Source organism: Ips typographus, linkage group LG3 (assembly GCF_016097725.1).
Source record: "Ips typographus isolate SLU linkage group LG3, UJ_Ityp_2.0, whole genome shotgun sequence".
Taxonomy (NCBI): Eukaryota; Metazoa; Arthropoda; class Insecta; order Coleoptera; family Curculionidae; genus Ips; species Ips typographus.
This window is the reverse complement of record NC_138424.1, coordinates 19584855-20441809: the sequence shown is the minus strand read 5'-3', so window position 1 is coordinate 20441809 and position 856955 is coordinate 19584855. Positions and strand designations below refer to the sequence as shown.

General features: G+C 34.1%; 34 protein-coding genes and 4 long non-coding RNA genes across 62 annotated transcripts; 19 read left to right on the top strand and 19 right to left on the bottom strand.

Moving 5' to 3' along the window:
• Positions 1-9522: 9522 nt before the first annotated feature.
• Positions 9523-57652, top strand: pip (heparan sulfate 2-O-sulfotransferase pipe). Its single transcript, XM_081975043.1, has 7 exons — positions 9523-9766; positions 47538-47683; positions 48341-48408; positions 51608-51885; positions 51943-52099; positions 56889-57168; positions 57299-57652. Exons 1-7 carry the CDS (start codon positions 9705-9707, stop codon positions 57472-57474), a joined length of 1167 nt encoding a protein of 388 aa, XP_081831169.1. The 5' UTR covers positions 9523-9704; the 3' UTR covers positions 57475-57652.
• Positions 57653-62105: 4453 nt separating this feature from the next.
• Positions 62106-70696, bottom strand: aln (divergent protein kinase domain 1C). The gene is made up of 3 exons (XM_081975042.1): positions 70506-70696; positions 70242-70451; positions 62106-63202 (listed from the first exon to the last, which is right to left on the bottom strand). Exons 2-3 carry the CDS (start codon positions 70392-70394, stop codon positions 62144-62146), a joined length of 1212 nt encoding a protein of 403 aa, XP_081831168.1. The 5' UTR covers positions 70395-70451; positions 70506-70696; the 3' UTR covers positions 62106-62143.
• A 4837-nt stretch (positions 70697-75533) lies between these two features.
• Gbs-76A (Glycogen binding subunit 76A) lies at positions 75534-104403 on the top strand. 2 transcript variants are annotated; one of them, XM_081975006.1, is made up of 4 exons: positions 75534-75568; positions 78515-78715; positions 97599-98870; positions 103358-104403. In XM_081975006.1, coding segments are annotated over exons 1-4 (1494 nt in total). In that variant the 5' UTR covers positions 75534-75548; the 3' UTR covers positions 103359-104403. The 2 variants fall into 2 exon arrangements, with proteins under 2 accessions (XP_081831132.1, XP_081831133.1); XM_081975007.1 differs by lacking the exons at positions 75534-75568; positions 78515-78715 and adding an exon at positions 79445-79577.
• Positions 104404-108976: 4573 nt separating this feature from the next.
• Positions 108977-128164, bottom strand: dup (chromatin licensing and DNA replication factor double parked). Its single transcript, XM_081975292.1, is given in 6 exon segments — positions 108977-109509; positions 117299-117509; positions 123854-124463; positions 127376-127398; positions 127400-127891; positions 127982-128164. Coding segments are annotated over 6 exon segments (1803 nt in total). The 5' UTR covers positions 128057-128164; the 3' UTR covers positions 108977-109117.
• A 1441-nt stretch (positions 128165-129605) lies between these two features.
• Positions 129606-135717, top strand: LOC145726907 (SRSF protein kinase 1-like). Its single transcript, XM_081976192.1, has 2 exons — positions 129606-130935; positions 134594-135717. Exons 1-2 carry the CDS (start codon positions 129732-129734, stop codon positions 135088-135090), a joined length of 1701 nt encoding a protein of 566 aa, XP_081832318.1. The 5' UTR covers positions 129606-129731; the 3' UTR covers positions 135091-135717.
• A 1520-nt stretch (positions 135718-137237) lies between these two features.
• Positions 137238-189195, bottom strand: LOC145726903 (RAB11-binding protein RELCH homolog). Of its 3 annotated transcripts, none has more exons than XR_014177738.1 (17): positions 188812-189195; positions 188598-188756; positions 188381-188544; positions 188157-188327; positions 173235-173395; positions 172877-173038; positions 172521-172828; positions 165934-166079; positions 165633-165876; positions 161722-161934; positions 161506-161665; positions 156571-156931; positions 150852-151015; positions 150145-150347; positions 144402-144564; positions 140106-140650; positions 137238-139155 (listed from the first exon to the last, which is right to left on the bottom strand). XR_014177738.1 is itself a non-coding variant. In XM_081976185.1 (16 exons), the coding sequence occupies exons 1-16, from the start codon at positions 189059-189061 to the stop codon at positions 140392-140394; spliced, it is 3288 nt and encodes a 1095-aa protein (XP_081832311.1). In that variant the 5' UTR covers positions 189062-189195; the 3' UTR covers positions 137238-140391. The 3 variants fall into 3 exon arrangements, 1 of the variants encoding a protein (XP_081832311.1); XR_014177739.1 differs by having other exon boundaries at positions 137238-138595; positions 140148-140650; XM_081976185.1 differs by having other exon boundaries at positions 137238-140650.
• Positions 178252-188100, bottom strand: LOC145726905 (mitochondrial intermediate peptidase). The gene is made up of 4 exons (XM_081976188.1): positions 187316-188100; positions 183558-184202; positions 178991-179242; positions 178252-178934 (listed from the first exon to the last, which is right to left on the bottom strand). The coding sequence occupies exons 1-4, from the start codon at positions 187905-187907 to the stop codon at positions 178333-178335; spliced, it is 2091 nt and encodes a 696-aa protein (XP_081832314.1). The 5' UTR covers positions 187908-188100; the 3' UTR covers positions 178252-178332.
• Positions 189196-189334: 139 nt separating the features above from the next.
• On the top strand, positions 189335-211282 carry LOC145726906 (uncharacterized). 3 transcript variants are annotated; one of them, XM_081976189.1, is made up of 13 exons: positions 189335-189489; positions 193906-194027; positions 194096-194252; positions 198667-198756; positions 198819-199038; positions 199098-199273; positions 203420-203641; positions 203702-203845; positions 206565-206699; positions 206753-206866; positions 210513-210832; positions 210887-210989; positions 211047-211282. In XM_081976189.1, the coding sequence occupies exons 2-13, from the start codon at positions 193921-193923 to the stop codon at positions 211185-211187; spliced, it is 1929 nt and encodes a 642-aa protein (XP_081832315.1). In that variant the 5' UTR covers positions 189335-189489; positions 193906-193920; the 3' UTR covers positions 211188-211282. The 3 variants fall into 3 exon arrangements, with proteins under 3 accessions (XP_081832315.1, XP_081832317.1, XP_081832316.1); XM_081976190.1 differs by having other exon boundaries at positions 189372-189489; positions 193890-194027; XM_081976191.1 differs by lacking the exon at positions 210887-210989.
• Positions 211283-215881: 4599 nt separating this feature from the next.
• Positions 215882-217314, bottom strand: LOC145726908 (transmembrane protein 170A). The gene is made up of 2 exons (XM_081976193.1): positions 217135-217314; positions 215882-217087 (listed from the first exon to the last, which is right to left on the bottom strand). The coding sequence occupies exon 2, from the start codon at positions 217048-217050 to the stop codon at positions 216637-216639; it is 414 nt and encodes a 137-aa protein (XP_081832319.1). The 5' UTR covers positions 217051-217087; positions 217135-217314; the 3' UTR covers positions 215882-216636.
• A 3523-nt stretch (positions 217315-220837) lies between these two features.
• On the top strand, positions 220838-243325 carry rno (PHD finger protein rhinoceros). The gene is made up of 7 exons (XM_081976184.1): positions 220838-220955; positions 221381-221430; positions 221647-221751; positions 221807-221958; positions 230821-231000; positions 231062-235653; positions 240965-243325. Exons 3-7 carry the CDS (start codon positions 221686-221688, stop codon positions 242896-242898), a joined length of 6924 nt encoding a protein of 2307 aa, XP_081832310.1. The 5' UTR covers positions 220838-220955; positions 221381-221430; positions 221647-221685; the 3' UTR covers positions 242899-243325.
• Positions 243326-246707: 3382 nt separating this feature from the next.
• On the bottom strand, positions 246708-287389 carry LOC145726904 (cohesin subunit SA-1-like). The gene is made up of 19 exons (XM_081976187.1): positions 287225-287389; positions 285862-286089; positions 280608-280744; positions 280363-280554; positions 277001-277211; positions 276831-276942; positions 276639-276777; positions 272925-273112; positions 270336-270510; positions 268011-268221; positions 267792-267955; positions 262061-262378; positions 261249-261422; positions 261017-261191; positions 255554-255657; positions 255311-255481; positions 247231-247391; positions 247038-247126; positions 246708-246974 (listed from the first exon to the last, which is right to left on the bottom strand). The coding sequence occupies exons 2-19, from the start codon at positions 286085-286087 to the stop codon at positions 246940-246942; spliced, it is 2982 nt and encodes a 993-aa protein (XP_081832313.1). The 5' UTR covers positions 286088-286089; positions 287225-287389; the 3' UTR covers positions 246708-246939.
• LOC145726909 (uncharacterized) lies at positions 263654-264273 on the top strand. Its single transcript, XR_014177740.1, has 2 exons — positions 263654-263964; positions 264022-264273. It is a non-coding gene; the product is annotated as an uncharacterized LOC145726909 (long non-coding RNA).
• Positions 287390-289048: 1659 nt separating the features above from the next.
• On the bottom strand, positions 289049-310947 carry LOC145726756 (uncharacterized). The gene is made up of 4 exons (XM_081975986.1): positions 310803-310947; positions 298245-298721; positions 295004-295555; positions 289049-291226 (listed from the first exon to the last, which is right to left on the bottom strand). The coding sequence occupies exons 1-4, from the start codon at positions 310821-310823 to the stop codon at positions 290942-290944; spliced, it is 1335 nt and encodes a 444-aa protein (XP_081832112.1). The 5' UTR covers positions 310824-310947; the 3' UTR covers positions 289049-290941.
• A 926-nt stretch (positions 310948-311873) lies between these two features.
• Positions 311874-342069, bottom strand: LOC145726137 (uncharacterized). Of its 3 annotated transcripts, none has more exons than XR_014177491.1 (6): positions 341879-342069; positions 322824-323186; positions 315222-315348; positions 314950-315146; positions 313801-314716; positions 311874-313433 (listed from the first exon to the last, which is right to left on the bottom strand). XR_014177491.1 is itself a non-coding variant. In XM_081975109.1 (5 exons), exons 1-5 carry the CDS (start codon positions 341940-341942, stop codon positions 314637-314639), a joined length of 831 nt encoding a protein of 276 aa, XP_081831235.1. In that variant the 5' UTR covers positions 341943-342069; the 3' UTR covers positions 311874-314636. The 3 variants fall into 3 exon arrangements, 1 of the variants encoding a protein (XP_081831235.1); XR_014177492.1 differs by having other exon boundaries at positions 311874-313708; positions 313954-314716; XM_081975109.1 differs by having other exon boundaries at positions 311874-314716.
• A 6060-nt stretch (positions 342070-348129) lies between these two features.
• LOC145726138 (glutathione S-transferase 1-like) lies at positions 348130-355705 on the top strand. 2 transcript variants are annotated; one of them, XM_081975112.1, is made up of 3 exons: positions 348130-348363; positions 351770-351938; positions 355046-355705. In XM_081975112.1, exons 1-3 carry the CDS (start codon positions 348223-348225, stop codon positions 355288-355290), a joined length of 555 nt encoding a protein of 184 aa, XP_081831238.1. In that variant the 5' UTR covers positions 348130-348222; the 3' UTR covers positions 355291-355705. The 2 variants fall into 2 exon arrangements, with proteins under 2 accessions (XP_081831238.1, XP_081831237.1); XM_081975111.1 differs by having other exon boundaries at positions 348135-348363; positions 351770-351970.
• Positions 355706-358985: 3280 nt separating this feature from the next.
• On the bottom strand, positions 358986-370212 carry LOC145726730 (uncharacterized). The gene is made up of 6 exons (XM_081975953.1): positions 369921-370212; positions 366938-367141; positions 365828-366139; positions 362140-362367; positions 359366-359566; positions 358986-359310 (listed from the first exon to the last, which is right to left on the bottom strand). Exons 1-6 carry the CDS (start codon positions 370059-370061, stop codon positions 359005-359007), a joined length of 1392 nt encoding a protein of 463 aa, XP_081832079.1. The 5' UTR covers positions 370062-370212; the 3' UTR covers positions 358986-359004.
• Positions 370213-376103: 5891 nt separating this feature from the next.
• Positions 376104-388635, top strand: LOC145726729 (uncharacterized). Its single transcript, XM_081975951.1, has 7 exons — positions 376104-376312; positions 376920-377120; positions 379269-379579; positions 379739-379745; positions 384258-384401; positions 384458-384664; positions 388318-388635. The coding sequence occupies exons 1-7, from the start codon at positions 376172-376174 to the stop codon at positions 388633-388635; spliced, it is 1329 nt and encodes a 442-aa protein (XP_081832077.1). The 5' UTR covers positions 376104-376171.
• Positions 388636-388730: 95 nt separating this feature from the next.
• Positions 388731-402724, bottom strand: Uch-L5 (ubiquitin carboxy-terminal hydrolase L5). The gene is made up of 3 exons (XM_081975104.1): positions 402453-402724; positions 402335-402398; positions 388731-389592 (listed from the first exon to the last, which is right to left on the bottom strand). Exons 1-3 carry the CDS (start codon positions 402526-402528, stop codon positions 388761-388763), a joined length of 972 nt encoding a protein of 323 aa, XP_081831230.1. The 5' UTR covers positions 402529-402724; the 3' UTR covers positions 388731-388760.
• Positions 402725-402961: 237 nt separating this feature from the next.
• Positions 402962-435948, top strand: Glys (glycogen [starch] synthase). The gene is given in 15 exon segments (XM_081975086.1): positions 402962-403186; positions 409270-409591; positions 409652-409843; positions 409895-410095; positions 418945-419053; positions 419103-419256; positions 419311-419431; positions 419492-419658; positions 424250-424287; positions 424290-424367; positions 424419-424492; positions 424547-424769; positions 424831-424994; positions 435119-435319; positions 435429-435948. Coding segments are annotated over 14 exon segments (2070 nt in total). The 5' UTR covers positions 402962-403186; position 409270; the 3' UTR covers positions 435456-435948.
• A 4527-nt stretch (positions 435949-440475) lies between these two features.
• LOC145726117 (protein nervous wreck-like) lies at positions 440476-492859 on the bottom strand. 8 transcript variants are annotated; one of them, XR_014177487.1, is made up of 21 exons: positions 492701-492859; positions 488104-488247; positions 487694-487779; positions 487488-487632; positions 484146-484282; positions 483567-483725; positions 483427-483512; positions 483228-483376; positions 481195-481368; positions 480933-481139; positions 480742-480880; positions 480418-480599; positions 476782-477045; positions 475636-475828; positions 466555-466902; positions 462514-462548; positions 461008-461248; positions 460785-460955; positions 451810-451989; positions 441798-444026; positions 440476-441603 (listed from the first exon to the last, which is right to left on the bottom strand). XR_014177487.1 is itself a non-coding variant. In XM_081975078.1 (20 exons), the coding sequence occupies exons 1-19, from the start codon at positions 492764-492766 to the stop codon at positions 451823-451825; spliced, it is 3093 nt and encodes a 1030-aa protein (XP_081831204.1). In that variant the 5' UTR covers positions 492767-492859; the 3' UTR covers positions 440476-444026; positions 451810-451822. The 8 variants fall into 8 exon arrangements, 5 of the variants coding, with proteins under 5 accessions (XP_081831204.1, XP_081831206.1, XP_081831207.1 ...); XR_014177488.1 differs by having other exon boundaries at positions 440476-441577; positions 441951-444026; XR_014177489.1 differs by having other exon boundaries at positions 440476-441577; positions 442921-444026.
• On the top strand, positions 445879-447589 carry LOC145726148 (uncharacterized). The gene is made up of 2 exons (XR_014177505.1): positions 445879-447218; positions 447275-447589. It is a non-coding gene; the product is annotated as an uncharacterized LOC145726148 (long non-coding RNA).
• LOC145726140 (uncharacterized) lies at positions 470640-472691 on the top strand. Of its 3 annotated transcripts, XM_081975114.1 has the most exons (4): positions 470640-471149; positions 471495-471631; positions 471895-471966; positions 472305-472691. In XM_081975114.1, exons 1-4 carry the CDS (start codon positions 470986-470988, stop codon positions 472406-472408), a joined length of 477 nt encoding a protein of 158 aa, XP_081831240.1. In that variant the 5' UTR covers positions 470640-470985; the 3' UTR covers positions 472409-472691. The 3 variants fall into 3 exon arrangements, 1 of the variants encoding a protein (XP_081831240.1); XR_014177494.1 differs by having other exon boundaries at positions 470640-471678; XR_014177493.1 differs by having other exon boundaries at positions 470640-471678; positions 471895-472691.
• Positions 492860-497001: 4142 nt separating the features above from the next.
• Positions 497002-514185, bottom strand: Cfp1 (CXXC finger protein 1). Its single transcript, XM_081975093.1, has 9 exons — positions 514026-514185; positions 513823-513968; positions 513532-513761; positions 513321-513477; positions 505979-506223; positions 505785-505918; positions 502755-502902; positions 502476-502699; positions 497002-497334 (listed from the first exon to the last, which is right to left on the bottom strand). Exons 1-9 carry the CDS (start codon positions 514047-514049, stop codon positions 497110-497112), a joined length of 1533 nt encoding a protein of 510 aa, XP_081831219.1. The 5' UTR covers positions 514050-514185; the 3' UTR covers positions 497002-497109.
• A 126-nt stretch (positions 514186-514311) lies between these two features.
• On the top strand, positions 514312-515122 carry LOC145726144 (uncharacterized). Its single transcript, XR_014177500.1, has 2 exons — positions 514312-514792; positions 514850-515122. It is a non-coding gene; the product is annotated as an uncharacterized LOC145726144 (long non-coding RNA).
• A 327-nt stretch (positions 515123-515449) lies between these two features.
• CCT6 (chaperonin containing TCP1 subunit 6) lies at positions 515450-528107 on the bottom strand. Its single transcript, XM_081975092.1, has 8 exons — positions 527868-528107; positions 524317-524444; positions 523744-523955; positions 523385-523687; positions 521361-521508; positions 521000-521302; positions 515837-515988; positions 515450-515771 (listed from the first exon to the last, which is right to left on the bottom strand). The coding sequence occupies exons 1-8, from the start codon at positions 527999-528001 to the stop codon at positions 515556-515558; spliced, it is 1596 nt and encodes a 531-aa protein (XP_081831218.1). The 5' UTR covers positions 528002-528107; the 3' UTR covers positions 515450-515555.
• A 135-nt stretch (positions 528108-528242) lies between these two features.
• LOC145726134 (E3 ubiquitin-protein ligase RNF25) lies at positions 528243-532773 on the top strand. Its single transcript, XM_081975107.1, has 6 exons — positions 528243-528399; positions 528461-528529; positions 528584-528824; positions 531858-532073; positions 532130-532381; positions 532438-532773. Exons 1-6 carry the CDS (start codon positions 528383-528385, stop codon positions 532525-532527), a joined length of 885 nt encoding a protein of 294 aa, XP_081831233.1. The 5' UTR covers positions 528243-528382; the 3' UTR covers positions 532528-532773.
• Positions 532774-535460: 2687 nt separating this feature from the next.
• Positions 535461-598848, bottom strand: LOC145726089 (protein FAM135A). The gene is made up of 18 exons (XM_081975033.1): positions 598401-598848; positions 575971-576075; positions 575722-575907; positions 568367-568624; positions 568223-568252; positions 562574-562853; positions 562263-562522; positions 558883-559040; positions 555072-555420; positions 547601-548209; positions 544178-544437; positions 544009-544128; positions 543802-543954; positions 543584-543748; positions 539374-539542; positions 539102-539313; positions 538554-538713; positions 535461-535792 (listed from the first exon to the last, which is right to left on the bottom strand). The coding sequence occupies exons 2-18, from the start codon at positions 576045-576047 to the stop codon at positions 535519-535521; spliced, it is 3720 nt and encodes a 1239-aa protein (XP_081831159.1). The 5' UTR covers positions 576048-576075; positions 598401-598848; the 3' UTR covers positions 535461-535518.
• Positions 598849-602788: 3940 nt separating this feature from the next.
• On the top strand, positions 602789-641300 carry tfc (Brevican core protein triforce). 2 transcript variants are annotated; one of them, XM_081975106.1, is made up of 5 exons: positions 602789-603099; positions 620236-620508; positions 628624-628727; positions 635299-635407; positions 640705-641300. In XM_081975106.1, exons 1-5 carry the CDS (start codon positions 602973-602975, stop codon positions 640950-640952), a joined length of 861 nt encoding a protein of 286 aa, XP_081831232.1. In that variant the 5' UTR covers positions 602789-602972; the 3' UTR covers positions 640953-641300. The 2 variants fall into 2 exon arrangements, with proteins under 2 accessions (XP_081831232.1, XP_081831231.1); XM_081975105.1 differs by lacking the exons at positions 602789-603099; positions 620236-620508 and adding an exon at positions 624806-625235.
• A 1915-nt stretch (positions 641301-643215) lies between these two features.
• LOC145726124 (cystathionine beta-synthase-like) lies at positions 643216-658400 on the bottom strand. The gene is made up of 10 exons (XM_081975091.1): positions 658087-658400; positions 652940-653046; positions 649907-650074; positions 649634-649815; positions 647186-647272; positions 646834-647119; positions 646607-646784; positions 643841-643975; positions 643591-643781; positions 643216-643539 (listed from the first exon to the last, which is right to left on the bottom strand). The coding sequence occupies exons 1-10, from the start codon at positions 658302-658304 to the stop codon at positions 643445-643447; spliced, it is 1647 nt and encodes a 548-aa protein (XP_081831217.1). The 5' UTR covers positions 658305-658400; the 3' UTR covers positions 643216-643444.
• Positions 658401-670306: 11906 nt separating this feature from the next.
• Positions 670307-671150, top strand: LOC145726563 (cuticle protein 19-like). The gene is made up of 4 exons (XM_081975703.1): positions 670307-670468; positions 670524-670646; positions 670703-670946; positions 671003-671150. Exons 1-4 carry the CDS (start codon positions 670460-670462, stop codon positions 671062-671064), a joined length of 438 nt encoding a protein of 145 aa, XP_081831829.1. The 5' UTR covers positions 670307-670459; the 3' UTR covers positions 671065-671150.
• A 3289-nt stretch (positions 671151-674439) lies between these two features.
• Positions 674440-709360, bottom strand: LOC145726562 (uncharacterized). The gene is made up of 6 exons (XM_081975702.1): positions 709205-709360; positions 678853-679171; positions 676620-676817; positions 676508-676566; positions 676078-676281; positions 674440-674916 (listed from the first exon to the last, which is right to left on the bottom strand). Exons 1-6 carry the CDS (start codon positions 709214-709216, stop codon positions 674764-674766), a joined length of 945 nt encoding a protein of 314 aa, XP_081831828.1. The 5' UTR covers positions 709217-709360; the 3' UTR covers positions 674440-674763.
• An 18404-nt stretch (positions 709361-727764) lies between these two features.
• LOC145725845 (ankyrin repeat domain-containing protein 49-like) lies at positions 727765-733644 on the bottom strand. The gene is made up of 4 exons (XM_081974738.1): positions 733430-733644; positions 733067-733372; positions 732815-733010; positions 727765-727885 (listed from the first exon to the last, which is right to left on the bottom strand). The coding sequence occupies exons 1-4, from the start codon at positions 733524-733526 to the stop codon at positions 727864-727866; spliced, it is 621 nt and encodes a 206-aa protein (XP_081830864.1). The 5' UTR covers positions 733527-733644; the 3' UTR covers positions 727765-727863.
• Positions 733645-733785: 141 nt separating this feature from the next.
• On the top strand, positions 733786-741191 carry wrm1 (wurmchen 1 transmembrane protein). Its single transcript, XM_081974739.1, has 3 exons — positions 733786-733924; positions 733983-734311; positions 740802-741191. The coding sequence occupies exons 2-3, from the start codon at positions 734011-734013 to the stop codon at positions 740984-740986; spliced, it is 486 nt and encodes a 161-aa protein (XP_081830865.1). The 5' UTR covers positions 733786-733924; positions 733983-734010; the 3' UTR covers positions 740987-741191.
• Positions 741192-742138: 947 nt separating this feature from the next.
• On the bottom strand, positions 742139-747947 carry LOC145725847 (cold shock domain-containing protein CG9705). Its single transcript, XM_081974740.1, has 3 exons — positions 747741-747947; positions 747526-747648; positions 742139-744127 (listed from the first exon to the last, which is right to left on the bottom strand). Exons 1-3 carry the CDS (start codon positions 747809-747811, stop codon positions 743977-743979), a joined length of 345 nt encoding a protein of 114 aa, XP_081830866.1. The 5' UTR covers positions 747812-747947; the 3' UTR covers positions 742139-743976.
• An 18324-nt stretch (positions 747948-766271) lies between these two features.
• On the top strand, positions 766272-779082 carry LOC145726768 (uncharacterized). 3 transcript variants are annotated; one of them, XM_081975993.1, is made up of 5 exons: positions 766272-766452; positions 776657-776743; positions 776924-777018; positions 777072-777234; positions 777290-779082. In XM_081975993.1, the coding sequence occupies exons 1-5, from the start codon at positions 766429-766431 to the stop codon at positions 778859-778861; spliced, it is 1941 nt and encodes a 646-aa protein (XP_081832119.1). In that variant the 5' UTR covers positions 766272-766428; the 3' UTR covers positions 778862-779082. The 3 variants fall into 3 exon arrangements, with proteins under 3 accessions (XP_081832119.1, XP_081832121.1, XP_081832120.1); XM_081975995.1 differs by having other exon boundaries at positions 776953-777018; positions 777290-779081; XM_081975994.1 differs by lacking the exon at positions 766272-766452 and adding an exon at positions 770326-770590 and having other exon boundaries at positions 776953-777018; positions 777290-779081.
• A 3734-nt stretch (positions 779083-782816) lies between these two features.
• Positions 782817-816317, bottom strand: Tudor-SN (Staphylococcal nuclease domain-containing protein 1). Its single transcript, XM_081975084.1, has 14 exons — positions 816156-816317; positions 815722-815849; positions 811298-811437; positions 811080-811243; positions 810335-811025; positions 804345-804504; positions 804100-804277; positions 803641-804045; positions 803363-803461; positions 798479-798715; positions 798215-798386; positions 793461-793651; positions 783454-783562; positions 782817-783400 (listed from the first exon to the last, which is right to left on the bottom strand). Coding segments are annotated over exons 1-14 (2733 nt in total). The 5' UTR covers positions 816213-816317; the 3' UTR covers positions 782817-783398.
• Positions 787393-789344, top strand: LOC145726141 (uncharacterized). Of its 5 annotated transcripts, none has more exons than XR_014177499.1 (4): positions 787393-787528; positions 787935-788076; positions 788340-788411; positions 788750-789344. It is a non-coding gene; the product is annotated as an uncharacterized LOC145726141 (long non-coding RNA). The 5 variants fall into 5 exon arrangements; XR_014177498.1 differs by having other exon boundaries at positions 787935-788123; XR_014177497.1 differs by having other exon boundaries at positions 787394-787528; positions 788027-788123.
• Positions 816318-832194: 15877 nt separating the features above from the next.
• LOC145726431 (alpha-tocopherol transfer protein-like) lies at positions 832195-850932 on the top strand. Its single transcript, XM_081975479.1, has 6 exons — positions 832195-832404; positions 836810-837000; positions 837338-837559; positions 840640-840833; positions 846506-846722; positions 850495-850932. The coding sequence occupies exons 2-6, from the start codon at positions 836826-836828 to the stop codon at positions 850692-850694; spliced, it is 1008 nt and encodes a 335-aa protein (XP_081831605.1). The 5' UTR covers positions 832195-832404; positions 836810-836825; the 3' UTR covers positions 850695-850932.
• The last annotated feature ends 6023 nt before the right edge of the window (positions 850933-856955 follow it).

Here is an 856955-nt window from a genome sequence, read left to right as displayed (position 1 = left end):
TTTTGTTCAACTTTCATGCACTGTTTTGTTTGAACCTGAATAACTGACTTATTTGACTGATATGATATAGACTTTTATATGTCGATGGATAGCTAATAAAATAGCCTTTTTAAAAGTATCAACGCATTTCCCTGAAAATTTATTGGGTTTCCCGCTAGGGAGCCTCAAATTTGATCAACGTTTTTTGTTCAACTTTCATGCACTGTTTCGTTTGAGTCTGAATAATTGACTTATTTGACTGATATGATATAGACTTTTATATGTCGATGGATAGCTAATAAAATAGGCTTTTTAAAAGTATCAACGCATTTCCCTGAAAATTTATTGGTGTTCCCGCTAGGGAGCCTCAAATTTGATCAACGTTTTTTGTTCCACTTTCATGCACTGTTTTGTTTGAACTTGAATAACTGACTTATTTGACTGATATGATATAGACTTTTATATGTCGATGGATAGCTAATAAAATAGCCTTTTTAAAAGTATCAACGCATTTCCCTGAAAATTTATTGGTTTTCCCGCTAGGGAGCCTCAAATTTGATCAACGTTTTTTGTTCAACTTTCATGCACTGTTTTGTTTGAACCTGAATAACTGACTTATTTGACTGATATTATATAGACTTTTATATGTCGATGGATAGCTAATAAAATAGCCTTTTTAAAAGTATCAACGCATTTTCCTTAAAATTTATTGGTTTTCCCGCTAGGGAGCCTCAAATTTGATCAATATTTTTTGTTCAACTTTCATGCACTGTTTTGTTTGAACCTGAATAACTGACTTGTTTGACTGATATGATATAGACTTTTATATGTCGATGGATAGCTAATAAAATAGGCTTTTTAAAAGTATCAACGCATTTCCCTGAAAATTTATTGGTTTTCCCGCTAGGGAGCCTCAAATTTGATCAACGTTTTTTGTTCAACTTTCATGCACTGTTTTGTTTGAGTCTGAATAACTGACTTATTTGACTGATATGATATAGACTTTTATATGTCGATGGATAGCTAATAAAATAGCCTTTTTAAAAGTATCAACGCATTTCCCTGAAAATTTATTGGTTTTCCCGCTAGGGAGCCTCAAATTTGATCAATATTTTTTGTTCAACTTTCATGCACTGTTTTGTTTGAACCTGAATAACTGACTTGTTTGACTGATATGATATAGACTTTTATATGTCGATGGATAGCTAATAAAATAGGCTTTTTAAAAGTATCAACGCATTTCCCTGAAAATTTATTGGTTTTCCCGCTAGGGAGCCTCAAATTTGATCAACGTTTTTTGTTCAACTTTCATGCACTGTTTTGTTTGAGTCTGAATAACTGACTTATTTGACTGATATGATATAGACTTTTATATGTCGATGGATAGCTAATAAAATAGCCTTTTTAAAAGTATCAACGCATTTCCCTGAAAATTTATTGGGTTTTCCGCTAGGGAGCCTCAAATTTGATCAATATTTTTTATTCAACTTTCATGCACTGTTTCGTTTGAGTCTGAATAATTGACTTATTTGACTGATATGATATAGACTTTTATATGTCGATGGATAGCTAATAAAATAGGCTTTTTAAAAGTATCAACGCATTTCCCTGAAAATTTATTGGTGTTCCCGCTAGGGAGCCTCAAATTTGATCAACGTTTTTTGTTCCACTTTCATGCACTGTTTTGTTTGAACTTGAATAACTGACTTATTTGACTGATATGATATAGACTTTTATATGTCGATGGATAGCTAATAAAATAGCCTTTTTAAAAGTATCAACGCATTTCCCTGAAAATTTATTGGTTTTCCCGCTAGGGAGCCTCAAATTTGATCAACGTTTTTTGTTCAACTTTCATGCACTGTTTTGTTTGAACCTGAATAACTGACTTATTTGACTGATATTATATAGACTTTTATATGTCGATGGATAGCTAATAAAATAGCCTTTTTAAAAGTATCAACGCATTTTCCTTAAAATTTATTGGTTTTCCCGCTAGGGAGCCTCAAATTTGATCAATATTTTTTGTTCAACTTTCATGCACTGTTTTGTTTGAACCTGAATAACTGACTTGTTTGACTGATATGATATAGACTTTTATATGTCGATGGATAGCTAATAAAATAGGCTTTTTAAAAGTATCAACGCATTTCCCTGAAAATTTATTGGTTTTCCCGCTAGGGAGCCTCAAATTTGATCAACGTTTTTTGTTCAACTTTCATGCACTGTTTTGTTTGAGTCTGAATAACTGACTTATTTGACTGATATGATATAGACTTTTATATGTCGATGGATAGCTAATAAAATAGCCTTTTTAAAAGTATCAACGCATTTCCCTGAAAATTTATTGGTTTTCCCGCTAGGGAGCCTCAAATTTGATCAATATTTTTTGTTCAACTTTCATGCACTGTTTTGTTTGAACCTGAATAACTGACTTGTTTGACTGATATGATATAGACTTTTATATGTCGATGGATAGCTAATAAAATAGGCTTTTTAAAAGTATCAACGCATTTCCCTGAAAATTTATTGGTTTTCCCGCTAGGGAGCCTCAAATTTGATCAACGTTTTTTGTTCAACTTTCATGCACTGTTTTGTTTGAGTCTGAATAACTGACTTATTTGACTGATATGATATAGACTTTTATATGTCGATGGATAGCTAATAAAATAGCCTTTTTAAAAGTATCAACGCATTTCCCTGAAAATTTATTGGGTTTTCCGCTAGGGAGCCTCAAATTTGATCAATATTTTTTATTCAACTTTCATGCACTGTTTCGTTTGAGTCTGAATAATTGACTTATTTGACTGATATGATATAGACTTTTATATGTCGATGGATAGCTAATAAAATAGGCTTTTTAAAAGTATCAACGCATTTCCCTGAAAATTTATTGGTTTTCCCGCTAGGGAGCCTCGAATTTGATCAATATTTTTTGTTCAACTTTCATGCACTGTTTTGTTTGAACCTGAATAATTGACTTATTTGACTGATATGATATAGACTTTTATATGTCGATGGATAGCTAATAAAATAGCCTTTTTAAAAGTATCAACGCATTTCCCTGAAAATTTATTGGGTTTTCCGCTAGGGAGCCTCAAATTTGATCAATATTTTTTATTCAACTTTCATGCACTGTTTCGTTTGAGTCTGAATAATTGACTTATTTGACTGATATGATATAGACTTTTATATGTCGATGGATAGCTAATAAAATAGGCTTTTTAAAAGTATCAACGCATTTCCCTGAAAATTTATTGGTTTTCCCGCTAGGGAGCCTCGAATTTGATCAATATTTTTTATTCAACTTTCATGCACTGTTTTGTTTGAGTCTGAATAATTGACTTATTTGACTGATATGATATAGACTTTTATATGTCGATGGATAGCTAATAAAATAGCCTTTTTAAAAGTATCAACGCATTTCCCTGAAAATTTATTGGGTTTTCCGCTAGGGAGCCTCAAATTTGATCAATATTTTTTATTCAACTTTCATGCACTGTTTCGTTTGAGTCTGAATAATTGACTTATTTGACTGATATGATATAGACTTTTATATGTCGATGGATAGCTAATAAAATAGCCTTTTTAAAAGTATCAACGCATTTCCCTGAAAATTTATTGGTTTTCCCGCTAGGGAGCCTCAAATTTGATCAACGTTTTTTGTTCAACTTTCATGCACTGTTTTGTTTGAGTCTGAATAACTGACTTATTTGACTGATATGATATAGACTTTTATATGTCGATGGATAGCTAATAAAATAGCCTTTTTAAAAGTATCAACGCATTTTCCTTAAAATTTATTGGGTTTCCCGCTAGGGAGCCTCAAATTTGATCAACGTTTTTTGTTCAACTTACATGCATTGTTTTGTTTGAACCTGAATAACTGACTTATTTGACTGATATGATATAGACTTTTATATGTCGATGGATAGCTAATAAAATAGGCTTCTTAAAAGTATCAACGCATTTTCTTAAAAATTTATTGGTTTTCCCGCTAGGGAGCCTCAAATTTGATCAATATTTTTTGTTCAACTTTCATGCACTGTTTTGTTTGAACCTGAATAACTGACTTGTTTGACTGATATGATATAGACTTTTATATGTCGATGGATAGCTAATAAAATAGGCTTTTTAAAAGTATCAACGCATTTCCCTGAAAATTTATTGGGTTTCCCGCTAGGGAGCCTCAAATTTGATCAATATTTTTTGTTCAACTTTCATGCACTGTTTTGTTTGAGTCTGAATAACTGACTTATTTGACTGATATGATATAGACTTTTATATGTCGATGGATAGCTAATAAAATAGGCTTTTTAAAAGTATCAACGCATTTTCCTGAAAATTTAATGGTTTTCTCGCTAGGGAGCCACAAATTTGATCAACGTTTTTTGTTCAACTTTCATGCACTGTTTTGTTTGAGTCTGAATAACTGACTTATTTGACCGATATGATGTAGACTTTTATATGTCGATGGATAGCTAATAAAATAGCCTTTTTAAAAGTATCAACGCATTTCCCTGAAAATTTATTGGGTTTCCCGCTAGGGAGCCTCAAATTTGATCACTATTTTTTATTCAACTTTCATGCACTGTTTCGTTTGAGTCTGAATAACTGACTTATTTGACTGATATGATATAGACTTTTATATGTCGATGGATAGCTAATAAAATAGCCTTTTTAAAAGTATCAACGCATTTCCCTGAAAATTTATTGGGTTTCCCACTAGGGAGCCTCATATTTGATCAATATTTTTTATTCAACTTTCATGCACTGTTTTGTTTGAGTCTGAATAACTGACTTATTTGACTGATATGATATAGACTTTTATATGTCGATGGATAGCTAATAAAATAGCCTTTTTAAAAGTATCAACGCATTTCCCTGAAAATTTATTGGGTTTCCCGCTAGGGAGCCTCAAATTTGATCAATATTTTTTATTCAACTTTCATGCACTGTTTTGTTTGAACCTGAATAACTGACTTATTTGACTGTCATTGTATAGACTTTTATATGTCGATGGATAGCTAATAAAATAGGCTTTTTAAAAGTATCAACGCATTTCCCTGAAAATTTATTGGTTTTCCCGCTAGGGAGCCTCAAATTTGATCAACGTTTTTTGTTCCACTTTCATGCACTGTTTTGTTTGAACCTGAATAACTGACTTATTTGACTGATATGATATAGACTTTTATATGTCGATGGATAGCTAATAAAATAGCCTTTTTAAAAGTATCAACGCATTTCCCTGAAAATTTATTGGGTTTCCCGCTAGGGAGCCTCAAATTTGATCAACGTTTTTTGTTCCACTTTCATGCACTGTTTTGTTTGAACTTGAATAACTGACTTATTTGACTGATATGATATAGACTTTTATATGTCGATGGATAGCTAATAAAATAGCCTTTTTAAAAGTATCAACGCATTTCCCTGAAAATTTATTGGGTTTCCCGCTAGGGAGCCTCAAATTTGATCAACGTTTTTTGTTCCACTTTCATGCACTGTTTTGTTTGAACCTGAATAACTGACTTATTTGACTGATATGATATAGACTTTTATATGTCGATGGATAGCTAATAAAATAGCCTTTTTAAAAGTATCAACGCATTTCCCTGAAAATTTATTGGGTTTCCCGCTAGGGAGCCTCAAATTTGATCAACGTTTTTTGTTCCACTTTCATGCACTGTTTTGTTTGAACTTGAATAACTGACTTATTTGACTGATATGATATAGACTTTTATATGTCGATGGATAGCTAATAAAATAGGCTTTTTAAAAGTATCAACGCATTTCCCTGAAAATTTATTGGGTTTCCCGCTAGGGAGCCTCAAATTTGATCAATATTTGTTATTCAACTTTCATGCACTGTTTTGTTTGAGTCTGAATAACTGACTTATTTGACTGATATGATATAGACTTTTATATGTCGATGGATAGCTAATAAAATAGCCTTTTTAAAAGTATCAACGCATTTCCCTGAAAATTTATTGGGTTTCCCGATAGGGAGCCCCAAATTTGATCAATATTTTTTGTTCAACTTTCATGCACTGTTTTGTTTGAACCTGAATAACTGACTTATTTGACTGATATGATATAGACTTTTATATGTCGATGGATAGCTAATAAAATAGGCTTTTTAAAAGTATCAACGCATTTTCCTGAAAATTTAATGGTTTTCTCGCTAGGGAGCCTCAAATTTGATCAATATTTTTTATTCAACTTTCATGCACTGTTTTGTTTGAACCTGAATAACTGACTTATTTGACTGTCATTGTATAGACTTTTATATGTCGATGGATAGCTAATAAAATAGGCTTTTTAAAAGTATCAACGCATTTCCCTGAAAATTTATTGGTTTTCCCGCTAGGGAGCCTCAAATTTGATCAACGTTTTTTGTTCCACTTTCATGCACTGTTTTGTTTGAACCTGAATAACTGACTTATTTGACTGATATGATATAGACTTTTATATGTCGATGGATAGCTAATAAAATAGCCTTTTTAAAAGTATCAACGCATTTCCCTGAAAATTTATTGGGTTTCCCGCTAGGGAGCCTCAAATTTGATCAACGTTTTTTGTTCCACTTTCATGCACTGTTTTGTTTGAACTTGAATAACTGACTTATTTGACTGATATGATATAGACTTTTATATGTCGATGGATAGCTAATAAAATAGGCTTTTTAAAAGTATCAACGCATTTCCCTGAAAATTTATTGGGTTTCCCGCTAGGGAGCCTCAAATTTGATCAATATTTGTTATTCAACTTTCATGCACTGTTTTGTTTGAGTCTGAATAACTGACTTATTTGACTGATATGATATAGACTTTTATATGTCGATGGATAGCTAATAAAATAGCCTTTTTAAAAGTATCAACGCATTTCCCTGAAAATTTATTGGGTTTCCCGCTAGGGAGCCTCAAATTTGATCAACGTTTTTTGTTCCACTTTCATGCACTGTTTTGTTTGAACCTGAATAACTGACTTATTTGACTGATATGATATAGACTTTTATATGTCGATGGATAGCTAATAAAATAGCCTTTTTAAAAGTATCAACGCATTTCCCTGAAAATTTATTGGGTTTCCCGCTAGGGAGCCTCAAATTTGATCAACGTTTTTTGTTCAACTTTCATGCACTGTTTTGTTTGAGTCTGAATAACTGACTTATTTGACTGATATGATATAGACTTTTATATGTCGATGGATAGCTAATAAAATAGCCTTTTTAAAAGTATCAACGCATTTCCCTGAAAATTTATTGGGTTTCCCGATAGGGAGCCCCAAATTTGATCAATATTTTTTGTTCAACTTTCATGCACTGTTTTGTTTGAACCTGAATAACTGACTTATTTGACTGATATGATATAGACTTTTATATGTCGATGGATAGCTAATAAAATAGGCTTTTTAAAAGTATCAACGCATTTTCCTGAAAATTTAATGGTTTTCTCGCTAGGGAGCCTCAAATTTGATCAATATTTTTTGTTCAACTTTCATGCACTGTTTTGTTTGGACTTGAATAACTGACTTATTTGACTGATATGATATAGACTTTTATATGTCGATGGATAGCTAATAAAATAGGCTTTTTATAAGTATCAACGCATTTCCCTGAAAATTTATTGGGTTTCCCGCTAGGGAGCCTCAAATTTGATCAATATTTTTTATTCAACTTTCATGCACTGTTTTGTTTGAACCTGAATAACTGACTTATTTGACTGTCATTGTATAGACTTTTATATGTCGATGGATAGCTAATAAAATAGGCTTTTTAAAAGTATCAACGCATTTCCCTGAAAATTTATTGGTTTTCCCGCTAGGGAGCCTCAAATTTGATCAACGTTTTTTGTTCCACTTTCATGCACTGTTTTGTTTGAACCTGAATAACTGACTTATTTGACTGATATGATATAGACTTTTATATGTCGATGGATAGCTAATAAAATAGCCTTTTTAAAAGTATCAACGCATTTCCCTGAAAATTTATTGGGTTTCCCGCTAGGAAGCCTCAAATTTGATCAATATTTTTTGTTCAACTTTCATGCACTGTTTTGTTTGAACCTGAATAACTGACTTATTTGACTGATATGATATAGACTTTTATATGTCGATGGATAGCTAATAAAATAGCCTTTTTAAAAGTATCAACGCATTTCCCTGAAAATTTATTGGGTTTACCGCTAGGGAGCCTCAAATTTGATCAACGTTTTTTGTTCCACTTTCATGCACTGTTTTGTTTGAACCTGAATAACTGACTTATTTGACTGATATGATATAGACTTTTATATGTCGATGGATAGCTAATAAAATAGCCTTTTTAAAAGTATCAACGCATTTCCCTGAAAATTTATTGGGTTTCCCGCTAGGGAGCCTCAAATTTGATCAACGTTTTTTGTTCCACTTTCATGCACTGTTTTGTTTGAACCTGAATAACTGACTTATTTGACTGTCATTGTATAGACTTTTATATGTCGATGGATAGCTAATGAAATGGGCTTTTTAAAAGTATCAACGCATTTCCCTGAAAATTTATTGGGTTTCCCGCTAGGGAGCCTCAAATTTGATCAACGTTTTTTGTTCCACTTTCATGCATTGTTTTGTTTGAACCTGAATAACTGACTTATTTGACTGATATGATATAGACTTTTATATGTCGATGGATAGCTAATAAAATAGCCTTTTTAAAAGTATCAACGCATTTCCCTGAAAATTTATTGGGTTTCCCGCTAGGGAGCCTCAAATTTGATCAACGTTTTTTGTTCCACTTTCATGCACTGTTTTGTTTGAACTTGAATAACTGACTTATTTGACTGTCATTGTATAGACTTTTATATGTCGATGGATAGCTAATGAAATGGGCTTTTTAAAAGTATCAACGCATTTCCCTGAAAATTTATTGGGTTTCCCGCTAGGGAGCCTCAAATTTGATCAACGTTTTTTGTTCCACTTTCATGCATTGTTTTGTTTGAACCTGAATAACTGACTTATTTGACTGATATGATATAGACTTTATGTCGATGGATAGCTAATAAAATAGGCTTTTTAAAAGTATCAACGCATTTCCCTGAAAATTTATTGGGTTTCCCGCTAGGGAGCCACAAATTTGATCAACGTTTTTTGTTCAACTTTCATGCACTGTTTTGTTTGAACCTGAATAACTGCCTTATTTGACTGACATTGTATAACTGGTGGAAAAACGAACTGCCGATTTTGTTGCCGAGAATCGTTGCTAACATGTCTCCGGTCATTGTATACCCTTTTAGGTATATGTCGATGGATAGCCAATAAAATGGGTTTTTTAAAAATACCAAACATTTCCCTGACAATTTAGTGGTTTTTCCGGTAGGAAGCCTCAAATAAATTTGTACTTTCTCCACCCATGGTAACCAAAACCAATGTTCAAACTGAACACATACAATGCAGATAACGCCAAAAAGAGACAAAAGAGACGGTGTAAATCAGAGAAAAAAAAAATAGTAGGCCAAATGGCAGGGGAGTCACGAGACCACCAGACCATCATCAGGAAGTTGGCGAGATTTTACTGTTTGCTGGGTCTGTCAGTGTTGGGTGAAAGATATACCTGGGTGACGGTCTCGAAGCGCTACTTTCACGCAATTCGGATTCGATTTAAATATCGAAAAACTGTAGTGAAAAAAAAATCAAACTTTGTGACTTAGGGAAAATGTGGTCTTAATAATTTTCCAAAAAAAAAAAGTTATATTATGAGTCTGCTGAAGAAAATGGATCAGTTTTACCGACATCGGAGGTTTTCACTGCCAAAACGGTAAGTTTGTTTTTAAATTTTATTAAAAAATTACTTTTTATACAAAAATTGTTGCAAACCGTTAATTTAAGGAAACCAAATAATTACTAGGTGTCTCTAGAAAAATAAATTACCAAAATAAACATTTTTTTAAATATCACTGAGATTAATGAAAGTAATAGTTTTACAAGTAATACACAAATTCAAACAAAATTGCATTGATGTCACAAATTCCAAAAAAATGTTTTATCAACGTAAAAACCATCTTAAGTTTGGTTGGTAACATCACTGTTGTCATATTTTAAATATGGTTTGTAAATTACATAAATTATATCTAAATTATTTTATAAAAAAAATAATAATAAATAAATAAATTATATATAAAATTTTTAATGTAAATTATATAATTTACAAACAATACACATTGGCAACATGGCTGTAACGTCATCTTAATTAAGTTTGACTTTTCCCGTATATTTTCTGGTAATTGAAAGTGAGGTTCAGCAGGTAAAAGCAGTACGTATACAGAGTGAATCAGTTATAATAGAAGCACAGCAGTTTTTTTTTTTGAGATACAGGGTGGTAGAAGAAATTTTTTTCTAGTATTTTTAACGCAGTTTTAAAGGTATTTCAGTCAATAACTTCCTTTTGAATGACAAACAATTTAAAGGGTGGCAATGTTTTTGTGGTCGTCCATTCACAGTTTTTTGGTACGCCACTGAATTATACGAATGTTTTTTTATTTAAGTTTGTAGGGCAATTTCTAATATTTTTAGTTTCTGCGATAAAGCTGTAAATTCTATAACACCTACATAAAGGTATAAAACGATGAAAAAAAATTAAAAATCGGTGCAATATTATCAAATGAATTTTATAGATTCATGAGTGCAATTTTGACAGCTGTGACGTTTGGCTACCTGTTTCTGATACCTTCTGATTTGTTCTAAATCCATATCCACACATGAGTTGAGTATTACACCGTTTGGCCGCTAGAGGGCGTCAAAATTCAAAAAATTTTAAAATGACCTTTTTTCTACTTGTTTTGCCTAATTTAAGGTCCTTTGGTATAAATATGCCCTTTGCTGTGCATTGGAATCCTCCTGGAGCAAAATAAAAAATTGCCAAAATTGCACTTTTTGCAAAAATTGCATTTTTTCAATTTTTGAATGATTGTAACTTTTTTATTTAAACTCTTATGAATTTCATTAAAACGGCATCAGGAAGAGGATAAAAAATACTACAAAATGAGCCAAAACTGGCCTTTCTAGCTATTCATGTTACCGAGATATTAAATTTCAAAAAGTAGTAAAAAAAAAACCTCTAATACATTCTTTTGATTTTTTTGAAAAATGAAAAATTTTAAAGGGCTTTTTTTGTACTTATTTCACTTAATTTAAGGTCCTTTGGTATAAATATGCTCTTTGCTGCGCATTGGAACCCTCCTGGAGCAAAATAAAAAATTGCCAAAATTGCACTTTTTGCAAAAATTGCATTTTTTCAATTTTTGAATGATTGTAACTTTTTTATTTAAACTCTTATGAATTTCACTAAAACGGCATAAGAAAGAGGATAAAAAATACTACAAAATGAGCCAAAACTGGCCTTTCTAGCTATTCATGTTACCGAGATATTAAATTTCAAAAAGTAGTAAAAAAAACCTCTAATACTCCCTCCCCCATTCTTTTGATTTTTTTGAAAAATGAAAAATTTTAAAGTGCTTTTTTTGTACTTATTTCACCTAATTTAAGGTCGTTTGGTATAAATATGCCCTTTGCTGTGCATTGGAATCCTCCTGGAGCAAAATAAAAAATTGCCAAAATTGCCAAAATTTCATTTTTTCAATTTTTGAATGATTGTAACTTTTTTGTTTAAACTCTTGTGAATTTCACTAAAACGTCATAAGAAAGAGGATAAAAAATACTACAAAATGGCCTTTCTAGCTATTCATGTTACCGAGATATTAAATTTCAAAAAGTAGTAAAAAAAAAACCTCTAATACATTCTTTTGATTTTTTTGAAAAATGAAAAATTTTAAAGGGCTTTTTTTGTACTTATTTCACTTAATTTAAGGTCCTTTGGTATAAATATGCCCTTTGCTGTGCATTGGAATCCTCCTGGAGCAAAATAAAAAATTGCCAAAATTGCACTTTTTGCAAAAATTGCATTTTTTCAATTTTTGAATGATTGTAACTTTTTTATTTAAACTCTTATGAATTTCACTAAAACGGCATAAGAAAGAGGATAAAAAATACTACCAAATGAGCCAAAACTGGCCTTTCTAGCTATTCATGTTACCGAGATATTAAATTTCAAAAAGTAGTAAAAAAAACCTCTAATACACCCCCATTCTTTTCATTTTTTTAAAAAATTAAAAATTTTAATGTGCTTTTTTTGTACTTATTTAACTTAATTTAATGTCCTTTGGTATAAATATGCTCTTTGCTGCGCATTGGAACCCTCCTGGAGCAAAATAAAAAATTGCCAAAATTGCACTTTTTGCAAAAATGAAAATTTTTCTATTTTTGAATGATTGTAACTTTTTTATTTAAACTCTTATGAATTTCACTAAAACGGCATAAGAAAGAGGATAAAAAATACTACAAAATGAGCCAAAACTGGCCTTTCTAGCTATTCATGTTACCGAGATATTAAATTTCAAAAAGTAGTAAAAAAAACCTCTAATACACCCCCATTCTTTTCATTTTTTTAAAAAATTAAAAATTTTAATGTGCTTTTTTTGTACTTATTTAACTTAATTTAATGTCCTTTGGTATAAATATGCTCTTTGCTGCGCATTGGAACCCTCCTGGAGCAAAATAAAAAATTGCCAAAATTGCACTTTTTGCAAAAATAAAAATTTTTCTATTTTTGAATGATTGTAACTTTTTTATTTAAACTCTTATGAATTTCACTAAAACGGCATAAGAAAGAGGATAAAAAATACTACAAAATGAGCCAAAACTGGCCTTTCTAGCTATTCATGTTACCGAGATATTAAATTTTAAAAAGTAGTAAAAAAACCTCTAATTCCTTGGTTTTTTTGAAAAATGAAAAATTTTAAAGTGCTTTTTTTGTACTTATTTTACCTAATTTAAGGTCCTTTGGTATAAATATGCTCTTTGCTGTGCAGTGGAACCCTCCTGGAGCAAAATAAAAAAACTGCCAAAATTGCACTTTTTGCAAAAATGGCATTTTTTCAATTTTTGAATGACTTTTTTATTTGAACGCCATTAGCAAAAGGGTAAAAAATAACCCAAAACTGATCAAAAAAAACTTTGAAATCTAATCAAATCAGTATAAACGGTATCAAATTTATTTTATAGCTTCATGAGTAAAGTTTTGACAGTACGCACATTTTCTGTCAGTTTTAGATGCTTTTCAAATGATGTCAAATTCAATTCCATAAAAGTATAAAATAACAAAACATTCATGAAAAGTAATAAGTTTGAATTGGATTTTAATGCATTTTATAGCTCCATGAGTGCAATTTTGTCAACTGTCACGTGTGACTGCTTGTTTTTGACTTACTACTATGAGAATGTGACAACTGTCAAAACTTTCTCCATAAACCTATAAAAGTAAAAAAATATTAAAATCAGTGTGATTAGGTTTCATGACTGCAATTTTGACAGCTGTCACGTTTGGTTGACTGTTTCTGACTTAATTTGGTCTAGTATAATTGTTGTATAATTGACTGAACTATTAAAACACTTTTTGACAGAAACATACCGGTGACATCTGGTGGCAACAGGTAACCAAACATCAAATAACTCAGCTGGGAAAATCTGACAAATTTATTGAGATTATTGACAATTGAAATTATTGGGATATGTGACGTCGTACCAATTTTGTTTGAATTTTGGTGTAGGCAACAAAAATGTACAGTTTGTCTCAAAATAGAAGTTATAGAAGAAAGAAGAAATATGTGGCACAAAAACATAACTAAACACAAATTCACTCTAAAATATGATGATGACAGTACTGGCAATCCATTGTTGCCGTACCTTTTTAAAAAATCCACTAAAAACTTTGTGACGTCATCCTACTTTAGTTTGATTTTACGCATATCTAAAATCAATTTTTTCAACAAAATTCGTTGTAAAGTAATAAAATATTAAAGCAAACATATTAAAAGAAAATTATGCCCATCAAAATCGACATTTTTGCGGTAATTTAACTTAATTCATCTACAACTTTTACCAATTATATTCAGCGTGGTTTCTAAATGAGTTTGCTTATAATAGAGTTTGTTTCACTAAAAATTAGTTTCATTGATCGTTTGACCACGAATACTGCATAGAAATTTAATGTTTTCATTCCTAGCAATTTAGGAAAAGTTGTTATTTAATTATAACTAATTAACCCGGGGCAAAAATCCGTTATTAACATCATCGAGACATTGTTCATACACTGCAATAAACAATGTAAACGTGCCATTGACCTAGAAGGAATTGGCGCTAGTTGCGTTAAAAATACGAAATACAGGGTGGTCCAAAAATTTACTATTAGCATAATAGTTTTATAAATTTGGCAACGTCGCAATGCTTTTCAAAATTGCTTTTAACCAAGATTCTGTTTGTGCACATTTTATGCTTGCGTGAAAAAACTTAGAGTTTGGCAACGTGGCGCTAATTGTCAATTTGACTATGCCTTCCAAAACAAACCGTTCTACTACGTTACGTTTCTTAAAAAAAAAAACTGAATTTTTTGGCCACCCTGTATGCAATTTTGAAGATAGAATTTTTTGCTTTACACCACTGGAAAGAGGAGCTCAAGACGGTTAATTTGAGTGGTTTAACATCCTAGAACTCCCAAAAATAACCAAGTTACAGGGTGCTCAAATTTCAAACCACAATTTGAACTGATTTGAAAATTTGTTGTATCAAACTAGTTTTTGCTCAATAACTCGAAAACGGTGAAAGTTACGAAAAATTTGATAGAGAGCAAAAATGTACGTAAAGAACTGCTAAACTTATCACTGGAAGTTTCACAATCCGTCAGTGCCGTTACTATACAGGGGGTGCATGAAAAATGTAGTGATTCAGATTTTTTGGCCACCCTGTATGCAATTTTTAAGATAGAATTTTTTGCTTTACACCACTGGAAAAAGGAGCTGAAGACGGTTAATTTGAGTGGTTCAACCTCGTTGAACTCCTAAAAATAACCAAGTTACAGGGTGCTCAAATTTAAAACCACAATTTGAACTGATTTGAAAATTTGTTGCATCAAACCAGTTTTTGGTAAATAACTCGAAAACTTTGAAAATTACGAAAAATTTGAAAGAGAGCAAAAATGTCCGTAAAGAACTGCTAAACTCACCCCTGGAAGTTTCGCAGTCCGTCAGTGCCGCTACTATACAGGGGATGCATGAAAAATGTAGTGACTCAGATTTTGTGACCACCCTGTATGTAATTTTTACGATATATTTTTTTGCTTCACACCACTGGAAAGAGGAGCTCAAGGCGGTTCATTTGAGTGGTTCAACCTCGTTGAACTCCTAAAAATAACCAAGTTACAGGGTGCTCAAATTTAAAACCACAATATGAACTGATTTGAAAATTTGTTGCATCAAACTAGTTTTTGCTAAATAACTCGAAAACTTTGAAAATTACGAAAAATTTGAAAGAGAGCAAAAATGTTCGTAAACAATTGCTAAACTCATCCCTGCAAGTTTCGCAGTCCGTCAGTGCCGCTACTATACAGGGGGTGCAAGAAAAATGTAGTGATTCAGATTTTTTGGCCACCCTGTATGCAATTTTTAAGATAGAATTTTTTGCTTTACACTACTGGAAAGAGGAGCTCAAGACGGTTAATTTGAGTGATTCAACATCCTAGAACTCCCAAAAATAACCAACTTACAGGGTGCTCAAATTTAAAACCATAATTTGAACTGATTTGAAAATTTGTTGCATCAAACTAGTTTTTGCTAAATAACTCGAAAACGGTGAGAGTTACGAAAAATGTGACAGAGAGCAAAAATGTTCGTAAAGAACTGCTAAACTCATCGCTGAAAGTTTCAAAGTCCGTCAGTGCCGCTACTATACAGGGGGTGCAAGAAAAATGTAGTGATTCAGATTTTTTGGCCACCCTGTATGCAATTTTTAAGATAGAATTTTTTGCTTTACACCACTGGAAAGAGGAGCTCAAGACGGTTAATTTGAGTGCTTCAACCTCACTGAAATCCCAAAAATAACCGACTTACAGGGTGCTCAAATTTAAAACCACAATTTGAACTGATTTGAAAATTTGTTGCATCAAACTAGTTTTTGCTAAATAACTCGAAAACGGTGAAAGTTACGAAAAATTTGAAAGAGAGCAAAAATGTTTGTAAACAACTATTAAACTCATCCCTGCAAGTTTCGCAGTCCGTCAGTGCCGTTACTATACAGGGGGTGCATAAAAAATGTAGTGATTCAGATTTTTTGATCACCCTGTATGTAATTTTTAAGATATAATTTTTTGCTTTACACCACTGGAAAGAGGAGCTCAAGACGGTTAATTTGAGTGGTTCAACCTCATTGAACTCCCAAAAATAACCGACTTACAGGGTGCTCAAATTTGAAACCACAATTTGAACTGATTTGAAAATTTGTTGCATCAAAACAGTTTTTTCTAAATAACTCGAAAACGGTGAGAGTTACGAAAAATGTGAAAGAGAGCAAAAATGTTCGTAAAGAACTGCTAAACTCATCGCTGAAAGTTTCGCAGTCCGTCAGTGCCGCTACTATACAGGGGGTGCAAGAAAAATGTAGTGATTCAGATTTTTTGGCCACCCTGTATGCAATTTTTAAGATAGAATTTTTTGCTTTACACCACTGGAAAGAGGAGCTCAAGACGGTTAATTTGAGTGCTTCAACCTCACTGAAATCTCAAAAATAACCGACTTACAGGGTGCTCAAATATCAAACCACAATATGAACTAATTTGAAAATTTGTTGCATCAAACTAGTTTTTGCTAAATAACTCGAAAACGGTGAAAGTTACGAAAAATTTGAAAGAGAGCAAAAATGTTTGTAAACAACTATTAAACTCATCCCTGCAAGTTTCGCAGTCCGTCAGTGCCGCTACTATACAGGGGGTGCATGAAAAGTGTAGTGATTAGAATTTTCTGGTAAAATTGGTAAATTTTTCTGTCACACTGAATTTTACTTTACCTTACCGGTAATTAGGGACTGTAACATGTCTGATGAAGCCAACAAACAGAAACCCATGTCGCCGGGATATCATTCTTGATCTTTTCTGCTTTTTTGCGTAATTACCCAGTAAACACATTTCTTCCATGATACTATTTTAATTGAACCTTTTATTTGCTTTGACAGTAATAAAACAAACTACTGTTTTCAATTGAATTGCATTGTTGTACCATCTCAGTCATTTAGTACCAGACGAACCAGATGGTAAACGGTAATTTTATTGTTCGAGAAATGGGTTTCTTTGAAAAAAAAATTGCATTTGTATTGTTCGAAAGGACAATACTCGAGGTTTAAGTGCCATTATTAGTCTAAACACCCACGCGCAGTTAAAAAAAAGTTTGTTTAACTAACCATTCAACGATTTGCTGTGGCAAATCTAGTAGAAAAGAATATTTTATTCATTTGCAAATAAATTACATTTATGACACTTGTGATTAATAGTACGGTAGTTCCGGCACAGTCTAAATCCCCAAACTGTAACTTTTCTTCTAATTCTTTTAAGATGACAGGTGTCCTTATTTGACACGTGCTAACTTGGTTGCTATGACAGCTAGAAGCTTCGTTCAAACTTCAAAATATAGCCTGTAATATTGGCTTTCTTTTATCTTAGTACAATTTTTTTTCAAAAATTACAAATAACCGAGATATTGACCAGGAAATAGAGCAATGCAAGTAAATAAGTTTGTTTGAGAATGTCATAATTTGACAGCTCATAACTTGGTCCTTGTGACAGTTGGGATGTTTGTTCAAACGCCGAAATGTAACTTGTAATGTTGATATTCTTTTACCAGAATACATTTTTTTTCAAAAATTACAAATAGGCTAGATATTTCACATGAAATGCAACAGTGCAACTGTACTAGAAATATTGAGAGTGTCACAATTTGACAGCTCCTAACTTGGTTACTATGGCAGCTACAAGGTTCGTTTAAACGTCAAAATGTAGCACGTGATTTTGGCTACTCTTTACTTAAATATATTTTTTTCAAAAATTACAAACAACCGAGATATTTAGGGACCTCTAAATACTATTGAGAATTTTCAAAAAATTGCCAGAAGCCTCTACAAATGTCCTACACTTGCAAATATTTTTTTATTTCTTGAAAATTGCAAAATTGGTTTGAGAATGTCAGAAACCTCAAAATACTGTTGAAAACCTCCCAAAGGTACAAGAGACCTTTAAATACTGTTGAAAATTTTCCAAAAGCTGCCAGAAGCCTCTACAAATCTGTTATACCTTCCAATATTTTTTTAAATTTCTTAAAGACTCTAAAATTATTTTGAGGATGCCTGAAACCTCAAAAGTTACTAGAGACCTCTACAAATGTCCTACATATGCAAATATTTATTTTAATTTTTCGAAAATTGTAAAATTATTTTGAGAATTCTGGAAACCTCAAAATCCTGTTGAAAACCTCCTAAAGGTACAAGAGACCTCCAAATACTGTTGAAAACTTTCCAAAAATTGCCAGAGGCCTCTACAAATCTGTTATACCTTCCAATATTTTTTTAAATTTCTTGAAGGCTCTAAAATTATTTTGAGAATGCCGTAAACCTCAAAATACTGTTGAGAACCTACTAAAAGTTACTAGAGACCTCTAAATACTGTTGAAAACTTTCCAAAAATTGCCAGAGGCCTCTAGAAATCTGTTATACCTTCCAATATTTTTTTAAATTCCTTGAAGTCTCTAAAATTATTTTGAGAATGCCAGAAACCTCAAAATACTGTTGAGAACCTCCCAAAAGTTACTAGAACCCTCTAAATACTGTTGAAACCTTTCCAAAAATTGCCAGAAGCATCTACAAACGTCCTACACCTTCCAATATTTTTTTAAATTTCTTGAAGGCTCTAAAATAATTTTGAGAATGCCAGAAACCTCAGGAGAATATCAGAAACCTCAAAATCCTGTTGAAAACCTTTCAAAAGTTACAAGAAACCTCTAAATACTGTTGAAAATTTTCAAATAATTGCCAGAAGCCTCTACAAACATCCTACACTTTACAATATTTTTTAAAATTTCTTAAAGGCTCTAAAATTATTTTGAAAATGCCTGAAACCTCAAAAGTTACTAGAGACCTCTAAATACTATTGAAAATTTTCAAAAAATTTCCAGAGGCCTCTACAAACTTTCTACACCTTCCAATATTTTTTTAAATTTCTTGAAGGCTCTAAAATAATTTTGAAAATGCCAGAAATCTCAAAATACTGTTGAGAACCTACCAAAAGTTACTAGAACCCTCTAAATACTGTTGAAAACTTTCCAAAAATTCGCCAAAGGCCTCTACAAATGTCCTACACCATCCAATATTTTTTTAAATTTCTTGAAGACTCTAAAATTATTTTGAGAATGCCAGAAACCTCAAAATCCTGTTGAAAACCTTCTAAAGGTACAAGAGACCTCTAAATACTGTTGAAAACTTTCCAAAAATTCGCCAAAGGCCTCTACAAATGTCCTACACCATCCAATATTTTTTTAAATTTCTTGAAGACTCTAAAATTATTTTGAGAATGCCAGGAACCTCAAAATCCTGTTGAAAACCTTCTAAAGGTACAAGAGACCTCTAAATACTGTTGAAAACTTTCCAAAAATTGCCAGAGGCCTCTAGAAATCTGTTATACCTTCCAAAATTTTTTTAAATTCCTTGAAGTCTCTAAAATTATTTTGAGAATGCCAGAAACCTCAAAATACTGTTGAGAACCTCCCAAAGGTACAAGAGACCTCTAAATACTGTTGAAACCTTTCCAAAAATTGCCAGAAGCATCTACAAACGTCCTACACCTTCCAATATTTTTTTAAATTTCTTGAAGGCTCTAAAATAATTTTGAAAATGCCAGAAATCTCAAAATACTGTTGAGAACCTACCAAAAGTTACTAAAGACCTCTAAATACTATTGAAAATTTTCAAAAAATTGCCAGAGGCTTCCACAAACTTTCTACACCTTCCAATATTTTTTTAAATTTCTTGAAGGCTCTAAAATAATTTTGAAAATGTCAGAAATCTCAAAATCCTGTTGAAAACCTTCTAAAGGTACAAGAGACCTCTAAATACTGTTGAAAATGTTCAAATAATTGCCAGAAGCCTCTACAAACATCCTACACTTTTCAATATTTTTTAAAATTTCTTAAAGGCTCTAAAATAATTTTGAGAATGCCAGAAACCTCAAAATACTGTTGAGAACCTACCAAAAATTACTAAAGACCTCTAAATACTATTGAAAATTTTCAAAAAATTGCCAGAGGCTTCCACAAACTTTCTACACCTTCCAATATTTTTTTAAATTTCTTGAAGACTCTAAAATTATTTTGAGAATGCCGAAAACCTCAAAATACTGTTGAGAACCTACCAAAAGTACAAGAGACTTCTAAATACTGTTGAAAACTTGCTAGAGGCCTCTACAAATGTCCTCAGTTATATTCAAAACATTTCAATTACGTCATCTCGTTTTAGTTTGAGTTTTACTATAGCTGTAGTAGCTGGTTAAAGATAAAACTAATTTTTTTGACATATTGACTTGTAAACTGTTATTTTCTTTTAATTTAGGTATAAAATCTAGCTTTAAGAGCAAGTTAAATTGCGAAAGAATGTTAGGTTAAGTACATTAAACCTTTACAGCAAAATTGCGTAGAAAGTTTTACATTGAAGATTACGGTGCAAATAAGTGCATAAAATTTAGACCGATCTGCCATATAATACTTATGGTACTGAACCAAACTGCTGGTACTTTCTACATAAAAAATCATTCCGAACTGTTTCTCGACAGATATAAAGCATAATTATTACGGTACAATAATAATAAACAGCAAATATCCGGCGTTTTCTAGAAAATAAAAAACGAATGGAACCCGGTTGAAGAGAAAGCGCCCAACATGTCAGATACTGTACGATTTTTACGGTTCTTTTACTTTTTAAGGCATTTTCGTGTTATCACCCAGACAAACATTTCCCGCCATTAAATGTGAGGTTAAAAACAATTTGAAATTCGTGTTGGTTGTAAACGTTTCCGGTCCGATACCGCTGAACTGTGATTTCTTCTATAAATTCTCTACTGATTTCAAAATTTCAATTTTTTTTAATTATTTGATTGGTTTAGGTGACTCACCCTGTATTTCATAAGGGTCAGTACACTATTTAATTTTACAGTCACGTGACAACTGTCAAAACATTTTCCAAGAAGCTAAAAACCACAATTTTGCTCGAATACTTTCCATACTGTGACTTTTAGAGTTTCATGGCCAAACTGGGCAAAGTTTGTCAGTTTTGACGTTTTTGGCAGTTGTCACGTGATACTAGAACACTTATTATTTAGACAGTGACCTAGGAACTGTCAAATTATGAATCATGAAGCTATAAAGCACGTCTTGTTTTGAACAGTGTAACAAAAATGTACTAAATTTTCATTTTTGGAGTTTCATTTTTGGTTGAGCAAACTTTGACGTTTGTGACAGCAATCACGTAATACTTGTACACTGTTTAGTTTTACAGTCACGTGACAACTGTCAAAACTTTTTCCAAGAAACTAAAAACCACAATTTTGCTCGAATACTTTCCATGCTGTGACTTTTAGAGTTTCATGCCCAAACTGGGCAGAGTTTGTCAGTTTTGACGTTTTTGGCAGTTGTCACGTGATACTAGAACACTTATTATTTAGACAGTGACCTATGAACTGTCAAATTATGGATCATGAAGCTATAAAGCACGTCCTGTTTTGAACAGTATAACAAAAATGTACAAAACTTTAATTTTTGGAGTTTCATGTTTTGGTTGAGCAAACTTTGACGTCTGTGACAGCAATCACGTCATACTTGTACACTGTTTAGTTTTACAGTCACGTGACAACTGTCAAAACATTTTCCAAGAAGCTACAAACCACGATTTTGCTCGAATACTTTCCATACTGTGACTTTTAGAGTTTTATGGCCAAACTAGGTAAATTTTGTTAGTTTTGACGTTTCTGGCAGTTGTCACGTGATACTAGAACACTTATTATTTAGACAGTGACCTAGGAACTGTCAAATTATGAATCATGAAGCTATAAAGCACGTCTTGTTTTGAACAGTGTAACAAAAATGTACTAAATTTTCATTTTTGGAGTTTCATGTTTTGGTTGAGCAAACTTTGACGTTTGTGACAGCAATCACGTCATACTTGTACACTGTTTAGTTTTACAGTCACGTGACAACTGTCAAAACTTTTTCCAAGAAGCTAAAAACCACAATTTTGCTCGAATACTTTCCATACTGTGACTTTTAGAGTTTTATGGCCAAACTAGGTAAATTTTGTTAGTTTTGACGTTTCTGGCAGTTGTCACGTGATACTAGAACACTTATTATTTAGACAGTGACCTAGGAACTGTCAAATTATGAATCATGAAGCTATAAAGCACGTCTTGTTTTGAACAGTGTAACAAAAATGTACTAAATTTTCATTTTTGGAGTTTCATGTTTTGGTTGAGCAAACTTTGACGTTTGTGACAGCAATCACGTCATACTTGTACACTGTTTAATTTTACAGTCACGTGACAACTGTCAAAACATTTTCCAAGAAGCTACAAACCACGATTTTGCTCGAATACTTTCCATACTGTGACTTTTAGAGTTTCATGCCCAAACTGGGCAGAGTTTGTCAGTTTTGACGTTTCTGGCAGTTGTCACGTGATACTAGAACACTTATTATTTAGACAGTGACCTAGGAACTGTCAAATTATGAATCATGAAGCTATAAAGCACGTCTTGTTTTGAACAGTGTAACAAAAATGTACTACATTTTCATTTTTGGAGTTTCATTTTTGGTTGAGCAAACTTTGACGTTTGTAACAGTAATCACGTGAAACTTGTACACTGTTTAGTTTTACAGTCACGTGACAACTGTCAAAACTTTTTCCAAGAAGCTAAAAACCACAATTTTGCTCGAATACTTTCCATACTGTGACTGTTAGAGGTTCATGGCCAAACTGGGCAAAGTTTGTCAGTTTTGACGTTTCTGGCAGTTGTCACGTGATGCTAGAACACTTAATATTTAGACAGTGACGTATAAACTGTCAAATTTTGTATCAAAAAGCTACAAAACACGTCTTGTGTACACGCAGTATAACAAAATTGTACTAAACTTTCATTTTTGCAGCTTCATGTTTTGGTTGAGCAAACTTTGACGTTTGTGACAGCAATCACGTCATACTTGTACACTGATTAATTTTACAGTCACGTGACAACTGTCAAAACATTTTCCAAGAAGCTAAAAACCACGATTCTGCTCGAATACTTTCCATGCTGTGACTTTTAGAGTTTCATGGCCAAACTGGATAAAGTTCGTCAGTTTTGACGTTTTTGGCAGTTGTCACGTGATGCTAGAACACTTATTATTTAGACAGTGACTTATAAACTGTCAAATTATGAATCATGAAGCTATAAAGCACGTCTTGTTTTGAACAGTGTAACAAAAATGTACTAAATTTTCATTTTTGGAGTTTCATTTTTGGTTGAGCAAACTTTGACGTTTGTAACAGTAATCACGTGAAACTTGTACACTGTTTAATTTTACAGTCACGTGACAATTGTCAAAACATTTTCCAAGAAGCTAAAAACCACGATTATGCTCGAAGACTTTCGATACTGTGACTTTTAGAGTTTCATGGCCAAACTGGGTAAAGTTTGTCAGTTTTGACGTTTCTGGCAGTTGTCACGTGATACTAGAACACTAATTATTTAGACAGTGACTTAGGAACTGTCAAATTATGAATCATGAAGCTATAAAGCACGTCTTGTTTTGAACAGTGTAACAAAAATGTACTAAATTTTCATTTTTGGAGTTTGATTTTTGGTTGAGCAAACTTTGACGTTTGTGACAGCAATCACGTAATACTTGTACACTGTTTAGTTTTACAGTCACGTGACAACTGTCAAAACTTTTTCCAAGAAGCTAAAAACCACAATTTTGCTCGAATACTTTCCATACTGTGACTTTTAGAGTTTCATGGCCAAACTGGGCAAAGTTTGTCAGTTTTGACGTTTTTGGCAGTTGTCACGTGATACTAGAACACTTATTATTTAGACAGTGACCTATGAACTGTCAAATTATGGATCATAAAGCTATAAAGCACGTCTTATTTTGAACAGTATAACAAAAATGTACTAAAGTTTAATTTTTGGAGCTTCATGTTTTGGTTGAGCAAACTTTGACGTCTGTGACAGCAATCACGTCACTCTTGTACACTATTTAATTTTACAGTCACGTGACAACTGTCAAAACATTTTCCAAGAAGCTAAAAACCACAATTTTGCTCGAATACTTTCCATACTGTGACTTTTAGAGTTTTATGGCCAAACTAGGTAAATTTTGTTAGTTTTGACGTTTCTGGCAGTTGTCACGTGATACTAGAACACTAATTATTTAGACAGTGACTTAGGAACTGTCAAATTATGGATCATGAAGCTATAAAGCACGTCCTGTTTTGAACAGTATAACAAAAATGTACTCAACTTTAATTTTTTGAGTTTTATGTTTTGATTGAGCAAACTTTGACGTTTGTGACAGCAATCACGTCATAGTTGTACACTGTTTAATTTTACAGTCACGTGACAACTGTCAAAATATTTTCCAAGAAGCTAAAAACCTCTCAGGGAAATAAATAGAGTGAGAACAGTCAAGGCAACCAGTCAGTCAACTTTGAAGCCCTCTGGCGGCCAAACGGAGCAACCTGTCAACACACGTGACCATATTTTTGAAAAGTCCATTTCATTGGCTATCCATTGACATATAAAAGTTTATACAAAGTGTTGCAAATAAGCGTGTTATTTACGGTTTAGTGACAGAACGCACTAGCAGTGCCAGATTTAGCGGGGTGTAGGTAGTACCAAAAGCACGGTAAATTTTTGAAGGCGGTATTTTGACTTATAACTCCTTAAAGAGGCCCTTAAGGACAAAAACACCTTCATACAATCTTGTAAACAATAAAATTTCCTACCACTTTCCTTATTTACACTATTTTGTATCTCATCAAGTAACGGAGTTACGCTTAGTCGAAATAGAGTTAGTTTAAAAATATGTAATTCGTGTGTGTGTTATATCACGTGACCGTTTTAAATGTCAAATTATTATTTGAAGGGTCACGTGACTGTTTGAAATGGAGAAATCGTATTTAAAATGTCACGTGACCGTTTTCAAGTTAGAACTGGTATTTTCCAAACCTCGTGACTCTTTTTAAGGTAAAAATAGTCACGTAATAGGTTTTCAGTTTAAACAGATATTTTAAAATCACGTGACTTTTTTACAGTGAAAATGGTCACGTGACAGTTTTAAATGTTTGAAAGATCAAGTAATCGTTTTTCAGTTTAAAGAAAAAACATTTCTAAAGACACGTGATTCTTTTTTAAAACGTTTAAAGTTTCATAGTTTTAAACTGACAAACTGAATCACGTGACTATTTTTAAAGTTAAATTGTCATCCTTAACGTCACGTGACAGTTTTTACGTTTAGACTGATATTTTTAAAGTCACGTGACTCTTTATAAGTGACGATTTTTCAATCATCAAATTTAAGTTTACGTGACTTTTTCAACGTTAAACCAGAATCTTAAAAATCACGTGATTATTAAATGTCAAACTATTATTTTAAGGGTCACGTGACTCTTTTTTAATGCCTAAACGGAATGAATAAGGTCACGTGACTGTAAATGGCGAACTATTATTTGTAGGGTCACGTGATCGTTTTTTCAGTTTAAGCTGGTTTTGAAAATGATTCCTTTTAAGGTGCAAAGCAGTCACGTGAGTATTTTGAATTATCAAATTTATTTTTAAAGGTCATTTTGACCGTTTTAAATGGCAAACTCGTATTTAAGAGATGTCACGTGACCGTTTTTTAGTTTTAAACACTGAATCACGTAACTTTTTTAAAATTAAAAAATGGAATTCATAACCAACAGTATTTAGGGGCGTCTGACACCTTCAAAATTGTTTCTAAAGGAATCTGATAACTTGAAGAAATATAGAATATTTAGAACACTCGTAGAAACTTCCAGCAAATTTTTTAAAAATTTTCAAACTACTAAAATCTTCTGTCAGAATTTTTTTTTCCAAATTTTGACATAATCTAGTAATTTCATTAAAAAAATTGAATTAAATTAAAAAAAGTAACTCCAGAATATTTTTGGACAAACTTGTGAAAAGCGTCTTTTCCACACTCGAACGCAACTGTGCGGAAAAGTATCGTTTGCAGCACTTGGTAGGTTACATTATCTAGAAAAATAAATGAAAAATGATGCAAAATTAATAACGAGCAACAAAATTGGAATATAAAGCAAATTAGGTTAGGTTAGGTTAGATTATGTTAAGTTAGGTTAGGTTAGGTTTTTTTTGACACTTAGGATTTATTAGGAAAATAGTAGAAACTTCCAGGAAATTTTTTAAAAAAATTCAAAATTTTGACAGAATCTAGTAACTTTATTAAAAAAATGTGATTAAATTTAAAAAAGTAACTCCAGAATATTTTTGGACAAACTTGTGAAAAGCGTTTTTTCCACACTCGACTGCAACTGTGCGGAAAAGGATCGTTTGCAGCACTTGATAGGTTACATTATCTAGCAAAATAAATGAAAAATGATGCAAAATTAATAACGAGCAACAAAATTGGAATATAAAGCAAATTAGGTTAGGTTAGGTTAGATTATGTTAAGTTAGGTTAGGTTAGGGTTTTTTTTCACACTTGGCATTACTCACTAATATTTAGGAAAATAGTAGAAACTTCCAGGAAATTTTTTAAAAAAATTCAAAATTACTTAAATCTTCTGTCAGAAAAAAAAAATTCCAAATTTTGACATAATCTAGTAATTTCATTAAAAAAATTGAATTAAATTAAAAAAAGTAACTCCAGAATATTTTTGGACAAACTTGTGAAAAGCGTCTTTTCCACACTCGAACGCAACTGTGCGGAAAAGGATCGTTTGCAGCACTTGATAGGTTAAATTATCTAGCAAAATAAATGAAAAATGATGCAAAATTAATAACGAGCAACAAAATTGAAATATAAAGCAAATTAGGTTAGGTTAGATTATGTTAAGTTAGGTTAGGTTAGGTTTTTTTTCACACTTGGCATTACTCACTAATATTTAGGAAAATAATAGAAACTTCCAGGAAATTTTTAAAAAAAATTAAAAACTACTTTAACCTTCTGTCAGAAAAAAAAAAATTCCAAATTTTGACATAATCTAGTAATTTCATTAAAAAAATTGATTAAATTTAAAAAAGTAACTCCAGAATATTTTTGGACAAACTTGAACAAACTTCAAACTTGTGAAAAGCGTTTTTTCCACACTCGACCGCAACTGTGCGGAAAAGTATCGCTTGCAGAACTTGCTAGGTTACATTATCTAGCAAAATAAATGAAAAATGATGCAAAATTAATAACGAACAACAATATTGGAATATAAAGCAAATTAGGTTAGGTTAGGTTAGATTATGTTAAGTTAGGTTAGATTAGGTTAGGTTAGGTTAGGTTAGGTTAGGTTAGATTTTTTGTTAAACTTGGCATTACTCACTAATATTTAGGAAAATAGTAGAAACTTCCAGGAAATTTTTAAAAAAAATTCAAAACTACTTGAATCTTCTGTCAGAAAAAAAAATTTCAAAATTTTGACAGAATCTAGTAACTTTAATAAACAAGTGTGATTAAATTTAAAAAAGTAACTCCAGAATATTTTTGGACAAACTTGTGAAAAGCGTCTTTTCCACACTCGACCGCAACTGTGCGGTGTTACATTATCTAGCAAAATAAATGAAAAATGATGCAAAATTAATAACGAACAACAAAATTGAAATTTGCTTTCTTCACCAACGTAATGGCCGGAGATTATCTCAGATGTGTACGGATGTGAAAGGTGAACGCAAAAACGACCAGTGGCAGTACCGTTGATTTACAATTCTAGTTTCAAGTACCTGACGGGTACTTCTTAAAATGTGAAAGTGTCATTTTCCATAAACACTCGCTCATATCCGGACTAGACACTTTAATGTGCGTTATTTTGTTGTGGCGGTCTTAAGTAATTTCGCCGGTTCGTGGTACCGCCAATGGTACTCGAACATTCACCATGGCGAGAAACTTTTGAAGGTCTCGGTGAAGGCTCCGTTAGCGTTAACTGGACCATTAGGTTAAATTTCATCCTGTTTTGACTCGGTTACTGACATTTTCTGAAAAACATGGTAAATCTCGTCTGAGTTCAGAACGAAAGTGAATTTTCAGGTCATTTTTGTATAAGTTGTTCTAGTACTGTTTGGTGTGGGAGGTTTATTAGGCATTATACCGGCTAGATGGTACTGTAAAGGTTCCGTTAGTACTGCCCTGGAAATATGTAGTTTATTAGGTCACTCGGTATCAATTTCTGGTTTTAATTGCCATTCCGGGCAAATTTATATGAACATCTGTTGCAACGAGACCATTTCAATAATTTCCAATTTTGACGAGACATTCAGTTACGCAAATTGACTTTGAAATTTTGTTCTCAATATGCAAACCTTTAGTTTGGTGTAAATTTAGAAAATATCTCAATTTTGGTCTCTGCAACGTCAAAATTGCACTTTGGCCTAGAAATGGAAATTATTTTTTGTAGCAAATGTCAAGAGAACTTAAGAAATTTTAGGAAAATTCAAGAGAATGTTGAATAAGTGCACAATTCTGCCAATGAATTTTGGAATACAGATTTGAAAATAATATACATAATGCCAAGTAGATGTCATTCTTGGAGAAACCACACTGTGTAAGTACTTCATGGAATTTGACAGTTCTGACGTTAATAAACGCTTTAATACGTCTCTTACGTGACGTGACAGCTGTCATAACTGTCAAAACCTGTTCACCAGTGACCTGACACTAAAAAACTACAAATAGATGCTAATTTGAAAAATTACACTGGAAGTTGTGTTTCAAGCTCCATGGAACCAAATTTGACAGTTGAAAATGTTGAAAAAATTGACACTCTTGACGTTAAGTAACACTTTTATACTATTCTCACGTCACGTAACAGCTGTCACAGCTGTCATAACTGTCGAAACGCGCTTACCAGTGACCTGAAACTATAAAACTATGTACAAATAGTTGCTAATTTGAAGAATTACACTGGAAGTTGTGTTTCAAGCTCCATGGAACCAAGTTTGACAGTTGTGGCGTTCAGAAACACTTTAATACTTTGCTTGCATCACGTGACAGCTGTCATTACTGTCAAAACTCACTCACCAGCGACCTGAAAGTATAAAATGCTAAATGGAAGTGTTTCTTTGACGAATTGCACTGTGAGTTGTCTTTACAGCTCCATGGAGCCAAAATTGACAGTTCTAACGTTAAGGAACTCTTTCATACTATTCTCACGTCACGTGACAGCTGTCACAGCTGTCATAACTGTCGAAACGCGCTTACCAGTGACCTGAAACTATAAAACTATGTACAAATAGTTGCTAATTTGAAGAATTACACTGGAAGTTGTGTTTCAAGCTCCATGGAACCAAATTTGACAGTTGTGGCGTTCAGAAACACTTAAATACTTTGCTTGCATCACGTGACAGCTGTCATTACTGTCAAAACTCACTCTCCAGCGACCTAAAAGTATAAAATGCCAAATAGATGGGTTTCTTTGACGAATTGCACTGTGAGTTGTGTTTACAGATCCATGGAGCCAAAATTGACAGTACTGACGTTAAGAAACACTTTTAAACTTTTCTTACGTCACGTGACAGATGTCATAACTGTCAAAACCCGTTCACCAGTGACCTGAAACTATAAAACTACAAATAATTGCGTATTTGAGGAATTTCAGTGGAAGTTGTGTTTCAAGCTCCATGGAACCAAGTTTGACAGTTGTGGCGTTCAGAAACACTTTAATACTTTGCTTGCATCACGAGACAGCTGTCATTACTGTCAAAACTCACTCACCAGCGACCTGAAAGTATAAAATGCTAAATAGAAGTGTTTCTTTGACGATTTGCCTTGTGAGTTGTGTTTACAGCTCCATGGAACCAAAATTGACAGTTCTGACGTTAAGAAACATTTTTAAACTTCTCTTACGTCACGTGACAGGTATCATAACTGTCAAAACCCGTTCACCAGTAACCTGAAACTAAAAAACTACAAATAGATGCTAATTTGAAGAATTACACTGGAAGGTGTATTTCAAGCTCCATGGAACCAAGTTTGACAGTTGTGGCGTTCAGAAACACTTTAATACTTTGCTTGCATCACGTGACAGCTGTCATTACTGTCAAAACTCACTCACCAGCGACCTGAAAGTATAAAATGCTAAATAGAAGTGTTTCTTTGACGATTTGCCTTGTGAGTTGTGTTTACAGCTCCATGGAACCAAAATTGACAGTTCTGACGTTAAGAAACATTTTTAAACTTCTCTTACGTCACGTGACAGCTATCATAACTGTCAAAACCCGTTCACCAGTGACCTGAAACTATAAAACTACAAATATTTGCGTATTTGAGGAATTTCAGTGGAAGTTGTGTTTCAAGCTCCATGGAACCAAATTTGACAGTTTTGGCGTTCAGAAACACTTTAATACTTTGCTTGCATCACGTGACAGATGTCATAACTGTCAAAACTCACTCACCAGCGACCTGAAAGTATAAAATGCTGAATGGATGTGCTTCTTTGACGAAGCCAAAATTGACAGTTGTGACGTTAAGCAACACTTTTATACTTCCCGTACGTCACGTGACTTTGAAAAATCAAGATCAAATTTAAATGTAATCATGTGACTTTAAAAAATTATATTTCAATTTAAACAGTCACGTGACTGAAAATTTGTAGCTTAAATTTGAAAACAGTCACGCCGACAAATTTAAATGTCAATTTAGGAACGGTCACGTGACCTGAAGAACTAGAAACAGCACTAGCTGGCGGTGTTTTCTTCCGATAATCAGTTAAAAAAGGTTCAAATTTGCCATGGACTCGTACGATGTTTTGCCAAATGCAGCTAAAGTATTGCAATACAACGATATTTTAGTTTTGAACCTAACCTTACAAATACAAAAGTCAAATCAACCGCAATTTAGACGTGTCAAAAGTCAAAGTAAAAGGTAGAGAAATGTCCAATAGCAACACTCATAAAGCTCTGATTGACAGAAAACGTCAAAAGTTTTATTTTTGATTGATTAGTTATATTTTTCCACTCATACTTTACATTTCAATTGTTCAAAAGTAATTATTTAATTTGTGGGATAGACCCATTGTAGCAAATCAAGTTAAAAGCTTATTCGATATTATTCGGATGGAAGAATAATTCAATTGATCGAATTTAATAAACACTCAAAAAAAACGTGAGAAATCACACGCTTGAATACAATTTTCTATCGAACACACAATGTAACGTGAAATTGATTTTATTCTCCCATAATGACGTCAGAAATAATACAGGGCGTTTCCCGTTAATAAGATAATTTTAATTAATCGTAAAAAGGAAAATTTTGTATTGTATGCGTGTTGTTCCACCCTATAAATGGCAAACAGCAACAAAGTAATGAAAAACAGCGAAAGTGTTATTACAGATAGTATTACAGTATGTGGTATTCAGTATATTTATTGGACCTTTACGAATACAGTTTTGGGATAAATGAATGGGGAAAATTGTCCTTAAATGATGATTTTATACAGTTTATTTTGTATAATTTGTACTTAAATTATTTTTCAGTATATTTGTTTAACAAACTATTATCCGGTATCCTGATCTGACTTGACTCTAGTTATTCACTTTAAGTGTGCAGTTTTATCACACTGAATAATTTATGAACCAAATTTTGCAGTGTTTTTCAGGTTATTGGATAGGAAATTTAATGAGGATATCAAAAATGTGTTTAAAACTGTCATTTTCTTAGTCTAAGTAGGTTTGGGAAACAATTTTGTGACTGACTGGTTTTTCAAATTGTGTTTCTGGCACATCAAATTTTGACACCGCTTTTTTCTCTGACTGTATCAAATTTTGTAATGTTTTTCAGGTTATTGGATAGGAAATTTAATGAGGATTTCAAAAATGTGCTTAAAACAGTCAATTTCTTACCATAAGTGGGGTTTACAGGCGATTTTGTCTGACTGTTCTTGCAAACTGTGTTTCTGGCAGTTCAAACTTTGACACCGCTTTTTTCCCCGACTGTACCAAATTTTGTAGTGGTTTTTCAGGTTATTGGATAGGAAATTTAATGAGGATTTCAAAAACGTACTTACAATAGTAATTTTCTTACTCCAAGTGAATTTTACAGGCGATTTTGTCTCTGACTGTTCTTTCAAACTGTGTTTCTGGCAGTTCAAACTTTGACACCGCTTTTTTTCTTGACTGTACCAAATTTTGAAGTGTTTTTTCAGGGTATTGAGTAGGAAATTTAATGAGGATTTCAAAAATGCGCTTAAAATAGTCATTCTCATACTCCAAGTGAGTCTTACAGGCAATTTTGTTCCTGACTGTTCTTTCAAACTGTGTTTCTGTAAATTCAAATTTTGACACCGCTTTTTTCCTTGACTGTACCAAATTTTGTAGTGTTTTTTCAGGTTATCTGATAGGAACTTTAATGAGGATTTCAAAAATGTGCTTAGAACAGTCATTTTCCTTCTCCAAGTGAGTTTTACAGAAAATTTTGTCTCTGACTGTCCTTACAAACTGTGTTCCTGGCAGTTCAAATTTTGACACCGCTTTTTTCCCCGACTGTACCAAATTTTGTAGTGTTTTTTCAGGTTATCTGATAGAAAATTTAATGAGGATTTCAAAAATGTGCTTAGAATAGTCATTTTCTTACTCCAAATGGGTTTTACAGGCAATTTTGTCCCTGACTGTTCTTACAAACTGTGTTTCTGGCAGTTCAAACTTTGACACCGCTTTTTTCACTGACTGTACCAAATTTTGTAGTGTTTTTCAGGTTATTGGATAGAAAATTTAATGAAGATTTCAAAAACGTGCTTAAAATACTAATTTTCTTACTCCAAGTCAATTTTACAGACGATTTTGTTCCTGACTGTTCTTCAAACTGTGATTCTGACAATTCAAATTTTCACACCGTTTTTTTCCTTGACTGTACCAAATTTTGTAGTGTTCAGGCTACTGAGTAGTAAATTTAATGAGGATTCCAAAAATGTGCTTGAAACAGTCATTTTCTTACTCCAAGTGGGTTTTACAAGCGATTTTGTCCTTGACTGATCTTACAAACTGTGTTTCTGTCAATTCAAATTTTGACACTGATTTCTTCTCTGCCTGTATCAAATTTTGTAGTGTTTTTCAGGTTATCTGATAGGAATTTTAATGTGGATTCCAAAAATGTGCTTAAAACAGTCATTTTCTTACTCCAAGTGGGTTTTACAAGTGATTTTGTCCTTGACTGTTCTTACAAACTGTATTTCTGTCAATTCAAATTTTGACACCGCTTTTTTCCTTGACTGTACCAAATTTTGTAGTGTTTTTTCAAATTATCTGATAGGAACTTTAATGAGGATTTCAAAAATGTGCTTAGAACGGTCATTTTCCTTCTCCAAGTGAGTTTTACAGGCAATTTTGTCCCTGACTATTCTTACAAACTGTGTTTCTGGCAGTTCAAACTTTGACACCGCTTTTTTCACTGACTGTACCAGATTTTGTAGTGTTTTTCAGGTTATTGGATAGAAAATTTAATGAGGATTTCAAAAACGTACTTAAAATAGTAATTTTCTTAGTCCAAGTGAATTTTACAGACGATTTTGCCCCTGACTGTTCTTTCAAACTGTGTTTCTGTCAATTCAAATTTTGACACCGGTTTTTTCCTTGACTTTACCAAATTTTGTAATGTTTTCTCAGGTTATTGGATAGGAAATTTAATGAGGATTCCAAAAATTGTGCTTAAAGCAATCATTTTCTTACTCCAAGTGAGTTTTTGGAGGCAATTTTGTCTCTGACTGTTCTTACAAACTGTGTTTCTGGCAGTTCAAACTTTGACACCGCTTTTTTTTCCTGACTGTACCAAATTTTGTAATGTTTTTTTAGGTTATTGGATAGGAAATTTAATGAGGATTTCAAAAACGTACTTAAAACAGTCTTTTTCTTACTCCAAGTGGGTTTTACAGGCAATTTTGTCCTTACAAACTGTGTTTCTTGAAGTTCAAACTTTGACACCCCTTTTTTCCCTGACTGTACCAAATTTTGTAGTGTTTGACAAAAGAACGTATGGGGCTATCACGTGACTTAAGGCGGACATGGCTAAGTTGCCTCGTTTGGCCGTTTTTCGTCAAATTTGACTCTTAATTAATATAGTTTTTACTAAATGTCTCAGGAACGTTACAGGTTAGAAGCCTGAAATTTTTGCGAAGCATTTTGGTAAAACGCCTCTTTTACTTACCTTTTAGGTACAATACACCTAAAAAATTGAAAACTGAATTTTTGAATTAATTTCAGAGTGGTTGGTCTTCTGATTTTCTTTTCGAAAAAATGTTTAATTTTCAAAATCGACTTTGACTTTCTCAATAACTTTAAATCAATATTAGAAATGTGACGTAAATTGTCATTTGACAATTTTTTTGGAAGCCACGCCCTAAATACTGTTAAAAACGTCACAAATTTAAGGTTACTGCCAAACAGGGGGGGGGGATTGAACAAAAATGACAAAATTTAAGAAAAAAATTAAAATTTATCACAATTTCAGTTTTTAACTAAGAAACTTGACGTTTTACCAAAATGTTGCTTAATCATTAACCTGGAAGAAGTCAGACAGTAAAAGAAAATTGAAAATAACCTAATTCTAACCTAACCTAATTGATCTGTCAAGTCAAGTAAATTGTCATATGTCTTAATAGACATTGACATTGTTATTTACCTAGGTCAATAATATTTCCTTTTTTGTTGTGTTTGCGCCAGACTAGAACTAAAGATTAGACTCTATTTTTGACCTAGGTCAATAATGACCATTAAGGCAGAGAAAACTAAAATTATAATCGTATATTTATCATGTTAGTAGGGAAAAAATCCAAAATTTCAAATCAAATTCCTCACAAAAATACGCATTCATCAAAGCACTTCTAAGTCAATTCTATCGTGCGTGAAAGCACGTTTTCCAGTTAGGAGACCTGAATAATCGAAACACGTTTTCCGATAGTAAATAAACACTTCAGATGCGTAATGAGTACAACTGTAACACTGAAACATTTGAATTGAGCAATCTTTGGTTTAAAACTAAAAAAAATTAGCAGAACCTCCTATCAGTACAGGTAATGGCGTTCTTCTGTTAACCTAAATTACATTAATCTTAGATGTGTGTAATTGGGTTTGTAAAACGCGGAAAACGACATTATTTGATCGGTTCGCGGAAAATGTGAAATCCGACTACATCAGAGAACCAAAAAAGGGAAATCATGCTGTAGATAATTTTAATTTGATCCCATAATTTAGCGGGGAAAATCCATTTTAGCCGTGGTCGTTTGTAATTAAAACGAAGATTGGTTCATCATCGACGTTATTTAATCTTGACACTTGTTACAAGCATGTAACAAAAAGCAATCGGAGTAGCCGAATATGGTTTGACATTATTTGAAATTATGGTAGCTTGTTATTTTCAAGTCACGTGTTACTTTAATGGATGTGTAAGTTTAAACAGTTTTACTTTCTGTGCAAATATGTTTTTGAGAGGGTCAATTAGCAGCGTTTTACCAACTTAATCGTGAGTAAACATGTGCTTTTCTTCTACCGTACTTACCAGCATTTTATAACCGAAAAGTGGGTAGTCTGAATGGCTATTTACAAAACTTCAATTCCTCGGCACGTTACCAAAGTTGCCAAAGGTTCTAGAATGATCTGATCTGACTAGTTATAGAAGCTTCATAAAAGATCTGGAAGGTTTTGAAATGATGCAAAAGGCCCTAGAGAGTTCTGAAAGGTTTTTAAATGTTGCCTAAAGCTCTAGAACGATGTGGCAACTTTTAGAAGGTTTTTCAAAGGTCTGGAAGGTTTGGTAATGTTGCAAAAGGCTTTAGAACGTTATGGCAAATTATGGAAGTTTCTTCAAAGATCTGAAAAGTTTTGGAATCTTGCCAAAGGCTCTAGAATCATCTGGCAAGTTCTAGAAGCTTTGCAGCGTTGCCAAAGGCTCTATAGCACTCTGACAAGTTTTAGAAGGTCCTGCAAAGGTCTGGAAAGTTTTTAAATGTTGCAAAATCTCCAAAGCGTTCCGGCAAGTTTTTCTACAAGGATTTGGAATGCTCTGGAATGTTACCAAGGGCTCTAGAACAATCAGGAAAATAATAGAAACTTTTTCAAAGGTCTGCAAGGTTTTGAAATGTTGCAGAAACCTCTACAGCGTTCCGGCTAGTTTTAGATGCTTCATCAAAGATCTGGAATGTTTGGGAACGTTACCAAAGGCTATATAACATTTTAGAAGCACCTGCAAAGGTCTGGAAAGTTTTCAAATGTTGCAGAAGACTCGAAAGCGTTCTGGAAAGTTTTAGCAGCTTCTACAAAGGTTTAAAAGGTTTTGGAACGTTGTCCAAGGCTCTGAAACCATCTGGCAAGTTCTAGAAGCTTTTTAAAAGATTTGGAAGATTTTGAAATGTTGCAGAAGGGTCTAGAACGATCAAGCAAATTTTAGAAGCTTCTTCAAAGGTCTGGAATGTTTTGATATCTTGCAGAAGACTGCAGAGTGTCTGGTAAGTTTTAGAAGCTTCATCAAAGATCTAGAAAGTTTTGGAACGTTGCCAAAGGCTCTAAAACGATCAGGCAAGTTCTAGAAGCTTCTTAAAAAGTCTGGAAGGTTTTGAAATATTGAAGAAAGCTCTAGAACGTTCAGGCAAGTTTCAAAAGCTAATACAATGATTTGGAATGCTTTGAAACGTTGCCAAAGGCTCTATAACATTCTAACATTCTGACAATATTTAGAAGCTCCTTTGCAAAGGCCAGGAAAGTTTTTAAATGTTGCAGAAGGCTCTCAAGCGATCTAGGCAAGTTTTAGCAACCTCTACAAAGGTCTGAAAGGTTTTGGAACGTTGTCAAAAGCTCTGGAAGCATCTGGCAAGTTCTAGAAGCTTTTTAAAGGATCTGGAAGGTTTTGAAATGTTGCAGAGAGACTCTAGAACGATCAAGCAAGTTTTAGAAGCCTCTTTAAAGGTCTGGAATGTCTTGATATGTTGCAGAAGACTGCAGAGTGTTCTGGCAAGTTTTAAAAGCTTTATCAAAGATCTAGAAAGTTTTGGAACTTTCTTGGAAGGTTCTTAAAAGGTCTGGAAGGTTTTGAACTATTGAAGAAGGCTCTAGAACGTTTTGGAACGTTTTAAATGTTGCAGAAGGCTCTAAAGCGATCTAGGCAAATTTTAGCAACCCCTACAAAGGTCTGAAAGGTTTTGGAACGTTGTCAAAAGCTCTGGAAGCATCTGGCAAGTTCTAGAAGCTTTTTAAAAGATCTGGAAGGTTTTGAAATGTTGCAGAGAGACTCTAGAACGATCAAGCAAGTTTTAAAAGCTTCTACAATGATTTGGAATGCTTTGAAACGTTGCCGAAGGCTATACAGCATTCTGACAAGTTCTAGAAGCTCCTACAAAGGTCAGGAAACTTTTTAAATGTTGCAGAAGGCTTGTCTGGAAGGTTTGGAAACGTGGCCAAAGGCTCTAGAACGTTCTGACTAGTTCTAGAGACTTCATAAAAATCTGGAAGGTTTTGAAATGTTGCAGAAAGTTCTAGAACATTCTGGCAAACTATAGAAGCTTCTTCAAAAATCTGGAAAGGTTTGAAACGTTGCAGAAAGCTCTAAAGCGTTCTGGAAAGTTTTAGAAGCTTTATTGAAGATCTGAAAGATTTTGAAACGTTGCCAAAAGCTCTATAACATTCAGACCAGTTCTAGAAGCTTCTGCAGAGAACTGGAAAGTTTGGAAACGTTGTCAAATGCTCTAAAACGATCAGGCAAGTTCTAGAAGCTTCTTAAAAGGTCTGGAAGGTTTTGAAATATTGAAGAAAGCTCTAGAACGTTCTGGCAAGTTTTAAAAGCTTCTACAATCATTTGGAATGCTTTGAAACGTTGCCAAAGGCTCTATAACATTCTGACAAGATTTAGAAGCTCCTCTGCAAAGGCCATGAAAGTTTTTAAATGTTGCAGAAGGCTCTAAAGCGTTTTGGCAAGTTTTAGCAACTTCTACAAAGGTCTGAAAGATTATGGAACGTTTTCAAAAGCTCTAGAACCATCTGGCAAGCACTAGAAGCTTTTGAAAAGGTCTGGAAGGTTTTGAAATGTTGCAGAGAGACTCTAGAACAATCAAGCAAGTTTTAGGAGCTTCTTCAAAGGTCTGGAATGTTTTGATACGTTGCAGAAGACTGCAGAGTGTTCTGGCAAGTTTTAGAAGCTTCATCAAAGATCTAGAAAGTTTTGGAACGTTGCCAAAGGCTCTAAAACGATCAGGCAAGTTCTAGAAGCTTCTTAGAAGGTCTGGAAGATTTTGAAATATTGAAGAAGGCTCTAGAACGTTCTGACTAGTTCTAGAAACTTCTTAAAAGGTCTGGAAGGTTTTGAAATATTGAAGAAGGCTCTAGAACGTTCTGGCAAGTTTTAAAAGCTTCTACAATGATATGGAATGCTTTGAAACGTTGCCAAAAACTCTATAACATTTTGACAAGATTTATAAGCTCCTCTGCAAAGGCCAGGAAAGTTTTTAAATGTTGCAGAAGGTTCTAAAGCGTTCTGGCAAGTTTTTGCAACTTCTACAAAGGTCTGAAAGGTTTTGGAACTTTGTCAAAAGCTTTGGAAGCATCTGGCAAGTTCTAGAAGCTTTTTAAAAGATCTGGAAGGTTTTGAAATGTTGCAGAGAGACTCTAAAATGATCAAGCAAGTTATAGAAGTTTCTTCAAAGGTCTGGAATGTTTTGATATGTTGCAGAAGATTGCAGAGTGTTCTGGCAAGTTTTAGAAGCTTTATCAAAAATCTAGAAAGTTTTGGAACGTTGCCAAAGGCTCTAAAACGATCTGGCAAGTTCTAAAAGCTTCTTAAAAGGTCTAGAATGTTTTGAAATGTTGAAAAAGGCTTTAGAACGTTCTGGCAAGTTTTAAAAGCTTCTACAATGATATGGAATGCTTTGAAACGTTGCCAAAGGCTCTAAAACATTCTGACAAGATTTAGAAGCTCCTCTGCAAAGGTCAGGAAAGTTTTTAAATGTTGCAGAAGGCTCTAAAGCGTTCTGGCAAGTTTTAGCAACCTCTACAAAGGTCTGAAAGGTTTTGGAATGTTGCCAAAGGCTCTGGAACTATCTGGCAAGTTTTAGAAGCTTCTACAACGATTTGGAAAACTTTGAAATGCTGCAAAAAGCTCTAGAATGTTCCGGCAGGTTTCTTTAAAGACTTTAGATCGTTCTGGGTAGTTTTAGAAGCTTCATTATGGCAAAAAAAATTTTTTTACAAATTTTCTAATTTAATTCTCTACCAAAACTTTAAAATGACATTGTGTCCTTAAGGGCTCCAGAAGGGAGATATTTGCTCAGGAATGTTTAGTGAGGGCAAAGTGTCCAAATGTCGACTTACCAAACTTCAATCCCTCGTAACTCGGTCACATGGCAAAATTCAGGAAAAAGTTAAAGAACAAAAATTGAAGAAAATTTAATTTTCTACGAAAATCTAAGAGCAACATTTTGCCCTTAAGGGCGTCAGAAAGGAGTTTTGACCAATCACAAACTACGCACAGGAAGTTATAATACAACATTATTATTAACATGAAACAATAGAGTTGTTCAAGCAAATTATACCATTTGCCCGTAATTAAACATACTTAACCCAACAATAAATTTGATAAGACATTAACCACAGTCATAATGTTCTACCATAACTACCGTTAGGTCGTTAAAACTAACTGAATTCATCAAAACATGTAGAATATCATTAGCCTTCATACTTAATCGGCCATTAAGGAAGTAAAGGATGATAAATCGAACTGTTCAATTGAACTAGTTAAAGTGTGGTTTCCTATAATTAAAACAGCATAATTTTGATTACGTAAAGTATTAAACGGTGCCTTAGTGCATAATTATGATGTGTATATCGCGGTCTTAATTAATTCTTTAATTTCAAATGGTACTAAATACCCTTTTTCTTTAATTTCTTCCATTACAACATAAGGAAGAGCTTACAGAGGAAGGTATAGTGAATGCAAAAAGATAAGGTAATAAATTGTAACCATTACTTTCTTTCGACATTCTATTATTGTTGTGTTGGACCTTTCTCTTGGCCAGCAACGACCATTTTTTCTGATTATGACCATGCATGTTAATGAATTTCACTCAAAACGCTGAATAGTCGCGGATGTATGGTGAAATGTGCAATTTTTACCGGTTGGAGCCCTTCATTTGCACTTCCTCGATATGCGCTACTAAATACGTTGTAAAGACTAATTATTGGATGGGAAATTTAATAAGGATTCCAAAAATGTGCTTAAAACAGTATTTTTCTTAGTCCTAGTGGGTTTTATAGGTGATTTTGTCTCTGACTGCCTGTTCAAATTTTGACACCGCTTTTCTCCCTGACTGTTCCAAATTTTGTAATATTTTTTATTCCTGTTGAATAGTAAATTTAATGAGGATTCCAAAAATGTGCTTAAAAGAGTCATTTTCTCACTCCAAATGCGCTTTGCAAGTGATTTTGTTTTTGACTGTCTTTTCAAACTGTGTTTCTGTCAGTTCAAATTATGTCACCGCTGTTCTCCCTGACTGTACCAAATTATGTACTGCTTCTCATGTTATTGGATAGTAATTTTAATGAGGATTCCAAAAATGTGCTTAAAATAATCATTTTCTCACTCCAAATGCGCTTTACAAGCGGTTTTGTCTTTGTCTTTTCAAACTGTGTTTCTAGCAGTTCAAACTTTGACACCGCTGTTCTCTCTATCCTTACCAAATTTTGTAATATTTTTTCTTCCTGTTGAATAGTAAATTTAATGAGGATTCCAAAAATGTGCTTAAAAGAGTCATTTTCTTACTACAAATGGGTTTTACAGATAATTTTGTCCCTGAGTGTCCTTTCAAATTGTATTTCTGGCAGTTCAAACTTTGACAGAGATTTTCTCGATAACTCTACCAAACTTTGTAGTGTTTCTCAGGTTATTGAATAGGAAACTGATCGAGAATTCCAAAAATGTGCTTAAAACAGTCATTTTCTCACTCCAAACGCGCTTTACAAGTGATTTTGTCTTTGACTGTATTTTTAAACTGTGTTTCTGTCAGTTTAAACTATGTCACCGCTGTTTTCCCTGACTGACCTAACCTAACACCATTATTTTCCCTGACTGTACCAAATTATGTACTATTTCTCAGGTTATTGGATAGGAAATTTAATGAGGATTCCAAAAATGGACTTAATACAGTCATTTTCTCACTACAAGTGGGTTTTGCGGGCAATTTTGTCTTTGACTGTCCTTTCAAATTGTGTTTCTGTCAGTTTAAACTTTGACAACGCTTTTCCCTCTGACTGTACCAAATTTTGTCATATTTTTTCATCCCGTTGAATAGGAAATTTAATAAGGATTCCAAAAATGTACTTAAAACAATCATTTTCTCACTCCAAATGCGCTTTACAAGCGATTTTGTCTTTGACTGTCTTTTCAAACTGTGTTTCTAGCGGTTCAAATTTTGACACCGCTGTTCTCTCTAACCTTTCCAAATTTTGTAATATTTTTTCTTCCTGTTGAATAGTAAATTTAATGAGGATTCCAAAAATGTGCTTAAAAGAGTCATTTTCTTACTACAAATGGGTTTTACAGATAATTTTGTCCCTGAGTGTCTTTTCAAATTGTCTTTCTGGCAGTTCAAACTTTGACAGAGATTTTCTCGATAACTCTACCAAACTTTGTAGTGTTTCTCAGGTTATTGAATAGGAAACTGATCGAGAATTCCAAAAATGTACTTAAAACAGTCATTTTCTCACTCCAAATGCGCTTTACAAGCCATTTTGTCTTTGACTGTATTTTTAAACTGTGTTTCTGTCAGTTTAAACTATGTCACCGCTGTTTTCCCTGACTGACCTAACCTAACACCATTATTTTCCCTGACTGTACCAAATTATGTACTATTTCTCAGGTTATTGGATAGGAAATTTAATGAGGATTCCAAAAATGGACTTAAAACAGTCATTTTCTCACTACAAGTGGGTTTTGCGGGCAATTTTGTCTTTGACTGTCCTTTCAAATTGTGTTTCTGGCAGTTTAAACTTTGACAACGCTTTTCCCTCTGACTGTACCAAATTTTGTCATATTTTTTCATTCCGTTGAATAGGAAATTTAATGAGGATTCCAAAAATGTGCTTAAAACAATCATTTTCTCACTCCAAGTGGGTTTTACAGTCGATTTTGTCTCTGACTATCAGTTCAAATTTTGACACCGCTTTTCTCCCTGACTGTACCAAATTTTGTACTGTTTCTCAGGTTATTGGATAGGAAATTTAATGAGGATTCCAAAAATGTGCTTAAAATAATCATTTTCTCACTCCAAATGCGCTTTACAAGCGATTTTGTCTTTGACTGTCTTTTCAAACTGTGTTTCTAGCAGTTCAAACTTTGACACCGCTGTTCTCTCTAACCTTACCAAATTTTGTAATATTTTTTCTTCCTGTTGAATAGTAAATTTAATGAGGATTCCAAAAATGTGCTTAAAAGAGTCATTTTCTTACTACAAATGGGTTTTACAGATAATTTTGTCCCTGAGTGTCTTTTCAAATTGTCTTTCTGGCAGTTCAAACTTTGACAGAGATTTTCTCGATAACTCTACCAAACTTTGTAGTGTTTCTCAGGTTATTGAATAGGAAACTGATCGAGAATTCCAAAAATGTACTTAAAACAGTCATTTTCTCACTCCAAATGCGCTTTACAAGCCATTTTGTCTTTGACTGTATTTTTAAACTGTGTTTCTGTCAGTTTAAACTATGTCACCGCTGTTTTCCCTGACTGACCTAACCTAACACCATTATTTTCCCTGACTGTACCAAATTATGTACTATTTCTCAGGTTATTGGATAGGAAATTTAATGAGGATTCCAAAAATGGACTTAAAACAGTCATTTTCTCACTACAAGTGGGTTTTGCGGGCAATTTTGTCTTTGACTGTCCTTTCAAATTGTGTTTCTGGCAGTTTAAACTTTGACAACGCTTTTCCCTCTGACTGTACCAAATTTTGTCATATTTTTTCATTCCGTTGAATAGGAAATTTAATGAGGATTCCAAAAATGTGCTTAAAACAATCATTTTCTCACTCCAAGTGGGTTTTACAGTCGATTTTGTCTCTGACTATCAGTTCAAATTTTGACACCGCTTTTCTCCCTGACTGTACCAAATTTTGTACTGTTTCTCAGGTTATTGGATAGGAAATTTAATGAGGATTCCAAAAATGTGCTTAAAATAATCATTTTCTCACTCCAAATGCGCTTTACAAGCGATTTTGTCTTTGACTGTCTTTTCAAACTGTGTTTCTAGCAGTTCAAACTTTGACACCGCTGTTCTCTCTAACCTTACCAAATTTTGTAATATTTTTTCTTCCTGTTGAATAGTAAATTTAATGAGGATTCCAAAAATGTGCTTAAAAGAGTCATTTTCTTACTACAAATGGGTTTTACAGATAATTTTGTCCCTGAGTGTCTTTTCAAATTGTCTTTCTGGCAGTTCAAACTTTGACAGAGATTTTCTCGATAACTCTACCAAACTTTGTAGTGTTTCTCAGGTTATTGAATAGGAAACTGATCGAGAATTCCAAAAATGTACTTAAAACAGTCATTTTCTCACTACAAATGCGCTTTACAAGCGATTTTGTCTTTGACTGTATTTTTAAACTGTGTTTCTGTCAGTTTAAACTATGTCACCGCTGTTTTCCCTGACTGACCTAACCTAACACCATTATTTTCCCTGACTGTACCAAATTATGTACTATTTCTCAGGTTATTGGATAGGAAATTTAATGAGGATTCCAAAAATGGACTTAAAACAGTCATTTTCTCACTACAAGTGGGTTTTGCGGGCAATTTTGTCTTTGACTGTCCTTTCAAATTGTGTTTCTGGCAGTTTAAACTTTGACAACGCTTTTCCCTCTGACTGTACCAAATTTTGTCATATTTTTTCATTCCGTTGAATAGGAAATTTAATGAGGATTCCAAAAATGTGCTTAAAACAATCATTTTCTCACTCCAAGTGGGTTTTACAGTCGATTTTGTCTCTGACTATCAGTTCAAATTTTGACACCGCTTTTCTCCCTGACTGTACCAAATTTTGTACTGTTTCTCAGGTTATTGGATAGGAAATTTAATGAGGATTCCAAAAATGTGCTTAAAATAATCATTTTCTCACTCCAAATGCGCTTTACAAGCGATTTTGTCTTTGACTGTCTTTTCAAACTGTGTTTCTAGCAGTTCAAACTTTGACACCGCTGTTCTCTCTAACCTTACCAAATTTTGTAATATTTTTTCTTCCTGTTGAATAGTAAATTTAATGAGGATTCCAAAAATGTGCTTAAAAGAGTCATTTTCTTACTACAAATGGGTTTTACAGATAATTTTGTCCCTGAGTGTCTTTTCAAATTGTCTTTCTGGCAGTTCAAACTTTGACAGAGATTTTCTCGATAACTCTACCAAACTTTGTAGTGTTTCTCAGGTTATTGAATAGGAAACTGATCGAGAATTCCAAAAATGTACTTAAAACAGTCATTTTCTCACTACAAATGCGCTTTACAAGCGATTTTGTCTTTGACTGTATTTTTAAACTGTGTTTCTGTCAGTTTAAACTATGTCACCGCTGTTTTCCCTGACTGACCTAACCTAACACCATTATTTTCCCTGACTGTACCAAATTATGTACTATTTCTCAGGTTATTGGATAGGAAATTTAATGAGGATTCCAAAAATGGACTTAAAACAGTCATTTTCTCACTACAAGTGGGTTTTGCGGGCAATTTTGTCTTTGACTGTCCTTTCAAATTGTGTTTCTGGCAGTTTAAACTTTGACAACGCTTTTCCCTCTGACTGTACCAAATTTTGTCATATCTTTTCATCCCGTTGGATAGGAAATTTAATAAGGATTCCAAAAATGTACTTAAAACAATCATTTTCTCACTCCAAGTGGGTTTTACAGTCGATTTTGTCTCTGACTATCAGTTCAAATTTTGACACCGCTTTTCTCCCTTACTGTTCCAAATTTTGTAATATTTTTTATTCCTGTTGAATAGTAAATTTAATGAGGATTCCAAAAATGTGCTTAAAACAATCATTTTCTCACTCCAAGTGGGTTTTACAGTCGATTTTGTCTCTGACTATCAGTTCAAATTTTGACACCGCTTTTCTCCCTGACTGTACCAAATTTTGTACTGTTTCTCAGGTTATTGGATAGGAAATTTAATGAGGATTCCAAAAATGTGCTTAAAACAGTCATTTTCTCACTCCGAATGCGCTTTGCAAGTGATTTTGTTTTTGACTGTCTTTTCAAACTGTGTTTCTGTCAGTTCAAATTATGTCACCGCTGTTCTCCCTGACTGTACCAAATTATGTACTGTTTCTCATGTTATTGGATAGTAATTTTAATGAGGATTCCAAAAATGTGCTTAAAATAATCATTTTCTCACTCCAAATGCGCTTTACAAGCGATTTTGTCTTTGACTGTCTTTTCAAACTGTGTTTCTAGCAGTTCAAACTTTGACACCGCTGTTCTCTCTAACCTTTCCAAATTTTGTAATATTTTTTCTTCCTGTTGAATAGTAAATTTAATGAGGATTCCAAAAATGTGCTTAAAAGAGTCATTTTCTTACTACAAATGGGTTTTACAGATAATTTTGTCCCTGAGTGTCTTTTCAAATTGTCTTTCTGGCAGTTCAAACTTTGACAGAGATTTTCTCGATAACTCTACCAAACTTTGTAGTGTTTCTCAGGTTATTGAATAGGAAACTGATCGAGAATTCCAAAAATGTACTTAAAACAGTCATTTTCTCACTCCAAATGCGCTTTACAAGCGATTTTGTCTTTGACTGTATTTTTAAACTGTGTTTCTGTCAGTTTAAACTATGTCACCGCTGTTTTCCCTGACTGACCTAACCTAACACCATTATTTTCCCTGACTGTACCAAATTATGTACTATTTCTCAGGTTATTTGATAGGAAATTTAATGAGGATTCCAAAAATGTGCTTAAAACAATCATTTTCTCACTCCAAGTGGGTTTTGCGGGCAATTTTGTCTTTGACTGTCCTTTCAAATTGTGTTTCTGGCAGTTTAAACTTTGACAACGCTTTTCCCTCTGACTGTACCAAATTTTGTCATATTTTTTCATTCCGTTGAATAGGAAATTTAATGAGGATTCCAAAAATGTGCTTAAAACAATCATTTTCTCACTCCAAGTGGGTTTTACAGTCGATTTTGTCTCTGACTGTCAGTTCAAATTTTGACACCGCTTTTCTCCCTGACTGTACCAAATTTTGTACTGTTTCTCAGGTTATTGGATAGGAAATTTAATGAGGATTCCAAAAATGTGCTTAAAACAGTCATTTTCTCACTCCAAATGCGCTTTGCAAGTGATTTTGTCTTTGACTGTCTTTTCAAACTGTGTTTCTGTCAGTTCAAATTATGTCACCGCTGTTCTCCCTGACTGTACCAAATTATGTACTGTTTCTCATGTTATTGGATAGTAATTTTAATGAGGATTCCAAAAATGTGCTTAAAATAATCATTTTCTCACTCCAAATGCGCTTTGCAAGTGATTTTGTCTTTGACTGTCTTTTCAAACTGTGTTTCTAGCAGTTCAAACTTTGACACCGCTGTTCTCTCTAACTGTACCAAATTTTGTACTGTTTCTCAGGTTATTGGATAGGAAATTTAATGAGGATTCCAAAAATGTTCTTAAAACAGTCATTTTCTTGCTACAAATGGGTTTTACAGATAATTTTGTCCTTGACTGTCCTTTCAAATTGTCTTTCTGGCAGTTCAAATTTTGACACCGATTTCCTCGATAACTCTACCAAACTTTGTAGTGTTTCTCAGGTTATTGAATAGGAAACTGATCGAGAATTCCAAAAATGTGCTTAAAATAGTCAATTTCTTACTACAAGTTTGACAAGCAATTTTAAAACTGTCAAACCGTGCCCAAAGTTGCAAAAATCATTGTTTCTGAGATTTATGATAGTTATTTTGACAGTCGTGTGACTACCTATAGCTAAATTATCCTCCAAAAACCAAAGTCAAAACTGACAAAATTTGCCTAGAATGGGCAAGAATTACAGTTTTGGAAACAAGACGTGTTTCCGTGTTGTTTTCCCAATTGTCAGTTTGTAAATTATAAATTGTTTAAAAAATTATGAAAATTTCAGATTTGCGTCATTTTTCTCATCTCAAAAACATATTATTTGTCATAATTTAAGGCAATAAAGTGGCAAAAAGATGAAAATGCTTCTTTGTTCATAAAAAAGTTATAAGATTAGTTTTCATTTGGTACAATACAATCACTTTGTCAGAAAAGTTTATTTATCTTAATATTGCTAAAAAAATGTTATTATTGATAAATTTATTCTTAAGATAATTTCTATAAAAGTGAGTCTAGTTTTACGGTTTTTATAGAAATTATCTATATTTTTTGGTGCATTATTGTAAACTGTATTTCTGTATGAAATTTGTTTCTATTTTTTGGCAGAACCAGCGAACTGGTCGCCCTAGTGGCAGTTTCCACCACATTGTTCCTATTCCTTCACACCAGAGACTTAAACATGAAACTGAGGCAGATGGAGATAAGACTGCAACCTGAGGATATGATCTCAGCAAATCAAATCATTGTAGACGGTAAGATTTTTTCGTTGATTAACTGCATTTAGACCATGAAATTCCAACGTAAAAATTGAAAAAAAAAAGATTATTGATCAACGTTAATTTAGTTGATCAACTTAACTTTCAACCCTTTGGCCCTCTAAGAGATTAGTATCAAACGGATTACTGGAGTTGTGACACAATTAGCAATTTGAATGGTTCAGAAAAATCATCTCATCAGGAGTGTAGGAAACTATTTTCCGGAAAAATTCTCATTCCAAATTTGTACCAAACCTTGTTTTTGAAAATTTTGAAAAAAAATTGAAGCGTTCTTTGCAGAAGCAAATTTTAAAGATCTTAGGGGATCAAAATTTAGACGTCCTCCACGATCACCAGATTTAAGGCCTTTTGACTGTGAATGACTTTCAGGAGTGATAAAAAATTTAAAATTCACTAGAACTACTTAACCTGTATGTAATCTAATATAATTCTGTCATTCGCATGCAAATTACACGTTTTTAATTGCAATCATTTTAATTACTTCCAGGTAGGACCTGAATGAAAACTAACATAACACTGCTTTCTCATTTCACTACATAATATCGTCTAGAAATCGTTAAATTTTTGTAAAATCCTGCCATTATCGTGTGATAGATTAACATTAATTGATTTTGAAATATTTTGTTAAAACAGATGACAGTGCTCCGGTAGAAACTTCAGGAGTCAAAGCCATGATGAAGCTTCTGCAAAGCACAGGCGAGGTAAGTTAATTCCTACTTAAGTTATCTAGTAAAACCATTATTATATCATGTTTAAGAAAAAAAAGGAACGAAATCCAGGTGGTATTAGACCAAGTGGTTCAAATCATGTTTACGACTACAGGGTGTCTCAAATTTGATGATGATCTCTAAAACTAAGTTAAGAACGACAAGGTTTCAGGAAACTACAGGGGGATTTTGAAGATATGTTAATTTGAAATCCCCTTCAGAAATACCACAAATGGTTTCCCATAGAAAATTTAAAGTAAAATCCAAATATCTAATCCGTTTTTTTTTTGTTGAAAATCAACGTAAATTCAGTTTTTAAGTTACAAACTTAATTTTTTTGCACAATCCAGCCAGAAGATTATGTCAAATTTTTGAAAAATGCAAAAATTTAAGTATTTGAAAAGGTCTGAAAATGTTTGCTGGCAAAACTCTTTTAAAAATGTTCATAAAAATCTTACAGAGACTGAAAAGGATCTAAAAACATTTCGAAAAGACTAAAAATGTAAAAAATATTGCCGAAAATTCAAAAATGTTGCTACGATGAGAAAATGTTGTAGGATACTTGGAAAAACGTTCCAAAAGGTTGCAGGTTATCAAATAATGTCTAAAAACACAAAAAATATTGCAGGAGGTAAAAAAAATAATTGCAGAAGGCTTCGAAAGTCCAAAAATGTTCCAAAACATCTAAAAATGTTGTAAAAGGCTTTGAAATATTGCAGATTGTCTAAAAATAATAAAAAAACTTGAGAAAACCTTGTTGCAAATGATCATAAAAAAAAATGTTCCGTAAAGTCTAATATTGTGGCAAACGATCCAAATCTTGCAAAAAGCCTATAAATGTTGCAAAAGCTCTATAAATGACACAAAAAGTCTAAAAATGTTGCTTAAAGTTTAGAAATGTTGCAGAAGGTCTAAAAACTCTCTAAACGACATAGGAATGTAATAGATTCTCTAAAAATATTGAGAAAATTCTAAAAATGTTCCAGAAAGTTTGAAAATATTGCGGAAAGATTAGAAAATGTATAAAATATATAAATTGTACAAAAACGCATAGAATTGGCATTTACTTCCGGAGTAACCCTAAAGTGTAAGGTTAAAAAAGAAAATTTAAGATGGATTCCAAATTGTCATATTTTCAAAATCCTACAGGATGAAGAAACGGAGACAGCTGTGGAAAAGGGCTACAAATTGGTATATTAAACCACCCTGTAACTGTCAAAATAACCGAATTATGGGCTGGCACAGTAAAAACTGTCAAAATCAAACAACTCAGTTTTAACAGTAAATAACTCACTTATTTGACGTTTTAGGTCAAAACGCTATACAGGGTGGTCAAATAAGAATTTCAAGGACTACAAATTGGTATATTGAACCACCCTGTAACTGTCAAAATAACAGAGTTATGGGTTGTCACAGTAAAAACTGTCAAAATCAAACCACTCTGGTTTAACAGTAAATAACTCACTTATTCGACGTTTTAGGTCAAAACGCTATACAGGGTGGTCAAATAAGAATTTAAAGGACTACAAATTGGTATATTGAACCACCCTGTAACTGTCAAAATAACAGAGTTATGGATTGTCACAGTAAAAACTGTCAAAATCAAACAACTCAGGTTTAACAGTAAATAACTCACTTATTCGACGTTTTAGGTCAAAACGCTATACAGGGTGGTCAAATAAGAATTTAAAGGACTACAAATCGGTATATTGAACCACCCTGTAACCGTCAAAATAACAGAGTTATTGACAATACAATGGAGTAGTTTACAGGGTGATTCAATAAATTTTTAACATCCTTGTAACTTGTTTAATTTTCATTTTATACAAAAAATACCAAATATGAATCTTGTAGATATTCCATCAGTATACAGGGTGTCCCAAATTTGAGCAACAAACCAAACTTATAATTTTTTATTCGATTTTTGGAATCTACATCAAATTCTAGGTCTACTTGATGTAAAACGTTTGTATCGATATTCAATTGTTTTTGCTCTAGCAGCCTTACTTTGACCACCCTCCTCGAAAGCAGAAATTTCCAATTTGAGAGAAATTTTGGTGCACTTTTCCAGAAAATCGTCCATAGCTCGCTTATTTGAAACACCCTGTATAAACACACCGTATAACAAAAGAAAGCTAACGAACGGGGCTAACACGTGACGTTGAGCGGGTACGGCTAAGTTGCCCCGTTTAGCCGCTAGAGGGCGTCAAAGTTGACTCTCGTTTTTTGCAGTTTTTGCTCAATATCTCAGGAACGTTTCAAGTTAGAGGTCTGAATTTTTACCACAAATGATGGGATACAACTTTTACCTTCTATACACTTTTTTGGTACCATGCACCGTTTGACCTTGAAAAATTAAAAACTAGAATTGTCAAGAATTTTTTAGGGTGACCTGATTTTTTTCAGAAATTTTTTTATTTTCAAAATTAACCTCAACTACTTAAATACCTTCAGGTTAATAGTACAGCAATGACGTAAAGTGTCATTTGTCAAAATGTCATTTTGCAAGGGTGCCACACCCTAAAGTGTCAAAATTGACAAAATTTCAAGGCTATCTCCGAAACGGTGCCAGTTAGAGCAAAATGGACGTCAAATTTGTGTTCCCCAGGTTCAAATTAGTTAGAAAAATCACTTTGATTAAGGAAAATCCAAAATGGTCGCCGTTAGTATAGTAGGCCCAAAAAATCCCTAATTTAGATTAAATTTTCATGCACTTTTCCAGAAAATCGTTCATAACTCGCTTATTTGAAACACCCTGTATAAACACACCGTATAACAAAAGAAAGCTAACAAACGGGGCTATCACGTGACGTTGAGCGGGCACGACTATGTTGTCCCGTTTAGCCGCTAGAGGGCGTCAAAGTTGACTCTCGTTTTTTGTAGTTTTTGCTCAATATCCCAGGAACGTTTCAGGTTAGAGGACTGGAATTTTCAAACTTAACCTCAACTGAAATACCTTCAAGTACAGAGTACAAAAATGTAAAAAAACTAATTATTTTTGAATTTTCAGGTTTTCTAATTTTTCCAGAATTTTTCTGGAAAAATATCCATAAATTTAATTTTATACATACATTTATTTAAGGTTCGTAAAATGGCTTTATCTGTGCTAGTTTTGAAGGTACAGACATTTGAGACACCCTGTATATGACCAAATCTAAACTTGTAACTAATCTAAAATTGTTCCAAATTCAAGATGTCAACGTTGGAACCGAACCAACTGAACAACACGAGAAAAGCCCAACAAGACGTCGTCTTCTTCAATCGAGTACCCAAAGTGGGTTCTCAAACCTTAATGGAGCTGCTACGACGTTTGAGCATCAGGAACGAGTTTGGGTTCCACCAGGACCGCGTCCAGAGGGTGGAAACCATCCGATTGGCACCAGAGGACCAAGCTTCTCTGTCCGCTTTGGTGTCCAGTTACGAACCGCCTTCAGTTTATATTAAACACGTGTGCTTTACTAATGTTTCTTCGTATGTATTTTTCTTTTTTTTTTGTTTTTGTGTGGTTTCTAACTGTCATTATGTCAGATTTGGATTGCCCGAACCGATCTACATCAATTTGGTGCGGGATCCTGTTGAACGAGTTATCTCCTGGTACTATTACGTGCGAGCACCGTGGTACTATGTGGAAAGGAAATTGGCTTTTCCAGATTTGCCCTTGCCAGATCCGAAATGGTTGAAAAAGGTACCTATATTTATTTTTTTGATTTGTTTGAACGTGTACAGGAGGTCCCAATAAACTGTGCATCTGAGCTATCTAAGTTGTACCGTTTAGCCGCTAGAGGGAGTCAAATACGTTACCCTAAATTTTTCATAAATATCTCAGAAATGGTTTAATTGAAAAATCTGAATTATACTCGAAATGTGTATAGACAGGCCGTTGTTTTCGAGAAAAATTTTGAATTTTGGATTTTTATGCAAAACAAGACATGTTGGCTTTAATAAAGGGGTTACGTTTTGAAGAAAGCTTATAAGTGTGTTACAAGACAAAATTTCCTATAAAACCCACTTAAAGTGAGAATATGACATTCTTAAGAACATTTTTGGAATCCTCATTAAATTTCCTATCCAATAACCTATAAACACACTACAATATTTGGTACAGTCAATGAGAAAAACGGTGTCAAAGTTTGAACTGCCAGAAACACATTTTGAAAGGACAGTCAAGGACAAAATCACCTGTAAAACCCACTTGGAGTAATAAAATAACTGTTTTAAGCACATTTTTGGAATCCTCATTAAATTTCCTATTCACCAATCTGTAAAAACACTACAAAATTTAGTATAGTCAGCGAGAAAAGCGGTATCAAAGTTTGAACTGCCAGAAACACAGTTTGAAAAGACAGTCAAGAATACAATCGTTTGTCAAACACACTTAAAGTGAGAAAATGACTGTTTTAACAACATTTTTGGAATTACATCAAATTTCCTATCCAATAACCTATAAAAACACTACAATATTTGGTACAGTCAATAAGAAAAGCGGTGTCAAAGTTTGAATTGCCAGAAACACACTTTGAAAGGACAGTCAGGGACAAAATCGCCTGTAAAACCCACTTGGAGTAATAAAATAACTGTTTTAAGCACATTTTTGGAATCCTCATTAAATTTTCTATACAACAATCTGTAAAGACACTACAAAATTTGGTACAGTCAGTGAGAAAAGCGGTGTAAAAATTTGAATTGTCAGAAACACACTTTAAAAGGACAGTCAGGGACAAAATCGCCTGTAAAACCCACTTGGAGTAAGAAAATAATTGTTTTAAGCACATTTTTGGAATCCTCATTAAATTTTCTATACAACAATCTGTAAAGACACTACAAAATTTGGTACAGTCAGTGAGAAAAGCGGTGTAAAAATTTGAATTGTCAGAAACACACTTTAAAAGGACAGTCAGGGACAAAATCGCCTGTAAAACCCACTTGGAGTAAGAAAATAATTGTTTTAAGCACATTTTTGGAATCCTCATTAAATTTCCTATTCAACAATCTGTAAAAACACTACAAAATTTGGTATAGTCAGCGAGAAAAGCGGTGTCAAAGTTTGAACTGCCAGAAACACACTTTGAAAGGACAGTCAAGGACAAAATCGCCTGTAAAACCCACTTGGAGTAGTAAAATAACTGTTTTAAGCACATTTTTTGAATCCTCATTAAATTTCCTATTCAACAATCTGTAAAAACACTATCAAATTTGGTATAGTCAGCGAGAAAAGCGGTGTCAAAGTTTGAACTGCCAGAAACACAGTTTGAAAAGACAGTCAAGAATACAATCGCTTGTCAAACACACTTAAAGTGAGAAAATGACTGTTTTAAAAACATTTTTAGAATTCTTATCAAATTTCCTATCCAATAACCTATAAAAACACTACAATATTTGGTACAGGCAATAAGAAAAACGGTGTCAAAGTTTGAACTGCCAGAAACACATTTTGAAAGGACAGTCAGGGACAAAATCGCCTGTAAAACCCACTTGGAGTAAGAAAATAACTGTTTTAAGCACATATTTGGAATCCTCATTAAATTTCCTATTCAACAATCTGTAAAAACACTACAATATTTGGTACAGTCAGTGAGAAAAGCGGTGTCAAAGTTTGAACTACCAGAAACACAGTTTGAAAAGACAGTCAGGAATACAATCGCTTGTCAAACACACTTAAAGACAGAAAATTACTGTTTTAAACAACATTTTTGGAATTCTCATCAAATTTCCTATCCAATAACCTATAAAAACACTACAATATTTGGTTCAATCAAGAAGAAAAGCAGGGTCAAATCTTGAACTGTCAGAAACACAATTTGAGAGGACAGTCAGTAACAAAATTGCCTGTTAAACACGTTTGGAGTGATAAAATGACAGTTGTAAGCATATTTTTCAAATCCTCATTAAATTTTCTACCCACTAACCTGTGAAAACACTACAAAATTTTATACAGTCAGGGAGAAAAGCGATGTTAAAGTTTGAACTGTCAGAAATACATCAGTTTGGACATATTCTTTACTTTAAAGCACTTTTGTGGTTTGGGAACAATTTTTGTCAAATATCTGCCGATGGTGACACTTTAGAGAAAAAGTGCATTGAAGCAAAGTTGTAGAAGATGAAATTTTCTACAACTTTCCCTCTTTATACTTTTGTCTTCTTTTTTCAAATAACGGAGATATGTTTGGTTGAACGGAGAACAAATTGCTTTAAAGCACTCTTGTGCCTTAGGGACTGTTTATGGCAAATACTTCCCTAGGGTGACACTTGAAAAAAGTGCATAATTTGTAAAAAATCCTGAAAATTCAGAAACTACTGATAACTTAACTATTGCAAAACAGTTAATTGATACCTTGTCTGTGCGATCATCATTCTCATACTTACATAATTCTAAATAAATCATTTTGAAGACTCCTCCTTTCCCTTTTACCCAAACACACTGTACCGATTGCGTGTTCCAACCAAATTACTAGCATCGATTCATATTTTTGAGATACTCTACACTAATCATAAGTAAAAGTAAATTGATCAAAATTGGTGTGGCAGTACACTCTCTTCCGCATTTTACTCTCGAAAATCATCTCTTTTAACTAGTGATGGGTAAAAACCGGTAAAGTAAATATTTAATTTACCAGGAAAATTTGACCAGTAAATTACTGGAAAATTACAAATACTAGGTTTCTGTCAGTTCAAACTTTGACGCCGCTTTTCTCCCTGACTGTACCAAATTTTTTAGTGTTTTTTCATGTTATTGGATAGGAAATTTAATGAGGATTCCAAAAATGTGCTTAAAAACATGATTCGGTCACTCCAAGTGGGTTTTTTTTTGTCGCTGACTGTCATTTAAACTGTTTTTAAATTTTAGATCACAATTTCACTGATTTGAAATTTTGTTGCATCAACCAAGTCTTTCATAAATAACTAGAAAACGGTGAAAGTTACGAAAAATTTGCAAGAGACCAAAAATGTTTCTAATCAACTTCTTAAGCCAGCACCGTAAGTTTGCAGGACCGTTTTTGCTTCCAGTATACAGGGTGTACATGAAAAGTATGGTGATTGAGTGTTTTTGGTCACCCTGTACTCAATTTTTCAGATATAATTTTTTGCTCAACACTACTGGAAAGAGGAGCTCAAAACGGTTTTTTTAAGTGGTTGAACCATCCTGAACTCCCAAAAATAACCGAGTTACAGGGTGTTCAAATTTCAAACCACAACTTTAACTGATTCGAAAATTTTTGCACCAACCCAGCTTTTCCTAAATAACTAAAAAACGGTGAAAGTTACGAAACTTTTGCAAGAGACCAAAAATGTTCCCAATCAACTTTTTAAGCCAGCATCGTAAGTTTACAGAACCGTTTTTGCTTCCAGTATACAGGGTGTGCATGAAAAATATGGTGATTGACTGTTTTTGGTCACCCTGTAGACAATTTGTCAAATAGAATTTTTTGCTCAACACTACTGGAAAGAGGAGCTCAAAACGGTTCTTTTGAGTGGTTGAACCACCCTGAACTCCCAAAAATAACCGAGTTACAGGGTGTTCAAATTTCAAACTACAACTTTACCTGATTTGAAAATTTGTTGCATTAACTCAATGTTTCTTAAATAACTAGAAAACGGTGAAAGTTACGAACAACTTGCAAGAGACCAAAATGTTCCTAATCAACTTCTTAAGCCAGCACCGTAAGTTTAAAGGACCGTTTTTGCTTCCAGTATACAGGGTGTGCATGAAAAGTATGGTGATTGACTGTTTTTGGTCACCCTGTACGCAATTTTTCAGATATAATTTTTTGCTCAACACCACTGGAAAGAGAAGCTCAAAACGTTTCTTTTAAGTGGTTGAACCACCCTGAACTCCCAAAAATAACCGAGTTACAGGGTGTTCAAATTTCAAACCACAACTTTAACTGATTCGAAAATTTTTGCACCAACCCAGCTTTTACTAAATATCTAAAAAACGGTGAAAGTTACGAAACATTTGCAAGAAACCAAAAATGTTCCCAATCAACTTCTTAAGCCGGTACCGTAAGTTTGCAGGATCGTTTTTGCTTCCAGTATACAGGGTGTGCATGAAAAGTATGGCGATTGACTGTTTTTGGTCATCCTGTACGCAATTTTTCAGATAGAATTTTTTGCTCAACACCACTGGAAAGAGGAGCTCAAAACGGTTTTTTTAAGTGGTTGAACCACCCTGACCTCTAAAAAATAACCGAGTTACAGGGTGTTCAAATTTCAAACTACAACTTTAACTCATTGAAAATTTGTTGCATCAACTCAGTGTTTCTTAAATAACTAGAAAACGGTGAAAGTTACGAAAAAATTGAAAGAGAGCAAAAATATTCGTAACGATCTGCTAAACTAATCCCTGGAAGTTTCACATTCCGTCAGTGTCCCTACTATACAGGGGGTGCATGAAAAGTGTAGTGATTTAGATTTACGACTTTTCAAATTGGAATTTACTGGTAAAATTGGTAAATTTTCTTCCTTTCTTTGTGCAGGACTTTGAACAGTGCGTACTATCGGGCGATAGAGAATGCAAATACCTGAAAGGGGAAATACGAGAAGGGATCGGCGATCATAGAAGACAATCGATGTTCTTTTGCGGTCATGACCTAGACTGTTTGCCTTTCAACACTGATGGAGCGCTGGAAAGAGCGAAACGTGCTGTCGAGGAAAACTATGCGGTCGTAGGGGTGTTGGAGGAAATGAACACCACTTTGGCCGTCTTGGAACACTATATTCCTAGATTTTTTCAAGGGGCATCCGATGTTTACTGGAGTAGGTTTTTTTCTTGGTTTTTAACTTGTATACTGGGTGGTTCGCCACGAAAACGATTAAAGTTTCCTCCCGTACATTTATCCGTAAGTAAAACAATCACCCTGTAAATTCATATGTATATTTTTTGCAGATGAAATCAGTAGATATAACCCGATCAACAAAAACAGCTTTAAACCGCCAGTCAGTGAGAAAATTAAGGAAATGGTGAGGAGGAATTTCACGAAAGAAATCGAATTTTACGAGTTTTGCAAGCAAAGGCTACACAAACAGTACGTGGCATTGAAACTGAACAAAAAACCACACTAAAGTGCCTCAAATTGTAGTGTTCCGCTTTCCTGGTGTTCACTATACTTTTCTTTTTTGCTTTTTGTAATTTTAGATGCTATTTAAATGTTTGTGATGTGCTCCGATGGAGGTCTCTGTAAATATTATTCAAGTTATTTTTTATAATAATTGTGCATTTTTAATAAAGTGATGTTTTGTATGTTTGTGTGTTTTATGGAACTTGATGTTTCCAGACATTTGAACAAAACGGTCAAAATCACATCAAGTATGAAACCTAGCTTTGTCAAGCGGTTTGACAGTTGACAATTTAATGACAGATTAGCAAAACATGTAAATTACGTGTTGAATTATTTTAAACTGGTTTTACTCTGATTTAAGTGAAATTTATAGTTTCATACTTTCATAGATTTTGACAGTTAACAGTTTAATAAAGATAGACAATTTTTTACAAACAGTCAAAATTCCACATTCCACAAGTAGTTCAGACTGTCTTTGTTTTGTTTCAAATTTGTTTGTCATAGCTCTGCGGGGCAGACATTGACAGCTGACACTTTAATGACAAATTAGACCAACTGTTAAAAAACTTATCACGAGGCAAAAACTGTCAAAACCAGACCGAGAAAAATACGAAATAGTTAAATTTCATTCACGGCTGTGAAAATTGTCAGTGAAGACTTTTGACAGTTGACGCTTAAATGATGGGAAATTAAGTGTCAAAAAGACAGTTTTATTTACAATCAGTCAAAACTACATTCAATAAGGTATAAATACTTTGTTAGACTGTTTTAATGTGTTTTTATTACGCAATTTTTCTCCTATTTTTATCTCTAACCGTTTTCAAGATCCCCATTTTGGTCACACTGTATAAACCACAATTCAAAAATACAGATTTGCATTGTTTCAACACGTCTCGTTTCGAAAACTGTGTTAAACCGTAATTTTTGCAGATTCTAAGCCAATTTTGACATTAGTGACAGATATCACGCGGTTACAGAAGATAACTTAGCCAAGCAGTCACGTGACCCGCTTGAAGTAAGAAAAGGTTTTAAGCACATTTTTAGGATTTCTAAAACAGTACAAAATTTGGTACAGTCAGGGAGTTTAAAAGGACAGGCAGAGACAAATTTGCGTGTAAAACTCACTTGGAGTGAGAAAATGACTGTTTTAAGAACATTTTTAGAATATTCATTAAATTTCCTATTCAATAACCTCAAAAAACACCACAAAATTTGGTACATTCCTTGAGAAAAGCGGTGTCAAAGTTTGAACTGACAGAAACACAATTTGAAAGGACAGTCAGAGACAAACCTGCGTGTAAAACCCACTTGTAGTAAGAAAATTACTGTTTTAAGAACATTTTTAGAATCTTCATTAAATTTTCTATTCCATAACCTCAAAAAACACTACAAAATTTGGTACAGTCACTGAGAAAAGCGGTATCAAAATTTGAACTGGCAGAAACACAGTTTGAAAGAACAAACAAGGACAAAATCGCTGATAAAACCCACTTGTAATGAGAAAATAACTGTTTTAACTACATTTTTGGAATTCTCATTAAATTTCCTAACCAAAAACGTGAAAAAGCATTACAAAATTTGGTACAGTCAGTGAGAAAAGCGGTGTCAAAGTTTTAACTGAGAGAAACACAGTTTGAAAGGACAGTCAGAGACAAACTTGCGGGTAAAACCCACTTGGAGTAAGAAAATGACTGTTTTAAGAACATTTTTAGAATCCTCATTAAATTTCCTATTCAACAATCCCAAAAAACACTACAAAATTTGGTACAGTCCTTGAAAAAAGCGGTGTCAAAGTATGAACTGACAGAAACACAGTTTGAAGGGACAATCAAGGACAAAATCGCTGATAAAACCCACTTTTAGTAAGAAAATTACTGTTTTAAACTACATTTTTGGAATTCTCATTAAATTTCCTATCCAAAAACGTGAAAAAGCATTACAAAATTTAGTACAGTCAGTGAGAATAGCGGTGTCAAAGTTTGAACTTAGAGAAACACAGTTTGAAAGGACAGTCAGAGACAAACTTGCGGGTAAAACCCACTTGGAGTAAGAAAATGACTGTTTTAAGAACATTTTTAGAATCCTCATTAAATTTCCTATTCAATAACCTCAAAAAACACTACAAAATTTGGTACAGTGAGTGAGAAAAACGGTATCAAAATTTGAACTGGCAGAAATACAGTTTGAAAGAACAATCAAGGACAAAATCGCTGATAAAACCCACTTGTACTAAGAAAATGACTGTTTTAACTACATTTTTGGAATTCTCATTAAATTTCCTAACCAAAAACGTGAAAAAGCATTACAAAATTTGGTACAGTCAGTGAGAAAAGCGGTGTCAAAGTTTAACTGAGAGAAACACAGTTTGAAAGGACAGTCAGAGACAAACTTGCGGGTAAAACCCACTTGGAGTAAGAAAATGACTGTTTTAAGAACATTTTTAGAATCCTCATTAAATTTCCTATTCAACAATCCCAAAAAACACTACAAAATTTGGTACAGTCCTTGAAAAAAAGCGGTGTCAAAGTATGAACTGACAGAAACACAGTTTGAAGGGACAATCAAGGACAAAATCGCTGATAAAACCCACTTTTAGTAAGAAAATTACTGTTTTAACTACATTTTTGGAATTCTCATTAAATTTCCTATCCAAAAACGTGAAAAAGCATTACAAAATTTAGTACAGTCAGTGAGAATAGCGGTGTCAAAGTTTGAACTTAGAGAAACACAGTTTGAAAGGACAGTCAGAGACAAACTTGCGGGTAAAACCCACTTGGAGTAAGAAAATGACTGTTTTAAGAACATTTTTAGAATCCTCATTAAATTTCCTATTCAATAACCTCAAAAAACACTACAAAATTTGGTACAGTGAGTGAGAAAAACGGTATCAAAATTTGAACTGACAGAAATACAGTTTGAAAGAACAATCAAGGACAAAATCGCTGATAAAACCCACTTGTACTAAGAAAATGACTGTTTTAACTACATTTTTGGAATTCTCATTAAATTTCCTAACCAAAAACGTGAAAAAGCATTACAAAATTTGGTACAGTCAGTGAGAAAAGCGGTGTCAAAGTTTTAACTGAGAGAAACACAGTTTGAAAGGACAGTCAGAGACAAACTTGCGGGTAAAACCCACTTGGAGTAAGAAAATGACTGTTTTAAGAACATTTTTAGAATCCTCATTAAATTTCCTATTCAACAATCCCAAAAAACACTACAAAATTTGGTACAGTCCTTGAAAAAAGCGGTGTCAAAGTATGAACTGACAGAAACACAGTTTGAAGGGACAATCAAGGACAAAATCGCTGATAAAACCCACTTTTAGTAAGAAAATTACTGTTTTAAACTACATTTTTGGAATTCTCATTAAATTTCCTATCCAAAAACGTGAAAAAGCATTACAAAATTTAGTACAGTCAGTGAGAATAGCGGTGTCAAAGTTTGAACTTAGAGAAACACAGTTTGAAAGGACAGTCAGAGACAAACTTGCGGGTAAAACCCACTTGGAGTAAGAAAATGACTGTTTTAAGAACATTTTTAGAATCCTCATTAAATTTCCTATTCAATAACCTCAAAAAACACTACAAAATTTGGTACAGTGAGTGAGAAAAACGGTATCAAAATTTGAACTGGCAGAAATACAGTTTGAAAGAACAATCAAGGACAAAATCGCTGATAAAACCCACTTGTACTAAGAAAATGACTGTTTTAACTACATTTTTGGAATTCTCATTAAATTTCCTATCCCAAAACGTGAAAAAAGCATTATAAAATTTAGTACAGTCAGTGAGAAAAGCGGTGTCAAAGTTTTAACTGAGAGAAACACAGTTTGAAAGAACAGTCAGAGACAAACTTGCGTGTAAAACCCACTAGGAGTAAGAAAATGACTGTTTTAAGAACATTTTTAGAATCTTCATTAAATTTTATATTCCATATCCTCAAAAAACACTACAAAATTTGGTACAGTCAGTGAGAAAAGCGGTGCCAAAGTTTGAACTGACAGAAACACAGTTTGAAAGGACAGTCAGAGACAAACTTGCGGGTAAAACCCACTTGGAGTAAGAAAATGACTGTTTTAAGAACATTTTAGAATCCTCATTAAATTTGCTATTCAATAACCTTAAAAAACACTACAAATTTTGGTACAGTCTTTGAGAAAAGCGATGTCAAAGTTTGAACTGACAGAAACACAGTTTGAAAGGACAGTCAGAGAAAATTTGCGTGTAAAACCCACTTGTAGTGAGAAAATGACTGTTTTAACTACATTTTTGAAATTCTCATTAAATTTCCTATCCAAAAACATAAAAAAAGCATTACAAAATTTAGTAAAGTGAGTGAGAAAAGCGGTGTCAAAGTTTGAACTGAGAGAAAGAGACAGTCAGAGACAAAATTGCGTGTAAAACCCACTTGGAGTAAGAAAATGACTGTTTTAAGAACATTTTTAGAATCCTCATTAAATTTCCTATTCAATAACCTAAAAAAAACACTACAAAATTTGGTACAGTCAAGGAAAAAACTGGTGTCAAAGTTTGAATGTGGATTTTGCACATAAACGGTAGATTATATAAAAGAAGACAGGAGAACGGTGGAAACACCCTGAAAACGGTAGATTTTGAACAGTAGACCTGGCAACATTGCACATAACAATTTTATTACATATTTACATTTCGTTAAAGAAAGAAATCATTGTTAACCGACTGGTCCACTTCGGACAGAATATTGTACAAACGTTTCCTGACCTCATCGTCTGGAGTTCTTCTGGCCGAACCGTCGGGATTAGCGCACTGCCTCAAAATTGAGGCCAACTCCGACGGAGTATGCTGAGACATCAACAATCCAGGCACTATCACCGTATTCGACATTCTCCACCCCAAAAAAATTTTCTCGCAAACAATCTGCAAGTTGTTATTGGTCACTGCCGGATGACATTTGCGGACACTTTTGTTGCAGAACGATCTGCAATCCTGAAATTCACAATCCTCGTCCCGATCACAATTCGGGATTTGCTGGATCAAGGAGTTTATTATGGTGCGCGGAAAGGTTTCATCCAAATCTACAAATTTCAATTTTTTCCTATCTAAAGTGTAGCCAAAGTGGTCTAGTTTGATGTTGCATAGGTGGAACGGTTCCCTAAAACTGTTATCCAGCTCATCCAGTAAATCTAGGATTTGTAAAGCGAATTTTAGGCGTTCTCCCCATTCCTCCAACGTATCTTTCATAGTGAAAATAGTTGATGTTTGACTGAATGGTTCCATGTATTCCACAGCAAAATATGGTCCGCAAGTACCAATCAACTGAGGAAAAACATCTTTATCAGTGAAAATGGTCGAGAGCAAATACTCGTTGTCTTGCAACAGTTGCCATAGAATTTCCACTTCTAGGCGACGTTTCAAAACATCTTTTTCCTCGTAAGACGGTTTCAATCTGGCCAATCTCACTGCAGTGTCGTACGCTAGAGTCAAATTCAGTTTTCGTTTAACTATTGTACGTATGGTGTATAGGAACTCTTTTTCGTTAGGATATTTAAGGATGCCATTATCGAACCAGTGGATTGGTTGGATGTCGGACGAGACTGATTTGAATACTAGTTTGATATTGTGCCATTCGGCGCTGAATACTGCCTCTTTGGCCGCTTGGAACGAGTGACAGGTTAAGGAGTGAATATCTTTGGAAATGCACAGAGGGGCGCAGAGTGATCCTATTGCTTCGCCTTGCTCGTACAGGTAACACTGCAAATGAAAGAAAGAAATTTAAATTAAGTTGGCTGAACAAAGTTCGAAATTCATTAAATTAAAGCAGATACTCAAAAATGGCAAAATAAGAAAATGCACGAGGCAAGGTTGCAATCAGAATGCACGTAGTGCATCGTACCTATGATAAATAAGGCTCCACATCCGTTAGTAAAGGAGACGGTCAGAAAACTCCGTCTCGTGCCACAAAATGTAGTCGTTCCGAATTCTGTCGTAAATTAATGAAATTTTAAGCCATTTCTAAATTATAATCTCATCCTCTAACAAATGTAAGTAGAATCTATTGTTGCGAAGCGAACTTTTGATTATTAGTTAGGATTACTTTAGTTATTTGTTGTTACCCCTGTATGTTACGTTGCTTTGTTTACGTTCTACATTCTTTTGTCTGTGTTCTAGAAAATCCTGGCTCCCTTGCTTATATAGAGAAAGATTTATGTTATAGCTTAATGAGTGTGAGAGAGAAAGTCAATTTCATGAATATTTGGGAACTTTCTAGAAACCATGGAAGTCTATATAAGCAGCTGAACCAGGCCTGGTTAGTTAGTTGTTGAGTTGATGGTTGTAGTGAAGTCGAAGTTGTCAGATAACGAGGTTAAGTGTCAGTGTCAGTTTATTGTTTTGTAAACAATATACAGTGTTGTGCAAGAAGTGTGTTATTAAGGAGTACGACGATACACTATTTTATTATTATAGTATTTTGTGCATGTAAAAAATATTGTTAAACTGTGTGTTACTTTTAAGAATTATATTTGATGATTTTATTCCGATTTACTGAACTGATAAACCGATTATTTTGTCAATTAGTTTTAACTGTTATTGGGTCAATAAATGATATTTTTCTACCTAAAATGGTTTGATTCCACCTCTGAAACAACATCTCTCTCTTATTAAAGTAATAAACGCACGTCTCGTTTAACTTACTGAACCAAAAGGGCTTTACAATTTAAACGTGACAATATGATATGAGTGTTAAAAGTGCATTTTTAAGGTACACATTTGCAATTCGCACAAGTATCTTAAAAGCACTTTTAACACGAATAGCATACAATATTTTTTCTACAAATGCATTAGAAATTTGAATGATTCTTTATATCTGAGATATTCTTTTTCTGCAAACAGTCAAACCAGTTCCATGTCTCAATAATTCCATAACGACCATTGTTGCCCTCAAAAATAAATCTGTTTAAACGCTCGCATCCAATTTGAAAGAAAACTGTAATTCTTGCACATTCTCAGGTCAATTTTGACAGTTTTAACATTAGTGACAGATATCACGTGGTTTTTAGAGGATAATTTAGCTAGGCAGTCATGTGACCACTTGTTAAAATAACTGTCATAAATCTCAGAAACACGTTTTGTATCGAATACTGCAAGAAAACTTTTCTAAACTCTGATTTTTGCAACTTTTGAGCACAGTTTGACAGTCAGGAACAAAATCGCTGGGAACCCCACTTGAAGTGAGAAATTGACTGGTTTAAGTACATTTTTGGAATCCTCACTAAATTTGCTATCGAACAACGTAAAAAAAACACAAAAAATTTGGTACAGTCAGAGAGAAAAGCGGTTCCAAAATTTTTAAACTGACAGAATCACAGTTTGAAAGGTCAGTCAGGGACGTAATAGCATGTAAAACGCACTTGGAGTGAGAAAATTACTGTTTTAAGCACATTTTTGGAATCCTCATTAAATTTCCTATCTCATAACCTAAAAAAAAACACTACAAAATTTGGTACAGTCAGGGAGAAAAACGGTGTCAAAGCTTGAACTAACAGAAACACAGTTTGAAAGGACAGTCAGGGACAAAATCGCTTGTAAACCCAACTTGGAGTAAGAACTTGATATTTTAAGCACATTTTTGGATTCCTCACTAAATTTTCTATCCAATAACCTAAAAAAATCACTACAAAATTTAATAAAGTCAGGGAGAAAAGCGGTGTCAAAATTTGAACTGTCAGAAACACAGTTTCAAAGTACAGTCAAGGACAAAATCGCCTGTAAAACGCACTTGGAGTGAGAATATTACTATTTTAAGCACATTTTTGGAATCCTCCTTAAATTTCCTATCCAATAACCTGAAAAAACACTACAAAATTAGGTACAGCCAGGGAGAAAAGCGGTGTCAAAATTTGAACTGTCAGAAACACAGTTTCAAAGTACAGTCATGGACAAAATCGCCTGTAAAACGCACTTGGAGTGAGAAAATTACTGTTTTAAGCACATTTTTGGAATCCTCCTTAAATTTCCTATCCAATAACCTGAAAAAACACTACAAAATTAGGTACAGCCAGGGAGAAAAGCGGTGTCAAAATTTGAACTGTCAGAAACACAGTTTCAAAGTACAGTCATGGACAAAATCGCCTGTAAAACGCACTTGGAGTGAGAAAATTACTGTTTTAAAGCACATTTTTGGAATCCTCCTTAAATTTCCTATCCAATAACCTGAAAAAACACTACAAAATTAGGTACAGCCAGGGAGAAAAGCGGTGTCAAAATTTGAACTATCAGAAACACAGGTTCAAAGTACAGTCAAGGACAAAATGGCCTGTAAAACGCACTTGGAGTGAGAAAATTACTATTTTAAGCACATTTTTGGAATCCTCCTTAAATTTCCTATCCAATAACCTGAAAAAAACACTACAAAATTAGGTACAGCCAGGGAGAAAAGCGGTGTCAAAATTTGAACTGTCAGAAACACAGTTTCAAAGTACAGTCATGGACAAAATCGCCTGTAAAACGCACTTGGAGTGAGAAAATTACTGTTTTAAAGCACATTTTTGGAATCCTCCTTAAATTTCCTATCCAATAACCTGAAAAAACACTACAAAATTAGGTACAGCCAGGGAGAAAAGCGGTGTCAAAATTTGAACTATCAGAAACACAGGTTCAAAGTACAGTCAAGGACAAAATGGCCTGTAAAACGCACTTGGAGTGAGAAAATTACTATTTTAAGCACATTTTTGGAATCCTCCTTAAATTTCCTATCCAATAACCTGAAAAAACACTACAAAATTAGGTACAGCCAGGGAGAAAAGTGGTGTCAAAATTTGAACTATCAGAAACACAGGTTCAAAGTACAGTCAAGGACAAAATCGCCTGTAAAACGCACTTGGAGTGAGAAAATTACTATTTTAAAGCACATTTTTGGAATCCTCCTTAAATTTCCTATCCAATAACCTGAAAAAACACTACAAAATTAGGTACAGCCAGGGAGAAAAGCGGTGTCAAAATTTGAACTGTCAGAAACACAGTTTCAAAGTACAGTCAAGACAAAATCGCCTGTAAAACGCACTTGAAGTGAGAAAATTACTCTTTTAAGCACATTTTTGGAATCCTCCTTAAATTTCCTATCCAATAACCTGAAAAAACACTACAAAATTAGGTACAGCCAGGGAGAAAAGTGGTGTCAAAATTTGAACTATCAGAAACACAGGTTCAAAGTACAGTCAAGGACAAAATGGCCTGTAAAACGCACTTGGAGTGAGAAAATTACTATTTTAAGCACATTTTTGGAATCCTCCTTAAATTTCCTATCCAATAACCTGAAAAAACACTACAAAATTAGGTACAGCCAGGGAGAAAAGCGGTGTCAAAATTTGAACTATCAGAAACACAGGTTCAAAGTACAGTCAAGGACAAAATGGCCTGTAAAACGCACTTGGAGTGAGAAAATTACTATTTTAAGCACATTTTTGGAATCCTCCTTAAATTTCCTATCCAATAACCTGAAAAAACACTACAAAATTAGGTACAGCCAGGGAGAAAAGCGGTGTCAAAATTTGAACTGTCAGAAACACAGTTTCAAAGTACAGTCAAGACAAAATCGCCTGTAAAACGCACTTGAAGTGAGAAAATTACTCTTTTAAGCACATTTTTGGAATCCTCCTTAAATTTCCTATCCAATAACCTGAAAAAACACTACAAAATTAGGTACAGCCAGGGAGAAAAGTGGTGTCAAAATTTGAACTATCAGAAACACAGGTTCAAAGTACAGTCAAGGACAAAATCGCCTGTAAAACGCACTTGGAGTGAGAAAATTACTATTTTAAGCACATTTTTGGAATCCTCCTTAAATTTCCTATCCAATAACCTGAAAAAACACTACAAAATTGGGTACAGCCAGGGAGAAAAGCGGTGTCAAAATTTGAACTATCAGAAACACAGGTTCAAAGTACAGTCAAGGACAAAATGGCCTGTAAAACGCACTTGGAGTGAGAAAATTACTATTTTAAGCACATTTTTGGAATCCTCCTTAAATTTCCTATCCAATAACCTGAAAAAACACTACAAAATTAGGTACAGCCAGGGAGAAAAGCGGTGTCAAAATTTGAACTGTCAGAAACACAGTTTCAAAGTACAGTCAAGACAAAATCGCCTGTAAAACGCACTTGAAGTGAGAAAATTACTCTTTTAAGCACATTTTTGGAATCCTCCTTAAATTTCCTATCCAATAACCTGAAAAAACACTACAAAATTAGGTACAGCCAGGGAGAAAAGCGGTGTCAAAATTTGAACTGTCAGAAACACAGTTTCAAAGTACAGTCAAGACAAAATCGCCTGTAAAACGCACTTGAAGTGAGAAAATTACTCTTTTAAGCACATTTTTGGAATCCTCCTTAAATTTCCTATCCAATAACCTGAAAAAAACACTACAAAATTAGGTACAGCCAGGGAGAAAAGTGGTGTCAAAATTTGAACTGTCAGAAACACAGTTTCAAAGTACAGTCAAGACAAAATCGCCTGTAAAACGCACTTGGAGTGAGAAAATTACTATTTTAAGCACATTTTTGGAATCCTCCTTAAATTTCCTATCCAATAACCTGAAAAAACACTACAAAATTAGGTACAGCCAGGGAGAAAAGCGGTGTCAAAATTTGAACTGTCAGAAACACAGTTTCAAAGTACAGTCAAGACAAAATCGCCTGTAAAACGCACTTGAAGTGAGAAAATTACTCTTTTAAGCACATTTTTGGAATCCTCCTTAAATTTCCTATCCAATAACCTGAAAAAACACTACAAAATTAGGTACAGCCAGGGAGAAAAGTGGTGTCAAAATTTGAACTATCAGAAACACAGGTTCAAAGTACAGTCAAGGACAAAATGGCCTGTAAAACGCACTTGGAGTGAGAAAATTACTATTTTAAGCACATTTTTGGAATCCTCCTTAAATTTCCTATCCAATAACCTGAAAAAACACTACAAAATTAGGTACAGCCAGGGAGAAAAGCGGTGTCAAAATTTGAACTATCAGAAACACAGGTTCAAAGTACAGTCAAGGACAAAATGGCCTGTAAAACGCACTTGGAGTGAGAAAATTACTATTTTAAGCACATTTTTGGAATCCTCCTTAAATTTCCTATCCAATAACCTGAAAAAACACTACAAAATTAGGTACAGCCAGGGAGAAAAGCGGTGTCAAAATTTGAACTGTCAGAAACACAGTTTCAAAGTACAGTCAAGACAAAATCGCCTGTAAAACGCACTTGAAGTGAGAAAATTACTCTTTTAAGCACATTTTTGGAATCCTCCTTAAATTTCCTATCCAATAACCTGAAAAAACACTACAAAATTAGGTACAGCCAGGGAGAAAAGTGGTGTCAAAATTTGAACTATCAGAAACACAGGTTCAAAGTACAGTCAAGGACAAAATGGCCTGTAAAACGCACTTGGAGTGAGAAAATTACTATTTTAAGCACATTTTTGGAATCCTCCTTAAATTTCCTATCCAATAACCTGAAAAAACACTACAAAATTAGGTACAGCCAGGGAGAAAAGTGGTGTCAAATTTTGAACTATCAGAAACACAGGTTCAAAGTACAGTCAAGGACAAAATCGCCTGTAAAACGCACTTGGAGTGAGAAAATTACTATTTTAAGCACATTTTTGGAATCCTCCTTAAATTTCCTATCCAATAACCTGAAAAAACACTACAAAATTAGGTACAGCCAGGGAGAAAAGTGGTGTCAAAATTTGAACTATCAGAAACACAGGTTCAAAGTACAGTCAAGGACAAAATCGCCTGTAAAACGCACTTGGAGTGAGAAAATTACTATTTTAAGCACATTCTTGGAATCCTCCTTAAATTTCCTATCCAATAACCTGAAAAAACACTAATTAGGTACAGTCAGGGAGAAAAGCGGTGTCAAAATTTGAACTGTCAGAAACACAGTTTCAAAGTACAGTCAAGGACAAAATCGCCTGTAAAACGCACTTGGAGTGAGAAAATTACTGTTTTAAGCACATTTTTGGAATCCTCCTTAAATTTCCTATCCAATAACCTAAAAAACTCTACAAAATTAGGTACAGCCAAAGAGAAAAGCGGTGTCAAAATTTGAACTGACAAAAGAAGAGAATTTACTCATAATTTGAGTGACAGCTGAGAAAAGAATCGCAAAGAATCGAATATGGCCAGTTTCCAAAAATCCGTAAATCTGTATATCCGAACTAAATGAAGACAGACCAATTCTGATTGGTCAGCAAACAGAGCTCAAAAATCCTATCCCTTACTTTTTTCTATCTATCTCCGTTTGCTCTGTACGAAGTCGTAGAAGGGCCATAGACGTTATTTTTCTTAAATTCTCGACTTCAAACTCGGATATTTGGCTCGAACAGTTTTTGCAATGATGCCAATCTGACAAATTCTACTATGAAGAGTATTTGCAAGGTTCCAAAGTAACCAACTCGACTGACGTGAATCCTCAAACCAATGACTTAACTTCTCTTCAAATTCAAGATTTCCGAAATCTGACAGGACAGTCAGCCATAATGTGACAACACTGTAAAAATAATAACTGCCTATAGAGACTACAAATATAGATTTTAATGAGTTATTCGACAAATCGAAGATAATAATCCCGTATAATATAAGTTTAGTGTTAAAACAGCGCTTAAAAATAAATAGAAAATCTAGAAATCCTAAAGAGACTATAATTTGTGGAGGTTTCCTTTAGAGAACAGGCTCCTTAAAGGATTACTCAGATTACTCATTACAGTAAAATGTTTAGTAGAAAAAAAGGCTTACCAAACGTTTTACGTGCTGCCAAGCTTGTAGATTCACACACAAAACATTCCATTTGAACAGGAAATAAACGAGGGTGGAAACAATTATTCCTGTCGCATAGGCCGTGTACCGATAATTGTACAAAATCCCTGGTAATCGACGAACTACAAGCATTTCCGGTCTTTGAAGTAGGTCACTTTCGACATAACCTGGTCATAATGGAATTAAAACCTGCAAAAATGCAATTTTAATAAGCTTTTTAACGAGAAGTTTTATGTACCTTACCCGAGTAAAAAATACGACAAACTGTGGCAAAGTAATTAAAAATGGGAAAAGATTACGTAAACAGTGATTTTACTGCAGGATTGTTTGGTTGGGGGGTGGTTTCTGTCGTTACAGTAAGGGATGAAGTGCGCAGGAAAAGCAGTGTTGCCGTTATGCATTATTTAGCTCAATGGTTGATGTAAAAGTACTTTTTATAGTAAGTCTGCATTAGAGATGGAGAATTTTCAGAAATTAATTTTTCGAGATTATGCCAAGAAAATTAAAAAAAATAAGTAGAATTCAAGAGAATGATCAGGAGAAAGCTAATTAATGCACACCAAAAGCAACAATTCAGGCAATGGAAATTATAAAATGCCAATTAGATGTGTTTCTTGAATGAACCACCAGTGAACAACTCCATGAAGCCAAATCTGACATTTCTGACGTTAAGGAACACTTTTATACTTTTCTTACGTCACGTGACAGCTGTCATAACTGTCGAAACTCGTTCACCGGTGTCCTAAAACTATAAAATTGCAAATAGTTGATTATTTGAAAAATTTCTGTTTTAAGCTCCACGGAGACAAATTTGACCAATTTGACCTCTAACTAGAGGCGTTTCTGAGTTATTCACAGAAAACAACGCCAAATTAAAGTCAACTTTGACGACCTCTAGCGACCAAACGATACAACTTAACCCTGCCCAAAAATGTGCTTAAAACAGTCATTTTCTTACTCCAAGTGGGTTTTCCAAAGGATTTCGTCCCTGATTGTCCTTTCAAACTGTGTTTCTGGCATTTGAAAACTTTGACACCGCGTTTCTACTTGACTGTACCAAATTTTTTAGTGTTTTTCAAGTTATTGAATGGAAAATTTAATTAGTATTTCAAAAATGTGCTTAAAACAGTCATTTTCTTACTCCAAGTGGGTTTTCCAAAGGATTTCGTCCCTGATTGTCCTTTCAAACTGTGTTTCTGGCATTTGAAAACTTTGACACCGCGTTTCTACTTGACTGTACCAAATTTTTTAGTGTTTTTCAAGTTATTGAATGGAAAATTTAATTAGTATTTCAAAAATGTGCTTAAAACAGTCATTTTCTTACTCCAAGTGGGTTTTCCAAAGGATTTTGTCCCTGACTGTCCTTTCAAACTGTGTTTCTGGCAGTTGAAAACTTTGACACTGCTTTCGTACCTGACTGTACCCATTTTTGTAGTGTTTTTCAAGTTATTGAATGAAAAATTTAATTAGAATTTCAAAAATGTGCTTAAAACAGTCATTTTCTTACTCCAAGTGGGTTTTCCAAAGGATTTTGCCCCTGACTGTCCTTTCAAACTGTGTTTCTGGCAGTTGAAAACTTTGACACCGCTTTTCTACTTGACTGTACCAAATTTTGTAGTGTTTTTCAAGTTATTGAATGGAAAATTTAATTAGAATTCCAAAAATGTGCTTAAAACAGTCATTTTCTTACTCCAAGTGGGTTTTCCAAAGGATTTTGTCCCTGACTGTCCTTTCAAACTGTGTTTCTGGCAGTTGAAAACTTTGACACCGCGTTTCTACTTGACTGTACCAAATTTTGTAGTGTTTTTCAAGTTATTGAATGGAAAATTTAATTAGAATTCCAAAAATGTGCTTAAAACAGTCATTTTCTTACTCCAAGTGGGTTTTCCAAAGGATTTTGTCCCTGACTGTCCTTTCAAACTGTGTTTCTGGCAGTTGAAAACTTTGACACCGCGTTTCTACTTGACTGTACCAAATTTTTTAGTGTTTTTCAAGTTATTGAATGGAAAATTTAATTAGTATTTCAAAAATGTGCTTAAAACAGTCTTTTTCTTACTCCAAGTGGGTTTTACAGAGGATTTTGTCCCTGACTGTCCTTTCAAACTGTGTTTCTGGCAGTTGAAAACTTTGACACCGCGTTTCTACTTGACTGTACCAAATTTTTTAGTGTTTTTCAAGTTATTGAATGGAAAATTTAATTAGAATTCCAAAAATGTGCTTAAAACAGTCATTTTCTTACTCCAAGTGGGTTTTCCAAAGGATTTTGTCCCTGACTGTCCTTTCAAACTGTGTTTCTGGCAGTTGAAAACTTTGACACCGCTTTTCTACTTGACTGTACCAAATTTTTTAGTGTTTTTCAAGTTATTGAATGGAAAATTTAATTAGAATTCCAAAAATGTGCTTAAAACAGTCATTTTCTTACTCCAAGTGAGTTTTCCAAAAGATTTTGTCCCTGACTGTCTTTTCAAACTGTGTTTCTGGCAGTTGAAAACTTTGACACCGCGTTTCTACTTGACTGTACCAAATTTTTTAGTGTTTTTCAAGTTATTGAATGGAAAATTTAATTAGAATTCCAAAAATGTGCTTAAAACAGTCATTTTCTTACTCCAAGTGGGTTTTCCAAAAGATTTTGTCCCTGACTGTCTTTTCAAACTGTGTTTCTGGCAGTTGAAAACTTTGACACTGCTTTTGTACCTGACTGTACCCATTTTTGTAGTGTTTTTCAAGTTATTGAATGAAAAATTTAATTAGAATTCCAAAAATGTGCTTAAAACAGTCATTTTCTTACTCCAAGTGGGTTTTCCAAAGGATTTTGTCCCTGACTGTCTTTTCAAACTGTGTTTCTGGCAGTTGAAAACTTTGACACCGCGTTTCTACTTGACTGTACCAAATTTTGTAGTGTTTTTCAAGTTATTGAATGGAAAATTTAATTAGAATTCCAAAAATGTGCTTAAAACAGTCATTTTCTTACTCCAAGTGGGTTTTCCAAAGGATTTTGTCCCTGACTGTCTTTTCAAACTGTGTTTCTGGCAGTTGAAAACTTTGACACTGCTTTTGTACCTGACTGTACCCATTTTTGTAGTGTTTTTCAAGTTATTGAATGAAAAATTTAATTAGAATTCCAAAAATGTGCTTAAAACAGTCATTTTCTTACTCCAAGTGGGTTTTCCAAAGGATTTTGTCCCTGACTGTCCTTTCAAACTGTGTTTCTGGCAGTTGAAAACTTTGACACCGCTTTTCTACTTGACTGTACCAAATTTTTTAGTGTTTTTCAAGTTATTGAATGGAAAATTTAATTAGAATTCCAAAAATGTGCTTGAAACAGTCATTTTCTTACTCCAAGTGGGTTTTCCAAAGGATTTTGTCCCTGACTGTCCTTTCAAACTGTGTTTCTGGCAGTTGAAAACTTTGACACCGCTTTTCTACTTGACTGTACCAAATTTTTTAGTGTTTTTCAAGTTATTGAATGGAAAATTTAATTAGAATTCCAAAAATGTGCTTAAAACAGTCATTTTCTTACTCCAAGTGGGTTTTCCAAAGGATTTCGTCCCTGATTGTCCTTTCAAACTGTGTTTCTGGCAGTTGAAAACTTTGACACCGCGTTTCTACTTGACTGTACCAAATTTTCTGTTTTATGCTCCACGGAGACAAATTTGACAGTTGTGACGTTAAGAAACACTTTTCTTAACCCACGTGACAGCTGTCATAACTGCCAAATTCCACTCGCCAGTGACCTTTAGGTTTAAAAAGCCGAATAAATATGTTTTTTGAGGAATTTCCCTGTAATTGGATTTACAACTCCATGGACATAAATTTGACAGTTGTGAGGTTAATAAACACTTTTATACGTTGCTTACGTCACGTGTCAACTGTCATAACTGTCAAAATCCACTCACCAGTGACCTGAAAGTATAAAATGTCGAATAGATATTTATTTGAGAAATTGCACTTTAAGTTGTATTTACAGCTCCATGGAGCCAAATTAGACAGTTCTGACCTTTGAGGAACACTTAAAACTTTTCTTAAATCACGTGACAGCTGTCATAACTGTCAAAATCCACTCACCGGTGCCCTGAAAGTCTGAAAAGCAGAATAAATGTGTTTCTTTGAGGAATTGCGCTCTAAGTTGGGTTTACATCTCCAGGAGCCAACTTTGACAGTTGTGACGTTAAGAAACATTTTTATATATATATATACGTTGTTCACGTCACGTGTCAACTGTCATAATTGTCAAAATCCACTCACCAGTGACCTGAAAGTATAAAATGTCGAATAGATACTTATCTGAGAAATTGCGCTGTATGTTGTGTTTACAGCTCCATGGAGCCAAATTCGACAGTTGTGACGTTAATAAACACTTTTATAATTTTCTTAAGTCACGTGACAGTTGTCATAACTGTCAAAATCCACTTTCCGGTGACCTAAAAGTATAAAAAGCAGAATAAATGTATTTCTTTAAAGAATTTTGTTGTTTGTTGGATTTACATCTCCAGGAGCCAAACTTGACAATTGTGACGTTAAGAAACACTTTTATACGATGCTTATGTCACGTGACAGTTGTCGTAACTGATAAAATAATGTCGATAGATGTGATTGGTCCAAAAAAAAGCAGCTTTCAGTTTGCTAAATTTTTTTGACCAATCACAAACTACATATTGCCCATGTCGACTTAGAAGTGATATTCGTACCCATTTCACTCTACAGAGTGTCCCGCATGCAAACTATAAGCAACTTTGTACGAAAACGCCAAACAACTACACAATAAAATAGCATTTCTTTTGAGCCACCCTTTACAAGAAAAGGGGTGGAGTGAAAGGTATTTCAATTTTAAAACAGGGTGAACCTTTATACCCTTTCAATGTGCTCAAGGGTAGTCCGGGTGTTCCTAGTACATTTTACAAGTTTATTCCAATAGTGTAATAAAAACACTGTAGTGATAATTTATTAGTGTTTATGTGGTTTAAAACTGATAATTTAGATATTATAGTACACATGCAGTTATAATTTTCTATTTTTATCTATCCTGGATTTAAACAACGTAAGTTTTTGAACGAACACAAACGTTTAGAAGTTCAGTGTTTTTATTTGATAATGGACAGTTAACATGATTAAGTAGTTTTAAATGAAAATAAAATAATTCAAATTTTAATTTAAGTGCTTGTTTGAAACTAAAACTTATTATTGAAAAATGTGTGCTAATTTATTTAACTAAAAAACCTTTGGAATTGTCGAAATTTCAGTCAAAGTATTACCATCTTCAGAATTTAAAACAATTTATGTATTTGCATGTGTAAATCGAAAATTAGGTAAGTTATTGTAAGTAATTTACTATTTACTGATTTTTTAATCACAATTTAAATTGTGAAGTGAAACTACTTTCTGTCCCAAGAGAAAGTGGCAGTGATAACTGGGACGCCATATTGAAATATTCACTTCTGTCTTAGATTAGTTCTTAAGATTTTCTTTGATATTTTGTGGTTTCGGGTTTTTTCCGGTGATTTAAAAAGCTTTATTTTTGTTGAACCAGACATCCAACGAGGTAAAAAATTCAGACCTCTAACTGGAGACGTTTCTGAGATATTCACAGAAAAAAAAAACAGTAATTTTCTTACTCCAAGTGGGTTTTAAAAAGGATTTTGTCCGTGACTGTCCTTTCAAACTGTTTTTCTAACAGTTGAAAATTTTGACATCGCTTTTCTACCTGACTGTACCAAATTTTTTGGTGTTTTTCAAGTTATTAAATGGAAAATTTAATTAGGATTCCCAAAATATGCTTAAAACAGTCATTTTCTTACTCCAAGTGGGTTTTACAGAGGATTTTGTCCCTGACTGTCCTTTCACACTGTGTTTCTGGCAGTTGAAAACTTTGACACCGCTTTTCTACTTGACTGTACCAAATTTTGTAGTGATTTTCAAGTTATTGAATGGAAAATTTAATTAGGATTCCAAAAATGTACTTAAAACAGTCATTTTCTTACTCCAAGTGGGTTTTAAAGATGATTTTGTCCCTGACTGTCTTTTCAAACTGGGTTTCTAACAGTTGAAAATTTGACATCGCTTTTCTACCTTACTGTACCAAATTTTTTGGTGTTTTTCAAGTTATTAAATTGAAAAATTAATTTGGATTCCAAAAATGTGCTTAAAACAATCATTTTCTCACTCCAAGTACATTTTACAGGCGATTTTGTCCCTGACTGTTCTTTCAAACTGTGTTTCTGGCAATTGAAAACTTTAACACTGCTTTTGTACCTGACAGTACCCATTCTTGTAGTGTTTTCAAGTTATTGAATGGAAAACTTAATTAGAACACCAAAAATGTGCTTAAAACAGTCACTTTCTTACTCCAAATGGGTTTTACAGAGGATTTTGTCGCTGATTGTTTTTTCAAATTGTGTTTCTGGCAGTTGAAAATTTCGACACTGCTTTTGTACCTGACTGTACCCATTTTTGTAATGTTTTTCAAGTTATTGAATGGAAAACTTAATGAGGATTCCAAAAATGTGCTTAAAACAGTCACTTTCTTACTCCAAATGGGTTTTACAGAGGATTTTGTCGCTGATTGTCTTTTCAAATTGTGTTTCTGGCAGTTGAAAACTTTGACACTGCTTTTGTACCTGACAGTACCCATTTTTGGAGTGTTTTTCAAGTTTTTGAATAGAAAATTTAATTAAGATTCCAAAAATGTGCTTAAAACAGTCACTTTCTTACTTCAAATGGGTTTAACACAGGATTTTGTCCCTGATTGTCCTTTTAAACTGTGTTTCTGGCAGTTGAAAACTTTGACACCGCTTTTCTACTTGACTGTTCCAAACTTTGTAGTGTTTTTCAAGTTATTGAATGGAAAATTTAATTAGGATTCCAAAAATATGCTTAAAACAGTAATTTTCTTACTCCGTGGGTTTTACTGATGATCTGTCCTTTCAAACTGGGTTTCTAACAGTTGAAAACTTTGACACCGCTTTTCTACTTGACTGTACCAAATTTTTTAATGTTTTTCAAGTTATTAAATGGAAAATTGAATTAGAACACCAAAAATGTGCTTAAAACAGTCACTTTCTTACTCCAAATGGGTTTTACAGAGAATTTGTCCCTGACTGTTCTTTCAAACTGTGTTTCTGGCAGTTGAAAACTTTGACACTGCTTTTGTATCTGACTGTACCCATTTTTGTAATGTTTTTCAAGTTATTGAATGGAAAATTTAATTAGAATTCCAAAAATGTGTTTAAAATTTGTCATTTTCGCACTTTAAGGGAGTTTGATTCCATTTTGTTCCTGACTGTCAAACGGTGCTCAAAAGTTGCAAAAATCAAGGTTTTTTTAAGGAAAAGTTTTCTTGCAGTATTCGATACAAAACGTGTTTCTGAGATTCATGACAGTTATTTTGACAGTGGTCACGTGACTGCCTAGCTAAATTATCCTCCTAAAACCACGTGATATCTGCGAATAATACTGTCAAACGTTGCCTTTTTTACAGAAATTTAATGGTAAACCTCTTAGGCTCTAATACTATCTTCTGATCCTTAAAACAAGTTACTAAAAGCATTCAAAGTTTTTTGCACCTCAGAAACACCAAAGTTTTGCAAACTGTCTTCTGAGTCTTAGTAGTAGTATTACAAAATAAGGTTCTCAAACAGTTTTTGCAGGTCAGAAACGTCAAAATGACATTAGTGGATTCTGTTTTTTTTAAATGTTACCAGAAATTTGAAAACTGATTTCTCAAGTTTGACGCCCTCTAGCGGCCAAACGATTTAACCTACCAACCACTGTTGTCATACTTTTAAAAAACCCATTTTATTGGCTATCTATTGACGTACAAAAGTTTTTATAGTGTGAACCAAATAAGAGAGTTTTTTATGATTAACTGAAACACTGCACTAAACAAAATGGAAAATAAATGCATACACTTTGACGCCCTCTAGCGGCCCAATTAATGAATCAGTCAACCAGGGTTGCCATATCGTTGGAAACCCCATTTGGTTAGCTATCCAGTGATGTATAAAAGTCTACACCCTGAACTCTAAAATTAGTATAGTCTGTTCCACAGGGGTTGTCACGTTCAATACAGCCTGACAAGGGTTATCTCCCTCTCTCTTTGACTACCCCAATTAGAAAGGGAGGGTGTTTTTTTTTGGTTAGTGATTTTTTGTGTACCAGTTTTTACTCTCTTTCTTTTTATGACCACCCAGTAAAAAAACATTTTGATTTAGTCAACTAAAAAGTGTGTAATTGTATAACAGCGGTTTTGATTATAGGGTTTTGGCGTCGCGACGCGCCGCTTGCAGTGGCGTGCGCACGTATGCGCGTTCACCAGTGGCGTGCGCGTCTCCCCCACGACCTTGTAACGCCCTTGCGAGGTTGAGTGTGGTGATAGCAGCCGCAGGAATCGGTCGTTTTGTGCGTGTTTTGTTTTTCGCGCTCCAAGACGATTTCAGCGAGTTCCCGGCTATCACCAGGTTGGTGCCCATCTTTATTTTTTGGTCCCACCTGTATTTTTTTCCACAAAAAATAGTGTGTATGTTTGTTTTTTTTTTTTTGAAAAATTGCTTTCTTTTCAACTCAAAGTAATAATAATAATAATAAGGAAAACTAGTTATTTTAAGTAAACATCTGAATTTCTCTTCTATATATAGAATGAACCAATAGAGAGGCCGGAATTTCAGTCATTTAACTTAAACAAGTAGGCTACTATTGCGGTGTAAACATTGCCATTTTTTTCTAGACAATTTTAAGACTGTAAACCGTTAAACCAACTACTATAACCAAAACCTTGACCCAAAACAGTGCTAATCACTATAGTACTATTTATGTGACCTGTTATAATAACGGGTGTTCAATAATTGGTATGGTCAGGTCGCCTGGATGGATGGCAATTGTCACAAAAAGCGTGTGTCTTAGATATCGTTGCAAACAATTATTATATGACAGCTGTCATTTCAAACTTTTCATGCCAGCACCACAGCCAACTACGACCATAACAATTATTGAACACCCGTTACATTACTACTTGCAATAATAACAACAAAAAAAAACTGGTTTTAAACAAAGCGCATTCACCAAAATGTGCGGATAAAAATGCGAAACGTTTCTTAAACGTTCCAGTCGTTTAAATTTTTTACCGATAAGAATTGTTTTGAATTGTCCCAATAAATCAATAATTATGATAAATTGGTATAAAAGAGTAACCTCGCCTCGTAAAACGTCACATTTTTATTTAATTCTTTTCGTGGTAATTTGTTTAGTCGGGAGAGTGAGTTATGTGAGTTTTTAATCTGGTGATTTACGTGCAGTTAGTCGGGTTATCTTGCTGTAATGTTGGTATGTAAGTTATTATTACTCACTACTAGTGATAATGTGTAATGAATGATTTACACGGGCCGGTCCCATCAAGGTGACAAAATGGATGTCAAAATGTTATAAACTACGCGGTCATCTGATGCTTCATGCAGATTTGACGTCACGATGACGTAATTTAACAAAACCGTAATTGAATCAACTGTCAAATTACACACGTCATCGTGACGTCAAATTCGCTCATCCAGGGAGCGTCAAAACGTTTGTACTCTTAAATGTGACAGCTACTGTCAGAAACGCGTCAGTTTACCTTTTGCATTATTGTGTATAATCTATTATATCATCGTATAATAATAGGTCTGTTCGCAGAGAAAATCTCCAACTATAGTAATCAGAGAAATAGTTACATCCATTGGCCACAAGCCAGAAAACGTCATAGTCACGTGAGAATTCAACCAATGAAACTTGACATTTACTGTTTTTGAGTTGGAAACCAGTCAGGGATGACATCATATGACAAAAAAAATCTAAACCTCTCACTCTGGTTAATGCTCTGTAACTTCCAAGATTAATGAGGATGATTTATGCACATTTTACACAATATTCTAGACACTTTAGGCTATATTGTTTAAAAAAATTTCAAATTTTTTCATTTCATAGCTTCATGGAGCGGTATTTGACAGCTTCCAAGTATATGAAAATTTGACCGGTAAATTTCAAATACTGTGTTTCTGGCAGTTTAAATTTTGACACCGTTTTTCTCCCTGACTGTACCAAATATAGTAGTGTTTTTAAGGTTTGTGGATTGAAAACTTAATGAGGATTCCAAAAATGTGCTTAAAACAGTCATTTTCTCACTCCAAGTGGGTTTTACAAACGATTTTGTCCCTGACTGTTTCAAACTGTGTTTATGTCAATTCAAACTTTGACATCGCTTTTCTCCCTAACTGTACCATATGTTCTAATGTTTTTCAGTTTATTGGATGGGAAATTTAACGAGGATTTCAAAAATGTGCTTAAAACAGTCATTTTCCCACTCCAAGTGGGTTTTACAAACGATTTTGTCCCTGACTGTTTTTTCAAACTGTGTTTATGTCAATTCAAACTTTGACATGGCTTTTCTCCCTAACTGTACAAATATGTTCTGGTGTTTTTCAGGTTATTGGATGGGAAATTTAACGAGCATTTCAAAACTGATTAAAACAGTCATTTTCTCACTCCAAGTAGATTTTGTCCCTGACTGTCCTTTCAAACTGTGTTTCTGTCAATTCAAACTATGTTACCGCTTTTCTACCTGACTGTACCATATGTTCTAGTGTTTTTCAGGTTATTGGATGGGAAATTTGATTAGAATTTATAAAATGTGCCTAAAACAGTCATTTTCTCACTTCATGTCTGTTTTATAGGCGATTTTGTTTCTTACTGTTCTTTCAAACAGTGTTTCTGGCAGTTCAAACTTTGTTACCGCTTTTCTCGCTGACTGTATCAAATATTGTAGTGTTTTTCAGGTTATTGAATGGAAAATTTGTTTAGAATTCCAAAAATGTTCTTAAAACAATCATTTTCTGACTCCAAGTGGGTTTTACAGACGATTTTGTCCCTGACTGTTCTTTCAAACTGTGTTTCTGTCAATTCAAACTTTGTTACCGCTTTTCTATGTGACTGTACCATATGTTCTAGTGTTTTTCAGGTTATTGGATGGAAAGTTTGATTAGGATTCCAAAAACGTGCTTAAAACAGTCATTTTCTCACTCCAAGTAGATTTTACAGACGATTTTGTCCCTGACTGTCCTTTCAAACAGTGTTTTTGTCAATTCAAACTTTGACCCTGCTTTTCTCCCTGACTGTACCAAACTTAGTAGTGTTTTTTAAGTTATTGAATGGTAAATTTTATTAGGATTCCAAAAATGTGCTTAAAACAGTAATTTTCTCACTTCAAGTCTGTTTTATACGCAATTTTGTTTCTTACTGTTCTTTCAAACAGTGTTTCCGGCAGTTCAAACTTTGTTACCGCTTTTCTCCCTGACTGTATCAAATATTGTAGTGTTTTTCAGTTTATTAGATGGGAAATTTAACGAGGATTTCAAAAATGTGCTTAAAACAGTCATTTTCCCACTCCAAGTGGGTTTTACAAACGATTTTGTCCCTGACTGTTTTTTCAAACTGTGTTTATGTCAATTCAAACTTTGACATGGCTTTTCTCCCTAACTGTACAAATATGTTCTGGTGTTTTTCAGGTTATTGGATGGGAAATTTAACGAGTATTTCAAAACTTTGATTAAAACAGTCATTTTCTCACTGCAAGTGGATTTTACAGGCGATTTTGTCCCTGACTGTCTTTTCAAACTGTGTTTCTGTCCAATCAAACTATGTTACCGCTTTTCTACCTGACTGTACCATATGTTCTAGTGTTTTTCAGGTTATTGAATAGTAAATTTTATTAGGATTCCAAAAATGTTCTTAAAACAATCATTTTCTGACTCCAAGTGGGTTTTACAGACGATTTTGTCCCTGACTGTTCTTTCAAACTGTGTTTCTGTCAATTCAAACTTTGTTACCGCTTTTCTATGTGACTGTACCATATGTTCTAGTGTTTTTCAGGTTATTGGATGGAAAATTTGATTAGGATTCCAAAAATGTGCTTAAAACAGTCATTTTCTCACTCCAAGTAGATTTTACAGACGATTTTGTCCCTGACTGTCCTTTCAAACAGTGTTTTTGTCAATTCAAACTTTGACCCTGCTTTTCTCCCTGACTGTACCAAACTTAGTAGTGTTTTTTAAGTTATTGAATGGTAAATTTTATTAGGATTCCAAAAATGTGCTTAAAACAGTAATTTTCTCACTTCAAGTCTGTTTTATACGCGATTTTGTTTCTTACTGTTCTTTCAAACAGTGTTTCCGGCAGTTCAAACTTTGTTACCGCTTTTCTCCCTGACTGTACTATATGTTCTAGTGTTTTTCAAGTTATTGGATGGAAAATTTAACGAGGATTCCAAAACTTTGATTAAAACAGTAATTTTCTCACTCCAAGTGGGTTTGACAAGCAACTTTGGTCCTGACTGTCAAGCTGTTAAACTGTGCTTAAAAGTTGAAAAATCAGGGTTTAGAAAAGTTTTCTTGCAGTATTCAGTACAAGACGTGTTTCTGAGATTTATGACAGTTATTTTGACAATTGTCAGTAAATTACTGGGAAAATTAGAAATTGTTTAAATAATAACATCATCATTTTTCTCAACTAAAAAACATAATATTTGTCACAATTTAAACGTGAGATAGTAAAGAAAAGTGACAAAAGATTAGAAATAATGGTATTTTTTGTAGAAACGGCTACTTGTTCATAAAAAAGTTTTCAAGTATATGACAGACACAGACACACAGAATACATGTCACGAATCACGACTGGCAATTTTTTTTGCAACCCTGTATATAGACACGTTGCTATAATATAAAATAAGCTAAGTGGAACGTTGTATTAGTATTTATCCAGGTTTCGAAAAAAGTTAAAAAAGATTCCTCAAAAAATCCAAATATGATTCGAATTTCCCAGACCTGGCAACACTGAACTGAATCGAATAATGTAATATGATACAGTGTGTGTTATTTGAAATAGCGCCCTGGAACGCACCGACAACCGGTTTGGTGTAATTTCCTGTTGAAATACTCACTCTGTATATCCGTACACTTTCTCTACAAAACACAGTGGGCCATTACAAGCAGTAATAGTATAGTATAGTAGTAATATATACAGGGCGTTCCATTTGAAATCTTGACCTTAGATAGGTAATGAATGGGGCAATCACGTGACGTTCACCTGGACGATGGATTTGGCCTCTAGAGATTAGGCTCTCTAGAAGGCGTCAAATTTAAGTTTTTTTTGCGTATATTTTTGTGTATATCTCGAAAACTATTCAATGGATAGCTATGAAATTTTTGACCATCTATGCACCTCGATAAAGTGGAAACTTTTACTATCTATACAGTTTTCCGTATGGCGTACCGTTTGATCTTAAAAATTAAAAAACTGGAATTTCAATTTTTTTTTTAAAGGGTTCCCTGATTTTTTTGGCAAAAATTTTAAATTTTAAAATTCACTATAACCGAGCAAATACTTATTAAAAACACGTTGCATGTATTGTATTCGAACAACACAATGAAGAGAAAAAGACATTTTTGATGGGGTGACGTCATCCCACTGCTGTGTGGTTTTCAGTATACCTATAAATGAGCTACTGAAACCGTTTCAAATAATTGCAATTATTACTCAACGACTCTTTTAAGATCATTTTTTCAATTATTGCCCTGTACAATTCATCATTGGCGTACTACAGTGCAATGTACGATAAGCCAAATTTGTATGTAATAATAAATATCAAAAAAGTAATTAATCTTGTTTTAATGAAACCGTATTGAAGGAAACATAACTAAGTTTAAGTATAGTTTGAGGTTTGAGGTGTACGATACTTTTGGCAGATATTCTGGTACAATAAAGCTATAAATACTAAACAGACAAGTTTGCGCGATGATAACATTTAAAAATACATTTTATCGTTTTGTCAAAATTCCTCAATAATGTGTACGGCTTTTATTAGCGGCTAATTTTAACTCGTTTTAAAACGCGAGAGTGAGAAAATAATAAAATGTCATTTCTTGGCCGGATGACGTTGTTTTGACACGTTCATCACCCTGTATAGTACCAGATTATTCCAGTTCATAAATATACTGGATGTCCCAAGTAGCAAAGCGTGCAAATGAATCATTTTATGACTATCTATTCCACGAAACATGTCTCAAAAATAAAAATAAATAGTATATTATTCAACGAGCACGTAATGATACTATGTATACTATACTTTTTCTACGACCGTGGTAAGTATTCACAACGAAAGGAAATAACACACAAATTGACAACAACGACAATTGACAATTTGACAGCTATTGCAAAAATTGTGATGTGACGTCACAATGACGCAGTTTGGCAAAATCATAATTTAACAAACTGTCAAATTACGTCAATGTGACGTCACATTCGCTTTGCCCGCTCCTTGCGGCGTGAAAGCGAATGCAGCCTGTGTCACACTAATTTTGTTACTTTTCAATTGTTTCGTGGTTTTGTACCTCCATGGGATCGAATTTGACAGTTCTCAGGTTTAGGACAGAACTGTAATTGACGCCCAAATGTCATAACTGTCGAAATTCCCCTCATAGAGCTATAAAATACGTTTGGTTCTGCTTATACTGGTTTTACTGGATTTTAAGACTGCTTTGTACTTTCACAGTTTTATGGAGAGGATTTTGACCGTTGTCATATTTCAAATAGATTAAAATTAAGTCAAAAATAAACAACCAAATGTTATAAATGTCAAAATTCCAATCATAAAGCTATAAAATACATTTGGTTCTGTTTATATTGATTTTGTTGGATTTTTAGAGTGTTTTGTAGTTTTACAGATTTATGGAGAGGATTTTGACGGTTGTCATATTTAAAGTAGACTAAAATTAGGTCAAAAACCTATAACCTAATATTAAAACGCCAAAAATGCATTGATGAAGGTATAAAATGGATTTAACCAAAGTCACACTGGTTTTGTTACGTTTCAACTATGTTTTGTTATTTAGTAGTAGTACCTCCATGAAATTGATTTTGACAGTGTCCGGGTTTAGAACAAAATTGTAATTAACGACCAAATGTCATAACTGTCAAAAATCCACTCACAGAGCTATAAAATACGTTTTGTATTGTCTCTATCCTGATTTTGCTGGATTTTTAGACTGTTTTGTGGTTTTACAGCTTTATGGAGAGGATTTTGACGGTTGTCATATTTCAAATAGATTAAAATTAAGTCAGAAATAAACAACCAAATGTCATAACTGTCAAAAATCCACTCATAGAGCTATAAAATACGTTTGGTTCTGCTGGAACTGGTTACACTGGATTTTAAGACTCCTTTGTACTTTTACAGTTTTATGGAGAGGATTTTGACGGTTGTCATATTTCAAATAGATTAAAATTAAGTCAGAAATAAACAACCAAATGTCATAACTGTCAAAAATCCACTCATAGAACTATAAAATACGTTTGGTTCTGTTTATATTGATTTTGCTGGATTTTTAGACTGTTTTGTAGTTTTCCAGCTTTATGGAGAGGATTTTGACGGTTGTCATATTTCAAATAAATTAAAATTAAGTTAGAAATAAACAACCAAATGTTATAAATGTCAAAATTCCAATCATAAAGCTATAAAACACATTTGGTTCTGTTTATATTGATTTTGCTGGATTTTTAGAGTCTTTTGTGCTTTTACAGCTTTATGGATAGGATTTTGACGGTTGTCATATTTCAAATAGATTAAAATTAAGTCAAAAATAAACAACCAAATGTTATAAATGTCAAAATTCCAATCATAAAGCTATAAAATACATTTGGTTCTGTTTATATTGATTTTGTTGGATTTTTAGAGTGTTTTGTAGTTTTACAGCTTTATGGAGAGGATTTTTACGGTTGTCATATTTCAAATAGATTAAAATTAAGTCAGAAATAAACAACAAAGTGTTAAAAATGTCAAAATTCCACTCATAAAGCTATAAAATACATTTGGTTCTGTTTATATTGATTTTGCTGGATTTTTAGAGTCTTTTGTACTTTTACAGCTTTATGGATAGGATTTTGACGGTTGTCATATTTCAAATAGATTAAAATTAAGTCAAAAATAAACAACCAAATGTTATAAATGTCAAAATTCCAATCATAAAGCTATAAAATACATTTGGTTCTGTTTATATTGATTTTGTTGGATTTTTAGAGTGTTTTGTAGTTTTACAGATTTATGGAGAGGATTTTGACGGTTGTCATATTTAAAGTAGACTAAAATTAGGTCAAAAACCTATAACCTAATATTAAAACGCCAAAAATGCATTGATGAAGGTATAAAATGGATTTAACCAAAGTCACACTGGTTTTGTTACGTTTCAACTATGTTTTGTTATTTAGTAGTAGTACCTCCATGAAATTGATTTTGACAGTGTCCGGGTTTAGAACAAAATTGTAATTAACGACCAAATGTCATAACTGTCAAAAATCCACTCACAGAGCTATAAAATACGTTTTGTATTGTCTCTATCCTGATTTTGCTGGATTTTTGACTGTTTTGTGGTTTTACAGCTTTATGGAGAGGATTTTGACGGTTGTCATATTTCAAATAGATTAAAATTAAGTCAGAAATAAACAACCAAATGTCATAACTGTCAAAAATCCACTCATAGAGCTATAAAATACGTTTGGTTCTGCTGGAACTGGTTACACTGGATTTTAAGACTCCTTTGTACTTTTACAGTTTTATGGAGAGGATTTTGACGGTTGTCATATTTCAAATAGATTAAAATTAAGTCAGAAATAAACAACCAAATGTCATAACTGTCAAAAATCCACTCATAGAACTATAAAATACGTTTGGTTCTGTTTATATTGATTTTGCTGGATTTTTAGACTGTTTTGTAGTTTTCCAGCTTTATGGAGAGGATTTTGACGGTTGTCATATTTCAAATAAATTAAAATTAAGTTAGAAATAAACAACCAAATGTTATAAATGTCAAAATTCCAATCATAAAGCTATAAAACACATTTGGTTCTGTTTATATTGATTTTGCTGGATTTTTAGAGTCTTTTGTGCTTTTACAGCTTTATGGATAGGATTTTTACGGTTGTCATATTTCAAATAGATTAAAATTAAGTCACAAATAAACAACCAAATGTCATAACTGTCAAAAATCCACTCATAGAACTATAAAATACGTTTGGTTCTGTTTATATTGATTTTGCTGGATTTTTAGACTGTTTTGTAGTTTTACAGCTTTATGGAGAGGATTTTGACGGTTGTCATATTTCAAATAAATTAAAATTAAGTTAGAAATAAACAACCAAATGTTATAAATGTCAAAATTCCAATCATAAAGCTATAAAACACATTTGGTTCTGTTTATATTGATTTTGCTGGATTTTTAGAGTCTTTTGTGCTTTTACAGCTTTATGGATAGGATTTTTACGGTTGTCATATTTCAAATAGATTAAAATTAAGTCACAAATAAACAACAAAGTGTTAAAAATGTCAAAATTCCACTCATAAAGCTATAAAATACATTTGGTTCTGTTTATATTGATTTTGCTGGATTTTTAGAGTCTTTTGTACTTTTACAGCTTTATGGATAGGATTTTGACGGTTGTCATATTTCAAATAGATTAAAATTAAGTCAAAAATAAACAACCAAATGTTATAAATGTCAAAATTCCAATCATAAAGCTATAAAATACATTTGGTTCTGTTTATATTGATTTTGTTGGATTTTTAGAGTGTTTTGTAGTTTTACAGCTTTATGGAGAGGATTTTTACGGTTGTCATATTTCAAATAGATTAAAATTAAGTCAGAAATAAACAACAAAGTGTTAAAAATGTCAAAATTCCACTCATAAAGCTATAAAATACATTTGGTTCTGTTTATATTGATTTTGTTGGATTTTTAGAGTGTTTTGTAGTTTTACAGCTTTATGGAGAGGATTTTTACGGTTGTCATATTTCAAATAGATTAAAATTAAGTCAGAAATAAACAACAAAGTGTTAAAAATGTCAAAATTCCACTCATAAAGCTATAAAATACATTTGGTTCTGTTTATATTGATTTTGTTGGATTTTTAGAGTGTTTTGTAGTTTTACAGCTTTATGGAGAGATTTTTGACGGTTGTCATATTTCAAATAGATTACAATTAAGTCAGAAATAAACAACCAAATGTCATAACTGTCAAAAATCCACTCATAGAGCTATAAAATACGTTTGGTTCTGCTTATACTAATTTTACTGGATTTTAAGACTGCTTTGTACTTTTACAGTTTTATGGAAAGGATTTTGACGGTTGTCATATTTCAAATAGATTAAAATTAAGTCAGAAATAAACAACCAAATGTTATAAATGTCAAAATTCCAATCATAAAGCTATAAAATACATTTGGTTCCGTTTATATTGATTTTGTTGGATTTTTAGAGTGTTTTGTAGTTTTACAGCTTTATGGAGAGAATTTTGACGGTTGTCATATTTGAAGTAGACTAAAATTAGGTCAAAAACCGATAACAAATATTAAAATGCCAAAAATTCACTGATGAAGGTATAAAATACATTCAACCAAAGTCAAACTAATTTTGGTATTTTTCAACCATGTTTTGCTGTTTAGTACCTCCATGGAATTGAATTTGACAGTGTCCGGGTTTAGAACAGAATTGTAACTGACGACAAAATGTCATAACTGTCAAAATTCTCACTCATAAAGCTATAAAATACATTTGGTTCTGTTTATATTGATTTTGCTGGATTTTTTAGAGTGTTTTGTAGTTTTACAGCTTTATGGAGAGGATTTTGACGGTTGTCATATTTGAAGTAGACTAAAATTAGGTCAAAAACCGATAACCAAATATTAAAATGCCAAAAATTCACTCATGAAGGTATAAAATGGATTTAACCAAAGTCACACTGGTTTTGTTATGTTTCAAGTATGTTTTGTTGTTTAGTACCTCCATGGAATTGAATTTGACAGTGTCCGGGTTTAGGACAGAATTGTAATTAACGACCAAATGTCATAGCTGTCAAAAATCCACTAATAGAGCTATAAAATACGTTTGGTTCTGCTTATGCTGATTTTACTGGATTTTAAGACGGCTTTGTACTTTTACAGTTTTATGGAGAGGATTTTGACGGTTGTCATATTTCAAATAGATTAAAATTAAGTCACAAATAAACAACAAAGTGTTAAAAATGTCAAAATTCCACTCATAAAGCTATAAAATACATTTGGTTCTGTTTATATTGATTTTGTTGGATTTTTAGAGTGTTTTGTAGTTTTACAGCTTTATGGAGAGGATTTTGACGGTTGTCATATTTCAAATAGATTAAAATTAAGTCAGAAATAAACAACCAAATGTTATAAATGTCAAAATTCCAATCATAAAGCTATAAAACACATTTGGTTCTGTTTATATTGATTTTGTTGGATTTTTAGAGTGTTTTGTAGTTTTACAGCTTTATAGAGAAGATTTTGACGGTTGTCATATTTCAAATAGATTAAAATCAAGTTAGAAATAAATAACCAAATGTCATAACTGTCAAAAATCCACTCATAGAACTATAAAATACGTTTGGTTCTGTTTATATTGATTTTGCTGGATTTTTAGAGTGTTTTGTAGTTTTACAGCTTTATGGAGAGGATTTTGACGGTTGTCGTATTTAAAGTAGACTAAAATTAGGTCAAAAACCGATAACCTAATATTAAAATGCCAAAAATGTACTGATGAAGGTATAAAATACATTCAACTAAAGTCAAACAAATTTTGTTATTTTTCAAGTATGTTTCGTTGTTTTGCACCTCCATGGAATTGAATTTGACAGTGTCCGGGTTTAGGACAGAATTGTAATTAACGGCCAAATGTCATAACTGTCAAAATTTCACTCATCAGTTGTAAAATACTTCTGGTTCGGTTTATACGGATTTTACTGGATTTTAAGACTTTCTAAGTAAGTGTGTAATGACTCATTACTCAGTGGTAGGTAATAGGTGTTATTATTTATTCAAAACTAGATTAGTCATTTTGTTCTTCTTACATGTATAATGAGTATGCCACTGGTTGACTAACAAGAAAAGTGTAAAAAATCCATGGGCGTAGGTGATCATAAGTCACATAATATGAAACGAACCAAAATGTGAATTTTAACTGATTACTCTAGTTTTAAGAAAGTTTTGTCATTTTATAGCTTCATGAAGAAGATTTTGATAGTTTTCAATGACATTTAAATTTTTAGTTATAGACCTATAAACAAGACGATTTACGAATTGTATTAACAATTATATCAGTGTTTTTAAGCAGGTTTAGTTTTATAGGCTTATGGACAAATTTGGATGTGTCCAAAATGAACGCTTTACCTGTCAAAATTTTTATGTCAGGATCGGATTTTGCCAGTTGACATGTTTGTAACAAATTGTATTCATAGACCTATAAAGAAGCATTAATAGTTATTTATGCAACAAGTGCAAAAAGTACATCTTATTTAACCCATGCAAAAAGAACATTTTGCACTAAAAACCATTAAAAAAAGTGTACTTTTTTATACATGATTTTATAAGAATATTATTTGCAGTGTTTGTACTGCCATTGTAACAGATCGAGATATATCCACAATATCTAGTAACACGCCACAACTGCCAAAAAACAAATCAGAATACTATGAAATGCATAATAATATGATTTACACTGATTGTATTGTTTTAAATAAGTTTTGCAGTTTTATAGCTTCATGAGTGGTATTTAACAGTTTTCAAGTTTCTGAAAAATGCTCATACCACACTAGTAGTGTAAATAACTATTATTATTATATGTAATTCATGAGCACAAGTGACAAAAAGCTGAATTAACCTAATTTCAATGAAACTGTAGTTTTGAAGTACCGTGGAAAAAACAAATTGCTGTAACTAAACTCAACAGTATTTTTTTTTGTATTTTGTGTTTCAAAATGATCAGAACCTTGCACAATCTCGTAAACTTTGCGTTCAAAACAAAAGTTTAAAAATATCAACAAAAGATAAAACCAGCAGACAATGCGTTAAAACAAAATAACACATCGATGGCATTGGCATTGACCTTAAGATTTTCAAAATCGAAACTTTTTCCATACTTTAACATGATAAACAATGTTTTGTGTTTACCTCAATAATTTGCTTGTTCCCCATGTTTCAACTGTTTATTATACAGTGCGAACATGATGAATTAACATATTATGTTTGGTGTTGTAAAATGTTATTTGAATGTATTTTTAGTGCAACTTTTGTAAAACACAATGGTTAAGGTCAGTAGGTTAATAAATTGTAGTAAATTATTAGTAGAAAATATTTTACATACTACCAAAAATATTTTACCGTTAAATTGCCAGTAAATTGCAAATACTACTTTTCTGGCAGTTCAAACTTTGACACCGTTTTTCTTTCTGACTGTACCAAATTTTGTATTATTTTTTTTATGTTATTGAATAGAAAATTTAATGAGGATTCCAAAAATGTGCTTAAAACAGTCATTTTCTCACTCCAAGTGGGTTTTACAGGCAATTTTGTCCCTGACTGTCCTTTAAACCGTGCTGAAATTTTAGATCACAATTCCAATGATTTGTAAATTTGTTGCACCAAACTAGTTTTTGCTAAATAGCTCAGAAACGGTGAAAGCTACAAAAAAATTGCAAAAAACCAAAAATGTAAATTTGCAAGACCGTTTTTGCTTCTAGTATACAGGATGTGCATGATTAGTATGGTAATTGACTGTTTTTTTTTGTCACCCTGTACACAATTTGTCAGATAGATTTTTTTGCTCGACACCACTGGAAAGAGAAGCTCAAGACGGTTAATTTAAGTTTCTTCTTAGGTTAGGTTTGATTAGGTTCCATGTTTTGACGTCACTTTCCTTCTTCTTTTGAAATTAAATTAAATTTGCCATTTTTTTCGATAAGTTCCACTTCTATTTGGCATTTTATACCTTTAGGTCACGAGTGAGTCAGTTTTGACAGTTATGACAGCTGTCACATGACGCAAGAAATGTACAAAACGGTTCCTTAACGTCAGAGTTGTCAAATGTGGCTCCGTGGAGCTGTAAACACTACTTACTGTGCAGTTCCTCATAAAAACACATCCATTTGGCATTTTACGCTGTCAGATCACTGGTGAGTGAGTTTTGACATTTATGACAGTTGTCACGTGAGTTAAGAAAAGTATAAAAGTGTTTCTTATACATCACAACTGTCAAACTTGGCTCCATAGAGCTCTAAACACAATTTGCAGGGCAGTTTCTTAAATAAACACTTCTATTTGACATTATACTGTCAAATTTGTCTTTATGGAGCTCTAAACACAATTTAAAGTGCAGTTCTTTAAAGTAACACTTCTATTTGGCATTCTATACTTTCAGGTTACTAGTGAGCGAGTTTTGATAGTTATGACAACTGTCACGTGACATAAGCAAAGTATTAAAGTGTTTCTTAACGTCAGAACTGTCAAATTTTGCTCCACAGAGCTATAAGCACAACTTGGAATGCAATTCCTCAAAGAGATACAGTTAATTGGCAATTTATTCTTTCAGGTCACTAGTGCGGGAATTTTGACAGTTATGACAGCTGTCACGTGACGTAAGCAAAGTATTAAAATGTTCCTTAATATCAAAACTGTCAAATTTGACTCCATGGAGCTGTAAAAAACACTTTAAAATGCAATTCCTCAAAGAAACACATCTAATTGGCAATTTATACTTTCAATTCACTAGTGCGGGAATTTCGACAATTATGACAACTGTCACGTTACGTAAGCAAAGTATTAAAGTATCCCTTAACGTCAGAACTGTCAAATTTGGCTCCATGGAGGAGTAAACACAACTTTCAGAGTGGTTCCTCAAATAAGCAACTATTTTTAATTTAATAGCCTCAGGTCATTGGTAAATCGAATTTGACAGTTATGACAGCTGTCACGTGACGCAAGCAAAGTATTAAAGTGTACCTTAACATCAAAACTGTCAAATTTGACTCCATAGAGCTGTAAACACCACTGCAATCCTTCAAACAAACACATTTGGAAATTTACTCTTTCAGGTTAGTAGTGAGTAATTTTTGACAGTTATGACAGCTGTCACGTGACGCAGGTAAAGTATTAAAGTGCTCCTTAAGGTTGGAACTTTCAAATTTGGCTCCATGGAGCTGTAAAGACTACTTATTGCAGTGTGGTAACTTCATAGTTGTGGCTTTTGTTTAGCCTTTTCTTAATCATTTTCTTAAATTGTCCTAAAATTCCATAAATTCGCTTCGGAATTTTCTCCAAAAATACATTTTTGAGAATTTTTCATCTCTAAATATCTACATGAGCCTTCCAAATAAGGAAAATTTCAATGTTGCATGATGAATATCTCAAAAACGACAAAAATTAGAGGGTTAATTCCAGGGTTGGGGAAATTCCACTGATTTCGTGCAGATGAGGCAACTCAAAAATATTTCAGGTCAGTTTTCGATGAAAGGTTTACAAAATTTTCCTGAATTCAGATTGGTTTAATAACTGGAACACTTTAAAAGACTGTATTGGGTAATGGAGATTTTGTGGAAAATTGTAACTAAGCTAATAATGACCACAAATTAAAAAACATCAAAAGCGTCATAACCTCTCTCAAGCTATTACGTCGTACAGTCCAGACTCGACTACTATCTATATTAATTGAATGCACCTAGAAAATCTATAAATATCCCGCTGTTGACCCTGAATCGTAAATGATTTAAAGGAATTCACGTATAACCGCCAACCAGAAATCTCCTCAAAACTAGTTGCTTTGACACAAAAAAAATTGCTGAGAATAAAATAACTTTGTTCAGATTTTTAATTTTGAACTGTTTGGATAGTTTGCACGATAATTAGTATATAGTCCTGTAGAACAGTACATAACCGAGTATTTATCCCATCCGTGCAGATGGTCCAAATCAGTTCCTGAACGGTTCAGAATCATGAACCCGAATAAAGCTAATATAATCGGCTTAAAATAAGTCGCTAACGTCAAACGAATAACGCAAACGGTTAATATGCATCAGAACATGCTAAATCAAACATAATCGACTGAATTAAACTTTATTGCTCCGCTTTAATGGAAGTCCAGACAGTTTAAATCTGGTCTGTCTGATGGCTTTCCTTCACTTTACGAGACGACCAGTAGATGTGTATAGTCCTTTTCAAAATAATATTATTTCTGAATCTAATAAACTAGATTTTTACCAAAAAATTCTTTTCGAGACCACCCTGTATCAGGTCGGACTTTTGCCATTCAAATATCTGAGTCATCTTCTCTAGATATTTTTATTCAAGTTTTGCCTTTTAAACTTTTCCATAATTGTACTAGTGTAGGAGATATTCCACAAAATCCATTTTAGGGATCAGAATCATCATATTTCTGAAAAAATTCCTCAAAATTTTGCCTGATTATAACTCGACTGTTTTTTGAGATACAGCAATGGTAAATCACTCAAAAAATTACTCTTTTTTATCCTCTTTCAAGTAGTGTGCTTCAAAATCTGGTGGCCTTTGGGTGTACAGGATGAGCAAAAAATGAAGGTTGTTAAAGTTTGGTCCCCCTGTATGCAGTTTTTGTGAGAATTTGTCGGTTTAAAGTTCAGATTCACTTTCCTTGACCTTTTTGACGCAACTTTTATCCTTTGCATTTTTTCCTTATCTCCACTAGGTTTGGAGATATTCCACAAAATCCATTTTGGGGATCAGAATCATCGTATTTCTGAAAAAATTCCTCAAAACTTTGCCTGATTATAGGTCGACTGTTTTCTGAGATACAGCAACAGTAAACCATTCAAAAAATGACTTTTTTTGTCTTCTTTTAAGTGATGTGCTTCAAAATCACCTTGGTGGCTTTTAGTGTACCGGATGACCAAAAAAGTGAAAGTTGTTTGGTCACCTTGTATGAAATTTTAGTGAGAATTTATTGGATTAAAGCTCAGTTTCAGTTTCTTTGATCTTCCTTACGCAATTTTCATCCTCAGCACTTTTTTCCTATCTCTACTAGGTTTGGAGATATTCCTCAAAATCCATTTTGAGGATCAGAATCATCATATTTCTGAAAAAATGCCTCAAAATTTTGCCTGATTATAACTCGACTGTTTTTTGAGATACAGCAATGGTAAATCACTCAAAAAATGACTTTTTTTTGTCCTCTTTCAAGTGGTGTGCTTCAAAATCTGGTGGCCTTTGGGTGTACAGGATGAGCAAAAAATGAAGGTTGTTAAAGTTTGGTCCCCCTGTATGCAGTTTTTGTGAGAATTTGTCGGTTTAAAGCTCAGATTCACTTTATTGACCTTTTTGACGCAACTTTCATCCTTTGCATTTTTTCCTTATCTCTACTAGGTTTGAAGATATTCCACAACATCCATTTTCGCGATCAGAATCATAATTTTTCTGAAAAAGTGACTCAAAATTTTGCCTGATTATAGCTCGACTGTTTTTTGAGGTACAGCAACAGTAAACCATTCAAAAAATGACTTTTTTTGTTCTCTTTTAAGTGATGTGCTTCAAAATCACCTTGGTGGCTTTTAGTGTACATTATGAGTAAAAAAGTGAAAGTTCTTTGGTCACCCTGTATGCAGTTTTAGTGAGAATTTGTCAGTTTGAAGCTCAGATTCACTTTCCTTGACCGTTTTTACGCAATTTTTATCCTTTGCATTTTTTTCGTCTCTCTGTACTAGTTTTGGAGATATTCCACAAAATCCATTTTGGAGACGAGAAACTCTATTTCTTTGAAACCTGTTGCTTTGAGCTTGAGTAACTGGCTTATTTGTTATTTCTTTTCGTCTATGGATAGTCAATAAAACCGTCTTTCCATCGACGTATAAAAATTGGTTGGTTGGTTTTAGAATTGGGCCTCTAGAGTGTGTAAAAATCTAGCGACTTATCCAGCTTAACCATTTTGACACTCTTTGCTTTAGCCTTGAATAACTTGCTTATTTCCTACACTTATCTAGGACTTTTATACGTCAATGGACAGCCAATAAAACAGGCTTTCCATTGATGTATAAAAGTTGATTGGTTGGTGGTAAGGTTTTGCCAATAAGGGGGCGTCAAAGTTAAGCAAGTTTTCCAATTCTACACAATTGACATTTTTTGTTTTTACTTTGAATAATTCACTTATTTGACACGTTCTGTATATACACGTCATATGACAAATGAAAGCTAATAAATGAGCCTATCACGTGACTCTGAGCGGATACGGCTAAGTTGGACCGTTCGGCAGCTAGAGGGCGTTAAATTTGGGTATAGTTTTTCGTTGATTTTCTTGAATATCTGAGGAACGAATCAAGTTAAAGATTTGAAAAATTTTACTGCAAACGCACCTCGATGTTACGCAAATACAGAATTTTCAGATTTTCTTCTTTGAAGCTGGATAGTAGACTTGAAAACTTGAATGATAAGACATCATTCATCATGCTTTGACATTTGAAACTTGAAAAAGTTGATACTTTGATCAAATTTACTTTTCAAATTTGTTTTGTTTTTAAATTCAAGTTTTAAGTTTGAAGCTGGATACTTGAGTTGAAAGAGACAACTTGAAAACTTTAGAATTTGATGGAATTTATTTTTTAGATCAGAAAATTGACTTTGAAATAGCACGATAATTGACTTGACAACTTGATTAGCAAGGCATTCTTTATGTTTTGACATTTAAAACTTAAAGAATGACTTGAAAAGAAGATAATTTGATAGAATTCTTACTTCAGATATTAAGATTGACTTGATAATTTGAGTAAATAGAGAAATTTTATATTTTACTGTTTCGAGCTGGATAATTAATTTGAAAACTTGATCAACAAAGCGTTTTTCATATTTTGATATTTGAAACTTGAAATAATTACAATTTGATGAAATTTACTTTTCAGGTTTGAAAATTGACTTGATAATTTGATCAAATAGATAATTTGTATATTTTATTGATTCAACCTGGATAACTGACTTGAAAACTTGATCAGCAAAGAATTTATCATGTTTTGACATTTGAAACTTGAAGAATAACCTGAAAAGTAGATAATTTGATATAATTTACATTTCAGATATAAAAATTGCCTTGAAAGCTTGATCAACAAGGTATTACACATCACAAGGGTACACAAAATGTGTCTGAAACAAAAAACAAATTCCAAAAATAGAAAAATATACAGGGTGACCCATTTAAAATAAGCAAGTTTCGGTTAAGCGGGAATTGACAGAAACTGAGAAAATGTTAACAAAAAGTATACTGGATGAATATAATTTTGCAACTGAGCAAAATATTAAAGCAACTTGTAGCAAAACATAAACAAACCAACATATGTAAAATGCGATTGGCGCTGGACCAAGATATTTTTACCGTGAATTATTTTGACTGCGATACTATAAAGCCAAAAAACGCTTTCTATTTTGAGAGTCCACGGGACTGACAACGCAAAACTATTCTGTTTCAGATACATCATGACTTCCGAACGAGACAAATGTGGCCTTACGTCGTTGCTTCCGATATCGTGCCGTGATCGTGCCGAGGCATTTGCCAAAAGTCTCCAATCTCGTCTCAGTTCTTTGGGTGGTCAAGATGGTTCGTCTGAGGAAAGAAGCTGGTTGGGCAGTCGCGAAAATACCGTTTCACTCACCTCACAACCTCTACACAACCCCGACACCGAACGGTATCTGGCTTTGGAGGTTTTGGAGTCACCTGGCAGTCCCCAAGTGGACGAAAGTGAGTTGAAGGAGTTCTTTGATGAAGTGACCAAGAAGAATGGTGAAGTGAGATGTAACGGTTTGACGCGACATTTGTCTGGAGATAGTGATAGTGAGGTGTTTTACGACTTGGACGAGGATGTTGACCCCCAACCTTACACAAATGGTCTGGACCATTCAAGTGAAACCGAACTAGATAGTGATGAGACTTTTGTCACTTCAGTGCAACCTTCCACAAGTGAGGATGACACGCCAGTTGATCAGAGTAGCAAAGAAACTGTTACTGACATTGATGATGATAGTGATGAAGTAATCCCCAGAGTGCGCAGGTGTTCTTCCCTTAAAACTGGTAAGACCCCACCAGGAACACCGAGTAGGAAGAAAATAGTGAGATTTGCTGATGTTTTGGGACTTGATCTTGCGGATGTGAGGACGTTCCTAGATGAAATCCCCAAAGTACCGAAATCAGCTTACAACGATCTAAGCGACGTGGATCTGTCCGATTCGTCCGATTTAAGCGCGTGTAGTTTTGGTAGCAAATATCACGGCATCCGTTCTGACCGGATTTTAGTACCGTTGTTCGAACAACCGGCCGGTCTACTCAACTTCCTGGACAGAGTCAGGGACAATCAAGTGTGTCTCGAGAACGCCTTAGTGGACGACCCTATCCTATTTTCGATTAAAGGCACCGTGAGAGTGAGGAATTTGGACTTTCACAAATCCGTACATATCCGATATTCGTTAGACAGTTGGAAGACGTTTGCGGACGTTCAGGCGGTTTACCTCAACAATTCTTGCGACGGATTCTCTGATCGGTTTGCGTTCACTTTGTACGCGCACACGTTGAGTGTAGGACAGAAATTGGAGTTTGCCTGCCGGTTTCAGTGTAAAGGAACTCAGTATTGGGATAACAACAGGGGGAAAAATTACTGTTTTCAATGTCTGCCATCCACTGCCAGCACACCGTCGACGCCTTTGGTTATTACGCACGGACATTCGGATTGGGGAGCTAGTTTTTATTAGTAAGTATGCTAGGTTAGTTTTTTTTAAAATGCCGTTTTGAAGGCCTATACGTATTCGTGATACAGCTGATCGGAATAGTTGTCAAGTTTGCCAAGAATGGCGCCTTCTGCCCACGCTTCTCCAAGTGGTATTTTTCTCCCCTCATTACGTGTCCCAAGTACTTTTTACAGTAATAATGATCTCTTTCTGATTCTTCTCGTGACCTCCATTTCCAGCCTTTTCATATCCAGTTTCTTAAGGGTCCATGCCTCCACATCATAGACCTACAAAACATATAGCATCTCATCCTCCTGATCTTTAGATTTAAACTGAGAACGCCGCTACCAAAAACCCCCCTTTGCATGTCCTATTTCTAGTTCTAATTACTTTAGAGCACTCGTTGATCTTGTTTATCATAGTTTCCAGGTATTTATACTTCTCAACTTCTCTTTATATAGCCTGATTGTTTACTAAGATTTGAGCGATGTTTTGGACTATATCCCTGATCCATTGAAACTACAATACAATTTTCACTTTCTGGTTTTTGAACGAATCTTTCACATAAGAATTCGATAAATTGTCTTATTTGTCCAATTTGTGTTTCTGAAAAAACCTTTCGCTTTCATAAGTTATAAGGAAGATATCTCAGTCAAAACGACCAGAGATCTGATCCACAAATACCTAAACAGATATGACAGACGGTCACACGGACTAGCTATGAGAACCCCGTATCATCCGCATATCTCCATTACTCCATTAACTATAACACCGTTCGATTCGTCTCCCATTGTTCGGTTCATTATCTTCTCTACGGATTTTTATTTCATCCCTTCTATTTTCACAACGGCTTTCTGATGGATGTAAAGATAATTGTGATGTAGCAGGTGTCTAGATTCCTTCTTTCAAGAAGCTGATTAAGTAGTTTATTGTAATCAATAAAACATATATGGATTTCTTGGTACATTATATACTTCTCTTGTACCCAAGCCATCTCGAAAACCGAATTCTCGTTGATATCTTGTTCTAAGATTTTGTACATTCTATTATATGTACCAGCCTCAAGAATGTTTTTAGCGTATGGCTCATGAGACTTACTGTTCGGTAGTCTGTGCATTATGCTTTTTTGTAAACATTCCTTGGGTATGATCCTGTTGGGTAAATAGTGTTGAAGAAATTTTATTTAGGATAGTGAATATTCTCTTCTTCCACCAACGTTAGAATTTCAGAAGGTAATTTGTCTGCAGCTTTTCCCTCTTTTATTGTCTTTACAGCATGGATTACCTCTTGGTCAGTAATCTCCATTCCACTATCTTCGTGATCTGTTTGTATTCTGTTGATATCTCTATCATCTTCATATAATTCTTTCATGTTTTTCTCTTCGATATCCTTGATTATTTTGCCATTCTGGTCTTTTCTCCGTAATCCTGCTAATTCTTTTACTTTTTTATAAATATTAAAGTTGTCCTGTTTTGCCTGCAAGATCTCTATTTCATCCACTCTTGGTTTGTCTCTGTTGTTGATTTGGTTAGGATTTTCTTGCTCGGTTCAATTAATGCGTTTTTTAATTGTTCCCATTCTGCGTTTGTATGTTCTTGCACGTTTTCTCGATTATTTGTGTGTTGTTTGTTTTTGTCTATAAGCGAGCTATTAAAGGGTTATGGTCCGATGAGATATCAGCTCCTGGATAGGTCTTTACTGATTTTATTGTATTTTTATATCTGCTGTTTATCAAGATATAATTGATTTGATTTCTAGTCATATTTTGTGTCCTGAGGAGATTTCTACGTATATAGTGGACGGTTTGGCAGCTGGAAGAGGTGTTGCATGGATATTGGCGTTTCAAAATAAGAGATACTCCCTCTGGTGATCAGTTATGAAAACAGTTTCGGGTATTCCAGCTGTCATTTCTCCGTTTGTTTACGTTCATTTTGGCATATTTTGGTTAGGAATTTAGCACAGGTTTCATAAATATGAAGTGACAGTGTCATATTATTTATAATGTTAGGTTAGAAACGTGTTGCCCGATTTTAGTTCAAATGGCGCTGCGATCTTAACTTGAAACGCCAATAGTAAAATCGTTTTCTTGACAGAATTGTAACAGTCGATCGATCAAAATAACTGTCATAAATTTCGAAAACTGTGTTAAACTGAATTCTTGCAAATTCTAGTCAAATTTTTACAGTTTTAGCATTAGTGACAGATATCACGTGGTTATAGAGGATAATTTAGGTAGACCGTCACGTGACAACTGTCAAAAATCTCACAAACACGTTTTATATTAAATATTGCAAGAAAACTTTTCTAAACAATGATTTTTGCAACTTTTGAGCAATTTTACAGTTTTGACATTAGTGACAGTTGTCACGCGACTTTAGAACACTATTTAGCTAGACGGTCACGTGACAATTGTCAAAATAGCTGTCATTAACCTCAGAAACACGTCTCGTTCCGAAAGCTGTGTTAAACTGTCATTCTTGCAAATTCTAGTCAAATTTTTACAGTTTTAGCATTAGTGACAGATATCACGTGGTTATAGAGAATAATTTAGGTAGACCGTCATGTGACAACTGTCAAAAATCTCACAAACACGTTTTATATTAAATATTGCAAGAAAACTTTTCTAAACAATAATTTTTGCAACTTTTGAGCAATTTTACAGTTTTGACATTAGTGACAGTTGTCACGCGATTTTAGAACACTATTTAGCTAGACGGTCACGTGAAAATTGTCAAAATAACTGTCATAAACCTCAGAAACACGTCTCGTTCCGAAAGCTGTGTTAAACTGTAATTCTTGCAAATTCTAGTCAAGTATTGACAGTTTTAGCATTAGTGACGGATATGACGTGGTTTTAGAAAATTTAGATTAGACAGTCCAGTGACTACTGTCAAAATGACTGTCATAAATCTCAGAAACGCGTTTTATATCGCATACTGCAAGAAAACTTTTCTAAACTCTAATTTTTGCAACTTTTGAGTACAGTTAGGCACTTTTAACGTTAGTAAGAGTTGTCACATGGTTCTAAAACACTATTTAGCTAGACGGTCACATGACAATTGTGTCAAAATAACTGTCATTAACCTCAGAAACACGTCTCGTTCCGAAAGCTGTGTTAAACTGTAATTCTTGCAAATTCTAGTCAAGTATTGACAGTTTTAGCATTAGTGACGGATATGACGTGGTTTTAGAAAATTTAGATTAGACAGTCCAGTGACTACTGTCAAAATGACTGTCATAAATCTCAGAAACGCGTTTTATATCGCATACTGCAAGAAAACTTTTCTAAACTCTTAATTTTTGCAACTTTTGAGTACAGTTAGGCAGTTTTAACGTTAGTAAGAGTTGTCACATGGTTCTAAAACACTATTTAGCTAGACGGTCACATGACAATTGTGTCAAAATAACTGTCATTAACCTCAGAAACACGTCTCGTTTCGAAAACTGTGTTAGACTTTAATTCTTGGATATTCTATGCAAATTTTGAGAGATATCACGCAATTTTAAAGTTTTAAAGAATGATTTAGCTAGGCAGTCACGTGACCCACTTAGAAGTAAGAAAATGAGTGTTTTAAGTACATTTTTGGAATCTCCATTAAGTTTCCTATTAGATAACCTAAAAAACAGTATAAAGTTTAGTACAGTTAGAGAAAAAAGCGGAGTCAAAGTTTGAACTGTCAGAAACACAGTTTGAAATGACAGTCAGTGACAAAATCGCCGATAAAACCTAATTGGAGTAAGAAAATTACTGTTTTAAGCACATTTTTGGAATCCTCATTAAATTTCCTACCCAATAACTTGAAAAACACTACCAAATTTTTTTATGTTTGTCAAAATTGAGTCTATAAATCAAAGCAAAAACTAAAAAAAAAACAGCTAATTATTAACTATCTAACTGTTGAAATACTTTTAAAACTAATTTTGTTTTTCTTTATGTGAGTTTTATAGCTTTATTGGCGGACCTTGACAGTTGACACTTTAATGGAAACTAGATACAATACAGTAGTGCTTTAAAAACAGTGAAAACTTATTTGTATTCATGAAGGTGTAAAATATGTTACAAGCTTATATGTGCAATATCAGGCACTTCAAGAAAACGATGAATTTGATGTTTACGTACATTCTGTCATTATACCGAATTCTGCAACTAAGAAAAAGCTTTGTCAATAAAGGTCTCAATTAAATTAAACGTAATTTTTTATCAAAAAACCCCAAGAAAACTGTTAAAATGAAAAAACAAATGGTAGTTCTAACCTAACTTTGTCCTACCAAAACAGCTGACGATGACAGTACCCAATAAGTACAGTGAATGTGATTGGTCAAAAAAAAGCAGCTTTCAGCTTGCTGCTTTTTTTAACCAATCACAAATTACCAACACTGCTGTGATTCAGGCAAATACTGCCCAGGTGGCATTTTTAAATACCATGTTCGTTATATTTAATCTTCCTTTAGTATTAACTTAATAATACAATATTTTAGAAAAATAATTAATTTGTGATTTTTTTTATAGGCAGCGAGAGCCCAAACGTAACCTCCTAACAACTTCCATATAGGAACAATAAGAAAAACAACAATTTGAGGCCAAAGAGACGACAGAAAACGATTCGACTTCACTTCAAACCAAAGAATTTACAGTGAGGGCTGCGGAGTGCTAAAACCAGGTCTTTAGAGAATGACCCATCTCCATTTCTCACTAATTTTAATTTTATCGAACTTGATAGTATTTTTTATGAGATTTGATTAGTTTTGTAACATTCTGGTGGACAAGCACATAATATGTAATTTAAAATTTTATTGACAAACAAAATTGTATTTAAATTACAAATTAACTTGTTAATTCACTGATTAATACTCGAAATCGCTTTTAACATTTCAGGCGTAGCGATCAAAAATTATTATAGTCTTAATTGTATTATAACGGAAATAAGATCTTTGCTGTTCATTTCCCAGTTTATAGTACATATAATTTGTACATATATATAGTATATTATTTTTATTTACTTGTTTTACCTAACTTATTATTATATAGTATTTTTTGTAGTATACATAACTCACTATAAACTGGACGCAATTTTTACACATATAGAACAGTATTTTTCTGTACATACTAGGGTGTCCTAGCTAGGAAAAAACAAATTGTTTTAATTATATCTAAGGCACACCCTATAAACCGAAACTTTTGGTTTTACAAAAGATTCAGTGCTGCTAATATTTAATTTCACTGAAATAAACAGGTGCCTTTCTTGCCGCAATAAAATTGGGTGCGATTGCTGAAAATTGAGGGAAAAGACCTGAGAATTGGACTAGAATAGTTTTTAAATTACGGCTGTGACAAATATTGTGGTAAAGATGTGAAATTATTATAATATACTCATAGATATTTATTTAACAAAAGCTCAAACTTGTCCTTTATATCAAATCGAAACTTACGTACTGTTTGTACCTCTCTAACGTGTAGCCAAATATATCTTTGTAAAAATAATAGTAAGTAATAATAATGAACAGCAAATAAAAGAGAACTACTGTATTGTCTGCGTTAATACATTTTTTACATGATTTTGTTGTTATTTATTTCTTTTAAATGTGCGCTATCCGTAGGCGCTTTTTTTCGATCCTTGATTTCGGACCCAAAAACGCGTTATAATCTAAAAATCATATGATACCATGATTATAAAATTCCATGAAGGTCACGTGACTTTTACAGTAACTAAGTAAGAGAATTTTTCCCAGTTTAGTCATTCAGAAGTCAACTGTCTGTTCATACAGACTGTTAGTGTTTTCTAAATAACCGACTACTTATATTTAAATTTAAATTTGGAAAATGTCCGCAAATGGGTTTAAGCGCCACCTCTGATGATTCACGCAGTCTTTCCCTTCAAAAAAGATAATCGGCAAAGTGACAACGGTCAAAATAACAGTCAAATAGCTAGAAACCACGTCTTGTCTCGTATATTGTAAGAAAGTTAATCTAATCGGTACTTCTTGCAGATTCTAGCTCTAATTGAGGAGAGTTTGACATATGTGCCAGCTGTTACATTACTTAGACACCATTTACACTTTACACACCATTTACTTAGACAGTCACGTGACAACTGCCAAAATTATTGTCAAACAGCTACAAACCACGTCTGGTTTCGAAATATCCTAAGAAAGCTTTCAAACTTTGCTTCTTCCAGATTCTAGCTCAAACTGAGCAAAATTTGATCCTTTTGACGTTTGTGGCAGCTGTCACCTTATACTAGAACACCACTTATTTAGACAGTCACGTGACAACTGTCAAAATAATTGTCAAACACTTAAAAATCAAAGTCTTGTCCCAAAACACCGTAAAAAAACTGTTTTAAGCTGTGGTTCTTACAGATTTTAGCTCAGATTGAGTAAAGCTTGACAGTTTTGACGTTTGTGCCAGTTGTCACATTATACAAGAACTCCATTTACTTAGACAGTCACGTGACAACTGCCAAAATAACTGTAAAACAGTTAGAAACCACGTCTTGTGTCAAATACTGTAAGTAAAGTGTTTTAAACTGTGACACTTACAGATTCTAGGTGAGACTGAGCAAAGTTTGACGTTTGTGGCAGCTGTCACGTTATACTAGAACACCACTTATTTAGACAGTCACGTGACAACTGTCAAAATTATTGTCAAACACTTAAAAATCAAGTCTTGTCCCAAAACACCGTAAAAAAACCGCATTAAGCTGTGGTTTTTGCAGATTTTAGCTCAGACTGAGTAAAGCTTGACAGTTTTGACGTTTGTGCCAGTTGTCACATTATACTAAAACACCATTTACTTAGACAGTCACGTGACAACTGCCAAAATAAGTGTAAAACAGTTAGAAACCACGTCTTGCCTCAAATACTGTAAGTAAAGTGTTTTAAACTGTGACACTTACAGATTCTAGGTGAGACTGAGCAAAGTTTGACGTTTGTGGCAGCTGTCACGTTATACTAGAACACCACTTATTTAGACAGTCCCGTGACAACTGTCAAAATTATTGTCAAACAGTTAAAAACCAAGTCTTGTCCCAAAACACCGTAAAAAAACCGCATTAAGCTGTGATTTTTGCAGATTTTAGCTCAGACTGAGTAAAGCTTGACAGTTTTGACGTTTGTGCCAGTTGTCACATTATACTAAAACACCATTTACTTAGACAGTCACGTGTCAACTGTCAAAATATCTGTAAAACAGTTAGAAACCACGTCTTGCCTCAAATACTGTAAGTAAAGTGTTTTAAACTGTGACACTTACAGATTCTAGGTGAGACTGAGCAAAGTTTGACGTTTGTGGCAGCTGTCACGTTATACTAGAACACCACTTATTTAGACAGTCACGTGACAACTGTCAAAATTATTGTCAAACAGTTAAAAACCAAGTCTTGTCCCAAAACACCGTAAAAAAACCGCATTAAGCTGTGATTTTTGCAGATTTTAGCTCAGACTGAGTAAAGCTTGACAGTTTTGACGTTTGTGCCAGTTGTCACATTATACTAAAACACCATTTACTTAGACAGTCACGTGACAACTGCCAAAATAAGTGTAAAACAGTTAGAAACCACGTCTTGCCTCAAATACTGTAAGTAAAGTGATTTAAACTGTGACACTTGCAGATTCTAGCCCAGGCTTAGCAAAGTTTGATCTTTTTGACGTTTGTGACAACTGTCACGTTATACTAGAACACCACTTATTTTGACAGTCACGTGACAACTGTCAAACAGTTAAAAACAAAGTCTTGTTCCAAAACACCTTAAAAAACTGCATTAAGCTGTGGTTCTTGCAGATTTTAGCTCAGACTGAGTAAAGCTTGACAGTTTTGACGTTTGTGCCAGTTGTCACATTATACTAAAACACCATTTACTTAGACAGTCACGTGTCAACTGTCAAAATAACTGTAAAACAGTTAGAAACCACGTCTTACCTCAAATACTGTAAGTAAAGTGTTTTAAACTGTGACACTTACAGATTCTAGGTGAGACTGAGCAAAGTTTGACGTTTGTGGCAGCTGTCACGTTATACTAGAACCCCACTTATTTTCACGTGACAACTGTCAAAATAATTGTCAAACAGTTAAAAACCAAGTCTTGTCCCAAAACACCGTAAAAAAAACCTTATTAAGCTGTGACTTTTGCAAATTTTAGCTCAGACTGAGTAAAGCTTGACAGTTTTGACGTTTGTGCCAGTTGTCACATTATACTAAAACACCATTTACTTAGACAGTCACGTGACAACTGCCAAAATAAGTGTAAAACAGTTAGAAACCACGTCTTGCCTCAAATATTGTAAGTAAAGTGATTTAAACTGTGACACTTGCAGACTCTAGCTCAGACTTAACAAAGTTGGATTTTTTTGACGTTCGTGGCAACTATCACGTTATACTAGAACACCACTTATTTAGACAGTCAGGTGACAACTGTCAAACAGTTAAAAACCAAGTCTTGTCCCAAAACACCGTAAAAAAAACTGCATTAAGCTGTGGTTCTTGCAGATTTTAGCTCAGATTGAGTAAAGCCTGACAGTTTTGACGTTTGTCCCAGCTGTCACATTATACTAGAACACCATTTACTTAGACAGTCACGTGACAACTGCCAAAATTATTACCAAACAGCTACAAACCACGTCTAGTTTTGAATATCGTAAGAAAACTGTTTTAAATTTTGCTTCTTGCAGATTTTAGCTCAGACTTAGTAAAGCTTGACAGTTTTGACGTTTGTGCCAGTTGTCACATTATACTAGAACACCATTTACTTAGACAGTCACGTGACAACTGCCAAAATAACTGTAAAACAGTTAGAAACCACGTCTTGTCTCAAATACTGTAAGTAAAGTGTTTTAAACTGTGACACTTACAGATTCTAGGTGAGACTGAGCAAAGTTTGACGTTTGTGGCAGCTGTCACGTTATACTAGAACACCGCTTATTTAGACAGTCACGTGATAACTACCAAAATTATTTTCAAACTGCTACAAACCAAATCTTGTCCCAAAACCCTGTAAAAAACTGTTTTAAGCTGTGGTTCTGGCAGATTTTAGCTCAGACTGAGCAAAGCTTGACAGTTTTGACGTTTGTGCCAGCTGTCACATTATACTAGAACACCACTTACTTAGACAGTCACGTGATAACTGCCAAAATTATTTTCAAACTGCTACAAACCACGTCTGGTTTTGAATATCGTAAGAAAACTGTTTTAAACTTTGCTTTTTGTAGATTCTAGTTCAGGCAGAGCAAAATTTGATCTTTTTGACGTTTGTGCCAGCTGTCACGTTATACTTAGAACACCACTTATTTAGACAGTCACGTGACAACTGTCAAAATAATTGTCAATCAGTTAAAAACCAAATGTTGCCCCAAAACACCGTAAAGAACTGTTTTAAGCTGTGGCTCTTGCAGATTTTAACTCAGACTGAGCAAAGCTTGACAGTTTTGACGTTTGTGCCAGCTGTCACATTATACAAGAACACCTTTTATTTAGACAGTCACGTGACAACTGTCAAAATAATTGTCAAACAGTTAAAAACCAAGTATTGTCCAAAAAAAACCGTAAAAAACTGTTTTAAGCTGTGGTTCTGGCAGATTTTAACTCAGACTGAGTAAAGCTTGACAGTTTTGACGTTTGTGCCAGTTGTCACACTATACTAAAACACCATTTATTTAGACAGTCACGTGACAACTGCCAAAATTATTACCAAACAGCTACAAACCACGTCGGGTTTTGAATATCGTAAGAAAACTGTTTTAAATTTTGCTTCTTGCAGATTTTAGCTCAGACTGAGTAAAGCTTGACAGTTTTGACGTTTGTGCCAGTTGTCACATTATACAAGAACACCATTTACTTAGACAGTCACGTGACAACTGCCAAAATAACTGTAAAACAGTTAGAAACAACGTCTTGCCTCAAATACTGTAAGTAAAGTGTTTTAAACTGTGACACTTACAGATTCTAGGTGAGACTGAGCAAAGTTTGACGTTTGTGACAACTGTCAAGTTATACTAGAACACCGCTTATTTAGACAGTCACGTGACAATTGTCAAAATAATTGCGAAATCTCAAATACCGTAAGAAAACTGTTCTAATCAGTGCTTACCTGATAATTTTTGTAGTAAAAAAGGATTTCCAATAAGAAAACACAAATTTCAAATTCGCCACACTTAACACTTTAATACTCTTTTCAAAAGGTTACCAAAAAATAATTTATACGTTCTCGTAAGGCCTAATCAGTACAAAATATTAAACACTAGTAGAAGAACACTTTGGTACTTACTTTCGGACAAACTACGTCTCATTTTTCTGCTTACACAAGTTTTCAAGTTTGTTCAACACCAAACTCAAGTCCGCGTTTTTTCTCAATTTGAGATAAACGCAATGTCGGATCTCGTGGAACGCCAACCAGTTCGGCAATTCTTTGGCGATCACTTTCAAGTGATCCTCCATTTCCGCTTTCGTCAAATTACCTCGGTAACTGTTGCCCAGTTTGTCCACCACCGTGTCCAACGTTAACACGCCCTTCTTTTCCGCAACGAACACGTTACGAGTGAGCCGAGCTATTTCTGGTAATCGCGAGTATAACAGTACTTCCTTCTCTTTGTCGGACGATCTTGTCATCGATATCAGGGCTTTGGCTGCTTGCTTTTGCCGTACTTTTTCTAGCAGACACTTTGGTATTCCTAGTAGAAGAAAAATATGTTAACATCATTGTTTTTTAGAGAAATAAAACAAACAAAAACATTGTAAGTTATTGAAACAAATTCTGTTGTTAAAACCATCTCGACACGACTAAAATGCCCTAAATTCGCCTAAATTACCCTGAGTGGGACTGAAAATTATCCTAAAGTTGTTAAAAACATCTCAAAAAGCTTAAAATGCCTTATATTAGCTTAAAATTTCTTAAATAAGCCTAAAATGCTGAATATGTAACTAAAATAGTTAAGATTATCTGGACAAGCCTAAAATGCCTTAACTTAGCTTAAAATTCCTTAAATTAGCCTAAAATCCTGAAAAAGTAGCCGAAAATCGCCAAAATGATATCAAAAAGCCTAAAATGCTGAAAATCAGCCTAAACAGAACTATTTTGTATTCGAAAGTGTAGTATTTCTTAAGTTAGCCAAAAATGCATTAAAAAAAATTGAAAATTAGCCTAAAACTGTCGAAACGATCACAAATAGCCTAAAATGTAATGATTTAGGCTAAAATTTAGGTAATTAGCCTATTCCTTACGTCACCTGACAGCTGTCGAATAAATCACACTGCACATTGAATTTATGTGTTCCTTAACGTCCCAACTGTCAAATTTGGTTTTATGGAGGCGTAAACAGAACTTGCAGTGCAATTCCTCAAAAAAACACATATATTTCGAATTTTATACCTTCAAGTCACGGGTCAGTTAGTTTTGACAGTTATGACAGCTGTCACGTGACGCAAGCAACGTATTAAAGTATTCCTTAACGTTACAACTGTCAAATTTAGCTCCATGAAGCTTTAAACACAATTTCCAGTGTAATTGTTCAAATTAACAACTATTTATACTTTTATAGTTTCAGGTCACTGGTGCACAAGTTTCGACAGTTATGGCAGCTGTCACGTGACGTAAGAAAAGTATAAAAGTGTTCCTTAACGTCAAAACTGTCAAATTTGGCCTCATAAGGCTGTAAAGACTACTTACAATGTGGTTCCTCCAAGAATCACATCTATTTGGCATTTTATACTTTTAGGTCACTGGTGATTGGGTTTTGACAATTATGACAGCTGTCACGTCACACAAGCAACGTATTAACGTGTTCCCTAACGCACCAACTGTCAATTTTGCCTTCATGAAGTTTTAAACACAACTTACAGGGTGGATCCTCCGAGAAACACATCTATTTGGTATTTTATACTTTTAGATCACTGAGGAGTGGGTTTTATCAGTTATGACAGCTGTCACGTGACGTAAGGAACGTGTTAAAGTGTTCTTTAACGTTAGAACTGTCAAATTTGGCTCCATGGAGCTGTAAATTTAACTTACAGTGCAATTTCTCAATCAAACACATTTATTTGGAAATTTATACTTTTAGACCACTGTTGAGTGGGTTTTTGACAGTTATGACAGCTGTCACGTGGTGCAAACCACGTATTAACGTGTTCCTTAACGTCCCAACTGTCAAATTTGCCTCCATAGAGCTTTAAACACAACTTCCAGTTTAATTCCTCTAAATTCGCCTAAATTACCCTGAGTGGGGCTGAAAATTAACCTAAAGTTGTTAAAAACATCTCAAAAAGCTTAAAATGCCTTATATTAGCCTAAAATTTCTTAAATTAGCCTAAAATCCTGATAAAGTAGCTGAAAATCGCCAAAATGATATCAAAAAGCCAAAAATGCGGTAATTTAGCCTAAAATTCTGAATATAAGCCTAAACTTGTCAATGCTACCGCAAAAACCCTAAAATGCTGAAAATCAGCCTAAACAGAACTATTTTGTATTTGAAAGCCTAGTATTTCAGAAGTTAGCCAAAATGCATTAAAAAAAATTGAAAACTAACCTAAAATTGTCGAAACGATCACAAATAGCCTAAAATGTAATGATTTAGGCTAAAATTTAGGTAATTAGCCTATTCCTTACGTCACCTGACAGCTGTCAAATAAATCACACTGCACATTAAATTTATGTTTTCCTTAACGTCCCAACTGTCAAATTTGGTTTCATGGAGGCGTAAACACAACTTACAGTGCAATTCCTCAAAAAAACACATATATTTCGAATTTGATACCTTCAAGTCACTGGTCAGTTAGTTTTGACAGTTATGACAGCTGTCACGTGACGCAAGCAACGTATTGAAGTATTCCTTAACGTTACAACTGTCAAATTTAGCTCCATGAAGCTTTAAACACAATTTCCAGTGTAATTCCCCAAATTAGCAACTATTTATAGTTTCAGATCACTGGTGCACAAGTTTCGACAGTTATGGCAGCTGTCACGTGACGTAAGAAAAGTATAAAAATGTTCCTTAACGTCAGAACTGTCAAATTTGGCTTCGTAGAACTGTAAAGACTACTTACAATGTGGTTCCTCCAAGAATCACATCTATTTGGCATTTTATACTTTTAGGTCACTGGTGATTGGGTTTTGACAATTATGACAGCTGTCACGTGACTCAAGCAACGTATTAAAGTGTTCCCTAACGCACCAACTGTCAATTTTGCCTCCATGAAGCTTTAAACACAACTTACAGTGCGGTTCCTCCGAGAAACACATCTATTTGGTATTTTATACTTTTAGATCACTGAGGAGTGGGTTTTAACAGTTATGACAGCTGTCACGTGACGCAAGGAACGTGTTAAAGTGTTCTTTAACGTTAGAACTGTCAAATTTGGCTCCATGGAGCTGTAAATTTAACTTACAGTGCAATTCCTCAATCAAACACATTTATTTGGAAATTTATACTTTTAGACCACTGTTGAGTGGGTTTTTGACAGTTATGACAGCTGTCACATGATGCCAACAACGTATTAACGTGTTCCTTAACGTCCCAACTGTCAAATTTGCCTCCATAGAGCTTTAAACACAACTTCCAGTTTAATTCCTCTAAATTCGCCTAAATTACCCTGAGTGGGGCTGAAAATGTTGAAAATTAACCTAAAGTTGTTAAAAACATCTCAAAAAGCTTAAAATGCCTTATATTAGCCTAAAATTTCTTAAATTAGCCTAAAATCCTGATAAAGTAGCTGAAAATCGCCAAAATGATATCAAAAAGCCAAAAATGCGGTAATTTAGCCTAAAATTCTAAATATAAGCCTAAACTTGTCAATGCTACCGCAAAAACCCTAAAATGCTGAAAATCAGCCTAAACAGAACTATTTTGTTTTCGAAAGCCTAGTATTTCTTAAGTTAGCCAAAAATGCATTAAAAAAAATTGAAAATTAGTCTAAAATTGTCGAAACGATCACAAACAGCCTAAAATGTAATGATTCAGGCTAAAATTTAGGTAATTAGCCTATTCCTTACGTCACCTGACAGCTGTCAAATAAATCACACTACACATTGAATTTATGTGTTCCTTAACGTCCCAACTGTCAAATTTGGTTTTATGGAGGCGTAAACAGAACTTGCAGTGCAATTCCTCAAAAAAACACATATATTTCGAATTTTATACCTTCAAATCACGGGTCAGTTAGTTTTGACAGTTATGACAGCTGTCACGTGACGCAAGCAACGTATTAAAGTATTCCTTAACGTTACAACTGTCAAATTTAGCTCCATGAAGCTTTAAACACAATTTCCAGTGTAATTCCCCAAATTAGCAACTATTTATACTTTTATAGTTTCGGGTCACTGGTGCACAAGTTTCGATAGTTATGGCAGCTGTCACGTGACGTAAGAAAAGTATAAAAGTGTTCCTTAACGTCAGAACTGTCAAATTTGGTTTCATGGAGGCGTAAACACAACTTACAGTGCAATTCCTCAAAAAAACACATATATTTCGAATTTGATACCTTCAAGTCACTGGTCAGTTAGTTTTGACAGTTATGACAGCTGTCACGTGACGCAAGCAACGTATTGAAGTATTCCTTAACGTTACAACTGTCAAATTTAGCTCCATGAAGCTTTAAACACAATTTCCAGTGTAATTCCCCAAATTAGCAACTATTTTTAGTTTCAGATCACTGGTGCACAAGTTTCGACAGTTATGGCAGCTGTCACGTGACGTAAGAAAAGTATAAAAGTGTTCCTTAACGTCAGAACTGTCAAATTTGGCTTCGTAGAACTGTAAAGACTACTTACAATGTGGTTCCTCCAAGAATCACATCTATTTGGCATTTTATACTTTTAGGTCACTGGTGATTGGGTTTTGACAATTATGACAGCTGTCACGTGACACAAGCAACATATTAAAGTGTTCCCTAACGCACCAACTGTCAATTTTGCCTCCATGAAGCTTTAAACACAACTTACAGTATGGTTCCTCCGAGAAACACATCTATTTGGTATTTTATACTTTTAGATCACTGAGGAGTGGGTTTTAACAGTTATGACAGCTGTCACGTGACGTAAGGAACGTGTTAAAGTGTTCTTTAACGTTAGAACTGTCAAATTTGGCTCCATGGAGCTGTAAATTTAACTTACAGTGCAATTTCTCAATCAAACACATTTATTTGGAAATTTATACTTTTAGACCACTGTTGAGTGGGTTTTTGACAGTTATGACAGCTGTCACATGATGCCAACAACGTATTAACGTGTTCCTTAACGTCCCAACTGTCAAATTTGCCTCCATAGAGCTTTAAACACAATTTCCAGTTTAATTCTTCTAAATTCGCCTAAATTACCCTGAGTGGGGCTGAAAATGCTGAAAATTAACCTAAAGTTGTTAAAAACATCTCAAAAAGCTTAAAATGCCTTATATTAGCCTAAAATTTCTTAAATTAGCCTAAAATCCTGATAAAGTAGCTAAAAATCGCCAAAATGATATCAAAAAGCCTAAAATGCGATAATTTAGCCTAAAATTCTAAATATAAGCCTAAACTTGTCAATGCTACCGCAAAAACCCTAAAATGCTGAAAATCAGCCTAAACAGAACTATTTTGTTTTCGAAAGCCTAGTATTTCTTAAGTTAGCCAAAAATGCATTAAAAAAAATTGAAAATTAGCCTAAAATTGTCGAAACGATCACAAATAGCCTAAAATGTAATGATTTAGGCTAAAATTTAGGTAATTAGCCTATTCCTTACATCACCTGACAGCTGTCAAATAAATCACACTGCACATTGAATTTATGTGTTCCTTAACGTCCCAACTGTCAAATTTGGTTTTATGGAGGCGTAAACAGAACTTGCAGTGCAATTCCTCAAAAAAACACATATATTTCGAATTTTATACCTTCAAATCACGGGTCAGTTAGTTTTGACAGTTATGACAGCTGTCACGTGACGCAAGCAACATATTAAAGTATTCCTTAACGTTACAACTGTCAAATTTAGCTCCATGAAGCTTTAAACACAATTTCCAGTGTAATTCCCCAAATTAGCAACTATTTATAATTGTATAGTTTCAGCTCACTGGTGCACAAGTTTCGACAGTTATGGCAGCTGTCACGTGACGTAAGAAAAGTATAAAAGTGTTCCTTAACGTCAAAACTGTCAAATTTGGCCTCGTAAGGCTGTAAAGACTACTTACAATGTGGTTCTTCCAAGAATCACATCTATTTGGCATTTTATACTTTTAGGTCAGTGATGATTGGGTTTTGACAATTATGACAGCTGTCACGTCACACAAGCAACGTATTAACGTGTTCCCTAACGCACCAACTGTCAATTTTGCCTTCATGAAGTTTTAAACACAACTTACAGGGTGGATCCTCCGAGAAACACATCTATTTGGTATTTTATACTTTTAGATCACTGAGGAGTGGGTTTTAACAGTTATGACAGCTGTCACGTGACGTAAGGAACGTGTTAAAGTGTTCTTTAACGTTAGAACTGTCAAATTTGGCTCCATGGAGCTGTAAATTTAACTTACAGTGCAATTTCTCAATCAAACACATTTATTTGGAAATTTATACTTTTAGACCACTGTTGAGTGGGTTTTTGACAGTTATGACAGCTGTCACGTGGTGCAAACCACGTATTAACGTGTTCCTTAACGTCCCAACTGTCAAATTTGCCTCCATAGAGCTTTAAACACAACTTCCAGTTTAACTCCTCTAAATTCGCCTAAATTACCCTGAGTGGGGCTGAAAATGCTGAAAATTAACCTAAAGTTGTTAAAAACATCTCAAAAAGCTTAAAATGCCTTATATTAGCCTAAAATTTCTTAAATTAGCCTAAAATCCTGATAAAGTAGCTAAAAATCGCCAAAATGATATCAAAAAGCCTAAAATGCGGTAATTTAGCCTAAAATTCTAAATATAAGCCTAAACTTGTCAATGCTACCTCAAAAACCCTAAAATGCTGAAAATCAGCCTAAACAGAACTATTTTGTATTCGAAAGTGTAGTATTTCTTAAGTTATGACAGCTGTCACGTGACACAAACAACGTACTAAAGTGTTCCCTAACGCCCCAACTGTCAATTTTCCCTCCATGAAGATTGCCCCAATGAAATTCCTCAAAGAAACGCATTTATTTGTAAATTTATACTTTCAGACCACTGGTGAGTGGGTTTTTGACAGTTCTGACAGCTGTCACGTGATGCAAGCAACGTATTAACGTGTTCCTTAACGTCCCAACTGTCAAATTTGCCTCCATAGAGCTTTAAACACAACTTTCAGTTTAATTCCTCAAATTAGCAACTATTTCTAATTTTATAGTTTCAAATCAGGGATTAACGGGTTTCAACCGTTATGACAGCTGTCACGTGACGTAAGGAACGTGTTAAAGTGTTCTTTAACGTTAGAACTGTCAAATTTGGCTCCATGGAGCTGTAAATTTAACTTACAGTGCAATTCCTCAATCAAACACATTTATTTGGAAATTTATACTTTCAGACCACTGGTGAGTGGGTTTTTGACAGTTATGACAGCTGTCACGTGATGCAAGCAACGTATTAACGAGTTCCTTAACGTTCCAACTGTCAAATTTGCCTCCATAAATCTTTAAACACAACTTCCAGTTTAATTCCTCAAATTAGCAACTATTTCTAATTTTATAGTTTCAAATCAGGGATTAACGGGTTTCAACCGTTATGACAGCTGTCACGTGACGTAAGGAACGTGTTAAAGTGTTCTTTAACGTTAGAACTGTCAAATTTCGCTTCACGGAGCTGTAAATTTAACTTACAGTGCAATTCCTCAATCAAACACATTTATTTGGAAATTTATTCTTTTAGACCACTGGTGAGTGGGTTTTTGACAGTTCTGACAGCTGTCACGTGATTCAAGCAACGTATTAACGAGTTCCTTAACGTTCCAACTGTCAAATTTGCCTCCATAAATCTTTAAACACAACTTCCAGTTTAATTCCTCAAATTAGCAACTATTTCTAATTTTATAGTTTCAAGTCAGGGATTAACGGGTTTCAACAGTTATGACAGCTGTTACGTGACGTAAGGAATGTATTTAAGGTCAGAACTGTCAAATTTGGCTCCATGGAGCTGTAGCGACTACTTACAGTGCAATTCCACTAAATAGTACGGAAAACCTCCTAAAATGTATCAGAAGCTTCTAAGAAGATTTTAAAACCTTCTGAGAATTCTGTAAAATTGGTAAAGGCCTCTAGAATCATTTTAAATATGCCGGAAGTCTTTAAAAACACCTTAAAGCCTCAAATTTTCTTTTTGAATTGCCAATATAGTACAGAAAAGCTTTTAAAATGTATCAGAAGCTTCTAAGAAGATTTTAAAACTGTCTTTTTGATGTGCATTTAATAGCCTAATTGTCTTCATCATTCTCTTTTATTGATTTTTGAAAATTTTCAGTTTCTAGTGTTACACTAAACGAGAAATTGCCAGTAGGGTGAAAATTATCAAGGTAATGCGAAAAAAAATACCTTTCAATATGGATTGATTGTCTTGTGCACTCTCCTGTGTGGCCGTAGCATTTTTCTGATTGTTTTGCGAGTCTTTCAGTTTCTGCAAGGCCATTTCCATTTTCGTGTTGCAGCTAAACAGCACGCGCGCCCTCTCCAGGACGTCTTTGCCAGAAGTGAGTTTGTCCTCGACAGGAGGCTGAGGCAACGGTGAACACTCGATGTCAGGAACCTGATTTTAAACAATCACACAAAATCAGTATTATAATAATAAATTGTAAAATATCTGGTTTTGTTTCTTTAATAACCAAATTGTCCAAAAAATTAGTATGCATAATTTCGACAAAATATTATTAATAAAAAAAATATATTTAGTAGTAGTAATAGTATGCTTTATTTCATAATTACATTGAGTTACACAAAGATGTATAAAACAAAAATAAAATGAAATGACGTCACAAAAACATTACCCACACAAAAAAGAACTACCCCAATCTTATGTGCCTAACTAAAATAATCCTGAAGACTATATGGTTCGAGATCTATAAGAAACGTTTTTAATTTTCTTTTAAACATTTTTTATACAGTAATCTTCTTAATATCAACATTTAATTTATTATAACATTTGATGCCCATATAATATACGCCTTTTTCAAACAATGCTAGCCTATGTTTCGGATAAGGAATGTCACTTGTGCGAGTAGGATAATTGTGATTGACATTTGATACAAATTCAGCTTGGTTTTTAAAAACGAACATAACTATTTCATATATGTATAAAGCGTAAACAGTAAGCAGTCTTTTAGACTTAAATACTCCTCGGCAAGATTGTAATGGTGACATTTTACAAATTATTCTTAATATTCGCTTTTGAGTAACGAAAATGTTTTGAGCTTTAAAGTTTATTCCCCAAAAAATAATACCATATTTCATTGGTCCTTCGAAATTTGCAAAGTAGAGTGTTCTCAACAAACTGCAAACTTTATTAAGTTTATTATTAAGATATTCAATATGATGAGACCAGTCTAAAAATTCATCAATATAAATTCCCAGAAACTTGGTTTTGTCAGATATCTCAAACTGACTGTCACAAACAAGAATAGACTCAGGCTTAGTGATTCTATTTAATTTAGTTCTAAATAGCATACTGCTGGTTTTAGATTTGTTTAAAAGTTATTTATTTATTTCAAACCAAGAACTTGCTAACGAGAATAGCTCATTTGCATTTGCATATTTAATATACAAATTTTAAAATTTGATAATTTACTCTTGTAAAATTTCTGCTTTGACAATTTGAGAGTGTCGTTTGGTCAACTTAACTTTGAAATTTGACAATTTACCTTTGATTTTTGACATGTCAATGGTAAATTGAATGTTTTTTTCTTGTATTTGTAGTTTTTAATTGAAATGATTTTTGTAGCTTAAAAGAACAGTTTTGATAACTCAAATCCCCTCCTTGACATGTTTTCTAGATTATAAGGCAATTAACCTAAAAGTTGAATCACCCTGTACAGTACACAACATGCTTAAGATCACAAGTTCAAACCGATTAAAAAACAAAAACAATTCATGATAGTTAGCAAATTTGCAACCTAATCAAAATACACGACTATTATTAAAAATAGCAACATTAATATGGTTTATTAACCTACTTTTGGAATTTATATAGTGTAAACTGCCAAGGTTAAAACCAGAAACCAATTAATAGTATACAGGGTGTTTTTTAATGATTGCGAAACATATTACTCATCAAATTAATGCCAGTTATATAAACCATATTTAAAAATGACAAAAATTAAGGTCATCTCAAAAATGGTACCAGTTAGCGTCATTCTGACAGCAGATTTGAGTTACTGAGGTCCAAATTAGTCTACAACCGGAATTTCATTGAAATAGTACCAACATGGTGCTTTACAAGGTAGCCTAATATAAAGCTGCGTCAAACTGTAAATTTAACACAATTTTGGTGCACTTTACCATAAAATCGCTAATAACTCGTTTATTTGAAACATTCAGTATAGACACATCAGAAGACCGTAGATGGCCAATGGATGGGACTATCACGTGACGTTAAGCGGACGCGGCTAAGTTGCCCCGTTCGGCCGCTAGAGCGCGTCAAAGTTGGTCGTTTTATTTCGTACTTTTTTGTAAATATCTCGAGAACCGTTCAATTTACAAACTTGAAATTGCTACCATAAATGTGTCTCGTCAGGGCACAACTTTTATCATATATACAATTTTCTTGTAAATTGCACGGTTTGGTTGTAAGAAAATAAAAATTGATTTTTATCCATTTTTCCAAGGGGAGGACCCTAGCAAATTTTCGAAAAAATATCAAAATTTTAAAATCAACTTTGACCAAGCAAATACTTTTGGGTTGATGATCGAAAACTAGCATAAGGCGCTAAAAGGCGATTACGGCCCTTATAAGGGAACCACGCCCTGAAAAGTACCTAAAATTGACAAAAATCAAGGTTTTCTCAAAAATGGTACCAGTTAACGTAATTCTGACACTGGATTTGAATTTTTAAGGTCCAAATTAGTCTACAGCCGGAATTTCAATGGGATAGTACCAACATGGTGCTTTACAAGGTACCCTAAAGCTGCAAAAAACTGTAAATTTAACACGATTTTGGTGCACTTTACCATAAAATCGCTAATAACTCGTTTATTTGAAACATTCAGTATAGACACATCAGAAGACCGTAGATGGCCAATGGATGGGACTATCACGTGACGTTAAGCGGACGCGGCTAAGTTGCCCCGTTCGGCCGCTAGAGCGCGTCTAAGTTGGTCGTTTCATTTCGTACTTTGTGACAAAAATCAAGGATGGTACAAGTTAGCGTCACTTTGACAACGAATTTGAATTCCTAAGGTCCAAATTAGTCTACAACCGGAATTTCATTGAAATAGTACCAACATGGTGCTTTACAAGGTAGCCTAATATAAAGCTGCGTCAAACTGTAAATTTAACACGATTTTGGTGCACTTTACCATAAAATCGCTAATAACTCGTTTATTTGAAACATTCAGTATAGAGAGATCAGAACACCGTAGATGGCCAATGAATGGGGCTATCACGTGACGTTAAGCGGACGCGGCTAAGTTGCCCCGTTCGGCCGCTAGAGCGCGTCAAAGTTGGTCGTTTTATTTCGTACTTTTTTGTAAATATCTCGAGAACCGTTTAATTTACAAACTTGAAATTGCTACCATAAACGTGTCTCGTCAGGGCCCAACTTTTATCATATATACAATTTTCTTGTAAATTGCACGGTTTGGTTGCAAGAAAATAAAAATTTATTTTTATCCAATTTTCCAAGGGGAGGACCCTAGCAAATTTTCGAAAAAATATCAAAATTTTAAAATCAACTTTGACCAAGCAAATACTTTTGGGTTGATGATCGAAAACTAGCATAAGGCGCTAAAAGGCGATTACGGCCCTTATAAGGGAACCACGCCCTGAAAAGTACCTAAAATTGACAAAAATCAAGGTTTTCTCAAAAATGGTACCAGTTAACGTAATTCTGACACTGGATTTGAATTTTTAAGGTCCAAATTAGTCTACAACCGGAATTTCAATGGGATAGTACCAACATGGTGCTTTACAAGGTACCCTAAAGCTGCAAAAAACTGTAAATTTAACACGATTTTGGTGCACTTTACCATAAAATCGCTAATAACTCGTTTATTTGAAACATTCAGTATAGATTTATCAGAGGCCCGTAGATAGCCTATGAATGGGGCTATCACGTGACGTGAAGCGGACGCGGCTAAGTTGCCCCGTTCGGCCGCTAGAGCGCGTCAAAGTTGGTCGTTTCATTTCGTACTTTGTGACAAAAATCAACGATATCTCAAAAATGGTACCAGTTGGCGTCATTCTGACAATAAATCTGAATTTCTGAGGTCCAAATTAGGTACCAATTTGATGCTTTACAATCTGGTTGAAAATTTTCAGATACCTCTAGCATTAAGTCTTTAAATACTATGGAAAATTGTCCAAAACCTGCTAGAAGCCCATAAGATGGTCTTGAATATTCTGAAATTTTTTTTAAAAATGCTAGGAGCCTCTAAATATTACGAAAAATCTTCCAAAACTTGCCAGAAACCTCTACAAAGATTGTAAATCCTCTAAGGAATTTTTAAAATTACCAGAGACCTTCAGAATTATTTTGGGAATACTACAAGCTTTTAAATATTATGGAAAATTTGTCAAAACTTGCCGGAAACCTCTCAAAAGTTTTTAAATCTTCTAAAAACGCCAGAGAGCTCTAGTATTATTTTGGAAATACTACAAGCCTCTAAATACTATGGAAAATCTTCCAGAAATTAACAGGAACCTCTAAGATTGTTTTTTTTAAATTGCCAGAGGCCTCTTAGTTTGGAAATACCGCAAGCCTATAAATACTATGGAAAATTGGGCCAGAAGCCTCTAAGAAGATTATAAAACCTTCTAAAAATTATTTAAAATTGCCAAAAGCCTCTAGAATCACTTTGAAGATGCCAGAAGTCTTTAAGCAAGCCTTAAAGCCTCAAAGCACTACAAAATTTGGTACAGTCAGGAAGAAAAACGGTGTCAATATTTGCTAAGAAGAACACAGTTTGAAAGGTCAAGGACAATATCACTTGTCAAATCCACTTGGAGTGAGAAAATGACAGTCTTTTTTGACAGACAAATTTTCTAACCAATAACCTCAAAAAACACTACAAAATTTGGTAGTCAGGAAGAAAATTGGTGTCAACATTTGAACTGCCAGAAACACAGTTTGAAAAGACAGTCAAAGACAAAATTACTTGTAAAACCCATTTGTAGTAAGAAAATTACTGTTTTAAGCACATTTTTGAAATCCTCATTAAATTTCCTATCCCGTAACATAAAAAAACATTACAAAAATTGGTAGGGTCAAGAAGATAAGCGGTGTCAAAATTTGAACTGACAGAAACACAGTTTGAAAGGACAGTCAGTTACAAAATCGCTTGTAAAACCCACTCTGAGTAAGAAAATTACTGTTTTAAACACATTTTTGAAATCCTCATTAAATTTCCTATCCCGTAACATAAAAAACATTACAAAAACTGGTAGGGTTGAGGAGAAAAGCAGTGTCAAAATTTCAACTGACAGAAACACAGTTTGAAAGGACAGTCAGAGACAAAATTACCTGTAAAACCCACTTGTAGTAAGAAAATTACTGTTTTAAGCACATTTTTGAAATCCTTATTAAATTTCCTATCCCGTAACAGAAAAAAACATTACAAAATTTGGTAGTCAGGAAGAAAATTTGTGTCAAAATTTTAACTGCCAGAAACACAGCTTCAAAAGACAGTCAAGGACAAAATCACTTGTCAAATCCACTTGGAGTGAGAAAATGACTGTTTCAAGCACATTTTTGAAATCCTCATTAAATTTCCTATCCCGTAACATAAAAAGCATTACAAAAATTGGTAGGGTCAAGGAGAAAAGCGGTGAACTGACAGAAACACAGTTTGAAAGGACAGTCAGTTACAAAATAGCTTGTAAAACCCACTCTGAGTAAGAAAATTACTGTTTTAAGCACATTTTTGAAATCCTCATTAAATTTCCTATCCCGTAACATAAAAAAACATAACAAAAATTGGTAGGGTCGAGGAGAAAAGCGGTGTCAAAATTTGAACTGACAGAAACACAGTTTGAAAGGACAGTCAGAGACAAAATTACCTGTAAAACCCACTTGTAGTAAGAAAATTACTGTTTTAAGCACATTTTTGAAATCCTCATTAAATTTCCTATCCCGTAACAGAAAAAAACATTACAAAAATTGGTAGGATCGAGGAGAAAAGCAGTGTCAAAATTAGAACTGACAGAATCACAGTTTCAAAGGACAGTCAGACAAAATTACTTGTAAAACCCACTTTGAGTAAGAAAATTACTGTTTTAAGCACATTTTTGAAATCCTCATTAAATTTCCTATCCCGTAACATAAAAAAACATAACAAAAATTGGTAGGGTCGAGGAGAAAAGCGGTGTCAAAATTTGAACTGACAGAAACACAGTTTCAAAGGACAGTCAGTTACAAAATCGCCTGTAAAACCCACTCTGAGTAAGAAAATTACTGTTTTAAGCACATTTTTGGAATCCTCACTAAATTTCCTAACCAATAACATCAAAAAACACTACAAAATTTGGTAGAGTCAGGAAGAAAATTTGTGTCAAAATTTTAACTGCCAGAAACACAGCTTGAAAAGACAGTCAAGGACAAAATCACTTGTCAAATCCACTTGGAGTGAGAAAATGACTGTTTCAAGCACATTTTTGAAATCCTCATTAAATTTCCTATCCCGTAATATAAAAAGCATTACAAAAATTGGTAGGGTCGATGAGAAAAGCGGTGTCAAAATTTGAACTGACAGAAACACAGTTTCAAAGGACAGTCAGAGACAAAATTGCTTGTAAAACCCACTCTGAGTAAGAAAATTACTGTTTTAAGCACATTTTTGAAATCCTCACTAAATTTCCTAACCAATAACCTCAAAAAATACTAAAAAATTTGGTATAAAATTGGCAGAAAAAGGTTTTCAGAGTAGTAATGAAAAAACAATTACCTTTTCGATATCAAACTCCGGATGCCAACGGGTGACCTTGTCTTTGGGGATATTAATGGGGGTATCCAGTGACATCAAAAACTCATGGTGGTACTCCTTCACTTTATCCAGCAGCACGTTAAAAAGCTTCCTCCTCCTTTGCAACAACAAATCCGAAGTCATATTCCCGTCACTGTTCACTACGGGATGAAGGACCAATTCCCATCGTTCCGCCCTCATTCCGTTCCCGAAAACCTTCAATTTTTCCTGAGCAAAAGAAAACGCCTCAGGAAACACGGTTTTAATCTGAGCCAAATGTTTTTCCAGCAAGTTTCTCTTCAGTATTTCCTCCACCGCCGGTTTGAGTTTCCTAAACGTGATCGTTTCTTTGCGATTGTACAGTATTTGAATCACTGTGTCCACTGCCCGAAACATTTCCGCTAAAAATCGGTACTTAAAGGGCAGCGTTAGGGCTGGTTTGGTCGTTTCGGATAACAGTTCCTTGGAAGGGCTGGTTATAGGGACGGCGTTCTTGGTGGGGCTCATCAAATTCAGTAAATTGCGACGAACACCCGATCCTTCTTTGCGCGGGCTCAAATACGCTTTTTCCGGTGAAAACACTTTCTGAGGACTGCAACAACAATATATTGTTATGTTATAGTTTGATTGAATGGTTATTGTAGTAGGTTTACAGTTGTTGATTTTTAAACACAGTAGCCAAGTAGGAAAGTTATAGACAGGGTGTCCCAATAAACAGTATTACCAGCTAAAATTAATTTAAACATGAAATGTCACAGCTCATAAGGCATTTGTCTTGAAACTATGAAAACTGGTTACAAAGACAATTTTTAAATCTCTGAAGGCAATTTTCATTGTTTCAAAGTGAATTTACTGATTTCTAAGTTAACTTTTAAGACTAAAGTCATTCCATTTGTCTTGAAACAATGAAAACTGGTTACAAATACTATTTTTAAACCTCTGAAAGCAATTTTCAATGTTTCAAAGTGGATTTACTGGTTTCTGTCGATTTTCAAAACTAAAGTCATTCAATTTGTCTGGAAAGTATGAAAACTGGTTACAAAGACAATTTTTAAGCCTCTGAAGGCAATTTTCACTGTTTCAAAGTGAATTTACTGGTTTCTAAGTTAACTTTTAAGACCAAAGTCATTCAATTTGTCTGGAAACAATGAAAACTGGTTACAAAGACTATTTTTAAACCTCTGAAGGCAATTTTCACTGTTTCAAAGTGAATTTACTGGTTTCTAAGTTAACTTTTAAGACCAAAGTCATTCAATTTGTCTGGAAACAATGAAAACTGGTTACAAAGACAATTTTTAAACCTCTGAAGGCAATTTTCACTCTTTCAAAGTGAATTTACTGGTTTCTAAGTTAACTTTTAAGACCAAAGTCATTCAATTTGTCTGGAAACTATGAAAACTGGTTACAAAGACAATTTTTAAGCCTCTGAAGGCAATTTTCACTGTTTCAAAGTGAATTTACTGGTTTCTAAGTTAACTTTTAAGACCAAAGTCATTCAATTGGTCTGGAAACTATGAAAACTGGTTACAAAGACAATTTTTAAACCTCTGAAGGCAATTTTCACCGTTTTAAAGTGAATTTACTGGTTTCTAAGTTAACTTTTAAGACTAAAGTCATTCAATTTGTCTGGAAACTATGAAAACTGGTTACAAAGACCATTTTTAAGCCTCTGAAGGCAATTTTCACTGTTTCAAAGTGAATTTACTGGTTTCTAAGTTAACTTTTAAGACTAAAGTCATTCAATTGGTCTGGAAACTATGAAAACTGGTTACAAAGACAATTTTTAAACCTCTGAAGGCAATTTTCACCGTTTTAAAGTGAATTTACTGGTTTCTAAGTTAACTTTTAAGACTAAAGTCATTCAATTGGTCTGGAAACTATGAAAACTGGTTACAAAGACAATTTTTAAGCCTCTGAAGGCAATTTTCACTCTTTCAAAGTGAATTTACTGGTTTCTAAGTTAACTTTTAAGACCAAAGTCATTCAATTTGTCTGGAAACAATGAAAACTGGTTACAAAGACTATTTTTAAACCTCTGAAGGCAATTTTCACTCTTTCAAAGTGAATTTACTGGTTTCTAAGTTAACTTTTAAGACCAAAGTCATTCAATTTGTCTGGAAACAATGAAAACTGGTTACAAAGACTATTTTTAAACCTCTGAAGGCAATTTTCACTCTTTCAAAGTGAATTTACTGGTTTCTAAGTTAACTTTTAAGACCAAAGTCATTCAATTTGTCTGGAAACAATGAAAACTGGTTACAAAGACTATTTTTAAACCTCTGAAGGCAATTTTCACTCTTTCAAAGTGAATTTACTGGTTTCTAAGTTAATTTTTAGGACTAAAGTCATTCAATTTGCTTGGAAACTATAAAAACTGGTTACAAAGACCATTTTTAAGCCTCTGATGGCAATTTTCACTGTTTCAAAGTGAATTTACTGGTTTCTAAGTTAACTTTTAAGACTAAAGTCATTCAATTTGTCTGGAAACTATGAAAACTGGTTACAAAGACCATTTTTAAGCCTCTGAAGGCAATTTTCACCGTTTCAAAGTGAATTTACTGGTTTCTAAGTTAACTTTTAAGACCAAAGTCATTCAATTTGTCTGGAAACAATGAAAACTGGTTACAAAGACTATTTTTAAACCTCTGAAGGCAATTTTCACTCTTTCAAAGTGAATTTACTGGTTTCTAAGTTAATTTTCAAAACTAAAGTCTTTCAATTTGTCTGGAAACTATAAAAAACTGGCTGCAAGGCATTTTTTAAGCCTCTGAAGACAATTTTCACAGTTTCAAAATGATTCTAGGACTAGAAGCCTCTAATGTCCTGGATCGTTCATAACAAATGTATTGTAGAAGGCCTCTGGCAGTATTTGGAAGATTTTCAGTAGTATTTACAGCCTTCAGGCAGGTCCAAACTAAAATCATAAAGCTTCTGGCAATTTTAAAAAATTCCTTGAAGCTTTAGGACACTTGTAGAGGCCTCTGGCAGCTTTTAAGAGTTTTTTAGTAGTATTTAGATATTTCTGGCAATCCCAAACTGTCTTTCAAATTTTTTGGAAAATGTAAGACTTGTTTAGGCCTCTCACAACAGTTTTTCTGTCAATTGATGCCAAAAGAATAGGTTTTTTATTTTTCACTATTTGTTTAACTTTTACTTGGCAATGCACATAAGTTTTAGAAAAAAATTTAAATAGAAAATGTCTACTATATTTCTAGCTAAATATTAATTATACAGGGTGTCTCAAAATTACGTTTTTCTAAATGTCTGTGCTAATATGTTCTGTATTGATATTCAGTTATTTTTTTTTGTCTAATAAATTAAAATTTTTTTTCGGGCACTCCCATTAAAAACTTAATTTTTAGTTTTAGAAAGAAACTTAAAATTCAAGCTCATATTTCTGAGACAAATTTAAATTATACAGGGTGGAACTACTCTACCTTTGACTGACTGTACAATTGGTAAAATAGCAAAATTTAATCACAATAAACATAAACAATCACTTACCTTGTCATAACATGCAGCTCAATGGTTTTTAAATCCCTTTAATTTGGGAGAATCAGGAATCCCCACAGTTTCCTTCCCAATTTCAGACAATTTCCTGTCACCCTCCTGAAATCTGGCTATAGAAGCCTTTAAATCTGCAAGTCTTTTGCTTCTACACATTTTATTTCTGATCTCCTTAATGGACGGGCCATCCATCCTAACTTTGTCCATTGCATTTACTGTGGGTTTTTTTGGTGAAGCTGGTGGGGTTCGATGGGTTTCTTCCCCACTTTCCAACTTACTTTCAATCACAGTTTCGTGGTTTTTCATGTTGTTGATCAGTTCTTGTATGTTTCTATTGTTTGCGGTGGGTTTCAGTCTTTTCCTGGTGGCCTTAATGATCTTTTTCTGGGCTGGGACAATCGTGTTTGGCACTGTTATAATTTTACTCAAACCAATTATTTCTTCCTTGTCCTGTAGTTTTTTAAGTTTTCCATTGGGACACCCATCTTCGGTACTATCCAAATCCTTGGAAACCTGTGCAAAAATAAGTTCGTTTTGTTTGTCTAACCCATTTTTGGTGGTGGAACAGGTGTTGGCTTGGTCTAGTATTAAAACTTTTCTTGCCTGATTGATTTTTGTGTCGTCCACGGCGGTTCGTTTACGGCTATTGAAAAAACAGGCGACGGACGGTTGCGCCATTTCCTAAAAACGTATAATAAAACCGAATTGTAAACAAATTTAAAGGGACTTTTAAAATGCCAACCACTCAATAAATGAAAAGGAGTGGAATAGTTGACACTTAAAAATTTCCCTCCAAAAAATGACAGTTTTGACAGTTCATCTGTGAGAATTATGTCAGTTTAAATTATATGACAGTATGCGGTTTGTTCGGAATTTGACACTTACTACATACAAATGTAACTTGTTTTTCTCAGAGATATCTTAAAAACGTTTAGAGTATTTTGGCAGTTTTATTTTCCGGAAAATTTTTTTCTATTAACTTATTTTGTACTATTAACCTGAAAGTATTTAGGGAGTTGAGGTTAATTTTGAAAATACAAAAAATCAGTTTTTGACAGTTCTAGTTTTTAATTTTTCAGGATCAAACGGTGCATGGTACCAAAAAAGTGTATAGAATTTGTGGTAAAACTTCAGACTGAACGTTCCTGAGATATTGAGCAAAAACTGCAAAAAACGTGAGTCAACTTTGACGCCCTCTAGCGGCTAAACGGAGCAACTAAGCCGTGTCCACTCAACGTCACGTGATAGCTCCATTCATTGGCTCTCTTTTGTTATACGGTGTGTTTATACAGGGTGTTTCAAATAAGCGAGTTATGGACGATTTTCTGGAAAAGTGCACCAAAATTTCGCTCAAATTGGGAATTTCTGCTTTCGAGGAGGGTGGTCAAAGTAGGCTGCTAGAGCAAAACCAATTGAATATCGATACAAACATTTTACATCAAGTAGGCCTAGAATTTGACGTAGATTCCAAAAATTGGTCATCCCATCTGAAAAATTAAAAGTATGGTTTGTTGCTCAAATTTGGGACACCCTGTATACTAATGGAATATCTACAAGATTCATATTTGGCATTTTTTTTATAAAATGAAAATTAAACAAGTTACAAGGATGTTAAAAATGTATTGACTTACTCTGTAAACTACTCCATTGTATTGTCAATAACTCGGTTATTTTGGCAATTATAGGGTGGTTCAATACACCAAATTGTAGCCCTTGAAATTCTCTTTTGACCACCCCGTATAACGTTTTTACCTAAAACGTCGAATAACTGAGTTATTTACTGTTAAACTGCGTTGTTTGATTTTTGGTGACCGTTTTTTACTGTTACAGCCTATAATTTTGTTATTTTGAGAGTTACAGGGTGGTTCAATATACCAATTTGTAGCCCTTGAAATTGTCTTTAGATCACCCTGTATACCATATATAATAGAAATAAGAGGCTACCGAAAGATTGAAGTTTTTATACCGAGAATGTGTTGTCCCTGAAGGGGTAAATTTATAAATAATATTTTTTTAAAAATTCGTATTATTTTGAAAAGTGTTGAGGTTAGGTATACAACATACAACATTTTTCAGAAAGTAACGGATAATTTTCTGGAAAAAATCTAAATTCAAAAATAATTCGGAACGCATTTCTAAATTCCGAACGATGCTATAAAGAACTATCAATTGTCAAATGCTGTCAAAAAAGCCGCGATACCGATCGGTGGCGTCCTCTAGAAATATTTTCAACGCGACGAGTACTTGATCGGCAGCCATAATCAAACAAAAGTGTATTTTTTCCAAAGGAATGACGAGCATTTGACGTTTTTTTTTTCCGTATTTCGGCCGTGATCGTTAGAAAAGTGTACAAATGAGCGCTAAATTAGATGTAAACAGACGAGTCCTGGCCATCCAGGCGAAAAAGAAACGCCACAAGCCAGCGAAAAAGAAGGGCAAAACCGAAATGAACGGTCATGGCGAGAGCCGCCGTATCCACTCGAAAAACGAGCCGTCTCACAGTTCCAGTAACGAGACCATCGAGGACCCGGACACTCCGTATACAAGCGAGGAAGAGGAACAGGAAGACAGCACCGATTACCGTAAGGGCGGTTATCACCCTGTAAAAATAGGTGACCTCTTTCTGGGTCGGTACCATGTAACGCGTAAATTAGGTTGGGGTCACTTCTCGACGGTGTGGTTGTGTTGGGACTTGGAGGATAAACGTTTCGTTGCTCTGAAAATCGTCAAATCCGCGGAGCATTTCACCGAAACGGCTCTGGACGAGATCAAAATCTTGCGATCAGTCCGCGATTCCGATCCATCTGACCCAAAGAGGAACAAAACAGTTCAGTTACTGAACGACTTTAAAATCAGCGGTGTAAACGGGGTACACATTTGTATGGTGTTTGAAGTGCTGGGCCATCACCTACTCAAACTTATAATCAAATCAAATTACCATGGAATACCATTAGCAAATGTGCGCACCATTATGAGACAAGTCTTAGAAGGTTTAGATTATTTGCATACAAAGTGTAAAATCATCCACACAGACATTAAGCCCGAAAATGTTCTTGTATGTGTGTCTGAAGAGTATATTCGGCGATTGGCTTGTGAGGCAGCTGAAATGCACCAATTAGGTGTAAAACTTCCTACTTCTCTTATAAGCACTGCACCGCCGCAAGAACTGCAACCCCAAAAAATGAGCAAAAATAAGAAGAAAAAACTGAAGAAAAAAGCTAAAAGACAGAACGAGTTACTCAAAAGGCAAATGGAGCAGATTATCGAAATTGAAGAGAAGAAGAAAGTGAAGGAGAATGGTGATGTAAATGGAGATGTAGACTGCAATGGAATGGGCAATTCCAGTCCAGAAAATGACTCAGAGAAGCTTAGTAATGGAATTGATGAGCTTGCTGGGGGCGAAAACATCCTACCTTGTGATGAACCACCTATTATCGATCCAATTGTAATAATGTCTGAAGATGATTCACCTTCTTTAACCTCAAAAAGTGAGAGCAAAATGGATTTGGATCCTGCATTTGTGGAGTGTGATTTTGAGGTCAAAATTGCAGATTTAGGTAATTATTGCACCACAAATATTCATTATTTCTTTATTGCATTATTATTTAAGGTGTAAAAATTAAAAATGGGCTTAAAACAGTTATTTTCCCACTCAAAGTGGGATTTACAGGTAATTTTGTCCCTGACTGCCCTTACAAAGTGTGTTTCTGTTAGTTCAAACTTTGATGTCACTTTTCTCCCTGACTGTACCAAATTTTGTAGTGTTTTTATGTTATTGGATAGGAAATTTAATGAGGATTCCAAAAATATTCTTAAAACAGTAATTTTCTTACTCCAAGTGCATTTTACAGGCAATTTTGTCTCTGACTGCCTTTTCAAACTGTGTTTCTGTCAGTTCAAACTTTAATACTGCTTTTCTCTCTGACTGTACCAAATTTGTTAGTATTTTAATAGGTTATTGGATAGGAAATTTAATGAGGATTCCAAAAATGTGCTTTAAAACAGTTATTTTCCCACTCCAAGTGGGTTTTACAAGTAATTTTGTCCCTGACTGCCCTTACAAAGTGTGTTTCTGTCAGTTCAAACTTTGATATTGCTTTTCTCTCTGACTGTACCAAATTTGTTAGTATTTTTTTAGGTTATTGGATAGGAAATTTAATGAGGATTCCAAAAATATCCCTAAAACAGTAATTTTCTTACTCCAAGTGCTTTTTACAAGCAATTTTGTCTCTGACTGCCCTTTCAAACTGTGTTTCTGTCAGTTCAAACTTTAATACCGCTTTTCTCTCTGACTGTACCAAATTTGTTAGTTTTTTTTTTTAGGTTGTTGGATAGGAAATTTAATGAGGATTCCAAAAATGTGCTTTAAAACAGTTATTTTCCCACTCCAAGTGGGATTTACAGGTAATTTTGTCCCTGACTGCCCTTACAAACTGTGTTACTGTTAGTTCAAACTTTGATGTCACTTTTCTCCCTGACTGTACCAAATTTTGTAGTGTTTCTTATGTTATTGGATAGGAAATTTAATGAGGATTTCAAAAATATCTCTAAAACAGTAATTTTCTTACTCCAAGTGGGATTTACAGGTAATTTTGTCCCTGACTGCCCTTACAAACTGTGTTTCTGTCAGTTCAAACTTTGATGTCACTTTTCTCTCTGACTGTACCAAATTTTTTTGTATTTTTTTAGGTTATTGGATAGGAAATTTAATGAGGATTCCAAAAATGTGCTTAAAACAGGTATTTTCTCACTCCAAGTGGGATTTATAGGTAATTTTGTCCCTGACTGCTCTTACAAAGTGTGTTCAAACTTTGATGTCACTTTTCTCCCTCACTGTACCAAATTTTGTAGTGTTTTTATGTTATTGGATATGAAATTTAATGAGGATTCCAAAAATATCTCTAAAACAGTAATTTTCTTACTCCAAGTGCATTTTACATGCAATTTTGTTTCTGACTTCCTTTTCAAACTGTGTTTCTGTCAGTTCAAACTTTAATACCACTTTTCTCTCTGACTGTACCAAATTTTTTAGTATTTTTTTAGGTTATTGGATAGGAAATTTAATGAGGATTGCAAAAATGTGCTTAAAACAGTTATTTTCCCACTCCAAGTGGGATTTACAGGTAATTTTGTCCCTGACTGCCCTTACAAACTGTGTTTCTGTCAGTTCAAACTTTGATGTCACTTTTCTCTCTGACTGTACCAAATTTTTTTGTATTTTTTTAGGTTATTGGATAGGAAATTTAATGAGGATTCCAAAAATGTGCTTAAAACAGGTATTTTCTCACTCCAAGTGGGATTTATAGGTAATTTTGTCCCTGACTGCTCTTACAAAGTGTGTTCAAACTTTGATGTCACTTTTCTCCCTCACTGTACCAAATTTTGTAGTGTTTTTTATGTTATTGGATATGAAATTTAATGAGGATTCCAAAAATATCTCTAAAACAGTAATTTTCTTACTCCAAGTGCATTTTACATGCAATTTTGTTTCTGACTTCCTTTTCAAACTGTGTTTCTGTCAGTTCAAACTTTAATACCACTTTTCTCTCTGACTGTACCAAATTTTTTAGTATTTTTTTAGGTTATTGGATAGGAAATTTAATGAGGATTGCAAAAATGTGCTTAAAACAGTTATTTTCCCACTCCAAGTGGGATTTACAGGTAATTTTGTGGCTGACTGCCCTTTCAAAGTGTGTTTCTGTCAGTTTAAATTTTGATGCCGCTTTTTCTCCCTGATTGCACCAAATTTTGTAGTGTTTTTTCATGTTATTGGATAGGAAATTAATGAGGATTCCAAAAATGTGCTTAAAACAGTTATTTTCTCACTTCAAGTGGGTTTTACAGGTAATTTAGAAAAATTCGTAATTTAAACTTAGACAGCAGTAAAATTGTAACAACTATGTCACATGACATGATAATTTAATTTTTGAGCTTGCAACATTGTAAAGGCCAGTTGACATCTGTCAAAATTAGTCACGTGACAATTAAATATGGTTTAAAATTTAAAATTTTGGTAAATTAAATTAAGACTATTTTAGACAGTTGTAAAAGCTGAAATTGCAAGAGGCACATCACGTGACTTATTACGTCATTTTAGAGCTTGCAGCACTGTGACAGCCAACTGACACCTGTCAAAAACAGTCACGTGACTCTTGAAATATAATGTAAATGTTGATCATTTGGTAGATTAAATTTAGACAGTTGTAAAAGCTGAAATTGTAAAATACACGTTACGTGACGTTAATAATACAATTTTGAGCTCGCAACACTGTAAAAGCCAGTTGACACCTGTCAAAAACAGTCACGTGACCCTAAAAATGTAGTTTAAATGTTGGAAAATTGGTGATTTTTTTTATAATAATTTGTAATGAATATTGTTTCAACGCAATATCATGTAACAAAGATTTTGCCATATGTGCCTATGCTGTTCTGTTCAATTTTCAGTCAATTCTGTTATATTAATACACTACATTTTGAAATATACAGACAATGCCTCAAAATACTCTCAAGTGCCTTATAAATATCTCAAAATGCATTGTAATACCTCACAATGCTTCGTAATAATGGAAAAGTGCCTCGAATTACCTCCAGTGTGTACACCAAATTGCCTCGGCGATCTACCCTTCCACGAATGGATTTTCAAAACGACAAACTGTCTGATGACCTCTCAGACCTCTCACAAGTGGTGCAAAACAGTAACCAGCAAGGTTAGCATAATGACCTTGCTGGTTATGATCGCTGACGAGTATAAAAGATGCACCGTAGCTTGACTAAATCTTCCCCAGAGGGACTGGTCTCTGAGTTAGTCTGGGTACGCCTCTTGTGTAACGCAACGTGGAGCATTAGGTGACCAAGTGCCACATCCGAGTATCAGCCCTAGCAAAGGAAATAGTGTGGGCGTGCAGCAAGAGTTGCCGTAGCTACTTACCTCCCTTTGCTAGTCTTTGTAAATGCCCCCGGACAAGACCAACATCCCCCATCATGACCTATGCCGTCTTGGCAATCTGGGGGTAACTGTTGTCTTAATTTCTTAAATAAAAGTGGATTCCTGAGTTTTCTTCCCTCAAAGCGGAAGTGGTTTATCACTTAGAATTGCCCAATGGTCCACTGTGTTTGTTCTTCTCTGTCTGTTGTACTACAGTAGTTTTTTCTCACCCTGCAGAGTAAAATGCCAGTTTATTTGGGATTGAAAGTAATTGTATATTTTATTTCCAGGTAACGCTTGTTGGGTGGACAAACACTTCACCGAAGATATCCAAACGCGACAATACAGATCGCTGGAAGTGTTACTGGGCGCCGGTTACAACACCTCCGCCGATATTTGGAGTACGGCGTGTATGGCATTCGAACTGGCCACCGGCGATTATTTGTTCGAGCCGCACTCTGGCGAAGACTATTGCCGCGACGAAGATCATTTGGCGCACATTATCGAATTACTCGGCAACATTCCGAAACGGATCGCTCAAGGCGGCACCAATTCGAAGCTGTTTTTCAACAAGAAAAACGAACTGAGACACATAACCGGATTGAAACCGTGGGGTTTGGAGGACGTGCTCACTGAAAAATACGATTGGTCCCGACAAGACGCTGAAGAATTTGCCGCCTTTCTGAAACCGATGCTCGATTTCGATCCGGATCGACGAGCCACGGCCGCTGATTGTTTGAAACATCCGTGGCTGATTAAGAACGAATTGATTTCCGCCGATGACTGAATATTTGTAGTCCAGAAATTGTTGAACAAGTAATAACGCCTTATTTACCTATTTCTACTTTTAAATATTGTTCACACACACACACACATTAATAGGGCCTTGATTTGATGAGATATGTAAATAGATTTAGTCAAATGTGATGTTTTGTGTTTTATAATAGACAATATAAAATGTCCCTATTAGGCTGCCCTTAATTTATTGATTAGAAACAGTTTTAGTGGATAATTTATTAGTTTTCCTTGGAGGAACTGCTGACACCGTAAAAAACCAACCAAAATTATCCTAAATAGGCCAAGGGATTTGTAGACAGTATAGTCCCTAAATTATGACGCATTGTAATGATGTAGAGACCAACGTTGCTTGTCTATTCCATTATTGTAGCAGCAGCAGCAGCAGAAGCAGCACGGCTAGTTTTGTTATATTTAATTATTATAATGAAAATGTACATTGAATCTCCTGAAAGTATACAATTAAATAAGGGATCGTCGTTTTATTGTAGATGCGTCCACACGACAAATGTTTTATAATTTGGTATTAATGCTTAAATTAGAATTTTCATTAAATTACTCACCATCCCCCGTTTAATTGGGATACTATACTTTTGTAATAAAGCTTTCCTTAATTTGCCGTAAGTTTTTCAATTATTGGAAAAAGGAAAAAAGTCCACTCATGTATTTTTTATATAAAAAAAAAATGTTTTATTGAAACAAAATACACTTTTGCGCGCGCTCTGGTAATAAAAATATACATTATAAGTACAAACATGTGTTGCCTATATTATACAATAAAATAGAAGAAAATCACAACCCAAATAAATCGTAAAAGTGAAAAATCAGATCTTAATTGTGCTCCCGATAATAATATAGTCCATAAGTGCGGTAATTACGTAAATTGAAATTCGTAGTTTGTCATTTGACACGTTCTACAAAATCAGCTTTTTTTTGAAAGTCTTGGTTCTACAAAGATTTGGAAGGTTTTCAACTGACGAAGCAGGCTCAGGAAACTGTTAGAAGGTCTTAATCTTTTCCACAAGGTTCTGGAAGCTTTTAGAATGCCCCTGAAAGCTCTAGAACTGTGTAGAACATTTTGGAAGGCTTGAAAACGTTCTGGAAAGTTATGGGAATGTTTGCAAGGTTTTAGTATCTTCGACAACGATCTAGAAGCTTTGAAAGGTTTCCAAAGCGTTCTGAAAAAGACTCTAGAACATTCGGGAAGGTCCTAGAATGTTGTAGGAAGGTCTGGAAATTTTTCTAGAAGTTTTCACAACGTTCTACAAAGATCTAGGAGGTTTTCGAATGGGCCAAAAGGCCACGGAAGCTTTTAGATAATCCTAGAACATGTCACAAGGTTCTAGAAGCTTTTAGAATGCCCCGGAAAGCTCTACAACTTTGTAGAATGTTTTGAAAGACTTGAGGACATTTTAGGAGTTTTTGGAAAGCTTCAGTATTTTCGACAATCATGTAGAATCTTTAAAATGTTTCAAAATCATTTTGAAAGACTCTATATAAGCTTGTACGACGTTACAAACGTGTTTGAAGGTTTCTAGAAGCCTTCAGAACGTTCTAGAAGGTTTTGCAAGGATCCGGGAGGTTTTCGACTGGCCCAAATAGCTCCAGGAGCTTTTAGAATGCCCCCGCAAGGCTCTAAAACACTGTAGAACGTTTTGAAAGGCTTGAAAACGTTCTAGAAAGTTATGGGAGTGTTTGCAAGGTTTTAGTATCGTCGACAACGATCTAGAAGCTTTGAAAGGTTTCCAAAACGTTTTGAAAATGACTCTAGAACATTCGGGAAGGTCCTAGAATGTTGTAGTAAGGTCTGAAAATTTTTAGAAGCTTGTCAAAATTTTCTGGACATTTCTAGAAGTTTTCACAACGTTTTACAAAGATCTAGGAGGTTTTCGAATGGGCCAAAAGGCCACGGAAGCTTTTAGATAATCCTAGAACATGTCACAAGGTTCTAGAAGCTTTTAGAATGCCCCGGAAAGCTCTAGAACTTTGTAGAATGTTTTGAAAGGCTTGAGGACATTTTAGGAGTTTTTGGAAAGCTTCAGTATTTTCGACAATCATCTCTAGAATCTTTGAAATGTTTTAAAAACATTTTGAAAGACTCTATATAAGCTTGTGCGACGTTACAAACGTGTCTGAAGGTTTCTAGAAGCCTTCACAATGCTTCAGAACGTTCTAGGAGGTTTTGCAAGCCTCCAGGAGCTTTTAGAAAGTCTTAGTCTTTCCTACAAGAGTCTGGAAGCTTTTAGAATGCCCCTGAAAGCTCTAGAACTGTGTAGAACATTTTGGAAGGCTTGAAACCGTTCTGGAAAGTTATGGGAATGTTTGCAAGGTTTTAGTATTGTTCGACAACGATCTAGAAGCTTTGAAAGGTTTCCAAAGCATTCTGAAAAAGACTCTAGAACATTCGGGAAGGTCCTAGAATGTTGTAGGAATCTCTGGAAATTTGTCTAGAAGAACATTTCTAGAAGTTTTCACAACGTTCTACAAAGATCTAGGAGGTTTTCTAATGAGCCAAAAGGCTCCGGAAGCTTTTAGAAAAACCTAGAACATGTCACAAGGTTCTAGAAGCTTTTAGAATACCCCGGAAAGCTCTAGAACTTTGTAGAATGTTTTGAAAGGCTTGAGGACATTTTAGGAGTTTTTGGAAAGCTTCAGTATTTTCGACAACCATCTAGAATCTTTGAAATGTTTCAAAAACATTTTGAAAGACTCTGTATAAGATTGTGCGGCGTTACAAACGTGTCTGAAAGTTTCTAGAAGCCTTCACAATGCTTCAGAACGTTCTAGGAGGTTTTGCAAGGATCCGGGAGGTTTTCGATTGGCCCAAAAGGCTCCGTGAGCTTTTAGAAGGTCTTAGTCTTTTCCACAAGGTTCTAGAAGCTTTTAGAATGCCCCTGAAAGTTCTAGAACTGTGTAGAACATTTTGGAAGGCTTGAAAACGTTCTGGAAAGTTATGGGAATGTTTGCAAGGTTTTAGTATCTTCGACAACGATCTAGAAGCTTTGAAAGGTTTCCAAAGCGTTCTGAAAAAGACTCTAGAACATTCGGAAAAGTCCTAGAATGTTGTAGGAAGGTCTGAAAATTTTTAGAAGCTTGTCAAAAGTTTCTGGACATTTCTAGAAGTTTTCATAACGATCTAGGAGATTTTCGACTGGCCCAAAAGGCTTCGGGAGCTTTTAGAATATCCTAGAACATGTCACAAGGTTCTAGAAGCTTTTAGAATGCCCCGGAAAGCTCTACAACTTTGTAGAATGTTTTTAAAGGAATGAGGACATTTTAGGAGTTTTTGGAAAGCTTCAGTATTTTCGACAACCATCTAGAATCTTTGAAATGTTTCAAAAACATTTTGAAAGACTCGGTATAAGATTGTGCGGCGTTACAAACGTGTCTGAAAGTTTCTAGAAGCCTTCACAATGCTTCAGAACGTTCTAGGAGGTTTTGCAAGGATCCGGGAGGTTTTCGATTGGCCCAAAAGGCTCCGGGAGCTTTTAGAAGGTCTGAGAGTCTTTTCCACAAGATTCTGGAAGCTTTTAGAATGCCCCTGGAAGCTCTAGAACTGTGTAGAACTATTTGGAAGGCTTGAAAACGTTCTAGAGAGTTATGGGAGTGTTTGCAAGGTTTTAGTATGGTCAACAACGATCTAGAAGCTTTGAAAGGTTTCCAAAGCGTTCTGAAAAAGAAACTAGAACATTCGGGAAGGTCCTAGAATGTTGTAGGAAGGTCTGGGAATTTTTCTAGAAGAACATATCTAGAAGTTTTCACAACGTTCTACAAAGATCTAGGAGGTTTTCGAATGGGCCAAAAGGCTCAGGGAGCTTTTAGAATGCCCCAGAAAGCTCTAGAACTTTGTAGAATGTTTTGAAAGGCTTGAGGACATTTTAGGAGTTTTTGGAAAGCTTCAGTATTTTCGACAACCATCTAGAATCTTTAAAATGTTTCAAAATCATTTTGAAAGACTCTATATAAGCTTGCGCGACGTTACAAACGTGTCTGAAGGTTTCTAGAAGCGTTCACAACGCTTCAGAACGTTCTAGAAGGTTTTGCAAGGATCCAGGAGCTTTTAGAAGATCTTAGTCTTTTCCACAAGAGTCTGGAAGCTTTTAGAATGGTCCTGAAAACTCTAGACCTTTGTAGAACGTTTTGGAAGGCTTGAAAACGTTCTGGAAAGTTATGGGAATGTTTGCAAGGTTTTAGTATCGTCGACAACGATCTAGAAGCTTTGAAAAGTTTCCAAAGCGTTCTGAAAAGACTCTAGAACATTCGGGAAGGTCCTAGAATGTTGTAGGAAGGTCTGAAAATTTTTAGAAGCTTGTCAAAAGTTTCTGGACATTTCTAGAAGTTTTCATAACGATCTAGGAGATTTTCGACTGGCCCAAAATGCTTCGGGAGCCTTTAGAAATTCCTAGAACATGTCACAAGGTTCTGAAAGCTTTTAGAATGCCCCGGAAAGCTCTAGAACTTTGTAGAATGTTTTGAAAGGCTTGAGGACATTTTAGGAGTTTTTGGAAAGCTTCAGTATTTTCGACAACCATCTAGAATCTTTGAAATGTTTCAAAAACATTTTGAAAGACTCTGTATAAGATTGTGCGGCGTTACAAACGTGTCTGAAAGTTTCTAGAAGCCTTCACAATGCTTCAGAACGTTCTAGAAGGTTTTGCAAGGATCCGGGAAGTTTTCGACTGGCTCAAAAGGCTCCAGGAGCTTTTAGAAAGTCGTTTCCACAAGAGTCTGGAAGCTTTTAGAATGCCCCCGCAAGACTCTAGAACTTTGTAGAACGTTTTGAAAAGCTTGAAAACATTCTAGAAAGTTATGCGAGTGTTTGCAAGGTTTTAGTATCTTCGACAACGATCTAGAAGCTTTGAAAGTTTTCCAAAGCGTTCTGAAAAAGACTCTAGAACATTCGGAAAGGTCCTAAAATGTTGTAAAGAAATCTGGAAGTTTTAGAAGCTTGTGAAACGTTACAAACGTGTCTGAAGGTTTCTAGAAGCCTTCACAACGCTTTAGAACGTTCTAGAAGGTTTTGCAAGGATCCAGGAGGTTTTAGAAAACTTTATTTCCCCCGGCTCTTCACTTGTTATGGGCCTAAATTCTTGAAAGCAGGAATCAGAAATGTCAAGAGAAGTGTTGCTAGAATGTGACAAAACTGGTCGAAAATGACAATTTTCTGTCACATTCTCTATATTATATGGGCGTAAACTTGATCTTTCTACCTCAAAAGTCCTATCAAAAGTAACACGTGATAATACATAATAAGAGTGAGTAATTAAAAGTATGTTTCTATATGCCAATCACGCTACTTCTTTTTAAATATTCCCGGTAAATTGGACAGAGTATTCGATTTGGTCATACCGGGTTTGTTGAATATTTTCGTCACCCGTTGTTTCATCTCCTCGACACCCTGATTGACGTTTTGTCCCAGTTTCGACGTTTTCGCCACCGGCGAATCGGGGGCGCACTGATTCGTTCTGTTGTCGCACTCTTTGATCATTGACATGACGGTTTCGTGGTGTACTGCCAAAGAGGCGTTTTCTGAGATTACCACCTCCAAATTCCTGAAAATCATACGCAAATTGAGCGACTAATATAGTCTAGATAACGCTAAAACTCATTATGATATACTTTTTCAGTCAGTTCCAAACAGTTTGGGAAAAAAATCTCCACATCTGGAATTGTTTTTAAAACCTGGATTAATGATTTATTGATTTTTTTTTATTATTCATTATAGATAGTTACATCCGGCCTATAGAGAAAAAGTAGATTTTTTCTAGATCTGCCGTATCTTCTATACGTCAAAAGAGAATTCAAGAGGCTTGTTAACCCGTCCTGTAAGTGGTAAAATAAGCAAAGTAGCAACTATCAAATTCAAACTAAACACTGTTTTTAACCGTCACTAACTCCAACTATTAGACAGGTTTACTCTAGACACCATATAGAGTGGTCTAAAAAGGATGTAAGGGCCTTTAAACTATTATATTGAACCACTCTGTAACTGTCAAAATAACCGAGTTACAGGGTGTTAAAGTGGCAACTATAAAATTCATACTAAACTGTCTTTATCTGTCAATAATTCAATTATTTGACAGGCACTATATAGACAGGCCAAAAAAAGAATATAAAAGGCTTTAATTGGTATGCTCTATATCACTCTGTAACTATAAAAATAATCGACTTACAGGATGATACAAGTGGAAAGTGTCAAATTTAGGTACAGTCAGGAAGAAATGAGGTGTCAAAGTTTGAACTTACAGATGCACAGTTTCAAAGGATAGTCAGGGACAGAATCGCCTGTAAAACCCACTTGGAGTAAGAAAATAACTGTTTTAAGCACATTTTTGGAATCCTCATTAAATTTCCTCTCCAATAACATGAAAAACATTACAAAATTTAGTACAGTTAGGGAGAAAAGCGGTGTCAAAAGTTGGACTGCCAGAAACACAGTTTGAAAGGACAGTCAGGGATAAAATCGCCTGTAAAACCCACTTGGAGTCAGAAAATAACTGTTTTAAGCACATTTTTGGAATCCTCATTAAATTTCCTCTCCAATAACATGAAAAACATTACAAAATTTAGTACAGTTAGGGAGAAAAGCGGTGTCAAAAGTTGGACTGCCAGAAACACAGTTTGAAAGGACAGTCAGGGATAAAATCGCCTGTAAAACCCACTTGGAGTCAGAAAATAACTGTTTTAAGCACATTTTTGGAATCCTCATTAAATTTCCTCTCCAATAACATGAAAAACATTACAAAGTTTGGTACAGTTAGGGAGAAAAGCGGTTTTCAGATTTAAACTGACAGGAACACAATTTGAAAGGACAGTCACGGATAAAATCGCCTGTAAAACTCACTTGGAGTGAGAAAATGACTGTTTTAAGCACATTTTTGAAATCCTCATTAAATTTCCTCTCCAATAACATGAAAAACATTACAAAATTTAGTACAGTTAGGGAGGAAAAGCGGTTTTCAGATTTAAACTGACAGGAACACAATTTGAAAGGACAGTCAGGGATAAAATCGCCTGTAAAACCCACTTGGAGTGAGGAAATTACTGTTTTAAGTACATTTTTTGGAATCCTCATTAAATTTCCTCTCAAATAACATGAAAAACATTACAAAATTTAGTACAGTTGGGGAGAAAAGCGGTGTCAAAATTTGGACTGCCAGAAAGACAGTTTGAAAGGACAGTTAGGGATAAAATTGCCAATAAAACCCATTTGGAGTTAGGAAATGACTGTTTTAAGCACATTTTTGGAATCCTCATTAAATTTCCTCTCCAATAACATGAAAAACATTACAAAGTTTAGTACAGTTAGGGAGAAAAGCGGTGTAAAAATTTGGACTGCCAGAAACACAGTTTGAAAGGACAGTTAGGGATAAAATTGCCAATAAAACCCATTTGGAGTTAGGAAATGACTGTTTTAAGCACATTTTTGGAATCCTCATTAAATTTCCTCTCCAATAACATGAAAAACATTACAAAGTTTAGTACAGTTAGGGAGAAAAGCGGTGTAAAAATTTGGACTGCCAGAAACACAGTTTGAAAGGACAGTCAAGTACAAAATCACCTGTAAAACCCACTTGGAGTGAGGAAATGACTGTTTTAAGCACATTTTTGGAATCCTCATTAAATTTCCTCTCCAATAACATGAAAAACATTACAAAATTTAGTACAGTTAGGGAGAAAAGCGGTGTCAAAATTTGGACTGCCAGAAACACAATTTGAAAAGACAGTCAGGGACAAAATCGCCTGTAAAACCCACTTGGAGTCAGAAAATAACTGTTTTAAGCACATTTTTGGAATCCTCATTAAATTTCCTCTCCAATAACATGAAAAACATTACAAAGTTTGGTACAGTTAGGGAGAAAAGCGGTTTTCAGATTTAAACTGACAGGAACACAATTTGAAAGGACAGTTAGGGATAAAATTGCCAATAAAACCCATTTGGAGTTAGGAAATGACTGTTTTAAGCACATTTTTGAAATCCTCATTAAATTTCCTCTCCAATAACATGAAAAACATTACAAAATTTACTACAGTTAGGGAGAAAAGCGGTTTTCAGATTTAAACTGACAGGAACACAATTTGAAAGGACAGTCAGGGATAAAATCGCCTGTAAAACCCACTTGGAGTGAGGAAATTACTGTTTTAAGTACATTTTTGGAATCCTCATTAAATTTCCTCTCAAATAACATGAAAAACATTACAAAATTTAGTACAGTTGGGGAGAAAAGCGGTGTCAAAATTTGGACTGCCAGAAAGACAGTTTGAAAGGACAGTTAGGGATAAAATTGCCAATAAAACCCATTTGGAGTTAGGAAATGACTGTTTTAAGCACATTTTTGGAATCCTCATTAAATTTCCTCTCCAATAACATGAAAAACATTACAAAGTTTAGTACAGTTAGGGAGAAAAGCGGTGTAAAAATTTGGACTGCCAGAAACACAGTTTGAAAGGACAGTCAAGTACAAAATCACCTGTAAAACCCACTTGGAGTGAGGAAATGACTGTTTTAAGCACATTTTTGAAATCCTCATTAAATTTCCTCTCCAATAATATGAAAAACATTACAAAATTTAGTACAGTTAGGGAGAAAAGCGGTGTCAAAATTTGGACTGCCAGAAACACAATTTGAAAAGACAGTCAGGGACAAAATCGCCTGTAAAACTCACTTGGAGTGAGGAAATGACTGTTTTAAGCACATTTTTGAAATCCTCATTAAATTTCCTCTCCAATAATATGAAAAACATTACAAAATTTAGTACAGTTGGGGAGAAAAGCGGTGTCACAATTTGGACTGCCTTAAACACAGTTTGAAAGGACAGTCAGGGATAAAATTGCCTGTAAAACCCACTTGGAGTGAGAAAATAACTGTTTTAAGCACATTTTTGAAATCCTCATTAAATTTCCTCTCCAATAACATGAAAAACATTACAAAATTTAGTACAGTTAGGGAGAAAAGCGGTTTTCAGATTTAAACTGACAGGAACACAATTTGAAAGGACAGTCAGGGATAAAATCGCCTGTAAAACCCACTTGGAGTGAGGAAATTACTGTTTTAAGTACATTTTTGGAATCCTCATTAAATTTCCTCTCCAACAACATGAAAAAACACTACAGAAATTGGTTTGACCGGAAATTGAAAGTAGTGTCATACGTCGGTATGATACCACGATACTGGTCTACTTTTGCAAGAACTGATTTTTTTTTTCAAATTATGGTAGTAATAAAACCAAATAAATCAGTTTTTAATCAAATCTAAAGTCGAAACCCAACAAGTTTTCGCTAGTGTATCAAAAATTAACTCACCTAAGGGCGTTTTTAGTTAACGCAGAAATAGATTGGTTGTTCAGCGGGCTGTAGACTACGTGCGTGAAAGCTTCCAACAACGCCAGCCACATGTCCACCTTCCTAGTTTGATTGGTCATTTGCAGAACGAAATTGGAAAAGTCGATCAATTCAGGTAAGATTACTAAAAAAAAAAACGACTTTATGAACCGTATAAAGAGTAACGAGATCTTTAGGATTCCGATTTTGACGTGAAAATGATTGAAAATCCCTGAAACCCCCATTACATAACCCTTTTAACTAACTTCTCTATGAACGCACGCAAATGACACGAATTAGCGAAAGACTACTACAAATTCAAGCAAAATGGAAAAACAGCACAGCCTTTATTATCGATATCACAAATCAGAAATGCTTGTTTTGTTTTCAACTCAAATTTATTTGAAAAAGCTGAGCTTTCTTACGCAGTCTAGCTGGGTGATAGCAAAAGAAAGCGGATTATGGAAAATACTGCAAAAGTTGGCAACTATGTCTGCAATGACGAGCTTTAATAGCGCCATCTCTTAGAGTTTACCTACAACTGAAACGACCGAAATGCGTCAGGAAGCCGTTGAAGCGTAAACAGCTTCCGTTGCGGGTGTCACTTGCGATTTAAATTGCGCTGGTTGTCTGTACTTATCATTTAGTCTATGCTTAAACTAATTATTGGTGCATTGGTGTAGGAAAAGAAATAAAGTAAACGAAGCCGGCGCAACGAAAATCAACCGCGTAAACCAACGCACACAGAATAATCCGTCCGACTGCGCCACTTTTAGTTTTTGCCAACTTTTTGGGGCTCTAAGTCATTTCAACTTATTCAAACTGTAAGGTTAGATTCAAAACAGTCTATTCTACTAGAGTACAAGGGAAAATTGCAAGATTTGCTCCAACCTAACTTTTAACGACTGCGTCTAGCAGAAATAAAGTAAACAAACCAGGCGCAACGAAAATCAACCGTGTAAACCAACGCAAACACAGAAAAATCCGTCCGACTGCGCCACTTTTGGTTTTTGCCAAATTTTTGGGGCTTTAAGTAATTTCATCTCATTCAAATTTGAAGGTTAGATTCAAAATAGTCTATTCTATTCGAATACAAGAGAAAATTGCAAGATTTGCTCTAACCTAACCTTTAACGACTGCGTCTGGCAGGAATAAAGTAAACAAAACCGGCGCAACGAAAATCAACCGTGTAAACTCACGCAAACACAGAAAAATCCGCCCGACTGCGCCACTTTTGGTTTTTGCCACCTTTTTGGGGCTCTAAGTCATTTCAACTCATTCGAAGTTTAAGATTAGATTCAAAACAGTCTATTCTATTAGAATACAAGGAAAAATTGCAAGATTTGCTCTAACCTAACCTTTAACGACTGCGTCTAGCAGAAATAAAGTAAACGAAGCCGGCGCAACTAAAATCAACCGCGTAAACCAACGCAAACACAGAAAAATCCGTCCGACTGCGCCACTTTTGGTTTTTGGTCAACTTTTTGGGGCTCTAAGTCATTTCAACTCATTCAAACTTGAAGGTTAGATTCAAAACAGTATATTCCATTAGAATACAAAAGAAAATTGCAAGATTTGCTCTAACCTAACCTTTAACGACTGCGTCTAGCAGAAATAAAGTAAATGAGACCGGCGCAACTAAAATCAACCGCGTAAACCAACGCAAACACAGAAAAATCCGTCCGACTGCGCCACTTTTGGTTTTTGCCAACTTTTTGCGGCTCTAAGTCATTTTAACTCATTCAAACTGTAAGGTTAGATTCAAAATAGTCTATTCTATTAGAGTACAAGGGAAAATTGCAAGATTTGCTCTAACCTAACCTTTAACGACTGCGTCTAGCAGAAATAAAGTAAACAAAGCAGGCGCAACGAAAATCAACCGTGTAAACCAACGCAAACACAGAAAAATCCGTCCGACTGCGCCACTTTTGGTTTTTGCCAAATTTTTGGGGCTTTAAGTCATTTCAACACCTACAAATTTTAAGGTTAGATTCAAAACAGTCTATTCTATTAGAATACAAGGAAAAATTGCAAGATTTGCTCTAACCTAACCTTTAACGACTGCGTCTAGCAGAAATAAAGTAAATGAGACCGGCGCAACTAAAATCAACCGCGTAAACCAACACAAACACAGAAAAATCCGTCCGACTGCGCCACTTTTGGTTTTTGCCAACTTTTTGCGGCTCTAAGTCATTTTAACTCATTCAAACTGTAAGGTTAGATTCAAAATAGTCTATTCTATTAGAGTACAAGGGAAAATTGCAAGATTTGCTCTAACCTAACCTTTAACGACTGCGTCTGGCAGGAATAAAGTAAACAAAACCGGCGCAACGAAAATCAACCGTGTAAACTCACGCAAACACAGAAAAATCCGCCCGACTGCGCCACTTTTGGTTTTTGACACCTTTTTGGGGCTCTAAGTCATTTCAACACCATCAAATTTTAAGGTTAGATTCAAAACAGACTATTCTATTAGAATACAAGAGAAAATTGCAAGATTTGCTCTAACCTAACCTTTAACGACTGCGTCTAGCAGAAATAAAGTAAACGAAGCCGGCGCAACTAAAATCAACAGCGTAAACCAACGCAAACACAGAAAAATCCGTCCGACTGCGCCACTTTTGGTTTTTGGTCAACTTTTTGGGGCTCTAAGTCATTTCAACTCATTCAAACTTGAAGGTTAGATTCAAAACAATATATTCCATTAGAATACAAAAGAAAATTGCAAGATTTGCTCTAACCTAACCTTTAACGACTGCGTCTAGCAGAAATAAAGTAAACGAAGCCGGCGCAACTAAAATCAACCGCGTAAACCAACGCAAACACAGAAAAATCCGTCCGACTGCGCAACTTTTGGTTTTTGCCACCTTTTTGGGGCTCTAAGTCATTTCAACACCTACAAATTTTAAGGTTAGATTCAAAACAGTCTATTCTATTAGAATACAAGGAAAAATTGCAAGATTTGCTCTAACCTAACCTTTAACGACTGCGTCTAGCAGAAATAAAGTAAACGAAGCCCGCGCAACAAAAATCAACCGTGTAAACTCACGCAAACACAGAAAAATCCGTCCGACTGCGCAACTTTTGGTTTTTGCCACCTTTTTGGGACTCTAAGTCATTTCAACACCTACAAATTTTAAGGTTAGATTCAAAACAGTCTATTCTATTAGAATACAAGGAAAAATTGCAAGATTTGCTCTAACCTAACCTTTAACGACTGCGTCTAGCAGAAATAAAGTAAACGAAGCCGGCGCAACTAAAATCAACCGCGTAAACCAACGCAAACACAGAAAAATCCGTCCGACTGCGCAACTTTTGGTTTTTGCCACCTTTTTGGGGCTCTAAGTCATTTCAACACCCTCAAATTTTAAGGTTAGATTCAAAACAGTATATTCTATTAGAATACAAGAGAAAATTGCAAGATTTGCTCTAACCTAACCTTTAACGACTGCGTCTAGCAGAAATAAAGTAAACAAAGCAGGCGCAACGAAAATCAACCGTGTAAACCAACGCAAACACAGAAAAATCCGTCCGACTGCGCCACTTTTGGTTTTTGGTCAACTTTTTGGGGCTCTAAGTCATTTTAACTCATTCAAACTGTAAGGTTAGATTCAAAATAGTCTATTCTATTAGAGTACAAGGAAAAATTGCAAGATTTGCTCTAACCTAACCTTTAACGACTGCGTCTAGCAGAAATAAAGTAAACGAAGCCGGCGCAACTAAAATCAACCGCGTAAACCAACGCAAACACAGAAAAATCCGTCCGACTGCGCAACTTTTGGTTTTTGCCACCTTTTTGGGGCTCTAAGTCATTTCAACACCATCAAATTTTAAGGTTAGATTCAAAACAGTCTATTCTATTAGAATATAAGGAAAAATTGCAAGATTTGCTCTAACCTAACCTTTAACGACTGCGTCTAGCAGAAATAAAGTAAATGAGACCGGCGCAACTAAAATCAACCGCGTAAACCAACACAAACACAGAAAAATCCGTCCGACTGCGCCACTTTTGGTTTTTGCCAACTTTTTGCGGCTCTAAGTCATTTTAACTCATTCAAACTGTAAGGTTAGATTCAAAATAGTCTATTCTATTAGAGTACAAGGGAAAATTGCAAGATTTGCTCTAACCTAACCTTTAACGACTGCGTCTAGCAGAAATAAAGTAAACGAAGTCGGCGCAACTAAAATCAACCGCGTAAACCAACGCAAACACAGAAAAATCCGTCCGACTGCGCCACTTTTGGTTTTTGCCAAATTTTTGGGGCTTTAAGTCATTTCATCTCATTCAAATTTGAAGGTTAGATTCAAAATAGTCTATTCTATCAGAATACAAGAGAAAATTGCAAGATTTGCTCTAACCTAACCTTTAACGACTGCGTCTGGCAGGAATAAAGTAAACAAAACCGGCGCAACGAAAATCAACCGTGTAAACTCACGCAAACACAGAAAAATCCGCCCGACTGCGCCACTTTTGGTTTTTGCCACCTTTTTGGGGCTCTAAGTCATTTCAACACCATCAAATTTTAAGGTTAGATTCAAAACAGTCTATTCTATTAGAATACAAGAAAAAATTGTAAGATTTGCTCTAACCTAACCCGAATGAGATAGAACAAAACAGATGCAGAGGTTTAGATTGAAACGCGTTATATGATTTAAAAATCACATGACACCATGGTTGCAAAATTACACAGAGGTCACGTGACATTTGAATCATTAGAAAGAAAAACGACTATTAACTTCATAAAATCTATTGCCTGGACATATTGTGCCAATTTTGTTACTGTTTTTGATGAAGTCAGTAAAAAGTGAACATTTTTAACGCAACAGGCCCTTAATTCTTGAAAGCAGAGAATGGAATTTTCAAGAGATTTGTTAATAGAATGTGACAGAAGACGCTGACAATCGCGGCTTCTTGTCACATTCTACAGGTCTTTCTCTTGATAACTCCCTTCCTTCATTTCAAGAATACGTACCCAGAAGAGACTCTTTCTTTCTCTCTTTATATGATTTTTATAAAAATTCAATTTTTTGAGTTTTTAGCTTACTTTGATTTGCTGAAGGAGAGTCTTAGCAACTCCTTACGTTTTAGGATGGTAAAGTTAAAATTAAGTTGAAATCTTCAGTGTTTTAGGCATTTTCAAATTCCAGTCTGTCTTAAGTGTGGTCTTAAGGGTTTTTTTAAGTTTTTTTTTATAAAAAAAAGGTGGAAAAATGTTGATTTTGTGTAAACGTGACTTCAAATACAATTTGCTGTGACTGTGACTTTGCAAAACCTGAAGATGTCAAGAATGTCGTATTTTTCGGATAAATCAATATTTCTTGAGATATGGGACGTTAATTGGGAAACGCCCAAAAACGTTCCGAGATATTGACCTAACAAACACTTTCTTATCCAAAAAAAAAAATATTGGTCAATTGGGGACTACCTGAAAATTTCACTCTTTCGCAAGCACTTCTTTTACACCCTGTATAAGGCAGTTAGAGCGCATTAAAGCAAAAGTTTTTTTACATCAATAAACCAAGCCCAATGACAGTCCGAACCGCATTGAAATCGTTTCGAAATGGCGAGGTTTTAAAAATCACTGTCCCGGTGGACAGTTTATTGTGAAATTTTTTCACTTTAGTGCAACAATTGTTTGAAAAATCAATATAGGAAAATCAATAATCCTAATAGGCTCGTTGAGAAGAGACATCAAATTTGACCATAAAAAGACTGTTTACCTACCGTCATTTCTAAAAGTGCTGCCGCTGCTGACAAAAATATTTCCAAAAGTAACGACCAGTTGCCGGGAAAACGTGTGGTTCTCCTTCAAGCTAACGTCATTCGCAAACGTTTGCAATTGCATGTAAGCTTTGTCGTGGATTTCCTTTGGACCGCAATTGGTAATCAAACGTCCCAAAACTGGAATGGTGGCGGTTCTCACGAGACTAAAAAAAGTCAACCGACAGAATGAGACTTGAAGAAGGCAATTACTGTAAAAGCGGAACTCAGAAATCTGATCTCAAACTCGGTATTTTCTTATAGTTCACTCTCACTTTCTGTGTTTATTATTTAGTTTCAGTCACTTCCTAATCTGAGCGTGATTGAATATAAAAAACTAAGAAAATACCTTAATGTTTGTTAGAAAGTAAAAATTGTTTCAATTTAACCCAATTTGACTTGTTGTTTTTGGAATTCGTTTATTTCATCCACTGGAACCCAGAAAACGAAACAAACCGTTTATTTTATGATAAATACACCGTAAAAGATCGATTGACTGTTGAGGAAAAATTATCAAATGCGTCCAGCAAATTGACAGTCGAGCCAACGGAACGGTAATTGACATTTCATAATTGTACCAAATAGCGTTAAAAGGATTAATATTTAATTCGTAACGAAAACTGTCTATTAACAATTTTGCTAGAATAACTTACTGTTACTATTCAACTTACCAATCACTGTCGCTAGCTAAAGTCACAATAGCGCCAATCACTTTCGACTTCAAAAGTTCCTCGTTGCAGAATCCAATAATGGAGTAAAACAAATTGGCCGCGGCCACTTTTACTAAAGGTCGTTGATGCACCACACCAGACCATAAACTATCCACCACCAAGTCCTGCAAATCAATCAAATTGTACTTTTTCGTCTGAAAATTCAAGTTTTGCTTATTGACAAAAGCAAATGGTAAAAGTTAGACTTAAAACTGTAGCAAAATATTGTAAACAAGAAAAAAAATGACACAATTGTTTTACCCCGAACCATATTCGAATCAAAGTTCTAGCCTTTTCGGTGTAAAGAGTGGTGTATTAAGCTAGTTCACTTTTGGTTTGGTACTCTTGGAAATGTGTACCTGTAACTATTTTAAGTTCAAAACGCAAGGCATTTTGATACAAATCATTGCTCTGTGAAGTGGTGTAAACGCATACTTTAGTAGACGAATAGAAAATCGATAACTAATAATAATAATAAATAATAATCGATAGAAAACCTATACTATAGGCTGTGTTTGATGATGTTTTAATGCTTATTTGTTTAATGTTTATTACAACTTTGACAACTGTCATTGACTTTTTCCTTGTTTAGTCTAGTCGTTCGATCAGAAAAATTATTAATTTAAAAAAATTATTAATTATTAATTTAATTAAATCATCTACATTGAAAAATACTGCCAATTTGCTGTAGAAACCATATACTTCAAAAATACAAAGTTTTAATATTCGTGACAGATATCACGTGGTTTTAGAAGATAATTTAGCTAGGCAGTCACGTGACAATAACAGTCAAAATATCTGTTATAAATCTCAGAAACACGTTTCATATCAAATGCTACAAGGAAACTTTTCTAAACCTCCATTTTTTCACCTTTTAGCACAGTTTGACGTTAGTGACAATTATCACGTGGTTTTAGTACACTATTTAGCTAAACGGTCACGTGATAATTGTTAAAATAACTGTCATAAATCTAAGAAACACGTCTCGTTTTAATTACCGTGTTAAACTTTAATTCTTGCAGAATCTAGACAAATTTGATTTTCGAGGTTAATTTAGGCAGTCACGTGACCCACAGAAAATTACAATCTGTTTTAAGCAGATTTTTGGAATCCTCATTAGATTTCCTATTTAATGACCCGAAAAACACTACAAAATTTGGTACAGTCAGGTAGAAAAGCGGTGTCAAAATCTGAACTGCTAAATTTTGGCTTCAAACGCGGTTTGAAAAGGCAGTCAGGGATAAAATTGCCTGTAAAACCTACTTGGAGTGAGAAAATTACAGTTCTAAGCCCTTTTTTGGAATCCTCATTAAATTTCCTATTCAATAACCTACAAAATTTAGTACAGTCAAAAATAAAAGCGTGTCAAAGTTTGAATTGCCAGAAAGCCGCATTCGTTTTCAAGCTCCATGGAGCGAGCAGAGGGTTCTTGACGTCACGATGACGTAATTTGGCAAAACCCTAACTTGGCCAATTGCCAAATTACGTCATTGTGACGTCAAAACAGCTCTGCTCGCTCCATGGAGCGTGGAAACGAATAACGCCCTAAAAACTGTCAAAATTGCCATAACTTCAAGGTTATCTAAGAAACCGTTCCAGTTAGAGCAAAATGGACGTCAGATTCTTGTTCCCCAGTTTGAAATTAGTAAAAAAAGGTCACTTTAATTGAGCAAAATCCAATATGGCCGCTGTTAGTATAGTAGGTTCAAAAATCCCAAATTTTAGTCAAATTTTTGTGCACTTTTCCAAAAAATCGTCCATAACTCGCTTATTTGAAACATTCTGTATCGACACATCATATAACAAAATAAAGCTAATAAATGGGGCTATCACGTGACGTTGACCGGACTAGGCTAAGTGGTACCGTTTGGTCGCTAGAGGGCGTCAAAGTTGATTATTTTTTTTTTGATATTTTCATGAATATCTCGAAAACGGTTCAAGTTAGGGATGTGAAATTTTTACCTCGTATATACCCCGAAGGGAGGCAACTTGTACTAAATAAAACGATTTTATGTACAGCGCACCGTTTGACCTTAAAAAATAAAAAACTGAATTTTTGACTTTTTTTACAGGGGGTACCCCGTGGATTTTTCCGAAATTTTTTTCAATTTTTGAAAATTATCTTTGGCAGCCTAGACAGCTTTAGGCTAACGGTAAAAATGTGACGTAAAATGTCATTTGTCAAAATGTAATTTTTTAAGGGTGCCACGCCCTAAAAGCTGTCAAAATTGCCATAACTTCAAGGTTATCTAAGAAAACGTTCCAGTTAGAGCAAAATGGACGTCAGATTCTTGTTCCCCAGTTTGAAATTAGTAAAAAAAGGTCACTTTGATTGAGCAAAATCCAATATGGCCGCTGTTAGTATAGTAGGTTCAAAAATCACAAATTTTAGTGCACTTTTCCAAAAAATCGACCGTAACTCGCTTATTTGAAACATACTGTATCGACACATCATATAACAAAATAAAATCACGTGACGTTGACCGGACTAGGCTAAGTGGTACCGTTTGGCCGCTAGAGGGCGTCAAAGTTGACTATTTTTTTTTGGGTATTTTCATGAATATCTCGAAAACGGTTCAAGTTAGAGATGTGAAATTTTTACCTCGTATATACCCCGAAGGGAGGCAACTTGTACTAAATATAACGATTTTATGTACAGCGCACCGTTTGACCTTGAGAAATAAAAAACTGAATTTTTTACTTTTTTTACAAGAGGTACCCCGTGGATTTTTTCGAAATTTTTTTCAATTTTTGAAAATTATCTTTGGCAGCCTAGACAGCTTTAGGCTAACGGTAAAAATGTGACGTAAAATGTCATTTGTCAAAATGTCATTTTTTAAGGGTGCCACGCCCTAAAAACTGTCAAAATTGCCATAACTTCAAGGTTATCTAAGAAAACGTTCCAGTTAGAGCAAAATGGACGTCAGATTCTTGTTCCCCAGTTTGAAATTAGTAAAAAAAGGTCACTTTGATTGAGCAAAATCCAATATGGCCGCTGTTAGTATAGTAGGTTCAAAAATCACAAATTTTAGTGCACTTTTCCAAAAAATCGTTCATAACTCGCTTATTTGAAACATTCTGTATCGACACATCATATAACAAAATAAAGCTAATAAATGGGGCTATCACGTGACGTTGACCGGACTAGGCTAAGTGGTACCGTTTGGTCGCTAGAGGGCGTCAAAGTTGATTTTTTTTTTTTGATATTTTCATGAATATCTCGAAAACGGTTCAAGTTAGGGATGTGAAATTTTTACCTCGTATATACCCCGAAGGGAGGCAACTTGTACTAAATATAACGATTTTATGTACAGCGCACCGTTTGACCTTGAAAAATAAAAAACTGAATTTTTGACTTTTTTTACAGGGGGTACCCCGTGGATTTTTTCGAAAATTTTTTCAATTTTTGAAAATTATCTTTGGCAGCCTAGACAGCTTTAGGCTAACGGTAAAAATGTGACGTAAAATGTCATTTGTCAAAATGTAATTTTTTAAGGGTGCCACGCCCTAAAAGCTGTCAAAATTGCCATAACTTCAAGGTTATCTAAGAAAATGTTCCAGTTAGAGCAAAATTGACGACAGATTCGTGTTCCCCAGTTTGAAATTAGTAAAAAAAGGTCACTTTGATTGAGCAAAATCCAATATGGCCGCTGTTAGTATAGTAGGTTCAAAAATCACAAATTTTAGTGCACTTTTCCAAAAAAATCGTCCATAACTCGCTTATTTGAAACATTCTGTATCGACACATCATATAACAAAATAAAGCTAATAAATGGGGCTATCACGTGACGTTGACCGGACTAGGCTAGGTAGTACCGTTTGGACGCTAGAGGGCGTCAAAGTTGACTATTTTTTTTTGGATATTTTCATGAATATCTCGAAAACGGTTCAAGTTAGGGATGTAAAATTTGTACCTCGTATATACCCCGAAGGGAGGCAACTTGTACTAAATATAACGATTTTATGTACAGCGCACCGTTTGACCTTGAAAAATAAAAAACTGAATTTTTGACTTTTTTTACAGGGGGTACCCCGTGGATTTTTTCGAAAATTTTTTCAATTTTTGAAAATTATCTTTGGCAGCCTAGACAGCTTTAGGCTAACGGTAAAAATGTGACGTAAAATGTCATTTGTCAAAATGTAATTTTTTAAGGGTGCCACGCCCTAAAAACTGTCAAAATTGCCATAACTTCAAGGTTATCTAAGAAAACGCTCCAGTTAGAGCAAAATGGACGTCAGATTCTTGTTCCCCAGTTTGAAATTAGTAAAAAAAGGTCACTTTGATTGAGCAAAATCCAATATGGCCGCTGTTAGTATAGTAGGTTCAAAAATCACAAATTTTAGTGCACTTTTCCAAAAAATCGTCCATAACTCGCTTATTTGAAACATACTGTATCGACACATCATATAACAAAATAAAGCTAATAAATGGAGCTATCACGTGACGTTGACCGGACTAGGCTAAGTGGTACCGTTTGGTCGCTAGAGGGCGTCAAAGTTGATTTTTTTTTTTTTTGATATTTTCATGAATATCTCGAGAACGCAGTTAGAGCAAAATGGACGTCAGATTCGTGTTCTCCAATTTGAAATTAGTAAATAAGGTCAGGTGAGGTAATCTACACCATTTACACATGTAGTTTAGAAAGCGTCAGCTGAATTTTAGAAACCATAATATGGATTTAAAAAATATCACTTGTATTTCAGAAAAGGTACTTTCAATTTTAGAATAATAACTTTGATTTTCGAAATTGCAATTTGTATTTCAGATTAGTCACTTGTATTATAGAAAAGAGCAGTTGGATTTTAGACGTGGTCATTTGTAATTTGGAAAATTAAAGTTGAGCAAAAAAAGTAAATAGTTTAACGAATATTTTTAATAACATTGTGGTTTAAGCAGTTCAATGAAAAATCGATTTATCTCGAAAACCGTTTATTTTATCGAAATAAAGGAAGAGTACAATTTTTCGATAAAAATGTCAAGAGTATCCATTAATGGCGTTTGAAGCTGAAAATAATGACCGCTGTCAAAGTTTAAGCAAATTGTGTCTTAGGTCCAGTTAGTTCCTGCCTTTCGAAGACGAGATACCTGGTTTTCATGTCAAATAGAAGGTCTCTTTCGATAAAACATTAAACCCAATAATCATTACAATATACAAAGTGTTTCAAAAGTTACGGTCAAAAACGTTAATTGGAAGGCAGTTCTTTGGGGCTCAATATTTCCCTTAAGAGTGACTTTAAAAAAAAATTATATGAACAAATCGTATTATTTTGACCTCCCCTGAATGCCCCCGAGAGATTGTCATATAGTTATGGGACACCCTGTATATTTTATATAAATTAATACTCTCGATGGGCGGGTTTTTTTGCTTGAAGTGATATTAAAAAAAAAACAATAAACTAATAACCACATAGAAACACAAAAAAATCTGAAATTGAAATAACGCGTTCTAAAATACAAGTGACCTTTTCTGAAATACAAGTGACGAATCTGAAATACAACTTACGTTTTCTAAAACCAAATTTACGATAATGAAATACAAGTTATAGATTCTGAAATCCAACTTATATTTTTAAAATCCAAGTGATATTTTCTAAACTACATGTTTAAATGGTGTAGTACAATTCAAGACATCACTCGATAAAATCGTAATTTTAAAATAAAATAACGAGAACTACTTACTTGCAATCCAGATTCACACAGTTTCCTGATAGTAACTTCCAAACAATCCAGAGGGCTACCGCACAAAGGCAAAGCGCACAGAAACTTCTTCAACACGCTCGATATTTCATCGAAATCCTTACCAAGTCTCAATACGGTAACGTAGATCGGTATCACGTTCAAACTGGGACAAAACTGATTGAAACTGCTGATAACTTGCTCCAAGTTTTGAATTTTCTTCTGTATGATGGGCCGCATTTTGTATTTGGTGAAACTGGGGCCGAAGGCGATGGAAATGTGCGCGAATAGGTTGAGAAACCCGTCCAACACTGAATGTTGACTCAGTTCGATGTGGTTTAAATTGTTTAGTAGATCGGGTATCCTGCAAATAATATTCCAGTACGATTAACTGAGAATGGCTCGAAATTACCGTGTTTTTTACAATAATAAAACAGTCCCTATATACGTCAGAAGTTTACAGGAAATAAGTAGTAAAATTATATGTAGAATGATATAAAAAAGGTGAATTTAGGAAATATTATTTTAAAAATAACTGAAGTTCTCCAATTTTAGATATTTGGCCAACCAGTTTATAAACTCTTGTTAGGCATTTTTAAACGTTTTCAACAGGTTTAACCGAGTTTACCGAGTCAAAATTAGACAGTTTACATACTGTTTCCAACATGATTTAGAGTTCAGGCAAGAAACTGAACTAATTTCAGACAATAATTGATAATATATTTAGGAATACTTGTTTGATTTTCGTTATAAAGAAAGACAAAATATGTTTCGAGAATACTCCCGGGTCTTCTATTTATATATTTCCTGGCAATTAGCCATCATTTCAACATATTCTTCCGCTGTTTGTGTTTGAAATCAATTGATTGCTTTTAGGCTTCAAATTTCTGAGAAATTAGCCAATCTTGAATTTTCTGACAAATTAAATAAATCTTTTCTATCGCATGTTTGACTTGGAAATTGATCATTTTAGTCTTCGTTCTAAATTCCTGGGAAATTAGCCAACTCAATCATTTCAACAAGTTTTCCGTCATTTTCAGACGCTAAAACATTCTTCTTTGGGTTTTAAAATCAATTATTCAGACTTCTTTTTAAATTTCTGAGCAAGTAGCCAGCTCAACCATGTCAACATGTTCTTCCGCTCTTTTTTTCTGTAAAATATGTTTGACTTTAAGATCATTCATTTAGTCCTCTTTCTAAAACAGTAATTTTCTTACTCCAAGGGGGTTTTAAAGGTGATTTTGTCTCTGACTGTCCCTTTAAATTGTATTTCTGTTAGTTCAAACTTTGACAACACTCTTCTCCCTGACTGTACCAAATTTTTTAGTGTTTTTTCATGTCGTTGGATGGGAAATTTAATGAGGATTTCAAAAATGTGCTTAAAACAGTCATTTTCTTACTCATAGTGGGTTTTACAGGCGATTTTGTCTCCGACGGTCCTTTCAAACTGTGTTTCTAACAGTTCAAACTTTGACAACGTTTTTCTCCCTGACTATATCAAATTTTTTTGTTTTTTCATGTCGTTGGATGGAAAATTTAATGAGGAATTCAAAACTGTGCTTAAAACAGTAATTTTCTTACTCCAAGGGGGTTTTAAAGGTGATTTTGTCTCTGACTGTCCCTTTAAATTGTGTTTCTGTTAGTTCAAACTTTGACACCGCTTTTCTCCCTGACTGTACCAAATTTTGTAATGTTTTTTCATGTTGTTGGATAGGAAATTTAATGAGTATTTCAAAACTGTGCTTAAAACAGTAATTTTCTTACTCCAAGGGGGTTTTAAAGGTGATTTTGTCTCTGACTGTCCCTTTAAATTGTGTTTCTGTTAGTTCAAACTTTGACAACACTCTTCTCCCTGACTGTACCAAATTTTTTAGTGTTTTTGCATGTTGTTGGATGGGAAATTTAATGAGAATCTCAAAAATGTGCTTAAAACAGTCATTTTCTTACTCATAGTGGGTTTTACAGGCGATTTTGTCTCTGACTGTCCTTTCAAACTGTGTTTCTAACAGTTCAAACTTTGACAACGTTTTTCTCCCTGACTATACCAGATTTTTTTGTTTTTTCATGTCGTTGGATGGAAAATTTAATGAGGAATTCAAAACTGTGCTTAAAACAGTAATTTTCTTACTCCAAGGGGGTTTTAAAGGTGATTTTGTCTCTGACTGTCCCTTTAAATTGTGTTTCTGTTAGTTCAAACTTTGACACCGCTTTTCTCCCTGACTGTACCAAATTTTGTAATGTTTTTTCATGTTGTTGGATAGGAAATTTAATGAGTATTTCAAAACTGTGCTTAAAACAGTAATTTTCTTACTCCAAGGGGGTTTTAAAGGTGATTTTGTCTCTGACTGTCCCTTTAAATTGTGTTTCTGTTAGTTCAAACTTTGACAACACTCTTCTCCCTGACTGTACCAAATTTTTTAGTGTTTTTGCATGTTGTTGGATGGGAAATTTAATGAGAATCTCAAAAATGTGCTTAAAACAGTCATTTTCTTACTCATAGTGGGTTTTACAGGCGATTTTGTCTCTGACTGTCCTTTCAAACTGTTTCTAACAGTTCAAACTTTGACAACGTTTTTCTCCCTGACTATACCAGATTTTTTTGTGTTTTTTCATGTCGTTGGATGGAAAATTTAATGAGGAATTCAAAACTGTGCTTAAAACAGTAATTTTCTTACTCCAAGGGGGTTTTAAAGGTGATTTTGTCTCTGACTGTCCCTTTAAATTGTGTTTCTGTTAGTTCAAACTTTGACAACACTCTTCTCCCTGACTGTACCAAATTTTTTAGTGTTTTTTCATGTCGTTGGATGGGAAATTTAATGAGGATTTCAAAAATGTGCTTAAAACAGTCATTTTCTTACTCATAGTGGGTTTTACAGGCGATTTTGTCTCCGACGGTCCTTTCAAACTGTGTTTCTAACAGTTCAAACTTTGACAACGTTTTTCTCCCTGACTATATCAAATTTTTTTGTTTTTTCATGTCGTTGGATGGAAAATTTAATGAGGAATTCAAAACTGTGCTTAAAACAGTAATTTTCTTACTCCAAGGGGGTTTTAAAGGTGATTTTGTCTCTGACTGTCCCTTTAAATTGTGTTTCTGTTAGTTCAAACTTTGACAACACTCTTCTCCCTGACTGTACCAAATTTTTTAGTGTTTTTTCATGTCGTTGGATGGGAAATTTAATGAGGATTTCAAAAATGTGCTTAAAACAGTCATTTTCTTACTCATAGTGGGTTTTACAGGCGATTTTGTCTCCGACGGTCCTTTCAAACTGTGTTTCTAACAGTTCAAACTTTGACACCGCTTTTCTCCCTGACTGTACCAAATTTTGTAATGTTTTTTCATGTTGTTGGATAGGAAATTTAATGAGTATTTCAAAACTGTGCTTAAAACAGTAATTTTCTTACTCCAAGGGGGTTTTAAAGGTGATTTTGTCTCTGACTGTCCCTTTAAATTGTGTTTCTGTTAGTTCAAACTTTGACAACACTCTTCTCCCTGACTGTACCAAATTTTTTAGTGTTTTTGCATGTTGTTGGATGGGAAATTTAATGAGGATTCAAAAAATGTGCTTAAAACAGTCATTTTCTTACTCCAAGTGGGTTTGTCAAGCAATTTTGTCTCTGATTGTTACAAAAATCAAGGTTTAGAAAAGTTTTCTTGTAGTATTCGATACGAAACGTGTTTCTGATATTTATGACAGTGGTCACGTGACTGCCTAGCTAAATTATCCTCCAAAAACCAGGTGATATCACTAATGTCAAAATAGGCCTAGAATTTGCAAGAATTAACACAACTTAACACAGTTTTCAAAACAAGACCTGTTTCTGAGATTTATGATAGTTAGTTTGATAATTTTACTTCATTTATTTTATTACTGATGAACCAAAATCTCTGAAACAATAAATAACAAGTCAAAACAGCTTTTTATTTTTCTTTTTCAGGATTTTATTTTGACAATATTCACCAAAAATTACTTTAATGACAGCCCCATGACAGGGAAATAATATATTTCAATTAGACCCATAAATTTACTGGTCAAATTAAAATTTACTTGTAAAATTGGTAAACTTTCCTGTCACACTGAATTTTTCTTTACCTTACCGGTAAATTATCGACCATCATTACTTTTTTCTAAATTCCTGGGCAATTAGCCAGATCACACATTCTTCCGCTCTTCTTTTTTGACACTGAAGGAATTTAATTCTTCTTTAAAAAATGTTTTGCTTCATTCAGTCTTCTTTCTAACATTCTGGGCAATTAGCCAGCTCAATCATTTTAACACATTTTTTCGCGCTAAAATAACTTCTTAATTCTTATCTAAAACAAGTTTGACTTGGAAATCGATTAATTAATCCTCTTTTTACATTTCTGGGCAACTAGCCAGGTCAATCATTTTAACACGTTCTTCGGCTCTTCTTTTTTCACGCAAAACAACTTAATTCTTCTTTTTAACTTTCCTTAGGTTAGTAAAAATCAGTTAAAAGTAAACGTTTCACAGAATGGGATATTTTTCATAGTTGACTATAAGTTCTATAAATCCAAATCAAAACCGAACACCACAAACGATAGAAACACAACGTTATTTGTACTCTATAATCAACCAACATTCGAGCAAAAGCGACACTTTACGAATTCTCGTAAACTCTGTTCATTTGAACTAAATAGCTAACCCTATTTTAAGAAAACATTATTACGGGACAGCTTGACATAAATCACAAATTTATACCACCACGTATTTCTTCCAATCTTTTTTTAGATATGGCAACTAAAAACACAACTTTTAAGTCTTAAAAGGTGAAAAAAAAAATATTTCGGTCGGGAAAAACATTTTTGTGTCATTTTGTAATTTTCAAACAAATTTGCTCTAACTTATGCATAGTTAACGTATGGCAGACTAATTTCAGGACACCGTGTGTATTAAGAAAAATAAAACTACTTACATTTCATCGATCATCCAGTCCATAATAGCCCAAGACACATTAGGATTGTCGGAAATATACTTATCAAACTCGTGCAGCACAGTTCCTATGTACAAATCTGACTTGATAAAATTCTCAGGATTAACCAAACTGTCGCAGTATAAAGCGCTAAAATCCGATCCTAAAATTAATTTTCCTTTGCTTAGAAGCCACGAAAATGTAGGTAAACATACGTACTTAGTGAAATAACAACCTCCTTTTCAATGTTACTGGTAACGTCCTCGTAATAAGCCATCGCAGTTAAAAGAAACGGTAGTAAATAGTCGATTACGGTCAAAATACGACATATTCCATCCACTTCCTGACTAACCTTAACGTGAGACTCCAGTTTTTTGATGTAATCATTCAGTTTGTGCAGTAATTTTTGCAATAAGCTTGAACTTAGATACCCTACACCAATAAAGAAACATTATAATAAGACACAGAGACACTGATAGCTATTAAGCGGGTTAACACCAAAAGTTGTAAATCAAAGTAATTGAACACTTTAATTCAAGTTTACGAGTCAAATTCATGAACTTCTTGGAGGACTTTATATTTTGATATTAAAATTCATTTTTCTGTTTTTGATAATGAATTAACCACAGACAGTCAGAAACATGAAAGTTTTCTTTGAAAAAATTCATGTGGCTGCATTTATTTAGACAAAGAGTATCCAAAATTTTTTTTAAATTGTCAAAAGTCTCTAAAACTACTGCAAAAGAGCCAGAGCTCTCTGAATACTACTGTAAACCTTGTAATAATATCCAGAGGCCTCTAAAAAAGCGCTAAACCTTTCAGGAATTGTTATAAACTGCCAGAAGCTGCTAGAACTACTGCAAAAGTGTCAGAGCTCTCTAAATACTACTGTAAACCTTGTAATAATTGCCAGAGGCCTCTGAAACCTTCTTAAGCTTACTATGAATTGTTTTTAACGTGCCAGAGACCTCTGACAGCCATTTTGTATTGCCAGAGGCCTCTGAAACCTTCTTAAGCTTACTATGAATTGTTTTTAACGTGCCAGAAGCCTCTAGCAGCCATTTTGTATTGCCAGATGCCTCTGAAACCTTCTTAAGCTTACTATGAATTGTTTTTAACGTGCCAGAAGCCTCTAGCAGCCATTTTGTATTGCCAGAGGCCTCTGAAACCTTCTTAAGCTTACTATGAATCGTTTTTAACGTGCCAGAGACCTCTGACAGCCATTTTGTATTGCCAGAGGCCTCTGAAACCTTCTTAAGCTTACTATGAATTGTTTTTAACGTGCCAGAAGCCTCTAGCAGCCATTTTGTATTGCCAGAGGCCTCTGAAACTTTCTTAAGCTTACTATGAATTGTTTTTAACGTGCCAGAGGCCTTTGACAGTCATTTTGTATTGCCAGAGGCCTCTGAAACCTTCTTAAGCTTACTATGAATTGTTTTTAACGTGCCAGAAGCCTCTAGCAGCCATTTTGTATTGCCAGAGGCCTCTGAAACCTTCTTAAGCTTACTATGAATTGTTTTTAACGTGCCAGAGACCTCTGGCAGCCATTTTGTATTGCCAGAGGCCTCTGAAACCTTCTTAAGCTTACTATGAATTGTTTTTAACGTGCCAGAGGCCTTTGACAGTCATTTTGTATTGCCAGAGGCCTCTGAAACCTTCTTAAGCTTACTATGAATTGTTTTTAACGTGCCAGAGACCTCTGGCAGCCATTTTGTATTGCCAGAGGCCTCTGGAACCTTCTTAAGCTTACTATGAATTGTTTTTAACGTGCCAGAAGCCTCTAGCAGCCATTTTGTATTGCCAGAGGCCTCTGAAACCTTCTTAAGCTTACTATGAATTGTTTTTAACGTGCCAGAGGCCTCTGACAGCCATTTTGTATTGCCAGAGGCCTCTGAAACCTTCTTAAGCTTACTATGAATTGTTTTTAACGTGCCAGAAGCCTCTAGCAGCCATTTTGTATTGCCAGATGCCTCTGAAACCTTCTTAAGCTTACTATGAATTGTTTTTAACGTGCCAGAAGCCTTTAGCAGCCATTTTGTATTGCCAGAGGCCTCTGAAACCTTCTTAAGCTTACTATGAATTGTTTTTAACGTGCCAGAGGCCTTTGACAGTCATTTTGTATTGCCAGAGGCCTCTGAAACCTTCTTAAGCTTACTATGAATTGTTTTTAACGTGCCAGAGGCCTCTGACAGCCATTTTGTATTGCCAGAGGCCTCTGAAACCTTCTTAAGCTTACTATGAATTGTTTTTAACGTGCCAGAGGCCTCTGACAGCCATTTTGTATTGCCAGAGGCCTCTGAAACCTTCTTAAGCTTACTATGAATTGTTTTTAACGTGCCAGAAGCCTTTAGCAGCCATTTTGTATTGCCAGAGGCCTCTGAAACCTTCTTAAGCTTACTATGAATTGTTTTTAACGTGCCAGAAGCCTTTAGCAGCCATTTTGTATAGCTAGAGGCCTCTGAAACCTTCTTAAGCTTACTATGAATTGTTTTTAACGTGCCAGAGGCCTCTGACAGCCATTTTGTATTGCCAGAGGCCTCTGAAACCTTCTTAAGCTTACTATGAATTGTTTTTAACGTGCCAGAGGCCTTTGACAGTCATTTTGTATTGCCAGAGGCCTCTGAAACCTTCTTAAGCTTACTATGAATTGTTTTTAACGTGCCAGAGGCCTCTGACAGCCATTTTGTATTGCCAGAGGCCTCTGAAACCTTCTTAAGCTTACTATGAATTGTTTTTAACGTGCCAGAGGCCTCTGACAGCCATTTTGTATTGCCAGAGGCCTCTGAAACCTTCTTAAGCTTACTATGAATTGTTTTTAACGTGCCAGAAGCCTTTAGCAGCCATTTTGTATTGCCAGAGGCCTCTGAAACCTTCTTAAGCTTACTATGAATTGTTTTTAACGTGCCAGAAGCCTTTAGCAGCCATTTTGTATAGCTAGAGGCCTCTGAAACCTTCTTAAGCTTACTATGAATTGTTTTTAACGTGCCAGAGGCCTCTGACAGCCATTTTGTATTGCCAGAGGCCTCTGAAACCTTCTTAAGCTTACTATGAATTGTTTTTAACGTGCCAGAAGCCTCTAGCAGCCATTTTGTATTGCCAGATGCCTCTGAAACCTTCTTAAGCTTACTATGAATTGTTTTTAACGTGCCAGAAGCCTTTAGCAGCCATTTTGTATTGCCAGAGGCCTCTGAAACCTTCTTAAGCTTACTATGAATTGTTTTTAACGTGCCAGAAGCCTCTAGCAGCCATTTTGTATTGCCAGAGGCCTCTGAAACCTTCTTAAGCTTACTATGAATTGTTTTTAACGTGCCAGAAGCCTCTAGCAGCCATTTTGTATTGCCAGAGGCCTCTGAAACCTTCTTAAGCTTACTATGAATTGTTTTTAACGTGCCAGAGACCTCTGGCAGCCATTTTGTATTGCCAGAGGCCTCTGAAACCTTCTTAAGCTTACTATGAATTGTTTTTAAAGTGTCCTAAACCTTCCAAGAATTCTTTTAAGTTGCTAAAAGCCTCTAGAAGTATTGTAAAAGTATCAGAGCTCTCTGAATACTACTGTAAACGACTGTAAACCTTGTAATAATTGCCAGAGGCCTTTACAAGTACCCTAAACTTTCCATAAATTGTCTTAAATTGCCTGAAGCCTCTAGAACTAGTGAAAGTGTCGGAGCGCTCTAAATATTACTGTGTTTTTATTTTTTAACAGGCAAACTTTGTTTTAACAATGTTAATTTAATTTACCAAAGTTCTGTGTTACGAAACTCAGTTCCAGTGAGTGTTACTGTCAATAGTGTTGTTACAAGATTTAAAGAGAACTTTCTGGGCTAACAATTGACGTTTTTTGTAACTGTAACAAGAAACAAAGTTACGGCCAATCAAGCCCGAAACTGCGGTTGTTATTACTGTAATTAAAGCATTTTGGGATCTGAAGAAAAAGAAATTTTAAACCTCCTGTAAAAGAAACAAAATAGTGAACTTTTCTTTTTTAAGTGTTGGAAGTTGCTTTATGAAAAGTTTAATCAATTTCTTTGACATCAAACTATGATGTAAAACCCGCTTTAGCCAATTTACCAGTTTAGTAATAACTCATTACTCGCGGATATTATTAAACAGTCGTAGAAAAAGTAACTTACCAACTTGGAAAGCCCATTTAGCTAGCACAGGAAACAAAATCTGAGCAGTGGCATTAAACACTACATTACTGGGATCATTCAAAGTATTCAAAGCCAACAATTCGCATTGCGTGTACTTGTCAATGTCTTGGCAATAACAAAACAACAACGCCAAAGCTTTGACTATTTGCACCCGGACTATTTCCTCCTTGTCCTCCAGCATTTGTTGTAACATGGAGAGAATCAACGAGTTCCTGATTGGGCTCTAATGTTTTTAAGCTGATTTAGTGCGTGTTTAGGAGGAATTAAGTGGGTAACTTACCGATACGTATGGAATGAGAAGAGTGCAAGCCTCGGCCACCAAAAGGCGTCTTTCCACGTGTTTGTGCGTGAGCTGCAGCCAGCATTGGGGTAATATTTCGTTTTCCACCATTTGCTCGCCGGTGTTTTTGGCTATTCCAATCACCCCTAAGTTCGAAGTAAATTTTAGACTAATCTTCAAAAATTTAAAGTTCTCTTTGTCTGATTTAATATAGAAGAACTTTTTTCCAAAACGCAGAGTAATACAACTGATTGAGTAGTAAAAACCAAAAAAGTGTGTTAATTTACAGGATCTCGAAAACTTAACGAGACAGAAAGTTGATTCAATTATGGCAAAAGTTTCGCTGCTTTGCACTTAAAAAAATATGCCAAAATTCGAAATTTTGGAAAAAAGAAAAGATAGAAAAAAGTTGCAAGTCGAACCATCTCATCGAATAAGCTCAGATTGTTGAGAAATTGCACTAAAAATGTTGAAAATTATTTGGATCAACTTTGAAGCCCTCTAGCGGTGTAACCTACCGATCCAAAGGTTAGTATATTTTTTGAAAGCTTATTTTACTAGCTATCCAAAGATACCAACCTAACTGGTGTGGTAGATTTGGAAAGCTCATTTCAATAGCAATCCATAGACGTATAATTATCTTAAAGAAACATATAAAATAAGCAAGTTATTTAAGACTGTACGAAAGAGTGCACTAAAAATAAATATTATTTAAAAACGGGATATAAAATTTAATTTAAGTTATAGCAATCTAAAATGGCAAAATTTAAAGCAGTTTAAACAAACCAATACAGTAAGTTAGGAGAAAAACTGGTGAAACATATACAGAGTTATCCTATATTGGTGTAGACGTGGAAAACTCATTTGAATTTAACGCCCTCTATTGGCTAAACCTTACCACCAACCAACCAACTTTTGTACATCAATGGAAAGCCTGTGTCATTGGCTATCCATTGACGTGTAGGAAAAGAAGATTATTCAAAGCTAAAGCTTTAGAGTGTCAAAATGGTTGAGCTAGATATCTCGCTTCATTTTGACGCCCTCTAGCGGCCGCTAAAAGCGAGTTTTTCAATGTCAACAAGTGTCCAAATGGTTGGTAGAAACAATATTTTCAAACAAATAGGAGTTTCTGGTCTCATCTGAAACTGCGTACAAGGTAACAACCTTCAGTTTTTTGACTCATCCTGTACACACAAAGACTACCAAGGTGATTTTGGAGCACACCACTTGAAAGAGGAGAAAAAACGGCATTGTTTGAGCGGTTTACTGTCCCTGTACCTCAAAAAGCAGCCTAACTATAGAGAGGTAAAGTTTTGAGGCACTTTTTCAGAAAAATTGTGTTTCTGGTCCCCAAAATGGATTTTGTAGAATATTTCCTAATCTAGTAGGTTTAGGGAAAAAGTGCACAAGATAAAAATTGTGTAAAAAAGGTAAAGGAAACTGTATCTGGACTTTAAACCGACAAATTCCCACTGAAACTGCATACAGGGTGACCACACTGTACCCGTCACTTTGTTGACTCCTCCTGTACGCCAAAAGTGATTTTAGAGTACACCGCTTTAAAAAGGAGAGTAAAAACGGCATTTTTGAGTCGTTTACCGTCCCTCTACCTCAAAAAGCAGTCGAACTATAGAGAGGTAAGGTTTTGAGGCACTTTTTCAGAAAAATGGGGTTTCTGGTCACCAAAATGGATTTAGTGTAATATTTCCTAATCTAGTAGGTTTAGGGAAAAGGTGCACAAGATAAAAATTGTGTAAAAAAGGTAAAGGAAACTGTATCTGGATTTTAAACCGACAAATTCCCATGGAAATTGCATACAGGGTGACCAAACTTAAACCGTTACTTTGTTGACTCATCCTGTACACCAAAAGTGATTTTAGAGTACACCACTTTAAAAAGGAGAGTAAAAATGGCATTTTTTGAGTGGTTCACCGTCTTATATCTCAAAAAACAGCCGAGTTGTAAACAGTCAAAGTTTTGAGGCACATTTTCAGAAAAATGGGGTTTCTGGCCCCCAAAATGGATTTTGTAGAATATTTCCCAAACTAGTAGAGATATGGAAAAAGTGCACAAGATAAAAATTGTGTAAAAAAGGTAAAGGAAACCGTATCTGGACTTTAAACCGACCAATTCCCACTGAAACTGCATACAGGCTGACCAAACTTAAACCGTCATTTTGTTGACTCATCCTGTACACCAAATGTGATTTTGGAGAACAGCGCTTTAAAGAGGAGAGTAAAAACGGCATTTTTGAGTCGTTTACCGTCCCTCTACCTCAAAAACCAGTCGAACTATAGAGAGGTAAGGTTTTGAGGCACTTTTTCAGAAAAATGGGGTTTCTGGTCACCAAAATGGATTTAGTGTAATATTTCCTAATCTAGTAGGTTTAGGGAAAAGGTGCACAAGATAAAAATTGTGTAAAAAAGGTAAAGGAAACTGTATCTGGATTTTAAACCGACAAATTCCCATGGAAATTGCATACAGGGTGACCAAACTTAAACCGTTACTTTGTTGACTCATCCTGTACACCAAAAGTGATTTTAGAGTACACCACTTTAAAAAGGAGAGTAAAAATGGCATTTTTTGAGTGGTTCACCGTCTTATATCTCAAAAAACAGCCGAGTTGTAAACAGTCAAAGTTTTGAGGCACATTTTCAGAAAAATGGGGTTTCTGGCCCCCAAAATGGATTTTGTAGAATATTTCCCAAACTAGTAGAGATATGGAAAAAGTGCACAAGATAAAAATTGTGTAAAAAAGGTAAAGGAAACCGTATCTGGACTTTAAACCGACCAATTCCCACTGAAACTGCATACAGGCTGACCAAACTTAAACCGTCATTTTGTTGACTCATCCTGTACACCAAATGTGATTTTGGAGAACAGCGCTTTAAAGAGGAGAGTAAAAACGGCATTTTTGAGTCGTTTACCGTCCCTCTACCTCAAAAACCAGTCGAACTATAGAGAGGTAAGGTTTTGAGGCACTTTTTCAGAAAAATGGGGTTTCTGGTCACCAAAATGGATTTAGTGTAATATTTCCTAATCTAGTAGGTTTAGGGAAAAGGTGCACAAGATAAAAATTGTGTAAAAAAGGTAAAGGAAACTGTATCTGGATTTTAAACCGACAAATTCCCATGGAAATTGCATACAGGGTGACCAAACTTAAACCGTTACTTTGTTGACTCATCCTGTACACCAAAAGTGATTTTAGAGTACACCACTTTAAAAAGGAGAGTAAAAATGGCATTTTTTGAGTGGTTCACCATCTTATATCTCAAAAAACAGCCGAGTTGTAAACAGTCAAAGTTTTGAGGCACATTTTCAGAAAAATGGGGTTTCTGGCCCCCAAAATGGATTTTGTAGAATATTTCCCAAACTAGTAGAGATATGGAAAAAGTGCACAAGATAAAAATTGTGTAAAAAAGGTAAAGGAAACCGTATCTGGACTTTAAACCGACCAATTCCCACTGAAACTGCATACAGGCTGACCAAACTTAAACCGTCATTTTGTTGACTCATCCTGTACACCAAATGTGATTTTGGAGAACAGCGCTTTAAAGAGGAGAGTAAAAACGGCATTTTTGAGTCGTTTACCGTCCCTCTACCTCAAAAACCAGTCGAACTATAGAGAGGTAAGGTTTTGAGGCACTTTTTCAGAAAAATGGGGTTTCTGGTCACCAAAATGGATTTAGTGTAATATTTCCTAATCTAGTAGGTTTAGGGAAAAGGTGCACAAGATAAAAATTGTGTAAAAAAGGTAAAGGAAACTGTATCTGGATTTTAAACCGACAAATTCCCATGGAAATTGCATACAGGGTGACCAAACTTAAACCGTTACTTTGTTGACTCATCCTGTACACCAAAAGTGATTTTAGAGTACACCACTTTAAAAAGGAGAGTAAAAATGGCATTTTTTGAGTGGTTCACCGTCTTATATCTCAAAAAACAGCCGAGTTGTAAACAGTCAAAGTTTTGAGGCACATTTTCAGAAAAATGGGGTTTCTGGCCCCCAAAATGGATTTTGTAGAATATTTCCCAAACTAGTAGAGATATGGAAAAAGTGCACAAGATAAAAATTGTGTAAAAAAGGTAAAGGAAACCGTATCTGGACTTTAAACCGACCAATTCCCACTGAAACTGCATACAGGCTGACCAAACTTAAACCGTCATTTTGTTGACTCATCCTGTACACCAAATGTGATTTTGGAGAACAGCGCTTTAAAGAGGAGAGTAAAAACGGCATTTTTGAGTCGTTTACCGTCCCTCTACCTCAAAAACCAGTCGAACTATAGAGAGGTAAGGTTTTGAGGCACTTTTTCAGAAAAATGGGGTTTCTGGTCCCCAAAATGGATTTTGTAGAATATTTCCCAAACTAATAGAGATATGAGAAAAGTGCACAAGATAAAAATTGGGTAAAAAAGGTAAAGAAAACTGTATCTGGACTTTAAACCGACCAATTCCCACTGAAACTGCATACAGGGTGACCAAACTTAAACTGTCACTTTGTTGACTCATCCTGTACACCAAAAGTGATTTTGGAGCACACCGCTTTAAAAAGGAGAGTAAAAACGGCATTTTTTGAGTGGTTTACCGTCCCTCTGCCTCAAAAAGCAGCCGAACTATAGAGAGGTAAAGTTTTGAAGGCACTCTTTCAGAAAAATGGGGTTTTTGGTCCCCAAAATTTACTTTGTAGAATATTTCCTAACCTAGTAGATTTATGGAAAAAGTGCAAAAGAGAAAAATTGTGTAAAAAAGGTAAAGGAAACTGTTATCTGGACCTTAAACCGACAAATTCCCACTGAAACTGCATACAGGGTGACCAAACTGTACCCGTCACTTTGTTGACTCATCCTGTACACCAAAAGTGATTTTGGAGAACAGCGCTTGAAAGAGGAGAGTAAAAATGGAATTTTTTGAGTGGTTTACCGTCCCTGTACCTCAAAAAGCAGCCGAACTATAGAGAGGTAAACTTTTGAGACACTTTTTCAGAAAAATGGTGTTTCTGGTGCCCAAAATGGATTTGGTGTAATATTTCCTAATCTAGTAGGTTTAGGGAAAAGGTGCACAAGATAAAAATTGTGTAAAAAAGGTAAAGGAAACTGCATCTGGACTTTAAACCGACAAATTCCCATGGAAATTGCATACAGGGTGATCAAACTTAAACCGTCACTTTGTCGACTCGTCCTGTACATCAAAAGTGATTTTGGAGCACACCGTTTTAAAAAGGAGAGTAAAAATGGCATTTTTTGAGTGGTTCACTGTCCTCTACCTCAAAAAAACAGCCGAGCTATAAACAATCAAAGTTTTGAGACACATTTTCAGAAAAATGGGGTTTCTGGTCCCCAAAATGGATTTGGTGTAATATTTCCTAATCTAGTAGGTTTAGGGAAAAAGTGCATAAGATAAAAATTATGTAAAAAAGGTAAAGGAAACTTAATCTGGACTTTAAACTGACAAATTCCCATTGAAACTGGATACAGGGTGGCCAAATTTAAACCGTCACTTTGTTGACTCATCCTGTACACCAAAAGTGATTTTGGAGCACACCGCTTTATAAAGGAGAGTAAAAATGGCATTTTTTGAGTGGTTCACTGTCCTCTACCTCAAAAAAACAGCCGAGCTATAAACAATCAAAGTTTTGAGGCACATTTTCAGAAAAATGGGGTTTCTGGTCCCCAAAATGGATTTTGTAGAATATTTCCCAAACTAGTAGAGATATGAGAAAAGTGCACAAGATAAAAATTGGGTAAAAAAGGTAAAGAAAACTGTATCTGGACTTTAAACCGACCAATTCCCACTGAAACTGCATACAGGGTGACCAAACTTAAACTGTCACTTTGTTGACTCATCCTGTACACCAAAAGTGATTTTGGAGCACACCGCTTTAAAAAGGAGAGTAAAAACGGCATTTTTGAGTCGTTTACCGTCCCTCTACCTCAAAAAGCAGTCGAACTATAGAGAGGTAAGGTTTTGAGGCACTTTTTCAGAAAAATGGGGTTTCTGGTCACCAAAATGGATTTAGTGTAATATTTCCTAATCTAGTAGGTTTAGGGAAAAGGTGCACAAGATAAAAATTGTGTAAAAAAGGTAAAGGAAACTGTATCTGGATTTTAAACCGACAAATTCCCATGGAAATTGCATACAGGGTGACCAAACTTAAACCGTCACTTTGTTGACTCATCCTGTACACCAAAAGTGATTTTGGAGCACAACGCTTTAAAAAGGAGAGTAAAAATGGCATTTTTTGAGTGGTTCACCGTCCTATATCTCAAAAAACAGCCGAGTTGTAAACAATCAAAGTTTTGAGGCACATTTTCAGAAAAATGGGGTTTCTGGTCCCCAAAATGGATTTTGTAGAATATTTCCCAAACTAGTAGAGATATGGAAAAAGTTTAAAAGACGAAACTTGCGCTAAAATTCTAGGAGAAGATAATTCCTTCGAATTGATCAACTTCGAAGCTATTTCCAGTATTTTTTCTTGCTCACTTTTATATTACATTTTTTTTAAGTGTTTTATTCCATCCTCTGTTAACGGGACACGATGTACATTTTCTCGATAATTGTAATAGCAAAAGTTTACACACACTTACCGGATAATATCGTCATTCTTTCACTAGCGGAAGGCCGCTTTTTCAAATGAAAAAGCTGCTGCAACAATTTATCCCTTTCAGTTGCCTTAGGATTGAGGTACACAGCAGCCATTAATAGCGGTATAACCTCCTCTCGTTTGTTCAAAATAACATTGGGTATAATTTTCAGCAACGATTGAGTAATAATATGCACCACATTATCCAACTCCACATTCTTACTGCGTATTATGCTGAAAACCTCATTTTCTACACTACTATCCATCTCCACGTCGCAAAGGTTATGGACTTCTTTGGCATATGCTTCCACACTAAAAAAACAATTTAAAGTAACGTCAAATAAATCTATAAAAAAGTACCTTAAATCCTTAAATTCGCGTTCTTTATCACAGAATGTTTCTTGAGTTTTGGGGATGTCCACTTTAGCCCAATCTCCGGTGTTAAAACTATTATTCGAAATGTTATCACCGTCGATACTGTTTCGTTTAAACACAACCATGTTTTTGTCGATTATTTCAAACCTATACAGTATTTACAAAATGTTATGTATTACACTAAGGGCCGATATTTCAGATTAATTTTATTCCCAGGATAATTTCTATAGGAACCGTGAATTGGTCAATTATATATCATTTCTACAGAAATTATCCTAAGAATAAATTTATCCGGAGATAAAAGTACCGGTCCTAAGGGAATTAGAGATGGAAGTTACATAACCTTTCAGGAGATTCCACGTTTTTAGGGGTTGAATTTTTAAATTCGTCCTTTATAAGTGAGTCGTCTTCGTTGCGTTCACTTTGCTCCTTAAATAAACGCAAATCCGACAAGTCCGCCTCCAGGAAATACAATTTGGACTTTAATTTCTCTAACTCCAAACTCTGAAAGAAATTTAATGTTTAGTTACATAGTTTAATATTAGTTTCTTTTTTAAACCAAGCAAAACAAGCTAAAAACTGTGTAAATACGACAACCAAAAAATCCACCACATACTGTCACTTTTTTGACAATTAGTAACTTTTTTCTTTAGTCCGTGGAATTAGCTTTTAAACCATACCCCACAACCCTATAAAAGTTCTAGGAAAACCAGTCAAAACCTGTCAAAATACGACAACAAAAAACCTATCAAAACCCCAGTTCCCTCAGTCATTTTTTGATAGCCTGTAATTCGGTTAGTTTGACAGTTAGCGTAACCGGGTTTTAACCAGTCGATAGCCCTGGAAATTGACTTTATAACCATACCAAACAACCATAAATAATTTTAGGAAAACAGGTTAAAAACAAACAAAAAACTGTCAAACGACAACAACAAAAAATGAACCAAAAACTGTCATCTTTTGACAGTTTGTAATTTGGTTATTTTGACAGCTACCGCGACCGAGTTTTCACCAATCAATAGCCCGTGGAATTAGCTTTAAAACTATACTAAACAACCCTAAAAAATATTCAGGAAAACCGGTCAAAACAAGCAAAAACTGTCAAACGACAACAACCAAAAACGCACCATAACATGCCGGTTTTTAACAACCGGAAACTCGGTTAGTTTGACAGCTACCGCGACCGGGTTTTCACCAATCGATAGCCCGTGGAATTAGCTTTAAAACCATACTAAACAACCCTAAAAAATATTCAGGAAAACCGGTCAAAACAAGCAAAAAAATGTCAAACGACAACAACCAAAAACGCACCATAACATGCCGGTTTTTGACAAACGGTAACTTGGTTAGTTTGACAACTACCGCGACCGGGTTTTCACCAATCAATAGCCCGTGGAATTAGCATTAAAACTATACTAAACAACCCTAAAAAATATTCAGGAAAATCGATCACAACAAGCAAAAAATTGCCAAACGACAACAACCAAAAACGCCCCATAACATGCCGGTGTCTGACAAACTGTAACTCGGTTAGTTTGACAGCTACCGCGACCGGGTATTTATCAATCAATAGCCCGTGGAATTAGCTTTAAAACTATACTAAACAACCCTAAAAAATATTCAGGAAAACCGGTCAAAACAAGCAAAAAACTGTCAAACGACAACAATCAAAAACGCGCCATAACATGCCGGTTTTTGACAACCGGTAACTTGGTTAGTTTGACAGCTACCGCGACCAGGTTTTCACCAATCAATAGTCCGTGGAATTAGCTTTAAAACCGTATTAAACAACCCTAAAAAATATTCAGGAAAACCAGTCAAAACAAGCAAAAAACTGTCAAACGACAACAACCAAAAACGCACCATAACATGCCAGTTTTTGACAAACGATAACTTGGTTAGTTTGACAGCTACCGCAACCAGGTTTTTACCAATCAATAGCCCGTGGAATTAGCTTTAAAACTATACTAAACAACCCTAAAAAATATTCAGAAAAACCGGTCAAAACAAGCAAAAAATTGCCAAACGACAACAACCAAAAACGCCCCATAACATGCCGGTTTTTGACAACCGGTAACTCGGTTAGTTTGACAGCTACCGCGACCAGGTTTTCACCAATCAATAGTCCGTGGAATTAGCTTTAAAACCGTATTAAACAACCCTAAAAAATATTCAGGAAAACCAGTCAAAACAAGCAAAAAACTGTCAAACGACAACAACCAAAAACGCACCATAACATGCCAGTTTTTGACAAACGATAACTTGGTTAGTTTGACAGCTACCGCAACCAGGTTTTTACCAATCAATAGCCCGTGGAATTAGCTTTAAAACTATACTAAACAACCCTAAAAAATATTCAGGAAAACCGGTCAAAACAGGCAAAAAACTGTCAAACGACAACAACCAAAAACGCACCACAACATGCCGGTTTTTGACAACCAGTAACTCGGTTAGTTTGACAGTTACTCCGACCGGATTTTAACCAATCAATAGTCCGTGGAATTAGCTTTAAAACTATACTAAACAACCGTAAAAAATATTCAGGAAAACCGGTCAAAACAAGCAAAAAACTGTCAAACGACAACAACCAAAAACGCACCATAACATGCCGGTTTTTAACAACCGGTAACTCGGTTAGTTTGACAGCTACCGCGACCCGGTTTTCACCAATCGATAGCCCGTGGAATTAGCTTTAAAACTATACTAAACCACCCTAAAAAATATTCAGGAAAACCGGTCAAAACAAGCAAAAAACTGTTAAACGATAACAACCAAACACGCACCATAACATACCGGTTTTTGATAACCGGTAACTCGGTTAGTTTGATAGCTACCGCAACCGGGTTTTCACCAATCAATGTGTAATTACCTTTAAAACTATACTAAACAACCGTAAAAAATATTCAGGAAAACCGGTCAAAACAACCAAAAACGCGCCATAACATGCCGGTTTTTGACAACCGGTAACTCGGTTAGTTTGACAGTTACTGCGACCGGGTTTTCACCAATCAATAGTCCGTGGAATTAGCTTTAAAACTATACTAAACAACCCTAAAAAATATTCAGGAAAACCGGTCAAAACAAGCAAAAAAACTGTCAAACGACAACAACCAAAAACGCCCCATAACATGCCGGTTTTTGACAACCGGTAACTCGGTTAGTTTGACAGCTACTGCGATTGGGTTTTCACCAATCAATAGCCCGTGGAATTAGCTTTAAAACCATACTAAACAACCGTAAAAAATATTCAGGAAAACCGGTCAAAACAAGCAAAAAACTGTCAAACGACAATAACCAAAAACGCCCCATAACATGTCGGTTTTTGACAACCGGTAACTCGGTTAGTTTGACAGCTATCGCGACCGGGTTTTCACCAATCAATAGCCCGTGGAATTAGCTTTAAAACCATTACAAACAACCCTAAAAAAGTTTCAAGAGAACGGGGCAAAACAAGCAAAAAACTGTCAAACGATAACAACCAAAAACGCACCATAACATGCCGGTTTTTGACAAACGGTAACTTGGTTAGTTTGACAACTACCGCGACCGGGTTTTCACCAATCAATAGCCCGTGGAATTAGCTTTAAAACTATACTAAACAACCCTAAAAAATATTCAGGAAAACCGGTCAAAACAAGCAAAAAACTGTCAAACGACAACAACCAAAAATGCACCATAACATGCCGGTTTTTGACAACCGATAACTTGTTTAGTTTGACAACTACCGCGACCGGGTTTTCACCAATCAATAGCTCGTGGAATTAGCTTTAAAACCATTACAAACAACCGTAAAAAATATATATGAAAACCGGTCAAAACAAGCAAAAAACTGTCAAACGACAACAACCAAAAACGCACCATAACATGCCGGTTTTTGACAAACGGCAACTTGGTTACTTTGACAGCTATCGCGACCGGGTTTTCACCAATCGATAGCCCGTGGAATTAGCTTTAAAATCATACTAAACAACCCTAAAAAATGATCAGGAAAACCGGTCAAAACAAAAACTGTCAAACGACAACAACCAACGCACCATAACATGCCGGTTTTTGACAACCGGTAACTCGGTTAGTTTGACAGCTACTGCGATTGGGTTTTCACCAATCAATAGCCCGTGGAATTAGCTTTAAAACCATACTAAACAACCGTAAAAAATATTCAGGAAAACCGGTCAAAACAAGCAAAAAACTGTCAAACGACAATAACCAAAAACGCCCCATAACATGCCGGTTTTTGACAAACGGTAACTTGGTAAGTTTGACAGCTATCGCGACCGGGTTTTCACCAATCAATAGCCCCTGATGGAATTAGTGTTAAAACCATACTAAACAACCGTAAAAAATATATATGAAAACCGGTCAAAACAAGCAAAAAACTGTCAAACGACAACAACCAAAAACGCACCATAACATGCCGGTTTTTGACAAACGGCAACTTGGTTACTTTGACAGCTATCGCGACCGGGTTTTCACCAATCGATAGCCCGTGGAATTAGCTTTAAAATCATACTAAACAACCCTAAAAAATGATCAGGAAAACCGGTCAAAACAAAAACTGTCAAACGACAACAACCAACGCACCATAACATGCCGGTTTTTGACAACCGGTAACTCGGTTAGTTTGACAGCTACTGCGATTGGGTTTTCACCAATCAATAGCCCGTGGAATTAGCTTTAAAACCATACTAAACAACCGTAAAAAATATTCAGGAAAACCGGTCAAAACAAGCAAAAAACTGTCAAACGACAATAACCAAAAACGCCCCATAACATGCCGGTTTTTGACAAACGGTAACTTGGTAAGTTTGACAGCTATCGCGACCGGGTTTTCACCAATCAATAGCCCCTGATGGAATTAGTGTTAAAACCATACTAAACAACCGTAAAAAATATATATGAAAACCGGTCAAAACAAGCAAAAAACTGTCAAACGACAACAACCAAAAACGCACCATAACATGCCGGTTTTTGACAAACGGCAACTTGGTTACTTTGACAGCTATCGCGACCGGGTTTTCACCAATCGATAGCCCGTGGAATTAGCTTTAAAACCATTACAAACAACCCTAAAAAAGTTTTAAGAGAACGGGGCAAGACAAGCTAAAAGCTGTCGAAATACGACAACCAAAAAACGAACCATTAACTGTCACTTTTTCACAGTTGGCAACTTGATTAATTTGACAGTTAGTGCGACCGGGTTTTCACCAATCGATAGCCCTGGGGGTTAACTTTAAAACCATACCAAACAAGCCCAAAATATTTCTAGGTTAACCGGAGATTTGGGCCAGATAGTGTTTGGTTGCACTTGAAGTTTTTTATGTAATCCAGTAAGGAAAAGTTCGATTTTATGCAAGAAACTGTTTCTTTTTATATAAAACGTTTATTTTTTAACATAAGAAAGCAACAATTAATAAAACAACACTTAATAAACAAGTCAAAACTTATGATTTAACAACTAAATCGACTTGACTTTGATGAAGTTCGATTTCATCCAATAAGGCTCGAGCGAAAACATTAGGACTGGGTTCGATGTTCAAAAAATCCCCGACCAGTTGTTTAGGATTCTTCCCACCACCAAATGCCAAGCATTCTTTTCTATATTTCTCCCCGCTGCTGCGGCTTAGAGGATCTTTCTCAAAGTAAGTCTTCCAGATCAAATAAGCCACGGACCTGGACACCAAATAGGAATAATATTTGGCGCCATAGCCCACCAGGTGACTGAAGCGCAATTGCCACGCCGTATTCGGGACATACGGTAAAGCGTAATACTGTTTTTGAATGTCGGCCAATACTTCAGTTGTAGAACCTGTCAAAGGATGTTGTCCGTGATAGGCTTGATCCAAAGCGGCGTAGAATATTTGCAATTGCGTTTCGCTGGCCGTGAAAAGATGCTTTGAACCGCACAATCTGTGAAGCATATCGTCGGTCATGGGAAGATTCGTTTGAAAGTGACGGGCAAAGTGTTTTAACACTCTTATATCCGATGCAAAGTATTCCATTAGTATTGAAGGTACTTCCGCAAAATCGGTACTGCAACGAGTACCTGAAATTAACAACTCTCTTCCACTTACTTGAAAAAACAATTATTAAGTTTCAGACCAGTGACGTGCTGATACTGGGTCCTGCCCAGCATGGAATGCATCGCATGTCCCATTTCGTGAAATAAGTTATCCACCATGCTGGGTGTCAGTAAACTAGGACTAGACCATCGCGGTGCTGGTAAATTTAGCATTAGCACCACTATTGGTAGTTGGTATTGGCCGTCATCCAGTTCTCTACCACCCTTAATGGTAAAGTGACAGTCCTGATTGGGTTTTCCTGATCTTTCGTACAAATCACAGTAAATGTAACCTAAAAAGCAACAACCTCAGGTGACACTGGTTTAAAATGTTTTCATATTTATTATGATCTAAGAGATTTAAGAGGATTTAAAAAGTTTTTTAATGTACAGGGTGTCGCAATTACGATGGGTTTAACGGGTCTCCAAAACTAGTAAAGATATGTGCTCGATTTTTGTGAATCGAACGATCGTGTAGTCGTTTCTTTCACAGCTGCCCTACTTTCTGAGCTACAGGGTGATTTTGAAAATATGACAATTTGGAACCTCCAAAGAAGGAAAGTTTTCCTCCTGGAAAGTTCCAAAGTTGTCCAAATTTTTGTAGTGCCTTCTAAAACTTGCCAAATCGTTCTAGAGCCTTTGGCAACGTTTTCAAACCTTCCAGACCTATGCAGAAGCTTCTAGAACCACCCAGAACGCCTTTTGCAACGTTCCAAATCTTTGAAGAAGCGTTTCTAGCTTGCCAGAACGTTCTAGAGCTTTTTGCAACGTTCCAAAGTATTTCAAATCTTTGTAGAAGCTTCTAAAACTTGGCAGAACGTTCTAAAACCTTCAGTTCGTTTTCAAATCTTCCAGATCTTTGATAAAGCTTCCAGAACTTGTTAGCTGATTATAGAGCTTTAGACAACGTTCCAAAACCTTTCAGATCTTTGACGGAGATTCTAAAACGTTCTAGAGCCTTTGGCAACGTTCCCAAACCTTCCAGTCTTATGCAGAAGCTATGTTATAGAGCCTTCTGCAGCGTTCCAAAACCTTACAGATCTTTGAAGAAGCTTCAAGTTATTGCCTAATCGTTTTAGCGCCTTTGGCAACTTTCCCAAACCTTCCAGACCTTTGAAGAACCTTATAGAACTTGCCAAATCGTTTTGGAGCCTATGGCAACTTTCCCAAACCTTCCACACCTTTGCAAATACTTCTAGAACTTGTCAGAATGTTATAGAGCCTTCTGCAGTGTTCCAAAACCTTACAGATCTTTGAAGAAGCTTCAAGTTATTGCCTAATCGTTTTAGCGCCTTTGGCAACTTTCCCAAACCTTCCAGACCTTTGAAGAAGCTTCTAGAACTTGCCAAATCGTTTTAGAGCCTTTGGCAACTTTCCCAAACCTTCCACACCTTTACAAATACTTCTAGAACTCGTCAGAATGTTATAGAGTATTTGGAAAAGTTCCAAATTATTCCGGGACTTTGGTGAAGCTTCTAGAACTACCCAGAACGTTCTAAAGTCTTATGCAACGTTCCAAATCTTTGAAGAAGCTTCTATAGCTAGGCCAGAACATTCTAAAACCTTTGACAACATTCTCAAACCTTCCAGACCTATCCAGAAGCTTCAAGTTATTGCCTAATCGTTTTAGAGCCTTTGGCAACTTTCCCAAACCTTCCAGACCTTTGAAGAAGCTTCTAGAACTTACCAAATCGTTTTAGATCCTTTGACAACTTTCCCAAACCTTCCACACCTTTACAAATACTTCTAGAACTCGTCAAAATGTTATCGAGATTTTGGCAAAGTTCCAAATTATTCCGGATCTTTGATGAAGCTTCTAGAACTACCCAGAACGTTATAAAGTCTTATGCAACGTTCCAAATCTTTGAAGAAGCTTCTATAGCTAGGCCAGAACATTCTAAAACCTTTGACAACATTCTCAAACCTTCCAGACCTATCCAGAAGCTTCTAGAACTTGTCAGAATGTTATAGAGCCTTCTGAAGCGTTCCAAAACCTTACAGATCTTTGAAGAAGCTTCAAGTTATTGCCTAATCGTTTGAGAGCCTTTGGCAACTTTCCCAAACCTTCCAGGCCTTTGAAGAAGCTTCTAGAACTTGCCAAATCGTTTAAGAGCCTTTGGCAACTTTCCCAAACCTTCCACACCTTTACAAATACTTCTAGAACTCGTCAGAATGTTATAGAGTATTTGGAAAAGTTCCAAATTATTCCGGGACTTTGGTGAAGCTTCTAGAACTACCCAGAACGTTCTAAAGTCTTATGCAACGTTCCAAATCTTTGAAGAAGCTTCTATAGCTAGGCCAGAACATTCTAAAACCTTTGACAACATTCTCAAACCTTCCAGACCTATCCAGAAGCTTCAAGTTATTGCCTAATCGTTTTAGAGCCTTTGGCAACTTTCCCAAACCTTCCAGACCTTTGAAGAAGCTTCTAGAACTTACCAAATCGTTTTAGGTCCTTTGACAACTTTCCCAAACCTTCCACACCTTTACAAATACTTCTAGAACTCGTCAAAATGTTATCGAGATTTTGGCAAAGTTCCAAATTATTCCGGATCTTTGATGAAGCTTCTAGAACTACCCAGAACGTTCTAAAGTCTTATGTAACGTTCCAAATCTTTGAAGAAGCTTCTATAGCTAGGCCAGAACATTCTAAAACCTTTGACAACATTCTCAAACCTTCCAGACCTATCCAGAAGCTTCTAGAACTTGTCAGAATGTTATAGAGCCTTCTGAAGCGTTCCAAAACCTTACAGATCTTTGAAGAAGCTTCAAGTTATTGCCTAATCGTTTGAGAGCCTTTGGCAACTTTCCCAAACCTTCCAGGCCTTTGAAGAAGCTTCTAGAACTTGCCAAATCGTTTAAGAGCCTTTGGCAACTTTCCCAAACCTTCCACACCTTTACAAATACTTCTAGAACTCGTCAGAATGTTATAGAGTATTTGGCAAAGTTCCAAATTATTTCGGATCTTTGATGAAGCTTCTAGAACTACTCAGAACGTTCTAAAGTCTTATGCAACGTTCCAAATCTTTGAAGAAGCTTCTATAGCTAGGCCAGAACATTCTAAAACCTTTGACAACATTCTCAAACCTTCCAGACATTTGAAGAAGCTTCTAGAACTTGTCACAATGTTCTAGAGCCTTCTGCAGCGTTCCAAAACCTTACAGATCTTTGAAGAAGCTTCAAGATATTGCCTAATCGTTTGAGAGCCTTTGGCAACTTTCCCAAACCTTCCAGACCTTTGAAGAAGCTTCTAGAACTTGCCAAATTGTTTTACAGCCTTTGGCAACTTTCCCACACCTTCCACACCTTTACAAATACTTCTAGAACTCGTCAGAATGTTATAGAGTATTTGGCAAAGTTCCAAATTATTTCGGATCCTTGATGAAGCTTCTAGAACTACCCAGAACGTTCTAAAGTCTTATGTAACGTTCCAAATCTTTAAAGAAGCTTCTATAGCTAGGCCAGAACGTTCTAAAACCTTTGACAGCTTTCTCAAACCTTCCAGACCTATCCAGAAGCTTCTAGAACTTGTCAGAATGTTATAGAGCCTTCTGAAGCGTTCCAAAACCTTCCTGACCTTTGAAGACGCTTCTAGAACTTGCCAAATCGTTTTAGAGCCTTTGGCAACTTTCCCAAACTTTCCACACCTTTACAAATACTTCTAGAACTCGTCAGAATGTTATAGAGTATTTGACAAAGTTCCAAATTATTTCGGATCTTTGATGAAGCTTCTAGAACTACCCAGAACGTTCTAAAGTCTTATGCAACGTTCCAAATCTTTGAAGAAGCTTCTATAGCTTGCCAGAACGTTCTAAAGCCTTTGACAACTTTCTCAAACCTTCCAGACATTTGAAGAAGCTTCTAGAACTTGTCAGAATGTTATAGAGCCTTCTGCAGCGTTTCAAAACCTTCCAGGTCTTTGAAGAAGCTTCTAGAAATTCCCAAATTGTTCTAGAGCCTTTGGCAACTTTCTCAAACCTTTCAGATCTTTGATGAAGCTTCTCAAACTTGTCAGAACGCTATAGAGACTTATGCAACATTTCAAAACTTTCCAAATCTTTGACGGAAATTCTAAAACTTTCTAGAGCCTTTGACAACATTCTCAAATCTTCCAGACCTATCCAGAAGCTTCTAGAACTTGTCAGAATGTTATAGAGCCTTCTGCAGCGTTCCAAAACCTTACAGATCTTTGAAGAAGCTTCAAGTTATTGCCTAATCGTTTGAGAGCCTTTGGCAACTTTCCCAAACTTTCCACACCTTTACAAATACTTCTAGAACTCGTCAGAATGTTATAGAGTCTTTGAAAACGCAAAAAAACTGGTTGGATATTTAAATTATACGCGTTTTTTCGGGAAACCATTTGTAGTGCTTCTGCGTCGCTCATAATAAAGAAAATACGAGTTTACGTTACGGTTTCCAATTTGTCATATTTTCAAAATCACTCTGTAGCTCAGAAACAAAGGCAGCTGTACAGCACCATCGTTCGACGCACAAAAAGCGAGCTTTGAAACACCCTGTACATTACAGGTGTGGTATGAGCAAATTATACTCAGACTCCTGAGTATAAAAATGCTCATACTACACTAGTAAGGTAACTAATATCCTTACCTAGCAATCCTTCAGTTTCATGTATTACCGACAATTTGTAAACATCAGAAGACCAACATTCACCAGAAGCAACTTCAGTATTAACCAACTGAATGCCGTACAACGCCTGGAATAGGAGGTTCAGTCCATCCATACAAGCACCCAACGAGAAATACGGCGAATACTCCTTGGACGACACTCTGAACCAGTCTCTTTTAGCCGTTTGAGTGTAATATGGTACGTCCCACGACGCTATGGAACCGCATCCGGGCGCTTCGGCTTGTTTTATTTTGTCCATGATTCGAAAATCGTCCCGGGCTTTATCCCAAATATTGTCATTCAAAGTGTCAAGAAACCGGGACACGTTTTCCGGCCTGTCTATGGTCGAGCCTCGAAGCGCCCGTTCTGAATACGAACGGAAATCGCATATTTTGCCTAACTCGTCTCGCGCCTCCAGCAGACTAGACAGCAATTGTTCCTGTTTCGGGTCGGGGTGCAGAAAAATTTTATAGGCCACTTCACGAGCGACCGGATTGGTCGAATCAGTGTAAAGGCCATTTATGAAAATCGTATCTCCGTCTGACATAAAAATATGTCGGACATTTTGGGGTAGAATATCTTTACGGATCAGTCGAGGAGCGGCCGTACCACTAACAAATTGTTGTCCTGGAAGTACAAGTTGAAAACTTTAGAAATACTTTGTTGGAACATGGATATACAGAGCGACTCACTTTTATTTAGGTAATGTAGAATTACTATGTTTAAACTGGTGTTGTCAAGCTAGAGAGAATTGTGGGTTTTTCAAAACATGAAAAATCACACCATTAAACCTTACTAACCTAACCTAATCATCCTTATTAAAATAGTACAATTTTGCTTATAATTATAGAAAATTAGAGAGAAAAAAAAGCCAAGAAAGTTGAATGAATTTTAGGAGAATTTAAGAGAACAATGCAGAAAAGGCTAATACAGCAATTCACGCAAACAAATTTGGAATATTTGGAAATAACAACGTCCAAGTAGATGTGTTTAGTCTTTACAGCTCCACGGAACCAAATTTGACAGTTCTGACGTTAAGAAACATACTTTTTTTACGTCACGTGAAGGTTGTCATAACTGTCGAAACCCAAAGTAGTATCAAATTACCCAGTAGTTGCTTATTTCAAAAATTACGCTGGAAGTTGTCCTTAAAGCCCCATGAAGCCAAATTTGATAGTTAAAAACGTTAAAGCTACTTCACTTGCGTCACGTGACAGCTGTCATAACTGTCAAACGTCACTAACCAGTGACCTGAAAGTATAAAATACCAAGTAAATGTGTTTCTTTGAGGAGTTGCACTGTAAGTTGTGTTCACAGCTCCATGAAGCCAAATTTGTCAGTTCTGTTATTAAGGAGCGCTTTTATACTTTTCATACGTCACGTGACAGCTGTCATAACTGTCGAAACCCGTTTACCAGTGACTTGAAACTATAAAATTAGAAAATGTTGCTTATTTGAGGAATTGCAATAGAAGTTTTGTTTAAAGCTCCATGGAGCCAAATGTGACAGTGGGGATGTTAAAGATACTTTGCTTGCGTCACGTGACAGCTGTCATAACTGTCAAACGTCACTAACCAGTGACCTGAAAGTATAAAATACCAAGTAAATGTGTTTCTTTGAGGAGTTGCACTGTAAGTTGTGTTCACAGCTCCATGAAGCCAAATTTGTCAGTTCTGTCGTTAATGAGCGCTTTTATACTTTTCATACGTCACGTGACAGCTGTCATAACTGTCGAAACCCGTTTACCAGTAACTTGAAACTATAAAATTAGAAAATGTTGCTTATTTGAGGAATTGCAATAGAAGTTTTGTTTAAAGCTCCATGGAGCCAAATGTGACAGTGGGGATGTTAAAGATACTTTGCTTGCGTCACGTGACAGCTGTCATAACTGTCAAACGTCACTAACCAGTGACCTGAAAGTATAAAATACCAAGTAAATGTGTTTCTTTGAGGAGTTGCACTGTAAGTTGTGTTTACAGCTCCATGGAGCCAAATTTATCAATTCTGTTAAGAAACTCTTTAGACGACTTAAAACGATTTTGGATTGGTAATTTCGCCTCCCAGCTGCGTAATTTTTGACAGCTGTCAGGTGACGTCAAAAACATATTAAAGTGTCTGTCAATGTCACAATTCTCTCTAAGGAGCTATAAACACAACTTGCAATACGATTTATCAAAGAAATACAACTAATCTGCCGATTCCAGTTGTATGTTTCTACTGAATGAGTTTTGACAGACGTAAAAAACATCAAAGTGTCATCAGGCCTCACAAATGTCAAATTCTATTGAGGTGTAAATACAAGGCACAATTATTTTGCATTTAATAGGTTCATGTCACTGCTGTATAAGTTTTAATAGTTATAACAAGTGGGACCTGACTATACGACACTCTGAAAAGTGTCATTACTGTCAAATTTGACATCTTAAACTGTCAACTGGCAAATTCAACTTCACAGAGCTTTCGGGGCACTGTTTAATAAGTTGTGACGGCTATCAGGTGGCTATAAGCCTGTCATTTAACGTCATAAGTAGTTCAGTTCGTCAAAGCAACCCACATTTTTCCAACCACAGGAATTAAAAACTTACTTAACTGGCTCTTTTTTTTTTGTTGATTCTGAATGAATTTTTTAGGAAACCTAATTAAGTAGTGTTTTGAATGTGATATTTTGCACCTGAACTGTCGCATTTAAATTACTAACTTGGGTTAAACTAACTTCCTAACCTAACCTTTCAGCATTTTTTCTATTTTCAAATATTCTGCAATTTTTGTAATAATTTTTTAAGTTTTGTAATTCTAGAAGTAATTTTAGAAGTCTTATGTTAATTTTCAATAGTATTTGGACTTATGAAGGTAATTGGGGTGGTTTAGTAATTGGTAATTCCTGTGTGGAGCTAAGGTCAACATTTTTACTTAAACTATTTCAGAAACACACTTTTTGGGTCACTATAGCCCTGGGTGAGGGCAATCCACTGACCCAAAAATGCACAGGGTGTCCCATTTGAATTTTCTGACTTTTGGCACTGTGGATGCAGTGATGTCATTTTTCAAGCAAATTTTTTCAAGAGGTTGAAATCCATAATTTTTCTTGGGTAATTGATAGTTCAGTTTGTAGCAGTATCAACAAAGTGTTATTTCTATTCTTGTTTTGTGTTCTAGAATGTTGTCAATAATTTTTCTAATTTCAGAAGACTACAGAAATTTCTTCTAAATAATAATAATCTGTTGTTATCACAAACATCCATTAGTGGATATGCATTGGAAGAAGAAGAAGAATAATAATCTAATTGTACTTTAACAGTTATTTTTGTAATTTGTTCAGTACTTTGGGTAATTTTACTATTTTTAAGGTGATTTTAAGAATCATTGCTTATGTATTATAATGTTAATTTTTTCAAAATTACTTGTGTTACCTCTGGGATAGCTTAAAAATACATTAAGGCAATAAACCATAAATCCATCAAAAGGTGAGATGTGGATTAAGACAGTATCGTCATAAATTACATTTGTGCTTATTATCCATGTCATTACTTTGGAAAACTCTGTTTCAAGCAAATTAAACTATTTCTTCAAAGTTTCTTATAATTATTATTTATTTTGTAGAATTCTTATAAAGTGAGTGAGTTTCCTTAGCAGTGAATAAAATGTATTAATCTTACATACCATGTACTAAAAATGATCTCTGTATAAAATATTCAAAATGACTAATTAAATAATTAATTTAAGATAAAAAATGTACTTACCTAAATGTAAAATGTCATTATTAAGAGCCACTACAGTGTTCCTTTTTTCATCACTAAGATGTATTCCACACTGCTCGAAATCAAACAAAAACAACTCTCCAACATGATTATCAATTTCAATGGTTTTAACACAGTCTCCTTCTCTAACAGCTTTACTCAAAGCTTTATACAGTGCAATGTTTGTATTTAATTTCTCTACAATCCCACTCACAGTAGCACAAGCATCTTGCGCAGCATGACTGTACTCTCCCTGAGGATGCGACAATCTGACAAACTCTGCCAGGTCGGCCACTTGACACAGACAGTCGGAGATTTCATCGAAAATTTGTACCATTTTTCTGCTCCGCGAGCTGCTCAAAGCTTCTGCAATGAGCTTGTCAGTTCTCTGAATGCAGTTTTCTTTGAGAGCGTAAAAACCGTCGTGGGTTTTGAGTTCGGGGACGCCAAAAAGACCCACATCTTTACTTCTCAAGTTGGATTTTGGTACTGGTCTAGCATTGAAAGCCTCGGCCAGTGGTGACCATATCGAAACGGCCGCCCGCGAAGCGGACCATACCGATAATCGTTTCCGATGCACAAAACGGCAAAACATAACGTATTTCACTTTGAAATTGCCACTATTAAATACAATTTTGAGTATTTATGTTTATTTCATAATTTTTCTTCTAGTTATTATAACCTAACAAATTTCTGACAGACCAACCGACAAACGTCAAAAGGGTTTGTTTATATTGCGATCTCTGTCTTTTACAGGCTCACAAGAGAGAAAAAAAATGTACAACTATAACCAAACTTTTTAAAATTGGAAGTGGCTACAGACTCATAAACAATAATAATTTACCTGTTCTAAAATAATATCCTCTTTGTTCTCCTCAAAGTCCTGGATCTGATCAGTTTGTGTTGCAACTGTAACACCACTTTGACCGCTCTGTCGCAGGCCTTCCCTGTACAAATGTATGAGTTCTGGTGGCTTAGAAATATTAAGCCCCACATCATCCCAATCATCAAAATCCTAAAAAAAACACTAAAAAAACCTCAATAACAACACTTTACCTGTCAATATACTTGATTTTGGTTTTCGTCAGCAAAAGTAATGGAGGTCAACTTGTAACCTTGCAACAACAAATATTCATTTATTAAAAAATTCAAAGCTTTCTGCTCATAAGGCTTAATGGTGGTGTAAGACACATTTCTTAAGGAGCCTTTATTTGGTGTGCTGGTCTCAGACTCTTAAATCACTTGATTAACATAAAGTTTTCTTTAAAAAAAAAGTGCCACTAACCTACAGCTGATGTCAGGTTATTCCTCAAAGCACTGATGGTATCTTTAGCCTTGCGCAGCTCAAATTCCAACACAGCCACTCGTTCGTCCCCCACTGCACCATCCTCTGAGTATCTTGTCAAATCTAGGCTATCAAGGGTTGCCTGACTTCCTGAGCGAGCTGTTGTATTACAATTGCAAGAAAAATTCACTTTGATTAATACACAATAACATACACAATCGAGTTGCAGTTTCTTGGGTGTTTGCCTCGAAATTTCCAGGGTTTGAAAAAAAGTCCCGTAACAGTTTCAGCTCTTTGCCTGCTTCAACAAGTTCATTGTGCAACTCTAGGGCTGTTAGTAGCAGTCTGTCCTCCAGCAGTGTTTCAGCAATTTCATGGTAAGAGAGTTTTTTGTTTCTTTTGCCTAAAGGAGCCTCACTTGTATCCTTGCTATCACAAGTAATTTTATCCAGGGCCAGGGACATTATTAAATTGTACTAAAGTTAAATTACTAGAACATGGTAAAGTTATAACTTAAAACATTAAAAAGTTATTGAAAATATTTGAAAAAACAAATTTGTTTATTTATTTTTTCCTACTCATGGATGGTGGGAGTGGTTATTTATTGTATGTAAAATAACGGGACTTGTGAAAAGTACCTTTGAATGTATAACCAATGTATCTGCATCCTGCTCTATCAAATGTAATTAAAATAGCATCGCAATATATGCCACTATACGGATACGCGTTGACAGTTTTGACATATTCCAGTCAGTTGACGTTTTCCCCATTCCCCTCGAGTTGAGGTTAAGTAGATGTCCGTTTGTAGGAAATTGAATTTTGAAATATTTCTGTTTGCTACAGCTGAAAGAATTCTAAAAAGTGTTTAGACTGTGAACAGAAGTGAGAAAAGGTAAGCTAGCACAATATTTTTTATTTTAAATAGTTTACCAACATTTCTACTTGGTTGTATGGGAATTGGGCAATTTCCAAATTGGGTTGATCCAACTGAAGGCATTCCCCCTAAAGTTTGAGCACCTCAAGGAAGTAGAATACCAATTAGAAATTTATTTTAGTAAAATGTCTTTATGTACTTTTCATGTCCCGTTGTGTAGAAACAAAACAAAATTACAGTTGAAAGTAACCATTTCACATTTGGTTGGTTTACCTCTATGGGGTGACTCCAAAGTCTTAAAAAATAGAATTCTTTGTTTTTTTGCCATAAATCTTTATTTGGGGCAAAAAACTTTAAATTGTGGTAAGAAAAACTAAGAAACCTTGCAAATAAGAAGATCAAAAAATATGAAAAAAGAGTAAGAAACCTAAGTTAGAAGTGTCTGACAGTGATGAATGAGAAAAAAGCTAGTTAGGTAACCAAATTACCCATTACCAAGAATCTTGGTATTTCAATCTGTAAATTTACAGGAAAAATATTAACTACTAGATAAATTCATGTGTTAGGAAGGTGATTAGCAATGTCAAACATTGTAAATTGTAATTTGTAATTTTTGCATTAACAAACATTATATCCATGCTATTAAATGACCATTGAAGAAGTGAAGAATAACACAGTGCTTTTAATTATGTATTTACAGAGAGTACCTACATAAAATTATCTGTTAACATGGTTTTGGCAAATATAGGATGTTTTTCAGAAGTTTGTACTGTTCAAAATTGTCTAGTGTCTTTGAGGTGTATAATTTTTAATTTCTGGAAGTATACAGGGTGTCCCATGACATGGCACTGCCTTATGTAGGCTGTTTTGATTTTGTTATTATTAAAAAGTCCAAGTGTTGTTGAGATTGATACCTTGTTATTTATTGTGACAGTAAATGTCAATAATTATAGAATATTATTAACTAAGGTTTAGGTTGAGGTTAGACAGAAGCTTTTATTGACCATATGTCAAGATTGAGTCATTGACAGGCTTATAGTCACCTGACAGCAGTCAAAACTCATTAAACAGTACTGTAAAATGTCAAATAGTCGCGTCTCTTTCATGAATCACACCGCAAATTGTTATTTGTAACTTTGTTAAATTTATTTAGCAGTTCTGACATTAATTACACCTCAATAAAGCCCCAAATTTGACATTTGTGAGCTTAAGTGACATTTTTGGTCCTTAATGTCCCAACTGACAAATTTGGCTTCATGGAGCTGTAAACACAACTTACAATGCAATTTCTCAAAAAAACACTTCAATTTGGCATTTTACGCTTTCAGGTCACTGGTTAGTGAGTTTTGAGTAGTTTTGACAGTTACGACAGCTGTCACATGACCAAAACACAGTATTAAAGTATTTCTTAACATTCTAACTGACAAATTTGGCTCCATGGAGCTGTAAACACAACTGACAGTGCAATTCCTCAAAGAAACACATCTATTTGGCATTTTACGCTTTCAGGTCACCTTGAGAGTGAGATTTGACAGTTATGGCAGCGGTCACGTGACCCCAGCAAATTATTAAAGTATTCCTTAACGTCCCAACTGACAAATTTCGACAGTTGTGACAGCTGTCACGACAAAGAGTTTCGACTAGAGATGGGCAATCCGACTCCGCACGCGAATTCGTTCCGACTGATCCCAATTCATTGTCCATCAATTCCAGTATTATAATTCAGTTGAATTAGAACTTCCAAGTTCCAATCCAATCCATTAACTGATTTGAAACACGTTTAGTTTTAAATTCTAGAGTCTAAATAGTTCGATACCAGATCAATGCAAAACTTGTTCCGATTTAGCAATTCCGGAAGTAAATAAGTGAAAGTGTTGGTAATTTAAACCGATCCGGACTTTTTTCGAATTTTCGGTCTGTCCCCGATTGAGTGTGCTCCTTTGCAACGTTGCCTCGTCTTTACTAACAATTGTAAAATTTGATAAAACCTAAAAGAAACTATGGTACATGACAAGTAAAGTTTTAAACGCTTATACACAATAATAACCTTAAGAAGTTATATTTAGTAAAAAGTAGAATGCAAATATCTGTGAAATACAATTTTTTTTATTGATGATAAGATCGTAGTCTTTATGACATCAATTCTGACAATTTCTAGATGAAAACAGTCTCTGTGACGTCATTTGACTACTTTGACACAACAGAAATGCTTTAAACATCAATTTTGACAACTCTAGCTCAGAAAAACATTTTTTACTGTATTTGACATTTTTCGGACAATTTTCAGTCCTTATGACGTCATTTCTGACAATTTCTAGATGAAAACAGTCTCTGTGACGTCATTTGACTACTTTGACACAACAGAAATGCTTTAAACGTCAATTTTGACAACTCTAGCTCAGAAAAACATTTTTTACTGTATTTGACACTTTTCGGACAATTTTCAGTCCTTATGACGTCATTTCTGCCAATTTCTAGATGAAAACAGTCTCTGTGACGTCGTTTGACTACTTTAAGACACCAGAAATACCTAAAAAGTCAATTTTGTCAACCCTAAAACAGAAAAACTGTGATTGACTGTATTCGACGATTTTCGGACATTTTTCGGTCTTTATGACGTCAATTCTGACAATGTCAAGATGAAAACAGTCTCTGTGACGTCGTTTGACTACTTTAAGACCCCAGAAATGCCTAAAAAGTCAATTTTGACAACTCAAACACAGAAAAACAGTTATTGACTGTATTTGACACTTTTCGGACAATTTTCAGTCCTCATGACGTCATTTCTGACAAATTCTTGATGAAAACAGTCTCTGTGACGTCGTTTGACTACTTTAAGACACCAGAAATACCTAAAAAGTCAATTTTGTCAACCCTAAAACAGAAAAACTGTGATTGACTGTATTTGACGATTTTCGGACATTTTTCAGTCTTTATGACATCAATTCTGACAATTTCAAGATGTAAACAGTCTCTGTGACGTCGTCTGACTACTTTAAGACACCAGAAATGCCTAAAAAGTCAATTTTGACAACTCAAACACAGAAAAACAGTTATTGACTGTATTTGACACTTTTCGGACAATTTTCAGTCCTCATGACGTCATTTCTGACAAATTCTTGATGAAAACAGTCTCTGTGACGTCGTTTGACTACTTTAAGACACCAGAAATACCTAAAAAGTCAATTTTGTCAACCCTAAAACAGAAAAACTGTGATTGACTGTATTTGACGATTTTCGGACATTTTTCGGTCTTTATGACGTCAATTCTGACAATTTCAAGATGAAAACAGTCTCTGTGACGTCGTCTGACTACTTTAAGACACCAGAAATGCCTAAAAAGTCAATTTTGACAACTCAAACACAGAAAAACAGTTATTGACTGTATTTGACACTTTTCGGACAATTTTCAGTCCTCATGACGTCATTTCTGACAAATTCTTGATGAAAACAGTCTCCGTGACGTCGTTTGACTACTTAAAGACAGCAGAAATACCTAAAAAGTCAATTTTGTCAACCCTAAAACAGAAAAACTGTGATTGACTGTATTTGACGATTTTCGGACATTTTTCAGTCTTTATGACATCAATTCTGACAATTTCAAGATGAAAACAGTCTCTGTGACGTCGTCTGACTACTTTAAGACACCAGAAATGCCTAAAAAGTCAATTTTGACAACTCTAACACAGAAAAACATTTTTTACTGTATTGGACACTTTTTGGACAATTTTCAGTCCTTATGACAAATTCTTGATGAATACAGTCTCTGTGGCGTCGTTTGACTACTTAAAGACAGCAGAAATGCCTAAAAAGTCAATTTTGACAACTCCAAAATAGAAAAACTGTGATTGACTGTATTTGACGATTTTCGGACATTTTTCAGTCTCTATGACGTTAATTCTGATAATTTCTAGAGAAAACAGTCTCTGTGACGTCGTTTGACTACTTTAAGACACCAGAAATGCCTAAAAAGTCAATTTTGACAACTCTAACACAGAAAAACATTTTTTACTGTATTGGACACTTTTTGGACAATTTTCAGTCCTTATGACAAATTCTTGATGAATACAGTCTCTGTGGCGTCGTTTGACTACTTAAAGACAGCAGAAATGCCTAAAAAGTCAATTTTGACAACTCCAAAATAGAAAAACTGTGATTGACTGTATTTGAGGATTTTCGGACATTTTTCAGTATTTATGACGTCAATTCTGACAATTTCTAGATGAAAACAGTCTCTGTGACGTATCACCAAAAATAAAAGGGGGGGCAAGAACGACGTTTGGACAGCTGTCACGTGACGTAGGAAAAGTATAAAAGTGTCCCTTAACGTCACAACTGTCAAATTTGGCTCCACGGAGCTGTAAAATATATGATAAACTTTTGAGAACTTCTCCATCTTTAACTAAATTATATATTAGGTAATATGTCTTGCAGTTGTTGGGGTGCAAAATGAGAAGATCAAAATCATGCTCGAGGATATCAGGTATTCCGGTGTCCAGCTCCAAGCAATGCAAGATGAGCATCCAGAAAACCAGAAGTCCTTCTTGTGGTCCTCAGTAAGTATATAATATCGATTAAATCAAGTGCACTATCGAATACTAACTGGTGTTTTGACACTGTCTAGAAGACGACCTTCGAATTCAGAAGTGTTGTCGACTCCTTTATATAGTAACCTGCCCAGTTGGGGGGTTTCAGATTCGGCTCGGTCTTTACTGTTTCCACCCTCAGCGACTCCGTACGGAGTTCAAAGTAGACGTCCCGGATCGAGTTTTGGATCTAGAGTAAGTTTTTCCAGTGTATATGTTATACGGGTAAAGTAAGTATAATAGAGAGTTCTCGGGACAGCATTTCAGAAAATATGGTAACGCTATCTGACAGCTACGCATGATAGCGACGGAGCCTTTTACCCTACGATATGTGACAACTCTGACATAAAAAGAGCAGAAAGTTTGTCAAAACATATCTGGTTTGCCATGTCAAAAAACATCATACTATTATGCCGGTTCGGGGTTCTTATCATATCCGGCAGCCCCAAACAAGTTTTAAATCTAAGAATATCTCCTTTTTTGCAAAATTAATAAAAAATCCTGTTGAACAATGTCGTTCAAATTATAACGCGAATACATTAATCAACATTTAATAAATATTCCGTCTTCGAAATCTCCATCCCTTAATCCTCATAAAATTGCGACTTTCAAGGGTTCTTATGTTTTTTCGTATGTTAACACTTGAAAGCAGAAAACTTAAAGAACAGTCACAAACGTTAACTACATTACCGTATATTCATAACGTGGCAGCACTGAGAACTCTCTAATGATGGGTGTAAATTTACCGTTACCGGTAAGGTAAAGTAAAATTGGAATAGTAAAATTCAGTGTGACAGGAAAATTTACCAATTTGCAATTCCTATTTGACCAGGAAATTTATGGGTCTATTTAAAATTTGCTTCAAAGATATCATTTTCCTCTAATGGCTGTCATTAATTTCATTCAAAGTAATTTTCTGTCAATACTCTCAAAAGAAAAATTCTGAAAAAATTGTTGTTTTGCTTTGTTATTTATTCTTTTAGAGATTTTGGTTTATTAATAATAAAATAATTGATAAAACTTTTTTTGGACAAAGTGAACTATTTTAATGAAAAAGTAGTTTTTTTCAAAAAAAATTGCGTTTTCAGCTTGTTGTCACTTTTCTTTATTATGTCATGTTTAAATTATGACAAATAATACGTGTTTGAGATGATAAAAATTACGTATTACTTATAAACAATTTGTAATTTATCATTAATTTACTAACAATTGTTAAAATAACTGTCATAAATCTCAGAAACACGTTCTGTTTCGAAAACTGTGTTAAACTAACTTTACTGTGTAAATTTTGAATGTTTTGACCTCAGTGACAGATATCACGTGGTTTTTGGGAGATAATTTAGCTAGGCGGTCACGTGACCACTGTTAAAATAACTATAATAAATTTCAGAAACCCGTTTTGTATACACTGCAAGCAAACTTTTCTAAACCATGTTTGTTTGACAACAAAAGACAAAATTGCTTGTGAAATCCACTTGGAGTGAGAAAATGGCTGTTTTAAACAACTTTTTGGAATCCTCATTAAATTTCCTATACAATAACCTGAGAAACACTACAAAATTTGGTACAGTCACGAAGAAACGCGGTGTCAAAGTTTTAACTGACAGAAACAGAGCTTGAAAGGGCAGTCACGAACAAAATCGTCTGTAAAATCCACTTGGAGTGAGAAAATGACTGTTTTAAGCACATTTTTGGAATCCTCATTAAATTTCCTATGCAATAACTTGAAAAAAACACTACAAGATTTGGTACAGTCAGGGAGAAAAGCGGAGTCAAAGTTTAAACTGACTGAAATACGGCTTGAAAGGACAGTGAGCGACAAAATAGCCTGTAAAACCCACTTGCAGTGAGAAAATGACGGTTTTAAGCACATTTTTGGAATCCTCATTAAATTTTCTATGCAATAACTTGAAAAAACACTACAAGATTTGGTACAGTCAGGGAGAAAAGCGATGTCAAAGTTTGACCAGAAACACAGCTTGAAAAGGCAGTCAAGAACAAAATTTCCTGTAAAACCCACTTTGAGTGAGAAAATGACTCTTTTAAGCACATTTTTGGAATCCACATTAAATTTTCTATGCAATAACTTGAAAAAACACTACAAAATTTGGTACAGTCACGGAGAAACACGGTGTCAAAGTTTTAACTGACAGAAACACAGCTTGAAAGGGCAGTCAGGGACAAAATCGCCTGTAAAACCCACTCGGAGTGAGAAAATGACTGTTTTAAACACATTTTTGGAATCCACATTAAATTTTCTATGCAATACTTGAAAAAACACTACAGAGTTTGGTACAGTCACGGAGAAACACGGTGTCAAAGTTTTAACTGACAGAAACACAGCTTGAAAGGGCAGTCAGGGACAAATTCCCCTGTAAAACCCACTTGGAGTGAGAAAATGACTGTTTTAAGCACATTTTTGGAATCCTCATGAAATTTTGTATGACATAACTTGAAAAAACACTACAAGATTTGGTACCGTCAGGGAGAAAAGCGGAGCCAAAGTTTGACCAGAAACACAGCTTAAAAAGGCAGTCAGGGACAAAATTTCCTGTAAAACCCACTTTGAAACCGCGAAAATGACTCTTTTAAGCACATTTTTGGAATCCACATTAAATTTTCTATGCAATAACTTGAAAAAACACTACAAAATTTGGTACAGTCACGGAGAAACACGGTGTCAAAGTTTTAACTGACAGAAACACAGCTTGAAAGGGCAGTCAGGGACAAAATCGCCTGTAAAACCCACTTGGAGTGAGAAAATGACTGTTTTAAGCACATTTTTGGAATCCTCAATAAATTTCCTACTCGGTAGCCTGAAAAAACACTACAAAATTTGGTACAGTCACGGAGAAACACGGTGTCAAAGTTTTAACTGACAGGAACACAGCTTGAAAGGGCAGTCAGGGACAAAATTGCCTGTAAAACCCACTTGGAGTGAGAAAATGACTGTTTTAAGCACATTTTTGGAATCCTCAATAAATTTCCTACTCGGTAGCCTGAAAAAACACTACAAAATTTGGTACAGTCACGGAGAAACACGGTGTCAAAGTTTTAACTGACAGAAACACAGCTTGAAAGGGCATTCAGGGACAAAATCCCCTGTAAAACCCACTTGGAGTGAGAAAATGACTGTTTTAAGCACATTTTTGGAATCCTCATGAAATTTTGTATGACATAACTTGAAAAAACACTACAAGATTTGGTACAGTCAGGGAGAAAAGCGGAGCCAAAGTTTGACCAGAAACACAGCTTAAAAAGACAGTCAGGGACAAAATTTCCTGTAAAACCCACTTTGAGCGCGAAAAATACTCTTTTAAGCAAATTTTTAAATCCACATTAAATTTTCTATGCAATAACTTGAAAAAACACTACAAAATTTGGTACAGTCACGGAGAAACACGGTGTCAAAGTTTTAACTGACAGAAACACAGCTTGAAAGGGCAGTCAGGGACAAAATCGCCTGTAAAACCCACTTGGAGTGAGAAAATGACTGTTTTAAACACATTTTTTGAATCCTCAATAAATCTCCTACTCGGTAGCCTGAAAAAACACTACAAAATTTAGTACAGTCAGGGAGAAAAGCGGAGTCAAAGTTTGAACTAGCCGAAACACAGCTTGAAAGGGCAGTCAGGGACAGAATTGCCTGTAAAACCCACTTTGAGTGAGAAAATTACTCTTTTAAGCACATTTTTGGAATCCACATTAAATTTTCTATGCAATAACTTGAAAAAACACTACAGACTTTGGTACAGTCACGGAGAAACACGGTGTCAAAGTTTTAACTGACAGAAACACAGCTTGAAAGGGCAGTCAGGGACAGAATTGCCTGTAAAACCCACTTGGAGTGAGAAAATGACTGTTTTAAGCACATTTTTGGAATCCTCATTAAATTTCCTATGCAATAACAGAAAAAAAACACTACAAGATTTGGTACAGTCAGGGAGAAAAGCGGAGTCAAAGTTTGGACTACCAGAAACACAGCTTAAAAGGGCAGTCAGGGACAAAATCGTCTGTACAACCCACTTGCGAGTAAGAAAATAAAAATAAAGAAATAATTTAAAATAAACGCAACCTAACCCCAATTTAAACTTGTTCGTATCTCTTACAGTTTCCGAGATTCGAATGGCGAGGGTCCAATTTGAATTACTCTGTATGAATGATGTGTTTATTTAGCATATAGCTAAACAAAAACTATAAGATTACTATTTATATTCTAAAAAAACTTATGCAAAACACATTACGTTAAATTTGATTTAAAATATGTTCCCTAATCACCAACATATTGAATTCATACAATCCTTTATACAAAACAGAATTTAACATTTTTGACTAGAATTACATTTTTCCAACAAGTATGAACAATTTCTGGTGTTACAGTTATGTACATCCTTAAAAACCTTAGTCCTATCAGAAACATATGAAAACAACAAATTATTTTTTATTTTAAACACTAAACCCAATCTATATACTGATAAAAAATGTGTTCTTACAAAACGTTCTTGTAATTTTTCTATATTTTGCATATTTACAGTCAAGAACCTTTTTCTATACTCTACATATACAAGATGTTCCAAAAATAGTATTTTTTTTTTATCTCTTTTTGTAGATCGGAAGTTCTCGTGGTAAATCGCCAACAGCCGGGAAGAAACAAGTCCGCCCAAATGATAAAAAATGGGTTGACGAACAATATATGAAAGTAAGTCCGCAATCCGTTTGTTTTTTTTATTTTTTATTTTTAGTGTTTAAATTGTATTTTAGGTTAAAGAGTTTATAAGGACTAGCGGGCTGTTTAATCCAGCATTGGCTGACCAAATCAAACCACCCACAATGATGATTTTTGTTGAATTGGTGGCAGTGTTGCTGGGAAGACTGGCAAAAACCATCCCAATAAATTCGCAAAATTGCTCCGAAGAACTACTGAAATGGCTGAAAATTTTGGGTTACACTGGTCAAATGTCGGCGATGACCTTAAGAATTGGTAAATTGACGAGTTGAAACCGTAAGAAAACAATCTTGGATGTTGAATTGAAATTTCAGTTAACACAATGCACGGTTGGTCGCAGTTTATTTCAATTATTGCCTTTCTGATTGATCGTCTCAACTTGCCAGCGCAAGAAGAGAGATTCAGGTTGCAACTGGGTCTTAGTGACCAAATGGCGCTCAATTTACGAGACACCTTGTTCGACTATTTGTCCCAGAAATGCGGTCAAATGGTAAGTCTGTCCGTCATTTAGTTGCAATATTTTTAAATCTACTCTTTAACTTGTTCCGCATGGAAAAGCTTGAAAATTACATTCAAAATGGCAAGTCTGTCCGTCATTTAGTTGCAATTTTTCTAAATCTACTCTGCAGAGTTCTAAACACCTTTTCCGCATGGAAAAGCTTGAAAATTACATTCAAAATGGCAAGTTTGTTTGTTATTTAGTTGCAAACTTTTTAAATCTATAAGTAGAGTTCTAAACACCTTTTCCACGAGAGAAAGCTTGAAAAATTTCATAATTCGTTCAAAGGTATTAAAGCTATTCCAGATGCCAAAAAAAAAATTGAGAAACTACCCTCAAAAAACAATTTAACGTCAAAAACGACAAAGTAAACTCAGTCATAATTCATAGGATTTTAGAGAAATTGTCAGTTTGACAACGCCGCACTAAGTTGTATCGTCATTATTTCGACTTGAGCTGATTTTTCATCTAAATGAGAATTTAGATCTGACTGAGTGTAAAAAATTTTTTTTTTCAGGTTATTGGATGGGAAATTTAATGAGGATTCCAAAAATGTGCCCAAAACAGTAATTTTCTTGCTTCAACTGGGTTTTATCAGCGATTTTCAAACTTTGACGGCGATTTTATCCCTGACTGTCCTTTCAAACTATGTTTCCAGCAGTTCAAACTTTGCTGCCACTTTTCTCCCTGAGTGTACAAAATGTTGTAATGTTTTTCATGTTATTGGAGAGGAAATTTAATGAGGATTCTAAAAATGTGCTTAAAACAGTCATTATCTCACTCCAAGTGAGTTTTACAGGCGATTTTATCCCTGACTGTACTTTCAAACTATGTTTCCAGCAGTTCAAACTTTGCTGCCACTTTTCTCCTTGAGTGTACAAAATGTTGTAATGTTTTTCATGTTATTGGAGAGGAAATTTAATGAAGATTCCAAAAATGTGCTCAAAACAGTCATTTTTTTACTTCAACTGGGTTTTATCAGCGATTTTCAAACTTTGACGGCGATTTTATCCCTGACTGTCCTTTCAAACTATGTTTCCAGCAGTTCAAAATTTGCTGCCACTTTTCTCCCTGAGTGTACAAAATGTTGTAATGTTTTTCATGTTATTGGAGAGGAAATTTAATGAGGATTCTAAAAATGTGCTTAAAACAGTCATTATCTCACTCCAAGTGGGTTTTACAGGCGATTTTATCCCTGACTGTCCATTCAAACTATGTTTCCAGCAGTTCAAACTTTGCTGCCACTTTTCTCCTTGAGTGTACAAAATGTTGTAATATTTTTCATGTTATTGGAGAGGAAATTTAATGAAGATTCCAAAAATGTGCTCAAAACAGTAATTTTTTTACTTCAACTGGGTTTTATCAGCGATTTTGTCCTTGACTGTCCTTTCGACCTGTGTTTCTAGCAATTCAAACTTTAACACCGCTTTTCTACCTGACTGTACCAAATTTTGTAGTGTTTTTCACGTTATTGGATGGGAAATTTAATGAGAATTCCAAAAATGTGCTTAAAACAGTCATTATCTCACTCCAAGTGGGTTTTACAGGCGATTTTATCCCTGACTGTACTTTCAAACTATGTTTCCAGCAGTTCAAAATTTGCTGCCACTTTTCTCCCTGAGTGTACAAAATGTTGTAATGTTTTTCATGTTATTGGAGAGGAAATTTAATGAGGATTCTAAAAATGTGCTTAAAACAGTCATTATCTCACTCCAAGTGGGTTTTACAGGCGATTTTATCCCTGACTGTCCATTCAAACTATGTTTCCAGCAGTTCAAACTTTGCTGCCACTTTTCTCCTTGAGTGTACAAAATGTTGTAATATTTTTCATGTTATTGGAGAGGAAATTTAATGAGGATTCTAACAATGTGCTTAAAACAGTCATTATCTCACTCCAAGTGGGTTTTCCAGGCGATTTTATCCCTGACTGTACTTTCAAACTATGTTTCCAGCAGTTCAAAATTTAACACCGCTTTTCTACCTGACTGTACCAAATTTTGTAGTGTTTTCCACGTTATTGGATGGGAAATTTAATGAGAATTCCAAAAATGGGCTTAAAACAGTCATTATCTCATTCCAAGTGGGTTTTACAGGCGATTTTGTCCCTGACTGTCCATTCAAACTATGTTTCCAGCAGTTCAAACTTTGCTGCCACTTTTCTCCTTGAGTGTACAAAATGTTGTAATGTTTTTCATGTTATTGGAGAGGAAATTTAATGAGGATTCCAAAAATGTGCTTAAAACAGTTATTTTCTTACTCCAAGTGGGTTTTACAGGCGATTTTATCCCTGACTGTACTTTCAAACTATGTTTCCAGCAGTTCAAACTTTGCTGCCACTTTTCTCCCTGAGTGTACAAAATGTTGTAATGTTTTTCATGTTATTGGAGAGGAAATTTAATGAGGATTCTAACAATGTGCTTAAAACAGTCATTATCTCACTCCAAGTGGGTTTTCCAGGCGATTTTATCCCTGACTGTACTTTCAAACTATGTTTCCAGCAGTTCAAACTTTGCTGCCACTTTTCTCCCTGAGTGTACAAAATGTTGTAATATTTTTCATGTTATTGGAGAGGAAATTTAATGAAGATTCCAAAAATGTGCTCAAAACAGTCATTTTTTTACTTCAACTGGGTTTTATCAGCGATTTTGTCCTTGACTGTCCTTTCGACCTGTGTTTCTAGCAATTCAAACTTTAACACCGCTTTTCTACCTGACTGTACCAAATTTTGTAGTGTTTTTCACGTTATTGGATGGGAAATTTAATGAGAATTCCAAAAATGTGCTTAAAACAGTCATTATCTCACTCCAAGTGGGTTTTACAGGCGATTTTATCCCTGACTGTACTTTCAAACTATGTTTCCAGCAGTTCAAAATTTGCTGCCACTTTTCTCCCTGAGTGTACAAAATGTTGTAATGTTTTTCATGTTATTGGAGAGGAAATTTAATGAGGATTCTAAAAATGTGCTTAAAACAGTCATTATCTCACTCCAAGTGGGTTTTACAGGCGATTTTATCCCTGACTGTCCATTCAAACTATGTTTCCAGCAGTTCAAACTTTGCTGCCACTTTTCTCCTTGAGTGTACAAAATGTTGTAATATTTTTCATGTTATTGGAGAGGAAATTTAATGAGGATTCTAACAATGTGCTTAAAACAGTCATTATCTCACTCCAAGTGGGTTTTCCAGGCGATTTTATCCCTGACTGTACTTTCAAACTATGTTTCCAGCAGTTCAAAATTTAACACCGCTTTTCTACCTGACTGTACCAAATTTTGTAGTGTTTTCCACGTTATTGGATGGGAAATTTAATGAGAATTCCAAAAATGGGCTTAAAACAGTCATTATCTCATTCCAAGTGGGTTTTACAGGCGATTTTGTCCCTGACTGTCCATTCAAACTATGTTTCCAGCAGTTCAAACTTTGCTGCCACTTTTCTCCTTGAGTGTACAAAATGTTGTAATGTTTTTCATGTTATTGGAGAGGAAATTTAATGAGGATTCCAAAAATGTGCTTAAAACAGTTATTTTCTTACTCCAAGTGGGTTTTACAGGCGATTTTATCCCTGACTGTACTTTCAAACTATGTTTCCAGCAGTTCAAACTTTGCTGCCACTTTTCTCCCTGAGTGTACAAAATGTTGTAATGTTTTTCATGTTATTGGAGAGGAAATTTAATGAGGATTCTAACAATGTGCTTAAAACAGTCATTATCTCACTCCAAGTGGGTTTTCCAGGCGATTTTATCCCTGACTGTACTTTCAAACTATGTTTCCAGCAGTTCAAACTTTGCTGCCACTTTTCTCCCTGAGTGTACAAAATGTTGTAATGTTTTTCATGTTATTGGAGAGGAAATTTAAGGAGGATTCCAAAAATGTGCTTAAAACAGTTATTTTCTTACTCCAAGTGGGTTTTACCTGTCTGTCCTTTCAAACTGTGTTCTTGTCTTCTTGTCACTCTATATGGTGTCTAGAGTAAATCTGTCAAATAGTGGAGTTATTGACGGTTAAAAACAGTTTAGTTTGAATTTGATAGTTGCCACTTTGCTTATTTTACCACTTACAGGACGGTTCAACAAGCCTCTTGAATTCGCTTTTGACATAGATACGGCAGATCTAGAAAAAATCTACTTTTTCTCCATAGGCCGGACCGTCAGAAGCTGAAAACCTCGACGACAACTTTTACCAAGCCCTAATTGCAATAACGGGAATCGATTGCGATGAGGTGGAGAAAACTAAAGAAACCCTAACGGTACAACGGGTGAATTTTGAAAAATTCAACGCGGAATTGCTGGAAACTCAGCAAAAGAAGGAGGAAATCGAGACTCAAAATTTGGAAAAAACGAGCGTCATTCAGGAGTTTGAAGTGAGTCTTAGTGCGTTTTCCTTTTCCTTTTGTTTTTTCCTTAATTTTAACATGAAACAGGAGAGCGGGCGTAACGAGGAGGAGATCGTCAAAGAGGAGCTGGAGCAGAACAAAGTGTCATTGCAAAAACTGACAGAAACGAAAGAGGCTCTAACGGAATCTCTTGGTAAGCTGCAAAAACAAGTTGCGCAGCAATCTTATACGGTAAGTTGTTTTGAAAAAATTGCGTTGTTGCCATACTGCAGCAAAAAAAGGTTTTTATCGAAATTCACGCTGATGCGATATCAATATATTGAGTAAGTGCAATAGGGTACTTGCATCTTATATTAGTCTTAATAGAAACAAAAAGCTGAAATTGTAAAAACACGTTACGTCATCGTGGCAATGTAAATTTGGAGCTGGCAACACTGTAAAGTGAAGTTAAAACTTGTTAACTACAGTCATGTGACCCTGAAAATGCCATCTTTAACTTTGAAAAGTCTGTAAATTCCATTTAAACAGTTGGAAAAGCTGAAATTGAAAAAAACACATCTTCTGATTGTGACAATTTAAATTTGAAGCTGGCAACACTGTTGAGTTAAGTTGACATCTGTCAATAACAGTCGTGTGACCAGGAGTGTCTTATTTTACCTTGAAATCATCCAAATCTGTGGCAACTCTGATTTTAAAACACAATTAGAATCTTTAAATGATTTTTTAATGTCTTTAACTTTGAAAAGTCTGTAAATTCCATTTAAACAGTTGGAAAAGCTGAAATTGAAAAAAACACATCTTCTGATTGTGACAATTTAAATTTGAAGCTGGCAACACTGTTGAGTTAAATTGACATCTATCAACAACAGTCATGTGACCAGGAAAGTGTCTTATTTTACCTTGAAATCATCCAAATCTGTGGCAACTCTGATTTTAAAACACAATTAGAATCTTTAAATGATTTTTTAATGTCTTTAACTTTGAAAAGTCTGTAAATTCCATTTAAACAGTTGGAAAAGCTGAAATTGAAAAAAACACATCTTCTGATTGTGACAATTTAAATTTGAAGCTGGCAACACTGTTGAGTTAAATTGACATCTGTCAATAACAGTCGTGTGACCAGGAAAGTGTCTTATTTTACCTTGAAATCATCCAAATCCATGGCAACTCTGATTTTAAAACACAATTAGAATCTTTAAATGATTTTTTAATGTCTTTAACTTTGAAAAGTCTGTAAATTCCATTTAAACAGTTGGAAAAGCTGAAATTGAAAAAAACACATCTTCTGATTGTGACAATTTAAATTTGAAGCTGGCAACACTGTTGAGTTAAATTGACATCTGTCAATAACAGTCGTGTGACCAGGAAAGTGTCTTATTTTACCTTGAAATCATCCAAATCCATGGCAACTCTGATTTTAAAACACAATTAGAATCTTTAAATGATTTTTTAATGTCTTTAACTTTGAAAAGTCTGTAAATTCCATTTAAACAGTTGGAAAAGCTGAAATTGAAAAAAACACATCTTCTGATTGTGACAATTTAAATTTGAAGCTGGCAACACTGTTGAGTTAAATTGACATCTGTCAATAACAGTCGTGTGACCAGGAAAGTGTCTTATTTTACCTTGAAATCATCCAAATCCATGGCAACTCTGATTTTAAAACACAATTAGAATCTTTAAATGATTTTTTAATGTCTTTAACTTTGAAAAGTCTGTAAATTCCATTTAAACAGTTGGAAAAGCTGAAATTGAAAAAAACACATCTTCTGATTGTGACAATTTAAATTTGAAGCTGGCAACACTGTTGAGTTAAATTGACATCTGTCAATAACAGTCGTGTGACCAGGAAAGTGTCTTATTTTACCTTGAAATCATCCAAATCTGTGGCAACTCTGATTTTAAAACACAATTAGAATCTTTAAATGATTTTTTAATGTCTTTAACTTTGAAAAGTCTGTAAATTCCATTTAAACAGTTGGAAAAGCTGAAATTGAAAAAAACACATCTTCTGATTGTGACAATTTAAATTTGAAGCTGGCAACACTGTTGAGTTAAATTGACATCTGTCAATAACAGTCGTGTGACCAGGAAAGTGTCTTATTTTACCTTGAAATCATCCAAATCTGTGGCAACTCTGATTTTAAAACACAATTAGAATCTTTAAATGATTTTTTAATGTCTTTAACTTTGAAAAGTCTGTAAATTCCATTTAAACAGTTGGAAAAGCTGAAATTGAAAAAAACACATCTTCTGATTGTGACAATTTAAATTTGAAGCTGGCAACACTGTTGAGTTAAATTGACATCTATCAACAACAGTCATGTGACCAGGAAAGTGTCTTATTTTACCTTGAAATCATCCAAATCTGTGGCAACTCTGATTTTAAAACACAATTAGAATCTTTAAATGATTTTTTAATGTCTTTAACTTTGAAAAGTCTGTAAATTCCATTTAAACAGTTGGAAAAGCTGAAATTGAAAAAAACACATCTTCTGATTGTGACAATTTAAATTTGAAGCTGGCAACACTGTTGAGTTAAATTGACATATGTCAATAACAGTCGTGTGACCAGGAAAGTGTCTTATTTTACCTTGAAATCATCCAAATCTGTGGCAACTCTGATTTTAAAACACAATTAGAATCTTTAAATGCCAATAATTCGAAAACGGCTCAACCAAATCTCAAATTATTATATATTTTTGGAATCAGAAGAAAAAAATGTATCAACTCATCAGAATATATACAGGGTGTTCCATTAAACATTTATCAATTCTTTGTATTTTTTTTTTCACTTTTGTCTATTATTTTATTTATTAAGATTTTTTGGTGATTTTGAAGAAAACAAAAGTTATTGTTGGTCATTTTGATATCAGTTTTTGATGCAAGTACCCTATTCACTGAATTTCGTGCACTATTTCTGATTTCCACGTGTTGGGTTGTTTTTAAGGTTAAGGACAAAGACGAACTGATCCGTCAAATTGAAGCTCAGAACCGTCTGCTAGAACGTGCCAAGGAAAAACAGCGCCAAATCCAGATTGTGAACGATGAGCTCGATTTCACTCAAGGCAAGCTTCTCAGTCAGGTTCTCCTCGCAAATTTTGATTCGCTTTGTACTAAAATCGAATTTTTTTGAAGATCGAAGCCTGTGTGGACAAATGGAACATTTCACTAAAGAAAACCTTTTTACCCGAAGTTATTTCGCTTCGCCTCCGAGAGAAAGGTTTCCTCTCTAAAGAAGACTTTGGCAAGGTGCTTTTTTATGACCCTTTTTTACCCCTAAAAATATAAATTCTACCACAAATTCTTGACATATTTTATGTATAATGTCATATACCTAAATGTATCAGTTTCTGAGTTATTTACCATTTCATGTAAAATTTGCAATACCAAAAACAATTTTCGCATATCAGAAAAAGTTTTCTTCTCGATTTTTGTGTTTTGTAGTGTTAAACAAGGTTAGTTCTAAGAGTGGGTGCAAAAAAAAAATAATACAGAGTGATCAAAAATTGACCTCAAAAAATGAATTAAAATACGTCAATATTTTTATAATTTTATTTCCTGTCTAAAATTTGGGCAAGTTTGTATGATGTTATTTATTTGAAAAATTGCTATTTTCTGGGTTGTGCTTGGAAAGCACCAAAGTAGGCGGTGCCTGTGTTGCAAACTTGACGTCACGATGACGTAATTGAACATAATAGTATACCGACCAACTCTCAAATTACGACATCGTGACGTCAAACTCGCGCGGCACACTTGATGGTGAGGCAAAATGATATCATGCACAGCCTACTTTACCACTGATACTCACGAAACGCCATCTTAGACATTTGTGGGAGAAGAGATTGTTTATTAGTGTTTATTTCAAAAAAAGTATTAACTTTTTATGTAAATAACTTATTACAAACTTGTCTTAATTTTAGGCAGGGAACAAAATACAATTATAACAATTGGGGTGTTCCATTTAAAAACCTTAACTTTTGGACTTTTTAAATTTCGCTTTTTGAGGCCAATTTTTGACCACTCCGTATCATTATTTTTGACGTTTTTCTGCACCACTGTTAGAACCAATCTTGTTTAACATGACAAAATACAAAAACCAAGAAAAAAACCTTTTCTGATATGCAAAAATTACACACAATTACATTTTTTTTATTGCAAATTTTACATAAAATGGTAAATATCTCAGTAACGGATCCAGTCAAATATGTCTAGAATTTGTGGTAGAATCTAAAAATGCAAAAATACAAAGGGTGTGTCATTTAAACACTTAATACATTATAAATTTCATTTTTAGTTTTAAAACAGTCACGTGATCATTTGTACCTTAAAATGCGTCACGTAATTTAGAGTTTGTAACTAAAAAACGGTCACTTGATCTTTAAAATTAAATTTAATTATTGAAAATAGTCACCTGATACCGTTCAAATAATATTATGTCATTTACAGTCACGTGATCTACAGGATTCCATTTTGGCATTCTAAAAAAGTCACGTGACCTTTAAAAATAAATTTGATTATTGAAAATTGTCATGCGACTTTATGAACAGTAGAAAAAGTCACGTGACTCTTCAAATAATATTTTTGACATCTAAAACAGTCGCGTGACTTTTAGGAGTCTGGTTTTGACGAGAAAATGGTCACGTGACCATCTGCACTTTAAAGAAAGTAAGGTGTGTCTTAAAATTGTCAGTTTAAACTGAAAAATGATCATCATGTTCCTTTAAATAACATTTTGACATTTAAAACTGTCATGTGACATTCTAAAATCAATTTTTAATCTTTAAAGAGTCATGTGACCGTTAGGATCCATTTTTAAGTTAAAAAAATAGTCACGTGACCATTTGCACCTCATGTGTTTTAAAAAATTTGTGTTCAAACTAAAAACGGTCACTTTTTTACCCTTAAAAATATAAATTCTACGGCAAATTCTTGACATATTTTATGTATAATGTCATATACCTAAATGTATCAGTTTCTGAGTTATTTACCATTTTATGTAAAATTTGCAATACCAACACAATTGTAATTTTTGCATATCAGAAAACGTTTTCTTCTCGATTTTTGTGTTTTGCAGTGTTAAACAAGATTGGTTCTAAGAGTGGGTGCAAAAAAACTTCTAGAAAAATAATACAGAGTGATCAAAAATTGACCTCAAAAAATTAATTAAAAAAAAGTAAAAAGTCAATATTTTTATAATTTTATTTCCTGTCTAAAATTTGGGCAAGTTTGTATGATGTTACTTATTTGAAAAATTGCTATTTTCTGGGTTGTGCTTGGAAAGCACCAAAGTAGGCGGTGCCTGTGTTGCAAACTTGACGTCACGATGACGTAATTGAACATAATAGTATACCGACCAACTGTCAAATTACGACATCGTGACGTCAAACTCGCGCGGCACACTTGATGGTGAGGCAAAATGATATCATTCACAGCCTACTTTACCACTGATACTCACGAAACGCCATCTTAGACATTTGTGGGAGAAGAGATTGTTTATTAGTGTTTATTTCAAAAAAAGTATTAACTTTTTACGTAAATAACTTATTACAAACTTAAATTTTAGGCAGGGAACAAAATACAATTATAACAATTGGGGTGTTTCATTTAAAAAACTTAACTTTTGGACTTTTTAAATTTCGCTTTTTGAGGCCAATTTTTGACCACTCCGTATTATTATTTTTGACAATTTTCTGCACCACTGTTAGAACCGACCTTGTTTAACACAACAAAATACAAAAACCAAGAAAAAAACCTTTTCTGATATGCGAAAATTACCATTTTTTTTATTGCAAATTTTACATAAAATGCTAAATATCTCAGTAACGGTTACAGTCAAATATGTCTAGAATTTGTGGTAGAATCCAAAAATGCAAAAATATAAAGGGTGTGTCATTTAAATACTTAATACATTATAAGTTTTAAAACAGTCACGTGACCATTTGTACCTTAAAATGCGTCACGTAAGCTAGAGTTTAAAACGAAAAAACGGTCACTTGATCTTTAAAATTTAATTTAATTATTGAAAATCGTCACGTGACCATTTGCACCTCATGTAATTTAAAAAAATTTAGTTCAAACTAAAAAACGGTCACGTGACCCTTTAAAACAATATTTCGCTATTTAAAGTCACGTGATCTTCCGGATTCCGGTTTGACATTAAAAAAAGGGTCACATGACCTTTTAAAATACATATATTCGATTATTGAAAATCGTCTTGCGACTGTAAGAAAAGTCACGTGACTCTTCACGTTCTTTCGCGGTTTTGACGTAAAAATGATTGAATTTACACTGTAAAGGGGGTCACGTGTCTTTAAAAGTATCACTTTAAACTGAAAAACGATCGCACGTGTTTCGTTAAATAACATTTGACATTTAAAACCGTCATGTGACATTATAACATCCATTTTTAATCTTAAATGAGTCACGTGGCCTTTAGGATCTGTTTTGACGTGGAAAAAAAAGTTACGCGATTTTAGACATTTTTCTGTCACAAAGAATGACGTTTTAATCTTACAAATAGTCACGTGATTAAATGTAACAGTGTAAAACTAAAAAAATGGTCACGTGACTTTTAAAATAACTAGAGTTTTTATTATCGATAGCCCAGATCAGAAATTCTGGTCTTGTTTTGTTTTCAACTTAAATTTATATGAAAAAGCTGAGCTTTCTTACGCAGTCCAGCTGGCTGCAGAAACACTGCAAAAGTTGGCAACTATGTCTGCAATGACGAGCTGTAATTAGCGCCATCTCTTAGAGTTTACCAACAACTGAAGCGACCGAAATACGTCAGGAAGCCGTTGAAGCGTAAACGGCTTCCGTTTCGGTTTGCACTTTAATTTACATTGCGCAGGGTTGTCAGAATTTATCATTTGGTTTATGCTTAAACTAATTATAGGAAATCAACGAAATGCTCTCTAAAAGAACGAAGCTTTTCGAAGAGTTACTAACCGAATACCGGACCGCTCTAGACGAGCTGGCAACGCTGTCAAAACACAAACAACTCCTGGTGAACGATGAAGTTGTGATCGACGCCCAGAAGCGGAAAGTGGACTTGATCCAGACGAAAAACGCCACTCTAAGGGAGCAAAACGAACAGCTGGTCGTGCAGATCGAACAGGCCCGGACAAAACACCAAACCAGCTTAAATCAGTTGAAAGAGGAAGAGGAGGCTAAAATCCGTACGCTTAGTAAGGAAATCCACGATGTGGAGAAGCAGTAAGTAGTCTAAATTCCGTGTAAATTCACTATTAAACTAGTTCAACTTGTCAGGTTAAAAGAAGTAATAACAAATACGGATAAAACCTGTAAAACTTATGTGGCAGCGATAACCGAGGTCCGCAATAACATAATACAGGACGCGGGTAGAATTAAAGTGATTAATTTATTTTAAAACCATTTTAACCGTACGTTACTAGAAATTTATTTTCAGGAGGAGAAAATTCGCAAAATTAAGGAAGTTCGGATTTACTTGAATCAAGTAAAGCAAAGGTCCGCAGAATTAATGGAGAATTTTAACGAGCTGCAACAACTTAAAAAGTTTCTGTCTGAAAAGTTTAGTGAACCCATTTAGTTTATAGTCAATGAAGAAAACCTTAAATTTTCAGACAGAAAAATATAAAGTAAGTTTATCATTTAATACTATTAATTACATTTTTCTACCAATGATTGTTTGATAATCCTTACTAGTTGTGTATAGATAATAACACCCATTTCCCTGTGAGTAACTCATCGCTAGAGATGTCCCAACAAAAAATTTTTACTTTGCAGCCAAGTGACAGCTGTCAAAAATTTCAGCTTTCTTCAAGAACTCCTTTTTGACACATTACACACACATTTTACACTGACACATACATTTTAAAATTTTCAATTACAGCCGAGTGACATCTGTCAAACTCAGTACAATCCCGAGTTAGGTTGACAGCTGTGAAAAATGTCAGCCTTCTTGCAGGTGCTAAAGTGGTCGGCACTATTGGGAGCAATGCACGTCATCAGTGAGTTTGACGTTTTGAAAATGCATTCGTATCTCCTCTCCTCTCTTTCTCACACGCGCTTATTAACTGAACGCAATTCTGATTCGAACGTGACCTTCTCGATCTCGACGTTTAACGAGTTGTATGCGTTGTTGCCAGATTGCTGTTTTAAAATATAAAATTGAAATCATTTCTTTGATTTTGCTTTTAGAGGCACAAAATAGTTTTACCAATTTCCAAAAGGATTAAGAACCGCAATATTGACTAACATTGTTATTCAAAATTCTCTGTTCAAAAAACTGCGTCAACTTTAAATATTTTCAATTACAGCTAAGTGACAGCTGTCAAATTCAGTATAATTATAGTCTCGAGTTAGGGCGACAGCTGTCAAAAATATCAGAATATAAATTGTTGATATTCTTGTGAAAATCAATATGAATTTCAATATTTTTCGTTCCAGCCAAGTTACAGCTGTCTAATTCAGTACAGTTATTATCTTGGGTTAGGTTGACAGGTGTCAGATATTTCAGCTTCTATCAGAAATTAGGTTCTGAGATATCAGCGATTAAACTTGTCTGGTGTCTAAATTGTTGATATTCTTGTGAAAACCAATATAAATTTCAATATTTTTCGTTGCAGCCAAGTGACAGCTGTCTAATTCAGTACAGTTATTATCTTAGGTTAGGTGGATAGGTGTCAGAAATTTCAGCTTTGATCAGAAGCTATTTTCTGAGATATCAGCGATTAAACTTGTCTGATGTCTAAATTGTTGATATTCTTGTGAAAACCAATATGAATTTCAATATTTTTCTTTGCAGCCAAGTGACAGCTGTCTAATTCAGTACAGTTATTATCTTAGGTTAGGTGGATAGGTGTCAGAAATTTCAGCTTTGATCAGAAGCTATTTTCTGAGATATCAGCGATTAAACTTGTCTGATGTCTAAATTGTTGATATTCTTGTGAAAACCAATATAAATTTCAATATTTTTCGTTGCAGCCAAGTGACAGCTGTCTAATTCAGTACAGTTATTATCTTAGGTTAGGTGGATAGGTGTCAGAAATTTCAGCTTTGATCAGAAGCTATTTTCTGAGATATCAGCGATTAAACTTGTCTGATGTCTAAATTGTTGATATTCTTGTGAAAACCAATATAAATTTCAATATTTTTCGTTGCAGCCAAGTGACAGCTGTCTAATTCAGTACAGTTATTATCTTAGGTTAGGTGGATAGGTGTCAGAAATTTCAGCTTTGATCAGAAGCTATTTTCTGAGATATCAGCGATTAAACTTGTCTGATGTCTAAATTGTTGATATTCTTGTGAAAACCAATATGAATTTCAATATTTTTCTTTGCAGCCAAGTGACAGCTGTCAAATTCGGTACAATTATTATCTTAGGTTAGGTTGACAGCTGTCAAAAATATCAGCCTCAATCTGAAAAACTCGTCTAGAGTCTAAATTGTTGATATTCTTGAGAAAATCAATATGAATTTCAATATTTTTCATTGCAGCCAAGTTACAGCTGAGAAAATTCAGTACACTTATTATCTTAGGTTAGGTTGACAGGTATCAGAAATTCCAGCTTCGATCAGAAGCTATTTTCAGAGATATCAGCGATTAAACTTGTCTGGTGTCTAAATTGTTGATATTCTTGTAAAAATCAATATGAATTTCAATATTTTTTGTTGAAGCCAAGTGACAGCTGTCAAATTCAGTACAATTATTATCTTAGGCTAGGTTGACAGCTGTCAAAAATATCAGCTTCAATCCGAAAAACTTGTCTAGTGTCTAAATTGTTGATATTCTTGTAAAAGTCAATATGAATTTAAATATTTTTTGTTGCAGCCAAGTGACAGCTGTCAAATTCAGTTCAATTATTATCTTAGGTTAGGTTGACAGCTGTCAGATATTTCAGCTTCTATCAGAAATTAGGTTCTGAGATGTCAGCGATTAAACTTGTCTGGTGCCTAAATTGTTGATATTCTTGTGAAAACCAATATGAATTTCAATATTTTCCGTTGCAGCCAAGTGACAGCTGTCAAATTCGGTACAATTATTATCTTAGGTTAGGTTGACAGCTGTCAGAAATTCCAGCTTCGATCAGAAGCTATTTTCTGAGATATCAGCGATTAAACTTGTCTGGTGTCTAAATTGTTGATATCCTTGTGAAAACTAATATGAATTTCAATATTTTTCTTTGCAGCCAAGTGACAGCTGTCAAATTCAGTACAATTATTGGCCGCATTCGTTTTCAAGCTCCATGGAGCGAGCAGCGCGTTTTTGACGTCACGATGACGTAATTTAGTAAAAGCTTAAATTAACCAACTGTCAAATTACGTCATCGTGACGTCAAAAACGCGCTGCTCGCTCCATGGAGCTTGAAAACAGATACGACCAGTATCTTAGGATTCTTAGGTTAGGTTGACAGCTGTCAAAAATTTCAGCTTCCTTGGATAAATCCGAAAGTATGGGCTGAATTACCGCCCTCTATACTAGAAAGCCTTAAATGTCACTTTTAATGGCGACGTTAGCGGTTTTCGTTGTATACACAAACGTATGCAGATGCAGTAAGAAATATGTTTTTTTTAAATTATTTCGTGTAGTTGATTGCAAGTTGTGAGTGAAAAATCAAAGAAACGTCCATTCCTGATCCAGATATGTATAGATAGAGCTTTTTATACACAATCAAGTCTAACCTAAACAAATTGGTGAGAACATTTGTTCTGGAAAGTACAATACACAGCAAACTAGTTTAAACACTGTTCAATACAAGAAAATCTGTAAATCCTTGAAACTAGGTAAGCAAAACTGGTAAATGGTTCTTATGTTATTACCAAGAACATTCATTCAAAATTATTTTTGTTGCCCTCACAATGAAGGATGCTTTAAAATGAAACTTACATACCTGCGCATGTAACAAGTACAGGGTGTCCGCCGGGAAGGTATACTACTTTGTTTATAATTTTTGATTAAATGAAAGAGAATGGATCTTATACTGATAAATGTTTTATTTAATGTCGGCAATTATGTATGGAATACAATATCAGATGAATGTCCGCCTCTGTTAGCCTCACAAATGCGAGCTCTTTTGAGCACATTTTTCATTACATTCTCACACATTTCACGCGGTATTTCATTAATTTCATCACGAATATTTTGTTTGAGTTGCTCAAGCGTTTCTGGTTTGTTTGCATAAGCATTGCTTTTTAGATATCCCCACAAAAAGAAGTCCGGAGCAGTTAAATCAAGCGAACGTGGAGGCCAATCAACATTACCATTTTTTGAAATAACTTGTTGTGGAAAGAGGTCTCGCAGTAATTCCATTGTTCAACCACTGTTGAGTTAGATCCGGTAAAAAACTGGCACGGTAGGGCTTTTTCTTGAATTGCTGTGTGGCTTGAAAAACTTACAAACCTCAAGTTTTGATTTTAAACCGTAAAAATTCATCTAATTCACAAAAAACTGAATTTCCACAATACAAACTGTCACCACTATTCCCGCCATATTGGAATTTTTGACAAGCACCTTCTAGGCTTTCTAGTATAGTAGGCGGTGGCTGAATGCTTTTTCAAACTGTTTTTGACAGTTCAGACTTTGACACCGCTTTTCTCCCTGACCGCACTAAATTTTGTACTGTTTTTCAGGTTATTGAGTAGAACATTTATTGAGGATTCCAAAAATGTGCTTATAAAACAGTCATTTTGTTACTTCAAGTGGGTTTTACCAGAGTTTTTGGCAGTTCAAACTTGGACACCGCTCTTCTTGACTGTACTAAATTTTGTAGTGTTTTATCAGGCCTTAAAAGTATGCTTTAAACATTTTCTTACTTCAAATGTGTCACGTGTGACTGCCTGGCTAAATTATCTTCTAAAACCACATGACATTTGTCACTAATGTCATAATTATCCAAATTGGGCTTGAATCGGTCAGAATTACACAATTTTCCAAACGTGTTAGAAAAAAAAAGTATGGTTTATAATGTTTATATAGAAAACTAGGGCTATTTTTTAATCTACCGTTTTTTGACCGATTATTCTACCGCCATTTTTTGACTTGACAACAATGTAAACCCTCTTTCTCTTTAGAGGTATTTTAGCGTCAGTGTTTACAATGTCTATCTCATTTTAACTCATTCTGATAAAACAAGATGGCCTATGTTACTACAGCTTAAAACTCAGGTTAATACTTTCGCCAAAATACGTCTTTTAACTGTCTCTGTTATTGGAAATTTGTTTTTTTTTGAGCCACCCTGTGTAATATGAATAGCAAATGGTGAACAAAAAAACAAGGATACAATTCAGTCTTGAGGCTTATTTTTAAATAAATCCACCGTCACCCAGCAGACTTTTTAATTAAAATTCTTTATTTTAAAAGATACACAAGAAATGTTTCACTATTGACTTTAGGCGTTTACTCACAATTTAAGATTATGGACTAGCATTTGTACAAGTGTGTGTGTGTGTAATATTTACAGCTCAGCTATTACAATCTACTAGTTTGTTTTATTTTACATAAATACAAAATAAATTATAGGAAATGAATAGAAAATAGTATAATTTTCTATGGCTTAAACTACAGCTTCTTAGCACCATCACATTTATAAAAAAAATCATCTAAATAGCCCATAGTTTTGTTGCCCAGTCTGCGCTTACTATAGATTATTACAATATACACTTAAAATCACCTTTTCATTGATAAAAGTCATAAAATTATCATTTATATACAGTATATATTGCTGCCATACAAGTATAATGTTTATAATTCAATGTTTTTGGTTCAGATGATAGCCATTGGATTTCATAACATTTGGGCCACCCTGTACAGTTCAGGGCCTTTTTACCTCAACATAAAAATGTTAATAAAGAAGTGTGACTAAAATCCACTCTATTTCTTCTAAAAACCAATATTAGGCAAGATGGTTCCCTTTACAAGTAACAACAAAAATAATTATTTATAACCATAACAATGCATCTTACCTTAAACCTACAATATCACTATGCCTGTGGAATTTTTGGGGCCCACCCAACACCATCGAAAGCAAAAATTAAAAATTATAAAGTGGCTAAAATCCTGGTAAAACCCATACAGCCCATGATAAAGGTTTGGCCGCAGCCCCAAAACAAGGCAATCAAAGGATTCATCGGATAACTGGACGCTCTGTACACAAACGCGATGGCTGCACTACTGACTATACCGGTTACGGCGGGCGTTAAGACTCCCATCAACAGTATTGCAATAGGAAAATATTTGCCAAATTTGTGTTTGCGTAACGTCAAAAACGCTATGAGGGCGGCCACCGTGTGCACCAGTATCGATGAAAATAAGGCCCACAAAAAGACGTGATACCACATCTTTGGAAATGAATTCAACGCATCGGACTGCTGCAACGACAGTACAGCCCCCAACGAGTCCATTGTGTGTATGATAAGGAGGTATTTAACTATGTGATACTGTGTCCCTTGCATTTTAGTTTTTCCATTGGTGTGGTTTCAAAGAAATGCCCTAAAATGCCACTTTTTACAATGGAAAACAGTGTTTTTAATTGTTACCTTGCATCTCGTAGTGAACGACAATGTTTCCTGTTGACGCTCATTAATTATTAAGTTTCTACATGGTCCAACACATCATTAATATTGTTTTGTAGCTGAATGGCAGGTTTTTTTTAATAATTTTACAGGAATCCTGTGACATTTGTAATTTTTAATAACAATTTGTATTATTGTGGATACGTCAGTTGGTAGAATTGCGTCAAACAAAAAGTGACAGACTTGTGGCTTCGGTTTGAAGTTTTGGCGTAGGTAATCACGTGATGCGTTTAAGGCAACGCTTCCAACGATCATGTGATTAATGTTACGGATCGAGTAGGGCGTTCCGTAGTGAAGATGTTAACCATTGCGTTCCGGTTTTGAGGGAAATTTTCAAAAAGTATTATCACTTTTTAAAATAATTTCAATTACTAAATGATTAATAATTAAAAAAATAATTCAATAAAATAGTAGATTACCTCAAAAACATGCCGATGTGACATATTTTTATACAAGGGATGGGATCGTTGCACCGGGTTGGGTGTTGGGGTGCATTATTTTTTTTCGCATTTATATGTCAATTGTCAGAAATGAGCAGATTTTCAAAATATCATTTGTTTACAGCATTGAAATTAAAGGCAATTGGCCAGTGGCCTTAGAAGCTTCTAACCTAATTTTTTCAGAATTTTTCTCCTTCGGAAAACAGAGTTACTGGACAAAATCAATATGACGACTCATGAACGCTGGAATCACAATTAACAAAACTTTGAACATTTTTTTTTTAATTTCGTTTCAAAGTCACAATTTTGAAAATAAGGGCAATTGGTCAGTGGCCTTAGAAGCTTCTAACCTATTTTTTTCAGAATTCTCCTGCTTAGGGTAACGGTGTTACCGAACAAAATCAATATGGCGACTCATGAACGCTGGAATCACAATTGACAAAACTTTAAACCTTTTTTTTTTAATTTCGTTACAAAGTCATAATTTTGAAAGTAAGGGCAATTGGTCAGTGGCCTTAGAAGCTTCTAACCTAATTTTTTCAGAATTCTCCTGGTTAGGGTAACGGTGTTATCGAGCAAAATCAATATGGCGACTCATGAACGCTGGAATCACAATGGACAAAACATTAAACATTTTTTTTTAATTTCGTTTTGAAGTCACAATTTTGAAATTAAGGGCAATTGGTCAGTGGCCTTAGAAGCTTCTAACCTATTTTTTTCAGAATTCTCCTGCTTAGGGTAACGGTGTTACCGAACAAAATCAATATGGCGACTCATGAAAGCTGGAATCACAATTAACAAAACTTTAAACCTTTTTTTTTTTAATTTCGTTACAAAGTCATAATTTTGAAAGTAAGGGCAATTGGTCAGTGGCCTTAGAAGCTTCTAACCTAATTTTTTCAGAATTCTCCTGCTTAGGGTAACGGTGTTATCGAGCAAAATCAATATGGCGACTCATGAACGCTGGAATCACAATTGACAAAATATTAAACATTTTTTTTTAATTTTGGTTCAAAGTCACAATTTTGAAATTAAGGGCAATTGGTCAGTGGCCTTAGAAGCTTCTAACCTAATTTTTTCAGAATTTTTCTCGTTTGGAAAACAGAGTTACTGGACAAAATCAATATGACGACTCATGAACTCTGGAATCACAATTAACAAAACTTTGAACATTTTTTTTAAATTTCGTTATAAAGTCACAATTTTGAAAGTAAGGGCAATTGGTCAGTGGCCTTAGAAGCTTCTAACCTAATTTTTTCAGAGTTCTCCTGCTTAGGGTAACGGTGTTACCGAACAAAATCAATATGGCGACTCATGAACGCTGGAATCACAATTAACAAAACTTTGAACATTTTTTTTTAATTTCGTTACAAAGTCATAATTTTGAAAGTAAGGGCAATTGGTCAGTGGCCTTAGAAGCTTCTAACCTATTTTTTTCAGAATTCTCCTGCTTAGGGTAACGGTGTTACCGAACAAAATCAATATGGCGACTCATGAACGCTGGAATCACAATTGACAAAACATTAAACATTTTTTTTTAATTTCGTTTTGAAGTCACAATTTTGAAATTAAGGGCAATTGGTCAGTGGCCTTAGAAGCTTCTAACCTAATTTTTTCAGAATTCTCCTGGTTAGGGTAACGGTGTTATCGAGCAAAATCAATATGGCGACTCATGAACGCTGGAATCACAATGGACAAAACATTAAACATTTTTTTTTAATTTCGTTTTGAAGTCACAATTTTGAAATTAAGGGCAATTGGTCAGTGGTCTTAGAGGCTTCTAACCTAATTTTTTCACAATCTTTCTTCTTTTGGTTAAGAGAGTTACAGAGCAAAATTAATACGACAACTTATGCCCGTTTGAAACCCATTTAACCAAATTTCAATCATTTTTCAATGTTTCAAGTCACTTCAACTTCAAAACTGCATTACTGGAGGTCACGTGACTGTTTTAATAACTTGTTGACATTTGATCTTTGACAGTCTCAAATTTCAACTTTGACACTTTAAATTTGACGTTGCGCAACATATTCACGTTTAAAATTTTATTTACCAGGGTCACGTGATTCTTTTAATTTTTTTTGATCATTTTTAAACTCAATAATTCGTTAACAATTTGAATTTTGACAGATTTAATTAGATATCCAAGAAAATTTCAAAACAATTCAATTTCAAATGTATTAATTAGGGTCACGTGACCCGTTTTTTCAATTTGAATTTTTACAGAGAATATTTTACGCCTGAGATAATTTTCAAGGTCAAAACTGCATTATTTAGGGTCAGGTGACTGTTTTAATGATTTTTTAATACAATTTAAACTTTGACAGTTTTTGGTAATGAATAATTCCATTTGTTTGAACAAAGCCAGTTGACAGTTCTGTCATTAGTGTGTCATCTGTCAAGTAGACAGTTGACGTACCGACAGAATTTTTTGGTTGCACCGGGTGCATATTGTGAGAATTAATTTTGAATGATTCTCTCTCCTTGTTTAAGAGTGTTAGTTTTCAAGGTAAATATGATTTAATTTGACATTTAAAAGCAGCTGTCAAACGAGTTTAATACTCTGGTCCATCTGAGTACGTCACACAATTATCACACACCGTTTCCTTATTTTGTTTTTTGATAAATGTCACGTGACGGTATCAGATTAGCTTATCATGTTATCACCTTTTTGTCTACTTGTAAAATGAGAAAAACCCCAACGCAACAATTTTTTGTTAATTTTGCGTTTCTCGATATCGATAATGAAAATATCGATACTTAACGCTCATTCATATGAAACACAACAAAACTTGGGTTAGAGTTTAAAAAGTGCATGGGAAACACAAGTTTAATAATCACAATAGTATCGGAATAGTTGAGTTTAATTTTTTAAAACAAAATAACTAAACAAATCGGGTTGTTTTATTAAATATAAACAAACGTTTAGTAATAATTGTGTAGCGCTGACTATCGATCGGCGCTCAAACGACGCAATTATCCGCGTTGCCAGAATGTCTAAACAACACAGCCAGTAAATAAATGTACATGTGTTTAATTGAACCAGAATTAGAGAATTAAGTTAATTTTGCAGCTGAGTTAATACTAACATTGACAAGAGTAAAAGAAAAGCAGGAATTAATTAGAAAATATGCTTTTAGCTCGTGGTGTACACCCGGCAACGCTGCAAGAATTACCTATGTCAGACAGAGATGGCATGTGTGCTTTTTGACAGACTCAGGTGGTGCCCCCTGTAAAGAGTGTAATGTCATATTGTTAGGCTTTTAGAAATGGAGTCTAATGGAGGCGATTTAATTAAAATAGTCCCGAAATCGGCCTGAAATAATGAGAAAACGGAAGCAAACGGTAAAGAACGTTCCAATTTTTACGACGATTGATTTTAGGGCGTTTTGATCGGTGCCCGTGCCAGTGATCTAGCAAAAACCGTATATGTTTACAATTCGTACATGGGAGCCACCTCTGCTATTTGACACAATCTACATTTTCCCATTATTTATCTAATTTATTTATATTTTCCCTCCAAAAAGTGAGGGGTATGCATTGCGGATGAAAACCCGAAAGGTCAACAAACTGAGTGGAAGCGTTGGAATCCTGGAAGGTCCCGAAACTAGACCTTCAACAACAGTATGCATATATCATTCTGTCAAAGACCCTGTGTACTTTTAAATAGTTGAGAAATTGGGTGTTTGAGACCCCCCAGTGTCTTGGCGAAGCACCCAGTGGACGTTTAAAAGGCTTGGCTGTAGTAATTGGGGTAATTTTTGTTGCAGAAAGTGAATGCCTGGACAATCTACATTTCTCGATATTCGAAAATTATGTAGTAAGTATCACAGACCAACCACCTTAGTCAGTTGGTTGTTAGTAGTGTGAAAATGCCTTACTAATCACAGATTAACCAAAATAGACATTAGATTGTTATTTATTTACATTCAAGCAAATGGCCATTATTAAAGTCAAAACTGTAAACATTCCAACACCTTTCTTGTTGGTACCTTTATCTACTGTCATAAAGACAACTGAGTGAAATATTTTTTAGGTATCATAGAAGAAACACTCTTTGTGCAATCCAAGTGCAATGTCACAGAGAGTTAAAAGACCTAATCGTACTGAAGATGGGTCTGTACCTGTTAAAAGGCGCAAAGTGAGTACTCTTTAATATGTTCCGGGTATTATGGTGGTAAATGGGTAATTTTTAGCGGACGGCGGCCGAGGAAGAGGAGGCGGCCTCCTTGGCAGCAGCACAAGCCAATCAGGGCTCCTGGCAACCAAGAGCCAATGATTTGAAAACTATTTATAATCGAACCACCACCGAGGCTCCTGCTGAACTATTCCGGAAAGATCTGATTAGGTAAGTTTTGGGGATTGTAGCGCAAATTTGATGTGAAAAGGTTGTACAAAAAGTGTGGGGAAAAATTACCAACAAAAGTGTGTTTTTAAAATTTTTGTTCTATGGGGTGGGGACCTTGAAAACTTTTAGGGATACAGATTTGGTTGAATGGGAGAAAAGTTGGATAGTCATGGACTTGATAAAATGATTTGGTGAATTTTTTTTAAATTTTAATTACCAATAAATTACTGGTAAATTATAAATACTGTGTTTCTGGCAGTTCAAATTTTGACACTGCTTTTCTCCCTGACTGTACCAAATTTTGTAGTGTTTTTTCATGTTATTGGATAGGAAATTTAATGAGGATTTCAAAAATGTGCTTAAAACAATCATTTTCTTATTTCAAGTGGTTTTACAGGTGATTTTGTCCCTGGCTGTCCTTTCAAACTGTGTTCCTTGCAGTTCAAACTTTGACACTGCTTTTCTCCCTGACTGTACCATAGTTTGTAGTGTTGTTCATGTTATTGGATAGGAAATTTAATGAGGATTCCAAAAATGTGCTTAAAACAATCATTTTCTTACTCCAAGTGGGTTTTACAGGTGATTTTGTCCCTGAGTGTCCTTTCATACTCTGTTCCTTGCAGTGCAAACTCTGACACCGCTTTTATCCTTGACTGTACCAAATTTTGTAGTGTTTTTCATGTTATTGGATAGGAAATTTGATGAGGATTCCAAAAATGTATTTAAAACAATAATTTTCTTACTCCAAGTGGGTTTTACAGGTGATTTTGTCCCTGACTGCCCTTTCAAACTGTGTTTCTTGCAATTCAAACTTTGACACTGCTTTTCTCCCTGACTGTACCAAATTTTGTGGTGTTTTTTCAGGTTATTGGATAGGAAATTTAATGAGGATTCCAAAAATGTACTTAAAACAATAATTTTCTTACTCCAAGTGGGTTTTACAGGTGATTTTGTCCCTGACTGCCCTTTCAAACTGTGTTTCTTGCAATTCAAACTTTGACACTGCTTTTCTCCCTGACTGTACCAAATTTTGTGGTGTTTTTTCAGGTTATTGGATAGGAAATTTAATGAGGATTCCAAAAATGTACTTAAAACAATCATTTTCTTATTTCAAGTGGGTTTTACAGGTGATTTTGTCCCTGAGTGTCCTTTCAAACTCTGTTCCTTGCAGTGCAAACTCTGACACCGCTTTTATCCTTGACTGTACCAAATTTTGTAGTGTTTTTCAGGTTATTGGATAGGAAATTTAATGAGGATTCCAAAAATGTACTTAAAACAATCATTTTCTTATTTCAAGTGGGTTTTACAGGTGATTTTGTCCCTGGCTGTCCTTTCAAACTCTGTTCTTTGCAGTTCAAACTTTGACACTGCTTTTCTCCCTGACTGTACCATAGTTTGTAGTGTTTTTTCAGGTTATTGGATAGGAAATTTAATGAAGATTCCAAAAATGTGCTTAAAACAATCATTTTCTTACTCCAAGTGGGTTTTACAGGTGATTTTGTCCCTGAGTGTCCTTTCAAACTCTGTTCCTTGCAGTGCAAACTCTGACACCGCTTTTATCCTTGACTGTACCAAATTTTGTAGTGTTTTTCATGTTATTGGATAGGAAATTTGATGAGGATACCAAAAATGTATTTAAAACAATAATTTTCTTACTCCAAGTGGGTTTTACAGGTGATTTTGTCCCTGACTGCCCTTTCAAACTGTGTTTCTTGCAATTCAAACTTTGACACTGCTTTTCTCCCTGACTGTACCAAATTTTGTAGTGTTTTTCATGTTATTGGATAGAAAATTTAGTGAGGATTCCAAAAATGTGCTTAAAACAATCATTTTCTTACTACAAGTGGGTTTTACAAGCGATTTTGTCCCTGAGTGTCCTTTCAAACTCTGTTCCTTGCAGTTCAAAATTTGACACCGCTTTTCTCCCTGACTGTACCAAATTTTGTAGTGTTTTTTATGTTATTGGATAGGAAATTTAATGAGGATTCTAAAAATGTGCTTAAAACAATCATTTTCTTATTCCAAGTGGGTTTTACAGGTGATTTTGTCCCTGGCTGTCCTTTCAAACTGTGTTCCTTGCAGTTCAAGCTTTGACACTGCTTTTCTCCCTGACTGTACCAAATTTTGTACTGTTTTTTCAGATTATTAAATAGGAAACTTAATGAGAATTCCAAAAATGTGCTTAAAACAGTAATTTTCTCTGGGTCACGTGACTGCAACACACAAAACAACACACCTCTAACAGTTTTCAAAACGAGACGTGTTTCTTAGATGTATGACAGTTATTTAAACAATTATCACGTGACCGTTTAGCTAAATAGTGTTCTAAATCATGTGATAACTGTTACTAACATCAAACTGCTTTTCTCCCTGACTGTACCAAATTTTGTAGTGTTTTTTCAGGTTATTGGATAGGAAATTTAATGAAGATTCCAAAAATGTGCTTAAAACAATTTTTTTTTAATCAGTTTTTTCGAAAAAATTTAAAAACTGTAAAACTTAAAAAAAATGGCAAGTGACCAAAAATGTTCCTAATCAACTCCTTAACCTAACATCGTAAGTTTGCAAGACGGTTTTTTACTTCCAGTATACAGGGTGTGCAAGGAAAGTGTAGTGATTTATGACTTTTCAAATTAATGACAGCCATGACATGAATACACACAAATAATGCTTCTTTAAAGAGCTTTAAAAGTTGCTGTGGAGAAGTGTTTAGTATTAGTTTTGGTCCAATATTAACATCAGAAAAAAATAAAATAATTTTTTTTCAAAATATCTCAAAAACCAAAGAAAATTACGACGTTTCATTAAGGCCATGATTACGTAACTTTTCTCCCATTTAACCAAACGTGTATGTCTAACCGTTTCCAAAATCCCCATAGAAAACCTCCTTATCCTGGACACACTGTATACTGTATAATAAAGCAGATTTTTTTGCATTAAAGTGCTTTTCAAAAATGATTAGCATGTAGATTAATTGGCATTCTGCATTAATTTGATTCTAAACTGAATGGAATTTATTAATTATTATTGGTTTAACTAAGTCCTAGTGGACAGCTATGAACAATAAAAATAATTCATTGGCATTAAGTGCATGCAAGGAAAAGGGATTTTAAACTGAGATACAAAAAATATTATCAAAAATTTTTAATTTATTTCTAAACCACCTTGTAGGATTTGCCAGTAAATTCCAATTTGACCAGTAAATTTATGGGTCTAATTGAAATTTGTCATGGCTGTTAAAATAAAACCCTAAAAAATGAAAACTGAATAAAAGGCTGATTTGATTTGTTATTTATTGTTTTGGAGATATTGGTTTATCAATAATAAAATAAATAAAGTAAAACTTTGCTGACAAAGTGATTCTTGTTCCAATCTTCTAACTTTTTATGAAAAAGTAGTTTTTTCTAAAAAAAATAGCATTTTCAGCTTTTTGCTTTTTGTCACTTTTCTTTATTATCTCATATTTAAATTATGACAAATAATATGTTTTTGGGGTGGTTATTATTTGAACAATTTGTAATTTACATTTACAAACTGACAATTGTCAAAAAATAACTGTCATAAATCTCAGAAACACGTCTTGTTTTGAAAACTGTAAGAAATGTAATTTATGCAAGTTTTGACCTTAGTGACAGATATTACGTGGTTTTGGGATGAAAATTTAGCCAGGCAGTCACGTGGCCACTATCAAAATAACTGTCATAAATCTCATAAACACGTTTTGTATCGATTACTGGAAGAAAACTTTTCTAAACCCTGATTTTTGCAACTTTTGAGTACAGTTTAACAGTCATAGACAAAATTGCTTGACAAACCGATTTGGAGCGAAAAAATGACTGTTTTAAGCACATTTTTGGAATCCGCATTAAATTTCCTATCCAATAACTTCATAAAACACTACAAAATTTGGTACAGTCAGCGATAAAAACGGTGTCAAAGTTTGAATTGCCAGAAACACAGTTTGAAAGGACTGTCAGGGACAAAATCGCCTATAAAACCCACTTGGAGTGATAAAATGACTGTTTTAAGCACATTTTTGCAATCGTTATTAAATTTCCTATTTGAAACCTGAAAAAACACTTCAAAATTTGGTAGAGTCAGGGAGAAAAGTGGTGTCAAAGTTTGAATTGCCAGAAACTCAGTTTGAATGGACTGTCAGGGACAAAATCGCCTATAGAACCCACTTGGAGTGAGAAAATGACAGTTTTAGGCATATTTTTGGAATCCTTATTAAATTTCCTATTTAATAACCTGAAAAAACACTTCAAAATTTAATACAGTCAGTGAGAAAAGCGGTGTCAAAGTTTGAATTGGCTGTTAGGGACAAAATCAACTGAAAAACCCAGTTGGAGTGAGAAAAAGACTGTTTTAAGCACATTTTTGGAATCCTCATTAAATTTCCTATCTGATAACCTGAAAGAACACTACAAAATTTGGTACAGTCAGGGAGAAGAGCGGTGTCAAAGTTTGAATTGCCAGAAACACAGTTTGAATGGACTGTCAGGGACAAAATCGCCTGAAAAACTCACTTGAAGTGAGAAAGTGACTTATTTAAGCACATTTTTGGAATCCTTATTAAATTTCCTATTTGAAACCTGAAAAAACACTTCAAAATTTGATACAGTCAGGGAGAAAAGTGGTATCAAAGTTGGAACTGACAGAAACACAGTTTGAATGGACTGTCAGGGACAAAATCGCCTGTAAAACCCACTTGGAGTGATAAAATGACTCGTTTACGCACATTTTTAGAATCCTCATTAAATTTCCTATTTGAAACCTGAAAGAACACCTCAAAATTTTGTACAGTCAAGGAGAAAAGCTGTGTCAAAGTTTGAATTGCCAGAAACACAGTTTTAAAGGACTGTCAGGGACAAAATCGCCTATAAAATCCACTTGGAGTGAGAAAATGACTGTTTTAAGCACATTTTTGAAATTTTACTTTTAAATTATTTAAAACTTTAATGTGTTTTTAATGGTTAGTAAGTTATGTTTTTTTAAGGTTCAGATTAGGTGAAAAGTCTACCATATCAGCATATCCTGATTTATTCCAATAATAATTTAAGAAAGTGAAGAATAAGCAATTTTGAATCAACTAGCAAACATTCTGTTAGCTTGTTTTCTTTTCAAATTGCTTTCTCTACAAAAATGAGACAGGGCAATTTTGCTCTGAGAGAGATATTTTCAAGGTTCAACCTACTAAGGAAGGAGGAAAGCTGCATACCATTTGTTCGTGTTCTAAATAATCATCTAAGGAAGATATTTGCCAAAAAATACAAAGAGAATCACAAGAGTGTCTTTTCGACTTTAGCATTCTACAGTAAATATTTTTCTGACACTGGAGCAACTGGTGATTACAATATAGTATGTTGCAATATTTTATACTAATCTGATTAGAATGAGTACTGAATAGCAGCAAAAAGACACCTTGTTCCTTGTGTGTTATTTCGATGCACTAAATCTTGGAACACCCTGTATCATTAGGCAGTGACAGCTATAGCTTTTTAGATTACAGTGGAAGACGGCTTGAAGTTAAACGATTCAATTTAAAGCGACAAATGTGTCCTTATGACGTTAGCACTAATTGCCTTGGTTTGTACCATACTTTAGACATCCTACACTTCCATAGGAACAAAGGTTTGTTCATTCTTGATTCATTTTCAAAGATCAACTTAATTGCAATCCATCATAAAGTTTTGGAAAGCAGAAAATTACACATAATTTTGCTGATATATCCACAATTTTCCCTAGAATCACTTCAAACTATAAAAACGATAAGGAGATGAAAAACAATAAATTCTTATCATACCCTCAATAAAAACAATAATTTCTATACTTTTAGACTGCAAAAAAATGCATAGTGATATGAACAAATACTCAAAATAGTTGCTAATCTTAGTAGCAATTATTGCTTAGATACTGATCTCTTTACTCCATTGAAATTTTGCAAATAGATAAATGTAAAAAAATGCATGTTTTTAATTAAATAGCCCATAGAGAGGGTGTGTTAAAAATATACATTTTTTTAATAGAATATAATTTTAAATCTACATTAAATACAAGGTAAATGTTGTATTACATACTATACCACCTTTTATCACTTCCAAGATACTTAAATAGATAATAATAAATAATTACTCTACTTTAGAACTATTAGATAAAATAGATTAAAATACTTGAACTGCAACAAATATTTTAATAAATGTTTAAATTGTAAACCGGTTTTAAGTACTGAATTTGAAGAAAATACAAATCAAATTTTATTTCAGTAAACTAACAGCAGAACCATATAATTCAGGTAGAATTTGTTGTTTAGAAGTCCATCATGTAAACCTTTAAATAAGTGGTTCCTAGTTGTTGACTTGGCCAAGGAAATGCAATACGATAAGCTCACAAATAGCCCAACTTGCTAATGACAATTTTATTTACTTTGTTGGCATAATTTAGATTTATAATTATGTATGTAGGAGCTGGTCAATTTATGCACTTTTAACAGTGCACAAACCAATTTTGGTTGATAAAAATCAAACAGAAGTCTAATATCTAAGAAAGTGTAAATCTTAAACGTATTATCCTTAATGAAGTTATCTTGTAAATAATGGTAAAGTAAAACACTAGATATTCCATTTAAAAAATACAACTTTGAATTACTGGAAATAATTTTAAAAGATAGTTCCAATAGGCCTATGTTGATCCGAAAATCATGTATTAAAACTGAATATAGTCTGTTCAGTGACTGTCTGCAAAAAACGTACGTCGCTGATTAAACGGTCAGATTTAATTTGAAGAGGAAGACACTTGAAGAGGCTTTTGGCACCCTTTAGAAGGTTCTCAATAGCATTTAGAGATCCATGGAACTTTGAAAATGATCCTAGAGGCCTCTGAAAATTTAAAACAAGTTTGGGAAGGTTTAAGACCCTTGTAGAAGCTTCCTGCACTTTTTAGAGAGTTCTCAATAGCATTTGAAAGTCTATGGACCTTTGAAAATGGTCCTAGACGCCTCTGACAATTTAAAACAGTCCTGGGAAAGTTTAACACCGTTGTAGAGGCCTCTGAAACTTTTCAGAAAGTTCTCAATAGCATTTAAAGGTCTTTGGCACATTCAAAACGGTTCTAGAGGGCTCTGACAATTTAAAACAAGTTTGAGAAGGTTTAGGACACTTGAAGAGGCTTCTGGCACCCTTTAGAAGGTTCTCAATAGCATTTAGAGGTCTATGGAACTTTGAAAATGGTCCTACAGGCCTTGAGCAATTTAAAACAGTCCTGGGAAATTTAAGACAGTTGTAGAGGCTTCTAGCACTTTTTAGAAGGTTGTCAGGAGCATTTAGAGGTCTATGGAACTTTGAAAATGGTCCTAGAGGCTTCTGGCAATTTAAAACAGTCCTGGGAAAGTTTAAGACCGTTGTAGAAGCCCCTGGAACTTTTCAGAATGTTCTCAATAGCATTTAAAAGTCTTTGGCAGGTTCAAAACTGTTCTAGAGGCTTCTGGCGATTTAAAACAAGTTTGGGAGACAAGTTTTAGGCATATTTTTGGAATCCTTATTAAATTTCCTATTTAAAACCTGAAAAAAACACTACAAAATTTGGTACAGTCAGGGAGAAAAGCAGTGTCAAAATTTGAATTGCCAGAAACACAGTTTGAATGGTCAGGGACAAAATCGACTCAAAAACCCAGTTGGAGTGAGAAAATTACTGTTTTAAGCACATTTTTGGAATCCTTATTAAATTTCCTATTTAATAACCTGAACAAACACTACAAAATTTTGTACAATAAAGGAGAAAAGCTGTGTCAAAGTTTGAATTGCCAGAAACACAGTTAGAAAGGACTGTCAGGGACCAAATCGCCTATAAAACCCACTTGCAGTGAGAAAATGACTGTTTTAAGCACATTTTTGGAATCGTTAATAAATTTCCTATTTAAAACCTGAAAAAACGCTTCAAAATTTGGTACAGTCAGGGAGAAAAGCAGTGTCAAAGTTTGAATTGCCAGAAACACAGTTTGAATGGACTGTCAGGGACAAAATCGCCTATAAAACCCACTTGAAGTGAGAAAATGACAGTTTTAGGCATATTTTTGGAATCCTTATTAAATTTCCTATTTAAAACCTGAAAAAACACTACAAAATTTTTGTACAGTCAAGGAGAACAGCGGTGTCAAAGTTTGAATTGCCAGAAACACAGTTTGAATGGACTGTCAGGGACAAAATCGCCGATAAAACCCACTTGGAGAAAAAAAATTACTGTTTTAAGCACATTTTTGGAATCCTCATTAAATTTCATATCCAATAACCTGAAAAAACAGTACAAAATTTGGTACAGTCAAGGAAAAAAGCGATGTCAAAGTTTGAAGTGTCAGAAACACAGTTTTAACCTACCTACTACCGGCCTACAGGCCTCGGGCAATTTAAAACAGTCCTAAGAAAGTTTAAGACACTTGTAGATGACCCTGGGATTTTTCAGAAAGTTCTCAGTAGCATTTAGAGGTCTCTGGCACATTCAAAACGGTCCTATAGGCCTCTGACAATTTAAAACAAGGCTGGGAAGGTGTAAGTAACTTGTAGAGGCTTCTGGTAGTCTTTGGAAGGTTGTCAATAGCATATAGACTCTTTTCACTATACCTGATTGGCATTTTGGTGACACAGAACTGCTCTATTATAAAACATCTCATGCTGTTTATTTACGATACATAATCTGACAGTAGCTAGTAATGTGACGTTATAAAACACAAATTTTTATTCCATTTTCGTCTAATAACGTAAGATAAAGGATGTGACGCAGAAGTCACTGGACAGAAACTAGTTTAGTCACAATAAGTCTGTATTTAAGTAACTTAGAGTCATTCAAAGTTTTTTTATTAATCATTAGTGCCATGAAATTACCGGATTCGGAGCCGCTAGCCCAAGACGAATATTGGGTTATCGTCGATCAGTGGAAACAGGAATGGGAACGAGGCGTTCAAGTTCCGGTTAATCCGGACTCATTACCGGAACCGTGCGTCAGCACCATGCGCACCAGATCCTACAAAGTCCACAAGGACTTTAGACTGTACGTTCGAATAGTTTGTGAAATTTTCTCTAGTGAATTCAATAATGTATTTGTTTCTCAGGCCAAAAAACCAATACATACGAATAACAAAAGATGAAAACTTCGATCCGGAAACGCACGCTTTTTCCAACGCGCCCGCGCAAGCGGAAGCGGCGTGTTCGTACGACCTGGACGAATGCGACGTTGCCTGGTTGAAGATTCTCAACGCTGAGCGGGCCGCGTGCTGTCTACCGCACGTGTACGAAGACCAACTAGAACGGGTGATGGAACGCCTAGAGCTGTGCTGCTGGGAGAAAATCCAGTCGATCCTACGGAACGAAGAGGGATTGGGTATTGAGTACGACGAGAATGTGATCTGTGACGTGTGTCGTTCCCCCGATTCGGAAGACGGGAACGAAATGGTGTTTTGCGACAGTTGCAATATTTGCGTGCATCAGGCTTGTTACGGCATCACCAAGATACCGGAAGGACAGTGGCTGTGTTGCACCTGCAAAATCGGTAAACGGCCCGATTGCATGCTTTGTCCGAACAAGGGCGGAGCCATGAAATCGACACGGACCGGTCAAAAGTGGGCGCACGTTTCGTGCGCATTGTGGATACCCGAAGTGAGCATCGGCTGCGTCGAGAAAATGGAACCAATCACGAAGATCTCCAGTATTCCGTCCAGCCGATGGGCGCTGATTTGCGTGTTGTGTCGCGAGAGGCGGGGCGCGTGTATCCAGTGCTCGGTGAAAACTTGTAAAACTGCGTATCACGTGACGTGCGCGTTCAAACATGGACTCGAGATGCGGGCGATAATCGAAGACGAGAACGCGGACGATGGCGTCAAGTTGCGCTCGTATTGTGAAAAACACAGTAAATCGAGTAAAAAGAGTGAGAAAAGTGTGTGTTCCGGTTCGGAAGAGGACGATTCGAAACGGAAAAAGCGAAAAGACATGACCAATGAAGAGAAAAACCAAGCGAGAGCGGCCCGGTTACAAGAAATCGAGTCGGAATTTTTCAAACACGTATCAGTGAAAGATGTTGAATCGTTACACGTGGGAGTAGATTCAGAAGCCTTACAGTACATTTACAACTATTGGAAGCTGAAACGGAAAGCGGGAAATAACAAACCGTTATTGCCACCCAAATCTGAAGATGTTGATGTGCTGTCGCAAAAACGGGAGCAAGCCGACTTGGAAAAAATGAAAATGTTTGTTCAAGTGCGTCAAGATTTGGAACGCGTACGAAACTTGTGCTATATGGTGAGCAGAAGGGAGAAGTTAAGTCGCAGTTTCTTCCGGATGCGCGAACAAACCTTCCACAAGCAAGCTGCTGTACTCCAGTCCTCTAACACTCTACCTAGTGCCGTAATCCAGGCAGTTATCGAAGCCAATCACGGCCCTTCCATCTATGACCGTTTGTACTCCCACAATAACGCCGAAGACCACACTTCGGACTTTGACACTATTTTAGCCCGAATAGCTGGCGCCAAATCTCCAACAAACTCAGCAGATGAATTGAACAAATCAGACGTGAACGGCCTGTTCCGGGATGTCAAAAATAACCCTTATAAAAAAGTTTATTTCAATGGGTCTTCCAAGAGGAGAAACACTAGCAGTTTGTACGGCAGCAGTTTGTCGAGTGCGGGCAGTAGCGACGAACTGCCTAAAGACAATAAAGAAAATCAGTTGCGCAGCAGCTCGGACGATGACAAACTCAAAAAGAAAGTTCCAACAACACCCAGGAAACGTCAGGATCGTAAAAAACGCGTGTTATCGCGCAGTAAAGGAGAAAGCAGTAGCGAAGACGACGTCCCCGCTTCCAAACAACCATCTCGATCTCGTCTAGGCCAAGTAGCCAGACAGTTGGGAGATACGGGAAGCGAGAGTGATGATTTGTTGCCGATGAAAACGTCCAAGAAATTCGACAATCATCCTAAAAACATTTCCTCAATATACTCGGACAGCGAAAGTTCGGACGTTTCAGCCAAAAACACCCAAAATACACTCAGAACTAAAGCTGCAGTGAAAGACTTTTCAAACAAAGGCAAAAGCCCTAAACGGAAACCGAAAGTCGAAGACAAAGTGGTGACCAAAAAGAAAGATTATGTACCCTCGGATCTCATAGTGCCGCAAAGACAAGCGGCCAAAAAAGCCTCAGAAAATTTGAAACTCACTAATCGAACAAAAGAGCATCCACAACAAGTGACCCCTAGTGAAGAACCACAAGCCCTGACTAAACCTGAAGAAAAAGAACGCAAAGAGGTTGTCAAGCCAAAATCAAAAGGGAAATCCCCTAGAGAAGCCGAACCAGAAAAGAAACCGCTTGTTCCTAGTAATGAAGAACTACTGGCGTTTGTACCGCAAAGACAAGCCGCCAAAAAAGCTGCGGAACATATCAAAAGCGGATTGGGCGGCAGCAAATCCACTTCAACACCTACCGAAACATCCCAAACAACTGAACCTCCTCCTAAAAAAGACCCACCTAAAACACAACAACCCCCTCCAGCTAAAATCCAACAAGACAACAAACGAAAGTCTTCGACGCATTCCTCCAGCACTTCCTCGTCTTCCTCGAGCAGTTCCTCAGACACCAGCTCAAGCTCGGACAGCGAAGAAACGCCAGCGCCACCACCGCGATCGGAGAGCCGCGACGAATCGGCTAAGCGGAGTAGTAACGCCAAGGACTGGCCCTTTCTTGACAAGGGAGCCCGTTCAGCGGCGTCCTCCTCCAGCACATCCGATTCGAGCGGGTCTAGCGACGATTCGACCCCTAGCAAACCGGTCGCGAACCGAAAACCCGTCACAACGCCAAACAAGAAGTCACCAGCAACCGGGTCCCCTAAAAAACCTCACAAGATCGTCGACGCGACGGACGCCCGAAAGAATGACAAAAAATTGTCGCCTACTAAAAGAGAGGAACCGGCACGAAGAGGTCGAGGGCGACCGCCTAGGACACGCGTTCAATCCGGTGATCGGGTCAGAGATGTTAATGTCCGGCCAGGAGATCTGCCTAATGACCAACGTGTCAGTGTGGAAAGAGAACAACCTGAAACAGCACCCGCCGCTGATGTTCCACATTCCGATATTAAAAAGACCGATGCAGCCGGTGTACAGTCTCCGATCGGTAAAACGGACGAAGACGTGAAACAGCCAGAACCGGACCTGGAAAAAGAAATCCGGGAACGGAAAGCCAGCAAAGAGAAAGAGGGTCACAAATCCACGCTGGAGAGACTGTTTGGAAGTCCCAATAAGAAGACAGAAATTAAACACAACTCGACAACGAATAACACGGAGAACAAGACGAACGAAACTAAACTGAGCGATGAAATTTCCAACGCGGATCGGATAGTAGACGATCACTTGCAATCTCAAAAGTTGCAAGACACTTTATTGGAATCGTACCAAACTACTCAGGAAATCAAAAATGCTACTAGCAAATCTTTGGAAGACCTGCAAGATAAACCGATGTTTTCACCACCGTCGCAATGCAAAACTTCCGATTTACTCGACTTGGCTAGTTTTGAAGAAAGTCTTGGTCTCACCAAGGAGGAGATGATGAAAGGACCGTCATACGCGTACAATAACATGTCCGCAATCAAAGAGGACAGTAAAGAAGACAGTGCACGTGAAACGTTGAATTTAGTGGAGAAACTAAGGATGGGCTTGAATAAAAAATCTTCAGATGACACGGGTAGTGTTAACGATGTGGAAAGCGGGGATAATTCGGAACAGGTGGTGCCTGAAAACACCGTACAGGCTGTGGTGGATGATGTTTTTATTAAAGAAGACACGTTCGTTAAAGAAAGTATATTTAATCAAGAAAAAGAACCTGTTCCAGTTGAACCAACTTCCGCTCCTGTACATGAAAAACCTTACGAAGAACAGTCGCAAGGGTTGATTCATTCAGCACCTGTAGAGGGCGATGAGCGTTGGGTACCACCGAGTGATAATTACACTAATATACACATAAACAACCAGCATCAATTTATACACCAGTTTCCCACCGTCCATCCACCGCCGGTCTTTAACCAACCCGTGCTAGATTCGAGAATCTCACAAACCCCAATGTCTGTTATGCCTAGTCCATCACCGCGTCCGCACATCCACCCAAGTGCCATCTGGGCGGATAGTTCTGTAATGCCGAGTAGGCGATCATCGTCCAGTTCGAGCTCGAGCACCGCATCAGAAGAGAAAACTGTTCAGGCTCCCTCACTCGACATGGCCGCCTACATGCCTTTCCCGCCGAACCACGTGGACCAATTTGGTGGGTACCCCGATCCGTCAATGGTTCCAGTCAGTTTGTTCCCCCCGCCCAACCTTAACGCGCAGATCTCGTTTCCACCTACCGGATCGACGGGGATGTTTCCTCCAGCGTTTGGTGCTCCGTTCCCGCCCATGACCAAACCGATGGAGGAATCCATACCGTATTCGGCCACGTTTACGTCGACGCAACATAACATGGAGTTCACCGCGGCCATGGTAAACATTCCGACCACGATAGAGGATCAAACGGTGGATATGCATCCGGGGAGCGCGCCCACCGTTGTGGAAACGCCTTTACTCACGCCCACTAGTAAGACCAGCTCTGATGACGTTTTACCAATCATACCCGCTGATACTGGGGGTAATGTGATGGAATCACCTAGCGCTGCTGTTAAACTTTCAGTCGGTGAGTATTTTTTCAATATAATTTTGTTTGACATTTTTGGCTCAAGTACTAGCAATGTTGCCAGTGCTAGCTACCCTTTTTGTGGTTCCTTTACCTTTTCCTGTTTTTTTTTTGTATACAGTGTGGTCCAAATTGGTGATGCATGTATGGGGATATCCGTTATCGTAAGAGATACAGGATCGGTTAAATGGGAAAAGTTTTAGGGAATTCAATGCCAAATTCATACCCGGTTTTGAAATTAGATTATCATTTGCAAAAATTATCATTTTTTTCCTGTTTCTTCCGAAAATTTAAAAATCTAACATGGCGCCCATAAGATTTTCCAAATTAGTCATGCATAACTTCGAAACAAGTGCCGATAAAAAAATTCTAATTACACCATCGTATTCTACGTCAAAAAGTGCCCTAATAAGGTAACATTTTCAAAAATATTTTTATCTTCGTTAAGGTCCTATAAGGCAAAGTTAAAAATGCAGTGTTTCACGTTTTCCCAATTTCCCGGAAAACGAAAAATGATAATCTAATTTCAAAACCGAGTATGAATTTGGCATTGAATTCCCTAAAACTTTTCCCACTTACCGATCCTGTATCTCTTACGATAACGGATATCCCTATACATGCATCACCAATTTGGACTACACTGTATATCTTACATTATGTTGGTTGTAAAACTTTTTATATACTTTTTCAGTTTATTGAATAAGAAATTTAATGAGGATTCTAAAAATGCGCTTTAAACAGTCATTTTCTTACTCCAAATTAAATTATCCTCTAAGACAACAAGTCAAAATTCGACTAGAATTTCATTTTAACACAGGTTTCGAAACAAGACCATTTTTTTGAGATTTATGACAGTTATTTTGACAATTGACACTTCAGCGTCTAGTTAAATATTGTTCTACAATCACGTGACAACTGTCACTACCGTAAAAACTGTCAAACTATGCTCTAAAGTTGCAAAAATCAGGGTTTTGAAACGTTTTCTTGCAGTATTTGATATAAAACGTGTTTTTGAGATTTATGACAGTTATTTTGACAATTGTCACTTCAGCGTCTAGTTAAGTAGTGTTCTACAATCACGTGGCAATTGTCGCTAACGTCAAAACTACCAAACTATGCTCTAAAGTTGCAAAAATCAGGGTTTAGAAACATTTTCTTGCAGTATTTGATATAAAACATGTTTCTGAGAACTATGGCAGTTATTTTGACAATTGACACTTCAGCGTCTAGTTAAATATTGTTCTACAATCACGTGACAACTTCTACTAACGTCAAAACTGTCAAATTATGCTCTAAAGGTGCAAAAATCAGGGTTTTGAAACGTTTTCTTGCAGTATTTGATATAAAACATGTTTCTTAGAACTGTGGCAGTTATTTTGACAATTGTCACGTGACCGTCTAGCTAAATAGTGTTCTACAATCACGTGACAACTGTCACTAACGTCAAAATTGTTAAACTATGCTCTAAAGTTGCAAAAATCAGGGTTTTGAAACGTTTTCTTGCAGTATTTGATATAAAACATGTTTTTTAGAATTGTGACAGTTACTTTGACAATTGACACTTCAGCGTCTAGTTAAATATTGTTCTACAATCACGTGACAACTGTCACTAACGTCAAAACTGTCAACCTATGCTCTAAAGTTGCAAAAATCAGGGTTTTGAAACGTTTTCTTGCAGTATTTGATATAAAACATGTTTCTTAGAACTATGGCAGTTATTTTGACAATTGACACTTTAGCGTCTAGTTAAATATTGTTCTACAATCACGTGACAACTGTCATTAACATCAAAATTGTCAAACTATGCTCTAAAGTTGCAAAAATCAGGGTTTTGAAACATTTTCTTGCAGTATTTGAAATAAAACATGTTTCTGAGAACTATGGCAGTTATTTTGACAATTGACACTTCAGCGTCTAGTTAAATATTGTTCTACAATCACGTGACAACTCCTACTAACGTCAAAACTGTCAAATTATGCTCTAAAGGTGCAAAAATCAGGGTTTTGAAACGTTTTCTTGCAGTATTTGATATAAAACATGTTTCTTAGAACTGTGGCAGTTATTTTGACAATTGTCACGTGACCGTCTAGCTAAATAGTGTTCTACAATCACGTGACAACTGTCACTAACGTCAAAATTGTTAAACTATGCTCTAAAGTTGCAAAAATCAGGGTTTTGAAACGTTTTCTTGCAGTATTTGAAATAAAACATGTTTTTTAGAACTGTGACAGTTACTTTGACAATTGACACTTCAGCATCTAGTTAAATATTGTTCTACAATCACGTGACAACTGTCACTAACGTCAAAACTGTCAAACTATGCTCTAAAGTTGCAAAAATCAGGGTTTTGAAACGTTTTCTTGCAGTATTTGATATAAAACATGTTTCTTAGAACTATGGCAGTTATTTTGACAATTGACACTTTAGCGTCTAGTTAAATATTGTTCTACAATCACGTGACAACTGTCATTAACATCAAAATTGTCAAACTATGCTCTAAAGTTGCAAAAATCAGGGTTTTGAAACATTTTCTTGCAGTATTTGAAATAAAACATGTTTCTTAGAACTGTGGCAGTTATTTTGACAATTGGCACGTGACCGTCTAGCTAAATAGTGTTTTACAATCACGTGACAACTGTCACTAACGTCAAAATTGTCAAACTATGCTCTAAAGTTTCAAAAATCAGGGTTTTAGATAGATTTTCTTGCAGTATTTGACATAAATGTATTTTTGAGATATATGACAGTTATTTTGACACTTAAGCGTCTAGTTAGATAGTGTTCTACAATCACGTGACAACTGCCACTAACACCACTAATTTTTGTTTTGGGGTATATACCTAGGGCCCGCTAGCTCCGAAAGGGGGCACTTTTCAACCATAACTTATATGTCATTGGAGAAGGACGAAAAACCAGCAATTTAACAGAAAAATTATGTGAAAATGACAATTTGACCGAAAAGCGACCAAATGTGACACTTTAACATCAAACAATGGTTTTAAAAGTGTCAATTTGATAAGAAACTAAAAACTATGACAGCTGACTACAAACACAGTTTTTAAGCCTCTCAAGTCAATTTTCATAGTTTTCAATTATTTTTTTTTTGTGAGAGAGTCTTTCAATTTGTTTGGAAACTATGAAAACTGGCTACAAAGACAATTTTTAAGTTGGGTTGGGTTGGTTTTAGGTCTTTGAACGTAATAACTCAATTATCTCGTAAACGAAGTTGCAAATCAGAATTTTATAAGAGATACATACGGTCTTTTTCAACTTAAACAAGGAAATTAAAAGAAACATTTATTTTTGATGATCTAGTGACGTATAGGAAATAATCCAAATTTGATTAAAATTACTCCAACAGTTTTACAGTTAAGACAAAAATCTCCGTTTTTTTAAATCGAACTTTGAAGAACTGTATTTTTCTTGGGAAAATGACATAATGCATGTGTCAACTTATTTTTTGATGGGCTGTCAAATTGACATTTAAAACTGGACTACCAGGTGTAGAAATAATACTTGCAAGTGCTTGATTTGGGATTTTCTTTATTTATCTTTTTTCATCAGTTCTGCTTTGCATCTCCAGGATGACGTTAGAAGGGAGAATAGTTTAGTTCTTGATCCTTCTTGAAAGGATTTTTTATTATCTCAGACCATTTATTAGGATAATTAAATCGTCGGTAAATAGTGTCATGATTATTATCATCCTGAATATGAGATTTACTTAAATCTCCCTCACCACCTAGTTGCATGATAATATCGTCATAACTGGCATCAGATTCACCCTGACCATTCATTCTAATATTCTAGTAAAGAAAGAAAATTTAAATAAATAAGCTTGAATAAAAATTCTATTATAGGGATGCCAAGTTATTTTTAAGGTAAATAACTAAACCTATTTAACTTACTTTCTACTTAAAAGTCCTGCTTCTAAATATATCATTGAAACTACAAATGTCTTTAATACAAAAAATTACAAACTACTTACAACTAATACTCTTCGTCAAAGAGTCCAAATTGTCCAAAATAAACCGTCAGTTGACCAATCTTCTTCTTTTCCGTTGGGGTGGATTTTTAACTGCAAAGGCTGTATCTCGGTAACAGCCGGGAGGCCTCCTCGGTTATCGATTTAACCACTTCTGGAATAGGTCCTCTATCACAATCTGCTCCATGTCATAACGTGGACTAGACGGTACAATTGCTGGTAGCACTCGGTATTACATCCAGTAACTTCCGTTCCGGAAGGAAACAGCTTTCTGAGATTCCCTGATCTTCAATAGTCTGATTTTGTGCTCGATTTTTTTAGAAAACTGACTTTCCAGCTCTCATTAAAAGTCTCTCTTGACAATCAACAACCAAAAAAAAACCTTTTTTCCCACCTTCTACCTCCACGTACCACCTTTTTCACCTCCTTTGAAGTTCATCAAGTAATGCTGGTAATTTTCTTAATAAGTACATACAATCCTACTAAAACTAACTATAATGGTAAACACTTGACATCCCTACAAAAATGTACCTTTTCTATAAATTAAATAAATAAATTTTCTTTATTTTCTTGAAAAAAAAATCCTTATTTTCAAGACAATATGTACTGTAATAATATTTTTTGACAATATTAACAAATTTAATGCCTGCTTTATACCTCTCAATTAACAATTAAACTAAACTTTTATTTAAACTAAAATTAATTTATCAAAGCTGAAAGTGAACTTACAAGCGAGCCCATTTATACTTTTACAAATTACACTAAACTAAAATTAATTTTAAATTAAAGTTAAACCAATTTTATTAAAGTTCGGCTTAATTCGTTTAAATTCGTTGACTTTCGGAACTATCACTGTCATACTTGTCATCACTCATGATGTAAATTGCTGTCTTCTATTGCGATACGTAGTCTATTAGACTTGAATCGTCTATTTCCATAATTGGATTTTTTACCGAAAAAGTGGTTTAAGAACAAATTTTTTAAATTATTTTAATAAAAATTTTCTTTATCCACAAAACACGCGTAATGACGATGACAATAGAAACGTCAATGTCGAACGTCCAGTAAGTCAAAACAGTCATTTATTTTTCTAATTATTAATTAGTAGTATAAACCTAAACAAGATTTCTTAGTTTAAATATTAATTTTAGTGGAAATTTAAATTTAATTTAATTCTTAAATGGGAGGTGTAAAGCAGGCATAATAAGCGTTTATGTAAATTTAAAATGTAATTTATTAGAAAAAGTAATTATTAGGTTAAAGGTATGCATTGTGTTTAAATTCTGTTAATTTGTATGGCTTTAGTATTAATGAAATTAATTTATTTAGGTAAAAAATCGCCAAGTAAACCGACAAGGACATCGGCCCGAGTCACGTCGCAGCTACTCAACAAATCGCCAGCGAAAAGTCCCGGAAAAAGTCCCCGACAAGAACTGTCCCAAAAGCAGTCGAACCAAGGACGAGGACGAGGAGAACACAAACGAGGATCAGGTAAATCGGGCGTGGCTAAATCGCAGACGTCTTCCAGGGGTAGGGGGAGAGGCAAGGGGCGCGGTCGCGTCGCTCATCACAACGATTACGATTTTATGGGTTCGAACACCATTCACAACAAACTGGTCGGTACCGTGTACGATCTCGATTTCGACGACGACATTTGCAACGAAAACATGGCGGATTTGAAGTCGATGCGCGAACGTCGCAAATCGGTGGACGTGCACGAGAAAAAGTTCGATTCGTACAGTTCGCCAAAGTCGCCGAAATTTGCCAGCCCGAAGAATCGTTTCAACGCGGATTTGAAACCGCCCAGTCCGAAAACGGAGGCGGAACCCGCCGTTGCCGCTTCCGCCTTTCCAAATCCGGTCCTTCCCGGTCCGGTGGACATGCGCACTTACAACAACACCGCAACTTTCGATCAACCGAGCTACAACGAGCAAAACTTGCTGAGCGCCTTTGCCAGTGGAACGGCCGGAGCGCAAGTACACGAAGAGCTGGACGAGGACTTTGAAAAAGCCTTGCACACCGCCTTGTGCCAAAAAGAGGAACCGTCCGCTCCAGAAGTGGCCAATAACAACAGCAGTAACATTAAAGTGTCCTTGTCTGATTCACGTAACCAGTTGAAAGTCAAGATTAAAGGCCCCATAGCAAACTACACGGCCAGTGTTCCATTAGTGCCTCGACCTACTATAAACACCGTATCAAATGTTAGTCCTAGTATAGCGGCCAATAATATGTCAGCCAACATTCCGATGACAGTGCCCTCATCGGTGGGTACCTCAAATTTAAGAAGAATGCGTAAAAAAGAATTGTTACGACAATACTGGACTCAGGACATGAATATGGATGATCCCTCTATCAATCCCAGTTTAACCACCACACCAACGCTAGTAGCGCCATCTGTCAGTCGCACAATTATTACCATACCAAAGGCGGTGGCTTCCATGACTAGCATACCAACTAAAGAAGACTATCGAGACTACCGTACTGACGATTTTACCGAAAGTAAACACCACAAAAAAACACGAGGCCTGGCTAGAGAGTTAAAACACTTGGACGTATCGATAAACACGCTTAGTGACCGTAGAAGAGGTTCGGCCAGCAGTGGAGCGTCCGCAACAACAGACGGAACTAAACAACACAAAGTTAAAGGCCGCGCAGCTAAGACCACACCGAAATTAAAAATAAAAATCGGCCCTACCAGCAATAGTGTGGTGACCGGTGACGAAAACAAGGAAGAAAGCAGGATGAGACCGCCGAAAAAACGTCTCGCACCCATTATGAAACCATCCGTGGAAGACTTGATGCGCGACAGCATGAAGTTCCGCAAACAAGTGATGGCCGATCTGAAAATCAAGCACAAAAAAGATAAACAAAAGAAAAAGGATCGGAAAAAGTCGAACGGAGCCGAGGTGCGAATCATATCCGATCAAACCACATCAACTAAATTAATTATCCGTTTCGGGAAAGCGAAAGTGAATTGTGATAGTGTCGGTAAAGAGGAACGGACTAAAGACACGCCCCAACTTGAACCACCCAAACACACCCCGATTAAATTAAAAATCTCGCGATGCGGTGAAGGTTCCGGTTACGTGACCAAACCGGCTAAAATCGAATCAGACTCGGCGAAACAAGAGGATCGGGCCGCCCAACCGGGCCAACCGCCGCCCGATTCCGTTACCAAATCGGAACCAAACTCAATAGCCAACTTGCCTCTTCAAATTCCCCCCGCGCCCCCCCAACTGAGTAAAGACTGCGAGGTTAGGTGATAGTAGGGCAACGGGCGACACTGTAATATAATAGTTTAATATTCAATTACGAAAATTGTGGCAAAGTCAGGCCGACGTACCTGAAACGCGGGCGGTTTTTGCCCGCCCGCCCCCCCTTCTATCCACATCACTTTTGCGGGACTCGGATGAATGGTCGTGGTTTTTTGAGATTATAAACACGTTTTCTAGTAACATTGGTTTAAGGGTGTCAAGAGTATTTAAAAAAACAACTCAATAATAATCTAGTTTCAAACAGATGACATACAAATGTTTTTGAGGTATCTCAAGTAAGAAGATATAAAACATAACTTGATGGAACAATAATGAAACAAAACATTTTCCTGATTTGTGCTGTTAAAAATTTGTCAAAGTTTACCCTGTATTTATGAATTAAAAAATTCATACCCTTAAAATTATGACAGTTTAAGGTTATAAAACGATCTTGTAATCCTTTCATAACGTTAAAACGTCATAACCTCAGAGATCCAAACTACTGCACGAGAAAACGTCAATTTGCATAAATCGCAGCAACGCACGTAGTTTGTGATTGGTCGAATAAAAGCCGCAAGCTGAAAGCTGCTTTTTTCGACCAATCACAACTGTCGCACATGAAGACTCACCATTTGCCTAAATCTCAATATAGTGATTGGTCAAAAAAAGCAGCTTTCTGCTTTTATTTAACCAATCACAAACTACCCACTGTATATCCACATCTGCAGCAGTTGACAGCTTTCAGCTTGCTGCTTTTTTTTTCAACCAATCTCAAACTACACTCCCTGTGCTGAGATTGGCACAACCATTAAAACTGACAATTGACAGGTGTCAAAAAATGTCATCGAGCGATAGATGGTATCAAACATCCAAATTAAAGTTAACCCCATTTTTGATAATCAATTTAGATTTGATATTATGATTAGTTTTAAATTTAAAATTGCGTGACAAGTTTGACAGTGATGGTAATGGCAAGTTTGACAGTTACCTTTCAGGCAAATCTAGTTTCAGTATCAGGGAAAATTTTTGTTTAGACATGGAGTAGTTAAAAATCGAAAATTAGTACTTACAACTTTACGTAGAGTCCTTAAATGCATAAAAAAATAAACCTTCTCTCAATTTTGGGACGCTCTGTATATTAAGTAGTATTTTTACCGGGTGAACAAACATCTTGAAAACACTTGGTTTTTTTATTGTCTTTTTAATTGAGCCATTCTGACCAAAATAGCTGTCAAAAATTTCAGCTTTTTTCAGGAACTAGTCTCTGAGATATCAGTCATCGAACCTATCCAATGTCTAATTGTTTGACACTATTTTAGAAACAATTGTGAATTTCTAATTGCAGCCAAGTGACAGCTGTCAAATTCAGTACAATTATAGTCCTGGGTTAGGTTGGCAGCTGTCAAAAATTTCAGCTTTTTTCAGGCGCTGCTAGTTTCTAAGATATCACTCATCAAACTTGCTTGTAGAGCTTAAAATGTGGAAACAACCGTGAATTTCAATATTTTCATTTACAGCCAAGTGACAGCTGTCAAATTCAGTACAATTATAGTCCTGAATTAGGTTGACAGCTGTCAAACATTTCAGTTTTTTTTCAGGAGCTAGTTTCTAAGGTATCAGTCATCGAACCTGCTTGTAGAGCTTAAAATGTGGAAACAACTGTGATTTTCAATTACAATCAAGTGACAGCTGTCAAATTCAGTACAATTATAGTCCTGGGTTAGGTTGACATCTGTCAAATTCAGTACAGTTACAGTCCTAGGTTAGGTTGACAGCTGTCAAAAATCTCAACCTTTTTTCAGGTGCTAGTTTCTAAGATATCACTCATCAAACTTGCCTGTAGAGCTTAAAATGTGGAAACAACTGTGATTTTCAATTATAGCCAAGTGGCAGCTGTCAAATTCAGTACAGTTACAGTTCTAGGTCAGGTTGACAGGTGTCAAAAAATTTCAGCTTTCTTCAGGTGCTAGTTTCTAAGATATCAGTCATCAAACCTCTCTGTAGAGCTTAAAATGTCGAAACCACTGTAAACTTCAATATTTTCAATTACAGCCAGGTGACAGCTGTCAAATTCAGTACAATATAGTCCTGGGTTAGGTTGACAGCTGTCAAAAATTTCAGCTTTCTTCAGGTTCTGCTAATTTCTAAGATATCACTCATCAAACCTGCCTGTAGAGCTTATGTGGAAACAACAAATTTCAATATTTTCAATTACAGCAAAGTGACAGCTGTCAATTTCAGTACAGTGACAGTCCTAGGTCAGGTTGACAGCTGTCAAAAAATTTCAGGTGCTAGTTTCTACGATAACAGTCATCAAACCTGCTTGTAGAACTAAAAATGTGGAAACAACTGTGAATTTCAATATTTTCAATTACAGCCAAATGACAGCTGTCAGTTTCAGCACAGTTACCGTCCTAGGTAAGGTTGACAGCTGTCAAAAAATTTCAGCTTTTTTCAGGTGCTAGTTTCTAAGATATCACTCATCAAACCTGCTTGTAGAACTGAAAATGTGGAAACAACAGTGAATTTCAATGTTTACGGTTGCAGCCAGGTGACAGCTGTCAATTTCAGTATAGTTACAGTCCTAGGTTAGGTTGACAGCTGTCAAAAAATTTCAGATGCTAGTTTCTAAGATATCACTCATCAAACCTGCTTGTAGAACTGAAAATGTGGAAACAACTGTGAATTTCAATATTTTCAATTACAGCCAAATGACAGCTGTCATTGTTCAGGAGTTAGTTTCTGAGATATCAGTCATCTAACCTACCTGGTAGGTACTTTGACATTTTCCAACATAATTTTTAACGAAAAGCTTGTTTGTAGACGAGTGCTGGGGTAATAACAGATTATTTTAAATTAAACATCCTGTATGTTACCATTCTTCACTCGGTTACCTCAAAAACAATTATTGCCACGTAAAAACTTTCAATTGGGCACAGTCTTTAGTAATTTACTTGGACATTTCAAATTTCCCCGTTTAAACAAACCAACATTATTTTACTAGAAAACGCCGATTGTGTACAGAGTGATCGACGAATTTCGAGTCCCGCAGTCGAATTTGTTTGAAAAACAAAAAATGTCTTAGCTAGTTTAGATTGCGCACTCAGAAATCGTTTAAGTTATTGAAATTTGTACAAAGTCAATTAACGTTTAAGGCCGCGGTTTGTAAGACGTGTAATCATATTTTTGTACATATTGTAAGTTGACATATAAATATAAACGCGATACTTGTGAATAATTCAAACCATTAACGATTTTACCGTAATTTCATTTTTTTCCGAACCGTTTTGTATTTTAAATAGGATATTATTATAAAAATTCGTTGGGACGATGACTTTTTTGACAGTCTCAACGTTATTAGGACAATTAACAAGGGAGGAAATGGCGTTATTAAAATTCCTATTCGGTTGTATTTTTTTTTTAAACAATTTATTGTGATAAGTTTTTGATTTGCTTACGCACGATTTCAACAAGTTTTCCGTCATTTTTTTTTAAAGAGAAAAAACACTTTACTATTATCCTTGTGTTTTATTTATTTATTTTTTTATTTTAGTGTAAAGAAAGAAAATTTGTTGTTTGTTGATATTGTTAATGTTTAGGTTCTATTTTGCCGCCCGGTTAGCGCGAATTGCACGTACTATACATTTCTTGCTAAAATCATTTAGTTTTTTAAGTTATCTAATATATTTTTTAATAAGGAAAAGCTTTATTTAGACACGATTTTAGCAAGGACGGGTTTCGAAACAAACTAATTTTTTAAACATATTTTATTTTTTTACCTATAATTTTAGGCGAGAGTGTAAATAGGAGATTGTGGCTCAGTTTTCTTAAATTTTATTTAAAACACACTGTACAATTGAGAAAGGCACAAGATGAATTATTATTGTAAAATGTTATTTAATTTGTATATTTTGTTTATAAGCCGACCTGTAAGATTTATGTGTATTGTTTAAATATGTACACATAGTTGATTCATAAATTATATCCAGTTTTATACAAAAAACACGGCGTTTTATTTGGACTTAGTTACTAAACGTTGTTTTAGGTTTATTATTTGCTTTTTGGAGTGCCGGATCTTGGTTTCACTAGTTTTGGAAAAAAATAATCTGTCTACTAATCAAATGAAAAAAAAAAAAGTAAAAACTTACCCGGTTTTCTAGATAATTTCTTCATAAAGTAGATAATCGACTGATTGGTCTGGTCTTCTAGTAAGATGTGTTTTGTGATAAATGCCAACCTGTGTAAGTAACCAAATAATGATTTTTGTACAGAATACTGGAAAAAGCGTTGGTAGTTTGTGATTGGCCAAAATAGCTTTTCTTGACCAATCAGAAAACTTACATAGCATCTTTCTCCAGGGTGAGTTCGGCAAACGGCCCCAAATACAAAAGTAAATCGGCCATCTTGTTCTTGGCAACGTACGCCAAAATCAAGTGCAGAGAACGCGTGATAACGTCCTGCGTTACCGCGCTCTTGAACGCGACAAACCGATTAGACAAACCCTGCAAGATTCAATTTAAAAATTAAGAAGAAAAAAGAGAAAATATTAATTAAAAGTTAGATTTCAAACCCTGCAAATTTGATTTAATTTAAATTGGTATATTGAACCACTCTGTAACTGTCAAAATAACAGAGTTATGGCATGTCAAAGTGAAAATTGTCAAATTCAAACTGTACAGCAAACAACTCAATTTCAACAGTAAATTACTCGGTTATTTGACGTTTTAGAAAAAAACACTACAGGTTAGTCAAAAGGGAATTTAAAGGGCTATAAATTGGTATATTGAACCACCCTGTAACTGTCAAAATAACAGAGTTATGGGCTGTCAAAGTGAAAACTGTCAAATTCACACTTTACAGCATGCAACTCAATTTCAACAGTAAATTACTCGATTATTTGACGTTTTAGAAAAAAACACTACAGGTTAAAGGGAATTTAAAGGGCTATAAATTGGTATATTGAACCACCCTGTAACTGTCAAAATAACAGAGTTATGGGCTGTCAAAGTGAAAACTGTCAAATTCAAACTTTACAGCAAATAACTCAGTTTTAACGGTACATAACTCAATTATTCGACGGTTTAGGTAAAAACGCTATACAGGGTGGTCAAAAGGGAATTTAAAGGGCTACAAATTGGTATATTGAACCACCCTGTAACTGCCAAAATAACAGAGTTATAGGCTGTCAAAGTAAAAACTGTCAAATTCACACTTTACAGCAAGCAACTCAATTTTAACAGTAAATTACTCGGTTATTTGACGTTTTAGGTAAAAACGCTATACAGGGTGATGAAAAGAGAAATTTAAGGGCTACAAATTGGTATATTAAACCATCTTGTAACTGTCAAAATAACAGAGTTATGGGCAGTCAAAGTGAAAACTGTCAAATTCACATTTTACAGCAAACAACTCAATTTTAACAGTAAATAACTCAGTTATTTAACGTTTTAGGTAAAAACGCTATACAGGGTGGTGAAGAGAGAAATTTAAGGGCTACAAATTGGTATATTAAACCACCTTGTAACTGTCAAAATAACAGAGTTATGGGCAGTCAAAGTGAAAACTGTCAAATTCACACTTTACAGCAAACAACTTAATTTTAACAGTAAGTAACTCGGTTATTTGACGTTTTAGAAAAAAACACTACAGGTTAGTCAAAAGGGAATTTAAAGGGCTATAAATTGGTATATTGAACTACCCTGTAACTGTCAAAATAACAGAGTTATGGGCTGTCAAAATGAAAACTGTCAAATTCACACTTTACAGCAAGCAACTCAATTTCAACAGTAAATTACTCGGTTATTTGACGTTTTAGGTAAAAACGCTATACAAGGTGGTGAAAAGAGAAATTTAAGGGCTACAAATTGGTATATTAAACTACCTTGTAACTGTCAAAATAACAGAGTTATGGGCTGTCAAAGTGAAAACTGTCAAATTCAAACTTTACAGCAAACAACTCAATTTTAACAGTAAATAACACGGTTATTTGACGTTTTAGGTAAAAACGCTATACAGGGTGGTCAAAAGGGAATTTAAAGGGCTACAAATTGGTCTATTGAACCACCCTGTAACTGCCAAAATAACAGAGTTATAGACTGTCAAAGTAAAAACTGTCAAATTCACACTTTACAGCAAACAACTCAGTTTTAACAGTAAATAACTCGGTTATTTGACGTATTAGGTAAAAACGCTATACAGGTTGGTCAAAAGGGAATTTAAAGGGCTACAAATTGGTATATTGAACCACCTTGTAACTGTCAAAATAACAGAGTTATGGACAGTCAAAGTGAAAACTGTCAAATTCACATTTTACAGCAAACAACTCAGTTTTAACAGTAAATAACTAGATTATTTGACGTTTTAGGTAAAAACGCTATACAGGGTGGTGAAAAGAGAAATTTAAGGGCTACAAATTGGTATATTAGACCACCTTGTAACTGTCAAAATTACAGAGTTATGGGCAGTCAAAGTGAAAACTGTCAAATTCACATTTTACAGCAAACAACTCAATTTTAACAGTAAATAACTCAGTTATTTAACGTTTTAGGTAAAAACGCTATACAGGTTGGTCAAAAGGGAATTTAAAGGGCTACAAATTGGTATATTGAACCACCCTGTAACTGCCAAAATAACATAGTTATTGACAATACTATGGAGTAGTTTACAGGGTGATTTATTGAATTTTTAACATCCTCGTAACTTGTTTAACTTTCATTTTATCAAAAAATTACCAAATATGAATCTTTTAGATATTTGCGTCTAATTTATTTCTAGATAATCCATCAGTATACAGGGTTTCCCAAATTTGAGCAACAAACCAAACTTATAATTTTTCAAATGAGATGACCAATTTTTTATTCGATTTTTGGAATTTACATCAAATTCTAGGCCTACTTGATGTAAAATGTATCGATATTCAATTGTTTTTACTTTAGCAGCCTTACTTTGTATTTCCCAATTTGAGCAAAATTTTGTTGCACTTTTCCAGAAAATCGTCCATAACTCGCTTCTTTGAAACACCCTGTATAAGAGCACCTTATAACAAAAGAAAGCTAATAAATGGGGCTATCACGTGACGTTGAGCGGACAGGGCGAAGTTGCCCCTTTTAGCCGCTAGAGGGGGTCAAAGTTGACTCTCGTTTTTTGCAGTTTTTTCTCAATATCTCAGGAACGTTTCAGGTTAGACGTCTGGAGTTTTTGCCACCATTTTTACCTTCTATACACTTTTTTGGTATCATGCACTGTTTGACCTTGAAAAATTAAAAACTAGAATTGTCAAGAATTTTTTTTTGATACCTTTTGATTTTTTCAAAAAATTTTTTATTTTCAAAATTAACCTCAACTGCTTAAATACCTTCAGATTAATCACACAAAAATGACGAAAAGTGTCATTTGTCAAAATATCATTTTGCAAGGGTGCCACCCCCTAAAAAGTGTCAAAATTGACATAATTTCAAAATCATCGCCGAAACTGTGCCAGTTAGAGCAAAATGGATGTTAGATTTGTGTTTCCCAGGTTTAAATTGGTTAAAAAAGTCACTTTGAGCAAAATCCAAAATGGTCGCCGCTAGAATAGTAGGCCCAAAAAATCACTAATTTAGACTAAATTGCAAAAGCACTTTTCCAGAAAATCGTCCATAACTCGCTTCTTTGAAACACCCTGTATAAGAGCACCGTATAACAAAAGAAAGCTAATGAATGGGGCTATCACGTGGCGTTGAGCATGCACGGCTAAGTTGTCCCGTTTAGCCGCTAGAGGGCGGCAAAATTTACTCTATAGCTATTTTTATGAAAAAGTAGCCTTTTCGAAAGAAATTATTTTAAAACGAGAAAAATGACTCAAATCTGAAATTATTATTGTTTAAACAATTTGTAATTTACATTTTTTACAAACTGACAATTGTCAGAATAACATTTAGAAAACTGTGTTAAACTGTAAATCTTACAAATTTCTTAGCCATATCACGTGGTTTTTGGAAGATAATTCAGCTAGACAGTCACGTGACCACTGGCAAAATAACTGTCATAAATCTCAGAAACGCGTTTTATAACGAACACTGCAAGAAAACCCTTTCTAAACCCTGATTTTTGCAACTTTTGCGCACAGTGAGACGGTCAGAGACAAAATTGCTTGGCAAACCCACTTGGAGTGAGAAAATGACAGTTTTAAGCACATTTTTGGAATTCTCATTAAATTTCCTATCCAATAACCTGAAAAAACACTACAAAATTTGGTACAGTCAAAGTTTGAACTGCCAGAAACACAAAACTTTCTAGAACAGTTTAAAATTGTTCAGATCTTTCTAGAATATCTCATTTTGATTGTTGTAGATGATTTTAGAACTTTTAGAAACCTTACCAAACATTCTAAATCATTTGCAGAACCTTCCAAAAACGATGCATGCACTCGAATGTTTTAGTTGCTCCAAAAGTGCAGCTTTGACAGCGCATAGCTCCGTTATTTGAACAGTTACAGAAAAAATATAGATTATAGAGTCGTAGAGAAATTCATGCTCTACAAGATTGCTTCTAACCATTTTTTTCCTGAAGGGTCTCCTAAAGAAGTTATGGAGCAAATACCGTGCGGTTGCCAGCAACTTTGAACCTTTACTCGGAATTTGTCCACTAATCATTTGAAATCCTCATAAAATTTCGTATCCAGTGACATGAAAAAATACTATAGTCAAAATTTTACCCTTTGAGAATGACGTCAAGTAGGTGAAAAAACACGCATGTCTGGAATTAGATCACAAATTTTAACCTACAAATGCTTTGAAAAATTAGTGATCATGAGAGTTTCAGTTGACATCTGGAAACTGTTTCTTTTCGTACTCGAAAAAAAGCAGCACATTTAGAATTAGCATTTGGGCCTTCTCATTGTAGCGCAGCATTTTTATACCTTTGATATTCGTTTAAATCAAAGTGACAGTAAATGTCAACGTTTTTAATTTGACAGGACGACAAAATTAACAACGTGCCTTTTTGGCTAAAATTGTTTATTTCACATGTTTGATATGCGAGAAACAAAGATGTAAAAAGATGACGTCATTCTCAAAAGGTAAAAATCCGACTATACAAAATTTGGTACAGTCAGAGAGAAAAGTGGTGTCAAATTCTGAACTGTCATAAAAACAGTTTGAAAAGACAGTCAGAGACAAATTTGCCTCAAAAACCCACTTGGAGTGATTATTTCCTTCATTGTACCAGCAGCCAATCAAATTCCGAGAAACTTTCTAGTTCCACCAATGGAAACCGTTTTATACTGATTATTTCCCTCATTGTACTAACAGCCAATAAAATTCAATGAACCTTTCTAGTTCGACCAATGAGAGCCGTTATATACTGAATAAATCCCTAGTTGCTAAAATTTTACACTGACAATTCCACTCATGTACAAAAAATGCCATATATACGTCATCAAAACACGGTTTGCTATCGGCTAATAAGGAAGGAAGAGAGTTTGCTAGCGGATAAAAAAATCGGATAAATTTTGCTGTTGATTTCATCGTTTCCATGGATTTTTACTACACTTCTATTGTTGCAATGTCTCACCTTGAGATTTTTGCTGGCACTGTCAAATTTGATTTTTGTTCGTATTGTTTTGGTTATGGCTCGCTTCGGATCGGAGAAAATCAAAAGAACCAGAAAAATGTATTTCTGCCAGTACAAGGTAATCGCAGTCTTAATATATTATTGATTGTATTCATGGAATTGTCTTATCAAATACCATTCGAGCTCAGATTTTGAACAGGATAATTTTTCCGCTTGTCTTCTCAAACTTTCTTTATGGTACAAAACTCGACCTGTTTGGCAAAATCACTCGAGCTGCGCTCTCGTAATTTAGTTACAACAGGTCTCGTGCAGTTACACCACAAAGAAAGTGTTCTAAGACAAGCACAAAAATTATCCGGCTAAATCTGAGCTCTTGTGGTATTGCCCCCGACAATTCCACTCATGTACAAAAAATGCCATATATACGTCATCAAAACACGGTTTGCTATCGGCTAATAAGGAAGGAAGAGAGTTTGCTAGCGGATAAAAAAATCGGATAAATTTTGCTGTTGATTTCATCGTTTCCACGGATTTTCACTACACTTCTATTGTTGCAATGTCTCACCTTGAGATTTTTGCTGGCACTGTCAATTTTGATTTTTGTTCGTATTGTTTTGGTTATGGCTCGCTTCGGACACAGTTCTAAGGCAGAAATTCAAAAAGAAGTTGAAAAATTGATTCCTGCCAATACAAGGAAGTCCCAGTCTTCAATATGGAAACAATTTAGTCAGTTTTGTGAAGAAAGGCAGTTCGAACTGGAGACACAGCAATCAGTAGACGATATTGCACTTATACTCATGGATTGGGGATTTAATATGAAAAAAAAAAACGGCGATGATTATAAGGAGTACGTAGAAAAAACCATATGGAATACAACAGCAAAACTTCTGCAAATGAGATATCTAGAAAGGTACCGTGTTACTTTTAATCCTTTTACTGATCCTGGTTTCAAAAAGTCTCGCGACGCACGTGATTCTAAACGAAAGAAGCTGCAAAGTGACTACACTAAACGTAAAGAAAGTTCTGTCGCATTAACTAAGAGTGAAATCGACAAAATGGCGTTAATATGGAATGAAGACACACCAATAGGCCTATTAAAAATATTTTACCATGTTGTCGCATACGAGCTAGCATGGCGCGGAGGCGAAGCTGCTAATTGTAAAGTGTTTTATTTCAAGGAGGAAAGGTTTAATAATGGAGACTTGACTGGCCGCATCGAGTACAATTCAGTGTTTTCAAAAACTTGTCAAGGTGGCTCAAAACAATGTTGCGACAGTAAATGGTTAGTAAAGAACAAAGAAAATCCTTCTATTTGTCCAGTAAGATTATTTTACAAAATTTTATCACACAGAGAAAATCATATTTTAAGTGACAGATTCTTCTTAACTCCAAATCCGTTCTGGCAAAGTAACACGTCAAAAGGTTGGTACAAGAATGTTCCTATAGGAGTTAACGAAATACTCAAGTGGACAAAAACCTCCGCCGAAAAAATTGGTTTGGACATTAAAAGAAGAAAGATAACTAATCATTCTCACCGCTCGAGTGCGGTGTCAAATTTAGCAAAGGCCGGTGTTAGTGAACAAAATTTAATCAAAATTACTGGGCACTGCTCAGCAAGTTCCATAAAACCTTATTTACAACTTCACACTGATCATCATTTAAACCTTGTATCCAGTCTCCGAGAGCATTCTGAAAACTTTGATGCACCTATACAACCATCATCGAAGAATCTATTTCAGTTACATCAACAATCAAGTGCTACAGTTACAAAAGAATCTACATCGATCCTAGAAAGTAGCCTTCAAGGTGAAAGTGCAAGAAAGAATTGTGTTTTTAATAACTGCGTTTTTAATAATTGTTCTTTTTAATGTGTAGTGTTTTTATTTGTTTAAATACTCGTTTCTAATAAAATTGTTGTATTACCTTATATTTCAGAATTATATTCATGGAATTGTCGTATCAAATACCATTCGAGCTCAGATTTTGAGCAGGATAATTTTTCCGCTTGTCTTCTCATACTTTCTTTATGGTACAAAACTCAACCTGTTTGGCAAAATCACTCGAGCTGCGCTCTCGTGATTTAGTTACAACAGGTCTCGTGCAGTTACACCAAAAAGAAAGTGTTCTAAGACAAGCACAAAAATTATCCGGCTAAATCTGAGCTCTTGTGGTATTGCCCCCGAATAAACACCTCCTACCTTTTTCGAATACGTTTTTTTGAAGAACATTCGATATTAAACGAACCGGGATTTAGACACATATAAAATTTAAGCTATTTTCTTCAATATTAACAATTAATAAATCACTATAACGCAGTTTCCATTAAAAAATTACATAAATTAAAATATTATGACGTCTGATTGTCAATCTGAAATGTAAACAAAAATATACATGGCTGAACGGAAATCTGTCGTCTGCTGGGGTGAGTTCAATATTATCATTAATTTCATCACGTTTAGTTTAGTATTTGTGTTCTAACTAAGGTGTTTTCTTGTTAATAAACTAAAATGTGAGTTTTCAGGAAATAATCTTGACATATACCCCTCGGCGTTCACGTTTTATCACGTAAAATGTGCATTGGTAGGTTTTTTGCAAAATTTTTCTTTTAGGCAAATGGTTTCGACTAAATAATTCTTTGGAAAAAATCCTTCGACCTGCCGTCTCAGGATTTTATCGTCGAATTATTTAGTCTCAATCATTTTCCAAGCAAAATTTTGCAAAAAATCACCTATGCACAGTTTACCCGATAAAACTTGAACGTCTCGGGATATAACCTATGAGAAAATGACAGTTTTAAGCACATTTTTGAAATCCTCATTAAATTTCCTATCCAACAACCTGAAAAAACACTATAGTGACAAAAACCTACCAAAATGGCTTTGGCCTCTGCAGATCTAGCGTCCACCGCTCCATGTCGCGTGACAACGTCTTTATACGCCATAACCATCGAAGTGGCAATCAAAATTGCCAACCAATTTTTACCCTTTTGCTTCAGTGAAGCCATAATGGTTTCCATTAACTTCCGGTAATTGTTGTAATACTGAAACAATAATTAATCGCTTTTTAAACGGTTGTCAAAGTCAAATTAAACAAAACTTGTCTAGTTTCGCACCTTATGGTAGTATTTCAGGGTGACGGATAAAACATCAACGGGGACGATTCGTAAAACAGTCATTTCACAACACAACATTTTTACAAAACGTTTGTATTGTTTCACTGAAAAAAAAAAAACACTGTAAATTTAGAAAATCTTAAATTTTTCTAATTAAACTGCTCGTGAAAAAGAATGCTTGAGCGGCTTTTTCTTCAAATTGATTAACTCGATTTTAATAATTTTTTTGTGGATTAAAAGGTATTTTCTTTCTCTTTCTGAGGACCAAAATAAGCTTTTTGAAAGTTGTCGCGGATCCGAGTATACAGGGTGTAACTGAGGGGTAGTCAAAAAATGTTTAAAAATTTTGTGCTTCAAAATAACCTTAATCGAGTCCTGTGGATATCTTTAGACCTTTTCGCCCAATTTTCGCCAATTTGATGATTAAGGGCAGTTAATTTAATAATTTTATTGCAAAATTTCAAAAATGGGGTTATTTTTACTTAATGATGGGCGTAAATTTACCGGTAAGGTAAAGTAAAATAGAAAAGTAAAATTTACCAATTTTACCTGTAAATTTCAAGTTCGTAAAAAAGTAGTTTTTTACGAACATTTTTGCTCTCTTGTAAATTTTTCGTAACTTTCACTGTTTTTGAGTTATTTAGCAAAAACTGGTTTAATGCGACAAATTTTCAAATCAGTTGAAATTGTGGTTTAAAATTTGTGCACCCTGTAACTCGGTTATTTTTGGGAATTCAAGGAGGTTGAACCACTCAAATTAACCGTCTTGAACTCCTTTTTCCAATGGTGTTGAGCAAAAAGTCTTATCTGAAAAATTGCGTACAAGGTGGCCAAAAACAGTCAGTCACCATACTTTCCTTGCACGCCCTGTATACTGGAAGCAAAAACTGTCTTGCAAACTTACGGTGTTGGGTTAAGAAGTTGATTAGGAACATTTTTTGTCTTTTGTAAATTTTCCGTAACTTTCACCATTCTTGAGTTATTTAGCAAAAACTGGTTTGATGCGACAAATTTTCAAATCAGTTGAAATTGTGGTTTAAAATTTGTGCACCCTGTAACTCGGTTATTTTTGGGAATTCAAGGAGGTTGAACCACTCAAATTAACCGTCTTGAACTCCTTTTTCCAATGGTGTTAAGCAAAAAGTCTTATCTGAAAAATTGCGTACAGGGTGACCAAAAACAGTCAGTCACCATACTTTCCTTGCACGCCCTGTATACTGGAAGCAAAAACTGTCTTGCAAACTTACGGTGTTGGGTTAAGGAGTTGATTAGGAACATTTTTGGTCTTTTGTAAATTTTTCGTAACTATCCCCGTTTCTGGGTTATTTAGCAAAAACTGCTTTGATGCAACAAATTTTCAAATCAGATAAAATTGTGGTTTAAAATTTGAATACCCTGTAACTCAGTTATTATTGGGAGTTCAGGGTGGTTCAGCCACTTAACAGAACCGTTTTGGACTCCTCCTTTCAGTGGTGTAAAGTAAGAAATTCTATCCCAAAAATTGCGTACAGGGTAACAAAAATAGTGAACCACTACACTTTTGCACACCCTGTATAGTAGAAGCAAAAACGGTCCAGCAAACTTACGATGTTAGATTAAGGAGTTGATTAGGAACATTTTTGATCCCTTGCAATTTTTTTGTAACTTTCACCGTTTTCGCGTTTTTTAGGTTAAGATGGTGGTCTGAAATTTGAGTACGGTTTTATGGGGGAGGAGGGACCAAATTGCTTGTAAAACTCACTTGGAGGCAAAAAATTATTGTTTTAAGCACATTTTTGGAATCTTCATTAAATTTTCTATTTAATACCCTGACAAAACACTACAAAATTTGGTACAGTCAGGGAGAAAAACGGTGTCAAAGTTTGAACTGCCAGAAGCACAATTTGAAAGGACAGTCAAGGACAAAATCGTTTATAAAACTCATTTTGAGTGAGAAAATGACAGTTTTAAGCACATTTTTGGAATTCTCATTAAATTTCCTATCCAATAACATGCAAAAACACTACAAAATTTGGTACAGTCAGGGAGAAAAACGGTGTCAAAGTTTGAACTGCCAGAGGCACAATTTGAAAGGACAGTCAGGGACAAAATCGTTTATAAAACTCATTTGGAGTGAGAAAATGACAGTTTTAAGCACATTTTTGGAATTCTCATTAAATTTCCTATCCAATAACATGCAAAAACACTACAAAATTTGGTACAGTCAGGGAGAAAAACGGTTTCAAAGTTTGAACTGCCAGAAGCACAATTTGAAAGAACAGTCAGGGACAAAATCGTTTATAAAACTCATTTGGAGTGAGAAAATGACAGTTTTAAGCACATTTTTGGAATTCTCATTAAATTTCCTATCCAATAACATGCAAAAACACTACAAAATTTGGTACAGTCAGGGAGAAAAACGGTGTCAAAGTTTAAACTGCCAGAGGCACAATTTGAAAGAACAGTCAGGGACAAAATCGTTTATAAAACTCATTTGGAGTGAGAAAATGACAGTTTTAAGCACATTTTTGGAATTCTCATTAAATTTCCTATCCAATAACATGCAAAAACACTACAAAATTTGGTACAGTCAGGGAGAAAAACGGTGTCAAAGTTTGAACTGCCAGAAGCACAATTTGAAAGGACAGTCAGGGACAAAATCGTTTATAAAACTCATTTGGAGTGAGAAAATGACAGTTTTAAGCACATTTTTGGAATTCTCATTAAATTTCCTATCCAATAACATGCAAAAACACTACAAAATTTGGTACAGTCAGGGAGAAAAACGGTGTCAAAGTTTAAACTGCCAGAGGCACAATTTGAAAGAACAGTCAGGGACAAAATCGTTTATAAAACTCATTTGGAGTGAGAAAATGACAGTTTTAAGCACATTTTTGGAATTCTCATTAAATTTCCTATCCAATAACATGCAAAAACACTACAAAATTTGGTACAGTCAGGGAGAAAAACGGTGTCAAAGTTTGAACTGCCAGAAGCACAATTTGAAAGGACAGTCAAGGACAAAATCGTTTATAAAACTCATTTTGAGTGAGAAAATGACAGTTTTAAGCACATTTTTGGAATTCTCATTAAATTTCCTATCCAATAACATGCAAAAACACTACAAAATTTGGTACAGTCAGGGAGAAAAACGGTGTCAAAGTTTGAACTGCCAGAAGCACAATTTGAAAGGACAGTCAAGGACAAAATCGTTTATAAAACTCATTTTGAGTGAGAAAATGACAGTTTTAAGCACATTTTTGGAATTCTCATTAAATTTCCTATCCAATAACATGCAAAAACACTACAAAATTTGGTACAGTCAGGGAGAAAAACGGTGTCAAAGTTTGAACTGCCAGAGGCACAATTTGAAAGGACAGTCAGGGACAAAATCGTTTATAAAACTCATTTGGAGTGAGAAAATGACAGTTTTAAGCACATTTTTGGAATTCTCATTAAATTTCCTATCCAATAACATGCAAAAACACTACAAAATTTGGTACAGTCAGGGAGAAAAACGGTTTCAAAGTTTGAACTGCCAGAAGCACAATTTGAAAGAACAGTCAGGGACAAAATCGTTTATAAAACTCATTTGGAGTGAGAAAATGACAGTTTTAAGCACATTTTTGGAATTCTCATTAAATTTCCTATCCAATAACATGCAAAAACACTACAAAATTTGGTACAGTCAGGGAGAAAAACGGTGTCAAAGTTTAAACTGCCAGAGGCACAATTTGAAAGAACAGTCAGGGACAAAATCGTTTATAAAACTCATTTGGAGTGAGAAAATGACAGTTTTAAGCACATTTTTGGAATTCTCATTAAATTTCCTATCCAATAACATGCAAAAACACTACAAAATTTGGTACAGTCAGGGAGAAAAACGGTGTCAAAGTTTGAACTGCCAGAAGCACAATTTGAAAGGACAGTCAGGGACAAAATCGTTTATAAAACTCATTTGGAGTGAGAAAATGACAGTTTTAAGCACATTTTTGGAATTCTCATTAAATTTCCTATCCAATAACATGCAAAAACACTACAAAATTTGGTACAGTCAGGGAGAAAAACGGTGTCAAAGTTTAAACTGCCAGAGGCACAATTTGAAAGAACAGTCAGGGACAAAATCGTTTATAAAACTCATTTGGAGTGAGAAAATGACAGTTTTAAGCACATTTTTGGAATTCTCATTAAATTTCCTATCCAATAACATGCAAAAACACTACAAAATTTGGTACAGTCAGGGAGAAAAACGGTGTCAAAGTTTGAACTGCCAGAAGCACAATTTGAAAGGACAGTCAAGGACAAAATCGTTTATAAAACTCATTTTGAGTGAGAAAATGACAGTTTTAAGCACATTTTTGGAATTCTCATTAAATTTCCTATCCAATAACATGCAAAAACACTACAAAATTTGGTACAGTCAGGGAGAAAAACGGTGTCAAAGTTTGAACTGCCAGAGGCACAATTTGAAAGGACAGTCAGGGACAAAATCGTTTATAAAACTCATTTGGAGTGAGAAAATGACAGTTTTAAGCACATTTTTGGAATCTTCATTAAATTTTCTATTTAATACCCTGAAAAAACACTACAAAATTTAGTACAGTCAGGGAGAAAAACGGTGTCAAAGTTTGAACTGCCAGAGGCACAATTTGAAAGGACAGTCAGGGACAAAATCGTTTATAAAACTCATTTGGAGTGAGAAAATGACAGTTTTAAGCACATTTTTGGAATCTTCATTAAATTTTCTATTTAATACCCTGAAAAAACACTACAAAATTTAGTACAGTCAGGGAGAAAAACGGTGTCAAAGTTTGAACTGCCAGAGGCACAATTTGAAAGGACAGTCAGGGACAAAATCGTTTATAAAACTCATTTGGAGTGAGAAAATGACAGTTTTAAGCACATTTTTGGAATTCTCATTAAATTTCCTATCCAATAACATGCAAAAACATTACAAAATTTGGTGCAGTCAGGGAGAAAAACGGTGTCAAAATAAGAACTGTCAGAAACACAGTACACAGTACAAATTTTCCTGGTACCCATCACTTTTTTGCTTCTCTTGTTTTTAATTTTTTCTTTACTTAAATTGGGTAGTTTTAAGTGTAACCTTGTTAATCACGTTCTTCTCCCACAAAAGATTTAAATAAAATAATTAAATTAAAAACAGGAAAAGTAAAAATAACCACATTTTTGACATTTTGCAATAACATTTGTAAACGGCTCTTAATCATCAAACCGGCGGAAACGTCTAGAGATATTGACCACAAGACTCGATTAAGGTTATTTTGAAACACGAAAAGAAAAGAGAAATGACGTTAGACCTTATATACTCGGATCCGTTGCAACTTTCAAAAAGATTATTTAAGTTATCAGAAAGAGGAAGAAAATATCTTTTAACGCTCAAAAAAAAAATAAATAAAATCGAGGGAATAACTTTGAAAAAACTCTGTCCCATTTTTTTTGACGGACAGTTTATATAAATACCTGCGTTTTCGTCAATGGGTTCGGCCAATTCATCAAAAACTCGGTTAATTTCAGGTACCAATTGCCGGTACACTTTGTGACTAGGTCGTAATTGCTCTGCGACTCTTTCGTCTTTAGTGATTTCGTTGATTTCTTTCGACCAATGTATGCAAGACTCGCACATTCGCTGAAACACCTGGCAGACAACCAATAAGTTACTAACTTGTATTTTCATTTTCTCGGTTAAAATCACCTTTAGTTTCCATGATTTTCGGTCGGTTTTCATCATTTCAAAGTATTGTTCCATGAGTTGTCCGGTTTTTAGACAAATCTCCTGCACTTTTTCGCTCGTTGGGCTCAAAGACTGCAACGATTTGAGCGACCACACTAAACTCCATTGGCAAGCTAGGGACGCGCTTTCTACACACTAATTAAGGAGAAAAAATTAGTGGAACACGTTTGTTTACAAGGTGTCCGGATTTAAGAGTGTTTTGACAGGAAATAGTTGAAATTGCGATTTAAAATTTGAAAACACTGTAACTCAGTTATTATTGGGAGTTCAGGGTGGTTCAACCACTTAAAAGAACCGTTTTAAACTTCTCTTTCCAGTGGTGTAAAGTAAAAAATTCTATCCCAAAAATTGCGTACAGGGTGACAAAAATAGTGAACCACTACACTTTCCTTGCACACCCTGTATACTGGAAGCAAAAACGGTCCTGCAAACTTACGGTGTTGGGTTAAGGAGTTGATTAGGAACATTTTTGCTCTCTTGTAAATTTTTTGTACCTCTCCCCGTTTCTGAGTTATTTAGCAAAAACTGATTTGATGCGACAAATTTTTGAAATCAGTTGAAATTGTGGATTAAAATGAGAACCAAAACACTGAAAAACTGAGTAAAATATTAAATTTCTTGACTTTACGCAATAAACCATCGATATTTATTCAAAAGTGTTACTGATTTGGATTCAGGACGTTCATTAACAGGTATTTTAGTCCAATAATGAGATTATTTTAAATCACTCCAAATAATTGACAAAATCAATGTAAAAACCAGATTAATCTTACCTCTTCATGATTTCGTACGGCCGCAAGAAACGTCAACAACTTTTCCCACACAATTTGGTGGTTCAAATCCATTCGTTGGTATAGAGCGGCCGTTCTATTTATGACATGTAGAGCCTCTTCCACTTTATCTAAGGATACGTTATGCAATTGAGCGGCTATGTCCGATTTCAGGTTGACAACGATGGAATTGCATAATTCGGAGGCCTCGGTTACGTTAGCGTTTACGTACAAAAGGAAGTCGATGAACGCCAGCAGGACTTTTGGCTCGGACCAACGAGCAAATAGTTCTCTGAAGTAGCTGATGACGCTTAAGGCATGCTGAAATTTTTTGTTGGATACACAAGACATAAATTTTACGCACAAATCAACTGAACCAAGTGAAAAGATGAAAATTACCTCTCTCGACCCGGGTATTTATTATAGTTGAAGTCATAACTAATTGTACTATACCTATACTACCTTAATATTAGAGACATATTAGCAATCATTATTTCAACTTGATATTTTATTAAAAGTTTCCTGATAAGACTATCCGAAAAATGCTGTTTTACTGGGAGACAGTGGTATGACAAATCTAGCAATTATTAACTCTCTTACCAGAAATGACGCCAAAAACTTATACAATGAAAGTTATATAAGAACGAGAAATACTGTAGAACCATACAGAAATTTCCATTCTTAAGTTTGGGTATCGAAGTTTCCCTTCAAAAATCACAAAACATTATCGTTAAGTGAAAAAAATGAATTACCGAAAGACTATCCAGTACCAAATAAGGTGTAAGATGACAGTGACAATGAAGTCAATATCTTGTTACGTACGAAATAGAGACCGTCACGTCACCTGGTTTGTGATTTTTGTCGGAGAATGGGAAGCGTTGGTTTGCGCTCGTGTTTTTTTCTATCAAGTGCCTAATTAATCAATCCCACTTTGTAAAACCTCTCTTAGTACGAGTGGCGCAGTCGAACCGGATGACCAACAGAGCGCACGCGGACAACTTCCCAACACAAAGAAAATAAAATTCAATCGTGAGTGAAAACAGAGAGGATCAAACAACACGATGTCAGACAGCTACTGGGATTCCGAATCATGGCAAGAAGCCGTAAGGAAATACCGGGAGGAAAACGCAGAGAAAGCAGCGGCGCATGAAAAACTAGCGGAAGAAAATCTCAGGCTACCCTCTGAGATCTCACTCTCAGAAAGCGGTTTGAGGACCACAGGTCGCAACTAATCGCTAAGCAATACGAATGCATTTTCAAAACGTCAAACTCACTGATGACGTGCATCGCTCCCATTAGTGCTTTATGCCCGTATTTATAAACGAATCTCAATCTCATACTCAAGTACAACTTCGCGAAGTACGTCTCGAGTCTTGAGTACGACACAAGTTTTATAAACAAAACTTCGGTAATTCTCGGCAAAGCATAACCAAAGATAGTTTTGCTAGTAATTTTTATTTTTTTAACTTCATTTTCTAGTAACTTTCGTGTTACCTTCATTGCCAATGTCAAAAATGTTTGGCAATTTACCTGAAACGCGGAAGTTATTTTTTAGTTTTTAGTTTTTACGCGTTAAGTTATTTGAATTTGGTTTGGTTTGGTGGTTTTCTTTTTTAAATATTTATAATTTCCCTTGAGGTACGTATTCAACAATAATTTTATACATATCTTTACCATCTATATGCCTATAGGATCATAAAGAAATTTTTTGATGGCTAAAATAACAGCCTATACCCAAAAAGAGAAGCTTTTGTTGGCTAATTTAGTAGACAAACACAAATTAGTGACAAAAAAAAACAAGCAGAATGGACAGAAATTGCTACAGAGTATAATTCCCAAGGATCTATAATAACTGTGCCCAGGAATGCTGTCCAACTTAAGAAACTGTGGAATAATTTAAAACAGAAGTAAGATGATCAATAGAAATGTTTATGTGGGTTGCTCTATATAATTTTATATCGTAGAAAAAGAAGACAAAACACAGAACAAACATTTCACCGACTAGCAACTGGAGGAGGCCCACCTTTGTAACATATTTTCATCATTGATGTATTCCAAAAATTCATCTGTATCCTCTATATCAGCATGTGCCATACTGCAATTATTAATTATATTGAAGATCTATGGTTTATACTTGAACAATTTGTGGTAGCTTTACTTACACAGTATCTATTTCCTGAAAAGTTGACGAAATAAACCACAAACTTTTTGATTTTTTTATTGTGTTTTGATTTGTTTTTAAACCCTCTAACTTTCAATTTTAGACAGTTTTATTTTGAAACGTCAAAAATGAAACCAAGCAATGCTCAAGTCAGGTCAATACCTAACTTGAGCAAGTCTCGATGTAAGCACGACCAAAGTACGCCTTAGAGGTTAAGTTAGGTTTATAAAACAAAAAACCGTACTTGAGTACGACTCAAGTCTGAGAACGAGCGAAGCATTGTTTATAAATACGGGCATTAGACCATAGGTAGGCTAATGCCTGTTTTGTTCTATTATGTCTCTTCGGACGTTGATGTCCAGAACTCTTTCCAGCGTTTTGGAGGTCTGCCTTGGGTTCGTTTTCCGACAGGTTTGTTTGTTTTTGCGATTTTTACAAATCGGTTGTCCTCCTTTCTGTTTACGTGTTTATTCCACTATTTTCTTCTCTGTCTTACCCATCTTCCTTTGTCCTGTATCTCGCTCTGTTGTCTAAGGTCTTCTGATTCTGTCGTGTAGTGTTTTTCTGTGTATACTTCTTATTATTTTCATTTCAACCGTTCGCATCATTTGTAATGTTTTCCATGTGTCTGGTCTTGTTTCGGCTGCATACGTTATGACAGGTCTATACTATATTCGAGACGCCTTCATAGTTTCTTCTCTGGCTTTATTCTGTAGATTTCCATAACTTGTTATCTCAGCTCCTCAGTATTTGAACTGATTTATTTGATCTACTATTTATTTGCATCTTGTTGGCTCTTTTGATGATACGGGACATTTGGTTTTGTCTGTGTTAATTACCATATTTAATTGCGTTGCTGATCTCCGACAATTTTGTCCATAATCACGTTGAATATAAATGGGCTAAGTGAGTGACCTTGTCTTATTCCTGTGCGTATTTTCACTTCTTCAGTTAATAGATGTCCTACTTTTATACTATAGTCCGACAGTGGTTATTGATCTAGTATATTAGTTTTATTAATATCTGATTCACTTCCTTTTCTCGCATTATTTCAATGATATCCGCTTATCGCCGAAACCCGGTCGAAAGCTTTAGACATATCGACAAATTAACACTTCATTCAATTCAAGTCCCGGGACCAACTAAGAAAAACAATTATTTTTCATGAAATTCGTCTTTATTCATCAATATAGTTCCCTTCTAGAGTGATACAATCATTCCAACTTTTCTATACCATGTTTATAGAACGATTTTTCCTTGGCCTCGAAATACGCTTCAGTTTCAGCGATGACTTCCTCATTTGATTGATATTTCTTTCCCTGGAGCATTTTTTTGAGGTCTGAAAACTGCCAGTAGTCGCTGGGGGCCAGGTCTGGACTATACGGTGGGTGGGGAAGCAATTCGTAACCCAATTCGTTGAATTTGACATTCGTTTTTATGGACTTGTGACACGGTGCATTGTCTTGATGAAAGAGAATCTTTTTCTTCTTCATATGGGGTCGTTTTAGTGCGATTTCATCCTTCAATCGGTCCAATAATGCACAATAATAGTCGCTGTTGATTGTTTTTCCCTTTTCCAAATAGTCAATGAACAATATACCGTGTGTATCCCAGAATACAGAGGTCATAACCTTGCCAGCCGATTGTTGCGTTTTTGGTCGCTTTGGACGGCTTTCGCCGGGTCCAGTCCATTCAGATGACTGCCGTTTTGATTCAGGTGTGTAGTGGTGGATCCAGGTTTCGTCCATGGTCACATATCGACGCAAAAAATCCTTTTTATTACGGTTAAACAGCTCCAAACAGCACTCTGAATCATCAATTCGTTGTTGTTTTTGGTCAATAGTGAGCACTCGCGGCACCCATTTCGAAAGCAGCTTTCGCATACCCAAATGTTCATGCAAAATTGTTAACACACTACCTTCTGATATCTTTGAGGCCTCAGCTATCTCACTCACTTTCAGTTTACGATCAGACAATATCATTTTGTGGATTTTTTTGATGTTTTCTGGAACAACAGCCAAATTTGGGCGTCCAGACCGTTCAGCGTCATTTGTGTCTGTACGACCGCGTTTAAAATCAGCAAACCACCTACAAATCGTTGTTTTCGATGGAGAGAGTCCCCGTAACATTTTTCAAGCCATTGTTCTGTTTGGACGGTGTTTTTTCCCATCAGGAAACAGTGTTTAATCAGCACACGAAAATCACTTTTTTCCATGTTTTAAAGAAACTCAAAAGTTGTTCACTTTAAAAAATTCTCACAAACAAAATATTGGAGGGAATGAGCTCAGGATTTGACAGCTGTCGTTTGAAAGATGGTACTTCAAGGGAAAAATATAAAAATGCGATTTGTAGTGCCACCTGTGGGTTAGTCCCGGGACTTATTGAATGATGTGTTACATATAAGCTGGTTTATTGAACTCTTAGATGGTAGACCTTTTTTTCGAAAACCTTGCAGTTCTTCGCGAATTTGTATAGTTTTGTTTATTTCCTCCAACCAAGTCCTAGTGAAGGCTTTGAGGATGCTGTTGAGAAGAGTTATTCCACGATAATTGTCCGGGATTGTTTTCTGGTACTTTTTAAATATAGGTTTCATGCTGCTTTCCATTTATTTGGTACTTTTTGTTCTATTATGATGTTTCTGAAGAGATTTCTTTTCGTAGGTTGTCTCCCCCGTATTTTAACATTTCATTTGTTGTCTCGTCGGGTCCTGGGCTTTTTTGATTTTTAAGATGTCTTTCTTCTTTCTATCTCTATCTCATCGTCTTCTTCTATTAGTAGTTGATCAATTCCCTCATTTTCTTTATATAGGTTTTCGAAATATAACTTCCATTCTTCCGCATTGATTTTATTGGTCTGCATATATTTCTAATTTGTTCCTTCTTCCGTACATATCTCTCTCCATCTCTTTTGTGAATCTTTTCCAGTAATCTTTTATCTCTCTGATTCTAGCATTTATTCTGTTTCGTTCTGTTTTGTATAGATTCTAGTTTTCTTGGTTTCTGTTGCGTAAATACTTTATGTGTGCTTTCTTCTTGTGTTCTTCCGGTGTAAATAAACCATAGTGTTTTATTTGTTCTGATCTGTTTTTCCTAGAGCTTCGTTGGCTGCGTTAAGGATATTATGTTTTAGGGTTCTACAGTGTCTTCTCTGTTGATTGAGTTTTGTGTTTTTTTCTCTGACAGCCTACTTTCGTACAATTGTTTCACGCTTGCGTCTTCCAGAGATTCGATGTTGAATTTCTCTACGTAATGTGGTGTAGGTTTTGGTGTGGGGGGTATATTTAGTCTAATTTTACAAAGCAGCAACTTGTGATCACTGCCCATGTTTGCAGGGTAAAGTGGTCTCACATCTAGTATCATCTGTGGAGTAAACTTTCTGTTAGTTATAATACAGTCTATCACCGATTGCTGTCCTCTTGCGTTTTGCCAAGTGTATTTATAACTCATATCATGGTCAAAAAAGGGGTTGTTGATTCACATTTTATTTGCTGCGCAGAACATTTTTAACATGTCTCCATTAACAGTTTCTTCTTAAACCTCGGTTAATAATATACTATTAATGTCAAATCTTTACCTTATGATGTTCACCTTCCAAACAAGTCGGTCTGAGAAGCACGAGGGTTTCAAAAATATTCCGCAGCACAACATCATTGTCTACGTACAAACCAATAAGCATTTTCAGTCGGGGGTATAATCGTGCAGCCAGTTTTACGTGATGATCATTATCCACGCGCCGATCTGCAACATTTTAATACTCTTCTCCAATTCTCGATTTGACATGCGGACAACTTACCTGTTTTAGAATGTTGGCGTAAAACTGTTGGCGTACCCAACAACGCTAAATTAGCGGATTCTCGTAAAATACCGCTGAGGGCTGTCATTAACTTGTTTTGTTCTTTCATTTGTTCTGGAGTAATTTCCATACATTTAAGAATCGCCTTCCAGTTTTGAAGTAAATTAGTGTGGTCGTAACAACTCTCCACCAATGGCTTTAAGTCATCTGGCTATGTTATATAAATATCATTCATATTATTCAATATCGCACAAAATTTGGGTTATGTTTTGGTCCCATCGATTTAAAGTGTTTTTTCAATTATACGACTCTGAAAACTATCTATTTCTTGAGTGATTTATTGTCGATTATTTCCTTCTTATCACTTTTGACCAATCGCTATCAAGAATTAGTATAACAAATGTAAATTTTAAGTGGAAAAATCACTTAACAACTGTTAACTTAGCTGTCAGCAGTTTTTCCGGAAAAAAATTCGAAAAAATTTCACACTCCTCACAGCAACATAAAGAATGGTGTTACCCTTTCTAGCTTGAAAGTTATTGTTCTTATTAATTATTGTTCTTATTGTTTTAATTAAAATAAAATGTTTATTTAACTCAGGAAATAATCTTACCAAATATCTCTCGTGCATCTAATTTTTCCTGTGGAAAAATTGGAATACTCGTTTCTAAGTAATTTGTTTTAACAAATAGCATGAGCGAGAGTGGTTTTAAAAATCAACCGAGTCGGAAACGAGAAACTCGTTTTTCCGGAAAAATTAAATGCACTAGGGATATTACCCCCGAGAAAATGTACATTTTCCGAGCCCAGTTTCGGTGCGGTAATCTTAACTGGAGGGGTTTCCTGTGCGCTGATAAAAATGTGTAATTTCTTGTATATAAAGCATTTTTTTAAAGAGTTTGATGTGATAGATTGCTATCCAATATGGAATGATTTTATATGCTCATTTTAGGCCACAATATGAGCTCAAGTTGCAGCTAAAATCGGTTAAAACGCATTAAAATTTTTCGAGTGCACTTTACATAAAATGTCATAATACTACAACTACCTGCTGCAACAATAACTATCTTGTCACTATCAATATTATACAGTGTAGAACAGCAAAATGCAATAAATTCGATAACGAATAAATGAGAGCGTGTTGGGAAAAACGCTTGGACACGTCAATTTGTATTTTTAGATGCGCATTTATTAAAAAAAATAAAAATTATATAGGGTGTGTCATGTGACAGTGGCCGATACCAACTTTCTTATTTTAAATACAACCCCCTGTATATTATAATTTTTTTGGATTCTTCAGAAAATTCTAGACATAATTCATGTACAATGTCCCATACCTATCTTCAACTGTTTCGGAAATATTAAGTGTTTTCAGATGTATTACTAAAATTAATATTAAAAAAAGAAAATTATTTTATTTCACAAATAATGTAAAAAAAAACAAAAAAACATTAATTTCAATGTAAGAGAGGTTCAAAATGTTCGTGAAAATAAGTATTGAGTGTAATGTAGCGAATTTGTGAAATAAAATAATTTTCTTTTTTTAATGTTAATTGTTGTAATACATCTGAAAACACTTAATATTTCCGAAACAGTTGAAGATAGGTATGGGACATTGTACATGAATTATGTCTAGAATTTTCTGAAGAATCCAAAAAACTAAAAATATACAGGGGGTTGTATTTAAAATAAGAAAGTTGGTATCGGCCACTGTCACATGACACACCCTATATAATTTTTATTTTTTTTAATAAATGCGCATCTAAAAATACAAATCGACGTGTCCAAGCGTTTTTCCCAACACGCTCTCATTTATTCGTTATCGAATTTATTCCATTTGGCTGTTCCACACTGTATAATTTTTTTAAAAAATTAAAAATTAAAGAGTGCTTTTTTTGGGCTTATTTTATCTAATTTTATGTCCTTGGCTGTGCATTAGAACCCTCCTGGAGTAAAATAAAAAAATGCCAAAATTGCACTTTTTGCGAAAATGTCATTTTTTCAATTTTTTAATGATTTCAACTTTTTTATTTAAACTCCTATAGGATTCATTAAAACGCCATTAGACAAAGGATTAAAAATACTACAAAATGAGCAAAAACTGGCCTTTCTAGCTCTTCATGTTACCGAGATATTGAATTTAAAAAAGTAGTAAAAAAAGACCAATTCCTAAAAATTTTCAATAAAAGGACCATCAAAAATATGATTAATAGTGGAAAAAACGCTATATTATCCACGGTTTCTGTCTGAACCTTGGTTAATAATATACTATTAGTCAATGGGACCAAACGTGACCTAAATTTTGTTATTTCGACATTTACTCACTTTGTCCATTGTTAATTTGGCCAATCGAATTAGTCCCTTTTCGTTTGTTGCCTCAATCTTCTCGACTATTATAATCAGGCATTTGCCAGCTTCGGTTGCCGTCCTAAAATCTGGATTGGTGATAAACTGATAAATGTTCTTTATTATTCCGTTTCTGCTGATGACATCCCAGTAACTATAATAATAAAATTGCGCTACCAATTATCGGGTTTTTCTAACAGTAGGTTTCTAAAACGCTGTGAAAAAGTGTTTTGCCAGCTCGTTTACCCAACAAGTGTGGAAAGTGGTACTTTCTCGCACGAATTAAGTACCTACATTTTCCCTACGAGTGTCGATTTAAAAATAAAATCTCGCTTGGCAAAGTTGATTAGTGGATTTATAAAAATTGATCAAATATGTATAGTTGTTGTACAGGGTGGTCCAGTTTTAAATGTCAATAATTCACCACTTGATAGCCCATCAAAAAAATTAACATGCACATTATGTCATTTTCCTGAAAAATGCTTCCTAAGGAAAATTTCAGTTTAAAAAATTGTTTTTTTTGTCCGAACTGTTGTCAGACCGTTGGAGCAAGTTTTTAGTGCTTTAAAGCTGAAAAATCGAGTTTCAAAACTATCTTCACAAAATTTTTGACTTATCAGGCCTAAAAGCCAGTTTGTATACTGTCCATAGTCTTGAAAATGACATTTCAAGCTTCTTCACTATTAAAATGACTTCTACACTAATCGGTGCAAAAATTGGAACATTTTTAGGAAATGCGGGCTTTTTTTAGTGCTTCAGACTGAAAAATCGAGTTTAAAATGATTTATAAGAGCTAAAGTCAAAATTTAGACTCTTCAGTAATGAAAGTAAAACATTTTGGGACTAAATCCTACGATATTAATAAAATAGGGAACGTCTAAATTATATTATAAAAAAATGTATAATAAAATATTTTTTTCTATACATTTACCATTCAAAGTTTGGTAGTTTCAATGAAATGCGTTTGAAAACAATGAAAAATTATGAATTTTGTACTTTTAAAAATTTTGACGCTCTCTAGCGGCGAAACCATCAACTTTTATACGTCAATAGAAAGCTCAATTCATTGGCTATCCATTGACATATAAAAGTGTATACAAAGTGTTGCAAATAAGCGAATTATTGACAATTGAATGACATCAAAAAAAATCATACAAAAAATCAGTCAACTTTGACGCCCTCTAGCGGCCAAACCGTCCAACCTATCAACCAAAAAGTTAGAATATTTTTAGAAAGATCATTTTATTGGCTATCCATCGACTTATAAAAATTTACTAAAAATTGTGCAAATAAACGAGTTTTTGGAGAGCACCAAAAATGTCGTAGAAAATTAGTCAACTTTGACGCCCTCTAGCGGCCCAACGGTACCACTAATCAATCGACTTTTATACGTCAATGGAAAGCTCGTTTCATTAGCTCTCCATCGACATATCAAAGTATACACAAAGTGTCACAAATAAGCGTGTTATTTACAGTTTAGTGACAGGGTGCATCAGATACACTTTTTGACTGTTTTAGGGCTAATCTGGAAAACTAGAAAAAACACGGTCACGTGACCTACCACGACGTAATGGTTTGTGCCAAATATCAGGAACGGACTTACCCAATTAAAAAAAAATCCCCTAAACAAATTATAGTGGTAACAGTTAAAAAAATTGTAGCCCTCTGGCGGCCAAACGAATCAACCTATCAACACAAACGGCCATATTTTTGTACAACCCATTTCATTTTCAATCCATTGACATATAAAGTGTTAGACAATAAAGGCAATTTTGACAGCTTTAACCTTCAATAACTCGGTTATTTTGCCAATGTATCAATTTAAAGAACTAATTTTTTAAAATAATTGAACCAATACAAACTTAATTTTGAACAAAGAATCAGACAAAGTTATAAGAATAAAGAGTGTTCCGTTTGAAAAACTTGATTTTCTGACCTTTTTTAGAACTAATTTTTTGACCACCCTGTATCAACTATTTTGACGTTTTTCCGCACCCACTGTTAGTACAAACCTTGTTTAACACGACAAAACACAAAAACTAAGAAAAAAACATTTTCTGATGTGTGTAAAAAATTAACATTGTTTTGGAGACTAAAAATATCAAATTTCACATAAATATCTCAGAAAGTGACGTAAAATTTAATCTAGAATTTAACATAGTATTTGAAAATGCAAAAATATACAAGGTGTCCCATTTAAAATAAACAGCTATTTTAAAGAAGGTTTGTTATACTCTTCAGTTGTGCTAATTCAGAAAATTGGTAGCTCTGCTAGTTTCCGAAATCCCTTCAATAAACATAAAAAAAACCACCCTGTATAGCAAGCTAGAGTTACAATTTGCATGTTTACTAAAACCCTTAAATATGAAGCATTTATCGTGGGTTAAACCAGTGAGTAATGCCTCCTAACTCACGGGTAGGAAATGGGTGTTATCATCTTTTCAAAACTGTAGCGAATAATGAGCAAATTAGTAAACAGTCTTAGAAAAAATTAAAACCTAAAATCAGTCAGTTAAATAATTGTTTTAGGGCTCATATTACCCAAAACCAAAGTAATTAACGACTTACTCAGAAAGTATGCAGGCAAGCACCTCAAAAGCTGTTGTACAAACTTGAATATCCATGTCCCATACGCTTTTCTGTACACTGACAAATATTTTACTGATGGGATTTCCCTTCAAACAAGCCTTGACCATATCGTTAGAATTCAGAATTTTGTGTAACACCTTTATGGTTGCCAAACGGACTTTGGCACTCTGAAAAAAATACAAATTAAAAAAATCTGTAATAAATAATGAGGGTCGGAAATTTACCATGACCGGTCATTTACCGGTAAGGTAAAGTAAAATTCAGTGTGACAGGAAAATTTACCAATTTTGCCAGTAAATTCCAATTTGACCAGTAAATTTATGGATATAATTGACATTTACTTGAAAGTCATTAAATTGAGAAGTCATTAATCACTTCACTTTTCATGCACCCCCCTGTATACCGTAATAGCGACCACCGTGAAACTTCCAGGGATGAGTTTAGCAGTTCTTTACGAAAATTTTTGCTCGGTAACTTTCACCGTTCTTGAGTTATTTAGCAAAAACTGGTTTGATGCAACAAATTTTCAAATCAGTTGAAATTGTGGTTTAAAATTTGAGCACCCTGTAACTCAGTTATTTTTGGGAGTTCAGAGTGGTTCAACCACTTAAAAGAACCGTTTTGAGCTTCTCTTTCCAGTGGTATAAAGTAAAAAATTCTATCTAGAAAACTGCGTACAGGGTGACAAAAATAGTGAACCACTACACTTTCCTTGCACACCCTGTATACTGGAAGCAAAAATGGTCCTGCAAACTTACGGTGTTAGATTAAGGAGTTGATTAGGAACATTTTTGGTCCCTAGCAATTTTTTTATAACTATTAGTGTTTTCGAGTTTTTTAGGAAAAACTGGTTTGGTACAACAAATATTTAAATCAGTTAAAATTGTGGTCAGGAACAAAATCGCTGGTAAAACCCACTTAGAGTAAGAAAATGATTGTTTTAAGCACATTTTTTAAATCCTCATTAAATTTTCCTATCCAATAACATGAAAAACACTACAAAATTTGGTACAGTCAGGGAGAAAAGCGGTGTCAAAGTTTGAACTGTCAGAAACACAGTTTGAAAGGACAGTCAAGAACAAAATCGCCTGTAAAACCCCCCTGGAGTAAGAAAATTACTGTTTTAAGTACATTTTTTAAATCCTCATTAAATTTCCTATCCAATAACATGAAAAACACTACAAAATTTGGTACAGTCAGGGAAAAAAGCGGTGTCAAAGTTTGAACTGTCAGAAACACAGTTTGAAAGGACAGTCAAGAACAAAATTGTCTGTAAAACCCCCTTGGAGTAAGAAAATTACTGTTTTAAGCACATTTTTAGAATCCTCATTAAATTTCCTATCCAATAACATGAAAAACACTACAAAATTTGGTACAGTCAGGGAGAAAAGCGGTGTCAAAGTTTGAACTGTCAAAAACACAGTTTGAAAGGACAATCAAGAACAAAATCGCCTGTAAAACCCCCTTGGAGTAAGAAAATTACTGTTTTAAGTACATTTTTTAAATCCTCATTAAATTTCCTATCCAATAACATGAAAAACACTACAAAATTTGGTACAGTCAGAGAAAAAAGCGATGTCAAAGTTTGAACTGTCAGAAACACAGTTTGAAAGGACCGTCAGGAACAAAATCGCCTGTAAAACCCCCTTGGAGTATGAAAATTACTGTTTTAAGTACATTTTTTAAATCCTCATTAAATTTCCTATCTAAAAACATGAAAAACACTACAAAATTTGGTACAGTCAGGGAGAAAAGCGGTGTCAAAGTTTGAACTGTCAGAAACACAGTTTGAAAGGACAGTCAAGAACAAAATCGCCTGTAAAACCCCCTTGGAGTAAGAAAATGACTGTTTTAAGTACATTTTTTAAATCCTCATTAAATTTCCTATCTAAAAACATGAAAAACACTACAAAATTTGGTACAGTCAGGGAGAAAAGCGGTGTCAAAGTTTGAACTGTCAGAAACACAGTTTGAAAGGACAGTCAAGAACAAAATCGCCTGTAAAACCCCCTTGGAGTAAGAAAATGACTGTTTTAAGTACATTTTTTAAATCCTCATTAAATTTCCTATCTAAAAACATGAAAAACACTACAAAATTTGGTACAGTCAGGGAGAAAAGCGGTGTCAAAGTTTGAACTGTCAGAAACACAGTTTGAAAGGACAGTCAAGAACAAAATCGCCTGTAAAACCCCCTTGGAGTAAGAAAATGACTGTTTTAAGTACATTTTTTAAATCCTCATTAACATTCCTATCCAATAACATGAAAAACACTACAAAATTTGGTACAGGCAGGGAGAAAAGCGGTGTCAAAGTTTGAACTGTCAGAAACACAGTTTGAAAGGACAGTCAAGAACAAAATTGCCTGTAAAACCCACTGAGAGTAAGAAAATGACTGTTTTAAGTCCATTTTTGAAATCTGCACTAAATTTCCTATCCAATAACGTAAAAAAAAACACTAAAAGATTTGGGACAGTCAGGGAGAAAAGCTATTTCAAAGTTTGAACTCCTCTAGCCAAATGGACCCATTCTCATGATACAAACAATACCATGATGGTTCTAAAAACAAGCCCCACGGTTTTCAAATTAATTGCAACACAGGCACAGACTCAAGAATAAAATAAGTAAAGAAAGGATTAAGCTATTGGAATGAAATTATTAAAAAACCCAAACAAAAGTATTAAAAATTACTGAGAAAAGTATTAAAATAAAGCAAAATCAAATTTGATAGTTATCACATAACTTTGGCAGCATCGGAGTTGTCCAAAGTTTTCCCAGGGCGCATGTGACGTCACGATGACGCCGTTTGGCACGCCCAAAATTTAACCAACTGTCAAACTACGTCATCGTGACGTCACAGTAGAATGTCACTATGTTGTCTCTTCACTGAAATGATTTTACATAGCAAAAATTTTTTTTTTATCAAATTTCAGTTTTACATGTCTATTTTCAACATTTGGCGGCAATGTAACATATTTTTTTACCAACACCAAAAAGAAACAAAAATGTACAAACCTACCCTTGGCCATCTGTGTTTGGCTCCCCTCCCTAAGCAAATTAGATGTGACGTCACGATGACGTAGTTTGACAGTTGGTTAAATTTTGGGTGTGTCAAATTGGGTCATCGTGACGTCACATCTAATTTGCTTGGACCTTGGTCCATAGGGAGCCAAAACACAGATGGCCAAGGGTAGGTTTTTACATTTTTGTTTCTTTTTGGTCTTGATCAAAAACAATGTTACATTGTTGCCAAATGTTCAAAATAGACACGTGAAACTGAAATTTGCTAAAAAAAATGTTTTTGGTATGTAAAATCATTTCTTAGAAGACACAATTTACATAGTGACATTCTACTTTTGATACAAATAGCAAAATTCACATAATTACCATGAATGAAGTAATTATTACATAACAGACTTTATTGGGACATCATTTTCTTTTTCTCCGAGTTTTTCTCATTTCAAATTAACTTACCCATTGAACTCCAATTATTAAAAAAAAAACTGATTCCCAGTGCCACTGCAGTTACACCAAAGGAATATTCACATAATTTCAACACAACCATTGCAAAAAGTGCTTCATTTGTCAAAATTTGAACTTTCAAAAATTGCAATTTACCAGTAAAATTTTTCTGGTATGTAAAGTAAAATATCTACTTTCCCGGTAATTTACTATAAACTAGTCTAGTATACGTACCTTTACTAAAAGTTGACTTTGTAAAACATGAAAGCATTCAAAGTGGTCGATGAAAATCTTAGGAAAATACGTCATCCAGACGGCAAGCTCGTTGACGCATTGAATTTTCAGCGTGTCAAAACTCGAATGAGTTATTGTACTACAAAGATTCGTTAATTTTTCAAACTGTAACAACAGGAGAGAGTGCATTACCTGAACTTATCAAAAGCAGTATACAGTTGAATAATTATATTATCAATTAGCGCTGCATCGGTCATTTTTTCTTCTCTTTTTATGTGACAGATTGCTGTCAACATTTTGGCAACTGCAAAAATTCCGTTAGAGCACAATTATCATTCAAAAAAAATGTGTGGATAACTTACTAAAAACATGCGCAGTGTATAGTAAAGGTATGGAGATGCGCGTCTCTTTAACGCAGTGTATCAGTAGATTTAGAAACGCCTGAAACTGAGGTTTTTCCAAAAAACCTTGACGATTTCCCAATATTAACATCTTCCTAATGAAATTAATTATGGCGAATCTGTATGTCTTTGCCATTTTTGTTTGGTCTTTAAACAGGAACATGGTAGATTTCTGTAAAGCGAAACTGTATACCTTTTGGTAGGTTACAGATGGTTTTGGATCTACACTATCCATGGAATTATAATATGCTAGTCGGTAATTATTGGAAAAAATCGATACAGCTGAATTTTTGGACATTTTATATCTCCGAAATGCCTCAGCCGAATTTAAAAAACAAAAAAGGTTTTGAAATGTCGTTTCTTCTAGAATTATTCATTTTGTCTCAAAAGTGATTTCTTCACAAGTACTCTTCTCAGTTCTTTCAAGGTAAAGAAAAATGTGCTGCAAATTTCTTGACTTTCTTTCTTGAGATAATTTTAGAACTTCCTTTCTTATGTAATTCTAGGGAATTTGTTGATATCTTGGGACATTGTTTTTTTCAATTTTTGGTCTACAAAAAGAATTACGAAGTGTTATTTTCGAAAAAGACGCAATTTTTTATTGGAAACGTCTACCACAGAAATGCTTTTATATTAATCAACAGCTTATGCCCCTAGTTTTTTAAATTACAATTGTCAAAATAACTGTCATAAAGCTCAGAAACAGGTCTGACTTCGAAAACTGTGTTAAACTGTAATTCTTGCAAATTCTAGGCAAATTTTGACAGTTTTGACATTAGTGAGGGATATCACGTTGTTTTTGAAGGATAAATTTAACTAGGCACTCACGTGACCACTGTCATATTTCTCAGAAACACGTTTTTTTGTCTCGAACATTGCCAGAAAACTTTTCTAAATCCTGATTTTTGCAACCCAATTAAAGTAAGAAAATAACAAGTAACAAAATTTGGTAGGCACTGAGAAAATCAGTGTCAAAATTTGAAATGCCAGAAATCCAGTTTGGAAGAAAATCATCTGTAAAACCCACTTGGAGAGAGAAAATTACTGTTTTAAGCAGATTTTTGGAATCCCCATTAAATTTCCTATCCAATAACCTGAAAACGGACTACAAGATTTGGTACAGTCAGAGAGAAAAACGGTGTCAAAGTTTGAACTGTCAGAAACACAGTTTGAAAAGACAGTCAGGGAAAAAATCAACTGTGAAACCCACTTGGAGTGTGAAAGTTACTGTTTTAAGCACATTTTTGGAATCCTCATTAAATTTCCTATCCAATAACATGAAAAAACACTACAAAATTTAGTACAGTCAGTGAGAAAAGCGGTGCCAAAATTTGAACTGCCAGAAACACAGTTTGAAAGAACAGTCAAGAACAAAATCACCTGTAAGACCCACTTGAAAGAAGAAAATGACTGTTTGAAAGACATTTTTGGAATCCTCATTAAATTTTCTATTCAATAACATGAAAAAATACTACAAAACTTAGTACAGTCAGTGAGAAAAGCGGTGTCAAAGTTTGAACTGTCAGAAACCCAGTTTGAAAGGATAGTCAGGGACAAAATCGACTGTAAAACCTACTTGGAGTAAAAAAATTTCTGTTTTAAGAACAGTTTTGGAATCCTCATTAAATTTTCTATCCAATAACCTAAAAAAACACTACAAAATTTGATATAGTCAGGGAGAAAAGCGGTGTCAAAGTTTAAACTGCCAGAAACACAGTTTGTAAGGAGAGTCAGACACAAAATTGGCTGTAAAACCCAGTTAGAGTGAGAAAATGATTGTTTTAAACCCATTTTTGAAATCCTCATTAAATTTCCTATCCAATAACCTAAAAAAACCCTACAAAATTTGGTACAGCCAGGGAGAAAAGCGGTGTCAAAGTTTGAACTGCTAGAAACGCAGTTTGTAAGGAGAGTCAGACACAAAGTTGCCTGTAAAACCCAGTTAGAGTGAGAAAATTATTGTTTTAAACCCATTTTTGAAATCCTCATTAAATTTCCTATCCAATAACTTAAAAAAACACTACAAAATTTGGTACAGTCAGGAAGAAAAGCGGTGTCAAAGTTTGAACTGCCAGAAACACAGTTTGTAAGGAGAGTCAGACACAAAATTGGCTGTAAAACCCAGTTAGAGTGAGAAAATGACTGTTTTACACCCATTTTTGAAATCCTCATTAAATGTCCTATCCAATAACTTAAAAAAACACTACAAAGTTTGGTACAGTCAGTGAGAAAAGCGAGTTTGAACTGCCAGAAACGCAGTTTGAAAGGACAGTCAGGGACAAAATCGACTGTAAGACCCACTGGAGTGAGAAAGTTACCGTTTTAAGCACATTTTTGGAATCCTTATTAAATTTCCTATCCAATAACCTAAAAAAACACTACAAAATTTGGTACAGTCAGGACAGAAAAGCAACGTCAAAGTTTTAACTGCCAGAAACGCAGTTTGAAAGGACAGTCAGAGACAAAATCAACTGTAAAACCCACTTGTAGTGAGAAAGTTACTGTTTTAAGCACATTTTTGAAATCCTTATTAAATTTCCTATCCAATAACCTAAAAAAACACTACAAAATTTGGTACAGTCAGGGAGAAAAGCGGTGTCAAAGTTTGAATTGCCAGAAACGCAGTTTGAAAGGACAGTCAGAGACAAAATCAACTGTAAAACCCACTTGTAGTGAGAAAGTTACTGTTTTAAGCACATTTTTGAAATCCTTATTAAATTTCCTATCCAATAACCTAAAAAAACACTAGAAAATATGGTACAGTCAGGGATAAAAGCGGTGTCAAAATTTGAACTACCAGAAACACAGTGTGAAAGGAGAGTCAAGGACAAAATCCAAAATAGACAAAAAGGAAGTATTTCTTTTTGGTTATTTTTTTTCGAAGAGTTGGTGTTTCTCTCTGGCTTTTCAAATGTCAAACTATTATACAGTGTGTCCAAGATAAGGATATAAAGCCGGTTAAATTAGGAGAAAGTTGCGTAATTACGAAAGGCAATATATTATATACAGTATGTTATTGAAAAAGTTTCGATTTTTGAAGATAATTAGAAAAAAATAATAATTTTTTCATTTAATTTGAACTGTTTTCAAATCCATTTTTTATATAAATAATCTATTTTTTAACAAATAATCAAAGCAAATATTTCATTATTTCACGGACAAGCAAATATTTGCTTCGCGAAATGCCTGCTTAAGAACACTTTCTTGTTCACTGTCAATTCATTACTTAAAAATGACAATGTTTAACTAGAAAATGTTTTAAGACTCAAGATTTGTTGTCATTTTATAATTCCACGGATAGAATAATTCCAAACGGTGCTTACAAAGTTCTCTTCGATGATACGCGTCTTTCTGGCTCGTCCAAGCAATTTTTCATAGTTTACAGGGTACGCGAAGTCTGATTTAATGTTAAAATTGAGGAATCCAGCACAGTCAAATAGAAATTTAACTAATATGTAAGCGCCATGAGCTGGAGGAATTTTAAGGCTGAACTGAACGTAGCAGTTGGCCACTTCCTACAACAACGCCACATAACGGAACGTGATTAAAAGCAAAACGAATAGCTTACTTCAGTGTTTTTCGGTTGGTGAAAAATTTTATAGTACAGACCGGTTTCGTCTACCGGCTTGTACCATGTCCACGGTCGGCCTTTACGTGACACTTTGCAAGTGTCAAAAAACGAGTCCAAATCCATTTCCGCTTCATCTGAAAAATAATTATGTCACAACCTGTTACGTACGAAATAGAGTTTTCGTCCGTAACTCGTTTGATTTGTGTTTTTAATGTCCATGGGCCTAGTTACAGTAGTAGACCGATTCCGATCGCTTAAATCCTCCATTTGCACTTTGTGCACATTTTGTTGTAAATGTGGGTGCGTGACCTGATAAGTTATCAGGTGCTGTAGTCACGTGATTAGTTTCGATTTTTGTCGGGGAAGCGTCGATTTGTGGTCGTGTTTCTTTGTGTCAGGTGCCATGTGGCCTATTTGATCACCCCACTTTGTGATATCGGGCCCCACGTTGGGCGCCAATTTGTTATGATAAAACCTCACATTAATGAGATTTCAACATTTTTAAATTGGCGACCAACGTGAAGGGCCTTTTCGATTTTTAGTGTGTTCATTTATAGCTAATTATGAACTCATGCAATTAATCCACGACCTTGAGCAATCTAATTTAAAAATGTTGAAATCTCATTAACGTGAGGTTTCATCATAACAAATTAGATTGCTCAAGGTCGTGGATTAATTGCATTATGTTATGATGAAACCTCACGTTAATGAGATTTCAACATTTTTAAATTGGCGCCCAACGTGGGGCCCGATATCACAAAGTGGGGTGATCAAATAGGCCACATGGCACCTGACACAAAGAAACACGACCACAAACCGACGCTTCCCCGACAAAAATCGAAACTAATCACGTGACTACGGCACCTGATAACTTATCAGGCCACGCACCCACATTTACGACAAAATGTGCACAAAGTGCAAATGGAGGATTTAAGCGATCGGAATCGGTCTACTAGTGTAACTAGGCCCATGGACATTAAAAACACAAACCAAACGAGTTACGGACGAAAACTCTATTGCGTACGTAACACCCAAAGAATAAACACTTGACAAACCAAAGAATACATATTTAACAAGAAGGGACAGTCGGCATAATTCCTTTTTTTAATGTTGGAGTGATGTTTTTGACTGATCTCGGTTTGTCTTTGGTAGGAAACATGTTGCCAATTTTCAGAGTCAAATATAAATTATATACTTCTTTCGAGTCAAAGAATTTTAAGTTTCCCTTTTAAACATTGGAAGGTATCAATAACTTTAAACTGATGTGTTAAAACCAATATTTGACGCGACCTGAGATGTGGCAACGTTCTTCAACAACCGGAATGACCAACCAATGAAACTCCTGATATTCAACGATCAAAGCTGATATCAGTCGATTGTCTCTTTAACTTTCGTAGGAAGAGTCCATCTCCCTCTTTAAGTCGCTTTCTCTTTTCAACTGTCTCTTCTTGTTAAATAAGGTTATTCTTTGTCAAAACTATACAATAGTAGATTATTTAACGATTAAATAGCTAGAAAATATAGTATACTTTGTTCGTAGCTACTCTGTGGATTACAATTGATTACAAGAAGTGAAAGATGGAAGATTATCCTCTTCGATGATAATCTAAATCTAAAGATAACGATTTTCTTCTTCTTCTTCCACTTGTACAAGGCATTCCGCCTGTAGTTCACTGATTTTTCCCCTGTGAGTTGGACTGCCAGCTGTCTCTCCATCTTTTTGATGGTCTTCTTCCTGTTGGTAAGTTATCCCTGACGATTCGTGGTAATCTTCACCACATCACTGATGTCAGTTTGTCTTCGTTTCTTTTTTAATCCAGAAGGATGTTGCCTGTTATTGGGCGTATTGTTTTCATCTCTGTTTTCCTGCGCATTCTTTATTGGGTTTTTGATGTATCGGCTCTTTCTCTGCTCCGTGGCCTTACGCAAGTTTTATAGATTCGTGAATGCTTATCTGTTTGTTTTGCCACATGCTTTTTAGATGGCCGGAAACTGATGCAGTTTTATTCATGTTTCGTAAAACTTAATATGCGTTTTGACTTTGACATTAGTTTAGGACTTACAACAGTAACGTCACAGTCAAAACGTGACTTGAACTAATCAATGATTAGCGCCCGACAAACGTTACGGTGCAAACGGGGGAGTCAACTGAATATTAGTAAATTATTGTAAGGGTTAAGTGGGGTTACAAAGAATGTGATAATTAAGAAGAAACATAGGTAAACATAGCAGGAAGGAGCAAAAGCGACTAAAACGGAAGACAAAAGTGGTTGTTGCATATGGCGGCCGTAAATTTCCAATTAGCACTGTCAGAGGTTATTAGTTGACTTGGCTGTAAATCTGAACATATTATTATTTAAACAAATTGTATTTTACTGATAGTTGTCCAAATAACTGTAATACATCTCAGAAACACTCCTTGTTTCAAAAACTGTGTTAAACTGTAATTCTAGCAATATCTAGGCAAATTTAGACAGTTTAGACATTAATGACAGATATCACGTAATTTTTGGAGGATAACATAGCTAGGCAGTCACGTGACAACTAACGTAACTGCCATAAATCTCAGAAGCACGTTTTGTATCGAACACTGCAAGAAAACTTTTCTAAACCCTGATTTTTGCACCTTTTGAGCGCAATTGTCAGTCCGGGACAAAAATGCTTGTCAAACCCACTTGGAGTGAGAAAATGACTGTTTTAAGAACATTTTTGGAATCCTCATTAAATTTCCTATCAAATAACCTGAAAAAGCACTATAAAATTTGGTAGAGTCAGTGAGAAAAGCGGTGTCAAAATTTAAACTGCGAAAAACACAGTTTGAAAGGACAGTCAAGGACACAATCCTCTGTAAAACCCACTCAGAGAGGGAAAATAACTGTTTTAAGTACATTTTTGAAATCCTCATTAAATTTCCTATCAAATAACCTGAAAAAGCGCTACAAAATTTGGTAGAGTCAGTAAGAAAAGCGGTGTCAAAGTTCGAACTGCCAGAAACACAATTTGAAAGGACAGTCAAGGACAAAATCGCTTGTAAAACCCACTTGGAGTGAGAAAATGACTGTTTTAAGTACATTTTTGAAATTATCATTAAATTTCCTACCCAATAACCTAAAAAAACACTACAAAATTTGGTACAGTCAGTAAAAAAAGCTGTGTCAAAGTTTGAACTGCCAGAAACACAATTTGAAAGGACAGTCAAGGACAAAATCGCTTGTAAAACCCACTTGAAGTGAGAAAATGACTGTTTTAAGTACATTTTTGAAATTATTATTAAATTTCCCATCCAATAACCTAAAAAACCACGACAAAATTTGGTACAGTCAGTGAGAAAAACAGTGTCTAAGTTCGAACTGCCAGAAACACAGTTTAAAAGGACAGTCAAGGACAAAATTACTTGGAAAACCCACTTAGAATGAGAAAATGACTGTTTTAAGTACATTTTTGAACTTATAATTAAATTTCCTACCCAATAACCTGAAAAAACACTACAAATTTTGGTAGTCAGTAAGAAAAGCGATGTCAAAGTTTGAACTACCAGAAACACAATTTGAAAGGACAGTCAAGGACAAAATCGCTTGTAAAACCCACTTGGAGTGAGAAAATGACTGTTTTAAGTACATTTTTGAAATTATCATTAAATTTCCTATCCAATAACACGGAAAAACACTACAAAATTTGGTACAGTCAGTAAAAAAAGCGGTGCCAAAATTTGAACTGCCAGAAAGACAATTTTCAAGGACAAAATCGCTTGTAAAACCCACTTGGAGTGAGAAAATGACTGTTTTAAGAACATTTTTGGAATCCTCATTAAATTTCCTACCCAATAACCTGAAAAAACACTACAAATTTTGGTACAGTCAGTAAGAAAAGCGGTGTCAAAGTTTGAACTGCCAGAAACACAATTTGAAAGGACAGTCAAGGACAAAATCGCTTGTAAAACCCACTTGGAGTGAGAAAATGACTGTTTTAAGAACATTTTTGGATTCCTCATTAAATTTCCTATCCACTAACCTGAAAAAACACTACAAATTTTGGTACAGTCAGTAAGAAAAGCGATGTCAAAGTTTGAACTACCAGAAACACAATTTGAAAGGACAGTCAAGGACAAAATCGCTTGTAAAACCCACTTGGAGTGAGAAAATGACTGTTTTAAGTACATTTTTGAAATTCTCATTAAATTTCCCATCCAATAACCTAAAAAACCACGACAAAATTTGGTACAGTCAGTGAGAAAAACAGTGTCAAAGTTTGAACTGTCAGAAACACAGTTTCAAAGGACAAAATCACCTGTAAAACCCACTTGGAGGGAGAAAATTACTATTTAATAACCTGAAAAAACCCTACAAATTTTGGTACAGTCAAAATTTGAACTGCCAGAAAGGCAGTTTGAAATCTAATCTATAATCAATTTCAAAAAATCCTTTCCTACATCACTCCGACATTTACAAAATGGTAGAATGTACACTGCCATGGATAATAAAGCGATGGTTTGGTTTCAAAACAGTTGACCAGGCATATACCATTCAATTCTACATAAAATAAGTTTAGAATATCCTGAATATTGTGTCGTTTCATTAAACAAAAATTGAAAGACGCCTTTTAACTATTTTTCAGTTTTGTTCAAGCTTTTTGTATATGGAATAGTCGAAAAAACAGTTTTTACAGCACTTTCTGACAGTTAGGGCCGATTGCACCGACATATTGGAGGGAATTCTAGGCTAAGTTTACCGGTCACAGTCAAATCACAACTTAGGTAGGTTAGGGTGCCCTTAAATACATCAGTGCAACCCGTCATTAATCACTTTGTGTTCAAAGGTTTAGGTTTTTCAGGAAACTCAGAAAGTTTCCAGACTTTATGTCCTCTCTGTATACACACAAACAGTCTGATTCTGGAAAATTGACCAACACCTGACAATGGCAAATTCTACGAATTAGAATACATCGTATTTCTGACACTGAGTACTACACCATCAAATGAAATTCAGAACATTTAAAGGCAATTCCGTAAAATACATTATCTGTGGATAATAAGTTAATCGTTAATTATACTTTATAATACAATGAATGTTATAAAAAAAATAACACAATTTAGGTTAAAAATTAAATTGAATTACACTTGATATACTTTCTGAATTGCAATTAACAATTTCTGAATTATGTGTGTAGTACTATTTGCCAACCTGACAACTGACATTTGACATTAATCACGAAAGAGAGAGAATGCGAGAACACTGAGAAAAACAGACTATACCTTCACTATCTACATCCATATTCGAGACAGTTTCCATGAGTTCATCCTGAGTGGATAAGGTTGATGTAGAATTATGATCAATGCTCTCCTGACTTTCGTCGGAATCTTGCGAACTGTTTATTGGAGAAAGCCCAGCTGCAGCTGGTTGCGATAGTTTTGGTGTACTAGCAGCTTGGGGATGCATCGCATCCGAGTTATCCTGAAGATTCCGTAATGATTCCTCCATGACTGAAAACAAAGTGAAACGATTCAAAAAATGCTAGAAATTTGTTCTGGTGCAACTTTAAGGCATGTTAGAACACCCTGTATATGTTTAGTCATGTGACGAACATTCTGAGTTTTTAACGATCGCTGAAATCCCAAAAATGGCGGAGTTACAACATTTTAACAGTTACAAAATTAACGGATTTTCTTTTTGTTTTTTGAACACCCTGTATGTGTTCAATCATGCTACGGTTAGCACGAGGTGAAAGAGCAGTTCAAGACGATTATTTTGAGCTTTTTACAGTCGCGGAAACACCAAAAATAAGGGAGATACAAAGTTTTCAAAACTTTGAAGCAAGAGACCATAAATGAATCAATGTTAGGTTAAGTTTTGCAATTGTTGTTAATTATTATTATTAAAAAAAAATATTTTTCAATTAAACAGTAACTTAGATAATAAATATTATTCTGAATAGCATATTAAAGTAACAAACATAACCGCATCTGAAAAACGAACTTCACTGGAATTGTGCCCACCCTGTATCCTCATTGCAGTCATATTATTTGGGACACCCTGTACAGGTAATTTTTGTGATACCAATTAACACATTTGGTCACAAGAAGTCAATTAGGATTTCTTATAAAGTGATCATGTGACCAACTGTCATATACGCTCCGCCATAGAATGACGCAGTTGAGTAGATTTTGTGCGGCTGGTGTATCGGTATCTTTGTCTAACAAATGTTGTTGAAACAGTTCGGTAGTACACTAGTTACTACCAAAAGAAAATTGAATTAAAAAATCGTAAAAATAACAAATAAGGTTAGAATAGTTAGACTGAGGGAGTTGATAAATCGTATTATTACTTGGAATTTTAGGGTGTGCAGCGAAAAAACAAAAAAAACCCAATGCAACTGCCATTTTCTTTATTGCTTTAAGGCCCGTACCACAACCATAAACAATAATTGTAAATTTCGCCCAAATAACATCGTTAAAAGTGCCTGTATTCAAACAAGCATCATTTGTTTACTACAAAAACACAATAAATAAGTAAATAACTGATTTTTTAACAAAAATTCACATTGTTGATAACAATACAAACTGCAAATATACAAAACTGAACGGTTTTACTTTGGAATACGTTTAAATGTTCACTTACCTGTCTAAAGTCTAAAGTAATGTAGTTAAACGAATAGGAGTTCAAGCAGGCTTTAAAATCACAAAAATACAACGGAACTATCGATTTTCAACGATTTTTCTTTGCAATTCCGGTATTTTTTACTGTAAAGTGATGCAAACAAAAACAGAAGTCAAACGAACTACGAACTAGTACGAACTGAAAAAATGGCGCAAAATGCCAAAAAAAAAAGTAGTGCCATCTATCGCCGCTTGCGTAAAGCTTCGATGTTGACACTGCAGGGCACTGTAAGCTGTTTAGTAGGTTTTGCCGTAGACATGTAAATACTTGGATAGGCTATGTTATTAAATAGTTTGGTCACATTCTTATTAGATATCCTTATCCCATATTGAATGTTTAATAGGAAATATCTCATATAAAATTAGAAAAAAACTTTTTAGAGTAAAAAAAATGTCGAGATGATGTAGCAGAATTGACAAATTTTATCGGTTACTAACTAGGGTTGCCGAACAAAAATAAATTATAAATTTATTCCTTCTGGACAACACATTCCCGGCATAAAAGCCTTAATCTTTCGGTAGCGTGACATTTCTACGATACATGGTATACAGGGTGATCAAAAGGCAATTTCAAGGGCTACAAATTGGTATATTGAACCACCCTGTAACCGTCAAAATAACAGAGTTCAGTAAAAACGGTCAAAATCAAACAACTCGGTTTTAACAGTTAATAACTCACTTATTTGACGTTTTAGGTAAAAACGCTATACAGGGTGGTCAAAAGAAAATTTCAATGCCTACAAATTGGTATATCGAACCACCCTATAATTATTGACAATACAATGGAGTAGTTTACAGGGCGGTTCAATGAATTTATAACATCCTTGTAACTTGTTTAATTTTTATTTTATAAAAAAAGTACCTACCAAATATGAATCTTGTAGATATTTGCGTCTATTTTATTCCTAGATAATCTATCAGTATACAGGGTGTCCCAAATTTGAGCAACAAACCAAATTTATAATTTTTTATTCGATTTTTGGAATCTACGTCAAATTCTAGACCTACTTGATGTAAAATGTTTGTATCGATATTCAATTGTTGTCAGCCTTACTTTGACCACCCTCCTCGAAAGCAGAAATTCCCAATTTGAGCGAAATTTTGGTGCACTTTTCCAGAAAATCGTCCATAACTCGCTTATTTAAAACACCCTGTATAAAAACCCTCTTATAACAAAAGAAAGCTAATGAACGGGGCTATCACGTGACGTTGAGCGGGCACTGCTAAGTTGCCCCGTTTAGTCGCTAGAGGGCGTCAAAGTTGACTCTCGTTTTTTGCAGCTTTTGCTCAATATCTCAGGAACGTTTCAGGTTAGAGGTCTGAAGTTGTTACCACAAATGCACTTCGATGGGATGCAACTTTTACCTTCTATACACTTTTTTGGTACCATGCACCGTTTGACCTTGAAAAATTAAAAACTAAAATTGACAAGAATTTTCAAAGGTGATCGTAGGCAAAAATTCTGTCGCGATGTTGTCAAATGTCAATTCTGTTATTTTAAACATTCCTAATAATTTTCCATTATTTCGATAAATGTGAATTTACTTAGTACCACGGTATCTATTTTTTGAAATTTTTACAGTGAAGTAAAAAATATTTAAAATTCTAATCACGTGACCTAAACATTACAAGCGATTTTAAAGTCACATGATGCAGTGAATGTTCATATAGTTTAAATGTTTGGTTCATCCAATTTTCGTATTTTGTTAATTCGGTTACAGTTAATTCAATACACACTAACAGATCGAGAGTATAGTAACTTTTCTGTGAAAAAATAAATTGTCAATTAATTTCGTAAATAATTTATTAACAACAACTTAAAAAAATATAACATAAATATTGCACATACTATCCAGGCTAAGTGTGACAAAAACTATTACTAACAGGTTTACAGAGTAATCTTAAGAAAAGGTAAAACAGTTTACTTCTGTAGTTTCTATTACTCTACTGTATTACTCTTCTATAAATAATAGTAATTTTGTTGAAAATTTCAACAAAATGGGTGTGGCACTAGAGTTTGGTTTATTAGAGATTACACAATGGACCAATAAAAAACTTAGAATTTTCATGTTTTCAAGAACAGTTCTTATTGGTCTGTTTTTATATAAGTACACTAAAAAGAAAACAAAATTAGAGTGACGGCTAACCCTGTTCTAGTGATGGGTAAATTACTGGTAAATTACAAATACTGTGTTTCTGGAAGTTCAAATTTTGACACTGCTTTTCTCCCTGACTGTACCAAATTTTGTAGTGTGTTTTTATGTGATTGGATAGGAAATTTAATGAGGATTTCGAAAATGTGCTTAAAATAGTAATTTTCGCATTCCAAGTGGGTTTTAAAGGCGATTTTATCCCTGACTGTCCTTTCAAACTGTGTTTCTTGCAGTTCAAATTTTGACACCGCTTTTCTCCCTGACTGTACCAAGTTTTGTAGTGTTTTTTATGTCATTGGATAGGAAATTCAATGAAGATTCCAAAAATGTGCTTAAAACAGTCATTTTCTCACTCCAAGTGGTGTTTACAAGCGATTTTGTCTGACCTTTAAATCGTGTTCCAATTTCAGACCACAATTTTAACTGACTTAAATATTGGTTGCATCAAACCAGTTTTTGCTAAATAACTCAAAAACGGTGAAAGTTACGAAAAATTTACAAGAGACCAAAAATGTTCCTAATCAACTCCTTAACGTAACACCGTAAGTTGGCAGGACCGTTTTTGCTTCCAGTATACAGCGTGTGCATGAAAACTTTGGTAACTGACTGTTTTTGGTCACCCTGTACGCAATTTTCCAAATAGGACTTTTTGCTCAACTCCACTAGAAAAAGGAGCACAAGACGGTTAATTTGAGTGGTTCAACCTCCTCGAACTCCCAAAAATAAATGAGTTACAGGGTGCTCAAATTTTCAACCATAATTTCAACTGATTTGAAAATTTGTTGCATCAAACCAGTTTTTGCTAATTAACTCAGAAACGGTGAAAGTTACGAAAAATTTACAAGAGACGAAAAATGTTCCTAATCAACTCCTTAACTCAACACCGTAAGTTTGCAGGACCGTTTTTGCTTCCAGTATACAGGATGTGTATGAAAATTTTCAAATTAATGACAGACATGACACGAAAATGATATCTTTCAAGTAAACGTCAATTATACCCATAAATTTACTGGTAAAATTGGTAAATTTTTCTGTTACACTGAATTTTACTTTACCTTACCGGTCATGGTAAATTTACGCCCAGTCTCAGTCCAAGAAACGTCAAAAATGTCCAGTCTGACAAAAAAGTTGACTGTTATAGTAACATTTCTTACAGTATGACAACAATGTAAATCATTACCCCTGCGACGTCATTGTAATTTGGTTTGATTTTTATAGTATATCAGTATACGGGGTGGTGCAAAATAATCTCCTTAAATACATTCTAATAAGTGCTCTGTATAATGCTCCTATAAATCTAGTTAAATTATATGAGGTTTGGACTTAACAACATTTAATGCGTGAGCATTTGCGTAAATTGCAACACTGTCCAGCTTGTGATTGGTAAAAAAAAAACAGCTTGCCTCACAAACTACGTACAGTGTTGCAATTTACGCAAATGCTGCACACGCAGACTTAACCTAAAAATGGCCACTAGTACCAGCATGTATAAGTACTGTTTAATCAAAGACTGCGTGTGTGTTTACTTATGACGTTGGTACTTGATTGACGTACAATTGCTGTGCGTCGTTAACAGGGTGCGCCACCGGCACGTAAGGGTGAACCGCGGTATTCTCGTAACTGACTCGAGCATGGTATCCGCTATGGTCGGCATAGTACTCTACACTTTGTTTTCTACCGTCCGGTAATCGGACGTAGTACTTGCCTTTGGTCAGTTTGCCGTCCCGTTCTTCTTCGTGTCCGTAATCGTTTCCGTGTTGTTCGTCCAGGACCCGGTAGCCGAAAGCGTATTTTGGGGCGTACTGGTGTTCCTAAAAAATAGAGTAAAATATACAGAGTGTCAAAAAAAAAAACAAAATCTCAATCACATTTTTAAATTTTGCATTAAATTTTGAAAAAATTTCTTTTTTTTTGTCACTTTACAGGTTGTTTATACAATTTTGAACTTTTTTAGACATTTTTCAAACTAATTTCCAGCTTTAATGTCAATTTTCACCAATTTTAGACAGTTGTCAACGTTTTTAGTCAAATCTAGAAGTATTACCAACTGTTTATAAATTGTTGTACATTTTTAGACATTTTACAATATTTCCAACATATTTAAAATATTTCAAACATTTTTAATCAATTTTCAACAAGATTTAAAGCTTTAATATACAAATAAATCAATATCAGACAGTTGGCAACGTTTTTAGTCAAATCTAGATGTATTACCAACTGTTTCTAAATTGCTGTACATTTTTAAACATTTTACAATATTTGCAACATTTTTAGAATATTTCAAACATTTTTAGCAATTTCCAACAAGATTTATAGCTTTAATATTCAACTAAATCAATATCAGATAGTTGTCAACGTTTTTAGTCAAATCTAGAAGTATTACCAACTGTTTCTAAATTGTTGTACATTTTTAGACATTTTACAATATTTGCAACATATTTAGAATATTTCAAACATTTTTAATCAATTTCCAACAAGATTTAAAGCTTTAATATTTAATTAAATCAATATCAGACAGTTGGCAACGTTTTTAGTCAAATCTAGATGTCTTACCAACTGTTTATAAATTGTTGTACATTTTTAGACATTTTACAATATTTGCAACATATTTAGAATATTTCAAACATTTTTAGCAATTTCCAACAAGTTTTATAACTTTAATATACAAATAAATCAATATCAGACAGTTGGCAACGTTTTTAGTCAAATCTAGATGTATTACCAACTGTTTCTAAATTGCTGTACATTTTTAAACATTTTACAATATTTGCAACATATTTAGAATATTTCAAACATTTTTAATCAATTTCCAACAAGATTTACAACTTTAATATTCAATTAAATCAATATCAGACAGTTGGCAACGTTTTTAGTCAAATCTAGATGTATTACCAACTGTTTATAAATTGTTGTACATTTTTAGACATTTTACAATATTTGCATCATATTTAGAATATTTCAAACATTTTTAATCAATTTCCAACAAGATTTAAAGCTTTAATATTTAATTAAATCAATATCAGACAGTTGGCAACGTTTTTAGTCAAATCTAGTTGTATTACCAACTGTTTCTAAATTATTGTACATTTTTAAACATTTTACAATATTTGCAACATATCTAGAATATTTCAAACATTTTTAATTAATTTCCAACAAGTTTTACAACTTTAATATTCAATTAAATCAATATCAGACAGTTGACAACATTTTTAGTCAAATCTAGATGTATTACCAACTGTTTCTAAATTGTTGTACATTTTTAGACATTTTACAATATTTCCAACATATTTAAAAAATTTCAAACATTTTTAATCAATTTTCAACAAGATTTAAAGCTTTAATATACAAATAAATCAATATCAGACAGTTGGCAACGTTTTTAGTCAAATCTAGATGTATTACCAACTGTTTATAAATTGTTGTACATTTTTAGACATTTTACAATATTTGCAACATATTTAGAATATTTCAAACATTTTAATCAACTTCCAACAAGATTTATAGCTTTAATATTCGATTAAATCAATATCAGACAGTTGGCAACATTTTTAGTCAAATCTAGATGTCTTACCAACTGTTTATAAATTGTTGTACATTTTTAGACATTTTACAATATTTCCAACATATTTAGAATATTTCAAACATTTTTAATCAATTTCCAACAAGATTTAAAGCTTTAATATTCGATTAAATCAATATCAGACAGTTGGCAACATTTTTAGTCAAATCTAGATGTCTTACCAACTGTTTATAAATTGTTGTACATTTTTAGACATTTTACAATATTTCCAACATATTTAGAATATTTCAAACATTTTTAATCAATTTCCAACAAGATTTAAAGCTTTAATATTCAATTAAATCAATATCAGACAGTTGGCAATGTTTTAAGTCAAATCTAGATGTCTTACCAACTGTTTATAAATTGTTGTAATTTTTTAGACATTTTACAATATTTACATCATATTTAAAATATTTCAAACATTTTTAATCAACTTCCAACAAGATTTATAGCTTTAATATTCGATTAAATCAATATCAGACAGTTGGCAACGTTTTTAGTCAAATCTAGATGTATTACCAACTGTTTATAAATTGTTGTACATTTTTAGACATTTTACAATATTTGCAACATATTTAGAATATTTCAAACATTTTAATCAACTTCCAACAAGATTTATAGCTTTAATATTCGATTAAATCAATATCAGACAGTTGGCAACATTTTTAGTCAAATCTAGATGTCTTACCAACTGTTTATAAATTGTTGTACATTTTTAGACATTTTACAATATTTCCAACATATTTAGAATATTTCAAACATTTTTAATCAATTTCCAACAAGATTTAAAGCTTTAATATTCAATTAAATCAATATCAGACAGTTGGCAATGTTTTAAGTCAAATCTAGATGTCTTACCAACTGTTTATAAATTGTTGTAATTTTTTAGACATTTTACAATATTTACATCATATTTAAAATATTTCAAACATTTTTAATCAACTTCCAACAAGATTTATAGCTTTAATATTCGATTAAATCAATATCAGACAGTTGGCAACGTTTTTAGTCAAATCTAGATGTATTACCAACTGTTTATAAATTGTTGTACATTTTTAGACATTTTACAATATTTGATACATATTTAGAATATTTCAAACATTTTTAATCAATTTCCAACAAGATTTATAGCTTTAATATTCAATTAAATCAATATCAGATAGTTGGCAACGTTTTTAGTCAAATCTAGATGTATTACCAACTGTTTCTAAATTATTGTACATTTTTAAACATTTTACAATATTTGCAACATATCTAGAATATTTCAAACATTTTTAATCAATTTCCAACAAGTTTTACAACTTTAATATTCAATTAAATCAATATCAGACAGTTGACAATATGTTTAGTCAAATTTATACTGACATTTAGTTAAAAATCTCAGAAACTTTTATGTCTTTTTTTGTGTATTTTGCTATATTTTGTAAACAAAAAAGTGTGATTCATTTTGTCTGTAGGTCATTAATAATACAACATTGGTGTGGCTAAAAAGCCTTAAAAACCCATTAAAATCTTGAGCAAACATTAACCGTTTGGGTGTTAAAGTTATTTTCACTTTGTGATAATTTCTTCAAGCTCATTACCTGTTAGACTATGGAAGAACAAGCTTGCATTTTTCGTGTGGGACATCCTCGGTAATATTCAATTTTAAAAGTGAAGAAAAAACACACCGAAACCATCAAGACATTGTGTATTTAGGATGCTAAATTATTGAGTATTACAGAGGATTTTACCCAACTTTCTGTAAAGCTACCTGCACTTTGTGTTCAGCCCTTAAAATTTTAGGAATCACTTTTTTATATGTAAAAGGCCTACGAATAACCTTTGGTGGTTTAAAATATTGTGGTACATGGAGAATATTGGTATTTTTTGGACTCTGGTTGTTAATATTGCTGTTGTTGATTACTATAATATTTTTCGGATCATCGTTCTTCCTTCTTTGAACAAGATCACTCACTACCACCTTACCATGAGCATCTAAGGAAATATTCACTCCTCTACGTTTGCGTTTACTCACAAAACTTACTTCGTCTTGTTCAGCCACCAGTTCTTGATGAGGTTGTACGGAAAATTGCTGGGGTTGTTGCAAAAGCACCACACTTTTAGGGGTTGGCACCACTTCTTGTACTAAACGAGGAGGAGTGTAGGGAGAAACTGGCGAATAGTTGATTTGAGGGGCGTCGTCAACGCTGTACAGTGGAGAGGCTGTCAGGTACTGAACTTGTGGTACTACAGGCTTGGCGTTCCTCAAATCCTCCTCAGAAGATGAGTAAGCTCCTCCGTATTGATGTTTCAAAGGGTTGGCCAAAACTTGCTCCAGAGGACGGGCTGACACTTCTTGTTCCGGGTGTTTCAACGTTGCTACACCTTGATTGTGAGCGGCTATTTTAGCGTAGGCAGCTTCCTGAGCCTGTTTCTGAGCGTTGGCGATCGCCTCGTGCTGAGCCTGCAAGTGGGCTTCGGCTTGTTTCTGAGCCACGGCGAGTACTTCTTCTTCTTTAGCTTTGTTGACGGCTTCCAGGTGTTTTTGCAACGCTTCGAACTGTTGAGGATCGGCCGGGGATCCGTTATGCTGAACCTAAAATAGTTTATATTTCATTCGGTATTACAGTTTTATTTTTGAGTGAATTAATAGTTTGTAGTGTATTAAGAGTAACTATCTAGGTGACAGAGAAACCCAGTTGGAAAAGACAGAGATAAAAATGCCTGTAAAACCCACTTGGAGTGAGGAAATGACTCTTTTAAGCACATTTTTGGAATTCTAATTAAATTTCCTATCCAATAACCTGAAAAACACCACATAATTTGGTACAGTGAGGAAGAGAAGAGGTGTCAAAGTTTGAACTGACAAAAACACAGTTTGAAGGGACAGTCAGAGACAAAAATGTCTGTAAAACCCACTTGGAGTAAGAAAATGACTGTTTTAAGCACATTTTTAGAATCCTCATTAAATTTCCTATCCAATAACCTGAAAAACACCACATAATTTGGTACAGTGAGGAAGAGAAGAGGTGTCAAAGTTTGAACTGACAAAAACACAGTTTGAAGGGACAGTCAGAGACAAAAATGTCTGTAAAACCCACTTGGAGTAAGAAAATGACTGTTTTAAGCACATTTTTAGAATCCTCATTAAATTTCCTATCCAATAACCTGAAAAACACCACATAATTTGGTACAGTGAGGAAGAGAAGAGGTGTCAAAGTTTGAACTGACAAAAACACAGTTTGAAGGGACAGTCAGAGACAAAAATGTCTGTAAAACCCACTTGGAGTAAGAAAATGACTGTTTTAAGCACATTTTTAGAATCCTCATTAAATTTCCTATCCACTAACCTGAAAAACACTACAAAATTTGGTACAATGAGGGAGAAAGTAGGTGTCATAGTTTGAACTGCCAGAGAGACAGTTTGAAAGGACAATCAGGAACAAAACCACTTGTAAAACCCATTTGGAGTGAGAAAATGATTGTTTTAAGCACATTTTTGGAATCCTCATTAAATTTCCTATCCAATAACCTTAGAAACACTACAAAATTTGGTACAGTCAATGAGAAAAGCGGTGTCAAAGTTTGAACTGACAAAAAGATAGTTTGAAGGGACAGTCAGAGACAAAAATGTCTGTAAAACCCACTTGGAGTAAGAAAATGACTGTTTTAAGCACATTTTTGGAATCCTCATTAAATTTCCTATCCAATAACCTGAAAAAATACCACAAAAGTTAATACAATGAGGGAGAAAAGAGGTGTCCAAGTTTGAACTGCCAGAATGACAGTTTGAAGGGACAGTCGGAGAGACAAAAATGTCTGTAAAACCCACTTGGAGTAAGAAAATTACTGTTTTCGGCACATTTTTGGAATCCTCATTAAATTTCCTATCCACTAACCTAAAAAACGCTACAAAATTTAGTACAATGAGGGAGAAAGTAGGTGTCATAGTTTGAACTGCCAGAAAGACAGTTTGAAAGGACAATCAGGAACAAAATCACTTGTAAAACCCACTTGGAGTGAGAAAATGACTGTTTTAAGCACATTTTTGGAATCCTCATTAAATTTTCTATCCAATAACCTGAAAAACACTACAAAATTTGGAACAAAGAAGGAGAAAGTAGGTGTCATAGTTTGAACTGCCAGAAAGACAGTTTGAAAGGACAATCAGGAACAAAATCACCTGTAAAACCTACTTAGAGTGAAAAAATGACTGTTTTAAGCACATTTTTGGAATCCTCATTAAATTTCCTATCCAATAACCTAAAAAACACTACAAAATTTGGTACAATGAGGGAGAAAGTAGGTGTCATAGTTTGAACTGCCAGAAAGACAGTTTGAAAGGACAATCAGGAACAAAATCACCTGTAAAACCTACTTAGAGTGAAAAAATGACTGTTTTAAGCACATTTTTGGAATCCTCATTAAATTTCCTATCCAATAACCTAAAAAACACTACAAAATTTGGTACAATGAGGGAGAAAGTAGGTGTCATAGTTTGAACTGCCAGAAAGACAGTTTGAAAGGACAATCAGGAACAAAATCACCTGTAAAACCTACTTAGAGTGAAAAAATGACTGTTTTAAGCACATTTTTGGAATCTTCATTAAATTTCCTATCCAATAACCTAAAAAACACTACAAAATTTGGTACAATGAGGGAGAAAGTAGGTGTCATAGTTTGAACTGCCAGAAAGACAGTTTGAAAGAACAATCAGGAACAAAATCACCTGTAAAACCTACTTAGAGTGAAAAAAGTGTGTGTGAGTGTTTTAAGCGCATTTTTGGAATCCTCATTAAATTTCCTATCCGATAACCTGAGAAACACTACAAAATTTGGTACTGTCAGGGAAAAAAGCGGTGTTAAAGTTTGAACTGACAGAAACACAGTTTGTAGGGACAGTCAAAAAAGTGCTTAAAACAGTCAATTTCTCAGTCCAAGTGGATTTTACAGGTGATTTTGTTTGCTTTCCTTTCAAAATGTGTTTCTGGCAGTTCAAATTTTGACACCGTTTTTCTCGGTGACTGTACTAAACTTTGCAGTGTTTTTTCTAGTTATTGGATAGAAAATTTAATGAGGATTCCAAAAATGTGATTAAAACTGTAATTTTCTCACTTTAAGTGTGTTTTACAAGCGATTTTGTCCCTGACTGTCCTTTCAAACTGTATTTCTGGCAGCTTAATATTATTGTTTTGATTGTGACATTATTTATATTTCAACTCAAGCAGTAGTTCAAATGTTTTGGTTAGCTAGTAATTTAGAATGATACAAATTTTTTGACTGACCTGTATATTTGCAGGAGCGTCCACCAAAATTTTCTGCAACTCCTGCAATCCAGAGGGAGCTGTCTCCGGCTGTTGCACGTACACATACTGGGTGTTTTCGTTCTGTTTTTCTACCGTTTGCTCCACAGTTTCACTGTTGGCTGTATGCAAATCCTGTACTCGTTTCACGGTTTTTTTCTTGTTCAACTGTTTGGTAGGCTTGACTGGGATGTACTTGGGCTGAAAAGGTTTCCACTCACTGTCCTGTTTCTGGTTGAATTTGATATTTTGGAAATCCGTCAGTTGTTGGCCGCGATACTGGACCTTTAAATGATCTGGCTGCGGTATTGATTGGAAATTCCAAATTTGCTGTTTTTCATTCGGTATTTGTCGTATAGTTCGGACGTATTGAGGTTGGGTTTGCTCGTCCATTTCTTCATTAACAGGAGGTACATATTTGGCCAATGTTAGCACAATCAAGTTCAGGACTGTTAATACCTGAAAACGTTAACAATTCGCAATTATACAGTGTGTCCATAAAGTATGGAATAAATTCGTTTAAAATTTAGCGAATTATTTTTTAGAAAATTTTTTTATGAAAAATTGTGATATACATGCTGTTCCAAAATTGCGATATGTCCAATTAGGCACCAAAATTTGCTCATATATTAGAGAAATGGTCAATTTGGCAACGTTGCAAAATTTTGATGATAAATTATTAGAATAATGGTCGATTTGGCAACATTGAAAAAATATGATAAGAATTTAGGAAAATAGTTCGACTCGAGGTCCAATTAGAACAACACACACAAATTTCCTGTTAAATTAGGAGAATAGTCAGTTTGGCAACATTGCAAAAATTTAATAAGAAATTAGGAAAAATTGTCAATTTAGCAACTTTGAAAATATTTGATAAAAAAATGGGAAAATAGTCCAATTAGGCAATGTTGCAAAAATGTCCTACTAAATCAGAAAAATGGTGAATTTGGCAACGTTCAAAATTTTTTTCGTAAATTATTGATTGCGAGTTGACATTTTTTGTTGCAATTATGGTTTCTACGTAAAGTTTTAAACATTTTTCTTTTATTATTAAATTAAATTCCTAATTTGAGCAAACTTTTTCCAAAAATTTTGTATAACATGCTTATTTGACAGTTGACGACCAAAAGTGATTGAAATTAAAAAATAGCTCAGATCGTAAGCTTTCCAAAAATATGCTCATTTAAGTTAGTCTGTTGCACCGTTTGGCCGCTAGAGGGCGTCAAAGTCAAGCTGCACAAACGTTCAAAGTGTTTTAACCACTTTTGCTTTAACCTTAAATAATTCAATTATTTGAACAGTTACGACAAAAGGTCACTAAACCTGAAATATAGTCCAGAATAAAGGCTTTTCAACGGTGTATTCAAAAAAGGTCATTGGTGTAATAGTTTGACCGCTAGAGGGCGCCAAAGTCAAGCTTTTTGAAAATTTTTGCTTGTTACACAGTTTTTGAGATATTTCCCGGAAAGAAAAAATTGTTTTTTATTTTTTTGGGACACCTAGTGCACAGCCGCTAATCTGAGACACCCTGACATTTATTTTGCCCCAACTGTCACGATGACGATGGGGATGACCTGGAAATTGGCTTTTAATGTCAATTTTGACGGTTTTCAGTTAAAAAATGACATTTTTACAACTGACACTTTCACGTCAGTTTTGTATCATTAACCTAAAGAAATTAAGGCAGCGGAAGTTTATTTTGAAAATTCAAAATGTTTCTCTAAATAAATTCAAAGGTACCACCCCTTAAATTTTTTGACAATTTCATTTTTAATTTTTTAAGGATAAACGGTGCCTGGTATCATAAAAAAGCATTGAAGGTAAAAGTTGCATTCCCTCAAAGTGAGTTTGTGGTAAAATTATTAGACCTCTAACTTGAAGCGTTCCTGAGATATTTAGCAAAACCTACAAAAAAGCTATATTAATTTTGACGCCCTCTAGCGGCCGTACCGGAAAACTTAGCCGTGTTCGCTCAACGTCACGTGAAAGCACCATTCATTAGCTTTCTTTTGTTATATGGCTCATATATACAGGATGATCAAATAAGTGAGTTATTCACGATTTTCTGGATAAGTGCACGAAAATTTTGCTAAAATTAGGAATTTCTGCTCGATTTGAAGGCCTAATCAAGACTGTTAGAGCAAAAACAGTTGAGGATCGTTGTCACAGACATTTTACATCAAGTAGGTCTAGAATTTGACGTAGATTCCAAAAATCAAATAAAAAATGAAGGTCGTATCTCCGTTTTGGGACGCCCTGTATATATAATATTTTCTCAAAAAATGCGCGTTTCAAAATAATAACATGACTGTTTTAAGCACATTTTTGAAATTCTTATTAAATTTGACTATCAAATAACCTGAAAAACACCAGAAAATTTGGTACAGTCAGATAGAAAAGCGGTGTCAAAGTTAGAACTGCCAGAAACACAGTTTGACAGGACTGTCAGGGACAAAATTGCCGGTAAAACCCATTTTTGGTAAAAAAATGACTGTTTTAAGCACATTTTTGAAATCCTCATTAAATTTCCTATTAAATAACTTGGAAAAACACCCAAAAAATTTGGCACAGTCAGGTAGAAAAGCGGTGTCAAAGTTAAAACTGCCAGAAACACAGTTTGACAGGACTGTCAGGGACAAAATTGCCTGTAAAACCCACTTGAAGTAAGAAAATGACTGTTTTAAGTACATTTTTGAATTCCTCATTAAATTTCCTATCCAATAACCTGAAAAAATACTACAAAATTTTGTAGACTTGTGGAGAAAGCAGTGTCAAAGTTTGAACTGCCAGAAACACAGTTTGATAAGACAGTAAGGGACAAAATTGCTTGTAAAATCCACTTGTAGTAAGAAAATGACTTTTTTAAGTACATTTTTGAATTCCTCATTAAATTTCCTATCTATTAACTTGGAAAAACACTACAAAATTTGGTACAGTCAGGTAGAAAAGCGGTGTCAAAGTTAGAACTGCCAGAAACACAGTTTGACAGGACTGTCAGGGACAAAATTGCCTGTAAAACCCACTTTTAGTAAGAAAATGACTGTTTTAAGCACATTTTTGAAATCTTCATTTAATTTCCTATCCAATAACCTGAAAAAATACTATAAAATTTTGTAGACTTGTGGTGAAAGCAGTTTCAAAGTTTGAACTGCCAGAAACACAGTTTGATAAGACAGTAAGGGACAAAATTGCTTGTAAAACCCACTTGTACTAAGAAAATGACTGTTTTAAGTACATTTTTGAAATCCTCATTAAATTTCCTATCCAATAACCTGAAAAAATACTACAAAATTTTGTAGACTTGTGGAGAAAGCAGTGTCAAAGTTTGAACTGCCAGAAACACAGTTTGATAAGACAGTAAGGGACAAAATTGCTTGTAAAATCCACTTGTAGTAAGAAAATGACTTTTTTAAGTACATTTTTGAAATCCTCATTAAATTTCCTATCTATTAACTTGGAAAAACACTACAAAATTTGGTACAGTCAGGTAGAAAAGCGGTGTCAAAGTTAGAACTGCCAGAAACACAGTTTGACAGGACTGTCAGGGACAAAATTGCCTGTAAAACCCACTTTTAGTAAGAAAATGACTGTTTTAAGCACATTTTTGAAATCTTCATTTAATTTCCTATCCAATAACCTGAAAAAATACTATAAAATTTTGTAGACTTGTGGTGAAAGCAGTTTCAAAGTTTGAACTGCCAGAAACACAGTTTGATAAGACAGTAAGGGACAAAATTGCTTGTAAAACCCACTTGTACTAAGAAAATGACTGTTTTAAGTACATTTTTGAAATCCTCATTAAATTTCCTATCCAATAACCTGAAAAAATACTACAAAATTTTGTAGACTTGTGGAGAAAGCAGTGTCAAAGTTTGAACTGCCAGAAACACAGTTTGATAAGACAGTAAGGGACAAAATTGCTTGTAAAATCCACTTGTAGTAAGAAAATGACTTTTTTAAGTACATTTTTGAAATCCTCATTAAATTTCCTATCTATTAACTTGGAAAAACACTACAAAATTTGGTACAGTCAGGTAGAAAAGCGGTGTCAAAGTTAAAACTTCCAGAAACACAGTTTGAAAGGACAGTCCGGAACCAAATCGCCTGTAAAATCCACTTGAAGTAAGAAAATTACTGTTTTAAGCACATTTTTAGAATCTTCATTAAATTTCCTTTCCAATTACTTGGAAAACTACAAAATTTGATACAGTCAGGTAGAAAAGCGGTGTCAAAATTAGAACTGCCAGAAACACAGTTTGACAGGACTGTCAGGGACAAAATTGCCTGTAAAACCCACTTTTGGTAAAAAAATGACTGTTTTAAGCACATTTTTGAAATCCTCATTAAATTTCCTATTAAATAACTTGGAAAAACACTACAAAATTTGGCACAGTCAGGTAGAAAAGCGGTGTCAAAGTTAAAACTGCCAGAAACACAGTTTGACAGGACTGTCAGGGACAAAATTGCCTGTAAAACCCACTTTTAGTAAGAAAATGACTGTTTTAAGCACATTTTTGAAATCTTCATTTAATTTCCTATCCAATAACCTGAAAAAATACTATAAAATTTTGTAGACTTGTGGTGAAAGCAGTTTCAAAGTTTGAACTGCCAGAAACACAGTTTGATAAGACAGTAAGGGACAAAATTGCTTGTAAAACCCACTTGTAGTAAGAAAATGACTGTTTTAAGTACATTTTTGAAATCCTCATTAAATTTCCTATCCAATAACCTGAAAAAATACTACAAAATTTTGTAGACTTGTGGAGAAAGCAGTGTCAAAGTTTGAACTGCCAGAAACACAGTTTGATAAGACAGTAAGGGACAAAATTGCTTGTAAAATCCACTTGTAGTAAGAAAATGACTTTTTTAAGTACATTTTTGAATTCCTCATTAAATTTCCTATCTATTAACTTGGAAAAACACTACAAAATTTGGTACAGTCAGGTAGAAAAGCGGTGTCAAAGTTAGAACTGCCAGAAACACAGTTTGACAGGACTGTCAGGGACAAAATTGCCTGTAAAACCCACTTTTAGTAAGAAAATGACTGTTTTAAGCACATTTTTGAAATCTTCATTTAATTTCCTATCCAATAACCTGAAAAAATACTATAAAATTTTGTAGACTTGTGGTGAAAGCAGTTTCAAAGTTTGAACTGCCAGAAACACAGTTTGATAAGACAGTAAGGGACAAAATTGCTTGTAAAACCCACTTGTACTAAGAAAATGACTGTTTTAAGTACATTTTTGAAATCCTCATTAAATTTCCTATCCAATAACCTGAAAAAATACTACAAAATTTTGTAGACTTGTGGAGAAAGCAGTGTCAAAGTTTGAACTGCCAGAAACACAGTTTGATAAGACAGTAAGGGACAAAATTGCTTGTAAAATCCACTTGTAGTAAGAAAATGACTTTTTTAAGTACATTTTTGAAATCCTCATTAAATTTCCTATCTATTAACTTGGAAAAACACTACAAAATTTGGTACAGTCAGGTAGAAAAGCGGTGTCAAAGTTAAAACTTCCAGAAACACAGTTTGAAAGGACAGTCCGGAACCAAATCGCCTGTAAAATCCACTTGAAGTAAGAAAATTACTGTTTTAAGCACATTTTTAGAATCTTCATTAAATTTCCTTTCCAATTACTTGGAAAACTACAAAATTTGATACAGTCAGGTAGAAAAGCGGTGTCAAAATTAGAACTGCCAGAAACACAGTTTGACAGGACTGTCAGGGACAAAATTGCCTGTAAAACCCACTTTTGGTAAAAAAATGACTGTTTTAAGCACATTTTTGAAATCCTCATTAAATTTCCTATTAAATAACCTGAAAAAATACTACAAAATTTTGTAGACTTGTGGAGAAAGCAGTGTCAAAGTTTGAACTGCCAGAAACACAGTTTGATAAGACAGTAAGGGACAAAATTGCTTGTAAAATCCACTTGTAGTAAGAAAATGACTTTTTTAAGTACATTTTTGAATTCCTCATTAAATTTCCTATCTATTAACTTGGAAAAACACTACAAAATTTGGTACAGTCAGGTAGAAAAGCGGTGTCAAAGTTAGAACTGCCAGAAACACAGTTTGACAGGACTGTCAGGGACAAAATTGCCTGTAAAACCCACTTTTAGTAAGAAAATGACTGTTTTAAGCACATTTTTGAAATCTTCATTTAATTTCCTATCCAATAACCTGAAAAAATACTATAAAATTTTGTAGACTTGTGGTGAAAGCAGTTTCAAAGTTTGAACTGCCAGAAACACAGTTTGATAAGACAGTAAGGGACAAAATTGCTTGTAAAACCCACTTGTACTAAGAAAATGACTGTTTTAAGTACATTTTTGAAATCCTCATTAAATTTCCTATCTATTAACTTGGAAAAACACTACAAAATTTGGTACAGTCAGGTAGAAAAGCGGTGTCAAAGTTAAAACTTCCAGAAACACAGTTTGAAAGGACAGTCCGGAACCAAATCGCCTGTAAAATCCACTTGAAGTAAGAAAATTACTGTTTTAAGCACATTTTTAGAATCTTCATTAAATTTCCTTTCCAATTACTTGGAAAACTACAAAATTTGATACAGTCAGGTAGAAAAGCGGTGTCAAAATTAGAACTGCCAGAAACACAGTTTGACAGGACTGTCAGGGACAAAATTGCCTGTAAAACCCACTTGAAGTAAGAAAATGACTGTTTTAAGCACATTTTTGAAATCCTCATTAAATTTCCTATTAAATAACTTGGAAAAACACTACAAAATTTGGTACAGTCAGGTAGAAAAGCGGTGTCAAAGTTAGAACTGCCAGAAACACAGTTTGACAGGACTGTCAGGGACAAAATTGCCTGTAAAACCCACTTTTAGTAAGAAAATGACTGTTTTAAGCACATTATTGAAATCTTCATTTAATTTCCTATCCAATAACCTGAAAAAATACTATAAAATTTTGTAGACTTGTGGAGAAAGCAGTGTCAAAGTTTGAACTGCCAGAAACACAGTTTGATAAGACAGTAAGGGACAAAATTGCTTGTAAAACCCACTTGTAGTAAGAAAATGACTGTTTTAAGTACATTTTTGAATTCCTCATTAAATTTCCTACCTATTAACTTGGAAAAACACTACAAAATTTGGTACAGTCAGGTAGAAAAGCGGTGTCAAAGTTAGAACTGCCAGAAACACAGTTTGATAAGACAGTAAGGGACAAAATTGCTTGTAAAACCCACTTGTAGTAAGAAAATGACTGTTTTAAGTACATTTTTGAAATCCTCATTAAATTTCCTATCCAATAACCTGAAAAAATACTACAAAATTTTGTAGACCTGGGGAGAAAGCAGTGTCAAAGTTTGAACTGCCAGAAACACAGGTTGATAAGACAGTAAGGGACAAAATTGCTTGTAAAACCCACTTGTAGTAAGAAAATGACTGTTTTAAGTACATTTTTGAAATCCTCATTAAATTTTCTATCTATTAACTTGGAAAAACACTACAAAATTTGGTACAGTCAGGTAGAAAAGCGGTGTCAAATTTTAAACTCTCAGAAACACAGTTTGACAGGACTGTCAGGGACAAAATTGCCTGTAAAACCCACTTTTAGTAAGAAAATTACTGTTTTAAGCACATTTTTGAAATCCTCATTAAATTTCCTATCCAATAACCTGAAAAAATACCACAAAATTTTGTAGACCTGGTGAGAAAGCAGTGTCAAAGTTTGAACTGCCAGAAACACAGGTTGATAAGACAGTAAGGGACAAAATTGCTTGTAAAACCCACTTGTAGTAAGAAAATGACTGTTTTAAGTACATTTTTGAAATCCTAATTAAATTTCCTATCTATTAACTTGGAAAAACACTACAAAATTTGGTACAGTCAGGTAGAAAAGCGGTGTCAAATTTAAAACTTCCAGAAACACAGTTTGAAAGGACAGTCCGGAACCAAATCGCCTGTAAAATCCACTTTTAGAAAGAAAATTACTGTTTTAAGCACATTTTTGAAATCCTCATTAAATTTCCTATCCAATAACCTGAAAAATTACCACAAAATTTTGTAGACCTGGGGAGAAAGCAGTGTCAAAGTTTGAACTGCCAGAAACACAGGTTGATAAGACAGTCAGGGACAAAATTGCCTGTAAAACCCACTTGGACTAAGAAAATGACAGTTTTAAGCACATTTTTGGAATCCTCATTAAATTTCCTATCCAACAATCTGAAAAAACACTACAAAATTTGGTACAGTCAGAACACAGTTTGAAACGACAGTCAGGGACAAAATCGGTAGATATATCGTTTTATCGGTAGACCTGACAATCGAATTTATTCGACTACTTTATGGACACACTGTATGCGTATCAGACGTGATTAATTCAGATTAAAATCAGCATACAAAATATGTGTGAAGTTCACATATTGTGTCTGGTAGAAAGTGAACGTGATGGGAACATCTGCTAAGTGGTAGAATACGGTTTTTTGGTCAATTTCTTTTTTGGTCATCGTTAAAAAGCGAATTGCTTGTGTTTTTCAATTTACGACACAAAACATAACCCACCTGTATTGGTAGATTCTAATAATAAAATCAAAATTTTTAATTAAGTAGAAATGGTCAATTAATTGCTTACTGTGAGTGGTAGTTAAGATTTTTAACTACTTCCTCATATGTTGCTTAAGTTAATTTTGAAACTGAGTTAGTAAAATGCGAATATGTTTTATGTGTTTATTTATGAAAAGCTTTTATATAGCAAAAATCAACCAAAATTTCATATTTTTTTTATTTTAGCAGATTTTTTTACTTGTAAACTTCGTTGAATATAATATTGCTAATTTAAAAATAATTTAACTCAAAATTTGCAAAAAAACTGTAATTTACAAAAAATTTGAACCCACCAGTGTTGCCAAGTCAAAATATGTAATATGGCGGTAGAATAATCGGTCTAAAAACAGTAGATGACGGGTATACCAAAAAATAAACAATTTACATAAGAAAACCAAATTTTAATTGACATTATTATACAGGATGTTTTTTTCATGAGAAATAATGAAAATTTGCTGTATGTAACCATGTTTCAAAAATACAGTTCTTTATTTTTTCATCCTTTGTTTTCTAAGTTTTAACATTCACGTGACTTTAGAAGATAATTTAGCTAGGCAGCCACGTGACAACTGTCATAAATCGCATAAACGCGTTTTATATGAAATACTACAAGAACACTTTTCTAAACCTAGATTTTTGCAACTTTTGAGCACCGGTTTGACGTGTTTGACGTTGCTGACAGTTGTCACGTGATTTTAGCGCCCTATTTAGCTAAACAGACACGTGATAACTGTTAAAATAACTGTCATAAATCTGAAAAATACGTCTCGTTTCGAAAACTGTGTTAAAGTTTTTTTTTAGACAAATTTGGTTTTAGAAGGTAATTTTAGCTACGCAGTCATGTGACCCCACTTAGAGTAATCCGAGAAGCCTCATTAAATTTTCTATCGAATAGCGAAAAAAGTGTAAAATTTGGTACAGTCAGGTAGAACACCGGTGTCAAAATTTGCACTGTCAGAAACACAGTTTAAATAGACAGTCCGGAATAAAATAGCCTCTAAAACCCATTTGGAGTGAGAAAATTACTGTTTTGAGCATATTTCTGGAATCTTCATTGAAAAAACACCATAAAATCTGGTACACTCAGGGAGAAAAGCGATATCAAAGTTTGAACTGACAGAAACACAGTTTGAAAGGACAGTCAGGGACCAAATTGCCTTTAAAACCCACTTGGAGTGGGAAAATGATTGTTTTAAGCACATTTTTGAAATCCTCATTAAATTTCCTATTAAATAACTTGGAAAAACACTACAAAATTTGGCACAGTCAGGTAGAAAAGCGGTGTCAAAGTTAAAACTGCCAGAAACACAGTTTGACAGGACTGTCAGGGACAAAATTGCCTGTAAAACCCACTTGAAGTAAGAAAATGACTGTTTTAAGCACATTTTTGAAATCCTCATTAAATTTCCTATTAAATAACTTGGAAAAACACTACAAAATTTGGTACAGTCAGGTAGAAAAGCGGTGTCAAAGTTAGAACTGCCAGAAACACAGTTTGACAGGACTCTCAGGGACAAAATTGCCTGTAAAACCCACTTTTAGTAAGGAAATGACTGTTTTAAGCACATTATTGAAATCTTCATTTAATTTCCTATCCAATAACCTGAAAAACACTACAAAATTTGGTACAGTCAGGTAGAAAAGCGGTGTCAAAGTTAGAACTTCTAGAAACACAATTTGAATGGATAGTCCGGAACAAAATCGCCTGTAAAATCGACTTGCAGTGAGCAAATGACTGTTTTGAGAATATTTCTAGAATCTTCATTGAAAAAACACTACAAAATTTGGTACAGGTCAAGTAGAAAAGTGGTGTCAAAGTTAAAATTGCCAGAAACACAGTTTGAAAGAACAGTCAGGGACAAAATCGCCTGTAAAACCTGCTTGGAGTCAGAAAATGACGGTTTTAAGTACATTTTTGGAATCCTCATTAAATTTCCTATCCAATAACTTGGAAAAACACTACAAAATTTGGTACATTCAAGGAGAAAAGCGGTATCAAAATTTGAACTGGCAGGAACACAGTTTGAATGGACAGTCCGGGACAAAATCGCCTTTAAAATACATTTTTAGTAATAAAATGACTGTTTTAAGCACATTTTTGGAATCTTCATTAAATTTCCTATCCAATAACTTGGAAAAACACTACAAAATTTGTTACAGTCAGAGAGAAAAGCGGTGTCACAGTTCGAACTGCCAAAAAGAGTTTGAAAGGACAGTCCGCAACAAAATCGCCTGTAAAACCCACTTGTGGTGAGAAAATGACTGTTTCGAGCATATTTTTGGAATCCTCATTAAATTTCCTATCCAATAACTTGGAAAAACACTACAAAATTTGGTACAGTCAGGTACAAAAGTGGTGACAAAGTTAAAACTGCCAGAAACACAGTTTAAATGGACAGTCGGGAACAAAATCGCCTGTAAAACCCACTTGTAGTGAGAAAATGACTGTTTTAAGCACATTTTTGAAATCCCCATTAAATTTTCTATCCAATAACTTCGAAAAACACTACAAAACTTGGTACAGTCAGGAAGAAAAGCGCGGTGTCAAAATTTGAACAATCAGAAACACAGTTTGAAAGGACAGTCCGAGATAAAATCGACTGTAAAACCCACTTGAAGTAAGAAAATGACTGTTTTATGCACATTTTTGGAATCCTCATTAAATTTCCAATCTAATAAGTTGGAAAAACACTACAAAATTTGGTACAGTCAGGTAGAAAATTGGTGTTAAAATTTAAACTGCCAAAAACACAGTTTGAAGGGACAGTCGGGAACAAAATCGCCTGTAAAACCCACTTGTAGTGAGAAAATGACTGTTTTAAGCACATTTTTGAAATCCCCATTAAATTTTCTATCCAATAACTTCGAAAAACACTACAAAACTTGGTACAGTCAGGAAGAAAAGCGGTGTCAAAATTTGAACAATCAGAAACACAGTTTGAAAGGACAGTCCGAGATAAAATCGACTGTAAAACCCACTTGAAGTAAGAAAATGACTGTTTTATGCACATTTTTGGAATCCTCATTAAATTTCCAATCTAATAACTTGGAAAAACACTACAAAATTTGGTACAGTCAGGTAGAAAATTGGTGTTAAAATTTAAACTGCCAAAAACACAGTTTGAAGGGACAGTCGGGAACAAAATCGCCTGTAAAACCCACTTGTAGTGAGAAAATTACTGTTTTAAGCACATTTTTGAAATCCCCATTAAATTTTCTATCCAATAACTTCGAAAAACACTACAAAACTTGGTACAGTCAGGAAGAAAAGCGCGGTGTCAAAATTTGAACAATCAGAAACACAGTTTGAAAGGACAGTCCGAGATAAAATCGACTGTAAAACCCACTTGAAGTAAGAAAATGACTGTTTTATGCACATTTTTGGAATCCTCATTAAATATCCAATCTAATAACTTGGAAAAACACTACAAAATTTGGTACAGTCAGGTAGAAAATTGGTGTTAAAATTTAAACTGCCAAAAACACAGTTTGAAGGGACAGTCGGGAACAAAATCGCCTGTAAAACCCACTTGTAGTGAGAAAATGACTGTCTTAAGCACATTTTTGAAATCCCCATTAAATTTTTTATCCAATAACTTCGAAAAACACTACAAAACTTGGTACAGTCAGGAAGAAAAGCGGTGTCAAAATTTGAACAATCAGAAACACAGTTTGAAAGGACAGTCCGAGATAAAATCGACTGTAAAACCCACTTGAAGTAATAAAATGACTGTTTAATGCACATTTTTGGAATCCTCATTAAATTTACAATCTAGTAACTTAGAAAAACACTACAAAATTTGGTCCAGTCAGGAAGAAAAGCGGTGTCAAAATTAAAACTGTCAAAAACAGAGTTTGAATGGACACTCCGGGACAAAATATATATATATGTGGAATACAGCACATGTGGACTGTAGTGTACATGTGTCATATTTCACAAAAGAATAAATCGAAAAACGTTCACTTACCGCAAAATTGTCAATAAACATGGTCAAAAACAGAAAAAAACCCACAAATCTAAAAAAGGTAAGACACTCACAATACGAGTTCGGGCACAATACTGAACCGACCTTGCACTTGTACGTCAATTTCAAGTTTGCAAAGAATCTTCAACTTTCCTTTTAATATCAGTTACATCTTCCATATACAGACTCTTCATTCTTCTATTTACTCCTCCCAAAACTGTCTGTGGCTCTCTCACGCCTTGTACTATAGTCAGAGGGTAAAAATTGTTTTTTTTTTTACATTATATTTTTGTGAAAGTTCAGTTAAAATTTGTGGTAAAATGCGCCCGGACTATGTCTACAAAGAAAGGAAGAATTTAAACCGCATTAACAGTATGTTACTGGGGAATTTGACTTTAAAATCAGTAAAAGTGAAAAAATTTGGCTGTTTGATAACAAAAGAAGAGAAAGAATCTCGTTTAGAGTTCTCATCCATTTTGATGGCATTATGAAATAATTGGTTCGAAACATATGCATAGTAAGGAAATTGGGCCATATTTGCCATTTTAGTCAAATTAACAACAATCTAATTTAAATCATCATAAAATTTAAAAAGTAGATTTTAAATTGCTGTTATTCCATTCTATGACTCGTTAATTTTGTACTTTTTAGAAGAACTATACCACTCAGAATATTTACACAATTACACAGGGTGTCCCAAGAAAAGAAAAACTTCAAATATAGGTAAGTTTTGAAGATTTGGCAACGTACGTACGTAATTTCAACATGCCTATTTTAACTATAAAATTTTTATAGGTCACCCAAAAAGTAATTGCTTCGTTTAAATGCAACACCCTGTATATTATTATATTTTAAATACTTCCAATGGGGTTTTCCCATAATTTTTTTTATTCCATTTTCTAATAGAGAAGATTCAAATTGGTTGATTTGCATACATTTTTGATTTTTTTCAAAAAAAAATTGATTTCTACATATGTTATGATGAGTGTACATGGATTATTGAAACAGAAGTGGATATGTGTTATGATTAGTGGACTAACTAATATAATCACTTAAAAACAAATAAAAAACCACTTTATTCAACAAAAATTTAATGATTAAGACTAGACAAATACTAATAATTACAAAAATAAACACTTATTTACATCAAAATACATTTTTTTTTTAGTAAAAATATAGCAATAACTTTGGTATAGTGTACTGTGGAATTTGGTTAAAACGGTAACAATAACGTTTAGTTATAATTTCTTTTTTCTCTATAGTTATAGAGGTGTGGTAAAAGTAAAACTGGCCATAGACAAATCGTGGAACTGACAGAGAAACGTAGATAATTGCATGCGCGAGACAAAGACAGACAACTTAATAAAATATTTAGTCGGCGAAAACTTTGGTGCAATGTTGCCAGAAGCTTATCTGAATTTATGAAAATCCAAAATTCACTTTGAAACTCACTGAATTTTGATAACTGCATTCAAAGTTCATAAATTTCAGACTATCAAGCCAATTTGAATGCTTTGTACACGTTTCCAAACCCTGAAAGTCTCAAAATTGTCCTAGAAACTCTCTGATTTACTTGAAAACTTTGAAAACTGCGTTGAAAGTCCATAAATTTGACTTTCAAGCTAATTTTAATGCTTTGTACACGTTTCCTAACCCTGAAACACTTAAAATTGACTTAGAAACTCACTCATTCACTTGTAAACTATGAAAACTGTCTTAAAAGTCCATAAACTTGACTATCAATCCAATTTGAATGCTATTTACACGTTTCCAAACCCTGAAAGTATCAAAATTGACTTTAAAACTCACTGATTACTTGAAAATTTTGAAAACTGCCTTGAAAGTTCATAAATTTGACTATCAAGCCAATTTCAATGCTTTGTACACGTTTCCTAACCTTTAAAAGCTTAAAATTGACTTAGAAGCTCACTCATTTACTTGTAAACTTTGAAAACTGCATGAAAGTCCATAAACTTGACTATCAAGCCAATTTCAATGCCTTGTACACGTTTCCTAACCCTGAAAGTCTCAAAATTGTTCTAGAAAATCTCTGATTTACTTGAAAACTTTGAAAACTGCGTTGAAAGTCCATAAACTTGACTATCAAGACAATTTCAATGCTTTGTACACGTTTCCTAACCTTTAAAAGCTTAAAATTGACTTAGAAGCTCACTCATTTACTTGCAACTTTGAAAACTGCGTTGAAAGTCCATAAATTTGACTATCAAGCCAATTTCAATGCCTTGTACACGTTTCCTAACCCTGAAAGTCTCAAAATTGTCCTAGAATCTCACTGATTTACTTGGAAACTTTGAAAACAGCCTTGAAAGTCCATAAATTTGACTATCAATCCAATTTCAATGCTATTTACACGTTTCCAAACCCTGAAAGTATCAAAGTTGACTTAGAAACTCACTCATTCACTGCTAAACTATGAAAACTGTCTGGAAAGTCCATAAATTTGACTATCAAGCCAATTTCAATCTTGTACACGTTTCCTAACCCTGAAAGACTTAAAATTGTCTTAGAAACTCACTGATTTACTTGAAAACTTTGAAAACTGCCTTGAAAGTCCATAAACTTGACTATCAAGACAATTTCAATGCTTTGTACACGTTTCCTAACCCTGAAAGACTTAAAATTGACTTAGAAACTCACTCATTCACTTGTAAACTATGAAAACTGTCTGGAAAGTTCATAAATTTTACTATCAAGACAATTTCAATGCTTTGTACACGTTTCCAAACCCTGAAAGTCTCAAAATTGTCCTAGAAACTCACTGATTTACTTGGAAGCTTTGAAAACAGCCTTGAAAGTCTATAAATTTGACTATCAATCCAATTTCAATGCTATTTACACGTTTCCAAACCCTGAAAGTATCAAAATTGACTTTGAAACTCACTCATTCCCTTGTAAACTATGAAATATGTCTGGAAAGTTCATAAATTTGACTATCAAGACAATTTCAATGCTTTGTACACGTTTTCTAACCCTGAAAGACTTAAAATTGACTTAGAAGCTGACTCATTTACTTGGAAACTTTGAAAACTGCCTTAAAAGTCCATAAATTTGACTATCAAGCCAATTTCAGTGCCTTGTACACGTTTCCTAACCCTGAAAGACTTAAAATTGTCTTAGAAACTTACTGATTTACTTGAAAACTTTGAAAACTGCGTTGAAAGTCCATAAATTTGACTATCAAGCCAATTTCATTGCTTTGTACACGTTTCCTAACCCTGAAAAGCTTAAAATTGACTTAGAAACTCACTCATTCACTTGTAAACTATGAAAACTGTCTGGAACGTTCATAAATTTGAGTATCAAGCCAATTTCAACGCTTTGTACACGTTTCCTAACCCTGAAAGACTTAACATTGACTTAGAAGCTGACTCATTTACTTGAAAACTTTGAAAACTGCCTTAAAAGTCCATAAATTTGACTATCAAGCCAATTTCATTGCTTTCAGTGATTGGTCAAAAAGCAGCTTTCATCTTGCTGCTTTGTTAACCAATCACAAACCATAGAGAAATGTTTGACAACATCGCAACAAAACTTCCTCCTACTTGAACTTTTTTTAAGTTTTTCTGTCTTTGTCTCGCGCATGCAATTATCAATGTTTCTCTGTCAGTTATATTGCTTTCCTGAGACCAGTTTTGGTTTTACCATACTTGTATAACCTATATTTACACTTTTATTTACACTTTTATTTACACAGGTTTGTACACAGAATCACATTATATGACAGCTCTTGAATAAAACTCTTTATGTTAATGGTGTTTAGCTAGTAAGTAACTTCGTGTTGTTAGGAAAATTTGATTGCCGAATTTCAGGACTCAGTCAAGTGACTAGAAGTAGCGATAGAGCTAGAAGATGGATCGCTAGAAGCAGTGAAATTCCTGGACGACTTATTCCGCTATCTGAAACAAAAATAACAAATTAACAATACATTAAAATACTTTATTTGTCAGACGATTAAAATAATAAATAATAGTATATTACATACTCAGGTGGAAAGTGATTTCTGTCGAGATATTAGGTAGACTGAAATTAAACTTTCCTCCGTGGTTTGTATTACCATTTTATTTTCAACCATTTATCAGAATCTTATCTGATGATCAAAATACTTTATTTGTCAAAAAACGGTACGCACCCACAAAGTACTCGACACTTTTAGACTCCGTGTAATTGGTACCAGATATGCTGAGTTCGCATACGAATTTTGTGGTACCCTGATCCAAATGACTGGAATTGAACGGTAACCTTATGGACATGTTGAAAGAACCATCTTCGTTGGATACTTCCTCTCTGCTTGGATTGAACATGTCTGGCAATTCTTCAGTTCCATTCCTATGAACAAATAGTAAAAACGATTAATTATCAGTTTTAGAGTATTTTGTAACGTTTGTTGTCAAGAGTACTCACTCTCCGCCTAAAAGAAGATCAAAGTCCGGTTTAGGGAAGACATTCGTGACATCACAAAGGACTACCTCATCCCCTTGAAACTCGTCATCCCCTCCAATCAGGTAAATTTGGAACGATGAAGCTGGAGCTGAAAAGAGTGAAGGTGTTTCAAAATAAGAAGAAAATGGTAGAATTCATTGATGGTAATCATTAATTTGATTAACGACCGGTAAGGTAAAGTAAAATTCAGTGTGACAGGGAAATTTACCAGTAAATTTATGGGTCTAATCGAAGTTTGCTTAAAATATATCATTTTCCTGTCATGGCTGTCATTAATATCATCCTGAAAGATAAAGATTGAATAAAAAATTGTTGTCAAAGTTTGAAAACTGACAGAAACACATTTTGAAAGCACAGTCAGAGACAAAATCGCCTGTAAAACCGACTTGGAGTAAGACAATGACTGTTTTAAGCACATTTTTGAAATCCTCGTTAATTTTCGTATCCAATAACCTAAAAAACACTACAAAATTTGGTACAGTCAGGGATAAAAGCGGTGTCAAAGTTTGAACTGGCAGAAACACAGTTTGAAAGCACAGTCAGAGACAAAATCGCCTGTAAAACCCACTTGGAGTGAGATAATGACTGTTTTAAGCACATTTTTGAAATCCTCATTAAATTTCCTATATAATAACATGAAAAAAACACTACAAAATTAGTACAGTCAGAGAGAAAAGCGGTGTCAAACTTTGAACTGACAGAAACACAGTTTAAAAGCACAATCAGGGATACAATCGTCTGTAAAACCCACTTGTAGTGAGATAATGACTGTTTTAAGCACATTTTTGAAATCCTCGTTGAATTTCCTAGCCAATAACAAGAAAAAACATTACAAAATATAGTACAGTCCGAGGAAAAAGCGGTGTCAAAGTTTGAACTGACAGAAACACAGTTTGAAAGCACAGTCAGAGACAAAATCGCCTGTAAAACCCACTTGGAGTAAGTAAATGACTGTTTTAAGCACATTTTTGAAATCCTCGTTAATTTTCCTATCCAATAACCTTAAAAAACACTACAAAATTTGGTAAAATCAAAAAGAAAAGCGGTGTCTAAGTTTGAACTGACAGAAACAGTTTGAAAGGAGAGTCAGGAACAAAATCATCAGTAAAACCCACTTGGAGTAAGAAAATGACAGTTTTAAGCACATTTTTGAAATCCTCGTTAATTTTCCTATCCAATAACCTTAAAAAACACTACAAAATTTGGTAAAATCAAAGAGAAAAGCGGTGTCTAAGTTTGAACTGACAGAAACAGTTTGAAAGGAGAGTCAGGAACAAAATCATCAGTAAAACCCACTTGGAGTAAGAAAATGACTGTTTTAAGCACATTTTTGGAATCCTCATTAAATTTCCTATCCGGTAACATAAAAAAACACTACAAAATTTGGTACAGTCAGGGAGAAAACCGGTCCCAAAATTTGGACTGCCAGAAACACAGTATTTGTAATTTATCAGTAATTTATTGGTAATTTAGCAGTCAAATTTTACTTTACCAGTCATTTACCCATCACTACAAACATCTATATTATACTTTGTAATCTATGTCTTTCTCTTTTAATTTACAAGGAGAATTAGTGGTTGAGTTTAAGGTTCGTATTCACCAATATAGAGACTTTAGTTGTCATTAAAACTGAGGAAACATAAGGAAATACAAAACAGTCTCATCTTAGAAATGAAATACAGTTTGCGTAACGGCCAATTTGCATAATATTATTAGTACCATAAAGACCTCCTTTCCTTACCAGTCCCGTGCCATTCTGTTACCCATGGCTGATTCCGTACAAAAGAATATGGTACCCGGTACCATCTGTCTAATACTTTTTAAAGAAATTAAAATTGCCGTTGACTACATAACCTTGTTACTGGACAGAAAACATTAAGTTGCTGTTAACTGCCTAATATTGCAGTTATTGGTGTCAACAAAACACATACAGGGTGTTTACAAAAATGTGTGGACAAAATTTAATTACATTAATCAACGAAAAATGTGCGCATTCCATAGATATATTAAATAGTGAGTACAATATGTCAGTGTCGTTTAAAACTCAAAAAACAATTATATTTAAGAAGTTTCTGTTAGAACATTTGTGTCAATAGAAACGTCACTGAAATATGTCCTACAGCCGCCATGTTGGCCAACCAACGCTCACTGCGATCCACTCAATTGTCAATGTCTTTAATTAATCACCTGGAGGACAAACATTATTATCCATGAATTTAACGTCAAAGTTTACTTTTAGTAAGTAAAGTAATTTTCCAGTCAATTTTCATGATTTTGAAGCCAATTTCAAGTTTCTAAACAGTTTACGCAATATTGACGTCAAAATTTGGTTTTCAAGTAAAATTTCAAAGCTTCTAAGTACATTTTTATGATTTTGATGTCAATTTTTGTTTTCCAACTCAATTTTCACGATTTTGAAGTTAGTTTCTATGATTTTGAGATAAATTCACAATTTTGAAGTCAACTTTCATGATTATTAAGTTAGTTTTACGATTGTAACTCACTATGTATGATTTTAACGTCAAAGTTCACTTTTCAAGTAATTTTCCAGTCAATTTTCATGATTTTGAAGCCAATTTCAAGTTTCTAAACAGTGTACGCAATATTGACGTCAAAATTTAGTTTTCAAGTAAAATTTCAAGGTTTCTAAGTACATTTTTATGATTTTGATGTCAATTTTTGTTTTCCAACTCAATTTTCACGATTTTGAAGTTTCTATAATTTTCAGATAAATTTTCAATTTTGAAGTCAACTTTCATGATTATTAAGTTAGTTTTACGATTATAACTCACTGTGCATGATTTTAACGTCAAAGTTTACTTTTCAATTAATTTTCCAGTCAATTTTCATGATTTTGAAGCCAATTTTAAGTTTCTAAACAGTGTACGCAATTTTGACGTCAAAATTTGGTTTTCAAGTAAAATTTCAAGGTTTCTAAGTACATTTTTATGATTTTGATGTCAATTTATGTTTTCAACTCAATTTTCACGATTTTGAAGTTAGTTTCTATGATTTTGAGATAAATTCACAATTTTGAAGTCAACTTTCATGATTATTAAGTTAGTTTTACGATTATAACTCACTGTGCATGATTTTAACGTCAAAGTTTACTTTTCAAGTATTTTCCCGTCAATTTTCATGATTTTGAAGCCAATTTCAAGTTTCTAAACAGTGTACGCAATTTTGACGTCAAAATTTGGTTTTCAAGTAAAATTTCAAGGTTTCTAAGTACATTTTTATGATTTTGATGTTAATTTTTGTTTTCCAACTCAATTTTCACGATTTTGAAGTTAGTTTCTATGATTTTGAGATAAATTCACAATTTTGAAGTCAACTTTCATGATTATTAAGTTAGTTTTACGATTATAACTCACTGTGCATGATTTTAACGTCAAAGTTTACTTTTCAAGTATTTTCCCGTCAATTTTCATGATTTTGAAGCCAATTTCAAGTTTCTAAACAGTGTACGCAATTTTGACGTCAAAATTTGGTTTTCAAGTAAAATTTCAAGGTTTCTAAGTACATTTTTATGATTTTGATGTTAATTTTTGTTTTCCAACTCAATTTTCACGATTTTGAAGTTAGTTTCTATGATTTTGAGATAAATTCACAATTTTGAAGTCAACTTTCATGATTATTAAGTTAGTTTTACGATTATAACTCACTGTGCATGATTTTAACGTCAAAGTTTACTTTTCAAGTATTTTCCCGTCAATTTTCATGATTTTGAAGCCAATTTCAAGTTTCTAAACAGTGTACGCAATTTTGACGTCAAAATTTGGTTTTCAAGTAAAATTTCAAGGTTTCTAAGTACATTTTTATGATTTTGATGTTAATTTTTGTTTTCCAACTCAATTTTCACGATTTTGAAGTTAGTTTATATAATTTTGAGATAAATTCTCAATTTTGAAGTCAACTTTCATGATTATTAAGTTAGTTTTACGATTATAACTCACTGTGCATGATTTTAACGTCAAAGTTTACTTTTCAATTAATTTTCCAGTCAATTTTCATGATTTTGAAGCCAATTTCAAGTTTCTAAACAGTGTACGCAATTTTGACGTCAAAATTTGGTTTTCAAGTAAAATTTCAAGGTTTCTAAGTACATTTTTATGATTTTGATGTCAATTTATGTTTTCAACTCAATTTTCACGATTTTGAAGTTAGTTTCTATGATTTTGAGATAAATTCACAATTTTGAAGTCAACTTTCATGATTATTAAGTTAGTTTTACGATTATAACTCACTGTGCATGATTTTAACGTCAAAGTTTACTTTTCAAGTATTTTCCCGTCAATTTTCATGATTTTGAAGCCAATTTCAAGTTTCTAAACAGTGTACGCAATTTTGACGTCAAAATTTGGTTTTCAAGTAAAATTTCAAGGTTTCTAAGTACATTTTTATGATTTTGATGTTAATTTTTGTTTTCCAACTCAATTTTCACGATTTTGAAGTTAGTTTCTATGATTTTGAGATAAATTCACAATTTTGAAGTCAACTTTCATGATTATTAAGTTAGTTTTACGATTATAACTCACTGTGCATGATTTTAACGTCAAAGTTTACTTTTCAAGTATTTTCCCGTCAATTTTCATGATTTTGAAGCCAATTTCAAGTTTCTAAACAGTGTACGCAATTTTGACGTCAAAATTTGGTTTTCAAGTAAAATTTCAAGGTTTCTAAGTACATTTTTATGATTTTGATGTTAATTTTTGTTTTCCAACTCAATTTTCACGATTTTGAAGTTAGTTTCTATGATTTTGAGATAAATTCACAATTTTGAAGTCAACTTTCATGATTATTAAGTTAGTTTTACGATTATAACTCACTGTGCATGATTTTAACGTCAAAGTTTACTTTTCAAGTATTTTCCCGTCAATTTTCATGATTTTGAAGCCAATTTCAAGTTTCTAAACAGTGTACGCAATTTTGACGTCAAAATTTGGTTTTCAAGTAAAATTTCAAGGTTTCTAAGTACATTTTTATGATTTTGATGTTAATTTTTGTTTTCCAACTCAATTTTCACGATTTTGAAGTTAGTTTATATAATTTTGAGATAAATTCTCAATTTTGAAGTCAACTTTCATGATTATTAAGTTAGTTTTACGATTATAACTCACTGTGCATGATTTTAACGTCAAAGTTTACTTTTCAAGTATTTTCCCGTCAATTTTCATGATTTTGAAGCCAATTTCAAGTTTCTAAACAGTGTACGCAATTTTGACGTCAAAATTTGGTTTTCAAGTAAAATTTCAAGGTTTCTAAGTACATTTTTATGATTTTGATGTTAATTTTTGTTTTCCAACTCAATTTTCACGATTTTGAAGTTAGTTTCTATGATTTTGAGATAAATTCACAATTTTGAAGTCAACTTTCATGATTATTAAGTTAGTTTTACGATTATAACTCACTGTGCATGATTTTAACGTCAAAGTTTACTTTTCAAGTATTTTCCCGTCAATTTTCATGATTTTGAAGCCAATTTCAAGTTTCTAAACAGTGTACGCAATTTTGACGTCAAAATTTGGTTTTCAAGTAAAATTTCAAGGTTTCTAAGTACATTTTTATGATTTTGATGTTAATTTTTGTTTTCCAACTCAATTTTCACGATTTTGAAGTTAGTTTCTATGATTTTGAGATAAATTCACAATTTTGAAGTCAACTTTCATGATTATTAAGTTAGTTTTACGATTATAACTCACTGTGCATGATTTTAACGTCAAAGTTTACTTTTCAAGTATTTTCCCGTCAATTTTCATGATTTTGAAGCCAATTTCAAGTTTCTAAACAGTGTACGCAATTTTGACGTCAAAATTTGGTTTTCAAGTAAAATTTCAAGGTTTCTAAGTACATTTTTATGATTTTGATGTCAATTTATGTTTTCAACTCAATTTTCACGATTTTGAAGTTAGTTTCTATGATTTTGAGATAAATTCTCAATTTTGAAGTCAACTTTCATGATTATTAAGTTAGTTTTACGATTATAACTCACTGTGCATGATTTTAACGTCAAAGTTTACTTTTCAATTAATTTTCCAGTCAATTTTCATGATTTTGAAGCCAATATTAAGTTTCTAAACAGTGTACGTAATGTTGACGTCAAAATTTGGTTTTCAAGTAAAATTTCAAGGTTTCTAAGTACATTTTTATGATTTTGATGTCAATTTATGTTTTCAACTCAATTTTCACGATTTTGAAGTTAGTTTCTATGATTTTGAGATAAATTCACAATTTTGAAGTCAACTTTCATGATTATTAAGTTAGTTTTACGATTATAACTCACTGTGCATGATTTTAACGTCAAAGTTTACTTTTCAAGTATTTTCCCGTCAATTTTCATGATTTTGAAGCCAATTTCAAGTTTCTAAACAGTGTACGCAATTTTGACGTCAAAATTTGGTTTTCAAGTAAAATTTCAAGGTTTCTAAGTACATTTTTATGATTTTGATGTCAATTTATGTTTTCAACTCAATTTTCACGATTTTGAAGTTAGTTTCTATGATTTTGAGATAAATTCTCAATTTTGAAGTCAACTTTCATGATTATTAAGTTAGTTTTACGATTATAACTCACTGTGCATGATTTTAACGTCAAAGTTTACTTTTCAATTAATTTTCCAGTCAATTTTCATGATTTTGAAGCCAATATTAAGTTTCTAAACAGTGTACGTAATGTTGACGTCAAAATTTGGTTTTCAAGTAAAATTTCAAGGTTTCTAAGTACATTTTTATGATTTTGATGTCAATTTTTGTTTTCCAACTCAATTTTCACGATTTTGAAGTTAGTTTATATAATTTTGAGATAAATTCTCAATTTTGAAGTCAACTTCCATGATTATTAAGTTAGTTTTACGATTATAACTCACTGTGCATGATTTTAACGTCAAAGTTTACTTTTCAATTAATTTTCCAGTCAATTTTCATGATTTTGAAGCCAATTTCAAGTTTCTAAACAGTGTACGCAATTTTGACGTCAAAATTTGGTTTTCAAGTAAAATTTCAAGGTTTCTAAGTACATTTTTATGATTTTGATGTCAATTTATGTTTTCAACTCAATTTTCACGATTTTGAAGTTAGTTTCTATGATTTTGAGATAAATTCACAATTTTGAAGTCAACTTTCATGATTATTAAGTTAGTTTTACGATTGTAACTCACTATGTATGATTTTAACGTCAAAGTTTACTTTTCAATTAATTTTTCAGTCAATTTTCATGATTTTGAAGCCAATTTTAAGTTTCTAAACAGTGTACGAAATTTTGACGTCAAAATTTGGTTTTCAAGTAAAATTTCAAGGTTACTAAGTACATTTTTATGATTTTGATGTTAATTTTTGTTTTCCAACTCAATTTTCACGATTTTCAAGTCAATTTTCAGATTTTAAGTAAAGTTTCACCATTTTGAAGTTAGTTTTCATGATTTGACGATAGATCGTCAATTTTCATGATTATGAAGTTAATTTCAAGTTTCTAAGACAATATACACGTGATTTTGACGTCAAAATTTGGTTTTCAACTCAATTTTCGCGATTTTGAAGTAAATTTTCACGCAATAATTAAACTTACAATAAACAATGACTTGTTTGGTAAGCCATTTGACCTCATCGTCAGTGTCCACTTTACAGCTGTAATTTCCGGACAATTCCGGAGTGATTTCCTTGAACTTCAAAGCTCTAAACATGGAATTGGGATTGTCGGACACTTTGTAACTGGGATCGATAAATTCCTTTAAAGACCCCATTGCGTAGGCGTGATTGTCCTGGGCGATCCACTGGTAGATGACGTCGTTCAGGTCATTGAAAAACCACTTGAGGACGACGTCATCCTCACCGGTTGCGTCAAAATCGCAGTCCAGGATCAGGTCTTCTGCTGAGCCAATTTCTATCGAGTCCGGCCCTTTGATTTGGTTTATTGTTAGGGTAGCACCAACTAGAAGAAAACAGCCATTTTAGTAAAAAGTTGGTATTGTCAGAATTCCTGATTGACCAGGAAAATTTGACCGGTAAATTACCAGTAAATTACAAATACTGTGTTTCTGGCAGTTCAAATTTGGACACTGCTTTTCCCCCTGACTGTACCAAATTTTGTAGTGTTTTTTTATGTTACTGGATAGGAAATTTAATGAGGATTCCAAAAGTGTGCTTAAAACAATAATTTTCTTACTCCAAGTGGGTTTTACACGTAAGTAACTGTCTGTTTTGTTTCAAAGTAAATTCGTTCTTCTTGACATAATTTTTGTCAAATTTAACTGCCAAATTTGACACAGTTTAGTGGTTAGTAAACCACTGAACTGTATAAAACTGAATATTAATACCCCTAACGTAGAAATTGCATAACAAAACCGTTAAAGGCCATTTTTACATGTTTTAGTTAAAGTAGTATTGAATCAAGGTAGTTTTTCCAAGATTAATAAGGAAGATTTATGAAAATGTTAGTATTAGTTAATAATCAGCTGGATTGGCAAATTTTACGCTATGGCATCATTCCAAGTGTTCCATAACCGTTCGGTATTTTATTTTTGGAATATTTCGTCGAGTAGCAAAAATTTTGATTCGATTCACTGCCAAAAATAACTCAACATGCGGTAAAATCCTAATATTTACCTAGATTTATTAGCTGGTTGCCATTGAACGGTTAATTTTAACGAACTTATTATCCAACATCAAACGATTTATTTTATTTGTTCCAGTTAGTCTATATGTTATGCTTAGAGGGTTAGTTTTACCAGTATTTTGAATCCAGTCAATTTCATTTCATTTCATTATGTCATTCTAGTCAATTTCTAATGTCAAACTGTTGAAAAACAGTTAAATTTTATGAAAATTGACTTACAGGACCATTTTCAGACATTCTAGTCAATTTTTCGATGTCAAAACGTTGAAAAATAGTCAAAATTCTTGAAAAATTACTTAACGGACCATTTGCAGTCAATTTCCAATGTCAAACTGTTGAAAACAGTTAAATTTAATGAAAATTGACTTACTAGACCAATTGCAGTTATTCTAGTCTATTTTCAAGATCAAAACGTTAAAAAACAGTCAAACTTCATAAAAATTGACTTACAGGGCCATTTGCAGGCATTGTAGTCAATTTTCGAGGTCAAAACGTTGAAAAATAGTCAAATTTTATGAAAGTTTAATTACTGGACCATTTGCAATCAATTTCCAATGTCAAGCTGTAGACAAACAGTTCAATTTCATGAAAATTGACTTACTGGACCAATTGCAGTTATTCTAATCTATTTTCAAGATCAAAACGTTGAAAAACAGTTAAATTTTATGAAAATTGACTTACAGGACCATTTGCAGGCATTGTAGTCAATTTTCGAGGTCAAAACGTTGAAAAATAGTCCATTTTTATGAAAGTTTACTTGATGGACCATTTGCAGACATTTTAGTCAATTTCCAATGTCAAACTGTTGAAAAACAGTTAAATTTCAGGAAAATTGACTACCGGACCATTTTCAGACATTCTAGTCAATTTTTCGACGTCAAAACGTTGAAAAATATTCAAAATTCTTGAAAAATTACGTAATGGACCATTTGCAGTCAATTTCCAATGTCATGCTGTAGACAAACAGTTCAATTTCATGAAAATTGACTTACTGGACCAATTGCAGTTATTCTAATCTGATTTCAAGATCAAAACGTTGAAAAACAGTTAAATTTTATGAAAATTGACTTACAGGACCATTTGCAGGCATTCTAGTCAATTTTCGAGGTCAAAACGTTGAAAAATAGTCAAATTTTATGAAAGTTGACTTACTGGACCATTTGCAGACATTGTAGTCAATTTCCAATGTCAAACTGTTGAAAAACAGTGTTAAATTTCATGAAAATTGACTTACAGGACCATTTGCAGGCATTGCACTCAATTTTCGAGGTCAAAACTTTGAAAAATAGTCAATTTTTATGAAAGTTTATTTGATGGACCAGTTGCAGACATTTTAGTCAATTTCCAATGTCAAACTGTTGAAAAACAGTGTTAAATTTCATGAAAATTGACTTACAGGACCATTTGCAGGCATTGCACTCAATTTTCGAGGTCAAAACTTTGAAAAATAGTCAATTTTTATGAAAGTTTATTTGATGGACCAGTTGCAGACATTTTAGTCAATTTCCAATGTCAAACTGTTGAAAAACAGTTAAATTTCATGAAAATTGACTTACTGGACCAACTGCAGTTATTCTAGTATTTTCAAGGTAAAAACGATTAAAAACAGTTAAACTTCATGAAAATTGACTTACAGGACTATTTACAGGCATTGTAGTCAATTTCCAATGTCAAACTATTGAAAAACAGTTAAATTTCACAAAAATTGACTTACTGGATCAATTGCAGTTATTCTAGTCTATTTTCAAGATCAAAACGTTGAAAAACAGTCAAATTTTATGAAAGTTTACTTACTGGACCATTTGCAGGCATTCTAGTCAAGTTTCGAGATCAAACTGTTGAAAAACCGTTAATTTTCATGAAAATTGACTTACAGGACTATTTGCAGGCATTGCAGTCAATTTTCGAGGTCAAAACGTTGAAAAATAGTCAAATTTTATGAAAATTGACTTACTGGACAATTTGCAGGCATTCTAGTCAATTTTCGATGTCAGAACGTCGAAAAATAGTCAAATTTAATGAGAATTGACTTACTGGACCAATTGCAGTTATTCTAGTCTATTATCAAGATAAAAACGTTGAAAAATAATAAAATTTCATAAAAATTTACTTAATTTACCATTTTGCAGCAAGATTTGTAGTCAAAAGTTATCAGAATAACTGTACCTAAATGGAAATAGTTGAAAACGTTACGTGTCAAACTTTAAGAAATAAAATATTTTGATTAAGAAGATTATGTCAAAATTGTCATTTTTAACATGTCATTAGTCAGTCACTATACTGTTCATGCACACCCTGTATACTGGAAAATGCTGGAAGTAAAAACGGTCCTGCAAACTTACGGTGTTGGGTTAAAGAGTTGATTAGAAACATTTTTGGTCTCCTGTAAATTTTTCGTAACTTTCACCGTTTCTAAGTTATTTAGCAAAAACTGATTTGATGCGACAAATTTTCAAATCAGTTGAAATTATGGTTTAAAATTTGAGCACCCTCTGTAACTCGGTTATTTTTGGGAGATCAAGGAGGTTAAACCACTCAAATTAACCGTCTTGAGCCCCTTTTTCGAGTGGTGTTGAGCAAAAAATCCTATCGGAAAAATTGCGTACAGGGTGACCAAAAACAGTCAGTCACCATATTTTTCATGCACACCCCGTATACTGGAAGCAAAAACGGTCTTGCAAACTTACGGTGTCAAGTTAAGTAGTTGTTCCTATCTGATAACCTAAAAAAACATTACAAAATTTGGTACAGTCAGGGAGAAAAGCAGTGTCAAAGTTTGAACTGCAAACTGCAAGGAATACAGTTTGAAAGGACAGTCAGGAACAAAATCGTCTATAAAACCAACTTGGAGTGAGAAAATTAGCGTTTTAAGCACATTTTTGGAATCCTCATTAAATTTCCTATCCGATAACCTGAAAAAACACTACAAAATTTGGTACAGTCAGGGAGAAAAGCGGTGTCAGAGTTTGAACTGCAAGGAACACAGTTTGAAAGGACAGTAAGGAACAAAATCGCCTATAAAACCCACTTGGAGTGAGAAAATGACTGTTTTAGGCACATTTTTGGAATCCTCACTAAATTTCCTATCCAATAACCTGAAAAAACACTACAAAATTTGGTACAGTCAGGGAGAAAAGCGGTGTCAGAGTTTGAACTGCAAGGAACACAGTTTGAAAGGACAGTAAGGAACAAAATCGCCTATAAAACCCACTTGGAGTGAGAAAATGACTGTTTTAGGCACATTTTTGGAATCCTCATTAAATTTCCTATCCGATAACCTGAAAAAAACACTACAACATTTGGTACAGTCAGGGAAAAAAGCGGTGTCAAAGTTTGAACTGCAAGGAACACAGTTTGAAAGGACAGTAAGGAACAAAATCGCCTATAAAACCCACTTGGAGTGAGAAAATGACTGTTTTAAGCAAATTTTTGGAATCCTCACTAAATTTCCTATACAATAACCTGAAAAAACACTACAAAATTTGGTACAGTCAGGGAGAAAAGCGGTGTCAGAGTTTGAACTGCAAGGAATACAGTTTGAAAGGACAGTAAGGAACAAAATCGCCTATAAAACCCACTTGGAGTGAGAAAATGACTGTTTTAGGCACATTTTTGGAATCCTCACTAAATTTCCTATACAATAACCTGAAAAAACACTACAAAATTTGGTACAGTCAGGGAGAAAAGCGGTGTCAGAGTTTGAACTGCAAGGAATACAGTTTGAAAGGACAGTAAGGAACAAAATCGCCTATAAAACCCACTTGGAGTGAGAAAATGACTGTTTTAGGCACATTTTTGGAATCCTCACTAAATTTCCTATACAATAACCTGAAAAAACACTACAAAATTTGGTAGAGTCAGGGAGAAAAGCGGTGTCAGAGTTTGAACTGCAAGGAATACAGTTTGAAAGGACAGTAAGGAACAAAATCGCCTATAAAACCCACTTGGAGTGAGAAAATGACTGTTTTAGGCACATTTTTGGAATCCTCACTAAATTTCCTATACAATAACCTGAAAAAACACTACAAAATTTGGTACAGTCAGGGAGAAAAGCGGTGTCAGAGTTTGAACTGCAAGGAATACAGTTTGAAAGGACAGTAAGGAACAAAATCGCCTATAAAACCCACTTGGAGTGAGAAAATGACTGTTTTAGGCACATTTTTGGAATCCTCACTAAATTTCCTATACAATAACCTGAAAAAACACTACAAAATTTGGTACAGTCAGGGAGAAAAGCGGTGTCAGAGTTTGAACTGCAAGGAATACAGTTTGAAAGGACAGTAAGGAACAAAATCGCCTATAAAACCCACTTGGAGTGAGAAAATGACTGTTTTAGGCACATTTTTGGAATCCTCACTAAATTTCCTATCCAATAACCTGAAAAAACACTACAAAATTTGGTACAGTCAGGGAGAAAAGCAGTGTCAAAATTTGAACTGCAAGGAATACAGTTTGAAAGGACAGTCAGGAACAAAATCGTCTATAAACCCACTTGGAGTGAGAAAATGACTGTTTTAGGCACATTTTTGGAATCCTCATTAAATTTCCTATCCGATAACCTGAAAAAACACTACAACATTTGGTACAGTCAGGGAAAAAAGCGGTGTCAAAGTTTGAACTGCAAGGAACACAGTTTGAAAGGACAGTAAGGAACAAAATCGCCTATAAAACCCACTTGGAGTGAGAAAATGACTGTTTTAAGCAAATTTTTGGAATCCTCACTAAATTTCCTATACAATAACCTGAAAAAACACTACAAAATTTGGTACAGTCAGGGAGAAAAGCGGTGTCAGAGTTTGAACTGCAAGGAACACAGTTTGAAAGGACAGTAAGGAACAAAATCGCCTATAAAACCCACTTGGAGTGAGAAAATGACGGTTTTAAGCACATTTTTGGAATCCTCATTAAATTTCCTATCTGATAACCTAAAAAAACATTACAAAATTTGGTACAGTCACGGAGAAAAGCAGTGTCAAAGTTTGAACTGCAAGGAACACAGTTGGAAAGGACAGTCAGGGAGAAAATAGTCTATAAAACCCACTTGGAGTGAGAAAATGACTATTTTAAGCATATTTTTGGAATCCTCACTAAATTTCCTATCCAATAACATGAAAAAACACTACAAAATTTGGTACAGTCACGGAGAAAAGCAGTGTCAACATTTGTCAGAAACACCACTATTTGTAATTTACCAGTAATTTACTGGTCAAATCTGGTAAAGTAAAATATTTACTTTACCGGTAATTTACCCATCACTACAATTAGGTTCTTTGTTAAATTAAACTATGAAGAACAAATCACCTTGTACACAACGTTAGTAAGCCTAAATGCTTGTGTAGTACAAATGGGTTCACTCTGTACGTAGTTTAGCTGACAAAATCTAAGTTAAAAGGTTCAAAAATATGCGGGTCTTGTTATTCAATTACGAAACGTTAAATAACACACAATGACCAGGTTTAGAGACAAATTTATATGGATGACGGTGTTTATTAGGAGAATTAAAACCTCAATTGGACGATATATGGGGCATTCCTCCAACCTGCATGTTTGGAAAATGCTCCTGTTGAAAGTTAGCAAATAGTTTGGGAATATTTTAAACAATGAAAAATAGTGTTTATAACGTCAACAACTAAAATAACTATATTATAAACCTTTTTACTGTTATGACAACAACAAGATTATACTGCACGGTTTGGTTTGATTCCAGAAAGTGGGTTTCTGGCATCGTCACTGCATATTTCTGTTCGATTTTGTCATCGTTGTTATTGTGATTTAACGGTAAAAACTCATTGATTGAATGATCGACTATCAGTTATTGCAGAAAATTGGAGCAATCCACTAAATAGTAGTAATAATAACTCTCCTTTTGCTGTTTTCTAAAATATTTAGAGGCTATAATGAACCCACTAATGGGTTATTAACAAAATGTAAAAAAAAAGTTTCGATTTTCTTTATTAGACTTGTCTAAGGCTTTTTACTGCTTACACCACCAAATCTTGCTGTGTATACTATACAATAAGGTATACTGAATTTTTGCTTATTGCATTTGAGCCCTTTTTCTCATTACCTTCATGTCTTGTATGGTTCAATATTGCAGTTTCTTAAAACTAGCAAAAAAAAATTTCCAATAAACACAACTTACGTTCAAGAAACGTTGTACTGAAACCTAACCTATTTTTAGGAAATTAGACAACGTTAAAATAAAGTAAAAAATGTCGCTTGAATTAACTTTGCAAACGATTGCATCAACTTATTAGGCAAATTATAGGTGCATAGTGTCTCAAAAATCTTGATTTTTGTATACACACTCTGTATAGTACTACATTTTGAGTGATTGGTGGTTCTCGTAGACCAAAAAATAAGCGAAATATGCTAATTTGGAACTACTTTTTGTTAAATATCTCAAAAACACGCAGAGTTGCAAAAAAAGTAGAAAAATACTCGAAATAGCTTTAATAACCTAAAATTAATAGTAAATATGGAATAAAATTTTTGTCAATGAGGTGGATGTTTTGTGTGAAGAAAAATGTACTTAAAATGGTATAAACAATTTATATTAGTCACAATAAAAATACTACTGACATGCAATACAGTTGATATGGTAAATTTGATAATTTTGCTGTTTTGTAAACTAATCTAAACCGTTATTAATATTCCCTGTTATTAGAGTGTAAAAAGATACTGAAATAAAGCAGACAAACAGTTGTTCCATTCCAGTAAGTGCAACTCGATATGATAAGCAGGCATTTAAATTGTGTTTGTGATGCACAATGACCTACAATATCAATTACAACTTCTGTGAGATACTGAACTTGTTGTAGACATGTTTTTATGTAAGATAAATTGCTCCAAAACACGATTTTTTCCAGTCGTGGGCAATGTTGCCATTTTTACCGTTAAAATTGTATATCTACCGTTTTTGTAGTTCTTCTACCCTTTTTAATTACGTTATTGCCATTATGTCGGTTGTGAAACTTTTTATATACTTTTTCAGCTTATTAAATATGAAATTTAATAAAGATTCTAAAAATGCGCTTAAAAAAGTCATATTCTTACTCCAAATTATTCCCTAAACCAACGTGATGTCTGTCACTATTGTCAGAATTGTCAAAATTTTACTAGAATTTGCAAGAATTACATTTTAACACAGTTTTCGAAACAAGACGATTTTCTGGAATTTAGTAGTTATTTTAGTTTTAGTCTAGCTAAATAGTCTTCTGAAATCACGTGACAACGTGAAGAAACGTTTTTCTTGCAGTATTTGACATAAAACGGGGTTTTTGAGATTTATGACAGTTATTTTGACAATTGTCACGTGGCCGTCTAGCTAAATAGTGTTCTACAATAACGTGACAACTGTCACTAACGTCAAAATTGTCAAACAATGCTCTAAAGTTGCAAAAATCAGTGTTTAGAAACGTTTTCTTGCAGTATTTGATATAAAACGTGTTTCTGAGATTTATGACAGTTATTTTGACAATTATCACGTGACTGTCTAACTAAATAGTGTTCTACGATCACTTGACAACTGTCACTAACGTTAAAACTGTGAAACTGTGCTCTAAAGTTGCAAAAATCATGGTTTAGAAACGTTTTCTTGCAGTATTTGATATAAAATGGGGTTTTGAGATTTATGACGATTATTTTGACAATTGTCACTTCATAGTCTAGCTAAATAGTCTTCTGAAATCACGTGACAAGTGCCACTAACGTCAAAACTGACGAACCATACTCTAAAGTTGCAAAAATCATGGTTTAGAAACGTTTTCTTGCAGTATTTGATATAAAATGGGGTTTTGAGATTTATGACGATTATTTTGACAATTGTCACTTCATAGTCTAGCTAAATAGTCTTCTGAAATCACGTGACAAGTGCCACTAACGTCAAAACTGACGAACCATACTCTAAAGTTGCAAAAATCATGGATTAGAAAGGTTTTCTTGCAGTACTTAATATAAAACGTGTTTTTGAGATTTATGACAGTTATTTTGACAATTGTCACGTGGCCGTCTAGCTAAATAGTGTTCTACAATAACGTGACAACTGTCACTAACGTCAAAATTATCAAACAATGCTCTAAAGTTGCAAAAATCAGTGTTTAGAAACGTTTTCTTGCAGTATTTGATATAAAACGCGTTTCTGATAATTATGACAGTTACTTTGACAATTATCACGTGACCCTCTAGCTAAATAGTGTTCTACAATCACTTGACAACTGTCACTAACGTTAAAACTGTCAAACTGTGCTCTAAAGTTGCAAACATCATGGTTTAGAAACGTTTTCTTGCAGTATTTGATATAAAACGTGTTTCTGATATTTATCACGGTTATTTTGACAATTGTCACTTCATAGTCTAGCTAAATAATCTTCTGAAATCACGTGACAACTGCCACTAAGGTCAAAACTGTCAAACCATGCTCTAAAGTTGCAAAAATAAGGATTTAGAAACGTTTTCTTGCAGTATTTGATATAAAACGCGTTTCTGAAAATTATGACAGTTATTTTGACAATTATCACGTGACCGTCTAGCTAAATAGTGTTCTACAATCACGTGACTACTGTCACTTACGTCAAAATTGTCAAACCATGCTCTAAAGTTGCAAAAATCAGGATTTAGAAACGTTTTCTTGCAGTATTTGATATAAAACGTGTTTCTGAAAATTATGACAGTTATTTTGACAATTATCACGTGACCGTCTAGCTAAATAGTGTTCTACAATCACGTGACTACTGTCACTTACGTCAAAATTGTCAAACCATGCTCTAAAGTTGCAAAAATCAGGGTTTAGAAACGTTTTCTTGCAGTATTCGATATACTATAAAGAGAGTTTTTGAGATTTATGATTTTTGACAATGGTCATGTGACTGCCTAGCTAAATTATCTTTTAAAACCACGTGATATCTGTCACTAATGTCAAAACTTAAAAAACAATTATTAAAAAAAAATGAAAAATTTGTATTTTTGAGGTACGGTTTTTATAGCAACAGTGATTAAAATTTTTGACGACTATTAAAAGACACCCTGTATAATAACCGTTTTTTGACTGATTATTCTACCGTCATTCAATATTTTGAGTTGGCAACACTGCTCATGGGTAAATAATTTGGCGCCTTCGAAAAAAGAAACAAATTTTTGGTTTGAAAGTTAACCAGTTAACACAATAATGATTGTAATATTTACAAGCTGTAATTCAATAGACGGAGCCATTAATAATAATTATGTTAAATCAGAACGAAGACATTGACCAGTACGTGCTTTCCACCGGAAATTACCCTTCTCTGACCGGATATACGGTACCATATGCCCTGTCTGACGTTGATTCTGGTAACATTAGCAGGAACACGCTTTGCATTTTTGCTGGGAATATTAAATATCCAACCGTTTGTCGCGGAAAAATTTAATTCAGTTTTTAATCCTTGTTAAAACGGTGGTTAAAAACAAGTTTGTCAAAAAGCTTGACTTTGACGCCCTCTAGCGGTCAAACTACCACATTAATGACCTTTTTTGAATACACCGTTGAAAAGCCTTTGGTCTGGACTATATTTTACCTTTAGTGACCTTTTGACGTAACTGTTCAAATAATTGAGTTCTTTTAGGTTAAAGTGGTAAAATCACTTTGAAGGTTTGTGAAGCTTGACTTTGATGCCCTCTAGTGGCCAAACGGTGCCACCGATTAACTTAAATGGGCATATTTTTGGAAAGCTTACGATCTGAGCTATTTTTTAATTTCAATCACTTTTGGTCGACAACTGTCAAATAAGCAAGTTAAGGACAATTTTTTGGAAAAAGTGACTGTATATGATTATAGTCCAGAAAGTCAATTTTCATAAATTTGGCTACTGTTCAACGTTTTGACATTGAAAATTAACTGGAGTAAGTGCAAATAGCCCAAAAAGTCAATTTTCATGAAATTTGACTGTTTTTCAACGTTTCGGCATTGAAAATTAGCTAGAATGAGTGCAAATAGTCCAGAAAGTAAATTTCCATGAAATTTGATTGTTTTTCAACGTTTTGGCATTGAAAATTAACTGGAGTAAGTGCAAATAGCCCAAAAAGTAAATTTTCATGAAATTTGACTGTTTTTCAACGTTTTGGCATTGAAAATTAACTAGAATGAGTGCAAATAGTCCAGAAAGTCAATTTCCATGAAATTTGATTGTTTTTCAACGTTTTGGCATTGAAAATTAACTAGAATAAGTGCAAATAGTCCAGAAAGTCAATTTCCATGAAATTTGATTGTTTTTCAACGTTTTGGCATTGAAAATTAACTAGAATGAGTGCAAATAGTCCAGAAAGTAAATTTTTATAAAACTTGACTGTTTTTCAACGTTTTGGCTTTGACAATTAGCTAGAATGAGTGCAAATAGTCCAGAAAGTCAATTTTCATGAAATTTCACTGTTTTTCAACGTTTTGACCATGAAAATTAACTGGAGTAAGTGCAAATAGCCCAAAAAGTCTCATCTTTCATGAAATTTGACTGTTTTTCAACGTTTCGGCATTGAAAATTAGCTAGAATGAGTGCAAATAGTCCAGAAAGTAAATTTCCATGAAATTTGATTGTTTTTCAACGTTTTGGCATTGAAAATTAACTGGAGTAAGTGCAAATAGCCCAAAAAGTAAATTTTCATGAAATTTGACTGTTTTTCAACGTTTTGGCATTGAAAATTAACTAGAATGAGTGCAAATAGTCCAGAAAGTCAATTTCCATGAAATTTGATTGTTTTTCAACGTTTTGGCATTGAAAATTAACGAGAATAAGTGCAAATAGTCCAGAAAGTCAATTTCCATGAAATTTGATTGTTTTTCAACGTTTTGGCATTGAAAATTAACTAGAATGAGTGCAAATAGTCCAGAAAGTAAATTTTTATAAAACTTGACTGTTTTTCAACGTTTTGGCTTTGACAATTAGCTAGAATGAGTGCAAATAGTCCAGAAAGTCAATTTTCATGAAATTTCACTGTTTTTCAACGTTTTGACCATGAAAATTAACTGGAGTAAGTGCAAATAGCCCAAAAAGTCTCATCTTTCATGAAATTTGACTGTTTTTCAACGTTTCGGCATTGAAAATTAGCTAGAATGAGTGCAAATAGTCCAGAAAGTAAATTTCCATGAAATTTTATTGTTTTTCAACGTTTTGGCATTGAAAATTAACTGGAGTAAGTGCAAATAGCCCAAAAAGTCAATTTTCATGAAATTTGACTGTTTTTCAACGTTTTGGCATTGAAAATTAACTAGAATGAGTGCAAATAGTCCAGAAAGTCAATTTCCATGAAATTTGATTGTTTTTCAACGTTTTGGCATTGAAAATTAACTAGAATAAGTGCAAATAGTCCAGAAAGTCAATTTCCATGAAATTTGATTGTTTTTCAACGTTTTGGCATTGAAAATTAACTAGAATAAGTGCAAATAGTCCAGAAAGTCAATTTCCATGAAATTTGATTGTTTTTCAACGTTTTGGCATTGAAAATTAACTAGAATGAGTGCAAATAGTCCAGAAAGTAAATTTTTATAAAACTTGACTGTTTTTCAACGTTTTGGCTTTGACAATTAGCTAGAATGAGTGCAAATAGTCCAGAAAGTCAATTTTCATGAAATTTCACTGTTTTTCAACGTTTTGACCATGAAAATTAACTGGAGTAAGTGCAAATAGCCCAAAAAGTCTCATCTTTCATGAAATTTGACTGTTTTTCAACGTTTCGGCATTGAAAATTAGCTAGAATGAGTGCAAATAGTCCAGAAAGTAAATTTCCATGAAATTTGATTGTTTTTCAACGTTTTGGCATTGAAAATTAACTGGAGTAAGTGCAAATAGCCCAAAAAGTCAATTTTCATGAAATTTGACTGTTTTTCAACGTTTTGGCATTGAAAATTAACTAGAATGAGTGCAAATAGTCCAGAAAGTCAATTTCCATGAAATTTGATTGTTTTTCAACGTTTTGGCATTGAAAATTAACTAGAATAAGTGCAAATAGTCCAGAAAGTCAATTTCCATGAAATTTGATTGTTTTTCAACGTTTTGGCATTGAAAATTAACTAGAATGAGTGCAAATAGTCCAGAAAGTAAATTTTTATAAAACTTGACTGTTTTTCAACGTTTTGGCCTTGAAAATTAACTAGAATGAGTGCAAATAGTCTACATAGTCAATTTTCATGAAATTTGACTGTTTTTCAATGTTTTGGCCTAAAAAATTAACTAGAATGAGTGCAAATAGTCCAGAAAGTCAATTTTCATTAAATTTGACAGGTTTTTCAACGTTTTGACCTTGAAAATGAACTAGAATGTCTGCAAATGGTCTAGTAAGTCAATTTTCATTAAATTTTACTATTTTTCAAGGTTTTGGTCTTGAAAATTAACTAGAATGAGTGCAAATAGTCTACATAGTCAATTTTCATCAAATTTGACTGTTTTTTAATATTTTGGACTTAAAAATTGACTAGAATGAGTGCAAATAGTTTAGAAAGTTAATTTTCATAAAATTTGATTGTTTCTCAACGTTTTGGCATTGAAAATTAATTAGAATGAGTGCAATTAGTCCAGAAAGTAAACTTTCAAGAAATTTGACTGTTTTTCAACGTCTTGGCCTTGAAAATTAACTATAATGAGAGCAAATAGTCTAGTAAGTCAATTTCCATGAAATTTGACTGTTTTTCAACGTTTTGGCTTTGAAAATTAGCTAGAATGACTGCAAATTTTCCAGCAATTTTCGTACTTTAGTGTAATAGTAAATAGTATCAGTGTAATAAATTAAAATTTAATAATCTAGTTTGGTAAATAATCTATAATCATACATTTTTAGGTAAACAAAACAGAAATGATAAACTTGTGCCCTTTTAACTTGGAAGTTACACTTTTACAACTTTGTACAGGACAGGAAAGTGCAATTTCCGAAAAGATAATGATCAATTAAAGTGAAGAATGGCCTCGGCGGAAGCACGCGTGTGCTGACATCCGGTGGCACGTGCCCCCCCTTGGTTGGTACCGCGGTACCATCTTCGTCTGAATAAAATGCGGTACCTCAAATCCGTTACTACGGAATTACGCTTTTTTTGCGTTTCTTTATTTCTATGAAGAGTTAATGAAGACTAATAAACTAACATTTTCAGTTTTTTTTTTACTTTTCGTACAACGGTTATGTGAGTAAAACGCGTCTAGACTATTTTGGTTCCACCAGCAACAGATGGTTCCGTTAATATAGTAAATCACCTAACCGAAACGAGTAGGGTGGGGTCAACTATTTACCATTAAAAAGTGAAATTTTCAATTTTTGGAAGGCAACCAACCTTCCATTATCAACGTCACGTGACGTGTATTTTGCAATTTTAGATATTACAACTCTAATAATTTTTTTTTTTTTTTTACGCTTTCAATTGTTTTTTATGGTCACGTGACTGTTTTGACAGGTGTCAACTAAAATTGCATTATCAAAATTGCGTGACGCGTCTCTTACAACCACTCTCTAAATATTATAATTTAGCAAATTTTCATCGTTAAAATTAAATTTTAAAAGTCACGTGAGTGTTTTTGACAGGTGTCAAGCTGAAAATTGCGTTATCAAACTCACGTGACAAGTATTTTACAAATTCAGCTATTACAACTCTCCAAAGTTAATTTAGGAAATTTTCACGCTTTAAACTATTTTTATGGTCACGTGACTGTTTTGACATGTGTCAACTGGCCTTTGCAGTGTTGCAAGCTTTTTGGCAAGTCAATTGGATTATCACAGTCAGGTTTTTACAACTTGCATTTTTGCAATTGTCTAAATTTAATTCACCAAATTTTCCACGATTTTAAACTACATTTTACAAGTCACGTGACGTGAATTTTGACAGGTGTTGAAACAGTCTTTTCTGTTGGTCAATATTTCCTCCTTTTCTAAAATTTTACTTTTTTTTATTACAAAATTATCTTGTAGAAGAAATTAGGCAGATTACAAAATTGTTTTGAGCTTGTCTTTATCAGTCTATTTTTTCTCTTTATTTCGTTGAATACGAAATAATGTTATGTTGGTAATTTATAAATTAAAAAACGTTTTGATTTTCACTGCAAATAAACATAATAATTTGTAGTAAAGTACCGAAGAATAAAGCAAAATGATAAGTAAAAGGTCTCTAAACTATGCTTAACTAGCCGGAACCTGAAAGAAAACTGTATTTGTAGTATACAGAGTGTCTCAAATTCGTATTTCAGGGTAAAAATAGGAGCTGCAATAATAGTTAAATGATTAAATAACGTTTTATTGCTTAAAATAGTCATTTTCTCAATCCAAGTGGGTTTTATAGGCGATTTTATCACTGACTGTCCTTTCAAACTGGGTTCCTTGCAGTTCAAACTTTGACACCGCTTTTCTCCCTGATTGTACCAAATCTTGTAGTGTTTTTTTAGGTTATCGGATAGGAAATTTAATGAGGATTCCAAAAATGTGCTTAAAACAATCATTTTCTCACTCCAAGTGGATTTTATAGGCGATTTTATCACTGACTGTCCTTTCAAAATGGGTTCCTTGCAGTTCAAACTTTAACACCGCTTTTCTCCCTGACTGTACCAAATTTTGTAGTGTTTCTCAGGTTATCAGATAGGAAATTTAATGAAGATTCCAAAAATGTGCTTAAAACAATCATTTTCTCACTACAAGTGGGTTTTATAGGCGATTTTATCACTGACTGTCCTTTCAAACTGGGTTCATTGCAGTTCAAACTTTGACACCGCTTTTCTCCCTGACTGTACCAAATTTTGTAGTGTTTCTCAGGTTATCGGATAGGAAATTTAATGAGGATTCCAAAAATGTGCTGAAAACAGTCATTTTCTCATTCCAAGTGGATTTTATGGGCGATTTTATCACTGACTGTCCTTTCAAACTGGGTTCCTTGCAGTTCAAATTTTGACACCGCTTTTCTCCCTGACTGTACCAAATTTTGTAGTGTTTTTTTAGGTTATCGGATAGGAAATTTAATGAGGATTCCAAAAATGTGCTTAAAACAATCATTTTCTCACTCCAAGTGGATTTTATAGGCGATTTTATCACTGACTGTCCTTTCAAACTGGGTTCCTTGCAGTTCAAACTTTGACACCGCTTTTCTCCCTGATTGTACCAAATCTTGTAGTGTTTTTTTAGGTTATCGGATAGGAAATTTAATGAGGATTCCAAAAATGTGCTTAAAACATTCATTTTCTTACTCCAAGTGGGTTTTATAGGCGATTTCATCACCGACTGTCCTTTCAAACTGGGTTGCTTGCAGTTCAAATTTTGACACCGCTTTTCTCCCTGATTGTACCAAATCTTGTAGAGTTTTTTTAGGTTATCGGATAGGAAATTTAATGAGGATTCCAAAAATTGCTTAAAACAATCATTTTCTCACTCCAAGTGGATTTTATAGGCGATTTTACCACTGACTGTCCTTTCAAACTGGGTTCATTGCAGTTCAAACTTTGACACCGCTTTTCTCCCTGACTGTACCAAATTTTGTAGTGTTTCTCAGGTTATCGGATAGGAAATTTAATGAGGATTCCAAAAATGTGCTGAAAACAGTCATTTTCTCATTCCAAGTGGATTTTATAGGCGATTTTATCACTGACTGTCCTTTCAAACTGGGTTCCTTGCAGTTCAAACTTTGACACCGCTTTTCTCCCTGATTGTACCAAATCTTGAAGTGTTTTTTTAGGTTATCGGATAGGACATTTAATGAGGATTTCAAAAATGTGCTTAAAACAATCATTTTCTCACTCCAAGTGGATTTTATAGGCGATTTTATCACTGACTGTCCTTTCAAACTGGGTTCCTTGCAGTTCAAACTTTGACACCGCTTTTCTCCCTGATTGTACCAAATCTTGTAGTGTTTTTTTAGGTTATCGGATAGGAAATTTAATGAGGATTCCAAAAATGTGCTTAAAACAATAATTTTCTCACTCCAAGTGGGTTTTATTGGCGATTTTATCACTGACTGTCCTTTCAAAATGGGTTCCTTGCAGTTCAAACTTTGACACCGCTTTTCTCCCTGCTTGTACCAAATCTTGTAGTGTTTTTTTAGGTTATCGGATAGGAAATTTAATAAGGATTCCAAAAATGTGCTTAAAACAATCATTTACTTACTCCAAGTGGGTTTTACAAGCGATTTTATCCCTGACCTTTAAACCGTGTTCAAATTTCAGACCACCATTTCAACTGATTTGAAAATGTGTTGCACCAAACCAGTTTTTCCTAAAAAACTCGATAACAGTAAAAGTTACAAAAAAATTGCTTTACATCAAAAATGTTTCTAATCAACTCCTTAACCTAACACTGTAAGTTTGCAGGACCGTTTTTGCTTCCAGTATACAGGGTGTGCAAGGAAAGTGTGGTGGTTGAGTACTTTTGTTACCCTGTACGCAATTTTTGGGATAGAACTTTTTACTTTACAGCACTGAAAAGAGGAGCTCAAAACGGTTCTTTTAAGTGGTTGAACCACTCTGAACTCCCAATAATAACTGAGTTACAGGGTATTCAAATTTTAAACCACAATTTCAACTGATTTGAAAATTTGTTGCATCAAACCAGTTTTTTCGAAATAACTCAGAAACAGTAAAAGTTACGAAAAATTTACAGAGAATCAAAAATGTTTCTAATAAACTTCTTATCTAAACACCGTAAGTTTGCAGGACCGTTTTTGCTTCTAATATACAGGGTGTGCTTGAAAAGTATGGTGACTGGCTGTTTTTGGTCATCCTGTACGCAATTTTTCAGATAGGATTTTTTGCTCGACACCACTAGAAAAAGGAACTCAAGACGGTTAATTTGAGTGGTTAAACCTTCTTAAACTGTCAAAAATAACTGAGTTACAGGATAGTCAAATTTTAAACCACAATTTCAACTGATTTACAAATTTGTTGCATCAAACCAGTTTTTGCTAAATAACTAAAAAACGAGGAAAGTCACGGAAAATTTGAAGGAGCACAAAAATGTTCGTAAAGAACTGCTAAACTCATTCCTGGAAGTTTCACAGTCCGTCAGTGTCGCTATTACGGTATACAGGGGGTTCATAAAAAGGGGAGTGATTTATGACTTTTTAAATTAGTCCATGACACGAAATATATCACATTTCAAGTAAATGTCATATCCCATAAATTTACTGGTAAATTTTCCTGTCACAGTGAAGTTTACTTTTCCAATTTTACTTTACCTCACCGGTAAATAACCGGCCATGCCCTTTCTTTTAAAAACATTATTTTCTATAATGTACATTTTTCTCACTTCCCTGTATGTAATTAGAAAAACTGAAATAGCCATTTAATGTAGTTTAAAGAATCCAAAAATGACCACAAAATTTTAAAATTATTATTTTTTTAAATTTCTTAATATTTTATTTTAGTTTATTGTAAAATTGTAAAACATGTCTTATAATCTACCATCATTTGTTTATGGCTATGATTCCAGAGTTATAATTAATGAATGGTCCTTTCTATAATTTTTTTTATCAATATACAAGGTTTGTCAAAAAAGAAATTTCGAATTTATTTTTATTTTTTAAAAATTTTTGCAGAATTTTGAGCACATTCCGTAAATAGTTAAATATACCGGGTGGTCCATTAGAAAAAACACCACAATTGGCTGTAGTTCTTCTATTTGAAGGTTAGGAATATTTTGGTTTTGGTACTAATTTTTGGATTCAACTTTTTAAACCACATCAAATATAATAATCTTTAATTACATACAGGGAAGCTCAAAAAGGGGGTCAGTCCCCAGTGAAAGAATCTGTACTTTTGTCGTTATTATTATTAATAAGTTTTAAAAGTTGAAAAAGGCGCCCTTTTTAGGCATTTTTGTTAGTTAGATTTTGCCGCCATAATAAAAAATTTCACCCCATTTAACCGATTCTCTTTTTCTCATGATTACTAAGTACTCTATATGTTAGAACTAAGCAGTTTGAAACACACTGTATTAAAAAAAGGTCAGTTTTTTAATACAGTGTGTTTCAAACTGCTTAGTTCTAACAGTTCTAACTTGAAATTTTCCAAAAACAGTTTACTCACCATATGAAACAATCCAAAAAACCAGCGCAACCCAAACAAACTGCAAATTATTAATCCTACTCATTGTTGCATTGCTTAAATGTACGCACTAAATCACTAACAAAAATAACGAAAACTTGACAAAATTTCGGGAAAAGTAGCGCAAAACGTTCGTTCAACACGAGCGCCACAACAAGGACTAAAATGTGGCTATTTTAAAATTTACGCCAGGCTTCCGATAAAAATTGTTCATGCATGTAGCCAGGAATTTATGATAAAAAGCTCCGGTTCTCTCAGCCATTTTCTGTACAAGTACCGAGTACTGTCAACGAAAGGGATTGAAAGCTCCGAGCGACCCTAAAGGGTTTTCAAATAAGGACTGACGACCGTTATACGAAGGGGTAGTTAAATATTCTATGAATTTAATAACACCTGTTGTGCAACTGTTTTTCATTAAACAAGACAACATTTATTAACAAAATATTTTTTTTTTTAAATATACAGTGTGGTCCAGTTTTAAATGTCAATAATTCCCCATTCGATAAAGCACTATACAGGGTGATTCCAAAGTTGGTGCTTTCCTTTCACCTACGAATAGGGCTTTAAAAAATACGTTTTTTTTTTTCCTTTGACGGTTTTTCGAAATATGAACAATAACGAAGATACAGGGTGTCAAAGTTTTACTGAAAAAAAAACAAAATAAAAAATAACTTAAATTTAATTTTAACTAACTACAGGTTATTCCTTTTCAACAGACATAAACCAAAACAAAAGATTTCAGCCGCATTTGAAGTAATTTTTAATAATTTGACATTTTAAATTAAAACAGCATTTAATTTTAGGCACGCATTAAGACGGTTTTTATTTTTTTACTGGGAAATGGTGCGTCGTAGCAAAAAATAATAAAAGGTGTTTTATTTTTAGAATTGAACAGGGAATTCAATAATAAATTTTATTTTGAAAAAAACCAGTAGGGTAATATTTTTTTTTTTTGAAAATGTTTTCAAAAAAATTATACGCACGCCACTGGTAAACGCAAGAAAATTGTTGTTTCTTGGAAAATTTTCTTTCCACGTAGCTATTGACCTACAAAATTTTGTTTAATTATTTCAAGTGGTTTGGCCAAAATCATTAAATTATTATTTTTTCAGTACAACTTTGACATTCTGTATCTTCGGTATTATTCATATTTCGAAAAAGCGTCAAAGGAAAAAAAACCTTATTTTTTGAAGCCCTATTCGCAGGTGAAAGGAAAGCACCAACTTTGGAATCACCCTGTATAGGGTAAAATTTAAAGGGCTACAAACTGGTGTATTGAACCACCCTGTAACTGTAAAAATAACAGAGTTATGGGCTGTCAAAGTGAAAACTGTCAAATTCAAACTTTACAGCAAATAACTCAGATTTTACAGTAAATAATAAGTTATTCGACATTTTAGGTAAAAACGCTATACAAGGTGGTCAAAAGAAAATTTCAAAGGCTACAGATTGGTATATTGAACCACCCTGTCAAAATAACACACTTATTGGCTGTCAAAGTGAAAACTGTCAAATTCAACTTTTACAGCAAACAATTCAGTTTTATCAGTAAATAACTCAGTTTTTCGACGTTTTAGGTAAAAACGCTATACAGGGTTGTTAAAAGATAATTTAAAGGCCTACAAATTGGTATATTGAACCACCCTGTAACTGTCAAAATAACACAGTTATAGGCTGTCAAAGTGAAAACTGTCAAATTCAAACTTTACAACAAACAATTCAGTTTTAACAGTAAATTACTCAGTTATTCGACATTTTAGGTAAAAACGCTATACAAGGTGATCAAAAGAAAATTTCGAGGGCTACAAATTGGTATATTGAACCACCGTGTAATTATCAAAATAACCGAGTTATTGACAATACTATGTAGAAGTTTACAGGGTGATTCATTGAATTTTTAACATTCTTGTAACTTGTTTACGAAAGCGTAGAAGGGCCACAAACATTTTTTTTTCTTAAATTCCGATTTCGAACTCTGAATTTAGTTAAATTCTGACTTTGAACTCGAAATTTACTTACCCTCCGACTTTGAACTCGGAATTTAGTTAAATTCCGACTTCAAACTCGGAATTTAGTTAAATTTTGATTAAATCCCGACTTCGAACTCGGAATTTAGTTAAATTCCGACTTCGAACTCAGAATTTACATTGTCACATTGCAAAAGCTTTTTCAAACCAAATTAGACAACATTTTTCAGTTTGGCAACATTGCAAACATTCTTCGAAGCAAATTAGTAAAATTTGTTAACTTTGGCTACATTGCAAACACACTTCAAAGAAATTAGTCGGACTTGTCAGTTTGATTACATTACAAACACTCTTCGAACCAAAATTGTAGAATTTGTTAGTTTGACAACATTGCAAGGACACTTTTGAACCAAATTACCAAATTTGGTCAGCTAGGCAACATTGCCAACAGTCATCGATCTTAATTAGGAGAGTTTGTTAATTTGGTAACATTGCAAGCAAACACACTTCAAAGAAATTAGTTGAACTTGTCAGTTTGGACAGATTGGAAACACTCTTTAAACCAAAATTGTAGAATTTGTCAGTTTGATAACATTGCATATACTCTTCAAACCAAATTAGTAAAATTAGTCAGTTTGGCAACATTGCAAACACTCTTTCATCTTAATTAGTAGAATTTGTTGAATTGTCAACATTGCAAAAACACTCTTCGAACCAAAATAGTAGAATTTGTCAGTTTGACAACATTGCAACTAAATTCCGAGTTTGAAGTCGGAATTTAGTTAATTTCTGAGTTTGAAGTAAAAATTTAAGAAAAATAACGTCTGTGTCCCTTCTACGATAATCCATCAGTATACAGGGTGTCCCAAATTTGCCCAACAAACCAAACTTATAATTTTTCAAATGGGATGACAAATTTTTTATTCGATTTTTGGAATTTACGTCAAATTCCGGGTCTACTTGATGTAAAATGTTTATATCGTTATTCAATTGTTTTTCCTCTCGCCTTACGTTGACCACCCCCTTCGAAAGCAGAAATTCCCAATTTGAGCGAAATTTTGGTGCACTTGTCCAGAATATCGTCCATAACTCGCTTATTTGAAACACCCTGTATAAACACACCGTATAACAAAAAAAATCTAATGAATGGGGCTATCACGTGACGTTGAGCGGGTATGGCTAAGTTGCCGCGTTTAACCGCTAGAAGGCGTCAAATTTGACTCTCGTTTTTTGCTGTTTTTGCTCAATATCTCAGGATCGTTTCAGGTTAGCGGTCTGAAATTTTTAAAACAAATGCACCTCGATTGGATGCAACTTTTACCTTCTATACACTTTTTCGGTATCATGCACTGTTTGACCTTGAAAAATTAAAAACTAGAATTGTCAAGAAATTTCTAGGGTGATACCTTCCGATTTTTCAGAAATTTTTTTATTTTCAAAATTTACTTCAACTCTCTAAAAACCTTCAGGTTAATAGTCAGAAAACGACGTAAAGTGTCATTTGTCAAAAATGACTTTGATTGAGCAAAATCCAAAATGGACGCCGTTAGTATAGTAAGCCCAAAAAATCCCTAATTTAGAGTAAATTTCCGTGCAATTTTCCAGAAAATCGTCCATAACTCGCTTATTTGAAACATCCTGTATAAACCCACCGTATAACAAAAGAAAGCTAATGAACGGGGCTATCACGTGACGTTGAGCAGATACGGCTAAGTTGCCCAGTTTAGCCGCTAGAGGACGTCAAATTTGACTCTCGTTTTTTGCCGTTTTTGCTCAATATCTCAGGAACGTTTCAAGTTAGACGAAATTTATACCACGAACGCACGCGGTAAACAATTGTTGTTTCCCAATTGCAAGTTTTACCTAAATTTCTCTACAACTTTTCCTCTTTTATGTATTTTCACAAATATATTATTCTTTAACACAAAAATGTAATATAAGATTGTCTTTGCTTATATTGATTTATCGGATAATCCTATAAATTGCATTAAAGTCATATAAAAACCGTTTAAACTTTATAGACTTAAATGCTTGAATCCTTGTATTGAATTTCTATTTGGTGTTTCACGACAAAAGCCCTATCGTATTAATTATACAGGGTGGTCCAGTTTTAAGTGTAGACCATAAAAAAAAATAACGTTTTTTCAGGAATTTTTGTCCTAATTAAAAAAAAACTAGGATTTTTGGACTAACCGAACATTCTAGACTTGTGCGAGTTGAAAATAATTGTAGTGAATAGTCTAAAAACTTCAAGACAAAGATTGTTGCGCATAAAACTCATTTTTGACTACTAAAAATAGTCTGAAAGTTGATTTTTAAAGCTAAAACTGACTTTACTAATACTAAAGAAACTCCAAAAGTCCATTTTCAAGACTGAAATAAGCCCAGAATTCAATTAACTGGTCAAACAGTCCAAATTAATTTTTCAGACTAATCAATTCTAAAAATTAATGTTCAAGACTATTATCGTAGCATTGAGTGGCAAACTTTTTTACTTTTATCACTAAAGACTCTGAAACCTAACTTTTACTATTAAAAATAGTTTTAAAGCACTAAAAACAGTGTGAATTTTTTGGAAATGCTACCATTTTTTTGCACTGATGAGTGTACAAGTCACTTAATAGTGACAAAGCTTGAAATGACATTCTTCAAGACTATGGACAGTGTACAAACTGGCTTTCAGGCCTGATAAGTCAAAAGCTTTGTAAAGATAGTCTTGAAACTAAAAAAAGCACTAAAAACAGTCTGGATTTTTAATAAATCTTCGAATTTTCAGCACTGAGATGTCTAGAAGCCAATTTAAAAGTGACAAAGCTTGGAATACTATTTGAAAGCCTATGGAGAATGCAAAAATTGTTTTTTCAGTTTGCTATGTCAAAAACTTGGTGAAGATAGTCTTGAAACTCGATTTTCCAAACTGAAAGCACTAAAAATAGTCCGTATTTCTAAGAAAATGAAAAGCAAAGTAAAAAAACTTGAAAAGTTAGTTTTCAAGTCAATTTTCATGAACCTAATGTCAATATCCTGTATTTAAGACTCTTTTCATGACTAAAATATTGAAATTTGCTCTCAAATTATGAAAACTTACTTCAAATACAAATTTTCATTAGGTTAGAGTCACTTTTTGGTGTCCAAGTCGATTTTTAAGGTTTAAATGTGTAAACATGTAGTCAAAAAATATAGAGAAAGTAGTTTTTCCTGTCTACAAGTCAATTTTTAATGCTAAAGTCTGTCAATTTGTCTGAAAACTATGAAAACTGGTTACAAAGATAATTTTTAAGTTTATGAAGTCAATTTGTACCATTGCAAAGTCAATTTAGTGGTTTCTAAGGTTTTTCGACAGTTTTAAGAACATATTGAAAGTTCTGGACTGTTTTAGAGGCAATTGGAACTTTTAAACGGTTCTAGAAATTGTTTAGAAGCTCCTAAATTACTCTAGAAGCATACAGATTGTTTTAAACTCTTTTGAAAGCTTCTAGACTAGTTGAAGAGCATTTGGAAGCTTTTGAAATCTGTTTACACGACTTCAGGAGCATTTAGAAGGTTTTTAGACAGTTTCAAGAAAATATTGAAAGTTCTGCACTGTTTTAGGGTCAATTTTAACCCTTTGACGGTTCTAGAAATTTTTGGGAAGCTCCTAAACTACTCTAGAAGCATACGGAAGCTTTTACACTGTTTTGAACTGTTTTCAAAGCTTCTAGACTAGTTGAAGAACATTTGGAAGCTTTTGAAATCTGTTTACACGACTTCAGGAGCATTTAGAAGGTTTTTAGACAGTTTCAAGAACATATTAAAAGTTCTGCACTGTTTTAGGGTCAATTTTAACCCTTAGACGATTCTAGAAATTTTTTGGAAGCTCCTAAACTACGCTAGAAGCATACGGAAGCTTTTACATTGTTTTGAACTGTTTTCAAAGCTTCTAGACTAGTTGAAGAGCATTTGGAAGCTTTTGGAATTTCAATACTGTTTTAGAAGGTTTTGAAATATTTTTAGACTACTTCAGGAGGATTTAGAAGGTTTTTGGACAGTTTAAAGAGCATATTGCAGGTTCTGGAATGCTTTAGAAGCATTTGGAAATACTTAGACGGTTCTAGAATTTTTTGGAAGCTTCTAGACTGAATGCTTTTTGTTGTTTCTGGTAGCTTTCATTTAATTCTTTTTACTAGTAGAGATTGTTTTTAACTTTGGTACTACTCTGAATAATTACTAATAAAATTTTGAAAAAAAGTGTGAAAACACCAACTGACAGCGTAAGCGTGGCAACAATGTGGGGAACCCAACGACCCTGGGTACCACCGTTTCTAACTCATCACAACTATATTAAACCTTCACGTAGACAAACATCCGAATGATTTTATTATGGTACTAAAATTATACATGGTATGGGGAAGTCCTCCGGTTAATGCGGTACTGATGACCGCAAAAGCTTTGAATTTAAAGTTGGAATTGCGCGAAATCGATTTTACCAAACAGGAATACTTGGAAGAGTGGTACCTTAAGGTTAGTACTAGGTTAGGTTAGGTTAGGTGATAGGAAAAGCATGTTTAATGTGCCAAGTTTCAGATCCTAAGAAGCAGAACCTAACCATAAATATTTCCAGGTTTTTAGTGCACAAAAAGTGAAATGTCGTTACGGTTTATATTGGCTTGAAACAAAGTGTTAACGCAATAGTGTTTACTGTAAGCATTTAAATGTATATCAAGCAAAAATCGACCATAAAGACGTTCAATATAGAGGAAAAGCTTGCTGTCAATCAGTCAAGTTAATCATTTGTTATTTTTGACATATGACAAACCAGGGCTGACAGATGCGTCGACCAAAAATTCCCAAACTGTCACATTTTTCTGTGTTTCTTTAAGGTGTCCTTATTTGACACGTGCTAACTGGTTTACTATGACAGCTACAATGCGCGTTCAAACGTCAAAACGTAGCACGTGATTGTTTTACCTGAATTTTCTTTCAAAAGCCACAAAAACCCGACATTTTTTACATGAAATACGACAGTGTAACTGTACTAGAAATATTAAAAGTGGCACATTTTGACAGCTCCTAACTAGGTTTCTGTGACAGTTAGGAGATTTGTTCAAATGTAGCTCCTAATTTTGACATTCTTTAATTTAAATTATTTTTTTTTTAAATTACAAATAACTGAATTATTAGACGACGTACAACAATAGTGTAACTGTACTAGAAATATTGAAGGTGTCTCATTTTGACAGCTCCTACCTTGGTTACTATGATAGCTAGAATGTTCGCCCCACCGTCAAAATGTAATTCGTAATTTTGGCTTTGGTTTACCTAAAAACAATTTTTTTTCAAAAATCACAAACAACCGGGAAATTTGACATGAAATAGTCACATTTTGACAGCTCCTAACTTGGTTAGTATGACAGCTAGAATGTTTGTTCAAACGTCAAACTGTAGCTCGTGATGTTGGCTTTAATTTACCTGAATACAATTTTCTTTCAAAAATTACTAAATAATCGAGATATTTCACATGAAATACAACAGTGTAACTGTATTAGAAAGTTTGAAAGTGTCTCATTTTGACAGCTCCTAACCTGGTTACTATGACAGTTAGGAGGTTCGTTCAAACGTCAAAATGTAGCTCGTAATTTTGGCTTTCTTTTACCTAAATACAATTTTCTTTCAAAAATTACAAAAAACTGAAATATGTGACATGAAATAGTCACATTTTGACAGCTCCTATCTTGGTTAGTATGACAGCTAGAATGTTTGTTCAAACGTCAAAATGTATCTCGTAATGTTGGCTTTAATTTACCTGAATACAATTTTCTTTCAAAAATTACAAAAAACTGAAATATGTGACATAAAATAGTCACATTTTGACAGCTCCTAACTTGGTTATTATGACAGCTAGAGTGTTTGTTCACACGGCAAAATGTAGCTCGTAATGTTGGCTTTAATTTACCTGAATACAATTTTCTTTCAAAAATCACTAAATAATCGAGATATTTGTCATGAAATTCAACACTGTAACTGTACTAGAAAGTTTGAAGGTGTCTCATTTTGACAGCTCCTAACCTGGTTACTATGATAGTTAGGAGGTTCGTTAAAACGTCAAAATGTAGCTCGTAATTTTGGCTTTCTTTTACTTAAATACAATTTTATTTCAAAAATTACAAACAACCGAGATATTTGACATGAAATACAACAGTGTAAATGTAGTAGAAATATTAAAGGTGTCAGATTTTGACAGCTCCTAACTTAGTCCCAATTACAGTTAGGAGGTTCGTTTAAACGTCAAAATGTAGCTCGTAATTTTGGCTTTTTTTTACTTAAATACAATTTTATTTCAAAAATTACAAACAACCGAGATATTTGACATGAAATACAACAGTGTAAATGTACTAGAAATATTAAAGTTGGCACATTTTGACAGCTCCTAACTTGGTCCCTATGACAATTAGGAGATTCGTTCAAACGTCAAAATGTAGCTCGTAATTTTGGCTTTCTTTTACCTAAATACAATTTTCTTTCAAAAAATTACAAAAAACTGAGATATGTGACATGAAATAGTCACATTTTGACAGCTCCTAACTTGGTTAGTATGACAGCTAGAATGTTTGTTCAAACGTCAAAGTGTAGCTCGTAATGTTGGCTTTAATTTACCTGAATACAATTTTCTTTCAAAAATCACTAAATAATCGAGATATTTGTCATGAAATTCAACACTGTAACTGTACTAGAAAGTTTGAAGGTGTCTCATTTTGACAGCTCCTAACTTGGTTACTATGACAGCTAGAATGTTCATCTAACCGTCAAAATGTAGCCCAAAGCCCCCTTTGGCTTTAATTTACCTAGATAATTTTTTTTTTTCAAAAATCACAAACAACCCAAACATTTGACATGAAATACAACAGGGTAACTATACTAGAAATATTAAAGGTGTCAGATTTTGACAGCTCCTAATTCGGTTCCTATGACAGTTAAAAGGTTCGTTCAAACGTCAAAATGTAACTCGTAATTTTGGCGTTCTTTTACCTAAATATAATTTTTTGTCAAAAATTACATATAACCGGGATATTTGACGTGAAACACAACAGTGTAATTATACTAGAAATAGTGAAGGTGTCACAATGGGCCTATCCCACATATCATAAATTTTTGTTTTAATGACTGGAATCGAAAGAATAGGATCAAAAAACTAATTTTTCATATTCTTGAAGAAAAAATAATGGTCGTAAATGTTCCTACATTAGTTTGAATTTGTCCATTAAATTTAAAAGATCTGTTTTGGCGCGCATGTGACGTACGTAATTCTGGGCGATTTTATTGGCTGTTGCACGCCATCTGTTTCACTTCTTGTCGCTGATTGGTTGATAGTGTAGTACGTCACCGGCGGCGGGCGTTTTAAACATGAGATTAATGTAGTTTTTATCATCATTATTTTTCTATTTAGACTTAATATTTTTGAAAACAAAAAAAATACGGGTATATTTTTAATCCGTCTTTGTAGTTATAAAATAAAAATAAATTGTGGGACAGGCCCATTTGACAGCCCCTAACTTGAGCCCTATCGCAGTTAGGAAGTTCGTTGAAACGTCAAAATGTAGCTCGTAGTTTTGTCATTATTTCTCCTAATTACAATTTTCTTTAAAAAATTACAAATAACCGAGATATTTTACATGAAATACAACAGTTTAACTGTACAAGTATGGAATGTTACACAATTTGACAGTTCCTAACTTGTTCCTTAACTAACTCAAACTATCTCAAAAGGGGTGAATTTTCACAATTTTTTCCCTCAGGAGAAATCTCCTGGAAAACACATCCCTAAAATACCCAAAAAAACAATTTCCAATTTTTTATGTTCAGTTTCAGTTATAAGTTTCTGACTTAAAACGAGTTTAAAAATTAAGCTAAATTTGATGATGTTTTCCAGATTAATCCTTCCCATACAGTACCATGTTTAGACGATGATGGGTTTATAATTTGGGACAGTCACGCCATTTTGGTGTACTTGTTGGAAAAGTACGGTCAATCCTCTTGTTTGTGGTGGACGAGTCTTGAAGAGAAGTATCACACTTTACAGTTGCTCAATTTTGATTGTGGTACTATTTTTCGTCGATTAAGTGACTGTATTGTAAGTCTCTATACAAATGGGGTCGTAAACCGATTGTTTTTTGAAAGTTTTTAAAGAAACGCAACATTTTACTGCGAAAAAAACGTCAGTGAAACCCGTATACTTATTTGGTACATCTGTGACGTAGAAAGGGACATGTACCCTATCTCTCTTCTGTTTATGGCGAGTTGAGTGAGACGGAATGCATGGACGTATGTCTAATATCAATTTTCATCACACGTCAACCATCGAAGAAGACGAAACTGAAATTGTAATGGTTTTATGTTTATTTTACAGTGATTTGTAAAATACGGATTAAAAATCACTAAAATCGTGAAAAAAAGGATAAAAATCTGTAAAAACCTGTTTAAGTGATTTTAGACTGTTTTTTTTTGGAGCATTTGGAAGGTTTTTGGACAGTTATAGAGCATATTAAAGGTTCTGGAATGCTTTAGAGGCATTTGGAAACCTTTAGAGTGTTCTAAAAGCTTTTGGAAGCTTCTAGACTGTTTTGGATGGCTTTCGACTGCTTTAGAAGCATTTTGGAATTTCTAAACTGTGTTAAAACCTTTTTAGACTACTTTAAGAGCATTTGGACATTTTAAAGAGCATTGGAGGTTCTGGACTGCTTTTAAGACATTTGAAACCTTGTAGACTGTTTTAGAAACTTTTGGAAGCAGTTAAACTGCTCTAGAAGCATACGGAAGCTTTATTTAGACGGTCTTGAAATCTTTTGAGAGCTTCTAGATATTGAAAAGCTTTTGGAAGGCTTTAGAAGCATTTGGAAGCTTTTAGACTGCCTTGAATTTTTTAGAGAACTTCTAGACTAGTTGAACATCATTTGGAAGCATCTAAACTGTTTTGGAAGGCTTTCGACTGCTTGTAAAGCATTTTGGAGTTTCTGAACTGTGTTAAAAACCTTTTTAGACTACTTTAGGACCATTTGGACAGTTTAAAGAGCATTGGAGTTTCTGGACTGTTTTTAAGGCATTTCAAACCTTGTAGACTGTTTTAGAAGCATTCGGAAGCTTTTAGATTGCCTTGAATTTTTTTGAGAACTTCCAGACTAGTTGAAGATCATTTGGAAGCCTTTAGAGTGTTCTAAAAGCTTTTGGAAGCTTCTAGACTGTTTTGGAAGGCTTTCGACTGCTTGAGAAGCATTTTGGAGTTTCTGTAGTGTTTTAAAACATTTTTAGACTACTTGAGAAGCATTTGGAAGGTGTTTGGGCAATTTAAAGAGCATTGAAGGTTCTGGACTGCTTTTAAAGCATTTGAAACCTTGTAGACTGTTTTAGAAGCATTCGGAAGCTTTTAGATTGCCTTGAATTTTTTTGAGAACTTCCAGACTAGTTGAAGATCATTTGGAAGCCTTTAGAGTGTTCTAAAAGCTTTTGGAAGCTTCTAGACTGTTTTGGAAGGCTTTCGACTGCTTGAGAAGCATTTTGGAGTTTCTGAACTGTATTAAAAACCTTTTTAGACTACTTTAAGAGCATTTGGACAGTTTAAAGAGCTTTAATTGAAGGTTCTGGACTGCTTTTAAGGCAGTTGAAACCTTGTAGACTGTTTTAGAAGCATTCGGCAGCTTTTAGATTGCCTTGAATTTTTTTGAGAACTTCTAGACTAATTGAAGATTATTTGGAAGCCTTTAGAGTGTTCTAAAAGCTTTTGAAAGCCTCTAGACTGTTTTGGAAGGCTTTCGACTGCTTGAGAAGCATTTTGGAATTTCTGTAGTGTCTTAAAACCTTTTTAGACTACTTGAGAAGCATTTGGAAGGTGTTTGGACAATTTAAAGAGCATTGAAGGTTCTGGACCGCTTTTAAGGCATTTGAAACCTTGTAGACTGTTTTAGAAGCATTCGGCAGCTTTTAGACTGCCTTGAATTTTTTTTGAGAACTTCCAGACTAGTTGAAGATCATTTGGAAGCCTTTAAAGTATTCTAAAAGCTTTTGGAAGCTTCTAGACTGTTTTGGAAGGCTTTCGACTGCTTGAGAAGCATTTTGGAGTTTCTGTAGTGTTTTAAAACATTTTTAGACTACTTGAGAAGCATTTGGAAGGTGTTTGGGCAATTTAAAGAGCATTGAAGGTTCTGGACTGCTTTTAAAGCATTTGAAACCTTGTAGACTGTTTTAGAAGCATTCGGAAGCTTTTAGATTGCCTTGAATTTTTTTGAGAACTTCCAGACTAGTTGAAGATCATTTGGAAGCCTTTAGAGTGTTCTAAAAGCTTTTGGAAGCTTCTAGACTGTTTTGGAAGGCTTTCGACTGCTTGAGAAGCATTTTGGAGTTTCTGAACTGTATTAAAAACCTTTTTAGACTACTTTAAGAGCATTTGGACAGTTTAAAGAGCTTTAATTGAAGGTTCTGGACTGCTTTTAAGGCATTTGAAACCTTGTAGACTGTTTTAGAAGCATTCGGCAGCTTTTAGACTGCCTTTAATTTTTTTGAAAACTTCCAGACTAGTTGAAGATCATTTGGAAGCCTTTAGAGTGTTTTAAAAGCTTTTGGAAGCTTCTAGACTGTTTTGAAAAGCTTTCGACTGCTTGAGAAGCATTTTGGAGTTTCTGAACTGTATTAAAAACCTTTTTAGACTACTTTAAGAGCATTTGGACAGTTTGAAGAGCTTTATTTGAAGGTTCTGGACTGCTTGTAAGGCATTTGAAACCTTGTACAGCTTCTAGGCTGTTTTGAAACCTTTTGCAAGGCATTTTAGAGTTTCTATAGTGTTTAGGAATGTTTTTTACCCCAGTTGACCCTACAATTAATAAACTATTTATTTGAAAAACTTGAAAAGCTTGTTTTGTCTAAAACTACTTAAACCATACAAAAAATAGCAGCAAATAAGTACAAAAAGAACAAAAAAAGCATACAAAATCTGTCAAATGACGTGTTTTTGCATTAAAAAACGTCTGACTTTGAACTTTCTGACTTTAAACTTCCACGTACGTCATAAATCTGAAATGTCCCTTGCTACGTCACAGGAAACCGTGCCCGGCTCATTTTAAGCTTTTTTTTATAAATTTTTTCTAAACCCTGAATTGCACTGTGGTTTACAGCCCCATTAATTGCCGCTATCCATAAAACGATTAAATTTTTCCAGAAACCTCTCTTCTACGAAGAAAAAACGACCATCAATCCAAATCATTTGAAGGCTCTTGGAGAGCTTTACCAAACTTTGGAAGTGATTCTAACTTCCAGTCAATTTTTGGCAGGAAATCGACTGTCTATAGCGGATATAAGTGCATTTTCTACATTGGCTGTAGCAGATTGTTTTCTTCCTATACCGGACAGTTATCCAAAGTTGAAACGTTGGTTAGAATATCTTCGAAGTCGAGAATGGTTTGAAGCTGCAGCACGTGGGCTTGCAGCTGTTCAGCTTGGATTGCAAGCTAAATTAGGACCAAATATTGTTCAACAAATTTAGCAAAATTACCAAAAAAATGCAATTTTTTGTTTATACTAATTTTTCCAGTAGGCAAACCAAAATGTCCCCCACTGCTTTATGCAAAATCTTTCCTTAGACACGATTCCTGTAAAAGTTACTTTTACTGCACAAAAAACGATATTTTTTTCAATATGACGTGTGTATGTACTTTACTGTCACTCAGGGACACCCAGTATATATTGACTATATTTGGTTTATTCTCCTTTTCTACCAATAAGCATCTTTAAAACACACACCTTTCCCTCTTTGTCTTTGACTTTGTATAATGTCACATATACCGAGAATCAAACAAAATAAAAATGACGTCACAAAAGAGTATGTTGTATTTTTGGCACAGTGCACCATATAAATCAAAATAGCCGGTTGTCTAATAATAATTAAATGGGTTTCAATAAGTGTAATGATGTTTGAAAACATGTTATCGACAAAAGCACAAAAATGCAAAAAAAGAACCACGTGATGGATGGAAAAACTGAAAAATCGGTCACTTTTCCGGTAAAATCACGTGATTTAACTCTAAATGTTAAGAAAAACATGAGTCTCGGACAATATTCCTATCAAATACATGCAAGAAGTTTATATAAAAAAACCTAAAACGATAAATAAAAAAATACAGATTTTTATTTTTTGGTCAAAAGTTTTGACATTACTGACATATCACGTGGTTTTAGAATATAGTTTAGCTATATGGTCACGTGACTACTATCAAAATAACTGTCATAAATCTCAGTAACACGTTTTATATTAAATACTACAAGAAAACTTTTCTAAACTCTGATTTTTGCAAATTTTAAGCACAGTTTGACAGTTTTGACGTTAGTGACAGTTGTCACGTGATTTTAGAACACTATTTAGCTGGACGGTGACGTGATAATTGTCAAAATAACTGTCATAAACCTGAAAAACACTTCTCGTTTCGAAAACTGTGTTAAATTGTTATTTTTGTAAATTTTTGTCGAATTTTGACGGTTTTGAGTAACAGATATCACGTGGTTTTAGAAAATAATTTAGCTAGGCAGTCACGTGCACCACTTGGAGCACATTTTTGCAATCCTCACTAAATTTCCTATTCAATAACCTTAAAAAATACTACAAAATTTGGTACAATTAGGTAGAAAATCAGTGACTACCAAAAACACAGTTTGAAAAAACAGTCAGAGACAAGATCGGCTGTAAAATTCACTTGGAGTTAGAAAATGACTGTTTTAAGCACATTTTTGGAATCCTCATCAAATTTCCTACTCAATAACCTGAAAAAACCGTACAAAATTTAGTACAGTCAGAGAAAAAAGCGGAAAAACACAGTTTGAAAGAACAGTCAGGGACAAAATCGGTTGTAAAACCCACTTAGAGTGAGAAAATGACTGATTTAAGTACATTTTTGGAATTCCCGTTAAATATCCTATTCAATAACATGAAAAAACTCTACAAAGTTTGGTATACTCAGGAGAAAATCAGTGTCAAAGTTTAAACTACCAGAAACATAGTTTGAAATGACAGTCAGGGACAAAATCGGCTGTAAAACCCACTTGGAGTAAGAAAATTACTGTTTTAAGCACATTTTTGGAATCCTCATCAAATTTCCTATTCAATAACCTGAAAAAACCGTACAAAATTTAGTACAGTCAGAGAGAAAAGCGGTGTCAAAGTTTGAACTGTCAAAAACACAGTTTGAAAGAACAGTCAGAGACAAAATCGGCTGTAAAACCCACTTGGAGTGAGAAAATGACTGATTTAAGTATATTTTTGGAATTCCCATTAAATTTCCTATTCAATAACATGAAAAAACTCTACAAAGTTTGGTATACTCAGTGAGAAAATCAGTGTCAAAGTTTAAACTACCAGAAACATAGTTTGAAATGACAGTCAGGGACAAAATCGGCTGTAAAACCCACTTGGAGTAAGAAAATGACTGTTTTAAGCACATTTTTGGAATCCTCATCAAATTTCCTATTCAATAACCTGAAAAAACCGTACAAAATTTAGTACAGTCAGAGAGAAAAGCGGTGTCAAAGTTTGAACTGTCAAAAACACAGTTTGAAAGAACAGTCAGAGACAAAATCGGCTGTAAAACCCACTTGGTGAGAAAATGACTGATTTAAGTATATTTTTGGAATTCCCGTTAAATTTTCTATTCAATAACATAAAAAAACTCTACAAAGTTTGGTATACTCAGTGAGAAAATCAGTGTCAAAGTTTAAACTACCAGAAACATAGTTTGAAATGACAATCAGTGACAAAATCGGCTGTAAAACCCACTTGGAGTAAGAAAATGACTGTTTTAAGCACATTTTTGGAATCCTCATCAAATTTCCTATTCAATAACCTAAAAAAACCGGACAAAATTTAGTACAGTCAGACAAAAAAGCGTTGTCAATGTTTGAACTGCCAGAAAAACAGTTTGAAGGAACAGTCAGGGACAAAATTGCCTGTACAACCAACTTGGAATGAGAAAATGACTGTTTTAAGTACATTTTTGAAATCCTCGTCAAATTTCCTATTCAATAACCTGAAAAAACCGTCCAAATTTTAGTAAAGTCAGGGAGAAAAGCGGTGTCAAAGTTTGAACTGCCAAAAACACAGTTTGAAAGAACATTCAGGGATAAAATCAACTGTAAAATTCACTTGGAATCAGAAAATTTCTGTTTTCAGCACATTTTTAGAATCCTCATTAAATTTCCTATTCAATAACCTGAAAAAACACTACAAAGTTTGGTATACTCAGGGAGAAAATCAGTGTCAAAGCTTGAACTAACAGAAACACAATTTGAAATGACAGTCAGGGACAAAATCGGCTGTAAAATTTACTTGTAGTAAGAAAATGACTGGTTTAAGTACATTTTTAAAATTTACATTAAATTTCCTATTCAATAACCTGAAAAAACCGTACAAAATTTAGTACAGTCAGGGAGAAAAGCGGTGTCAATGTTTGAATTGCCAGAAAAACAGTTTGAAAGAACAGTCAGGGACAAAATCGGCTGTCAAATTCACTTGGAATTAGAAAATTACAGTTTTCTGCACATTTTTAGAATCCTCATTAAATTTCCTATTCAATAACCTGAAAAAACACTATAAAGTTTGGTATACTCAGGGGAGAAAATCAGTGTCAAAGTTTGAACTGCCAGGAACACAGTTTGAAAGACAAAATCGGCTGCAAAACTAACTTGGAGTAAGAAAATGACTGTTTTAAGCACATTTTTGGAATTTCCATTAAATTTCCTATTCAAAATATACATTAAATTAAAAAAAAATGATTTTTAGTTTTTAACCACCCTGTATCTCGAAGAAGGAGCAATTTCGGTCTTGTACAGACCTTTTAGAGACAACCTGTATACAAAAAGAAACAAAAGACAGGATAACTGTAGAAGAACCACAAAAATCGTTTTAACGAGAGACTAGGAAAGCAAGGAAGGAAATTTTCAGGAAAACTGTTGACAGAATGTGACAGAAGGGGTGTGCAATGGCAGGTTCCTGTCACATTCTTAACAGCTTTCTGTTGATAACTCGTTTGTTTCAATTATAAGCACCCTGGAACATTGACCAATCACGAACAACAAATATGTTATTTACGCAAACACTGCACATGTAGACATGATTCACAGAAACATTGTGATTTATTTGAGTAAAGTTGCCCACATATCCGTAAATTTTTGAATCCCCTCCAAATTAGCTTTGTAAAAATCCTTGTTCGTCAGATCTTCATACCACTGTTTCAGTTTTGGATACTTTTGCTCGTTGATGCTGTGAAAAATGGAAATGGTACTAACTGTGGCCAAAGCGCAAATATCAGCCACTGTCACAACGTCACTGGCTATGTAAGTGCGGTTCTGCAGGAAAGTTTCCAAGAAACCGTACGACGTTTCGATGTCGGCTAGTTTATCCTCTGGTATTTCAGTGACATCATCATAGAAAACGGGTCTCTGATTTAAAGATTTTTGATGTGATTTTGTGGCAAAATACGTTTCGTATACTTACCACCGCTCTAGCCAGTGAGGGAAAAAGCAAACCGGTTTCAAAAAAGAGCATTTGATTTACTATAGTTCGTTCCTTTAATCCTTTGGGGTACAAATTGTCGGTTTGTCCATATTTTTCCACCAAATACTGGACGATAGCGTGACTGTCCCAAACCACAAAACCATCATCGTCCAAGGTGGGTACAGTGTGAATAGGGTTTAACTAGAAAATTTAATCAAATTTTGGTAACACCTTGTAACAACATGAACAATTATTGAATAGATTGTACTTATATTTGTTAAACAATGATGAGGGCAGCTTTCTGGAGGGTTTGGCACTCGCGATTATGATAATTTAGAAATGGTTTACTATTTCATTAATTTACGAGTTGGAGAATTCGAGACGACTACATTTTGTGGCACGAGACGGAGTCTTCTGACCGTCTCCTTTACTAACCGATGTCGAGCTTTAGTTATAACAAATTGGTTCAGTGACGAAATCTATTATTGTTCGTCGCTCGTTTCCATATTCCTGCATAGAAGTAGCGATTTTTTTTTCAGTAACATTTAGAGTCCTTTGACTCTTTTAAAAAAAATTTTGGAAGGCTTAAGACACTTGTAGAGGTTAGGTTAGGTTAGGTTAGGTTAGGAAATTTTTGGTAAGTTTTCAGTAGCATTTAGAGTCCTCTGACACTTTTAAAACAAATTTTGGAAGGCTTAGGACACTTGTAGAGGCTTCTGGCAATTTTAGGGAAGTTTTCAGTAGCATTTAGAGTCCTCTGACACTTTAAAATAAATTTTGGAAGACATAGGACACTTGTAGAGGTTTCTAGAAATTTTTGGGACGTTTTCAGTAGCATTTAGAATCCTCTGACACTCTGAAAACAAATTTTGGAAGGCGTAGGACACTTGTAGAGGCTTCTGCCAATTTTAGGGAAGTTTTCAGTAGCATTTAGAATCCTCTGACACTCTGAAAACAAATTTTGGAAGGCGTAGGACACTTGTAGAGGCTTCTGCCAATTTTAGGGAAGTTTTCAGTAGCATTTAGAGTCCACTGACACTTTTAAAACAAATTTTGGAACGCTTAGGACACTTGTAGAGGTTTTTGGACATTTTTGGGTAGTTTTCAGTGGCATTTAGAGTCCTCTGGCACTTTTAAAATACATTTTGGAAGCCTTAGGACACTTGTAGAGGTTTTTGGACATTTTTGGGCAGTTTTCAGTAGCATTTAGAGTCCTCTGACACTTTTAAAACAAATTTTGGAAGGCGTAGGACACTTGTAGAGGCTTCTGCCAATTTTAGGGAAGTTTTCAGTAGCATTTAGAGTCCACTGACACTCTGAAAACAAATTTTGAAAGGCTTAGGACACTTGTAGAGGTTTCTGGACATTTTTGGGAAGTTTTCAGTAGCATTTAGAGTCCTCTGACACTTTAAAACAAATTTTGGAAGGCTTAGGACACTTGTAGAGGTTTTTGGACATTTTTGGGCAGTTTTCAGTAGCATTTAGAGTCCTCTGACACTTTTAAAACAAATTTTGGAAGGCGTAGGACACTTGTAGAGGCTTGTGCCAATTTTAGGGAAGTTTTCAGTAGCATTTAGAGTCCTCTGACACTTTTAAAACAAATTTTGGAACGCTTAGGACACTTGTAGAGGTTTTTGGAAATTTTTGGTAAGTTTTCAGTAGCATTTAGAGTCCTCTAACACTTTTAAAACAAATTTTGGAAGGTTTAGGACACTTGTAGAGGCTTCTGGAAATTTTTCAGTAGCATTTAGAGTCCTCTGACACTCTGAAAACAAATTTTGGAGCGCTTAGGACATTTGTAGAGGTTTTTGGACATTTTTGGGCAGTTTTCAGTAGCATTTAGAGTCCTCTGACACTTTTAAAACAAATTTTGGAAGGCGTAGGACACTTGTAGAGGCTTGTGCCAATTTTAGGGAAGTTTTCAGTAGCATTTAGAGTCCTCTGACACTTTTAAAACAAATTTTGGAACGCTTAGGACACTTGTAGAGGTTTTTGGAAATTTTTGGTAAGTTTTCAGTAGCATTTAGAGTCCTCTAACACTTTTAAAACAAATTTTGGAAGGTTTAGGACACTTGTAGAGGCTTCTGGAAATTTTTCAGTAGCATTTAGAGTCCTCTGACACTCTGAAAACAAATTTTGGAGCGCTTAGGACATTTGTAGAGGTTTTTGGACATTTTAGGGAAGTTTTCAGTGGTATTAAGAGTCTTCTGGCAATTAAAAGAAAAATGGTGAAAGGCTTAATTTAGGCAAGTATCAACGTTGCCAAATGGTAAAAAATTGCAAAATGCCAACTGTAGCAATTTAACATATATTGCTTAAAAGCAGAAAATAAATGTTTTTTTCGTTACTACTTCCAACGTTGCCGGTTTTAAATGTTATCATATAAAATACTGTCAAATACGGTTTGAGCTAGGTAACTATTGGTATCTTATACACAGTAGGAAAAAAACTTTTTGATAACTGGCTTACAACGGTGCCAAATGGTTCTAAATTTGCAAGCATTTGTTTTGTTTTTAAGTAAGAGCCCAATTTCAAAAATAAAAGGTTTTGATGTCGAAAATCTCCCAAGAAAGTTACTATTGAAATCTAGAAAACCAGAAGCAAATTGGTAACCTGGACTAAAAAAAGCAACAAAATGTGATAAAGCCTAAATATAGGAAAAACAGTATCTGAATATCCGCACTCAACTCTGAGTGCAAAAAAAAACTTTCCACACTTATTATTAATTAAATGAATATTATTGTCTTTTGTAACTGGTTTATAGCATTGTTTACCTGTAAAAATTCTTGTTTTAGCTGCTCCTTTTCTGATAAATTTACACGTATTAATTGAACTTTCAACTGCAATAGTTCGATGACCATTAATACAGACCTGGCAGGAGGACTGGCTTCGAAATAATACAATTTTAATGTCATTTTCAGTCTGAAAACCACTGATACTAAAAGTATCTGAATTCGTTTGAATAAAACAGAAATTTCCTTTGTAAACTCGTGGTACGATAACATTTATGTAATTTGATTGGCCTTGATAAAGTTATTATAAATTTAAATTGTTCCAACGTTGTTCAAATTTAGTAATCCCGGAATTAGACCATAACCTTCAAAAATATGTTTTTAATTCACAGATAGTGATAAAATAAAAAATACACTGAAAACAATGTTGCCAGGTCTACCCCGTTAAAACGGTATTTCGAGTGAATTTTACAATCGATTTTGTATATTCCAAATGCAATTTCCAAAAAAAAAAATAAAAATTTTGAATATCTCGAACACGGTAAGAGTTACGGAAATTTTGCAAGAGACCAAAAATGTTTAGAATGCATAAAAAAAATAAAAAAATAAAAAAATAAATGTTAAATGTAAATAAAAAAAATGTAAATGTAATTGTATGTCATTTTTAATTTTTTTTTTTTTTTTTTATTGTATTTGTATGTAATTTTTTTAAATGTTTAAATTGCGAACACTGGGATTACTGGGTTTATATCAGTTTGAGATACTTCGAAGGGTGAAAAGGCGGTCAATTCTGGCAGAAACTTATTTTCAAATTTAACTGTTAAATTAAGGTTTTCTTTAACACCTTGTATATATTTAATGTTGTTGTAATTTACGGGAGGTGAAAGAGCACGTCAAGAGGAAAATTTTGCATTTTTTACGGTCGTTGAAACCCCAAAAATAACCGAAATACAGAATTTAAAAAAATTTTATGCAATTTTTCAAAAAAAAATAAAAATTACGAATATCTCGGTAACGGTAAGGGTTATGGAAATTCGACAAGGGACCAAAAATGTTTAGAATGCATATTTACACTGGAAGACTGGATTTACATCAGTTTCAGAGACTTCAAACCGATTTTGTCCCTGACTATTCTTTCAAACTGTATTTCTGGCAGTTCACACTTAACGCCGCTTTTCTCCCTGATTGTACTAAGTTTTGTACTATTTTTTTCAGGTTATTAAATAGGAAGTTTAACGAGAATTCCAAAAATGTGCTTAAAACAGTCATTTTCTCACTCCAAGTGGGTTCTACAGGCGATTTTCTCCCTAACTGTCCTTTCAAACTGGCAGTTCACACTTGACGCCGCTTTTCTCTCTGACTGTACTAAATTTTGAACTTTTTTTCAAGTTATAGAATAGAATAATTAATGAGAATTCCAAAAATGTGCTTAAACGAGCAATTTTCTTACTCCAAGTGGATTTTACAGACGATTATATCTCTGACTGTTCTATCAAACTGTGTTTCTGTCAGTTCAAATTTTGATACCGCTTTTCTCGCTGACTGTACTAAATTTTGAACTTTTTTTCAAGTTATAGAATAGAATAATTAATGAGAATTCCAAAAATGTGCTTAAAACAGTAATTTTCTCACTCCAAGTGGGTTCTACAGGCGATTTTCTCCCTAACTGTCCTTCCAAACTGTATTTCTGGCAGTTCACACTTGACGCCACTTTTCTCCCTGACTGTACTAAATTTTGAACTTTTTTTCGGGTTATTGAATAGAAAAATTAATGAGAATTCCAAAAATGTGCTTAAAAGAGCAATTTTCGTACTCTAAGTGGGTTTTACAGGCGATAATGTATCTGTCTTTTCAAACTGTGTGTCTGGCAGTTTAAGCTTTGGCACCGCTTTTCTCCCTGATTGTACTAAATTTTGTACTTTTTTTCCGGTTATTGAATAGAAAAATTAATGAAAATTGCAAAAATGTGCTTAAAACAGCCATTTTCTCACTCCAAGTGTGTTCTACAGGCTATTTTCTCCTTAACTGTCCTTTCAAACTGTATTCCTGGCAGTTCTTACTTAATGCCGCTTTTCTCCCTGATTGTACTAAATTTTGTACTTTTTTTCCGGTTATTGAATAGAAAAATTAATGAGAATTCCAAAAATATGCTTAAAACAGCAATTTTCTTACTCCAAGTGGGATTTATAGGCGATTTTGTTCATGACTGTCCTTTAAACTGTGTTTCGAGAAGTTAAAATTTTGACACCGCTTTTCTCATTGACTGTATCAAATCTTGTAGTGTTTTTGCAGGTTCTTGGGTAGGAAATTTAATGAGGATTCCAAAAATGTGCTTAAAACAACAATTTTCTTACTCCAAGTGGGTTTTACAGACGATTTTATCACTGACTGTTTACTCAAACTGTGTTTCTGCCAGTTCAAATTTTGATACCGCTTTTCTCCCTGACTATACTAAATTTGGTACTTTTTTTCAGGTTATTGAATAGAAAATTTAATGAGGATTACAAAAATTTGCTTAAAACAGTCATTTTATTACTCCAAAGGGGTTTTACAGGCGATTTTACCTTTGACTGTTCTTTCAAACTGTGTTTCTGTCAGTTCATATTTTGATACTGCTTTTCTCCCTGACTATACTAAATTTTGTACTTTTTTTCATGTTATTAGATAGGAAATTTAATGAGGATTCTAAAAATGTGCTTAAAACAGTCATTTTCTCACGTCAGGTGCAATTTACAGGCGATTTTGTTCATGACTGTCCAATTTAAAAAATGTCTTACATCAGTTATTTTCACGTCACGTGACTGCCTAGCTAACTTATCCTCTGTAACCACGTGATATCTGTCACTAATATCAAAATTTCAAACACGTCTACTGTGGACATATTTAAATCTGTCACAATCGTAGTAACTCCATAGAGCTATAAAACTACAAAACCTGCTTGAAAGCACTGTCATATAAGTAATACAGTTGTAAATCATATTAAATGCTTGTTTATAGGTCTATGAAGTAAAATTTGACAGACGTGAAGTGTATCTGTTTATTTTGAGCAAGTTTCAATCTGTCATAAACTTGGAAACTATCAAAACCTTTTCCGCAGAGCTATAAAATAACAAAACTTTCTTAAAACTAGTACAATATGTTTAAAATGTTTATTTAGAGCAGGAATTTTGTCAGATATGACGTGAAACTGTTTTTGACACTAGTTCCATATGTCAAAATGCTGCAAACTGTCAAATGTCACTCCATGAAACTATAAAGGTTCGTGAGTTGAATTTTGACGGTTGTGTGACTGTGATTTTAAAAATATTTTAAATATCCAAGCTGTTTGTTCTGAGATCAGCAATATAATAACAACAATAATAATAGCATTTTAAGTAGACATTTAAAGGTTTAGCAAAGTACAAAGAAAGTAGAATGAAAGCAACAAAATCTGGAGAATTTTAGTGAAATCTGGCAACTTTGATAAAACACGTGACCCCACAATCACCTGCAGTGTTTAGGTCACATGATTTGAGTTGAACCGTCATTTTTGGAATTACCCAACGTTGCCATATCTGCGCTATTTCTACTAATATTTTCGATTGAAACAGTGTATAAAATAATGCAACCTGGCCAATCTTAAATACTCTCTAATATTAAATTAAAAAATTAATCATCACAAAACCCATATTATTAGAAAAAAAACATCAAAAGTGATAATAAACAGTGACCAAAATTAAAACATTCCTTAGCAGGGACAACAACACCCATTCTGCAACAAGTCCCGCAATTGGTTTAAGCCGTTTTGGTTTTCAACGTAGCAAGGTAAAGTTTCGGCCCTGGCCATCCAATTGGTCAGGTTCGGGTACTCTTCCTTGTTAATCGGTACCAGCACGTTCAGTGACGTAATGGACGGTATCAAACTCAAATCGGCAATCGTCAGCTTTTTGCCGGCAATCCACGGAAAACTCCTTAAAAACTTTTCCATTAAAGCGTACGTTTTTAGAATGGAATCTTTGTGTTCCTCCAGATTGATGTGAACGTTGTCGTACAACATTGGGTTCTGCAATTAAACGTTTTTAGCGTCAATCAATAGTTTAGCCGATGTGAGCCGCTTTGATGCTAAGTAAGCAGTGATAGCAATCTAAACAGGACTGCTTACTTAACTTCTAATCTGCTGACGAGTACGTTCACTTGACGTAAGCAGCTTAGAAGTTAATTAAGCAATCTAAATAGGACTGCTTGCTTAACTTCTAACCGCTGAGCGAGTATGTTCACTTGACGTAAGCAGCTTAGAAGTTAAGTAAGCAATCATGGCAAGCTAAACAGGACTGCTTACTTAACTTCTAATCTGCTGACGAGTACGTTCACTTGACGTAAGCAGCTTAGAAGTTAAGTAAGCAGTCATAGTAATCTAAATAGGACTGCTTACTTAACTTCTAATCTGCTGACGAGTACCTTCACTTGACGTAAGCAGCTTAAAAGTTAAGTAAGCAATCATAGCAAGCTAAACAGGACTGCTTACTTAACTTCTAATCTGCTGACGAGTACGTTCACTTGACGTAAGCAGCTTAGAAGTTAATTAAGCAGTCATAGTAATCTAAATAGAACTGCTTACTTAACTTCTAATCTGCTGACGAGTACCTTCACTTGACGTAAGCAGCTTAAAAGTTAAGTAAGCAATCATAGCAAGCTAAACAGGACTGCTTACTTAACTTCTAATCTGCTGACGAGTACGTTCACTTGACGTAAGCAGCTTAGAAGTTAAGTAAGCAATCTAAATAGGACTGCTTGCTTAACGTGTAAGCCGCTGACGTCGGCTAAACATAAGCAAATGATTGAGTGTTTGATTTTTGCTTACCAGGATGGTTCTGGTGAAGTTGTTGACTACTGAAGAATCAAAGTGCAGTCGTTGGTCGATGAGGGCTCTCTCCATTATGTCCCGGCTGTACAGTTCGTCGTCGTTTCCATATTTTCCAACGAGAAATGCGATAATGGCGTGACTGTCCCAAATCACAAAACCGTTGTCGATTAGAGTTGGAATGGTGTGCTGAGGATTGATCTGCTGAACCAATTATTATGATATTATTATACACATACAGGGTGTCCGAAATTAGGGGGAATATATTTGGACAACTGGTTTTTGTAAAGTTCATCTACCATACATAGTAAAAATGTAACTCAGAATATAGTACTTTGACAGTTTATATTACGGGTATTTTGACAGTTACAGTTACTTTTTTAACTTTTTGTAACTGTGTCTCTATTTCACTGTCAGATTCCTTATTGTCTCTTTCTCAGTCGTTCACTCGTCTATGCTTCCATTTACCTATTTCTGGTGCTTTCGCTTTCTAACCTAATGTATCCTCACTATTCTCCTTTTTTTCTATTTCTTCATTTGTATTTTACATAGTTCTTTTCGGTTTCTTATTAGTTTTCTGGTTAGGAAAACCAAACTCACAAAAATAACCGAGTTACAGGGTGTTCAAATTTCAAACCACAACCTCAACTGAGTTGAAAATTTGTTGCTAAAAAACTGAAAAACGGTAAAAGTTACAAAAAAATTGCAACAGACCAAAAATGTTCCTAATCAACTGCTTAATCCAACACCGTAAATTTGCAGGACCGTTTTTGCTTCCAGTATACACACCCTGTATACTTGAAAATTATGTTGACTGACTGTTTTTGGTCACCCTGTACACATTTTTTCAGATAGAATTTTTTGCCCTACACCACTGGAAAGAGGAGCTCAAAACGGTTTTTTAAAGTAGTTGAACCACCTTGAACTCCCAAAAATAACCGAGTTACAGGGTGCTCAAATTTCAAACCACAATTTCTGCTGAATTGAAAATTTGTTGCATTAAACTAGCTTTGCTAAATAACTCAGAAACAGTGAAAGTTACAAAAAATTTACAAGAGACCAAAAATGTTCATAATCAACTCCCTAACCTAACACCGTAAATTTGCAGGACCGTTTTTGCTTCTAGTATACAGGGTGTTCATGAAACTTATTGTAATTAACTGTTTTTGGTCACCCTGTACGCAATTTTTCAGATATAATTTTTTGCTCAACACCACTGGAAAAAGGAGCTCAAAACGGTTCTTCTAAGTGGTTGAATCACCCTGAACTCCCAAAAATAACTGAGTTACAGTTAATTCAAATTTAAAACCACAATTTCAACTGATTTTAAAATTTGTTGCATCAAAACAATTTTTGTTAAATAACTCAGAAACGGTGAAAGTTACGAAAAATTTACAAGAGACCAGAAATGTTCTTCATCAACTCCTTAACTCAACGCCGTAAGTTTGCAGGACCATTTTTGCTTCCAGTATACAGGGTGTGTATGAAAATTATGGTGATTAACTGTTTTTGGTCACCCTGTACGCAATTTTTCTGATAGATTTTTTTTCTCAACACTACTGAAAAGAGGAGCTCAATACGATTAATTTGAGTGGTTCAACCTCTTTTAACTCACAAAAATAACCGAGTTACAGGGTGCTTAAATTTCAAACCACAACTTCAACTGATTTGAAAATTTGTTGCTAAATAACTCAAAAAGGGTAAAAGTTACAAAAAATTTACAAGAGACCAAAAATGTTCCTAATCAACTCCTTAACCCAACACCGTAAGTTTGCAGGACCGTTTCTGCTTCCAGAATACAGGGTGTGCATGAAAATTATGGCTATTGACTGTTTTTGGTCACCTTGTACGCAATTTTTCAGATATAATTTTTTGCTCAACACCACTGGAAAAAGGAGCTCAAAACGGTTCTTTTAAGTGGTTGAACCACCTTGAACTCCCAAAAATAACTGAGTTACAGAGAATTCAAATTTTAAACCACAATTTCAACTAATTTTAAAATTTGTTGCATCAAAACAGTTTTTGCTAAATAACTCAGAAACGGTGAAAGTTACGAAAAATTTACAAGAGACCAGAAATGTTCTTAATCAACTCCTTACGCCGTGAGTTTGCAGGACCATTTTTGCTTCCAGTATACAGGGTGTGTATGAAACATATGGTGATTAACTGTTTTTTGTCACCCTGTACGCAATTTTTCTGATCGATTTTTTTGCTCAACACCACTGGAAAAAGGAGCTCAAGATGGTTCTTTTAAGTGGTTGAACTACCCTGAACTCCCAAAAATAACCGAGTTACAGGGTGTTCAAATTTTAACAAACAATTTCTGCTGAATTGACAATTTGTTGCATCAAAATAGTTTTTGCTAAATAACTCAGAAACGGTTAGGGTTACAAAAAATTTACAAGAGACCAAAAATGTTCATAATCAACTGTCTAACCTAACACCGTAAATTTGCAGGACCGTTTTTGCTTCTAGTATACAGGGTGTGCATGAAAATTATGGTTATTGACTGTTTCTGGTCACCCTGTACGCATTTTTTCAGATAGAATTTTTTGCTGAACACCACTGGAAAGAGGAGTTCAAAACGGTTATTTTAAGTGGCCGAACTACCCTGAACTCCCAAAAATAACTGAGTTACAGAGAATTATAATTTTAAACCACAATTTCAACTGATTTTAAAATTTGGTGCCTGAAACTAGCTTTGCTAAATAACTCAGAAACGGTGAAAGTTACCAAAAATTTACAAGAGACCAAAAATGTTCCTAATCAACTTCTTAACTCAACAACGTAAGTTTACAGTATACAGGGTGTGCATGAAAATTGTAGTAATTTATGACTTTTCAAATTAATAACACCCATGACAGAAAAAGAATATCTCTCAAGCTAGACCCATAAATTTACTGCTAAAAATGGTAAACTTACTGTCACACTGAATTTTACTTTACCCTGTATATGGTGTATTATTCTACAGGAGTGTACTTGCCTTAAGAAAATTGGACGTAAACTGTTCGTTCTTGCCCAGATCGACTTTCTTCACTTTAAGGGTGAGCCCCAAAATACGAGCGGTCATCAGGACGGCCCTGCACGAAGGGCTAATTTCGGACATGTACAGGGTGGGCGACATTTTACACTACCTAATTGCTTCTTGGACGGTTATGATACGACCGGTTGTTTTGCCAGCTACAGACTGAAATCGACGAAAATGATTGTAAAATTTTTAGATAACACACTCTCATCTCATTTTTAGTATTAGACTGAAAAGAACAGATTTGAACTTGATGATGGCCTTTAACATCAGTTTATGATAATAAAACTGGTTTTGATTGGCGAATTTGAGATGTAAATGTAAATTTTATACTTACAAACGTCTTCTCTTCATATTGTTTCAATAATACTATTGTTTGTCGATTTTATTATGATATTTTAAATATCAAACTAGTGACTTGCATTTAGTTACTTTTATTATTAGATAACCTCTGTATTGACCTGTCTGAAGTATTATTTCATTTTGCTTACAAGTTTAAAATGAGAATGTTATTAAAAGTAGATAGGACATTTGCACATTAAATTATTAATATTTACTGAAAAAAACATGCCATTTTTATCAGCGTGACCTCTCTAAACTAATTACCACAAGATAAACTTTTAAAAACTCACTAATAAAGTAAAAAATTAAAAACTAATTAAATTAAAAACTGGATTTATATTAATTATTGCATTTTATTAATAGTAAATACAACTCGAGTGTTTAACTTTGATTTCTGTAGTTCAAACAAAAAGTACTTCATATTTGCCCCCAAGCGATTAGAATCGCAATTAAACAAGTTTGTTCCAAAAAGATTAAATTATTAGTATTTACTTTTTAATTTTTGTTATCTCCAGACGTGTATCGTAAAACACTCATTATACCACCTGAAGTAATAATTTATAGTCACATTACTTCCTTTTGCCTGGATTAACATGGTATTGAACTAAGATTGATTATGTTACCAAAAACCGAGTACCTAGCTGTAATATTATATGAGCAACCGTGGGATAAATGTACTTTATCTACAACAGTTACATAATATCCTAATTTCGCACTATTTTCAGTGTCATAATGACCTTTATTACCGCACTAGTGCTTTTTTCAATCTATTACCGCACTAGTGCGTTAATAATCGGTGAACAATTTGTTTGTACATCTGGAGTTCTGTTGCCTCCACTATTTTGCTTCTTGTTAATATTAATATTAATAGTAACTTTTAGTTAGATTTTTTTTAATTAAAAAACATGACATATAATTACATGAAAACTCAATTATTATTAGGATAAATATTAATGGTAAACTCTTTGCAATTGGATAAATTAATGCCAGATGCTAACATGCCTAACAAGTTGCTGGAAATATTTTTATTATTATTTTTTTTTTAAATTTTTTTTCAATTAATCATTAAAATAATAATTGTTGTAGATAAAATGTTGTACGTAACACGTAGGATATGTTATTAACGCACTTTGTGATTACACGACTTGGCCTGCGGCCTCGTCGTGCAAATTTTCACATGCGTGCGTTAATAACATTCATATCCTACTTGTTACGTAAATAACTATTACCGCCCTGCAGTATTAGTAGTATTACTGTTGACCATGTAACTGACAGAGAATCAATAATAATTGCAGGCGCGAGACAAAGACAGTAAATTTTGGGCAGGCGAAAAGTTTGTGACAGTAAACGAAAAAATGTGAAATTACAGTAGAAAATATAAAGTAATATAAGGCAAATATCACATTTGTTGGGTCGTGACAGAGAAAGTAGAGGTAGAATCAGTGTTGTCAAGTTAATGGAGGGTAGAATAATCGGTGAAAAAAACGGTAGAAAAGTTTTGGTATTACTGACAAATATTACGTGGTTTTAAATGACAATTTATAGCAAGACAGTCAAAATAAGTGTAATAAATCTCAGAAACACGTTTTACATTAACTACCGCAAGAAAACTTGTCTAAACCCCGATTTTTGCAACTTTTAAGCACAGTTTGACAGGTTTGACGTTAGTGAGTTAATTGTCAAAATAACTGTCATACATCTGAAAAGCACGTCTTTTTTCGAAAACTGTGTTAAATTGCTATTCTTGTAAATTCTAGTCGAATTTTGACAGTTTTGTGTCGAGAACAGATATCACGTGGTTTTAGAGGATAACTTAGCTAGGCAGTCACGTGAACCTCTTGGAGCACATTTTTGGAATCCTAATCGAATTTCCTATTCAATAACGTGAAAAAACCATACAAAATTTAGTACAGTCAAAGATAAAAATGGTGTCAAAGTTTGAACTGCCAGAAAGACAGTTTGAAAGAACAGTCAGGGACAAAATCGGCTGTAAAACCCACTTGGAGTCATAAAGTTACTGTTTTAAGCACATTTTTGGAATTCTCGTTAAATTTCCTATTCAATAACCTGAAAAAACACTATAAAATTTAGTACAGTGAGGGAGAAAAGCGGTGTCAAGGTTTGAACTGCCAGAAAGACAGTTTGAAAGAACAGTCATGGACAAAATCGACTGTAAAACCCACTTGGAGTAAGAAAATTACTGTTTTAAGCACATTTTTGGAATTCTCGTTAAATTTCCTATTCAATAACCTGAAAAACACTACAAAATTTAGTACAGTCAGGGAGAAAAGCGGTGTCAAACTTTGAACTGCCAGAAAGACAGTTTGAAAGAACAGTCATGGACAAAATCGACTGTAAAACCCACTTGGAGTAAGAAAATTACTGTTTTAAGCACATTTTTGGAATTCTCGTTAAATTTCCTATTCAATAACCTGAAAAACACTACCAAATTTAGTACAGTCAGGGAAAAAAGCGGTATCAAAGTTTGAACTGCCAGAAAGACAGTTTGAAAAAACAGTCAGGGACAAAATCGGCTGTAAAACCCACTTGGAGTCATAAAATTACTGTTTTAAGCACATTTTTGGAATTCTCGTTAAAATAACCTGAAAAATATTACAAAATTTAGTACAGTCACGGAGAAAAGCTGTGTCAAATTTTGAACTACCAGAAAGACAGTTTGAACGAACAGTCATGGACAAAATCGACTGTAAAACCCACTTGGAGTCAGAAAATTACTGTTTTAAGCACATTTTTGGAATCCTCATTAAATTTCCTATTCAAGAACCTGAAAAATATTACAAAATTTAGTACAGTCATAGAGAAAAGTGGTGTCAAAGTTTGAACTGCCAGAAAGACAGTTTGAAAGAACAGTCATGAACAAAATCTATTGTAAAACCCACTTGGAGTAAGAAAATTACTATTTTAAGCTCATTTTTAGAATTCTCGTTAAGTTTCCTATTCAATAACCTGAAAAATATTACAAAATTTAGTACAGTCATGGAGAAAAGATGTGTCAAAGTTTGAACTACCAGAAAGACAGTTTAAAACAACAGCCAGGGACAAAATCGGCTGGAAAACTCACTTGGAGTAAGAAAATTTTACTGTTTTAAGCACATTTTTTCAATTCTTGTTAAATTTCCTATTCAATAACCCGAAAAAAACCGTACAAAATTTAGTACAGTCAGGGAGAAAAGCGGTGTCAAAGTTTGAACTGCCAGAAAGGCAGTTTAAAAGAACAGCCAGGGACAAAATCGACTGTAAAACCCACTTGGAGTAAGAAAATTACTGTTTTAAGCACATTTTTGGAATTCTCGTTAAGTTTCCTATTCAATATCCTGAAAAATATTACAAAATTTAGTACAGTCATGGAGAAACGCGGTGTCAAAGTTTGAACTGCCAGAAAGACAGTTTGAAAAGACAGTCAGGGACAAAATCGGCTGTAAAACCCACTTGGAGTCATAAAGTTACTGTTTTAAGCATATTTTAGAATTCTCGGTGAATTTCCTATTCAATAACCTGAAAAACCGTACAAAATTTAGTACAGTCAGGGAGAAAAGCGGTGTCAAAGTTTGAACTGCCAGAAAGATAGTTTAGAAGAACAGCCAGGGACAAAATCGACTGTAAAACCCACTTGGAGTAAGAAAATTACTGTTTTAAGCACGTTTTTGGAATTCTCGTTAAATTTCCTATTCAATAACCCGAAAAAACCGTACAACATTTAGTACAGTCAGGGAGAAAAGCGGTGTCAAAGTTTGAACTGCCAGAAAAACAGTTAAAAGAACAGCCAGGGTAAAATCGACTGTAAAACCCACTTGGAGTAACAAAATTTCTGTTTTAAGCACATTTTTGGAATTCTCGTTAAATTTCCTATTCAATAACCCGAAAAAAACCGTACAAAATTTAGTACAGTCAGGGAGAAAAGCGGTGTCAAAGTTTGAACTGCCAGAAAGACAGTTTAAAAGAACAGCCAGGACAAAATCGACTGTAAAACCCACTTGGAGTAAGAAAATTACTGTTTTAAGCACATTTTTGGAATTCTCGTTAAGTTTCCTATTCAATAACCTGAAAAATATTACAAAATTTAGTACAGTCAGGGAGAAAAGCGGTGTCAAAGTTTGAACTGCCAGAAAAACAGTTTAAAAGAACAGCCAGGGTAAAATCGACTGTAAAACCCACTTGGAGTAACAAAATTACTGTTTTAAGCACATTTTTGGAATTCTCGTTAAATTTCCTATTCAATAACCCGAAAAAACCGTACAAAATTTAGTACAGTCAGGGAGAAAAGCGGTGTCAAAGTTTGAACTGCCAGAAAGACAGTTTAAAAGAACAGCCAGGGACAAAATCGACAGTAAAACCCACTTGGAGTAAGAAAACTACTGTTTTAAGCACATTTTTGGAATTCTCGTTAAATTTCCTATTCAACAACCTGAAAAACACTACAAAATTTAGTACAGTCAAGGAGAAAAGCGGTGTCAAACTTTGAACTGCCAGAAAGACAGTTTGAAAAAACAGTCAGGGACAAAATCTATTGTAAAACCCACTTGGAGTAAGAAAATTACTGTTTTAAGCACATTTTTGGAATTCTCGTTAAATTTCCTATTCAACAACCTGAAAAACACTACAAAATTTAGTACAGTCAGGGAGAAAAGCTGTGTCAAAGTTTGAACTGCCACAAAGACAGTTTGAAAGAACAGTCAGGGACAAAATCTACTGTAAAACCCACTTGGAGTAAGAAAATTGCTGTTTTAAGCACATTTTTGGAATTCTCGTTAAATTTCCTATTCAATAACCTGAAAAATATTACAAAATTTAGTACAGTCAGTGAAAAAAGCGGTGTTAAAGTTTGAACTGCCAGAAAGACAGTTTGAAAGAATAGTCAGGGACAAAATCGACTGTAAAACCCACTTGGAGTCATAAAATTACTGTTTTAAGCACATTTTTGGAATTCTCGTTAAATTTCCTATTCAATAACCTGAAAAAACCATAGAAAATTTAGTACAGTCAGAGAGAAAAGTGGTGTCAAAGTTGGAACTGCCAGAAAGACAGTTTGAAAGAACAATCAGAGACAAAATCTACTGTAAAGTCCACTTGGAGTAAAAAAATACTGTTTTAAGCACATTTTTGGAATTCTCGTTAAATTTCTTATTCAATAACCTGAAAAATATTATAAAATTTGGTACAGTCAGGTAGAAAAGCTGTATCAAAATTTGAACTGCCAGAAAGACAGTTTGAAAAAACAGTCAGGGACAAAATCTGCTGTTAAACCCACTTGGAGTAAGAAAATTACTGTTTTAAGCACATTTTTGGAATTCTCATTAAATTTCCTATTCAATAATCCAAAAAAAATCAGTACAAAATTTAGTACACTCAGAGAGAAAAGTGGTGTCAAAGTTTGAACTGCCAGAAAGACAATTTGAAAGAACAGTCAGAGACAAAATCTACTGTAAAATCCACTTGTAGTAAGAAATGAAGTTTTAAGCACATCTAATGTCAGTTTTTGGTAATTTTCTTGAAAATGTCAAAGGCAATGGTAAACATTCAAAGAAAAATCAAACAATTTCACGTACATACTGAAATGTTCATCATCTTAAATATGCAACAAAAAAACACAAAACTAATAAGTAATGCAGTGCTCGATGCTAAAAATAATTATTTGAATTGGCAAATCAACGTTAATCAAATATTACCCAACTTATTATCACTTTTACACTTTAGATAAACTGGCTGAACAACTTATACACTATCTAAAAGTTAAAATAACAAGGACAGCGATATGCGTGTTTGCACTTTTCAGACAAAGATAGCAACAATATTATTTTAACTGAAGAAAAATAGTAGATACAGTCAAAACGCAAACATAGTAAAAGATGCCAAAAATTCTGTATGGTACTGTACAAAGCCCTCCTTGTAGGGTGGTTTTGGTGACCGCTGAAGCTTTGGGTGTTCCTGTGCAACTGAAAACAGTCGACTTGGCCAAAAAGGAGCATTACAGTCCTGAATTTCTCAAGGTAAACTTTAAATTATGAGCAAAAATAATTAGTTAATTGCTTTTACTGAAACCCAACAAGCGAAAGAAAATATTAAAATTGCTTTTCAGGGAGTCACAATTTTTGGAAAATTACCCTCTTCTGGCGTCCTTGAGGGCAAAATGCCCCTCTTAGGTTTTGATGGAAAATTTAATTTCCTACAATTTTTGTTCCTTAACATTTTCCTAAATTTTGTCAAATGGCCGAGCTACGGAGAGTTGAAATTCAGTAAGTAGACATTTTGCACTCACTAAACCTTCCTAAGCAAATATCTCCCTTCTGAGGCCCTTAAGGACAAAATGTCTCTCCAAGGTATTGGTAGAGAATAAAATTGGCTACAATTTTTGCCTTTTTAAACTTTTTCCCAATTCTGTCAAAAGAACAAAATACAGAAATTTGAAATTGATCTTCAGTAGAATAGTTGAATTATCATTAGTAACATAGTTAGTTAAAAACTGCACAAAATGCCTACTTTACGCTTTATAAAGGATTAAATCATATCGCACAAATTTCTGACTGCTTTGGGAAGTAAATTTTACTTAAATGGCATTTGAATTTTTGGTTAAAAAAAAATGTTTTTTTCTTTTAGATCAATCCCCAGCATACCATCCCCACTCTAGACGATGAAGGTGTCATAGTGGTAGACAGTCACGCCATTATAACGTACTTAGTGTCCAAATATGGAAAGGATGACCAACTTTACCCTAAAGATTTGGGGCAAAAGGCTTTGGTGGATGCCAGGTTACACTTTGATAGCGGAAACGCTTTCAGTATTCTAAAAATCGTTTTTGTAAGTCGCATTAGGGTCACTGTACCAGTAAATGATCATCTCTAACTAAAATGTTCACTTTACTATAAAGTATGTTGGTATTTCAATCTTTAAATTTACATGAAAAACATTAACTGAATATGCGGATGACACCGTGATATTAGCAGATGATCTACAAACTTTACAAACTAGATAGGAGGAGATGAAGAAGTTGTTAGAAACGTTTTCTTGCAGTATTTGATATATGAAACATGTGACAGTTATTTTGCCAAATGTCACGTGACCGTCTAGCTAAATAGTGCTCTACAATCACGTGAGAACTGTCACTAACGTCAAAAATGTCAAACCATGCTCTAAAGTTGCAAAAATCAGGATTTAGAAACGTTTTCTTGTAGTATTTGATATAAAACGAGTTTCTGAGATTTATGACAGTTATTTTGACAATTTTCACTTCATAATATAGCTAAAGAGTCTTCTGAAATCACGTGATAACTGCCACTAACGTCAAAATAGTCAAACCATGCTATAAAGTTGCAGAAATCAGGATTTAAAAACGTTTTCTTGCAGTATTTGATATAAAATGTGTTTCTGAGATGTATGACAGTTATTTTGACAATTGTCACGTGACCTTCTAGCTAAATAGTGTTCTACAATCACGTAACAACTGTCACTAACGTCAAAACTGTCAAACCAGGCTCTAAAGTTGCAAAAATCAGTATTTAGAAACGTTTTCTTGCAGTATTTGACTCAAAACGTGTTTCTGAGATTTATGACAGTTATTTTGACAATTTTCACTTCATAGTTTAGCTAAATACTTTTCTGAAATCACGTGGCAACTGTCACTAACGTCAAAACTGACAAAATATGCTCTAAAGTTGCAAAAATCAGGATTTAGAAACATTTTCTTGCAGTATTTGATATAAAACGTGTTTCTGAGATTTATGACAGTTATTTTGACAATTGTCACTTTATAGTCTAGCTAAATAGTCTTTTAAAATCACGCGACAACTGCCACTAATGTCAAAACTGTCAAACCATGCTCTAAAGTTGCAAAAATCAGGATTTAAAAACGTTTTCTTGCAGTATTTGATATAAAATGTGTTTCTGAGATGTATGACAGTTATTTTGACAATTGTCACGTGACCGTCTAGCTAAATAGTGTTCTACAATCACGTAATAACTGTCACTAACGTCAAAACTGTCAAACCATGCTCTAAAGTTGCAAAAATCAGTATTTAGAAACGTTTTCTTGCAGTATTTGACACAAAACGTGTTTCTGAGATTTATGACAGTTATTTTGACAATTTTCACTTCATAGTTTAGCTAAATACTTTTCTGAAATCACGTGGCAACTGTCACTAACGTCAAAACTGTCAAACCATGCTCTAAAGTTGCAAAAATCAGGATTTCAAAACGTTTTCTTGCAGTATTTGATATAAAACGTGTTTCTGAGATGTATGACAGATATTTTGACAATTGTCACGTGACCGTCTAGCTAAATAGTGTTCTACAATCACGTGGCAACTGTCACTAACGTCAAAACTGTCAAACCATGCTCTAAAGTTGCAAAAATCAGGATTTAGAAACGTTTTCTTGCAGTATTCGATAAAAAGAGTGTTTTTGAAGTTTATGATTTTAGATAATGGTCACGTGACTGTCTAGCTAAATTATCCTTTAAAACCACGTGATATCTGTCATTAATGTCAAAACTTAAAATACAATTATATATGAAAAAATAAAAAATCTGTATTTTTGAAGTACGGTTTTTGAATTACTAGTAAATGACCAATGAAAAAGTGAAAAATAACACGGTTCATTATATATTTTTATGGATATCTATAGACAATTTGAATTTCTGATTTTCAATAAATATAAAAAAAAAACAATAACAAAAATATGTGTAAATAACTAACATGGATCAAAAAACCTAGAGAGAAAAGTAGTTTTTTAATAATTTTATGACACTCAACACAAAAAAAATTTCCCAACCATGTAATGAAGAGCTTTTGGGGGCTATATATACACCCTGTAGAACTGAAGAAAGAATAGGCGCTAAATTTATAAAATCTCAATTTGTGAAACTTTACTTAAAATCGGTCAAACTGGTTGCTGATCAATTACTGGTGCATCCTGTATGTATGAAAAGTAAACAATAAGTTGTAATTCCAGACATCTCATCTGTATTTCGGCCAAACTGAATATTTAACCCAGTGGCAGTCACTAAAAATTGCGGACGCCTATGACTTAATCGACACATTTTTGGGCAGAACCAAATGGATCGCTGGAAATTGCTTTACTGTAGCCGACATCGCTTTAGTGATCACAGTAAACAGTTTGGAAGCCATCGTAACTGTGGATGACACCAAGTACTCCAACGTGCGCCAATGGTTAAACGCTGCCAATGCTCTACCTTATTTTAGTATTAATAAAGAAGGAATAGAGTTATACAAACAAGCCTGGAAACGAATCAGCTCCCATTAGTTTATTACTTTTATGTAATAAAATACTATATAGGAAATAAATGGAAACATTAAAATCTAATTTGCTGGTTTCAATCATTTATTTATAGGTCTAATAATTGAAATTCGCTTGAAAAATATGATTTTCCTGTCATGGCTGTCATTATAATTTCATTAAAGTAAAACTGTTCTGACAAACTGATTTTTGAACCAAATGAGATACAATCTCATAACTTTTTAACAAAAAAAGTATCATTTTCAGCTTTTTGTCACTTTTCTTTATTATGTTTAAATTATGACAAATAATATGTTTTTGAAAGGAGAAAAATGGCGCTATTAACTGGAAGAATGTGGGAAGAATGATGATGATGAAGTATTAAAAACTATGTCTACAGTTTTGAGGAATATTTGGATGCAGGAAGATTCCATAAAATATAAGTGATAAGATTTTATATGCTATCTGCCGGCTGTGATTTCACTCATTTTCGTCATTTTTTGTATTTTGTATTTTAAAATATTTTTTTATCTAGTGTCTGACCTGTGCAAAACAATCTTGTTAATGCATCAAAAAAAATATATATATATATATTTAAACAATTTGTAATTTACCAGTAATTTACTAACATTGATCATAAATCTCGAAAACTGTAAAAAAAATTCTGTAAACTGTAATTTTTGCAACTAATAGAAAAATTTTGAGAGTTTTGAGATATCACGCGGTTTTTGAAGGAAAATTTACCTAGACAGTCACATGACCATCACTGTCAAAAAATACACGTTTTGTATCGAAACTGCAAGAACACATTTCTAACACTCCTTTTGCACCGTCGTACTTTAAGCCTAGCTTAAGTTAAGTGTAGTCCAGACTGTGACTTTTTTCATCTGTATTGTCACAGTCTGAACCAAAGTTCACTAAAGCTAGACTTAAGGTACGACGGCGCAAATGGGGATTAACTCTGTTTTTTGCAACTTTTGAGCACAGTTTGACAATCAGAGACAAAATTGCTTGTCAAACTCACTTGTAGTAAGAAAATGACTGTTTTAAGCACATTTTTCGACTCCTTATTATATTTTCTATCCAAAATCCTGAGAAACACTATAAAATTTAGTACAGTCAGGGAGAAAAGCGGTGTCAAAGTTTGAACTGCCAGAAATACAGTTCGAAACAGTCTGGAACAAAATCGCCTGTAAAACCCACTTGGAGTAAGAAAATGACTGTTTTAAACACATTTTTAGAATCCTTATTAAATTTCCTATCCAATATCTTAAGAAACATTACAAAATTTGATATAGTCCGGGAGAAAAGCGGTATCAAAAATTGAAATGCCAGAAATACAGTTTAAAAGGACAGTGAGGAACAAAATCGCCTGTAAAACTCACTTGGAGTGAGAAAATGACTGTTTTAAACACATTTTTAGAATTCTCATTAAATTTCCTATCCAATATCTTGAGAAACATTACAAAATTTGGTACAATCAGGGAAAAAAGCGGTGTCAAAGTTTGAACTATCAGAAACATAGTTTGAAAGGGCAGTCAGGAACAAAATCACCTGTAAAACCCACTTGGAATAAGAAAATGACTGTTTTAAACACATTTTTAGAATCCTTATTAAATTTCCTATCTAATATCTTAAGAAACATTACAAAATTTGGTATAGTCCAGGAGAAAAGCGGTGTCAAAAATTGAAATGCCAGAAATACAGTTTAAAAGGACAGTGAGGAACAAAATCGCCTGTAAAACTCACTTGGAGTGAGAAAATGACTGTTTTAAACACATTTTTAGAATTCTCATTAAATTTCCTATCCAATATCTTGAGAAACATTACAAAATTTGGTACAATCAGGGAAAAAAGCGGTGTCAAAATTTGAACTGTCAGAAACACAGTTTGAAAAGACAGTCATAGACAAATTCGCCTGTAAAACCCACCTAGAGTGAGAAAATGACTGTTTTAAGCACATTTTTAGAATTATCATTAAATTTCCTATCCAATAACCTAAAAAAAGGTTTAAAATTTGGTACAGACAGGAAGAAAAGCGGTGTCAAAATTTGCACTGCCAGAAACACAGTTTGAAAGGTCAGTCAGGAACAAAATTGCTTGTAAAACCCACTTAGAGTAAGAAAATTACTCTTTTAACCACATTTTTAGAATCCTTATTAAATTTTCTATCCAACAACCTAAAAAAAAGATTCAAAACTTGGTACAGTCAGGGAGAAAAGCGGTGTCAAAATTTGAACTGTCAGAAACACAGTTTGAAAAGACAGTCATAGACAAATTCGCCTGTAAAACATACTTGCAGTAAGAAAATAACTCTTTTAACCACATTTTTAGAATCCTCATTAAATTTTCTATCCAATAACTGAGAAACATTACAAAATTTGGTACAGTCAGGGAGAAAAATGGCGTCAAAGTTTGAACTGGCAGAAACACAATTTGAAAGGACAGTCAAGGATAAAATCGCCTGTAAAACCCACTTGGAGTAAGAAAATGACTGTTTTAAACACATTTTTAGAATCCTTATTAAATTTCCTATCCAATATCTTAAGAAACATTACAAAATTTGATATAGTCCGGGAGAAAAGCGGTATCAAAAATTGAAATGCCAGAAATACAGTTTAAAAGGACAGTGAGGAACAAAATCGCCTGTAAAACTCACTTGGAGTGAGAAAATGACTGTTTTAAACACATTTTTAGAATTCTCATTAAATTTCCTATCCAATATCTTGAGAAACATTACAAAATTTGGTACAATCAGGGAAAAAAGCGGTGTCAAAGTTTGAACTATCAGAAACATAGTTTGAAAGGGCAGTCAGGAACAAAATCACCTGTAAAACCCACTTGGAATAAGAAAATGACTGTTTTAAACACATTTTTAGAATCCTTATTAAATTTCCTATCTAATATCTTAAGAAACATTACAAAATTTGGTATAGTCCAGGAGAAAAGCGGTGTCAAAAATTGAAATGCCAGAAATACAGTTTAAAAGGACAGTGAGGAACAAAATCGCCTGTAAAACCCACCTAGAGTGAGAAAATGACTGTTTTAAGCACATTTTTAGAATTATCATTAAATTTCCTATCCAATAACCTTAAAAAAGGTTTAAAATTTGGTACAGACAGGAAGAAAAGCGGTGTCAAAATTTGCACTGCCAGAAACACAGTTTGAAGGGTCAGTCAGGAACAAAATTGCTTGTAAAACCCACTTAGAGTAAGAAAATTACTCTTTAACCACATTTTTAGAATCCTTATTAAATTTTCTATCCAACAACCTAAAAAAAAGATTCAAAACTTGGTACAGTCAGGGAGAAAAGCGGTGTCAAAATTTGAACTGTCAGAAACACAGTTTGAAAAGACAGTCATAGACAAATTCGCCTGTAAAACATACTTGCAGTAAGAAAATAACTCTTTTAACCACATTTTTAGAATCCTCATTAAATTTTCTATCCAATAACTGAGAAACATTACAAAATTTGGTACAGTCAGGGAGAAAAATGGCGTCAAAGTTTGAACTGGCAGAAACACAATTTGAAAGGACAGTCAAGGATAAAATCGCCTGTAAAACCCACTTGGAGTAAGAAAATTACTGTTTTAAGCACATTTTTAGAATCCTCATTAAATTTCCTATCCAATATCTTGAGAAACATTACAAAGTTTGGTACAATCAGGGGGAAAAGCGGTGTCAAAGTTAGAACTACCAGAAACACAGTTTGAAAGGGCAGTGCAGGATAAAATCGCTGGAAAAACCCACTTGGAGTAAAAAAAATAACGGTTTTAAGCATATTTTTAGGATCCTCATTAAATTTTCTATCCAATATCCTGAGAAACACTAAAAAAGTTGGTACAGTCAGGGAGAAAAGCGGTGTCAAAGTTTGAACTGTCAGAAATACATTCAGGAACAAAATCACCTGTAAAACCCACTTGGAGTGAGAAAATTACTGTTTTAATCACATTTTTAGAATCCTCATTAAATTTCCTATCCAATATCGTAAGAAACATTACAAAATTTAGTATAGTCCGGGAGAAAAGCTGTGTCAAATTTTGAACTGCCAGAAACACAGTTTGAAAAGACAGTTAAGGATAAAATCGCTGGTAAAACCCACTTGGAGTAAAAAAATAACGGTTTTAAGCATATTCTTAGAACTTTCATGAAATTTTCTATCCAAAATCCTGAAAAACACTACAAAATCTGGTACAGTCAGGGTGAAAAATGGTGTCAAAGTTTGAACTGGCAGAAACACAGTTTGAAAGGTCAGTCAGGAACAAAATTGCCTGTAAAACCCACTTGGAGTAAGAAAATTACTGTTTTAACCTCATTTTTAAAATCCTCATTAAATTTCCTATCCAATAACCTGAGAAACACTCCAAATTTTGGTACATAATGGTAATATTATTAACACTGTATAGATTACATACAAAAAAAAACATGAAAACGGTAGAAAACCTGGCTACATAATTAGTTCATTACATCTCTGTAAATAATGCTATGTATAGAAAATAATAACTTTAGACATTAAAATCTAATTTGTTGGATTCAATCAAAACACTCATTTAGCCACGGTCTCTTAGGGAATCGAATACACACACACACAATAGAAAATTGACCTGGGCAATCGCAATAATAAAATTATTTCCAGCCAAGAGATCAATATGCCCAGACCATAATAACAGAAAGAGTGGTTCCTTCGTTTGTTAAGGTCGGTAGCAGGAAAATATGGCACCAAAATTGTACTACATGGCAATCAGCCCCCCTTGCAGGGCCGTACTTATGGTGGCCAAAGCCATCGGTTTGGATTTGGATCTGGAGGCGGTCGACAAAGAACATTTGAGAAGCGAGGAAATGTTGGAGGTTGTTAGAATTTGTAGGTTTTGTTAGTGTTGATCAGAGTTTTCTATTTGCCACAGCTAAATCCTCAGCATACGGTCCCCATTTTGGTCGATCCAGATGAGGACTTTACCATCTGGGACAGCCACGCAATCGCCATTTATCTGGTAGGACAGTACGGCTCTGATGATTCCCTTTATCCGAAAAATGACGTCAAGAAATGCGCCATCATCAATCAACGGTTGCAGTTTGACAACTTGTTGTTTGACAGATGCAAGGCTGCGTTTGTAAGTACTCACCATACATTTGAGTGCCCTTCCAATTGTATTCACCGAAATACGATATTGAAGAACTAAATTACAGGGTGTCCGTTTTTCAAGCCCCCCCCATTATTTGAAAAAAATACTGACTGAATTGTGTTTTGTTGCATTTCAGTTGACTTGTTTATGAATTTGACAACTTTGGGTTACACTAGACAGTTTTAGCCACTGCATCAGTCGATTTTCATATTTTATCTAGCAATTTTGACCGCTTCTACATCAAATTTTGACAGTTTCAGGTTCGAAATGACAAGTTTTAGTAGCAACAAGTACCATCGTTTCTAAATTTGACAACATTTGGATTTGTCTATTAAACAGTTTTATAGCTACTGCATCACTCGATTTTTATACTTTTATCTGTCAATTTTGATAGATTTTACGTAAAATTTTGACAGTTTGAGCTGTGAAATTATGATTCTGACAATAACTGTTACTATACCATCGTTGAAAATTTTCTTTCTAAATTTGACATATTCGCGTTTAGACTATTAAACAGTTTTTAGCCAAATTTTTATATGCCTGGCAATTTTGACAGCTTTTACGATAAATTTTGACATTTTCATGTTCAAAATGACAGTTCTGACAAATCTAAGTAGTAACAGATTGTTTCTAAGTTTGACAGCTTTGCATTTTGTCTATTATAGACACTTCTCACCGCATCAGTCAATTTTCATATTTTAATTGTCAATTTTCACAGCTTCTACATCACATTTTGACAGTTTGAGCTTCAAAATGGCAGTTTTTGACAAGTCTAATTTCTAACGTTCATAATTTTGTTTCTAAATTTGACACCTTTACGTTTAGACTATTAGAGAGAGCGTTTAGCCACTACTTCAGTCAATTTTTATATATTATTTGTCAATTTTAAAAGATTCTACTTGAAATTTTTACAGTTGCGAGGGTGTATCACATGCTCAGCCGTTTGAAAATGGCAACGATGTCACGTGGGTAAATATCCGTCAAATGATTTTACAGAGAATCGTTGAGTTGTTATGATCTAATGACATAAAAAAGCACTATACAATCAGGTAAAGTCAAGGAAAAAAGTGGTCAAATTTAAACTGCCAGAAACTCAGTTTGAAAAGACAGTCAGGGACAAAATTGCATGTAAAACCCACTTGGAGTGAGAAAATGACTGTTTTCTGAACATTTTTGGAATCCTCATTAAATTTTCTATCCAATAATGTGAAAAAACAATACAAAATTTGGTACAGTCAGGGAGAAAAGCGGTGTCAAAATTTGATGTCAAAAACACAGTTTGAAAGGACAGTCAAGGACAAAATCGACTGTAAAACCCACTTGGAGTGAGAAAATGACTGTTTTCAGCACATTTTTGGAATCCTCATTGAATTTTTTATCCAATAATTTGAAAAAAACAATACAAAATTTGGTACAGTCAGGGAGAAAAGCGGTATCAAAACATGATCTGTCAGAAACACAGTTTGAAAGGACAGTCAGGGACAAAATCGACTGTAAAACCCACTTAGAGTGAGAAAATGACTGTTTTGAGCACATTTTTGGAATCCTCATTAAATTTTCTATCCAATAACATGAAAAAACAATTCAAAATTTGGTACAGTCAGGGAGAAAAGCGGTGTCAAAATTTGATGTCAAAAACACAGTTTGAAAGGACAGTCAAGGACAAAATCGACTGTAAAACCTAGTTAGAGTAAGAAAATGGCTATTTTGAGCACATTTTTGGAATCCTCATTAAATTTTCTATCCAATAACATGAAAAAACAATACAAAATTTGGTACAGTCAGGGAGAAAAGCGGTATCAAAATATGATCTGTCAGAAACACAGTTTGAAAGGACAGTCAGGGACAAAATCGACTGTAAAACCCACTTAGAGTGAGAAAATGACTGTTTTGAGCACATTTTTGGAATCCTCATTAAATTTTCTATCCAATAACATGAAAAAACAATTCAAAATTTGGTACAGTCAGGGAGAAAAGCGGTGTCAAAATTTGATGTCAAAAACACAGTTTGAAAGGACAGTCAAGGACAAAATCGACTGTAAAACCTAGTTAGAGTAAGAAAATGGCTATTTTGAGCACATTTTTGGAATCCTCATTAAATTTTCCATCCAATAATGTGAAAAAACATTACAAAATTTGGTACAGTCAGGGAGAAAAGCGGTATCAAAATACGATCTGTCAGAAACACAGTTTGAAAAGACAGTCAGGGACAAAATTGACTGTAAAACCCACTTAGAATGAGAAAATGACTGTTTTCAGCACATTTTTGGAATCCTCATTAAATTTTCTATCCAATAACATGAAAAAACAATACAAAATTTGGTACAGTCAGGGAGAAAAGCGGTATCAAAACATGATCTGTCAGAAACACAGTTTGAAAGGACAGTCAGGGACAAAATCGACTGTAAAACCCACTTAGAGTGAGAAAATGACTGTTTTGAGCACATTTTTGGAATCCTCATTAAATTTTCCATCCAATAATGTGAAAAAACATTACAAAATTTGGTACAGTCAGGGAGAAAAGCGGTATCAAAATACGATCTGTCAGAAACACAGTTTGAAAAGACAGTCAGGGACAAAATTGACTGTAAAACCCACTTAGAATGAGAAAATGACTGTTTTCAGCACATTTTTGAAATCCTCATTAAATTTCCTATCCAATAACATGAAAAAACAATACAAAATTTGGTACAGTCAGGGAGAAAAGCGGTATCAAAATACGATCTGTCAGAAACACAGTTTGAAAAGACAGTCAGGGACAAAATTGACTGTTAAACCCACTTAGAATGAGAAAATGACTGTTTTCAGCACATTTTTGGAATCCTCATTCAATTTCCTATCCAATAACATGAAAAAACAATACAAAATTTGGTACAGTCAGGGAGAAAAGCGGTATCAAAATACGATCTGTCAGAAACACAGTTTGAAAAGACAGTCAGGGACAAAATTGACTGTAAAACCCACTTAGAATGAGAAAATGACTGTTTTCAGCACATTTTTGGAATCCTCATTAAATTTCCTATCCAATAACATGAAAAAACAATACAAAATTTGGTACAGTCAGGGATAAAAGCGGTATCAAAACATGATCTGTCAGAAACACAGTTTGAAAGGACAGTCAGGGACAAAATCGACTGTAAAACCCACTTAGAGTGAGAAAATTACTGTTTTGAGCACATTTTTGGTATCCTCATTAAATTTTCTATCCAATAATGTGGAAAAACATTACAACATTTGGTACAGTCAGGGAGAAAAGCGGTATCAAAATACGAGCTTGGAAAGAGATAATCAAGATACCTGGGTGCGTATTCTTGAAACACGGGAAGGGAATTATTACGAAAAACGCCTGTAGAATGTGACAGGAACCCGCCATTGTCAGCTTCTTCTGTCACATTCTATCAACACGTCTCTTGAGAATTCCGTTCCCTGCCTTCAAGAATAGACCCCATGATGTCACCAAGCTCTCTTGAGGGCAAAGGACTGAAGATCAGCAGGACATTTCTTCAAATAACTGATATATCTTCAGTGGTGGGGCATGAAAAACGGACACCCTGTATACAGTGTGTCTCAGGTAGTAGAAAACTACTTCAGCTCTGTTGATATTGTGGGTATTTATTATTAATAAACATTTTTTTAACCAGCAACCAATCATGATGGGAGTCGAAGACGAAGTATCCGAAGAAGCTAAAGACAATCTGCTAGAATCGATGGGAGTAATGGAAATTTTCCTAAAAGACAAACCATGGATCGCTGGTGACGATTTGACTATAGCAGATTTGACCGTGCTGGCCCTAATTTCCACAGTGGAAGTGGTGGTTTTTCCCATCGATCCCGAGAGATTTCCTCGACTAGCTGATTGGTTTGAGAGGGCGAAGCAATTGCCGTACTTTGAGGAGTGCAACAAAGAAGCGTTGGAACAAGTCGCGGAGTTGGCTAAACACGAAACTCCCTTAATTTAGAATAGTTCTAATGTAGTGAAGTAAAATCAGCTTGTAACTTCTTATAAATCAAGTGGTTCATTAAGTATAGGTACGTAGAACAACAATTACACTGCTAAAAAGAAAATTACACCTTTATTACTTATTTATGAAGAACTTTTTACTTTTTGTCTTTTCAAAGCCCGTTCCTTGGCCTCCTCGTATAAAGAAGTCAATTTACCTTCCCTCGCTAGCAACTTGAGTATCTCCACTATCAAAGGCAAATAATTATGTTTCCGCCTAATATTTTCAATTTTATACTGCTGTCTCTTGTTTTCCTCCTCCTCAATAAGCAACTTCAAATTGGTTAGTTCCTCCTGAAGATAATCATCCACGTTGCCTGCATCAATCTTCTTTTGAATCTCTTCTATGTTCCGTTCATACAACATTTTCTTGTCGCTAATAATAGCCATTAAATTGAAGTGAATTTCTCCTTCACTGTATCTCTTCATTCGTTTTTCAATGATGGGTTTTACCACACTAGTCCAGTCAGTGTCAGCTGGAACGGGACCCAAATCAATAGGACCGGCTTTCAAACCATCCAACTCGTACAAACGCCCATCAATAGGTACGTAACTGATGAAATGATAAGCGTCTTCCTGCTTTTTACTCATGCTGGGATCAAACTCAAATATCTGCTGTCTGGCAAACGAATTGTGTACGGAACTGATCACTTGTGAGTTACTGATAGTGAGACCTTTCATGTTGGCGTCAAATCCTTGACAAAACTCTTTCAAATCGGACAATGTTGGTCCAATTTTCACGTCGGGATGACGACAATTCAGCAGAACGCTTAAAATGGCCTGGGTGGCGCACGCGTTCTCAATCACCTGTTTGGCGAAAAAGATTTTATCCAAACGACTGTCCTGGACTATGGATCCGCTGGGATCTGTGGTGTCTTTGGTCCATTTAAACAGGAAAATCAAACCGTGGATAGGCCTGAAAATTATGCTAGATTTAGCTTTAGCAAAACTTTTTACAAGTGTGACAATACAGTTACTTTGTTTTACTTGCGATTGTCTTAATAATTATATCTAAGTAACTTGGGGTTAAGCTAGTTAACAAGATAAATAGTACTAGTGAATCTGAAATACACCTAACCTAACCTAACAAACTGTAGCTAATTGAGCTAAACAGAGCAAATAATTTGAACTAACCCCAAAAAATAAGAGTTTAATTCAAGGGCTCAATAATGATGTGTTTTTGGGATTATAAAAAAGTTATAACTGAAAAAATACAGAGTTAAAAATGGTACATCACTGCGATTTGACAAAAAATTGGTGGTGGTTTTGTAAATGACTTGCAATTAAACTGTCAAGTCAATTTTCAGGGTTTTGAATAATTTCTGTTTATTTCTAGCCACAAACATCAACTAAACATTGTCAACTTTCATGTTTCTTGGCAGATTTTTACATTTCCAGCTTAGAAAGTTGATGAAAACATTGAAAATGACTGTAAATTGAACTATTAAGTTAATTTTCAGATTTCTGGTTAATGTTGCTACATTTCTAGTCACAAAAATCAACTAAATATTGGCCTTTTCAGTCCGCTTTCATGTTTCTTAAGATTTTCACATTTCTAGCTTACAAAATTGCTGAAAAATTTGAAAATGACTAGATTTCTTAATAAGGTTTCCACGATTTTGGCTTAAAAATTTGCTGAAAACTGAAAGATACTAGAAATTGAACTTTTTTGTCACTTTTCGGATTTCTTAATAATGTTTCCACGGTTTTGGCTTAAAAATTTACTGAAAACTTGGAAAATGACTAGAAATTGAAATATTTAGCCAATTTTCAGATTTCTTAATAATGTTTCCATGATTTTGGCTTAAAAATTCGCTGAAAACATTGAAACTGATTAGAAATTGAAATATTTAGCCAATTTTCAGATTTCTTAATAAGGTTTCCACGATTTTGGCTTAAAAATTTGCTGAAAACCAAAAATGACTAGAAATTGAACTATTTAGTCAATTTTCAGATTTCTTAATAATGTTTCCATGATTTTGGCTAAAAATTTGCTGAAAACTTTGAAAGTGACTAGAAATTGAACTATTTAGCTAATTTTCAGATTTCTTAATAATGTTTCCATGATTTTGGCTTAAAAATTTGCTGAAAACTTTGAAAGTGACTAGGAATTGAAATATTTAGCCAATTTTCAGATTTCTTAATAATGTTTCCACGATTTTGGCTTAAAAGTTTGCTGAAAACTGAAAATTACTAGAAATTGAACTATTTAGTCAATTTTCAGATTTCTGCTTAATGTTTCTACATTTCTAACCACAAAAATTGTCTAAATATTGTCCTTTTCAGTCAACTTTCATGTTTCTTGACAAATTCTCACATTTCTAGCTTAGAAAGTTGATGAAAACATTTAAAATGACTGTAAATTGAACTATTAAGTTAATTTTCAGATTTCTGGTTAATGTTGCTACATTTCTAGTTACAAAAATCAACTAAATATTGGCCTTTTCAGTCCGCTTTCATGTTTCTTAAGATTTTCACATTTCTAGCTTACAAAATTGCTGAAAACTTTGAAAATGACTAGATTTCTTAATAAGGTTTCCACGATTTTGGCTTAAAAATTTGCTGAAAACTGAAAATTACTAGAAATCGAACTTTTTGGTCACTTTTCGGATTTCTTAATAATAATGTTTCCACGATTTTGGCTTAAAAATTTGCTGAAAACTTTGAAAGTGACTAGAAATTGAACTATTTAGCCAATTTTCAGATTTCTTAATAATGTTTCCACGATTTTGGCTTAAAAATTTGCTGAAAACTGAAAATTACTAGAAATTGAACTTTTTTGTCACTTTTCGGATTTCTTAATAATGTTTCCACGGTTTTGGCTTAAAAATTTACTGAAAACTTGGAAAATGACTAGAAATTGAAATATTTAGCCAATTTTCAGATTTCTTAATAATGTTTCCACGATTTTGGCTTAAAAATTTGCTGAAAACTTTGAAAGTGACTAGAAATTGAACTATTTAGCTAATTTTCAGATTTCTTAATAATGTTTCCATGATTTTGGCTTAAAAATTTGCTGAAAACTTTGAAAGTGACTAGGAATTGAAATATTTAGCCAATTTTCAGATTTCTTAATAATGTTTCCACGATTTTGGCTTAAAAGTTTGCTGAAAACTGAAAATTACTAGAAATTGAACTATTTAGTCAATTTTCAGATTTCTGCTTAATGTTTCTACATTTCTAACCACAAAAATTGTCTAAATATTGTCCTTTTCAGTCAACTTTCATGTTTCTTGACAAATTCTCACATTTCTAGCTTAGAAAGTTGATGAAAACATTTAAAATGACTGTAAATTGAACTATTAAGTTAATTTTCAGATTTCTGGTTAATGTTGCTACATTTCTAGTTACAAAAATCAACTAAATATTGGCCTTTTCAGTCCGCTTTCATGTTTCTTAAGATTTTCACATTTCTAGCTTACAAAATTGCTGAAAACTTTGAAAATGACTAGATTTCTTAATAAGGTTTCCACGATTTTGGCTTAAAAATTTGCTGAAAACTGAAAATTACTAGAAATCGAACTTTTTGGTCACTTTTCGGATTTCTTAATAATAATGTTTCCACGATTTTGGCTTAAAAATTTGCTGAAAACTTTGAAAGTGACTAGAAATTGAACTATTTAGCCAATTTTCAGATTTCTTAATAATGTTTCCACGATTTTGGCTTAAAAATTTGCTGAAAACTGAAAATTACTAGAAATTGAACTTTTTTGTCACTTTTCGGATTTCTTAATAATGTTTCCACGGTTTTGGCTTAAAAATTTACTGAAAACTTGGAAAATGACTAGAAATTGAAATATTTAGACAATTTTCAGATTTCTTAATAATGTTTCCATGATTTTGGCTTAAAAATTCGCTGAAAACTTTGAAACTGATTAGAAATTGAAATATTTAGCCAATTTTCAGATTTCTTAATAATGTTTCCATGATTTTGGCTAAAAATTTGCTGAAAACTTTGAAAGTGACTAGAAATTGAACTATTTAGCTAATTTTCAGATTTCTTAATAATGTTTCCATGATTTTGGCTTAAAAATTTGCTGAAAACTTTGAAAGTGACTAGGAATTGAAATATTTAGCCAATTTTCAGATTTCTTAATAATGTTTCCACGATTTTGGCTTAAAAGTTTGCTGAAAACTGAAAATTACTAGAAATTGAACTATTTAGTCAATTTTCAGATTTCTGCTTAATGTTTCTACATTTCTAACCACAAAAATTGTCTAAATATTGTCCTTTTCAGTCAACTTTCATGTTTCTTGACAAATTCTCACATTTCTAGCTTAGAAAGTTGATGAAAACCTTTAAAATGACTGTAAATTGAACTATTAAGTTAATTTTCAGATTTCTGGTTAATGTTGCTACATTTCTAGTTACAAAAATCAACTAAATATTGGCCTTTTCAGTCCGCTTTCATGTTTCTTAAGATTTTCACATTTCTAGCTTACAAAATTGATGAAAACTTTGAAAATGACTAGATTTCTTAATAAGGTTTCCACGATTTTGGCTTAAAAATTTGCTGAAAACTGAAAATTACTAGAAATCGAACTTTTTGGTCACTTTTCGGATTTCTTAATAATAATGTTTCCACGATTTTGGCTTAAAAATTTGCTGAAAACTTTGAAAGTGACTAGAAATTGAACTATTTAGCCAATTTTCAGATTTCTTAATAATGTTTCCACGATTTTGGCTTAAAAATTTGCTGAAAACTGAAAATTACTAGAAATTGAACTTTTTTGTCACTTTTCGGATTTCTTAATAATGTTTCCACGGTTTTGGCTTAAAAATTTACTGAAAACTTGGAAAATGACTAGAAATTGAAATATTTAGCCAATTTTCAGATTTCTTAATAATGTTTCCACGATTTTGGCTTAAAAATTTGCTGAAAACTTTGAAACTGACTAGAAATTGAACTATTTAGCCAATTTTCAGATTTCTTAATAATGTTTCCATGATTTTGGCTTAAAAATTCGCTGAAAAATTTGAAAGTGATTAGAAATTGAAATATTTAGCCAATTTTCAGATTTCTTAATAAGGTTTCCACAATTTTGGCTTAAAAATTTGCTGAAAACCAAAAATGACTAGAAATTGAACTATTTAGTCAATTTTCAGATTTCTTAATAATGTTTCCATGATTTTGGCTTAAAAATTTGCTGAAAACTTTGAAAGTGACTAGGAATTGAACTATTTAGCCAATTTTCAGATTTCTTAATAATGTTTCCACGATTTTGGCTTAAAAGTTTGCTGAAAACTGAAAATTACTAGAAATTGAACTATTTAGTCAATTTTCAGATTTCTGCTTAATGTTTCTACATTTCTAACCACAAAAATTGTCTAAATATTGTCCTTTTCAGTCAACTTTCATGTTTCTTGACAAATTCTCACATTTCTAGCTTAGAAAGTTGATGAAAACATTTAAAATGACTGTAAATTGAACTATTAAGTTAATTTTCAGATTTCTGGTTAATGTTGCTACATTTCTAGTTACAAAAATCAACTAAATATTGGCCTTTTCAGTCCGCTTTCATGTTTCTTAAGATTTTCACATTTCTAGCTTACAAAATTGCTGAAAACTTTGAAAATGACTAGATTTCTTAATAAGGTTTCCACGATTTTGGCTTAAAAATTTGCTGAAAACTGAAAATTACTAGAAATCGAACTTTTTGGTCACTTTTCGGATTTCTTAATAATAATGTTTCCACGATTTTGGCTTAAAAATTTGCTGAAAACTTTGAAAGTGACTAGAAATTGAACTATTTAGCCAATTTTCAGATTTCTTAATAATGTTTCCACGATTTTGGCTTAAAAATTTGCTGAAAACTGAAAATTACTAGAAATTGAACTTTTTTGTCACTTTTCAGATTTCTTAATAATATTTCCATGATTTTGGCTTAAAAATTCGCTGAAAAATTTGAAAGTGATTAGAAATTGAAATATTTAGCCAATTTTCAGATTTCTTAATGTTTCCATGATTTTGGCTTAAAAATTTGCTGAAAACTTTGAAAGTGACTAGAAATTGAACTATTTAGCTAATTTTCAGATTTCTTAATAATGTTTCCATGATTTTGGCTTAAAAATTTGCTGAAAACCAAAAATGACTAGAAATTGAACTATTTAGTCAATTTTCAGATTTCTTAATAATGTTTCCATGATTTTGGCTTAAAAATTTGCTGAAAACTTTGAAAGTGACTAGGAATTGAAATATTTAGCCAATTTTCAGATTTCTTAATAATGTTTCCACGATTTTGGCTTAAAAGTTTGCTGAAAACTGAAAATTACTAGAAATTGAACTATTTAGTCAATTTTCAGATTTCTGCTTAATGTTTCTACATTTCTAACCACAAAAATTGTCTAAATATTGTCCTTTTCAGTCAACTTTCATGTTTCTTGACAAATTCTCACATTTCTAGCTTAGAAAGTTGATGAAAACCTTTAAAATGACTGTAAATTGAACTATTAAGTTAATTTTCAGATTTCTGGTTAATGTTGCTACATTTCTAGTTACAAAAATCAACTAAATATTGGCCTTTTCAGTCCGCTTTCATGTTTCTTAAGATTTTCACATTTCTAGCTTACAAAATTGATGAAAACTTTGAAAATGACTAGATTTCTTAATAAGGTTTCCACGATTTTGGCTTAAAAATTTGCTGAAAACTGAAAATTACTAGAAATCGAACTTTTTGGTCACTTTTCGGATTTCTTAATAATAATGTTTCCACGATTTTGGCTTAAAAATTTGCTGAAAACTTTGAAAGTGACTAGAAATTGAACTATTTAGCCAATTTTCAGATTTCTTAATAATGTTTCCACGATTTTGGCTTAAAAATTTGCTGAAAACTGAAAATTACTAGAAATTGAACTTTTTTGTCACTTTTCGGATTTCTTAATAATGTTTCCACGGTTTTGGCTTAAAAATTTACTGAAAACTTGGAAAATGACTAGAAATTGAAATATTTAGCCAATTTTCAGATTTCTTAATAATGTTTCCACGATTTTGGCTTAAAAATTTGCTGAAAACTTTGAAACTGACTAGAAATTGAACTATTTAGCCAATTTTCAGATTTCTTAATAATGTTTCCATGATTTTGGCTTAAAAATTCGCTGAAAAATTTGAAAGTGATTAGAAATTGAAATATTTAGCCAATTTTCAGATTTCTTAATAAGGTTTCCACAATTTTGGCTTAAAAATTTGCTGAAAACCAAAAATGACTAGAAATTGAACTATTTAGTCAATTTTCAGATTTCTTAATAATGTTTCCATGATTTTGGCTTAAAAATTTGCTGAAAACTTTGAAAGTGACTAGGAATTGAACTATTTAGCCAATTTTCAGATTTCTTAATAATGTTTCCACGATTTTGGCTTAAAAGTTTGCTGAAAACTGAAAATTACTAGAAATTGAACTATTTAGTCAATTTTCAGATTTCTGCTTAATGTTTCTACATTTCTAACCACAAAAATTGTCTAAATATTGTCCTTTTCAGTCAACTTTCATGTTTCTTGACAAATTCTCACATTTCTAGCTTAGAAAGTTGATGAAAACATTTAAAATGACTGTAAATTGAACTATTAAGTTAATTTTCAGATTTCTGGTTAATGTTGCTACATTTCTAGTTACAAAAATCAACTAAATATTGGCCTTTTCAGTCCGCTTTCATGTTTCTTAAGATTTTCACATTTCTAGCTTACAAAATTGCTGAAAACTTTGAAAATGACTAGATTTCTTAATAAGGTTTCCACGATTTTGGCTTAAAAATTTGCTGAAAACTGAAAATTACTAGAAATCGAACTTTTTGGTCACTTTTCGGATTTCTTAATAATAATGTTTCCACGATTTTGGCTTAAAAATTTGCTGAAAACTTTGAAAGTGACTAGAAATTGAACTATTTAGCCAATTTTCAGATTTCTTAATAATGTTTCCACGATTTTGGCTTAAAAATTTGCTGAAAACTGAAAATTACTAGAAATTGAACTTTTTTGTCACTTTTCAGATTTCTTAATAATATTTCCATGATTTTGGCTTAAAAATTCGCTGAAAAATTTGAAAGTGATTAGAAATTGAAATATTTAGCCAATTTTCAGATTTCTTAATGTTTCCATGATTTTGGCTTAAAAATTTGCTGAAAACTTTGAAAGTGACTAGAAATTGAACTATTTAGCTAATTTTCAGATTTCTTAATAATGTTTCCATGATTTTGGCTTAAAAATTTGCTGAAAACCAAAAATGACTAGAAATTGAACTATTTAGTCAATTTTCAGATTTCTTAATAATGTTTCCATGATTTTGGCTTAAAAATTTGCTGAAAACTTTGAAAGTGACTAGGAATTGAAATATTTAGCCAATTTTCAGATTTCTTAATAATGTTTCCACGATTTTGGCTTAAAAGTTTGCTGAAAACTGAAAATTACTAGAAATTGAACTATTTAGTCAATTTTCAGATTTCTGCTTAATGTTTCTACATTTCTAACCACAAAAATTGTCTAAATATTGTCCTTTTCAGTCAACTTTCATGTTTCTTGACAAATTCTCACATTTCTAGCTTAGAAAGTTGATGAAAACCTTTAAAATGACTGTAAATTGAACTATTAAGTTAATTTTCAGATTTCTGGTTAATGTTGCTACATTTCTAGTTACAAAAATCAACTAAATATTGGCCTTTTCAGTCCGCTTTCATGTTTCTTAAGATTTTCACATTTCTAGCTTACAAAATTGATGAAAACTTTGAAAATGACTAGATTTCTTAATAAGGTTTCCACGATTTTGGCTTAAAAATTTGCTGAAAACTGAAAATTACTAGAAATCGAACTTTTTGGTCACTTTTCGGATTTCTTAATAATAATGTTTCCACGATTTTGGCTTAAAAATTTGCTGAAAACTTTGAAAGTGACTAGAAATTGAACTATTTAGCCAATTTTCAGATTTCTTAATAATGTTTCCACGATTTTGGCTTAAAAATTTGCTGAAAACTGAAAATTACTAGAAATTGAACTTTTTTGTCACTTTTCGGATTTCTTAATAATGTTTCCACGGTTTTGGCTTAAAAATTTACTGAAAACTTGGAAAATGACTAGAAATTGAAATATTTAGCCAATTTTCAGATTTCTTAATAATGTTTCCACGATTTTGGCTTAAAAATTTGCTGAAAACTTTGAAACTGACTAGAAATTGAACTATTTAGCCAATTTTCAGATTTCTTAATAATGTTTCCATGATTTTGGCTTAAAAATTCGCTGAAAAATTTGAAAGTGATTAGAAATTGAAATATTTAGCCAATTTTCAGATTTCTTAATAAGGTTTCCACAATTTTGGCTTAAAAATTTGCTGAAAACCAAAAATGACTAGAAATTGAACTATTTAGTCAATTTTCAGATTTCTTAATAATGTTTCCATGATTTTGGCTTAAAAATTTGCTGAAAACTTTGAAAGTGACTAGGAATTGAACTATTTAGCCAATTTTCAGATTTCTTAATAATGTTTCCACGATTTTGGCTTAAAAGTTTGCTGAAAACTGAAAATTACTAGAAATTGAACTATTTAGTCAATTTTCAGATTTCTGCTTAATGTTTCTACATTTCTAACCACAAAAATTGTCTAAATATTGTCCTTTTCAGTCAACTTTCATGTTTCTTGACAAATTCTCACATTTCTAGCTTAGAAAGTTGATGAAAACATTTAAAATGACTGTAAATTGAACTATTAAGTTAATTTTCAGATTTCTGGTTAATGTTGCTACATTTCTAGTTACAAAAATCAACTAAATATTGGCCTTTTCAGTCCGCTTTCATGTTTCTTAAGATTTTCACATTTCTAGCTTACAAAATTGCTGAAAACTTTGAAAATGACTAGATTTCTTAATAAGGTTTCCACGATTTTGGCTTAAAAATTTGCTGAAAACTGAAAATTACTAGAAATCGAACTTTTTGGTCACTTTTCGGATTTCTTAATAATAATGTTTCCACGATTTTGGCTTAAAAATTTGCTGAAAACTTTGAAAGTGACTAGAAATTGAACTATTTAGCCAATTTTCAGATTTCTTAATAATGTTTCCACGATTTTGGCTTAAAAATTTGCTGAAAACTGAAAATTACTAGAAATTGAACTTTTTTGTCACTTTTCAGATTTCTTAATAATATTTCCATGATTTTGGCTTAAAAATTCGCTGAAAAATTTGAAAGTGATTAGAAATTGAAATATTTAGCCAATTTTCAGATTTCTTAATGTTTCCATGATTTTGGCTTAAAAATTTGCTGAAAACTTTGAAAGTGACTAGAAATTGAACTATTTAGCTAATTTTCAGATTTCTTAATAATGTTTCCATGATTTTGGCTTAAAAATTTGCTGAAAACCAAAAATGACTAGAAATTGAACTATTTAGTCAATTTTCAGATTTCTTAATAATGTTTCCATGATTTTGGCTTAAAAATTTGCTGAAAACTTTGAAAGTGACTAGGAATTGAAATATTTAGCCAATTTTCAGATTTCTTAATAATGTTTCCACGATTTTGGCTTAAAAGTTTGCTGAAAACTGAAAATTACTAGAAATTGAACTATTTAGTCAATTTTCAGATTTCTGCTTAATGTTTCTACATTTCTAACCACAAAAATTGTCTAAATATTGTCCTTTTCAGTCAACTTTCATGTTTCTTGACAAATTCTCACATTTCTAGCTTAGAAAGTTGATGAAAACATTTAAAATGACTGTAAATTGAACTATTAAGTTAATTTTCAGATTTCTGGTTAATGTTGCTACATTTCTAGTTACAAAAATCAACTAAATATTGGCCTTTTCAGTCCGCTTTCATGTTTCTTAAGATTTTCACATTTCTAGCTTACAAAATTGCTGAAAACTTTGAAAATGACTAGATTTCTTAATAAGGTTTCCACGATTTTGGCTTAAAAATTTGCTGAAAACTGAAAATTACTAGAAATCGAACTTTTTGGTCACTTTTCGGATTTCTTAATAATAATGTTTCCACGATTTTGGCTTAAAAATTTGCTGAAAACTTTGAAAGTGACTAGAAATTGAACTATTTAGCCAATTTTCAGATTTCTTAATAATGTTTCTACGATTTTGGCTTAAAAATTTGCTGAAAACTGAAAATTACTAGAAATTGAACTTTTTTGTCACTTTTCGGATTTCTTAATAATGTTTCCACGGTTTTGGCTTAAAAATTTACTGAAAACTTGGAAAATGACTAGAAATTGAAATATTTAGCCAATTTTCAGATTTCTTAATAATGTTTCCACGATTTTGGCTTAAAAATTTGCTGAAAACTTTGAAACTGACTAGAAATTGAACTATTTAGCCAATTTTCAGATTTCTTAATAATGTTTCCATGATTTTGGCTTAAAAATTCGCTGAAAAATTTGAAAGTGATTAGAAATTGAAATATTTAGCCAATTTTCAGATTTCTTAATAAGGTTTCCACAATTTTGGCTTAAAAATTTGCTGAAAACCAAAAATGACTAGAAATTGAACTATTTAGTCAATTTTCAGATTTCTTAATAATGTTTCCATGATTTTGGCTTAAAAATTTGCTGAAAACTTTGAAAGTGACTAGGAATTGAACTATTTAGCCAATTTTCAGATTTCTTAATAATGTTTCCACGATTTTGGCTTAAAAGTTTGCTGAAAACTGAAAATTACTAGAAATTGAACTATTTAGTCAATTTTCAGATTTCTGCTTAATGTTTCTACATTTCTAACCACAAAAATTGTCTAAATATTGTCCTTTTCAGTCAACTTTCATGTTTCTTGACAAATTCTCACATTTCTAGCTTAGAAAGTTGATGAAAACATTTAAAATGACTGTAAATTGAACTATTAAGTTAATTTTCAGATTTCTGGTTAATGTTGCTACATTTCTAGTTACAAAAATCAACTAAATATTGGCCTTTTCAGTCCGCTTTCATGTTTCTTAAGATTTTCACATTTCTAGCTTACAAAATTGCTGAAAACTTTGAAAATGACTAGATTTCTTAATAAGGTTTCCACGATTTTGGCTTAAAAATTTGCTGAAAACTGAAAATTACTAGAAATCGAACTTTTTGGTCACTTTTCGGATTTCTTAATAATAATGTTTCCACGATTTTGGCTTAAAAATTTGCTGAAAACTTTGAAAGTGACTAGAAATTGAACTATTTAGCCAATTTTCAGATTTCTTAATAATGTTTCCACGATTTTGGCTTAAAAATTTGCTGAAAACTGAAAATTACTAGAAATTGAACTTTTTTGTCACTTTTCAGATTTCTTAATAATATTTCCATGATTTTGGCTTAAAAATTCGCTGAAAAATTTGAAAGTGATTAGAAATTGAAATATTTAGCCAATTTTCAGATTTCTTAATAAGGTTTCCACAATTTTGGCTTAAAAATAAAAATAATAATTAAATAAATAATTTAGAAAAAAAAAGATTCCATTCTAAACCCTACTTACTTTAGACTACTCTGTCTGTCATCAGATTATGTGGGAAACACTCAGGATGTTTCGGGTTTCTTTTTTGGAATCACTAACTCCCCAAATAACAGAGATACACTCTATTGAACCTACATTTTGGAGTTACTGAAGTACTTGAGTGCATCACAGACAGTTTTCAGCCTGTAACTCCCTTAAATGACCCTTTAGGGCAACATTACTTGAAAGTATTCTCATAGAGCGTAAAATTCCCTACAACTCTCTAATTTACATTTTTGCTGTAACTCCTCAAATATCGGAGCTACGCTTTGTTAAACCTACACTATGAAGTTGTGGAAGCATTTGAGTCCAAACAAGTAAACTCAGTGCACATTTTAAATAGAAGAAACATGTAATAAACCAAAGTATAATGAATATATGTATTATTAGATAATCATAAAGAAAATACAGAAACTTACTAAAATAAGTGAGAAAATAGTAGTGTTATAGTAATTAAGAAAATGGGTAAATATGATAGACAAAGTCATGAAAAAGTAAAACCATGTGAAACAAATAAGGATAATATATAAATATATTTAAGAAAAAAGTGAAAAATTTTAAAAAAATTAAGGAAAGCAAGAGTTTGTAGGTACTTTGTATAGACCCAATCAAAAGTAAGTAATACACAAAACAGTGTATTTACTAATTGGTAGAAAGACAGATCACACCAAACATTTCAGTGAAATAAGTGACAAAATAGGCATTAAAAAAGCAAGATCAATTTTAAAAAGAACAGAGTAATAATTCAAAATTAATAGAAGAAAGAATCAACTAATGGCTGCTAAAGAAAGGCACTAAAGGAGGCTAGAAAAACCGGAAATAATTCAAATAAAAAGTATACAGAAGAAAAAGAACTTTTACAAGGGTTTTAAAATAGCTAAAATTCAAATGAGTTTCTTCAATTTTGTTTCTAACCTAACCTAACATACAATGATGACAAATCAGAGGAATAGAAACCCCCTCAACTATCTCTACTTTTGGCACTTTTACTACCTGTTTTAACCTTTTCAAATTTTACTTTAACTGAATGCAACAAATGAATCTGAGCACTTTTATTTTCATTCAATCCTAACTGATTTCATCATATTGGAGACCACAAAAATATCAGTGTACAGAACTTTGATGCTTACTATTAACTGGAATTAACCTTAAGAATAAGTAAGTAAGAAAGTGAGTGGTAGTTTAGTGATAAACTCTACAAAACACTCACTTTAAACTGTCGAACTGTTGATCGTCCAAACTCCACAACTCCTCCACTTGGACACCCTTACACCCTAAATAATATTTATTCGTTAACGGAAAATTACCAGTTAATGGAAATAACTCACCAAATTTGCGGATAAGTTCCGAAAATACTCCAGGGTCGCTCTCAATCAGGCACCAGTCTCCTGCTTTATCACCCATTTCGGCTTCTGGCTGAAATAAAACCGGAGCGGTTTTTTGATAAATGAACTGGGCGACAATCGAATCTTCCGAATTTATAGGCAATTTTGAGTCTTTTGTTTGGTTTTTGTGCTTTTGTTTGGATGGAATTTAAAAATAAACCATACAAAACACTGATTTAACCTCAAAAAAAGTCATGCTCCGGGTTTCAAGTTTAAGTGACAGTGTTGACAGTAATGACAGTGGCATGTAGCGCCTCTTCAATAGTTTTATTACATCTCTCTTTTTAAACACGCTTTATATGTAACGGAAAGAGATGCAAAGAGTTAGTGGTTAAAGATAAAAGTCTCAAGGTCACCTTCACCATCCTACTTAGGAAAACAAATGAGTTCTAGTCTACGTCAGCCCATTCGTCGTTTCAGTCTTTCGCACACTGGGATAAATCGTTTGTTGTCGTGGTATTTCAGTCGGGCCGACGTGCAGAATTTGAAACTGTCAGATTTGCTAGGGGCTAGAGATAGAATGCTCAAAAAAAATAAAGTTTAAAAAGTGGAAGGTGTTTAAACCTCTTTTGCAGTGTATTTCGGGGTTATTTATTTATTTTTGACTTAAAAAATTGTTTTTATTCTCGAAAAGTGACCCTTTGTGAATATAACTTTTATTTGGAGCCCATTTTCAGGTATATTTTTTTATTTTACTTTAAATAGTATTACTTATGAATATGTAGATTTGTTCAAGTTAGTAAAAGGGTTTTTGGCCTTTTGCCCAGCTTTTTTGGGAAATTAGGTAATTATTAGTAGTTGGGTCATATCAAGGGGACTCATATGCAACCTTTTGCACTTTTGATTTTTTAAACTTATTAATACTATTCCAGATACTATTATATTTAGGCTCCAAATTACAGACATGCAGCTTCTAGAACTAGAACTTTCTAAGTTGATCAGAAGGAAGAAAGTTGTTCACAAATTTAATTTTTATAATCGTTTTGAAGTGAACTTTCAGTAATCTGACCTATGGTACATTTACTACTACACACCAGTCTCATTTAAAAATAATGTAATTGCCCTGATAAATTGATAAATATTTGACTCCAAACCTAACATAATGGTCTTATCAATAAATGATACCTATTTCTGCTGATATCAGTTTGTTATTACAACACTGAAAAACAAGGCAGGGCACAGCAATGCCAGAATGTTTTTACTGTTACTGATCCTTATTACTGCTTTTAATTGTTGATTTTTAATAATAAAATAAAAATTGGGAATAATAAGTGAATTGATCATTTAAGTGTCCTCTGGATTATACAGGACTTTGCTAGTGTGATTTGTTTTCTTCTTGAATTTATAACTGCGCCAGGACTATTTGGAAATTATAAAATTCCCAGTAAATATGTTTCTTGGAGGAACCACATTGTACTGTGACTTACAAGGGAAGTTGTATTTAAGGTTCCACGGAGCTAAATTTCACAGTTGGGGCGTTAAGGAACACTTTAATATGTTGCTTGTGTCACGTGACAGCTGTCTTAATTGTCAAAACTCTGTCACCACTACCCTGAAAATATAAAATGCCAAATAGATGTGTTTCTTTGAGGAATTGCACTGTAAAATGTGTTTACAGCTCTATGGCACTAAACTTGACAGTTCTGACGTTAAGGAACGCTTTTACACTTTTCTGACGTCACGTGACAGCTGTCATAACTGTTAAAACTCGTTCACCAGTGACCTAACACTATAAAATTACAAATAGTTTCTTATTTGAGGAATTGCACTGGAAGTGGTGTTTAAAGCCCCATGAAGCCAAATTTGACAGTTCCGACATTAAGGAACACTTTAACTCGTTTCTTACGTCACGTGACAGCTGTCAAAACTGTCAAAACTCGCTTACCAGTACCCTGAAGATATAAAATGCCAAATAGATGTGTTTCTTTGAGGAATTGCACTGTAAAATGTGTTTACAGCTCTATGGCGCTAAACTTGACAGTTCTGACATTAAGGAATGCTTTTACACTTTTCTGACGTCACGTGACAGCTGTCATAACTGTTAAAACTCGTCCACCAGTGACCTGAGACTATAAAATTACAAATAGCCGCTTATTTGAGGAATTACACCGGAAGATGTGTTTGAAGCTCCATGGAGCCAAGTTTGACAGTTGGAACGTTAAGGATCACTTTAATACGTTGTTTGCGTCACGTGACAGCTGTCATTACTGTTAAAACTCACTCACCAGTGAGCTGAAGATATAAAAGGTGAAATAGATGATGAGGTTAAGGAATGCTTTTAGACTTACCTACGTCATTTAAGCAAAGTGGTTCATTTAAGTGATACAACTACAATTTTGGATTGGTAATTTTGCCTAACAGCTGCGTGATTTTTGACAGCTGTCAGGGAACGTAAAAAAAAGTGTCAAGTGTCTATTAATGTCACAACTGTTAAATTTAACTCTATGGAGCAATAAGTACAACTTGCAATGCGATTGATCAAAGAAATACAACTGTGTATTCTAGTTGTATGTTAACGCTGAATCAGTTTTGACAGTTGACAGCTGTCAGGTGAAATAAGAAACATATCAAAGTCTTATTTATCCTCACAAAAGTCAAATTTGGGGCTCTACTGAAGTGTAAAAACAAGCTACAGCTGTTTTGCATTTTTGATAATTTTAATAGTTATAACAACTGTCACCTGACCCACGCTATAAAGTGTCATAACTGTCAAATTTAACTTTACAGTGTTAGGAATAACAATATGGTGGAAGAGGTGTTTCAATTTAATTTCAAAGATAATTTTTAGGGAAACCGTGCAATCAGACTGTTGGTCAAATCATCTCCATAGAAATTATCCTAAGAATCAATTTAGTGGGAGGTGAATGTACCGGCCCTTAATAGTTGGTTCTTAAAAATGTATTTCACAAATATTTGTTCCTACAGATTTTTATTTACCTACTTCTCATTCTCAATTACACAGGAAGTCACTCCAATCTTATGATATTTGTAATTGATCCACACACAGATCAAACAATTCACTTTCTATGCCACCAGAGGGCGTCTTTGACAACACACAGTTTTGATATGAACAAAGGAGCTTTAAAAAAATATTAGTTGCTGAACATTAATTACGTACTCTATATTTTAATTTTAGAAATATTGGAAATGTTTTGTCATGACAGTTTGATTCCAAACATTTTGAAAACATTGAGTTTTCACGACTGAATACAAAAATACTATATGAAAGCTGTTCTAGTCCAGGAAATCAACATTCTAACTATCAAATTAAAATTTGGTATCAAAAGTTGGATAAAGCTAAATTTTGCTTGTACTGCCATATTATTTGACAAATTTATTTTAAAAAAGAGCTTAACCTGTACTATGTTAAGGCTCCTCTACTAGTAAGTTGTGTCATCATGGAATTGGTCTTAACATATTAAAACCTTGTTGGAAATAATAGTGAGGTGACACAGTTTTGATTCAAATAAGAATACGTCTTTCGTATTGTTACGGTTTGGGCCTACTATGCTCGATACTCGATGAAACCGATGCGCCGCAATATCTGGCCGGGCGCGTATTAAAGTAGGCCACAGGAGGAAGCGCCATACCTGGAAGAATCGAGGCAAATCGCGAAGCGTTTCGCGGTCATTCTAGAACGTGGTTTGCGAATATAAAAGAAGCGGCGTCGACGACAGGGGAGTAGTAGTGTAGTAGTGAATCTGGGAACGCGGTAAAGTTTAAATAGCGGAGTAATTGTGGAATTGTAGTAGTGTTTTTAGTAGCTGTGTTAATTATTGTACGGGGTGTTTTGAAGTGTAATAAATTTATTAATTGTTGAGTTAAACTGACTTTGTGTGAACCCACGGGAAAATCGTAACAATTGGTGTCAGAAGTGCGATTAGACTTTAGTGCGACGTGAATTGGAACTAAACTTCGGGTTAGAGACTTGTGTTCAGAACCGGACTAGAGATTTTCGGAACAGTGGTGTGTTAAATTTATTTTATGCCAATAACAAGACGTCAAAGTGCAAACATGGAGGCCCAATTTGCAGCTATTATGGCAATGCTTAAACAAGACAAGGAAGAACGACAACAAGACAAGGAAGAACAAGAAAGGATTCGACAACAAGAGAAGGAAGAACAAGAAAGGATTCGACAACAACAAGAAAGAATGCTACAACAAGATATAGAAATGCGTCAAGAAGATAGAGAGCGGCAAGAAAAACGTAACGTAGAAATATTGAACGGTCTAGCGGGGACCAAAACAGAAATCCAAGAGTATGTATCCCATAGTCTCAAAAAGATGGAGTATGACGTTCAGGTAAAATTAGACGATGTTCGGGAGGACATTAATGATGTTCGGGAGGACATTAATAAAATCCAGAATGATGTCGAGATAAAGTTACGTGACTTAGAGCGGAAAATTGACAGCAGAGGAGCCAGCTCTACAGTGATCACCGGAAACGGGCTCAACAAGATCAAGCCTCCCACATACGATGGTCAAACTTCATGGACAATGTACCAACTCCAATTTGAGGGCGCTGCAAATGCAAATGGATGGAGTACCAAGGAAATGGCTGTAGCACTAGTAGTGGCATTACGAGGACCTGCATTGGAGCTGTTACAGACGGTGCCTATCGCCCAACGAAGCAACTATGAAGCATTAGTAGCTGCATTAGAACGTCGTTATGGGGATCAACATAAGAAAGGACTGTATCGAACGCAATTAATGGCAAGACAGCAGAAAACTGGTGAAAATCTAGAAGAGTTTGAAACCGAAATTCGTCGCCTTGTGCATCTGGCTTACCCAGCCGTCCCGGATGAAATCCAAGAAGAACTTGTGGCACAGTATTTTGTAGATGGGATTCGAGATCCGGAGGTAAAGAAATGGCTGAAGATGTTCAAAGGGAGCAACAACAGCGAATTACTGATTCGAGCGCTGGAAATTGAAGCTGCGTGCAATGATTTAAAGCCAGAGCCTATTCAAGAGGAAAGAGTACCGCCAGCCGATCATGTTGCTACATTAATAGATGAATTTAAAGCAATGGTAGGCCAATTAGTGGAACAAATGGCAGCATCAGGAAATAGTCAGTCCACACAATTAGAACGATCACGCCCGATGACGAGAGTGGAGTGTTATCGATGCGGACGTACGGGACACATTAGAAGGAATTGCAGACAGCGGTCTTGTTCTCCAAACCGACAGTGTCGACGAAACCAGGACATCAGAACAAATCACCGGAACTCCTCTGCTAAAAGAAACATTACATGTTATATTTGTGGACGTAAAGGACATTACCAATGGAATTGCAGACAGCAGTCTCGTTTACCGACCCCGCAGAACTGGCGTAACCAGGAGCAGGAAATGAAGAACCCGGAAGGACATTTACCGCGATATGTAGAGGATCGTCAAGCTTTGGATAGTGACTTAAGGTACCGGAAAGGACAAATTCATAATGGTTGGAGGATTGGTCAAATCGCGATGGTGACAGATAAAGAGGCTACAAAAAGAATGAAGAGCAGCGTTTCTAAGGAGGACATAATAAAAGGACAGCGCTCAGACTCTGATTTGAAAGTAATCAGAAGATGGTTGGAGAAGGATTTGAAACCGGATTGGCATCAGATTTCCAGATATGGACCAACAGTAAGGGGTTACTGGTTGCAGTGGAATTCGCTTCGACTGCGAGATGACTTAATTACTCGCAAATGGGAAAGTCCAGACGGAAAACGCTTTGTTTACCAAACAATAGTGCCCAATTCCTGCAAAGAGAATGTGCTGCGAGAACTACATGACAGTCGCGGAGGAGGACACTTTGGAGTAAACCAGACTTTGGCTAGAATAAGAGATCGATTTTACTGGATTAACTTCAGAAAGGACGTTGAGGAATGGTGTAAACGGTGCGACCAGTGTTCGTTACAGAAGGGATCCATCACAATTCGGGAACTTGAGAGAGAGAAGATGAAACCAAACAACGACCGTATGAAGATGACACTTGGCCACAGACCAACTGGTGGCAATTATAAGGAAGGTGATGCTGTGTGGATGTTTCAACCCAGGAGGAGCAAAGGATTAGGTCAAAGATGGCAACGACACTGGGAGGGACCTTACAATGTGGTAAAAAGGTTAAACGACGTCGCATACAGAGTCCAACGCAGCCCCAAAGGCAAAATGAAAATTGTCCATCTGGACAGACTTAAGAAATACGAGGGATTAGATGAAGCGGATCGGGACGATCAGCTTTAAGAGGGGGGCAGTGTTACGGTTTGGGCCTACTATGCTCGATACTCGATGAAACCGATGCGCCGCAATATCTGGCCGGGCGCGTATTAAAGTAGGCCACAGGAGGAAGCGCCGCCATACCTGGAAGAATCGAGGCAAATCGCGAAGCGTTTCGCGGTCATTCTAGAACGTGGTTTGCGAATATAAAAGAAGCGGCGTCGACGACAGGGGAGTAGTAGTGTAGTAGTGAATCTGGGAACGCGGCAAAGTTTAAATAGCGGAGTAATTGTGGAATTGTAGTAGTGTTTTTAGTAGCTGTGTTAATTATTGTACGGGGTGTTTTGAAGTGTAATAAATTTATTAATTGTTGAGTTAAACTGACTTTGTGTGAACCCACGGGAAAATCGTAACAGTATGAATTTCCTGGCAATCCACTGTTTTAAAAAAATTAGTATTTTAGTTTCTAAGCTTTTCACTGGAAGAACGTTGCCAGAGATAGTTGAAGCAATTCTTTAACATTTCTTTGGAGACTGTCTTGTTACAGAGGAATCTTTTGCAGAATGTCACGTGAACGATCGAGCCGAAGATTCTACCGCGGAGAATCCTATTCAAACCTTTTGGCATGCATGGACAGAGGCATGACCGCGGAAGAACAAAACCGGTGGACGTTCGAGGTGGCGTGGGAAGCGGCTAATAAAGTGGGAGGAATCTACACGGTGATCCGGTCAAAGGCTTACGTTTCAACTGAAGAGATGGGCGATCAGTATTGCCTTATCGGACCGTATAAAGAGCAATGCGCCAGGACTGAAGTTGAAGAAGGTCCGTTATCATCAAACACTTTAAACAAAGCGGTTGAAGCCTGTAGAAATAAAGGATACAAGGTTGTTTATGTAATTTTTTCAAGTATAATTGTGAATTAACTGGTTTTTGATGTGACACAGGTCGTTACGGGAAGATGGTTGGTAGATGGGAATCCTCAAATTATTCTATTTGATATTGGTAGTGGAGCGTGGAAATTAGACGAGTTTAAGCAGGAGTTATGGGATAAAACTAATATCGGAGTACCTCACTTGGATATTGAGGCGAACGATGCCATAATTTTGGGTTATATGGTGGCCGATTTTATTGCAGAGGTGCACAAAATTTGCTTTTTGAACTGGATTTTTTAGTTTGATTGACTTTAGTTTAGACAAGCGGCGGAACACGACGGCGATCATTCGACGCCCAAAATTGTGGTGCATTTCCACGAGTGGCAAGCTGGCGTAGGTCTGATTGCTATTCGCACTAAACATATCCACGTGGCTACTGTTTTCACCACTCACGCCACTTTATTGGGCCGGTATTTGTGTGCTGGCAACACAGATTTTTATAATAATTTAGACAAGGTAGGTAGTCGTCGGTATTAATTCGGCCGTTGTACGTCATCAGCGAGTTTATAAAAAAAATTACAGTACGGCCCTGGTTTCAGGGTTCAATTTACTAGCATCAGTGAAAGATTTCAGGTCCATACCTGCCCAAATACCCAAACTGTAGGCTAAATTGTGTTTCTTGTCAGTTGAGTGTGTTTTCTGTTTGGTTATTCCAGTTTAACAAAAACTAGCATTTTTTATAAAAAAAAATCATTACGGCCCTGGTTTCAGTGTTCAATTTACTAACATCAGTGACTTTCAGGTCCGTATCTGCCCAAATACCCAAACTAGAGGCCAAACTGTGTTTCATGTCAATTGAGTGTTTTCTGTTTGGTTATTCCAGTTTAACGAAAACCAGCATTTTTTATAAAAAAAATTCATTACGGCCCTGGTTTCAGTGTTCAATTTACTAACATCAGTGACTTTCAGGTCCGTATCTGCCCAAATACCCAAAGTAGAGGCCAAACTGTGTTTCATGTCAATTGAGTGTTTTCTGCTGTTTTCTGTTTGGTTATTCCAGTTTAACGAAAACCAGCATTTTTTATAAAAAAACTTCCAGTACGGCCCTTGTTTCAGGGTTCAGTTTATTAGCATCAGTGAAAGATTTCAGGTCCGTACCTGCCCAAATACCCAAACGGTAGGCCAAATTGTGTTTCATGTCAGTTGAGTGTGTTTTCTGCTATTTTCTGTTTGGTTATTCCAGTTTACCGAAAACCAGCATTTTTTATAAAAAAAATTTATTACAGCCCTGGTTTCAGGGTTCAATTAACTAGCATCAGTGACTTTCAGGTCCGTATCTGCCCAAATACCCAAACTATAGGCCAAATTGTGTTTCCTGTCAGTTGAGTGTTTTCTGATGTTTTCTGTTTGGTTATTCCAGTTTAACGAAAACCAGCATTTTTTATAAAAAAAATTCAGTACTGCCCTGGTTTCAAGGTTCAATTTACTAGCATCAGTGAAAGATTTCAGGTCCGTACCTGCCCAAATACCCAAACTAGAGGCCAAACTGTGTTTCATGTCAATTGAGTGTTTTCTGCTGTTTTCTGTTTGGTTATTCCAGTTTAACAAAAACCAGCCTTTTTTATAAAAAAACTTCCAGTACGGCTCTGGTATCTGGGTTCAATTAGTAGCATCAGTGAAAGTTTCAGGTCCGTACCTGCCCAAATACCCAAACTATAGGCCAAGCTGTGTTTCTTGTCAGTTGAGTGTGTTTTCTGTTTGGTTATTCCAGTTAAACAAAAACGAGCATTTTTTATAAAAAGCTTCCAGTACGGCCCTGGTTTCTGGGTTCAATTTACTAGCATCAGTGAAAGATTTCAGGTCCGTACCTGCCCAAATACCCAAACTGTAGGCCAAATTGAGTGTCTTGTCAGTTGAGTGTGTTTCCTGTTTGGTTATTCCAGTTTAACGAAAACCAGCATTTTTTATAAAAAAAATTCATTACGGCCCTGGTTTCAGGGTTCAATTTACTAACATCAGTGACTTTCAGGTCCGTACCTGCCCAAATACCCAAACTGTAGGCCAAATTGAGTTTCTTGTCAGTTGAGTGTGTTTTCTGTTTGGTTATTCCAGTTTAACAAAAACCAGCATTTTTTATAAAAAAAAACATTACGGCCCTGGTTTCATGGTTCAATTTACTAACATCAGTGACTTTCAGGTCCGTACCTGCCCAAATACCCAAACTGTAGGCCAAATTGAGTTTCTTGTCAGTTGAGTGTGTTTTCTGTTTGGTTATTCCAGTTTAACAAAAACCAGTATTTTTTATAAAAAAAAAACATTACGGCCCTGGTTTCAGGGTTCAATTTACTAACATCAGTGCCTTTCAGGTCCGTATCTGCCCAAATACCCAAACTGTAGGCCAAATTGAGTTTCTTGTCAGTTGAGTGTGTTTTCTGTTTGGTTATTCCAGTTTAACAAAAACCAGCCTTTTTTATAAAAAAACTTCCAGTACGGCTCTGGTATCTGGGTTCAATTAGTAGCATCAGTGAAAGTTTCAGGTCCGTACCTGCCCAAATACCCAAACTATAGGCCAAGCTGTGTTTCTTGTCAGTTGAGTGTGTTTTCTGTTTGGTTATTCCAGTTAAACGAAAACCAGCATTTTTTATAAAAAGCTTCCAGTACTGCCCTGGTTTCTGGGTTCAATTTACTAGCATCAGTGACTTTCAGGTCCGTACCTGCCCAAATACCCAAACTGTAGGCCAAATTGAGTTTCTTGTCAGTTGAGTGTGTTTTCTGTTTGGTTATTCCAGTTTAACAAAAACCAGCCTTTTTTATAAAAAAACTTCCAGTACGGCTCTGGTATCTGGGTTCAATTAGTAGCATCAGTGAAAGTTTCAGGTCCGTACCTGCCCAAATACCCAAACTGTAGGCCAAATTGAGTTTCTTGTCAGTTGAGTGTGTTTTCTGTTTGGTTATTCCAGTTTAACAAAAACCAGTATTTTTTATAAAAAAAAACATTACGGCCCTGGTTTCAGGGTTCAATTTACTAACATCAGTGCCTTTCAGGTCCGTATCTGCCCAAATACCCAAACTGTAGGCCAAATTGAGTTTCTTGTCAGTTGAGTGTGTTTTGTGTTTGGTTATTCCAGTTTAACAAAAACCAGCCTTTTTTATAAAAAAACTTCCAGTACGGCTCTGGTATCTGGGTTCAATTAGTAGCATCAGTGAAAGTTTCAGGTCCGTACCTGCCCAAATACCCAAACTATAGGCCAAGCTGTGTTTCTTGTCAGTTGAGTGTGTTTTCTGTTTGGTTATTCCAGTTAAACGAAAACCAGCATTTTTTATAAAAAGCTTCCAGTACTGCCCTGGTTTCTGGGTTCAATTTACTAGCATCAGTGACTTTCAGGTCCGTACCTGCCCAAATACCCAAACTGTAGGCCAAATTGAGTTTCTTGTCAGTTGAGTGTGTTTTCTGTTTGGTTATTCCAGTTTAACAAAAACCAGCCTTTTTTATAAAAAAAACTTCCAGTACGGCTCTGGTATCTGGGTTCAATTAGTAGCATCAGTGAAAGTTTCAGGTCCGTACCTGCCCAAATACCCAAACTGTAGGCCAAATTGACTTTCTTGTCAGTTAAGTGTGTTTTCTGCTGTTTTCTGTTTGGTTATTCCAGTTTAACGAAAACCAGATTTTTTTATAAAAACTTCCAGTACGGCCCTGGCTTCTGGGTTCAATTTACTAGCATCAGTGACTTTCAGGTCCGTACCTGCCCAAAAACCAAAATTATAGGCGAAACTGTGTTTCAAGTCAAATGAGTGTGTTTTCTGCTGTTTTCTGTTTGGTTATTCCAGTTTAACGAAAACCAGCATTTTTTATAAAAAAACTTCCAGTACGGCCCTGGTTTCTGGGTTCAATTTACTAGCATCAGTGAAAGATTTCAGGTCCGTACCTGCCCAAATACCCAAACTATAGGCCAAACTGTGTTTCTTGTCAGTTTAGTGTGTTTTCTGTTTGGTTATTCCAGTTAAACAAAAACCAGCATTTTTTATAAAAAAACTTCCAGTACGGCTCTGGAATCTGGGTTCAAATACTAGCATCAGTGAAAGTTTCAGGTCCGTACCTGCCCAAATACCCAAACTATAGGCCAAATTGAGTTTGATGTCGTGTGTTTTCTGTGGTTGTCTGTTTGGTTATTCCAGTTAAACGAAAACCAGCATTTTTTATAAAAAGCTTCCAGTACGGCCCTGGTTTCTGGGTTCAATTTACTAGCATCAGTGACTTTCAAGTCCGTACCTGCCCAAATACCCAAACTAGAGGCCAAACTGTGTTTCAAGTCAAATGAGTGTGTTTTCTGCTGTTTTCTGTTTGGTTATTCCAGTTTAACAAAAACCAGCATTTTTATAAAAAACTTCCAGTACGGCTCTGGTATCTGGGTTCAATTTACTAGCATCAGTGACTTTCAGGTCCGTACCTGCCCAAATACCCAAACTGCAGGCCAAATCGAGTTTCTTGTCAATTAAGTGTGTTTTCTGCTGTTTTCTGTTTGGTTATTCCAGTTTAACGAAAACCAGCATTTTTTATAAAAAAAATTCAGTACTGCCCTGGTTTCAAGGTTCAATTTACTAGCATCAGTGAAAGATTTCAGGTCCGTACCTGCCCAAATACCCAAACTATAGGCCAAATTGTGTTTCTTGTTAGTATGTTTTCTGTTTGGTTATTCCAGTTTAACAAAAATCAGCATTTTTTATAAAAAAAATTCAGTACTGCCCTGGTTTCAAGGTTCAATTTACTAGCATCAGTGAAAGATTTCAGGTCCGTACCTGCCCAAATACCCAAACTAGAGGCCAAACTGTGTTTCATGTCAATTGAGTGTTTTCTGCTGTTTTCTGTTTGGTTATTCCAGTTTAACGAAAACCAGAATTTTTTATAAAAACTTCCAGTACGGCCCTGGTTTCTGGGTTCAATTTACTAGCATCAGTGACTTTCAGGTCCGTACCTGCCCAAATACCAAAATTATAGGCGAAACTGTGTTTCAAGTCAAATGAGTGTGTTTTCTGTTTGGTTATTCCCAATGAGGAAAAAGAACAAGTATCAGGAGGTAACAATAATACAAATTATAACTCGTTTGTGCATTAAGCGAGGGGGACGGAAGTTGATAGCGTATTCGCCTACTGCGCAGTTGAATTGACGCAAACTCATTGTCAGTTTGGAGTTTCAAACCCGCAAAAATTTGTTGTTTGTATTTAGTGTTAATTTGTTTTGTTTGTTTGTGGTTCTTTAACAGTTGAGTTTTGCAAATTTAAATTAAGTTGTACAGTGGACAATAATAATAGTGTTTTATAGTGCCAACCGAAAGTTGACGGCCGCCATATTACTCCCCCTCTCCCCCTTGTTTCTGTCACCCCCTTTGTTTGCTATTGCTCCTTCCTGCTATATTTTTTTTATTCATTGGTTATTCCAGTTTAACGAAAACCAGCATTTTTTATAAAAAAACTTCCAGTACGGCCCTGGTTTCTGGGTTCAATTTACTAGCATCAGTGAAAGATTTCAGGTCCGAACCTGCCCAAATACCCAAACTATAGGCCAAACTGTGTTTCTTGTCAGTTTAGTGTGTTTTCTGTTTGGTTATTCCAGTTAAACAAAAACCAGCATTTTTTATAAAAAAACTTCCAGTCCGGCCCTGGTTTCTGGGTTCAATTACTAGCATCAGTGAAAGTTTCAGGTCCGTACCTGCCCAAATACCCAAACTGTAGGCCAAATTGTGTTTCATGTCAGTTGAGTGTGTTTTCTGCTGTTTTCTGTTTGGTTATTCCAATTTAACAAAAAACAGCATTTTTTATAAAAAAAACTTCCAGTACGGCTCTGGAATCTGGGTTCAAATACTAGCATCAGTGAAAGTTTCAGGTCCGTACCTGCCCAAATACCCAAACTATAGGCCAAATTGTGTTTCTTGTCAGTTGAGTGTGTTTTCTGCTGTTTCCTGTTTGGTTATTCCAGTTAAACGAAAACCAGCATTTTTTATAAAAAAAATTCAGTTCGGCCCTGGTTTCAGGGTTCAATTTACTAGCATCAGTGAAAGATTTCAGGTCCGTACCTGCCCAAATACCCAAACTAGAGGCCAAACTGTGTTTCATGTCAATTGAGTGTGTTTTCTGCTGTTTTCTGTTTGGTTATTCCAGTTTAACAAAAACCAGCATTTTTATAAAAAACTTCCAGTACGGCTCTGGTATCTGGGTTCAATTTACTAGCATCAGTGACTTTCAGGTCCGTACCTGCCCAAATACCCAAACTGCAGGCCAAATCGAGTTTCTTGTCAATTAAGTGTGTTTTCTGCTGTTTTCTGTTTGGTTATTCCAGTTTAACGAAAACCAGCATTTTTTATAAAAAAAATTCAGTACTGCCCTGGTTTCAAGGTTCAATTTACTAGCATCAGTGAAAGATTTCAGGTCCGTACCTGCCCAAATACCCAAACTGTAGGCCAAATTGACTTTCTTTTCAGTTGAGTGTGTTTTCTGCTGTTTTCTGTTTGGTTATTCCAGTTTAACGAAAACCAGCATTTTTTATAAAAAAACTTCCAGTACGGCCCTGGTTTCAGGGTTCAGTTTATTAGCATCCGTGAAATTTCAGGTCCGTACCTGCCCAAATACCCAAACTATAGGCCAAATTGAGTTTCATGTCAGTTGAGTGTGTTTTCTGCTGTTTTCTGTTTGGTTATTTCAGTTTAACAAAAACCAGCATTTCCTATAAAAAAAATTCATTACGGCCCTGGTTTCAGAGTTCAATTTACTAGCATCAGTGACTTTCAGGTCTGTATCTGCCCAAATACCCAAACTATAGGCCAAATTGTGTTTCATTTCAGTTGAGTGTGTTTTCTGCTGTTTTCTGTTTGGTTATTCCAGTGTAACGAAAACCAACATTTTTTATTAAAAAAACTTCCAGTACGACCCTGGTTTCTGGGTTCAATGTACTAGCATCAGTGAAATTTCAAGTTCTTACCTGCCCAAATGCCCAAACTATAGGCCAAATTGTGTTTCATGTCAGTTAAGTGTGTTTTCTGCTGTTTTCTGTTTGGTTATTCCAGTTAAACGATAACCAGCATTTTTTATAAAAAACTTCTAGTACGGCCCTGGTTTCAGGGTTCAGTTAATTAGCAAAAGTGAAATTTTAGGTCCGTACCTGCCCAAATACCCAAACTGTAGGCCAAATTGACTTTCTTTTCAGTTGAGTGTGTTTTCTGCTGTTTTCTGTTTGGTTATTCCAGTTTAACAAAAACCAGCATTTCTTATAAAAAAAATTCAGTACGGCCCTGGTTTCAGGGTTCAATTTACTAGCATCAGTGAAAGTTTCAGGTCCGTACCTGCCCAAATACCCAAACTATAGTCCAAACTGTGTTTTATGTCAGTTGAGTGTGTTTTCTGTTTGGTTATTCGAGTTTAACGAAAACCAGCATTTTTTTATGAAAAACTTATTGATATTTGAGATATTTAGAAAAAAAGAGTTTTTTTGGATTTTCGAATTTATTGATTTTTTTTAAGTTGCTTTAAATCATATCAAAAAACGATAAATACTCTCTCATGGCACCTTTTTGAGCTCTACAAGATGGTGTTTATCAAAATAAATCAATGACAAAACTGCGACAGTCACAGCAAAACGGACACCAGATTCGTGTTGTCCAGGCCAGAATTAGTTAAAATGGCCACCTTGAGACGTTGAAATCCAATATAGCGACAGTCGGTATAGTAGGCCAAGTAAAATTTTCATTTGGACCAAATTTCGGTGCATTTTTTTAAACAATCTCCAATAACTTGATTATTTAAAACATTCCGTATAGACACATCGTATGGGGCTATCACGTGACGTTGAGCAGGCACTGCTAAGTTGCCTCGTTTGGCCGCTAGAGGGCGTCAAACTTGATTACCTTTTTTCGGACATTTTTAAAACCCCTTCAATTTATTTGAAAAATTTTTGCATTTTGAAAATCGTCTTCAACTGCCTTAATTAGTTTAGGTTAAAGGTAGAAGTGTCACGTGAAGTGTCATTTGTCAGAATGTCATTTTTTAAGGGTGTCTTGAAAACTGCCAAAAATTTCCTAATTTCAATGTCAGTAACAAAATGGTAGTTACAGCTAAACGGACACCGAATTCGTCTTCTTCCTGTCAAAATTAGCAAAAATGGCCACCCTAACAGGTTTAAATCCAATATGGCGGCGGACAGTATAGTAGGCCAGGAAAAAGTTTAATTTCTGCTAAAATTTGGTGTTTTAAAAAAGCCAAAGTTAATCTAACTTATGCCTGCGTTATACCTCTCATTTAAGAATTAAATTAAATTTAAATTTCCACTAAAATTAATATTTAAACTAAGAAATCTTGTTTAGGTTTATACTACAAATTAATAATTAGAAAAATAAATGACTGTTTTGACTTACTGGACGTTGACGTTTCTATTGTCATCGTCATTACTCATGTTTTGTGGATAAAGAAAATTTTTATTAAAATAATTTAAAAAATTTGTTCTTAAACCACTTTTTCGGTAAAAAATCCAATTATGGAAATAGACGATTCAAGTCTAATAGACTACGTATCGCAAAAAGACAGCAATTTACATCATGAGTGATGACAAGTATGACAGTGATAGTTCCGAAAGTCAACGAATTTAAACGAATTAAGCCGAACTTTAATAAAGTTGGTTTAACTTTAAATTAAAATTAATTTTAGTTTAGTGTAAATTGAAAGTATAAATGGGCTCGCTTGTAAGTTCACTTTCAGCTTTGATAAATTAATTTTAGTTTAAATGAAAGTTAAGTTTAATTGTTAATTGAGAGGTATAAAGCAGGCATTACACTTAGTCGCGTTTGACAGGTACTGTAGGTAATGTTTATAAAACTTTCGATTAACCCAAACCGACTGATCACTGAAATCAAAACTAATTCACTATTTTGACGTCTAAAAATCTAATACGTTCGTCCATAAGAAAAAATAAAGTTGATGATGACTGTGCTTTTGGTTTTGGGATCCGAAAATCCAATAGTGAGGGTCGAATTTGACTTACCCTGTATATGAAAAACAAAAGTTGATGGTGGTTTTAAAGAAACGCAACGTTGTAATAAATTTTCATAGATACCGCCTTTTTTTGATATGATTTGAAATAACTTAAAAAAAAATCCCTTTTCGAAATATCTCAAAATAAAAAAAAATACTTGATCCTTTGATTGCGCAACCTTTTTCTAATTTAATTGATTTCGTATCTGTCACGGTTTCGGAGATCTCCATGTAAATCAATTCTTATGTTGATTTATTAAAAATTCGTATAAGAACAACATTGTCAATGACGTACAACGGCCGTATTCAATTGATTGACTATGGATTTGACTTGATCATCTTGTCTGTAGTTTGTAGTGGATGAGGAAGCAGGAAAAAGGCAAATTTACCATCGATACTGTTTGGAAAGAGCAGCCACTCATTTAGCGCACACCTTTACCACAGTGTCGGACATTACAGGTTGAATTCCACTTTAAAAAATCAAGCAAAATTAAAGTAATTTTTACAGGGTATGAGGCTGAGCACTTATTAAAACGTAAACCGGACGTTATAACACCAAACGGACTGAACGTTAAAAAATTCTCGGCTCTGCACGAATTTCAAAACTTGCACGCTTTGTCTAAAGACAAAATCCATGAGTTTGTTCGTGGCCATTTTTACGGGTGCGTTGCCCAACTAACTTTAATACTTACTGGGTGTTAAAATTCACTTTTCAGGCACTACGACTTTGATTTAGACAAAACGCTTTACTTTTTCATTGCCGGCCGTTACGAGTTTGGCAACAAAGGTGCGGACATTTTTATCGAAGCTTTAGCCAGGTTGAATCACTTCTTAAAGGTAGATTAAGAGGAACATGATATGTTTGAAGTGTTTTCCTTATTATGGCTGTTGTTCTAGTCGTCCCATCCGGATATAACGGTAGTGGCTTTCATGATATTCCCTACCAAAACTAATAACTTTAATGTGGAGTCTTTGCGAGGACACGCCGTTACTAAAAGTCTGAGAGATTCGATTAATGAGATCCAAAGTAAGATCGGCAAAAGGATGTATGAGATTTGTTTGAGGTAAGTTTTTTGCAGTATAATAACTTGGTTTTTTTGGTATTTTTTGGAGAAAAGTAAGCAAAATTACGTCTCAAGACGTCCAAATGACATATGACGTTATTAAACGTTAACTTAACGGCCCAATGTCACAGCAATAGTGACGTAAATTAGTTCGTAATTAAAACGTTATTAGAGCTTCTGTTAGAATTGGAAATGCTGCTGCTGAGATTACTTTGAGATTGAGAAAGCATTTATAGTAGCATCTACGTAATACTGTAGAGGCATTTGGAAATTTTAAACGGTTCTAGAAATTGTTGAAGGTTTTTAAATTGCTCTAGAATCATACGGAAGCATTTAGACTGTTTTCAAATCTTTTGAAAGCTTCTGAAACTTTTTTAGACTACTTCAGGAGCATTTAGAAGATTTTAGGACAGTTTAAAGAGCATATTGAAGGTTCTAAAGTTATTTGGAAATCTTATACGGTTCTAGAAATTGTTGGAAGCTTTTTAACTGGCCTATAGAATCATACGGAACCCTTTAGACTGTTTGAAATATTTTGAAAGCTTTTAGACTACTTGAAGAGCATTTGGAAGCTTGTTAGAGTATTCCAAAGGCCTTTGGAAGCTTCTAGGCTGCTTCAGGAGCATTTGGAAGCTTCTAGACACTGTTGGAAGCTTTTGGAGTTTTTATAGTGCTTTGGAAGCTTCTGAATATTTTTTAGACTACATCAGGAGCATTTAGAAGGTTGTGGACAGCTTTAGAAGCATTCGGAAATGTTAGACGGTTCTAGAAATTGTTGAAAGCTTTTAAACTGCTCTATAGAATCATACGGAAACCTTTAGACTGTTTGAAATAATTTGAAAGCTTCTAGACTACTTGAAGAGCATATGGAAGCTTGTTAGAGTATTCCAAAGGCCTTTGGAAGCTTCTAGGCTGCTTCAGGAGCATTTGGAAGCTTCTAGACACTGTTGGAAGCTTTTGGAGTTTTTATAGTGCTTTGGAAGCTTCTGAAATATTTTTAGACTACATCAGGAGCATTTAGAAGGTTGTGGACAGCTTTAGAAGCATTCGGAAATGTTAGACGGTTCTAGAAATTGTTAGAAGCTTTTAAACTGCTCTATAGAATCCTACGAAATCTTTTAGAGTGTTCCAAAGGCCTTTGGAAGCTTTTGGAGTTTCTATAGTGCTTTGGAAGCTTCTAAAATCTTTTTATGCTACCTTAGGAGCATTTGTGAGCTTGTAGACACTATTGGAAGCTTTGGAGTTTCTATAGTGCTTTGGAAGCTTCTGAAATCTTTTTAGATTATTTCAGGAACATTTAGAAGGTTTTATGACAGTTTAAAGAGCATATTGAAGGTTCTGGACTGCTTTAGAGGCATTTGGGAATTTTAAACGGTTCTAGAAATTGTTAAAACCTTAAATTGCTCTAGAACCATACAAAAGCATTTAGACTGTTTTGAAATCTTTTGAAAGCTTCTAGACTACGTGAAGAGCATTTGGAAGCTTGTTAGAGTATTCCAAAGGCCTTTGGAAGCTTCTAGGCTGCTTCAGGAGCATTTGGAAGCTTCTAGACACTGTTGGAAGCTTTTGAAGTTTCTGCAGTGCTTTGGAAGACTCTGAAATATTTTTAGACTACTTCAGGAGCATTTAGAAGGTTGTGGACAGCTTTAGAAGCATTCGGAAATGTTAGACGTTTCTAGAAATTGTTGAAAGCTTTTTAACTGCCCTATAGAATCATACGGAACCCTTTAGACTGTTTGAAATAATTTGAAAGCTTCTAGACTACTTGAAGAGCATATGGAAGCTTGTTAGAGTATTCCAAAGGCCTTTGGAAGCTTCTAGGCTGCTTCAGGAGCATTTGGAAGCTTCTAGACACTGTTGGAAGCTTTTGGAGTTTTTATAGTGCTTTGGAAGCTTTTAAACTGCTCTATAGAATCCTACGAAAGCTTTTAGAGTGTTCCAAAGGCCTTTGGAAGCTTCTTGACACTGTTAGAAGCCTTTGAGTTTCTATAGTATTTTGGATGCTTCTGAAATCTTTTAGGCTACTTCAGAAGCATTTGGAAGCTTTTAAGAGTGTTCCAAAGCCCTTTGGAAACTTTTATGCTACCTCAGGAGCATTTGTGAGCTTCTAGACACTGTTGGAAGCTTTTAAGAGTGTTACAAAGCCCTTTGGAAGCTTTATGCTACCTCAGGAGCATTTGTGAGCTTCTAGACACTGTTGGAAGCTTTTGGAGTTTCTATAGTACTTTGGAAGCTTCTGAAATATTTTTAGATTACTTCAGGAACATTTAGAAGGTTTTATGACAGTTTAAAGAGCATATTGAAGATTCTGGACTGCTTTAGAGGCATTTGAAAATTTGAAATGGTTCTAGAAATTTTTAAAACCTTTTAAATTGCTCTAGAATCATACAAAAGCATTTAGACTGTTTTGAAATCTTTGAAAGCTTCTAGACTACTTGAAGAGCATTTGGAAGCTTTTATAGTATTCTAAATGCCTTTAGAAGGTTCTATGCTGCCTCAGGACCATTTGTGAGCTTCTAGACACTGTTGGAAGATTTTGGAGTTTCTATAGTGCTTTGGAAGCTTCTGAAATCTTTTTGGATTACTTCAGGAGCATTTAAAAGGTTTTAGGACAGTTTAAAGAGTATATTGAAGATTCTGGACTGCTTTAGAGGCATTTGGAAATTTTAAATGGTTCTAGAAATCGTTAAAACCTTTTAAATTGCTTTAGAACCATACAAAAGCAATTAGACTGTTTTGAAATCTTTTGAAAGCTTCTAGACTAGTTAAGGAGCATCTGGAAGCTTTTAAACTGTTCGAAAGGCTTTTGGAAGCTTCTATGCTGCCTCAGTGCCATTTGTGAGCTTCTAGACACTGTTGGAAGCTTTTGGAGTTTCTATAGTACTTTGGAAGATTCTGAATCTTTTTAGATTATTAAAGGAAACTAGTCAAACTGATATTAATTAATTTTGGTAATTTAAAATTTGCTATGTACGTCGTAGAAATGTCAGTAAACGACGTATTAGAGCGTCATCTGGAGACGCATAGGTATACAGGTGTGGTAAATCCAAAAGCGACCATAGGAAAACCGTGTAACGGACAGAGAAACGTAGATAATTGCATGCGCGGGAGGAAGACAGAAAACGAAAAAATATCAAGTAGGCCATATTTTAGCGCGCTGTTGCCAAACGCCGTAAGTATCCAATACCCTCGACAAACTTAAATTTTGTTGTTGGATTATTCCTAAATATGTTATAAAAGTAAATGGAATGTTCTAATAACAAAGTTATCTAAATAATTATAAGTCAGTTTGACAACACTGATGCAAAATTATGGCCTACCCCTAAGTTTGTCGAGGGTATTGGATACTTACGGCGTTTGGCAACAGCGCGCTAAAAATATGGCCTACTTGATATTTTTTTCGTTTTCTGTCTTCCTCCCGTGCATGCAATTATCTACGTTTCTCTGTCCGTTACACGGTTTTCCTATGGTCGCTTTTGGATTTACCACACCTGAAGGTGAACTCCGTAACGATGTAGGAAATAGAAAACGCATAGAAATAGACAAGAAAGAAAATTTCTTTCCATTAACTGTTGGTACTCTCTAAGCTATTTTCTATCACATTCGGCTGACACACCGTCAACAGAAAACGGGAACTTATCGGTCCTAAAAACATTGACTAATTTCTAGTAATAAATCTAGGGCTTTTACTTGTTTCGTCCTATTCAGGGTTAATGACAAGTTTCAATGACACTAATTTGAATAATTCTACGTTTTTTACTTTCTTTTTCAGTAATTAATCATATATTCAAAGTTTACATTCTAAAATAATCCGTTTTGTTGCCATTTTTGTTGTTGGTTTTATTTATTGTAGTTCTGTCTTTTCAGTTTCTTATTTTCTTGTTAGACCATTAATATTTTTCAGTTGCTTGTAAACATGCTACCAATTTTTATGCATTTTGTGAAGAAAGTAGGATGGGACTTTAGGATGTGTTGATGGAACCCATATCGCACAACCATTCCATCATGAACAGCTTACACCTCAAAAACAATAACTAATAGATGCATTAACACTTTAACTAAATACTCAAAAATAAAGAAAGTGGGGTGCAAACACAGTCAATTGGTCCCCAACACAACCTTATTGACACAATGTTGACACTGACAGGCATAAAGGTTAAAAACAAAACATTTGAATTTTAGAAGACGACGGAAAAGAAAGATTGGCAAATACAAAATTTCATAGCTGCAAGAGAGATAAAATCATAGCAAGACCTCATTTGGTCTTTCTATTTTACACAACCCGAATAGCTACGTTGAGTGCCGATCTTCACCAATTGAAACGTAGAGAGTACCATATATTACGATAGAGAAGGGTTTTCTATGATAGCAAAGAAATTTCCTTGCTATTCGTTAGAGAGTTCGCCTTCTGTATATCTAACGCTATACTGAAACATTTTCTGTGCGTAAAGAAGGACACCCTTGACCTGCTCAAGCCGGGGGTGTAATCTTCTTCTTTCAGCCCTTGACACGTGTAAATAACTTATTTGATCAATTTATGATCTAAAATGATAGTAAAACCAAGAAATAAGTAATTCTGGTTTTGTTACAGTGGTAGACTGCCTTCAGGAAATGATTTGTTAACAAAAGAAGAATGGTCAGATTGAAACGTTGCATATATTCCTTACAACGAGACGGTCTACCTCCCATTACAACCCACAATATTATAGGTAACCTCTTCTTTAAGTTGAAAATTGTTCATTAACTTTATAAATTCTCAGATGACTGGAATGACCCCGTTTTGTGCCACGTTAGAAGGTGTAATTTATTTAATACCACTCATGACCGTGTCAAGGTTAGTTATACGGGAAAAGCGATTTTAACCGATTAACGAATAAGTGAACTTTAGATGGTTTTCCATCCGGAATTTCTTAGCACAACGAATCCTCTTTTCGGCTTAGACTATGAGGAGTTTGTGCGCGGTTGCCATTTAGGCGTTTTCCCTAGTTACTACGAGCCTTGGGGCTACACCCCAGCCGAATGTACGGTCATGGGAATTCCCAGCGTCACTACCAATTTAAGTGGGTTTGGTTGTTTTATGCAAGAGCACATCGCGGATCCTCAAAGTTACGGTATAGTGAAAGTTGCTGGGAAAAGTTTGCGATATTCCTGAAAATACCGTACAATTTGTAGGTATTTACATCGTGGACCGCAGATATATCGGACTGGAAAATTCAGTGCAACAATTGGCTAGTTATATGTATGATTTTGCTCGATTGAGTCGCAGACAGAGGATTATACAGAGGAACAGGACGGAACGGCTTAGCGATATATTGGATTGGAGAAGTTTAGGAGTGGTAAGTCGTTTTTTTTTTTTGTTATATGTCTTATAGACAGATATATTTGACAGAAAGAGGTTGCCATAATGTGCAACTTGACAAAGGTTGAGAGAAATGACAGTTATTGAATAGAATAGAATAGTATGCTTTATTTCATAATTACATTGAGTTACACAAAGATGTATAAAACAAAAATAAAATGAAATGACATCACAAAAACATTACCCACACAAAAAAGAACTACCCCAATCTTATGTGCCTAACTAAAATAATCCTGAAGACTATATGGTTCGAGATCTATAAGAAACGTTTTTAATTTTCTTTTAAACATTTTTTCTACAGTAATCTTCTTAATATCAACATTTGATGCCCATATAATATACACCTTTTTCAAACAATGCTAGCCTATGTTTCGGATAAGAAATGTCACTTGTGCGCGTAGGATAATTGTGATTGACATTTGATACAAATTCAGCTTGGTTTTTAAAAACGAACATAACTATTTCATATATGTATAAAGCGTAAACAGTAAGCAGTCTTTTAGACTTAAATACTCCTCGGCAAGATTGTAATGGTGACATTTTATAAATTATTCTGAATATTCGCTTTTGAGTAACGAAAATGTTTTGAGCTTTAAAGTTTATTCCCCAAAAAATAATACCATATTTCATTGCTCCTTCGAAATTCGCAAAGTAGAGTGTTCTCTTGGCTGCGTCATCCAGATATTTAGAGACTACACGAATACAGTAGAGCTCGAATCAGCTAAGAAAAGGCCACAGGCGTCATCAAACGATGATGTCACGATCTCTGTACGTCTCGCTTTAAATATTGCTGCTCTCGTTACTTTCCAAGTTGTTGCAGCCAGTCAGTGGCGTGCTATATTTTATCAGTAAAATGAAACATTTTCGTCGTTTTTAATAAAGAAAATAAAAGACAACAAGTTTTTTAAAGGAATGGAAACTCCTTCTGCTTCTTTCTTCATAAATTGTAAGACGTTACTGACGATTTCACGGCCTTGGCTGTATATGATAACACCTTTCTTTCCAACCTTTTTGAAAGACATTTTGACAAAATAACGTTTTTTATTCATAACACTATGTGAACTTCAACTGCGACCATCAACAATACAACCAAAACACCAGACTAAAACGGAACCTAACCTAACCCCCTAAGTCTCCTGTCCGCCACTACATTTTTTTAAACTTGGCAACACCGTTTAGAGTGCCTGCTAGTAAAAGCATATAAAAAGGTCCAAATGTCCCTGGCCGCTGCCGCATCTGTTTTAATTGTGTCCAAGTAAAAACCGTACTACGTTGCCAAGTGGCTTTTTGACCGCTTAACAATATATTTTCGGGAATATTTTAATAGGACGCCTCTGATTATATCTAATGCGACGGCAACTGTAGAAGGAGAAAGAAATAGTTTTAAAAACTGCGTCATTGATGATGCGGTGGCCTTTTCTCATCTGATTCGAGCTCTAGCAAACTTATTAAGTTTATTTTAAGATATTCAATATGATGAGACCAGTATAAAAATTCATCAATATAAATTCCCAGAAACTTGGTTTTGTCAGATATCTCAAACTGACTGTCACAAACAAGAATAGACTCAGGCTTAATTCTATTTAATTTAGTTCTAATAGCATACTGCTGGTTTTAGATTTGTTTAAAAGTAATTTATTTATTTCAAACCAAGAACTTGCTAACGAGAATAGCTCATTTGCATTTGCATTCAGTTCCCCCATATCTGACCCCCCAACCAGTAAGTTTGTGTCGTCAGCATATTCAGTTAAAGAATATTGGATGAACTACTTGATAGTTTAGATCGTTTAGATACACTATAAATAAAAGAGGGCCCAGTATACTTCCCTGTGGAACGCCGACTGTACTTTGCGATATTCTGATTTATAATTTATTCCGTTTTCGTTCAAAACTACCCTCTGCGTTTTTCCGTTTAAGTAAGATTTAAACAATCAAGAGCGGTCCTTCTAATCTCGTAAAGCCATAATTTTTTGAATAGAATGTCCCTATTCAAACAGTCAAATGCTTTCGACAAGTCTAAAAATATTCCCAGTGCCACGTCGCCCCCTTCCAAGAGCTCTAAAACAGCTTGAGTGAATTGATAAATAGCAGTTTGTGTAGATCTCTTGGAAAGGTAGCCATGTTGGTTCCCAGAAAAGACATTGCATTCTTTTAAAAATCCAACTAGTCTTACACTCATGACGATTTCGAACAGTTTAGAAAAACTAGGAAGTAGACTTATGGGTCTGTAGTTTTCAAATAAGTTATGTCCCCTCTATTTTTATATAGTGGCTTAATAGCCGATAACTTTAATTGATCAGGAAAGACACCCTCTCTCAAACAATTGTTAATTATATAACAGATTACATCAATGGTTGTCGGAATAACCTGACGAATGAGGCTTGTCGGTATTTCATCATCGCCCGCACTATGTTTATTTTTTATTTTTGTTTTACTTAATTCCAAAATTTCCTCAGGGCTAACCGGTCTTAAGAAGATTGATTTAGGATTTTGTGGAATATTTATTGGTTCTATCACCCTTGAAAAGTGTTCCAACAACTCTTCATAGAATGTAATAGATATTTATTATAGCAATTCTCATCTCATCTGGCGTTCCGACTACCATTGTGCCATCCGTGTCTGATGTTCCCGTGATTTCTTTATAAATTGACCACATCGTTTTATTTTTATTATCAGATTTGCCTATCCTGTTGTGTAATTTTGCGCCCTTGTTTTAATCAATAGTTGATTATACTCTTTTTTTGCATGGAATATGCTTTACCATAATATGCATTATTAAATTTTTCAACATTAAATAAATGTCCAATTTACCCTTTACTTCACGCAGCTGTGTATCATTGTTGTTACAATAAAACTATTGACTTTCTGGTGGGGTTGTACAATTTTCTGGGAAAATGGTGATTAAACATAAGCAGAAAAGTGTTCATAAACATAGACCATGTTCATTTACGTTAGATTTTTCACTTTAAAAACTTCTATCCACTGTTCTTGTGCCAATGCATTTAGAAACTCATCTCTGCTCATGTCACTAAAAATCTCTTATAATACAAAGGTGCTTTGGGGCGCCCCTACAAGTAGTGTAACCCTTTGAGCTGTATGATCTGATATTGCAGTGTGTAAAACATAACTGAGCACTTTCTCTTTAGAAATGTTTGTAAAAATATTGTCTATGCAGCTTTGAGAATGCCCCGAAATTCTAGTGTTTTCTTGGATAGTTGGATGCAATCCAAACGAGTTCATAATGGACAAAAATTCTATCCTATGGGCATTTTCTTTGATTAGTTCTATATTAAAGTCCCCTACTACAAACACCTTTTTATTTTGCTCCACTATATTGTGACGTAACAATAAAAAAAAAAATTTCTAAAAATCACGTGACCACTGATATCTACGTTACAACTGTCAACTTCTGCTCCTGAAAGAACGGAGAGTTATTAAAGTGAATGTTGTAGTTGCTCTTGAAGTATCCAAGCCGAAATGGATTTTACCGCTTCATGGGCAGATATTTGACAGTTGTGACGTATCAATAAGATTTCAAGGTGTCTTAAGGTCACCTGACACCTATTTCAGACGTTACAACTGTCAAACTCTGCTTCAGTTAGAACGTGGAATTATCAAAGTGACAGTTTTAATTTTCGTTAAAGTACATCAAAATAGACAGGTTTTTGACAGTTGTCAGGTAACGCATCAGATTTGAATGTGTTTGAAGGTCACGTGATCGCTGTTAGCTACGTCACAACTGTCAAACTCTGTTTCGATGAGAACGTGGAGCTATTGCCGAAATTGTAACTTGTACATCAATTAATTCACGAAAAAGTTGCTGCTTGCTATCAGTGGATCTCAAAATGTTTTACTAATTTTTGAATTTTACTGTCTCTAAATCAGTGACACTTAAAATGTTTTATGCCCAAACCTAAACTGTCATCAGTGATTCCCAATATGTATTATTCACACTCTGACTTGAGACGTACAAAATTCTGCAGTATCAGCGGTTTTCAAAATAATATTTTAATTTTCGAATTTTTCTGTTTTTAAATCAGTGATACTTAAAATGTTTTATGCCCTAAACCTAGCTTGTCAGTGGTTCCAAAAAGTGTCTTATTAACACTCTGACTTGGAGACGTACAAAATTAAGCTTAACTGCAGTATCAGCGGTTTTCAAAATGATATTATAATTTTGGAATTTTACTGTTTTTAAATCAGTGACACTTAAAATGTTTTATGCCCTTACCTAGCCTGTCAGTGGTTCCAAAAATGTCTTATTAACACTCTGACTTGAGTTGAACAAAATTAAGCTTTCTTCGAGGCTTTCTTGCATTATCAACGGTTCTCAAAATGTTTTTCTAAGTTTGGAATTTGACTGTCTTTAAATTACTGACACTTAAAATGTTTTATGCCCAAACCTAAACTGTTATCAGTGGTTCCCAATATGTATTATTCACACTCTGATATGAGACGTACAAAATTAAGCTTAACTGCAGTATCAGCGGTTTTCAAAATGATATTCTAATTTTGGAATTTTACTGTTTTAAATCAGTGATACTTAAAATGTTTTATGCCCTAACCTAACCTGACGGTGGTTCCAAAAACGTTTTATTAACAGTCTGACTTGACACGAACCAAATTAAGCTTTTTGCTCTGTCAGTGGTTCTCAAAATGTTTTTATAATTTTTGGAATTTTACTGTTTTTAAATAACTGACACTTAAAATGTTTTATGCCCAAACCTAAACTGTCATCAGTGGTTCCCAATATTATATTATTCACACTCTGACTTGAGACATACAAAATTAAGCTTAGCTGCAGTATCAGCGGTTTTCAAAATGATATTATAATTTTGGAATTTTACTGTTTTTATATCAGTGATATTTAAAATGTTTTATGCCCTAATCTAGCCTGTCAGTGGTTCCAAAAACTTCTAATTAACAGTCTGACTTGACACAAACCAAATTAAGCTTTTTGCTATGTCAGTGGTTCTCAAAATGTTTTTCTAATTTTTGGAATTTTACTGTCTTTAAATCAGTGACACTTAAAATGTTTTATGCCCAAACCTAAACTGTTATCAGTGGTTCCCAATATGTATTATTCACACTCTGACGTGAGACATACAAAATTAAGCTTAACTGCAGTATCAGCAGTTTTCAAAATGGTATTCTAATTTTGGAATTTTACTTTGTAATCAGTGATACTTAAAATGTTTTATGCCCTAACCTAACCTGACGGTGGTTCCAAAAACGTCTTATTAACAGTCTGACTTGACACGAACCAAATTAAGCTTTTTGCTATGTCAGTGGTTCTCAAATGTTTTTATAATTTTTGGAATTTTACTGTCTTTAAATCAGTGACACTTAAAATGTTTTATGCCCTAACCTAACTTGTCAGTGGTTCCAAAAATGTCTTATTAACACTCTGACTTGAGACAAACAAAATTTAGGTTATTTTCAGTATCAGCGGTTCACAAAATCTTTTTCTAATTTTGGAATTTTACTGTATTTAAATCAGTGACACTTAAAATGTTTTATGCCCTAACCTAGCCTGTCAGTGGTTCCAAAAATGTCTTATTAACAGTCTGACTTGAGATGAACAATATTAAGCTTTCTTGCATTATCAACGGTTCTCAAAATGTTTCTCTAATTTCGGAATTTTACTGTCTTTAAATTAGTGACACTTAAAATGTTTTATGCCCTAACCTAACCTGTCAGTGTTTCCATAACTGTCAAAATCCCTTCCAGAAAACTATAAAACTAATAAACGACAACACATGCATGACAAAATGTAAAATTTAAGTTCGAGCTAGTTTAAATGTACTTTGTACCTGCCTCAGTGTATTTTTGGCAGCTTTGACGTTTGATTGTCTGTTCCTAACTTAAGCTGATCTATTTTCACTATAAGAAATGTCAAAATCCCCTCCATAAAACTAGTAAACTAGATCACATGCATGACGAAAAATGCAGAATCTAAGTTTGGGTTAGGTTAAATGCATTTTATAGTTTCAGGAGTGCAATTTTGACAGTTACGACGTGTGACTGGTTATTTCTGACAAATTGATCTATTATGATTATGACAACTCTGAAAATGCCTTTCATAAACTAGTAAACTAGAACACATTGTGCAGGAAAAATAGTAATCTTAGGTTGAATGCATTTTATTGTTTCATGGGTGCAATTTGACAGTTGTGACGTCTGACGTCACAACTGTCAAATTTTTTACTTAGTTTAGTTCATTATAAGTGCGGCAAAGTTTCCTCCATAAAGCTATAAAACTAGTAAACTAGACCACACACAAACAAAAATGTAAATCTAATTTTCAGTTAGGTGTAACGTATTTTATATCTTTATGAGAGCAATTTTGACAGTTATGACGTGTGACTGGTCTATTGCTGACTTAAGTTGATCTATTTTGACTATGGCAACTGTCAAAATTCATTCCATAAACCTATAAAACTAGTAAACTAGAACACATCATGCAGGACAAATAGTAAAGTTAGGTTGGATGCATTTTATTGTTTCATGGGTGCAATTTTGACAGTTGTGACGTTTGCCCGTCTATTTTTTACTTACTTTAGTCTATTATAAGTGCGGCATCTGTCAAAGTTTCCTCCATAAAGCTATAAAACTAGTAAACTAGCCCACACACATGACAAAAATGTAAAATCTAATTTTCAGTTAGGTGTAACATATTTTATATCTTTATGAAAGCAATTTTGACAGTTATGACGTGTGACTAGTCTAGTGCTGTCTTAAGTTGATCTATTTTGACTATGGCAACTGTCAAAATTCATTCCATAAACCTATAAAACTAGTAAACTAGAACACATCATGCAGGACAAATAGTAAAGTTAGGTTGGATGCATTTTATTGTTTCATGGGTGCAATTTTGACAGTTGTGAAGTTTGCCCGTCTATTTTTACTTACTTTAGTCTATTATAAGTGCGGCATCTGTCAAAGTTTCCTCCATAAAGCTATAAAACTAGTAAACTAGACCACACACAAACAAAAATGTAAAATCTAATTTTCAGGTAGGTGTAACGTATTTTATATCTTTATGAGAGCAATTTTGACAGTTATGACGTGTGACTGGTCTATTGCTGTCTTAAGTTGATCTATTTTGACTATGGCAACTGTCAAAATTCATTCCATAAACCTATAAAACTAGTAAACTAGAACACATCATGCAGGACAAATAGTAAAGTTAGGTTGAATGCATTTTATTGTTTTATGGATGCAATTTTGACAGTTATGACGTGTGACCAGTCTATTGCTGTCTTAAGTTGATCTATTTTGACTATGGCAACTGTCAAAATTCATTCCATAAACCTATAAAACTAGTAAACTAGAACGCATCATGCAGAACAAATAGTAAAGTTAGGTTGAATGCATTTTATTGTTTTATGGATGCAATTTTGACAGTTATGACGTGTGACCAGTCTATTGCTGTCTTAAGTTGATCTATTTTGACTATGGCAACTGTCAAAATTCATTCCATAAAGCTATAAAACTAGTAAACTAGAACACACGCATGACAAAAATGTAAAATCTAGTTTTCAGTTAGGTGTAACGTATTTTATATCTTTATGAGAGCAATTTCGACAGTTATGACGTGTAACTGGTCTATTGCTGACTTGAGTTGACTTAGTTTGACTATGGCAACTGTCAAAATCTACCAAACTAGAACAGAGACACAATGTAACAGACAATAACGTAAAATTTAAGTTTGGGTTAGGTTAAAGGCATTTTATACATAGTTTTTAGGTTAGGATTTGATTTTGACAGTTTTGTTCTAGTCGTAGTAGATCAAACTAAGTCAGGACTCAACAGTCACACGTCAGAACTGTCAAATTGCTCTCGTGGAGGTATGTTAAAGCACAGACTAAAAAAAAAACCTAACTAAAACTTAGATTTTCATTTTGTCATGCGTGTGTTCTACTTTACTAGTTTGATAGCTTTATGGAGGAGATTTTGACAGTTGCTATAGTCATAGAGTAGATCAAAGTAAGTCAGGAATCGACTGTCACGCGTCGTAACTGTCAAAATTGCACTCGTATGAAGATAAAACATTTTTGTCATGTTTGTGTTTTGTTTTACTAGTTTGGTACATTTTGACAGTTGCCATAGTCAAAATAAGTCAACTTAAGTCAGCAATAGACCAGTCACATGTTACAACTGTCAAAATTGCTCTCATAAAGATATAAAATACGTTACACCTAACTGAAAATTAGATTTTACATTTTTGTCTAGTTTACTAGTTTTAATGCTTTATGGAATGAATTTTGACAGTTGCCATAGTCAAAATAGATCAACTTGAGTCAGCACTAGATTAGTCACATGTTACAACTTTCAAAATTGCTCTCATAAAGATATAAAATACGTTACACCTAACTGAAAATTAGATTTTACATTTTTGTTTGTGTGTGGTCTAGTTCACTAGTTTTATAGCTTTATGGAGGAAACTTTGACAGATGCCGCACTTATAATAGACTAAACTAAGTAAAAAATACACGGTCAGACGTCACAACTGTCAAAATTGCATCCATGAAACAATAAAATGCATTCAACCTAACTTTACTATTTGTCCTGCATGATGTGTTCTAGTTTACTAGTTTTATAGCTTTATGGAATGAATTTTGACAGTTGCCATAGTCAAAATAGATCAACTTAAGTCAGCAATAGACTAGTCACACGTCATAACTGTCAAAATTGCTCTCTTAAAGATATAAAATACGTTACACCTAACTGAAAATTAGATTTTACATTTTTGTCATGTGTGTGGTATAGTTTACTAGTTTTATAGCTTTATGGAGGAAACTTTGACAGATGCCGCACTTATAATAGACTAAACTAAGTAAAAAATACACGGACAACGTCAAAATTGCATCCATAAAAGTATAAAATGCATTCAACCTAACTTTACTATTTGTCCTGCATGATGTGTTCTAGTTTACTAGTTTTATAGTTTTATGGAATGAATTTTGACAGTTGCCATAGTCAAAATAGATCAACTTAAGTCAGCAATAGACCAGTCACACGTCATAACTGTCAAAATTGCTGTCATAGAGATATAAATACGTTACACCTAACTGAAAATTAGATTTTACATTTTTGTTTGTGTGTGGTCTAGTTCACTAGTTTTATAGCTTTATGGAATGAATTGACAGTTGCCATAGTCAAAATAGATCAACTTAAGACAGCAATAGACTAGTCACACGTCATAACTGTCAAAATTGCTCTCATAAAGATATAAAATACGTTACATCTAACTGAAAATTAGATTTTACATTTTTGTTTGTGTGTGGTCTAGTTCACTAGTTTTATAGCTTTATGGAGGCAACTTGGACAGATGCCGCACTTATAATAGACTAAACTAAGTAAAAAATACACGGTCAGACGTCACAACTGTCAAAATTGTATCCATAAAAGTATAAAATGCATTCAATCTAACTTTACTATTTGTCCTGCATGATGTGTTCTAGTTTACTAGTTTTATAGGTTTATGGAATGAATTTTGACAGTTGCCATAGTCAAAATAGATCAACTTAAGTCAGCAATAGACTAGTCACACGTCATAACTGTCAAAATTGCTCTCTTAAAGATATAAAATAAGTTACACCTAACTCAAAATTAGATTTTACATTTTTGTCATGTGTGTGGTCTAGTTTATGTTTTGTTTTACTAGTTTTATAGCTTCATGGAGGGGAATTTGACAGTTGTGATAGTCAACTTAAGTGAGGAACCGACAGCCAAACGTCACAACTGTCAAAAATGCCCTGGTGAAGGTATAAAGTAGGTTTAACCTAACTCAATTTAAATTTTACACTGTGTCATGCCTATAAGTGGAAGGAATTTTGACAGTTGTGGAATCACTGACAGGTTAGGTTAGGTTAGGCATAAAACATTTTAAGTGTCACTGATTTGAAACTAGAAATCAACTGAAAAAATTCGCTAACATATACAGGGTGTGCCTTAAACGTTCTCCAACAATTAGCTCAATTAGAAAGCCTCGAGTTGGGACTACAAAGTGACATAATAACATACAGGGTGTCTGTATAACACACATAACTCAAAAGAGACACTACTAGAGACAGTTTACTTCTGTATTTTTTACAGTATTACCGTCAAGCCAGGATGCAAGCGCTTCACAAATTGTTCCCTGACTTAGTGGAGGATATCGAAAACTCGATCGGTACTCTTAAGTATCCCAGACCTATTTCGGAGCCGCCCAGTCCGAGTTCTAGCCGCGTAACTACACCAGCGGCATCTGTGCACGGTAGTGACGATGAGGGCGACTCTGTTGACAGCGAGGCTGAGGTAAGTTGACATTTTTAGAGTCACTTTTCCAATCAGTTATTTACAAATATCAAAAATTTTAATATTAAAAGTACCACAATCACGCTACCATTTGTTTCGTGATTTTCAGTTGGAAGAACTGCGTAACCATCACTAAGGACGATTCTTCTCTTTTAAAGAAAACTCTTTCTTTAAAGTAAGTAGTTTAAACTGAACGCCAAACTGAGCCATACACATAAATATTATTTTTTTAATAATTAATAATGGTAGCTTTTAATTGCATTGATTCGCGTCTGGTTAAGTTAACTTCCTGGTCGATTTGGCAGCCTACTTTTTAATGTCCTGTTGACTGGACCAAGACAATTAAACTGTGGTTAAGTTTGTAATTTTTGCCAGGACTTTACTTGACCATATCTAATTTATTGTCGTGTTTGAACAGAAATTTATTGGAACGCCCTCTTCAACTAATTCTATAAACAGTTATCGTTAAATTATCTAATATTTTAGTCTGTTGAGATTAAATTTACGTTACGTTGATAACTATAGCAGCAGTGCTGAAGATCTGTTTCATTTAAGTTAAAAAAAAAATATATAAAATGTGGAATCGAACAGAGATTAGATGCAATAAAAGACGTTCACAATTTTCACAATTTTATTTTATTATGACGTTCTGTGCTGGATTTTCCCACTACATTATCAATTATTCCATTTTTAATATTAAAACGGTCACGTGAGCATTTGCACCTTAAAAATAGTCAGGTACAGGGTTTATAGTGTTTTGACAGGAAAACCCCCAAAAGATTAATGGCAAAAACCGTATTTCGATATCTTGTCAGTTCGCGGCGCTAGAGGGCGTTTTTCAAATATCGTCCATTTTGAAAACTTCTTTTTTGTTTATTGAAATATCGAAGTGAAACCAACACATTCTTAAGGCATTTTTTCGATGTGATTCCAGTGGCGTGCTTGGTTTTTTGCTAATGTCTACCGTTTTTTTCAAAAATTTACCTAATTCTATTAAATTGAAATGACAGTTGGCTATAACTGTAAAAAAATATCCATTTTATGCCATTTACTACAATAGAAGTATGTCTTCTTCTTCTTTACGTGCCGTCTCCTTTAAGAAGGTTGGCTATCATCATTTTATCTTTGAAGCTGCGGATCTGAACAAATCAACAGAGCTACTGTTGTACCACTGCCTTAGGTTGTTCAACCAGGAGATGCGTCTTCTTCCTATACTTCTTTTACCCTGTATTTTTCCTTGTATAATAGTTTGCAACAGTGTGTACCTCTCCCCTCTCATCACGTGGCCCAGATATTGCAATTTTCTGATTTTGATTGTGTTGATTATTTCCTTCTCCTTTCCCATTCTTCTCAACACCTCCTTGTTCGTTGTTCTGCTCACCCAGCTTATTCTGAGGATTCTTCGATATGCCCACATCTCGAACGCTTCCAGCCGGTCAGTGTCGCACTTCTTAAGCGTCCAGGCTTCCATTCCATATAATAGTACTGGAAATATGTAGCATTTAAGCATTCTGATTTTAAGATGTAGACTAAGATCTGTTCTGGTTAATGCATTCCTCATTTTATTAAACACTGATCTAGCCTTTCCGATTCTTGATCTTATTTCCTGTGAATAATCATTATTGTCATTTACAATCGTTCCCAAGTACTCGTATTTGCGGACTTTCTCCACTGGCTCCCCTTTGATCCATAATGTTTCTCGCTGTTGCTGGTGTTTTGTGATTGTCATGAATTTAGTCTTTTTGGTGTTAAGTGTGAGCCCCCTTTCTTCGCTGATCTGTACTACTAGATCTATCAGCCTTTGCAGTTCTTCCAGGGTTTCTGCTATTAGTACTGTGTCATCCGCGTATCTGATGTTGTTTATAACCTTCCCATTAACTGTCACTCCCGTTGTTTTTTGATTTTCCAGTGCTTCTTGTACTATGTCTTCTGAATACAGATTGAAGAGTAATGGTGAGAGCACGCATCCTTGTCTTACTCCACGTTTTGTTTTTATCTCTTCTGAAAGTTCATTTTGCACCGAAACTTTGGCAGTCTGGTTAAAATAGAGATATGTTATTATCCTGATATCATTCCTGTCAATGTTTTTATCTCTCATGAGTTTTATGAGGTGATTATGGCGGACTTTGTCGAAAGCTTTGTTATAATCGAGGAAGGCTACATATGTTGGTTGATTGACGTCCATGAGTCTTTGAGACAACACATTAAAAGCAAACAACGCCTCTCTAGTACCCATTGCGTTTCTGAAACCAAATTGTGTTTCGCTAAGATCTTGTTCAATCCTTCTAAAAATTCTTCGATGTATAATTTTAAGGAATATCTTAAGGGTATGGCTCATTAGGCTGATCGTCCGGTGATCCTTGCATTCCTTTTCCTGCCTTTTTTTGGCAGTGTAATAAATGTTGATTTGAGCCATTCTTCAGGGATGATTCCGGTGTTATATACAGTGTTGTACAGATCTACCAGTACTCCAATTTGGTCTTCTGCAATTAATTTGATAATTTCTGTTGGTGTTTCATCAGGTCCTGGAGCTTTATTGTTTTTTGTTGTTCTAACTGCATATATAACTTCTTCTTTTGTTATATTTGGGCCCTGTTCCTTAGAAGTATGTCTATGTGTAGTTAATCTTAAAAATCACTGAAATATTACACTTTTTAGTTTTTTTTTCAAGTTGGCTTTGACCGAGGGATTTGGAATTTGGTACACTAATTCCTGATATGCCAGTAATGCCCAGTAATTTTTAATAATTAACTTAACCTAACAATACCCACTAACTTCCTGAATTATCACAACTGGGGAGTCAAAAAAAAACCTTTTTTAACTAAAAAAAGTAAAAATAAGAAAATGTGCGTGCAACAATTTAACCGGAAGTAGATATCAACTGCTGCTTGTTTTAAATGGGACACCCTGTATATTGTTTTATTTTTGTATTCTACGTCAACTTGTAGACATATTTCGTGTATTAATGCCATATACCTATCTGTATCCGTTTCTGAGATATTTACCATTTTATGTGAAATTTGATATTTTTGGTGTCCAAAACATTTTTAACCTATGCATATCAGGAAAAGTTCTTTTTGTGTTTTGTCATGTTAGACAAGTTTGTTCTAGGAATGGGTGCAGAAAAACGCCAAAATATATAATACAGTGTGGTCAAAAAATCAGTTCTAAAGAAAGACAGAAAGTCTAGTTTTTCATTCTTATAATTCTGTCTGATTCTTTGTGCAAAACTAAATAAAAAAAATCACTTTTTAAATTGATACATTGAACCACCCTGTAGCTGTCAAAATAACCGAATTAATGAAGGTTAAAGTAGTAGTTGTCAAATTTAGTCAAAACTGTCTTTATTGTCACACACAACACTTTGTATAGACTTTTATACGTCAATGGATAGGAAATAAAATAAGTTTTCAAAAAATATTTTGCCTGTTTTGATAGGTTGCTTCGTTTGGCCGCCAGAGGGCTCCAAAGCTAACTAAATCTTTTCCTTTTCTGTTACCGCTCTAATTCTATTTTTTAATCGGGCAGCGACGGCCCTGATATTTGGCACAAACCTAGCACAATGATTGCCAAATCTAGAGTAGCAGCAAAGCTGTAGAAATGTAATCATTAAGGTCGATTTTCGCTTGCACTAACTGGCCAACATAACGCGCAAAACCCGTTAGGATAGTGGCGGTGTTTCAGGCAAATTTGACCTTTAGGAAAATTGTCATTTGTAAAAACAGTTTTTCAAAAAATTTCCAAGCATTACGTCGTGGTAGATCTAGTGTAAGTCACGTGACCGTGATTTCCTAATTTTCTATAGTCAAATTAGCTTTTAACCAGTCAAAAAATGTTTGTGGTGCACCCTGTCACTAAACCGTAAATAACACACGTGTATTTGTAGCAGTTTGTATATACTTTTATATGTCGATGGACAGCCAAGGAAATGAGCTTTCCATTGACGTATAAAAATCGATTTGGTTAGCCGTTTGCCCGCTAGAGGGCGTCAATGGCGTTGACCAATTTTTTTGGGGTATCTTTTTGTTTAATTCGCAAAAACTCGCGTAATTGCCCTATCTTTGGTATGTTTCTATACGTCAATGGACAGCCAATGAAATGAGCTTTCTAAAAATATCCCTATTTGGGTTAACAGGCTGACGGTTTGGCCGCTAGAGGGCTTCAAATTTGACCATTTTTTTATCATTTTTTTGGTCCATCTTTTTGTTTAATCCTAAAAAACTCGCTTAATTGCACTATTTTTGGTAAAATTTTATACGTCAATGGATAGACAATGAAATGAGCTTTCTAAAAATACCCCAACGGGCGTTAATAGGTTGGACGGTTTGGCCACTAGAGGGCGTCAAAGTTGACTCTTTTGGTGCATTTTTTTGTTTAATCGTCAATAACTAGCTTATTATTTGCTACACTTTGTATAAGCTTTTATATGTCAATGTATAGCTAATGAAATGAGCTTTTTATTGGAAAATAGTCACGTGGTTATCAAAATATCGGTTCAAACTGAAAAACCGTCACGTGACTTTCAGGATTCCGTTTTGACGTTAAAAAAGGGTCACTAGACCTTTAAAAATAAATTTGATGATTGAAAATCGTCACGTGACTCTTCAAATAACATTTTGACATTTAAAACTGTCACGTGACCATTCTTACTGTAAAAAGAGTAATGTGTCTTTAAAAAATATCAGTTTTAAGTGGAAAACGATCACGTGACTCTTTAAAAAATATTTTTTTTTTCAAAATTCCATGGCAATTGCCACACACAAAAACTAAAAATTAATTTGAGATATAAACCTATATTTTATACAGGGTGTTACAAATTCGATGCATTAGCATTGCTATCTCAGAAACTATTGGCGTTTCAAGTTAAGATCGCAGTGCCAGTTGAACTAAAATCGTTCCTAACCTAACATTATAAATAATATGACACTGTCAATCAATGTAAACAAACGAAGAATGCCCGAAACTGTTTTCCAAACTGATCACCAGAGGGAGTACCTCTTATCTTGAAACGTCAATAGTTGATAGAGCTTTAGTTTTGCTGTCCCATTGTTTTTGACGAGCAGTTAGTTATTCGCATTAAAGTGACTTTAAAAACAATTAATTACATAGAATGATTAATTTGTTTCTAGGAATTCGGACAAATAAAACACTACAACCTACATAAATGATTTATTTCATGTTGTGTAGGGATGATACACCGAACAGTTTAAAGAATAATGATAGTAAAATCTAAGGCATTTCAACATCAGGGCAAAATGTTTATTTACTTTAGATAAGTGTATTAGTTTACCTGCAAGCGTATTTTCTATTTATTGCATTCGCCAACCTTTCAAATCACTTATACCAACCAAAACAATTTAAGACAATTAAACATCAAATTCGAGACTTGTTTTGGCTTTCTACGAGTAGAAATTTACAAATTGGTGGGTTTTTGCCGTTTTCTAGAATTTATTTATTTACATTACAAACAGGGGAGATACTTTATTTAAACTTCCTTGCATCTCTTCAAATAACGAGTGAGGCTCGTACAACGGGCACCCGATATAAAGTATTATATCCTTCTCTAAAATATGTTTGGAATAATAAATCACTCAAATTTCTGGACAATTAGCCAGCATAAAGCTTTAAAAATTATTGCCAAACGATTTTTAAAACTTTTCGGTTTATTAATAAAAACAAAAAGTATTTCTAACAATATTTCCTACGGCAAAATTTAACCGACCTTGCAAGTTTTACGGTGTAGAACAATTGGACCACCCTGTATAGTTGAGTTAACTAAAATAAAGTTGGTCAACTACAGGGGTGATTTTGAAAGTTTTAATTTTACGCTGGCACCTCTTGATTCCTCTTTAACATGTAACCTATTTGTGCCGCTTTACTATTCAAGTACAGTACGCTTTTTGCATCTAGAAACCACTTATTTAATTAAACAAAATAGGAACAACAATGCGCGATTGATTTTAGGATATTTAGGCTGCTTTAACGATGAAATCGAGAGCTGCTCGTATTAGAAGGCACCGCTGAAAGAAGACGGGGATTATTCAGAATAGTATAATAATAATAATACATACAGAAGGTAGGTACAGGGTGTCTTACTATAAACGGCCCCCCTAAGTTTTGTGTTTATGATTTTAGGAAAAAAATGTTCATACAAAAGTTCTAAATATTTGAACGCCACTCTCTTGAAGATTTGAAGAAATGTTCTCTACAATTTTATTTAAATTAACGGTCAACTTTGACGTCCTCTAGCGGCTATCACTTGATTTAATGGTATTTTTGGAAACCTCGGAATGTTCTCTACAATTTTATTTCTAATCACTTTTACTGTCACTTGTCAAATAACCGAGTTATTGATGTTTAACCGGAGTGTTGCGCAGCTGATGGGTTTTGACAATTTTTTAGTTAACGGTCAGCTTTGACGCCCTCTAGCGGCCAATCAGTAAACTCGGTCACCTGATTTAATGGTATTTTTGGAAACCTCGGAATGTCCTCTACAATTTTTTACTAATCACTTTTACTGCCACTTGTTAAATAACCGAGTTATTGACGTTTAACCAGAGTGTTGCGCAGCTGATGGGTTTTGACATTTTTTTAGTTAACGGTCAGCTTTGACGCCCTCTAGCGGCCAAACAATAAACTCGGTCACCTGATTTAATAATATTTTTGGAAACCTCGGAATGTTCTCTACAATTTTATTACTAATCACTTTTACTGTCACTTGTCAAATAACCGAGTTATTGACGTTTAACCAGAGTGTTGCGCAGCTGATGGCTTTTGACAATTTTTTAGTTAACGGTCAACTTTGACGCCCTCTAGCGGCCAAACAGTAAACTCGGTCACCTGATTTAATAATATTTTTGGAAACCTCGGAATGTTCTCTACAATTTTATTTCTAATCACTTTTACTGTCACTTGTTAAATAACCGAGTTATTGATGTTTTACCAGAGTGCTGCGCAGCTGATGAGTTTTGACAATTTTTTAGTTAACGATCAACTTTGACGCCCTCTAGCGGCCAAACAATAAACTCGGTCACCTGATTTAATAATATTTTTGGAAACCTCGGAATGTTCTCTACAATTTTATTTCTAATCACTTTTACTGTCACTTGTCAAATAACCGAGTTGTTGACGTTTAACCAGAGTGTTGCGCAGCTGATGGCTTTTGACAATTTTTTAGTTAACGGTCAACTTTGACGCCCTCTAGCGGTCAAACGGTAAACTCGATCACTTGATTTAATGGAATTTTTGAAAACCTCAGAATGTTCTCTACAATTTTATTACTAATCACTTTTACTGTCACTTGTCAAATAACCGAGTTATTGATGTTTAACCAGAGTGTTGCGCAGCTGATGGGTTTTGACAATTTTTTAGTTAACGGTCAACTTTGACGCCCTCTAGCGGCCAAACAGTAAACTCGGTCATCTGATTTAATGGTATTTTTGAAAACCTCGGAATGTTCTCTACAATTTTATTTCTAATCACTTTTACTGTCACTTGTCAAATAACCGAGTTATTGACGTTTAACCAGAGTGTTGCGCAGCTGATGGGTTTTGACAATTTTTTAGTTAACGGTCAAATTTGACGCCCTCTAGCGGCCAAACAGTAAACTCGATCACCTGATTTAATAATATTTTTGGAAACCTCGGAATGTTCTCTACAATTTTATTTCTAATCACTTTTACTGTCACTTGTCAAATAACCGAGTTATTGACGTTTAACCAGAGTGTTGCGCAGCTGATGGGTTTTGACAATTTTTTAGTTAACGGTCAAATTTGACGCCCTCTAGCGGCCAAACAGTAAACTCGATCACCTGATTTAATAATATTTTTGGAAACCTCGGAATGTTCTCTACAATTTTATTTCTAATCACTTTTACTGTCACTTGTCAAATAACCGAGTTATTGATGTTTTACCAGAGTGCTGCGCAGCTGATGGGTTCTGACAATTTTTTAGTTAACGGTCAACTTTGACGCCCTCTAGCGGCCAAACGGTAAACTCGATCACTTGATTTAATGGTATTTTTGGAAACCTCGGAATGTTCTCTACAATTTTATTTCTAATCACTTTTACTGTCACTTGTCAAATAACCGAGTTATTGACGTTTAAACTGAATGCTGCGCATCTCACTCTCTCACTTGGTATGTCACACTTTTTTGGGACATCCTGTATAATTCAAGAAGGTTGCGTTCAAATCTTTTTTTTTCTAAAATCGTAAACAAAAAAAGTTAAAAGGGTGTCATTTATAATGAGACACCCTGTACGTGCGTAAGTCAACTTTCTCAAAGAAATTTATTTTATTACAAATATTAAGCATAGTTCACACATTTATCAGAACAACCGCCTGGAAAAATTCCTTTAAATTAAACAAAAAAATTCTAAAATTCCCTAATAATAATAACATTTTTGTCGGAGTCTCATTTTCTTTCTCATATAACAACACGAGAGAGAAAAAGTACCTAAACAAATTGTACACCTCTAAAACGCAGGCGTATAGCTTACTTAGGTCAGTCGAATCATCGATTACTCCTCTACTTCCGTTTCTACTTAAACGTACTTATTTTTATAGTTGCGTTGCGGTATTTTAGAATAAAAATTAGTTTACTATCTCCCGTTTGCAAACGCCCAGTATATTTTATAATACAGTGCTGCGCGAATAATCACCCGTCGTTGTTGTGCGCAGTCACCGGCCAGGAGGAAGACGTTTAACCTGCAAAAAAATCTTGCTGGCAGTTTTAATTAAGTAGACTAGGTTGTATAGCAACAAGCTTTATTTGTGCAAGAAGAAGAAATCCAAAAAGTCTAGGAAACCACGCCACAAGACACTAAAACTAGTCTGCAGTAAACTGCCAACCAAAAAGATAAACTATGACAAACATGAAGGGAGTATACGGTGTAGTACTAGAGGTAGAAAATTCTCAGATATTTATTTTTCGAGAAAACCACAAGATAATTTAAGAAATTTTTAGGAGAATTCTTTATGTAGTACTAACACCATCAACCCTCCAAGATTATTATTATTATAGAGTGTGTCCAGTAAGCACATGATCAAAAGGGTACTGTGTACAATTAAAAAATAAGTTGATATTCATTATGTCATTTTCCTGAAAAGTGCTTCCTAAGGAAAATACAGTCCTTCAAATTTCTGTTTAAAAAATCGTTTTTTTTGTCATAACTGTCAGATCGTTGAAGCAATATTGATCAAATTTGGAACAAGCACTTTATTACACGTTATTACGGTCAAAGACCCAAAACTAACCTAACCCAACTTAAAAATTGTCTTAGAAACGGAAAATTCACTTAAGAAGTTTAAAAAATATTATTGTAGCCAGTTTTCATAGTTTCCAGACAAACTAAAAGACTTTAGTTTTGAAAATTGAATTAGAAAAGATAAAAATTTCAGAAGCTTAAAAATTGTGTTTATAACCAGTTTTCATGCAAATCGAGAGACTTTAATACTAAAAATTGACTTGTAAGACATAAAAACTACTTTTTCAAAAATTTGTTACTACAAATTCATACATTTAAACCTTAAAAATTGACTTGAACCCCAAAATGTGACTGAACTAATGAAAAGTGACATCAGAAGCTTAAAATTTGCATTTGAAGTAAGTTTTCATAATTTTAAGGCAAATTTCAATATTTTAGTCTTGAAAATAGTCTTAGATGCAGGACATTAACATTAGATTCATGAAAATTGTCTTGAAAACGAACTTTTCGTGCTTTTTACTTTGCTTTTCATTTTCTTCGAATTCTGGACTAATTTTAGTGCTTCAAAACTGCTTTTAGCTTGGAAAATCGAGTTTCAAGACTATCTTCACCAAGTTATTGACATATCAAACTTAAAAAACATTTTTTACATTCTTCATACACTTAAAATGGCATTCCAAGCTTTGTCACTATTAAATCGACTTCTAGACACCTTCTTAATAAACTACACTGTTTTTAGTGTTTTAAGGCTGTTTTCAGTGCCTCAAATCGAGTTTCAAGACTATCTTAACAAAGTTTTTGACTTATCAGGCCTAAAAGCCAGTTTGTCCACTGACCATAGTCTTGAAAATGTTATTTCAAGCTTCTTCACTATTAAATTGACTTCTACACTCATAGGTGCAATAAATTGTAGCATCTCTAAGAAATTCAGACTGTTTTTAATGCTTTTTAAGACTGAAAAATTGAGTTTAAGACTATTTCCAAAAGTCAAGTTTCTTCAGTAATAAGAGTAAAAAATTTTGGTACCAAATGCTACAATAATAGTCTTGAGAACTAATTTTTAGAAATAAAATTGTCCGAAAATTTAATTTACTTCTAGACTTGTTGTCCAGTCCAGAAAATTCAATTGTACACCAATTAAAGTCTTGAATATACTTTTGGACTCTCTTTAATCCTAGTAAGGTCCGTTTTAGCATTAAAAGTTAACTTTTATATTATTTTTAGTAGTAAAAAATGAGTTTCATGCACAATACAATCTTTGTGTTGATTTCCGGACTTTTTTTAGTTCTTGAATGCCAGTTTCAGACACTCAACCAGGATGGCAGTCTGAGAAAGCAAATCATAAGACCATTCCTAGTAGTAAAAAAGTTTTTAGACTATTCAGTACAAATTTGGACTTTCACAAGTTTTGAATGTTCAGTTTTAAACTATAAAACGATTTTTTAAATTGATATTTGGAGGACTGTATCTTCCTTAGGAAACGTTTTTCAGAAAAATGACATAATGCAAGTCAACTTATTTTTTGATTAGCTGTCAAATGGTGAATTATTGACACTTAAAACTGGACCACCCTGTATAGTGTTAAATAATTTATGTAGTGCTGTGATGCCTCTTTCATCTAGGAGTTTCAGTATTTCTGAAGGAATTTCATCTGGGCCAGCCGCTTTGTTATTTTTTGAGATACGTATGGCGTTTTCAATCTCGCCCTTAGTGATCGATGGGCCAGTTAGAGAGTTATTGGTGTGTCGGAAATACTTGGATGGATTTTAATGAAACTTGCTGTGGACTTGTCTGTAAGTAAGGCTCATGGTTTTATGAAACAACCACGTCATTTTTTATTATTTAATCTGATGAATTGGTCCTTTTTCAAGGCTTTACTACTCTTGGTAAAATCTTCTATCGGCGACATTCTTCTGGGTCCTTATATCCTGCCCCATCGCTTGGATGGTAAAAATTATCTTGAATTCTTAGTGAATACTTTGCCTGTTCTAATGGAGGATGCCCCCCTCACACATTAACAGAAATGTAACTGCACATTTAAACAACACTTTCTCACACAATTGGATCGGAAGGAGAGGAAGAGATGTTCCTGTCGAATGGCCCCCTAGATCCCCCGACTTAACACGATTAGATTTTTTTTCTACGCTATTCCTGTGGAATTCGAGGAAGAGTTATGTTGGACGCAGAACGAGGCGAACGTAATTCGGGATGATGCAGAAATGTTGAGGAAGGTTCAATTCGAAGGATCCAGCTATGCATCCGAGAAAATGGTGGGCATATCGAACATTTGTTGTAATTTCTATTTTTTTTTGAGAATCTTCTGCTTTTGAGATCTGGCTGGTAATTTCAATAGAAAATTATGTCAAAACTTTGATAGTTCATTTGTAGTTATCAAATTAACCGGTTATTTTAAAACTGCTCAAGTTAAACCGATTTATAAGAAAGGTGATAAAAATGAAATAGGAAATTACAGACCAATAAGCATCCTTCCAGCCTTTTCAAAGATTTTTGAATTGGTTTTATATACACAGCTAACAGATTTTTTTATAATGTGCGACCTCTTCAATGGTTATCAACATGGCTACATTGCCGGAAGATCAGTACAAACAGCAACGTTTCAGTTTACAAGTCATATCCTTGAACACATAGAAAACCATAAACTAGGAATAGGTATATTTTTAGACTTATCTTTGTGTAATTAAATAACTATTGTTAAAAAAATTAGAACTCTATGGAGTTAGAAGTAAGGCCCTGAGATTGTTTGATTCTTACTTATCTCATAGGAAACAACAGGTTAAACTATTTAGGGACAACAAGCCATACACATCAAATATAAAAGAAAATCAACATGGAATAGCCCAGGGCAGTATTCTGGGGCCACTACTCTTTGTAATTTACATGAACGATCTGAATTCTATAGCAAAAGAAAATGAAAAAATCGTCAACTTTGCAGATGACACAAATTTACTTGTAGGTCAAGAGGAAATCAGCACTTTAATTCAGTCTGGAAAAGATCTGTTTATTAGGACCTCTGAGTGGTTTAAAAAAAATAAATTAGCTTTAAATATGGAAAAAACAAGTGTGATTATTTTTTCAACAAAACAAGGTACATTTGAGAAACCTAATAAAATACACCTTCTCACTGACAGGAGCCAATTACTAGCCAAGAACATAAAATTTTTGGGAGTGCAGATTGATGAAATTCTAGATTGGTCTGATCACATAAATGTTCTGCTAGGCAGGTTAAACTCAATTTGCTACGGAATTCGAATTGTTTCCGGGTATCTGAACCTGGCGGCCCTTAAAATATTGTACTTTGCCAACTTTGAATCGATTATGAAGTATGCAATTATGTTTTGGGGTAGAAATACTTCAATACAGAATGTATTTGTAATTCAAAAAAGGGCGATTAGATTAATGTTCAAAATGAAATACAAAGATTCATGTAGATCCATCTTTAAAAAAAATAAAATAATGACAGTTTATGCAATTTATATATATGAGTGTCTCATTTTTTTTAAAAAGAACCAAAACCTATTTAACATCAAAGTCAATCATACATACAACACAAGACAAAAAGATGTAAACTGTCCAAAACATAGATTAACACTCACTGAGAAGAATGCAAAATATATGTGTATTCGCCTATTTAGCAACCTACCAGACAGGCTGAAAAAATTGACGGACAAAAGTTTCAAAAAAGAAGTAAAAAATTTACTAATTGAATTAGAACCCTACACTATAGAGGATTATTTTGTTAAATAAAGATTGCTTATTCTCTGAAATCTGTATTTAGGGAAAAATCGCTGAAAATGTATATAAGTAGAGTCCGGATTTCTAGAAATTTAGTTTTTTGTAAATAATAAAAGCAACCAACTTTTGACATCTAATGTGAACGATTTATACAAAAACACGTCATTTGACAGATTTTGTTCATGCTTTTTTTGCTTTTTTCTTCTTTTTGTGCTTATTTACTGCTATTATTGTATGGTTTAACTAGTTTTTAACAAGTTTTCAAGTTTTTAAAAATAAACTAATAACTGCTTTGACAGAAAAACGCAGGAGTTTTGACGTAATCTTATTGGTTCTGTAACGTTGCACAGTAGGCCATTGGGCCAAGTGGTAATATTGACTTTTGCTGTATTGAAATGCTGCAAAATGTATAAGTATCAATTTACAAATTTAAACTGACCAAAAAATTTCCAAATGCTCCTAAAGTAGTCTAAAAAAATGTAAAAATATTCCAAAACTCTATAGAAGCTCTAAAATGCCTTACAAAAGCTTACAAAACAGACTAGAAGCTACCAAAAGCTTTTAGAACACTAACAAATGCTTTTCAATTTATTATCTAAAAGCTCTCAAAATATTTCAAGACAGTCTAAAAGCTTCCGTATACTTCTAGAGCAGTAACAGCTTCAAACGTCTACAAGGTTTCAAATGCCTTAGAATCTTCAAGGATCTTGAAATTGTCCAAACACCTTACAAATGCTCCTAAATTAGTCTAAAAAGGTTTTAAAACACTGGAGAAACTCCAAAATGCTTCTCAAGCAGTCTAAAGCATTCCAAATAGTCTTCAACTAGTCTAGAAGCTCTCAAAAAGTTTCAAGGCAATCTAAAAGCTTCCGCATGCTTCAAGAGCAATTTAAAAGCTTCCAAAAGTTCAAAGTAAAATGTCTTAAAAGCAGTCCAGAAACTTCAATGCTCCGAAAGTAGTCTGAAAAGATTTCAAAACATTACAGAACCTCCAAAGCATTCGGAAGTCTTTTAAAACAGTCTAGAAGCTTCCAAAAGCATTTAGAACAGTCATCGAATAGATTCCAAATGCTTTTCAACTAGTCTAGAAGCTTCCAAAAAATCCTAGAACCGTGTAAGAGTTTCCAAATGCCTCTAAAGCCTTCCAGAACCTTCAATATGCTCTTTAAACAGTTCAAAAACCTTCCAAATTATAATCTTCCGTATGCTTCTAAAGCAGTTTGAAAACTTTTAGAAGTTGAACTCAAAAATAGTAAAAGAAATTGTATCTCTGAAAGAGTTTTGTGCTTTTTTAAAGCATTTTTACAGATTTTTATGCATTTTTGGAGGAAAATGATTTTGCTTTTTAAGCGCTTTTTTTCACAATTTTAGTGCTTTTTAATCCGGACTCTATATACAGGGTGTTCGGAAAATACGTGTACAACGTTTGACGACAGACTCCTGACGTCAAAATATGTCGATCTAAGCCGACTTAGTTATATCCAAAATTGTCTCGTTTAGCCGGTAGAGGGCGTCAAAAATTTGTAAAAATATTGGTTTTTTACTAAAGTACGTGAAAACCTGCTAATGGATTTTAATGAATTTTAGTATGTAGACTAATACTATAAAATGACGTTTTCTAGTAGTATAGTCACCGGCTGTAAATAAGTGGAAGTGTTATAAAAGTGATATAATACGTCAACATTTCTCCTCATTTTTTATATGAACGGCGTTATGACAACCCAGATATTTTTGTCGAGTGACCGGAAGTATTTTGAAGCTATTTTACCTCTTTAATATTTCCCGGTGGATGAGCTGTTTCGCCAGAAAAAAAAAAATTACAATTACCTGCATACATCAAAGTAGGTATAATAAAGTTGAAATTATTTATTGTAAGAAACTAAGTAAACCAAAAACATTACTTAAGCAAATGTGTAAAATGACCGCCATCTTGCTGAATACACTTATCAATACTCTTTAAGAAATGAAATTGTACCCAATATTTTTACAAATTTTTGACGCCCTCTACCGGCTAAACGAGACAATTTTGGATATAACTAAGTCGGCTTAGATCGACATATTTTGACGTCAGGAGTGTGTCGTCAAACGTTGTACACGTATTTTCCGGACACCCTGTATAAGTATCTTTAAGTACTACATAGTTCATAGTTTATCATGACGCTATTTCCTTTGTATTAGTTGATAATGTACATTGTACTCTATCCTAATCACAATTCGAAATAAAGACTGTTATTATTATTATTATTATTATTTGCAATAAAAATGTGTAAAATGGTAAAAAGCAGGGGGACACAAAAAATTTTTTTTGCGGAAGAACTATGAATGCTAGAAGATTTTACCAAGAGTAGTAAAGCCTTGAAAAAGGACCAATACATCAGATTAAATAATAAAAAATTAATTTTAACGACGAAATAAAAAGTTCTGGTATTTTTTGAACCCAGTCACTGAAGAACTTAGAAGGCAAATGGACGTGGTTGTTTCATCAAACCATGAGCCTTACTTAGAGACAAGTCCACAGCAAGTTTCATTAAAATCATTCTCCAAATATTTCCGAAAATAGATTTTTTAAAAAAAAAAAAACACTTTTTTCTAATTTTGGCATATAAAGTGACACTTTTTAAAACTGATTAGAGTGACAAAACGTTCACGTCACTTTATGTAACTAGTTATGAAAAGTTCATTTCATCACTCCCTGTTTTTATGCATTTCCGTAGAAACATATGGGCGACATCCATCATAACTTGTCGTTGTCACAGTTTATACAAGGTGCTATGAAAGTGAATATTTGTGTTAAATCACTTTAAAAGATGTTTTTTACCGCTTTTTGGTCAAAATTAGAAAAAACTATGTATGCAACACGTTTCGAAAATGTCTTATTGTGTAACTCATTCAAATTGTAGGACCTCGCTGCGCTCGCCCTACAAACATTCATGCGTTACACAAAATCGATCTTTTCGTAACTGGTTACATAAATAGCTATGTTCTAATGACAATTACGTCAAATCCTCACCTTTCGATCTAAAGAATGTCACAGTACCCTTTTGATCATGTGCTTACTGGACAACCTGTATAAGAGTTTAACTAAATTCCTCAACGTGACCAAGAGGGGTTATTAGACCTACTCTCTTTTAGAGGCCACCAGGATCGCCATAAAAAATGCCCCAACCAATGTCTGAACAAATAACGTAGCCAAGAACCTAGAGAGAGAATCAAAAGCCATGCAAGTAAAAAACCAAACACGATGATGAAATCGCCAGAAGAACCATTGTCATAGATGTAAAAAGTAATAGTCCATATTTCCACCGTAGAATTGCCAATGTAAATGCCAACAAAAAACTCAAAGTCGAGCATTTTGTATTTTAAACGACTTTGTGTTTTTTGTTTACACTTAGATTGTCACAGATGTTCCTCCAAAGCTGCTACCACACTAAACCCAAGTGAGGGAAAAACTAGCAATTATCGGAGTAAACAAACCGACCAAATATGTGAATTGCGGACGATCAAAAAAGGTTAAAATGTTAAAAACTGACCTAATAAGGGCGCTTAAGCGTTCGACTCCTTCAAATCCTGCAACCTGGCCAATTGGTGGGGTTCTAACTCGTCAGGAATACTGGCTCTACCTCCTACCACCTGTTTGGGCGCGTCCGTATCAGCTGGTAACGGGGCTTGGCTCACCGAGTTTTCTGCTGTACTAGGTCCTGTTGTTTCTCCTATATCCCCAACACAAACATGGAAAACATATCACTCAATTTTGCTTTCATTAAGATATTATGTTTTAATGAATGCACTGTTAAAAAAAAACTGAATAAAACAGAATTTTCTCAGCAGTTCTCTTATTGCGTAAAACTGAGGTTTGCCAGATCCTTGTCTAAATAAAAAATCCCCAAAAAAAAATATTTCATTCAAGCTGACATTTTTCTAGTGTTAAAAATGACAGAGGTGTTCTTATTTGACATGTGCTAACTTGGTTACTATGTTAGCTAAAAGATTCATTCAAACGTCAAAATATAACCTGTAGTTTTGACCTAGAAGTTACAAATAACCGAGATATTTGATCGAAAATAGAGCAGTGCAAGTGAACAAGCTTCTTCTGACAGTTCGTACTGTCATTGCACTTTCCCTATCTTCATTAATTTTCTCTTTCTCTGTTTCCTTCAAACTGGACATCTTTATTTTGTTTTTTCAAAAATTACAGGTGTCCTTATTTGACACGTGCTAACGTGGTTACTATGACAACTAGAAATTTCATTTAAACGTCAAAATATACTCGGTAATTTTAGCATTCTTTCATCTCAGCACAATTTCATTTAAAAAATTACAAATTACCGTGACATTTAACATGAAATACGACAGTTAACTGTATTAGAAATATTGAAGGTGTAACAATTTGACTTGGTTCCTATGACATTTAGGAGGTTCGTCCAAACGTCAAAGTGTATCTCGTAATTTTGACTAAACTCAATTTTCTTCCAGAGGTTACAAATAACCGAGATATTTGATCGGAAATAGAGCAGTGCAAGTGAACAAGCTTTTTAGAAATATCATAATTTGACAGCTCCTAAGTTAGTTACTGTGACAGTTAGAAAGTTCGTTTCAAAACTCTCATTGCACTTTCGTTATCTTCATTAATTTTATCTTTCTCTCTTTCCTTCAAACTGGACATCTCTATTTTCTTTCTTTGACTATGATAACTAGAAATTTAATTTAAATGTCAAAATATACTCTGTGTTATTTTCTAGACCAAGTTTTTATAAGGAAAGAACACTAATAGCTGATAAAAACCGGATTAGAACACTGTAGTACACGCCAAATTTAAATATAGTGATGGGTAATTACAAATACTGTGTTTCTGGCAGTTCAAATTTTAAAACCGCTTTTCTCCTTGACTGTATCCAATTTCGTAATGTTTTTTCAGGTTACTGGATAGGAAATTTAATGAGGATTCCAAAAATGTGCTTAAAACAGTAATTTTCTTACTCCAAGTGAGTTTTACAGGCAATTTTGTCTCTCTTTTGTCCTTTCAAACTGTGTTTCTGTCAGTTCAAGCTTTGATACCGTTTTTCTCCGCGGCTGTACCAAATCTTGTAGTATTTTTTAATGTTATTGGATAGAAAATTTAACGAGCATTTCAAAAGTATGCTTAATGTCCGTTTTCCCAATCATTGGCCAAGTTGAGTTTAAGGACAGCTCAGTTAAGTTTAGTTTAGACTGCATTATTTTGCACCTAATCTGTCACATTCAAACCTCAACTTAGCTTAAGTTGAACTTTAAATCGACTTGGAAGTATCGGGGAAACAGGCATAAAACAGCCATTTTCTCACTCCAAGTGTGTTTGACAAGCAATTTTGTCTCAGACTATCAAATTGTGCTCAAATGTTGCAAAAATCAGGATTTAGAAAAGTTTTCTTGCAGTGTTCGATACAAAACGTGTTTTTTTAGATTTATGACAGTTATTTTGACAGTGGTTACGTGACTGCCTAGCTATCCTTAGGCATTATCTTATTATCTTCCAAAAACCACGTGATATCTGTCACTAATGTCAAAGTTTTCATAGAATTTGCTAGAATTAAGGTGGATTCATAGTTCTGTCAAACTCATAACTTTAAAACTCATAAATTTACTGGTAAAATAGGTAAATTTCCTGTCTCACTCAATTTATTTTACCCTACATTACTTAAATACAAAACTTTAGATTTCACAGATTTTTCAGGTATAATGTGTCATAAACTCAAACTGCCCCAAAAGGGCTGGTTTCGAGTAGTAAGTGTTCGATTTCAAATTCCCAGTTATTCCCCTGGTAATACCCCGAAAAAATATAACCAAAGAAAAAAATATTCCTATTTTTTTAAGAAAATTCTTTATTTTGGCAACCCTGGTAAAATTGGTATTTTTCCATATTTTTGGTTAAAAATAAAAAATATTTCTTAATAATGAAAAGAATTTTTATGGAGATTTGTAGCAATTGAAATTTGGCAACAAGCCTTTTACAAATATATTATGTTTTGAAGCATGCACTGTTAAAAAAAAAACTAAATAAAACAGAATTTTCTCAGAAGTTTTCTTGCGTAAAACTGAGGGTTGTCAGATCCTTGTCTAAATAAAAAATCCCCAAAAAATATTTTTTTAGATTACAATTTGTTACTTTTGGATTTACATTTCGTCAATGTCTTTATACCTCCCCATTTCATTCAAACTGACATTTTTCTAGTGTTAAAGATGACAGAGGTGTCCTTATTTGACACGTGCTAACTTGGTTACTATATTAGCTAAAAGATTCATTCAAACGTCAAAATATAGCCTGTAATTTTGACCTTATTTTAACTCGACACAATTTTCTTCCAAAAGTTACAAATAACCGAGATATTTGATCGGAAATAGAGCAGTGCAAGTGAACAAGCTTTTTAGAAATGTCATAATTTGACAGCTCCTAATAGTTGGTTACTGTGACAGTTAGAAAGTTCGTTTCAAAACTCTCATTGCACTTTCGTTATCTTCATTAATTTTATCTTTCTCTCTGTCCTTCAAGCTGGACATCTCTATTTTCTTTCTTTGACTATGATAACTAGAAATTTAATTTAAATGTCAAAATATACTCTGTGTTATTTTCTAGACCAAGTTTTTATAAGGAAAGAACACTAATAGCTGATAAAAACCGGTTTTGAACACTGTAGTACACACCAAACTTAAATATAGTGATGGGTAATTACAAATACTGTGTTTCTGGCAGTTCAAATTTTAAAACCGCTTTTCTCCTTGACTGTATCCAATTTCATAATGTTTTTTCAGGTTACTGGATAGGAAATTTAATGAGGATTCCAAAAATGTGTTTAAAACAATAATTTTCTTACTCCAAGTGAGTTTTACAGGCAATTTTGTCCTTTCAAACTATGTTTCTGTCATTTCAAGCTTTGATACCGCTTTTCTCCGTGGCTGTACCAAATCTTGTAGTATTTTTTCATGTTATTGGATAGAAAATTTAACGAGAATTTCAAAAATATGCTTAATGTCCGTTTTCCCAATCATTGGCCAAGTTGAGTTTAAGGACAGCTCAGTTAAGTTTAGTTTAGACTGCATTATTTTGCACCTAATCTGTCACATTCAAACCTCAACTTAGCTTAAGTTGAACTTTAAATCGACTTGGAAGTATCGGGGAAACAGGCATAAAACAGCCATTTTCTCACTCCAAGTGTGTTTGACAAGCAATTTTGTCTCAGACTATCAAATTGTGCTCAAATGTTGCAAAAATCAGGATTTAGAAAAGTTTTCTTGCAGTGTTCGATACAAAACGTGTTTTTTTAGATTTATGACAGTTATTTTGACAGTGGTTACGTGACTGCCTAGCTATCCTTAGGCATTATCTTATTATCTTCCAAAAACCACGTGATATCTGTCACTAATGTCAAAGTTTTCATAGAATTTGCTAGAATTAAGGTGGATTCATAGTTCTGTCAAACTCATAACTTTAAAACTCATAAATTTACTGGTAAAATAGGTAAATTTCCTGTCTCACTCAATTTATTTTACCCTACATTACTTAAATACAAAACTTTAGATTTCACAGATTTTTCAGGTATAATGTGTCATAAACTCAAACTGCCCCAAAAGGGCTGGTTTCGAGTAGTAAGTATTTGATTTCAAATTCCCAGTTATTCCCCTGGTAATACTCCGAAAAAATATAACCAAAGAAAAAAATATTTCTATTTTTTTAAGAAAATTCTTTATTTTGGCAACCCTGGTAAAATTGGTATTTTTCCATATTTTTGGTTAAAAATCAAAAATATTTCTTAATAATGAAAAGAATTTTTATGGGGATTTGTAGCAATTGAAATTTGGCAACAAGCCTTTTACAAAGATATTATGTTTTGATGGATGCACTGTTAAAAAAAACTGAATAAAACAGAATTTTCTCAGCAGTTCTCTTGCGTAAAACTGAGGGTTGCCAGATCTTTATCTAAATAAAAAATCCCCAAAAAAAATATTTTTTTTGGATTACAATTTGTTATTTTTGGATTTACATTTCGTCAATGTCTTTATACTTCCCCATTTCATTCAAACTGACATTTTTCTAGTGTTAAAGATGACAGAGGTGTCCTTATTTGACACGTGCTAACTTGGTTACTATGTTAGCTAAAAGATTCATTCAAACGTCAAAATATAGCCTGTGATTTTGACGTTATTTTAACTAGACACAATTTTCTTCCAGAAGTTACAAATAACCAAGATATTTGATTGGAAATAAAGCAGTGCAAGTGAACAAGCTTCTTCTGACAGTTCGTTTCAAAACTGTCATTGCACTTTCCCTATCTTCATTAATTTTCTCTTTCTCTCTTTCCTTCAAACTGGACATCTTTATTTTGTTTTAAAATTACAGATGTCCTTATTTGACACGTGCGAACGTGGTTACTATGACAACTAGAAATTTCATTTAAACGTCAAAATATACTCGGTAATTTTAGCATTCTTTCATCTCAGCACAATTTCATTTAAAAAATTACAAATTACCGTGACATTTAACATGAAATACGAAAGTTAACTGTACTAGAAATATTGAAGGTGTAACAATTTGACAGCTCCTGACTTGGTTCCTATGACATTTAGGAGGTTCGTCCAAACGTCAAAGTGTATCTCGTAATTTTGACTAAACTCAATTTTCTTCATGAGGTTACAAATAACCGAGATATTTGATCGGAAATAGAGCAGTGCAAGTGAACAAGCTTTTTAAAAATGTCATAATTTGACAGCTCCTAAGTTAGTTGACAGTTATAAAGTTCGTTTCAAAACTCTCATTGTACTTTCTTTATCTTCATTATTTATCTTTCTCTCTTTCATTCAAACTGGACATCTCTATTTTCTTTCTTTAACTATGATAACTAGAAATTTCATTTAAATGTCAAAATATACTAAAAGTTTTTATGAGGAAAGAACACTAATAGCTGATAAAAACCGGTTTTGAACACTGTAGTACACACCAAACTTAAATATAGTGATGGGTAATTACAAATACTGTGTTTCTGGCAGTTCAAATTTTAAAACCGCTTTTCTCCTTGACTGTATCCAATTTCGTAATGTTTTTTTCAGGTTACTGGATAGTAAATTTAATGAGGATTCCAGAAATGTGCTTAAAACAGTAATTTTCTTACTCCAAGTGAGTTTTACAGGCCATTTTGTCTCTAACTGTCCTTTCAAACTGTGTTTCTGTCAGTTCAAGCTTTGATACCGTTTTTCTCCGCGGCTGTACCAAATCTTGTAGTGTTTTTTCATGTTATTGAATTGAAAATTTAACGAGGATTTCAAAAGTATGCTTAATGTCCGTTTTCCCAATCATTGGCTAAGTTGAGGTTAAGGACAGCTCAGTTAAGTTTAGTTTAGACTGCATTATTTTGCACCTGATCTGTCACATTCAAACCTCAACTTAGCTTAAGTTGTACTTTAAATCGACTTGGAAGTATCGGAAAAACAGGCATAAAACAGCCATTTTCTCACTTCAAATGTGTTTGACAAGCAATTTTGTCTCAGGCTATCAAATTGTGCTCAAATGTTGCAAAAATCAGGATTTAGAAAAGTTTTCTTGCAGTGTTCGATACAAATCGTGTTTTTTTAGATTTATGATAGTTATTTTGACAGTGGTTACGTGACTGCCTAGCTATCCTTAGGCATTATCTTATTATCCTCCAAAAACCACCTGATATCTGTCACTAATGTCAAAACTATCAAAATTTTCATAAAATTTGCAAGAATTAAGGTGGATTCATAGTTCTGTCAAACTCATAACTTTCAAACTCATAAATTTCCTGTCTTACTCAATTTATTTTACCGTACATTACTTAAATACAAAACTTTAGATTTCACAGATTTTTCAGGTATAATGTGTCATAAACTCAAACTGCCCCAAAAGGGCTGGTTTCGAGTAGTAAGTGTTCGATTTCAAATTCCCAGTTATTCCCCTGGTAATACCCCGAAAAAATATAACCAAAGAAAAAAATATTCCTATTTTTTTAAGAAAATTCTTTATTTTGGCAACCCTGGTAAAATTGGTATTTTTCCATATTTTTGGTTAAAAATAAAAAATATTTCTTAATAATGAAAAGAATTTTTATGGAGATTTGTAGCAATTGAAATTTGGCAACAAGCCTTTTACAAATATATTATGTTTTGAAGCATGCACTGTTAAAAAAAAAACTAAATAAAACAGAATTTTCTCAGAAGTTTTCTTGCGTAAAACTGAGGGTTGCCAGATCCTTGTCTAAATAAAAAATCCCCAAAAAAATATTTTTTTAGATTACAATTTGTTATTTTTGGATTTACATTTCGTCAATGTCTTTATACCTCCCCATTTCATTCAAACTGACATTTTTCTAGTGTTAAAGATGACAGAGGTGTCCTTATTTGACACGTGCTAACTTGGTTACTATGTTAGCTAAAAGATTCATTCAAACGTCAAAATATAGCCTATGATTTTGACGTTATTTTAACTAGACACAATTTTCTTCCAGAAGTTACAAATAACCAAGATATTTGATTGGAAATAAAGCAGTGCAAGTGAACAAGCTTCTTCTGACAGTTCGTTTCAAAACTGTCATTGCACTTTCCCTATCTTCATTAATTTTCTCTTTCTCTGTTTCCTTCAAACTGGACATCTTTATTTTGTTTTTTCAAAAATTACAGGTGTCCTTATTTGACACGTGCTAACGTGGTTACTATGACAACTAGAAATTTCATTTAAACGTCAAAATATACTCGGTAATTTTAGCAATCTTTCATCTCAGCACAATTTCATTTAAAAAATTACAAATTACCGTGACATTTAACATCATGAAATACGAAAGTTAACTGTACTAGAAATATTGAAGGTGTAACAATTTGACAGCTCCTGACTTGGTTCCTATGACATTTAGGAGGTTCGTCCAAACGTCAAAGTGTATCCCGTAATTTTGACTTTCTTTTCACTAAACACAATTTTCTTCCAGAGGTTACAAATAACCGAGATATTTGATCGGAAATAGAGCAGTGCAAGTGAACAAGCTTTTTAGAAATGTCATAATTTGACAGCTCCTAAGTTGGTTACTGTGACAGTTAGAAAGTTCGTTTCAAAACTCTCATTGCACTTTCGTTATCTTCATTAATTTTATCTTTCTCTCTTTCCTTCAAACTGGACATCTCTATTTTCTTTCTTTGACTATGATAACTAGAAATTTAATTTAAATGTCGAAATATACTCTGTGTTATTTTCTAGACCAAGTTTTTATAAGGAAAGAACACTAATAGCTGATAAAAACCGGTTTTGAACACTGTAGTACACACCAAACTTAAATATAGTGATGGGTAATTACAAATACTGTGTTTCTGGCAGTTCCAATTTCGTAATGTTTTTTCACGTTACTGGATAGGAAATTTAATGAGGATTCCAAAAATGTGTTTAAAACAATAATTTTCTTACTCCAAGTGAGTTTTACAGGCAATTTTGTCCTTTCAAACTATGTTTCTGTCATTTCAAGCTTTGATACCGCTTTTCTCCGTGGCTGTACCAAATCTTGTAGTATTTTTTCATGTTATTGGATAGAAAATTTAACGAGAATTTCAAAAATATGCTTAATGTCCGTTTTCCCAATCATTGGCCAAGTTGAGTTTAAGGACAGCTCAGTTAAGTTTAGTTTGGACTGCATTATTTTGCACCTGATCTGTCACATTGAAACCTCAATTTACCTTAAGTTGTACTTAAAATCGACTTGGAAGTGTCGGGGAAACAGGGATAAAACAGCCATTTTCTCACTCCAAGTGTGTTTGACAAGCAATTTTGTCTCAGACTATCAAATTGTGCTCAAATGTTGCAAAAATCAGGATTTAGAAAAGTTTTCTTGCAGTGTTCGATACAAATCGTGTTTTTTTAGATTTATGATAGTTATTTTGACAGTGGTTACGTGACTGCCTAGCTATCCTTAGGCATTACCTTATTATCCTCCTAAAACCACGTGATATCTGTTACTAATGTCAAAACTTTCATAGAATTTGCAAGAATTAAGGTGGATTCATAGTTCTGTCAAACTCATAAATTTACTGGTAAAATAGGTAAATTTCCTGTCTCACTGAATTTTATTTTACCGTACATTACTTGAATACAAAACTTTAATACAAAGACTTAAATACAAAGATTTCACAGATTTTTCAGGTATAATGTGTCATAAACTCAAACTGTCCCAAAAGGGCTGGTTTCGAGTAGTAAGTGTTCGATTTCAAATCCCCAGTTATTCCCCTGCTAATACTCCGAAAAAATATAACCAAAGAAAAAAATATCCCTATTTTTTGAAGAAAATTCTTTCTTCCGGCAACCCTGGTATTTTTCCATATTTTTGGTTAAGAACAGTAGGTATGTAGGTAATGCATAAAAATAAATCAAAAATATGTCTTAATAATGAAAGGAATTTTTATGGGGATTTGTAGGAATTGAAATTTGGCAACAAGCATTTTACAATAAGAAATTTTGTAAATAAAAAAGGTTTTAACTTACCATCACTCCCAGTACTGCTACTAATAGCCAGCTGACCTGAATCCTGTGGAGTATCCTCCACTTCTTCAACTTCAACATCCAAATCCCTACTCGACACTGTTTCTATTGGAGTCTCGTCAGGTTCTTCGATTATAGGTTCTGGCGGTGAATCTTGTTTATCAGTTCTTTCAGCTGTAAATCACAATTTCAATTATTTACATTAACCCACACCGATCCAACTAGCCTGGAGTGTATTTGGACATTACGACCCTATCTTCTTCCTCATCCTCCAAATCATCTTCGTCTTCCTCTTCGATGACGTCGTTCTGGTGGTTCACCACCGTTATTTCCTGTTCTTGCTCGTCAGGGGGCGGAAACGGTTGCTCCGGCTCCTCCATCATAGGCGTGGCAGCTGTGATTACGATTTGGGCCACACCCAACGAGTCTCCGTCCGTTTCTCTAGGTTCGATAATTTCTTTTCCATCCTACGTGGAAGAGTCAGGAAAATGTGAAAAATCATGAAAATTAGTTTAAAAACTAAAAAATGAGCAAAATTATGAAAATTGATCAAAATCATGAAAATTGGTTTAAAAACTAAAAAATGAGCAAAATTATGAAAATTGATCAAAATCATGAAAATTGGTTTAAAAACTACAAAATAAGCAAATCATGAAAATTGATCAAAATCATGAAAATTGATCAAAATCATGAAAATTGGTTTAAAAACTAAAAAATGAGCAAAATTATGAAAATTGATCAAAATCATGAAAATTGGTTTAAAAACTAAAAAATGAACAAAATAATGAAAATTGATCAAAATCATGAAAATTGGTTTAAAAACTAAAAAATGAGCAAATCATGAAAATTGATCAAAATCATGAAAATTGGTTTAAAAACTAAAAAATGAGCAAAATTATGAAAATTGATCAAAATCATGAAAATTTTTTTAAAAACTAAAAAATGAGCAAATCATGAAAATTGATCAAAATCATGAAAATTGGTTTAAAAACTAAAAAATGAGCAAAATTATGAAAATTGTTCAAAATCATGAAAATTGGTTCAAAAACTAAAAAATGAGCAAAATTATGAAAATTGATAAAACTCATGAAAATTGGTTTAAAAATTAAAAAATGAACAAAATAATGAAAATTGATCAAAATCATGAAAATTGGTTTAAAAACTAAAAAATGAGCAAATCATGAAAATTGATCAAAATCATGAAAATTGGTTCAAAAACTAAAAAATGAGCAAAATTATGAAAATTGATAAAACTCATGAAAATTGGTTTAAAAACTAAAAAATGAACAAAATAATGAAAATTGGTTTAAAAACAAAAAAATGAGCAAAATCATGAAAATTGATCAAAATCATGAAAATTGGTTCAAAAACTAAAAAATGAGCAAAACTATGAAAATTGATCAAACTCATGAAAATTGGTTCAAAAACTAAAAAATGACCAAAATCATGAAAATTGATCAAACTCATGAAAATTGGTTCAAAAACTAAAAAACGAGCAAAACTATGAAAATTGATCAAACTCATGAAAATTGGTTTAAAAACTAAAAAATGAGCAAATCATGAAAATTGATCAAAATCATGAAAACTGGTTTAAAAACTAAAAAATGAGCAAAATTATGAAAATTGATCAAAATCATTTTTGTGTATTAAAGGATTTGCCACTAATGACGGTAATTTCTGTTGTTTTATTATGCCCAATCAAATGATCTACTTTAGAAATAATTCAACATACCTCGTCGCTTATTTCAAGACTGGGAATTCCGATCGCTGTGCGTATGCAGGACAAAAATAGGATATATTAGGATTGGGAGAGTTACAAGCGCTTCCTGATGGGACTACATTGTCAAATTTCAAGTTATAGACACTATTATGAAGTTAAAACAGCATTATGATAGTGTATCAGTAATTTGGCGACAAAATTTCTCTACACTTTATAACTCTGTTATCTGACAAAATTTTTAAAAAAATCATCAAAGGGGAAAGTTGTAAGTTATTTAAAATTTAATTCTACCATAAAGAGGCTCCAGAGCCTTGAAGAATGGCATAGACATTTTTGAATTTAGAACTCAGTTTATCAAGAAAACTGTAACATCCTGTATAAGCCTTTCATCTGTTAAACAAAAAAGAAGAAAGAAAAATTCAATTTTCTGCAAAATTAGAGAGGCTTCCTATAGAGGAGAGATAAAGTGATGAACCCGGCACGGTGTATAATCTGTCAAAATTACAAAAACCATTTTCTGACATTAATTTTTGGAGAAAATTATAAAATGCCAAGTGTTTTTTGAAAGAACCGCACTCTAAATAGTCTCGAGGCCAAATTTGACAGTTCTGACGTTAAAGAACACTTTCGTACTTTTCTTACGTCACGTGACAGCTGTCATAACTGTCGAAAGCCGTTTACCAATGACCTGAAACTATAGAAAGTAGAAATAGTTGCTAATTTGAGGAATGACACTGGAAATTGTGTTTAAATCTCCATGAGCCAAATTTGATAGTTAGTAGGACGTTAAGGAACAGTTTAATACTTTGCTTGGGTCACGTGACAGCTGTCATAACTGTTAAAACTCACTCACCGGTGACCTGAAAGTATAAAATGCCAAATAGATGTGTTTCTTTGAGGAATAGTACTGTAAGTTGTTTTTACAGCTTCAGAGAGGCAAATTTGACAGTTCTCACGTTAAGAAACACTTTAATACTCTGCTTGGGCCACGTGACAGCTGTCATAACTGTTAAAACTCACTCACCAGTGACTTGAAAGTATAAAATGCCAAATAGATGTGTTTCTTTGGGAAATTGTACTGTAAGTTCTTTTTACAGCTTCAGGGAGCCAAATTTGACAATTCTGACGTTAAGGAACACTTTTCATACTTTTCTTACGTCACGTGACAGCTGTCAAAACTGTCAAAATCCGTTTACCAATGACCTGAAACTATAAAAAGTAGAAATAGTTGCTAATTTGAGGAATGAGACTGGAAATTGTGTTTAAAGCTCCATGAGCCAAATTTGATAGTTAGTAGGACGTTAAGGAACAGTTTAATACTTTGCTTGGGTCACGGGACAGCTGTCATAACTGTCAAAACTCACTCATCAGTGACTTGAAAGTATAAAATGTCAAATAGATGTGTTTATTTGAGGAATTGCACTGTAAGTTGTTTTTACAGCTTCAGGGAGGTAAATTTGACAGTTCTCACGTTAAGGAACACTTTAATACTTTGCTTGGGCCACGTGACAACTGTCATAACTGTTAAAACTCACTCAGCGGTGGCCTGAAGTATAAAAATGCCAAATAGATGTGTTTCTTTGGGAAATTACACTGTAACTTCTTTTTACAGCTTCAGGGAGCCAAATTTGACAATTCTGACGTTAAGGAACACTTTCGTACTTTTCTTACGTCACGTGACAGCTGTCATAACTGTCGAAATCCGTTTACCAATGACCTGAAACTATAAAAAGTAGAAATAGTTGCTAATTTGAGGAATGACACTGGAAATTGTGTTTAAAGCTCCATGAGCCAAATTTGATAGTTAGTAGGACGTTAAGGAACAGTTTAATACTTTGCTTGGGTCACGGGACAGCTGTCATAACTGTCAAATTCACTCATCAGTGACTTGAAAGTATAAAATGCCAAATAGATGTGTTTCTTTGAGGAATTGCACTGTAAGTTGTTTTTACAGCTTCAGGGAGCCAAATTTGACAATTCTGACGTTAAGGAACACTTTTCATACTTTTCTTACGTCACGTGACAGCTGTCATAACTGTCGAAATCCGTTTACCAATGACCTGAAATTATAGAAAGTAGAAATAGTTGCTAATTTGAGAAATTACACTGGAAGTTGTGTTTAAAGATCCATGAGCCAAATTTGATAGTTAGTAGGATGTTAAGGAACAGTTTAATACTTTGTTTGGGCCACGTGACAGCTGTCATAACTGTCAAAACTCACTCACCAGTGACTTGAAAGTATAAAATGTCAAATAGATGTGTTTCTTTGAGGAATTGCACTGTAAGTTGTTTTTACAGCTTCAGGGAGCCAAATTTGACAGTTCTCACATTAAGAAACACTTAAATAGTCTGCTTGGGCCACGTGACAGCTATCATAACTGTTAAAACTCACTCACCGGTGACCTGAAAGTATAAAATGCCAAATAGATGTGTTTCTTTGAGGAATAGCACTGTAAGTTGTTTTTACAGCTTCAGGGAGCCAAATTTGACAGTTCTCACGTTAAGAAACACTTTAATACTTTGCTTGGGTCACGGGACAGCTGTCATAACTGTCAAAACTCACTCATCAGTGACTTGAAAGTATAAAATGCCAAATAGATGTGTTTCTTTGAGGAATAGCACTGTAAGTTCTTTTTACAGCTTCAGGGAGCCAAATTTGACAATTCTGACGTTAAGGAACACTTTTCATACTTTTCTTACGTCACGTGACAGCTGTCATAACTGTCGAAATCCGTTTACCAATGACCTGAAACTATAGAAAGTAGAAATAGTTGCTAATTTGAGGAATTACGCTGGAAGTTGTGTTTAAAGATCCATAAGCCAAATTTGATAGTTAGTAGGACGTTAAGGAACAGTTTAATAGTTTGCTTGGGCCACGTGACAGCTGTCATAACTGTCAAAAATCACTCACCAGTGACTTGAAAGTATAAAATGCCAAATAGATGTGTTTCTTTGAGGAATTGCACTGTAAGTTGTTTTTACAGCTTCAGGGAGGTAAATTTGACAGTTCTCACGTTAAGGAACACTTTAATACTTTGGTTGGGCCACGTGACAGCTGTCATAACTGTTAAAACTCACTCAGCGGTGGCCTGAAGTATAAAAATGCCAAATAGATGTGTTTCTTTGGGAAATTACACTGTAAATTCTTTTTACAGCTTCAGGGAGCCAAATTTGACAATTCTGACGTTAAGGAACACTTTCGTACTTTTCTTACGTCATGTGACAGCTGTCATAACTGTCGAAATCCGTTTACCAATGACCTGAAACTATAGAAAGTAGAAATAGTTGCTAATTTGAGAAATTACACTGGAAGTTGTGTTTAAAGATCCATAAGCCAAATTTGATAGTTAGTAGGACGTTAAGGAACAGTTTAATAGTTTGCTTGGGCCACGTGACAGCTGTCATAACTGTCAAAAATCACTCACCAGTGACTTGAAAGTATAAAATGCCAAATAGATGTGTTTCTTTGAGGAATTGCACTGTAAGTTGTTTTTACAGCTTCAGGGAGCCAAATTTGACAGTTCTCACATTAAGAAACACTTAAATACTCTGCTTGGGCCACGTGACAGCTGTCATAACTGTCCAAACTCACACTGGAAAGTATAAAATACCAAATAGATGTGTTTCTTTGAGGAATTGCACTGTAAGTTGTTTTTACAGCTTCAGGGAGCCAAATTTGACAGTTCTCACATTAAGAAACACTTAAATACTCTGCTTGGGCCACGTGACAGCTGTCATAACTGTCCAAACTCACACTAGAAAGTATAAAATACCAAATAGATGTGTTTCTTTGAGAAATTGCAATGTAAGATGTTTTTACAGCTTTAGGGAGCCAAATTTGACAATTCTGTCGTTAAGGAACACTTTCATACTTCTTACGTCATGTGGCAGTGAATGTGACGTGTTTTGACACTTTGTCTAAGACTCGTTGTTATATTTATTGCCAAAACGAATTGTCACTTTATGGTTTCCTCCACTTTTATCCTTTTTACATTACATACACCATCATAATACTGTTCCTTGGTGGGATTAAAAATAAAACCAAAAACTTACTCGGAATTGTGGGTTGTCCACCTTGAAACTGACTGCCATATTGCTGGCGCTGGTCTCGCGTCAATTTGATCGAGAACTGATTCGATTGACTGACGTCCGGTTTGGTGGTCGGTTCCGTCCCGTTCATGTGCAAAACTGGAGCCGGCTGCTGAGGGGGTTGTGGATCGATCGTTTGGGGGGAATCGAGCGCGTCATCATCAGCCGGCTCCTTCAGAAAATTCGGAATGTCCGGGGGGGTAAAAACGGGCGGCGCCGATTGGGGCGGCGTCTCGTCCCATTGGTTCGTTAACGGTTCACCGTACTCGTCGCATTCTTCCACTACCAGGGATGGAAAGTTCCCTATTCTACCTAAAAATAGAAAATGATAAACATGTAAATTTGAGTGTGTTGCATTATAAGTCACTTAAAGAAAAATTCAAAGAACTAGAAGACTTTTTTGGTTTTCTGCATAAGATTATCATTAATTTTATAATATTCGTTTACGTTACAAGAGATAGATATTGTAATAATAATAATAATAATATCGTTTATTTAGCTAGTCAAGCTATATACAAAAACGACAAAAGCAGTCACAACTATTACACCAACTGACTTCGCAAGCCAATAATAACAATATGTCCTTATACAATCAAGTCAATGTCAATACTTTAATAATACATATTCTCTTAAATGTTGTTTAAATTTATCTAGGTTTTCGCAAATTTTAATATTAACAGGTAGACAATTAAACTCATACAGACCTCTGCATAAAACAGTGCTGGCTAATGATTCCGTATTACATTTGTTAGTTAAAACAAAATCGTTTTTGTTCCTTGTGTTATAATTATGCACATCACTAAAGTTAGTTGCTTTGCCACACAGGTAAGATGGTAATAATTTGTTTTTAATTTTATAAATAAACACAAATGTGTTAAATACGGTTTTTTGTTTTACCGTTAAGAAATCTAACACATTTAACATGATTTTAATCGGCGTGTACCGGTTGCTTTTAAGAATTATACGCATTGCTCTATTTTGTATGGTCTGTAAATCATTTAAAATATATGCCGGCAAATTGTAAAAAAGTGTACTACAGAACTCTAAGTGTGGCGCCGCTATGCTGTTATACAATAATAACTTAGTGCTTACAGATAAATTTCTCCCAACCCTTGCTATAAAATTAACCTTTTTTGAAAATTTTCTTGTTATGTACTTAATTTGCTTATCATACGATATTTGTTGATTTCTTAAACTAATATGTACATTACTTATGTCTAGTTTAGACAGTAAATGTTGTTTTCCAAAAACACAAAATTTAGTTTTATTTACATTTACACTTAGACTATTACTACAAAGCCATTTGCTTAAACTGTTAATGTCATAATTTATATAATCTTGCAACTGACTTATGTTTGGTCCACAGATGTAAATCATGGTATCATCTGCAAATAGTTCGATTTTCGTGTACTTTACTGTCTTAACAATATCATTTATATATAAAAGAAAGAGAAATGGACCGAGAACAGTACCTTGTGGTACACCATTATTTATTACAATGCAATCAGATGTGCTATTTTTAAATTTTACAGTTTGTGTTCTATTATGCAGGTAAGATTGAAACCATTTTAATACAGTGCCTTTGAAACCCATTTTATTCATTTTCTTAATCAAAGTATCTCTATTTATCGTTTCAAATGCCCTTTTGAAATCCAAAAACACTGCTAGTACATAATTATTTTTGTCAATGCTCTTACGGAATTCGTCACAAATATTTATAATTACTGTCTCACATGAATGTCCCTGGCGAAAGCCTGATTGATTACTTACAAGTATGTTATTTTCACTAAAAAAGTTTTGGACTTGTTCTTTTACTACCATTTCTAATAGTTTTTCGTACACTGGTACTTTATTTATAGGTCTAAAATCAGAGCATAAATTCGAGTTTGTCACTTTGGGAATCGGCACAATTGTTGAGCATTTCCATAACTCCGGAAACACCCCACTTGAAAGTGATGCATTTATCACATCTAAAATCCTATTTGCAGCTACGTCCATGACATCCTTAAATACTTTGGTTGATATTCCATTTTCATCTCCTCCGACTTGTTTCATAAGTTTAATATGCTTTTTTAGGTCTGCTATAGAAATTTGTTTAAACACATCAATAGATGATTTATTTCCAAAAACAATCTCGGTTACATCTTCTAAATGTGCATTTGGTGGGATTCCATTAATTATATCTGCAACACTGTTCACAAAGTATTTGTTAAATTGATTTGCTATACATGACTCATCTACAATTGCACCTCCCTCAAATTTTATTAAGTCTGGCAAGTGGCTTGTCTTGAAAATAAGGATTTTTTTTTCAAGAAAATAAAGAAAATTAATTTTTTTTTTTTTACTTTCGGTAAAATCGTCAGTCCGATAGTCTCGATAGTCTTCTTTAGTTGGTATGCTAGTCATGGAAGCCACCGCCTTTGGTATGGTAATAATTGTGCGACTGACAGATGGCGCTACTAGCGTTGGTGTGGTGGTTAAACTGGGATTGATAGAGGGATCATCCATATTCATGTTCTGAGTCCAGTATTGCCGTAACAACTCTTTTTTACGCATTCTTCTTAAATTTGAGGTACCCACCGATGAGGGCACTGTCATCGGAATGTTGGCTGACATATTATTGGCCGCTATACTAGGACTAACATTTGATACGGTGTTTATAGTAGGTCGAGGCACTAATGGAACACTGGCCGTGTAGTTTGCTATGGGGCCTTTAATCTTGACTTTCAACTGGTTACGTGAATCAGACAAGGACACTTTAATGTTACTGCTGTTGTTATTGGCCACTTCTGGAGCGGACGGTTCCTCTTTTTGGCACAAGGCGGTGTGCAAGGCTTTTTCAAAGTCCTCGTCCAGCTCTTCGTGTACTTGCGCTCCGGCCGTTCCACTGGCAAAGGCGCTCAGCAAGTTTTGCTCGTTGTAGCTCGGTTGATCGAAAGTTGCGGTGTTGTTGTAAGTGCGCATGTCCACCGGACCGGGAAGGACCGGATTTGGAAAGGCGGAAGCGGCAACGGCGGGTTCCGCCTCCGTTTTCGGACTGGGCGGTTTCAAATCCGAGTTGAAACGATTCTTCGGGCTGGCAAATTTCGGCGACTTTGGCGAACTGTACGAATCGAACTTTTTCTCGTGCGGTTCTTGTCGGGGACTTTTTCCGGGACTTTTCGCTGGCGATTTGTTGAGTAGCTGCGACGTGACTCGGGCCGATGTCCTTCTCGGTTTATGCCTAATAATTACTTTTTCTAATAAATTACATTTTAAATTTACATAAACGCTTATTATGCCTGCTTTACACCTCCCATTTAAGAATTAAATTAAATTTAAATTTCCACTAAAATTAGAAAAATAAATGACTGTTTTGACTTACTGGACGTTCGACGTTCATGTTTGACGTTGACGTTTCTATTGTCATCGACATTACGCGTGTTTTGTGGATAAAGAAAATTTTTATTAAAATAATTTAAAAAATTTGTTCTTAAACCACTTTTTCGGTAAAAAATCGAATTATGGAAATAGACGATTCAAGTCTAATAGACTACGTATCGCAATAGAAGACAGCAATTTACATCATGAGTGATGACAAGTATGACAGTGATAGTTCCGAAAGTCAACGAATTTAAACGAATTAAGCCGAACTTTAATAAAGTTGGTTTAACTTTAATTTAAAATTAATTTTAGTTTAGTGTAAATTGAAAGTATAAATGGGCTCGCTTGTAAGTTCACTTTCAGCTTTGATAAATTAATTTTAGTTTAATTGTTAATTGAGAGGTATAAAGCAGGCATTAAATTTGTTAATATTGTCAAAAAATATTATTACAGTACCTATTGTCTTGAAAATAAGGATTTTTTTTTCAAGAAAATAAAGAAAATTTATTTATTTAATTTATAGAAAAGGTACATTTTTGTAGGGATGTCAAGTGTTTACCATTATAGTTAGTTTTAGTAGGATTGTATGTAGTTATTAAGAAAATTAACAGGATTACTTGATGAACTTCAAAGGAGGTGAAAAAGGTGGTACGTGGAGGTAGAAGGTGGGAAAAAAGGTTTTTTTGTTTTTGGTTGTTGATTGTCAAGAGCAGGCCCACTAATCTCATATAGCCAATGTGAAGCCATGTTTTGGATTCTTTCGAGACACAGGGGGAGCTACTGTATTGTTTTTACCTGTAGATGGTTTTTTGTGGTTAAGCAAAACAAAATGAAAAGGATGTAAACAACTTTTGACAAATTCAAATTTTTTTATTCAAGTCTATTAAAATATTGATATTACGGTTGTAGTTTTTAATTTATACGTGTGATTTATACTAGTTCGTGGGCGGTGTTTTTATAGTGTTCTCTTCGTAGGTTTTTTTAGTTTAGTTTTTTACCTTTTGGCTGGGTTTTACAACGACTTTTGTCACTATGGGCAAGGCGGGATGTGCCATAAAGGGGTGCAGCCCTTCTAAACATTCCCGACGATTTCGTTTTCCTAACCCGGAAAAAGACAGTGTTACTTTTTCACTGTGGAAACATTTTTTAGTACAATTTGTTATACTTCTTTGTTCTAATATGGAAATTTATAGCTGGTAAGTTCTCAAGTAAAGTTCATTTTTATTTGTTATAATGTTAAGGTAGTAAGAGGATTACTATAAGAGGTTTTCAAGGAGGCAAAGAGAAAATAGGTTTAATAATTTGTAGAACTCAACATAGCTTCTTAGTTTATGACGATTATTTTAGTAAGTATAGTGGAAAACTAATGTATTCTTTTGCATAAAGTGCGTTTAAACAGTACTATGACTCACTGACTAAGTGACTAATAAATGTATCTGTTTTAATACCCTAGTTTTGCACTATACCTAGGTACTACTAATAGTAGTACTTAATAGAAATAAGGTACAGTAGATAAAAATGAAACTGAAATGTATTTTCAGGTATTATGTGTGTGAAAAGCACTTTTTGCCTGAAGACTTTAATACAAATAACAGACGCATGCTAAAAAAGGGAGTGATTTCTTCAAGGTTCTTACCAAGTCCTTGCCAGCAAGTACCAAAGGACCCAGATTCCCCAAGTAATTTTATTCAAATAAAAATGTACCTATACAGTGATGTCGCGCATGTTAGTATTAGTATTTTCTTTTTAATAGAGGTTTTGTTTCCTGGAAAAACTGCTGATAGCATGTTGGGCATATCCATTTAAAATCTAATAAAAAAAATGTGGAAATTGAGTGAGTGCTCTTTCGTTGCACTTACCTAACACCTCCACTGTGTGAAAATGTGAAGATGGACTTATATACTTTTTGTTCTTGTAATATTTGAAATGTTTGTTTCACAGAATCTCTTGAAATCCCCTCCATTGACTATGAAAAATTAAAGAACTTACCAGATCAAAGACCATCAACTTCTGGTAAATATGAATACATATAATTATTTGGTATAGTCTGTTTTTTTCAAAAGTTTAGCTTTATCATATCCCGCGTCACCACATTACGTTTGAATGAACTGATTTGATATATCTATAATTATTAGGCACGTATTCACCAAAAACACGAGCAAAAATGAACAGGACCAAACATTTGTTTGACATGCACAAACCAAATCAAATTACATACGCTCTTTAATCCTCAAATTCTCATACAGGTATCTGTGCATATCCAGTAGAATAATATTTATAAACCTGTTAAGTATTCCTAGGTTTATATATATTTTTTTTAAGTAAATTTTCACAAAGTAATCCATCAACAGGCAATCCTAATCAAGATGTGCTTCCAACTTCCTCCATCTTTTCCAAGAATGAATCCCTGTCTTCTGGTAAGTTTCACGTTTTAAAGAAGCAAAATAAAAAATAAAAAACCAAAAAAAACCAACCAAAAAAAAAACCATATTTGAAACATTCTTAAAAACCTTTGAGGTACACCTATGGGTATACAATGGTTGATACTTGCATGTGCATGTTATTTATAATAGTAATGTTTTATGTATAAAGTGTAGCTTTATGATCTATTCTTAACTATAGTCTTAAGGTCTTGGGTTTTGCACCAACTTACTAACCAAAAGCTTATTATTTTTGTAGAGTATGTGTTTTGTATGTTCATTTCCTTAAAATATATATAATATATTTTGCATACACTGGACTTTGTTTTATTTACCTGTTCCTTGAACTAAAACCATGAAAGAAAGACTTAATTTAATTCAAAAAGCCCGCCAATACCAGTTTATGCAAGTCTACCAACAGATGGCGCTTTTAAAAATCTGTCATGACAATAGAGACGTAAAAATGACATCTGACGACCATCAAATGTGAACATGTGGCGACCCCTGTGACTCGAAAGAAATCATACATACAGTGCTTCACCTTATTAACACGGAGATTAATATCTATCTAGTGTGTTAATCTATGGTCAAGAGAGACTTTTAATGAGAACTGGAAAGTCAGTTTTCTAAAAAACTCGAGCAAAAATCAGACTACTGAAGATCAGGGGATCTTAGAAAGCTGTTTCCTTCCGGAACGGAAGTTACTGAGGGTAATACCGAGTGCTACCAGCAATTGTACCGTCTAGTCCACGTTATGACATGGAGCAGATTGTGATAGAGGACCTATTCCAGAAGTGGTTAAATCAATAACCGAGGAGGCCTCCCGGCTGTTACCAAGATACAGCCTTTGCAATTAAAAATCCACCTCAACGGAAAAGAAGAAGATCAACTGACGGTTTATTTTGGACAATTTGGACTCTTTGATGCAGTATTAGTTGTAAGTAGTTTGTAATTTTTTGTATTAAAGACATTTGTAGTTTCAATGATATATTTAGAAGCAGGATTTTTAGGTAGAAAGTAAGTTAGATAGGTTTAGTTATTTACCTTAAAAATAACTTGGCATCCCTATTATAAAATTTTTATTCAAACTTATTTATTTAAATTTTCTTTATTTACTAGATTATTAGAATGAATGGTCAGGGTGAATTTGATGCCAGTTATGATGATATTATCATGCAACTAGGAGGTGAGGGAGATTTGAGTAAATCTCATCTTCAGGATGGTAATAATCATAGGTTATATCTCGAGACGTTCAAGTTTTATCGGGTAAACTGTGCATAGGTAATTTTTTGCAAAATTTTGCTTGGAAAATGATTGAGACTAAATAATTCCGCAGGTCGAAGGATTTTTCCCAAAAAATTATTTAGTGGAAACCATTTGCCTAAAAGAAAAATTTTGCAAAAAACCTACCAATGCACATTTTACATGATAAAACGTGAACGCCGAGGGGTATATGTCAAGATTATTTCCTGAAAACTCACATTTTAGTTTATTAACAAGAAAACACCTTGGTTAGAACACAAATACTAAACTAAACGTGATGAAATTAATGATAATATTGAACTCACCCCAGCAGACGACAGATTTTCGTTCAGCCATGTGTATTTTTGTTTACATTTCAGATTGACAATCAGACGTCATAATATTTTAATTTATGTAATTTTTTTAATGGAAACTACGTTATAGTGATTTATTAATTGTTAATATTGAAGAAAATAGCTTAAATTTTATCAAATGTTCTTCAAAAAAACGTATTCGAAAAAGGTAGGAGGTGTTTATTCAGTGTAAAATTTTAGCAACTAGGGATTTATTCAGTATATAACGGGTCTCATTGGTCGAACTAGAAAGTCATTAAATTTTATTGACTGCTACTACAATGAGGGAAATAATCATGACAATATCATTGTTTTTACCTGTTGTCATTATAGTAACTAATGTCAATTTTCTGTCAGCTTTGTTCTCTGCTACAAAAGTCTTAAAATGTACTTGTATAGCACTGAAGAGTATGCTAATATAATCTACAAGACATTATATCAAGAAACCATTTCGAAACCACTAGATTTCCATGACAGAAGAGTTTTTTATCTGAGGAAATGCCCGATATATAGAAGAAGTTATCCAAACGAAGAACAAAAGAGCACTTGCAGATGACGGTCTTCTTCTTCTTTTAGCAGCCCTTTTGCCTCCACTCCTGGACATAGGCCTCCCCTTGCTGCTTCCATTCGCATCGGTTCATTGCCAGCTGGTGCCATTTCCTGCCCGCTATTTCTTTTATATCGTCGATCCATCGTTTCTGTGGACTTCTTTTATGTTGCCTTGGACGCTACTGTACTATACGTCTTGTCCATCTGTCATTGTCTTGTCCCACATGTCCCACCCAACGCCATTTCTGACGTGCGATGTGCTCTATAACATCGTCGACTTTTGTTCTTTTTCTAATTTCCTCGTTCTGCATATGATCCCTTAGGCTTACCCCCAACATAGTTCTTTCGATTGATCGTTGCGTTGTTACGGTCACTAGATCTATGGAAGCGAGCTGGTGAGCAGGATCGTGATACCATACGTCCTGTGACTTCTTTGGAGGATCACTGCACCTAAAGTCCGATCCAGAGGTGCCTGGTTGGTTTGATGAATCGCGTTTTACTAACGCTTAAATGCAGATGCATACAGAAATGTTTTGTACCAGGAACTTTTTAATTTACTTGATGAGGATATACCACTCAATGTAATCCAAAATAACGGGTGTTCAATAACGTGCTCGTAGTTCCGTTGATAAGTTCGTATATGGTTTGAAATGACAGCTGTCATATAATAATTGTTTGCAACGTTATCTAAGACATACGCTTTTTGTGAGAATTGCCATCCATAGGCGACCTGACCATAACAATTACTGAACACCCATTATCTGGTACCAGCATGATGGTGTCCTACCTAAAAAATATTTTGAAATTGGATTGGTAATGCTGGTCAAATTTTATGACCACCACGATGTCCCGACTTAAATCCGTTGGGTTTCTATTTATATATGAAACAGATTATTGATTGATAGAATACATATGGCTGCTGCTAATATAAAAAATCGTCCGGAGAATTTAGTTCTATTGAAAATTCTTCAGTTCATCATTGTCAAGCATATATTCTTGCAGAATTTTGAGCTTGGTCCTCTAGTTCTTGAAATAACTCAATGAACATGAAAATGACCTCACATTTCATCTAAGTTTGAGCTAAATAATCACCATGTATTTAACAATAACTGACTCACCCTCAAGTTCACCTTGCCACCAACCATCGTCAATGCTGTGAGCACATTTACTGAGCACTTTAATGATTTGTCCTTCTTCAAACGTCAATTCCTCACCACCTTCCCCGTCGTAATCGTAGAGGGCTATACAATACGTTACTGGGGCGTCACTACCGCTCGTCGTTTTCTGGATCGGCATGGATATTACCGAAACCTGACAGTAACAAAAGTCACATAGTTATTTAGGTAGTCGCCGGAGTGTGTGTTAAAGAGATAGAGAAAAAGCGGATGGATGCCTGGGAGTGTTGTAAGGAGTGGGAAAAAAAAAAGGAGAATGAGGTAGAACAAGGCCAAGACCAAAGCGGTGTTCGTGTAGCTGGGGGGCAGAATTCAAACTCTGATGGTGAGAATGGGAGAAGAGAGGATCCGATTGAACTTGTTGGGAGGGAAACAAGCTGACGGGGCTTCGCCGTAATAAGGGAGTAGATAAGGAAAAGGTTGGCATGATAATAGAGTGTGTGGCGACGCCGGCGGCGATGTACGGGAGTGAAGTGAAGAATGGGGTAAGGAAGAGTGAGGGTGGGGAGTATGGAGAGGGATGGATTGGAAGGAGAAGGAGGTTCACAAATTGTGGGTCGACGCCAGTGTTGCGGAGAACTTCACGAGGGTAGCGGAGGTGATCTCGATGGGGGTGAAACGAGGAAAAGCCTCGCAGCAGAGCTGGAAAGGATAGAAGAGGGAGAGAATGGGAAAAGGGTATACGAAGTGTTAACGGACAGTATTGTAATGATTGCTTATAATAGTAACGACTCATCCATCTAACTAGAGATATACCTGTCTCACTGTCATACATAGAATCAAAAGTACTTCTGTCTTTTTTAAACATTCCTTGTACAGATAGTAATGGTCAATGGCTAGTTCTATTTTCCCTAATTGTTCCAATTGAAATGTATCCCTTCACTGTGAGAGCAGGAAATTATAGACGATAGATATAGTAAGACGAGAAAAACTTATCGAAAAGTATCTAATGCGCAATGTAATAGAAAGATGGTGGCTTTGGTGGCTTTTGAGACCATTTGTGAACGTAATAAATAATTCCAGAGCTGTGAGGCAGTTCTTCAACGGTAAATTTTGACATATGTTTTCAAGCTGAATAAATGAACTCACCTGTTCTGGAGACTGTGTAGTTTCAGTTTGGGGATGGTTCTCCTCCTCATTATCCACGGTATAGTCGACGGAGGAGAAGGAAATTTGGGCTTGCAGACCCGGAGTGGACGCTGACTGTTCCCTTTCTATGTCCAGATAGTTGTGAGGAACGTAACCTTCTTCACCGCGATAATTTCGTGCTCGTAGCCAACCGTCACCATCTCCCTCCCCAACTACTTCCAGTTGCTCGTTTTCTACTATAGTTAGTTCGTCAGGGTTTTGCGCCTAAATCAAAAAGGATCAGGATACAACTTATGAATTTACATGTCCTCTTCATCTGGAACTTTGGTTGACAAGAGGGGTTTTGCACCAAATGTATTATTGGTTCAAACTTTTCGGAACATTAACGTATTCATAGATCGTTTAGAAACGTGCCGATAGCAAAAAGGGACTAAAAGTCATCGCTATCTAAGTAAAAATTACGTCACGCAAAAACGTGTCCTCTAGAATTCCTACTAAGGGAATTCCCAAATATTATCATCACTATCAATTCTCTGTTGTCTTGCATGCATCGTAATTAAGAATCATTCTTGAAATGTTTTGAATATATTTTCTTTTTTCTTAAAGTTAACAACTACATAAAGAAGGATTTGTAAAAAGCTCATTTTAATATCGTTAGGGGTAAAATCGTTAAAAATTGCTGTCTGTTAATGTTAATCTTTACTTTACCAATTCAAGACAAAACTAAAGTCTCCGTATTTAAAAATGTCGTGGATTTTCGAAGTAAATCAACCAAAAATTAAGTCGCTTTACTGATTCCCAGATGTAAGGGGTGTCCGAGTATTGAGCGTGACTTTGACCCCGATTTTTATATCGAAAGATAATCAAATTTGCAGAACAAACGATTTGCAAAAAATCCGAAGACAAATTCTTTAAAAAAATACCGGGAGACTTTCGATTCAATAGAAAATGTTAGTGAAAAACCTGAACCCTTTAGAAGTGTCCTAAACCTTAGAAAAATCGTTTTAAAATGGCCAGAAGTCTCTAAATACTGTCGAAAACCTCCTAGGATTGTGAGATGGCTCTACAACTGTCCTAAACTTTAGAAAGCTTGTGTATAATGGTCAGAAGCCTCTAAATACTATCAAAAACTTCCCAAAAGTTGTGAGATGGCTCCACAAGTGTTCTAAACTTTAGAAAATCATTTCAAATAGACTAGAGCCCTTTAGAAGTGTCCTAAACCTTAGAAAAATCGTTTTAAAATGTCCAGAAGTCTCTAAATACTGTCGAAAACCTCCTAGGATTGTGAGATGGCTCTACAATTGTCCTACACTTTAGAAAACTCGTGTATAATGGCCAGATGCCTCTAAATACTATCAAAAACTTCCCAAAAGTTGTTAGATGGCTCCACAAGTGTTCTAAACTTTAGAAAATCATTTCAAATAGACTAGAACCCTTCAGAAGTGTCCTAAACCTTAGAAAAATCGTTTTAAAATGACCAGAAGTCTCTAAATACTATCGAAAACCTTCTAAGATTGTGAGATTGCTCTACAAGTGTCCTGAACTTTAAAAAAATCGTGTATCATGGCCAGAAGGCTCTAAATCCTACCAAAAACTTCCCAAAAGTAATGAGATGGCTCCACAAGTGTTCTAAACTTTAGAAAATCATTTAAAATAGACTAGAACCCTTTAGAAGTGTCCTAAACCTTAGAAAAATCGTTTTAAAATGGCCAGAAGTCTCTAAATACTGTCGAAAACCTCCTAGGATTGTGAGATGGCTCTACAATTGTCCTACACTTTAGAAAACTCGTGTATAATGGCCAGATGCCTCTAAATACTATCAAAAACTTCCCAAAAGTTGTTAGATGGCTCCACAAGTGTTCTAAACTTTAGAAAATCATTTAAAATAGACTAGAACCCTTCAGAAGTGTCCTAAACCTTAGAAAAATCGTTTTAAAATGACCAGAAGTCTCTAAATACTGTCGAAAACCTCCCAAAAGTTGTGAGATGGCTTTACAACTGTCCTAAACTTTAGAAAGCTTGTGTATAATGGTCAGAAGCCTCTAAATACTATCAAAAACTTCCTAAAATTTGTGAGATGGCTCCACAAGTGTTCTAAACTTTAGAAAATCATTTAAAATAGACTAGAACCCTTCAGAAGTGTTCTAAACCTTAGAAAAATCGTTTTAAAATGACCAGAAGTCTCCAAATACTGTCGAAAACCTCCTAAGATTGTGAGATGGCTCTACAAGAGTCCTAAACTTTAGAAAACTCGTGTATAATGGCCAGAAGCCTCTAAATCCTACCAAAAACTTCCCAAAAGTTGTGAGATGGCTCTACAAGTGTCCTTCACTATAGAAAATCATTTAAAATAGACTAGAGCCCTTTAGAAGTGTCCTAAATCTTAGAAAAATCGTTTTAAAATGACCAGAAGTCTCTAAATACTATCGAAAACTTCCTAAAATTATGAGATGGCTCTACAATTGTCCTAAACTTTAGAAAGCTGGTGTATAATGGCCAGAAGCCTCTAAATCCTACCAAAAACTTCCCAAAAGTTGTGAGATGGCTCCACAAGTGTTCTAAACTTTAGAAAATCATTTAAAATAGACTAGAACCCTTTAGAAGTTTCCTAAACCTTAGAAAAATCGTTTTAAAATGACCAGAAGTCTCTAAATACTATCGAAAACCTTCTAAAATTGTGAGATGGCTCTACAATTGTCATAAACTTTAGAAAACTCGTGCATAATGGGCAGAAGCCTCTAAATACTATCGAAAACCTCCTTACATCTACGAAAATCCTAAAAAGATGGGCCTCCCCTACCTTACAAATTTTAGCTATTTACTTTAGTGATGAGCGAAATATAACGAACTGTGATTTAATCACTGATATTTAAAAATCACTGATCACGACTGCTACCAAAAGTATCGCAAAAGCGTGACGTGAATAACGTGATTACGATTACAGTTTTCTGATTTTTCCAAGTTCCCATCTCAAAGTTGCGACTTACTAAAACGCGGTTTTTGCTATAAAGTCGATTATCGAATACCATCGTAAGACTTAACACGAGCCGCAAGCGACATCGCGCCTTATTAACAGCACGTACATCGAGCTATGGCTGGAAGATGATTATTTCTTGTAGCCGAAATCGTGAATGCCTGAATGTCGTGATCACGTCACACTATTAAATCACTGATATCAAAATATAACGGTAACAATTAACGTTGTGATTTAAATATCACGGTATCGCTCATCACTAATTTACTTATTCTATCTGAAAGACTTTTCTTTGTTTAATGGCATTGAATTGATGTTTCCTGGTGTGGACTTAGTGGAGTTTCTGCACCTTGACACCATTTAGTATCGACAAGTCCTTTTTCTTTTAATAATAATTGAGAAACAAAGGAAAAAGAAAAAATCACACTAAAACAGACAACATTGCAAGCGCTAAACTGTAACATGCTTTGTGACGTCATTGTTTTCTCTTCTCATTACCGTTGTTTTCCCAGGAATAAAAATTTTCAAATCCAATATACTAAGTGAACAAATGACAATCATTTTTTAGGGTTAGGATTAGCTGTTATTGGAATCTATCCAATATCCATTTTCTAACTCTCTCTCACTACTAAAAAGTAGAAATAAAGAAATTTTTTACTTACTGTGTACGAATACAACGCTGTGCATTTCAACAAAGGTCCACTAGGTGGCGCCGCGCCAGTGATGTATTCTTCAGCTGAAGTCATGGACGTTGTTTCGTGTTCTGCGCCCCAGTCTACTTGGGTCGGATCATCCCAACCGGCGGTGAGTTGCTCTATTCGTTGTCTTTCTTGCTCTAACACAGCTAGAAAACATCAGTTAGTAAAATCACCAGATCTACACCATTTTTTCTCTCCTGTAGCAGAAGATATTGAAATGGTGTAGCGCAAAGAAAAAAAAGTGCAACAAATTTCACAAAAATTGAAAATGTTGCCTACCCCACTCACCATCCACCTCCTGACTCTCGAAGTGATCTGGTTGGATTTCTTCCGGTTCCCGTTCAATTTTGGGCGTCTCAATTGGTGCTGTTACTTGTTCACCATCCGCAAAGTCACTATCGTAGAAGGAATCTGAGCTTGGATGATCCTTAAAGATTCAAAAATTAGCAGGAAAAAACAATTACTGATTGGTTGATTACCGATAAAGAACTAGCAGAACGTTGAATGTCTTGCACGTTTAGAGATTCGGCCTCCTGTAACCATTCGTCTACGTTGACGCCGCCTTTTCGAAGACATTCTATCCTAGCTTCCGCTTTTGCTTTGGACGTTTCCGCTCTTCGGATGTTTTGTTTGGCTTCGTCGATTTTCGTTTCTAAATCTGGACCGTTCGGATCATTTGGATCAGTCTAGAAGAAAGGTTTGATCACGCATCGACTCATAGTAGTGAAAATAGTACTGTACTTTTTGGCCAGATTCTCTCATAGCATTATACATTTGCAACTTTCGCACGTTTTCCTTAATGTTGTTATTTTCTCGAGCAATCTTAGTAGCCCACCTTCTGGCTTCTTTACTTAAGGTGGCTGATGACGATTCGTGTTCGGCTGTAATGTGTTCCACTGGGTCACTGTCGCAAGGCTAGAATTAGCAATAGAAAAACAATCACATGAAAATAAGTGTCAATGAATTATTATCACCGAAAGGTTACAAAGTATCAAGATAACTTTCAATTTTTCTCTTCTACCAAGATGAAGTTGAGTAGGAACATTTTTTGGCTAAGTGAGTTTTGTGGTCAACAGAAAAATCAGACTCCGTCTCGTGCCACAAAATGTAGTTGTCCCGAATTCTGCAACCCGCACCGGGTTCGTAGATTAATGAAATAGCAAACTATTTCTCAAATTATAATAATCGCAAGTGCCAAACCCTCCAGAAACCCTGAATCAGAGAACGTGATAAATATTTTCCTTAAAGATGTGTAGTAGAGTGAGAAATCAAGAAATTAGAAGAAGAACCAGAGTTACAGACGTAATATCACGAGTGGCCGAGTTGAGGAGGAGCTGTTTGTGGACATTAATTCCTACAAATTGGTTAAGTTTGAAGCCCTCTAACGGTCAAACGGTTTAACTTACCAACCAGCGTTGTCATATCTTTAGAAAGCCCATTTTATTGGCTATCGATTGACATTAAAAAGCTTATATAGGATGTACCAAATAAGCGAGTTATTTAAGATTGAATGAAACTTAATTCAGATCATAATCAATTTTGACGACCTGTAGCGGCCAAACCTTCAAACCAATTAACCAAAGTTGTTATATTTTTACAAAGGCCATTTTGTTGGCTATCCATAGACATATTAAAATCGTTACCATGTCAGTCAAATAAGGAAGTTATATCGTTGGAAAGCCCATTTTATTAGCTAACCATCGACATATAAAAGTGAATACATTATGCGTCAAATAAGATAGTCATTCACGATTTAATGAAATAGCGTATAAAAAACCTAATTTTAAAATTAAAAATAAACAAAAAAGTCAAATATATCCGCCAAAAGTCACATATGACATGACACTAAAAAACCAAAATGACGGAATTGTGTGGGCCGGGAAAAAATCATGGAATAAAACAACTAAAACATATCAAAATGGCGGAAATGTCACGTGATGTTAAAAAAACTGGTTAAAAGTCATAAACATTGTCAAAACCGGGTTAAAAATAAAATCCATGTTTTTAGCAATTTTTAGAAAATATGAAATAATGTTAAACTTCAGTTCAGCCAAGCATAACTCGGATATTTGGAAAAATATGAAAAAAGTGTAAAAGGGGAAATGTATAGGAAATTTCACCCTTTGCCAGATTGTATTAGGGCACTTTTACAGTAAAGGGCCTTCTCAGGGAGATATTTTGAAAAACTGTGCGGACGCACAAAAAGTGCTTTAAAAGACTCTAATCAAGTTTAACTAGACGTTAAACAGTTATTTGAAAAAATATCAGAAAAGTTCAAAAGGTCCACAAGATAGATTTCGTCACTGAACCAATTTGGTATAAATAAGGCTCGACATCCGTTAATAATGCAGACTGTAGAAGACAGCCAGGAGGCTCCGTCTCGTGCCACAAAATGTAGTAGTAAATCATTTCTAAATTATAATAATCGCGAGTGCCAAACCATCTAGAAAGCTGCCAGCATTGTTTAACAACAAATGTCAGTACAATCCATTTAATTATTGTAGTATTTTGTGCATGTGAAAGGTATTGTTTAAAGTGATTTCGGGAATTACGTTTGATGGTTATATTCCGATTCACTAAGTCATTTTTAGTCAAAGGTAATTTCTTGGTTCCTCCAAATCTGCAGAAATATATAAGGCTGTTCCATTAAAAAAAAGTTTGTTTGGTTCATATCTTAAAAACTATGCAAATTGTCATATTTTCAAAATTTCCCTTGCAGCTCGGAAACGATCGTAAAACCATCGAATTTGAGAGTACATCCATGAAGTACTTACCTCAAAATCGTACTGAATGTGCTGTTTCAACACTGGATAATACAGATAACAACACTGCAAATTGTATTCTCTCGTTAATTGTTTGGCTTGATCGCGAATGGTGGTAAACGAGTTTTCCATCGCTTTACACGTTAGAAGTTCAGTTCTACCTGGAAAGTATCGGTTAATTGCAGACAAAAACCTGTTAATTTGCTTATACCCATTAAAGTGAGATACTCGGCCACTTTGTCGTACACTCCACTTTCCATCGCGTTCATCCCCAGTTGTAGATCAATGACAAAATACCTAACATTAGTCATTATGAAGATTGTTTCAAATACAACTAATAGAGAGTTGTACCTAGTTTGATGAGCATTGGCCGCGGCTAAACAAAGAAGGTAGTCGTTTCGAGCGCCTGTCGATTTTTCTTCCAATTGCTCGCGTTTGGTCGAGAACTTTTGACTGTTTTTTTGGAGCGAGGTGATTGATTGGAAAAAGGAACCTTTCTTCTTTTTCAGTCTGAAATTACGTTTAGACTAGACTAGACATACAAAATGTTGTTTTACTGTCCTGGAGATTGAGCTTAATGCTTATGTAACTATATACAGTAAAAAATTGTAAATTTTTAAAGATGGTGGCAGTTTCACGGCCAATTTACCCATTTTTTTTACCCCAAAGTTATACGACGAACGGTTCTTAAGATATGGCAGTCAACACTCTTATTGGGTCACCCTGTACTGTCAAAAAACGTCAAAGTCGTCTATATCCAGCACAAGAACAATAATAATGGCAAGTCCACATGTGCAGCGTTTCGTTAATCTTAGTTGGTGATTGGACAAAAAAGCTTGCTTTACAATCACCAACAACGAATAGTGCTGAATCATGTAGACTTAGCATAAATGATTCTTCTTAAGTCTTCTGTCGAAAAAAAAAACTCACTTTTCTTCTATATCTCTAGCCTTGTCTCTCACATCATGAGCGTTGTGCTCTTCGTCGAAGTAGAGTTTCTTCGTTTTGTCCACGTCCGTTACGCAGGTTTGCAGCTCTTTCTGTACCAGTGCCAACTGGTCAACCACCTGATAATATAAATCATTCCATTAACACTACGTAGTTTTACATTACATCTTCATTATTTTATGTGAATAATAATGTTTGTCCACGACCAACCGATAATGTACTAATCAGCGTGTTAACAGAAGCTAAATGAGGGTCATATAACGTCAGAGTGATTAATGAATCATTCGCCCACCAAGGATGCATCAAGCATGAAACATGCGATATGCGGTATTTGATGTAGACATCCACTTATATCTTTGCAGTAACTGCTATTTCACAATACCATCTTCTTCACAAATCCACCGCATTAACACAGTACAGGAGTAACTGTCAAAGTTAACTTAACATCAAACCGACGAATTTGGCTTCATGAAGTTTACGGTGCAATTGCTCAAAGAAACCCATCGATTTGGCATTTTATATTTTCAGCTCACTGGTAAGTGGGTTTTGACACTTATGACACCTGTCACGTGACGCAAGCAAACGTACTATAAAGCGTTCCTTAATGCTCCAACTGTCAAATTTGGCTCCAGGGAACGTTTAATACAACTTCCAGTGTAATTCCTGTAATCAGTTACATGTCACTGGTGAACGGGTTTTGACAGCTGTCACGTGACGTAAGAAACGTGTTAAAGCACCGCCCTCTGTACAAGAAAGCCTAGAATGTCACTTTTAATGGCGGCGTTAGCGGTTTTCGTTTTGTACACAAACCTATACAGATGCAGTAGAAAATATGTTTTTTTTTTATTTTTTCGTGTAGTTGATTCGAAGTTGTGAGTGAAAAATCAAAGAACGCTTCATTCCTGATCCAGATATGTATAGATATGGCTTTTTACACCCAATAAAGTCCAGCCAAAGCAAGTTTGGTTAGAACCCTTTGTCCTGGAAAGTACAACAAACTAATGTGAAAACTGCTCAATCAAAGAAAATTTGGAAATCCTTGAAGCTAGGTAAGCAAAACTGGTAAATGGGTTTTAAATTATTACCAAGACCTTTCTTTTAAAATGTAAATGTGCCAATGGAACTTCTAAAAGCTGTCCTGTTTCTTCAGAGTAAACGTTTGTTGCCCTCAAAATGCAGGCGGCCTCAAAATGTAACTCACATACGTAAGAGGCAATAAGTTTACTGAATGAGAAAGCATATTGTACTTACCACTGAGTCTTGTGTCATTCTAGTTCTACTAGTTCAAAGCTTTCAACCACTGTTGGGTTCGAGCAGGGTCTTTTGGAAAGTAAAAGACTGACACTTTTGGGCCTTTCACCAAATTGCTTTTACAATTTGGCAAACAAGTTGACGGCATATTGTAGAGGCAATAGAATTTAAGTTAAAAAACCAACAACAAATTATAGAACAATGAAGGAAAAATAATATTAACACAATAAAATGAACACAAACTACACTTTCACTAGAACAATAAACATATAAACAACAATATATAATAGCAAACAAAAATTACTTTGGCAAGTAATCCCAAGTCTTGACTTTAAACCTTAAAAATTAATTTAATCATGGAAAAACTCAATTTCCACAATACAAACAAATGCAAACTGTCAACCACTATTTCGGCCATATTGGAATTTTTGGCATGAACCTTCTTGGCTTTCTTGTACAGAGGGCGGTGGTTAAAGTGTTTCTTAACGTCCGAACTGTTAAATTTGGCTCCGTGGAGCTGTAAACACAACTTGCGGTGCAGTTCCTCAAAGAAACACATCAATTTGGCATTTTATACTTTCAGGACACTGGTGAGTGAGTTTTGGCAGTTATGACAACTGTCAAGTGTCTTTCAACAGTTATGACAGATGTCACGTGACGCAAGCAAGGTATTGAAGTGTTCCTTGACGTTACAACTCTCAAATTTAGCTCCCTGGAGCTTTCTTCAAAGAAACTCATCAATTTGGCAGTTTATACTCTCAGGCCACTGATGAGTGAGTTTTGGCAGTTATGACAGCTGCCAAGCGATGCAAGCAAAGTATTAAAATATACCCTAACGTCCCAACTGTCAAATTTGGCTCCATCGAGCTTAAAACACAACTTAAATTGCAACTCCTCAAAGAAATACATCTCTTTGTAACTTTATAGTTTTCAGTCACTGTTGAGTGAGTTTCAACAGTTATGACAACTGTCACGTGACGTAAACAAGGTATTGAAGTGCTTCTTGACGTTACAACAAGTTGACGTGAGTGTTTTTGACAATCTCAACTGGCTTTTACAGTGTTGCGAGCTCAAAATTGTATTATTAACGTCACGTAACGTGTATTTTACAATTTCAGCTTTTACAACTGTCTGGATTTAATTTACCAAATGACCAACATTTAAATTACGTTTTAAAGTCACGTGACTGTTTTTGACAGGTATCAGTTGACTTTGACAGTGTTGCAAGCTCTAAAAATTGGCATAATCAAAGTCACGTGATGTGTCTCTTGCAATTCAGCTTTCACAACTGTCTAAATTTAATTTACCAAATTTTTTAAACTGCGTTATGAAGGTCACGTGACTAATTTTGACAGATGTCAACTGGCCTTTACAGTGCTGCAAGATTTTCATTTTTTATAAGTTTTTACAACTGTCTAACTTTAATTTACCATTTTCTCAAGTTTAAACTGCGTTTTGAAGTTCACGCTACTGTTTTTGACAATGTCAACTGGCTTTTACAGTGTTGCAAGCACAAAAATTGAATTGTCAAGTCACGTGACCTAGTTCTTACCAATTTTACTACTGTCTAAAATTAAATTATCAATTTTTCAACTGTTTCTTTTAAATGATAAGTGTCTTTATTTGACACGTGCTAACTTGGCTACTATGACAGTTAGAAGATTCGTGCAAACGTCAAAATATAACCCGTAATTTCAGGCAACCGTACAAAAAATATTTTTTGTTTGTCAGAATTTGGAAAAACAGTCACCTGACCTTTCGGCACACGGTCAAATCAAGTGTTTTGGTAAACCTTTACGTTGTCACCTAACCTAACCTAAAAACTGTCACGTGACCATAAAAAAAATTAATTTCAAGGGTGTATTTCATCAAGATTTATCATCAGTTCCAGGGAGTAATAAACCTTTGATCTGATGATTGATGAATCTTAAGGCAGTTTAAATAATTTAAAAGCATTTTGATGTATTTCAATGCAGTTTGAGGGATTTTAGGCAGTTTTAAGGCATTTTGAGCAATAATAGAAGCATTGTGAGGTATTTTAAAGGCATTTTGGTGTACAAAACATTTTCGTACCTTTTTGGCCATTTGCATTTTGTGAGCTCGTAAAATTTTGGCATCGTCCGCGATTTGTTGCTGAAACACTTCGACGGCGGCCAGTCTGGCTCTGGCCAGTTTTTCGTTCTCTTCCAAAACAGTCCGCCATACGCTCCACATGTTCCTAAAATAAAAAAAAACAAAAAAAAAACAGTCAAGAAACAAAGGACAATCATGTTTTTTACCATTTCTCTTCGCCTCCTTCGAGTTTTAGGTCTGGAATATTAGGGATTTTCTTGTTCAGATACGCTGAGGATATTTTGAGTAGGGCCTAAGAGAAAAAAAAAACACTTTTCGTAAAAGAAATATAACGTTATTTCTTATGTGTAAACCAGGTGGAAAAATTAAAATTTCTTGCTCTTACTTTCCACCCGGGTACATAACTACTCGAATTATACTATCTTATTGTTAGAGACTATTAGCAATCAATATTTCAACTGAATGATTTATTAAAAGTTTGATAAGATTCTGATTATATAAATAGAATAGTATACAAACCACGGTAGAAAGTTTAATTTCTGTCTCGAGATAATACCTAATCTCTCGACAGGAATCAAGCACTTTCCACCTGAGTATGTAATATACTATAACTCACCTCTGAATAGGATTTTTCTATGGCGGATCGTTTGAGTGTAAACGACCTAATATCTTCCAGAAGGTCACATTCGTGCTGGTTTTTCATCAGCAACTTGTTGATCTGTTCCGAGTGCAGGTTTTTCAGAAACTTTGCATAGTTGCCCTAAAAATGCCATTTCGATAGTTTCATTTCGGAAAGTACGGCAAATTTCAGTTTTATCATTTCATTGGTAGATTACGTTTTGTGAAAAACAATATATTCAAATATGTTATCTGTCTCCACAAATTAAAATCTAGTAACAGTTAACTATTGACACTATAGAAATAGTTCAATAATTCTGTGTGGATTAACTATTTTTTTGTGTGTTTGTGAATACAGATATTAGTCAAAAACCAAAAGAATTTTTGCTTATTTCTAATTGACTCAGCTTATTATCTATTTAAATTCATATTCAGCTGCTAAATCTTTACGTTTATGAACCAACCAGAGCAGCTAGAATGATAGTTTGAAAGGACAGTCAGAGACAAAATTGCTGCTAAAACCCACTTGGAGGGAGAAAATGACAGAAAACAATGCAGAATTTGATACAGTCACGGAAAAAACTATTTTAAAGTTTGAACTGCCAGAAAGTCAGTTTGCAGGACAGTCAAGGACAAAATTGCTGCTAAAACCCACTTAAAGGGAGAAAATGACAGAAAACAATGCACAATTTGGTACAGTCAGGGAGAAAATAGGTGTTAAAGTTTGAACTGCCAGAAAGACAGTTTGCAGGACAGTCAAGGACAAAATTGCTGCTAAAACCCACTTGGAGGGAGAAAATGACAGAAAACAATGCAAAATTTGGTACAGTCACGGAAAAACCTGTGTTAATGTTTGAACTGCCAGAAAGACAGTTTGCAGGACAGTCAAGGACAAAATTGCTGCTAAAACCCACTTGGAGGGAGAAAATTATAGAAAACAATGCAAAATTTGGTACAGTCACGGAAAAAACTGTGTTAATGTTTGAACTGCTAGAAAGACAGTTTGAAAGGACAGTCAAAGACAAAATCACTGGTAAAAACCACTTGGAGTGAGAAAATAACAGTTTTAAGCACATTTTTGGAATCATCATTAAATTTCCTATCCCATAACCTGAAAAAACAATGCAAAATTTGATACAGTCAGGGAGAAAAATGGTGCTAAAGTTTGAACTGCCAGAAAGACAGTTTTAAAGAATAGTCAAAGACAAAATCACTGGTAAAACCCTCTTGGAGTAAGAAAATGATAGTTTTAACCACATTTTTGGAATCATCATTAAATTTTCTGTCCCATAACCTGAAAAAATTTTCAAAATTTAGTACAGTCAGGGAGAGAAATGGTGCTAAAGTTTGAACTGCCAGAAAGACAGTTTTAAAGGACAGTCAGGGAGAAAATTGCTGGTAAAACCGTCTTGGAGTAAGAAATTGACAGTTTTAACCACATTTTTGGAATCATCATTAAATTTCCTATCCCATAACCTGAAAAAACAATGCAAAATTTGGTACAGTCAGAGATAAAATAGGTGTTAAAGTTTGAACTGCCAGAAAGACAGTTTTAAAGGACAGTCAGGGACAAAATTGCGCGTAAAACCCTCTTGGAGTAAGAAAATGACAGTTTTAACCACATTTTTGGAATCATTATTAAATTTCCTATCCCATAACCTGAAAAAATATTGCAAAATTTGGTACAGTCAAGGAGAAAAATGGTGCTAAAGTTTGAACTGCCAGAAAGACAGTTTTAAAGAATAGTCAAAGACAAAATCACTGGTAAAACCCTCTTGGAGTAAGAAAATGATAGTTTCAAGCACATTTTTGGAATCCTCATTAAATTTCCTATCCAAGAACCTGGAAAAACAGTACAAGATTTCGTAAAGTCAGGGAGAAAAATGGTGCTAAAGTTTGAACTGCCAGAAAGACAGTTTTAAAGGACAGTCAGGGACAAAATCGCTGGTAAAACCCACTTGGAGTAAGAAAATGACAGTTTCAAGCACATTTTTGGAATCATCATTAAATTTCCTATCCCATAACCTGAAAAAACATTGCAAAATTTGGTACAGTCAGGGAGAGAAATGGTGCTAAAATTTGAACTGCCAGAAAGACAGTTTTAAAGGACAGTCAGGGAGAAAATTGCTGGTAAAACCCTCTTGGAGTAAGAAATTGACAGTTTTAACCACATTTTTGGAATCATCATTAAATTTCCTATCCCATAACCTGAAAAATATTGCAAAATTTGGTACAGTCAAGGAGAAAAATGGTGCTAAAGTTTGAACTGCCAGAAGGACAGTTTTAAAGAATAGTCAAAGACAAAATCACTGGTAAAACCCTCTTGGAGTAAGAAAATGATAGTTTCAAGCACATTTTTGGAATCATTATTAAATTTCCTATCCCATAACCTGAAAAAACATTGCAAAATTTGGTACAGTCAGGGAGAGAAATGGTGCTAAAATTTGAACTGCCAGAAAGACAGTTTTAAAGGACAGTCAGGGAGAAAATTGCTGGTAAAACCCTCTTGGAGTAAGAAATTGACAGTTTTAACCACATTTTTGGAATCATCATTAAATTTCCTATCCCATAACCTGAAAAATATTGCAAAATTTGGTACAGTCAAGGAGAAAAATGGTGCTAAAGTTTGAACTGCCAGAAAGACAGTTTTAAAGAATAGTCAAAGACAAAATCACTGGTAAAACCTTCTTGGAGTAAGAAAATGATAGTTTCAAGCACATTTTTGGAATCCTCATTAAATTTCCTATCCAAGAACCTGGAAAAACAGTACAAGATTTCGTAAAGTCAGGGAGAAAAATGGTGCTAAAGTTTGAACTGCCAGAAAGACAGTTTTAAAGGACAGTCAGGGACAAAATCGCTGGTAAAACCCACTTGGAGTAAGAAAATGACAGTTTTAACCACATTTTTGGAATCATCATTAAATTTCCTATCGCATAACCTGAAAAAACAATGCAAAATTTGGTACAGTCAGGGAAAAAACTGGTGCTAAAGTTCGAACTGCCAGAAAGACAGTTTTAAAGGACAGTCAGGGACAAAATCGTTGGTAAAACCCACTTGGAGTAAGAAAATTACAGTTTCAAGCACATTTTTGAAATTATCATTAAATTTCCTATCCCATAACCTGAAAAAACACTACAAAATTTAGTACAGTCAGGGAGAAAAATGGTGCTAAAGTTTGAACTGCCAGAAAGACAGTTTTAAAAACCACTTACAGTTTTAATAGTAAATTGCCAAATTTTTAGATGTGATTCTTATTTACACTTTTTCCAAATGCCGTTCTCGGAAGACCACCACGATATGAAAGTAGAGAGTAACTTTTTAAAATCCCACTCAAATCAATAACAGAGTAGTTCAAAATTTCGTTTTTTTCGCCCAAACAATTTAAGAAATAACACTCCATTACATAGTATAAACACACGATTACCTACTCTTATCTCAGTTATCTTCTACTAGTGTAAATTTAGTTATTAGTTCAATAATAATTATTGGCAAATAATTTGTTTTTTACGGGAAAAGTTTTGAAAACGCGTTCAAATTACGTTGTGCGTAGCTGAACTCAAATTTTCAGCATATTGATCAAATATTAAGTTTAAAATTAGGTCAAATCAAATTATCATCCCACTAACTGATAATATACTCAAGAAAATAATTTATTTCACCTATATTTGACCGTTATTCTAATCTTTGATTGGAATTTGCTCTGGAATGTGCTGATACAAACCTGTCAAAAAATATGCATGCAAATGATACAAATTAAGTGGACTTACCGGTTTATCCATGTTATGTTTTTGGCACAAAAGTGAATAAAGTGTGTAAAACGGAGTGTTTCGTCTTTGGTGGTTTCTAAATTTTTACTACGTTGAGATAACAGAACAGCTTTTCAGCATCCAATAACTGTTGATGATTGATACCTTTACTAGCCACTGCCTTATCTAATCTAATCCCTCCAATAAACCACGCAATCTGACAAAGTAGCTATTAAAAATCTTAAAATTCCACTCTCAGACCGGATAAACTGGGTTAAATATTGACGGAATTAGTGCTCAAAAAGTCCTACACCCTGTGACCTTTTGCATTTAAGATTAACACCCCCAAAAAAAAGTGTGTGCACTAAATTAACAAAACACTATAAAAATTGCGAAACGAAAAGGTTAAATTAAGTAAGAAAGCAAAAAACTACACGTTCTGCCCACCTTCCTCGGAGGCGGCTGCATGATAGCGTGGTGCAACAGCGAAAAAGGCACCCAGGAGTAAATTGGGGCTCATGCAAAACCAGTTGAACTGCAGTGGCTGAAGAGGTTTAAACGCGAACGATCCTTCACCGTGAAGGCAAAATCCACCAGAAAACTCTCGATGATGATGGTGTATCGATTCCAGGGGGGGGGTTTGGATGTGGAGGCGGCAGTGTGGGGCGGCACGAAGCGTCGGCGCAACAAATATCGATACTTTTGCGCCCCATACGAGAACGCGCCAATTTGGTCACAGACTTGGTGGAGGGAGTCAAAGGGGGGGGGATTCATCCCACTCCAGAAAGGGAAAGTTAGGAAAATTGAGAGTTACGAAGGGATGTTGCAAGAGTTACATTAAGTTGTTACCTTTCTGGTATATCGGGAACTTTCGAAATGTTGCGATAACGTTCTGGTTTTGTAGTATTCAATCATTCGTCTTTTGCACTGTCTATTTTAAATAAACTTTAAATTTTGACGCTCAGTTTTGACTTTTTGCATGATTGAAGGTTGCCAAAAGTTGTTATTTGTGAAAATCACAGCACCAGGGTGTGATTTTTTCGACCAATCACAAACTATATGAGCTATGTTGTGGTTTTCAACTGTGAACTTAGCATTAGGCCCAATTTCTATGAAAGATGCGTAGAAAGTGCAGTTCGTACATTAGAAATTAGAAGAAATTCCATTTTTTATTTTTATATTACCTCTGATTAGCTTCTTAACCAAACAATGTTTTGGTTTTATACAAGTTTTATCTTTTTTTTTTTAATTACCCTGATATTTAACATGAAATGCAAAAATATTGAAGGTGTAACAATTTGACAACTCCTGACTTGGTTCCTATGACATTTAGAAGGTTCGTTCAAACGTCAAAGGGTATCCCATAATTTTGACTTTCTTTTCATTAAACACAATTTTCTTTCAGAGGTAACAAATAACCGAGATATTTGATCGGAAATAGAGCAGTGCAAGTGAACAAGCTTTTTAAAAATGTCATAATTTGACAGCTCCTAAGTTGGTTACTGTGACAGTTAGAAAGTTCGTTTCAAAACTGTCGGACATCTTTATTTTGTTTCTTAAAAAATTACAGGTGTTCTTATTTGACACGTGCTAACGTGGTTACTATGACAACTAGAAATGTCATTTAAACGTCAAAATATTGTTAAGATTTTCCCGTGGGTTTTCACAAAGTCAGTTTAACTCAACAATTAATAAATTTATTTACACTTCAAAACACTTCGTCCAATAATTAACTCAGCTATTAAAAACACTACTACAATTCCACAATTATTCCACTATTTAAACTTTACCGCGTTCCCAAATTCACTACTCCACCGTCGACACCGCTTCTTTTATATTCGCAAACCACGTTCTAGAATGACCGCAAAACGCTTCGCGATTTGCCTCGAATATCAAAGATGCTTCCAGGTGTCGCTTCCTAACTGTGGCCTACTTTAACACGCGCCCGGCCAGATATTGCAGCGAGTCAATTCCATCCCGAATCGAGTGCTCGTTCAGAAGTATCAAGCATAGTAGGCCCAAACCGTAACACTGCCCCCCTCTTAAAGCTGATCGTCCCGATCCGCTTCATCTAATCCCTGGTATTTCTTGAGTCTGTCCAGATGGACAATTTTCATCTTGCCTTTGGGGCTGCGTTGGACTCTGTACGCGACGTCGTTTAACTTTTTTACCACATTGTAAGGTCCCTCCCAGTGTTGTTGCCATCTTTGACTTAATCCTTTGCTCCTCCTGGGTTGAAACATCCACACAGCATCACCTTCCTTATAATTGCCACCAGCTGGTCTGTGGTCCAGTGTCATCTTCATACGGTCGTTGTTTGGTTTCATCTTCTCTCTCTCAAGTTCCTGAATTGTGCTGGATCCCTTCTGTAACGAACACTGGTGACCGTTTACACCATTCCTCAACGTCCTTTCTGAAGTTAATCCAGTAAAATCTTATTCTAGCCAAAGTCTGGTTTACTCCAAAGTGTCCTCCTCCGCGACTGTCATGTAGTTCTCTCAGCACTTTCTCTTTGCAGGAATTGGGCACTATTGTTTGGTAAACAAAGCGTTTTCCGTCTGGACTTTCCCATTTGCGAGTAATTAAGTCATCTTGCAGTCGAAAAGAATTCCACTGCATCCAGTAACCCCTTACTGTTGGTCCATATCTGGAAATCTGTTGCCAATCCGATTTCAAATCCTTCTCCAACCATCTTCTGATTACTTTCAAATCAGAGTCGGAGCGCTGTCCTTTTATTATGTCTTCCTTATAAACGCTGCTCTTCATTCTTTTTGTAGCCTCTTTATCTGTCACCTTTGCGATTTGACCAATCCTCCAACCATTATGAATTTGTCCTTTCCGGTACCTTAAGTCACTATCAAAAGCTTGACGATCCTCTACATATCGCGGTAAATGTCTTTCCGGATTCTTCATTTCCTGCTCCTGGTTACGCCAGTTCTGCGGGGTCGGTAAACGAGACTGCTGTCTGCAATTCCAGCGGTAATGTCCTTTACGTCCACAATTATAACATAGGTCATGTTTCTTTTAGCAGAGGAGTTCCGGTGATTTGTTTTGATGTCCTGGTTTCGTCGGCACTGTGGGTTTGGAGAACAAGACCGCTGTCTGCAATTCCTTCTATAGTGTCCTTTGCGTCCACATCGATAACATTCCACTCTAGTGATCGGACGTGATCGCTCTAACTGTGTGAACTGACCATTTCCTAATGCTGCTATTTGTTGTACTAATTGGCCGACCATTGATTTAATTTCATTTATTGATGTAGCAACATGATCGGCTGGAGGTACTCTCTCCTCTTGAATAGTCTCTGGCTTTAAGTCATTGCACGCAGCTTCAACTTCTAGCGCTCGACCCAGTAATTCGCTGCTGTTGCATTTCTTTACCTCCAGATCGCGAATCCCATCTACAAAATACTGTGCCACAAGTTCTTCTTGGATTTCATCCGAGACGGCTGGGTAAGCCAGATGCACAAGGCGACGAATTTCGGCCTCAAACTCTTGTAGATTTTCACCAGTTTTCTGCTGTCTTGCCATTAATTGCGTTCGATACAGTCCTTTCTTATGTTGATCCCCATAACGACGTTCTAATGCTTCATAGTTGCTTCGTTGGGCGATAGGCAGAGTCTGTAACAGCTCCAATGCAGGTCCTCGTAATGCCACCACCAGTTCTACAGCCATTTCCTCGTTACTCCATCTATTTGCATTTGCAGCGGCCTCAAATTGGAGTTGGTACGTTGCCCATGAAGTTTGACCGTCGTATGTGGGAGGCTTGATCTTGTTGAGCCCGTTTCTGGTGATCACTGTAGAGTTGACTCTTCTGCTGTCAATTTTCCGCTCTAAGTCGCGTAGCTTTATCTCGACATTATTCTGAATTTTATTAATGTCCTCCCGAGCATCATTTAATTTTACCTGAACGTCATACTCCATCTTTTTGAGACTATGGGTTACATACTCTTGGATGTCTGTCTTGGTCCCCGCTAGAACGTCCAATATTTCTACGTTACGCTTTTCTTGCCGCTCTCTGTCTTCTTCTTCTTTGTCTTGTTGTCGAATCCTTTCTTGTTCTTCTTTATTTTGTTTAAGCATTTCCATAATAGCTACAAGTTGGGCCTCCATGTTTGCACTTTGACGTCTTGTTATTGGCATAAAATAAATTTAACACCACTGTTCTGAAAATCTCTAGTCCGGTTCTGAACACAAGTCTCTAACCCGAAGTTTAGTTCAAATTCACGTCGCACTAAAGTCTGATCGCACTTCTGACACCAATTGTTACGATTTTCTCGTGGGTTTTCACAAAGTCAGTTTAACTCAACAATTAATAAATTTATTTACACTTCGTACAATAATTAACTCAGCTACTAAAAACACTACTACAATTCCACAATTATTCCACGATTTAAACTTTACCGCGTTCCCAAATTCACTACTACACACTATTACGCCGTCGTCGACACCGCTTCTTTTATATTCGCAAACCACGTTCTAGAATGACCGCAAAACGCTTCGCGATTTGCCTCGAATATCAAAGATGCTTCCAGGTGTTGCTTCCTAACTGTGGCCTACTTTAACACGCGCCCGGCCAGATATTGCGGCGCATCGATTCCATCCCGAATCGAGTGCTCGTTCAGAAGTATCAAGCATAGTAGGCCCAAACCGTAACAATATGCTCTGTTTTTTTTTTTCAAGACCAACTTTTTATGAGGAAAGAACACTAATTACATCTAACGAACCCAGATATGATACAAACGTAACCTCGATTTTAGAGTTGTGGCATTGTTGCCAGTTTGGTGTTTTTGAGGTAATTGATTGAGGTAATTTTGAGACCGTTGTTTAAAATGTGTCTAACCGCATCCTATAAAGTTTTTGTTTCAATCCTGGTTTTTGATTTTGAAAAATTTTCAACAAGTTTCAAGAAAATCGGTTTTCCTTAAATTACTCAGGAAATTTGAGGTTAGTGCGGACTTACCTATCAGGCCCTAGATTGTTGAATCGAGGGAAGGGATGTTATCAAAAGAACGGAACACATAATTTGACAGAAACCTGGTTTTGTCAACCAGTTCTGTCACATTCTATCAACACTTCTATCGGTAATTCTACTCCCTGCGTTCAAGAATTAGGGCCCAGGGCAAAAAAGTCCAACAAGAAAAGAACCACTTACCTCTCTAGACAGCAAGTAATTTTGTAATTAAAAAAAAAAACAGTTTTATTACAGTTTAGCAAATCAATAAGTCACATTGTGACTCTATTACAAGTGATTTGCACTTAAGAATATTTGGATTTCGATCTCTGTCTAGCTTTCTCCATTTCCCTTTGCAGCGCCTGTTGGTCTTGCGCTTTGGTAATCCGTTCCATCAGCTCGTGATTGTAGGTACTATGCAACATTAATGCCAACACACCGGCCCGATTAGCCATGCTCGTTCTAATTTGTCTTTCTTTGTCCAATAATTCGTCCAACTTGAGCCACTGGCGCACTCTTTCCAAATCCACCTTAATAAATTATATTATTTGTACAGGATGGTCTAATTGCTTTTATATGGAAACCGCCAGAACCGTTAAGAAATTTAAAAATCAAAAAGGCGTTGCCCGATTTATTTTTCAAGGTTCTATTGGCGCAAGAGATACTCCCTCTGGTGATCAGTTTTGAAACCAGTTTCGGACATTCCAACTGTTGCCCGATTTTAGTTCAACTGGCGCTGCGATCTTAACTTGAAACGCCAATGGCCGCAAACAGAAGTTCGCTATCGTCTTTTGTTTTCTTGTAATGTCAAATTTTGACATTTTGAACATCCTGTCAATTAATGTAACTTTTCAATGAAGAATAGATATTCAAAACATTTCTCAATAATTTACCGTTTTCCATCAATTTTTCATGGAGAAAATTAACTTGGGTCATCTCTATGAGTGGGTTAATTTCATTTTGCAATAAATTCAATTTACAGCAAATAGATTTAGATTTTTTGTAAAATAGAATTCTTTGGTCCTAGTCGTCATTTCCCTGTTCTCGAACAACACTCATTTTGTATTTTGAAAGGAGAAAACTTGTTTAGTTTCAGAATTTTTTGAATGGCTCTTGAAATTGAAGTTATAGGATAATAGATAATTTTTTTCCCTTTAAAATGACCTATAACAAGTATGGTTTGGGATAAATTGTGTGTAGTAATTTGTATAAAAACTTTTTTTTAGCTAAATATGTCTTGAGTAATAAAATTATATTTTGACATTTTTGTGTAACTAGAGGTAGTTTTAAGCCAACTCTGTCAAAATAACAGCTCAAATGTCAAAATCCTTACTGGGGAACTACTTTTTGCATTGTTAGTCACTCTTCAAATAGGTTTTGTGCTAAAAGGAGTAAAATGAAGTATTTTGGTGATTGACTAGAGACAATTCTGTCAAAATAATATCCCAACTGTCAAAACTGTCAACGTGAAACTATAAATTGTTGTTTTTGCATTGTTAACAGCTCTTGAAATATTTTTTGTCGTAAAAAGGAAGGTTTTTGTGATACATTTAACTATTTTGACGTATTGAACAGTTGACTTGAGACAGTTCTAAGCATATTCTGTTAAAATAACAACTCAACTGTCAAAATTCTCACCGTGGAACTGTAAAGTGTAATCTTTGAATTGTTAACATTTCTTGAAATAGTTTTTGTGGTGAAATGAAGGTTTTTTTGTGATATTTTTGCTTATCAAGATTAAATAAAATATAAGAGTCAGAAATGAATTATAATAAATAAGTGTTCAAACGTACTAATAGTGACATCTTTTAGCAACACTTGGAACTTTGAATTACGCTATTTTGTTATTTTTTCGTAAAAAAATTGCTTTTATGTTTATATAAATTGTCTTTCAAGTGGCCCCATAAAAAATCCATAGGCGTTTAATCCGGTGATCCTGGTGGGACAATTAATCCAAAACCATACATGTTATAGTTCATTTTAAAGGAGAAAAAAAAATTCTGGAGAAAAATTAAATATGACTCATATTTAGAAAAGTAGAAGTTTAGTTCAGAACTCAAAAAATACTAAATCTATTAAAGTAATATTAACTTAATAATGTAAAAGCTATTTTCACCGGACTCTCAACTTGTCCAAAATGTCGAAAATTCACAATTTGACGATAGCAAAGTTGGCAGTTTCCATATAAAAACAAGTAAATCAGACCACCCTGTACAGGGTGTCCGGAAATGTGCGACAACAACATTTAACGGGCTAACTTTCCAGGCTTAAGTGACAAGTCCTATAACACTTTTTTGAAAAGTCAATAATAACGAATCTACGGGATGTTTTAAAGTTTTGATTGAAAAAAAAAGTTACTTTTTTGTTGATTATTTTAAAAATGTATACACTTATTCATATGTATGAATGTCGTATTATTGTTTAAAAGTTGATTTACAACTTCGACAACTCAAAAGTCAAAACTACTTAAAAACAGTATACCTACTAAACATGGTAATCTATGTTAACATTGCTCTGCAGGGTGTGATTAATAATAACGCACGTTAAATTACTTTCCAAGTTTTGCTTAATTATTTTTAACATCTTGTAGATCTGTTATTATGGAGTTTTGGAAAAAGTGTCAAAGTGTTATATTCTTCCTGTAGAATCGCCTTGTTAAATGTTGTAAGACACCATAATATTAATCTTTTTTAATGATTATATACCGTTAAGGTAAAGTAAAATCAGCGTGAAATTTACCATTTTTAACAGTAAATTTATGAGTCTAATTGAAATTTGCTTGGAAGATATCATTTTCCTGTCATAACTGTCATTAGTGTCATTAATTTCATTAAAGTCATGGAATCTTCATTAAATTTTCTATCCAATAACATGAAAAACCACTACAAAATTTAGTACAGTCAGGGAGAAGAGAGGTGGCAAAGTTTGCACTGACAGTTTGAGAGAAAATCGCCTGTAAAACCCACTTTGAGTAAGAAACTGACTGTTTTAAGCACATTTTTGGAATCCTCATTAAATTTCCTATCTAGAACCTAGAAAAAGACTACATGATTTGATACAGTCAGAGAGAAAGGCTGTGCCAAAGCTTGAACTGACAGAAACACAGTTTGAAAAGACAGTCTAAGATAAAATTGCCTGTAAAACCCACTTGCTGTAAGAAAATTACTGTTTTAAGCACATTTTTGGAATCCTCATTAAATTTTCTATCTAGAACCTGAAAAAACACTACAAGATTTGGTACAGTCAAAGAGAAAAGCGGTGTCAAAGTTTAAACTGACAGAAACACAGTTTGATAGAACCGTCAGATATAAAATTGCCTGTAAAACTCACTTGGAGTAAGAAAATGACCGTTTTAACCACATTTTTGGAATCCTCATTAAATTTCTCATCTAGAACCTAGAAAAAGACTACATGATTTGGTACAGTCAGAGAGAAAGGCGGTGCCAAAGCTTGAACTGACAGAAATACAGTTTGAAAAGACAGTCCAAGATAAAATTGCCTGTGAAACCCACTTGCTGTAAGAAAATTACTGTTTTAAGCACATTTTTGGAATCCTCATTAAATTTTCTATCGAGAACCTGAAAAAACACTACAAGATTTGGTACAGTCAAAGAGAAAAGCGGTGTCAAAGTTTGAACTGACAGAAACACAGTTTGATAGAACCGTCAGATATAAAATTGCCTGTAAAACTCACTTGGAGTAAGAAAATGACCGTTTTAAGCACATTTTTGGAATCCTCATTAAATTTCCCATCTAGAACCTAGAAAAAGACTACATGATTTGGTACAGTCAGAGAGAAAGGCGGTGCCAAAGCTTGAACTGACAGAAACACAGTTTGAAAGGACAGTCCAAGATAAAATCGCCTGTAAAACCCACTTGCAGTAAGAAAATTACCGTTTTAAGCACATTTTTGGAATCCTCATTAAATTTCCTATCTAATAACCTGGAAAAACAGTACAAGATTTCGTACAGTCAGGGAGAAAAGCGGTGTCGAAATTTGAACTGACAGAAACACGATTTAAAAGGAAAGTCAAAGACAAAACTTGGAGTAAGAAAATGACTGTTTTAAGCACATTTTTGGAATCCTCATTAAATTTCCCATCTAGAACCTAGAAAAAGACTACATGATTTGGTACAGTCAAAGAGAAAAGCGGTGTCAAAGTTTGAACTGACAGAAACACAGTTTGAAAGGACAGTCCAAGATAAAATCGCCTGTAAAACCCACTTGCAGTAAGAAAATTACTGTTTTAAGCACATTTTTGGAATCCTCATTAAATTTCCTATCCAATAACAAGTAAAAACACTGTAAGATTTGGTACAGTCAAGGAGAAAAGCGGTGGTAAAGTTTGAAATGACAGAAAGACAGTTTGAAAGAACAGTCGGAGAAAAAATCGCCTATAAAACCCACTTGGAGTGAGAAAATGACTGTTTTAAGCACATTTTTGGAATCCTCATTAAATTTCCCATCTAGAACCTAGAAAAAGACTACATGATTTGGTACAGTCAGAGAGAAAGGCGGTGCCAAAGCTTGAACTGACAGAAATACAGTTTGAAAAGACAGTCTAAGATAAAATTGCCTGTGAAACCCACTTGCTGTAAGAAAATTACTGTTTTAAGTACATTTTTGGAATCCTCATTAAATTTTCTATCTAGAATCTGAAAAAACACTACAAGATTTGGTACAGTCAAAGAGAAAAGCGGTGTCAAAGTTTGAACTGACAGAAACACAGTTTGATAGAACCGTCAGATATAAAATTGCCTGTAAAACTCACTTGGAGTAAGAAAATGACCGTTTTAAGCACATTTTTGGAATCCTCATTAAATTTCCCATCTAGAACCTAGAAAAAGCCTACATGATTTAGTACAGTCAGAGAGAAAGGCGGTGCCAAAGCTTGAACTGACAGAAACACAGTTTGAAAGGACAGTCCAAGATAAAATCGCCTGTAAAACCCACTTGCAGTAAGAAAATTACCGTTTTAAGCACATTTTTGGAATCCTCATTAAATTTCCTATCTAATAACCTGGAAAAACAGTACAAGATTTCGTACAGTCAGGGAGAAAAGCGGTGTCGAAATTTGAACTGACAGAAACACGATTTAAAAGGAAAGTCAAAGACAAAACTTGGAGTAAGAAAATGACTGTTTTAAGCACATTTTTGGAATCCTCATTAAATTTCCCATCTAGAACCTAGAAAAAGACTACATGATTTGGTACAGTCAAAGAGAAAAGCGGTGTCAAAGTTTGAACTGACAGAAACACAGTTTGAAAGGACAGTCCAAGATAAAATCGCCTGTAAAACCCACTTGCAGTAAGAAAATTACTGTTTTAAGCACATTTTTGGAATCCTCATTAAATTTCCTATCCAATAACAAGTAAAAACACTGTAAGATTTGGTACAGTCAAGGAGAAAAGCGGTGGTAAAATTTGAAATGACAGAAAGACAGTTTGAAAGAACAGTCGGAGAAAAAATCGCCTATAAAACCCACTTGGAGTGAGAAAATGACTGTTTTAAGCACATTTTTGGAATACTGATTAAATTTCCTGTTAAATAACCTGAAAAAACTACAAAACTACAAATACTGGTACAGTCAGGAAAAAAAGCTGTTTGTCGACAAAAAAGAAGACAAAAAAAGTAAAAAAAAAACACAAAATCCGAGACGTAACGACTTACCTCGGCCCTTCTTAACTTCTCCCAAACGTAATGTTTGGTGCATGATTTTTTGGGCGCCCTGCAAAAATCCCCAGTGGGCGAAAACACGTTGGTAACCAACGGACAACCGCACACTTCATGCTCGGATATTTTCGGGTCTTTGCAATGTTCCGGGCATAACACTCGCAGTCGTTTGCAGTAGGTACGATTGACTGAATTGTAGAAGTCGCAAAACATGTTATTGCCTGAAACATTCTTGTTATTTAAATCTGAAAAGTTGTCAAATCGATCACGACCAACCTTCGATGCGAGTTTTAAAAACGCTACCAAAAGAGGCCTGCGATTCGTACTTGTTGAAACACTTTTCCATGTGTCTTATGGCGGTTTTTGAATGGATTTCATGTCCGCAGGTCACACAATACATTGAGCTTTCTTCGTCTTTTTCGACCTGGAAACAACCAAACAACAGTAGTATCAAATTTGAAAATTTAAAATTGTTTTTTAATACACTTGTGGCTTATAAAATATCAATTTACGCAATAAAAATCTGTGGCAATCAGTAGGGACTGTTTTGGAAGCTTTTGGGATTTGTATAATGTTTTGGAAAGTTTTGAAATCATTTTAGGCTACTTCAAGTTCTTAGACAGTTAAAAGAGGATATTGAAGGTTCTGAACTACTTTAGAGGCATTTGGACACTCTAAGATGGTTCTAGATATTGTTGAAAGGTTTTAAACTGTTTTCTCAAATCTTTTGAGAGGTTCTAAACTAGTTGAAGAGCATTTGGAAGCTTTTAGACTGTTTTAAAAGCTTTTCGGAGCTTCTAAGGGGTTTTAGGAGCATTTGAAATCTGTTTAGACGACTTCAGGAGTATTTGGACAGTTTTCAAAAGCCTATTGAAGGTTCTGAAGTTCTTTAGAGTCATATGAAAACTGTTAGATGGTTCTAAACATTTTCTGAATATTCTAAACTACTCTAAAAGCATACGGAAGCTTTTAGACTGTTTTGAACTCTTTTGAAAGCTTCTAGACCAGTCGAAGAGCATTTAGAAGCTTTTCGACTGCTCCTAAAGCTTTTGGAAGTTTCTAAACACTGCTTTGGAAGCTTTTGGATTTTCTATACTGTTTTAGAAGGTTTTGAAATCTTTTTAGACTACTTCAGGATGATTTAGAAGATTTTTGGAGAGTTTAAAGAGAATATTAAAGGTTCTGGACTGATTTAGAGGCATTTGGGAACTCCTTAGACGGTTCTAGAAATTTTCTAAAGCTTCTAAGCTACTCTAGAAGCATACAGAAGCTTTTGGAATGTTTTAAACTCTTTTGAAAGCTTCTAGACCAGTTAAAGAGCATTTGTAAGCTTTTAGGCTGCTCCTAAAGCTTTTGAAATCTTTTTAGACGATTTCAGGAGCTTTTGGAAGCTCCTAAACTACTCTAGAAGCATACTTGAACTTTTGAAAGCTTCTAAACTAGTTAAAGAGCATTTGAAAGCTTTTGAAATCTTTTTAGACGACTTCAGGAGCTTTTGGAAGGTTTTTGAACCGTTTCAAGAACATATTGAAAGTTCTGGACTGTTTTAGAGGCAATTCGAACTCTTAGACGGTTCTACATATTTTTTGGAAGCTTCTAGACGAGTTGAAGATCATTTGGAAGCTTTTGAAATCGGTTTAGACAACTCCAGGAGTATTTGGAAGGTTTTTGGACAGTTCCAAGAACATATTGAAGGTTCTGTATTTCTTTAAAACCATTTGGGTATTCTTAGACGGTTCTACAAATTTTTGGAAGCTCCTAAACTACTCTAGAAGCATACTTGAACTTTTGAAAGCTTCTAAACTAGTTAAAGAGCATTTGAAAGCTTTTGAAATCTTTTTAGACGAATTCAGGAGCTTTTGGAAGCTCCTAAACTACTCTAGAAGCATACTTGAACTTTTTAAGGCTTCTAAACTAGTTAAAGAGCATTTGGAAGCATCTCAAATCTCTATAGACGACTTCAGGAGCTTTTGGAAGGTTTTTGAACCGTTTCAAGAACATATTGAAAGTTCTGGACTCTTTTAGAGGCAATTCGAACTCTTAGACGGTTCTACACATTTTTTGGATGCTCCTAAACTACTCTAGAAGAGTACAGAAGCTTTTAGATTATTTTAAATTGTTTTGAAAGCTTCTAGACTAGTTGAAGAGCATTTAGAAGCTTTTGAAATCTGTTTAGACGACTTCAGGAGTATTTGGACAGTTTTCAAAGATCTATTGAAGGTTCTGGAGCTCTTTAGAGCTATTTGGGAACTCTTAGACGGTTCTAGTAATTTTTGGAAGCTTCTAAACTACTCTAGAAGCATACTTGAACTTTTTAAAGGTTCTAAACTAGTTAAAGAGCATTTGGAAGCTTTTGAAATCTCTTTAGACGACTTCAGCAGCTTTTGGAAGGTTTTTGGACAGTTTCAAGAACATATTGAAAGTTCTGGACTGTTTTAGAGGCAATTCTAACTCTTAGACGGTTCTAGGAAATTTCTGAAGCTTCTAAACTACTCTAGAAGCATACGGAAACTTTTAGATTATTTTAAATTGTTTTGAAAGCTTCTAGACTAGTTGAAGAGCATTTGGAAGCTTTTGAAATCTGTTTAGACGACTTCAGGAGTATTTGGACAGTTTTCAAAGGTCTATTGAAAGTTCTGGAGCTCTTTAGAGCTATTTGGGAACTCTTAGACGGTTCTACAAATTTTTTGGAAGCTCTAAACTACTCTAGAAGAGTACAGAAGCTTTTAGATTATTTTAAATTGTTTTGAAAGCTTCTAGACTAGTTGAAGAGCATTTGGAAGTTTTTGAAATCTGTTTAGACGACTTCAGGAGTATTTGGAAGGTTTTTGGACAGTTTCAAGAACATATTGAAAGTTCTGTATTTCTTTACAGCCATTTGGGTATTCTTAGATGGTTCTACAAATTTTTGGAAGCTCCTAAACTACTCTAGAAGCAAATTTGAACCTTTGAAAGCTTCTAGACTAGTTGAAGAACATTTGGAAGCACAATACTAACAGTAGATGAAGTTATGATTTTAATAAATTTTCTATAGAAGAATGTGTTAACTTTTCAAGGGTTTTCCATAGTGTTGCTCCATTTTTGATTGACAATTGACAGTACAGTAACTGTAACAAAAATCTGACATAGTATTTAGTTTATTAATCGCCCCTGTATAATGGTGTACTGGTAACTGGAAAAGATATGAAAATTGACGGGTTATTTAATAATTAATTTCATTGGGTTTACTTTAAATTAGAAAAAACTGTATTATCCTGTTATTAACTCTTATAACACCGTTTTTTCAGGAAAATAATAATAACTTACATCATTCTCCCAGTGGGTATCAATAACAGCATTCTTAGCTCTGTCCACCAAATAATCAATTTCTCGATGTCGTTTGTCCAGTTCCTGTAAAATGTGCCTAACTTCAAGCTGCTGCTTTCTGACTTGGTCCAAAGCTGCGAATCACGTTTACAATTACAAAAAGTCAGTTTACTTTTGGTCTATCCGCTAGAAACCTTTAATGTTGATCTCTTCGGCGGTTGTAGGGCTTAAAGACCATTCCTGGAGTCTTTGAGGCAACACTTGCAGCACCCTCGTTTTGGCCAGGTTCATTCCGCACTGATCGGAACAATACTTGGAGCCGTAACGGGCGCTTCTAACACACTTAGGCCCGTAACATTGTCTGGCGTAATCGGTTTTCAGGTGTTCATTGTAGGTTTGTTCGTGGTCGGATCCTGAGTCTTTCCGCTTTCTTCTAGCACTGCAAGTTTGTTTTAGTTAACTTTATTAAGCTGAAAGTTAAATTTAAAAACCAAAAATCATGGTTTTTAAGAAACGCACGACACTTTTTAAGTGATTACTTCAAACTTAAATATAATATAGAGGAAATGCATAACGCGAACGTAATACAAAATAGGAGAGTGCTCTATTGGGTAATTCCGCAGAAAAAAAAGTGAAAAAGTAATTTAGGTTAAGTAATTAGGTTAAGTAATTTAAGGTTACAAATGGGAGTCAAATAGGAGTAGTTTACTAAACTGCTCGTCAAAAAGAATGGGACAGCAAAATTTTTGCTCTTTTTTGAGCGGCTGCTTCTTCAAATTGATTTACTTGATTCTAATAATTTTTTTAAGGATTAAAAGGTATTTTCTTCCTCTTTCTTTTGACCTAAATGATCTTTTTGAAAGGTGCCACGGATCCGAGTATACAGGGTGTGACTGAGGTGTAGTCAAAAAATGAAAAATACGGTCTAACGCCATTTCTCGCAAAAAAAATTTTTACGTTTTACAATAGCCTTAATCGAGTCTTGCGGTCAATATCTCTAAACGTTTTCGCCAGTTTGGCGATTAAAAGCCGTTTACAAAATTTATTGCAAAATTTTTAAAATGTGGTTACTTTTAATTCTCTTGTTTAAAATTAAACAATTTCTTTAGATCTTTTGTGGAAGAAGAGCGGGATTAGCAAGTTTACACTTAAAACTACCCAATTTAAGTAAAAAACATACACTGCGAGATACAGGGTGACCCAAAAAAAAATTTGAAAAGAAAATCATATGTTTTATCATAAATCTTAGCATGTTCAGTCATTTTTATGGAAAATAATGATATTGGATATAGAAGCACACTATTTGTTTAGTAATTCTATCTCTAGACGTTTTCGCCAGTTTGGCGATTAAGCGCCGTTTACAATATTTATTGATTTTTTTTTAAATGTGGTTATTTTTAATTCCCTTGTTTTAAATTTAACAATTTATTTCCTTAGATCTTTTTCGGATGAAATACGAGATTAGAAAAATTACACTTAAAACTACCCAATTTAAGTAAAAACTTATAAACTGCATTCATACAGAGTTCAATTTGTATGAATCTGACGGGCGATTATTGGTATGGAGAGAAAGAAATGAACGATATATGGAAGAATGCATGGATGCTAGGGTTGCTTTTGGGGGAGGTGGAATTACAGTTTGGGGCGGGATTATGAGGAATGGAAGAACAGATTTAGTCATTTTGATTGAGGATAGTATGAATGCGCAGAGGTACAGGGATATGTGTATACGTGATATCGTTGTTCCCTTTTCTCGAAACTTTGGGAACGGTTTTATCTTAATTGACGACAATGCTCGTCCACATCGAGCCAGAATCGTACAAGATATTTTGAGAGAGAACAACATCGAACGAATGGAGTGGCCTGCAAGGTCACCGGATATGAACGTAATAGAGCACGTATGGAGTAGAATGAAATTGAGAATAAATGGCTCAGAGCATGAATTTCAAAATTTGAATGAGTTGGCAGAAATGGTGACGGTTGAATGGGAGGCAATTCCCCAAAATTTTATTGCAAAGTTGGTGGATAGCATGCCAAGAAGGGTTGCGGAGTTGCAACAAACTGCTGGGGGACCGACAAGGTATTAAGAACAAATGGGTTTGTAGCCCGCAAAGTCATCGGATATGAATGTTGTGGACTTGGTTTTTTTTAAATTAAAAACCATTATTTTTGATTAAATTTACCGAATAAAGATACATGTTTTATTTGTATGGTAAAACATTTGATTTATCTTTTGTATGATTTTTTAACCCACTCTGTTTATAAATTCTCACCTAAAATGGGTGAATTGAAATGTAATTTTGCTAATCTTGTTTTAAATTCAATAATTTCGAATTTAAAACAAGAGAATTAAAAAGAACCATTTTTTTTTTAAAAATTAGTAAATATCGTAAACGCCCCTTAATCGCCAAACTGGCCAAAACTTCTAGATATATGAATTGGATTACTAAACAAATAGTGTGCTTCTCTATCCAATATCATTATTTTCCATTAAAATGACTGAACATGCTAAGATTTATGGTAAAACATATGATTTTCTTTTTAAATTTTTTTTTTTGGGTCACCCTGTATACCGCAGTGTATGTTTTTTACTTAAATTGGGTAGTTTTAAGTGTAAACTTGCTAATACCGCTCTTCTTCCACAAAAGATCTAAAGAAATTGTTTAATTTTAAACAAGAGAATCAAAAGTAACCACATTTTAAAAATTTTGCAATAAATTTTGTAAACGGCCTTTAATCGCCAAACTGGCGAAAACGTTTAGAGATATTGACCGCAAGACTCGATTAAGGCTATTGTAAAACGTAAAAAATTTTTTTGCTAGAAATGGCGTTAGACCGAATTTTTCATTTTTTGACTACACCTCAGTCACACCCTGTATACTCGGATCCGTGGCACTTTTCAAAACGATCATTTAGGTCAAAAGAAAGATGAAGAAAATACCTTTTAATCCTCAAAAAAATTATTAGAATTAAGTAAATCAATTTGAAGAAGCAGCCGCTCAAAAAAGAGCAAAAATTTTGCTGTCCCATTCTTTTTGACGAGCAGTTTAGTAAACTACTCCTATTTGACTCCCAATTGTAACCTTAGGAATGGGCCTATCCCACATATCATAAATTTTTGTTTTAATGACTGGAATCGAAAGAATAGGATCAAAAAACTAATTTTTCATATTCTTGAAGAAAAAATTATGGTCGTAAATGTTCCTACATTAGTTTGAATTTGTCCATTAAATTTAAAAGATCTGTTTTGGCGCGCATGTGACGTACGTAATTCTGGGCGATTTTATTGGCTGTTGCGCGCCAACTGTTTCACTTCTTGTCGCTGATTGGTTGATAGTGTAGTACGTCACCGGCGGCGGGCGTTTTAAACATGAGATTAATGTAGTTTTTATCATCATTTTTTTTCTATTTAGACTTAATATTTTTGAAAACAAAAAAATACGGCTATAATATTTTCAATCCGTCTTTGCAGTTATGAAATAAAAAAAAATTGTGGGACAGGCCCATTATGACGTTTTCCGTGGGAACTGCTACTGTGAGTTCTTAGAACAAAATGAAAATTTAGCAATTGACTAACTAACGTTACTAGCAGAAACGAACAAGGATGATGTTTGTTTTGTCCCCTCTTTTTCAAGTTATGTTTCACCATGTGTAAGTCGGTTGGTTTTTGAACCTCGTTTCATACAGCTGGAGTTACATGCTTGATGAAGCCAACAAGCAGAAACACGTGTGGCCGGGTTATCATACTTTCCTTTCTGCTTCACTTTTTTATTTCTGTGGAATTACCTAACAAACCACTTTTCTATTTTAAATATAATAGTGTTTTTGAGAGTGACACGATGTTCTGCTTAAAATATTTACTAACATTTTTGTCAATTGTTATTTTTAGTACAAATAGAGATGGAAAACTTTTAGAAGTTTATTTTTGGATAAAATGACAAAGCAATTTTAAAAATTTAAGTGTGAATGATGAAAAAAAGGCACATCTAACGCAACAAGTAATGGAATTTGGACGATTTGGAAATTGTAAAATGCCAAGGAGATGTGTTTCTTGAAGGAACCCCACTGGCAGTAGTCAATCAAATTTGACAGTTCTGATGTTAAGAAACATTTTTGTACTTTATTTTTACGTCACGTGACAGCTGTCATAACTGTCAAAACTCACCAGTGACCTGAAAGTATGCTAAAAAAACTGTGTTTCTTTGAGGAATTGCACTGTAAGTTGTGTTTACAGCTCCATGGAGCTAAATTTGAGAAAAAGAATTGGTCACAGAAGGTAAAAAACAAGTGTCAAGTGGTTGTTAATGTCACAACTGTTAGACTTAACTCTATGGCGCTATAAATAACACTTGAAATGCGATTTATCTGCGAATTCGCGTATTCCTGTTGTATAAATGTTATCGCTGAATGAGTTTTGACAGTTGACAGCTGTCAAGTGACGTAAGAAACTTATCAAGCTGTCACTTAATCTCACAAATGTATAGTGCAAATTGGATAGTTTTATCTCACTGCCAAATGAGTTTTAATAGTTACAACAAGTGTCACCTGGCTATAAAGTAAGCTGTCAAGTGTCATTAAGTGTAATAACTGTCAGATTTAATGACTTAAACTGTCATTTAATGTCACAACTGCTAAATTCAACTCTACAGAGCTACGAATTTGACTACTTGACATTTTACAGTTTCACCACACTGTTTAATGAGTTTTGACAGTTGTCAGGTGACTATAAGCCTTTCACTAAATTTCATAGCTAGTTCAGTTCGTCAAAGTGGTCCACGTTTTTCCAACCACACGAATTAAGAGCTTCTTGAGCTTTTCGATATTGCCAAAATGAGTTTTGGCTTTGGTAGCGTTGATTTGAATGTAATTTTCAAGCTTTTCCACGTGAAAAAGATGTTCATGTCATTTTGGCAACGTCGAAAAGCCCGAGAAGCTTTTAATTCGTGTGGTTGGACAAATGTGGGCAACTTTGACGAACTAAACTAGCTATGATGTTTAATGACAGGCTTATAGTAACCTGACAGCTGTCAAAACACATTAAACAGTACAGTGATACTGTAAAATGTCAAATAGTCGCGCCTTTGATGAATCACGTCGCAAACTGTTATTTGTAACTTTGTGGAGTTAAATATGGCAGGTGACGTTGAATGACAATTTAAGATGTTAAATTTGACAGTTATGACACTTCATAGCGTGGTTTATAGTCACGTGACACTTGTTATAACTATTAAAACTCCTTCAGCAGTGAGAAGAAACTAGCAAATCCAAAACAGTGGTACCTTGTATTTTTATTTCAATAAAGCCCCAAATTTGACATTTGTGAGGCTAAGTGACACTTCGATATGTTTCTTACGTCACCTGATAGCTGTCAAAGGTCAAAAATATTTCAATGCTAACATACAACTGGAATACGTAGATTAGTTGTATTTCTTTGATCAATGGTATTGCACGTTGGCAATAACAGACACTTTTGATATGTTTTTTACGTCATCTGACAGCTGTCAAAAGTCACGCAGCTGTGACGCCAAATTACCAAAATAGTACCGCTTAGATAAATCACACGGTATATATAGTTCTATGAAGCAAAATTTGACAGTTGTGGAAGTCACTTAACGTCAGAAGTCTCAATAGAGCTATAAACAGAACTTACAGTGCAATTCATCAAAAAGACACATCTATTTGACATTTTATACTTTCTGGTCACTGGTGAGTGAGTTTTGACAGTTATGACAATTGTCACGTGACGCAAGCAAAGTATTAGGGTCTTCCCTAACATCGCATCTGTCAAACTTGTCACCATGAAGCTTTAAACACAACTTACACTGTAATTCTTCAAATTAACAACTATTTCTAATTTTCTGGTTTCAGGTCAGGGTTTTGACAGTTATGACAGCTGTCACGTGATATAAAAAAAGGTATAAAACTGCTTTTTAAAGTCAAAACTGTCAAATTTGGCTCCATGGAGCTGTAAACACAACTTACAGTGCAATTCCTCAAAGAAACACATCTATTTGGTATTTTATACTTTTAAGTCACTGGTGAGTGAGTTTTGACAGTTGTCACGTGACGCAAGCAAAGTATTAGGGTTTTCCCTAACATCGCATCTGTCAAACTTGTCTCCATGGAGCGTTAAACATAACTTACAGTCTAATTCTTCAAATTAACAACTATTTCTAATTTTCTGGTTTCAGGTCAGGGTTTTGACAGTTATGACAGCTGTCACGTGATATAAAAAAAGGTATAAAAGTGCTTTTTAAAGTCAAAACTGTCAAATTTGTCTCCATGGAGGTGTAAACACAACTTACAGTACAATTCCTCAAAGAAACACATCTATTTGATATTTTATACTTTTAAGTCACTGGTGAGTGAGTTTTGACAGTTGTCACGTGACGCAAGCAAAGTATTAGGGTTTTCCCTAACATCGCATCTGTCAAACTTGTCTCCATGGAGCTTTAAACACAACTTACACTGTAATTCTTCAAATTAGCAACTATTTCTAATTTTCTAGTTTTAGGTCGGGGTTTTGACAGTTGTGACAGCTGCCACGTGATATAAAAAAAGTATAAAAGTGCTTTTTAAAGTCAGAACTGTCAAATTTGGCTCCATGGAGGTGTAACACAACTTACAGTGCAATTCCTCAAAGAAACACATCTATTTGATATTTTATACTTTTAAGTCACTGGTGAGTGAGTTTTGACAGTTGTCACGTGACGCAAGCAAAGTATTAGGGTTTTCCCTAACATCGCATCTGTCAAACTTGTCTCCATGGAGCTTTAAACACAACTTACACTGTAATTCTTCAAATTAGCAACTATTTCTAATTTTCTAGTTTTAGGTCGGGGTTTTGACAGTTGTGACAGCTGCCACGTGATATAAAAAAAGTATAAAAGTGCTTTTTAAAGTCAGAACTGTCAAATTTGGCTCCATGGAGGTGTAACACAACTTACAGTGCAATTCCTCAAAGAAACACATCTATTTGATATTTTATACTTTTAAGTCACTGGTGAGTGAGTTTTGACAGTTATGACAGTTGTCACGTGACGCACGCAAAGTATTAGGGTTTTCCCTAACATCGCATCTGACAAACTTGTCTCCATGGAGCTTTAAACACAACTTACACTGTAATTCTCCAAACAAGCAACTATTTCTAATTTTCTAGTTTCAGGACAGGGGTTTGACAGTTATGACAGCTGTCACGTGATGTAAGAAAAATATCAAAGTATTATTTAACGCCAGAACTGTCAAATTTGGTTTAATGGAGCTGTAAAGACTACTTACAGTGTGGTTCTGAATTGTTGCTTTGTTGTTGATAAATTTCTGAGAATTTTACATCTCTAAGCACATTTTTTAAGGTGGATTTGACTAGCAATTTAAATACTTTACTTGGATCTTAAAACTACAGGTCTCTGAGGCTGTGGTTTCAAAGGTTTCCTTTTAATGTTCACTATTCTCATTTTTAACACTTTGACAACCTTGTCAGTTGCAACAAACAAATTTTTATGTCAATAATTTACACCTGAACCTAACAGTACTCACGTGCCACTTAGAGCATTAATACAAATGCGCTGCTTGCATCTCTCCTTTGATTTACCATGTTTGGCCTTTCTGGTACAAACATCACAGCGTCCACAATCTTCAGTTCGGTAGCAACCCATGCATTCCCCACATTTTTTTGCTCTTTTATCTGTCTTGCCTTTTAAATATAAATCTAGTTACACATAAGTCCAAATTGCTTGATGTTAGTTACTTTTAGACTTTTCTTCCCGATAATGTGGAACATCAGGGTCATCTTCATATCTGTCTTTGCGCTTTTTAGCCTTCTTTTCTTCACTGGGTTGAGAAGAACTCTCTTCACGTTCTCGTTTTGTTTTCCATTTAGTCTTCAAGGTGGAATCTTCTTCCTGGCATCTCACACAAAAGTATTGTTTTATGAGTTTGGCATCCTTTTCAGAAATCTTTATGCAGTCTCCGTGATACCTGGAACACCAAATCAAAAATTAAAATCACACAGCTAACAAGTTTATTTGTGTTTTTATACCATTCTTCACAAGCATCACAGGCTATCATAAATCTGGACGAGTCTGAGGACCTGCAAATGCAGTAAGCTTGTCCATCCTGTCTCAATAAAGTATCGATTTTAGATTGTCTTTCCGGCAATACAAACTGTTTGGCGATATCTTCTCTCTGCAAAAAAAATCTTGTAAAGTATGATTCTAGGTCGTAATTGCACAAAACACATACTGAAACATCTCCTTTTCTTGACATGGCTAAAGTGTAGTTTATTTTGTTTTTATGTTTGATAGAAAATCCATAGAATTTGTGATATATTTTAGTATAAATATTTATAAATTTAAGTTGTTTTATTATTAGCAAGTAAATAAAAGAAAAGTAAACAGGACATCATAAATGACGTTTGTCAAGTGTCAACCTAAAACTGTCAATAGTCTGACTTATTCAAGTCCGTAATTTGACAATATGTCATCTGATCAACATATTTAAAAAACGAACTAGTGTCACGTGATAAATTGTCAAATGCTTAACCTAACCTAACTTTTTATTAAAACATAAATGTTGTGTTCTGTGTTGGTTTGAGGCTGGTGAGTTTATAAAGAATGTTAAGTTTCTACATTGACTATTTAATATGTTAAGTTGAATAGATACAAAAGCTTTATAAATTGAAAGGTCAACTGTCTGTGGGTATTATGGTATGTTTTAGTTTAGCAACAAATAATTATAAGCCTTACAAGCTATAAATAGTGCCTAAATGCTTGTGATAGTGTAGAATAAGTCACTAGTGCAAAATGCTCATTCATCCTCAATTAATTTGAATAAGTAAAATTCAAGTCACTTTTGAAATGCCTGGATGTGCTGCAGTCGGCTGTAGCAATTCTAGAAAAAAAGGATTTTTAATGAAGTCCTTTCCAAGGGATCTAAAGAGGAGGGAAGAATGGACCATTAAAATGAAAAGACACAATTGGCAACCCACAGATTTTTCATGCTTATGTGAGGTTTGGATAATGGTTACTTTTTGTTGAATAAAGTTGTAAATGTATGTTTTTTTTTAGGCTCATTTTGCCCCAGAAATGTGGGAGAAACCCCGCGTAGACGGAAAACGTATTTTAAAGTCCAATGCCATACCTACAATTTTTAATTCATGAAACTAAGGAAGCATTTTCTTATGGTTTATGATGTGTATTAAATTTGTAAGGGCTGTTATAACAACTTTCGGTGTTACAACATTTCAGAATCACCAATTACAGCTGAAAATTGAATAAAAACCCTGTAATAGGAGAATGTTAAGATTGACTGTGTGTAGATAATAAACAACAATACTGACAGTTTTAGTTTCAGTTTAGTATGGCAATTCTGGGCTACAGAATGTTGAGCATTTTTCTTAAAAAGGTGCATTGCACACACAACATTTTCTGGTAAAGGGAAAAAATCCTGGATAAAGTTAATAGTACTTCTCAGCAACATAACCTTCACTGAACTGAGTGGTGGAAAATGCATTTACTGACTGAAATTACAGGAATAGACAATTGATGGGAAGACAAAAATGGAATAAAAAAAATAATGTGCCCCAAAAGTCACTTTCAAATAAAGTTTTAATTTCTTGTAACTTGTCAAAATAATTATAAAATAACCTGGGTACAAATAAAAACCGCTTTTAGTACTGCAACATTATATTTCATTACTAAGTTAATTAATAAGTAGTTAAAAAAGCCAAAATGTCATTCGCTTGTGAATTAATATTTAAATAAAAAATGAAAATTAGCCCTTGAGGCTGCTCATTCCAGCCCTCATAATTTCATCCACCAAAAGCAAATTGCTCGCAATCACCGAACAGGAATGGACAATTTGCTTTTTAACCAAATAATTATCGAAAATTCCCGCGTCTTTGGGAATGACCGCTTCTCCAGAAGTCAAATCCAAACCGATCGGTTCGGGGCTAATCTGGCTTTCTTCCTGAAGCTTCACGATAGTTTCCTTCAATAAAATGACACCAATAAATTACCGTGTTATTTTTTGCACGTGTGAACGTATAATCATACTTGAACATCGAATCCGGAATTAATTGCCAAAGTTTTGGGAATGACCAGCAAAGCTTCAGCGTACGCGATCACTCCTAAACGAGATTTACCCTTAACAGTGTCCTTCCATTTTAGTAGTTCCTTGTTGGCGGCTATCTCAAAAGCGCCAGCGCCTAAACGCGTCAAATTAAAGGTTAATTTGATATAAGTGTAAGCAAAAAATACAAAGTTACAATAATTCTTCTCCACAAAGTTAAAATGAAAAAAATTTGTGTTGATCGACTTTTACCGTGACTGGTTATTTACCAGGAAGGTAAAGTAAAATTGGAAATGTAAAATTCAGCGTCAGAAAATTTTACCAAAAAAATTCCAATTTGGTTGCTTGAAAGAAATCATTTTTCTGTCATGGCTGTCATTAATGCTGTAAAAAACAATTTGTAATTTACATTTACAAATCGAGAATTGTCAAAATAACTGTCATAAACACTCATCGAAAACTGTGTGTCACATGGTATATCACATGGTTTTTCGAAGGTAATTTAGCTTGGCAGTCACGTGACCACTGTCATGAATCTTAGAAACACGCTTTGTATCGAATACTGCAAGAAAACTTTTCTAAAGCCTGATTTTTGCAACTTTTGAGAACTATTTGACAGTCAGAGATAAAATTGTTTATTAAAGTCGCTTGGAGTGAGAAAGAAAATGACTGTTTTAAGTACATTTTTGAAATCCTCATTAAATTTCCTATCCAATAACCCGAAAAAACACCACAAAATTTGGTACAATCAGGGAGAAGAGCGGTGTGAAAATTTGAACTGCCAGAAACACAGTTTGAAAAGACAGCCAGGGACAAAATCGCCTGTAAAACCCACTTGGTGAGGGAAAATGACTGTTTTAAGTACATTTTTGGAATCCTCATTAAATTTCCTATCCAATAACCAGAAAAAACACTACAAAATTTGGTATAATCAGGGAGAAAAGCGGTGTCAAAGTTTGAACTGACACAAAAGCAGTTCAAAAGGACAGTCAGAGACAAAATCGCCTGTAAAACCCACTTGAAGTGAGAAAATTACTGTTTTAAGCACATTTTTGGAATCCTCATTAAATTTCCTATCCAATAACCTGAAAAAACAGCACAAAATTTGGTACAATCAGGGAGAAGAGCGGTGTGAAAATTTGAACTGCCAGAAACACAGTTTGAAAAGACAGCCAGGGACAAAATCGCCTGTAAAACCCACTTGAAGTGAGAAAATTACTGTTTTAAGTACATTTTTGGAATCCTCATTAAATTTCCTATCCAATAACCAGAAAAAACACTACAAAATTTGGTATAATCAGGGAGAAAAGCGGTGTCAAAGTTTGAACTGACACAAAAGCAGTTCAAAAGGACAGTCAGAGACAAAATCGCCTGTAAAACCCACTTGAAGTGAGAAAATGACTATTTTAAGCACATTTTTGGAATCCTCATTAAATTTCCTATCCAATAACCCGAAAAAACACCACAAAATTTGGTACAATCAGGGAGAAAAGCGGTGTCAAAGTTTGAACTGACAGAAACACAGTTTGAAAAGACAGTCAGGGACAAAATCGCCTGTAAAACCCACTTGGAGAGGGAAAATTACTGTTTTAAGCACATTTTTGGAATTCTCATTAAATTTCCTATCCAATAACCAGAAAAAACACTACAAAATTTGGTATAATCAGGGAGAAAAGCGGTGTCAAAGTTTGAACTGACACAAAAGCAGTTCAAAAGGACAGTCAGAGACAAAATCGCCTGTAAAACCCACTTGAAGTGAGAAAATGACTATTTTAAGCACATTTTTGGAATCCTCATTAAATTTCCTATCCAATAACCCGAAAAAACCACAAAATTTGGTACAATCAGGGAGAAGAGCAGTGTCAAAGTTTGAACTGCCAGAAACACAATTTGAAAAGACAGTCAGGGACAAAATCGCCTGTAAAATCCACTAGGAGAGGAAAAATTACTGTTTTAAGCACATTTTTGGAATTCTCATTAAATTTCCTATCCAATAACCCGAAAAAACCACAAAATTTGGTACAATCAGGGAGAAGAGCAGTGTCAAAGTTTGAGCTGACAGAAACACAGTTTGAAAAGACAGTCAGGGACAAAATCGCCTGTAAAACCCATTTGGAGAGGGAATATTACTGTTTTAAGCACATTTTTGGAATCCTCATTAAATTTCCTATCCAATAACCTGAAAAAACAGCACAAAATTTGGTACAATCAGGGAGAAGAGCGGTGTGAAAATTTGAACTGCCAGAAACACAGTTTGAAAAGACAGCCAGGGACAAAATCGCCTGTAAAACCCACTTGAAGTGAGAAAATTACTGTTTTAAGTACATTTTTGGAATCCTCATTAAATTTCCTATCCAATAACCAGAAAAAACACTACAAAATTTGGTATAATCAGGGAGAAAAGCGGTGTCAAAGTTTGAACTGACACAAAAGCAGTTCAAAAGGACAGTCAGAGACAAAATCGCCTGTAAAACCCACTTGAAGTGAGAAAATGACTATTTTAAGCACATTTTTGGAATCCTCATTAAATTTCCTATCCAATATCCCGAAAAAACCACAAAATTTGGTACAATCAGGGAGAGGAGCGGTGTCAAAGATTGAACTGACAGAAACACAGTTTGAAAAGACAGTCAGAGATAAAATTGCCTGTAAAACCCACTTGGAGAGGGAAAATTACTGTTTTAAGCACATTTTTGGAATCCTCATTAAATTTCCTATCCAATAACCCGAAAAAACCACAAAATTTGGTACAATCAGGGAGAGGAGCGGTGTCAAAGTTTGAACTGACAGAAACACAGTTTGAAAAGACAGTCAGGGACAAAATCGCCTGTAAAACCCACTTGGAGAGGAAAAATTACTGTTTTAAGCACATTTTTGGAATCCTCATTAAATTTCCTATCCAATAACCCGAAAAAACCACAAAATTTGGTACAATCAGGGAGAAGAGCGGTGTGAAAGTTTGAACTGTCAGAAACACAGTTTGAAAAGACAGTCAGGGACAAAATCGCCTGTAAAACCCACTTGAAGTGAGAAAATGACTATTTTAAGCACATTTTTGGAATTCTCATTAAATTTCCTATCCAATAACCAGAAAAAACACTACAAAATTTGGTATAATCAGGGAGAAAAGCGGTGTCAAAGTTTGAACTGACACAAAAGCAGTTCAAAAGGACAGTCAGAGACAAAATCGCCTGTAAAACCCACTTGAAGTGAGAAAATGACTATTTTAAGCACATTTTTGGAATCCTCATTAAATTTCCTATCCAATATCCCGAAAAAACCACAAAATTTGGTACAATCAGGGAGAGGAGCGGTGTCAAAGATTGAACTGACAGAAACACAGTTTGAAAAGACAGTCAGAGATAAAATTGCCTGTAAAACCCACTTGGAGAGGGAAAATTACTGTTTAAGCACATTTTTGGAATCCTCATTAAATTTCCTATCCAATAACCCGAAAAAACCACAAAATTTGGTACAATCAGGGAGAGGAGCGGTGTCAAAGTTTGAACTGACAGAAACACAGTTTGAAAAGACAGTCAGGGACAAAATCGCCTGTAAAACCCACTTGGAGAGGAAAAATTACTGTTTTAAGCACATTTTTGGAATCCTCATTAAATTTCCTATCCAATAACCTGAAAAAACACCACAAAATTTGGTACAATCAGGGAGAAGAGCGGTGTGAAAGTTTGAATTGCCAGAAACACAGTTTGAAAAGACAGTCAGAGATAAAATTGCCTGTAAAACCCACTTGGAGAGGGAAAATTACTGTTTTAAGCACATTTTTGGAATCCTCATTAAATTTCCTATCCAATATCCCGAAAAAACCACAAAATTTGGTACAATCAGGGAGAGGAGCGGTGTCAAAGTTTGAACTGACAGAAACACAGTTTGAAAAGACAGTCAGGGACAAAATCGCCTGTAAAACCCACTTGGAGAGGAAAAATTACTGTTTTAAGCACATTTTTGGAATCCTCATTAAATTTCCTATACAATAACCTGAAAAAACACCACAAAATTTGGTACAATCAGGGAGAAGAGCGGTGTGAAAGTTTGAATTGCCAGAAACACAGTTTGAAAAGACAGTCAGAGATAAAATTGCCTGTAAAACCCACTTGGAGAGGGAAAATGAGTGTTTTAAGCACATTTTTGGAATCCTTATTAAATTTCCTATCTAATAACCTGAAAAAACACCACAAAATTTGGTACAATCAGGGAGAAGAGCGGTGTCAAAGTTTGAACTGACAGAAACACAGTTTGAAAAGACAGTCAGGGATAAAATCGCCTGTAAAACCCACTTGGAGAGGAAAAATGACTGTTTTAAGTACATCTTTGGAATCCTCATTAAATTTCCTATCCAATAACCCGAAAAAAACACCACAAAATTTGGTACAATCAGGGAGAAGAGCGGTGTGAAAGTTTGAACTGTCAGAAACACAGTTTGAGAAGACAGTCAGGTATAAAATTTCCTGTAAAACCCACTTGGAGAGGGAAAATGAGTGTTTTAAGCACATTTTTGGAATCCTTATTAAATTTCCTATCTAATAACCTGAAAAAACACCACAAAATTTGGTACAATCAGGGAGAGGAGCAGTGTCAAAGTTTGAGCTGACAGAAACACAGTTTGAAAAGACAGTCAGGGACAAAATCGCCTGTAAAACCCACTTGGAGAGGGAATATTACTGTTTTAAGCACATTTTTGGAATCCTCATTAAATTTCCTATCCAATAACCCGAAAAAACCACAAAATTTGGTACAATCAGGGAGAAGAGCGGTGTGAAAGTTTGAACTGTCAGAAACACAGTTTGAAAAGACAGTCAGGGACAAAAACGCCTGTAAAATCCACTTGGACAGAAAAAATTACTGTTTTAAGCACATTTTTGGAATCCTCATTAAATTTCCTATCCAATAACCTGAAAAAACATCACAAAATTTGGTACAATCAAGGAGAAGAGCGGTGTGAAAGTTTGAACTGTCAGAAACACAGTTTGAAAAGACAGTCAGGGACAAAATCGCATGTAAAACCTACTTGGAGAGGAAAAATGCCAAAAAATACCGAATTTGTAGATTACCGGTCAAATTTGTTCTGGTAAAGTAAAATATTTACACTCACTACTCCACTTAATTTAATGTTTTAAATAAAAACTTACCAGGAATAACCGCCTTGTCCTCAATAGCGTTATTGATGGCCCTCAATCCATCCCTGATAGCATCCTTGATTTGCTGCAACGAATGTTTGTTGGGACCTTTCATTAGAATGGTGACAGACTGAGGATTTTTGCACTTTTCCACAAAAGTGTACTTGTTTTCGCCAAGTACGTGTTCGTAAACTTCGCCGGCATAACCAAGAGCAGCCGGGGTCAGGTCGTCGAAGGTGTTCACGGCCACGCCACCGCAAGCCAAAGCTAGACGTTCCATGTTACGGCGTTTAGCCCGTCTCAGGGCAATAATTCCTTTTTATTTTCAATTTCAGTAAGTTAAACAGAATGTGACTGGATGTTTCAAAAATACCTTCCTTAGCCAGCTGATCCAAACTCATGGGGTCGATTCCCTTCTGGTTGATTAGGACGAAGGTTTTGTCTGTACCGGCACACACTTGACGTTTCAGTTCTATGACTTTCTTTACTCTTTGATCGATAAATTCGCGTTCGGCTAACACCTACAAGTTAAAAATTGCCAGTCTAGAGCTTCAGAAGAGAAAGATCAAAAAGTTGAATAAACATATCAAATATTTAGTATAGGGTGGTTCAAAACAATTGAAATATCTACTGTTCTCGCGGACTGAGTTTACCCGTGCGTCATCCCCTTGTGATTTAGAAGTAGACATGCATTATTGACTTCATCCTTGTCTATGGTTCACTTTCAGAAAGGGTAAATATCTAAGTGAATGTCTTTCAAAAAAAACATTTACTGATTAGCGCTTCTATTTCAGTTATTGTCAGTTTGAAAACCATTGAAATTTATTTGATTTGTTTACTATTAATTCTTTTCCGTTTCTTTGTGTTGTTAATCATTTATAAAGTTTTCTACTTACCACACCACCACAGTTCTTTTAAGAGCTATTGTTTCTACGCTTTTAACATTCTGTAAGTACTTTCAGAATATTATTATTAATATTTTTATTTTTTTTATGTCGGCTGTCACGATCTAACCAAAATTGGCATAATTACTAACCTGTTTTGAAAAAAAAGTGGGAGTGTCTATTATGGTTTTTATTTAGCCATTTGGTTTTTCCTAAATTCGGAATTACTTACTATTACAGTATTTTTTTAGAAAATGCCTGGAAAAATTCTCCACAGACAAGCCCAGCAGTTAATTCTTAACTTTGTGAATATTTTGAATTGGAAAAAAGCAATGGAGGACCTTTAGAAGCTTTATCATCTGTTCAGGAAGAAAATAAGAAATTTTAAGACCTTACATATTCTTACTGATGTATTTTTTTTGATACTAGAAGGTTGTAGCTGCTTTGAAAATTTCCCGCAAAACTGTTTATTCGATTCGGAAAAAACAAGCAAGTAATCTTATGATTTTCTCACCTAGAAAACGTAAATCGAGATGTTATTGACGGGCCAAGACCACTGATTTATCTGAAAGCATTAAAATGGATGTTCGAAATACATTATATGATATGTACAAGGATAGTATGTTAATAATAGTAAAATATATCTACTTTTGTAAGAAACATCTATTAACATTTCATTGTTTCCAAAGACTGAGATTTTTGGGTTGCATTATAGATTTTTCATAAAAATGTCTTAGAAAAATAAAATAAGCGTCTAAAATGTTTTCCAGCGAGTTTAAAATAAAATAAGTGGATTGCAACCTGAAAATGAGATATGAGATACTACAGCATCACTCAGAATGTCTTATTGAATTTTTAATTTGTTGTATTTATTTTAGAGAAACATGTAACCATCCAGAACCTAAATCAAGAGCTTAAAGTTAAATAAATACTACATATTGATGATACATCTCTGCGAATTTTGGTAAATAAATTAGGTTTCAAATTTAGACGGAATTCTATGATCCAAACGGAGACCTCTCATAAATAAAAAAATGTTATTTCGGTCAAGATATTTTTGATTTGCTTTGGTATGAGGATGTTTTAAGATCTCTACTTTCTGACTGACAATACACGCAAAATTTTAAACGTGACGAAGCTTTAGACACGTCCTTTTCTATAATATGAACACAACACGTTTGTTGACGAAAACTTGATTTGATTCATATGATTATAAATGACGTAGCTTTTGTGACGCACGGGTATTTGCAACGCCAAAAATTTTCGAAACCGATTTTTGCTGCAAACTTGAGTACCATAAAATCATTCCATATTGGATAGTAATCTAACACACCAGACTCTTAAAAAAAAATGGATTTTATGCAAGAAATAACACGTTTTTATCAATTTTCACCAGTTAAAAACAGAGCACCGAAAATGGGCACTTTCGTGCATTCTCATGGAAATGGTACATTTTCTCAACACAGAATCAGTCGTCATAATGCAAATTATTATATAAAAAAACTGCGCTTACCATTTTCTCCCTTTCTTCTGCTGTTTTATAAAAGAACCCGGAATTGACCTCGCTCTTCTCATACTCCAAGCTGACGTTACAAGTTAAAATGTAGCAATTTTCTAAACGTTTCGGCATATCAGGATGACGTGCACCGTGATCCAAAACTAAGCCCTTCACCAAGGAAGTATCGGTGTCAGTCTTGTGCTGCATTTGCATCAGCTCGACCATGTGCAAATCGGCCGGCTTGCCGTCTTTCGGTCTTACTGCAAGCACGGCATCTACGCACACGTCAGTCAGAACATCGGCCAGTTGTTGATGAACCTAAGATGTGGAATTTAACACTTTTTATACCAAAAAGTGAAATACAATCAGTTTACTTTCGTTCTCAAGCTGGTTCTGCAAACATTCAGTAGATTTTCCTTGTTGATTTCAATAGGGATTTTAATTTGGTCCAGCACCTCCAAAGCTTTGTTCTTTGCTTTGTCAAAGCCTTCAGTTAATAGTCTGGGGTGCAACCCTTCAGCTACGTAAATGTCAGCTTGCTTTAAAAGCTCACCAATTAGAAGAACAGTAGATGTAGTGCCATCACCTGGAGGTAACATACAATTTTCTTGACTGTAAAGGCGCGTACAGATGTGCCAAACAGAACATAGTAACGCAATATTTGTTGTTGCGCAACGAAGACATGATGTCATTGATTGTCTTATCAGTTCATAACAACGCAACAAACCCTGCATTGTACGCATTCTCGTTCAGATTTGCAAACATGTGACGGCAAAATACACCGTCCAAACTTGACACACTAAAGTGTTACGTTACCGTATTCTGTTGCATGTCTGTACGCAGCTTAATAATGCAGCTAAACAATATTGTTTCTTTTTTGTCTTACTGGGTGAATTATATGCAAAATTTACACGCGACATGTTTAAAAATGTGTAAACGTAACTGACCTGTCATATCATCTTGAGCAGTAGAAGCTCGAGCGATCAAAGACGCGGTTGGATGCTGAATTTGCATTTCGTGCAGCAAGACATTGCCGTCTTTGGTTATTTTGATGTCACCTGCACCAGACACCAACCTATAACGGAAAGTTGATTATCAGAAGTCATATTTGACCCTTATTTTGTTTTAGTAATTTGAATTTAGTTAGGCAAAACTAGTATTTACTGGTAAGGTAAAGTAAAATTGAAAAAGTAAAATTCAGTGTCACAGGAAAATATACCAACTCAATTTGACCAGCAAATTTATGGGTCTAAATGAAATTTGCTTGAAAGATATCAATTTCCTGTCATGGCTGTCACTAATTTCATTTAAGTCATTTTCAGTCAATATTGTCACAATAAAATCCTGAAAAATAAAGACTGAATAAAAGGCTATTTTGAATTATTTATTTTTTTAGAGATTTTGGTTTACGGATTATAGAATAAATGAATGAATCTGACAAAGTGATTCTTGTACCAAATGAGTAACAATTTTATATCTATTTTTAATGAAAATGTAGCCTTTTCTAGCCTAGCATTTTCAACTTTTGTCACTTTCCTTTATTATGCTTAAATTATGACAAATAATATGTTTTTATGATCAGAAAAATCTCAGAAACACGTATTTTTTCGCAAACTGTAATTCTTGCAATATTTATAGTCAGTTAATTTTGACAGGTTTCACATTAGTCACAAATATCACGTGGTTTTTGGAAGATAATTTGGCAGTCACGTGACAACTGTCATAAATCTCAGACACACGTTTTGTACCAAATACTGCAAGAAAACTTTTCTAAACTCTATTTTATGCAACTTCTAAAAGCACAGTTTAACAGTCACAGACAAAATTGCTTGTCAAACTCACTTGGAGTGAGAAAATAACAGTTTTAAGCACATTTTTAGAATCCTCATTAAATTTCCTATCCAATAACATGAAGAAAGAATACAAAATTTGGTACAGGAAAAAAGCGGTGTCAAAGTTTGAACTGCCAGAAACACAGTTTGAAAGGACAGTCAGGGAAAAAATCACCTGTAAAACCCAGTTGGAGTAAGAAAATTAGTGTTTTAAATACATTTTTGGAATCCTCATTAAATTTCCTATACAATAACATGAAGAAACAATACAAAATTTGATACAGTCAGGAAAAAAAGTGGTCAAAGTTTGGACTCCCAGAAACCCAGTTTGAAAGGACAGTCAGGGAGAAAATCGCTTGTAAAACCCACTTGCAATAAGAAAATGAGTGTTTTAAGCACATTTTTGGAATCCTCATTAAATTTCCTATCCAAGAACATGAAGAAACAATATAATATAATAAAATTTGATACAGTCAGGAAAAAAAAGTGGTGTCAAAGTTTGGACTCCCAGAAACCCAGTTTGAAAGGACCGTCAGGGAGAAAATCGCTTGTAAAACCCACTTGCAATAAGAAAATGAGTGTTTTAAGCACATTTTTGGAATCCTCATTAAATTTCCTATCCAAGAACATGAAGAAACAATATAATATAATAAAATTTGATACAGTCAGGGAAAAAAGTGGTGTCAAAGTTTGGACTCCCAGAAACCCAGTTTGAAAGGACAGTCAGGGAGAAAATTGCTTGTAAAACACACTTGGAGTAAGAAAATGAGTGTTTTAAACATATTTTTGGAATCCTCATTAAATTTCCTATAAAATAACCAGAAAAACACTTCAAAATTTGAACTGCCAGAAACACAGTATTTGTAAATTAAAATTACCAATAATTTACTGGTAATTTACAAGTCAAATTTTCCTAGTAAAGTAAAATATTTACTCAAAAACTAAAAACTGGTTAAAAGGAAATACAAAGAGGGGCAAAAATGACATTTGGCAGCAGCAGGTAAACAGTGTAAAATTGCACAAATAGATTATTTACTGCATAGTAATAAAAGTCAGATTTACAGCTCTACTGTATGAATCTTTACACTAAAATGATTGTTCTTAAAAGTACCTAAGAAGATATAAGCAAAGATACAAGTTAAAAGTTGATTTAAGCAGCCCTTTTTGAGATATTTTACTTAAAAAAATCACATTTTGTGTATGGATGAGGACAGCTATAAATTTAAGTCAAAAGCTTTAAATTAAAATCCAACCTTCTAATGACAATTTAACGTTTATAGCTCAATCTAGAATTGTCATTTTGACAGCATAGGACTTTACATTTTAGGCCAACTGCACACTTTGTTGGTTGTTGTGCACACTTGACACCAATCAAATATGCCCATTTTAGTAGGGTGTGCTGCACTTTTATTACAAGTGATGTTTTATTTTCACAACAAAATATTATAATCACACACATCACATGATACAATTTTACTGTGCTTTCAATTAATTGTGCATACCTTAATGCCCAAAACTGATTTGAGTGTCATGAATTTATTTTTTATTCAAATCTAAATTTAAGATAAGTTTCCAGGCAATTTTTTTTCTTGACACAAAGTGTGAGGAAAAAACATTGAAAGACATCAAACCTATACTTCTCTTCCAAATTATGAAAACAATGACCTTCAATTAGTGTTTTTTATCTTTTTTTGAAAAGTAATATTTTTATTTTAACAAAACTTCCTTGTAATGGATTTGTTTTTCACTTTTTATGATTGTGGTAAATTACATTTTAATGATTAAATTAGTGAAAATTTCAAGTTTGTAAACTGAATTGTTTTCGAGATATTTACAAAAAAGTACGAAATGAAACGACCAACTTTAGCGCGCTCTAGCGGCCGAAGGAGGCAACTTAGCCTTAACGTGATGTGATATCCCATTTATTGGCTATACAGGGTCCTCTAATGTGTCTATACTGAATGTTTAAAATAAAGAGTTATTAGCGATTTTATGGTAAAGTGCACCAAAATTGTGTCAAATTTACTGTTTTTTTTAGGGCACCTTGTTAAGCACCATATTGGTACTATCTCAGTGAAATTTCAATTATAAACTAATTTGGACTTCAGAAATGCAAATTTAGTGTCAGAATGATGTTAACTGATATCATTTTTGAGATAACCTTGATTTTTGTCAATTTTACATACTTTTCAGGGCGTGGTTTCCTTGTAAGGACTGTAATCATCTTTTAGCACCTTAACGGCTAGGGTCCTTGACATAGAATTCAAATATTGGATAAAAAGTTGGTCATTGTATTTAAAAGTAGGCCTAAAGACCTAACGTTTTTTGGTAAAATCAAAATTCAGGAAGGGGGGTTGTCAAAATTCAACCAATCACTCTGTACTATCCACCCTTTAAGTACCCTACAAATAATTTGAACTACCCTGCACCGTGTAGATCTCCCTGTTGAACATAAATGCTCTTTTTGGACAACCACCCACTCAAAGTCCCAGTGCCCAGTACACAGCTCCTGATAGCTTTGATTAATACAAAAGGCAATAAAATGAATGAACTAAAAACTGGTGAGAATTAAATTTCCTACCATCCAAGTAAATTTGAAATAAACCTGAGACAACAAATGATAGTAATTACAGAGAAAATGGAAAAATCAGTAGCATGTGACTCACATTTTCATGGTTCCTTTGGGGCCGAGGTTAGTTTTCATCACTTCCTGGATACCTTTGGCGGCTGAGATGTTCACCGCCAATGCCTGGGCGGCTCTCGCCACTTCGGCTTTCGGATTCAATAAACTAATAGCCATAGTTTTTGGTTTATTTTCGGGAAAATTACGTTTAAACAACCGGGATTATCCAAACAGCACGTTTATTGATTCGAAGATGGCGAACGTTTGTTTTGGAAGGTTGACGTTTTTCAATTGTCCAATGTCAAGTGGGTAAGTTGATTCGATACGTCGAATTGAATAGAATCACGCAACAAGAAATACAAATTTTCTAATACGGTCACGTGACTTAACTGGAAGTTTAAGTGGGTAATTTGTCATAAGTCACTAACCCTTAACAGCTGTTTTTGACGTTTGTTAAACAAGCGTCCTTCTAGTAGTTAATTAGAAAAAAAGACTTAATTTTTGCAAAATTTACTGATTTATTGATCGGTCCCAGTTGTCAGTATCTCGGCGGGTGCCATGTCGCAACAGGAAAGGTTTGTGAACACTTCGCCCCTTTAACTCATTCAACATAACGCTCTTCTCACTTATTTCCAGGGTACAGGAAGAGCTGGAAGCCCTAGAAGCAATTTTGATGGACGACATTTCAATTACTTATAAGGACAAGTGAGTTAACACCTTTTAATACAGAGGACCTTTTGTTCAAACTGAATTTTGCAGTGGTTGTGCTGAACTAGTCAAATCAGTCATATTTCCTTCTACAGCCAATGAAGTGGACAAACAATATGTATGTGTTACCTTAGAAGTAGAGTTACCTGAGGGTTATCCTGACTGTAAGCCTGTGATAAGACTGAGGAGTCCTAGAGGATTAGATGACTCTACTGTTGATAATTTATACAGGGAAATTGAAGAAAAATGCAATGAGTACATAGGACAACCTGTCATATATGAATTAATAGAGGTAAGTGGGTCTAATGACATATTGCACCAATGTAATAGACAGTTCATCTAAGCTAAGTTGTGATTTGACTGTGATAGATTAGGTGAGCAATGTTACAGTCATATGAAAATGTAGCCTCCAGTGCTCTTAATCATATGTCAGTGCAATTGGCGATTACTCAGGTAAATCCCTTGTTATTTTCTTCAATTTATTAAATAAACATCTACAGTTTTGTTTTCTTTAGTAATACATCAAATAGATTCTAGTTTAGATAACAACTACAGTGCAATTTAAATAATTTGGATGTTTGCTAATCCAGAAGCTTTGGCAATTCATACTTCAGATCTTCTTAATATTCAACAGATTGGTGATTTAAAATAGCAAAATTATTTAAGTGCCTTGTTCCAAAAAAATAGAATCCTCACTAAAACTAGAATATGAAAAAGAATGATCTTCAGATCTAGAAGTTGGTTTGAAAACTTCCAAAAAACCTGAAAATAAAAATTATGTTGAGAATTTTGAAGAATCATGTGAATGATTAAATATTAAATAAAAAAATTAGGATTTCATATTTAATTTAGTTAGCTGTTTATTATTTTTCTATTTTGCGGTTTTATACTGAAATAAAAACTCTATCAAAGATGAATATGTTCCCCTATGTATTCAGTCAAAGCTTGATAATTCCATAGCAGTCAAGCAAAAGGTGATAAATGCAAACCCAATTTTTGTGAGAATACAAAACAAAAATAATAAAAATATAATTAATACTAATATACAAAATTGTTTATTTGAAAGTTATTTTAAAGCATAAATGTTAAGCCTAATAAAATGTTTTTTTTTTGTTTGAGTGTGTTTTTTAAAAAAAATTATTCTAATATATTATATTCTACATATTAAAATTCCATGGAAAAAAATTAGTTTTCTGATATTTTAACAAAATGGATTTATTAATTTGTTGTTTTATTTGTTAAACATAGCAAGGTTGATGATGAAGACTAAAATATTTGAATTATTTGATGACAACTGTGGTTACTTTTATTCAAAATTTAGAGTGTTTTTTAGACTTTATATTTTGACTTCTGAGAGCAAAATGATAATTAATATTTTGTCAGTTTTCATGAAAAAAACAATGATCAACCTTATTTTGTCAGGAATATAAACAAGAAAAATTAAAAAGCTTTTTTTTAAGTGAAAAGTAACATTACTTTAGTGATGGGTAAATTACTAATAAAGAATATTTTATTTTACCAAGAAATTTGAGCAGTAAATTAGGAGTAAATTAATGATAACTTACAAATATCTACTGTGTTTCTGGCAGCTCAAATTTTGACTTTCTCCCTGACTGTACGAAAATTTGTAGTGTTTTTTTCTGGTTATTGGATAGGAAATTTTCCAAAAATGTGCTTAAAACAGTCATTTTATTACTCCAAGTGAATTTTACAGTCAAGTTTGTCTCTGATTGTCCTTTCAATCTGGGTTTCTGTCAGTTCAAACTTTGACACCTCTTTTCTCCCTTACTATACCAAATTTGTAAAGTTTTTTCAGGTTATTGGATAGGAAATTTAATGAGGATTTAAAAAATATGCTTAAAACAGTAATTTCCTCACTGTCAGTGGGTTTTACAGGCGATTTTGTCTCTGACTGTCTTTTCAAACTGTCTTTCTGGCAGTTCAAACTTTGACACTGCTTTTCTCCCTGAATAAACCAGACTTTCTAGTGTTTTCAGGCTATTGGATAGGAAGTTTAATGAGGATTCCAAAAATGTGCTTAAAGCAGTCATTTTCTTACTCCAAGTGGGTTTTACAGACATTTTTGCCTCTGACTGACCTTTCAAACTGTGTTTCTGTCAGTTTACACTTTAACACCGCTTTTCTCCCTGACTGCATCAAATTTTGCAGTGTTTTTTAGGTTATTGGATAGGAAATTTAATAAGGATTCCAAAAATGTGCTTAAAACAGTCAATTTCTCACTCCAAGTGGGTTTTACAGGCTTATTTGTCTCTGACTGTCCTTTCAAACTGTGTTTCTGTCAGTTCAGTTCAAACTTTGACACCGCTTTTCTCCTTCAATGTACCAAATTTGGTAGTGTTTTTCAAGTTATTGGATAGAAAATTTAATGAGGATTCCAAAAATGTGCTTAAAACAGTCATTTTCTGACTCCAAGTGTGTTTTACAGGCTATTTTGTTCGTGACTTTCCTTTCAAACTGTCATTCTGGCAGTTCAAACTTTGATACCGCTTTTTTCCCTCACTGTACCAAACTTTGTAGTGTTTTTTAAGTTAGTGGATAGTAAATTTAATGAGGATTCCAAAAATGTGCTTAACACAGTCATTTTCCTACTCCAAGTGAGTTTTACAGACCCTGACTGTCAAAACTGTGTTCAGAAGTTCCAAAAACCAGGTTTTAGAATTAGAAAAGTTTTCTTGCAGTATTCGATATGAGACGTGTTTTGAGATTTATGACAGTTGTTTTGACAGTGGTCACATGATTGACTATCTAATTAATCCTCCAAAAACCACGTGATATCTGTCACTAATGTCAAAACTGTACAAATTTGCCTAGAGAAGTGACAAAAAGCTGAAAATGCTACTTTTTCAGAAAAGTCTACTAGTTCAACAAAAAATTATAAGATTGGAATTCATTTGGTACAAGAATCACTTTGTCAGAAAAGTTTTACTTCATTTATTTTATTATTGATAAACCAAAATCTCTAATAATAAATGAAATCAGCCTTTTAATCAGGATTTATTTTGAGAATATTGACCGAAAATGATTTTAAACAAATTAATAACAGCTATGCCAAGAAAAGGATATCTTTCAAGCAAATTTCAATTAGACCCATAAATTTAATAGTCAAATTGGTATTTACTGGTGAAATTGGTAAATTTTCTTGTCACACTGAATTTTACTTTTCCTGAAATAACTGGTGGCGGTAAAATTTCAGGAACTTCCAAATAATCTCAGGCATCAGTCCGTGAGTTTTTTACAATTTTTATAAAGCACTCGTTATATCAATAATAACCCTTTTAATCAAAAAAATCAAAACAAATTGCAGTTAATCCGAGAAAATCTGACCCAAAGCAATTTGCCGACGTGTCAATGCGCGGTGTGTCTGTACGGGTTTTGCGAAGGTGACAGCTTTACAAAAACTCAATGTTTTCACTATTTCCACAATTACTGTCTCGCCAAGCACGTGATCATCACCGCCAAACATTTCAAGGAGGAACAAGACAAACTGCCCGCATGGAAACGAAGTACCAAAGGATTTCAGGTGATTTTTGACAGTTTCCGTAAATTACGGTTGTAACTAGACAGTGGTTTTTAAAGGCCACTTGCCCAGTATGTAGAGAAGCAATTTTCTGTGATGTTGACGAGCTCAAAACCGCTGCGCCACCCAAAGAACTGGAAAACGCTCAAAAGTTTGAGGTTACTCAGGATTTAAGGTTGTTGCAACAAAAAATGCAACAATTGTTTAATTACCAAAAAAATAAGGGCGGTATTATCGATATTGAGGCCGAAGAGAATAAACTGCTTCTCATTACTAACTCAAATGATAATACTTCTGAAGAGGCATCTGATGTAGGTTATTTGGACTATTTTTTTAGTTTTGCGCTGGTTAAGTTGGTTTTTTCTAGGATCCTGGTCCTAGCTTGACTGAACCAGTGTCCAATGGTTTGCACAGTCGCAACCAGAGGTACTACTCCAAGTTTTCAGCTAACAGATGACTAAGGCATTTTCTGCCAGTTGACACTTTAAAAAATACTCACGTGAATGTGTTTTGTTTTTGATATTCCATGTAGCCCATCGTGCTAATCCCGTTACCTTCCCAATGTTACAGTAGACTTAAGATTTTTATTTTTTTGTTTGTGTTTTACATTTTTGTAGGAACGTATCGTCACACCTACCAGCGTTTTTATTATTGTTCTAAGTGTATCATAATTTGCGATAAAATAAACTATCGAATTCTAAAAGGTGTGTTTTTTTAAAGGAACAAAAATATTATGCCCTTTGCCTGCCAAAATTGCACTTTTTGCAAAAAATGGAATTTTTTCAAATTTTGAATGGTTGTAACTCTTTTATTTGTGCTTTGAGTGGTTCAACCTTTCTGAACTCCCCAAAAATAACCGAGTTACAGGGTATAATTGTGGAATAGTCACCAACAATCTAAGATATGCGGACGACACGGTCTTGCTAGCAACAGATAAAGATGATTTGCAGGTGCACTCTTGGCAGCGGTAACAGACCATACATTAAATACAGGGTGGTCCAGTTTTAAGTGTCAATAATTCACCATTTGATAGCCAATCAAAAAATAAGTTGACTTGTATTGTGTCATTTTTCTGAAAAACGTTTCCTAAGGAAGATACAGTCCTCCAAATTTCAATTTAAAAAATCGTTTTATAGTTTAAAACTGAACATCCAAGACTTGTGAAAGTCCAAATTTGTACTGAATAGTCTAAAAACTTTTTTACTACTAGGAATGGTCTTATGATTCGCTTTCTCAGACTGCCATCCTGGTTGAGTGTCTGAAACTGGCATTCAAGAACTAAAAAAAGTCCGGAAATCAAGACAAAGATTGTATTGTGCATGAAACTCATTTTTTACTACTAAAAATAATATAAAAGTTGACTTTTAATGCTAGAACTGACTTTACTAGGACTAAAGAGAGTCCAAAAGTATATTTTCAAGACTTTAATTGGTGTACAACTCAATTTTCTGGACTGGGCAACAAGTCTAGAAGTAAATTAAATTTTTTGGACTATTTTATTTCTAAAAATTAGTTCTCAGGACGTATTATTGTAGCATTTGGTACCAAAATTTTTTACTTTTATTACTGAAGAAACTTGACTTTTGGAAATAGTCTTAAATTCGATTTTTCAGTCTTAAAAAGCACTAAAAACAGTCTGAATTTCTTAGAGGTGCTACAATTTCTTGCACCTATGAGTGTAGAAGTCATCAATTTAATAGTGAAGAAGCTTGAAATAACATTTTCAAGACTATGGTCAGTGGACAAACTGGCTTTTAGGCCTGATAAGTCAAAAACTTTGTTAAGATAGTCTTGAAACTCGATTTGAGGCACTGGAAACAGCCTTAAAACACTAAAAACAGTCTAGTTTATTAAGAAATACCCGAATTTTTAGCACTGAGGTGTCTAGAAGTCGATTTAATAGTGACAAAGCTTGGAATGCTATTTTAAGTCTATGAAGAATGTAAAAATTGTTTTTTTAAGTTTGCTATGTCAATAACTTGGTGAAGATTGTCTTGAAACTCGATTTTCCAAGCTGAAAGCAGTTTTGAAGCACTAAAAATAGTCCAGAATTCGAAGAAAATGAAAAGCAAAGTAAAAAGCGCGAAAAGTTAGTTTTCAAGACAATTTTCATGAATCTAATGTCAATGTCCTGCATCTAAGACTATTTTCAAGACTAAAATATTGAAATTTGTGTTCAAATTATGAAAACTTACTTCAAATGCAAATTTTAAGCTTCTGAAGTCACTTTTCATTAGTTCAGTCACATTTTGGGGTTCAAGTCAATTTTTAAGGTTTAAATGTATGAATTTGTTGTAACAAATTCTTGAAAAAGTAGTTTTTATGTCTACAAGTCAATTTTTAGTATTAAAGTCTCTCGATTTGCATGAAAACTGGTTACAAACACAATTTTTAAGCTTCTGAAATTTTGATCTTTTCTAATTCAATTTTCAAAACTAAAGTCTTTTAGTTTGTCTGGAAACTATGAAAACTGGCTACAATAATATTTTTTAAACTTCTTAAGTGAATTTTCCGTTTCCAAGACAATTTTTAAGTTGGGTTGGGTTAGTTTTGGGTCTTTGACCGTAATATCGTGTAATAAAGTGCTTGTTCCAAATTTGATCAATATTGCTCCAACGGTCTGACAGTTATGACAAAAAACCGATTTTTTAAACAGAAATTTGAAGGACTGTATTAGGAAGCACTTTTCAGGAAAATGACATAATGAATGTCAACTTATTTTTTAATTGGCTATGGATTGGTGAATTATTGACATTTAAAACTGGACCACCCTGTATAAAGAAGACCAAATATGGATGGTTGTCAGCAAAAACATTAATATAGCCAACTTAACAGATATTAGCATAAATGGAGTAGGGAGAGTACAGAAATACAAGTATCTGGGGTGCTCAGAGAATGAAAAATGGGACTTAACTCAAGAAATCAAAAGCAGAATAGAACAGGCACGAGCATCCTTCAAAAACATGCAACAGAATACTAAGAATTCCCTTAAGAACTCGTCGATTACATTGCTATGCCTTTAGCATATTGTTCTATAGGATGGAAGCATGGACCCTCACTGAATGTGCAAGAGGATTGAGGCTTTCGAAATGTGGACTGAAGAATGCTAACGATAACGTGGATGGAGAGCGTATGAGTAAACAAAGAGAGGTACTTAACACCCTAAAGAGAAGAAAGCTGGAGTACTTTGCCCACGTAATGAGAAATCCGAAATATGAATTGCTCCTCATTATTATTCAAGGAAAAATAGATGGTCGCCGAAGAACATATTGGCTCAAGAATCTTTGTTAATGGTATATGGAGTAAACACCCTGACACTCTTTAGGTCGGTTGTGGACAAATTTAGGTCTTCTTATACCTATTTTATACATATACGAATAAAGCAAGAGACAGATTTAAATTTCTTTTATTTAAAATATATGTAATAGAAAAGAATTAGGTAGTAAAATCATCGGAAATACTTGATGCCGACTACGACCATGAATTTTTCGATAAAAATCTCCGAATCTAGGACAGCGATATGAGCAGCTCGACCAATAAGAGCGTTTGCTGTGTTGGGTAGAGCGTGATGCACGTCGTAACGTAGTAGTTTCAGATTTTTCTGCGCTATGATTGGTTGCATTATGTTGTGGACCATTTTCCTGTAGACTGTACCCTGTTCCGATGTGTCTTTTAGGGAGTCCTTGCAAAGTTCTATCCTCGCCGAATGCAATGGAACATATCTGAAAAATATGATAAAAATGTTACTATTTTGTAGTAATTGACAGAGCGTTAGTATCCAATTTCACTGTTTCTCTTTTTGTTTATTGAACACCGTGTATATGTTTAATCGTGTTGCGGTTAACACAAGATGAAATGACAGTTCAAGACAAACATTTTGAGCTTTTTACCTTCGCTGAAATCCTAAAATTGGCAGAGAGACAAAATTTTCAATATTTTAATTGAATTTTCAAAAAAAAAAAAGTGAAAAGTTGAATATCTCGAAAACGGTTAGAGTTACGGAAATTTTACAAGAAACCAAAAATGGTTAGAATAACTTTCTGCACCTAGTGGACTATGTTTACATGCACCTAGAACCGGGTAAATTCGGTCACAACTGGCAGGGCGTTAGTTTCAAATTTAACTGTTTTTTTGAATACCCTGTATATGTTTAATTGTTTTGCCGTTAGCAAGAAGTGAAAGAGTAGTTTAAGACGACTATTTTGAGCTTTTTACCGTCGCTGAAATCCCAAAATTGTCGGAGATACGGAATTTTCAAAATTTTAGGACAATTTTCAAAAAAATATGTAAAGTCTAATATCTTGAAAACGATTAGTGTTTCGGAAAATTTGCAGGAGACCAAAAATGGTTAGAATAACTTTCTGCACCTAGTGGACTATGTTTACATCCACTTAGAACCGGGTAAACGCGGTCACAACTAGCAGACCGTTAGTATCAAATTTCACTGTTTCTCTTTTTGTTTTTTGAACACTTTGTATATGTTTAATCGTGCTGAGGTTAACATGAAATGAAATGGCATTTCAAGACAAACATTTTGAGCTTTTTAGCGTAGCTGAAATCCCAAAATTGGCAGAAATACAAAATTTTCATTATTTTAATTAAATTTTCCAAAAAAACAAAATTAACAGTTGAATATCTCGTAAACGGTTAGAGTTACGGAAACTTTGCAAGATACCAAAAATGATTAGAATAACTCTCTGCACCCAGTAGGTAGATTATGTTTAGAAATCCCAAAATTGTCGGAGATAAGGACTTTTCAAAATTTTAGAACAATTTTCAAACAAATATGTAAAAAGTCTCATATCTCGGACACGGTTAGAGTTACGGAAATTTTGCAGGAGACTAAAATTGGTTAGAATAACTTTCTTCACCCAGTGGAGTTTGTTTACATCCACTTAGAACCAAGTAAACGCGGTCACAACTGGCAGAGCGTTAGTATCAAATTTCACTGTTTCTCTTTTTGTTTTTTGAACATCCTGTATATGTTTAATCGTGTTGCGGTTAACACGAGATGAAATGGCAGTTCAAGACAAACATTTTGAGCTTTTTAGCGTAGCTGAAATCCCAAAATTGGCAGAAATACACAATTTTGATTATTTTAATTGAATTTTCAAAAAAAAAATGTAAAGAGTTGAATATCTCGGAAACGGTTAGAGTTACGGAAATTTTACAAGAGACCAAAATTGGTTAGAATAACTTTCTGCACCTAGTGGACTATGTTTACATCCACTTAGAACCGGGTAAATGCGGTCACAACTGACAGGGCGTTAGTTTCAAATTTAACTGTTTTTTGAATGCCCTGTATATGTTTAATCGTTTTGCCGTTAGCAGGAAGTGAAAGAGTAGTTTAAGACGACTATTTTGAGCTTTTTACCGTCGCTGAAATCCCAAAATTGTCGGAGATACGGAATTTTCAAAATTTTAGGCCAATTTTCAAAAAAATATGTAAAGTCTAATATCTTGAAAACGATTGGTGTTTCGGAAAATTTGCAGGAGACCAAAAATGGTTAGAATAACTTTCTGCACCTAGTGGACTATGTTTACATCCACTTAGAACCGGGTAAACGCGGTCACAACTAGCAGACCGTTAGTATCAAATTTCACTGTTTCTCTTTTTGTTTTTTGAACACTTTGTATAAGTTTAATCGTGCTGAGGTTAACATGAGATGAAATGACAGTTCAAGACAAACATTTTGAGCTTTTTAGCGTAGCTGAAATCCCAAAATTGGCAGAAATACACAATTTTGATTATTTTAATTGAATTTTAAAAAAAAATGTAAAGAGTTGTTGAATATCTCGGAAACGGTTAGAGTTACGGAAATTTTGCAAGAGACCAAAAATGGTTGGAATAACTTTCTGCACCTAGTGGATTATGTTTACATGCACTTAGAACCGGGTAAATTCGGTCACAACTGGCAGGGCGTCAGTTTCAAATTTAACTATTTTTTGAATACCCTGTATATGTTTAATTGTTTTGCCGTTAGCACGAAGTGAAAGAGCAGTTTAAGACGACTATTTTGAGCTTTTTACCGTCGCTCAAATCCCAAAATTGCCGGAGATACAGAATTTTCAAAAAAATATGTAAAAAGCCTAATATTTCGGAAACGGTTAGAGTTATGGAAATTTTGTAAAAGACCAAAACTGGTTAGAATAACATTCTGCACCCAATGGATTAGATTCATTACCCACTTAAAACCAGATGAAGGCGGTCACAACTGGCAGAGCGTTAGTTTCAAATTTCACTGTTTTTCTTTTGGTTTTTTTTTAACACCCTGTATACGTTCAATCATGTTGCGGTTAACACGAGGTGAAATGGCAGTTCAAGACGAATATTTAAAGTTTTTTACAGTTGCTGAAATCTCAAAAATAGTGGAAAAAAAAAATTATAAAAGTCGATTATCTCGGAAACAGTTAGAGTTACAGAAATTTTGCAAGAGACCAAAATGTTCAGAATCACTTTCTGAACCGAACGAACTAGCGTACCTGTCTTGTCCAGAACCACATAGCAGAATATTTTTAAAATGGTGCAGATTGCTTTTTTGGCTGAGATTGTACAAAAATGTCTTCTTCGGGTCCGAGGAGTCTTTGAGGCAAAGTTGCAGGAGCGATCCGGATTTCTTCCATTTTTGCATGAACCACATACCTTTTCAAGCAAAATATTATACAAATATACAGAGTGATTCAGAGTTAAATGTACGTACTTTGCCAGGTATTAGAGTATTTTACGAATTAACAGAGTGGTTGGTTTTGGACAATTTTCTTTTGGAACTTCTGTAACACTTTTGGTATAACAATTTCAAATTTGGATGGTATATTGGCTAAGTGATCTGAAGGATAAATAAATTCCAGAAAAAATTTGAACAAAAACTTATTATAAGAAATTAAGAAACCTTATATATCTATTAAAATCTAGTCTTATGTATATTCCACAATTTAGAAAAATCATCTACAGGGTGTAGTCTGTAGTCCTGGTGAAGTTTGTACATTTAACTCTGAATGGCTCTCTGGCAGATACACGAGAGAATACAAACCCATATTAACTAATCCACTACTGTTATACAAAGTTCCTAAATGTGGTCCGGAAAGTGATAAAAAAGTATGCAGTCTTGGTAGGATAAACTTCAATTGCGGTCTGGTTAACGCCGACCTAATGATTATATTGCCTAAGGAATGTCCGACAAAACTGATGCGAGTCGGTCTAATGCTGCTAGTATCTAAATAATGAAGAATCTCACTAACTAATCTGCAACAATTTGTAAAACTCGTTGGTAAGAATATGTGGTGGGTAGAGTTAGAAACTCACCGATCAGTCATAGTATCAAAGTCACTAAAAGTATCTCCCTGATTCCGTTCGGACATCAAGAAATCAAGATAGGCCCCTGGAAGACCCATTTCCAGATAGGTTTTAACCAGTCTTAAATCAGCGGAATTCCCATCCAAACCATGAACACATATCACCAAATGCATCCCCTCTAAAATTACGTTTTATTGATTCAAGGAGCATGTAATGATATTTATTACTCACGAGCCGAAGGCGAGTGCCGTGAGTAATAGCCATTATACATACATGTAGAGTACCTACTATACTTTTTCTACAACTGTAGTAAGTATTTACAACAAAAGTTACCTATAGTAAAAATCAAAGTAAATTGAGTCACACTGATTTTGTTACTTTTCAAGTTTTTTTCGTTGTTTTGTACCTCCATGGGATCAAATTTGACAGTTTTTAGGTTAAGGCACTGAATTAAATGTAAGAACTGAAACAGGAACACATTTTCCTAATTTTCCAGGGTCAAATCAGCCCTTAACCAGTCAAAAAGTGTTTCTGGTGCACCCTGTCACTAAATCGTAAAAAACACGCGTATTTGTAACCCTTGGTATATACTTTTATATGTCGATGGACAGCCGATAAAATGAGCGTTCTATTGACATATAAAAGTCGGGTGGTTAGTGGTACCGTTTGGCCGCTAGAGGGCGACAACGTTGACCAATTTTTTTTTTGTTTAATCCTCAAAAACTAGCCTAATTGCACTATTTTTAGTAGTAGTTTTATACGTCAATGGATAGCCAATAAAATGTTCGTAAAATATAGTGTTACTAAAAATGTCCCAACTTGGGTTGATAGGTTAATTATCAGATAACGTGTTTCTGCGAAAAATGTCAAACGAGACGAATATACGACTTGCACTGGCAGGTTGAGATTTCCACTCCTGTCACTTTGATAGCCCATAACTCGGTTTGTTTGACAGGTAACGAGTTGATTTTTTTGACAGATAGTAGCACACAGAGTTCTCTACAAACTGCCATATGACATGTGTGTGTAAAAAATGTAACCTGACCGAGTTAATGCACGAAATTTGCCCGGATGCACTAGAACATCACGATTTGTACTACTGCCACTTTGACAGCCCATAACTCGGTTCGTTTGACAGGTAACGAGTTGATTTTTTGTGACACACAGAATCCTATACAAACTGCCATATGACATGTTTGTACGAAAAATGTAACCTGACCGAGTTATTGCACGAAATTTGCCCGGATGCACTAGAACATCACGATTTGTACTACTGCCACTTTGACAGCCCATAACTCGGTTCGTTTGACAGGTAACGAGTTGATTTTTTTGACAGATTGTAGCACACAGAATCCTCTACAAACTGCCATATGACATGTGTGTACGAAAAATCTAACCTGACCGAGTTATTGCACGAAATTTGCCCGGATGCACTAGAACATCACGATTTGTACTACTGCCACTTTGACAGCCCATAACTCGGTTCGTTTGACAGGTAACGAGTTGATTTTTTTGACAGATTGTAGCACACAGAATCCTCTACAAACTGCCATATGACATGTGTGTACGAAAAATCTAACCTGACCGAGTTATTGTACGAAATTTGCCCGGATGCACTAGAACATCACGATTTCTACTACTGCCACTTTGACAGCCTATAACTCGGTTCGTTTGACAGCTAACGAGTTGATTTTTTTGACAGATAGTAGCACACAGAGTCCTCTACAAACTGCCATATGACATGTTTGTACGAAAAATGTAACCTGACCGAGTTATTGCACGAAATTTGCCCGGATGCACTAGAACATCACGATTTGTACTACTGCCAATTTGACAGCCCATAACTCGGTTCGTTTGACAGGTAACGAGTTGATTTTTTTTGACAGATTGTAGCACACAGAGTCTTCTACAAACTGCCATATGACATGTGTGTAGGAAAAATGTAAGCTGACCGAGTTATTGCACGAAATTTGCCCAAATGCACTAGAACATCACGATTTGTACTACTGCCACTTTGACAGCCCATAACTCGGTTCCTTTGACAGGTAACGAGTTGATTTTTTTGACAGATTGTAGCACACAGAATCCTCTACAAACTGCCATATGACATGTGTGTACGAAAAATCTAACCTGACCGAGTTATTGCACGAAATTTGCCCGGATGCACTAGAACATCACAATTTGTACTACTGCCACTTTGACAGCCCATAACTCGGTTCGTTTGACAGGTAACGAGTTGATTTTTTTGACAGATTGTAGCACACAGAATCCTCTACAAACTGCCATATGACATGTGTGTACGAAAAATCTAACCTGACCGAGTTATTGCACGAAATTTGCCCGGATGCACTAGAACATCACGATTTGTACTACTGCCACTTTGACAGCCCCTAACTCGGTTCGTTTGACAGGTAACGAGTTGATATTTTTGGCAGATTGTAGCACACAGAGCCCTCTACAAACTGCCATATGACATGTGTGTACGAAAAATGTAACCTGACCGAGTTATTGTACGAAATTTGCCCGGATGCACTAGAACATCACGATTTCTACTACTGCCACTTTGACAGCCTATAACTCGGTTCGTTTGACAGCTAACGAGTTGATTTTTTTGACAGATAGTAGCACACAGAGTCCTCTACAAACTGCCATATGACATGTTTGTACGAAAAATGTAACCTGACCGAGTTATTGCACGAAATTTGCCCGGATGCACTAGAACATCACGATTTGTACTACTGCCACTTTGACAGCCCATAACTCGGTTCGTTTGACAGGTAACGAGTTGATATTTTTGGCAGATTGTAGCACACAGAGCCCTCTACAAACTGCCATATGACATGTGTGTACGAAAAATGTAACCTGACCGAGTTATTGTACGAAATTTGCGCGGATGCACTAGAACATCACGATTTCTACTACTGCCACTTTGACAGCTTATAACTCGGTTCGTTTGACAAGTAACAAGTTGCTTTTTTGACAGATTGTAGCACACAGAGCCCTCTACAAACTGCCATATGACATGTTTGTACGAAAAATGTAACCTGACCGAGTTATTGTACGAAATTTGCCCGGATGCACTAGAACATCACGATTTCTACTACTGCCACTTTGACATCCCATAACTCGGTTCGTTTGACAAGTAACAAGTTGCTTTTTTGACAGATTGTAGCACACAGAGCCCTCTACAAACTGCCATATGACATGTTTGTACGAAAAATGTAACCTGACCGAGTTATTGCACGAAATTTGCCCGGATGCACTAGAACATCACGATTTGTACTACTGCCACTTTGACAGCCCATAACTTAATTATTTTGACAGGTATACTGAGAAACTTGTCAAAGTGACCTAAAATCATTTTGACAATTCTAGACACCTTTACTTTTTAATACTACTAGGGATCTTCTAAAAGTTCCCAGATGTTTCTAAAATAATTTTTAAAATGCTGAAGATCTCTATAAATATCACTGAAAATCTTCGAAAAGTAGCCAGAGGTCTCTAGAGTTATTTTGAAAATTCCAGAAGTCTCTAAATTATGCTGAAAACCTTTCAAAATTTCTGGTATCAAGTTGAAAAATTGCTGCAGATCTATAAATTATACTGAAAAACTTTCCTGTTCCTTTAGAATTATTTTGGAAATGACTGTGTTCTCTAAATACTACTGAAAATCTTCTAAAAATTGCTAGAGGCCTATAGAATTACTTTGAAAATATCAGAGATCACCAAGTTAGTCTAATAACGATCAAAATATTGGCAGACGTCTCTACAGATACCCTCCTAAACCTTCCAGAAATTTTTTAAAACTGCTAGATGTCTCTAAGGTCTCTTTGGAAATGCTAAAGATATCTAAGTACTATTGAAAACCTTCTAAAAATGGTCAGAGGCCTCTAGAATCATTTTGAAAAAGTCAGAGATCTCTAAATAATACTAAAAACTAAAAAAAAAAACGTTAAAAAAATGACCAGAAGAATAAAAACGTTAAAAAAATGACCAGAAGAATAAAAAAAGTACGTCGTGACAGAAAGGTAAATATTTGACAAATGAAGAAGCAAAAGTTACATTCAAAACATTTGGGTTTCTTTTTGGCATTATTACGTCACACTATTTTACTTTGATTTTTGCTATATTATATTGGTGTTCTGCGCGGGTGGACTGTACCAGTAATGACTCATTACTCACGGATAGGTAATGGATGATTTGATTATTATGGTCTCACCTGGTGAAAATATCCGAAATTCATCGGCTATATGGAAGTAGGGAACTTGTGAGGCGAACGAGTTCAAATCCGAGTACAAAATCCCTTGAAACGCTAATTGACTTTTAAATTCCTGTTTGGCTTTCAGGAAAGCTTTAAGAGACTCTGAGTTTGGTTTCGTAAACTCTATACAGTTCAATGAGTTAGTTTTAATTAAGGTTTTTTTAATAAAATTGTACCTTCAGAACTTCCTTCCTCACTTTTGCTGTAACTGTTATTACATTGATTTGGTGGTTTCTCCTCCTCCATTTTACTGGTGGTTTGCGGCAGATCAATGATGTGATACAGCAAGTTGTCTACAGCGTTTATTTCTTCTTCCTCTTCTTCATCGTCTGTAAATATAGTAAAATGAACCCATTTGTAGAAAGTAGAAAGTAGAAAAAAACCATTTGTGGTAACGGAACTGGTAGGTGACGCTAAGTCCCTAAACTGCTTTGGTGGAGGTAAAGCTAATATATCATCCATGATTGATTCTTGAGTTGGTGTAGTGTCATTGTGGTCACAGCCTAAAAAGTGATGAATTAATGCATTGAACACTATTTTAGAAGAGTTTACCTGTCTGGTGGTTATTAAGTGTAACATTACTTCCATTTACATTCTTCACGGCCAATTCGCCGTTGATCTTTTCGCTATTACACTCTAAGTCAGCTACGTTAGGTTTAAAAATATGTTTCTTAGATTCCTTACTAATATCACTAATTTTTTTGCTTTCAGCAGACAAGCGTAAAATCTCTCTTTGAATCTTATCTAGTTTCAGGTCTATAGCACTTATGGCAGGATTTGTTAACTCGGTACTAGAATCTAAGGAACTGCTCCTGAAATTTGAATAATGGAATCAATCATCTACCCAGAAAATTTGACCGGTAAATTACAATTACAGTGTTTCTGGCAGTTCAAACTTTGACACAGCTTTTCTCCCCAGCTGTACCAAATTTTGTGGTGTTTTTTCAGGTTATTGAATAGGAAATTTAATGAGGATTCCAAAAATGTGCTTAAAACAGTCAGTTTCTTACTGCAACTGTGTTTTACAGGCGATTTTGTCCCTGACTGTCGTTTAAACCGTGTTCAAATTTCAGACCACAATTTCAACTGATTTAAATATTTGTTGCAACCAGTTTTTCCTGAATAATTAAAAAACGGTGAAATTTACAAAAAAATTGAAAGAGATCAAAAATGTTACTGATCAACTTCTTAATTCAACACTGTAAGTTTTCAGGACCGTTTTTGCTTCCAGTATACAGGGTGTGCAAGAAAATTATGGTGGTTCATAATTTTTGTCACCCTGTACGTAATTTTTAAGGTAGAATTTTTTTCTTTACACCACTGGAAAGAAGAGCTCAAGATGGTTAATTTGAGTGGTTCAACCTACCTGAATTCCCAAAAATAACCGTGTTACAGGGTGCTCAAAGTTCAAACCACATTTGCAACTGATTTTAAAATTGGTTGCATCAAATCAGTTTTTGCTAAATAATTCAGAAAGTGTGAAAGTTACGAAAAATTTGAAAAAGAGCAAAATTATTCGAAAAGAACTGCTAAACTGATTCCTGGAAGTTTTACAGTCCGTCAGTGCCGCTACTATATAGGGGATGCATAAAAATTGTAGTAATGTAGGTTTTTTGACCACCCTGTACGCAATTTTTAAGATAGAGTTTTTTGCTTTACCTCATTAGAAAAACTATCTCAAGACCGTTAATTTGAGTGGTTCAACCTCTCTGTACTCTCAAAAATAACCGAGTTACAGGGTGTTCAAATTTCAAATCACAATTTCTACTGAATTGAAAATTTGTTGCATCAAACCAGTTTTTACTAAATAACTCAAAAACAGCGAGAGTTACAAAAAAATTTCGAGAGACCAAAAATGTTCCTAATCAACTCTTTAATTCAACACCGTAAGTTTTCAGGACCGTTTTTGCTTCCAGTATACAGGGTGTGTATGAAAATTATGGTGATCGACTGTTTTTGGTAACCCTGCACGCAATTTTTCAGATAGAATTTTTTGCTCAACATCATTGGAAAAAGGAGTTCAAGACGGTTAATTTGAGTGGTTCAACCTCCTTGAACCCCCAAAAATAACCGTTATACAGGGTGCACAAATTTTAAACCACAATTTTAACTGATTTGAAAATTTGTCGCATCAAACCAGTTTTTGCTAAATAACTCAAAAACGGTGAAAGTTACGAAAAATTTACAAGAGACCAAAAATGTTTCTAATCAACTTCTTGACCCAACACCGTAAGTTTGCAAGACAGTTTTTGCTTCCAGTATACAGGGTGTGTATGAAAATTATGGTGATCGACTGTTTTTGGTAACCCTGCACGCAATTTTTCAGATAGAATTTTTTGCTCAACACCACTGGAAAGAGTAACTCAAGACGGTTAATTTGAGTGGTTCAACCTATCTGAACTCCCAAAAATAACCGAGTTACAGGGTGCACAAATTTTAAACCACAATTTTAACTGATTTGAAAATTTGTCGCATCAAACCAGTTTTTGCTAAATAACTCAAAAACGGTGAAAGTTACGAAAAATTTACAAGAGACCAAAAATGTTCCTAATCAACTCCTTAATTCAACACCGTAAGTTTTCAGGACAGTTTTTGCTTCCAGTATACAGGGTGTGTATGAAAATTATGGTGATCGACTGTTTTTGGTAACCCTGCACGCAATTTTTCAGATAGAATTTTTTGCTCAACACCACTGGAAAGAGGAGCTCAAGACGGTTAATTTGAGTGGTTCAACCTCCCTGAACTCCCAAAACGAACCGAGTTACCGGGTGTTCAAATTTCAAACCACATTTTCAACCGATTTGAAAATTTGTTGCACCAAACCAGTTTTTACAAAATAACTTAAAAACTTCGAAAGTTACAAAAAAATTGCGAGAGACCAAAAATGTTCCTAATCAACTCCTTAATTCAACATTGAAGTTTTCAGGATCGTTTTTGCTTCCAGTATACAGGGTGTGCAAGAAAATTATGGTGGTTCATAATTTTTGTCACCCTGTACGTAATTTTTAAGATAGAATTTTTTACTTTACACCACTGGAAAGAAGAGCTCAAGATGGTTAATTTGAGTGGTTCAATCTACCTGAATTCCCAAAAATAACCGTGTTACAGGGTGCTCAAAGTTCAAATAACATTTTCAACTGATTTTAAAATTGGTTGCATCAAATCAGTTTTTGCTAAATAATTCAGAAAGGGTGGGAGTTACGAAAAATTTGAAAAAGAGCAAAATTATTCGCAAAGAACTGCTAAACTCATTCCTGGAAGTTTTACAGTCCGTCAGTGCCGCTACTATACAGGGGATGCATAAAAATTGTAGTGATGTAGGTTTTTTGGCCACCCTGTACGCAATTTTTCAGATAGAGTTTTTGGGTGTTCAAATTTCAAACCACATTTTCAACCAATTTGAAAATTTGTTGCACCAAACCAGTTTTTGCTAAATAATTCAGAAACAGTAAAAGTTACGATTTAAGCGTTAAGAGGATTAATTTGAGTGGTTGAACCTCCTTGAACTTCCAAAACCATATGTGTGTGAAATTTGTCTGTGGTATGCACGTACAACTTCAACCACCCATATCACCCTTATTGGTAGAGCTAGAATTTTGTTTAAAAAATCGTCTTGTAGAACATTGTCTCTTCTACAAAAAAGCTTCTTTACGCTTTTACTGTATCTGGTCGCTGAAAGGAGATATTTCGAAATGAGTAACGTCTTGAAGACTACACTAATAAGGTTACAGCAGAATGCACGTAGTGCATCATACTAATTTTTAGCGTTGACAAATCACCGCTACTGTTATGCAGGAATAGGAAATCAAGCAACAAACGATAGATTTCGTCACTGAATTTGGTATAAATACAGCAGACGGTAAAAGACAGTCAGAAGACTCCGTCTCGTGCCACAAAATGTAGTCGTCCCGTTTCTACAACCCGCACCAGGTTCGAAATAAGTTGTTCTCAATCAATCAAACCAAAAACTCTTACCTGGAGGAAATCCAACCGCTTTGCTCGGTGGTGGTGGAAGAACCACTATCACTAGGACAGTACCCCGACCTTTTGGGTTTTAACTTGGGGCTCAAATTCGGCAATGATTCCGCACCGGAGCAATTTCCTAATTCCGGCACTTGGTCAGCTATACAAGGACTGCTCCTCACTTTCCTTATGCTATCATTAGCAGCACTATTAATAAGTAAACACCCTGTATTTAACAGATTCCCATTTTCGGTCATGTCGCTGTCCATGGAACTGCTGGAACCCACTTCGAACATTTTTGATTTTGTGAATTTTGATTGTAACATGTCTCTGGAACCGTTGTTGATTAGCACAGCCAAGTTTTCGGTTTTTCGTGCAATTTGATTTTTTGCTTTTTGATTGCTTAGTAGCGAATTGAACTTTTTCTCATCTTGGGGCGGTTTTGTGCAAAATATTTGCATCGACGTGGATCTTGGGAGGTTGTTGGTAACGCAAACCGATTTTTCGTGGTTTCGTTTCGTTCTAACCGGTCTTTTGATTTGTTTTTCTCGTTGGAATGTACAGTTTTTAGGTCGATGTTCGTTGATTTCTTTTGCTATATCCGATTTTGCCGTGGCATCCCTACAAACACACAAATTTGGGTTATTTGTAAAAAAAAAGAACATAAAGCATCAAAATACATTGAAAATGCTTTCTTTCTTTCTTCCAGTAGACTATATTGAAAAAGGCATAGAAAATTTAAATTCGAGGCCAGAACCTAGAATATTTGTGGTTTTACTACAATAACACTACTGTCCACTACATAACAGTGCAAGAATTTGAATTATCTGACCAAAATTACTTGAAAATGAGTATAAAATTGGTTTTCAATTTTGGGTCGCCATATTGGATTTTCTCAAATTCAGTGACAATTAACGTCAAACTGACAGTTGGAATAGATTCCCTGACCCCAAATTAGTCAAAAAGGAGATCAAACTCTGTAAAACTCCATACCATGCCAATCAAATAATTATTCAGGTTCAAATGAAACTAACATATACAGGGTGTCTCAATATTCAAGGGTTTTACTCCAAAAGTAGCTGGATTTTTGGAAGAAAAAAACATGGAGCAGTCGTATTTTTCACAGCTGCCCCCGTTTCTGCGCTATACAGGGTGATTTTAAAAATATGTTTCAATTTGGAACTCGCTAATTTTCATTTGCAATTAGTTAGCTAGTGGCCGCATTAGTTTGCACGTTCCATGGAACAATTTAGAGAATATTTCCTTGAGGAGGCCCTTTAGGGCAAAAGTACACTAATGCAATATTGTAAAGCGTAAAATTACCTACAATTTTACCCTTTTTCACTTTTTTGATATATTTCCAAATAACCGAGTTACGCTTGGTTGAACTTGTTTAAGGTCTTTTTTAACAAACTTTTTTGAGCTTTGACACAATTTTTAGAGAATAACTCCCTGAGGAGGCCCTTTAGGGCAAAAGCACCCTAATGAAATCTTGTAGAGAATAAAATTCCCTACAACTTTCCTCTTTTACATTTTTTTTTATATTTTTACAAATAACCGAGTTTTACAGTAACTTGTTTAGGGTCTTTAAAAACACTTTTTTGAGTTTTTTTATAGTTTTTAAGGAATATCTCCCTGATGAGACCCTTTAGGGCAAAAGCACCCTAATGAAATCTTGTAGAGAATGAAATTCCCTAAAACGTTTTACTTTTACACTTTTTTTAAATTTTTTCAAATAACCGAGTTACGTTTGATTAAACTTGTTTTAAACCAATTTTTTATGTTTTGACACAGTTTTTAAATAATACCTCCCTGAGAAGGCCCTTTAGGGCAAAAGCACCCTAATGAAATCTTGTAGAGAATAAAATTCCCTACAACTTTCCTCTTTTACATTTTTTTTATATTTTTACAAATAACCGAATTTTACAATAACTTGTTTAGAGTTTTTAAAAACCCTTTTTTGAGTTTTGATATAGTTTTTAACGAATATCTACCTGATGAGACCCTTTAGGGCAAAGACACCCTAATGAAATCTTGTAGAGAATGAAATTCCCTAAAACTTTTTACTTTTACACTTTTTTTAAATTTTTTCAAATAACCGAGTTACGTTTGATTAAACTTGTTTTAAACCAATTTTTTATGTTTTGACACAGTTTTTAAATAATACCTCCCTGAGAAGGCCCTTTAGGGCAAAAGCACCCTAATGAAATCTTGTAGAGAATAAAATTCCCTACAACTTTCCTCTTTTACATTTTTTTTTATATTTTTACAAATAACCGAGTTTTACAATAACTTGTTTAGAGTCTTTAAAAACCCTTTTTTGAGTTTTGATATAGTTTTTAACGAATATCTACCTGATGAGACCCTTTAGGGCAAAGGCACCTTAATGAAATCTTGTAGAGAATGAAATTTCCTAAAACTTTTTACTTTTACACTTTTTTTAAATTTTTTCAAATAACCGAGTTACGTTTGATTGAACTTGTTTTAAACCAATTTTTTGGGTTTTGACACAGTTTTTAAATAATACCTCCCTGAGAAGGCCCTTTAGGGCAAAAGCACCCCAATGAAGTCTTGTAGAGAATAAAATTCCCTACAACTTTCCTCTTTTACATTTTTTTCAATATTTTTACAAATAACCGAGTTTTACAATAACTTGTTTAGGGTCTTGAAAAACACTTTTTTGAGTTTTGATATAGTTTTTAAGGAATATCTCCCTGATGAGACCCTTTAGGGCAAAAGCACCCTAATGAAATCTTGTAGAGAATGAAATTCCCTAAAACTTTTTACTTTTACACTTTTTTTAAATTTTTTCAAATAACCGAGTTACGTTTGATTGAACTTGTTTTAAACCAATTTTTTGGGTTTTGACACAGTTTTTAAATAATACCTCCCTGAGAAGGCCCTTTAGGGCAAAAGCACCCTAATGAAATCTTGTAGAGAATAAAATTCCCTACAACTTTCCTCTTTTACATTTTTTTTAATATTTTTACAAATAACCGAGTTTTACAATAACTTGTTTAGGGTCTTGAAAAACACTTTTTTGAGTTTTGATATAGTTTTTAAGGAATATCTCCCTGATGAGACCCTTTAGGGCAAAAGCACCCTAATGAAATCTTGTAGAGAATGAAATTCCCTAAAACTTTTTACTTTTACACTTTTTTTAAATTTTTTCAAATAACCGAGTTACGTTTGATTGAACTTGTTTTAAACCAATTTTTTGAGTTTTGACACAGTTTTTAAATAGTACCTCCCTGAGGAGGCCCTTTAGGGCAAAAGCACCCGAATGAAATCTTGTAGAGAATAAAATTCCCTACAACTTTCCTCTTTTACATTTTTTTTAATAATTTTACAAATAACCGAGTTTTACAATAACTTGTTTAGGGTCTTGAAAAACACTTTTTTGAGTTTTGACACAGTTTTTAAGGAATATCTCCATGAAGAGACCCTTTAGGGCAAAAGCACCCTAATGAAATCTTGTAGAGAATGAAATTCCCTAAAACTTTTTACTTTTACACTTTTTTTAAATTTTTTCAAATAACCGAGTTACGTTTGATTGAACTTGTTTTAAACCAATTTTTTGAGTTTTGACACAGTTTTTAAATAGTACCTCCCTGAGAAGGCCCTTTAGGGCAAAAGCACCCTAATGAAATCTTGTAGAGAATAAAATTCCCTACAACTTTCCTCTTTTACATTTTATTTAAATATTTTTACAAATAACCGAGTTTTACAATAACTTGTTTAGGGTCTTTAAAAAGACTTTTTTGAGTTTTGATATAGTTTTTAAGGAATATCTCCCTGATGAGACCCTTTAGGGCAAAGACACCCTAATGAAATCTTGTAGAGAATGAAATTCCCTAAAACTTTTTACTTTTACACTTTTTTTAATTTTTTTCAAATAACCGAGTTACGTTTGATTGAACTTGTTTTAAACCAATTTTTTGGGTTTTGACACAGTTTTTAAATAATACCTCCCTGAGAAGGCCCTTTAGGGCAAAAGCAACCTAATGAAATCTTGTAGAGAATAAAATTCCCTACAACTTTCCTCTTTTACATTTATTTTTATTTTTTTACAAATAACCGAGTTTTACAGTAACTTGTTTAGGGTCTTTAAAAACACTTTTTTGAGTTTTTTTATAGTTGTTAAGGAATATCTCCCTGATGAGACCCTTTAGGGCAAAAGCACCCTAATGAAATCTTGTAGAGAATGAAATTCCCTAAAACGTTTTACTTTTACACTTTTTTTAAATTTTTTCAAATAACCGAGTTACGTTTGATTAAACTTGTTTTAAACCAATTTTTTATGTTTTGACACAGTTTTTAAATAATACCTCCCTGAGAAGGCCCTTTAGGGCAAAAGCACCCTAATGTAATCTTGTAGAGAATAAAATTCCCTACAACTTTCCTCTTTTACATTTTTTTTAATATTTCTACAAATAACCGAGTTTGACAATAACTTGTTTAGGGTCTTGAAAAACACTTTTTTGAGTTTTGATATAGTTTTTAAGGAATATCTCCCTGATGAGACCCTTTAGGGCAAAAGCACCCTAATGAAATCTTGTAGAGAATAAAATTCCTTACAACTTTTTTCTTTTACACTTTTTTTAATTTTTTTCAAATAACCGAGTTACGTTTGATTGAACTTGTTTTAAACCAATTTTTTGGGTTTTGACACAGTTTTTAAATAATACCTCCCTGAGAAGGCCCTTTAGGGCAAAAGCACCCTAATGAAATCTTGTAGAGAATAAAATTCCCTACAACTTTCCTCTTTTACATTTTTTTTAAATATTTTTACAAATAACCGAGTTTTACAATAACTTGTTTAGGGTCTTTAAAAAGACTTTTTTGAGTTTTGATATAGTTTTTAAGGAATATCTCCCTGATGAGACCCTTTAGGGCAAAGACACCCTAATGAAATCTTGTAGAGAATGAAATTCCCTAAAACTTTTTACTTTTACACTTTTTTTAAATTTTTTCAAATAACCGAGTTACGTTTGATTAAACTTGTTTTAAACCAATTTTTTATGTTTTGACACAGTTTTTAAATAATACCTCCCTGAGAAGGCCCTTTAGGGCAAAAGCACCCTAATGAAATCTTGTAGAGAATAAAATTCCCTACAACTTTCCTCTTTTACATTTTTTTTTATATTTTTACAAATAACCGAGTTTTACAATAACTTGTTTAGAGTCTTTAAAAACCCTTTTTTGAGTTTTGATATAGTTTTTAACGAATATCTACCTGATGAGACCCTTTAGGGCAAAAGCACCTTAATGAAATCTTGTAGAGAATGAAATTTCCTAAAACTTTTTACTTTTACACTTTTTTTAAATTTTTTCAAATAACCGAGTTACGTTTGATTAAACTTGTTTTAAACCAATTTTTTATGTTTTGACACAGTTTTTAAATAATACCTCCCTGAGAAGGCCCTTTAGGGCAAAAGCACCCTAATGAAATCTTGTAGAGAATAAAATTCCCTACAACTTTCCTCTTTTACATTTATTTTTATTTTTTTACAAATAACCGAGTTTTACAATAACTTGTTTAGAGTCTTTAAAAACCCTTTTTTGAGTTTTGATATAGTTTTTAAGGAATATCTCCCTGATGAGACCCTTTAGGGCAAAAGCACCCTAATGAAATCTTGTAGAGAATGAAATTCCCTAAAACTTTTTACTTTTACACTTTTTTTAAATTTTTTCAAATAACCGAGTTACGTTTGATTGAACTTGTTTTAAACCAATTTTTTGGGTTTTGACACAGTTTTTAAATAATACCTCCCTGAGAAGGCCCTTTAGGGCAAAAGCACCCCAATGAAGTCTTGTAGAGAATAAAATTCCCTACAACTTTCCTCTTTTACATTTTTTTTAATATTTTTACAAATAACCGAGTTTTACAATAACTTGTTTAGGGTCTTGAAAAACACTTTTTTGAGTTTTGATATAGTTTTTAAGGAATATCTCCCTGATGAGACCCTTTAGGGCAAAAGCACCCTAATGAAATCTTGTAGAGAATGAAATTCCCTAAAACGTTTTACTTTTACACTTTTTTTAAATGTTTTCAAATAACCGAGTTACGTTTGATTGAACTTGTTTTAAACCAATTTTTTGAGTTTTGACACAGTTTTTAAATAGTACCTCCCTGAGGAAACCTTTTAGGGCAAAAGCACCATAGTGAAATCTTGTAGAGAATAAAATTCCCTTCAACTTTGCTCTTTTACACTTTTTTCATATTCTTCCAAATATCCGAGTTATGCTTAGAAAACGAGTATAAACAACCTTGGTGAAATTTGAATCCTTGTCCTTAACCGAATCTAACCTAAACCTATTTCCTTCTATATCTTTTGAACGGTTAGTCCGATTTGAGTGCGGTTTTCACCATTTTACTGTGCTACTAAACTAGTACCTGCAACGGCAGTTTGACAGTTGTTTTGTCAAATTAGGGTCACGGGGCAAAAAATTGAGTTTATACTCGTTTTTTACTAATTTGAGGTCGCTGATGCCGAAAAGCGTAAAAACGGTGCGGAAAAATAAGTGGCTAAGCCTGAAAAACTTGAAAACATTGGTTGTAAAGGATAATTTGGCAACACCGTCCTTATTATGGGCCGGAGGCCCTTATATTTAGTTGCATCCTAATCTCCGTCCTCGAATTAGTCGAAAACGAGTATAAACTTAAGTTTTAATTTTTTTTTACAGTTTTGACAGTTAATCTGTCATTTTTTATGTTTGGATGACAGTTACGCGGTTTATTTCACTTGCGCTGCAATCACCGTCCCTGAATTAGTCAAAATCGAGTATAAACAGCTTCATATTCTAACCTAACCCCAAATTAATCAAAAAACAGAACAAACTCGATTTTTAAATGTTGTGTTAGCCATCATTTTGATTTTCCAAACTATTCAACTATCAACCTATAGTGTCATATCTTTGGAAAGCCCATTTTATTGACTATCCATTGACATATAAAACTCCATACCATGTCAGTCAAATAAGAGAGTTATTAAGGTTGAAATGAAACAGTGCATGAAGATTTAGCAGAAAACATTGGTCAACATTTGAAGCCCCCTGTCGGCCAAACGATTCAACCGATCAACCAATGTTGCCATATCTTTGGAAAGCCCATTTTATTGGCTATTTATCGACATATAAAAGTCTGTACCATGCCACTCAAATAAGAGAGTTATTTAGGTTCAAAACGAAACAGTGTTTAAATAAAATATTGTTTGATAGATACTGGTTTATACTAACTACCATAGTATTTGACGTACTGTGATCACAATTATGACTCTGTCAGTTAGTAGTTTTGTCTAGAAGACATAAACCAAGATGTTTAACACATTTTTGGAGTATTAAATACTTGTATCGCTTTCTGGCAATTTTGCTAGTTTTTGATATAGGTAACTTTGATGATTTCTAACTGGAAAATTGACTTTTACAGTCTAGATTATCTTAGAAAATCTTGAAATGGCACTGTATAATGCATTATACTGACCTTCGAAAATTGCTATCGCTTTTACTGACGGAACATTTCCTAAAACGTTCACTATCACAAAACTTCCTTTCACTTGTAGATGCATCATACTTGGATGTGGACAGCACCAACGTGTTTTTACTTAAAATGTTCGTCATTGATATATGAAAACTATTGGAAGGAGTCTGCAGATGATCCAACGATTTGCTATGCCTGGCTGGGACTGTTTTACAAAAAGATTCCTCCCACTTGTTGTACAATTCCGACGCTTTGTACACGTTGTTTTGAGGTTCCCAGACGTTAAAACCGCAAGGACATTTGGCGTTGTCCGTGGTTTTGGATCGTTTAACGGCAGTTTGAGGCTCTGGAACTGAAAAGTCTGAAATTTTAATACTGTAAGAGCTATAGTAAGGAGAATGGGACAAAAAGGAAGACAAAGGTAAATACTACTAGTGATGATTGAAATTTTGACACCGCTTTTCTCCCTGACTGTACCAAATCTTGTAGTGCTTTTTCGTGTTATTGGATAGGAAATTTAGTGAGGATTCTAAAAATGTGCTTAAAACAGTAATTTTCTTACTACAAATGGGTTTTACAGTCGATTTTATCCCTGACTGTCCTTTCAAACTGTGTTTCTGGTAGTTCAAATTTTGACACCGCTTTTCGCCCTGACTGTAGCAAATCTTGTAGTGTTATTTCATGTTATTGGATAGGAAATTTAGTGAGGATTCTAAAAATGTGCTTAAAACAGTAATTTTCTCACTACAAATAGGTTTTACAGTCGATTTTATCCCTGACTGTCATTTCAAACTGTGTTTATGGCAGTTCAAATTTTGACACCACTTTTCTCCCTGACTGTAGCAAATCTTGTAGTGTTCTTTCATGTTATTGGATAGGAAATTTAGTGAGTATTCTAAAAATGTACTTAAAACAGTAATTTTCTCACTACAAATGGGTTTTACAGTCGATTTTATCCCTGACTGTCCTTTCAAACTGTGTTTCTGGCAGTTTAAATTTTGACACCGCTTTTCTCGCTGACTGTACCCAATTTTGTAGTGTTTTTTTATGTTATTGGATAGGAAATTTCCAAAAATGTGCTTAAAACACTCAATTTCGCGCTCCAAATGGGTTTTACAGTCGATTTTTTCCCTGACTGTCCTTTCAAACTGTGTTTCTGGCAGTTCAAATTTTGACACCACTTTTCTCCCTGACTGTAGCAAATCTTGTAGTGTTCTTTCATGTTATTGGATAGGAAATTTAGTGAGGATTCTAAAAATGTGCTTAAAACAGTAATTTTCTCACTCCAAATGGGTTTTACAGTCGATTTTATCCCTGACTGTCCTTTCAAACTGTGTTTCTGGCAGTTCAAATTTTGACACCGCTTTTCGCCCTGACTGTACCCAATTTTGTAGTGTTTTTTTCATCTTATTGGATAGGAAATTACCAAAAATGTGTTTAAAACACTCAATTTCTCGCTCCAAAAGGGTTTTACAGTCGATTTTTTTCCTGACTGTCCTTTCAAACTGTGTTTATGGCAGTTCAAATTTTGACACCACTTTTCTCCCTGACTGTAGCAAATCTTGTAGTGTTCTTTCATGTTATTGGATAGGAAATTTAGTGAGGATTCTAAAAATGTGCTTAAAACAGTAATTTTCTCACTCCAAATGGGTTTTACAGTCGATTTTATCCCTGACTGTCCTTTCAAACTGTGTTTCTGGCAGTTCAAATTTTGACACCGCTTTTCGCCCTGACTGTACCCAATTTTGTAGTGTTTTTTCATCTTATTGGAAAGGAAATTACCAAAAATGTGTTTAAAACACTCAATTTCTCGCTCCAAAAGGGTTTTACAGTCGATTTTTTTCCTGACTGTCCTTTCAAACTGTGTTTCTGGCAGTTCAAATTTTGACACCACTTTTCTCCCTGATTGTAGCAAATCTTGTAGTGTTCTTTCATGTTATTGGATAGGAAATTTAGTGAGGATTCTAAAAATGTACCTAAAACAGTAATTTTCTCACTACAAATGGGTTTTACAGTCGATTTTATCCCTGACTGTCCTTTCAAACTGTGTTTCTGGCAGTTTAAATTTTGACACCGCTTTTCTCGCTGACTGTACCCAATTTTGTAGTGTTTTTTTATGTTATTGGATAGGAAATTACCAAAAATGTGTTTAAAACACTCAATTTCCCGCTCCAAAAGGGTTTTACAGTCGATTTTTTTCCTGACTGTCCTTTCAAACTGTGTTTCTGGCAGTTCAAATTTTGACACCACTTTTCTCCCTGATTGTAGCAAATCTTGTAGTGTTCTTTCATGTTATTGGATAGGAAATTTAGTGAGGATTCTAAAAATGTGCTTAAAACAGTAATTTTCTCATTACAAATAGGTTATGGGTTTTAATTTGCAGATTGCAACACTGTTAAATTACATAGACATTTGTCACAACAGTCCTGTGACCTAAAAAATTATATATTTTTCTTTGACAAGTTTGTAAATTACATTTAAACAGTTGGAAAAGCTAAAATTGTAACAGCACGTCATGTGATCATGTCAGTTCAAATTTGCAGTAAACAACACCGCAAAGTTAAGTTGAAGCTTGTCAACAACAGTCGAGTGACCAGGAAAACGTCATTTTTTACCTAGAAAACTCTGTAAATTACATTGAAACAGTTGGAAAAGTTGAATTTGTAAAAACACATCTTCTGATCGTGACAATTTAAATTTGCAGCTGGCAACACTGTTAAGTTATATTGTCATTTGTCAAAAACAGTCACGTGACCAGGAAAACGTCATCTTTTACCTAGAAAAGTCTGTGAATTACATTGAAACAGTTGGAAAAGCTAAAATTGTAACAGCACGTCATGTGATCATGTCAGTTCAAATTTGCAGTAAACAACACCGCAAAGTTAAGTTGAAGCTTGTCAACAACAGACACGTGACCAGAAAAACGTCATCTTTAACCTGGAAAAGTCTGTAAATTACATTGAAACAGTTGGGAAAGCTGAATTTGTAAAAACATCTTCTGATAGTGACAATTTAAATTTGCAGCTGGCAACACTGTTAAGTTGTAGGTATTGACATTTGACAACAACACTCATGTGACCTGAAAAATGAAATTTTTTTCTTTGAAAGCTTCTGTAAATTACATTGAAACAGTTGGAAAAGCTAAAATTGAAAGAGCGCGTCATGTGATCATCACAATTTAAATTTGCGGCAGGCAACACTGTTAAGTTACATTGACATTTGTCAACAACAGTCACGTGACCACGAAAACGTCATCTTTTACCTAGAAAAGTCTGTAATATTCATTTAAACGGTTGGAAAAGGTGATATTGTAAAAGCAGGTCATGTGATCCTGACAAACTAACTTTGCAGAAGGAAACACTGTAAATTGACACCTATTAACCACAGTCACGTGACCCGGAAAATGCCGTCTTTAACCTTGAAATCTTGGAAATCTATGGCAACTGAAAACAAGATCTATCAACTCATCAGGAAATATACAGAGTGTTCAATTAAACATTTATCAACTTTGTATTTTTTTTTTCACTTTTTCCATGGTAAGATTTTTGGGTGATTTAGGAGAAATCCTATAACTTTTCGTTCTATTAACAGTGTTTTCTTAGCTGCAAAAATTAAGTCACAAGCTATCTAAATATAAGTTTTTCTTGGTTCGAGAATATTGTTCTCTGGACCTATATTCGATATACCGGAGGGTATTTAAAATTTCAAAAAAAGCAAAAGAAATAAAACTCATCAAAAAGTCAAATCAAAGAAAGAAAAATTTTAAATGAATGAATGAAATGATCTGAAAAACTGAGATTTATGTATCAAATACCTTTTGATTTTGGCACTTGATATTCTTCGCAATTTCGTTTTTCGTAGTTGAAAGGATCTTGGTATTGGTCCTCGAATATTATGGGCATTGTGGCACTGTCTCCATCCAAAAAGCTGCAATGAACCGGCAGAGGTGGTAATAATTGCATATACTTTGATCTGTAAAATAAATAAGTGTAGTTCGTTTACATCACCGTGTAAAAGTAAAACCGACCATAAGAAAACCGTGTAACAGACAAAAAAATCTGTTGCCAGAAGCTTATCTGTATTTATCCACTGGATTAAGAACATAATTTTGTTATGGGCCTATTGGACCATTCCTATTTATTTCCATTAATGAATGATTTCTGCAAAAAAAAACTCAAAAACCTACAATTTAAGAGATAGAGAGATTTTAGAGACAGTATTTGAAAATCCGCTTTCTCTATTCTGAGTTTGATTAATAAAAGTACCACTAATAATAAAAATAAAACTGTTTGTTGGTTTTGATTCGTCTTTTTCGAAATTTATTTTACTTTTCTGTTCTGTCTAAGTCACGTGACGCATCACACACATATCCACCATTTTGACCGTCTATTCAGTCTATTTTGACCTTTTTCTCTCGTGTAAAATGAAAAAAATTACGTGACTTTGTTTCATTTTTTCTACGTGTTTTCTAGATCACGTGACACGTGTTGCCAAATTTACGTTTCCTTAAACTTTTCATGCACACTTTCGTTCAACCGTGATTAACTTTCTTATTTGGCACATAATTTATGGACTTTTATGTGGATGTATGTAGCTAATGAAATGAGGTTTGTAAAAATATGTCAACCAATGTTGCCAGGTCTACCGTTAAAACAGTATATCTGCCGTTTTTGTAGTTCTTCTACCGTTCTCCCGTTTTTTGTATAATATAATCTACCGTTTTTAATTACGTTATTGCCATTATGTTGGTTGTGGAATTTTTATATACTTTTTCAGTTTATTGAATAGGAAATTTAATAAGGATTCTAAAAATGCGCTTAAAACAGTCATTTTCTTACTCCAAATTATACTCTAAAACAACATGATGTCTGTCACTATTGTCAGAATTGTCAACATTTTACTAGAATTTGCAAGAATTACATTCTAACACAGTTTTCGAAACAAGACGATTTTCTGGAATTTAACAGTTATTTTGCTAATTGTCACGTGACCGTCTAGCTAAATAGTGTTCTACAATCAGATGACAACTGTCACTAACGTCAAAACTGTCAAACCATACTCAAAAGTTGCAAAAATCAGGATTTAGAAACGTTTTCTTGCAGTACTTGATATAAAACGTATTTTTGAAAATGATGACAGTTGTTTTGCCATTTGTCACGTGACCGTCTAGCTAAATACTATTCTGAAAACACGTGACAAATGTCACTAACGTCGAAACTGTCAAACTATGCTCTAAAGTTGCAAAAATCAGGGTTTAGAAAAGTTTTCTTGCAGTATTTGATATAAAACGTGTTTCTGAGAATTATGACTGTTATTTTGCCAATTGTCACATGATCGTCTAGCTAAATAGTGTGGTGAAATCACGTGACAACTGTCACTAATGTTAAAACTGTCAAATCATGCTCAAAAGTTGCAAAAATCAGGATTTGAAACGTTTTCTTGCAGTATTTGATATAAAACGTGTTTCAGAGAATTATGACAGTTATTTTGACAATGGTCACATGACCATCTAGCTAAATAGTGTGTTACAGTCACGTGACAACTGTCAATAACTTCAAAACTGTCAAACCATGCTCAAAAGTTGCAAAAATCAGGATTTAGAAACGTTTTCTTGCAGTATTTGATATAAAACGTGTTTCTGAGAATTATGACAGTTATTTTGACAATTATCACGTGACCATCTAGCTAAATAGTGGTCTACAATCACGTGACAACTGTCACTAACGTCAAACCATACTCAAAAGTTGCAAAAATCAGGATTTAGAAACGTTTCCTTGCAGTATTTCATATAAAACGCGTTTCTGAGCAATATGACAATTATTTTGCGAATTCTCACGTGACCGTCTAGCTAAATAGTCCTCTACAATCACGTGACAACTGTCAATATCTTCAAAACTGTCAAACCATGCTCTAAAGTTGCAAAACTCAAGATTTAGAAACGTTTTCTTGCAGTATTTGATATAAAACGTGTTTCTGAGAATTATGACAGTTATTTTGCCAATTGTCACGTGACCATCTAGCAAAATAGTGTTCTAAAATCACGTGACAACTGTCACTAACGTCAAAACTGTCAAACCATACTCAAAAATTGCAAAAATCAGGATTTAGAAACGTTTTCTTGCAGTTTTTGATATAAAACGTGTTTCTGAGCTTTATGACAATTATTTTGCCAGTTGTCACTTCATAATCTAGCTAAATAGTCTTCTGAAATCACGTCATAACTGTCAATAACGTCAAAATTGTCAAATCATGCTCAAAAGTTGCAAAAATCAGGGTTTAGAAACGTGTTCTTGCAGTGTTTGATATTAAACGTGTTTCTGAGAATTATGACTGTTATTTTGCGAATTGTCACATGATCGTCTAGCTAAATAGTGTGCTGAAATCACGTGACAACAGTCAATAACATCAAAACTGTCAAACCATGCTCTAAAATTGCAAAAATCAGTATTTAGAAACGTTTTCTTGCAGTATTTGATTTAAAATGTGTTTTTGAGAATTATGACAGTTATTTTGACAATTATCACGTGGCAGTTTAACTAAATAGTGTTCTACAATCACGTGACAACTATCACTAACGTCAAAACTGTCAAACCATGCTCAAAAGTTGCAAAAATCAGAGGTTAGAAACGTTTTCTTGCAGTATTCGATATATAGAGTATTTTTGAGATTTATAATTTTTGACAATGGTCACGTGACTGCCTAGCTAAATTATCCTTTATAACCACGTCATATCTGTCATTAGTACGAAGTACGATTTTTATAGCAAAAATCAATGATTGACAACTATTAAAAGACACCCTGTATTATAATGTAAAATGAATGAATTTGTTGTGATCTACCGTTATCTACCGTTTTATGACTGATTATTCTACCGCTATTAAATATTTTGACTTGGCAACACTGATGACAACTTTGGTTAATTAATTTGACGGTTTAGCCGCTAGAAGGCGCAAGAGTTTTTACACTCTGTGTAGACTTTTATACATCAATGAGTAGCTAATGAAATGGGCGTTCCAACGATATGGCAACGCTGGTCAGTTTGATTAATCAGTTGGACCGCTGGAGGGGTAGAGACATTTGACAACGCAGCAAAATCGCCTTCTTGAACTTTTTGAAGGTTGTCTGTCCTTGTCTCGCGCATGCAATTATCTGTGTTTCTCTGTCCGTTACACGGGTTTATATACCAACTAGTACCTCTTAGTTAATTCAGAAACCATCAGATAATTTTGGCATTTGGCTTCGTAGCAACTCAAAGCGGATTTCCTAGTGTTTTGCACCAAGAAAAACAGTTCAGCAAACCGGCGCACTCTCAAGTAGTGATGTTTCTTGCTCAAGAATTGTTGAATAGCAATTTTGCAACTGAAGGTTAGCAGGAAATAGTTCCACAATTTGATGTTTTCCGCGCATATGTCGTCCAAGTTTGAAGATGTTTTGAAGGGGTTCTTTTTCAGTAGCTGTAATTGGATTATATTAAACACAAAACTGGAAATTTAGTTAAAATTCACCTTAGTGTTGTCGTAATCGTTATGCTTAACTATTAAGGTATCATAGTTGTCCGAAACAATTTCTTCGCGTTGCATCAACAACAGCTTGTACTCCTTAATGGTGGTTTTGACGTTATTGCTGGAATCTAGTAAAACGTTGTAGGCTTCTAAGTATACTTGAGGCGATTCGTTAATCCTATTAAAATACTTCTGACTGTTCACTTGAGGGACGGGATCGGTTAACGTGGTGCTATTTCTAGCGGTACGCTTTTTGCTCCAGGATTTCGACGTTTTCGGAGCGCTGAAAGTTAATTTTACTCCAAAACTTGTCGACTCTCATACAATGTGTCCAGGATACGGAGGGCTGCTATGGGGATCTTGAAAACGGTTAGAGATGCAAATTTGGTTAAATGGGAGACAAATTGCGTGATCGTGGCTTTGGATATTTAGAAAACATATCTGTCTTTTCAAACTTTGTGTTCAAATTTTGACACCACTATTCTTTCTGACTGTACCAAATTTTGTAGTGGTTTTTCATGTCGTTGGATAGTGAATTTAAAGAGGATTCCAAAAATGTGCTTAAAACCCTCATTTTCTCACTCCAAGTGGGTTTTACAAGCGATTTTGCCCCTGACTGTCTTGTCAAACTGTGTTTCTGGCAGTTTCAAGTTTGACTCCACTTTTCTTTCTGACTGTACCAAATTTTGTAGTGTTTTTTCAGATTATTGAATAGGAAATTTAATTAATATTCCAAAAATGTGCTTAAAACACTCATTTTCTCACTTCAAGTGGGTTTTACAAGCGATTTTGTCCTTGACTGTCTTTTTAAACTGTGTTTCTGGCAGTTTAAAGTTTGACACCACTTTTCTTTCTGACTGTACCAAATTTTGTAGTGTTTTTTCATGTTATTAGATAGAAAATTTAATGAGGATTCTAAAAATGTGCTTAAAACAGTCATTTTCTCACTTCAAGTGAGTTTTACAAGCGAATTTGTCCTTGACTGTCTTTTTAAACTGTGTTTCTGGCAGTTCAAATTTTGACAACGCTTTTGTCACTGACTGTACCTTATTTTGTAGTGTTTTTTAGGTTATTGGATAGAAAACTTAATGAGGATTTCAAAAATGTGCTTAGAACACTCATTTTTTCACTCCAAGTGGGTTTTACAGGCGATTTTGTCCCTGACTGTCTTGTCAAACTGTGTTTCTGGCAGTTTAAAGTTTGACTCCACTTTTCTTTCTGACTGTACCAAATTTTGTAGTGTTTTTTCAGATTATTGAATAGGAAATTTAATTAATATTCCAAAAATGTGCTTAAAACACTCATTTTCTCACTTCAAGTGGGTTTTACAAGCGATTTTGTCCTTGACTGTCTTTTTAAACTGTGTTTCTGGCAGTTTAAAGTTTGACACCACTTTTCTTTCTGACTGTACCAAATTTTGTAGTGTTTTTTCATGTTATTAGATAGAAAATTTAATGAGGATTCTAAAAATGTGCTTAAAACAGTCATTTTCTCACTTCAAGTGAGTTTTACAAGCGAATTTGTCCTTGACTGTCTTTTTAAACTGTGTTTCTGGCAGTTCAAATTTTGACAACGCTTTTGTCACTGACTGTACCTTATTTTGTAGTGTTTTTTAGGTTATTGGATAGAAAACTTAATGAGGATTTCAAAAATGTGCTTAGAACACTCATTTTTTCACTTCAAGTGGGTTTTACAAGCGATTTTGTCCTTGACTGTCTTTTTAAACTGTGTTTCTGGCAGTTTAAAGTTTGACTCCACTTTTCTTTCTGACTGTACCAAATTTTGTAGTGTTTTTTCAGATTATTGAATAGGAAATTTAATTAATATTCCAAAAATGTGCTTAAAACACTCATTTTCTCACTTCAAGTGGGTTTTACAAGCGATTTTGTCCTTGACTGTCTTTTTAAACTGTGTTTCTGGCAGTTTAAAGTTTGACACCACTTTTCTTTCTGACTGTACCAAATTTTGTAGTGTTTTTTCATGTTATTAGATAGAAAATTTAATGAGGATTCTAAAAATGTGCTTAAAACAGTCATTTTCTCACTTCAAGTGAGTTTTACAAGCGAATTTGTCCTTGACTGTCTTTTTAAACTGTGTTTCTGGCAGTTCAAATTTTGACAACGCTTTTGTCACTGACTGTACCTTATTTTGTAGTGTTTTTTAGGTTATTGGATAGAAAACTTAATGAGGATTTCAAAAATGTGCTTAGAACACTCATTTTTTCACTCCAAGTGGGTTTTACAGGCGATTTTGTCCCTGACTGTCTTTTCAAACTGTGTTTCTGGCAGTTTAAATTTTGACACCGCTTTTCTTTCGGAATGTACCAAATTTTGTAGTGTTTTTTCATGTTATTGGATAGAAAATCTAATGAGGATTTTAGAAATGTGCTTAAAACACTCAATTTCTCACTCCAAGTGGGTTTTAAAAGCAATTTTGTCCCTGACTGTCTTTTGAGACTGTGTTTTTGGCAAATCAAACTTTAACAACGCTTTTCTCACTGACTGTACCAAATTTTGTAGTGTTTTTTCATGTTATTGGATAGGAAATTTAATAAGGACTCCAAAAATGTGCTTAAAACACTTATTTTCTCACCCCAAGTAGATTTTACAAGCGATTTTGACCCTGACTGTCTTTTCAAACTGTGTTTCTGGCAGTTCAAATTTTGACACCACTTTTCTCACTCACTGTACGAAATTTTGTAGTATTTTTTAGGTTATTAGATAGGAAATTTAATGAGGATTTCAAAAATGTTCTTAAAACAATCATTTTCTCACTCCAAGTGGGTTTTACAGGCGATTTTGCCCCTAACTGTTTTTTCAAATTGTGTTTCTGGCAGTTCAAAGTTTGACACCACTTTTCTTTCTGACTGTACCAAATTTTGTAGTGTTTTTTCATGTTATTGGATAGAAAATTTAATGAGGATTCTAGAAATGTGCTTAAAACGCTCAATTTCTCAATCCAAGTGGGTTTTAAAAGCAATTTTGTCCCTGACTGTCTTTTGAGACTGTGTTTTTGGCAAATCAAACTTTGACAACGCTTTTCTCACTGACTGTACCAAATTATGTAGTGTTTTTTAGGTTATTGGATAGGAAATTTAATCACGATTTCAAAAATGTGCCTAAAAATGTAATTTTTTTTTGCTCAATGTGGGTTTGACAAGCAATTTTGTTCCTGACTGTCAAACTCGAGCAACCCATTCCTAACCTAACATTATAAATAGAAATATTACACTGTCACTTCATATTTATGAAACTAGTGCTAAATTCCTAACCAAAATCAACATAAACAAAGGGAGAAATGACAGCTGGAATGCCCGAAACTGTTTTCAAAACTGATCCCCAGAGGGAGTATCTCTTAGCTTGAAACGCCAATACAAAACGTGTTTCTGAGATGACAGTTATTTTGAAAGTGATCACGTGACTGTCTAGCTAAATTATCCTCCAAAAACCACGTGATATCCGTGACTAATGTCAAAATTTGCAAGAATTGCAGTTTAACACAGTTTTCGAAACAAAACGTATTTCTGAGATTTATGACCGTTATTTTGATAGTTGTCAGGTTGTAAATGTAAAGTATAAATTGAAATGAATTTGTTTATATTCCCACAGTGGAGTAGTGAGTAAGTGAATTAAATAGCTATTATCTCTGCTATCTGCCCAACATGTTTCGAGTGTATTAGACACCTATCTTCAGAGGCTTAACAATGGTGACAGTCTGCTGGCTGTCATTCTGCAAGGAAAGATAGCATGACCCATCAAGGTTATACAGTTGTTTCGAGTAAAAAAAATCATAAAAATTAAAAATTTCTAGAGATGGTTGGGTTTTTCTATTCTGGAAGGGAGAAACCCATGACTCATTGTTTTAGAGATTTGAAAGAACCGGTAACTCGGTTATTTTTGGGAGTTCAGGGCGGTTAAACCACTCAAATTAACCGTCTTGAGCTCCTCTTTCCAGTGGTGTTGAGGAAAAAATTTTATCTGATAAATTGCCTACAGGGAGACCAAAACCAGTCAATCACCATAATTTTCATGCACACCCTGTATAATGGAAGCAAAAACGGTTCTGTAAACTTACGGTTCTGAGTTAAGGAGTTGATTAGAAAAATTTTTGATCTCTTGCAAATTTTTCGTAACTTGCACCGCTTTCGAGTTATTTAGGAAAAACTGGTTCTTACAATCAGTTGAAGTTGTGGTTTGAAATTTGAACACCCTGTAACTCATTTATTTTTGGGAGTGGTTCAACCGTCTAAAAGAATCGTTTTAAGCTCCTCTTTTCAGTGGTGAAGAGTAAAAAATTGTATCTTAAAAATTGCGTACAGGGGGACAAAAATAGTGAACCACCATAATTTTCTTGCACACCCTGTATGTTTGAAACAGAAACGGTCTGGCAAACTTACGGTGTTGGATTAATAAGTTGATTAAAAAAATTTTTGATCTCTTGCAAATTTTTCGAAATTTGCACCGTTTTCGAGTTATTTAGGAAAAACTGGTTTGCTTCAACAAATTTATAAATCAGTCAATTTGTGACCTGAAATTTGAACACTGTTTAAAGGACAGTCAGTGACTAAATCGCCTGTAAAACCCACTTTGATTGACCGAATTATGTTTTTAAACACATTTTTGGAATCGTCATTAAATTTCCTATTTAATAACGTGAAAAAACACTACAAAATTTGGTACAGTCAGGGATAAAAATGGTGTTAAAGTTTGAACTGGCCGAAACACAGTTTAAAAAAACAGTCAGGGACAAAATCGACTGTAAATCCCACTTGGAGTGAAAAAATGATACTTTTAAGCACATTGTTGAAATCCTTATTAAATTTTCTATCAAATAACCCAAAAAACACTACAAAGTCTTGTACAGTCAGGGAGAAAAGTGGTGTCAAAATTTGAACTGCCAGAAATACAGTTTAAAAAGACAGTCAGGGGCAAAATCGACTGTAAATCCCACTTTTAGTGAAAAAATGATACTTTTAAGCACATTGTTGAAATCCTTATTAAATTTTCTATCAAATAACCCAAAAAAACACTACAAAGTCTAGTACAGTCAGGGAGAAAAGTGGTGTCAAAATTTGAAATGCCAGAAATACAGTTTGAAAGAACAGTCAAAAGAGACAAAGTCGCCTGTAAAATCCGCTTGGAGTAAAAAAATTACATTTTTAAACAAGTTTTTTAAATCCTCTTTAAATATCTTATTCACTAACCTAAAAATAACATCACTGGGCTATCACGTGTCGCGGCTAAGTTATTCCGTTTGGCCGATAGATGCCGTCAAAGTTGGTCATTTAAATTCGCTCTTTTTTGTAAAAATTTCGAAAACTGTCCAACTGACAAACTTGAAATTCTTAACGTAATACACAGTGTTCTTATAAAATGCACCTTTTGGCTGTAAAAAAATAAAATCTGAAATTTTCTAATCCTTCCTAGAAGAATTTTCTTGGCAAGTTTTGAAAAAAAAAACAAAATTCGGAATAAATAGGGCTTTCAAAATTTGTTTTAAAAATGAAAAAACAAATAAAAATTTGATGTGAAAAAAAAACGTAAATTAAATTATTTTTTTTCAAAATATGTTAAAAATCAATTTGCACTTTTAACAAAATTCCCATAGTAGCCCTCCTTATCCTGGGCACACACTGTATTTGAAATCTCTTACCAGCTCTGAACATAACGCAAGATTCCTTTCCTAAAAAAAAATAATGATATTTTATCAGTCTGAGGGGTGTAATATTAACAAAAACAAATTTTCAGTACATTTTAGATAAATACAGAAAACCTAATGGTGAACTGAGATACGTACTTCATTGATGGTTGTACTAAGGCAGTGAGGGCGGCGTGAATTGTAATCGATACCGCTGATAAATGGAAATAATCGAAGACGACAGGTAAATGATAGTGAAGCCCTTCGATTGGGGAAAAGTTCAGTTGCAACGTTCTGGAAGACACTAGAGTCATGGCGTTGACGGTGGTGTCACTGAACCACAAGTCCAAAATCAGCGAAAAATCGGCTCGGTTCAGTGAATCCCTCAAGTTGTTTGCATCCACTAACATGTGACACCTAAAATAGAAATAAACATCACAAATGAACAATAATTAGGAATTGCTAAATTGTATTTGTGTTCAGTTTTTTAGTCCAGTACGAAATAAATTGTTTATTATGAGTGAAACATTTTATTTACAATCCTAGTAACAAAATTTCTTTCTCTATCCATCAATTCTTGATATGTCCTGCGTTGATCGGAAGATGTTAGGAAAAGCTTATATCCAGGAGTGGGCTGACAAGGAAGAAGACATTAAAGCAGATAATCGAAGGCAGACAGTCGGAAAACTCCGTCTCGTACCACACCATGTAGTCGTCCCGAATTCTGCTGAATCTAATCTATCTATTTAATTTTCTTTTTGTCATTTAGTTTTAACCGTTATTTAGTTTGTTTAGTTAATTTAGCATACACTTTTTTGGAACAGACACATTGAGAAAACTGTCAGTAGACCTTTTAGAGACTTTAACTTCCTCTTTTATGATATAATGTCTGAATAGGGAGTGGGTCTCCTCTCTCAACAACAAAGAACAACTGTTCTATATACTTCTTCCAAGTTTCTCTAAAATTTCTTTAAGCACAATCAGCTGTCCTGCATTATTTACAAGTTAACTACAGTACTACTAACACTACAAAAATTTTAAATTACCCTCTGGAGTTTCTGACTGAAGATATATAGGAATTTTTTTTAGAAACTAACGCGGTAGTGCTAATTTTCACTTATAACTGATCTATAAAGCTATTTCCGTTGGTTTGATTATAATTGGAAATCAAAGGGACCAACAAAAAAACTACTGACTCAATTATTCAACATTCCGGAAATGTCTGGATGAATTTCCGCCAGATTAACGGTTCCAGAATTCTGTGACATCCGCAATAAGACCGGATTAATTGGGATATTAGGGGCCGTGAGGTGGACCACCCTATTTGCATTTCCAGACTGGCAAATAGATGAAAGTGGGGTTAGGATTAGACGCTTCCAGATTACGGATTTTAGCGGTCGACTGCATCCAGAGAAGCTAAATACAGTTTTCCGGGTACATGTACAGGGTGTCTCAATGCAATGCTATTTTCGCGAAACTGTGCTCGATTTTTGTGAAGGGATAGTCGTACTTTACACAGCTGCCCTAGTGTCTGAGCTACCGGGTGATTTTGAAAATATGACAATTTGGAACTCTCCTGGTATTTTATTTATCATTAACGAAGCAGAAAAGCTACAAATCCAAATATTTAAATCGTTTTTCTTTTCTGGAGCAAATCGTTTTTATGATATGAACCAAACATATTTTTTTTTTAAATGGGACACTCTGTATAAATATCTCTAAAACTGTAAGCACTATAAAGCAAAAATTAAAAAATATATAAAACTGTAACCCCCTGTATTTCTTTAACGAAGCTTTTCTCGAATATGTTTATAATGCAAATCGCTCTCTGAAGCTTCCGCCATGGAAACTGGACCACCCTGTATATGCAGATTTGAAATAAGCTAAAAGTTATGTTTTTAAAAATTTATAACAAAATTGAGTTAAATTGAAAAACAACGTAAAAATTCGCCTTTTACACTTTTTTTATATTTTTATTTGTGATATCAAGCCCTCTAGTGGCCGCATTTGTTTTTACGTTCCATGGAACATTTTAGGGAGTATCTCCCTTAGGAGACCCTTTAGGGTAAAAGTACCCTAATGTAGTACCCTCTTGTAGAGCGTAAAATTCCCTACAATTTTCTCTTTCAACACTTTTCTGATATTTTCCCAAATAACCGAGTTACGCTTGGTTAAACTTGTTTAGGGTCTTTAAAAACACTTGATACAGTTTTTAAGGAATATCTCCCTGACAAGGCCCTTTAGGGCAAAAGTGTCCTAACGCATTCTGGTAAAGGGTAAAATTTCCTATAACTTTCCTCTTTTACATTTTTTTCATATTTTTCCAAATAACCGAGTTACGCTTAGCTGAACTTGGAGGTTTCCCATTATTTTTTTAAGAATTACCAAAAAAAAATTAAACTTTATGTTCGACCCGGTTTTGACAATGGTTATGACTTTTAACCATTTTTTTTTAAGATCATGTGACATTTCCGCCATTTTGACATGTTTTAATTGTTTTATTCACATAAGGTCACGTGATTTTTTTTCCTGCCATTGTGCTGAATATGTTTTACTTTTCTGTTCTGTGAAAGTCAACTGACACACGCACACACAATTCCACCATTTTGACCTTTTTTTTGGTGAAGTGTCACGTGACTTTTAGCGGCAATTTTGACATTTATTTTATGAAAAAAGTCACGTGACTTTACCCAACTATTTTTTCCACGTGTTTTTTAGGTCACGTGCCACGTTTCGCCAAATTTACGTGTTATAAAATGTTTCATACGCTCTTTCATTCAATCGTGAATAACAATCTTATTTGACACATAATGATGGATTTTTATATGTCGATGGATATGGAATGAAATGGACTTTCCAACGGTATGGCAACACTGGTTGGTTGATTTATTGATAGGGCCGTTAGGGGGCGTCAAAGTTGATGAACTTACTTTCCATCTTTTTTAGTGCAGTGTTTCATTCAATGGTAAATAACTCGCTTATTTGGTACACACTATATAAATTTTTGTACGTCAATAGATAGCCAATGAAATGGACTTTCTAAAGATGTGACAACACTGGTTGGTTGATTTATTGATTTGGCCGTTAGAGGGCGTCAAAATTGATAAACTTACTTTCCATCTTTTTTAGTGCAGTGTTTCATTCAATGGTAAAGAACTCCCTTATTTAGTACACACTATATAAATTTTTGTACGTCAATAGATAGCTAATGAAATGGGCTTTCTAAAGATATGACAACACTGGTCGGTTGATTTATTGATTTGGCCGTTAGAGGGCGTCAAAATTGATAAACTTACTTTCCATCTTTTTTAGTGCAGTGTTTCATTCAATGGTAAATAACTCGCTTATTTGGTACACACTATATAAATTTTTGTACGTCAATAGATAGCCAATGAAATGGGCTTTCTAAAGATATGACAACACTGGTTGGTTGATTTATTGATAGGGCCGTTAGGGGGCGTCAAAGTTGATGAACTTACTTTCCACCTTTTTTAGTGCAGTGTTTCATTCAATGGTAAATAACTCCCTTATTTAGTACACACTATATAAATTTTTGTACGTCAATAGATAGCCAATGAAATGGGCTTTCTAAATATATGACAACACTGGTCGGTTGATTTATTGATTTGGCCGTTAGAGGGCGTCAAAATTGATAAACTTACTTTCCATCTTTTTTAGTGCAGTGTTTCATTCAATGGTAAATAACTCGCTTATTTGGTACACACTATATAAATTTTTGTACGTCAATAGATAGCCAATGAAATGGGCTTTCTAAATATATGACAACACTGGTCGGTTGATTTATTGATTTGGCCGTTAGAGGGCGTCAAAATTGATAAACTTACTTTCCATCTTTTTTAGTGCAGTGTTTCATTCAATGGTAAATAACTCGCTTATTTGGTACACACTATATAAATTTTTGTACGTCAATAGATAGCCAATGAAATGGGCTTTCCAAAGATATGACAACACTGGTCGGTTGATTTATTGATTTGGCCGTTAGAGGGCGTCAAAATTGATAAACTTACTTTCCATCTTTTTTAGTGCAGTGTTTCATTCAATGGTAAATAACTCGCTTATTTGGTACACACTATATAAATTTTTGTACGTCAATAGATAGCCAATGAAATGGGCTTTCTAAATATATGACAACACTGGTCGGTTGATTTATTGATTTGGCCGTTAGAGGGCGTCAAAATTGATAAACTTACTTTCCATCTTTTTTAGTGCAGTGTTTCATTCAATGGTAAATAACTCGCTTATTTGGTACACACTATATAAATTTTTGTACGTCAATAGATAGCCAATGAAATGGGCTTTCTAAATATATGACAACACTGGTCGGTTGATTTATTGATTTGGCCGTTAGAGGGCGTCAAAATTGATAAACTTACTTTCCATCTTTTTTAGTGCAGTGTTTCATTCAATGGTAAATAACTCGCTTATTTGGTACACACTATATAAATTTTTGTACGTCAATAGATAGCCAATGAAATTGGCTTTCTAAAGATGTGACAACACTGGTCGGTTGATTTATTGATTTGGCTGTTAGAGGGCGTCAAAATTGATAAACTTACTTTCCATCTTTTTTAGTGCAGTGTTTCATTCAATGGTAAATAACTCGCTTATTTGGTACACACTATATAAATTTTTGTACGTCAATAGATAGCCAATGAAATTGGCTTTCTAAAGATGTGACAACACTGGTCGGTTGATTTATTGATTTGGCTGTTAGAGGGCGTCAAAATTGATAAACTTACTTTCCATCTTTTTTAGTGCAGTGTTTCATTCAATGGTAAATAACTCGGTTATTTGGTACACACTACATAAATTTTTGTACGTCAATAGATAGCCAATGAAATGGACTTTCTAAAGATATGATAACACTGGTCGGTTGATTTATTGATATGGCCGTTAGAGGGCGTCAAAATTGATGAACTTACTTTCCATCTTTTTTAATGCAGTGTTTAATTCAACCGTAAATAACTCGCTTATTTGGTACACACTATATAAATTTTTGTACGTCAATAAATAGCCAATGAAATGGGCTTTCTAAAGATATGACAACACTGGTTGATAGGTTAAATCGTTTAGCCGCCAGAGGAGTTCAAACTTAACTAATTTTTCTCTCAACAGGGCCACAGACGTTATTGTTCTTAAAACTCGGAAATTGACTCATTTCCTACTTGAATTCGGAAGTTAGTTGCAATATTGTCAAGTTTTACTAATTTGGTTCAAAGTGTGTTTGCAATGTTGCCAAGTTATCAAATTCGACTAATTTTCAGGTCGAAGAGTGTTTGCAATGTTGCCAAACTGACAATTCCACCAATTTGGTTTAAAGTAGAGTTGGGCAAATCTGGAAATTTGTGGTATTGTACGTATTTGACATTGACAATATTGACATTTGATATCCTGTCAAACTGTCAATGTTGTCAATTCAATATTTATTGTTGTCTTCGTTTTTGTGCCTAACTGACAAATTCTTCTAATTTAGTTGAACTGACAAATTCGACTAAACTGGTTCAAAGTGTAGTTGTAATGTTACTAAAATTAAACTGACAAATTTCGCTAATTTGGTTTGAATTATTGGAATGTTGCCAAACTGACAAATTCTACTTTATTTGGTTCAAAGTGTGTGTGCAATGTTGCCAAACTAAAAAATGTTGTCGAATTTGGTTCGAAGAGTGTTTGCAATGGTGCCAAACTGATAAATTCTACTATTTTGGTTTGAAGTGTGTGCAATGTTGCCAAACTGAGAAATGTTGTCCAATTTGATTTGAAAAATGTTTGCAATGATGCTAAACTGATAAATTCTAATTATTTGGTTAGAAGTGTGTTTGCATTGCTGATAAATGACATTTTCTATCAAGTTGGATTCAAAGTGTATTTGCAATGTTGCCTAACTGAAAAATTCGACTAAACTGGTTCAAAGTGTAGTTGTAATGTTACTAAAATTAAACTGACAAATTTGGCTAATTTGGTTTGAAGTATCATTGGAATGTTGCCAAACTGACAAATTCTACTTATTTGCTTCAAAGTGTGTTTGCAATGTTGCTAAATAGACAAATTCTACTATTTTGGTTTGAAGAATGTGGGCAATGTTGCCAAACTGATAAATTTTTTTCGAATTTGTTTCGAAGAGTGTTTGCATTGTTGATAAATTGACATTTTCTACCAAGTTGGTTCCAAAGGGTATTTGCAATGTGGCCTAACTGAAAAATTCTTCTAATTTAGTTGAAATGTGTTTGCAATGTTGCCTAACTGACAAATTTGACTAAACTAGTTCAAAGTGTGGTTGTAATGTTACCAAACTGACAAATTTGGCTAATTTGGTTTAAAGTATCATTAGAATGTTGCCAAACTGGCAAATTCTACTTATTTGGTTCAAAGTGTGTTTGCAATGTTGCTAAATAGACAAATTGTACTATTTTGATATGAAGAGTGTGTGCAATGTTGCCAAATTGAGAAATTTTGTCGAATTTGGTTCGATGAGTGTTTGCAATGATGCTAAACTGATAAATTCTAAATATTTGGTTAGAAGTGTTTCCATAGTTGATAAATTACATTTTCTACCAAGTTGGTTCCAAAGTGTATTTGCAATGTTGCCTAACTGAAAAATTCTTCTAATTTAGTTGAAATGTGTTTGCAATGTTGCCTAACTGACAAATTTGACTAATTTGGTTCAAAGTGTGGTTGCAATGTTGCCAAACTGACAAATTTAACTAATTTGGTTTAAAGTATCATTGGAATGTTGCCAAACTGACAAATTCTACTTGTTTGGTTCAAAGTGTGTTTGCAATGTTGCTAAATAGACAAATTCTACTATTTTGCTTTGAAAAGTGTGTGCAATGTTTGCCAAACTAAAAAATGTTGTTGAATTTGATTCGAAGAGTGTTTGCAATGGTGCCAAACTGATAAATTCTACTATTTTGGTTTGAAGAGTGTGGGCAATGTTGTCAAACTGAGAAATGTTGTCCAATTTGATTTGAAGAGTGTTTGCAATGATGCTAAACTGATAAATTCTAATTATTTGGTTAGAAGAGTTTTTACATTGCTGATAAATGACATTTTCTACCAAGTTGGTTCCAAAGTGTATTTGCAATGATGCCAAACTAAGAAATTCTTCTAATTTAGTTGAAATGCGTTTGCAATGTTGCCTAACTGACAAATTCGACTAATTTGGTTCAAAGTGTGGTCGCAAAGTTACCAAACTGAAAAATTTGCTAAATAGACGCATTATACTATTTTGGTTTGAAGAGTGTGTGCAATGTTGCCAAACTGAGAAATTTTGTCATCATCTTGCAATCCTTTCAAGTCTCATAAGACAGTTTGAAAGACACTGGTGACGTTTTGGTGTTTCTGAGCTGCAAGAAACTGCTTTTTAAAGATCAGAAGATAGTTTTGGAACCACTTTACATATTTTTTTGAAGGTAATTTTGAAAGGTAATTTGTAATACCTATTCGAAAACCAGTTGGTTTAGCAGTTAAAAGAAGAAATAAAATCGTCTACTGACCTGAATAAAACAACATCCTTTAACGTAATCTCCTCATTCCTGTAAAGGATCTTAAAAGGTTTGCAAGCTCCATAATTTCCAATTACAGTGGCCGATCCAAGACCAGTGGTCACTTCCGGAGTGGCTACCTCAACTTCAGCACCCAATTTGGCCGAAACGCGCAGGGAAGAGCGCACTTGATAAATTCTATCCACAAAAAAAAAAGAAAAAACGAGTTTCGGATACAATTACGGCATCGTTAGGACTTACCCGCGTTGAAACAGGTCGACATTGTAGAATTTGTATAGTTCGACTGAAAACTCGACGGTCGACTGCAGTTCGGTCATACTACACGACAAAACCGCAACTACATCCCTGGAAGAAAAGGTAAAAAAAAAATAAATTACGGGAAGCTTGAGGGAAATAGAAGAAAAAGGAAAAATTGGTCGGTTCCACCTTGGAAAAGTCGAATCGACAGTTTATGCAATATTAAACGGTCGACCCGGTTTCTGGATGTTAAAGTGCGGACTGTACCTGGATATTTTTTGGGGTAAGCGGTCTTTTGAAATGGAATTGAATTTAATAACCCATGACTTGCGCGATTTTGGCATGCGAACTTCGATATACAGGGTGGTCCAGTTTTAAGTGTCAATAATTCACCATTTGATAGCTAATCAAAAAATAAGTTGACTTGCATTGTGTCATTTTTCTGAAAAACGTTTCCTAAGGAAGATACAGTCCTCCAAATTTCAATTTAAAAAATCGTTTTATAGTTTAAAACTGAACATTCAAGACTTGTGAAAGTCCAAATTTGTACTGAATAGTCTAAAAACTTGCTTTTTACTATTAGGAATTCTATTATGATTCGCTTTCTCAGACTGTCATCCTGGTTGAGTGTCTGAAACTGGCATTCAAAAACTAAAAAAAGTCCGGAAATCAAGACAAAGATTGTATTGTGCATGAAACTCATTTTTTACTACTAAAAATAGTATAAAAGTTGACTTTTAATGCTAGAACTGACTTTACTAGGACTAAAGAGAGTCCAAAAGTACATTTTCAAGACTTTAATTGGTGTACAACTGAATTTTCTTTACTGGACAACAAGTCTATAAGTAAATTAAATTTTCGGACTATTTTATTTCTAAAAATTAGTTCTCAAGACTATTATTGTAGCATTTGGTACCAAAATTTTTTACTTTTATTACTGAAGAAACTTGACTTTTGGAAATAGTCTTAAACTCGATTTTTCAGTCTTAAAAAGCACTAAAAACAGTCTGAATTTCTTAGAGGTGCTACAATTTATTGCACCTATGAGTGTAGAAGTCAATTTAATAGTGAAGAAGCTTGAAATAACATTTTCAAGACTATGGTCATTGGACACACTGGCTTTTAGGCCTGATAAGTCAAAAACTTTGTAAAGATAGTCTTGAAACTCGATTTGAGGCATTGAAAACAGCCTTAAAACACTAAAAACAGTCTAGTTTATTAAGAAATACCCGAATTTTTAGCACTGAGGTGTCTAGAAGTCGATTTAATAGTGACAAAGCTTGGAATGCCATTTTAAGTCTATGAAGAATGTAAAAATTGTGTTTTAGGTTTGCTATGTCAATAACTTGGTGAAGATAGTCTTGAAACTCGATTTTCCAAGCTGAAAGCAGTTTTGAAGCACTAAAAATAGTCCAGAAGTCGAAGAAAATGAAAAGCAAAGTAAAAAGCACGAAAAGTTCGTTTTCAAGACAATTTTCATGAATCTAATGTCAATGTCCTGCATCTAAGACTATTTTCAGAACTAAAATATTGAAATTTGTCTTCAAATTATGAAAACTTACTTCAAATGCAAATTTTAAGCTTCTGATGTCACTTTTCATTAGTTCAGTCACATTTTGGAGTTCAAGTCAATTTTTAAGGTTTAAATGTATGAATTTGTAATAACAAGTTCTTGAAAAAGTAGTTTTTATGTCTACAAGTCAATTTTTAGTATTTAAGTCTCTCGATTTGCATGAAAACTGGTTACAAACACAATTTTTAAGCTTTTGAAATTTTTATCTTTTCTAATTCAATTTTCAAAAGTCTTTTAGTTTGTCTGGAAACTATAAAAACAGGCTACAATAATATTTTTTAAACTTCTTAAGTGAATTTTCCGTTTCCAAGACAATTTTTAAGTTGGATTGGGTTAGTTTTGGGTCTTTGACCGTAATAACGTGTAATAGAGTGCTTGTTCCAAATTTGATCAATATTGCTCCAACGGTCTGACAGTTATGATAAAAAAAACTATTTTTTAAACAGAAATTTGAAGGACTGTGTTTTCTTTAAGAAACACTTTTCAGGAAAATGAGATAATGAATGTCAACTTATTTTTTAATTGGCTATGGATGGGTGAATTATTGACATTTAAAACTAGACCACCCTGTATTGTAAGTAATAAATGTGTTCAATAAGGCCAAAAGACATTATTTTACCTTATTAAACCACCCTCAGAGGGAGAGACCACCCAGGTTGTTTCATAACATATGCGCAGGACTTCAAGTTATGGTAGTTCGTCCAAAAATTTTTTTTGTATTTTAGAGATACGGAATGTTGAAATTTGACAAAATGTTTTGCTAATACCTCTGAAACCTTTTATAGCCTAGAAAACAGATTTTTTCTACGACTGTTTAATAATATACTTATTACTCACTAGTTTTGTATCAAAAAGAGTTAATGAAGGAAGTTGTAGCAAATTTTATTCTCTACAAGATTACGTTTGTCATTAAGGCCTTCCTCGAAGAGTTACAAGTCAAAAAGTGATAGAATGTGATTTTTTAAGGGAGCATAGCTCCGTTATCTAAGGAGCTATCAAAAGAGGTTAATGAAGAAAGTTATAGCAAATTTCTTGCTCTACATGATTACATTTAGGTGTTTTGTCCTTAAGGTTTTCCTCAAAGAGTTACAGGTCAAAAACCCATTTTTCAACTAGATTGATTTTTCAAGTGAGCGTGGCTCCGTATTTTTTTCTTTTAAATTTGTACAGTCAGTGAGAAAAGTGGTGTCAAAGTGCCAAAAACACAGTTTTAAAGTTCTTTGGTATAAATATGCATTGGAACCTTTATGGAACAAAATAAAAATTTGCTAAAATTGCACTTTTGACAAAAATTTAATTTTTGGTTTCATTTTTTTTGAAAAGGAATAATTTTAAAATGCTTTTTTTTGTGCTTATTTTACCTAATTTAAGGTTCTTTGGTATAAATGTGCTCTTTGCTGTGAACTGGAACCTTTATGGAGCAAAATAAAAATTTTGTAAAATTGCACTTTTGGCAAAAATTGAATTTTTTGACTTTTTGAAAAATTGTAGCTCCTTTATTTAAATTCGGAGGAAATTCGTTCCAACGCCATTTGAAAAAGCATAAAAAATACTAAAAAATGAGTTAAAAAATGGCCTCTCTAGCTACTCATGTTACCGAGATATTAAATTTCAAAAAGTACGTTAAAAACAGCTCTAATACCCCCCCATTGTTTCAATTTTTTTGAAAAATGAAAAGTTTTAAAGTGTTTTTTTGTGCTTATTCTACTGAATTTAAGGTTCTTTGGTATAAATATGCCCTTTGCTGTGCATTGGAACCTTTATGAAGCAAAATAAAAATTTGGTAAAATTGCACTTTTGTCAAAAATTTAATTTTCATACTTTTTGAAAAATCGTATCTCTTTTATTTAAATTCGCAGGGAATTCATTCCAACGCTATTTGAAAAAGCATAAAAAATACTACAAAATGAGTTGAAAATGGCCTCTCTAGCTCCTCATGTTACCGAGATATTGAATTTCAAAAAGTACGTTAAAAACACCTCTAATACCCCCCCATTGTTTCAATTTTTTTGAAAAGTGAATAATTTTAAAGTGTTTTTTTTGTGCTTATTTTACCTAATTTAAGGTTCTCTTTGGTATAAATATTTCTCTTTGCTGTGCATTGGAACCTTTATGAAGCAAAATAAAAATTTGGTAAAATTGCACTTTTGGCAAAAATTGAATTTTCATACTTTTTGAAAAATCGTAGCTCCTTCATTTAAATTCGCAGGAAATTCGTTCCAACGCCATTTGAAAAAGCATAAAAAATACTAAAAAATCAGTTGAAAATGGCCTCTCTAGCTCGTCATGTTACCGAGATATTGAATTTCATAAAGTACGTTAAAAACACCTCTAATACCTGATTTTTGGAACTTCTGAACACAGTTTTGACAGTCGGGGACAAAATTGTCTGTAAAACTCACTTGGAGTACGAAAATGACTGTTTTAAGCACATTTTTGGAATCCTCATTAAATTTGCTATCCACTAACTTAAAGAACACTACAAAGTTTGGTACAGTGAGGGAAAAAAGCGGTGTCAAAGTTTGAACTGCCAGAATGATAGCTTGAAAGGACAGTCAGGGACAAAATCGCCTGTAAAACACACTTGGAGTATGAAAATGATTGTTTTAAGCACATTTTTGGAATCTTCATTTAATTTTCCATCCAATAACCTCAAAAAAATACTACAAAATTTGGTACAGTCAGAGATAAAAGTGGTGTCAAAATTTGAACTGCCAGAAACACAGTTTGAAAGGACAGTCAGGGACAAAATTGCCTGTAAAACCCACTTAAAGTAAGAAAATTACTGTTTTAAGCACATTTTTGGAATTCCCATTAAATTTCCTATGCAATAACCTAAAAAAACACTACAAAATTTGGTACAGTCAGTAATAAAAGTGGTGTCAAAATTTGAACTGCCAAAAACACAGCTGAAAGGACAGTCAAGAACAAAATCGCCTGTAAAAGCCACTTTGATTTAGAAATTTACTGTTTTAAGTGTATTTTTAGAATACCCATTAAATTGTCTATCCTGTAACTTGAAAAAACAATACAAACTTTAGTACAGTCAGGGAAAAAGCGTTGTCAACGTTTGAACTGTCAGAAGCAGAGTTTGAAAGGAGAGTCAGGAACAAAATCGCTGGTAAAAGCCACTTGGAGTGAGAAATTGACTGTTTTGAGCACATTTTTGGAATCCTCATTAAATTTCCAAACCAATAACACACTACAGAATTTATTACAATCAGGGAGAAAAGCGGTGTCAAAATTTGAACAGGAGCAATCGAAAGGAGTTAAAAAAGTTGTAATAAATTACTCTGAAAGAGCAACGATCATTGAGTTGGGTATTCATAAACTCCTATTTTACTTTAAAGTTAAGTAATCCACTTTCTTCAATTTTTAAAATTTTTTAAAGCCAATTTATAGCTAGTAAATTGCTGACACCTAAATATCCTTAATCGCTTCCTTGTCTCTAAAAACTTGAAAAGTGGCTTCTAAAGGGGCTAAAAAAACGATTTTCTTGTAAATCGCTGATCGAGTCCCGTTTGCAAAAGTGTGTCAACCGCATTTTGAGGCATTTTAAAGTGGCGAACGCGGTAATTGATTTTTATTGTGCGATTTGCATCGGGTAACTCAAAGCTACGTTCGTGTTATTAAATAACAGTTTGTTTAATGCTAACTTTCGTGCCGATTCAATCTGATACGGTCTTTGGAAAAGTGCCATTTTTTACTTCAGTGCTTATCGGATTATAAACAAAAATAAATATTTAATGAACTGCCAAGCATTTTCAGTTTAATGGATTTACTTACAATGTATTAAAATCACAATTTATATAGAGTGGTTCAGTCCAGTTATTAAGTCATTTTCCTGAAAAACGTTTCCTAAGAAAGATACAGTCTGTCAAATTTCAGTTAAAAAATCGTGACAGTTTAAATTAAACTTTTAAACACCCTGTATGTAAATTGTACGTATGGTTAGCACAAAGAATAAATTGCAGCAATTTTAATTTAATTTTTATACAGGGTGTCCTGAAATGAAATCGCAAAAAAGTGTAACAGCAAATTTCAACGTGTAAAGTGATTACAAAAAGACCCCTTATTTCACCGAATTTAAGGTCCTTTGGTATGAAAATGCCAACTTTTTGCAAATATTGCATTTTTCAAATTTTTTGAATGATTGTTACTTTTTTATTTGAACTCTTACAGATTTCACTAATTTTAGATTAGATTAAAAAAACTACAAAATGAGCCAAAACTGGCCTCTCTAGCTCTTCATGTTACCGAGATATTGAATTTTAAAAAGTAGTAAAAAAAGACCCCTAATACCCCCCCAATTCTTCCAATTTTTTTGGAAAAAAATAATAAATAAATTGCTTTTTTTGTACCTATTTCACCTAATTTAAGGTCCTTTGGTATAAATATGCCCTTTGCTGTGCATTGGAACCATACTGGAACAAAATGAGAAATTGCCAATTTTGCATTTTTTGCAAAAATGGTATTTTTCCAATTTTTTTAATAATTGTAACATTTTTATTTGAACTCTTACAGATATCACTAAAACGCTATTAGAAAATAGATTAAAAAAACTACAAAATGAGCCAAAACTGGCCTCCCTCTCTAGCTCTTCATGTTACCGAGATATTGAATTTTAAAAAGTAGTAAAAAAAGACCCCTAATACCCCCCAATTCTTACAATTTTTTTGAAAAAAAAAAAAAATAATAAATTGCTTTTTTTGTACCTATTTCACCTAATTTAAGGTCCTTTGGTATAAATATGCCCTTTGCTGTGCATTGGAACCATCCTGGAACAAAATGAGAAATTGCCAATTTTGCATTTTTTGCAAAAATGGTATTTTTCCAATTTTTTTAATAATTGTAACATTTTTATTTGAACTCTTACAGATATCACTAAAACGCTATTAGAAAATAGATTAAAAAAACTACAAAATGAGCCAAAACTGGCCTCCCTCTCTAGCTCTTCATGTTACCGAGATATTGAATTTTAAAAAGTAGTAAAAAAAGACCCCTAATACCCCCCCAATTCTTCCAATTTTTTTGGAAAAAAAAAATAAATAAATTGCTTTTTTTGTACCTATTTCACCTAATTTAAGGTCCTTTGGTATAAATATGCCCTTTGCTGTGCATTGGAACCATCCTGGAACAAAATGAGAAATTGCCAAAATTGAATTTTTTGCAAAAATGGCATTTTTCCAATTTTTTTAATAATTGTAACATTTTTATTTGAACTCTTACAAATTTCACTAAAACGCCATTAGAAAAAGGATTAAAAAAACTACAAAATGAGCCAAAACTGGCCTCTCTAGCTCTTCATGTTACCGAGATATTGAATTTTAAAAAGTAGTAAAAAAAGACCCCTAATACCCCCCCAATTCTTCCAATTTTTTTGAAAAAAAAAAAATAGTAAATTGCTTTTTTTGTACCTATTTCACCTAATTTAAGGTCCTTTGGTATAAATATGCCCTTTGCTGTGCATTGGAACCATCCTGGAGCAAAATGAAAAATTTCCAAAATTACACTTTTTGCAAAAGTATCATTTTTCCAAATTTTTTGAATTATTGTAACTTTTTTATTTGAACTCTTACAGATTTCACTAAAACGCCATTAGAAAATTGATTAAAAAAACTACAAAATGACCCAAAACTGACCTCTCTAGCTCTTCATGTTACCGAGATTTTGAATTTTAAAAACTAATAAAAAAAGATCCTCTGGCATAAATATGCCCTGCATTGGAACCTTCTTGAAGCAAAATAAAAAATTGCCATTTTTGCAAAAATGTTTTTTTTTTTTTCAAACTGATATTTTTTGAAAGACTATATTTTCCATACGAAGCACTTCAGGAAAATGACATAATCTACATGTCAACTTATTGACATTTAGAACTGGACCACTCTGTATACAAGGTGTGTAAAACTACTTTGTTCCTTCCTTGTTTGGTCTCATTTACACACGGTAATGAAGAAATGTAAATGACGAAGTCATTTTGTTAGTATTGTAGCAAAAATTTGTATACGGCCTGGTTTGTCCTAGGAAGCAAAATCTGAGGCCCTGATAATAGCACTGCTATAGTGTCGAAACGTTGGCAGTTGATAAAGAAAATTAAGAGAGATTCACTTTTTCTAGCATTCAAATTATCATTTTAATGGTCTTATAGAACTATAAATCACAAAACGCTATAAAATTCCGTCCAAAAATTTACTTATTTTAGACTTTTTCTACCAAACGTTCAGTTGTGCAATTCTCTTTCCATTATCCATGTTATGTCCTTTGCCACCGGAAAGTTCCACGTATCTATCTAGGGCAGACACTCTAAATTATTTGTTTTACGCTTTTCGATCCGGAAAGTTAATAAAACTCAATGTGGCCGTAAAATTTTATTTGAACGTCCGTAAAACCCAGGTAGAACCGAGGAAATCCCGACGTGTCCATAAACTGTACGGTTAAAGTAAAATCATGAATTGTCCATTAGTAATGTCCGTTGGACAGATTTAGTGATGTCCGACTGCGACTTGTGAGGGTTAAGGAGAACGAATGTTTGTAGAAGTAGTTGTTTGTTGACTGCAGCTTATTTTATAGGTTTATTGTATTATAGTTTATCTACAAAAGTCTGGAGAAATTGCTTTTTTGAGGTCTATGGAACTTATGTGAAATAGTCCTAGAGGTTTCTGACAATTTAAAACAACTCTGGGAAGGTGTAAGACACTTGTAGTGGCATCTGGCACTTTTTATAAAGTTCTTAATGGCATTTAGAGGTCTATGGAACTTTAAACATGGTCATAGAGGGTTATGACAATTTAAAACTGTTCTGGGAAGGTTTAAGACAGTTGTAGAGGGCTCTAGAACTTTTCAGAAAGTTCTCAGAAGCATTTAGAGGTCTCTGGAAGATTTAAAACAATCCTAGAGGCCTCTGATCATTTAAAATATGTCTGGGAAGGATTTAAGACAGTTAGAGTCCTCTGGTTTTTTTAAGAAGGTGCTCAATTGCATTTAGAGGTCTATGAAACTTTCAAAATGGTTCTAGAGGCCTCTGACAATTTAAAACAGTTCTGGGACGGTTTAAGACAGTTGTAGAGGGCTTTAGAACTTTTCAGAAAGTTCTCAGTAGCATTTAGAGGTCTCTGGAAGATTTAAAACAATCCTAGAGGCCTCTGATCATTTAAAATATGTCTGGGAAGGTTTTAAGACAGTTAGAGTCCTCTGGTTCTTTTAAGAAGGTGCTCAATTGCATTTAGAGGTCTATGGAACTTTCAAAATGGTTCTAGAGGCCTCTGACAATTTAAAACAGTTCTGGGACGGTTTAAGACAGTTGTAGAGGGCTCTAGAACGTTTCAGAAAGTTCTCAGTAGCATTTTGAGGTCTCTGGAACATTTAAATCAATCCTAGAGGCCTCTGATCATTTAAAATATGTCTGGAAAGGTTTAACACACTTGTAGAATCCTCTGATTCTTTTTAGAAGGTGCTCCATTGCATTTAGAGGTCTATGGAACTTTCAAAATGGTTCTAGAGGCCTCTGACAATTTAAAACAGTTCTGGGACGGTTTAAGACAGTTGTAGAGGGCTCTAGAACTTTTCAGAAAGTTCTCAGTAGCATTTTGAGGTCTCTGGAACATTTAAATCAATCCTAGAGGCCTCTGATCATTTAAAATATGTCTGGAAAGGTTTAACACACTTGTAGAATCCTCTGATTCTTTTTAGAAGGTGCTCAATTGCATTTAGAGGTCTATGGAACTTTCAAAATGGTTCTAGAGACCTCTGACAATTTAAAACAGTTCTGGGACGGTTTAAGACAGTTGTAGAGGGCTCTAGAACTTTTCAGAAAGTCCTCAGTATCATTTAAGGCCTCTGGAACATTTAAAACAATCCTAAGAGCCTCTAACTATTTCAAATAAATCTGAAAAGGTTTAATACACTTGTAGAGTTCTCTGGTTCTTTTTAGAACGTGCTCAATTGCATTTAGAGGTCTATCGAACTTTCAAAATTGTTCTAGAGGCCTCTGACAATTTAAAACAGTTCTGGGACGGTTTAAGACAGTTGTAGAGGGCTTTAGAACTTTTCAGAAAGTTCTCAGTAGCATTTTGAGGTCTCTGGAACATTTAAATCAATCCTAGAGCCTCTGGTCATTTAAAATATGTCTGGAAAGGTTTAACACACTTGTAGAATCCTCTGATTCTTTTTAGAAGGTGCTCAATTGCATTTAGAGGTCTATGGAACTTTCAAAATGGTTCTAGAGACCTCTGACAATTTAAAACAGTTCTGGGACGGTTTAAGACAGTTGTAGAGGGCTCTAGAACTTTTCAGAAAGTTCTCAGTAGCATTTTGAGGTCTCTGGAACATTTAAATCAATCCTAAGAGCCTCTAACTATTTCAAATAAATCTGAAAAGGTTTAATACACTTGTAGAGTTCTCTGGTTCTTTTTAGAACGTGCTCAATTGCATTTAGAGGTCTATGGAACTTTCAAAATGGTTCTAGAGACCTCTGACAATTTAAAACAGTTCTGGGACGGTTTAAGACAGTTGTAGAGGGCTCTAGAACTTTTCAGAAAGTTCTCAGTAGCATTTTGAGGTCTCTGGAACATTTAAATCAATCCTAGAGGCCTCTGATCATTTAAAATATGTCTGGAAAGGTTTAACACACTTGTAGAATCCTCTGATTCTTTTTAGAAGGTGCTCAATTGCATTTAGAGGTCTATGGAACTTTCAAAATGGTTCTAGAGGCCTCTGACAATTTAAAACAGTTCTGGGACGGTTTAAGACAGTTGTAGAGGGCTTTAGAACTTTTCAGAAAGTTCTCAGTAGCATTTTGAGGTCTCTGGAACATTTAAATCAATCCTAGAGGCCTCTGATCATTTAAAATATGTCTGGAAAGGTTTAACACACTTGTAGAATCCTCTGATTCTTTTTAGAAGGTGCTCAATTGCATTTAGAGGTCTATGGAACTTTCAAAATGGTTCTAGAGACCTCTGACAATTTAAAACAGTTCTGGGACGGTTTAAGACAGTTGTAGAGGGCTCTAGAACTTTTCAGAAAGTTCTCAGTAGCATTTTGAGGTCTCTGGAACATTTAAATCAATCCTAGAGGCCTCTGATCATTTAAAATATGTCTGGAAAGGTTTAACACACTTGTAGAATCCTCTGATTCTTTTTAGAAGGTGCTCCATTGCATTTAGAGGTCTATGGAACTTTCAAAATGGTTCTAGAGGCCTCTGACAATTTAAAACAGTTCTGGGACGGTTTAAGACAGTTGTAGAGGGCTTTAGAACTTTTCAGAAAGTTCTCAGTAGCATTTTGAGGTCTCTGGAACATTTAAATCAATCCTAGAGGCCTCTGATCATTTAAAATATGTCTGGAAAGGTTTAACACACTTGTAGAATCCTCTGATTCTTTTTAGAAGGTGCTCCATTGCATTTAGAGGTCTATGGAACTTTCAAAATGGTTCTAGAGGCCTCTGACAATTTAAAACAGTTCTGGGACGGTTTAAGACAGTTGTAGAGGGCTTTAGAACTTTTCAGAAAGTTCTCAGTAGCATTTTGAGGTCTCTGGAACATTTAAATCAATCCTAGAGCCTCTGGTCATTTAAAATATGTCTGGAAAGGTTTAACACACTTGCAGAATCCTCTGATTCTTTTTAGAAGGTGCTCAATTGCATTTAGAGGTCTATGGAACTTTCAAAATGGTTCTAGAGGCCTCTGACAATTTAAAACAGTTCTGGGACGGTTTAAGACAGTTGTAGAGGGCTTTAGAACTTTTCAGAAAGTTCTCAGTAGCATTTTGAGGTCTCTGGAACATTTAAATCAATCCTAGAGGCCTCTGATCATTTAAAATATGTCTGGAAAGGTTTAACACACTTGTAGAATCCTCTGATTCTTTTTAGAAGGTGCTCAATTGCATTTAGAGGTCTATGGAACTTTCAAAATGGTTCTAGAGACCTCTGACAATTTAAAACAGTTCTGGGACGGTTTAAGACAGTTGTAGAGGGCTCTAGAACTTTTCAGAAAGTTCTCAGTAGCATTTTGAGGTCTCTGGAACATTTAAATCAATCCTAGAGGCCTCTGATCATTTAAAATATGTCTGGAAAGGTTTAACACACTTGTAGAATCCTCTGATTCTTTTTAGAAGGTGCTCCATTGCATTTAGAGGTCTATGGAACTTTCAAAATGGTTCTAGAGGCCTCTGACAATTTAAAACAGTTCTGGGACGGTTTAAGACAGTTGTAGAGGGCTTTAGAACTTTTCAGAAAGTTCTCAGTAGCATTTTGAGGTCTCTGGAACATTTAAATCAATCCTAGAGCCTCTGGTCATTTAAAATATGTCTGGAAAGGTTTAACACACTTGCAGAATCCTCTGATTCTTTTTAGAAGGTGCTCAATTGCATTTAGAGGTCTATGGAACTTTCAAAATGGTTCTAGAGGCCTCTGACAATTTAAAACAGTTCTGGGACGGTTTAAGACAGTTGTAGAGGGCTTTAGAACTTTTCAGAAAGTTCTCAGTAGCATTTTGAGGTCTCTGGAACATTTAAATCAATCCTAGAGGCCTCTGATCATTTAAAATATGTCTGGAAAGGTTTAACACACTTGTAGAATCCTCTGATTCTTTTTAGAAGGTGCTCAATTGCATTTAGAGGTCTATGGAACTTTCAAAATGGTTCTAGAGACCTCTGACAATTTAAAACAGTTCTGGGACGGTTTAAGACAGTTGTAGAGGGCTCTAGAACTTTTCAGAAAGTTCTCAGTAGCATTTTGAGGTCTCTGGAACATTTAAATCAATCCTAAGAGCCTCTAACTATTTCAAATAAATCTGAAAAGGTTTAATACACTTGTAGAGTTCTCTGGTTCTTTTTAGAACGTGCTCAATTGCATTTAGAGGTCTATGGAACTTTCAAAATGGTTCTAGAGACCTCTGACAATTTAAAACAGTTCTGGGACGGTTTAAGACAGTTGTAGAGGGCTCTAGAACTTTTCAGAAAGTTCTCAGTAGCATTTTGAGGTCTCTGGAACATTTAAATCAATCCTAGAGGCCTCTGATCATTTAAAATATGTCTGGAAAGGTTTAACACACTTGTAGAATCCTCTGATTCTTTTTAGAAGGTGCTCAAAAAAAATAAATAAATTGCTTTTTTTGTACCTATTTCACCTAATTTAAGGTCCTTTGGTATAAATATGCCCTTTGCTGTGCATTGGAACCATACTGGAACAAAATGAGAAATTGCCAATTTTGCATTTTTTGCAAAAATGGTATTTTTCCAATTTTTTTAATAATTGTAACATTTTTATTTGAACTCTTACAGATATCACTAAAACGCTATTAGAAAATAGATTAAAAAAACTACAAAATGAGCCAAAACTGGCCTCCCTCTCTAGCTCTTCATGTTACCGAGATATTGAATTTTAAAAAGTAGTAAAAAAAGACCCCTAATACCCCCCAATTCTTACAATTTTTTTGAAAAAAAAAAAAAATAATAAATTGCTTTTTTTGTACCTATTTCACCTAATTTAAGGTCCTTTGGTATAAATATGCCCTTTGCTGTGCATTGGAACCATCCTGGAACAAAATGAGAAATTGCCAAAATTGAATTTTTTGCAAAAATGGCATTTTTCCAATTTTTTTAATAATTGTAACATTTTTATTTGAACTCTTACAAATTTCACTAAAACGCCATTAGAAAAAGGATTAAAAAAACTACAAAATGAGCCAAAACTGGCCTCTCTAGCTCTTCATGTTACCGAGATATTGAATTTTAAAAAGTAGTAAAAAAAGACCCCTAATACCCCCCCAATTCTTCCAATTTTTTTGAAAAAAAAAAAATAGTAAATTGCTTTTTTTGTACCTATTTCACCTAATTTAAGGTCCTTTGGTATAAATATGCCCTTTGCTGTGCATTGGAACCATCCTGGAGCAAAATGAAAAATTTCCAAAATTACACTTTTTGCAAAAGTATCATTTTTCCAAATTTTTTGAATTATTGTAACTTTTTTATTTGAACTCTTACAGATTTCACTAAAACGCCATTAGAAAATTGATTAAAAAAACTACAAAATGACCCAAAACTGACCTCTCTAGCTCTTCATGTTACCGAGATTTTGAATTTTAAAAACTAATAAAAAAAGATCCTCTGGCATAAATATGCCCTGCATTGGAACCTTCTTGAAGCAAAATAAAAAATTGCCATTTTTGCAAAAATGTTTTTTTTTTTTTCAAACTGATATTTTTTGAAAGACTATATTTTCCATACGAAGCACTTCAGGAAAATGACATAATCTACATGTCAACTTATTGACATTTAGAACTGGACCACTCTGTATACAAGGTGTGTAAAACTACTTTGTTCCTTCCTTGTTTGGTCTCATTTACACACGGTAATGAAGAAATGTAAATGACGAAGTCATTTTGTTAGTATTGTAGCAAAAATTTGTATACGGCCTGGTTTGTCCTAGGAAGCAAAATCTGAGGCCCTGATAATAGCACTGCTATAGTGTCGAAACGTTGGCAGTTGATAAAGAAAATTAAGAGAGATTCACTTTTTCTAGCATTCAAATTATCATTTTAATGGTCTTATAGAACTATAAATCACAAAACGCTATAAAATTCCGTCCAAAAATTTACTTATTTTAGACTTTTTCTACCAAACGTTCAGTTGTGCAATTCTCTTTCCATTATCCATGTTATGTCCTTTGCCACCGGAAAGTTCCACGTATCTATCTAGGGCAGACACTCTAAATTATTTGTTTTACGCTTTTCGATCCGGAAAGTTAATAAAACTCAATGTGGCCGTAAAATTTTATTTGAACGTCCGTAAAACCCAGGTAGAACCGAGGAAATCCCGACGTGTCCATAAACTGTACGGTTAAAGTAAAATCATGAATTGTCCATTAGTAATGTCCGTTGGACAGATTTAGTGATGTCCGACTGCGACTTGTGAGGGTTAAGGAGAACGAATGTTTGTAGAAGTAGTTGTTTGTTGACTGCAGCTTATTTTATAGGTTTATTGTATTATAGTTTATCTACAAAAGTCTGGAGAAATTGCTTTTTTGAGGTCTATGGAACTTATGTGAAATAGTCCTAGAGGTTTCTGACAATTTAAAACAACTCTGGGAAGGTGTAAGACACTTGTAGTGGCATCTGGCACTTTTTATAAAGTTCTTAATGGCATTTAGAGGTCTATGGAACTTTAAACATGGTCATAGAGGGTTATGACAATTTAAAACTGTTCTGGGAAGGTTTAAGACAGTTGTAGAGGGCTCTAGAACTTTTCAGAAAGTTCTCAGAAGCATTTAGAGGTCTCTGGAAGATTTAAAACAATCCTAGAGGCCTCTGATCATTTAAAATATGTCTGGGAAGGATTTAAGACAGTTAGAGTCCTCTGGTTTTTTTAAGAAGGTGCTCAATTGCATTTAGAGGTCTATGAAACTTTCAAAATGGTTCTAGAGGCCTCTGACAATTTAAAACAGTTCTGGGACGGTTTAAGACAGTTGTAGAGGGCTTTAGAACTTTTCAGAAAGTTCTCAGTAGCATTTAGAGGTCTCTGGAAGATTTAAAACAATCCTAGAGGCCTCTGATCATTTAAAATATGTCTGGGAAGGTTTTAAGACAGTTAGAGTCCTCTGGTTCTTTTAAGAAGGTGCTCAATTGCATTTAGAGGTCTATGGAACTTTCAAAATGGTTCTAGAGGCCTCTGACAATTTAAAACAGTTCTGGGACGGTTTAAGACAGTTGTAGAGGGCTCTAGAACTTTTCAGAAAGTTCTCAGTAGCATTTTGAGGTCTCTGGAACATTTAAATCAATCCTAGAGGCCTCTGATCATTTAAAATATGTCTGGAAAGGTTTAACACACTTGTAGAATCCTCTGATTCTTTTTAGAAGGTGCTCCATTGCATTTAGAGGTCTATGGAACTTTCAAAATGGTTCTAGAGGCCTCTGACAATTTAAAACAGTTCTGGGACGGTTTAAGACAGTTGTAGAGGGCTCTAGAACTTTTCAGAAAGTTCTCAGTAGCATTTTGAGGTCTCTGGAACATTTAAATCAATCCTAGAGGCCTCTGATCATTTAAAATATGTCTGGAAAGGTTTAACACACTTGTAGAATCCTCTGATTCTTTTTAGAAGGTGCTCAATTGCATTTAGAGGTCTATGGAACTTTCAAAATGGTTCTAGAGACCTCTGACAATTTAAAACAGTTCTGGGACGGTTTAAGACAGTTGTAGAGGGCTCTAGAACTTTTCAGAAAGTCCTCAGTATCATTTAAGGCCTCTGGAACATTTAAAACAATCCTAAGAGCCTCTAACTATTTCAAATAAATCTGAAAAGGTTTAATACACTTGTAGAGTTCTCTGGTTCTTTTTAGAACGTGCTCAATTGCATTTAGAGGTCTATCGAACTTTCAAAATTGTTCTAGAGGCCTCTGACAATTTAAAACAGTTCTGGGACGGTTTAAGACAGTTGTAGAGGGCTTTAGAACTTTTCAGAAAGTTCTCAGTAGCATTTTGAGGTCTCTGGAACATTTAAATCAATCCTAGAGCCTCTGGTCATTTAAAATATGTCTGGAAAGGTTTAACACACTTGTAGAATCCTCTGATTCTTTTTAGAAGGTGCTCAATTGCATTTAGAGGTCTATGGAACTTTCAAAATGGTTCTAGAGACCTCTGACAATTTAAAACAGTTCTGGGACGGTTTAAGACAGTTGTAGAGGGCTCTAGAACTTTTCAGAAAGTTCTCAGTAGCATTTTGAGGTCTCTGGAACATTTAAATCAATCCTAAGAGCCTCTAACTATTTCAAATAAATCTGAAAAGGTTTAATACACTTGTAGAGTTCTCTGGTTCTTTTTAGAACGTGCTCAATTGCATTTAGAGGTCTATGGAACTTTCAAAATGGTTCTAGAGACCTCTGACAATTTAAAACAGTTCTGGGACGGTTTAAGACAGTTGTAGAGGGCTCTAGAACTTTTCAGAAAGTTCTCAGTAGCATTTTGAGGTCTCTGGAACATTTAAATCAATCCTAGAGGCCTCTGATCATTTAAAATATGTCTGGAAAGGTTTAACACACTTGTAGAATCCTCTGATTCTTTTTAGAAGGTGCTCCATTGCATTTAGAGGTCTATGGAACTTTCAAAATGGTTCTAGAGGCCTCTGACAATTTAAAACAGTTCTGGGACGGTTTAAGACAGTTGTAGAGGGCTTTAGAACTTTTCAGAAAGTTCTCAGTAGCATTTTGAGGTCTCTGGAACATTTAAATCAATCCTAGAGGCCTCTGATCATTTAAAATATGTCTGGAAAGGTTTAACACACTTGTAGAATCCTCTGATTCTTTTTAGAAGGTGCTCCATTGCATTTAGAGGTCTATGGAACTTTCAAAATGGTTCTAGAGGCCTCTGACAATTTAAAACAGTTCTGGGACGGTTTAAGACAGTTGTAGAGGGCTTTAGAACTTTTCAGAAAGTTCTCAGTAGCATTTTGAGGTCTCTGGAACATTTAAATCAATCCTAGAGCCTCTGGTCATTTAAAATATGTCTGGAAAGGTTTAACACACTTGCAGAATCCTCTGATTCTTTTTAGAAGGTGCTCAATTGCATTTAGAGGTCTATGGAACTTTCAAAATGGTTCTAGAGGCCTCTGACAATTTAAAACAGTTCTGGGACGGTTTAAGACAGTTGTAGAGGGCTTTAGAACTTTTCAGAAAGTTCTCAGTAGCATTTTGAGGTCTCTGGAACATTTAAATCAATCCTAGAGGCCTCTGATCATTTAAAATATGTCTGGAAAGGTTTAACACACTTGTAGAATCCTCTGATTCTTTTTAGAAGGTGCTCAATTGCATTTAGAGGTCTATGGAACTTTCAAAATGGTTCTAGAGACCTCTGACAATTTAAAACAGTTCTGGGACGGTTTAAGACAGTTGTAGAGGGCTCTAGAACTTTTCAGAAAGTTCTCAGTAGCATTTTGAGGTCTCTGGAACATTTAAATCAATCCTAGAGGCCTCTGATCATTTAAAATATGTCTGGAAAGGTTTAACACACTTGTAGAATCCTCTGATTCTTTTTAGAAGGTGCTCCATTGCATTTAGAGGTCTATGGAACTTTCAAAATGGTTCTAGAGGCCTCTGACAATTTAAAACAGTTCTGGGACGGTTTAAGACAGTTGTAGAGGGCTTTAGAACTTTTCAGAAAGTTCTCAGTAGCATTTTGAGGTCTCTGGAACATTTAAATCAATCCTAGAGCCTCTGGTCATTTAAAATATGTCTGGAAAGGTTTAACACACTTGCAGAATCCTCTGATTCTTTTTAGAAGGTGCTCAATTGCATTTAGAGGTCTATGGAACTTTCAAAATGGTTCTAGAGGCCTCTGACAATTTAAAACAGTTCTGGGACGGTTTAAGACAGTTGTAGAGGGCTTTAGAACTTTTCAGAAAGTTCTCAGTAGCATTTTGAGGTCTCTGGAACATTTAAATCAATCCTAGAGGCCTCTGATCATTTAAAATATGTCTGGAAAGGTTTAACACACTTGTAGAATCCTCTGATTCTTTTTAGAAGGTGCTCAATTGCATTTAGAGGTCTATGGAACTTTCAAAATGGTTCTAGAGACCTCTGACAATTTAAAACAGTTCTGGGACGGTTTAAGACAGTTGTAGAGGGCTCTAGAACTTTTCAGAAAGTTCTCAGTAGCATTTTGAGGTCTCTGGAACATTTAAATCAATCCTAAGAGCCTCTAACTATTTCAAATAAATCTGAAAAGGTTTAATACACTTGTAGAGTTCTCTGGTTCTTTTTAGAACGTGCTCAATTGCATTTAGAGGTCTATGGAACTTTCAAAATGGTTCTAGAGACCTCTGACAATTTAAAACAGTTCTGGGACGGTTTAAGACAGTTGTAGAGGGCTCTAGAACTTTTCAGAAAGTTCTCAGTAGCATTTTGAGGTCTCTGGAACATTTAAATCAATCCTAGAGGCCTCTGATCATTTAAAATATGTCTGGAAAGGTTTAACACACTTGTAGAATCCTCTGATTCTTTTTAGAAGGTGCTCAATTGCATTTAGAGGTCTATGGAACTTTCAAAATGGTTCTAGAGACCTCTGACAATTTAAAACAGTTCTGGGACGGTTTAAGACAGTTGTAGAGGGCTCTAGAACTTTTCAGAAAGTTCTCAGTAGCATTTTGAGGTCTCTGGAACATTTAAATCAATCCTAAGAGCCTCTAACTATTTCAAATAAATCTGAAAAGGTTTAATACACTTGTAGAGTTCTCTGGTTCTTTTTAGAACGTGCTCAATTGCATTTAGAGGTCTATGGAACTTTCAAAATGGTTCTAGAGACCTCTGACAATTTAAAACAGTTCTGGGACGGTTTAAGACAGTTGTAGAGGGCTCTAGAACTTTTCAGAAAGTTCTCAGTAGCATTTTGAGGTCTCTGGAACATTTAAATCAATCCTAGAGGCCTCTGATCATTTAAAATATGTCTGGAAAGGTTTAACACACTTGTAGAATCCTCTGATTCTTTTTAGAAGGTGCTCAATTGCATTTAGAGGTCTATGGAACTTTCAAAATGGTTCTAGAGACCTCTGACAATTTAAAACAGTTCTGGGACGGTTTAAGACAGTTGTAGAGGGCTCTAGAACTTTTCAGAAAGTTCTCAGTAGCATTTTGAGGTCTCTGGAACATTTAAATCAATCCTAGAGGCCTCTGATCATTTAAAATATGTCTGGAAAGGTTTAACACACTTGTAGAATCCTCTGATTCTTTTTAGAAGGTGCTCAATTGCATTTAGAGGTCTATGGAAGTTTCAAAATGGTTCTAGAGGCCTCTGACAATTTAAAACAGTTCTGGGACGGTTTAAGACAGTTGTAGAGGGCTTTAGAACTTTTCAGAAAGTTCTCAGTAGCATTTTGAGGTCTCTGGAACATTTAAATCAATCCTAGAGGCCTCTGATCATTTAAAATATGTCTGGAAAGGTTTAACACACTTGTAGAATCCTCTGATTCTTTTTAGAAGGTGCTCAATTGCATTTAGAGGTCTATGGAACTTTCAAAATGGTTCTAGAGACCTCTGACAATTTAAAACAGTTCTGGGACGGTTTAAGACAGTTGTAGAGGGCTCTAGAACTTTTCAGAAAGTCCTCAGTATCATTTAAGGTCTCTGGAACATTTAAAACAATCCTAAGAGCCTCTAACTATTTCAAATAAATCTGAAAAGGTTTAATACACTTGTAGAGTTCTCTGGTTCTTTTTAGAACGTGCTCAATTGCATTTAGAGGTCTATGGAACTTTCAAAATGGTTCTAGAGACCTCTGACAATTTAAAACAGTTCTGGGAAGGTTTAAGACAGTTGTAGAGGGCTCTAGAACTTTTCAGAAAGTTCTCAGTAGCATTTAAGGTCTCTGGAACATTTAAAACAATCCTAGAGCCTCTGGTCATTTAAAATATGTCTGGGAAGGTTTTAAGACAGTTAGAGTCCTCTGGTTCTTTTAAGAAGGTTCTCAATTGCATTTAGAAGTCTATGGAACTTTCAAAATGGTTCTAGAGACCTCTGACAATTTAAAACAGCTCTGGGACGGTTTAAGACAGTTGTAGAGGGCTCTAGAACTTTTCAGAAAGTTCTCAGCAGCATTTTGAGGTCTCTGGAACATTTAAATCAATCCTGGAGGCCTCTGATCATTTAAAATATGTCTGGAAAGGTTTAACACACTTGTAGAGTTCTCTGGTTCTTTTTAGAACGTGCTCAATTGCATTTAGAGGTCTATGGAACTTTCAAAATGGTTCTAGAGACCTCTGACAATTTAAAACAGTTTTGGGACGGTTTAAGACAGTTGTAGAGGGCTCTAGAACTTTTCAGAAAGTTCTCAGAACCATTTAGAGGATTTAAGGAGGAGAAGATTTAAAACAATCCTAGAGGCCTCTGATCATTTAAAATATGTCTGGGAAGATTTTAAGAGAGTTAGAGTCCTCTGGTTCTTTTAAGAAAGTGCTCAATTGCATTTAGAGGTCTAGGAAACTTTCAAAATGGTTCTAGAGACCTCTGACAATTTAAAACAGTTCTGGTAAGATGTAACACACTTGTAGAGGCTTCTGGCCTCCTTCCAGAAGGTATCCAATAGCATTTAGAGCTCTATGGAACTTAAATAATGGTCGCAGAGGCCTCTGGCAATTTAAGACAGTTCTGGGAATGTTTAAGACAGATGTAGAGAATTCTGGAACTTTTCAGAAAGTTCTCAGTATGCATTATTTAGAGGTCTTTTTGGTACACTCAAAACGATCCTAATTAATGGACCAATAATTTCTTTATTATTGGTCAATAGCTCATTACGTCAGTCTGGCGGGCTTTTTAAACCAAATGTAGTTTTACAATACTATTTTATACTTTTTTCAGATTGAATTATATTTTTAAAATCTAAAAAAATTCTTGTGTGTGTTCTTAAATACGAAGTAAAAAAGAATCATGGAAACCCTCTATTCACAGCCATAATCATTTTGTTGGGAAACATCGGTTTTCCAGGAAATAACTGAAAATGAACATTCTTCCAATCACGATAGTGAAAAATGTACTGATTCAGGTGCCTTGTGTCGTAAAATAGGCATTCATAGTCTCTTTTCCAATTCGGCTAATAGGCATCCAGAATACGTCTCTCTCACAATTCGCCTGGATACATTTTAATACAGATACCATCGTTTCTAATGAAAACATTTTGTTTTCGTCAATCACAGTTTTTAATTCAGTAGGTACTAGTAATTTGTTGGTTCTCTGGTAAAATAGTGCTTTTAGGTTTGTCTTCCACAGAAATTTCTAAATACTAGTAACTATAGTAACTTTTCCTCAAGTACGTATCAGCGTACAGAATAATGAAAAAAATACTTTAAAAAATTAAAAATGTATTATTTTCTGTCGTACAAAAAATGTAATAGTTATCTAACCAGTGCAGAAAGTAGTACTTTCCCGCACGAGACCGCATTTAAAAAAAAAATGAGGTTGATGATGATTCCGCAAAAACGTCGGAATGTAGAACTGTTAAGGCCACTTTAAAGAGATTTAAAAATTGCTGTAGAGAAGTGTCATTATAGTTTTGGTCTAATATTAACATTACAAAAAAATCAAAAAATTCACTTTTTACAAAATATCTCAAAAATGTTTTCTATCATTTTATTGATGCCAAAAAAAAATAAAAGTCTGTATCTTTAACTGTTTTCAAGATCCCCATAGTGGCCCTCCTTATTCTGGACACACTTTGGAGACACACACTCCAACTTTGGAGTCAAAGTTTCATTTCTTTTTCTTTATTTAATTTTTAATTATTTTCTAACATTAATTTCAAAATTAGTTTTTTAGTCGTTAGTTACTTAGTTAGTAATTGGTTATTGGGTCTATATCTGTTACTCATTGCAACTTAACTTCATATTTCAGTTATTTGTAGGAATAACTATAGACATAATTACATCGTAGTAAATGTTTAAAAATAGACATTTTTTAAAAGTTTTATTCATTTTTTTAATATGAATATATCATTTATTTTCATCATCATTGTTTTTACGCTCGTAGAACAAATGATGCTTCTATCACGTGCGGAAAGTGTCTTCCCCGCACTCGACTTTACGACAAAGTATCACTTTCCGCACTTGTTAGGAAACCAACTATTTTGGCATGAAAAAACTGACTGTGCCACTGGATTGTGTACGGAGGGTGGTTCAAAAGTGCTATTTTTAAAATTTAATTTAGTACCTGAAATGGGGGAGTATGCAAATTCTGTTGGTGGATTAAAATAGATTAGAAAAGTGTCTTAATTTAGCCGTTAAACAAGTTAATTATGCAAAGTTATTAACCTCGAATTTTTGACCAATAGCAACAAGCCGGTACGGTTAACAAACCGCGAGGCGACCAATTAGGTGTACGAAAATATCTTACCAAAAACTGTTCCCACTATCAGCAGCACCAATCGAATCTATTATTAGGCCACTTTTCCGAGTTGCATTTCCGTGGCGGCAATTCGCCGCCCACCAAACGACGATCGACGGATCGGCATTATTTTCTTTTTTTTTCAATCCGACGACGGTCAATTATCGGCACCTCGACGGGCCCGCCTGGATTGATTCCTCTCCTTCCTCTCCCGGTGAACGTTTCCCGATTGCCCGACTTATGTAAACGTTCCCGTCGCTTGTTCCCGTGCTTTGCTGACTAAAGGAACGGTGGCCTATTTCTGGTCGGGATGCGCTTAAAAGCGAAAAGGCGCAGGTCAGGACGCAAGCCAGAGGCGTCTGGAGTTGTCCTCTTTGGAGGAAAAACGTGTGGTTGGAGGCGAATGTGTACGGAAACGCAGCGGCGTCAACTAATCCCGTTATCAACCAGAAGTTGTGACAATTTTATGGAATGTCTCGAAAAAGTCCCGCCAGAATAGATGGCGGTAGAGTCATGATGTTGTCCAACTACAACTGTCACTGTCACGTAACTGTCATTCTGTTATGGTAAGTCCACATGTGCAGTATTTGCTTAATTCAACAGCACTGTTCGTAGTTTGTGATTGGTCCAGATTTTAAACCACCCGCCATGTTGATGGAAATGCTGCACATGTAGAGCTTTATAAAGTAAAACTAATAACTACTTGGTCACTAAAGTGTATTCCAAAAAATAATTGTCGAATAAGTTGTACCCAATTTAATAAAAATTTACAAGTTGAATTGTTATTTGATGGATTGGTATTTAAAACTAAAAGGAGGTTTCGTCGTTGTCGGATGAGTCTTGATTTGTTGTCTGAATCCGTAGCTGTTAATTAAGCCCTCCAAAGACAATCTATTTGAAAAATTCGAAACGTCATTTCCTTGATAATAAAAAAATAAAGAATCAGGAAAAGAACAACAATAGCCAATATTGCCAGATTTACCGTTTTTGTGGTTCTCCTACTGTTTTTTTAAAATATAATCTATCGTTTTTAATAACATTGCCATTATGTGGGTTGTAAAACATTTTATATTCTGCAAATTTTCAATTCCATATGTTTTATTTTGCGGTGTTTTTCAGGTTATTAGATAGGTAATTTAATGACGATTCAAAAAATGTGCTTAAAACAGTCATTTCCTTATTCCAATAGGGTTTTACCAGCGATTTGGTTTTTGACTGTTCTTTCAAACTGTGTTTCTCACAGTAAAAACTGTGTTTTTTGTAGTTCCAAGTCTGACACCGCTTTTCTCACTGAGTGTACCAGATTTTGTATTGTTTTTTTCAGATTATTAGATAGGAAATTTAATGAGGATTCTAAAAATGTGCTTAAAGCAGTCATATTCTCACTCTAAATGGGTTTTACTAGCGATTTTGTCTTTGACTGTCCTTTCGAACTATGTTTCTGGCAGTTCAAATTTTAACATCGCTTTTTTCCCTGACTGTAGTAAATTTTGAACTATTTTTGAAGCTACGGAATAAGAAATTTAATGAGGATTCAAAAAATGTGCTTAAAACAGAAATTTTCTTACTTCAAGTGGGTTTTACAAGCAATTTTGTACCTGACTGTCATTTCAAACTGTGTTTCTGTCAGCTCAAACTTTGACTCCGCTTTTCTTCCTAACTGTACCAAATTTTGTAGTGTCTTTTCACGTTATTAACAGAAAATTAATGAGGATTCCAAAAATGTGCTTAAAACAGTCATTTCCTTATTCCAAGAGGGTTTTACCAGCGATTTGGTTTTTGACTGTTCTTTCAAACTGTATTTCTCACAGTTAAAACTGTGTTTTTTGTAGTTCAAAGTCTGACACCGCTTTTCTCACTGAGTGTACCACATTTTGTATTGTTTTTTTCAGATTATTAGATAGGTAATTTAATGTGGATTCTAAAAATGTGATTAAAGCAGTCATATTCTCACTCTAAATGTGTTTTACTAGCGGTTTTGTCTTTAACTGTCCTTTCGAACTATGTTTCTGGCAGTTCAAATTTTAACATCGCTTTTTTCCCTGACTGTATTAAATTTTGAACTATTTTTGAAGCTACGGAATAGGAAATTTAATGAGGATTCAAAAAATGTGCTTAAAACACTTATTTTCTTACCCCAAATGGGTTTTCCAGGCGATTTTGTTCCTGACTATCCTTTCGAACTCTGTTTCTGGTAGTTCAGACTTTGACACTGCTTTTCTCCCTGAGAGTACAAAATTTTGTACTGTTTTTTTCAGGTAATTAGATAGGAAATTTAATGAGGATTCAAAAAATGTGCTTAAAACAGAAATTTTCTTACTTCAAGTGGGTTTTACAAGCAATTTTGTACCTGACTGTCATTTCAAACTGTGTTTCTGACACTTCAAATTTTGATACAGCTTTTCTCCCTGACTGTACCAAATATTGTAGTGTCTTTTCACGTTATCAATTTAATGCAGGAAATTTAATGAGGATTCCAAAAATTTGCTTAAAACAGTCATTTTTTTATTCCAATAGGGTTTTACCAGCGATTTTGTTTTTGACTGTTTGTTCAAACTGTGTTTCTGGCAGCTCAAACTTTGACTCCGCTTTTCTTCCTGACTGTACCAAATTTTGTAGTGTCTGTTTTCGTTATTAACAGAACATTAATGAGGATTCCAAAAATGTGCTTAAAATAGTCATTTCCTTATTCCAATAGGGTTTTACCAGCGATTTGGTTTTTGACTGTTCTTTCAAACTGTGTTTCTCACAGTTAAAACTGTGTTTTTTGTAGTTCAAAGTCTGATACCGCTTTTCTCACTGAGTGTACCACATTTTGTATTGTTTTTTTCAGATTATTAGATAGGAAATTTAATGAGGATTCTAAAAATGTGCTTAAAGCAGTCATATTCTCACTCTAAATGGGTTTTACTAGCGATTTTGTCTTTGACTGTCCTTTCGAACTATGTTTCTGGCAGTTCAAATTTTAACATCGCTTTTCTCCCTGAATGTATTAAATTTTGAACTATTTTTGAAGCTACGGAATAAGAAATTTAATGAGGATTCAAAAAATGTGCTTAAAACACTTATTTTCTTACCCCAAATGGGTTTTCCAGGCGATTTTGTTCCTGACTATCCTTTCGAACTCTGTTTCTGGTAGTTCAAACTTTGACACTGCTTTTCTCCCTGAGAGTACAAAGATTTGTGCTGTTTTTTTCAGGTAATTAGATAGGAAATTTAATGAGGATTTAAAAAATGTGCTTAAAACAGAAATTTTCTTACTTCAAGTGGGTTTTACAAGCAATTTTGTACCTGACTGTCATTTCAAACTGTGTTTCTGACACTTCAAATTTTGATACAGCTTTTCTCCCTGACTGTACCAAATTTTGTAGTGTCTTTTCACGTTATTAACAGAAAATTTAATGAGGATTCCAAAAATTTGCTTAAAACAGTCATTTCCTTATTCCAAGAGGGTTTTACCAGCGATTTTGTTTTTGACTGTTCGTTCAAACTGTGTTTCTGGCAGCTCAAACTTTGACTCCGCTTTTCTTCCTGACTACTAAATTTTGTAATGGTTTTTTAGGTTATTGAATAGGAAATTTAATGAGGATCCTAAAAATGCGCTTAAAACACTTTCTTACTCTAAGTGGGCCACGTGACTGCCTGGCTAAATTATCCCGTAGAACCACGTGATAAATGTCACTAATGTCAAAATTGGCCTAGAATCTGCAAGAATCACAGTTTTCGAAACGAGACGATTTTGAAACGTGTCGATTGATTATATACCGCCATTAACTATTTGGTCTTGGTAATACTGTTCCTGGATGGCTTGACAAACAGTAACATAGAAGAATAGACTAAGCAAGTAAAAGTGAGCTCTCTGTTAGTATAATTTCCTGTTATTATGCCGCAACATTTGCAAGTATTAATTTTGTATTTACCTATTTTAATTAATTTTTTCAATTAACGCTAATTGTATACCTTTTCTTTGTCATTGTCTACGTGTTTAATTTACAATCAACTGCCCATAAATTACCTCCTTATGAAACGTCTTCAAAAAGGATAGTGCTTACTTCCTCACCCTGTAAAAATGGCATAGACTAACTGATGAAGTCAGTTATATTTTTCGTTTATTTTTCATTATTTTTTGAAGGGCTGGCGAATAGTGAATTATTGTAACTTAAAACTGGAGCGCTAGGTAGAATTCTTCATTTACTTAATTAGTTGCTGAAGGTGGTGCCTCACCATTTAAAAATTCCAATCCGACTTAACTCTATCGAATTTTACTTTTACGCAATAATACTATAAGCATCATTAACAACACCTCCGGAAATTACATTTACTATATGGGATGCTGCAATAGAGCGACGAAAAAAACGAAAGCGCGGATGTGTACCATTGCCGCTGGCCGTTGGGTACCATCGCGGTTCCTAGCTTCAATTAATCGAACACCGCCGTCGCTTTCGCTATTCACGGTTTTCTGTTTCAGTATCCGATTAAGAACCCATTTTCACGGACGCCAATGCTATCCGGCCGCTTGTAAACAAATCCGATTTGAAACAATTTAAGTGCGCGAAACGCGTTTTGTTTAAACTATTTATAATGACCGGGACGACAAAAACAAAAGTTACCTTGAAAGGTTCCAACATGATTTTAGTGGTCGCTTTACTAATTCACAAGGTGGCCCAAGCTAATAAATTTGGTACTGCTGGATTTAGGGACCAGTCAGGTGAGTCTTCTGTAATTATCCTGAACAATGTTGACCCACCTTAACCAGTGTAGTTGGTTTTATTTTTTTTTTAGTTACAAACATAATTGAAATTTCTGAATACCTCGGAATTCATAAAGAAAGTTGAAATTCTTTACCGTTATACAACCAGAAACTCATTTGAATATTCTGATGTGCTCATAAGCGGACAATTAATTTAGAAATTAAATTTCTCTTTTCAACGCAAATGTGATATTTGTTTGGTGCTAAATGTTTCCAAAATTTACCTGTTTTATGTTTTCTCAAATCATTTAACCGATGTATACATGTAAATACTAAATTACTATATAAATTGCAAATAGGCAATAACTATAAATTACATTATAGGACATAAGAAAATGTCAAAGCCACTCTAATGCATTCTTTACATTTATTTAGAATAATCTGTTGTGTCTGTGGACACATATGCATTTGTTAATAAGTAAGTATAACAGGTAGACATAAACTACATGAATAGACTTTAAATATATTGACTCTATAACAACTGTACAAAATGAAATTGACATTGTAGTTTATTTGATTAGAATGAAAAGTCGTAAACTTGCTGTAAGCAAGTATTATAATAAGTTACAATAAGGTGCGACATGTAAAACAATGATGAAGTTCCTGAGAGAGAAGGACTTTTGGACTTGTGACCGCAAAGAGCAAAAATAAAGGACGACGTGAAACAACTTATGGCGATGATGAAGGATATCAAATCATAAATGATGGAAGAAATGAAAGCAAATACAGTAAGTCAAAACCGTAAGTTTGGAGAGATAAAAGCAAGCCAAGTAAGTCAAGACCAGTAGGAGGAATGCAAGCTATCCAGGAGAGCAAGTTGGAGGTGATTAAAGCAAACCAGATCAAGCAAGATCAATTTGAAACAAAATTAGAAGAGATGGAACAAAAACGCTCTGCTTGCTCCATGGAGTGTGAACACGAATGCGGCCTAAGAAACTGTGCAGAACTTACAGAAGGAAGTTGATAAATTACAGGAAATGTCATTAAAACCAACAATAGTTGGGAGTTCAAATGCCTGTGGAAATATTAAACCTCCAGTATTAGACGGTAAGGCAGATTCATAGGAAACAATCTGAGGCTGCTGCTGAGGCGAACAATTGGACATTGGAGTGACAAAACCACCGCCTTGGTTATATCACTAAGAGAGAAAGTATCGAACCACAACTTGAACCAGAACTTAGAAATGAGGCTTGGAAACAAGCACCTGGAGCAAGTTTACAAGAGAACAGAAGCCAGACAAGCCAATAAACTTTGCAACAGTACGAAGCTGACATTGCCCATTTGTTTGTCTGGCTTATTCAACTGCAAGGACTAAAAATTTAAAAAAAAGAGATGGGATGGAATCAAAGGATGCAGTCTTGCCAGGATCACCCTGGGTGACCCTGGGAAGCTGGCGCCGAAGAAATATTTGGCGATGACTAAGGAAACACCTCCATACTATGGGGTTAGTGGATACACCTCTATGCAGGATGTGTGAACAGGAAGATGAAACTGTCGGGCATGTCTTATGCGAGTGTCCGGAGTTATCGTCAATAAGAGAGTGTGTGTTCGGTGAGTCTTGGCATACACCTGCCGACATAAAAGAGATGTCCACTAGTGACCTGTCCACCTTCCTGGGAAAGGCAGGGAGATGGACAGGTCACTAGGGGACAACTCGGGAGGATGTACAATGAGGCACATGTGGCCTAAGTGCTGTGGGTCTACACTCATCCTCCCTACTCTACAGATACAGATTCAACTGCATTTAAGAAGAACTGCTGAACTGAATCACCCAGTCAGGCTTAAATCGCCAATTAGAGACCTTTCGAAAAAAAATGAATGGAAATGTGGAGCAGGAGAAAGCAAGACAATGGTACCTCTCAAACAAAGCTTGTTACAAGAATCTTGGAATGCTGGAACTGCGGGCAAAAGAGCCAGGAAATCTATGTGTAGCCAGTTTTTACTTCTTCTTACCTTGTCAGACAACACTGTCAAGCCCCACTAAGGATCATTAAAGTAGGTCGACTTCAGCATGACAACACAAGCTTGATAGTGACCGGTAAGGTATGCGGACGAGAATGCCAAATAATGGTTGTTGGCACTGCTATCGTAAGACCGGACATAGTGAAGTACTACAGATGGAAAACAGCGTGATCATGAGTGAGCAAAATAAGATTGTTATAACGTCATCCGAATAGGATTCGAACACACGAAAGTTGCAGTGCTTAAGGATATCAACTTACCAGCAAGAACAGAAATCATCATAAAAGTACACTTGGATTGAGAAATCGATTCAAATTAACTTGTGCTCGTGGATTGAACCCTAGTTCAACAGAAGGACGACCAACCTTTTGTGAAGGTGGCTAACTAACTTAAAGAGAAAGACGACGTCATAGCCAAATTTGAGCCAGTAATAATGGTAACTACAGAAGAGTGGACAAAGCGAGACCAAACATCGATAGTGACCTTCCTCATTGTTTGATGTACCTAGTGAGAGAAGAACACGAAAATTTGGTCTTCTGCTTCTCACATTCTTCTAGTGTTTGCTTTAGTGGAAACAGATTTAGGAAAAACTCATTTGATGGGACATAAAATTTAAACTGATGACCAGTTGCCAATCAAGCAGAGTTTCAGAAGAACCCCATCGGCTAACAAACAGAAGTGCAGAATTTGATACAAAATATGGCAACTCGAAGCGTCATCGAGTCATCCACTAGCCCGAGGAGTTCTCCTGTGGTACTTGTTACTTAGAACAATGGGGCTTTTGGTTGAATTACAGAAGACTGAATGTCTTAGTCCAGGACAATTACCCTTTACCAAGAATAGATGACACCATTGATACTCTGGCTAATGCAAAATGGTTTTCTAGCTTGGACTTAAAAAATAGATATTGGCAAGTGGAGGTGGACCAACGGGGCAAAGAGAAAACCTTCTCAACTGGAAATGGGTTGTGTCATTTTAATGTTATGCCTTTTGAAAGTCTCAAAGAGACTGTATTCCGAAGATTGACCTGGAAAGCCTGCCTTGTTCTACTTAGATGATATCATCATTATGGAGAAAACATTTGAAGACCATCTACAAAACATCGAGGAAATCTTCAATAAGTTCTGAGGATGCAGTTTTTTCCAGAAGGAGGGTGAGTAAAACTGGAACAAGCATGAACTAAGCAGCTTTTTGGGATGGTGCTCGTATTCCAGCAAGTTTGTTCGTGGATTTTCTGATAATGCAGGACCCTTACGTAAATTGATGGAGAATAACCAGCCTTTCGAATGGATCCTAATAAGACAAGAAGTCATGGAGAAACAAGAATTTATTGAGGATGCAGATGCTGGTAACACTGGTAGGGAAAGTCTTGTCTCAAAAACAAAATGGCGAGGAACGAGTGATAGCCTACTTCAGTAAAGCATTATCAAAACCAGAGAGAAATTATTGTGTAACCAGAAAGGAGCTATTAGTTATAGTGAAAACAGTCGAACATTTTCATAAATACCTGAATGGACAACCTAAGGACCTTCTCTAAAATGGCTATGACGATGTGTATAGTCTCAAACTACTTGGTATTAATTATTACTCACACACACAGTCAATCACAACAATAAATAATAGTTTACTAAAACACAAATACAAACACTTTTTTGTTGAAAACAGTTAATTAAATATTGCTTAAGCCATTGTCGTGACAATTCTTACACCATAAACATAATATGTGATCGACATTTAAACATCTATTTATTTAATATTGTTTGGTCATTACTTACCACGCTACAGCTAACGTCTTAAATAAATGTTTATTAGTAAACTTAGACCGTAACATTAAAAATAGGTTTACTTTCCCCTAAAATAAAGAATAAAAATGATTCACTGCCATAATGCAAATACCAACAGTCAATTAGCTATAACAATAACCTGCGGACCTTTTGTTTTCCGTTTTGACCCACTTTATTAAGGTCATCATTTTCACCTTCAGGATTGCAAATAATTAACATAAATTTGATTTCCCAAATATAATGACGAATTGTCTAGTAAATGCAATTTTTTGAGGAACTCAACTTGCAAGGCATTTAAATTTTTTTGTCACGACTTTGTTAGTTCCACTGACATAATTAGATCGGCTTTCAAACGATCTGCAGATTGAATGGGGGGTATTCGAAGGGAGAATACAATGCAATAGACACTACTTGTTTAATTGTGTGGAACAGATCAATTGGACAGATATGCTGATTTAATTATGCAGATATTCGTCGCGTGTAAAAGCTACAAGTTGTAGAAAAAGAATCTCATTAAAAACTAGTTAAAAACCATCCTTGAAAGACATTTTTCTGTAATGGATGAGACTTTTTTCCAACAAAGACTCAGTGATATTAGCAAAATTTTCAAACACAAAAAAATCATTACAGTATCGAGGTTCAAGGGCTATCCTTTGATCCCACCCCTAAATCCTCCTCAAAAAATATCTGAAAAATTGCATTTAGTTTTGTTAAAGGAAGACCGGAAAAAATTGAAAATTTGACACCCTGTGTCTATAAAAAGCATTTGTGGTCTTATGTTTATATGACTTCAATATAGCTCCTGAGTGAGACTGTCATCAGAATGAGTGAGTTTATGTGTGTTATTTTTATAGTACTGCTTATACTGATTTTACTGGATTTTAATTTAAGAGCTTTATGGAGAGGATTTTGACGGTTGTCATACATAAAAATAGACTAAAACTAACTCTGTACTGATGATGGAATAAAATGCATTCAATCAACGTCAAACTGATTTTGTTACTTTTTAAGTATGTTTCGTTGTTTTGTGTACCTCAATGGGATTGAATTTGATAGTTTCTCGGTTTAGAACAGAACAGAAAACAGAGCTATAACTGACAGCCAAATGTCATCTGAGGGGCGCATTCAAAAGGATTGAGCAAGCCAGAGAAATCTTCATAAGTATGAAATAATTTTTTACACGACTAGACCTCAGTTTGGAACTCAGAACTCGAATGATCAGATGCTACGTCTTCTCTGTTCTCACTCTATGGGTGTGAAAGCTGGACACTAAATCCACAGACCGAAAAGAGAATAGAAGCTTTCGAAATGTACGTGTATAGACGGATGCTGCGAATTTCATGGATACAAAGGATCACCAACGATGAAGTACTCCACAAACAAAAAGAACTACTGATCACCATCAAGGAAAGAAAAATGCAATACCTCCGCCTACTCCAACCTTCGGCAGGAGAGGGCGTGATAAAAAGAAGAAGAAATGTCATCTGTCAAAATATGACGTAATAATGTAATACAAAGGAGAACCAAGGTTTAGGAATAACACTCTGGACTTGTACGGCGCTACAGGAAAGTAAATATTTTAAATGAAGAAACACATTCAAAATATGTATGTTTCTATTATAGGCTGTTACGTCACTCCATTGTACTTTGATTTTTGCTATATATCGGTAGTGTCCGCGGGTAGATTGAACCAGTGAGTAATGACCCATTACTCACAGGGAGGTGATGGGTGAAATTATCCATGCAAAACTAGCAAGTAATATAAGCATATTATTAAACAGTGATACTTATATAGACATAAATTAATCAATTTACAATCCCTTTTATTACAAATTACGCATTTTGCGTAAATCTAACTGTAACTAAAACGTTATTGTATTGAAATCGCCTTAATAATAAACAAAACAACCGTCACGTTTCTGATGCATAATCGTGACGGGAAGAATTTATATACCCTACATACACTTTATGCAATAATTTAAATCAACTGATTATTTTGTGACTAATAAGCTTTCAATTAAACCCCGACACCGTATATGTTAATGAAACAAGAAAAATGTACAGGAATTTGATTTATTTGCAATAAAAACCGTCAGTAGTTCTAGAGGCACGGGATATTATGTAATACTTTAATAACGCAACAGTTAACTAAAACTGTAAATGCTAATGTCAATAATATTACTAATATAGGAGCTGCATCTAATAAAATGCTGTCTAGCAATTAAAAGTAATTAATGCTAATTCTTGTGTGTTAAAAGTACGTATGTGGGTTATGTTACTAAAACATATTTTGGAGATTAAAAAGCAAAACAAATGTTTAACTGTTTAACTGAGAAAATTAGATGTGCTTGCTTGTTTTCCAAAATGTTCTCAATATAATAATAATTTTACCTTCCTTGAAGTAATTTCATACATTTCAAAATAAAGCACCACAAAATCCAAACAATAATAATGTAAAATAGAATTTTTGAAGATTTTACTGAAATTTTAATAATGCATATAGAATAACGGAAGAAGCCACTTATATTTTAAGATTTTTGACTGACTGATTGGTAAAAAGAAGAGCAGAAGAATGTATTCAAATGATTGAGCTGGATAATTGTCCAGAAATTGTGAAAGACAACTGACAATCCAAACATATTTTAAAGAAGAATTGAATTATTTTAACGTTAGAAAAGAAAAACGGAACAATGTGTTAAAATGAGTTGGCTAATTGTTCATAAATTTTAAAATATGACTGATTAACAGGTGGCAAAACGAAAACTGACTAATTGATTTCTAAGACTAAACATATTTTAAGGAAGAATTAATTTATTTTACCATTAGAAAAGAAGAGCGAACAAATTTATGAAAATTTTGCTCAGAAATTTTCAAAGAAGACTGACTGATCGGTTTTGAAAAACTAAGAATTATGATCTTTTAGTTTTATTAAAGAAAAGTAGAAGAATGTATGGAAATGACTGAACTGCTAATTGCCTAAAAATTGTGAAAGAAGACTGACTGTTTAATTTCAAAGGCCAAAAATATTTTAGAGGATAATTAAGTTTTCTTAGCATCAGAAAAGAAAAAAGGAACAATGATTTTAAAAGCAGCACATTTTAAAAATAAATAAAGTTCTTTTAGCGTCAGAAAAGGAGAATGAAAGATTGTGTTGAAATTATTGAGCTGGCTAACTGCTCAGAAATTTTGAACGACTACTGACTGATAGATTTTAGAAGCCAAATATAATTTAAAGAAGAATTAAATTCTGTCCGCGTCAGTAAAGAAGAACCGAAAAATATGTGGAAATTATTAAGCTGGCTAATTGTTCATAAACTTTGGAAAATGACTATTTGGATTTGGAAAAGGCAAACAAACTTTAAAGAATAATTAAGTTCTTTTAACGTTAGAAAAGAAGAGGAGAAGAATGTGTGGAAATTACTGAGCTGGCTAATTGCCCAGGAATTTTAAAAGAAGACTGACTGGTTAAATTCTATGGCCAAACATATTTTAAAAAAGAATTTTTTTATTATCAGAAAAGAAAAACGAAACCCTGTGTTAAAATGATTGAGCTAGCTAATTGTCTAGAATTTTGAAAGCTGACTGAATGGTGGAATTTAGAAGCCAAATATATTTTAAAGAAGAATTAAATTCTTTTAGTGCCAGAAAATAAGAAACAAGATATTGAGAGCATCTCAAAAGAAGAGAAAAAAAAAAGAATTAAACAGAGAAAGGAAACAAGAAAAATTTAAAAAACAATTCACGAGTAAAAAGAGACGGAAAACAAGAGAGTTTTAGAAGTTTGTACTATAACTCGTACAAAGAAGTACAGAAATTTGATATCTATCTTTCAACTCTTCTCTTGTTTATTTTTTTTATTAATTGTTCTTTTTCTCCTTTTTTATCCCTGTTTCTCGTTTCTTGAGGTACTTTCTTGTTTTTGGGCTGTGAAAATTCTGAATACCAGCCAGGTAATTTCGAGATTTGTACTATTTTTAGCGATAGTGTAATTGATGCACAAAAAACATGGTTTTTTGGTATTTGGCCGTTGTTTTAGTCATTCGAATGGCTGTTGGTGTGGTTATATTTCTTATTGCAATGTCTAATTTCTGTTGTGTTTATTGTTTAAATGTACTTTTTTAGTAGATTTTTCAAATTTTACAACCATCACAACTAAAATAAAAATCATCTTGCAACACCTGTAATACTTGATCTTGCTATTAAACGAGTTTATCCAACACAAAACTGGGTTAAGTGTTAAGAATGAATAGTTTTAGTTCAATGGCAGTCACCACTAATTGGTTTCAAACATTGTTTCGTAAATCTCATGTAAACAGTGTGTGTATTTTTTAATCACGTGCTGTCAATAGGTTTTATGCTAAATACGATCAACCGATAAGTGGAATCAGCTTTGGTATTTTATCCGGACGAGTTTGGGAATTTTGTTCAATAAGGTCGACCGCTTCTGAATAAGTACCTGTCTGTATTCTTCTGTCAGTTTTTTTTTTGTCATAAATGCAAGGGAGAGAAACCAGTCGCAAAAGTGCAATAACATCCCGAAAGGTTATAATGTAAATGGTTTGGTAGAGGAATTTTAACTTTTTGCAAAGTTCAACGTTCTGAATTCCATATACCAAAATTGATTGGAATTAATCAGTTGCATCAGATTTTAACCAATTTCCCATAAATTTCAATAATTATTTAGTGACTACTAATAATTACAAATAATTTGGATTTGCAACATTCAGTTTTATAACAAAGCCACTTAAATTAACTTATGACTTGATTAATGACGTACTTTCTTCTTGTAATTATATGTTATTTTCAACAAATGTTTATCCAAAGATTTATTCCCTGCAATCACTAGAATTGTTAAACAGACTGTTGTTACAATGCACTTTCATTTACGACCATATGTATGTATTTATCAAGACTAAAAACTAATGTTGAATTATAATAGTTTTACTGCAATCTAACATCGTTAATATACCAAAGGTCTATAAAATTGTTAATATTCATACAAAACCAAGTGGAATAAAGTAATGATCTACTAAATCTCTCTCTAATCTCTATTCTACTAAAGAGGTATTTTGACTGTTTTAGGCCTGATTTCACCATCGTACCACTATTCCAACGTTACCCTATACATTTGTCAAAATTCTTGAAGTCAATACCTAAGGACTACGTCAAATTAAATTTTAACCGACGAATAGCGTTAAATCATGGTTTAACGGCGAGACTTTGTCCAGATTAAACTTCTTTTATTACAGTATTTTTGGTTTTAAATGCAATGGTTACGTCACTGTTAATAAACAATTAAACAAGACTCAACCTTTAAACTGCGTTTTAAAAGTCACGTGATGACTGATTTTGACAGGTGTCAACTGGTCTTTACAGTCGTGAAAGTTCAGAATTTGCATTATCAAAGTCACGTGACATGTCTCTTACAATTTCAAATTTTCCAACTGTCTAAATTTAATTTGCTACAATTTCAACAATTCAGCTACATTTTAAAAGTCACGTGACTTATTTTTACAGGTGTCAACTTGCTTTTTCAGTGTTGCAAGCTTTTAAAATTGCATAATCAAAGTCACGTGATGATTTACAACTGTCTAAATTAGAGTTAGCAAATTTTTACAATTCAAACTATTTTTCTGGTCACGTGACGGTTTTGACAGTTGTCTACTGGCCTTTACAGTGTTGCAAGCTCAAAAATGGCATTATCAAAGTCACGTGACATGTCTCTTACAATTTCAACTTTTGCAACTGTCTAAATTTCATTTACTAAGATTTCAACAATTAAACTACTTTCATTTTAAAGGTCACGTGACTGACTTTGACGGGTGTCAACTAGTTTTTACAGTGTTGCAAGCTCAGAACTGCATTATCCCTGTCACGTCACGTGTATACTATAATTTCAGCTTTTAGGTCACGACAAAGAGTTTTTAGGTCAGTTTTCAAAGTTGAAACCGTTGAAAATCAAGGTAAAAATTATAACTTTGACTTCATAAGTCAAATTAGAGATTGCAAGACAGTTTTAATACTTAAAAGACAGCCTTCAAGCTTCAAAGTAAATTTTGAAGCCGGTAATCTTGGAAATCAGAAAGTTTGAGTTTTTAGGTCAATTTTCAAAGTTAAAACCGCTAAAAACCAAATAAAAAAAACATAAAAATTGTGCTTTTCTTGGTTGTTCTTCTTAAATAATATTAAATCAAAAAAATCGTGGGAGACGGTTATCTTAAATCTTAGAAAATAAGCATTTTATTCACAGTGTATTATGACTGCCGAATTATCATTACTAAAAGGAATTGATTCTAAATTATAAAGGGTGGCTGAAAATTAATGTATTTGCCGCCAGTCATGCAAATCTTGAAAGCTGTATTTTTTTTGTATAATAGTATATTAATGTTAAGAACGAAAGGCCATTAGAATTGCATTAAAATGATAAATTATATTCCAATATTTTATATCTTAAATCTTACGAATTTGAAAATTTGTAATAGAAAACACAAATTTGTAATAAAATATTGCTTTCGTGGCAAAAATACAAAATTTGAAACAACAATAAAAATACAAATACAAAAGCATAACTAATTTACTTTCACAAGTGAAAATTACGAAAATTTAATCAGATTTTTTCTTAGCTAGCAATTAGTTAGCCTTTTTTTGCAAATTCTAGATTAGACTAAAATTTATTATTTTGATGATAGTGAAATTTTGTTTACGGCTTATTGGGACACTTTGTATTTTGCTTTCAATTTCGAAATCCTCACTCATTTAGTTTGCGTTGCTATATAAAGAGATGGTAAATAATTTAGCTGCCCATAACATTGTACGTTCAATACTTTTCTGACTTAAAGTAAATTGTAACACAAAAGCAGAGGAGTAGCACAACTGTGAGAATTCTTCTGCGCAAACATTAGTTTAACCAAATTAACTAAAATTTTACTACAAAACTCGTGAAAGCACTTGTGAATTATAATTAGCGTCACTTGAAACTACCAAATATTGCTAAATAAAACTAGACACTAATGCATGATCTCATACAAGAAATCTAAAAGGGCGTGACAATTGCGTTGGCTAAACAATAGAATTTCTCGTGTGTTTGTGTGGGTGGCAAAATCAATAACCGGTCTTGTTCAATTAAATATTTGTAAACATTTTTACTGATTGTTCGAACACTTATCGCCTTCTTTAAGAGTAGAGTACGCCACTGGTCGCAGCCATATAAAAAGAACTGCATTTTTCACTGCGTCGAACATCATCGCATTTAAGTAGATTACCTTCACATTTTCAAGACTGAAAACAATTAAAGTACACTTAAGGGACTTCGGGTTGTTGGTTACAGGTAAATCATCTTAATCGTGGAAGTTTTCTTCTTACTTAGCTACGTAAAATAGACTGTTTTCCCGAAACTTAGGAAGAGTAAATTGCTTACTAACTAATTTTGTCCTATTGGGTTTACTTCTACTGTCTGTTCGTTATGTTCATAACGGTTTAGAGAACAGATTTGCCAATTGGACCTGGCTGATTCTATATGAAGAATTTTTCAAAATTTTTAAAACTCTGATGCAATTCCTGAAAAAAAGTAAGCAAAATAGCTAGATTTACGGAAGTTTTGTTGTTACTTTTTCGAATGTCCTGTATATGTTCAATCGTGTTGTGGTTAGAACGACGTAAAAAAGCAGTTCAAGAAAAACATTTTGAGCTTTTTCCGGTCACTGAAACCCCAAAAATGGTGAAGAAACAAAATTTTTAAAATTTTGACTCAATTTCCAAAAAAAAAGTCAAATATCTCGGAACGGTTACAGTTACCGCAATTTTACTAAAAACCAAAAATGTGCAGAATAACTTTTTGCACCCAGTGGACTTCTTCCCAGTGGGTTTCTTGAATACCCAGTATATGGTGAATTGCGTTACGGTTAGCACGACATGAAAGAACAGGTCAAAACAAACATTTTGAAATTTTTACAGTCGCTGAATTTTTAATTTTTCTGCAATTTCCAAAAAAAGCAGTTAAAAAGTCAAGTATCTCGGAAAGAGTTACAGTTACTAAAATTTTACAAAAGACTAGAAATGTTCAGAATAACTTTTTGCACCCAGTGAACAGGTTTACACCCACTTGAAAATGGACAAACGCAGTCACAACTGGCAGAGCGTTTGCTTCAAATTTCACTGTTCTTCTTTTTGTTTTTTGAACACCCAGTATATATTCAATTGTGTTACGGTTAGCACGACATGAAAGAACAGGTCAAAACAAACATTTTGAAATTTTTACAGTCGCTGAAATCCCAAAAATAGCGGAAATACGAAATTTTTTAAAATTTTTATGCAATTTTAAAAAAAATAAGTAAAAAAGTCAAATATCTCGGAAAGAGTTACAGTTACTAAAATTTTACAAAAGACTAGAAATGTTCAGAATAACTTTATGCAACCAATGGACAGGTTTACACCCATTTAAAACCAGACGAACTGGCTCACAAGTGGCACAGGACTAGTTTCAAATTTAACTGTTGTTTAATTTGTTTTTTGAACATCGTGTATTTGTCCAATCGTATTGCGGTTAGCACGATGAAAAAGAGCAGTTTAAAACGAATATTTTAGGATTTTTACGGTCGTTGACACCATAAAAATGACAAAGATACAAAATTTTTAAAATGTCAATGCATTTTCCAAAAAAAGAATGTTCAGAACTTTTTTACCCAGTGGATAGGTTTACACCCACTTAAAACCGGACAAACTCGGTCACAACTGTCAACTTTTTTGAACACCCAGTATATGTTCAATGGTGTTACGGTTAGCACGACATGAGGGAGCAGTTCAAAACAAACATTTTGAGCTTTTTACAAACGCTGAAACCTCATGGCGGAAAAAGTCAAATATCTCGGAAACGGATACAATCACGGAAATTTTACAAGAAACCGAAAAACTTTGTTTTGTGACACTCTACAGGACCGGAAATGCTCTTTAAAATGACGCAACAATGAAGTGCCTACAATCAGTTTTCGAGATATTTTATTGCTTTAAAAACAAAGTTTGGGAGAGAAACAAATGTTAAATAGCAAAAAGTCCTACTATGTATACCTAGTTTACGAGAGTTGCTTACTGAGACACCCTGTACCTTTCAAGATGATTTTAGACATATTTCCTTTGTTTTCAACTTCTTCAATTTTAAATTGTCTGAATTATTTTTTACCGCAAAAATAAATAGATTATTCCAATTATTATTTGACAAGCGACTCGTGAGGCAATGTTTTCTAATCAGATGTGAGCTTTTACTTACAGATTGACCGATTTTGGTTACTTTTTTATTACTGCCGATAGCAGATATTTGTGTTTTTCCTGATATGACACTATGTATGAAAAATGTATCGTTCCTAGACAAGATATGCTGAAACTCACGGCTTTTAGCAATAATTCCACGGTTGCCCATGGCTCGGGTAATAACAAATTTTTAGCCATTTCCGAGGATATATTTGAACAATATCCGTGCTAAAGCAATCCTTCAACTATTTTAATTTGTCTTGCCGACATTCCTACGTTTTTCTCGTCTACGATATTCAAAAAACAAAAATGACTTAAGTCTGGTGATCTTGGTGGCCATTCAATTTAACGTTTCTATAGTCGTGATTTTTTTGGAGTATTTTCCATGCAATAATCTATCACTGGGAAAACCAAAGCCACAGAAGAAAAAGGTTTTTTTTAATAAAAACTAACCTCTCAATTTAAAATAAATTTATTTCATAAATTTGCGCCATACCACTACTACTACTGGGACTTGGTATATTCACTAGACCTCCCCATTGTTCTGTCAATATAATTCCAGTTTGCCAACCTAAAAACTAAATTAATACAAAAGCAAAGACGTTATTATGTAAATTAAAATTAACATATAGAAAAGGTTTTATTCAAACTTTAATACAAATGTCCTATTGTTACCAAGTAATTATTAATTCTGTTCTTAGCTTATAGATTTGGTCAAACTCAATTGTCGGTTAATCCTTTCATTCTATAACTATGAAATAAAACCGGAAAATTTCAAAACTAAAATTCTATGTAATAATCTAGTTTTACACTTTATATTGCACAACCTTATATTGACAATATTTTTGTAAATATCGAGGTTATGTATAATTTTTGTATATATATTTTGTATGGTATATAATCATGATGGTTTCCTGTAATCTCACTTCCATGATGATCAGATTTCAAGTTTCCTAAGCTTGCGTAACCTAAACTGGTTTGCAACGCCATATCTAAACTAGGTTAGGAATTCGCAAATCTAAGTCGCAATTCTTGGTCTAAATTATGACTTTTGTATCTTGGAATCGTTTCGTCGCAACTTGGACGTATGTTTATGGTGGGAATTGGTTAGTTGAGCTGAAAACTAGAACAATAACTATTTTTGTATCTAGAATATGCTTTTGATTTACATAACCGGACGGTACTTTGGTCAAAAAAAGCCACAAGCAAAACAATTGTTTTTAAAGTAAAATTTGTTGATTTTGAAGTAAACGTTTCAGTCTTCAGAGAAACTGAATTCTACACAGTAAAGGCACTTTTGGTGGTTTCAAGTTCCAAAAACGTGCAAATTAATTGCAAAAACAGGGACTTCAAGTTATTTTTTGAATGTTGGAACTGAAATTTAAGTTGAAAAGTCTGACTTGGGAATCAAATTTTTCACTTCCAAAGTACAGAAATGACGTACAATTTCAAAAATATACACTTTTTATTGTTTTTCTACGTAAATATTAATAATTATTGAAAACAGCGTAATTTAATGGACAATCTGAACCAGAAAGAAAATTATTATTTATGAAAACAACAAAATAATGTCTTTTTAAAACCGTATATTTGCTGTCACATCAAATCTGGACACCCTGTATATAGAGTGAGTACCAACGGCATTTTAAATTCAAGTATTGATATTTTTGAAAAAATGTCATAATTTTTATCGGTTATTTTAAATGTTTTATATACCGGATGGTTAAAAGCTCAATTACGACAAAACAGTTAAATTTTTTGCAATATTGCAAATATTGCAATATTTTATGTGTAATGACTTATTGCTTTTGGTTGAGTTAGCTTTTGACTGTTACTTCAAAATACCAATTTATAGTTTTTGAAATCCACTTTTGACCACCCTATATAGGCACTATACTGAAAATGTCTACAAGCTGAGCCATTTGATAATACAGACTGAATCCAAATCAAACTGAATTCGACAGTTATCTTTTTACATTGACAGTTGACAGGTAAGTGAATAAACACTGTCACTTTGAAGCGGTTGGAATCCACTTTTGAACACCCTATACAGGATTCGCCACCCAAACCGTTCATTAAAAGTTTATTGGGATCCAATATTAATAGAAATTTGAAATTTTGGAATTAAAAGAAATTTGATGAGTGCTATGTTTTAAAAATATTTTCATCTTTCTGTCACTTCCGGTTTAACCGGAAATTGATGTCAATTAGCTTATTTTAGTTGGAACACTCTGTATATTATTAAATTTTTGAATAGTCCTATCGATTTCAAATATTTTTCATGTATCATAACCTATATCTATCTACAACGATTTTCGAGATATTGACGTTATACACAGGGTGTTCCATTTTAAATAAGCAAGTTGACATCTACTTCCGGTTAATCTTCCTTCTTTCTAGTTCCAAAATGTCAAATTTCTATAAATATTTGATCTTGATTAACTTTTAATGAACAGTTTGGATGGCTAACCCTGTGTAGTGTGTATAGTTGAATGGAAATTAACTGAGTTATTTGATAATTAAGATGGATTAGATTAAATTTGACAGTTTTCAATTTGACATCCAATGGTTCCGTTATTTTGACAATTACAGGGTAGTTGAGTATGTCACTTTGCTCGCCTTGGAATCCTCTTTAAACACTCTGTATAGCGTCTTTAATAACAATATCAAATAATTGAGTTATGTCGTAATAAAAATACATTGAACTGAATTGAAATTTGAGTTTAAGAATCTTCACTTTTCGACAGTGAATAGGGCGGTTATTTTGGCAGTTACAGGGTGATTCAATATATCAATTTAAAGCTCATAAAATCCACTTTTGACCACCCCATATAGAGTTTGTAGTAAAAATGTCAAATAATTGAGTTATTTTGTGGTAAAAATGCGCTAAACTAAACTGAGCTTTAAATTGAACAGTTTCTATTTTTACAATAATAATTCACAACGCGGTTATTTTGACAATTGCAATTTCTTGTTTTTTATCTCTTTGTCTTTCATGCTTTTTCTTATTGTGTCTTCGCTCTCTCTCTCTCTTTATATTATAACCTCTCCCTCTCCCTCTTTTTTGTCTCTATCTCTCTATTTGACTCGTGTATCCTTGTCATTTGTGTGTTTGGTTTCACTTTCTAACTCACTGCATCCTGAAAATTATTCTCTCTTTCTATCTCCTCACCTATTTAGCTGTCTCTCTTCTATTTTACTTACCTTACACATGTATCCTGATAATCCATGAAAAATGATTTTTCTATTGTGAGAACATTGAAATTATTAAGTAAATCCAAAATCTGTCAAAAAATAAGTTCAAATGAAAAGTAAAATTTGTTAAATTTGAAAATTAAAACTGTCCTTAAAATGTCAAAATTTAAAGTGACAATTATCGAAACTTTGGACAACTGGACAGCCATCACGTGACCGTGGCAGCCTAACTGATCAACAGTCAAACCAAGTCACGTGACAAATTTCAGTGTAGTTCAGGTTTGTTTAAAGTAAGTCAGTCGTTGTCCTAGTGGGTTTTGTCACCAAGACAAAATAGACCAAATTATAAACTTGGGTAACAAATTTGAAACATATTGCAAATCGTTTAATTTAAATAATTTACAAATTTATTTCAAATTTTTTGTCCTCACTGTATATAAATTGAGTCAGTAATTTTTTACTAAATTTATAGCAATTTTATAGAGTTTTTCAAGTATAATCATAAAATTTTAGGAAAGTAGAAGGATAAATGTAATTTGTCTTATTTTTTTTTCTATTCTCTTTAGACGGCCTCTTTGGAAAGTAAAAGCAACTTTAAAAATGTAAATGGTAGTAAATCCAAAAACATTGTGAACAGACTATACAAGTTAAATTCGCAGCAACTTTACAACTAAAAATATTGGAATTAAACCATGCTAATTTACGAAACGGTAATTTCCTTTTACCTTTCCGAAGATTTATAGATGTCTCCTTGAGCAAGCGTTTGCCTACGTATACGACACGTCTTTAAAACCGCATAAAGCTGTAATCAGGTGGATTTGCATACGAAATAGATCAGGAAAACGTTTTACACTTAGAGATTACATCAGCGGCAAAAGCACATGCTGTAATAGATTCTCGATTGTTTCAGGTCGTGGTGACATTGACCTGCGTGAAATCCAGAGGCAAAACCAAATTACAAAGCAAATCCTACAAAATTTCTTAGAGAAGAGTTTGTACGGCAAGAGATTGTCCAATTCGCCCAGTTTGTATGACATCTTGCCCAACGGAATTGTTAGGCGATCGCCCAGTAACAATATACAAGAACTGTTGGGCAATTCTACCCAAGATGATAGTAAAGAGACTTTAGATGAGGACGAAACCGAAAACGTAGACTCGTATTATGAAGATTATGATTTTGAAGGTAATAATTCACTTGCATGTTGCAACATTGCTCAATTAAAGTTTTGCCAGTCTCTTTCCATAAAAATTTTGTGTGTGTTTTCTGAAAATAACACTAATTTGAATGGCAAGTTTACAACAAATACTAAAACTAAAAAAGAAAGGTTTCCTAGCAGAATTAACCTTGTTTGTTCAAGTAACATTTTAATTATTATCAGCTGTTTAAGTAACTAATTTGTTGGCAGTGAAATAAAATTTTTATTCGCATGTGATGTACCATTATTTGAAAGTAAAGCGGCGATTAAGTAACGCACTTTCATCGAACTTTACTAAAGCAATTAATTCTTCATTATTGAATCGGTTAGTTTCGGTAATTAAAAAGCCTAATTAAGAAACCAATCCGTTAATAGCCTAATTTGTGCTCGACATAATAAAACTATAGGCTTTGTAGAAGAAAAATTGTTCACTGCAGTAGTACTTATCAGACCGTGACTTATCTTTAATTATTTTAATTAATTGACCTGCAATTTGTAAAATTAAGCAAAAGCCTGGCAAACGTTTTGTTCTTTAAAATCCTACTAAATTCGGATGATAAAAACAATGCTGTAGAATTTTGAAATCTAAATTTAAATGGTTAATGTCCGTTTTTCCAACATTGGCTAAGTTTACGGAGAGCTTACATAAGTTTAGTTTAGACAGTCTTTTTGACAGTTCTGAATTTTTGACAATTTGACGTCAGCAAAAGTATTGACAGAATGAGTTTTGACAATCGAAATACAGTAGAAACTTATCAAGGCAGTGAAAGTACTTTAAGAATATTTTTTGACAATCTGGACACAGTAGAATGGTTTATAACATCAGTCATCCAATCTTGTCAATGTACAAAATGCAAGAACGTGTCAAGGCAGGAAAAAATTAAGTAATGACAATCTAGAGAGAGCAAAAGTGTGTCAAGACAGCAATAAAGAAGCTTTTAACATTAAAATTTGACTTTTTGACGGATTAAAATAAGTCTAAAACCTCAATTTTGCAATCAAAAGGCACTGAAAACTGTGTCAAAGCAGCTATCAAGCTTCAAAATCAATTTTTTACTATTTGACGTCAACGAATTGTTTTAGGGAATCAATTTTGACAATCAAAATACAGTAAAAAGTTGTCAAGACCGTAAAAGTACTTCAGGAATAATTTTTGACAATCTGGACACAGTAGAATGGTTTATAACATCAGTCATCCAATCTTGTCAATGTACAAAATGCAAGAACGTGTCAAGGCAGGAAAAAATTAAGTAATGACAATCTAGAGAGAGTAAAAATGTGCCAAGACAAGCTTTTAGCATCATGTAAAAAAGTCCAAAACCTTAATTTGGCAATCTAAATTCAATAAAAACTGTGTCAAGGCAGTAATGAAACTTTAACATCAATTTTTGACAATCAATCAAGGCAGTGAAAGTACTTCAGCAATAATTTATGCCAATCTGAACACTGTAAAATGGCTTACATTAACAATCACTAATTTTGACAAATTCAGACAGCAGTTACCTGACAAATCAAGAATAAAATAAGTATTTACAATCTAGAGAGTGTAAAAATGTGACAAGACAGTAAGATGCTTTTAACATCAAAATTTGACATTCTGAAAGATGTAAAAATGTCTAAACCATCACTTTTGACGATCTAAAGACACTGAAAAGTGTGTCAAGACAGCTATAAAGCTTCAACATTAATTTTTGACAATTTGACTACTTCTGTATTTGAAGTCCGTAAAAGAACTTCAGAACTAATTTTTGACATTGTTAATTGTTTCGTTTCAATTTTTTACAAAACCTTACGTCATCAGTTACTTTTTTTATTTGGAATGCAGTGAAATACTAAAATAAAGATTACACCTCATTAAAACTGGTTAATAACGAAAAAAAAAATACTGGTTTAAGCAATGTCGTCGTATTATTCAATATAGCTTTCACGTGAAAAGCGGTCATTTTCTGAAATTTCAATATGATCGTTTTTTTTGCGGTTAGCCCCTTCTGTAGAAAGTGGACGTGTGTATATTCGTAACAGAGACCATTCGACCGGGGAAATGACCACCGTAGATAGTGATTTATTAGAACAATAACCCAACAAATTGTCACTCTAAAGTCGGAAAAAGCCGTTCAGTTCCGCACAACTGAACCTGTTTGTGTGTATATCTTTATAACCGAGAAATCTGATTAACTTCGATCTGGTTTTTGTTTCATTTTCTTTACAACAATCGAAGAATAAATCTAAGTGGCCACCAGACAAAAGTATTCTGCGGGTGGCAGAAGATTGAAAGTACAACGAGCTTCATGTCGATGTTTTGCAGCACGATTGTATGTTACGTTGAGTACCTAGATAAGCCCAGCAGTATATGAAATGAAAAACGTGAACATTAAAGCTCGTTATACACCTGTACGTGATTGGAATAACAAATTGGAATGAAACGATGCTGCTAACTTGAGAATATGTGCAGACACGACATTAATCACTAGAGTTCGGATTAAAAAGCACTAAAATCGTGAAAAAAACCGCTTAAAAAGCAGAATATTTTCCTCAGAAAGGCATTAAAATCCTTCAGAGATTTCGTGAAACTTTCAGATTAAGCATACGGAAGATTGTAGACTGTTTTGAAAACTTCAAAAATTTTCATTTGGAAGGTTTTTGGACAGTTTAAAGAGCATATTGAAGGTTCTGGAAGGATTTAGAGGCATTTGGAAATTCTTAGACGCTTCTAGACTGTTGAAGAGCATTTGCAATCTATTAGACTGTTCTTAAAGTTTTTGGTAGCTTCTAAATTGTTTTGAAAGGCTTCCGACCGTTTTAAAGTTTTTGTAGTGTTTTGAAATTGCTTTAGACTACTTTAGCAGCATTGAAGGTTCTAGACTGCTCTTAAGGCATTTGAAACCTTGTAGACGATTCTAGAAACTTTTGGAAGCTTTTAAAGAGCATACGGAAACTTTTAGACTTTTTAGTCTTGAAATGTTTTGAAAGCTTCTAGGGTGTTCTAAAAGTATTTAGAAGGCTTTCGACTGCTTTAAAAACGTTTTGGAATTTCTGTAGTATTGTGAAATTTTTCTAGACTAGTTTAGAAGCATTTGAAGGGTTTCTAGAGAGTTTAAAAAGCACTGAAGGTTTTGGACTGCTTTTAAAGCATTTGAAAACTTATGGCCGGTTCTACAAACTTGTTGGAAGCTTTTATTTAAACTGCCTTATTGAAATTTTTTAAGAGCTTCTAGACTAGTTGAAGATTATTTGGAAGTGTTCCAAAAGCTTTTGGAAGCTTTAGACTGTTTTGGAAGGCTTTCGATTGCTTCAGATGCATTTTGAGGTTTCTGTAATGTTAAACTTTTTTAGACTAGTTTAGTTTAAGAGCATTTGGAAATTGTTTGGTCAGTTTAAATTTGTAAATTGATACTACCCATTTTGCAACAGATAATTGGTATGTTTTTGTCTCTCAGAAGCCTTCAATATCTCAATATTGCAATTGTAAATTAACCTATACAACATAAAACCATACAAAAAATGGCAGCAAATAAGCACAAAAATAAGAAAAAAGCAAAAAAAATGTTTTTTTTTTTGCGTAAATCATTCATTTATTTTTTGGATTATTTTCAAAAAGCAAAATTCATAGAAATGGCCATATTGGATTTAGATGTGTCAAGGTGACCATTTTTACTCATTTTGCCATGAAGAACTGTCGCCATTTTGTCTACTGGCCTTTACAGTGTTGCAAGCGCAAAAATTGCATTATCAAAGTCACATGCCTTCTACAATTTCAACATTTGTAACTGTCTAAATTTAATTTACTAAATTTGTAACATTTAAACTACATTTTAGAAGTCACGTAACTGATTTTGACAAGTGTCAACTAAAAACAAAATATTATATAAATTTATTGAAATTTTACATACAATTTTAAGTTTTAAAAATTTTACCTTAAGAAATAAATACATTGGACAAGGTTTATTGTAATAGAATCTGTAAAAATTCTAAATAAAGTTAGTAACATTACATCCTTTGAAGTAAAATTACGGTTTGGTTGAAAACTAGTTATTAATTACATTAGACATAATATAATTTTTTGTTGTGATTTTACACAGATAATTGTAAAATTACATTGATTTATGTAATATCGCAAATCTTTTTAACAGTGTATAAAAGGTCTGGTTGGAAGACATCAGTGTATTACTGTTTCAGGAGTTTTTCCCACAAAACACGTAACAAATGATGTAAATAAAGTCGATTATGGTTATGCCACACCTTTTCAATTTTTTTCGTCATGTATCATTTATATCACATTTTTTCATAACACAGTCATTAATGACGGACGTATCTTCTCTTGCGGTAAAAGGGCAATCCCAACAATTTCTCGAAATACCACAGAAAGAAGAGACATGCGTATGCGGTCCCAGGAGATGCAGTACGAAAACCACTTTCTCCGTCGCCTCGGGTATCACCCAGCAAGGTCGTTTTTGGTTTGGTTCCACCATCAGGCGGTACCGTCGACCACAAGAACCGCGACTGCATGTGTCGTCGCGACTCTCGTATTCGCGCTCTCGATTTCATCCGGAACCACTAATCGATTCTCTCATCGTTTTTGGTTTGACGTCAAGGAAAATGGTACTGTCCAGTTGGTTATTGGTTAGTTTGGTGGTGTTTTTCGGTGGGGTGATTTGTACGCCAGGTCCTGGACCTTCGATCAGATCCGCTGGACAGTTTACTGGAAAAACGACAGGTAATTATAATGATTAGCAAAATTATTTCCAAGACAAAAATCTTCCAAACAAGAGAATCAAGATATTTAGAATGGTCAAGGAACTTCCTGAAATTTAAACCTGCAACTATTACAACCCAAAAAACAAGGTTAACAACAGAAAAATTTGGTTTGTAACTAAGCAAATTTTTGTATCTGTCTCTAGACGACTATTAGGATTCTTAATAAAATAATAAAAATATGTGCATGTGTGACTCTATAAAATTGATTGTTCTGCAGTAATTTTAACGTAGAAGCTCAAAGAGTTTTCAAAAACTCTATATATTTTCTGATGAGTTGATAGATCTTTTTCTTCTGATTTCAAAAATATATAACAAGTTAATATTTGGTTTAGACGTTTTCGAATTATAGGCCTTTACAGATTGTGATTTTATTGTGTTTTAAAATCACAATTGCTATTGGTTTAGATGATTTGAAGGTTAAAGGTGATATCTTCCGGATCCCATGAGTGTTGTTGACAGGTGTCAATTTAATTTTACGGTGTTGCCAGCTGCAAATTTAAATTGTCACGATCACGTGACGTGCTTTTACAATTTTAGCTGTTTCAACTGTTTAAATGTAATTTACAGACTTTTCAAGATTAAAGATGACATTTCCTTGGTCACATGACTGGTGTCGATTTAACTTTAAAGTGGTGCCAGCTGCGAGTTTGAACTGTCACGATCACGTGACGTGCTTTTACAATTTTAGTTATTTCAACTGTTTAAATGTATTTTACAGCCTTTTCAAGGTTAAAGATGACATTTTCCTGGTCACGTGACTGTTTTTAACAAGCTTCAACTAAACTTTACAGTGTTGCCTGCAGCGAATTTAAATTGTTACTATCACTTGACGTGCTTTTACAATTTTAGCTTCTCCAACTGTTTAAATGTATTTTGCAACCATTTTCAAGGTTAAATATGTTATTTTCTTGGTCACATGACTGTTGTTGACAGGTGTCAATTTAACTTAACAGTGGTGCCAGCTGCGAGTTTGAATTGTCACGATCACGTGACGTGCTTTTAAAATTTTAGTCATTTCAACTGTTTAAATGTAATTTACAGACTTTTCAAAGTTAAAGATGACATTTTCTTGGTCACGTGACTGTTTTTAACAAGCTTCAACTAAACTTTACAGTGTTGCCTGCAGCGAATTTAAATTGTCACTATCACTTGACGTGCTTTTACAATTTTAGCTTCTCCAACTGTTTAAATGTATTTTGCAACCATTTTCAAGGTTAAATATGTTATTTTCTTGGTCACATGACTGTTGTTGACAGGTGTCAATTTAACTTAACAGTGGTGCCAGCTGCGAGTTTGAATTGTCACGATCACGTGACGTGCTTTTAAAATTTTAGTCATTTCAACTGTTTAAATGTAATTTACAGACTTTTCAAAGTTAAAGATGACATTTTCTTGGTCACGTGACTGTTTTTAACAAGCTTCAACTAAACTTTACAGTGTTGCCTGCAGCGAATTTAAATTGTCACTATCACTTGACGTGCTTTTACAATTTTAGCTGTTCCAACTGTTTAATTGTATTTTGCAACCATTTTCAAGGTAAAATATGATATTTTATTGGACACATGACTGTTGGTGACAGGTGTCAATTTAACTTTACAGTGGTGCCAAGATAAGGTGCTTTTACAATTTTAGCTTTCCCTATTTTAGAAGACTATTTTAGAAGGTTCTAATAACATTTAGAGGTCTATGGAACTTTTAAAATGGTTCTAGAGGCTTCTGGCAATTTAAAACAACTCTGGGAAGGTTTAAGACAGTTGGAGATGGCTCTAAACATTTTCAGAAAGTTCTCAGTAGCATTTAGAGGTCTTTGGCACATTCAAAACAGTCTTAAAATCTTCTGACAATTTAAAACAACTCTGGGAAGGTTTAAGACAGTTGGAGATGGCTCTAAACATTTTCAGAAAGTTCTCAGTAGCATTTAGAGGTCTTTGGCACATTCAAAACAGTCTCAAAAGCTTCTGACAATTTAAAACAACTCTTGGAAGGTCTAACAGAGTTAGGGATGGCTCTGGACTTTTTTAGAAGGTTTTGAACAACATTTTTTTTTTTTTGGCCTATGGAATCTTTAAAATGGTTCTAGAGATACCGTTGAAAAACTCATTTTGCTAGTTCGTTTTTAGAAACTTTTATCTTTACACCGTTTAGGTTTAGACTTTGTACGTTAGATCTCGAAATGCATAAAGCATCTGAAACCTTCTTTAAAATGTGACATCAGTAGCAAAGAAAAAGAGCATTATTAATTAAACAAACACTGAAAACAGCGATTAGCGGTACTAATGTGTTTCAAGCAAGTTTTTACTTCTAGGAATCCTGATATGAGGTTTTGTTCCTTTTCACTATAATTTTGGACCCAGAACTGCTCTATATGAAACGATTCATGATTTTATTTACAAAACTGATAAAAAAAACGTCAAAATAATCTGACATTAGTTGAACCGGTGTGATGTGAAAATGTGAAACTGACAATAGCTGGTAGTATTATAAAACACACATTTTTATTGAATCTTCCTTCACATCTTCCTCTAATGAAATAAGATAAGGGTTGTGTCACACACATGAAAAAGAATCACACTAAACTACAATGTGTCCGGATCTTTTAAACATGACTTTATTGTCTAACTTTACAAAACATTTCAGCACACAAATCGTAAAGATCACACTTTCCTTTTACTGTTTTTGTCATTTAATGTATGATAGTTTCAATCAAATTTAAAATACCAATCTTCACAATATCTAATGTATCTATAAAAGAATTTCATTCGTGTCCATATCTTAAAAAAATCTACGCAGAAATTAACTTATTAACTTCCTTTAGAGTACGTCAATAACGGTTAAAGTCAACGCAGTAGTAAATTCCTCAATGAAATTCCATTCGTAACTGATTATAGCGGCTAAACTCCACACCCAGCAATGCATAGCAAAAATATTGAAATGGATCGTGTTTCAGAACTGTCTATTGCACTTAAACAATAATATGGAGGTTAATAACATATGAATAATCACTCAGACCATGTTACTTCGGTAAACGTACCACAAATCCTAGATTGTAATTTCTTTTTGTACACTATTCAAGTGAATACTTGCCTTTAATTAATCACTAATGTGTCAATGTAAAACTAGTTATGACCCCATGTGGTGGTCAGAAGCTTATTACAAAGTTACTCAATTAACGAGAAGAAAAATGAAAGGTCCGACAAAAGTAAAATTGAAAATTGGGGCGTAACAGAAACAATTAAAAACCAAAGAACAATGGAATCAAGATAGGCGAGTTGGGCTTATTGTATTAAGTTGCTTCATTTTTCCTATTGCTTCAAATGTCCTTAGTATTGTTAGTTTCTTAATTGCAGACTGCCCCAACTGCATCGAAGACACTCTGCCCACAATGAACAGATGGACGATGCCTTTGTTGAAATTGGGAGAGAAACGATATTACTTAGGAATCTTCTTTAAGGTAAGTAGTAATTATGGGCGTAAGTTTACCGTTATTTACCGGTAAGGGAAAGTAAAATTCAGTGTGACAGGAAAATTTACCAATTCTACGAGTAAATTCCAATTTGACCAGTAAATTTATGGGTCTAATTAAAATTTTCTGAAAAAAAATTAATTTCCCTGTCATGGTTGTCATTAATTTCATTAGTAGTTATTTACATTACTAGTGTGGTATGAGCATTTTTATAGTCACGAGGTACTAGACCGAGTAGTGGTGAGCAGACGAGTTTTTTATTTTGCTATACCACACGGGTAATGTGACCATAAAATCAATTATTATCGCACTAGTGTGGTAAAATCGATCATTAAGTAACTCAAAAGAAGCTATGTAATGAATCATTACCATGCTAGTCGTAGATAAAGTAATTTTTGGTCAATATTTTTATAATAAAATCCTGACAAATAAAAACTAACTATTTGATTTGTTATTTATTGTTTTAGAGATTTTGGTTTATCGATAATAAAATAAATGAAGACAAAGTGATTCTTGTACCAAATGAGTTCCAATCTTATAACTTTCTTTTGAACAAATAGCCTTTTCTAAAAAAATAGCATTTTCAGCTTCTTGTCTCATTTCTCTATTACCTCATGTTTAAATTATGACAAATACTATGTTTTTGAGATGAGAAAAATGATCTGAAGATCACGACCACACGTCCCGTTTTAAAAACTGTAAAAAACTGCGTTATACTGTAATTCTTGCAAATTCTAGGCAAATTTTGACAGTTGTGGCAAATATTACGGGATTTTTGGAGATCAATTTAGTTTGGCAGTCACGTGACTACTGTCAAAATAACTGGCATAAATCTCAGAAACACGTTTTGTATCAAATACTGCAAGAAAACTTTTCTAAACCCTGATTTTTGCAACTTTTTAGCACAGTTGGACAGTCAGAGACAAAATTGCTTGTCAAACCCACTTGGAGTAAGAAAATGACTGCTTAAAGCACATTTTTGAAATCTTTATTCAATTTCCTATCCAATAACCTGAAAAAACACTTCAAAATTTGATACAATCAGTGGCAAAAACGGTGTCAAAATTTGAACTGCCAGAAACACAGTTGGAAAGGGCAGTCAAGAACAAAATCACCTGTAAAACCCACTTGTAGTGAAAAAATTACTGTTTTAAGCCCATTTTTCAATCGTCATTAAATTACCTATCTAATAACCTGAAAAAACGATACAAAATTTGGTACATTCAGGGAGGAAAGCGGTATCAAAACTTGAACTGCCAGAAACACAGTTTGAAATGACAGTCACGAACAAAATCGCCTCTAAAACCCACTTGGAGTGAGAAAATTATTGTTTTAAGCACATTTTTGTAATTCTTTTTAAATACCCTATCTAATTACCTAAAAAAACACTGCAAAATTTGGTACAGTCAGAGAGAAAAGCGGTGTCAAGTTTGAACTGCCAGTAACACAGTTAGAAAAGACGGTCAGGGAGAAAATTGCCTGTAAAACTCACTTGGAGTGAGAAAACGACCCTTTTAAGCATATTTTTGGAATTCTCATTAAATTTCCTCCTTCCTACGAGCAACACAGTATTTGTAATTTACGTAATAAGATGCTGGAATCTTCTAATTCAGCGATTTTTGATCTTTTTAATAAGTATAACCGTTTTCCTGTTATGTTTTAATGTTTTAAGCCTAGTTTATAAAAGAAATTTTAACTTTAGCTGTAACTTTAGCATTAGTAATAAATTTAGTATTAACCCTAAAAAAAAAGGGTGTTTATAAAACCCTTAATTTAACCACACAGTTTTCTGAAAGGTAACCTAACTTTAATGTTATTTTTTTCAAGTTTTGCTGCCTAATTCCACATTACTGCACTAAATCAATAGCAAAAGGATATTCTTTGAATTTCTGTTTAGAAATTTCATAAATAAAGCAAAAATTCAATCTTAAAAAGAAGTTTGAACATTGGAGATTTAACTTTAGTATTAGCTGTAAGAAAATTTAGAATTTTATGTAAAACCAAGGTCAGAAGTTACAGCTAAATTTACAGTTAAAGTTAAATTTTGTTTATGAACATCACAATTTAAAACCACTGCTTCTATTCTTAATGCTAATACTAAAGTTAAAACTAAAGTTAAATTTTGTTTTATAAACCAGGCTTTAGTTACTTTAGTTGGTAAATTGGCGACGTGTTACTGCTTTTTGACCTTATCAAACACGTGTTGCCGGGTTATCATCCTTGTTCCTTTTTGCGGAATTTACCCAAAAACACTTTCCTGACATTATTTTAAAGCTTTTACAACATAATTAATAAAGATGTATAAATTAAATTAATTTCAAAATGTTTTCGTTTCACTTTCAAATTCTTGACCGACATTTTAATGTAAAAGATTTGCATTGTGCATGGTTTTACAACTTTTAAATAAATGCAAAAGTTTAATATTTGTCAAAAATTTTACTGCTCACATGTTGAAATCAGTTACAACTGACAATAACCTTTACAGTGTCCAACTTTTACTATTACCCATCACTGGTTGATCTTTCTTTGTAATTTAAAATATCTTCACTATAAAATATCACCTGTCTTTAAATGGTTTTGGGTTTAGTACTAAAATACTCAGTCACTAATTAATATTTAAATATCATTTATTGGAATATGTCCAGATTATTTATAGAGCCACAAAATTCGTTTATAGCCACTGCATATGCAATACTGACCTTTACAAAATAATTATTTCATGCACTCATTTCAGGAAATCATCTTGCAACATCTGCTTTATGCAATTTTGCCGGATTTTTGGTTCGATGAAGTGAATGAGAATAAATAACTCTTAGCATGTAGGTGCTTTTAATGATCCGGTTACCTAAATTCTATGATTCGTTTATCTGCGATCTAATTTATGGTTTTGTTAAAGGCCATCGATGTATCTATGGTCAGTGAATGGACGAAACCGTCCGCAGTGTGGAATGCGAATGTCAAGGTGGACAAGTTGGGATTATAAATCACTAATGTGATGTAGCCTGTTTTTTTCTGTAAAGCGCAATTAAAATTTTAAGTATATACTTCTTAATGAGATACCGGTGGTAGTGGTTATAAAAAATCTTTTGTTACACACATCAAGGACCCAAACCAGGTTCGTTTAAGTTTTTTTTTGTAATTTTTATACATATTTTAAAACTCACTTGATTTCAATACATATGTAAAAAAAGTAAAGCCAAAATCATAAACTAAGAGCAAGACATCACAGGAATTTAAAAGATAAACTGTTTTGGTTCAAATTTGCTTCAAATCAGTCCCTGTTTGAATGGGTTTTGCCATAAAAACTGGAAGTGGCAGCCGGCGAAAATAAACCGTAATGATCTCATTTTTGTTTCACTAAGCAAATTGAAACACTACGAATCACAAGTCTGATTGAGGTTGTGACTTTTAAACAGTGCAGCCGTTTGATTGAAGGTGGCCAATGCTTTCTCTATTCCACACCTGATCTCCTATGAGTGGTCCCATTATCATTGATCATGGTTACTAAATTGGTGTGTTGTGGATAGTTAAGCCGTATCTTCCATCAGTTTTTCTACTGATTAACTTGAATTAGGCTTTGCTATGTTAATTTCTAAGCCATATTTACTGCTGACTTTATTTGGTTCATTAGTTCTTGTAAGTTATCATACTAAGACACAAGATAAAAACAACAAGCCGAAGAAAACTAGGAAAGTGTAATATCGAAGCACTTCGAAACGAAGCGATTAAAGAAAAAGTAATTACCAACTTAACGGAGAACTGAAAGAAGCAATCATAACAGGAGATGGAGGAGTGGAAAATGCATGAGAGACCATAAAATATAAGATAGTTGGTGTGCAAAGTGAAGAACTTAAGAATGAAGATAGTAAGAAACGGAAAGCATGTGTGACGGAAGACACCTTGGAACTTATGGAAGAGAGAAGAGACACAAAAACAAGTATACAAAGAAATCCAAAGAACCATTGATACAAAAACTAAAGAAGCAAAGGAAAGGTGGATAAATGAAATGTGGGAAGGAATAGAAAATCTAGACAAAAAACATGACATTAGCTTGATGAATCACTTTTTAAAAATTATCTAAATGTAATCTCCTAACGCATCTAAAAATGTGAACTAGACATAAGTGACTTTCAATTGGGATTTAGAAAGGTCTCAGGGACCAGAGAAGCTCTTTTTACAACTCAAACCCTAATACAGAAATGCCTCGATCACCAGAAAATATATCTATGCTTCATTGATTATCAAAAGGCTTTTGATAGAGTCCAACATGAGAAACTTTTGAATGAATTGCAGAAGATGCAGTTAGATGGAAAAGATCTCCGCATAATTCAAAATCTTTATTGGAACCAAGAGGCAAGCACATTCAAAGAGGTGTTCGACAGGGCTGCGTCATGTCTCCATTGCTTTTGAACTTATACTCTGAATGCATATTCAAAGAAGCAAATAGAACAGGCCAGGAACATGTACAACAAGTGGAAGCAAATTATCTGTAATCGTAAATTAAGCTTAGACACTCGAATCAGAGTTGTTAAATGTTACGTTTGGTCTGTCCTTCTATATGGAGTTGAAACGTGGACACTAAAATCAAATACCATAAGACCTTTGAATTGTGGCTCTATCGCAGAATGTTCGGAATATCATGGACACAAAACTTAACAAACCATCCTATATATAGTATAGATAATTAGAACTAATAACAACGATTAAGAAAAGAAAAACCTGGGCGACATAATGAGAAACGACTAATACAACTTGCTAAGACTAATAATTGAAGGAGGAGTGGGCAGAAGAACAATGTCATGGCTCCGTAACATCAGAGCTTGGACAGGCATGAACGTTCAACATTTGCTAGAAGCGGCACAGAAGAGGGAAGACTTTGATGTAGTGATCGCAAACCTTCAGTAATGGGGTGCACCAGAAGAAGAAGTTCTTGTAAGTCGTTTGTTTTGTCAGTTGAAACCACTGTATCATCTGCGTACCGGATGTTGTTCATTTGTTCTCCATTCGGCAAAATTCCTAGGTCGGTATTCTTAATGACATCTTTGAAGATTTCCGCCGAATAGAGATTAATCATGAGTGGCGACAGGATAGTGTTTGATTGTTCTTCCATATTAATTTCAGTAAAAGTTCCGGATGATCCTTTCTTTATCATCCATCCTTCTGTTACTTCTTATACCCATGCCCTTCATAAACCCAAATTGTGTATGTGACACTCTTTCCTCGCAAATCCTATAAATTCTTTGATAGATGATTTTGAGGAACAGCTTTAGCATGTGACTCATAAGACTAATTGTTCTATAGTCACCACATGCTTTAGCTCCCTGTTTTTTTGGTAACATTATAAAATCAGAGATAAGCCATTCTTTTGGAGTGTTCCCAATATTGTAGACGTTATTAAAAATGCCAGTCAGGATTCATCGTCAAGAAGCTTGAGGAATTCTCTATGTACTCTATCTGGTCCTAGAATCTTTACTCCCCTTCGAGTATTAATGACAGCTTTAACTTTTTCTCTCTTGATATCAGGGTGCGTAGTCTTGAAACGAAGGAAGGGAATTATCAAGAGAAACACCTGTAGAATGTGACAGAAACCCGCAATTGTCCGCTTCTTCTGTCACATTCTGTCAACACTTTTCTTGAGAATTCCGTTTCCTGCTTTCCAGGTCCGGACTTTACCTGAATGGGAGGTGGGTCTCCTCTCTCATAAAAAAACTGTTTTATATACTTTTAAATTCATTTAATATCTTCTCTATCCACAAATAGTTCTCCTGTATCATATAGAAGTTTTCTCAATTTTTTTTTAAATATCCTGTAGTTTTGCTGAAACTGCTTTGCAAAACTTCTACTTTCTGGCATTTCTCATTCGTTCGGCCTCACGAATTTTCCTCTCAAAAAAACTATTAAATAAAAACTGATAGTATCTCTAGGATATTAAGAAATAAAAGAACACATTTTCGACACTTTTGTAGGGTGCTACATTTTCATGATTTTAAACATGCAGAATTTTGAAATTTTTTTTAGTTTCTAACATAAAGGGAGAAATATTTTCGAAAATGATTGTAATATTTTAACAGTTATGACAGCATATTTGACTGAATTTCGCTCTCTTACCGTTTTTGAGATCTTTCTCTACTTGAATTTGTGACACTTTTGTATAAAAATAATCAAATATCAGAACAATATCAATAATTAAAACTATATGTAAGTGATTTAAAATGATTAATTAAAGTGGTTTACTGTTTTTTTTTTGTTTCCAATTATTATAACCGTCGACGCCGAATTAACAAAACGAGGTCACTTTGTTGAAATTAAAAAAACTTACACAATTAACTAATATGTGCTCCAAATTCCGATTAATTGGCGATCTTTAAACGGTCGTGTTTCGGCATCTGAAGAGCAGTTTTCGTTCCAATTTAAAGTAGCTTTCTCTATGCAGGTGTAACGTCGAGATTACATAAATTTCTAACCTTTTACCGAATGATATTCAAACCCATGGAACGGTCAAAACAGAATTAATCAACCAATGACGGAAACCTACTAATGACATTTTTCTCTTTTATAGGCAAACTATTTCCGCGCCACTCAATACTGCAGATTCCATGGTATGCATCTGGCTAGTATCACGTCACAGGAGGAAAACGACAAGTTGGAGAAGTACATCAAAGATTTCGGTAAAATCCATTACTATAAAACATACATAAAACATAATCTATAATTTCAGTTCCGTCTTTCTCGACCTTTGGTTAAAATTGATATTAGTACAACTCAAACACTTACACTCAACTCGCTATAGACAGAAGAGAGATAAGGCAGAAGTCTCTTTCTACGTCACAGATATATGGTGAACCAAATAAAAATGATCTTCGCTGACTTTTTTTGCAGTGAAATGTTGCGTTCTTGGCTTTTGTGATATTAATGGACGTAATGTGACGTTGGAATGTCGTAATTTGACAGTTGATCAAATTAAGGTTTTACCGTATTACGTCATCGTGACGTCATATTTGCAGTGCTGGTTCTATGGAGCGTTAAAACAAATGCGGCCAATATATTGTTTAGGTTTGGCCATTTTATCATTATCGCATTCTAGAAATGCATCATCAATAGCAGCTTCTGGAAATGTCTTCTAAGTTACAAGCAGTGCTGGATTTATCTCATTTATGCCGGCTGCTAAATTTTATACTTAATACAATATGAAATCCTGGCATATTTTTATTAGAAAATATGAAAGCTTCAATTAAATTTGGATTACCGTATTCTGGATGAGCGTGTTCTGAAAGTAATTTTCCAAATTTTATAGTTTTGCAAGAGGAAAGTGGGAGAGTGCATCATATATTTAATGTCGGTCCTTTATAAAAAATATCTGCTCCAAAACTACCAGAAGCATTCTAATTACCTCTCTGTAAAGTCTTACTGTCTGTAAATAAACAAAAAGCATGTTTTCACTATTCTTGAACAGTAAAACACTCTATTGACCTCAATTATTTATAAAACACTACTAGAAACATTCATATACGAAAGACAACCGGAAGTTGCTCGCTTGCAAAACAACAGTTTTGTTCCAAAATCCATTCATCATATCTAATCGATCTGTGATGATGATTATTAAAAGATGTCAGGGTTGCCAACCATATTCTTGTGTTTTGTTTTCGCTAGTTGTATTTAGACCAGTAGCAACACTTAAGAAATTAAAATCATTAAATTGAAATTGAAAACCGGTCTCCCAGCTAATTACCCAAAAGCATACAAACTTACTTGTTAAATAAATTACGAAGGGAGAGAATTAATGTTTGTAAACGTGAAAGCTGTACTGCATAAGAGTTACGTTCACAAAAATCTGATAATACTGGTAAAGCGTGCGCTTTTCAACAAATCATTGAATATGCATACAACAATAAGTGTATGACCCCAATTTTATGCTCCATTTCAGTAGTAAACGTTTTAAAGTAAATTGGAAAATTAGTTGTAATTTACATTGCATTTTTAAAATCTTACATAAGACAGTAGTCGTAGTAGAAACACTAGTGTTGAAGAGTACTATGAAGCTAGAAAAAAATTAGATTTAGCCAGCTAATACAAGCTAATGATTTTTTTAAGTGAAGGATTTTTTCTTGAGATAGGTGTATAACACTTGTGGAAAGCATCTTTTCCACACTCGACTGCTTGCTGCAACTGCCTGCTTTCCGCACTTGTTACGAAAATAACTATTTCCGAGCTTCTTTTTGAAAAGCTTAGTAATCAGATTCAGCGGTAACACCTGTAAGAAACCAAATTGATTTCACCATGATACCAAAACGATATAGAAACGCAATCAAATCAGCGAAAACCCATCCTGGGACAGACGTTCATTCCGACCATAACCCACTGATATGGAAAATGGAAATTAAACTGAGGCATTTTACAGTAGAGAGACCTAACTAATACCAAATCAACAAACCAACCAAAACAACAAATACAGTTATCCTTAAGTACGAGTATAAAGGACATAAACAGGTCTACAGTGAATGAAATCTGCAAGTGGGACAAAATTAAAGACGCCATTGAAGAAACATCCACAATGTATTTAAAGCAAGACCATATAAAGAAGAAGAAATCACATGACAGATGAAATCCTCGACATGATGGTACAAAGAAGAAATTACAAGAACAAAGATCTAACAAAATACCGAGACATTCATAATAACATAAGAAGAAAACTGGCGGTCGATGAAATGCAACGATGTCGAACAATGTGAGGGAAAATACGACTACCATAACATGCATAAGAAAGTTCTCCTCCAAAAAAAACCTCAAAATTCAGGTTTATTGGACGCAGATGGGAACCTAACATCCGAAAGCTCAGAGCTTATAAACATGTGGAAGACTTACACAGAATAACTTTTTGATGATATACGTATGAGCGAGTACACACATGACAATGACGTCTATGGGCCTTCAATTCTACGATCCGAGGTGGAGACTGCCATACGGTCTTTAAAGAACGACAAAAAACCGGGTCCTGACAACATATAGGGTGAAATATTGAAATTAATGTTCGAAACAGATAACCAGTTTCTTGATATTTTGACCACCCTTTTTAACACAATCTATGATAGAAGAAAGTTCGCTGAGCACTGGCTACAGTCAACCTTTATCGCTATCCCTAAATAACCAGATGGAAAATACTCTGAACAACACCGCCTAATAAGCTTGATAAATCATATAACAAAGGTCTTCACAAAAGTTATACAAAACAGAATATACGCGAAATGTGAAACAATCATCTCCGAAGCGCAGTTTGGCATTCGTAGCGTACTAGGTACAAGGGAAGCGGTCTTCAGCCTGCAGGTTCTCATCCAAAGATGCAGAGATATGAACAAAAACGTACTGTGCTTTATCGATTTCTCCAAGGCTTTTGACAACGTCAAGCACGAAAAGCTCATCGAGGTGCTTAGGAACATTGACGGAAAAGATATTCGTATTATCGCTAATATGTATTGGAGTCAAACCGCAAAAATAAAAATAGGCAATTCGCTCAGCGACTAAATTGCTGTCAGAAAGGGAGTGCGACAGGGGACCTCTCTTATTCAACCTATATTCTGAAGAAATCTTTGGAAAAGCACTTGCGGAATTATCAGATGGCATCAAAATTAATGGATAAGCAATCAACAACATTAGACATGCCGACGACGCAGTAATTATAGGAAATAACAATAAAGAGCTACAAAATATTCAAAACATATACATAGCAAGTGAAGAACTCTCCCTGAATATATCAAAAACCAAACATATGATGCAAAAGTCTGCACCTCTAGTGAGTCTAACGGTAAACGGTCAGTACATAGATCAGGTGGAAACGTACACATATCTCGGAACCACAGTTCAGAGATACAGGCATCAGAAATACGATCACGGATGGAAAGGGCTCGTTTAATTACATGAAGAAATTATTTATCCGCAAAGATATTTCTCTACAACTAAAATTAAGGCTAGTCAGGTGCTACATATTTTCTGTTTTGTTGTATGGTGTAGAGGTTTGGACCACAACTGAGGCCACTTTAAAAAGACTGGAATCCTTCAAAATGTGGAACTGTGTGGAATGTGGGAACACTTCACCAACGTGGAAGTCATGCAGAGACTAGGAAAAGAGAAGGAAGGGTCTTTACAGTAAAAAACGAAAGCTGGAGTATTTTGGCCACATGAAAAATACCGCCTTCTACAGTTGGTTGTCCAGGATAAGGTGGATAGACGGAGAGGGCCAGGGAGAAGACGACATTCTTGGTTGCACAACCTACGCCAGTGGTTTGGATTGTCATCTGTTGACTTTCCCAATCAGTCTAAAAGCGCAGTAAACAAGATAAGAATAGCCATGTTAATAGCCAACGTCCGCAACGGATAAGGCAATGAGAGAAGAATAAGTAATCAGAATCATTGGAAGACCATGAGGTGTCTAGACCGCTATTTGATTCGAGATTTTTGACAATTTTTTTAAAATGGAAACAAAAGTTCGAGATATGTATGACTTCCGGAAAATCAACCCAGGAAGACAAGAGAGAAACACAAAACAGCAAAGAAAAATAAATCTTTCCTCTTTTGGATGAATGAATATTTTCTTATCAAAAAAAAATATTGATGAAGAACAAAACATAGACAATTTTAGACAGAAATCATACAGAAATGCGAGTTTTTTAGGTTAGAAACAAGAAACAGTAAATGTCAAAATTCATTGGTTAAATGTTCACAAGACTATGACGGTTTTTGACTTGTAGCCCATGGATGGATGTAACTATTTTTCTGATTACTAGTTGGAGATTCTCTCTGGGAACAGACCAATTGAAATATATTGTTTTACGGGCCAGATGATTGAAGACAGAAGGAAGACAAGAAGAACCAACAAAGACTTATTCGTGAACCTGTAAAAATATTTTTTTCAGAAACATTAAACACTTCGGTACCTGACAGTTTTTTGATGTGTATCTTTGTTGTTGCTGTTGTTTGACTTTAGCGATTTTTCTGTCCTCCATAAGGGATAGTATGTCATCGGTTTTTTTTTCTTGTTGTTGGTACCAGAAAAACATCTGATCCTTCCAAAATGTTGTCCGAATACCCGACAACATTTCGGAAGGACTTCTTAATTTTAACTCTCACGATAAATCCCACACCGTTTCTATATGGTTCTGATCACTGTTCCCTGAATAATAAAATGTCATCCCATTCCTCACGCACATGCTACTATCTGGGCCCTAACTCTTGAAAACAGGGAATTCTCAAGAGAAGTGCTGATAGAACGTGACAGAAGAGGCTGACAAAGGTTCCTGTCACATTCTACAGACATTTCTCTTGATAACTCCCTTCCTTCGTTTCCAGAATACGCACCCTGGACATCTGGTTTCATTAATTCCAAGGATATTAATACTGTGGTTATACATTTACGGCGTTATCAAATTAACCTGCCACAAAAAGTGTTTTGGTATTCCATGTCCCAAAGCGTAGTTCAGAATTCTGTTTTCTTCTAAAACTAAAAATCGATAAAAGTCGATAACTCTCTAACTCTGTTCTGAACATTTTTGGTTTCTTGCAAAGTTTCTGAGATTTGTTTTTGGAAATTGGCATTAAAATTTTAAAAATTCTATATCTCCATCATTTTTGCAGTTTCAACGTCTGTAAAAAGCTCAGAATCGCTCAGTTCGTCTTGAATTGCTCGATTATCTCGTGCTAACCACAAAAAACAGTACAAATTATGATTTTGTTTTAATAGAGCAAGTTTACACAAGAAACTTTTACGGACTGTAGTACTGGAAGCGTTACTTGCTTTCAATAGTATGAATTCCAGATAATACATAAGAAAACAAATATTTCCGCCTGATTAACATTTTTCGAAGAAACTTGAACTTTCCATTCCAAATATTAAAAAGTGTTTTTTTTATTTGTATTATTTAATTTATTAACAAAGAGAGAGAACATTAACTAATAGTTTTCTATCATTTTCCAGGTTTTGGTAACGAACATTTCTGGACCTCGGGCACCGACCTAGCCGAAGAAGGCAACTTCTTCTGGATGTCGACGGGTCGACCCATCACATTTACCAACTGGAACGCGGGCGAACCCAACAATTTCGAATACGAAAACGGCGAACAGGAAAATTGTCTCGAATTATGGAACCGAGACGGCAAAGGATTGAAATGGAACGACTCGCCCTGCTCTTTTGAAACATATTTTGTTTGCGAAGTGCAGCCCTAATCCAAAAAATATTACACTCATTCCAACCTCTGTCAGAGTGTGTTCGCTCGGCTAAGCTGGGCTTAAAATGAGAAGATAGTGCGTCCAATGTGATATTGTTTTTTCTTTGTTATACTCGTTGGAAATTAGGTTTGGAAGTATAAAGAGCTCTAAGACCTGAAACCTGTATATACTATTATAGTAAAAGGGCCGGTACTTTCACTTCAGAATACTTTTATTCCGCACAAAATTTCTATAGAATCTGTGAAATCAGACTAGAGTAAATTTATCCGGAGGTGAAATTATTGGTCCTAAGAATACAATGTAACCTAAGAATAAGTACGTTGTATATTGCAGTAACTGATAAACCTGTAAATAAGCATCAATTTTGTAAATAAACTAACGAGAAACACTATACCAGCTATTTATTTGGCCAATTACAAAAAATAAGACTTTGCGTACCATTGAGTTTAGTTTACTTACATTTAAGAGTGTAAACTAGATTAAAATCCAGTTTTTCCGTTTCCAAATGATGAGGTTTTAAAAGACAATTAAAAACCGTTTTTGTAGAATTTTTTCAGGTTATTGGATAGAAAATTTAATGAGGATTCCAAAAATGTGCTTAAAACAGTCATTTTCTCACTCCAAGTAGGTTTACAGGTGATTTTGTGCTTGACTGTCCGTTCACCCTGTTCTTCTTCCAGTTCAAGCTTTGACACCGTTTTTTTCCTGATTGTATCAAATTTTGTACTGGTTTTTATGTCATTGGATAGGAAATTTAAAGGCGACTCTAAAAATGTACTTAAAACAGTCATTTTTTCACTCCAAGTAGGTTTTACAGGCGATTTGGTGCTTGACTGTCTTTTCAAAGTGTGTTTATGGCAGTTCAAACTTTGACACCGTTTTTTTCCCTGACTGTACCAAATTTTGTAGTGGTTTTTATGTCATTGGGTAAGAAATTTAATGACGACTCTAAAAATGTGCTTAAAACATCCATTTTCTCACTCCAAGTAGGTTTTACAGGCCTTTTTTTATCCCTGACTGTCTTGTCAAACTGTGTTTATGGCAGTTCAAACTTTGACACCGCTTTCCCTCTGACTGTACAAAATTTTGTAGTGTTTTTCAAGCTACACAAAAGAAAATTTAATAAGTATTCCAAAAAAGTGCTTAAAACTGTAATTTCCTCACTCCAAGTGGATTTGACAAGCTATTTTGTCCTTGACTATCAAACTGTGCTCAAAAGTTACATAAATCAGGGTTTAGAAAAGTTTTATTGCAGTATTCGATACAAAACTAGTTTCTGAGATTCATGACAGTTATTTGGCAGTGATCACGTGACTGTCTAGCTAAATTATTCTCCAAGAACCACGTGATATATGTTTCTAATGTCAAAACTGAAAACTGTCAAAATTTGCCTAGAATTTGCAAGAATTACAATTTAATAGAAAAAGCTACTTTTTCATAAAAAAAGTTAAAAATAGCTATTTATGTAACCAGTTACGAAAAAATCGATTTTGTGTAACGAATGAATGTTTGTAGGGCGAGCGCAGCGAGGTCCTACAATTTGAATGAGTTACACAATAAGACATTTTCGAAACGTGTTGCATTCATAATTTTTTCTAATTTTGACCAAAAAGCGGTAAAAACCATATTTTAAAGTGATTTAACACAAATATTCACTTTCAAAGCACCTTGTATAAACAGTGACAACGACATGTTATGATGGATGTCGCCCATATGTTTCTACGGAAATGCATAAAAACAGGGAGTGATGAAATGAACATTTCATAACTAGTTACATAAAGTGATACTTAATGTAACTAGTTACATAAAGTAAAACGTTTTGTCACTCTAATCAGTTTTGAAAAGTGTCACTTTATATGCCATAATTAGAAAAAATGTATTTTATTTATTTTATTATTGATAAACCAAAATTCCTAAAACAAATTAACAAATCAAAACAGCCTTTTATTCGGTCTTTAGTTTCTGGATTTTATTTTGACAATATTTTGAGTTTTTAATTTGACTTTAATGAAGTTAATGCACATGACAGGAAAATGATATCTTTCAAGCAAATTTCAATTAGATAGGTACCCGTAAAATTACTAGTTAAATTTCAATTAACTGGTAAAATTGGTACATTTTCCTGTCACATTGATTTTATTTTACCTTACCGGTAAATAACCAGTCACGGTAAATTTACGCTCATCACTAGATTTTTTTTAATTTTAAGATCGCATATTTTACCATAATTTAATTAACTCTGCATCATTCATATTAAAAATTATCAAGAAAATACGTATATTTACCACAAGATAAAAGGTTAACAATAAATATTATGTTTTCCGCCTCGCTATACAATCTTTTAGGTTATAATAACTCAAAGCTTAAATTGCGGTTTTGAAATAAAAGTTTTTCAAATTAACACGCAAGTAAATAAATAAATAAATAAACTTAGCTTAAAAATTGGTCAAAAAACCATTCCTGGTTGAATTGAATAAACACTTTAAATTTTAGGTTTCCTTAATTTCACCCTGACAAATAAACTCATACAAATCGTTTATATCGGCAACACCAACGGGTGTTTCTTTCTTCCTCTGTCCAAACCCTAAAATGTTACATTAATTCACTTTCAGACAATTTAATTATTAAAACTTACCTTCATTTTCGTTCACAATAACGTAATCGTCCTTCTCCAAAATCCTGGACACCAAACCGAGATGTCCAGTTTTCAGATCCACTTTGGGGTATATTCGAATGGTGCAATTCTCGATAGAGTCCGATGGTTGTCTCTGTTTAGCCAGAAGATTATTTATTAAATGTTTTTTTGTGACTGATCCCAAAATATTTCTGAAAACGAATCCTTAATTATTACCAGTTTGCGGTATAAATAAGTGTGAATAATTTACCCGTCAAGTTTCACTACCGCAACTTGGTCTAAATTCTGTTTTCTCATTAAAGACAACACCTCACCACAGTTTTGTTCCACAGAAACTCTTGTGATCTTCCTGTAAGGAAGTTTAGTGACACTGCAGTTCCACCACCTACAATTAATTTACATGTTAACTCATAGAATGCAAGAAATCAGGTATTTCTAATAAAGAGACATCCTGTATATCCAATATTTGTCAGAATTTCATTTTAATCGTTATTAGTTTGGTTTATTAGCACATTTGGTAGTGATAAAATGATTGAAAATGCCTCACAAACTAGCTTTTATCACAAAGAAAGCATTCTTATAAAAATTAAATAATATTAAAGCATTTTTTATTAATTCTCAAACTTCAGATCTTTCTACTGTATAGTCAACCATTAGAGTCATACATTTGGAGCCTTTGTGAAGCACTTTAGTATATTTCTAAACATTCACTACTAATTTTTGCTACTGTTGGTGCTATCCTCCTTTGGGAGATTAGCAACTTCTGTTGAGTCTTCCGGAGATAATTTTTTTTTTCTTGCTTACATAACAAAAAATAGCAAAGTATACAAAGAATATTTCGTCGTCTACACATAATTGACAATTCAGTGTTGGCAATTTTAAGTAGAAGTAATCTGCAAAAGTGCTACCGAATATCTCCATTGAACAGCGGCCAAAGAGGATTTGCAATATTCAATGATGCCAAGTCAAAATATTCAATGACGGTAGAATAATCGGTTAAAAAACAGTAGATCAAAAAATAATGCTAGTTTGCTATATAAACCATACTTGAAATCACAGATTTAAAACTGTTACACAGTTTTCTTACTGATTCTAAGCCAATTTCGACATTAGTGATGGATATCACGTGGTTTTAGAGGATAATTTAGCCAGGCAGTCACGTGACCCATTTCCTCTTGAAGTAAGAAAATGACATTTGTAAGCACATTTTTGGAATCCTCATTAAATTTCTTTTGCTGTAGTTTGGAAAACACTAAAAAATTTTGTACAGTCAAGGGGAAAGCGGTGTCAAACTTCTAACTGCTAAAAACACAGTGTAAAAGAACACTCACGGACAAAATCGTCTGTAAAACCCTCTTGAAGTAAGAAAATGACATTTTGAAGCACATTTTTGGAATTGTCATTAAATTTCCTTTTGCGAAGTTTGAAAAACACTACATAATTTTATACAGTCAGGGAGAAAAACGGTGTCAAAGTTTGAACTGCCAAAAACACTGTTTAAGGACAGTCACGGACAAAATCGTCTGTAAAACCATCTTGAAGTAAGAAAATGACATTTTAAAGCACATTTTTGGAATTGTCATTAAATTTCCTTTTGTGAAGCTTGAAAAACACTACATAATTTTATACAGTCAGGGAGAAAAACGGTGTCAAAGTTTGAACTGCCAAAAACACTGTTTAAGGACAGTCACGGACAAAATCGTCTGTAAAACCCTCTTGAAGTAAGAAAATGACATTTTGAAGCACATTTTTGGAATTGTCATTAAATTTCCTTTTGCGAAGTTTGAAAAACTACATAATTTTATACAGTCAGGGAGAAAAACGGTGTCAAAGTTTGAACTGCCAAAAACACTGTTTAAGGACAGTCACGGACAAAATCGTCTGTAAAACCATCTTGAAGTAAGAAAATAACATTTTGAAGCACATTTTTGGAATCCTCATTAAATTTCTTTTTATGTAGTTTGGAAAACACTAAAAAATTTTATACAGTCAAGGGGAAAGCGGTGTCAAACTTCGAACTGCTAAAAACACAGTGTAAAAGAACACTCACGGACAAAATCGTCTGTGAAACCCTCTTGAAGTAAGAAAATGACATTTTAAAGCACATTTTTGGAATTGTCATTAAATTTCCTTTTGTGAAGCTTGAAAAACACTACATAATTTTATACAGTCAGGGAGAAAAACGGTGTCAAAGTTTGAACTGCCAAAAACACTGTTTAAGGACAGTCACGGACAAAATCGTCTGTAAAACCATCTTGAAGTAAGAAAATGACATTTTGAAGCACATTTTTGGAATCCTCATTAAATTTCTTTTTATGTAGTTTGGAAAACACTAAAAAATTTTATACAGTCAAGGGGAAAGCGGTGTCAAACTTCGAACTGCTAAAAACACAGTGTAAAAAACACTCACGGACAAAATCGTCTGTGAAACCCTCTTGAAGTAAGAAAATGACATTTTGAAGCACATTTTTGGAATTATCATTAAATTTCCTTTTGTGAAGCTTGAAAAACCCTACATAATTTTATACAGTCAGGAAGAAAAACGGTGTCAAAGTTTGAACTGCCAAAAACACTGATTAAGTACAGTCACGGACCAAATCATCTGTAAAACCATCTTGAAGTAAGAAAATGACATTTGTAAGCACATTTTGGAATCCTCATTAAATTTCTTTTTATGTAGATTAAAAAGCAAAAAATGACTGGTTTAAGCACATTTTTAAAATTCTTATTAAATTTCATATCTAGTACTTAATAACATAATATAAAATGTTTCACAACCCACATAATGGTAGATTATATAAAAAAAAGAGAACGGTAGATGACCCACCGGTAATTATACCATTTTAACGGTAGACCTGGCAACATTGAGATGGACCCATATTCCCTTTTACTAAAATGATTATTCTTTCATCAAAAGCTAACAATAGGTATGATAATAATAGTTTTTAAGGAGTTAGACAAAATGCATGTTGGTCGTATTGCAAAAACAACTAGAAAAACAGTCAGGAAATATTACCAATGATTGTTGATGTTGTCGCAAGTCTGAAATCCTCTGGCTTCCATCCAATGATCGGACACAAATTTAGTCAAGTAGTTTCTGATACTGTCAGGAATTACCACCACCAAAGTGTCGGTTTCCTTAAGGTCTTTGGCCACTTTCATAGCTGCTGACACTGCAGCCCCACTACTCGTACCTGCCACATCTTTCTTTATCAAACTATCTTTAAAAGAGACGTTGCATACCACAAAGTATCCCTTCCTCTCTAATCAATCGTCGAGCCATGATTAAACTTTCCTGATCGTCGGTTTTGATCCAACGGTCGGCGGCTCTTTGATCCAAAGAAGTGGGCACAAAATCATATCCAAGCCCTTCAACTTCAAAAAATGTTACATCGGTTTTGTTGAGGGCGTCTGGTACCGCAAATACAGAACCTACAGGGTCCACGCCCACTATAATAGTGTTGGGAGAGACTTCTTTGATTTTTCTACTGACGCCTGTCAAGGTTCCACCAGTACCTGCACCTAGAACCTAAAGTTTATTCACCAATTTAATCATTTAAATCCATGGTTGTATATCTAAGTAAGCTAAACCTACCAAAACATCCACTTTATTGTCGCATTGATCTAGAATTTCTTCGGCGGTGGTATCGTAGTGTGCTAAAGGGTTTCCAGGATTGGAAAACTGAAAAATTATACATTTTCAAATTGTAAAATACTGCATAAAACAACAAAGTATTATTTATGTAGTAGGCTGAATTAATATTCAGTTGGGTTTTTGACTACAAAATTTCAAAAGCTTTTTTAAATCGTTGGATTTAGCCCTTGAATTCTGAATATTTATGCTCCTTTGTTTCCAGGATATTCGACTTTTTTTAACATTTTCAAAACAAGTCGGTTATTTTTTGAGTTTTAGTGACTGTAAAAAATCTAAAAACAATCGTGTTGAACTGCTCTTTGACATGGTGAAACACGATTGAACGTATACAGAGTATCCAAAACTAAAACGAAAAACGAGTTAAATTTGAAACTAACTCTCTGCTAGTTGTGACTGCGTTCACCTGATTCTAAGTAAGTGTAAACCCAGTCCACTGAGGCAGAGGATCATTTTGAACATTTTTGGTCTCTTTGTTTGACAAATTGTCTGTTTCTTCAACCGTTTCCAGTGTATTTCAGTTTTTCACTATTTTTTCTTGAAAATTGTATCAGAAATTTTCAAAATTCTATTTCTCAGTTATTTTTTGGATTTTAGTTGTTTTAGATGCTCATTTTGAACTGTTTTTTTAGCTCGTGCTAACTGCAACCCGATTAATATTTTTCAACATAATTTAGGAGTTTGATGTCAGTTTTTACCAATTTTAGTCATTTGGCATCATGTTTAGTAAGTTTTACAGGCTCCTTAGACACTTTTGAACTTTTAATACTATTCAACATAATTTTGAGTTTAGTTTAGTCAGTTGGAAACATGTCTAGTCAATTTTACAAACTGTTTAAACACTTTTGAAGATTTTTAATACTTTTCAACATATTTTAGAGTTTAGTTTAGTCAGTTGGCAACATGTTTAGTCAATTTTACAAGCTGTTTAGACACTTTTGAACTTTTTTAATACTTTTCAACAGAATTTAGAGTTTTGATGTCAGTTTTTACCAATTTTAGTCAGTTGGCAACATGTTTACTCACATTCTGTTTGTTTTTGGTCCCTTGCAAAATGTATGTAACTCTAATGGTTTGCGAGATATTCTACTTTTTTATTTTTTTTCGAAATTGTATCAAAATGTTGAAAGTTCTGTATCTCGGTTAATTTTTGGGTTTTAGGGACATGTAAAAAGCTTGAAATGTTCGCCTTGAACTGCTCTTTCTCCTCCGCAACACACTTGAACATATAGAGAGTGTGCAAAAAACTCAGTTTAATTTGATACTGACGCTCTATAAGTTGTGACGGCGTTTGTCCGATTCTAATAAGTGGGTGTAAATTTAGTCCACTGGAGCGCAAAGAATAATTTTGAACATTTTTGATCTCTTGAAAAATTTTATCGTTTCCGAGATATTCAACTTTTTTAGAAATTGCTTTGAATATTCCTAATTTCGGTTATTTTTCGGGTTTTAGAAGCCGTAAAAAACTCAAAACACTTGTCTTGAACTGCTCTTTTACCTCGTGCTAACCGCAACAAGATGGAACATATACAGTGTGTTCCAAAAAAGGAAGGGAAACGAGTTAAATTTGAAACTTGGTCTGCCAATTTGAAAAAACCATGTCCGTTGTGACCATGTTTACTCAGTTGTACGTGGGTGTAAATTTAGTTCACTGGTTCCAAAAAGTCATTCTGAACATTTTTCATCTCTTATAAAATTTCCGCAACTCTCACCGGTTCCGAGATACTCGACTTTATTTACTGTTTCTGGGAAATTCCATCAAAATTTTGAAAATTATGTATCTCGGTAATTTGTTGAGTTTTAAAGACCGTAAAAAAACTAAAAATATTGGTCTTAAACTGCTTTTTTACCTTGTACTAACCAAAAAACGATTAAACACATACAGGGTGTTCAAAAAACAAAAATGCGAACAATGTAAAGAGTGGAGGTGCATGAATACCAAAATGAAAAGAACACAGAGTCTTCTCCACAATAAATTTATTTTGCTTCATTAAATAAAGGTATGCTCAACATGTTTCGGGTCTGTAAGAACCCATCATCAGGAGCTAGAAGAATAATCCTTTTTTACAAATGTAGAGTTGGTGTACTCTTTTAGTTCCTGGTTCGAAAGTGGATTAAGGTGTGGCAACCTAATGGACGTGATTTAATTTAGAAGTTTTTTTGTTTTAACTTATATGATTTACTGCTTTTTGTAATAAAATATAAATCCAGCAAATCGACGTTTATTGATACTTTAAGTGCAGTCATTTATTAATTAAAGCCCAGTTGTACAATCACTGCGACTAGTGATTGTTAATTTCACGTTGCTGTCAAAGTGACGGTTCTTACTTAAACCGTGTTTTTAAAAGTTAAGTAACCTACTCTTATAAAATTGTCTATTAGTAATCTCACCTGATCCAAAATCAAAGAATTAGGAATTTCTTTGTGCAGACGATTAGCAACTCCAAAAATACCTTCGGTTGAATAGGAATCGGCTGTTATGGGGGTTTTGATGAGTTGAGCCCCTAAAGCATGCATCACTGCCACTTTTTCGTTTGACATCTTCTCGCACATCACAATAATGCACTTGTAACCTTAAAATCCAAAGACAAATTTGTATAACGATAAGAATGCTCATCATTTGCGTAAAGGTAAAATATATGAAGAAGAAGAAACATTTTGAACCTTTAATGGCAGCTGCCAATGCCACACCAATTCCAGTATTGCCTGACGAAGGTTCGATAATAGTCATGCCGGGTTTCAGCAAGCCTTGTTTTTCGGCATCTTCGATTATCCGTTTTGCAATTCGGTCTTTTATGGAACCCCCGGGATTAAAATATTCCAGTTTTGCATCTGAAAAGGAAACATTCAAATCAGTCCTATCTTTATAGTGTTTTAACACAAAACTTACTTTCTTCAAAACTAACATATAGAAAATTGTAAGATGTGTGAACACTTTTCGACTTTAGCTGTGGATCAAAGATAACATACGAAATAACACCATTTACATGGTATAACATATGTAACACAATAAAAAATTAAATGTTTTGTGAAAAAAAAAATTGATTTATTGGTTTAATCTATATTTAGTTATTTCTTTTAATTTATAGATTTATATAGTCGAACGTCTTCAAAACTCAACAGAGATTCACATAGTTAAAAACACTCTCTAAAAGGGAATTTGGCAAGTTTTAAGCAAAACAAAAATGTTCAAAAGTGTTGTATAACGATTAAACTTTTTAAAAATATTTTTAAAATATAGCACTCATCGAATTTATCTTACTTCCAAAATTTTAAGTTTCTATAAATATTTGAGAGTAATAAAGTTTTAATGAACGGTTTGGGTGGCTAACCCTATACCTATAAACCATACTTCCAAAATACAAATTTTCATTTTTTCAACACGTTTCAAATACATCTCCTTTCAAAAACTGTGATAAACTGTAATTCTTGCAGATTCTATATTTAGCTATAGGCCAATTTAGATAGTTTTGACATTAGTGACAGATATCACGTGGTATTAGAGAATAATTTAGCCAGATTGTCACGTGACCCACTTGAAGTAAGAAAATGTTTAAAGCACATGTTTAGAATCCTCATTCAATTTCCTATTCACTAACCTTTAGTACGTCTCTAAAGCTAGGGACAAAATTGCCTGTAAAACCCTCTTGGAGTTTGGAGAAAGGAACTGATTGTTTTAGGCCCATTTTTAGAATCCTTAAGAAATTTTCTATTCAATAACCTGAAAAAACACTACAAAATTTGGTACAGTCAGTGAGAAAAACGGTGTCAAATTTCGAACTGCCAGAAACACAGTTTGAGAGGAAAGCTAGGAACAAAATTGCTTGTAAAACTCTTGGAGTGAGAAAATGACTGTTTTAAGTACATTTTTAGAATCCTCATTAAATTGGCTATTCTGTAGCTTGAAAAAAATAGTACAAAATTTAGTACAGTCATAGAGAAAAGCGGTGTCAAAATTTGAACTATCAGAAACACAGTTTAAAAGAACAGTCAGAGTCAAAATCGCCTGTCAAACACACTTAGAGTGTAAAAACGATTGTTTTAAACACATTTTTAGAATCCTCATTAAATTTCCCATCCAATAACTTGAAAAAGCACTACAAAATTGGATTCAGTCAGGGAGAAAAGCGGTGTCACAGTTTGAACTGACAGAAACACAGTTTGAAAGAAGAGTCAAGGAGAAAATCGCTGGTAAAACCCATTTGGAGTGAGGAAATGACTGTTTTAAGCACATTTTTAGAATCCTCATTAAATTTTCTATTCTTCAGCTTGAAAAAAACAGTACAAAATTCGGTACAGTCATCGAAAAAAGCGGTGTCAAAGTTTGAACTGTCAGAAACACCGTTTGTAACACCAGTCAAGGAGAAAATCGCTGGTAAAACCCATTTACAGTGAGAAAATGACTGTTTTAAGCACATTTTTAGAATCTTCATTAAATTTCCTATTCTGTAGCTTGAAAAAAACAGTACAAAATTTAGTACAGTCATAGAGAAAAGCGACGTTAAAATTTGAACTGCCAGAAACACAGTTTGAAAGAAGAGTCAAGGAGAAAATCGCTGGTAAAACCCATTTGGAGTGAGGAAATGACTGTTTTAAGCACATTTTTAGAATCTTCATTAAATTTTCTATTCTTCAGCTTGAAAAAAACAGTACAAAATTCGGTACAGTCATCGAAAAAAGCGGTGTCAAAGTTTGAACTGCCAGAAACACCGTTTGTAACACCAGTCAAGGAGAAAATCGCTGGTAAAACCCATTTACAGTGAGAAAATGACTGTTTTAAGCACATTTTTAGAATCTTCATTAAATTTCCTATTCTGTAGCTTGAAAAAAACAGTACAAAATTTAGTACAGTCATAGAGAAAAGCGATGTCAAAATTTGAACTGCCAGAAACACAGTTTGAAAGTGCAGTCAAAGAGAAAATCGCTGGTAAATCCTTTTTGGAGTGAGAAAATGACTGTTTTAAACACATTTTTAAAATCCTTATCAAATTTCCTATCCAATAACTTGAAAAAAACAGTGCAAAATAAAACATATGGATTTGGCAAATGGCAGTATATAAAATGTTTCACAATCCACATAAGGACAATGTTATTAAAAACGGTGGATTATATATAAAAAAAAAAAAACAGGAGAAGGGTAGACAAACCACAAAAACGGTAGATATACCGTTTTACGGTAGACCTGGCAACATTGCTACTACGTCACAGAAATACGAAAAAAATGCTTTGAATGTAATGTAGTACATATTAGCAACGTCATAAAATACCAAACATAATTACTCAAAAGCTCATCTGAAATATAATACATTAATACTTTTGTTTTCAAATCAATATAATAATAATAATTATTATACAATCATAATTCACTTCTGCGGATATTGATTGTATACATTTATTATTAATAAAAGATAAACGTCATTTTCTCCAAAAAAATGTGTGATGACAAGACACATCTTATCAAAACTTATGTAACAGTGTTGCCTCAGTTACGAAAAAACCAGTTCCAAGTAGGAATGTATGTGTTTAGGATTATTAGAAATTAGATTAAATGCTAATCTGCTAAACCATAAATTATTGCAATAATTTTTATTTATTGGCAGTAAGTTAATCCGACAATTTAACCGGTTAATCCTAATGTTTGCGATCTGCAACTACCTCCTGACTGAATTAGCAGATTAAACAAAATTTGCTACTTACAAACGTTACATTTCACTCCTGCTTTTTTTGGTATGGAATTAAGTCGTACTATTGGTGTGTTGCCGATTAGTTTCAAAACATCTGGGACAATTTTCTCTTTTCTACGCCTGAAAAAAACAAACAGATAAATAAGATGTAATAATTTTGTTATTAGAGATGAAAATTATGGTTTATCGTACTTTAAATTGCATTCTATAAAACTGCAAACGTGTGCACCAATAATATCAATCAATAAAAAATGATTGTCTGGAAATTGAAAACAATAAAAATTAATAAACCTTCTAGCATTATACAGTGTCCATAAATTATGAAATAAATTCGATTAAAATTCAGGGAATTATCTTTATTTTGTGGCTTGAAGTATCCCAAACTTTATGGACACCATCCTTGTAGCATTTTTCTATGTAAGTATGTAAAATTTTTTAGATTTAAACCTACAAGGTGTTTCTGAGAAAAAATGACATTACTGATTGACAGAAGCAACAAAAACGAATTGTATAACTTTGACTATGGCCGCATTTATAAGAACACATCGATTAGCAATAGCTGAATCAAAATTAGACTAGAATTTGCAAGAATCATAGTTTAACACAGATTTCAAAACAATACCTGTTTTGGGGATTTATGACAGTAATTTTGACAACTGTCACGTGACCGTCTAGCTAAACAGTGTTCTAAAATTACGTGACAACTGTCACTAACGTCAAAACTGCCAAACTGTACGCAAAAGTTGCGAAAATCAGTGTTTAGACAAGTTTTCTTGCAGTATTTAATAGAAAATACGTTTCTGAGATTTACGAAAGTTAATTTAACAGTTGTCACGTGACTGCTTAGCTAAATTATTTCCTGAAACCACGTGCTATTTCTCACTAAATAACTAGAATGATGTTTCAGAGATTTATTATAGCCGGTTGTAACCTCCAAAAAGTTTCTTAGATCCAGTGAGTTGGATGACTTCATAATTTCTATTGAGTTTTGCTAAAGATTCTCATATCATTTTAGAGCTGACTATGGTTGAGTTCATCGTTGTTATGGTTGCTTGACTATCAGTTAAAGTTGCAATATCAATGTCAATGCAGCACTGAACTCATCTTTCTATTGGGTGTAATGGTGGGTTCGTGGTTCTTAGGGCCGTAGAAAGCGTAGAAAGGCCAAACTCGGAAATTAACTAAATTCCGACTTTGAACTCGGAAATTAGTTAAATTCCGAAAGAATTTAGGTAAATTCCGACTTCAAACTCTGAATTTAGTTAAATTCCGACTTTGAACTCGGAGTTTAGTTAAATTCCGACATCGAACTCAGAATTTACATTGTCACATTGCAAAAGCTCTTCAAACCAAATTAGACAACATTTTTCAGTTTGGCAACATTGCAAACATTCTTCGAAGCAAATTAGTAAAATTTGTTAACTTTGGCAACATTGCTAACACACTTCAAAGAAATTAGTCGGACTTGTCAGTTTGGTTACATTACAAACACTCTTCGAACCAAAATTGTAGAATTTGTTAGTTTGATAACATTGCAAGGATACTTTTGAACCAAATTACCAAATTTTGTCAGTTAGGCAACATTTCAAACAGTCTTCGATCTAAATTAGGAGAGTTTGTTAATTTGGCAACATTGCAAGCAAACACACTTCAAAGAAATTAGTTGAACTTGTCAGTTTAGACAGATTGGAAACCCTCTTCAAACCAAAATTGTAGAATTTGTCAGATTGACAACATTGCAACTAAATTGCGAGTTTGAAGTCGAAATTTAACTAATTTCCGAGTTCAAAGTCGGAATTTAATTAATTTCCGAGTTCGAAGTCAGAATTTAGTTAATTTCCGAGTTTGAAGTCGAAATTTAAGAAAAATAACGTCTGTGGCCTTTCTACGCCTTCGTAAAATTCCGAGTTCGAAGTCGGGATTTAATCGAAATTTAACTAAATTCCGAGTTTGAAGTCGGAATTTAATTAAATTCCGAGTACAAAGTCGAAATAACGAGAACGATGAACGAGAAAAGTCGGAATTTAAGAAAAAAAATGTTTGTGGCCCTTCTACGCCTTCGTAGATATCAATTAAAGAGTTAAGTAACTTTTATCAATATTTTTAAATAAAGTAATTATGATTAGAATAAACGGAACCTTAATGCTTACTGGGTGTTACATGAAAAATACCCAGAAATTTACGTAGAATCGATAAATGCAACAAAAAATAAAGGTTCTAATTTAAAATGTCAACTGGAAGGTGGTCAATCAATTTTGGGACAACCTGTAAATCGAATTTTTTTTTTTCAAAAAATGTGTGTTTAAAAGTAATAACATACGTGTCCGAGCATTTTTTGAAAGATAATTCCCTGGATTTTATAGGAATTAAGATACCAAGGACAATAATGAGGTCGATAGAACACAGAGGGCCTCCGGTGCATTATTTCTTAGGTAATTGACCTTAATAGGTGTCATTATTGATGGAATAATAGCCCTGTCGGACATGGACTGGCTGAGTGATTTCAATTTATAAATTTATTCATTATTTTGTGTTGCAGTATAACCCCCGTTTTTGTATTTGTAGCAAGTTTTCAAATTATTGATTTTCATTTCAAATCAATGTCTTTCAACATTTTTCTTGTAATACAATATAATTGTGGACAACTCGAACTTCATTTATGATTTATAATATAACATTCATTAAGAATGGTTAAACAAATCACTTTTTTTAATTATACATATACAATAATATTTTGCTAGTTTAGTGCTTGTGTAAACCAAGTCACCTTCCACACACATCAGGGAAAAAAGTACATAAATAGGTTAAACAGGTATGACAAATACACCTGTTCAAGCATTATTCATTGGTATTTGAGGCTAACTATGTCCCGAGGAAATTCCCGACTCTAAATATAAGTCAAAACAGTGGGTCACATTCTCACCAGGTCATCAGCTTAAAAATATTTACAGTGTTGTAAATAAACACAAATATACATAAAAAATACCTTCTATCAACATACTCTTCCGAAGTACATACTCAGACTTCTCAAACGTAAAAGAGAATTATACAGACTATACACACAAACGAATGATAACGAACTAAAACGAAAACTAAACGAACTGAACAGAAACGTAAAAACACTAATTGATCAATATAGACAAGAAAAATGGCTAGAAGCTTGCCAAGAAATCGAACGTGACGCGGGAAAAACTTACTGGCAAAAAATAAAAAAACTCTCGCGCTACAAAAAAAACAACTTTATTGGCAATAACAATGAAAACGGTACCGAACTAGATACAGACAAAGACAAAGCAGACGCATTCGCCAGACATTTTCAAAAAGCTTTCGCAATTTCCACCAACCCTAATTTTGAGGAGCAGAACTGGACTAGAATAACTGATTGGTACGACAACTACTTCAACAATGACTTACCATTTACACACCAATTGATTACTGACGTAGAATACGACGAAGCACTTGCACGCATGAAAAATACAGCTCCAGGAAAAGACAATATAAAAAGTAAAATTCTGAAAAACTTAACTCCACAAACGCACAAAATTATACTTAACTTATTCAACAGATGCATAAAAAACAACGTAATACCAGACACTTGGAAAACGGGAATAATAATTCCCATTCCAAAAACGGGACTAAACAACACACAAGTACAAAACTTTAGACCCATTACACTACTTCCTGTACTGAGCAAGATGTTTGAAAATATTATAAAGAATAGACTACAACACTTAATTGGACAACACATACCGCCATACCAATTTGGTTTTAAACCTAAGCACTCAACTGTTCACCCCTTGTTTATACTAACTAACAACATTCAAACTACGCATCTTGAAAACAAGAAATCAGCATGTCTCTTTATGGACATCAACAAAGCATTTGACAGCGTATGGCACAAAGGACTACTATACAAACTACACAAACTGAATACTCCAAAATACCTAATCCACATTATTAGAAACTTACTGGAAAACAGACAATTAGAAATACGTATAGACAACACCCTTTCCTTTCCTTTTATTCCTGAACAAGGACTACCACAAGGATCGCCTTTATCACCCTTCCTCTACAATATCTACTGTCATGACATATACAACCACAATCTACTTGACAAAAACTACATAAGCAAACATGACTACATTCTACAATATGCTGACGATACAGCACTCATAGTTCATGCCAAAACTACGGCAAAAGCTGTAGAGGAGCTTCAGACATTAACAAACCACACGACGGCATGGTTCTACAAATGGAGATTAACACCAAACCCCACGAAAAACCAACTACTCTTACCAAATCACAAAATAAAAGACAACTCTCCTACAATAACAACAGACGGTAATGTAACTACACCAAGCCCAGAAATAAAATACTTAGGGATAACACTTGACCAAAAACTCAAATTTACAAAACATGCACAAAATGTGAGAACTGAAATTATTAAACGAACTAAACATTTCAGAGCCCTGACGTACAAGAACAGAGGTATAAGCACAAAAACTGCAACTAAAATATACAAATCTATTTGCAGACCTCTACTCGACTACGGACACATACTAAGAGTTAATGCGACCAGCAAAACAAAAAAACACATACAAACTACAGAACAAATTGCACTTAGACTAGTAACCAAGATTAGACATCCTCAAAACCCACTACATAACCCAACTAACGAATTACTCTACGAACGGACACAAATGACAAAAATAACAGAACGATTAACGAAACTAGAGGCAAAATGGAAAGGCAACCCCCACAACTGGACAATTATAAACCCCATCTCCCTCACAAGACCAAATAGACAATCTCGCTACGCCTTTCCTCAATATACTCTGTTGGAACATTTTACCTAAAAAAACGAACTATTAATTTTAACCTTTTCTTTGTAAAACATTATATTTTTTTTTTTTTTTTAACAAATATTTAGTACATAAGTTTTGTTTCTGTAACATTGGCAGAAAGACCGGTAGGTCGATAGCCTTTTTCCTCGGAAATAAAGATGGTTTATATATATATATAAAAAAAAAACAAATCAAAAACTACGTAACTGTGTAAAATGCATTAGTTACGACCACCTTATTGTCCATAACTAGATCCTATTGATTAATAATTAGCAATTTAATGGTAATTGGCCAGTTTTTAACTAAAATCACTTACCAATCTTGTGTAGTATGCGGATAAAACACCCCTTGTTTTTTCGCATCCTTAGTCCAAGGGCACTTTCTAGTGACATCCGGAATAACAAACCCTTCACCATTAATAGGGGCGACGTACACTAATTCCCCTTTTGAATTGAAATGAGACAAATGGGTTTTTACCCCATTGCAAGTAAGGCCATTTGTGCCTGAATGCCCGTTTTGATTGCAACTCATCATTTTTTCAGAGTTATAATAAGAATCGTCCCGCTCGATGGAAAACTGGAAAATGACTTAGTCACCTAATGTAACCAGGCTTATTTACTTTTCCAGACGTTCGTGTTGACCTATCTGTATCTAAAACAACGCGATATAAATATCTAATGGATTATCTAGAATGGCGCTGAATAACACTGCTCTACATTAAAAACCACCTAAATTAAAAGCAAACGCATTCAATGCCTGTATTAACCAATCAAAAATGATCAAACTAGTATAGACTTTGAAATTTTTGATTATAAATTAAAACATCAAGTAAGGCAGTGTAAAAGTGAAAGAAGAGAATTTTCTGGAATCAACTTCTACACGCATAACAGATAAAAGTGTGCTATCTGCGCCGTATTAATTCAAATGTAATGTAGGTAACCTAAAACGAATATCGTGTAAGTCGGTCACATGAATAATATATGACGGGATCGTAAATTGAATGAGGGATTTAAGTAATAAGCGAAGGCCGAAAAATTGTTTTAACGTGAGCCTAAGTAAATTTGGATTAATGAAAAAATGCAATGTTATTGAATGACAGTTTTATCAGACTATATTTCAGTAACTTTGGTGGTGTTTTGTAAATTAGTAATACACAACACTATAAGATTGTAGATTCACGCTCTATGATGTAACCAATTTAGCAACAAATTATGTTAGTTTTTGACGTGAACATTTTTTTGAACATATTTTAGTTTCAAAGCCCCATTTTTTGCTTAATAAAAAAGACTCATATACCCTAATTATACTCATTTTTTTTAAAAAAATGAACTATTTTAAAGTGTTTTTTTTTTGTCTGTTTATTTCACCTAATTTAAGGTTCTTTGGTATAAATATGTCCTTTGCTGTGCATTGGAACCCTTATGGAGCAAAATAAAAATTTACCAAATTTGCACTTTGCCCAAAAATGTCGTTTTTTCAATTTTTGAATAGTTGTAACTTTTTTATTTGAACTTCAATCAATTTCGGTAATTCGTCATTAGAAAAAGGGATAAAAAATACTACAAAATGAGCCAAAGCTCGCCTCTCTAGCCCTTCGTTTTACCGAGATACTAAATCTCAAAAAGTTTCAATTCTTTTCAGTTCTCAATTCAATTTTTTTGTGTGTGTTTCAAAAGTGTGTTTTTTTTTGCACTTATTTCACCTAATTTAGGTTCTTTGATAATAATATGCTCTTTGCTATGCAAATGCAATGATTTTAGGCCGATTAACAATGTAGAAACCTACGAAAAAGTATTAAAAACTGCGGTAAAGATGCAATTGCAGGAGCATTGTAATGTAAATAATATTTTGGTGCCTAATCAATCAGGTTTCAGGGAGCACCACTCTTGTGAGTCGGTGGTCATTAACTTACCCTAAAATTAGCTTTTCAGGTCAGTTTTAATGGTTTTCAGAATAATTTCAAGTGTCTATACTTGAAAATTGACTTCAAACCCATGAAAATTGACTTGAAGGCTTAAAATCTGCCTGCCAAGCCAGTTTTCGTGGTTTTTAAACTAATTTCAAGTGTCTAGTTTTGAAAATTGATATCAAAGCTTAAAATTTGCCTTTCAAGTCAGTTTTTGTCGTTTTCAGACTAAATTGAAATCTCCAGTCACGTAAATTGACTTGAAAGCCTAAAATTTTCTTTTCAGGTAAGTTTTAGTGGTTTTCAGAATAATTTCAAGTGTCTATACTTGAAAGTTGACTTCAAACCCATGAAAATTGACTTGAAGGCTTAAAATCTGCCTTTTTAGTCAGTTTTCCTGGTTTTCAAACTAATTTCAAGTGTCTAGTCTTGAAAATTGACTTGAAAGCTTAAAATTTGCCTTTCAAGTCAGTTTTTGTCGTTTTCAGACTAAATTCAAGTCTCCAGTCTCGAAAATTGACTTCTAACACTTGAAAGCATAAAATTTGCTTTTCAGGTCAGTTTTAGTGGTTTTCAGAATAATTTCAACTGTCTACTTTTAAAAATTGACTTCAAACTCATGAAAATTGACTTGAAGGTTTAAAATCTGCCTTTTAAGTCAGTTTTCGTGGTTTTCAAACTAATTTCAAGTGTCTAGTCTTGAAAAGTGACTTGAAAGCTTAAAATTTGCCTTTCAAGTCAGTTTTGGTCGTTTTCAGACTAAATTCAAGTCTCCAGACTCGAAAATTGACTTCAAACTCATGAAAATTGACTTGAAAGCTTAAAATCTGTTTTTCAGGTCAGTTTTCGTGGTTTTCAAACTAATTTCAAGTGTCTAGTCTTGAAAATTGACTTGAAAGCTTATAATTTGCTATTCAAGTCAGTTTTTGTTGTTTTCACACTAAATTCAAATCTCCAGTCACGCAAATTGACCTAACCTAACCTAACCTAACCCTTGAAAATTGACTTGAAAGCCTAAAATTTGCTTTTCAGGTCAGTTTTAGTGGTTTTCAGAATAATTTCAGCGTCTATTCTTGAAAATTGACTTCAAACTCATGAAAATTGACTTTAAACTCATGAAAATTGTCTTGAAGACTTATAATCTGCCTTTCAAGTTAGTCTCCGTGGTTTTCAAACTAATTTCAAGTGTCTAGTCTTGAAAATTTATTAGGGTAAGGGTAACGTTGTACTGGCCGTGTTTCTGGATTTTAAGCGAACTTTTGAAACGGTTGATAGAAAGGTATTGTTGCACAAGATGAGCGGTATGGGCATTAAGGGTATACGGCCCTAAGATGGTTTCAATCCTATTTGAGTGATAGGCGCCAGCGAGTTAAATTTAAAAATTCTGTGTCTGATTCATTAAGTGTCATACATGGAGTACCTCAAGGAACAGTCTTGGGTCCATTGTAGTTTTTGTTATATGTAAATGACATTGTGGGAGCAGTAAAGGGGTGTAACATCGTGCTATTCGCGGACGATACAATGATTTACTTGGCGGGAACAGATTTAGATCGGATGCGGCGGGTTGTGAATGATAATTTGGAAGGTTTGTTCAAGTGGCTTTAATAACATACAGGGTGTTCCATTTAAAAAAACATAAGTTTGGTCTCACACTTTTTTGACCTGTTTTATCCGAACTGTAATATCTGACAGTTCCCGTTCTATTGGTATATTTTTAAATTGACAACTATTTATTAAAAATACACCAATAGAACGGGTATCCAAACTTGTCTACCTGGGAACCGATAAACGAACACTGGGACCACTCACAAGAGATTAGATGTAGAATAGAGAAAACAAGAGATGCCTTCATCAAAATGTCTAAGCTCTTTAATAGCCATAACCTCAAATTAGATATCAAAGTAAAACTCCTGCGCTGCTATGTGTTCTCCATATTGTACTATGGCATGGAATCCTGGACATTGACCGAAGCTACACAAAAGAAGCTCGAAGCTTTCGAGATGTGGCTATACAGAAGGATCCTTAGATTATCATGGGTAGATAGAGTGACCAACGAAACAATACTGGAGAATGGGGAAGGAAAAAGAGATGATGAAAACGATTAAGAGAAGGAAACTGGAATATCTCGGACAAATAATGAGAAATGACAACAAATACAAACTCTTAAAATCCATCCTTCAAGGAAAAGTGTTTGGAAAGAGAGGGCCCGGAAGAAGAATGATATCATGGCTCAAGAACCTAAGGACATGATATTCAAAAACAACCACAGAACTGTTTAAAGCAGCAGTCAACAAGGTCATCATAGCTAGGATGGTCGCCAATATTCGAAACTAATACTCACTAGAAGAAGAACTGAGTAATCATGTTGAGCAATTATTTCTGTTGTTTTCTTTGGCCTTCCCAATTTTGGTAACTTCTCTTAAAGTAGTATGAAATTATTTTGGATTAACTGATCTATCGGAATAACACAAAAATTTTGCTTTAAGTTATTTGAGGTTTGGCTCAACTGAATGACGCAACAATGTAATATACAGGTAAACGTTTTAAATGTAAGTCTATTTGTCATGTTCAGAAACACTTACCTGCTTATTGCATTACGTCATTTTACTTTTGTTTGATTTTCTGTATAAAAAAACACATTTTCTTTTCTACCAAAGTAAATGTGGCTTTACTTATTTTTAGTTTTCTAATGTAACCAATATAACTAAATGTGACAAAAAAGTTAACATTTCCTATGCATGTTCAAAATATTGTTCTTCCTAGAATATGAACAGTCAGTTAGACTAAAAACTTAACTTTTTAAATCTGTGTATTACTTGGATTATACGATTTGTTGGTGCTACCTACTTACGGTGCTGAGTTAAGTTGATTAGGAACATTTTTGGTCCCTTGCTAATTTTTGCGTAACTTTTCTAGTTATTCAGGAAAAACTGAGATGATGCATCTGATTTTCAAATCAACAAGTGGTGGTTTGAAATTTGAACAACCCTGTAACTCGGTTATTTTTGGGAGTTCAGGGTGGTTCAGCCACTTAAGAAAACCGTTCTGAGCTTCTCTTTTCAGTGATGTTGGGCAAAAAATTCTATCTGAAATATTGCTTGCAGGGTGACCAAAAACAGTCAATCAACATAATTTTTATGCACACCCTATATACTGGAAGCAAAAACTGTTCTTCAAATTTATGGTGCTGGTTTAAGAAGCTGATTAGAAACATTTTTCATCTCAAGCAATTTTTTTGTAACTTTCACCGTTTTCGAGTAATTTAGGAAAAACTGGTTTAGTGGAACAAACAAATTGTGATCTAAAATTTGAACACGGTTTAGACAGTCAGGAACAAATTCACACAATTGGAGTGACCGAATCATGTTTTTAAGCACATTTTTGGAATCCTCGTTAAATTTCCTATCTAATGACATAAAAAAAATACTACAAAATCAGGTAAAGTCAAGGAGAAAAGTTGTGTCAAAGTATAAACTGGCGGAAAGACGGTTTGAAATGATAGATAGGGACAAAATTGCCTGTAAAACCCACTTAGAGCGAGAAAATGTTTGTTTTAAGCACAGTTTTGGATTCCTAATTTAATTTCCTATTCAATAACCTGAAAAAACATTACAAAATTTGGTACAGTGAACAAGAAAAGCGGTGTCAAAGTTTGAATTGCCAGAAACACAGTCAGGGGACAAAGCGCATGTAAAACCAACTTGGAGTGAGAAATATCAACAGTCAATTAGACTAAAAACTTATTTTTTTAAATCTGGTATATTACTTGGATTATATCATTTGCTGATTAATATACAATTATTTTGTAAACAAAATGTAGGCTATATTTTTCTGTAGCTAAATTAAGCTTGTTTCTATATCTGTTAACGAACACATGTGAGTCAATGTCGTAAGCTCATCCGTATAATTTTGAAGATGCGAGAAAGCAAATCAAGAGAACAAAATGCATGTTATCTGCGGTCAGAAGCGCTCATTACCAGTGGAAGTTTAGCAATTTTTGCCAATTGTTTCGGTTGCACACGCGTCTTCTTCTTAAGTGTAACATGTAAAGTAATCGGGGTCTTATTGCACAACGCCAATCTATCAATACCAACTGAAATGTTACTAGCTCTAGCCCTGTTTAGTTCACTCGACCCGTCTAATTAATGACGAACAATTGTTTAAACTCTCTGGGTTCTCAAGATTGCGCGTTATTTCTGCTAAATACATTTTTATTTCAATTTTAACGTCTCATCATTCAGAACGGCTAATTGACCATGTAATGAGCTTATTAAGGAGCGATTGTCTTATTTGCACAGTTTCTCAATTTATGGTCTTGTTTGTCATCCTTATTATGTGAATATCAGTGAAAAATCATATTTTGTTATAACTTTTATTAGAATATGACCTCCATCAAAGAGTAAAATGTATTATATGCTTTGCAACATTTGAAAACTTTTTAAGATAATATAGGTATAACGGTTCAGATAATTAATTAATTTAATTTTTACACATAGACATGTCATGTGTTTTAATAAAAGTTTTACTATTTAAAACAAATTTTTGGTTCTATTAGAGATATTTTTTGGAAAGAGAAATGACATTCCTACATCCCATCACACTCTATACAAACCATAGTCGCTTTATATGCAGTAAAAACATGAACTTTCTGAAAAAGATTTCAAATTTTTCAAAAATCTAGTAAATGCTTTATAATGGTCAAAAACCACATTTTTGTATTGTTGCCAGGTCTGCCGTTAAAACATTATTTCTACCGTTTTCGTAGTTCTTCTACCGTTCTCTTGCTTTTTTGTTTATAATCTAGCGTTTTTAATTACGTTATTGCCAGTATGTTGGTTGTGAAACTTTTCATAAACTTTTTCAGTTTATTGAATAGGAAATTTAATAAGGATTCTAAAAATGCGCTTAAAGGAGTCATTTTTGACACCAAATTATTCTCTAAAACCACGTAATGTCTGTCATTATTGTCAGAATTGTCAAAATTTTACTAGAATTTGCAAGAATTACATTTTAACACAGTTTCCGAAACAAAACAATTTTCTGAAATTTAACAGTTATTTTGACAATTATTGTCACTTCATAGTCTAGCTAAATAGTCTTCTGAAATCACGTGACAACTGTCAATAACGTCAAAACTGTCAAACCATGCTTTGAAGTTGCAAAAATCAGGGTTTAGGAACGTTTTCTTGCAGTATTTGATATAAAACGTGTTTCTGAGATTTATGACGGTTATTTTGCCAATTATCACGTGATCGTCTAGCTAAATAGTGTTCTACAATCACGTGACAACTGTCACAAACGTCAAAACTGTCAAACCACGCTCTAAAGTTGCAAAAATCAGGGGTTAGAAACGTTTTCTGGCAGTATTTGATATAAAACGTGTTTCTGAGATTTATGACCAGTATTTTGCCAATTTTCACGTGACCGTCAAGCTAAATAGTATTCTACATTTACGTGACAACTGTCACAAACGTCAAAACTGTCAAACCACGCTCTAAAGTTGCAAAAATCAGGGGTTAGAAACGTTTTCTGGTAGTATTTGATATAAAACGTGTTTCTGAGATTTATAACCAGTAATTTGCCAATTTTCACGTGACCGTCAAGCTAAATAGTATTCTACATTTACGTGACAACTGTCACAAACGTCAAAACTGTCAAACGACGCTCTAAAGTTGCAAAAATCAGGGGTTAGAAACGTTTTCTGGCAGTATTTGATATAAAACGTGTTTCTGAGATTTATGACCAGTATTTTGCCAATTTTCACGTGACCGTCAAGCTAAATAGTATTCTACATTCACGTGACAACTGTCACAAACGTCAAAACTGTCAAACCATGCTCAAAAGTTGCAAAAATCAGGGGTTAGAAACGTTTTCTGGCAGTATTTGATATAAAACGTGTTTCTGAGATTTATGACAGTTATTTTGCCAATTATCACGTGACCGTCTAGCTAAATAGTATTCTACATTCACGTGACAACTGTCACAAACGTCAAAACTGTCAAACCACGCTCTAACGTTGCAAAAATCAGGGGTTAGAAACGTTTTCTGGCAGTATTTGATATAAAACGTGTTTCTGAGATTTATGACCAGTATTTTGCCAATTTTAACGTGACCGTCAACCTAAATAGTATTCTACATTCACGTGACAACTGTCACAAACGTCAAAACTGTCAAACCACGCTCTAAAGTTGCAAAAATCAGGGGTTAGAAACGTTTTCTGGCAGTATTTGATATAAAACGTGTTTCTGAGATTTATGACCAATATTTTGCCAATTTTCACGTGACCGTCAAGCTAAATAGTATTCTACATTCACGTGACAACTGTCACAAACGTCAAAACTGTCAAACCACGCTCTAAAGTTGCAAAAATCAGGGGTTAGAAACGTTTTCTGGCAGTATTTGATATAAAACGTGTTTCTGAGATTTATGACCAATATTTTGCCAATTTTCACGTGACCGTCAAGCTAAATAGTATTCTACATTCACGTGACAACTGTCACAAACGTCAAAACTGTCAAACCACGCTCTAAAGTTGCAAAAATCAGAGGTGAGAAACGTTTTCTGGCAGTATTTGATATAAAACGGGTTTCTGAGATTTATGACCAGTATTTTGCCAATTTTCACGTGACCGTCAAGCTAAATAGTATTCTACATTTACGTGACAACTGTCACAAACGTCAAAACTGTCAAACCACGCTCTAAAGTTGCAAAAATCAGGGGTTAGAAACGTTTTCTGGCAGTATTTGATATAAAACGTGTTTCTGAGATTTATAACCAGTAATTTGCCAATTTTCACGTGACCGTCAAGCTAAATAGTATTCTACATTTACGTGACAACTGTCACAAACGTCAAAACTGTCAAACGACGCTCTAAAGTTGCAAAAATCAGGGGTTAGAAACGTTTTCTGGCAGTATTTGATATAAAACGTGTTTCTGAGATTTATGACCAGTATTTTGCCAATTTTCACGTGACCGTCTAACTAAATAGTGTTCAACAATCACGCGACAACTGTCATTAATATCAAAACTGTCAAACCATGCTCAAAAGTTGCAAAAAACAGGATTTAAAACCGTTTTCTTGCAGTATTTGATATAAAACGTGTTTCTGAGATTTATGACAGTAATTTTGACAATTATCACGTGACCGTCTAGCTAAATTGTGTTCTACAATCACGTGACAACTGTCACTAACGTCAAAAGTTTCAAACCATGCTCTAAAGTTCTAAAAATCAGGGTTTCGAAACGCTTTCTTGCAGTAAGTATTTGGTATAAAGAGATGATTTTTGACAATGGTCACGTGACTGCCTAGCTAAATTATTCTTTAAAACCACGTGATATCTGTCACTAATGTCAAAACTTAAAAAACAATTATTAATGAATAAATAAAAAATCTGTATTTTTGAAGTACGGTTTTAAAGCGAGAATCAATGATTAAAATGTTTGACAACTATTAAAAGACACCCTGTATAATAATGTAAAATAAATGAATTTGTTTTGATCTGCCGTTATCTACCGTTTTTTGACTGATTATTCTACCGCCATTAAATATTTTGACTTGGCAACACTGTGTGTAACCCAATCGTTCCACCAACTTTTCCAAAATGTTTTTTTTTTCAGTTTTTCCAAACATTTACAAAATCCAAAAATAGGATGAAAATGAAAATATAATATAAAACTTTGTACCTACAGAATTTTCCGTCTTCCTATGTAAAAACAGGAATATTTTTAAATTTTTAGGGAAAAAAGTTTTATAAAACTAGCAATGGTTTAAAGTGGTCGAAAACGACAACTTTGTATGACACAACCTGTACAAATTGACACATTACATTTACAAATGCACATTTTGGCCACTGTCAAAATAACTGTAAAAAATATAATTTTAAACATTTGTATCGAATGCTGCAAAAAAACTTTTCTAAACCCTGCTTTTTACAACTTTTGTGCACAGTTTGACAGCCAGAGACAAAATTGCTTGTCAAACCCACTTGGAGTGAGAAAAAGACTGTTTTAATGTTTCCTCATTAAATTTCCTATCCAGTAGCATAAAAAAACACTAAAAAACCTGTGTTTATATTACTTAAATTTTTTTTATTATTACTATATTATTTTTCGTTTTTGAAAAATTTTCAAAATCCGAGTAAAAATTAACACACACGCACTCTATGCAATCCAAAAAACCTTCCTATTCCACCTATCCTGTGAAAGCAGGACATTTGTGATATTATTTTTCTGAAAAAAAATTAAAATTTGATAGGTTCCAAAAATATGTTTAAAATGTCAATAAAAACCACAACGTTGTATAACAAAAACTGCTCCCACAAGTCCAATTTCCTACAAAAAAACTAACAATTTCGATGTTTATTAAGTGTTTCAAATATTTTCAAAATCCCAAAACAGGGTGAAAATGAAGATTTTGTAAAATATAACTGCTAATTTCTAATTGAAAAGTTCCAAAATGCTTTAAAATAGTCTATATAACCACAACGTTTTATAACAAAATTCGACAAAATTGGTCTAACATTTCTTTAAAAAAATTCCGATTTCTAGCAAAAAACTTCGGTAGAATTTGTCAGATCGGGCAACCTTGCCAAAACATTTCGAACGAAATTAGTAAAAATTATTAGTTTGGAAACATTGCAAATACGTTTTGAACCAAGTTGGTAGAGTTTGTCAGTTTGGCAACATTGCCAACTCAATTCGAACCAAATTGGTAGAATTTGTCAGTTCGAGCAACCTTGCCAACATTTTTCCAACCAAATTAGTAGAAAGTATCAGTTTGAAAACCTTACAAACATATTTTTAACTGAATTGGTACAATTTGTCTGTTTGGCAACATTGAAAAGTCATTTCGAAGCAAAGTGGTAGAATTTGTCAGTTCGACAACATTGCCAAGTCAATTCTAACCAAATTAATAGAAATTATCAGCTTGGAAACATTGCAAACACCTTTTGAACCAACTTGGTAGAGTTTGTCAGTTCGAGTTATCCTTGCCAAAATTTTTCCAACCAAATTAGTAGAAAGTATCAGTTTGGAAACTTCGCAAACATATTTTTAACTAAATTGGTACAATTTTTCAGTTTGGCAACATTGAAAAGTAATTACGAAGCAATTTGGTAGAATTTTGTCAGTTCGACAACATTGCCAAGTCAATTCGAACCAAATTGGTAGAATTTGTCAGTTTGGGCAACCTTGCCAACACTTTTTGAACCAAATTAGTAGAAATTATCAGTTTGGAAACATTGCAAACACCTTTTGAACCAACTTGGTAGAGTTTGTCAATTTCGCAACATTGCCAAGTCAATTCGAACCAAATTGGAAGAATATGTCAGATCAGGCAACCTTGCCAAGTCAATTCGAACAAAATTAGTAGAATCTATCAGTTTGAAAACATTGTAAACACCTTTTGAACCAACTTGGTAGAGTTTGTCAGTTTGAGCTACCTTGCCAACATTTTTCCAACCAAATTAGTAGAAACTATCAGTTTGGAAACCTTGCAAACATATTTTTAACTGATTTGGTACAATTTGTCGGTTTGGCAACATTGAAAAGTCAATTCGAACCAAATTGGTAGAATTTGTCAGTTTGGGCAACCTTAACAACACTTTTTGAACCAAATTAGTAAAAATTATGAGTTTGGAAACATTTAACATTTGAAATTTAGTAGCAAATTTATGTCATGTTGCCAAATTAATATTTTTCCTAAAATTACCAATAAATTGTCAATATACTCCCATTTCAGCAATGTTGCCAAACTATAACTGCTGTTCAAATTTAAAAAAAAAAACAATTTTTGCAATGTTGTCAAATTTTTCTAATTAATCATAAAATTTTGCAATTCCATCAAATTGATTATTTGTCTAAAATTACTCAAAAATAAACAATAATTTCAATTTAGTAAATTTAGTCATGTTTCCTTAAATTACTAATAAATCGTCAATATTCCCATTTCAGCAACGTTGCCAAACTATAACTACTTTCCAAATTAAAAATCCAACTTTAGCAATGTTGCCAAATTTGCTTCAACAGAAAATCAATGAAATGTCGGCTGTAATTGGTTGAATGGTCACGTGACAGTGACATTTCCTGACTTTCTAGTCAATTTCTCTACGAACAGACCTTATATTGCCAACCTATTTTCCTAATTAAGTACGCAATTTTTGTTGCCCAATGTTTCCAATTAATTATCAAATTTTTGCCTTGCTGTCAAATTGATTACTATTACTTAGGAATTTTTGAACTTCTGTATAATAGTGCCACAAACTTATTTTCCATGAAAACGGGATACAAAAACAACATAAGAAGAGTTCTTTGATCATTTTTGATAGAATCATCAAAATGAATATCTAAACACTTGCGGAAAGTGTTGTTTGTTTTGTTATATTTTTACATGCGGAAAAATATTATTTTCCTCACTTGTTTGGTTAATATAACTATTTTGGTACAAAATAGGCACTTTGAACCTAATTTTGATAACATTATTGAACTAAAAAAAAACAAATTGCATCAATTGTCCACTTTACATTCTGGTTCGTTTTGATCATTAAATCGTTTCGATAATAATAAATAAACATACCTTCGCGTGGGATCTAAAACTAGAGTAAAAGCGTTACCTCACTCTAGATCTTCGCAGACGATTGCCAAATATATAAGAAAACGTATATAAACCATACGAAATTTTTTCCGTTCCCACAGTTTACATCTTGCGCTTGTTTTCTGCATTTGCTGGTAATTGCCGCACTTAGTGTCCTGAAAATCAACCAGAAGTCATCAGTAATTTATTGCAATGATTAAGGTTTGTAGTCGTACACTTTACGTGTAGTTTGTAATTTAACTAGTGAATTTTACAGAGTGTTTTTGTGGTGTTTCTCATCGCTCTTGCCGTAGTAAAAAGTGATCTACCTACCAATTACGGACCACCGAGTCAGGCTTATGGAGCCCCTAATGGTGGAGGACATGGACAATATGAGGAAGTACTTATTACATAAAATATTAGTTTTCCCCATCAATTTCAACATCATTTCAACAGCCTCAGTCCTACGAGTTTGGGTACAGAGTAAAGGACGATTATTCGGGTTCAAACTTCCACCAAAAAGAGGAAAGTGACGGGAACCAAGTTAAGGGTGAATACAGGGTGGCTCTGCCCGATGGTAGGACGCAAATAGTGACTTATTGGGCGGACTGGAAGACTGGATTCCACGCTGATGTTAAATACGAAGGACAGGCTACTTATCCTCAAACAAAACCTCAATACGGACCTCCAAGCCCTCCAGGTAATTACAGTGATTTTATTTCTTGTTTTGATGTTAAGAAAAATTGTTTTTTAAAGGAAATGGAGGTGGCTACAACTACCAACCTCCAAGTAATCAATATGGAGCTCCTACTTATTGATTAGTGCCACTAAAAGATCATCAAATACAACCTGTAGTCGTGTAAATTGTAGTACAACTTATATTCAATATATTATTGACTAAGTACTTATCAGTTTTAATGATGTCACTAAATACTCCTGTACAACTAACAAGTTTAGTATTTTAGACATTAAAAACATAATTGAATAACAGATTTGGTGTCTAAAACAAAAAATCTGCAATAATGAGTATATCAAGTATTGTCTTGGAGATTAAAATCAACTTTATGAATGGAAAACTACCTTGCATCAAAATTAACATAAAACTAAATTTTACTCTCAAATTAGTAATTTTGCTTTAATCGCAAGACGAAAAGCAATCACTGGCTGTCTTATTAACAAATATCCCAAGATCCAATTAGTATTACAGATAAAGAGAAGGAAACTCCAATAATTATAACAGGAAGTACTGCTACAGCAGCTACCAAAAAAACTTAAGAATCGAAAGACACCAAACCAAAACCGGATACATAATGAATTCATTAAATATGGAGGAGACCTGTTTGACAACATTATAAAAAAACGGTAAAATGCTTGACGAATTGGAAAAAAGCACAACAATCCCCTTATTTAGGAAAGAAGAAAGAACTAACCCTTCTAACTATAGAGGCAATACCCTCCTAAGCTGAGCGATGAAACTATATATCAGCATTTTAGCTACCAAAGTAAGTTCCCACGCACCGCTGAACGAAGAACAACAAGGCTTTCGCAAAAATAGATCCACAATAAGACAAATGGCAGAGAAGTCCCTGGAATACAACACACCTCCTTGGATCCTCTGCTCCTTGGATCTAACCAAGGCGTTTGATAGAGTAAGCTTGGAGGATGTAATCAATAGAAGTAGAAAAATGTACCAAATCCACTACAACAATTAATATTGAAACTAAACAACACCCAAATAAGAATCAACTCCGAATTAACTGGAGAAGGTAGATATTTAACATCATAATAAACAACATAATAGAAAGACACTTTTGGATACAGAATGAGCATTACAGAAATAAAAGTTATCTGCTATGCAGATGACGCTGTCCTAATAGCCGAAACTGAAGACAATCTGCAAAAACGACTATATGCCTTCACCAAGGAAGCCAGGAAATCGCACATGGAAATCTCGAAATCAAAAACAAAATCGATGACCATCGCAAAAGACCCAATAAGATGTAAACTAGTAATTGATGACGTACCGATAGAGGAGGATATGGAAGAAAGGAGGACATTTGGAGAATGAAGTCAAACTACTGACGCTTGGGGAAACAAACAGCATTCAGAGTAAGATACATCAAAAACCAAAAGAATGCTCAGAACAACAGAGATGAAAACAGATACTGGAAGGAGCACTTCTGCAGGATGAATGAAGATATATTACTACGAATCGTCAGGGATAACATACCAACAGGAAGAAGAACCCTGAGAACCCCATCAGAAAGATGGAGAGACAGTTGGCAGTCCACCTCACAGGGGAAAAATTAGTGAACTACAGGCGGTACGCCTTGTACAAGTGGAAGAAGAAGAAGCGTTTGATCGAGTCAAACACATACAAATTTTCCAATCTCTATAAACATACAATGTAGACTATCATCATGTGCGTCTTTTGTTACACCTGTATCACAGTCAAACAGCAGTAGTCAGGCTAGATCAACGTAAATCACGCAGAAGATACTGGCAGAAAACATGAAATACTTGCCGAAGATGGAGTATTAATATAAACAGCAAGAAAACGAAATGGATGACTGTAGGTAGAATATAAACATAGAAGCAATTCCGATTATGAATCTAAACACAACGTTAAGAAGACCAAATACATGATTGTTACCAAAACTGAAGTGCCAAGAGAGTCGAGTGCTATGATTACTTAGGGATTGTCAATTGTTCTGTGGACTATTGTTCAGAATGAAAAATAAATTCGTATTCAGAAGGCTTGTGCATCCTTCATGAGGATCAAGAATCTGCTCTGTAGTCGCCTGCACCTAAGAACTCGTATGCTGAAATGCTAAGTATTCCCGGTCTTTCTGTATGGTGTGGAAGCTTTGACCCTGAATAAAAGCCTTCGAGATGAAGACATACCGTAGGATGTTGAGAATACCATGGACGGAACAGGTTACGAACGTAGAGGTCCTAAGAAGAACGGAGAAGGGCGTGTGGAGAACCTACATGAAGTTAAAAAGATAAAACTGCAATATCTCGGATACGTTTTGAGAGGTCAAAGACTCTGCAACTCATAATCCAGGGAAAGATCGTGGGAAGGAGGTCTGTTCAAAGGAGAATTAGAGAACTTACGAGAATGGTTCGGCGCCTCAATTTCCAAAGTAAGGATAGCAATGATGATAGCCAACCTTCAACATGGAGATGGTGGGACGCGCTTAAGAACACTCCGCTGTTACGTATGGAGTATCTTTTTGTAAGGATATGAGACATGGATGCTTAATAAATAAAGTAGAAGCGTTTGAGATGTGGTGCTCTCGGAGATTCCTCCACTGCACATTCCAGTATCTAATGAAGAGGTACTCTGTCTATATTGTCTACTTTTCTATAATATTGTTGTACTATCTATTCTTGGATTTTTTTTTAATAAATAAGTCATTAAAAAGAAGTAGTCCATGTTCACACAGTGGAGCCAAAAACCACAAAGCCAATCTCCACAAAATCTTCTACAAGAAGACTTTTTGCCCTGCCATGACTTCACACCAAGTGTGACGCCATGTGTTGTCCAGGCGTTCCTTACGTTATAGGCCTTGATCTCCATTCTATGATTTGACCAACCCTTCTGACATATCTACCTACATTACTAGGTCTTGTTGGCTTACACTTAAATACTTAAATAAGTCATTGCTTGGAGATTATTGAATCTGTTTAACTGTTATTTAACACAACACTCTGGTGGTATAGATTGTTTTCTATCCATATGTACTGTGATATTTGAATGTTTTAAAGACTTAAGAACTTAAAGAAGCAAACGAAAAAGTGAATAACGAGTGAATAAGTGGGTTTGTGTTTTTAAGGTTATGCTTAATACCCTCATGTTTTGTCTTACTCAAAAGTGAGATGGTATTCATTAAAGTTTATTGATTATTCTGACAGTACTGTCCGTCTTTTATCCTCTTATTTTGCTAATCTAGAGAAAATCACATTCACCAGCTTGTCTAAGCATTTGGCCAAAAGTCTGATATTTCGAATAGTAAACGTGGTTTCAATATTTCAATGTAAAAGATAAAATTTAAAATTCTAGCATTTTGCCAGGACAGTCGTCAAGAACGTAATACAAAACAAAATTGCACTTTTTTTATTATACTTTTGTTATGTTAGACATATTTATGCAATAAATATCACTACAAGGCAAAATTAAAACAAAACTATCATAATAACTTTCTTTTTATTATGAAACTATCAGATTACAAAATGCGTCATACTAATAAAAGAACTGATAACAAAAGTATTTAATTACAAAAAGTATAAAAATCACTAAAAGTGTCAGTTTTAGGCAGTGTTAACTTAAAGGAAAAATACTTAAGTGTACAAATAAAATTAGTAATACTCTCAAATACGTTAGTTAATATTGTATAATAGTTGTCCAACATTTTTTTTGAACAAATTATGGTAACTACTTGGTAAACTAATCACTACTTCGGTATTTTATTAATATATTTACAAAGTCTTTCTATTGTAAAGCTACGCTAACATCAGTATTTATAACCACCTCCTGGTGCGTAAGTCTGTCCGCCTCCAGAAGGCGTTGGAAAACTGGGACCTGATGGTCTTTGACTGGGATAACCTCCTCCACCACCACCAGGACTCGGAGCACTAGGGTAGGTTGGTTGTCCTTCGTAACTCACCTTAAAAATATCATTTTTGTTGATTGATTTGATTTTTATTTATTTGTCGAGAAAAAGCTGTTTTTTTACCAATCACAAACTATATGAAGAGTGCTGTAATTTATGCAAATACTGCACATGTAGAATTGCCATTAGCCTTCAAATGGGGTATCTACATCTAAACATATTATAAAACCTATTCTAACCTAAGTTAAAATGTAATACAAGAAGGATAACAAAATCTGTCAAAATAAGATAAATATCAACAGAGCAGTCACTATAGAATTATTAAATAAGTAAGAAGCAAAGAAAGACCGAAAATGCTGAAATATTAGACTGCCTGAATTTGGATGACAATTCAACAAAATAACGAGCAAACGGTTTAGCATTGTCTAAATTGTAGTTGAAAATAACATATTTGGTTATGAGTGAAAAGATATAAATACTTAATTTCAGGATAATAGTAGACTACATATTTACACAACCTAGGATCCAAACAAGCCGACAACTCAGTATGAAGATTTCTATCAACAAAACCAAATGTATCACAATCACGAAAGATCCACTCAGATGTAAGCTAGTGGTGGAAGACAATCCCATACAACAGTACAGTGATACATTTAGATATCTGGGGGCCTAATTCTTGAACGCAGGCAGTAGAATTACCGATAGAAGTGTTGATAGAATGTAATAGAACTGGTTGACCAAAGCAGGTTTCTGTCAAATTATGTGTTCCTTTCTCTTGGTAACTCCCTTTCCTCGATTCAAGAATCTAGGGCCAGGACATAGACATAGCAAGCATCCACGACCCAGTTAAAGACCCGAGGAGCCAGATTAACAAATCTTCCGCATTCTCAGGATGTCTACGAGTTATAGTCTGGTGAAACTCATACATGCGCAAAGATAGCAAACTTAGAATCTACAAAACCTGTATCAGACAGACACCAACAAGACGAAACACATGCTAAGGGTGGCCGAAATGAAAACACTGAGAACAATAGTGAGGAAAACTAGAAGAGATAGAGTAAGAAAACAGATAACAATGCGAAATACAAGATCATGTAAGACGGATGGACAAGAACAGACTTCCGAATCTACCTCCCAGGAAAAGATGCAGAGGCAGCTTCAAAATTAAAACAGATCGACAGATCTCCAAGAAGTAGAAGAAGAAGACATATTTACCTTTGCTTGGAATCCACTAGCCCAGTTGGCCACATACTTGACCACCTGCGTCCTACCATCCGGTAATTGAACACGATATTCTCCGTTGGTGGTATCTCCATCATTAATTGCATTGTGGGAGTAGTCGTTTCCGAATTCGTCTTTTACGGCGTATTTAAAGTCGAAAGGATTTCCAGGTTTGTGAGGTACCAGCAAATGATCATTCTATAAAATTAAATGTATTTGATCATTACAATACAGGGTTTCTCAAAAACTCGAAGTCAAAGTCTCAATTTGTTTTTGTGAAAACCCTACTTATTTGGTACACCATATGTCTGTGAAGTAGAAAGGGACATGTGCCCTATCTCCCTTCTGGGGTATAATCGATTACTTCATGATTAGTGTACTCTGTAAAACACAATTATTAAACCATTTTGTACTAATTACTGACCTCTCCAAATGATTGGAATGGACCTCCTTCACTTGGTGGTCGGCTTGGTGGGTAAGGACCTAAAATCACACCCATTTCAGCCCAGTAACGGTTGATTAAGAACACCAATTACCTGATGGAGGTCTGACGGGTGGTGACGTAGGTGGAGGGCCATAAGTTGGTGGTGGTTGTGGTCTTGGTGGTTGAGGACGAGGAGGCTGAGGCCTCGGTGGGGGATATGGCCTTGAAGTCGGTGGCCCGTAACTTGGAGGAGGACTTGGAGGCCGAAAACTGGGTGGTTGCGGTGGTAGATAACCTGGTGCTTGTGTACCTAAAAAATCAGAATTTATTACTTACATGTATAGTAGTAAATAATAACAGTAGAAATAACATTCATGATTCACCCTGTAGGTGTGAAAACTAATTGGAAAAAGTCTGATTTAAATCTCAAATTACACGCTTCGAGACAAACATTATAAGGCTTTTGTATGCAGGAGTAGGTATAATTACTGCAAAGGAACATCACTCTTTAAAATAATCTTGGCCTTAACCTTTAATAGTTCCTCTGGCATGCCGACAACTTATCATCGCAAGAATTTCGAATAATGCACAATTGGTTAATTGCAATTCATCAATCACATACCATAATAATGTAAACATTTAGCTTTTAAATGCAATTTCATTATTAGGAGTTTCTTTAGTTGAAAATGTTTTAGAATGAATGCATATAATGTCTTGATTTACAAGATTATGGATCTAATATCATGAGAAGAAGCAACAGTAAAAGCGTTAGGAAAAGATAAAATGCCTAAATTCTAGGCTTGCACAAATCTATGGACAATCTTTAGGAAAACCCAATGTATAAAAAGAATGAAGACATATTGCAAAAACGAGCAAAAGAATCTAAAACTAGGGACCTAAGTGGTGGTTGCATATGGCGGCCGTAAATTTCCGGTTGACCCTGTCAGAAACCAGTGGCTGAGGGGTCAAAATCTTTCGTATTTACTTTGTTCAGTATGACGTTATCAAGTTCTGTTAGATCCGATTCATACTCATTACATCGGTCGTTTAACTTTCCTTAAAGGTGTTGTGTGTTTTCAAAGTTGCTCGTTAATAAAAGCGGTGTCGTCAGCATTCCTCATATTAATAATTCTCCATTCATAACTATTCCCACCAACTCATCTTCTAGGTCTTCTCTAAAAATAGCTTGGATATAGAGGTTAAATAAAAGCAGTGATAGAATGCAATCCTGTCTCACACCACGACGACTCTCCATTTCCTCTGGTGGTTAGTTTTCTACCATTGCATTAGCTTTCCGGCTCCAACGTCGTCGGAGTCAATGTTTCTGCTGACGAGTGTAGTTTGTCATGTTTCACCTTGTTGTTGTTGTTCTTAGATGGGTTTCTTTTGGAGAAGACACTTCTGCCTATTGTGACCCATCACAAGCTACTACCCCTCTAGTTCAGTGGCCCTGACAAAGCTGCACATCCTCATTGGCCGGGTAGTTTGAATATCTAAGGGGTTGAGTTTCCTCGTCTTCCAGATCATGTGTCTTCTAATCTGACAGTGGCCCGTGAGAAGTTCTGTCATACAATTGAGGTCCTTTCTGGATAGTTCCGAGAAGAATCCGACCGTGCCGACTAGTTGTACAATAGGTTCGGGTCCTACGGGTCTCTCTTTGGAGCCCCGAAGGGCCAACCTGTCCGCCTTCTCGTTTCCCCTAACTCTGGAGTGTTCTGGAACCCAAGTTAGACGTACTTTGGCCATTCGCGTGAGCGAGAGGAGTGTCTTCTTACACTCTAGCATCAGCGCAGACCTCGTTGAATCAGCTTTTAGAGCAGCCACTGCTGCCTTGAAACTTCTCGCATCGGATGATCGCAAAGATTCTCAGTGGCAGCCTAGAACAAAGCTAAGCCTCGTCACCGATGTCTGCGCGGGAGGAGAGAGATTCGAGAGAATTCCCAATCCTCAGGCTCTACACACTTTAGATGTCCGCTGGACAGAAGCGTCGGAGGCACCCGATCCTGCTTCCTCAACAGTTCCGGACACTCTACTGCAACGTGTGGCTCATAAGTGCAATCCGATGCACTATTATCGTATGAAATTAGTGTAGATGAAAAGTGGAAGCAAATACTAACAAAGTTACACACACTTTTACTCAATGGGAAAGCCCAATTAGGCAAAGGTCTTGGGTAAGCTATTTTCTGAATACCTATATCAGGCGGATGGACATGCAATTCCTGTTTTTGTATAGGAATCACAAATCCAGGAGAAGAAACCTTTCTTACATATTGCGGATATCCTGATACCGCTGTCGACTCTAAGAAGCTTAAAAATTCTTTTAAAAATAAAGATAATGCTGTTACCTGGTGGTCTTGGTGGTACCGCTGGAGGTCTAGGCGGAATATACGACGGTCCTTGAGTAGGTGTTGAAGGCCTGAAAGGAACGGCTGGTGGTCCTGATGGTGGTCTGAAAGGACTTGGTGAGGGAGCAAACGGGGCAGGAACTGTAGCTTGTGGAGGACGAGTAGGTGGTGGACCGTATGTTGGACGTGGAGGAGCTGGAGGGAATGGAACGTTAGGCTTGGGGTAGTTGTATCCCTCTTTGGGTGGAAGATAAGCGTTTTCGCCTGGAGCTATTGCAGCGTATGCTGTTGCAATTAGGCAGCAGAAAACTGCCGGAACCTGAAACGTGATTAAATTTGGTTGAGAGTTGCTTTTGATTCGTTGTGCAATTAAATTAGGACCGGAAACATTTCGGCTTAAGTTATCCTTATCATGCCATTGCCAAATTAACTGAAGAGCGAGACATTTTCGAACTACATTAGACTAAAATATAGCCTTTCACTTTAATAGAACAAATCAACTGTCTCAAATTACATTCACCATGTGTTAGAAAAAAAGCAGTCTGTTACAGTCAATAAAGACATATTCTAATATGTTATTTAACGGTATCGAGACGACCGTGATGCGATTATGTAGTCTTCTGCCCACGGTCAATGCAATCGACAACTACTACAGTAATTTATATAAAAAAATTCATAATTTACGTAACTGCCATGCCTAAAAACGGCTATGTTTCCTTGAAAGAAGTAAGTTTACAACAATTTCTTGGCATTCAAAAATTAACTTTTAAAAAATGAGTAGGTACCAAGGAAATTACAATTTATTAGAAAATAAATGTTGCTTAATACTGGATGACGAGTAAGCATAACAAAAGTGGTTCATCAGGGTTGCATAGTGTTACAATAAAATGCAAAAACCATTATTTGTATGGAACACAAAATCAAAACTCATATTTTTTATTTATATAGACCAAAGAAATCCATATTTCCAATTATTACAATCTTATCGTTATGTTTCTGTTTTATGTTCTATACTGTAAACTAAGTGTAAATGTTCTACCATTTTTGTGAATTTTACTCAATTATTCTCTTTTCACAACTGCAATCTTGCCCTTTTCTATTTTTATTTTTGTGTTTATTCTACCATTAGATAATTTAACAATTTGTGTATTTAAATAAATCAAAACCATGTTCAAAAAACTTTTAAGGTGAAAGAAGTATCAAAATGGCTAAATTGTGATTTAAATTATTATTTTAAAGATTGTTTTGCATTAATAGATTAATACAGGAATAATTACTGTTTGTGCTTTACGCTTTTAGCATGCACCTGAAATATTTATTTTTATACAACTACTTTTATTAATTTGTTTCTATTAGTTGACGACTAGTTCAATTAATAAAAAGCTTTGTCATTTAATTTCAGTCAATAAATGTTTGCATTTAACGAACATCTGCTATCTGCACGGTGTTATGCTAATTTTGTAATTTTTTCCAATAAATATACACATTTGTTTTCTTCACTACCAATTATTACCAATAAAACAATTTTCTGTATTGATAAGTCTATATTATAATAGTTTTGTTCAATACATGACTAATAAAGGATTATTCTACTGTGTTTAAGAAACACATTTTTTTTACATCAGTGGATAAAATCCTTAAATATTACCAAAAATTCATATATGCATTAATCTCTAAAATATGCAAAATCTTTAATTTCAAGATTTTTATTGTATTAACTAGTCTAATTGTGAAAGATTTAATTTTCTTTAACTACTAATTAAATAATCAGAAAATTAATTTCTAAAATATTTTAAACGTTAATGCAAACTGTATTTAACCTAAACTTACAACATTTTATTAACACACATTTTCTGGAATATTTTAGCATCATCACTTTTATTCACCCTATCATTTTTGACTAACATAAACGGGACACCCTGTATATCTCTAATATTTTATAATTAAGAAACTTATTGTTTCTTTTTGTTTTAATTGACAGTTTTAATTAATTCAATAATTACCAATAAACATGTACAGGGTGATTGTTAATACTTTACTCAATATAGCTAATTTTATTAATTTTGATCTGATAGTATAGTTTAAATTAGCCAGATTCTAATGTCAAAATTGACATATTATATCAATCACTTTTCGACATTTATTTTGTTTATTTTAAATGAAACTAAATGAAATGTTACGTTGGCAATTTAAAAAAAAATTGTTGCTTTGACAAAAACGTTGATTTTTATTGTTTTTTATAAAAACTAACAAATTCCCCGTAAAAAAAATAGTCGTTTTGGCTTTTCCCGTCAATTTGACTAACCAACAATTTTAATTTCTTTAAATTTGACCCATTTTCACGTTCTCATCCATTTCCTTTCACTGCACTTCTGACCACTTTTGAGACTTTTTGACAGACGGAATGACAGGTTATGACGTATTTTTTTGTCAAACCAGACAATTTTTTGCAGTTTTGCCAAACTGTGCGCCCTTTCAATAAACTGTCTCATACCAGAATCGACAGTAGTTGAGAATTACTTAAAATTGTCGGGTAAGTCAATTTTCATAATATTTTACTGTTTTTCAACATTTTCACTTTGAAAATTGACTAGAATTATTGCAAATAGGCAGGCAAGTCAATTTTCCTGATATTTTACTGTTTTTCAACATTTTCACTTTGAAAATTGACTAGAATTACTGAAAATAGGCTGGTAAGTGAATTTTTATGATATTTTACTGTTTTTCAACATTTTCACCTTGAAAACTGACTAGGATTACTGCAAATAGGCTGGCAAGTCAATTTTCATGATATTTTACTGTTTTTCAACATTTTGACATTGAAAATTGACTATAATGCCTGCAAACAGTTCGGTAAGCCCATTTTCATGATACTTTACTGTTTTTCATAATTTTGATCGTGAAAATTGGTTATAATGACTGCAAACAGTCTGGTAAGTCAACTTTCATAAAATTTACTGTTTTTCTACATTTTGGTCTTGAAAATTGTCTAGAATGACTGCAAATGGTTCATTTTTACTGTTTTCACCGTTTTGGCCTTGATAAATGATTATAATGACTACAATTTAACTGTTTTAAACGTTTCGGCCTTGAAAATTTACTAGAATATACTTGCAAATGTTCCCTTTAAGTAAATTTTCATGAAATTTTACTGTTTTTAAATATTTCCATCTTGAAAATTGTCTATAATGTCTGCAAACAGTCTGGTAAGTCAATTATTATGATACTTTAATGTTTTTCATAATTTTGATCTTGAAAATTGGTTATAATGACTGCAAACAGTCCAATAAGCCAATTTTCATAAAATTTACTATTTTACAACATGTTGGTCTTGAAAATTGTGTAGAATGACTGAAAATGGTTCAGTAAATCAATTTTCATTTAATTTTACTCTTTTCACCGTTTTGGCATTGATAATTGACTAAAATGACTGAAAATAGGCGGGTAAGCCAATTTTCATGAAATTTACTGTTTTTCAACATTTTGGTCTTGAAAATTGTGTGGAATGACTGAAAATGGTTCAGTAAATCAAATATTATTTAATTTTACTTCTTTCACCGTTTTGGCCTTGATAATTGACTAGAATTATTGCAAATAGGTAGGTAAGTCAATTTTCATGATATTTTACTGTTTTTCAACATTTTCACTTTGAAAATTGACTAGAATTACTGCAAATAGGCTGGTAAGTGAATTTTCATGATATTTTACTGTTTTTCAACATCTTCACTTTGAAAATTGACTAGAATTACTGCAAATAGGCTGGTAAGTGAATTTTCTTGATATTTTACTGTTTTTCAACATTGTCACCTTGAAAACTGACTAGAATTACTGCAAATAGGCTGGTAAGTCAATTTTCATGATATTTTACTGTTTTTCAACATTTTCACTTTGAAAATTGACTAGAATTACTGCAAATAGGCTGGTAAGTGAATTTTCATGATATTTTACTGTTTTTCAACATCTTCACTTTGAAAATTGACTAGAATTACTGCAAATAGGCTGGTAAGTGAATTTTCTTGATATTTTACTGTTTTTCAACATTGTCACCTTGAAAACTGACTAGAATTACTGCAAATAGGCTGGTAAGTCAATTTTCATGATATTTTACTGTTTTTCAACATGTTGGTCTTGAAAATTGTGTAGAATGACTGAAAATGGTTCAGCAAATCAATTTTTATTTAATTTTACTCTTTTCAACGTTTTGGCCTTGATAATTGACTAGAATGACTGCAAATAGTCCGTTAAGTCAAGTTTCATAATACTTTACTGTATTTCAACATTTGACCTTGAAAATGACTGCAAATGGTAAGTCAATTTTCATGATATTTTCCTGTTTTTCAACATCTTCACCTTGAAAATTGACTAGAATTATTGCAAATAGGTAGGTAAGTCAATTTTCATGATATTTTACTGTTTTTCAACATTTTCACTTTGAAAATTGACTAGACTTATTGCAAATAGGTAGGTAAGTCAATTTTCATGATATTTTACTGTTTTTCAACATTTTCACTTTGAAAATTGACTAGAATTACTGTAAATAGACTGGTAAGTCAATTTTCATGATATTTTACTGTTTTAAGTTTAAGTAAGGCAACAATGTGGGGGGGGGGGAAATTTTTATGATTTATAACAAATTTTTCAACGTTTCGACCTTGAAAACAGTCTAGAACGACTGAAAATGGTTAGTCAAGCCAATTTTCACTGAATTTTATCATTTTAGCCATACAAATTGGCTAGGTTGACTGAAAATTTCCTGATAAATCAATTTTCATGATATTTGTTCTAAAACTATACATAATCGTTAAGCCTTTGTGCGACATTGAAGTTCAAATGTACCATTTAACACAATAATATTTTAATTATTTGATGTTTTTTGAAAAGCAACTTTTTGTACTTGAAATCAGAAAAACAGAAATTCTCCGAGTAAAAAATAAAAAAAAATTTCACAAAAATAATCAAAACATGTCAGAAATTTGACATTAACATATGTCAATTTTGACGTCTGGTTTTGGTGATTTAAAAGAATACTGCAGCTTTGTTCGTTTAAAGTAATTTAAATCATGCTGTCAGATCAACACCCTGAACTGACTGAAACTGACCTAAATCAAGTTTTTTTTCATATTTTGGTTCATTTTTGATATGATCCTGAAAGGAATTATTTAGAATAAAGGATGATTATTCTTACGGTCATAGAAAAATAAATCAATAAATCATAGAAGATATTGAAAGCATCAATCATCAGAAGTGCTATTAGCTATAAAATATACGATAATTATTCACATACGGAGTTAAAATATACACTTTTTCACATTTTTTGAATACTTAGAGATAATAAATATAATCTTGACCTAATCCTTTTTGCCATCAATAAATTATTGAAGTGTTAGATAATAGAATTCAGTGGATTATCCGTAAAAGACAAGCAATGCAGGAAAACTTCAAAATATGATATAAGGCTGGTAGTTGTTTATGGCGATACGCGTATTGATACGCAAATGGTATGAAATCAAATTTACATATTATTGCAATAAAGTTTCTGTGATGTCGGTACTGATGGGAACCTGCAGTTAGTTTGACCTGCATTGTTAACGACTCACCAAAAAATATGTAATACTCGTTGAGTAACAAACAGTATGCACATTATACAGCCTGAGAATGATGCTTTTCTGCTAATTAGGTGATGAAACCAAAGTACATGCGACTGGGAAAAGATGTCACGAAAAAATCCAGATAAATCCTTCTGGTTACGGGAGCTTAAAGTGAAATTACCGATAAATTAAAGGTTTTTGATTATCGTCGGTATTATTTTATATTCAAATTTTCCGCATAACGGCAGCATTCCAAGTTGTTTCCTGGGTGCATTATGCCGATATATAAATATTTATTAATTGAAATTTTATTGCCGACCGTCGTAATTATTATTTCTGACAGGGATGCCAATACTCGATAAGATATTGAAAATATGCGTTTATTAACAGTGGGACCCATTGATTCGCCGTCTAATTGCTAACCACCCGCCTCTGCCTCTGATATCATGATCACAACAAGAAAATTAATCTCCTCGATTACTTTTTCGCATAACATGCGTGAGTTATTAGGATAATCATAATTTATAACGCGAATGACGACGATTTTTATGCATAATCTTGTGTGTAAGAAGCGTGAAGAAGACGATTTGTCTAATTCCAATTTTTGACAGCAAAAGTGTTTCGTAAAGAGAAAGACGAGTTTTGTGTTCAGTATAATTATATTTTTTGTTATCAAATCTATCTATTTGCAAGCGGGATTCTTCTGTCGCATCCCTCATTTCGATCGCCAAACTCTACTATACAGGGTGGTCCAGTTTTAAACGTCATTTGCCACTTGATAGCCCATCAAAAGATAAGATGACATGCATTATGTAATTTTCCTGAAAAGTGCCCACTAAAGAAGATACAGCCATCCAAATTTCATTTTGAGTTGTCTGAAACTGCTTTTCAAGCACTAAAAACAGTCCGGAAATCAAAACAAAGATTATCACTCATTTTTTACTACTAAAAATAGTCTAAAAGTACTTTTAAGACTAGGTATTACTTTACTGAGAGTAAAGAAAGCCTAGAACTGTATTTTCAGGACTTTAGTTGACTGAATTAAGTGTAGAAATCAATGAAACACTCGAAACACTCCAAATTAAATTTTTGGGACTAAAAATTAGATTTCAAGACTAATATCGTAGCATTTAGTGCCAAACTTTTTTACTTTCATTATTGAAGAGTCTGAAACTTGACTTTTACTATTATAGATAGTCTTAAACACGATTTTTCAGTCTTAAAAGCACTAAAAACGGTCCGAATTTCTTAGAAACGTTCCAATTTATTGCACCGATGAGTGTAAAAGTCAATTTAACAGTGAAGAGGCTTGAAATGACATTTTTAAGACTATGGACAGGGTACACACTTGCTTTCAGTTCTGATAAGTTAAAAACTTTGTGAAAATAGTGTTAAAACTCGATTTTTTACACTGAAAACCGCCTAGGCACCCTAAAAACTAGAAATGCTCGAATTTTTAGCACTGAAGTCTGTAGAAAATGTAAAAATTGTTTTTTAAGTCTACAATGTTATTAACTTGGTGAAGATGGTCTTGAAACTCGATTTTCCAAGCTGAAAGCAGTTTTGAAGCACTAAAAAATAGTCCAGAGTTTTAAGGAGATGAAAAATAAAGTAAAAAAAAAACTTGAAAAGAGTCTTGAAGTCAACTTGTATGAACTTCAAGACTAAAATATTGAAGTTAGTCTTCAAATTATGAGAACTTATTTCAAATGTAAATTTTAAGCTTCTGATGTCACTTTTCAGTGCCCAAGTTAATTTTCAAAGTTTTAATGTGGAAATTTGTAGTCAAAAAATCTAGAAAAAGTAGTTTTTCATGTCTACAAGTCAACTGTCTTTCAATTTGTCTGGAAACTATGAAACTGGTTACAAAGACAATTTTTAAGCCTTTCAAGTCAATTTTCATTGTTTCAAAGTCAATTTATTGGTTTCTGTTCATTTTCAGCACTAAAGTTTTCCAATTTGTGCGGCAACTATGAAAACTAGCTACAAAGACATTTTTTAAGCTTCTTAAGTCAACTTTCACTGTTTTCAAGACAATTTTTAAGTTGAGTTGGATTGGGTTTGGGTCTTTGAACGTCACTCAAAGTTTCAAATCAGAATTTTATAGGAAATACTTTCTTTTTCAACTTAAAAGAAAATAAATTTAAAAAAAACGGTCAATTTGAAAAATATCTAGTGACGTAGAAAATAAGGCGGAAAAATTAACAGATTTTTGAAAATGACATCGTACATGTCTGATTATCTTTTGATGAGCTATCAATTGGTAAATTATTGACATTTAAAACTGGACCATTCTGTATAGGATTTATGAAGAAATCCTCCTTCCACGTTTTCTTTTGCTTTCTGGAATGTATTCTAGAGCTCATTTGAACCGCCTATTCTCGTTCATGAATTGCACGTGCCCATATCATATATTAGCTGCCGAGTTTCTATTCTTTCTGAGGTTCGATGAATTCTTTTTCCTTGGGAAGAGTGGCAGAAGTTATCATCCTCAGGAGTCTAAAGGAGTAAGAAGAGTGCACGTCATCCCCGACGAGCGACGAAATGTTGCAACAAATGGAAGATCGACCTAAACGCAGGCCATAGTCTTCAAAATAAGACCAGAGATGAGGATAGAAGGCAACGTCAGGTTAAAAGACATGGACGTACCTTGGGGTCAAGATGGACAAGAAACTCACGTGGGGAAGCCACATAGAATACGCCAGACAGAAAGCCAGAGCGACCAGAGCAAAACTGTATTCCATGACAAGCAGGACATCAAAGCTAGCCTTTCTGGGGAGAGAAAGGAAGAAACTCCAAGCTGTAGAAAACATTGCGCTCAGGACAGCGGTGGACGCCCCATGATATGTCAGAAACGTGGATATCCAGCGAGACTTGAAGTTCACCACCGCAACGGAAAGGATCAAGCAGAGCGCAGTGAAGATATTCCAAAAAGCGGAAAGCAGCGAAAATCAGTTACTGCAAGAAGCAGTGAACTACGATACGGAGCTAGAAGCACCCCACAAACCACCCCGATACGAGTTACTGAATAATGGGTAATTATTAATAAGTTTTTTTTTCTGTTTCAGATAGACGACAATTCAGGACCAACCAGCCAAGAAGAGGACCCCGGGTGGCGAGAATTTTATTCACAAAATCTGGATAGAACCTTTCCGCAGTTATCCCGGTGCTAACTGGGCTCTGACTGCACTCCTGGCACTTTCCCCCGCTTTGCCTACGCAAAAGGGAGAAACCATCTCCCACTCCCCAGACCCTAACTCCCCAAAACTTTAAGATGTAAAAACAGACGTTTGCCAGGACGAAGAAAGAAGAAATGGAGGACAAGAAGAGCGCTAGAAGAGTCAGCATCCTTTTCCCAGGACAGAAGATGGACTTGTAGCGACTTCCTTTTCCAGACCTATCCTTTTGGTCTACAGCGATGGGAGGGAAAAAAGCAGTAGTCTTGCTTGACCCATCTGTCTGAGTTTCCTAAATTTCCTAAGCATGTAGTCTCCATCTTCTTCGCAACTATCCATTATTACCTGGTCATCTGCAAAAGCTGCACAGCGCTTCTTGGATGTATAGTTTGAACAGGATAGGAGAAAGGCAGCATCTTTCCTTTAGATCCTTCGTGACTTTATATGGTTTTGAAAAAGTGTTCCCTGGCTTAACTCTGCTTTGCTGGTTCTTGTACATATTCTGCACTATAAAAACGAGATGTGTTGAGAGGTTTCGAGCTGTCCAATTCTCTATTAGTTGTTGTAGAGTAAGGATATTATCATTGCAGGATCTTCTTGCTCGAAAACCACCCTCTTCTTCTATTTCCACATATTAGGGGAACATAACTAGGAAAATATGGCTTCTGCTACTTTATGGGGCAATTTGCCATGGTGGTTACATATTTGTTATCAAATTCCACTCCATAAAACTATAAAATTACGAAACCTGCTTCAAAGCTCTGTTACAGTTAATCTAGCTGTCACTCATATTGTGGCAGTAGAGCAAGCAATACAATCAGTGTAAATCAAATTATTATGTATAGTTTCATGGTTCGTTTTTTGGCAGTTATTTTTGGCAACTAAGTGTCTATTCTGGATATATTTCGATCTGTCACAGTGGTGGTAACTGTTACAAGACAGTCAGTACAAATCGTATTCAATGCATGTTTATAGGTCTATAAATATAATTTTGACAGTTCTGACATACAAAAAAACTCTATTGCTTCATTATATTTTTGTTAATATTTTAGATCAGAAAACCGGCGACAGTTTATTTTAACGACCGAAAGTGTACAAGTGGTGTAAATCATCTTTAATAAACATCGTTGGCTTGAAAAGAAGAAAGCAATAAACTTAATCATCTATTATCGGTTTTCTTCATCGGTTAAAAAGAAAAACTGCCTTCCAGTACAGCATACGGTAACATCTTCATTCCGTGGGCGTTTGAATGGGTGAAGGTTGAGTCACAATGAGCGGAAGCCAAGAATTTGATTGGCAACGACTACTCCCAGTAATAGTGAAAGACGTTTCCTATCGCAATTCAATAAATTATCGGGTTTTTGTTCTTTCCCTTAATCGTGTCGTAACAAGACATATTTTACCGCGGATCTATAATTATGGCTTACACCTTGAACGTCGCTACTCAAGTTTACTATTTGTTCTCTCTAGTGTAACATTACTTTATTTAGTTCGTTACACAACTGTGAAGATGCAGAGCGTCGCTATCTTCCTTCTAATTGCATTTTTCTCGAGTCATTGGTACACGAACCTTATTTTTATTCATCTACTGGGTTGGGTAACAATTTCGCAAATAAATAGGTTAGGTTTAAGGTATTTTTGCTAATAAGGAGTACCACTTTGAAATAATTGTTTTCTGTCTGTAAATTGCTTCGGATTTTACTCTACCAAAATGGGCATTTCTGGCCATAAATTATTTATCATTTGGTAACGCACAATATTGCTTAGGCAGAACCCACTTAATTTGCTGTGTAACTAGGCAAAAAGTGTACATCAAACATACACAGATGCACAAGAACGTCACGTTTTGCAACCCAATATTAATTGCTAGGATTCTGTATTTTTGTTGTCAGACTTAATGGCTAGAGTGGCCTAAATTGCTTGTTTACATGTTTTTTTTCCGCTCAGAATTACAGTTTCAACTATGTTTTAAAGGTTAATTTGCATAGTATGCACGTAAACTTAAACTTCCTTATATAAACTGTATAGTGTTCCTTTTTTGGAGGGTGTTTTGTGGTGTATAAAAGCCGTTTTACATGCCATAAAATTACTTCCAAATTAAAAGTGAAATTTTTGTTTAGTCAACATGTTGGGATTTTTACATACCAAAATTTTTAAATGAAATATTGAACCTGCTTTATATTTTTTTTTTTTTAAGAAAATTCGACCAAATTCTGTTTTCTCTGATATCAGACAAGATAACCTAATATTTATTATAAAGGGGTAAAAATTTATTGTATTGCCTTTAGGCAATGTTTGATAGTTTGATAGCTTCATGGAATTGTATTTGACAGTTATCACCCTTGTGACAGATTGTCATATATTGATAAATGACAGTTACACGTTACGACTACCAAAAAAGAACTTATGAAGCTATAAAATGCATAATAATATGATTTACACATCTTTTGTAATTTTATAGCTTTATGAATTAACACAAGCTATAAGACTATAAACAAGCGTTTAATATGATTTGCCTACAACTGTAAGAAAGTACTATTCAATAGTAATTTACATTTTTACAACCATCGTGTAAAGAATTATTTATTGACACGTAAATAAACACTTTTTACACGTCATTTATTTACGTGTCCATTCCTTAATTTTATAGCTCAATTTACTGGAGGTTAACAGTGTTGCCACATTTACGACAAACAGAAGTCGGTTTGAAAAGTCACAACTGTCAAAATCCTCTCATAAAGCTGTAAAAAGCAGATTATTGCATTTAAGAGTTTTCGATAGTTTTAGACGTCGATGGACAGGATGTTGACAATGTTGACAGATTACGACACACACACACAAGTAGGTTTAAAAAATCACAACTGTCAAAATCCCCCCATGAAGCTATAAAATGCATTTATTTTATTTATACTCTTTTCTAGTTTACGAGAGGGTTTTCTAAATTTTTATAGCTTGATGAACTGTATGTTGATAGTGTTGCCACATTTATGCGATTCGAAAAGTCACAACTGTCAAAATATTTCCATTAAGCTATAAAATTCAATTTATTTCGTGTATACTCTTTTTGGTTTTAAGCAGGTTTTGTAGTTTTATAGCTTTACTGTGTGTTTTTGACAGTTACCACCATTGTGACAGTTTTAAATATATCCAAAATAGACGCGTTACCTGTCAAAATGTAACTTCTAAAGCCTTAAGGTACATATAACGTAACTTAACTAATTTAAACGTTTTTCAAGTGACTGTTTCAGTTTAATAGCACTATGGATCCGATTTTGCCAGTTGACACGTTTGTAACAGATTAAATTCGGTCCGATACATTTGTATGTCAGAACTGTCAAAATTGTCTTCATAGACCTATAAACACTGATTGTACTGTCTTTAAGCAAGGTTTTATAACCTGATAGCTTCATGGAGTTGTATTTGTTACCACTACTGTGACAGATGGAAATATATCCAGAATAGACAGTTACTTATGACAGCTGCCAAAAAACAACTCAAGAAACTATAAAACACATAATAAGATGATTTACACTGATTGTTTTGCTTTTAAACAAGTTTCGTAGTTTTATAGCTTCATGGAGTGATATTTGACAATTTCCAAGTTTATGACAGATTGAAATCTGACTGAAATAAACAGATACACGCCATGACTATCCAATTCTACTAAATAATTTGAAAAATGCAGCGTTGCCAGACCAAACAAATTTCGAATTTCAAACAAAACACTTTTTTTCTATTTTTTTTTTGTAAATCGATAATAATAATTGGGTAACTACATTACGTCTGGGTATAAAACCGAAACAAATTAAAAACTTTAACACTTCTATATTTCCATACAGTTTGCAAAGGCAAAAAATACAATTAATGTTATTAAAAAAAAATTGGAAAACTTATTCTTGGTTAAGCAATATAAATAAACTTAATATGTTTATGGACTCCTTGAATCATCTGGGACACAATGCAAGGTAAAACCTCAACACATTTGGCATATTAATTGTAATGTGTATTATTGTTAAAGTTCACGTTTTCAGATGCTAAAAGTTGATAAATGACTACTGGCCTGGTAAAAATAGCCTACAACTCTGGTTTCTCCACGAAGATTTTGAATGTGCAAAGTGCACGAAATTTGGACTCAAATTTGGAATTTTTGAACTTGGGTTAGGTTTACTATACTAACAGCGGCCATATTGAATTTTGCTGAATCAAAGTAACCTTTTGAAGTTAAGCCAATTTTGACAGTTTTTAAGGCGTGGCCCCCTTAAAAAAATTACATTTTGACAAATGACAATCTGAAGCTATCTAGGCAGTCAAAGAAATTTTTCAAAATTCAAAAATTTTTCGGAAATATTTATGGCCCTTGTGGAAAATGTCAGAAATTCAATATTTTATATTTCAAGATCAAACAGTGCGCTTTACAGATTAATGTTATATTTAGTAAAATTTGCCTTCCATCGGGGTGTATACGTGGTAAAAATTCCACACCCCTAACTCAAACCGTTTTCCAAGATATTAAAGAAAATAGCGTCAAAAAAAAAAAATCCAATTTGACGCCCTCTAGCAGTCAAACGGTACAACTTAGTCTTATCCGCTCAACGTCACGTGATAGCCCTAATCATTAGCTTTTTTTTGTTATCCGGTGGTTTTATACAGGGTGTTTGAAATAAACAAGTTATAAACGATTTTTTGAAAAAATGCATGGCATTTTGACTCATATTTGGGGTTTTTGGGTATACTATACTAATAGCGGCCATATTGGATTTTGCTGAATGACAGTGGCGTCCTTCACTAATTTCAAACTGGGGAACCCAAATCTGACGTCTATTTTCCTCTAACTGACACGGTTTGAGGGATTGAAGTTATGTCAGTTTTGACAATTTTTAGGGCGTGGTACCTTTAAAAAGTGACACTTCGACAAATGACGCATTAACGTGAAGCTATATGGGCAGTCAAAGAAAATTTTCAAATTTCAAAAATTTTCCCAAAAAGTCCATGGTGTACCCCCAGTAAAAAATGTCAGAAATTCAATTTTTTTATTTTTCACAGTCAAAAAATGTCATATTTAGTAAAAGTTTCCTACAATCAGGGTGTATACGCGGTAAAAATTTTTTCACTTCTAACTCAACCTGTTTACGAGATATTCATGAAAATATCCGCAAAAAAATAATCCAATTTGACGCCCTCTAGCAGGCAAACGGTAAAACTTAGTCCTGCCCGCTCAACGTCCCGTGATAGCCCCATGCATTAGCTTTATTTAGTCATTTGGTGTGTCTATACAGAATGTTTCAAATAAGCCAGTTATGGACGATTTTTTGGACAAGTGCAAGACATTTTGACTCAAATTTGGGGGGGGTTTTGTGTCTACTATACTAACAGCGGCCATATTGGAATGTGCACAATCAAGGTGACCTTTTTCACTAATTTCATGCTGAGAAACATGAATCTGACGTTTATTTTGCTCTAACTGGCACGATTTCAGAGATTATGACAATTTTGACAGTTTTTAGGACGTGGCAAGGAACGACAATTATTACGTCACTGCCACTAGCCCTGGGACGGACTATATGGTGTGTTGGTTTAGCGAGGTTCTAAACTTATTACTATTGGCTGGTCCAGTTTGCAATAATGAAAATTTGAACTAAATTAGCAGAAATAAACAAAATCAACGACTTGGTTGCTACAATAATGTAGGAGAGAGTTAAAGGAGTAGAGTATAAAAATTTGTCCAAAGAACAATCTTTTTATTTTTGTAGTAAAGCATTACAAAAACATTACTTGAAAAAATTTGGGACAACTTACAAAATAAAGTGACTAACTAAAATACATACTTAAAATAAGAGATAAGGGCGACCCTTAAAGTTACAAATTTTTTACGTCATATTGCTGTAGCAACTGAATTTGCTTTAAAACCTTAACATGGGTTAACTTGTCACCTCTTTCTAAAAATACATTACATTACCTACAATTTACCATCTAATGTAAGCTCCTGAAGAAGGGTTCTTTTTAAAACCGAAACATGTCGAGCTCGTCTTTTGCCTGCCAAAAAGTTTGACTAAAATTTGTTGTGGAAAAGACTGTTCTCTTCCAATTGAACTATCAAGTTATGTTTTCATAATTACCAAATGCTAAACTAATAATTAATTACAAGGAAATTTTTGAGGTATTTGTCTACTTGCAGATAAAAACCCGAATTGGTCGGTATGCCAAGTGTGTGTACTAGCCGCATGTGTGGGTGAATGCTAATTTAATGATCATCAGTCTTTATAGCCCTCTAATGAGAGAACCGTGCAGTATATTAAATTTGCGATAATTCTGCATTTAACTGCAATAGAATCAAGTATGTTGAATGCGGAATATGTTTAAGCATTTATCGACCATGTCTCAGCCTACGGTCAATGTTCAAATTTGTTAAAAAATTTAATGTTAAACGATTTTATTGAATTTAGAAAGCATTTCTATTACAAACTTTCTTTTGCATCATCCTGACACGATAGAATAAATTTAGTGACAAATTTATGGTGTCATACCAAATTAATATAAAGTTTATTATTATAACAAAATTGGTTAACACATTACTTTATAAAATCTGTTCTAAAATGAAGCAAATTTTAATTCAAATACTTGACATATTGCAGGGTTTCTGTTTTTTATATTTTATAATATAGGATTAGTACCCAATCAACTTTGATCTAGTGCTACAGGGCCTCTTCGAATTGTTTTGACAGTGAAAATTATTTTCTTTGACATGAATCACACTTTCTCAAAGGAATCCTCTAAATGTATTACTAAATTGGGTGTCATATCAAAGTTTTTGCCTACAAATTTAATATAAAATTTGTTATAGTGTCAGACGGTCTAAACAGATAAAATCAAATGAAATAACAAACAAGAAGGAATTATCCTGTAACATACATTTTTTTATGACAATGAAATACCTACATTTGTCTATGACCTACATACAATTAGACCAATTGTCATCAACAGCTGTTTTGGACGTACATTTTGGTTAGGGCAAATAATCCATAACAAAAATCAAAATGTTTTTTCGGTTTTGAGATATCTCTTCAAATAAGGTTAGGTTACGTTAGGTTACGTTGCCTCAATTTAAACTTTTTCGTTTCTCCTATAGTTTCTCCTTGTATCAGCTGCTTTAAAAAGCTCAAAATTACAAGAAGACTGCAAATAAAACTTTTCACGAATTTTACGGTATTTGCCCTAATTAGTTGTGTCAAAATAATTGCTTTAAAAGTAATATACTTAAGGTAATTTACGAAATTATCATCGCCCATATCTCCAATTCAATTTGACAACAATTTCTGTACTAGTGTACTACTTTTCCTTTTTAAAAACGATTCTGTAACTTTTATGGCTATCAAGGGGACACACTGTATTATAAGAATATGTCCTTATCAACAATAATTTGTATCTTTCAATATGACACCTAAATCTGTTAAGGAAAAAGCTTACATAAGAATCCTAGTTACATAAACAATTAAGAATTCTGCAACAATATCGATGACCAATCATTTCAGTATTGTTATGCTAATTTGGGTGGCAAAACTATGTGCTGAGTTGCATAGGAAGAGGAATGTAATAATTAACTCGAGATTGTGGTATACCGTTATGATGGACGATTGAATAAAAAAGACGTCGTAAGTGATATATTTCAAACATGGGGGTGTTGTGTAAACAAAAAAGAATGGAGGACCGAATGAAAGGCTGACCTCTGATCTCATTAGAAAACGTTAGAAAATATTTTGGCAGCGTTATTATTAATGTCTTTATTGACGATTGGTCATGCTGAGATGATGGTACTGTCCGATTCTTTACGGTTACATAAGACGTTCAGGTTACAGTGATTCAATACATTCCAATGTCATCGATGCGGTTTATTGAATCGATATTCAATAAGTGACCACTCAAGATCTGGCACAAAAGCGTCATAGACAGTAAATAATAACTTAACCAATATATAACTTAACCTAACCTAACTTAACCATATAACTTATACGTTAACATAAACGATATTTGACAAATTTTAATAGCTATTTATGTACCAAGGGCGTTAGAGGCTTCACCTAATTCAGCATTATTTTTCAGCATTTTCTGGCATTGAAAAAGTAAGGTATACATTTACCGGTATGTTTTGTTTACTGTTTATTTTACCTGAATGATGTGACTTTGATAGTCCTGTCAGTCAGTGAAAATGGCAAAAGTTGAACGAAATTTTAGCAAATATAAAAGGAAATGCAGCACAAATGGAAATGGAAGTTTCCCATTTTTTCTTTAATATTTTTCAAGAACTACCAAGAAAATGAAATTTTATGTTTGACAATATGGTTATGACATTTATCCAGTGTTTTTAAGATCACGTGACAATTCCGCCATTTTGACATGTTCCGTGGCCATTTTAATTTGCATTTTCCTAAACCTTTTCTGTTCTGTCAAAGTCACGTGACACACGCATAAACAATTCCGCAATTTTAACCATTTTTTGCTGAGTTGTCACGTGACTTTGAGCGGCTATTTTTTTTAATTGAAAATAAAAACTCGTTTTGCCAACTTTATGTTTTTTAAAACTTTTCATGCACTCATTCATTCAATCGTGAATAACTATTTTATTTGACACATAATGTATGGAGTTTTATATGTCGATGGATAGCCAATGAAATGGGCTTTGAAAAAATATGACACATTGGTTAATTGGTTTGATGGTTTGGCAGCTAGAGGGCGTCAAAGTTGACCAATTTTTTTGTTTACTTTTTTGATGCAGTCGTAAATAACTCGTCAATTTGGTACTTTCTTTGTAGACTTTTATACGTCACTGGATAGGTAATAAAATTGGCTTTTCAACGATATGACAACACTGGTTGGTTGATTTATTGATTGGGCCGCTAGAGGCCGTCAAACTTGATACATTTGTGTTGTTCAGTGTTTCAGTGTTGCCAAGTCAAAATATTTAATGGCGGTAGAATAATCAGTCAAAAAATGGTAGATGACGGTAGATCAAAACAAATTCATTCATTTTACATTATTATACAGGGTGTCTTTTAATAGTTGTAAAAAATTTTAATCATTGTTTCTTAAATAACAAAACCGTACTTCAAAAATACAGATTTTTAATTTTTTTTATTAATAAAGTTTTGACATTAGTGACAGATATCACGTGGTTTTAAAGGATAATTTAGCTAGGCAGTCACGTGACCATTGTCAAAAATCATAAATCTCAAAAACACTCTTTATATCGAATACTGAAAGAAAACTTTTCTAAACCCTGATTTTTGCAAGTTTTGAACACAGTTTCACAGTTTTGACGTTAGTGAGAGTTGTCACGTGATTGTAGAATACTATTCAGCTATACGGTCACGTGACAATTCTCGAAATAACTATCATAATTCTCAGAAACCCGTTTTATATCAAATATTGAAAGAAAACGTTTCTAAACCCTGATTTTTGCAAGTTTTGAAGACAGTTTGACAATTTTTACGTTAGTGAGAGTTGTCACGTGATTGTAGAACACTATTTAGCCAGAAGATGAAGTAACAATTGTCGAAATAACTGTCATAAATCTCAAAAACACTCTTTATATCGAATACTGAAAGAAAACTTTTCTAAGCCCTAATTTTTGCAACTTTTGAGCACAGTTTGACAGTTTTGACGTTAGTAGCAGTTGTCACGTGATTGTAGAACACTATTTAGCTAGACCGTCACGTGACCATTGTCAAAATAACTGTCATAAATCTCAAAAACACATTTTATTTCAAATAATATAAGAAAACGTTTCTAAACCCTGATTTTTGCAACTTTTAAACACAGTTTCACAGTTTTGACGTTAGTGGCAGTTGTCACGTGATTGTAGAACACTATTTAGCTAGACGGTCACGTGACAATTCTCGAAATAACTTTCATAATTCTCAGAAACCCGTTTTATATCAAATACTGCAAGAAAACGTTTCTAAACCCTGATTTCTGCAAGTTTTGAAGACAGTTTGACAGTTTTGACGTTAGTGACAGTTCACGTGATTATGGAGTATCCAGCCACGATGACAGAAAACACACAGACGGTGAAGTGTGTGACTTTTGGCAGTTGGCGGACAGTAACACGTTTTTTTCAATGATGAGCAGTTATGAACATTCTGCATTTTTCTGAGTGCAAATCAATATGTGTAGCCTGTACAAATCATAATTTTTATTTTCCAAGTGGAATTTGTTGTGTTATCAATAAACTGTTGTGAAGGAATTAATATCCCTGTGTATCCTTAATCAGAAACAACTCAGCTGGCGATCAAGTTCGTTGAACCCTAGGTACACAACACGTGACAATTAGCACAGAAATCGAACCCTAGTTCAGCAAGACGCCACAATTGGTGCCGAAACCTAAGCTCTCCCAAGTCCTAAATATCATAAGAGACCAGAGACACACAAAATGATGATTAACGAGGATAATTCCGACAACACAAGCATGGTTGAGCCGCCAAATCGTATAATGCAACAACCACTGGACGTCAACAGAGTTTCCCTAAAACTCACCGCCTTTTGGACCTCCAAGCCAGCAGCATGGTTTGGTAGGGCTGAAGCGCAATTCCGTGCAGCCAACATCACCCGATCTATTACAAAATTTGACGCGGTTGTCAGCGTATTAGCAGAGGACCAATGCGACATTGTTTTAGACTTACTTACCAACACCCCTCAGGAAAACGACGATCCTTATCAACAGTTAAAGGAGAGGTTGCTCAAAGAAAACAGCCTAAGCGATACCAAACGTTTTAAGACACTGCTGAATGAAATGTCATTGGGTGACAGGAAACCCTCCACCTTACTTCGGGAAATGAGACTCCTAGCACCTGAAATGGATGAAACCTTCCTAAAAAATGTATGGATGGAGAGACTGCCTAGCCACATGAGGGGCATACTAAGTGCCACCAAAGGCAACTTAATGGAACTTGGGGTAACTGCCGACGCTATTGCTGAACACACCAGTTCGTCCTACCTTAATGAGGCCACTTTACGTCCGCCAGTCAAAGAACAAGGCCCCCAGGTAATTACAATGGAGGATTTCGATAAGCTGGTAAAAAGAATTGAGAAACTGGAGTCCACATCTAGGCGTAGACAGCATTCTCAAACTAGAGAGGAAAAGAAGTATCCCATGTGCAGATTCCATTACAAGTATGGTGAAAAAGCCCGTAAGTGCGAAGAACCTTGTAACTTTACCCCTGGGGTGAGTACCAATCAAAAAACTAAATACGTTGTCAGATGTCACCTCGGATGCCAGAAACAAATCGGCATCTGACAACCAAACTATTAATAGGCTGTATATACATGATAAACGCAACAACTTGTCATTTCTTATTGATACAGGCGCAGACGTTTCTGTTATTCCAAAAACTTTTGTGTTTAACTACCAAAACTTAAAGCCTACTAATTTCACACTGTACACAGCAACCGGCACACCCATCCACACCTATGGAAAAAAGCCATTGTTTTTAAATTTAGGATTAAGGCGAGAATTTAAGTGGGATTTTTACATTTGCGACGTGACAAAGCCACTCCTGGGTGCAGATTTCCTCAGACATTATCAGTTGTTAGTTGATGTGGCCAACAATGAGCTAATTGACAACACAACTCACATCAGGTCCAGGATTAATCAGATCACAATAAATAAAGATGACCACTCTATTTCTTTATCATGTTTTGTAACTTCACAGGTCAGCACTACTTGGCAAGCAATTCTGCAGCGTTATCAAGAGAAAACCAACACCCCAGAAGCTAACATGCCAACTGTGACCGCAGAACATTTAATCGAGACGTTTCCTGCCATTGTACCAATCACAAGTCGCCCTAGACGATTACCTCCTGAAAAATACTTGTCAGCCAAAAAGGAATTTGAACAGATGGTCGCTGAAGGCATCTGTCAACCGTCCAAATCACCTTGGGCATCACCTTTACATCTTGCCCCTAAAAAGAATGGACAATGGAGGCCATGTGGTGACTACCGGAAACTTAATGCTGTAACTGTGCCAGACAGGTATCCTGTTCCAAACATGTTAGATTGTGTGTACATTCTTAATAAAGCTAATTTTTTTACTACATTGGACATCGTGCGAGCTTATAATCAGATTCCAGTTGCCAGTGAATCCATTCCAAAAACAGCAGTAACAACTCCATTTGGGCTATACGAATTTTTAAAGATGCCATTTGGGTTACGAAATGCCGGACAGACGTTCCAGAGATTCATCGACCAAGTGTTAAGGGGACTGGACTTCATTTTTGTGTACATCGATGACATTCTGATTGCTTCAGAGACCTTCGAACAACATCAGGAACATGTTTCACTCGTATTAGACAAACTAGCTGTTCATCACATAAACATTAACATTCAAAAGTGCCACTTTGGTAAAAAGGAAGTTGATTTTTTGGGTTTCAGAATCACAAATACCGGAATTTCACCACTTCCAGAGAAAACCATTGCCTTACGAGAATACAAGAAACCTACTAACATTCAAGAACTTCGACGTTTCTTAGGACTCATAAACTTTTATAGGCGACACATTCCTAATGCAGCTGAGCTACAAGCTCCTCTTCATGACGTTCTCCACAACAAGACAAAAAAGAACGATAAAACTCCGATAGATTGGACTAATAGTATGGAAAATGCTTTTCAAAGTTGCAAAGAAAGTCTGACTTCAACCGCAAGTTTAGCTTACCCAGACAATTCAGAATTAGCGTTAATTTGCGACGCATCAGAAACCAGTATTGGAGCTGTCTTACAGCAGAGTGATAAGCGACCCTTAGGATTTTTCTCAAAGAAACTCAGCGTTTCAGAAGTCAAATACAGCACATACGACCGCGAACTTCTCGCTATATATGCTGCTGTGATACACTTTAGAATCTACTTAGAGGGCAGAGAAGTAACTATCTATACTGATCATAAACCATTGATTTATGCTTTTCAGACAAAACATAGCAGTAACTCCAGAGAAACAACACGTCGTGCTAGACAGTTAGAGTTCATCAGTCAATTTACTACAACCATTAAGTACTTAAAAGGGGAAGAGAACGAAGCAGCAGACGCACTGTCTCGAGTCCAAGAAATTTCATATACAGCTTCTTTAAACTATGAAGAGATCGCAAAGGCACAGCTTGACGACGTAGAACTTAAACAATACCAACAGCAGCTTGACATGAAATTTGAAAACCTAAAATTTCCAGCGCTAAAACTTAGCCTAACTTGCGAAACATCCACTGGAAAATTTCGACCTTACGTACCGAAAGGATTTCGGAAACAAGTATTCGACTCAATCCATGGGTTGGCACATGCAGGCATCCGGGAAACACGCAGGTTAGTGACAGAAAAGTTTTTTTGGCCATCAATGAACAAGGACGTACATTTGTGGGCTAAAACATGTATATCTTGCCAAAGGTCAAAAGTACATAAACACACAAAAACTGAATTGTTAACAATACCCACACCTAAAGCTAGATTTTCATGTGTACACCTTGACATTGTTGGACCCTTACCAGTATGTGAAAGCTTTAGATACTGCATAACTTTAATTGACCGTTATTCACATTGGCCAGAAGTTATTCCTGTAGCAGACATTCGAACTGAGACAGTTGTTCGATCAATTTTTATGCATTGGATTTCCAGATTTGGTTCACCAGAGATTATCATAACTGACCGTGGAACTCAGTTCGAGAGTGCTTTATTTACCAGTTTTTATACTTTGTTGGGCATCAGAAGAGTTAGGACTACAGCTTACCACCCACAAAGCAATGGAAAAATAGAACGTTTCCATAGAACGTTAAAAACTGCCATCACAGCTCACAACAAACCGGATTGGTTATCAGCACTCCCTGCAGTACTCCTTGGATTAAGGACAGCTTTAAGGGATGACGCCAAATATTCCTCAGCCGAAATTTTGTATGGAGAAGGACTACGATTACCATCTGAGATGTTTTCACCGAATCAAAATTCACCACCTTTAAGCCTATTCATGCAAAACTTGAAGGAGAATTTGAGTTTTATGCAACCAGCTCCTACAAAATGGAACTCAAAACAAAAACCGTTTGTTAGCCCTGACCTAAAGACTGCGACCCACATTTTTCTGCGTGAAGATATGGTGCGTAGACCTCTATCAGCACCTTATACCGGACCACACGAAGTTATTGCACGGAATGACAAAACCATAGACATTCGCGTGAATGGACATGTGACCAAGGTTAGCCTAGACCGAGTCAAGCCAGCATACATCTTGCAAGAAGACCAAGCAGCGGCAGTTCGTCATGACCATGACTATACCTTCCACAATCAGAACATCTTGTCTAGCAAGAAAACCGTCCGTTTCCAGGACAACAGTGACGACGTCACTGGAGGGGGGGTATATGGAGTATCCAGCCACGATGACAGAAAACACACAGACGGTGAAGTGTGTGACTTTTGGCAGTTGGCGGACAGTAACACGTTTTTTTCAATGATGAGCAGTTATGAACATTCTGCATTTTTCTGAGTGCAAATCAATATGTGTAGCCTGTACAAATCATAATTTTTATTTTCCAAGTGGAATTTGTTGTGTTATCAATAAACTGTTGTGAAGGAATTAATATCCCTGTGTATCCTTAATCAGAAACAACTCAGCTGGCGATCAAGTTCGTTGAACCCTAGGTACACAACACGTGACAATTAGCACAGAAATCGAACCCTAGTTCAGCAAGACGCCACATGATTGTAGAACACTATTTAGCCAGAAGATGAGGTAACAATTGTCGAAATAACTGTCATAAATCTCAAAAACACTCTTTATAACGAATACTGAACGAAAACTTTTCTAAGCCCTAATTTTTGCAACTTTTGAGCACAGTTTGACAGTTTTGACGTTAGTAGCAGTTGTCACGTGATTGTAGAACACTATTTAGCTAGACCGTCACGTGACCATTGTCAAAATAACTGTCATAAATCTCAAAAACACATTTTATTTCAAATAATATAAGAAAACGTTTCTAAACCCTGATTTTTGCAACTTTTAAACACAGTTTCACAGTTTCGACGTTAGTGGCAGTTGTCACGTGATTGTAGAACACTATTTAGCTAGACGGTCACGTGACAATTCACGAAATAACTTTCATAATTCTCAGAAACCCGTTTTATATCAAATACTGCAAGAAAACGTTCCTAAACACTGATTTTTGCAAGTTTTGAACACAGTTTGACAGTTTTGACGTTAGTAGCAGTTGTCACGTGATTGTAGAACACTATTTAGCTAGACGGTCACGTGAAAATTGTCAAAATAACTGTCATAAATCTCAAAAACACATTTTATTTCAAATAATACAAGAAAACGTTTCTAAACCCTGATTTTTGCAACTTTTGAACACAGTTTCACAGTTTTGACGTTAGTGAGAGTTGTCACGTGATTGTAGAATACTATTCAGCTATACGGTCACGTGACAATTCTGGAAATAACTGTCATAATTCTCAGAAACCCGTTTTATATCAAATACTGCAAGAAAACGTTTCTAAACCCTGATTTTTGCAACTTTTGAACACAGTTTGACAGTTTTGACGTTAGTGACAGTTCACGTGATTGTAGAATTATATATTTAGCCAGACGATAAAGTGACAATTGTCAAAATAACTGTCATAAATCTAAAAAAATCGCCTTGTTTCGAAAACTGTGTTAAAATGTAATTCTTGCAAATTCTAGTCTAATTTTGACAATAGTGACAGGCATTACGTGTGGTTTTAGAGGATAATTTGGAGTAACAAAATGAGTGTTTTAAGCGCATTTTTAGAATCTTCACTAAATTTCCTATTCAATAAACTGAAAAAGTATATAAAAAGTTTGACAACCAACATAATGACATTGTAATTAAAAACAGTAGATTATAGACAAAAAAAAAGGGAAACGGTAATAGAACCACAAAAACGCTAGACATACCGTTTTAATACTATATAGTATAGGGTGGCCTACGAAAAATGCGAGGTTCTTAATCTAGGAAACCAAAAATAATACATGTTCGAAACAAAAATTTTTATATGGCCATAAGGAATACATCTAAAATATTTTCGTTATTCCAGAGTTGCCGCATTTACGTGAATTCAGTGGCAACAACGGATATTCGTTTGACAACCCTATAGTAAACTTATGCTATTTCTTGATTCTTTTGCTTAATCTAAACAGGTGTTTCTCTAAATGTTGTCGTTTTTGAGATATTGAATAAATATTGGAATTTTCATTATTTGGAAGGCTATAGCAGGCGAACATACATGCTCCTATCTTACAGTGGTATTATCAGAATTTTCAAAAAACTTTTTTTTAATTTTTTTTGATTTTTTATGTTAGATAACTAGATAAACTTCCAGAGACAACCTAATTTATCTGTCTCCTTCATATAAAGTAAATTATCATATACCTTAATAGACATTAACATTGTTATTTACCTAGGTCAAAAATATTTCCTTTTTTTGTTGTGTTTGAGCCATACTAGAACTAGAGATGAGACTCTATTTTTGGCCTACATCAACTATGACCATTAAGGTAGAGAAAACTAATTTCTCAACTTACTAATAAATAAGTTATATAACATTTAATGGTGTCAGAGTCGCTGTTATGATAATTGCAAATATTAAATTACTTAGAAGGGTAATAAGTATTGATTCGAACATGGTTGCTCATTATTGTTCTCTTTATGTTAAGTAAACACTCCCATCCTTTCCGAGGTTATCTAGGTGGCTTTTAAAGTTAATTAAAATCAGATCCGACCGCATAACTGAAACTTTTATAGTTGACATGATAAAACACATTACAGCCACAATCCGAGATGGTAACAACAAGCACGACATTAATGTTTTCTGCTTTGGCTTGAATGAAAAAATTTTGCGTTATCCCGTAGCTAATCAAAACCGCAACTCGAACTTGGTATTTCACATCCTCGTCCGTGAACTATATACTTTATAAGAAATTACCGACCTTTTTTTTTGTTACGTGCGAAAAAAATACATTATGAGAAAAGAAAAATATTGTTTTGGTGGTTTTGAAGGTTTGTCTGGTGCTTAATTATCAATTTTGGCAGACGTATCATCATTAAACTACACACTAATTAGCTTTTTCATTTGTAATAAGTTCTTTTGTGTACAGAGTGTCTCAGATTTGTTCTACGTGCATCGAGCTTCCCATCCAACATAAATGTGATTTCGAAAATGGTTGGACAAAACGAGAGAGGGTTAACTCAAATGTTTATTAAGTGTACTTACCCAACAAACATTTTTGGCTATAATAACCAAGCAGAAAGGAAAATGTACTTATGTTGGTGAACATTTACCTACATTTGGGGGAACTACCTAAAAGGAAGTTAAAACTTGAAAATGCCCTTTATGACAAGTGAAACTTACAAGTTATGGACCTAGTTGAACATTATCTCATTTTTACCTTAATTACAACTTTTGGTAAAACAGACTTACGTGGTTGTTAGACAGGTCAAAATGTACTTTATTATAACTTAACATTTGCCTTAGACGTCATTTTTGGTAAACAGACATGGTCAAATATTTCTTATTTTTAACCTAAACAATATCTTCGGTGTCTAAGACTATTGTGGTCTAATCAAGACGACAGATTGAAGACTTATTCAAATTTTCCTTCTTTATTCAAAAGATTGGTCAAAAAAGCAGCTTTCAGCTTGCTGCTTTTTTTGACCAATCACAAACTACTCCTTGTGCTGTCAAAATTAAGATTAAGTCCACATCTGCAGTATTTGCGAAAATCACAGCACAGTTTTCTTAGTTTACAAGTGAATGTTTCTAAAGTCAAATTTAAGTCTTTCAGAGTTAGGAAATGTGTACAAAGCATTGAAATTGGCTTGATAGTCAAATTTACCGACTTTCAAGGCAGTTTTCACAGTTTTCAAGTAAATCAGTGAGTTTCTAGGCTAATTTTAGGACTTTCAGAGTTAGGAAACGTAATGTATGGACTTTCAAGGCAGTTTTCAAAGTTTCCAAGTAAATCAATGAGTTTCTAGGACAGTTTTGGTACTTTCAAGGATTGGAAACGTGTATAAAGCATTAAAATTGGCTTGATAGTCAAATTTACGGACGTACAAGACAGTTTTCAAAGTTTCCCAGTAATTCAGTGAGTTTCTAGAACAATTTTGGAACTTTCAGGGTTTGAAAACGTGTTCATAGCATTGAAATTGGCTTGACACTCAAATTTATGAACTTTCCAGACAGTTTTTATAGTTTACAAGTGAATAAGCGAGTTTCTAAGTCAATTTTAAGTCTTTCAGAGTTAAGAAACGTGTACAAAGCATTTAAATTGGCTTGATAGTCAAATTTAGGGACTTACAAGGCAGTTTTCAAAGTTTCCTAGTAAATCAGTGAGTTTCTTCGACAATTTTGGGACTTTCAGGGTTAAGAAACGTGTTCATAGCCTTGAAATTGGCTTGATACTCAAAAACATGAACTTTTCAGACAGTTTTTATAGTTGACAAGTGAATGAGTGAGTTTCTAAACCAATATTAAGTCTTTCAGGGTTAGGAAACGTCTACAAAGCATTGAAATTGGCTTGATAGTCAAATGTATGGACTTTCAAGGCAGTTTTCAAAGTTTCCAAGTAAATCAGTGAGTTTCTAGGACAATTTCGAGACCTTCAGGGATTGGAAACGTGTATAAAGCATTGAAATTGGCTTGATATTCAAATTTATGAACTTTCCAGACAGTTTTCATAGTTTACAAGTGAATGAGTGAGTTTCTAGGTAAATTTTAAGTCTTTCAGAGTTAGGAAACGTGTACAAAGCGTTGAAATTGGCTTTATAGTCAAATTTACGGACTTACAAGGCAGTTTTCAAAGTTTCTAAGTAAATCATTGAGTTTCTAGGACAATTTTGAGACTTTCAGTGATTGGAAACGTGTACAAAGCATTGAAATTGGCTTGACACTCAAATTTATGAACTTTCCAAAGAGTTTTTATAGTTTACCAGTGAATGAGCGAGTTTCTAAGTCAATTTTAAGTCTTTCAGAGTTAAGAAACGTGTACAAAGCATTGAAATTGGCTTGATAGTCAAATTTATGGACTTTCAAGGCAGTTTTCAAAGTTTCCAAGTAAATCAGTGAGTTTCTAGGACAATTTTGACACTTTCAGGGTTTGGAAACGTGTACAAAGCATTAAAATTGGCTTGACAGTCAAATTTATGGACTTGCCGGACTGTTTTCATAGTTTACAAGTGAATGAGTGAGTTTATAAGTTTTTCAGAGTTAGGAAACGTGTACAAAGCATTGAAATTGATTTGATAGTCAAATTTATGGACTTTCAAGGCAGTTTTCAAAGTTTCCAATTCAATCATTGAATTTATAGGACAATTATGAGACATTCAGGGTTTGGAAACGTGAACATAGCATTGAAATTGACTGGATACTCAAATTTTGACATTTAAAACAGTCACGTGACAATCTGAAATGTAAAAAGAGTCACGTGTCTTTAAAAATTCAGGTCAAAGTGAAAAACAATTACGTGACTCTTCCAATAACATTTTGACATTTAAAACTGTCACTTGTCATTATGGATCTTATTTTTAATCTTAAAGGAGTCACGTGACCTTTAAAATTAAATTTTATGATTGAAAATCGTCACGCGGCTATTTTTACTGTAAAAAGAGTCATGTGACTTTAAAAAATCTCAATTTAAACTGAAAAACGGTCACGTGACCTTTCAAATAATACTTTGACATTTAAAACAGTCCCGTGACAATTTGGAATGTAAAGATAGTCACGTGCCCTTAAAAATATCATGTCAAAGTGAAAAACAATTACACGTGACTCTTCCAATAACATTTTGACATTTAAAACTGTCACTTGACATTAAAAGAGTCACGTGACATTATGAATTCCATTTTTAAGAACTGCCTTTAATAATTATATTTTATGATTGAAGATGTCACGTGACCTTTAGGATTCCGTTTTCACGTTAAAACAGTGTCACCAGATATTTTAAAATAAATTTGATGATTAAAATTCGTCACGTGACCATTTTCACTTCAAAAAGAGTAGCGCGATTTTAAAAATATCAGTTTAAACTAAAAAATGATCACGTGACCTTTAAAATTAAATTTGCTGATTGAAAATAGTCACGTGACCAATTGCACCTTAAAAAGAGTTACGTGAATTTAAAAATATTAGTTTAAACTAAAAATTGATCATGTGACCTTTAAAATTAAATTTGCTGATTGAATATAGTCACGTGACCAATTGCACCTTAAAAAGAGTCACGTGAATTTAAAAATATCAGTTTAAACTAAAAAATAATCACGTGACCTTTAAAATTAAATTTGCTGATTGAAAATAGTCACGTGACCAATTGCACCTTAAAAAGAGTCACGTGAATTTAAAAATATTAGTTTAAACTAAAAATTGATCATGTGACCTTTAAAATTAAATTTGCTGATTGAATATAGTCACGTGACCAATTGCACCTTAAAAAGAGTCACGTGAATTTAAAAATATCAGTTTAAACTAAAAAATGATTATGTGACCTTTAAAATTAAATTTGCTGATTGAAAATAGTCACGTGATCAATTGTACCTTAAAAAGAGTCACGTGAATTAAAAAATATTAGTTTAAACTGAAAAGCGGTCACCTGACCCTCAAAATAATATTTTGACATTTAAAAGGGTCATACTTTTTTAAACTAACTTGATTTCGACTGAACGTAGCTCCGTTACTTAAGGAGCTACAAAAAAGTGTAAATAAGAAAAGTTGTAGGAAATTTTATCCTCTACAAGATTGTATGAAGATGTTTTTGCCCTTAAGGTACTCCCTAAAGAGTTACAAGGCAAAAAGTGATAGTGTGTACCAAACTGCTTTCTTAATTCGACTGAGAAATACGCTTCTGTTATCACTTTCAATGTAATATAGTTAAAATGTGACATTTCTTGTTTTTCTACATACTATTGTAGAATACTCTTCTACATACTATTGTAGTATACTCTTACATAACTTGAATGAACATTTCTTACAAAAACAGAATGAAAAAAATAAACTTTCAAAAAACAACCATCAACAAAAAAAAATATAATCAGAGATGGGCAATTACTACTTGTGGATAATGGAAAATATAACGTTGCTTATGTAATTAATGTAAATAATTACGACATTTTGAGGTTGCATTTTATCGAGGTAAAAACGAAAAGTTGTATTAAAAAGGTCGAAATTAAAACAATTTTTTACAGTGTCAATTTTTTTTTATTTAAAAATATGTTATGATATCAAATTATTTCCTATAGTACAATAAAATATGTTTTAAATACTAATTGTCTAGAAACATATTTGTAGACATGTAGACAATCTAGTATACTTTTTTAATTTGTTAGGTTATTTACACACAACATTTTTACGTTAAGTAAAATGTTATTTAATCAATTATCTACGTACTTTTACCATATCACCCATCTTTGATTATAATTTAAATGTATAATATTAATAAAAAAGTAAATCTGTTTTTTATTTACTTAAATGTGGTTAACTTTCAAAGTAACTTTAAATAGCATTTAATGATTGAAATTAAATAATTTATTTTAAAAATTAATTAACCTTAAAGTACTCACCCTTATCGTCATTATCCAAAACACTAGAACTCGCTTTCAAAATAAAGTTCCAATACAAAAACCATTCAAAAAAAAAAAAAAAAAGTCGCGAAAAATCACTGAACTGAAAACCCCTCCAGTCCGACACTGGCCACTGCATATAAGGATGGTACCATTAAAATAGCTGGTACTTTTATACGGCACAATCAAGTGGGAGATGAATCTTGGAGAAGGGGACGTCTCTGTTACACTAATGAGACTTAATGTAACAAAACAAGGAAGGAGATACTCGCAGAATTTAGGGATCGTTCCCACAATATTATGTATATAAAATGTGTGTGTGTGTACCCGGTGGTTGTTGACGGGTTGAGTAATTGATAACCAGACACAATCACACTGAATAGATTAAATAAGAGATTAATTTCCCTTTTAGTGTTTTACAGGGAAAAAATGGGTTTTTTTGAATAAGCAACAACAATAAGGATGTCACGACTAGATCACTGTTGTATTGTTTTTTCTTAACTTGGACACCCAGACCTTATCTAAAACTTATTGATGATTAATGATCTGACATTATATCAAGATGAGCCTTGGTAATACAATTTTAACATTGAAATTAGTAGAAAAATAAATCAAGTTCAATGCACTTTAACAGAACTTTCACATGGAGTGAAGTCCTAGAGAAGTTTCAAACGAATTCTTGACAAGTAGTAATTATATTGTTTCTACATTGCAATTAACCCACAGTTCAAGTGGTTCGAACTAAAAGGGAAAATTAAACTAGACCTTTTTCACTTTCGGTCTTTGAAAGTCGACAGACACAAAATAATTAGTAAATCTGCCAAAATACACGTTAAAAATAAGGTTTTTGTAAAATCTTGAAAAAGTACTGTTCAAACATATTTTAACTTAAACACATTAGCATTTGCTTTGGTAGGTAACTTGGTAGGAAATTCACGTAACTCTAATTTTTTCAATCACTAATTAAAAGTGTGTTCCAAAATAGTATATTATTCAACAAGCATAACTATTACTCATGAAGATAAAGTTTAAGTTAAATTATCCAGTGAGTAATAGTCATTACATGCGTGTAGAATAACGGCCAAATGTCATAACTATTAAAATTCTGTTATAAATGCCAAAAATGCACTAATAAAGGTATAAAATGCATTGCAACCAAAGTAAAACTGATTTCGTTACTTTTCAAGTATGTTTCGTTGTTTTATACCTTCATGGGATTGAACTTGACAGTTTCTAGGATTAGAGCAAAACTGTAACCGACGGCCAAATGTCATAACTGACAAAAAGTTATAAAATACATTTAGTACTGCTTATACTAATTTTACTTGCGGTTTTACATCTGTATGGAAAGTATTTTGACGTTTGTAAGTAGAATCTAAAAATATAATAATATACAGGGTGTTCCATTTAAAATAGTGTAGTTGGTATCAACTTTACAGAACGTAAAAATATTTTAGATGTTGAAGTCCCAATGCAAATTCTAAACCCTGAAATTTACAAAAAGTTATCGTTTATAAAAAATATTGACCGCGGTAGTTTCCGGTAGGACACCCTGTATTGCACTATTCTCTATGCTGATGGTTTTCTTGATGTCATTGAGTATTATATTATTTTTATTAGAGATATAAAATAATTCATTTTTAATTATTTCAAAAAGTATGAATTTGTCAAAAAAGTAAACTACCATAATTTTATTTTGAACAGGGAATAAGATGAAATTATAAAAATAGGGATGTTCTATGTATTTCAAAAACTTGACTTTCTGTCCTTTTTAGAGCTGATCTTTTGAGGCCAATTTATAATCACCTTGTATCGCTATGTTCGACGTTACTTTACACCCACTCTTAGAACAAATTTTGTTTAACAGGACCAAACATAGAAATCCTAAAAAAACTTGTTTTCTGATTTGTGTAAAATGAAATTATTTTGGGAACTAAAAAATAGTCAAATTTCACAGAAGATGGCAAATATCTAAGAAAGGGATACCAATAAATATACTGGGTGATTCAAGTAAAGTGTCCTAAAGTAATCTACTGTTTTTGATTTTCGTTATTGCCATTATGTTGGTTGTGAAGCTTTTTTATACTTTTCCAGTATATTAAATTAAAAATTTAATAAGGATTCTAAAAATGCGCTTAAAACAGTCATTTTCTTACTTCAAATTATTCTCTAAAACCACGTGATGTCTGTCACTATTGTCAGAATTGTCAACATTTTACTAGAATTTGCAAGAATTACATTTTAACACAGTTTTCGAAACAAGACGATTTTCTGGAATTTTGGACGATTTAGTTATTTTGACAATTGTCACTTAATAATCTAGCTAAATAGTCTTCTGAAATCACGTGGCAACTGTCAATAACGTTAAAACTATCAAACTATGCTCTAAAGTTGCAAAAATCAGGGTTTAGGACCGTTTTCTTGCAGTATTTGATATAAAACGTGTTTCTGAGATTTCAACAAACAGACAGACAGTTATTTTGACAACAGTCACATGACCGTCTAACTAAATAGTGTTCTACAATCACCTGACAACTGTCAATAAGGTCAAAACTGTCAAACCATGTTCTAAAGTTTCAAAAATCAGGGTTTAGGAACGTTTTCTTGGAGTATTTGATATAAAACGTGTTTCTGAGATTTATGACAGTTATTTTGACAAGTGTCACGTGACCGTCTAACTAAATAGTGTTCTACAAGTACGCGACAACTGTCACTAACGTCAAAACTGTCAAACCATGCTCTAAAGTTCCAAAAATTAAGGTTTAGAAATGTTTTCTTGCAGTATTTGATATAAAACGTGTTTCTGAGAATTATGACAGTTATTTTGGCATATGTCACGTGACCGTCTAGCTAAATAATGTTTTACAATCATGTGACAACTGTCACTAACGTCAAAACTGTCAAACCATGCTCTAAAGTTGCAAAAATCAGGGTTTAGGAATGTTTTCTTGCAGTATTTGATATAAAACGTGTTTCTGAGATTTCAACAAACAGACAGCTAGTTATTTTGACCATTGTCAGATGACCGTCTAATTAAATAATGTTCTACAATCACGTGACAACTGTCACTAACGTCAAAACTGTCAAACCATGCTCTAAAGTTGCAAAAATCAGGGTTTAGCAACGTTTTCTTGCAGTTTTTGATATAAAACATGTTTCTGAGAGATATGACAGTTATTTTGCCAATTATCACGTGACCGTCTAGCTAAATAGTGTTTTACAATCACGTGACAATTGTCATTAACGTCAAAACTGTCAAACCATGCTCTAAAGTTGCAAAAATCAGGGTTTAGCAACGTTTTCTTGCAGTTTTTGATATAAAACGTGTTTCTGAGAATTATGACAGTTATTTTGATAATTATCACGTGACCGTCTAGCTAAATAATGTTTTACAATCACGTGACAACTGTCAATATTGTCAAGACTGTCAAACCATGCTCTAAAGTTGCAAAAATTAGTGTTTAGAAACGTTTTCTTGCAGTATTTGATATAAAACGTGTTTCTGAGATGTATGACAGTTATTTTGACAATTGTCACCTGACCGTCTAACTAAATAGTGTTCTACAATCACGTGACAACTCTCATTAACGTCAAAACTGTCAAATACTCAAAAGTTGCAAAAATCAGGGTTTAGAAACGTTTTCTTGCAGTATTCGATATAAAGAGTGTTTTTGAGATTTATGATTTTTGACAATGGTCACGTGACTGCCCAGCTAAATTATCCTTTAATACCACGTGATATCTGTCACTAATGTCAAAACAATTCTTAAAGAAAAAATGAAAAATCATTTTTCAAAGCAAGATCAGTGATTAAAATAATGTAAAATGAATGAATTTCTTTTGATCTACCGTTATCTATCGTTTTTTGACTGATTATTCTACCGCCATCGAGTATTTTGACTTGGTAACACTGTTGGCCACCTCGTCCGCCAGATCTTACTCGTCTAGATACGTATCTTTGGGGTACAATTAAAGAACCGGTGTATGCAGGAGCAGCTATTGGAAATCGACAGGAATTGGAGAATCAAGTTTTCAGAGTATCCCATTTAAAATAATCTGGTTGACATCGATTTCCGGATTAACCGTAAGTGACAGGTGACAGGAAGATGTAATAGTATATTACGTAATTAGTGATGTAAGAAGCATTTTACGCACGATATGGAAAAAGTTACGCACGAAGCCGCGTAGCGGCGTGTATGTAATTACATGAGTGCGTAAAATACCTTAGAGCACGTGGGACGTACTATACTTTACCTAAAACCAAATGGAAAGTCATGTTTTCGCAATTTATATAATTCAGAGTAACTTTTCATTAAAAAAGAATATTTTCAACGTATTGACATCATATTTGTACTAATCATAGGTATTATGCCAATAAAGAAAAAAAAAATAACGTAATAAAAAAATTCACAAATCATGTTACTTAAATAATTATTAGTGTTGTTCTTAAAATAATTATTTATGGTGATATTAGAGTTATTAAAAAGAAAGGGAAAATTTTCAGTAATATTACTTGATGTGTGTATTGCAGATAATTTTCTAGACGAAGTGGTAGTTTCTTAAAACTGTATGAACAATGCATTACGCGATGATCTGCATCTAATATACTCTCATAAAGGAAGAAATGTAAACAAAATCTTTTTTTTTTTTTAGTTTGTGGCCGATCTTAAAACTGTGCGTTTTTTTTACAACTGGGCGTAAAGAGGTTCATTACGTAACGGAAAACTATGCGTAAATATTTTTCAAATGTAACACGTATGGTATTTATCTTAATTCCAAAATTTCAAATTTCTACTAATATTTTATTCTTTAATTATTCATTTGTATACTCAATTTATGATGCTTTAATTACTGGCAAAACTTACATAAAAAATCGTGAAACCATTATCGATATAAAAATAAAAGAAACACCAAACTCAAATTAATGCATAATAAAATGTGTGGGAGGAAGCATTGTTTACGATGAACCACATTTCGAGCATCGTAATGACACCGATTGGTTTAACCTTTGGATGATTCTGGTCTAGTTTAAATTTATCAGTTGGTTGCATAAACCGAAAAAACTCTACAACCAAAATAGGTAAAATCAATTATCTTACAACCCAAATTTGCGCTCCATACCTGACCTAAAGTTCAGATTCGACCAGTAAAACACTGTAAATGATGCAACGGCAGCCGCGTTTATTTTATTTTTTTGAAATTCCAAACATTCTGATAGTAAATCATCAGTTTTATAGTCCATTGACGACCCCACTTAATACAAGTAACCATTTTGCCCAATTATGAAATACCCTCCGTATTCGATGAGGTCCGAATTGCGCTACCAGAAGCTTTTGTTGTCGAAAATTATTACATTAAGTTAGTTGAGTTCCCATTTACCTGACAGCCATTTGACGGCTCACTTTCACAATTGGCAAAGATTATCGCTATCAGTAAAGGATCTACTAGAGATAATGTTATAAAAAAAGGCAGGCAGTCGATACAGATAGATAATACAGTCAATTATTGAATTGTTCTACGCCTAATTGCGTCACGGTTTCCATCTCTTAATCAGAAACACTCTGAATATGGTCTCCATTGCGGCATATCTCATCTCGAAAAGTCGTCTAATTCAATAAGATTAAAATCTGGCTGGCATATTATATAAAAACACGCAAAACCGAATAATAAAAATGCAAGCAGTTATTTTACAATTAACCTTAAATAAGTAAGGCATCGCTTTCCCATATTATCGCAAGTCGCGACCATTCGCCTCCAAATTTGTCCATTACATCGCTCGTTAAATTCCGAATTTACCATCCCTGTTCAACGATTAACCCAGAATTACTAAACGAAAAAGTGACTAAATACAATAACATAAAAAATAACTTCAACCATAAAAATAGTATTAATTCTTTCATTAAAATCATACTCGTAAATCTTGGCATGTTCAGTGATTTTAATAGAAAATAATGATATTAGATAAAGAAGATTTGTTCATTTCAAATCCATTTTTACTAAAAAGTAACATTTTTACTGAATCGCAAAAACGAACGGTTTTTGGAATTTTATTAAGGAAGTTTTACAATTAAATCCAATGTTAGTTTCCTATGTCCAGGGTGCTCTTGGACACCTGGTATAAAAAAACTAGAAATTTGAAGTCCCTTACTACTCTTCTGAAAATTACTAATAATTGGAAGTACTGCAAATTATCCCTTCGAACTATTTAAATTATGAATCTATTTCATCTACAATTAATTATTCTTCTATGCCCTACACTCAAGTAAAACATAAATTACGCCAAAAATTCTCTAAATACCCTAAAATGTAGAAAATATTTTATAGATGAATTATGTGACGACTACAAGAAGATGAAAACTCGTCAAAATGTTGTTTTAACTATTGACAATTTTCCGCTGGTATTACCTAAAATAAATTTAGCAGCTAAAATAACAAGTATCAAAAAAAAACATTTAAGGAAAATGTTAAATTATATGCCGGAAGAAGAAAGGGAATTTTACAAATCATATTTACTTAAACCGAAAATTGTGAAGAAAAAAAACAATAATCAAATTTAACATAACAGATTTTTTTTAAATTTAAGATTGTTTGTTCTAGTTCTAAGTTTATAATTAATATTGTATATTAAAATTCTAAATTCTCTAAAAATTTGCAACGATTAAAAAAAAATGTTGTTCACACAATTCTGTTCAATATCCACATATTTTCATTACTTTTTATAAATTAGCGCCTTTTGTTCTATATGCTTTTCAACTTAATTATAGAAACTTTCAAAAGATTTCAAGATAATCTAAAAACTTCCATATGCTTCTAGAGCAGTTTAACAGTTTCAAAAAGTTTCTAGAACACTCTACAAGGTTTCAAATGCCTGAAAAGCAGTCCAGAACCTTCAATGCTCTTTAAACTGTTCAAATGCTCCTAAAGTAATCTAAAACAGGTTTAAAAACACTACAGAAACACCAAAATACTTGTCAAGCAGTCGACAGCCTTCCAAAACAGTTTAGAAGCTTCCAAAAGCTTTTAGAACACTCTAAAGGCTTCCAAATGATCTTCAACTAGTCTAGAAGCTGTCAAAAGATTTCAAGACAGTCTAAAAGCTTCCGTATGCTTCTAAAGCGATTTAAAAGCTTCCATAAGTTTGTAGAACCGACCATAAGTTTCCAAATGCTTGAAAAGCAGTCCAAAACCTTTTAGCTTTAAGCTTCAATGCTTTTTAAACTCTCTAGAAACCTTCCAAATGCTCCTAAAGCAGTCTAAAAAGATTTCAAAACACTACAGAAACACCAAAATGTTTCTAAAGCAGCCGAAAGCCTTCCAAAAGCTTTTAGAACAGTCTAGAAGCTCTCAAAACCTTTCAAGACAGTCTAAAAGCTTCCGTATGCTTCTAAAGTGGTTTAAAAGCTTTAAAATGTTTCTAAAACCATCCACAAGGGTTCAAAGACCTTAAAAGTAGTCCAGAATCTTCAATGCTCTTTAAACTGTTCAAACACTTTCCAAATGCTCCTAAAGTAGTCTGAAAAGGTTTAAAAATAACTACAGAAACTCCAAAATGCTTCTCAAACAGTCGAAAACTTTCCAAAACAGTCTAGAAGCTTTCAAAAGCTTTTAGAACACTCTAAAGGCTTCAAAACGATCTTCAACTAATCTAGAAGCTTTCAAAATATTTCAAGATAGTCTAAAAGCTTCCGTATGCTTCTAAAGCAGTTTAAAAGCTTTAAAATGTTTCTAAAACCGCCCACAAGGGTTTAAAGACCTTAAAAGTAGTCCAGAATCTTCAATGCTGTTTAAGCTGTCCAAACACCTTCCAAATGCTCCTAAAGTAGTCTATAAAGGTTTTAATACACTACAGAAACTTCAAAATGCTTCTCAAGCAGTCGAAAGTCTTCCAAAACATTCTAGAAGCTTCCAAAAGCTTTTAGAACACTCTAAAGGCTTCCAAATAATCTTCAATTAGTCTAGAAGCTACCAAATAAAATCAAAACAGTATAGAAGCTTCCAAAAAATTCTAGAACCCTCTTAGAATTTCCTAATGCCTCTAAAACATTCCAGAACCTTTAATATGCTCTTTAAACTGTCCAAAAACCTTCCAAATGCTCAAGTAGTTTAAAATGATGGGAACAACAAAATGATTCCCAAGCAGTCGAAAGCCTTCTAAAAGTTTCCAAATGCACTTCAACTAGTCTAGATATGCTCCCAAAAGATATCAGAACAGTCTAAAAACTTCTAGAACCGTCTAAGCATTCTCATGCCTCTAAAGCATTCCAGAAACTTCAATATGCTCTTTAAACTGTCCAAAAACCTTCCAAATCAAGTAGTTAAAAAAAATTCAAAACCGTCTAAAATCTTCTAAACCAGCTTACACACAAATTACTAGAACTTAAACTCAAAGAAGATAAAAAAAATCATGCAAAGAGTTTTTCCAAATAATTTTGCTTTTTTAAACGATTTTAGTGCTTTTTAATCCGGACTCTAGTTATCACTTTCCATTTCCAGTTTATGCAGGATTTCCAGAAGTACCTCTCGGGTATTTGCTAGTAGGACGGTATCGTCCGCATAACGAAGATCAGATATCTTTATTCCACAAACTGCTATTGCACGTGAAAAAAATAGAAAGAAATAAAGTCAGCATTGTCTTCTCCCATTGCAGGTTAGCCAGACTAAACCATAATTCTTGTGGGCAACTAAATTGCCTTTAGAAATAAGATTCCAGATTGATTCAATCAGGAGTGAATAAAAAAGCGTATTGTGTCATAAATTTACAAAAGGTCAGTCATTTATACAATAATAAAGGCAACGGAATGTAGAACTTCCATATCAAATCTCACTGACTTGAGAAATCATAGGGTTACCACACAAATCATCAATCTCCCTAGTAGTATTGCGCATCTTTGATCCTTTTAAAACAGAGTACTTTGAAAGCTACATTTGTGTTTATTATCCATTCCTGTTTGTAAAACGGTACTTAATAACAATTCCCATAGCAAGTATTGCGTAAAAAAGACGCTTCTTCATTTTAATTGCTAAATTATTTTTCTTGCTGGCTAATCATGCGTATGTTACGTTAGTACTATGTGAATGAGTTTTCTTAGACAAATTTACACATCTTTTTGAACTGAACTCAAGGCTGCCTCGTCTAATTACTACCAGAAGATTATCTCTAAGAAATTGCATATTCGTGTATTTTTTAATCCACGAAGATGCTCCTTTTCAGAAGGAATGCCTATTATTGGCCAGATATTTCAACATCAACGCACACAATGCACAATAGGGCAATATAGTCGAACAATTTTTACCCATAGACTTATTGGCAAACACGTATAATTAAAATATCTTTTCAACTTATTATGTATTTTTTTATTAGTTATCTACATGATAATGGATCATAATTCATTTTTGAACAGTTTTTGTTCTCAGAAATTGATTTTGGTTATTCCTGTATAGTACGGCACTGAAGACTGGGAACGAGATGGTTTGGTAGATGTGCAACGTCCTTGATATTTACTCGATATTACTTGAAAATCTGCTTTTAATGATACCATTTACGTTCTCTATGTCGATTGAAAGCACTACATTATCATTTAAATTTGAAATGTATAGATTACAACATCAATTTTCACTCAGAATCAAAAAATAATAATGATTTAGTGGAAATAAGTGTTATTTTGGTAGCTTTCATTGATCACTATACATCAAAAATGCAATCCAATCATGTCTTGATTAATACAGAGTGATTCAGTTTTAAGTGTCAATAATTCACCAATCGATACAGGTTTCAGTTTAAGTTTTTTTGCTATATCTCCACAATTAAATTTTCAGACTAAATCATTTCTTAAAATTAGTTTTTAGTGACAAAATTGTTTGCTTTCACTGAAGAGTCTGAAACTTGACTTTTACTATTATCAATAGTCTTAAACTGGATTTATCAGTCTTAAAGTTCTAAAAACAGTCCAAATTTCTGAGAAATGCTTCAATTTTTTGCACCGATGAATGTAGAAATCAATTTAATAGTGAAGAAGCTTTAAATGACATTTCCAATACTATGGACAGTGTACAAACTGGCTTTAGGGTCTGATAATGATCGCATTGGACTTAGTTTATAGTTTTATTTGAACTAAATCCCTGTATAAAGTGGAGGAAGGCAACGGGATACCACCTTCACTACTCATCCCAAGAGAATCACATAAAACACATGAAATCCTATGATGAATGCATTTTCCCCAGTTCCCCAATCGGATCTCCGGGGGGAACTGTGTTAAATGAAATCAGGAAGGAGAGACTAAGTCTACGAGGCGAATTAAGGGTTGGTACTTGGAATGTGCCAACCTACTAGAGGAAATGAAGAGACTGAAGATGAGCATTCTGGGTGTCGCGGAAAAGTGGTGGCCTCAGGCTGGAGTGTGTCATGTTTCTAGAGGGGTCATGTACTATTCAGGAAATAATGACAGAAATCATAGAAAGGGAGTAGGAATAGTCATGACTGAAAAGTTATCCAGATCTGTAATAAATGTTCTCCCTTTCTCAGCCAGAATCATATTACTTAAAATATGCGCCAAACCAGTCCAGGTGTATGCACCCACAACAGATTCAACAGAAGATGAGATCGAGACGTTTAATGAGATAAACATGATTATCGGTGATTTCAATGCCAAAGTGGGAGAAGGAAGATTTGAAGCATTGGTGGGACCTTATGGACTAGGATTACGCAAGGATCGTCTTTGCCAATTCTGCCAGGAGGAAAACATGAAAATAACAAACACATGGTACAAGCTGCCACCTAGACGCTTATATACGTGGAAGGCTCCAGGAGATCGCCCAGACAACATAATCCGCAATCAGATCGATTACATACTCATCATCAACAAACGTTATAGGACATCGGTAAAGAGAGTATGCACCTATCCAGACGCCGATGTGCCCTCAGACCATGTTCTCTTGATGGCGGTAATCAAAATCCACAGCGAAAGATAGATTACGAAAGACTTAAAGATGAAGAAACAAAAAACAAAGATACCAAAAATCTTAATGAAAAAATACTGACAACCATAGATCCAAAGAGGGTAGAGGAAGCTAACATGAGTGAAGTAAGGGAAGAAATGGAGGCTGCCATACCAATGTTGCGAAGGCAGAATTGGGACATAAACGAAAAGCACAAAAACACGATTGCACTGTTTAAGGAACGAAGAGAGTACAAAAACAAAGGGAATGGAAGAACAATGATGAGTGGCTGAAACAACGGTGTAAAGAACTAGAACAACTACAAAGAATACACGATGACTTCAACCTACACAGAAAGATGATGATGAGAACCTACCATTCTCTAATGTAGAAAACGATCAGGGAAAAACAGCGCAGGATGGTAAAAAGCGTAAAATCATATGGGAAAACTATATTAGCAACCTTTTTGCCGATGAAAGACTTGCTGTTGAAAATGTAGACGACAAAGACCTCTCGGGCCCTCCCATCACAAAAGAGGAAATCATAAGAGCGATCAATACATCCAAAGATAGAAAGGCGATTGGTCCAGACCGCATACCTGTAGAGTTGCTCAAACTATTGGACGACAAAAGCATCAAAGTTCTTCAGACGATATTTAATCGAATCTATAACATAGGCGAATATCCCGCCAAATGATTAACATCGACTTTTGTCCCCTTGCCGAGAAAGAATAATGCAACAAAATGTGAGGACCACAGACTAATTAGCCTCATGAGCCACACACTGAAGATATTCCTTAATATTATCCTTCTTCTTCTTCTTCTTTTTTGAGATCTGACGATCTGTTATCTTCAAGGTTGCCTCTGTATCAGCTCTTGGGAGGTGGATTGCCAGCTGTCTTTCCATCTTTTTGGTGGTATTCCTGGTATTCTTTTGCCTACTGGTTTTCCTTCGAGGGCTATGCGAGGTAATCTGCTCACCTCCATGCGCTTCACATGCGCGTACCATTGCCTTTTCCTCTGTCTCCCCCATCTAATTACGTCCTGTACTCCGCATTGCTGTCTTACGTCCGTGTTTCTAATTCGGTCCCTTCTGGTCTTTCCGAGTATAGTTCTTAAGCTTCTCATTTCTGCCACCCTGAGCATGCTTTTAGTTTTAGTTGTTTCCTCGCGAACTTCTATGCCATATGTCATTATTGGTCGAACACATGTTTTATAGATTTTTATTTTACTGTCTTTGCGCATGTATTGGTTCGACCAGACTATTTGCCTTAAACATCCTGATATAGCCGTCGCCTTGTTCACTTGACTTCTCAAGTCTTTTACCAGATCGTGGTGGCCTGAGAGTTCTATTCCAAGATATTTAAATTGTGAGACTTGTTCAATAATATCATTTCCTACAACCAGTTTGCATCTTAGCGGATCTTTTGCAAATGTTAAACTTTTGGTTTTTTCTGTGGAGATGTTCATGTTTAACTCTCGGCTGACTTGATAGAATTTATGCAATTGTCTTTGCAGATCATCTTCTGTTTCTGCGATGATTGCTGCATCATCCGCATAGCACACCATGCTTATTCTGTTGTTTCCAATTCGATATCCCTTGTTCATGGCTGATACTTGTTCTATGATGCTATCCATTAGGAGATTGAATAGGAATGGACTGAGACTATCTCCTTGTCTGATGCCTCCTGGGGTTGGTATATCTTGTGTTAGGTCATTGTCTACTTTTACTTTAGTTGTATTGTCGATGTTTAGTTTTCGTATAATTCTCACTATATTATCTGGTACTTTCATATCTTTCAATGTTTTAATTATGTCAGGAAGGCGGGCTCTATCGAACGCTTTGGTCAAATCGATGAAACACACGTATGCGGGCGTGTTAAACTCTATAGCTTTTTCTTTGATTTGTTTAATTATGAATATGGCATGGGTTGTTGATCTATTTCGCCTAAAGCCTTGTTGCTCCTCCCTATTTGTGATCAGCGCCTCCAGTTTCCCCTTTAGGATTTTAGTGAAGAGTTTCATGGTTGTATTTAGTAGTGTTATTCCTCTGTAGTTTTCTGGGCGGGTTTTTTGTCCTTTTTTGAAGATAGATATTGTTATGCTTTTGTGCCATTCTTTCGGTATATCTGATGTCTCTAGGATTTTATTATATAGCAGTTTGAGGTATTTGATCATTTCTGGGCTACCATATTTGATCATCTCATTTGTGATGTTGTCCGGTTCTGGCGCTTTTCTATTCTTCAGGTTTTTAATTGCGCCGGATATCTCTTCTTCCTCGATTGTTGCGTTGTTATTTGTTATGTCGTTTTCTATTGGGTTTGATTCTTCTGCTTCATATAGTTCTCTAAAGTACTTTTCCCAGGTCTCAATATCAACTCTTCGTGTTTGCACGTACTCGTTCACGGGCTTTTTTCTTCTTTTCAATATTATCCACTACAGAATATCAATAAAGTGCGAAAGCAACATCGGATCCACACAATTTGGATTCAGTCGAGGTTTAGGCACGAGAGAAGCAAATTAGTTGCGACTCAAGTACTGATTCAGAACTGCAACGATCAGAGAAAGGACATAATGCTGTGTTTCATCAATTATGAAAAGGCGTTCAAAAGAAACAGAGTCCAACATCATAAACTGATCCAAATCCTAAATAGATGGGACATAGACCAAAAAGCCATCCGCTGCATTCAAAGCCTATACTGGAACCAAATGGCTGAAGTCAGAGTTGGTAACGATCTCACAGAAGCAAGACCAATTTGTAGTGGGGTCAGACAAGGGTGTGTTCTCTCCCCACTTCTCTTCAATTTATATTCTGAAGCCATCTTTCAGAAAGCCCTAAAAGAACGCAACGTGGGCTTTAAGGTGAATGGTGTATGGGTCAACAATATTCGTTATGCGGACGACACACTTCTAATTGCAGATAACATGGAGGATTTGCGGGATATACTTGGGACTGTCGGGGAATGCAGTAAGAACATGGGACTCAATATCAACAACAAGAAGACTAAATTCATGATAATTACTCGAAAGCAACAAGAATTTCAAAACTCAACATATGAAAATCAACCAATAGAGCGAGTAAATAAATTTAAATATCTAGGAACATGCGTTCATGTAATTCAAAAAAGTGCTCACCAATACTGATTTCGATCTTCCTTCGTTCGGGAAAGCACTTAAACAGTGGGAAAAACGCTTTCCGCATGTGTTAGCTGAATGATTATGTAATGGAATCTGGACGTTATGAAGCAACATAAATTCAATTTGGATTTGGAGTTTAGTGTGTAGATGGTCAAACAGACAACTAAAAGAAGTTACATTGCAATGGAATAACTTGCCCAGAGCCATGGAGCTAAAAAATTAACTAAAATAAGAACTGGCAGAATCATTAACACTTAAAATAAAAAAAATATTTATTATCATTATCTTAAATTTAACAGATTTAAGTATTGGAACTTTCCTACAAATCATTAATAACCCAGTGGGGGTCTCCTAATAGGAAAACCACGCTTATCACCTAATCAATAACCGGCACAATAAACGAATAGACTTAAAAGTGACAAACGGCCTTCGAACAATTCAATGAATGAAGCTTCTCACATCGTTTGTGCTTAGTTCTGTGAAAATATCAGTTTACTGGATATTGTATCATCAATCATAATATACTTAAGAACTACAAACTAAATGAGGAAATCAAGAAGGAGCAAGTTTTAGAAAAAAAAACTTGTTTCATACGTATTATACACGCATAACACACCAAGGTAATTGTTTATTGTAATAATCAGAAAATTACTATTAAATTTTCCATCCGGAGGGGTACGATGCACCAGCTTGAAAAGTGAAGGACGCTGTTTATTACTTGATTTTACATATTAACGCAATATATAACAAAATGGGGAGGAGTTTTTAACGACTCAAATTGCATTAGTGTAGCTTCTAGATAAGCTCCGGATGATAAACTAGTCTGGCGGTTATCGAAAAACACACCCTAACGCCATTGAAAAGGAGCCTTATTAAATTGTGCTGGTTCGAGCGTTTAACGTAATTTGTTAATTACAAAACAACGGGATTGCTACGGTCTTATAAAATTGAATAAATTAGTTAAAACAATAGAGCGGTGGCGGAATTTATGTAGTGAGACATCCGACGACATAAGTGCAATAATTACATGAGAAATTAAAAGACCTCGCCATAAAGTATGGTTTACTTTATTATGATTTAGTATCTACTTGTGATGCAAAAATATGAAAAACTATAGAAACTTTGCTGTTTTAATCTTTATTTAGAAAAAATTGGTTGATAATGATACAATCTTTATTATTCTACTCTCTAAGTTTCGACAATCTGCTTACTGAGAGGAAATGCTACAAATTCCTTTCTTCTACTACTTATCTCCTAACTATAACGTGAATTTCTCTCAGAGCTCTCGCGTGTTTCTCCTTCAATTTGAGATCGTATTTGTAGATGTGGTCCACAACTCTTTGTTAGTCAGAATGTTGGATTTCTTAGTTTCCTCAATTCTTCGGTGTCCTAAACCCAAAGCAAGTTCGGTTCTAATAACTAGTTTTTATCTTCCATATGACGTTGCGCATATTCCCCCAACTGAAGATATGTCTAAAGTAGTACAATTTGCAAAAAAGTCGGGTTTTCCAGCGATTTTCGGTTGCAATGCAAATGCGCATAACGTGATTTGTGCAACTCTGATACAAACACCAGGGGTGCTGCACTGTTGGAGTACTTCTTTACTGAAAACCTACAAGTTGTGAACACTGCAAAAATAATCGAGGAAAGCTAATTGGTCTCAATACAGAGAGACCACCTTAGCGAGTCCATGGAGTTTTCTGAGATATTCAGCTGGAACTCGAGGTAAAAAGATTAAACGATGTTATGGCATCAGCCTTCCATAAATCGTGCGAACTAAAGGCGGTTGGAACTTCTACGGTGGACTAAGGCCTTTCAGCGTCTGAGAAATGATGCTAAAAAGGCTTTCCACCAAGCCACCAGGGGTAATCGTAATGAAAACTGGGAACTTTAACTCAAAGCAAGGAGAGATTTAAAAAATAACTACAAAGGTCCAACAGAGCAAGCTGGCAGAAATTCTGCGGCGAGGTTAAAAGAGACCTTACAACTTCTCCTAGAGAAAGACATTCCAGACGACGCGACGGCCGAAAGAGTTGATAGTAATGACGCTATAAAATGGCCGGTTTCGCAATTCTGTTCTAATAAAGCAGCAGGTCCAGACGGGTTAATCCAATGATGCTGCAGTCGGGACTAGAGATCTTATTCCTGTTTTTGAGGAAGATCTTCAGGACCAGCGTGGCAATGGGATATGTCCTAAATGATTGGTGGTCAGTGGGTTTATACCGAAACCCGGTAAAAGGCACTACACCGAGCCCAAGAGGAGGTCCTCATCAGGACTTCGTTGCATAACCAGGCATGCATACAGAAGGTCAACAGATCTCGTCTCTTTATGCTCTTGTTCAAAAAACTGAACAGGGATTACAAAGGAGATCACACTGGTCCTCTTTTTTGATGTGGAGGAGGCTTTTGATAAGGCCGGAAGAAACAATATCTGCAACGCTCTCAAATCAAAAAAGGCACCCGGTTCAGTGATAAACTGGGGAGAACGGCTGAAGAGGTGCGGAGGAGCTGTCCATAGGGCAGTTGCCTTTCCTGTGGTGTCTGGTGAACTCCTGGTCGGCGGAACCTAGAGGGCTTCTATGCGCAAGCCTATGAAGACGATGGTCAAAAGGAAATTCCTAGGCGTCGAAATCGTGCACCGATGCCGGATTTTCACGAAAGGCAAATTAAGGATTATAGGCCGCCAGTCTTGTACGGAAAACCTCTTGCACTTCTGGGAGAAGTTAAAAGTACTTGAGCGTAGCCTTAGACAGTAAACTCACGTGGAAACCTCACGTACACGAGAATGGATGCGGCTCCATAAGGAATGACAGCCACGTGCGTCAAATACATACGACCTGACGGCAGACTTAGGTTCGAAAGGAAGTTTAAGGTGGAAATCCCAACTAGAGAAAGTTAGGATAGAAGGTCAGTGACTGCTCGAGAAGGGGTGCACGGGAATATACCGACAAGACCCCAACAATGAGTGCATATTTTTCGCTGGGGGATGGATGACCATCTTGCAGGCGGAATTGTTACCACAAGCCAGGAAGTTACAAAAGGACTAGAGGAAGTGATCGAGATGTACTCCAACAGTCAGGTTATCCTAAAGGCACATTGCAGTGCCAAAATGGGCAACATACTGATTCAGGATGCTGGGATGCCCTACAGAGCAGAAGCAGGTAAACCTAGTGTGGATTCCTGCACATATGTGGTGGCATTGGCCCGGCTCGGCTTATCTGTAAGCCCAATAACTGCCAAGTAAAAGACAGGTAGCTAGCGCACTAAGTGACTGGGCGTTTGAATGTATCACAGAGACGTGGAGAAAGGCGGAAGGAATTGATTGGAATCTCAAGCAACATGGTCGGTGCCAAGGAGTCGCTGGGCCTTAAAAACCCTGGTTCCTGACAGGCCACTGTGGCCTAAACAGACATTTGCATCTACTAGGAATTGGTGATAGCCTTGTTTGTTCATAATGTTCAACAGCGGAGGAAACATCATATCTCCTATTAGTCTGCCATCGATGGTCCTCTAGGAGACGCTTTCTTCGGGCCTCCACACTCTCCAGCATTGTCTTCCTTGGAGTGGAGACGGATTCTTGCCTTCGTCAGGGAGGCGGGACGTCTGAGTGGCGTAGGTCAGGGGTGGTATTCTGCATCTTGACAGTAAATAGAAACTATTGTCCAAAAGATGGCATTGATAACATAAATTATTTGTGTCGGAAAAACTATAAATTATTTTCCATCTGCAGAGTGAATTTCCGTCAGCAATTAATAAAACGTGCGTGTTCAATTTACTACCGCACGGAAAAACGTAGATTTTCACAACAAGTCGGCGCTTGTCTGTGATTTAAAACACCGCAGGAAATCTCATAAAATTTGTAACCGTTTCACGTCACGGGGGAAAAATTCGTGATATGTTAGGGAAATGTACGTACAAATAGCAACAACATGGGTTGGCTCAAGGACGTTTTAGCACCGCTGACTAAACAACAGACGTTTTTGAGAGATGCACCAGATCGTCGTGAACAGGATTTTAATGCGACTTTATTGTGGGCGGATGCAAACGTTATGACATCGCCTTCTAGCGAAGGTCCCCGCTTATTGTTTTACTTATAAAGGAATGCTGAAACTGGTACAGAGGATGATTAATGATTTATCACCGAAGGGAAAAGTCAGGGTTGTTTTACGTGTTTATACTTGGGAAATGAACCAAACTACACGAAAACCTTTTCAGCGAACCCAAAACTGAAGGGTCAATTCAAATTGGATGATAGCAATTATGCAATAACTCAAACAATCAAATACCAGGGATAGCATTTATGCTAAACAATTACGATTTTTATTAATCTGTAACAATAGGTCGGTTCATCGGTATTCAAGGATAAAATATGTAATAACCCATGGAGGAGTGCACTTCTCCGTTTCATAGAATTGATATAAAATGTCACGCTATCATTTCTGAACTCGACGGAAATTTATTGGAAATTCATGTAAAACATGCACGCGGTTTTAAATAAAATCTCCCATACTTTATTAGAAACTTAATGATATAAATAATATGATCCAAAACATACTGAAGTAGCTATTTCCAAGGCGTTTTGTAGTTTTAGGTGACTTCTTTTAGCAACCTGAAAACAATTTATTAACATTAATAAAATGTATTTCGTCTAGCCACACAGTCGGATTAGAAGGTATAAAAAATTAAAATATCATAAATCTGACTTTCCTGAGTAATAAATATACTTTGATTCAGTCTTGTAAGTCTCAATAAATAAGAATATAAAATGACATGTTTCTTATTAACCCATCCCTTTTACTTAATATTATGTAATACACATATGTATATGGCTGATTCTATAACATAATTATTAGACAAGATGTATCATGAAGAAGAGTTTGTTGCGAAACGGACATTTAGTTTATTAGTTAGCTTTAGTCGATTTTTGTCTAATGAAATGAGATAGTACCGCATGCATGAGAATTTAATGAAGAACACATTTCAAAACTCTGAGGACATTTTGATAATGGGCTCATCCCACATATTTTTTTTTATTTCATATTTGATTAGGACGCAAAAAATAGGAAATACGTAGTTAATTATTTTTCAAAATACTAAGTCTAACATAACAAGAATTGAATAAAAAGATTCAAATTTCATAGTAACATTTAAAACGCCCGCTAGATATGACGTAGACGGTTTTCAACCAATTAGACGCGAGGAGCCACTTCTATCATCAGCTTTTTCTAGGCCCGCTTTCGTGTTGCGAGTTTGTAAACTTTTACCGATTCAAATGAATCTTGACAAATTAGAAAAGTTCCTAACAATTAAGACATGTCAAATTGACATCAAATTACTTTTTGTCCAGTGAAATAAAAAAACTGTCGTGTCGTGCTGGAAAACGTGTTATTTGGCAACAATGCACTCTGCGGATTTCACTCCTGACTTGACTTTGAGGTTATAAATCGGAAGATGCTGTCAACCAATGTTGCCAGGTCTACCGTTTTTATGGTTCTTCGACCGTTTGTAACAAGCAGTTCAAACTTTGACTCCGCTTTTCTCCCTGATTATACTAAATTTTGTAATGTTTTTTCAGGTTATTGGATAGGAAATTTAATAAGAATTCCGAAAATGTGCTTAAAACAGTCTTTTTCTTATTTTAAGTGGGTTGTACCAGCAATTTTGTCCTTGACTGTCCTTTCAAACTGTGTTTCTGTCGATTCAAACTTTGATACCGCTTTTCTTCCTGACTGTACCAAATCTCGTAATTTTTTTTATGACATTGGATAGGAAATTTAATAAGAATTCCGAAAATGTGCTTAAAACAGTCTTTTTCTTATTTTAAGTGGGTTGTACCAGCAATTTTGTCCTTGAGTGTCCTTTCAAACTGTGCTTCTGTCGATTCAAACTTTGATACCGCTTTTCTTCCTGACTGTACCAAATCTCGTAATTTTTTTTATGACATTGGATAGGAAATTTAATAAGAATTCCGAAAATGTGCTTAAAACAGTCTTTTTCTTATTTTAAGTGGGTTGTACCAGCAATTTTTTTCCTGGACTGTCGTTTCAAACTATGTTTCTGTCAGTTCAAACTTTGATACCGCTTTTCTCCCTGACTGTACCAAATCTCGTAATTTTTTTTATGTTATTGGATAGGAAATTTAATAAGAATTCCGAAAATGTGCTTAAGACAGTCTTTTTCTTATTTTAAGTGGGTTGTACCAGCAATTTTGTCCTTGACTGTCCTTTCAAACTGTGTTTCTGTCGATTCAAACTTTGATACCGCTTTTCTTCCTGACTGTACCAAATCTCGTATTTTTTTTTATGTCATAGGATAGGAAATTTAATAAGAATTCCGAAAATGTGCTTAAGACAGTCTTTTTCTAATTTCAAGTGGGTTTTACCACCGATTTTGTCCTTGACTGTCCTTTCAAACTGCGTTTCTGTCAGTTCAAACTTTGACACCGCTTTTCTCCCTGACTGTACCAAATCTCGTAGTGGTTTTATGTTATTGGATAGGAAATTTAATAAGAATTCCAAAAATGTGCTTAAAACAGTCTTTTTCTTATTTTAAGTGGGTTTTACCAGCAATTTTGTCCTGGACTGTCCTTTCAAACTGTGTTTCTGTCAGTTCAAACTTTGATACCGCTTTTCTTCCTGACTGTACCAAATCTCGTATTTTTTTTTATGTCATAGGATAGGAAATTTAATAAGAATTCCGAAAATGTGCTTAAGACAGTCTTTTTTTCTTATTTCAAGTGGGTTTTACCACCGATTTTGTCCTTGACTGTCCTTTCAAACTGCGTTTCTGTCAGTTCAAACTTTGACACCGCTTTTCTCCCTGACTGTACCAAATCTCGTAGTGGTTTTATGTTATTGGATAGGAAATTTAATAAGAATTCCGAAAATGTGCTTAAAACAGTCTTTTTCTTATTTTAAGTGGATTGTACCAGCAATTTTGTCCTTGACTGTCCTTTCAAACTGGGTTTCTGTCGATTCAAACTTTGATACCGCTTTTCTTCCTGACTGTACCAAATCTCGTAATTTTTTTATGTCATTGGATAGGAAATTTAATAAGCATTCCAAAAATGTGCTTAAAACAGTCTTTTTCTTATTTTAAGTGGGTTTTACCAGCAATTTTGTCCTGGACTGTCCTTTCAAACTGTGTTTCTGTCAGTTCAAACTTTGATACCGCTTTTCTTCCTGACTGTACCAAATCTCGTATTTTTTTTTATGTCATACGATAGGAAATTTAATAAGAATTCCGAAAATGTGCTTAAGACAGTCTTTTTCTTATTTCAAGTGGGTTTTACCACCGATTTTGTCCTTGACTGTCCTTTCAAACTGCGTTTCTATCAGTTCAAACTTTGACACCGCTTTTCTCCCTGACTGTACCAAATCTCGTAGTGGTTTTATGTTATTGGATAGGAAATTTAATAAGAATTCCGAAAATGTGCTTAAGACAGTCTTTTTCTTATTTCAAGTAGTTTTTACCACCGATTTTGTCCTTGACTGTCCTTTCAAACTGCGTTTCTATCAGTTCAAACTTTGACACCGCTTTTCTCCCTGACTGTACCAAATCTCGTAGTTGTTTTATGTTATTGGATAGGAAATTTAATAAGAATTCCGAAAATGTGCTTAAAACAGTCTTTTTCTTATTTTAAGTGGGTTTTACCAGCAATTTTGTCCTGGACTGTCCTTTCAAACTGTGTTTCTGTCAGTTCAAACTTTGATACCGCTTTTCTTCCTGACTGTACCAAATCTCGTATTTTTTTTTTATGTCATACGATAGGAAATTTAATAAGAATTCCGAAAATGTGCTTAAGACAGTCTTTTTCTTATTTCAAGTAGTTTTTACCACCGATTTTGTCCTTGACTGTCCTTTCAAACTGCGTTTCTGTCAGTTCAAACTTTGACACCGCTTTTCTCCCTGACTGTACGAAATCTCGTAGTGGTTTTATGTTATTGGATAGGAAATTTAATAAGAATTCCGAAAATGTGCTTAAAACAGTCTTTTTCTTATTTTAAGTGGGTTTTACCAGCAATTTTGTCCTGGACTGTCCTTGCAAACTGGGTTTCTGTCAGTTCAAACTTTGATACCGCTTTTTTTCCTGACTGTACCAAATCTCGTAATTTTTTTTATGTCATTGGATAGGAAATTTAATAAGAATTCCGAAAATGTGCTTAAGACAGTCTTTTTCTTATTTCAAGTAGTTTTTACCACCGATTTTGTCCTTGACTGTCCTTTCAAACTGCGTTTCTATCAGTTCAAACTTTGACACCGCTTTTCTCCCTGACTGTACCAAATCTCGTAGTTGTTTTATGTTATTGGATAGGAAATTTAATAAGAATTCCGAAAATGTGCTTAAAACAGTCTTTTTCTTATTTTAAGTGGGTTTTACCAGCAATTTTGTCCTGGACTGTCCTTTCAAACTGTGTTTCTGTCAGTTCAAACTTTGATACCGCTTTTCTTCCTGACTGTACCAAATCTCGTATTTTTTTTTTATGTCATACGATAGGAAATTTAATAAGAATTCCGAAAATGTGCTTAAGACAGTCTTTTTCTTATTTCAAGTAGTTTTTACCACCGATTTTGTCCTTGACTGTCCTTTCAAACTGCGTTTCTGTCAGTTCAAACTTTGACACCGCTTTTCTCCCTGACTGTACGAAATCTCGTAGTGGTTTTATGTTATTGGATAGGAAATTTAATAAGAATTCCGAAAATGTGCTTAAAACAGTCTTTTTCTTATTTTAAGTGGGTTTTACCAGCAATTTTGTCCTGGACTGTCCTTGCAAACTGGGTTTCTGTCAGTTCAAACTTTGATACCGCTTTTTTTCCTGACTGTACCAAATCTCGTAATTTTTTTTATGTCATTGGATAGGAAATTTAATAAGAATTCCGAAAATGTGCTTAAGACAGTCTTTTTCTTATTTCAAGTAGTTTTTACCACCGATTTTGTCCTTGACTGTCCTTTCAAACTGTGTTTCTGTCATTTCAAACTTTGATACCGCTTTTCTTCCTGACTGTACCAAATCTCATATTTTTTTTTATGTCATTGGATAGGAAATTTAATAAAAATTCCGAAAATGTGCTTAAGACAGTTTTTTTCTTATGTCAAGTAGTTTTTACCACCGATTTTGTTCTTGACTGTCATTTCAAACTGTGTTTCTGTCAGTTCAAACTGACTGTCCTTTCAAACTATGGCCGCATTCGTTTTCACGCTCCATGGAGAGCTTTTTTGACGTGACAATGACGTAATTTGACAATTGGCCAAATTATGGTTTTTCCAAATTACGTCAAAAACGTTCTGCTTGCTCCATGGAGCTTGAAAACAAATGCAGTTTATGTTTCTTGTAATTCAAACTTTGACCCACTTTTATTTTAGACTGTACTAAATTTTGTAGGTTATTGTATAGGAAATTTAATGACGATTCCAAAAATGTGCTTTAAACTGTCATTTTCTCACTCCAAGTGGGTTTGACAAGCAATTGCCAAAATCAGGGATTTAGAAAATGTTGTTGCTGTCATGTATTGTATTAAATCTAAAATTGTAACTTACTCAAGGTTCTGAACTGAAATAAGTGGGTCTGCCATATCAAACACATTGTAGAACAGTGAGCTTCTCCTGGCAATATCCCAAGCAGTTTCACCATTGTTGTTTTTCAAATTAGGATTGATGTATGGATGTGTCAGAAGCAACTGAACTGAAGCATAGTTAGCTCCATGTGTGGCTGCGACATGTAGAGGAGTCTGACCTGAAATTAATAAATTTTGATTTTTTACAATAAAACCCACAAAAACATCCACTAACCTCCTTCAGATGGGGCGTTAACGTCAGCTCCACATTGAATTAAGTGAGCTGCACACTCAACATGATTCCACTGAACACAAGAATGTAAAGGTTGCCATTTCAGGTCAGTTTCTGCTGCAATATTCGCCCCATTCACAATCAGGTATTTAACCACCTCCAAATGATCACCGTAGCAAGCTCTATGTAATGGAGTGTACAAGTCTTTATCAACTGCATTAATTAAACGTGGGTCTTGTTCTAGCAACTCTTTGATTTGGTCCAGACGACCTTTTTCGGCAGCATTCAAAATTTGACGCTCAAGTTTTTCTGTTTAAGTTCAAATTAAACCCTAAGGGAATATAAACAACTGTATGCACAAAATACCTGAAGGATTGCGAGTTTTGTCTATATCGCTCATGTCATCGTCCCAACCACTTACAAGAAATTTTCCCAGTCTATCATAGTCCGCTTGCTCCCCCATTTTAGGAAACTTTTCGTTTATTTTATAAATATAAAAACAAGTAGACTTTTTAAGGATTTTGATAATTTGTTGACAAAATATTTGAGGTTAGACAACGGAGATAAAATAAATAAACGACAATTCTAACCCAATTTTGTCCTACGTCCCCTATAAATGATGACAGGAGGCGCTTTCTTCCAACCAATGATTTCGGATCCAACTAAGAATCACATGACACAATCATTATAAAATCATATGAAGGTCATGTGACTTTTGAATCATAATCTCAAATTTGTCAAATTTTGTTGACGTTTACAAGGTTGTTTATTGTTTACATTTAATTTGGTTTTAATTCAATTTAGCCTAACCCAAAGGCTTTAACCGACCCAGCCACACCTTTTTCTTAATTACATGGAAAAGTAAGTATTTTTTGCCTAAATATAGAAGAACCAACCAAGTACAACATTAACTTTTTAGATAATTTCCATGCCGGTTTGAGTTAGAAATGTCTACTGGACAGGACCGCATCTACGGCAATTCCTTCCCCAATCCAAGAGACCAGTACAATCCAGATCTTTATTACAATCAACCACCACAACAATTTTACCCTAATAACTTTGAGCGTAATTATTACCAGCCTTCTACTGAAACCTACATTGACCATTCTGCTGATCACATAGGCAACTTTACTCCATTCTACATTGCCATTACTATTTGCACTATAATCGGATTTGCTTTATTTGTGATAAATATTGCTTTGGGTTGTTGCTCTAACTACTCTGAGTATTGGAAGGACAGACACACGGGTATGTTTTATTTTTTTCTGTTAGTCCATAGACAAAATGTTAAATTTATCCAAACTTTAATAATTTTTTAATATCGCCACTAATGTTCAGTTTTAATTTTAATGAGCTGCAACAAAAATTTCTTAGCAAAGTGTCATTAAATGGTCTAGACTTGGAATTTTCTATTAGCTGCACCAGCAGAACAGCACATTGTACCTAGAAGCAATGGTACATGATATAAGTATTATTATTGGACCTTAATGTTTATACCAATGTTTTCTTTGGTGAGATTTAAAAACTTGTCCAAGAACTGAGCCAAACTGATGGTTAAAGTAAAAGTTTAAAACTTGAGTTAACCTGATATTAGTGTTATTTCTGTGTTTAGGCAACTTGCTGCACTGTTTCTAGATTGTAATTGGTCAAGAAAAACCAGCAAGTTAAAAACTGCTTTTTAGACCAATAACAAATTATGAACAGTGCTGCAATTTATTTGCTTAAAATAGTTGGATATCCAGTCTGAATGTAACCTATAAATTTGGCCAAAGATAAAACTTCCACCTTGTATATTTTTGACAGATAGGGAGTAATCAGTGGGAATGGGATCATGAAAATACCTGGTGAATATTATTTTTTCACCTTTCAATTTATAATACACCAGGTGTATTCATATGTCAATTGTCAAATGAGAAGGTTTTGACATATAATTTGTTAACAGCTCAAGTCAGTGAGTGCTACTATTTTAACATCAATTGTTTTATCCTGACTTTGACAGTGGTAAATTCAATTTTGTTAGGGTCACATGACTGTTTTATTTAATTTGAATTTTGACAGCTGAAATTGGCCTTTCCACAACATTTTTTCAGGTTTAAAACTGCATGACTTGGGGTCATGTGACTGCTTTAATAATTTTATAACTCAATTTGAATTTTGACAGCTTCAATTTGTCATCCCAGGCATTTCTTTGAAACTGTATTTATTAGGGTCACATAACTGTTTTGAGTATTTTTTAAATATAAGGTTGACAGTTTCAAATTTAATTTTTTTCGGGGTCACCTGACTGTTTTACTGAATTTAAACTTTGACACTTTAAATTTCAGATTCCACAACATTTTCACGTTTAAAATTGTATTTATCAGGGTCACAAGACTGTTTTAATTTAATTATAAACCAAATTTTTTCAATTTCTACTTTGACAGATAAAATTGGACGTCTAAGATAATCTTTAAGGTCAAAACACTCAAAACTGCATTATTTGCCGTTAGGCGACTGTTTTAAGGATTTTTACGCCATTTGTGTCATCTGTCAAGTTGAGGTAACGACGAAATTGCTTCAGGGATGTAAAATTTTCCGGAAAATCTGAAAATTCGATAATAATTCTCACTGGAAATTTCTTGACAATTCTAGTTTTTAATTTTTTAAAGTCAAACCGAACCAAAAAACCACCTTCTATATCAAAAATGTGTATAGAAGGTAAAAGTTGCATCCCATTGAGGTGCATTTGTAGTAAAAACATCAGATTTCTAACCTGAAACGTTCCTGAGATGTTGATTAAAAACTGCAAAAAACGAGAGTCAACTTTCACGCCCTCTAGCGACTAAACGGTGCAACTTAGGCGCGCCCGCTCAACGTCACGTGATAGCCCCGTTTATTAGCGTTTTTTTGTTATACAGCGGTTTTATACAGAGGGTTTCAAATAAGCGAGTTACGTACGATTTTCTGGAAAAGTGCACCAAAATTTTGCTCAAATTGGGAATTTCTGCTTTCGAGGATGGTGGTCAAAGTAAGGCTGTAGGAGCAAAACCAAAAACGTAATATAAGATTCATATTTGGTATTTTTTTATAAAATGAAAACAAGTTACAAGGATGTTAAAAATTCAATGAATCACCCTGTGAACTACTCCATTGTATTGTCAATAACTTGGTAATTTTGACAATTATAGCCCAACTAGCAAACTTGTTTTAAAATTGGAAGTTTTGGTGACAAAAATATTTTATTACCATTATGTAAAAGTTTTCCTGTGATTTATATATTTTATAAAAGGTTCACCTGGAACTAAATTGTGTTGGCTTAAAATCTACATTATAAAATTATTACCATCACATTTCCATGACAAATATCATGGTTATCTAATAAAACTATTATTAAAAAATCGCAAAAGAACTTATAGCTACTTTACTTGCACCACTATAAAACATTTCAGCTAACTTTCTCGAAATTGTTGCAATAATATTTTATAAAGGACATTGTGTGATTGTCTAACTTTGCTATACAATTATTTTATAATTTATCTCGACGTTTTTATAGAATTATTTTATTTGGCAGTCGTTTAGTATAGTTTCATAACTGTTTCATTGTTGTTTTATAAGCGTGTTGTGTTGTTAACCTGACATTGCTTTAAAATTATTTTATACGTATTTTATTTGCCGCTTTAATTAAAATGTTCTATTAAGATGTTCACTATAACAATTTTTCTGAAGGTTATTGTACACTAAAATGTGGTTATGTTAAATAAATTATTTTGTATTTGTGTAAATAATTTATAGCTGAACACAATTTATCTTAGTAAGTACGTGGTAAAAAATATAATATATAATATTAAAATGATATACTTTATTATGAATTATAGCTGAAAATGAAACATCAAAAATCAAACTGGAAAAAAATTTAAAAAAGTGGAGCGTTTCGCAGAAAAGTAAAACTGCGTTATGAAAGTATTATGCATAATAAAAGCTTTTATTTTGCAAGGAAGAATAGCACTCAAGGGATTGCAGTAGCTGATAATAGTGATAATGAAACACTTCCATCTTGCAGTGCCCAAATATTTGAAAAAAATAATAATTATATGGTATGTTTACACATTTATTCAGACAAATTTAGAGGTTAGGTTTATCGTTTGGCGGGTTTTTTTAGTTGCCTATGCCTAACATTTTAAAACCAAATTACGACACTTTTGTCGTGTAGAGCTACCTGAACTCCGTTATAAAATAAGTCTCCCTCCATTTATTTTTATTAAGATTGCTTTAACACATTGTCAAGACTTCGTGCTCCTAGGTTATGTTGTATTATTATTACTGTTTTTTCTATAAAACAGAGTAATAGGCCGAACAGGGCCGTATCCAGTGTTCTCGTATCGCCATCTCAAAACTTTCAAATATGAAAAAAAGCAAACAAAAATAAGATGACGATATGAAATTGATGGCAGGCAAATATTTTGAACATGCCGTTTGCTTTTTATTTTTACTATTACAATTACAACTGCTTTATGCAATGGGAAAATGCTTTTTATTATACTTCTTTGAAAACCCTCTATATTTTCATCTCTATTAGGACAACGCGTTTTTCTGGGCGCCCGCACGGATTTTTTTTGCGCTGAATTAAAATGCTGAGTAAAATGGCTTTAAAATAGAAACGTACAGCACAATATATTAAATTTAAGACAATTTATAAGCCGACAAATATTTAGCACAAACCTGCATTATCATTTAATATGTAAATGCTGGAATATTTTGATATATTTCCGAAGTATTTTTTGAATTTTTATAGACATTGCCTGACAGTGATAACTTACCACAATTAAATCACCTTTGAACTACTTTAAAACAGTCATAGAAATGATCAATTAGATGTCATTTCCAACAATTAAATTAAAATATACTCAGGAGATAATTCCGATATTCCAGAATACATCTTAAAACAAGTGGCACAGTCAAACGCAAATTTACTGCCAGAGAAATCTAGGGCAAAATATGAACAAGAATATCATTTTTTCAGTCTTTTTTTCTTAAGTCTGGTTTTTATGCCTTCGTTTTTAAAGAAGTATAATGAAAAATATCCTTCATAATTAGTCCAAAAATAGGTTTTTCGTGCTTTGCGTGACTTCCGGTGTTCGGCCTCTCTTCACATCTGAATTGGTCATACGTGAACGGAAAAACCCTTATTTTTGTACTCCTAATGAAATATACTATTTTGTAATTGAAAATGTACTTTACCGCACGATTGTTCATGGCGGATTTTCTTTTTTATTTGCAAAGTCAATTCGTTAAGATTCGCAATTTCCATCGCCAATGACATTGAAAAAGCAAGATATTGCAATTGAAAAAAAGCGAGTGCCAGACCTGCGTTATGGGTTCCGCTTCTCTGTTCTGTGACATCTTTGTTTTATTATCATTTTATAAATGTTGCTTGTTTACTAATTTGTCACAGAAAAGCTACGTTGTGTGCATAACTGTTTTATAAAATGGAGCCATTTTGTTTTAATAGTTTAAGGGGTTATAAATAAAAAATATTAAATAAAACTAATAAACACACATGGTTTCTACTGTTTTTGAAGATGAAACGATAACTTATTAAGAAAGTGTTGATAAAATTATTATCACTTATTTTTTGTTGAAAAATAAATTTAAAAACCTAACCTCTAATTTTACAATATTGCTAAGAAAATTATTAAACTAACATTGTCGTGAGGCCCGATAAAAATCTGTCACAAACATAATATATGATTCACAGAAAAATTTCGTTCGCACTGTAAAAGAGGGCACTACGCGAAAGCACTCCCATCATGAGTTGAGAGTTTATCAGTATGGCGTCTGTTTGTAAAACGGACCTGGTCCCCATCTTGGCTTCCATGTTTGTGATTCCTTTTAGTAGATAAACAGAAAGCGTTTATAATGCAAAAATTATTTTGCAGCTATCTTAATTCATTTTAAAAACAAAACCGTTTCATTAAAGTAAATTCACTACACACATCGGTTTTATAACGACTGTCAAATAAACTTGTATAAAACTGTTAAAAAGCAATTACATTATTGTTTTAGAGTTCCTGCTGTATAGCAGTGGCTGTGGAAACTATAAAAACTGTTCTATAGAAGTCGCAGTTAAGATTTTATAGTGGTATTAATAATGTTTATATATGTATTTTATAAGCTATTTGGAGTTAATTTTGCAGCTTTTATTCAATCACAATGTTTTATAAGGTGGTGCCAATTTTGCGTTTATAAGTATCGAGTAGTTGTTTTTAAAATGTTCATAAGCTTATGCTGTTTTATAAGAAAACGTTGCCGCAATTCTAATAAAACAAAAAATTGCTAGTTGGGAGGGTAGTTCAATATACCAATTGTAGTCCTTGAAATTCTCTTTTAACCACCCTGTATAGCGTTTTTACCTAAAACGTCGATTAACTGAGTTATTTACTGTTAAAACTGCGTTGTTTCTTGTAAAGTTTGATTTTGACAGTTTTTACTGTGACAGCCCAGAAGGGAGAACATAAGAATCTGTTCAATTAAATCAGATTACTATACTATACTATATTTTTTTTAAAATTCATATTATTTTGGAGTTGAAGTGTTAAGGTTAGAAGTATACAATATTTTCCAGAAAGTTTCCGGAAAAAATTGGAAAATCTGAAATTTCAAAAATAATTCGTTTTTTAATTAATTGGTACAACAATCCAATATCAATTCAAATAAAGTTTAATGAACTTTTAATCATTTACCCCCGTTTGTGCCGTCGTTTTGTAAGCCGAGCTGGATTTAAGTGTGGGTCAGACTGTGACAGTACAGGTGAAAAAAGTCACACTCTAAACCACACTTAACTTAAGCTATGCTTAAAGTACAACGGTGCAAATGGCAGTTAGATGTCTCGAATTATCATCTCATTAGAATGCATGATAAGTTTGACAATAACAATGACAAGTTTGACAGTTGTTGTCCCTATCATGGAAAATTTTCATTTAAACATGAAGTAATTTTCCGGTAAATTTCCAAAAATAAAAATTTTACGACTCAAAAATTACCGCTTTTACCTCTTTGAATTGCTTCTTATTCATGGTAATTTGGTACAAACGAATGTTTCAAATGCCTAAAATTTCCCCTTGTGAGATGAAAGTTTGATAAACCTTTTTAAATTTATTCTGTAATATTCAAGTCCTTAAGGGTACTGTGTGAGCATAAGCCACAACAAAAATGGTTTTGATAAAATGACAAATTGCAAAACATTGACAGAGTACCCATTGAAGAAGCCTGACTTACAGAAATTACCAAAAAATTCCCCAGATTGTATTGATGGCTTTGAGTGACATAAGTTTGTTGGCGTTTATGTTAGGTAAAGGAGGCTATAGTGCCGGTGTATACGGTGCTTGTCACAATGAATCTGTATAGATTTTGAAATTTAAACAGAAAAACGCTTAAACTCACCGCAATCTGATTTATGATGATTATCGGGGCTAGGAAAACCATCAAAAATCAGTTTTCACTGGCCGCAAAAGCCGCATTCACAGCCTGATCATAGGAAAATTTAAGATTCTTGTGTTAGACTTGTAATGGCCCAATTTTAGTTAAAGCTCCAATAAGGAATATGACAAGATTTATAAACTAATTTATAATTCATTATCACAAAAGTTAATCAGATTTGCTGCTAGATAATAAAGACGTTATGAGAGATCATAAGTTTGATATGTTGAGTATACTTTAATAATAACAAATATCATATAAATAATCACTGATATTCTAAAAGGAAACCGCTGGATTGTTTCATTGTGGACCTCCACACCACATAAACAACCCGCTCTCGATTACACCGCCGAGCTGCAAGAGATTTCATCCCGAAACCAAGTGGTCTACTACCATCCGCAAGAGGAGGAACATCCGGAAGCCACAGAATTTTTAGAGATCAGAACCAAGCGCGAGAGTGAAATTTAAAATGTTTCACGTTTACTGGCCGATGACTGCTTTTGTCACTTTAATTCTGGTGGTGGGCGCTATCATGGGGATCCTGAAATGGGGACCCAAGTTTTGTAAATTGCGCCACACCACTCTACCCGAGAATAATAAGCAAGAATATTTACGGCATCGTGGTTATGAGCAAGATATTTAGTTTTTTAATTCCTTTATGTTGTTAGATTAAGGTGTAATCGTAATAGTGGTTAAGTTTAGAAGAAGTTGTATGCAAAATGTGCCTTTTACTTATTAAACTTTTGATTTTACACTGATGCTTAATAGTACTCCGTCCATTTTTGAATTATTATAATCTTCCACAATTTTTATATTTTTGTAATATTTAATATAGAAAATGTACTAATATTGACTGTAGTTTTGATTCTTACTATCAGTACTATATAATATTATATATTCGGTTTCATAACGTCCTGCGCCTTCCGGTTCCTAGCCTCCAGCCTCTTCCGTCTTCCCAGTCCCCTGATTGCAGGTTTCGTTCCGACATAGCTTTTTCTATTTCGCTGGTCCATGTTGTCCTGGGTCTTCCTCTTTTCTGTCGGCGTCCATTTGAGGATCTGCTTAGGTATTCTAGTATCTTCCATCCTCTCCTCATGTCCATACCATATTAGTTGTCTACGTTGGATCTCTTCTACTATAGTTGTCTCTACCTTCATAATTTCCCTGATTTTGTCATTCATTATTTTTTCCAATCCCGACCTTCTTGCTGATCTGCGCCAAAAGTACATTTCTAAAGATAGTAGCCGGCGCTCTAAATTTGTTGTTAATTGCCAGGTTTCACATCCGTACAGCACTGTACTTTTGAATATTGGGTGGTATAAAAGGTGATTCTTTTCTCATTTGGACCACAGAATCGAGTTTGAGTTCATTTATAATTCGGTCCTCTATTTCTTTCTCTGTACGACCTCCGTTATCAATTTTTGTTCCCAGGTATGGTATATTCAGTACAGCAGCTTATCGTTTCGTTTCCTTGTGGGCGAAGATCATCTCTGTCGTCTCCAATATCTGGTTTTAGAACGGTTTATCATCTACTTAAAAATATAACATGTTGCCTTGTATATCATGATGACATTTTTCTTTGTCAAACAAGGTTAACACTTACTGAAAAAAAAAACAAACTGAGGACAACATTTATTATTTTATTAAGAAAATAAACAATAAACATCACATACAAATTGTTGTAAGAAAAATTTGGAACCAAAGTAAAAAGTGTACAGTTGTTTGGTAAGAGATTACCGTCGTAAAAGTAAAATAAATGATACATAATGGCGTATGACAAACAGCACATTTCTAAAAAATTGTGACAGAAATGGTATATGATATTAATCCTTCACTTGACTAATATACAGTTTTCTAAACATCCATATTTTGATCTAAGTTATTGCATGTAATCGACTAAGAGGTTGTGCACTTCAGCCATCTTATTATATTGCTTAAGATAACCAAAATACTGCAAAGACAAGTTTATACATAAATTGTAATACGAGGCGCAGCCGAGAGTTACATTTTTGCGAGAAGATTAAAGGCTGTTAATCCCCGAATTTAATTTAACGTTTTATCCACGACCACACGACAAGCAGGCAAAAATTCCTGGTTTTGAAAAATCGTTTCTATAATAAGCGTTCGTTTATTTCTAAACAAGCGACCGAGAGAGTTTACAAAATCATCAAAAAATGAGTGAGAATCTCTTTATTCCTGCTGAAATCCAGCTGGAAGCAACTTTATGCCTGCTAACAGCGAAAAGTAAAAGTGTATACGAGAAGGAATTGCTGGAATTCAACAACTGGAGAAAAAAGAGGTATAGCACAAGGAGCAACTACAGAAGAGGTTTTATTATCCTATTTTTTTTATGTGAAGAAAGAAATTACAAACCGAAGAGGTCAAAGATACTGGAGAGAAAGCAAATTGAAGAATTTTTGCGAAAAGCACCGGATCAAGAATATTTACAGGTTTAAATAGGAAATTCAATGTTAATATTTCAATTTTCATATGAAATGTTTTATTTTGAACCTTTTACAGGTTGCAACGATAATAGGAATTGCGGATGCAACGAATTAACCTTTTTGGATATCAGCCAAGTCCAAGACAAAGGCTTGGTTACTTCCTTTTCTCATTCCGAATACGAAAACCAACATTTCAAGAAGCCTTTTTAGTTCAATGCTGTAGATATGTCAAAAATGCATAAATTTGCGACCTAAAACTGCTGATGGGAGATTCTTCTTGCTGATGTGGATGAAAAATGTACTAGACAACTTATAGGCGTCAACACAATTTCGAAAACTGCGTTGTTTCTTGGACTCCCTGATCCAGAAAGTGTTACCGAACCTAGAATGACCTGCCCTTCGGCAATATTAATGGTCAATGCTGGAGGCGATATTACCACTCTGAAGCGCCACAGAGGTGCTGGAAGTCGAGTACGGTAGCGGAAAGTTATATTGAAGATTCTTGTGCAGCAAAATTGCAATTGCTGAAAAAATACCTAAAGACCAGAGAGTTGTCCAGTTCTTCAGAAAAATCAAGTGGATTTGACAACTGCTGACCAAAATAAGTTCGTTTTTCACATAAATGTTAATAATAATTCCAAATAAAATACTAAAAATCGAAGGGTGGTATTTATTGTGATTCCGACTACAGCCTAAACTGGTCAATTATAGAAAAGTGAGAACAGGAGGGAAAAAAAAGTTGCACTGACTTTGCGGGTAAGCGTGAAGACCTTTAATCCACGCCAAACAGACGTATTAAACCTTCATAATATACCGGTCGTGGATAAAATATTAAATTACAACCAATGTTAAATCCCACAACTATAAAATTTAACTGCAGTTGGGTGTCTTCATAATAACATGTATAAACATTTTTTAAACCAAATCAAAAAATATTTTCAAGTCGTGGATTCAAAAAAATACAAGACTCGAAACTTATAAATGCCACAGGAAATGTAAGCATGAATTAACCACCTAATGTGAGCTTTCCCATTTCTGGTGCACTTGCGGTTTCAGGTCAACAATATGTACATGTACAGCCTGAAATTTTTCAAACTTTGGCGGAATAGGACATAGCTGATACTTCACTCGGTCGCCAGGAATGGGAATGTATTCGTCCTCGATACTGCAATAAATAACTTATTATTCAAAAAAAATATACAGAAAAAAGTGCGAGGAAAAAAGGGATCAAAAATCAACTTGATATTCGGGGAAATATTTAGAAAAGTACTTTGAAGAAAAGAACAACTATTAACCCCAGAGGACGATAAGATAACCAGAGGCGTTATATTGTCTCTTCAGACTTTTTTGTAGGGATTGTGTTATGAGTGGATGGAAATTCTGCAAAATTTATTTTTGGAAAAAATAACAAGGAGGAGGAGAATTAAAGAGAATGATGAAGCAAAAGCTAGTAAATACACATCAAAACCAACAATCCAGGCAATGAAATTTCGACTATTTGGAAATTAAATTATAAAACTCCAATTAAAATCTGTTTCTTGGTGGAACCACACTGTAAATTTGACAGTTCTGACGTTAAGAAACACTTTTAGAGCGTGCAAAGCAAATTTGCAAAACATTGACAAAATACTCTGAGTGGGAAAAAACTAGACATTATTGCCAGGAAAAGAGGGCTTGTTTGGGTTTGATTATCTCATATTTGCTCTTTCCTCTTTATTTTCTAGTTTTTTTTTTGTACCATGTGTAGATGTTTTTATGTGTAAGCAAAAGTTGTTTTGCTCTCTCCTCAATATCCCTTTTAAGTGGTCCTGAACCATCTACAGGTTCATTGAGTAACTAACTATTTCATCATTAATTAAAACATTAACTTGCAGTTCATTGATACTGTGGAAGGGAACCAAATTTGTCGGTTCTGAGGTTAAAAAGTGATTCATCCAAGCGGTACAACTATTTTGGACCGAAAATTTTCGGTCAGTGGCTTTTAACAGCCATCAGGTGACTTAAAAAACATATTAAGTTATCACTTAACTGCACAAATGTCAAATTTGGGGCTCTATTGAGATGTAAGTACAAGGTACAGCTGTTTTGCATTTGATAGTTTCATGTCATTGCTGAATAAGTTTTGATAGATATAATTATAAGCCTGTCATTAAACATCATGGCTAGTTCAGTTCGTCAAAAAGGTTCACATTTGTTTAACAAACGAATTTAAGAGAGCTTTTTGAGATAGACACAATGACTGAATTAAGAGTTTTGCTCTTGGCAACGTTGATTGGAATGTAATTTTCAAGCTTTTCCAGGCGGAAAAGGTGTTTTAGAGTCTGAAAAACTTAATGATAATGGTCTGGTGTGATGTTGGAACTCTGAGACTACTCCTCCTAAATTCCATTGAGAATCTACATGAACATGAATTTTAAGAAATAAATGTTTTGATAAACAAGTTTCTTTTGTTTAAGGGCCAGTACTTTCACTTCAAAATAATTTTATTCCTAAAGATATATCCTGTACAAACTGTGAAATCAGGCACTACTGTTGGTTAATTCCAAAAAAATGTATCCATAGGGGAATGATTATGCTGTTTTGAATTTATTGGTGCAAATTCAATTTGAACACAATGCTTCAGATTTCATGTTTTGATTGTGGTAAAAGAAAGCATCTATTCAGAACTGACAAATAAAAAGAAGTCTAAAAGAATATTCTTGGTAAATTACTGAGAATTTAATGAAGAATCAATATTCATCAAACATTAAGAACATTTGCTAAACACAATTCTCAATAACTCTACCGTTTTCCATAAATTTTTCATGGAGAAAATTAACTTGGGCCAAAATTGAATTCCTGGGTCCTAGTCATCTTCTCCCTGTTCTTGAACAACACTTATTTTGTATTTTGAAAGGAGAAAACTTGTTTAGTTTTAGAATTTTTGAATGGTTCTTGAAATTGAAGTTTTTTAGGATAAATCAAGGGATAAATAGTCAAAATGGCCCAAAAATTCCATTTTTGCAGCTTCATTAAGAACTCTAGGTTGCTTATTTACTTTGTTGCTTAAGGATCCAGTTTCTTGAAATTTAACATGGTTCTATCGAGGGGTAAACCACTGGAGCATTACTTGGGAACATTACTAAGAATAAGTAGACATTACTGGGATTAAATTAATAATATTAATAAAATTGAAAAGGTCTAAATTATAAAAAAAATTATTATACAATATTTTTTTTCTATACATCTACCATTGAAATATAAACATAAATATAATAAATACAGTTTGGTAACTTTAATGAAATCTGTTGGAAAACAAAGAAGAATTATGAATTTTGTAATTTTACTTTCAAAAATTTTGACTGTCTATAGCGGTAAAACCGTACAACTAATCAATAAACTTTTATACATCAATAAAAAGCTCATTTTATTAGCTATCCATTAGCATATAAAAGCTTATACAAAGTGTAGCAAATAAGCTAGTTATTGTAGATTGCACTAAAAAATGCACCAAAAAAAGTCATGAAAAAATTAGTCAATTTTAACGCCCTCTAGTGGTTAAATCGTCCAACCTATTAACGCCAGTTGGGGTATTTTTAGAAAGCTCATTTCATTGGCTATCCATTGACATATAAAACTTTACCAAAAATAGCGCAATTAGGCGAGTTTTTGAGGATTAAACAAGAGGATACACCAAAAAGATGATAAGAAAATTACCTAACCTAACCTAACCTAACCTGTCAACCCAAATAGCAACAGTTTTTAAAAGTTCATTTTATTGGCTGTCCATTGACATATAAAATCTATCAAAGATAGTGCAATTAAGTGAGTTTTTGAGAATTAAGCAAAAAGATACCCCACCCTCTCTAGGGGGCAAACGGCTAACCAATCAATTTTTATAATTCAATGGGAAGCTTATTTAATTGGCTGTCCATCGACATATAAAAGTATATACAAAGTGCTTCAAATACATGTAACAGAAATTCAGGAAGTTAGTGGGTATTGTTAGGCTAGGTTAGGTTAGGTTAATTATTAGGAATTACTGGGCATTACAAGAAATTAGTTGGCATCACTGGCATATTAGGAATTAGTGTACAACATTTTTTAAATAACTTTTTTATCTGGATGTCTTTCATTAAAAACATGTTCTTCCTACCAAAGTATAGGTATACCATTATGAATCTATTACTTTCATTGTAACTGGTTTCAAAATACTAAAATATCATAGCTATGTAGGGCATAGTTTGAATAATTGTGACATGTAGATGTAGAATGAAGCCATAATTGTGCTCTAACCTCCTTGCTTCAAGTACATTTAACAAAACTTAAGCTAACATGTTTTAAATCTTAATTCCTTAAAACTTAAAAAATAGAGTTTGCCTTATCCTATTGCAAATAAATTAGCATTTGCAAACACATTCACAAAAAGCTAGTTTAAACACTTTAATTCTTGAAAAGAAAAAAACCCAAGTACTTACAAGTATTTCTAACACACTGTATAACTTTCAATTACTGGCAACTGTATGGTCTTCTTAAGGATAATAGGATATGGGTCAACATCAAAATTATAGGGTTTATACTTACTCTGAAATGTGAACAAAAATATCATCACCACCATCTTCAGGAGTGATGAATCCATGCCCTTTTTCGCGACAGAATAATCTGATATTTCCGTACAATGTTTGGTGCTTCAGGATGCGTTCGCAACTACAATTAAAAACAAGAGTTTAGGTAGAAAAATTAGGACTTAATTGAGCGGGGTTTGACTAAAAATAAAGCGACTGTTCAGGAACACTTACGTTGAGTTGGTTCTGGTTCTTTTCGTAATCAGAGGGCTAGGAATAGCGTAACTCACGTCGCTCTCAGACATTTTTCAAGTTTTGTTCGATTAATGAGAAAAACTAAAATTTATAAGGCAGACTGCCGCTATTTTTTCTATGCAAATTCAACTGATTAAAATTAAATTAAAAGTGATTACTGAATTCTGCTGTCATTGAGCAAAGTCAAAACTGACATTTGTCGGAATCAAACGTCAAATCTAGATGACAAAAATCGATTGTCAAATGTCATTTTTTGCTCATTCGTATAAGGTAGGAATGAGATTTTTTATAGGAATGAGAAAACATTTTGTGCAAATATGCGCACCGGGCAACGAGTTGTTTTTGTATTACGCATATTTTGCAATACAACGACTTGGTTATTTAAATTGTCAAATAAAATGATTATTTTTCAAATTTTTCGTCTCGTAAACTTTGTAGTGGTAATACTGTATTAAATACTATATCAATAGTTATAGTATTAACTAAATACCAATTTAACCATTTTTTTGCCAGGGTTCAATTTTAGGATCAGCTGCCAATATGACTTTACCAAATGTCAAAGTTTCAACCTTTAAAGTGTCAACTCTCATTCACCGAATCACATTCTAATACAGATAGAAGGTTGCCATACTTTCTTTAAAATACAGAATGTTTGTTTTTTAGTATCAGTGTTCCACCGATTTAAATTAAACCTAGTCACATTTAAAAAATGTGTCTAGGACCACTATTTAACAAGAAGAGCCAATTGAAAAGAGAAAGAGATGGACTCTTCCTACCAAAGTTAACCGACTGATATCGGCTTTGCTCGTTGAATATCAGGAGTTTCATTGGTTGGTCATTCATCACATATCTCAGACCACATCAATAGTTAATAAGGATTGATATCTTCAAATGATTAAGAAGCAAACTTGGCTCTGAAAATTGGTTGCAATTTTTATTTCAGAATGAAATATAATAAGAGACAACTGGCAACATGTTTCCTACCAAAGGCAAACCGATGTCAGCCAAAAACATCAAGGGAATTATGCCGGGTCTCCCTTCCTGTTAAATAGCTATTCTTTGACAAGACTTATTAGGCAAGTGTAACTTGGACAACAATGCACTAATGGTTACTAAGAATGTGTTTTGTGCTGGTTCTCTTGTTGCCTTGATTATTTATATTCAAGCTAATAAGACAACTACGGGGTAGGAAGCCAATTGTATTTTTTTACAATTTACTGCAATGTGACAACGAACGACAGTTATTTCAAAAATTCAAAAAAAACAGACTCTAGTCTTCCGCCTACGTTACGGAGTTGAAGAGTCTCTAATTACGTCACGGAGGGATCGTGCCAGGCTCATTCTAACATTTTATTTACTGGCGATTTAATATTGAAATGCAAGACTTAATAGCATATTGTAAGGCAAAAACGGTTTAATAAAGTTTATATTTTGTACCTTAAATTCTACAATGGTAGGACAATCCATTGCATCTATTGTTCCTAACTAGTAAAAAAGCTGTAAAAATTGTCACTTTCATTTGTCCACTTTTAAAACAAACTGAAATGACTATCCTTTCCCATTTCCAATAGAATCAGCGAAAGGATCATTTGGTTTTATTAATAGTTCCATTGTGCTGTCCTAAAAGGTGTGAGGTTCAAAGCACCTTTAACCAAACTCCATCCTTCTTCATCTGATGCACTAAAAGAAAAATAAAAGCGGTTTTTAAAGAGTGAAAGTCACCGGCCCAAGATAGTAGCTGTAGTAGTAAAACTAGTTGTACGTACGACCATTTTTTTTTGCTATACAGGATGTCCCAAGATGAAGGACATTGATCAATACAACAAAATATAAAGAGATTAAAGATTGTTAACAACTTTTATGTGCAAGTTCTTATAGGACATTTATACCAAATATTTAAAAAACAATTTTCATTTTTGCCTTAATAATTATAGAAACAAGTAAAACATTTTCAAATTTTTCACTTTTTAAACCTTGATTTTCACGCGATTAATGGATTTTCACAGTTTTGACGTCATTTCAATATAGTTTGACTTTTCGTATACATGCGTCCAAATATTTAATAGTATGGAGGGTGTTTTATTTGAAAAAACCGTACACATCGAGCTGGTGTTTGGTTTATTGTCGCAAAGCTTGTTTTTCCTAGATAATCCATTAGTATACAGGTTGTCCCAAATTTGAGTAAAAAACCAAACTTTCTTTGACCATTTTTTGATTTTTGGAATCTACCTCAATTTCTAGGCCTACTTGATGTAAATGTCTCTATCGATCTTCAACCGTTTTTGCTCTAGCAGTCTTTATTTGAGCCCCTCAAATCGAGCAGAAATTCCTAATTTGAGCAAAATGTTCGTGCACTTATCCAGAAAATTGTGAATAACTCGCTTATTTGAACCATTTTGTATATACGAGCCATATAACAAAAGAAAGCTAATAAATGGTGCTTTCAGGTAACGTTGAGCGAACAGGGTTAAGTTTCGCGGTTTGGCCGCTAGAGGACGTCAAAGTTAACCTTGCTTTTTTGTAGTTTTTACTAAATATCTCAGGAACGCTTTAAGTTAGAGGTCTGAAATTTTTACCACAAACACGTACCTTGACTTGATGGAATGCAACTTTTACCTTTTTTGGTACCAGGCACCGTTTTTCCTTGAAAAATTAAAAACAAAAAATTGTGAAAAAGTTTAAAGGGATTAATGATACAAAAATGACGAAATTTGTTAAAATGTCATTTTTGACATGATTTGAAAACGGTCAAAATTGACATAATTTCCAGGTCATCCCCAAAACCGTGACAGTTGGGGCAAAATGGATGTCAGGGTGATACAGGGTGTTTCAAATTAGCGGCTGAGCCTAGGGTGTCCCAAATAAGTAAAAAACAATTTTTAATCAACAATAAATATCTGAAAAACTGTGTAAAAAGTACAAATTGTCAAAAAGCTTGACTTTTACGCCCTGTAGAGGTCAAACTATCACACCGATAACCTTTTTTGAACACACCATTGAAAAGCCTTTGGTCTGGGGGGTCTGGACTATATTTTACCTTCAGTGACCTTTTGTCGTAACTGTTTGAATAACGGAATTATTTTAGGTTAAAGCAAAAGTGTAGCTTGACTTTGACGCCCTCTGGCGCCCGAACGGTGCAACCGATTAACTTAAATGAGCATATTTTTGGAAAGCTTACGATCTGAACCATTTTTTCATTTCTATAACTTTTGGTCCGCAACTGTCAGATAAGCAAGTTATGGAAAATTTTTGGAAAAAGTGCACAAAAATGTTGCTCAAATTAGGATCGGTGAGCGGGAAAATCCCCTGTAAAACCCACTTGTAGTAAGAAAATGACGGTTTTAAGCACATTTTTGGAATTCCCATTAAATTTTCCATCCAATAACCGGAAAAAACACTAAAAAACTTGGTGCAGTGACGGAAAAAAGCGGTGTCAAATTTTGAACTACCAGTAACACAGTTTGAAAAAGCAGTCAGGGACAAAATTTCCTGTAAAACCCACTTGGAGTGAGAAAATGACTGTTTTGAGCACATTTTTGGAATTCGTATTAAATTTCTCATTCAATAACCTAAGAAATACTACAAAATTTGGTACTGCATAAAATAGATTACATAACTACATATTAATGGAATTTCTTTTTTTTTTTCGAGATATTTAGGAAGAAGCGTAAATTTTGAGAAAATGTCCAATTATCACCACTTTATTTGAAAAGATATAGAAAAAAGTTGAAAAGCAACATTGTTTATACAAAAAAAACGGCTAAAATTAGGTTCATAATATTTTTGCTTTTCTTTTATAATTTCGGAGTGAATTGCTCAGAAAGTAAATAAATTAATTCTTACTTTACTTCTCTTTTAAAAGTGTATTGCAACTAAAAACAACTTCTTCTAAAACGATTGAATTGACGTACAAAAGCAAAATAGAATGTTTGTGTGTCACTGAAACTAGACAAAAACACGGCAAAAAATCGAGAAGACAAAATTGAAGCGAATGTAGACTAGCTAAGTAGTTCAGGTTGAGGTTTAGGGAAATTTCTCTATCATGCAAATCCAACAAAACCACAACCTTAAACGGTTTTGGTGCAAATATACCGTGTGCCTATTGGACCGTAGCAGACACAATTAAGGAATGATATCGAGAGTTCCCTGGGGCACTAATTTCGTTGCCATCGGCCTTCTCTTCTGGTTATACTATCTGGTGGAAATTTATACTTAAGTGGAACATACAGTGTGTCCATAAAGTATGGAATAAATTCTAATAAGAAAAATGCTCGGACACGTATGTTATCATTTTTAAATGCGCATTTTTTGAGAAAAACATTAGATGAGCATAGAGTGTCCCAAATAAATAAAAAGCAATTTTTAGTTTCCGGGAAATATCTGAAAAACTGTGTAAAAAGCAAAAATTGTCAAAAAGCTTGACTTTGACGCCCTCTAGCGGTCAAACTATCACACCAACAACCTTTTTTGAATACACCGTTGAAAAGCCCTTGGTCTGGACTATATTTTACCTTTAGTGACCTTTTGTCGTAACTGTTCAAATAACTGAATTATTTTAGGTTAAAGCAAAAATGGTTAAATCACTTTGAAGATTTGTGAAGCTTGACTTTGACGCCCTCTAGCGGCCAAACGGTGCAACCGATTAACTTAAATGAACATATTTTTGGAAAGCTTACGACCTGAACCATTTTTTCACTTCAATCACTTTTGGTCGGCAACTGTCAAATAAGCAAGTTATGGAAAAAGTGCACGAAAATTTTGTTCAAATTAAGATCGGTATCAAAGTTTGAACTGCCAGAAATACAGTTTGAAAGGACAGTCAGAGCCAAATTCCATGTAAAATCCACTTGGAGTGAGAAAATGACTGTTTTAAGCACATTTTTGGAATTCTCATTAAATTTCTCATCCAATAACCTGAGAAACACTTCAAAACTTCGTATGGTCAGGGCAGAAAAGCGGTGTGAAAATTTGAACTTCCAGAAACACAATTTAAAAGGACAGTCAGGGACAAAATCGCCTGTAAAACCCACTTGGAGTAACAAAATGACGATTTTGAGCACATTTTTGGAATTCGTATTAAATTTCTCATCCAATAACCTGAGACACACTACAAATTTTGGTACAGTCAGGAAGAAAAGTGGTCTCAAAGTTTGAACTAACAGAAATATAGTTTGAAAGGACAGTCAGAGACAAAATCGCCTGTAAAATTCACTTGAAGTAAGAAAATGACGGTTTTAAGCACATTTTTGGAATTCTTATTAAATTTCTCATCCAATAACCTGAGAAACACTACAATATTTCGTAAGGTCATGGCAGAAAAGCGGTGTCAAGGTTTGAACTTCCAGAAACACAGTTTAAAAGGACAGTGAGAGACAAAATTGCCTGTAAAACCCACTTGGAGAAAGAAAATGACGGTTTTAAGCACATTTTTGGAATCCCTATTAAATTTCTTATCCAATTACTGGAAAAAACACTAAAAAACTTGGTGCAGTGACGGAAAAAAAGCGGTGTCAAATTTTGAACTACCAGTAACACAGTTTGAAAAAGCAGTCAGGGACAAAATTTCCTGTAAAACCCACTTGGAGTGAGAAAATGACTGTTTTGAGCACATTTTTGGAATTCGTATTAAATTTCTCATTCAATAACCTAAGAAACACTACAAAATTTGGTACGGTCATGGCAGAAAAGCGGTGTCAAAATTTGAACTTCCAGAAACACAATTTAAAAGGACAGTCAGGGACAAAATCGCCTGTAAAACCCACTTGGAGTAACAAAATGACGATTTTGAGCACATTTTTGGAATTCGTATTAAATTTCTCATCCAATAACCTGAGACACACTACAAATTTTGGTACAGTCAGGAAGAAAAGTGGTCTCAAAGTTTGAACTAACAGAAATATAGTTTGAAAGGACAGTCAGAGACAAAATCGCCTGTAAAATTCACTTGGAGTAAGAAAATGACGGTTTTAAGCACATTTTTGGAATTCTTATTAAATTTCTCATCCAATAACCTGAGAAACACTACAATATTTCGTAAGGTCATGGCAGAAAAGCGGTGTCAAGGTTTGAACTTCCAGAAACACAGTTTAAAAGGACAGTGAGAGACAAAATTGACTGTAAAACCCACTTGGAGTGAGAAAATGACTGTTTTAAGCAAATTTTTGGAATTTTCATTAAATTTCTCATCTAATAACCTGAGAAACAATACAAAACTTCGTATGGTCAGGGCAGAAAAGCGGTGTCAAAGTTTGAACTTACAGAAACACAGTGTGAAAGGACAGTCAGAGGCAAAATCGCCTGTAAAACCCACTTGGAGAAAGAAAATGACGGTTTTAAGCACATTTTTGGAATCGCTATTAAATTTCTTATCCAATTACTGGAAAAAACACTAAAAAACTTGGTGCAGTGACGGAAAAAAGCGGTGTCAAATTTTGAACTACCAGTAACACAGTTTGAAAAATCAGTCAGGGACAAAATTTCCTGTAAAACTCACTTGGAGTGAGAAAATGGTTGTTTTAAGCACATTTTTGGAATTCTCATTAAATTTCTCATCTAATACCCTGAGAAACAATACAAAACTTCGTATGGTCAGGGCAGAAAAGCGGTGTCAAAGTTTGAACTTACAGAAAAACAGTGTGAAAGGACAGTCAGAGATAAAATCGCCTGTAAAACCCACTTGATTAAGAAAATTATTATTTTTGGCACACTTTTGGAATCCCTATTCAATTTCTTATCCAATAACCGGAAAAAAACACTAAAAAACTTGGTGCAGTGACGGAAAAAAGCGGTGTCAAAATTTGAACTTCCAGAAACACAGTGAGAGACAAAGTTGCCTGTAATATCCACTTGGAGTGAGAAAATGACTATTTGAAGCACATTTTTGGAATCCCTATTAAATTTCTAATCTAATAACCATCACTTTTGGTCGTCAACTGTCAAATAAGCAAGTTATGGAAAATTTTTAGGAAAAAGGCACGAAAATTTCGCTCAAATTAGGAATTTAATTTAATAATAAAAGAAAAATAAATTTTTAATTTTACTTATTTTAATTTTTTAATTATTACTGTTTTTTATTATTATTTTACACACTTTCAATAAAACATTTTATATTTTTCAATCGTTATTTTCTTGAAAACAGTGAAAAAACACTACATAAAAAATACCCAGAAACCATAATTGCAACAAAAAATTCTTATTCGAAAATATATATTATTCCATACTTTATAGACACACTGTATAAAGAATGAGTGAATATTTTACTTTTAGGTTGGACATACCAACATCAGTGCAATGTTGAAATTTGTAAATGTATCACTCTGTATACTCTCTTTAATTAAACGTGTAACATGACTGACATTGTAAGCAATGTCAATAACACCTTAACAGAGTTGTTTTCTATTATTGTTTCTTACCGTCTTTGGATTTCGTACAAAACACTACCATATACTAATCTAAGCAATGTTAACAAGTGCTACACCACAACCGAAAATACTTAAAATATCTAGGACATATTGGAATTAATTGAGTTCAACGATTTTAACGCCGGTATTGTTCCATTATTGGACATATAGAAAACAGGTGCAGAATTTCTCTGGGGCATGTTAAACTGATATTCTGCATGCATCCGAACAATAGCTAATTAAGGAAGAGTGCTGTTCAATTGATTTTGGAGATCACTTGGAAACTCAAGTTGCTGTTTACAATTAGAAACAGATATTTAAATTGCTAACAAAAAATTTCATGTCATACGTTTAAAAAACAATTAGACTTAAAACACTTTTTGTATGAGTTTTAGTTTCCGGCCTAATTGTTATGTAAAGTATAACAGCTTACCATAATGGGTTACAAAAAGAAACGAACTATAATTAACTTTAGCATTAATAAAAATGTGCAACTTTGACTTGACCTGTCTAATCATTCTAAATTAAATTATCAAGAAATCGACTACTTAAAATACTAATGTCCAGGAATGTCATATTAGGGGATTTTTCCCAAAAATTATTTTTCTGGGGGATTTCTCCTAGAGGAAAATTATTTACCATGAGAATAACTGGGAAACTAAAAATTGTTTTTCACTTATATGGGACACCTTATACTCAGCCGCTAATTTGAGACACCCTGTATCACCCTGACATCCATTTTGCCCCAACAAAACTGTGTTACTGGCAGTTCAAAATTTGACACCGTTTTTTTCCGTCACTGCACTAAGTTTTTTAGTGTTTTTTTCCGGTTATTGGATAAGAAATTTAATAGAGATTCCAAAAATGTGCTTAAAACAGTCATTTTCTCACTCCAAGTGGGTTTTACAGGCAATTTTGTCTGTCACTGTCCTTTTAAATTGTGTTTCTGGAAGTTCAAACTTTGACACCGCTTTTCTGCCCTGACTGTACCAAATTTTGTAGTGTTTCTCAGGTTATTGGATGAGAAATTTAATGAGAATTGCAAAAATGTGCTTAAAACAGTCATTTTCTCACTCCAAGTGGGTTTTACAGGAAATTTTGTCCCTCACTGCTTTTTCAAACTGTGTTACTGGTAGTTCAAAATTTGACACCGCTTTTTTCCGTCACTGCACCAAGTTTTTTAGTGCTTTTTCCGGTTATTGGATAAGAAATTTAACAAGGATTCCAAAAATGTGCTGAAAACAATAATTTTCTTAATCCAAGTGGGATTTACAGGCTTTTGTCTCTGACTGTCCTTTTAAACTGTGTTTCTGGAAGTTCAAACTTTGACACCGCTTTTTTTCCTGACTGTACCAAAACTTGTAGTGTTTCTCAGGTTTTTGGATGGAAAATTTAATGGGAATTCCAAAAATATGCCTAAAACAGTCATTTTCTCACTCCAAGTGGGTTTTACAGGGAATTTTGTCCCTGACTGTTTTTTCAAACTTCGTTACTGGCAGTTCAAAATTTGACACCGCTTTTTTCCGTCACTGCACCGATTTTTTTAGTGTTTTTTTCCGGTTATTGGATAGAAAATTTAATAGGGATTCCAAAAATGTGCTTAAAACCGTCATTTTCTTACTCCAAGTGGGTTTTACACGCGATTTTGTCTCTGACTGTCCTTTTGAATTGTGTTTCTGGAAGTTCAAATTTTGACACCAGTTTTCTGCCCTGACCATACGAAGTTTTGTAGTGTTTCTCATGTTATTGGATCAGAAATTTAATGAGAATTCCAAAAATGTGCTTAAAACAGTCATTTTCTCACTCGAAGTGGGTTTTACAGAAAATTTTATCCCTGACTGCTTTTTCAAACTGTGTTACTGGTAGTTCTAAATTTGACACCGCTTTTTTCCGCCACTGGACCAAGTTTTTTAGTGTTTTTTTCCGGTTGTTGGATAAGAAATTTAATAAGGATTCCAAAAATGTGCTGAAAATAATCATTTTCTTAATCCAAATGGGTTTTACAGGCGATTTTGTCTCTGACTGTCCTTTTAAACTGTGTTTCTGGAAGTTCAAATTTTCACACCGCTTTTCTGCCCTGACCATACGAAGTTTTGAAGTGTTTCTCAGGTTATTGGATGAGAAATTTAATGAGAATTCCAAAAATGTGCTTAAAACAGTCATTTTCTCACTCCAAGTGGATTTTACATGGAATTTGGCTCTGACTGTCCTTTCAAACTGTATTTCTGGCAGTTCAAACTTTGATACCGATCTTAATTTGAACAAAATTTTCGTGCACTTTTTCCATAACTTGCTTATTTGACAGTTGCCGACCAAAAGTGATTGAAGTGAAAAAATGGTTCAGGTCGTAAGCTTTCCAAAAATATGTTCATTTAAGTTAATCGGTTGCACCGTTTGGCCGCTAGAGGGCGTCAAAGTCAAGCTTCACAAATCTTCAAAGTGATTTAACCATTTTTGCTTTAACCTAAAATAATTCAGTTATTTGAACAGTTACGACAAAAGGTCACTAAAGGTAAAATATAGTCCAGACCAAGGGCTTTTCAACGGTGTATTCAAAAAAGGTTGTTGGTGTGATAGTTTGACCGCTAGAGGGCGTCAAAGTCAAGCTTTTTGACAATTTTTGCTTTTTACACAGTTTTTCAGATATTTCCCGGAAACTAAAAATTGCTTTTTATTTATTTGGGACACTCTATGCTCATCTAATTTTTTTCTCAAAAAATGCGCATTTAAAAATGATAACATACGTGTCCGAGCATTTTTCTTATTAGAATTTATTCCATACTTTATGGACACACTGTATGTTCCACTTAAGTATAAATTTCCACTACATAGTATAACCAGAAGAGAAGGCCGATGGCAACGAAATTAGTGCCCCAGGGAACTCTCGATATCATTCCTTAATTGTGTCTGCTACGGTCCAATAGGCACACGGTATATTTGCACCAAAACCGTTTAAGGTTGTGGTTTTGTTGGATTTGCATGATGGAGAAATTTCCCTAAACCTCACCCTGAACTACTTAGCTAGTCTACATTCGCTTCAATTTTGTCTTCTCGATTTTTTGCCGTGTTTTTGTCTAGTTTCAGTGACACACAAACATTCTATTTTGCTTTTGTACGTCAATTCAATCGTTTTAGAAGAAGTTGTTTTTAGTTGCAATACACTTTTAAAAGAGAAGTAAAGTAAGAATTAATTTATTTGCTTTCTGAGCAATTCACTCCGAAATTATAAAAGAAAAGCAAAAATATTATGAACCTAATTTTAGCCGTTTTTTTGTATAAATAATGTTGCTTTTCAACTTTTTTCTATATCTTTTCAAATAAAGTGGTGATAATTGGACATTTTCTCAAAATTTACGCTTCTTCCTAAATATCTCGAAAAAAAAAGAAATTCCATTAATATGTAGTTATGTAATCTATTTTATGCAGAATTAGATGATCAAAATATTAATAAACAAAAAAACATTAAATGAGGTGTTCTGGCAGGTTCTAGACTTCTAAATGACATTAATATTATTCTAAATCAAGTTGTCAAATTGACAGTACTGAATTACATTTATTCTAACTAGTTATCTATGCAAACTTTGGCAGCAATCAAATTAATTAATTGCAAACATGGTGACAAAAAAAATTCCAATTAAATTGTAATTATAATAGCACTTTTAAACTAATTAAAAATGACCCTGAGGAATCCAAAACAAACCTGACAAAACGTCGGTAAGTGTGCTACTCGATCCTTTACTGAACTTAGATCCAATTTTTCTCATGAGAAAAGCAACTCACTAAGTATAACGAATTTTCAACTTTTTGTTACTTTTCTTTATTATCTCATGTATAAATTATGACAAATAATATGTTTTTGAGATGAAAAAAATAACGCGATTCTGAAGATATTTTTATTTAAACAGGTTATAATAATAATAATAGTAATGTTCATTTATCAGCAATGCTACAAAGAAAACAATCCAATACAAAAATTAAAAAGATAAAAGTAATTAAGCTGCAAAAATTACAATTAAAGTTAAAGTTCACATCTTACATATTTTCTTGACAACCGTTTGAATACAGTAATGTTATCACAGTCTTTAATATCACTGGATATCTTATTAAATTCATACAATCTCCGATTCAAAACTGAATTTTTTCATCAGTTTTACACTTGTCAACAAGTATAAAGTCATTACAAATTCTAGTATTATATGAATGTACATCGCTAAAATTTTTAACTTTATCACAGATATAAATTTGTAATTTACTATTATTTTACTGACAGTTGTCAAAATAACTGTCATAAATCTCAGAAACACGTCTTATTGTTTTGAAAACTGTAAGAAAACTCTGTTAAACAGTAATTTTTGCAAATTCTAGGCAAATTTTAACATTAGTGACAGATAGCACGTGGTTTTTGCAGGATAATTTAGCTAGGCAGTCACGTGACTACTGTCATGAATCTCAGAAACCCGTTCTGTAAAAAATACTGCAAGAAAAGTTTTCTAAACCCTAATTTTGAAAAAAATTAAAAAATTTGCACTTCTGAGCACATTTTGACAGTTTGACATCCAGAATTGCTTGTCAAAGCCACTTGGAGTGAGAAAATGACTGTTTTAAGCACACTTTTAGAATCCTTATTAAACTTCCCATCCAATAACCTGAGAAACACTACAAAATTTGGTACAGTCAGGACAGAAAAGCGGTGTCAAAGTTTGAACTGCCAGAAACACAATTTAAAATAACAGTCAGAGACAAAATCGTCTGTAAAACCCACTTGGAGTGAGAAAATGATTGTTTTAAGCACATTTTTGGAATTCTCATTAAATTTCTTATTCAATAACCTGAGAAACACTAAAAAACTTGGTGCAGTGACGGAAAAAAGCGGTGTCAAATTTTGAACTACCAGTAACACAATTTGAAAAAGCAGTCAGGGACAAAATTTCCTGTAAAACCCACGTGGAATGAGAAAATGACTGTTTTAAGCACATTTTTGGAATTCTCATTAAATTTCTCATCCAATAACCTGAGAAACACTACAAAATTTCGTACGGTCATGGCAGAAAAGCGGTCTCAAAGTTTAAACTTCCAGAAACACAATTCAAAAGGACTGTCAGAGACAAAATCGCCTGTAAAACCCACTTGGAGTAAGAAAATGACGGTTTTAAGCACATTTTTGGAATCCCTATTAAATTTCATATCCAATTACTGGAAAAAACACTAAAAAACTTGGTGCAGTGACGGAAAAAAGGGGTGTCAAATTTTGAACTACCAGTAACACAGTTTGAAAAAGCAGTCAGGGACAAAATTTCCTGTAAAACCCACTTGGAATGAGAAAATGACTGTTTTAAGCACATTTTTGGAATCACCATTGAATTTCCTATCCAATAACCTGAAAAAGTGCTATAAAATTTGATATAGCCAGGGAGAAAAGCGATGTCAAAATTAGAACTGCCAGAAACACAGTATTTGTAATGTACAGGGTGATTGATTCAATTTTGACCACCCCCTTAACTTCAATAATTTTGATTTTAGCAAAAAACGTTAAATACAAAACTAGTAGATATTTAGGTCTACTTTATTCTTAAAAGATCAACAGTTATTATACAGGGTGTCCCAAATTTGAGTAACAAAACAAACTTATGTTTTTTTAAATACAATGACCAACTTTTTATCCGATATTTGAATTCTACGTCAAATTCTAGGCCTAATTGATGTAAAATGTTTGTATAGATATTGAACTGTTTCTGCAGCAGCGTCCTTGATTGATTGAATTTTGACCACCCCCTTAACTTTTTTATTTTTGATTTTAGTTAAAAAACTAGTTGTAACAACTTAATTGTATATATTTAAGTTTACTTTACTCTTAGATAAACAATTATTATACAAGGTGTCCTAAATTTGAGTAACTAAATTAACCCTTAATCACATAGTCGAGGCAATATTGTTAATATACAATAAGTATAACAGATCCTGCTGCGGAAAAAGTTGAATATTGATACAGACATTTTACATCAATTAGGTCTATAATTTGACGTAGAATTCAAATATCGGATAAAAAGTTAGTCATTGTATTTAAAAAAACATAAGTTTGGTTCGTTACTCAGATTTGGGACATCCTGTATAATAACTGTTTAGCTAAGAATAAAGTAGACCTAAATATCTACTAGTTTTGTATTTAACGTTTTTAGCTAAAATCAAAATTAGGGAAGTTAAGGGGGTGGTCAAAATTCAATCAATCACCCTGTACCAGTATAGTTTACTGGTAATTTGCCAATCAAATTTTCCTGGTAAAGTAAAAAAAAAGGATTTGTAAATTGTGGTAGCTGTTTTAGTATTGATTAATTTGTCTTAATAGATATTTGAAAGTTTATTTGTATTATACATTTCAATTTATTGTCAAAAGCTATTTCTAAGTACTGACTTTATAACATTTTTGAGTTCAGTTATAGTAGATGTTGAATGTATTTTACTACAAAAAACTCACTTTTCTGCTCTCAAATGATCTTTATCGAACTTTCAGAGGAAAAAAGTCGTACTTTTCACACTTTACACAATAATTAATAATCACATTATTACTGCTTGTATAGGTAGTTCATTAAAAATCCCTCGGGGACATTGAAAGTGAAAAAAAGCGCATTATTGACTAGTAACAGGAAACAGTCATCTCTAAAAGCTTTAGGATAATTCCTACATTCTACCGGTCAAGCAATATTAATAAATAAATTTATTTTCACTCCGAAGGCGATTTCGGAAGTGTAACTTTTACTTTTTTGTAATGATCTAGCCTGGTGACTGCTACTAAAACTGATCTACGATAATAAATACATTGAACCGCGCCTCGACAATTATTATCGTTATTATTTGAAATAAAAACGTGTGGAAGACATTCTTTTCCTTTAATGTTAATTAAAACAATCGCATAAACACAAAAAAAAACATTCGTTTGCAATAATTACTTCCTACAGATAACTTTTCTAATTTGATAGGAATTACGGTGTATGGTAATAACTTTGTGTGCGCTTAATTAAACCAAACTAAATTTAAAAGGAAGACACAATAAATAATAAAATCTGATTATCATTTTGAACGATGAACATGTCGTGGATTGTCTTCAGGGTGATGTTAATAAAGCTTTCAGAACTGGAACTGGTTTAATTCGTTTTATTTTCACTTTTATTATTACGTGCCGACCTACTATGTTTACTTTCATCTCTGGCATCATGCCTAGAGAAGTATGCCCATATTTGCTTAGATACCTTATACGAAAATACAATTTGTATGTGTTATATTAACTCATTAATGGATTCGGCAAGATGTTTTGTAGCATTGGCGGCATTTGGTGCCATTACACGTGTAAGAGGCTCAGAAAGTTTAATTTTGCGAAAAATTAAACTTCCCTATACAGGGTGTCTCTAAAACTTTTGTAAAAAATCCTCACATTAAAATAGGCCGACTTACCTTTGTTCGAAATTGCTCCGCCTTCGAGATACAGGGTGGTAAAGTAAAAAAATATATATTTTTTAAATATAATGTACATTTTGCACCAAAATATCTACTTCACATTATTAAAAACTTACTTGACAACAGACCATTAGAGGTACGCATGGAGAATACCTTTTCATTTCCGTTTTGTCCTGAATAAGGGCTTCCTCAAGGTTCACCACTTTCGCTTTTCTTATACAGGGTGTCCGTTTTACGAGCTCAACCATAGGAATCTCGGTTAAATTAGGGCAAAGATGAGCTTTGTAAGATAAAAATTACAAAATTCCGACTACTTCCGGAATTTTCTGGAAAAAAAGGAAATTTTGGAAAAAAGTATTTTTTTCTGGACTTATTTGAAGAGACAAATGAAAATGACCGACACATCGTCACAGCCACTTTTTCTCCCCTACAAGATGGCGGAGTCAAATTTGGAATCCGACGTTTCGATTTTCCGAAACCATCATCGGCTTTGTTGTTTTTTCATATGGGCGCTATCTTGGATTGTTGCATATTTAAATTCAGCTTTCTTTTTTGGTTAAGATGATGTATCACTTGATTCGGGTTTGCGGTTTAGAGGAAATATGAAAAATTCTTTCTTTGCGAAGAGGGAATTGTAAATAACGGTACATGACGTTGTTTTGACACTTAAACTTGGTGTAGTCACGGAGAAAATCGGTGTCAAAGTTTGAGCTGACAAAAACAGAGTTTGAAAGGACAGTCAAGGATAAAATCGACTGTAAAACCCATTTGGAGCGATAAATTGAGTGTTTTAAGCACATTTTTGGAAACCTCATGAAATTTCCTATCCAATAACATGAAAAAACACTACAAGATTTGGTACAGTCAGGGAGAAAAGCAGTGTCAAAATTTTAACTCCCAAAAACACAGTTTGAAAGGACAGTCAGAGATAAAATCGACTGTAAAACCCATTTGAGTGTTTTAAGCAAATTTTTTGAATCTCCACTAAATTTCCCATCCAATAACCTGAGAAACATTACAAATTTTGGTACAGTCAGAAAGAAAAGCGATGTTAAATATTGAACTAACAGAAGCAGAGTTTTAAAGAACAGTCAGAGACAAAATCGCCTATAAAATCCACTGAGAGTGAGAAAATGATTGATTTAAGCAAATTTTTGGAATCCTCCTTAAATTTTCTATCCAATACCCATAGAAACACTACAGGTTTTGATACAGTCAGGGAGAAAATCGGTCTCAAAGTTTTAACTGACAGAAACAGATTTTGAAAGGACAGTCAGAGACAAAATTGCCTGTAAAATCCACTGGGAGTGAGAAAATGATTGTTTTAAGCACATTTTTGGAATCCTCATTGAATTTCTCATCCAATAACCTCAGAAACACTACAAAATTTGATGCAGTGACGGAAAAAAGCGGTGTCACATTTTGAACTGCCAGTAACACAGTTTGAAAAAACAGTCAAGGATAAAATTTCCTGTAAAACCTACTTGGAGTGAGAAAATGACTGTTTTAAGCACATTTTTGGAATCCTCATTGAATTTCTCATCCAATAACCTGAGAAACACTACAAAATTTGATGCACTGACGGAAAAAAGCGGTGTCAAAGTTTGAACTAACAGAAGCAGAGTTTTAAAGAACAGTCAGAGACAAAATCGCCTATAAAATCCACTGAGAGTGAGAAAATGATTGATTTAAGCAAATTTTTGGAATCCTCCTTAAATTTTCTATTCAATACCCATAGAAACACTACAAATTTTGATACAGTCAGGGAGAAAATCGGTCTCAAAGTTTTAACTGACAGAAACAGATTTTGAAAGGACAGTCAGAGACAAAATTGCCTGTAAAATCCACTGGGAGTGAGAAAATGATTGTTTTAAGCACATTTTTGGAATCCTCATTGAATTTCTCATCCAATAACCTGAGAAACACTACAACATTTGATGCAGTCACGGAGAAAAGCGGTGTCAAAGTTTGAACTGTCAGAAACACAATTTGAAAAAACAGTTAGAGACAAAATCGCCTGTAAAATCCACTGGAAATGAGAAAATGATTGTTTTAAGCATATTTTAGGAATCCTCATTTAATTTTCTATCGAATACCCGTAGAAACACTACAAGTTTTGGTACAGTCAGGGAGAAAAGCGGTGTCAAAGTTTGAACTAACAGAAACAGAGTTTGAAAGGACAGTCAGAGACAAAATCGCCTCTAAAATCTACTTGGAATAAGAAAATGAGAGTTTTAAGCACATTTTTGGAATGTTCATTGAATTTCCCATCCAATAACCTGAGAAACATTACAAAATTTGGTACAGTCAGGGAGAAAAGCAGTATCAAAGTTTGAACTGACAGAAACAGAGTTTGAAAGGACAGTCAGCGACAAAATCGCCCGTAAACCACACTTGGAGTAAGAAAATGATTGTTTTAAGCACATTTTTGGAATCTTCATTGAATTTCCCATCCAATAACCTGGGAAACACTACAAAATTTGATGTAGTCACGGAGAAAAGCGGTGTCAAAGTTTGAACTGTCAGAAACACAGTTTAAAAGGACAGTCAGAGACAAAATCGCCTGTAAACCCCACTTGGAGAAGAAAATAATTGTATTAAGCACATTTTTGGAATTCTCATTGAACTTCTTATGCAATAGCTTAAGAAACACTACAAAATTTGGTACAGTCAGGGCAGAAAAGCGGTGTCAAAATTTGAATTTCCAGAAACACAGTGTAAAAGGACAGTCAGAGACAAAATTTCCTGTAAAACCAACTTGGAGTGAGAAAATGCCCGTTTTATCTACATTGTTAGAATTTTCATTAAATGTCCTATCCAATAAACTGAGAAACTCTACAAGTTTTGGTACAGTCAGGGAGAAAAAAGATGTCAAAATTTGAACTGACAGAAACAGAGTTTGAAAGGACAGTCAGAGACAAAATTGCTTGTAAAATCCACTTGGAGTAAGGAAATGATTGTTTTAAGCACATTTTTGGAATCCTCATTAAATTTCTTATCCAATAACCGGAAAAAACATTAAAAAACTTGGTACGGTCTGGGAGAAAAGCGGTGTCAAAATTTGGAACTAACATAAACAGAGTTTGAAAGGATAGTCAGAGGCAAAATCGCTTGTAAAACCCACTTGGAGTAAGAAAATGATTGTACTAAGCACATTTTTGGAATCCTCATTAAATTTCCTATCTAATAACCTGAAAAAACACTACAAAATTTGGTGCAGTCACGGAAAAAATCGACGTCAAAATTTGACCTACCGGAGACACACTATTTGTAATTTACCGATCAAATTTTCTTAGTAAATTATTTGCTTTTCCGGTCACTCATTACTATATTTTTCCCAGAAAATGCCCATTACTTTCGTATTACATTCCATTTTGACTGTTGAAAAATTGTTTCTTAGATAATGTGATCAAGTGTTTCTCTAACACTCCATCAATTATTCCAGTTCGACCGATCCACACCTACTTCCGCTTCCTATCTAACGTCAATAAGCACGCACGGGAATCGAAATGTTACCGACCAAATAAACATTAATCAAACGATAACAGGCCGTTACCGAAATTTTTAAAATGCTCATTTCTTCCACTTTACCTTACGGGTTGGGCTCCGAGCAGGTGAAAGGGATCTTCAGTCCTCATCTCGCCAAGACCAAACCGTTATCAGCATTTCTAAAAGAGAGTACACCGCGAATAGTTGCGTTAGCCGGCCAATCGTCCGGATCTGAATCCGCGCGATTTCCCGAATTTGATCATTTTTGTATGGCCGTGTCGGTTTTTTTTTTAAACGAGACATTACCCAGTGAACTTTTGGTGCCCTAGATGATGTCCGGTTATGTGGTACAGGTCAGTTCCATCCTCATTATTTTCACACCAAAATTAACCAGTTTGATAAGCCGGTGCAAGGAAATCTAGAACGGCAATTATTGAAGTGTAACTAATAAATTTTGTATAAAAATCAATGTCTACATTTTCTTGTAAACAATGCTAATTTATGCATTTACAAAAGAAAGCGGTCATTGTTGCTCTGAGAAAAATTGAGGCCCAGTTTATTATTCACAAATTAACTAGACAGTTGAAGTAAAAGTTAACAATTTTGGTATCATTTGAGTATGACTGTAATTATTTCCAGCAGTGGATTATCTAGCTGGGTTGATGAGAATTTAATTACATACCTGCAAACTGACGAAAGTGTATGTTGATTTAGTAATGACAATATAATGCTAGTAATTTGTAGACAAAATAAAAAAAAAACTTAAAAACAAATTGGTTTGTAGTTTAGAAAAAATATGTTACTGTCGATATATAAAAAATTAATAATTTTATTGAATTTGAAAATAAAAAAAAATATTGTATTGTCCTTTGTCCGATGCAAAATTTGGCAAATAGTTTAAAATGCCATACAGGATATAGCTTAGATCTAAAGACAACTTCTCATCCATTTTCTGACCAGTCTTGTAGATTTTAAAATAATTGCTCCAGTCAACTTGTATTCTTTAAAGAAAAATTCAAAAAATTGATAATACCTACATTAAAAGGGTACGAAAAGGGTCAACTATCCCAAAAATAAATAAAAATTAAATGTTTAGGTCAATACATGAAATCAAAAATGTATTGAAATGATTGTGCTGGCTAATTATTTAAAATATTTAAGAGAAGAGTAGAAAAATGTGTATAAAAGATTGCTTATTGCCTAAAATTTTCAAGAGAAGAGTAGAAAAATATGTTGAAATGATTAAGCTGGCTAAGTTTATAAAATTTTTAAAAGAAGAGCAAGGTAATGTGTTGAAATGATTTATCCGGCTAAAGATCCAACATTTTCAAAAGAAGAGTAGAAGACTAGAAGAATATGGTGAAATGGAAGTGGCTAAAAGTCTAACATTTTCTAGTGGAGAGTAAAAGAGAGAGAAGTTTCAAGTTATGTAACAGATAATATTGGACAGACAAACATTTTGAGATTTTTACAGAAATTGCAAAAATGGCAAAGATACGATATTTTCAAAATTTTGATGCAATTTCCGAAAAAAAATTGTTAAAAGTCAAATATTTTGAAAATGCCAGGAGTTTGTTTTTTGAACACCCTGTATATGTTAAATCGTGTTGGGGTTTGCACGAGACGAAAGAGAAATTTAAAACAAACATTTTTGAGCTTTCACAGCCGCGAAAATTCCAAAAATGGAGGAGATACATGATTTCCCAAGTTTGAAAGCAATTTTCAAAAAAATTAAAAAAGCCGAATATCTCGGAAATAGTTGGAGTTACCAAAATTTTAACTAGGGACTAAAAATATTAAAAATGACTTTCTACATCCAGTGGACTTAGAATCAGGTAAAAGCGATTACAACGCGAAAGGTTATTTAAAAATTGAAGTGTTTTTCTTTTTGTTTTTTGAACACCCTCTATATGTTAAATCGTATAGGGGTTAGCAGGAGATGAAAGACCAGTTTAACATGAATATTTTGAACTTTTTCCAGTCGCTGATATCTCAAAAATAGCGGAGATACGGGCTTTTCAAAATTTTTTGTCAATTTCTAAAAAAAGTCGAATATCTCGGATACGGTTAGAGTTACGAAAACTTTGCAAGAGACCCAAAATGTTTAGAACGACTTTCTGCATCCATTAGTCTAGGTTTACACCCATTTAGAACCGAACAAATGCGGTCACAACTGACAGGGCGTTAGTTTCAAATGTCAGTGGTTTTCTTTTGTTTTTTGAACACCCTGTATGTTTAATCGTGCTGCGGTTAGCACGAGGTGAAAGACTAAGATTTTGAGCTTTTCACTGCCGCAGAAACCCAAAAAATGACGGAGATACGGAATTTTCAAAATTTTTACGCAATTTTCAAAAAAAATAAATAAAAGTCGAATATCTTGACAACAATTAGATTTACGGAATTTTTGTAGGGAATCAAAAATGTTCAAAATAACTTTCTGCTCCCAGTTGGCTAGGTTTACATCAACTTAGAACTGGGTAAACCTGACAGAGCGCTAGTTTCAAATTTTACTATTTTTTCTTTGTATTTTGAACACCCTAACAAATTTTAAAAAATATTTCGAAAATAGTTAGAGTTACGAAAGTTTTATTAAAGACAAGTATTAATATTAAAAATAATTTTCTACTTCTAGTGGGCAAGGTTTACACCTATTTATTAGAACTGGGTGGGTAAATACGGTCACAACCGGCAGAGCGTTAGTTGCAAATTAAAACTTTTTGTTTTTTTACACACCCGGTATATGTTTAATCAGGTTGTTGTTAGCACGAGATGAAAGAGCAGTTTAAGATGAATATTTTGAGCTTTTTCCAGTCGTTGATATCTCAAAAATAGCGGAGATACGGACTTTTCAAAATTTTTTGTCAATTTCTAAAAAAAGTCGAATATCTCGGATACGGTTAGAGTTACGAAAACTTTGCAAGAGACCCAAAATGTTTAGAACGACTTTCTGCATCCATTAGTCTAGGTTTACACCCATTTAGAACCGAACAAATGCGGTCACAACTGACAGGGCGTTAGTTTCAAATGTCAGTGGTTTTCTTTTGTTTTTTGAACACCCTGTATGTTTAATCGTGCTGCGGTTAGCACGAGGTGAAAGACGAACATTTTGAGCTTTTCACTGCCGCAGAAACCCAAAAAATGGCGGAGATACGGAATTTTCAAAATTTTTACGCAATTTTCAAAAAAAATAAATAAAAGTCGAATATCTTGACAACAATTAGATTTACGGAATTTTTGTAGGGAATCAAAAATGTTCAAAATAACTTTCTGCTCCCAGTTGGCTAGGTTTACATCAACTTAGAACTGGGTAAACCTGACAGAGCGCTAGTTTCAAATTTGACTGTTTTTTCTTTGTATTTTGAACACCCTAACAAATTTTAAAAAAATATCTCGAAAATAGTTAGAGTTACGAAAGTTTTATTAAAGACAAGTATTAATATTAAAAATTATATTTTTTACTTCCAGTGGGCATGGTTTACACCCATTTATTAGAACCGGGTGGGTAAATACGGTCACAACTGGCAGAGCGTTAGTTGCAAATTTAAACTTTTTGTTTTTTTACACACCCGGTATATGTTTAATCAGGTTGTTGTTAGCACGAGATGAAAGAGCAGTTTAAGATGAATATTTTGAGCTTTTTCCAGTCGTTGATATCTCAAAAATAGCGGAGATACGGACTTTTCAAAATTTTTTGTCAATTTCTAAAAAAAGTCGAATATCTCGGATACGGTTAGAGTTACGGGAATTTTGCAAGAGACCCAAAATGTTTAGAACGACTTTCTGCATTTAGTAGTCTAGGTTTACACCAATTTAGAACCGGATAAATGCGGTCACAACACAACTGACAGTTTTTATGATAATATGTATAGCATTTTAAATCTTTTCACTCTTTTTGCATGGAAAATATATTTTCCTGTATCTTGTCAATAATTTTCTTCACAACAGTATTTTGAACAATATTTTTTCAAGTAAATTTAACACCATCCTGCATCGTGATACATTTACTTGGGAATAGTATGGAATTTTACATATAAAATGCAGTTTGAATGGTTTTCTCAACATACCATTTCACTGATAATTAAGTTAACATTCTATCAATTTTCTCCGATAAACTTGACCACTAATATCAAAATACGAGAGCTACATACGTTGATTTGGAATTTTACTGTTGTGAACGTTTTGTTTTATAAGTTTTCTAGATATTGATATACAATAATAAGCTTGTCCGGTAATTAAGCTTTGTTTACAAGATACCAATAATACATTCACTGTCCATTTGGGGTGCACAGAGATAATCTAAATCCGTTTAAAATTAATAGTCGATTGCTTATATAGAAAGTAATTACTGTAAATGAATACAAGAAATATTGTTGTGCTTACAGTGAATGTATAATGTTACTTTCATTACGGATTATGTGTGCGGTTATAAAAATATTGATCGTGACATTCACGAAAGGATTCCTTAAGGGCAAGCAAGTATTATAAAATTAGGTAAATAATATTAATTATATTTATATCATCTGAAGTGGTTAAAATTTAATTAAACTTGAAGAATATCAATGAGAAGCACTTTACAGTAAAATCTTGCCAAAAAGTCTCTCAACTATTTGTCAATTTTAACGGATTTACCTCCATTTAGATACATTTAGACAAATTGGCTATTGACCAGCCTCAGTTTACTTCGACTGAAACCATAATTAACAAAAATTGCTCAAAAAGTCAAATCGTATTTCAGAAAATTACTTCTCAAGCTTCTTACCTATTATTAGTTGGATAAATTGTTATTCCTGTCAAATTATTTCCTACTTTATTCATAACCTATTGAAATTGAGAATGAAAGTTTTCTCAAACCCAGATAATTAAAATTAATTAATTATGTTAAGTGAGTGTAAACCTAATCTATTGGGTGCAGAAAGTCATTCTGAACATTTTGGGTCTCTTGCAAAATTTCCGTAACCCTAACCGTTTGCGAGATATTCGACTTTTTTTGGTAATGGTATACAAATTTTGAAAATTCCGCTCAATCACGCTTTGATACCGTCAAATAATAACAAAATACTTTTTTCTTAAATCCAATGAAACTAATTTTTTTTTACGAAATCAACTAAAACTTCAAAAAAAAAAACACAAAAAATGAACGATAAAATATGGTATACAGTGTGTCCCAAATTCGTTATACATGTATTCGGATCTCGGTAACCGTAAGAGCTACAGAGTCGATTAAATGAGGAAAGTTAGAAAAAGGAAAGTTTTTTTTTAAGAAATTATCTTTCTCCGTTTTCCGGAAAATTGGGAAAACTTCAAAGCCTGCATTTTAAACAATTGCTTACAGCTCTTTAACAAAGCGAAAGAGAGTTTTGAAACTAAGACATTATTAAGGCACTTTTCAAGATAATTAAGAGTTTTGATGTCAGTTTTTATCAATTTTAGTCATTTGGCAACATGTTTAGTCAATTTTACAGGCTGTTGAGACACTTTTGTACATTTTTAATACTTTTCAACATAATTTAGAGTTTTGAAAGCAGTTTTTACCAATTTTAGTCATTTGGCAACATGTTTAGTCAATTTTACAAGCTGTTTATACACTTTTGAAAATTTTTAATATTTTTCAACATAATTTAGAGTTTGGATGGCAGTCTTTACCAATTTTAGTCAGTTGGCAACATGTTTAGTCAATTTTACAGGCTCCTTAGACACCTTTCTTACATTTTTAATACTACTTTTCAACATAGTTTAGAGTTTTGCTGGCAGTTTTTACCAATTTTAGTCAGTTGGCAACATGTTTAGTCAATTTTACAAGCTGTTTATACACTTTTGAACATTTTTAATACTTTTCAAAATAATTTAGAGTTTTGATGTCACTTTAACCAATTTTAGCCAGTTGGCGACATGTTATTTAGTCAATTTTACAAGCTGTTGAGACACTTTTGAACATTTTTCAACATAATTTAGAGTTTTGATGGCAGTTTTTACCAATTTTAGTCATTTGGCGACATGTTTAGTCAATTTTACAGGCTCCTTAGACACTTTTCTTACATTTTTAATACTACTTTTCAACATAGTTTAGAGTTTTGATGGCAGTTTTTACCAATTTTAGTCAGTTGGCAACATGTTTAGTCAATTTTACAAGCTGTTTATACACTTTTGAACATTTTTAACATTTTTCAACATAATTTAGAGTTTTGATGACAGTTTTTACCAATTTTAGTTAATTGGCAACATGTTTAGTGAATTTTACAAGCTGTTTAGACACTTTTGAACATTTTTAATACTTTTCAAAATAATTTAGAGTTTTGATGTCACTTTAACCAATTTTAGTCAGTTGGCGACATGTTATTTAGTCAATTTTACAAGCTGTTGAGACACTTTTGAACATTTTTAATATTTTTCAACATAATTTAGAGTTTTGATGGCAGTTTTTACCAATTTTAGTCATTTGGCGACATGTTTAGTCAATTTTACAGGCTCCTTAGACACTTTTCTTACATTTTTAATACTACTTTTCAACATAGTTTAGAGTTTTGATGGCACTTTTTACCAATTTTAGTTAATTGGCAACGTTTAGTGAATTTTACAAGCTGTTTAGACACTTTTGTACATTTTTAATACTTTTCAACATAATTTAGAGTTTTGATGGCAGTTTTACCAATTTTAGTCATTTGGTGACATGTTTTAGTCAATTTTACAGGAACTTTTGTACATTTTTAATACTTTTCAAAATAATTTGGTGTTTTGATGTCACTTTTAACCAATTTTAGTCAGTTGGCAACATGTTTAGACACTTTTAAACATTCTTAATATTTTTCAACATATTGGAGTTTTGATGGCAGTTTTTACCAATTTTAGTCATTTGGCAACATTTTTAGTCAATTTTACAGGATCCTTAGACAATTTTGTCCATTTTTAATACTACTTTTCAACATAATTTAGAGTTTTAATGTCAGTTCTTACCAATTTTAGTCAGTTGGCAACATGTTTAGTCAATTTTACAAGCGGTTTTGACACTTTTGAACATTTTTAATATTTTTCAACATTATTTAGTTTTGATGTCAGTTCTTAGCAATTTTAGTCGACAACATGTTTAGTCAATTTTACAAGCTGTTGAGACACTTTTGAACATTTTTAACATTTTTCAACATAATTTAGAGTTTTGATGGCAGTTTTTACCAATATTAGTCATTTGGCGACATGTTTAGTCAATTTTACAGGCTCCTTAGACACTTTTCTTACATTTTTAATACTACTTTTCAACATAGTTTAGAGTTTTGATGGCAGTTTTTACCAATTTTAGTCAGTTGGCAACATGTTTAGTCAATTTTACAAGCTGTTTAGACACTTTTGAACATTTTTAACATTTTTCAACATAATTTAGAGTTTTGATGACAGTTTTTACCAATTTTAGTCATTTGGCGACATGTTTAGTCAATTTTACAGGCTCCTTAGACACTTTTCTTACATTTTTAATACTACTTTTCAACATAGTTTAGAGTTTTGATGGCAGTTTTTACCAATTTTAGTCAGTTGGCAACATGTTTAGTCAATTTTACAAGCTGTTTAGACACTTTTGAACATTTTTAACATTTTTCAACATAATTTAGAGTTTTGATGGCAGTTTTTACCAATTTTAGTCATTTGGCGACATGTTTAGTCAATTTTACAGGCTCCTTAGACACTTTTCTTACATTTTTAATACTACTTTTCAACATAGTTTAGAGTTTTGATGGCAGTTTTTACCAATTTTAGTCAGTTGGCAACATGTTTAGTCAATTTTACAAGCTGTTTATACACTTTTGAACATTTTTAACATTTTTCAACATAATTTAGAGTTTTGATGACAGTTTTTACCAATTTTAGTTAATTGGCAACATGTTTAGTGAATTTTACAAGCTGTTTAGACACTTTTGAACATTTTTAATACTTTTCAAAATAATTTAGAGTTTTGATGTCACTTTAACCAATTTTAGTCAGTTGGCGACATGTTATTTAGTCAATTTTACAAGCTGTTGAGACACTTTTGAACATTTTTAATATTTTTCAACATAATTTAGAGTTTTGATGGCAGTTTTTACCAATTTTAGTCATTTGGCGACATGTTTAGTCAATTTTACAGGCTCCTTAGACACTTTTCTTACATTTTTAATACTACTTTTCAACATAGTTTAGAGTTTTGATGGCACTTTTTACCAATTTTAGTTAATTGGCAACGTTTAGTGAATTTTACAAGCTGTTTAGACACTTTTGTACATTTTTAATACTTTTCAACATAATTTAGAGTTTTGATGGCAGTTTTACCAATTTTAGTCATTTGGTGACATGTTTAGTCAATTTTACAGGAACTTTTGTACATTTTTAATACTTTTCAAAATAATTTGGTGTTTTGATGTCACTTTTAACCAATTTTAGTCAGTTGGCAACATGTTTAGACACTTTTAAACATTCTTAATATTTTTCAACATATTGGAGTTTTGATGGCAGTTTTTACCAATTTTAGTCATTTGGCAACATTTTTAGTCAATTTTACAGGATCCTTAGACAATTTTGTCCATTTTTAATACTACTTTTCAACATAATTTAGAGTTTTAATGTCAGTTCTTACCAATTTTAGTCAGTTGGCAACATGTTTAGTCAATTTTACAAGCGGTTTTGACACTTTTGAACATTTTTAATATTTTTCAACATTATTTAGTTTTGATGTCAGTTCTTAGCAATTTTAGTCGACAACATGTTTAGTCAATTTTACAAGCTGTTGAGACACTTTTGAACATTTTTAACATTTTTCAACATAATTTAGAGTTTTGATGGCAGTTTTTACCAATATTAGTCATTTGGCGACATGTTTAGTCAATTTTACAGGCTCCTTAGACACTTTTCTTACATTTTTAATACTACTTTTCAACATAGTTTAGAGTTTTGATGGCAGTTTTTACCAATTTTAGTCAGTTGGCAACATGTTTAGTCAATTTTACAAGCTGTTTAGACACTTTTGAACATTTTTAATACTTTTCAACATCATTTAGAGTTTTGATGACAGTTTTTACCAATTTTAGTCATTTGGCGACATGTTTAGTCAATTTTACAGGCTCCTTAGACACTTTTCTTACATTTTTAATACTACTTTTCAACATAGTTTAGAGTTTTGATGGCAGTTTTTACCAATTTTAGTCAGTTGGCAACATGTTTAGTCAATTTTACAAGCTGTTTATACACTTTTGAACATTTTTAACATTTTTCAACATAATTTAGAGTTTTGATGACAGTTTTTACCAATTTTAGTTAATTGGCAACATGTTTAGTGAATTTTACAAGCTGTTTAGACACTTTTGAACATTTTTAATACTTTTCAAAATAATTTAGAGTTTTGATGTCACTTTAACCAATTTTAGTCAGTTGGCGACATGTTATTTAGTCAATTTTACAAGCTGTTGAGACACTTTTGAACATTTTTAATATTTTTCAACATAATTTAGAGTTTTGATGACAGTTTTTACCAATTTTAGTCATTTGGCGACATGTTTAGTAAATTTTACAGGCTCCTTAGACACTTTTCTTACATTTTTAATACTACTTTTCAACATAGTTTAGAGTTTTGATGGCACTTTTTACCAATTTTAGTTAATTGGCAACATGTTTAGTGAATTTTACAAGCTGTTTAGACACTTTTGAACATTTTTAATACTTTTCAACATAATTTAGAGTTTTGATGGCAGTTTTTACCAATTTTAGTCATTTGGCAACAAGTTTAGTCAATTTTACTTGCTGTTTATACACTTTTCAACATTTTTAATATTTTTCAAAATAATTTAGAGTTTTGATGGCAGGTTTTACAAACTTTAGTCATTTGGCAGCATGTTTAGTCAATTTTACAAACTGTTTAGAGACTTTTAAACATTTTTAATATTTTTCAACCTAATTTAGAGTTTTGATGGCAGTTTTTACCAATTTTAGTCAGTTGGCAACATATTTAGTCAATTTTACGAGCTGCTTAGACACTTTTGTACATTTTTAAAACTTTTCAACATAATTTAGAGTTTTGACAGCGGTTTTTACAAATTTTAGTCATTTGGTAACAAGTTTAGTCAATTTTACAGGCTCCTTAGTCACTTTTAAACATTTTTCAACATAATTTATAGTTTTGAGGTCAGTTTTTACGAATTTTAGTTAGTTGGCAACATGAAACCCATTCTGCATGTTTTTGGTCTCTTGCAAAATGTATGTAACTCTAGTTTACGAGATATTCTACTTTTTTATTTTATTTTTTTGAGATATGGATGATAACATACATACAATAACATACTTTTGGTAAAACAACTTTATCAAAACTTTTACTTAAGTACTTGTACTAAGTCAATTTGTACCAAAATTTCAAATGTCACTTTTGATGCAAAATAGTATGTCGAAAAGACCAGGTGCAACGATTTCAACCTCTCCTACTGACTGTAGTAGTAAAGTTTTTAAACGCTTCTTATAACAAAAATCATACAGTCATCTTAAGAAAAATCGAGGTTCAAAATGTGTACTCTATAAAAAAACATATAAAAAGACAGTTTTATTTTTCAGGTTGCTCTAACGTTCCTCTTAACAACCTCAAATACACAAGGCAGGAAACCACCTGGTTATGTAGCTCAACCAAAGGAATATGATCCTGTAAGTATTTAAAACAAAGAGTGGATTGATTGAACTCATTTATTTATCTGAAGTATACTAATAGTTTTGTAGTCAGTCCACTAAATAAACAAATTAAAATTTTCTTACCGAAAATTTCAATTTCCAAATCAATGCTGTAGAGCAACCATCTCTGTCACCCTATTTCACTCCCTTTTACAGAACCCTCCAAAATATGAATATGGTTACAGAATACAGGAGGACAAGACCACTCATGGTAAAGATGAGCAACGGGATGGTATTTATGCCCAAGGACGGTTAGTACTTTTGTTTTTATATGGGTTTAAAATGATTATCAGAGTGCAATTAGGTATTACGTTGAAAATGGGACAGAATCCAGTCAACAGGTCCAATATTTTGCTGATGATTGGGGGTATCATCCGGTAGTCGAGTACAGCCACACTGGACCTTACAGTAAAAGCTCAACTAACTTCGTTCTGGGTGAAGAGGCCATCAAACTGAAAAACAGTCAGGTACTAACTTTCAACAAGTGACAAAACCATTATTACGTTAAAATTTTGATTATAGAAATCGATACCCCAGGATTCTGCCGATACGGGAAAAGCGGAAAACCTAGCCAAACCAGTTAACTCCCCAAAAGAACTACAAATTTCAGACCAACCACAAGTTATTATCTTGCCACCAGTGACTGTTTCACAAAGATACCAGCCTTGTTCCAACCCCACTACTATTGTAGTGTCCCCAACCCCGTCGTATACAAATAACTTAATAGACGACGATTTGACTGGTACCAAACCTGATGTACTAGAATCCAGCACGTCACAACCACCAGAAAATCTACCCCAACCTGGAGCGTTAATTTGGAAACAAGAGGAAAACTTGGAGCGGGCAGCTTTGATCAAAATCCCTAATCAAATTGTGAGGGTAGCACCCAGAGGACATTACACTGAATTCGGAAATAGATTACAACCAAAACAAACCAATCAACTGATAGAATCAACCAGAAACTATGTTACCGGAGTGGATGTTTTGAATATTAATGCCGCTGTTTCTTCCACACCTTCCCAAGTCTTGGAAACCAACACTTTGCATACGTTGTTGCACAAATACGTCACTCCTTCAATAGAAGGGTCATCAACCACCACCAAAGATGGTGATGATGGCCTGTTAAGTCAACCCATCATTGTAGCCGATAAACTACCAGAAGATACCAACCAGGAAAATAGTGAAGAAATTTTAGTGACTCCCAGACCAATTGCATCAAAATTTCTGGCGCCAATTACTGCAGGTGTTCGGTTGCAACAAGTAGAAGAGCAACAGTCTGCTAACACAGAAACAGTAGAACAGAAAGACAATAATTTGAACGTTGAAGTGGTTAAAAGCACTCCATATTATTTAGGGATGTATCAGTACCCTTTGGGTCTGGACAGCACTGAGAATCTAACTTCAAACGTTGAAGCCAAAGCAGTGCATGACGTTGAACTGGGGAAAACTTTGTTGTTCTTCCCTGAAGTGCAACTTCCCAAAAGTGAAGGAGAGTTGCAGCACCTAGCTACTCCACAACCTGTTGAAGTAGATTATTTAAATCAACGACCCTACTTATCCACATCAAAGAGACTTGGAGGCAAAAAGTTTGCTCCTCAAGGTGCTTATCTACAAATTCCTGGACTGTTCAGCAAGCAAAAATACAACACTCTGCTTCAAAACTACCGTCAACCTTCGCAGCAGTTCTACTATCACTCAACAGCCTATCCAGCTTACGCCCCTCAGGCCAACCCTTATCATCCTCTTAAACCATTAAAACCCAAACTAAAGTTGGACCTTTTGGTGTTCCCTCGAGGGAATGTTTTTAACTTACCGCCAATCACTAACAACAACGTCAGACACTCAAACGCTAAACTCAACAACGCCTACCTACCGCCAGTTGGGAGTTATGACACAAAGAGTGAGGGATCCATCGCGACGCAATACCTGGTACCACCCAAACAGGATGTACAGGGTGAAAGGCAGTCACAGAGAAGTGCCAGAGCCCATTTTGATGAAAAAAGTGTTAGGATGGAGTATGGGTTTAAGCCACCTTTAAGGCCTTCGGTTGAAATTGATGAGTATGGGCGACCGATTGAGAGGGATGAGGATTAGTTTGGTGTTAACAGTTGCCATTTTGAGTGATGCAGTAGTGATTAAGTGAACCTTCATTCCTATTTACCACGTGAACTCTTTTGTATTATACTACAATGTTTAGAATTCATCACGTGTAGACATATGTTACTAAATCGTATAAGTTAATTTAAGTAATTTATGTGGTATGCTGTTGTTAATAAGAGTAAATAACTAAACAATTTGCAGTTTCTGTCTACCTCTGTTCCATGTCGTAAAGTCTGCAGACCACAAATGGGTACACTTTTTAAAATAGGTAATTATAATATTGAATATTGAATAAAAGAAAGTATTTTCTGAGACCAGTAACACTTTTTAAGGGTTGTCAAATATGTCGACCTAGTGTTTGATGAAAAAGTGGGACTCTGGCATCAGCATTCTAGTCAATTGGATTTAAAATACAGTTTTTGAATCTTTAATGCTTCAGTCAGGTGGTAGATAACATTTATCCTGTCTATAAGGGATGAACATTATAGTAGCAAGTACATGTGGATGAAAGCAGCATCACCAAGCAGAATATATCTCAAGTCAGCAGAAAATAAGAAATCGAACCTTTTAGAACGGAAGCTAGCTAAAGTGTTGCAATCGCCAGTCACCAATTGTTCGGACAATGATCCAAACGTGCTTATAGTCCAGCAATCAAGAAATTGAACTGACTAAGGGATCGCAATGCCTTACAATAAATAGCAGAGAAATGTTGATGGTTAGAAATAATTTGCGAAACTAAACGGTTCGGTCGCGAAAGTTCAGGAAAGTCTACCCTTACGCCTATCCTCGTCCAAAATGGTTTGTTATTTAAAATAAGCCAACTTATGTCTGACAATATTTATAAAAATTCAGTCTTCAGTGTACTAATCTCCGAAAACGAACAATAGATTTCGTCACAAAACCGATTTCGTATAAATAAGGCTCGACATCCGTTAGTAAGGGAGACGGTAAAAGACTCCGTCTCGTGCCAGACCATGTAGTCGTCCCGAATTCTGCAACGCGCACCGGGTTCGTAAATTAATGAAATAGTAACCCATTTCTAAAATATAATAATCGCAATTGCCAGACCTTCCTGAAAGCTGTCCTCATCATTGTTTAGCAAATATAAGTACACTCTACTTAATCTTCTTCTTTCAGCACTCCTGAACTTAGGTCACCCCTATAATTTTTCATGCTTCCTGGTCTTGTGTAAGTTGACATCAATTTGCACCAGACACATCTATTTAGTATGTAAAAGCTATTGTTTAAACTTTTGGGAATTATGTTTGATGATTTTATTCCGATTTATTGAACTGATCTCTGAAACCAGATCTCGGTAAAGGCGTTTATTAAAATAATAACCGCACGTCTCGTTGAACTTGTTGAGCTAAATCACTGTCTTGTTCGGACAATGATCCAAAAGTGCTTAGTTGAGCAATCAAAAAATTGAACTGACTAAGAGATCGTAATGCCTTACAATAAATAGCAGAGAAATGTTGGAAAAAGTTGGTTAGAAATAATTTGCGAAACTAAACGGTTCGGTCGCGAAAGTTCAGGAAAGTCTACACTTACGCCTACCCTCGTCCAAAATGGTTTGTTATTTAAAATAAGCCAACTTATGTCTGACAATATTTATAAAAATTCAGTCTTCAGTGTACTAATCTCCGAAAACGAACAATAGATTTCGTCACAAAACCGATCTCGTATAAATAAGGCTCGACATCCGTTAGTAAGGGAGACGGTAGAAGACTCCGTCTCGTGCCAGACCATGTAGTCGTCCCGAATTCTGCAACCCGCACCGGGTTCGTAAATTAATGAAATAGTAACCCATTTCTAAAATATAATAATCGCAATTGCCAGACCTTCCTGAAAGCTGTCCTCATCATTGTTTACCAAATATAAGTACAATCTACTTAATCTTCTTCTTTCAGCACTCCTGAACTTAGGTCACCCCTATAATTTTTCATGCTTCCTGGTCTTGTGTAAGTTGTAAGACACATCTATTTAGTATGTAAAAGCTGTTGTTTAAACTTTTGGGAATTATGTTTGATGATTTTATTCCGATTTACTGAACTGATCTCTGAAACCAGCTCTCGGTAAAAGCGTTTATTAAAATAATAACCGCACGTCTCGTTGAACTTGCTGAGCTAAACCACTGTCTTGTTTGGACAATGATCCAAAAGTGCTTAGTTAAGCAATCAAAAAATTGAACTGACTAAGAGATCGTAATGCCTTACAATAAGTAGCAGAGAAATGTTGGAAAAAGTTGGTTAGAAATAATTTGCGAAACTAAACGGTTCGGTCGCGAAAGTTCAGGAAAGTCTACACTTACGCCTACCCTCGTCCAAAATGGTTTGTTATTTAAAATAAGCCAACTTATGTCTGACAATATTTATAAAAATTCAGTCTTCAGTGTACTAATCTCCGAAAACGAACAATAGATTTCGTCACAAAACCGATCTCGTATAAATAAGGCTCGACATCCGTTAGTAAGGGAGACGGTAGAAGACTCCGTCTCGTGCCAGACCATGTAGTCGTCCCGAATTCTGCAACCCGCACCGGGTTCGTAAATTAATGAAATAGTAACCCATTTCTAAAATATAATAATCGCAATTGCCAGACCTTCCTGAAAGCTGTCCTCATCATTGTTTACCAAATATAAGTACAATCTACTTAATCTTCTTCTTTCAGCACTCCTGAACTTAGGTCACCCCTATAATTTTTCATGCTTCCTGGTCTTGTGTAAGTTGACATCAACTTGCACCAGACACATCTATTTAGTATGTAGAAGCTATTGTTTAAACTTTTGGGAATTATGTTTGATGATTTTATTCCGATTTACTGAACTGATCTCTGAAACCAGATCTCGGTAAAGGCGTTTATTAAAATAATAACCGCACGTCTCGTTGAACTTGCTGAGCTAAACCACTGAGACATTATCAATTATCGACAGTTGGAGGAAATCAAACAACAGGGGAGGAAATGTTGGCTCCTTGGTCGACCAAAGGTATCAATAGGGAGGTAAAAGTGGACAAGTGAGCCGTCAGTGTTAAGTATTTTCTTCTGTTCTGTTGTTACAAATAAAGCGGTTACCGAGTTCCTATATTATCGACTAACAAACCTATCATACAATAGATTCAAACTTGTTTCTTTTTCAAGTCTCTGCATGTGCATTTCTTGGAAAAGAACCAGCAAAAAATATAAAAACAGCGAGGTTGTTATTTCAATTATTTTCATTTCTGTATTTAAAGTTAACAACGGCAACATAGCGAAAAGGTGTCACTGTGTCACTTGATAGTTTAGCGAAGAATGGTTATAGTGAATTCAAGTGAGACGGAATGCATGCACGTATGTCTAATATCAATTTTAACCAAACGTCAACCGTGGAAGAAGACGAAACTAAAATTGTAGGCAGTTTTTGTTTGTTTAACCGTTGTGTTGTTAAATCGTGTTCAAACAATAGTAAAAACTGACTGAAAGAGAAAAAAAAACCGATACTTATAAAATGAGTAAGATGCGTTCTGACCTTAGACTTACGTCATAAAATTGAAATGTCTCTTACTACGTCACAGGGGCCAATTGTTCAGACCTCTAACCTGAAACGTTCCTGAGATATTGAGAAAAAACTGTCAACTTTGATTCCCTCTAGCGGCTAAGCGGTGACAAGAATTCCGTTTTTTTTTTTACTTTTGAGGTTAAAAATGTTGGCTTAACCGCAGCAAGTAGTGGGATTAAATTATTGACAGTTTAAACTTCATTTTAAAGACCCTGCACACAAAAATTTTGTTGGTGCGGCGATGGTGCATAAGGCAGTAAATTGTTTATATTGATATCAGTAACAAAATTTATTCACGTCTCTTGTATATTCTGCTTTAATTTACTGAATATTTTTGCTTAACCAATCCAAGATAATATTGCAAAAAAAACTTTTATAACAGATAAGGAAACCTTGAAATAATACTCTGTAAAGTTTATAGTAAACAATTTATTAGTTTCAAACAGAGCCTCTCCCTACCACTATATGCAAACAAATCGCCATACAAAATATATAAATATAATTTATACGTTCCAGCGCAGCCCGTATAAGAAGCTTCACTTCGACGATCATAAAAAAAATTATCATCAGAGGGAATAACCCGCCAGTGTAAACGTGAAATTGTCCAAATAAATCAGAAATAAAAAGTCAATATATAAATCACGAAATAAACATTCTTGGGCACAATTATACACAAAAATTAGGTCAAAATAATGAAATCAAACTTGTTCAGTCAAGGCGTAACGCCGCGGTTTTATGACTATAAATGTAATCTCACGATGCAAGTCAATTATTAATACCTATAAATGTCTCCCCCCTTATAAAAAAAAACCTTACAGGACGTGTATATTTTCGTCTATTATAATCATTACTCTAAAATAACTGTAACGTAAATAGCTACGTTGTAACTCAATCCTACTTTTATAAAGTGATTTTGTTTAATTACGGAAGTCTTTTACTTAATAACAAAACAGGTCGCTCTGTCGATTAGTGGTTTACTGGTCGTTAAGTGGAGATCTCTGTTGGAAAATAAACACTTGAGTGATTGGAGTTTGGTACGAAAGATACTTACAATTTCCCAAACCAAATTCCTTGGCATCGTCTTCGGTTATGTCGCCGTACTCCCAAATGTTCAAATGTTGCTTTTTCGCCTTTGCTTGAGCGTCTAGATAGTCTTCCAGCTGAAAAAACAAAATTTTAGATTTAGATTTGTTTATTTAACCACAATATACATGAAATGTATGCGCAGCAAGTTATCTTAACTCAAGTAAATAATTCCTACAATCTACAATATAACAAAACACTAACAGATAAAACTTATACATGTATACAGGGTAATTCAAATTCGACCCTCACCATTGGGATCTCAGAAACCATAAGAGATACGAGAAAGTTTAAATTGGGGCAAAGTTGCGCAATTTAAAGCTCAACCAAATGCTGTTTTAAAATTTTTGATTTTCCGAGTACTTCCGAAGATATCCGAAAAAAACTGAAAATTTGAATTTTTGTTTTTATTTATTTCTAACCTTATTTGAAGAGATATCCCAAAACTAAAAGCATCTTTTCATTGCCACTTTTTCCTATCTATTCGATGATGGATACAAATTTGCCACACGACGTTTCGTTTTCTGTCAGTCATCATCAACTTTCTTTTTTCTTATGGGCGCCATATTGGATTTTTAGCCCAACAAATAGTACGTTTTATTCTGATTTTAGTGATGTATAATAACTTATGATTTGCTTCATAAATAACAAAATAATTCAATAAAAACTATTTTTACTTTAGTTATTGGCTTTGAGTTAATGGGCCATTTTAAAAAATGTCATTATTTGACAGTACTTGTCAAACACGATAATTCGGATGCTCATTAGAGCGTCTTTCATAGTTAAAAATGTATCTAGAAAAGAAAGCCCCGCAGAAAATGTTATTATTATACAAGCATTGCTGAACTATTTAGGTTAATCAGAAAAAGAGATTTGTTAGCATTATCTCTAACTTAAAAGGCTTATTTATGTTTCCAAGAGAAAGATCATCATTTTAAGAGCTTCATTTTTTGCCAAATTTCAATTTTGTATAATGTTAAGTGCAAGTTTATAGTTATTTATACAGTAAGTGACAAACCATTTTTTATTCATTCATATTTATTCGAGTGAATAAACCGGTTTAAGTCAAGTCACGTGTACACCTTTGTGACTAAGTATGTTCAGGCCAATTGCGTGTGACAAGTACTACCAAGTAATCTTCATAAAACGTCTCATTAACAAAGCTAACTAAGGTAAAATCTCTTAAAGCTCTAATGATCGTCCGATTTATCGTGTTTGACAAGTACTGCCAAATAATGACATTTTATAAAACGGCCCATTAACTCAAAGCCAATAACTAAAGTAAAAATTGTTTTTATTGAATTATTTTGTTATTTATGAAGCAAATCATAAATTATTATACATCACTAAAATCAGAATAAAACGTACTATTTGGAGGGCTAAAAATCCAATATGGCGCCCATAAGAAAAAAGAAAGTTGATGATGGCTGCCAAAAAACGAAACGTCGTGTGGCAAATTTGAATCCATCATCGAATAGCTGAGAAAAAGTGGCAATGAAAAGGTGCTTTTAGTTTTGGAATATCTCTTCAAATAAGATTAGAAATAAATAAAAACAAAAAATCAAATTTTCAGTTTTTTTCGGATATCTTCGGAAGTACTCGGAAAATCGAAATTTTTAAAACTGCATTTGGTTGAGCTTTACATTGCGCAACTTTGCCCCAATTTAAACTTTCTCGTATCTCTTATAGTTTCCGAGATCCCAATGGTGAGGGTCGAATTTGAATTACCCTGTATACAAATATAAAATAACATACAAAATGACGCTCACTTTTAAAAAACATAATTAAAATATTCCTCATCGGTATAAAAAGAAGCGTCAACAAAAACCTGCTTGACCGCCCTCTCAAAAGCACAACCCTCCAGTGTCCTGTTGCAATCAGGAAGCTTATTATAAAACCGTAAATTAGGACAATGGGCCTGTCCCACAATTTTTTTTTATTTCATAACTACAAAGACGGATTGAAAATATTATACCAGTATTTTTGTGTTTTCAAAAATATTAAGTCTAAATAGAAAAAAAAATGATGATAAAAACTACATTAATCTCATGTTTAAAACGCCCGCCGCCGGTGACGTACTACACTATCAACCAATCAGCGACAAGAAGTGAAACAGATGGCGTGCAACAGCCAATAAAATCGCCCAGAATTACGTACGTCACATGCGCGCCAAAACAGATCTTTTAAATTTAATGGACAAATTCAAACTAATGTAGGAACATTTACGACCATAATTTTTTCTTCAAGAATATGAAAAATTAGTTTTTGATCCTATTCTTTCGATTCCAGTCACTAAAACAAAAATTTATGATATGTGGGATAGGCCCATTATTAGCAGAGACTTGAATTCGCCTGCGAGGTAAACGCAATAAATTAGCGTTTCTGGTGTTAAACGAATGTACTTGAGAGTGCATGGTTTAAAGCGATTTACATATATGCCGATGAAAATGTTAAGATTTTCAAATCCTTAAAATGCTGTCTACAAGAATCTCTAGGTCCAAGCCTCAACATGGTTCGGATCGCTCGCTTTTGGAGCCGGAAGATTCGAATAGAATGAGCAGAGCCACCCCAAACTGCTATACCATACTGAATTTTCGAGTGAAACAATGCAAAATTTACAAGGTATTAATCCAAAAAAGTAACTATGCCTGCACGTCATTGATGACGTAATTTTAAGACCAGGAGGCGAACTCCGTAACGATGTAGAAAATAGAAAACGCATAGAAACAGACATTTTTTTAATCGCATTTATGATAAGGGAGAAATTCCTAAACAATGGTTAACATTCACCTTTGTGCTCGTACCCAAGAAACCAAATCCAAGAGAATGCTTGGATTACCGAACCATCGCACTTATGGACCACACTTTAAAGTTGTTCTTGAAAATTATCCATAAAAGAATTTACTGAAGACTCGATGAGGACATAGGCAACGCACGGTTTTGATTCCGCGAAAGACTTGGAACACGAAAGGCGCTTTTCGGGATTAACATTATTTTCCAGCGCTGTTATGATATAAACCAAGAGGTGTATGCGTGTTACATCGATTTCGCGAAAGCCTTTGACAAAGTGCAACATGACAAATTACATCGGCTGATCGTCAGTACAAATATTCACTCGGACGATGTTAGAATAATTAGTAATCTATATTGGGGCCAGAAAGCTAATACAATGGTAGTGTCTTGAAAATAAGGATTTTTTTTTTCAAGAAAATAATAGCTATTTATGTAACTAGTTACACAAAGTAAAACGTTTTGTCACTCTAATCAGTTTTGAAAAGTGTCACTTTATATGCCAAAATTAGAAAAAGAAAATTTATTTTATTTAATTTATAGAAAAGGTACATTTTTGTAGGTATGTCAAGTGTTTACCATCGATTATAGTTAGTTTTAGTAGGATTGTATGTAGTTATTAAGAAAATTAACAGTATTACTTGATGAACTTCAAAGGAGGTGAAAAAGGTGGTACGTGGAGGTAGAAGGTGAAAAAAAAAAGGTTTTTTGTTTTTGGTTGTTGATTGTCAAGAGCAGGCCCACTAATCTCATATAGGCAATGTGAAGCCTTGTTTTGGTTTCTTTCGAGACTCAGGGGGAGCTACTGTATTGTTTTTACCTGTAGATGGTTTTGTGGTTAAGCAAAACAAAATGAAATGGATGTAAACAACTTTTGACAAATTCAAGTTTTTTTAGACAAGTCTATTTATTAAAATATTGATATTACGGTTGAAGTTTTTAATTTATAGCTGTGATTTATACTCTTAGCTAATTCGTGCGCGGTGTTTTTATAATGTTTTCTTTCGTTTGTGCAGTTTTTGCACAATAGGTTTTTTTAGTTTTCTTTTTAGCTTTTGGCTGGGTTTTACAAAGAATTTTGTCACTATGGGCAATGCGGGATGTACCATAAAGGGGTGCAGCCCTTCAAAACATTCCCGACGATTTCGTTTGCCTAACCCGGAAAAAGACAGTGTTACTTTTTCACTGTGGAAACAATTTTTAGGACGATTATTTATTTTACTTCTTTGTTCTAATATGGAAATTTATAGCAGGTAAGTTCTCAAGTAAAGTTCATTTTTATTCGTTATAATGTTAAGGTAGTAAGAGGATTACTATTAGAGGTTTTCAAGGAGGCAAAGAGAAAATAAATAAGTTTAATGATTTGTAGAACTCAACATAGCTCCTTAGTATATAACGATTATTTTGGTAAGTATAGTGGAAAACTAATGTATTCTTTTGCATAAAGTGGGTTTAAACAGCACTATGACTCACTAACTAATAAATTTATCTGTTTTAATACCCTAGTTTTGCATTATTAATCTATAATGCTGTTATTACAATGGGCAGAAAGGCCACTAGGGCCGATAGCCTTTTCTTTTGTAGAATAAAGATTGTATATATATATATATATAGAAATAAGGTACAGTAGATAAAAATGAAACTGAAATGTATTTTCAGGTATTATGTGTGTGAAAAGCACTTTTTGCCTGAAGACTTTAACCCATATACCTAACAGACGCATGCTAAAAAAAGGGAGTGATTTCTTCAAGGTTCTTACCAAGTCCTTGCCAGCAAGTACCAAAGGACCCAGATTCCCCAAGTAATTTTATTCAAATCAAAATATACCTATACAGTGATGTCGCGCATGTTAGTATTAGTATTTTTTTTTAATTGAGGTTTTGTTTTCTGGAAAAACTGCTGATAGCATGTTGGGCATAACCATTTAAAATCTAATAAAAAAAATGTGGAGATTGAGTGAGTGCTCTTTCGTTGCACTTACCTAACACCTCCACTGTGTGAAGAATGTGAAGATGGACTTATATACTTTTCGTTCTTGTAATATTTGAAATGTTTGTTTCACAGAATCTCTTGAAATCCCCTCCATTGACTATGAAAAATTAAAGAACTTACCAGATCAAAGACCACCAACTTCTGGTAAATATGAATACATATAATTATTTGCTAGAGTTTGTTTTTTTCAAAAGTTTAGCTATATCATATCCGCGTCACCACATTACGTTTGAATGAACTGATTTGATATATCTATAATTATTAGGCATGTATTCACCAAAAAAACAAGCAAAAATGAACAGGACCAAACATTTGTTTGACATGCACAAACCAAATCAAATTACATACGCTCTTTAATCCTCAAATTCTCATACAGGTATCGGTGCATATCCAGTAGAATAATATTTATAAACCTGTTAAGTATTCCTAGGTTTATATATATTTTTTTTTATGTAAATTTTCACAAAGTAATCCATCAACAGGCAATCCTAATCAAGATGTGCTTCCAACTTCCTCCATCTTTTCCAAGAATGAATCCCTGTCTTCTGGTAAGTTTCACGTTTTAAAGAAGCAAAATAAAAAAACAAAAACCAAAAAAAACCATATCTGAAACATTCTTAAAGACCTTTAAGGTACACCTATGGGTATACAATGGTTGATATTTGCATGTGCATGTTATTTATAATAGTAATGTTTTATGTATAAAGTGTAGCTTTATGATCTATTCTTAACTATAGTCTTAAGGTCTTGGGTTTTGCACCAACTTACTAACCAAAAGATAATTATTTTTGTAGAGTATGTGTTTTGTATGTTCATTTCCTTAAAATATATATAATATATTTTGCATACACTGGACTTTGTTTTATTTACCTGTTTCTTGAAAAAAAAAACATGAAAGAAAGACTTAATTTAATTCAAAAAGCCCGCCAATACCAGTTTATGCAAGTCTACCAACAGATGGCGCTTTCAATGACCATCAAATGTGAACATGTGGCGACCCCTGTGACTCGGAAGAATTCATACATACAGTGCTTCACCTTATTAACACGGAGATTAACATCTATCTAGTGTGTTAATCTATGGTCAAGAGAGACTTTTAATGAGAGCTGGAAAGTCAGTTTTCTAAAAAATTCGAGCAAAAATTAGACTATTGAAGATCAGGGGATCTTAGAAAGCTGTTTCCTTCCGGAACGGAAGTTACTGAGTGTAATACCGAGTGCTACCAGCAATTGTACCGTCTAGTCTATGTTATGACATGGAGCAGATTGTGATAAAGGATCTATTCCAGAAGTGGTTAAATCGATAACCGAGGAGGCCTCCCGGCTGTTACCGAGATACAGCCTTTGTAGTTAAAAATCCACCTCAACGGAAAATAAGAAGATTGGTCAACTGACGGTTTATTTTGGACAATTTGGACTCTTTGATGAAGAGTATTAGTTTTAAGTAGTTTGTAATTTTTTGTATTAAAGATATTTGTAGTTTCAATGATATATTTAGAAGCAGGATTTTTAGGTAGAAAGTAAGTTAGATAGGTTTAGTTATTTACCTTAAAAATAACTTGGCATCCCTATAATAGAATTTTTATTCAAGCTTATTTATTTAAATTTTCTTTATTTACTAGAATATTAGAATGAATGGTCAGGGTGAATCTGATACCAGTTATGATGATGAGGATGAGTATGCTTTGTTGTTATGTTTTTTCCACACTTTAGTACGGAGTTGAGGCTTAGACCCTCAAGAAAAACCTTCATGGACAAACTGCAGGCCTTTGAAATGTGGTGCTACCGTAGGATGTGGAGGATTCCCTGAACCGATAGAATTACTACTGCTGAACCGGATGCAGAAGGAGTGCGAAATAGTTACACCATAAAAAAGAGAAAGCTCCAATATCTGGGTCATATAATGAGAGGACAGAAATACACACTTCTACAACTGATAGTCCAAGGAAAAATTAGGGAAAGAGGGAACATTGGCAGACGCCGCGTGTCCTGGCTAAGGAACCTAAGGGATTGGTTTGATTGTAGAAACGTTCAACTGTTCAGAGCTGCAGTCAACAAGGTCCGGATTGCTGTGATGATAGCAAACCTCCAATAGGAGATGCACTATAAGAAGAAGAAATAGATAAGAAAGAAAATGTCTCTACTAACTGTTGGTATTCTCTAAGCTATTTTCTATCACATTCGGCTGACACCGTCAACAGAAAACGGGAACCTATCGGACCTAAAAACATTGACTAATTTCCAGTAATAAATCTAGGGCTTTTACTTGTTTCGCCGTATGCAGAGTTAATGACAAGTATTAATGACAATAATTTGAATAGTTCTACGTTTTTTACTTTCTTTCTCAGTAATTAATCGTGGATTTCAAAGTATGTTTATGTCATTATGAAATAGTTCGTTTCGTTGCCATTATTGTTGTTGGTTTTATTTATTATAGTTGTCTTTTCAGTTTTTTATTTTATATTTACTATTAAGTTTCTGATTTTCTTGTTAGACCATTTTTTTTTTCTGTAGGAAACATGTTACCAATTTTTATGCATTTTAGTTAATGATCTTTAATCCATTTGAATTAACTGAAACAGAGTTTTGCAAGCATTACTAGTTCAACAGAGATTTACCTCGAAATCTTACTGATGCGTTAACACCCCATTTAAAGCAATTGGTTATTGCCCCTCGACGGGTGAAACTTTCCAAAAATCCTGAAGAGAATTAACAGAAAAAGTTGAATTTCGTGAGTGCATATAAGTTTCCGAGGATTTTAGAATGTGCTGACGAAACACATGGCCATAACACAACCATTCTATCATAAACACCTTACACCTTAAAAACAACAACTAATAAGTCATTAACACTTTAATTAAAAACTCAAAAACAAAGAAAGGAGGGTGCAAACACAATCAATTGGTTCCCAACCCAACCTTATTGACACAATGTTGACACTGACGGGCATAAAGGTTAAAATTGACGGAAGAAAGATTGACAAATACAAAATTTTATAGCCCCAAGAGAGATGAAATCATAGCAAGACCTCATTTGCTCTTTCTATTTGTGAAAGTTGAGTGCTGATCTTCGCTAATCGAAACGTAGAGAGTACCATATATTACGATAGAGAAGGGTTTTCTATGATAGCAAAGAAATTTCCTTGCTATTCGTTCAAATTGTTTAGGGAATAGACGATAAAAAGCAATATCATTGCATTTGATTTTTTCGAGATATCTAGGATGAAAGCGTAAATTTTTTAAAAACGCCCTCTACAGGAAATATCGAAAACTAAATTGAACATGCGTGTCAGGACATTTTAAAGGATAAAAAACGCCCGTTTAAATGGCGCAAAAACGAAGTCTCTACGATCAGCCGTTTTTGAGATATTCCATTTCTGTCAAAGCAACCTTTGGACCAACCTCACCACTTCATATGAAGAGATAGAAAAAAAAGTTAAATAGCAAAATTGTTCGTCAAAAACATACAATTACATCCATGTTATTTTTGCTATACCATCCAAGTTTTCGGACATTTAAGTGATACTGAAACGCTCCCTAGCAGTGGATTTAGAATGCTGACAATTATTTCCAGCATTTTCTCGTGGCCACATTTACTATACAGATTTTTTTTCCCAAAGCACCTCTATGGTTATAACACATCATTCAATAAGTCCCGGGACTAACCCACAGGTGGCACTACAAATCGCATTTTTATATGTTTCCCTTGAAGTACCATCTTTCAAACGACAGCTGTCAAATCCTAAGCTTATTCCCTCCAATATTTTGTTTGTGAGAATTTTTTAAAGTGAACAACTTTTGAGTTTTTTTAAAACATGGAAAAAAGTGATTTTCGTGTGCTAATTAAACACTGTTTCCTGATGGGAAAAAACACCGTCCAAACAGAACAATGGCTTGAAAAATGTTACGGGGACTCTTCTCCATCGAAAACAACGATTTGTAGGTGGTTTGCTGATTTTAAACGCGGTCGTACAGACACAAATGACGCCGAACGGTCTGGACGCCCAAATTCGGCTGTTGTTCCAGAAAACATAAAAAAAATCCACAAAATGATATTGTATGATCGTAAACTGAAAGTGGGTGGGATAGCTGAGGCCTCAAAGATATCAGAAGGTAGTGTGTTAACAATTTTGCATGAACATTTGGGTATGCGAAAGCTGCTTTCGAAATGGGTACCGCAAGTGCTCACTATTGACCAAAAACAACAACGAATTGATGATTCAGAGCGCTGTTTCGAGCTGTTTAACCGTAATAAAAAGGATTTTTTGCGTCGATATGTGACCATGGACGAAACCTGAATCCACCACTACACACCTGAATCAAAACGGCAGTCATCTGAGTGGACTGGACCCGGCGAAAGCCGTCAAGGTTATGGCCTCTGTATTCTGGGATACACACGGTATATTGTTCATTGACTATTTGGAAAAGGGAAAAACAATCAACAGCGACTATTATTGTGCATTATTGGACCGATTGAAGGATGAAATCGCACTAAAACGGCCCCATATGAAGAAGAAAAAGATTCTCTTTCATCAAGACAATGCACCGTGTCACAAGTCCATAAAAACGAAGGTCAAATTCAACGAATTGGGTTTCGAATGGCTTCCCCACCCACCGTATAGTCCAGACCTGGCCCCCAGCGACTACTGGCTGTTTTCAGACCTCAAAAAAATGCTCCAAGGAAAGAAATATCAATCAAATGAGGAAGTCATCGCTGAAACTGAAGCGTATTTTGAGGCCAAGGAAAAATCGTTCTATAAACATGGTATAGAAAAGTTGGAATGATTGTATCACTCTAGAAGGGAACTATATTGATGAATAAAGACGAATTTCATGAAAAATAATTGTTTTTCTTAGTTGGTCCCGGGACTTATTGAATGAAGTGTTACACCCTGGACAAAAGTTATCAAAAAGTATTCTTTACTGCAATTTGAGATCCATTAATACCTGTTAGTAAATTACAAAGACGCTGAGACAACAATAACGTGTTGACAGTTTTGTTTTCGTGAAAGTTACTCGTGTAAAACCGTAGTTTGCGTGACACTTTTAAAATTTGTTTTGGCTGTCTTGTTAGACTTTAAAACAGCATTGGAGACAGTCAATAAGGTGGCGAATACTTAACAAGATGGGCATCCGTTTGGCGGTGTATTATTTCAAATTTAGATAGCAAAGGGCAAAGTGAATTCAAATCTTACCAATTTATTTTGCCTCCTACTCTTGACATTGTTGACGAGCAACAGTCCTTCGGCGATCAAACCACGGATAATGTCGGTTGTTCCCGATTGGTCCTTGTGTAGAGAGGCAGCGGGCGGTTGACCTGGAATTCTGTACTCCACGTTCAGGTACAGTCGAGGCACTTCAGTATCTTCCCGGAGATATTTCAAAGCTGAAACCAAAAACTGGTAAAAATCCAGTCAAAAACACTGTTATAAAATTGGTTTTAATTTAATGAGCAAATTTTAGAGAAAAAAACGGAGTTGAGGTTGCGCAAAACTAAAATTAATTATACAGGGTGGTCCAGTTTTAAGTGTCAATAATTCACCATTCAATAGCCAATCAAAAAATAAGTTGACTTGCTATATGTAATTTTTCTGAAAAACGTTTCCTAAGGAACTTACAGTCCTTCAAATTTCAATTTAAAAAATCGTTTTATAGTGTAAAACTGAACATTGAAGACTTGTGAGAGTCCAAATTTGTACCGAATAGTCTAAAAACTTGCTATTTACTACTAGGAATAGTCTTATAATTTGTTTTCTCAAACTGCCATCCTGGTCGAGTGTCTGAAACTGGATTTCAAGAACTAAAAACAGTCCGGAAATCAAGACAAAGATTGTATTGTGCATGAAACTCATTTTTTACTTCTAAAGATAATCTAAAAGTGAACTTTTAAAGCTAGAACTGACTTTACTAGGACTAAAGAGAGTCCAAAAGTCTATTTTCAGGACTTCAATTGGTGTACAACTCAATTTTCTGGACTGGAACAAGTCTAGAAGTAAATTAAATTTTCGAACTATTTCTTTTCTAAAAATTAGTTCTCAAGACTAATATCGTAGCATTTGATATCAAAATTTTTTACTTTTATTACTGAAGAAACTTGACTTTTCGAAATAGTCTTAAACTGGATTTTTCAGTCGTTAAAAGCACTAAAAACAGTCTGAATTTCTTAAAGATGCTACAATTTATTGCACCTATGATGAGTGTAGAAGTCAATTTAATAACGGGTTGCCCATATTCGACGGACCCATGTTTTTTTTTAAAAAATCAAAGAAAAAAATAAAAATTTGGCGGTTGGCAATCTTAATCATTTAATTTGTTCCAAGTAGATTTGTTTACATCAATTTTTGAATATGATATCTCTCAAATGGCCGCATCTGGCGTTGATGGCGTATTGTGCCCTTTTTGCAGCATTTTCCATCGTTTTCGCCAACATTTCGGCCGGAATAGCGGCTATTTCTTCACGAATGTTGTCCTTGAGCTCTTCTACGGTCCTTGGCTTGTTAACGTAAACCTTTGACTTCAAATATCCCCACAAGAAGAAGTCAGGCGGCGTCAAATCGGGCGAACGCGGTGGCCAGTCCAAATCACCACTTTTCGACATCAAACGGCCCGGAAACAATTTCTTCAGAAAATCGATTGTTATGCGACTTGTGTGCGGTGGAGCGCCGTCTTGTTGAAACCAGAACTGCCTCATACGCTTTCGACGAATAATTGGCATCACAAAATTGGTCATCATGTCGCGATAACGCTCCTGGTTGAGTTTTCACAATTGACTTGTTCTGTTGAATGTAAATTTCAACTATTTCAGAGCGCTCGCGTGGCGTGTATTGTTCCATGGTAAAAATCTGCTTGGACTGACGCTTCAAACGCGGTATGTCATTAAGCGATCTGACATCTCTGTCAAAAGTTATGGCGTTGCCAGATGGGTCCGTCGGATATGGGCAACCCTGTACTGAAGAAGCTTGAAATAACATTTTCAAGACTGTGGACAGTGTACAAATTGGCTTTTAGACCTGATAAGTGAAAAACTTTGTAAAGATAGTCTTGAAACTCGATTTGAGGTACTGAAAACAGCCTTAAAGCACTAAAAACAATTTAGATTTTTAAGAAATACTCGAATACTCGCATCTAAGACTATTCTCAAAACTAAAAAATTTGTCTTAAAATTATGAAAACTTACTTCAAATGCAAATTTTAAGCTTCTGATGTTACTTTTCATTAGTTCATAGTCACTTTTTGGTGTTGAAGTCAATTTTTAAGGTTTAAAAGTATGAATTTGTAGTCAAAAATTCTAGAAAAAGTAGTTTTTTATGTCTACAAGTACAAATCAATCGACGACAACAAACATAATCCGAAGGAGTTGTGGAAAAACTTGAAATTATTATTACCAGAGAGAAAAAATTCGGTTATTGGAGAGGTCAAATTCGGTGATGTCGCAGTTACGAACAACTTAATAATTGCAAACAAATTTAATGAGTATTTCATAAGTAGTATAGCGGATATTATTGCTGGCATGCCTGCTTGTCCTTTCCAAAATATTCATGGAAATATCTTTTCTTCTTCATTAAATCCTGATGGTGTTTTTTCACGTTTCAACCCAGTTACTATGAGTGAATTGAAAATAACTTTAAAAAACCTAAAAAATGTAGGGGGCGGTGAAAGTAACATGTCTAAAAAGGTGCTGTGTGATGTGTGTGATGTGGCGGGAAACCGCCTACTAGATATTATAAATTCTTCACTGACAGCTGGAGTTTTTCCACATGCATGGAAGGAATCGATTATTATACCTGTCCCGAAAGTGCAGAACACTAGGGTACACACTGAGTTTCGACCCATAAATACAGTCGAGTTGTACGAAAAAGTATTAGAATTGGTAGTAAAAGCGCAACTACAGCTTCACTGTGATAAGAATAATATTTTGATACCAAATCAGTCTGGTTTTAGAGAAAAACATTCTTGTGAATCTGTGCTGGTCAGCGTTTGTGATAGTTTTATTAATAGTATAGATAGTGGTAATTTTGTACTTGCTGTATTTTTAGACCTAAAGAGGGCATTTGAAACTGTCTCAAGAAGTATTTTATTGCAGAAACTTAGTAATGTGGGCCTCAAACATGTTGTGTTGCGGTGGTTTGTGTCGTACTTGAATGATAGGCGACAAAAAGTTAAGTTGAATAATAGTATGTCTGATTCTTTACCGGTTGAGTATGGGGTGCCACAGGGGACGGTTTTAGGACCGTTGTTGTTTTTATTGTATATAAATGATATTGTGGGCGTGGTTGAGAATTGTGGAGTCGAACTGTTCGCGGATGATACTATGATTTATATATCTGGAACTAACTTAATGCAGATGCAGCAGAAAGTAAATCAAGATTTGGAACATTTGTTTCATTGGTTGTGCAAGAATAACCTGAGCATAAATACAGCAAAAACTAAATTTTGTATATTTGGAAGAAAATGTAAATTGAATAGCTTTAATATTGGCGACATAGATCTGAAAATGGATGGTCATAGCATATCTTATGAGCAAAACATCAAGTATTTGGGAGTAATTTTTGATCCATGTCTAACATTCCATGCTCATGCTGACTATACGTTAAGGAAATATGCAAAGAAAGTTAATTTTATTTCTAGAGTCGGAAAAAATTTGTCATTGTACACCAAACTATTGCTATATAATAGTATCGCTTCGCCGCATTTGCAGTTCTGTTCCACTCTTCTTTATGGTCTACCCAGTTTTAAGGTGCGGGAGTTCGAGATCGTACAGAACAAAGCGATGAGAACCATCCTTAAGTGTAATAGATATGTCTCAATAAGTACCATGCAGAAAACTTTGAATATGTTGTCCGTACGTCAGATGATAATGTTTGATGTGTATTTGTTTATTTTTAAAATGAAGCGGGGGTTACTGCCGGAATACCTGTGTAGAAAAATAACAACCTTTTCTGAGGTCCATAGTTACAGTACAAGAAATTGTGATGATTTTATTATTTTGAGACATTGTAATACAGATCAAGCCCTAAATTCGCCTTTATATAGAGGACTTCTTAATTATAATCAGCTACCAAAATGTATAAAACAATGTAATACTGTGAGAATGTTTAAAGTCCATCTACGCGAACACATTGTAAATATGTCCGCATTTTGAAAATATTTAGAATTGTATACCTATACTTACTGTTCTGTGTTTTTTGTATATAGCTATTAGCTAAATAAACAAATTTATTATTATTATTATTATTAAAACTACTTACAAACACAATTTTTAAGCTTCTGAAATCAATTTTTATCTTTTCTCAGTCAATTTTCAAAACTAAAGTCTTTCAGTTTTTCTGGAAACTATGAAAACTAGCTACAATTAATTTTTTAAGCTTCTTAAGTGAATTTTCTGTTTCCAAGACAATTTTTAAGTTGGGTTGGGTTAGTTTTGGGTCTTTGAACTTCTCGTACAGGAAGTTTCAAATCAGAATTTTATAAGAGATAATTTCTTTTTCATCGTAAACAATGAAATTAAAAAAAAATATTAATTTTTGAAAAATATCTAGAGACGTAGAAGATAAGGCAAAAACATTAAAACCATCTTCCTGTATCTAGGCTACTAGAGAATTTTGGCAAACGTCATTCATAATGAGTATTAATTTCATAATGCGTGTTCCAAATTTTATCAAAAATGTTCCATGACAAAACACAATGACAAAAAACCGATTTTTAAAACAGAAATTTGAAGGACTGTATTTTCCTTAGGAATCATTTTTCAGGAAAATTACATAATGCATGTCAACTTATTTTTTAATTGGCTATGGATTGGTGAATTATTGACATTTAAAACTGGACCACCCTGTATAATTCTCTTGGCAAATTAGGACAATTTAAGTTTAGCACTAACTTGTAGGCATTATTTCAATAATTTTATTTTGTCGCCACATTTTGTAAACACTCACGTACTCGCACTTACCGACTTCTTTAAACTCTTCATCTTTCGGCAGAGAAACATAAGGCAGGGAATATTCGTGAGCGAAAGCCGAATCGGCTGAATAGGCGGCTGGTAAACTGGCTAATCTAGTGGAAGGAATCACTTCACGATTACCATAGTCGATATAATGGACGTGGGCTTTTCCAGATGCCACCTGAATTAGTCAATAAAATAAAATAAACCAGGCTATGATAAACATGTTAAACAACATCTTTGGTTTTTGCTGTCAAAATATAAAAACAACACCTTTTCGACTTTAGCCCGGTACCAAACGTCGTCGGCGGTAAACTTGGCGGCACACAAGTCGCCACGTTTGGGGTTGTACGCTCCCGGTAATGGAGGATTCGCTTCAAACTCTTGTCGAAATGCGTCTAGCAAAGCCTCAGCCTTGGGTCCGTCCGCGACTTTTTGCACGTAGAAAGTCCCTTCGTTCGTTACTTCGGTCACTACCACTTCTTCGTAATTGATCTTTCGACCAACCGGCTAAAAACAAAAAATAAAATCGGTGTTTTTAAAGTAAGTGTAGGCCATTTTTTGGCCTAGAAAGAATACCGCCTACAACGAAACTGCACGCACACGCTTCTAATTCTTTCTTTATTAAAAGTTTAACAAGGTTGCTTAAACATTTTAGCTGCTCTGGAACTATTAGTTACACTTTGACACTTGGTTGTGTTCAACATTAATGATGATTATTGAAACACATAATATAATGCTGACACTAAACTGCTGATACTGTCATTTTCGATAATGGTTTGCATTGAGGTAGTTGCTATAGACAGCAAGAGATAAATTTACAGCAAAAAACATACAGCAGTCGGCAGTATATCGGCCAATGCACGTCATCAGAGAGTAAAGCCTGGTTTATAAAACAAAATTTAAATTTAGCATTAAATTTAGTATTAACTTTAAGAATAAGACTAGTGGTTTTCAAAATCAAATTCAACTTTAACCTTAAATTTAGCTGTATCTAGTGACCTTGGATTTACATAAAATTCTAAATTCTCTTATAGCGAATTCGACTGGCGGCACTAGTGCGCACTAATCTGCACTGAAAGCACACTCGCTCGGTGCTGGTTGTTCGACTGACAAAATTCTGCACTGGTTTTGAAAATATTTATGTTCGTCTCGGAAATGCACCAATTTAGTGCGGTCTGTGAGAATTCGGCTGGCTTGCATTCGGTGCGGTGTTTTAGCACTTAGTGCAAAATTTTAGAACTGTGCTGCTAGTATAGTTCTAGTTCAGTTCTGGCTAGAGAAACAAACAAAACAAATAAATAGAAATGGTGTCAACGGCTTTACTTGAAGAATTCTTATTAAACACGTCATCTAGCAGCAAGAGTGATTCCTCGGATGAAGAGTGGTTAGCTTGCTTGAGATAATTTGATGCCGATCTGATACAATATTTAAGAACTGTATTTCTTCCATTTTCCTATGATACCCACTTACAATTTTTGTTTTTCTTTTATTATTTATTATTTATTGGTAGTATTAGTACTTTTTAGGTTACCTTTGAAAATTCATAGGTTACCATAGTCAATTGTCAATCCCAGTCGAATCAACCTCGTTTTAATAACTGCACTGGTGTGGCTCGCACTTTTTTAGTGTCGCGTGCTAACTGCACCTAATCCGAGTTAGAGCAACTTTTACATGGCACTGAGAAAATGCGAATTGAACTGGGGTAGGCCGTGCACTCGGATAGTGCTTCCCAGTCGAATTCGCCATTAAAGTTAAGGCTAAAGTTAAATCATCTTGCTACTGCGCAAGCGCCTCCAATGATCACAATCAGCTGATTTGTGTTTTGAATTTGAATATTTGGTTATGGTTTTTCCTGGCAGCTAAAGGTTACGGTTTCAACGGTTAAACTGAAGCCTAGTAATATTTGGTTTTTCCAATTTCAATTTTTGTGTTTGTGTATTCCAAAATCACAACACTGGGTATGCGGGAATCCCGAATATCACTTAATATTTTTGAGAGTTTTTGATGTCAAATGAGCGCAAATGACAACTTTGGCGTTTAGCAGTCATTGATTTAAGACTTGAAATATTTCTTTTGTGAACACCATATTTTTTTAGAGTTACAGCTAAATTTAAATTTACTACTAAACTACTAAATTTAAATTTTGTTTTATAAACCAGGCTTTAGATGTTTTGAAAATGCATTTGTATTGCGTAGCGATTAGTTGCGGGCTATCGCGCTTTTTCAACGAACGTAGATATAATACAGGGTGAGTGTGTACCGGCGATATTTCTCAAGTTCTCTAACTATATTTTTCGTTAACCGAAAATGCCTAAGTATTACAGTAAGTGCAAACAGCAGCTCATTTCTGCTCATTGATGGAATATTTTCAGCTCGGAAACGAAGTGAATAAACTTATGTTTTACCTTTAAGATCCAGTTTCAAAGTAAGAAATTATATTATTTTCCTTACATTGTATTTACAACGCATTGTATGCAATTTAGTATGTTTTATGTGATATATGGAGTGATATTGTCATAAAAATGATATTGATAATTCATTCATAGATTATTTCCCTCATTGTACTAGCAGCCAATAAAATTCAATGAACCTTTCTAGTTCGACCAATGAGAGCCGTTATATACTGAATAAATCCCTAGTTGCTAAAATTTTACACTGAATATTTCCCTCATGTGTTAAATGTCCCATATGAGCAGTGCATTTTCACCAGAATGACAGCGATAATTGCATTCTAAAGTGATAATTGCATTTCGATAATTGCACTGTACGTATCTATAACGACTGCATTGTTGTAGAGCCTATTGCTAGTATACTAATTGTTGTCTTTGCGCAGTTTTTTGACTTTTTATAACCAAACAATGTCAAACGCGATGTCAACAATAAATTAATGAACGGTTTGGAACTTGTTCATTGAGCTCCATTGAGCAATCTATAGTTGCAGCAAAACCAAAACATTTTCTTTATTCGGGAAATATTCCCCAAAATTACATTCGTGCCTTAAAATGACCTGATAATTCTGCGTTCAAACTTGTTATCTTTGCAAACTGCATTCGGTCATTTTCATATTTTTTTCTAAAAAAGCCCTCCACCTTCGGTGTCGGGTTCTTTCGCCAAAAAAATATGAAAATAAACTCATGCAGTTAAGAGATAACAAGTTTTCATGCAAAATTATCGGTAATTTTTATGCACTTGTGCAATAACCCCCGACAATTCCACTCATGTACAAAAAATGCCATATATACGTCATCAAAACACGGTTTGCTATCGGCTAATAAGGAAGGAAGGGAGTTTGCTAGCGGATAAAAAAATCGGATAAATTTTGCTGTTGATTTCATCGTTTCCACGGATTTTCACTACACTTCTATTGTTGCAATGTCTCACCTTGAGTTTTTTGCTGGCACTGTCAATTTTGATTTTTGTTCGTATTGTTTTGGTTATGGCTCGCTTCCGTTAGAGTTCTACTGCAGAAAATCAAAAGAACCAGAAAAATTTATTTCTGCCAGTACAAGAAAGTCGCAGTCTAATTATATTATTGATTATTCATGGAATTGTCTTATCAAATACCATTCGAGCTCAGATTTTTAACAGGATAATTTTTCCGCTTGTCTTCTCATACTTTCTTTATGGTACAAAACTCGACCTGTTTGCCAAAATCACTCGAGCTACGCTCTCGTGATTTAGTTACAACAGGTCTCGTGCAGTTACACCAAAAAGAAAGTGTTCTAAGACAAGCACAAAAATTATCCGGCTAAATCTGAGCTCTTGTGGTATTGCCCCCGAATAAACACCTCCTACCTTTTTCGAATACGTTTTTTTGAAGAACATTTGATATTAAACAAAACGGGATTTAGACACATAAAATTTAAGCTATTTTCTTCAATATTAACAATAAATAAATCACTATAACGTAGTTTCCATTAAAAAATTACATAAATTAAAATATTATGACGTCTGATTGTCAATCTGAAATGTAAACAAAAATATACATGGCTGAACGAAAATTTGTCGTCTGCTGGGGTGAGTTCAATATTATCATTAATTTCATCACGTTTAGTTTAGTATTTGTGTTCTAACCAAGGTGTTTTCGGGGGTAATTGCACAAGTGCATAAAAATTACCGATAATTTTGCATGAAAACTTGTTATCTCTTAACTGCATGAGTTTATTTTCATATTTTTTTGGCGAAAGAGCCCGACACCGAAGGTGGAGGGCTTTTTTAGAAAAAAATATGAAAATGACCGAATGCAGTTTGCAAAGATAACAAGTTTGAACGCAGAATTATCAGGTCATTTTTAAGGCACGAATGTAATTTTGGGGAATATTTTCCGAATAAAGAAAATGTTTTGGATTTGCTTCCACTATAGATTGCTCAATGGAGCTCATTGAGCAAGTTCCAAACCGTTCATTAATTTTTGTTGACATCGCGTTTGACATTTTTTGGTTACAAAAAGTCAAAAAACTGCGCAAGGACAAGAATTAGTGTACTAGCAATAAGCTATACAACAATGCAGTCGTTATAGATACGTACAGTGCAATTATCGAAATGCAATTATCACTTTAAAATGCAATTATCGCTGTCATTCTGGTGAAAATGCACTGCTCATATGGGACATTTAACACATGAGGGAAATATTCTTGTTAATAAACTAAAATGTGAGTTTTCAGGAAATAATCTTGACATATACCCCTCGGCGTTCACGTTTTATCACGTAAAATGTGCATTGGTAGGTTTTTTGCAAAATTTTTCTTTTAGGCAAATGGTTTCGACTAAATAATTCTTTCGACCTGCGGTCCCAGGATTTTATCGTCGAATTATTTAGTCTCAATCATTTTCCAAGCAAAATTTTGCAAAAAATCACCTATGCACAGTTTACCCGATAAAACTTGAACGTCTCGGGATATAACCTATGAGAAAAACCACATTTTGACACGCGACAATACCAGGAACTTTTCCTTAATCTGTCAGTTTTGACCACTGCCCTAGACAAAATTTAAAAAAGTGGTCATTTGCACAACATTGTTAAGAACTAATCAAAGACATAAGTGAATTTCAATATCACAGTTAATGTTCTCACTCTCACTTCTCCTGGGACAAAGACTAAGTCGTTTCTGTACATCGTCCGACAAACGGTCAAATTTAAAAAAAAAAACTCACCCTATCTTCTTCAACATGCTTCTCCTTAGGTTCTTCCTCAACGTAGTTCTTCCACCTTTTCAGCTTTTGCTGCTTGGCGCTGTCTTCAGCTGCTTTCAGCTATAAAAATAAAAACCGTCCTCAATATAAACAAGTAGTTCCTAATATCAATGCGGCTAACAGATTTCAAAACAAGTTAAGTCACTACTCAAATCAGTAAATTAAGTCTTGATAATATCGTTAACTCGTCTGAAACCCATTATACGTGATTTTAGTAGAAAACAGCAACAAAAAATCACCTGAGACGCATAGGAAGACTTTTCGCCAGTAAAATGTACCGAAGCGAAACCGGCACGGACAAGTTCGACAGACAAATTCAAGTTGTCGATCCAGAGCCAACCGATAAAGTTACCGGCTTTGTCGTGGGTGTCCACTTGAATAGACACCTCTCTTTGAAGGCACTTTTCCTTAACAAACAACAAAGCTTCGTCGCCGTATTCCTCACCCTCGGACGCGGGCAAGTTTCCGGTTGCCGGTCTGGCCGCCCTAGGACAGCTGATGCCGCCCAACAAAAACGTGGCCAAACTGTTTGTTTTTGGAATGTAAATCCTGAACCTGGATCCGCTGGCAACGAATTCAACCACGGCGTCGATCCGTTGTTGTCTTTGGAATGATGCCAGTTCCAATTTTGCTCGAGCAGCGTCCTAAAATCACCTTTAACACAACTCGTTCAAACCGGAGATATGATTGCAGCTTACAATTTCCGTAACTCTTAAAGGAGCAGCATCTTTCTTGGAATGAACTCCCAGTTGGGATTTTTCCGCTTTCGTTTCGGCTTTGAGAAGTTCATCGTAGCGACAGCTTCTCTGATCGTCGTCTTGTCTGTATCTAACAACCGTAGCCAATCCTTTGGATACCAAAGCTTCAGCAACGTTTCTAAATTATTTGATACAAATAAGTTAGTTTTATAAAAAAAAAACGAAAATATTTAACGCAAACTAACTTTCCGTTGATTGTTACGGTTGCGCAAGTTTTTTCCGGCAAACTCTCTCTGGCGTCTTGGATGTAATCGACTACAACGTTCACTTTTTTTCCGATCAATTTCTTTCTGAGGTACTCACGGGCCTCAAACATCCATGGAATGTCGTATAATGGTCGGAAACCTGTAATTGGTTGGTATTTTCTAGTATTACTATCTTTGCATTGTAAAGGGTTTCCCTAAAATGTGCGGAAAAAATACTACCATGTTTTTAAGTATGACGATCTAACCCAACTTACATACAGTGTGGAACAGCCAAATGGAATAAATTCGATAACGAATAAATGAGAGCGTGTTGGGAAAAACGCTTGGACACGTCGATTTGTATTTTTAGATGCGCATTTACTAAAAAAAATAAAAATTATATAGGGTGTGTCATGTGACAGTGGCCGATACCAACTTTCTTATTTTAAATACAACCCCCTGTATATTATTAGTTTTTTGGATTCTTCAGAAAATTCTAGACATAATTCATGTACAATGTCCCATACCTATCTTCAACTGTTTCGGAAATATTAAGTGTTTTCAGATGTATTACTAAAATTAATATTAAAAAAAGAAAATTATTTTATTTCACAAATAATGTAAAAAAAAACAAAAAAACATTAATTTCAATGTAAGAGATGTTCAAAATGTTCGTGAAAATAAGTATTGAGTGTAATGTAGCGAATTTGTGAAATAAAATAATTTTCTTTTTTTAATGTTAATTGTTGTAATACATCTGAAAACACTTAATATTTCCGAAACAGTTGAAGATAGGTATGGGACATTGTACATGAATTATGTCTGAAATGAATTTTCTGAAGAATCCAAAAAACTAATAATATACAAGGGGTTGTATTTAAAATAAGAAAGTTGGTATCGGCCACTGTCACATGACACACCCTATATAATTTTTATTTTTTTTAGTAAATGCGCATCTAAAAATACAAATCGACGTGTCCAAGCGTTTTTCCCAACACGCTCTCATTTATTCGTTATCGAATTTATTCCATTTGGCTGTTCCACACTGTATATAAATTTAGTTATATTTTTTCATAAATTAGCGTATTGCTTCCAAATTCGGACAGGGGAGATTTTGTAAGGTGAATAATTAACATCTGACTTAACCTCAATCATATCTAAAATTTTTTGAGACACTCTGTATTTAACTCTAAATTAAAAAAAACTTATTCTCTAATGCATTTGAGCTCCGGTTTACAAGACATTTGGATTTTAATAGTTCAACCACGAAAAACTAAATTAGTAACATTTTTCTCTAGTTTTATTTTATCAATAAAAATTTAATACACAAAAAATGTATTTAACAAATGTTCAAAGGGACCTCTATTTGTGTAAAATGTATATTTTTTTAAATAAATTAAATTTTTGTTGATAAAAACACATATTGAATATTATTTATACTAGTAAAATGCAATTAAATGCCTTTAAACAAATTCAGTTGCCTTTTAAGTAAGTATTACAGTTTTATACCTTTATGAAGCGGATTTTGAGAGTTGACACTTCCATGAGTAAACTACATGCCCAATCTCGTGCCCAATAGACAATTTTGTCATAAATCCAAACAAAAATCTACTCATGGAAGTGTAAAATACATTTGAATAAATTCAGCTGTCTTTTACAGTTTGATACATTTAGGCAGCGCCTTTTTAGGCAGTTTACACTTCCCTGGCAAACTAAACTACATGCCCAATAAACAGGTTTGGCATAGTCACCCAATAACCTACTCATAGAGCGGTAAAATTGGCAATTAAATGTCTTAGACGGATTCAACAACAAACTAAACAACACGCCAAATAGACAATTTTGACCTAAAACAACCCAAAAACCCACTCTTGAAGGTGTAAAATGCAATTAAATGCGTTTAAACAAATTCAGCAACTGTTTTACAGTTTTATATTTCTATAGAGTGTTTTTTGACAGTTGACACTTCCTTGGCAAACTAAACTACACGCCACATAGACAACTTTGGCATAAAACCATCCAAAAACACAAGCATAAAGGTGTAAAATGCAATTAAATGCCTTTAAACAAATTCAGCTGCTGTTTTAGAGTGTTTTACAGTTATATACTTCTATAAAGCCGGTTTTGACAGTTGACACATCCCTGGCAAACTAAACTACACGCCAAATAGACAATTTTGACATAAAACAACCCAAAAACTCACTCTTGAAGGTGTAAAATGCAGTTAAATGCCTTTAAACAAATTCAGCAACTGTTTTAGTGTGTTTTACAGTTTTATATTTCTATAAAGCGGGTTTTGACAGTTGACACATCCCTGGCAAACTAAACTACACGCCAAATAGACAATTTTGACATAAAACAACCCAAAAACCCACTCTTAAAGGTGTAAAAGGCAATTAAATGACTTTAAACAAATTCAGCTGCTGTTTTAATGTGTTTTACAGTTTTATACTTTTATAGAGTGGGTTTTGACAGTTGACATCCTTGGCAAACTAAACTACGTGCCAAATATACAATTTTGACATGAAACAACCCAAAAACCCACTCTTGAAGGTGTAAAATGCAATTAAATGCCTTTAAACAAATTCAGTTGCTGTTTTAGAGTGTTTTACAGTTATATACTTCTATAAAGCGGGTTTTGACAGTTGACACATCCCTGGCAAACTAAACTACACGTCAAATAGACAATTTTGACCTGAAACAACCCAAAAACCCTCTCATGAAGGTGTAAAATGCAATTAAATGCGTTTAAACAAATTCAGCAACTGTTTTAGTGTGTTTTACAGTTTTATATTTCTATAGAGCGGTTTTTGACAGTTGGCACTTCCTTGGCAAACTAAACTACACGTCACATAGACAACTTTGGCATAAAACCACCCAAAAACACAAGCATAAAGGTGTAAAATGCAGTTAAATGCCTTTAAACAAATTCAGCTGCTGTTTTAGTGAGTTTTACAGTTTTATACTTTTATAGAGCGGGTTTTGACAGTTGAGACTACCCTGGCAAACTAAACTACATGCCAAATAGATAATTTTGACCGGAAACAACCCAAAAACCCACTCTTGAAGGTGTAAAATGAAATTAAATGCGTTTAAACAAATTCAGCAACTGTTTTACAGTTTTATATTTCTATAGAGCGGTTTTTGACAGTTGACACATCCTTGGCAAACTAAACTACGCGCCAAATAGACAATTTTGACATGAAACAACCCAAAAACCCACTCTTGAAGGTGTAAAATGCAATTAAATGCGTTTAAACAAATTCAGCAACTGTTTTAGTGTGTTTTACAGTTTTATTTTTCTATAGAGCGGTTTTTGACAGTTGACACTTCCTTGGCAAACTAAACTACACGCCACATAGACAACTTTGGCATAAAACCACCCAAAAACACAAGCATAAAGGTGTAAAATGCAGTTAAATGCCTTTAAACAAATTCAGCTGCTGTTTTAGAGTGTTTTACAGTTATATACTTCTATAAAGCGGGTTTTGACAGTTGATACTACCCTGGCAAACTAAACTACACGCCACATAGACAATTTTGACATGAAACAACCCAAAAACCCACTCTTGAAGGTGTAAAATGCAGTTAAATGCCTTTAAACAAATTCAGTTGATGTTTTAGAGTGTTTTACAGTTATATACTTCTATAAAGCGGGTTTTGACAGTTGAGACTACCCTGGCAAACTAAACTACATGCCAAATAGACAATTTTGACATGAAACAACCCAAAAACTCACTCTTGAAGGTGTAAAATGCAATTAAATGCGTTTAAACAAATTCAGCTGCTGTTTTAGAGTGTTTTACAGTTATATACTTTTATAGAGCGGGTTTTGACAGTTGACATCCTTGGCAAACTAAACTACGTGCCAAATATACAATTTTGACATGAAACAACCCAAAAACCCACTCTTGAAGGTGTAAAATGCAATTAAATGCGTTTAAACAAATTCAGCAACTGTTTTAGTGTGTTTTACAGTTTTATACTTCTATCCAGCGGTTTTTGACAGTTGACACATCCCGGACAAACTAAACTACACGCCAAATAGACAATTTTGACCTGAAACAACCCAAAAACCCACTCTTGAAGGTGTAAAATGCAATTAAATGCGTTTAAACAAATTCAGCAACTGTTTTAGTGTGTTTTACAGTTTTATTTTTCTATAGAGCGGTTTTTGACAGTTGACACTTCCTTGGCAAACTAAACTACACGCCACATAGACAACTTTGGCATAAAACCACCCAAAAACACAAGCATAAAGGTGTAAAATGCAGTTAAATGCCTTTAAACAAATTCAGCTGCTGTTTTAGAGTGTTTTACAGTTATATACTTCTATAAAGCGGGTTTTGACAGTTGATACTACCCTGGCAAACTAAACTACACGCCACATAGACAATTTTGACATGAAACAACCCAAAAACTCACTCTTGAAGGTGTAAAATGCAATTAAATGCCTTTAAACAAATTCAGTTGCTGTTTTAGAGTGTTTTACAGTTATATACTTCTATAAAGCGGGTTTTGACAGTTGACACATCCCTGGCAAACTAAACTACACGTCAAATAGACAATTTTGACCTGAAACAACCCAAAAACCCTCTCATGAAGGTGTAAAATGCAATTAAATGCGTTTAAACAAATTCAGCAACTGTTTTAGTGTGTTTTACAGTTTTATATTTCTATAGAGCGGTTTTTGACAGTTGGCACTTCCTTGGCAAACTAAACTACACGTCACATAGACAACTTTGGCATAAAACCACCCAAAAACACAAGCATAAAGGTGTAAAATGCAGTTAAATGCCTTTAAACAAATTCAGCTGCTGTTTTAGTGAGTTTTACAGTTTTATACTTTTATAGAGCGGGTTTTGACAGTTGAGACTACCCTGGCAAACTAAACTACATGCCAAATAGATAATTTTGACCGGAAACAACCCAAAAACCCACTCTTGAAGGTGTAAAATGAAATTAAATGCGTTTAAACAAATTCAGCAACTGTTTTACAGTTTTATATTTCTATAGAGCGGTTTTTGACAGTTGACACTTCCTTGGCAAACTAAACTACACGCCACATAGACAACTTTGGCATAAAACCACCCAAAAACACAAGCATAACGGTGTAAAATGCAATTAAATGCGTTTAAACAAATTCAGCAACTGTTTTAGAGTGTTTTACAGTTACATACTTCTATAAAGCGGGTTTTGACAGTTGACATCCTTGGCAAACTAAACTACACGCCAAATAGACAATTTTGACATGAAACAACCAAAAAACTCACTCTTGAAGGTGTAAAATGCAGTTAAATGCCTTGAAACAAATTCAGCTGCTGTTTTAGTGTGTTTTACAGTTTTATACTTCTATAGAGCAGGTTTTGACAGTTGACATCCCTGGCAAACTAAACTACACGCCAAATAGACAATTTTGACATAAAATAACCCAAAAACCCACTCTTAAAGGTGTAAAATGCAATTAAATGCCTTTAAACAAATTCCGCTACCTTTTCAGTGTGTTTTACAATTTTATACCTCTATGGATCGGGTTTTGACAGTTGAGACTACCCTGGCAAACTAAACTACATGCCAAATAGACAAATTTGACATAAAACCACCCAAAAACACACTCATAAAGGTGTAAATTGTAATTTAATGAATTAAGCTGTCTTATATATACAAGCTACTTATAAGTGTGTTTTATACCTTTATGAAGAGGGTTTTGACAGTTGGCATTTCCCTGACAAATGTATCTCCAACATTATTTACTTTTGGACTAAGATAAGTTGGGTTAGATCGTCATATTTAAGCTTTAAGGATATTTTGGTATCATTTTTTCCACACATTTTAGGGACGCCCTGTATAAAGTACCAAATAAAAAAAAACAACTTAAACCGCGTATTCTACGTCTGGAATTTTAGTTTTTTTCTAATTTTAGTAATTTTATTTATTTATCACGTTATACCATAATAATTGTATAACAAATAAAGGATTAACTGACTTACCTTTGGGTCTTGGAATGGGTTTGCCATCATCGTCTTGTCCAGCACGACCAGCTTCTCTAGGTGGTCTAATACTAGCCAAAAACACTTTCTTAATCGAGCCGTTGGCTAGTTTCAGTTGCAGCGCATCTCCGTTCACGACTTCAACAACGGTTGCGGTAAACTCCTTTTCCTTTCCAGTGATTTGCGGTGTTTTAGCTTGATAATCACGCCAAATGCGTTTCTTCTCCGCTTTGGCTTGACTTTCTGCCGCTCTGAACTTCTGAATTTCCTCCGAGGACAGCGGCGCCAAAGACCAGTCCACGCATCTGGCAAAACCTTCTTTCAGCAAATTTTGTGCGATGTTGCCTTTCGGATGCAAAATTGAACCAATCAGGTTGTTGCTGTTGTTCACGGAGTAGAGAACAACGTCCACTTCGCGTTGGAGCAGTAGCACTTCCACGTAGTACTTGGCTTCTTCCGCAAATTCTACTTTTTGATAAGGATCAGGCCTGCCTTGATCATCGAGCTTGAATCCATTGCAACGGATACCGGCGATCATAAGAGTTATGTAATAGAAATCAGGTAATAAGAAAGCCCTGACGGTGGATCCATCTCGCACGTGCTCAATCACTGCTTTGATTCGTTTGCCCTCGTTTTTGTCGACAAAAGCACGCAAATTGTCAATGGTCCATTTGATGTCCCTTACGTGTTCCTAAAATCACTCCACAATCAAACATGTTGACATTTCAGAGGCACAAAAGCTTACAGATGACGGACCAGTGCCCCATTTGCCTTTACCGGCTCGTTTGGCTTCGTCTTCGAGCTCCCACAGACGAGTCAGTTCGGGGGTGGGACGAACACCTTCACGGCGAACAGTTACCAGTCCTTCAGAGACTAACGACTCCGTTATGTTTTCAGCTGTGCTGAAATCTTAAAGCAACAATTATTTAATAAACTATTATGGTGTAAAGAGCAGGAGAGTACCTTTGCCAAGATAAATAGTGCCATACTCCCTGTTGGTGTTTGGAGGCTTTTCCGACGTGAAAAGCACTTCCTTGCCAATGAGTTTCTGGCGGAGAAACTCTCTGGCTTCCCATGCCCATGGTTCATCTTTTGTTTCGCCACTATGAAAATTATTTTGTCAATAATATAATTTACTTTAAACTACTAACTGCAAGTGTCATATTTAGAGTCCAGATTGAATTTTGCTTAAAAAGCACAAAACTGTTTCAGAGATGCTTTTTTTAAACTTTTTTTGAGTTCAAGTTCTAGACATTTTTTGAAGCTTTTAAACTGCTTTAGAAGCATACAGAGGATTTTAAACTGTTTTCAAAACTTTCAAATTTGTGTTTGAACTACTTGAGGAACGTTTGCAAGGTTTTTGGGCAGTTTAAAGAGCATATTGAAGATGATGGAATACTTTAGAGGGATTTAGAAATTCTTAGACGGTTCTAGAATTTTTTGAAAGCTTCTAGACTAGCTGAAGAGCATTTGGAATCTTTTAGACTGTTCTAAAAGCTTTCGGAAACTTTTAGACCGTTTTGGAAGGCTTTTGTCTGCTTGGAAAGCTTTTTTGGAGTTCCTTAAGTGTTTTAAAACCTTTTTAAACTACTTGAAGAGTATTTGGAATGTTTTTGAACAGTTCAAAGAACATATTGAAGGTTCTGGAATGCTTTAGAGGCATTTGGAAATTCTTAGACGGTTCTAGAATTTTTTGAAAGCTTCTAGACTAGCTGAAGAGCATTTGGAATCTTTTAGACTGTTCTAAAAGGTTCCGGACACTTTTAGATCGTTTTGGAAGGCTTTTGTCTGCTTGGGAAGCTTTTTTGGAGTTCCTTAAGTGTTTTAAAACCTTTTTAAACTACTTGAAGAGTATTTGGAATGTTTTTGCACAGTTCAAAGAACATATTGAAGGTTCTGGAATGCTTTAGAGGGATTTAGAAATTCTTAGACGGTTCTAGAATTTTATGAAAGCTTCTAGACTAGCTGAAGAGCATTTGGAATCTTTTAGACTGTTCTAAAAGCTTTCGGAAACTTTTAGACCGTTTTGGAAGGCTTTTGTCTGCTTGGAAAGCTTTTTTGTAGTTCCTTAAGTGTTTTAAAACCTTTTTAAACTACTTGAAGAGTATTTGGAATGTTTTTGCACAGTTCAAAGAACATATTGAAGGTTCTGGAATGCTTTAGAGGGATTTAGAAATTCTTAGACGGTTCTAGAATTTTTTGAAAGCTTCTAGACTAGCTGAAGAGCATTTGGAATCTTTTAGACTGTTCTAAAAGGTTCCGGACACTTTTAGATCGTTTTGGAAGGCTTTTGTCTGCTTGGGAAGCTTTTTTGGAGTTCCTTAAGTGTTTTAAAACCTTTTTAAACTACTTGAAGAGTATTTGGAATGTTTTTGCACAGTTCAAAGAACATATTGAAGGTTCTGGAATGCTTTAGAGGGATTTAGAAATTCTTAGACGGTTTTAAAATTTTTTGAAAGCTTCTAGACTAGCTGAAGAGCATTTGGAATCTTTTAGACTGTTCTAAAAGGTTCCGGACACTTTTAGATCGTTTTGGAAGGCTTTTGTCTGCTTGGGAAGCTTTTTTGGAGTTCCTTAAGTGTTTTAAACTACTTGAAGAGTATTTGGAATGTTTTTGCACAGTTCAAAGAACATATTGAAGGTTCTGGAATGCTTTAGAGGGATTTAGAAATTCTTAGACGGTTTTAAAATTTTTTGAAAGCTTCTAGACTAGCTGAAGAGCATTTGGAATCTTTTAGACTGTTCTAAAAGCTTTCGGAAACATTTAGACCGTTTTGGAAGGCTTTTGTCTGCTTGGAAAGCTTTTTTGTAGTTCCTTAAGTGTTTTAAAACCTTTTTAAACTACTTGAAGAGTATTTGGAATGTTTTTGCACAGTTCAAAGAACATATTGAAGGTTCTGGAATGCTTTAGAGGGATTTAGAAATTCTTAGACGGTTTTAAAATTTTTTGAAAGCTTCTAGACTAGCTGAAGAGCATTTGGAATCTTTTAGACTGTTCTAAAAGCTTTCGGAAACATTTAGACCGTTTTGGAAGGCTTTTGTCTGCTTGGAAAGCTTTTTTGGAGTTCCTTAAGTGTTTTAAAACCTTTTTAAACTACTTGAAGAGTATTTGGAATGTTTTTGCACAGTTCAAAGAACATATTGAAGGTTCTGGAATGCTTTAGAGGCATTTGGAAATTCTTAGACGGTTTTAAAATTTTTTGAAAGCTTCTAGACTAGCTGAAGAGCATTTGGAATCTTTTAGACTGTTCTAAAAGCTTTCGGAAACTTTTAGATCGTTTTGGAAGGCTTTTGTCTGCTTGGGAAGCTTTTTTGGAGTTCCTTAAGTGTTTTAAAACCTTTTTAAACTACTTGAAGAGTATTTGGAAGGTTTTTGGACAGTTCAAAGAACATATTGAAGGTTCTGGAATGCTTTAGAACATTTGGAAATTCTTAGACGGTTCTAGAATTTTTTGAAAGCTTCTAGACTAGTTGAAGAGCATTTGGAATCTTTTAGACCATTTTGGAAGGCTTTCGTTTGCTTAGGAAGCTTTTTTGGAGAAAGGTTTTAAACCTTTTTAAACTACTTGAAGAGTATTTGGAAGGTTTTTGGACAGTTCAAAGAGCATATTGAAAATTCTGGAATGCTTTAGAGGAATTTGGGAATAGACTGTTCTAAAAGCTTTTGGAAACTTTTAGACCGTTTTGGAAAGCTTTCGTCTGCTTGGGAAGCATTTTGGAGTTCCCCAAGTGTTTTAAAACCATTTTAAACTACTTGAGGAGTATTTGGAAGGTTTTTGGACAGTTCAAAGAGCATATTAAAAAATCTGGAATGCTCTAGAGGCATTTGGAAATTTTCGTATTTCTTCAAAAACTTTTAGGAAAGATACCCGAAACGTGTCAATCCAATGAAAAATATTATTTTTTTTTAAAATAAGCTTCAATTATCTATAAAAGAATCTTAAATAATCCAATGAGGCAAATTATTAGGTTATATGAAATGTGTGTATTTACTTGAATACAAACTTGTTCCCAGGCTACAGTTTCAAACCTGACAAGTATGTCAGCATGTATTACTGAGACTAAAACATAGCAGAAGTCAGTAAAATCTTCTAATAATTGTTCAAGTTAACTTAAAAGCATTTGTTGTACTCCAAGTTAGGAGAAAATGTGATAAAAGTGGTTTTCAAAAAGTTTTCTCAATTTCGAGTGAGTATCAGGGTTAAAATTGCTTTTGAACCACCTCTAGGTGATTCATATTCGCACTATTGACACTATTTTTATTTTTTAGCATTACTGGTAGTCTGAAGGACTTAGACACTTAAGTTATAAGTATAGTCACACTTTGGTAGCAGGTGCACTTTGCGGTTTGCAATGGTTTTATCTTAAAAATGATTAGGGTAGTATTTTTAATAATTTTAAAAAATCAAACAAATTACAACAATTTCTCTCATAATAAGATCAATCGGTTTTTATCTAGGTAACTTCATTCTTTGAAGTTCCATTAATATATGTTAACTTTCTCAAAAAATGCAAAATTTAGGAAAAACATGACAAGAAGTAGCAGAAATAAAAATCTCAATACAAACATAACAATAATTACTAGGACTGACCAACAAAAATCCAATATAGTCAGTGATTTCATGTAAAACAGGCAACACTGGAATAACCTAGGTAATTAACTACCCAAAATAAAATTTTTAATTCAATTAAAAAATTTGTAGAACTTTTGCAGTTTGTTTCTGTAGCATAACTGAGTTTGGAGTACTTTTGTAACTGTGTAATTTAAATCAAGTCTTGACCAAAGAAAATAATCCATAAAACCTACACTTTTTAAATATGTAGTTCCACAAAAACTTAACAAATATGTTAAGGTTTACATTTGGAACTATAATTTTTTTAATGCTGAAACCACATTTTAAAGTTATTTTTGAAACTATGCAAACCTAAACTCATTTAAGTCATACAGATGTAAAAACAACAAGTTTTCATTTCATTGAATATCTGTGTTGCTAGTTGGTTAAAAGTGTACTAATTGTAGGCATTTTTTTAGTTAATAATGACAGATTTAAAGGCCAGTTAACCTAACCTAAGCTGCAATATGACTATGATGTGCAAAATGTTAGAGTCAAATCACAACTTAACATGGGAAGCACTTAGAATGCTCTTAAATACCTCAGTGTAATCCCCCATAAATGTGTCAAAATAAAAAGTAATAATAAGACAAACCTAACAATCTGGTAAAAAAATTTAGATTGTCAAAACTAGCAATACTTTTAGAAAAAAAACTGAAGAACTAAAGATTGTCTGGATTAGATCCCTTTAAACATAATTACAACAACAAGACTAAGCAATATGTTCCATCCTTTCACTTTACTCCCTAAACATCATCAAGTTGAAGTACTTACGAACTTTCACCAGGTCCTCCAGGTCTTCGAGCCAACTTGGGAGCAGTAATTCCTGAGAAGGCAATTTGTTTTTCCGGGGGTGGAGCCCCGCTAAGGCCACGAATAATAACCGAATCGCCAGAAATAATCTGAAACCCATTGTCAATATCAGCACATGTTTACCCTGCAACCATTCTAACCTCTTCAATTTGAAAAACATGATTTAGCATTAAAATTGTAAAGGTTTTGCCTTTGGGTTTATATGCCCGGTTGAATGCACCGCAAGAGGTAGAGTTAGGGCGATTTTAAAAGCTTTAAATGGTATATTTATAGGACCTTATGGTGCCAACACGACACCCATCACTGCCAAAATTGCAGGTTTTCTGTGGTGGAATGAAATAAACCCGAGCCCCTATTTAGACCAGTTGAAAGCAAGATCATGTAGGTTTACTAACCTGCTTAACAATCCCTTTTTTGGGAACGGGTACGGGGGCTACTGCTGGGGTCGTCATCCTGATTCAGTTAATCCATCAACCACTCTACTCAAATAAATTTCAATTGCCAAATTTAATTCCAACTTCCAACTTGTCAAAAAAAGTTTGGTGAAAGTAACGCTGTCAACTGTCAAAACGTTAAACGGGCGTCTGTCTAATGTCAAATTTTAAAATGCTGCATGTCATAGAGCAATTATATTTACACAGAACGGGAATGCTACAAGTTTATGTTACTTTGCGGTGCGCATTGTTATTTGTAGAGATGGGTTTTCTCAATTTTCAAGGGTTTAATCCTCAAAGCCCAGGAAAAAAACACGGTTTTTTCCTTTCTAACCTACAAATAATGCAAATAACAACAAAAATAATAAGTAAGAAATGTAATAATTTGCATGTAATATACTTTCACTGAGATTGAACGTCTAAAGTGTTAGTTTGTATTTCTTTTGAAAGAACCGGTTTTTTTCGAAAAAAACATTGGGTTTAAACCCAACCGGGTGCCAAAGGTTTTTATGATTTTTTCCCTCCTACCTATTTCTAGTTATTTGTGTAGTAATGGGCGTAATTTTACCGTGACCAAAATTTGGAAAAATTAAATTTAGTGTGAGAGTAAATTTTTTCAATTTTAACAACCAATACGAATTTGACCAGTAAATTTATGGGTCTAATTTATTGGAATATGGGTTTAAAAGAAGACATACAGCGTACAACGCACAAAATGAAACCACCCTCTTGCTGGTTTGAATACATCTAATATATTTCATAGTGAGTATGTATATCAGAAAAAGTACTCACTCAGGTTCAACAAAAAAAAAGGTGTGTAGTATTGATTTATCCTTATCTGTACCTGAACATATAAACATACTGTTGAAAAACAATATTTTGTTTTGTATATTTCTATACTCCCACTCAAAACAAAAATTCTAGTCTAATTAACTATCTATAGTTAAACCAGCTTTATAATTTTTAATCTGAGGAAAAATACAATGATCCAACATTTGTTGCTAAGAATTGGGGAAACCTCAGAAAAACCCAATTAGATCATAATAATACAGTTTTAACAATTCAAATCAACTGTTTAACTTAATTAATAATATAATTTTTTTTAACTTTAATAAACAAAACAAAAACTATAATCACAATGTGAACAAGCATAAATCAATCAGTTATATCAAAGTTTATCTTAAATTCATAATATCAAATTGAATTCATTTCTCAACTTTTGAAACTGTACTGCAGGAAGTGGCTTTGTAAATGGATCAGCTAGTTGTTTATCTGTAGAGATATATTTAAGCATTATTTCCTTTTGGGCTATTTTATCCCTAGAGAAATGATATTTTACATCAATATGTTTTGATCTTTTGTGATCTGTTGGATTATTTGCGATAGCAATGCATCCATTATTATCTTCAAAGATAATTATTGGATTTAAAATTTCCAACTTTATGCTGTTTAAAAGACTTTTCAACCAACAAGCTTCTTTAATTCCCTCATAAAGGGCCATATACTCAGCTTCAGTAGATGAAGTTGCTACTGAGTTTTGTCGCTTGGTATTCCAGCATATTGTATTTTGATCAAACAGTTTAAAGATATAGCCAGTGGTGCTTTTACGATCTAACTGATCATTTGCCCAATCAGCATCAACATATCCATATAAAATATTTTTAAAATCATTTCTTTTATATACTAGCTTTAAGTTTATTGATCCTTTAATATACCTTAATATTCGTTTAAGATTTTGCCACAGCTCTTTATTGTTTTTCGTTTGGTAACGACTTAAAATATTTACAGCCATACATAAATCTGGACGAGTACACAGCATTGCATACATCAAGCAACCTATAAGATTTTTACATGGTGCATCATAAAACTCATCTCTATTTAATGCTACATAATCTAACTTTGTTGGTAAAGGTGTATTTATTGGGTTACATTCAGTCATATTAAACTTACTTAAAACACCTTCAAGATAGTTAGTTTGATCTAAGGTAATTATGTTGTTTATTCTATTGACTCTTATCCCTAAAAACATTTTGATCTCTTCCAAGTCAGTCATTGAAAATTGCTTTTGTAAGTAATGTTTAAATTTGTTTAAAATATCAATTTTATAAGTCACAATTATGATATCGTCAACATAAAGCAATAGATAAATATTTTCAGAGATGTTTCCTTTATCTAAAATATATAAACATCTATCGACAGATGAACTTTCAAAACCAAGTTCTTTTATTAGAGTGTCAAAATGTTGGAACCAACAACGGGCTGCTTGCTTTAGTCCATAGAGCGCTTTATTTAATTTGCATACATGGTTTTCTTTTGCTTTAACACCTTCAGGTATCATCATATAAATTTCTTCATGGAGTTCGCCATTTAGAAAAGCGGTTTTTACGTCCATTTGGTGTATTAACAGGTTATACTGATTTGCAAAAGCCACAATTATTCTAAATGTTGTAATTCTAGCAACCGGTGCAAAAGTTTCAAAGTAGTCTAAATAATACTGTTGACTAAAACCTCTTGCTACCAGCCTTGCCTTATATCGTACAGAATTAGCATTTCGTTTTATTGCAAACACCCACTTACAACTGACAATATTTTTGTCATTTGGACGAGGTATTATTGTCCAAGTATTATTTTCAATTAGCGATTTATATTCATCATTTATCGCTTTCTCCCACTGATCTCTATCATCGCGTTTTTTTACTTCCGCATAGGATTGTGGTACATCGCCAATTACAGATTGAGCACTTATATAACAGTTGTTTAATATGCTGTCATTTTCATTATAAGAGACAATTGGTTTGCCTTTGAGTCGTGCACTTCTCCGTAAATTGGGTGTGTCCGGAAAAGAGTTCGTACTAATAGTTATGTCATCTGATTTTGAGACATCAAATTTATTAGCAACTTCTATTAAATCATTGCTTTCATCGACATTGATATGATTTTGTTTCTGTCTTTTGACAACTAAATCATTTAGATCAGAATCATTTTGTGAGGTAGGCCTTGAAGTTTTGAAATTTACTTCATCGACAATAATGTCACGAACTATAACAAAGTTGTTCGTTTCCACATTTAGTACCTTATAGCCACTAGGCGTATAGCCTACAAGAACACCTTTATATGACTTCTTGTCAAATTTATTCTTTCTGTTCTTGTCATGAACATAGACAGTAGACCCAAAAATTTTTAAATGGTCTAGCTTTGGCTTTTTATTGTGCCAAAGTTCAAAAGGAGTTTTATTTGAAGAAAGAGACTTAGTAGGTGTTAAATTCAGTAAATAAGCAGCAGTTAAAACTGCTTCACCCCATAACTCCTTACCTAATTCAGCTCCATGTATCATAGCACGGGCTTTCTCTGTTAAGGTTCGGTTCATGCGTTCAGCAACCGCATTTTGTTGAGGCGTATATGGTACGGTTAAGTGGTATTGAATGCCTTTTGTCCCACAAAATGATTTAAACTCGTTAGACAGATACTCTTTTCCATTGTCACAATATAAATATGCCAATTTTAAATTAAAGTGATTTTCACTCTTTGCCAAAAAATCTTGAAAGGTGTTAAAGACTTCACTTTTGGTTTGAAGTAAATAAACAACAGTATAATGCGTAAACTCGTCAATAAATGTTACAAAATAATTTTTTTCATCAATGGTTGATGGTGTTATAGGGCCACATACATCAGTATGAACAATAAATAAAGGTCTTGTTACATGACTTCTATCTCGTGTTTTTGAAAAAGGCAATCGAAATTGTTTACCATAAATGCATGCTTCACAAAGTTTATCTGATGGGTTAATATGTTTAATTGGTTCCATATTTAAGAATAAATTATTTCTTTTTATTTCAAGAAATTTTAATTTATCAATATGACCCATTCTTGCATGCCATAACTGGTAAGTTGCATCTAATTCATTTTTGTCGTTAATAACTTGGTTACAGCTTATGTTATTTATAATGAAATCGACAACTATTAGATTTTGTTTTGACTTACCAGTAAGTAAAATAGCGCCATCCTTTCTTACTGTTACTTGTCCATTTTCACTAAACAGAATACTCATCCCGGCTTCCTGAATTCGTCGAACAGATAGTAAGTTGTACGGAATATCAGGTACATACAAAACATTTTCCAGTGTGCCAGAAACTCCCAGATTGGTAATGACGTTAATTGATCCTCGTTTCAAAGCACTAATGCTCTCATTTTTCTTTGCAATTGAAATCTTGAGAGGTACCGGCAAATCTACAACAGTGGAGAAGTAGTCTAAACTATTGACTAAGTGATCCGTTGCGCCGGAATCTAATAGAAATGTAACTTCCCTTGAATTAGTTCTGTTATTGAATTCAGAAAATGTAGTTGCAGCTCCAAAAACAAAGCTGCCACTAGTTCCGGCCGATAGGGTATTTTGAGCCACCCTTTGAGGACATTCATCCGGTACTTGTAACGTTTTCTTGTAGTAATAGCAATTTTTCTTCTCGTGGTTTCTTCTGCCACAATGATCACATTTCATGGATTTTGAATGGCCATCATATCCTCTTCTCTGATACTGAGTTTTAAAGGCTCTTGAAAATTTCTGCTGATGGGTTGATTTAAACTTCTTCCATTTTCCTTTGCTACCACCAGGTTTTTGATTTCTTTTTGTAGAGTCTGTACTTGATAGAAGCACTTTTCCACTGGTATCCATTTGTTCGTTATTAAGTTTTACTTCATAATCCAGCAAGCGAATTTTAACGAAACCTAGGCTTAAGTTTTCGTCCGACATTGTTTGAATTGCGGTGACCACTGAGTCATACGATGCTGGTAGAGTTAACAAAAGTCTCGCTATCTTACTCATTTCATTTAGCGAAGCTCCAGCTGCTTGTAGCTCAACTATCATTTCATCAAACAACATGAAGTGATTTGCTAAAGGGGTATCTCCACGATACTTGAAAGTTAGTAGCTTCTTTTCCATTGCTAGTTGTGTTGCTAAACTTTTCCGGTCATAGATAGAGTCCAATTTTTGAACTATTGCTTTTGCTGTTTCACTTTCAGTCGCAAAACTAAGCATTTGATCACTTAAATGTTCGATAATAATGCCTTTAGCAATACGCTCCGATTTCTTCCATTTTTCGGTAAGCACATCAGGTTCTTCATCGTCGAGAACATTTAATGCATTTTCTTCTGCTAGGAGGGCACGCACTCGAAATTTCCATACAGCATACTTTTCACCATTAAATGGTTTAATATTTCGCTTTGTCAACTTTTCACTCTCCATTTCAACTTCACAACACTAACTCACTACACCAGCGCGACTGGGCCCATAACCTATTGGAATATGGGTTTAAAAGAAGACATACAGCGTACAACGCACAAAATGAAACCACCCTCTTGCTGGTTTGAATACATCTAATATATTTCATAGTGAGTATGTATATCAGAAAAAGTACTCACTCAGGTTCAACAAAAAAAAAGGTGTGTAGTATTGATTTATCCTTATCTGTACCTGAACATATAAACATACTGTTGAAAAACAATATTTTGTTTTGTATATTTCTATATAATTGAAAAAGTAGCCTTTTCTAAAAAAATGTTGTCACTTTTTTATTATCTCATGATGTTTAAATTATATGTTTTTGAGATGAGAAAAATGACACAAATCTGAAGATATCATTATTTAAACAATTTGTAATTTACTAGTAATTTACTAACAATAATTGTCGAAAAAACTGTCATAAATCTCTAAAAAATGTCTTGTTTCGAAAACTGTGTTAAACTGTAATTCTTACAAATTCTAGTCAAATTTTCACAGTTTTTCAAAATTTTGACGTTAGTTACAGATATCACGTGGTTTTTGGACGATAATTTCAGTCACGTGACCACTGTCAAATTAACTGTCATAAATCTCAGAAACACGTTTTGTATCGAATACTGCAAGAAAACTTTTCTAATTCTATAAACTTGGTTTTTGAAACTTTAGTTTGACAGTCAGGGACAAAAATTGCTTGTCAAACCCACTTCAAGTGAGAAAATTACTATTTTAAACACATTTTTGGAATCCTCATTAAATTTCACTTCCAATAACCTGAAAAAAACTGCAAAATGTGGTACATTCAGGGTAAAAAGCGGTGTCAAAATTTGAACTGTCAGAAACACAGTTTGAAGAACAGTCAGGGACAAAATCGACTGTATAACCGACTCGGAGTAAGAAAATTACTATTTAAAGCACATTTTTGAAATCCTCATTAAATTTCCTATCCAATAACCTGGAAAAACACTACAAAATGTGGTACAGTCAGAAAGAAAAACGGTGTCAAAGTTTGAACTGACAGAAGCACAGTTTGAAAGGACAGTTAGGAACAAAATCGTCTGTAAAATCCACTTGTAGCAGGAAAAAGACTGTTTTAAGCACATTTCTGGAATCCTCATTAAATTTTCTATCCAATAACCTGAAAAAAACTGCAAAATGTGGTACATTCAGGGTAAAAAGGGGTGTCAAAATTTGAACTGTCAGAAACACAATTTGAAGGACAGTCAGGGACAAAATCGACTGTAAAACCAACTCGGAGTAAGAAAATGACTATTTAAAGCACATTTTTGAAATCCTCATTAAATTTCCTATCATATAACCTGGAAAAACACTGCAAAATGTGGTACATTCAGGGTAAAAAGCGGTGTCAAAATTTGAACTGTCAGAAACACAGTTTGAAGAACAGTCAGGGACAAAATCGACTCTATAACCGACTCGGAGTAAGAAAATTACTATTTAAAGCACATTTTTGAAATCCTCATTAAATTTCCTATCCAATAACCTGGAAAAACACTACAAAATGTGGTACAGTCAGAAAGAAAAACGGTGTCAAAGTTTGAACTGACAGAAGCACAGTTTGAAAGGACAGTCAGGAACAAAATCGTCTGTAAAATCCACTTGTAGCAGGAAAAAGACTGTTTTAAGCACATTTCTGGAATCCTCATTAAATTTTCTATCCAATAACCTGAAAAAAACTGCAAAATGTGGTACATTCAGGGTAAAAAGCGGTGTCAAAATTTGAACTGTCAGAAACACAGTTTGAAGAACAGTCAGGGACAAAATCGACTGTAAAACCGACTCGGAGTAAGAAAATGACTATTTAAAGCACATTTTTGAAATCCTCATTAAATTTCCTATCAAATAACCTGGAAAAACACTGAAAAATGTGGTACATTCAGGGTAAAAAGCGGTGTCAAAATTTGAACTGTCAGAAACATAGTTTGAAGGACAGTCAGGGACAAAATCGCCTGTAAAACCGACTCGGAGTATGAAAATGACTATTTAAAGCACATTTTTGAAATCCTCATTAAATTTCCTATCAAATAACCTAGAAAAACACTACAAAATGTGGTACAGTCAGAAAGAAAAACGGTGTCAAAGTTTGAACTGACAGAAGCACAGTTTGAAAGGACAGTCAGGAACAAAATCGTCTGTAAAATTCACTTGTAGCAGGAAAAAGACCGTTTTAAGCATATTTCTGGAATCCTCATTAAATTTCCTATAAAATAACCTGAAAAACACTACAAAATTTGGTACAGTCAGTGAGAAAAGCAGTGTCAAAATTTGAACTGCCAGAAACACAGTATTTGTAATTAACCCGTCAACTTTTCCGATCACTAATTTGACTTTTTGGCAAATTCAGCTAGGTTTCTGGCAACATTGTCCCGAAGGTTTCTCCTAGTAGATATTTTATTAGGTTTTCTGTTTTGAAACACAGATAATTGCTCATGCAATTATCTATGTTTCTCTGTCACTTACACGGTTTTCCGATTATAAATCATAACTTCTACAAGTTTTTCCATCAAACTGAATCATTTAAGAGTGTAAGTAAACTTGCACAATACCTTTCTCAGGCCTAGATGCAACGTTATGTAAAGGAACTGTATTACCGCATGCCGTAAATAGTAATTAAACCCATCCTGGCCTGTCGCAATTCATCGCAATATGGTCATTATTACAATTTATTGTTTGAGGAAATGCATTTTTTCTGACCGTGAAAAAGTTATTTGAATGTACGTCGTCAGTTATATTATTTATGCGAAAATGTTGATAAAGTCTACAAACTATAGTCTCTCTTTAGTGGGACAAAAAACAGTTTGGTGTCCAAAATGTTTTTCAGATGTGGTGACAAAAAGCACATTCTTATCATTTTTTTAGAAGGAAATAGGTCTAAAATCAAATAAGCATGTATTGCACGCAGCATATAAGTTGTTTCGGTTGACTCTTGGATTCTACACCGTACACACTCAGCACCACCAAACAAAACTGAAAACTGAAAATTGATTGAGCAAATAAAATACAGGGTGTTCCATTTAAAGCAATCAAAGCATGTGTCAAAGATTTATAACGATTGATGCTAATTTAAACTATGTTGTCAGATGAAATTAAACGAAGTTAGCTATTGAGTATATACACAATCACCCTGTACAGTGAATTACAGTGAACTAGTGATGGGTATATTACCGGTAAAGTAAATACCTCACTTTACCAGGAACATTTGTCCGGTAAATTACCAATTAGTTACTGGCAAATTTACAAATACTGTGTTTCTGGAAGTTCAAATTTTGACAGCGCTTTTCTCCCTGACTGTACCAAATTTTGTAGTGTTTTTTAGGTTATTGGATTGGAAATTTAATGAGGATTTCAAAAATGTGCTTAAAACAGTCATTTTCTCACTAAAAGTGAGTTTTACAGACAATTTTGTCTCTTACTGTCATTTCAAACTGTGTTTCTGTCAGTTCAAATTTTGACACCGTTTATCTACCTGACTGTACCAAATTTTGCAGTGTTTTTAAGTTTATTGGAAAGGAAATTTAATAAGGATTTCAAAAATGTGCTTAGAATTGTCATTTTCTTACTCCAAGTGAATTTTACAAGCGATTCTTATTCCTGACTGTATTTTCAAACTGTGTTTCTGTAAGTTCAAACTTTGACACCGTTTTTCTCCCAGACTGTACCAAATTTTGTAGTGTTTTTCAGATCATTGGAAAGGAAATTTAATGGGTATCTCAAAAATGTGCTTAAAACAGTCATTTTCTAACTCAAAGTGAGTTTTACAGACAATTTGGTCTCTGACTGTCATTTCAAACTGTGTTTCTGTCAGTTCAAATTTTGACACCGTTTTTCTCCCAGACTGTACCAAATTTTGTAGTGTTTTTCAGATCATTGGAAAGGAAATTTAATGGGGATCTAAAAATGTGCTTGAAACAGTAATTTTCTCACTCAAAGTGAGTTTTACAGGCGATTTTATCTCTGACTGTCATTTCAAACTGTGTTTCTGTCAGTTCAAATTTTGACACCGTTTTTCTACCTGACTGTACCAAATTTTGCAGTGTTTTTTAGTTTATTGGAAAGGAAATTTAATGAGGATTTGAAAAATGTGCTTAAAACAGTCATTTTCTCACTCAAAGTGAGTTTTACAGGCGATTTTGTCTCTGACTGTCATTTGAAACTGTGTTTCTGTCAGTTCAAATTTTGACACCGTTTTTCTACTTGACTGTACAAAATTTTGCAGTGTTTTTAGGTTATTTGAAAGGAAATTTAATGGGGATCTCAAAAATGAGCTTGAAACAGTCATTTTCTCACTCAAAGTGAGTTTTACAGGCGATTTTGTCTCTGACTGTCATTTCAAACTGTGTTTCGGTTAGTTTAAACTTTGAAACCATTTTTCTCCCTGACTGTACTAAATTTTGTAGTGTTTTTTAGGTTATTGAATAGAAAATTTAATGAGGATTTCAAAAATGTGCTTAAAACAGTCATTTTTTCACATCAAGTGAGTTTTAGAGCCGATTTTGCCCCTGACAGTTCTTTCAAACTGATGTTTGGCTGTTGAAATTTTGACACTGCTTTTCTCGCTGACTGTAACAAATTTTGTAGTGTTTCTTCAGACTATCGGATATGAAATTTGATGGGGGTTCCAAAAATGTGCTCAAAACAGTCATTTTCTCACTCTAAGTGAGTTTTACAGAAAATTTTGTCCCTGACTCTCCTTTCAAACTGTGTTTCGGTTAGTTCAAACTTTGACACCGCTTTTCTCCTTGACTGTACCAAATTTTGTAGTGTTTTTCGGGTTGTTGGTTAGGAGATTTATTGAAGATTCGAAAAATGTGCTTAAAACAGTTATTTTCTCACTCCAAGTGAGTTTTACAGACAATTTTGTCCCTGACTGTCGTTTCAAACTGTGTTTCTGTCAGTTTAAACTTTGACACCGCTTTTCTCCCTGACTGTTCTAAATCTTGTAGTGTTTTTTCAGGTTATTGAATAGTACATTTAATGAGCATTCCAAAAATGTGCTTAAAACAGTAATTTTCTTCCCCAAAGTGGATTTGACAAGCAATTTTGTCTTTGACTGACAAACTGTGCTTAAAAGTTATGAAAACCAGGTTTCAGAATTAGAAAAGTTTTCTTGCAGTATTCGATGCAAATCGTGCTTCTGAGATTTATGACAGTTATTTTGAGAGTGGTCACGTGGTTGCCTCGCTAAATTATTCTTCAAAAACCACGTGACTAATGTCAAAACTGTCAAAATTTGCCTAGAATTTGCAAGAATCACAGGCCGCATTCGTTTTCAAGCTCCATGGAGCGAGCAGATGAGCGAGAATTGTGAATAATTTTTGCTTAAATTAATTCAAAAATTGTGAAAGCAAAGAAACAGAATTAAAATAATCACTTCAAAAACTAAATATAATATAATATAATAACTTTTGTGTATACAGGCCGTTTTTTAATGTCTCATATATTTTTATGATAATTTTGGGTGGCTATCCGGCGCCATTTTGGTTTTCCTGTCAAGCTGTGTTTAACAGTTTGTCCTTTTCATGTAAATCTAAAATTTTACTGTAAACATAGGCAGAAAGACCAAGTGGTCGATAGCCTTTTTTCTGTTGAAAATAAAGATTATTTATATATATATATATCTAAAATTTTGAGCATTGAGAAGTAATTTTTTGATTCATTTTTACTTTTAGAGTGTATTTAGTGTATTTTTTGGCTCTAAATTTAGTTGTTTAGATGGAATTTTTGATTTTTAAGTTTACCCTTAAAATGTTTGTTTCTATTTGAACGGTTTGTAATTTCTTGGTCAAAAATTGATATACAGTCTAACATAACGATACTGATTGCTAGTACCAAAGAAACCTCCTATGTGCCAATATGACAACTGACATTTATAAATTTTTTTTGGCGACGTGATAGACAACTTTCGAGTATCAAACTATACCTATGAGATATACATTTTTCTATAATTTTAAAGCCAGTGTCAAAAAATAATTAACAACTTATACCTTATAAAGATAATAAACAACAGGATCAAAAATAATCATTCCTGAATGCATAATTTCGTATATAATACAGAAAATTTGAATTAGTAGGTGAGGTGGTTTATCTAACCATTACCATAAACCTATAAACGAATTTCTGCTAGTGGGCCATCCGCTTATAAGAACGGTACTTGTTGTATGGTGTAACTACTGACCTCCTTTTCCTTCACTGTTATTCAATATATAAGTAAGTTTTACGATTTTGGATTCGACACGTAATTAATATACTCATTCACACAAAATATGAAAAGTTTTAGTCAGAACAGTTGGAAGAATATGACAAAAGTTAGGATTTAAAAACAGTAGTTTTAATGGTTTTTGTATAGATTGTACTGGTAGAGTTGTAAAATGTACTCATTACTCTCAAACACAACATGGAAAACACAAATAAAAAAAATTACAACTATTAAATGTCTTTCATTTTGATCATGGTTAACAAAATTTAGTGTTATACAGTGTAGGTAATATGTCTCAGAAAACAATCACTTCTGAAAATAAAATAATAAAAATACACTTATTATTTAAATAATAAATTACAAAAATAAATTATTACAGTCAATTTAGATAATATAATACTTCTTGTATTGCAAAACATTAAATAACCGTTAGTTGTGACATCAAGCAATGAAGGAAGTCATTGCGATCACATACGATTCTGATGTTTACGGTTTAATTAGATACTTTTCTTTTTTGGTTAAATTTGAGCACTTGAAACGCATTAAATTTAACGAGTATTTAATTATTGTTATATAAAATATTCTTGGGAACAATGCTTCTACAAGATGTTTGATTATTTGGTTTCAGTGGAAATCAAGATTACAGCGTGAAAGTATTTTCAATTGTGACAAATACAAAACACAAAGACTTGAAACTCGGTTGAAACGTGTACAAACGAAAACTTTAAAAAGAAAATTTTGAAAATAACATCATTGTAAGGATCTCAAGAAAAGTAAAAGAGCAACATAATAACCGTTTTGCTTTATCTGTCAATTTGTCGTGGTTTTCAAATATTGAACATCATCATATATTACAAAATACAATTTTATTGCAAATCTCTATTATGTTTAGTTTTAAAAATACATCAGATCAGGTGACACTTTTAAATGGAAACTGCTCTTGAAATTTGAAAAAACTTTATTAATTTTGTCTCTACTAAATATCTCTTTTTGTTTATCTTTGCTCTTTCTCTTATAGTCTTCAATGCTGTCTGTCTCTTTCAGATCCGTAAAAGGACAGTATTAAGGTCAAAAAATAGAGTAAAAGACATTTAAACCATAAAGTGTCAGGCATCATTGAATTCGGCATAAAAAGGGCTGTCAGAATCTGATAGTAAAAAATTAAGAACCGTATTTGAAAAAATGAGGTTGACGATGGTTTCGCAAAAACGAAACGTCGAAATGAAATACTGATAATTTTTTGTTTCAAAATAGCTGAAAAACCAAAAAAAAAACAAAAACTTACCTGAATGAAAACTTTTCTAAACCCAAATTTTTGCAACTTTTGTTCACAGTTTGACAGTTTTGACGTTAGTGACAGTTGTCACGTGATTTAAGATCACTATGTAGATAGACGATTGTTATAAATCTCAAAACTCGCCACGTTTCGAAAATTGTAAGGAAACTGGGTTCTGAATTCTTGCAAATTCTAGGCAAATTTTTTACATTTTTAACATTAGTGACAAATATCATGTGGTTTTGAAGGATAGTTTAGCTAGGCAGTCACGTGACTCACTTGGAGTAAGAAAGTGACTGTTTTTTTAAATAAATTTCCTATCCAACCACCGAAAAAACACTACAAAATATGGTACAGTCATAGAGAAAAGTGGTGTCAAAATTTGAAGTGTCAGAAACACAGTTATCTTTTCAAACTGTGTTGTTAGAGACAAAATTGCCTGACAAACTCACCTGGAGTAATAAAATGACTATTTCAAGCACATTTTTAGAATCCTCATTAAATTTCGTGTTATATAACCTAAAAAAACACTACAAAATGTAGTACAGTCAGGGAGAAAAGCGGTGTCAAAATTTGAACTGCCAGAAATTTAGTTTAAAAGGACAGCCAGGGACAAAATCGACTGGTAAACTTACTTGGAGTAAGAAAATGATAGTTTTAAGTACATTTTTAAAATCCTCATTAAATTTCCTATCTAATAACCTAAAAAACATTAGAAATTTGGTACACTTAGGGAGAAAAGCGGTGTCAAAGCTTGAACAGCTTAAAACACAGTTCGAGAGGACAGTCAGAGACAAAATCGCCTGTCAAACCTACTTGGGGAAAGAAAATGACAGTTTTAGGTACATTTTTGGAATCCTCATTAAATTTCCTATCCAACAACCGGAAAAACACTACAAAATATGGTACAGTCATAGAGAAAAGTGGTGTCGAAATTTGAAGTGTTAGAAACACAGTTATCTTTTCAAATTGTATTGATAGAGACCAAATTGCCTGTAATAAAATGACTATTTTAAGCACATTTTTAGAATCCTCATTAAATTTCGTGTTATATAACCTAAAAAAACACTACAAAAGGTAGTACAGTCAGGGAGTAAAGCGGTGTCAAAATTTGAACTGCCAGAAACAGAGTTTGAAAGGACAGTCAGAGACAAAATCGCCTGTCAAACCCAATTGGAGTAAGAAAATGATAGTTTTAAGCACATTTTTAAAATACTTATTAAATTTCCTATCTAATAATCTAAAAAACAATACAAAATTTGGTACAGTTAGGGAGAAAAGCGGTGTCAAAGTTTGAACAGCTAAAAAAATAGTTTGAACCGCCAGAAACACAGTTTGAAAGAACAGTCAGAGACAAAGTCACCTGTCAAACACACTTGGATGAAGAAAATGACAGTTGTAAGTACATTCTTAGAATCCTCATTTACACACTACAAAACTTTGTACAGTCAGCGAGAACAGCTGTGTCAAACTTTGACTGCCAGAAATAAAGTTTGAAAGGACAGCCAAGGATAAACTCGTCTGTAAAATCCACTTGGAGTAAGAAAATGAGAGTTTTAAGTACATTTTTGAAATCCTTATTAAATTTCCTATCCAACAATCGGAAAAACACTACAAAATATGGTACAGTCATAGAGAAAAGTGGTGTCAGAATTTGAACAGCTTAAAACAGTTTGAATTGCCAAAAGCACAGTTTGAGAAGACAGTCTGAGACAAAATCGCCTGTCAAACCTACTTGTGGTAAGAAAATGACTGTTTTATGCACATTTTCTTTTATTATCATTAAATTTCCTATTCAATAACCTGAAAAAACACTACTTAATTTGGGACAGTCAAGGAAAGAAGCGGTGTCAAAGTTTGAACTGCCAGAAACACATTTTGAAAGGACAGTCAGAGACAAAATCACCTGTCAAACCCATTTGAAGTAAGAAAATGATAGTTGGAAGTACATTCTTAGAATCCTTATTTACACCCTACAAAATTTTGTACAGTCAGCGAGAACAGCGGTGTCAAAATATGAAGTGTCAGAAATTTAGTTTGAAAAGACAGTCAGGGACAAAATCGACTGTAAAACTTACTTGGAGTAAGAAAATGACAGTTGTAAGCTCATTTTTAAAATACTTATTAAATTTATTATTAATAACTTGAAAAAACACTTCAAAATTTGATATAGTCAGAGAGAAAAGTGGTGTTAAAGTTTGAACTGCCAGAAATACATTTTGAAAAGACAGTCAAAGACAAAATCGCCTGTAAAATCTACTTGGAGTAAGAAAATCACTGTTTTAAGTACATTTTTCGAAACCTCATTAAATTTCTTATCTAATAATCTGAAAAAACACTACAAAACTTGGAACAGTAATTTGGATAAAAGCGGTGTTAATATTACTAAGGACAGTCAAGGACAAAATCGTAAAATCAACCGATTGAAAAATGCTGTCAACCATCGAGTTTCTGTCAACCGTCACACAGCCATATAGCCAATAAAACTGCTGAAAGTCATCTACGTCATACACGCGGCAAAACCATAGATTTGAATTTATTAACACAATTTCTTGTACTATGTATGTATGTACCTATTTTATTTCATGTTCTTTGTTCAGAGAATTTGTATTTTTTAATTTTTTAACTTTCTTTTTTTTTGTGCGAATCTTATAGCAATTTGCTAAATAAAATCATTATTATTATTATTTTCAAAGCAACAAAATGATCAAAATATTTTTGTTTTGTAAATAAACTGCACGTTTCGACATTTTCGGATAAGGAAAGATAGTATATTACCTTAAAAATACTATTATCGACTTTGTTTTTTTTTTTCAGTCTTCTTTCTGACAATTCCATTCTTTAATGTTTGTTTCAACTTTTTTGACAGATTTTCCATTTTTTGTTATTTACTTACTCTTTTTAAAATTGTAGGTAATATCTTTTATGTATTTTTAACTTATTTAATTATGTAGTATAAGAGAATATATTTTTTTTAATTTTGTTAAGATTAGTAAATTTTCCATATAAGAATAAAACCCAACTTAACTGATATAACAATCTCTGTTTGATTGACAATTGCACCAAATGTAATTTTAACTAATAATTTGTTTGGTTACAAACTATTTAATTATCCTCGTATACGCTTTCAGACTGTGATCAGAATAAAGAGAGGGAAAGCACAAAAATGAAGAAAGGAAAAGTGATCGATTCAGCGTAAAGGACGAAGAAATTCAATTACCGATTCGTGTGTAGATCTGTTTAAGCCCCCGATCGAAATTCGGTGGGGACGACGCTGTTTCGGTAACTTTTAAAGTGTACTATCGAAGCTCGTTTGAATTAGTTTATTGTAAAATTTGTTATGGGGCTGTAAGTCTGGTGATCTTGGGGAAAGTTTGTGATTTAATTTTCGGCGTTTTGAAGATTATTCCCGTTGGGGAGTTGCATTTTGTTGGCCCGGCTGTTTCAGGTTTGTTTAACATATTTTTGTTTCTAGCTAAGTTGGTATTACTTCCATAATTTCAGAATTATTTAATTTTTATTATGCTACTTTTAAATTAAAGAAAATGATTCTCTTAAATGAATAAATTAAATGAATGAACTGATTCTTGTTTGTAATTTGGAACCAGAATAATTTAAATAATTAAACATTTTATAACATCACTTGTATGTTGTTTGTAGAGCTATTCAGTTTTAAAAATGAAACAATTTGTCAAATTTTCGCCAATAAGAACAATTATTGTTAAATTACATAAATGTCAATTTTGCCAGAAACACAGCTTGAAACAACAGTCAGACACAAAATCGCCAGTAAAATTCCCTTGGAGTGAGAAAATGACTGTTTTAAGCACATTTTTAGAATTCTCATTAAATTTTCTATCTAATAACCTAAAAAGGTACTACAAAATTTGGTACAGTCAGGAAGAAAAGCGGTGTCAAAATTTGAACAGTCAGATTCACAATTTGAATAGACAGTCAGACACAAAATTGCTTGTAACACTCACTTGAAGTAAGAAAATGACTGTTTTAAGTGCTTTTGGAATTCTTATTAAATTTCCTATCTAATAACCTGGAAAAAACACTCCAAGATTTGGTATAGTCATAGAAAAAAGCGGTGTCAAAATTTGAACTGACAGTCAGAGACAAAATTGCTTGTCAAACCCACTAGCAGTAAGAAAATGACTGTTTTAAGGGCATTTTTGGAATTCTTAATAAATATCCTATTTAATAACTTGAAAAAAACTACAAAAATTGGTACAGTCAGGGAAAAAAGCGGTGTCCAAATTTGAACTGACACAATCACAGTTTTAAAGGAGAGTCAGAGACAAAATCGCCTGTAAAACCAACTTGGAGTGAGAAAATGACTGTTTTAAGCATATTTTTGGAATTCTCATAAAATGTCCTATGTAATAACATGGAAATAACACTCCAAGATTTGGTACAGTCAAGGAGAAAAGCGTTGTCAAGGTTTGAACTGGCAGAACCACAGTTTGAAAGGACAGTCATTAACAAAATCGACTGTACGACTTTCTTGGAGTAAGAAAATGACTGTTTTAAGCGCATTTTTGAAATCCTCATTAAGTTTCCTATCCAATAACATGGAAATAACACTCCAAGATTTGGTACAGTCAAGGAGAAAAGCGTTGTCAAGGTTTGACCTGCCATAAACACAGTTTGAAAGGACAGACAAAGACAAAATCGCCTGTAAAACCAACTTGGAGTGAGAAAATGAACGTTTTAAGCACATTTTGGGAATTCTCATTAAATTCCCTATCTAATAACCTGAAAAAAACTACAAGACTTGGTACAGTCACGGAGAAAAGCGTTGTCAAGGTTTGAACTGGCAGAACCACAGTTTGAAATGACATTCAGGAACAAAATCGCCTGTAAAATTCACTTGGAGTGAGAAAATGACTGTTTTAAGCACATTTTTAGAATTCTCATTAAATTTTCTATCTAATAACCTAAAAAAGTACTAAAAAATTTGGTACAGTCAGGAAGAAAAGCGGTGTCAAAATTTGAACAGTCAGATTTAAAAAGACAGTCAGACACAAAATTGCTTGTAAAACTCACTTGAAGTAAGAAAATGACTGTTTTAAGTGCATTTTTGGAATTCTTATCAAATTTCCTATATAATAACCTAGAAAAAACACTGCAAGATTTGGTACAGTCATAGAAAAAAGCGGTGTCAAAATTTGAACTCACAGTTAGAGGCAAAATTCCTTGTCAAACCCACTAGAAGTAAGAAAATGACTGTTTTAAGGGCATTTTTGGAATTATTAATAAATTTCCTATTTAATAACCTGAAAAAAACTACAAAAATTGGTACAGTCAGGGAAAAAAGCGGTGTCAAAATTTGAACTGACACAATCACAGTTTTAAAGGAGAGTCAGAGACAAAATCGCCTGTAAAACCAACTTGGAGTGAGAAAATTACTGTTTTAAGCATATTTTTGGAATTCTCATAAAATTCCCTATCTAATAACCTGGAAAAAACACTCCAAGATTTGATACAGTCAGAGAGAAAAGCGTTGTCAAGGTTTGAACTGGCAGAACCACAGTTTGAAAGGACAGTCATTGACAAAATCGACTGTACGACTTTCTTGGAGTAAGAAAATGACTGTTTTAAATGCATTTTTAAAATCCTCATTAAGTTTCCTATCCAATAACACAAAAAAACACTACAAAATTTGGTAGAGTCACGGAGAAAAGCGTTGTCAAAGTTTGACCTGCCAAAAGCACAGTTTGAAAGGACAGACAGAGACAAAATCGCCTGTAAAACCTTCTTGGAGTAAGAAAATGACTGTTTTAGGTGCATTTTTGGAATCTTTATTAAATTTCCTATCTAATAACCTGGAAAAAACACTAGAAGACTTAGTACAGACAGGGAGAAAAGCGTTGTCAAAATTTGAACTGACAGAATCACAGTTTAAAAAGACAGGCAGAGACATAATTCCCTGTAAAATCCATTTGGAGTGAGAAAATTAACGTTTTAAGCACATTTTGGGAATTCTCATTAAATTCCCTATCTAATAACCTGAAAAAAACTACAAGACTTGGTACAGTCAGGGAAAAAAGCGTTGTCAAGGTTTGAACTGGCAGAACCACAGTTTGAAATGACATTCAGGGACAAAATCGCCTGTAAAATTCAATTGGAGTGAGAAAATGACTGTTTTAAGCACATTTTTAGAATTCTCATTAAATTTTCTATCTAATAACCTAAAAAAGTACTACAAAATTTGGTACAGTCAGGAAGAAAAGCGGTATCAAAATTTGAACAGTCAGATTCACAATTTGAAAAGACAGTCAGACACAAAATTGCTTGAAAACCCACTTGAAGTAAGAAAATGACTGTTTTAAGTGCATTTTTGGAATTCTTATTAAATTTCCTATCTAATAACCTAAAAAAGTACTACAAAATTTGGTACAGTCAGGAAGAAAAGCGGTGTCAAAATTTGAACAGACAGATTCACAATTTGAAAAGACAGTCAGACACAAAATTGCTTGAAAACTCACTTGAAGTAAGAAAATGACTGTTTTAAGTGCATTTTTGGAATTCTTATTAAATTTCCTATCTAATAAGCTGGAAAAAACACTCCAAGATTTGGTACAGTCATAGAAAAAAGCGGTGTCAAAATTTGAACTGACAGTCAGAGACAAAATTACTTGTCAAACCCACTAGCAGTAAGAAAATGACTGTTTTAAGGGCATTTTTGGAATTCTTAATAAATATCCCATTTAATAACCTGAGAAAAACTACAAAAATTGGTACAGTCAGGGAAAAAAGCGGTGTAAAAATTTGAACTGACACAATCACAGTTTTAAAGGAGAGTCAGAGACAAAATTGCCTGTAAAACCAACTTGGAGTGAGAAAATGACTGTTTTAAGCGCATTTTTGAAATCCTCATTAAGTTTCCTATCCAATAACATGAAAAAACTCATAAAATTTGGTAGAATCACGGAGAAAAGTGTTGTCAAAGTTTGACCTGCCAAAAACACAGTTTAAAAAGACAGTCAGAGACAAAATCGCCTGTAAAGCCCACTTTGAGTGAGAAAATGAACGTTTTAAGCACATTTTTGGAATTCTCATTAAATTTCCTATCCGACAGTCTGAAAAAACACTACAAAATTTGTTACAGTCAGCGAGAAAAGCAGTGTCAAATTTTGAACTGACAGAATCACAGTTTAAAAGGACAGTCAGACATAAAATTGCTTGTCAAACCCACTTAGAGTAAGAAAATGACTGTTTTAAGCGCATTTTTGGAATTCTTATTAAATTCTCTATCCAATAACCTTAAAAAAACTACAAGATTTGGTACAGTTAGCGGAGAAAAGCGGTTTTTGTTTCTGATACGATGGTTACGTAATTAAAGTGCATTTGGTTACGTAACATGCTGGTACCTCCTAAACCTGAGCTTTTACACTCTTCACTACTTCGATTGTTAAATAACGTCCCACATCTGGCTGGTACCTAGTGACCCAGTGAAATGGCACAAAATAATCAACCGAAGTGGAACGCAACACGACCTACTGATCGATTATATAACACGTTACGTTTTGTTGTTACAAACGTGCAACTTTCACTGTTTAGTCATTCGAATTTGACCAAGCAAAATGGGACTTGATATACATCTTTATGTTGATTATTTCACACAAAATTGCGGTAAAAGTTTGAATTTATCGACATTTCTTACAATTGTCACTTCTCTGCATAGACAACAATTTATGTTAGTTTTTCTATGCTTCTCCGGTATGTCACTTTCCATTTTCTGCTGCATTTACCAAGTTCAAGGGGAAAGTCACACTATTTCCTCTTGAACTAAGTTCGTGACTAAAATCTTGTCTGTGCACGCAATATTGAGTTTTTTTTTGCAGGTTTTCTGGTAAAAATATGTCTGACCGTAAATGGGTGACCGAAGCAGACGACTACGTTTGTCCTTTATCTGCTGAAACTCAGAATGTGGCCAAGGAGGAACTAAGAGAAGACGAACAGTCCAGACAAACAGCTCTAGAGTGTATGCGTGACTGGATTAGGCAAAATCCAAAAATTAAAAACTGCAGATTAGGTAATTTTTTGATTTAAATCAATGAAAAGTGTAGAAACTAAAAAGGTTTCACTCAAAATCAATCTGAATCTGCCAGGTTTGCGGAAATGTTATTATTTGAGCTGGATGGTTCCTAAACCAAGATTTACATTAGATCACATGAATGGCAAGTGGCAGTGTAGATGCTTTGTACAAAATACGAATTAGTAGTCAAGAAATCTCAGATTAATAGAGTTCATTTTATTAGAAAAAAATGTCAGTAACAATTTAGATCAAAAATCGTTAACTTACTTTACTTAGTAAGAAATATAGCATTTTAACTATAAATTTTAAAAATACACTTTTTCTGTTCATATAGATGGGCGTTTTCTGCTTCGTTTCCTGAGATTCAAAAAATTTAGCGTAGAACAAGCGAAAGAAGCTCTGGAAAGATACATTTTACTGCGTCAATGTTTTGGGGTGGCATTCAATTGTTTGGATATTACCATTCCTATGATGGAGGAGCTTACCAATTTGGGATACATGTTTGCCTGTCCTAAACGGGACAGTCTGGGACGAAGAGTTATAGTAGCTAGACCAGGTAGACAACTGTACTTATTTAATGTCCGTTTCCTCAACATTGGCTAAGTTGAGTTTAAGGATAGTCTAGGCTGTGTTATTTTATACCTGATCTGTCACATTCAAATCTCAACTTTGCTTAAGTTGTACTTAAATCGAATTGTCGGAGAAACGGGCATAAGTACTGCATGCAAGTATTTATGCAAAATATTTGATTAATCCATTGGATTTACATGCTCAGAGTGAACAATTAGAGATGGCCTAAGGTAATTTTGTCTACAAAGAATTTACGGTAAATTATCGAGAAATTTCTCTTTTCCTTCTTTTACCGTTTACGAGATACCGTTTACATACAAATTTTCAAAATTCAGTATCTCGGTTATTCTTGGGATTTCAGCAACCAAAAAAAACTCAAAATATTTGTTTTAAACAGCTCTCTCTCATCTTTCAAAAGTTCTGTAACTCTCGCCGTTTCCGAGATATTTGATATTTTTTTTGGTTCGGTATCTCAGCTCCACAACTTTTAAATACGGTATCTCAACTATTTTTTGTTTCTCAGCGAACAAAAAAAACTCAAAATGTTTGTCTTAAAATTCCCTTTGTTTTTGGTATCTCGCAAAATTTCTGTAACTAACCGTTTACGAGCTTTTTTTAAATTGCCTACAAATTTTTTAAATTCTTTATCTCAAATCAAAATATTCACCTTAAAATACCCTTTAATTTTGATCTCTTGCAAAATTACCATAACTCTAACTGTTTCTGCGATATACGAGTTTTTTTTACTTTTTTTTGGAAATTGGTTCCAATAATATTCAAAATTCCGTATCTCGGTTATTTTTGGGATTCCAGCAACCAAAAAAAACTCAAATTATTTGTTTTAACCAGCTCTCTCTCATCTTTCAAAATTTCTGTAACTCTAGCCGTTTCCGAGATATTTGATTTTTTTTCGGTTCGGTATCTCAACTCGACAACTTTTAAATACGGTATCTCAACTATTTTTTGTGTCTCAGCGAACAAAAAAAACTCAAAATGTTTGTCTTAAAATTTCCTTTGTTTTTGGTATCTCGCAAAATTTCTTTAACTCTAACCGTTTACGAGGTTTTTTTAAAATTGCCTACAGTTTTTTTAAATTCTTCATCTCAAATCAAGCTATTCACCTTAAAATACCTTTAATTTTGATCTTTTGCAAAATTACCATAACTCTAACTGTTTCTGCGATATACGAGTTTTTTTTTACTTTTTTTTGGAAATCGGTTCCAAAAATATTCAAAGTTCCGTATGTCGGTTATTTTTGGGATTTCAGCAACCAAAAAAAAACTCAAAATATTTGTTTTAAACTGCTCTCAATCATCTTTCAAAATTTCTGTAACTCTAGCCGTTTCCGAGATATTTGATTTTTTTTTGGTTCGGTATCTCAGCTCCACAACTTTTAACTACGGTATCTCAACTATTTTTTGTGTCTCAGCGAACAAAAAAAACTCAAAATGTTTGTCTTAAAATTCCCTTTGTTTTTGGTATCCCGCAAAATTTCTGTAACTCTAACCGTTTACGAGATTTTTTTAAAATTGCCTACAAATTTTTTAAATTCTTCATCTCGGTTATTTTTGAGATTATAGCAACCAGAAAATTTTCAAAATATTTACCTTAAAATACCCTTTAATTTTGATCTCCTGCAAAATTACCATAACTCTAACTGTTTCTGCGATATACGAGCTTTTTTTACTTTTTTTTTGGAAATTGGTTCCAATAATATTTAAAATTCCGTATCTCGGTTATTTTTAAGATTTCCGCAAACAAAAAAAACTCAAATTTTTTTAAACCGGTTATTTTTGCGATTCTAGCAACCAGAAAAATCTCAAAATATTCACTTTAAAATACTGTTTAATTTTGAGATTACTTGCAAATTTCCGTAACTATAACCGTTTCTGCGATATACGACTTTTTTTACTTTTTTTTGGAAATTGGTTCCAAAAATTTTCAAAATTCAGTATCTCGGTTATTTTTGGGATTTCAGCAACCAGAAAAAACTCAAAATATTCAGTTTAAAATGCTCTTTAATTTTCATCTTTTTGAAAATTTCCGTAACTCTGTTTCCGAGATATACGACTTTTTGGTAAAACGTGAGCTACACTCGCCTGTCATTGACAGGCCTATAGTCACCTGACAGCTGTCAAAACACATTAAATAATGCCGTGAAAGTGTAAAAATGTCAAATAGTCGCTTCACTTTCATGAATCGAGCCGCAAATTGTTGTTTGTAACTGGAGTTAAATTTGACAGTTGTGAGGTTAAATGATAGTTTGAGACGTTAAATTTGACAGTTATGACACTTTACAGCATGGCTTCTAGTCAGGTGACATTTGTCCTAATTTATTAAAACTACTTCAACGGTGAGAAGAAACTATCAAATATAAAACAGTTGTACATTGTAATTAAACCTGAATAGAGCTACAAATTTGACATTTGTGCAGTTAAATGACACTTTAATATGTTTAGGAGCCTGTCAAATAAAACATCTCGTATAGAGTTTAATTTAATATTTATGACATTAACAGATACTTTGATACGTTTTTTTTCGTCATCTGACAGCTGTCAAAAGTCACGCAACTGTGACGCAAAATTACCAATCCAAAACAGTTCTACCGCTTGGAAGATAAATCACACTGCACATTGTATTTTTATAGTTCTATGGAGCGAAATTTGACAGTTGTGACGTTAAATGACGTAAGTATTCAAGTGTTTTTTAACGTCAGAATTGACAAATTTCGCTCCATAGAGCTGTCAACACAATTTACCGTGGTTTCCTCCAAGAAACACATTTACTTTTAATTTTAAAAACCAAATTGTTGCTTTGATGATGCACATTTATTATTTTTTTCTTCATCATTTTCTTCAATTTTTCTAAAATTCTTTAAATTCACTTGGCATTTTATCCAAAAGCAAATTTTGGAGAATTGTTCGTCTGTCTTACAAGTGTAGTTGTAAAAATACAAAAGAGAGCTAAAAACACAAAATCTTCTCCACAATAAAAATTTTATTTTTATTTATTGTGGAGAAGATTTTGTGTTTTTCACCTCCTTGTTGTAATATTTTTTTCCAAAAGGTGTCTTTGACTTGGAAAGATTTACAAACGCGGATATGTGCCGAATTCACGGAATCATCTACGAGACTCTGATGGAAGACGAAGAGAACCAAGTGCGTGGATTTGTGCATTTCGCAGACGGTTCCGGTGTTGGATTTGCCTATCTCACATTATTTACCATTAGGGAGGCAGTGCGTATTGTTAAAAATGGAGAGGTATGACTGTTTGAGTGAAATAACACAGTTCTACAACGAAATAATATAAGAGTCAGACTATTATTGACTATATTCAAAGTCAAATCGATTTAAACATTGTATCTCAGGAACAGCTTATCTTAAACTTTTAATTTGAAAAACTAAAATGAAGATTGCTGTTTCCGTAAATTCAATCATTTATTTTAAGGATTTACAGGATGAGTCGGTTTATACTTCGATGGAACAGCTGATTTAAAAATACAAATTTCCTTTAAACATAATGTTGGTAATCTCTTCCTTTTTGAGATACAGAATGTCAATATTCTCAACACAGTTTTTGAGGCGATGAGTTGCAGATTTCGATATGTAGTTTAAAATAATCGAAAAGTGTACAGGACGGTATTTTTTTACCTTTACTTTTTAACATGTCGTAAAATTTCAAAAATTTCGATTATTTCTGGACATATTAGAAAAAAAAATCTTTTAAATGAGGTTTTATTCTCTTATGATTAATTTGTTTGATGAGATAACTAAAAATAAGTTACACTCTACAGAAAGGAAAATGGCATTGATAAAGAGTAATTTTCAGTTATTTTATCAAATAAATAAATAAAACAAACTAATTTCCAAAATTTCGGTTTTGTAGATATCTCCTGAAATAATCGGAATTTTTGAAATTTTAAGACGGTATATTATAAAACTCTAAATTAGACAATTTTGACATAATTCAACCAATTATTTACTTAACCTTTTTGGATTTTCTAATGACTTTCCTTCTAAATAATTATCTTTAGTGAATATGTATATCACATTCGTCTTGAAACCATGATATAAAAATAGATATCAGTGATATCAGTGGTGGGTAAATTACCGGTAAAGTAAATATTTTACTTACTTACCAGTAAATTAATGGTAATTTACAAATACTGTGTTTGGCAGTTAAAATTTTGACACCGCATTTCTCCCTGACTGTAGCAATTTTTTTAGTGTTTTTTTAAGTTATTTGATATGAAGTTTCATCAAGATTCCAAAAATGTGCTTAAAAAAGTAATTTTCTCACTCCAAGTGGATTTTACAGGTAATTTTGTCTCTGACTGTCATTTCAAACTGTGCTTCCGGCAGTTCAAACTCACACCGCTTTTCTCCCTGAAATCTTGTAGTGTTTTCCCGGTTAGTGGATAGAAAATTTAATAAGGATTCCAAAAATGTGCTTAAAACAGTAATTTTCTCACTCCAAGTGGGTTTTACAGGCGATTTTGTCCTTAACGGTCATTTCAAACTGTGTTTCTGGCAGTTCAAATTTTGACACAGCTTTTTTCCCTGACTGTACCAAATTTTGTAGTATTTTCCGGTTAGAGGACAGAAAATGTAATAAGGATTCTAAAATGTACTTAAAACAGTAATTTTCTCACTCCAAGTGGGTTTTACAGGCGATTTTGTCCCTGACTGTCATTTCAAACTGTATTTCTGGCAGTTCAGACTTTGACGCCGCTTTTCTCCCTGACTGTAGCAAATTTTGAGGTATTTTCCGGTTAGTGGATAGAACATTTAATAAGGATTCCAAAAATATGCTTAAAACAGTAATTTTCTCACTCCAAGTTGGTTTTAAAGGCCATTTTGTCCCTAGCTGTAATTTCAAACTGTGTTTCTGGTAGTTCCAAACTTTGACACCGCTTTTCTTCCTAACTGTACCAAATTTTATAGTATTTTCTGGTTAGTGGATAGGAAATTGTATAAGGATTCCAAAAATGTGCTTAAAACAGTCATTTTCTGACTCCAAGTGGGTTTTACAGGTAATTTTGTCTCTGACTGTCATTTCAAACTGTGTTTCTGGTAGTTTAAACTTTGACACCGCTTTTCTTCCTGACTGTACCTAATTTTGCAGTGTTTTCTCGGTTAATGGACAGAAAATTTAATAAGGATTCCAAAAATGTACTTAAAACAGTAATTTTCTCACTCCAAGTGGGTTTTACAGGCGATTTTGTCCTTAACGGTCATTTCAAACTGTGTTTCTGGCAGTTCAAATTTTGACACAGCTTTTTTCCCTGACTGTACCAAATTTTGTAGTATTTTCCGGTTAGAGGACAGAAAATGTAATAAGGATTCTAAAATGTACTTAAAACAGTAATTTTCTCACTCCAAGTGGGTTTTACAGGCGATTTTGTCCCTGACTGTCATTTCAAACTGTATTTCTGGCAGTTCAGACTTTGACGCCGCTTTTCTCCCTGACTGTAGCAAATTTTGAGGTATTTTCCGGTTAGTGGATAGAACATTTAATAAGGATTCCAAAAATATGCTTAAAACAGTAATTTTCTCACTCCAAGTTGGTTTTAAAGGCCATTTTGTCCCTAGCTGTAATTTCAAACTGTGTTTCTGGTAGTTCCAAACTTTGACACCGCTTTTCTTCCTAACTGTACCAAATTTTATAGTATTTTCTGGTTAGTGAATAGGAAATTGTATAAGGATTCCAAAAATGTGCTTAAAACAGTCATTTTCTGACTCCAAGTGGGTTTTACAGGTAATTTTGTCTCTGACTGTCATTTCAAACTGTGTTTCTGGTAGTTTAAACTTTGACACCGCTTTTCTTCCTGACTGTACCTAATTTTGCAGTGTTTTCTCGGTTAATGGACAGAAAATTTAATAAGGATTCCAAAAATGTACTTAAAACAGTAATTTTCTCACTCCAAGTGGGTTTTAAAGGCGATTTTGTCCTTAACGGTCCTCTCAAACTGTGTTTCTGGCAGTTCAAACTTTGGCCCCGCTTTTCTCCCTGACTGTACCAAATTTTGTAGTATTTTCCGGTTAGTGGATAGAAAATTTGATAAGGATTCCAAAAATGTACTTAAGACAGTAATTTTATCACTCCAAATGGGTTTTACAGGTAATTTTGTCTCTGACTTTCATTTCAAACTTGCTTATGGCAGTTCAAACTCACACCGCTTTGCTCCCTGACTGTACCAAATCTTGTAGTATTTTCCGGTTAGTAGACAGAAAATTTAATAAGAATTCCAAAAATGTGCTAAAAACAGTAATTTTCTCTCTCCAAGTGGGTTTTATAGGCGATTTTGTCCCTGACTGTCATTTCAAACTGTATTTCTGGCAGTTCAAACTTTGACGCCGCTTTTCTCCCTGACTGTAGCAAATTTTGTAGTATTTTCCGGTTAGTGGATAGAACATTTAATAAGGATTCCAAAAATATGATTAAAACAGTAATTTTCTCACTCTAAGTGGATTTTAAAGACGATTTTGTCCCTAACTGTAATTTCAAACTGTGTTTCTGGTAGTTCAAACTTTGACACCGCTTTTCTTCCTGACGGTACCTAATTTTGCAGTGTTTTCTCGGTTAGTGGATAGAAAATTTAATAAGGATTCCAAAAATGTGCTTAAAACAGTCAGTTTCTCACTCCAAGTGGGTTTTACAGACAATTTTGTCCTTAACGGTCCTTTCAAACTGTGTTCCTGGCAGTTGAAACTTTGACACCGCTTATCTCACTGACTGTACTAAGTTTTATAGAGTTTTTTTAGGTTAGTTTAGAGGAGATTTAATGAGGATTTCAAAAATGTGCTTAGGACAGTGATTGTTTTGCTGCAAGTGGATTTTTAAGGCGATTTTGTTAGTTTCTAGGACTGGGTTTCTGTTAGTTCAAACTTTGACACCGCTTTTCTTACAGACTATACCAAATTTTGTAGTGTTTTTTCAGGTTATTGAATAGGAACTTTGTTGAGAACTCGAAATGTGCTTAAGACTGTCATTTTTCCACTTTAAGTGAGTTTGACAAGCAATTTTGTCATTGACTATCAAACTGTCAAACTGTGCTCTAAAGCTGCAAAAAACAGGGTTTAGAAAAGTTTTCTTGCACAAGTTTTTCTCAATTTATGACAGTAGTCACGTGACTGCCTAGCTAGAACCACGTTATATCTGTTCCTAATATCAAAACTGTAAAAATTTGTCTAGAATATGCAAGAATTACAGTTTAACACAGTGTTCGATACAAGACGTGTTTCTAAGATTTACTATAGTTATTTTGACAATTGTCAGTAAATTACAATTTTTTTAAAATGTCATTTGTTTTTTAGATTTGCATTCATTTTCCTCATTCCAAAAATATAATTATTTGTCATAATTTAAACATGAGGTAATAAAGAAAATTGACAAAAAGCTGAAAATGCAATTTTTTTAGAAAAAGGCTACTTTTTCATATAAAACTTAAACGATTGTTACTACAAGAATCACTTTGGAAGAAAAATTTTACTTTATTTTTACTACTTTATTTATATATTTATTTTATTATCAATAAACCAAAATCTCTAAAACAATAAATAACAAATAAAAACACACTGAAAAGAACTTTAATGAAATTAATGACAGGAAAATGATATCATTCAAGCAAATTTCTATTAGATCCAAAAATTTACTGGAAAAATTGGTACATTTTTCTGTTTACAAGGTTTTACCACTGCCATTTTTGGATGCTTCTCTTCTTCCCAATTTCACTCACATCACTGAAAACTGAATTTCACTCGATAAACTTTCTGAATTACAGTTAGAAATGGGGTAGTATAGGACACGTTAAACCATTACAATAACACATAACCTAAATAATAATAAAATAAGTTTGAAGTAGAAGAAGACACACTCCGTATATTTTGCAAAAAAAAAGAAAAAAAAAAAAAAAGTACAATTTTTACAATTTTTTCAAGTACATAAAAAATAAACTCGAAAGTGTCTATATAAATATAAACTATGATCGAAAAACGCCCTCTAGCAGAGCCAGCAAACCCTAAAATATGTGCCTCAAAAAACAGCTTTTTTATTTTAATTCCTAACCAATAAAAACTCAAATGAAATTTGGCAAACCATTTTGAAGTGACAATTTGGAAATTTTGTTTTTAATTTTTTAATATTCCGGACAGAAGCGAATTTTTTTATCTACGCACAAGTGCATAAAAATGATTGTATCTGAAAAACTATGCAAAATGAAAAGAAATGTCAATACAAACTTTTCTTAGGCTATCACATGTGCCGCATCAGAATGCCCTAAAACTATAGCTTATAGAAATTTGAAGAAACTTTTTGAACGGCTCCCGTAGCTGTTCGGATTATTTTCAAGATTTGAAAAAAATTTCAAATTAACACTTTAAAAAAATCGTCTTGGTGCCTAATTTTTACAGTTTGCTTGCTCCGCTAGAGGGCACTATTCGACTAGAGTTTATATGACACTTTGGAGTTTAAGCGTGCATTAGCGTTAGTAAGCATTTTTTTAACTCATTTGTTGTAAGAAGTTTGAAATTTACGTACTTCACTTTAAAAATGTTGCTTTAAAGTGAATGTTTTAAAGATAAAAGAAATTTTCAATTAACAGTTTGTCCAGATATTTTTATTAATAAATCGTAGCAAAGAGCGACCATCCATCGGTTTGAAATGTTTGCGTTGAGTAACATTCAAAGCATTTAATTAACGAGAAATCTAATTGCAAAAACATCGCTCACATAACGAATCGGTTCGATTTCCCCGACCGTAAACGTAAAACTACCTCTGGAAAACGGAAAGTTTATTTTCCAGATGGATTACGCGCGGCCGGTTTACGGTTCGCGGGGTTTTTGCAAAATATCTTTGAGAGTCGAGCATTTTATGTTGACATAATCGCAAACAACCCCCGAGGTATACATAAAACGGTTAACCATCTTTCAAGAAAACCCTTCCGATGAGACACAAAGAGGTTCACGGCTTCAACATTCATCCCTCCATGAAATTCGTCTTGGACTGGGGGATGACGCTGGTTTCGGAGAAAATCAAGAGCAGGGTGCGATTGTACACCAACTTGGAGGAGGCTCTGGGTGCTGGCTATGTGGAGAAGGACGTGTTGCCTAAGGAGTATGGAGGAACCATGCCTATGGCAGATATGATTGGTATGTATTAACCAAAATATTTATTTATTTTTTAAATATTCTTTTTGCTTACGGTTTCGTGATTCTAAATTTGTGTATACACAGTGGCCCAAACATAAATTATAACCAACAAATTTACTTTTTTAAATAGGAAAATCAAAATTTTTGTGTACATTTTTTAGGAACTAGGTAGTCATTACAGGGTAATTCAAATTCGATCCTCATCATATGGATCAGCTCGAAAACTATGAGAAAGTTTACACTGACTTTACAAGTTAAAGCTGAACCAAATGCCGTTTTAAAAATTTCAACTTTCCGAGTACTTCTGGATTTATCCGCAAAAAACTGCAAATCGCGATTATTTGGAAAAATGCACCGAAATTTTGTCCAAATGAAGGTTTTTCTTATGGCGAAACCCAATACGATAGTGACTTATTTCAACCAAATTTAAACAATTATGATATCTGTCGTTTGTACTGTAATTAAAGCTTTTTGAGACCTGGATGAAATATTTACACCTTCTAAAAATAACTTTCACAACAATATACAAATATGAGAAAATGTACAAATTCTCTTTAAAAAGTGCATAGTTTCTTAATTTGTTCATCAACAAATAAGATGTCATTTTGGTCAATTTTTGCTTCAAACTATTCTCAGTCTTATGGCAAATAGTTCTGGATGTGCTTTTTTGTACTTATTTCACCTAATTTAAGGTCCAAAATTGAAAATTGCCAAAAGTGCACTAAACATGCATATTGTAACTTTTTTATTTAAACTTTTCTAGATCTCAGTAAAACGCCATTAGAAAGAGGGTAAAAAATACTACAAAATAAGTCAAAAGGCCTCTCTAGCTCTTCATGTTACCGAGATATTGCATTTCAAAAAGTAGTAAAAAAAGACCCCTAATAGACCCCCATCCTTTCAATTTTTTTGAAAAATGGAAAATTTTAAAGTGCTTTTTTTGTACTTATTTAACCTAATTTAAGGTTTTTTGGTATAAATATGCCCTTTAGTGTGCATTGGAACCCTCAGGGAGCAAAATAAAAAATTGCCAAAAGTGCACTTTTTGTAAAAATGGCAACTTTTTTATTTGAACTCTTATAGATTTGACTAAAACGCCATTAGAAAGCGGGTAAAAAATACTACAAAATAAACCAAAACTCGCCTCTCTAGCTCTTCATGTTATCGAGATATTGAATTTCAAAAAGTAGCTAAAAAGACCGCTAATACCCCCCATTCTTTCAATTTTTTTGAAAAATGGAAAATTTTAAAGTGCTTTTTTTGTACTTATTTCACCTAATTTAAGGTCCTTTGGTATAAATATGCCCTTTGCTGTGCATTGGAACCCTCCTGGAGCAACATTAAAAATTGCTAAAAGTGCACTTTTTGTAAAAATTGCATTTTTTCAATTTTTGAATGATTGTAACTTTTTTATTTGAACTCTTATAGATTTGACTAAAACTCTATCAGAAAGAGAGTAAAACATACTACAGAATGAGCTGAAATTGACCACTCTAGCTCTTCATGTTACCGAGATATTCACATTCAAAAAGTAGTAAAAAATGACCTCTAATACCCCCCATTCTTTAAATTTTTTTGAAAAATGGAAAATTTTAAAGTGCTTTTTTTGTACTTATTTCACCTAATTTAAGGTCCTTTGGTATAAATATGCCCTTTGGTGTGCATTGGAACCCTCATGGAGCAAAATAAAAATTTTCCAAAAGTGAACTTTTTGTAAAAATGGCATTTTTTCAAGTTTTGAATCTTTGTAACTTTTTTATTTGAACCCTTATCGATTTGACTAAAACTCCATTAGAAAGGGAGAAAAAAATACTATAAAGTGAGCCGAAACTGGCCTCTCTAGCTCTTCATGTTACCGAGATATTCACATTCAAAAAGTAGTAAAAAAAGACTCCTAATACTCCCCCATTCTTTCAATTTTTTTGAAAAATGAAAAATTTTAAAGTGCTTTTTTTGTACTTATTTAACCTAATTTAAGGTTCTTTGGTATAAATATGCCCTTTGCTGGACATTGCAACCCTCCTGGAGCAAAATAAAAAATTGCTAAAATTGCACTTTTTGCAAAAATTGCATTTTTTCAATTTTTGAATGATTGTAACTTTTTTATTTGAACTCTTATAGATTTCACTAAAACGCCATTAGAAAGAGGGTAAAAAATACTACAAAATAAACCAAAACTGACCTCTGTAGCTCTTCATGTTACCGAGGTATTGAATTTCAAAAAGTAGCTAAAAAGACCGCTAATCCCCCCCCATTCTTGAAATTTTTTTGAAAAATGAAAAATTTTAAAGTGCTTTTTTTACTTATTTAACCTAATTTAAGGTTCTTTGGTATAAATATGCCCTTTGGTGTGCATTATAACCCTCCTGGAGCAAAATAAAAATTTACCAAAAGTGCACTTTTTGTAAAAATTGCATTTTTTCAAGTTTTGAATGTTTGTAACTTTTTATTTGAACTCTTATCGATTTAACTAAAACTCCATTAGAAAGAACGTAAAAAATACTACAAAATGAGCTGAAATTGACCACTCTAGCTCTTCATGTTACCGAGATATTCACTTTCAAAAAGTAGTAAAAAAAAAACCCTAATACCCCCCCATTCTTAAAATTTTTTTGGAAAATGAAAAATTTTAAAGTGCTTTTTTTGTACTTATTTCACCTAATTTAAGGTCCTTTGGTATAAATATGCCCTTTGCTGTGCATTGAAACCTTCCTGGAACAAAAGAAAAAATTGCCAAAAGTGCACTTTTTATAAAAACGATTTTTAAATTTTTGAATGATTGTAACTTTTTTATTTGAACTCTTATAGATTTGACTAAAACGCCATTAGAAAGAGGGTAAAAAATACTACAAAATAAACCAAAACTTCGCCTCTCTAGCTCTTCATGTTTTCGAGATATTGAATTTCAAAAAGTAGTAAAAAAATGACCCCTAATACCCCCCCATTCTTGAAATTTTTTTGAAAAATGGAAAATGTAATTAAAGTGCTTTTTTTACTTATTTAACCTAATTTAAGGTTCTTTGGTATAAATATGCCCTTTGGTGTGCATTATAACCCTCCTGGAGCAAAATAAAAATTTACCAAAAGTGCACTTTTTGTAAAAATTGCATTTTTTCAAGTTTTGAATGTTTGTAACTTTTTATTTGAACTCTTATCGATTTAACTAAAACTCCATTAGAAAGAACGTAAAAAATACTACAAAATGAGCTGAAATTGACCACTCTAGCTCTTCATGTTACCGAGATATTCACTTTCAAAAAGTAGTAAAAAAAAAACCCTAATACCCCCCCATTCTTTAAATTTCTTTGACAAATGGAAAATTTTAAAGTGCTTTTTTTGTACTTATTTCACCTAATTTAAGGTCCTTTGGTATAAATATCCCCTTTGCTGTGCATTGGAACCCTCCTGGAGCAAAATAAAAAATTGCCAAAAGTGCACTTTTTGTAAAAATGACATTTTTTCAATTTTTGAATGATTGTAACTTTTTTATTTTCACTAAAACGCCATTAGAAAGAGGGTAAAAAATACTACAAAATAAGCGAAAACTGGCCTCTCTAGCTCTTCACGTTACCGAGATATTCACATTCAAAAAGTACTCCACCGATCCATTTTTCACTGATTTTTAAACGATTTCAAATTAAAAAAAATCATATATATCGAAAAACAAGTTTGAAATTTGTATGGGGTTACACGTAGTCGCCTGAAATAAATTCGCAATTATTAGAGAAGCAACTGGCAACTGACTTCCGGCGTTAATTTTTGATTGTTGCAGAATTGTGGAAAGAGGAATTGAGGCAGTCGCATCCCGTTTTAATGTCGCACGACAAAATGGAGGTAAACGAGGAATTGTTTAGCAGAAGAGAGAAAGAAGGCGCAGTTTCGGCATTGAAAAGGCAGGGAATTTCCTGCGGGACGGAGAAAGATTCGTTGTGCGGCATCGCCGGAAACTTTCGCAAGTTGGAGGTGGACTGAAAAGTTTCGTCGCGATCTGCGAGTGGAATTCTGCCCGTATATTTAGTCTGTATTTATAAGCAAATTTGTGATGAATTCGTGACGTTTTCCACGTTTCCGGTTTTAGTTAGTTTTATTGTTAGCAGTTAAATTTAGTTGATAAGTTTTGCAATTCTCTTAGATTAATGCCGCTTGCTTGTGTAGCTTTGGGATTCAAAATGTACAGTAACGTGTAGAAATAAATATACTTTTTTTTTGTAAAAAATGTCTTTATTGGTTGAACTATGGTTTAAAGAAGGATAAAAATTCTACTGGTACTGGGTGACCCAATAATCGGTCATATCTGGAAAACCGTTTGTCATACGACTTTCGGGTAAAAAAATTAAGTCATAAAGGACCCGCCACATAATAAACTAATAAGTTAGTTGAACTATACTTAGCAGTATTCAATTGCTCTCAGAGTAATTCAACTACTCTCTATTCAATGTATGCTAAAAAAGAATATGTAACAATCGCAAAATTGCGAAAACAATAATTAATTTACCAAATTGGAGAGCATTTTAACGTTTCCATTTCTGCTTTGCAAACATGGTGTAAGAGCACTGGTTTTAAATAGAAAAAGACTAGTAATAAGCGGAAATATTTGGTCCATCAAAATACTTTGGGTTGCTGAATGGGATTATCTTCATTCTCGAAGTCACTTAATTCCAAGCTTAAATCTGAATCTGAATCATTATTGGCTTCAGTGATTCAATGTCTGAAACATCACAGTATTTTATGGTGTTCCAAGAATGGTTTGTCTGTGTTGAATGTAGTTCTTTCAATGTTCTGCTGACATTACTTTTAAAACGCTTTCCCAAGTTCTCAATACTTCTACTGCTGTCCCTTGTAGACTTATCATATGTTCATCATATTTTCTCTTGAGAATACAGCGGAAGCACGAAAGTTTTCCTTTATTTTGAATATTTCAATAACAAAACATAACACAATACCTTCAGAGCCAATGTCTTCTTCTTCTTCTTTGTTTCTAATATGGGTGTCCATATAGGTAGGCTAATGCCTGTTTTGTCCTATTATGCCTCTTCGGATGTTGATGTCCAGCACTCTTTCCAGCGTTTTGGAGGTCTGCCTTGGTTTCATTTTCCGACAGGATTGTTTGTTTTTGCGATTTTTACAAGTCTGTTGTCTTATCCCATTCTGTTTACGTGTTTATTCCAGTATTTTCTTCTCTGTCTTACCCACCTTCCTATGTCCTGTATCTCGCTCTGGTTTCCATGTATACTTCTTATTATTTTCGCCTTAAGACGCCTTCATGGTTTATTCTCTGTAGATTTCCATAACTTGTTATCTCAGCTCCTAAGTATTTGAACTGATTTACTTGTTTTACAATTTTCTGGTCAATCTCCAGTATGCATCTTGTTGGCTCTTTGGATGATACGAGACATTTGGTTTTGTCTGTGTTAATGACCATATTTAATTGTTTTGCTGCTGGAGGAGTGAAGTAATCTCTTAAGGTCGTCCTCAGAATCCGCAATGAGCATCGCATCATCTGCGTAGCAGACAACATGGAAGTAAGTGTTCTCCATTTTGTATCCTGCTCTTTTAGGTATATCTCCGACAATTTTGTTCATAATCATATTGAATTTAAATGGGCTAAGTGGGCTACCTTGTCTTATAGAGAAACTTTAGAGATTTTTCTGTTATTTGTTTCACAATGAAAAAAGACTGTTCTTCGCGAATTTGTATAGTTTTGTTTATTTCCTCTAACATAGTCCTAGTGAAGGCTTTGAGGATGTTGTTGAGAAGCGTTATTCCACGATAATTGTGCCAGATTGTTTCCTAGCTCTTTTAAAATATAGGTATCGTCTGCTTTTCCATTCATTTGGTACTTTTTGTTCTATTATGATGTTTCTAAAGAGAGTTAATATTTCCTTCTGTAGGTTGTCTCCCCCGTATTTTAACATTTTATTTGTTACCTCGTCAGGTCCTGGGATTTTTCGATTTTTGAAGATGTTTCAAGATGTGTTCTATCGTACTGCCTGTCAATTCTATCTCATTGTCTTCTTCTGTTAGTAGTTGTTCAATTCCCTCATTTTCTTTACTTATATAGGTTTTCGAAATATAACTTCCATTTTTCCCACATTGATTTTATTGGTCTGCAGTATCCTTGATTTCTAATTTGTTCTCCTTCTTAGCATTCCCCATATCTTTCTCTGGCTTCCGTACATAATTCTCTCCCTCTCTTTGGTGAATCTTTCCCAGTAATCTTCTTTTATATCTCCAATTCTAGCATTTATTCTGTTCGGTAAATACTTTATGTGTACTTTCTTCTTGTGTTCTGATAGTTCCTTAATTTCTGGTGTAAACTATGGTGTTTTATTTGTTCTGTTGACATCTACCTGTCGTTTTCTTAGAGCTTCGTTGCCAATGTCAAATACTCAAAATTAATGACAGTTTTGGCAACTTTCAACTTCCATTGCGACGTTGCTAGCCAATGAGTAAATCTGACAACGCTGAGTTTGAGCGGGCCATTATAATTAAAAAACTAATTATTTTTGAATTTTCGGATTTTCCAATTTTTTCCGGAAAATTATCGGAAACTTTCTGAAAAATGTTGTATACCTAACCTCAACACTTTTCAAAATAATACGAATTTTGAAAAAAATACTATTTATAAATTTATTCCTTCTGGACAAGATATTCCCGGTATAAAAGCTTTAATCTTTCGGTAGCGTGACATTTCTACTATATATGGTATACAGGGTGATCAAAAGACAATTTCAAGGGCTACAAATTGGTATATTGAATCACCTTGTAGCTGTCAAAATAACAGAGTTATGGGCTGTCACAGTAAAAACTGTCAAAATCAAACAACTCAGTTTTAACAGTAAATAACTCAGTTATTCGACGTTTTAGGTAAAAACGCTATACAGGGTGGTCAAAAGAGAATTTCAAGGGCTACAAATTGGTATATTGAACCACCCTATAATTGTCGAAATAACCGAGTTATTGACAATACAATAGAGTAGTTTACAGGGTGATTCAATGAATTTTTAACATGCTTGTAACGTTTAATTTTCATTTAATAAAAAAAACAAATTTGAATCTTGTAGATACTTTATTCCTAGATAATCCATCAGTATACAGGGTGTCCCAAATTGAGCAACAAACCAAACTTATAATTTTTTATTCGATTTTTGGAATCTACGTCAAATTCCAGGCCTACTTGATGTAAATAAAATGTTTGTATCGATATTCAATTGTTTTTACTCTAGCAGCCTTACTTTGACCACCCTCCTCGAAAGCAGATATTCCCAATTTGAGCGAAATTTTGGTGCACTTTTCCAGAAAGTCGTCCATAACTCGCTTATTTGAAACACACTGTATAAACACGCCGTACAACAAAAGAAAGCTAATGAACCGGGCTATCACGTGACGTTGAGCGGGCAAGACTATGTTGTCCCGTTTAGCCGCTAGAGGGCGTCAAAGTTGACTCTCGTTTTTTGCAGTTTTTGCTCAATATCTCAGGAACGTTTCAGGTTAGAGCTTTGAAATGTTTTACCACAAATGCACCCCGTTGGGATACAACTTTTACCTTCTATACACTTTTTTAGTACCACGCACTGTTTAACTTTAAAAAAATAAAAACCAGAGTTGTTAAGTAATTTAAAGTAAACATTTTTTTTTTTTTCAAAAAATTTTCAAAATTAACCTCAACTGTCTAAATACCTTCAAGTTAATAGTACAAAAATGTAAAAAATAAATTATTTTTGAAATTTTATATTTTTCCGGAAAGTTACCGAAAACTTTCCATAAATTTAATTTTTCGTAAATTTTACATTTCTGGTGGCAGTAACTGTCAAACTTGTCATTGTTATTGTCAAACTTGTCATGCATTCTAATGAAATAAATTAAGACATCTAAATTTTGTGAATAACATTACATTAAACTTTAATTTGGATTGATATTGAATGTTTGGTACAACTACTTAAAATTCAAATTCCAATTTTTCCGGAAATTTTCTGGAAAAATGTCCATAAATTTAATAAATTTCCGGAAATTTTACATCAGTCTTTTTTGGTTATGTTTTCTTTTATTTCGGCAATCTTCTTCTCTTTTATTTTAGACATAAAGCACTTTTGGTTTTTTTATTCTTATAAACTGCAACAGGTTATATGGTTTTTTAAATATTCGGATGTATAGCTGTCCAAACTTGGACAACATGGATAATAACGGCAAAGTGTTAGTGGGCAATAATTCGAATTTAATAATTAGCAATGAATTCATAATATTTAATGTAATTAAATTTCCAGTGTAATGCATTTCTAAAAGTTTAATTTCCCAGTCATGCAAAGTAATTGACATGACTACCGGAATTAATTGGATTACGTTTTCGGGATTAATTGGATTACATGTTAATAATTAAATTACTAGAAAGTATATATTCCTTTCTAAATAATATTCGTTTTAGTCAGCTATCCCTTGCGAAATGTAGGGCAAAGAGGATAAGTTGAAATGCTGGATCATAATTGCCGAGTTGAATTTCAGCTTTGCTGCGTAACAGTTTTACTCGTTTCAATAATTAGTTTAAATAGGAAAAGTTGTGTTTTTTTGGAGCGCAAATGTAGAAGATAAATTTTATTTGATGCTAAGAGATAGAAGCCAATTATTACTGTAAAATGACAGTTCTTAAACATTTACAGTAAAAATCACAAAACAATCAAAATTCTTATAAAAATGTGACAATTTCTTTAAGAATTTATTTTGAAATCATTTGAAGGGAATTTTATTACAAACAAAATTATTGGTTAATTGGGGACTAATGACCGTTTGCACAGAAATATCATTTAGGTAATACTTTACAAATGGGAAAACCGTTTTCAAAGAAATCGAATATTTTTAAATCATCGTCAAACACATCCAATATATTTCAAAAAAAGTAAAATACTAATTTTAAAATTATTTCCCAACAAACAAAAATTTCTGTCATTCTGCTGACAGTTAATTTTAGGGAGTCGTTAGAGGCTCAGAAACGACCATCACCACCAGTGTTGCCAAGTCAAAATATTTAATGGCGGTAGAATAATCAGCCAAAAAACGGTAGATAACAGTAGATCAAAACAAATTCATTCATTTTACATTATTATACTGGGTGTCTTTTAATAGTTGTGAAAAGTTTTAATCATTGATTCTTTCTATAAAAATCGTTTTTCAAAAATACAGATTTTTATTTTTTTTAGTTTTAACATTAGTGACAGATATCACGTTGTTTTAAAGGATAATTGAGCTAGGCAGTCACGTCACCATTGTCAAAAATCATAGATCTCAAAAACACTCTTTATATCGAATACTGCAAAAAAACGTTTCTGAACCCTGATTTTTGCAACTTTAGAGCATGGTTTGACAGTTTTGACGTTAGTGACAGTTGTCACGTGATTGTAGAACACTATTTAGTTAGACGGTCATGTGATAATTGACAAAATAACTGTCATATCTCTCGGAAACACGTTTTATATCAAATACTGCAAGAAAACGTTTCTAAATCCTGATTTTTGCAACTTTAGAGCATGGTTTGACAGTTTTGACGTTAGTGACAGTTGTCACATGATTGTAGAATACTATTTAGTTAGACGGTCACGTGACAATTGGCAAAATAACTGTCATAAATCTCAGAAAGACATTTTATATAAAATACTGCAAGAAAACGTTTTTAAATCCTGATTTTTGCAACTTTAGAGCATGGTTTGACAGTTTTGACATTAGTAACAGTTGTCACGTGATTGAAGAACACTATTCAGTTAGACGGTCACGTGACAATTGGCAAAAAATAACTGTAATAAATCTCAGAAACACGTTTTATATCAAATACTGCAGGAAAACGTTTCTAAATCCTGATTTTTGCAACTTTAGAGCATGGTTTGACAGTTTTGACGTTAGCGACAGTTGTCGCGTGATTGTGGAACACTATTTAGCTAGACGATCACGTGATAATTGTCAAAATAACTGCCATCAATCTCAGAAACACGTTTTCTATCAAATAATGCAAGAAAACGTTTTTAAATCTTGATTTTTGCAACTTTAGAGCATGGTTTGACAGTTTTGACATTAGTAACAGTTGTCACGTGATTAAAGAACACTATTTAGTTAGACGGTCACGTGACAATTGGCAAAATAACTGTCATAAATCTCAGAAAAGCGTTTTATATCAAATACTGCAAGAAAACGTTTTTAAATCCTGATTTTTGCAACTTTAGAGCAAGATTTGACAGTTTTGATGTTAGT

Coding starts and splice junctions, on each gene's coding strand:
- LOC145726562 (XM_081975702.1), bottom strand. Junction 676,818..678,852: donor GGTACCACCAAGACCACCAG/GTAACAGCATTA, acceptor CTGATTTTTTAG/GTACACAAGCACCAGGTTAT. Junction 676,282..676,507: donor CATTCCAATCATTTGGAGAG/GTCAGTAATTAG, acceptor TTAATTTTATAG/AATGATCATTTGCTGGTACC.
- CCT6 (XM_081975092.1), bottom strand. CDS start 528,001: ATGGCTATTAGTTTATTGAATCCGAAAGCCGAAGTGGCGAGAGCCGCC. Junction 523,956..524,316: donor TGCTCAAGATGATATGACAG/GTCAGTTACGTT, acceptor TGTTACCTCCAG/GTGATGGCACTACATCTACT. Junction 521,509..523,384: donor CAGAAGAAAGGGAGAAAATG/GTAAGCGCAGTT, acceptor TTTAACTTGTAG/GTGTTAGCCGAACGCGAATT.
- LOC145726117 (XM_081975078.1), bottom strand. CDS start 492,766: ATGATTGAATACTACAAAACCAGAACGTTATCGCAACATTTCGAAAGT. Junction 475,829..476,781: donor CTACACAGTCTCCAGAACAG/GTGAGTTCATTT, acceptor TGTTACTGTCAG/GTTTCGGTAATATCCATGCC. Junction 460,956..461,007: donor AATGTCCAAATACACTCCAG/GCTAGTTGGATC, acceptor TGTGATTTACAG/CTGAAAGAACTGATAAACAA.
- rno (XM_081976184.1), top strand. CDS start 221,686: ATGTCACAGAGAGTTAAAAGACCTAATCGTACTGAAGATGGGTCTGTA. Junction 221,752..221,806: donor TACCTGTTAAAAGGCGCAAA/GTGAGTACTCTT, acceptor GGTAATTTTTAG/CGGACGGCGGCCGAGGAAGA. Junction 231,001..231,061: donor GTCCACAAGGACTTTAGACT/GTACGTTCGAAT, acceptor TTTGTTTCTCAG/GCCAAAAAACCAATACATAC.
- LOC145726756 (XM_081975986.1), bottom strand. CDS start 310,823: ATGTTTATTGACAATTTTGCG. Junction 295,556..298,244: donor ACGCTCCTGCAAATATACAG/GTCAGTCAAAAA, acceptor AAACTATTTTAG/GTTCAGCATAACGGATCCCC. Junction 291,227..295,003: donor TGGTGGCTGAACAAGACGAA/GTAAGTTTTGTG, acceptor TCTATTTTTTAG/GAACACCAGTACGCCCCAAA.
- LOC145726905 (XM_081976188.1), bottom strand. CDS start 187,907: ATGTTTTGCCGTTTTGTGCATCGGAAACGATTATCGGTATGGTCCGCT. Junction 184,203..187,315: donor TAATGACATTTTACATTTAG/GTAAGTACATTT, acceptor TTGTACTTCCAG/GACAACAATTTGTTAGTGGT. Junction 179,243..183,557: donor TGAAACTGAAGGATTGCTAG/GTAAGGATATTA, acceptor GTTGCTTTTTAG/GTTACATTTACTGTGATTTG.
- LOC145725845 (XM_081974738.1), bottom strand. CDS start 733,526: ATGGGGGAGCAAGCGGACTATGATAGACTGGGAAAATTTCTTGTAAGT. Junction 733,011..733,066: donor TAACGCCCCATCTGAAGGAG/GTTAGTGGATGT, acceptor TATTAATTTCAG/GTCAGACTCCTCTACATGTC. Junction 727,886..732,814: donor ATTTCAGTTCAGAACCTTGA/GTAAGTTACAAT, acceptor AATTGTTTTCAG/GTTGCTAAAAGAAGTCACCT.
- LOC145726908 (XM_081976193.1), bottom strand. CDS start 217,050: ATGCAAGGGACACAGTATCACATAGTTAAATACCTCCTTATCATACAC.
- LOC145726729 (XM_081975951.1), top strand. CDS start 376,172: ATGCCAAAAATTCTGTATGGTACTGTACAAAGCCCTCCTTGTAGGGTG. Junction 376,313..376,919: donor ACAGTCCTGAATTTCTCAAG/GTAAACTTTAAA, acceptor TTTTTCTTTTAG/ATCAATCCCCAGCATACCAT. Junction 384,402..384,457: donor GAAGCGAGGAAATGTTGGAG/GTTGTTAGAATT, acceptor TATTTGCCACAG/CTAAATCCTCAGCATACGGT.
- LOC145725847 (XM_081974740.1), bottom strand. CDS start 747,811: ATGTCTGAGAGCGACGTGAGTTACGCTATTCCTAGCCCTCTGATTACG. Junction 747,649..747,740: donor AGAACCAGAACCAACTCAAC/GTAAGTGTTCCT, acceptor TTTTAATTGTAG/TTGCGAACGCATCCTGAAGC. Junction 744,128..747,525: donor ATTTTTGTTCACATTTCAGA/GTAAGTATAAAC, acceptor TATTTATTGCAG/TATCGAGGACGAATACATTC.
- LOC145726906 (XM_081976189.1), top strand. CDS start 193,921: ATGAGAAGATCAAAATCATGCTCGAGGATATCAGGTATTCCGGTGTCC. Junction 203,846..206,564: donor TTGCGCAGCAATCTTATACG/GTAAGTTGTTTT, acceptor GTTGTTTTTAAG/GTTAAGGACAAAGACGAACT. Junction 206,700..206,752: donor AAGGCAAGCTTCTCAGTCAG/GTTCTCCTCGCA, acceptor ATTTTTTTGAAG/ATCGAAGCCTGTGTGGACAA.
- LOC145726140 (XM_081975114.1), top strand. CDS start 470,986: ATGGGCAAGGCGGGATGTGCCATAAAGGGGTGCAGCCCTTCTAAACAT. Junction 471,632..471,894: donor AAAGGACCCAGATTCCCCAA/GTAATTTTATTC, acceptor TTTGTTTCACAG/AATCTCTTGAAATCCCCTCC. Junction 471,967..472,304: donor TCAAAGACCATCAACTTCTG/GTAAATATGAAT, acceptor ATCCATCAACAG/GCAATCCTAATCAAGATGTG.
- LOC145726431 (XM_081975479.1), top strand. CDS start 836,826: ATGTCTGACCGTAAATGGGTGACCGAAGCAGACGACTACGTTTGTCCT. Junction 837,560..840,639: donor AGTTATAGTAGCTAGACCAG/GTAGACAACTGT, acceptor TTTTTCCAAAAG/GTGTCTTTGACTTGGAAAGA. Junction 846,723..850,494: donor GCCTATGGCAGATATGATTG/GTATGTATTAAC, acceptor TGATTGTTGCAG/AATTGTGGAAAGAGGAATTG.
- LOC145726768 (XM_081975993.1), top strand. CDS start 766,429: ATGATGTCCGGTTATGTGGTACAG. Junction 776,744..776,923: donor AACCAAAGGAATATGATCCT/GTAAGTATTTAA, acceptor TCCCTTTTACAG/AACCCTCCAAAATATGAATA. Junction 777,235..777,289: donor TCAAACTGAAAAACAGTCAG/GTACTAACTTTC, acceptor TTTTGATTATAG/AAATCGATACCCCAGGATTC.
- LOC145726903 (XM_081976185.1), bottom strand. CDS start 189,061: ATGTCCCTGGCCCTGGATAAAATTACTTGTGATAGCAAGGATACAAGT. Junction 173,039..173,234: donor AACGTGGAATCTCCTGAAAG/GTTATGTAACTT, acceptor AATACTGTATAG/GTTTGAAATAATCGACAAAA. Junction 140,651..144,401: donor TTAACTAAAAACGCCCTTAG/GTGAGTTAATTT, acceptor TATGATTTTCAG/GAATTTGGAGGTGGTAATCT.
- LOC145726730 (XM_081975953.1), bottom strand. CDS start 370,061: ATGTCGCCCACCCTGTACATGTCCGAAATTAGCCCTTCGTGCAGGGCC. Junction 366,140..366,937: donor ACTTCACCAGAACCATCCTG/GTAAGCAAAAAT, acceptor GTTTAATTGCAG/AACCCAATGTTGTACGACAA. Junction 362,368..365,827: donor ATGGGTGTTGTTGTCCCTGC/TAAGGAATGTTT, acceptor ATTACATAAATG/TTATCGTACCACGAGTTTAC.
- LOC145726089 (XM_081975033.1), bottom strand. CDS start 576,047: ATGACCGAACTGCAGTCGACCGTCGAGTTTTCAGTCGAACTATACAAA. Junction 544,438..547,600: donor AGCGGTTGGATTTCCTCCAG/GTAAGAGTTTTT, acceptor TTCAAATTTCAG/GAGCAGTTCCTTAGATTCTA. Junction 539,543..543,583: donor ATTTCGGATATTTTCACCAG/GTGAGACCATAA, acceptor ACGTAATTTTAG/AGGGGATGCATTTGGTGATA.
- Uch-L5 (XM_081975104.1), bottom strand. CDS start 402,528: ATGGGTGATAAAGCAGGAGACTGGTGCCTGATTGAGAGCGACCCTGGA. Junction 402,399..402,452: donor GGAACTTATCCGCAAATTTG/GTGAGTTATTTC, acceptor AATATTATTTAG/GGTGTAAGGGTGTCCAAGTG. Junction 389,593..402,334: donor CAACAGTTCGACAGTTTAAA/GTGAGTGTTTTG, acceptor CATAATTTTCAG/GCCTATCCACGGTTTGATTT.
- pip (XM_081975043.1), top strand. CDS start 9,705: ATGAGTCTGCTGAAGAAAATGGATCAGTTTTACCGACATCGGAGGTTT. Junction 47,684..48,340: donor AAATCAAATCATTGTAGACG/GTAAGATTTTTT, acceptor TTGTTAAAACAG/ATGACAGTGCTCCGGTAGAA. Junction 57,169..57,298: donor GGCATCCGATGTTTACTGGA/GTAGGTTTTTTT, acceptor TATTTTTTGCAG/ATGAAATCAGTAGATATAAC.
- LOC145726137 (XM_081975109.1), bottom strand. CDS start 341,942: ATGAGTAGGATTAATAATTTGCAGTTTGTTTGGGTTGCGCTGGTTTTT. Junction 323,187..341,878: donor TTTTTGGATTGTTTCATATG/GTGAGTAAACTG, acceptor GTTTTCTTCTAG/TTGGTGCTACCCTAACAATA. Junction 315,349..322,823: donor CAAACAAGTCATTGTTTATT/GTAAGTTTAATT, acceptor CACTCTTTTCAG/CTCCAGCTTCATCGTTCCAA.
- LOC145726138 (XM_081975111.1), top strand. CDS start 348,223: ATGGTACTAAAATTATACATGGTATGGGGAAGTCCTCCGGTTAATGCG. Junction 348,364..351,769: donor TGGAAGAGTGGTACCTTAAG/GTTAGTACTAGG, acceptor GATGTTTTCCAG/ATTAATCCTTCCCATACAGT. Junction 351,971..355,045: donor GTCGATTAAGTGACTGTATT/GTAAGTCTCTAT, acceptor AAATTTTTCCAG/AAACCTCTCTTCTACGAAGA.
- LOC145726134 (XM_081975107.1), top strand. Junction 528,825..531,857: donor TCATATATGAATTAATAGAG/GTAAGTGGGTCT, acceptor AACAAATTGCAG/TTAATCCGAGAAAATCTGAC. Junction 532,074..532,129: donor GAAGTACCAAAGGATTTCAG/GTGATTTTTGAC, acceptor TGGTTTTTAAAG/GCCACTTGCCCAGTATGTAG.
- LOC145726904 (XM_081976187.1), bottom strand. CDS start 286,087: ATGGAGGAATCATTACGGAATCTTCAGGATAACTCGGATGCGATGCAT. Junction 276,943..277,000: donor ATACACTGCGCATGTTTTTA/GTAAGTTATCCA, acceptor GAATTTTTGCAG/TTGCCAAAATGTTGACAGCA. Junction 268,222..270,335: donor CCAAATTAACAATGGACAAA/GTGAGTAAATGT, acceptor TATATAACATAG/CCAGATGACTTAAAGCCATT.
- LOC145726563 (XM_081975703.1), top strand. Junction 670,647..670,702: donor GACATGGACAATATGAGGAA/GTACTTATTACA, acceptor TCATTTCAACAG/CCTCAGTCCTACGAGTTTGG. Junction 670,947..671,002: donor CGGACCTCCAAGCCCTCCAG/GTAATTACAGTG, acceptor TGTTTTTTAAAG/GAAATGGAGGTGGCTACAAC.
- Cfp1 (XM_081975093.1), bottom strand. CDS start 514,049: ATGTCAAGAAAAGGAGATGTTTCA. Junction 506,224..513,320: donor ATTAATGCTCTAAGTGGCAC/GTGAGTACTGTT, acceptor ACAAACTTGCAG/TGCTAGAAGAAAGCGGAAAG. Junction 502,700..502,754: donor TTTTAAAACTCGCATCGAAG/GTTGGTCGTGAT, acceptor AGAATGTTTCAG/GCAATAACATGTTTTGCGAC.
- tfc (XM_081975105.1), top strand. CDS start 624,821: ATGACGGACGTATCTTCTCTTGCGGTAAAAGGGCAATCCCAACAATTT. Junction 625,236..628,623: donor GTTTACTGGAAAAACGACAG/GTAATTATAATG, acceptor TCTTAATTGCAG/ACTGCCCCAACTGCATCGAA. Junction 628,728..635,298: donor ACTTAGGAATCTTCTTTAAG/GTAAGTAGTAAT, acceptor TCTCTTTTATAG/GCAAACTATTTCCGCGCCAC.
- LOC145726907 (XM_081976192.1), top strand. CDS start 129,732: ATGAGCGCTAAATTAGATGTAAACAGACGAGTCCTGGCCATCCAGGCG. Junction 130,936..134,593: donor GGTCAAAATTGCAGATTTAG/GTAATTATTGCA, acceptor TTTTATTTCCAG/GTAACGCTTGTTGGGTGGAC.
- aln (XM_081975042.1), bottom strand. CDS start 70,394: ATGCTTGTAGTTCGTCGATTACCAGGGATTTTGTACAATTATCGGTAC. Junction 63,203..70,241: donor GGCAGCACGTAAAACGTTTG/GTAAGCCTTTTT, acceptor TTTCATTTGCAG/TGTTACCTGTACGAGCAAGG.
- wrm1 (XM_081974739.1), top strand. CDS start 734,011: ATGTCTACTGGACAGGACCGCATCTACGGCAATTCCTTCCCCAATCCA. Junction 734,312..740,801: donor TTGGAAGGACAGACACACGG/GTATGTTTTATT, acceptor ATATTCTAAAAG/GAAACCGCTGGATTGTTTCA.
- Gbs-76A (XM_081975006.1), top strand. CDS start 75,549: ATGTGTAAATCGAAAATTAG. Junction 75,569..78,514: donor ATGTGTAAATCGAAAATTAG/GTAAGTTATTGT, acceptor TTTTGATTATAG/GGTTTTGGCGTCGCGACGCG. Junction 78,716..97,598: donor GAGTTCCCGGCTATCACCAG/GTTGGTGCCCAT, acceptor ATTCTGTTTCAG/ATACATCATGACTTCCGAAC.
- Tudor-SN (XM_081975084.1), bottom strand. CDS start 816,212: ATGACGACCCCAGCAGTAGCCCCCGTACCCGTTCCCAAAAAAGGGATT. Junction 811,244..811,297: donor CACTATTTATCTTGGCAAAG/GTACTCTCCTGC, acceptor TGTTGCTTTAAG/ATTTCAGCACAGCTGAAAAC. Junction 804,505..810,334: donor ACCCATTCCAAGACCCAAAG/GTAAGTCAGTTA, acceptor AACCAATTACAG/GTTTCCGACCATTATACGAC.
- LOC145726124 (XM_081975091.1), bottom strand. CDS start 658,304: ATGATGAGTTGCAATCAAAACGGGCATTCAGGCACAAATGGCCTTACT. Junction 649,816..649,906: donor ATTGGCAGCTGCCATTAAAG/GTTCAAAATGTT, acceptor TTGGATTTTAAG/GTTACAAGTGCATTATTGTG. Junction 643,782..643,840: donor GCGGTAGTGAAACTTGACGG/GTAAATTATTCA, acceptor ATTCGTTTTCAG/AAATATTTTGGGATCAGTCA.